Source organism: Schistocerca piceifrons, chromosome X (assembly GCF_021461385.2).
Source record: "Schistocerca piceifrons isolate TAMUIC-IGC-003096 chromosome X, iqSchPice1.1, whole genome shotgun sequence".
In the NCBI taxonomy this organism is placed as follows: domain Eukaryota; kingdom Metazoa; phylum Arthropoda; class Insecta; order Orthoptera; family Acrididae; genus Schistocerca; species Schistocerca piceifrons.
In genome coordinates this window covers 259,770,302-260,923,734 of record NC_060149.1, presented here as the reverse complement: position 1 = coordinate 260,923,734, position 1,153,433 = coordinate 259,770,302, and the positions used below count along the sequence as shown (strand labels likewise).

Sequence of the window (1,153,433 nt, the reverse complement as noted above, 5' to 3'; positions counted from 1 at the left end):
ACAAAAATTTAGTGTTAAGTTTCAGCCCCTGGATCAGCATCCCAATACACACAGCAAGAACTTACATAAATGGTCAGTAGTATGGTTACCAAGTATCAAGAACACGTTCAAGTTTCTACAACTAATCAGCATTGTTGTCTTGGCACTGCAGTCTCTGGCACTGGCAGGAAATTAAAAAACACAAGATGACGACGAGCCACGTTTCCTCTTTTTTATTACATGACATGCCACAATGCTTCTTATCAATGATGTCACCATCATCACCATATGACAAGCCATGGGCATTTATCAAAGATATCATTCATGTTCCAAGAAGCCACACCTCATTTCTTGGAATGGTAGAATCTATGAAAATGGAACAGCCAGTCATATCCTACTACTTTACAGACCATTAAAATGAAACAATCACGGTGTAGTCCCAGAGCAGACATCTTGGCTGTGCTTAAAAGTATCCATATGATCTGAATTTCTTTGCCTCATATTCTGAAGTATTAATACAAAAAATTATGTAAATGGTGTAATTCGCAGTATTTCCCCGTTTAAAAACACACACACGCACACACTTTTTTTGCGAAGAACTTACAGGTAAAGAAGTAGTTGTCAACGTCCAGTGTTCAACTATTGTACTACTCTCGATATAAGGTGCAACAGAACGTCAAATTAAATATTTTCCTCGTCTAAATTGTTCTATGTTGCTCGTCAAGTCTCACAATATTCATTCCACCTCTAAACTGTCTGGAATAACTACACGGTCCAGTCAAATTAATGTAACCGTCATCTTTATTCGACGTTACCGTGCAATAGCCACTCACAGCTGGCAGGTGGCAACACTACCAATGGAGGGTATATACATGGTGATCAAAAAGTCAGTATAAATTTGAAAACTGAATAAATCACGGAACAATGTAGATAGAGAGGTACAAATTGACACACATGCTTGGAATGACATGGGGTTTTATTAGAACCAAAAAAATACAAAAGTTCAGAAAATGTCTGACAGATGGCGCTTCATCTGATCAGAATAGCAATAATTAGCATAACAAAGAAAGACAAAGCAAAGATGATGTTCTTTACAGGAAATGCTCAATATGTCCACCATCATTCCCCAACAATAGCTGTAGTCGAGGAATAACGTTGTGAACAGCAATGTAAAGCACGTCCAGAGTTATGGTGAGGCATTGGCGTCGGATGTTGTCTTTCAGCATCCCTAGAGATGTCGGTCGATCACGATACACTTGCGACTTCAGGTAACCCCAAAGCCAATAATCGCATGGACTGAGGTCTGGGGATCTGGGAGCGCAAGCACGACGAAAGTTGCGGCTGAGCACACGATCATCACCAAACGACGCGCGCAAGAGATCTTTCACGCGTCTAGCAATATGGGGTAGTTTTTTTTGTTATAATAAAAACCCATGTCATTCCTAGCATGTGTGTCAATTTTTACCTCTCTATCTACATAATTCCGTGGTTTATTAAGTTTTCAAATTTATACTGACTTTTTGATCACCCGGTATGTTACAGTGAAACACCGAAATCTGGAGAATGTCGACTTTCACTGGTGAATGTCAACATTCACATAGTCGCTTAGCGTATGTCCGAAATATTTGATAAATACCCTTATTTCTGAGTTACACCGGTAAATGTTGACATTCACCATGCACTAAAGGTGAATGTTGAACATGTTGGAGATTTATATTTTCTTCTCCGTAATTCAGTCGCTATAAAACGTCACAAGGGTGACGTAACTTTCTCGCCTATCTTTCTGAAAGGAATGACCAAGAATTTAAAATACACAGTACATTCTACATGAGAAAAGAAAATAATTGTTATAAAAAAATTACGTACTTATGTGATTCAAATCTTATGTATTGCATCAACTTAAACTATTATGACACTTTGAATTGCACAAGAGTCCCTTGCTTTTACAACTGCATTTATTTGTGGAACACTTCCTTTTGCAATGACAGCGTGTATAGCCTTGCCCCGCTTCTCGAATTAGCTGCAGCTGCTTCTCTCAGCGACATTTCTTGAAAAGAAATCTCGTATATGGAAAGTAACTTTCTTTACAAATTACGAACTGATTACCTGTGTAAATTTGCTTGAGGGTACCATTTTTATTTGCCAGTATATAGAAGTCGGAGTCTTCTATTCCAACAACCGCTAACACATTTCGGCTATCTGTACGACCACGGTCGACATTAGGGACTTGTATTCGTACATTATCACCAATTTGAGCAGGAGGAAATTGTTTTTGTGAGGTTCGTAACATCTTTGTTGCTTGCAGTAGAAGATTTTCTTTCGCAGCCGCTCTTTTTGTAGAAATCAACTCGTGTTTTTCAGATAGAATTTGATGTGAAGACGTTGCAGGTTGTAGGTCCTCTTCAATATTTTTCTTTGGACTTATAAGCATTAACAGTTTCTTCAAGCTGTTCTTCGGTTTCAGAAGTATTGGCAATTTCTTCGAGTTGTTCTTCAGTTTCAATATATGCGATTTGTTCGCCAGGCAAAAAAGACGATGCTATGCCTCTTTTTGCTTTAACGCCAAACATGTCTTCATAAGGACTTTGGCGTATTCGTTCGTGATTAGCACACTGGACTCGTATTCGGGAGGACGACGGTTCAATCCCGCGTCCGGCCATCCTGATTTAGGTTTTCCGTGATTTCCCTAAATCGCTCCACGCAAATGCCCGGATGGTTCCTTTGAAAGCGCACGGCCGGCTTCCTTCCCCGTCCTTCCCTAATAGGGTGAGTCCGATGACCTCGTAGTTTGGTCTCTTCCCCCAAACAACCCAACCCAACCTTCGTGGTATGTAGTTTTCTTGACAAATTGAACAGAGGATAAACCATCTGATCCTTTATTTGTATCGTTATCGTTCATCCATGCAGTTAGCATAGTCTGTATATCCTGATTGGCCCTTTCAACTGAGCCTTGTGTTTGACTGTGACGAGGCTTTCCATGAACTATTTTAACATCTTTCCACATAGCGCGTATTTCGGATATGACATGATTACTATATTCTCTACCATTATCCGATTGCAATATTGCTGGTGCACCAAATGTTAAAAATATTTAAAGAACGTGATCCGCTACTTCTTCAGCTCTTTTAGTTTTCAAAGGTCGTAGCTGAACGAACTTAGTTAAATGATCTTGATACACCATTATGAACTTATATTCGCCATCTCTGTTTGACTGCAGATCTATCAGATCAACTTGACATCTTGACTTTATTTCAGAATTAGCCATTGGCTTCACAACAATACCTTTCTTAGGTGCACTGTGTTTGATTTGACACTGTTTGCATAAATTTCAATGCAACATTACAACTTCATATGTAATATTTTTGTATTTAACTTGCAGCTCTTTAAGCATACGTGTTCTTCCTCCGTGGCCTATTCTGATGTGAGTTTCATATAGTATACTGTACAATTCTTCATTGGTAACATAATACTGTACGTTCGTTTCCCCTGGTTTTAATGGTACAATTAACTTCTCTTCATCATTAATTTTAAAAACATCAAAACGTTTTAATCGTCTGTAATCCAAAGGTGTGTTTCATTTAATTTTAGCAGAAACCACTTCAGAAATTATTTTAGAATACTTTTCTTGAGGAAAATAAAAACAATTGTCTTCTCTTTTATCCGCAGTTAATGCATTTAACTTTTCATGAAAAAGATCACGATTTACTGCAGTATCCATTTAGTATAAATTAGGGTATCGGGAAAAATATTAAGAAAACGTTGCTCTCGTTATCAAAGCTTGCATAAGACTGACAAAGCTAATTGACTCCGAACAGAACAAAGGATTTGGCGGGAGAGAGCCAGTCGCTTCTGTTTTCGACCTCCACCGGAGCATATCTGAGATTGTCGACACACACCGGAGAGGGCCCGAATGTACAACAATGTAATGAAATATTCGATCTTTCACCGACGTATTTGGTATCTGCTGACATTCACCGGTGAAAGTCGACATTCTCTAATTTCGGTCATTCACGGTAACATATACAGGGTGAGTCACCTAACGTTACCGCTGGATGTATTTCGTAAACCACATCAAATACTGAGGAACCGATTCCACAGACCGAACGTGAGGAGAGGGGCTAGTGTAATTGTTTAATACAAACCATACAAAAATGCACGGAAGTATGTTTTTTAACACAAACCTACGTTTTTTTAAATGGAACCACGTTAGTTTTGTTAGCACATCTAAACATATAAACAAATACGTAATCAGTGCCATTTGTTGCATTGTAAAATGTTAATTACATCCGCAGATATTGTAACCTAAAGTTGACGCTTGAAACGTCCGACGTTCAGATGCGTGTTGTAACAAACACGGGCCACGGTCGGCGAGCAGCATCTGCAGGGACATGCTTACGGTAGCACTTCGTCGCCTTGCCTGTTATACTGTGTAGCAAACTTTAAAGCTGTGCGGATCAGCATAACGAAAAGGCGAGGGGTCTCGCTCGTTTTGTCCATGACTGTACATCACCATGAGGGGTGAGGTACACGTACACACGTGGTTTCCGTTTTCAGTTACGGAGTGGAATAGAGTGTGTCCCGACATGTCAGGCCAATAGATGTTCAATGTGGTGGCCATCATTTGCTGCACAAAATTGCAATCTCTGGCGTAATGAATGTCGTACACGCCGCAGTACATCTGGTGTAATGTCGCCGCAGACTGCCACAATACGTTGTTTCATATCCTCTGGGGTTGTAGGCACATCACAGTACACATTCTCCTTTAACGTACCCCACAGAAAGAAGTCCAGAGGTGTAAGATCAGGAGAACGGGCTGGTCAATTTATGCGTCCTCCACGTCCTATGAAACGCCCGTCGAACATTCTGTCTAGGGTCAGCCTAGTGTTAAATGCGGAATGTGCAGGTGCACCATCATGCTGATACCACATACGTCGACGCGTTTACAGTGGGACATTTTCGAGCAACGTTGGCAGATCGTTCTGTAGAAACGCGATGTATGTTGCACCTGTTTGGGCCCCTGCAATGAAGTGAGGACCAATGAGGTGGTCGCCAATGATTCCGCACCATACATTTACAGTCCACGGTCGCTGTCGCTCTACCTGTCTGAGCCAGCGAGGATTGTCCACGGACCAGTAATGCATGTTCCGTAGATTCACTGCCCCGTGGTTTGTGAAACCCGCTTCATCTGTAAACAGGTAGAACTGCAACGCATTCTCTGTTAATGCCCATTGACAGAATTGCACTCGATGATTAAAGTCATCACCATGTAATTGTTGATGTAGCGACACATGAAACGGGTGAAAGCGGTGACGATGCAGTATGCGCATGACACTACTTTGACTCAGTCCACCGGCTCTCGTAATGTCCCGTGTACTCATGTGTGGGTTCATGGCAACAGCAGCTAACACAACAATTGCAACCGCTTCTCCTCTGACGGGCCTGTTACGGACCCGTTTGCGTGCTACGACCATACCTGTTGCACACAGTTGACGGTAGATGTTTTGCAATGCGCGGCACGTTGGATACTCTCTGTCCGGGTACCGTTCTGCATACACCCTGCAGGCTTCAGCTGCATTTCGTCGACACTCGCCATAGATAAGTATCATCTCCGCCTTTTCAGAGTTGTAGGCTTGCCGCGGTGGTCGTGCGGTTATAGGCGCTGCAGTCCGGAACCGCGGGACTGCTACGGTCGCAGGTTCGAATCCTGCCTCGGGCATGGATGTGTGTGATGTCCTTAGGTTAGTTAGGTTTAAGTAGTTCTAAGTTCTAGGGGACTGATGACCTAAGATGTTAAGTCCCATAGTGTTCAGAGCCATTTGAGCCTTTTCAGAGTTCGAATACACCATGGTCACAGTTCCTACAACACTACACTATCACAGACGTCTGGTAACACGGTGTACTACAGTTGGTCTGCGTGCGGAGACGAATGCAGAATAACAATAGCATCAAGCGCTATATGCGTACACTGCGACAGCTAGACCAAACCACAACAGTGCACTATCCGTTGTCAGACTGTTTTCAGTCATCTGTAAGACTATACTAATGCTGATTAGTGTGTTAAACACAACACGTAAATCTAAGATATAAATGAAAGAAGAAACGCTAATTAATATGAACTGTACTAATAAAAATGATTGTCAACTTATAGAGATAACATAACTGTTTTAGTAAGACAAAGTACCCCATATCGTTACGAATTAGCAAAATATTTTGCGCATTCGGCCGCGAAACGGTCTGTGTCATCTTTCAGACCAGTGATACTGGTTCCTAACATAGCTCACTTTTTTACACCACGAAAGGAACATATACCGCAGGAAGTGCGATCATTTCATCTTATTATGTCTACTCGAGGTAAACCGGTTTTGAGAGTTGGGTAGACAGACAGACGGTCAAGAAAGTGAGACTAGTAGGGTTCCATTTTTACCGGTTTAGGTGGCGAAATTCTAAGAACGAAACAGCTACGACAGTTACTGAAGATGAGGGCCGCATAAATAATTCCCCCTGCTCTTTATTCGAAATGTTCTAGTTGCAGTCGATACATCATCATATTAATCGTAGCTACGCTTTCGAACTAAAACACGTTTACAGGAATGCAAATAAAGTCCATTTGCCTATACACGTGATAATTCAGATCCCAATATTAATGCCAATGCGTTTTAGAAGTGCGAGCATTCCCATTGCTAGCTACCTTAAGAAACACTTCGGCTAATAAACGTTTTCTCGCTGTGGCGAGGACCGGCTGTAGTGGCTGAGCGGTTCTAGGCGCTTCAGTCTGGAACCGCTCGACCGCTACGGTCGCAGGTTCCAATCCTGCCTCGGGCATGGATGTGTGTGATGTCCCTGGGTTAGTTAGGTTTAAGTAGTTCTAAGTTCTATGGGACTGATGACCTCAGATGTTAAGTCCCATAGTGCTCAGAGCCATTTGAACCATTATAACAAATCAGCATTAATGTAGTCTTACACATGATTGAAAACAGTCTGACAAAGTTCGGATAATTTTTCAATTTCACGCCTGTGCATAGTATGTTGGTAGCACTTCGTCGCCTTACCTCTTATGCTGTGTAGCAGACTTTAAAGCTATGCGGATCAGCATAACGAAATGGCGAGGGGTCTCGCTCGTTTTGTCCACGACTGTACATGTGCGTCAGTGAAAAAGACCAATAAAAAGGTGTTAGCATGTGGACGTAATGTACTGTTCGAGTCTCTTGTGTACCTAAGGTCCATCACCGTTCCCTTTGGATCCCTACGTAATTCGGTGCTCTCCGATACACACGATCGAACAGCGGAGGAGTGGTACTCAAGCGTCAACTTTAGGTTACAATATCTCCGGATGTAATTAACATTTTACAATGCAACAAACGGCACTGATTACGTATTTGTTTATATGTTCAGATGTGCTAACAAAACTAACGGGGTTCCATTTAAAAAAACGTAGGTTTGTGATAAAAAACATACTTCCGTGCATTTTTTTATGGTTTGTCTTAACCAATTACACTAACCCCTCTCCTCACGTTCGGTCTGTGGAATCGATTCGTCAGTATTTGATGTGGTTTACGAAATATATCCAGCGGTAATGTTAGGTGACTCACCCTGTATACCATTTTGGGGTAAGCCAGTCGAGAATCTGTGGGACCATCTCCATCGGACTGTTCTCACCATCCTCAGCCGAGAAACCTAGTGCAGCTGGGCACGGCACTGGAGTCGCCATGTCTCCACATCCCTGTCGGTACCTCCCAGAACCTGACTGACTCTTTTCCGGCAAGTCTCGCAGGGGTACGCGCTGCAAGAGGTGGTTACTCAGGCTGTTGACAGGTGGTCACATTAATATGATTGGACAGTGTATGTCAGCTATACAAAAATGCAATGGGGTCAAACCTTTAACACCACAGTAGAGAAAAGTACAGCTCCAGTTAAACTGCAAAAAAAAGAAAAAAAATGGCTCTGAGCACTATGGGACTTAACATCTATGGTCATCAGTCCCCTAGAACTTAGAACTACTTAAACCTAACTAACCTAAGGACATCACACAACACCCAGTCATCACGAGGCAGAGGAAATCCCCGACCCCGCTGGGAATCGAACCCGGGAACCCGGGTTAAACTGCAGCAGATTTCCAAATGTGTGTGAATTCCTAAGGGACGAAACTGCTGAGGTCATCGGTCCCTAAGTCTAGGGAACTGATGACCTCAGATGTCAAGTCCCATAGTGCTTAGAGCCATTTGAACCATTTTTTATGCTAAGAACAACACACACACCCATGCCCGAGAGAGGACTCGAACCTCCTGCGGGAGGGGCCGTGCAATCTGTGACATGGTGCCTCAAACCACGCGGCCACATCGCGCAGCAAACAGATTTCCAATGGTGATTAAAATTATTGTAGAAACGATTAGGCACAGTCCAATACCCGCACAAGTAATCTATAACAAAAATGCTTCGTTCAGCTGATCCGACGTTACAAGCTTTCATCTGATTGAAGAAAGCATTTTCGATCAATAAAGGGGTTCTGTCAATTGGCAACACACATCATCAATACACGATTATCATCCTACTATCTCTGCGACCTCATATTTTGTACTGCCTTCACAATGGCTGTTAGAGCATTATATGAACCAAGAATCTCTCTCAGAAGTATGACTAATGGTCAGATCTCTAGCGAGACATTGAAAAATTTATTAATTATGTATAAAAGCTCAGAACATTACGTTTATATTCATTTTACGCTTTGTGACACAAATTATAATTGTTTAGTAAACTGCTACTTATATGGCCATAAATTCATTTAAAGGAAAACCACATACTCTCAACGAACCATGAACGAGGTGAGTCAATAAAACGCCTTTTTGTCGATCAAATTCCACAATATAATAAATCTGAAGAGATCCAGTGTGGAATGTATTACTTTCGTAATAGGTTCAAATGGCTCTGAGAACTATGGGACTTAACATCTATGGTCATCAGTCCCCTAGAACTTAGAACTACTTAAACCTAACTTACCTAAGGACATCACACAGCACCCAGTCATCACGAGGAAGAGAAAATCCGTGACCCCGCCGGGAATCGGACCCGGGAACCCGGGCGCGGGAAGCGAGAACGACCACGAGCTGCGGACTTTTCGTAATAGGTTTTATTGTAGTAGCTAGGTTAAGTATCTCCAATTCCCAGACGACACATGCTCCAAGCAGAGCTGCTTGGATTGGGAAGTTCTAACACTGTACGCTTCCTGTAACATCAAATGCAGAATAGGATCAAAAGATGTGCTCTGACCGTTCCCGTCAACACTAGTGGACAGTAACCCAGTGGCGAGGGATGTTGGGAAACATGATTACAAGACTAGTGTCGAACATCTCGAGTCCATCACATCGACTAGTACACTGACTAAAAAAAAAACAGCAGAGGTGATGGGATGTCAATATACACTACTGGCCATTGAAATTACTACACCAAGGAGAAATGCAGATGATAAACGGGTATTCATTGGACAAATATATTATACTACAACTGACATGTGATTACATTTTCACGCAATTTGGGTGCATAGATCCTGAGAAATCAGTACACAGAAGAACCACCTCTGGCCGTAATAACGGCCTTGATACGCCTGGGCACTGAGTCAAACAGAGCTTGGATCGCGTGTACAGGTACAGCTGACCATGCAGCTTCAACACGGTACCACAGTTCATCAAGGGTAGTTACTGGTATATTGTGACGAGCCAGTTGCTCGACCACCATTGACCAGACGTTTTCAGTTGGTGAGAGATCTGGAGAATGTGATGGCCAGGGTACCTGTCGAACATTTTCTGTATCCAGAAAGGCCCGTACAGGACCTGCAACATGCGGTCATGCATTATCCTGCTGAAATGTAGGGTTTTGCAGGGATCGAATGAAGGGTAGAGCCACGGGTAGTAACACATCTGAAATGTAACGTCCACTGTTCAACGTGCCATCAATGCGAACAAGAGGTGACCGAGACGTGTAACCAACGGCACCCCATATCATCACGCCGGGTGATACGCCAGTATGGCGATGACGAATACACGCTTCCAATTTGCGTTCACCGCGATGTCGCCAAACACTGATGCGACCATCATGATGCTGTAAACAGAACCTGGATTCATCCGAAAAAATGACGTTTTGCCATTCGTGCACCCAGATTCGTCGTTGAGTACACCATCGCAGGCACTCCTGTCTGTGATGCAACGTCAGGGGTAACCGCAGCCATGGTCTCCGACCTGATAGTCCACGCTGCTGGAAACGTCGTCGAACTGTTCGTGCAGGTGGTTTTTGTCTTGCAAACGTCCCCATCTGTTGACTCAGGGATCGAGACGTGGCTGCACGATCCGTTACAGCCATGCGGATAAGACGCCTGTCATCTCTACTGCTAGCGATACGAGGCCGTTGGGATCCAGCACGGCGTTCCGTATTACCCTCCTGAACCCACCGATTCCATATTCTGCTAACAGTCATTGGATCTCGACCAACGCGAGCAGCAATGTCGCGATACGATAAACCGCAATCGCGATAGGCTACAATCCCACCTTTATAAAACTCGGAAACGTGATGTTACGCATTTCTCCTCCTTACACGAGGCATCACAACAACGTTTCACCAGGCAACGCCGGTCAGCCGCAGTTTACGTATGAGAAATCAGTTGGAAACTTTCCTCATGTCAGCACGTTGTAGGTGTCGCCACCGGCGCCAACCTTGTGTGAATGCTCTGAAAAACTAATCATTTGCATATCACAGCATCTTCTTCCTGTCGGTTAAATTTCGCGTCTGTAGCACGTAATGTTCGTGGTGTAGCAATTTTAGTGGCCAGTATTGTAATTTCGTCCATCTACACAGACCAGCGTGTGGTATGTAAATGAGGGCAGAACAGCCGCTAGAGTGCATTAACGTTAATCGTGTTTAGTGTTGTTAGCAGGTCTGACGGGGCACATAAGAGGTGTGAGCAGCGTCAGATGTTGATCACTGTGAAGGATGCGGAGACGCCGCTTACTGGTATAGGTCAGAGTTTAAAAGTGGGCCTCATTACGGGTCTCCTGGTGTCATGCTGTGGGGACCCATTGGTATGACTGCAGGTCACGGCTCGTAATCTGACCTCACAACGGTACATCACGGACGCCATTCCTTCTCATGTGTTACCTCTCATGTGACAGTATCGATGTGATATTGTTCAACAGGACAATGCTCGTCTACAAGCGCCAGGTGTGTCTATGAACGACCTGCATGTTGAGATATTCTGGAGGCCAGCAGTATTTTTCAACAGGACAATGCTCGTGTACACACATCACCCGTGTCAATGAACTGTCTGTGTTGCGTTGAGATACTCTGGTTGCCAGCAGGTTTCCCAGATCCCCCCCCCCCCTCCCATATAGGACATGTGTGAAACCATCTCGGACGTCAATCCCGTCTCAGTATCAGCATCCAAGGTATCAAGGATCGCTTACAACAGTTGTGGGTCAGCTTAGGAGAGGATACAACGGCTGTAAGACAGTCTCCCCCGTCGAATCACTGTATGCATATAGGCCAGAAGGAATGCAATGGCGTACTGATAAGTGGTATCATACTGCCAAGTTCTTTGTAAATTAGACCCGTTTTTGTAATCACTGAAGCAATATCATATACTCTCTCAACCCGTACAGTTTCTTTTCCTCTTCCCCCTCTGGGCGTTTCCCTTTTTTTGTCATGCATCGTATTTAGGAGTATTAGGAAGATGCGATACGAAACGGGTCGATCACGTAAAATCACTATTATGAAAGACTAATGGACAACTTAGATTTGTTGGTAGGGTTGTGAGAAAATGCAATGTGCCTGCAAAGGAAATCACATACAAGATGCAAGTGCGACAAATTGTACAGTATTATTCGAGTGTTCCGAATCCTTACCAAGTAGACATGACAACAATCATCGAACGAATTCAAAGATGAGCTGTTAGGATCGCAAGAGGTCGGTATAGTCCGTCATAAAAAGCTAAAACTAGACTAAATTCCGTTCGAACAGGCCGTGAGGGCCCAACGGTACCGACCGGCCGCCTTGTCATCCTCAGCCCACAAGCGTCACTGGATGTGGATACGGAGGGGCATGTGGTCAGCACATCGCTCTCCCGGCAGTACGTCAGTTTACGAGACCGGAGCCGCTACTTCTCAATCAAGCAGCTCCACAGTTTCCCTCAGAAGTAGCCCGTTAGAAATAGCATCAGAAATTTTCGGGGATATAAAGTAGGAATTCTTGGAAAATACGCGACGTATTTCACGCGAAACTCTGTTGTATAAATTTAGAAAACCTGTATTGGAAGAAGACTTTGCGACCATTATACTGCCACCATCGTATATCTCGCATAGAGAACATAGGAATTAAGGAAAGAGAGATTAGGGCACATACAGAGGCATATAGATTGTCATTTTCCCCTGCTCAATACGCGAATGGAACAGTGCACAAAACGTTGTTTCGAAGTACTATCCGCCATGCACTGTGCAGTGGTTTGCAGAGTATATAGCTCAAAGAGCGGAGCTGAAATGGCCACTGGCATGTCATTTGTGTAAATCTATCGTAAATGTTGATATCAACGTTGTTTAACTACTATTATTTTATATACCTATTACGATAAAATAGGTTAGTGTCGCTGCAGGAACTGTCCAAATTTCGCTGAAGAGAGCAACAGTCTTTAGAGTTTCTACTTATGCAGACAGTCTGCTCTGGATAGCAGTTTCGTCAGTCACCATAGGTAAGACTGGCACTGTACTTTAGAAACTTGAATATATTTGAATTTTTTTTAGTACTGAGAGTATTGCTGCGGAATATTACGAGACAACTGACAGGTGGCTCATTTGCTGTGAATGTTCAATTTATGAATTTCTATTTTTTTTTCAAAAAATATTTTTTAGATGGAGGTTATGTGCAAAGGCCTGTCACAGCAAATAATTATGTATTTTAAATTACTCCTACTAATTTTGATTCATTCGTTCTGGCTGTATATATAATGTTTGAAGGCTTCGAAGGCATAGCTCCGAGCAGAACAACAGGGATGAGGATACTTCTCGCACAGATCGCGCACATCCTACTTCAAATATGGAATAGGAGCAGTGGCAGACACAATGCTACAGAGAGCAGTCGTACCGGTAGCGTTAACCGCCTACTACGCATGGGGCCTGGGTTCGATTACCGGCAGGGGCCTGGGTGTTGTGTGTCCTTCGTTATCATTTTCATCATCATTGACTCACAGGTCGCCGATGTGGCGTCAACTAAAAAGGACTTGCAATACGGCGACCGAACTCCCCCGTAAGGCGCCCCCTGGCCAACAATGCCATACGCTCATTTGCATTTTTTCCATGGCAGGAAGTCACCTTGCGGACGGTGGGAAGCGAAAAAGACTTACGCTTCCAGTACACGAAAGAATGTCGAAAGGAAAAGCTTCATTGGAATGGTTACATGCATTAATGTGTAAGGGTCGTCGTTTTTGTTGTTGTTCGTGTTGTTGTTGTTGTTGTTGGTGTTGGTGTTGACTGTTAACTGGTGAACTGAAGCTTCTGAATAACGTGCAGCCACTATCTGATCAAAAGTATCCGGACACCCCTATATAATGCGCAATTGACCACTGCATGCCACGAGAGGTGGACCAGCCACAATAAAGAAAGGCAATGAATACTGGGTTGTCAGTAGGGAAACAGTAACAGCATAACATATTGGTCAGAAGAACTCAGGACTTGGAACGTCGAATAGTCATGGAATGTCAACTGAGCAGCAAATCCACCAGGGGCATTTCAATCCTTCTAAAGCTTCCCAAGTCGACTGTTGGTGATATGTCTGCGAAATGAAAACGCGAAGGAACAATCACAGTTAAACCAGGACCAAGCAGACCTCATGCATAAAGGTTAGGGACCGTCGAGTAACCGACCGACGAATAATTCGTAAGTTCCAAAGTGCTACCAGCATCCACATAGTGCAACGACTGTGCGTAGGGAGTTAAAAAGAAGGGGTTCAATTGTCGAGCAGCTCCTTATAAGCTACACATTTCTATAGTCTGTATTAAGTGACGCTTGATATCGTGTAAAGAGCGGCCGATGAATGGAAACGAGTGATTTTGAGTGACGAATCACGCTATGCCCTGTGGAAATTCTATATAACGTTGTGGGTTTGGCGAATGCCTGGAGATGGTTACCTGTCATCATGTCCAGCGCCAACAATGAAGTACGGATGAGGTGGCGTTACGGTATGAGATATTTTTCTTTGTTAGGGTGCTGTCCCATTATTGTGCTTAATAATTCGCTAAATGCGGAAGGATATGAACACATTTTACAACGATAACGTTGGAAGCTGAAGAAGTGAATTAAAATTTGTGCTGCGCCTGGGACTTGAACCCAGGTCTTCTTGCTTACTGAACAGATATGCTGACTATTACACCACCACAGTATTATGGTTAACAGAGCTGCACGAACTACCGAAGTCAAATACCCTCCCCAACACAAACTTGGGTAGTTCGTGCAACTCTGTACACCACAATGCTGTGGTGGTGCAATGGTCAGCATATATGCTTATTAAACAAGAAGACAGGAGTACGAATGGCCGGCACGGCAGCTCAGCATGTTCGGTCAGTGGGTTAGCTGCCCTATGTAGTAAAAATACTAAATTAATCGACCAACAGTGAACTTACACGGGTGTCTTACGACGTCCGCCACTAGCAGATACAACGAACGAAAGCGAACCAAATGAGATTTAAAATAAAAGAAAAAAAATAATCCTGGTGACAGCACAATTTTTAATTCACTTCTTCAGCTTCCAACGTTATCGTAGATAGACTTAAATATCTCAAGGAAAATTTAATTTAACATTTTACAGCACTGTGTGCTGTGTATAGTAGAGGAACAGTTAGGAGGCAATGGTTGTTTGTATCATCATGATAATGCTCCCTGTCATGGAGCACCATCTGTGACACAATGGTTTGCGGACAGTAACATTCCTGACGTGGACTGTCCTACAGAATTCCGACCTGATCGCAGTAAAATACCTCTGGGATGAGTTAGGACGTCGAATTCGCTCCAGAGGTAGTAATCGGTCTGGGTGCACAGCCCTACGGACGGGAAGCGTGACACCTACATAGTAACACCCAAATGGGAAGCTATTGTGGCTAAGTGGACCGGGATAGTAGAATTAATAAATAGTTACAAAGCAAATACGACTATGTAACTATTGTTTCAATTGTATAACATTTTAAACTGTCTAGGTAGTAGAGTTATGAGTAAAAATAAAAAATAAAGAAAATCACTACATTCTATGTGTCGGCTCTTAAGGAAGACTGGGTTGCCATTCCTCCATATAAATTCAGATACCTCATCAAAAGTGTCCTTGTGAGTTCATGCGATCATGAAGGCGAAGTGGAGGCACCGCCTCCCCCCCACCCCCCGTATTAATGTCGACTAATAGGTGTCCTGGTATTTTTGGTCAGTTAGTGTAAGTTACAGTCCTAGCGAAGGAGGTACAGGTGTACGGACCTTTTACTGCTGCCTTAGAGCTGCATTCGGTACCAAGTCGCCCGTAAACTTTTCGTGATATTTTGAAATTTGCTATTAATTGTGATTACTTGTGGCTTTTCTAGTGGTCTTGTCAACTCCGCTCATGAATGCGGAAGTCTATCCTGCGCCAGTCAGCGAAGCTCTGAGACCACCGAGGCCAGGCATATTCTAGTGTTGTAGGTAGCACATCAAATGGATTAATTAGGATATGGTTATCTTAATTCTGGTTTCTCGAGGTTCAACTGAATCTTTCAATACCACTGCCACAGCCGCTTGTCAATTGAATCATTAAATTTATCTTCCTTAGTCTTTACAAATTTCATCAGCTACACCTTCTCTCGTTATAGATGGACGTCATGTGTGGTGGTCGTAATATATGCAGAGAAATGTATTTAAATGCATGCGACTAGACCAAGAAACGAAATGACTAGTAGTGGAGCAAGATACTCTCCGCAGACACATTTCTTTGCAGCCTGTCATATATATATATATATATATATATATATATATATATATATATATATATATATATATATATATATATATATATAGAACTCCTGAAGATAGACGCTGACTGTGGATACTGTATCACAGACACAATCCCTTTGACTGTTCAGAGAGGTCACTAAACTCGCCCAAAGATGTAAACAACCATGCATGAGTAGCACCTATTAGACGGAAGGGGTCCGACAGCCTATCAGTTCCAGTCATTCCACCAGGAGGGAAGTACACGGCTCGTGTTGTCTGTAGTTCAACCATGCCTAGACGGCCAATACCGCGGTTCGATCGCGTCTGCATTGTTACATTGTGCCAGGAAGGGCTCTCAACAAGAGAAGCGTCCAGACCTCTCGGAGTGAACGAAAGCGATGTTGTTCGGACATGGAGGAGATACAGGGAGACAGAAATTGTTGATGACATGCCTCGCTCAGGTCGCCCAAGGGCTACTACTGCAGTGGATGACCGCTACCTACGGATTATGGCTTGTAGGAACCCTGACAGCAATGCCACCATGTTGAATAATGCTTTTCGTGCAGCCACAGGACGTCGTGTTACGACTCTAATTGTGCGCTATTGGCTGCATGACGCACAACTTCACTCCCGACGTCCATGGCGAGGTCCATCTCTGCAACCACGACAGCATACAGGGCGGCACAGATGGGCCCAACATGCCGAATGGACTGCTCAGGATTGGCATCATGCTCTCTTCACCGATGAGTGTCGCATATACCTTCAACCATACAATCGTCGGAGAAGTGTTTGGAGGTAACCCCGTCAGGCTGAACGCCTTAGACACGATGTCCAAAGAGTCCAGCAAGGTGGAGGTTCCCTGTTGTTTTGGGGTCGCATTATGTGGGGCCGACGTACGCCACTGGTGGTCATGGAAGGCGCCGTAACGGCTGTACGATACGTGAATGCCATCCTCCGTTCGATAGTGCAACCATATCGACAGAATATTGGCGAGGCATTCGTCTTCACGGACGACAGTTCGCACCCCCATCGCGCACATCTTTTGAATGACTTCCTTCAGGATAACGACATCGCTCGACATGAGTGGCCAGCACGTTTCCCAGACATGAACCCTATCGAACATGCCGTGGACAGAATGAAAAGGGCTGTTTATGGACGACGTGACCCACCAACCACTCTGAGGGATCTACGCCGAATCGCTGTTGAGGAGTGGACCAACAGTGCCTTGGTGAACTGGTGGATAGCATGCCATGACGAATACAGGCTACATGAATGCAAGAGGACGTGGTACTGGGTATTAGACGTACCGGTGTGTACTGCAGTCTGGCCCACCACCTCTGAAGGTCTCGCTGTATGGTGGTACAACGTGCAATATGTTTTCATGAGAAATAAAAGGGGTAGAAATGATATTTACGTTGATCTCTATCCAAATTTTCTGTACAGGTTCCGGGACTCTCGGAACCGAAGTGATGCAAAACTTTTTTTGATGTGTGCAGCTTTCATTTTGACATACTATTTCAGCAAGTTCCTACAGCTGTCATTTTCAGTGGTGTAATTATTACACGAAATCGAATCCCACAGCATGGCTGACGAACGAGAAGCTTTGCTTTTGTGAATATCATGTACCGAAAAAGACGCACGCTTTGTTGATTCACGTCGAAAAGTATCATTTGCAAACGAGGACTGCTGTTTAAGGTTTCCATGAGTTGTTATTAAATATAGAATTATGAGAATATCCAGAAATACGACCACGACTTTAAACAGGAAAGACACGATCAGAGAACGAATGTGAAGGAAGTATAAGATTTTAATGCCCCGCCAGTAACTATGTCATTATGAACGGAGAATAATAAAACAAGGGATAGGCCGCAGCATTTTCAAAACAACCTTCTTGATATGCGCTTAAAGCGTTTATGAAACTCCTAAATCTAGATCGGTGGAGGGGCATTTGAATAGCATTCCTCACGAACGCCCCCAACATTGCGACACCTAACTTCGGTAGAGCAAATTCGGGAAGGCAAGCAAATGTTACAAGAGATGACTGAAGAAACACCATGGTCCTCATCTGCACGAAACGAATACAGAAGAATAGCGAGTAACAGTAATACGAAATAAAGAAATTTAAATTCTTCTGTTGCTGAGAGTATTAGTCACCTGCAGAAGGATGTGACGGAAAACTTAAGCTGACGTTAGTCAGGCAACTGCAAGGTCTACAGCAGCGGCGCAAGGAATGCTGCCCTTCACCAGCGTCACGTGAAGGAGTTGACTACCGAATCACTCGCAGCAAAAACTCCTGACAGGAAGGAGCTTACTGCTGAAGGGTACGTTTCACACTTCGTTACCTATGTTCGCCGACTTCTTGCAGATATTGGGTATTTTGCTATTGAGTATAAAGGTTCGCGACGCAAATGCAGATCTTCTTTGTGATGCTAAGGGACAAACATCCTCGACCTGTCCGTATAGCTTAACGCGCAACGCACGACCTTGAGAGACAGGGTCGCGAGGCAGACCTGGATTCGAGAGGGGATTAACGGTCGTTGGTCTGCTATGCCGGTAATCCTGAGTATGGGTTTTCGACCATTTTCCACGCTTGTTTAGGTAAATCTACGTCTGCGTGTACCTACTCCGGAAGCTGTACCTTGCCCCACTACTAGTCATTTCCTTTCCTGATCCAATCGCAAAAGGGGCGAGGGAAAAACGATGCCTCCATACTAATTTCTCTTATCTTCATGGTCCTTACGCGAAATGTACATTGGCAGCAGTAGAATCGTTCTGCAGTCACCTTCAAGTGCCTGTTCTCTACATGTTCTCAATAGCACTCTTCGAAAGAAACACCGCCGTCCCTCCAGGGATTTCCATTTGAGTTCCTGAAGCATTTCCGTAATACTTGCCTGTTGATCGAACCTACCGGTAACAAATCTAACAGCACGCCCCTGAGTTGCTTCGATGACTTCCCTGAATCCAACTTGGTGTCGGTCCCAAACACTCGAGTAACACTCCCAATAAACCGAAGTCGACCATTCACCTTCCCTACTACCGTCCTTACGTGCTCGTTCCTTTTCATATCACTCTGCAACGTTACAAAATGGTTCAAATGGCTTTGAGCACTATGGGACTTAACATCTGAGGTCATCAGTCCCCTAGAACTTAGAACTACTTAAACCTAACTAACCTAAGGACATCACACACATCCATGCCCGAGGCAGGATTCGAACCTGCGACCGTAGCAGTCGCTGCAACGTTACACATAGATACACTACTGCCATTAAAATTGCTACACCAAGAAGAAATGATAAACGGGTATTCATTGGACAAATATATTATACTAGAAATTACATGTGATTACATGTTCACGCAATTTGGGTGCATAGATCCTGAGAAATCAGTACCCAGAACAACCACCTCTGGCCGTAACAACGGCCTTGATACGCCTGGGCATTGAGTCAAACAGAGCTTGGATGGCGTGTACAGGTACATCTGCCATGCAGTTCCCACACGATACCACACTTCACCAAGAGCAGTGACTGGCGTATTGTCACGAGCCAGTTGCTCGGCCACCATTGACCAGACGTTTTCAGTTGGTGAGACATCTGGAGAATGTGCTGCGTTGGGCAGCTGTCGAACATTTCCTGTATCCAGAAAGGCCCGTACAGGACCTGCAACATGCGGTCGTGTATTATCCTGCTGAAATGTAAGGTTCGCAGGGATCGAATGAAGGGTAGAGCCACGGGTCGTAACACATCTGAAATGTAACGTCCACTGTTCAAAGCGCCGTCAATGTGAACAAGAGGTGACCGAGACGTGTAACCAATGGCACCCCATACCATCACGCTGGGTGATAAGCCAGTATGGCGATGACGAATACACGCTTCCAATGTGCGTTCACCGCGATGTCGCCAAACACGGATGCGACCATCATGATGCTGTAAACAAAACCTGGATTCATCCAAAAAAAAAAGGATTTTTTCCATTCGTGCACCCAGGTTCGTCGTTGAGTACACCATCCCAGACGCTCCTGTCTGTGATGCAGCGTCAAGGGTAACCGCAGCCATGGTCTCCGAGATGATAGTCCATGCTGCTGCAAACGTCGTCGAACTGTTCGTGCAGATAGTTGTCGTCTTGCAAACGTCCCCATCTGTTGACTCAGGGATCGCGACTTTGGCTGCACGATCCGTTACAGCCATGCGGATAAGATGCCTGTCATCTCGACTGCTAGTGATACGAGGCCGTTGGGATCCAGCACGGCGTTCCGTATTACCCTCCTGAACCCACCGATTCCATATTCTGCTAACAGTCATTGGATCTCGACCAACGCAAGCAGCAATGTCGCGATACGATAAACCGCAATCGAGATAGGCTACAATCCGACCATTATCAAAGTCGGAAACATGATGTTAGGCATTTTTCCTCCTTACACGAGGCATCACAACAACGTTTCACCAGGCAACGCCGGTCAACTGCTGTTTGTGTATGAGAAATCGGTTGGAAACTTTCCTCATGTCAGCACGTTGTAGGTGTCTCCACAGGCGCCAACCTTGTGTGAATGCTCTGAAACGCTAATCATTTGCGTATCACAGCATCTTCTTCCTGTCGGTTAAATTACGCGTCTGTAGCACGTCATCTTCGTGGTGTAGCAATTTTAATGGTCAGTAGTGTATTTAATCGACAAGACTGTGTTAAGCAACAGATTAAAAATGGTTCAAATGGCTCTGAGCACTATGGGACTTAACATCTGAGATCATCAGTCCCCTAGAACTTAGAACTACTTAAACCTAACTAACCTAAAGACATCACACACATCCATGCCTGAGGCAGGATTCGAACCTGCGACCGTAGCGGTCGTGCGGTTCCAGACTGAAGCGCCTAGAACCGCTCGGCCACACTGGCCGGCTAACAGATTACTAATACTGTATTCGATCTTTACGGGATTTTTTTTCCCACTCACCTGCATTAACTAGCTTTTTCTACATGTAGAGGAAATTGCCATTAATGACACCAGCTGCAGATTTTGTCTAAGTTATCTTGTATCCTCCGGCAGTCAATGAACGACGACACCATCTTGTACACTACAACATCCTCCGCAAACAGTTGAAGACTGCTGCTCACCCTGTCTGTCAGATCATTTACGTATACAGAGCATAAGAGTGATCTTATAACGTTCCCGAGCGGCACTCCTGATGATACCCTGATCTCTAATGAACACTCGCCGTCGAGGACAACGTATTCACTTCGTCTACAGGCCACAAGTGGCCCATCGGGACCATCCGGCCGCCGTGTCATCCTCAGCTGAGGATGCGGATAGCAGGGGATTGTGGTCAGCTCACCGCTCTCCCGGTCGCTATGACGATTTTCTTTGACCGGAGCCGCTACTATTCGGTCGAGTAGCTCCTTAATTGGCATCACGAGGCTGAGTGTACCCCGAAAAATGGCAGCAGCGGCCCGGATGGTCACCCATCCAAGTTCTGGCCACGCCCGACAGCGCTTAACTTCGGTGATCTGACGAGAACCGGTGTACCCACTACGGCAAGGCCGTTGCCTCGAGGACAACGTACTGGGTTCTATTGCTTAAAAAGTCTTCGAGACACTCACATATCTGGGAACCTAAATCATACGCTCGAACATTCGTCAACAGTCTTAAGTGGGTCACCGTGTCAAACGTTTTCCGTAAATCTAAGAATACGGAACTGTCTTTTGCCCTTCATCCATAGTTCGCAGAATATGTGAGAAAAGGGCAAGCTGAGTTTCACACGAGTGATGTTTTCTAAATCCGTGCTGCTTTGTGGACAGATGCTTTCGCATCTTAAGGATTATTATATTCGCACTCAGAATACGTCCAGGAATTTTGTAGCAGACCTATGTTGAGAATATTGGACTGTAAATTTTCGAGTCCGTTCTTTTACCCTTCATTTAAGCTGGATTCCCCTGCGCTAGGCAGATTCACTCATCTCCGCCTCGGAAAATACGATAACAAACACTTAAAGTACGTACTACGCTGAACAAAGTTCACACGATCTACACAAAACTTCCGTCCTTGAAGCTAAACTGACGACTGTGGCGACAGGAAAGGCATCCAGCATCAAAGTTAGAATAAAATAAATTTACCAGATCACGAAAAATAGCGGATCAGGACTACGCCAAGAAAGAAAGCAATGGGTCAAGCATGCGAAGATTTTGAAAAGTCTGCCTGGGATGGAAATGGACTGTAGTGGTGACAGTTGATGAAACTAATGAAAGAAAGAGGGAAGATTTGAAATTAACATGCCATCGATGATGTCGTCATTAGATAGGAAGCACAAGTTAGGTTCGGGGGTGGATGCGGGAGGATATCGACCATGTCCTTTGCAAACGAATCATTCATGATTTAAATAATGAAACAGTACCCCAGTTGCGAATTTTTCGTACTTAGCGCAACACGTTCCGAGACTTTATTTTCATTGTCAAGTGCAAAAAATGTACAGGAAAATTACGTGTGATATTCGCAAATTTGTGTTTCCGTCTCTCTTGCACTCTAGGCAACATTTACAAAATGGTTCAAATGGCTCTAAGCACTATGGGACTCAACGTCGGAGGTCATCAGTCCCCTAGACTTAGAACTACTTAAACCTAACTAACCTAAGGACATCATACACATCCATACCCGAGGCAGGATTCGAACCTGCGACCGTAGCAGCAGCGCGGTTCCGGACTGAAGCGCCTAGAACCGCTCGGTCACAGAGGCCGGCAACATTTACAACAAAACAGAAAATAACGTATAATTGATGATACAGCATCTGTGTAGCCAGACTCTTTGTGAACCATACTGTCATAATATATTTGTAACTTATTTTGATTTCAAAAACAAACAACATCAGTGCCGTTTTGCTTATGTGTGGTATTCAGCGTAATGGAAGAGGCACAGTCCCTGTAAGTGAACGGACAAAAATGCTATTTCTAACATTAACATTTAAAGATCATCGTAAGCTTTATTTTGTCTGGTTTTGCGATTGCAGTATAGCCTCGAAAAGACGACTGCAGTCCAAAGAGGCATAAAAATACACATGCAAATATCAAATATAATACTGACGTAAATATTTGCACTTGGCAGTGTTAATAAATTCTCGAAAGGCGTTGTGTTAACCAGGAAAAAAATTAGCAGCTGATGCAGTGTTTCGTTATTTAAAATCCAACATTCCCCTAAACTGATTTAGGGACACTATGGAATGCATAAATCTGGATGGCCGGACGAGATTGGAGCTGCTGTCCTTCCGAATTAGAGTCCGATGCTTATCACTATCCCACCCTACACGGTTAAAGCAATGAAGTTTTTGTTTGTTAGACCTGCTATACTCCTCCACGATCGAATGTAGGTATACGCAACAGCTACCAACGATCTCAATTAAGTTATCACTGCCAGTGAGAACAATCGTTTATTGGCCGTTGTTCAGGAAGTACGTCACGTATCCAATGTAACAAGCTCAAGTTGCTTCACACGGTGATTACTTTTACTGCTTTCCGTATTTCATCACGTGCCGGTCACCTCTCAGACAGGGCTGCTTGTATGTGGCCGGAGGACGTCGTCACGCATCTTGCTTCTCGTGCTGCGCCTGCTATGCCTGAGTACAAAGGATTTTCTCAAGATTTCTTCTGAACAGGAAACTGCTAGATATGAGGACGTTTCTTAATGATGGCAGAGTACTATGAGAGACGGATGCATTGACCTCGTAGTGTCGCACGCTGGAACAATGCCTGTAACGGTGTATCAAATCTTCAAGCTGAGGTGTTCGAGCAATTCTAAAACAGTTCAACAAGCACATTAATCCTAACATGTGGGCTGTTGGTTTCTAATTGCTCTGTTGAGAGAATTATTCCCGAGAGCAGTGGTATTCCTTCAAAATTACGGATGTGTAAGATTTTGGAAGGGGGGAGGGGGGATTGACGTTCGTCGTAGATAAAATCTAATGCGGTATATCTAACACAGTTGACCTCCTCCACACCAACCAGCGCTCATTTCGGCAAAATCGGTCATGTGAAACTCTACTCGCACTTACCTCATACGACGACCTGAAAGCCACAGATCATGGCAATAAGGTGGATGCAGTATTTGACTTCCGAAAAGGATTTGGCTCAGGGTCGCAAATCCTTTTTTTACCGAAAGTACATTCGTGTTTGGTTTGAAGCGAAATTGGTAGCCGGACTGAGGATTTCTTGGTAAGGAGGGCGCTGCATATTATCTTGAATGGAGGGTCGTTGAAATATATAGAAACAGTTTCAAGTATTCTCCAGAGAAGTATGTTAGGACCCTTACCATTCATGTTGTACATTAATAACCATGTAGACAATATTAATTGTAGCCGCTGATTTTCGCAGTGGTGGAGGTACCCATAATGAAGGAAAAAATGGCTCTGAGCACTATGGGACTTAACTGCTGTGGTCATCAGTCCCCTAGAACTTAGAACTACTTAAACCTAAGTAACCTAAGGACACCACACACATCCATGCCCGAGGCAGGATTCGAACCTGCGACCGTAGCGGTCACGCGGTTCCAGACTGTAGCGCCTAGAACCGCTCAGCCACTCCGGCTGGCCATAATGAAGATCTTGATAAGCTGCGAAGTGGTCCAAAGACTGACAACTAGCCTTAAATATTCAGAAATGTAAAATTTAGCGCTCCAGGAAACGAAAAAACTTAGTATCCTGTGATTACCACATCAACGAGTCACAGCTGGAATCGGTCGACTCGTACAAACAGGCGTATCAATTTGTAGGGACATGTCATGAAACGATTACATAGGCTCAGTTGTAGTTGAGGCGCGTGGGAGGTACCGGTTCATTAATGGCTGACCTCGTCTGTTGACTTGAAGGGACGTGAAGGGACACGTACAGCACAAAAGCGTACAGGCCGATTTCGTCTGTTGACTGACAGGGACCGCCGACAGTTGAAGAGGGTCGTAATTTGTAATAGGCAGACAACCATACAGACAATCGCACAGGAATTCCAAACTGCATCAGGATCCACTGCAAGTACCATGACAGTTAGACGGGAGGTGAGAAAACTTGGACTTCATGGTCGAGCGGCTGCTCATAAGCCACACATCACTCCAGTGAATGCCAAACGATGCCTTGCTTGGTGTAAGGAGCGTAAACATTGGACGATTGAACAGTGAAAAAACGTTGTGTGGAGTGAAGAATCACGGTGCACAATGTGATGATCCGATGGTAGGGTGTGGGTGTCATCTGCCAGCGTGTGTAGTGCCAACAGTAAACTTCGGAGGCGGTGGTGTTATGGTGTGGTCGTGTTTTTCGTGGAGGGGGGCTTGCACCCCCTGTTGTTTTGCGTGGGATTATCACAGCACAGGCCTACATTGTTGTTTTAAGCACCTTCTTGCTTCCCACAGTTGATGGGCAATTCGGGGATGGCGATTGCATCTTTCAACACGATCGAGCACGTATTCATAATACACGGCCTGTGGCGGAGTAATTACACGACAATAACATCTCGTGATGGACTGGCCTGCACAGAGTCCGAACCTGAATCCTATAGAACACCTCTGGGACATTTTGGAACGCCGACTTCGTGCCAGGCCTCAAAGATCGACATCGAAACCTCTCCTCAGTGCAGCACTCCGTGAAGATTGGACTGACATTCCCCAAGAAACTTTCCAGCACCTGATTGAACGTATGCCTGCGAGAGTGGAAGCGGTCATGAAGGCTAAGGATGGGCCAACACCATATTGAATTCCAGCATAACCGATGGAGGGCGCCACGAACTTGTAAGTCATTCTCAGCCATGTGTACGGATGCGTTTCCTCACATAGTGTATTTCTGGATACTGTTGGCAAAATGTATTGCGAATAGAGCTATTAGTTCAAATGGTGCAAATGGCTCTGAGCACTATGCGACTTAACTTCAGAGGTCATCAGTCGCCTAGAATTTAGAACTAATTAAACCTAACTAACCTAAAGACATCACACACGTTCATGCCCGAGGCAGGATTCGAACCTGCGACCGTAGCGGTCGCTCGGTTCCAGACTGTAGCGCCTAGAACCGCACGGCCACTCTGGCCGGCGGCTATTAGTAAAGAAGTAATAAATTAATACGTTATGCCTGATGCTGCAGTTTTACTGCGTGAGAAACGAAAACATAGTAAGCGATAAACTTTTTTTCTATCACCATTTTGTGATGGTATTAGCGAGAAAAGTTTCATAAAAGTTAGATTACGTTAGGTTAGGTTTCAATTACGTGTAAACTTCGTCGCAAGTCGCTAAATGCCCTCATTCTCAGATACTGGATGAATATAGTCTAAGTATTTGCACCCCAGTATGTTAACCACCTTTTTCATCCCCACTCCACCCCTTTGAGAGCTGGGTGCTTCTTACCCCCGCAGTGCTTTTTTCCAGATATAAAGCGATATATGTAACAAGTTTGGTTGAAACCGATCCTGGACAGAAACAGTCTCACAAGCTTCTGAGGATGTTGCAGAGCAGGCTGTAATGAGAAATAATTCTTACGAAAAAAATTCGATACACTGCACCGTTCCCGATTTAATTAGCATTGAAGTTAGCCAATCAGATCGTTGCATGATGAAATTCATGCAGACTATTAGAGACGGTCTACCAAACATGTTCTTCGTTTGGTTTCCTCAAACCGAACAACACAGCGCTACGAAAATTGAACATTGAACGGTAGCAAGTATCGAAATCGAGACCGTCCAGTGGTTTCCCGTGGTTTTTTTCTTTGTGGTCGGTCACAGCTAACCAAATAAAGATCACGTTCGGCAACACCGCCTCTGACAGGCTGCTTGTATTTGCTTGCGCAAATACCTGATTGGCTAACTTCAATGCTAATTAAATAAGAAACCGTACAGCGTATCCAATTTTTTCTTAACTATTATTTCTTGGCCCAATCTACCCTGCAGAATTCTTACAAGCTTTTCAGACTACTTCTGAACACATTATATATACAAGTTGAGGGGTGATAGTACTAGTGATTCTGAACAAAAGACTTCATATGGACGTATGCTCTATTCCGAATGGTTTCCGAGATAGAACACATTTAATATCACTTTTGTACGTTTTTCTTGAATAACTCGAAAACTGCACCTCGAGCGAAAACGTGTCCCCGTACAAAATTACACTATATTAAATTTCCTACAAAAAAGGTCCCATTCATTTTTTCTCTACAACTAATGGTTTGTGCGAAGAGAGCGCGACAATGTTGAAAAACTCGCTCGACGCGCATACGCTGTAGCTTACGTAGCTTTTGTAGCCCAATTTGAGGTAGCATATTGAGGTAGTAAGTTGAGACGAACAGTTTGATACGGGACACTTGTAGTCATCAAGTCGGGAAACTACCTCAAATTGGCCTACAAAAACTACGTAAGCTACAGTGCATGACCGTCGAGAGAGTTTTTCAACATTCTCGCACTCTCTTCGCACAAACCATTAGTTCTAGAGAAAAAATAAATAGAACTTTTCTGGAGGAAGTTTAATATAGTTTACTTTTGTACTGAGACACGTTGTCGCTGGAGGGTGCGGTTTTCGAGTTATTCAAGAGAAACGTACAATAGTGATATTAAATACACTCCTGGAAATTGAAATAAGAACACCGTGAATTCATTGTCACAGGAAGGGGAAACTTTATTGACACATTCCTGGGGTCAGATACATCACATGATCACACTGACAGAACCACAGGCACATAGACACAGGCAACAGAGCATGCACAATGTCGGCACTAGTACAGTGTATATCCACCTTTCGCAGCAATGCAGGCTGCTATTCTCCCATGGAGACGATCGTAGAGATGCTGGATGTAGTCCTGTGGAACGGCTTGCCATGCCATTTCCACCTGGCGCCTCAGTTGGACCAACGTTCGTGCTGGACGTGCAGACCGCGTGAGACGACGCTTCATCCAGTCCCAAACATGCACAATGGGGGACAGATCCGGAGATCTTGCTGGCCAGGGTAGTTGACTTACACCTTCTAGAGCACGTTGGGTGGCACGGGATACATGCGGACGTGCATTGTCCTGTTGGAACAGCAAGTTCCCTTTCCGGTCTAGGAATGGTAGAACGATGGGTTCGATGACGGTTTGGATGTACCGTGCACTATTCAGTGTCCCCTCGACGATCACCAGTGGTGTACGCCCAGTGTAGGAGATCACTCCCCACACCATGATGCCGGGTGTTGGCCCTGTGTGCCTCGGTCGTATGCAGTCCTGATTGTGGCGCTCACTTGCACGGCGCCAAACACGCATACGACCATCATTGGCACCAAGGCAGAAGCGACTCTCATCGCCGAAGACGACACGTCTCCATTCGTCCCTCCATTCACGCCTGTCGCGACACCACTGGAGGCGGGCTGCACGATGTTGGGGCGTGAAAGGAAGACGGCCTCACGGTGTGCGGGACCGTAGCCCAGCTTCATGGAGACGGTTGCGAATGGTCCTCGCCGATACCCCAGGAGCAACAGTGTCCCTAATTTGCTGGGAAGTGGCGGTGCGGTCCCCTACGGCACTGCGTAGGATCCTACGGTCTTGGCGTGCATCCGTGCGTCGCTGCGGTCCGGTCCCAGGTCGACGGGCACGTGCACCTTCCGCCGACCACTGGCGACAACATCGATGTACTGTGGAGACCTCACGCCCCACGTGTTGAGCAATTCGGCGGTACGTCCACCCGGCCTCCCGCATGCCCACTATACGCCCTCGCTCAAAGTCCGTCAACTGCACATACGGTTCACGTCCACGCTGTCGCGGCATGCTACCAGTGTTAAAGACTGCGATGGAGCTCCGTATGCCACGGCAAACTCGCTGACACTGACGGCGGCGGTGCACAAATGCTGCGCAGCTAGCGCCATTCGACGGCCAACACCGCAGTTCCTGGTGTGTCCGCTGTGCCGTGCGTGTGATCATTGCTTGTACAGCCCTCTCGCAGTGTCCGGAGCAAGTATGGTGGGTCTGACACACCGGTGTCAATGTGTTCTTTTTTCCATTTCCAGGAGTGTATGTTCTGTCTCGGAAACCATTCGGAATAGGGCATACGCCCATATAAAGTTTTTATTCAGAATCACTAATACTATCATCCCTCAATGCATGTACCTTTGTACCTTTCCTCCTGCCAATGCCTCTCCTAAGACATGTTTTAAAAGAAAAACTAAATCCCGTGAATAACCAACTCTCAGGAGCGACCTGTGTGTTGCCGTGGATCGAGCTGACTGGTACCGCCATGCAGCAGCACGACACACTCGCTGCTGGAGTGCTGGTTATTTCTCGGCTTTTACTGTCCCTGTTAGCACATAAAAACAATGTCGTACTAGACCAATTTGGGACCGCTCCATCGAATGGGCACGTAAAATTCCACTGTAAAAAATCATTTTGTTTGTAATGGGAAACAACCCGACGCTTTCTGCGACACTTTGGCGTCCCCTTAAAGACTTGATGAGTTTGGGCTGACTCCAGCTACACATTGCAAAAACGAAATTGCAAATATCTGCAGAAACACCAAGGAAAATGCGCCCGATGACTCTTAGGAGAGACACCCTACGTATATACAGGCTGAATCGATTAAAATTTGCACTGCAGATATTGCGGAAAGGGAAAGTGCTATTGATGTGCAGAATACACTACTGGTCATTAAAATTGCTACACCACGAGGATGACGTGCTACAGACGCGAAATTTAACCGACAGGAAGAAGATGCTGTGATATGCAAATGATTAGCTTTTCAGAGCATTCACTCAAAGTTGGCGCCGGTGGCGACACCCACAACGTGCTGACATGAGGAAAGTTTCCAACCGATTTCTCATACACAAACAGCAGTTGACCGGCGTTGCTTGGTGAAACGTTGTTGTGATGCCTCGTGTAAGGAGGAGAAATGCGTAACATCACGTTTCCGACTTTGATAAAGGTCGGATTGTAGAGTCGCGATTGCGGTTTGTCGTATCGCGACATTGCTGCTCGCGTTGGTCGAGATCCAATGACTGTTAGCAGAATATGGAATCGGTGGGTTCAGGAGGGTAATACGGAACGCCGTGCTGGATCCCAACGGCCTCGTATCACTAGCAGTCGAGATGACAGGCATCTTATCCGCATGGCTGTAACGGATCGTGCAGCCACGTCTCGATCCCTGAGTCAACAGATGGGGACGTTTGCAAGACAACAACCATCTGCACGAACAGTTCGACGACGTTTGCAGCAGCATGGACTATCATCTCGGAGACCATGGCTGCTGTTACCCTTAACGCTGCATCACAGACAGGAGCGTCTGCGATGGTGTACTCAACGACGAACCTAGGTGCACGAATGGAAAAAAATCCTTTTTTTTGGATGAATCCAGGTTTTGTTTACAGCATCATGATGGTCGCATCCGTGTTTGGCGACATCGCGGTGAACGCACATTAGAAGCGTATAATCGCCATCGCCATACTGGCGTATCACCTGGCGTGGTGGTATGGGGTGGCATTGGTTACACGTCTCGGTCACCTCTTGTTCACATTGACGGCGCTTTGAACAGTGGACGTTACATTTCAGATGTGTTACGACCCGTGGCTCTACCCTTCATTGGATCCCTGCGAAACCCTACATTTCAGTACGATAATACACGACCGCATGTTGCAGGTCCCGTACGGGCCTTTCTGGATACAGAAAATGTTCGACAGCTGCCCTGGCCAGCACATTCTCCATATCTCTCAGCAATTGTAAACGTCTGGTCAATGGTGGCCGAGCAACTGGCTCGTCACAATACGCCAGTCACTACTCTTGACGAACTGTGGTATCGTGTTGAAGCTGCATGGGCAGCTGTACCGGTACACGCCATCCAAGCTCTGTTTGACTCAATGCCCAGGTGTATGAAGGTCGTTATTACGGCCAGAGGTTGTTGTTCTGGCTAATGATTTTTCAGGATCTATGCACCCAAATTGCGTGAAAATGTAATCACATGTCAGTTGTAGTATAATATATTTGTCCAATGAATATCCGTTCATCATCTGCATTTCTTCTTGGTGTAACAATTTTAATGGCTAGTAGTGTACGATATCTCGTGAACGACTCTCACACACTCTTGCTACAAAAATCACTGACATTCTAACTTACCCTACTTTTAGGTTTTTAATGTCAATAGGCATTGTTTCAGTTAAAAAGTTGCTGTTTGCACAAAAAATACGCTTTGTAAGTAATATTACAGTCTGTTTATTGGCTAGCAATACGAGCCCCTGACTATCAATCCACTTTGTGAAAACCACACATCAAGAGAACTTACCATTTCTGCAATATTTGTGGTGCAAGTGTTGCGTGATTCGTATAAGTGTACACATTGTGATCATTGGTACCCACTTCATTACGTTAGTTGTATTTTCTTTGGGTCTAACAGCCTTCCCACAAACACGTCAAATAATTTACTACCTGATGTTTTCTGCACAGTCCTAACTGCACCACGAGCTGGACTATGCCTGTCAGTATAGACTAACCGTTTTGTGTCCACACTTCAACAACTGACCTGCTACCCAAGGAAAAATAACCATTCGTGTGTGTGTGTGTGTGTGTGTGTGTGTGTGTGTGTGTGTGTGTGTGTGTGTGTGAGAGAGAGAGAGAGAGAGAGAGAAATATTTCCGGAGCTGCTCTGCAAACCAAAGATTTAAATTTCCTTACACTGCGCTTTCCTGCTGCAGTTTAGCCTTGGAAATGACAGGGTTATCTCTTGTCGAAATATCGGCATTGCCGACGTCACCCGGCTGCATTCCCGTAAGCTTTTTAAGTATTGGTTCTATATTATAATGGTGAGTCTGGAAGCTGTGACGGTAGTGAAAAATGACTTAGGTGATGTACAATTTGTTACTGCAATTGTCCCGCGAGCTACTTTAGCACTTGAGGAAATTAGTCCCGTTACCTTACATAGTATTTTTTAAGCTTTTGGTGTTCTCCTTTGCCATAATGTTTTACGCGAGAAGTATGAGGAATTACGCAGTCCTTGAAATCTTTTTTTATGGGCTTAGGGCTTGTAACGAGAGTTCTTAATTTATGCCGCTGTGAATCAAATTACTTACGTACCAATGAACTAATGCATATCTTTTGTGTTCTGGTTACATTTCCACGGCAGCATTCCACCTTCATACGATGAAGACGAAAATAATTCCATTACGTAAGGAATATCATAGAGAAATATCTATAGTTACATGCCATCTGGCCTGATATTTCCCAAGACAAAGCTGCGATGGCAATTAACTTAAAATTTAAACTTGTATTTTTCGTCTTTATCTGCAAAGTCTGACACGATTGCTTCGTAGTGGTGGGAGCAAATAAATCAACAGAGTTCTGTGACGCCTGAAACCGGTTCCCAGTCCTCCAAATGCTTGATGAGAAGAAATAAAACACAACAAGCCAGCGACAAATTAAAGAATTTTATTCTGTGCATAAGTTGTTACTGTCTTAGTCTCAGTGAGTTTCCGTTTATAACTTTCTGGATGTGGTCTAGAACTGACGTTTCTCCTTCAATAATTTTCAGTTGATTACTTTTCGCGTATGGTGCCGAATTATTCCAAGCAGCGTAAAACGTTTATAGGAAAATCAAAAAAGATGATGAGTTAAAAAATGTCAGTTTTTTCTATCACGGAGATATCAATCAGACTACCATACCACAATAAAATATGCTAAACGAGACCAGATCTTTAAAATTACCTTAATTATTTGTGCTACAGTGGAACGTTTATCACAACGAAAGAAAAAAAACGAACAAGGGCGAGCAAGACTCGTGCTCTGGGAGTTCCGTACAAACTCAATTACGAGGTTTGTCCGGAAAATACGTATAAAAGTTGAATAATAACTTTATTTTACAGTTATTCAGGTATTACAATATGGTCTCCTTCAAAGTACTCGCCCTGAGACGCAATACACTTCTGCCAACGCCGTTTCCACTGTTGATAACATTTCTGAAAGTCTTCAGTAGTGATGTTGTTCAGTTGCCGTGTCGTTTCCGCCTTGATGGCTTCCACATCTCCCAAGTGCCGCCCCCGAAGCACCATTTTGCATTTCGGGAATATGAAGAAGTCACACGGGGCTAAATCGGGTGAATAAGGCGGGTGGTCTGTCACGGTGATTGAGCTTCGGGCCAAAAACTCGCGCACAACGAGCGACGTGTGAGTGGGCGCATTGTCGTGATGAAGGATCCACCTGCCCCCTTTTGCCAACTCCGGTCGAACTTGGGCCACACGAGCTCTGAGACGTGTCAGAATTTCAATGTAAAAATTTCCGTTCACCCTCTGGCCGGGAGGGACAAATTCCTTGTGAACAATGCCCCTAGAATCAAAGAAAACAATCAACATTGTCTTCATATTGGACCTTGGTTTTCGCAACTTTTTTCTTCTCGGTTCTCCTGCTATTTTCCATTCCTTGTTTTGAGATTTGAGCTCCGCATCGAATTCGTTAAACCAGGACTCGTCTCCAGTGATGACTCGGTTGAGAAAGTCCCCTCGTTCCCCTGCTTCCACCCATTCCTCACAGCACTCAACCCTCTTTGCTTCCTGTTCTGGTGTCAAGAGCTTCGGTACGATTTTCGCACACAATTTCTTCGTTTCAAGTTTTTGTGTCAGGATTTCGTGAACGATTGTTTTGGGGATTGACAGCTCGTCAGCAATCATTGTGGCTGTCAATCTACGGTCTTTAAGAACACAAACCCGATTTCGTTCAACATTTGCATCGGAACTCGATGTCGACGGGCCTCCTGGGCGAGGGTCATCGTTCACTTCTACTCGGCCATGCCGGAACCTTTTTAACCACTTGTTCACGGTTGGTTCCTTCAGAGGATTGTCTCCGTAAACCTGTTTCAAACACTCAAAAATCTCACGGCCATTCTTGCCTAGCTTTGCAAGAAACTTGATGTTGACGCGCTGTTCCTCAATCAGAGAGATCTCCATGCCGACGGCAGGTGAAAAAGGGTAACTGTCAACAAGCTGCCGCAAACTCCCACCTTCACGCAGAGTGCTCTGACTCGAACTGAGCGATGATGGGATTGATTACAGCAGTAGTCCCACCTGGCGGTGACTGCAACTTGTAACATAAAGACATTATACAACTTTTATACGTATTTTCCGGACAAACCTCGTATATGTGCCAGATAGTTCATGTATACATCTTGATGAGCGAGTTTGCGAGTATCAAAATATCTGACGTAAATGGCCGCATTGACTTAGAAGCTTAAATTCTTCACACCGCCAATGAACCGTAGACCATAATGTTTGACATAAATTTCAACTTGATACCTCTACCCACTGCTGAGATAAACGGGTCTTAACAGACGGACAGATAGCTATACAGATAGGCGGACAGCAAATGGTAAAGAAATATTTTTTATGTGATATAGTTAAAAATTGGCAATTTTCGAATTTTTTCCTTTCACTTGCACTATGAAACCTTGTTTCTTACCAGATTTCATGATTGTAGGTCAACGAGAAGTACCCTACAGGTTTTTATGAGTGAATTCGTGAGTATCAAAATAAGTGACATAAATAGCCGTTTCTTTAAATTGCATTGACTTAAATGCTTAAATTTTGTACACCGCCAAGGGACCATAGGCTTTAGTAAGTGATATAAATTTCAACTTGGTACGTCCACTCGTACCGGAGGAAAAGATGTCTTAACAGACGGACAAAAAAGTGATCCTGTAAGGGTTCCATTTTTACCGATAAGATGCGGAACGCTAAAAATTATTTTCACCAGTGAAAATGGAAAGTGTTACACCACGAACACCTTGACCGGACGCTGCCAAACTGATACTTTAGTATTTCCATCCTACAAGGTATGCTGATTAGCATCTCATTCTCCTGCGACTTTATTTCCGGTACAAAAAAAGAGCCATCCCTACAGATGAAGAATGGTGGTACTGTGTATCTCCCTGACAGGAAACAGAGTTTCATCAGGGCAGAGCTCTGCATTAAGCTGTCAAACATAGCTCAACTGAGCATTAACTACACGCAGTGTCCCACAAGGTTCCGTCTTAAGTCTCTTGCTAGTTCTCGTGTATATCAATGACCTTTCACCAGTAAAATTACCAGAGGCCAAACTCGTTGCGCTAAATAGCAAATCAAGTATAGTTTTCGGAAGATCGATAAATGAAATTTACATGGATATTAATAAATGGCTTCTAGCCAATTCTTTTTCAAGAAACTCTGAAAAACACGCTATATGTAGTTCAGTAATTGTAAGAGGTTACCTCCCAGTATATGCCGAAAATATCACGACACGCAGATAAAAGAGGTTGACATTGCTAAATTCTTGGAATTACAGGTTGATAATAAATTAGACTGGGAGGACTGTACCACAGAACTTCTGAAGCACCTAAACAAATTTTTATTTGCAATGCAGATGTTGTCAGATGTAGGTAATACAAAAACGCAAAAGCTAGTATTCTTCACTTACTTTCATTCCATAATATTATACGGGATCATTTTTTGGTGTAACTTATCAATCTAAGCTAAAGTTTTCCAAATGGAAAAACGTGTAATACGAATTATTTGCGGTGTGAACTCAAGACGATTGTCTAAGAAACTGGGCATACTAACTATCGCTGCCCAACAGATTCATTCCTTAATGAACTTTGTCATTAATAATATATTTCTGTTTCAAACCAAGAGCTTACTTTATAGAATCATACTAGAAATAAAAATTATCTTCACAAAGAATTAAAGTCACTTACTTTGGTCCAGAAAGGTGGCCATCATTCAGGTACAAACAATTTCAAAAACTTACAAGAAGCCATACGAAGTTTAACTACTAATAAATTTCACTTTAGGATGAGCCTAAAGGATTTACTGGCAGCCAATTCCTTCAACTCCATTGATGAATTTCTTAGTGGAACGGGCTGATGAGTATGTTATTCGATCACAAGCATGCTTCCCCCCCCCCCCCCCCCAAGTAGTGCGGACTGACACTGATGCATACGTTATCCGATCAGAAGCATGCTGGCCGCCCTACGTAATGCAGATCTGACAACTAGATATCACCAGATGTGGAACCGTCAGTATAAAAGAAGGCAGAGAGCGTTGTGTTGTCAGTAAAGGAGCAGCAACAAGACTGGATAGGTCAGGAGAGCGAAGTGGCTTGGAACGTGGACTAGCCACTAGATGTCACGTGAATAACGAATCCTTCAGGGACACTTCAGCCCTTCTACAGCTGCCCAAGTTGACTGTTGCTGATGTGATTGTGAAGTGGAAACACCAAGGAACAACGACATTCAGACGAAGACCAGGCAGACGGACAGGGACCGTCGAGAATTGCGGAAGTTCGTTGTAAAAAATCTGCGGAAGGAATCACTTGTGAGTTAAAACGTGCTACCAGAAGTTCAGCTAGCACAGTGACTGTGGTTATGGAGTTAAAAGAAATAGGGCAGAACGGTCAACCAGCTCCTCATAAGCCAGACACTTCTGGAGTCAATGCTAAGTGACGTTTGAGGTGTTATAAACAGCGACGGCACTGGACGGTGGGTGACTGCAAACGAGTGATAGGAGTGATGAATGACGCTATACTCTGTGGCAGTCCGATGGAAGCGTTTGGGTTTTCCGAACGCCTGGAGAAGGTAAAATGGAAATGCCGTTTGGCTAGGGCCTCCCGTCGGGTACCGTTCGCCTGGAGCAAATCGTTCGAGTCGACGCCACTTCGGCGACTTGCGTGTCGGTGAGGATGAAATGATGATTATAAGGGGGAGGAGGAGACTAGTGTTTAACGTCCCGTCGACAACGAGGTCATTAGAAACGGAGCACACGCTCGGATTAGGGAAGGATGGGAAAGGAAATCTGCCGTGCCCTTTCTAAGGAACCATCTCGGCATTTGCCTGAAGCGATTTAGGGAAATCACGGAAAACCTAAATCAGGATGGCCGGAGACGGATTAGAACCGTCGTCCTCCCGAATGCGAGCCCAGTGTGCTAACCACTGCGCCGCCTCGCTCGGTATGATGATAAGGACAACACAACACCCAGTCCCTGAGTGGAGAAAATCTCCGGCCCAGCTGGGAATCGAACCCGGGCCGTTAGGTATGACATTATGTCGCGCTGATCACTCAGCTACCAGGGACGGACCAGCAGAAGGTTACCTGCCATCCTGTGTAGTGCCAATATTGAAGTATGGAGGAGATGATGTTACGGTATGTAGCTGTTTTGCGTGGTTAGGGTATGGTCGCCTTACGAAAACGCTAAGAGCGAAACTATATGAACACATTTCACAGTGTTTTGTACTGCTTACAGTAGAGGTACAGTCTCGAGGGTGTGGTCCCCTTATGGCGTTTACTAAACGCTAAGAGCGAAACGTATCCATTGGAATACCTTTGGGATGAGCTAGAACGTCGATATCTCTCCAGACATCATTATCTTCTCTGGTTGAATAATGGGCTGCTGTTGCTCCCCAGACATCCAGACACCTCACTGAATGTGTTCCTATCAGAGTTCAAGTCGTCATAAAGGCGAAAGTGGATATGCACATATTAATGTCCACATAAGTGTCCAAATACTTTTATCAGATAGTGTACGTTTTATTGGTAATATCAAAATGTGAGATTATAAGGTAAAATTACGTAAAATCTGCTTCTGCACGTCTTCAGTGCAGTAACGAAATCAATGTAAACAAGTGTTGAAAACTGATTCTTTTCTTTGATGTAGCGTGGGTACAATATAGGCTATTGTCATAAGCACCTCAGTATGTTGTGCGTTTACAGTACTCGTTTTGTGACAAATTTGTTATTACCTTCCAAATGAAAATGTGTTTAAGTTTTTTTGAGTTATTTCACATCAATGAAGACCATTTCATTTCGGGTGTGTGGAATGTACAGTAATATACTTTCTTTGTAAATATGTACCACGCTCAACGTCCCTGAGAACTGCTCACTATGGATGTGTAGCACGAACAGTGCATCAGTCTAATCTAATGTTATCTGAACATATTGGCTATTTGGCGTGTCTAACGTTACTGGAACTTTTCAGGTGGAAATCGCAACGCAACATGCCCAGAGGACGTGCACGAATATTTCTCGGACGTCGAGAAAGTTTAGATCATTATTATGATGGATATGGGAGAATCCTACCAGCGGTTCTCGAGCTCTGTTCCAGCTCAACTACAGGAATCATGGTGTGCGGAGAAATTGGACATGACATCAGGAATAGCTTGGTAAATGTTGAATGGATTCCGTATGCTCGCCAGTCAGTGTCAATAATGGTAAACCCTACTATTATACCTTTCAGGACCTGGGTACCGAATGGCCTATTCCAGAAGAATAACCCAAGAACCCACACTGCAGCTCGCACCACAAACGCTTTGCGGGAAGTAACTATCCTTGAATGTCCTTTCCAACCCCTGATTTGTCACCAATAGAGCACGTTTTAGATGCGATGAGAAGATATATAATTTCATACCAACCTCCTTGTAGCAATTTTCATAAGCTGACACAGCATCTGTTTCAGGCATGGCAATAATTTCCTTGACATGACATTCGGAGACTGCTTTCCTCCATAATAAAACGAATACAAGAGTTTATTCGCGCCCAAAGGGATCACAACTCATTCTGATATTGTGATGGGCATTAATTCCGAATAGAATGAAAGTTTAATCATTTAATGCTTATTATGTGATGAACATCCCCATGAGGTTTTATAAATATCAGACTGCCGCTTCATTGTGTAACACTATTAATTTCCAAGTGTTGAGTCCAGACTTTAAAACTGTATTATCCTCATTCTGGTTTCTGATCACTTATAGAACCTGAACTTCATGTTGATTCTCTAAAACTACTAAGGTGTAAGAGTCAGGGAATTCTGCGGCAATTCTTTTCTATTTCTTTATTGTAATTTCATTACCCTGCCCCATATGGGCACGGGAGTGCTGGCAGTGGCACAATCCACCGCTCTTCAGTTGAGTGCCATTACAAAAAAAAAAAAAAAAAAAAAAAAAAAAAAAAAAAAAAAAAAAAAAAAAAACTTATACATAAGAAGGGTGGAAAGAAGAGGGATATAGAAACACAGTAACCGGAGACAATGGAAGTTAAAACAGACACTGACATGGGGACGTTCCTTGGGGAAGGATGTGGAGGGTGTGGAGATGGAGACAGGGCACGACACAACAGTAAGGGTACAGCAACGGGCTGGGGGTGGAGAGGAGTGAAGACACCAGGCAGTGGGGGGATTAAATCGGCAGACGATGTACAGGGTGCAGATGTATTCGAGGAAAAGAAGAAGATGGGGGAAGGGTATGAGGTCATAGAGGATTCACTTGGGGGAGAAAGATGGATATGGAAGGTGAGGAGGGTGCATGACATTCTAGGATTTATAGGGGCTTTATAGAATCTGGGGAGGAAGAAATCCAAGCGACGCTGGCATAACAAAGGATGGGGCAGATCAAGAATTTATAGACGTGAAGGATGGTGGAAGTTTACAGTCCCCATGTCCAGCCAGACAGTAGTTTCAGGAGGCAGAGTCTATTGTGGGCATAGTGTTGGATCATAAGGAGATGGGAAGTCCAGGTGAGGTAAAAGTTGAGGGTGAGGCCAAGGTATTTCAGGGTAGGAGTGACGTGGATAAGGCTACCATAAATGGTGAGGTAAAAATCGTGGAACCAGAAGGAGCAGGTGGTACGACCTATGATGATTGCCTGGGTCTTGGAAGGGTTGATGTGAGAAAGCCACATGTTGCACCATGCGGTGAACAGGTTGAGGTGGGTTTGAAGGGTATGTTGGGACCGTTGAGTCGGCCGCAGTGGCCAAGCAGTTCTAGGCACTTCAGTCCGGAACCGTGCGACTGCTAGTCGCAGGTTCGAATCCTGCTTCAGGCATGAATGTGTGTGATGTCCTTAGGTTAGTTAGGTTTAAGTAGTTCCAAGATGTATGGGACTGATGACCTCAAATGTTAAGTCCCATAGTGCTCAGAGCCATTTGAACCTCTTTTTTTTTTTTTTGGACCGTTGAAGGGTAGGATAAAGGGCTAGGAAGGCGGTGTCATCAGCAAATTGGAGGAGGTGAACAGGCAGGGGATGTTTGCGCATATCGGCAGTATACAGGAAATAGAGGAGAGGGGAAAGGACGGAACCTTGGGGCACGCTGGTGGTAGGATAGGACGTATGGGAGTTGGTATTGTGGATAGTGACATAGGAGGGACTATGGGAGAGGAAGGAAGCAACGAGACGGACGAAATTGATGGGGAGATCGTAGGTCTGGGGTTTGAAGAGGAGCCCTGGATGCCAGACATGGTCGTAGGCATTCTGGAGGTCGAGGGAAACAAAGATAGCGAAGCAACAGGACTTAAGCTGGAGGGAGAGAAGTAAGGTTAAGGAGCTGGTCGTCGGCTGAGAAAGAGGACCAGAAGTCACACTGGTTAAGGTGGTGATGAATACGGAGGGGAGAGGATGGACTCGAAGACCTTACTGAACACAGAGGTGAGGCAGATGGGACGATAGGAAGAGGTGTCAGAGGGGATTTGTTGGGTTTAGGGAATAGCAGGACACGGGAAGTCTTCCACAGGTCAGGGAAAAAGCCGGTGGAGAGGACATTGTACAGGGTAGCACGGGCAGCCAGGAAGACCGGGGCAGATTCCATGAGGTGGTGGTAGGTGACACCATAGTGAACAAGGGCGGTGTTGCATTTGGAACGGATTATGAGTGTGATGTCATGTGTGATGATGGGAGTGTTTATGTCTGAGGGGGGTGACTGCTCCAAGTACCAGAAACTAGGGGTGAGTAGCAGAACAGGGTCTCAGTGCATTCAAGGACTGTGGGGAAGAGGGAGTAATCAAAATGGAGGTTGTCAGTAATGGAGAAGACCTCGGAGAGGTGGGAAGTAAAGTAGTTAGCCTTACTGAGGTTGTCAGGGAAGGAGCGGTGGTTGTGGAGAAGAGGGTAATGCTGGGCTGGGTGGCTACCAGTAAGGCAGTGGAAGGCTGACCAGTTCTTGGAGGAGTTGACAGCCTCTAGCTATATTGAACGAGCAGCTTTGTTTTAGGGAAAAATATTTCTTTGATCTTTTTGAAGACTTGTTATATAATTTTGACTGTTCTTTCGTTTTTTCTCCAATCTATGTTTTAGTTTACCTTCTTTCTATACAAATAATGCTGACTCGTGACTTTATCATTAGCATTTTTCTATGAGTAATGACGTTACAGTTTCTTTATATTTAACACTGCTGTTACGTTAGTATTCCTAATGTTCTGTTCCCAACCCCCTTCTTTCTTTTCACAAACTGTTTTTTCAATAACAATCTCTTTTTAACGGATTTTGTATCGTTTAATGTTGCATAGGTTATTTCCGCATCACCATTACTTTACACAATATTATCTATTATACGAATTTATAACCATTTTGTGTGTAACACGAGATGTAATGGAGCTCTGTATATCTAAAACCTTAAGCTGCCCTTTGTGTCTATGTTTCCTTCCTACGTATTAGGCAACATTGCTTGTTAACTAACGCCCCATGTTTCGCTATTCTGCCATTCATATTACAATGAATAACATCTAACGACTATTATATTCACTACTATATTTTCTATTTATTTTGGTGTGTCACATCTACAGAGGACGCCGTTTTTACGGCAACCCTTAACGTTTACATAGTCGCAATTATATTGGACGCCGTTTCTACGGCAACCCTCAACGTCTATATAGATTATCTTTGCTAGTAGCTTCTCTCTGTCGCTATAGCAACCATTGACAGTTATTCCATATATATTTGCCAACAGCACGGATGTTACGGAATGGATAACAGAGGGCAGCCTAGACTACTTTATTTTAAGCAAATTATTTACTACTGTTTATATTTTTTGACGAATAGCTATTTCATAGAAATTTTATGATGTATTTTACCTGTAACTCTTCTTCAAATCTTAGTAATATAGACTATTGTAATACATTTTATGCTAATAGTACACACTGTACTTCTGATTGGTTAATACTGATATCATACACAGGACGGTGAGTGGGACTAGTGCTATTTAAGACCAATCCCTGCCTATTCATTTAGCAGTCAGTTCAGCGTCGTGGATCGGCGCAGCCTGCTCCATGGAAGTCCACCTTCCATTCTGGGTATATGTAGTTTGTAATCTTATTTCAGTGTATATACTTTACTGTAAGGATCCCTCTATCTGTACGTGTGTTATTTCAGAATCTGAAGATGATCCTTAAGAATTGAAACCGGTCACTCCGATTAAAAGAAATTTGCAATTAAGACTGTTTCTTAATTATCATATCAATGGAAGTATCGATTATAGAGCACACAAGTTAATACAGGTACTACAACATGCACAAAACAAATCAATACCGACAGCAAAGAACACAAAACGCTCACCAGTACCATGGAGCAACGAACTCACGAGACTCAAGATGCCAGACGCAAACGAAAATTATTCCAAAGGGCGACAGCAGATAGGGACAGATGCATAAGACTTGAAGCATACAGGGATACACAAGACTTATACAGACAGACTCTATACAAAACACGTAGACAACAAAGGGAGCTATTTATAACAACACAAACAGAGCAAAATATATGGAGGGAACCATACAAAATACTGACAGAGAAGATAAAAAACCCACTAGTTCTGGGAACGCTAAGGCAGAATGACGGCACGATGACGAGGGGATGGAGGAATACAGCGAAGTTTCTGCTGTATAAACTGCTCCCTGACTACGTTATCGATACAAACACACAATATCATACAACACCAAAAGAAAAGCTACACACACCATACAACACTGCAACTATCACGTGTCCTTTTGCGCAAGAAGAGGTTTCGATAGGAATCTCAGAGCTCAAAAAAAAAAAAAAAAGAAAAGAAAGAAAAAGAAAAGCACCTGGACGAGATGGTATCCACTCGGAAACTCTGAAGATACTAGCACTGCAGATCACACCGTTCCTAACAACGTTACTGAACGATGCCTTACGGCTGGGCAGGGTACCTACAGTATGTGATACCTCCAAAGCAGTCATCATTGAGCAAAGATTCAGGAGAAGCTACTGTGTAAGCGCCTGCAAACACACAGAGCTGTAAGGGGTATGAGCCAACACCAGTTCGGCTTCAGAACTGGCATATCAGTAGATGATGCCATTAACCAGGCCCTACACATAGATGGTACTACAAAACATAAATAGGCCATGGCAATAGTGATTGATATTGCTGGAGCATTCGATAATCTCTGGTGGCTGCACTGTCTCAGAGGTTTAGATACCTGAAGGTACCGCAGTTACTAGACTACTGTAAAGACAGAGTAGTCTAATGGCAGATGGACAGCCGGAAAGTAATTAAAAGAATTACCAAATGCTGTCCTCAAGGGCCGATCTGCGGCCTCATCTTCTGGGACATAACAATCGAACCTCTCCTACAACTTCTGGATGGGAATGACAGGTCAGACGGAATTGTCGGCTACGCAGATGACCTATAACCTGTAGTTACTGCAAACAACAAAGCCCAGTTAGAAGAGAGAGCCAGTGGAATACTACAAACAATTACACAATTGTGTCACAACAATAAATTCAGGATAGCCGAAAACAAAACAACATACACATTACTGAAAGGATCACTCCAAAGGCATCCTTCGGTTAAAATTAAGGACATAAACATCAAACGAGCACACGTTACGAGCTATCTTGGGGTACACATAGGTGAAAAATTGAATTTCCACGTACACATAAGACTATCAAGAGACAAAGCAGAAAAAATACAACACAAACTGGCGAGGCTAAATTAAAAGATGTACAGATTACCTCAACCAGTCATACGCTCTGTGCGCTCTTCGAATCAGTACTCAGCTTCGCAGCTAGCACGTGGGCACTTAGACTGAACGTGGTCACCAACAAAGCATCGGTCAGGAGAGGGCAGAGAAGTATCCTACTTAGGCCATCTGGAGCCTTCGCCACCACTTCAGCGGATGTGTGGTGGTGCTCGGAATATGCCCCATAGATATCACGATCAAATACAGAGCTGCAAGGTACTGGTTAAAGATGAAGACACTAGATAAGATACTCACAATAACTGGTGTACCAATAGAAACGATACGTCACCTTAAAAGTTGGCGTTTGGATACATGGCAAGGTGAGTGGGATGTAAGTGATAAGGGACGTAGACTGCACGACTTCCTCCGTGACATAAGGAAGCGGTTGAGAACGAAACATATCGATCCCAGCCGCTGTGTGGTACATTTCTTAACTGGACACGGACCTTATCCCACGCCCTTAAACCGCGTCAGTCTCAGGCAGACATCAACATGCACATGTGGGGAAGAAGGTTCCCCAGAACACACTGTCTTTTTCTGCGGGCAATACGCGAACAATAGACATACACTCCACTTGGACTACAAAGATACAGACATAGATATATACACAGAAATAAGAGACGAAGAACAATGGGCACAATTACACGTGTTGACAAACAATATTTCAAAAACAACACATGATGAGTACATGTGGACACGACATAACAGACATTCCTATGTGCAACGTGACAACAATCTCCAGAGGGTGGACAGCGATACCCACAGTGACACAGAAAACAGTGACAATGAGGAGGAACAGGAGGTGTAAGTCGAGATGTGACAGTAAATACTCATAAGGCGCTGGCGATCTAGCCAAGAAATCACCAAATGCTGTACATTATTATTCCTTGTAAATGTTGTAGATAAAACAAAAGAAAAGAAAACTGCCAAAAGATGAAAAACGAAAATTTTAAGATGTATGACCTGTTTTAAAAAATTAGGTAACGTAGCGTAGCCCAGGCGGCTGTTCTTCCGATTTGGAAGTTGTGGGACTCCAACCCATGGGACGTGTGGCTATTCTTTTTTTTTTCTTTATTGTGATTTCATTCCCCTGCCATATGGGCAAGGGATGGCTGTCAGCGGCACAATCCGCCGCTCTTCGGCCGAGTGACATGATAATTTAAAATAAGAATAAAATGTTACATACATTTGGCGATAAAAAAGGGGAACGTAAGACAGAATAATGGGAGAAAATGGAGGTAAAAATAGACTGACATGGAGACGTTCATGGAGGACAGTTAAAAAAGTCACCAAAAAGTTAAAAAACACAGTTGGCGATTCTTATAACACAGAGAAGACACTGAATGGGCATGCACAGGTTAAAAGTCGGCCACAGTATTAAAAACACTCCAGAACAACACATTTAAAACCCACTTCGAACACACACGACGAAGAATAAAACTGCCAGGAGGGACCTGCCAAGGGAAAGGTCAGAGAGGATGGTAAAGGAGGGGAGAGCAAGGGGCAGCAGGGGAAGCGGTGGGATGAAGAGAGGAGGGGCGTCAGCAGGTACATGAAGAGGAAGGAGACACATGGGGCAGGAGATTAAGAGGGAGGACAAGACAGAGTGCAGAGACACTGAAAGGGGGCACAAGAGAGGGAGGGGGAGTAGGAGGGGGAAGCCACTCAGGAGGAGGGAGGGGAAGGAGAGGGAGTCCTGAGGAGGAGGCAGGAAGATGGGGTTAGAGTTGGTAGGAAGGGTAGATGTCAGGGCAAAGCTCATCATCCGGGAGGGGTAGATGGTGGAAGTTGTGTTGGGAAAGGAGATGGAGGATGTGAAGATGGAGAGAGGGTGGGACACAACGGTAAAGGTGTGGCAACTGGTTGGCTGTGGAGAGAAAGCGTGACACCAGGGGGTGAGGGGGATCAAGGCGGCGGACAATATACAGTGTGTGGATGTGTTCAAGGAAAAGAAGAAGGTGGGGGAAGGGCATGAGGTCATAGAGGATGCGCGTGGGGGACGGAAGGCGGATGCGGAAGGCGAGGCAGAGCGCATGGCGTTCGAGGATTTGGAGGGCTTTATAGAATGGGGGAGGGGCGGAAATCCAAGCTATGCTAGCATAACAGAGGATGGGGCGGATCAAAGATTTGTAGGTGTGAAGGATGGTGGAAGGATGCAGACCCCACGTTGGCCAGACAGGAGTTTCAGGAGGCGGAGACGGTTGTGAGCTTTGTTTTGGATGGTAAGGAGATGGGGAGTCCAGGTGAGGTGGCGGTCGAGTGTGAGGCCAATGTATTTGAGGGTAGGAGTGAGGTTGATAGGTCGGCCATAAATGGTGAGGTAGAAATCATGGAGGCGGAAGGAGTGGGTTGTGCGGCCTATGATGATCGCCTGGGTCTTGGAGGGACTGATACGGAGGAACCACTGGTTGCACCAAGCGGTGAATTGGTCAAGGTGGGTTTGGAGGGTACGTTGGGACCGTTGAAGAGTAGGATAAAAGGCTAGGAAGGCGGTGTCATCAGCAAACTGGAGAAGATGAACAGGTGGGTGAGGTTTGGGCATATCAGCAGTGTACAGGAGATAGAGGAGAGAGGAAAGGACAGAACCTTGGGGCATGCCGGCAGAGGGATAGAAAGTACAGGAGTTGGAATTGTGGATAGTCACATAGCAGGGACGATGGGAGAGGAAGGAAGCAACGAGACAGACAAAGTTGATGGGGAGAGCATAGGTCTGGAGTTTGAAGAGGTGCCCGGGATGTCAGACATGGTCATAGGTGTTCTGGAGATCAAGGGAAACAAAGATAGCGGAGCGACGGGAGTTAAGGTGGTGGTGAATACGGTGAGAGCGCATGTCCTCGAAGACCTTACTGGACACGGAGGTGAGGCAGATGGGACGATAGGAAGAGGTATCAGAGTGGGGTTTGCTAGGTTTAGGGAACACTAGGACACGGGTAGTCTTCCACAGGTCAGGGTAAAATCCAGTGGAGAGGAGGACATTGTACAGGTTAGCAAGGACATACAGGAAGGATGGGGGGGATTCCTTGAGGTGGCAGTAGGTGACTCCATCATGACCAGGGGCGGTGTTGCATTTGGAGCGGAGGACGAGTGTGATGTCTTGGGTGGTGATGGGAGTATTGATGTCTAAGGGGGATAACCAATTCAAGTACTGGAAGCTAGGGGCGAGAGGGGGGACAGAGGTGTCAGTGCGGTCAAGGAGAGTGGGGAAGAGGGAGTAATCAAAATTGGGATCGTCAGGAATGGAGAAGACCTCCGATAGGTGGGAAGCAAAATGGTTAGCCTTACTGAGGTTGTCAGGAAAGGGGCGATCGTCATGGAGGATGGGGTAAGGCAGGGTGGGATGGCTACCAGTAAGGCGGTGGAAGGCTGACCAGTACTTGGAGGAGTTGACAGGGAGGATGGAGTTGAGGCGTGTGCATGTCTGGCACCAGTCTCGGCGCTTCTTTGCTGTAAGGAGGTTCCGGATGTGTCGCTGTAACTGCCGGTAGCGGGTGAGAGTATCCCGGTCACGGGTGTGGAGGAAGGAGCAGTATAGCCCGCGGGATTCATGCAGAACAAGGACGGCCTGTGGAGGAAGTGTAGGGCGATGAGGGTGGGTGAGTTTGGTATGGACATGAGCCTCCACAGCGTCAGTGATGGTCTTCTGAAGGAAGGAAGAGGCATGGGTGATGTCATCAGGGTGATGAAAGGTGAGGTGGTGGCTTTCGACCTGTAAGGCAGTGGATTCCCGGTAGGCATCGCAATTGGAACGGTGGTAGTCATGGACAGACTTTGGAGGGGCAGGTGGGCGAGTGGCTGCAGGAGCGGGACGGGTAGAGGAGATGGTGAGAAGGACAGGGAGATGGTCACTACCAATGGGATCAAGGACATCAACAGCGATGTGACCAAGGAGGTTGGGGGAAGCGAGGATAACATCGGGGTGGGGGGTTACTTACAGGACGGGTGTGCTGTGGGAGAGGAACAAGGTCACCATGGAGGGTAGCAAGGAACTGATGCCACCGCCGAAGGGTGGCAAGGTCACAGCTGTGGATGTTGGGGTCAGCGGCGATCAGATAGGTGCAGAAGGTACAGTCAACATGGGAAATGAAGTCAAAGAGGAGAGGAGCCGCAGGGCGGATATAGACAGTGGCACAGGTGACGGTGAGGGAGGAAAAAATAGGCTGAGGAGAAGGTGTTCGGTCGGGTCATAGAAGAGGGGCTGTGGCCAGACAGGGAGATGCTTGAGGTGGCCTATAGCGACCCCACCTCGGGCTAGGTGAAGGGGATTGTCAGTGTGGTGAAGGAGATACGGGGAGGTGTGGAGAACATGGTGGGGTTGGAGGAAGGTTTCATTAAGGATGAAGGAGTCAACCTGGTGCTGGGAGAGGGTATGCATGAAGAGGTATTTGTTTGCAGAGAGGGAGCGAATGTTGAGGTAGAGGAGACGATACTGTTGATGCCCCAGGAGGTTGGAGGTGGGAAGGATGCAGGAAGGGGTGGGTATTCAGTTCCACCAATACCTCAGCCTCCGTGAGCTCAGGGCTGACTTTTGTGATGACGGCAGTGAGGGTCGGCGGACGACGAGGCAGTCGGGGCTGATGAGGAGAGGAGGATGGAAGGAATAGGGTGAGGGATGCACGGGGCCCAAACGTGATGTGGGGAAGGCGCCGGAGGAGATCAGTATGGAAAGAGGGAGAGGGAGACTTGATGAGAACAGAGTCTCGTCAAGGGATAAGTTGGGTGAGGGGTGCACTGGGGATGTACTTCCGGATTTCAAGGGTGAGGGTTCGAGCATCCAGAAATTTCGGATCAGGGTCGGCTAGGACGAAGGTATACAGGGAGGGGCTGGAGAGGTGGGAGGTGGAGTGGTATCCGTGATGGGGTCAGAGGGAGGTCAGGTGGGCAGTGGCTTTTTGGATGAGGGAGTAGAGGAGAGGTCGCCACTGGGCCGTTTGGAAGATTTTTTTGTGGGTGTTGCCTGGGAGGAGGGATGAGGGACTGGATGGATGGGGAGGTGGTGGGAGGCAGGACCCTCCTGTGAGGCAGTAGCACCGGGTGAGAGGGTAGTGCGCTCTGTGGCGGCAACTGTGGCGCAGCGGGCGGTGACTCGGGTAGGGGAAGCAGTGGTAGTTGTAGGGGGAGGGGGGGGGAAAGTCGTCTCGGCGGGCGACAGGAGCGGGAGGGGGGGGGGGGTGGGAGCAGGGGCAGGGACAGGAGCAGGAACAGGCACAGGAGCAGGAGTGACAAACAGGTGGGGATACAGTGATGAGGAGATAGATGGGGAGGAGACAGTGAGTAGGGGAGGTGGATGAGACAGGTTAACCCCAGAGGAAGCACTCCATGATGCTACAGTGGGGCCAGGTGAAGGGGAGGTGTAGATGATGGTGGTAGTTGGGCTGTCCATGATTGCAGGCAGTCCCCACGTGCGACAGGAGTCGCCGAAGTACAAAAGGAACTAAAACAGCGGGTGGCGACGAGCACTGGGCGGCGGCGAGCACAGGGAGACGGCAGCAGCGGCGGCGGCTGCGGCAGCAGTAGCAGCGAGCACCGACAGACGGCGGCAGCGGCGGTGGCGGCGGCGGCGGCGGCAGGAGCAGCGAGCACCGAGAGACGGCCGCAGCGGCGGTGGCGGCGGCGGCGGCGGCGACCGGACGGCGGGCAGCAGTGACGGCGTGCAGACGGGCAACAATACGACAGGCACGGTTGGGGCTCTTCCACGTCGAAGATACACCCTGAGTGTAGCCCAGGCAGTGTGAGTCCTCGATCGGGAAGTGAGGGAATCCAACCCTCGAATGTGTGGCAATTATCAATTTTATCGAATAAAAAAGTTATTGTTTCTTTAGTAGTTTTAATCTTACGTCAACTTTCAGATAGCATTATAATTTCTTGTGCAGTTATACGAGCCTATTCTGAAAAGCATTTCCTCGGATTTTTTTTAATTCTGTTCTCAATATTAGTTGAGGTACTAAATTTCATGCATATTATTTGGTCGACTTTCCCGCTTCGCTGACGTAAGTTGCAACCCTTTGCCGCTAGAGGGCTTCAAATTGTATCCTGTAACATAGCGGTGCGAAACGTAACTCCGTTAGTGCATGAGAAACAGTGAGCTGTAATAGAGTTTCTAACCACAGAAAAAGTGTCTTCAATTGAAATCTATAGAAGGACGAAAGCTGTGTGCTGTACTGGTAGTGTCAACATCAGTACTGTCCGACGATGGGTTCTTCGTGCTCCTAACGAAGGCAACGGTGGTGCTAACGTCAACATGTGTGGTCAGGTGGACGCAAAATGGTTAGCCTTAGCTATATTGACAGGCGTAGTCCGCTTAGTGGTGCCGTACGACCGTGCAGAAAACATCAGGTCATAAAGTTTGTGACGTGTCTGGGGGAAGACTGTTCGACGCAGAGAAAAGACCAACCAACACACTGATGTGTATACGTATTAAGGAACCACATTTTAAAAATTTTCTGAAGTTATACTTGTTACACCCTGTATATCCTCCACTGCTAGGGCTTCCCCTGCCATTTGTGAGTGGTTATTGCACGTTGACTTCAAATATTGCGGTGGTCACATTACTGTGAGTCGACTATGTATATCCGGTGTAAACAAATTTCTCTTGTTCAGAAATGCTTATCTTGCCACTGACACTCTACATTTTGTAATATCTCTGCCTAAATACAAAAACCCATGTACTACTTCTCGTGTCGCATTTACTTATCTTGTTCTCTCCACATCACCTGACGACATTTCGTTACCCTTGTTTTACTTTTCTTAGTATTCACCTTATAATCTCTTTGTAAGAGAATGCCCATTCCGTTCAGCTGTTCTTCCAAGTTCTTTGCGGTCTCTGACTGAATTACGATGTCATTGGCAAACCTCAAGAGTTTTATTTCTTTTCCCTGTACTTTGATTCCTTTTCCAAATTTCTTCTCATTTCTTTTATAGCTTATTGAATGTACATATGTACAGTGTAATACAACAGGCTACAACACCGTCTCACTTTTCAATAACAGCTTTCCTTTCCTGTCCGATTCTTGTAAATGCTGTCTGGTTTCAGTTTAAGTTATAACTGACTTTTCGCTCCCTGTATTTTATTCCTGCTACCTTCAAAATTTCAAAGAATCGAGTCAGCATTGTCAAAAGCTTTCTCTAAATTTACAAATTCTACAAACTTAGGTTTGCCTTTTTTTCAACCTGTCTTCTAAGATACGACGTACGCTAATTACTGCATCGAGTATTGTTACATTTCTCCGGATCCGAAACTGATCTTCATCGATGTCGACTCGTACCAGTTTTTCCATTTTTCTGTAAATAGTTAGTGTCTCATTAAACTGATTGTTCGGTAGTATTCACAGCTGTCTTCTCTGCAATAGACTTAAAACATTTTTCTTGAAGTCCGATGGTAGTTCCCCTGCCTCACACATCTTGAATAACTGGTAAAATAATGTTGTCAATACTGGCTCTCCGAAGGATTTCATAATTCCGTGGGAATGCCGTATACTCCACGGGTCTCGCTTCCAGTTAGGTCTTTCAGTACTGTCAAATTCTTCTCGCAGTATCATATGTTCATATGTTCAAAAGTGTGTGGAATCTTATTGGACTTAACTGCTAAGGTCATCAGTCCCTAAGCTTACACACTACTTAACCTAAATTATCCCAAGGACAAACACATCCACCCATACCCGAGGGAGGACTCGAACCTCCGCCGGGACCAGCCGCACAGTCCAAGACTGCAGCGCCTCAGACCGCTCGGGTAATCTCGCGCGGCGCAGTATCATATCTCCCACTTTATCTTCATCTACTTTATCTTCTCTTCCAATAATATTATCCTCAATTTTGTCTCCCTTTTATAGGCCATATATATATTCCTTCCACATTTTAGTTTTCCATTCTACAAATCCCTCATCCGCCCCATCCATCTTACATTAACATCGTGTGGATCTTCACCTCCCTCAAATTCTACAAGCCCCTTGAAATCTGCAAAGACATGCACTCTACCCCGTTTTCTCCATATGCTTACCTCCCCACTCTGCATCTTATACCGAGCCATCCACTTCCTATGCCTGCTTCTCTTCCTACAGCGCCTTCGAATCCAGTATATTAATCGCAAAATCCAGTCCCGATACGCAATATGCCACATTCAGATCTCAAATCCAGGTACCCAGCTGCGCCACCACACCCATATTCCACCTCCATGCCTTATCCACCCTCTCCCACAGGAACTTCAGCAAAATCCCACTACCCAACGATGAAATCCGTCCCGAAACACACCCGTCATTGCAACACCAGTCACACCGACGCACCTCACCCCATCCATCGATTTTCCTCCCATCCTTCAGCTCTCCTGTGGTTACACAGGGGCGATAGTCATAGTCATCATTCAACTTTCAGCCTGACCATGATCATTTCCATGTACCACTTGCACTACCATTTTACCGCAGCATCATTAACATTGCCATCAGTAGTTATATTTTAACTATAATTTAAAATCGTTTAAAAAGTTTTAAACATCATAAGAACTGTTCATTAATGGTTTTTTTAAAGAAAAACATCATTTATTGTCATATGTCTTTATGTTTTAAAAATCTCCTCTATTTATGCATAACCTTCGGCTAAAGAGTGGATTTTGTCCACTGCCATCTCGCCCCTTCGTTGAGAATTGAAATAACAATAAAGAAATCAGGATAGCAGTGGTACAAGGTGAAAGGCTATCGCCTCCGCTATTCAACTATATATTATAAACGATCATCCGGGAATAGCGGAAAAAAGTCAACAACTCATGGATAGAAAATGGGGTGACGCTAGGTTATAAGTATATGACTCTTACAACCGACCGCCTTTGCAAATGATCTAGTGATCTTTTCAGCCTCCATAGAAATGGCACAAAAAACTATAACCGTTTCAAGACACAGGTAGCGAAGCTGGGATTCAAATCTCCTTTGTCAAGACACACTTTATAACAATATAAAATCAGCGCCAAGAGAACTGGAGATTGCACTAGGAAAAATTCAGCAGGCAGAAAATTTTAAATACCTATATAAATTGATATAGTCTAACCTATCAGACAAAGAAGTCTTCATGTCACGTATACTAAAATTGAAATGGCTTACCAGCTGATTACTCCTCAGTTCATCTACAATAAGAGACAGATATCCTTAAACACCAAAATTAGGCACTATTGGAATGTTATTCGGCCGCAGGCTACATGTCCTGCAGAGACTCTTACAGTGAACAAGGAAGGTCTAACGGAGAAACTTTAGAGCAAATAAAGCAAGATTTTACGAAACATCCTGAGCACGGAAGGCATTACAACTACGAGTTGTATAAAAATGTGCAGAAAATAAGTGGCACAATTCCAAAAAGAAGGATTGCCTTTTATAGCCACGTGACGCTAATGGGAGGAGGAAGGATATCTAAAAAGGATGTTAACCTACGATGAAGTTAAGAAAATGAAAGGAGCCCGGTTCACCGAAGTTAAAAAATACTTACGTGAACTGGAAATTTCTCCTAACGACATCCAGAAATGCGATCCCCTAAAGGAAAAACTACGAACACACAAAGGTTTCCAGGAAAGCCAAAGATGAAGCCAGGGAAGATGTGGAATCTACACTCATGCTTATAAATTAAGGATAATGCTGATACATGGTGAAACAACGCTGCGGTGGGCGGTTTGTGGGTTTAAATCACCTCGAGGTATGACCATGCGGTGCATTTGACCTGCGGTCTTCGCACGGTGGCGTTGGCAGCAGTCAAATGGTTCAAATGGCTCTGAGCACTATGGGACTCAACTGCTGAGGTCATTAGTCCCCTAGAACTTAGAACTAGTTAAACCTAACTAACCTAAGGACATCACAAACATCCATGCCCGAGGCAGGATTCGAACCTGCGACCGTAGCGGTCTTGCGGTTCCAGACTGCAGCTGGCAGCAGTCCACATACACAGAAGTGTGTTGGTGCATGTCAGAGTACGGTGCAGCGAGTAAGTGTGCAAACGTTTTCAGACGTGCTAATGATGACTGTGTGTTGAAAATGGCTCAAAGAGCACATATTGATGACGTTATGAGGGGTAGAATACTAGGGGGACTGGAGGATGGTCAAACACAGTAGGTCGCAGCACGGGCCCTCCGTGTGCCACAAAGTGTGATCTCAAATTATGCAACGATTCCAGTAGACAGGAAATGTGTGCAGACACTACAGTACGGGACGTCCACAGTGTACAACACCACAAGAAGACCGATATCTGACCATCAGTGCCCGCAGACGGCCACGGTGTACTGCAGGTACACACAGTCTACAGACGACTGAACAGACATAGTTTATTCTCCCGGAGATCTGCAAGGTGCATTCCACTGACTTCTGGTCACAGGAGAGCCAGTAAAGCCTGGTGTCAAGAACACAGTACATGGTCATTGGAACAGTGGTCCCAGGTTATGTACGCAGAAGAGTCCAGGTATAGTCTGAACAGTGATTCTCGCCGGGTTTTCATCCGGCGTGCACAAGGAATCAGATACCAACCCCTCAATGCCCTTGAGAAGGACATGTATGGAGGTCGTGGTTTGATGTTGTGGGGTGGGATTATGATTGGTGCAAGCACACCCCTGCATGTCTTTGACAGAGAAACTGTAACAAGTCAGGTGTATTGGGACGCCATTTTGCACCAGTACGTCCGCCTTTTCAGGGGTGCAGTGGGTCGCACCTTCCTCCTGATGGATGATAACGCATGGCCCCACCGAGCTGCTATCGTGGAGGACTACCTTGAAACAGAAGAACAGCAGACGGATGGAGTGGCCTGCCTGTTCTCCAGACCTAAACACAATCGAGCACGTCTAGAATGCTCGTGGTCGACGTATCGCTGCAAGTCTTCAAACCCCTAGGACACTTCAGGGGCTCCGACGGGCACTGGTGAAAGAATGGGAAACTATACCCCAGCAGCTGCTCGACCACCTGATCACAGTGGCGTTGTGTAGCACATGTGTTTCGGGACGGTTTTCTCAACTTATCAGCCATACCGTGGACTTACAGATCTGTGTCGTGCGTGTTCCCTATGTGCCTATGCTATTAGCGCCACTTTTGTGTAGTGCCACATTGTGTGCCACCACATTCTGCAATTATCCTTAATTTATGAACACGAGTGTAGATAAAAAAAAAACTCCAGAAAAGAATGCGGGAGCATTGGGCGGCAGTCAGAGCTCATAAAAAGAGATGTTGAACTGACGTGGTCCCTTGTTGACCAAAACGAAGAAAGAAGAAGAAGAATAAGGAACTTGAGTACTCTAAGGCACCAAAGAGCAATAAGCTATCAACGTGCCCGCTCTCCTCTTTTAGGGGAGAGAATAAAATTTATAAAAATTGGGAATCATTATACATCGAAGGGCGAAATCCGCTGGCATAAGCGACTCTGACAAAAGGTAGATTCTTACTGTCTGGCGCCTGGAAATGTTGACCTAACGACATCGTCTATTGCGAATGCAATGAGCACGGGATCATCGAGACTGGACAGCTGATCAGTGGAACGTGTCACCTGGTCCGATTAATAACATTTCGTGTTCCACAAGGGCGATCGTTCCGTCCGAATAAGCCGTCATATAGCCGAACATTTTACAGAGAGCACTCTGCGGGATTGTCCCCTTACTTAGATTGCATTTATAGTGAATCTCTCGCCCAGTGGAAAGTCCCAAGCGACTGGGAAAATGCGCATATGACTCCTGTATGTAATGAAGGAAAAAGAACGGACCCGCATAATTACCGACCAGTATCCTTAACATACAAACAAAATAACTGATGATGGTCGAAGTAGAGAGGATATAAAATGTAGACAGGCAATGGCAAGGAAAGAGTTTCTGAAGAAGAGAAATTTGTTAACGTCGAGTATAGATTTAAGTGTCAGGAAGTCATTTCTGAAAGTATTTGTATGGAGTGTAGCCATGTATGGAAGTGAAACATGGACGATAAATAGTTTGGACAAGAAGAGAATAGAAGCTTTCGAAATGTGGTGCTACAGAAGAATAATGAAGATTTGATGGGTAGATCAAATAACTAATGAGGAGGTATTGAATAGGATTGGGGAGAAGAGAAGTTTGTGGCACAGCTTGACTAGAAGAAGGAATCGGTCGGTAGGACATGTTCTGAGGCATCAAGGGATCACCAATTTAGTATTGGAGGGCAGCGTGGAGGGTAAAAATCGTAGAGGGAGACCGAGAGATGAATACACTAAGCAGATTCAAAAGGATGTAGGTTGCAGTAGGTACTGGGAGATGAAGAAGCTTGCACAGGACAGGGTAGCATGGAGAGCTGCATTAAACCAGTCTCAGGACTGAAGACCATAACAGCAACAACAATCCTTAACATCGGTTTCCTACAGAATTCTTGAATACATTCTGAGTTCGAATATAATAAACTTCCTTGAGACAGAAAAGATTCTGCGCACTAATCAGCACGGATTCAGAAAGCATCGGTAGTGCGATACTCAGATTGCCCATTTCTCACATGACATCCTTTACACCATGGATGGAGTGCAAGAGGCAGATTTCATATGCCTAGATTTCCGAAAAGCATTTGACACGGTGACCAGCTGCAGAACGCTGAGAAAGGTCCAATCATACGGTTTAGGTTCCCAGATATGTGAGTAGCTCTAAATATTCTTAAGTAATATAACACATTATGTTGTGCTCGTGTTCATCAGAGACAAGGGTATTTTCAGCACCATTCCAAGGAAGTGTGAAAGTACCGCTCTTATTCTCTATGTACATAAATGATCTGACGGGCAGGGGTGAGCAGCAATTTACGGCTGCTTGCTGCTGACACTGTGGTGTAACGGGAAGGTATCGTGGTTCAATGAATATAGGAGTACACAAGATTAATTAAAATTTCTAGTTGGTGTGCTGAAAGGCAGCTTGCTCTAAATGTAGAGTGATGTAAACTAATGCAGATAGGTATGAAAAGCCGGCTGGAGTGGCCGAGGCGCTACAGTCTGGACCCACGCGACCGCTACGGTCGCAGGTTCGAATCCTGCCTCGGGTACGGATGTGTGTGATGTCCTTAGGTTAGTTAGGTTTAAGTAGTAGCAAAAAGGTGAATGGACTTTCAGATCATGATGCACAAGTTTTAACTCTAAAAGATTTTTGTGCTGCAACACATGTTAAATATAGTTATCAACTTTTTAGGAAAGCTGATCCAGTTTGTGTAGAGACCTTTGTAAACCTTATCAAGGAACAAGAGTGGCAAAATGTTTATAGTGCTGATACAGTAGACAATAAATATAGTGCTTTCCTCAAGACTTTTCTCGTGCTCTTTGAAAGTTGCTTTCCGTTAGAACGTTCAAAACAGGGTACTAGCACAAACGGGCAGCCTGGCTGGCTCACTAGAGGGATAAGAATATCCTGTAGAACAAAGTGGCAATTATATCAAAACGTTAGAAACAGTCAAAATCAAAATGCAGCAGCCCATTACAAACACAAAAAGTATGTGGTTTGCAGACAGAATAGCTAAGTCTCACGATAAAATTAAAACCATACGGTCAGTCGTAAAGGAAGTGGCTGGTCTGCAGAGACAGGTCGAGGAAATAGAATCAGTGCGTAGTGGGAACGTCCGTGTTACTGATAAGTTGCATATATGTACAGTATTTAATAATCACTTTCTGAATATAGCAGGTGAACTAAAGAGAAACCTAGTCCCAACAGGGAATCATATAGCGCTTGTAGAAGAAAGTGTTCCGAGACTGTTACCTGAAATGCTCCTCCATGATACTGACAAGAGGGAGATTGAGTTAATTATTAAATCACTAAAGACGAAGAACTCTCATGGATATGACGTGGTATCTAGCAGAATACTGAAGTATTGTTCTATGTATGTTAGCCCAGTACTTAGCCATATCTGTAACTTTTCCTTTATGAGTGGTCGGTTTCCTGACCGATTAAAGTACTCGGTAGTGAAGCCACTTTATAAAAAGGGAGACAGGGATAATGTTGACAATTATAGACCTATTTCTATGCCATCGGTGTTTGCTAAAGTTATCGAGAAGGTTGTATATACAAGGTTACTGGAGCATTTAAATTCACATAATTTGCTGTCAAATGTACAGTTTGGTTTTAGAAATGGTTTAACAACTGAAAATGCTATATTCGCTTTTCTCTGTGAGGTTTTCTACGGATTAAATAAAAAGTTGCGAACGCTAGATGTTTTCTTTGATTTAACGAAGGCTTTTGACTGTGTTGACCACAAAATATTACTGCAGCAATTGGACCATGATGGAGTAAGGGGAGTAGCTTACAATTGGTTCGCCTCTTACTTTAATAACAGAAAGCAGTAGGTAATTCTCCGCAATATTGAGAGTGGTAGTAATGTTCAGTCCCAATGGGCACTGTTAAGTGGGGCGTTCCCCAAGGGTCGGTGCTGGGGCCACTGCTGTATCTTATTTATATAAATGATATGTCTTCTAGTATTACAGGTGATTCAAAAATATTTCTGTTTGCTGATGACACCAGCTTGGTAGTGAAGGATCTTGTGTCTAATATTGAAACATTATCAAATAATGTAGTTCATGAAATAAGATCATGGCTTGTGGAAAATAATTTGATGCTAAATCACAGTAAGACTCAGTTTTTACGGTTTCTAACTCACAATTCAACAAGAACCGATATTTTGATCAGACAGAATGGGAATATTATAAGCCAGACGGAACAGTTCAAATTCCTAGTCGTTCGGATAGATAGTAAGCTGTTGTGGAAAGCCCATGTTTGGATCTTGTTCAGAAACTAAATGCTGCTTTATTTACCATTAGAACAGTATCTGAAATAAGTGACAGTTCAACAGAGAGGTAGTCTACTTCGCATATTTTCATACGCTTATGTCATATGGTATTATTTTTTGGGGTAATTCTTCTGATTCAAAAAGGGTATTTTTGGCTCAAAAACGGGCTGTTCGAGCTATATGTGGTGTAAGTTCGAGAACCTCTTGTCGACCCCTATTCAATAGTCTGAGAATTCTGACATTGCCCTCACAGTATATATTTTCTTTAATGTCGTTTGTTGTTAGCAATATTAGCTTATTCCCAAGAGTTAGCAGCTTTCACTCAGTTAATACTAGGCAGAAACCAAATCTGCATGTGGAATGCACTTCCTCGAGTCTTGTGCAGAAAGGAGTGCACTATTCTGCTGCATCCATTTTCAATAAGCTACCACAATAACTGAAAAATCTTAGCAGTAGCCCAAACACTTTCAAGTCTAAACTGAAGAGTTTCCTCATGGCTCACTCCTTCTATTCTGTCGAGGAGCTCCTAAAAGAGCTGAAAAATTAAGCAAATTCCAGTCTTACATTGTTGGTTTTCTTTATTTAAACTTACGAATTGTCGCCTGAATACGTTTCTTATATTTCATTTTATTTGTTTCTACTATCGTGTTATAATTTCATGTATTGACTCGTTCCATGATCATGGAGACTTCTCCTTAATTTGGTCCCACGGAACAATAAATAAATAAATAATAGTTCTAAATTCTGGGGGACTGATGACCTCAGAAGTTAAGTCCCATTGTGCTCAGAGCCATTTGAGCCAAGTATGAAAAATAGTTCTGTAACGTTCGAATACAGCATTAGTAGGGTACTGCTTGACACAGTCACATCGATTAGGCATCTAGACGTAAATCTGCAAACGATACGAAATGATAATAGGGAAGGCGAATGCTCTATTTAGTTTTATTGGGAGAAGTTTGGGAAAGCGTAGCTCATCCATAAAAGAGACGGCGTAATGAACGCTAATGCGATGCATTTTTGAGTACTGTTCGAATGTTTGGTACATCCGCCAGACCGGATTAAAGGAAGACATCGAAACAATTCACCGGCGTTCTGATAGATTTGTTACCGGTAGGTTCTATCAGCACACAAGTATTACGGATATGGTTCGTGGACTCAGCTTGCAGTCCCTGAAGGGAGTACGACGCTTTTTTCGCGAGGTACTACTGCGGAAATTTAGAGAACGTCATTTGAAGCCGATTGCGGAACGATTCCACAGCCGTCAACGTACATTTCGCATACGGACCACAAATATAAGATGCGGGAAATTAGGGCTCGTACAGAGGCTTTTAGACGGTCGTTTTCCCATTGTTCTATATGCAAGTGAAACAATAAAGGAAATAACTAGTAGTGGTACGTGGTACCCTCCGCCATGCATCGTACGGTGGCATGCCGAGTATATATGTAGATGTGGAACGTCTGCTCCAAACATGCATCGCGCCACTGACGCAAGCTGATGTGGGCAGTATTATGCTGTGAGGGGATGGGGGAGGCATTAGCCTGTACTTCCATGGTACGTGTGGTAATAATCGAACGCAGCATGATAGCTGTGGACTACGTAAAGATCACTGCGTCTCTTCATGCTTCATGCCTTCCTCGATGGCGATGGCATCTTCCACGGGGATAACAGTTCGTGTCACAAGGCCAGAAGAGTATCAGAGTGGTTTAAGGAGCATGGTAGTGAACGCACCTTGATGTCTTCACCACTAAATTCACCTGATCTGAATCCGATGGAACAAATCTTGGACACTATCGGTCGCCGGCTCCGTGACCATAAAACACTAAGTTACGAGGATTAAGTGACGAGGCATCTGAGCTGCATACTTCTGGAAACCTACCAATGAGTTGTTGAATCTAATGCCGCGCAGAACCAGTGCTGTATTGCGTAACAGAGGTGGGCCAATAAGCCAACACATAATGTGTTGGGTCTTCAGTGTACCTACTGCGACTACCGATATCACTGTCCCACAAACAGTCCCTACTCATATAATACACCACTGACCACTAAAATTCCTACACCACGAAGATGACGTGCTACAGACGCGAAATTTAACCGACAGGAAGAAGATGCTGTGATATGCAAATGATCAGCTTTTCAGAGCATTCACACAAGGTTGGCGCCGGTGGCGACACCTACAACGTGCTGACATCAGGAAAGTTTCTAACCGATTTCTCATACACAAACAGCAGTTGACCGGCGTTGCCTGGCGAATCGTTGATGTGATGCCTCGTGTAATGAGGAGAAATGCGTACCATCACGTTTCCGACTTAGTTAAAGGTCGGATTGTAGCCTATCGCGACTGCGGTTTATCAAATGGTTTAAATGGCTCTGACCACTATGGGACTTAACATCTGTGGTCATCAGTCCCCTAGAACTTAGAACTACTTAAACCTAACTAACCTAAGGACAGCACACAACACCCAGTCATCACGAGGCAGAGAAAATGAGGTTTATCGTATCGCGACATTGCTGCTCACGTTGGTCGAGATCCAATGACTGTTAGCAGAATATGGAATCGATGGGTTCAGTAGGGTAATACGGAACGCCGTGTTGGATCCCAACGGCCTCGTATCACTAGCAGTCGAGATGACAGGCATCTTATCCGCATGGCTGTAACGGATCCTGCAGGCACGTCTCGGTCCCTGAGTCAACAGATGGGGACGTTTGCAAGACAATAACCATCTGCACGAACAGTTCGACGTCGTTTGCAGCAGTATGGACTATCAGCTCGGAGGCCGTGGCTGCGGTTACCCTTGACGCTGCATCACAGACAGGAGCGTCTGCGATAGTGTACTCAACGGGTAACCTGGGTGCGCGAATGGCAAAACGTAATTTTTTCGGATGAATCCAGGCTCTGTTTACAGCATCATGATGGTCGCATCCCTGTTTGGCGACATCGTGGTGAACGCACATTGGAAGCGTGTATTCGTCATCGCCATACTGGTGTATCACCCGGCGTGATGTTATGGGGTGCCATTGGTTAAACGTCTCGGTCACCTCTTGTTCGCATTGACGGCACTTTGAACAGTGGACGTTACATTTCAGATGTGTTACGACCCATGGCTCTGCCCTTCATTCGATACGTGCGAAACCCTACATTTCAGTAGGATAATGCCCGACCGCATGTTGCAGGTCCTGTACGGGCCTTTCTGGATACAGAAAATGTTCGACTGCTGCCCTGGCCATCACATTCTTCAGATCTCTCACCAATTGAAAGCGTCTGGTCAATGGTGGCCGTGCAACTGTCTCGTCACAATACGCCAGTCACTACTCTTGGTGAGCTGTGGTATCGTGTTGAAGCTGCATTGGCAGCTGTACCTATACACGCCATCCAAGCTCTGTTCGACTCAATGCCCAGGCGTATCAAGGCCGTTATTACGGCCAGAGGTGGTTGTTCTGGGTACTGATTTCTCAGGATCTATGCACCCAAATTGCGTGAACATGTAATCACATGTCAGTTGTAGTATAATATACACTCCTGGAAATTGAAATAAGAACACCGTGAATTCATTGTCCCAGGAAGAGGTAACTTTATTGACACATTCCTGGGGTCAGATACATCACATGATCACACTGACAGAACCACAGGCACATAGACACAGGCAACAGAGCATGCACAATGTCGGCACTAGTACAGTGTATATCCACCTTTCGCAGCAATGCAGGCCGCTATTCTCCCATGGAGACGATCGTAGAGATGCTGGATGTAGTCCTGTGGAACGGCTTGCCATGCCATTTCCACCTGGCGCCTCAGTTGGACCAGCGTTCGTGCTGGACGTGCAGACCGCGTGAGACGACGCTTCATCCAGTCTCAAACATGCTCAATGGGGGACAGATCCGGAGATCTTGCTGGCCAGGGTAGTTGACTTACACCTTCTAGAGCACGTTGGGTGGCACGGGATACATGCGGACGTGCATTGTCCTGTTGGAACAGCAAGTTCCCTTTCCGGTCTAGGAATGGTAGAACGATGGGTTCGATGACGGTTTGGATGTACCGTGCACTATTCAGTGTCCCCTCGACGATCACCAGTGGTGTACGGCCAGTGTAGGACATCGCTCACCACACCATGATGCCGGGTGTTGGCCCTGTGTGCCTCGGTCGCATGCAGTCCTGATTGTGGCGCTCACCTGCACGGCGCCAAACACGCATACGACCATCATTGGCACCAAGGCAGAAGCGACTCTCATCGCTGAAGACGACAGTCTCCATTCGTCCCTCCATTCACGCCTGTCGCGACACCACTGGAGGCGGGCTGCACGATGTTGGGGCGTGAGCGGAAGACGGCCTAACGGTGTGCGGGACCGTAGCCCAGCTTCATGGAGACGGTTGCGAATGGTCCTCGCCGATACCCCAGGAACAACAGTGTCCCTAATTTGCTGGGAAGTGGCGGTGCGGTCCCCTACGGCACTGCGTAGGATCCTACGGTCTTGGCGTGCATCCGTGCGTCGCTGCGGTCCGGTTCCAGGTCGACGGGCACGTGCACCTTCCGCCGACCACTGGCGACAACATTGATGTACTGTGGAGACCTCACGTCCCACGTGTTGAGCAATTCGGCGGTACGTCCACCCGGCCTCCCGCATGCCCACTATACGACCTCGCTCAAAGTCCGTCAACTGCACATACGGTTCACGTCCACGCTGTCGCGGCATGCTACCAGTGTTAAAGACTGCGATGGAGCTCCGTATGCCACGGCAAACTGGCTGACACTGACGGCGGCGGTGCACAAATGCTGCGCAGCTAGCGCCATTCGACGGCCAACACCGCGGTTCCTGGTGTGTCCGCTGTGCCGTGCGTGTGATCATTGCTTGTACAGCCCTCTCGCAGTGTCCGGAGCAAGTATGGTGGGTCTGACACACCGGTGTCAATGTGTTCTTTTTTCCATTTCCAGGAGTGTATTTGTCCAATGAATACCCGTTTATCATCTGCATTTCTTCTTGGTGTAGCAATTTTAATGGCCAGTAGTGTACATTGAGAATCAAGTTTTATAATCAAACTGATTAGTCTCATGACGACTCTGGTTTGTTACAGAACAATTTGCCCCGAGGATCTACCGCTGGGGCTTTACAGGTACTGGTGACTACGACAGTTCATCGACAAACTAACTACTAGCATACCTTAATAAAAATCACAAACTGTTGCGAGCGGCATATAACTTTCATTCCACCACTCCCTCCACGATCCGACGATATTTGCGCATAGATTCCCCCCCTCCCCCCCCCCCCCCCCCCACCAACGGATGGTGCGAAAATTTCTCACCTCTACCTTTATACTTTTTCAAGCGCTGAGCCTATTATATCCAAATGGGTCATGTTAATAGGCGTACTGTCCCAGACGCATGAATAACAACATAGACTCTATCGTGTAATGCTTAGTAGACTATAAATGCTTTGAAGGGTGGCGGTGGCAGTAGAACCATTGAACACTTGCCTTGCAAGTGCGGGACGAGCGGCTCCACTCGAAAAAACAGAAAAAATTGCTGTTGCGACTCCTCGACAGAAGCTGATGAGAGTGACACTCGTCGAAACGTTGCGACTTTGAGACGTGTTCATCTGGCTGCAAACTCGACAAATTTATCTCAGTGCAAAAAAATTTGCTCGACGGTCTGTTTTTTTAGTCTCAAAGATGAATGACCATGAAAATTCCCGGCAGATTAATGGGGGTAGGACGTCATACGGGCCGTCTTGGAGCAGGAGAGACACCACTGGATATTTTAATTTCCACTGTCTATACTTTTACGAATAAATTCATAAAACTTTGTCAGCATGACCAGGAAGGATTCAGGATTCGCAACCATAGCAGTGGAAGTTAAAAAAAAATAACAAAATAAATTTTTTTAAATGTGAAAGTTCATCATTTTTTCACTTCTATTGGCTGCGTTTGTTGCTATAGGTACACGTTTCTTCATAAGTAAGAGAGATTCTTCGGTGAATTTTGCACAGCATACAAACCATACTTACAGGTGTATGAAATTCTAGAAATTATTTAATTTATGAAAAAATGAATGTGCCTTTACATTTTCAACTTCATGTTTAGAAAAAAACTCATATTTTATAGATAATTATCTCAATTTTTACCATAGTTTTTAATAGATATGGAAAATTCTAGAGTTTCATACACCTGTAAGTATGGTTTGTATGCTGTGCAAAATTCATCGAAGAATCTCCCTTACTTATGAAGAAAAGTGTACCTATAGCAACAAATGCACCCAATGGTAAGTGAAAAAAAAGTGAAATACAAATGTAAAAAAATAAATTATTTTCTCATATTTTTGAACTTCCATCACTACAAGTGTAAATCCTGAACCCTTTCTGGTCATTCGGACAAAGTTTTGTAAATTTATTTTTAAAAGTATAGACTGTGGAAATTAAAAATTCCTGTGTTGTCTCTCCTGCTCCAAGTCGCCCCGATTGACGTCCTACCCCCCTTAAAACTGCGTGCCGAACCGAGACTAGAACTCTGGACCTGTGCTGCGAAAGGCAAACGGCCCGAGTTTGATTCTCAAACGGCACACAGTTTCAATCAGCCAGGAAGTTTCATATCAGCGCACACTCCACTGTAGAGTGAAAATTTCATTCTATGAATGACCATGTCTGCTTAAAAATTTAAAATAGCAGGTCGACAGACATTTGGGACCCATGGGTTTTCACTAGGGAGAGATGGCGTCGCCCCAAGTGACCACAGAGGTCACCCGGCTGCCCTTGAGCGGGTTCTCAGCAAATGGCTGTCCGCATGACGCAACAGATTTTCATCACGTGGATCACGGCCGTTTTTCTGCAAATCTGTAGACTGCGGCCACGCCTTAAAAAAAGGTTATTGTTGTTTGGGGACGCCAACAGCGGCCGCAGACCCATTTCCGCTTTCGTGCGAGAATACAGCATTGTGAGAGGCGCCGTCTCGTCACCCTCGTTTCGTTTTTTAGACTGACGTGTCACAATGACGGAATCAAGGGCAGCGCTGGAGGTCACAGGACTGATATTCCAGTGCAACGGCTTTTCTAACAGTAACAGAATACCCGAATCCTAGAGTTGCGAAGATCGCTCGCTGTATCGGGCTATGACTTAAACTAGTGTGTACTCTGAATTGTCAAAACGAATTGTAGTATGACATTTCCAATGTTGAGATGGCTGTATAGGCACGTCCCGAAAGCTGTTAGCTCACGATGTGACTGATCACAGGAAACTATCGTAGTCAGACGACTGTAATTAAATGCAGGAAAACTTGGACAAACTTTATCCCTGGTGTACTGAAGGACAACTCTTCTTTAAATGCGGATAAACGTAACATAATTCATGTAACAAAGAAAAAGAACCGTCTAGTATCTGATTACAAGATTAGTAGTGAACTTGTGGTTCAAATGGCTCTAAGCGCTATTTGACTTAACATCTGAGGTCATCAGTCCCCTAGATTTAGAACCACTTAAACCTAACTAACCTAAGGACATCACACACATCCATGCCCGAGGCAGGATTCGAACCTGCGACCGTAGCAGCTGAAGCACCTAGAGCCGCTGGGCCACAGCGGCCGTCTGAACTTCTGGAGCATGTCACATAGTGTAGGTATTTGCGGGTAATACTAAGAAGCGATATGAAATGGGAGAAACACGCAAAATCAGTAATAGAAAAAGCGAGAAGAAGACTTAGATTTGTTCGAAAGAGCTTTGGAAAGTACGTTGCATCTGTAAGGGAAATCACATACAACTCGCTAGTGCGTGCCATTCTGGAGTATTGTTAACAGTGTTTGGAGTCCTTATAAAGTAAGCGTGTCAACAGATATCGAACGAATTCCGAGGCGCCCTGCTAGGATCGTAACAGAACAATATATACCATATGAAGGTGTAAAAGGAATTCTTCGCGAACTTAAATTGCAGTCCTTGAAAGAAAGACGACTTAGTTTTCACGAAACCCTTTTGGTAAGTTCAGGGGATCATTCGAAGACGATTGTACTGCCTTAACGCTGTCATCTTATATCTTTCGTTGGGATCATGAGCAAAGGTTAAGAGATATTGGGGTGCGTACAGACTCACACGTAACATGCGAATGGAACAGGACATAAAACTGATAATAACGATAGGGTGTAGTCTCCGCCATGGATTGTGGAGTATTTATGAGATATAAAGGTGAAAATTACGTTTTGCCTAAAAAAAAGTCCCAAAAAAGAACGTTAAATATGTAACACGTTAAACATAACTATAACTTAAATCTGACAGTATTTCGCCATTAGAACTAGTACCTCAAGGACAGACTAGAAAAAACAAAGAGATATTGACCACAACTATTTCGACTTCTGTACGGTGTAAATTATTATAAAGAAACTGACGGACGTTACTAATCACGTATGAATCTGAATATTCCATCATCAAATACACTGTTAATTAGCAGGCCACAATACCAAATACTTTTCGTATGTAGAGAGACACCTACCTGCACTGATTCTTAGCTTTTCAAACAACAAATTTAGTAACAGTACTCAGCTACAAGTGATCGATCGTTCTAAAATTTGCTTGTTACCACGGTGAAGACCATTTTCCTGAGCGTGTAAAGTGTGACGGAGGGTGTATTTGCTTGATGACAGGAAGTTTAGAGTCCCCTAAATGACTCAAAGATGATGTTACGATTGTGCCTTACACAGTTTCGCGGACCATCTACATTTTGCTCAAAATTTCCTTAGGACTGACACTTCGGCAGGAACGCGTGGAGCTGAGTTGTCACAGAACAGACGCCTAATCTTACAGTCCATTCAGCTTTCTCAAACTCGCAAACTGTTTTATGTACAAAGATGGCAATAGTGTCTCCTGGAAGAGTTGCCCTTTGTTTTCATCTTAGTTTCATATGCGGTAGCAGATTTTTAAGACGATCTATAGAAAGTTTACGAAAATGCATTGCCTGACATCATAACGGAATTTGCCACGTACACTATATGATCAAAAGTATCCGAACACCTGGCTGAAAATTACTTAGAAGTTCGTGGCGCCCTCCATCGGTAATGCTGGAATTTGATATGGTGTTGGCCCACCGTTAGCCTTGATGACAGCTTCCACTCTTGCAGCCATACGTTCAGTCAGGTGCTGGAAGGTTTCTTGGGGAATCGCAGCCCATTCTTCACGGAGTGCTGCATTGAGGAGAGGTATCGATGTCGGTCGGTGAGGCCTGGCACGAAGTCGGCGTTCCAAAATATCCCTAAGGTGTTCTATAGAATTCAGGTCAGGACTCTGTGTTGGTCAGTACATTACAGGGATGAAACTTCCTGGCAGATTAAAACTGTGTGCCCGACCGAGACTCGAACTCGGGACCTTTGCCTTTCGCGGGCAAGTGCTCTACCATCTGAGCTACCGAAGCACGACTCACGCCCGGTACTCACAGCTTTACTTCTGCCAGTATCTCGTCTCATACCTTCCAAACTTTACAGAAGCTCTCCTGCGAACAGAAGTAAATCTGTGAGTACCGGGCGTGAGTCGTGCTTCGGTAGCTCAGATGGTAGAGCACTTGCCCGCGAAAGGCAAAGGTCACGAGTTCGAGTCTCGGTCGGGCACACAGTTTTAATCTGCCAGGAAGTTTCATATCAGCGCACACTCCGCTGCAGAGTGAAATTCTCATTCTGGAGACATTACAGGGATGTTATTGTCGTGTAACCACTCCGCCACAGGCCGTGGATTATGAATACGTGCTCGATCGTGTTGAAGGATGGAATCGCCATCCCTGAATTGCTCTTCAACAGTGGAAAACAAGAAGGTGCTTAAAACATCAATGTAGGCCTGTGCTGTGATAGTGCCACGCAAAACAACAAGGGGTGCAAGCCCCCTCTATGGAAAACACGACCACGCCATAACAGCACCGCCTCCGAATTTTGCTGTTGGCACTACATGCGCTGACAGATGCCGTTCACCGGGCATTCCCATACCCACATCCTGTCATCTGACAGCCACATTGTGTACCGTGATTCGTCACTCCACACAACTTTTTTCCACTGTTCAATGGTTCAATGTTTACGCTCCATACACCAAGCGAGGCGTCGTTTGGAATTCACCGGTGTGATGTGTGGCTTATGAGCAGCCGCTCGAGCATGAAATCCAAGTTTTCTCACCTCCCGCCTAACTGTAATAGTACTTGTAGTGGATCCTGATGCAGTTTGGAATTCCTGTGTGATGGTCTGGATAGATGTCTGCCTATTACACATTAACGATCCTCTTCAACTGTCGGCGGTCTCTGTCAGTCAACAGACGAGGTCGGCCTGTATGCTTTTGTGCTGTACCACATCACGTTTCCACTTGACTATCATATTGGAAACAGTGGACCTAGGGATGTTTAGGAGTGTGGAAATCTCGCGTACAGACGTATGACACAAGTGACACACAATCACCTGATCACGTTCGAAGTCCGTGAGTTCCGCGGAGCGCCCCATTCTGCCCTTTCACCATGTCTAATGACTACTGAGGTCTCTATATGGAGTACCTGGCAGTAGGTGACAGCACAATACACCTAATATGAAAAACATATGTTTTTGGGGGTGTCCGTATACTTTTGATCACATAGTGTACGTCAAACTTTCTTACTATTGAATTTAGTTACACACATTATGCATATTATATCTTAAGACCACATCATATTTTCAATGGTTCCAAAACCGGAACTCTGTCGGCATTGTCTAACACGTGCTAATCGAAATTAAATATGATTCATATAGCGCAAGGGGGAAGGGCGTGGGGGGGAGGGGGGGGGGGAGTGGTCACTTAATTGCCTGGCACGAATTCTGGAAGCTGTGCACAGGCTTTTCATTCATTGCAGAATTCTCACACGTTGAGAGTAAAGATTATCAAAGACTCTACTGCTGAGCCTAATAGCAAATACCTTGGCTTTAGTAACTACTACAAATCTCGAAATTTCTGTATGTCACTTCGTTCACGGGAAACTGTGCCGATTCCTACATGCGGCAGCGACTTCGGCCCTGTTTTTCAGCCAAGGTGAATGCAAAACGTTTTGGAACCGCATTGAAACACTGTGCTCGATCTTTTCTCTTTCATTCCTTCATACTGCCCTTACCGAAGAGAACATTTCCTGGCGCGTGGATTCCGACGTAGCTCCCCAGAACAACGCGAGCATGGGGGCCGTACTATACGTGCCTGACGTCTACGCCTCAATTCCCATGGGGAATTCCCTTTCCTGCACACTCATGAAACGTCACTTACTATCACGTTTATGACTTTATTGCATTGCTTCTGAGCTCTCTATTTTTAAAGTTGTCTTGCGTAATCAAACTTGAATAAAATGTGTTTTGAAAGCTACAATTTTTGGGTTTGTTGGAAAAAGTGTAACCCAGGACCAGCTTTCGACAGGACGAATACGGGAAATCTTCCAAACCGAGCCTCAAACTGAATGGTAGAACCGACTTTTAACACCCTAGGACTGAATCGAGTCAGTCGTCATCTGCTCACTTTGTCGCGTTGTTGTGTAGTCAGGCGACTGAACTCATGAATTCGTAGCTCTGTGATTGTATTTGGCGCTGTGATGGACCACGTAGAGTTTGAGAAGACCCCCTTGAAATTTCACTCTCTTCTATCTCAGATAAAGATATCTTTTTTCGACTGATGCATTTAGCTCCCAAGACTGAGAATAAATGTACAAACCTACAGAACAGCGTAGCAGCGTTCTTCAGCGAGGACTACAATTCCTTTTGCGTGTAAAACTGGAGGTGTATTCAGCAAACTATCACGTGTCTTCTTCATCCACAGAAAACGGTAAACTACTGTTGTGATTCCGTTATAAATTCTATGTTTCTCCATTTCGTGAGAAATTAATATGAGATTTTTTGTTGGTTGGTTTTGATGCTATGTAACAGGATATTCTCAAACGTTCTGAATTTTTGTATTTCTCTTTACTAACTTCAGTGTCAGCCTAATTATTTTCATATAACAAAGTTTTGTGAATATTTTCTACCTATATTTTTCATAATTCATTTGTTGCTCTGATTGTAATGATATGATGATATAATTTCATGTTGAGTTGAAGAGGTAGCATCCATACTCATATTAACAATATGAAAAAAATGAGACGGCCGCTGTGGCCGAGCCGTTCTAGGCGCTTCAGTCCGGAACCGCGCTGTTGCTACGGTCGCAGGTTCGAATCCTGCCTCGGGCATGGAGGTATATGGTGTCCTTAGGTTAGTTAGGTTTAAGTAGTTCTAAGTCTAGGGGACTGATGACCTCAGATGTTAAGTCCCATAGTGCTTAGAGCCATTTGATTTGAAAAGAGGCATACATTATTGAAATATGCATACTGCTTAAGTAACAAAGTAATCTAACTTAGTTTGGAATACTTCCTGTCAAAATTGGTGCTTGGAACACAACCGTTATCATCATTAGCGAATCAGTTATCTCAAAAATGTCAGTTTTAGAATTTTGTCCGCTCTTTAATAAGAAAGGAAATACGTGTAATCCGCTGAATTAAAAACACATTTCACCAACGTCGATTTGCAGCAGGATTTTGGAACATATACTGTTTCTTGACTTGCGCAAGGCGTTTGATACAGTTCCCCACAGTCGTTTAATGAACAAAGTAAGAGCATATGGACTATCACACCAATTGTGTGATTGGATTGAAGAGTTCCTAGATAACAGAACGCAGCATGTCGTTCTCAACGGAGAGAAGTCTTCGAAGTAAGAGTGCTATCAGTTGTGCCGCAGGGGAGTGTCGTAGGACCGTTGTTATTCACGATATACATAAATGACCTTGTGGATAACATCGGAAGTTCACTGAGGCTTTTTGCAGATGATACTGTAGTATATCGAGAGGTCGTAACAATGGAAAATTGTACTGAAATGCAGGAGGATCTGCAACGAATTGACGCATGGTGCAGGGAATGGCAGTTGAATCTCAATGTAGACAAGTGTAATGTGCTGCGAATACATAGAAAGAAAGATCCTTCATAATTTAGTTACAATATAGCAGGTCTGCAACTGGAAGCAGTTAATTCCATAAATTATCTGGGAGTAGGCATTAGGATTGATTTAAAATGGGATGACCATATAAAATTAATCGTCCGTAAAGCAGATGCCAGACTGAGATTCATTGGAAGAATCCTAAGGAAATTCAATCTGAAAATAAAGGAAGTAGGTTACAGTACACTTGTTCGCTCACTGCTCACCAGTATGGGATCCGTACCAGATAGGGTTGATAGAAGAGATAGAGAAGATCCAACGGAGAGCAGCGCGCTTCGTTACAGGATCATTTAATAATCGCGAAAGTGTTACGGAGATGATAGATAAACTCCAGGGGAATAATCTGCAAGAGATACGCTCAGTGACTCGGTACGGGCTTTTGTTGAAGTTTCGAGAACATACGTTCACCGAGCAGTCAAGCAGTATATTGCTCCCTCCTACGTATATCTCGCGAAGAGACCATGAGGATAAAATCAGAGAGATTAGACCCCACACAGAGGCATACCAACAATCTTTCTTTCTATGAACAATACGAGACTGGAATAGAAGGGAGAACCGATAGAGGTACTTAAAGTACCCTCTGAAACACACCGTCAGGTGGCTTGCGGAGTATGGATGTAGATGTAGATGTAAATTATATACAACATCGAAGAAAACGATTCATTCACAAATAGCCAACACGGATTCAGAAAACATCGTTCTTTTCAAACACAACTAGTTCTTTATTCTCATGAAATAATGACTGCTGTCGACAGGGGTCGTCAAATTGATTCCATATTTTTAGATTTACAGAAAGCTCTTGACACCGTTCCTCACAAGCGACTTCTAAGGAAATTGCGTGCCTATGGCGTATGTGCCAGTTGTATGACTGGACTCGTGATCTGAGAGAAAGGTCATAAAATGTAATAATTGACGTAAAGCAATCGAGTAAAATAGAAGTAATATTTAGCGTTCCACAGGGAAGTGTTTTGGGCCTTGTCATTTCTGATCTGCATAAACAATTTAGGAGACAATCCGAGTAACCCTTTTACATTGTTTGCAGATGATGCTGTCATTTGCAGCCATGTGAGGTCATCTGATGACCAAAGCAAATTACAAAATGATTCAGACAAGATATCTGTATGACGCAAAAAGTGTCAATAGACTCTAAATCGTGAAAAGTGTAGAGTCATCCACATGAGCACTAAAAAGAACCAGCTAGATTTCACTTACACGATAAATCACATAAATCTAAAGGCTGTAAACACAACTAAGTACTTAGCGATTACAATTAAGAATGAACTAAATTGTAACGATCACATAGATAATGTTGTAGGGATAGCAAATCAAAGACTGCGATTTGTTGGGAGAACATTTAGAATATATTACAGGTCTACTAAAGAGAGTGCTTACGCTACGCTTGTCCGCTCTCTGCTGGAGTATTGCTGTGCCGTGTGGGTCCGCATCAGATGGGATTGGCGGAGAACATCGAAAGGTTCAAAGAAGTGCATCTCGTCTAGTATTATCGCGAAATAAGGGAGAGAGTGCCATGGATGCGCTACACGAATTGGGGTGGCAGTTATTAAAACAACTGGGTTTTTCACTGCAGCAGCGCCTTCTCATCTTTCAGTCACAAGGTTTCTCCACACTAAGTGAAAATATTTTGTTTGCGTCCATCTACATAGGTCATAGGGAGAAATGATCATCGTCATAAAAAGAGAGAAATTAGAGCTCCCACGAAAACATTTAAATGTTCGTTTCCACAGGCTGTTCGAAAGTGGAGCAGTAGAGACGTACCTTAAAGGTTGCAGGGTACTTAATGGTGCCAGGCACTTAATGGTGAATTACAGAGTTATCATGTAGTGTAGATGTAAATGCATGCTCGCGTGTGAAGACCTCAGCTGTTGTCCGTTTGGTTTCATGGAAAGAAACAGAGCACTACGTTTATATTTGACAGGTTGCATTTTCTGATAAGACCTTCTACCTATTTGTAATATATCGAAAAAATTATGTATGTTAGTCGAAGCGAGGAAACTTATCTTATCGGTCTAGAAGGAAGAAAAATGGTGATAGGAACGTACTACTTCAATATTGCACTAGTTAAAATACGAACTGTAAAATATATTTCTTTTTTACAATTAAGACTGAGTTCCTGAGATGAACTTCATTGAGACTCAGTAGCTGATAACAGCTTTCTTATTTTTCGTCTCGTATCAGAAACATACATAAGAAACACAGTCCTGACCGTATTACTTTTGCCCAAAACTTAGCCAATTCCACGGCATTTTTTATTCCTTGATAAAGTTAATCATTTGTGCACGAGGCTGGACACAATTGACATTGAAGCATATGACGAACAGTCTGGTCTTCTCCACAGTTACACTGAATATCATCTCGGTCAGTGTAGCCCTGACTTGTCAAATTGACCTTTGATCTGCCAACGTCACATCTCAGACTATTCAGGGACTCCCATTTCTCATCATTGCCAGGAGACATAGTTTCTGAAACTCATTTCCAGCCGTATGGCATATTTTTAAATATACCAGACATGTGGCACCTGTCTTTATGAACGACCGCTCCGGTCGCAGGTTCGAATCCTGCCTCGGGCATGGATGTGTGTGATGTCTTTAGGTTGGTTAGGTTTAACTAGTTCTAAGTTCTAGGGGACTAATGACCTCAGAAGTTGAGGCCCATAGTGCTCAGACCCTCTTTTTTTTTTTTTTTTTTTTTGTCTCTATGAACTGTCTACATGATGTTGGCGTACTTCCGTGGCCAGCAAGATTCCCAAATTTGTCACTAATTGAACATGTGTGGAACCAGCTTTGACGTCAGCTCCGTCCCAATGCCTATGTTCGACGTCAACTTGCCATAACCACTCACAGACGGCTGGTGGCAGCACTAACAGTGGAGGGTATATAAAGCGCGTAGGGGAGACGCGGGTAACGGTGTTGTCGTTGTCGTAATGCGGAAACGGAGCGATTTATCTGAGGTCCAAAAGGGCATGGTCGTTGGCTTTCGGGCCAAGCTGAGAGGCATATCCGAAACTGTTAAGTTTGTAAATTATTCGCAGCCGCCGTGGTTACAATATACCGTGCATGGCAAAACAGCGCTATCCAAAACCAGCACCGAGGCAAATGTGGTGCATCACAGGCTATAGATGCTGTGGAGATGTGTACGGGGGAAATAACGGGTAACTGTTGAGCAACTGACCACCCATATAAAACAAGGGGAAACCAACAGTGTCTTTGGGCTATCAACAGTGTCTCTGGGCTACCAACAGCTTGTCATGTCCTCAATGACCACTCAGTGAACGTTGCTACATATGGGCCTCCACAGCAGGCGCCTGATTCATGCACTCATGTTGACTGCTTTTCATAGCCGACGAAGGCTGGAATTTGCAAGCAACTGTACGTCCACTGAGGGGCGACGGGTGGCCTTTTCAGATGAATAATGTTTTATGCTCCATCGGACATGAAACGCCTGAAAGTGTACTCCCTGCAACAATCGACGGAACGGTCCGTGCCCAACGACAGAGAGTTATGATCTGGTGTGGTGAGCGTACTGTAAGACCTTCAGTACACACACCATCAGATTATTTGACTTGTCGCTCTAAAGAAGTAGGCGATTGGCAGCAATATGTCTCGTGGTCTTATCGTAGCGTGTTTATCTTCTGCCATTAGGTCAGACGATAGAAATGACACTTGCATGCTTAGAGTAGCAGATTGACGGTAACCAACTTTAAACAGAACTTGATTAATTTTCACACACATTTATTAAAAATAATAACAAGCATAAAAATTACTTAACTTGGTTCTGGATGCTATTTACAATTGACAATCTGAAGTTCCTTTGGTACGGGTACGTTAATCTTATTCTCACATATGTCTCTGATACTTGACAAAAGTGTCTATACATTTATCTTCATGGCTATGTACAGGAATATGGTAATCTTATTAGGCGCAGGTTGAATCTTGACTATAGACTGGTACAGACAAATGTAGAACTCGTACAGACTGGTACAGACTAATGCAGACAAATGCAGACTGACTAATCGGAGGTCTGTACACTCGTTATAATACCTCACGCGTTCATGTATCACTGCGCGAGTGTGATCCAAGAGGAGAAAAGGTTCTACGTTAGCAGCAATCTCATTGGCTGCGTTACATATTAACACATGGATCAGCGGAAGCAGAATTTGGTCCGTCTCTATGGCAGCGCCATCTCGTAGTGCGGAGACAGACGAGCGCTGCGCCTGCACTGTTGTGCTTAGCGAGGCGCGCTCTAGTGGGAAAGTTGTGTACGCGCTGACTACGCAGAACTGTGTAAACAACATCTAGGAAATGTTTTCGTGGCATTCCCTGGGTGATTTCGTCATTCTGGAAAGCGCAATGGAGCAACACAACTATGCACTTATCCTTGGAGACCAGGCAGTTTTTTTTTTTTTCCTCGGCACGATGGCACCTGCCAGCTGGACAATGCAAAGTGCCACACAGCCCGCAGTGTACGTGTGTTGATTGAAGAACATCGGAATACGTTTATCGTACCCCGTCGCCACCAAACTCCCCGGTTTTAAACTAAATCGAGAATTTATAGGACCACCCCGATCGGACTGACCGCGCCGTGGATGCTCAACCGAGAAACCTAGCGCAGCTGTCCACAGCACTGCAGACGGCATGGCTCCACATTCCTGTCGGTACCTTCCAGAACCTCATTGACACTCTTCCTGTACGTCTCGCAACAGCCCGACGGCAATAGGTCACTATTCAGGCTTGTAACAGTTGGTCACATTAATGTGGCACAGTGTATTTTGCCAGATAGGCCCACTAAACAGTTGTAATAAATTATGAAGTTCCAACATACTGATGGAGGATAGTACCAGCAACTTTGGTTTATAAATCTTTATTTTCCTTCAAAAGCCACCATAGCTGCGATAACAGTCATTACTTTGTGGTGACTTGTTTCGGACCATCATGTCCACTATCAAACCATGCATGGCCTTAGACGTAACTGTAATCACACACATACAACCAATGTACATGGGATTATCCAGATATTCAGTATTCTTCACCAATAATCATTACACAGATATTCCTTCCAGTCGAATTTACGAGCATACAATGTGAATTCTTACCTAACGAACTGCATTCGATAGGAAAGAATTCCCATTGTATGTTCACAAGAAGTCCCTTATTTTGTATCTATGTAATGATTACTGTTAAGGATAATTATTTTAGGTTACTCACGTGTACATTGGTGGAAACTGAATGATTTCATTTACATCTAAGGCCATGGTTTGCAAATGGAAGTTATGGCCTGAAACTAGTCACCGCAAATAAATGACTATTATCGCAACTGTGGCGGAAATGGTTCAAATGGCTCTAAGCACTATGGGACTTAACATCTGGGGTCATCAGTCGGCTAGACTTAGAACTACTTAAACCTAACTAACCTAAGGACATCACACACATCCATGCCTGAGGCAGGATTCGGACCTGCGACCGCAGCAGCAGCATGGTTCCGGACTGAAGCGCCTAAACCACTCGGCCACCGCGGCCGGCAACTGTGACGGATATAAAAAGAAAATAAATTGCAGTAATGATATTTTCCCTGGGTTAAAATGCCAAAGTTATGGTAGATGGTAACTGATTCTAAGACTATGACTTCTCCCTATCTCACTAGTCGCTTTCAATAAGCTCTGTGTGATGATGGGTAGTGATTCATTTTTCATCAAATCGTCAGGCAACAGAACATGTTGTTGAAACGAGGTTCTCTTTTTTTTCATAGTTGTTGTGGTAGCCTCATCTAATACTTTTGTTTGAGTACCTTCACATATTTTCTTATTAAAACACATCCTTTCTTATTAATTTATTTGCTCTTTTTACATTAAACACAATGAGACATATTGAGGTAGTTCGTCCGAGCATCGTGGACTGCATACCTATTATTCTGCTGACCCTGGTGATTGTTGCAGCAATGAATTTAGGTCTGTGGTGACAGTTCGTCCTTAATAAACTGTGTCGCTCTTATTTTTTCCAACGTTCAGTAGGAGACAATCTTTTTCTTCTTTCCATAATTTACAGTTTACATAGCGTTCTCCTTGTCCAGTTTTAACCACATTGTTTCTACATCTTTTTAGTGGTTCTGCAGTTTTACTAATCAACTGCTCAAAATTTCCATTATCATCTACTCTTTCCATCACAGTCTGATGGCATACCTGAAAAAATACGATAACAACAAGAAGAAAACGACAGCAACTTGATTCCTCGGAATAACTAATAACATGCGTTTAAGTATGGAACATTCTACTGAAGCAACAAACGCCATATACAGAGTGTTCTTAAATTCCGGTTATAGACTTCTAGGACTTGTAGAGGGGAGTCAGTACATAATATTTTGAATATGAACTTATGTTCGGAAACGTATCATTTCCGTTCTATGATGGTTACAATACAAATGTTTAACTTATCCACTTCTGCTTCAGGATTCGGATTAAGCGTGACGCCGTACAGTTATTAGGTAACAATTCAAAAGGAAACATCACGAAACATCCACTTATCACTTAAGCGCAATTGTTTGTATTAACACATAAACTTATGTGTTTACATCATTCCAAAACAAAAAAGAACCCAGCATACTGAATGTAAAGTACAGTACTAATGCCTTACAAAAGCGGATTGATGTAGCCACCACCAAAGTTGTTACAGACATTGTACTTACGAAGCATGTTCTGGTAGGCACTTTCCATCCCATTTGGTGTCTCTTCAATTTCTAGCGCAGCTGCCAGAATTCGTGCAATTAGACGTTCCTCTGTCTCTACAGGAGTCTCGTAAATTAAATTTTGCATAAGACCCTACAGTAAGTAGTCAATATGAGTTAAATCTGATGATCGCGGCAGCAAGGCACTTGGACCACTTCGGCCTATCCATCTTTCTCCATATCGTATGTTGAGATGTCTCCGAACAACATATGAGAAGTGAGGTGGTGCACCACATTTCCTGATGGACGTTGAGTGGCACAGCTTCCCAGGAAGGGTCCAATACGTTTTGTAGAAAGATCAAGTATGCAGGACTAGTTACCATAAGGCCGGCCATGGTGGCGGAGCGGTTCTAGGCACTTCAGTCTGGAACCGCTACGGTCGCAGGTTCGAATCCTGCCTCGGGCATGGATATGTGTGATGTCCTTAGGTTAGTTAGGTTTAAGTAGTTCTAAGTTCTAGGGGACTGATGACCTCAGATGTTAAGTCCCATAGTGCTCAGAGCCATTTGAACCATTTGAAGTTACCATAAGGGTAAGGAGGTGTGGCCGAATCACATAATCGTCCAGAGTACCTCCCCACACGTTAATACCTTACCGGTGCTGACATTCCTGAACACGCGTGGCACAAGGGTTTTCGTCTGCCCAGACGTGGCTGTTTCGTGAGTTCAGAACACAGTCCCTGGTGAACTTATATTCATCTGTGAATAGAATTCGTCGTGGAAACAGGGACATGTCTATGCAGCAGTACAGGAACTAGGTGCAGTAGCAACGCGTTATGGAAACTCGGCTGGATCCATAGCGTGTACCCTTTGTAACTGGTACGCATGTAACTGTTGCTCACGGAGAACGTCCCAGACGATACTGTTATTAATACTCAATGCCCGCGCAACTGTACTGGTAACCGTTAACGGGTTCTTTTCAATGCAATGCAGTCATCTTTTTAAAATTCGAATGTGCAGCGTTGCCATGGAGCGCCAGAGTCCTGTCTAATCGCTGTGGAGCTACCTGTTTCTCAGAGCTGCTGTATAACTTGGGCAAAAATTTGTGCGATGGCGTACTACGTTGCGGAAAAAGTTCGTGATACAGCTGACTAGCAGCTTTTGCGTTACCTTGAGTTTCGACATACATAAGGAGCATGTCTGTGTATTCTGAGGCCGTGTTACGAACCATGTTTAGCCTGTCGGAGACGCGCAGGCATTGCATAGATCTCGCAGCAAGGCAGGCGTTAATTGGCCGTTTAATGTAGTACATGTGAACCTGTCTACCCTACTGGATCCCAGAACAAGCAACCCCGAGGTTTTTCTTTTTCGCTCAGCAGACGGGGACGCGCTACACATCTGAACTGAAACTGTCGTGTTTCCAGACATGGGCTCCTACTCAAAACAGTACGTTCTCTCTCCCCTCTAGAAGTCCAAGAAGTTAGTGATGGAAATTTCCGAACACCCTGTATAAGCAGGTAGTGTTGCTTGGACGGGCAAATAGGAGCGGAAAGAACTGCTTTCTACCGCCTCATCTCAAGGCAACTCGTTGCAAGGTTTTCCTCGCTTCAGACACATTCAAAAGAACCGCTCGTAAATTACAAAGGTTACAGTAGACTAGGCATAATACTGTCACGTCGTAACCACAATCAAGTCCAAACCTGAAAGCGGGGTCGTCAGTGAAGTACAACATGTAGGACTGAAAACACGTTTTGTATAAACACTAACGTACAGTCAGAACAAAACTGAACTCTTGGAGGGAGAGCGCTGCTATTTATACAACCACTGAATACATCAGAATATACAAACATAAGAAATTTCGAGCACCTACCGGAAATGATAAATACTACACTACTGGCCATTAAAATTGCTACACCAAGAAGAAATGCACATGATAAACGGGTATTCATTGGACAAATATATTATACTAGAACTGACATGTGATTACATTTTCACGCAGTTTGTGTGCATATATCCTGAGTAATCAGTACCCAGAACAACCACCTCTGGCCGTAATAACGGCCTTGATACGCCTGGGCATTGAGTCAAACAGAGCTTGGATGGCGTGTACAGGTACAGCTGCCAATGCAGCTTCAACACGATACCACAGTTCATCAAGAATAGTGACTGCCGTATTGTGACGAGACAGTCGTTCGGCCACCATTGACCAGACGTTTTCAGTTGGTGAGAGATCTGGAGAACGTGCTGGCCAGGGCAGCAATCGAACATTTTCTGTATCCAGAAAGGCCAGTACAGGACCTGCAACATGCGGTCGTGCATTATCTTGTTAAAATGTAGGGTTTCGCAGGTATCGAATGAACGGTAGAGCCACGGCGTAACACATCTGAAATGTAACATCCACAGTTCAAAGTGCCGTCAATGCGAACAAGAGGTGACCGAGACGTGTAACCAATGGCACCCCATACCATCCCGCCGGGTGATAACGCCAGTATGGCGATGACGAATACACGCGTCCAATGTGCGTTCACCGTGATGTCGCCAAACACGGATGCGACCATCATGATGCTGTAAACAGAACCTGGATTCATCAGAAAAAATGACGTTTGCCATTCGTGCACCCAGGTTCGTCGTTGAGTACACTATCGCAGGCGCTCCTGTCTGTGATGCAGCGTCAAGGGTAACCGCAGCCATGGTCTCCGAGCTGATAGTCCATACTGCTGCAAACGTCATCGAACTGTTCGTGCAGATGGTTGTTGTCTTGCAAACGTCTCCATCTGTTGGCTCGGGGACATAGACGTGGCTGCACGATCCGTTACAGCCATGCGGGTAACATGCCTGTCATCTCGACTGCTAGTGATACTAGGCCGTTGGGATCCAGCACAGCGTTCCGTATTACCCTCCTGAACCCACCGATTCCATATTCTGCTAACAGTCATTGGATCTCGACCAACGCGAGCAGCAATGTCGCGATACGATAAACCGTAATCGCGATAGGCTACAATCCGACCTTTATCAAAGTCGGAAACGTGATGGTACGCATTTCTCCTCCTTACACGAGGCATCACAACAACGTTTCACCAGGAAACGCCGGTCAACTGCTGTTTGTGTATGAGAAATCAGTTGGAAACTCTCCTAATGTCAGCACGTTGTAGGTGACGCCACGGGCGCCAACCTTGTGTGAATGTTCTGAAAAGCTAATCATTTGCGTATCATAGCGTCTTCTTCCTGTCGGCTAAATTTCGCGTCTGTAGCACGTCATCTTCGTGGCGTAGCAATTTTAATGGCCAGAAGTGTAAATAATTACTAGCGGTCGGGCTGAGCTGGTCACCTGTGGCGCGCATACCAGGTACCCTAATGGATACATCACACTGCATGCAACGCAGCGCGGGGCATTGCTCCCTCTCCAGCGACCGCATGTTTCAGAAGTCTTCATCGGAGCCAATTAAAGCACCCTGAATCTAGGTCTTGACGACGATCATCTGTATGACAACGCTGGCAGATCCTCACGTTCTGGTCGCGTTGTCACGTCTTTTTCACTATGATGAGCATCGAAGGTTGTCTCTGCCTTCTAAACTTCGCGATCGTCGAGTGCATCTTTAGTTTTTCAGTTTCCTTCAACGAGAAGTCCCCATCGTCGATCTGCACCTCATGGCTGTAGTAGCCCACCTGCCCCCCCCCCCCCCCCCCAATCATCATCTATCTGCGTCTCAGAAAAGTAGTAGGGCTTCATAGTGACGACGTGGACCATGTCTGTGCGCTTTCGCCTTCTTGATCAAAGGTGATAAGCTACAATTTCGTATGTGATGTCCGGAAAATGACGAAGGATACGATAAGGCCCAAAGCACCGTTTTAGTACTACTAGCTGCTAGCTTTGCCAGAGCCTCCCAGGCTGCAGCTCACTGACCAGCGCTTGCCGTTCTAGCGCTTGGCGTTCTAGCGCTGTTGGTCCTTCTCCTGGAAGTCTAGGATCCGTATGCGAGCTAGCTGTCTTGCGTCTTTGGTCACGATATTACGGAGTTTCACATAGTCTACTTGAAACGAGAATATTGCACCGATAGTAATTTTGGTCTCACGACTGTGCAGCAAGACAGTGTTAGACCAGTAGTGTTTTGCTTCACTGTGTTATATACGAATTTCACTATGGGTAGTATTGTATCCCAGTCTCTCTTTCGACATCAACGTACATAGCGAGGATATCTTCCAGCGTCTTATTAAAGTATTCTGTGGAGCCACTCGTCTACGGGTGGTAGGAAGTTGTCATCCTGCGTCTGATGTCGCAACGTGAAATTATCTCTGATACCATCTCGACCTTTCCATTATCAGATATCATCACACAGGGAGCTCTGTGCTTCAAAATGAGATCTTCTACGAACGAACCTTGCGAATTCTGTCGCTTTAGCAGTGGGCACAGTTTTGGTGATAGGGTAGCAGTTGAGGTAGCCGCAGTACACTATTATCCATCGATTCCCGTTTGTCGACTTCCCGTAACAAGAGGTCGATTCCAGTCCGGTGGCATGGCCCTGCTGCAGGCCGAATTGATATCAGCTGTCCAGAAGGTAACGCAGCACATGCTTCTATCACTGGCATTCCTTACAGTGGCTCACATACATGCAAATCCAAAGGAACATTTCATCGTAGTTCGGAATAACACAGGCACTGCAACATCGTATTTATCCGCCGCCACCGAACGAGCGACTTTCAAGTAAAATGTCTTAGCTATATGGGAATATACCGGGTGATCAAAAAGTCAGTGTAAATTTGAAAACTTAATAAACCACGGAATAACGTAGATAGAGAGCTAAAAATTAACACACATGCTTGGAATGACATGGGGTTTTATTAGAACCAAAAAAACAAAGTTCACAAAATGTCCGACAGATGACGCTGGACAGCAAAACGTCAGTGACTGCGTATGACAATCGTGAATAAAAGGAGCTGTAATGAGAGAGAGAATCAGATGCGCCAGCAGTCGCAGCATGTTGACGTTACCTGAAAGGCAGTTTAAGTGAAGCTGTATTAGCAGAATGGGAAATGTGCTAGTTCAGCGTTACGATCCTATCGTCATAGGAAGGGGATTCGAATGGGCAAAGGTCCGTTGACAAATGCAGCTGTGGCGAGAATGATTTCGAAGTTCGAAGCCACGGGTTGTTTAGACGATAGACTCCGTAGTGGCCGATCGAGCACAAGGGGTAATGCTGCTGAGACAGTTCAGAAAGAAATGGAGACTGTAGCGGGTTCATCTATGCACGGGGAAGTCAGCGCTGGTGCAGTCGCATGTCGCACCGGCATTCCATACACTACTGTTTGGTTGGCACTTAGGAGTACCCTCCGATACTATCCGTACAAAATCCATCGGCATCATGAACTGTTATCTGGCGATTTAGTGAAGCGGAGGGCATTTGCGGTGTGGGCGTTTCAAAAGATGGCGGAAGATGACGATTGGTTGAGTAACGTATTGTGGACCGTCGAAGCTCGTTTCACGCTCCGAGGGTCTGTCAATGCCCGCAGAATTTGGGCTACCGAAAATCCTAGAACTGTCGTGGAAACTCCATTGCACGACGAGAAAGTCACGGTATGGGTTGGATTTACCACATCTACCATTATCGGGCCTTTTCTCTTCGAGGAAATTTGTGATTCTGGTTTTGTAGCTGCTACTGTGAGGGATGAGAGGTACGCCGATATGTTACAGAATCGCATCATCCCCAGCCTAGCTGATAAACTCCTACTGGAACGTACAATGTTTATGCAGGATGGCGCTCCACCCCATATTGCTAGACGCGTGAAAGATCTCTTGCGCGCGTCGTTTGGTGATGATCGTGTGCTCAGCCGCAACTTTCGTCATGCTTGGCCTCCCAGGTCCCCAGACCTCAGTCAGTGCGATTATTGGCTTTGGGGTTACCTGAAGTCGCAAGTGTATCGTGTTCGACCGACATCTCTAGGGATGTTGAAAGACAACATACGACGCCAATGCCTCACCATAACTCCGGACATGCTTTACAGTGCTGTTCACAACATGATTCCTCGACTACAGCTATTGTTGAGGAATGATGGTGGACATATTGAGCATTTCCTGTAAAGAACATCATCTTTGCTTTGTCTTACTTTGTTACGCTAGTTATTGCTATTCTGATCAGATGAAGCGCCATCTGTCGGACTTTTTTTGAACGTTTGTATTTTTTTGGTTCTAACAAAACCCCATTTCATTCCAAGCATGTGTGTCAATTTGTACCTCTCTATCTACATTATTCCGTGATTTATTCAGTTTTCAAATTTATACTGACTTTTTGATCACCCGGTACATAATGAATGTACAAGTACAGACTGTAGATACATGATTCACGATATATGGAAGTTTGTGTCTGACAGTAGGGTCGAGCTCGCATAGCCTAATGGTAAGGCTACCCTTCGCGATAAACGGGAAATCCGGGTCCGAATCCCGGTCCGGCACAAATTTTCATTGTCATCATTCCATTGTACAGCTGATGGTTGTCGTTATTCGCAATTGCGAATATATTTCATGTACTTCAGGAAGCTGTCTGTAAATGAGCTGGGATGATGAGTAACCATTTTCGCCCCATTGAATCACTGTTGCTTTTACAGAGGGGCTTCCTAAGTACAGCCCGCGAGGTTGATGCTGCCCGCGAAGACATTTAATCCGGCCCGCGCTTGAGCGAAAGTTTTTTAAGGTTGCACGTGATTCTTCAAACTCGTTGAACTCCAAGGCCGCAAGGGGCATCGCCTCTGCTTGCTCACAAATGAGAGAGACGCCACCAGAAGCACTCTGCCTGCAGCTGACTGCGACTTCCTTATTGTGTTATTTTATTTACACGAGGGCGTGCTGAAAAGTAATACTTTCGAAATTTTTATGTGAAAACTCTTAAAGCTTGTTAATATTCTAAATCTTTATCAATCAAAATATCCACGGGTGTACTGCCGGTCTACAGTGTCCAACGGGCACAATATTTTGGCGATCATACATGTCGCCATCATCAGGTGAACTGACTGACTGAGCTCCTGTGAACGTGCCGGCACGGAGATCCGTACGCTATGGCTGCTCAGAGGGATTCGGTCGTTTTGCTTGTAGCTCTCTGGTATGGACAACCTCCCCCGAAGTGGTCTACAATATCGGAGTCTGTTGTCAATTGACATTTACTCCACAAGTATAAAGGTAAAATTGACTGGGATTAAAAAGGGTTTGCTAAAACTTGTCTGATCTCGACAGGATAAAATAAAAAGGGTGCTAGGAAACTAGCGGCGAGAGGAAGAGGAATGTTTGTTCTTCTTCTGCTTAACTCTCGGAATAACAGCCATTATACGCTGCCAGTCATAGTCGGTAAAAATAGGGAAACGGTTTATAAGGTCGAAGTCCCTCTTAGGAATGACGGCGGTCAGATTTGCAATTGCCCAGCCGAAATCATAAGGCTTATGGGGTAGAGGTGGTTTAGGAACATTGGAGGCGGTAAAAGGATACGGGGTATTGAGATGCGCGAACGTCTTGTCACGCAATGATTTTGCGACCATCTTCAGTAGTTCTGGCGCAGTGATCTCTGTCTCTGCTGGCGGCGTGTGGACTGCCTCTTCTGTGTCCTGTTCTTGGATGGGCGCAGCAATTGTGACTTCATCTCTCAGCAGCGGCAGTTCCGCCTTGTCCTCGGAAGGGCGGGCGGGCGTTTCGATGCCTTTGGTCACGTCATCTTGTATTGCTGGTGGGGCTGGCTCGGAATCTTGTCTCCGTTGGCCCTCCTCCTTCGAGGAGGGAGCAGACATCTCATTTGCCACCTCCGTGGGCACCCCCACAGCGCCTGCGTTACCGCAGGAGCCGGGAGAGCGTCCGTCTGCGTGGCGATGGTGGCAGTCGTAACTTCTCGCCCCTTGCGAGATTTGCAGGCCAACAACTCGCGGAGCTGCGCGAGCTGGAGGCGTACCTCGTCCACCTCGGCCCGAAGTGCAACCCTCTCCCCTGCCATGGCAGATTTGAGAGCGGCAACTGCGTTGGCGACAGCATCGTCGATCTTGTGAATGCTGTAGGCAGAAGTGCCAGTGGCGTGATGCGCGGGCAGAGCATTTACCGCTTCTTGATTCCTTGTCACCTCTTCTTGCGCAGTAATTCGCCGTCGGTGTGTGTGCCGCTCCTTCCCGCGGCCACAGCTCTTGAGGTAACTGCAGCCACGGTGGTTGGCGGCGTGAGAACCGCCGCAATTACAACATGTAGCAGCGGCTTCCCTGGGCTTCGTACAATCGCGTGTGAGGTGCGGCTTTGCCGATTTAAATACCCTCCGCCCGCGGCGCGCTCCCTCCACCGTCCGCGCCCCGCGCCACGGTCGAGCGGTGGAACAGATTGCGACGGCGTCTGAGATGACGTCGGAGTGATGGATCTGTCCGCCGTGGTCGTCACAACTATACGTTTGCTCGATTTACTCTTGATTAACCCAATCGCTAAGATTATAGCCACAGTCACAGTTTATGAGGTCATCATTGGTGCGAATTTCGATGGCCTCTCTAACAACACTGTCTCAGTATCTCGATGTCTGTATCAGAATCCTTGTGCGTTCATACTCCACAGCGTGATTTTCCGACAAACAATGTTCAGCGACCGCCGACTTGCTCGGATACATCAGTCGAGTGTGCCTCTGGTGTTCACGGCATCGATCCTCGACGGTACGCATCGTCTGACCAATATACGACTTGCCACATTGACACGGAATCTGGTACACGCCGGCCTTCCTCAAACCGAGATCATCTTTGGCACTCCCCACCAGTGCACGAGTTTTATTCGGAGGACAAAACACAGTTCCGACCTGGTGTTTCTTCAAAATGCGGGCGATTTTCCCCGAGAGTGCACCTGTATATGGAATAAACGCAGTGCCTAGCTCCTCCCTCGTGATTTCATCCATCTCCACAGGTTGTGCTGTAGTGGTTGGGCGGAGAGCACGTTGAATCTGCCACTCTGAGTACCCATTTTTTCGAAATACAGTTCTCAGATGTTCCAATTCCTGCGGTAGACTCTCTGCGTCAGAGATAGTGCGTCCCCTATGTACTAGAGTTTTAAGTACCCCATTCCTCTGTGAAGGGTGGTGGCAGCTGTCTGCGTGCAAATACAGATCAGTGTGCGTTGTCTTCCGATACACCCCATGAGCATCGAATGGGAGCAAGTTCGGAATCTAGGAGAATGATCGATAACAGAAAACCCAGCGAGTCGAATTGTTACATATGTCGCAGCGCTCGTGACCAAGACGTCAAGGAAAGGTAATTTACCCTCCGTTTCAGTCTCCATGGTGAATTTGATGTTGGGGTGTATGGAATTTAGATGTGTAAGGAAGTCAAGGAGTTTATCCATACCATGTGGCCAGATGACGAACGTGTCGTCCACGTAACGGAAAAAGCAAGTAGAATTCCATTCGGATGACGACAGGGCTTCCTCCTCGAAGTTCTCCATGTATAAATTCGCTACCACCGGTGAGAGTGAGCTACCCATGGCGACTCCCTCCGTTCGTTTGTAGTATCCTCCATTAAAAAGAAAATACGTGGAGGTCAAGACATGCCTAAAAAGTTCAGTGGTCTTCTCAAATACGCCGGGAGTAACTCAAGAATCACATTCTAAATCTTTATTATTCATGTCTACATATTTGTAGCGCACTGCCGCTAGAGGACTCCGAATTGTCGAGTGTAACGTTGCGGTGCGTAATGTTACCATGTCGATGGGTGACAAACAGCATGCTGTAATCGAGTCTGATTCGATGAATTCCTCCACGTATGGAGCACCCTTCCTTTAAGCATAACAATGCCAAATCACACACGAGCGCTGCGACATATGTAACAACTCGACTCTCTGGGTTTTCTGTTATCGATCATTCTCCTAGATTCCGAACTTGCCCCCATCCGATGTTCATGTGTTGCCAAAACTTAAAAGACTACCTTCGAGGACTTCACTTTGATAGTGATGAAGCGGAGCAAGCAGAGGTGAGGATGTGGTTCCGTGAACAAAGTCAAACATTCCACAGTGATTGTATCAACAACCTGGTCTTTCGTTGTAATAAATATGTCGTCGCCAGGGTGACTATGTTGAGAAATAAGTATGTAGACATGAAGAATAAACATGTAGAATGTTAATGACGTTTGCTTTCTTTAGGTATTTAGTTCCGTAGGACCAAATTGAGAAGCAAATCTCCATGGTCATCGAATAAGTTAGTTAACGAAATTAACATCAGAAAAGTAAAAATTGATAAAATAAAATGTACACAGTCCTATGCGGACGAGAAGTTGCTGACCAAATACTAGCATAATCAACAATGTAACACAGGATTTATCTCAATTTCTTGCCGGAACTCCTCGACACAATAGAAAGAATGAGCCGTAAGAAAATTCTTCAGTTTAGCCTTGAAATTGTGACGATTACTGCGATCCAAATGCAGATTGGATTTCTGCCTAGTATTAGCTGGGTGAAAGCTGATGGTTCTTGGAAATAAGCTCACACTGTTAACAAGAAACGACATTAAAGAACGTTTATATTGAGAGGCCAGTGTCAGAATTCCCGACTCCTTGACAGGTGTAGACAAGAGGTTCGTGAACTTACACGTCCGTTTCTGAGACGAAAGACTCTTTGCGAATGGGCAGAGTTTGGCCAGAATATAATGCCATATTTCATAAACGAATGGAAATAAGCAAAGCAGCCTAAATTTCGTGTATCACGTTGATATTTTAAGTTTCCTTTCTTTCGAATACGTGTGCAATTATGTCCGTTAAAACTATAAACTGAAAAGAGGAGAGTGAGTCTCATATCTTCACTACAACGCGGGTCGTGAAATATGTCGTTATAGTGAAAGACAACAGTCCTGTCGAACAAAGAATGGCCGTGGAAACTTGTTTTCTTGGGTGATATTGCTTTACATTTGAATGAAATGAATAAAAGCTTTGAGCGGAGTTCAGTATTATTCGTGTTTAGTAAATATATGCTAAATTTTCAAGACAGAAACATTCTTTTTGAACTCGTCAGACAGAAAATTTTGTCACACTTCGACAATTGCCACGCGTTGAAGGGTGAACGAAGTTCAACTTTTCAACTTTTGTTTGCAATGGAATTTCTTGGTGATCTGATAAAATAGTTCTCTTCCAGGTTCTGAGATTTAGATGCTCATTCCATGGAGATCCAGATTTTCCAGAGACTTTTTTCTTGTGAATTTAAAGATTTTCAGACAGCACAGCAAATGGAAAACATTGACCTTCAAGCTGATGACTCTCTGAAATGTAAATTTAAAGGTGGAAGCTATGTTAGTTTTACAAGTTTATTCCAGAACAAAACTATCACAAGATCAAAGATTTTGCACGAAGTTCGTTTTCCATATGTTGCACTACCTACAGGTGTGAACATCTTCTTCACTGAAATTCACAAAATCTAAATGCAGAAGTAACCTGAGTGACAAACGTTTACAATATACTTGTATTTTACTCATACAATAGACTAAGTTAGGGCCATAGTTTGAGAAAATGTTTTATTCGAAAGACAAATTTTAATACCTCCCAACAAGTTTACTGAAGAGTAATAAATTATACCTGAGATTTTCACTAAACGTTATGATTGTGTTACACAACAATAAATCTCGTTATGCTTTTCTTCTTTAATTTCTGAGGAACTGTATTATGGTCCCCACTGAGATTCAAAACTTGACATGTAGCCTTCATTCTCTAGTAATCTGAAGATCCCTGCTATTACACAATGTTTCGTTTTCCTTCCATCAGTTCTTCCCTTTCAAGACTTCTATGATTTTCAGCAATGCTGGATCTTATCTCTGTTCATCTGAAATGAGATTCAATGCAGCAACGGCTGAGATTTCATTCACACTGCTGTGTTCTGCGCAAGAATTCCTTGAAAGGCAGTCAGCATTCTCGTGTTTGTGTCTCCTTTTGTATACCACTGTGATGTCGTACTCCAGAAGTCTCAGTACCCATCTATCTAGTCGACCTTACAGACCTTCAGGTTGGTCAGCCAACATAGAGAATGATGGTCCATCACAGCAATGAAGGGTTTGCCAAATAAATACGGATGGAAATTTTTGATGGCCAAACAACTGAAACGCACTGTTTCTCACATACATTAGTTCATCTCGGACTTGAAGAGGAGTCTGTAAATGTTAAGTATCACCTTTTCAGCTCCTTCCCGGATTTACACAAGAACTGCACCTATGCCATAATCCCATAACTGCTATTGTCGGTGTGAAGTTCTGTCTTGGCATTCTCGTCATACAGTGCTAGGACTGGAGAAGATGTTAGCTCCCCCTGAAGGACAAGAGAAGTTCTTTCTTGCACCTCATTTAAAGAAAATTGCGTCTCCTCCAGACAGAGGTTTGCAGTCTGAAAACTCTTCAGCATTCTTGTCAGACAGCTTCAAATACCTGAGGTTACTGAACGGAATGGACAGTGTCCTGAAAGGAGGATATAAGGTGAACATCAACAAAAGCAAAACGAGTATAATGGAATGTAGTCGAATTAAGTTGGGTGATGCTGAGGGAATTAGGCTCTGAGCACTATGGGACTTAACATCTGTGGTCATCAGTCCCCTAGAACTTAGAACTACTTAAACCTAACTAACCTAAGGACATCACACACATCCATGCCCGAGGCAGGATTCGAACCTGCGACCGCAGCAGTCGCGCGGTTCCGGACTGAGCGCCTGAACCGCTAGACCACCGCGGCCGGCTGAGGGAATTAGATTAGGAAATGAGACACTTAAAGCAGTAAAGGAGTTTTGCTATTTGGGGAGCAAAATAACTGATGATGGTCGAAGTAGAGAGGATATAAAATGTAGACTGGCAATGGCAAGGAAAGAGTTTCTGAAGAAGGGAAATTTGTTAACATCGAGTATAGATTTAAGTGTCAGGAAGTCGTTTCTGGACGTATTTGTATGGAGTGTACCCATGCATGGAAGTGAAACGTGGACGATAAATAGTTTAGACAAGAAGAGAATAGAAGCTTTCGAATTGTGGTGCTACAGAAGAATGCTGAAGATTAGATGGGTAGATCACGTAACTAATGAGGAAGTATTGAATAAGATTGGAGAGAAGAGAAGTTTGTGGCACAACTTGACTAGAAGAAGGGATCGGTTGGTAGGACATGTTCTGAGACATCGAGGGATCACCAATTTAGTATTGGAGGGCAGCGTGGAGGGTAAAAGTCGTAGAGGGAGACCAAGAGGTGAATACACTAAGCAGATTCAGAAGGATGTAGGCTGCAGTACGTACTGGGAGATGAAGCAGCTTGACAGGATAGAGTATCCTAGAGAGGTGCATCAAACCAGTCTCAGGACTGAAGACAACAACAACAACAACACTGAACAGTGGCTATTATGACGTTTTCTGTTCGTAAGAGAGTGAAGATGACTGGAGTATGAAGTGAGTTTCCAAAGGATTGGTATGGATGGTGAGCACAGTTACGAAGTGTGGCGCCGTAAGTAGAATTTAAGATTTTTATCAAGGATACAGGAACTGACGTTATGTTGTAGAGTACTTTTTTGAGTACCCTAGACCATGGAGCACTTATGTTATCAGTGACAGTAGCAGGATGTGCCAAGCAGATTTGTCGTATTGAGTATTTCTTTTTGTTAGTTGCCAGTGGAAGCAATGTGTTAGTGACGTATTAGAGGGTATTTCAAATGCAGAGCATGTGATCTTCCCTAGTGATCCTTGCAAATTAAAATTAGTACCCAAGATAAAAGGTCTTTTGCAGTCTTGTTTGTTTTAAAAGAGCTGCGCTTGGCACTGCTGTCACCAAAACTAAATATAAATGAGCTGACCACACCAAGGAAGGGCGAAATCCAGAGGTGAAACAACCACAACGACCCACCGGCATGAGAAGTAGTGAGAATATAGACCAAGAATGGTATAGTCAGGAGTATCAATCTGAAATCTCAAGAATATAGAAACGTCAAGAAGTGTGTTCCCAGAAAATTAATATATTCCAAATTGTGCCATCGATTTCAGTGTGTTTACAATTCTGGAATTGAGCAGATGAGCAAAGAATCTTGAAACACGATGTACAAGAACCACCCAAGTTATTTAAATTAATTTTTTAATTGTTATTCTTAACAGATTCGAGATTCCAACAGACCAGGAACACAGACACTACGTCTTCGATGTAGATAACAACATATTACTTGCGATAACAAGAAACTCTGTTGCAGGACTAATTGATGGGCGCAATCACCAAAGATTTTGATTAACCTTTTGTGTTGTTTATGACTTATTTCTAAGCTCATGTAATGACAGTGATAAATTTATTAGGCAAACAACCGTAGAGGCAGGCTCCAGCACGTACCTGACTTTTTTAATATACATATAGGGTGTAAAAAAGGTGTTCTTAAACTTTCAGGTGAAGTTCGCAACAGGTAGAAGAAGAAAACTGGGTGCTGAAACGATTGATTTGCATGTTAGAGCTCGTTTTCTACTTCTCTCCATAATCACGCTAATCATGGGAAACACACAGAAACAGAACGTTCCAGCACTACACGAACGTTTCCCTTCATGGAATCTTCAACATACACCCTTGGTTACAGCGCCATCGCAATGAATCTCTGATGCGCTGCTGAACAGGTATTCCTGAAGAATTGCGTATTGTTTCACAACCTTCCACAATAATGGCACATTGACTACATATATCTTGCACCGGGGTTCCATACACAAGAGTTATCAAAGGATTCCACAAATAAAGTTCTAGTGGGTTGGTCCTGAGGGCGTGGAGGCCAAGGAACTGGCCCAAAAATGGTTCAAATGGCTCTGAGCACTATGGGAGTTATCTTCTGAGGTCATCAGTCCCCTAGAACTTAGAACTACTTAAACCTATCTAACCTAAGGACATCACACATCCATGCCCGAGGCAGGATTCGAACATGCGACCGTAGCGGTCGCGCGGTCCCAGACTGTAGCGCCTAGAACCGCTCTGCCACCTAGGCCGGCTGGAACTGGTCCACCTCTGGCTGTTCATCTGCCACAGAATCCGTTATTTTGAAGGCTACGATCATTAAAGGAATTGTTTCATAATGTAACCAAGAGAGCGTTTTTACCATTTCATGATACAAAACGTTTCCGGTAATTCTTGCACGTTCTGTTTCTGTATGTTTCCAGTGATTAATGTCATTATGAAAATGAGCTCTAATACGGAAATATAGCGTTTCTGGACCAATTTCCACGTAACATATTTTCTTCCTCTACGTGTGAAGAATGTTTCCTGAAAGTTATGCCATACCTTTTTGTTACAGTCTGTATATGTACATAACATGTTACTTAACATTACTTTACAAAATTGTTGAGGCTTTCGTGGCCACTTGACAAACTGCCTATTGGCTTCCGCCTCGGGTTCTTCGGCCGACGTTCATCTAATGATTTTTCTGACGTTTCGCCAGCACGAGTGGCTGGCATTGTCAAAGCTTCACCCTCCATTGCCGGTGGTGAACTGGAGCCGAGCTCGCGGGCGTAGACTATATGTACCTGGCGCGCCAACGTCCGAGGGCTTCTCCGCGGTCATTTCCGGTGCGGTTCGCCTCTTGCTACCCGCGACGGTCGTTCGCTGCAGTACGGGAAGCCAGGATCCGTTTACCTTAAGGCTTTCCTCTTTCTTGTTCAAACTGTTAGCGTGTTTTTGTATTTCTACAGGTTCTCTGAACAAGCGCGTGTGATAGTGGTTCTCTACAGCCAAAACTTCCGTGTCGGCGAATTTTATTACGTGGTCGGTTTCATTGAGTGCGTGCTCTGCCACGGCCGATTTCTCCACCTGCCCCAACCTGCAATGTCGCTTATGCTCTTTGATCCTGGTGTTAATGGATCGTCCAGTCGTTCCGACATAAACTTTTCCGCATGTGCATGGTATGCGGTATATTCCCGACATTGCAAGTGGGAATGACTGGACGATCCATTAACACCAGGATCAAAGAGCATAAGCGACATTGCAGGTTGGGGCAGATGGAGAAATCGGCCGTGGCAGAGCACGCACTCAATGAGACCGACCACGTAATAAAATTCGCCGACACGGAAGTTTTGGCTGTAGAGAACCACTATCATACGCGCTTGTTCAGAGAACCTGTAGAAATACAAAAACACGCTAACAGTTTGAACAAGAAAGAGGAAAGCCTTAAGATAAACGGATCCTGGCTTCCCGTACTGCAGCGAACGACCGTTGCAGGCAGCAAGAGGAGAACCGCACCGGAAATGACCGCGGAGAAGCCCTCGGACGTTGGCGCGCCAGGTACATATAGTCTACGCCCGCGAGCTCGACTCCAGTTCACCACCGGCAATGGAGGGTGAAGCTTTGACAATGCCAGCCACACGTGCTGGCGAAACGTCAGAAAAATCATTAGATGAACGTCGGCCGAAGAACCCGAGACAGAAGCCAATAGGCAGTTTGTTAACATTACTTTCCAGTTGCTGAACGGCGAGGAGGTTAACTGTTCTGCTGTGCTTAACTGTGAAAAACCTTCTGCTGGAAGCGGAAATTAACACATGAAATTAACAAAAAATTTATTTGTAGATAGACGGAAGGTAGTTTGTAAGGGATTAGTGTATTTGTGAAGTACACCATGTGATCAAAGGTATCCCGACACCTGGCTGAAAACGACTTACAACTTCGTGGGGCACTCCATCGGTAATGTTGGAATTCAATATGGTGTTGCCCACCCTTAGCCATGATGAGAGCTTCCATTCTCCCAGCCATACGTTCAATCAGGTGCTGGAAGATTTCTTGGGGAATGGCAGCCCATTATTCACGGAGTGCTGCACAGAGGAGAGGTGTCGATGTCGGTCTGTGAGGCCTGGCACGAAGTCAGCGTTCCAAAATATCCCAAAGGTGTTCTATAGAATCCAGATCAGGACTCTGTGCAGGCCAGTCCATTACAGGGATGTTATTGTCGTGTAACCACTCCGCCACAGGCCGTGCATTATGAATACGTGCTCGATCGTGTTGAACGATGCAATCGCCATCCTCGAATTGCTCTTCAACAGTGGGAAGCAAGAAGGTGCTTAAAACATCGATCCAGGTCTGTGCTGTGATAGTGCCATGCAAAACAATAAGGGTTACAAGCCTCCTCCATGAAAAACACGACCACACCATGACACCACCGCCTTACTGTTAGTACTACACACGGTGGCAGATGACGTTCACCGGGCATTCGCCATACCCACATCCTGCCATTGGACCGCCACATTGTGTACCATGATTCGTCACTCCACACAACGTTTTTCCACTGTTCAATCGTCCAATGTTTACTCTCCTTACACCAAGCGAGGCGTCGTTTGACATTTACCGGCGTGATGTGTGGGGTACGAGCAGCCGCTCGACCATGAAATCCAAGTTTTCTCACCTCCCGCCTAACTGTCATAGTACTTGCAGTGGATCCTGATGCAGTTTGAAATTCCTGTGTTATTGTCTGGATAGATGTCTGCCTATTACACATTAACGACCCTCTTCAACTGTCGGTGATCTCTGTCAGTCAACAGACGAGGTCGGCCTGTACGCTTTTGTGCTGTACGTGTCCCTTCATGTTTCCACTTCACTATCACGTCAGAAAGAGTGGACCTAGGGATGTTTAGGAGTGTGTAAATCTCGCATATGGACGTATGACACAAGTGGCATCCAATCACCTGACCACGTTCGAAGTCAGTTGAGTTCCGCCGAGCGCCCCATTCAGCCCTCTCACGGTACCTAATGACTACTGAGTTCGCTAATATGGAGTACCTGGCAGTAGATGGCAACACAATGCACCTAATATGAAAAACGTACGTTTCTGGAGGTGTCCGGATACTTTTGATCATATAGTGTAGTTGTTTGGAGGTTGACTACCTGCTGTGTACTTAGACCAAGACACAGCAACCAGATGTATATAAAAAAGTGAAGAAGTAACAACTGATTAACGTAGGGATGGAATTATAACCTATAGTCTATTCCCAATACTAAATTAGATTTTGAAGTTAGAATAAGTAATGATATTTTTGTTGTAATCTAGGATCATCTCTGTAAAATTATGAATAACTTGATGGTGAGTCTTCACCGTTATAAATCTAAAGAAAACTCGCAAATTTAATGTAGTCGATTCTCACTTTGTATTAAATTTTTATACTTTGTTAACCACTGTAAAAACTGGTGTTGAGGAATCTGCGTCAATCACACAACGAGAGCATGCTGAATAACGGCATGGTAGAAATCAGACGAGCACTTTGTTGACTGTCACATGCGAATGTAATCGACAACCACAATGGGCTGCCACTCGAAAGGTGAAAGAAGATACACAAACGTGTCTGCCACAGTACTGTACAATATGCTAAATAAGTGTATTCAGTTAAATCATGAGTTCACTTGAACAAAGGGTTGACTCATGATATTGTTGACTTTATTTCAAGGAAAGAAGGTGTGCAACCTAGAACAGTCTCTAACGAAAATAAAATATCATGAAACTGGCGCAGATGGTGATGACGAACATTGTTCTTTTGTCAAAAGAAGCTCTCAGCGTGACTTCCACTGTCCTCTCAGTATCTTCAAGAAGACTTTTAACCCCTCTGATGACCTATGAGCGCTCCGCTTTTGTCCCATTAACCACGTGTGCGAAGTTGTCAAAATCTTCTTGTTGTTGTGTGTCGCCAAACGTCTCGATCTCGCCATTCTTCCTCATCCTCTTCTATTCCTCTTCCCTTAATCGCTTATTGGATACCACTTAGACACACTTTCCATGGTCTCTCTCTTCTTCTCCTTTCAGGAGATTGCCATGAAAGTACTCCCTTCGGCTATCTGTCTTCATCCATTCTTGAGACATGCCCAAACCACCCTATCTGTCTTTCTTCTATTCTGTGCGTAATACTACGAGTCTACGTCTTTTCTCTTATTTCCTCATTTCTTAAGTGGTCAGGTGGTCCATTTCTAAAGTCCTAAGTCTCTTTTTATTTCTTCCTATGAGTTAGGAGCACTCACTCCCATTGCTGGGTATCGGTTCCCCGATGGATTTCTGTAAATTCATTTTAACCTTTAAACTCTTTTGTGAACCAAACTAAACTCTTCCAACAATTTCCTAAGCGTGTAAGACATATGAATAAAATTTTCTAGGTCATTTCGAATAAAATAGTCGAGCTTTCGATGCCTATTTTCGCCCTCATCGTCAGGAGTAAAAACTGAGTAATGCAGTTATAAAGACCTATCAGTCTACAACATCATTTATGATATTCAATATATTCATTGTTCTTTATTTCAATCAACGATATTTTTGTAATACTACCAGTTGTGAAGCACCAATTGGTGTTTTAACAAATTAGCTGCCATATGTTGATACACCTTGAAACATGTAGTTAATACGCTTTGGCCCTCTTAAGAACTGTTTTTGTAAGGGCCAATGATTCCTCTACAGACACCTTTCGCAAGCCCAGGAATCAAATCCACCATCCCTCCTACAGCAAGCACGTTTTCTAGCAACGAGCTAGAGGTCCAGTTACAGCTGTATAGTGTTTATTTTCAAGCGCCATTCTTACATTATATGTAAGACAATGTCCGTTCCAGTGCATTTTGTTAGTGTGGGTTGCCTACATTGGTATGAACTTGGGGGCAAACATTGTTCTCCTTTGATTGACAGGTCAGTAATCTATTGTTCTCCTTTGACTGACAGGAACTTAACATATTGTTCTGCTAAAAGGATCCTTCCTTTTGATTGACAGATCCTTAAGCTATTGTTCCCCCACCACCTCCCACTCCACTCCCCCCGCAGGAAACCTCCAAACCACCTTCCCCCCTCCCTGATACAGGTACACTTTCAGTTCTGAGTTATTGGAATAGCTCCTCTCACTCTTATCAATTTGATAACTACTTAATTAAATTGATCAATTAATTAACCTCTTCTTCTGTGATAAACCCCCTCCCCTCCCACTCTCCCTCCCCAAAATTGGTGGGAAAAAGACTCAGTTGATCAGCAATTTGGAGGGAATTCGATTGCAGTGTATGGAATACTATTTCAGCAATTTATACAATGTTTAGAATATTGTTTAATTATTTATGGCAGTGTATGGAATACAGGTTATTTATTTGGTTAGGGAATTTGTAAATGTGGTGCTACAGAAGAATGCTGAAGATTAGATGGGTAGATCACATAACTAATGAGGAAGTATTGAATAGGATTGGGGAGAAGAGAAGTTTGTGGCACAACTTGACCAGAAGAAGGGATCGGTTGGTAGGACATGTTCTGAGGCATCAAGGGATCACCAATTTAGTATTGGAGGGCAGCGTGGAGGGTAAAAATCATAGGGGGAGACCAAGAGATGAATACACTAAGCAGATTCAGAAGGATGTAGGTTGCAGTAGGTACTGGGAGATGAAGAAGCTTGCACAGGATAGAGTAGCATGGAGAGCTGCATCAAACCAGTCTCAGGACTGAAGACCACAACAACAACAACAGGGAATTTGTCCAGAAATCTACTGCAGTAGATTTATACAATTTAAACAATGTTTGGAATATTGTTTACTTGAACTATTTATGGGATTCAGGGTAGTGTATGGAATATTGTTTATTTATTTATTTAAAGAATTTTTCAGGACATCGATAGCCCGCTCCCTGTCACCCCATCCCCCTCCCTATCCCCCTCCCCTCTCCCCCTCCCCTCTTCTGCGGAAATTGGCGGCACTGCGGTGGAGAGGAAGGATCTCATGAAGGGAAATTTAAGGGTATATTGTTTGATTATAAAAAAAAAAGTCTGCGTGAGTGGATTTCTTTTGCTCATCATTCTCTGCTGTTTGGAAAAATACAGGTCTTGTAAGATGTAATTAAATCGATCTCCTTTCTTTCCGTTCCATTCGCCCAAGGAATACCATCATGAAACACACATCACACGTAATTACACAGTTAAAAATCTTTCGAACGCGAAGCATGCACCGCTCGCCCATCCCCTGTCCACTGGACCGCACAGAACACCACCATACACGTTGCCGGGAGTCAGGATGCACCGGCAGTCCTCTGGAAGTGACAATGTGGCCGTCAGCTGCCGAACGACGTGCTGGTGTCAGTTCGGGTCCCACAAGGATGGGGCAGCGGCATCCCTTTCATGCTTGACACCTGAGAAATACCTGTCAAAACACGTGCTTACCCAGGCACCGCACTGCTGCTACGGTCGCAGGTTCGAATCCTGCCTCGGGAATGGATGAGTGTGATGTACTTAGGTTAGTTAGGTTTAAGTAGTTCTAAGTCTAGGGGACTGATGACCTCAGATATTGAGTCCCATAGTGCTCAGAGCCATTTGAACCATTTACATACATCGGTTCGCTACTTCAATCCCCATGTCCACGCGCTTTCTACACCATAGATCCAGTGCCTTCTGCACATACATCTCAAAGACTGTGTGAGACACACAGCATCATTGCTCCAGTCCTTTAGTTATTATATTATCCTCACACTAGTGATGAAGTGTTCCCACCCGTTAAGCCTCTATACTCGCAGCATTCGCTGATTCCTGTATGAGTTCGAGAGTATGTGTGCATCTGCTTGGAAGAGAAACACATTTTTCCACTCATCCTCCCTCCAGAGACTCGTCACTACAAGAAAAGAGTGTGCCTCACTTGTTAGTAACACACTCAGTAATCGCAAAAACGAGGTTATTGTTAAACATGGGTGCATAGGAAACGATAATAAACTCCTTGTATGTAGCCAATGCCTAACACATGTAATTTAAAAATAAACAGAAAATTTTAAAATTAAATATGTTATGCATCTAATATAGATTTATAACTAGTATCATGTACAATTGTGCTGTAGGCATATAATCCATGGTATGAAGATTGATAATACATATTAGTTGAATTTCGACGCAGCCACCCAGTTGGAAACCCGAGAAGATTTCATCAACAGTATCTGCTGGGAAAGCCTACATTCACATGGAATACACATTATTTTTATAAATCAAACATGAACACAAATAGTTTTCACATTATATTACCGGTATTAGCTAATGTTTGTACAACACTAATTTCCTGTGACATATCAACAACAATAAAAAAACATCAACATCAATGAATATTTTGTTGCTCGCTTAAAGAGAGGAAATTGTGACAAATTAACTAAAATCCTCTTTCTAACAAAGTATTAACAGCATATAGATAGGAATTTACAAAAATATTAATATCTTTCCTGTGCATACACCTGTGATAAGAAAATATCTACACTTATCGTCAAATAATTGGAGTATTACATTGAAAGAAAACGTGCCTCTAGAAGTATTGATGCAAGGAAAAGAAATCTAATGAATAATGTAGTCGGTGATAAGTGTTACAACGCATGAGAATGTTGTGTAATTTAAGATGGTATCTTTAACATATTAATGAAAATACAGAAAAACTTAATCGAAGAATGGTTGAGGAAAGCTAGATCATGCTATCGAAATAAACAATTAATAAACACAAAATCAATGATCACATAGTAATATGATTTTAAATGACCAAGCCTGAGAGAAAATACAATTTATTGCAGTCACTTCTGTTAACTGCGTATTCATTTTGAAATGAAAATTGGGAAATCACCAGTACCTAGAAATGTACCAATAAAATTAGTGAGAAAGGGTCATATAATTCTGTATGAGTATCAAAGCAAGTTATTTAAAAACTGTATTTGATATGAGGAGAAAATTCCAACAGTGTGGAACTTACCGCTCCTAAGCCTGATACATAAAAAACAAAGCAATTATGGTGACATAAGTGTCGCAAGTTCAATTAGCAGGCTATATGAGAGCATTTTAAAATCAAGAATGGGGAAGTTTGCAAATAAAATGGAACAACAAAATGACTTTAGAAGAGGTAGGTCTTGTGTCTTGTGTAGGTAACAACTTTACCTTAAGACAGATGATGGAGAAGAAATTGGAAATTGGAAAGGAATCTAAGCAGTTATTTGGTCTTCAAAGATCTTTAGAAAGCATTTGGCACAATGCCATACAGTTACTGTCTGAGGTGTTGTTGTCAGGGAAATTGCCGAAAATATTTGTAAGAAGTATTATAAACCTTTACAATTCGGCAGAATGTGTCATTAAATGAGGAAAGAAATTTCTAGAGAGACTTACAGAATAATTAACGGACTGAAGCAAGGATGCTACCTGTCTCCCAAACTCATTAAGATGTATGTGCAGCAAGCACTAGATCTGTTAGATTAGTAAAGGTCACGTTTACGGTGGTTAACCCATCTGGTTCCACATGGAAGTTTCAAAATAGGTTCATACATTTGTCCAGCCACTCAAAAGGGTGCAGAGGAAGGAGTGTGAATAAACGGATACCATTATATAATAAATGTGAATCGTACTAAAGATATACAACTGCTGCCAGTGAGCGTTGAAATAAATCTATGAGGATGTACCCAGATGGCGGAAGAGGTTAAGGCAACCGCTCATGACAAGTGGTAAATCCGGGTTGTACCCTTCTAAGTGATTAGACAAATGTATGGATCGAATTTTAAAGTTCCGTGAGGTACCAGAGAATTAACCACTCCAAGCATGAGCTTTACCAATCTAACAGTATTCTGGTAGTTGCGAATAGCAGTGATAACAGGGCAAACCAGAGATGTTCGTATAACGTTTCCTCTTAAACGACTATGAGCGGTGGTTTGTATTGGTTAATGTTTCACACGCCCCTCCGTTTTCCGAAAGGATGAGAGCGGCCGCAATTTACAAATTGTCAGACACTGTCCTTGTAAGACACGTCAGTATATGGCTGTAACTCTTCCTAGCTTACTGGTACAGTTTCAAATGGTTCAAATGGCTCTGAGCACTATGGGACTCAACTTCTGAGGTCATTAGCCCCCTAGAACTTAGAACTAGTTAAACCTAACTAACCTAAAGACATCACACACATTCATGCCCGAGGCGGGATTCGAACCTGCGACCGTTACGATCTCGCGGTTCCAGACTGCAGCGCCTACAACCGCACGGCCACTTCGGCCGGCGGTACAGTTTCGAGCTAGGTAACCGTTTCATTCAGACTATAGTGGGTTTTAGCCACTTTCGGTCAGAAGTTTCATTCAACGTAGTGCCTTGAGATTATATTTTTTGTCTGTTTTCACTCAGATTTGACGTATAGAGTGCGGTTTAGCATCCAAGTCTTTGTCTGTGAAGAGAGGTAGTCACATGATCCTATAGATCAGTGAGTTTAGTCTCTCATGACTTGCTGCATTCATAATTTAAAAGCGTATTTGCTAATTTCATATTTTTTTTCTATTTCAGTTTAGTGGCTTTCGCTTGGTGCCCATTCACCCGCCTCAGTAATGAAAAGACGATACGACAGTGTACTGGAGACGATTTTACTGTCTGTTACGATGATACGAACGTAATAACAACACAACACACAATCCCCCAGCAGAGGAAATCTCCGAACCGGCCGGAATCGAACCCGGAGCCCTTCGGTTAGCAATCTGGCGCGGTGACCCTGCAGCTACCGAGGCGAACAATCGTATTTGTTAACGAAACTTTCAGAGATATTTTGGAATTCGCGTGATTTTTAGCGTGTTCGCCAGTATTTTTGATTTTGTCTGTGATCACGCCGCATGGCACCACGGACAGTTTCAGTTCACTCTGAATTGATTAAATGAAGAGACTAGCGCCTTCAGCGAGCTAAGTTAGTTATTTCACCCCTTTTATTTTGAATATTTTATGTGAACTCAGATGTTACCTTTCAATGTTGATCGTAGTCGTAGTTAGCAAAACCATGCCACGTGTCATTTACCTAGCATTTTGTGAGTAACGCTATGTTCCATATTGTAATATGTGCAATTACGGACAGAACGAGTGCCAACACGTGTAAAGGGATCCTTCACATCTGTTGCTAGCCATATCTGTCCATAATCTTGTTTTATTATCTATGTTGACTATACAGGCCCTTTTTCCTTCCGTTGCATTAGTTTATATGAAAGTGTGTGCTGTGTGACTATTTTTGAGGTACTATTTCGAGACAGATAGCGTTAGAAACTTTTTCACTGACATTACATATTTCTTAAAGAACTGAATTTTAGCCATCAGCTGTAGGGACTATTGTTTAATCTTTTCTGGTTTGGTCCCAGCGACCCTTATCACAGGAAGAGAAACAAGTACATCATATGGATAAGTAATTCCTCTTTCCTTTACATGAACTGGAAGTCCTCAAAGTTACAAGGTGTTTATTTAACCACATACAATACAAACATACGTAACACTAAAATATACACTCGTCCTTTATACTAAACTATTCTCAACAAATATCCATATGACACAACTTTCACATATTCACTGAGCACGGGCCCCGTGTAAGCAGAGAAAAAGCACTCTTTCCACAGTCGGCTCAATGCACCCCTTGGAATTTCTCAGCCAACAATGCCACATGGCTTTTACATTTTTATTTCCCTTATGGCTGATGTTGACATAACCAAGGTGGAACCCAGTTACAGGTTCCGGTACTAATACCAGAAAAGTGTAAAGAATACCGGTTTGAGTCCCACATAATCCACTCCTACCTTCTAGCATGGGGATCTCTAAAGAAGTTTGCACAGTTGAAGATGCATGATATCCTTCTAGCCACACTGGAAAGGAAGTCCCACAAATTGATTTTCACCTCAGAAAAGCCACGGTGTTGGACCGAATGAGTCACAGTATGTGCCACAGAGCTGCCACATTCTGTTCCTGGGTCTTGCGTGCTGAGCCTATTCCACACAGAAGTTCAGGTATGTGTGTCTATGGGAAGTGATTACGAGTAAAACTGACTACTTTCAAAGAGTGAGCTCACATTGGCTCTTTTCAATGGCAAAAAATGGCTCTAAGCACTACACGACTTAACGTCTGAGGTCATCAGTCCCCTAGACGTAGAACTACGTAAACCTAACTAACCTAAGGACATCACTCACATCCGTGCTTGAGGCAGGATTCGAACCTGCGATTGTAACAACGACGCGGTTCCGGACTGAAGCGCCTAGAACCGCTCGGTCACAGTGGCCGGCTTTCAATGACAGGACCGATGATTACCATCTGCACATGTTATAACCATGATCACTTAACTGGCACACCATCGTTAGAGCTACAGTCTGATAGTCAACGGCACCCACTGTGATATATCTGGTCAATCTTTTTCATTACCTGCAGCTATTAGTGGAACGACATCCTTGGGTACCAACTATTCACTAGTCTGCCTATCCAATCTTCCTTTCAAAATCCTTACTAGAGAAAACCTGACCTACCTGAACGCTATCTGGAATCGGCACTTCTACCTCCCTGGACCAAATGCTAGCTGCTCAGAATGGCCGGACTTTAATCAAGCAACTTTCAGGGCATATAAGGCAGTAGTGTAAGGAACATCAGCATAGATGCATTACACTGGGAACTCCCAAGTCAGTAGCACTGACCGTAGTAGGCACAGTCTGTGGCTACCTCAAGAGTAGAATCACACAGATTCTGCCCCTGACGTCCTTCCACCTTCAGGCCTATGTCAATTATGTCATTACTCACGAGAAATCATCTTAGCTGCTGAAAAATTGCGACTGAACTCCTGTAAATAATATGAGCCAAAGGTTCAGTAGAACATATCCAGTACTAACTATGCGAAAAGTCAACTAGTTACAGGTTCGACCTCAGCAAGGTATCCAGAAAGCTGAATTCGTCTAAGAGGGGAAGAGTGTAGCAGCGTGATCTATAGCAAGGGCTCAATCCATAATCGTGCTGCGTGTCACTACCAGCCAGTGCAGCATTCCACCGCTCACGTGTCTCAATACACTAATATGACCATTCGACCAGTAACCCACGGTATTATTGTAATGTGGTACACTTTGTGGGCATTGCAGCAGGAGGTATAAATGATACCTCGGGCTTCTGCTCAATAACAAACCTGCCCTGATGCATATAAATACCGACTGCCCAGCGAAGTTGGGCATCAGATCAGTGAGTCGTGGAGACGGTGTACGCTGTAGAGTGGGATTCTGCAGTAAGGCCACCATCGTTCAACTGTCATCCTGACAGGAACACATGCCTGGGGTCCAGCCCCAGCAGTGTTGGGCAAAGGGTTCTACTGGGGCCCTCCCAGCCCCCAGTCGACCAGATGTCCACTATATACCAAGGCAGTCCACCGGCCTGTCTTGCCTACAGCCGAGCAAGGTCGAGCTGCCTTGACAGCAGTTGACCCAGCACAGCACAGCCACACAGAAATGCCAGCCTTGTAATGTCATTGAGCCAAACTTGGTCTAGCAACTGCTGGCTACATCTCGTCCACACGTCGTCCGTCACGGACCGTGGCTTCAATGCCCAATGCTCACAGCCCGTCTGATCTGGACAAGAGCATTCTATAATAAACTCTTGGGAAATAAATAAAGTATTCTCTAGCCTTAGAGCTGTCCACGACTTGCACTGCCCACCTACCTCCACCACAGATCCCCAGAACACCTATACACCATTTAATAACATCAGATCAGTTGTTCACAACTCCTACATCCAAGATAGAAAAGTGACAAACATCTTGAGACAGGTAGAATAGTATTTTTACAAATTGAAAACTAAACACAGACTCTCTTAATTGGCATACAACACCTATGCTTATAATTTCGCATTCCCAGTGAGGATTTTTGCGAAACAAAAGCTTTTGAATTACAATAATTTTAAAATTAGCACATTAATTTTGATAAAAATATACATTTTTAGAAACCAGAGAATTAGGGTTCCAAGAATATAGTAAGGCGTATTGGCGATTCAAATACTGTTTAGTATTACTAAAGAATATTGTAAAAGCGAGAGGTTTTATCATTAATAACTTTTCAAACAAATCATTTTTTGAAAAAGAAAAATGATTTTTTCTTCAAAAGCGGAGGAAAGGAGGTTTCAATTGAGGTATGTCACTGTTACTATAAATAACTTTCACCTCTTTAGAAATGTTAGGGAATACATATTTGGGAAGTAAAATTATTTTATTAATTTTAATGAAATGTTTTTAATAGAACTGAGTGCACTATTACAATCAGGAAACTGGCAACTAAATACTGAATAATAAAGCTTAATGGGAAACGCCTTTGACAAAATTTTGACAATTTCTGGAACATATCGATTATCCATTACATGTTTAATAGCCAGTATGAAAGAAAAATAAAGCTTTACTGGGATCAGTGGCTTCCCCTTTATTTTAAAACAAACGACAGACGATGAATCTTTATTACTATATGTTAAATGTATGTGTTATACCTGAACATATGTTGAATGAAATAATTACTTTTATGTGATCACATGTATCACGTAAGTCGGGTATAAATTAATATCAAGAGGCTTTATAAAAATGGTTCAAATGGCTCTGAGCACTATGGGACTTAACTTCTGAGGTAATCAGTCCCCTAGAACTTAGAACTACTTAAACCTGACTAACCTAAGGACATCACACACGTCCATGCCCAAGGCAGGATACGAACCTGCGACCGTAGGGTCGCGCGGCTCCAGACTGTAGCGCCTAGAACCGCTCGGCCACTCCGGCCGACAAGAGCTTTTATAAACATTGGTATCAGCTACTACAATAATGGAAATTTACCTACCCTTGCCATTTATATTTCAACTTGTAGGTGGCTTGGGAATATAGAGGGTTCGAAATTCAATACACGGGATGCCACCTCTCGCAGCTAAAGCGGCTCAGACCCCGCTATCCAGTGCGTTGATCTGGACTTGGATGACAGATATGGATACGATACTCCTTGCTGATACTGTTCCAGAGTTTGTAAAATGTAGTAGCTATCGATGGTGGCGTGATAGACTTCGGCACTGGGTGATGGACCCGAAGACTGTGCTGGCCTCAGCAACAGTCGAACACACTTTGCGTGGAGGTAGAGCAAGACAACACGGGTAAGACGCGCTCTTACCCTATCTTGCTATTAGATAACGTCACGGAAACCCCGAAGACAGTGCACAATCGCGAGCCTAAAACGTCAAAAATCTAAGGCCTGTTGTCCAAATTTCCGGCTGCGCAGATTGTGTACTCAGTGGCAATGCACACCTCCACACTAAATGCTGGGCCCATATGATGATGATGGTGATGATGATGAATCTAACCTGGAAATGTTCATTGTCCTCGGAGCCTCCATATATGGATACGCCAATCGTGGGGCAGAACGGGGACCCTCTGAAAAGATAACGTGGTACACCCTTGTACTTGGTGTAGTCGGGCGCAGTACTGCCGGTGCACCTCATTTTGCTGGCTACGTCTACATCTTCGTCTACATACATGATCTGCAAACCACTGTGAAGTGTATGGCAGATGGTACCTTGCATGATACCACATATTGTGGTTCTCTCCCCGTTCTGCCGGCCGGGGTGGCCAAGCGGTTAAAGGCGCTAAAGTCTGGAACCGCGCGGCCGCTAAGGTCGCAGGTTCGAATCCTGCCTCGGGCATGGATGTGTGTGATGTCCTTGGCTTAGTTAGGTTTAAGTAGTTCTGAGTTCTAGGGGACTGATGACCTTAGAAGTTAAGTCCCATAGCGCTCAGAGCCATTTTGAACCCGTTCTAACTGCGTACGGAGCGTAGAACGACTGGCTCGAATTCCTCTTTGCGTGCTGTAATTAGTCCACTGCTTAAGCTATAGTTACGGAGTTTTAGCATATTCCTAGGTTCCTCACTTAATACTGGTTCCTCAAATTTTGGTAAGTAGGCTTTTTGCAGAACAGTTGTCGTCTATTTTCAGTTAATTTTTGTCAACATTACCTGACGCTCTCCCGTGATTCAAAGGAAACAAATCTGTGATCCTTCGTGCTTTTCTCTTAGTATACGTTCAGTATCCCCCGTTCCCCCCTATGTGGTACGGGCCCCAATATTGTAAGATGGGACTTACAAGTGTTTACAAGAAGCCTCCTTTGTAGCCTGGCTGCATTTTGTCAGTATCCTTTCAATGAACCGAAAGCTGCCACCCGCCTTATTTACGACTGCACGCATGTGATCAATTCCATTTCATATCCCTACAATTTTTTCACAATCAGGTATCTGTATGAGTTGTCTGATTATAATTGTGACTCAGAGATATTGTAGTCATAGGATACTAGGTTTTTCGTTATGTTAATTGCATTCTTTTACATTTTTGTACATTTAAAGCAAGCTGTCAATTTTGTACCACATTGAAATCTTATCAAGGTCAGATTGAATACGTCTGCAGCATTTTTTCAAACAGTACTTCACTATCAACAACCGCATCACATGCGAAACGGCTGAGAATACCATTAATATTGGCTGCAAGCTCATTAGTATACAACATGAACAGCAAAGGTCATAACACACATCCTTGGAGCATGCCTGAAATAATTTCCACTACTGTCTGTAAGTCTTCTCACAAGGTAACATGCACTCCGTCGTCAGGCCACGAATGGCCTACCGGGACCATCCGACCGCCGTGTCATCCTCCGAGGAGGATGCGGGTAGGAGGGGCGTGGGGTCAGCACACCGCTCTCCCGGTCGTTATGACGGTATTCTTGACCGAAGCCGCTACTATTCGGTCGAATAGCTCCTCAATTGGCATCACGAGGCTGAGTGCACCCCGAAAAATGGCAAAGGTAACATGCTCTTGTTTGTTTATTTTATTTTTTATTTATCAGTTTCCGTAGGAACATGCGAGCCAAAGCTATTTGGTCATGGAATGGGTCTCCCCTTACTAGCAATCCGTGACCCATTCGCAAATATTGTATGATACCCAACGTAACTGCACTTTTGTTAATAAACGTTGTTGCAATAACGAATAAAAGCTTTTTTGGAGGTCAAGAAATACTTCATCTACCTGACTTCATTGACACGTGGCATTCAGGATGTCATGCGATAAATGCACAAGTTGGGTTCAAATGGTTCAAATGGCTCTGAGCACTATGCGACTCGACTTCTGAGATCGTCAGTCGCCTAGAACTTAGAACTAATTAAACCTAACTAACCTACGGACATCACACACATCCATGCCCGAGGCAGGATTCGAACCTGCGACCGTAGCGGTCACGCGGTTCCAGACTGAAGCGCCTTTAACCGCACGGCCACACCGGCCGGCACACAAGTTGGGTTTTGAGTGATTGATGATTACAGAATCAGTTCTGGTTAGCATCGAAGAGAACATTCTGTTCGAGATGCATCACATGTTTACGCTTAGAATATGTTCTAGGATTCTACAGAAGATGGATGTTAATTAGATAGGCCATTGGTTTTGTGGATCACTTCTGTTATTCTAGTTGAGAGTAGTTTTTTGTTCAAAAGATCTATGGTATATTGTCGGCCGGAATGACCGAGCGGTTCTAGGCGCTACAGTCTGGAACTGCTTGACCGCTACGGTTGCAGGTTCGAATCCTGCCTCGGACATGGATGTGTTTGATGTCCTTAGGTTAGTTAGGTTTAAGTAGTTCTTAGATCTAGGGGACTGATGACCTCAGAAGTTAAGTCCTATAGTCCTTAGACCATTTCAACCATCTATGGTATATTGTAGTTAAAATGTGAGCTAACTCAGCTGCAAATTCAGCACAGAATATGATAGGGATCCTATCAGACCATACAGTTTTGTTTTATTTTAGCGATTTTTGCTGTTTCTCAATGCCTCTGACACTAGTATCTGTAACGCAGCCTTTGTCTAGATCGAAAGTTTATAAAACGATATAACCAATTTCGATTGTGCTAACAATCATCTTCATATCTAAAATAGAAGGAAAAATTTTTGTCCATAAAAGTTATATCCACTTACAATACGCGCATATGAAAAGAAATGGAACTGTCAACGAACACACCATAAAATATCGTTGCGAAATATAACGCGTCACATGTTGTAAAGTCAGGTACTGCGTCATTAAAATTACTGCATGAGTCGTGGTGCTGCTATTTAAGATACAAAGAGGCGTGCATTTGTTAAAACGCGCCATTGTACGCACAATTACATTGTAAAATGTATCGTATCAAAAACAGTTAAACAATATACAAAAGAATGTTGCCATGTTAACTTACGGTGGTAAAAGTGCAAACTACTGAAAATAATAAAACGTGGGGAGACTACATAAGAAGATAAAACAATAATTCTAATGATCAGACTGTTGACTGATATTGCAAGGTAGTCCTTAGTAAATTATTGAGTAATTTAATAAATAAAATACAAGGTACAAAACAGAAACGCTGTACCGCCAAAAAGTTCATTTCACGTCAGTGAATTACGAAATAATAATTTAATCGCTCCACATTTCATTATTTTCAGTTGCTTAACTCTTTACTACCGTAAGTTAACCTGTCAACATTATTTCTTATATTGTTTTCCTTTAGTTGTTGTATGTAACACTTTCACGTTACGCTCTGTGTTTGTTATAGAGTGTTTATTTTCGACACGTGTGTACCAAAAGCTGTTTTATTTTGGGAATACATTTACTTTTTAAAATGCAATATTAAAAAGTGTAGGGAGGGTATGTTGCACCATCGGTATGTTCATTGCAGCCACCAGGGGTCGCTTTCTTCCGGCGCGCTGTGTCTTGTTGTTGCCTTCAGTCGCCGATATACCGTGAACGAGTGCAGAAGGGCGCATACGGAAGCAGTCTGGCCGTCTGACCAAAAGGCAGCCAGTGTCATAATCATGCTTGTTTGTGCGTAACAATGCATTACATTTTGACACACAACGTCCAAGTAAATATCATTAGAGCAGCTCTTCAAAAATGATTAAAAATCTCGTTCTGATTAAACTCTCACTGCTATGTAAAACCTGTTCTGGAGAGCACTTTTTGCTACTAAAGATTTCTCTAGCACGTTGAGCAATATTCCTGTAGTTGCTGAATGTAACACTTTCATGTTAAGTTCCATGTTTGTTGTAGAGCGCATATTTTCTATAGTGTGTGCACCAAAAGCTGTTTTATTTTGGGACTACGTTGTGCTCTTTAAATTGTGATTCAAACGATCGTCCCGTTTGACCTACGTAAAACTGATTACGGTCATTGCAGTCAATTTTGTACCCGCCCGAATTCTGGAATTTGTCACAATTAGGTACAATTTTATGTCAGAAGCGTAACCTCAAAGTAGTGTTCTAAAACAAAAGAAACAAGTTATGTGTCAGCGCAATATACTTAATTTTTTTTCTGGGCATTATTCGTAATTGATTGACCTAGATGTGACTCGTACCGTTTCTTGACTTGTGCTGGTGACAACGGTGGATTTATAACAGTTTGCTACAGCAGTCTGTTTCAGTATATTGCTTTCTTTATTAATTTCACCTTGTTGCAATGGTAGGCGTACTAGACGGTGAGCCATAGAGTTGAAAAAAGCTCTTTTATAACGTTGAGAATGACAAAAACTGGCGTTTATCATCACTCCGGTGCAAGCTGGTTGTCTATAAATCCGAAAACGCGTTTATCTTGTTTTCCGGTTACAGCTACATACAGGAAGTTAATGCAGTTACTACGCTCCAGTTCAATAGTGAGATGATTTCTGGGCGCTTTAAACTCATATTTTGTGCAACGTTATCAAGGTCTTCCTCACAGTTTTTAAAGTGGAGAGTCGTACCATCTATATACGGTATGTAACCTACGGTTTTCTGTAAATCAGTCACGAATAAGGCCCAGAAAACAAAAACTAAGTATATTCCTATGATATATAACGACAAAAAAAGAGGACAATGTTTTAAAAATTCAAGCGGTGCAATAGGGTTTCAAACAAACAATACTTTGGGGTCACCTCTCTGGCATAAAATTGGTCAGGATTATAAAAAATTCCTGAATTCAGTTTTGTGCAAAATGAACTGCAGTGACTGTGATTAGTTTTTCATAAGTCACATGAGACGGTCCTTAAAACACGTTTTAAAGAGCACACGTATCCACAAAATAAAATCGCTTTTCGTACACACTGTCGAAAATACACACTCTACAACAAACGTAGAACGTAACCTGAAAGCGCTACATACAGCAACTAAAGGAATATTGCTCGACGTGCTAGAGGAAACTGAAATCTTTATTAGCAAGAATGGCTATTCAGAACAGATTTTAAATGAACTGTGCGAATTTACTATAATTTTGTAACGTTTTTGAAGAGTTGCTCTAGTGATCTTATACTTTCACCACGTGTGTTAAAATGTGGTACAATGATATGCAGAAACAAGTGTGACTATGACGCTTGCTACCTCGCGGGAAGACACACTATTTCAGGATGGACGCTTCTGCACTCGTCGACGGTATATCGGTGTCTGAAGGCAACATGACGACACAGCGAGCCGGAAGAAAGCGACCAGTGACTACACTCAGGGCCGGCGCTACGATTTTTGGGCTGGGGTAAGCGTTCTTAGGACCCTACTACGACTCTTTTTCATTTTAAACTCTGCATTTTTGATAACGTGAGAAAACTTTAATACGAAAAGTCAAACTACTTTTCTAAGAAACATTTTTAATGTTCGCAATTTACATAAAATCGATACTTAACATAACTATACTTCCTTTTTAGCTTCTTTATATGCAAATCTTTTATGATCCTTGTATAATCTAATGATTGGCTAACTTTCACTCTGTTGTGATCATAACTAATCTAAGAAGTGGCTCGTGCCCAATTTTAGCCCTCAAATAATTCTTAAATCTTGCAAGAACGCTGAGTGAGAACTCATCTTGCGCAGCAGTAACAGAAACGTGCAGAAAATCCTAAAGCTACCATTATATTTGGAAATATTTTATTTAAATTGCACTTATGAATAGCATTGAGAAGGAGCAGACTAGAATGCTGCTTAGACCCAAAATTAGCTGTATGAATATTATCTGACTGCAAAATTTCTTCTTTCAAATCCTCCTTACTATCTCCATGCTCTACAAAGGTAGCAACCAGTTTCTCACAACTGTATCTAGAGCAACACTGAAAACATTTAGTTTAAAACTGACCTCTGGGCTCAGGTTTAAATCTTTCTCTGGTGTTGCATCTGCAAAGCGTTTTCTTTTGCCTTTCCATTTCTCCATGCCGCTGATCGTTACATTCAGCTAAGGTGATATTCCAATATTTTCTGCTACTTAGTCAAATACTGCAAAGATAGCATCCCAACTATTTTTCGATTCATTTAATTCCTCCACTAGACTCTTAATATTGGCACCCTTAAGTTCAGTACGTGCCTCCGCAGTCACAGTTAGAAGTAAGTTCAATCGCTCTTCGTAATCCTGGCAAATGCTTAACAAATGGACGCATTGTATCTACAGTATCACGCAGGCCATCTCGTTCCCGAAAGCACGTGAAGGGACGATAAAATGTTTTCTTTTACAGCTTTCCATCTTTGGAGACTAGAATAAAAAAGTTTCGAATGTCGTAAAAAGTAACTACATCTGTGCAACTCCTGGCAGCATGGGCGCCACAAAGGTGTAAAGAATGAGCATCGCAAGGACAAAAATTTCCAGTGAATTTTCTTATAATATATGGGTTTGAGCTGCCTGATAGATGCTACTCATATAGCTCACATTATCATGATCCTGCCCCCGACAGTCTGAAAGCTGTAAGCCATAACGTTTCAGCACGTCGAAAATCGTTTTAACGGTTGACTGACCAGCCTTCTAATTCTGTGGCCGGCTGGGGTGACCGAGCGGTTCTAGGCGCTACAATCTGGAACCGCGCGACCGCTACGGCCGCAGGTTCGAATTCTGCCTCGGGCATGGATGTGTGTGATGTCCTTAGGTTAGTTAGGTTTAAGTAGTTCTAAGTTCTAGGGGACTGATGACCTCAGTAGTTAAGTCCTATAGTGCTGAGAGCCATTTGAACCAATCTAATTCTGTATTGATTTTCTTCATCGAGGGCAATGTAACTCAGTATGAAACCATTTTGCTTTGTTTGCACTTCTTCGCGAGTCCCACCCACCAGGACAGAAGCGCATTTACTACGTTTTACCTCATTTACAATAGTTTGACGATCATCATCTCCAGTTATTTCAATAAATTCTCTTTGAACATCATGTGATATACAAAGAACCATCCTAGCTGCGATGCTTCAACTTTCCTTAAATGCTCTTTTAAAACAGGATCAGACTTCGCCAAAAACTTTGAAATGTCCAAAAAAATTGTCATTTCGACATTCTCCGGCTAAGTCACTATTATCTCTCTAAGCCATATCGCTTTCAACTAGAAAAAGAACCGCTTCAGTTACGCGATGCAATCCTTCTGTCCAGTGCTGCTCTTCTATTACTATGTTTCAGTCTCAAAGATTTTCTATGGTTGAACTACCATTTAGCGCATTTTTTGTGTCAGCTTTTCCCAGCCTACTGATAATCCCGAACAGAATATTAAAGCCAAATCAGGCTTAGAGACCTCCACGAATCGCGAAAGCAAGCAGCAAACAAAGCAGTACAATAGTTGCTTTCCTATGCTCCAAACGAAGTCGTGCTTCGGTGGCTCAGATGGTAGAGCACTTGCCCGCGAAAGGCAAAGGTCCCGAGTTCGAGTCTCGGTCTGGCACACAGTTTTAATCTGACAGGAAGTTTCATATCAGCGCACACTCCGCTGCAGAGTGGAAATCTCATTCTGGAAACATCCCCTAGGCTGTGGTTAAGCCATGTCTCCACTATATCCTTTCTTTCAGGAGTGCTAGTTCTGCAAGGTTCGCAGGAGAGCTTCTGTAAAGTTTGGAAGGTAGGAGACGAGGTACTGGCAGAAGTAAGGCTGTGAGTACCGGGCGTGAGTCGTGCTTCGGTAGCTCAGATGATAGATCACTTGCCCGCGAAAGGCAAAGGTCCCGAGTTCGAGTCTCGGTCGGGCACACAGTTTTAATCTGCCAGGAAGTTTCATATCAGCGCACACTCCGCTGCAGAGCGAAAATCTCATTCTGCTGAAGGGCTTTTTTTCATTCCACATAACTGTATAGAAACTTAAAAGCTTCCCATTCCCTGTCGATCTAGCCGTTGAAACTTGTCCAGTTTCTGGAATGATTTCGTCAACTCAGGGTCGCTTGCTCTAACACTAGAAGTTTCACTTGTTTGTCTGCACTCCTCAACGCAAATACCACCCTCTATCACTTGATCGACGTGGTCCCATCTCTGCACAGCCGATGCTACATATGCTTCTAATCAGCGTCTTTCTTGGGCATCAATAACTGCAAAATTTTGAAAACTGGCACTTATTTTTGCTCGAGATGGTAGTTCCTAAATACCTACACCAAAACCACATTAACCAGTTACAGGTGGAACTGTTTAACACAAAAATATGGAAACACCAAATACATAACACAATGCGGTGATAAAAGTCATGGGATACCTCCTAATTTCGTATTACATCTACATCCATACTCCGCAATTGCCGGCCGCGGTGACCGAGCGGTTCTAGGCGCTTCAGTCCGGAACCGCGCGACTGCTACGGTCGCAGGTTCGAATCCTTCCTCGGGCATGGATGTGTGAGATGTCCTTAGGTTAGTTAGGTTTAAGTAGTTCTACGTTCTAGGAGACTGATGACCTCAGATGTTAAGTCCCATAGTGCTCAGAGCCATTTGAACCATTTGAACTCCGCAAGCCACCTCACGGTGTGTGGCGGAGGATACTTTGAGTATCTCTATCGGTTCTCCCTTCTATTCCAGTCTCGTATTGTTCGTGGAAAGGAAGAGTGTCGGTATGGCTCTGTGTGGGCTCTAATCTCTCTGATTTTATCCTCATGGTCTCTTCGCGAGATATACGTAGGAGGGAGCAATATCCTGCTTGACTCCTCGGTGAAGGTATGTTCTCAACAAAAGCCCGTACCGAGCTACGGAGCGTCTCTCCTGCAAAGTCTTCCACTGGAGTTTATCTATCATCTCCATAACGCTTTCGCGATTACTAAATGATCCTCTAACGAAGCGCGCTGCTTTCCGTTGGATCTTCTCTCTCTCTTCTATCAACCCCATCTGGTACGGATCCCATACTGGTGAGCAATATTCAAGCAGTGGGCGAACAAGTGTACTGTAACCTACTTCCTTTGTTTTCGGATTGCATTTCCTTAGGATTCTTCCAATGAATCTGAGTCTGGCATCTGCTTTACCGACTATCAACTTTATATGATCATTCCATTTTAAATCACTCCTAATGCCTACTCCCAGATAATTTTTGGAATTAACTGCTTCCAGTTGCTGACCTGCTATACTGTAGTTAAATGATAAAGGATTTTTCTTTCTATGTATTCGCAGCACATTACACTTGTCTACATTGAGATTCAGTAGCCATTCCCTGCACCATGCGTCAATTCGCTGCAGATCCTCCTGCATTTCAGTACAATTTTCCATTGTTACAACCTCTCGATATACCACAGTATCATCCGCAAAAAGCCTCAGTGAACTTCCGATGTTATGCACAAGGTCATTTATGTATATTGTGAATAGCAACGGTCCTACGACACTCCCCTGCGGCACACCTGAAATCACTCTTACTTGGGAAGACTTCTCTCCATTGAGAATGACATGCTGCATTCTGTCATCTAGGAACTCTTCAATCCAATCACACAATTGGTCTGATAGTCCAGATGCTCTTACTTTGTTCGTTAAACGACTGTGGGGAACTGTATCGAACGCCTTGCGGAAGTCAAGAAACACGGCATCCACCTGGTAACCCGTGTCTATGGCCCTCTGAGTCTCGTGGGCGAATACCGCGAGCTGGGTTTCACACGATCGTCTTTTTCGAAACCCATGCTGATTCCTACCGAGTAGATTTCTAGTCACCAGAAAAGTCCTTATACTCGAACATAATACGTGTTCCAAAATTCTACAACTGATCGACGTTAGAGATATAGATCTATAGTTCTGTACATCTGTTCGACGTCCCTACTTGAAAACGGGGATGACCTGTGCCCTTTTCCAATCCTTTGGAACGCTACGCTCTTCTAGAGACCTACGGTACACCGCTCCAAGAAGGGGGCAAGTTCCTTCGCGTATCTTCTTTTGCCCGGTATAATGCAGCAATTCGACGTGGCATGGACAAGTCATTCGAAATCCCTTACAGAAACATCGAGCCATACTGCCTCTACAGCCGTCCATAATTGTGAAAGTGTTGCCGGTGCAGGATTTTGTGCACGAACTGACCTCTCGATTATGTCCCATAGACGTTCGATTGGATTCATGTCGGGCGAGCTGGGTGGCAGTATCGTTCGCTCGCATTTCTCAAAATGTTCTTCAAACAAATCGCGAACAACTGTGGCCTGGTGACATTGCGCATTGCCATCTATAAGAATACCATCGTCGTTCGGTCTCCAAGTAGCCGAACATAACCTCTCCAGTCAATGATCGGTTCAACTGCACCAGAGGATCCAGGTACATTCCGTGTAAAAACAGCCCACATCGTTATTGAGTCAACAGCAGCTTGCACAGTGCAATGGCGAAACCTGGGCCAATGGCTTCTTTGGGTCTGCACCACAGTCGAACGCTACCATGAACTCTTACCTACTGAAACGTCCGCCGGCCGAGATGGCCGAGCGGTTCTAGGCGCTACAGTCTGGAACCGCGCGACCGCTACGGTCGCAGGTTCGAATCCAGCCTCGGGCATGGATGTGTGTGATGTCCTTAGGTTAGTTAGGTTTACGTAGTTCTAAGTTCTAGGGGACTGATGACCTCAGATGTTAAGTCCCATAGTCCTCAGAGCCATTTGAACCATTTGAACTGAAACGTCCGCCCCCAGTAGCTGAGTGGTCAGCGTGACGGAATGTTATACCTAACGGTTCGATTCCCGGTTGGGTCGGAGATTTTCTCCGCTCAGGGACTGGGTGCTGTGTTGTCTTAATCATCATCATTTCATCCCCACCGACACCAAGTCGCCGAAGTGGCGTCAAATCGAAAGACTTGCACCAAGCGAGCGGTCTACCCGACGGGAGGCCCTCGTCACACGACATTATTATTATTATTATTATTATTATTATTATTATTATTATTATTATTATTATTATTATTACCTATTGAAACCAGGACTCATCTGACCGATATGGTTACTGCCGAGGAGTGGTGCAGCGTCGATCATCTGCTGCTATGGACAATTAACACTAAATTTCGCCACACTGTCCTAACGGATACGTTCGCCTTACGTCCTACATTGATTTCTGTGGTTATTTCATGCAGTGTTGGTTGTGTGTTAGCACTGATAACTCTACGAAAACGCCGCTGCTATCGCTCGGAAAGTGAAGGCCGTCAAAAGAAGCTGCAGCAGTGGAGGAGGCTCTGGCCGGAAATACCACGGTACAAATGGGGTTAGCCGTGGCTTTTTCCCTAGCATTTTATCGAGGCATAGGACTGGTTATGCACATGGTACGAAGGAATGTTTAAATTTTTTATTTTTGGTTTGCTTAAAGTACGAAAGAGTAAGTTGCTGCGAATGAAATGAGCAGCAATGACATTTGTATTCTTGTTTTTTTTTTTGTTTTTTTTTTTCCTCTAATATGTCGCGATTTGCGTGGATATGATTGGGCAGGAACCAAAGAGCCCCACTTACATTGCGGCGAATGAAACGAGTAGTACTGACGCAACATCTCTGTGCTGCCGCGTCAAAGGCGTGTTTGACAGTGTCAACTGTAATGAAGGGCAGAAGGGTAAAGAGCTCCACACACGCACCAGTTATCCGTCGGCCGACTGACCGACCAATTTCGTGGTAGCCCGACCGACTGCGCTCAGCGATTACAGCACCGATTTGTTCCTATCGCATCGCTGGTTGCGAACTGCTTATCTGACTTCGCTGAGGCTGTGTTCCGCTCCGTCTTCAGGCGACGAGTGGCCTACCGGGGCCACCCGACCGCCGTGTCATCCTCGGTGGAGGAGGCGGATAGGAGTGGCGTGGGGTCAGCACACCGCTCTCCCGGACGTAAGATGGTATTCTTGACCGAAGCCGCTACTATGCGGTCGAGTAGCTCCTCAATTGGCATCACGACAGCACCCCGAAAAATGGCAACAGCGCATGGTGGCCTGAGTGGTCACCCATCCAAGTGCCGACCACGCCCGACAGCGCTTAACTTCGGTGATCTCACGGGAACCGGTGTAACCACTGCGGCAAGGCGGTTGCCTTGAGGTTATGTTCCACGAGATGTTACTTAGTATAATACGGACACGAAAATGAAATTTCCTTGGCTGCGTTGTAACTAACAACAAAAAAGAAGTTAAAGCTGTTGGCAAAGAAACAGCTAATGTTGTTGCTGTGATCCGAAAATTGGTTTCATTCAGCTCTACATGCTACTCTATTCTGTGTAAGCCTATTCATATCCTAGCAACTACTGCAACCTACATCCTTCTGCACATTTTTATCCCACACGCTTCTCTCCAGTATTATATTGGCGATACCTTGATGTCTCAGAATGAGTCCTACCAACTGATCCCTTCTTCTACTCAGGCTGTGCCACAAATTTCTTTTCTCAACAATTCTATAGAGTATCTCCTGGTTAGTTACGTGATCTACCCATCTAATCGTCAGCATTCTTTTGTATCACTGCATTTCAAATGTTTCTGTTGTCTTCTTGTCTAAACTGTTCATCGTCCGTTTTTCACTTCCATACATGGGTACACTCCATGCAAATGCTTTTAGAAGAGACTTCCTGACACGTAAATCTATACTCGATCTTAACAAACTTTCTTCAGAAACGCTTTCCTTGCCATTACCAGTCTACATTTTATATCCTCTCTACTTCGACTATCATTAGTTATTTTGCAGCCCAAATAGCAAAACTCGTCTATTACTTTAACTGTCTCATTTTCTAATCTAATTCCCTCAGCATCACCCGTTTTAATTCGACTACATTTCATTCTCTTCGTTTTGCTTTTGTTGATAATCTTATATCATCCTTTCAAGGCACTGTCCATTCCAGTCAACTGCTCCTCCAAGTCCTTTTCTGTCTCTGACAGAATTACAATGTCATCGTAAAACCTCAAAGATTTTATTTCTTCTCCTTGGACTTTAATTCTCACTCCAAATTTTTCTTTTCTTTTACTGCTTGCTCAATTTACGGATTGAATAACATCGTGCTACAACCCTGTCCACTCCCTTCTCAACCACTGCTTCCTTTTCGTGCCACTCGACTCTTATAACTGCCATCTGGTTTCTGTACAAATTGTAAATAGCCTTTCCCTCCCTGTATTTTACCCCTGCCATCTACAGAGTAAGAAAGAGAGTATTCCAGTCAACATTGTCAAAAGCTATCTCAAGTCTACAAACGCTATAAACATAGGTTTGCCGTCCCTTAACCTACCTTCTAAGAAAAGTTGTAGGGCCAGTATTGCCTTGAGTGTTGCTACATTTCTCCAGAATCCAAACTGACTTCCCCGAAGTCAGCTTCTACCAATTTTTCCACTCTTCTGTAAAGGATCCGCGTTAGTATCTTGCAACAGTGGGTTATTAAACTGATGGTTCGGTAATTTTCACATCTGTCAGCACCTGCTTTCTTTGGAATTAGAATTATTACATTCTTCTTTACCTTTTAGGCTATTTCGCTTGTCTCGTACATCTTGCTCATCAGATGGAAGAGTTTTGTCATGGCTGGCTCTCCCAAGACTATCAGTAGTTCTAATGGAATGTCTTCTACTCCCAGGGCCTTGTTTCGAATTAGGTCTTTCGATGTTTTGTCATTTTCTTCACACAGTATCATATCTCCTATCTCACCTTCATCTACATCCTCTTCCATTTCCATAATATAGTCCTCAAGTACATCTCCCCCCCCCCCCCCCCCCCGACCCATGAACCATGGACCTTGCCGTTGGTGGGGGAGGCTTGCGTGCCTCAACGATACAGATAGCCGTACCGTAAGTGCAACCACAACGGAGGGGTATCTGTTTAGAGGCCAGACAAACGTGTGGTTCCTGAAGAGGGGCAGCAGCCTTTTCAGTAGTTGCAGGGGCAACAGTCTGGATGATTGACTGATCTGGCCTTGTAACACGAACCAAAATGGCCTTGCTGTTCTGGTACTGCGAACGGCTGAAAGCAAGAGGAAACTACAGCAGTAATTTTTCCTGAAGGCATGCAGCTTTACTGTATGATTAAATGATGATGGCGTCCTCTTGGGTAAAATATTCCGGAGGTAAAATAGTCCCCCATTCGGATCTCCGGACGGGGACTACTCAAGAGGACGTCATTATCAGGAGAAAGAAAACTGACGTTCTACGGATCGGAGCGTGGAATGTCAGATCCTTTAATCGGGTAGGTAGAGTAGAAAATTTAAAAAGGGAAATGGATAGGTTAAAGTTAGATATAGTGGGAATTACTGAAGTTCGGTGGCAGGAGGAACAAGACTTTTGGTCAGGTGATTACAGGGTTATAAATACAAAATCAAATAAGGGTAATGCAGGAGTAGGTTTAATAATGAATAATGAATAAAAAAGTAGGAGTGCGAGTAAGCTACTACAAACAGCATAGTGAACGCATTATTGTGGCCAAGATAGATACGAAGCCCACGCCTACTACAGTAGTACAAGTTTATATGCCGACTAGCTCTGCAGATGACGAAGAAATTGATGAAATGTATGATGAGATAAAAGAAATTATTCAGGTAGTGAAGGGAGACGAAAATTTAATAGTCATGGGTGACTGTAATTCGTCAGTAGGAAAAGGGAGAGAAGGAAACATAGTAGGTGAATATGGATTGGGGCTAAGAAATGAAAGAGGAAGCCGCCTGGTATAATTTTGCGTAGAGCATAACTTAATCATAGCTAACACTTGGTTCAAGAATCATGAAAGAATGTTGTATACATGGAAGAACCCTGGAGATAATAAAAGGTATCAGATAGATTATATAATGGTAAGACAGAGATTTAGGAACCAGGTTTTAAATTGTAAGACATTTCCAGGGGCAGATGTGGACTCTGACCACAATCTATTGGTTATGAACTGTAGACTAAAACTGAAGAAACTGCAAAAAGGTGGAAATTTAAGGAGATGGGGCCTGGATAAACTGAAAGAACCAGAGGTTGTACAGAGTTTAAGGGAGAGTAGAAGGGAACAATTGACAGTGATGGGGGAAAGAAATACAGTAGAAGAAGAATGGGTAGCTTCGAGGGATGAAATAGTGAAGGCAGCAGAGGATCAAATAGGTAAAAAGACGAGGGCTAGTAGAAACCCTTGGATAACAGAAGAAATATTGAATTTAATTGATGAAAGGAGAAAATATAAAAATGTAGTAAATGAAGCAGGCAAAAAGGAATACAAATGTCTCAAAAATAAGATCGACAGGAAGTGCAAAATGGCTAAGCAGGGATGGCTAGAGGACAAATGTAAGGATGTAGAGGCTTATCTCACTAGGGGTAAGATAGATACTGCTTACATGAAAATTAAGGAGACCTTTGGAGAAAGGAGAACTACTTGCACGAATATCAAGAGCTTTGATGGAAACCCAGGTCTAAGCAAAGAAGGGAAAGCAGAAAGGTGGAAGGAGTATATAGACGGTCTATACAAGGGCGACGTACCTGAGGACAATATTGTGGAAATGGAAGAGGATGTAGATGAAGATGAAATGGGAGATACGATACTGCGTAAAGAGTTTGACAGAGCACTGAAAGACCTGAGTCGAAACAAGGCCCCAGGAGTAGACAACATTCCATTAGAACTGCTGATAGCCTTGGGAGAGCCAGTCCTGACAAAACTCTACCATGTGGTGAGCAAGATGTATGAAACAGGCGAAATACCCTCAGACTTCGAGAAGAATATAATAATTCCAATCCCAAAGGAAGCAGGTGTTGACAGATGTGAAAATTACCGAACTATCAGTTTAATAAGTCACAGCTGCAAAATACTAACACGAATTCTTTACAGACGAATGGAAAAACTGATAGAAGCCGACCTCGGGGAAGATCAGTTTGGATTCCGTAGAAATGTTGGAACACGTGAGGCAATACTGACACTACGACTTATCTTACAAGAAAAATTAAGGAAAGGCAAACCTACGTTTCTAGCATTTGTAGACTTAGAGAAAGCTTTTGACAATGTTGACTGGAATACTCTTGTTCAAATTCTAAAGGTGGCAGGGGCAAAATACAGGGAGCGAAAGGCTATTTACAATTTGTACAGAAACCAGATGGCAGTTATAAGAGTCGAGGGGCATGAAAGGGAAGCAATGGTTGGGAAGGGAGTGAGACAGGGTTGTAGCCTATCCCCCATGTTATTCAATCTGTATATTGAGCAAGCAATAAAGGAAACAAAAGAAAAGTTCGGAGTAGGTATTAAAATCCATGGAGAGGAAATAAAACTTTGAGGTTCGCCGATGACATTGTAATTCTGTTAGAGACAGCAAAGGACTTGGAAGAGCAGTTGGATGGAATGGACAGTGTCTTGAAAGGAGGGTACAAGATGAACATCAACAAAAGCAAAACGAGGATAATGGAATGTAGTCGAATTAAGTTGGGTGATGCTGAGGGAATTAGATTAGGAAATGAGACACTTAAAGCAGTAAAGGAGTTTTACTATTTGGGGAGCAAAATAACTGATGATGGTCGAAGGAGAGAGGATATAAAATGTAGACTGGCAATGGCAAGGAAAGCGTTCCTGAAGAAGTGAAATTTGTTAACATCGAGTATAGATTTAAGTGTCAGGAAGTCGTTTCTGAAAGTATTTGTATGGAGTGTACCCATGTATGGAAGTGAAACGTGGACGATTAATAGTTTAGACAAGAAGAGAATAGAAGCTTTCGAAATGTGGTGCTACAGAAGAATGCTAAAGATTAGATGGGTAGATCACGTAACTAATGAGGAAGTTTTGAATAAGATTGGGGAGAAGAGAAGTTTGTGGCACAACTTGACTAGAAGAAGGGATCGGTTGGTAGGACATGTTCTGAGACATCGAGGGATCACCAATTTAGTATTGGAGGGCAGCGTGGAGGGTAAAAATTGTAGAGGGAGACCAAGAGATGAATACACTAAGCAGATTCAGAAGGATGTAGGCTGCAGTAGGTACTGGGAGATGAAGGAGCTTGCACAGGATAGAGTAGCATCAAACCAGTCTCATGACTGAAAACAACAACAACAACAACAACAACAACAAGTACATCTCCCTTGTACATACCATACATATCCTCTATATAGTCCTTCAACCTTTCTGCTTTCCCTTCATTGCTTTGGACTGGTTTTCCACCTGAGCTCTTGATATTTATACAGGTGGTTCCCTTTCCTCCAGAGGTCTCTTCAATTTTCCTGTAGGTGGTATCTGTTTTTTCCCTAGTGATACATGCTTCTAAATTCTTACATTTGTCCTCTAGCCATCCCTGCTTAGCCATTTTCCACTTCCTGTCAATCTCATTTTGTAGACGTTTGTAAAGGATGAAATTCACCTATGCTCTGTTACTTAAGTAACTGTGAGCCGATGTCTTTCGGAATTATTCAAAACTGAATGAAACGTTGTTTACGGAGCTATTGAACGTCATCAAACCATATTTGAAGAACAAGAATGCAGTCATTAGTGAAGCTGTAAGCTGCATGGAGGGCCTGTTAGACAGACTACGGTTTCTAGCAAATGGCAGCAGTAGGTACTGGGAGATGAAGGAGCTTGCACAGGATAGAGTAGCATCAAACCAGTCTCATGACTGAAAACAACAACAACAACAACAACAAGTACATCTCCCTTGTACATACCATACATATCCTCTATATAGTCCTTCAACCTTTCTGCTTTCCCTTCATTGCTTTGGACTGGTTTTCCACCTGAGCTCTTGATATTTATACAGGTGGTTCCCTTTCCTCCAGAGGTCTCTTCAATTTTCCTGTAGGTGGTATCTGTTTTTTCCCTAGTGATACATGCTTCTAAATTCTTACATTTGTCCTCTAGCCATCCCTGCTTAGCCATTTTCCACTTCCTGTCAATCTCATTTTGTAGACGTTTGTAAAGGATGAAATTCACCTATGCTCTGTTACTTAAGTAACTGTGAGCCGATGTCTTTCGGAATTATTCAAAACTGAATGAAACGTTGTTTACGGAGCTATTGAACGTCATCAAACCATATTTGAAGAACAAGAATGCAGTCATTAGTGAAGCTGTAAGCTGCATGGAGGGCCTGTTAGACAGACTACGGTTTCTAGCAAATGGCAGAAGTTACGAGGACCTCAAATTCAGTGCATTTGTATCCCTACAATTATTATCTAAAATGATTCCTGTAATCTGCAACGTAATTTATAGTTGCCCGAGGAAACAGTTACATCAACAAAAGTGACGCATCACCTCGATATGTCCAGCATGGCCGGCCAAAGTGGCCGAGCGGTTCTAGGCGCACAGTATGGAACCGCACGAACGCTTCGGTCGCATGTTCGAATCCTGCCCCGGGCATGGATGTTTGTGATGTCCTTAGGTTAGTTAGGTTTAAGTAGTTCTAAGTTCTAGGGGACTGATGACCTCAGATGTTAAGTCCCATAGTGCTCAGAGCCATTTGAACCATTTTTTTTTTTTTTTTTTTTTTTTTTTTTGTGTCCAGCATGTGTTTCTATTGTGACTGTTTCAGTACCGATCGGAGGGTCGCCTCCAAAAAGATGTTTGTAAACATACACGCAGTTACCATGAGCGGTACCTGCGGATAGAACGCCACACTAGCGGATTGCAGCGTTCCGGTTGAAAGTAAAGCACCAGTAGCGAAGCAATTACGTCTGTTTTATTCGATGACTTTCCGTCTATTACTACGAACTGTGACCTTTCTCACAGGAAATCACGAATCCAGTCGCACAACTGAGGCGATATTCCATAGGCACGCAGTCGAAATCCTTCTGGAAATCTAGAAATGTGGAATCAATTTGACATCCCCTGTCGATAGCACTCATTACTTCATGAGTATGAAGAGCTAGTCGTGTTTCGCAAGAACGGTATCTCCTGAATCCGTGCTGACCATGTGGCAATAAATCGTATTCTTCGAGGTAATTCATGATGTTCGAACACAGCATATATTCGAAAACCCTACGGCAAATCGACGTTAGTGATATGGGGCTGTAATTCAGCGGATTACTCCTACATCCCTTCATTGAGTATTGTGTAGTTTCGGAAAACCGTGATTAATAACTCTGCTTTAGTGACACTGTCATCAGTGACTTCACCGTTGTTATCGCGCAGTGAGCGAGGTGCTCGACATGTGGACTGGAGTCAGTCATGTGGTGCGGACATGGAATCGGTTCCAAAGGACAGGAAGTGTTAAGGGCTCACGCCGCCAGAGGCCGTCCACATTCGACAGGTGTACGGAATGATCGATATCTATAACTTTTGAGTCAAAGGAACCATGGGCTGTATGCTCCAGAACTGAATTTGTCGTTCCAAGAGGCTGCAGGACGTCATGCATCCCATCGAATTGTTAGGAGACAATTGCATGGTGCGAATATCCATACCCACAATCACGGCGAGCACCACGTCGTACACAGCAACACCATGGACTTTGTTATATGTGCACAGGAACTCATGCAGAATAGACGCTACAGTATTGACATTGGGTGTTGTTTACGGACTAAACTCTGATATGTTTGAACCCTGTTCATTGTAGACAACTTGGTAATACTGAACTCCTCCACCAATGTTTCCCCACATGTGCAACAAGGTGATGGGGGAGCTATATTGTGGACTGGCATTATACAGGGCCACCTCCCGTTGTTGATGAGGGCAACTCACTGCTCTACACACAGGAACGACATTGTGCTACCAATAGTGGTACCATATCGCCAACATTTTGGTTATGATTTCATCTTGATGGGTGATAATTCGTTTGATCATTGTACTGTTCTTGCGTATACGTTCCTTCAGCATGCTAGGATTGCCAGAATGAAGTGGCCTGCCTGTTCTCCGGACATGAACCCAATCGAACATATGGGGGATCGAAACGAACTGTTTTTTATACAGACAACGAGCACGTGCTCTGCGTGACTCATGCAGAATCGCCACTCAAAAGTGGGACAGTTTGGACTGGGGCTGGCTTGATCTCATCAATTCAAACCTGCATTTGAGCAAAGAGACTTTCCACCACGTACTGACATTGCTCAGAAGTATTCTGAAAGCCCTCCACCGAGTCGAAACGGACGCTTTTGTCGTTACACAAATGTATGTATGTTTTTCTTATTTGGTGATCTGAACTCATTGCAAATGAATATAATACACGTGCCTCAGAGCCAGCCTTTGGTTTCTCTGTGACGATTTTCAAGATAAATTGGTGATACAAAATATTTTTTGATGTGTGTACATGACGGTAAAGCAAAATAAATGAAACAAATGACGTTAATTTAAACTTTATGAATTTACGTATGTAGCATAAAAGGTGCCCCCAGTAAGTCTGAGAAACTCATTTCAAATTAGAACAAGCTTGATTACAAATAAATATAGTAAATACAACAAGAGATACGTGACAAATGATGGCGGCGTACGTCATGTAATAAATACAGCAATAGATACATAAGAAATGAAGCATTTAGCTACTGTTAGAACTGTAAAGTCTTACACTTCACTCTTCACAGCAGAAGGCGTGGCGAAGGGCTTGGATATTTTCTAACACTTCTAACAATGAAGCAAGCATATTTTATGAATAAAAATCTGTCGATCGTTTATTTCGGTTTTTATGTTTTATTTCCGATGCTTTCGGAAATGCAATCTGCAAACCGAAATACAGACAGATAATACAATTGTATTGTATGTTAACCGGGGGTCTAGAAACGACGGAGAGGCTCCGTCCTCGCCGCAGCCGCAGTGGTCCACAACCCCACGACGACTACCGCAGTCCATTTCACCCCCCTGCCGCCCCACACAGAACCACTCTTTCAGGGTTATTGTGTGGTTCGGCCCCCGGTGGACCCCCCCCCCCTCTCCCCCCCCCCCCCCCCCCCCCCCCAGGGAACATCTCACTACAGATGAGTGTAACCCCTATGTTTGCGTGGTGGAGTAATGGTGGTGTACGCGTACGTGGAGAACTTGTTTGCGCAGCAATCGCCAACGTAGTGTAGCTGAGGTGGAATAAGGGGAACCAGCCCGCATTCGCTGAGGCAGATGGAAAACCGCCTAAAAACCATCCACAGACTGGCCAGCTCACCGGACCTTGACATAAGTACGCCGGGCGGATTCGTGTCGGGGACCAGGCGCTCCTTCCTACTCCGGAAAGCCGCGCGTTAGACCGCACGGCTAACCGGGCGGGTTCAGATAATTAATACAATGGTGTGCAAAACTTAAAGACGAAAATAATTTTCGCATGATGTGTCACTGCCAAATAACATTGCTTAGTGAAACTTGGCCCAAACATAGAAAGAACTGCTACTGTATAGTACAGAAGGTAATACTAGATGTACCATCACATGGCGAGAGGTGGGAACGTGCAATGGACCCAGGAACATTGTCGAACACGATCGTGTTATGGTTTGGGGAGGCATAACGCTGGTGGCTGTACTGACCTCCAGATCTTTGAACACTGTACGTATACTTGTCAACGTTATTATGATACTGCGCTCCTTCCACATGTACGTCTTTTCAGAGTTGTCTTCGGCCCTGACCTCATTTTTATGGACGACAACGCGCGATCCAATCGCACAGCGCACGTGAAGGAGCTCTTGGAGCGAGAGGATATTTGGCGAACAGATAAGCCTGCCTGTTCCACTGACTTAATTCCCATTGAGTATGTGTGGGATGCAGCGGGGAGATGTATCGCAGCATGTCAACTTGCACCAGCGACCATCCAGCCGTTGTCAGCCGTACTGGTGGAGAAATGAAACGCTCTACCGCAAGAACTCCTTACTCACCTAGTGGCGAGCATGGGGGCACAGCGCAGAGCATGCATAGCCGTCCATAGTGATCACTCACTCCAAAAAGGACCATGTCCCATCTTTTATAGTGTCCAGGGGACCATCATGAATCGCAGTGACTTCAGTTTAATTATTGCTCTTGAATAAAAGTGTCATTTCTATTCGTTTCATTGAATATTTCTTTCATTTGCCTTTTGTTACTATGCTGTAGCAGTTCTTTCTTCGTATGGTCCAAGTTTCATCGAGCTATGTAATTCATCAGTACACATCATGAGAAAGTTATCTACGTCCGTAAGTTCTGCACACCAGTGAATAATCTATACGTATTTCGGTTTTTAGATTTCATTTCTGATAACGCAAATCTAAAATTTATTCTGTGTCTATTAGGATTTTAAGATTTCATTTCCGATAAGTATCGGAAATAAAAAAAAACTTAAATACAGGCGGTCGCCGCAGTCATGTATAGATCTTTTGTTGTCTATGGATTCGTTAAAAAATGGATCAAGTGCTTCGTTTTTTGTACCTCTGTTGGTATACTCTTCGCACTACGTGTCCCACAAACATCCGCAGTCTTTAAACTTCTTCAGAAACTCTGTGATCAAACTTTTGTCCGCCATGCACTGTCATGCTACACCACTGGCCATTAAAATTGCCACAACAAGAAGAAATGCAGATGATAAACGGGTATTCATTGGACTAATATATTATACTAGAACTGACATGTGATTACATTTTCACGCAATTTGGGTGCATAGATCCTGAGAAATCAGTATCCAGAACAACCACCTCTGGCCGTAATAACGGCCTTCATACGCCTGGGCATTGAGTCAAACAGAACTTGGATGGCGTGAACAGGTACAGCTGCCATGCAGCTTCAACACGATACCACAGTTCATCAAGAGTATTGGCTGGCGTGTGTTATCCTGCTGAAATGCAGGGTTTCGCAGGGATCGAATGAAGGGTAGAGCCACAGATCGTAACACATCTGAAATGTAACGTCCACTGTTCAAAGTGCCGTCATTGCGAACAAGACGTGGCCAAGACGAGTAACCAATGGCACCCCATACCATCACGCCGGGTGATACACCAGTATGGCGATGACGAATACACGCTTCCAATGTGCATTCACCGCGATGTCGCCAAACACGGATGCGACCATCATGATGCTGTAAACAGAACCTGGATTCATCCGAAAAAAATGACGTTTTGTCATTCGTGCTCCCAGGTTCGTCGTTGAGTACACCATCGCAGGCGCTCCTGTCTGTGATGCATCGTCAAGGGTAACCGTAGCCATGGTCTCCGAGCTGATAGTCCACGTTGCTGCAAATGTCGTCGAACTGTTCGTGCAGATGGTTGTTGTCTTGCAAACGTCCCCATCTGTTGACTCCGGGATCGATACGTGGCTGCACGATCCATTACAGCCATGCGGATAAGATGCAGTCATCTCGACTGCTAGTGATACGAGGCCGTTGGGATCCAGCACGGCGTTCCGTATTACCCTCCTGAACCCACCGATTCCATATTCTGCCAACAGTCATTGGATATCGACCAACGCGAGCAGCACTGTCGCGATACGATAAACCGCAATCGCGATAGGCTACAATCCGACCTTTATCAAAGTCGGAAACGTGATGGTACGCATTTCTCCTCCTTACACGAGGCATCACAACAACGTTTCACCAGGCAACGCCGGTCAACTGCTGTTTGTGTATAAGAAATCGCTTGGAAACATTCCTCATGTCAGCACATTGTAGGTGTCGCCACCAGCGCCAACCTTGTGTGAATGATCTGAAAAGCTAATCATTTGCATATCACAGCGTCGTCTTCCTTTCGGTTAAATTTCGTGACTGTAGCACGTCATCTTCGTGGTGTAGCAACTTTAATGCCCAGTAGTGTAGTTATATTTGGACAGCATTTACTACCGTGCATAGTGACGATCTTTTGTCAGGCGGTCGGGACATAAGCTCTATACACGGCACAATCTGTTGTGATTCGTCTTGTCCTCGTAGCCAGAAATCAATGTCCTCCAACGGCCTTCTAGTGGAAGCATTGGTTATGCCACTGTCCATCAGATGTTGTGTGATATTTTTCTCTTCAGTCGATCTTCGATATCTGATTGTGCCTCTCTTACAGCGGTGTTCGATGCTGGAGACTGTCACAGGCACCTGGTGAACGACGGCTTACCAGAACTTCTTTACAAGTTCGCACGGCGAGAAATGGCGCCATCCCTTTCCACTCATTCTGCAGGACATAAAATCTCCTGTTTTCGTTTTTTATTTAGTCTATTCTTCACTCCCACCCCCAGTGGCATACCTGCCGTCCTATTTCCGACGGAGACCAACATCACTCGCGACCTGGAGCATTTTCTCAGTGTACAATGTCCGCAGTACGCTCTCATCTATACGGACCGTTCCGAATCTGAGGCGGGTGTGGGATATGCCTTCTTTTGCTCTTCTAGTGGCGCCTATCAAACGTTAGCGCTTCCACCTGAATCTTCTATCTACACGGTGGAGTTACTGGCCATCAGGGAAGCTATTCATTATGGTACCCAGGCATTCTACATCTACGTGATTACTCTGCTATTTACACTACTGGCCATTAAAATTGCTACACCAAAACGAAATGCAGATGATAAACGGGTATTCATTGGACAAATATATTACACTGGAACTGACATGTGATTACATTTTCACGCAATTTGGGTGCACAGATCCTGAGAAATCAGTACCCAGAACAACCACCTCTGGCCGTAACAACGACTTTCATATGCTTTGGCATTGAATCAAGCAGCGCTTGGATGGCGTGTACAGGTAAAGCTGCCCATGCAGCTTCAACACGATACCACAGTTCATCACGAGTAGTGACTGGCGTATTGTGACAAGCCAGTTGCTCGGCCACCATTGACCAGAAATTTTCAATTACTGAGAGATCTGGAGAATGTGCTGGCAAGGCCAGCAGTCGAACATTTTCTGTATCGAGAATGGCTCGTACAGGACCTGCAAATGCGGTCTTGTATTATCCTGCTGAAATGTAAGGTTTTGCAGGGATCCAATGAAGGGTAGAGCCACGGATCGTAACACATTTCATGTAACGTGCACTGTTCAAAGTGCCGTCAGTGCGAACAAGAGGTGACCGAGACGTGTAACCAATGGCACCCCATCTCATCACGCCGGGAGATACGCCAGTATGGCGATGACGAATACACGCTTCCAATGTGCGTTCACCGCGATGACGTCAAACACGGATGCGACCATCATGATGCTGTAAACAGAACCTGGATTCATCCGGAAAAATGACGTTTTGTCATTTCAGCGCCCAGGTTCGTCGTTGAGTACACCATCGCAGGCGCTCCTGTCTCTGATGCAGCGTCAAGGGTAACCACAGTCATGGTCTCCGAGCTGACAGTCCATGCTGCTGCAAACGACGTCGAACTGTTCGTGCAGATGGTTGTCGTCTTGCAAACGTCCCCATCTGTTGACTCAGGGATCGAGACGTGGCTGCACGATCCGTTACAGCCATGCGGATGATTGTCATCTCGACTGCTAGTGATACGAGGCCGTTGGGATCCAGCACGGCGTTCCGTATTACCCTCCTGAACCCACCGATTCCATATTCTGCTAACAGTCATTGGATATCGACCAACGCGAGCAGCACTGTCGCGATACGATAAACCGCAATCGCGATAGGCTACAATCCGACCTTTATCAATGTCTGAAACGTGATGGTACGCATTTTTCCTTCTTACACGAGGCATCACAACAACGTTTCACCAGGCAACGCCGGTCAACTTCTGTTTGTGTGTGAGTAACCGGTTGGAAACTTTCCTCGTATCAGCACGTTGTAGGCGTCGCCACCGGCGCCAACCTTGTGTGAATGATCTGAAAAGCTAATCATTTGCATATCACAGCATCTTCTTCCTGTCGGTTAAATATCGCGTCTGTAGCACGTCATCTTCGTGGTGTAGCAATTTTAATAGCCGATAGTGTACAATGAAGTGCCTGCAGAGGGTTCAATGAACCACCTTCAAGCTGTCTCTCTACCGTTCTACTCTCGAACGGTACGCGGGAAAAACGAGCACTTAAATTTTTCTGTGCGAGCCCTGATATCTCGTATTTTATCGTGATGATCATTTTTCCCTATGTAGGTGGGTGCCAACAGATTTTTCAAGCTCATCCTGATAATTACGGAACCTCAAAGCGTGCTGCAGAAATTGCAACGTCCCGCACTTGATAAACAGACCAACAGGTATGTTCTGGACTTCTTGGCGGCCGTAAGACAAGCAGATCTGGGGCATTGTCGTTCACTTACTCTGGATTAGAGGACATCATCGCATTCTTCATAATGAAACTGTTGACCGCCTTGCCAAGAGGAGTGTTACAGAAACCCGGTTTCGCCCAACGCCGATCACTTATACGGATCGCAAATAGAGATACGGAACTCTGCTTATCACTCTTGGAACTGAATGGTATGTGTCTCAGCACAAAGTTCTATATAAAGGTAAGTATGGCCATTCTACTCCCCGGCGTTTGCTACCGTCTGCAGTTCAGGATTGGCTGAAAGCGCCTCACGTGACATTAGCAGCCATTATGGGCGCAAGCATTGCATGTGAAGCATAGGAAGTGTTATGTATTTTCGTTGTTTTAAGTAGAATAATGCCTCAGTGCTGTGCCTTTGACTGTTCGTTCCGAGCCGGCGGTGTGGCCGAGCGGTTCTAGGCGCTACAGTCTGGAACCGCGCTACCGCTGCGGTCGCAGGTTCGAATCCTGCCTTGGGCAATGGTGTGTTTGATGTCCTTAGGTTAGTTAGGTTTAAGTAGTTCTAAGTTCTAGGCGACTGATGACCTCAGAAGTTAAGTCGCATAGTGCTCAGAGCCATTTTGAACCATCTATCCCTATGCTTACACACCCATGACCGAGGGAGGACTCGAAACTCCGCCGGGACCAGCCGCACAGTCCATGACTGCAGCGCCTTAGACCGCTCTGCTAATCCCGCGCGGCACTATAGTGTGTATTGCATCATTTTTCGGTTATGGTAGCTGAGCATTAGCTATCTACAAATTATTACTACTGCTTCCCGGCATTTTTAGCCAATAGTGTGGTGTTGTTATATGGGGTGAATTGTAAATGTGGTGTATCGGTTTGTGTTTCCATTTTTCAGGGCTTTAGGCGTTAAGAGCATCTTAATCTGAAATTTATGCTTGTCTTTCACACGTATACTGTATGATAGTCATTGGAGGTCAGTTGACGTATGTCTGCACATCTTCAAATAAATACACCAAAAGAGTGTGTTTGTTGTCTTACTTTTCAAGATCACGACGAATCATCTCGAGTAGTGTAGGCCCTGTGTAACAGAACGTTTCTGCATTCGTCCCGTATATTTGTAAAACTTGTCAGGCTGCTCCGATAACTGAGGCCAGTGTGTAATGTACAGTACTCGCGGTTTTTTTTTCAGGGAGATACAGCTTATTCACATGCATTTGACGTCTTTTTAAGAGGAAAAGGCGCAATAACAGCACTCATCTCCAAGCACAGAGGCATCGTGGTATGAGCTTAGTCTAATCTACTTCATGCATAGAACTGATTCTAACCTAACGTCCTTGACCCCATCAAAAACCAACGGAGATTGGGAGCACTTTGCTAAAGCAGTCGGCCGATATTATCGGGCGACTTCTGATAACGACGTCTGGCGAACGTTGTTGGTGCCTTTTGTCGTTCGGTCTATCGATAAACTAGTGCGTGCGTAATCCCCTTAGAAAGTACACGTACACTATACGCGGGTTTTTCGCTTGCTTGTTTCTCCTGGTAACAGTGTGCACGTTGAATCAAGGGTAGGGAACACGCATCATGAGCCGGATGTGGGTAGGCAATGGTATCGCTCATTCTTAATTTCATTCATTTCATGGATGAAGTCAGCTGATATGTTGTTTCAGTCACTGTGATTTAAACTGATTTAAAGGTTCCCACTTTAGCCGCCATTATCAACATCGCGATGTTTTGAACGAAAAAAGAGTAACGTTTATGACAAAAATGATTCTAGGTATCTTGTAAGTTGTACTATAGGTCGCAACCTAACCACAACCTAGGAAATCATGACATATTCGAAAGAAACAGTGAAATATTTGTGATGACCACGTTTCAAATCTGATTACTGCTCGTTTCACTCGCAACAGTTTAAACTGTGCTATTAGATCTCAATCTTATCATAATCTCGGGAATAAAGGCCTTTGCCGAGAAAACATTATGAATACCAGCAAACTGACGTATGGTATTACTGTAATTGATGTAATTAGAACCAACGAAATGGAACGCAACAAAACTTTATCCAAGATCATAAACTCTGAAAACGGCTTCCAGTAATTTACTACATAAATCGTTCTCATCACGCCACCTCCACCACACGTACTCTAACAAGTATAAACGAAGTGCTTGTGCGTATTCGTCCCAAGAAAAGAACGTTCGATCGTGGACTATGTCTTCTCCATTTTGCTAGGATGAGCACCTGTGATCCTATCTTTGAAGTGCATTTTGTGGTTGACGGAGAAATCCAATAATCATACGACCGAAAGCAATCTGAAATCACAATTGATTCCGGTGGCACACTTTAACCACATTTGACAGTAAATGTTACTTCTTTTTCACAACTTGGAAGAAATACTTGTTGCTTCCTCTTTCAGCTCCGCCGAATACCCATCTGTAGATAACACGTTTGCCCAACCAGACTTTCGTCGCCCGAACTTCGATTCGTCAGTTTCAATGACTGATCCCACACTCCCAAGATCGTAACTATTAGTTATACAAGCCATAATACAAACTTCACGATGGAAACTGCTCCAGCCCACAACACCTTGCATAGACAAGTGTGACACTTTGGTAATGAAAGAGCTACTACATATCTTCACCCACAAATACGTTATTTTTAAAATGTCTCCCATTGTTAGCCTGATGGCAAACCGACTTTTCTGGCGTATTCTACAGTGGGAAATGTGGACTCCTTTGCAAAACCGATTTTACACCAGCCATTTTCTTTTTTCTCTGAACCAGCTTCATGGGCCGTGAACATCAGTTACATATGCTAATCGTTCTTTGACAATGAAACCTTGTTGTAAACACCACGTTAAATGTTTAAGGAGAGCAGATTTTGCCTGCAGGGGGGAACAACGACCTTAAGGAATAAAATTGTGAAGTAAGCGCTACTCGCATACGATTTCCTTTTGTTAGCAGTTTCTCTCATTAGACGTGTGCGTCAAAGGAAATAACAATTTGTAACAACTACTTAAAATGTAATAAAACCCACAGATTTGGCTTATAACGCAACTACTCGTGCATTTACTAGGCACGTCAAATTGGGTTGGCTGGTTATAGCGCCACTGTTAGCGCAAATGGAGCAAGCTGGCTGTGTTAAAAGAGTCAAAGGCTCTGCTACACGTCTCGTAAACTCTATGGTTAAGTACATTCAAAGATATTTTATACTGTGTAATAACTTCACGCTGCAAATTAAAATAACTGCATTGAAATACCAAACAATACCGCCAACACTCTTGCCAGTTTCCCACAAACACGCAATAAACCATACAAATACGAAAATCAGTAACCAGCCTTCAAATTTATAACAATCGGATCACTAAAAATTATTCCTGCAGTCTCCATAGCGAAAACTAATATAGTCACTTTGGATCTTCCGCCGTTAGTCTTCATTAGATTCAGCGATTATCATTGACTACTGAGTAGTAACATCCGATTGACTACGGCCAGTCTCAGCGAATTAGCAACAGCGGCACGCAACGGCGAAGGAGCGCACACCGTAAGTGCACGCTTGGCGGTCTGCGTGGACATTATGTCGCATGATGATGATGATTGTATGTCATCGCTAGCTAAAGACTGGTGTTCAGATTTAAACACTGAAACATATGAGTCCTTAGTTCAACAACTGATTTCGCACCTCAGTGGAAAATATAAAGGTTTGTTGATGCTTGAGTTTTTTACATTACAAAGCGACATTGTTGGCTGTATATATTTCCAAACACATCGTGGTCATAATGTGTCAATTCCGTTGGTCCTAGCAACTGTCTTGAATATGTTTGCAGTAAATTTCACGTTGATCACACATGCCCAGTAAAAATTGAAAATGGTTCTTGATGTATTGATATGGGTACTTGACCAGTGATACGTCATTTGCGTGAAACACTTTCTTATTGAGTTTAGACAACGTCTGAACCTGATTTTTGAGACACTGAAATGGCATATGGTAATTTAATTTCGCTTGTTTTTGCAATGTTTATTTTGCAGGATTGTCATGATTCTTTTAGGAGAGAACTGTGATTAATGTTGGCTGTAGTGAATTACGGGGAAAAAATACAAGTGTTAGTAATACACACTACAAATGAAAAATGATAGTAAATACGTAAATGGTAATCAGTATAAAGATGGACGTTGATGTAATTCAAATTCCTGAATCTAAATAAATTAAGGGCTGATTGAGAATGCTGATGCCATTGAGTTAGTGTATAATTCCTTAAAAAAACCAGTATTCTTATTCCTGTTGTGGAATTGTATGATGTAATGTAAAATGTAATCATTCTGGGAGAATGGTGGAATGCTGCTGTAGTAACACCCCCTAGCCCCCCCCCCCCCCCGCCCATTATGTTGATTGTGGTAACACAATCTGTAGCATAGCTCATAGTCTAGGCTGGATTGGCTGACGACAGTCTGGTTGTGGGTTGGCGGAGGCAATGAATGTGGATGCAAAACAACTTTGTGATAACAGATTGTGAGCTCAGATGCCTATGTTCATGTCACATCACATTTATCCACTTTGCAAGCTAAATAAAACAAAGCTGTTTTAGGTAACAAACATATTTCAGGCAAATTCTTTGGTGCATTTTATTTACTCATGTTGTACATAAACTACGAAAAATTCAATAGGGTAGGTCACAATACACAAGTCTTGCCATATTTATTTGTCCTTGGATAAATTCTTGTAATGCTAATATTTGTATCAATCTCTACAGGAACATATAAATATGTATATTATAAATGTAGTTAAAGAATGTATGTTACAATAGTCTGATTTACTCTCAAAACACCCTGATACATTTGTATCACCTCTCGCACTACCGTTTGCATTTCATGTGCTCTACTTCTCCCATTAAAGGCGTATTACAGTAATTATCTGTGCAATTGCATGTGACTGAACAAAGTGAGAACCCAACAGTATAAACATTCTTACAAAGACACCTTTTTCACTGTTACATTTTCTCTGTCCATGACATTTGTTTGATGAAGATTTTATTATTTATGAAATATGTTTTCCAAATAACTACTTATAAATATGGACCCCGACTTAATAGTGTGACGAGGTCTAGTGAACAATGCGGGCAGTAAATATATTGTGTGAGCTGTGATGTTACGTGGATAGCAACTGAGATGCTTTTTATTGTAACTTTGTTGTAGGTGTTGTTCATGTGTTTTGTTTATGATGTGATATGTTCTTTATTGTTTGGGGGTGGTGGCATAGATTGTGTTGTTCGAAAGACCTATATAGTGACCCACTGAGGGAATGAGGTTTTGCATTGTACTGTATGCTAGACCCATTTGTTAGTCATCTTATTTCTTTATGAGCTTGTGATGACATACTAAGTACCAGTGTAGCCCAAGGTGTAGGTTGTATTGGAAACTGACCATTTGCTAGTGAGTTGGCTAAGCCAAGAGTATGTCATGTCAGTCTTTTTTTTAAATATACAGTGCAAATTCCAAAGTTACAACCATAACAGAAACCCTATTTTCTCATAGTGGTCTCATATTTTTAAATTTTTAGTATCTTGGAAGCCCTTAACAGCAGCATTCCCAGCTGAAAACCATTTGTCTTCCTGGAGGTTCTGTCAGTTATCAGCAGAATCAACTAACCACACAATCACTGACGCCAGATAACTGCTGATGGGTCATAAACTGTCATTGTAGAATTCGGAATGGGGCCAAGGACACTTCAACAACCAGCACAAGACCACTTCACACTGGGCAATGATGTTGCCTACTCACCAGCAGCCCATAGTGGTGCCAACACCACCTAGGCGTGTAGATGCTGAGCTGACTCGACAGGTGTTAGCTAGACTCCAACATTCAGCTGAATGAAGCATCAGCCGAGGCTGGTGCGGAAGGACAACAACTTGTAAACATTTTGAATTAATGATTGAACTCTAATGATGTTTCACTAACACCAAAGATGCTTCAAAGATTCCAAGCAACTATCCCAACTTGATGCACAGGTGCCTCCATTCGTCCCCTCTGTAATAAATTGTGCAATCTTCATCGTAAATTGTGATTATAATATTAGATTCTCACTGATAATTGAAATAGCAACTGAAATAGTAGGAACCATTTTTAGTAACTGTCTGAACAGTTTAAAATGTTCTGTTCTTAAATTTCATAATCTTTATTCCCACTTATTAAAAACAAAAGTGAAATAAGGAGGAAAGTAATCCATGTACCATTCATTATTGATCTTAGCAGAACATGAGTGACCTTGCCCTGATGTTATCTATAACATACTGTGCGAGTTCAACAATTTTATTCTTCAAACTAAAAGAGTATTGCAGCATCCATAGGAAATATTATTGACCATAAGTTGCTATTTTGTCTTAAAGCGTAGGATATTCTGAATCTGTTTTCCAAATTGTGCAGAATCATTTGACTTTTCTTTTTTCTTTTATAGATGAAGTATTAAAATCATGTGAAAAGCAATTAAATGAGCTTAGACAGGGCTCTAGTTATGACTCGTTGGATGAAGCTGATGAGTTCACCATTGCTGAAGAAATAAAATCAAAAATTGCGACTATTCATGGAGAGACGGAAGCAAAGAATTTTTCCAGTATTTACCGGCATCTTAGAGGATGTGTAAGTAGCAGTTAATAATGTGGCACTTTTGTTATTCATTTCCCCTGCTCAGCATGGGAACTGATCTAGGATTCTTATTTTCCCACTTCAGTATTAAATTTGTCAGTATGCTTATTTTCATTCTCCTGACTTTAAAGAAAAATTGCATATTTTTATTTTCCCCATTTCTTACAATGCTGATTATTCTTGTTAAGACAGTTCAGCAATAAAAACAGGAAAATGAATTTGTTGAATTAGTTACTCATCAGACTCCCAACTGATGCAGTGCAATCAAAATAAAATGCATGCAGATAAACTGATACAAACATGATATAGAGCATTAACTTTCTTCCCTATGCTAGTCTTAATATATTAAATTTAAGATTTCTTGCTCTTAATTTAAGGAAGCTAAGAAAAATCAGAAGATTAAGCCAAAGTAATCAGTTGCCATTATGACTTCAGGCAGTTTTTAGGTCCAACAAAGTGTACCTTTGTTGTTAACAACAAAAATTTCCCAGTGCATTTTTGTGAATGGTGTTATGGTGTACAGTTTCTAGTGTTTTTCAAGCAGGAGAGGCAGCAGAATTCCATCAATTTGAAGAAAAGTCTAAAAAAAACTGCTTCAAGACTTGGCCAAAAAACTATTCCTACAAAGTTTGGTGATTTGTCTGTCAACCAAAGCTGTGAGTCTATTGCTCCCAGCATGATAAAATCTAATTCTGATTTGAACAAGAACCAATTAAATAAAAATCTTCCAATTTTTGCAGAAAAGAATTAACTTGTTACTTTCATAGCTGATGAAATTGCAAGCTCCTTGAACTTAATGAACTTAACTGCATACCTATGAAATAATTGATGTGCTGAGAAGCGTGCAGTAAAAAAATGTAGTTGTAGTTTCATCAGTGATATAACATTTTATTTTTTGTAATAACCATACTATAAATTTTGTAATGCAAATATTGTTTTTCAAAATCCGTAAATATTTTTTTAAAGAAAATCATGATCCATAGTAGGCTGTAACATTCTCTATTGTGCAATCGGCCAATTTCGAGATTCATCATTTTCATACACCTAAAATAAAAGCATACCAATGTGGAAAACATTGTACCATGCATACATAATTTGCAAAATATTACAGGATGTAATAACAATCACATGACAAATATGGTGTAAACTGTTTCCTCTACTTACATGTGGATAAATGTAAGTCAGTGGTAAAACGTAGATATGAGATTAGTTCCTTATGCAGTGTCAGCTATTTGTTAACAGTGCAATTGTTGGAATATCTCCTCTAGTTCATTTAGTCATATACAAAATTACTGCAGTTAGTAGTGGATGGATAATCTAAGTGCATGTATTGATGTAATGTACTGTTTATTCATATCAAGAAAAAGAAAAGCTTATTGGGAAATAGTTTCAACAATTTGCGGAAAACATACTTAATGTTAAATTTATGAATTCAGTTTTATCTATATAGAAGTTCTTTTAGAATCTTAGCTTTTCTGTTCTTGCAATTACTGCAGTATCTTAGATTGTAATCACCATGCATAAGTAACGATTATCATTTCTTCACTACAGACTCTTCTAATCAGTGTGAGAAATGCCTTGGCATTTATTCTCAGAAGTGCTGTGCTGAACTCAGCAGAGGATGCCAATCCATCATTTGGTATAGAAAATTTGTCACTAAGAAATATTGCTATTTGCACTCCATCACAGGTAATTTCCACTGTTAAAATATGTATTATGCAACTGCCAGAATGAAGTGGCCTGCCTGTTCTCCGGACATGAACCCAATCGAACATATGGGGGATCGAAACGAACTTTTTTATACAGACAACGAGCACGTGCTCTGCGTGACTCACGCAGAATCGCCACTCAAAAGTGGGACAGTTTGGACTGGGGCTGGCTTGATCTCATCAATTCAAACCTGCATTTGAGCAAAGAGACTTTCCACCACGTACTGACATTGCTCAGAAGTATTCTGAAAGCCCTCCACCGAGTCGAAACGGACGCTTTTGTCGTTACACAAATGTATGTATGTTTTTCTTATTTGGTGATCTGAACTCATTGCAAATGAATATAATACACGTGCCTCAGAGCCAGCCTTTGGTTTCTCTGTGACGATTTTCAAGATAAATTGGTGATACAAAATATTTTTTGATGTGTGTACATGACGGTAAAGCAAAATAAATGAAACAAATGACGTTAATTTAAACTTTATGAATTTACGTATGTAACATAAAAGGTGCCCCCAGTAAGTCTGAGATACTCATTTCAAATTAGAACAAGCTTGATTACAAATAAATATAGTAAATACAACAAGAGATACGTGACAAATGATGGCGGCGTACGTCATGTAATAAATACAGCAATAGATACATAAGAAATGAAGCATTTAGCTACTGTTAGAACTGTAAAGTCTTACACTTCACTCTTCACAGCAGAAGGCGTGGCGAAGGGCTTGGATATTTTCTAACACTTCTAACAATGAAGCAAGCATATTTTATGAATAAAAATCTGTCGATCGTTTATTTCGGTTTTTATGTTTTATTTCAGATGCTTTCGGAAATGCAATCTGCAAACCGAAATACAGACAGATAATACAATTGTATTGTATGTTAACCGGGGACCTAGAAACGACGGAGAGGCTCCGTCCTCGCCGCAGCCGCAGTGGTCCACAACCCCACGACGACTACCGCAGTCCATTTCACCCCCCTGCCGCCCCACACAGAACCACTCTTTCAGGGTTATTGTGTGGTTCGGCCCCCGGTGGACACCCCCCTCTCCCCCCCCCCCCCCCCCCCAGGGAACATCTCACTACAGATGAGTGTAACCCCTATGTTTGCGTGGTGGAGTAATGGTGGTGTACGCGTACGTGGAGAACTTGTTTGCGCAGCAATCGCCAACGTAGTGTAGCTGAGGTGGAATAAGGGGAACCAGCCCGCATTCGCTGAGGCAGATGGAAAACCGCCTAAAAACCATCCACAGACTGGCCAGCTCACCGGACCTTGACATAAGTACGCCGGGCGGATTCGTGTCGGGGACCAGGCGCTCCTTCCTACTCCGGAAAGCCGCGCGTTAGACCGCACGGCTAACCGGGCGGGTTCAGATAATTAATACAATGGTGTGCAAAACTTAAAGACGAAAATAATTTTCGCATGATGTGTCACTGCCAAATAACATTGCTTAGTGAAACTTGGCCCAAACATAGAAAGACCTGCTACTGTATAGTACAGAAGGTAATACTAGATGTACCATCACATGGCGAGAGGTGGGAACGTGCAATGGACCCAGGAACATTGTCGAACACGATCGTGTTATGGTTTGGGGAGGCATAACGCTGGTGGCTGTACTGACCTCCAGATCTTTGAACACTGTACGTATACTTGTCAACGTTATTATGATACTGCGCTCCTTCCACATGTACGTCTTTTCAGAGTTGTCTTCGGCCCTGACCTCATTTTTATGGACGACAACGCGCGATCCTGTTGCACAGCGCACGTGAAGGAGCTCTTGGAGCGAGAGGATATTTGACGAACAGATAAGCCTGCCTGTTCCACTGACTTAATTCCCATTGAGTATGTGTGGGATGCAGCGGGGAGATGTATCGCAGCATGTCCACTTGCACCAGCGACCATCCAGCCGTTGTCAGCCGTACTGGTGGAGAAATGAAACGCTCTACCGCAAGAACTCCTTACCCACCTAGTGGCGAGCATGGGGGCACAGCGCAGAGCATTCATAGCCGTCCATTGTGATCACTCACTCCGAAAAGGACCATGTCCCATCTTTTATAGTGTCCAGGGGACCATCATGAATCGCAGTGACTTCAGTTTAATTATTGCTCTTGAATAAAAGTGTCATTTCTATTCGTTTCATTGAATATTTCTTTCATTTGCCTTTTGTTACTATGCTGTGGCAGTTCTTTCTTCGTATGGTCCAAGTTTCATCGAGCTATGTAATTCATCAGTACACATCATGAGAAAGTTATCTACGTCCGTAAGTTCTGCACACCAGTGAATAATCTATACGTATTTCGGTTTTTAGATTTCATTTCTGATAACGCAAATCTAAAATTTATTCTGTGTCTATTAGGATTTTAAGATTTCATTTCCGATAAGTATCGGAAATAAAAAAAAACTTAAATACAGGCGGTCGCCGCAGTCATGTATAGATCTTTTGTTGTCTATGGATTCGTTAAAAAATGGATCAAGTGCTTCGTTTTTTGTACCTCTGTTGGTATACTCTTCGCACTACGTGTCCCACAAACATCCGCAGTCTTTAAACTTCTTCAGAAACTCTGTGATCAAACTTTTGTCCGCCATGCACTGTCATGCTACACCACTGGCCATTAAAATTGCCACAACAAGAAGAAATGCAGATGATAAACGGGTATTCATTGGACTAATATATTATACTAGAACTGACATGTGATTACATTTTCACGCAATTTGGGTGCATAGATCCTGAGAAATCAGTATCCAGAACAACCACCTCTGGCCGTAATAACGGCCTTCATACGCCTGGGCATTGAGTCAAACAGAACTTGGATGGCGTGAACAGGTACAGCTGCCATGCAGCTTCAACACGATACCACAGTTCATCAAGAGTATTGGCTGGCGTGTGTTATCCTGCTGAAATGCAGGGTTTCGCAGGGATCGAATGAAGGGTAGAGCCACAGATCGTAACACATCTGAAATGTAACGTCCACTGTTCAAAGTGCCGTCATTGCGAACAAGACGTGGCCAAGACGAGTAACCAATGGCACCCCATACCATCACGCCGGGTGATACACCAGTATGGCGATGACGAATACACGCTTCCAATGTGCGTTCACCGCGATGTCGCCAAACACGGATGCGACCATCATGATGCTGTAAACAGAACCTGGATTCATCCGAAAAAAATGACGTTTTGTCATTCGTGCTCCCAGGTTCGTCGTTGAGTACACCATCGCAGGCGCTCCTGTCTGTGATGCATCGTCAAGGGTAACCGTAGCCATGGTCTCCGAGCTGATAGTCCACGTTGCTGCAAATGTCGTCGAACTGTTCGTGCAGATGGTTGTTGTCTTGCAAACGTCCCCATCTGTTGACTCCGGGATCGATACGTGGCTGCACGATCCATTACAGCCATGCGGATAAGATGCAGTCATCTCGACTGCTAGTGATACGAGGCCGTTGGGATCCAGCACGGCGTTCCGTATTACCCTCCTGAACCCACCGATTCCATATTCTGCCAACAGTCATTGGATATCGACCAACGCGAGCAGCACTGTCGCGATACGATAAACCGCAATCGCGATAGGCTACAATCCGACCTTTATCAAAGTCGGAAACGTGATGGTACGCATTTCTCCTCCTTACACGAGGCATCACAACAACGTTTCACCAGGCAACGCCGGTCAACTGCTGTTTGTGTATAAGAAATCGCTTGGAAACATTCCTCATGTCAGCACATTGTAGGTGTCGCCACCAGCGCCAACCTTGTGTGAATGATCTGAAAAGCTAATCATTTGCATATCACAGCGTCGTCTTCCTTTCGGTTAAATTTCGTGACTGTAGCACGTCATCTTCGTGGTGTAGCAACTTTAATGCCCAGTAGTGTAGTTATATTTGGACAGCATTTACTACCGTGCATAGTGACGATCTTTTGTCAGGCGGTCGGGACATAAGCTCTATACACGGCACAATCTGTTGTGATTCGTCTTGTCCTCGTAGCCAGAAATCAATGTCCTCCAACGGCCTTCTAGTGGAAGCATTGGTTATGCCACTGTCCATCAGATGTTGTGTGATATTTTTCTCTTCAGTCGATCTTCGATATCTGATTGTGCCTCTCTTACAGCGGTGTTCGATGCTGGAGACTGTCACAGGCACCTGGTGAACGACGGCTTACCAGAACTTCTTTACAAGTTCGCACGGCGAGAAATGGCGCCATCCCTTTCCACTCATTCTGCAGGACATAAAATCTCCTGTTTTCGTTTTTTATTTAGTCTATTCTTCACTCCCACCCCCAGTGGCATACCTGCCGTCCTATTTCCGACGGAGACCAACATCACTCGCGACCTGGAGCATTTTCTCAGTGTACAATGTCCGCAGTACGCTCTCATCTATACGGACCGTTCCGAATCTGAGGCGGGTGTGGGATATGCCTTCTTTTGCTCTTCTAGTGGCGCCTATCAAACGTTAGCGCTTCCACCTGAATCTTCTATCTACACGGTGGAGTTACTGGCCATCAGGGAAGCTATTCATTATGGTACCCAGGCATTCTACATCTACGTGATTACTCTGCTATTTACACTACTGGCCATTAAAATTGCTACACCAAAACGAAATGCAGATGATAAACGGGTATTCATTGGACAAATATATTACACTGGAACTGACATGTGATTACATTTTCACGCAATTTGGGTGCACAGATCCTGAGAAATCAGTACCCAGAACAACCACCTCTGGCCGTAACAACGACTTTCATATGCTTTGGCATTGAATCAAGCAGCGCTTGGATGGCGTGTACAGGTAAAGCTTCCCATGCAGCTTCAACACGATACCACAGTTCATCACGAGTAGTGACTGGCGTATTGTGACAAGCCAGTTGCTCGGCCACCATTGACCAGAAATTTTCAATTACTGAGAGATCTGGAGAATGTGCTGGCAAGGCCAGCAGTCGAACATTTTCTGTATCGAGAATGGCTCGTACAGGACCTGCAAATGCGGTCTTGTATTATCCTGCTGAAATGTAAGGTTTTGCAGGGATCCAATGAAGGGTAGAGCCACGGATCGTAACACATTTCATGTAACGTGCACTGTTCAAAGTGCCGTCAGTGCGAACAAGAGGTGACCGAGACGTGTAACCAATGGCACCCCATCTCATCACGCCGGGAGATACGCCAGTATGGCGATGACGAATACACGCTTCCAATGTGCGTTCACCGCGATGACGTCAAACACGGATGCGACCATCATGATGCTGTAAACAGAACCTGGATTCATCCGGAAAAATGACGTTTTGTCATTTCAGCGCCCAGGTTCGTCTTTGAGTACACCATCGCAGGCGCTCCTGTCTCTGATGCAGCGTCAAGGGTAACCACAGTCATGGTCTCCGAGCTGACAGTCCATGCTGCTGCAAACGACGTCGAACTGTTCGTGCAGATGGTTGTCGTCTTGCAAACGTCCCCATCTGTTGACTCAGGGATCGAGACGTGGCTGCACGATCCGTTACAGCCATGCGGATGATTGTCATCTCGACTGCTAGTGATACGAGGCCGGTGGGATCCAGCACGGCGTTCCGTATTACCCTCCTGAACCCACCGATTCCATATTCTGCTAACAGTCATTGGATATCGACCAACGCGAGCAGCACTGTCGCGATACGATAAACCGCAATCGCGATAGGCTACAATCCGACCTTTATCAATGTCTGAAACGTGATGGTACGCATTTTTCCTTCTTACACGAGGCATCACAACAACGTTTCACCAGGCAACGCCGGTCAACTTCTGTTTGTGTGTGAGTAACCGGTTGGAAACTTTCCTCGTATCAGCACGTTGTAGGCGTCGCCACCGGCGCCAACCTTGTGTGAATGATCTGAAAAGCTAATCATTTGCATATCACAGCATCTTCTTCCTGTCGGTTAAATATCGCGTCTGTAGCATGTCATCTTCGTGGTGTAGCAATTTTAATGGCCGATAGTGTACAATGAAGTGCCTGCAGAGGGTTCAATGAACCACCTTCAAGCTGTCTCTCTACCGTTCTACTCTCGAACGGTACGCGGGAAAAACGAGCACTTAAATTTTTCTGTGCGAGCCCTGATATCTCGTATTTTATCGTGATGATCATTTTTCCCTATGTGGGTGGGTGCCAACAGATTTTTCAAGCTCATCCTGATAATTACGGAACCTCAAAGCGTGCTGCAGAAATTGCAACGTCCCGCACTTGATAAACAGACCAACAGGTATGTTCTGGACTTCTTGGCGGCCGTAAGACAAGCAGATCTGGGGCATTGTCGTTCACTTACTCTGGATTAGAGGACATCATCGCATTCTTCATAATGAAACTGTTGACCGCCTTGCCAAGAGGAGTGTTACAGAAACCCGGTTTCGCCCAACGCCGATCACTTATACGGATCGCAAATAGAGATACGGAACTCTGCTTATCACTCTTGGAACTGAATGGTATGTGTCTCAGCACAAAGTTCTATATAAAGGTAAGTATGGCCATTCTACTCCCCGGCGTTTGCTGCCGTCTGCAGTTCAGGATTGGCTGAAAGCGCCTCACGTGACATTAGCAGCCATTATGGGCGCAAGCATTGCATGTGAAGCATAGGAAGTGTTATGTATTTTCGTTGTTTTAAGTAGAATAATGCCTCAGTGCTGTGCCTTTGACTGTTCGTTCCGAGCCGGCGGTGTGGCCGAGCGGTTCTAGGCGCTACAGTCTGGAACCGCGCTACCGCTGCGGTCGCAGGTTCGAATCCTGCCTTGGGCAATGGTGTGTTTGATGTCCTTAGGTTAGTTAGGTTTAAGTAGTTCTAAGTTCTAGGCGACTGATGACCTCAGAAGTTAAGTCGCATAGTGCTCAGAGCCATTTTGAACCATCTATCCCTATGCTTACACACCCATGACCGAGGGAGGACTCGAAACTCCGCCGGGACCAGCCGCACAGTCCATGACTGCAGCGCCTTAGACCGCTCTGCTAATCCCGCGCGGCACTATAGTGTGTATTGCATCATTTTTCGGTTATGGTAGCTGAGCATTAGCTATCTACAAATTATTACTACTGCTTCCCGGCATTTTTAGCCAATAGTGTGGTGTTGTTATATGGGGTGAATTGTAAATGTGGTGTATCGGTTTGTGTTTCCATTTTTCAGGGCTTTAGGCGTTAAGAGCATCTTAATCTGAAATTTATGCTTGTCTTTCACACGTATACTGTATGATAGTCATTGGAGGTCAGTTGACGTATGTCTGCACATCTTCAAATAAATACACCAAAAGAGTGTGTTTGTTGTCTTACTTTTCAAGATCACGACGAATCATCTCGAGTAGTGTAGGCCCTGTGTAACAGAACGTTTCTGCATTCGTCCCGTATATTTGTAAAACTTGTCAGGCTGCTCCGATAACTGAGGCCAGTGTGTAATGTACAGTACTCGCGGTTTTTTTTTCAGGGAGATACAGCTTATTCACATGCATTTGACGTCTTTTTAAGAGGAAAAGGCGCAATAACAGCACTCATCTCCAAGCACAGAGGCATCGTGGTATGAGCTTAGTCTAATCTACTTCATGCATAGAACTGATTCTAACCTAACGTCCTTGACCCCATCAAAAACCAACGGAGATTGGGAGCACTTTGCTAAAGCAGTCGGCCGATATTATCGGGCGACTTCTGATAACGACGTCTGGCGAACGTTGTTGGTGCCTTTTGTCGTTCGGTCTATCGATAAACTAGTGCGTGCGTAATCCCCTTAGAAAGTACACGTACACTATACGCGGGTTTTTCGCTTGCTTGTTTCTCCTGGTAACAGTGTGCACGTTGAATCAAGGGTAGGGAACACGCATCATGAGCCGGATGTGGGTAGGCAATGGTATCGCTCATTCTTAATTTCATTCATTTCATGGATGAAGTCAGCTGATATGTTGTTTCAGTCACTGTAATTTAAACTGATTTAAAGGTTCCCACTTTAGCCGCCATTATCAACATCGCGATGTTTTGAACGAAAAAAGAGTAACGTTTATGATAAAAATGATTCTAGGTATCTTGTAAGTTGTACTATAGGTCGCAACCTAACCACAACCTAGGAAATCATGACATATTCGAAAGAAACAGTGAAATATTTGTGATGACCACGTTTCAAATCTGATTACTGCTCGTTTCACTCGCAACAGTTTAAACTGTGCTATTAGATCTCAATCTTATCATAATCTCGGGAATAAAGGCCTTTGCCGAGAAAACATTATGAATACCAGCAAACTGACGTATGGTATTACTGTAATTGATGTAATTAGAACCAACGAAATGGAACGCAACAAAACTTTATCCAAGATCATAAACTCTGAAAACGGCTTCCAGTAATTTACTACATAAATCGTTCTCATCACGCCACCTCCACCACACGTACTCTAACAAGTATAAACGAAGTGCTTGTGCGTATTCGTCCCAAGAAAAGAACGTTCGATCGTGGACTATGTCTTCTCCATTTTGCTAGGATGAGCACCTGTGATCCTATCTTTGAAGTGCATTTTGTGGTTGACGGAGAAATCCAATAATCATACGACCGAAAGCAATCTGAAATCACAATTGATTCCGGTGGCACACTTTAACCACATTTGACAGTAAATGTTACTTCTTTTTCACAACTTGGAAGAAATACTTGTTGCTTCCTCTTTCAGCTCCGCCGAATACCCATCTGTAGATAACACGTTTGCCCAACCAGACTTTCGTCGCCCGAACTTCGATTCGTCAGTTTCAATGACTGATCCCACACTCCCAAGATCGTAACTATTAGTTATACAAGCCATAATACAAACTTCACGATGGAAACTGCTCCAGCCCACAACACCTTGCATAGACAAGTGTGACACTTTGGTAATGAAAGAGCTACTACATATCTTCACCCACAAATACGTTATTTTTAAAATGTCTCCCATTGTTAGCCTGATGGCAAACCGACTTTTCTGGCGTATTCTACAGTGGGAAATGTGGACTCCTTTGCAAAACCGATTTTACACCAGCCATTTTCTTTTTTCTCTGAACCAGCTTCATGGGCCGTGAACATCAGTTACATATGCTAATCGTTCTTTGACAATGAAACCTTGTTGTAAACACCACGTTAAATGTTTAAGGAGAGCAGATTTTGCCTGCAGGGGGGAACAACGACCTTAAGGAATAAAATTGTGAAGTAAGCGCTACTCGCATACGATTTCCTTTTGTTAGCAGTTTCTCTCATTAGACGTGTGCGTCAAAGGAAATAACAATTTGTAACAACTACTTAAAATGTAATAAAACCCACAGATTTGGCTTATAACGCAACTACTCGTGCATTTACTAGGCACGTCAAATTGGGTTGGCTGGTTATAGCGCCACTGTTAGCGCAAATGGAGCAAGCTGGCTGTGTTAAAAGAGTCAAAGGCTCTGCTACACGTCTCGTAAACTCTATGGTTAAGTACATTCAAAGATATTTTATACTGTGTAATAACTTCACGCTGCAAATTAAAATAACTGCATTGAAATACCAAACAATACCGCCAACACTCTTGCCAGTTTCCCACAAACACGCAATAAACCATACAAATACGAAAATCAGTAACCAGCCTTCAAATTTATAACAATCGGATCACTAAAAATTATTCCTGCAGTCTCCATAGCGAAAACTAATATAGTCACTTTGGATCTTCCGCCGTTAGTCTTCATTAGATTCAGCGATTATCATTGACTACTGAGTAGTAACATCCGATTGACTACGGCCAGTCTCAGCGAATTAGCAACAGCGGCACGCAACGGCGAAGGAGCGCACACCGTAAGTGCACGCTTGGCGGTCTGCGTGGACATTATGTCGCATGATGATGATGATTGTATGTCATCGCTAGCTAAAGACTGGTGTTCAGATTTAAACACTGAAACATATGAGTCCTTAGTTCAACAACTGATTTCGCACCTCAGTGGAAAATATAAAGGTTTGTTGATGCTTGAGTTTTTTACATTACAAAGCGACATTGTTGGCTGTATATATTTCCAAACACATCGTGGTCATAATGTGTCAATTCCGTTGGTCCTAGCAACTGTCTTGAATATGTTTGCAGTAAATTTCACGTTGATCACACATGCCCAGTAAAAATTGAAAATGGTTCTTGATGTATTGATATGGGTACTTGACCAGTGATACGTCATTTGCGTGAAACACTTTCTTATTGAGTTTAGACAACGTCTGAACCTGATTTTTGAGACACTGAAATGGCATATGGTAATTTAATTTCGCTTGTTTTTGCAATGTTTATTTTGCAGGATTGTCATGATTCTTTTAGGAGAGAACTGTGATTAATGTTGGCTGTAGTGAATTACGGGGAAAAAATACAAGTGTTAGTAATACACACTACAAATGAAAAATGATAGTAAATACGTAAATGGTAATCAGTATAAAGATGGACGTTGATGTAATTCAAATTCCTGAATCTAAATAAATTAAGGGCTGATTGAGAATGCTGATGCCATTGAGTTAGTGTATAATTCCTTAAAAAAACCAGTATTCTTATTCCTGTTGTGGAATTGTATGATGTAATGTAAAATGTAATCATTCTGGGAGAATGGTGGAATGCTGCTGTAGTAACACCCCCCAGCCCCCCCCCCCCCCCCCCGCCCATTATGTTGATTGTGGTAACACAATCTGTAGCATAGCTCATAGTCTAGGCTGGATTGGCTGACGACAGTCTGGTTGTGGGTTGGCGGAGGCAATGAATGTGGATGCAAAACAACTTTGTGATAACAGATTGTGAGCTCAGATGCCTATGTTCATGTCACATCACATTTATCCACTTTGCAAGCTAAATAAAACAAAGCTGTTTTAGGTAACAAACATATTTCAGGCAAATTCTTTGGTGCATTTTATTTACTCATGTTGTACATAAACTACGAAAAATTCAATAGGGTAGGTCACAATACACAAGTCTTGCCATATTTATTTGTCCTTGGATAAATTCTTGTAATGCTAATATTTGTATCAATCTCTACAGCAACATATAAATATGTATATTATAAATGTAGTTAAAGAATGTATGTTACAATAGTCTGATTTACTCTCAAAACACCCTGATACATTTGTATCACCTCTCGCACTACCGTTTGCATTTCATGTGCTCTACTTCTCCCATTAAAGGCGTATTACAGTAATTATCTGTGCAATTGCATGTGACTGAACAAAGTGAGAACCCAACAGTATAAACATTCTTACAAAGACACCTTTTTCACTGTTACATTTTCTCTGTCCATGACATTTGTTTGATGAAGATTTTATTATTTATGAAATATGTTTTCCAAATAACTACTTATAAATATGGACCCCGACTTAATAGTGTGACGAGGTCTAGTGAACAATGCGGGCAGTAAATATATTGTGTGAGCTGTGATGTTACGTGGATAGCAACTGAGATGCTTTTTATTGTAACTTTGTTGTAGGTGTTGTTCATGTGTTTTGTTTATGATGTGATATGTTCTTTATTGTTTGGGGGTGGTGGCATAGATTGTGTTGTTCGAAAGACCTATATAGTGACCCACTGAGGGAATGAGGTTTTGCATTGTACTGTATGCTAGACCCATTTGTTAGTCATCTTATTTCTTTATGAGCTTGTGATGACATACTAAGTACCAGTGTAGCCCAAGGTGTAGGTTGTATTGGAAACTGACCATTTGCTAGTGAGTTGGCTAAGCCAAGAGTATGTCATGTCAGTCTTTTTTTTAAATATACAGTGCAAATTCCAAAGTTACAACCATAACAGAAACCCTATTTTCTCATAGTGGTCTCATATTTTTAAATTTTTAGTATCTTGGAAGCCCTTAACAGCAGCATTCCCAGCTGAAAACCATTTGTCTTCCTGGAGGTTCTGTCAGTTATCAGCAGAATCAACTAACCACACAATCACTGACGCCAGATAACTGCTGATGGGTCATAAACTGTCATTGTAGAATTCGGAATGGGGCCAAGGACACTTCAACAACCAGCACAAGACCACTTCACACTGGGCAATGATGTTGCCTACTCACCAGCAGCCCATAGTGGTGCCAACACCACCTAGGCGTGTAGATGCTGAGCTGACTCGACAGGTGTTAGCTAGACTCCAACATTCAGCTGAATGAAGCATCAGTCGAGGCTGGTGCGGAAGGACAACAACTTGTAAACATTTTGAATTAATGATTGAACTCTAATGATGTTTCACTAACACCAAAGATGCTTCAAAGATTCCAAGCAACTATCCCAACTTGATGCACAGGTGCCTCCATTCGTCCCCTCTGTAATAAATTGTGCAATCTTCATCGTAAATTGTGATTATAATATTAGATTCTCACTGATAATTGAAATAGCAACTGAAATAGTAGGAACCATTTTTAGTAACTGTCTGAACAGTTTAAAATGTTCTGTTCTTAAATTTCATAATCTTTATTCCCACTTATTAAAAACAAAAGTGAAATAAGGAGGAAAGTAATCCATGTACCATTCATTATTGATCTTAGCAGAACATGAGTGACCTTGTCCTGATGTTATCTATAACATACTGTGCGAGTTCAACAATTTTATTCTTCAAACTAAAAGAGTATTGCAGCATCCATAGGAAATATTATTGACCATAAGTTGCTATTTTGTCTTAAAGCGTAGGATATTCTGAATCTGTTTTCCAAATTGTGCAGAATCATTTGACTTTTCTTTTTTCTTTTATAGATGAAGTATTAAAATCATGTGAAAAGCAATTAAATGAGCTTAGACAGGGCTCTAGTTATGACTCGTTGGATGAAGCTGATGAGTTCACCATTGCTGAAGAAATAAAATCAAAAATTGCGACTATTCATGGAGAGACGGAAGCAAAGAATTTTTCCAGTATTTACCGGCATCTTAGAGGATGTGTAAGTAGCAGTTAATAATGTGGCACTTTTGTTATTCATTTCCCCTGCTCAGCATGGGAACTGATCTAGGATTCTTATTTTCCCACTTCAGTATTAAATTTGTCAGTATGCTTATTTTCATTCTCCTGACTTTAAAGAAAAATTGCATATTTTTATTTTCCCCATTTCTTACAATGCTGATTATTCTTGTTAAGACAGTTCAGCAATAAAAACAGGAAAATGAATTTGTTGAATTAGTTACTCATCAGACTCCCAACTGATGCAGTGCAATCAAAATAAAATGCATGCAGATAAACTGATACAAACATGATATAGAGCATTAACTTTCTTCCCTATGCTAGTCTTAATATATTAAATTTAAGATTTCTTGCTCTTAATTTAAGGAAGCTAAGAAAAATCAGAAGATTAAGCCAAAGTAATCAGTTGCCATTATGACTTCAGGCAGTTTTTAGGTCCAACAAAGTGTACCTTTGTTGTTAACAACAAAAATTTCCCAGTGCATTTTTGTGAATGGTGTTATGGTGTACAGTTTCTAGTGTTTTTCAAGCAGTAGAGGCAGCAGAATTCCATCAATTTGAAGAAAAGTCTAAAAAAAACTGCTTCAAGACTTGGCCAAAAAACTATTCCTACAAAGTTTGGTGATTTGTCTGTCAACCAAAGCTGTGAGTCTATTGCTCCCAGCATGATAAAATCTAATTCTGATTTGAACAAGAACCAATTAAATAAAAATCTTCCAATTTTTGCAGAAAAGAATTAACTTGTTACTTTCATAGCTGATGAAATTGCAAGCTCCTTGAACTTAATGAACTTAACTGCATACCTATGAAATAATTGATGTGCTGAGAAGCATGCAGTAAAAAAATGGTGTTGTAGTTTCATCAGTGATATAACATTTTATTTTTTGTAATAACCATACTATAAATTTTGTAATGCAAATATTGTTTTTCAAAATCCGTAAATATTTTTTTAAAGAAAATCATGATCCATAGTAGGCTGTAACATTCTCTATTGTGCAATCGGCCAATTTCAAGATTCATCATTTTCATACACCTAAAATAAAAGCATACCAATGTGGAAAACATTGTACCATGCATACATAATTTGCAAAATATTACAGGATGTAATAACAATCACATGACAAATATGGTGTAAACTGTTTCCTCTACTTACATGTGGATAAATGTAAGTCAGTGGTAAAACGTAGATATGAGATTAGTTCCTTATGCAGTGTCAGCTATTTGTTAACAGTGCAATTGTTGGAATATCTCCTCTAGTTCATTTAGTCATATACAAAATTACTGCAGTTAGTAGTGGATGGATAATCTAAGTGCATGTATTGATGTAATGTACTGTTTATTCATATCAAGAAAAAGAAAAGCTTATTGGGAAATAGTTTCAACAATTTGCGGAAAACATACTTAATGTTAAATTTATGAATTCAGTTTTATCTATATAGAAGTTCTTTTAGAATCTTAGCTTTTCTGTTCTTGCAATTACTGCAGTATCTTAGATTGTAATCACCATGCATAAGTAACGATTATCATTTCTTCACTACAGACTCTTCTAATCAGTGTGAGAAATGCCTTGGCATTTATTCTCAGAAGTGCTGTGCTGAACTCAGCAGAGGATGCCAATCCATCATTTGGTATAGAAAATTTGTCACTAAGAAATATTGCTATTTGCACTCCATCACAGGTAATTTCCACTGTTAAAATATGTATTATGCAACTGCTCAAAATCATTATTTCTTTAAATAATATTTTTTCCCATGTGTCTGGTTTTTATTTGAAACAAAACACGTTATATAATTGGCAGTTAACTATTTTTATCCCCTGGGGCACTATTTTGGACCACTTTGCATGTTGATCCATTCTACATTGCTTTGTGGGTCATGAAATGTTGACATAGGAGCATACAACATTTTTTGACTCATGTAAGTAACTCGACATATACATGGGGTGTACAAAAATCTGACACCAAAAACACAGCACATTATCATCCATAATATGGTGCAGGAAAGCTGTTGGTATTCAAAACAGCTCCCAGTCATCCTAAAATAGGTACTAAATGATGACTAACTGAAACCCTCAGCTGCCGACAGGTGTTGTTGATATACCTCGATGTGGACAGCTGAAAATGTGTGCCCCGACCGGGGCTCGAACCCGGGATCTCCTGCTTACATGGCGGATGTTCTATCCATCTGAGCCACCGAAGACACAGATGAATAGCGCGTCTGCAGGGACTTATCCCTTGCACGCTTCCCGTGAGACTCACCTTCCCAACTGTCCACAATTCTTCATATGTAATGTACCTTATAGACATTTGCCCATTCACTCATTACTCGCACATGCTTTGGTGATTCTCGTAAGAGCCAAAGCATGCGCGAGTAATGAGTGAATGGGCAAATGTCTATAAGGTACATTACGTATGTAGAATTGTGGACATTTGGGAATGTGAGTCTCACGGGAAGCGTGCAAGGGATAAGTCCCTGCAGTCGTACTATTCATCTGTGTCATCGGTGGCTCAGATGGATAGAGCGTCTGCCATGTAAGCAGGAGATCCCGGGTTTGAGTCCCGGTCGGGGCACACATTTTCAGCTGTCCACATCGAGGTATATCAACAACACCTGTCGGCAGCTGAGGGTTTCAGTTAGTCGTCATTTATTCCAGGGAAAAGCTGCACGGTCAACAACAGTATTCTGTTCTTTTGAGAACACTTACTGTCTTCATAAATACAGGTACTGTATGGTTTTCAAGGGAATCCTACATAAGTCTTCCTACAAAATAATGGCAAGTTTAGGTAACAATGATAGAGATGGATACCAATTGTGCACCCTCCTCTCCAAAGCAGATCACAAAGCCTTATTAATATCTAGTGACTGTGCTGCTAGGGGAGATTTTACAATTCATCCTTGTCCTCACAAAACCAGTCCTGGGAATAAGAGCTGTGTGAACAGGGGCCATGTCATCTCAGAACACAGCACACCATTAGGGAACAAACACTGTACTATTGGATGGACCTGATCAGCCAAACCAGTCACATAGTCCTTGACAGTAATGTGACCTCGCAGAGTAACCATGGGGCCCTTGGCATACCATATTATGGCTACTGAAACTGTCACTGAACGCCCACCATGTTTCACTCTTGGGACTTAAACTTGCCCAGAAATTGGAAACAGTGTAACACAAGATTCATCTGACCAAATGACTTTCTTCCATTGCTCCACTTGGCTATGACTTAATACACTTGGAACTCCACAGGACTCTGTTCTGACATTGATTGACATTTGAAACATATTGAGGACACAGCTCAGAGACTGCTCGTGGTCAACCTACAGTCTTGGCTGTGCATTTTTGTTCACGTAGGCATTTCTCGCAGTGTTTACATAATATCGTCCAGCCCTCTCCCCCTCCCCCTCCCCCTTTTTCCCAAATTTTGTTACTTTCCCATTGTTTCATACTGGTGTGTTGATTAACAATGCCCAAGAGGGAATAATAGTTAATATACACTGAAACAAGTGTTTGTTTCAAATTAAACAAAAAGCCTGATACAGGTAAATGGTTTCTTTCAAGAATTTTAAGGCCACTGTGCATCAAAACATAAATACTAGTGATAAATAATCATAGTTGTATGTAGTGGGTGTGTTCAACATTAGATGAAATTATTATTTTGTTTCTGTGATGTACTTTTATTTACCACAGAACCCACATGACTTTCCTATAACTTTCAGTATTTCCCTATAGCCTGCAGAAGAAATAATTATCTGGGATTAATTCTGCTCTCTTTATCCCATGTTTCCACAGTAGAAATATCCCCCCCCCCAACCCCCCACCCTCCGTCCCACCCCACCCCTTACCACCAACATACATACACCACAGATACAAAGGAGGATGTCTATGGATTTCTTTTTTAGACAAATTTAAAAAATTCATATGTTTATGAGATTTTGTAAAACACTTCTGTTAATTTTGCCACACACTTAAGACTAATCACTGTTCATATCTCATACAGAAGAAAGGCAAAAAGTATCTACATCCCCTTTATCCAAATCATAAAGCAGAACCCATTTGGTACCATGCTCATTCACTCCTTAGATCATTATACCTCTTCCCACAGCTAAAATACAAATAAGTATCTAAGTGCGGGATACAACAAAAAAACAGTGTGCTCTTGCAGTTCATTGTTTTGGATATTTTGGAAAGAATGAAGAAAGAGTGAAAGTAGTTTGTCTGTGGGGCCACTCATACAAGTTGTGCTTCCACTCCCTGAAGCTTTGCTGTGCATCTGTTCCTAACTTGTGCAGTGTCGTTTATGCATTGTATCCTCTCATCATTGTACTAATGTATCATTTTTACATTATAATGTTGAGGGCTTGGGTAACAAAATTGATGTATTTGAGGCCTTAGTTACAGATCTAGCTCCACATGTAATTGTGGTTACAGAGCATCAAAAAGCTAACCATAATATTCAGTATTATAAGTTACAGGAGTATAATCTTACATCGTTTCTTTTGTAGAACAGAACATAAAGGAGGGGGTGTTGCTACTTACGTAAGGAAATGTAACCTAATAAGTTCTGTAGAAAAAGTATCATGGGTTAAGGATTATTGTATCGAGAAAGACTTTGAAGCAGTGATAATTAAGTTAATGATTGTATCCGTCCCACTTATTGTGGTAGGTATATATCGAGCCCCTTCTGGTAATCTCGAGGTTTTCCTAGAAGCATTGGATAGTGTATTGGGGAAGCTAAGCAAGGGTGGCAATACAGTAAATATTATAATGTTAGGAGACTTTAATATAAACACACTAAGCAACAGCCAGGAATGCAAAGGTTTACAAGACTACATACGATCCTATGATATTAAAGATCTATGTGGTCATGTGCCCACTAGAGTAACTGAGTCAAGCAGCAGTTCCGTAGATCATGTAATGACCAATTATGAAAATGTTAACGGCACAGACTGTAAATGGGCGTATAACTGATCATCTAGGACAATTATTAGTGATTGGTTGTCTTAATACACTTAAACAAAACAAAAAATATGAGAATAGAAGATTATTTTCTGAATACAACATCACCTTGCTAAAGAAAACTTTGGGTCAAGAATCTTGGGAATCAGTTTATAGAGAAAGGGAAGTTGACAGCAAATGGGAAGTATTTGTAAAAATTTTAACTAGACATATTGATATTACTATCCCGGCAAAGAAGATCGATGTAAATAAAAATAAACCTCCCGTAGTCAAATGTGTAAAACTGGATGAAAAAACAAAAAGACTCAAAGAAGGAATGGAGTATGTGTATAAGCTACACAGAGAAACCAGTCTTGATTCATATAAAGAGGATTATAAAAAATATAAATATGAGTATCGCAAGGAAGTAAGGAGAAGGAAAGTAGAACATATTAGTAAACAGATCCGGAATTCTGACTGTGTCTCAAAGTCGTGCTGGGCAGTAGTTAATGATATGAGGAACACTGATTCAAAAACTAAAATTAATAATATAGAGTTAAGTATACATAATGATAATTTTTCTGATCCTTATATAGTTAGCAATATATTTAATGATTACTTTATAGATGCTATTGAAAATGATACTTGCATGAAACTGGAGAGGCAGTTTAAATATGATAAGGAAAACTTATTAGGTTACATTTCCTTACGTAAGTAGCAACACCCCCTCCTTTATGTTCTGTTCTACAAAAAAAAGATGTAAGATTATACTCCTGTAACTTATAATACTGAAATATATTGTAAGCTACCTACAGTAACCACCAAGGACATAACAGAGCTAATTGACAACCTAAAAAATAAAAGATCAGCTGGATGGGATGAATTCCCTCCTTTTCTACTGAAAAAATGCAAGGGTGAGTTAGCCAGACCATTAGTCCATCTAATTGTGTAATTGAAGAAGGTGTGTTTCCGAAGAAACTGAAACTTGCTATAGTTAAACCTTTATATAAAAAAAGAGGAAAGAAAACAACCACAGAACTACAGACCAGTTGCCTTAACCTCAGTGTTTGGTAAATTAATTGAAAAAATAATGCTAGAAATCCTAATTGAGCACTATAATATGAATATCTTAATAGGAGATTTCCAACACGGCTTTAGAAGTGGTCGGAGCACCATATCTGCAGCTGTACAGTTTGTACACTGTCTGATGGTGAAATTAAATGAGGGTTACGAAACGGCAGGAGTGCTTTTAGATCTTTCCAAAGCGTTTGACAGAGTCCGTCATGGCGCTCTTTTAAGTAAACTTGCTTATAATGGTGTCAGTGGGAAACTGTTGCTTTTAATAGAAACTTACCTTAAAGATAGACAACAATGCACAGAAGTTGTGTATGATAATGGAGAGGTAATTGCAAAAAGAAGACCAAAGATAAGGAATATAAATTTTGGTGTGCCACAAGGCTCTATCTTGGGGCCCCTTCTTGTTTATTTGCTACGTGAATGATTTCCCAAAAGTATTTGACACCAGTCATCGTATTACTATGTATACTGATGACACCTCTGGGGTTTGCTGGGCATGTAGTAATGATGACCTAAATTCAGTGGTACAGAATTTTGTTGAAAAAGCCCAAACACATTTTGAAAAAGAAAACCTGAGGGTCAATATTAACAAAACTAATTTAATTTATTTTAAGACAAGACATTCAAATAAAAATACTGTTCTAAATGAGGACATTCGGGAAAATACCTGTTCAGAATGTAAATTTCTGGGGATATATATAGATGACAGACTACCGTGGACTCAGCAAATAGATCATGTCTGTGGTAAAATAACATCTAGTCTGTATTTACTATGGAGATTAGTTCAATATTTAGATATCGAAGCAATAAAAATAGCGTATTTTGGGTTGGTGTATCCCCATCTATCTTATGGAATTGTATTGTGGGGTGGGTGTAGCCAATACAATATAAAAAGCGTATTTGTATTGCAGAAAAGAGTAATAAGAACTATGGCAAAAGTAAGACCCAGAACTTCATGTAAAAACCTGTTTATTAAGTTTAATATTATGACTATCTATGCAGTATATATGTTTCAATCAATATTATTAGTGAAAAAAGACAAAAAAGTGACAAACAAGAATATGGAAATCCATGATTACAATACAAGACAAAAATCAGACTTTCATATGGTGAGCAGACGATTGAATCTAACAACAAATACCCCATTCATTAAGGGAGCAATATTTTATAATTCTCTGCCAAACAACCTGAAACAGCTTTCTGGTAGAATTTTTAAAAAAGAGTTAAAAAAATGGCTTGTATTGAAGTGCCCATACAGTATGGTGCTGACATGATTTGACCTCAGGAATGCTATGTTAAATATACTTAAATGATATTTTACTTAGTAGCATGTAATCTATTTATATTGTGTATCAATAATCTAAATGTAATTATTATAACATTGCTCATGCATGTTAAATACATGTTTTGAGCTGTAAGATAAGATAAATAAATGAGTAAGGAACCCAGTTGACAGTCATTGGAGATTTGTAACTTTTTGGTGTCCCAATCACATTTTGCCAGTGTATTCACTTTGTGTGATCATTCTACAAACAGCATGTGCCATGACCAAGTTCTATGATCCGAAGGTGCCTTCCACAGGCAAAACACATCACTGAAATTTGAAAATAAAAACCTTCACAACCAAGACTGTATTTTTATCTCAAATTGCGTATTGATTTATATTTTTTGCTGAATATAACTTTTAAATGGAACTAAACAATTGCTTAATAAAATTTGTTTACTCTTTAAAGTAGTTTAAAGCTATTACAGGCAGTGTAAAATATTCAAGGAAAATGTAACACCTATCAGAAAGCATAGAATCATTAGGAACAGTGTTAATGACATAACTGATGACAAAGCAAAACTCAGTTCTTCAGGCCAAAAAATAATCAGCAGAGGAATAGATATTGATTTGCACCTTTTGAAACGTGTCACAGAAGAAAAGGATGAATACAGCTTAGGAAAACCTTGTAGTTAGAGAAAAAGCTGTCTGGGCTTCTGAAAGAAACAAATGGGTATTTCATTACATCGATGAAATGGAGTGTCTAGATGTGTGTTTTTCGTTTCCTTAATGAAGAAATTCGATGTGTAAGAGTCTTTTCATTGTGCCTGTCTGCAACTAAACATGTCATCTTTATGATGAGTAGCAATCTATCCTTCTCATAATATTGTCAGCAGATGATAAGATCTTCTGTATCTAAGACAGGTGAAACTTTGGAAGAAAGAACTTCAAATGTGTGGCAGCCACTAATTGTAGGGTACATGCGTCTATGGGGGAAAGAGAACTGCATGTCAGATTATCAGTGTAAAAAGGAAGTCAAGAATGGTGAACTGACATTTGGACAAAACACTAAAGCAGTTACTTCATGTGACAGATATTAACTTGAAAATGCGATGCTTTCACGTCACTCAATTATCATACAATGGAAACTTTGTATCTTGGCTTGGAAGAAGAAATAATTTTCAGTGTCATTTGAATTTGGTAAAAATCAATTTGACATCAAACAAAAACATGAGGAATCTAATACCCTTAAGGAAAGCTGTGAAACAAGATTGCTTGCCAGAACCTTTTCTCACACCATAAATTGTGTTTTTATAATCTTAACAGAGTACTTGTCAGGTCATAAGACAGCGATAATCCTCTTGGGTTACTCTTCTGCTATTAACTTTGTATATGGTCTTATTGTGTTTTACGAGTATCACATACTCAAGTTGCATAGTTGACAAGTCATAGATTACCAACATGAAGGTAAACAGTGAAACCATGCATGTGAACTGTCAACTGATATATTGTTTATGCCCAGAGCATGACTCCCATCAAGTACCACACAGAACAAGTTAGCTCTGACAAAACTATTTATACTAGTAACACAGCATACAATACTGAGCATTGTGTGTGCATCCTGTTCCTAATATAATATGTTGGGTTGAAACAATTTTTAAGACTAAAACAGGTAGATAAATTTCTGTTGTTCTCAGACATGTCCCAGGTGTTAGTTTTTTTGTTGGATAGCAGATACTATTGTTGTCGTATATACTGCATAAAATTTGATTTTGTTTGATTTGCAGGCTTCAGGAACACCAGTTACAAGAAGAGGAGACACTCCATCTGTTTCATCTACTTTTGAAGGCACCCCATCTCTACCATCTACTTCTGCTTCTAGCAATTTATTAGGTAGGCTCTGATACTTGTGAATTATTGTTTGTACTACATTTATTCATGATCCACAGTTTAAAAAGTAAAATCATTTTATTACGAGAATTCCATTTCCTACTTAATGTCAAGTCCACTTCATCTTCTTGTGAAAAGGTTCATTAATCTTATAAAATAATATTAATGCCATAATTTTTTTTTAGTAGTCATAAATTATAACTTGTACATATTGTATTTGTATTCTGTTTCATAGTTCTGTTACTGAATTCTGTTCCGTAACACTGCTCATTTTCTCAAGATTTCTTAAAATTTTATTTATAATAGTACTTTCCTCTAGCCTCCTCCTGGCCCTCAATTTCAAGTTTTGACTTGATATCTTATGTATTCTGGTCCAAATACCTGTTAAATTTCCCCATTATGTTCATTAAAACATTCCTAAATTTTGTGCTCATCCACTCCTTTTTCCTGTCTTCCCCGTATGATGGGTGTTCTGTTAAATGGCTAAAGAGTCTTGCTGTAGTTTTCCTACCAATTCATTTGTTGTTCATTACAAAACATTAAAGTGATTGTATTCTCTTTCTGTTGTCTAATGAAGAAAAGCCTTATAGTTTGACATTTTTTCTGTTTCATTTGTAAGTCAACTACATCAGTGATTTGTTTTGATCTTAGCTCCTGGTTTTATTTTTCATTGGTTGCACTGAACCATTAAAAACAATAATTATGTATGTTATTGTTTTCATTATTTTTTATCCATCATTTTCTGGATTGCATTTACAGTTTTAATTCTATCAGAATTTTCAGAATTGGTGAAAATATCCTAATGATAAACTTATTAAAATCGGGAACTATCTGTTACTGTTTGAACACATTCATTTTATGTAACCTCATTAATAAAGGAATGGCAGAAATAGCCCTATGCAGAGCAAGGGGTGATAAAAGAAGCAGCAAGTGTGGGACTGGATACCTGGAATGTTTAAACATGATAGTTCAGGCCAGTATCAGGCCTTCAGGAAGGGGAGAGCCACATCTGAGAACTCTCAATGTGCACCCGTTGACATGCAGTGACTGTTGAATTTTCTATTAAGAGATAGTATTTGCTCTGAGAGTCTACACCATTTACAGCCAGTAACCTGTTGGAGACGATGACCTTGGCACTTCCTTAGTCATGTGGTTGACTTTGATTCTTCCTTCCAGGAGCAGTACTTAAGAATTTCGCAGTTGGGAAGTTGCTCTGCAGTATGCATTCAGTTCTTGTCAGATTTCAAATCTCAATTTACATTAATCACTTTTATTATTCACCTCCCTTTCATACCTTCCTCTGCCCTATCCCTCTTTCATTTCCGTCATAGCTTCCCCAGTTCTTCGTATTTATTTTTCACTTCTCTTTTGTGTGTTTGCATGTTTTCATTAAATATTTTGTGTATTGGGGATTACACATTACCAGTTTCAGCAAATCATTGCCATCGACAAATGTGGTGTGAATATTTACAGACTGTTTCATCCAAAGGAAAAAAGGTTGTTCTTTCTATATAGAAAAGCATCTATACAGAGGTAAATAGTTTATTAAAGTAAAGGTACAATTCACAGCATAATATGGAACACTGAAAATGAAACTTGTTAGTGTAGCCTTAAAATATGATACTGGAAGGTTAGAGATTGATGGTGGAAAATGGGGAAGGACCATAACTCCTACTACCCTTCTTAAACACTGGTGTGACTTGCACAATTTTCCAGTCTGTAGGTACAGAACTATCGGTGAGCGAGTGGTTGTATATGATTGCTAAGTAGGGAGCTATTGTATCAGCGTAATCTGAAAGGAACCTAATCGGTATACAATCTGGATCTGAAGACTTGCCCGTATCAAGCGATTTGAGTTGCTTCGCAACCCTTAAGGTATCTACTTCTAAGAAACTCATGCTAGCAGCTGTTCGTGTTTCAAATTCTGGAATATTCCATTTGTCTTCCCTGGTGAAGGAATTTCGGAAAACTACGTTCAATAACTCCGCGTTAGCGGCACAGTCCTCGATAACAGTACTATCGGCACTGCGCAGTGAAGATATTGACTGCATCTTGCCGCTTGTGTACTTTACATACGACCAGAATTTCTTCAGATTTTCTGCCAAATTTCGAGACAATGTTTCGTTGTGGAACCTATTAAAGGCATCTGGCATTGAAGTCCGTGCCAAATTTCGCGCGTCTGTAAATTTTAGCCAATATTTGGGATTTTGCATTCTTCTGAACTTCGCATGCTTTTTCCGTTGCCTCTGCAACAGCGTTCAGACCTGTTTTGTGTACCATGGGGGATAAGTTCCATCTCTTACCAATTTATGAGGTATGAATCTCTCAACTGCTGTTGCTATTACAGCTTTGAATTTGAGCCATATCTTGTCTACATTTGCATACTCAGTTCGGAAGGAATGGTGATTGTCTCTTAGGAAGGCTTCTAGTGACACTTTATCCGCTTTTTTAAATAAAATTATTTTGCGTTTGTTTCTGGTGGATTTGGAAGAAACGCTATTGAGCCTAGCTACAATGACCTTGTGATCACTAATCCCTGTATCAGTCATGATGCTCTCTATTAGCTCTGGATTGTTTGTGGCTAAGAGGTCAAGTGTGTTTTCGCAACCATTTCAATTCACGTGGATTCGTGGACTAACTGCTCGAAATAATTTTCGGAGAAAGCATTTAGGACAATCTCGGAAGATGTTTTCTGCCTACCACTGGTTTTGAACACGTATTTTTGCCAACATATCGAGGAAAGGTTGAAGTCCCCACCAACTATAACCATATGAGTGGGGTATTTATTTGTCAAAAGACTCAAATTTTCTCTGAACTGTCCAGCAACTATATCATCGGCGTCTGGGGGGTCGGTAGAAGGAGCCAATTATTAACTTAGTTCGGCTGTTAAGTATACCCTCCACCCATACCAATTCGCACGGAGTATCTACTTCGACTTCACTACAAGATGATCCACTACTGACAGACACAAACACTCCACCACCAATTCTGCCTAATCTATCTTTCCAGAACACCGTCTGAGACTTCGTAAAAATTTCTGCAGAGTTTATTTCAGGCTTTAGCCAGCCTTCTGTACCTATAACGATTTCAGCTTCTGTGCTTTCTATTAGCGCTTGAAACTCAGGGACTTTCCCAGCACAACTACAACAATTTACAACTGCAATTCTGACTGTTCCTTGATCCAAGCATGTCCTGTATTTGCCATGCACCCTTTGAGATTGCTGCCCACCCCGTACTTTCCCGAGGCCTTCTAACCTAAAAAACCTCCCAGTCCACCCCACACAGCCTCCGCTACCCGTGTAGCCGCCAGCTGAGTGTAGTGAACTCCTGACCTATTAAGCGGAACCCGAAACCCCACCATCCTATGGCGCAAGTCAAGGAATCTGCAGCCAACACAGTCGCAAAACCAGCTGAGCCTCTGATTCAGACCCTCCACCCGGCTCTGCACCAAAGGTCCGCAGTCGGTTCTGTCAACGCTGCTGCAGATGGTGAGCTCTGCCTTCATCTCGTAAGCAAGACCGGCAGCCTTCACCAAATCAGATAGCCGCTGGAATCCAGAGAGAATTTCCTCAGATCCAAAGTGACACATGTCATTATTGCCGACATGTGCCACCACCTGCAGCTGGCTGCACCCTGTGCTCTTCGTGGCATCCGGAAGGACCCTTTCCACATCAGGAATGACTCCACCTGGAATGCACGCGGAGTGCACACTGGATTTTTTTCCCCTCCTTAGCCGCCATATCCCTAAGGGGCCCAATTAAGTGCCTAACATTGGAGCTCCCAACTACCAATAAGCCCACCCTCTGCGATTGCCCGGACCTTGAAGGCTGAGAATCATCCTCTGAAACAGGGCAGGCAGCTGCATCTGGCTCAGCCAGAGACAGTACCTGAAACCTGTTTGTCAGACGCACCAGGGAGGCTTTCTGATCAGCCTCCGGGGACGTCTTTCGCTGCCTGCCATGCCTTAGAACGGTATTTGTAATGGTGTAAAAAGTGATGGTTAATTCTAAACAGTAAAAATTATGAGTCCTCTACATGAGTACTAAAGGGAATCTGTTAAATTTTGGTTACATGAAAAATCACACAATTTTAAAGTTTGGTGGTTTTTCTAAATACCTAGGGATGACAATAATGAACAAATTTAAACTGTAACCATCACATAGAAAATATTGTTGAAAAGTGAAACAAAAACTGTATTTTATTTGAAAAACACTTATAAGATGGAACAAATCTACCAGAGAGACTGCGTACACTATGCTTGTCCAGCCTATTCTGGAATATTGCTGTGTGTTATAGTATAGAAGAGTGTCACGGATATGATGAGAGAGTTGGGATTACAGTCATTAAAGCAAGGGAGTTACTGCTGTGAAATTTTTTCATGAAATATCAGTCGTCAGCTTTCTCTTTCAAATGTGAAAATATTTTGTTCACTCCCACCAAAAGAGGGAGAAAAAACTATCATGATAAAATAAATTGGAGCTCTCATGGAAAGACAGGTTTTAGTTTCCCCACATGCTATTATAGACTGGAACAGTCAAGTAGTAGGCTGGAAGTGGTTAGATGAATACTATGCTAAACACTTCTATGAGAACTGCAAAGTAGTCAAGTAGATGTAGACATCTTCTGGCAGAAAACTTCTTATGGCAGCACTGCTGTTGTCGGTGCCCCTCACAGCCCTATATGTCTGTAGTGCAACAGGATCATTGTAAGCACAACAGCCCAGCTGGATGTTACTCCTGTCTCTGCTGCTCACTCCTTCCTCCCCGTCCCCCTTGTACCCCCCATCCTTTCCCCTCCCCTCCCCCCCTCCCCTCCCCCCTCCCCTCCCCATCCCATCCCATCCCATCCCTCCCCATCCCTCCCCATCCCTCTCCATCCCTCCCCATCCCTCCCCCTCCCTCCCCATCCCATCCCTCCCCATCCCATCCCTCCCCATCCCATCCCTCCCCATCCCATCCCATCCCTCCCCAATCCCCCCAAATCCCCCAAAATCCCCCCCAATCCCCCCCATCCCCCCAAATCCCCCCAATCCCCCCCCCCCCCCCCATCCTTGGAAGTTACAGAAATAAGCGCCATGTTCAGTTTATTGTACTGTGAAATTTACCTGTATTTCGGTGAACATTTTGTTTGTTGGTGCAGAGCTATTTTCTTTATTTTTGGTTAAAACTTTGTGAATGTTCGTATTACACATATCACTGTCAATGACTTGCTGAATCTGGAAATGGGACAATTTCTACAATTAGTGACCCAGAAACAAAAAAGAATTGCAGCAGACAAAGTGGATTGTATAATTTACAACTGACGGTCAGTCAGCACTTACATTTACCTATTTTGTGTTGTTTTGAATTTCTTTACCAGAAACATCATTCATGTTTCTATTTGAATTCAGCTATCATTGGCTATTTCTTCAGCTCTATTTCTAGTCTATCTTTGCTACTTGGTACTGTCTGAATCTCCTTTTCAGTCACTTCCAACTTACCAGATTCTCAAAACTCATCTGTTGCTAACTTCTAGTGTTGATTGTTATTTGTATGATCCTGCCTTGCTCTGTGTTCTCCTTATCACTTCCTGTGAATTTTCATTGCTATCCATGAATAGTATCATTACATATAATCCTTCCCTCTATTGTCAAAGGAAAAAATTGTGTTGTGTAGTTTCAAGAGCTGGTTGTGTGTGTGTGTGTGTGTGTGTGTGTGTGTGTGTGTGTGTACTTCAGTGATTAACACTGTCTACCTACAGTTCATATTTGGTGATTAATAACTTTTCTGTAATAAATGGAAAGTCTTTCCAAAAGTGTGAAATTAAAACAAAATAACCAAAATAAAGGCAGTCTGTTTGAAAATGCACAACTGTGAAACTAAAATTTGCTGATCAGTAACATTTATTTCCCTATTGCTCCACCATTTGCATTGTAACACACTTAGATCTTTCTCTTTGATTAGAGCTGTGCTAAAGCCACCTGGTTTGTGAGTGGGATTTCTGCATCTGTTCACTTCAAATTCTGACTTGTACTAAGCATGATCCACTGATTTCATGCCAGCAGATACTGCAGGCCATTATATTTGGTTGGTTGTTGTCTCCAGGAGAAAGTTGTTTGAGGTGGACCCTGTCTGCTTGTACATTATTGTCTTAAAAGATGAACCCTACACTGAAAATTTGATTGTAGGGCAGGATCCTGTTGCGATACTGCACAGATCTCAAATTTCTTTAAATAGCAATGAGTGGTATCTGACATTCATTTTGTATCATCCAAAAACATTAATTTCCCCCCTCCCTATTAAATCTGTGGGGCTGCAAGCCTGAAATGTGCTTTACTCTCTTTCATGGTGATCATCAGGCATCAGTCAGGTTCTGCATTTGTTGGTGAAGGGAACTTGATACCAAAGACTTGGATCTCTTTCAGGTGCTGACTTGCTTTTGTCCATCATATGTGTGTTCAATGTACAGTGCGTATATGGGTTTACTGTTGCTGTTTGTAATGGATGCTTAGAGTCTAAATGCATTGGGTGTGATGGTTTATAATCTCTGTGACATCACAGCCTTCCCTGTTGCCTTCAAAAAGACAGCGTGCAGGGCATTTATGAGCCCTAATTTGTGAAAAGCAGTCATCAACTGGTGTTGTTGATCATGGGCAATCATTATGAGGCAGACCTTCAGTGTTTTGTGTCACACAACAGCAGCTGAAAGTTAGTAAGATGTCATTTTCTTCTGAGCTATTTTCACACTCTACTTCTCATGCTGACAATCATATTCATCATAGGAGACACAGGTCACACCACTAAACTGCACTAAGAATGGATGTTTACTTTTATATATGTTACATGGGCAACTGTACATGATTTCCTGTGGTCAAAAGAGAATTTCGAAAGATACCTTCAGATAAAAAAACTAAACAGTTCATGTGTGCTGCAAAACCTTCCTCCTCCTTTTTGGTGGCATCCCTGTTTGTTCTGTGTGAAATTTCTGTATGTGTTTTGTTTGTAAAATTCAGTAAACAAATTTTATTTCACAGGGGCTTACCACGCATCCAGAGCTAGAGCCATTTCATATGCCCATGACTTGTCTGATGGAACCATTCCTCACCTTAGTGGAAGTTCAGCAGGGATGCCTGTGCCATCGCAATTTAGAAACCCCTGTAAGTATATGTCTGTTCATAAATGTTTCTGGATCCTTAAGTATCCTTATTTTCTGAAGTTTATCATGTTATCCACCTTTACAACTAGACAAATAAATCTGATAATGAAAAGGAGTAGGGAGGATTTAAAGCCTGTTAATCCATATTTATGTACCATTTGCAGATTGTAATCCCTACTGCTAGGATGGGTGTAGGTCTTTCTTCAAAGCATTATCATACAGTCATTTCATTCTGCACAGAATTACATGTGATAAATTGCTCTAAATATATTTGACTGCAAAAAAAATGCAGAGCTTTGGTGATCGGTGTCAGAGTAGAGCCTTTTTCTGGCAGTGCCATACATTCCTTTCTAATCTTGACACTATGTAACGAAAAAATATTAGATAGAGAAAATCAGTTCTTAGCCCATTCTTGCAGGGTGGTAGTAGTGCACAGACTATAGGAACCATTATGCCATTGGTCTCTCATAGGTCATCAGAAAACTCTCCAGACATACCGAATAAAGACAAACAAATAAGCTGAAAATATGATGGCATTGTTTAGATCAAATCCCTGCTGTTGTAAGAAAACATCGTCTTTATAGGCTTAAGGACAGACTGTGCTAGTGAAAATTGGCAAACAGTGTGCAGTGCAGCTGAAGCAGAATGTACAGTTGGAAAAATCATCACACTCTTAAAATAAATGTACAGTGGATTCACTCTCAGCTATATGTGTTTTAAACAAACCTTCAGTAGAAATGGTTGTATGCACAGGAGTAAAAGAGGGCCATGCAGTCTCGCATCTTTTCTGTTGTTTATATCATTATTGGGAGAACAGCTGGTAGTGAATGGAAGGGTTCATTCTGCTAAAAAGTCTGTCAAATGTAACTTGAGTTTGCCAAATATCAAATCATATATATGCCACTCCAGGCAGTCCATTGTGTTAACACAGACTAAAGATCCAATTAACGAGCTGTAACAGTCAAATGTATATGAAAGTCTGTACATCTGAAGAAAGTTGCAGCTACAAGAAGACATCTGTAGTAAAATTCCTCAAGCAAAAACTGTATGTACCTTGCCAGAAAATGCATCTGATGGTGAAAAATATACAAGTGAAAACTAAGAGGTAAGATTTGTTTTTCTCAGTTGTGCTCATGACTGAGAGCAATTATAACTTTATGCCTTTCAAAATGGGGTGCCTTAGTAGGCACTGAGAGTAACATCACTTAAATGCTATAGAAGTGATAATCAAATAAAGAAGGCAGCAATTATTTTGCAGTCAGATGGAAATAAGAAAGTGCTGTCAGTGACAGTTGGAGAAAGCGTATTGGATGCTTGAACTTGCCCCTCCAGTACACATGGGATGTAAGTCTATGGAGAAAAGCTGAAGTGAATAGCACCACATAATGGAGGAAAAATGTACACCCACATTATTACCTTGCAGTTCATGCAGAGTGCTTTGACAAGGGTGCAGGAAATCAATGTTGAACAATATTTCTACTCTTCCACTATAAAACAGCACGAGTAAAATGTACACAAAGGGCAGCCCTGCTTTCACTTTCAGCATTTGACACACATCAATATTTTTGGTATTGATACATTAGCAGTTAGCTCACCTGTTACATTGAAATAGTTATACATTATATTATATGAAATAAAAAATGTTAGTTGAGAGTTTCTCTAACAAAGCTTTGATTTTTATTACCTTAGTCATTCCTCCCCGTGTAAGCTGGAGGCAGCAAAATACGTTAGCAATCAGAGTAGGAAGTTGTTGATAGATATGTAATAAAAACACGGAATGAGCTGCCCTTTTGGGAATATTTTCTACCTTTTCTGTCATTTATATGAGATAATATTTCTGTGCTGCTCACCAGTTGTTGTTGTTGTTGTTGATGATGATGATGATGATGATGATGATGATGATATGGAGATGGAAAAAGGGTAGCACAAGCAGTTTCTTTAATGTCTTAGTTGTGTATTTTAAATGTTCTGCAAATGAAATGATCTATAATCTTCATTCCTTTTCTTGCTCACAGTAGCACTTAATGGCAAAAATTACTCTTCAGCCTGTCTTACGGCTTCTATGTTAGACTGACATACTACACCTGTTCTGCTGCACTGTAAACCAGGATCTAATAAAATTTGAATGAAATGTTATTTAATAGAAGTGAGTCCAGAGTATTAGCTTAAATCATCTTTTAATTTCCATCTTCACAATTATTTCACAAATTTTATACAGATTGTTGCAGTATTTCCAGTGGCACAAGACTTCATTCCAGGCCTTTAACACCAGCAAGAGAGGGAATCAATTTTGTCTATCATCTCCATGTTGTCTTACTCTCTTGATGAGAAATGAAACTGAGACAACAGCAAGTATATTGTCGTCCAAGAGAACTCCTAATCAGTGGAAATTTTGTGAAGACCAAAAATTCAAATGTTACTGTAAATCATGAAACAATCCAAATAACTGTGTGTTTTTGACGTGAATGTAGTATAACAGGCCTCCTACCTACACCATAAATCAATTGCTTCCTGGTGAAGCTCATTTGTACTTGATACCATTGAAAAGAAATTGTTACATTTTCTTTGTTAAATTGAACTTTTTCCTAACATGCTTATATATAGTAGTAAAAGTTTCTTTCATTCTTCAGTGTATAATTCATTGAAAACTTTATAAAAATGAAATAAGCAGGGCAGGCTTAATACTTGCAGTGATCAAAAATGTGTGTAGATTGTGTCAACACACCATAAGATGTGGAAATAAACACACAATACTAACATCGTATGAAACAAATTACAATATTCACCTGTTTGAAAATATTGAGTAAGATCAAAAGAGCCTTCCAGAAATATCACAGGATGATATCAACACAAGCTGATTGTCTTAGTGTAGCACTTTGTATATGTTTGTCTAATGGATTAAATGGAGCATGGTAACCCATTGTTTGGTTCTCTTCATCAGTATTTATGAATAGGAAACAATTACACAAGCATGCAAATATATGATAAAACATTGATAGTGGTCTGCTTCCTGAATGTAACAATGATCATTAACATAATTCCAGTTATTCACAAAAAATTTTCTTCCTGCCATGTAAGGCAAAATCCCTGCTAATCATATTTATAACATCATCCAAGGAAATTTACACAAATTAGAACATTAACATTAAATAATGAGCACTCTTTCATGAGGGATGAAGATAGTCATCTTTGATCTACAGAACACCTTGTAAAGTCAAAATCATTATCAAAACACACTTACGCAGTCGTAAACAGGAGTCTGTGATACCTAGCATCAAATACACAAAACATCGTTCATTTTACCAGTAGGACTGCCTCTGGCATATGCCGTTCGCACTTCACCCCACTGGTAATTGAGACTCAACTTCCAGAGAGCTCACTGTGTGTCTAGCTGCTGTCTGCAGTATTTCACAACAGTTTCCCCACCGTTGAGCTGTTCACTGTTTATACATTCATTTAATTTCGAATTTTACAATTTTTCATGTGAAACTTATTGTTCACTCTGGCACAGTTCAGCACATTCTGCATTGCTGCTGCACTACTGATATTCACTTTTGTAAGTACTTGCACTTCATTGCCATCATGCTCATCCCACACTGAAATAAATCATTCTACCAGAATTGTTCATCATCATTTCCTCAGTATGCACCCCCTCAGGGGCCTCAGCATTTAGTTGCTGGGTATGGGCTTGGCGACCCCGGGGTCCCTGAGCTGGGGACTGGGAAGCACCACCAGTCCTCAATACCGTAAGCTCTGAGCATGCTTCAACGACCACCGTATGGCGCGACCGTGAAACGTTGTACAGTACAAATCTCGGGGATCTTGGCTTAACTGACTGGGTCGCGAGGATGGTATAAACCTCTATTAAGCGGGGTTCTGTCTGGGTGGGCATTCCTTCCCCTACCATGAAACGAAATACGAATAGTGTGCAAGCACGAGTCTCTAAGAAAGGAAAGTTCAATGCTTTACAGTATGACCCCCAATTCCCTTCCCTGTCCACACCAGGGGAGGAACGGCAGTCTAAATTACCTGGTGAGACGTATTCTCCTCGATTTCTGGTTTGCAGCCAAACAGATGGGGACTCACTTCTTACTACAAAGCCTCAGATTTTGTGGAAAATTTAGAGGACAAGTTTGGAGAAGTTGAGGGCATGTCTAAAATGAGGTCTGGAGCAGTCCTCAAACAGACAGCATCCCCAGCACAGTCACGGGCATTGCTTGCTTGTGACAAGCTCGGTGACGTTGCAGTCTCCATTATGCCTCATAAGAGCCTCAATATGGTTCAGGGACTTACTTTTCATTGTAACGTGTTGTTGCAGTCTGACGATGAGCTCCATGCAAATCTGGAACACTGCAGTGTCCACTTTGTACGATGTGTCTTCAGGGGACCTAAAGATAGTAGGGTTGCCACCAGCGCCTTCATTTCGGCTTTTGAGGGTGACACGCTGCCCTAGAAGGTCAAGGTGATGATATATCGATGTGATGTTAAGCCTTACGCTCCTCCTCCCATGCACTGCTTTAAGTGCTGGAGGTTTGGGCATATGTCATCGAGATGTGACGCCAACCCTACCTGCTGGGATTGTGGACGTGCCTCTCACCCCACCGTCCTGTGTTCGCCGCCTCCTGTTTGTGTCAACTGCAAACAGAAACATTCACCTTGCTTGTCAGACTGTGCGGTTTATCAAAAAGAATGGAAGATTATGGAATATAAGACCTTGGACAGGCTCACTTACACAGAGACTAAACGCAAGTATGACCGATTTCACCCTGTGCGCATTTCCTCGACGTTTGCTGCAGTAGCTTCGATGACGACGAGCCCCCAAGCTCAGCCGCTTTTTGTGGGCCTTCCAGCCAGGCCGTCTATTCCTGCCCCCCCCCCCCCCCCCCCAGGTAGTTGGGGGAACACCCTCTTCTGTTGCTCCCCTGTTATCAACATCAGTAGTAACAACCCCTCCTTCTTTAAGGGCTTCAGTCCCCACCTCTGAGCTGGAGAAGTGCCCGCCTCCTCCGGCTCCCCTCTCGCAGAAGGGGGATCTCTTGGTGCCCTCCCTTCCATGGTTACTGCCCCTCCAGATGTCAGCCAGTGACTGAAAAAGCCACCACCTGAGGGCTGTAGGGCTTCCAGGTCTTCCTCGGTCCATGAGACTGGGTCGGAAAAGCCCACCCAGCCTGATAAACCGAAGAACAAACGGGACTCTACCAAAAAGAAGAAAGAGCAAAAGGAGACGGACATAGAGACAGATAATGAGATCACCACTGCCCCTGAAGATGATGTGGAGCATCTAGCGTCCCCTCAGGAGCTAGGTGTTGCTCAACCCGCAGCCCCTATGAAAGTTGATCAGGCTACTTCGCAATCGGCGACGGCAAGCATTTCTAAGGCATAACCAGATTTTTTCATGTCTTCACAGTCGGGTACTATTATCCTCCAATGGAATTGCCGTGGTTTTTTCCAACACCTTGCGAAGTTGAAACAACTTTCGTGTCGCTTCTCTGCCACTTGTCTGGCCCTACAGGAAACCTGGTTTCCTGTTAGGCGGACCCCTTGCCTCCGTGGCTACCGGGGTTACTGTAAGAACTGTATAGAATATGACAGGGTGTCTGGCGGTGTCTGTGTGTAAGTTCTTGCCACTGTTCCTAGTGCCCCAGTGCCACTTCACACAGCTCTTGAGGCTGTGGCTGTTAGAATCCGGGCAGGGATGGAGCTTACCATCTGTTTCCTCTACCTTCCCCTGGATGAGGTTGTCCATCTTGCTGACCTAGCTGCCTTGTTTGCCCAGCTCCCCCCGCCATTGGTCCTTTTGGGAGACTTTAATGCCCACCACCCTTTATGGGGTGGGGCCCAGATCTTGGGCCAGGGTAGGAACGTTGAGGCTCTCTTGGCACAGCTGGACATTTGCCTCCTTAACACTGGTGCTCCCACATATTTTAGCTTGACTCATGGCACATACACAGCCATTGGCCTCTCTCTTAGTAGCCCAGGTCTTCTTCCATACCTCAGTTGGAGGGTCCATGATCTCTGTGGTAGTGAACACTTTCCTATTTTGGTTTCTCTTCTTCACTCCCAATGCCCTGACCAGCTGCCATGATGGTCTCTTCATGGAACTGATTGGGCAGCCTACACTGCAACTACTATGGCCATTGCTCCGCTTCCTGGTGACATTGATTTGGCAGTGGATGAGGTCACTATGGCCATTGTTTCTGCTGCCGAGGCAACTGTCCCCTGCTCTTCAAGTACCCTAAGGTGTAAGTCAGTCCCTTGGTGGACACCAGAGATTGCAGAAGCTATCCAGGACCACCGGCGAGCCCTGCAACAACACCAGCATCATCCTTCCCTAGAGAATCTGGTTGCCTTTAAACAGCTGCGGTCCTGGGCTTGGCGGGCAATCTGGGAGAGCAAACAGGACTACTGGGAACGATATCCTGCCACCATAGGTTCTCGCATCTCCCCATCTCAGGTGTGGTCGCGGTTTCGGCGAATTTTTGGCTTTCACCCTCATGCATCTCTCCCTTGCCTTTCTCTTCAGGGTGCACTTTGAACTGACCCAATTGCCATCACTGAACATCTGGCAGAGTACTTCGCTTGTATTTCCTTGACAGCAGGCTACAGAGCAGAATTTCACACCATTAAAGAGCAGGCTGAGTGTACGCAGTTGTCATTTCGTATGCACCGTTGGGAATGATACAACGCCCTGTTTAGTGAATGGGAGTTCCAAAGTGCCCTTACAGCTTGCCCCGATACCTCTCCAGGTCCAGACTGCATTCACAACCAGTTTCTTCACCATCTCTCAGCGCACTGTCATGGTGAATTACTATCGCTGTTTAACTGCGTCTGGACGGAGGGTGTTTTCCCAACTCGTTGGCAGGATAGCGTTACCATTCCAGTGCTGAAACCTGGTGCAGATCCGCTGGTGGTTGATATCGATTGCCCTATCAGTCTTACCAACATTATGTGCAAACTCCTGGAATGGATGGTGAGTCAGCAGCTCATGTGGATCCTCGAAGCTCGGGACCTCCTAGCCCAGCAACAGGGGGGCTTCCGTCAGGGCTGCTCAGCAACTGACAATTAAGTCTCACTAGAGTCGGCTATTCATACAGCTTTTACTTGGCGAGAACATCTAATTGCTGTTTTCTTCGATCTTCGGAAGGCGTACAATACCACCTGGCACCATCATATCCTTCCTACACTGCATGAGTGGGGCTTACGGGGTCCACTTCCGATTTATCTACGGAATTTCCTCTCCAGTCGCTCATTTCGGGTTTGAGTTGGCACATATTTTAGCTCTGTTCATATTCAGGAGAATGGTGTCCCGCAGGGCTCGGTTCTCAGTGTTCCCCTCTTTTTTGTGGTGATTAATGGTCTTGTGGCTGCGGTGGGCTCATCGGTCTGTTCCTCTCTATATGCCAATGACTTTTGTCTTTATTACAGTTCCCCAAGCGTCATTGTCTCTGAATAGCAGCTGCAGGGAGCTATCTGTAAGGCACATTTTTGGGCATCCAAGCATGGTTTCCAGTTCTCAGCCTTTAAGACATGAGTGATGCATTTCTGTTGTCATCAAACGGTCCACCTCCATCCAGACCTCTACCTTGCCTATGAACTCCTTCGCATTGAGGAGAGACATCGCTTCCTTGGCATGCTGTTTGATGCTCAGCTCACTTGGACACCTTATCATCATGAGCTTAAACAATGGTGCTGGTGGCACCTCAACATCCTTCGCTGCCTCAGCCACACCGTTTGGGGGGCTACATGAACAACCCTCCTACAGCTCTATAACGCCTTAGTCCAGTCCCGTCTCGACTACGGGTGCGTGATGTATGGCTCAGCGGCACCTTCAACGATGCAGATTCTTGACCCGATTCTCCATTGTGGCGTCAGACTGGCGACAGGTGTCTTCCACACTAGTCCGGTGACTAGCCTTCTTGCAGAAGCTGGGATCCCTCCACTATGATTCCGCCGACAACAGTTGCTTGCGTCATACATCGCCCACATCCATGCCTTGCCCGACCACCCAACCGCAGGCTCCTTTTTCCGTCTTCTGCACTCCCCTCCCCACGACGGTGGCCTAGGTCGGGTCTCCCGATCCCGGTCCGCATTCGTTCCCTTCTCTCGTCACTCGAGTCCTTTCCCCTTCCTCCATCCTTGTGGCCCTCTTCTTCTACCCCTCCTTGGTCCCTCCCTCACTTGCGGCTTTGCTTGGATTCATCCTGCGTCTCCAAGTCCTCCGTTCCACCTACCATTCTTCGTCAAGAATTCATGGCTCTTCTTGCCTCGTTTCACGATGCAGATGTAGTCTATACCGATGGCTCTGTGGTCGATGGATGCACTGGGTTTTCTTTCAGCCACGGTGCCTATGTTGAGCAGCATTCCCTGCCTTCTGGGAGCAGTGTTTTCACTGCGGAGCAGGTTGCTCTTTATCGTGCACTCGCTCACCTTTCCTCTTGCCCTGGGGAGTCATTTGTCATATGCAGTGACTCCCTGAGGGGGGGGGGGGGGTGCAAGCACTCGACCAGTGTTTTTCTCGGGACCCTTTGATGCGCGGTATTCAAGATGCTGTTTTTGCTCTCGCAGAGTGTGGTTATTCAGCGAAGTTTGTGTGGACCCCGGGCCACATCGGCATTCCAGGAAACGAACGTGTCAATCGGTTGGCCAAGCAGGCCACCACTTCGGCACCCCTGGAGCTTGGTCTCGTGGAACGAGACCTGCAGTCAGCCCTATATCGCAAGGTCCATGATGTCTGGAGCTCTGAATGGTCTGTCTTGAACAGGCCAAATAAGCTCCGCATGGTGAAGTCGTCCACGGCCGTATGGAACTCATCCTTGAGGGGCACACGTAGGGACTCAGTTGTTCTCTGCTGTCTCCAAATTGGACATACGCGGTTGACCCACAGCTATCTCCTTCGCCATGAGAACCCACCCAAGTGTCACTGTGACGCAGGGCTGACAGTGGTCCATCTTCTGATGGACTGTCCCCTTTTAGCCCCCTTGTGGCAGTCCTTTAATTTACCAGCTGCACTTCCTTTAATTCTAGGTGATGATGCCTCTATAGCTGACTCAGTTTTACATTTTATCTGTGCAGCTTGGTTTTACCACTCACTCTAGTGTGGGCGCTCTCACATGATTTCTCAGGCTACACCCACTCCAGCGACTTTTAATTGTGATGTGGATACCAAAATAGTGTCTTCTATGGTAACAAGTTGTGTTGGTACCTCTATCAATGCTTTCCAGCTAGAGGTTCTTCATTTGTAGTTGAGTGGTTGACCTTTTACCTGATTTATTAACCACTGTAGTCTGTTTTACTCTAGTCAATTATTTGCTCTGCTCCTTTCAAGTGTTCTCTATTTTGTGTTACTGCGGTGTTCACTTTAGCTCTGTACCCCTTGGTGATCTCTTTTCCCTCCCTTTGGGTGCAGAGGTTATGCTTTTACTGTATAGGCCTTTGAAAAGAATGTCTTTTTGGAACTGGGGACTGATGACCTCGATGTTTAGCCCCCATCAAACCCCAAAATCAGTATGCACACAATGCTAGACACATAGTCCATAAATCTTGCAGTAACTTCTGACTAATTTCCCTAACCAAGTACTAGATATTTAATAATATGTGAAAGCAAACATTGCTAAATTAGTAGTTTTCTAACGTAAATCATCTGCTGCTACATATAAAATTTTCAATCGAGTTTTAGAGCCCCCCTGCGGGTCCAGGGGTTAGAATAGGCCCGAGGTATCCCTGCCTATTGTAAGAAGTGACTAAAAGGAGTGTCATTTTTTGGCCGTATAACTTCAGGTCCCATTTTATGGTTTGACCTGCCACTTTCCAAATTCTACAGAAGTGCGGACCATATGGGGAAGGACACCTTATGTGGTGCATGAGTTATCCATAGTGCCCTTTGATTTGATCTCCTGAACCTCTTGTCATGGCTTTGCATCTCCATCTGCAATTCAACTATTTGGGCGAGAACACTTTCCAGGGTATGTCATCTTCTTCCATTCTCTCCTGTACTCTTTTGCCCCCGTGACAATATCGGATTTCTGTGCTGAATATCCAGCACAGTAGGCAGTCCATTGTGAAGGGGCAGTCATGTACCCATTTGGTGGTAGCCCCCTGACAACACAGGGATCACACTGCTGATGCCTGAACTGTAAACTCCCCACGTATGCCAAGCAGTAGATGCCGGTCTTCCTGGGCCATCAGGACTCCTGGCCACGGCCATCATGCCAGGTGGTCTTTGCTGTGGCTGGATGGCACCTGTGGGGAGAGCCCTTGATCGGAGTGGGGGGCATCAGGGTGGATGACCTGAAATGAAGCCGACTAAGTCATCTCCTGCTGGTGACTGTATGGCGCCAGAATGGACAGGAACTCCTTCCTGCCTGCGAAGCCTCAATTTTTTGTTGAACATCTTGAGGATAAGTTTGGGGAATTGTCAGCACTGTCTAAGATGAGAAGCGGTGCAGTATTGAGTCAGGTAGCATCCCCAGCCCAACCCAGGTGTTACTCACTTGTGACCGGCTGGGTGATATTCCTATTTCCACCATTCCCCATAAAAACCTCAGCACTGTCCAGGGGTTTATTTTCCATTGCGACCTCCTCTTGCAGTCTGACGATAAGCCCCACGCCAATCTAGAATGGTGGGATGTTCGTTTCATCTTGCACATTTACAGGGGATGCTTAGACAACAGGGTTGCTACTAGTGCTTTCATCTTGGCCTTTGAGGGTGATTCATTACCTGAAAAGGTCAAGGTGATGTTTTACCGCTGTGACATTAAACCATACATCCCTTCCCCATGTGGTGCTCTAAGTATTGGAAATTTGGGCCCAAGTCTTCTCGCTACACTTCCAGTGCCACATGTTGAGACTACGGACGTCCACTGCATCCAGTTACTCCATGCGCTCCACTCCCACTTTTATCAACTGTGGAGTGTGGCACTCCCCCTGCTCACCAGACTGTACAGTATTCCAAAAGGAGCGGAAAATCATGGAGTACAAGACCCTGGACCAGTTCACTTACCAAGAGGCTAAACATAAATTTGAATGATTACACCCCGTTCGGTTGACATCCACATATGCTGCAGCTTGGTGGTACGGGGAAAAATCCCCTTCCATTGCTCCCAAACTACCTATTTTGGGAGCAAGGCGGCCCCCCCCTCCAAATGCAGGGGAAATTTGTCCCCCCCCCCCCCCCCCCCCCAAGCTAGATAAGCAACAGCCTCCGCCAGCTCCTGTCGTGCGGAAGGGAGAGAGGGTCCCAAGGGACCCTCTCTCCCAAGGTCTCCACTAATGTGACAGCAGACACTCACCAGTGGCTAAAGGAGCCAAAAGCTGCTGGACCAAGAGCTTCACAGTCTTCTTCCGTGCCTGAAGCTACTTTGGAGACGTACTCCTAGGAAGCCCCTAATGAGAAGTGAGAGGGCAAGCAAACAAAAACATCTGCTAAGACAGAGGACCCTCAGGTGGCCCCACCACCACCACCACCACCACCACCACCACCACCACCACCACCACCTTTCCCTACCAAGTGTGCATTTGCGGATGAGGTGGAGATCTTAGTGTCCCCTGAGGACCTGGCTCTCACTGATGCCTCACACACAAAGAACAGATACAAATAATCACTCGGTGGCAGCAGGTGACCTTGAGGTATAAATTGCCTCCTTGAATGCTTCATGCGTTCCCAGCCTCATGATAACATAATCCTCCAGTGCATTCGCTGCGGTTTTTTCCACCATCTGGCTGAGCTAAGGAAACTGTTAAGCTCTACACCTGCTTTCCACATTGCCCTCTAGCAAACCTGGTTCCCGTCAATGCAGATGCCTGCCCTCCACAGCTACAGGGGATATTACAAGAACCGTAGCGACTATAATAGTGTCAGGTGGAGTTTGCATTTATGTCCTGAACTCAGTATGTAATGAACCTGTGCCCCCTCAAACCTCTCTTGAAGCTGTGTTGTCAGGATAAGGACAACACAGGAAATAACTGTCTGCAACGTTTATCCTCCTCCAGATGGTGCAGTATCCCTGAATGCATTGGCTGCACTGATTGATCAACTCCCTAAACCTTTCCTACTTTCAGGAGATTTTAATGCCCATAACCTGTTGTGGGGTGGCGCCATGATTATTGGCCAAGGTAGAGAGGTCAAAAACTTACTGCCATAACTTGACCAATTACTCGGCCATTGATCTCTCTGTTTGCATTCCTAGCCTTCTCCCATGTGCTTACTGGCTGAGGTAGAGCTGTTGAAACTTTCCTGTCTCAACTTGACATCTGCCTCTTAAATACTGGGACCCCCCACACATATCAGTGTGGCTCGTAGCACTTTCTCGCCTATTGATTTATGCCTCTGTAGCTCAGGACTTCTCACATCTGTCCACTGGAGAGTCCACAATGACTTGTGTGGTAGTGACCACTTTCCCATTTTCTTGTCACTCCCCCAGGGCCATTCACCTGGACAAAAACCAAGATGGGTTTTAAACAAGGCAGACTGGGAAGCTTTCACCTCTACCTGTCGCTGTTGAATTGCACCCATATGGTACCATTGATATGGTAGTTGAGCAGGTCACTGGAATGATCGATTCTGTGGAAGAAAACATGATCCCTTGTTCTTAAGGGGGCCCAAGTCTAGACGATCAGACGTGTTTTAGGGTACCAGACCCTGACAAGTGTCACTGGCATTAAAATCAATGGCATGTTATCTACCAATACACATCAACTGCCAAGCACTATGCTCGAGCCTCCGCATTGGAGAATTATCCCCCAGCATTTTTCTTGGAAAGGAAAGCCTTCCCATTCACTGAACATCACATTGAACCCTACAGTGCTCCATTTACAGAGTGGGAGCTCCTGAGCACCCTTGCACATTGCCACGACACAGCTCCTGGGCCAGATCCAATCCACAGTCAGATGATCAAACATCTCTCGCCCAACTACAAGTGACATCTCCTTGTCATCTTCAACCAGATCTGATGTGATGGCATCTTTCCATCACAATTGCGAGATAGCACCATCACTCCAGTGCTCAAACGCGGCAAATACCCGCTTCATGTAGATAGCTATTGGCCCATCAGCCTCACCAACGTTCTTTGTAAGCTGCTGGAACATACGGTAAGTGGGTGGTTGTGTTGGGTCTTGGAGTCATGTGGCCTACTAGCTCCATGCCAGGGTGGTTTCTGCCAGGGTCGCTCTACCATTGATATTCTAGTTTCCCTCGAGTTTGCCATCCGAACAACCTTTGCCAGATGCCAACACCTAGTTGCTGTCTGTTTTGATTTACGAAAGGCTTACAACACTACCTGATGACATAATATTCTTGCAACATTATATGAGTGGCGTCTCCAGGGCCCACTCCCGATTTTTATCCAAAATTTCCTATTGCTCTGTACTTTCTGTGTTGAAGTTGCTGCCTCCCATAGTTCCCCCCGCCCCCGCCGTCCCTGCCCCCCCCCCCCCCCCATATCCAGGAGAACACGGTCCCGCAGGGTTCTGTATTGAGTGTATCTCTATTTTGAGTGCCTATTAACGATCTAGCAGCAGCTGTTGGGCAGTTGGTCTCACATTCTCTGTATGCAAACGACTTCTGCATTTTGTACTGCTGCTCCAGTACTGGTGTTGCTCAGCCGTGCCTACAGGGAGCCATCCACAAAATGCAGTCACGGGCTCTAGCCCACAGCTTCCAGTTTTCAGCTGCAAAGTTGTGTGTCATGCACTCCTGTCAGCGTCGTACCACTCATCAGGAACCAGAAATTTACCTTAATGATGATACACTCATAGTAGTGGAGACATAACTATTCTTAGGACTGATTTTCGATGCATGATTGACGTGGCTTCCTCATCTTTGTTGGCTGAAGCAGGCACCACAATGCCCTCCACTGCGTAAGCAACACCAACTGGGGTGCAAATCACTCTTCACTGTTGCAGCTTTACAGAGCCCTTGTTCAGTCCCGCCTTGACTATGAGAGTCTGGTTTATGATTTGGCTGTGCCCTCGGCATTGCATTCACTCTTCCCAGTGCACCACTGCGGCATTCGACAGTCAACAGGGCTTTTAGGACGAGTCCTGCCTGTTGTAGACTAAAAGGAGTCTCTCACATTTCAGCCATTATGTGATGGTCCCCTGTAGGGTTTGATCGCCATTTTTCAAAATATTCCCGAAGAGTGGGCCAATTGGGGAAGGGTGTCTTACATGGTGCATAGTGTCCAACATGTGCCGAGACCGCTTGTATCTTTCATTGACATGGATCTGCGCTTCCACTTATTCTCCAGCTTTTGGGCGAGATTACCCTCTTGGGCACGTTTCCCTCCATCCTCTCGCTTTCTGCACTGTCGACGATAATGCGCTTGATACCCAGCGTGGTAGCCAGTCCATTATGGGGCCACCATGTACCCTGTTGGTTGTAGCCCCTGACTACACAGGGATCACTCTGCTGATGCCTGCACCATTAACTCACTACGTATACCATGGAGTAGATGCCTGTCACTATGGGCATCAGGATTCCCAGAAATGGCCATCCTGCCGGGTAGCCTTTGTTACGGCTGGGTGGCGCCTGTGGGGAGGGCCCCTGATCGAAGTGAGAGGCATCAGGGCAGATGACATGCCATGAAGCTTAGGACGTCATGTCTTGCTGGTGGTCAAACACCAGCAGTCTCTAAGCAGTCAAGGTCTAACTTCATTGTTAAGAAATATGACCCCAAATCATCCCCCCCTTCGCCACACTGTGGGAGGAATGCCAGCCTAAGGATGACAGTGAAGCTTATTCACCCCGGCACATCGTATTATGACAGTCGGTGGGGAACATTCCTTGTCAATGAAAAATCAGTTTCTTGTGAAGCATTTAGAGAATAAGTTTGGAGACGTGGAGGGCTTGTCCAAAATGCGGTAAGGGTTGGTCTTGATCAAAACAGCATCCTCTGCCCATTCACGGGCATTCGCCTGTGAAAACCTGGGGCTGTTTCTGTTTCCATCACGCCGCATAAGAGCTTCAATATGGTCCAGGGTATCATTTTTTTTCAGGAACCTTCTTCTGCAGTCTGAAGAGAAAATATTTGAGGCTGCATCCTATGCATATGTGTCAACCTATGCTGCCACTAAGACAATGGTTCTACCATCTTCTGTTCCACCATGTACAGTTAATTCTGAGTCGTCAGACTTCACCTGCCCCCTTGATGGTGGGGGCACTTCCCTCCCTGTTGCTTCTGCACAACCTACTTCAGGAGAAACACCACCACTAACTACAAGCTCTGTGTCTAAGGATGAGGTGAAGATTCTGGCTTCTGCTGAGGACCTAGATCTGGCGGGGCCCTCACACAATGGATGTTGATCACATAGGTACTCATCTGGTGGCAGCAAGTGACCCTGAGGCGTAGACTGCCTCATTCATTGTTTCATGCCTTCCCAGTCTCATGATCACATAATTCTCCAGTGGAATTGCAGTGGTTTTTTCCACCACCTGGCTGAGCTACGGCAACTGTTCAGTTTTACACCTGCTTTCTGCATTGCCCTCCAGGAATCCTGGTTACCAGCAATGCGGACTCCTGCCCTCCACCACTATAAGGGATATTACAGGAACTGTAGAGACTATAATAGAGTGTCAGGTGGAGTTTTTGTCTTTGTCCTGAACTCAGTATGTAGTGAACCTGTGTCCCTTCAAACCCGTCTTGAAGCTGTGGCTGTCAGCATAATGACGACACAGGAATTAATTGTTTGCAATATATATCTTCCTCCAGATGGTGCAGTATCCCTGAATGCATTGGCTGCTCTGATTGATCAACTGCCTAAACATTTTCGACTTTTGGGAGATTTTAATGCCCATAACCCGTTGTGGGGTGGCACCATGCTTACTGGCCAAGGTATGGAGGTCGAACATTTACTGTCACAACTCGACCTCTGCCTCTTAAATACAGGTGCCCCCACACATTTCAGTGTGGTACATGGCACACATTCAGCCACTGATCTCTCGGTTTGCAGTCCTGGCCTTCTCCCATCTATTCACTGGGGAGCACATGAATACCTGTGTGGTAGTGACCACTTGCCCATCTTCCTGTCACTCCCTCGGCATCATGTCCATGGCCGCCAAATGAGATGGGCTTTAAACAAGGCAGTCTGGGAAGCCTTCACAACAGCTGTCACTGTTCGATCTCCCCCACATGGTTCCATCGATGTTGTTGTTGAGCAGGTCACTACGACGATTGTTTCTGCGATGGAAAACGTGATCCCTTGTTCCTAAGGTTGCCTCTGGCGAAAGACAGTCCCATTGTGGTCGCCGGAAGACACTGAGGCAATTAAAGAGCGTCAGCAAGTTCTGCACCAACATCAGCAGCACCCTTCCCTAGAGCACCTAATAGCGTTTAAGCGGCTCCATGCCCGTGTCTGCCAGCTTCCATAACGATGGAAACAGCAGTGTTGGGAGAGGTACATGTCGACCATTGGGTGCCATACGTCACCTTCCCAAGTCTGGATGAAAATCAGACGTCTTTTTGGATACCAGACACCAACGGGTGTCCCTGGCATTACCATCAATGACGTGTTATCTACTGACACAAACGTGATTGCCGAGCACTTTTCTGAGCATTGTGCTCGAGCCTCTTCGTCAGAGAACCACCCCCCTGCCTTTTGCAGCCTCAAACGGTTGATGCAAAGAAAAGTCCTCTCCTTTGCTACACGCCACAGTGAACCCTATAACGCCCCATTTGCAGAGTTGCAGCTCCTCAGCACCCTTGCAAATTGCCACAACACGGCTCCTGGGCTGGATCGGATCAACAGTCAGATGATTAAACATCTCTCATCTGACTACAAGCACCATCTCCTCGTCATCTTCAACTGGATCTGGTGGGATGACATCTTTCCATTGCAGTGGCTGGAGAGCACCATCATTCCGGTGCTCAAACCCAGTCAAAACCCGCTTGATATGGATAGCTACTCTCCCATCATGGTCTCACCAACTTTCTTTTAAGCTGCTGCAATGTATGGTGTGTCGGCGGTTGGGATGGGTCCTAGAGTCACGTGGCCTACTGGCCCCATGTCAGCGTGTCTTCTGCCAGGGTCACTCTACCACTGATAATCTTGTCACTTGAGTCTGCCATCTGAACAGCCTTTTCCAGCCGCCAACATCTGTTTGCCATCTTTTTTTAATTACTTGAAGCATACCACATGACCTGACGACATATCTTTGCCAGATTGCATCAGTGAGGTCTCCGGGGCCTGCTCCTGAATTTTATCCAAAGCTTCCTGTCACTCTGTACTTTCCTTGTCCAAGTTGGTGCCTCCCATAGTTCCCCCATATTCAGGAGAATGGCATTCTGCAGGGCTCTGTATTGAGTGTCTGTCTATTTTTCTGTCTAGCAGCAGCTGTGGGGTCCTCGGCCTCACCACCTCTGTATGCAGATGACTTCTGCATTTTGAACTGCTCCTCCAGTGGTGGTGTTGCTGAGGGGTGCCTACAGGAACCCATTCACTAGGTGCAGTCGTTGGCTCTAGCCCACAGCTTCCAGTTTTCAGCCGTGAAGTCATGTATCATGCATTTCTGTCAGCGTCACACCATTCATCTGGAACCAAAACTTTACCTTAATGATGATCCACTCACTGTAAAGGAGACATATTGATTCTTAGGACTGGTTTTTGATGCCCGATTGACTTAGCTACCTCACCTTCATCAGCTGAAGCGGAGGTTCTGGCAGCACCTCAGTACCCTCTGCCACCTGAGCAACACCATCTGGAGTGCAGATAGCTCAACGCTGTTGCAGCTCTACACTGCCCTCGTTCAATCCCGCCTTGACTATGGGAGTCTGGTTTATGGTTTGGCGGTGCCATTAGTGTTGCGTTTACTTGAACCAGTGCACCATTGGGGTGTTCACCTAGCGATGGGAGCTTTTAGAAAGAGTCCCTCCATTGAAGGTTAGCCGTGCACAACTGTTCGCCAGTTATATTGCACACATTCGTAATTCTCCTGTGCATCCAAATTACCGCCTCCTTTCCCACCCACAGCAGTTCATCTCCTGCATCAGTGGCCAACGTCAGGGCTTATGATAGCAGTTCGCGTCCGGTCCCTTCTGTCTGAACTGGAGTCCTTCTCATTACCATGTCTGTTCAAGGTCAGTTCATGTACATGTCCATTGTGTACACCTAGGCTGCAGATTCTTATGGACCTTTTGCATGTACATAAGGGCTTCGTTAACCATGCAGCTCTCCGCTATCACTTACTTTCGATTCTTGATGTGTACCAGGGCCATTAAGTGGTTATGCCGATGGCTTGATGGCTGATGGTCACGTAGGCTTTGCATATGTTGATGGAGGACATACTGAACATCACTCCTTGCCATTTGGCTGCAGTGTTTTTACTGCAGAGCTTGCGGCCATTTCTCATGCTCTTGAGCACATGCTTTTTAGTATCCTGAACTAGATGGATGTCACCTCATGTTCTTGAAACATTTAAGAGGATTAGAATATGCAGTCTTCAGATTTTCAAATACCTCCCAATCTAACATTTGTCTAACACCTCAGTTTACATCTGTTATTGTGGCCCAAGGTATAGGCTAAGTAGGGTGACAAAAAGGTTCATGGGGCCCCACTGCCAGATGACATACATTTTATTTAGATATTAATAATTGTTCCTGAAACATGAGAATTGCTACCCAGGATATCTTTTGGTTTTAGTTCTCATGTGGCAATTAATCAGAGTCTTGTACTTTACCTTAGATTGCTTCCTTTACATTCAGTTTTCCTCATTATCCTGTACATACTTCTTGCAATGGCCTATATTCAGTACCCACTACTTTTATTTTAATTTGATCACAGAATCATCCACGTGCCACGTTGGAGCTTTGTAAGTCATTCCAAATTATCTCTCTCTTGACAAACACTTTCTGGTTGAGACATTGAACAGCAAGTTCTTATGCCACAAAAGTTCAAATTGCAAGAAAGTTGGCCAACAAATCTTCAATTACTGAAAAGGAATGCTCCACAATTTTTCTGTTTAGTTCCAACTCTATATGGAACTTCAGTTCAAGTGCCTTAATCCTGTAGCCACCCCTCTGATTAATTTGAAGCTACTTACAGTTAAGGTTAATACCTTCTCCTTTTTTCTGTCTTCAGTGAAATAAATCAACATGAAGAACATTCAAATCTATCCATGGGTTGATAATAGCTATGACCATAATACTTATTGATGTTAATGTTTATATAACTGATTGCTTCTTGTAATTTGCCATTCACTTCTTCATTTAGTCTCTTAGGTCATAGGCCATGCTATTGTAGTGTACTAGGTTTCTTCCTCCTTTCTTCTTCCTATACCTCCAGCTGTTGTTTTGAGGCTAGGTCTGAATGTCTATCTAGTTTTCCAATTCCATTACCATTGGCCTTCTTTTGTTCCTATTCTCATTTTTCTGATACCATCATTAGCTGTCATCACTGATCAACATCTTTTCAGCGCATTCCTCCAAAGATATTCTTCTATTCCCTGGTCGATATATTATCATATTTGACTGACAATGCCTGCAATTGTTGTTGCCTTGTGACCATGTCTATTCATCTCTTCTCTTTATTCTCGCATCATATATCTCTGCCAGTCAACATCGTGGTTCCCTCACTTATCCTGTACTCATTGTTTATATGATAATTTTACATCACTTCATGAATTGCACCCACTTTCTGCTCTGTGACCTAAATTTCCTAATTTCAGAGGATCCTTGAAGTATCAATTTATTATGTATCTTGCTTCCAGTACTTCAGTTTATTCAAATACTTCTCAAAGTATATGAGAATTTTGCCTTTCCTCGTGTCATACAGTTTTGAATTGAAAACATTCTCCTGAATGCTGTGCAACCAACATTTTCATAGGAATGTTTTCCCAAAATATTTTATTCATTAACTGCTTTTGTTGCCCATAATGTAGCATGTCATTGTATATAACATTCAACAAATCTGATCTTACCTTTCTGTCCATTTTTGTGGTAATACACTGTGGAAAATTTTTATGAAAAACACTGGGTGTACTTCACGCCTTCCAGCATAACATACTGTCTTCCAGAAAGTGCATCATTAAAAGTTGTTATGCCCCCCTTAAGATTTTTCCCTCTATTTGTGCCATTTCCTGCCTGAAGCAACTCGTTAAGTTCATACTGGATACCTTGTATTGTCAACTCACTGACTTGGAGTGTTCCTTCACCTAGTTCTTTCAGTTTTTGCTGATGAAGTACCAGTGACCTTCTAAATTTCGTAATTTCAGAGGATACTTGACTTATTAGATACCAGTGTCTTGCTCTGAGTACTTTAGTTTATTCAAATACTTCTCAAAGTATCTGAGAATTGTACCTTTTCTTGTGTTATACAGTTCTTTCACCATCTTCTCTCTGACAGCCACCTTAGCCACCTTATCATCCTTATTTTCCCTCATCCTCACAGCAGATGAATCTGTCTCATCCTGGGGTTTGAGTGACCTGCTCATTTTTTTAACCTTCCCTAAACTATCACTCTCTCCTCTCCAAGAAAGAAACTATTAATTCTGAAAGCTAGGATAGTGTAGTTTCTAAAGCTCAGATGGATTTCACTACAATTTATTTAAGTTTCTACTCTGTTCATGATAAATGAGATATTTTCTGCCAAAGATAGCTCAAGGATGGTTCTATCAAGTCAGCACAAGATTTTAATACCTTAACATAGTATTAACAATGTCACTTTGAAAGACGTAATTTATTTGGAATTCATATTTTTTAAAACTAATATCAGCTGGTGACGTAAACAGTATCTGCGAGAGTAAATTGTGTGTGTGTTTGATGCAATCATAATAATTTATCAGATAAAATATGTAAATTAATTTTTTTTTTTTTTTTTTTTTTTTTACAATTGAATGACATAAAATTGGTAACTGCAGATATGTGCTTAAAATGAAACTTAGTGAACTGTGCTGTTGTGACTTATTTCTGATAATTTGGAACATGTATGTTCAGTGCAAATACACTAATATTACTGGAGCTACAAAAGTACTGCACTGAAACTTTTGAAACCATGAATTTGTAGACATGGTGTATTTTTAATTTATTTTATTTTTTGCTGTAGATTTTCTTCTCATAAATTGTGAACTGTGATCACATAGTTTCAACTGGCAAGGGAAGTGTAAGGTTTTTTCTGTTTCTTGTAAAAGTCCAAAATGATTTTTCTCATGTTATTTCAGTCTGTTGTGTAAGAGTATAATTTTGTTAATATTTATGGAAGGGATAGCAGGCTGATCAGTAAAGAAGAGGTGGCAACATTGTAATTTCATTTCAATCCTCGTGGATGTCACAATCATTTTCTTTAGCTTCAGTATATGAGATACACTGTTGGAGCTTTTCCACAGTAATACACTGTCTCTAATGACAGACCCAAATTACTTTGTAATATGTGGTTTCACACGTGTTGGTACAAATACCATTAGGTAATATGTGCACTGCAAATGAATATGAATTTAATCTGGAATATGAATGTTGAAATCTCAGCAAATAAAATGAGCACTTCCTTCCAAGTTGTACTTCTGCAATATGTGGTAGGTGGGGATGTAGTTCAGATTTATAAATTTCTTGGTATACACTTGTAAACATTTATTGCAAAAGAAGATTCCAATAATACAACCATCAGTGCTCAGAGCCTCTAGAATGCTTGTCTGAATGGCAGTCCTATATCCATAGGTGTTTCACTAACTAAATTTTCTGTCGCTTCTTGACATATGGCAATAACATTAAATAGGCAACACAGTAATGTGATTCTTATTTATTATTGGTTTGTATATTATTCAAAATACAGAGAAATGTGAAAAAAAATATTATTAATGATGTGATGAACTCTTAAAGTTAATCTTACCACTTGTATACGAGTTACACATCATCTTAACTATTAAAAAACGTTCTGAAATGAAAATCATGTGTGCAGAGCAATTAACAATCATTATATTGTTTTCTTTGAGGATGTGAATTAATCAGTTAGTAAAATTAAGGAAAGGTAACCACTCATCTATAGCAGACTGATGTGAGGAGCACAGAAATACGTAACAGAAAACAGCAATCCCACTAGCTAGCTTTTGAGCACTAGCTCTTGTGTGTGAGAGAATGTGTGTACTATTGCTAGAAAAAGAGCTAGTGCTCAAAAGCTAGTGTGAAAGCTTCTTACACATCGCATCGCTCCATCCAGGAATTTCTATGAATGTATCAATTTGCTTGTAGTTGTATTTCACTGAAATCTGTTTTCATTCTTGTAAAGATATTTGAATCGCAACATAATTCTCTTACTTACATGCTATTGAAATACATACTTTGAAATGTTACATTAATTTGGAAAGTGCAATATTTCAGATAAGATGAGAGTACCAGAAACTGTCTTGCTCCAGGAACTTATCTATTGTTTCCAAGGAATAGGAGGAAGAGTTTTAATAGAGGATCCTGTCTCTCAAGGCTTCAAGATAGATTCGAAGGTAAGTTAATCCAAAACCTAGAAGTTCAGAATTTATTAATCCAATAGCAATTAAGCATTTTTCCAAACAATGTTTTTGGTTCTGTTTATTTCTGGGCATTGGCAGGAAAATTATTCCTAAGCATATGTAATTTTCTGTTCATTAGATTTTTAGTAGAAATCATTGTACCAGTGGGGCTTAACAATAGAGATAATGCAAAAGATAGCCCTTACTTGATAATAACTACAATCCAAGTTTCTAAGACCAGTCCCACTCTCTGTAACAACCAGACTAAGTGTTTATCTTTGTGTTGTTTTCCTGCACATTATTCACACCCTTACCATTTCTGGCATTGCAATATTTAAATATTGCTGAGGAAGACTGCCACCAGCCACAAACATGTTTTTTGGCTAGTTTTGGCCACCCAACACAGACTTAGACCTAGCAGGGATGAAATAACATGGAAATACTTGTCTGGTGCTTAGTTTTCAGAACCTACTTTACGACAGCATTGCTAAATCATTTGGTTTCTTAAATGATTTGATATTTTTCTTCTAAGATGTCTGTCTGGGTCACATCTCAAGTTCAACATTATATTTAGGCATACTGACTTGTCATCTACACACGGTTCCTGGCGGCTGCTGCTCTGCTCAGATTGGCACCCTGTATACATTGGTAGTTGCCCCGCCATTACTTCACAACTTTCACTACCCATGCAACCACCATGATGGGGTGGTAATGGTGGAGAGGAGTGGAGATGCTCAGTTACAAACTATGGTCTTCAATCTCTGCACATTCACCCCTGCGTATGGACCTCACTGTATGGGAATGCTTCTCTTTTTCTTGGCTCAGTGCAGGGTTCCATGCCTGATGCACTTGTAGGCTACTACCTTTGTTAATCAGATCATCTTGCACCCTAATTTCAATTGCCTCTTTAATCACACGATCCCAGAAGGAAGAAGATTGCCTGAGTATCTTGATTTTGTTTAATTTATAATATGGCCAGTTTTTATTCTGTAGACAGTAACAGAGCTAGTGTAGTTCAGTGTGGTGTCTATGTTCATGGCATCTCTCTTCCATCTTGCATACAGTTGCCCTTAGATATGCCTTGCCACATCAGTTGAGGATTTGGTAGACCCCTGCTTTGCCTGCTAGCAAATGGGATGTACTCTATTTATTTGGGCTCCTTTTTATTCTTCCTGCTGTTGTTGTGTGTTCTGGTTTAGAAATGGAGTAAAGCAGTGAAATAATTATAAAATGCAAGGCACATGTACAAAATTATGAATGTCGTTTGCTGTTCATTTTTCATTTTGAAGCTTACGGCATCTGTCAATTCATGTTCATAAACGACAATACGATGACACCTGCCCAAAAGTATGTTGATTCCTGAAATTTGCATTTTGAGTGCAGTCTCTTGTATCAAGGAGTATGGAAGGATGAGGTGAAGTGTTGAGTAACTGTGTTCTATTGTTTGAATGCTTCTGAGCAGTGGGCAGTACTTTTGGGAATCTCATTCACTTAATCGTAGTTTACCAGTGGAAGAAAAAGGGCAATTTGTGAGATTTTACAGTATTAGTGAACAACAGTGAGGTGGAAAACTCAGAACTTGGAAAACACTGTTGGAAATACAGCATTTGGAATTTTTGAAAATTTCTCCTTCAAGAGATAACAAAAAGTTCAAAATTGTGAACTAATTGGGCAGGTTATACAGATATATGGGGAAGTAGTTCATCTAACCCTTGCATCAAGGTAGACAAAGGACAGGTAAAATGTCTGAAGTTACTGTGGATTGAAGAAGTGTGCAAGATGTTAGAGGAGAAATAGGAAATTTGGGATATACATAGAAAAGAAAAGAAGACATTGGAAAGGAGACAGAAAAAGGTTTAATACAGTTTGTAACACCACCACTCACTCTGATCAGTTTAATCATTCAAGATTGTGTAATAGTGTGCAAATGATTTGGAAATGAGGCACCGATACTGAAAAGCTTCTGAATACTTAACTCAATGTGTACAACTTGCAGAATTGTTAGCAACTCTCCTACAACCAAGCTATCATAATTGTTAATGATATTGAGTACAACAAATACGAAATGTGTAAAAATGCTTTCAGCTTCAGTCAAAAAAAAAAGGTACTGCTTTCAGACCAAAGTAGGAAACCCCATTGTTCAATTTGGAAATGTACTTGTTCTGTAAAATCTTTGTAATATTTGTCTTTTTAAATTAATAGTAGGAACTTCAGAGGCTCAAGAAAGTTTTTAATTTCCTTCTTATTCTTGGTGGGGTACAATTTGTTTGCTCCCCTCTTATTTCTAGAGGCCCTTTGTCAATATCTCTTGTTCCTCTGCGGGTCCGGCCATTAGAATAGGCCTGAGGTATTCCTGCCTGTTCTAAGAGGCGACTAAAAGGAGTCTCACGTGTTCTGGCCTTTATGTGATGGTCCACTGTAGGGTTTGACCTCCATTTTTCAAAATTTACCTGAAGAGGGAGCCAATTGGGGAAAGGCGCCTTCCACATTGCACAGCGTCCATCCTGCGCTGAGAGCTCTCACATCCTTTGTCAACGTGAATCTGCGCTTCAACTCATTCTCCAGCTGTTGGGTGAGGTCACCCTAATTGGGTGCATTTTCCTCCATCCTCAGTGCAGTATCACTTTCTGTGCTGTCAACGGTAAAGGGCTTCTTCACTGATTTGCACCTGATATATAGCATGGTAGCCAGTCCATTGTGGTGGGGCTGCCATGTACCCTGTTGGTTGTAGCCCCTGACGACACAGGGACTGTTCTGCTGATGGCTGCACTGTTAACTCCCTACATATGCCAAGGGGTAGATGCCTGTCACCCTGGAGCATTGGGACTCCCAGCAATAGCCATCCTGCAAGGTGGCACTTGTTGCAGCTGGGTGTTGCCCGGGAGTAGGGCACCTGGTTGGAGTTGGTGCTGTCGGGTCAGATGACATGTCATGAAGCGTAGTATGTCATATCTTGCTGGTGGTCATACACCAGCAGTCTCTAAGTGGCCGAGGTCTAGCTTGAGTTCTAAGAAATATGACCCAAAATTCCCCCCCCCCCCCCTCCCCCCCCCAGCCACACCATGGGAGGACCGCCAGGCTAAGGAACATTCCTTGTCAATGAAAAATCAGTTTCTTGTGAAGCATTTAGAGAACAAGTTCGGAGACGTGGAGGGCTTGTCCAAAATGCGGTTAGGGTCAGTCGAGATAAAAACAGCATCCTCTGCCCATTCATGGGCACTACTTTCCTGTGACAACCTGGGGTTGTTTCTGTTTCCATCATGCCCCATTAGAGCTTCAATATGGTCCAGGGTATCATTTTTCTTTTTTTTCAGGAACGTTCTTCTGCAGTCTGACGATGAGCTGCGTGCCAATGTAGAGTGGTGAGGATTTTATTTCATTCAGCGCGTCCACCAGGATCCCAGGGATAATCAGGTTGCCACCGGTGCCATCATCTTGGCCTTCAAGGGTCACACATTACTTGAGAAGGTCAAGGTGGTGGCCTGCTGCTGTGATGTAAAGCCATATATCCCTCCCCCGATGAGGTGCTTTAAGTTCTGGTACTTCGGCCTACGGTTTAACGCTGTACTTGCAGCATCAACTGTCTGGATTGTGGACATCCTTTGCATACCAATACTGCTTATGCCCCACCTCCCATCTGTGTCAACTGCAGAGAGTGCCATTCGTCTTGCTCGCCAGACTGCAGGATTCTCCAGAAAGAAAGAAAATTAATGGAATACAAGACCCTGGACCGACTGAGCTACACTGAGACTAAGAGAAAATACAAGAGGCTGCATCCTGTGCATATGACATCAACCTATGCTGTCACTAAGACAATGGTTCTATCATCTTCTGTTCCACTGTGTACAGTTCATTCTGAGTCGTCAGACTCCACCTGCCCCCTTGATGGTGGAGGCACTTCCCTCCCTGTTGCTTCTACACAACCTACTTCAGGAGCAACACCCCCTCCCCATACCATCGGGGACGTCTGTCCCCACTTCTCAGCCAGAGAAACATAAGTATTTTTTGGCTCCTCTCGTCAGGGAGGCATCCCTTGGGTCACTCCCTTCCCAGGTTCCTACCAGTGGGAAAGCTGACATCCGCCAGTGGCTGAGGCAACCACAGGTAGCTGGCCATAGGGCTTTATGGTCCTCCTCAGTCGTTGAGACTGAATCGGTGAAGCTCTTCCAGCCAGACAAACCTAAGGAGCACCGAGAGAAACATAAAAAGAAAAAGACCCCCCAAGGAGCAAGGCACTGAGGTGGCACCCACACCACCTCTACCTACAAGCTCTGTGTCTGAGGATGAGATGGAGGTTCTGGCGTCTGCTGAGGACCTAGATCTTGCTGGGCCCTCAAACACAATGGATGTCAACAGCACAGATACTCATCTGGTGGCAGCAGGTGACCTTGAGGTGTAGACTGCTGCATTCATTGTATCATGCCTTCCCAGTCTCATGATCATGTAATCGTCAAGTGGAATTGCGGCGGTTTTTTGCACCACCTGGCTGAGCTACAGCAACTGTTAAGCTTTACACCTGCTTGCTGCATTGCCCTCCAGGAATCCTGGTTGCTGGCAATGCGGACCCCTGCCCTCTGTGGCTATAAGGGATATTACAGGAACCATAGAGACTATAATAGAGTATCAGGTGGAGTTTTTGTCTTTGTTCTGAACTCAGTAAGTAGTGAGCCTGTGACCCTTCAAACCCTTCTTGAAGCTGTGGCTGTCAGCATAACGACAACACAGGAAATAACTGTCTGCAACATATATCTTCCTCCAGATGGTGCAGTATCCCTCAATGTATTGGCCACACTGATTGATCAATTCCCTAAACCTTTCGTACTTTCAGGAGATTTTAATGCCCATGACGTGTTGTGGGGTGGCGCCATGCTTATTGGCAAAGGTAGGGGGGTCGAAAGCTTACTGTCACAACTTCACCTCTTACTCGGCCATTGATCTCTCTGTTTGCATTCCTAGCCTTCTTGCATCTATCCACTGGAGAGCACGTGACTCCTTGTGGGGTAGTGACCACTTCCCCATCTTTGTCACTCCCCCAGCCTCATGCCCATGGATGCCTATCCAGATGGGCTTTAAACAAGGCTGACCGGGAAGCCTTCACCTCTATTGTCACAATTGAATCTCACCCACATGGTGCCATCGCCGGACGTCTCTGCAATTTGAGAGTCAGCGAGCTCTACAGCAACAAAAGTGGCACCCGTTCCTAGAGCACTTAATAGCCTTTAAGCGGCTCTGTGCCGGTGTTCACCAGATTATAAAATGATGGAAACAAGAGTGTTGGGAGAGGTAAGTGTCGACCATTGGGTGCCCTGCGTCACGTTCCCTAGTCTGGACGAAGATCGGAAATCTTTTTCGGTACCCCCCAGATGGCTCATGGTTCTTGCCTGTGTTCGTGCTTATCACACACGGGGGCCCAAGCTATTGCAGCTCATTCTTCATTTCCTAGTTGCTTTTCCTTCTCCCTGCCCCCTCCCTCCCTATCCCCCCTCCTTCCCTGTTGCCACCTCCTTCCCCTCTCTGTGTTCTGCTATATGTTGACCTGGCTATTCCCATGGTTTCCTTATTGGTTGCAATTTTGTTCCTTTTGCCAGTTCTTTCACCCCTTTTGGCATTTCGGTCCCCACTTGAAGTTTGACCTCCACTTCTAAATTTCCTGTTTTTAGTGTGAGCCATATGGGGAAGATCTCCCTCCCTAGCATCTGCAGTGTGGATTCCTCTCCACTCTCCCTTCCACACCATAGCCCCCTTCCACCTGGCTAGGTCACCAGCATGTGTAGCCAGTCTGTGTGGTGGGCCTGTTATGTACCCATAAGGCTGAGCCCCTTGACAACACAGGGATCACACTACTGATACCTGAGCTGTTCCCTCCCCGTGTATGCCAAGGAGTGGTAGGAACATCAGAACTCCCGGCAACAGCTGCTGTGCCAGACAGCCCTTGCTGTAGCTGAGTGGCACCCATGGGGAGAGCCCTTGATCTGAGTGGGTGGTATCAGGGTGTATGCTTGGTGCATGAAGCATATCAAGCTACAAAAATCTGGCCCTTCTCATATGTCCATCTCTTTGAATGGTGAAGGATCCTTAAATGTTGTCTCGTATGACCCGGCAGCCTTCCCTTCCATGGCTACCCCATGGGAGGAGGGCCAGGCTCGCCATCTTGGTCTTGGGCTGAAACGTTTTCCGTGAAACCTCATCTGTACTAGGACAGAGAGGGACACACTCACCATCACAAAGCCATTGTTTTTCATGGAAAATGTCGAAGACAAGTGTGGTGAAGTGGAGTCAATTAGTAAGATTCAATTGGGATCCTTATTGTTCAAAGCTTCTTCTGCTATACAATTGGTAGATCTTTGTGCCTGTGATTGTCTTGGCAACATCCTAATGTCTATCACTCCTCACCAATCTCTGTATATGGTCCAGGGAGTCATTTTTCATAGGGACATCACCCTGCAAACTGATGAACTCCAGGCTGATCTGGAGTGGCGTGGCATTCATTTTGTTCAACGTGTCAGAATGGCCGCAAAGACAACCACACCAATACTGGCACCTTCATCCTGGCTTTCAAGGGAGATACCCTCCCAGAGAAGATCAAGGTTATGTGCTACAGATGGGACGGGAAGCCGTACATCCCTCCACCTATGCGGTGCTTTCAGTGCTTGCGTTTTGGGCGTATGTCTTCCAGCTGTACGGTGGACCCTTTGTGTGGCCATCCCGACCATGAGGGAACCCATTGTGTTCTGCCACCTGTGTGTGTTAATTGTGCTGACTGCCATTCCCCCCATTCACCTGGTTGCCCAGCTTACAAGAGAGAAAGAAGATACAAGAATATAAGTCCCTGGATCGCTTGTCTTACACTGAGGCTCGCCAGAAGTAGGAGAGACTCCATCCAGTGTCACTATCTTCAACTGTCGCCTCTGTTACTTCCTTTCCCCCTCCCCCTCCCCCTCCCCCTCCCCCTCCCCCTCCCCCTCCCCCTCCCCCTCCCCCTCCCCCTCCCCCTCCCCCTCCCCCTCCCCCTCCCCTGTCCCCCTCCCCCCTCCCCCCTCCCCCTCCCCCTCCCCCCTCCCCCTCCCCCCTCCCCCTCCCCCCTCCCCCTCCCCCCTCCCCCTCCCCCCTCCCCCCTCCCCCCTTGTCCTTACCCCAGCCCTGCCCCACTCTTCCCTCCACCCTCCCCCCTTGTCCTTACCCCAGCCCTGCCCCACTCTTCCCTCCACCTCCACGCCGTTTCCATGACCGACCTCTCGTCAGAGAGTGGCCCCTCCACCCTGGCCGAAGAAGTGCTCCCTCCTTCAGCATCTGCTGGTGATTATGCTCCCTCCTGGGAACCCTATCCCCAGCATCTCTCAGGCCAGAAGGCTGTTACCACCACTCGGCCATGTGGCGCACCATCTGTGGGCCCCAAGGTCGCCCACACTCTTTCAGTTCCCAATCTTGCAGAAGCCTGTACTCCCCCTGTGTCCTGTCCTCCTCCACCTCAGAAAGAGAAGAAGAAGAAACAAAAATCCCAAGAGAAGGCATCTCCGATGCTCCCAGAGGTCCCAACTCCTCTCTCACAACCTGAGTCTGACATCTTATTTATGGATGTCACCCCATCCTTGTTGGTGACGACTACTGACAAAGTGACCTGACCACCTCCTCAGCTCCTTCATGCCTACGTTGGACTCACACCACACGATCATCCAGTGGAAGTGCAATGGCTATTATCATCACCTACTGGAAATGCAACATCTTGTCTCCTCTTATTCTGCATTCTGTCTTGTTATCCAAGAAACGCATTTCTGTGATGACCACTCTCCCACTTTACGTGGTTATCGGGCGTTCTGTCAGAACTGTGCTGGCCCTGGGATAACATCTGGTTGGGTCTGCACTTTGTATTGCTCCCATGTCCTTAGTGACAGGATCCCCCTACGTACCACCTTGGAAGTGATAGCGGTTAGAGAGCAAACGACAATGGCAATCACCATTTGCAGTGTCCCTCCAGGTAGGTCACTTGCTTATGTTGCACTATCTACCTTACTTCAGCAACTCCCACCCCTGTTTCTCCTTCTTCGGGATTTCAATGCCCACCATCCACTGTGGGGGAGTGTTACATCAATGTCTCAGGGTATCCTAATCGACCAACTTATCATGGACTTCGATATGCATCTCCTCAACGATGGTTCCCCTACCCACTTCAGTGCTGCTCATGGCACCTTCTCTGCTATCTATCTCGTGATCTCCTATCCTGCCCTCGTGGCTTCCCTACATTGGTCATCCCACGATGACCTCTGTGACATGACCACTTCCCAGTGACACTATCGTTCCCCTGCTGCAGCGAGGCAGACAGGTCCCATGTTGGGCATTCCACAGGTCCAATTGGCCTTTATACATGTCTGCTGCCCGCTTTGACACCTCTCTCTCAAATTCCATTGATGTAGTCGTGCAAGGCATCTCTGCTGCTCGTCCTCATGCTGCTGGCACTGCTGTCCCCCTATCCACAGGGCCCCCTCATCATCGGCCGGTACTGTGGTGGACCAAGGACATCGCAGTCGCTTTCCAGGACCGCCAATGGGCGCTGCAGTGATTTAAGCAAAACCCCTTCCAGACCAACCTCCTCACTTTTAAGTGTCTTCGTGCTACGGCTTGTTACATCATTAAGTGGAATAAAAAGGAATGGTGGGAGCGCTATGTTTCCTCCCTGGGACATATGCCTCTTTATCGCAGGTTTGGTCAAAGGTCCGTAGCGTTCTGGGCCACCAGTAACAGTCAAATATCCAGAGTCTGAACAGCCAAGGAGCTCTGTTCACTGATCCGTTGGTCCTCGCAGAACACCTTGCAACATACTTTGTGATGGCATCGTCGTATGCTTCCTATCCTCCTGTCTTTCTCCAGCAGAAACACAGAGTTGAACAGACCCCCTTCCATTTCATCCCACACCACAGTGAGTCCTACAATGCTCCTTTCACTGAATGGGAATTGGTGCAGGCTCTTAGCTCTTCATGGGACGTAGCCACAGTGCCAGACTCCATTCACAATCAGATGATTCAACACTTGTATGTTCCCCAGAGGCAACAGCTCCTCAGGGTTTTCAATCACATCTGTATCATGGGTGCTATTCCGTCACAATGGCGAGACAGTATAGTTATCCCTGGCCTTAAGCACGCGAAAATCCCAATGTCTCTCTACAGCTACCACCCCATTGTCCCTACAAATGTGCTTTTTAAACTGCTTGAAAGGATGGTCAACTCCAGATTGTGTTGGGTACTCGAATCTTGGGGCCTTTTGTCACCATATCAGTGTGGCTTCCGGGCAGGGTGTTCTCCAACTGACCATTTACTCCGATTGGAATCAGCCATCTGACAGGCTTTCTCACCGCCGGCACCTTGTTGCAGTGTTCTTTGACCTACATAAGGCGTATGACATGGCTTGGCTCCATCACATTTTAGTTACCCTCCATGACTGGGGCTTCCATGGTCCCCTTCCAATTTTTATCCTCGAGTTTTTATCTTAACGGCTCTTCCGGGTTGGAGTTGGCACTTCAATCAGCACCCCTCAGATTCAAGACAATAGTATCCCACAGGGTTCTGTGCTGTCACACTCTTCCTCATTGCCATGAATGGGCTTGTGACCTCTGGTTACCCTCGCGTTGTGCCTTGAAGATTTTTGTATCTGATGCAGCTCCCACTCAATGGCATCTGCTGAGTGCCAGCTCCAAGGAGCCATCCGACTGGCCTCTACATGGGCCACCGCCCATGGCATCCAGTTTTCCTCCGCCAAAATGCGGGTTATGCATTTTTGTCGTTGATCCACAATCCATGCTGATTCAGAACTTTATTTAGGCAACCAGCTTGTTGACGTAACACAGTTCCATTTCTTGGGCCTTAATTTTGATAACAAGCTGACATGGTTGCCACACATTCGTCACCTAAAGACTACATGTATGCGGAAGCTTAATGCTCTCCACCTCCTGGCCCACATATCTTGGGGTGCACACCATTCATCTCTTCTTTATCTTTACCGTGCTCTGGTTTTGTCCAGACTCAATTATGGTAGTCAGGTTTATGGCTCAGCAGCTCCTTCCACTTCGAAACTCCTTGACCCTGTCCATCATTGTGGGGTGCGTCTGGCTATTGGTGTCTTTTGCACTATACACATCTGATGGAGCCAACTTCTTGTTTCTTACGCTGTCGCCATTCGCCAATTCCCTGACTATCCTGTATACCTTGTGCTTTTCGCCAATGAGGGATGTCTCCCTCCTAACACCCACCCACGGGTGGGATCGCTGGTTGGCATGTGTCTCATTACCCTCTGCCGGGAACTCCATCTGCTCTCACTGAACTGCGCCATGTGTCTTTCCTCCTATGCTCCCACTTCGATGGTGCCTAGACCACGGATTAGGACCGCTCTCTTCCAGGGTCCTAAGGTCTCCGTTGCTCCTATGGTTTACCGGTGTCTTTTATGTGCCATCCTTGCAGAGTTCCAGGGTGCCACCATCCTTTTCACTGATGGTTCTAAGACTACTGATGAGATGGGATACACTTTCACATCTCCTGTGAGCTTCGAGCACCATTTGTTGCCAGGATCATGTAGTGTATTTACAGCAGAGCTTCTAGCCATTTACATGGCCCTCCTTTTTGTTTCTCAGGCCTCTGTCCATAACGTTTTAGTTTGTTCCAACTCCATGAGCAGCCTTCAGGCTATAGATCGATGCTGCTCTCATCACCCTTTGGTCTCTGCCATCCATGACTTTCTCTCTGCCCTTGAACGTTCCACCTGTTCAGTCGCCTTTCTCTGGGTCCCGAGTTGTGGTAATCCCAGGGAATGAATTGCCTGACCGTTTGGCTAGAGAAATGGATACTTACCACCTTTTCCTTTCATGATTCCAGCTGCAGGTATGTGGATCTACGTCAAATCTCTCTTTGCCGAATAGTGGAATGCCATCTGGAGCGCTACTGCTCATAGTATTAAACTCCGCACAATCAAGGAGTCTACTGCAGTTTGGGGCACTTCTTTCTGCCCCTCTTGGAAGATTGTCTCCTCCTATGTAACAACCTACACCCACAGTGTAGTTGTGGCACCAGACTGACGATCTCTCACATATTGGTGGCATGTCCTCTTCTTTCGACCCTTTGTGCTAAGTATAGTCTTCTGCTTCCTTAAATTGAATACTAGTGGACGATCCACGGATGGTAGACCTGGTCCTCGGTTTCCTCCATGAAAGTGGTTTTTATTTCCAGATACAAGGTTCTCCTTTCGTCTTGGAGCAAGGGCGGGTTGGTTGTGGTTAAGACTCCTTTTGCAGTCTTCACCCCCCCACCCCCTTCTACCAGTTTTTACATTTGGTCTCACCTTTTATGCTTATACTGTGTGTGTTTAATGTTCATTCTTTTACAATTTGACTCCTCAGACTGAATCCGTTCCGACACTCTTTCTTACGTAACCCCCTTTGGAATCGCTGGACTGATGACCTCGCCATTTGGTCCCATACTCTCTCAATCAGTCAATCAATCAATCAGTGTTTTTGGGTAACAGACGCCAACAGGTGTCCCTGGCATTACCGTCAATGATGTGTTGTATACTGACACAAATGTGATTGCCGAGCACTTTCTTGAGCACTATGCTCGAGCCTCTTTGTCGGAGAACCACCCCCCCCCCCCACCCCCCACCCCCCAGTCTTTTGCACCCTCAAATGGCAGATGGAAAGTCCTCTCATTCACTACACGCCACAGTGAACCCTATAACGCCCCATTTGCAGAGTGAAGGCTCCTCAGCACCCTTGCACATTACAGGACATAGCTCCTGGGCTGGATCAGATCCACAGTCAGATGATTAAACATCTCTTGTCTAACTACAAACAACATCTCCTCATCATCTTCAAACGGATCTGATGTGATGGCATCTTTCCATCGCAATGGCTGGAGAGCACCATCATTCCGATGCTCAAACCTGGTCAAAGCCACTTGATGTGGATAGCTACCAGCCCAGCATCCTCACCAACTTTATTTGTAAGCTGCTGGAGTCTATAGTGTGTCGGCGGTTGGGTTGGGTTCTGGAGTCACGTGGCTGGCTGGCTGGCTCCATCTCAGGGAGGCTTCTACCAGGGTCGCTCCATGACTGATAATCTTCTGTCCCTCAAATCTGCCATCCAAACAGCCTTCTCCAGAAGCCAACATCTGGTTGCTGTCTTTTTTTACTTACATAAAGCATACAACACAACCTAGGGACCTCATATCCTTGCCACACTGTATGAGTGGGGTCTCTGGGGCCCACTCCCGATTTTTATCCAAAACTTCATGTTGCTCCGCACTTTCCTTGTCCAAGTCTGGCCCCCATAGTTCCCCCATAATCGGGAGAATGGCATTCCGTAGGGCTCCGTATTGAGTCTCTCTCTATTTTTAGTTGCTATTAACGATCTAGCAGCTGCTGTAGGGCCGTCGGTCTCACCTACTCTGTATGCAGATGACTTCTGCATTTCGTACTGCTCCTCCAGTAGTGGTGTTGCTGAGCGGCATGTACAGGGACCCATTCACAAGGCACAAGTCTACGGCTTTCAGTTTTCAGCCATGAAGTCATGTGTCACACATCTCTGTTGGCATTTCACTGCTCATCCTGAACCAGAACTTTACCTTATTGATGATCCACTCTCTGTAGTGGAGACATATTGATTCTTAGCACTGGTTTTCAACACCCGATTGACTCGGCTACCTCACCTTCGTCAGCTGAAGTGGAAGTGTTGGCAGCATCTCAATACCCTCTGCTGCCTGAACAACACCAAGTGGGGTGCAGATCGCTCTACAGTGCTGCAGCTCTACAGAGCCCTTGAACAATCCTGCCTTGACTATAGAAGTCTGGTTTATGGTTCGGCGGTGCCCTCATTGTTAGGTTTACTCAATCCAGTGCACTACTGTGGCGTTTGCAGAGCGACAGGAGCTTTTAGAACTAGTCCGGTGATTAGTGTCCGGAATCCCACCATTGAAGGTCAGGTGTGCACAACTCCTCGCCAGTTACGTTGCACATGTTCATAATTGTCCTGCGCATCGGAATTACCGTCTCCTTTTCCCAACCATGGCTGTTCATCTCCCGCATTGGCAGCCCAGTTCAGGGCTTAAGATTTGTGGTTTGCGTCTAATCTCTTCTGTCTGAAGTGGAGTCCTTGCCCTTACCACCTATACTTGAGGTCTATCCACGTCCTACTTCAGGAGCAACACTCTCCAAACCATTAGGGACGTCGGTCCCCCACTTCTCAACTGGAGAAGCATAAGTCTTCTTCGGCTCCTGTCGCGAGGAAGGCATCCCTTGGGTCACTCCCTTCCCAGGTTCCTACCAGCAGCAAAGCTGACATCAGCCAGTGGCTGAAGCCACCAAAGGTAGCTGGTAATAGGGTTTCATGGTCCTCCTCAGTCCCTGGGATTGAATCAGTGAAGCCCTCTCAGATGGACAAACGTAAGGAGCACCGAGAGAAACCTAAAAAGAAAAAGCTCGCCAATAACCAAGGCACTGCGGCGGCACCCACACCACCACAACCTACAAGCTCTGTGTCTGAGGATGAGGTGGAGATTCTGGCATCTGCTGAGGACCTAGATCTGGCTGGGCCCTCAAACACAATGGATGTTGGTAGCACAGGTACTCATCTGGTGGCAGCAGGTGACCCTGAGGCGTTTCATGCCTTCCCAGTCTAGTGATCACGTTATACTGCAGAGGAATTGCGGCAGTTTTCTCCACTACCTGGCTGAGCTACAACAACTGTTAAACTTTACACCTGCTTTCTGCATTGCCCTCCAGGAATCCTGGTTCCCAGCAACACAGACTCCTGCCCTCTACAGCTATAAGGGATATTATAGGAACCATAGTTACTATAATAGAGTGTTAGGTGGAGGTTTTGTCTATGTCCTGAACTCGGTATGTAGTGAACCTGTGCCCCTTCAAACCCCTCCTGAAACTTTGGCTGTCAGGATAAGGATGATGCAGGAAATAACTGTCTGAAACTTATATATTTTTCCAGATGATCCAGCACCGCTGAATGCACTGGCTGCACTGATTGATCAACTCCCTAAACCTTTCCTACTTTTGGGAGATTTTAACCCCGTGTGGGATGGCACTGTGCGAACTGGCCAAGGTAGAGCTGTCGAAACTTTTCTGTCTCAACTCGACATCTGCCTCTTAAATACTGGGGCCCCCCCACACATTTCAGTGTGGCTCATGGCACTTATTTGGCCATTGATATATCCCTCTGCAGCCCAGGACTTCTGGAGAGCACCATTGTTCCAGTGCTCAAACCTGGTAAAAACCTTCTCGATGTGGATAGCTACTGGTCCATCAGTCTCTCCAATGTTTTTTGTAAGCTGTTAGAATGTATAGTAAGTCGGCAGTTGGGTTGGGTCCTGGAGTCACTTGGTGTACTGACTCCATGTCAGCTCGGTTTCCGCCAGGGTCGCTCCACGAAATTTCTTTTGAGTCTGCCATCCGAACAGGAGTCTGGCTTATGGTTCAGTGTGGCCTCAGCATTGTGTTTACTCGACCCATTGCACCACTGTGGCATTGGACTGGCAACAGGAGCTTTGAGGACAAGTCTGGTGACCAGCATCCTGGTGGAGGCCGAAGTCTCTCCATTGAAGGTTAGGCTTGCACAACTGCTCGCCAGTTATGTCACACACATTTATAGTTTTCCTGAGCATCCGAAGTACTGTTTCCTTTTCCCATCCACAGCGATTCATCTCCCGCATCGGACCCCAGGTCAGGGCTTAAGATTGCGTTTCACATCCAATCTCTTCTGTCTGAAGTGGAGTTGTTGCCTATACTTGAGGTCCATTCACGTACACCTTCGTGGTGTACACTTAGGCCAAGCTTTGCCTGGACCTTTCACATGGTCCTAAGGACTCAGGTAACCCTGCAGTTCTCTGCTGTCACTTCCTCTCGATTCTTGGCATGTACCGGGACTATGAAATGGTTTACACTGACAGCTCGATGAAGTGATGGTCTTGTTGGCTTCACGTATGTTCGTGGAGGACATATTGAACAGCACTCCTGGCCAGATGTCTGCAGTGGAAACACTGAAGATCTGGCGGCCATTTCTAGTGCTCTTGAGTGCATCAACTCGTGCCCTGGTGAGTCATTTCTTCTCTGTACTGACTTCTTCAGCAGCCTACAAGCTATCGGCTAGTGCTACCTCTGCCATCCTTTGGTAGTGATCATCCAGGAGTCCATCTATGCCCTGGAATGGACCAGTTGTTCCATTGTGTTGGTGTGGACCCCAGGCCATGTCAGAACCCCAGGAAATGAACTTGCCAACAGGCTGGCGAAACGGGCTACACGGAAACCGCTTCTGGAGACCAGCATCCCTGTAAGTGACTTGCGATCATTGTTACACCACAAGGATTTTAGCTTTGGGAGATGGGATGGCATAATCTCAGTAAGCAGAGAAAACTGCATGCCCTTAAGGAGACTATGAATGTTGGAAGACCTCCATGTGTGCCTCTCACAGGGACTCTAAAAATATGTGTTTATCTTTTGGCTTAGCATTAGCCCTACGTGGCTAACACATGGCTACCCCTCAGTCGTGAGGACCCACCTCAGTGTCATTGTGGCTCACATATGACTGTTGTCCACGTCTTGCTGGACTTTCCACTTTTAGCCACTCTGTGGCGGACTTTCCACTTTTAGCCACTCTGTGGCGGACTTTCCACTTTTAGCCACTCTGTGGCGGACTTTCCACTTTTAGCCACTCTGTGGCGGACTTTCCACTTTTAGCCACTCTGTGGCGGACTTTCCACTTTTAGCCACTCTGTGGCGGACTTTCCACTTTTAGCCACTCTGTGGCGGACTTTCCACTTTTAGCCACTCTGTGGCGGACTTTCCACTTTTAGCCACTCTGTGGCGGACTTTCCACTTTTAGCCACTCTGTGGCGGACTTTCCACTTTTAGCCACTCTGTGGCGGACTTTCCACTTTTAGCCACTCTGTGGCGGACTTTCCACTTTTAGCCACTCTGTGGCGGACTTTCCACTTTTAGCCACTCTGTGGCGGACTTTCCACTTTTAGCCACTCTGTGGCGGACTTTCCACTTTTAGCCACTCTGTGGCGGACTTTTAACCTTCCCAGCACCCTACCTTTGATGCTGGGTGACAATACCTCAACAGCAGATCTATTTTAGATCTTATTCATGAGTGGGGGTTTTATTGTACCATCTACGGGTGGGCATTTAGCCTTCTCTCTAAGGTCGCCGCCCTCCCTTCATTTTAACTCTGTCACACTTTCTTTGCATTTGTTTATCTTGGTGGTCGTCTTTTCTGTACATGTATATTTTGGGTGGATATTTTAATGTGTTGCAGAGTGGCTGGCTTATCCCCTTTTATTATTGTGATCAGCCAGCCCAGACCATTTGCTCTATGGTTTTAATATGTTCTTTCACTTTTCCTTGTGGTGTGTGTTTTCCCTGTTTTTTGTTCATTCCTTTTCTTTTTGTGTGTGGTGTTGGGAGTTTTTGTACCTTAAGCCTTGTTTGCGTCAGGAAAAAGGGACTGATGACCCTGTAGTTTGGTCCCTTTATACCCCAAACCAACCAACCCACTACCTGTTGTGAAACTTTAGCAATACCTCATGTAGGTAGTCTGATTAGTCTGTATCTCATTTGAATTATTTTAAGATGTGAGTGTTAATTGAACTATGATTAGCGATAGTGATCCAAGCTCCAAAATCACACACTGGCATACTGACCCATTTGTATACCTTCTCATTATAAAATCTGTGTAATAGCTATCATTCCAAAAACTTGTTAAAATAGAGGCAATTATGTACACTGTATTAAAAATATGTTAATGTTCAAGAATAGTATATACTTATGAAATGTTGTGTTACAAATATCTCTTGAATCATTATCACATGGTTAGCAAACGAAAATTCTGTGTTCACCAACAAGTGTAGATACATTGATGTTGGTAATATGGTTATATCAAGCACATACATAAAATAATACATTTTTCAGTAGTATTTATTTATTTCATTCTAAAGGAAATACTATTTGGAGAGAGGTAATATGAAACATGTTTTCTGCTTTGCATGTTACACAACCTTTTTGCCATCAGTATGCAACTTCTTCAAAATAGATTACATCATTAAATCCTTTGATGTCATTGGCAACTAGATCATCTCCAGTGAGAGTGCTTGGCATCATTGGGTATCAAGTGCAACATAGATTTCAGATTTTCAAGTTTAGGTATAGAAATGGCATTCCCTTGAGGCCACTGTAGTTCAGATTCCATAAAAGTTTGAGTTAGAAGGTCTTCCCGGCTGTTTCTTCTGTTGGTCCTCAGTGACATAGGAATCATCATTATGGTCTTCTTTTACGTGCAGATTGAATGAACCTTCCTTTTTCAACATTATTTTGCACATTTGCATCCAGTTAATTTTATTTCCTGTGGTGTCAGCCTTATGGTTCATAATGCTACTTTGCGTTTTAGAACATCCAACAAAATCACTGGTCTTCATGAAAGTTAGAACAAGAGGATTTCCTTTCCTACAAGTATTCATAACATTGATGTAGCTACTTAGTAAGTATGTGCATTACTGAATTTTTAAAGCTCATTTGACATTAATGGAGTAGGCATTGTTTGGCATACATGTGTGCCCAGGAATTAGGAACCTTGCAGAAACAGAAGTAAGAGCTGGACAATTTTCCATAATAGCTTTCAACATCAAGGCAATTTATATGTTTTGGTTTTGGTCACTATATGAATTTGCTCACAAAAATAGCTCAGTAATATTTTCTTTTACATTGTTCTCAATATATTGCTTCAGACACAAACCTACATCTTGAGCACCTCTACCCACAGTACCTTCGACCCAAACATAGCAAAACCCTTTTCCAGTTGTGCTAGTGTGAACTAGACACTTACACACCTACAACTCTCTTTCACAGAACACAATGTTTTTTGGGGCTCTTGGCAATGGCAATGTCTTCTGAAGTTCAAATGTGATCATTTGAAATCTTTCAACCTATCTCGCCCTTTCCTTATTGTAGGAAATTGATTCATTTCTCCTTTCTTCTTCAACTGCATATCTTACCAGGTCTATGATTAATTTTGTCTCTAGAAACAACAAAATAGTGTTTTTTCACTCTGTGATGTGACATGAATGATTTGGTGGATCACTATTACAAAACCAATGGCACTTGGTTCACCTTTGCTAAACTGGAAATATGAAATGGAGAGATGGTGCTTGGTTAAAATTGCCAATAGTTTGTAGCACATTGGAGATGTTGCTTGACTCTTTTTTGCTAAATTGCAATATGTTTGTCCAGAACCAGTGAGGTGGTAATTTCATTTGTTCCATTTTGGTGCTTCTATCACTGTTCCTAATTGTTATTTAATTACTACTCCTGAATCCTTACTTGCTAATGTAATTAAGTGGTTGTTAAATAGATGATTGCTCCTTTCCATTACACCCCTTCCTACCATTTTATTGACCACCTCCTGTGCTACCTCTGTTTTGGTTAAAGGTATAGGATACAGGCAAACATAATGTTGTATGGTATCTAGAGGTTGCTTGTAGTCATGCGTCAACCCTGATTTGTCAGAAAGCACCACACTATTTTGTACAAATATCTAATAAAGTTTCTTAAGTTGTTCTATTGTGATGTTCTGAACATCAGGTGTAATTTGGTGGAATTTTTTGTTTGAATGGCTGATCCCATACAGGTTTCTGATACAGGTACATTATTCTTCTTTATCTAAACCAATGTTTCTTGGTGGCATCACAATTTGGATAAATTTATATGGGTTCACTTCCATCTTATACTTGTTATTAAAATTTATGTTAATCTAGTTTAGCCTGAACTGAAACTTATTACTTCTGTTTTTGGAATTAGTAATCACCTGCAGATAAAAAAGAACCACACTGTTCTGAAAATTTTAGGTGTACTCTAATTCAGTACAGTCAAAATAGTGATAACATGTGTGGCATGATGTAAATATCTTTAGCACTATCAGTTAAAATCTTAGCATTTAGCCTTTACAGTTTCTTTTGGATCCCAATTAGTTAATACATTTGTGCTCTATTTGCCATCTTCCACCAGTAAGTTAGTCCTGTCCTGCAGAGAGATTGCTCTGAGAGAGACCACAGACCTCTACACTTTCTCTTATCTCCCTCCTTTCCAATACTACTTAAGTTCCCATTTACTGGCGGTGCATGTTTGTTATCTAAGTTATTTGGTTTTTTCATCTTCTTCCTCTACATATTTTCTGCTTCTTTGAATTCATACTGCATCTGCCTACATCTTTTTGCCTTCACTTCTGCAATAATTTCACAATGTCACTTAATGTAGTTGAGCTGCTTCTACATTTGCTTTGATCTCATAAAACTTGTAATATAAATTTTCCAGGATTATTTGTGTGTAGTCATCATAGGGCAACTAATTTTGTCTCAAGACACCAGTTTCTCCATAAAGTCTTCATTAATCTTCTGTTAAAGATCTGGAACTAGGAGAGCATACCACAAAATTGGAGAGGAGGGTTCCTCATCAAATTGCCCAAAGAAAAGGAGATATCGCAAACTACCATAACTGGAGGGGAATCACCTTGCTTATGACTCCAAGCAAAGTGACAATTTGAATAACCCATAATAGAATCATTGTGTAAATTCAACTTCAGATAACAAAGGAGCAAGCCAGTTTTAGAAGTAACAGTTCTTGTACAGATGAAAAAAAAGGCTTGTTCATTATCCAACAATCAAATGAATTCATCGCTAGTATTCATACTCTTTTTGTGGACTTTGAAAACATCAATTCCATTAAAAGAAGTTATATGTGGAAATCTGGAAAAAGTTCATGATAGAAGAGAAGATAGTAAATGTTAATAGGGATACTTACAATAACTACACATGGTGAGCCATCAAGGAGGATAAACTTATGGAGACCTTCCCAATTAAGTCTGGAGCCACGGATGTGTTTTTCTCTATCTTTTTACTGGTGCTGGATGAAATGATTAGGAAAATGATGGAGGAGGAGGAGCAGGAGGAGGAGGAGGAGGAGACAATGTGGACTGAGTGATGGGAAGATCTTGAGGTTGCCAATGACATATGCATCCTCTTGCAGAACCATGTTGAGATGGAAGGAAAGCTGCAGGACCTTGAACATAAAGCTAAGATTTTGGGCTGAAAGTGAATGCCACCAAGACAAAGACTACGAAGTTCAATACAAGAGATGCAAGAAAGCTGAGAGTGAATAATGAGGAAAAAGTTAGAAGAGTTCACATAACTTCAGAACGTAGTTACTGAAGACGGGGAGCTGCTGATGTCAGAGCAAGAATGTGAAAGGTGAATAGGGACTCCATCCAGCTGTATCTATTATGGAGGGCATGAGAGATTTCCATAACAACTAAACTATGACTGTTTAAAACAAATATGAAAGCAGTGCTGCTATACAGATGTGAAACTTGGAACGTTGCCTATACAATCATCAAGAGTTTGAAAAGCTACCTCAATAGTTGTCTTTGGAAAATTCATAAAATTTTCTGGCCAAATGTGATATCCAACAAAAGCCTTTTAAACAGAACTAGAAATTAACCAATTGCCATCCAGATCAAAAGAAGGAAGTAAAACCTGATTTGGATACACCCTCAGAAAAAGACAGGATGTCATAAAAAGACAAGTTTTCTGATGAAATCCACAGGGTAAAAGGAAACAAGGAAGGCTAAAGACATCATGGAGACGGTGAAGGAAGAGGTCAAGAAAGAAGGGAAAACATTTGCAGAGGTGTAGATCCTCAGCTAAAATAGTCCATTGGCAAAGCTTCGTCGACACCCTGTGTCCTGCGTAAGAGCAACAAGTGATAAGTAAGTAATCTTTTGATATTATTTGACTGTAGCATCATCAGTGCATGGAGTTGCCCCCTCTATTGCAAGATGTACTCCCTCTTACACTTGTTAATATCATATGGAATGAGTATCACCTTCCTTCGATCACCCCTTCCCGTGTGCTCCTTTCCAATCTCTGGAACCAGCTTTTCAACAGTTCAATTTGTACTGATGTCATGTGATCTGGCAAAAAGATTCTAAGAAAAACACCTTTATTTTGCTCAGGTCAGAACTCTTCTATAAAACTCATCCTTGAATTCATGGAAAGTAATTCCAGACATGGATACATTTAATCTCTATCTCATTTTTCCCATCACTGCATCAGTTGGGCATTGATATTTTTTGACTCTGTCACAATTTTTTATCGGATCTAAATCATGCTATCCACCCATTTTCTTATGTAGTTTGAAACCACCACCTTCTGAAAGATCTTTCGTGCAGTGCACGTTGTAAACCACAGAAATCAAACTCTGATTTTACTGCATTTTCTCAATGCTGACCATTTTGGTTCAAATTTCAGAATTGTTTACTGGTAGCAGATCTACTAATGTGCTTTTGTGTTCACATAAATAAATTTGTTGACTTAAGATCTCATTTATGAAACATTGGCTCTAATTTTAGGTATCTGCTGAACTTACTTCTGTAATTTTGATTTTTGCTCGATAAACCAATATTAGAATGCAGTTCTGTGATACTAATGCTTTTGATAATTTTCTTTACATGTATTATTTCAAAATAGAATCAGTTATTAATCAACTAGATTTTTTGTGAACTGCAGCAACTTCTGTTCTTCCAGTATTCAGTACCCCACAAAAGTCCAACGTGTTGAGCATGTTGTTCACTGCTTCAATAATACTATGGATGGTTATTATCTGGCTGTTTGTTGCATGTGACATTGATGCAGTCTGTGTCATCCGTTAACAATGGAGTCCATTTTACATTGTTCCCTTTGTTGCTCTCACTTTTTTAGGTTTCTGTTTACGCACAAATTTTCAGTTTTGTTTAAACTAAAATTACCTTTGTTACTTCAAACAATAGTCTGTTATCATGATCATCATCATCATCATCATCATCCACACAATCAGGCCCAGTGGACTGCGCACCACCACAGTTAGAGTGCTCCATGTGTCTCCGTCTTTTGCTCTCTGTCTACAGTTTTCCATGACTCCCAGCTGCAACAAGTCTTCTCTCACTCCATCAATCCACCTCTTTCTAGGTCTTCCCACTAGTTTGCTGCCTGACGGGATCCAGTCCATTGCAATTTTGGACCACCTTGTTGCCTCCATTGTAACTACATGTCCAGCCCATAGCAGTCTTTTGATTCTCATCACTCATGATCATCTCATTGTCTGTTTTAGTGACACTATTCATCTCTGACTTTATTCTGTCTGCATAAGTAACATAGTTTCATCTGTATGGATTGGCAACACCTGCTGTAATCTCGACCATTTAAGTTGCCAGTTATTATGTGTCTGTTCATATTCAACCACAAATGCCACCACCTCTCACTGTGATTATCTTAATCACTCATGAATGATAGTGTGCCCATTTGTTTGGAAACAAGGTGTTGGTCCCAGTCTAAACTGAACAACCTCACAGTTGACTTAAAAGTACACTCAAAATGCGACAAAGATTTGTTTTTTAATAGTAATTTTGACTGACCATCTGTTAACCGTGCAAAGCAGTTATGGACCAATTCCAATTTGTCAACTACAATTACAAGAGTATTTGAGTATTTTTAACCCTTACAGATGTAGCATCCATTTGCTGGGTATAGGCTTGGCAACTTTGGGGTTCGTGACTTGGGACTGCTAATTACTGCCATTCCTCTCTCACTGTAAGCTCTGGGAGTACTTCAGTGACCACTGTATGGCACAATAGTGGAACTTTTTTGAGACACAGATATTGGGATCCTGATTTGACTACCCAGATTGCAAGAATAGTAAAAGTCTTTAAAAAACCCTCAATTTCCATGTGTGCTATGAGCCAATGAAATGCATAGCTGTTAAGATGGAACAGATAGTAGTGGAAAACGTCATGGGAACCTGCTGCATCTCACCTGTATAAGGCTTACCTGGCTGTGCAGGGTTGTGTCTAGAGGATTTTTATTTCCCTAGCAGCACATGGGACTGAGATGGAACCACCGAAATTTTCTCCTAATCTTCCCCCTCCTCTTTGTCTTCCCCCTCCTTTTTGTCTTCCCCCTCCTTTTTGTCTTCCCCCTCCTCTTTGTCTTCCCCCTCCCCTTTGTCTTCCCCCTCCCCTTTGTCTTCCTCCTCCCCTTTGTCTTCCCCCTCCCCTTTGTCTTCCCCCTCCCCTTTGTCTTCCCCCTCCCCTTTGTCTTCCCCCTCCCCTTTGTCTTCCCCCTCCCCTTTGTCTTCCCCCTCCCCTTTGTCTTCCCCCTCCCCTTTGTCTTCCCCCTCCCCTTTGTCTTCCCCCTCCCCTTTGTCTTCCCCCTCCCCATTGTCTTCCCCCTCCCCATTGTCTTCCCCCTCCCCATTGTCTTCCCCCTCCCCATTGTCTTCCCCCTCCCCATTGTCTTCCCCCTCCCCATTGTCTTCCCCCTCCCCATTGTCTTCCCCCTCCCCATTGTCTTCCCCCTCCCCATTGTCTTCCCCCTCCCCATTGTCTTCCCCCTCCCCATTGTCTTCCCCCTCCCCATTGTCTTCCCCCTCCCCATTGTCTTCCCCCTCCCCATTGTCTTCCCCCTCCCCATTGTCTTCCCCCTCCCCATTGTCTTCCCCCTCCCCATTGTCTTCCCCCTCCCCATTGTCTTCCCCCTCCCCATTGTCTTCCCCCTCCTCATTGTCTTCCCCCTCCTCATTGTCTTCCCCCTCCCCATTGTCTTCCCCCTCCCCATTGTCTTCCCCCTCCCCATTGTCTTCCCCCTCCCCATTGTCTTCCCCCTCCCCATTGTCTTCCCCCTCCCCATTGTCTTCCCCCTCCCCATTGTCTTCCCCCTCCCCATTGTCTTCCCCCTCCCCATTGTCTTCCCCCTCCCCATTGTCTTCCCCCTCCCCATTGTCTTCCCCCTCCCCATTGTCTTCCCCCTCCCCATTGTCTTCCCCCTCCCCATTGTCTTCCCCCTCCCCATTGTCTTCCCCCTCCCCATTGTCTTCCCCCTCCCCATTGTCTTCCCCCTCCCCATTGTCTTCCCCCTCCCCATCGTCTTCCCCCTCCCCATCGTCTTCCCCCTCCCCATCGTCTTCCCCCTCCCCATCGTCTTCCCCCTCCCCATCGTCTTCCCCCTCCCCATCGTCTTCCCCCTCCCCATCGTCTTCCCCCTCCCCATCGTCTTCCCCCTCCTCTTTGTCTTCCCCCTCCCCTTTGTCTTCCCCCTCCCCTTTGTCTTCCCCCTCCCCTTTGTCTTCCCCCTCCCCGTTGTCTTCCCCCTCCCCGTTGTCTTCCCCCTCCCCGTTGTCTTCCCCCTCCCCGTTGTCTTCCCCCTCCCCGTTGTCTTCCCCCTCCCCGTTGTCTTCCCCCTCCCCGTTGTCTTCCCCCTCCCCGTTGTCTTCCCCCTCCCCGTTGTCTTCCCCCTCCCCGTTGTCTTCCCCCTCCCCGTTGTCTTCCCCCTCCCCGTTGTCTTCCCCCTCCCCGTTGTCTTCCCCCTCCCCGTTGTCTTCCCCCTCCCCGTTGTCTTCCCCCTCCCCTTTGTCTTCCCCCTCCCCTTCCCCTTCGTCTTCCCCTTTGTCCCCCTGCAGGTCCGAGTGATAGAATAGACCTACGGTATTTCTGCCTGTTGTAAGAGACAACTAAATGTACTGCCACACATTTCAGACTTTGTGATGTTACCCTGTAGGGTTTGATCTCCATTCTTCCAATCCTAAGAGGGAGCCAATTGGGGAAGTGCACATTATATGGTGCATCATCTCCATCATGCACTGTGATCTTAAGCCCCCTTTATCGTTGTGGTATGCAGTTCTGCCTATTCGCCAGCTGTTGGACAAGGACACTTTCTCAGGTGCCTTTTCCTCCATCTGCTGTTCAGTATCCTCTTCTGTGCCTAAGATGACTATTGACTTCTTTGCACCTCATATCCAGCACGATAACCAGTCCGTTGTGGTGGGGTGACCGTATACCTTATTGGTTGCAGCCCGCGACTACACAGGGATCGATCTGCTGATTCCTGTGCTGTTAACTCCCCACGTATGCTAAGTGGTAGGTGCCCATCACCTGGGGCATCGAGAATCCCTGCAATGGCCACCCTACCAGGTTGCATTTGCTGCGGCTGGGTGGCACCTGCGGTGAGGACCCCTGGTCGGAGTGGGTGGCATCAGGCATCACGATAGATGACTCTCTCTGAATCGTATGACGTCATCACTTGCTGGTGGTCAAACTCCAGCAAGCAGTCAAGGGCTCAATTTAATGCACACAAGTATGACTCCAAATCGTCCCCTCCATGACAACACCATGGGAAGAACACCAGGCTAAGGATGGCAGTGAATCTTATTCTCCCCAGTACCTTGTATGTACGAGAGCTGATGGGTAATTCTTCATATTGATGAAGCCTCAGCTTTTTGTGGAGCATTTAGAGGACAAGTTTGAGGAGGTGGAGGCGCTTGACCAAAATGCAATCTAGGTCAGTCTTGATCAAAACAGCATCCTCTGCCCATTCATGGGCACTACTCACCTCTGACAAGCTGGGGGATGATCGTTTCCATCACACCCCATGAGAGTTTAAACAGGGTATCATATTTCACAGGGACCTTCTTTTTGCAGTCTGACAATGAGCTGTACACCAATTTAGTGCAGCAAGGTGTTCATTTCGTCCAGCACATCCATCGAGGTCCGAGAAATAATCAGGTTGCCACTGGTGTCTTCATCTTGGCTTTTGAGGGCGACACATTAACCGAGAAGGGCAAGGTGATGGTCTACTGCTGTCAAGTAATGCAGTGCTTATGTGCTGGAAGTTAGGGCATATGTTGTCCTACTGTACTTCTAGCATCACGTGTTGAGATTGTGGACATCCTTCGCATCTCAATACTCCATGTGTCCCACCTCCCATATGTGTCAACTGCGGAGAGCACCATTCCCCTTGATCGCCAGGCTGCAGGATTCTACAGAAAGAAAGGAAAATCATGGAAAGTAGACCAAAGACCATCTGACCTACACTGAAACTAAGAGGAAATTCGAAATGCTCCATCCCGTGCCCGTGACATGTTATGCCCCTGCTATAACCAGTCTTCCTGCCCCATGTGTTCTGCTACTTACAGTCGGCTCCCAGCGCCGTAAGACTTCACCTGCCCTCTTGATGGGGAGGGGGGGGGGGGGGGGCACTTCCCACCCTGTTGCTCCTGCACCACCTACTTTGGGAGTAAACCCCACCTCCCCACCCCCCACCCCCCGCCACCCATCGGGGACATCAGTCCCCACTTCTCAGCTGGAGAGAAGCATAAGTCTTCTTCAGCTTCTCCAGCTAGGAAGGGGTCCCTTGAGTCCCTCACTTCCCATGTTTCTACTAGTGTGAAAGATGGCACCTGCCAGTGGCTGAAGTGCCCAAAAGCAGCTGGTCGTAGGACTTCATGATCCTCCTCAGTCCCTGAGACTGATTCAGAGAAGCCGTCCCATCCAGTGAAACCCAAGGAGCAGCGAGAGAAATCCTAAAAGAAGAGCCCCAAGTACAAGGAAATTGCGGTGGTACCCACACCACTGTTACCTACAAGCTCTGCGTCTGAGGATGAGGAGGAGATTGTGGTGTCCGCTGAGGATCTAGGTCTCACCAGACCCACAGACACAATGGATATACATTGCTCAGTAATTAAGTCAGTGGCAGCAGATGAGCCTGAGGCGTAAACTGCCTCATTGAGGATTTCGTGCCTTCCCTGCCTCACAATGTCATCCTACAGTGGAATTGCTACAGCTTTTTCCACCACCTGGCTGAGCTACAGCAACTGTAAAGCTTTACACCTGTTTCCTGCATTGCCCTCCAGGAAACCTTGATCCTGGCAATGCGGACCCCTGCCCTATAGGGATTATTACGAGAACTGTAGCGAATATAATAGTGTCATGTGGAGTTTGCATCTATGTCCAGAACTCAATATGTAGTGAACCTGTGCCTCTTCATACTCTTTGTGAAGCTGTGGTTGTCAGGATAAGGATGACGCAGGAAATAACTGTCTGCACAACGTTTATCTTCCTCCAGATGGTGCTTTACTTCTGAACGTCTTGGCTGCACTGATTCATCAACTTCCTCAACATTTCCTACGTATGGGTGATTTAACGCCTATAACCCCTTGTGGGGTGACACCATGCTTACTGACCAAGGTAGAGAGGTCGAACATTTAATGTCTGAGCTCGACCTCTGCCTCCTAAATACTGGGACTCCCACACATTTAATTGTGGTTCATGGCACTTATTCGGCCATTTATTTATCACGTTGGAGCTAAGGACTTCTCCCATCTATCCACTGGAGAGCCCACAATGACTTGTGTGGTAGTGACTATTTTCCCATCTTCCTGTCACTCCCCCACCATCATGCCCACCATATGGGCTCTAAACAAGGCAGACAGGGAAGCTTTCACCTTTGCTGTCATTGTTGAATCTCCCCCATATGGTACCATCAATGTGGGTTGAGTGGCTCACTAGAACGATCGTTTCTGCGGCGGAAAATGCGATCCCTTGTTCCTTAGAGTGCCTCCGGCAAATGACAGTTCCTTGGTGGTCGCCGGAAATTGCTGAGGCCACTGAAGAGTGTAGGCGGGGTCTACAACGGCACCCATCCTGGAGCATCTAATAGCTTTTAAACGGCTTCATGCCTGCATTCGCCAGCTTATAAAAAGACTGAAACAGAAGTGTTTGGAGAGAGAAGTCGCGACCATTGGGTGCTATACATCACCTTCTCAATTATGGACGTAGATCCGACGGGTTTTTGGGTACCAGACCCCCACAGGTGTCCCTGTCGTTAACATAAATGGCGTGTAATCTACTGACGCAAACGTGATTGCTGAGCACTTTGCTAGAGCCTCTGCATCAAAGAATTACACCCCAGCTTTTGCACTCTCAAACAGCGGGTGTAAAGGAAAGTCCTCTCGCTCACTACATGCCACAGTGAACCCTATAACACCCCATTTACAGAGTGGGAGCTCCTCAGCGCCCTTGCACATTGCACGACACAGCTCCCGGGCTCAGATCAGATCCACAGTCAGATTATTAAACATCTCTCATCCAACTACAAGTGACATCTCCTTGTCACCTTCAAGCGGATCTGGTGCAATGACATCTTTCCAGCGCAGTGGCAGGAGAGCACAATCATTCCAATGCTCAAACCCAGTGAAAACGCGCTTGGTGTGCATAGCTGTTGGCCCATCAGCCTCACCAACGTTCTTAGCAAGCTGCTAGAATGTATGGTTGGGTTGGGTTGGGTTGGGTCAGGTCCTGGAGTCACATGGCTTACTGGCTCCATGCAAGGGCAGTTTCTGCCAGGGTCGCTGTACCACTCATAATATTGTGTCCCTCGTGTCTGCCATGCGAACAGCCTTTTCCAGACGCCAACACATTGTTGCCATCTTTTTTGATTTACGAAAAGCTTATGACACTCCCAATTTTTAACCAAAATTTCATATTGCTCCATATGTTCTGTGTCCAGTTTGGTGCCTCCCATAGTTTCCCCAATATCCAGGAGAATGGGGTCCTGCAGGGCTCTGTATTGAGAGTATATTTCTGTTTAGCTCTTTTTTAGTGGCCATTAATTGTGTAGCTGCAGCTGTCGGGCCGTGAATCTCATCTTGTCTGTATGCAGACGACTTCTGCAATTAGCACTGCTGCTCTAGTACTGGTGTTGCTGAGCGGCGCTTACGGGGAGCCATCCACAACTTCCAGTTTTCAGTCGCAAAGTCGTTTGTCATGCACTTCTGTCGGCATCATACCATTCATCTGGAACCAGAACTTTACCTTAATGACGATCCACTGACTGTAGTGGAGACATATCGATTCTTAGGACTGGATTTTGGTGCTTGATTGACTTGGCTATCTCAATTTTGTCAGTTTAAGTGGAAGTGCTGGCAGCACCTCAATGCCCTCCGCTGCCTGAGCAACACCAACTGGGGTGCAGATAGCTCCATGCTGCTGCAGCTCCACAGAGCCTTTGTTCAATCCCACCTTGAGTATGGGAGTGTTATCTGTGGTTTGATGGCCCCTCAGCATTGCATTTACTCGAGTCAGTGCATCACTGCGGAGTTAAACTAGCGACAGGACTAGTCGGGTGACCAGCATACTGGTGGAGGCTGGAGTCCCTCCATTGAAGATCCGACGTGCACATCTCCTCGCCAGTTACGTTGCACATATTCTTAGCACTCCTGAGCATCCTAATTACAATCTCCTTTTCCTAACCATGGCAGGTAATCTCCTGCATTGGCGGCCCAGGTCATGGCTTACGATTGCAGTTCGCATCCAGTCCCTTCTGTCTGAACTGGAGTCCTTCCCTTTACCACCTCTACTCAAGGGAGATTCACGTACACCTCCATGGTGTAAACCTAGGCCAAATCTTTGCCTGGACCTTTCACATGGCTCTAAGGACTCAGTTAACCCTGCGGCTCACCATTGTCACTTCCTATCTTTTCTCAACATGGACCGTGGCGATGAAGTGGTTTACACCAACAGTTCGATGGCTGAGGGTCATGTAGGCTTTGTGTATGTTCATGGAGGACATATTTAACAGCACTCCTTGCCAGACGGTTGCATTGGTTTTTACTGCAGTGCTGGCAGCCGTATCTTGTGCTCTTAACCATATCTGCTCATGCCCTGGCGAGTCATTTTTCCTGTCTACTGACGCCATGAGCAGCCTACAAGCTATCAACCAGTGCTACCTCGCCATCCAGGAGTCCTTCTGTGACCTGGAACAGTCCAGTTGTTCAGTGATGTTTGTCTGGATCACAGGGCACTTCGGAATTCTAGGAAATGAACTTCCCAACAGGCTTCACAGCAACTGCTTGTGGAGGTTGGCATCCCTGTAACTGACCTGTGTTTGTTATTATTCCACAAGGTTTTTCAGCTTTGGGAGACGGAATGGCATAATCTCAGTATGCACAACAAACTGTGTGCCATTAAGGAGACCATGAATTTGTGGAAGTCCTTGATGAGGGCCTCTCGCAGGCTCTGTTGTTCTCTGCTGGCTCCGCACTGTCCTTATGTGGGTGACCCATGGCTACCTCCTGCGCCGTGAAGACCCACCTCAGTGTCAGTGCAGCACCTGGTTGACAGTGGCCCATATTCATGTGCACTGTACTACTTTGACTGCTCTGTGATGAAATCTTTGGTTACCAGACACTTTGCCGCTAATTTTATCTGACAATGCCTCAATGCTGATTTAGTTTTACATTTTATTTGTGAGGGTGGGTTTTATCATTTCATCAAAGTTTCAGCGCATTTCCTTTGGCCCTCTGTGTCCTCCATCCTATGGCTTTTTTAGGGTGGAGGTTTTAATGTGTTGCAGAGTGGCTGGCTTCTCCTTTTTATTCTCATGGTCAGCCAGCCATGGTAATCTTTCTTCTTTTAATCTCTTCTACCTATTTCTTGTGTTTCTCTGTAGTTTTCTTGTCCTCTTTTATTCCTTGTACTGTTTGTTGCCCTACGTCATTCTTGTCGTTTTTCCTTCCTTTTGGTATTGTGCTGTAAGTCTCATTTGTTTTGTTCTTTTCCTTGTACAATTGTTTTAACTGGAGCAAGGGACTGATGACCAAGCAGTTCCGTTGATTTCCCCCATTTTTAAACCAACCAACCAACCTACCTCCCTCCTCCTCCTCCTCTTCCTCCCTCCCCCCCCCCCCCCCCCAGCATAATGGGTGGACCAACAAAAGGGCATATGTAGCCAGTCCTGATTCAGTGGTTTTTTTGTTTCTTCAGAGAATTTATGGTAATAGTAACAAAACTCTTGCTGCTGGTCAGAATGTGTTTGTTTTAGTTAAGAGGAAAAAGACCAGCTTTGAGAAAGTTTTGCCTTTCTATATCTGAAGGGGTTTGGGGGATATTTTTAGCACTTCAGAATCCGACAGCACTTGCACAATGAGACTCCATTAGTGGGAACTGCTACTTCTCAGCAAAAAATTAATCTCCATAAACCTAGATGGCTTAGAAAATATGCCATGGAGACAAGAGTTCCACAACACCTTGAACTATAGCAAAGGTTTTGTGTCGTGCAGGGACTTGTGGATATTCCCAAACAGGAAATGAGAGCTGAATGGGCAGGAAAAGGCATTTTGGAAGAGAAAAATATAATGAAGATGGTGGATAGTGGTCTGGTCAAATTAGACTCATTTATCCTCACTTTCAGTAGCACAAAACTCCCAGAGCATGTGAAGACAGGTTTCCTTCTCTTAAGCATCTGACATGTAAGGGTGAAGCCACCTACCTACTGCAAATGTGGCAAGGCTGGCCACAAAAGAGTCAGTTGCTCATCTCCTCCTAAGCATGTCAGTGCTCTGGGGATCCCCTGTGAGGAGTGAGAACTGCAGTATCTTCATTGCGGAAAGGGTGATAAAGCAGATTAAGACAATGAAGGGCATCCCGTATGGTAACGCCAAAAGGAGTTGTAAGGCCATGACATCCCCTGTGTTTGCTACCTCCTTTGCTAAAATTCTTCAACAGCCAGCTCAGAAAACTGATGCTGTTGCACAAACAGAGGTTGCTTGTATCAGCACTGGTACCTGTGTTTGTCAGTGCACATATTGAGATGCAGTTCTTTCAGGGCCAATAGCCACACGGAAAACATTAGACAAAGCCACAGTTGCCACCACTCCAGAACACCCAGTACCTCCAAAGGCAGACTTTGATAAGAAATCCAGTAATGCTTCTACCACTGCTGCGATAGTTTCTACAAAACCCTTCCAAGCCCAAAAAGCAAGTGGGAAATTTCCATCACAGGCAAAAACAAGCCATAGACTGTCAGACAATCTCAATGTCATTGACCTGATGGTTCTGCTACTTCTGCTTCAAAGCCAATGGAAGGCAAAGTCAGCCTGTTGCAACCATCTTGCCCCAATGCTGAAACTCCTCCCACTGTGGGCTCCCTGCCCAGTGGAAAAACTAGATGAAAGCACAACCCCCATCAATAATGGCTCCCATACAACAGTGGAACATGAATTGGTTCAGTAATAACGTGGAGGAACTGAAACTCGTAGCACGGGTATACCCCCCTGTGCTTGCGTTCACAAAAAACACATTTTAAAGCCACTGGCATCCTGTGCAGTGGGGCTGTACCATCCACCAAAAGTGTGACCTGACTGGAGAAAGAGCCAAGAAAGGGGTTGCTGTATTTGTCAGAAACACATACTACTCCTGTGCTCTCTCGTTGGTTACTGACTTGCAAACAGTAGCCTCTGCAGTTCATAAGGACTAGAAGATCACTATCTGCTCACTGTACTTGCTTCCACAGGTTGCGATAAACTGTGAGGCACTCATGGATATTATAAAACAACTTTCCTGCCCATTTCTCTAACTGGGTGACTTCAATGCCCTAATGTACAGGGTGTTTCAAAATGAATGTATGGGTTTTAAGGCTTTGTAGCACATATTACATTCACCTTACAATTATAAGCAATACACCAAATGAAAGAGAAACACAAACAGTTTTTCTTACAATTATCCAGTGTGAACACCAATCACACATAGAGTCGATAGGTGAGTTGTTCCAAAACCTTGATCAATGTGTTATGAGTAACTGTTGCAATAACGCTGTTTCTAAAGTCAGATAAATCAGCTGGTATTGGAGGCAATTACACATGATTACATCAGATCATGTGTGAATGTGGAGGTCATGCATAAAGTGCTCTGTCAACAAGTCCCTTGTGCCCAGTCCACCAGTCGGATACAACACTGTTTAACCAGTCATGTACTGAGTTATGCCAATGAGGCAGTGCACCATCTTGCTCCCAAATAAAGATGTATTGCTCAGCTTCTTCAAATTTAGGCACATGCCATGGCTGTAGCCCATCAAGATAAGAAACATCAGTTACAGTTGATTCATCAAAAAATAAAGGCACATAAACTTTCTGCAGGTACATTTCTTGGTGCTAAGTGTGAAAGACTCACACTCGTTCAACACGTTTTTCAGTCACTGTTTGTCATCCCATACTCTTCCCATTGCGCACAGATATACAAACAAAACTGTTTGAGTTACTCTTTAATTTGGTGTATTATTTACAATTGTAAGTTGAACGTAATAAATGCTACAGTGTCTTAAAACTGGTATGTTCATTTTGAAACACCCTGTATTATGTGGTTCAAACTGTACTTGCCCCAGGGGTAAAGTTTTGGCAAACCTCATGATGTCTCAGGAGCTGTGCACACAGGCAGTCCCACTTATTTCTTGGCTGCTACTAGGACGTCCTCTCTCTTCCTGCTCTCCAGCCCTCACGGACTTTGCTCTGTGGGAAGCATCTGATGACCTTCATTCCAGTGACCACTTCCCATTGTGGCTCCACCTACTAGATGGACCATTACTTGAACAGAAGCCACTGAAATGGATGGTCAGCAGGGATAACTGGACATTGCCACACAAGTTGTCTGCGTTAGCACAACATGACAGAATCGAGGAGTCAGTGGACCACATCACACTGCTGATCCGTCATGCCGCTGACTTATCCATCCCAAAGTCGTCAGCTCATCTTAGGAAATAACCTATACCTTGGTGGTCCAGTGAGTGCCACTGATCAATCTGGGAGAGGCATGCTGCTCTTCAGCAGCTTAAGTACCACCCAGCAACAGACAACCTCACAGCCTTTAGAATTCAGAGAGCTACTCAACCTGTAATTAAGGAGAGCAGGAAAAGATCATGGCAATGGTTCATGGCCTCCATCAACTGTTCCACTTGTTTTACTGATGTATGAGAAGCCTTCAGAGGATTTCAGGCAAGTACAGTCATTTATCAATAGTAGCAGTGTTCTAACAGGGGTATCTCCTAACAATGTCTGGAGACATCATTCAGTGGCAGAGAATTTTGAAACTACTACTGCCAATGTTAGCCATCATTCAGCATTTTGCTGTTACCACACAACTGTAGAGAAGGGTGAGTAGGATTTCAGATCCAACAATTCTGAGTCTTACAACAGCTCTTTGCCGAAGTGGGAGCTGGAATTGGTGCTGTCTGAGACACATGAAACTGCACCTTATCACAACCAAATCCAGTATTGCATGCTTCGACATTTGCCAGCAGCATCAAAGGAAATCATCCTCAAATGTTTCAGTTTGATAGGGCAGACAGCTTACTTCCCCAAACTGTGAAGAGAAGAACTGTTGATACCTCTCTTCAAACCAGGAAAGGATTGCACGTGCCCCAGTAGCTTCCAGAGTGTCACCTTAATAAACTTTGTAGGAAAGACCCTGGAGTGAACCATTAATCATCATCTGGTCTGGTTGTTAAAGACCAGGTAACTCCTTAGCCACCCTCACAATGTATTCCAGAGATTTCACCCCACTGTTGACAACCTGATCCTACCAGAGGCAGCTATTCTACAGGTTTCCCTATGTAAAGTGACTGTCTTCGTATATTCTTTGACATCAGTAAGGTGTACGACATTACTTGGAGACATAGTATTCTAGGGCTACTCCATCAGTGGAGCTTTCATGGCTACCTCCCCAACATTATAGTTTCCTTCATGTGTAAGCACTTTTTTAGATCCTGTGTTGGTGATGTGCTCTTGGATCATTTTCAGCAGGAGAACATTGTTGGTCAAGACAGGGTTTTAAGTGTGACCCTCTTTGCCATAGCCATAAATAGTATAATGTCTACAGCATGTAGTTCTACACAAGGCTCCTTATTTGTGGATGATTCTCTGTATCTCTTCCAGTATTGGAACAGAAATTAGTCAGTTCCATCTTACAGTAAAGAGGCTGAATGAGTGGGCTGCAAAGACTGGTTTTATGGTTTTCGCAGAGAACTGTATGTATGCTCATTATATTCATCCTCATTGTATTTTTAGTTCACTTGAGTTGCACATGTGGTACACTATTTCCCCTTTTAAAGACTGTGCAGTTTTTGGGCCTCATTTTTTACTCAAAACTCGCATGGTTATCACACCTTTTACCCTCCACAACTCCTCCTTGTACCAGGAAAGTTATTCCCTGACATCTTAACAGATGTCCTATCATCCTGTCCCTCCTTGTCGATGTTTTCCATATATTCATTTCGTTGCTTATTATGTGGAGAACCTCCTCATTGCTTACCTCATCAGTCCACCTAATATTCAACATTCTTCTATAGCACCACATCTTAAAGGCTTTGAATCTCTTCTGTTTAGTTGTTTTACAGTCCATGTTTCACTAGCATACAATGCTGCATTCCAAATGTACATTTTCAGAAATTCCTTCCCGAAATTAAGGCCTACGTTCAATACTAGTAGATTTCTCTATATGCAAAGAAATGTATTGAAAATCTGTGATTAAAAAGTCACAGAATAAATGAAAATGAGAGAAAATTGTGTGAAAGTAAAGGACACCTAGAGGGTATCTACATCTACATCTTTACTCAGCAAGCCACCTTAGTGTGGCAGAGGATGCTGTCGCTCCCTTTCTCCTGTCCCAGATGCAAGTGGTTACTAGGAAGAAAAATTGCCAGTAAGCCTCTGTTTGAGCTCAGATTTCTCTAATTTAGTGACATATGTAGGAGGAAGCAATATATTGGTTGACTCTTGCAGGAATACACACTCTGGTAACTTTACTAGTAAACATGATCATGATGCAGAGTGCCCATCTAGCAGCATGTCTCACTGCAGTTGGCTTTGTCTGCACTGCTCTCCTTTAGATATTCTCCTCTATCAATCCTATCTGGTATGCATCACCAACTTATAAGCAATATTAAAGTCTTCATTGGATGAGGTTTATGTAAGTTACCTCCTTTGTGGATGGCTACATTTCCTGAGGATTCTCCCAGTGAATTAGTCTAGCATCTGCTCTATCTGCTATATATTTTATGCGGTTGTTCAGCTTTAAATCACTCCATACAAATACCTGTAGATATTTTATGAGTGTAACTATTGAAGAGACTGTTTTGTAATTGTGTATAATAATGGGTTCTTCTGTCTATTTATGTGGACTGCTTTAAATTTGCTTTATCTTAAGGATCTTCCTGCACCAAGTGACAGTCCTCTGTAGGTTCCGGCATTTCACTATAATTTACTAGCATTGAGACTTTTTTGTATACATCATCCACCAAAAGTCTTACGGAACTTCAGACATTATTCTCTGTCATGTGTATATACAGTAGGCTCATGACTATAAGACCTACTTAATCCAGCCTACTTAATTAATACAATAATAATATTTCTCTGTGAAAAATGAGGATTAAATTATTGGCCCCCTGCAGGTCCAAGGTTAAGAATAGGCCCAAGATATTCCTGCCTGTCGTAAGAGGTGAGTAAAAGGAGTCACACATGTTTAGGCCTTTATGTGATGGTCTCCTGTAGGGTTTGACCTCCATATTTCAAAATTTTTCTGGAGAGAGAGCCAGTTGGGGGAGGGCACCTTACATGGTGCATCGTATCCACCGTGCATTGAGATCCTTAGCCTACTTTCTCATTGTTGCATTGCAGTCCCACTCAGTCTCCCTCTCTTGGGTGAGGATACATTCCTGGGTGCATTTTACACCATGCACTCTGCAGTGTCGCTTTCTGCGCCGATGATCTCGTGGACTGCTTTGCACCTGATATCCAGCACAGTAGCCAGTCCATTGTGGTGGGGCCACCATGTACTCTGTTGGTTGTAGCCCTTGACAACACAGGGATAGCTCGACTGATGCCTGTGCTGTTACCTCCCCACATATGCCAAGGGTCTGCCGGCAATGGCCATCCTGCAAGGTGGCCCCTACTGAGGCTAGCTGATGACCGTGAGGAGGCCCTTGTTCAGAACTGTTGGCATCAGGGGGTTGACATTCAATGAAGCGTGGTACATCATCTCTCGCTGTTGGCCAACCACCGGCAGTCGCTAAGCATTCCAGGGCTCAATTCAATGGGCAGAAGTATGACCCCAAATCATTGCCCTCCCTGGCCACACCATGGGAGGAATGCCAGGCTAAGCATGTTAGTGAAGCTTATTCATCCCGGTACCTTGTCTGTTCGAGAGCTGATGGGTAATCCTTCATGTTGATGACGCCTCAGTTTTTTGTTGAGTATTAAGAGGACAAGTTTGGGAAGGTGGAGGGCTTGTCCAAAATGCACTCTGGGTCAGTCTAGACCAAAACAGTATCCTCTGTCCAGTCACGGGCACTACCCACCTGCGACAAGCTGGGGGATATTTCTCTTTTCATCATGCCCCATAAGAGCTTGAATATGGTTCAGGCTCTCATATTGCACAGGGGTCTTTTGCAGTCTGATGATGAGCTGCGTGCCAATTTTGGACGACGAGGTGTTCACTTCATCCGGCACGTCCATTGGGGTCTGATGGATAATCAGGTTGCCACTGGTGCCATCATCTTGGCCTTCAAGGGTGACATATTACGAAAAAAATGAAAGTGATGGTCTACCTCTGTGACGTCAAGCCATATATCCCTCTCCCAATGCTCTGCTTTAAGTGCTGGAAGTTTGGCCATATGTCTTCCTGGTGTACTTCCAGTGTCACGTGGTGAGACTGTGGACGTCCTTAGCATCCCAATACTCCATGTGCCACGCTTCCTATCTGTGTTAACTGTGGAGAGCATCATCCCCTTGCTCACCAGATTGCATGATCTTACAGACTGAAAGAAAAGTCATGGAGTGCAAGACCCTGGACAGACTGACCTACACTGAGGCTAAGAGGAAATTTGAATGACCTCATCCTGCACAAATGAGTTCCTGTTATGTCATGCCGCCACAACAACAACAGTGATAGCCCCATCACTTCAGTAAATTCCAGTTGGCTCTCAGAGCCATAAGACTACACCACCTTCTTTGGGAGGAACACCCTCTTACCCCCCCCCCCCCCCCAACCATCGGTGACATCTGCCCCCCCCCCACTTTTTAGCCAGAGAAATGTACAACTTCTTTGGCTCCTCTCACTAGGAAGGGATCCCTTGGGTCACTCCCTTCCCAGGTTCTTACCAGTGGCGCAGCTGACACCTGCCAGTGGCTGAAGCAACCACAGGTAGCTGGTCGTAGGGCTTCACGGTCCTTCTCAGTCCCTGAGACAGAATCAGTGAAGCCCTCCCACCCAGACAAACCTCAGGGGCAGCGAGAGAAACCAAAAGAGCTAAAGACCCCCAAGAGCCAAGACACTGCAGTGGCACCCACACCACTGATACCTACCAGCTCTGCATCTGAAGGTGAGGCGGAGATTCTGGCGTCTGCTCAGGACCTAGATCTCACTGAACCCTCAGACACAATGGATATTGACTGTTCAGGCAATAAGTCAGTGGCAGCAGGTGACCCTGAGACATAAACTGCCACATTGAATGTTCACTGCCTTCCCGGTCTGACAATGATGTCATCATCTAGTGAAATTGTGGCGTTTTTTTCCTCCGCCTAGCCACGCTATGGCAACTGTTAAGCTTTACATCTGCTTTCTGCATTGCCCTCCAGGAGACCTGGTTCCCTGCAATGCTGACGTCTGCACTCAGTGGCTATAAGGGATATTACAGGAACTGTAGTGACTGTAATCAAGTGTCAGGTGGAGTTTGCGTTTATGTCCTCAACTCTGTCTGTAGTGAATCTGTGCCCCTTCAAACCCCTCTGGAAGATGCAGCTGTCAGAATAATGGCATTGCAGGAAATAACTGACTGCAATGTATATCTTCCTCCAGATGGTGCAGTACCCCTCCATGTATTAGCTGCACTGATTGATTAACTACCTAAACCCTTCCTTCGTATGGGAGATTTTAACGACCATATCCCCTTGTGGGGTGGCACCGTGCTTACTGGCCGAGGCAGAGATGTCAAAACTTTCCTGCCTCAGTTTGACCTCTGCCTCTTAAATACTGGGGCCGCCACACATTTCAGTGTGGCTCATGGTAGTTACTCAGCCATTGATTTGTCCATTTGCATCCCAGGATTTCTCCCATCTATCCACTGGAGAGCGCATGACGACCTGTGTGGTAGTGACCACGTCCCCATCTTCCTGTCGCTGCCTCGGTGTCAGGCCCATGGACGCCTGTCCAGATAGGCTTCAAGAAGTCAGTCTGGGAAACTTTCAGCTCTACAGTCACCATTGACTCTCCCCCGCATGGTAACATCGATGTGTTGGTTGAGCAGGTGACCACAACAATCATTACTGTGACTAAAAATGCGATCCCTCGCTCTTTAGGGTGCCCCGGTGAAGGGCAGTCCCTTGGTGGTTGCTGGAAGCCGCTGTGGCAATTAAGGAGCGTCGGCATTCTCTACAGTATCCTAAGCGGCACCCTTCCCTAGAGCACCTCATAGTCTTTAAAGAGAGAGATATGTGTCGACCATTGGGTACCATACATCACCTCCCCAATTCTGGGCGAAGATCAAATTGAGGTTTTGGGTACCAGACCCCAACAGGTGTTCTCTGTGTTCACATAAACGTTGTGTTATCTACAGATGCAACACGATTGCTGAGCATTTTGCTGAGCACTATGCTCGAGCCTCTGCGTCAGAGAACTACCACCCAGCCTTGCACACACTCAAATGGCGGATGGAAAGGAAAGTCCTCTCCTTTGCTACATGCCACAGTGAACCCTATAACGTCCCATCTACAGAGTGGGAGCTCCTCAGTGCCCTTACACATTGCTCCGACACAGCTCCTGGGCCAGGTTGGATCCACAGTCATATGATTAAACATCTCTCATCTAACTACAAGCGGCATCTCCTTGTCATCTTCAACCGGATCTGGTGCAATGGCGTCTTTCCATCGCAATGGCGTGAGAGCACCGTCATTCCGGTGCTCAAACCCAGTTAGAACCTGCTGGATGTGGATAGCTATCGGCTCATTAGCCTCACCAACTTTCTTTGGAAGCTACTTGAATGTATGGCGTGTCAGCGGTTGAGTTGGGCCCTGCAGTCACGTAGCCTCCTGGCTTCATGTCAGGGCAGCCTCTGCCAGGGTCGCTCTACAATCTGTTATCCCATGAGTCTGCCACCCGAACACCCTTTTCCAGATGCCAACACCTGGTTACCAGCCTTTTTTCTTACATAAAGCATACGACATGACCTGGTGACATCGTATCCTTGTCACATTTTGTGAGTGGGGTCTCCAGGGCCCGCTCCCGATTTTTATCCAAAACTTCCTGTAACTTCGTACTTTCCCTGTCCAAGTTGGTGCATCCCATAGTTCCCCCCATATCCAGGAGAATAGCATCCTGCAGGGTTCTGTATTGAGTTTCTATCTCTTTTTAGTGACCATTAATGGTCTAGCAGCAGCTGTAGAGCCTTCAGTCTCACCATCTCTGTATGCAGACGATTTCTGCATTTTGCACTGCTGCTCCAGTACTGGTGCTGCTGAGTGGCACCTACAGGGAGCCATTAACAAGCCATAGTCATTGGCTCTAGTCCACGGCTTCCAGTTTTCAGTCGCGACTACATGTGCCATGCATTTCTGTTGGCATCCTGAACCAGAACTTTACCTTCATGATGATCCACTTACTGCAGTGGAATCATATCAACTCTTAGGATTGGTTTACGATGCTTCATTGACTTGGCTTCCTCATCTTCATCTGCTTAATTGGAAGTTCTGGCAGCACCTCAATGCCCTCCGTGGCCTGAGCAACACCAACTGGGGTGCAGACCCCTCTACGCTGCTGCAGCTCTATAGAGCCCTTGTTCAATCCCTCCTTGACTATGAGAGTGGTGTTTATGGTTTGGCAGCGCCCTCATCATTGCATTTACTCAACCTTGTGCACCACTGTGGTGTTAGACTAGCAACAGGAACTTTCAGGATGAGTCTGGTGGACACTGTGGTCCCACCATTGCAGATCTGACATGCACAACTGCTCGCCAGTTATGCTGCACACGTTCGTAGTTCTCCTGATCATCCAAATCACTGTCTCCTTTTCCTGCCCATGGCAGTCCATCTCCCTCATCAGCGGCCCAGGTCGGGGCTAACAATTGTGGTTCGCGTGCAGTCCCTTCTCTCCAAACTGGAGTCCTTCCCTTTACCACCTCTACTTGCAATCCTTTCACGTACGCCTCCATGTACGCCTTGGCCACAGCTGCATCTGGACGTTTTGCATGGCCCTAAGTACTCAGTTAACCCCGCTGTTCTCCACTGTCACTTCCTCTCGATTCTCGACATGTTCAGAGGCTCTTATGTGGTTTTCGCCGATGGCTCAATGGCTGAGGGTCCTGTAGGCTTTGCGATTGTTCATAAAGGACATATTGAACAGCACTCCTTGCCAGATTGCTGCAGTGTTTTCACATCTGCTCATGCCCTAGCAGGTCATTTTTTCCTGTGTACTGACCCATTGAGCAGCCTAAAAGCTCTCGACCAGTGCTACCTTCACCATCCTCTGTGAACGTCCATCCAGGAGTCCATCAATGCCCTAGAATTGTCCCATCGTTTAGTGCTGCTTGTGTGGACCCCAGGACACGTCAAAATTCCAGGCGACAAACTTGCCAAAAGGCTGGCCAAACAGGAAACCGCTTCTGGAAATGGGCATCTCTGAAGATGACCTGCGTTCTGTCTTATGTCACATAGTTTTCTGGCTTCGGGAGATGGAATGGCATAACAGTACACACAACAAATTGTGTGTCATTAAGGAGACTATGAATGTGTGGAAATCTTCTATGCGGTCCTCTTGCAGGGAATCAGTTGTCCTCTTCCGTCTCTGCATTGGCCATACATGGCTAATGCATGGTTACCTACTCCGTCATAAGGACCCACCTCTGTGTCGCTGTGGTTCCCAAATGACAGTCATCCACCTCTTGCTGCACTGCCCAATTTTTTACAACTCTTTGACAGACTTTTAACTTTCCCAGCTCTCTACCTTTGGTGTTTGGCGATGATGCCTAAGCAGCAGCTTTAGTTCTACATTTTATCCATGCAAGTGGGTTTTATACTTCTATGTAGGTTTTAGGGCATGTCCTTTGTCCCTCTGTGTCCTCCACCCTAGAGCTTTTAGGGTGCCGAGTGGCTGGCTTTTCCTTTTTATTCTTGTGGTCGGCCAGCCAATGTAATCTGCTTTCTTGTTTTACTCTCTTCTGTTTCTAGTGTGGCTCTGTTGTTTTCTTGTCCTCTTTTGTTCCTTTTAGTGTTCATTGCCTTTCCTTCATTCTTGTGGATTTTCCTTTATTTCTGTTTTGTGTTATACAATGGTATGTCTCGTCCATTTTATTATCACACTTGTGGCATTTCTTTATTAGGAACAAGGGACTGATGACCTCATAGTTTGGTCACTTCCACCCCCCCTCTTTTAAACCAATCAACAAACCAACCTTAAATTATCATATGTATTGTGCTTTTCCAAAGCTTCAGTGAGTGGGCTTTGGCCACAATGCCATGTGGCCTTTCGAAATGTTTTATGCTTGTTTTGTGCTTGTAGCACATGGAGTCATGGTTAGAAGGTCCATAGTGCACTGTAATATTGAATAAATTACTAGAATGACGTTTCAAGAAACAGTACTTGGAAGTCATCTTCCAGCACTCGCAAATGACAATGAAGATATGTAGAGAGCAGCTCTATTGTCAAACCTGTATTAATTGTTCCTTCAGTTGTATATCAGATATCCAGAGTGCTTGTGTTGTTAAAGTGTTGTTTTGTGTTGTCCTTTGTGTTTCAATTTGTGTCTGAAATGGGTGATGAACAAAAAAACTTGTAGTGACTATGGATCAGAAACTACATGCTGTAATGAGACTGTATTTTAGGGTAACAGACAAAACTGTTCCATGGGATTTAGAGGTGCGAAAGTAGTACTGTTAGAGACAGAAAGAAAAAATTAGAAAGTGGTGTGCTTCCAAAGTTAGTGGAAGTGGAGTAAAAGGAAGAAAGGCAGTGTTGAAAGGTAAGCACAAAGAAGTTCAGGAAGCTTTATTTTTGTGGCATTAATATTTAAGAGGAAAAGGTTTGTGTATGACTGAGCTGATATTGCATGAAAAAGTATTGCAATTTAATTTGCAAATAGGAGGAGAAGATTGAGAATTTACTGCTTGTGGTGGATGGTCGGATCAGTGGAAAAGAGATTCAGTATTTTCCAGTTTACAATTAGTGGATTGACTTTATCCTTTGACAAAGAAACTGTACCATTGTTGAAAGACTATCTTTCAAACTTAATTGATCATGAGGGAATTTCTGGTGAACAGGTACACAGTTGTGACAAGTGGTTTAAATTACTAGGTGCTCCTTATGAAAACACTTCCTTCAAAAAAAAAGGAAGCAGCAGCATCCAGATCAAAGAAAGGTATGGAACAAGTTACCATACTGGCTTGCAGTAATGTAGAGGGTTACCGCAAGCTTAGGCTTACAGAAATAAGTAAACTGCAGCAACATATAGGTTTCAGAAACCTGAAAAAATCAGGAATATCACCACCTCTACAGTACACTTGTAATAGAGAGAGAGAGAGAGAGAGAGAGAGAGAGAGAGAGAGAGAGAGAGAGAGAGAGAGAGAATGAATTAAGATGTCTTTAAAACCCAGTTACAAAGTGAATTCATACCAGCTGTAGAGAATAATTTCAAAGACAACAATTACTGAGTTAAGTTCTGCTGCTCCTTGATAAGGATATCGCAGAAACCTATAGTTTTCAGAAACCTGAAAAATCGGGAATCACCACCTCTACAGTACACTCATAATAAATAAAAATAAATAGCATAAAATAAATAGCATCGTGCTAGTGGCAAGCTGAGAGATGGAGATATTGAAGCCTTATTCTTACCACCAAATGTGACTGCTCTTTGTCAACTGAAGGACCTTGTCATCCTTCAGATGTGAAAGTAGTAGTATCACCACCACTTCCTCAGTTTGTTGTTTATTGTTATCAGCAATTGTTAATAGTGAAGACTGTGTAACCATGATGAGGACTGACTTGCTAGATGTGATAAGGTGGTTTGCTGGATTAGGGAAAGGGATTCCAGATATATCACTTGTAATGTCTTCAAAAGGTGGACATTTTAACTTTGAATACATCTGTGCAAGCGAAGTGGAAGATGGAAACGATGATGTAAATTGGTTGCTGAAAAATGTACTGGGTTGTGAGGATGTCAGTGCAGATGATATCACACAATTGATGACAAATGATGTTGATGACCTAACTGACAAAAATATTTGGCAAATTTAGATGGGAGAAATCTCATTCCACTTTCAGAAGGGTTCAAGTGATTGAGGCAGCGCTGCAATAAATTAGTGAGCAGGAGGAAACAATGCCAGCTAATTTCATCTGTTTACATAAGTAGAGGGATATTGCACCGTGGAAGAGGGTAAAGGGAGGGAAACAATCATGTCAGATATTTTTAAAACCTCAAACCTTTAAGTTTCATCATTTTTGTTAGGCTCAGATTTTCACATGTGTGTAATTGTATATTCATACTTAACAATGCAGTTCATTTTATATTTCCTGTAATCATTTTTAAAAGGTGCTGTGTGTATATAAAAACTATTGCAACTAGCATATGTTATGTAAGAAGGCAAAAAAATCTTAATAAAATTGGTTTTTGACATAAAAAAGGGTGTTTTGAATGGCACGGCTAGGGATGGAAGAGAGGATTTATAGCACCACAGCCTATCTCGTTTTTTGTTATTCTGCTTGACCTTCTGCCACATTCAGCTAGATAGTAGAGAATCTACCATATTGTAAAAGGTAATGACCTAATACCACTACTTTGGGGTACTCCCAAAGTTACTTTTACATCTGAAGATTCCTCTCCATTGAGAACAACATGCTGTGTTCTGCTTTCAAGAAACCCTTTAATCCAGTCACATACCTGGTCTGATATTCTGTATGCTTGTATTTTATAGATTAGAAGCTAGTACAGAACTGTATAAAATGCCTTTTGGAATTCAAGGAAGATGGCATCAACTTTGGCGCTGGTATCTACTGCTTTTTGTGTCTCGTGGACAAACAGGGTGAGCTGGGTTTCACACATTTGTTGTTTTTAGAACCCATGTCTATTCCTATAGGGAGATTTTTGGTCTACATGAATGCATTAATACGTGAGCATAAAACATGTTCCAGCATTCAACAGACTGGCTTCAGAGATAAAGGCCTGCAGTTTGGGTGTCTGTTTGATGACCCTTCTTGAAAATGGAAATGACCTGCATTTTTTTTTCCAATCATTAAGAATGTTTTGCTCCTCCAGCAAATTATGGTACACTGCCTATAGAAGATAAACAAATTCTTTCATTTACTCTAAATAGAATTGTACTGATATTCCGCCAGGTTTAGTGAACTTAACTTTGTCGAGTGACTTCCAGTTCCTTTTCCATCCCATGGTAACTTAAGTCATTTTGACATTCATGTGGCAATTTAAAGGAGGGAACTACAGTGTGATCTACCTAAGTGAAACAGTTTTGGAAAAAGATATTTAATATTTTGGCCTTATACGTCATCCTTTGTTTGGATGCCATTATGAGCAGTGTGTCTGGACAAATCGCATTGATCTGTTTACATATTTAACTTATGACTGAAACTTCTTAGGATTTTCTATTAAGTCCGTAGATATCATTTAACTTTAGAATTTGTTGAAAGCTTCACACATGGCTCTCCTTACACTAATTTTAGCTTCGTTCAGTTTTTGTTTGTGTCTGATGATTTATCTACCTTTAAATTTGCAGTGAAGCTCTTTGCTTTTGTAGAAGCTTTTTTAACATCGCTGTTGAGCTGGTGGGTCTTTTCCATCCCCGACAACTTTTCTCAGCACATAGTTGTCTAAATTGTATTGTACAATTCTCTTCAACTTTGTTCATTGGTGCTCAACATTTTCAGTGTTGGAGATGAAATTTTCATGGTGACCACTCAGGAAGCAAAAATCTGCCAGAGAGGAAAGCACAGAGGACTGTTTTATGCCCAAAACTGGCACACTATTAATAAATAATAGTAATTGGATAGAAAATTTTGTCAAAAATGATATTTAATAACTTCATGAAGTGATAGATAGATGCAGTTACTGTGGAAATTCAATGGATACTCACTATGTTCCCTTATAGTTAACATCTCTCTTTCTGGCCAGATAGCTTACTGTGTCCTGCTGATGTTGTTATCATACAGGATGTTAGTTAAGAAAACTTGGTTAATGCTTCAGTGACTCTTTGCTGACAACTTTCACAAAAGTCAGAATTTTCTCCAGTTCAGAGACTTCAGAATGTTTCGCCCCCCAGGGGCTCAGCATTCATTTGCTGGGTACGGGCTTGGCGACCCCGGGGTTCCTGAGCTGGGGACTGGTAAGCACTGCCCGTCCCCTGTCACCGTAACCTCTGAGCGTACTTCAGCGACCACCGTGCGGTGCGGCGGTGGAACGTTGTGTGTCTCAGTGAACGGGGATCTTGGCTTGACCGCCCGGATCGCGAGAATGGAATAAACCTCTATAAACCTTCTTTAAACAGTCCAGTCTTAGGTAACAGAATGCATTCTGGTAATCTGAATGTGTTTCTCATTGTGAAACAGAAGGAGGGTAGTTTTGAGAAGGTTTCGCCCTTCTATATACAAAAGGGATTGGAGGGAATCTGTGGCTCCTTAAAATCGGTGAAGCGCTTACGTAATGGGACCTTGTTAGTGGAAACTTCCACTTCCCAGCAAGCAACTAACCTCCAATCTGCTAAATGCCTTGAAGAGTATGCCATAGACGCTGAACTGCACGGCACCTTGAACTACAGCAAAGGTGTTGTGACGTGCCGGGATCTAGTTGACATTCCCAAGGAAGAACTGCAACGTGAGTGGGCTCCGGCAGGTATCGTTGATGTTCAGCATATCATGAGGAGGGTTGATGGCAATCTTGTCAAATCTGACTCCTTTATTCTAACCTTCAATAGCACGAAACTTCCTGAACATGTGAAAGCTGGCTTTCTTCGCCTTAGTGTGAGGCCTTATTTCCCGACCCCAATGCGCTGTTTCCAATGCCAGCGTTTTGGACATACCACCTTAGGATGCAAAGGCGACGCGACTTGTGGCAACTGTGGTAAAGCTGCTCATGACGGAGTTGGTTGCTCCTCTCCAGCCAAATGTATCAATTGCTCTGGGAACCACCCTGTTTGGAGTATGGACTGCCAAATATTTTTAGAGGAACGCAAAGTCCAGGAAATAAAAACAACTAAGCGTATCCCCTATGGTGAGGCCAAGAAGATCTTTAAGTCGATGCAACCTCCCACATTTGCTACATCTTTTGCCTCCCTGGTTCAGAAGCCTACTCCAAAAGTCGATGCCTCCACGCAGACAGAGGTGGTGAGTGTTGGCACTAATACATGCAGATGTCAGTGCACTTGCAACGCAGCCAGTGTTTCAGAGCCAGTAGCCCCTATTCGAATGGCAGACAAAGGTACAGTGGCGAACTTGGGCCAGCCCCTGACGCCTCCAACAGCTGAGGATGTTCCGAAGCCCTGTACAGCCATTCCCACTCCCACATCAGCTCCCCCAAAGCCCACCAAACCGCAGAAAGCTCCCATACAGCAACAACAGCGGGTCAAATCCTGTAGTAAACCATCTGACCATGCAGATGTGGTTTTCCGTGAGGCTTCCTCTGACTCTTCCCCAGAGTTGATGGAATCCGATGTATGTGTGGGGAAATCATCTCATCCCACGCCTGCCCCTCCACCTGCTGCAGTCTCCCCGCCCCGTCGGAGAGACAGGATGAAGGTGCTACCCCCAACATAGATGGCTCCCATACTCCAGTGGAACTTGCAAGGGTTCAGGACGCATGTGGAGGAACTTCGTCTACTCTCTCAGGGTAGACCACTGTGTCTCTGTCTCCAGGAGACGTATTTCCATCCATCATACTCCCCTGAGATACGAGGCTATACACTCCACAAAAAGGACGACCTGCGTGGAGAGAGAGCTAGAGGAGGTGTAGGTATTTTCGTCAGGACGGACTACCACTTCTCGCCTCTCTCACTTACGACGACGTTACAGGCCGTCGCTGTGTCCGTGCACGTGCGTCATCCATTGACTGTATGTTCACTTTACTTGCCCCCACATGATGCTCTTGATGAAGCGGCCCTCACCGACCTTCGAACACAGCTCCCCCAGCCATTCATTATTTGTGGTGATTTTAATGCCCACAATGTGCTTTGGGGCTCTGCAATTACCTGCCCCAGGGGTAGAGCAATTGAGAGGCTTCTCCTGTCATCCTGTGCCTACTTGCTCAATGGAGGACAGAGTACTCATTTCTGCATGGCGACTGGGTCGTTCTCTGCCATTGATCTCTCGCTTTGCTCTCCAGCTCTTGCCGCCAGTGCTCACTGGGAAGTGGTCACTGACTTGCACGGCAGTGATCATTTCCCAATCTGGATTCACCTGCCAGATGGCGTGGGCCCCGAAAGGAGACCACCACGATGGGTGCTCAGTGGAGCTGACTGGACGCTTTATAGCCAGTTGGCCCAATTCGAACACTGTGCGAATGTTGAGATGTGGGTGGATCATATTACCCACACGGTCCACCACGCCGCTGCAGCGTCCATTCCACAGTCCACAGGCCACCGGAAAAGGCCACCTGTGCCTTGGTGGAGTGCTGACTGCCGCTCTGCAATCAGGACCAGGCGTGCGGCTCTGCGTCGGTTCAAGTGTCGGCCGACTGCTGAGAATCTCGCAGCCTTTCGGGTGGCGAGGGCAAGATGTCGCCGCATTATTCGTGAGAACAAGACAAGGTCGTGGCAAACGTTCCTGAACACCATTAATAATTCCACCAAAAGTTCCATTGTGTGGGAGACCATCCGGAGAATTTCTGGCGGAGGAGGGAGGTGCCCCATAGCTGCTGTAATGACTAACGGCACTCTCCACACGGAGCCGCGAGACATTGCCCAGACTCTGGCAGCATATTTTGCCACCGTTACTGCAACAACCAGTCAGGATCCAGGTTTCCAGCGCCATAGAGCGGTTGTTGAGAGATGTAGTCTGACCTTCCAGTCCACCTCTCCTGAAGCTTACAAATGCCCATTTTCTATGTGGGAGCTGGATTCTGCATTGTCTGGAGCTCGTGACATATCCCCTGGTCATGACAGGATCCATTACAGTATGCTATGGCACCTCACAATGCGCAACAGAGAACTCCTCCTCACACTTTTTAATGACATTTGGGCGTCGGGTCACTTTCCTGACGCGTGGCGTGAGGCAGTTTTAATCCCTTTTTTAAAACCTGGGAAAGACCGCACGAGCCCAAGCAGCTACCGTAGTATTGCCCTCACTAGTTGCATAGGGAAGACCGTGGAGCGGATGGTCAACCGCCGCCTTGTCTGGATGTTAGAATCTCGGCAACTCCTTAGTCGCTTTCAGTGTGGGTTCAGGAGGTTTCGTTCCACCTTCGATAACCTTGCCCTCCTGGAGGCGGCTATACAACTAGCTTTCCTCCGCCGTCATCACCTTCTAGGTGTATTTTTCGACATCGAGAAGGCATATGATACCACTTGGAGGCGTCTCATCCTGGCACAGCTTCACGAATGGGGTTTCCGTGGTTGTCTTCCTCTATTTATTCAGTCTTTCCTCTCGCCACGATACTTTAGATACCGAATTGGTGACGTCCTGTCTGATCGCTTTGAGCAGGAGAATGGTGTCCCTCAGGGTAGTGTTTTAAGTGTGACTCTGTTTGCCATCGCTATTAATAGCATTACGTCCATAGTGAAAAGTCCTGTCCAGTGTTCTTTGTTTGTGGATGATTTCTCTTTGTTCTGCTCTTCTTCAAGCCTTGCAACGACAACTCGTCAGTTGCAACTTACAATTAGGCGTTTGGATGACTGGGCGCAGAAGAGTGGATTTAAGTTTTCCACCGAGAAGTCTGTATGTGTTCTTTTTAACCGTTCTCGTTCGATTTTAACCTTTCCTGAGTTGCGCGTGAGGGACACTATTCTTACTTTTAAAGACACAGTGAGATTTCTGGGTCTCATTTTTGACTCGAGGCTCACGTGGTTACCTCATCTTAAAGACCTGAAAGGGCGGTCGCTTCAGGCTTTGAGTATTTTAAAATGTCTTAGCCACAGTACATGGGGAGCTGACAGGACTTGTCTGCTCCAGTTTTACAGGGCGTTTGTGCGATCTCGGCTCGATTATGGGTGCACGGTGTATGGGTCTGCGAGGCCTTCATACTTAAAGGTTTTGGACGTTGTCCACTATGAAGGGCTTCGGTTGGCCACTGGGGCATTCCGAACTAGCCCCATACCAAGCCTCTGTGCAGAGGCAGGTGAACCGCCACTTCATATGCGGCGACGGCTACTTACGGTACACCAGGCATATAAAACTTTGTCCACACCCTACACATCTGCATACCATACCGTTGCTCAGCCTCCTCTGGCACGGTTATTTCATAACCAGCAACGTGCGACGCAGCCCTATGGGATTCGCGCACAGGATTGCCTCGCTGCGATGTCTGTGGCTGGTCTTCGTGTTTTACGTCACGGTTGGAGCAGATCTCCACCTTGGCTCCTCCGGCGTCCCAAACTTATTTTCAATTTGACTCGTTTTAAGAAGGATGGCACGCCAGATTTTACATTCCAGTCACTGTTTCTTAACATTTTAGATGTGCATCACGGTTTCACTGTCGTTTACACTGATGGCTCCAAACAGGAGAATTGCCTTGGCTGTTCTGTGGTGTTCCCTGATCATGTTACCTGGATTCGCCTCCCTGCTGAATATACCGTTTTCGCAGCGGAGCTCCACACGATCCTGAAGGCACTGGAGCAGATGCATCGTGTTCGGGGTGATCGATTTCTTCTCTGCTCCGATTCTCTTAGTTCCTTACAATCACTGCAGAACCTATACCCGACTGAGGAGATGGTCCAGCTGATATATGACCAACTGTACTTGCTCCAACAGCAGCGTAAAGAGGTATCCTTCTGCTGGGTGCCTGGTCATGTCGGCATATGGGGGCAATGAACGGGCTGATCGGGCTGCCAAGGAGGCCTGCAGAGCGCAGGATGTGGCCCAGTGTCCTATCCCCTTGCAGTCGGTCATCGCTGCACTCCACAGGAAGTGCATGGAGTTGTGGGAGGACGAATGGCTGGCGGTGACGGCCAATAAACTGCGATCAGTAAAGTCAACCACTCGGCCGTGGCGTTCCTCCTGCTGGTTGCTCAGGCGGGAAGAGGTGGCCCTCACACGTCTTCGGATCGGGCACTGTCCTCTCACACATAGCTTTTTATTACGGCGGGAGGATCCTCCGTTTTGTGATGCTTGTGGTGTGCACATCTCTGTCCGACACATTTTAACAGACTGCATTTTATACCATGATGCACGGGCAGAAGCACAAGTTGATGGGGATCTACCTTGTGTTTTAGGTAACGATGAGGCGTGTGTGTCTAGGGTTTTTAAGTTTTGTGATGTGTCTGGACTCAGGCCTAAACTTTTAGGCTGGAGGTTTTAGTGTGTTGCAGAGTGGCTGACTCCTCCCTTTTTTCCTTGCGGTCAGCCAGCCACTTCCATCTGCTACATTGTTTTAGTTCCCTCTACCATTTTCTTCCTGTGTTGTCCATGTTTTACTGCTGACGCCCTGCGTCATCCCACGCTTCGGTGTGGGTGAGCACATTTTTTTCAATGATTGTTTCCCGTGTTTTATGTTCCGTTTTATGTCAATGTTCTGAGGTTTTTTTTCTTGACACCCGTCTCACTATGATACTGCACGGGCGCTGAAGACCTTGCTGTCGTGCGCCCGCAAACCCCTCTACTACTACTACTTCAGAATGTTTCTCACACTGTGAACAACATTTAATGCAGTTTTTTTGTTATTTGCATTGAAAAATGAAAGTTGTGACTTGCAGCTTAATTTTTAAAGTAAAATTTATGTAAATTTAGAGGCATCAGACTGACAAGTATCTTTCTGCAGGTGGACCTTGTTCCAGCAGTTAAGCAGCGAGTTCTCCATTTAGCAGAGGTTGGGTGGCTGTACAATAAATTGAGACAATTTTGTGATGCCACAAGACCAGCTGGACGTATTAGCGAGAGTCTTGTAGTTGGCGTCCGCGATGAACTGACAGAGTACTACAGATTGATTGCTGTACTACGCTCCAAGGTATGTTACTTAGTGATTTATCATGATAAAGTACTATTTATCTACAGGAAGTAGACACTGAAGAATGAAACTGTCATCTAACATATTTTGATAGTAAATGTGTTATGCTTTTTCAATAATTTCTCCTTGAGCAAGAGGTAATGTAATTCACTTTCCGTCTGCATTGACCCATAGCTGCACCAAGAACCTGAAGCTATGATCCTGTAGTCAGTAGTCAATGCATTGGCTAGAACTGTGAATCAATAAAATAAACAGATATATTACATAAAAGATAAATGAATAATTAATAACAGGAGTTCTATTATAACATCTGTAATTGATGTCGAGGACACCAGATAATTATGTTGATTAATATTTGTTCAAGAAGATAAATCTGAAATGTAGGGAAGTTGGTCCTATGATAAGTTAAAATACAGTCAGAAAATAACCTTATTAAATGCAATAAAGTTGCATTGAGAGCATTATGAGAATGGTAACAGAATCCCCAAGCTAAACAGTCATCTAAGACCCTTGAAAAACTGAGTCTATTTCATGATCACAATACATAAAATATTCAGCAGCTTACAATAATTAAAAGATCAGTACGGCAGTTTTGCACAATAACACCCAAGGGATAACTAATATGATACAAATATATTTCAATAGAGATACACTATAAATATTCAGTCACACTCAGACCATTTACAATAACTATAAGTAAAGGTTTGTTTGTAAAGCATTCTTGCGAAATTGTGCTCATGTTAAATGACAAGAAAACTTCATTAAATATTGTTTAAACAGTTATTTCTGTTTGCTTGATAGAAGCAGTTTTTGTTCTTCTTTTTCAAAGGTCGTGTCAGCTAACACATGTGATTGACCACTTCTAAACTACACAGTAGTCTAATTTAAATAGCACTCTTGGCAAAAACAGCAACGTATTTGTTGCATAACTGCACAGATATGTCAAGGTATGAGGCACTGATACTGCATTCAGTTGCTGTGTTACTGAGGAGGATATGATGTCCTGACAAACATTTATATAATGAAAGGAAATATAAACATAACAAATTAATTAATAAAATACATAAAGATACTTAGCTTTCAGGGATAATAGCTATAGTACAGTGCTATCATCTGAGATATCATATGTTGAACTCACATGAAGCACTTAAAAGTTGTTAATTATACAATTCAGTGTGAAAGTATTTATTCAGTGTAAAATATAAAATTCAGTAGTATTTAAGTTCTTGAAAATATTATCATTTCATTGGATGCACCTAATTTTCCTGAGATCACAGATGTATTCACATTTGTAAGAACCATATGTCAGACTTTCTTACACTCCTTGATTCATTGTGCATTGTCAGTTCTTCAGCTGAGTCAGTCCTGCCATCCAAGTTCTTCCTGGTCTGTGTTTTACCCATTCTAGTCATGTGCTGCACGCATTCTTACATGCACTGAGCAGCCATGGACCAGCCATGCCCCACCATGCTCTGGGGCTGCTGGCTACTGTTCAGCTGCACGACAAATTCACCTCATCTCATTCTAATTCTAGGCAGCTGAACTGCACACCTAAATATGTGTAACATTATAAGATCAAACTAACTTTTGCTCCCTTTGGCTGCTTAAAATTTTCATCATTCACTTGGGTACTGATTTTGTCATAACCCAGAAGGGTTCAACTTTTAATGTTGGTAGTGGTAGACAATTTTCTAGATTAAAACACTGAAGTAGATGAAACATTAAAAATATGGGAATGACATCTCTAAATTTATTTGTAATCGGTCACTAAATACTCCATTTTTTAGTATAATGCATGTGGTGTTGTGAGATAACTTAATGTATTTGGACTATGCCACACGGGTCTTGATCCTTCTTCTGATCCAAGTACATCTTAATTTGTTTAGTCATAGTGTTAACCAGGCCTTGCACTCAGTCTTGTAACTACTGTATTTTAAGCAAAATAGGAAGATGCTGATATGCAGAGTCTGTTGTCTCAGTATCATGTAATGGAGGAATTCCTTTAATAATGAGTGACTGACTAAAACAGTCGTAATATAATGGAGTCAATATGTACATTGTACATGCTTAAATTTAACCTGTGAGCTCAAACAAACATTTTCTTGGATTAAGTTTCAGTCCGACTTGTTGGAGACACTTAAGAACAGCCCTCGGTCATCTTCTTAAGTGTTCATCAAATGTCTCTGAGAACACTATGTCATCTAAATAACAAAGACAAATATCCACTTCAGGCACCTTAGAAGATTATCCATCATCCGTTCAAAAGTTGCTGGTGCATTACACAAACCAAACGGCATTACCTTAAACTCATACAGGCCCTCATGGGTGATGAATGCAGTTTTCTCATGATCAGCCACATCTACTTTGGTTTCCCAGTATCCCAAGTACATGTCCATGCTTGAGAAAAACTTAACCCCCTTCAGACAATCTAGTGTATCATCAATTAATGGCAGGGAGTCAACGCCCTTTTCAGTTACCTTATTAAGCTTCCTACAATAGACACAAAAGTGCCATCTGCCGTCCTCCTTCCTGTTGAAAACTACTAGTGACGACCATGGGCTCTGTGAAGGCTGAATGATGTCATTCTTCATTTTCTCTACCTTGTTGTGAATTATTCGACATTCCATTTCTGACACACGGCATGCACTCTGGTTTATTGATTGATGGTCTCCAGTGCTAATTTAGTGCTTCACCTTTGATTTGTCTAATTACCTCTTCACTTGTGGATTGAAGCATTCAGAGAACTCTTGAAGAATGGCAAGTAGCTTCTTCTGTTGTTCTGTAGTGAGATCTGGTGATAGTTAAGCTAGAAGATCTTGTCTCGTACTGGTAGTGCCAATTTTGCCCACAGACTCTGCGTGAGAGGTTTCTATGATGCTCAGCTGTTTGGCAATTAATGACTCAGCATTTGCTATGCACATGCATCTTGGAAGGATCTGCGGTTTTTGGTGATAGTTAACTATCTACAAATCACTGAATCCGTTCTTAAATGAGATGACTGAGGCTGGTATGATCAAGTTATTCTTCAGTGGTATGCTTGTCTTACATTCCACTACAAGATCCATAGGTTGATGCATGGCATGACACATGACAGTTAGCTTTCCAGCGCTGACTGCAGGAATGATCACTTCATCCAGCACACATAGTATCTCACTCGGATGAGCATCTTCCAGTCCACAGTATCTCATCTCGTCTAGCATAATCTTCGAGTGACCACAATCTATAATTGCCTGAGAAGCTTTCAAAAAGTCCCATCCGAGAATGACATCGTGACTATGCTTATGTAAGACTATGAATTCTAAGGGCTGTGTACAGCCACTTATACCCACACGAATGACACATCTTCCTACTGGTTTTACATATTTCCCATTAGTCACCTTCAGCAGAGATGTTTTAATGTTGACGAATATGGTTTTCTGCAACTGGCAGCGGTACTTCTCTGAAATGACTGAATATGATGCTCCAGAGTCTGCAAGAGCTTGGCCTGGTTGGCCATCCATGAGGATACCGACGTAGTTTCCTATCATTTTTGTAGCGATCAACGGTGGAGGATTTTTCTCTTTGGCGGCCTCGCCTCCCAGGTTTCCAGGTTGTGGCAGCTAGGCGATCGGCTGGAGCTTCTAACAGTGATGGAGACCTTGATCAGCATGTTGGGGAGTGTCCTCTCAAGCAGCTAGCTTGCGGCAATGGTGGCCTACGTCGTCTTGCACCCACATCTTCTTGTTCATCTTTGTCGTCCTGGAGTAGGTCGGTCTGCTGTTTTCTGGCTCAGGCATCATCAAATATCTGCCACCTTTTTTGACAATAGCACACGACATGTCCTGGTCATCCACAGTGGAAACATACTGGTTGGTTATCCTGGATCCTCCAGATGTTAGTCTTCCTTAGTGCCCAAACAGGTTCCTCATGCAGCATTGTAGGAATGTAACTTCGCCTGGGTCTCCCTGAAACTAAGATTTTCTGCACCTTCTTGCTCATTATATCTTGCTCTAAGGGATTTAAATACTCACTCTCACAGCAGATTAAATTTCATTTATAGCCCCCTCTCCCCTTCTTCGATATCCAGTGTGGGTAAGAATTGATTCTACTGGCAGTCAAAACAGATGTCATAAAAATATTTTTTTATTTTCATTTAAAATATTGGAAAGACTTTTTGCCCTTACTTTTTGGAACCTATAACCTGTTCCTAATTTTTTTTATTTTTTATTCCATATCTTGAGCTAACTTCAATTCTACAACAAAATGTGCAAAAGTTGAGCAACTATCAGTATGAGAATTTCCAAATTGCAGGCTGAAACATTCGTAGAATATCTATTTACACTTTCAAAGTGATCAGCCTAAAAACCTGTGTTCAACTCGGAATTTTACCTATCGTGCAACTTTTAAGGATTTAACTCCGGTAGAAGATGCTATGGCTTAGCTTCAGAGTAATGAGATGATCTGCATTCATACTTACATATACCCTTCTTATGTACTGCATCGACTCTTTGTCGCTTTCTGCAGCTTGCAAGCTTGACCAAACTTGATTCTCCTTAGGTAGTTTCTGCAATCTTTCTCTTTTTTTTTTTTTTTTTTTTTTTTTTTTTTTTTTTTTTTTTTTTTTTTTTTTTTTTTTTTTTTTTTTTTAAAAAAAAAGACTGTAAATAAAATCAGATTTACCTGCCACTTTTCTGAATGTTGAGCCACATAAAGGTATCTCTCAGCCTTCTTTTTCCCCCATGTAGTATGAGACTGAGACAAATATTTGTTACTTTTATCGTCTTCCTTCCCTCTGCTGCTTTTAGGCAAGTTCTCTCTCATGTATCCTAGTAAGAAATTTTTCTGTTCAAATTTTGTGTTACTCATATATGGGCTCTCTCTAAAACGAATAAGGTCATTCAGACTCAAATGTCCAGCTTTTCATGTTGTTTCTGTTGCTGTTACAAAATGATTACAGTCCACATACAGATCTGCATTTGAATGAGAAACTGTAAACTTGTTACTGTTTCAATGTTGATGGGTCCTGCTTTATCTTCCTTTTTTCACCCCTTGCACTATTTGAGATTATTCTGAATCTTCTAAAACCTTCATAATGATTGTCCAACAAGGATGTTGCACAACAGCTACTAACTTATAGTGGAACAGTGATTGAACTTGAAAGAAAATTATGGGGAATATAGACACTATCATCTAACAATCATTAAGAAATAGTTGGTTTATTTTCTAGGTTGTTGTGTGATGACTCACCAATACACACATGAAAATGTAAAGGGTGTTAAATCTAGCTCTTAAATTTTATGTTCAAAGTTTCAAGTCTGCAATATAAAAGGAGGATTAGTTGAGCTTTGTGGAGTCTTACAAAATAGAGATGTTGAGTTTTGTGAAAATTGGCTGTATTCAGCCATATTTAACAACAGCAAATGTTCAGTTTTGTCATATTTTCTGTTATTCATTGTGTTGGGCTTGTATTAAAGTACCAGACTCCATAAAAAATGCATATGTATAAAAGATGTCATTTTTTAGTTTTGTTAAAATGATTCTCAGTTAGTATGGTGCACAGCCTGAGCACTATGTTATGTGATAATGGAAGTTCATGGATATGTATTACTAAAGGTAACTTGCTTCCCCCTCTCCCCCTTGCATCATACCAAAACAGTAAGTTTTTCCACCTAATCTACACTACTGGCCATTAAAATTACTACACCACGAAGATGATGTGCAACAGATGCGAAATTTAACCGACAGGAAGAAGATGCTGTGATATGCAAATGATTAGCTTTTCAGAGCATTCACACAAGGTGGGCGCCGGTGGCGACCCTTACAACGTTCTGACACGAGGAAAGTTTCCAACAGATTTCTCATACACAAACAGCAGTTGACCGGCTTTGCCTAGTGAAACATTGTTGTGATGCCTCTTGTAAGGAGGAGAAATGCGTACCATCACATTTCCGACTTTGATAAAGGTCAGATCGTAGCCTATCGCGATTGCGGTTTATCGTATCGCGACACTGCTGCTCGCGTTGGTCGATATCCAATGACTGTTAGCAGAATATGGAATTGGTGGGTTCAGGAGGGTAATACGGAACGCCGTGCTGGATCCCAGTGGCCTCGTATCACTAGCAGTGGAGATGACAGGCATCTTATCCGCATGGATGTAATGGATCTTGCAGCCATGTCTCGATCCCTGAGCCAAAAGATGGGGACGTTTGCAAGAAAACAACCATCTGCACGAACAGTTCGACGACATTCGCAGCAGCATGGACTATCAGCTCGGAAACCATGGCTGCAGTTACCTTTGACGCTGCATCACAGAGAGGAGCGCCTGCGATAGTGTACTCAACGACGAACCTGGGTGCACGAATGGCAAAACGTCATTTTTTCGGATGAATCCAGGTTATGTTAACAGCTTCATGATGGTTGAATCCGTGTTTGGCAACAATGTGGTAAAAGCACACTGGAAGCGTGTATTCGTCATCGCCATACTGGTGTATCACTTGGCATGATGGTATGGGGTGCCATTGGTTACACATCTCAGTCACCTTCAGGGGGCTCAGCATTTAGTTGCTGGGTATGGGCTTGCTGGGTATGGGCTTGGCGATCCCGGGGTCCCTGAGCTGGGTACTGGGAAGCACCACCAGTCCTCAATACCGTAAGCTCTGAGTGTGCTTCAACGACCACCGTAAGGTGCAACGGTGGAAAGTTGTATGGTACAGCTTAACTGCCTGGGTCGCGAGGATGGTATAAACCTCTATAAAAAAAATCAATCTCAAGGTGTGCTGCGTGCCGAGGAGATGCATGGCTGTTGCGGTAGAACAGTTGCTAGTGGGCAACCTCTGGGGAACCTGCCGCCCCCCGGTTCCATTAGGCTTACCCAGGCACGCGGGGCTCTGTCTGGGTGGACATTCCTTTCCCTAGCTGCTCATGGGACCACCATGAAAAGAAATACGAATAGTTCGCAAGCACGAGTCACTAAGAAAGGAAAGTTCAATGCTTTAAAGTATGACCCCCAGTCATTCCCTTCCCTGCCCACACCAGGGGAGGAACATGAGACGTATTCTCCTCGATTTCTGGTTTACAGCCGAACAGATGGGGACTCATTTCAGACCACAAAGCCTCAGTTTTTTGTGGAAAATTTAAAGGACAAGTTTGGAGAAGTTAAGGGCATGTCTAAAATGAGGTCTGGAGCAGTCCTCATGCAGGCATTGCTTGCTTGTGACAAGCTCGGTGACGTTGCAGTCTCCATTACGCCTCATAAGAGCCACAATATGGTTCAGGGCCTTATTTTTCCTCTTGACCTGTTGTTGCAGTCTGATGATGAGCTCCATGCAAACCTGGAACGCCACGGTGTCCACTTTGTATGTGTCTTCAGGGGACCTAAAGATAGTAGGGTCACCACGAGTGCTTTCGTTTCGGCTTTTGAGTGTGACACCCTGCCCGAAAAGGTCAAGGTGATGATATATCGATGTGATGTTAAGCCTTACATCCCTCCTCCCATGTGCTGCTTTAAGTGCTGGAGGTTTGGGCATATGTCATCGAGATGTGACGCGAACCCTACCTGTTGGGATTGTGGACGTGCCTCCCACCCCAACGTCCTGTGTTCACCGCCTCGTGTTTGTGTCAACTGCACAGTTTTTGGTAGGGTCCCATTTGTCCTTCAGTTTATTAGGCTGGGTGGGCTTTTCCGACCCAGTCTCATGGACCGAGGAAGACCTGCAAGCCCTACGGCTCTAAGGTGGTGGCTTGTTCAGCCACTGGCTGACATCTGGAGGGGCAGTAACCATGGAAGGGAGGGCACCAAGCGATCCCTTCCGCGCGTGGGGAGCTGTAGGAGGCGGGCACTTCTCCAGCTCAGAGGTGGCGACTGAAGTCCCCAAAGAAGGAGGGGTTGTTACTCCCGATGTTGAAAACAGGGGACCAATGGAAGAGGGTGTTCCCCCAACAACCAGGGGGGCAAGCAAACCTTGCTTGTCAGACTGTGCGGTTTATCAAAAAGAACGGAAGATTATGGAATATAAGACCTTGGACAGGTTCACTTACACAGAGACTAAACGCAAGTACGACCGACTTCACCCTGTGCACATTTCATTGACGTATGCTGCAGCAGCCTCGATGTCGCTATCCTTGGTGATGAGCCCCCAAGCTCAGCCGCTTTTTGTGGGCCTTCCAGCCAGGCCGTCTATTCCTGCCCCCCTGGTTGTTGGGGGAACACCCTCTTCCATTGCTCCCCTGTTTTCAACATCGGGAGTAACAACCCCTCCTTCTTTGGGGACTTCAGTCCCCACCTCTGAACTGGAGAAGTGCCCGCCTCCTACGGCTCCCCACGCGCGGAAGGGATCGCTTGGTGCCCCCCTTCCATGGTTACTGCCCCTCCAGATGTCAGCCAGTGGCTGAACAAGCCACCACCTTAGAGTCGTAGGGCTTGCAGGTCTTCCTCGGTCCATGAGACTGGGTCGGAAAAGCCCACCCAGCCTGATAAACTGAAGGACAAATGGGACCCTACCAAAAAGAAGAAAAAGCAATAGGAGAAGGACATAGAGACAGATAATGAGATCACCACTGCCCCTGAAGATGATGTGGAGCATCTAGCATCCCTTCAGGAGCTAGGTGTTGCTCGACCCGCAGCTCCTATGGACGTTGATAAGGCTACTTCGCAATCGGTGGCAGCAAGCACTTCTAAGGCGTGACCTATCGCCCCCACATTTCTTCATGTCTTCAGTTGGATACCATTAACCTGCAATAGAATTGCCGTGGTTTTTTCCACTATCTTGCTGAGTTGAAACAACTTTTGTGCTGCTTTCCTGCCACTTGTCTGGTCCTACAGGAAACCTGGTTTCCTGTTCAACAGACCCCCTCCCTCTGTGGCTACCGAGGTTACTATAAGAACCGCGTAGAATATGACAGGGTGTCTGGTGGTGCCTGTGTTTATGTTCTTGCCACTGTTCCTAGTGCCCCAGTGCCACTTCACACAGCTCTCGAGGCTGTGGCTGTTAGAAACCGGGCAGGAATGGAGCTTACCATCTGTTCCCTCTACCTTCCCCTGGATGAGGTTGTCCCTCTTGCCAACCTAGCTGCCTTGTTTGCCCAGCTCCCCCCGCCATTGCTCCTTTTGGGAGACTTTAATGCCCACCACCCTTTATGGGGTGGGGCCCAGATCTTGGGCCAGGGTAGGAACGTTGAGGCTCTCTTGGCACAGCAGGACATTTGCCTCCTTAACACTGGTGCTCCCACATATTTTAGCTTGACTCATGGCACATACTCGGCCATTGACTTCTCTCTTAGTAGCCCAGATCTTCTTCCATACCTCAGTTGGAGGGTCCATGATCTCTGTGGTAGTGAACACTTTCCTATTTTGGTTTCTCTTCTTCACTCCCAATGCCCTGACCAGCTGCCATGATGGTCTCTTCATGGAACTGATTGGGCAGCCTACACTGCAACTACTATGGCCATTGCTCCGCTTCCTGGTGACATTGATTTGGCAGTGGATGAGGTCACTATGGCCATTGTTTCTGCTGCCGAGGCAACTGTCCCCTGCTCTTCAAGTACCCTAAGGTGTAAGTCAGTCCCTTGGTGGACACCAGAGATTGCAGAAGCTATCCAGGACCACCGGCGAGCCCTGCAACAACACCAGCATCATCCTTCCCTAGAGAATTTGGTTGCCTTTAAACGGCTGTGGGCCCGGGCTCGGCGGTTAATCCAGCGGAGCAAACAGGACTGCTGGGAACGATATGCTGCCACCATAGGTTCTTCCACCACCCCATCTCAGGTGTGGTTGCGGGTTCGGCGCATTTTTGGCTTTCGCCCTCATGCGTCTGTCCCTTGCCCTTCTCATCAGGGTACACTTTGTACTGACCCAATCGCCATCGCTGAACATCTGGCCGAGTACTTCACTCAGAGTTTTGCGACAGCTGGCTACAGCGCAGAATTCCGCGCCATTAAAGAGCAGGCTGAGCATACGCAGTTGTCATTTGGCACCCACCATTGGGAATGATACAACGTCCCGTTTAGTGAATGGGAGTTCCAAAGTGCCCTTACAGCTTGCCCCGATACCTCTCCAGGTCCAGATCACATTCACAACCAGTTTCTTCACCATCTCTCGGTGCACTGTCAGAGTGAATTACTCACCTTGTGTAACCGCATCTGGGTGGAGGACGTTTTCCCAACTCATTGGCAGGATAGCGTTAGCAGACCGGTGCCGAGACCTGGTGCTGATCCACTGGTGGTTGATAGCTATCGCCCTGTCAGCCTTACCAACATTATGTGCAAACTCCTGGAATGGATGGTGAGTCGGCGGCTCATGTGGATCCTTGAAACTCGGGGCCTCCTGGCCCAGCAACAGGGGGGGCTTCCGTCAGGGCCGCTCAGCGATCGACAATTTAGTCTCGCTAGAGTCAGCTATTCATACAGCTTTTACTCGGCGAGAACATCTAGTTGCTGTTTTCTTTGATCTTCAGAAGGCATACGATACCACCTGGTGCCATCATATCCTTGCTATGTTGCATGAATGGGGCTTACGGAGTCCACTTCAGATTTTTTTATGGAATTTCCTCTCCAGTCGCTCGTTTCGGGTTTGAGGTGGCACTTATTTTAGCTCTGTTCATATTCAGGAGAATGGTGTCCTGCAGAGCTCAGTTCTCAGTGTTCCCCTCTTTTTGGTGGTGATTAATGGTCTTGCGGCTGCGGTGGGCTCATTGGTCTGTTCCTCTCTATATGCCGATGACTTTTGTCTTTATTACAGTTCCCCAAGCATCATTGTCGCTGAATGGCGGCTACAGGGAGCTATCTGTAAGGCACATTTTTGGGCATCCAAGCATGGTTTCCAGTTCTCAGCCTCTAAGATCCAAGTGATGCATTTCTGTCATCATCGAATGGTCCACCTCCATCCAGAGCTCTACCTTGCCAATGAACTCCTTTGTATTGAGGAGACACATCGCTTTCTTGGCAAGCTGTTTGATGCTCAGCTCACACGGACACTTCATCTTCGTCAGCTTAAACAATGGTGCTGACGGTACCTGAACATCCTTCATTGCCTCAGCCACACCGTTTGGGGGGCTGCACGAACAACTCTCCTACAGCTCTATAAGGCCTTAGTCCAGTCCCACAGTCCCATCTCGGCTACGGGAGCGTGGTGTATGACTCAGCAGCACCTTCAGCATTCCAGATCCTCGAACCGATTCTCCATTGTGGCGTCAGACTGGCAACAGGTGCCTTCCGCAGTAGTCCGGTGACTAGCCTTCCGCAGTAGTCCGGTGACTAGCCTTCCGCAGTAGTCCGGTGACTAGCCTTCCGCAGTAGTCCGGTGACTAGCCTTCCGCAGTAGTCCGGTGACTAGCCTTCCGCAGTAGTCCGGTGACTAGCCTTCCGCAGTAGTCCGGTGACTAGCCTTCCGCACTAGTCCGGTGACTAGCCTTCCGCACTAGTCCGGTGACTAGCCTTCCGCACTAGTCCGGTGACTAGCCTTCCGCACTAGTCCGGTGACTAGCCTTCCGCACTAGTCCGGTGACTAGCCTTCTTCTAGAAGCTGGAATCCCTCCCCTACGATTCCGCCGACAACAGTTGCTTGCGTCATACATCGCCCACATCCATGCCTTGCCCGACCACCCAACCGCAGGCTCCTTTTTCCGTCTTCTGCACTCCCCTCCCCACGACGGTGGCCTAGGACGGGTCTCCCGATCGCATTCCGCATTCGTTCCCTTCTCTCGTCACTCGAGCCCTTTCCCCTTCCTCCATCCTTCCGGCGCTCTTCTTCTACCCCTCCGTGGTCCCTCCCTCACTTGCGGCTTTGCTTGGATTTGTCCTGCATCTCCAAGTCCTCCGTTCCACCTGCCATTCTTCGTCAAGAATTAATGGCTCTTCTTGCCTCGTTCCGCGATGCAGATGTAGTCTACACCAATGGTTCTGTGGTCGATGCAGGCACTGGGTTTTCTTTCATCCACGGTGCCTATGTTGAGCAGCATTCCCTGCCTTCTGGGAGCAGTGTTTTCACTGCGAAGCTGGTTGCTCTTTATCGTGCACTCGCTCACCTTTCCTCCTACCCTGGGGAGTCATTTGTTATATGCAGTGACTCCATGAGTGAATTGCAAGCACTTGACCAGTGTTTTTCTCGGGACCCTTTGGTGCGCGGTATTGAAGATGCTGTTTTTGCTCTCGCCGAGTGTGGTTGTTCAGCGACATTTGTGTGGACCCCGGGCCACATCGGCATTCCAGGAAACAAACGTGTTGATCGGTTGGCAAAGCAGGCCACCACTTCAGCACCCCTGGAGCTTGGTCTCGTGGAAAGACACTTCCGGTCAGCCCTACATCACAAGATCCGCAATGTCTGCAGCTCTGAATGGTCTGTCTTGAACAGGCCAAATAATCTCCGCATGGTCAAGTCGTCCACGGCGGTATGGAACTCGTCCTTGAGGAGCACGCGTAGGGACTCAGTTGTTCTCTACCGTCTCTGAACTGGACATACGCGGTTAACCCACAGCTATCTCCTTCACTGTAAGAACCTGCCCAAGTGTTGCTGTGATGCAGGGCTGACAGTTGTCCATCTTCTGATGGTCTGTCCCATTCTAGCACCTTTGCGGCAGTCCTTTAATTTACCAGCTGCACTTCCTTTAATTCTAGGTGATGATGCCTCTATAGCTGACTCAGTTTTACGTTTTATCTGTGCAGCTTGGTTTTACCACTCACTCTAGTGTGGGCGCTCTTGCATGATTTCTCAGGCTACACCCACTCCAGTGACTTTTAATTGTGATGTGGAGGTTCTTCATTTGTAGTTGAGTGGTTGACCTTTTACCGGATTAATCAACCACTGTAGTCTGTTTTACTCTAGTCAACTATTTGCTCTGCTCCTTTTAAGTGTCCTCTATTTTGTGTTATTGCGGTGTTCATTTTAGCTCTGTACCCTTTGGTGTTCCCTCCATCTGGGTGCGGAGGTTACGCTTTTACTGTATAGGCCTTTGACAAGAATGTCTGTTTGGAACAGGGGACTGATGACCTCGATGTTTAGCCCCCATCAAACCCCATAACCAGCTAACCAACGTCCTGGTCACCTCTTGTTCGCACTGACGGCACTTTGAACAGTGGACATTACATTTCAGATGTGTTGCGACCCGTGGCTCTACCATTCATTCGATCCCTGCGAAACCCTACATTTCAGCAGGATAATGCACAACCGCATGTTGCAGGTCCTGTACGGGCGTTTCTGGATACAGAAAATGTTCGACTGCTGCCCTGGCCAGCTTATTCTCCAGATCTCTCACCAACTGAAAACGTCTGGTCAATGGTGGCTGAGCAACTGGCTCGTCACATTACACCGGTCACTACTCTTGATGAACTGTGGTATCGTGTTGAAGCTGCATGGGCAGCTGTACCTGTACACGCCATCCAAGCTCTGTTTGATTCAATGCCCAGGTGTATCAAGGCCGTTATTACGGCTATAGTTGGTTGTTCTGGGTACTGACTTCTCAGGATCTATGCACCCAAATTGCGTGAAAATGTAATCACATGTCAGTTCTAGTATAATATATGTGTCCAATAAATACCCGTTGATCATCTGAATTTCTTCTTGGTGTAGCAATTTTAATGGCCGGTAGTGTACATATGGTACTGTCTCTTCAGGCCACTATACAGCACTTGGCAGAGGGATCCTTGTACCATACCTAGTAATCCCCCTTCCTGTTCAACTCTAAACATGGATCATGGGGGGGAAAATTTTCTGTATGCCTCCGTAAGAGACCTAATTTCTCTTTCTCATCTTTGTGGTACTTACAAGAAATGTGTGTTGGTGGCAGTAAAATCATTCTTGCCCAAGTGTCCATTCTATAAATTTGCTCAATGCTGTTTCATGAGAAGACTGTAGTCTTCCCTCCAGGGATATCCATTTGAGTTCATGAAGCATTTCCATAATACTTGCATGTTGATCAAATCTACTGGTCAGACAAAATTTACCCTCCAGGGGGTCCACAACTCTCTTGTGGATACGTGCGTAGCGAGCACGGGACCCCGAGCTAATGTGGCTCTCCTTCCATTCCGGGCTGCATACCTTCCCTCTCCGCATCCTTCCCCATCCCCCATCTTCGCCCCCCCCCCCCCCCCACCTCCGCCTCTTTCCTTCCCTTTCTCCCCCTCTGGGAGTATGTTTTGTGCCTACGTCCAGAGACGGACGCTCGAAAATCTAACACATTCTTTGCTTTCTCTCCTTGCAAGTCTTCATCCATCCTTTGTCCTTCTCTTTTCCTTACCTCTTCTCTTTGCCCTTTTCTCCACTGCGGCATTTGAGACCTCTCTTCTTTTCTTTACCTTTGTTTTTTCCCTTTGTCTTTTTTCATCCCTGTGCGTGTCTGAAGGCCGACCCACGCGTTTCCATGCGTAGTCGGTGATGGGGTAACGCGTAATTCCCTGCCCCGGGTAGACAGGTAGGACACGTACGTACCCCCTGGTAATGGCCAGGCCCAGGAAGGGGTGATTACCCGAGCTGATACCTTCCGAAAGTGCCAATTGGTCCCTCCGTCCATTTCTCGGGAGGTGCGACCTGAGGTGTGAACAGTCACCTAAGGCGGGAGTGCCCTCAGAGAGGGCCCCCACAAGGAAGGAGCGCGCCATCGGAGACGCCGGTAATCATGGGGGATACTTCCGCAGTGGTTTCCTCATCTTCTACTATGTCTGCTCACAAGCGTAAGTTCAATGAGTCTCAGCCACAGACAGTCCTTCCATCGTTGCCACAGTTCCTTGTTGTTTCTCGGTCTGACGAAGGTCACGACTTCTCCACGCTCAACCCTTTCATTATTCAGAAAGGTGTCGACACAATTGCAGGTCCTGTAAAGTCTTGTTCTAGATTACGAAATGGCACCTTGTTGTTAGAAACAGTCAGTGCCTTCCAGGCACAAAAATTGCTGCGTACTTCACTGATACACACCTTCCCTGTCCGGATGGAAGCGCACCGCACTTTAAATTCCTCACGCGGGGTCGTTTATGCATGCTGCCTCGACGGATTGTCCAATAAGGAAATTCAACACTACCTGTCTGACCAAGGCGTAACGGCTGGTCATAGAGTCATGAAAAGGGTTGACACGAACATCATTCCAACCCGTACTGTCTTCTTGACATTTGACAAAGTTCAACTCCCATCGAAAATCAAAGTGGGCTATGAGATAATTTCCGTTCCCCCTTACATCCCAAACTCTATGCGTTGCTATCGGTGTCAGCGGTTCAACCACACCAGCCAGTCCTGTTCCAATCTGGCCAAATGTGTTATATGTGGCAAGGATACCCATGAGGGTGCTTGTCCACCTCCATCCCCTCGTTGCACCAACTGTATGGGTGACCACGCTGCTTCCTTTAGAGAGTGCCCCATTTTTAAAGACGAAAAGCTCATTCAAGAAATCAGAGTGAAGGAAAAGGTGTCGACCTTTGCTGCTCGAAAATTATTCGCCAGTCGAAAGCCCACTGTGCCTCAGACAGGAAAATACAGCACTGTCCTTGCCTCTCCTCGGCCAACAAAGGAGGCAGCCACGCAGACTTGGGATCTCACCTTTAGAGCCATGGTCATCAGATCGGCCAGCGCAAAGATCACTCGTTCAACCTCTCCACTTTTGCCTGCTCATTCTATGGCTCACCCTTCATCGGGTTCTGCTAAATCTCGATCCCAAAAGTCAGACACCAAGACTTCCAAAAAAGAGCATACTCGTGAAGATTTTTTACGTACCCTACTTCACAACCATCAGTTCCTCCTTCATCTAAAAATCATGTTTCTAAGAAGGCTAATAAGAAACCCAGTTTCTCTCCTTCTCCACCAAGGCGTGTCTCATTTACAGCACCACCTGGCGGTAACCGCCCTCGGCCGTGTTCTGTGTCGCCGAGGCGCACTGCTGGCGGTTGATCAACCGGCCGATCGCTGGTGGCAGGAGCTGCTCTTGAACAACCTATGGATCAGGATCTTCTGCCTTCGGCTGAATGCCGTTCCATGCTGTCGGTTGGAAGCTCTGAGCAGTCGTTGAGTTGACGGCAACCTTGGTCACATTCCTCAGTTTTCTGTTCACCCTATGTTCATTATCCACTGGAATATCCGCAGCATTCGAGCCAATCAGGATGAATTGTCGATCCTCTTACGATCCTACTCACCGGTCATCTTCTGTCTTCAGGAAACAAAGCTGCGTCCCCACGACCACTTTGTTCTCCCCCATTTTCAGTCCATCCGATTTGATCTCCCCTCTGTTGAAGGCACTCCAGCACATGGAGGACTTATGATTCTTCTCCATGATACTCTCCATTCTCACCCAATCCCCTTAAGCACTTCCTTCCAAGCTGTCACTGTCTGTCTTTACCTTTCTGGATACACCTTCTCTCTTTGTACTGTATACATTCCATCGTCCACACCAATGGCACAAGCTGATCTCCATCTTCTTGGTCAGCTTCCACCCCCCTATTTGCTGGTTGTGGACTTCAATGTCCACCACCTGCTTTGGGGATCTCCACATCCTTGTCCGCGTGGCCCACTATCAGTAGACGTCTTCCACCAATCGGATCTAGTTTGCCTCAACACTGAGGACCCTACATTTTTGTCTGCCTCCACGACAAATTTCTCTCGTTTGGACCTTTATGTCGGTACTGTTCCGCTAGCTCGGTGCTTCAAATGGTTCGCCCTTGATGATACACTCTCGAGTGACCACTTTCCATGTGTCCTTAGACTGCAGGCTCAACTGCCATATATGCGCCTGCAACGCTGGAAGTTTGCACAAGCCGATTGGGCACTTTTTTTGTCTCTAGCGACATTCAATGACCGTCACTTTCCTAGGGTCGATGATGAGGTCTCACATATTACAGACGTTATTCTTACAGCTACGGAACGTTCAATACCATGCACCTCCGAATTGCCCCGGCGCCCCCCAGTTCCTTGGTGGAATGAGGCATGCCATGATGCAATACGTGAGTGGCGACATGCTCTTCGTGTTTTCCGCACCATCCTACTTTGGCCAACTGTATCCCCTATAAGCAGTTCCATGCGTGATGCCATCGCGTCATCCGCGATAGCAAGAAGGCAAGCTGGGACTTCTTTACTAGCTCATTTAACACCTTCACTCCCTCCTCGGAAGTTTGTAGTCTGATTCGACAGTTATCTGGTGCACCTAGTTTCTCCCCAGTCTGTGGGCTCACTGTCGCGCATGATAAATTAGTGGACCCCATTGAAATTTCTAACTCATTGGGTCAACACTTTGCTGAGATTTCGAGCTCTTCAAATTACCCACTAGCGTTTCTCCCGAAGAAACGTGCAGCGGAAGTGCAACCTCTTGCTTTCTCCTCTCAAAATAGCGAAAGCTATAATACTGTTTTCTCCATGCGGGAACTCCAACATGCACTCTCTTCTTCTTGCTCCTCTGCCCCAGGACTGGATGGCCCACATCCAAATGTTGCTGCATTTATCAACCCATAGTCTGCGTTACATCCTTCGACTTTATAATTGAATTTGGACCGACAGTACTTTTCCCAGATGATGGCGGGAAGCTATCGTCGTTCCTGTTCCGAAACCTGGAAAGGACACACATCTCCCCTCTAGTTATGGCCCCATTTCTCTCACGAGTAGTGTATGTAAGGTTTTGGAGCATATAGTGAATTGCCGTTTAGCTTGGTGGCTGGAGTCCCGCAGTCTTTTAACACCTGCCCAGTGCGGTTTCCGAAAGCATCGTTCTGCAGTTCACCATCTTGTTGCTCTCTCCACTTATATCATGAACAATTTTCTCCGGAATCGCCAAACAGTAGCAATATTTTTTGATCTGGAAAGAGCATATGATACCTGTTGGAGGACAGGCATCCTCCGCACACTGTTCTCTTGGGGCTTTCAAGGTCGACTGCCCCTTTTTCTTCATGAATTTATGGCAGAGTGCACATTTAGAGTGCGGGTGAACACTACTCTCTTCCGTACTTTCTCCCAAGAAAACAGGGTACCCCAGGGCTCTGTGCTGAGTGTTGTACTGTTTGCCATTGCCATAAATCCAATTATGGACTGTCTCCTTCCCGATGTCTCGGGATCCCTCTTTGTGGACAATTTTGTGATCTACTACAGCTCTCAACGGACCAGCCTTCTTGAACGACGTCTTCAAGGATGTCTCGATCGCCTCCACTCTTGGAGCATTGCAACAGGCTTCTGGTTTTCTCCCAGTAAGACCGTTTGTGTTAATTTTTAGCGTCGTACAGAGTTTCTGCCACCTTCCTTACATCTAGGACCTGTCAACCTTCCATTTTTGGACGTCGCTAAATTCTTGGGTCTTATGTTTGACAGAAAACTGTGCTGGTCCTCCCACATTTCCTATCTTTCAGCTCGCTGTCTGCGGTCCCTCAACACCCTCCGTGTCCTGAATGGTACCTCTTGGGGAGCGGACCGAGTGGTCCTTCTCTGCCTCTATCGCGCCTTTGTGCGCTCGAAATTGTGCTATGGAAGCATAGTTCACTCCTCTGCTCGGCCGTCTATTCTTAGACGGCTCGACTCTATCCACCACCGTGGATTACGTTTAGTGTCTGGAGCTTTTTACACCAGCCCTGTGGAAAGCCTTTATGCTGAGACTGCTGAACCTCCGCTGTCCAAACGGCGAGCAGTCCTTCTGAGTCGTTATGCTAGCTATATGTCTTCCATGCCTGCTAATCCAGCCCATGACATTTTTTTCAACGCCTCCTTGGATTTAGGGTATGCAGACCGCCCTTCCTCCCTACTATCACCGGGAGTCCGCTTCCGTCAACTGCTACTTTCTCTTTCCTTCCGCTTTCCTAAAACCTTCTTGACAACTTGGGGTACAGCACTGCCTTGACTCCGTCCCCGGACCTGCCTGCTCCGTGACCTTTGTCAGTTTCCCAAGGATGGTACCCTTTCACTTGTTTATCGTCGGGCATTTGCTGCTCTGTGTGCACAAATGAAGGAAGCCACATTTATTTACACTGATGGCTCGAAAACATCGTTAGGTGTAGGGAGTGCCTATATTGTTGACAACACCCCAAATTGATTTCGGCTTCCCGACCAGTGTTCGGTTTATACTGTGGAGCTTTACGCTGTTCTCCAGGCTGTCCAATACATCCGTCGCCATCAGCAGATACAGTATGTTATCTGTTCAGATTCTCTCAGCTCTCTCCTCAGTCTCCAAGCTCTCTACCCTGTCCACCCTCTGGTCCACCGGATTCAGGACTGCCTCCACTTGCTCCACTTGAGGGGCATCTCTGTGGCGTTCCTCTGGATCCCAGGACATGTTGGTATCTGTGGAAATGAGGCGGCCGATATAGCGGCCGAGGCTGCAGTCTCTCTTCTTCGGCCAGCTATTCGCACGATTCCCTTCGCCGATCTACGGAGTGTTTTATGTCGTCGTGTTGCTCTTTTATGGCATGCACGTTGGTCAACACTCCCCAATAATAAATTGCGGGACGTGAAAGCTCTTCCCTGTGCTTGGACCTCTTCCTCCCGAACGAGTCGTCGGGAGGAGGTAATTTTAACTAGACTCCGGATAGGGCACTGTCTTTTTAGCCATCGACATCTTTTAACTGGCGATCGTCCCCCACTCTGTCCCCACTGCTCTCAGCTGTGGACGATAAGACACCTTTTACTTGAGTGCCCCTATTTTACTCCGTTACGTCTCCGTCTACAGCTGTCACCTGATATATCTTCCATTTTAGCAGATGACACGCTATCAGCCGATCGCGTTCTCGAGTTTATTAGTGCCAGTGAGATGATGTCAGTCATTTGAAGCTCTTTTTGGGGACAAACTACCCCCTTCTATATTGGTTTTTTAAGCTTTCCTTCTATTTTAAGTTTCTCCAATTTTTTGAGTTTCGTTCCCATTTCTGCCTTTTCCTAAGTCACAGACTGGGCACTAATGACCGTAGCAGTTTTGCGCCCTAAAACCATAAACAAAAAAAGACAAAATTTACAAATTTAGAGGCCAGACATTGGTTGTGGTTATCCCTGGCATGCATGCATGTGTGTTTCCTCTGTAAAGAAAGGTATAAGAGTATAGTTGTTAGTGCCCCCCCCCCCCCCCTCCAAATGCTGAAACCATACCAAGTATTATGTAAATTACCATGGGTCTGAGGATGTGATGCTCATTTTGTGACTGTATTATTTGTGAAATGATATGTAATGAAGTGACTACATTTGTTAATTTCTTCACTGGTAATAGTCTGTGTGCATACTCTTTCTGATGTTAGTTCACCATGTAGATCAGGGATGTAATGTGTGTGTGGTAGAGATTTATTCTACCCTCATGTTTTTCAATGGCTGTGAAATATAGTTGAAGTTATGATTTTTATAAGTGTCATATCAAAAAAACTTTAACATTGTTTGATCAAACAGTGTCGTTGAAATTGTGTGATTTCTATCATTCATAATATACTGTCATCGTTCCTCCTTGTGTTGGATATATAAGGAGGCTAACAGTGCACAAGTGAATGGTAAAACAAATGAACTATTCATTTTAAACAGCCGAAGGTGCCTGGGATAAGTGGCATATGGCAGGGAGAGGGAAGCAGCAGAAGTAGGTGTGTTGCATCATTTTAGTGGCTGCAGGTACCAGGAGTTGTGTGTTGTGCTCAAGAATGTCAAGAAATGAACTGGGAGGGGGAACACAGAACAAAGGGGGAGAGACTTTAATAAGAAGGGTATTAGTGCAGGTTGATAGATGTGTTAGGCTCATAGGGTAGAGGTAGTGGTAGTGTGAGGGAAGGACTAGTAGATACTGAGACAAGTACGATTTTGAAACAAAAGAATATGTTGTAAGAACAGTTCCCATCAATGTAATTCAGGGAAGCTGGTGTTGGAGGAAAGTATCCAGAACACACTGTTCTGAAGCAGCCACTGAAATTCAGCATCTTTTGCTCAGTAGCATGTTCCACCATGTATGTCCATTTCCTTGAATATTAAGAAAAAATCTCTTACCAATGGACTGAATATTTGTGATTTTTGTATACTGCCAACATAAATACACATACATGCCTTTTACAGTATCATATTCTACAAAGGGAATGTCAATGTAAACTATATGCAACCTCTAGATGAATGATTCTGAAATTTGTGCAGTGTGGAGATTAACATTTGTACTAACATGTACATTTGTTGCTGAACAGAATCTTCACTAAAACTCAAATACAGGGTGGTCCATTGATAGTGACTGGGCCAAATATCTCACGAAATAAGCATCAAACGAAAAAACTACAAAGAACGAAACTTGTCTAGCTTGAAGGGGGGAACCAGATGGCGCTATGGTTGGCCCACTAGATGGCGCTGCCATAGGACAAACGGATATCAGCTGCGTTTTTTAAATAGGAATCCTCATTTTTTATTACATATTCATGTAGTATGTAAAGAAATACGAATGTTTTAGTTGGACCACTTTTTTCACTTTGTGATAGATGGCGCTATAATAGCCACAAACGTATAAGTGTGGATGGTATTTGATATGTGTTAAAATGGACCATTAACCAATTGCAGAAGAGGTTGATATCGTGTTGATGTATGGCTATTGTGATCAAAATGTCCAACAGGCGTGTTCTATGTATGCTGCTCAGTATCCTGGACGACATCATCCAAGTGTCCGGAACGTTCGCCAGATAGTTATGTTAATTAAGGAAACAGGAAGTGTTCAGCCACATGTGAAACATCAACCAAAACCTGCAACAAATAATGATGCCCAAGTAGGTGTTTTAGCTGCTGTCACAGATAATCTGCAAATCAGTAGCAGACAAATTGCGCGAGAATCGGGGATCTCAAAAATGTCGGTGTTGAGAATGCTACATCAACATCGATTGCACCCGTACCATATTTCCATGCACCAGGAATTGCATGGCAATGACTTTGAATGTCGTGTACATTCTGCCACTGGGCACAAGAAAAATTACGGGATGATGACAGATTTTTTGCACACATTCTATTTAACGACGAAGCATCTTTCACCAACAGCGGTAACGTAAACCAGCATGATATGCACTATTGGGCAACGAAAAATCAACGATGGCTGTGACGAGTGGAACATCCGTGACCTTGGCGGGTTAATGTATGGTGTGGCATTATCGGAGGAAAGATAATTGGCCCCCAATTTAACGATGGCAATCTAAATGGTGCGATGTATGCTGATTTCTTACGTAATGTTCCACCGATGTTACTACAAGATGTTTCACTGCATGACAGAATGGCTATATCCTTCCAACATGATGGATGTCCGGCACATAGCTTGCATGTGGTTGAAGAGGTATTGAATAGCATATTTCATGACAGGTGGCTTTTTTGTCGAAGCACCATACAATGGTCCGTGCGTTCACTAGATCTCACGTCCCTGGATTTCTTTCTGTGGGGAAAGTTGAAGGATATTATCTATCGTGATCCACCAACAATGCCTGACAACATGCGTCAGTGCGTTGTCAATGTATGTGTGAAAAATTACGGAAGGCGAAGTACTTGCTGTTGAGAGGAATGTCATTACACGTATTGCCAAATGCATTGAGGTTTGACAGACATAATTTTGAGCATTTATTGCATTAATGTCTTATTTACAGGTAATCACGCTATAACAGCATGTGTTCTCAGAAATGATAAGTTCAAAAAGGTACATGTATCACATTGGAACAACCGAAATAAAATGTTCAAATGTACCTGCGTTCTGTATTTTAATTTAAAAAAACCTGCCTGTTACCTACTGTTCATCTAAAATTGTGAGCCATATGTTTGTGACTATTACAGCACCACCTATCACAAAGTGAAAAAAATGGTCCAACTAAAACATTCATATTTCTTTACGTACCACACGGATATGTAATAAAAAATGGGGGTTCCTATTTACAAAAATGCAGTTGATATCTGTTTGACGTATGGCAGCGCCATCTAGCGGGCCACCCATAGTGCCATCTGGTTTCCCCCCTTCAAGCTGCTCAAGTTTTGTTCTTTGTAGTTTTTTCGTTTGACATTTATTTCATGAGATATTTGGCCCAGTCACAATCAATGGACCACCCTGTATATCTATTTGTGTTTAAGTTAAGTTCAGGTATACCTACGGTAAGTTCTAATAGGATGGAGCTAAGCAGCATTTTAGTAGTTGAATTCCAGAATGACTATGTACTGTATTCTGACTAATTATATCAGAGTGCAGATGATGATGATGATGATGATGATGATGATGATGATGATGTGATTAGGCATTATACTGACTGAATGATAGTAATTTTTTAGTTTCTTTATCAGGTTCCATGGGACCATAGAAGCCAAGGCTACTTGGTATTGGAATGAATCAGTACATAGTTTCAAGATTTCAGATCAGAAAATTTGTAAATGAAGAATTAAACAATCAATAAAACATGAAATGAGTATAAAGAACAAATAACATATTACAGAGAAAAGTTTTCAACTAGTGTGAGAAAATCCTGTACACAACAGGAGTAGTGTGCCATAAGGGAACTTAAACTTGAATTTGAATACTTGCTGTTTATCAATCAGTTTTTGCAGTTTTGCTGGAAGCCTGTTGGAAGTGAAACCTGGTGGATAGTGCACAACTTTCTGTGCAGTCCTGAAGGAAGTCTTTCACAGTTTCACATCTTTACTCAATGAATCTTGGATTTTCTTCTGAAATAGTCAATAATATCAACAACAAATATTTGTGATGGCGTGTTTATACAGGGACAGCAGAGTTAGAATTCAGACACAACTGAACAATGTTTTGGCTCTGCCAGAGGTCAGTGCCAAAGAACAGGTGGGTGCTTAGACAGAAAGCAGAAATAATTAGAAGTGCACATAATCTGAGTGACATTGGTGCTTACTTAACTTTAATGCAACAAGTCCAATTGTATTCCAGAAATATATTAGTCAGACCCTAGTCATCACAATACAGGGAAACTAAGAATAAGGCTGCTAATGCACTCAGCGAACTCTGATCTCAATCTGGGCGAGATTGGTGCTACATCTTCCTTAATCCATGTAAGTGGTGGCACTACCTGTGCATACAGTGGGTGTTGTGGCTTCAAGGCAACCACTGATTGGTGAGGCTGTCACATAGTTTACTGCTGACCTCGGGATGTATTCTGCCTGGGGTGGTATCGATAATATGTGACACCACACAACTACTTGCAAGAAGCTTGCAAACTGACACTGCAGCTCAGTCTGACCATCTGTTGCTGGTGTAGGGAAGCAGCATACTCACGCCTTATAAAATTCACATCAGTCTTTCCATTGTGTGCCAGCCTAAACCGCTGTAACTAGCTCTGACATCATAAATATTGTGCAATACTTCAAAATGAAGTAAATAACCTGAAACATTTCTAGCATGTCAAAAGTAATACAAAAACAATATGTGTTGGATATCAGTTCAGTAACTTTATCCAATTTTGAAATTTGGATGTTTTTATGTAAAAATCGTTGGCGCAACAGAAAGGAGCTAGAAACTTAAAAATTTATATTTAGATTCCTTTTGCATAATAATTTAGTAGAAACAGTATTCTGGATCTCACAAATTAAAATTTTAGTTGAAATTCATGATTTTTCTGGTTTTTGTCTTAGAAATTAAGGAAGCAAGATAAAGTAGGCTAATAAATAAAGCTAGGATATTTAAATTTAAGTAGAAGGGAGATCCACTATAATCATAAAAATGTGAGAAGTTTCAACAGAATAACTATAAAACTAAAGCTATAGCGTATCTCCAAAGAGCAAGTTCAGAGCTCGTCTACTGTGTGTAGTGTAATTAAATTAATTCTCTCGCCCAAAATATTTGACTTAGCCACGTCAGACTTTTATTATGATTACTTACTTGTGTGCTGATTGCACAATTAAATTGAAAGCTTCATCAGCCATCAGCAAAGGAAGCAATGACTTACTCAATAACTTAAAGTGGTGCATTACTAGCCCAGCGGCTAGTCGGGAGAGCAGATTTGATCAGGCATTCCCTTAGCCGTCTGCACCGCGGCTTTATATGTAAGAATGCTGCGCGAGAAAGGAAGGCCCCAGTTCTCTCCAGACACTGATTAGCGCACCACCTGTGCCGGGAGTCGCGTCGCGTTGGTATCGTTGATATAAACAGCCTCGGATGCAGTAATAAGTTACTCGGGATACGCGTAACCATGAAATTTTTTTCAAGTGAAGTGCTAATTTTGGGATGACGTTAATGATCTATCTTTAGTTTCCGTGTGTCGTATTTTCACGTGCTGCCGCAGGACAGACATTCTACCATTATTAGCATGGCGTATGATGAACATTATCATCAAATTATGGTGAGCATTCACTTAAACATTTAATTTGAACAGTTAGTTGCTTCTGTGACTTTCAGAATATAGTGAACATTTTAGAGAGAATGGTTTTTGATTATGAATCCCAGACAATCTCCTAATTCCTCAGAGCTATAAGCTGTAGCTATAAGTGTATTTCTCAGATGAAGTGGGCACTAGGAATTCTAATTACAGGCTTCACGTTTTGCTAATCACTTTCTGGTTGCCAATATTGTAGTTAGAGAGCCAGTGTTGAGAACGGCAAACAACAGCATTAAATAAATAATAGGTACATTTAACAATTATTACACCCGCCGCCCCACACTGGGTACAAAGATTCTTCACAGGTTGCCAGAGTTGTTCCAAAATGTAACATCGTGAGAGGTAATAGAATGAAAGTAAGCAAAGCAAACAAGTCTTCAAGTTTGTGTCAGCCCGTGAACATCATTTCTACACTCCTGGAAATGGAAAAAAAAACACATTGACACCGGTGTGTCAGACCCACCATACTTGCTCCGGACACTGCGAGAGGGCTGTACAAGCAATGATCACACGCACGGCAAAGTGGACACACCAGGAACCGCGGTGTTGGCCGTCGAATGGCGCTAGCTGCGCAGCATTTGTGCACTGCCGCCGTCAGTGTCAGCCAGTTTGCCATGGCATACGGAGCTCCATCGCAGTCTTTAACACTGGTAGCATGCCGCGACAGCGTGGACGTGAACCGTATGTGCAGTTGACGGACTTTGAGCGAGGGCGTATAGTGGGCATGCGGGAGGCCGGGTGGACGTACCGCCGAATTGCTCAACACGTGGGGCGTGAGGTCTCCACAGTACATCGATGTTGTCGCCAGTGGTCGGCGGAAGGTGCACGTGCCCGTCGACCTGGGACCGGACCGCAGCAACGCACGGATGCATGCCAAGACCATAGGATTCTACGCAGTGCCGTAGGGGACCGCACCGCCACTTCCCAGCAAATTAGGGACACTGTTGCTCCTGGGGTATCGGCGAGGACCATTCGCAACCGTCTCCATGAAGCTGGGCTACGGTCCCGCACACCGTTAGGCCGTCTTCCGCTCACGCCCCAACATCGTGCAGCCCGCCTCCAGTGGTGTCGCGACAGGCGTGAATGGAGGGACGAATGGAGACGTGTCGTCTTCAGCGATGAGAGTCGCTTCTGCCTTGGTGCCAATGATGGTCGTATGCGTGTTTGGCGCCGTGCAAGTGAGCGCCACAATCAGGACTGCATACGACCGAGGCACACAGGGCCAACACCCGGCATCATGGTGTGGGGAGCGATCTCCTACACTGGCCGTACACCACTGGTGATCGTCGAGGGGACACTGAATAGTGCAAGGTACATCCAAACCGTCATCGAACCCATCGTTCTACCATTCCTAGACCGGCAAGGGAACTTGCTGTTCCAACAGGACAATGCACGTCCGCATGTATCCCGTGCCACCCAACGTGCTCTAGAAGGTGTAAGTCAACTACCCTGGCCAGCAAGATCTCCGGATCTGTCCCCCATTGAGCATGTTTGGGACTGGATGAAGCGTCGTCTCACGCGGTCTGCACGTCCAGCACGAACGCTGGTCCAACTGAGGCGCCAGGTGGAAATGGCATGGCAAGCCGTTCCACAGGACTACAGCCAGCATCTCTACGATCGTCTCCATGGGAGAATAGCAGCCTGCATTGCTGCGAAAGGTGGATATACACTGTACTAGTGCCGACATTGTGCATGCTCTGTTGCCTGTGTCTATGTGCCTGTGGTTCTGTCAGTGTGATCATGTGATGTATCTGACCCCAGGAATGTGTCAATAAAGTTTCCCCTTCCTGGGACAATGAATTCACGGTGTTCTTATTTCAATTTCCAGGAGTGTATATTGTAGATAGCAGCATTCACTTTTTTCCCCAAGTTCTTGGGTGTGGTACTTTGAAGAAAGTCTCCCATGTACCCTAAGCCCCAGGAATTTAAAATGATTGACTTCAACTGACTGATTTTGGTTTTACAAGACTTGGGTGTCACAAACCATTTGCACTGTGTTGAGCTGCACTTGAGCTGATAATATGTTCTCATAGAGCCAAGTGCTGATGTTAAAGGCTACCCTATTAGTGACATCATTGATATTATATTCAAGGTCTTTGCTAATAACATTTTTCATCTGCAAAGAGAGCAAATTTTTGTCATGCCCTATTTACAATGGCAGAGCATTGATTCATATCAAGATAAGCTATTGATTCAGAAGAAAGCCCTGTGGGAAATCCACTAAACGTGGCTCCAGTTCCCCCTGCGGGTCTGGGGATTGGAATAGGCCCAAGGTATTCCTGCCTGTCATAACAGGTGACTAAAGGGAGTCCCTCACAGTTCGGCTTTTGTATGATGGTTCCCTGTAGGGTTTGACCTCCATTCTTCAAAATTTTTCTGAAGAGCGAGCCAATTGGGGAAGGGCACCTTACATGGTGCATTGTGTCCATCTTGCCTTGAGACCTGTAGCCTGCTTTCTCATCGTTGCATTGCAGTACCACTCATCCTCCATCTCTTGGGTGAGGACACCTTCCTGGGTGTGTTTTCCACCATGCACTATGCAGTGGTGCTTTATGTGCTGATGATGACCATGGACTTGTTTGCACCTAATATCCAGCATGGTAGCCAGTTTGTTGTGATGGGACCACCATTATACTGTTGGTTGTAGCCCCTTGACAACACAGGGATCACTCTGCTGATGCCTGTGGCGTTAACTCCCCCACATATGCCAAGGAGTAGATGCCTGTCACCCTGGAGCATCGGGACTCCCGACAATGATCATCCTGCCAGGTGGCCTTTGCTGGGACTGCGTGGTGCCTGTGGGGAGGGCCCCTGGTCAGAGTGGGAAGCATCAGGGCGGATGACATGTGATGAAGCGTACCATGTCATCACTTGCTGTTGATAAAACACCAGCAGTCTCTAAGTGTTCTAAGTCTCAGAACAATGAAAGGAAGTATGAACCTAAATTATTGCCCTCCTTGGCCACACCATTGGAGGAACGCCAGGCTAAGGATGACAGTGAACCTTAATTACCCCGGTACCTCGTATGTACAAGAACTGATGGGGACTCCTTTGTTTTGATGAAGCCACAGTTTTTTGTAGAGCATTTAGAGGACAAATTTTGGGAGGTTCTAACAACCCTACCACAACAAAGGTCAAAAATTAATTATGATTGTAGTGTTGCTCACGCTACTAAATATTGTATTTTCGGGCAACAACAAAGTTAAATTATGTGGCAGGTGTCATTAGAGCACAGTTAATAAAGTGCTTTTATGAAATAATGGATAAACTAGGCACTCATCTTTTCGTGTTTCCCATGCTGGTTTCATTGTGAACTAATGGCTCAATCATCGAAAATCTAGGTGGTGGTGATTCCAAGCTCAGATGCAAAGAGGCGTAGGTGTTATTCTGCGATATTCAAAAGTTTTATAGATTTGTTTCATAAACCATTCTTGAAGATGAAACTTTTGCAAGTTAGGACAATGGTGATGTAAAAAAGTAATCAGCACTCCGAAGTTAAGTTTCACTTCTTTTTTATTACTTTTGTTGCAACATCACTTGACAATATAAAACATACTTGAAAATATATTCCTCACTGTTAAAGTTCACATTTCATGAACTGACTACAATTTGCGTCTTTTCAACATGATGACCAAGACTTGACACTCTAAATACCGCTTACACGCCCAAAAATCAGAGTTAAAAGTACATCAAAGATCATAGTGACAAAAGAAGGAATACACTAAGAACAATATCATTGCAATATAAACATATCGATGTATCAAAGTACCTCTACATTAATGAAATCAAATCTGAATGTTGTCACCAAAATATGTTAACTATTTTACAGAAACACAGTAGAATATTGCTGGTATCGAGAGGTTGAGGTGAGGTGCTGCAGTGGTTATGTAATTAAAGTACCATTACAAGGTGGAGGGCTTGTCCAAAATGCAATCTGGGTCAAAAGTTGGGGGATGTTTCTGTTACCATTACGCCACATAAGAGCTAAAATATGGTCCTGGGTATTGTCTTCCACATGTACTTTCTTTTGCTGTCTGGCGACAAGCTGCATGCCAATTTAGAGTGGCGAGGTGTTCATCCCATGCGGTTCGTCCCTCGGAGTCAGTTGGATAATTGTGCTGCCTTTGAGGGTGACACATTACCTGAGAAGGTCAAGGGGATGGTCTATTGCTGTGATGTGAAGCCATATGTCCCCCCCCCCCCCCCCATGCAGTGCTTTAAGTGCTGGAAGTTTGGCAATATGTCTTCCCAGTGTACTGCCAGATTCACATGTCGAGATTGTGGATGTACATCGCATCCCAATAATCCATGTGCCCCACCTCCCATCTGTGTCAACTGCGGAGAACACCATCCACCTTGCTCACCAGACTGCAGGGTTTTACAGAAAGAGAGGAAAATCACAGAATAAAAGAACCTGAAGTGACTGACCTACAATGAGGCTAAGAGACCATATCAGGGCCTACATCCTGTAGCTATGACCACCTCATATGCCGCCACCAGGAGAACAGTTGTAGCCCCATCAGTTCTGCAAATTCTAGTTGACCCTCAGAGCCAGAAGGCTACACCTGTCCCCTTGATGATGGGGGCGCTTGCTCCCCTGTTGCTCTTGCACTACCTACCTTGGGGGCACTGCCCCCCCCCCCCCCCAACCATTGGGGACACCAGTCCCCACTTCTCAGATGGAGAAGCATAAGTCTTCTTCAGCTCCTCTCACCAGGAATGGGTCCCTTGGGTCACTCCCTTCCCAGGTTCCTGCTAATGAGAAAGATGACACCCGCTAGTGGCTGTAGTGCCCAAAAGCAGTTGGTCGTAGGGCTTCACGATCATCCTCAGTTTCATAGACTGAATCAGTGAAGCCCTCCTAGCCACAGAAGCCCAATGCCCACAATGTGCTGTGGGGCTCGGCTACCATTTGCTGCAGGGGTCGGATGGAGCGACTCGCCCATTCTGAGAATGTCTGCGTTCTGAATGCAGGTCAGATGACTAGCTTTTCCTCAGCTACAGTGTCTTTTTCAGCTATTGATCTTTGTTTTTGTTCCCCAACTACTGCAGAGTCAGTTCAGTGGGAAGTGGCTCCAGATTTACATTCTAGTGACCACTTTCCAGTGTGGATTCGTCTGCCACCTAGGACAGTGACCAGCAGGAGACCATGCAGGTGGCTTATACAAAGGGCAAATTGGATAAAGTACAGTGGACAAGCTGTTTTTGAATGAAAGGATTGTGCACAGGAGGCAGTGGCCCATATCACTCATAAGATCCACGGGGCTGCCCCAGAGTCCATCCCCAGGTCTGGTAACCACCTCAGACGACTGCCTGTACCTTGGTGGAATGACGAGTGTTGTTTGACAATCAGGGCCAGATGGACAGCTCTGCAGAACTTCAAACAGTGTCCAATTAAAGCCAATCTTCATGCCATCAGGTCTGTGAGAGCACATGCAAGGCGAGTGATCAAAGAACCGAAGAGGGCTTCCTGGAGGGAATTCATGACTTCCATTAATCAGTCCACTTCTGCTGCGCACGTTTGGGAATCAATAAGACGGATTTCAGGCGAGGGTACCCCACATCCCTTTAGGGCCTTGTCAAATAATGGGGGTCTTGGTGGACACTCCAGAAGACACGGCTCACGTTTGAGCAGAACACTTCTTTACTGTTACTAAGTTATTTAGACAAGCCCCTGCTGTTCAGGTATTCTGTCGGACTGCAGAGATGAGGAAGCCCAATTTATTCTCACATAATGAGGAAGTCTACAGCCTTCCATTCTCCATGTGGGAACTGGAATCAGCTTTATTGGTAGACAGAGACACTGCTCCAGTACCTGATGAGATCCATTATACCATGCTTCGTCATCTGTGCCCTGAAGTGAAAGGTCAGCTCCTCTCTTGTTTAAGTCAGATCTGGTTTGATGGACAGTACCCCATGACCTTGAAGGAGGCAATATTAATTCTATTCTGGAAACCAGGCAAGGATCGTAGCACCCCTAACAGTTATCAGAGTGTCACCCTTACAGCTGTATGTGTAATACTGTTGAACACATGGTCAACCACCACCTCGTCTGTCTGCCTGAGTCCCGAGGTCACCTGAGCCACTTAAGTGCAGTTTCTTATGCTACCGTTCCACTCTTGCCAACTTAATTCTACTGGAGATGGCAATACAGGAGTCCTCCTTACGCCAAAACCATTTGACACTTCTTGGAGGTACAGCATCCTTCACCAACTTCATGAATGGGAGCTACGTGGACTCCTGCCGCTTCTGATCAAATGCTTTCTCAAGGACCGGAGTTTTCGTTATCGCATTGGTGATGCCATGTCTGATTGCTTTGTTCGGGAGAATGGCGTGCCCCAGGGCAGTGTCCTCAGTGTCACATTGTTTGCTATTGCTATCAGTGGCATTTCCTCTGCAGTCAGGAGTCCTGTCAAATGCTCTTTGTTTGTGGATGACTTTTCAATCTTCTAATCTTCCTCTGATCTTAAGATGACGAGGCAGCTACAGCTGGCCATTAGGAGGCTGGAAACCTGGGCCAAGACAAATTGCCGGTCACAAGCAGTTTTCAGCTGCTTGAATCCAGTGGTTGTCCGAATGCTTGGTGAATTGCGTCGAATAGAGTCCCAGGGTGACGTCCATCATTGTCATGGTCTTCAGAATTGCTGAATACCCTTCGTTGAAGCTGCTCACTGCCAGGCAAGTTGCAATCTCCACAGTCTTCACAACAGAATGCAAAAGCTTGGGGGCTAACTTCCAAACACAAGTGTTCAAACTTTCATTTGAATTTTGTGTGTTTCCTCCCAAGTACCAGTACAATAACTCACCCTCTGAAAGAAAAAAACTGATGCATGAAAAAGGCCTATTTCAGGCAGGTGCATTTTTTGTTCAACCTCGCATACCATACATTTCTGTTCCGTATTCGGAAAAACTGTTTCAGGGGTGGATTCTAAACACTTCTATGGATCCAAAAATGCAATTTAAAAGAAAAATCGATTTTTTGAACCAGAAGATAGTAAACCTCCCGTTAAGAGAATCATAACTGCCAATGAGACCAAATGTCAAAGCCATGCTGATAGCCTTCTTTGACTTTGAAGGATTAGTTCATCATGCATTCACGCCACAGGAACAGGCTGTTAATTGATGGTACTATCGGGACATGTTGCAATGCCTGTGAGAAAGTGTGAGAATGAAATAGGCTTCAATGTGGTGCGACAATTCATGGCTCTTGCATCACAATAACGCATCTCCCCATTCATCCCTGTTGGTGCATGACTATTGCACAAAAAATGAATCACTGTGCTGTGTAATCCTCCATATTCTCCAGACCTGGCCTCTGTGGACGTTTTTTATTTCCAAAGTTGAAAATTCCACGGAAATAATAAAGATTTGTAATAAAAGACAAAATAAAGAAAATTCGCTTATGGCACTTCGTGCAATCTGGCAACAGGCATATGAAGACTGCTCCTGGAAGTGGAAATGGCGTTGAAAGCAGTGTATCAATTGTGGAGGAGAATATTTCAACTGAGATGATACACAGTAAGTAAAAGGTAAGCGTAGAAAAACTTTGTGGGCAAATTTTCAGAATTACGGTTGTATTATTTAAATAATCACCTTTAGTCTGATGATATGTGAGCATGGCACTGAGGTTGAAGTTATGAACACAAATCTAAACCAAACTCACTGAATGACAACTGACTAGTGTAAAGGTCATTCAAGCCTGGCTCTACTGTCAGAGACAGATTTGTCTTATATAACACAGACTGTCATGCATTAGATGCACTATGTTGTAAGCACATTGCCAAATGATGGAAAGACCCCTGCCTTCAATACAGACTGGGAATTCCTTTTTATTTTCTTTAAAAACATCACTTGATGATCATGTAAAGTGTTTATTTTGGCACCATACTGTCATCAGTCAGTAAGGAAACTCTCATTAGAAGAACATAAGAATGAAAATATGATGCACTTGTTTTTTGATGACAATTCACCATTCATAGAGATTACAAATAATGATACCTGTTTCCATGGTCCCTAGTGGTTAGGTGTCTTCAGTTTTGTGGTTAACACAAATATCTCAATTCCTTAAATCTCTCAATCAATAGAGAGGTTCATTTGCTCACATATGTGGCAAGAAAGACTGTAGGTTTTAAATAAAAATTGAACTAAAGCAAACTTCTTTACCTTCATGTCAACAGTTGAAAGAGCTCAAGACAATTGGCTATGTAGGAGACAAAAGTTAATGATGTTTCAGTAATTGAAACATTGCATGAAAGGTTTTTAAAGGGGTCTCAAGTATTCTCATGACTCAAGACTGATTTCAGTTTGTTTCTTGGACAGATCTCACTTTCTGATGCTAATGTATTCCTCTCCTTTGCCTCTGCCTCTGCCTCACACACACCTGGTTTAGTCTTGTTAAATATCATGGATTATTGCCATTTTTCTACATTTTAGATTCTTTAAACTGCTGCTGCTGCTGCTGCTGCTGCTGCTACTACTACTACTACTACTACTACTACTACTACTACTATTTTACAAAGGACATAGTAGCCTTACTTTGTTTATTCAGGAAGTCAAATTACATGAAGTCAGTCTGTAGTCATTAGCTGATCTGATATCTTGGCTGTACACACACCTAAAATTAAATCATCCTCAAACTCTTCCATTGCTCTTGTCTGCTTCTACAGTGATGTACCTTACCTTCTTAACTTACCTTATTCCTCTTTTTTTTTCTTGTTTGATGGCAACCTTTTAAGTTTTGGTAAAAACATTGAAAGAAAAAAAATTAGTATTACAAGTTGTTTTATTGATTCTCAAAATATTTGCCATTAAAATTCATTCACATCTTATATGTGTTAAACAAATTTTTGAAATATTTTTTTCCATTCTGAAGATACTCCTTAAGCATAGTTTAAGGATTATTCATTATCTGGGTGTGATGACAATTGCTGTCTATGTATTTTTTTATCATTTTTTTACATAAGGGTACGAAAAGAAGTCAGTAGGCATTAACTCAGGTGAATATCGGCAGTGAGACATTAGTCTGATTTTTTTTCTTCATCAAAAAATTGTTTGATGTCTGATGTGACTGCTGACTCCGTCATGGTGAAGAATGCTGTATCGTTTTCAGTTGTTTCTCCTGATTTTATCAATGGATTGTAGCAAAGAAATTATTTTTTCCCCAACACTATTTCTTTAAATGCTCTTTGTGACCAAACTACTCTGCCAATTAATGAGCTGCCATTTTAACAATAACAAATGACAAATATAAAGCAATAGAAATATAACACTTCAATAGTCTCATGTTGTAGTTGGTTGTATTGTCAAAAATAGTTCAACTTTTGTCAGAGAATGGAGTGTTAGTATGGTGTTATGGTCAGCCAAACAAACAGTTGTTCAATTTATAACATACTTAGTTTTATCTAGCTTCAACATATGGGACACATTTTGACAATGTAGCGACCATTTATGCATAATAGGTATTGTATGATGGCTCGTTAATAACAGTAGAGTTTTTAAATGGTGCTTCCTTGAGGGTTGGTACTCTTAGTACTGTTGCATTTGAAAAACGTGAGACTGTAAGTCATGAATGAACAGCTACATCAGTGTCCTCTATTCTCAAGTTATAACACCAAACATGAGATTTGCGTAAAAGTTTCTATTAACCTTATCTATCAAAAACAGAGTTTTACAATTGCTGTATTTGTGATTAGTTTCTTATTTATACCATGTGCCCATCAGTGCTTTATTTACAAAGTACTTTTCATCTCAGTTACAGAAGCACTTGGATGCTGCTGTTGATTCATCACCGACAGAACAGCAGCTGCAACCATTTACGCTGAATCAGATGGCAATATGCATGCGGAGTACGATGTGGAGACTGCAGCTATTGCTGTCACTAGTAGAAGCATGTCGTGGTCGTTGCGGTGGTGCTCTTGCATCTTCTGTTCACAGCTTTCTACATCATGGTGATCCAAATATCCGTCATTGTGTTTGCGTACTCCTAGCTTCAGTAAGTTATATATTTTTGTATTGAGCGTGTTTGCCTTTAATTTTGTGATAATGAGGTCTTTAAGGAAAATTGACTTGGTACTTTCAATTTCAAAGAGTATGTTGTGCTTTATCTGATTTAATTTGCAGTTTAGCTGGTACAATGTTAAGACTACACTTGGACTTGACATAAATCACTTAGATACAGATACTGTTAGTACGCACTAAGACACAAATGCCACAGGAGAATAGTGTTCAGACTTCAGAACTTTTATAACACTCAGCCAAAAAACTTAACTAATTCCATCCCTTTGTGTTGTTTTCCAAAGTCTGTTACCTGTTAAAATGGTTGAATATCCTATCAACAGATCATCTGCCAGGCATAAACATTACTCATAATGACAAATATTTGTTTCAATTGTAATTAACTAAATTTTTATTTAATTATTTCCACTATATGTGTTCAGGAATAGTCACTTTCACATATAGTGAGAAATATGACAATGTTATATGCCACTGCAGGTTACTCCCTGACGATACAAACAATATTCATGTCTTTAGCATGACTGCCAGTGGGCACGCACACAACAATTTAATAAATTTATTTGCTCAATTACTTGTCAAGGGACTGGTTGTACACTGTTGCAGGGTGCCCTAAAAAAATTTAATAATAATAATAATAATTATTATTATTATTATTATTATTATTATTATTATTATTATTATTATTATTATTAACCATACAGTTAAAAGGAAGTGACGCTTGATCAAGGTCCGCGTCACTTTCCATTTTTAACCAGACTTAACGTCTGAGAAAGTAAAGAAAGAATGAATAATAATGATAATGATAATGATAATGATAATGATAATGATAATGATAATGAAACCTAAAGATCAAGCAGACACAGCAAACCCAGCTAAATATCGCCCCATAACATGCCTGCCAACAATATACAAAATATTAACTTCAGTCATTACACATAAATTAATGACACATACAACACGGAACAAAATTATAAATGAAGAACAAAAAGGCTGTTCAAAGGAGCACGAGGATGCAAAGAGCAACTGATAATAGATGCAGAGGTGACATACCAAGCTAAAACTAAACAAAGGTCGCTACACTACGCATACATTTATTACCGAAAAGCTTTTGATAGTGTACCCCACTCACGGTTTCTACAAATATTGGAAATATACAAAGTAGATTCTAAATTGGTACAGTTCCTAAACATAGTAATGAAAAATTGGATAACCACACTTAATATCCAAACAAATTCAAATACTATCACATCACAGCCAATACAGATTAAGTGTGGAATATACCAAGGAGACTCATTAAGTCCGTTCTGGTTTTGCCTTGCTCTGAACCCACTATCCAACATGCTAAATAATACAAATTATGGATATAATATTACTGGAACATACCAACACAAAATCACACATTTGCTATACATGGATGATCTAAAACTACTGGCAGCAACAAATCAACAACTCAACCAATTACTAAAGATAACAGAAGTATTCAGCAATGACATAAATATGGCTTTTGGAACAGACAAATGTAAGAAAAATAGCATAGTCAAGGGAAAACACACTAAACAAGAAGATTACATATTGGATAACCACTGCGACTGCATAGAAGCGATGGAAAAAACAGATGCCTATAAATATCTAGGATACAGAAAAAAAATAGGAATAGATAATACAAATATTAAAGAAAAACTAAAAGAAAAATATAGTCAAAGACTAAAAAAATACTGAAAACAGAATTGACAGCAAGAAACAAGACAAAAGTTATAAATACTTATGCTATACCAATATTGACCTACTCATTTGGAGTAGTGAAATGGAGTAACACAGACCTAGAAGCATTCAATACAGTTACAAAATCACAATGCCACAAATATAGAATACATCACATACATTCAGCAACAGAGAGATTCACATTAAGCAGAAAGGAAGGAGGAAGGGGATTTATCGACATAAAAACCTACATTATGGACAGGTAGACAATTTAAGAAAATTCTTTATAGAATGAGCAGAAACTAGCAAAATACACAAAGCAATCACTCATATAAATACATCGGCTACACCACTACAATTTCATAACCACCTCTACAACCCTCTAGATCACATAACATCAACAGATACGAAGAAAGTAAATTGGAAAAAGAAAACACTACATGGCAAGCACTCATATCATCTAACACAGCCACACATAGATAAAGACGCATCCAACACATGGCTAAGAAAAGGCAATATATACAGTGAGATGGAAGGATTCATGATTGCAATACAGGATCAAACAATAAACACCAGATATTACAGCAAGCATATTATTAAAGATCCCAATACCACAACAGATAAATGCAGACTTTGCAAACACCAAATAGAAACAGTAGATCACATCACAAGTGGATGTACAATACTAACAAATACAGAATACCCCAGAAGACATGACAATGTAGCAAAAATAATACATCAACTACTTGCCATACAACATAAACTAATAAAACAACACATTCCCACATACAAGTATGCACGACAAAATGTACTGGAGAATGATGAATACAAATTATACTGGAACAGAACCATTATAACAGATAAAACACCACCACATAACAAACCTGACATCATACTCACCAATAAAAAGAAGAAATTAACACAATTAATCGAAATATCCATACACAATACAACAAATATACAGAAGAAAACAGGAGAAAAAATTGAAAAATACATCCAACTGGCCGAGGAAGACAAGGACATGTGACATCAGGATAGAGTTGACATTATACCAATTATACTATCAACTACAGGAGTCATACCACACAATATCCACTAGTATATCAACGCAATACAGCTACATCCAAACATATATATACACCTACAGAAATCTGTAGTTATTGATACATGTTCAATTACCCAAAAGTTCCTAAATGCAATGTAACATATACCGTACAGTTAAAAGGAAGTCACGCTTGATCAAGATCCGTGTCACTTTCCATTTTTAACCAGACACAATGTCTGAGAAAGGAAAGAAATAATAATAATAATAAACAATTCATATCACACTTAAATTTTAAACATCAGATATGAAACTCGGAATGGTCCATTTGGAAAGTTGCATATCTGACACAGGATTAGAGTAAACTTCACTTTTATCGCAGTCAACAATTGGTAGTCTTACAGAGGCTAGTACTCCCAATAATTAAACATTATTTTAGTATAGCAGTGCAGGCACACAATTAGTCCCTACATGGGTAGTGTTTTACTTGAGTAAAAGCACATTGCAGTACTCTAACTCAATTCTCCACCTTTATCTAATTCACACAGTCTGTTGAATAACACTATCTCATACAAAAATCAATACAGTTTTTCATGTTAACTCACAATGAATAAAATGCATCTTTACTATTGCAAACCGTTTTACCAGAGGATGCAGAAAATGGTACAGTAGTTGTCATAATGCAGAAACAGACTGATGTTTCTGATGTTCAAAAAGGCATCATCATTGGATTTTGGGCCAAGCCTGGAAGAATTTCTGAAATGACCAAGTCTGCAAAATGCCACCGTGATTAAAGTATACTGTGCATGGCAAAATGGCATTATCCAAAACTTACACTGAGGCAACTGTGAGCTGGACAACTGACCAGCCCCATGTACCAAGGGACTGCCATAAATGTCTCCTTAATGACTGTTCAGTGAATGTTGCTGCATATTGGTCTCCACGGCAGGTGCCTGATTTTTGCACCTATTCTGACCGCTGTTGATAGACAATGAAGGCTGAAATTTGCATGCCAGTACTGCAACTAGACATCCACTGAATGGCAACAGATGGCCATTTCAGATGAAGCACATTTTATGCTCCATTGGATGGGTGGGTGTTGGTGTGTATGGTGTGAGGCATCTGATAGAAAACCTTGTGTACATCTACATCTACATTTATACTCCACAACCCACCCAACGGTGTGTGGCGGAGGGCACATTACGTGCCACTGTCATTACCTCCCTATCCTGTTCCATTCGCGTATGGTTCGCGGGAAGAACGACTGTCTGAAAGCTTCCGTACACACTCGAATCTCTCTAATTTTACATTTGTGATCTCCTCAGGAGGTATAAGTAGGGGGAAGCAATGTATTCGATACCTCATCCAGAAACACACCCTCTCAAAACCTGAACAGCAAGCTACACCGCAATGCAGAGTGCCTCCCTTGCAGAGTCTGCCACTTGAGTTTGCTAAACATTTCTGTAATGCTATCACGCTTACCAAATAACACTGTGACGAAACGCGCTGCTCTTCTTTGGATCTTCTCTATCTCCTCTGTCAACCCAACTTCGTACAGATCTCATACTGATGAGCAATACTCAAGTATAGGCTGAACAAGTGTTTTGTAAGCCACCTCCTTTGTTGATGGACTACATTTTCTAAGAACTCTCCCAATTAATCTCAACCTGGCACCTGCCTTACCACCAATTAATTTTATATGATCATTCCACTTTAAATCGTTCCGTGCACATACTCCCAGATATTTTACAGAAGTAACTGCTACCAGTGTTTGTTCTGCTATCATATAATCATAAAATAAAGGATCCTTCTTTCTATGTATTCGCAATACATTACATTTGTCTATGTTAAGGGTCAGTTGCCACTCCCTGCACCAAGTGCCTATCTGCTGCAGATCTTCCTGCATTTCGCTACAATTTTCTAATGCTGCAACTTCTCTGTATACTACAGCATCATCCGCGAAAAGCCGCATGGAACTTCCGACACTATCTACTAGGTCATTTATATACATTGTGAAAAGCAATGGTCCTGTAACACTCCCCTGTGGTACGCCAGAGGTTACTTTAACTTCTGTAGACATATCTCTATTGAGAACAACATGCTGTGTTCTGTTTGCCAAAAACTCTTCAATCCAACCACACAGCTGGTCTGATATTCCGTAGGCTCTTACTTTGTTTATCAGGCGACAGTGTGGAACTGTATCGAATGCCTTCCGGACGTCAAGAAAAATGGCATCTACCTGGGAGCCTCTATCTAATATTTTCTGGGTCTCATGAACAAATAAAGCGTGTTGGGTCTCACACAATCGCTGTTTCCGGAATCCATGTTGATTCCTACAGAGTAGATTCAGGGTTTCCAGAAATGACATGATATGCGAGCAAAAATCATGTTCTAAAATTCTACAACAGATCGATGTCAGAGATAAAGACCTATAGTTTTGCGCATCTGTATGACAACCCTTCTTGAAAACTGGGACTACCTGTGCTCTTTTCCAATCATTTGGAACCTTCCATTCCTCTAGATACTTGCGGTACATGGCTGTTAGATGGGGGGCCGGTTCTTTCGCGTACTCTGTGTAGAATCGAATTGGTATCCCGTCAGGTCCAGTGGACTTTCCTCTGTTGAGTGATTTCAGTTGCTTTTCTATTCCTTGGACACTTATTTCAATGTCAGCCATTTTTTCATTTATGTGTGGATTTAGAGAAGGAACTGCAGTGCAGTCTTCCTCTGTGAAACAGCTTTGGAAAAAGGTGTTTAGTATTTCAGCTTTACGTGTGTCATCCTCTGTTTCAATGCCATCATCATCCCAGAGTGTCTGGATATGCTGTTTTGATCCACTTACTGATTTAACATAAGACCAGAACTTCCTAGGATTTTCTGTCAAGTTGGTACATAGAATTTTATTTTCGAATTCACTGAACGCTTCACGCATAGCCCTCTTTACGCTAACTTTGTTTGTCTGAGAGGTTTTGGCTGCATTTAAACTTGGAATGAAGCTCTCTTTGCTTTCACAGTAGTTTCCTAACTTTGTTGTTGAGCAACGGTGGGTTTTTCCCGTCCCTTACAGTTTTACTCGGCACATACCTGTCTAAAACACATTTTACAATTGCCTTGAACTTTTTCCATAAACACTCAATATTGTCAGTGTCGGAACAGAAATTTTCGTTTTGATCTGTTAGGTAGTCTGAAATCTGCCTTCTATTACTCTTGCTAAACAGATAAACCTTCCTCCCTTTTTTGTATTCCTATTCACTTCGATATTCATGGATGCTGCAACGGCCTTATGATCACTGATTCCCTGTTCTGCCCTTACAGAGTCGAAAATTTCAGGTCTGTTTGTTATCAGTAGGTCCAAGATATTATCTCTATGAGTCAGTTGTCTTTTTAATTGCTCAAGGTAATTTTCGGATAGTGCACTCAGTATAATGTCATTTGATGCTCTGCCCCTACCACCCATCCTAAACATCTGAGTGTCCCAGTCTATATCTGGTAAATTGAAATCTCCACCCAAGACTATAACATGCTGAGAAAATTTATGTGAAATGTATTCCAAATTTTCTCTCAGTTGTTCTGCCACTAATGCTGCTGAGTCAGGAGGTCGGTAAAAGGAGCCAATTATTAACCTAGCTCGGTTGTTGAGTATAACCTCCACCCATAATAATTCACAGGAAGTATCCACTTCTATTTCACTACAGGATAAACTACTACTAACAGTGACAAACATGCCACCGCCGGTTGCATGCAATCTGTCCTTTCTGAACACCCTGTCTGTGCCTTTGTAAAAATTTCCGCAGAATTTATCTCTGGCTTCAGCCAGCTTTCCGTACCTATAACAATTTCAGCTTCAGTGCTTTCTTTCAGCGCTTGAAGTTCTGATACTTTACCAACGCAGCTTCAACAGTTTACAATTACAATACCGACTGCTGCTTGGTCCCCACATGTCCTGACATTGCCCTGCACCCTTTGAGGCTGTTGCCCTTTTTGTACTTGCCCGAGGTCATCTAACCTAAAAAAACAATTGTCAGGAGGTTCCAGGCCAGAGGATGGAGCATGATGGTCTGAGAAATGGTTTTGTGGCATTTCCAGGGTGATATTGTCATTCCAAAAGGCACAGTGGATTGACCCAAGTAGCCATATATCCTTTGGGACCATGTCAGTCCCTAAATCAGTTTGTTTTTCATCAGTGTGATGGCATCTGCCATCAGGACAATGCAACACATCACACAGCTTGCAGTGTACATGCATGGCTCGAAAAGCAACATGATGAATTTACGATACTTGCCTGGCTGCTAAACTCCCCTGGGTATAAACCCAAACGAGAATCTGTGGTATCACCTCAGTCGGGTTGTATGCACTATGGAGCCTCAATGAAGAAACTTAGCACAGCTAGCCATGGGACTAGAGTCAGCATGGCTCCACATCCCTGTCACTATGTTAAAGCAGCTCATACACTCATTCTGCACATCTTCCAGCAGTCTGCACACTGTGCGTGGACAGTGTATAAAAAAAATTCTGTGGATCAGTAAAGCTTTGACAGTTTATGTACTTTGACACATTTATATACTTCAACATCCAAAAACCACAACATAACCAAGGTGAACACATAATCTTTTGCTTCATATTTTTCTAAATAGTTTGTTCACTGATTGCAGTGCATCAAATATGCCCCGCTTATGATTTGTATCTTAAATTAGTAAAAATGTTGTTAGGACAAATTTACTGATTTTGCTGTCTTTCCATTTTGCCGTCTTTCCATTTTGCCGTCTTTCCATTTTGCCGTCTTTCCATTTTGCCGTCTTTCCATTTTGCCGTCTTTCCATTTTGCCGTCTTTCCATTTTGCCGTCTTTCCATTTTGCCGTCTTTCCATTTTGCCGTCTTTCCATTTTGCCGTCTTTCCATTTTGCCGTCTTTCCATTTTGCCGTCTTTCCATTTTGCCGTCTTTCCATTTTGCCGTCTTTCCATTTTGCCGTCTTTCCATTTTGCCGTCTTTCCATTTTGCCGTCTTTCCATTTTGCCGTCTTTCCATTTTGCCGTCTTTCCATTTTGCCGTCTTTCCATTTTGCCGTCTTTCCATTTTGCCGTCTTTCCATTTTGCCGTCTTTCCATTTTGCCGTCTTTCCATTTTGCCGTCTTTCCATTTTGCCGTCTTTCCATTTTGCCGTCTTTCCATTTTGCCGTCTTTCCATTTTGCCGTCTTTCCATTTTGCCGTCTTTCCATTTTGCCGTCTTTCCATTTTGCCGTCTTTCCATTTTGCCGTCTTTCCATTTTGCCGTCTTTCCATTTTGCCGTCTTTCCATTTTGCCGTCTTTCCATTTTGCCGTCTTTCCATTTTGCCGTCTTTCCATTTTGCCGTCTTTCCATTTTGCCGTCTTTCCATTTTGCCGTCTTTCCATTTTGCCGTCTTTCCATTTTGCCGTCTTTCCATTTTGCCGTCTTTCCATTTTGCCGTCTTTCCATTTTGCCGTCTTTCCATTTTGCCGTCTTTCCATTTTGCCGTCTTTCCATTTTGCCGTCTTTCCATTTTGCCGTCTTTCCATTTTGCCGTCTTTCCATTTTGCCGTCTTTCCATTTTGCCGTCTTTCCATTTTGCCGTCTTTCCATTTTGCCGTCTTTCCATTTTGCCGTCTTTCCATTTTGCCGTCTTTCCATTTTGCCGTCTTTCCATTTTGCCGTCTTTCCATTTTAAGTTATTTTTAGGTATGTTAAGATGCTTTTTAGTTAATTTTTTTGCCACCACAGGACCACATTAGATATATTTGTATATATGTCAAGTGTCATTATACAGAGACATCATATCATACAATTTCATTGGTGAAAAATGCTATATAAAAACATAGTTTGGCAAACACAGAACCCTTGTGATGAGCCTAGAACCCTTTCCACGTGTTCACTATTCCAGTGAAAATTACATTTATGTCTCACACTTGATATTACTTACATAATTATAGTATCTCTGAACCTCTGGATCTTGGCAACAGATGACAATATAAAAAAAGTTTAAAGGTTTCCCAAGAACTTTGACTTAAGAACATATAGTAAACCTATTGAAGATTTACCTTGAATAAAAATATTAAAAGTGGTCATCCCCACCACTGGTAGTTTACATACCCAACAATCATGTTTTTTTGTGGTTTTCTCAGGAGCTGCCAATGAAAACATAATACGTTTATAAGCCACCTAATGTCCACCATAGACCACACCTAATGCTAAAGAACTACCAATTTGTTCAATTTGCCTGGGATGGAGGAAGTATGTAATGTTTAAATTATGACCTAAATTGTCACTAGGCAAAGGGCTATCCTAAACACTTAACACCTTATCTCTGTAATCAATAGAACTTGAGCTATATCCCACTACACAATCTCTTGTGAGGCCTTTTGGAATATACTTGTACAGTATGCTGCATGCATTGACCAATTGTAAGAGCATAAATAGATTTTCAGTGAAAAGGGGCAAGTGGGGTGGAATACAATGTTCAGTCAACTTGGATGAATTCAAGCAGCCTGCTGAAAAAAATTTTAGAAACAAAAGAACCAAAGCATGTGCTGTCATCACATACCCCTTTCACCCTACACAAACTCATCCCCATATTACCATATCAGAAATTGTTATTATAATTGAGGACTACCCAGGTGACCACATTGGGTAGTATTTTGCTATCTGGGATTCTAATGACAGAATTTTGAGCAAATGTTGTAAACAAAGGTATCCATCACTATATAGGTGATATTTTTGTTGATAAATGTGATTTTGGATGAAACGTGCATATTCAAGTGCATTTTTATGTACATACAAATTTTTTTAATGTCATTTGTAATTATGTTTATCACACCACTACCTTGTGAAATAATTAAGTATTGCAACCCTGAAGTTCTACTGGTCTCCAAATAATGACTATAGTATTAACATTAAAGTGTTATAGTTAGGTAATTGGGCCACTACAGCAGTGCGCATACATATTTTTAATCTACTGTAACACTTGCAGATGAATCAGAATTGGTTTTCCTCCTCTTTCTTATTACAAACCTATGCATAATTAGAAACTATAACACCACCACAAACCACAGAAACAACAAATGCCAACTCTTACATTACATTCAACTGTAACTGAGAACTGTGCTGATTAACAAAACAACAACTGGGTTCAAGTAAGGCCAACAAACAGAGTGAGGTGCCACAGTGGTTAGCACACTGGACTCACATTCGGGAGGATGATGGTTCAAACCCATGTCGAGCCATCCTGATTTGGGTTTTCTGTGATTTCACTAAATCACTTTAGACAAGTGCCGAGACGGTTCCTTTAAAAAAGCGTGGCTGACTTCATGCCCCATCCTTTCCTAATCCTATTGGACTGATGACCTCACTGTCTGGTCCCCCCCTCCCCTCAAATCACCCTCCCATCCTAAGGCCAACAGTGTACAGCAGTTGGTCTTGGCTAAAGAAGGGATGGGCGATAGTCAATAGTGATATCTATATACTAATAGTTTAAATTTATTGATAGTCTTATTCACTATCGATAGTGAGTCCCCCTTTGCATTGTCTGATTGAAAATCATAACATTTTTCAATTTAACTACACAGCAACCATTTCATGTGTAATTTCTCTATGTCCTTACTCCCTTCAAAATTATTTGCAATGTTTGAACTTATTAAACAAATAACTTGCATCTTTACACTGCCTTTGCATTCTATATTACACAGATTAATTTCATATATGTTGCTTAAATTACACCTATTAAATAAGTATTTTGCACAGTGAATCGAGACTGCATGAATATAGTAAAGTTCACAACTCAATTCTTTGTGCCCTGCATTACTATCTAGTCAGATGACACTCTTACAACATTATATTACAATAATTTTATAGTAATATATATAAATAAAATACATTAATATGAACTATTTATGCAGAGGCTAATATTCTTGTGTAATTGTGACAAAATTTCTGTATTGGCACACATCCATTGTAGCACAATGTAACTGGATACATAAAAAAATCTACTCACCAAGTGGTGGCAGAACACATGTGTAAAAGAAATTGTACTTACGAAAGTTATTGGAGCCAGCGGCTCCTTCTTCTGACAGAAGGCTTGAATGGAAAGGGAGGGGTGTGCAGGAAAAGGGGTAGATTTCAGAAGTCACCCAGAACCATGGATCAGGGGAGACTCCTGGATGGGATGAAAAGAAAAGACTGATTGTTGGAGACTGCATCAGATGAGATTTGAAAACCTGAGAGGTTGACAGTGGAAGACGGGGTGATATGCAATACAGAGATTATAGCAAAAACATGATGCACCACTTAATAAGAGTGAAAAGCTAAGTGCATTGTACGTAACAGAGTTTGGAGGGGGCAGTGAAAAGTAGACAGGTCAGGAAATAAAGGTGTAGAAAACTGAAAGCAAGTGAATAAAGGAATAGTTACTGTGAAGAAATGATGAGACGGAAGAAATTAACATAAATTAAGGACAGGCGGGTGGTGAGAACCAAAGACATGTTGTAGCATTAGTTTCCATCTGTGGAGTCCTGAGAAACTGGCGTCTAAGGGAAGAATCTAAATGATGCATGTGGTGAAACAGGCACTGAGGTCATGACTGTCATGTTGTAGACCATGCTCTCCAGCAAGATTCATGTGTTTCTGGTATACACCCTCTGTCTATGCCCATTCATTCTAACGATAACTTGGTGGTAGTCATGCCGTTGCAATATGGCAAACAGTGTTTACATAAGAGCCAGTATATGATGTGTCATTTCACAGGTGGCTATCCATTTGATAGTAAACATTTTGCCAGTTACAGGGCCAATATAGGTGGTCGTAGGAGGGTGCATAGGGCAAATCTTGCTGTGGGACAGTCGCAGGGGTAGGAGCCAAAGGTTAGCGAGATGGGTACAGCAGGATCATAGGGTCTGACAAGGATATTACAGAGACTGGAAGGGTGACTGAAAGCTATTGTAGACATGGTGGACAAAATCTTGGACTGATCTCGGTGACTGTTCCACCACATACGCCATTTCGATTTTTCCTCCAAACACCAGTTTCTGAGATCTCTGCAGGTTGGAACTAGTGCTACATGTCCTCAGTTCTTGCCACACATCTGGTCTTAATTTACGTTAATTTATTCCCTCTCAGCATATCTTCACAGTAACTCCCCTCTTCACTTTGTTTTAGTTTTCTGCATCTTTCATTTTCTGACCTGTCTATTTTTTGTTGATTCTCTCCCACTTTTGTATCCCACCTGGGAGACGGCGCGTGGGTAGGAATGGGAAAAAGGTAATACAAGCCAGTACTGCAAGAAAATGGTTTACTGGTGCAAAAACAAGGTGATAACTGATTACATAACTTTGTACGTAGGTGCGATGCTGAAGTGAAGTGTCCTGGCTGGCTGCATCTGATGAAATGTGCTGAAACAGTCACGGAGCTCGTAGACCTCGACAGCACCAGCTAGAGGGCACTGTCGTCTGTCTCTCTCGTAGTGCCAACTTGATAAACTATTCCTTGTCATCGTTGCTATCGATACCACATCCCTCCCCATGAAACGACTTGCCTTCGTTGAGCATGGTTTCCGGCGGCGGGTGCAGAGACCCAGGGGCGGCGCAGCTGAGGGGGCGGACAGTGGAATTGCCGGGGCGCGCTGTCCACCTGTGACCCCGAATTGGTCCCGAGGGAGCGAGGAAAACGCCCCAGCGGAAAACCAGCCCAGTCCGCGCACCGCTACTAGGTGTGTTTGGAGGAGGAGGAGCAACAACCTCCATGGGCGGCGGCAGCCTCAGTGTCCATCCGTTCTGGCACCGTGGAGGAATGTGGCGGCGGCGGGAGGCGTCCAGCTGGTGCAGTGGCGATGACTGGAGGTGTGCCTGCTGCGGAGGCGCCATCGGTGACATCATGGGCCATGGCAGCGGAAGCCGCGAAACCTCCGATTCTGGCAGAAAACTGAAGATGGCACAAATGAATCTGGTTCAGCTGTCGCTTGACAGTGCCATGGGGACCAGAAATGACAAATAAGGCGCGCCCAAGCTGGAGACGAATGCGCCCCTGCTCCCAGCGCTGCCTGCCAGAGAAAACACGATAGAACTCCAAATCGTGCGGCGCCAAGCCAGAACAAGGCAAAGCAGCGGGAGCGAGTGGCGGCAGGGGCAAGAGCTGCAGGAGCAACTGATGGGCACAGCCTTGTAGCAATTCTGCTGGGGAATAAGTGCTGCGTGGCTGAGAGTAATAGGAAGCAAGTAAAGTTCAGAGCGCATGCTCACAAGAGTGCGTGGCATGCAACTTGCTCATCTGTGACTTAAATGTATGCACAAAGTGTTCAGCCTCTCCATCCGACTAGGGTTGGAACGGGGCTGAGGTCAGATGGCGAATGCCACTAGCAGCACAGAACGCGTCAAACTCTGAGGACACAAATTGGGGGCAATTGTAGGAGACAATAACTTCAGGAAGGCCCTCAATGCAAAAAATTGATGTCAAAGCCCGAATAGTGCTGGCAGAGGTTGTAGAGAACATAGGTACAACAAAAGGTAAGTTTCTGTACGCATCAATAACAATCAACCAGCGGGTGTCCCAGAAAGGACCAGCAAAATCAATATGAACACACTGTCAAGGCGCAGTAGGAGTTTGGCACACAAAGAAGCGCTGGTGGGGAGCAGATTGATGCTCCGTGCAAGAGCGACAGTTTGCAAGCAAATTCTCAATTTGTTTGTCAATGCCGACCCAAGTGCAGTGATGACACACTAATTGCTTCGTCCACCATATACCCCAATGACCATCGTGCAGTAAACGGAGGATTTCCGACTGCAATGAACAAGGTACAACCACTCGAGACTGATCATTGTCAGTTTGTAACAAGATAACACCGTGGTATACAGACAGGTTGTACGATGCGCAAAGTAACGTCGAACAAGTGGATCGTGAATTTGTGAAGCAGATGGAGGCCATTGAGTACAAATATACTGCAAAAGAATCTTTAAAGAAGCATCGGCAGCAGTCGCGGAAGCAATGCAACGAAAATCCACTGGAAAACAATTAGCTAATTCCTTATCTTGCGAGTCAATAAATATGCAGGACAGTTCAGAAGAATCAAACACTTTGTCAGGACCGATAGGTAGACGAGACAAAGCATCAGCATTGCCATGATGAGCTGTAGGCCGAAACAAGATTTCGTAATTGTACTTAGACAAAACCAAAGACCAACATTGCAACTTTTGTGCAGTATGGACTGGAACTGGCTTTGATGGGTGGAACGACGGCATCAAAGGCTTATGGTCGCTTACCAAATAGAACTTTAGACCATAAAAAAAATCATGAAACTTAGTCACTCCATATGCAATAGCTAAAGCTTCCTTCTCGATTTGAGAATAGTTTTGCTCGGCAGAATTGAGCAATTTAGACGCAAAAGCGATCAGGTGATCGACGAATTAATGCGGTGTGAGAAAACCGCTCTGATGCTGAGAGACGATGCATCGACAGCCAAAACAACTGGTTTGAAGGGATCGAAAGGAATCAAACAGCCATCACTCAACAAAGCAGATTTGAGCTTGCAGAAAGCAGCGTCACATGTCGAAGACCAAACAAAATGAACATTCTTATGCCGAAGGCGATACAAAGCCGCTGCAATTTTCACTGCATTTGGTATAAACCGAATATAGTAAGTGATTTTGCCCAACACAGACTGAAGTTCTTTAAAGTTTCTGGGTGCTGGCAAGTGTCTAATTGCACTGAGATGTGACGGTGAGGGGTGGATACCCTGTCCGTTAAGTGCATGTCCTAAATACTGAATCTCAGTTTGAAAAAATTTCCACTTGTCCCTGTTACACTTTAGTCCTGCCTGCAAAAGTACAGTAAACAAGGCACACAAATTCTGCAAATGTTCGCCAGGGGTGCGACCTGATACAACTATATCGTCCAGATAATTGGCACAACTAGGGACAGTGGCACACAACTGCTGCAAATAAGACTGAAAAATAGCAGGAGCTGAAGCATAACTGAACGGAAGGTGGTGAAACTTGAACAAGCCAAGGTGGATGTTTATCACAAAATAACGCTGTGACTGTTCGTAGAGCAAAATCTGAAAGTATGCGTCCCGCAAGTCAACTGTGGAAAAGAATTTTACCGCACCAAGCTTATCAAAAATGTCTTCAGTACGTGGTAAGGGAAACGTAGCTACCAATGTCTGGGGATTTACTGTAGACTTAGTCAGCACAAATATGGAGACAACCATTGGGTTTCTTCACACACACAGGATAGACAAAGCCCATGGTGGTGTAGCAGAAACAAGTTCAATGACACCACTGTCTTGCAATTGCATAAGTTCAGTAGCTACAACGTCGCACAGTGCGCGTGGTACCAGGTGTGTGCACCAGAAAATGGACAGGGCATTGTGTTTAACTACAACATGCACTGCTAAGTCCTTGGCACAACCAAGTCCATCAGAAAAGAGTTCAGCAAAATCATCGCATGGTGCGGCAACACTGTCTGCATGGTCACTAGCGTTGATGCAAAGTACATTGTCCTGAACTGAGAGGCTAAAAATTCCAATGCGTCCATGCCAAAAATGTTCGTAGCATCACTAGACTGGAGCACATGGAAAGACACAGTACGGGTTGTTGCACCATACGTGGCTTGCAAACTACACACACGGATCACTGATATCTCCTGTCCAGTAAATGCAGTCAGCGTGGAATGCGAATGACGAAGCGGGGGCAAACCATGCAAGTCATACATAGATTTGTTCAGTAAAGAAACTGACGCACCAGTGTCCAGCTGCATGCAAACAGAACGTCCACAAATATGCAAAGTAGCAAAGTTTCCTCGCATCATGCTGAATGCAAGAGGAAGTGGCTGGCAAAACTTGGTTCACACGACGAGTTGTTGAAGCATGTGAAGAAGAAGAAGACTTCGAATAAATGGCATTAACGTCCATAGGCTGATGTGAAACCTGATTATGGCAGTTGCCATTGTGGTGATGCCCACGCGAGTCACATGAATGGGAGACAAGTTCGGAATTAGAGTTTCTCTCACTGCACTGCGCTTGTACATGTCCTTCCTTATTACAAAAGTAACACTGTGCTTGACGGGATGGGCAACTGTCCCTGGGGTGGGCACGAAAGCAGTTCGGACAGGATTTCAGCTTCTTAGAGGGTGCCTGGTTAGAACCATATTTACGCGAGAGCGCGTGGCACGGAGTGGCTGACTTGAAGGGCACTTCTTGTGCTGTGCTAACAGTACACACACCAAGTGTCATGTCGAATGCAGAAGTAGCCATGTCTAATGTGTCTTGTCTGTCTAGCAAGTCCATTACTTCCTGCAAAGACTGGTTATTAAATCGGAGGATTTGTTCGCAGATGCGGTGATCCGCCTCATTCTGTGCAATAGCGTCTCTAATCATTATATCCGCATATGAGCGTCCACATGAGCAATTAAATTCACAATCAGAAGTTGGTCCCTGAAGGTCTGCTAACCAAGATTTATATGACTGAGTAGGGCCATGCCGGAGGCGAACGAATTTGTATTGTGCAGCTGCCACATTTAAACTGTCACTGAAGTGCGAGTTTAAAGCATCAATCATTTCGCCGTATGTTTTAGTTTCTGGGCGGGTGGTGGGAAACAATTTCATGAACACACGGAACAACACCACACCCACATTGGCAATGAAAAAAGCAAGCTGCTCTGTACGTGGTACATTGTAAGCTGCGAAGTGTGCCTCCAGCTGGGTAATGTATTCTGGCCAGCGTTCAACGTCAGGATTGAAGGCATGAAATGGCGGCGCCATTGACGGCGGCGTCGGTATAGGTGGTGGCGTTGGAGGCGCTAAAGTAGCTGCAGTTTGTAGTGTGAGACCAGTCCATTTATGGCAGCAAGTAGCTGCGTCATTTGCTGAGCCTGAAAACGGACAAGATCGGACAGCAAAATCTGTTCCTGTGGTGAAGCCATGGTTGACACAACTGAAAGTCTTATAGGGAATGGTGGGAACACTCATACACCCGCACGGTCACACTGGAAAATCACAAAAAAGCTAAAGCAGAACTGAGCAAGAAAAGGAAATAATAGGAGATGAAATGCGGCATCCTCATCACCAAAATTTTGTATCCCGCCTGGGAGGTGCGCGTGGGTAGGAATGGGTAAAAAGGTAATACAAGTCGGTACTGCAAGAAAATGGTTTACTGGTTCAAAAATAAGGTGATAAACGATTACATAACTTTGTACGTAGGTGCAATGCTGAAGCGAAGTGTCCTGGCTCGCTGGGCCTGATGAAATGGGCTGAAGCAGTCACAGAGCTCAAAGACTTCGACAGCATCAGCTAGAGGGCGCTGTCGTCTGTGTCTCTCGTAGTGCCAATTTGAGAAACTATTCCATGGCATCATTGCTATCGATACCACACCCACCTGTATTATTTACAGTGCACTTAGCTTTTCACTCTTACTAACTTGTGCATGATGTTTTTGCAGTATTCTCTGTCTTCCGTATTATCATTCCTTCCACCTTTAAGCTCTCAGGTTTTCATCTCTCATCTGGTTCAGTCCCCACCAATCAGTCTTTCCTTTTCATCCCATCTGATAGGTCTCTCCTGACACATGGTACTGGGTGACTTTCCCAAAATGCACCCTTTTTCCTAAACCTTTGCAGTTCTTTTCCTTCAGCCCTCTCCCTTCGCCTTAAACCCTTCTGCCAGAAGAAGAAGCCATGAGCTCTGGAAGCTTGCATAAGTATAACCTCCTTTTATGTGCGTGTTCTCCTGCTACTGCTTGGTGAGTAGATATCTAGATTTATCTATCCAATTACATTATATTGTCATTATTTTCGTTATTATATTAAACCACTGTAGTTCAATGTTTTTTGTCTATGAAAATTCCTCTTGTATTTAACAACAGCTGATCCCATAACTGTCTTCATCCTCTTTTATATGACATGTCATTTGTTTCTGGAAAGCATGTGTGTACTGTAAGTATTTCTACTATAAACAGTATGTATACATACTGTTTATAACATTAATATGTTTATAAAGACTTTATTGGCCTTGTCATTTTAGTGTGATGATTTTAAATTTCTTTTGGTGACTATATAGTTCAGATACATTCAGGACATCGCCACCTTCTGCCTGTAAGTGCTCGGCCGTGTGATGTCCTTAAGGACTTGAGGATTTCCTGGAAGCAGTAGCATACAGCTGTATCTCAGCAATTCCAACCCACCTTGTGGCACTCAGTATAACTCGTCTACCTTAAACAGTCATTTTGCTGTAACTCACCATCTGTGTGTTGCTCATAAAGCTCTGTCTGTTTCACAGTATAGGAGACGTATTAGTTCATACACGTAAAAGCTATAGCTTGTAGCATTACAGTATTAATGAACCTGACCTACTAATACTGAGATTGGGACTGGATCACTCAAATATGTGTATTTTTCATGTTACTTTTGTGTATTCCCTGAGCTTTTTGACTCAAGAGTTCACTCTTGTGTGTTTAAAATTTCAACCTATGTTCTTGGTACTTGAAATCATTGTAACAATCTACTGATTTTCATTCATTTTGCCTGTTCATTAAATGCCAAGTTTGTGATTTTAGCTGCGCCTACTAGTCAAATTCAGTTGTCTCCTTAGGATGAACAGCAGCAGTAATTGCACTTGGGGTGTTGCTTACCAAAAATAGGCATGTTCTTGTTTAGATAATGGTGACTGATGGTAGCTACTGCAATTGAGGTTTTTTTAAAAAAAAAAAAAGGAGAAGGGGAGAGAGAGAGAGAGAGAGAGAGAGAGAGAGAGAGAGAGAGAGAGAGAGAGAGTGTGTGTGTGTGCACGCACACTCACACATGTGCACTCTCACTCTCCTATATATTTATAGGAGGTAGAATAGGACAAAACTAAGAAAAAATCTTGCAAGTATATCTCTGGAAAAATAGCTTCGTAATGCAAAACAGTGTCTGGTCACAATGCAGGAGATGTACTGTTTGGTTAGCACCTATTGATACAAATCCTTCTGTCTTCCTTCTCAGTCAGTTGTAAACCAATGTCATCACACTTTGTTGCTCTTGTATTTGGGCATATGCATAAGACATCAGTTCCTGTAATTGATGCATTTGTTGTTGATTTGTGTGGTATAAACCAGTGCCTTGAAATTTCCATGTAACCACAATAAATCCAAAGTTTAAACGTCGCATCATCTGGGGAGCTCATGCCCTAGGTTGCCTAGACCAATTGTATCTCCTGTTGAATAATAAGACTCCATTTTTCTTGATGTCAGTCACACACGACAGGCCCATCACCCTTGTTCTAATTTCAACTTAGCGTCAGTGTTGTACACACAGAAGGTCTTGTGAAGGGCCAGTGGACAGAAGAAATCTGCAAACATAATACAGAAAAACAAACCAATAAGGAAATGAAGAATGAACTTCAGCAGGAAGACAGCCCCCAGCCCTGAGAACTGGAGAACTGAACACTCAAGATGCAAATAAAATGAAATTTATGTCAGCAGATATTTGTACAAACAGGTGGGCTTATATAGTTTCAATGATATTCTCTCCTGTGAGACTATAGAAAACCTATATGGCTAACCAAATGAATATGTAATCACCACTCCTGACAAATAATTCTGTACTTCTCAAGAAAATAAGATAATTTTCAGAATTTTCTTTTCTCAAAAATTAGCACTGCCCATCAATATTTCACTGTTCAGGGTATCCAACTAGTGTTTCCATAACATGTGACCTCAGCACCCGTAACCTGTCTTAAAAAACGAAAATATCATTCTTACTATATTTTCATTTCTGATTATAAATGGTTGTGAATGTTAGTAATGTATAGGGTAATTCCTGTAGTGATGCATAGCAGTTTCTTCGTGTAATGAAACATAGCAGCTTAATTTGCCATGATTATTTATAAAAGTAAAATTTCTCAATGATTTTATTATTATTATTTCTTATAAGAAAGTCTCTTACTGGTACACAGTTGTGACAGAGACTTACTTCTATGTCTACATGTCCATTTAGTTTGATGTGACAAGATCTTCAAACATTTTTGTTGTTATTAGTTTGCATTATTAGGAACACATATAAATCCTATTATTTTCTCTTACATGTACTAATAAAACAGCAAATAGCTAACAATAACAATAATCATTGATAAGGGCCTGTTACATTTGTTGCACATTTAATATATTTATGCAACAACTGTGAGTAGTGAGAAGAGCTACCTATTTTTGCAGGTATGTCGTCCTTTGTTCATAATGCTAAGTAAATGGATTTTGGATGGAGAATTGGAGGATCCTCACAATGAATTCTTCATAGCTGCAAATCCAGGTGTTAAAGGCAACCGCTTGTGGCATGACAAGTATTATGTCCAGTAAGTTTTGATTTATGGTATATGAATTTTGTGTTGTTGTCATTGAAATTCAATAAACCAATATTAACTTTCTTTTCCTTACAGGGAATCTCTTGTTCCTAGTTTCATATCTCTGGAACAAGCTTGTAAAATTCTTGCCACAGGCAAGAGCATCAACTTTCTTCGTGAAGTATGCCAAGATCACGGCCCTATAAAAGGTCGTGCAGCCCTCCGACGCACTTTGGAAAGCACAAGCGGTATAATTTTTCTTGTCTAGTGGTTTAACAAGAAAGACAACTGAGTTACTTAAATGTTCTTGTTATCAATAATTTGTAATACAAGATACCTCATGGAGGAATGAAAATTTTTCTTGAGTACACAAATCTCACAATTTAGAGTTAACACGGTTTGTGCAAGTAAAAGTGTTTGGAGGTAAAATCAGTGTTACAGGAAAGGAATGGAAGCTGTAGGTTTCTTGGAAGGATACTGGGAAAATGCAGTACACTGCAAAGGAAATTGCATACAAGATGCAAGTGGGGACCAATTTTAGAGTATTCGTGATCCTTCACACCAAGATTATTTATAGAATCACACTCTTATGTGTAAAACTACTTCTAATGTCTGATTAATTTACAAGTGAGTTAATGTGTTACATATTTGATGTCTAGCACATTTTAAGAAAAGCTAGTTTTCACAGCTTAATAATTGATAAATGGTGCATTGCACATCATTTAAGAAGTAGGCAGTAGGTAGCACCAGCCACCAGTAGCGGTAGCTTGTACCGACCTAGTACTGCAGTCACATGGCTGTATGCTTATCACTGCTAGATTGCAATGACAGTGGCAGGAGCTTTAATTCATCATAGTTCACCCAACTGCCACAAAATGTTTATAAATTATACACACAAACATTTCTTGTTAATTGGTTGTTGACAACAGTATCTAAAATCCCCACAGGAGTTCCTGGAATTAACCTCAACATACAGGGCAGAGAAATATGTGTGTGTGTACACACACACACACACACACACACACACACACACACACACACACACACACACACACACACACACACACCTGGAAGCTGTTACATAGGCAGCCTGACTCTGAGTCCATTGCCTGTTCTACTGTTCTAGCTGTTCAGTAATATAGACATCAGATTTAACATCAAGCGAAGTCAACTTTATTATTATTTTTAATGTTTGATTACTGTTAGACTTTTATGTTTATCATGTCTGCAATTAAGAAATAAGCTGTAAGTCAACGTGGATAGTTTGGTGTTGCAGCCATGTATGCTAAGTGACAATTATGTTCTCGGATACGGAAAAGAGTAGAGGTAAACAAACCACTTGCTGCATAGTTCAAGTATTAAGCAGTTGACATGGTATAACACAGACTGAAAACATTGCTGGGCTTCTAGACAATGTCCTTTAGAGTTTAATAATACACAATACTGCAACTCGTCTTTTCAGAATTATATAATGATGTTGTTGTCAGTCACATAGTTTATTGCAGTGTGATAAGAATGGCATTGTCACATATTTACCATATTTACTCAGGCAGAACCTTAAATTAATATTTTTCCAATCTGCAGTCATTTTTATTCTTAAGTAAATCCATTTTACTTTCATTTTTTTAGCATGCACAATACTTGCCTTTTGTGTACCTGGAATCCTGTTTGCCATTATGATGATGTCACATGGCGCGAGTACTGTTCGTCAAACTACAGTATTGTACTGAAACTGTGTTTTGCTATTCAAGTAACTGTATCATTTAAGATCTGTTATGCATGTTTGTTTTTATTTTGGTGTGTTGGTGGAAAAAATATGGAACTAGTATTTTGTCTAAAATATATTATGATTCAAAATAATTAGCCAGGTGACATAAATGAATTAAAAAAATGTGCAAACATCTCTGTAGCTGAATGGTTACCAGTGCTGCCTTCAGTGCAGAAGGACCCAGGTTCACTTCTTGGTACCACCTCAGACTTTTTCTGAGGTGGTGAGGTCTGGTACAGGGTCCATTAAGTCATTATGAGGTCACATGAGGAGCTGTTTGAATAAAAAAAGTACTGGCATCAAGAAGATTCATCTACAGACATCAATTGCTGGAGGGATTGGTAACAAGCTGATAACATCTCCTATGATTATAGATGGCTCCTCATACAGCAGCAGCCAGCCAGTTGCAACAGGCATAAGGCCTAAACCATTAGTGGTATTTACTGAAAAAATGCACAAATCCTAAGACTGCAGTTGTCATGTACAGATAGTAGGAATGGACACCATATTGTCTGTGGGAAATGAGATAATCATTCAAAGTGGTGGACATATGTTTATAAAAGGAATATTTGCTGCTTTTCTTTCCGTAAACAACCTTTCTTTTTGACTATGACTCATTTTCCTTCTCTATCAGGCCAAGTCACATGTCATGTTTTAGCACTTGTACATTGGAATCCATTTAACTTTAATACTTTAATAATGAAAATATTTATTTCTGCAGATTCTTTTATGTTTTTCTGATTCTAAATAATTTTTACCTCCCAGATCCATCTTATTTGTTGTCCCTAAGGTGCTTGAAGATTTGTTGAGTTAATTTCCATATTGTTTCTGTCTTTTTTTCTCTCTTTTGATATATTTCTCACAGATTTGTAATTTCCAAGCATCTGTGCTCCTTATCTGACCTTAAATTTTCCTCATTCTACTTGTCACTATTTCGAGTTCATCTAGGCACTCACTCGCTTCGGAACTTCTTGGTTTCACTTGTGCATTGTAATGTAATGTATAGGTAACAAGTCGCTATATACACGCATAAATAAGACCAAAGCATTCAGTCAATTTTCTTTAAAGCTAGCCCCTTCAATCTTGTGGGAGAGGGGAGGAAGGATGTGGGGAGGGGGATGGACAGTTGAAAGGAAGAGTGGCTGATATCTGGGTGGTAAAATGCAGCAAGCACAAAATGTAGGATTGTGACACAATGTGTTCGCATTGACACAGGCAGGGGGAGTTACATATGGCACATAGTGATGTGTAAAAGTGCACTGGGAGGATGAAGTGAAACAGAGGAGTCTGGAGGTTGAGGAGAATGGTGTGCGAATATGAGTGTAGAATGAGTGATGGTTGAGACCAGCTAGACTGCATGATCAAAGATATATTGTAGTTCCGAGAATAGTTTTTGCATTTATGAATTTGCAGTTTTTGCTGTAAATGTCTTTCATTATTCCATAGGCTCTTCATTTTGTTTAGCTGTCCCTCTGTAGCAGATTTTTCTATACTATTTTCTTTATTACTCCCAGATTTTTCAGTTTCTACATTTTACAATCGATGGCTCTGTGTTCCAAGAGAAAGTCATGTATTTTTGCATGTGATTGATTTTTAAATATTATGGCAAAGTCACCCCCAAAGGCCAGGCAATTTACGTAAATAAATTGCTTCCTGTTTCTCAGCTTCATGGATAACAGTCTGGTCTTTTAATTTTTCATTCCAAATTCTTACTATCTCTCTTCTAATACCTAACTGGCGGAGACAACAATTGAATTTTATTGCAATTAATACACAGCAGTGCTACCTTTCTTTCTTAGTTCATTTGCCCCCTTGATATTTTTCCCCCACAACAGAAAATATTTTTGAAAGAAGCAAATTATACGACACCTCAGTTTTGTTAAAGTTGAAAAAATGTGTGGGCTCATATCTTTGTATCAGCTTTGGCAAAGTGCTCCTTCCAGTGTTCCACAATTTGTCTCCTAGCAGCATCACATTCTCAACTTAAATTATATGAGGATTTCTGTATTTCATGTACTGATACTAGCATTTGCTGAATTTTCAGTCCCAATCTTTAGAGCTATGTATAGACATTCTGTCACAACACGTTTGCCCTCTATAAATGTTCCAACTCTCATTTCAGGGAACAATTTTATGAGGAAGGTTTGTAAATATTTGAATGACGACACATGAATAGTCTTAATTTGCAGTGCTGATAACATTTAGCTTCAGTAATTGGGAAGGTCAACTTATTTGTCAATATACCACAGGAAAACATCTCATCTTTGATATGTTGTAAAATAAAATGTTAAGATTATCTTCAGCATAATAATAGTTCTCAGGTTCTGCAAAGAAGTATATTTCCTTAGTTTATTGACCATAATTACAGAAAATTGCACAGGAACACAGTTAAACAATTAGTCATGAATTCACAGGCTTGGGTTTTATTTGTTTTATACTTCTTTTTAAGTGAAGTTGTCCTTGTATGATGATAGCAATTTTTAAAAAAATGTGTTTCAATAACAATGTCCTTGTGGCTGTATTACAAAGATTCTTCAATATTGACACACTCTATTTTGTTTATAGATGCTCTGGCAACTGGATTCCTTTGCATAGATTTCTGCAACTTTCGGAATTTCTGAGAAGTCAGTCTCTTAAAAAGTTGATTTATTTAAATTCGTAAGAGAGATGGTTCTGGAATAGTTCTCGGAACAACTGACAACTTCTTGTCAAAGTAATTCATATGGAATGAATTCATGATTATCCATCTTAGCTTTCAAAATCTTTTCAAGAAAATTCGTTAAACAAATAAAATTGAAAGCACTAAAAGATGTTCATGCCCTTCTGAAAGTTTAGAACTGACTTGCCAGTCAGTGGCAGGGGGACATACAGTTTAATGTGAACTCCAAACAACAGTTTAACTGGGAATTTTTCATGTTAATAAATAACTACCTGAGGTGAAAGAAGAGATAATTGTCAGAAAAAAGTCCGTGGACCATAGACCAAGCCACAAATTCTTTTACAGTATCTCATAAATATAAAATTTGTTTTGTTGTTGTTGCTGTGTTAATCATTCCAAGTGCAGTCGATATCTCCGTGGAGACTTGATGTTTTGATTTGCTTTTTCTGTTAACAGTGGAAGCGCTTTTTGTCGAGGACCAGGATGGAGAGCTGCAGGTTATGCTAGAGCAAGCGTATCGTGAAACATCTAGACGTGTTCTGGATGTTCTCAACCATCAGTACAAATTCATGGACCATCTGCAAGCTCTGAGGAAGTATCTCCTCCTAGGCCAAGGAGACTTCTTTGGGCACCTTATGGAGCTACTTCAGTAAGACGGAGTATTTTACCTTGCAGCTGTTAATAATTAAGTCACTTGGTTACTTAGTAGTTCATTTTCTGCCTTTCATGTTAACCAGTAGAAACATGCTCCTATTGGAGCACAAAATATGTGAATATGTTCTTGTTTATTTAAAAGGCTCTGACTGGAAAGGGGGTATCACTTGTTTCATTCTACCTTCCTCAGCACCTTCAAAAATTTTAGAATGGGAACTTACTCATGCTTTTTTAACATGCACTTCACCTGTCACTCCCACAAGTTCCCCTAACTGTAACTCACTCACAGCCACTAGCCCATGACTGTAAGTTGCTCATACTCATCCACTCTCGGTTGCCCTTAGTCACTCAATCATTGTCACTATCTTTTTTTTTTCTCACTGTCATTGTCTCCTGTGTCGCAGCCAGTCCCCTTTATCCTGTCCTACTACTACAGTCTCATCTCACTATCATTGTGTCCCTCTTGCTTTCTCTTACAGCTAATATCTCAATGCTTCCTTCCTATGGTTGCTCTCTCTCTTCTCACTGTCCCTGTCTCTCTCTTCCTCATTGTCATTTACTCTGTCTCTGATAATCACTGGCTCTCACAAACTTCCACTTTCTCTTTCTCTTTATTCTCCCCCACCACCCCACCCCCTTCCTCACTGTCTCAATCTCCCCCCCCCCCCCCCACTCTCTCTCTCTCTCTCTCTCTCTCTCTCTCTCTCTCTCTCTCTCTCTCTCTCTCTCTCTCTCTGTCTCCTTTGCTCCCAGCATAAGTAGCATTTTCCACTGGTTCCATTCTTTACCTTGCCAGAGCAATGCATGTGAAAAGAAATGTATTGGTCAGTAAAATTTAGGTAGTTTACTTATGTGAAAATGAAATAATAGAAAACTAATTTTCCACCTCAGACCTTATTTTACTTGCAAAAATTTTGAATGTGCTACAACATGAGGTCCTGAGATGATAATCGAGATACTTTACAGCATATTTCTCCATGCTACATCACTTTATAAACTACCTTTTCACCTCACACCAGATTTTGTGTGTACAAGTAGTGTAACTTTGAACATCTGTATCTTGGAAACGGATAAAGTATGAAGAAAATTTTCAAGTTTGTTCGAGGTTAGGATCTTAAAGTACATCTTAATTATTTTTACCATTTTCTGTGTATAGTCAGCCCTTTGTAGACCACATCAAATGCAAAAAGAACCAATACATTTGCACCATTTGCCTAAACAGGAGGAATAGTGTAATATTCATATGACACTCTACTGTAGGATGGTGACACTAAGACAATCCTTCTGTTCAGTATGAAAATCGTCCCTATCCCAAGGATTATCCAAACCACTGGACTGTACCTTTTTATAACAAACAAAGCTTCAGGTAGTGCATGCTGTCACTTGCATAACAATATAAAAGTAAGTTTCTTTTCATTTCTTTTTTTAGTTTAAATTCATCTGTATCTTTTGACAGAAAATGTGAATGTTCATGGGTTATAAATAAGTCAGAAACTCCAGTGGTGGGTGAGGAACTGCCCGCTAAAGTTCACTGCATCACTAAAGAAGTGTAGTAATGTTAGCAATAAGGCATATGAGACATACAAATGCTGGTGCTATAATGTAGAATAAAAATATTACTTATCTTTCTTTATTTGGAAGTTATCCATATGTTTGCTTTCAGCCTATAGACAAATACAAGGAGTTCCGGGAGTAGTGGTCAATATTCAGGGGTATGAAAAGAAGGATCATTCAGAACATAAGTCTAGTAAACATGGACTCTAAAATACATACCTCAAGAGTTACAGGCTCTTGTTCAGTAGAAAAGGTGTGTTTCACAGTAGTGAAGATGAACAAGAGCTCATAGCTTGTGCACTTCAGAGCCCATGTTTACCGAACATATTTTTCTCATTTTGGTCCATACTACGACCTCTTAGAATATGGAAAACAAAGAGCTTGCAGTATAAAAGATTTGTTTCATAGTGTCAAAGATGAAATGCTCATAGTTCCTGAGGCACGCATTTTCCATCCCAATGAATGTTGACCATTCCTCGCAGGACACTTGGTGTAGTTGTGTGCTGAAGCTTGTTGATGAAACACTTATAATGTTAAAGGTTTTGAATTTGTGATTGTGAAAGGAAGTGAACACACTCTGATAAGATGATTATGTCATGTCCTCCAAAAATTGAAAATTGATAATGAGTTGGGAGCAGTATAAACTAAGTTTAGAACAATGGATATGAATGGGAGATAGAGGCATTGATCTTACATGAACATCCCATTTTTGTTCTTTAATTTTTCTCTGCAGTATGACATACAGCACTAATTAATAATTTCATGTAATTTACTGTGATATTCAGTATGGTCCTTACACATGTAAATAACAGGATTCACATCACATGAATAATGGTGACCAGGTATTTTTCTAAATTTCTGACCAGCTTCGTTTTCTATAAACCAAAATCTCATAAATTGTGGTAGTTTATCCAAAACAGTAAAATCCAGCTTAGCCAATTTTCAAAGTATAATGTAATTTATGAAATAACAGTTTATTCTTATGTCTGTCAACAAATTGACAGCTCATAGTTAGCAAGCTCATGATTAAGACTTTCATTGGGTGCACCGCTGGTGTTGAGTAAAACCACAACTATGCACATTGTGTGTGCAAAAATGTGTGAACAATATCCACAAAACTCAAGATCTTCAAACATTAAAGACACGAGAGTGATTTCAGTAACCTAAACTAATGAACATTTTAATTGCACTGTGTTGTGATTAACAAGTGTTGTGGAATTTATTTATTTTTTTGATTACACATCAAGTTCCATAGGACCAAATTGGAGAGCAAATCTCAAAGGTCATGGAACATTCCAGTACATAAAATTACAACATAAAAGTAATAACAGATAAAAATAAAATGTTTATGAACTGAAAAAAAGAGTCAGTACCTAAGTTCAAGTAAATGCAATCAATAATACAAGAAGAATCAACTTAATTTTTCAAGGAACTCCTCGACAGAATAGGAGGAGTTACCCATGAGGAAACTCTCCAGTTTCTATTTGAAAGCACATGGATTACTGCTAAGATTTTTGAATTTGAATGGTAGCTTATTGAAAATGGATGCAGCAGTATACTGCACACCTTTCTGCAAAAGTGTTACAGAAGTCCGATCCAAATGCAGGTTTGATTTCTGCCAAGTATTATCTGAGTAAAAGCTGCTTATTCTTGGGAATACCACATTACACCTGTGGGTAGTTGTACATTGTCTACCACAAAAACATAACATTCCTTTGATTTGAGTCAGTTGGCTGAGAATTAGAATACAAAGTATGTCAAGAATGGTCATGTGAAAGAACACTTGCACATATTGCATATGAGTACTTTTGATGCCTGCCTCTGCAACAAGAGTCTGAGGTTGTGAAGGTGGTCCTCAGGAGTTATGCCTACAACAAAGATATCATAGAGGTATAAGACACAATTTGTAATGCGTTGATGCATAAAATGCTGGAACATGGCAGGGGCTGTCCTTCCAAGACTAACAGATTGCAATGGCAGAGGCCATTTGGCATATTGAGCACTAAGCATGCTTGTGATGCTGCATCCAAGGGAATTTGAAAATATGTCTGTGAGGGTAATTTTATGTAGTAAGGTGCCATGGCTTAATTTTACAGAGTTCATCCATGGTTGGTAGGGGTTATACTTCCATTTTAGCTTATGTGTTTATCGCTTTAAAGTCCCCACTAAGTCGAAGTGCTGTTGGGCTTGGGTACTGTTATCAGTGGAGTGGCCCTTTGACTATGGGAAATAAGTATTCACACATCTTCATGAATGAGTCTCTCCAGTTCTATTTTGAGAGCATCCTTTACAGCCAGGTGAACTTTCAAGAAGCAAAGAGAAGTCATTGCTTAAGTGACACAAGCTTTGAAATCAGTCAGGTTCTCTAACCCAGGAGAGAAAATATGAGCATATCTATTACCTAGTCTTTAGGATGGCACAAGGTCCTTCATACTGTGTGGTGTGTACTGTTTCATGAACTGCAAACCCTAAGGCATAGAAAGATTAAACCCAAAAAATGTTTTGAATTTTGGGATAAGCTACTGGAAGCAAATTTCCTAGCAAAGGCACATGATGAGTCCATAGTCCCAAAGCTTTGTCTCACTTCTGCCTCAAAATTTGGATACACTTAAGTTAGGAGTGTTTGTTTAACAAGAACATGGAAGCACCAGTGTCATGGAGTAGCCTAAATGCTTATCTATGAGTGCTTATCTATGAATGTATGTAATTACATTTGCTGGCCTGTATTCCGAGAAGTCTGCACTTCTGTAGATTTCTCTCTGTTGGTTCATTTCCACGACATGAAGCGTGTTTGTGGCCGAGCTGCTAAAACATACCTCCTAAATGTGACCCCTTTTGCCACACCTGTGGCATATTTCATGGCCCTGCCAGAAGTGGTATGACATCCCACATGACCAGTGCTGGAGAACTAACTGCCTTGAAGTCGTCTTCTATTGTAAACAAACTCTGGACTGCATGGTCAGTTTCATAGCTTTGAGCTGTTCACATTACTTCCATCAGAGAAAGATACAATTTCCTCAGTGCATGGCTCCTGACTTCAGGGATGGCGGGGGGGGGGGGGGGGGGTCGCTCTTAGATGCACTGTATCATTGCTAGTCAACCTGGTCCCTGCTGCTCACTAGTGGATGTTTTAGGTTTCATGGTGGGTGGTAGGCAGTAGTGGTTTTAAAAATATGTTCATAAAATGTTTACATTTATTTGGTAACATAATTATTATTGGTTTATTTCACTGTAACTCTGCTTTATAAATTTTATGCTGTTGTTACTTCTCTAGTTTGTAAATCACCAATACTGTGGAACCAATGGACAGTTGGAGCATTTTAGTACTATCAGAGATACAAAAATGGGGACTAGCAAAGAAAGGTTTACTACTACTACTACACTATATCATCCATGGTTATAGAGTTAGTGTAGTTCTGCCTGTACACACATTTAAAATTGCAGTTCTTACTTAATTTGTGTAGTTTGGTAGCCTAGACTGCATAAGATGTATTGGGGTCTTTTTCCACCACCAGAATTTTAATGTGGCTGCAATAACCCTCTCTGTTGTTGAAATATGTTCTTATAATAAAAGAAAGTATTATAGGCAACTGATGTTCCACAACATTCATTAGTGGCTCTATTTTCTGCATGATCTGATGCAGTTTGAGGATATCTCAACAAGAACATGGTCTTTTGTCTTAGTAATTCAGAATTTTAACAAGCCATAAAATGTAACTGCCATAATCGTTGGTAAACATCCCACTTTTCACTTGGTTCATTAAAAGGTTGGAACACTGTAGACACTGATTGCATGAAAGACATCCCTGTTGCATTTTCTAACACTTGAACTCCCTATAACTTCGCTGCCATTAGCTCTTGATAACTCCAAACAGTTTTGATTAGTATTTGTTGTAATTGCTGCACGTTTGAAGACACACACTCTTGGGTAATTGCGAAACACTCAAAGGAAACACCTGTAAACCAAGACCATAGTGAGAACCAAACCAATAGACTGACCAAAGAGTGTGTCTATTGTGTCAGAACTATGACAGAGTTACAAGCTCAGAATGGCCCTGGTCCAGACTGTATGAAGGATTCTGCTAGGTGTCACCTCATGAGAGGGTGCTCGTGGTAATAAGCACCATCTGATCAGATGGGCGACTGCCATTGGCAGTAATGTTGTGCCAACTAAACTGTTTTGAATGGATGACTGATGGCATCCCTACACTTCCATCCCCAATGTTACTGATGCGTTGTTATTGTTTGTACTTCATGTTTGCTGTACACATTTCAGCCTCCTGATGTTTCATTGTGACAAACATGTCATCACAAGGTACAAGCAAGCACAATGGGTTCCTCATGAAAGCAGTGGATCAGACGTAATTGATGTGGTGAATTTATTATAATGCTGCCATCAACCACTTAGGAGTGATTATATATTGCTGGACAGTGGCTGGAATGTACTCAGCCAAAAGATCCTGAAAACTAAGCATGGAAACCTGTGAAGATTTTTACAAAATAGTTACCATATTATTTTTTGCTGTTCGTGTACTTACATCAGGCATGGGCAACCTTTGTGTGACCCAAGGGCCTAATTCACATACTTAAGCTCATGGGCCACCTCATCACATAATGCAACAACACAGCCCCTAGCACATAGTCAGAACTACAGTACCTGTGATGTAAATGGTTATGGATTAATGCACCAATATGAATGGCACCAACCAACTTAGGTACTCCAAAAGAACAAACTCCAATGAGGTAACTCAGCTGCAGATTGAACTTATTTTCCTCAAACTACTTTCACCAACGATGATTCCTTCTAATACTTGTAATGCTAATAGTTCTTCCACTATGCTGAACTTCACAGCTACACCATGAACAAAACCTGCTAACAGCTTTGTCAGACAAATTAGTGGTTCCGTCCAAAGTGGCTGCAAATTCTTTGAATGCAACTGATCATTAATCGACTTTCAGCAAAAGACTTAAACAACTTGATAATTTTTCTGCTCACTATAAAACTAGCTTTAACCGATTTGTTGCTGTGTCCTCAGTTTGACATATATTTGCTGTTGCTTGTCCAAACTGGAAATTAATATTTTAATTTTGTCTCCTGCAATTGCCCTGTAAGCTCTTTAGGAGCATTGTTTTTTGTGGGGAAAGTGCATTTTCAAATCACATTCCTTCACATCAGATGGTAATTCACCACACAAGAAGAAAACAGGTTTAGATGGTAGAGAAATAATCCTCTGCCCATTTCCCCTGGGACTGGAAACATTCAGCATCTACTTTTCTGTTCTTAGTGCCTGACCTTTTGTGAATAAATTCGGTAAAAATGCATGGAAACACTTGCATGAAATAAACAAACAATGAGTACACAATATTGTGCATGAAATGACAACTGATATCTGGTTTGTTTACCAAGATACAGTCCCTGCTGCCATTGTTAAAATCAGCACATTTCAATTTTCATTCAAGCACCTCCCTTTCTCGTCCACAATGTTGTTCTGTGGACTTGAATTGAAAAACCAGTTACGGGCCATATCCAGCCTGCAGGCCGCTGATTACCCACCCGTGACTTACAGTATAGCAAAGGCTGCAAATGAGAATTGGAGTTCCTGTTTTAAGCAACTTGAGAGAGCACAGAGTTAATTGCCCATCTCTCAATAAAAACAAATGTTAATTGGAGAGCTAATGGCATGAAGTCTGAGAGAGAGAACTGTGTATTAATGTTTTTTCTTATAACCTAACAGAAGTAAGAGCTTAATGAGAGCATTCATGGTGACAATCAAGGGTCCAAATTTGAGTCTTAGTCTGATCCATAGATTTTGTCTCACAGGAAGTTTCAGTACAGGATGATATCTCTTGCAGAGTAAAATATACATTGTGAAATGAATGCTGTCTTTGCATCTCTCTTCATCCTTGGGAAATCAGCAGCTCATAGAAATGTTGTTCTCATTAATATTATTTTTATTACTTATCCTTTTTTAAGTTTGCTTAGGCCCACTGGATAGGGCTCTCCTGCCTCCAAAAACAAAAATAATGGAAAATGTTAATCAACAAATCCTGTGAAACCAATGACTGTTTTACGAAACTGTGTCAAAGAACTATTAATAGAGAACAATGCTTTGTGGATGAAAGATAGTATAGAAAAAATAAGTTGGTCGTTTAAGGACTATTCTCTCTCATTTGAAAGTCACAAATATTTCAAAACTGCCCTTGTCTTTGTTCTGTGATGAATAAAAAAATAATCTCCATATGTGTAATTTATTTATGCTTGTCAAAATTCACAGGCTATAAGAAAGTTACGTGATTTCTTGCACATTGTGTTTTAGGCCAGAGTTGGCAAAGCCAGCTTCTCAATTGTCTCCTCACAATTTATCTGCAATTCTTGAATCTGCAGTCCGTTCTACAAGTGCCCAGTATGAAGATGAAGATATTCTTAGTAGACTGGAAGTGAGATTACTAGAAATATCAGGAGGAGATACCGGGTGGGAAGTGTTCACGTTGGACTACAATGTTGTAGGTCCCATAGGAACAGTAAGTCTTTCTTATTAGGTATTTTTAAAGCTGTTGCTCTTATAGTGGAATAGCTATTAATAAAATGAGAATATTATTTAAATAAATGTTTTAATAGTTTGGCTCTGCAATTTATCAATTTTAGTCGCAAGCTACTGTCTCACTTACTGCATCTTGTAAGATTAGTATTTGTCTTTTTAAATATGTTAATTGATGACTAATGCCATGAAATGTAATGTTTAATACTAGTGAATGTCACCGCCTTCTCACCTCACTGTTGATCAGCTGCTCACAATGTTAGATGTAGATGCAGTAGTCTTTGTCATCTCTTATCTTAACTTTGTTGTGGATCATGTAGGCAGTGGGGACTAAGGTTTGTGTCCTACTTGCAGTCCATTAGATTCAACAGGCAATGAAATGAAGTTTATTTAATGAAGCCTTCAACACCACTAAAGTGATGGGTAATGAATTACAGCATGTTACATCACAGACAACAGTAGAATACACTTTTACACTTTTCAACACACTTAAAAATTGTGTGAATTGTGTGTAAATTAAAGTAGTGGAAAATTAATTTTTAAGCATGTACTTCAAAAAACATAAAAATTTTCATAAATTGTATTGGACTTGAGTTTCAAACCCTTAGTTTAAATGTTCTTACTACTCATTTAACTCTCAGCAGTTTAAGCTATGATGTTAGCTCCCAAACTACCTACAGTCCCCGGAAATTGTTACATTTTCCAAAAACCGAACCGTATACCATACACATCTTGATACTGTCTCACTGAAAACAAAAGTTATTGCATATTTTATAACATAATTTTCCCAACAAACCCTTGTAGTTCATACATTTTCAACATGAAGCATCACTTCTGCTATTTTTTCAAACAAGTTCATAAATTATCTGGAAGGGGCACTAATATCACTCTTGTCTATTGTTGCCAATTTTTCTTCTCTTCAGGCTAAAATTTAGCCCAACACAACATACAACATAAAATTAACACAGCTTAATGGCAGCAACCAATGCTACATGGAGGGTGGAGCACTATCTCTTTGTCAGTGAATTTAAGACTGTCGGCTCACGCCTGAGTATGGCAGGTAGTCCAGTTGTAGACTGTAGGGGTGACAGACATGTCAGTGCACCCACAGTGTGATAATCAGGGTGAGGGATAGCTGGGTCGGAGAGAGTGGTTCTGTCTTTATAAATTTCGAAATTGTGATCCCCTCACTTACCCAGCCACATATCACCAAAGGCAGAGGGTCATAACCTGGTGGAGGAGGTGTAGAGAGAGGACGAGAGACCTGGCTGGAGGCAGCCCTGGTGTCTGGTCTGTGGGTAAGAGGTGGAGGCAAGGCACAGGGGCACCAATTAAGACTGTGTCTGTGGCCAGAACTGGTTGCAGTGATGGAACAGATGAACATACCCAGCCTCAACATTGAACAACTGATGGCTCCTGTGATCTACAATGATTCCTACAGCCCACCTTGGATGCTAGCCTAACATGCAAGCCAAGACACAGCTGCCCCACATGTAAGTGACCGCCAGCAACAACACAGTGCCCTCAAATGGCCCTGCTTAATTGACGCTGACCATCACCCAAGGGTGGTCAGGGCAGTGTGACAGTGAAAAATGTTGTGCTGGGAATACTTGATTGAGGGGGCAGGCACTGGAGGAATGGGACATGCATTTAATGTTAGCATCAATGCTGGGCAAGTGAATGTGCCACTTGGCCAATGCTTTCATGTGTGTCATCCCCAATGTGATGCATCAAGGAGCAGGAGGATGTGAGGGGGGTGCAGGGGGGGAGGGGGGTGATGACCTGGAAGCAGGGGGCAGGGTAGAATAACAACCCAACAGTCAGTCCTCTGTGGTGAATGTTAAGACATCCTGTCAGGTGTTGAGCCAGTAGCATAATGAAAAATAATTGGAAAAATTTGGGTTGGGCTGATGAGAAACATATGCATGCCCCCCTTCTGGACCATTAACAAAACCTTCCATGGGACAGGCTGTCTGCATTACCATTTTGGGCGGTGGGATGAAACCGTATTTAATAGTGATAACCAGCTAATAAAACTTTTCCAAAGTTTATACTGATGCCTGAACAAGGAAATCCAAGGTTTGTGATCAGTTAAGAAGTGAAATTTGCTGTCACAAAAATATACATTTAACTTCTTACTCCATAAATAATAGCTAAGAGTCCTCAGTTTGGAGGTAGTTACACTGTACAGCATTTAATGGAGGTGAAGGCAGTTGAAGTCTGAACCATCTAACAAATTGTGTGACAAAAACACTGCAAAGCCCTAGTGAGATGCATCTTTCACAAATATTAACAGCAAACATGTTGTATGTGGCACAACACATGGAAGTGTTTTAAGACCTTCCTTAAGATGCTGAGAAGCCTGTTGACTGGCAGCTGATGACACAAACTTAATGTCCTCCTTGCACAGCTGATTTAGTGGGTGCATGATTTATGCTACTTGAGCAATGAAATTGGCATAGTATGCAATTTTCGCAGAAATGATTGCAACTGTTGAAATTACTGGGGGCTAGCATGTTGATAATTGCATCAACATGATCTCATTTGGGTGTCATATCCTTGTGACTAAGAATGTGTACCAGGTATTTGCAACTGTGGACAACAAAATTTTGCGTTTCCAGCTGACAGCATAGCTCATTCTCCTGGAGCCTTCGAAAATGGGATTAAAGATTCTTGTAATGTCCCATGTGTATCAGTGCTTTAACAACATTGACCAAATAATTAACACTGTGTGGAATATCATCAATCCATTGCTCTAAATAATTTTGGAAAATTGTTGGTGTGGGGCAATCCCACACAATAAGCAATTTTACCTGAATATGATGAATGGCATATGTAAAACCAGCAACTTCTCAAAGTATCATCAAGAGGCATTTGAAGATACAGTCTTTAAATCTACCTTCAAATAATATTGGCCCCTCTGACAGTTTAGACAAGTCCTCCAGGTGAGGTAGGGGGTAAAGATCAACGTCAGACTGGGAAATAATAGTAGACTTCAAATAACCATGAGTGCATAAGAATCCCTTCAATTTTTTAATGACCACCATAGGTGTTGCTCACTGACTGGAGGAAATATTGGCTTGATCTTGGAACCATGCAAGATCTGCCTGAGCAGCGTCATTAACTGCCACTAGAAGTGAGCAAGCTCAGCAAAATTTAGGCACCATAGAAGACTTCAGAGAAATATGAGACGTAAAGTTACATGCACACACAAGTAATGGTTTAACACCTCTATGTACCTCAAGCACAGTGTGTAGGGATTAGAAAAAGGCAACGTGGCTGACACGAAATTAAATTGCTTCTCTACAGTGTGCTGAAAACTGGTAAAGGCATCTAAGCCTGAAGTGTCAGTAGCAGGAGTGGAACACACAACTAAGAAGGTTAGTACACAATCACCATTTTTGTACTTAGCCACTGTTGACAGGTCTCAAAGAAGACAGGACCCAGCACTGGGTCCACTGCAGCAGAGGTGAACCCAGGTGGCTACATGTGTTCTCATTTATTAAAGAAATGGCAGTACTGGTGTCCAGCTGGAATTCCATGGACTGGCCGAGCAGTGTCGAGGTCGAAGTGAACTTTTGCAGGGGCACAAGAGGCATATGATCCACAGCCTTCACATTGTGGACTCCTACATTGTCATTCTTTGGCCAAGCATGATGCCCGCAAGCTGCTTGTTGACATAAGACAGCCAGGTGGCCATGCTTGTTGCAGGTCCAGCAGTCAGCTGCACGATGTGGGCATCAGCTCATTACGGCCACCATCACACTTGAGGACAGGGCTGGACTTTCTTAATGTATTTAACTGACGATGTGATGCCGAGAAGAGAGAACGTTCCAAAGGCACCCTGTTAACATTACAGAAAAGCCATACTCAATGTAGGGGGGGGGGGGGCAATGATTAACCTACTTGTGTCTTTCATGATACGCTGGCAACATGGAAGCCCGTGAACTTGGGTCATACTTACTTGTAGAAATAGATACGATGAGTCAGAATCATCAGCTGATTTAGCAGTTTTAAGCACCAGGACTCGCTGCCGGAGGCTCTCATCCCTCTTACAGGTACGTGCTTGGTCAACATGGGGCCCTAACCCTTACAGCACCCCTTTCCCTGCTGCAAGTCCATCTGTCTGCTATTCTTCCTCCTCCTTTGCCTTTCCATTGGATGGTCTTCTTGGTGCTGACCATGCTTAGATTTGGTTTAAGATTTTGGACACTCATTTTTTTGTGTTCTGGCACTTCCCGCAACTTTTCATCCTTCACTGCATGGTCCTGTTGTTTGGTTTGCCTTACCATTCCTCCTCCAAATTTTACAGAAGTGCATATCAATTGGCAAAAGTCACCAAATGTGGTGTGTGTTCCACCTTTTTGCTTCTCTGTATTTTTCCTCTCTGGCAAAAGTAATAGACCCAAACCTAACACAGCAGCCATTCTGTTGTGAGGCATCGTTATGTACCTGTACAGTTATAGCCTTCTAACCATGCAGGGATTGCACTATTGGTGCCTGTACTGAAAACTCCCCACATGTTAGAAGGAGTATGTGCCCATCATGGCTAGGGCATTGGGACTCTGAGCAACAGTTACCCGGCCAGGTAGCCATTAATGTGGCTTGGTGGTGCCCTTGGGGAGAGCCCCTATTTGGAGTAGGTGGCACCAAGGTGGATGACTCGCAAATGAAGTGGCTGCTGGTGGCAGCATGGCCCCAGAAATCTCTTCTGAAGGAAAGGATTATTACAACATGGAGAGATATGACCTCACAATATTTCCTTCCCAGACTATGCCGTGACGGGAATGTAGGCGTAAGAAACAAATGGAGAAATACTCCTCACAATACTTAAATTGCTCTAAGACTGACAGGATTTCATTTTTGGCCACAAATCCATTATTCTATGTTGAACACATTGAGGGCAGCCTTGGTGAATTATCAACAACTTCAAAAAAGGAAAGTGATACTGTTGTGATTAAAATGACATCCCCTGCTCAGTTGCATGTACTCTCACCTGTAACAAGGTGGGTGAAATTCCTATAGCTATTAGTCCATAATAGTCTTAGTATCATCTCCCACTGCAACCTGCTTTTGCAGACTGCTGATGAGTTATGTGCCAGTTTGTAGTTAAAGGGTACGCATTTTGTCCATCATGTTCAGTGGTAACCTAAGGACAATAGTGTTGATACTAGGACTTTCATTTTTGAAGGTGACATATTGTCTGAAAAGGTTAAGGTGGTGATATATCAATGCAGTGTGCAACCTCATGTTCTCCCTCCCCTGCAGTGCTTACAAAATAGAAAAGAAAATTCAAGAGTACAAGACCCTTAACTGACTTGTGTATGAGGAGGTCAAAAAGAAATATGGTTGTTTACATCCTGTACATATGATGATTAAAGTTTGCTACACTAATGATGATGTCATCCTGTCTAGCAGTGGTACCACTGCTCTTTGTTCCTTCAAAACCAGGCACTTGGGGCTGCTCGATTACACCCGCTCACTTGGTAGCTGGGGAACCCCTTCCTTACTGTTTCTTCCCACACCCACTTCAGCAGCATCAACTCCCTACCCAGTGAGGAATTTGATCCCAAACCTATGGCTACAGAAGCACCACCCCCATCTGGCATCTCCCACCAGGATGGTGTCCTTTGGGATACTCGCCTACCAGGCTCCCAGGATTCTGTTGGTCTACAACCTGTGGCCGAAACTATGACAGACAAGCCCTTGCGAACACTGAAATTATCCAAGGAAGAGAGGGACAGGAAGAAGATGTCAAAGAAGTAGTAGTAGTAGTAGTAGTAGTAGTTCCAGTGATCCTTTGCCACTGGACCATATACGTTTCTGATTGCTAACTGAGGTGGAGTTCCTGGTGGGTCCTCTGGCACCAGGTCTCCCCATACAACCTGCTTCAGGACCAATGTGTACTGATGCCATATCCTTGTAAATTATGGCAGCAGATGACCACCTGTCTCCTGCATTGCACTTCAGGAAACTTAGCTCCCAGCATTGTGAATCCCTCCTGGGTCTATTTTAAGAATTGAGCTGCCTGTGACAGAGCATCTGGTGGAGTTTGCACATATGTTGTGGACTCCATCTACAGCAAACATGTCCACTTGATAAGACTTTGGAGACTATGGTTGTTCATGTGATTTTACTGTCTGTAATGTCTGTGCCCTTCCCAGTGGCAAAGTGTCTAAGAACACATTGTCTTCAATGATTTCTCTGCTCTATCCCACATTCCTCATTTTGGATAACTTCAATGCCCACAACACTTTTTGGGATGGACTACAATCACTGGCTACAGTAAAGCTGTCGAAACTTCACTTGCGGAGCTTGATCTTTGTCTCTTGAATACCGATGACCCCACACACCTCAGTGTGGCACATGGATCTTTTTAGCCATTAATCTTTACATTTACAGCCCAGGTCTTTTCCCCTCAATTCACTGGAGAGACCTTGATGAGGTATAGACAAGTGACTGTTTTCCGATTATCCTGTCAATCACTAAGCTTCTCTCGCCTGGGTGTTCACTCAGATGGGCTCTATACAGTACTGACAAGGATCCCTTTGTCTCTCCATTCATCCTCAGCAGACTATCATAGAGAAGTATCAATTGAGCTGTCCAGAGCACAAGCACTGCCGTTATATGATCAGTGGACTCAGTGATCCCCTATCTGAAGACAACACCTTGGTTGACTTCAGAAATCGCTCTGGCCACTAGAGATAACAGGCAGGCTCTCAAACATCCACTGATAGAGCACTGCATTGCTTTTAAATATCTCCATGCCCAGGCCTGCCACTTAATCAAATGACAGGAACAATAATGCTGAGAATGGTATGTTACTACCATTGAATCGCACCCTTCCTTTGCAAGTTCGGGAAAATGTTAGACATCTCTACAGATACCAGTTACGGCCTCCCAGAATAGTGTTGTGTGCACTGACCTAGATTATATTACCAAAAATTTGCTCTGAATTATGCTTGAGCCTCTGCATCTAAGAATTATCAACCTGCATTTCATGTCTCAAACTGTGGGTTGGAGTGAATTCACATACCTTTCACAACATGTCCTCTGGATCGATATAACACTCCATTCAGTGAGTGGGGATTCCTTAATGCCCTAGCACTTTGCCCTGACATGGGTCCAGGGCCAGACTGCATCCACAGCCAAATGCTCAAACACCTATTGATGAATTCCCAATGCCATGTCCTTGCCGTTTTCAACTGTATCTGGAGTGAGGGCATGTTTCCATCTCAATGGTGAGAAAGAATGATCCTCCAATACTGAAAGACCGAGTGAGGTGGCGCAGTGGTTAGCACACTGGACTCGCATTCGGGAGGACGACGGTTCAATCCCGTCTCCAGCCATCCTGATTTAGGTTTTCCGTGATTTCCCTAAATCGCTTCAGGCAAATGCCGGGATGGTTCCTTTGAAAGGGCACGGCCGATTTCCTTCCCAATCCTTCCCTAACCCGAGCTTGCGCTCCATCTCTAATGACCTCGTTGTCGACGGGACGTTAAACGCTAACCACCACCACCACCACCACCACCAATACTGAAAACAGGTAAGCATCCCCTTGAGATGGGTAGCTGTCATCCAATTAACCTCACTAATGTTCTTTGCAACTTGCTAGTGTTAATGAGCTGGCACCTATGTTGGTACCTCAGATCTTAAGGGTTTTTGACTGCCTCAGGGTATTTTTCACCAAGTCTGACAACTTGGTCTGCCTGGAGACTGCTGTCTCATCAGATTTTGCTCAGTGTCAACACCTTATCACTGTCTTTTTCGATTTGAAAAAGGCTTGTGACACCACGTGGCATCATTGTATCTTATCAGGCCATACTTTCTAGATTCAGGTTGGTGCTTCCCACAGTACCTCCAATATACAAGAGAATCATGTCCCAAAGGGCATTGTATTGATAGTGCCCTTTTCCAGTGGTTTTCAATGGTCTAAATGCAGCTGCTGGGTCTACAGTGTCACTCTCCATGTATGCTGATGATTTTTGCATTTACTGTTACACCTCCACTGTAGGTGTTGCTGAACTCCAACTGCAGGGTGCCATATGGAAAGTGCAGGCCTGTGCTCTCACCTGGGGCTTCTAGTTTTCAGTCACCAAGACATGTCTGCACTTCTGTCATCATCACAGGGCCCATCCAGACTCATAACTCTACATCAATGACCAATTAGTCAATGTAGTGGAGTCATATCGCTTTCCGAATCTGATCTTTGTTGCCCAGATGGTGTGACGTGGCTACCCCCATCTTCTCCAACTTAAGTGAATGTGCTAATCAAACCTTAATACCCTTTGCTGTTTCAGTAACACCATTTGGGGCACAGACCACTCGACACTTCGGTGGCTTTACAAAGCTGTGATCCATATCTGACATATGGCTTGGTATTGCCTTCAGTACTGTGGATACTGGACCCAAAACACCACATAGGGGTTTGACTTGTGACAGATTCCTTTCAGACCGCTCTGTTAACAGCCTGTTCAGAGGCAGAGGTCCCTCCTCTACAGATCAGGCACCATAAGTGCTCCTCAGCTATGTGATACATGTTTACTGCTCCCATGAACGTCCAAATGCTCATATCCTCTTTCCTGATAGGGAAATCCACCTACCACTACAGTGGCCCAGGAGTGGGGTCACAATAGAGTTCACATACACAGTCTCTGCTCTGAACTTATACTTTCTCCCTCATTGTCATCTCTAATCAAGGAGCCCTTGCATATGCCCCTATGGTGTGTACACCATCCTTGGATCAGTCTCAACCTATCCTTTGGACTGAAAGAGTACCTTAACCCCATTGTTTTTCACCAGCAGTTTGTTGTTGTCCTTGATGCATTTCCAGGTTCAGAATTGGTATACACTGACAGCTCTACAGCTGGCAGATGAACCAGTTTTGCCTACATCCATACAATGTGGAATGAACAATGCTCCCTGCTACACAGATGTAGTGTTTTCTCTCCAGGATTGGTGGCTGTGGTGTGATCCCTTAATCATGTTTGTTCTTGTACTGACAAGACATTTTTAATCAGCAGTGACACCATGAGTAGCCTTCAGGCTATCTTGCTCAGTGATCAGGCATAGCTCCTGTCCTTTCCACCTTTTTAATACTCCTTATTCTTTTACTTGTGTCATTGGTTTTCTGTCTTGTCATTGTTCTCTTCCTGAAGTTTTATGAACGTTTTCATGTCATTAGTTTTCTTGTGGTAATGGAGGGTGAGGAAACACTGGTCAGTTGCAGAAGGTATGTCTCTCGTCATATAACATGTCCTTGGGACCTCCAACTGGTTTCTGTAGCTGACCGACCTTCATCCTCTTACCCCTCTCTCACTTCTACTTGCTTCTGTCTCTTGGTTTTATTGATTCTCTGTGAAAATCAGGTTCATCAAGATTTGTCTTCTGTGTCCCTTCTATCTGAGGACTCCTCCTGGATCGACACACAAAGGATAGAGGGACTGACTGCCTCATAGTTTGCTCCCTTTAACCATATCGTCCAGTTCAATCCAATCACTTGGACTAGGGTCAGGCTTAGTGAATGCCTTAGAATTGGCCTTCCTTGCAGTCTCAAATTAAATGTTGCACGTATGAAACTTTACAGTTCTGCCATGTGAAATTCCACTTGTGTATGATACTTTGCAAGTCTACAGCCCAACCTTTGTACCAGTGCCAATGATTCAACTGGAGCCTAGCAGCAAGGCACATCTGCTGACTGTGGTATTCAGTTGACAGTGCACAGAGATTACTGAAATACAATTAACCAGGGTCCAAAAGTGGTTTCAGTTTTTTCACCATTTGGTATAAATGACTACTTAAAGATAAAAGCAAAGCACTCTGCTGCTTACCAGAAATGTTGTTAGGAGAACACTGCAACCTAAAACAGTGGAGGTGGAATTCCCAGCTCTCCAATAACTCATAAAATGCAGCGAATGGAAAGATCAATTGTCATTAAACCTCCATGTTAGCTCTACTTTCTTGAATTTTCTCTTGTGGTCATTTTGTGAGATGTTCATGAGAGGAAGTAATGAGTTGCCAGATGCTCCCTAGAATGTACTGTCTCAGTTTTGGTGGTGAACCACTACATGTTGCAAAAAGCGTCTCTTGAAACATCTGCCATTAGAGTTAATTCAGCATCTTTGTAATGTATTCGCCCTAACTAAACAAGCCCATGATGAAATGCACCACTCTTCATTGGATGTTGTCCATCTCCTCTATCACGATGACCTGGTAAGGGTTCCAGACTAATGGAAATTGCCCAGAAATTGAGGGAACAAGTGTTTTGTGAGCAGTGTTTTCCATGGATGAATTAAAGTTCCTTAAAATTATTCCTATGAATCCTTGTGCCTACTGATGCTCTTGTGTGTGGGATGGCAAACAGTAACATTGGTAAACAGTAACATGCCTATCACACTACCTAGGGGTGCTTTTGAAACTATCTTCACATCTGTCACTTGCATTTTGTTAAGAGTGATGTACTGTTTTGTCTACAAGGAAATCCTTAATGCAGTCGCAAATCCAATCTGATACTCAGTAACCTTGCACTTTTTTTAAAATCAAAGGATACTGCAGGACTGTGTCAAATGACTATCTGAAATAAAGGAACATGGCATCAGCCCAAGTGCCAATTAGTGGATCTCATGGAAGAACGGAGAAAACAGAGTTTCTCAAGATCTTTGTTTGTGGACTGCAGTTGATATTTATAGAGGAGATTTTCATTCTCCAAAAATTTTGTAATACACTATGTAATCAAAAGTATCCAAACATCTGGCTGAAAATGACTTAAGTCTGTGGCACCCTCCATTGGAACTACTGGAATTCTATATGGTGTTGGCCCACCCTTAGTGTTGATGACACCTTCCACTTTCACAGGCATATGTTCAATGAGGTTCTGGAAGGTTTCTTGGGAATGGCAGCCCATTCTTCAAGGAGTGCTGCACTGAGGAAAGGTAATGATGTCGGTCAATGAAGCCTGGCATGAAGTCGGTGTTCTATATTATTCAGGTCAGGACTCTGTGCAGGCCAGTTCATTACAGGCACATGCTTTGTGAACAGGTGCTCGATTGTGCTGAAAGATGCAATTGCCATCCCCGAATTGCTCTTCAACAGTTGGAAGCAAGAAGGTGCTTAAAACATCAATGTAGACCTGTGCTGTGATAGTGCCACACAAAACAACAAGGGGTGCAAGACCCCTCCATGAAAAACGCGACCAGACCATAACACCACCACCACCACCACCTCCCAATTTTGCTGTTGGGCTACACACGCTGGCAGATGATGATCACAGGGCATTTGCCATACCACAACCTGCCATTTGATCGCCACATTGTGTATCATGATTCGTGACTACACAGAACAGTTTTTCCACTGTTCAATCGTCCAATGTTTACGCTCATTGCGCCAAGCGAGACATCGTTTGGCATTTACCGTCGTGATGTGTGGCTTATGAGCAGCCGCTTGACCATGAAGTCAAAGTTTTCTCACCTTCCTCCTGACTGTCATAGTACTTGCAGTGGATCCTGATGCAATTTGGATTTCCTGTGTGATAGTGTGGATAGCTGTCTGCCTATTACACATTACGACCCTCTTCAACTGTCGGCGATCTCTACTAGTCAAGAGACGATGTCGGCTTGTATGCTTTTGTGCTGCATGTCCCTCCACATTTCCACTTCACTATCGTATCGAAAACAGTGGGCCTAGGGATGTTTAGGAGTGTGGAAATCTTGTGTACAGACCTACGACACAAGTGGCACCCAATCACCTGACCACGTTCGAAGTCCATGAGTTCTGCAAAGCTCCCCATTCTGCTCTCTCATGATGTCTAATGACTACTAAGATCGCTGATATGGAGTACATGGCAGTAGGTGGCAGCACAATGCACCTAATATGAAAAGTGTATGTTCACTTTTGATCACATAGTGTATATGAGCATAAAACATGTTCCATAATTCTAAAACAGATTGATGTCAGTGATACAGGCATATAACTGTTTGCATCTGCCCTACAACTCTTCTTGAAAACGGAAATGAGCTGCAATAATTTTTTTTTTGTCACTAGGTACCCTTCATTGCTCCAGTGACCTACAATAACCTGCTGGTGGAAGGGAAGCAGTTTTCTTCATACAATGTCTGTAGAATCTTAGAGGTATCTCATCTCATCGATATGCTTTTTTGCTACCATTCATTTGTAGTTGCTTTTTTCATTGTGTGATTACTTCTCCATATCGGCCATTTTGAAGTTTGTTTGATAATTGAAAGGAAGGCGGCCTGTATCCTGATCTTCAGTGATGTAGCAATTTAGGAATATCGAATTCAACATTTCAGCGTTCTCTCTGTCATCTTCTGTTCCAGTACCAAGTATGGTCCCTAGGCGACTGAATAAATAATTTTGATCCACTTACTGATTTGATATAAGACAAAAACTTTTTAGGGTTGTTAGTCACACCAGTTTGCTAAATTTTACTTTCAAAATAATTCAGTGCTCTCTTCGTGCTCATTTTCTGCTTAGTTCAGCTTCTGTTTGACAGCTGGGTTTTGTCATTTTTAAATACATGATGCTCTCTATGGTTAAGTAGCAATTTCCTAATGTGGCTGTTAAACCATGGGAGACATTTCCCATCCCAGAAAACCTTGCTCTGGACATACTTCTCTCTCTATTGAATGCCACTTTTTAATTTTATCCGTTTGTGCTGCACGTCATCATCCCCAACACTGAATATTTTATGTTGAGTACTCAGATACTCTGTAATTTATATTGGTTTCTTGTGCTAAATAAGAATATTTTCCTATGTTTTTTAATGGTTCTTATAACCCCTCAAGTCACTGATGCTATCACAGCCTTAGGATCATGCATACCCTCTTCTTATGTTAACCAATTCAAAAATTTTGGGGCAAGCCTACAGTTTTATGGCCAAAAGCAGAAGTCAAGAAATTTACTTCCACTGTCATCATGGAATTGTTTACTCATCAAATTTAGATCTTCCACACTGCTAGAAATAAGAGATTTCATTCAACTCTGGATATGATGCTACAAATAGTGAGCTTAGTCTGCACTCTGCATGTGATGCTAGCTGCCTTCACAAATTGGACAACTACTGGAAATAACTGAGGATGGCCTCAGTGCAAGTGACAGGCAATACATTCGTCCTGGCATTAGCCATGATTTGCAACTGATTGCACGCAGTTTGTTAAATAGCTGCCAGCACAGACTCCTCCACATCACTGACAAGACCTCCAGTCCGGCCGGAGTGGCCAAATGGTTCTAGGCGCTACAGTCTGGAACCGAGCGACTGCTACGGTGATGTCCTTATTAGTTAGGTTTAAGTAGTTCTAAGTTCTTGGGGACTGATGACCTCAGAAGTTAAGTCCCATAGTGCTCAGAGCCATTTGAACCAAGACCTCCAGGCAAACTTATCCTGCTATTTTCCCAAGGGGTACCATCAACAATCTAATATTTGAACTCCCAATGAGTAGCACCACATTTCTCAAGATTTCTTCTTGTGGGGCACACTAAAGTATATTTCCAACTTTCACAAAACCGCTCTGTGTGATTCTCCTCCCCTTAGATTCAAAAAAGCAAACACAATTAAGAATGTGCAATACGTTTTTTGTTACAGAATGACTGTGGCACACAAATTTTATAGATTTATTACTCCAGGGAAAGATTTGATGATGATTTTTTTTATTTTCTAGATATTTTATTTGCAGAAGATTAGAAGACATCTTGCAACACACCTAACAAATGCATCCCTGTATTTATAGGGCTCTCAGAAAGACATGATACACAAACTTCCTTTCGGCAGTTTCTATCATCTAAATAGATATGTTCATTAACTTTGTGGTTTTTTAAAGTCCTCTAATATTCTGACACATATTGGTAAGATTGTTCTTAAAAGTTTCTTTTGTATGTGACACTTAATTTATCTAGATCTCTCTTGAAACATGTGCTATAGATGGGATATTTAACTTAATGAAGGCTTATATCTCACACCTGTATTTTAGGAATTCAGGAGAGAGCATTTCACATAGACTCTTGAAGTAATTGTACTGGTGGATAAAAATTTGTGAGGAAAAATTCATCAGCAAAACAGTAAAAATGCCATATCAAATTTGGGTAAAATCCCAAGCTTTCGCTGACTGACTGCCATCATTGAAGGACTGCAATTTTACCCAAGTTTGACACAAGTTTACCAAGAACTTTTTATTTGAGTACTCTCTTGTGAAATACTTATAGCCATACACGTAGTGTTATTTGTTGATTAATTGGTTAATCAATTTCATATCCCTCGGATCATTTGTACAGTTCATCAGAATGATGCGGAACACGTCATTTTACATTCACAATACACATTCATCTGTTAACGTAGCTACGTGCTGACTATTTGCAGGTGGTGTTTTTCTTTATTTCTTCCTTTCTTTTTTTAATATGGCTGTAAATATGTACATAGTTATTACTTAATAATAATTTAATGACATGTGCAAAACATGTCAAATTACTGATTTCCAACTTCCCAAGATTTACAATGATTTGAAAAGCAAATGTGACTGAACTAAATTGTTTTAATTGCTCCAAAATGTGTGTTTCCCAGTTCAAATTCTCACCAGTATAGACACCTAAAAATTTTTGGAGGTCCCACCATATTTATTACGTCCTCACTTTGTGCTATAATTCTAACTGATGTAGTAGAAGTTGTTCCAGTGACATCCCATGGGGCACAGTGCTTAGGAGATATCAAAAACTCACATGGGCATAAGTGCAGTTAGTAAATAAAGCCTACCCATCAGGTGTCCCTACTGCACATATTCTGTGCATGTGTGAAAAGTTTCTCATCCCTGCTGGCAGACGTGAGGCCATGGCAGTATGGTCGCAGATGCTGCAGCCTGGCTGCCTGATTGACTGCACATTACCTGTTTGTCCACTGCTGATCACTACTACCTGTGGGCAACCAGCTGCCCACAGGCAGCCATTCAAGCTGGAAGAGCCTTGTATAGTACCTTTAGATGTCCAGAACTGAATATGTTGTCTCTTTTTTAAATTGATAGTGACACCATTTGCAGAAAACCACTCAATAATACTTTTAAAAACATTAATTTCCATTTCTTCTGTTCCTGTTTGTGTGTTTGGGTTGAATAAAATGCTAGAATCATCCACAAAAAGAACTAATTCTGCTTGTTATATATCACACGGAAGATTGTTCACAGATAAGAAAAACAGTGGACCTAAGATTGAGCCTTGTGGAAGCCCATAGGTTATTTCTCTACAATCAGAAAATTTTCCACTGCATAAACTGGTTAAATTATTAAGTAAAACTTCCAGCATTCTTGTGATTACATATGATACTAACTGTTGGTTGGCTGCACAATCAGTTCCACAAAACCTCACTTTAACTAGGAGAATATTGTGATTCACATAGTCGAATGCCTTGGATAAATCATAGATAATTACCAACCAATGCTGTTTTGTTATTTCAAGCTTGTAAAATTTCGTGAGTGAATGTGTAAATTGTGTTCCCAGTGGAGAAAATCTTCTGAAATTCATACTGATTTACTGAGGTTATTAGTGTCACACAAGTGGGATACTATAATAGAACACATCACCTTCTCATAAAGTTTGGAAGATTCCTGTTGTGAAAGGGGTTGCTAGTTTTTGACATCTTTCTTGCTATCTTTCTTATAAGGGGTTCAACAATGACATACTTCATTTCTCTGAAAAAATACCTTGAATTAGTGATGATGGGTTATGATGATGATGATGATGATGATGATGATGATAGGGGAACGATGCCAGTAACCTGCACTGCCGTACTGGGCAAGGTCCTAGTGGAGGTGGTTTGCCATTGTCTTCCTTTGGATGTGTTGAAAGATATCCATTATTATATGGCAACAAATCTTCAGTAATCTGTTAGAAATGTCATGAAATCCAGATGAGTTTCTATTTTTGAGAGAATATATAATACTCTTCATTTCAGAATAGCTGGATGAGACATCAACATGACTGAATTTCATGAGAGTTGCTTTATCAGCATACTGCTTTGATTTTTCTGTTGAAGTGCTTACTCTATATTTCCTACTTCACTTATGAAATGATTGTTAAGCATACCTGCTGTGTGTGACCATTCACAGCCCTTCCATTAAAATCAATAGTCATGTTACTCGGATATAGGACTTCTTGTCCTCCCTCTCATTTCACTACATTCCATAAAGACTTAAGCCTGTTCTCAGAATTAAATGAGCTTAATGTCATCTGAAGTTTTTTTTGTAGTTACATACACGAATTGTTTGTAATCTTACCCTAAAAAGTAAAATAATCTTTTATGAAACAAGCAAATACAACATTAATTTCTCAACAGTATGGAAACATGAAATGATATCACAATTTTACTTAAGATGTAGAATGTAATGAAAGACAGTTCAAGCAATAAAAACTTGTAAAGGAATACCTCTTGCTAAAACTAGTAAATGATACTTTGGTTTCTGTACAGGTTCTTGCTATGAATATGTCAACGTACTTGATGCTGTTCAATGCTCTTTGGCGAGCTAAGAGAATGGAATTTGTATTAAGCCTGGCATTCAAACGGCAGTTGACAGCTGCTAAGCAGATGAAATGTCTACCTGGAATGAAGCCTTTATTGCAGAGATTACATCTCTTAATTTCCGAAATGGTGCACTTCGTACATCAAGTGCAGTACTACACCCTATTTGAGGTATTGGAATGCTCCTGGGAGGCATTTAACAAGGAAGTGCAGCAAGCAGAAGGCTTGGATGATGTTATTAGAGCACATAATGCATTCCTAGCAAAAGTTCGAGCAGGAGCTTTACTAGATGAAGCAACACAGGTAACATGTTGGAAAACGATTGTTGTAATGAACCATTCTTTGCTTCTCCATTATGAAAGCTACATAACATATTTATCTTATTATATGTTTACTTAGGGTATGTTATATTGTGTCAGCTATCAGGAAAACAACTTACCAAGTAGATAATTTTAAACATTTTGGAAAGGAATGTATTAGCATTGTGAGAAACTTCTTTAAACTTAATTGCTTCAATCTCGCCATTAGTAAAAAAAAAAAAAAAGTGTTTTTTAATTCCAAATCACACACACATACATAGTACAGAACATGCACATTCAAACAAATAAGTCCCGGTTGACTGATCTACCTGAACAGTGCCCGTGGGTATGTAAATACCTACACAGACTCTGAATTATACTGATCTGACATGAAGCCATAAGTGACATGAAATGCTCCATTATCAGTCTGACTTTATAAATAGTACTTAACATTAAATCTGTACTAATATATAAACACAGGTCATTGTTTAACTTTGTTACCAAAAATCTCGGAGATCTTGACTGATTTACTTCAGATTTTTACATGATGCTCTAATAAACATTTGTGGCAACTCTGTCATATTATGTACTAACAAACATAGATCTACAGAAGCAATGGGTATGAAAAGGAATTGTTTATTTTCTAAGGCAGGCAGGCAGGCAGGCTTCATCAGCAGCAGTTACAAGAACTTAGTTGATTTCACTTCATATCTGAATGCTGTACACTTTAAAATACACCTTATCATTAATATTTCATGAATCCTGCCATGTGGGCAAATTGTGATTCATTACTCTCGTAACATACACTTACAAATCATGTGATTATGGTACAGGAGACACACAAAAAATTTCAAACTAAAATCTAATATTAATTTTTAAAACTATATTTAATCTGTGTAGCAGTATCTATATTTTCTTATTTTCCAGCATAGGTAAATATGTTTCTTGATAATGGACAATTTTTTTTCCACAATATAATGCTAATTTGCGATTGGATTCTGCTCAAATTATCGGTTCATCTTCCATGAACTCTTCTAATGAGTAGTAACATTTGTGCATAAGAATTTCATGTAACTTCTTTTTCAGTATCCCTAGTTCCATGTTTAGAATGTTTTTGCCTTTAAGTTTGTTGTAGACTTTCATCCTCATATATTGTGCGGACTGAGCATATAATTTCAATCTATGGGCAGGAAGCATAAAATTATCTTTATTCCTTGTACTGTATGGATGATCAAATTGGTTTCTAGTGAACAATTCCAGTTTGTTGTGTATTTGTATTTGTATTTATTTATTTATCCTGTGGATCACATATTGTACAAAGTACACATGATATAGGACAAGTCATTTTTCTTAACAAATATGTAGTTTGGAGAAAAAAAATAGGCAATGGACTGCCATTTAAAAAATGTACACAAAATTGTTCATTGATGAATATAGTAACTTCACATACAGTGAATACAAACAATTTACATTTCGACGGTTCAATCCCGTCTCCAGCCATCCTGACTTAGGTTTTCCGTGATTTCCCTCAATCGCTTCAGGCAAATGCCGGGATGGTTCCTTTGAAAGGGCACGGCCGATTTCCTTCCCCATCCTTCCCTCACCCGAGCTTGCGCTCCATCTCTAATGACCTTGTTGTCGACGGGACGTTAAACACTAATCTCCTCCTCCTCCAATTTACATGGGGAACTAAGAAACATGTAGGCAATGTAGTGCTACTTTAAATTTACACAAATAATCACTGAGATTACAGAATAGTGAAAATGTCAACTGGAAACACAACAGGAGGACAATGTCATTTAAAAACAACATTAAACATGAAATTAACATTGAGATTTCACAGACAATTAAGTTTTAATACTAATAGAATGTGTACTTGTACATTCAAAAAGCGAGTTAAAAAATTTTGGGAAGTGAAACTGAAACATAGTTGTATATAGTAGAAATTAGGTTATTATTTTGCCTACAGAATGTTTTACTCTAATCACAGTATTTTACAAAGGAACTTTATAATTTTTCATTTCCAGGAATTCTTGTACTGAATAGAAAGAGTGCTTTGTCAGAAATGCCCTTAGTTTATTTTTAAATATTGGATCTGGAGCAGTTTTTATTTGTTCTGGAATTTTATTGTGTAATACGACACCCAGATGCGTTATATATTTTTGGTATGATGATGTCCTTGAAAACATTTGATGAATATTAGATTGCCCCTCTGGTATAATGAGTGAGTATATCATTGTTTTGGATTAATTTGCCTGTTCTTGAGAGGTATTCCCTGGTGAATAGGATTGTTTCTTGAATGAATAGGGATGGGATGCTTAGAACATTAAGTTTTATAAATTGACATTTACAGGATTCCAGCTTTTTGAGGACACGGATTATCCTCAGTGCTCTTTTTTGTAGTTTAAATATATTTGTGCTGTGAGTTGAATTTCCCCAAAAGATGATTCCATAGTGGAGCAATGAGTGGAACTGCACATGGTATGCTTGCATTAGTGTGGATTTACTTGTAGTAGATTTTAGTATTCTTAGTCCATAGCACAATGATGAGAGTTTCTTTGATAAGTTGTTTATATGTGTGTCCCATTTTAAATTTTGTTGGACCCATAGACCCAAAAATTTTGTTGCATTTACATTTTCAATGTTATCATTATTTAACTTTACTTAGATAGTTTTTTGATTGGATGTGGGAATTAAATGGAAGTTGATACATACAGTTTTCCCACTATTAACAATTAGGCAATTTTTGTTAAACCACTCAGAAAGTTTTTTCATAGAGTTTCAGATATTGTCTGAAGGGATTCAGGGCTAGATCCAGTCAACACTATGCTTGTATCATCAGCAAACAGGATAGTTTTTTGTGAGCTCATACGTTCAACAAGATCATCTATGTAAATGAGGGAAAGTAGTGGCCCTAGAACAGAACCCTGGGGAACACCATATCTTATTGTTCTTTCCTCCGAGAGGAAAACTGTGTTATTTACAGGGTGATTCAAAAAGAATACCACAACTTAAGGAATTTAAAACTCTGCAACGACAAAAGGCAGAGCTAAGCACTCTCTGTCGGCGAATTAAGGGAGCTATAAAGTTTCATTTAGTTGTACATTTGTTCGTTTGAGGCACTGTTGACTAGGCGTCAGCGTCAGTTGATGCTAAGATGGCGACCACTCAACAGAAAGCTTTTTGTGTTATTGAGTACGGCAGAAGTGAATCGACAACAGTTGTTCAGTGTGCATTTCGAACGAAGTATGGTGTTAAACCTCCTGATAGGTGGTGTATTAAACGTTGGTATAAACAGTTTACAGAGAATGGGTGTTTGTGCAAAGGGAAAAGTTCTGGATGGCTGAGAACGAGTGATGAAAATGTAGCACGCATCCAGCAAGCATTTGTTCGCAGCCCAGGAAAATCGACTCGCAGAGCTAGCAGAGGGCTGCAAATTCCACAATCAACTGTATGGAGAGTCTTACGAAAAAGGTTAGTTATGAAACCTTATCATCTGAAATTGGTTCAGGCACTGTCTGCAGCTGATAAGATTAAAAGAATCGATTTCTGTGATTTTATCCTTGCTCAAATGGAAACAGATGAATCTTTCATTTCAAAGATTGTGTTTAGTGATGAAGCAACTTTCCACACTAACGGGAAAGTCAACCGTCACAATGTCTGTATATGGGGCACTGAGAATCCACGGGAAACAACTCAGTATGAACGTGACTCGCCTAAGGTGAACATTTTCTGTGCCATTTCAGCCAATAAGGTTTTTGGTCCCTTTTTCTTCGAAGGTGCTACTGTAACTGGAAGACAGTATCTGGAGATGTTAGAGAATTGGCTGTTGCCTCAGCTCGAACAAGAAGCACAATAATTCATATTTCAGCAGGATGGAGTGCCACTACATTGGCACTTATCTGTCCGTAACTACCTGAACGTCAACTACCCGAGACGATGGATCGGCCGCCAGGCAGCCCGTGACAGAGCACTTCATCACTGGCCTCCAAGAAGCCCTGATCTTACCCCCTGCGATTTTTTCTTATGGGGCTATGTTAAGGATATGGTGTTTCGGCCACCTCTCCCAGCCACCATTGATGATTTGAAACGAGAAATAACAGCAGCTATCCAAACTGTTACGCCTGATATGCTACAGAGAGTGTGGAACGAGTTGGAGTATCGGGTTGATATTGCTCGAGTGTCTGGAGGGGGCCATATTGAACATCTCTGAACTTGTTTTTTAGTGAAAAAAAAACCTTTTTAAATACTCTTTGTAATGATGTATAATAGAAGGTTATATTATGTTTCTTTCATTAGATACACATTTTTAAAGTTGTGGTATTCTTTTCGAATCACCATGTATTTTATTCTGTACATTAATATTGTATTGAAGTGATACCTTCTGTCTGCGGTTTTGTAGGTAAGAGCATAGCCAGTTGTGAGCCACACCTCTTATTCCTCTTCTTTCCAATTTAGCAAGCAGTATTTTATGATCTAGTACGTCAAAGGCTTTAGAGAGATCTAAGAAGATACCTGCAGCTATATTATGTTGGTCAATTGATTTTCAGTACGTGGTCCAACAGTTCAAAAATTGCTGTATGGGTGGATAAAGATTTACTAAAACCATGTTGCTGAATGCGGATTGGTGCGTGGTTTTTGTGAAATTTATAAGCCTGTCATAAAAAAGTTTTTCCAGGATTTTTGAAAAGATGCTTAATATGGATAATGGTCTATAATTGGATACTAAATCAGGGGAACCTTTCTTTAGTAATGGTGAGACTTTAGCTATTTTGAGAGCATCTGGAAAAAATGCCAGTTTTTAATTATTGGTTGTAGATGGTTGATAGTGGGGCTTTACTATATGGGGAGCACACACCTTTAATATGAGGTCGGGTACTTCATCATAGCCACTAGAGATTTTATTGGGTAACAATTTTATTATGTTCCTAATTTCATCATGGTTTGTTTCATAAACAAACATTGTAGCATTAGTGCTGTTTGACGTATTGGTGGAATTGAAGAACAATACCTTGCAGTTTGCCTGAATGAGATCTTCTGCTAGTGAAGTGAAATATTCATTGAACTTGTTTACAACTGTGTATGGATCTGTGACCTTGGAGTCATTAAGTGTTAGAGTAATGTTTTCCTTTTTAGGTGTTGAACTAAAAGTTTCTTTTTTAATAACTTTCCACATAGTTTTCATTTTGTTTGAAGAGTTTCTTATGAAATTGTCATTCCATAAAAGTTTTGCCTGTCTAATCACTCTAAAATAAGTTTTTTTGTAGGCTTTACAATAGTCCAGAAAATTCTTCAGTGACTATGTATTTTTAGAGCAATATTGGAGAAATGTGTTTCCCTCACTAGAAATTTTGATTCCTTTTGTTACTCACGACTTTCTATTTTCATTGCTTGAAGTATCATTAGCTCATATATATATATATATATAGGGAGGGGACAGCCAAAATGTTTAGTTTCTGTAATAATGGGCGACATGATTCTCTTTGCTGTGCAGTGCACGTATTTCTGATAATTTTCTTCTGGAGCTTCAGTACACGAGATATATTATTTGAGCTCTTTAGAATGTGGGAAGAGGACCAAAATGTACCTTTTTATTTAAATTATACACAATAAAACAACTTAGCTTTTGAAAGGCTAAATTATTACAGTGCTAATATTAATTATATTTAATACACCATTGTCAAGAATTCCTATGAAATACTCTCTACAGGAGGAAGAGGAGCAGCCTAACACAAAGGACTTCAGTTCAGTCTCAAACACCATCATGTTAACCACAATACAGCTAATATGCTGTAGCAGGTTGCAGAATGCATATCTGCCCATGTGTCTGACTCCTTTCACTGTTAATATTAACCACATGTAGTGTTGTTATATTTTTGTTTTCAATTATTTTCAAGAAAATAGAAATACTGGTAATGATAATAGCCATTAATTACTCTGTGTAGATTGTGAAATGCTTCTTGAAGTATCAAGTTTTTTTGAAAACGGTCTCTGCAGGATGTTCTAGAATTAACAACAGGTATGAATATCATCACATGTTCCAGTAATCTGCAAATATTACTACCCTCTCCCCCACCTCCCCTCCCTCCAGCCCTCCTAAAATAGTGTATCTCATAAGTGAATGTAAATATTCATAATAAAATAGGGTCTTTTATTTTAAAATCAGCTGTAGCAGTAATTTCACACATTGTAGATGTGGCTGAACTGGGATGCTTCATTAAATCTAGAGTCTGGGTTTTTCCAGTTTGAGGATATGAGCTGTCTGTAGTTACAAAAACGTAAAATTATCTTTGTCTTATATTTCATTATTTGAGCGTACTATTTCTAGGTTGAAGAGTTCTAAGAGAAGTACTGAGTTGTATGTAGTGAGACTAGTAAAAAATTTTATGATAAACGATTTGCCATGAACAACTGGCTAATATTTCCAAATATGCTCTTATGAGAAAAAAGCACACCTCAGAGGAATTATTTCACTGGAATGGAAATTAGTAGAGGTGGTGTGCATGTACAGATAAACAAACGATCATAACCTCGTAAAAACTGTCTGATTTATTCAAGAGAAAGAACTTCACAAATTCAGCACATGAGTAACACGCTGGTTCACCTCTGGCCCTTATGCATGTGATTACTCAAGCTTGTCATTGACTGATAAAGTTGTTGGATGCACTCTTGAGTGATATTGTGCCAATACCTCTCCAATTCACATTTTAGATCGTCAAAATACCTAGCTGGTTGGAGGACCCTGCCCATAATGCTCCAGATGTCCTCAGTAGGGAAGAGATCAGTGATCTTGCTGGGCAAGGTAAGGTTTGGCAAGCATGAAGACAAGCAGTAGAAACTCTTGTCATGTGTAGGTGGGCATTATTTTTCTGGAATTTAAGCCCAGGATGGCTTGTCATGGAGGGCAACAAAATGGGGTGTAGAATATCATTGACCTACCACTGTGCTGTAGCAATGTCTCAAGTGACTACCAAAGGGGTCCTAATGTGAAAAGAAGTTGCACCCCAGACCATTACTCCTGGTTGTTGGGTCATATGGCAGGTGACAGTCATGTTAGTATCCCATCACTGTCTGGGGCATCTCCAGGCATGTGTTACACGTCCTTCACTGGTAATTGGGTGGAATCTCATTAACTGGAGTAGAATTGTCTTCAGTGATAAGTCCTCCAACTTCACATTAAGCTCTGATGACTAGTGAAGACATGTCTGGAGACAACCTGGACTGTGGTGGGATACCAACCTGAGCTATCATGCGCCATACAGCCTGACAACCAGGAGTGATGGTCTGGGATGCCATTTCTTTCCATAGCAGGACACCTTTGGTTCTAATCCATGGCACCCTTCCTTACAGCACAGTGGTATTCTGGTGATATTCTATGCCCTTCATGGCAAGCCACCCTGGGCTTACATTTCAGCAAGATAATTCCCATCCGCATAGTATGAAAGTTTCTACTGCTGGTCTCAATGCTTGCCAAATCTTACCTTGGCCAGCAAGATCATCAGATCTCTTCTCAATTGAGAACATTTGGACCATTATGGGTAGGGCCCATGATCTAGATGATCTGATGTGGCAGTTGGACAGATGTTAATGCTATATTCCTCAAGAGGACCTCCAACAATTCTATTACTCAATGACAAGCTGAGTAACTATTTGCATAATGGTCAGAGTTGAATCAATGTGTTAGTGTCTTGCTCAGTTTGCAAAGCTATAGCTTGAATAAATCATCCAATTTTTCTGAAATTAAGTTCATTTGTTTGTCTGTGCATGTACATTACATCTACATATTTCTGCCCATTCGCATAATTACTTTGAGGTGCACTGTTTTTGCTTTTTTTGAAAGCCCCTTATTGGAGCAAAATGTTTCTGTGGACCAAGTGATTAAGAAAGAAAGATGAAACAGACTTCAGTTGAGACAAACTATAAAGGATAGGACCAAATTGCAGATGTCACTGGATATAGGAAAGTTTAAAGTTTTGACACAGCTGCACTGTTGTTTGTTTTTAGCAATATGGTGACTATACCACAGGAGAAATCATAATGTGTGTTGGAATTTGCATGAAGACAAGATGCTGTTCACGTGCAGTGTACATTCCTCCATTGATTCTGCAAGAAGCCACCTCCACATGGTGGCATATGCAAAGAAAATAGTGCTGGTTGGCCACCTAAATCTGATGAAAATTTTGAGCATATCCAAGACGCATTTACATGGAATCCTCAGAAGCTCAAAAGATGGGCAGGCAAGGAACTTCAGCTTCCTCAAACAGTGGTGTGGCATGTTCTGAAACAATACCTGTATATTAAGCCTTACAAACTGCAGTTGCTGCAGTAATTGTGTTCTGGTGATCATAACAAAAGATACAAATTTTACATTTCATTTCTCCAGGATATAGGAAAGGACACTTTTTCTGAATGGCACATCTTTCTGGATGAATTGCCCTTTCATCTATCAGGTTAAGTAAACCCCCATAATCTGAGAATTAGGGGACTGCTTCTCTCTTGCTGCTGAGGAGACTGCTGGGAAACTGATCAAAAAAACTTGATAGCAACTTGAGCATCTGTAAGAAGTGCTGTGTGTGAAGTCTGCAATAATTTTTATGGTTGCATTCTGGTGAAAGATCTATCATAAAATTCTAGGAAGTTCTAGTCATCTGTAAAGTTGATCAGAGGATCCAAACCCTCCATCTTTTTCCATCTTTTGTGAATCTGCCTGGTGTTGAAGCTGAAGCTGGTATATAGAAAGCAGAAATATTAAAAACACGATTTAAAATGCACCTATGCATGCAGATATTATTGAACCAATGCTCAATCTCTGCACATACTCATAAATTAAGCTCATTTAGTATTGGAAAAAGAATTAAGACTTCACAAGGCAAACAAAGGCTCCAGTCACGATGTATTTCCAGTTAGATTTCACATGGAATACACTGCATAATTAGCTCCTTTCCTAAATGATATTTATTGGTAATCTCCTTTGCAACAAATAGACCTACCTGACTGGCAAACAGCACAGATCACCTATTTATAAAAAATAATTGGATACACAAAATTAGTTTTTGATGCAGCTGTATGGTAGTCTATCTGAACAAGCCTGTTCATCTCTGAATAACAAATGCAACTTACCCATTTGAACCTGCTTACTATATTCATGCCTTTATCCACCTCAGCAGTTTTTACATCACACACTTCCCTCAATTAACAAACTACCGAGTGAGGTGGCACAGTGGTTAGCACACTGGATTCACATTCAGGGGGACGACAGTTCAGTCCTGCATCTGACCATCCTGATTTAGGTTTTCTGTGATTTCCCTGAATCATTCCAGGCTAATGCCAGGGTGGTTCCTTTGAAAGGGCATGGCAGACTTTCTTCCCCATCCTTCCCTAATCCAGTGAGACCGATGACCTCACTGTTTGCTCTCCTCCCCCAACAACAACCCAACCCAACCCAATTAACAAACTGATTGTTCTCTTATGCCACCAGATATGTCATATCAACCAGTTCCATCCCCCCCCCAAGTTGTATCATAAACTTCTCCTCTCCTCAATTCAATTCAGTACCTCCTCATTTGTCTTTTGATGTACCCATCTGATCTTGAGTATTCTCCTATAGAACCACATTTTAAAATCTTCTTCTCTCTTGTTGTCTGAACTGCTTATCAGCCACATTTCACATCCATATAAGAAGACAATTCAGACAAATACATCCAAAAAAGTCGTCCTGGTCCTTAGCTTTGTATTACATGTTAATCTATCCTCCTTTGTCAGAAATGCTTTTCTTGGTATCAAGTCTTCACTACTTTGGCCATCAACAATATTTGGCTGCCAAAATAGCTAAACTCATCCACTACTTTCAGTGTCGCCTTTCCTAATCCATTTCACTCGGAATCGCCCAATTTAATTTGACTACATTCCACTGCCTTTGTTTCACTTTCACTGATATTCATCTTGTAATATCTCTCCAAGACATTATCCATTTTGTTCATCTGCTCTTTTGGTCCATTGTCATCTGTGGCAAACTATAATGTAATAGTAGTATTTATCAAGGAGTACTTATCAAGTAGAAATGACTACAAACTGAGATGTACTGCTGGGATCCTAATAGTGTGTTACAGCCCATATCAAAGCTTTTGAGGTGCTTAGTTAATTTAATTGGAAATCCTTGGTAGAAAGTACATTATTCTGGCAAGATTGTGTTAGGTAAATTTAGAGTGCTTATGTTTAAGGAAGATCTCACAACCATTCTACTCCCACCATCAAATATGACAAAAATTACTAACTACCCCCCCCACCCCCATAGCCCAGTCCTAACCCCACCCCCCACCCGTAGCCCAGTCCAAACCCCACCCCCCACCCGTAGCCCAGTCCAAACCCCACCCCCCACCCGTAGCCCAGTCCCAACCCCACCCCCCACCCGTAGCCCAGTCCCAACCCCAGCCCCCCACCCGTAGCCCAGTCCCAACCCCAGCCCCCCACCCGTAGGCCAGTCCTAACCCCCCCAGCCCCCCACCCGTAGGCCAGTCCTAACCCCCCCAGCCCCCCACCCGTAGCCCAGTCCTAACCCCCCACCCCCCAGCCCCCCACCCGTAGCCCAGTCTGTCCTAACCCCCCGCCCCCCACCCGTAGCCCAGTCTGTCCTAACCCCCCGCCCCCCACCCGTAGCCCAGTCTGTCCTAACCCCCCGCCCCCCACCCGTAGCCCAGTCTGTCCTAACCCCCGTCCCCCACCCGTAGCCCAGTCTGTCCTAACCCCCCGCCCCCCAGCCGTAGCCCAGTCCAAACCCCGCCCCCCAGCCGTAGCCCAGTCCAAACCCCGCCCCCCAGCCGTAGCCCAGTCCAAACCCCGCCCCCCAGCCGTAGCCCAGTCCAAACCCCGCCCCCCAGCCGTAGCCCAGTCCAAACCCCGCCCCCCCAGCCGTAGCCCAGTCCAAACCCCGCCCCCCAGCCGTAGCCCAGTCCCAACCCCGCCCCCCACCCGTAGCCCAGTCCCAACCCCGCCCCCCACCCGTAGCCCAGTCCCAACCCCGCCCCCAGCCGTAGCCCAGTCCCAACCCCACCCCCCACCCCCAGCCCAGTCCCAACCCCACCCCCCACCCCCAGCCCAGTCCCAACCCCACCCCCCACCCGTAGCCCAGTCCCAACCCCACCCCCCACCCGTAGCCCAGTCCCAACCCCACCCCCACCCCCCACCCGTAGGCCAGTCCCAACCCCACCCCCACCCCCCACCCGTAGGCCAGTCCCAACCCCCCCCAGCCCCCCCACCCGTAGGCCCAGTCCTAACCCCCCACCCCCCCCAGCCCCCCACCCGTAGCCCAGTCTGTCCTAACCCCCCCCAACCCCCCACCCTTAGCCCCATCCTAACCCCCCCCCCCACCAGCCCCCACCCATATGAGCATGGGTGATGTTGGTGTTCAAGGATTTTACATCCACAATGGGACAAGAACAGTGGAAAGGCAGTGAAGAGAGTGAGTGGTGTCTTGAGTGCCGGGACTTAGTTGTGTGAGGAGGGAGATGGATCAGGTATTAGGTCATGGGTTGAACTTGAGGCCTTGAGGAGCTGCTGAAGGTCCTGTTGGTCTTCAGGGATGGGATCATGGTCGTAAGGTTTGTACACAGAGATGTCAGAAAGTAGGTGGAGACTCTCAACAACATAGTCAATACTACTAATGACCGAACCTCTGTCTGTGGGAAGGCCAAGGTACAGATAGGTCTTCAGGATGTTGATAACTGTGTGTTCCATAGGAGTGATGTTGTAATCATGGGGGAGGGATTTAGGAATGGAAGATCAGGCTAAGTTAAAAGTCAGTTCATATCAAATGCACATACAATGAACACTACCTCTGTAATCTGTTCCATGTCAAAAATTCTCTTCCTTATAGCCTCACCCATGGATCACACATCTGCAGCTATGCTATGCATCAGTTAGGCTGCAGTTACTGTGCAGCATTCTATGTGAGCATACCAGGTAACTAACTGTCCACCACAAACTCAACTGTCCCCTTGTCAACATGCTGTGCACCACACCAATGAATTTAACAGCTGCTTCACTATGCAAAACTTTTGAGTACTCCCTCTTGGCACTAGTTTTTCTGAACTATGCAGGTGGGAACTCTCTCTCCAGTACGTCATGGCCTCTCGCAACTCCCTGGTCTAAATCTTGGCAAACATGATTCCCACTGCCTCACCTCCCAGCAGCCAAGTTCCTTCTCCCCTGTCTACACCAATACTTCCTATCCAAAACATGTTCTGCCTTCTCCCACCACTTTTCCTCCCCCACCCCCAACTCTAGGAATTCATTCCCCCCCTCCGCCTTCCCCCCCTCCGCCTTCCCCCCCTCCGCCTTCCCCCCTTCCGCCTTCCCCCCTTCCGCCTTCCCCCCCTTCCGCCTTCCCCCCCTTCCGCCTTCCCCAACTTCCGCCTTCCCCCCCTTCCGCCTTCCCCCCCTTCCGCCTTCCCCCCCTTCCGCCTTCCCCCCCTCCGCCTTCCCGCCCTCCGCCTCGCCCCCCCCCCCTCCGCCTCGCCCCCCCCCTCCGCCTCGCCCCCCCTCCGCCTCGCCCCCCCTCCGCCTCGCCCCCCCTCCGCCTCGCCCCCCCCCTCCGCCTCGCCCCCCCCCTCCGCCTCGCCCCCCCCTCCGCCTCGCCCCCCCCCCTCCGCCTCGCCCCCCCCTCCGCCTCGCCCCCCCCCTCCGCCTCGCCCCCCCCCTCCGCCTCGCCCCCCCCCTCCGCCTCGCCCCCCCCCCTCCGCCTCGCCCCCCCCCCCTCCGCCTCGCCCCCCCCCTCCGCCTCGCCCCCCCTCCGCCTCGGCCCCCCCTCCGCCTCGCCCCCCCCTCCGCCTCGCCCCCCCCTCCGCCTCGCCCCCCCCTCCGCCTCGCCCCCCCCTCCGCCTCGCCCCCCCCCTCCGCCTCGCCCCCCCCTCCGCCTCGCCCCCCCCCCTCCGCCTCGCCCCCCCCTCCGCCTCGCCCCCCCTCCGCCTCGCCCCCCCCTCCGCCTCGCCCCCCCCTCCGCCTCGCCCCCCCTCCGCCTCGCCCCCCCTCCGCCTCCCCCCCCTCCGCCTCGCCCCCCCTCCGCCTCGCCCCCCCTCCGCCTCGCCCCCCCTCCGCCTCGCCCCCCCCTCCGCCTCGCCCCCCCCTCCGCCTCGCCCCCCCCTCCGCCTCGCCCCCCCCTCCGCCTCGCCCCCCCCTCCGCCTCGCCCCCCCCCTCCGCCTCGCCCCCCCTCCGCCTCGCCCCCCCCTCCGCCTCGCCCCCCCCCCTCCGCCTCGCCCCCCCCTCCGCCTCGCCCCCCCCCTCCGCTTCGCCACCCCCCCTCTCCGCCTCGGCCCCCCCCGCTTCGCCACCCCCCCCCCCTCCGCCTCGGCCACGCCCCCCTCCGCCTCGGCCACCCCCCCCTCCGCCTCGGCCACCCCCCCCCCTCCGCCTCGGCCACCACCCCCCCCCCTCCGCCTCGGCCACCACCCCCCCCTCCGCCTCGGCCACCACTCCCCCCCCCTCCGCCTCGGCCACCACTCCCCCCCCTCCGCCTCGGCCACCCCCCCCCCCTCCGCCTCGGCCACCCCCCCCCCTCCGCCTCGGCCACCCACCCCCCTCCGCCTCGGCCACCCACCCCCCTCCGCATCGCCACCCACCCCCCTCTGCCTCGCCACCCACCCCCCTCTGCCTCGCCACCCACCCCCCTCCGCCTCGCCACCCACCCCCCTCCGCCTCGCCACCCACCCCCCTCCGCCTCGCCACCCCCCCCCCCTCCGCCTCCCACCCCCCCCCTCCTCAAAATATTCTGGAGCATTCATAATTTTGCACCAATGGTGTGTTGGAGTGAAATGCAGCTGGCATCTGTGCACACATCTGTGTTAATGTGTAACTGCCAGAAGGTCCAATGTTGTATGTCTGTTAGTTATTGTTCAGTGCCGCATTAAGGAGAACATTGTGTCACACAGTTAATGAATTTCGAGATGGCAGAGCTAGAGGAGTAACACGTCTGCATTAAATTTTGCATGAAACTCAAGAAGTGTAAGCATTGTCCACAACTAGAAATGTTAATGAATGAACCACTTTACAGAGGCTCACCAAATGGTGCAGGAAGCTTACAGTGAAGAGTGCTTAACCCATATTCAGTGTTCCAAGTGGTTCACATGGTTTAAAAATGGCTGGACGGAAGTTAAAGATGATCCTCATCCAGGACGCCCTTCAACAATACCAATGACGCTCTTGAGGGAATGTCAATGAAATTGTGTGTACCACTCAGTCTGTCAGAGAGATTACAGAAGAAAGTAACATTTCAGTTGGATCATGTCCATTTCAGTTGGATCATGTCCATTTCAGTTGGATCATGTCCATTTCAGTTGGATCATGTCCATTTCAGTTGGATCATGTCCATTTCAGTTGGATCATGTCATGAAATCCTGCTACAATATCTTGGAATGCATCATGTTGCCACCAAGCTCATCCCACGCCTCATGAGGGCAATCTGTGATGAGCTGTTGGATTTTACAAATGAGAACAAGATTTTCCTTGAGACAATCATAACTGGTGTTGAGACATCAGCCTATGGTTATGTTGTTGAGACAAACGTTAAATCTTCACTATGGGTCGGGAAAGGTTCTTCAAGACCGAAGAAAGCTCATCAGGTAGGGTCAAATATTAAAGCTATGCTGATATTTTTCTTTGATTTTGAAGGATTAGTTCACCATGAATTCATGACACAGAGTCAATTGGTGGTAGTATCAGGACTCACAGCAATGCCTGTGAGAAAGTATGAGAAGGAAGTGGCCTTAAATGCGGTGAGACAAATCATGGCTCTTGCATTACAATAATGCACCCATACATTCATTGCTGTTGGTGCATGACTATTGCACAAACAACAAAATGACTGTGCTACTTCATCCTCCATACTCTCCTGACCTGTCCCCTGTGGACTTGTTTCATTTCTATAGTTGAAAACCCCATTGGAAAGATGAAGATTTGTAACGATAGACAAGATAAAAGAAAATTCTCACACAACGCTTTGCCTGATCCAGCAAGACATATACCAAGACTGCTTCCAGAAGTGTTGAGCATTGGGAGTGGTGGATCAATTGTGGAGGAGAGTATTTCAAAGGAGACCACACACAATAAGTAAAAAGCAAGCATAGAAAAAAAATTTGTGGACAAAGTTCCAGAACTTTTTCAGCAGACCTCTTACAACCCAGGGAACAGTGTCCTCCTTAGCTAACAGAACAACTCTGCCCCAAACAGAAAGACAGTTCTGTAATGCAAAATAATTTCTGAAAGGATCATAACAATGTCCCAGAGGTTTGTCCAGACAGCTATGTTGCACAAAAGAAAAAACTTTTTTTTTTACTAAAAACAGGATTCACAGACACTGTGGCTGTTGATGGTTTTCCTTTTAGTAGTACTAAAATTGTACTACTAAAAGGAAAACCATCAACAGCATCTGGAGCTTCCACATCTAAATGAAAACAAAGCTATTCTATTTATCAAACTCTGGATACAGACCAATCAGCAGATGCAATAATGCATCAGTTGTAGATCTGAAATGTATCTCATAATTGTATTGTGACAGGAAAAGGGCCGACTGCTCTAATCGATGTGCAGTTTCATCCAGCAACAATGCTGAAGGATTAAAAAGAGATACCAGTGGTTTGTGGTCTGTGATAAAATGAAGTTTAGACCCCTACAGAAAATCATGAAATGTTTTTAGAGCACACAGGATTGCTAAAGCTCCTTTCTCTATCTGAGAATAACACTGCTGCACTGAATTTAAATTTTTAGAGCCATATGTAATAGGACATTCTGATCCATCCACATGCCTATGAGCAAGGAGGGTACGAAGGTCAAAGTGAGATGCATCCATGGCTAACACAAGATGATCGCCTGGTTGAAAAGTGACCAAACAAGGAGCCAACTGTAACCTAGATTTCAACAACTCAAATGCCTGTTCACAATCTGGGGAGCAGTAGAGAAGAACATCTTTACATAATAATGCATGGAGTGATTGTGCCACAGTAGCAACATCTACTATGAATTTCTATTAGTGCGCAGTTTTGTCTAAAAATGCGTGTAATTCCTTGACAGATATGGGGTGTGACAATGTGGTGATAGCGTCAATATGCTGGTGTAATGCTTTAATGCCAGCATGTGACACTCAAGAACCCAAACAAAGAATGGGTGGTTGAAGAACCTGTGTCTTGTCCAAATTGCACTTTAATCCTGATGACTCTAAAACAGAAAATAGAGCACAAACGTTCTGCAAATGTGCCTCTCTAGGGCACCAGACACACTGTCATCTAAATAGTTGATGCATCCTGGTCCTGATGCAATAGCTGTTGTGCTTGCCACACCAAAAGGTAAATGCTAGTATTGATAAAGCCCAAATGGTGTATTGATGACGTTGCAGTCAGAGTGCGAGAACCCATGTCCCCATAAGTCTGAGAATTCACCAGTGTTGCTGCTGCACCCATGTTCACCTGCATTCTCAGTGCTTTGTTAAACAAATGCATTTCAGTATACGACTTGCTTGGAGACACCTTCAGTGCTGACAAACTGTTTACATTCATGTTCATTTCATCCTCATTCAGGTTTGAGAGTTGCACACAGAAGCAATATGTCCTTCTTTATGGCACATAGTACACATTGCCCAGTGCACGGGGCATGCAATCCATTCATGTTTAATGAAACGGTATGGGTATGAAGGCAGCAGATCACAAGGTTGTTGCTGCTCTGATGCAGACTTGTTGTCACAAATGACAATTACCTGTATGACTCTGAGACATCTGTTGGCCTGTGGCAATAGCATCTTCATTCCCTTGGAAAGTGACTGAAGACTGGGAGGGGTGAGAGGAACTGATTTCTGATACTTTAGACCAGGCTTCTATCTTCTACGTGCATCTTGTGAAACTTCAAATGACTGAACTATGTTTAATAGTTCTCTAAGTGTAGGATTTCCACACTGAGAATTGGCTCTGACTTCCATATCAGGAGCAATTTATATGATTGCATCTCAAACCATTTAATCTACATAGGATTCCTTATTTTTCACAGAACTATGATAATGACTGTGGTTCTGCTGCCCATGAGCAAGGAGGGTACCAAGGTCAAAGTGAGATGCATCCATGGCTAACACAAGATGATCGCCTGGTTGAAAAGTGACCAAACAAGGAGCCAACTGTAACCTGTTTTGGCCACTTAATGATGAAACTCCACACAGTGATAGGTGGAAAGTAACTCACACATCTGATCAAAAGAAAGACTAGAAGGTTCTTGTAAGGTAATGATCTGACACAACTGATCGATGAGGTGAGATCCATGACAAAAAAGAACCTAGCACAATTTTACATCTGCTACCCCAAATGCATGGAAACGTCATCACAGCCCTTTTTTATTTATCCCAGTCTCCTGCTGCATTTTTGTATTCAGGGAATGGTGATGGATGTGTTGTTGGTGGGGGTGCACATTGTTAAAATACATGGAGAAGAAATAAAAACTTTGAGGTTTGCCAACAACATTGTAATTCTGTCAGAGACAGCAAAGGATGTAGAAGAGCAGCTAAATGGAATGGACAGTGTCTTGAAAGGAGGATATAAGATGAACATCAAGAAAAGCATGACAAGGATAATGGAATGCAGTCAAAATAGATCAGGTGATGCTGAGGGAATTAGATTAGTAAATGAGTTTTGCTATTTGGGAAGCAAAATAACTGATGAAACTTCCTGGCAGATTAAAACTGTGTGCCAGGCCGAGACTCAAACTCGGGACCTTTGCCTTTCGCGGGCAAGTGCTCTACCAGCTGAGTTACCCAAGCATGACTCAGGCCCCATCCTCACAGCTTTACTTCTGCCAGTACCTCGTCTCCTACCTTCCAAACTTTACAGAAGCTCTCCTGCGAACCTTGCAGAACTAGCACTCCTGAAAGAAAAGATATTCTGGAGACATGGCTTAGCTACAGCCTGGGGGATGTTTCCAGAATGAAATTTTCACTCTGCAGTGGCGGTCAGGCACACAGTTTTAATCTTCCTGGAAGTTTCATATCAGCGCACACTCCACTGCAGAGTGAACATCTTGAGTGAAAAACTTGACTAGAAGAAAGGATCCGTTGGCAGGACACATTCTGAGCCATCAAGGGATCACAAATTTAGTATTGGAGGGAAGCCTGGAGGATAAAAATCATAGAGGGAGACAAAGAGATGCTTACAGCAAACAGATGCAGAATGATGTAGGTTGCAGTACTTCATTGAAGATGAAGAGGCTTGCACAGGATAGAGTAGCATGGAGAGCTGCATCAAACCAGTCTCTGAACTGAAGACCACAAAATCATCATCATCATCATCATCATCATCATCATCATCATCATCATCATCAACAACATTAGCAGATTGCCATCCCAACTTTTCAAAAATATTAATAAACCTCATATACTGAACATTATTTCAGTTGATATGCAGTGTAAGTAACATAAAAATTGAAAACAAAATATTTTTCCACTTGGGAGGACAACCTCATGACCCTCAGATTATCATTCTGCACTCTTTATTCTGCCTGAAAACTACAATAACATAAATGGCTAATGCATTTCCCAACCTATGCATAAAATGCTATTTTTTCTAAACATTTGGCCAGCTGGAGTTCCCACTTCTGTCACTTTTATTTCTGGCCAGCCACTACACAGGCCATAAATTTGGACTGAGCGAGAGGGCGCAGTGGTTAGCACACTAGACTCATTCTGGAGGACGCCAATTCAATCTCGCTTCCAGCAGTCCTAGTTTAGGTTTTCTGTGATTTCCCTAAAATGTTCCAGGCAAATTCCATGATAGTTCCTTTGAAATTGCGTGGCCAAGTTCCTTCCTCATCCTTCCCTAATCTCGTGAGACCAATAACCTCGCAGTTTGGTCTCTTTCCCCAAACAACCCAACCCCATAAATATTGCTGAAATTGGTGATAGGTAGGCTTAGTCCCCTTGTTAGCTTAGCTGACAGCTGATAAACTCTTCCTTCCACTGATGCTGTAGACAAAAAAGGGACTGTCTTAGTAATTTGTTTTATTACTAACCAGCATAAGTAGCTACAGTGGTATTTTTGTTGATATTACAATACCATAGTTGACGTGTGTAATCAAAGAATAGCAAAGCCATTGACAGACTACACAGACAAGTCTGAACAGAATCAATGTCCAACCCTTAAACAGTCCTGCAGTACTGGCCATAAGATGGCTCTTGGTAGTAGAAACAAATCTGGACATCAGTTAGTGATGAAAACTTTCGGTAATTGCTAACTACTGTTCTTCTGAGAAATACAGACCTCATCTATTCTCTTGGTGAATGATGTACTTTTCTACATGATCTACTGTATGCCCTGTGTCATAATATGCAGTTTGAATTATTACACTGCTGGTGCCATCACAAAGTAGTGATTGTTAGGAAAAGATAATTTCCTCATGAACGATCATCTTATTTCAAAAAGACATGGAAAACGTTTCAGTTTCTTGGTTTAAAAAAAAAAAAAAACCTGTCCTTCAGCAAGTCCACAAGTAAATATTGTGAAAGGTATTGACAAACTGGATAACGCACAAAAAAGGCTCTTCGATAGTGGAAGGATTATGATTGTGTAAATCAGGGACAAAGAGAGTTCACAGCTTACACTTATTTTTGAAGCAGTGAGTAGATGTAGGTGAGAAATGGTACTGCAATCTGTGTGTTGGACTTCAAGCAATATTCATGGGGGGATACAACTCTCTCTCTCTCTCTCTCTCTCTCTCTCTCTCTCTCTCTCTCTCTCTTTTTTTTAAAAAAAAGTGGAGTACCACAAATATTGGGGCCAAAGCCATCAGACCATGCTTCATAATTCCTGACTGATGATTCAAGAACAGATCATCACTCAGATACATAAAATTTAAAATCAGTCCGAGGAATTCAGCATGCCTCTCCACCAACTTACTTTATCAAGGATAAAGTAACCACCACAGTGTGATTACTATATAACAGATAAATCTTAATGTGAAGGTACTGACACTTGCAACCCAAAATAGCTTCCTATAATTGCATCTACAAGAAATGTGTATTAAAATCTGATACTCATTTGCTATGAGGCTTAGTAACCTCCACAGAATTGAAGATTTTTGTGGGAAGATGGCAAAAGATGATGTGGCTTTTCATTCATGCTTGTCACTATGATTGTTTCTCCTGTAGACCATACAGCCAGGTTGTTACTAATTCTTACCTTTTCCTTTTGTCTCAACTGTCAAGCAGTTGTTACAGTTTATCTGTTTAACAAGGCTTGGTCCTGCATTCTCATAAAAATATAAAAATAATTCCTCTAAAGTTAAGTTGTGCAGCTCCTCTAGTTCCTCCTTCAAGAAGATTAAGTGAACAAAGTGTGCTGGAAGATCCTACAGTCATTTGCTTAAAAACTAGTGATGAGAATCTCATACTGTCAGAGATTGTCAATATTTTAAACAGGAGTGGGAAGGAAAATGTTTGAATGTGCACTTCACCTCTTCTATGAGGTTGTTCTTGTCTACTTTATCTTTTGTTAAGCTACTCCCTCCACCCCTGCAGGTTCTGCTCAGTAATAAATGGCCATTTATTTATAAAGGAGTTTCAGAGTTTAACAACAAATTCACAACATGAGGTGAGAGTGGGTTTTGTGCATTTGTCATATATTATTATATAGAATCCTGACACTCTTACAGTCAGTCATTATATTGTAGTCAGAACATGCAGTTACTTTGTCAGAGACCAAATGGGCACTTGCATTGGGCACATGTAAAACATTTTCTATTCCAGCACTGTACTATTCATTGTTCCATCTCACTTAATTATACTCATAACTGTTCCTTGACTAAATGCACACATCTTAGCACACCAACTATAGCCGCACGGGATTAGCCGAGCGGTCTGGGGCGCTGCAGTCATGGACTGTGCTGATGGTCCCGGCGGAGGTTTGAGTCCTCCCTTGGGCATGGGTGTGTGTGTTCGCCCTTAGGATAATTTAGGTTAAGTAGTGTATAAGCTTAGGGACTGATGACCTTAGCAGTTAAGTCCCATAAGATTTCACACATATCTGAACACCAACTATATTTGATCAGAAATGTACAGAGTATGAAGTAGATCCCAGCAGTGCCAGCTGCAGGAAAGCATATATGTTATGCCTGACAAAATAAAACACAGCCATTGCAATGTTGTGAGACAAGCTGGCTTGGCAAGGTGTAAAAGCAGTTGAAACAGACATACCTAAATAGAAGAAGGATGAAGCTTTTCCACACTGGCTACTACAAAAGTGTTTAGCATATGTGCCACAACACACACCAAACCCCAAGCAAGCACGACCTGAAAGCATATAAGTACGTAGCCATTTTGTACTAAAGTCACCTGCGTTAGTATTGCAGCCAAGGGGCTGGGACGCTTGGGGCACCAGCCATAACGCTGTTCGTGTACCCATTCGACCCTGTGACAGGGCAGTCTGCCCTGAGACCACAGAAGCTGGAGCCACTGCCACATCAGGCCACCTCTGACCTTGGGAAGCAGTTTGTCGGCCATCAACTCACAGCAGTGGGTCGTGGTCATTACATCACCTGCACACCACCTGTTGGACAGCGCTGAGGGCACTAGTTGCCCCAACACACTCATGCATGTAGTCGGCCTCGGCCTGTGGGACTGGAGTCACTGCTGACAGAGGTAGTTGCGCCACGCACCACCTCTTGGCCAACGCTGCACTCCATCAGCAATTGCTTGATGACACACACTCAAACGTTAAGCCACTGGATGTCTCAGCTGTGCAGCTGTTGTGTGTAAAGAACCACAGTGGGGAGCTGTAATAAAGATATTTAGTGTTTCTGGCTGTTTGCATAGTGCCACATTAATCACCGTATACCCCTCTGGCTCCACACCACTTCACTGGTGTCGGTGTACTGGGTCTGCCTTTTCAATGCAATGCCTAAACCTATGGCCTATGTTCCCCTGTGGGCCCAGGGGTCAGAATAGGCCTGAGGTATTCTTGCCTGTTGTAACAGGTGATTAAAAGGAGTCTCAAACCCTTCGGCCTTTATGTGATGGTCCCCTGTAGGGTTTGACCTCCATTTTTCAAAATTTTCCAGAAGAGTGAGCCAATTGTGGAAGGGTACCTTACATGGTGCATCGTGTCCATTGTGCATTGAGATCTTTAGCCCACTTTCTCATCGTCACATTGCAGTACCACTCGCTCTCCATCTCTTCGGCGAGGATACATTCCTGGGTGCAGTTTCTGCCATGCACTATGCAGTGTCACTTTCTGCTCCGACGATGACCATGGACTTCTTTGCACCTGATATCCAGCATGGTAGCCAGTCTGTTGGTGGGGCCGCCATGTACACTGTTGGTTGTAGCCCCCTGACAACACAGGGATCGCTCTGCTGATGATGCCTGCGCCATTAACTCCCCATGTCTGCCAAGGAGTAGATGTCCATCTCCATGGTTCATTGGGACTACTGGCAATGACCGTCCTGCAAGGTGGCCCTTGAAGTGGTTGGGTGGCACCCATGGGGAGGGCCTTTGGTCAGAGTGGGTGGCATCAGGGCGGATGACACACAATGAAGCATGGTACATCCTCTGTTGCTGGTGGCCAGCTGTCAGCAGTCTCTAAGCATTCCAGGGCTCAATTTAATGCAAATACGTATGACCCCAAATCATTTCCTTCCCTGCTCACACCATGTAAGGAATGAAAAGCTAAGGATGGCAGTGATGGTCATTCGCCTCAGTACCTACTATGTACGAGAGCTGATGGGGAATCCTTTGTGTCCATGAAGCCTCAGTTCTTTGTAGAGCATTTAGAGGACAAGTTTGGGGAGGTGGAGGGCTTGTCCAAAATATGATCTGGGTCAGTCTTAACAAAAACCGCATCCTCTGCCCAGTCACGGGCGTTACTCGCTTGTGACAAGCTGTTGTATGTTTCTGTTACTATCGTGCCGCATAAGAGTTTAAATATGCTCCAGGGTATTATCCTCCACAGGGATCTTCTTTTACAATCCGATGACGAGCTGCACGTAAACTTAGTGATGAGGTGTCCATTTCTTCTGGCCCATCCACTGGGATCTGAGTGATAATCAGGTTGCTACCGATGCCTTCATCTTCGCCTTTAAGGGTGACACATTACCCAAGAAGGTGAAGATGATGGTCTACTGCTGCGATGTCAAGTCATATATCCCTCCCCCGATGCGGTACTTTAAGTGTTGGAAGTTCAGCCTTATGTCTTCCCACTGTGCTTCCAGCCTCATATGTTCAGATTGCGGTCATCCATCCCATCCCAATACTCCATGTGCCTCGCCTCCCATCTGTGATCTGTGTCGACTGCAGATAGCACCATTCCCCTTGCTCACCAGACTATTGGATTCTCAGAAGGAAAGAAAAATAATCAAATACAAGACCCTGGACTGACTGACCTACACTAAGGCTAAAAGGAAACTTGAAAGGCTCCATGCCATGCTCATGACAACATCTTACACTGTTGCTATCACTACTGTTACAACCCCATCTGTTGCACCAATTCCAGTCAGCTCTCAGAGCTGTAAGACTACACCTGCCCCCTTGATGGTGGGGGGCACTTCCCGCCCTGTTGGTCCCAACTTATCAGCCTCCACCTCCACAATGTGAACCTCAGCCCTCCATGGCTATCGGGGTTATTACAAGAATTGGGCAGCTTATGCGAGGATGTCTGGCGGAGTCTGCATCTACGTCCATAACACTCTTTAGAGCGAGTGTGTACCTCTTCAAACACCTGTAGAGGCTGTCAATGTTCAGGTGTGGACGCCTCAGACTGTTCGTGTCTGCAGTATGCAGTGTCTACCTTCTACTGGATGGTGATGTCCCACAGCATGTATTGACTGTGCTGATAACCACCCCCGTTTCTGTTACTGGGCGACTTTAACGCCCATAACTCTTTGTGGGGTGAATTGGTGGCAAAAGGCTGAGGTCCTGTCATTGAGCAAGTGGTGGTACAGCTCAACCGTTCCCTCTTCAATAATGGTGCCCCCAAACATTTCAGTGTGGCACATGGCACGTACTCAGCCATCGACCTTTCAGTCTGCAGCCCCAGCCTTCTACCATCTGTCCAATGGAGTGTTCATGATGACTTGTGCGGTAGTGACCACTTTCCAATCTTTCTGTCACTGCCGCAGCATCACTCTTCTTTGTGCCTCCCCACATGGGCTTTTAATAAGGCCTCCATTGCCACTACTGAGCCTCTTTCCCATGACGCCTTTGATGTGATGGTTCAAACGATCACTGCCGGCATCATTTTTGCAGCGGAATCAGCAATTTCCCGTTCTTCCAGGTCCTCTTGGTGCAAGACTGTGTCTTGGTGGTCACCGGGAATCGCTGAGGTGATTAGAGATTGCAGGCAGGCCCTCCAGCATCATAAGTGGCACCCATCACTGGAACACCTAATTACTTTTAAGCAGCTCCGTGCCCGAGCCCGACGCCTTATTTGCTAATGGAAGCAGGAATGCTGGGAACAGTATGTCACCACAATTGGCATCCGAACATCTCCATCCCAGGTTTGGATCAATATTAGGCAACTCTATGGGTATCTGACACCCGTCAGCATACCTGGGCTTTCCCTGAATGGAGCAGTCTGTAATGAATCAGGCATGATGGCAGAACGCTTAGCAGAGCATTATGCTCAGTGTTGTTCCGCTTCTACAAATCACCCACTGGCCCTACACTCCCTGAAAGAGTGGTTGGAACATCGCAGTGTTTCATTCCATACGTGCCATCCCGAACCGTACAATGCTCCATTCAGTGAGTGGTAATTCCAAAGTGCCCTAGCCGCTTGCCCTGATATGACTTCCAGGCTGGATCACATCCACTATCGGATGCTCAAACACTCAAACACCTCTCGGTGGACTACCGGCAACACCTCATCGACCTTTTCAACTGTATCTGGGTTGAGGGTGAATTCCCCTCTCAGTGGCGGGAAAGCATTATCATCACAGTGTTGAAGTCTGGTGATAACCTCCTGGAGGTGGACAGCTACCACCCCATTAGCCTCACCAATGTTCCATGTAAGTTGCTTGAATGCATGGTGAGCCAGAGGTTGAGTTGGCTACTTGAGTCTTGGGGCCTTCTGGCTCTGTCCCAGGTTGGGTTCCATAAGGGCCACTCTGCCACCGATAATCTGGTCTGCCTGGAGTCTACCATCCGCACAGCATTTGGCCACTTTCATCATCTGGTTGCCATCTTTTTTGACATGCAGAAGGTGTACAATACAACGTGGCAACATCACATCCTCATCATTTTTCATGGGTGGGTTCTTAGGGGCCTGCTCCCAATTTTTACTCAAAATTTTCTGTCACTTCATTCCTTCCACATGCAAGTTGGCTTATGGTTTGGCATTGCCTTCCGCATTGCGGTTGCTCGACCCCATACTTCATTGCGGGGTCCAACTCGCAACTGGAGCTTTCCGCACAAGCCCTGTAAACAGCATACTTGTGGAGGTTGGTGTCCTGCCCAGGTGAGTTCTTCGTTATCTGTAGTGAATCCCTGAGTAGTTTACAAGCTATTGACCTGTGTTTCCCTTGCTCTCATCTGGTGATGGCTTTCCAGGAGTCCCTCCATAGTCTTGCCCATTGCGGCTACTCCATGGTCTTTGCGTGGACTCCAGGTCTTGTCAGTATCCTGAGTAATGAGTGTATTGATATGCTGACCAAACAGACTGTCGGTGTGCTGACCTTGGATATTGGTCTTTCAGAGTGTGATCTCCAGTCAGTTTTGCGGCAGAAGGTGCTCGGTACCTAGGGTGATGAATGGTGCACCCTGCCTTCACTCAACAAACTTAGGGTCATCAAGGAGACTAAAAGTGTGTGGCCCTCCTCCTTGTGGGCCTCTTGCAAGGACTCCATTCTCCTCTGCTGGCTACGCATTGGCCACACCTGGCTGATGCAGCACAGTTATTTATTGCACTGTGAGGACCCACCTCTCTGTCGCTGTGGTTCAGCATTGACGGTGGTCCACATTTTGTTGGACTGTCTGCTTTTAACTGCACTCTGGCAGATGTTTGCGCTGCCTGATATGTTCCCTGCACTTTTAGCAGATGACACTGCAATGCCAGACTTAGTTTTGAGTTTCGTTCATTCAGGGGGCTTTTATTGCTCAATCTGAGTGTTAGTGTCCTTTTTTTGGTGTAGAGTCTGGCCTTTGGCCTACAGTTTTAGATTGGGGTTTTTATTGTGTCTCTTGGTGGTTGGCTTTTCCTTTTTTGTTTCCATGGTCAGCCAACCACTGTAACACTGTGTGTTTTTTAATTCCTCTTTTCTGGACTTTGTCTATGTCTTTCTTGTTCTGTGTCATCCTTTGTCTGCATTGATTGTTTTTTCTTCTTTGTGGGTGTTTCATGGTCATGGAAAAAGGTACCAATGGCCTTTGTAGTCTGTTGCCTTCAACCCCCACCAATCAATCAACCAACCAACCACTTTCTCGTCGTCGCATTGCAGTACCACTCACTCCATCTCTTTGGCGAGGATACATTCCTGGGTGCAGTTTCTGCCATGCACTATGCAGTGTCACTTTCTGCACTGACGATGACCATGGACTTCGTTACACCTCGTATCCAGCACGATAGTGAGTCCATTGTGGTGGGGCTGTCATGTACCCTATTGGTTGTAGCCCCTGACAAGACAGGGATCACTCTGCTGATGCCTGTACTGTTAACTCCCCATGTATGCTGTGGAGTAGATGCCCATCTCCCTTTGGTACTGGGACTCTTAGCAATGGCCCTCCTGTTAGGTGGCACTTGCTGAGGCTGGGTGGTGCCCGTGGGGAGAGCCTCTGGTCAGAGTGGGTGGCACCAGGCCAGATGACACACCATGAAGCATAGTACATCATCTCTTGCTGGTGGTCCACCGCCAGCAGTCTCTAAGTGGGCAAAGTCTAACTTTGATACGAAGAAATATGACCCCAAATGGTTCCCCTCCCTGGCCCCACGATTGGAGGAACGCCAGGCCAAGGATAACAGTGAATCTTATTCACCCCGGTACCTCATATGTATGAGAGTTGATAGGGAACCTTTCATGTCCATGAAGCCTCAGTTTTTTGTGGAGCATTAGGAGGACAATTTTGGGGAGGTGGAGGGCTTGTCCAAAATGTGCTCTGGGTCAGTCTTGATAAAAATGGCATCCTCTGCCCATTCATGGGCATTACTCGCTTGTGACAAGTTGGGGGATGTTTCTGTTACCATCATGCCTCGTAAGAGCTTAAATGTGGTCTGTGATATTTTATTCCACAGGGACCCTCTTTTGCGGTCTGATGACTAGCTGCTCACCAATTTAGAGCGGCAAGGTGTTCATTTCATGCAGCACATCCATCGAGGTCCGGGGGTTAATTAGGTTGCCACCAGTGCCTACGTCTTGGCCTTTGATGGTGACACATTGCCTGAGAAGGTCAAGCTGGTGGCCTACCACTGTGATGTAAAGCCATATATCCCTCCCCTGGTGAGGTGCTTTAAGTGCTGGAAGTTTGGCCATATGTCTTCCCACTGTAATTCCAGCATCACCTGTCGGGATTGTGGACGTCCTTCACATCCCAGTACTACCTGTGCCCCGCTTCCCATCTGGGTCAGCTGCAGAGAGCATCATAACCTTGCTTGCCAGACTGCAGGATTTTTCAGAAAGAGAGGAGAATCATGGAATATAAGATGCTGGACCAACTGACCTACATTGAGGCCAAGAGGAAATTTGAGTGCCTACAGCCTGTGGCTACGACCTCCTCTTATGCCGCCGCTATGAGAACAGTTTTTGCCCCATAAGTTCCTCACATTACTGTCGCCTCTCAGAACCAGAAGACTACACATGGCCCCCTTCATGGTGGTGGTGGTGGGGGGGGTGGGGGGGGGGGGGTGGAGGAGGAGAGGGGAGGGGAGGGGCGGGGCGGCACTTCCCTCCCTGTTGCTCCCACACCACCTACTTTGGGAGCAACACCCCCCCTCTGTGCCAACCATCGGGGACATCAATCCCCACTTCTCAGCTGGAGAAGCATAAATCTTCTTCAGCTCCTTTTGCTAGGAAGGGGTCCCTTGGGTTACTCCCTTCCAAAATTTCTGCTAGTGGGAAAGATGACACCCGCCAGTGATTGAAGAGCCCTAAAGCAGCTGGTCGTAGTGCTTCATGCTCATCCTCAGTCCTGGAGACTGAATCAGTGAAGTCCTCCAAGCTAGGGAAACCCAAGGAGCAGCGAGAGAAATCCAAAAAGAAGGTCCCCAAGACCAAGGGAATGGCGGTAGCACCCACACTATCACTACCTACTCGTACGAGCTCTGTGTCTGCGGATGAGGTAGAAATTCTGGTGTCCATTGAGGACCTAGATCTCCCCGGACCCTCAGACACAATGTATAAAGACTGCTCAGGTAAAAAGTCGGTGGCAGCAGGTGACCCTGAGTCGTAAACTGCCTCATTGAATGTTCCATGCCTTCCCAGTCTCACAATGACGTCATCCTCCAATGGAATTGCGGTGGTTTTTTCCACCATCTGGCTGAGCCTACAGCAACTGTTAAGCTTTACACCCGCTTTCTGCATTGACCTCCAGGAAACCTGCTTCCCAGCAATGTGGACCCCTGCCCTCCATGGCTATAAGGGATACTACAGTAACCGTAGCGACTATAATTGAGTGTCAGGTGGAGTTTGCATTTATGTCCTAAACTCAGTCTGTAGTGAAACTGTGCCCCTTCAAACCCCTTTTGAAGCTGTGGCTGTCAGAATAAGGACGATACAGGAAGTATATCTTCCTCCAGATGGTGCAGTATCCCTGAATGTATTAACTGCACTGATTGATCAACTCCCTAAACCTTTCCTACTTTTGGGAGGTTTTAATGCCCATAACCCCTTGTGGGGTGACACCATGCTTACTGGTCAAGGCAGAGATGTCGAAATTTTACTGTCTCAGTTCAACCTCGGCCTCTTAAATACTGGGGCTGCTACACATTTCAGTGTGGCTCGTGGTAGCTACTCCGCCATTGATTTATCAGTTTGCTGCCCAGGACTTCTCCCATCTATCAACTGGATAGCACATGTTGACCTCTGTGGTAGTGACCACTTCCCCATCTTACTGTCACTGCCCTGGCATCAGGCACACGGACTCCTGCCCAGATGGGCTTTAAACAAGGCGGACTAGGAAACTTTCACCTCTGCTGTCACCATTGAATCTCTTCGACATGGTAACATCAATGTGATCGTTGAACAGGTGACTACAAAAATCGTTCCAGTGGCAGAAAACATGATCCCACGCTCTTCAGGGTACCCTCGGTGAAAGGCAGTCCCTTGGTGGTTGCCGGAAGTCACTGAAGCAATTAAGGAGTGTTGGCAAGCTCTACAGTGGCATAAGCAGCACCCTTCTGTGCAGCACCTCAGGCTTTAAACATCTCCGTGCCTGCATTAACCAACTTATCAAACAGCGGAAGCAGGAGTGTTGGGAGAGATATGTCTCGACCGTTGGGTACCATATGACACCTCCTCAAGTCTGGGCAAAGATCAAACGTATTGTCGGGTACCAGATCCCAACAGGTGTTCCAGATGTTAATGTGAATGGCGAGTTATCTACAGACCCAAATGCAATTGCTGAGCGCTTTGCTGAGCGCTTTGCTGAGCGCTTTGCTCCAGCCTCTGTGTCAGAGAATTTCTCCCCCGCCTTTCGCACTCTCAAACAGCAACTGGAAGGGTAAGTCCTCTGTCTTACTACACTCCACAGTGAACCCTGTAATGCCCAATTTGAGGAGTGGGAGCACCTCAGCGTCCTTGATATTGCCCCGACACAGCTCCTGGACCAGATTGGATCCACAGTCAGATGATTAAACGTCTCTCATATGACTACAAGCAACGTCTCCTCATTCTCTTCAGTTGGATGTGGTGCAATAGCGTCTTTTCATTGCAGTGGCGGGAGAGCACCACCATTCCGGGGCTCAAACACAGTAAAAACCCACTTAATAATTCTGCCAGTAGTAGCAGTATTGAAGCTGTGGTGATGGGTCATGAGTTGTGCTTGGGTAGCTCAGATGGTAGAGCACTTGCCCGCGAAAGGCAATGGCCTTGACTTTGAGTCTCAGTCCTGCACACAGTTTTAATCTGCCAAGAAGTTTCATATGAGTGCATGCTCTGCTACAGAGTGAAAATCTCATTCTAATCACACCAAGACTCGACTCACACAATTGTGTACCTAAGAGTGCCAGGACAACACTTTGGGTTGATGTTCAGTATAGCACACTGGTAGGGATGTTGTGTATTATGGAAACATTGGAAGCAAATGGCGTATTGTATCAGGCAGGTTGCTTAGTGAAAGAAGTGGTGCATTTGTACAGTATGTAAATTGTGAAAAATGATACTTGTGTTTGTGGATAAGATTAGCACCCAGGATTTAAGGTTAACCAAGGTGGTGTTGATAGCTAAAGTGAGTATCCTGTAGGAGCTGGTGTTGGATACTAGGGATGTCAGCCTTGGAAAATCACCAAACACCAATGAAACTGCATTATGAGGGAAAGTGAAGCGCCAGAAGGGGAGTGATTAGGAAGAAAAAAGTGCTGTTCTTGGAATTTATGGGTTAGTTTTTTCCAAAAGTGTCATTGACAGCAGTGCATATTATGCAATACCAAATACCAATAGGAAATGAGTTACTGGTTACCATAAACCATACACCATACAGAGCCTGAAGTACTTGAAATTGATTCTGAAGGAATTTATCAGTCAGCAGCTGAAGGATGGGATTATGGAGGAATGCTGTAGCCTATAGGTGGCTGTAATGGTCATTGTGCCCAAGTGCAGATGGATCACCAAAATACAGGTTTTGTTGTGATTATTAACGCCTGAATGCTAAGACTATAACAGACATGTGCCATTTGCCAAACATTATAGAAACCATATACTATTTTGGGCCAGTGCAAGTATTTTTCAACGATGGACTTAAGTGCCTACCATCAGTTTGAAGTCATTCCAGAGGACTGACCAAAAACAGTTTTTTCTTTGTTGTGGGTGCATTATAAGTTCAGTAGGGTGCCTCTCAGATTGAAGAACACATCTGTGATGTTTCAGAGGTTGTTGGATGGAGTTTCCCAAGGATTGAAACCACATCAGTGCATGGTAAATTTTGATGATATAATCAAATGTGTGAGTGATATGGAGCAGCACAGACAATGCCTATAAGAAGTATTCCTGAGACCCAGAGCCACAATGTTAATGTTGAGTAAGGAGAAGTGTAATTTTGTGTTGGAAGAGGTGGCATACCTTGGTGGCATAATTAGTAGTGATGGTGTTAGAACAAACCCCAAGGTTGGTTAAAGCCCTACATAAATTTTCTATATCTGGATTGGTGTAGCAGCTACAATCATTTCTTGGAGTTGCGAATTATTATAGGAGATTCACAAAAGGATTTACAGATGTTGCCAGACCACTGACACAATTACTAAAGAAAGATTCAAATTTTGTTTGGTCAGAGGTTTGTCAATGTGCTTTTGAGAAACTGGAAGAAGCTTTCAGATAGTCTGATCTTGGTGTCTACAAATTTTACTAAGGAATTCATTTTCTTATGCAATATATCCAACTAAGCCCTAGGTTGTGTTTGTGTCAGGAAACAGATGGCATAGGACAACTGGTGGTATATGCATCAAGGCAAATAAACTCAGCAGAGAAGAAATGTTGACCCTTGTCAGTGGGATCACCTACTTCAAGTGTTCTCTCTGTGGGAAAATGTTTCAAGTGATAATGAGTCATGCACGATTGAAATAGTTGCAGGAGTTGGAGGAGCCATATAGTAGGTTGATTCAAAGGGCAGTACAATTGAGTATGTTTGATTTTGACGTCATATATAAACCTGCAAAAAACAAGGGACTGCCAACAGATTAAGTAGGAAAGTAGCAGTATTACATACACATTTTAATGAATTGAAGGAATAGCATATAGTGCAGAAGACAGGTAGTGAATGTATGCAGTTTAGTTGGATGAGAGTACCATTGCAGATGTTACTTCAAGCATTAGCACCATTTCAGTGGCCCAGAATTGATGTTTCAGGTCCTTTCAACAAAACACCTGCAGGGAATAAATATGTTCTCATGATAATCAACCATGTTTTGAGATAAGTGGAAATAGTCACCATGCCCAACCTACAGGCAGCAACAGTGGTGCAAGCACTAGGAAATACCTGAAGCTGTTACACATGAAAAAGTTGAGAAAGAGACCTTTACGTCCTCAAGCTAATGGAAGAGAGTGTGTGTGTGTGCGTGTGCGCGTGCGCGTGCGCGTGCGCGTGCGCGTGCGCGTGCGTCTGTGTCTGTGTCTGTGTCTGTGTGTAAAAACTACAAAGATGATGTTAGTATACTATGTGGACACACACCATTCCAATTGTGATGTTTAATCTAAGGTATGTGGTCTCAGTGTATAGCTCAGAATATCACACAAATACAAGACTGTCACGTTGTTGTTGTTGTTGTTGTTGTTGCGGTCTTCAGTCCTGAGACTGGTTTGATGCAGTTCTCCATGCTACTCTATACTCTGCAAGCTTCTTCATCTCCCAGTACTTACTGCAACCCACATCCTTCTGAATCTGCTTAGTGTATTCATCTCTTGGTCTCCCTCTACGATTTTTACCCTCCACGCTGCCCTCCAATGCTAAATTTGTGATCCCTTGATGCCTCAGAACATGTCCTACTAACCGGTCCCTCTGTTTTGTCAAATTGTGCCACATAGTCCTGTTCTCCCCAATTCTATTCAATACTTCATCATTAGTTATGTGATCTACCCATCTAATCTTCAGCATTCTTCTGTAGCTCCACATTTCGAAAGCTTCTATTCTCTTCTTGTCCAAACTATTTATCGTCCATGTTCCACTTCCATACATGGCTACACTCTATACAAATACTTTCAGAAACGACTTCCTGACACTTAAATCTATACTCGATGTTAACAAATTTCTCTTCTTCAGAAACACTTTCCTTGCCATAGCCAGTCTACACTTTATATCCTCTCTACTTTGACCATCATCAGTTATTTTGCTCCCCAAATAGTAAAACTCCTTTACTACTTTAAGTGTCTCATTTCCTAATCTAATTCCCTCAGCATCACCCGACTTAATTCGACTACATTCCATTATCCTCATTTTGCTCTTGTTGATGTTCATCTTATATCCTCCTTTCAAGACACTGTTCATTCCATTCAACTGCTCTTCCAAGTCCTTTGCTGTCTCTGACAGAATTACAATGTCATCGGCGAACCTCAAAGTTTTTATTTCTTCTCCATGGATTTTAATACCTACTCTGAATTTTTCTTTTGTTTCCTTCACTTCTTGCTTAATATACAGATTGAATAACATCGGGGAGAGGCTACAACCCTGTCTCACTCCCTCCCCAACCACTGCTTCCCTTTCATGCCCCTCGACTCTTATAACTGCCATCTGGTTTCTGTACAAATTGTAAATAGCCTTTCGTTCCCTGTATTTTACCCCTGCCATCTTTAGAATTTGAAAGAGAGTATTCCAGTCACATTAAGAAGAATTATATGGTCATAAGATGCCATCACCATTAAACAAGTTAACAAAATAAGAAGGTGATACAGGAGATCCTGTGAAAGGGCTCATGACAGTAATAAGGGAAATATGCTACAGGGTGTGCAAGGCTAATACCAGGACAGTAGAAAAGCAAGACGCAGCAGTGGGCTGTAGAGCAAGAATGCCTCAATGCAAGGTTGGCCAATGGGTAATGTTACTGACTTTTTATACTCAAAAGGGGAATATAAAAAAAGTTGCGAAGTGTCAAGGGCCATGTCAACTTGTGGAAACTGCTCACCAGAGAATGTAAAGATTGAGTTGCCATGATGGCAACAGTTGTTCATTTGGTACATTTGAAATAATTTCAAGAGAGTCAAGCAACTATTCCAGGATTTATGGATTTGAATCTGAAGGGTAAAGTGAAAAAGAAAGTTCAAAAAAGCAAGTGAGAAGTTTTGGGGAAACCAATTAGTAGTAGTCCATATGTATTAAGGCCTAAGAGATAAGAGTAGATTTATTGTCTGTCTATTGGGTATAAATATAAAATCAGGTATAATGTAGGTGGGATGAATTGCTGCAGGGTGGTAGAGGACTTCAGGGAGAGGTTAGGGTAAAGAGTATCCCTTTCCTCACATTAGATATTCCAGTTGACTGGGGGAGTAATGTATTGTGCAGTAACTGTGGAAGAATCATTGAACATCCAACGTTAAGAGGTTACAAGCTGAAGTAAAAGTGTTGGATAGGGAAGTAGTGATCATGAAGTGACTACAGTCCTTGGAGAATAGCATATCAGAAGCATGGTAAGAGGTATTGGAATTGCTGGGAGCTATGCAGCAAGTTGTGTCAGAATGCTGAGACTAAACTGTTGTCTCCAGATCAGCGCCTGCAGGAGCTGTAGAAATCGCAAAAGAAGCTACCACTAGAAGTAAATTTGGTCTTAAACCTAGTAATAAGAACTTGCCTTCTGATTTTAACCTAGCCATGGTGGAAGCAAAGAACCAGTGGAGTCAAAGTGTACATTTTGGTTTCTTTACCAGTAGCAGAGAGGCAGTCATGGCACCCGTGTTAAAAGGACCACAGGTATCCCATTACATTAGTGATACCAAAGAAGTTTGTCAGGGTAAAAATGCAGTGGTTGTTATTAATTGCACAGGACAAGAACAGGCATGTGAAAATACACTCCTGGAAATTGAAATAAGAACACCGTGAATTCATTGTCCCAGGAAGGGGAAACTTTATTGACACATTCCTGGGGTCAGATACATCACATGATCACACTGACAGAACCACAGGCACATAGACATAGGCAACAGAGCATGCACAATGTCGGCACTAGTACAGTGTATATCCACCTTTCGCAGCAATGCAGGCTGCTATTCTCCCATGGAGACGATCGTAGAGATGCTGGATGTAGTCCTGTGGAACGGCTTGCCATGCCATTTCCACCTGGCGCCTCAGTTGGACCAGCGTTCGTGCTGGACGTGCAGACCGCATGAGACGACGCTTCATCCAGTCCCAAACATGCTCAATGGGGGACAGATCCGGAGATCTTGCTGGCCAGGGTAGTTGACTTACACATTTTAGAGCACGTTGGGTGGCACGGGATACATGCGGACGTGCATTGTCCTGTTGGAACAGCAAGTTCCCTTGCCGGTCTAGGAATGGTAGAACGATGGGTTCGATGACGGTTTGGATGTACCGTGCACTATTCAGTGTCCCCTCGACGATCACCAGTGGTGTACGGCCAGTGTAGGAGATCGCTCCCCACACCATGATGCCGGGTGTTGGCCCTGTGTGCCTCGGTCGTATACAGTCCTGATTGTGGCGCTCACCTGCACGGCGCCAAACACGCATCCGACCATCATTGGCACCAAGGCAGAAGCGACTCTCATCGCTGAAGATGACACGTCTCCATTCGTCCCTCCATTCACGCCTGTCGCGACACCACTGGAGGCGGGCTGCACGATGTTGGGGCGTGAGCGGAAGACGGCCTAACGGTGTGCGGGACCGTAGCCCAGCTTCATGGAGACGGTTGCGAATGGTCCTCGCCGATACCCCAGGAGCAACAGTGTCCCTAATTTGCTGGGAAGTGGCGGTGCGGTCCCCTACGGCACTGCGTAGGATCCTACGGTCTTGGCGTGCATCCGTGCGTCGCTGCGGTCCGGTCCCAGGTCGACGGGCACATGCACCTTCCGCCGACCACTGGCGACAACATCGATGTACAGTGGAGACCTCACGCCCCACGTGTTGAGCAATTCGGCGGTACGTCCACCCGGCCTCCCGCATGCCCACTATACGCCCTCGCTCAAAGTCCGTCAACTGCACATACGGTTCACGTCCACGCTGTCGCGGCATGCTACCAGTGTTAAAGACTGCGATGGAGCTCCGTATGCCACGGCAAACTGGCTGACACTGACGGCGGCGGTGCACAAATGCTGCGCAGCTAGCGCCTTTCGACGGCCAATACCGCGCTTCCTGGTGTGTCCGCTGTGCCGTGCGTTGATCATTGCTTGTACAGCCCTCTCGCAGTGTCCGGAGCAAGTATGGTGGGTCTGACACACTGGTGTCAATGTGTTCTTTTTTCCATTTCCAGGAGTGTAGAAGCAGAGGAGTTGGAAAAGCATTACTGAGGTGAGGTTACCCTTTGTCTGAACAGGGTAGTGAGAGGAAATCAGAACTCCTGTACAGTGAAGTTGCTGCTGGGTCATAAAAAAGGAAAGATTACAACAAAGAGATGACTAGGCCTCAGTTGCACTTCCAACAGTGAGGCACATTTTGCTGTACTATACTTTTGCTAAAGTGACAGTAGTGGCTCGTCTTGAATAGGGATTCTCACAACAGTGAAAATGTTGGAGCTAGAGGAAAATGGGTTGTTGATTAATGGGTTGTTGATTAATGGGTTGTTGATTAATGGGTTGTTGATTAATGGGTTGTTGATTAATGGGACATTGTGTTAAATAGTGGGACTAACCTGTCTGAGCATTTTGCAGCCTCAGTTGAATTGGCCAGGTGAACCTATGGAACTTTCACCAGCCGCAAATCTGACTATGTTGAATGAGACTTTAGAACCTGAGTTAATTCAGTTCATAGACACACTCATTAATGAGCAGTAGAGATGGGTCTCCGGGGAGACATTGATGCACCATGTAGATCACTACAGGGAGAAACAGTACCAAAGAGAAACAGCATTGACCATAATTATATCAGGTGCCACAGTGACCTTTACTCTGCTAAGCTTAGCTCTTGTTAACATGTACAAGAAGTGAAACACAAGACAAAGTTCAGACTCGGATACTGTTAAAATCCTGGTGGACTGGATTCCCAGAGCCTACAACTGCAAGTTAAGATAAAAGGATCTGATGGAGCATAGGATAAGTAGTGCATAAGAGAACATAATGATAAAAGTAATCTTGGGAAATGTGGATACCAGATCAGAGCCAACTGTGCCAGTTGCTGGAGAATTTATCACTCTAGTTTGCATAAGAATAATCTAGTTCAAGATGATCTGTTGCACTGGGTCTTATTAAAGACGAGGCCAATGTAATGCAGAGTAGGAAGTAGATTGTTAAGTGCCAGCCACAGGCAAGTGTGTATGTTATGCCTAGTAAAATACATCATAGTCATCACAAAATTGCAAGGCAAGTCAGCTTGTGGAGGTGCTGAAATAATTGCCACAGCAGTACCTAAGTGGAAGGAGGCAGAATCCTTTTCACACTAACTGCTGTGGAAGTGTTTAATATGTGTGCTGCCATCACAGCATAACTTACGCAACTGCAGCCTGAAAGCATCTAAATACCTAGCCATTTTGTACTAAAGCTACTTTTGTTAGTATCACAGCCCTACAATCACCATACCACACTGCTTGGGGTGCCATCTGGAATGCTGTATGTGGACCACAGTTTGACCCTGTGACAGGCCAGTCCATTCTGTAACCACGCAACCTGGAGCTATGGTCACATTGGGGCAGCACCAGCCATGAGAAGCAGTTAGCCAGTCATCAACGCATAGCATTGGCTCGTGGCCATTATGTCACCTGCCTGCTGCTTGCCAAACAGTGCTGAAGATGCAAGTCATGCCGAAATACTCGCAGCTGTAGCTGGTCACCAAGACCAGTGTCATTGCTGACAGAGGCAGCTGGATCACGCACCATTGCTCGACTAGTGCCATGCTCTGTCAGCATTGCTGCATGAGAAACACTCTCACAGGAAGCAACGGACACCACCACAACACTGCTGTTGCCTGTATTGATCCATGGTGTGGAGCAGCAACAAAGAGAGCATGGGCAACATTTCAGTGGTGCCAGTTGGATCTATCAGTAGATCAGGTTTCACTAGGCATGGTGTGCACCACAATAGATATGGGAAGGGGAGGCTGGCAAAGCTTATAGGTGACAGTGCACTGGATGGTGATGGGATATCCATGGAAAAATTCCTGTAGTAGTAGACACTGCATTGAACAGATACTTGAATGTAGTGCAGGGGCAGTTGCATTTAGCGAAACTAACCTTCTAATTGTTGTTGTTTATAGGTCCCCTAACTCTCACTTCAGAGCATTTCTGCTCAAGCTAGAGAGGGTACTTGATTCATTTTGTAGGATGTACCAGAAGTTAGTTATACATGTGACTTGAGTATAAATTTTGTATATGATAGTGCAAGAAAAAGGATGTTGGTAGATCTCCTAAATTCACATGATCTGTTGCAGATTGTGTTTTTTTTCCCAAATAGGGTGCAGGGGAACAGTAGCACAGCCATAGACAATATTTTTATTCATTCTTCATTACTAGATGGGCATTCTGTTAGCAATAGGGTGAATGGCCTTTCAGACCATGTTGCACAAATCTTAACACTAAAAGGCTTTTGTATTCAAAAAAAGTCACATATAATTACAAACTATGTAGGAAAGTTAATACAACAGCAATAGAGAGTTTTTTAAACCTCATTAAGGAACAAGAGTGGCAGGATGTTTATAGTGCCAATAACATAGATAATAAATATAATGCTTTCCTTAATACATTTCTCATGCTCTTTGAGAGTTGCTTTCCATTAGAACATTCTAAACAGGGTGCTAGCAGTAATAGGCAGCCCAGTTGGCTGACTAGTGGAATAAGGATATCATGTAGAACAAAGTGGGAATTATATCACAATGTTAGAAGTAGTCACAATCAAGCTACAGTAGCCCATTAGAAACAGAATTGTAAGCTGCTTACAATATTATTCAGTAGGTAAAGAGTATGTGGGATGCAAATAGAATAGCTACTTCACAGGATAAAATTAAAGTCATATGGTCAGTTGTGAAGGAAGTGTCTGGTCAGCAGCAGGAGGTTGACAATATAAAGTCAGTTCATAGTAAAAATATTTTTGTTGCTGATAAATCAGATATATGTACAGAATTTAACCTTCATTTTATGACCATTGATGGTGAATTAAATAAAAATTTAGTTTCTACAGGGAATCATATAACATTTCTTGAAAAATGTCTTTCCGAGATTGAGGTCTGAAATACTCTGTGACACAGACGGGGGAACTTCGGTCAATTAAGTCACTGAAGACTAAAGACTCTCATGGTTATTATGAAGTGCCCAGCAGAATAGTAAAGTACTGTGGTGTACATGTTGGCCCTGTATTTAGCCATATTTGTAATTTTTCCTTTAGGAATGGTCAGTTACCTGAATGATTAAAGTACTCAGTAGTAAAGCCGCTTTATAAAAAGGGAGGAAGGGATGATGTAGACAATTTTAGATCCATTTCTATGCCATCAGTGTTTGCCAGTGTTATTGAAAAGGCTGTGTATGTAATGATAATTGATCATTTTGTATCACATGATTTGCTCTCTAATGTACTGTTCGGTTTTAGAAGTCTTTTAACAACTGAAAATGCTATATTCTTTTTCCTCTGTGGGGTTCTGGATGGGTTAAAGAAAATGTTTTGAATGCTAGACGTACTTTTTGATTTAACTAAGGCGTTTGATTGTGTTGATCACAAGATATTGCTCCAGAAGTTGGACCATTACGGAATACAGGGAGTAGCTCACAATTGGTTTACCTCTTACTTCTTACTTCAGTAACAGACAACAAAAGGTCATTATTCAAAATGTTGAGAATGGCTGTGATGTGGGGTCTGAGTGGGGTACAGTCAAGTGGGGAGGGGGAGGGGGGGGAGGAGAATATCAGTGTTGGGGCTACTCTTGTTCCTTATTTATATAAATGATACGCCCTCTAATATTACGGGTAACTCTAAAATATTTCTGTTTGCTGATGACACTAGCTTCATAGTAAGGGATGTTGTGTGCAACATTGGCTCAGTTTCAAATAGTGCATTTCATGACCTAAGTTCATGGCTTGTAGAAAATAAACTAACGCTAAATCACAGTAAGACTCAATTTTTTCAGTTTCTAACCCAATTCAACAAAACCTGACATTTTAATTTCACAGAATGGGCATATGATTAGTGAAACTGAACAGTTAAAATTTATAGTTGTTCAGATATATAGTAAAGTATCGCGGAAAGCCCATGTTCAGGATCTTGTTCGAAGACCTAATGCTGCCATTTTTACTATTCGAATGGTATCTGAAGTAAGTGATCGTTTGACACTAAAATTAGTCTACTTTGCTTATTTTCATTCACTTGTGTCATATGGTATTATATTTTGGGGTAACTCTTCCCATTCTACAAGGATAATTTTTGGCTCAGAAATGGGCAGTTCGGGCAATAAGTGGTATCCCTGTTCATGAGTCTGGGTATTTTGACATTGGTCTCTGAATGTATATATATTCCTTACTATCATTTCTTGTTAACAATATTAGCTTATTCCCAAGAATAAGCAGCTTTCACTCAGTTAATACTCAGCAGAAATCAACTCTACATTTGCATCAGACTTCCTTAACTCTTGTGCAGAAAGGTGTGCAATATACTGCTGCATCCCTTTTTAATAAGCTACTACTCGAATTCAAAAATCTTAGCAGTAATCCACACACTTTCAAATAAAAGCTGAATATTTTCTTCACAGGTCATTCCTTCAATTCAATTGAGGAGTTTCTTGCAAAATTAAGCTGGTTCTTGTTGTTGTGTTGATTGCATTTACTTAAACTTAAGGGTTGACTTTTTTTGGGTTCATAAACATTTTATTTTTGTCTATTATTACTGTTATGTTGTAATTTCATGTACTGACACATTCCATGACCTTGGAGATTTGCTCCTCAATTTGGTCCTATGGAACTTGACATGTAAATAAAAAAAAGATATTTTGGGTACTTCTGGCTATTTGTCTGGTGCCACAGTGTGTCTGATTGCACTCCTCTTGCTCCAGACCACTTCAGGAACATAATATTCTCTGTACAGGATGAAGTGCTATTTATTTGAAGTGATTTTCTTCATAGCATCACTATCACAATACCATTTATTTATGTCAATATAATTTCTAATAGACGAACCAATGACGTGTGAAGTAAATGCACCTTATGATCTAGTTGTTTATATTTATTACACAGAAATTTTTTTTTTTTTTTGATTGCTCGTTTGACATTTTCTTCCGTGTGTTAGAGACAACAGATGCAGTTGCGTCCATTAAAATTATCATATTTCCTTACCAGCATAGATAAAATTTGACCATTTAATATTCTTTCAGACAACATATTCTCTTCATGTTTCATTAATTCATCACTTTTGAAAAAAAGATTTCAGTTTACATGTTAAAGTGATTTGTGCTGCTACATTCAAATTGCACACATTCTTTTTCACATATTTCTGTAGCATTTTTGCTCATTAGCACAAGTTCAGCAACTGGTTTGCTTACTGCACTTTTTTCCAGGCTTGCTGTTTTTATATCATTCTTTTGTCAGTCTGTGTATGTTGCCTACTGTTCACTTGTTGGTTTCTGAGGCAACATCATGGATTTGTGTGAAGTGATAATGATGTCTCAGAGTTCATATGAATGGAGCTCCATAGAGATGTGCCATTTCCATCTTGTCCAGTTGTCAGGCCCTTCAAGTTTATCAATATTAATATTGACTTTACAGTCTCCATTTGTAGCCATTTTCTTACCATAGAACTCATTTCTACTACTAAATTCTTGTTCCAGCCTACACTGGACTGAATCAGTCACTTAAACTACTGTATTTTGATCAGTTAGCTGCGGTCTATGCCCATTACCTCTTATTAATAGTTAATTCTGAACAACACAGTTTCATTTATGAGTGGTGTGTTTTCTCAGGATATGGCTTTATTTTGTGACTAAACAAACTTCAAAGAGATTATATAGAAAACAAGCATATTTCAAAAAATGCCAAGGAATAGCACCTCATGGTGAACACTACAGCATTTTTTTTATCACAGCACACTAAATTTTTGTGCAGCTCTAGGACTTAATTGATCAGGCAGAGGTGGTTAGGCTTCTTCACTTGTCTTCCTGGTGTTCCTCCTGAGGGTCCTCATGTACATTCAAGAATTTGCCATCGTCAGCACTCTGTCAATAACAAGCTGGTTCTCAATCTGAGAGGTTTGATCTTAATGCTTCAAAACATTCGCTGGAAAAATTGAATCTTTACTGTTTTTCAGTGGCCTCTCCTCAACAATAACATCTTGTTGTCTAATGACTTTGCATCCGTCTTCACAATTAATTCTGTAATATTCATTGTGATCATATCCCATAACAATTCATTTTACTGCTTTCCAATCCATCTTCCTCCTCTGTTGTTATAGAATAGTAATGCAACAAGTGAAGTGTAAGATTTGCAAACGTGTATCTTGGCTTCCTGCCATATCACATTTCATATAGAGATGTTTTGGGATACTGGAAGGCTCTGTTTGGTTCAGGATGTAGGCAGCTTTTGTAATTATTTCCATGTGTATGCATTATGACTCAGAGTTTACATGACCATGAGGTTTTCTCTTTCACTTCATTCAATCTTGTGAAGTGCATGGCATTGTGAGACACTGTATTATGCCTTCTTTCTGCAGAATTTTCTTTACTTGTTTATTGTCAAATTTGTTTTAATTGTAACTCTGAAGTTCCTTCATGGTATGCCCAGCAGTTTTCACTTCAGCTATGAACTGACTTAACTTTTTTGCATCTCCAGATTTTTCTTTGAAATATGTTGGCTTAATCCTTACATAATTATCTTTGAAACTACAAAATACTGACACCAAATTATGAAACAGATGACACAGATCTTTGTGAATAAGCTTACTCACTTCCACTGCCTCTTTATGATGCCAAATTGTAAAAGATGAGCCTTACCATAAGTATAATGTTCACACAGCTCACTGTTTCCAAATTGATATTTGGCTCATTGCTAAGTACAAACTTCACATGGTGCTTGTTCTGGTGTCTAAATCTTTCATGATAATGCTGCAAAAACTGTTAGTGACATTGATTACTTGATGGAGCTAGGTTTCACATTTCTTGCAACCTGTTTAAAAATTTTCCCAATGTGATCATGGACATCTCCACAACTAGTGAAGTGATCAGTCTTGGAATTATAAAACTCTGCAGTTGGCAAAATTTACTTTCTATGCAGTTATCATGTGCTGCAAAATAGATAATATATTCTTGTTGTGAATCTGAGATGTGTATTATACACTGTCATAGTAATTTTGTGCCATTTTGCTCTAACTGCTGTTTCAAGGCCTGCAGCGCGTTTATGATTGCATGTTACTATTAGTGTAGCTTCTGAGTGTTTTGTTGACAGTGGCTGAAGAGTCTTCAAACATTTTCTACCATTTGTAATGTGACTTGTTGCGCCATGTTTTATGTAACAGTCATCATTTCTGTATTGAGAATTGATCACAAGGAATGTAACAGCAAGAAGTGTCGTATTTTTGTCAGTGTTAGCTGGTCTCAATTTTTTTTCCATCAGCTAACCATTTTCTGTCCACTTTAGTTGTATGGTTGAGTTTCTTACAGTACTTACATATTAATTTTCCTTCTGTTACATCTACTTAATGAAATGACTGCTTTGATGAATCTACGGCAATGGCTTCTTGTTTACTATAATCATCCACTCTTTTCTCAAAGCTTTCTCATATGCACACAGCTAATTTATCAGACTGTCAATTGTTTTGTCATCTCTCAACATTTGCATCCAACATTTGAATGAAAAATGTCTTGGTAGCACATATAATATTTTTCAAACTAAAAACAACTTGGACATTACTGAATAATTTACAGTATCTTTAGACCTATCCAGTTCCAATTCACTCCACAGAATATTCAATTTTGAAGAGGGTCACAATGTCATCTTCAACAGCTGTTTTGTAACTAACCAATTGCAAGCAGAACTTGTAAACTTTGTCTTCAGTGGCAAAATTAAATACTCTATACAATTCTGTCCACACTTTGCAAGCTGTATTTAGATGAAGAAAACTCCTAATGCACTTTCATATCTCACCCTTTGTTTGGTGGTTACACTTTCTGAAACTATATTAGGTTTTACTAACCTGTCTTGCATAATATAAAATGCACCAGAATTCCAGCGTTCTTAATTCTAATAGAATCCATTGTTAGTTGCATGGAATCAATAACCTAATGAAAGTAAAGCTTCATAGAGATAACTTCAAAACCCTATAGCACAGATTTGTGTTCTTAGTTTCTTGCAAATGTAGTTTTAAAACACTGGGTCTTAGAACCTGGTGCCATTTACTGAACCAAAAATTGACATTGATGTGCTTGTAAACACTTCCTTTATTAAAAAGACGAAGTGTACACAGCTTAACAGAGTGTACACATGTACTGCCAACTGCTGAATACATGATACAAACTTCAGTTTTTAAATAACAGCAAGTATAAAAAATACATTAACATCTCAGCTCTCATAATGCCCTTTTCATTTTTGTCTAGAATGTGGATAGGCAGATTTTACGGCACTGCTGAAACCAATACAGAACAATATTGTATTCAAAAACTGTAATTTCATATTGCATATTATCCTCCATACTGCTTTGATCTTGCTCCATTAGGTTACTATGTACCTGAATTCAGTATCTTAGGATACAACTGTTTGAGATTGGTATTAAAGATGGAAAAAATGATGCATTCTTGATTAATTAGAAGACAAAACCAAAATTATATATCAGCTTCTTTCCCTTTCTCCTCACCCCTCTCGAGGTTGAAAAGTTGGCAGTACAGTTTGAGTAGTGAGCTAAAATGGAAGGTGATTTTCTCATTAAATTACATATTTATTTTATTTCTCATTGCAATATTTCAAAAAAAGTTCTCGTTGCTGTTAGTGCTTGAAACATCCTTGCACTCTTTAATGGCCTGTCTCTTATCTGGATGTCTCTCTCACCCAGAACAGTCTCAAAAAGAAAGCCTGAAAAATGGGCACTCAACAAGGCAGACTGGATGTTTTTGAACTGTGAGACAGTGACCAGAAACTGTTGGATTGTGTTAAATGTAAGATTGACCATACTGATAATGCATCTATTCACATACTGTTCAGTCATGGAGTCAGGAAGATCATATGTAGGCATGCAATAGTGCAGTGATTTAAAATGCAGACCAACTGTTGAGAATTCTGCAGCATATTTGCTGGTGTGGATGTGTTATGTAACAAATGAGTGATGTTGAAGTGAATATAGTTAATTTAAATGTCTTTTGTAAATCATAATGTTTCCATAGGGAAAGTATTTTTCTATTATGTGCATAGAAAATTTATTGTACAAAACCTTCTGAAAATATTTTCAAAATATTGACAGTAATTAGATGGGTCGATAATTGTTTACTATTGTTCTATCCCAATTCTTGTGAAGCAAGATTACAACAGCTTATGAAAATCAGCTTCAGTCACTACCATTTCAAAGGTATTCATTATGCCAGTGTCTCAAAATACTGCAGTATGTGTAACACTAAAATAGGTTATATACTCACCGTGTCACCGTATGGAAACACAGAATGATGTGAGATTGCTAGTTTTCAGGACCAGGAGTTTCTGCTTTCAGGTGAGAAGAAAGCTTTTGAGGAAAAGAGACTGATAATATTTAAGAATACAAGAAAAGTTACCCAGTACCATGGATCAAATGAAACTTTTTGGACAGCAGGAAAGCAAAATGGGGTTTCTGATACTGGATGAAATTTGAAAACTAGAGAAATTAAAAGTATCTGAGAAGGTACTATACAAGTTATAACTGAGTGGAAATATGTGATAAACAAACCAGAAGAGCAAGAACACTATGTACATGAAAGAAGGTTGTGAGAAAGAAAAAAAATAAGTGGAAGGAAAAAAATTAGTAGTTTTTTCAACCTCTTTTTAAATTGAATTGTGAACACAAGTGATGAGAACCAATCACATTTATGAGCAAGTTTCCATGTATGAAATTCAGAGAAACTAGTGTCACCAGGAGAATCAAGATGGCACTTGTGGCCAGAGAGGCATGAACATCACGAAGTTAGCTGACCAACATTCAATTACTAAAAATTTATTCCATTATAAAAAGTGTAATCTTTATATATCAGGAATGTGATAACATTAAAAATTTATCTTAGGGAGGTTGTACATAGACAAAAATTGAGCACGTAGAAATAGTTGGCTACTCACTGATGTCAAATTTTAATAGAAATAATTATTTAAATAAAAATAAATATTTAATAAAATCTTCAAATCAAGCTAAAAAGTATAAACAATTTCTCTGAGCCCCATACAGATTCCTAACCTCATAGAGACAGTCCTGATAATTTGTGTTTTTGAATTTTTAATAGCAATGAAAATACATGTAAGATTTATATCAAAAAATGTTGGGCGTGTGAAGTACACGATAGGTGCTAGAATAGTTCACCACCTAACTATTATCTATTGCATGCACCCCATGTTTTTCGTTATATATTTTACAAATATTTTCATAGCTATTAAAAATTCAATAACACAATTTTTCAGAACTATCTGTATGGAGTTACAAATCTGATCAGGGCTTTGAGAAATTGTTTTATACTTTGCAGTCCAATTTAAGAAGTGTTATACTAAAAATTTATTTTTATTTAATTATTTTCTGCTTTTTAGTGTCAAGTGTGGTATTTCTCAATGAATTTTAAACAGTTGGATGAAATTATAAATCAAACAGGCCAACAAGAAAGCTAATTAATAGTGCATTATCATTCATTTCTGAGTTATGTTTAGAATCAAGTCTCCAGCTCACTGCAAAGTTAGTTTAAAATCAACTGAAAAACTGGTACTAAACACACAGGCAAGAAAGTGATGTAGTAAAAAGTGTTAAGAAAACAGAGGAGTCGGGCATTTGCCCCGGGCAGCAATTTCTGGGGGCACCAAATTCATATTCTTGAAGGAAAAAATCCATGTTTCACAAACCGCCTAGTGTCCAGCACACATTGGTCCATCAATTGTTCATATGATTTTGAAATGCATCTCTGTGGGTTTTTGAACGATTATGAACACATTCTACGTTGATTTCTGAATGCATCATACATTGATTTTTGAATGTGTGCATATAGTGTACATGCTGTCTCTGCCAGGGGAATCTTCTTTGCATCTAGAAATAAAAAACTTTCCCACAGACAAAAAGCAAAGGGGCTATAGGAGCTGAACCGAATAAACCCAAACGGGTGAATACTAATCACTGTTAGTTTATTTGGTTTGGTTGGGTGTGCAGAAGATAAGTTTCGTTATAATTATTAGTGAGATCCATAGATTCAGACTACCAGAGTGGAAAAAAACACTAACAGGAGAGAAAGATTACATATTATCTTCTTGGTGTATCCAAGAAAATGAAATTTTGACAGAAAATTTTTACCAGATTGCGAACTACTATGAGCCAGTTGTACAGTCCCTGGTTAGCAGCCATTTCATTCTGTTCTAGGATTAGGTCAGAAAACACTTTGTATAACATGTAATAATGCCTAACCGGAGAAGAAATGTGTTATTACTAAACCAGTGATTGTGGTTGTGTTAATGAAATCAACCAGAGAGTAAGATTCGACAATAGCAGGAATAGTTACAGAATTAGTAATGGCAAGATTGTTTGTTAGAACAAGGAAGGAGGAGGAACAAGGACATCACACAAATTATATGGAAGAATGTGACAATTCCAGATTTACATAAAAATATCACCACTATATAGTTTTTACCCCAGTTTGGAAATATCATAGATCCATGGCTGCTTAAAATGGTCAGAAACATGCACAATGTTTGGAGCATTATTTCTTCTTCTTCTTCTTCTTCTTCTTCTTCTTCTTCTTCTTCTTCTTAGCAGCAGCAGCAGCAACAGCAACAACAACAACAACAACAACTACTACTACTACTACTACTACTACTACTACTACTACTTATTCATCCTCTTTTAACTGAACTGTGCAATATTGACCATTTATCTGCACATAAGTGGTGCTTTTCCTCATTTCCACTGTTCCAAGTAGTTATCTTTACTGTCAAGAGCAGCTTCAGTTACCTCCTGTAATTGGCTGATAATCCTGTGGTTGGATTTAGATTGCATTAAATGGCAGGACCTCTAGTATGGCTGTATGGAAAACTAAGATATAGAAAATTTAATTAGAACTTGAAGTAGTACTGAACATCATCAACTTTATCATACTCAACAATTTCTTTTGAATGTTATCACATTACTGTCTCTAATATCAAAGTTAACTGTACCCACAGTTTAATGCTGACTTTACTACTACTACTACTACTACTACTACTACTACCACCCCCTACTACTACTACCACCCCCTACTACTACTACCACCCCCTACTACTACTACCACCCCCTACTACTACTACCACCCCCTACTACTACTACCACCCCCTACTACTACTACCACCCCCTACTACTACTACCACCCCCTACTACTACCACCACCCCCTACTACTACCACCACCCCCTACTACTACTACCACCCCCTACTACTACTACCACCCCCTACTACTACTACCACCCCCTACTACTACTACCACCCCCTACTACTACTACCACCCCCTACTACTACTACCACCCCCTACTACTACTACTACTGCTATCCCCTACTATTACTACTACTGCTATCCCCTACTATTACTACTACTGCTATCCCCTACTATTACTACTACTGCTATCCCCTACTATTACTACTACTGCTATCCCCTACTATTACTACTACTGCTATCCCCTACTATTACTACTACTGCTATCCCCTACTATTACTACTACTGCTATCCCCTACTATTACTACTACTGCTATCCCCTACTATTACTACTACTGCTATCCCCTACTATTACTACTACTGCTATCCCCTACTACTACTACTACTACTACTACTACTACTACTACTACTGCTATCCCCTACTACTACTACTACTACTACTGCTATCCCCTACTACTACTACTACTACTACTACTACTGCTATCCCCTACTACTACTACTACTACTACTACTACTACTACTACTACTACTACTGCTATCCCCTACTACTACTACTACTACTACTACTACTACTACTACTACTACTATTATTACCCCACTACTGCTACTGCTGCTCCCGGTGCTTCTGCTTCTACTGCTGCAGCAGACTGTACTACTGAAATGTGTCTTAAAAACTGGACAGGAACACACAACTTTCACATTATAGGAAATATAACTACACAGCAGATCATTTCAGCAGATTTTTGTGCAAGTCAACCACGAAACAGGAGAATTAATGACATGAAGCACAGGTTTTGGTATCTCAACACTATGATTTATTTCTATTCAATTTCCTCTGTGTTTAGGTTTAGTAGTACTTTCATAGACATATCTGAGTTTTGTATTTTGATTAACTGGAAATTTGAATGTGTCACATCTCAATAGACAGCCAAACCTTCATAACAAATTTTAAAATAAATAATGAGCATTGGCATAAGTATTACAATCGGTGATGGTGCATGCACAGGAAAACATAGGACCTCCAGATCTTACTAAAGAGGTGGTAACTTGTGTAACCTAACAAAACTTTCTATTAGAAAACCTGAGCATAATTGCTTAAACAATTACAGTGTTCAATAATTCCAGAATGTTTGGCTCCCAACAGTAATGATTGTCTTTTATAAGTCATTATGCCAGAATTCAAATTTTGGTAGTGTGAGGCATGTTCAGAAAGTAAGTGTACTGTGACCATAATGAGCTGTGGTTTTTAGTTTTTTGGAGTGTTGGCAACACTGAGTGGTAGACAGGGATTCCCTGACAAGAGTGAGCATTGCAAGGACATCGTAGTATGTGAACTCACATTGTAGTGTCTAGTCGCACGAAAGATGTCAGTAAGGAATTGTGCCAAGTGTGAGCCAAGTGTTGTGATCCGCTTCCTACTCACACAAAGAATAACACCTCCCAACATTTTTTTGCGAATCAAAACCATTTATAGCAAAGATGTTGTGAACAGAATGAATGTGTTTAAATTGTGTAGGGAGATCAGTGGAGGCATAACTAGTGGTCATGACGAACAGTGGAGAACACGACCCATTTTGACTGATGAGTTGGTGCAAAAAACGAAGAAATCTGTTCATGAAGACCACCAATTGACACTTGATGAAATTTCTATGATGTTTCAACAACAATCTTGCAAGACACACTAAGAGAAACACTGTGCCATTGGAAACTGTGTGCAAAATAGGCCCCAAAACAATTTACAGATCATCACAAAAAAAGACAGGTTAAAATACGCCACTGTCAGGCCTCTCTACAAAAAGGGGGACACCACAGACTTCAATAATTATCAGCCTGTACCCTTGCTTACAGCATTTTCAAAAATCTTCAAGAAAGTAATGTACTCGAGTAGTTAGCCATCTCAACAGTAATGGGATACTTAGTATATCATAGCTTGGATTTCAAAAATGCTGTTCCACTGAGAGAGCAATACACAATTTCACTGTCCACATAATAGAGTCCTTAAATAGTAAAATGTAACCAATAGGAATTTTCTGTGACTTGTCCAAAGCATCTGATTATTTGAACCATGGCATTATGTTAGAGAAATTACAATTCTATGGTATAAATGGAATAACATAGGAGTGGTTTAAGTCATACCTACAGAACAGGAAGCAAAAAGTTTCTTTATATGGGTCAAGTGATTTAAGTAAGTTTGCCACTTCATCTAACATGGTGAAATTACACTAGGTGTTCCACAGGGTTCAATCATGGGTCCCTTTCTGTTCTTGATATATGTGAACGACCTCCCTTCTTATCTGAAATAAGAAGCTGAACTGACACTGTTTGCTGATGATGCAAGCATCATTATTAATCCAGTAAAATCCGGCCGCGGTGGCCGAGCGGTTCTAGGCACTTCAGTCCAGAACCGCGCGACTGCTACAGTCACAGGTTCGAATCCTGCCTCGGGCATGGATGTGTGTGATGTCCTTAGGTTAGTTAGGTTTAAGTAGTTCTAAGGTCTAGGGGACTGATGACCTCAGATGTTAAGTCCCGTAGTGCTCAGAGCCATTTGAACTATTAATCCAGTAAAAGAAACTCCAATTGAAAATGGTACAAAAAAGGTCTTTGTAAAAGTCATTAATTGGTTTTCTGCAAATGGCGCTTGCTCTAAACATTGAAAAAACACAGTACATCCAATTTTCTGCTGCAAAAATTACAGTTCCTTCAATAAATATAACACATCAACAGATGTCAGTAGACAGGGTAGAGCATACTAAGTATTGGGTGTACATACAGATGAGAATCTCAATTGGAAAATTCATATTTTGGATCTCCTAAAGCGACTATGTTCAGCAACTTTTGCAATCAGAATAATTGCCAATTTTGAGGATATAGAAATTAGTAAGATAACGTACTTAGCATACTTTCACTCTCTGATGTCATACGGAATAATATTTTGAGGTATCTCAACATTTAGACGAAAAGTGTTCACTGCTCAAAAGAAAGTGGTTAGAATAATGTGTGGGGTTCATAGTCACACATCTTGTAGGCATCTTTTTAAAAGATTGTGAGTTCTTACAACAGTCTCACAGCACATTTACTTGCTAATGAAATTCGTTCTCAACAACATGAACTTGTTTAAAAACAACAGTGACATTCATGATTATAATACCAGATAAAGAAAGACGTACACTATCATTTGCTCAACCTATCTTTGGCACAGAAACGGGTAAAATATGCTTCTATAACAATTTTTGGCAAATTACCAGGTGAAATAAAATGTCTGGCAGACATCAGTAATAGCTTCAAAAATAAATTGAAATCATATCTCCTTGACAACTCCTTCTATACCATAGATGAATTCTTGAATATGAATAAATAAATCTATAATTAAAGTATATGTGTGTTGTGCCATTTAAGGGAATGGAGTAAGTAGTAGAAATATTAATTTTTAACACTGTACTGTAATATATATATATTTAAAAAATCTTGTTTCATTTGTTCATTTCTTGTGCGCTTGGCATGTTCCACATCATAATGCCTACTATACCATGCCATTGATAAATGAAACTCGCAACTAACTAACTAACTAACTTCGAGTCAGTAGTGTTTGTGAGTTCCTTGAGCAAATTGATTTGGAAAGTGAGGATTTTCTGAGCTCTGTTGTGATTGGAGGTGAAACTTGTGGCTTGTTACATGCCTGAGATAAATAGACATTTGTCACAATAATTATCCATCTGCCAAAAATTCAAAACCATACTTTTGCACACAAAAAAGTGTTGTCAATGTTTTAGGACTGGAAAGGCATCGTTTTGATCAAATTTCTGCCTCATGGGGAGACAATCAATGCACAACAATATTGTCAGACTCTAAAAAACTGAAAAGGAGCACTCAAAGCAAAAGAAGGGGAACGCTGCCAAAAGGAGTGTGATTGTTGCATGACAATGCCACCAAGACACTCTTGGACTTATTTTATTGAGATGTTCAGAACTACCCCCAGTATTCCTTTGACTTAACATTTTTAAATTATCAGCTTTTCACCTCTCTTAAGACACTAAAGAACTGAATTAAATTTTCAACCATTGAGCAAATCGAGAATGAGGTTCTGGAGTTGGACAAGGAGCTGTTGGGAGAGTCTTCAAGGAGGGCATAAAGAAGCTTGTGCCATGACTCACCACATGCACTGAACAGGATGGCAATCCATAAGGAAAAATTGTCATTAAGTGTATCAACAATATCATGTAATTTGTTTCAGATACACCGTAAAAAAAAAAGGATATCTAGTACACTTACTTTCTGAACATGCCTCATAGATGGTAGTCAGGTGGTTTCAATTACAAACTTTCAGATCACCAAACTGAGTGAAGTGCCACTGTTCCTAAAATATGTGCTAAGAATAACAAATGAAGTTGCTTAATAATGTAAATGTACTAAGTTAATTTCATTATCATACACATTATTCACCACTTCTTCTTCTTCTTCTTCTTCTTCCTCCTCCTCCTCCTCCTCCTCCTCCTCCTCCTCAAATGTTTATGCTTTAGCCAATCGTTCATAGAGCCTCTTCCAAGCTTCTCTTTTTCTCCCACATTCTAATGTTTGGCATTTCCTCCCATTGCAGTCCTCTTGAATTCACATCATCCTTCATCTCGTCTTTCTATCTTGTTCATGATCTTCCAATTGGTCTCCTTACAGATTTTGTCCATTCTAGAGCTCTTCTTGAAAGTATTTCTTGTCCCGTTTTTTAAACTGGTGAAACCATGTAAGTCTATTTCTCCCCATAGTTTCTTTTAGGGTATTGATCTGAAGGGTGTTTCATATTGTTTCATTCTTCATCCTGTCCCTTCTCATCTTATCCAGGATACCTTGTAGAACATGCACCTCTCTCACTTGTATTCAGCTCGGACCTTTCTTTGTCCAGGTCCAACATTCTTATCCATAGGTCAAAATTGGCAGATATGACTTATATATCATGATCTTTGCTTTGGCAAGTATTTTTTGATTTGTAACTGTGTCTGATATTGATATGCAATAAACAAAGTTTTGAACAGTTTTCTGTCCTCTCCGAATTTCCGTTCTTGATGTTTCCTTTCTTGTTTAACTTACTTCCTGGATATTTGAAAGTATCTACTGCTTTAATAATTTTTCCTTTACTACTTAATTCCCTTCTTTTTTCCTGCTGATTTTGATCATCTCACTCTTTGTGAAGCTTATTTCCATGCCTGATTCTTAAATTGCTCTCTGCCAGGTATTTAGTTATTCTTAGAGTTTCTGCTAATTTTCTGATCAGATCATCATATCATTTGCTATTGACCCTTGAAAAACTTCCGTTATGTTGTCCATTGTCCATGGCTATATTAAAGAACACTGGAGAGAGCACACTTCCTTGTAGAACTCCTCTGTATGTTCTAGGCAATTCTGATTTCTTGCCATCTATCATAACACATTTCAGGCATTTCTTGCAGATGTTTATGATTCTGAGTTTCATTCTTTTTGACAATTCCAGTCTATTCAGAACTTGTCTTTACATTCTAACCATGCAATTGTGATATCTTCCCCAAATTCCCCTTCTACCTGTCTAGATGTAAATATGGCATGTATAGTTGATCCTCCAGACTGACATTCTTGTTGTTCTTCTTCTCTTAATTGTTGTTCTATCCTGTTTCTGATTTCCTGTAAAATTCTCTCTTCATAAATCTTCATGCAGTGGCACAGTAATGCTATTGTTTTGTAGTTTTGACAGAATGCCTTGTTACCCTTCTTTAAAACAGGTACAATAATTGCCTTTACCCATTTGCCTGGAATCATTCCATGTGTCCATGCTAACCTCACTATACTCATGGTGGAATGAGAGAACTGCAGAACCAGTCTTCTTCTACTACTACTACTACTACTACTACTACTACTACTACTACACATGGGGAGAATGATTCAGGAACAGAACAGAAGATAGAAATGGAAATGACTGAGCAGAGCAGCAAAGAAAAGAATAGCATTGGCTAAGGTAATATCTTAGGAGAAATTCACAAAAGAAATAGAAGATAATTTTAACGATGACAAGATGATGTACTGCGTATTAGATATGATATACTGCATATTAGATGACAGCAGGAAGCAAAAAGAAAATATTTCAAAAGTAACCAAAAAAGAGGGGAAAACCCATGTGGGTGGAGGTAGTAGTTATGAAAGGATGAAAAGAATACATCCAAGATGTTTATGGACAGGATGAAACAAACACATCTAATGAAATGCAGAGAGATGAAGGAAATAACATCTTCACATAGGAAACAGAAAGAGCTGATCTGCAAATGTTGGATGAAGACAGAACTGTATTAGAAATGAAAAATCCCACTGAATCCCAAAAGGTCCTGTGGTTTGGTCACTTTTACTCTAATATCATCTACTCCAGATACTTTACCATTTTAAATTTTTCTCATACGGCTTTATTTACATCTGACATCTGCAGATCCACTCTTTCTGTTTCCTTTGTGAAGATGATATTTCCTTCCTTGACCTGTTTCATTACATGTGTTCGTTTCATCCTGATCCTCGTATAGATTTTGGAAGTATCCTTTCTATACTTTCACAATTTCTTCCTCCTGCCAATTGATTTTCCTTCTCTGTTGATGACTTTTGAAGCATTTTCTTTCTGCTTCCTTCTGTTACCTAATATGTGGTATAATATCTTCTTTTCCATCCTTAAAATTCTCGTCTATTTCTTTAGTGATTTTTTTCCAAGACAGCTTCTTAGCCAATGCTATCATTTTCTAAGCTGCTCTGCTTAGTCATTTCCATTTCTCTCTCTCTCTCTTATGTTCTGTTCTTGAACCATTCTCTCCATGTGTTGTTCTTCTTCTCGACTGCTGCTGCAATTCTCTCATTCAACCATGGAGTTTCTTTGTGTCTGAATTTTGTCAATGTTTTCCCCATGTTTCTTCCACTGCCTTGACTATGGCCTGTTTGAACCTTCTCCATTCTTCCTCTACATCCCTTCCTCTCATCTTTAGGAAGCTATGTCATCTTTTCCTTGTATATCTTTTGGGTTTCTCTTATCTTTTGGTTTCCAGCACTTGGTTTTTGCCTGTCTTTTTTTTTTCCTCCGTAGGTACTATTTCTGAATTTCTTCGGTGTTCCTACCGATAGTCTGTGTGTGCTGCCAAGATTGATGCTTGGTATCACTTGTACTTCAGTCAGGCCAAGTTTCAACTATGGGAAACACATTTAACTATTATTTCTTCAGGAACAGTATAATAATTGTAAAGCAGCTTCCAATTATTCAACAAAAGCTATTTCAATTTGTTTCCAGAGTTTGACAGCCCACTTGCGGTCTGTGTATGGTTTGATGCTACAGCTGCAAAGCCTAGAACAAGAATTGCATGACAGAGCATCAGAGGAGCTGGAAGCTCGTAAGGAATATGAGAAGCTAGTTGAAAATTCTGGCATGGACAGGACGATGGAGGAAAGGGAATCTGCAAGGGTGAATGACTTCGTAAATAAGTTCCTGCCTCACATGCGCACTCAATTGAACATATTGGCAAAAAGCTATCAGGTAACATATTTTGGCATTGTTGAAGGGTGAAAACTTTTTCCAGTGCATTTTGATAATCTAAGATGTTCAAATTTGTCGTTCGACTTGAGTGTAGGCATACTATAATTGTAAAACCATCTCATTCAACATCATAGTGAGCTGTCACAATTATGATCCAAAGAATATGGGAACATTTAAATAACTGAGGTTTTCATCAGGAGGTTTTTAATGTGAAATTTTCCAGATTTAGAATCAGTTGCTCAGGATGTAACTCCACATGTTTTGCTAAATAACTTCTCTGCCTTCATTAGGTGAGATGGTAATGTATCAGACAAATACTGTATTGGTACTATGTGTATTGTGGAATACAAAGACTTGTAAAATGGAACTGTCATTCTACAGCAAAATGTACAATATAATGATCTCGGTCACGGAATTGTATTCTGTTCCAGACTAGGCACTGAACCCAGATATTGTCTTTAGCCCTGCTTAGAAAAATTAAGTTCCAGTACAAGAGGAAATGAATATGGCAGAAAATGACTTAGTTGCTGACTATAGCTCTCTTAAAGTATGAAACTGTCGTCCTGATTGCTTTGTATACTGTAATGAAATTTCTGGAGTTTGACAGTTAAGCATGCTCTGTAGGATCTCAGTATGAGAGTACATGATGGTATGGAATTTCCTTACCTGACTTCTCTTTCCATTTTAAACTTCTCACTATCTGGAAGAAACCTATTGAAAGCAATAATGTTGATGTACGTATTCTTTACCATAAGAGCAGTTGTTAAAACAGTCTATTTTCTCAAAATATTTTTATCTCAGGCTAAGTAATAATTCCTACTCGTTGCTCCATTCTATAGTTTCATTCAGGACTTGCAAATTGTCTGTTGTGTTGTTGTATGGTATTTTGTTTCTTTGCTTAGTAATTGTTAATTATTCTGTGGTTGGTGGTGATTTTAGTTAATATTGTGTATATGATAAGGAGACTGATAGTCTTGTAAGTTAGACATGCCTGTATTCTTTTTTGTGAAGCAAATCCGTTACAGCATTGTTCAACATTTGGGAAACTCTCTTCTTTCACAATTATTCTGTAAATAATTTTCCAAATTCCTTTTATATTACTTTCCCTTTAGCTTTAATTGTTTCAACTGAAACATCATCTCCAGGCACCTTTCTCTTCTTCATACATCAAATGGCATTATACGCCTCACCTGACATTATTTCTGCAACCTCTTTATTTTCATTATTATCTGTGCGTTATACAAACACTTAAAGATATCTTCAAATGCTTGTACTTTTTCTGTTAGTTACTGTACAAACTATCATGTTAACTCTTCCAGCCAGTAGTTCCCATGGTCAAATTCTGTAACTCTAAACCTCACTTCAGCTGTCTTTCAGCTGTATTGTCCCTTAAATGACTCAAGAGACCGTCTTTCCTTAGTTTGAGATAGGGAATAGGAATGTCTTTTGTATTTTTCTCTTTTGCTCATTTGAAAAGTTGTAAACAGTACAAATAAATTGTGACTATAAGTTATCTACATGACTCTGCTGCTTTCTCATTGCCTCACAAAGGATTAATTTCATTCTGCACAATCTTTGGTTTCGTTGCAAGTCTTGATACAGATTTCACGGCAGCTCCCTGGATGAATGTGGATGGTACGAGTCTCATAGCACCTGTGTATATTGTCTGCTACACACCCTCATATAGCGAATCTCTCTGCCTGGAATACTGTAGCCAGCTTCCCCAGAGATACTGCACACTTTAGTCTAGGGTGTACCCCGTTTATCCCAGCCCGAACCCCAACACCACCTTTTGTTTGGACTTGTCAGTCAACCCGACCGTCACTGGAATGTTGTTGAAGTTCATTCTTCCACTGATCCCTACTTCCAATCATTACAATGAAAGGTTTCTTGAAGCAGATGAAAGCTATTGCACAGTCAGCCAGCATTTCCCTGACCATTCCTATATTCACTACATCAATTGTATGAGTGTGGAATTCTGGATATACTAAAGGTTTCCAGTTTTTAGCCCGTATACACCTGTTGCTGCCTCCATTGTAACACAAAGATGTAATGGGAATGTATGCAGCATAGTCTCCATCCCATCAGTGAGTGTGCTGCTAATTCTTACTTCAGAGGTGTATATCTAGTACATTCTCCTTGTACTTAGACCCCAATTTTTTCCACAGGCCCATCTAGTGTGCATGAGAAGCACCTCTTGCCTTGGAACTTACATTCTATATGCAACAGATCCATGTAAATTTTGCATCCCAGGTTACCCCTAGGAACTTAACCATGCCCTCTACTGGTAGATGTTCATAGAAGAGCTTCAGATTCGAGCATATGTCCCAGTTACGCTTCCTCAAGAATTTCACAACAACAGTTTTCCTGGGACTGACCCTTAGATCCTGTTTCATACAGTAGTTTTGTTGCCACCAGGAATCCACTGTCACCAATGGTGTCCAACTATTTTATGGAAGACTTTGAGGAAAAACCACTGCAGTTGGCAAGTCTCAAACTTCCCTACGTCTGGTGGTACAGAGTGGCACACGGTAAGTCACCAGATTTGTTTCATGAATAACACATTTGTTGTTGACAAGATTTGTAATTTATCGATGTAGAAGTAAAGAGTACAGCTTGGAAATACAACCTAAAGAATCACACGTTTAATATGACTGCCATTTTGGTTTACAACTTCAAGTCGCACACGTGCATTTGTGATTACTCTCTAACACAAATTTTCTGGAATGGCATGGCATAACTCCACAATGATGGCCCTAAGTTGCACTGCATTTTTGGGTTTTCTGTCCCAGTTTTGGCTGGGAATTAAGTGTTCTGCATGTAGAGACTTCAGACAGACAGAAGGAACAAGCTGTTGCAGCAAAATAATCCTTCAATATCTGAAATAAAATGTGAGGGACTGACAATCAATTAATTTTTCCCATCTTTGTAAGGTTTGAGTAATCACATATTTCATTATTAAGATTCCAAACTAGTTCCTTGATGTAATAACAATCCATTTGGTACCATGTTTCAGGATATGGTGAAGAAGTTCTTGCTCATGTTGACAACTCAACCAAATGAAATGTTGCAGCTGTTGAGCTTTCGTCTCGACTTCAACGAGCACTACCAGAGACTAGATTCAAGGCTAAATGTACCTCTCACATTCCAACATCGTCGTCTCAGTTTGGGAGGAAAGCATCTGTCTCAAACATGATTCAAATTACAATCAGCTCCAGTACCTTCTGTTGAGCTTTCTTCAATAAAAGTTTAATGAAATGATGTGTTTACATTCTATGGTGTTATATAAATTGTGCTACTCACTTTCAGGTTAAGGTTGTGGTGTGCCTCACCTGTGATAACATTGTCCCTTAGTAGTTACACTGCTTTTCCTGTCTGTTATCTTGCTGTAATTTGATTAACGACAAGTCCAAAATGATGGACACAACACTGCATCAGTTACATTGTCAGTTTTTCCAGGTTCATGACACAAGTATTATGTCAATAATTAGCTTGTCTAAGTTAAATTGTACAGTTTATACACCACAAATGAGCACACACACATTCTGCCATGAAATACTTGACAGTGGCTACGGATTTTAAGTTAACATTCCCTATAGTTCTTAAGTAGGGACAGTATGAAGAAAAATCCATTTAGCTATTCACTGCACAATAAAGTCATTTGTTTTGGTAACTTTAACACAGAGATGTACCCATATTGAATAACTTTTGTGGATACACACACTTCAATTCAGTACTAATTACATGTTGTTCATTTTGAGCGACTCTTGGTTGTTAGCTGCAAGAATGCAAGCCAAGGACTCGTTAAAACATTTGCATGTGGATGTTTGGGTGTTGGTAGCTAAGTGAGGATTGCCTGAAATATTGTCCACTGGCCCTAGTTATAGATAAGTGTATGAATAATTATTGAATTTGGCTATGAACATATAATTTACCACAAGGAAAAGAGCAAAATTTGTGAACTTAGAATTGCAACGAGCCAAGAAGTAATACGGTTTAATTATGAAATTGATAACTGGAAAATTGATCAAATTATATGGACTTTACTGTTAACACAATGTACACTGTTATGGGATTCCCAGCTCCTACCAAATTTGGCTGTTTTACATAATTTTCTTGGTCAAATAATTAAAAAGTAATATATTCCATCAGACAAATTAGGGCTACAAATCTAGATAACTGAATTTAGGAAATGAGCACTAGTTAAAAATGGAAGGTCCTAGAAGAGGAAAGATATAATCATGGATAACTTCAAAAACAGGAAGTTTTGGAGAAAGTAAGATAATTACTGAAAAGAGGAACCAGAGGACTTTCAGATGAAGTATAGTATGTCAAAGTAACTTATTATCATAGATGAAGGCCAATGCTTGAATACAGTAAGCATATTCAAGTGGATGTAGGTTGCAGTAGTTATGCAGAGATAAAGAGGTGTCAATAGAACAGACTAGCATGGAAAGCTGCACAAAGCCAGTCATCGGACTAAAGACCACCACCACCACCACAACAACAACAACAACAACAACAACAACAACAACAACATAAATAATAATTATTATTATTATAATTATAATAAATATTCACAAACATAAAGACTGTGAATACACCTATGGATTATACATGTATGTGGATACTGGACTTGGTCTTTCAGGAACTTTCCTATACTGTAAAATGACTCTTGCAGTAGGAACTGACATAAGTTTTGTGTTTCTAAACAATAATTCATTTTTTTAAAGAAGGGAAGGCATTAAAAATCTTACAGCCATTGTAATGAACTCCCTTTTCGCTTTCGTACCATGTAGGTTTGTATGCTCATTTCGAGTATCATGACTGATACATGTAAGTTGGGCTTGAAAGGCACCCTTTTTCCCCTATGAAACCCATTAGGGAGAATGTATATTGTAAACTGCCTGGATAGACATGTGTGCTGTAGTGCCCACTTCTGTGATGGGGAGGCACACCAGCCCTGCTTAAAATACACCCAATGGGTTAATGGGAGGGGGGGGGGAGGGGGGGGGTCAGTGTACCAACCAACTTGGATGTGGTTTTTAGGCAGTTTCCCACATCACACTAGGTGGATACCAGGCTGGTACCCACATCCTGCCTCAGATACACGCTACCCAAATATTTAGGGAAGTTTCTCACACTTGCACATAAAATTTATGTTAGATGCAGAGAGATGAGGTACACTGATTCCATCCTGGGGAAGACGGTTACTTTAGATGTTTAGCCTCCTTAAACCTATAAGTATCAACATACATTGCACAGTTGATGTAAGAATTTCAAGATATTGAGAGGATTTTGCATGTCATTCTAGGATGGACACTGTTCATGATTCTTATGCCTGTTTTCTTTACATGTCATTCTAGGATGGACACTGTTCATGATTCTTATGCCTGTTTTCTTTACATATAGCACTTCTCTATTCAGAGGCCATTTCCCCAAAATAAGATTCCTTATGCCGCAATGGCATGAAAATAAGATTCCTTATGCTGCAATGGCATGAAAGTAAGCAGATCAAATATTTTTCATGTTTCTGTAAGAGCATACATTGCATAAAATGTTGCAGAACACCGTACTTAGCAGAGATCAAGGATGTAATTGGCCCATTTTGTTTGCTATCAATACATAATCCGACGTGTTTTGAAGTATACAATAGTCACTAAACTTTTTCCTAGTTCTTCACCATTAGAGGTTGAGTGAAACTGAATAAAGCTTTTTTTACTGTAATTAACAGTAAGACCATTCTTATTAAATCATTTCACAATATCCCTAAAAATCTTATTAGCTGACATATCAAGTTCGTAAATCGAATTATCAAGAAGTGGTGAAGTTTCAATTCACCATATTAGGTGTTGACAACATTCCCTACAGAAACATAGATCTTTAACAAAAATGACATGGTCAAATGCTTTCATTGAGTCCCAAAATATTCTTCATTTTTTGTTGTTGACAGCACATGTTAATTTGCATTTTCTTTTAGTGATCCTTTCTGAAATCTAAACCAAATCGGATGATATTATGGTCACTAAGAGACATACCAATCCTGGCATGCATTTGTTTCTCTGAAACCTTTGAAAAACTTGGGGCTAATGGGTTCAGCCAGTCTTCAGAAGTATCTGCCTTATCTCCCTTCTTACACAGTGGACTTTGAGGAAATATTCCCTGCTTAAATGAGGCCTTGAAAATATGGCAAAGGATTTTACTTACATGTCTGCAACAATATTTTAATAACTCAGTAGTTATGTTGTCAACTCTACTGGAGTTTTCACTTATTAGAGACTCAATAATCCTTTCAGGTTCGTTTATTGGGACCGTTTTTACTTGGTTATATTTGTACCGTACTAGGTATATTCATTTTCAGAAAATTCATGGCTTGATTTATGGAGCCTTGCAATCCTATATGTTCTGTTAAAAATGGTTTTTGAATTTTTGTTTCTTGAATGTCTGAGTTTCTCCACAATATCACTCCATACTGCAGATAGTGTTCAAAGTGTACATAGTATATTGTGCACAGAAGCTGTTTGTATGTGTACTGTGATGCCTGCTTCATTATGAATATGACACAGCTGAGTTTCTTACAGACTGAATTTATATTGTGTTTCTATTTCAGATCATTACCCACAGCAGTTTCCAAAAATCTAGTGAATTCTACTTCTTCTAGCCTCATTTCATCCACCTCTAAATCCATATGAACAGCCTTCTCTGTGTTTCTGAACGCTCCATACATAGTCTTTTTTACGTTTATAACCAGTTCCTTTTCCAAGAGCCATGAGCTATGACATTTGCAGAAATGTATACTCTGTTCTCAAGAATTCCACATTTTGCTCACTGTACAATATTGTCATGTCATCAGCGTACAATATTTTCTTCTCTTCTCTTCAGTATCTATATCATTAACAATCAGATCAAATAACAATGGTCCCATTACCAAATCCTGTGGCACTTCATATTTGATTGCTTTCATTTCTAACTGGTTTGAGTTCCATGTTCATACACACTGTTCTGTGGCACATAAATATGATTATAGCCTCTGTTCAACTTTCCCTTGAATGCCATAGTTTTCCAATTTTTGTGTTAGTACTTCATGGTAAGTAGTGTTGAATGGTTGGGAAAGATCCAGAAACAATGCAGATAAAACTGTTTTTCAAGTAGGTATTGTAAACTGTATTCTGTCAGACTGTTGATCCTGTAGGTGTTTCTCAATGCTTGTATGGTCTTGTTGTGAGTTTAATGGCCCTAGTAATTGAAGACCTATAACCTGATTTAAACACGTCCCCTCTCTCACTTTTTTGGGAATATTTATTCAGATAGACTTTTGTAGCCTCCTTGACAAATACATTAAAGTTAGAGTTAACATCAGCTGCAGCATATGGAGGAGACCAGTCAACAAGTTGTAGTTAATGATTAAAATTATCCATGATGTGTGTTTATAATGCTTACGTTTTTCCAAATGAAATTCACTTCTCTGTGCATTTATTTGCTTTATGGTGAGAAACTGTCAATCCTGGTCAGAGAGGCCATTTATAGTATTTTTGACAATTAAGATATTTGTAGATAAGGGTACATACAATAATTTAGCTATTGAAGTACTGGAATTGACTTTTATTATAGCTGGAGAGCCTGTCACTGATAATAAGTTGTAAGAGCACATCATTTGTTAAAGGTCTATTCTGTTTCTGTCATCTGTTGGGAAGTGCACATTTAAGTTACCCATTGCAGTGAATCATATTTTTCATCTATTAAGTGTATTACCAGTTTATCTATTTTATTCTTCAGACCTCTTACATTTTGATGGGATACGAAGTTGAGCCTTGTTCACCTGAGCATTAATAAGATATTTGTTTGGTAGAAGAGCAATTTTTCTCATTATATGAGTTGTTTGGTCTGCTTTTGGCACTGGAGGCTCATTTTGAATATGCAAGAAAGGTGTTTCACATAGCTTAGACTGCTTTCCTCTCATGTATCTTACTGAGAAAAAGGCTGGTTCTTTTTTCTGTTGCTTGTAGGATGAGCATCTGATGCATGTGGTGATGTTTTAGCTGCTAATTCTGGTACCTTCAACACTGCTATTTTTGACTGTACTGCTAATGCTGCTACTTCTGCTCTTGATGGTGTTGCTCCCACACATGGAATTCGCTTTTCTCTTTCTCTCTGTGTGGAATGATTTCATTTATCTTTTTACACATAAATAGTTTCCTCCATAATTCAGATGTATTCCATGCCTTGTATTCTGGCATCTGTCCAGCGTGCATGTATCTAAATGCCGTACAACCCAAAAATGAACTCATCTGTTTTATTTTAAAGTTAGTTTTTGTATTTCTTTGTTCACATAAGTCATATCTATATGGTAGTGTTGCAGTGTGACTATTGTATTAAATTCTTTATTACATTCTATAAACTTCTTTAGTCGATCACACATGTGGTACCCTTAAATTGCCAGGAATTCAGGTGGTGACCAGTAGGAAATTATATTGCATCCTCCTGTTTTGGCGATTCATTGTTCAGTTATGCCATACAATATGTACACAAATTGATTGTCATGTTTCTAGTACAGTTTAACCACATTGACATATTACTCAAGAGATGGTCACCTGCAATCACCTTAGGTCCTCTAAATGGTGGACATAATGCAAGACAATTTAAATTACCATTACTTGAACATTGCCACATTAAACCTACCACTTTGATTACTAATATAAGGTGCACCAGTTAAATCTGCTTCATTATCGGTGAGATGTTTGGCCCTACAAACTGTGTACAGTGGGAGGACTGTGCCATCTGCAGCCATCGCGGTCATTACACTAATATTCGACTTGGAACTATTCACTGTCCTTTCAGGATGCCTTGTACCTCACGTCGCTAATAATTTCACTTTTTCAGGATCATCACAGAAGTTGGAAGGAAAAGCATTCAAGGACACTTCCAGGCTTTTAAAATAATCACTCACTTTTTGTCGGGTAACTGCTGCTCTTCCCTGTTTGCATTTTCACTTACCCTAACCAATGATTCCTTATTTCTTATCAGAAAACATTTAACACACTTGAAATTATGTCGACTGTCAGCAACTTTTTCAATCCACCCTACTCAATTAAGAGATACCAGAATGATGTCTAACAGCATTATTCCTCAAAGGAAACCCCCCATTTCACATCACTCCAGGCAGTTGGTTCCTTTCAAAAAGGCACAACCAATTTCCTCCCTCATCCTGGGCACAATCAAAGCTTGTGCTCCATCTCTAATGACCTCGATGTTGACGGGCCATTAAACCCAATGTTCTATCTTTCTTCCTTTCCCATTTGGCACAACACAACATTCTTCCAACCAGATTTTTTCCTCATTATTAATTAACGTTGGTTGGACGTCTATTTTATATTTGTCTCTCTTCTTGTTTGTAATTTAATGTTGTCTAAGGAACTGCGTATTGTGCTGAAATTTTGTGAATGCTTAATTTTTCTGATTTGACAGCCTACATTGCACTTAGAAGACATTGTAGTTGGGTTTCTTGGTTAGTCCTATAACCTTCTTGTATACTCGCATGATCAGATTCACCCTACAAACATGCAATTTTGTAATCAGGCATGTGTAATGTCTAAGCAGTATTAACAATGAACAAAAATATGGAACATAAGAGCTTGAGATGTTAATATGCAAGTAAAAATATTACCATTTACCAATTACACACCATAGGTATGTGATGCCAGCAGAAGATTTGTACTGATGTATTTAATTCACAAGTGTGGCATGTCAGTTACACATCTACTGACAATGTCATTTGTTGGTACTGTGCAGTCCAAAACACCATAGTTACAGACAAATCAGTCAAGAATTCACAATAACAGTTAGCTGCAGTGTTCTTGTTAAGATGCCATGCTCAGATATCCAAATGTTGAAAAATAAGTAAATCATTGGATTCACATCACCTGATTGGATTCACCTCATTTTATGGTACTAGAGTCTAGTATGGGTACTAACATACTGAATGAGAATACCTCCTATCCTCTGTGCATGTAACTGATTGTGCAGCTCTGTATTGTCTGCCTGTATTTGTATCATCTGATTTACTAAGGTCCGAGCCGCCTCTGCAGTAATAATCTTCGAGGAACCAACATCACAACTGTGTTCCCCACCACTGAACACCTTTCTCAATACTTACATCACAGTGCTAACCATGGCATTGCCTGACATAATATGAAGTCGTCCTCTTCAGGTCACGAGAAACAGTGTACTTCATCCCGTCACATGCAAAACTGTTCATTTTCACTCGCATGCTGAGATGAAGTCTCAGACTGTCACTCCAAGTTGTCACTCATAGGTACTTCCTCTTCTGCTGCCAAAATGTAGTGGTTGCCTCATGCAACAACCTCTACACTGACACCAGTGTTGCAGGAAGGCCACTTTGGTCCCCAAAGTGGCATCTGCAGGGAGCTTTGGGATGGGATCCCCGGTTCTGCAATGAGCGTGTAGTTCAGAATGCTAACTCAAAAACATTACTTTTTATTAGTCAGTGATTCTTTACAAGAAGTCAATAACTGTGGCCCATGAATTGGCCATGGCTAGCAGGTGGAGGGTGAGGATGCTGAGGCAGCAGAATGCTGTGAGAGCATAACAATGGCCAGCAACTACTGCACCCTTGGTTATGGAAGTCCAGTCTCCACTCTACAGCAAGTGATATTAGATGGCTGGGCTGGCATACACTGCCTGTGGCCCAAGCCAGCTGGCAGGTTTGTGCTTAGACTCCAACTCAGACCCTCTCAAACTCTTTGAGAGTGGTGGGCCAACATGGTAATGGCACGGAAAGGATGGCCTCACTTCAGTGCATCCAGTTCAAAGCCCATAACCATCAGGGCTAGTGGATAGATCAAAGATGAGCAGCTTTGCTTAGATTATGATGTTGCTTAGTGAGGCTGTAGCTGCTTGGCTCCACATTCAACCAAAAACTAGCATGAAAACTGTGCCCTTCAAATGCACAGTGCTGATGGAATGCTACTAATGCAGAAATGCAGCATTGTGCTACAGTATGCAGCAGTCTAGTTCACCACTGATGGTAGAATGCCAGTTCGCAAAATGTAGTAGTTGCAGAATTGTGTGGTTTCCTGGCTTGCTTATCCCTTAGCTGGTTGCACTGGCCTGCCTGAGGCCAGTTCCACAACATAAACAGAGAGTTTAATCCTGAAGCACAGCTTGTGAATTTGTAGTTCTATGAAGAAGATTAAAAATGTTACTGTGGATGAAATTCTTATTACCATGACTTGGTGCTGGCAACCACTGCAGTATTCTTGAATATACTGGAACAACTCTTCTGCACTAAAGTAACCAATCTGTGCTGCTGACAGCTTGTCAAGAGAACTAAGTGTGGTAGAATGACTATAGTATTCAGGTAAGTTAATTTTTTTTAAAAAAAGTAAGTAATTTAGAGATCCAATGGCTTTTTGTGCTTAGACTGTGTAACATTTAATGATTTTTCCCAATTTTATGTGTATTTCTGCAGCTTTTTTTTCCCAACTCACTACCGCTTCCCCCACCCCACCCCCCACCCCACCCCACCCCAAGACCCATGGACCTTGCCATTGGTGGGGAGGCTTGTGTGCCTCGACGATACAGATAGTTGTACCGTAGGTACAACCACAACGGAGGGTATCTGTTGAGAGGCCAGACAAATGTGTGATTCCTGAAGAGGGGCAGCAGCTTTTTCAGTAGTTGCAGGGGCAACAGTCTGGATGATTGACTGATCTGGCCTTGCAACACCAACCAAAACGGCCTTGCTGTGCTGGTACTGCAAACGGCTGAAAGCAAGGGGAAACCACAGCCGTAATTTTTCCTGAGGGCATGCAGCTTTACTGTATGGTTACATGCTGATGGTGTCCTCTTGGGTAAAATATTCCAGAGGTAAAATAGTCCCCCATTCGGATCTCCGGGCGGGGACTACTCAGGAGGATGTCGTTTTCAGGAGAAAGAAAACTGGCGTTCTATGGATCTGAGCGTGGAACACCCGATCCCTTAATCGGGCAGGTAGGTTAGAAAATTTAAAAAGGGAAATGGATAGATTAAAGTTAGATATAGTGGGAATTAGTGAAGTTCGGTGGCAGGAGGGACAAGACTTCTGGTCAGGTGAATACAGGGTTATAAATACAAAATCAAATAGGGGTAATGCAGGAGTAGGTTTAATAATGAATAAAATAGGAGAGAGGGTAAGCTACTACAGACAGCATAGTGAATGCATTATTGCGGCCAAGATAGACATGAATCTCACACCTACCACAGTAGTACAAGTTTATGTGCCAACTAGCTCTGCAGATGACGAAGAGATTGAAGAAATGTATGATGAGATAAAAGAAATTATTCAGATAGTGAAGGAAGACGAAAATTTAATAGTCATGGGCGACTGGTATTCTATAGTAGGAAAAGGAAGAGAAGAAAATGTAGTAGGTGAATATGGAATGGGGTTAAGGAATGAAAGAGGAAGCCGCTTGGTAGAATTTTGCAAAGAGCATAACTTAATCATAGCTAACACTTGGTTCAAGAATCATAAAAGAAGGTTGTATACATGGAAGAGGCCTGGAAATACTGGAAGGTTTCAGATAGATCATATAATGGTAAGACGGAGATTTAGGAACCAGGTTTTAAATTGTAAGACATTTCCAGGGGCAGATGTGGACTCCAACCACACTCTATTGGTTATGAACTGTAGATTAAAACTGAAGAAACCACAAAAAGGTGGGAAATTAAGGAGATGGGACGTAGATAAACTGACAGAACCAGAGCTTGTGGAGAGTTTCAGGGAGAGCATAAGGGAATGAGGGAAAGAAATACAATAGATGAAGAATGGGTAGCATTGAGAGATGAAATAGTGAAGGCAGGAAAGGATCAAGTAGGTAAAAAGATGAGGGCAGGTAGAAATCCTTGGGTATTTGAAGAAATATTGAATTCAATTGATGAAAGGAGAAAATATAAAAATGCAGCAAATGAAGCAAGCAAAAAGGAATACAAAAGTCTCAAAAATGAGTTCGACAGGAAGTGCAAAATGGCTAAGCAGGGATGGCTCGAGGACAAATGTAAGGATTTAGAGGTGTATATCACTAGGGGTAAGATAGATACTGCCTACAGGAAAATTAAAGAGACCTTTGGAGAAAAGAGAACCACTTGCATGAATATCAAGAGCTCAGATGGAAAACCAGTTCTACGCAAAGAAGAGAAAGCAGAAGGGTGGAAGGAGCACATAGAGGGTCTATACAAGGGCGATGTTCTTGAAGACAATGCTATAGGAATAAAAGAGAATGTAGATGAATATGATATGGGAGATATGATACTGCGTGAAAAGTTTGACAGAGCACTGAAAGATCAAGTCGAGAGAGCCAGCCCTGACAAAACACTTCCATCTGGTGAGCAAGGTATATAAGACAGGCGAAATACCCCCAGACTTCAAGAAGAATATAATTCCAGTCCCAAAGAAAGCAGGTGTTGACAGATGTGAAAATTACTGAATTATCAGTTTAATAAGTCATGGCTGCAAAATACTAACACACACATTCTTTACAGATGAATGGAAAAACTGGTAGAAGCTGACTCCGGGGAGGATCAGTTTGGATTCTGTAGAAATGTTGGAACACATGAGGCGATACTGATCCTACGACTTACCTTAGAAGACAGATTAAGGAAAGGCAAACCTACATTTCTAGTATTTGTAGACTTAGAGAAAGCTTTTGAAAATGTTGACTAGAATACTCTCTTTCAAATTCTGAAGGTGGCAGGGGTAAAATACAGGGAGCAAAAGGCTATTTACAATTTGTACAAAAACGAGATGGCAGTTACAAGAGTCGAGGGGCGTGAAAGGGAAGCAGTGGTTGTGAACGGAGTGAGACAGGGTTGTAGCCTATGCCCGATGTTATTCAATCTGTATATTGAGCAAGCAGTAAAGGAAACAAAAGAGAAACTCGGAGTAGGAATTAAAATACATGGAGAAGAAATAAAAACTTTGAGGTTCGCCGGTGACATTGTAATTCTGTCAGAGACAGCAAAGGATATGGAAGAGCAGTTGAATGGAATGGACAAAGTCTTGAAAGGAGGATATAAGATGAACATCAACAAAAGCAAAACAAGGATAATGGAATGTAGTCAAATTAAATCATGTGATCCTCAGGGAATTAGATTAGGAAATGAAACACTTCAAGTAGTAAATGAATTACTTCAAGTAGTAAATGAATTTTGTTATTTGGGGAGCAAAATAACTGATGATGGTCAAAGTAGAGAGGATATAAAATGTAGAGTGGCAATGGCAAGGAAAGCATTTCTGAATAAGAGATATTTGTTAACATCGAGTATAGCTTTAAGTGTCAGGAAGTCATTTCTGAAAGTATGTGTGTGGAGTGTAGCCATGTATGGAAGTAAAAGATGGACAATAAATAGTTAGGACAAGAAGAGAATAGAAGCTTTCTAAATGTGCTGCTACAGAAGAATGCTGAAGATTAGATGGGTAGACCTCATGACTAATGAGGAGGTATTGAATTGAATTGGGGAGAAGAGAAATTTGTGGCACAATTTGACTAGAAGAAGGGATCGGTTGGTAGAATATGTTCTGAGTCATCAAGGGATCACCAATTTAATATTGGAGGACAGTGTGGAGGGTAAAAACCGTAGAGGGAGACCAAGAGATGAATACACTAAGCAGACTCAGAAGAATGTAGGTTGCAGTAGGTACTGGGAAATGTAGTAGTTTGCACAGGATAGAGTACCATGGAGAGGTGCATCAAACCAGTCTCTGGGCTGAAGACAACAACATCACCACCACCACCACCACCACCACCACCACCAACAACAACAACAACAACAACAACAACAACAAACACTTTTCCTTTTCTTAATTCAGGCACACATGCAATTCCGTTATGTTTGTGGATGTGGTTTCCAATGTGGATGGTGAGCTCTCAAATATGATAATGTGGGACATTCTTGACAATGTTATCTGTAGCTGAAGTGGTCTACAGCAGCAGTTTTAGCTACATGTGATACATTAATTACACAAATTTTATTCCTGAAAATGAATACATGTGAAACAGTTGCATTAAGTTCATAAGAGATTCTCCAAGATGCACGGAGAGCTTGAAAATATTCCAGTTCTTCGCTGACATATTGTTGTTTATTCTGCATCATATTCGACATGGCAGCAAACAAAGTTACAAAGATTTGTAACAAGATAAAATTTTATTTTTGACAAGGAAATGAATATAAATAGTGTAATCAGTACACTGCTGCTTTTGTGGTTTAAGGACACAAGTATAGCCTAATATTATTATCTAAACTTGTATTTCAACCTTGTTTGTGTTCATTCCTTCCAGGTCTGTTTGAAACAAAGTTTTCATTTCTACATGATCCCCCAAGAGATGAATGCAGACACTGTTCGAGTAAAATTTCTAGGGAGGTTCACGTTTCCATCTACATATTTGTATTTTTTGGTATTGCGTCATATCACTTTTAACCGCTCACGTACCATTTCAGTACATTTAATTATAACAGATCATACCCAAATGTTGCAGTTTTGATGCATTATTAATGTTTACAGGGTGTTTCAAAAATGACCGGTATATTTGAAACGGCAATAAAAACTAAACGAGCAGCGATAGAAATACACCGTTTGTTGCAATATGCTTGTGACAACAGTACATTTTCAGGCAGACAAACTTTCGAAATTACAGTAGTTACAATTTTCAACAACAGATGGCGCTGCGGTCTGGGAAACTCTATAGTACAATATTTTTCACATATCCACCATGCGTAGCAATAATATGGTGTAGTCTCTGAATGAAATTACCCGAAACCTTTGACAACGTGTCTGGCGGAATGGCTTCACATGCAGATGAGATGTACTGCTTCAGCTGTTCAATTGTTTCTGGATTCTGGCGGTACACCTGGTCTTTCAAGTGTCCCCACAGAAAGAAGTCACAGGGGTTCATGTCTGGCGAATAGGGAGGCCAATCCACGCCGCCTCCTGTATGTTTCGGATAGCCCAAAGCAATCACACGATCATCAAAATATTCATTCAGGAAATTAAAGACGTCGGCCGTGCGATGTGGCCGGGCACCATCTTGCATAAACCACGAGGTGTTCGCAGTGTCGTCTAAGGCACGAAGAATGTCCAGATAGCGTGATGCAGTAATCGTTTCGGATCTGAAAAATGGGCCAATGATTCCTTTGGAAGAAATGGCGGCCCAGACCAGTACTTTTTGAGGATGCAGGGACGATGGGATTGCAACATGGGGCTTTTCGGTTCCCCATATGTGCCAGTTCTGTTTATTGACGAAGCCGTCCAGGTAAAAATAAGCTTTGTCAGTAAACCAAATGCTGCCCACATGCATATCGCCGTCATCAATCCTGTGCACTATATCGTTAGCGAATGTCTCTCGTGCAGCAATGGTAGCGGCGCTGAGGGGTTGCCGCGTTTGAATTTTGTATGGATAGAGGTGTAAACTCTGGCGCATGAGACGATACGTGGACGTTGGCGTCATTTGGACCGCAGCTGCAACACGGCGAACGGAAACCCGAGGCCGCTGTTGGATCACCTGCTGCACTAGCTGCGCGTTGCCCTCTGTGGTTGCCGTATGCGGTCGCCCTAACTTTCCAGCACGTTCATCCGTCACGTTCCCAGTCCGTTGAAATTTTTCAAACAGATCCTTTATTGTATCGCTTTTCGGTCCTTTGGTTACATTAAACCTCCGTTGAAAACTTCGTCTTGTTGCAACAACACTGTGTTCTAGGCGGTGGAATTCCAACACCAGAAAAATCCTCTGTTCTAAGGAATAAACCATGTTGTCTACAGCACACTTGCACATTGTGAACAGCACACACTTACAGCAGAAAGACGACGTGCAGAATGGCGTACCCACAGACTGTGTTGTCTTCTATATCTTGCACATCACTTGCAGCGCCATCTGTTGTTGAAAATTGTAACTACTGTAATTTCGAAAGTTTGTCCGCCTGAAAATGTACTGTTGTCCCAAGCATATTGCAACAAACGGTGTATTTCTATTGCTGCTTGTTTAGTTTTTATTGCCGTTTCAAATATACCGGTCATTTTTGAAACACCCTGTAGGTACCTTAAAACAACATATTTTTCTAGCAGCCAAGTTCTAATACAAAAACCAACAAATAAGATACCTTAGGTATAGAAAGCTGTATTCCAATACAGCATCTGTTTAGCTCAGTTTGTGATGTATGAGTAGAAAGCAATCATATATTGCATTGACTCACATTTTGTAACATTTCCCATAAATCTGGTGTGAGTTATTCTATATTGCATTTTCATAGAGGCTCCAAAATACAGTTTATTATTATTATTATTATTATTATTATTATTATTATTATCATTGATTATTCTCTTTTAAGAGAGTGATTGAACTTGAGTAGTCATGATTTCTTCTTCTTTCTTCCCAAATTCTCTTCATACATTCAATGTGTTCTCTCTTGCATTCTTCCGACCATCTTTTTCCCATTGTGTTCTTAGTGTCTTCTTGTTTAAGTGTATGTGTGTTTATGATGTTTCTAAACTGTCCTCTATTGTTTATGTTGTCTTGTGTGATCCCCAGTTCTTTAATGTCTTCTGTTTCAGTGATCCACTTCGTCTTGTTTTTGCTCTTGTTTACTATCTCAAAGATTTGCCTTCTGAGCCTGCTTTTATTCATTCTGCTGATATGTCCATAAAATTTCATCCTTCTCTTTCTAGTGGTGTCTGTTATTGTTTCTATGACTTTGTAAATCTCTCTAGTTGGCCTCTTCAAATTCCTTCCCAAAACACTGGAAGGAACTTGCAAAAGTACTGAAAAACACTGTGAAATTTGGCAAACCCCCAAGAAAGAGAAAACACAGATGGTGGAACAGCGCATGTGATCAAGCAATAGAAGAAAGAATACAAGCTTGGAAAACTTTCAGTAGCAACAAAACTATAGAAAAATGGCAGGAATTTTTGAAAATACAGAAGAGGTCATCCAAGGCAATATGAATAGTAAAAGAAATTGCACAAGAATTTATCAAGAACAACACCAGAATTTTTTACAAAATTTTCAAAGAAAATCTAACAGGGTATCAACCACCTAATCTGTGCTTTTGCTGGCCCAATGGATCACTGGAAACTAAACCTAAAAAGAACTGTCAAACTTTAACTAAATATTTTCGCTCACTTCTCACCTGTGAGCCTCCGACAGAACAACTAGATTTCGAAAAACCCACATCCAATCCCAATTCAAATCCACCATCACTTAAAGAAGTAAAGGAAATATTCAATTCTTTGAAGAACAACAAGTCTCCAGGGGAAGACGGAATCATAGCAGAAGTATGGAAATTAAATGACAGTAATCTCACACAAGCAACCCACAGAATTATATCAAATATTTGGGAAACTCAACAAATACCTGCAGAGTGGAAATGTGCATTAATTCACCCTCTCCACGAAAAAAGGTGCAAAAACTGACCTAGGGGAATTTCACTGCTCCCTGTAATATACAAAATTATTTCACAGGCCCTGTTAAACAGAATAGAACGTGTGGACTAGTTTATAGGGGAGTACCGGGCAGGGTTTCACAAAGGTCAATCTTGCATCGAACAGATATGGAACTTAAAAACAATTCTACAAATGAGATGATGTAGAAATACTGTGGTAATTTTTGTCAATTTTAAAAAGGATTATGATTCAATAGATAGAAAAACATTATTCCACACTTTAGAAGAGTTCAGGATTGACAGTTAAATGAGGTCAATTATTCAACTGGCATTAACAGTTATAATCTGCTAAGTTACATTCATGGGAGAAACATCCAAAGCATTTCATATCCATACCGGTGTTTGCCAAGGAGATGGAATTTAACATGATTCTAGAAAAAATTGTGAGGACATGGGAAAATGAAATAAAAGGAATTCAGCTTTGGATTAAAAGAGAGCAGAGAATCAGGCTGAAGTGTCTGGCTTTCGTAGACGATCTTTCCATCCTAATTAACAATAGAGAGAAAACCAAACTTTCATTGGAAAAACTACATGAAATCTCACAGAAAACTGGGCTACAAATCTCCTATGAGGAAATGCAGTATATGGAAAACATATGTGTTGATTATCTCCCTATTACTACCCAATACAGGAAAGTGGCACAAGTTGCCCACTTCAGATATCTGGGAGAGATAATCCAATCATTTGGTCTGAACTCAATAGCCAATAAAGATAGAATCTCTAGATTACAAAAAGCACTATAATAAGAAATCTATTTCTGTCAATGCGAAGCTAAGGCTTTACAACACAGTAGTCCTACCAGAAGCACTTTATGCTGTAGAAACTACAGTGATTCATGGTCATACATAGATCATGGAGATTGAAAAGCAGGAAAGTAACTGTTATGAGAACCAATTTAAGTTGCATAGGTAGTTTTATTTATTTATTTATTTATTTATTTATTTATTTATTTATTGATGATTAGCTACAGACATCTTGTTGATTATCAGATCATCCATGTACATCACTCTTGCATTACAGACCGACCTACATGTAATTGCAGGCCCCTACTGCTACCTGATATATAGCTGGAAAGTGGCAAGTCACATATTTAGTTTCTTCTGTTTTCGTAGTAGTAGATTGACTAAATTTTATGCATGTTTTATTTTTTTTCCCCTACATGTTTTGAAAAGTAAAGTGTTGTCAGGCAGTTTGTAATGAAGTTTTAATTTCTGCTGAACAGTCAGCATTACAGCTCATAAGGCGTCAGTCTCCATCGGTGACACAGTGGGAGGTTAGCAAGCTGCATATTTACATCTATATACACCTACACTTACATCTACATCTACATAGATATTCCACAAGTCACTGTGCAGTGCCCGGCAGAGGTTACTTTGTACCACCACTTGTCAATTCCTTTCCTGTTCCACTTGCAAAATATACAAACTGAGTAGTCCATGCACAAGATAGGCAACATCATGGAGAGTGTGAGCTCAGGAGCGCTGTGGTCCCGTGGTTAGCGTGAGCAGCTGCAGAACGAGAGGTTCTTGGTTCAAGTCTTCCCTTGAGTGAAAAATTTAATTTTTTGGGAGTGATTATCACATCCACAAGAAAACCTAAATAGGGCAAGGTAGAAGAATCTTTTTACCCATTCGCCAAGTGTACAAGTTAGGTGGGTCGACAACATATTCCTGTCATGTGACGCACATGCCGTCACCAGCATCGTATGGAATATATCAGACGTGTTTTCCTGTGGAGGAATTGGTTGACCTATGACCTTGCGATCAAATGTTTTCGGTTCCCATTGGAGAGGCACGTCCTTTTGGCTACTAATCGCACAGTTTTGCGGTGCGGTCGCAAAACACAGACACTAAACTTATTACAGTGACCAGAGACATCGATGAACGAACGGACAGCTCATAACTTTGTGAAAATAAATCAATTAAACTTTTCACCCGAGGGAAGACTTGAACCAAGGACCTCTAGTTCCGCAGCTGCTCATGGCAACCACGGGAACACGGCACTCCTGAGCTCACACCAACCTTGATGTTGCCTATGCTGCACATGGACTACTCAATTTGTATATTTTTCTTATTTTTTTCATAGTTCCACACAACTTCTTCCTGTTTTCTCAGTTGACCTGTGTTCAGTTTTTCAAGGCCTATCCACTGTGCCAACTTATAACTAAATCTGAGGGGGGTGCGATGGGGAAGTTCCCTTGTCAGTATATCATGTGAGAAAAGGACAAGCTGTATTTCACACAAGTGATGCTTTCTAAAACCCTGCTGATTCGTGCACATCAGCTTCTCAGTCTCAAGAAAGTTTATTATATTTAAACTGGGGATATGTCCAAGGATACTGCAGCAAACAGAAGTTAGGGATATTGGTTCTTAATTTTGCGGATCTGTTCCTTTACCTTTCTTATATACTGGAGTCACCTGCACTTTTTACAGTCTCTTGGGACTTTGCACTGGGTGAGAGATTCATAATAATTGCAAGGTATGTAAGGGGCCAATCTGTAAAGTACTATTTGTAAAATTGAACTGGGACTCCGTCCAGACCAGGTGATTTGTTTGCTTTCAAATCTTTCAGTTGTTTCTTTACGTCAGGTATGCTTATTACTATGTCATCCATATAGGAGTCTGTCTGACGGTCAGATGATCATATGTTTGTACAATTCTCCTGTGTGAGCAATTTCTTGAATGTGAAATGTAAAACTTCAACTTTTGTTTCACTGTCTTCAAATGGCACACTAGGCCGGTCAATTAGGGACTGACTGAATGAAAGCCTTAGACCTGCTTAGTGATTTTACGTGCAGCCAGAATTTTCTCAAATTCTCTACCAGATCTTTTGCTAAGGTGTAAAAGTTATGGTTGCCTATGCCTCACACATAGGTCTTTTGATAGCCGCACGAATCTCTACCAACCTTTGCTTGTTGTCATTTACACATTCCCTTTTAAACTGAGAAGTGCAATGGACTCTGCTTCCTCAGCATCTGCTGAATTTCATTATTAAACTGCGGTCATATCTAGGTTCCTGTTTGTGTTTTTACAGTCAATTCTTAAGTTAGTAATATTGGGATGGGTAGGACGTGTGTATGCTGTGTGCAGACACAGGGGGAACTGGCCTCAGTTCACGAGCATCTGAATGTGCTTTTGGATATGATCAGTCATCTTCAGGCAGCTGCTGCCTCAGGGTGTAGCAGTGGTGAAGAATCTGGTACCATTTGCTTTCGCCATGGTCTCTGCTGCTACTCGATGCAGTAGACACTTCCTTACAGGACAACACGCAGCAGATGGTTCGTTTTGGTGTCACTTGAGGTGGACAGCAAATCTGGAGGCTATTTGTCTGGCCTTGTCCATTCACCCTGTGAGTGGGCAAGTGCCCACTCCTTCAGGAGAGTCCAAGCAGGCAATGGGGGGAGGGGTGTACTGGTTATTGGAAACTCAAACATCGGGCGCATTATGTAGCCTCTTAGGAAGATAGTGTTCAGGGCTGGAAAGAAAGCCAATGTGCTCTCAGTATGTCTGCCAGGGTGCCTCATCCGTGATGTGGAGGAAGCCTTACCTGCAGCTATCGAGTGTGGAGGGTGCACTCATCTGAAAGTTGTGGGTCACACCAGTGCCAACAACACTTGTCACTTGACTTCTGAGGCTATCCTCAGTTTATACAGGAAGCTGGCAGAATTGTAAGCAGAACGCAGAATTTACAGCACTGTTCCCAGAGTCAGTCAGAGTTCACTGGTTTGGAGTGATGTGGAGGGTCTCAACCAAGGGCTTAGTTGACTCTGATGGTCTTGACTGCAGATTTCTGGACTGGTGTTATTGGGTGGGTAATTGTATGACTCCAATTTATAGATCATGGGTGCACTACACAAAGGGAGTAGCAACTCAAGTAGCAAAATACTTCACGTGTGCATATGGTTTTTTTTTTTAGGCTAGGCTGTAGGTTGAGGTTCTGTGATGAACACTCACCAGATGCCTTGCAGATAGCAAAATCAGGCTGCATTTAAAGTAAAGACACTTACACAGTCAAAATTTTATCAGTAAATTGTCAAAGTATCCATAACAAAGTTCCTAAATTTACTGCCCTCCAGAAAACGTCTGTACTCAAATTACTCTCGGGGCTGAGGGCTTGCTGAAACCCAATGCCTGACTATGGAGTGGAGTGAGTAAGAGGTTTGTGAACTGCTGTTTAGACATAGGTAACATGTTCATTGTCTCAAAGTCTTCAGTTTGTAATCTGTAGCTGGTGCCGGAGGTCTCTTCACTTTGAACATTTCTGTGTTGCTATTCATATGTGCAGTGTAAATGAATGAAATGCGTTAATGTTTCTAAAGAAACATTTTAGTGATATTTATTTATTAACATCACTGCTGTGCATTGCTTTCTTTGGATGCTAAAACTGGCATTGTTAAAGTGAAGTATGATTGCAAGAAATGTGATATTCTTAAATGTGATTGGCATGATTAAATTGTAAATTATTAACTTCATTTCATAATAATTTTTCTGTTGCTTGGTTTTATTCATTTTGATTTTGAGGTGTACATACTCCTACAGAATATCAATATGAGAATAGTGTTAAAATAATACTGAATATGTATGCTCATGAGGTTGTCATATTACATATTCATATTATTTATTATTTTTCACATAGAATAACATGTGTTCTTGAAAAGATTTCAAAACATGTTGGGCAGGTGTGCCCACTTCCTGCCGCCTCTTCCCTCACCTTCAACGTATTGTGAATAAAGGAGCTCTGGTTGTCAATCTGCTGCACAGTATTTGGTGTTCAGGTATTAGGCAACTGCAGTGGGGTAGAGTGAGTAACAAATGAGAGAGAGAGAGAGAGAGAGTAATTGACAATTGACTGAGGTGAGGCATTTTGCTAGAATGGGGTGGAAAGCAACAAAGTGTTGGGAAAGGGTGGCTGACAGCTCGAAGGAAGGCAACAAGTGCAAACTGATTCATGGACAGAAGCTTCTCCATTTCAAGGAAATTTATTATATTGGAACTGAGAAAATGTTCAAGAATTCTGCAGCAATTACTTATAATAAGCGTGCAGAGTGAAAAAAAATCCATTGAGTTAGAAAAGATGCTTTCAGTATTATACCATTCAGCATACTGAATAAGTTGCCTCAATGGAAATGAAACAACAATTTTGTCAAGTGGAACGTTTTTAGTGTGTACATTGTTAAGCTTGAGGCACTTGGAAACCAGCAAGGGCACTCAAAGATAGGAAATCAGACACACATTGCAGGGAGCAGATAAAAGTGGTAGCATTTAGGTTACCAGAGGTCAACAGTAATACTGGAGCCCTGCAAATTCTAGACACTCTGGGCAGTTGTCCAAGGTGAGAAGTTTCATTTCAGAAAATTGACTAGTAACTCTATCCATTGCCTACACAGCATTGAATGGAATCACAGTAGAAGAGGGTCTCAAGAAAGCACATCTTAGCAGATGCTGTGAGCTTGATGCTTTCCCCTGAGAACCATATCATCGGTGGGTTTACACTGCTCAACATGCTACACCAGTGGTCCCCACACAAAACACTGTTGTTGTTGGCCATAAGGGGAAGGGAAGTGACATTTAGCTTCCAGCTGAACGCTGTTGCTACCAAATTTGGTGTTTGTTAATGAAAAGTCAAGAAACATCCCTACCTTCTGAGTAGGAGAAGGGAATACATTACATTTGGTTGGCCAGAGGTGCCCTGGAGCTGCAGAGTCACTTGTCAGATGGGCTGAAGCCTGTAAAATGCCGGCGGATAGGTGGAACAGCTATAGGAAGGGAGAAATAGTGTGCCACCACAACCTTTTAAAAACCCATGTTTTTATATTCAGACAGAGTTCTCTGTCAGGTCATTGGAATGTGAACTCCATGTTGCTCATTACCAGCCTCTGTAAGTTCTGACAAGTCTGTTTCTCTCAGTTGGAGTGCTACTCTCAAAGTTTGTAAAAGTTTGTACTTCAAATGCTACTAGCGTTCATTACTTCTGGTGGTGCTGACACTATGGGCTCAGAAACTTACTTCTGTTGTGCAAACAGTTGCACCCTTTGCTTTTTATATGGTGCTAAACATTCACACAACCCACTTGTCCTTCGAACCTTGTAAAACCATATCTCCCTTCCAGCAGTACATACTTCCCCTTTCTTGAGATTGTTTACAACAGTTGACAACTCAGGTGGAAGTCCCCTATTTGCCCCTATAGCCCCACAGGCCCATTGTCTCCTGTGCAAGTAGGTTTTCTAAGTTATCTGCAGTTGGCAGGCTGTTACAGTAGTTGTTCTGATAGACATAATGGCCAGTACACAAAAAATGGGTTCATCTAGTCTTTCCCTTTCCCCATTATATATTACCATGTCACATATAATCTGTTGTGGCCTCATATACAGTTCACACAAGTAGGCCATATTTCACCAGCTAGCCAAGATTATAGGTCCTAAACCTTAGGTGGCCTCTTAGATGTATCATGGGCTGATCAGGTGGTATCTCATGGATGGATTTATATACAATCTGAAAACAATCCACAAAATGCTGGAGAACTGGTCAGACCTTATAGAGCCTGTCCACTGGATCATCCTGTCACGAATTTTCGGAAAAGTGCCACACATTCCATATCTGTTCCCATTGATAGCAACTCATTAGCTATCTGACAGTAGGAGTTTGAATCGAAGGGTCTCTGCTCTAGTATTCCCAATAATTGTCTTTTCTAACTTGTCTGATCACAAGTATGATCACTACAAATCATTTAGTTTCAGCAACTGAAATGTCAGTCCACTTTAGTCTCCTGGGTGATGCTCTATGCTTATATAACTGACTGTGACATAGCTTAGATTGTGTTACGAAAATATCAAATAATTTGTCACCAGAGAAGTGAGCTACAACCTCTGAAATACTGTGGATCATCAGGAACAAATGTAAGGCCTGGCTGACCTTCAAAAGGTTCCAACTGTGTCACATAATTGTCTTGTCTCCATTCCATGTAAACAAATGTCCACTTCATCACCACCACTGGCATCACTGGTATTTGCCAACACACGTGGCTGTTGCTGATGTTATATCACTCACTGTCATTCTCTATATCACTTAGTACATTTGGTAATGACTCTCTATATATGTATCATGAAACATTTTATTTTTGCACAAAGCACATAGCCAATGGCACGCTGTCTCGTGTATTAACTGTGGGCACGTAAGATCACCTTTGTATACATGCAGATTTCACAGCTATCGTGATTGTATAAGTGGTCAAATACTACTACATTTACACTCTTCTGCTACATATCATGCCAGCAAATAGTTTGAACTTTACCCAACGAAGAATACAACAGGCCATAAACAATAACCACGCAGGAAAATCGAGATTTCTGTGGCCTGTCAGCTGTGGCTGTCTACTGCAATATGGAGAGATCAAAGCCCTGTCATCAATGTGTTAAAATCCGTGCATCTGATAGGTGCCTTGTGACATTGCTTGTCACTACTGCAAACAATCAACCTGCCTTCACTGGAAGTTTGCCTTTCTGCATTTGCTCCTAATTGCTTGGGAATTGTAGACCGACTGGTAACCCCAGTCTTCGCTCTACCTATGTTAGGATACGAGCTACCTCACATATAATTAAGGCAGGGATCACATGTGAAATGTAATAATTCATTTATTAATAAGATATTTATCTTATACCCTCCAGGTTTAAATCTGTGTTGTGGATCAGGCATAACTTGTGTATTGCGTATGAGAAAAATGTAAAGCCAGTTAAAATCAGTTTTTACAAAATAATTAACTTTTTCCCCAATATTAAGATATTGTATCAATTTTAGGAAATGCTTAAATTAACATTTGTTTGATTATTTCTAGACTTTTTTCTTTTCAGAATATCACCTGTGATTTAAAAAAAATCATTTAAGCTGACACTCTTTAGTAATGTGGCAAGATGACTTGCTGTTGTATACAATTACATGCTTATCTCTGATGCATACACTATTCGTGCAACTATCTTGCCACATCATGTCAGCCAATTGTTACAGTGCACTTTTACCAGGTCTTTTTTCCCATATTGGATAAATCACATTATCTTTGGTATCAAGCATACCTAAGGTACCATGGTTTTTCTAAAGGGATAAGTTGTCAGATTTCCTGTTACCTTTGGTGATCCAATTTCTGGTTTCATAATCTGCTTATCACGAATCTAAATGCTTAAGATTACTTTCCTCCATACATATACTACTTTTTTTTTTTTAATTTTCACCTAAGTGCCATGCATACAGAAGCAGTCTGTCACAACTATCTTCTCTCAGTATTACACTACTGGCCACTAAAATTGCTACACCAAGAAGAAATGCAGATGATAAACGGGTATTCATTGGACAAATATATTATACTAGAACTGACATGTGATTACATTTTCATGCAGTTTGGGTGCATAGATCCTGAGAAATCAGTACCCAGAACAACCACCTCTGGCCATAATAATGGCCTTGATATGCGTAGGCACTGAGACAAACAGAGCCTGGATGGCGTGTACAGGTAAAGCTGCCCATGCAGCTTAAACATGATACCACAGTTCATCAAGAGTAGTGACTGGTGTATTGTGACGAACCAGTTGCTCGGCCACCATTGACCAGACATTTTCAGTTGGTGAGAGATCTGGAGAATGTGCTGGCCAGGGCAGCAGTTGAACATTTTCTGCATCCACGAAGGCCCGTACAGGATCTACAACATGCTGTCGTGCATTATCATGCTGAAATGTAAGGTTTCGCAGGGATCAAATGAAGGGTAGAGCCACGGGTCGTAACACATCTGAAATGTAACGTCCACTGTTCAAAGTGTCGTCAATGCGAACAAGAGGTGACAGAGAGGTGTAACCAATGGCACCCTGTACTATCACACCAGGTGATACGCCAGTATAGCAATGATGAATACACGCTTCCAATGTGCGTTCCCCGCGATGTTGTCAAACACGGATGCGACCATCATGATGCTGTAAACAGAACCTGGATTCATCTGAAAAAATGACGTTTTGCTATTGGTGCACCCGTGTTCATCATTAAGTACACCATTGTAGGCGTTCCCGTCTGCAATGCAGCGTCAAGGGTAACCACAGCCATGGTCTCTGAGCTGATAGTCCATGCTGCTGCAAACGCCATCCAACTGTTCGTGCAGGTGGTTGTTGTCTTGCAAACGTCCCCATCTGTTGACTCAGGGATCGAGACATGGCTGCATGATCCGCTACAGCCATGCAGATAAGATGCCTGTCATCTTGACTGCTAGTGATACAAGGTCGTTGGGATCCAGCACGGCATTCCATATTACCCTCCTGAACCCACCGATTCCATATTCTGCTAACAGTCATTGGATCTCGACCAACGCGAGCACCAATGACGCGATACGATAAACAGCAATCGTGATAGGCTACAATCCGACCTTTATCAAAGTCAGAAACATGATGGTACGCATTTCTCCTCCTTACACGAGGCATCACAACAACGTTTCATCAGGCAACGCTGGTCAATTGCTGTTTGTGTATGAGAAATCGGTTGGAAACTTTTCCTCATGTCAGCACGTTGTAGGTGTCGCCACTGGTGCCAACCTTTTGTGAATGCTCTGAAAAGCTAATTATTTGCGTATCACAGCATCTTCTTCCTGTCGGTTAAATTTTGCATCTGTTGCACGTCATCTTCATGGTGTAGCAATTTTAATGGCCAGTAGTGTATGCACCTGCATAGGGGGTTTATGTGCAAATCTTGGCTAGAGCCAGTACACTATACAGACATGGCATGGCCACACTCAGTGTGGTTTCAGTTGCCTGAAACTGCAGTTGTGTGTAAGTTGCATTTATGGCCAAAAGTTTCAACTGTTTTTTTTTTTTTTTTTTTGTGCCTATCTGCAACTCAGCATCTCTAGTCTATGGTGAGTAGGATCTTCCCTTCTCATAAAATTGTTACATTCCATTCTGGATTTTCCAAGTTTGATGTATTTTATGCCACTCCTTTGACCAAAAGGAACGAAACTGCCAATGTGAAAAGTGGCCCATCGGTGGTTATACTGTTGTTTGGTACTGCTTCAGTGGCAAAGAATGTCACTAGTTGCAAAATAGTAGGTGTTGGTGTAAATGTTGATGTTAACATCTAAACAATGTGCTGGAAGCCATGGAAAGTTTCCACAACAAAAACTAACATAGCCCACTTTAACAGGCCCACAAAACCAATGTGCAAGCAGTCCCATGGCTGATAAAGAGTAGGCCATGGGGAAAATATTGCATGTGTTTAGTAGTCTCAGATGGCACATTCAATGTTGGCATCAATGCCTGGCCAATAAACATGACACCTTTCCAACATTTTCATCCTCTATATCACCCAGTAACACCTCTTACAGTAGCTTGAGCTATGAGGTCAGATAGTAGTTGGATTGGAAACTGACACTCAGACTCTTCTGTGCTCAGCAGAACAACCCCCTGATTAACACTGAGCCATGGTGCATCGTAAAATGATTTCTTGAGATGTGCACAACATGCTACTGTGCACAACATGCTACTGTGCACAACATGCTACTGTGCACAGCATCAGCCCCTGATTTGGGGCTCTTGCCACCTCCTGGAACAACATTGATAATTTTCCCAGTGTTTTTGTTGAGCTGGAAAAAAAAGTGTATCTTGCACGTCAACACTGCACCCAGCTGTAACAGGGCAATAGCATTGGCATGTTGAGTAGTGGGCCAGTAGTGTATCTCATAATGGTGGTTTCTCAAATGCAACAGCCATCACTATACTACTTTTGGTGTCTTATCTGATAGATCCTCTAGGGGGCCAAAGAGCAAAATATTGGCTTGTGGTCCATGACCAAGTTTAATTTTATTTCATATAAGAAAAAATGAAATTTCTTGATAATGTTAGAAGTAGTCAGTACCTCCAATACAATATTGTCGCAGAAGAAGCTGAGTAGCACCATGGTGTAGTGGTTATGATACTAAACTGTTGCATGGAGGGTCGTGAGTTCAAAACTCACCTGGACTGTACAATTTTAATTTCTATATTTGGTTCGAGTAAATTCTAGGAGTATCCACAAATGTCAAGATTCATTGCACTGGAATGTTCTGTAGCCGTACATATACAGTGTGTGTCCTGGCCGGAGGCAGTTCACTCCGTACTCTTGTATGTGCAAGTGCTGAATAAACCTTTGTTAAGCAAAGTTAGTGTTCGTCATTCATCTAATTACATCTACTTCCACATGACAATATAGTTATAATTCACATGCACTGCTGTTGATGTTTTAAATGAGCATTCAGTCATTTATTCCATATATATTTGCATTTAGTTACAGTTCTTCTCTTATAATAATGTTAAGTGTGCCACTGCTTTCATATTCATTCTTGTTTCTGTGGGCATTTGCTAATAGTGAAAGAGTTAACAAAAAGTGTCTTACTGCTTTAAATCGTCAACTAGAACTAACTTCTTTGGCATTATCTCCATGTTCATAAAGATGGAATCAAGGGAATGCACAGAGAATGTGAAACTTTGCCCTACTTTATCACAGATGGTAAAATCTGTTTCATATTTAGACAATTATATAGATTTTTGGTATGTTCAGGCTGCGGGGGGGGGGGGGGGGGGGGGGGGGGGGTGGGGGGGTAGGTAAAGATACTACATTGATTGCACCGTAGGCAGCAAGTATTCAGATTGGAATCATTTCTGCCTATATTACGTAGTTGTTTTGTTATTGAATGCTGTTTGTCAGTAGCATGGGAGAGATATTAACCTTTTAAGTATTGAAAACTAAACTCTTAATATTATCTGTAAAATTCCTTGAATTTGTCACTCTAGGATGATAACTCCCTCTCTGCACTTTGAGAGTCCACTATTTAAATTTAAATTTTATTTATTATTGTCAATACTATTCAGTCTTTGAAATGGCATTCATGATATTCTAAGCTATTCTATGATGAAGACAGAGAGGAAAATTCACTAATACTATTGAAGAAATGGGAGGCAGGACAAAAAACATGTTTACATTTAAAATATATTGCAGTTACTGCATCATAATCCACAGTACATTAGAGTCACAGGTTTTCATTTTTCACAATTTACCAGACACAAAGAAAAATAATTTTTTTGACACACTATTTCTTTATAACGCATTTTTTCCACAATCATTACATAAGACAAATGAACACATTGCATAAATACACAGAAATCCATCTTACAAATCTTCTCTTTGTGCATGGTTAGAAGCTGTTTATATTGTTGATGCCAGGAATTAATGTAATAGAATTTAAAGGGGTAGGTGTTTTAATCTTTGCCTCAGTGTCCACTAGGTAGTTGGAAAAGCTATTCCAAGAACCAACAGCAACTACTGATGTTCTTGTTGCCCCTTAACACACAGTTTGCAGTACAGCTTTGATATCAAACAGGTATGATGTCTTGACAACAGCAGTTTGGGATGACAGAATATGTTGTCAACAGGAATATGGTACTGTGTTTTTATGATGCAGCTCGTTGTGATATACATTAAACAAATTGTGTGACAAATGTTAGTTCAATTAATTACAAACAATATAATAATCACAGTGACCTCTACACTATGGCATATATTTGTGTTGTCTGTCATAGTTATTATGAAAAGAAACACACAATGCAAGAGGTAGCAAAATAAGATCAAACAGCTGCAGTCTTATGGTAAACCCAAAGTGTAATTTATGCTGATAATTGTAAAAAAGAAAAAGAAATGTATAGTATTTTTTTTTTTAACAGGCTCATTTCCAAATAACTTTCCAGTCATTAATGTTATTTAGTAGATTAACTGCTGCGGGAATCAGACAAGTTAAAAGTACTTCCATGTCACTTTACTCTTTCATATTCAATATTTGCATTAGTGGATAACCTCCTGCAGTAATTTTTCTGTCTAGTGTCTGACAGCAATTGGATAGACACAACATCACAACACTCAACAGACAAGTATTTCTCAATACATTGTCAGACGTTAACACACTGCCGGCCGGAGTACCCGTGCGGTTCTAGGCACTACAGTCTGGAACCGAGCGACCACTACGGTCACATGTTCGAATCCTGCCTCGGGCATGGATGTGTGTGATGTCCTTAGGTTAGTTAGGATTAATTAGTTCTAAGTCTAGGGGACTGATGACCTCAGATGTTAAGTCGCATAGTGCTCAGAGCCATTTTTGAACTTTAACACACTGATTGTCACAAGGTGGCCAGCAGCCACAGCAGATCTTTACACCTGATGCCATTGCCTGGCAGTGAAACATCCATCATTATATGTGGCAGTCCACATTTTAACTGTCCCTACAGCACAGTGGAAATGCATATGTAAGTTATATGGTAAGTGACTTGTTAAGTTATGTTGCAGAACATCTGTAAAAAACATTAAAACTGAGGAAAACTAATATTTACTGGAGGGGATGTAAGGAAAAAAAAGAAAAGCCTGTTAGCTGAAAAGGAAACTGCCAAACATTGCTTATGAAAAGGTATGCTTAATACCGTTGAAACAAGCAAAAATTCTTATTTGATGTACTGGAATATAAATGACTTAAATTCTAAATCTTCCAGCAATTTAAGCTAGAAACTTTATGACTTAGAATGTAAAAACATAAAAACTATTTGTTTAAATGAACATTGGCTTAGCTCTAATACAATAAATATTTTAAATAACACTGAAAACTTCAATGTTGCAAACAGCTATTGCAGGGAGAAAAAATTCTCTCATAGGTTGCTGCATACTCTTCGATTCTTCTATAAGCTATGAAGTGAAAACAGATTTTAATTGTTTAAATGAAGGTTGTGTATTTGAAAGCTGTTGCGTAGAGCTTAAAGACCTTATCATGTTAGTCATTTCAATTTATAGAATTCCAGATGGGCATTAGTCACACCTTTCCTCTCTAAATTCCAGTGCTTGCTAGATAAACTAAAGAAAGAAAAGGAGAAAAATTGTGATACCAGCTAATTTTAACGTAAACTCTGCAACTGTCATTAAAGATTCAATGAAATTTATTATTCAATTAATCAAATTAATTAAGAGAAAATATTCACTGAGCAACAAGCATTGATAACATTGTAACAAATTACTACTTTGATAATGTTCTCAAATTCTGTCTAGACTTGGGACTTTCTGGCCACTCAGCCTTGTTTGTGTGTCTGCCAAAAACTGATTGATTGATTGATTGATTGATCCATTTTCATCTACAGCTGCACAATGTGCAAGAGATATTTGAATTTTTTTCTTAATATTAACAGTTTTACATATAATATACCTTTGTACATAATAACACACATTAATATATCAATTAATGATGACTACTTAAATAAATGTTGTTACGCTATATACAGAGAGATAAAATACAAATGTTCTTCTGAATGAGACTACATTGGGTAAACACACAAAAATTTAGTTTTGTAGGTAACTGATAAACTTAATGCAAGAAAAACTTATATCAAAAGAAGTTTCAATAAAACAAATACTGAAATATTCTATGAGAAATGAAGTAAAGTTAAGTGACCTCTCAGGAATGGTGATTCAACAAATGAAAACTTTAATACATTCTTAAACAGTTTTTGTGAAGTATTTAATGAAACTTTCCAACCAAAAACATATTGCTAAAAAATATCAAGTAAGATAAGATGGATCACACATGGAATAAAGATTTCTAGTGAGAGGAAAAGGCAGATACATAATCAGCTGAAGTGCAACTAAGATCCTGATTTTGCAAACAATGTTTGAAACTATAAAACTATTTTTAAAAAAGTTATGAAAGGTTCAAAACAAATGGCAAATAATAAATTAATTCTAGGGAAAAAAATGAAACAAGGACAATATGGTCTGTAGCTAAGTCTGAATTAGTTGTCAGAAATTACAAACAAGACATCTCAGAAATCAAACTTAAAGAAAAATCTGTTGTAAATCTAGTTCAAATATCTAAGTGATTCAATAAGTAGTTCATAAATGTAGCAAATTCTGATTTGTATGTAGCAAATTATGAGCAGAAAGTAAATAGTTTTGAGTTGAAAGGCAAATATCAGTGAATGTCTCAAAAAATTCAACACAGTCTCAGCAAAATTTGTTGAAAATATCATGCTCTCCTTAAAAAACAAAGACTCTGCAGGTTAGAATGGGATACCCATTAAAGTAATGAAAAAAGTTTACGACATAATAGCTCATTCTCTCTCTCATAATAAACAAAGCAATTGAAGGAGGTTACTTCCCTGATCTCTTGAAATATGCAGCAGTAAAACCACTGTTCAAAAAGGTTCAGAAGATGATATGGGAAATTATCTCCCCATTTCTATACTCCCAGTTACTTGAAAAAATTGCTGATTTACTGATACAAAGCTTCATCACACAGTATGACAGCATTTCAAACAACCAATTTGGCTTACAACTAGGTAAAAATACAGTAGATGCAATAAATGAGTTTACTGAAAAAAAATTACTTCATCATTAGATAGGGAAACTAAAGTTGCAGGAATATTCTGTGACCTTACAAAAGCATTCAGCTCTGTAAACAATGCCCTGCTGCTTTTCAAACCCATCGAGGTATATCAACAACACCTGTCGGCAGCTGAGGATTTCAGTTAATTATCATTTATTCTAGAGAAACTGCACTGTCATCAATGGTATCTATTCTTTCATGAACAGTTACTATCTTCAAATAAAGAAACTTTCTGATGGTAAAACAATAGAGACAGGTTGACAGACAAAATGATTGATGAACTACAGCAGTATTATGGGACGGCCATTAGGAATAATACTGATGATTTGTTGTAAATGAAGCAGGCAGTATGAGCTACCTTCTTCCACAGACTGTCAACTGATGAAAAACCAGTACGCTACCTTTGCCCTCCTGGATCTGATTCGTGGTGCAATTATGGCAATGCCCACTATTCAAACATTTCATACAGCCATAAACATTCCATCCTAGCAGCAGTCATGGTGGTCATCATAAAACCTATTTACAGAGACCTGGAAAATCCTTAATTACTGAAGTGTCTGCATGATCAGACTTAAAATCCCAATGAGTTGTTCAATAATCTTATCTGGACTCACTTCCCAAAAAATGTTTTTGTTGTAATGAAGACACTAAAGTTGGGGGGGGGGGGGGGGGGGGAGGGGTGGAGGGGGAGGGGGGTTCAGTGATTCTGTTATTGCTTTTAATGATGGCAACATTGGTAGGGTGAAAGTGCTGCAGCATATGGGAATTAATCCTGGAGCAAACTGCATCGGGCAGCTTGATGGACAAGGTTTGCATTGATAAAGCAGAGTATGCAACACAATTGGCCACCAAGGACTCCAGAAAGAATAAAAGAAGAAAAAACTTGAAAAAAGATCAAGAGGATGATATAAAGTATGGTGCATGGTGCTTCTGACTAACTGTAAATAAAAAATCAAGCACATATTAAGTGAGTTAGTCTTTTAGAAACTTTAGAAGCCATTGCTGAATATTTACATTTTCTGTCGCATATTTTCTTAATTCTTGGAAACCACTTGAAGTAGAATATTAAAATTTTTCATGAGTAATAACATACATATCCTGAGTCTACTGAACTAAAAGAAGAACATAATGTTATGTATAATTAAAATTATTTAGTATAACATACAAAAAAAGTACACAAAATTTTAACCGTGTAATTAAAAAAATTTATTTCTGAAAAGAGTGGCTGAAATGCAATTATTGTAGTTCAGCAGACTCAGAACATACAATTTAATGTGCTGTAAAAGTTTCATCTCAATGGCTTCAGTGGTTCCTGAAATATAGGGAAGCCAAGTCCCTAAATTTAATGTGGTCGAGATAGTGTGTTCCAACTCCCCTTAAGATTAAACATTTTGAAAACCCACATTATGAGTTTTAAGACCAAACAGTCAAAAACTGAAAAAAATCTGTATGACTCAGATGGGAATTTGAGTTGGAATTCACATATAGAATATCTAGTAAATAAATTAAACAGCATTGCATCTGTAATGGAAATTTTAGCCAGTGTCACTCATATGGGCACCAGGAAAACAGTGTATTTTAGGTATCTGTTATTAGATATGACATAATTTTTGGGAAAACCCCAGAAAATGTTACAGCCAAGAGCATCATGTTTATCATTATTTAAAGACCAAAAAATATTAACTGTCCCCTATTTATATATCTTTGAGGTGATTCTTTTCCTATGCAGCAGAGCTGATCTATCATATATACACCATTTTGAACACTCATATAACAAAAGACATAAAGAAAACTTTATGCTCACTTCACATCACTGAAAATTGTGCACTCAAACTCCCCATTATACAGCTAAGAAAATGCACAACAAAATAAAAAGGTGTGACATAATGAAAATTAGGATAAGTATTTTAAAAAACAAGTAGTGTGATTTTCTAATTGAAAGATGGTACTACTCAGTTATAGTCGATGTAAATATTGGAAGTTTGAACAAAATTTCTAATAAGCAAATTGTAACCTTGACATGTCTTGTGCATATTGGACATATGTTCTGAAATTTTGTACATCATGAGATGAATAAAACACATTTCACAACATTCATAAGTGCATCACCAATTAGATATTTATAGTTAGTCTTCACTCCACAAGCCTCACACAATGAATTAAGTCATCTATCAGAAGGTAAGCTTCAAGTGCATCATATTGGCAGCACAGTTAATACATACATGTCCATCTGACATGTGACATGATGTACATTTTAAAGTAAACATCACAACCTCTGACATACATTTGTAATTAGGAATATTCAATCTGCAATGGGAAGCATAGCAAATTATATGTTCACCAGGTGAAGCTCTGTCATAGCTAACCAGAGTGATCTGTAAGAATTATTTTATTTCTAAGAGGAAGACTTACATTAATTACCTTGTTACATGGTTGCAAGTTGTACTGGTATTACAATCAGGACTAGACAGGCCAACTCTGCATTGAGTTTCTTCCCAAAATTGCAAGGAGAAGATAAAAAGCACAAACATGTCTCATCAGGACAGGACAGCGAACCATTGGCAAATAGTCAATATCTGTAGTGGTTGAGCATAACATGTACATAAAACCTACAAAAGAATTTGACTATCTTGCTCCCCATGCAAAATGCCCTCTTCATGGTTTTATGCTCCCTGGCCAGAAAACTAATTGTGGGGAGGTCACCTATTTAAGAGCTACCCTATTAATTTACAAGTACACAACTTTCTAAGGCCTTGGGCATAGATCCTAAAGTGCGAGATTTGCACAATAAATAATGTGATATGAAAATTTTGAACAAAACCGGTCTTTCATTTAAATACACAAGTTTATTCCAAAAAAAAAAAAAAAAAAAGTGATTGACCCTTATTACAAAAAACAGAGAAACAATGAATAGTGTTATCTATGTGAAGCTAATGATTACTGGTTATTTTGGATAACAGCTAATCTGTTTCTCACACAGACACAGTGAACTCAAACACAATCTGAAGCTTACATTCACTACACAAATTCCTGTCAGAAACAGTGGTTGGGAGCTTGGCGACTGCTAATAAAATTCGTGCACTCAACACATGTACTTTGATCCTGAGACTGGCAATCATATCAAGGCCCTCAAGTATGGGCCACCTTAACCTATCACACTAGTGCTGCCTGCAGTGCTCACAATGAATACTCATGCACCATGTGGAATGGCACTGACATGGATGTGGATCTGCAGGGAAGTTGAGAGTGTAGGAGACACAACATTGTCGTTCAGGGTAATATGCGAAAATCAGTTCATAGATGTTGGCCACTGATGGAATTGTGTGTACGATTGGAGTTAATCCCCTCAGCACGAGTAAAGGTTTCAAGACAGTCTACTGTAGCACCAAAACTGGTAGCTGTATAATAAATAACATCGTAAGGACGGCAGCTGGTGTTCCATTTTATTACATAAGGGACATTATCGAGCCACTGCAGGGGTACTGGTGGACAGTCTTGCAAAGTACTTTTGAACACATCTTACAAAAACTGTCTTGAGCAGCCAGCACAAAGAGGTGGCCAGTCACCACTAGTGTAGGTCCTAGTAGTGCTGCACTCACGCTGACTGCCATGCTACCTTCTCATACCAACTGCACTCCTGGCCATGGCAGTAGCACATGACACTAGCAACATCTGCCCACCCTCAATGACTGTCGCCCCCACAGAAAATGGTGCAAAAGTATGGGAGTGAAATCACTCGCACCCAGAGCCTGAATGGAAACCTTCATATAACCAATGTGATCCACAGATACTTGTCTCTGTCAGTTGTCTCACACTGAATGAAACAACACAAACACAGTGAGTGGAAACATTCACATAACAGCCAAAGCCAATGGAGACTTGTTTCAATTGATTGTCTTACACTGTATGAACCACATAAACCTGGTGAGTAAAAAAATTCATATAGCTGACATGACCACAGAGACTAGTTTCATTCAGTTGTTTCATTTGTCTGAAAAAACCAACTGAAGGAAAAACCAATTGACTGACCAGTCAGGTTTTGAAAACAGGTGGTTGTCCCATTGCTAATGAGCATGTAAGGACTGTAATGTGATAAGTGAATGATCAACTTTGGTTTATTTGAATAATTTTGGGGAAGTGTGGTTCATTTGTAAAGGAAGCCACATGCAGGACACTAGTAAGTCCCACAGTTGAGACCCACACCACATTGGATTAATGGAAGACATAAAAGCAGTTCAGAGGTGGGCTGCTAGATTTGCTACCAGTAGGTCTGAACAACATGCAATAATTATGGAGATGCTTCAGAAACATGAATAAGAATTCTCATCAAAAGTACCACTAATTTTTAGGACATTCTTCAGAGCAGCCCTCTGTTGATTAATAGTATCACTTTATTCACATAATTCACCTTCAGTGGCTGTTACTAAATCATTGACACTGCAAGTGTCTAAGGTACTAAGACGTGTGGATGCAGGTTTTGTCTTGTCCATCTGCACTTATTGGACCATTTGCACTTGTACCTGTGTACTGAACTGGCTGTGGCCTTCAGCTGAAGCTGGTAAAATGACCCCCACTGTATGGCTTCCTAGTCATAAAACAAATGTTTCTGCAAAAAAGTTTAATATAGATATTTTCTCTGCTAGGAAGTGAAGACATAGTTACTTCATGACAGGCCTGTAGTTTTACTGCCTTACTTTGTGTACCTGCAGCTCATAATCCTCTGTAAGTGCTAAAAGGTACAGGCTTTCAAAAATAAAAATAGTGTGTGTGGTGGTCCTCAACTACGTACCCTCAGACTCAGAGTTGAAATTTTAAAATTTTTGGCTGGTTTCATTGTCTAGAGGCTTGGGTACATTGTTGCTGCATTACAAGCCAAATACTACTGAAAGTACAGTATACAATATGAATATACACATGAACTGAATGGTTGAAGGTTCCTATCACTCGTCAATCGCAAATTTTTAATGTAATGTAGAAATTTATAAATGAAAGATTGCAATTAAATAAAATCTGCAGGTACTATTTTTAATGACTTTAAATAATGAGCATGATAGCAGAAGTACCTTTAAGAATGCTGTTTATTACTACAAAACACTTATTGATGTCAATGGTCCAGCAATTAAATAACATATAAGTTGAATAACAGGCAAACAGTAGATTCCTACTTCACATAATTAGTTATGAACAACAACATAGCTCGCGAGATATTCACTTCTAAACGCATACTACGTCTTCATTGCAGAAGCCACGGAAGTCTCACAAGTGCACAAGTCAGCACTACGAATTATTTCTCTTCCACTCTCAAGTCTTTCCCATGACTGCCCCTCACTGCTTCCCATCCAGCACCCCCCTGTCCAGCACTTCCATCCAGTCTCCCCATTAATGAACACTGTAATTGGCTAGAGCGCTCCCACCATCTCTTCAAGTCAACGCACATTCACAAACATTCTCAAACACATATGAAATACTGGATTTACATTTAAAAACTTCCAGTTAAATAAATATTCCTACAGCTGGACCATAAACACACTCTAACACGCATCATTAGAAACATAAAAAAACCAAATAAACACACATCAGAGGAATAGAAAAAGCCTAATGTCTCTGTGCTTTCTAAAACACAGTAAATATTTAACCAATTTCTTCATGAATAGTATATATCAGATATAAACAAAGATGTAGATGAATAAATATATTTATAAGCATGCTGCTACTGTTTTTTCATGTCACTGTGGAGTACTTACGGCCTACATGATCAATAGTAATCAGCCACTTTGACCTGTAATTACTCATGTACTATTCAAGTTACATGCCTGTAATTCATACCAATTCAGGTTCACACTGATAGCTTTCTAAAGACATGTCAATTGACAAAATTGGATGAACCGTTTAGATTTTGGAAATTCGTTGCTAGGTGTTACTTGTATAATTTGCAGTCAGATACTAAACATTAAACTAATAAAGATATTGAAAATCTGATTACACCATCAGAGTCATCATGCAAATAATAGTAATGTACATGTTTATTTTTAAGGTATCATAATTCCTCCGGCTATTATTAAGTTCTACATGAGCTGTGAAATGTCTGCCATTATGGTTTCACAAAGTCATCCATCTTTGACACTCCCGGAATACAAATCTCCTTCATCGACACAAAGCACAGTCCTAATCACAATGTCAACATGGAATTCCCAGCCACGCAGTCGGCCTGCACCATGTACCATGTGCTGGGGCTACCCCTCTTGCTCCGGCTAACGTACAGCACCACGTGGTCGGCCTGCTGAGCTGTCCGTGTGGGCCATGCCAACTCCGAACATAGACTATTTTTAGGGCGCCACAACTCACCCGTTACCTCACACAGGTAACTCAGAAATCTTCCTCAGAAATTCGTCTGAAAATGGAGGTCAGGATCAATGCTATCTTGGTCCCTGGGTCAGTAACTGCTGCTGTATCAACTCCTTCAATTTGAATGGTGATAGCCAATTGCTTCTAATTATGTTTGAACCGTGGACAACTTTTGTAGATAGCTTGCATCCTGTTCTTCATGTCCACACCATCATTACAGCATAACATTGATTTCTCAATTTGCCTCCCCCCACCACCACCACTGACCCCCCCCTTCCCCTCCCCCCCCCTTTTTTGAGCAGTATGTTGTGCCTGTAAGTTGCGGCATTCAGTGGGTTCATCCACACCACAATACTGATCATGACCTCTTTTTTTTTTATCTGGAGTGGTAATATCATTTCATTTATTTTGCACCAACAGTTATTTGACCTTTGCAAGTCCCATTTGTTATTATTTACATTATTTTGGCACTCACCACTCGTGTGCAGCAACTGTCAACCTCGCATGAGTACTGGCCATTGTAATTATTTTTTCATCCATAGTTATTGATGCGTGGTGTGTGAGCATTATTCTTGCCATTATACCTATCCTCTTTCAGTAAACCAATTTTATCAGTTGTAGATAAAAATTCATCAATATCATAATGATCACCCCCTCAAGTCAGGAGGCAAGTTGGTGTCAAGCTCTGAGCACTGGTGAGTGTTTCCATCTTATGCCCAAAGGCACCAGAGAAACAGTGGTTTCTGAAATAACATTTTATTAAGGTATTTGCTTTTAATTTTGCCTTTCGCAGTGCTGAGGAAATAGTCCAGGTGTTTGCCCAGGTGTCAGCGAGAAATGGACACAGCACCCAAACAGCTTGAGTGGTGCCTGACAGAAAATCAGCACAGGGGCAGCAGTGGGACACCCTGTGGTGGCCTTTGTGCATTCTGCAGTGGACTCGAAAGCTTCCACGTGCTGGAAGAAGGGCACAGGCTTAAAGCTGTACTCGCAGCATTGTCTATATGGTGATGCCATGAAGGTGGAAACCGGGGACTCCCCCCCAGTACACACAGCATACAACCAGGAATGCTGTACACACACAGCTTCAGGGTGGCACTCAGACACCTACCCAGCAAGCAGAAAATGGCAGCTTACAGTCAGTTGTTTAGGCCCTTCACCACAGCAAGGTCGTATAAGTCTGCATCTTCTACCAGTCTCACCTGTGACCTATCGGAAGCAACTAAATAAAACAACGAAGTCCACATAGAGCTGGTAGGTTGCAGTCTTGTAGTTCAAGTCTTCAGACAAGTGGCAAGCATTATATCATTACTGGCCAGCAGCATTAACCTGTACCTAGTGAAAATATCATTCCATTACAATCTGTGGTGGAGACAGAGTGAACACACACACCACATCTACATCTGTATTTACATCTACATCTACAGGGATACTCCACATATCACACTTAACTGCCTGACAGAGGGTTCATTGAACTACCTTCACAATAATCCTCTATTATTCCATTCTCGAATAGACACAGAAAAGATGAACACCTAAATCTTCCTGTGCAAGCTCTAATTTCCCTTATTTTATTATGATGATCATTTCTCCCTATGTAGGTTGGCGTCAACAAAATACTTCTGAATTCAGGGGATAAAGTTGGTGGTCGAAATTTCATGAGAAGATCACACTGCAAGGAGAAATGCCTTTGTTTTAATGATGACCACCTCAATTTTTGTATCATGTCCATGATACTTCCCCTCCACCTTCCCATTTCTTGATAACACAAAACATGAAAACATGCTGCCTTTCTTTGAACTTTGCTCTGTTAACCCTATCTGGCAAGGATCCCACACTAAGCAGCAGTATTCCAAAAGAGGACAGCCAAGTGTAGTGTAACTGGTCCCTTTAGTAGATCCGTTGCATCTTCTAAGTGTTCGGCTAGTAAAACATGATCATTAGTTTGCCTTCCACTCAACATTTTCTGTGTGTTCTTTCCAATTTAAGTTGTTTGTAATTCCTAGGTATTTGGTTGAGCTTACGGCCTTTAGATTTGATTGTTTTATCATGTAACTGAAGTTTAATTGTTTCCTTTTGGCACTCATGTGAATGACCTCACAATTTCCATTATTTAGGGTCAACTGCCAATTTTCGCACAATACAGATATATTTTATAAATTGTTTCTCAATTTATTCTGATGACTTTATTAGATGATAAATGGCAGCATCATCTGCAAACAACCTAAAATGGCTGCTCAATTGGTCTCCTGAATTATTTATATACATAAGGAACAGCAGAGGGCCTATAACACTAGCTTGGAGGATGCCAAAAATCACTTCTGTTTTACTTGATGACTTTCCATCAGCTACTACAAACTGTGACCACTCTGACAGGAAATCATGAATCCAGTTACATTTCCTGCTGCATATTGATGTTAATAATATGGGCCTGTACTTTAGTGAATTACTCTTACTGCCTTTTTTGAATATTGGCGTGACCTGCGCAACTTTCCAGTTTTGGGTATGGATCATTTGACAAGTGAGCGGTTGTATGTGTTTGTTATGTATGGAGCTACTGCTCTGAAAGGAACCTAATTGGTACACAGTCTGGACCAGAAGACTTGCTCTTATCAAGCTGTTTAAGTTGCCCTGAAGATATCTACTTCTAAGTTACTCATGTTCCCAGTTTCCCCCACCCCGGGGGCTCACCACTCTTGGGCAGGTTCATGCTTGGCTACCACAGGGCTCCAGCCTTTGCAGCATTTTTCCCCTTCCATGTCTATTCTCTTGCTATTCTTCTTCCCCTCACTTGGGGGAACATACCTGGAATGTTATTGGGAATGTTCTGCATTGTCTGTCACTGAAGTAAGAACAGTCTCATCTTTTTATTTCACTCCTTTTTTTTTCTTCCTTTTTTTTCTTCCTTTGTTTTCCTTTCTTTGTTTTCCTTTCTTTGTTTTCCTTCTCCTCTCATTCCTCCACTTTGGCGTTTGAGGTTCTTCTTTTCCTTCTTCCTCCCTGTGTGCTCCTGAAGGCTGGTCCATGCATCTGACACGTAACAGGTGGCTGGGTAATGCATAATTCCCAGCCCCGGGTCGACAGGTAGGGTTCGCATATACCCCCTGGTACAGACCAGGCCAAGGGAGGGGTGATTGCCTGAGCTGCCACCTTCCCAAATCGCTGTTTGGTCCCTTTGTCAGGTGTTCAGGAGGTGTGATCTGAGGTGTGAACAATCACCGAAGGTGGGTGTGCACCCTTGTGAATTAGACCCCCAGTTGGGAGGAGCACGCCATTGGAGACACTGCCAATCATGGGGGATTTTCTTGGAATGCATCAATCATCTTCCCAATCAATGTCTATGAAACATAAGCATAATGAGGCTAGTGATTCAAAGACCCTTCCCACTGCACCATGGTTCCTCGTGGTCTCACATACTGAAGGAGGTCAGTCCTTCACCATGATAAATCCATTTATTATGCCAGCCATGTGAAATCGTGCTCTCATTTATGGAATGGTACTTTGCTTTTGGATACTACCTCTGATTCTCAAGCACAACAACTGCTTGCTGCCTCGCTTCTCCACAGCTACCCTGTTCGTGTCGAGGCCCGTAGAACCTTGAATTCTTCCTGTGGTGTAATTTACACTAGGCTGCTCGATGGTCTAACTGAGGCCAAAATACAGTCTTACCTCTCTGATTAGGGTGTCAGTGCCATCCATCATATAATGAAAAAGTAGATTCCTCCTGCTGAGGAGAAAGTCATGGCAGTAGGACAGTGGTAGTTCAGCAGCTTCAGCATACAGACTCTCAACCGGGTTAGTGTAAAAGGCGCCTGTGGCCAAACGGATGCCACATTTGTGGATAGTGTTGAGATGGTGTAAGAGGGATGGACGTGCAGATGCATGAACAAAGCACCCATAGTCGAGTTTCGAATGAACAAGAGACTGGTACAAATAGAGGAGGGTGGTTCGATTGGCACCCCAAGAAGTACCATTGAGGATACAGGTTATTAAGGAACAGCGTACAGCGGGCTGCCATGTAAGACACATGGGAGGACCAAGAGTGTTTCCTATCGAGCATGAGCCCCAGGAATTTTGTAGTTTCAGTGAACGGAAGAGCAAAAAGTGCAAGACATAAAGATGGTGGGAGAAACCACTTGCATCGCCAGAAATTCATGCAGACTGTTTTGTCAGCGGAAAAACGAAAGCCATTGTCGATGCTCCTGGAGTAAAGATGATCAAGACATCGCCGAGTACGCTGCTTGGTGAGACAGGTACGTGGAGAACTGCAATACATGTCAAAATCGTCAACAAAAAAGGGGCCAGAGATGCCCAGCGGGAGACAGGCCATCATAGGGTTAATGGCGACAGCAAAGATAATGACACTCAGGACGGAACCCTGAGACACACTGTTTTCCTGGATAAAGGTGTACGACAAGGCAGAACTCACACGCACCTTTAAAACTCGGTCTTTTAAAAATGCCTGAAGGAAACAGGGCAGGTGGCCACAGAAGCCCCACGTGTAAAGAGTACAGAGGATACCAGTTCTCCAGCAGGTGTTGTAGGCCCTCTCCAAATCAGAAAACACGGCCACAGGTGGGATTTCCACAGAAAATCATTCATAACATGGGTGGAGATGGTAACGAGATGATCAACTGCAGAACGCCACGCTCGAAATCCACACTGTGCATTCGTCGGTAAATTGTGAGACTCGACCCGTCATACCAGCCGGGCACGAATCATATGTTCCATCACCTTGCAAACGCAGCTGGTAAGAGAGATGGAGCGGTAGCTGGAAGTAAGGATTTTGTCCTTACTGGGCTTAAGTATGGGTATGACGGTGGCTTCATGCCAGCGTCCAGGAAATGTGCCCTCTGCCCAGATGCAGATGTGTGTGTTAAGGAGGAAGTGCTTGGCTGCAAGAGAAAGGTGCTGCAACATCTGAATGTGGACAGCGTCTCGCCCTGTGGCAGAGGATCGGGATGAACTGAGAACATGATCTAGCTCCCTCACAGCAAAGGCGGCATTGTAGCACTCATGATTCAGAGAAGAGAAGGGTAGCACTCGAGCCACCTCCACTCGTTTTCAATGGAGAAAGCAAGGGTGATAGTGAGAAGAGCTCGAAACTTCCGCAAAATGGCAGTCCAAGGTGTTGGAGATAACAATAGGGTCCACGATGACATCGTCTGCTACTGTCAGGTCAGAAATTGGGGAATGGATCTTGGTCCCAGAGAGTTGTTGGAGGTTTGCCCACACGACAGAGGAAGGGGTGGAACTGTTAAAAGAACAAGTGAATGAAATCCAGCGAGCTATTTTGCTATCATGAAGAATGTGACGACACTTTTCACGCATCTGTTTATAACAAATGCAGTGTGCCATTGTAGGATGATGGTTAAAAATGCAGAGAGCATGTCTCCGTGCACAAGGGAGGAGTAAAGCTGCCAGTCAGCCTTAGTAAGCTGCCATTTGGGCGTGCACATGGATGGGGTAGCAGTCAGAAAACTAATAGCACATGCGAAATGGTTGCTCGAGTAGGTGTCAGAAAGAACAGATTGCTCAAGATGATGGCCAAGCTGGGCAGTGCAGAAAGATGGGAATAGGTGTACGAGGAGTCAGAAAGGAAAGTGGGCGCTCCAGTGTTAAGGCAGATGAGGTTAAGTTGGTTAAGAAGGTCGCCGAAGAGAGCACCTCTCTGACAGGTCCTGGGAGAACCCCAAAAGGGATGATGTGCATTAAAGCCACCGAGTAGCAAAAACAGAGGAGACAGCTGCCCAATAAGCTGAAGGAATCTGCCCTGGTGACACTGAATGACAGAAGGACATAAATGATACACAGGGAAAAAGTGAGGTGGGGAAGGAAAAGGCGAACTGCAACAGTTTGAAGATGGGTAGTCACGGAGATAGATTGACTATGAATGTCAACCCATATGAGCAGCATGATGCCCCCATGAGATGGAATGCCGACCTTAGAGGGAAGGTCAAAACGAATCGATAAGAAATGTGAAAGCTCAAAGCAGTCATGAGGGCTCAATTTCGTTTCCTGAAGGCAGAGTGCAAGGGGACACTGCAATGCTAAAATCCTCTTTGTGGGACCAAAGGCTACGAATGTTCCATTGGAGGAGAGTCATAACAAGGAAGAGATGTAGGGGTGTCACCTTGGCGGCTGCCAAGTGACTGCCTGTGAAGAGTTGCTACCCAGGGCACAGGAGCAGGAGGCTCCTGCTCCATGGGATCCATGGAAGCATCAGCTTGCTAGTGCGGTTGGTCTGTGGAGTCCAAAGCTGAAAAATGGTAGGTGGTGCGCACCAGCGACACGGAGCCCAGCTGGGCTAAGGTATGACATGGTCACACCGTCGAAGAGGTGGTGAAGTAGATTCCTCTGCCTTGTGTGGCCACCCATCCTATGCCTCCTTCTTTGATGATTCCAATATGGGGCACACCCCTCTTCCCTGTTAACTCCTGGAATCCGCTTTTGCCACTTGCTACAGTGGCTTAACTTCACACTACCTGCAACTTCCCTGGTGGGTGTGGACCCTTCACCACCATGGCTTCATGAAGTGGCCCATGTTAACCTTGGCCTTCATTTGCTTCCTAAGGTCACTACTCAAGCCTCAGTCTATCACCTTCAGTTTCATGACCTTTGCATGGAACTTCACGATAGTACCTTTGTATACGTTGATGGCTCTTGAACTGACCATGTGGTCAGGTGCGCCTTCGTCATTGGCACCTGTGTCTTTTGATATCGGCTTCCGGCACACTGCTCAGTATTTACAACAGAGCTCTTCACCCTGTATCAGGCCATGGAATATATCCAGCAACACAACCTTTCCAATTGTGTCTTCCGCTCAGACTTACTCAGCGCCCTTCAAAGTCTATGTGAGTTGTGAGCTGTACACCACCTATCCCTTAGTGCAGTGGGTCCAGGAAAACTGTCACTTGCTCACTCTTGGTGGAGCCAGTGTGATGTGTCTGTGGGTTCCTGGTCATGTTGGTCTGCCAGGAAACAGGGCTGCTGATGCTGCTGCCAAGGCTGCAGTCCCCATACCTCAGTGCATGAGATCCTATATTCCCTCCAATGATCTCTGTGTTGCTGTCTGTTAGGAGGCCATGTCCCTTTGGCATTACCAATGATCCTCCCTTCACGGAAATAAGTTCAGGCTTGTTTAGCCTCTCCCAACAGCTTGGATGACCTCCCCTCGGCCCTCCTGCTGGGAGGACGTCATTTTAACTAGGCTGCATATTGGGCACTACCTTTTTAGCCATCATCATTTGACAAGTGGTGCTACCCCGCCACTTTTTACACATTGTGCCCAAATTTTAACTGTCTTCCACTTCCTGATGGAATGCCCATTTTTTAAATGTTTACGTTCCTGCTTAGGTGTGCCATCTGAGTTATCGGCCATTTTAGCAAATGAAGTATGGGCTGTCGACCACGTTTTACTTTTTATCTGCCAAAGCACTATGGCAAAGGCTATTTAATTTTTAGTTTTGGACCTTCGTTTCTTTATGCTTTCTTTTTTAGCCCTTTTTTCCACATGTCTGTTTTTAGCTGTCTTCTGTTATGTCAATTAGGACTGATATATAGTCATTTTTTAACTCCACTCTGTCTTTGTGTTCTGTAGTTTTGACTTGGGTGCATATGACCCTAGTTGTCTTTTGTGCCCTAAAGCAAAGCAAAACTAAACCAAAACCAATCCCTTTCAGAAGGCTGTGTTTAGTAACTCTGCTGTAGAAGCACTGTCATCGATTGTATGTCCATTGCTATTGCACAGAGATGGCACTGATTGTGTCTTGCCATTAGCACACTTCACACATGAACAGAATGTCTTTGGATTTTCTGCCAGTTTTGAGACAGTTTCATTGCGGAAACTATTATTAACATTTTGCTTTGAAGTCCATGCTAAATTTCAAGCTTCTGTAAGAGATCGCCTATCTTGGTAATTTTACATTCATTTAAATTTGGCATGATTTGTTTGTTGTTTCTGAGACAGTGTTCTGACCTGTTTTGTGTACCAAGGAGCATCAGCTTCATTGTTTGTTAATTTCTTTGATATAAATCTCTCAATTGCTGTCAATACTATTTCTTTGAATTCAAACCACATCTGGTCTACACTTACATTGTTTGGAATGAGGAGAGATTGTTTCTCAGGATGGTGTCAAGGGAATTTTTATTTGCTTTTTTGAATAGATATATTTTTCAATTATTTTTGAAGGGTTTGAGAGTTACGGTATTCGGTCTCGCTATGACAACCCTGTGTTCACTAAGCCGTGTATCTGTTATTAGCTCAGGATTATTTGTTGCCAAGATGTCAAATGTGTTTCCAAAACCATTCACTATTAGAGTGGGCTGTTGAACTAATTGTTCGAAATAATTTTCAGAGACTGCATTTAGCGCAATTTTGGAAGAAACTTCCTGGCAGATTAAAACTGTGTGCCGGACCGAGACTCGAACTCAGGACCTTTACCTTTTGCGGGCAAGTGCTCTACCATCTGATCTACCCAAGCACAACTCACGCTCTGTTCTCACAGCCTTACTTCTGCCAGTACCTCGTCTCCTACCTTCCAAACTTTACAGAAGCCCTCCTGCGAACCTTGCAGAACTAGCACTCCTGAAAGAAAGGATACTGCGGAGACATGGCTTAGCCACACCCTGAGGGATGTTTCCAGAATGAGAATCTCATTCTGGAAACAATTTTGGAAGATTTTTTTATACATAACTCCTGATTCAAACATGAGGATGTGGATGAACTGTCCAAAACAGGGGTATTTAAAGCCAGATATCACATCATTTCAGCAGGTTAGGTGGCCATTTCCTATCATTTCAACAGAGGTGTCAGTGATCGTTTCCACACTGTGGTGTCTGAAGTAAAGACAGTTTTCCCTGCTTCTGCATTTCTCATCAGTACGAGCATACTTTAGAGCAGTGGAACTCAGATGTTGGATTTTAATACATTATATTGTAGAGCTTGCAGGACGGCATTCTGGGTGCCATCACACAGTGCCATTTGCACTCCTTGTTATAGCCCCGCTCACTGTATAGCAATGAGGTACTGGCACAGGCATTGCCCTTCTTTTGCAATTCCAGCACTCTTCATTTACTCCAGATAACCGTTGTGACACATGGTCTGCATTGGACTTGGTTCTTTTACCATCTGTGTGGAGCAATAGCTTAGAAATTTTTTTGTTCAACTGGAAACAGGATTGCTGCACAACAATATCATGATCAGGAACAGTGACTAACATTTTGCACCAGCCATATTTTTCCTGATACCAACATTATATTTTATTTAAATATTTCTGGAGTATGTATGCAGAGTGCTTTGCTTATTGTTGCATGTAATGGAATTAAATTCCCCATCATTGGACCATATTGTAAATGGGTTGTCCCAACACTGCATTTTTCATTTGCAGTACACATATTGCTACAATGATTTCTGTTATCGTTGCCACTTTCACTACACACACTGTATTCATCAAAAATAGACATGTTAGCATCCAACAGTCTTAATTTATCTTTTGATTCTGTTATATCATGGTGCATGGACCTCATTGCTTGCTAAGGTTTTTTCATGGCCAGTATCAGTTTCATTTAACCGTTTTGCCATGACTTCGGAAATTCTTACGTACATATCTAGTAAATGATTTTCGAGCTCAGTTCAGGATTTGCAGTGAATTTGCTTAGACTAGTTGTGACACCATCTCGAAATATGTTTTTTTTTTCCCCCCCCCCTTGAGAATGCATATTGTGTCATCAGTTGTCTCAATTTTTCCTTCATTCTTTTGCTTGGTTCATTTGCACATCTCTTCTGTCATCATGCTAACTTGTTTATAAAGTGTCCCATCATTGTGTTTTTCTGTCTCATTCCTGATGATGATTCATTCAGCAATACAGATCTACAGTGATCTGATTAACTGAATCTTTTACACAAGCTAAGAGGTTTTTGCTCACATATGATTTGGTAAAATCTTTTCTATTTTTAAATGTATTCACTTTTGCTCATTTGCAGTTGAACCTATCATATTTATTTTTCCCGCAGTGCAGTCGTGTTCTGTAGCCACTGTGGTAACTACACTTACAATCAATTCTGATTCAGACTGCATATCAGACAGCTTACCTTCAGTGGTCTGTGCACTTGCATTTTGGGGCATGATTTCTGGTTTGGCAGTCAACCGTTCCTCATTTTTTGGCCTAAATTCACTCTGACTATGTAATTGAATTTTTATTTCAATATATGTTTTAGATTAGGAAAATTAAAAATACTGTAACCCTGTCATTTAGACCTATAATCCTCTTTGAATTGAATACAATTAAGCTTTTCTTAAAAGCTAGTTGAAATTAACAGTGGCTGACAAAATTACAGAAATAATCTCTGAGTGCTACATTTAACAAAGGAAGATCCATGTTTTGGACAGATTACCAAGTAACTATAGCTGACTAAAGTCTGCATGGTGTTCCTATTTGCTAACTTTACTGCAGTGAAACTTCTACAGTTAATTTTCAGTGCAGTATGTGCAACTGCAAAGTAGATCTGCATGGTTAATGTAACAAAATGTACATCAGTGGATTAGTTGTACAGCAAATATTTGCACATATATAGTTCAACTACATAAAAACAATCATATTATTTCTTATGTGTCGTGGGTCTTCTCTATCTCCTCTCCTCCTCCTCCTCCTCCTCCTCCTCTATATATAAATTCAAGTCACCTCCTCACATTTCTATGTATGTGCAGGCTAATCTCACAAACAGCTGTAGGGATTTTTATCTGGTTTTATACATTGATTCATGAAGAAGGGTTTTGTATATAATTTATAGATATTTTGTACAAATTATCTGACTTATGATGAGTTAAAGTTGAGTTGTGAAAACAGTGCCACTGCTACCTAGGGAACAGCTGCCATAATTCTGGAGAGTAGCAGTGGCGCCAGACAACAGTAAACATGATCAAATTCACATGCAGCATGATGATCTAGCATTAGAGCATTCACCAAGAAACTGATAGATCATAGGATTGAATCTTATCTCGACTGGGGTTACCTCTTTTTTTTCACTTGGCCTTTTAACCTAGCAATCACCTCTCAGTGATATGGAGAGTCATCAGAAATGAAACATGGCTCAGATTCCACATTACACTGTAGCATCCCTTTGACCAGTTGTGTAGCTGGTTATAGGCAAGCAAGCTACCTAAGCGACATCCTGTTTCCTTGCAGTCATTTCAGAACAACTACATAGTGAAAAAAATTTGAGAGTCCCAAACCTGTGGTTTTCAATTATTTATGTATAGAGTACAGCATAGTATGGGATGCTGCTTTGCTTCATTTATATAAGACATTTTGCAGTAATGCAGCAAATGATTCAACTTCCATCTCTCTGCTTTTCTTCAGACAAATGTAGATGTGAACACAGTTCTCTAAATGATGGGCTGAAAGATGTTATTTGTTTGGACACTTTCAAGTTATACAGAAGGCTTGTTAATGAGTCACCACTAATAAGAAAGAGATTTATACCCTTTAAAAATCATAAAGACATGTGCACAATTTTCTTTAATGGAATTCAGAAATTTCTTGTGGATGAACACACAAGATTCCAAAATACATCTACAGATGACCGAGGGACACATTTTGATAAATGACGACAATTTCAGACTGCCAACTTCTGCTTTCCTCCGATTGCCATTCACAGTTTCTACTTTAACTCACTACGCATTGTCCGAAGGATTTGCAGTGACTTAAATCAACTTTGAAGTATTGTAATAAACATGACCAAAATAATGAAAAGATAACCACTTCATCACCAGGCTATGATGTGAAATTTATAATTTGAAGTAATCAAATATTTTTAACCAATAGTTTCCCTGCAGTTGTTTAAAGACAATTGCGAATATTAGGTAATAAGGTGAGAAACCACATTTGCGTGAAATTCGATTTAGGTAATATAATTATTTCATATTTCTCTAAAATAGTGCATATTTTTGCAAAATAGGGGGCTACTTTAGTCTGGGCCAAAGAAACCTCAAAATGAAAATGTAGTGATGCTAGATTCTGATGGTGATTCTGAAAGTTTCTCTCATGTGTAAGATGATGTCTAGCACCACAAAATGTTAAAAGGTAAATTATCAGTTAGGCAATATGCTACAGTTTTATATGACAAGTAACAACACTCTGGAATTGGGACTGAGGTGAGTGATTAGGGTGCTAAAGTGAACTATGGGAAAGATGAAGTTTTACTGAAAATGGCCATAACAAAAAGATAAATTATTTTATCTTTGGTAGGATTTCATAAGAATTATCAGCCCAACACAACTAACAAAATGTGGCCATTTTCAAGTACAACAGCTTCAGTAATTTGTGTAAGAAGGCTCATATCCTTACTGTAAAGTGTCCTTCACATATGATATATTTTATTTGAAAATAGTTACCATAGTGTAACATATGACTTGAAAATTAATTAGTCAGTTGACAAAATATACAACACTTGACTGGTTACTGTCTCACTTTCTGAATAAAATTCGGTATTCCCTGTCCTTATCTTCAAAATATGTTGTTTTATTTGTTCCTCATGCTACTGAATGTCTAGTCTAGAGTTCATTAAATTTACATTGCCTAACATTATATTACCAATGTTTCATGATGAAATTACTGTGTGCAGTGGTCATTAAAATTTTTGGTTGGAAGCCAATACAGGCACCTTGGGCCACAAAAGTACTGATATAGTTATTAATTCATAACCTACATAAATTTTTATATTATGGGGCACTACTAGACTAGCTATAGTAAGGAGACAATAAATTGGCACCAATCACTGCTCAGACCATGACCGAATTCACCAAAATCAATTAAAATTAAGTACATCTTAAAATATTACTATCTCTCTAAATATTTTTGTTTGTTAATGATCAGTAAAACTACACTCCTAAGAATCTCTTAATGCTAATTTATATTAGGTGCTAGATTCATATAATTATAAAATATGGCTGAGAACCACAGGCTGCACGAATACTTCATTCAGGCACATGCAGCTTAAGGGCTGCAGTTTTAAGACAGTTGGCTCAGTGGGTCAAAGTAGGCCTGAGTGTGAGTAACACTGTCTGACTTTCTTTTTGTGGCACCACAGCAAGAGATGTAATGCTTTTTGTTTAGTAACTTACTTAATTGGTGGTACAAGTCTTTGACAATAATAGGAAAGTTTGTCTGAAATTTTCACTCTGCCTCTATCCTTTGTTTTCTAGCCACATATAAAAAGAAAGGCAAAAATTGGGCCAAAGTAACCCCAGTTCATGGATGCAACCATACATGGGAATCCAAAACATATGTTGTTTCATTTTTTATGCTTCAAGTAAAACATTTTCCCAAAAGTACTCAAGAAACAGTGCATTGCTTACACACAGTACTTTCTTTGAGCAGCGCCACGTATTATTCAGCTTTCCTTGAGCCAAACCTAGATGTGTACATGATTCTTTGGAACACACATCTAAAACATCTGCCATAAGGAATTCACGAGAGAGAATTGCAGCAATGAGTCTCAATAATGTGTCACAGTGTGTACTCGTACTGAGCTTCAAACACTAATTCAATACGGAACACACAACATTCATCCCTCCAGACAACTTTCCTGACATGTTCTTAAATTTCGTAAGTTAAATGAATGTGATGGTATTCACTCACTTAATGTTGTTCTCTGAATTTTATTTGTTGCTCTCAAACAACATACGCTACACCAGTAAAGTCATCTGGTGACAGACACTTACTGTTACCTGTGCAAAGCTGGGTTGGGTCATTAGCTTCACAAATAACTGCAGGTTCTTCCACTTTGTTCACCAGTTATAGTGTTCTTCCTTCTCAATTTTTCTTTTCCTATCCTGCGTACGAATTTACGAAAATGTGTTGCGGACTGGAAATATCTTAGTCACTTCCACTGAAATGAAGGATACTTTAATATAAGCTTTAAGCACCCACTTGATCCAGCAAATTCATTTCATTGGCCACTAAGGAGTGACAAGTGCTGGGTTCCAGAACAGCATGTTATTGCAGTTATTCTGTTACCCTCAATAACAGTGTCTGGCCAACAGTATAGTTTTCCTCATGACATTCAGAGAAAATGAATGAAATGAAACCTGTAAAAAATTCAAGTAGTTTGAAGGAAAAATAAGCTTAAGATCCCAAGAGAGATCTCTTCTAACTTGGCCTTGTGACACATCAAGAAATGTATAATCAGGCTTGGAATCGTGTATAAAGGAACCTTCATCAGACTTGGTAACCTGTGGTAAGGAAACCCAATGAGGGCTGTTGTTGCACAGCTACTGGGCATGGTGCCTATGGTGATGCAGATGCTGGTTTTCTCACTTTAATTGAAACCAGTAGTGGTTAAGCCACCACGGACTGTAGTAACACATTTACACAATTTTTCATCAGTTCACGTAAACCACGAACTGTGTGAGCACAAAAATATGCAGTACTTTAAACTTGAATTAAACTAGCATATCAGTAGGATGGTACAATAAAAAGACATTTTATGCTGAGTAATATGTCAGGCAGACTCCTATGAACTTCCCCACAATTTACACAATGTGACAATGGTGTGGAACTTGAAAGCAGTTTGTATGATGTTTATTGCAGTTATGCAGTAATTTTACTGCTATGATATCCAGTGGCTTAGTACTGCACAGCTGAATTTTGAAGTTTGTAATCAGTTTCATTTTGTATTTATCATAGCAGAAAAATTGACTGAGATATGTTACGAACAGTCATGACAAAAGACATCCCTTTTTCAAAGTTTTCTGAGTTGCTCTGACATGATCTCACTGCCTAGTCATCAGGACTTAATATCTTACCTTCCACAGAGAGTATTAAACAATTGCAGGACATAATAAAAAATATCGGGTTTGAGTACCAGTGGAGTGTGGCCATATTTTAAATGCAACTTCACCTTGTTGTTTTTTAGTGCCTTATATGTTCACACTGAAAAACCAAATCTAGTTTTTTAGGTGGTTTAGAACATGAATTTTCTCATGATAACTGTTTAGAAGAGTTTACAGAAGATTTTTTTTTTGTGAAAGTGTGCTAAAGGAACCATTTTTGGCATTTTTACAAATATCATCAAATTTAAACTCAGTTTGTAAACTATTGCAAATCAGTAGGAGAATAATATTTTATATTCTAAAACGTGCTGGTAAGTTGTTGTATGCATAGTTTCCAGTTTATCCTGAAATTTCTTCCACAGAGGTAAAAAGCTAAACCTCACATTCCATCAAGTACCTATTTTTCCCCCTACTTTGCTTTGAACTATCCATGTGAAAAGTGCTCAATTTTTTTTTATTATTTCACTTAAGAGAGTGTAAAAAGTTGTACAAATGGCCTAGTTTTGTTTCTTTGAAGAAAATGTTGCCAGAAATGATGTCTCAAAGTTGCTGAAAAGTCAATAGTTGCAATATGGATTCAAACAAATTACTGTTCAATGGAAATATTATGTTGATGAAAGTAAAATTTACCAATGTTCACTGTTAACATGTTAGAATGTTCAGAAAAAATTGCAGCAAAATTGGTGATGGTCATGTGGGAACTGTTAGACCACTTGCCATGGAATGACCCTATTGCTAATTGTCTACCACTCTGACTAAACTTCTGCCTGATCCAAGTATGCACAAGGATGGTGGACACACAAACATTGTGCAAGAATGCTGCTTGACTAGTAGCCGACCACTTATATCTGAGTACCTTTTATTGAAAGCTAATTGAAAGGGGGCATGATATCTGTGCAACATCCCTATAAATTTGTCATAATTTATCTTGCTCAGGAGTGACTGGAACTATAAGTGACTATAGCATTATCTAAAAAAATTACACATTGTGGTACCCCATATGAAACTGCTTTAAGTATTTTTGAAATATTGCAAGAGTGCTTAAAATACCAAAAGAAAATCTACTGCACCAGTATTGATATATTCCAAAGGTTGTATTGATTACTATGAAATACTTTGGATCTCCATCCAAGGGAAATTGCAGGTGATCTTTGAACAGAACTGGCTCCACAATAACTTTGTCAGTTGCTCTTCAGAACTCTGTTTCAAATAAATACAATGTGACTGGTCATAAATGTGATTTGTTTGAGTGTTGTTAGATGATTAAAATTCTCAACAAATACAAATTGTGTTGTTAGGATTTTTAATTAAACCATGGGGGTAGCCCATTGACTAATAGTCATTGGTGTCCCAAAACCTGAGGACTGTATACAACATAAGTTTAGCCCCTCCAAGCCCATACTTGCATGGTGACCATCAGATAAAGTTGTACTGTCACCACTGTGAAAGGGTTAGCATTTCTGTTCAGAAGTCATAGCACGCAGGACTATTATGATGTCTGTATGTCTGGGTGCAGTTACCCACTAATACGGCCCTGTTGAAGAATAGTGGTTTTTGTGTAGAGGGGAAAAAGTGCCATGGCAAGCATCATGGGGGAAAATGTCTGTACCAGTTTGGATGGGTAATAGGACTAGTGGCTGATTTGTTGTCAATAGTAACAGTTCATACATAGGTCTAAGGAAATGTTAGAGGAGGGTAAGTTACCGTTGTTGCTTGGCACTGACAATGTCCAGCATTAGCATAGCTGTAACTCGCCGAGGTAATCATCAGAGAGGTTCATTTGATTATAGATCAGTCCTTCTGTGTAAAATGTAGTGTGAATTTTGTTTGGATTTGTGTGTATGGCATTTGTGTCACTGTGGTCTGTGTAAGGAAAACTGGTGGTGCCAGTCATATTTGCTGCAATACAGGATTTTGCAGATATTGCATTGTCTGTGCACTTTGTTGGCCATGTGTGGTTAAGTGACCATAAGGAAAAGTGTTTTTGGACAGTTATACTTCCATCTGTGTTTATGATCATAGTTTCTGAGATTTAAGATGGGGGGTTACTGCCTTGAGTTCTTGTACAGTCATGTGGTGAGTTTCTTGAGTATCTCCACAATAGTTTTGAGGTGGAATTCATTGTGCACATCTATGGTGAATGCATATTGTGGAGCATTTCTTATGATTTGTAGAACTTTGTTCTGTATGACCTGCAGAAACACAGTTACGTTGGAGCTCCATAACCCCAGATTGCCACAGCATTGGTCTTATAAGTGTCATGTACATGGGCCTCAATACCCTTCTGTTTAGTGTACTTCACTCATTAAGCATTGGATAGAGCCCCCCCCCCCCCCCCCCCACATGTGCTTTTTTGGTGACATGTTGTATGTGATAGCCTCCTGGAAATTTCCAATCCAGCCAGACACTGAGATAACTGTCCTTCACACGGAATCATATTGGGTGTGCATGTAGTGTAATTTGTCTACAGTGTTGATGTTTACACAGTTGTTTGTCTGTTTGTGAACAAGACTGCCTTGCACTTACTGTTTACTCTAACATGCTATTCCTCCAACCTAGGTTTGGCAGTTCTGGGTGCTGTCTGTAGTCATGAATTAATGCTTGATGGCTTCCAGTAATGTGACAGGATGGTGGTGTCAAAAGCTTAGGTTGCTACCATTGTGCTAGATGTCATTGAGATATTGTTAATACAGGCGCTAAACAATAAGGCCCTCAGGATGCTACTTTGGCATACTCTGGCTTGTATGCTATGTTGTGTTGGTTGTTTACCAGAATGTCATCATTGAAAGTTCTGTTTGAGAGATACTAGTGTAAGAGGCATAAGAGTCTATTGAGGAAACCAATGTTGCTGAGTTTTCTGCTGAGACCATTATGCCAGAGACTATCAAAGACCTTTTTGATGCCCAGGAACACATCCCCATTTACGTTGTTGATTTTGTAGCCATTTGTTACATACTCAACTACATGGAGGAGGTGTTCCGTTGTCAAGTGGTGATTCCTGAAGCCCAATCGCTCTACTACCAGGGTGTTAGCAGTGATGCAGTGCACAGAGATTAGTTTTAGAATTACTATATCAACAGTTTTACTGAGCAAACTGGTGGGTCAGTAATGTGGGAGGAAGTGGTCTATCCTAGAATTCCTGAAAAGCTCCAACTTAGCTGCCTTCCAAAAAGTAGCAGAGTATTTGTGTCAGAGGATGACATTTGAGATACATGTTAAGTATTCTACTGTTTCATTTGGCAACTCCTTGAGAACACTGTTTTTACTGCCATCTGGACCAGTAGCTTTGCAAGCTGGTGTGTGATTAATAGCCCATGTGATCTATGTCTGCTAGCATGTCCATTTTTGTCACACACTAGCTGGGTTACAAGTCATATAAATTCCTGGTCTGTTTCAAGTTTGAGTACTGCGTCTGAGGGACCCAGATACGATGGGAATGATGCTGCTTGACTTATGGCCATTAGTACCCTAGTGTGGGTGGATAGCGTCATTGCCTGGTGAAGCGTCAAGCGAGATTCCTCAAATTTGAGCAAGTGGTATCCAGTTCAGTGAGTTTCTGGTCTCACTGTGCTGTTCGGAATATTCATATTTCCTCCAATATAATTCCTTGGAGTCTGCTGATGTGTAGTTTATACAACGGGCACTTGGTGTGCTTCCAGTATCTTTGCATATCTACATCTACATGGATACTCCCCAAATCACATTTAAGTGCCTGACAAAGGGTTCATAAAACCACCTTCACAATAATTCTCTATTATTCCACTCTCGAACAGTCTAAGGAAGAAAAACACCCCTCCATGCGAACCCAGATTCCCCTTATTCTATTATGATGAATGCTCTGTAGGTCAGCATCAACAACATATTTTCTCATTCGGAGGAGAATGTTCGTGATTGAAATTTCGTGAGAAGATCGCACTACAACGAGAAACGTCTTTGTTTGAATGATCTCCACCCCAAATCCTGTATCATGTCCATGAGACTCTCTTACTGTAAGTAAGTGTCGTGTGACTAGGGCCTCCCGTTGGGTAGATAGTCTTTCAATTTGACACCAATTCGGCGACTTGCGCGTCGATGGGGATGAAATGATGATAATTAGGACACCACAACACCAAGTCCCTAAGCGTAGATCTCCAATCCAGCCGGGAATTGAACCCGGGCCCTTAGGATTGACATTAGATCGCGCTGACCACTCAGCTCGGACACTCTCTTCCTGTTTCTCGATAATACAAAAAGTGCTGCTCTTCTTTGAACTTTATCGATGTATGCTGTTAATCGTATCTGGTAAGGATACCACACCACACGGCAGTACTCCAAAAGAGGGTAGACAATTATACTGTAGCAGTCTCTTTAGTAGATCTGTTGCATCTTCTAAGTATTCTGCCAATAAAACACAGTCTTTGGTTCGCCTTCCCCACAATATTTTCCATGTGTACTTCCCAATTTAAATAGTTCGTAATTGTGATTCCTAGGTATTTAGTTAAACTTATGACCTTTAGATTTGATACATTTATCGTGTAACCGAAGTTTTCAAGGATTTTTTTAGCACTGATGTGAATGACCTCACGCTTTTCATTGTTCATGGTCAACTGCCAATTTTCTTACAATACAGATATCTTTTCTAAATTGTTTTGCAGTTTGTTTTGATCTTCTGATGACTTTACTAGATGATAAATGACAGCATCACCTGCAAACAACCTAAGAATGCTGCTCAGACGGTCTCCTAAATCGTTTACATAGATAAGAAACAGCAGAGGGCCTATAACACTACCCTGGGGGATGCCAAAAAATCATTTCTGTTCTACTCGATGACCTTCCGTCAGACGATATTCCATAAACATGCAATTTGATTACAAGCTGCTTGTGAGGTATGGTGCCGAAAGCCTTCTGAAAACCTAGAAATAGGGAATCAATTTAAACTCCCTCATCAATAGCACTCAACACTTGGTGTAAGTAAAGAGTTAGTTATGTTTCACAAGAACTATGTTTTCAAAATCCATGTTGGTTGATTGGTTGATTGGAGGGAGGGGACCAAACAGCAAGACCATCAGTCCTATTGGATTAAGGAAGGGCGTCGGCCCTGCCCTTTCAAAGAAACCATCCCGACATTTGCCTGAAGCAATTTAGGGAAATCACGGAAAACCTAAATCAGGATGGCCGGACGCACGTTTGAACCATCATCCTCCCAAACGCGAGTCCAGTGTGTTAACCACTGCGTCATCTCGCTTGTTTATCCATGTTGATTGTATGCCAAGAGACTGTTCTCTTCGACGCAATTCATGATGTTCGGGCACAATATATCTTCCAAAATCCTTTCTGAATATCGGCGTTAATGATGTGGGCCTGTAATTTAGTGTATTACTCTTATTATCTTTCTTGAAAATTGGTGTGACCTGTGCAACTTTCCAGTCTTTGGGTTCGGATCTTTCGTCGAGCGATCAGTTGTGTATGGGTGTTAAGTATGGAGCTATTGCAGCAGCATACTCTGAAAAGAACCTGATTGGTTTACGGTCTGGACCGGAAGGCTTGCTTTTATTAAGCGATTTAAGTTGCTTCATTACTCCGTGGATATCTACTTCTCAGTTGCTGATGTTTCTAGCTTCTCCCTTTCGAAGGCTGTGCTTTTGATGCACTGTCATCAATAGTATTTCCATTGCTATCGCGCAGAAAAGGCACTGATTGTGTCTTGTCGTTAGCATACTTTAATTATGACCAGACTATCTGTGGATTTTCTGCCAGGTTTCGTAACAAAGTTTCATTATGGAAACTATCATAAGCATTTCGCATTGAACTCCATACTAGATTTCGAGCTTCTTGGGGATTCTGCGTTCGTTTAAATCTGGCATGCTTTTTTCGTTGTTTCTGCAACAGTGTTCTGACCTGTTTTGTGTACCAAGGGGGATCAGGTCCGTCGTTTGTTGATTTATTTGGTATAAATCACTCAATTGCTGTCGATACTATTTCACTGAATTCAAGCCACATATGGTCTACATTTACATTTTTAATTTCGAACGTGTGTACAGTGTCTCTAAGGAAGGTGTCAAGCGAATTTTTATCTGATTTTTTGAATATGTATATTTTCGTTTATTTTTGGAGGATTCGGGAGTTAACGATATTCAGTCTCGCTACGACAACCCTGTATTCACTAATCCCTGAATCCGTTTTGATGCTCGTTATTTGCTCAGGATTATTTGTTGCTAAGAGGTCAAGTGTGGTTTTACAACCATTCACTATTCGAGTGTGCTCATATACTAACTGCTCGAAATAATTTTCAGAGAATGCATGTAGCACAATTTCAGAGGATGTTTTATGTGTACCTCTGGATTTAAACATGTATTTTTGCCAACATATCGAGGGTAATTGAAGTCACCACCTACTGCAGTTGTATCAGTCTCGTTCGTTTTTTGAAATTAGACTTAAGTTTTGTTTGAACCTTAAGCAACTGTATCATCTGAGTTGGAAGGTCGGCAAAAACAGCCAATTATTATTCTATTCCGGTCTGAGATGATTCATCATGGTGCTAATGACCAGGACGTCATGGGGTAGGGCTGTCAAGTGTTTTTGTGGTGTGATAATTGGAATGGTGTCAGCCACAGCATCCTGCACTGCAGTAGTAAGTATTTCGATAACTTGAGCAATCTGTGATGTGCTCCTAAATCAGTGAATTTCTTAAATATGGCTAGCAAGCGGTTCCTTGAACGAAGTCCAATTTGTGCAGTTGTAGTTTAGTATCCGACATATTTCGTGTTCTCTTGTCTCTCTTCCATATAGTAACTGACATGTGGTTGGGGGCCACACTGTTTTCAGCTACACCGTTGAGTGCTCTTGGGATCCCTTTCATTTCTGGCCTCTGTCGTCAAGCGTTTGATTTGAGTGTGGATACATCCTGTTCTAGTATGATGTACTTTCAGCCTACTAAGTGTTCATACAGCCTTTTGCTTTTTAAGTTTCGTATTCATGAAATCCAGTAAGGGTATTTATTGTTAAGATCTTCAGCAATGATGACTCGTGGTGCAACGCTGAGTAGTCCACTGGTATCTCATGTTTTAATGTCTCTTGGCAAGTTGTATACTGATACCAGTGCAGTGTAGGCTCTGTTGAAATTGACCCTGACAGCCATGGCCTCTAGCTTCTCGAGTTCTGTGAACTTAATGTTTGTGTGTACAATGATTGTTGTACTACCTCCAGCCCTGTCGCCCGATCAGTCAGTATGACGCACAAAATAGCCTGAGATGTGTACACTACTGGCCATTAAAATTGCTACACCACGAAGATGACCTGCTACAGACGCGAAATTTAACCGACAGGAAGAAGATGCTGTGATATCCAAATGATTAGCTTTTTAGAACATTCACACAATGCTCTGAAAACCTGGGTGCACGAATGGAAAAACGTCATTTTTTCGGATGAATCCAAGTTCTGTTTACAGCATCATGATGGTCACATCCGTGTTTGGCGACATCGCGGTGAATGCACATTGGAAGCGTATATTCGTCATCGCCATACGGGCGTATCACCCAGCGTGATGGTATGGGGTGCCATTGGTTACACGTCTCGATCATCTCTTGTTCGCATTGACGGCACTTTGAACAGTGGGCGTTATATTTCAGATGTGTTACGACCCGTGGCTCTACCCTTCATTCGATCCCTGCGAAACCCTACATTTCGGCAGGATAATGCACCACCGCATGTTGCAGGTCCTGTACGGGCCTTTCTATATACAGAAAATGTTCGACTGCTGCACTGGTCAGCACATTCTCCAGATCTCTCACCAATTGAAAACGTCTGGTCAATGGTGGCCGAGCAACTGGCTCATCACAATACGCCAGTCACTACTCTTGATGAAGTGTGGTATCGTGTTGAAGCTGCATAGGCAGCTGTACCTGAACACGCCATCCAAGCTCTGGTTGACTCAATGCGCAGGCGTATCAAGGCCGTTATTATGGCCAAAGGTGTTTGTTCTGGATACTTATTTCTCAGGATCTATGCACCCAAATTGCGTGAAAATGTAATCACATGTCAGTTCTAGTATAATATATTTGTCCAATGAATACCCGTTTATCATCTGCATTTCTTCTTGGTGTGGCAATTTTAATGGCCAGTAGTGTAGTTGCCTATGAGACTTGGAGCACTGCCTCGTTCACGAAGGCACTTTGGATTCTCATCCACTACATGACTGCAACTAATTCAGTTCTCTTTTGTGGCAGATCCTGAAGATATTCCAGAACAGGATACGTGTATGAGTTATATTGTTTGCGTGTTGGGGCAGTGGGGAGAAGGTGGGAGGAATGTTTCTGTAGCAATCCACTTTCAGCCAGGTTCAGTTAAGAATAGCTGCATGACAAAGTTTGCAATTATTAAAAGAAGCAAACAAGCGCATCTATCGTAAGATGGAGGAATTATGTCACCGCTAAGTCTCCACATGTGTGTTTGCATTGGCCTGTGAATTGCTGGGTAAATGTTTCATAGTCACTGGTTCTTGTGTGGCTGTGATGTGTGGGAAGCTTGTGTGTTGGCGGAATGAGTCTTGACTGTTAGTACCTGTGAGGCTGCTTGTGTATTGGCGCAATGAGTCTTGACTGTTAGAACGTGTGAAGCTGCTGTTATGAGGGGTTGTGTTGTGTGTGTGTGTGTGTGTGGCAGTCTCGGTGTCAGATTTGTGTAAGTGCGGCTGGTTACCCTGCTGTAGACGGTGGTGGTGTGGCGCTGGCATGTTCAAGTTCTCCTCCTCCTCCTCCTGGTCTGGCTAGGGTTTCCCTTGTGTGGGTGCATTTGTCTTGCTCTCCTTTGTGTTGCAGTCCATACTCCAAGCTCACTGGGTCGCATTGTGAATGTTTCCACCACTAAACATGGTGCAGGTTCAGTGTCTTGTGCCGGCTGTATGGATTGTGTGGCTGTCGCTGGGGACGTGGCTTGTGTGAATTCTGAGTGCCGCGCGGGATTAGCCGAGCGGTCTAAGGCGCTTCTATCCTGGACTGTGCGGCTGGCCCTGGCGGATGTTCGAGTCCTCCCTCGGGCATGGGTAAGCGTGTTTGTCCTTAGGATAATTTAGGTTAAGTAGTGTGTAAGCTTATGGACTGATGACCTTTGCAGTTAAGTCCCATAAGATTTCACACATATTTGAGCATTTGAATTCTGAGCACTGAGGGTCCTCCTTCCCAGTGTCACACACAGCACCATCAAAGGAGACACCACTCCTCACTGGTTGGAAAGCAGGTTTTGAGTAGGTGCTGCGATCGGTTCTGTGTTCCTGGCACTTTTGCACCTCAACGCCTCCTTGGCTGTTATGCACCCCTTGTAGTTGGCTACTGCTGGCAGACGATGCTGAAACCATTATCTGTACATCTACCATCCTCCGAGGTGACATACGCCATCGTCAGATCAAAATAGATGTCCTCTTTCCTGGTGTAATAATTTTATTCCGGTAGTGTATATTTTCCTTACGAAAATTCATGAGGTTTGTGTAATTTGATCTTTCTCACACGTACCGTGATGTGTATTCCCTTGATAGTTCCTTGTGGTAAGTGAGGGGTTTGTGCCTACTAATGAACACGGTCTTTAAACGACTCAGATCGTCACATTTGCGTATTATGTCTGCTGGAAACCCAGTCTGTGTTTTTGTGGCTTGCACAGCATCTTGGATAAATGTATTTTTTGCTGCCAGTGGGCGGTTTGTGTTGTCCCTAGTCATTGTGCTGCTGTTGCTATCTGTGTCTAGTGTTGGCGACAACATTCCATCATTCCCATGTGAGCATGGGGGCTCATATGTTCACGATTCGTTTCTTGGTCTGCACTTGCTATTTAGCGGTTGCCGGAATCAGTCTCAGCGACTGTGTGCCTGTTGTTTGCCAATCTGGAGTGTGGGCACATCCAGTGTAATCTCCATTGTCTCTGTTTTGCTTATGCCACAGTCCCGCAGCAATTGCAGGGTCGGCGCGGTTAAGACGGATTTGGCAAGATTAGTTTTAGGGGTGGCCAGATGCCCTTCCTGCTGCCACCCCGTACCCCCTGGGACGGAATTAGTGTACCCCAACTGTCTGTGTCTAGTGTAATCCATGGAATAGTGCGAATGTGTTCAGATGTCTGCGAGCCGTGTAACTGAGGCGGGACGTGGGGACCAGCCCGGCATTCACCTAGCGGGATGTGGGGAAACCGCCTAAAAACCACATCCAGGCTGGCCGGCACACTGGCCCTCGTCATTAATCTGCCGGGCGGATTCGATCCGGGGCCGGCGCGCCTACCCGAGTCCAGGAAGCAGCACTTTAGTGCTCTCGGTTACCCTGGTGGGTCATCTCTATTGTCTCTGTGTGAAGTATAATTGCATTGGGTGTGTCACCTCCACCGGCTTCGATGAGATCTGGGTAGGTGGGGAGCGGGACATTTGTGCTGGGGAGATCACTCGTTACTCCCAATTCTTGCACCTGCTTCTTGTTGCAGACAAGATAATGACTAGTGGAAAGATCTGACATCACTCGAGAACTTGGGATTTTTATTTACGGAGATGACAAGTTTGCTTTTTTGGATATCATAGGTTAATTGTGCCGTAGATCTACTGAAGTGGGAGGCCCTAGTCCTAACAGCACAAAGGGGCCTTGATAGAAGAAATAAGCCTGCAGTGCCTGTGGTGATCTGACATGAATGGGCTCCTGACACTGGAGTCCGCTACCAAGGAATGGGAGAGTCCCATCGCAGGGCTGCAACTCGGGCTGTGGGAGCTATAAGTCAAAGACTCTGCTGAGCACCTGAAAGGCATCTGCTAAGCTCTCAAGGAGCTGTCGCCGACGTTCGTGCTTTGTCTGCTGCAGCTGCTACTTCACCCACTGCTGCCGCTTCAGATCGCTGACACCTGGCACTGGGCACTGAGTCAGCACGTCCACTCAGTTGGCCTGCCTCGCTACATGTCACCGCCTGTAAGCAACCGAGTTCTGCCTTAACCATTCCCTCCACAGTAAATGGCGTTGACACAGTTAAGAAAAAAATGAGGAGTAGCATTAAGTTTTTAATTGATATTTGCAATTCAAAGTTGTGTGTACAACGCATACTAGATTCATATGAATCAGAGAATTAAAATATTTGGCTTATCACCATAATCGTTATTTAGAACAACGAAAGCATTTCCATGTTGGAAGTAACTGCTGCCTGTGCACCAGCGTCACTTCTGATCGAGCTCTCGTGTGAAAACTTCAATAGATAGGTGTCTAGGTGTAGCGTGCTCTTGATTTAATGTTAAAATTACTCTCTGGAGCGTGCTCCTTTTAATATTCGCAGGCAAGTTGCTTTGCTCTTAAATAGTTGTTTAGTGGCACATACGCTACTGGCCATTAAAATTACTACACCACGAAGATGACGTCCTGCAGACGCGAAATTTAACCGACAGGAAGAAGATGCTGTGATATGCAAATGATTAGCTTTTCAGAGCATTCACACAAGGTTGGCGCCGGTGGCGACACCTACAACGTGCTCACATGAGGAAAGTTTCCAACCGATTTCTCATACACAAACATCAGTTGACCGGCGTTGCCTGCTGAAACGTTGATCTGATGTCTCGTGTAAGGAGGAGAAATGCGTACCATCACGTTTCCGACTTTGATAAAGGTCGGATTGTAGCCTATCGCGATTGCGGTTTATCGTATCGCGACATTGCTGCTCGCGTTGGTCGAGATCCAATGACTGTTAGCAGAATATGGACCGGTGGGTTCAGGAGGGTAATACGGAACGCCGTGCTGGATCCCAACGGTCTCGTTTCACTAGCAGTCGAGATGACAGGCATCTTATCCACATGGCTGTAACGGATCGTGCAGCCACGTCTCGATCCCTGAGTCAACAGATGGGGACGTTTTCAAGACAACAACCATCTGCACGAACAGTTCGACGACGTTTGTTGCAGCATGGACTATCAGCTCGGAGACCATGGCAGCGGTTACCCTTGACGCTGCATCACAGACAGGAGCGCCTGCGATGGTGTACTCAATGATGAACCTGGGTGCACGAATGGAAAAACGTCATTTTTTCGGATGAATCGAGGTTCTGTTTCAGCATCATGATGGTCGAATTCATGTTTGGCGACATTGCAGTGAACGCACATTAGAAGAGTGTATTCGTCATCGCCTTACTGGCGTATCCCCCGGCGTGATGGTATGGGATGTCATTGGTTACACGTCTCGATCACCTCTTGTTCACACTGGCGGCACTTTGAACAGTGGACGTTACATTTCAGATGTGTTACGACCAGTGGCTCTACCCTTCATTCGATCCCTGCGAAACCTTACATTTCAGCAGGATAATGCACCACCGCATGTTGCAGGTCCTGTATGGGCCTTTCTGGATACAGAAAATGTTCGACTGCTGCCCTGGCCAGCACATCCTCCAGATCTCTCACCAATTGAAAACGTCTGGTCAATGGTGGCTGAGCAACTGGCTCGTCACAATATGCCAGTCACTACTCTGAACTGTGGTATTGTGTTGAAGCTACATGGGCAGCTGTACCTGTACACGCCATCCAAGCTCTGTTTGACTCAATGCCCAAGCGTATCGAGGCCGTTATTACAGTCAGAGGTCGTTGTACTGGGTACTGATTTCTCAGGATCTATGCACCGAAATTGCGTGAAAATGTAATCACATGTCAGTTCTAGTATAATATATTTGACCAATGAATACCCTATTATCATCTGCATTTCTTCTTGGTGTAGCAATTTTAATGGCCAGTAGTGTAATATGGAATAGTGTGAAGCACAAGTATTAATAAAAATAACAATTCGAGTTGCATTACAGTGCTTCTGTTGTTATTCAACCAATGAGTCCTCAAAATGCAAGTGATAATTACTCTAAATCATCTTGCTGTGGTACCCACTGAATGTCTTCTACAAATTCGGAAGCAGAATGGGCTGTTAGAGTGTTTCTTACATACACCAACCAGATCACTAAGTGGATTCTAATGGCAAGTATATTAACTGAATCTGTATTTGAAAACTATTGCTGGTACTGCCATCCAGACCACAAATATTATTTGCTGCTGGTAAATGCACTACTAAAATCGTTAGCGGTTTACATATTTATTTGTGTGTAACATCTGCAGTTACTTGGGCATTTAAAGCAGTCAACTGGTGATTCTATGCTGACACACGATGTTTAGTTCGCCCCAAAGGTGGTGTATCAATAAACCAATATTTTTCAGTGCTAATTACAGTGCGGAGGTTGTGGGTATTCTCTAGCGGACGATGGTGGGCCGAGGGAGTCAAAAGCCACTCAGAATTGGTACCAATAGTTGATAGTACAACTCAGCCACACATCAGGCAGTAGTGGAAGGGGGGGGGGGGGGGGGAGGGCACTACCCACAGATCATGGCAGTAAACTGTTGCTGCAGAACTCTGGCCACTGCTATGCTTAAGCTGTCATCACACAGGCTGCAGCATTCAATGTACAACATGCTGACTATCTCCACCACACTGCTGACCTTTGCGTATGACTACACTCCACTGGCAACTGGTGGCTACTGATAATGTGCATGAACAACACAGTACACTACACACGAGTTCTTGGACTGGACTTGTGTAAACTAGCTGCGATAGCTTGAAGCCATCATCACACAGGTCGAGGCAGCTGACATTGATGTGGATGCTAAAACCAACCACACGAGACACAGCGCCAGTGACCCATGGTACGCGCTGATCAACGTGATTTGCCTACGTACCTTGGTGATTTGCAAGTGCAGTGCTGTCCAGCAGCAGTCGTCGATTGTATCTCGCTCACAAATCAGTTTCTTTACAAAATGGATGAAAGGAAAATTCATACATTAGTATGTTAAAGCGCATATTTCCTTCTTTGACTGTATGCTAGTAATGTTGTTCTGTCTTCAGTGTACATAAACGAAAACCTGAATTTCAATGAAACTGGCTGGCCACAGTGTGCCAAACTTCACGCGTGCAGTTTGTGTGGGCCAAGGCGCAGCCTATCTCAACTTTGTTCAGTCCTCGGAAGTATCTGGAACAACGCGACCTTTCACTGAGTATTGCAATGTGGCATTTTTTCGGTCGGCCCTCTCTTCAGTTCGGCATATCGACGTGTCAGTGCTGTTTAGTGTTCGCAATTTTTTCGTACTATGAAGAACGTTCACTGGTCCAGTGGCTACTTGCACAAAAAGAAGCCCACTAGCGGTTTATCATCACAATCTTTTAGAAATGAATGGGAATAATGGAAGAGAAGGATGAGAATTTTTGAGATACATTATGCAGTCCCATAAGTGACAGGTACTGTAAATTTGCTAATAAACGACGCAACAATAGAACGTAGAAAGACTTTAAAGATTTAGTTACAATGAAAGGGCAGAAAATTAGAATGATCGACAGACGAGATTCATTGTTATGTGCATCAGGAAGTGCTTTGTGCTAAATCTGCAGGCATGGAGCATATGAAGGTATTGATGGTACGAATAGTACAATTTCTGGAGTCACACGCATTATTCTACTGTCGGCTGCAATAGCTCACGCATGGGATGATTTTTAAATTTAAAACCCGCTATTGTTAAATGTATTAAGGAAAAAGGAGAGCAACAACGAAAAGTACAGGCAGTTTCTCAACCATCTGTCCACAAATAACATATTATCAAGAGCACAGTTTGGATTTCTGAAGGGTCCTGATATCGAGAAGGCTATTCACACCTACAGTGAAATTGTACTTAATTCATTAAATAACAAATTACAAGCTGCAGGTATTTTATGTGATTTGTCAAAGGCATTTCATTGTGTGAACCACAACATGCTTTTAAATAAATTAGAATTCTATGGTGTCACGGGCAGTGCTGCAAAATGGCTCAAGTCATACCTCGCTAACAGGAAACAAAGGGTTGTCAGTGCAAGGGACTAGTGAATTAAGTCATCAGTCATCATCAGAATGGAAATAAATTACATGTGGTGTCCCACAAGGATCCATCTTAGGGCCATTGCTTTTTCTTGTGTACATTAATGATATCTCATCAGTTACACTGCCAGAAGCAGAGAGTTCGTTTTGTTTGCAGATGACACAAGTATTGCAATAAACAGTATGTCGAGTGCAGTTCTAGAAAGATCTGCTAATGATATTTTCATGGATATTAATAAATGGTTTCAAGCCAACTCACTGACGTTAAACTTCAAAAAGACTCACTATATGCAGTTCAGAACCTGTAAGAGGTTTCCACCCAGCATGTGCATAAAGTGTGAAGAAGAGCAGATAGAAGAGGTTGACAGTCTTTAATTCCTGAGATTACAACTTGATAATAAATTCAGTTAGGAGGAACACACCACAGAACTGCAGAAACGCCTTAACAAATCTGTATTTGTAATTCCAGTGTTAGCTGACACAGGCAACATAAAAATGAAAAAGCTTGCATACTTTGCCTACTTTCATTCCATAATGTCATATGGTATAATATTTTGGGTAACTCTTCAAGTCAAACAAAAGTTTTCAAAGTCCAAAAGCGTGTAATACGTGTTATTTGTGGAGTAAATTCACGGACGTCATGTAGAAACCTCTTCAAATAACTGGGTATACTAACTACTGCCTCTCAGAATATTTACTCCTCAATGAAATTTGTCCTAAATAATACACACCTGGAAATTGAAATAAGAACACCGTGAATTCATTGTCCCAGGAAGGGGAAACTTTATTGACACATTCCTGGGGTCAGATACATCACATGATCACACTGACAGAACCACAGGCACATAGACACAGGCAACAGAGCATGCACAATGTCGGCACTAGTACAGTGTATATCCACCTTTCGCAGCAATGCAGGCTGCTATTCTCCCATGGAGACGATCGTAGAGATGCTGGATGTAGTCCTGTGGAACGGCTTGCCATGCCATTTCCACCTGGCGCCTCAGTTGGACCAGCGTTCGTGCTGGACGGGCAGAGCGCGTGAGACGACGCTTCATCCAGTCCCAAACATGCTCAATGGGGGACAGATCCGAAGATCTTGCTGGCCAGGGTAGTTGACATACACCTTCTAGAGCACGTTGGGTGGCACGGGATACATGCGGACGTGCATTGTCCTGTTGGAACAGCAAGTTCCCTTGCCGGTCTAGGAATGGTAGAACGATGGGTTCGATGACGGTTTGGATGTACCGTGCACTATTCAGTGTCCCCTCGACGATCACCAGTGGTGTACGGCCAGTGTAGGAGATCGCTCCCAACACCATGATGCCGGGTGTTGGCCCTGTGTGCCTCAGTCGTATGCAGTCCTGATTGTGGCGCTCACCTGCACGGCGCCAAACATGCATACGACCATCATTGGCACCACGGCAGAAGCGACTCTAATCGCTGAAGACGACACGTCTCCATTCGTCCCTCCATTCACGCCTGTCGCGACACCACTGGAGGCGGGCTGCACGATGTTGGGGCGTGAGCGGAAGACGGCCTAACGGTGTGCGGGACCATAGCCCAGCTTCATGGAGACGGTTGCGAATGGTCCTCGCCGATACCCCAGGAGCAACAGTGTCCCTAATTTGCTGGGAAGTGGCGGTGCGGTCCCCTACGGCACTGCGTAGGATCCTACGGTCTTGGCGTGCATCCGTGCGTCGCTGCGGTCCGGTCCCAGGTCGACGGGCACGTGCACCTTCCGCCGACCACTGGCGACAACATCGATGTACTGTGGAGACCTCACGCCCCACGTCCCACGTGTTGAGCAATTCGGCGGTACGTCCACCCGGCCTCCCGCATGCCCACTATACGCCCTCGCTCAAAGTCCGTCAACTGCACATACGGTTCACGTCCACGCTGTCGCGGCATGCTACCAGTGTTAAAGACTGCGATGGAGCTCCGTATGCCACGGCAAACTGGCTGACACTGACGGCGGCGGTGCACAAATGCTGCGCAGCTAGCGCCATTCGACGGCCAACACCGCGGTTCCTGGTGTGGCCGCTGTGCCGTGCGTGTGATCATTGCTTGTACAGCCCTCTGGCAGTGTCCGGAGCAAGTATGGTGGGTCTGACACACCGGTGTCAATGTGTTCTTTTTTCCATTTCCAGGAGTGTATATCTCTTTTTCCAACAAACAGCTCAGTTCATACATACAATACCAGGAACAAAAATGATCTGCACAAGGACTCAAAAGCACTTACTTTAGTTCAAAAAGGGGTCCACTACTCAGGAACACTCATCTTCAATAATTTGCCAGCAAACAAAAAAAATTTAGTTACAAATAAAGATCAGTTTAAAAGGAGCCTGAAAGACTTGCTAGTGGCCAACCCCTTCTACTCCATTGACGAATTTTTTAATAGAAACAAATGATGTATTGTATATATTCATACTATTAGTATTGTTATTTCAGCTTTTAAAAAAAAATTGACATGTTCCACATCCACGAGGATCTCCTCAGCACGGATCTATGGAACGAAAAATTAATCTAATCTAATCTAAAGTAGAACATCTGGACAGGATTCCAGACATTGCATTTTAGGTTTATGTAATTGCATGTTGCCCACAGTAAGAAATTGTAAGGTGAGTAACATACTTATTTTTGATTTGATGGGGATGCATTTTAAAAGTTAATCGCATCGTGGAAAGGACAAATTCTAACAAAAGCGCAGTCAAGTACTCTGAGCTCACTGGTGTTAAAGAAAACTCAAGGTTTGAAGAATTCATTGTGGCCTTGAATATCGCAAGTGTATTTTTCTAAACGTTTTGAGCACACTTCCAATCCTACATCTGTTTTAGAGCTGTTTTCAAGACCGTTTGCCATGGCAGTTGACGGCACCCCTGAGCATGTGCAGATGTAAGTGGTTGATCTGCAAGGTAATACCCGTGTTAAAGACATTAACGTTAAAACTATCCAGGACGTCTGCATTGCTTTCCTGAACAAGAGTTTCCATGTCTCCATAATGAGGCTGCAAAAAGTACTATAACATGTCGACCAGCGTATAAGTGTGGAAGACATTTTATAGATAATGATACTAAAAAGTCGCCATTTCGTGGCAACCTGATTATGAAAATATGTGAAGTCTTCAGTGAACCAAAAATAATTAAATAATACCGGCAATTTGTTTTGTATTTGCGGCACATACGCAGTTTCCCCTCTTCCTCTTCTTCCTTCTAGCACTCAGTTCAAATGGCTCTAAGCATTATGGGGCTTAACATCTGAGGTCATCAGTCCCCTAGAACTTAGAACTACTTAAACGTAACTAACCTAAGGACATCACACACATCCAGGATTCGAACCTGCGACCGTAGCGGTCGCGCGGTCCCAGACTGAAGCGCCTAGAACCGCTCGGCCACTTCAGTCGGCTCTCGCACTTAGTCGCGTGACGGTAGGGCAAGACTGCCATTTAGGCTGAACGCTTTGGCACTTGTGAGCAGACCGGTTCGCCATCCTTGTATTCTAACACGAGAAGGGAAGTTCCATTACATACAGTGTGATACAAATTTACAACAGTCCTCTACATAAAATAAAAATTATTTCATGGCTCTCATTTTTAAGTAAAAACCTAGTGTCATTCTCACTTGCCTACGGTTTCTGTTCATTAGCACACTCTTTAGAAACATGTGACACACAAACTAAAGAAGAAAGTGCAATATCTCTTACTGCGAGTAGTGCCAGTTCTCTTGTGAATAAAGCCAACTGAACAACTGCACTTCCTTGGGAGAGTGCAGTGGCCCAACACCGACCCTTAGGGAATGCCCCACTTAAGAGTGCCCCATTGGGACTGACCATCACTACCACTTTCAGTATTGCGGAGAATTACCTTGTGCTTTCTGTTCTTAAAGTAGGAGGCGAACCAATTGTAAGCTACTCCCCTTACTCCATAATGGTCCAACTTCTGCAGTAATATTTTGTGGTCAACACAGTCAAAAGCCTTCGTTAAATCAAAGGAAGCACCTAACGTTAGCAACCTTTTATTTAATCCGTCCAAAACCTCACAGAGAAAAGAGAATATATCACCCAATGAAATTCTATTCATGAAGTGTAACACAACAGGTCAAATCACCAGACTGACGTACAAATCTTCAGTCAGGGTGCGTGGTATAATCACAAGAGTGCTTCTGCTGTCATACGAAGTCGCACCCCAGACCATAATTCCTGGTGCCAGTCTAATGTGTCTAGACACAGATAGGTTGGTTGGAGGTCCTCAACTGGCCTCCACCTAACCAACCCACTGTCATCACTGGCACCGAGCCAGAACCAGCTTCAGAAAACACAACTCATATTCACACTGCCCTGCAATGAGCTCTCACGTGATGCCACTGAAGTCGCAAATGTTGATGGTTGGAGGGCAGTGGGATGCACACTTCAGGGACCATAGCTTATAGCGGTCCTTGAAGTAATTGATTTGTAACAGTTCGTTGTGTCACTGTGGTGCCAACTGCTACTCAGGTTGCAGTTTCAGTTGCAGGAAGATGCAACAAAGCCATATGTTGAACATGATGGTCTTCCCTACTGGAAGTGTCATGTGGCTGTCTGGAGTCACATCTCCTTGCGACTGTGCATTCTCATGACCGCCGCTGCCAACGATCATACACAGTGGCTACATTCCTGCCAAAACTTTCTGCAATATTGCAGAAGGAAGATCCAGCTTCTCCTAATCCCATTACACGACCCTGTTCAAAATCAGCGATGTGTTGATAGTGGCATCTTTGTCGCCTTAAAAGCATTCTTGACTAACATCAGTTCACCACGTACTCTCTCATGGATAACTATCGTGGCCATTACAGGGTGTATTGAAAGCAAACCTGATTCGTATCCTTGTAGTGGCGATACTAGCGCCGCTCTTAATAGACATCATCTTTCAGATGTAGAAACGTGCTTACTGACTTGTGGTTACGTTGCACAACTCCTTCTTGGTGTTGGAATGTTTTTCGTCAGTGTATTTATATAACATTGAATATAACAGCATAGACTTCTGTTAAATTAATAAGGAAGCCTCAGAAGCTATTAGAAAACACAAAAGTGAGTAAGCTGAACTTGTGTAACTACAGGCTGATAACCAATATGGTGTCTCCCGACTCTGTAATGAAAATATATGTCCTGCATGTGACAGGTAGCGTTCTTCCATGTCTTTGGTACATCTTCAAACGCAAGTTCAGAATATCTGACATGCATGATACTGCTCTGCATGTTCTAAAAGACATCCCAACGAGTTTTATCCATACTATGACATAAGAAACTCGGCACGCTCAATGTTACGTTCGAGTACATGATCTGTGCGCCGACGGCTTTAATGTGTTGTGACCCTGATTAATCAACGGTCCTGACTATGGCTGAGCACTGTCAGGGCTGACATGATCCACTGAATACGGGGCACTGAATCCCACCTAGCCATGGCAAGTGAGGGTCGCAAACATCCAACAAGCAAAAACTGGTACTGGCAATCCAGTGTTTCAGTGTATAGGGAGGCCTCAGTTCAAATCTCAGCAATCGACCATCAGGTAGTGGCAGGTCCCCTGTGGCAGACAGTCCTATCAAAATGATACAGAGTGTTGGCGACCTCACAGTGGAGGCCAAATATGTGATGGTTGATGGTTTGGTGACTCAGTGTTTCGATGCATGGCCAGACGGCAAGTATTTATTAATGCCAAAAAGGGTCTCTAGTGGTAATGGAGCTGAAAGAGACATGTATGCTGTGTGCTAAAGTCTCCCTGGTTACGGTACTCATTCAGACACTGACCAGCAGGCAGATAGTACACGGTGAGTCAGTTTATTGTCTTAAGTGACTTACTATGTGGCATTAAGCCCATCTACTTAGACTCTTGTTGTTACTCTTGCCCATCTCGAAGAATGTGACCCACTGAATTCCCCCTGTTGCTGCACCTGGAACAAGATTTTTTTCTTTTCAGTTCACAGTGGACACAGCTGGTTAATTGATGATGATGATGATGACGACGATGATGATGAGGGCGACGATGACGATAATTATGATGATGACAATTATTAGTTTAGATAGAGACGAAACACCTATGGTCATCAGTCTCTTATTCACTCCTAAGGAACAAATCTGTGTACCCCCCCCCCCCCCCCATTTCCCAAATCCTGAATGCAGAACAGCATTCATTATTCCACCAAGGGTCAGGCTGCCTTTTGCTGATTCATCGATGCTGCCCAAACACAGCAAGTTAACTGTAAAGCAGCCAGTCTGCCCTACTGAGTGGCCTCATGGCAGCTTTCCTTCAGGCACCACTTTGTCTGGCAGCTGAATCCAGATCATGAAGTGCCCACTTGGGTGCAAGTCATTGACCACTTCCCACTGAACAGTGTGTGCAGTGGCTGGAGACCATACTGAGAGTTCAATTGTTGTCAGTGTCCCTGTTGAAGTGCTGAAGCGTGTGCTCCACCCCATGTTCAACAAATATGCACATGAGGGCATGAGGACACTCACAACTGATCTACCCCTGATGTAGGTGTTTACAGAGCCCCATAGCACACTATGTACATTAAAATCCGCACAGAAGAGGAAGGGTTTGGGGAGCTGAGTAAGGAGTTCACCGAGTGCCTACTACACATGTGGGGGCAGGCAGAGTCAACCTATGCCACACATGTACTGTTAAGACTGCTTCTAGGCTAGTTGTAAGGGAGAGAAACAAGGATCGGTAGGCATAGTTTACAAAAATAGCCACTCCTCCACTAAGATTGTGGAGAATGTTACCACATAGCTCAGGATCATCATAGAATTTAAAATGCCTGAAACCATTCAAGTCCCATTGAAGTATGGAATTTTAATATTGAGGCTTTCCTCTGTCTATCCCCCCTCCCCCTCCCGTAATTCCTCTGCAGTGAGGAGATTGCAGGTGGGGGTGGGGTTATTTGAGGGTCTCTGCTAGTTCCTGAGCTGGGAACTGGTAAGTGCTGCCAGTCCTCTGTCATCGTAAGCTCTGGACATGCTTCAGCAACCACCGTCTGGTGTGGCTATGGAATGTTGTGTGTCTCAGGGAATGAGAATCTTGGCTTGACCACCCTGATCATGAGGATGGAATTAACCTCTATACAAAAAAAAAAGGTCAGTGTCGACCCTTATTTCCCTAGCTGCTCTTGGGATGAAGATGGAATCCTTGCAATCTTCTTCATCTCCAGCAGGAAGTGTGTACCACCTGGGAGTACCCACATCCAATCCTCCAAATGAATCTGGGAGGCTAGCTCTCCTGATAATCTGAATCAGTTGAATTCTAGTAACAGGGCTCAAGGAGTCATACATCAGAATGTGTTTCTGGTGATTAAGAGGAAGGAGGGGACGTTTGAAAAAGTGTCCCCCTTCTATATCCATAAAGACTTGGAAGGACTTGCTGCAAGCCTAAAGTCTGTTAAGCAGATGAGGAATGGTTCTCTGTTGGTAGAGACCAACAGGGCAAAACAAGTGGAACTACTTAGGAAGTCCGAAAAATTGGGTTAATATGATGTTAGTGTTGAACTAAATAATTGCCTTAAGTCTAGCAAGGGTGTAGTCACATGCTGTGACATTATGGACATCGAAATTGTCGAAATTAAAAAGGAAAGGGCATTATAGAGAATAGTGGATGTAGAGAAAAGAATGCATCGGAAAAATGGAGAAATTGAGAAGACTGCTACCTTCATTGTGACCTTCTATTCTCTGACGCTGCTTGACCACATCACGGAAGATTTCCTTAGACCTTAAGTACTTAACCCTATGTGGTGCTACAAGTGCCAGCGTTTTCGTCACACAACACTTAGTTGTAGGGGTGAAGAAACCTGTGGAAAATATGGAAAAGCAGCCCATGAAGCTGGGACTGACTGTCCATCTCCATCAGTCTGTGTTAACTGCTCAGGGAGCCACCCAGTCTGGAGCCGAGACTGCCCTGTTTTTGTGTAGGAACGAAAAATTCAGGAACTGAAAGTCACCAAGCGGATCCCCTATGCTGAAGTCAAAAAGAAACATAAGGCGACGAAAACCTCCCATCTTTACCACTTCTTATTCTTCCATGGTTCAGAAGCCTGTTCCTAAGGTCGACGTTTCAATGCACATGTCCATTGTACAACCACCCACCACCAGCACCAGTACTTGCATGTTTATAAACCAAGGTTCAAATGGCTCTGAGCACTATGGGACTTAACATCTGAGGTCATCAGTCCCCTAGAACTTAGAACCACTTGAACCTAACTAACCTAAGGACATCACACACATTCATGCCCGAGGCAGGACTCGAACCTGCGACTGTAGCGGTCACGCGGTTCCAAACTGAAACGCCTAGAACCGCTCGGCCACACCAGCTGGCGACCAGCAACAGTTCCATAGTGAATGTCAAGAAGGCATACGACACACAGAGTACCTCTCAATGACCCTTCTCCCCCTCATCCTTAAAGGGACAGGGTGCAGGGAAATGTTCACGATTTTCGGGTCAGAAGCATTCTCGAGCACCGTCAGACGTCATTCTTTCATGTCTGAGTGATGAGGAGGACAACATGGAGTTAGATGCCTCGGATCCATGCAGCCCCTCTACTCCCCTCGCTCTAAAAGTGCTTCATCTCTGCAGTGCAAAGATACAGGTATATTAAAATCAAATCAGTGAAAAGGCTCCTATCCTACACATGTGGAGGAATTCCGTCTCTTATCTCTGGGTAGCCGGCCAGAGTGACCGAGTGTTTCTAGGCGCCACAGTCTGTAATCATGCGACCGCTACGGTCACAGGTTCGAATCCTGCCTCAGGCATGGATGTGTGTGATGTCCTTAGGTTAGTTAGGTTTAAGTAGTTCTAAGTTCTAGGGGACTGATGACCTCAGCAGCTAAGTCCCATAGTGATCAGAGCCATTTGAACCATTTTTTAAAATCATAGTATAGGTTCCATCTAGCTTTCATTCAATTGATAGTAGGATCTGTAAAAATTGATCTGGATGTAGTAGTACACTGCTGAAACAATCATTTGAACTACTTTCTAAGACTGTTCCTAAGTTGATAAACTAAGTCTTAAGTTGATAAACTATCAGTTCAAATGGTTCAAATGGCTCTGAGCACTATGGGACTCAACTTCTGAGGTCATCATTCCCCTAGAACTTAGAACTAGTTAAACCTAACTAACCTAAGGACATCACACACATCCATGCCCGAAGCAGGATTCGAACCTGCGACCGTAGTCGTCTCGCGGTTCCAGACTGCAGCGCCAGAACCGCGCGGCCACTTCGGCCGGCAACTATCAGTAATCCTTAACAAAAGAGTGTTTAGATCTAAGTGTGCACCCACAGCATTTAATCCTCGGAATAGTTCTTGGATATTTGCGTTCGTTTCATTACGAATTGCGTGGAAATGTGAGATAAATTTCTTTACAATCTGTTCAATGAAAACTGTGTGATTAGTAACGGTACTTTGCATATCCTTTAATACGATAATTTCATTACAGAGGTCGGTTTAATCTGTACTGGACTGTTGTTCAAGAGCTAATATTTTGCCTTTAACTTCCAGTATATCTCGACTAGTTAAAGTAATAACTACAGTACGAAGGATACTCCCTCCAAAATAGAACCAGGCACGTTTATGCCTAGTTAAAGTTTTGTGTGGTAAAAGCTTTAAAAAACAGTAAACCTCTTGTTCATAATTAGCAAATGTAGACTCTACCTGCATTTTGGCTGTGATCCAGTTATTATACCGAGATGTACCTATTCCCAAAATTGTCTCATCACGCTTAACAGAACGAATTAGATCAATTTGTTTCTTTACAGAATTGAACTGTTGCTGGATTTCACTCAGATTGTACTTGAGGACAAGTTTTGAATTAGTTGTTTAAACTACCATGTCTGATCGTGGTTCAAACAAAACACCTGTACTCTGTGGTACTATTACTATGGCATTAGTAGAATACGCTATCACAGCAAACATTAGAATAAAAGTGAACATGGTTAATTATTTCAAAATACTAGAGTTAACAATAAAAAAATAAATGAGTTTCTTGTGGTAACCTGTGGAACAAAAGGTTTAGTTTCACTTGTGCACTCGTGCAATAGCTTCAATACTAAATTTTCGCAACACATTCATATAAGAACATGGCTGAAATAAGCACACGCATTGCACTCTCACACACTACACACGTTTACGCAGATTGTAGGGGTGCCTGGAACAGGATCGCTCGGAATGTAGCGATGCCTCGGCATCGAAGTCTGGACTGCGACCTCGCGATTCTCGCTTCCTGGGTTTGAGAACAGCAGGTCTGCCTCTCAATCAGTCCTCGTCGTCTTGCGATACTACAGTAAATCTACCCAGAAATGGCTATACACGATTTAAATGAACGACAATCGAACGGAAGGGCAGTTGGAGCTTAAGAGTGGCTGGCTACAACACCTCCAAGACTGGATATGGTCGTTTCCAAAACTTCTTGACTTGACTCTTCTTTAACACCACATTGCTCAGATACACAAGACCTCCAAGTCGATACTGTGGCACTGCTGCTTCGCGGTCGTGTTGTCTTGCTTGCTGAAGAAAGGATTGATGATTTCGCTGTTTCACTCCCCTCCATGCTTCCTTTAGCTTGGGTGCTAGATCCCTTACGTGTTCATTGCTGATTCCGGCAATCGATTGAGCGAAGTCCAAGGGTGAATGCATTCTCCTTCTGAAGACGATCTCATATGGACTTAGGCCAGTTGAGCTGCGCATTTTGGCATTGTAACAACTTACCAAGGATGGTAAACAGGCACCCCAATTGTCGTGTTTGCTGCTCGCGTAATGGCTAACCATTCTAATAATTGTTCCGTGGACTCGCTCGACTCTTCCATTTCGTTCAGGGTGTGCTGGTGTAGTCCTTAACTGAGTTATTTGCATGAGCTTACAAGTCTGTTTAAGTAATTCACTCATAAAATTCGTTCCTTGATCACTAATTATACTTAATGGTGATCCAAACTTAAGAATCCATTCTTTTACAAAAACCTTACCTACGAGGTGCATTCAAGTTCTAAGGCGTCCGATTTTTTTTTTCTAATTAACTACTCACCCGAAATCGATGAAACTGGCGTTACTTCTCGACGTAATCGCCCTGCAGACGTACACATTTTTCACAACGCTGGCGCCATGATTCCATGGCAGCGGCGAAGGCTCCTTTAGGAGTCTGTTTTGACCACTGGAAAATCGCTGAGGCAATAGCAGCACGGCTGGTGAATGTGCGGCCACGGAGAGTGTCTTTCATTGTTGGAAAAAGCCAAAAGTCACTAGGAGCCAGGTCAGGTGAGTAGGGAGCATGAGGAATCACTTCAAAGTTGTTATCACGAAGAAACTGTTGCGTAACGTTAGCTCGATGTGCGGGTGCATTGTCTTGGTGAAACAGCACACACGCAGCCCTTCCTGGACGTTTTTGTTGCAGTGCAGGAAGGAATTTGTTCTTCAAAACATTTTCTTAGGATGCACCTGTTACCGTAGTGTCCTTTGGAACGCAATGGGTAAGGATTACGCCCTCGATGTCCCAGAACATGGACACCATCATTTTTTCAGCACTGGCGGTTACCCGAAATTTTTTTGGTGGCGGTGAATCTGTGTGCTTCCATTGAGCTGACTGGCGCTTTTTTTCTGGATTGAAAAATGGCATCCACGTCTCATCCATTGTCACAACCGACGAAAAGAAAGTCCCATTCATGCTGTCGTTGCACGTCAACATTGCTTGGCAACATGCCACACGGGCAGCCATGTGGTCATCCGTCAGCATTCGTGGCACCCACCTGGATGACACTTTTCGCATTTTCAGGTCGTCATGCAGAATTGTGTGCACAGAACCCACAGAAATGCCACCTCTGGAGGCGATCTGTTCAACAGTCATTCGGCGATTCCCCAAAACAATTCTCTCCACTTTCTCGATCATGTCGTCAGACCGGCTTGTGCGAGCCCGAGCTTGTTTCGGTTTGTTGTCACACGATGTTCTGCCTTCATTAAACTGTCACACCCACAAACGCACTTTCGACACATCCATAACTCCATCACCACATGTCTCCTTCAACTGTCGATGAATTTCAATTGGTTTCACACCACGCAAATTCAGAAAACGAATGATTGCACACTGTTCAAGTAAGGAAAACGTCGCCATTTTAAGTATTTAAAACAGGTCTCATTCTCGCCGCTGGTGGTAAAATTCCATCTGCCGTACGGTGCTGCCATCTCTGGGACGTATTGACAATGAATGCGGCCTCATTTTAAAACAATGCGCATGTTTCTATCTCTTTCCAGTCCGGAGAAAAAAAATTGGAGGCCTTAGAACTTGAATGCACCTCATATAGTCTCAGCGTTCTGATCAGTTATTGGTATCATGAGAAGATATCTAGAGAAATGATCTAACATTGTCAATATGTATTTGTTTCCATCTTTAGTCTTAGGCAGCGGTCCTATGACATCTAGTCCTACTCGTTCAAATGGTTCAATTGTCTCTGGCAGTTCTTGCAATGGTGCTCTACTTTTTCCTACATTATTCCGTCTGTTACAGGAATCACAGTGTGAAACAAACTCGAAAACGTCAAATTTTCGGCTCAGCCACCAAAACATTTCAGCTATTTTAATGTTTGTTGCTTTTTTACCGCAATGTCCTAATAATAAAGAATCGTGTTGTTCCCTCATGATTTCCTCTAGGCGGTTCCCCTTACTGGTGACTTTGTACAATAATCCATCTATTTCGACAAAACATTGATCATTTTTCCATAATTTTCAATGTGGATCTTCTTCTTCAGCTGCCTTTAACTCTTCGTCTCGACTTATTGTAACACAAACATTGACTTTTCGACTCATTGCATTGGCATTCACATGTTGTTTACCAGGTCGGTGAATAACCCTAAATTGGTACTCACTCTGTCTTAATGCCCATCTTGTTAATCTGGAACTTGGATCCTTTAATTTCAATAACCATTTAAGTGCGGCATGATCTGTAATAATTGTAAATTCTCTTCCTGTTAAGAAACATCTGTTATGTGTTATACCAAAAACCAAAGCACAAAGCTCTTTCTCAGTAGTAGTATAATTAAATTCTGCTTTGTTTAATTGTCTGGAAGCAAATGAGATTGGATGTTCATGAGCATCATCTTCTTGTGACAAGATTGTACCTATGGTAAAATTGGATGCATCTGTTGAAAGAATAAAAGGTTTACTGAAATCCGGACAGGCTAACACTGGGGCTGTGGCTAGAGTAGTTTTAAGTTCTTCCATCGCCTTTTTGCATTCAGTTGACCAATTAAATGTGGCTCCTTTCTTCAGTAGCTGTGTCATTGGACATGCTATATTCGCATAACCGGCTATAAATCGTCTGTAGAAATTTGACAATCCCAAGAATGATTGTAGTTCTTTCAAATTCTGTGGTTCGGGAAAATTCTTTACATCTTCAATTAATTTTGGATCAGGTCGAACACCTTCACTCGTTATAACATGACCAAGATAGTGAACTTTACTTTGTGCAAAATGACATGTATCTATTGATAAAGACAGGTTTGTGCTTCTTATACTCTCAAAAACAGCTTGTAGTATCACAGTATGCTGCTTCATGTTTTCACCAAAAATTATTATGTCATTAAGGTAAACAAGTGCTTGTGTTGGGGTGACCCCTTGTAAAACTGACTCCATCAGGCGCTGAAATGTACCTGGAGTATTACGAAGTCCAAAAGGCATACGAAGATACTTGTATACTCCTGTTGCTGCTACAAATTAAGTTTTTGCTTGCTCATTCGGATGCATTGTTAACTGGTGATAACCACTTATTAAATCACATACTGAAAAAATTCGACATCTGCCCAAGTAATCCAAGATTTCCACTAAATTTGGTAAGGTGTAAATGTCGGATGTGGTCACAGCATTTTAAAGATCGGTAATCAACACAGAAACGGAACTGTGGTTTTCCAGAAACTGAATTCTTCTTTACAATTACAACAGGCGAACATCACGGTGGGTCTGAAGGATCTCTTGGTTTTATAATTCCGGCTTCTAATTGTTCTTTAACCATGAATTCTACCAACTCTCTTTGACTGAATGGTATTCGGTAAGGTTTCTGTGTGAATGGGGCTGCATTCCTTATATGAATAAATGAGTGACAGGTAAATTTGCACATTTTCAGAATAAATCTGCATACTTCAACATAACAGGCCCTAAAATCTTCTGTTCATCAGCTGTTAAATGTTCTATCTTCTTCCAAATCTTGCGCCTCAGTTCATTATTAACTTCGTCTCCTCGTTATAATTTTGGTTACTGTTACAAAATCTGTGTTTATAACTGCAGCATTTGTTACCTCATCTGGAATCTGTATTACGTCACTGTTACTTACGCTCGACCCTTCAGCAACTTTTGTTCCTCATGGCAAAACAACATCCGCATTGCTCATATTTGTTATTGTAACCGGGACTTTTGCAACATTCTGTCTCACCATTGTAGCGACACCCACACTTCTAGCAACATAACAATGCATTGTATCCAATAACTCACTTTTTTCAGATCGCTCAACTAATAACAAAGTTCCTTCCTTGCATCAGGGTGACTTAACTTCAATGTAGATTGTCTTTCCTACTCCCTTTGGAATTTGCTGAGGCTGATCAATTTGAACATCGACTCGGACGGTTTGAACTGATGCATCGTTTGTGCGGTTTATTCCCACGGCGTTAGTATTGCTGCTCCTTTGAGTACAATCTGAAAAACGATTTCCTAGGTTGTAATTGTTACGGCCTAGTCTGATCTTTCTTTCTGCAAAACAAATATCTCTGCCCCGTTAGCGGACAAGAAATCAAATCCAAGTACATCGTCGTAACGCGTTTCGTTATTTGAAACTACTTGCGGCCTTGCTGTGTATCTTTATCTTTATTTTCACCTTCATCTTGGCCTTTGCCAAGAATTAATTCTACTCCAACTTCTCCATAGTTACGTAGCTTCCCTCCGTTTAACCATCGCACTTTTAACAGCGGGGGTTTCAATTTATCCCGTTTATCTATGCCATGCCACATTAATGATGTCTGTGCTCCTGTGTCAATAAGAAGTTTGATGTTTCTCCCACGATATACAGCACCTATCACGAAGTCATTTTCGTTCTGATTTTCACTAGGGCTAACAAGAATCACTGTCTCTGACAAGAGGCGGACGGAGTGGTGGCCACCGTGGCCTGAACGTCCCCGTACTCGTTTAAAGATTTGGCAGATTGTCTGTTGTTTGCATTACCTTTCTTCTTGTTGCGACAATCTCTCGAAACATGCCCCTACATCCCGCAATGATAGCAGATTCGATTCTCTTTACAATCCTTACGCTTGTGACACAGCTTATTGCATCTGTAGCAATGTGTTGAAAACTCTGCATTCTAGTTTCTGCTTCTCATTCGGTTGTCTTAGTGCTTCAACGAAACCAACAGCTGATTCTACTGCTTCCTGAACCGTTTTACATCGTGCCAATCGAACAGCTTTGCTTACTTCCTCTCCGTACAACCCATGAATGAATGTCTCCAAGGCTCTCTGGTCGGCTTCGAACAACTGAAAGCGGTTTTCATTTTCATCTTCTACTAACTCGTACGTTCGAGCGTTGATGTTTCGAATTCTGTCAGCAAACTGCTCGATAGCTTCGTTTCGTCGCATTCGCAAACTGTAAAGCTGCTCTCTGTAAAATCTGATCGCGTTTTAACGTTTAAATCTCCGAACAACAATAGTTCTAAACTAATTGTAATCTTCTGTTTTCAAGTAAGTAGGCTCCGCGCTGATGAAATCTTGTGCTGCTCCCTGAATTCTTAATCTGGAAACCACTAGCTTATCGGAATCTGTCCCTGATCCTAACAGGGCGGCACTTTCAAGTTTACGATAAAACACCTCCACATCATCTTCGGGTTTACCGCTAAACACTGGTACTGATGGCAATAATGAAAAATTCTTAATTGTAGTTGTACCTGTACTGCATGAACTATCATTTGCCAAGTCTTTTGGAATGTTACGCTTGCTTCTTTTTGCTTTTAACTGACGAATCTCTTCTTGCAGTTCATTGATAACAGTTTGTAGATCGACAACGTTACTCTCACTGGATTGCGACATTTCATCTAATTTAACGCCAACGAGTCACTCAAATGTAAAATAAAATTCCTTCTAGCCAATCTGGAGTAGATCAACCTGAATTCCAGCACTGGATGTCCCCGCGTAGTCAGAAGATGTTTATGCTGTTGCTGCTGCTCGAAGTTCACGTTGTGCTGCACCTCTTCAGGACTGTAGATTTTCTATAATTATCCCCATGCTGACACCACTTCTATAAGAGGGTAGTTTAAGTTGTTGCCCCAGATGATGATTACACGAATAATTTGTCAGGATTTGTAAGCGGTGGGTCCTTGAGGAATGGCAATACGTGAAAACCGAGAAGTAATTTTTATTAACAAAGGCTGATTACTAAACACACACGCTACATGCACCCATCATCACTGTGTCTAACATCCTAATTACAGTCGTATTGAAAGGCTCCATGGTGAGCTAAGAAAAGAGACATATTCGCATCCAAGGCTGCGCTAGTTAATACGGTGCACTGCGGATGGCAGCCAGTGGCATACTCTCCATCGCAGTGTGGCCAGACCTGCGTCTACTGACTATGCAAATTGTCAGCATTCTAGAAAGGTCAGCTGGCAAGCACGTGTTACGTACCGTATGGCTGCGCACAACCAGTAGAACCTTACAGAACTTCATTAACATATTCATTTTTCAATTCCTGCTGGAACTCTTTGGTATCTCTATCCACAATATCCCAGCAAATTACAACTCCTTTACAACAATTTAGCCAAGTGTGCAGCTCACTGTTGATAGCATATTCTCCAAGTAGTTTGGCATATAACAATTTTTTGTGATTATTTTTAGTTCATACCAGCTAAGGGAGATCTACATATCTTATTAAGAGAATTAGGGAAGCAGTATTTCATTATTCTCATGGCTTTTCTCCTCCTTTACTATAGCCTATTGTTTGTTTGTTTGTTTGTTTGTATTTATGTATGTATTAAACCAGGGACCTAGAAACGACAGAGAGGCTTCGTTCCATCGTAGCCCTCAGTGGTTCACAACCCCACAACAGGCCACAGCAGTCAACCCACCCCACCACCGCCCCACACCGAACCCAGGGTTATTGTGTGGTTCGGCCCCAGTGGACCCCCTACCTCCCTCCAGAAATCTCTCATACCAGATGAGTGTAACACCAAATGTTTGTGTGGGAGAATAATTATGGTGTATGCAGTACATGGAAATGGTGTTTGCGCAGCAATTGCCGACACAGTGTAACTGAGGCGGAATAAGGGGAACCAACCCACATTCGCCGAGGTAGACCAAAAACCACACCGGACCTTGGCCCTAATCTGCCGGATGGATTCGTGCTGGGAACCGGCACACCTTCCCACTTGGGAAGCAGCACATTAGACCGTGCGGTTAGCCAGGCGGGCATAGCCTATTTGCTCAACAACATCTCAGTTTTTCAAACTTTTTGATTGCTTATATATTTCATAAACAATATCTCAGAAATATAAATACATATGCATTAATCTTATAAGATTTCCAGCTGGGGACTGCTTTCTTGAGAGGTATTCTGTCATGAAGAGCGAGGAGTCATCCATGACTGTCAAATGGCTAGTTCAATACAGTAGTGACAGTGAATCTATTGCTTTACATTCATGGGTTGGTTGTTGAACATTTTCAGGATCATCTTTAGATGAGGCAAGCAGAGGTTTACATATTAACACTTGAGGTGAGATATTGGGCAAGGTGACAAAAAGATAGGAAACACTTTGATGTATAATCTTGTGTGTTAGAAATGTGGCAAGTAGTGTTGATAAATGGGTTTACTTAGTTATTGTGGCAGGCTGGGCAGCTTTGGTGTTAGCATCCAAGCTGCAACTTCTAGTGTCATTGCTAGACAGACCCAAAGTTAACCACCATTCACTGACATTTAGCATTTCTTACTATTATATTTAAACAATCAGTGTTATGAGAAACCTACCAGCAGCCAGGATGTGTTGTACAACTGACGTAAAGTAAATACATCTTTGGTCACTGACGTAACATTCTCACTTGTAAACAGATTATTAATGATCAAGGAATATTTCACGTAGGAAGGATGAAAGTAGTTGAAAAGGAACCTCACACACATCACAGGGAACAGCAAGCAGATGGAAGGTAGTGTGCCTCTCTCATCTGAAGAATTTCTTAACTAAAAATGCAAAGAACAAGAAAGATAAGTGCCACCTCAATGTACAAGCATAAGTTGCTTATCTTTCACCAAAACAGAAGGGGACTTAGAAGCAAAATAGAACAGTTATCAGTAAACGTAAGTGAAAGAAACTGCATAAGCAATACTCAAATATTATGCTTTTCAGAACACCATATCACAAATGGCATTGATTTGTTACAGTTAGCCAATTAAAACATAGCTAGCTATTACTGGTCAGGTGACTACAGGGTTATAAACACAAAATCAAATAGGGGTAATGCAGTAGTAGGTTTAATAATGAATAGGAAAATAGGAATGCGGGTAAGCTACTACAAACAGCATAGTGAACGCATTATTGTGGCCAAGATAGATACGAAGCCCACGCCTACTACAGTAGTACAAGTTTATATGCCAACTAGCTCTGCAGATGACGAAGAAATTGAAGAAATGTATGATGAAATAAAAGAAATTATTCAGATTGTGAAGGGAGACGAAAATTTAATAGTCATGGGTGACTGGAATTCGAGTGTAGGAAAAGGGAGAGAAGGAAACGTAGTAGGTGAATATGGATTGGGGGACAGAAATGAAAGAGGAAGCCGCCTGGTCGAATTTTGCACAGAGCACAACATAATCATAACTAACACTTGGTTTAATAATCATGAAAGAAGGTTGTATACATGGAAGAACCCTGGAGATACTAAAAGGTATCAGATAGATTATATAATGGTAAGACAGAGATTTAGGAACCAGGTTTTAAATTGTAAGACATTTCCAGGGGCAGATGTGGACTCTGACCACAATCTATTGGTTATGACCTGTAGATTAAAACTGAAGAAACTGCAAAAAGGTGGGAATTTAAGGAGATGGGACCTGGATAAACTAAAAGAACCAGAGGTTGTACAAGAGATTCAGGGAGAGCATAAGGGAGCAATTGACAGGAATGGGGGAAATAAATACAGTAGAAGAAGAATGGGTAGCTTTGAGGGATGAAGTAGTGAAGGCAGCAGAGGATCAAGTAGGTAAAAAGACTAGGGCTAGTAGAAATCCTTGGGTAACAGAAGAAATATTGAATTTAATTGATGAAAGGAGAAAATATAAAAATGCAGTAAGTGAAACAGGCAAAAAGGAATACAAACGTCTCAAAAATGAGATCGACAGGAAGTGCAAAATGGCTAAGCAGGGATGGTTAGAGGACAAATGTAAGGATGTAGAGGCCTATCTCACTAGGGGTAAGATAGATACCGCCTACAGGAAAATTAAAGAGACCTTTGGAGATAAGAGAACGACTTGTATGAATATCAAGAGCTCAGATGGAAACCCAGTTCTAAGCAAAGAAGGGAAAGCAGAAAGGTGGAAGGAGTATATAGAGGGTCTATACAAGGGCGATGTACTTGAGGACAATATTAGGGAAATGGAAGAGGATGTAGATGAAGATGAAATGGGAGATATGATACTGCGTGAAGAGTTTGACAGAGCACTGAAAGACCTGAGTCGAAACAAGGCCCCCGGAGTAGACAATATTCCATTGGAACTACTGACGGCCGTGGGAGAGCCAGTCCTGACAAAACTCTACCATCTGGTGAGCAAGATGTATGAAACAGGCGAAATACCCTCAGACTTCAAGAAGAATATAATAATTCCAATCCCAAAGAAAGCAGGTGTTGACAGATGTGAAAATTACCGAACTATCAGCTTAATAAGTCACAGCTGCAAAATACTTACACGAATTCTTTACAGACGAATGGAAAAACTAGTAGAAGCCAACCTTGGGGAAGATCAGTTTGGATTCCGTAGAAACACTGGAACACGTGAGGCAATACTGACCTTACGACTTATCTTAGAAGAAAGATTAAGGAAAGGCAAACCTACGTTTCTAGCATTTGTAGACTTAGAGAAAGCTTTTGACAATGTTGACTGGAATACTCTCTTTCAAGTTCTAAAGGTGGCAGGGGTAAAATACAGGGAGCGAAAGGCTATTTACAATTTGTACAGAAACCAGATGGCAGTTATAAGAGTCGAGGGACATGAAAGGGAAGCAGTGGTTGGGAAGGGAGTAAGACAGGGTTGTAGCCTCTCCCCGATGTTGTTCAATCTGTATATTGAGCAAGCAGTAAAGGAAACAAAAGAAAAATTCGGAGTAGGCATTAAAAATCATGGAGAAGAAATAAAAACTTTGAGGTTCGCCGATGACATTGTAATTCTGTCAGAGACAGCAAAGGACTTGGAAGAGCAGTTGAATGGAATGGACAGTGTCTTGAAAGGAGGATATAAGATGAACATCAACAAAAGCAAAACAAGGATAATGGAATGTAGTCTAATTAAGTCGGGTGATGCTGAGGGAATTAGATTAGGAAATGAGGCACTTAAAGTAGTAAAGGAGTTTTGCTATTTGGGGAGCAAAATAACTGATGATGGTCGAAGTAAAGAGGATATAAAATGTAGGCTGGCAATGGCAAGGAAAGCGTTTCTGAAGAAGAGAAATTTGTTAACATCGAGTATAGATTTAAGTGTCAGGAAGTCATTTCTGAAAGTATTCGTATGGAGTGTAGCCATGTATGGAAGTGAAACATGGACGATAAATAGTTTGGACAAGAAGAGAATAGAAGCTTTCGAAATGTGGTGCTACAGAAGAATGCTGAAGATTAGATGGGTAGATCACATAACTAATGAGGAAGTATTGAATAGGATTGGGGAGAAAAGAAGTTTGTGGCACAACTTGACCAGAAGAAGGGATCGGTTGGTAGGACATGTTCTGAGGCATGAAGGGATCACCAATTTAGTATTGGAGGGCAGCGTGGAGGGTAAAAATCATAGAGGGAGACCAAGAGATGAATACACTAAGCAGATTCAGAAGGATGTAGGTTGCAGTAGGTACTGGGAGATGAAAAAGCTTGCACAGGATAGAGTAGCATGGAGAGCTGCATCAAACCAGTCTCAGGACTGAAGACCACAACAACAACTGTAGGGACAGCAATGGAAGTGGTGGTATAGCCGTATTTATTAAAAATAATGTAATACACTATGGTCACAAAAGTCATGGGATAGCAATACACACATATACAGATGGAGGTAATGTTGTCTGACCAAGGTATAAATGGGCAGTGCATTGGCAGAGCTGTCATTTGTACTATGGTGATTCACAAGAAAAGGTTTCAGATGTGATTATGGTCACACAACAGGAATTAACAGACTCTGGTAGGTGGAATTAGATGCATGGGACATTCTATTTCGGAAACTGTTAGGGAGTTCGATATGTCATGATCCACAGTGCCAAGAGTGTGCCAAGAATAACACATTTCAGGCATCACCTCTCACCACGGACAACACAGTGGCTAACAACCTTCACTTAATGACCAAGAGCAGTGGCTTTTGTATAGAGTTGTCAGTGCTAACAGACATACAACACTGCACAAAATAAGTGCAGAAATCAACGCGGGATGTATGAGGAATGTATCCATTAGGACAGTGCAGTGAAATTTGGTGTTACTGGGCAATAGCAGCAGACAACCAATGCGAAGCCTTTGCTAATAGCAAGACATCAACTGCAGCACCTCTGCTGGGCTCTTGACCATATCGATTCGACCCTAGATGACTGGAAAATCATAGCCCAGTAAGATGAGTCTCGATTTCATTAGTAAGAGCTAATGGTATGGTTTGAGCGTGGCACAGATCCCATGAAGCTATGGACTCAGGTTGGCAACAAGGCACAGGGAATGCAGTGTGGATGCTGGATGCTTAGCTACTTGAAGACCATTTGCAATCATTCATGGACTTCATGTTCCGAAACAATGATGCAATTTTTATGGATGACAACACTTCATGTCACTGGGCCAAAATTGTTCACCATTGGTTATAAGAAGATTCGGGACAATTTGAACGAATTGGTTTGGACACTCAGATCATCCAACACGAATCCCACCAAACATTTATGGGACATAATTGAGAGACCAGTTCATGCGCAAAATCCTGCACTGGCAACACTTTTACAGTTATGTATGGCTATAGAGGCAGCACGGCTCAATATTTCAGCAGGGGACCTCCAACAGCTCGTCGAGTTCATACCACATTGAGTTACTGCACTACGCTGGGAAAAAGGTGGTCTGACATGATATTGGGAGGTATCCCATGACTTTTGTCACCTCAGTGTATTTAGAGTGTAGGTTGCACAACTGTAATAGTAGTGACAATATACAGGGCACCTTAGGTTAACTTCAGGATCTTTCTGGTTTAAATGGAGTTATTATTGTCTGCTTTATTTTCAAAAAAATAATGAAATTATCATACTTTGAAATTTTAAATGTAAACTTTTCAACTGAAAGCAACAACAAAATATAGCTTCAACATCTGATGAATTCATGTAGTTGACTTTTCCACTAGAATCACATCTGAGAATCAGACTATGATAGACAATATATTTATAGATGTAAGCATCACATCTGAAATTCAGACTTTGATACACAATATATTTACAGATGAAAGCATATGCAACAGCTTCACTGTTACCCCTCTCTTGAATGGGCTATCTGACTGTGATGGACAACTCATCTCTTTGCACGACAGAACACCTCTCAAGAAAGCAATCCCCATCTGGAAATCTTATAAGATTAATGATTAAAGACTCAGAAAATCTTAAAAATAAACTACAGCAGATGGACTGGAGCCTGGTATACAGGGTGGATGAGGCTAATACCAAATTTAACATACTTGTAAATGAATTCTCATCCCTCTTTGAAGAGGTTTTTCCAAAAAAGTTTGTTATAAACAATACTACCACATTCCTGAAGAAACCTTGGATCACAAAGGGAATTAAACAGTCGTGCAGAACCAAGAGGGAATATCTAAGTGTCCTCGGAGTCTTTTGCGGCAGCATGACTAGATAAGTTTTATCCAGCGAATGTCAAAGTACACAATAAAAACTGGTTATTATAAAATGTACTGTAAGGTCCTAAAGAAGCTGATACAAAAATCAAAAGCATTATATTATGAACTTGATACCTCTAAAATTAGATGAAGACTATGTGGCATGTTGTTACAAGGGAGACAGGGAAGACCAGGAGAAATTTAGAAGACATCAAAATCAAATATGATGTAAATCTTGTATGCAGTCCTAAAATCATGGCCAATATTTTCAAAAGACACTTCTTGTCGGTGTTAGAACAAATAGGCTGCAAAGGGTCTGTTAATAAAGCCTCGAGTCTTATGCAAAATAATATTCGCAGAAATATCAGTAAAATTGATATTAGCCCCATAACAGTATCTGAAACTGAAAGAAGAGTCATCTCACAGAAGAATACAAATTCCGCTGAAGTATATATCATCTCTAACAATTCGTTGAAACAGTCCTGTGGTTCAATAAATGATGTATTTAGCCACATTATCAATGCATCCTTACAACAAGCCTGACAAACTGTCATATGCTGTTGTGAAACCCTTCTTCAAGAAAGGTGAAAAAATAGAAGTTACAAATTACTGGCCAATTTCTCTCTTGACTGCTTTATGAAGATACCAGAAAATCTCATGTACACAAGAATTTTGGAATGTCTAGATAAATTTAATATTCTCAGCAAAAGACAGTTTGGTTCTTGAAAGGGTCTGTCAACAAAACAAGCAATAAAATTCTAGATTCTCTAAATGACAAAACGGTGCAACAGGATTATTTTGTGATTTATAGAAAGGTTTTGACACTATTACAGAAAGCAAACCTTCAAGAAATAAGTGGTGTATCAAATAAGTGGTTACAGTTCTACCTCACAGATAGGAAGCAGGAAATAGTATTAGACAGTATATATGATTTCTGTAGTATCCTGATTTCATCAAAATGGAACAGCATCAAATATGGAGTGCCCTAAGGATTCATTCTTAGTCCTTCACTTTTTTCTGATATTTATAAATGACCCACCATAATGTACAAAGCTACAGTGCAATTTTACCATTCTCGCAGATGACACCAAAATTACAATCGATGGTCATGAATGTGAAAGTCTTCAAGGAACTATTGACAGTATTCTCATCGATTTTGTCAAATGGTTTAGTGTCAATGGACTCTTAAGCTAACTATATTCAATTCACTGCAACTGCCAAAATTGAGGATGAGATAACTGTTAAGTGTCCCACACAGGCAATAGAAAGAATTGAAAAAGTGAAGTTCCTGGGGGTTACAATTGACTGCAGATTAAACTGGTCTCATCATATAATAAATTTTTACAAGAAAGCCAGCTCATCAATTCTTGCCATGTGTAATATCTCTGAGAGTGGGAACTTAAACGTTATGAAAGCAGCATACTATGAATACTTCCATTCTCTAATGACTTATGGAATTATATTTTGGAACAACCAGTCACTAGCAAAGAAAATATTCTTGGTCCAAAAATGTGTTGTAAGAATAGTGAGTGGTGTAGACTGTAGATCTAGTTGTAGAACCTTTTGTGGAATCAAAAATCCTTACTATTACTTCTCAATGTATATATTTTCACTTACGTATTTCTTCAGTAAAAATAATGAGTTATATAAAATAAATAATGCTGATCATTAAAACAATACAGGGAGGAAGCGTGACTTACTTAATGATCATAAAAATTTGACAATGGTGCAGAAGGGTGTGCACAAGATTTAATAATGATCTCTGCCCAAATGTGAAATGTAAATTTGGTAACAAGTCCACATTTTGGGAGCCTATGATGCAGTTTCTTCTGGAACAGTCATTTTACAGTTTGTACAAGTTTCTTAGGCACCATGAAAAAATCTTCTAGAACTATAAAACATATGTATGATTTAATATAACAGTAAATAGATATTCTTTTACACACACACACACACACACACACACACACACACACACACACAGAGAGAGAGAGAGAGAGAGAGAGAGAGAGAGAGAGAGAGAGAGAGAGACCAGTTAGTGTGCTGGAGATCTACATTAAGGAGAGTTAAAGAACATTCTTATGGTCACAGATTGAGCAATGGACTGAAACTGTCAAAAGCATTTAAAGATTATTTTGCAACTCTAGCAAACAAAAATCAAAGTTTTGATGAGGCACACCAGCCGATGCCAGTGGTTGCTATTACCATCTCCATATTTTAGATCTGAAAGTCAGAACTGATTATTACAATAAAAATGCATGCTCTTGATCTTGACTCTTCTTTGGTCATAACCTTATTACATTTTCTTTCCACACAGATGATAGCAGATCACTTTATGAAGAGTACAGCCATCATATATCAAGAAATCACCAGAAGAACTATAAACAATGTTGTGAAGATAGCTGTAAAATGTATTGAACTCAGTGTCAGGATTTTTAAAACATAGTTTAAACTGTTGCACATTACTTATCAAATGATAAGAAAATAGTATTGCACGTGGTGGTCTCATTCCATTTTAGAATTTCAAGTGATCATAGACTAGTAAGATGTGGAATGAGAAGACACACACAGCCAGAATGAAACAAACACATCGGGCAAGGAATTAGAAATGTACACCATGAAAATGCATTTAGTAATAGTGAGGCATGCCCAATTAAATCAAGCAAAAAGGTTTAGGATCTTCAAAGTTATGGTTTAAATTGTTTCCACCATGGTCCTTCAAGTGTGTTTCTTCTCATGTTCTCGCAACAGATGATTCTGTTTTGTTCTTACGCCAGTCTTCCTTAGCTGTATATGCAGACAACATACCCACTATCTGCAAAAAATTATATGGACACCTATTAGTTGACATTAATATAGGATGTGTCCATCCTTCACCTTTATGACTGTCTGAACTCTGCAAACACTTTCAATGAGGTTTCTGAAGGTCTTTAGAGGAATGGCAACCCATTCTTCCTCATGAGCTGAAACCAGAGAAGGTAAGTAATGTTGGCTGCTGCAGTCTGGACCGAAGTCAACATTCTGACTCAACCCAAAGGTGTTCTATTGGGTTCAGGTTGTGATTCTGAAAAGGCCAATCCATTTCAAAATGCTTTTTTCCAGAAATCATTGCCTCGCAGATATTGCTTTATGACAGGGTGCACTGTTGTGCTGGTACAGTCAGTCATTGTCTCTGAATTCTGCAAAATGAATGCTTATCCTTCTGCATTTAGCATTTTGTTAAACACAATAAAGGAACCACATCCTAACCATGAAAAACATCCCTGTACCTTACCACCACCTCCTCTTCATTTCACTGTAGGCACTATACATTATGGCAGGTAACATTCTCTAGACATTCACCATTCCATCAGATTGCCATGTCATAACATGATTCACAGCTCCAAATCACTCGTTTCCAGTAATCTGCTGTCCAATGGCAGCGCTCTTTACACTACCCCTAGAATCACTTAGCATTGACTACAGACATAGGTGGCTTACAGGGATCTGCTCATTCTACTCCATTCTATTTAGTTTCTGTGCTAGGTGGACAGCTGATAAAACTTTGAAACTTGAGTAATTTCTTGTACTGATTTCAGGAGATTTGTTACAGCCATCCTCCACAAAGCTCAACAGTCTTCATCTGTCAGTACATGAGGTCTGCTTGGTTTGGTTTAGCTGTGGTTGTTCCTTTGCATTTGCACTTCACAGTCACATCAGCCATCGATTTGAGCAGCTTTAAAAGGATTAAAATGTTGGTGTTGGATCAGGTTCTTAGGTAACATCTAATGACTAGTCCACATTTGAAATCATTGGGCTCTCTTGAACAGCCCGTTCCATTGTAACTACTTCTTTACTGACAACACAATACTTTTTGCCACTTTTTATATAGGTGGGTCTACATCTCATGATATCTAGTGGTCAATTCTGCATTACATAGGGTGTCCACACACGTTGATCAGATAACACACTCAGCAAAGTTGTTCTGCAATTTGTCTCCTGTCCATAAATTCACAATCTTGTCAACAGGCTATGAGCCCAGGTTGCACATTTGGAACTGTAATATTTTTCAATTAGATAAAAACTGAAACTATATAAAGTAAAGAAATGCAGAATTTATGTCCATTACATCTACGAGAACAGGGTATATTATAGCTGCACAATGAGCTTGACTGAAAATGTTGTCATGCAAAAATTGTGCCAACATTAGAAAATGAAGATGGTACTGAAATAAATGGAGGGGGCAATTATTTAACAAAGGTGTTAGTTTAAAGTAACTAAAATGTATATTAAAGGATATGATGAACTGAAAAGATCTATTCAGGAATGTCTTCATGAGGATGGGAGAGGATGGGAGAGGATAATTATAGCTGGGGGGAAAAAACGCTGATGTCTGGTAGACACAGCAGTTCACCAGTTAGGATGACTTGGAAACCAAGGACAGAGAGAAATTTTATAAGTGTTCTCCAAGACTTCTTAGTGTGTTTACACAGTTGAAGAGATGGATCAGAATGACAGACAAATAACAAAAATAATAATATTCCAGAGGTAACGACAGATGAGGTGTATAATGCCATTTCAATTGTGAAAAAATGAAAGGCACTGGGAGATAACTGCATTTTAATATACTTCACAAGAAAGACAAGAAAATAAAAAACAGAAAAATTTCTAGAACTGTCAGCATCCTCTTTGTAACACACAAGAACCGCACTAAAATATTCACTAATCATATAGAAAAAAAACACTGACAAAGGGAGGCCGTCAATTGTGAAATTCAGATTCGATTCATACTGCGCATAATAAAAGCTCATGGCCAGAGGTGTAATGTGGCAAAGCACCAAGATGCACTTCTCAGCCGTTGTCGAGAAAATCAACAGTTAAAAGAAACTGTTGCAGTGAAATACTCTCTACGATTAGTAATTTTCCACAGCGTCGTGGCGCAGCGGTAAGCGCTATGGTTTGTAATCCGAAGGTCGCCGGGTCGAATCTCGCACCATGCAACTTTTTTTTAGTATTATATATATATATATATATATATATATATATATATATATATATATATATATATATATATAATTCCTGGCAATCAGTTGCAACAATTATGCATATAATAAGTTGTTGAATGTCGTTTGTCGTGGAAAAACTGGCGACTTCGAACATCATTATGTTTTCCGCAAACAAAGTTGTATTTCGCAAATGTTATTAATTGTCTTCATAATGTTAACCACGTATAGTTAACGGAAGACGTAGAAACAATATTCCGAAACGAATACGTATAGCGTAAGTCAAACGTTTGAATTAGAATAGAGACCCCACGAACACAAATTCGCTGTGGCAGGTATGAAATATAAACTCCGTTACTCGCTCGTTACACTTGAAGGACAGATGTTGAATGGGCCAAAACGAGCCGCCGCATAACAGCGTAGTTGCCTGCTAACATTGAAAGAAGGTAGATGCGGTCCCTAGCGCAACTTACAACATCGCCGAAAATCAGTGCGGACGGGAGAGCTTTGGTACACCCTGTTAAAAAAACGGAAAAATGGAGGCGGTACAATTGGAGAGCGATCCGCCTTCACCAACATGCATAAGCAATTTGAATTACAAAAAACTAATAATAAAAATATTGCAGGGCACGAGATTCGATCCGGCGACCTTCGGATTACGAACCCAAGTGCTTACCGCTGCGCCACAACGCTGTGAAAAGTTGTTAATCATAGAGAGTATTTCACCGCAACGGTTTCTTTTAACTGTCGATTTTCTCGACAACGGCTGAGAAGTGCATCTTGGTGCTTTGCCACATTGCACCTCTGGCCATGAGCTTTTATTATGCGTAGTATGAATCGAATCTGAATTTCACAATTGGCGGCCTCCCCTTGTGAGAGGAATAAGTTGGTTTAAAAGCCTATACAACATAAGAACGATTTGCAAGTAATTGTGAATGAAATTATGGAACAGGGTAGTGAGCAGGCCTGTAGATTACTACTTTCCCTATGAATCATTGGTTTTATTAAAGTATTTGGTTCAATGTCTATGAAATTTATACTAATAGCCCTTGAGAAACTAGGCATTGCTTCAATCTATGTTAGTATAGTGAAGAATATAAGCATCATTGCTTTAGCTTCCAATCAACTTCATCAGAATACACAGAAATTCAGAATTAAGAGTCAGGCATGGAGAACCCGTATCAAAAATCCTATTCTCAACAGCCCCAAAGGAATTCTCGTCATGCCTAAACTAGAGAAATAAAGCACTAATATACAATAATGGAATATAAGTGACTGAATTTCATTTTGCTGATGACAATGTATTGCTTGCCTCTAGTGCAGGCAAACTTCAGCAACTAACGGAAGAACTTAACAGAGAAAATTTGAAAGTAGGTCCAAAAATCAATAGTAAAACATAAATAATATATAATGAACACACAGAAAAGTAAATTGTGCAGATTAACAATGAGGTTTGAGAACAGGATGATATGTTTTTGTAATGAGGCAGCTGAAGATGACTGGATGAACAAGAGAGGAAATAAACAACAGAGTAAAAAAGGTATGGATTGCTTTTGGTACACTTCATGCTTTTTTAAATTAAATTTTCAGTGTGTTCAAAATAGCAAGTTTACAATTACTGTATACTACATGTTTTATCCTATACCATTTAAGAAATAAACATTTAATACAAAACACATTCAGGAACTGAGGTTTACAATCAAGGTAACCTAACGATTTTATAAAACACACTGGTGCAACACGGGTTTTTATAGGCAAAGTCCAGAGGAGGCCTGCAATGCAAATGGTGGTGGATGACAATGATGACTAGGATAATGAAACTTCCTGGCAGATTAAAACTGTGTGCCGAGTTCGAGTCTTGGTCCGGCACACAGTTTTAATCTGCCAGGAAGTTTCATATCAGCGAACACTCCGCTGCAGAGTGAAAATCTCATTCTGGAGGATAATGAACACTGCTTTTTGTGAATTTGCATCAATAATGTGCATTAGTTACCTATGTGCCCTCTATCATTTTTGTGAGTTTTTTTTGTTAATGACATTCAAACAACTTCAGTTTCACACCCAGTGACAACTGAATGTGTGTTGCAGTTGTCAATAAAACCACCTCCTGAAATATTTAACATCCATCTTCAATTAGACTGTGCACAGGTAAGATACAGATTTACAGTGTCAGTAAGAGAATGCTGTAATTCACTGAACTCTGTAGAAGTATAATGTCAAAGAGTGATGTTATGAGAGCAAAGTTTGGAAACTGAAATGAATGGAATATGTTGCATTTCAGTATCATGTAGTTCACATATCGGGTACAACCATGGCAAGTTCCTTGTACACAAAATGTGCTGTACTATAATAGTCAGTGAGAGAAAATCCCTGACAGTTGCAGTGGCCTTGGTGCAACTGCTTCTTGTATCTATCTCAATCAACCACATAATACAATTTTGTACATGTCCTGGGGAATGCCTCAGTGTTGACACAGTTTTTAGATAACTACAATGTTCCCCCTAAGCCATTTGCGTTTAACAGTTGAAAGCTGGCAGCGGCACTATGAACTGTCAGAGATCAGTGCTCACTGACAGCACTATAGGGCAGTGTTATATATTTTTTTACCGGAGGAAAATATTACCTTCATTAAAGATGTGCAACAAATGATTCTGCAGCAAGAAAAAGGTAAGTGTTGACAGACATAAAGAATGTAATGGTTGTAGATAATATTAAATATACACACTTCAGTGCCATGAAGGAAGTATGTTTGGACAACAAGCAATCAGTTTAGTTCCAACACACATTTCCATATGACTTTCAAGAATATAACAAAATGACATCTTCACAAACAAGATCCCTATCAACCAAAAGGTTAGTTTCACTGGCCCTGTGGTTTGTTTAGAATAGTCTGATGTATGGTAATATCCTTTTGATTTCCTTCAACCATACTTAGATTTGTAGTCCAACATTGATAGAATCAGCCATCATTCTTAAGGGATACGCACACAGAATGTGATCCTTTGGAAGGAAGATGCAATAGGGTTTAATGTCCAGTCAACATTGAGGCCATTATAGATGGAGCACAAGCTCAGAATGTTTCAAGGATGGAGAAGGAAATCAGATGTGCCCTTTTGTAAGAACCATCTCAGCATTTGCCTGGATAAATTTAGAGAAATCACAGAAAACCTAAATCAGGATGGCAACTTAGATTTGAACCATCGTCCTTCTGAATGCAAGTCAAGTGTGCTTGCCACTGCAGCACCCCACTCAGTATCACTTGGAAGGCCATTTCCCTAACAGAGAGTTGCCCTTGCTCACTTACATTCACAATGGGTTATTGTGAATGACCTTTCACATGCTATGTAACACATAAGTGTGTGTGCAAATGTTGTTGTTGTGGTCTTCAGTCCTGAGACTGGTTTGATGCAGCTCTCCATGCTACTCTATCCTGTGCAAGCTTCTTCATCTCCCAGTACCTACTGCAACCCACATCCTTCTGAATCTGCTTAGTGTATTCATCTCTTGGTCTCCCTCTACGATTTTTACCCTCCACGGTGCCCTCCAATGCTAAATTTGTGATCCCTTGATGCCTCAAAACATGTCCTACCAACCGATCCCTTCTTCTATTCAAGTTGTGCCACAAACTTCTCTTCTCCCCAATCCTACTCAATACCTCCTCATTAGTTACGTGATCTACCCACCTTATCTTCAGCATTCTTCTGTAGCACCACATTTCGAAAGCTTCTATTCTCTTCTTGTCCAAACTAGTTATCGTCCATGTTTCACTTCCATACATGGCTACACTCCATACAAATACTTTCAGAAACGACTTCCTGACTTGTGCAAATATTGACACAAATGTATTATATAGTGGTGCATGGAATTCTCTGAAAGAAACTTACAGGGAGCTTTATTCTCTGAAAATATTGCTCCACAATCTTTCAACAACAAAGAGCTCTTATTGTAGTGAAGAATTCACAGGGTACAATTTTGCAGGGACAATAGTGAAACTTTCAGTTTATCTGTAGATAAATTTATATTTCACTGAAGTGTGTAAAAGAATGCAAAAGTTTGTGTTTTACTTCTTTGTGAACAAGAAGTTTCACACTTTCTACATAACAAATTTTTGTAACTATAAATTATATTGGATTATTATGTGAAAAATAATACAAAATGTTTCATTTACAAAAATCTGTTGTGGTTCACTTTAAACTTATGTTTGTCAAATTAAATACTATGGACCTTTTTCATTGTGGAATAAATAAACCGCACTTAACATAGCTTACATATATGATAAAATATCGAGAGGCATCACTATGCCAATATGATAGCAGAGGATGGCACTATTACTGACTGCATTTGTCTGTCTTCACTCTGTTGAGATCTGCACCAATACTTCAAAAGCAGTTTAAGATTGTAGCAATGAAACCTCCCACCACACTACAGTTCAAAAACGCATCAATTTCTCCTTAAAACAATGGAATACATATTACTTAATGGGTCTTGTGGCACAATGTCACTGTTACTTAGTGACTTCCTTTAACCAAGTAAGCTTATTGTGTGACCATGTAATATAGAGGTGATCTGGGTCTCACACAAATCACTGTCCACAGAGCGGTTGGGTTGATTTGGGGGGAAGAGACCAAACTGTGGGGTCATCGGTCTCATCACATTAGGGAAGGATGGGCAAGGAAGTCAGCCATGCCCTTTCAAAGGCACCATCCCAGCATTTGCTTGAAGTGATTTAGGGAAATCACGAAAAACCTAAATCAGGATGGCTGGATGCAGGATTGAACCGTCATCCTCTCAAATGCGTCCACAGAGCCCATGCGGATTTTTAGAGTGAAATCACTTAGCTCCAAAGAAACTCATTAAATCTAAGAATAAATTGGATCTATAATCTCACAGACTATTGTTGTCACAAGCTTTTGATGGCCCACATAAGGCTTTTCTCATACGCCACTTATGCTGAGGTAGGTGAAAATATCTGGATTTGTTACTGAATTCATTGAGTTTCAATACATTAATTAGGTATGAATGATCTACATATTCATGGCAAAAACTGAGACAGTTAGTGTTACCTTGACTTGTGCTGAAAATTATCTGTCCAGCACATCTAACTTGACAAGAAATCTGTGGTTAGTCCTCACATACACACTTTTTAGCACTGCAGCTAATCATTATAGACAGTGTTATAAATTAAGTTGTAGGCCAACATAATCACTGATTGATGTTATTAGCCATCTTTTTCATACCAGATGAGATATTTGATGTTATATCACAATTCTGTACCTGCCATGCATTTAAAACATTATTCAAAAACACATACTGGAAGTGATCTTTGGCACAATGTCATGTCACATGTGTAGTGAAATGTTAAGCTAAATGAGTGTACTAAAATGAGCTATTGTTAATTTTCTGGTAAGCTGCTGTCTATGCTCTCTTAGCTTCAGATGCAAGTAGTTCATAGTCAAGAGGATCTTCTTAAATGAAATAGTACTCCACAATTCTCTGTGCAGCAGGTGGTACAAGCTCAGGATGTGCTAGACATATAGAACAGCTCCTAAAATTCACTGAATGACCTGTAGGTATTCTGCATCGATTATGTCTTGAAAACATATATATAACAGTTTATCTATGAAGTGTCTCTCATGTTCACTCACTGTATTCCGTGCCTTCTTTTTGGGGCATATTTAAAATATAACAAGGTATCCTCTAGGTTTATCTGAATTCCAGCATACTGCAGGAATAGCTGGTCAGTGCAAATAGATAAAGCAAAATGTAGTGTAAACTACAACCCATGAAGTGTGTACGCTAGTGTTATGTGAGGAAATCATACCCAATTGAGATGGAAGTGATAGTGGAATATGCCTGATGTCTAATTATTTACACATTAAGATACCAGAGGAAATAAAAATTGCTATATAGCAAATACTTAAAATGAAACTAAACATATTTCTAATAAAGTGTTGTTTCTATTCTGTAAAAGAATGTCTGAATATGTAAAACAAATGTTAGTTAAAAGTTTAATTGTAAGGATAGATACCTAATTTTAATTTACCTGCAATTTTGCTGGTGCTATGTATTACTGCATATTTATTTTGATCCAGTCCTTAAGCAGGTGCAACTAAACTTAGATTATAAGAATATCTACCAATTTACTTTCACTTCTATTTACTGATACTAAATATAACTGTTTCATCATTTTGATCTATCTTGTATCAAATATGTAGTTTGTGCTGTTCGATAAAATTGGACCAAGAAAAGGTCAATTAATCTATCAAAATGCATAATGTGGTTGCTCTATAATGATAATTTTCTTCCTTCTACACTGTACTTGTATATACACAAAAAAGGTATAACTTACTGTAGGGGACATATGTATAAATATTTTGGTGTAATGGCCATGGAGTTGGAATTTAACCCTTTCTGTGCTGAATTGTGACAGTGGAGTTACAGTTTGTTATCGACAACTTCATGTCCATAATTAGATTCAAAGGATGAACCCTCTTATTTATCAGCAAGGAAACAGAAGTAGATATATGAATACCAAGAGGTCAGATGGCAAGCCAGTAATAAGCAGAGAAGATAATGTTGAAAGGTGGAAGGAATAGATGAAGGGTCTGTGTTAGGGCAACAAAATCAAAATATTATAGAAAATGAATGATAGAGCACTGATAGACCTAAGTCAAAACAAGGAACTTGGAGTGGATGACATTCCCTTATGATTATTGAAATCTGTAGGAGTGTTAGCCATGACAAAACTATTCCACCTGGTGTGCAAGATATGATGTAAGGGAAATACTTGCAGACTTACAGAAGAATTTAATGACTCCACTGCCAAAGTAGACAGGTGCTGACAGGTGTAAATATCACCAAACTTTAAGTTTAAAAATTTATTATTACAAAATGTTACACAAATTATTTAACAGAAAACTGGAGAAACTGGTAGAGGCTGACCTTAGGAAAGATGAGTTTGGGTTTCAAAGAAATATACGAATATCAGAGACCATACAGCCCCTATGTCTTATCTTAGAACATAAGCTGAAGAAAGGCAAACCTACACTAATAGCATTTGTAGACTTAACAAAACCTATTGACAATGTTGATTGGAATACCCTCCTTGAAATTCTGAAGGTAGCAGGGATAAAATAAAGAAAGCAAGAGGTTATTTATAACTTGTACAGAAACCAGACTGCAGTTACAAGAATCAAAGGACATGTCTGGGAAGTCAAGGCCAAGAAGAAAGTGAGACAAAGTCTTAGCCTATCCGAGATGCCATTCAATCGGTACACTGAGAAAGCCGTGAAGGGAACCATGAAAAATCTGGAAGACGAATTAAAGTTCAGGGAGAAGAAATAAAAACATTCAGGTTTTCCAATGACATTGTAACTCTGTCGTAGATAGCAATGCACTTGGAAAAGCAGCTGAACAGAGTGGCTAGTGTATTGGAAAGAGATTATAAAGTGAACATCAACAAAAGAAAAAGAAGAGTAATGGAATGTAGCTGAACTAAATTGGGTGATGCTGAGGGAACTAGATTACAAAACGAGTCAATTGGAGTACCATAGTAGATGACTTTAGCTATTTTGGTAGTAAAATAAATGATGATGGGTGGAGTAGAGAGCATATAAAATGTGGACTCGCAGTGCCAAGAAAACAGTTTCTGAAGAAGAGAAATTTGTTAATATCGACATATGACAAATGAGGAGGTACTGAATTGAAGTGGAGAGACAAATTTAGGGCTCAATTTGATTAAAAGAAGGAACTGGTTGATTTGACACACCCTGTGGCATCAGGGGATAATCAGGTTGGGAATGGAGGGAAATGTGTGGGTTAAAAGTTGTAGAGGGAGTCTAAGGCATGAATAAGTAAAGAGGTTGAAATGGATGTAGGTTGCAATAGCTATTTGTTGATGAAGAGGTTTGCACAGGATAGACTAGCATGTAAAACTGCCTCAAACCAGTCTTCAGACTGAAGACACAATAACAGCACATAAAACATAATATGATTCAGCTGTTGATTGTGAATGAGGTATATCATGTAGCAAATGGGCTGTGGCATATACAGGGTGAACCAAACTACACCAACAAAATTCAGGCCATTATTGAGGAATATTTCCAGAGTATATAAGGGACCTGTGGCCTCTGGTGTTTATTGCAGAGCAGTAATGAAATTATGGTTTGTTCAGTTTGTTACCCTAGTTATCTTTATTTTGAGAAAATATGTTCACAACAGTGAAAAAGTCTTTAATATGCTATTACCAGAACATACATCACAAAATGCACAGTAATACAATGACCCTCAGATGCAAAAGTTTCGTGTAGTAGTAGTAGTAGTAGTATTAGTATTATTATGAATACAAGTGTGAGGTTGAAGAGTTGTCAACAGCAAATTCAGTGAATGAATTGAACAACTTTAGGTGACAATCAGCAGCAGAAATATTTTGTGGGAAATGCATGACACAGTCCTGTATTGTAAATCTGTATTTATTGTGACTAGTTTTGGTTGAGATGATGTGGCTCACTCTCTCCAATAGAGTTTGTCTTTTGCCAGTGAATGGGCCACATCATTTTATTGTGAAGCTTTATTATTCTGTTGCACACAACAGGTGACTTTAAGAAGGATGTTAATCCCATGCGGCATAAAGTATGAGATGTGAAAACTTTATTGTTTTTCTTTCTTCCTGGATGATGGTCAAAGACGAAAATGATCAGAATAAATACGAATTTACAATGCAGTAGGCATGTTAAGTCGCACATAGGCACAATCAAAAGACACTTATACGATGCTTTCAGCCACAGTCTTCATCAGCAAAAGAGAAACACAAACCATTTCATACATATAAGCATGCACACCTCATGCACACATGACCACAACTCCGGAAGCTCAGGCCAGAATCTGAGCTGCCGAAATTGACATGAGGTGTGCTTGCTTGTGTATATGAATGGCATGTGTTTCTCTTTTGCTGATGAAGGCTGTGGGCAAAAGCTTTGCGTAAGTGTCTTTTAATTGTGTCAGTCCGCAACTTAACGTGCCTTCTTTACAGTAAGTAGCAATCTATCTATTCCAGTGTGGAGTTTCCATTGTTGAAATTTACAATACAGCACTGTGTCATGCATTTCCTATGATGAATGGAACAAGTTAATTTCCAAACATAACACACAGTGCACACTATTGACATTTGTACAGTTGTGCATAAATTTTCAGAGCAATACAGATACAAAGATAAATGGACAGATGAAAGCAAATGAAATGCAATTTTTTGTAATCTGCCACTGTAGACTACATGTTCCTTATACCAAAATACTCAGAAAATATCTCTGAATAGCCTTCAAAAGTTTATTTATGGAGCTCAGGTTCACCTTATATAAGAAGTTACAACCCCTTAAATATTTATTATCTAGTGCCAACACTATGTGTTGCTTATTTTGTGCCACATGGTAAATATCAAGACGTGAGATGTGACTGATTGATTGATCCATTCATTCACAAACTATTTCCTGTAGATCTCATCACTGAAGGAGAGCCTTCACAGATGTAGAACAAGTCAAGACGTAATTGTCAGGAGCTGCCACTGCAGGCTACTTCTGTGATGTAATAAGATGAGGGTTTCAAAACAAGAAATGAAAACTATACAGTGCATTTCATGAGGAATAGTAAATATTTTTGGAGGTGGTTGTACAGACTAACTTTAATAAAACATTCCATATAACACGTGTCCAATTTTTATTGACTACAGTGATACAGATGTGAGAATTTAGCCCAAACAAATACTTACAGAAGGTGTTAAGCAAATGCAGATAATTAAGTTCAAAGCTGATTTTCATAAATTCCACCGTCAACGTCTACGTACTTTCAAATTCTCCTGACAAAACCATGTGTAGTTTTCTGAGATAGCATTTTATGGGGGCAGCCTAAGTCATTATCTGAACAGTTAATTAGTCTCTTGTGTTTACTTTTAGTTTGTAGACACCACATTTCAGCTATTCCCACAAGCAAAAACCTAAAGGAGTATGGCCTAGGGACCTTGGTGTATAAACATGACCATGGTTGTTGATTGGAGATTGAAGAACTTCTCAATTTCCTATCATCCAAAGCAGCACTGTTCTCAATTTCCGGAAATAAAACTGAGAACTTGCAGATCTTCTATCAGACTTGACTGTCAGTCTTCCTACACCAGTAACTTTTTAGATAAATAATTTAACATGTTATCTCATCCTCAAAATTAACTAACAATCAATCATTGATGCTTGGCTTCACATTCACAACATCATATTGGATTTACTCTGTGTCATGTTCAAACTTTTTTATTTTGTGAAATGATTATGAAATTCTGTGTCACATGACTCTAATAATCTTCATTTTGAATATCTTTGTGAGAAGTTGTGATTTACTTTTTTCTGTTTTCATGTTCATCAAAGTTTTTCATTGACTTCTCTTTGTTTATCTTTTCTTCTCAGTTTCTAGTTTTCTTGAGTACACACTATAATTGTTGATCAAGCTATTTTCCTTTCATCTTTTCATCAAATGAAGTCACACTTTAAAGTCTCACAATAATCACCCATATCAGTTTCAGTAACTTCTATTTAACTTTTTGGAGAAGGAAGATGTTATCGTCAGTGTCCTATCAGTTACAGATGAACTTGAAAATTTATTGCAAGTGAAAATATTTTTATTCAAGGTACTTTCTTATCTACTGTTTCAGCCACATCATAGATAGAAATAGACAGGCCTGGGTGAGTGAACACCAATTCATCAACAGCTGTGTTGCAATAAACACACAGGACTCAACGTTTATCACCTCCAGGAGACATTATGCTAATTCTATACAACACCACCTCTAGACTAGATAATGTCAAGGCAAGCAAGGAACAGAGTCCACAAGTTTTTATACACAGCTGAAGTCACTCACTGGTGATTAAAACCCACAGAGCTGTTAAATTGTGGGAATACTGATTGCTGTGTTTCAGTCCCTACACCAAATAATCCCAGACAATGTCTATGGGATGAAAATTGGGTGATTTATCAGAAAAGTTTAGTTGTGATACGCTGTCTGAGTACTTGTCAAACCAGGAGTATGAACATGGCAGTTGTCACCTTGGGAGATTCACCAAGAAGACGTAGAAGAAAGGGCAAAATCTGGTCACCAAGAACGTGTAAATATACATCCTTTTTTTGAGTTCGTGGTACCCTGAATGTGTGGACCCAAGTCAGTGCCAAAGACAGCCCCCAAAAATTGCTGCCCAAACTACACCTCCCACACACTGTTGGTTAAAAAGCTATAATTGTGATATACTCGACACTCTTGGATTACACTTATCTTAACTTTGTGCAAAAAGTTTGCTGATATAAAAAAGTATATGACAAAAACACATGTTTACTTTTAAATAACATAATGTGTTTCTTTGGACCTTGTTTCCAAGAAGATATCTGTTGCTTTTGTAATGACTTCCATACCAAAACAATGTGACCTCTTTGAACATATACAGTGCATGCACTGAAAGTCTTTCAACTATGGTGTGTTACGTTTAATGATCATTCACACAACTACAAAAGAAACTGTAATGACACATTCATGATGTGGCATAAAATCTGAAAACACTTTTCATTCTGTATTGTCACAATAGGTACTAATACCACTCATTCTATCCTGTGTGTCCAACTAACAGTGTGTTTCCTCTGAGAGAGAGAAAGATCATACAGACTAATAATACTCTTGTTCCCATGTCTCTGATCACCTTTTGAAGGCACAATGCTAGTGCTAGGATCTCAATACATTAATGTTATTTACAACAACAAAAAAACCGGGATTATATAAACACAGTACTGCGAACAGCATTAAGTGTGGCAAAAGGTTTCCTTCATGTTGTGACAACTGTAAATCAACAGACTCATTTCTATATTTCATTAAGTCTGTGTAGAGTCTACAGAATGCAATTGGAGATAAAGCAGTAATACACTTTACAGACTTAATCTCTGAAAATGAGAGTGATTGTTCACTAAATCTCTGTACAAAAGCTGATTAAGTTGAAGAAAGTATCTTCAGTATCACACAAAAGTTATGCTATATTCAGTAGCCAGGTGCAGCAGTCTTTGCAGTTCCAATTAACATAATGAAAACAAATAAAGAACAACTTACATTCATGTTCTTTAACTTAATAATCTCTTGTAGCTCTGCATCTGTGTATGTACTTTTAAAGTTTATATAAAACAGATGGATAAAGTTACCTCTTATGATAAAAATTCCACTGTATTCAGACAGAATATGAGAGAAATTACTGACACCAATACACTATAAATACCATAAAGATTTCAGTTTTCACGCAATGAACAAAGTGTAGAAGTGCTTACTCTTCCAAATTTCCTCAATGTCATTTTATGAAATTTTTTACTCTGCTTAAAGTAACTGGGTTCTTTTTTAAACCACATTAATTATGAATCATCATTACTATTTCTAATGCTCTTAAATGACCGGATTGAACAATCAACCATCTGTGGTATCCCTTTGAAATACACAGTTTCAATTACTCTGATAAGGAATAAATTCCTACCAACAACTAATATTCAATTGAATTTGTACTGCAAAAGCTGAATTTTAACGTATTCACCCATTTGTTGAAAGAGTTGCTGGCAGTTAACATGATACTACCACATAATATTACATATTCGTTTTTATATCATCACATACATGTAACTGTGCTATCCAGATGCACACGAAGGGTACTATTTATGATGTTGACTGCCAAGAATTTTGCAGTACCCTATTGCATATTTTATACCAATCATTTATCTTTTGTTAGCTTTCCGGTCTAAACAAGATCTCTAGCCTCTGAAAATCTAAATACAATAAAATTATTTGCCTATGTAGCCCAATATATTGGGAGTCGTGTAAATCCGTGAATTTAGTGTCTCAGCCGTGATTATTTTGAAAACCCGTTTAACCATAGTTAAGTTTATGTAGACTGACTTCCTAGGCGTCTTGCGAAATAAAAACTGTCAAAAACTATCATAATTATTTTAGAAGGTACCGTCCAAAGTCGCTGTTGAATCAGAAGTCTTCTTTCAAACCAAATGCGCTGCTTCATACATAAAAATAACAGAGTGAACTAATGCAACTTTTCAAAAACATTCTACAGCGGGTACTATTAGTTTTTTGTTACAAAGCGTTGATGTTTACCGTCGAGAAATGAATACAACGTGAAATCAGAGATAAACAGGAACATATCCAAAGATACACCTCCCAGGCATTTTTACATTACTTGGGATTTTATTTATTCAAATAAACCGCTCTAATTTCTCAAACAACTCATTCCACACAAGCTCCCTGCTAATTAAATTACTATTAATCGATACCTGTACCTACGACCGATCGGTATTTCTGTCGACTTTCGTTATCGATAACATTGCAGACCTCGACTGCAATTATTACCCGACGACAGTGCACCGATGTAGCTAGTTGTGTCGTGCAAGCTATGGGGTGGGAGTGAAGTGATGTTTTGCTGAGTGGAAGCGTACGCGTACGATGTGGACGACAACACTTAATAAAAAATACGGCGTTGGTAAGTCGCGACGCTTTAAAGGAGCTTCAGTTCTAACCGACACGTCTTTCTAAAGTAGAACCCTAGGAATAATTACGTTTTCAGTGTACTGTCACCGAAGCATTCGAGCATCGAAGTGGCGGCATCTGTCACTACATTCAAGTCCCGTTGTTTGTTTTACATAGCTCTGTGTATCATTTGCTCAGAACATATTTATTTGTACTGTTTTGGCTTTGTAACTGTTACGCTTATTAGCTGCCACATTCTTCTATTACACATGTAACTTATTTTTTAAAAGTTGACGTTTTTGTTGAGCGGTAAAGCATGATAAGACGTGCATAAAATTTGTTACAAACAAATCTGAACAATAGTGATTCTCTAAATTTACAAGTGTAACTCGTAAAAACAAAATATTTACGTTCAGTCTATTTGGTAATTCTGCCGTTATGTTACGGAATGCTAACAACAGGCGCTTTTATATGTAACGTATACGGAAAGGATGCAATGACATCCCCGTGCAATTAATGTTTCCGCGCTGTCACTCATTTGTATTTGTATAGAATATACCTTTTATCTCCTCCAGTGCTTTATGTCAGTATGGTTCAATCTTTAATTATATGCTGGACACTTGCCTAAATGACTAGAAAAGAAATGCAAAGTAACCGAACGTGCACGAAATATGACTTGAAATTTATATTGTAGTTTTTTTCCAACACTAATTAACTTATTCCGTTGGCATCAGTAACGCGAGCTGACTGTAATGTTTGAAAAGCTGTTAATAGTCTGCTACTCAGGATGAAACATATATCGTCATTATGTTACAGGCAGTACTGAAGCACATACACTTGTGTAGTGAGGGGTTGTATAAGCGATGATTTAATATTGATTACTGTATCTCTCTACAAATTATTTGGACAGTGTTGTGTAGGCCAATTATACTTTGCTAAAGTTGGACTAACAGCTGACGAGCCTGCAGACGTGTGATACGAGCGTTAACAGCAATGAACTGCAAAAATGTGAGAAACAGGTCATACAAGGACCTCTTTTTTAGAACAAAATACTGATAAAAAGTGCCTTTGTTATCCGATGCACTTTAATTTATGAAAGTTAATATTACCATTCCGAGAACTTAAGCACTCGTGTACTTTTTATATCTGTAACAGTTGCTTTACTGAAAAAAAAATTGAGAAGTATGAGGTTTGCATTTTGTAGATGCGTGCCACTACCAGTGCGTATGAGTTTACGCTTGTCGAGACGGCTTAGAATAAAATCAATACAGCATTTGCTTTTTCTTTGTGTAGCTTTATTTCACGAACAATTCATTGTCACACGCATAATTTTATTGAACCTTATACATGTTACAGGGAGTTCACATGTAGCAGCTAGATATTCTACAATTTTTCTAAATATTATATTAGAAATTTTAGAACAAATGGCTGCGTATAGTTTGGATCTTTTCATTTACCACATTTTTTGGACAGAGCTTTGGGGACCCCGGCCTTCGGTGCAATATGTTGACGCGTTGATTGCTTCGCCGGCAGCGATGGGGAAAATACGTGGGAGCTAGGGAGTCTGAGACTGCGCATCGGCCCGTGATCGGTGCTTCGGAACCCAGCCAGCTGAACGCCGTTCGCAGAAACTGGAACTGCAATGTGTTTCCGTACCCAACGCTGATGATCAAAGGCGGGCAGATTCGAGATTTGCAACCATATCGACCGATCGGCGAATGGTTTTCGTAGGCGCTTTACGTTGAGGTTCGTCGTTCACGGAGCATGCAAATTTCAAGGACCATTGTTAAACGTGGTCTTGTACACCCATCCATTGCAGACTTCTGCGCAATGTTTGTAGGATCAATTATATCTTTGAAACGCATGATACACAATACAGAATATTTGTAAATAATAAATTACTTAGATTGTGGGAGTAATATCCCGTTAATCCTGATCGTTGGTACGAGAACTGCTTGAAAGTGTAAGTATTTTTTCGCACTTAACGTGTGAACGGGTGGTCCACAACTGCTGCCGAACGTCACTGATCATGTACTTTTGCATTTCCTTACAGTTTTGTAATTGCCGCATGGAGCTAAACTACGATCCGGCTACATCTGTAAACGTTCAGATTCAGCAGTCACACGACACTAAACAGAATTTGTTGTGCGGTAAGGCAATTTTAAACGAGTCGTTACTAGCAAGGCACGCTAGTTTAAAGTGTGGGAGGCAGCAAACTATGTGATTCTTTCAGAGAGCCTACGTGGAAGTGGCAAATGTGTTCCAAGAAGATGAACTTCTGGAATTTTATTCATGATTATGCCAGATAAAGTACATCCACAGATTGATCAAGTTATCGGATATAACTGTAATTAAAAAAGGCAGTCACATGGTGTGAACGATCACCTTCATTAAATGTACCATGTGCGGCCTGCTGCTATTATTTGTGATGTGATGAAACTGAGCACCATTACTGGGAACTTAGTTCATCATAAAGGGCAGTGATAAGAGAGGTTGCCTCAGAACGCGATAATACGCGGAAGATAACAAGAAGAAAGACTAGATCGTCCACCGATATCTAAATCCCCCACAGGCTCTGCACGAATTGTCTTTGGTAAGGCAACCGGTTGACATGACAATCATCTGCTCGACTCTCAAATAGAATCTGTCCCTGGTTTTGCGCATTGTTCTGTGATAAAATATTAAAGCAGCCCTACAGAGGTTTTATTTGCGCATCATCAAGAAGCCTTGGAATGTGTTGAGGCAAAGTACTATATCGAAACTAGAGGACTTTGCACATATTCTTAATCAAGTACCCTGAATATACAAGAGGTTGCACGTAACAGTGACACATTTAATTACTTATAAACGATTTTGGGTATCAAAACAAGATTTTCTTCAGCAGACTGAATGCAAGGTGCCGAGTATGTTGCTGCGTTGCTAACTGACGTCAGATTTATATCTACCAAGATATCAAAGCATCTATTATTTCTCGTAAATATAACGGTGTAGACCTACTTAACAGAATTTGATACCTCCTGCACCGTCATCATAATAAAGATCGACACAGGCAAACCACAGTTTCAGACGGAAAAGAATGGAAGAAAAACGGTTGTGGCATAATTTAGGAACCACTGTGGCATTTATCCGGTAGGAATAAAGCCCAAATTCAGCCCTGCCTTCTACATTTAGGTTTTCTGTTTTGTTTTGTTTTTTTCCCATAATCACTTGTGGTCAATGTCGAGAATGGTTCAAATGGCTCTGAGCACTATGGGGCTTAACATCTGTGGTCATCAGTCCCCTAGGACTTAGAACAACTTAAACCTAACTAACCTAAGGACATCACACACATCCATGCCCGAGGCAGGATTCGAACCTGCGACTGTAGTGGTCACGCGGTTCCAGACTGAAGCGCCTAGAACCGCACGGCCACACCGGCTGGCTGTCGGGAATGTTTCTTTGAAAAGACCGCAACCGATTTCCTACCACAAGCTTTTTTTTTTCTTTTTCAATCCAAGGTTAAGTTCTGTCTCTAAGGACTGTAAACGCTAATCTTCCTTCTCCTTCCTACCTAGGAAGTTTGGGCAGTGGTGCGACATTGCACTCGTATTATTCTATATACATTGAAGTTTTATGGGAGTGATGATTTAGCCAATTAATGGATAATATCATATCTAACAAAAAGAATACAGAAAGTTGTACTTAGTAATTCAAGAAATGTTGGCTGGGGACATTATTCTGACTGGTGAGAAATCACATATAGGGTGTCCCATCGCTCAGTCTCAGGTCAACTATTGTTCCTCATACATGTGAACGATCTGTAGTCCAATATACAACTAACAAGAATGGTACTTTTTGTAAGTTACACTAGTATTGTAATCAATTGAAGCATGTGTACAGAAACAGAAGAACGGTTAAACAGTATTCTTAAAAGTATCATTGACTGGTTTTCTGCGAATGGTCTCACCTTCAATTTTAAAAAGGTACACCGCATTTAGTTCTGCACATCTAGGTGGGGAAATAAGAAATAGGGTGGAAACTTCAAAATTCCTACGTGACCGTACTGAAGAGAATATAAACTGGAAAAAGCAACTTAGTTCAGCCACGGTTGCACTTGGAACCAACCATTGCAAATCTTGGGGAGAGACAAATCAGTATATTGACATATTCTGCGAATTTTCATTCAGTAATGTCATAAGCAATAATGTTCTGGAGTAAGTCATCTTTAAGAAAGAAAGTCTTCTTTGCTCAAAAGCGTTTTGTAAGAATAATACTGGTGCACACCCACGAGACATCTGATTAAAGAGTTGGGCATATTGACTACTGCTTCACAGTATATTTATTACCTCATAAAGTTTGTTGTAAATAATACACTGCAGTTCCAAAAGGACAATGGTGTACATAATTATGATACCAGGAGGTTAAATAGCATTCGTTACTCCACATTAAGGTTGTATTTAGCACGAAAGGGGATGCACAGTGTCGCAGCTAAAATTTTTGATAACTTACTTTGTGGTGTAAAATATCTGACAGAGAGCGAAGTAAAATTTGAAAACAAACTGATAAAGTTTCTCCTTAACAACTCAGCCTGTTTGTAGAAGAATTTCTGTTGCTGTAACTCACATCTGCATATTAAATAATAAAAAACCTATAAATGTTCAGCATGTACCCATATTTACAAATCAGTTTGCGGTGAGAATGTAAAATGATGTGGTCCACGTCATTACGATTTATCGTGCAAATTATCTATGGGACATGAACCTATCTATCTATTTGGGAGCATAGAGCTTCAAATTCTCGTCTGGTCATTTAGAATTAGGTTTGTCGTTATTTCCCTAAATAGTGTAAGGTGTAGGCCGGGGTGGTTCCTCTGAAAAGGTAGTGTCGATTTGCTTTCGCATCCTTTGTCACTCCAAATTCCTACTCAGTCTCTAATGACCTCGTCGTCAGCGGGACGTTAAACCCTGATTATCCTTCCGGTGTACTCTTGATGTAAATTAGGTCATCCATGAAAAATGTACGTCACACTGGTAGGAGCGGCATCTTTTAGCGCATTCCGCCCGACTGAAGTCTTTATTGCCGTGCTACGCCACTCTGTAAAAAGCAACTTTTACTCAGCTGCCATTGTAATGCTTCCATCGCTACTGAAATTCGAGAGTGGTGTTGAGTGAATGCGAACAAGTATTAGCAGGGAGAGTATCAGCGGGAAAGAATTCACTGCTTCTGCCATGGAAAGCTAGCGTCCTCTCGGCGTCTGTCTAGCTAACGGCGCATGTCGGGACAGTTTGAGAGGAAGCGTTGGTAGATCCGTGCCCACTTCCTTGTTACAGAGACGGCCGCAGCTGTCATCGCCCGCGGTCTACGAACTGCAGAGCGCCTTCTTCTGTGCACGCTACTGCGCTCGGTTTCGTTTTGTGTGGATGTTAACGCCAACACATCTGCGTGCTGACAACCAAATGACGAAGGAAGGCTATGCTGCAGACATTCCACACGCGATCTCTCAAAAGATAACATGTTCCTTTTCGAGAAGAGGCTAGTAGTATAGTATGTTTCTTTCACGGTTTTCGTAAGAAAACTGTAATTGAAGAACGTTTTCTGTAACAGAAATGATTCTGTATGTTGGACGTACTAGGAAATATCACAGAACGGACCATGGATTCTTGGTGAAAACACTTCATCCTCCTTAATTTTTGTTCCTCTGCTGTTCTCCTGTGTTTCATATCCGTTAACCAGTAATGTTCCACTGTTTTAACCTTGGTGCATTTATTTTTCTTCCTGCTTCCATGACTGCCGTTACCGTGCCCAGTTCTTCCTTGGGCCTTACAAGCCTCTTGTTTATTCCATTCCTCTCGCGTAGTTATACATCTAAATCACACGAACCAATCATATTAATGTGACTGCCGCCTATGTTCGACATCAACGTGCAGTAACCACTCATAGACGGCAGCACTAGCAGTGGAGGGTCCAAAAAATGTATCCACTGTTTAAAAGTCCATAACTTGCAAACTAATTGACGGAGTTATCTCATTTTGGTGAAAGTGTAGCTTAAAGTCCAACTTAGAGATATCACTGAAGGTGTTCGGAATGGTCACCATTAACATCCACACACAAACGATGCCGCCGAACTCCAGCACCAACTACTGACTGCAACGTGTTCAGTTGGATATTTGCACATGAATGTGCGATGGATTCTCGAAGTTCATCGAATGTGCGTGGCTTTTGTCGATGAACGACGTCCTTTAGTGTTCCCCACAGGTAAAAGTCCAGAGGAGTTAGGTCTGGGGAACGTGGTGGATACTCCACAGCACCTCTACGGCCTATCCATCTTCCTCGTAGATTTTCGTCGAGATAGGCCCTTGGTAGTGGGCTGGGGCACCATCTTGTTGAAAGTAAACTCTTCCGCCTCCATACAAGTCTCGGATGGCAGGTAAAATGGATGTCTGAAGCTTCTGAAGGTACACCTCGCCGGTAACTGTGCCGTCAAAGAAGAATGGCACAATCAAGCCCCGCTAAGACAACCCACACCACACATTTACTCCTGGCAAATACACGGCTTTGTCTACACGGACGTTCGGATTTTCGGCGGTCCAGTAGATGCAATTGTGGCGATTTACTGTACCATTGAGTTTGAACTGTGCCACATCAGACCACACAATCATCTCTGCGAACTCTTCATCGTTGCGCACCATGTTAGTAAACCACTCGCAGTACTCCATTCTACGATCTGGGTCGTCCTCGTTCATTGCGTGTAGCAATCGTGGGATGTAGCACTTCCACTTTGCTGTCCTCAAAATTCACCCAACACTTGAGCGACTCACTCCAGTTTCACGGGCACACTGTCTCACAGACTTCTGTGATGAGCGAGTGAATTGTTGGACTTGATACTGTTACAGGTCGTCTAGATCGTTGTTTGTGTACATCTTTAACACAGCCTTCGGCTTCAAATTTGTCTCGAATGTGACGAATCGTTAAACCTGCCGGTGGCTCTGTTTGATAGTCATTTCGCCATTGCCGTTGAACCTCATTAATGTTTTCGTACTTAAAATACCACTTCCTTCAAAACTGACTTTCTTTCATCGAATGTAAGCCTTGCGCCAGCCATGTTTACTCGAGTAACTAGGTGCAACTAAGAACAAAACACCGACTAGCTGGCGACTGTCATCTGACAAAACAAAACAACGCAATACAACGCTTGTGTGGCGATTGCCGGAACTACAGACTATCACACTACCAAAGATGAGACAACTCCGTCAATTAGTTTGCCAGTTATGTACATTTAAACAATGTGTTCCTTTTTTTTTTTTTTGGACCCTTCTGTATAAAGCGTGTCGGGGGAACGCGGAATGTGGAAACGAAGCGATTTATCTGACGTCCAAAGGGACACGATTATTGACTTTCTGGCCAAGGCTGGAAGCATTTCCGAAGCGGCTGAATTCGTAAACTGTGGTCAAAGTATGCCGTGCACGGGAAAGCGTCGCTGTCCAAACCCGGCACCGAAGCAAGTGGTGCACCACGGGCCATAGATGACGGGGATGAATGACGGTTGCGGAAATGTGTACGGGTGAACTTTTGAACGACTGATTGCTGAAATGAACCTAGGGGCTACCAACAGTGTCCCCTCAACGAGCGTTCAGCGAACATTGCTGCGTATGGGTCTCCGTAAGAGGCATCTGGTTTATACAACCATACTGTCTGCCGTTCATCGGAAACGGAGGCTGGAATTTGCACGTCAGCACCGCGACTGGACGTCCACTGAGTGGCGACAGATCGTCTTTTCAGGTGAATCGCGTTTTATTCTCCGTCGGACAGATGGCCGTTTGGTTGTACGGCGTGAAACGTCTGAAAGAAAACACCCTGTGTTATGACCTGTTCTGGGAAATGTTTCGTGGCATTCTCTGAGTGATCTCGTCATTCTGGAAGGCACAATGGATGAACACAAGTATGCATCTATCCATGGGGACCTTACCCATACCAACATGCAGACACGATGGTATCTACTAACAGGACAATGCAACGTGACACACAGCTCGCAGTGTACGAGCGTGGTTCGAAGAGCACTGGGATGAGTTGACCGAACTCTCTTGAACACCAAGCTCCCCGGATTAAAACCCAACCGAGAATCTGTGGGACCACCTCTATCGGGCTGTTCGCGCCACTGATCCTCAAGACAAATATCTAGCGCAGCAGGCCATGACACTGCAGTCGACATGGATCTATATCCCTGTCGGTACCTTCCATAACCCAACTGACTTCCTGCAAGTCTCGCAGCGGCACGCGCTGTAAAAAGGCTGATATTCAGACTTTTGACAGGTTGTCGTATTAATGTGACTAGACAGTGTATGTCTAACCTGAATACACTACTGGCCATTAAAATTGCTACACCACGAAGATGACGTGCAACAGACGCGAAATTTAACCGACAGGAAGAAGATGCTGTGATATGCAAATGATTAGCTTTTCAGAGCATTCACACAAGGTTGGCGCCGGTGGCTACACCTACAACGTGCTCACATGAGGAAAGTTTCCAACCGATTTCTCATACACAAAGAGCGGTTGACCGGCGTTGCCTGGTGAAACGTTGTTGTGATACCTCGTATAAGGAGGAGAAATGCGTACCATCACATTTCCGACTTTGATAAAGGTCGGATTGTAGTCTATCGCGATTGCGGTTTATCGTATCGCGACATTGCTGCTCGCGTTGGTCGAGATCCAATGACTGTTAGCAGAATATGGAATCGGTGGGTTGAGGAGGGTAATACGGAACGCCGTGCTGGATCCCAACGGTCTCGTATCACTAGCAGTCGAGATGACAGGCATCTTATCCGCATGGCTGTAACGGATCGTGCAGCCACGTCCCGATCCCTGAGTCAAAAGAAGGGGACGTTTGCAAGACAACAACCATCTGCACGAACAGTTCGACGACGTTTGCAGCAGCATGGACTATCAGCTCGGAGACCGTGGCTGCGGCTACCCTTGACGCTGCATCACAGACAGGAGCGTCTGCGATGGTGTACTCAACGACGAACCTGGGTGCACGAATGGCAAAACGTCATTTTTTCGCATGAATCCAGGTTCTGTTTACAGCATCATGATGGTCGCATCCGTGTTTGGCGACATCGCCGTGAACGCACATTGGAAGCGTGTATTCGTCATCGCCATACTGGCGTATCACCCGGCGTGATGGTATAGGGTGCCACTGATTACACGTCTCGGTCACCTCTTGTTCGCATTGACGGCTCTTTGAACAGTGGACGTTACATTTCAGATGTGTTACGACCCGTGGCTCTACCCTTCATTCGATCCCTGCGAAACCCTACATTTCAGTAGGATAATGCACGACCGCATGTTGCAATTCCTGTACGGGCCTTTCTGGATACAGAACATGTTCGACTGCTGCCCTGGCCAGCACATTCTCCAGATCTCTCACCAACTGAAAACGTCTGGTCAATGGTGGCCGAGCAACTGGCCCGTCACAATACGCCAGTCACTACTGTTGATGAACTGTAGTATCGTGTTGAAGCTGCATGGGCAACTTTACCTGTACACGCCATCCAAGCTCTGTTTGACTTAATACTCAGGCGTATCGAGGCCGTTATTACGGCCAGAGGTGGTTGTTCTGGGTACTGATTTCTCAGGATCTATGCACCCAAATTGCGTGAAAATGTAATCACATGTCAGTTCTAGTATAATATATTTGTCCAATGAATACCCGTTTGTCATCTGCATTTCTTCTTGGTGTAGCAATTTTAATGGCCAATAGTGTGTTCATAAAACGCGTTCGCACGCATGCAGACGATCGTTTTCCGCCATGTTCTGTAGCTGGTGACAGATTTTTATTATCATGGAAGAGTGTGAAACGTTTGTTTTGTGTAATTGGCACATCCTCTCTATCGAGCCTGAGGCTCTGGACTCGCTTTCGTTAGTAAAGGAATTCAGTTTGATTGCAGTCAGATCGTGGATGCCGCCGTGTGAACACTTTACCTTGAGCACATCCACTCGAAGAGAACCACAGCCGCCTGTGAGTTGACGTGGGCAACAACGTGTTGTTGATACGGACCGCCGTCCGCTGACATAGTTTATATCATAGGATAGACGGCCCACAGTGCAATTCCATGGTGGGCAAAAACTACATAGTTTATATCATAGGATAGACGGCCCACAGTGCAATTCCATGGTGGGCAAAAACTGGTGAGCGACCGAATCATTCATGTCGGCGTGTAATTTGCCGCCTGCCGGAGTGGCCGTGCGGTTCTAGGCGCTACAGTCTGGAGCCGAGCGACCGCTTCGGTCGCAGGTTCGAATCCTGCCTCGGGCATGGATGTGTGTGATGTCCGTAGGTTAGTTAGGTTTAATTAGTTCTAAGTTCTAGGCGACTGATGACCTCAGAAGTTAAGTCGCATAGTGCTCAGAGCCAATTTTTTGTAATTTGCCGCTTCTAGTGGTACAGACTCAGTAGATTCCTGAAAAAGCTCCGAACAGAGATATGGAAATGTCGAATTAGTAGAATAGGAAAACGACGCTGCCTAATTATCCTAGCGATTTTATGACAACCGTCACGATAGCCGACAGATTTATACAGATGAGTACGTATTCTTTGCGTATCCAGATTTTATGTGTTGTATCAGCTTAATAACGCCCAGAGTCTTCCTGAGTTGAAAGAAATTACTGGCAGTGGATGGCTTGGCTGTACATGTAGGATGTTTACCTTGAGGCAACCAAATATTTCCAAAACGACGCATCGTACAAAAAAGATGTTCTAGGTGAAAAGTAAATGACATCTGTGTGTGCAGCAACTGGGCACATCCTAACTATCACGAGTGGGCGGGTTCAACTGTGTATTTTCAAACTGGAACTCCCTCTTTTTATTACATGTTCGGATTCTGCGCCAGAAAACGGGTATGATTGACTGAGATCATTGTTTCCCACTCGTGGCAGATGGCGCCGTAACCAACAAATATCAAGTGTGCCTGTTTTTGCAATGAAGAACCGATGCATTGGATTTTACATTTAATTTACGATGTAAATGTAAACCTTTGTGTTCTAACGGTTGATACTGGTGTTCAGACGTTACTTGAGTATTGCAAATGTGATTGTACAGTACAAATAATATAGCTAGTCACTGACATTTCTGGTACATAAGCTACTTGCACGGTTACGTAGTTTTCTGTTCCCTACTGGGTTAATTGTGATCAGTCCCCAAAACATTGGAATGCGTGATTTCGGCGGCCGCTCTCGAACGCCGCCATGTGGGTGAGTGATTGCGGTGTGTGTTTCCATCCAACCGCCGTAACTCTCGCTGGCCGCTAAGTGGCTGCCAACTGAATACAGTCACCACATTTGCAATAAGGTAAAATGTCCATGTATACTCACGGAAATCAAGCACCGCAATAGTGAGAGGCAAGGGGACTCATCAAAATGACGCACCGCAATGGTGGAAGGCAAGTGGGGAATGACGCACCCCAATGGCGATAGGTATGGAGACTCACCGATATCAACCATCCCGATTAAACTATTACATCAACGTCGTTGTTCCTGGATGACGCTAGGCTATTGCACTATAAAACCAAATTTGCAACACTAAAGTAAATTCCGAACATAAATATCAACCGTTATTTAACAAAAGTTTATACTGATATCATCATATATGAAATGTAGAATCAAACGCGTCGTTTCTTAATTGCAAAACCAGGTATACTTAATATTTGTCGATTACTGCCCCATCTACCACAAATGGAGAACAATGGTTTGAGTAAATCGTACGTATTTTTTTATTTTCAGACATTTATCCAAAGATGAAAATACGTATTTGTAGATACTGAATAAAGCACTTCAACTGTTTTTGTAGATTTACTCGCAATAATAAAACACCGGTAAAGGATCCTATATAGGTGAATGATTTAGAATAAAATAACTGAATGAACTAAATTTTATGTTTAACAAATTAATTATTCAAAAAAAGTTAATTTCGAATGGTTCACGCTTTTAAAATTCTAATTATACAGTTTTTAACCGGTTGGTTGTCGTCGTTGGGTTTGGCGGATAGTAATTGCGGCAACACTAACCGTATCACAGCGTACAAGTTACTTGAAGTGGGGACTAATTAATTCTTCCTGGTGTCGTTTTAACGTCCATAATATAGTTCAACAACTTGTACCAAAGCCGTAATAATTCAGCGGTTGTCATCCGAAGCTATTGTGCAACAATTTCCAGGAAGGCATCGCCTGCTGCGTCCGAGTGTTTCTTCTTTCGCAGCTGCCTACAAACTGTGTCTTCTCGTCCCTGCTCGCTCTACAAGTAGAGTGCCAAAAACCCAAGCCACCTTTTACGCTTCCCACAATAACTTCCATACAGTATAAAAACACTCCATTTTTACATAACAGGTATCCTATACATTGTCCCCAAGTGCGTACCATTTTATACAAATGACAACTTGCACAAGTATATAAAATTACTTACACGAACAGTTTCATTTCGTTAATCCATAACAAAATATTATTTAGTAAATTATACGTTTCACACATTTATTTACTTAAATGACAAACAATCATTAGCAAAGCACTCTTAACGTCACACATATCACAGTTTCCATGTTGTCTTTGCGTATCATATCTTAATGACAGATTTTAAAGGCAAAAAATTTTTCATTAATTAGATGACTGATTGAATACCAGTGTTATACCACTCATTGCCTGTGTTGTTCGTCGTGAACAGCAAAAGGCGTAAAGGTACTGTGATAGAGTAGCAGAAACTGGTGATGGTCTTTTAGACTACATGAGGAAAAAAAAAACAAATTTTGCGTGTGTATCGCAGTTTTACGACCATTAGTGGCAGAAACCACCATTTCCAAGGAATTTTTTATCACTGCGAGCAACAGATGACCACGAATACTCAGCACCAATGTCGTCCGTCGCAGCTCGTGTCTAAAAATTGATTAGCAGCGAAGCAAGAATTGCTGCAGGACGTCAACATCTGCCTTTCCTAACTCTTCTTCAGGACGAATGCCCAGCAAAAAACATGCACGAAATAAACATTTGAAGCAACTTTTTACGCATATTCGGAGGACTGTGTTTAAACTGCCCTTCAAATGACAGTTTCGCTTCCTACGAGCTGAAACTGTGACGGCTTGGTGTTAGGAACGATCAGGAGAAATCACGCAGTTCGACTGAGAGTGAAACTGAGAGTGGTAGTCCCAGATTTTGAGGCCCCTGGAAAATACTTGGAGCGATCGCGAACAATGCTCCAAATATTAGGAATAGCGGCAGTGGTGTCTGGACGAATTACGGCTACTCCAGTATCTTCGCTGGTTAACTCCACAGCGACTTGTAGTTGATATACACTCCTGGAAATTGAAATAAGAACACTGTGAATTCATTGTCCCAGGAAGGGGAAACTTTATTGACACATTCCTGGGGTCAGATACATCACATGATCACACTGACAGAACCACAGGCACATAGACATAGGCAACAGAGCATGCACAATGTCGGCACTAGTACAGTGTATATCCACCTTTCGCAGCAATGCAGGCTGCTATTCTCCCATGGAGACGATCGTAGAGATGCTGGATGTAGTCCTGTGGAACGGCTTGCCATGCCATTTCCACCTGGCGCCTCAGTTGGACCAGCGTTCGTGCTGGACGGGCAGACCGCGTGAGACGACGCTTCATCCAGTCCCAAACATGCTCATTGGGGGACAGATCCGGAGATCATGCTGGCCAGGGTAGTTGACTTACACCTTCTAGAGCACGTTGGGTGGCACGGGATACATGCGGACGTGCATTGTCCTGTTGGAACAGCAAGTTCCCTTGCCGGTCTAGGAATGGTAGAACGATGGGTTCGATGACGGTTTGGATGTACCGTGCACTATTCAGTGTCCCCTCGACGATCACCAGTGGTGTACGGCCAGTGTAGGAGATCGCTGCCCACACCATGATGCCGGGTGTTGGCCCTGTGTGCCTCGGTCGTATGCAGTCCTGATTGTGGCGCTCACCTGCACGGCGCCAAACACGCATACGACCATCATTGGCACCAAGGCAGAAGCGACTCTCATCGCTGAAGACGACACGTCTCCATTTGTCCCTCCATTCACGCCTGTCGCGACACCACTGGAGGCGGGCTGCACGATGTTGGGGCGTGAGCGGAAGACGGCCTAACGGTGTGCGGGACCGTAGCCCAGCTTCATGGAGACGGTTGCGAATGGTCCTCGCCGATACCCCAGGAGCAACAGTGTCCCTAATTTGCTGGGAAGTGGCGGTGCGGTCCCCTACGGCACTGCGTAGGATCCTACGGTCTTGGCGTGCATCCGTGCGTCGCTGCGGTCCGGTCCCAGGTCGACGGGCACGTGCACCTTCCGCCGACCACTGGCGACAACATCGATGTACTGTGGAGACCTCACGCCCCACGTCCCACGTGTTGAGCAATTCGGCGGTACGTCCACCCGGCCTCCCGCATGCCCACTATACGCCCTCGCTCAAAGTCCGTCAACTGCACATACGGTTCACGTCCACGCTGTCGCGGCATGCTACCATTGTTAAAGAATGCGATGGAGCTCCGTATGCCACGGCAAACTGGCTGACACTGACGGCGGCGGTGCACAAATGCTGCGCAGCTACCGCCATTCGACTGCCAACACCGATCGTAGAGATGCTGGATGTAGTCCTGTGGAACGGCTTGCCATGCCATTTCCACCTGGCGCCTCAGTTGGACCAGCGTTCGTGCTGGACGTGCAGACCGCGTGAGACGACGCTTCATCCAGTCCCAAACATGCTCAATGGGGGACAGATCCGCCGAATTGACTTTGAGCGAGGGCGTATAGTGGGCATGCGGGAGGCCGGGTGGACGTACCGCCGAATTGCTCAACACGTGGGGCGTGAGGTCTCCACAGTACATCGTGTCCGCTGTGCCGTGCGTGTGATCATTGCTTGTACAGCCCTCTCGCAGTGTCCGGAGCAAGTATGGTGGGTCTGACACACCGGTGTCAATGTGTTCTTTTGCCATTTCCAGGGGTATATATATATATATATATATATATATATATATATATATATATATATATATATATACTACTGGCCATTAAAATTGCTACACCACGAAGGTGACGTGCTACAGACACGAAATTTAGCCGACAGGAAGAAGATGCTGTGATATGCAAATGATTAGCTTTTCAGAGCATTCACACAAGGTTGGCGCCGGTGGTGACACCTACAACGTGCTGACATGAGGAAATTTTCCAACCGATTTCTCATACACAAACAGCAGTTGACCGGCGTTGCCTGGTGAAACGATGTTGTGATGCCTCGTATAAGGAGGAGAAATGCGTACCATCACGTTTCCGACTTTGATAAAGGTCGGATTGTAGTCTATCGCGATTGCGGTTTATCGTATCGCGACATTGCTGCTCGCGTTGGTCGAGATCCAATGACTGTTAGCAGAATATGGAATCGGTGGGTTGAGGGGGGTAATACGGAACGCCGTGCTGGATCCCAACGGTCTCGTATCACTAGCAGTCGAGATGACAGGCCTCTTATCCGTATGGCTGTAACGGATCGTGCAGCCACGTCTCGATCCCTGAGTCAAAAGAAGGGGACGTTTGCAAGACAACAACCATCTGCACGAACAATTCGACGACGTTTGCAGCAGCATGGACTATCAGCTCGGAGACCGTGGCTGCGGCTACCCTTGACGCTGCATCACAGACAGGAGCGTCTGCGATGGTGTACTCAACGACGAACCTGGGTGCACGAATGGCAAAACGTCATTTTTTCGGATGAATCCGGGTTCTGTTTAGAGCATCATGATGGTCGCATCCGTGTTTGGCGACATCGCCGTGGACGCACATTGGAAGCGTGTATTCGTCATCGCCGTACTGGCGTATCACCCGGCGTGATGGTATGGGGTGCCATTGGTTACACGTCTCGGTCACCTCTTGTTCGAATTGACGGCACTTCGAACAGTTGACGTTACTTTTCAGATGTATTACGACCCGTGGTTCTACCCTTCATTCGATCCCTGCGAAACCCTACATTTCAGCAGGATAATGCACGACCGCATGTTGCAATTCCTGTACGGGCCTTTCTGGATACAGAAAATGTTCGACTGCTGCCCTGGCCAGCACATTCTCCAGATCTCTCACCAACTGAAAACGTCTGGTCAATGGTGGCCGAGCAACTGGCCCGTCACAATACGCCAGTCACTACTGTTGATGAACTGTAGTATCGTGTTGAAGCTGCATGGGCAGCTTTACCTGTACACGCCATCCAAGCTCTGTTTGACTCAATGCCCAGGCGTATCAAGGCCGTTATTACGGCCAGAGGTGGTTGTTCTGGGTACTGATTTCTCAGGATCTATGCACCCAAATTGCGTGAAAATGTAATCACATGTCATTTCTAGTATAATATATTTGTCCAATGTATACCCGTTTATCATCTGCATTTCTTCTTGGTGTAGCAATTTTAATGGCCAGTAGTGTGTCATCTGTCATTTTTATTGCAGATCTTGATTTCAGCTACAAGTGCAGCTATCATTAAGAGGTGCATTCGAAACAGGCAACAGGAACCAGCAGTTGTTCATAGGCGCTTGCAGAGTGTCTAGGGAGACCGGGCAGTGAACAAAAGCATGGTGGGTCGTTGGGCGAAGCGTCTGTTATCATCGCAACAAGATCGCGCAAATGGTCCGATCTCCTGCGTGCCGGCCTACCGCACACAATTGTAACTCCTGCTGTGCGGACACTCTCATTCGAGGTGATCGACGGATCAGAGTCAGATAGCTCGCTGCACAAGTGGACATCTCTATTGGTGGTGCTGACACAATCGTCCATCAGTTAGGGTACACAAAGGTGTGTGACCTCTGGGTTCCTTGCCGCCAAATAGAAGACCATAAAGAGCAACCAAGGACCACCTGTGCGTAATTGCTGCTGTGTTACGAGGCCGATTGTGACAATTTTTTATCGAAACATAGCTTCATTACTTACAACCAGTAACAAAACGGCAATCCATGGAGTGGCACCACACAAACTCTCCTACGAAAAGAAAGTACAAAGCCGCACCTTCTGCCGGTAAAGTCATGGCGACGGTCTTCTGGGCCGCTGAAGGGGTTATTCAGTTCGATGTCCTCCTTCATGGTGAAACGATTAACTCGCCTCAGGAAACAGAAGAAACGACTTCAGCGTGTTCGTCGCCACAAAAATGCAAACAACTGCTCCATTCTCTTTCCTTCCGCTTTCCTAAAACTTTGTTGACAACTTGGGGTACAGCTCCGCCATGGCTCCGGCCCCGGACCTGCCTGCTCCGTGACCTTTGTCAGTTTCCCAAGGATGGTACTCCTTCTCTTGTTTATCGTCGGGCATTTGCTGCTCTCTGCGCACAAATGAAGGAAGCCACATTTATTTACACTGATGGCTCAAAAACATCCTTTGGTGTTGGGAGTGCCTATATTGTTGGCGACACCTCAAATCGATTTCGGCTTCCCGACCAGTGTTCGGTTTATACTGCGGAGCTTTACGCTGTTCTCCAGGCTGTCCAATACATCCGTCGCCATCAGCGGATACAGTATGTTATCTGCTCAGACTCTCTCACCTCTCTCCTCAGTCTCCAAGCTCTCTACCCCGTCCACCCTCTGGTCCACCGGATTCACTGCCTGCGCTTGCTTCACTTGGGGGGGGGGGGGGGGGCTCTGTTGCGTTCCTCTGGATCCCAGGACATGTTGGTATCTGTGGAAATGAGGCGGCCGATATAGCGACCAAGGCTGTAGTCTCTCTTCTTCGGCCAGCTATTCGCATGATTCCCTTCGCCGATCTACGGAGTGTTTTATGTCGTCGTGTTGCTCTTTTATGGCACGCACGTTGGTCGACACTCCCCAATAATAAATTGCGGGACGTGAAAGCTCTTCCCTGTGCTTGGACCTCTTCCTCCCGACCTCGTCGTCGGGAGGAGGTAATTTTAACTAGCCTCCGGATAGGGCACTGTCTTTTTAGCCATCGACATCTTTTAAGCGGCGATCCTCCCCCACTTTGTCCCCACTGCTCTCAACTGTGGACGGTGAGACACCTTTTACTTGAGTGCCCCTATTTTACTCCGTTACGCGCCCGTCTACAGCTGTCGCCTGATATATCTTCCATTTTAGCAGATGACACGCGATCAGCCGATCGCGTTCTCGAGTTCATTAGTGCCAGTGAGATGACGTCAGTAATTTGAAGCTCTTTTTGGGCACAAACAACCCCCAATCTATAGTGGTTTTTTAAGCTTTCCTTCTGTTTTGGCCGGCCGAAGTGGCCGTGCAGTTAAAGGCGCTGCAGTCTGGAACCGCAAGACCGCTACGGTCGCAGGTTCGAATCCTGCCTCGGGCATGGATGTTTGAGATCTCCTTAGGTTAGTTAGGTTTAACTAGTTCTAAGTTCTAGGGGACTAATGACCTCAGCAGTTGAGTCCCATAGTGCTCAGAGCCTTCTGTTTTGTTTCCCCACTTTTTTGAGTTTTGCTCCCATTGCTGCTGGTTTCCAGTTTCGTTTTTTTTTCCCTATGTCACAGACCGGGCGCTAATGACCGTAGCAGCTTTGCGCCCCAAAACCATAACAAAAAAAAAAGTAAACGAACTTCTCCTTCTCTTTGACAATGCAAGGTTTCACACAAGCCTGTGCAGCCGAGAGGAGCTCACAAAACTTCATTGGACTGTTCTTCCTCATCCACCCTTCAGCTCGGAATCGCATCTTCTGCCTTTCATCTGTTTAAAAAATGGTTCAAATGGCTCTGAGTACTATGGGACTTAACATGTATGGTCATCAGTCCCCTAGAACTTAGAACTACTTAAACCTAACTAACCTAAGGACATCACACAACACCCAGTCATCACGAGGCAGAGAATCATCTGTTTAGCACAACGAAAGATATACTCCGCGGGAAGCAGTACGTGGGTGATTGGGAGTTTATTGATGCAGCAAGACATTGGCCAATAGAGTGGTAGGTACCATGTGGGCATGGTATCACTCCTAGTGTCGTAAGACCGTCACATTAAACGGAGATTGTGTTCAAAAATAGGGTTTTGTATGCAAAAGAATAGGAAATAATGTGGTGCATTGGAATCCTGAATAGAACCAACCTGCTTTGAGAAAAAAAATGTGTTGCATTACTAGCAACCCTTATAGAAACTTGAGGTAACTTTTAACGAACACATCGCAAAGTGACCCTTGGTGCTGGTTGGAAGTTGCTTTTTAGTGCGGATATCTCGCTTGCTCGTTCGTCTGCCTTTTGCCACAACTGCGAGAACACACCGAAAATAATATTTTTAACATACGGAGCACCACTGCACTGGCGTCTTTCTGTAAAAGCATTTCTTAACAATGAGCTGCCGCAAAGCTGGATCGGTCTAAGGGTGTACGGTTCCCTCGTTATACCATTCGCGTCTAGGTTAACTTGTCTCACGGTATGTGATTTTATTGTGGATTTTTGTGAAAGATTCCGTCTGTATGCGTACCTTTATAACTTTCGGTGAACTGCGACGCTCTGAGTCAACTGAAATGATGTCCACAATCTCTCCCAAAAGCGTGGGACGAGTTTGACTATCTTCTGGATGCTTGTCGCGTGTCCGGTGGAGGGCACGTTGAATGTTTTGAAAGATAAATAAATTCTTTGATGCCAAACGTAATTCTGAAAAGTACCTCAAGTTTCTATGTACATGCATGTAAAATATATACCCTTAAAAAATTAAATGGTTCTTTTGAAAATAAAACTGTGTAGTCCTGCGCGCAAGTTAAAATCTACCGCAAGTTTGTAATTTCTTTCTGTATCCATGTAGAAGATAAAGTTTTCTGAAATCGGATGACTGTTTCTGGTAGACCCTATCACGTAACAAGTGTCCGTCCTAAGACCCGTAAGGCGCATTTCCTCTGGCTCTTTGGCAGATATTTGCAATTTAATTTTTGCAATGTGCAGCTAGAGTTAGCTCAAACAAATAATGCTCGTTACGTCTTTCATGCAACTCGCATTGCAAGCAAAATTATTTTTAAGGCGGAATTTTATGTGCCCGTTCGATAGAGCGGTTCCAACTTAGCCTAGGTCGATAATTTTTTATCGGTATGTATTATCACGGACAGTAAGGAAGAATAACCAATACAGCACCAGGGACATCACCGTCATGGCCTGCTCTGACTGCTACCACCAAGGACCAAAAGCGCTGCTAAGTCGCTGCTGAAGTACTGTTTATTCGTCGTGTTTTACTGTTCTTGTTAATACATATCGTTAATACAGATTCCGAAGTAGACTGATTTAGGGTTGCTCTATCGATTGGGTAATTTTTTTCTCAAGAATTCGAACAAATGTGCTCTTACATATAATTTCACAAAGATTTTACTCGCATTAAAAAATCGGAAAACGCAGAATTATATCATCAGTTTGTAATTTGCCATGGTACAAAGTGATTTACTCTCCATACCAATGTCATTATATTTGTGTTCACGGTTTTGAAGCATTTATGAAGTTGATGAACGACGTGTTTTTATAAGTATGAGAAAGCTGCCTCTTTTGTTGTTTACACAACGATGACTTACTGAAAACCAGTTAAAGAATTTTAAAAAATCACAGAAATTCTGTGAAGGCACACTGATGAATCATTCGGCCGCAGAAGGTGGGCATGTTGCACGATACCGGTCCGGCTAAAACAAAAACAAAAAATAAAACAAGCAGCCTTATCTATGTGTGTACAACATGTAATTCATCAAAGTCATTATTTTACATCTCCCAGGTGTTGTTGTAAATCTGTTGCGTAGTATACTGGCACCCTTCGACTTAAGTACTTCGCTGTACTTGTAAGCAACTTTTTGAAAGTACTTAAGGGGGCCGACTTGCCCTCCATGAGAGAAATCCCAGAAAACACTACCGCTCCTTAGCATACTAAACAAAACCATAAATATCGACTTACAAGATTCATAAATTAAAAAAAATAAAATTGCTACATTCCTTTCGACACAAATATCAATCACATTACTCAGAAATTACAGACCTTACGTCCAGTTTGTTGTATGTGATAACAAAATTGTCGACAAATCTGGCTAGACCGCACCCGTTTCACATTCGTCAACAGACGAACATTGCGTTGAGGGGCAAATGTAGTACGAAAAGGAGAGCCTTAGAATGCTGCCTCTTCTTGCGTTCGGGCTATCACGTGTTTCTTCTTTTTTCCTTTGACTACTGCGCCGTTCTAAACGTGTAGTACAACGGAGGTTAATCGTTGCCACGACGGTGAACCAGTTAAAGCTTACCGGCTGCTGTAAGGTTATTATTGACCGATGTCCTTAATTGTAGGGTGTGGCCCCAAGACTAATGATTTTTTATTCTGGTAGTCAAGAGAGGAAACTGCTAAACTCCTGAACTGACTAGTAATCTAGTTTTTTTTTATTTTCTGGATTTCTGCTCGCTAATTTGGTGCCCGCGCAAATTTCGACACCCTAGCGGCTACTTATTTCGCAAATGCGGTACAGACTGCCGTGTACGTACGCCATAAATACTGACAAATTGTATCCGTTACCTCACGCGACGTCATGAGTGCCGTCACATGACCGTGGAACTTCGATATTCATTTTTTAAAGCGTTGAATCGCGCTTCACCGTATGTTTCCTGTGAGGCTGTGCTGCTTAAGTGATTGGCATGTGTTGTTCACTAAGCAATTTACGTAGAGTCTCCAGTCAAATTTTTAAGTGGCAGGTTTATGGTATTATCTCGTTGTTTGCACTGGAGGAAACTCAGAACTCTGTTTGCCAGCGATAATGAAAAGTTTGAGGATTATTAAAAGAATACCCTAATCCCTTAGATGCTTTACATCGAAGAAGCATTCGAGAATAAGCATTTTGAATATTAGAGCCGACTTGACACGTTTAATGACAGTGAAATGTACAGGTTATTTAATGGCTTGTTCAGGATACTGATTTGAATGTAACTGAGAATTTAGAGTTTATTTGGTACGCCGAGTATCTGGCACACAGCAAAGATCCATTTCGGCACCGGGTAGTGCATGCGAACGCAGGGCAAGATATCGTTAGGCAAACTTCTCTTGTAGTTTACGGTTACGTGCCACAGCATAATTTATTTGGGAGGCTTGAAAAAAAGACGGCCTAAAACGCATATTTGTTGTTGTTGTGGCCTTCAGTCCTGAGACTGGTTTGATGCAGCTCTCCATGCTACTCTATCCTGTGCAAGCTTCTTCATCTCCCAGTACCTACTGCAACCTACATCCTTTTGAATCTGCTTAGTGTATTCATCTCTTGGTCTCCCTCTACGATTTTTATCTTCCACGCTGCCCTCCAATACTAAATTGGTGATCCCTTGATGCCTCAGAACATGTCCTACCAACCGATCCCTTCTTCTAGTCAAGTTGTGCCACAAACTTCTCTTCTCCCCAATCCTATTCAATACCTCCTCATTAGTTATATGATTTACCCATCTAATCTTCAGCATTCTTCTGTAGCACCACATTTCGAAAGCTTCTATTTTCTTCTTGTCCAAACTAGTTATCGTCCATGTTTCACTTCCATACATGGCTACACTCCATACAAATGCTTTCAGAAACGACTTCCTGGCACTTAAATCTATACTCGATGTTAACAGATTTCTCTTCTTCCGAAACACTTTCCTTGCCATTGCCAGTCTACATTTTATATCCTCTCTACTTCGACGATCATTAGTTATTTTGCTCCCCAAATAGCAAAACTCCGTTACTACTTTAAGTGTCTCATTTCCTAATCTAATTCCCTCGGCATCACCCGACTTAATTCGACTACATTCCATTATCCTCGTTTTGCTTTTGTTGATGTTCATCTTATATCCTCCTTTCAAGACACTGTCCATTCCGTTCAACTGCTCTTCCAAGTCTTTTGCTGTCTCTGACAGAATTACAATGTCATCGGCGAACCTCAACGTTTTTATTTCTTCTCCATGGATTTTAATACCTACTCCGAATTTTTCTTTCGTTTCCTTCGCTGCTTGCTCAATATACAGATTGAATAACATCGGGGAGGGGCTACAACCCTGTCTCACTCCCTTCCCAACCACTGCTTCCCTTTCATGTCCCTCGACTCTTATAACTGCCATCTGGTTTCTGTACAAATTGTAAATAGCCTTTCTCTCCCTGTATTTTACCCCTGCCACCTTCATAATTTGAAAGAGAGTATTCCAGTCGACATTGTCAAAAGCTTTCTCTAAGTCTACAAATGCTAGAAACGTTGGTTTGCCTTTCCTTAATCTAGCTTCTAAGATAAGTCGTAGGGTACTGGGCTGACTTACAAAACCCACAGAACCATATTTTCAGACTGTACTCGTTAAGTTTTTATACTCAACACGATGAACAGAGAGTAGCTGACCAGCTAATAAAGGGACATTTCTGTACGGTATCCAATGGCAACTTCACTACCATTTATAACAAGAGCACAGTTTAAATGCCCAATTGATGGACCGAGTCACGAAACTCGTAGCAGAACGCGAATTTCTCGCGTGCTGCTGCGACACATTTAACTCCACCGAATGCGTCATAGAAGCTGCGGAAAGCTCTCAAGTGTCACGTTGTACACATGGTGCGTATGTGTGGCTGTGTTGCCTTGTTGCCGGACGCGGTTCCCCACATGCACCGGCAGTCCCGTACGCTCCAACTCCTGGTCGTCGTTATCAAAGCAGCTGCCACAGTCGGTTGCACGCTACAAGTGCACACAGTAAGGAAACAATAATGCTTAAGTTTGCGCTTCTGTCAGATAGACAGACGGGTCGAGCGATGTGATGCACTGGACTTACAACCTGAAATAAGAGTATTTAAATCCCGGTCGTATTCTCCCCATTTCAGTTTTCTGTAGTTTCCCTACACCATCCGGATGTTAGCTAGAGTGGAGTGCATCAACACCTACACAGCGGATCCGGTCCTCGTGTCCGTGAGTGAGTTCACTCTTTGACGACCTCGCTGTCAAAGGAACCCGGATATGTAGCTGTTTCACCCTTTTGTTGTTGCAGAAAATTTTTATGAACTGTTAAAAAAGCACTCTCACTTAATACAGCTACTTCATTGAATAAATGTCACCAGTTTTATTTATTCAGTACTTAGCTTATATACGTCACTTGAAAAATGATCACGAATGAGGTCATCATCTTGGCTACAGTATTACATCCAACTGGCGTGTTGATCTGTATCTGTAGTGCAAGTGGTGCAGTCTGTCACATATTTTTCAATGTGCGGTGTGATGTAATATTCTCGTCTAATATCTATTTTCTCTACATTATGTGACATGTTATAGACACTTACTAGGTCACGGTATGACTACTCCTCGACCCCTCTTTCATATTGAAAGTTTTCTCTTGAATAAAGTAATACCTGTGTTAAAAAACGAATCTAGAAAGCAGAAGCGTTAAAAATAACGTACAACATGCGAGGATTCGCAACGGTGATGATGCTGATAGGGGCGTCTGTTTGCAACCATTATGCTACGCCTATCCTTGTCGCAAGACAATTTTTTAAAACTTTTGTATACTACCTGTGACCCTAAAACTGTAAAAAGAAAGCTTGAATTAAACTGCATGAAATACGGAATACAAAGAAGTACCTACCAACCAAGTTTTTAAAATTCCATTAATTTCATACCGGCTTCTAGGGGTATGTATTTATACTATTTAGGTTTTGTATATAATTTTAGTTTTACTAACAAGCTGAAGAACCGGAAAGCACAACAGTTCGTCTAACAGCAAGTTTTCAGAAACATTTGCAGTGTTACGGAGCTTCATACACAGATGTGCAACCTTGTTAATTATTCAGAGAGTAGAGCGATCGAATATGGCAGTAATTTTTTTAACAATAATATGGCATATAACTTTTGTTAAGGCGTGTATATGTATTGTACAATAAAGCATATTTTCCACGGTTTTAGAAACGACTGCCATACGGAACTCACGAGCGAAAGCTACAAATGTTTGAATGTAAGTTGATCAGGAAATGTAAAGATGTTGCATTCAGTGGCATTATATTATTATTTTTTACCTTATTAAAAGATGTACATTCCATGTTTGCTTATATAAACTAATTAATGTTCAGATGATGTGTGTGAAATCTTATGGGACTTAACTGCTAATGTCATCATTCCCTAAGCTTACACATTACTTAACCTAAATTATCCTAAGGACAAACACACACACACCCATGCCCGGGGGAGGATTCGAACCTCCGCCGGGACCAGCCGCACAGTTCATGACTGCAGCGCCTTAAACCGCTCGGCTAATCCCGAGCGGCTAATTAATGTAGAAAATAAAAATGGAACATACCGATACTTTAGTTTCCCTAGCACGTTAACCCAACGGTACGTATTTCCATATACTAGTTAAGAAATCCCGTTAAATCTTAATTACGTTCCTGTCGTTTTTTGTGTAAGTAAATAAGACAATTCAAGAAAGAGAGATAACTGTCCCTTTTTACTTGTTGGAACACTGCTACGAAGTTCAAACATAACAGTTTACGACCACATTACTGTAAGAAATCATCTATAGAATAAGGGCAGTGATCGTTACGTTTAAAGCTTGATAGGGTACCAGAGTTTTTATTTCTTCACTTGAATACAGCATCAGGAAAACTTTTCTGTTATTTCATTCGATCTAATTATTATAGCACTTTAAGCTAGCTTATCAATGTAAACATTTCTTGACTCCTTATCTTTAAGAATGAATTCGCAGTTCCGCTCTTGTTTGCTAGTTACTCCAGTACTTTTGTAGGAAAATGAGTTGGCCAGGTGTGAAAATGCTTCCTGCGACAAAATAGCGAACCAATACAGCTATAGTGCGTGGCGCTAAAAGGAGCTATGTTTTTTGGTTGTCGATTAAAAGAAATCAACTGCAAATAACGAAACGACTAAAATAATAAGATTTTTCTTGCACTTGTGTCGGAGTTCAGATTTCAAGTGTCCTCCACTACTGAAAACCCCCAAAGTTTCTCGCACTGAAAGTGAAGAGGTACTCGTAGAACACGTTTACAACATCATGAAAGGATCTGAACAGTTCAAAGAAAACGTGAGTCTCATTTCTAATAGGTACCCCGCTCATACAGTTATAGTCGGTGGTGACTTCAATCTACCCTCGATATACTGGCAAAATTATACGCTTAAAGCCGGCGGTAGGCATAAAACGTCATCCGAAATTGTACTGAATGCTTTATCAGGAAATTATTTTGAACAATTTGTTCATGAGCCTACTCGAAGCGTAAATGGTTGCGAAAACATACTTGACCTCTTAGCAACAAATAATTCTGGACAAATTGTGAGTATCGTGACGAATACGGGATTAATGACCACAAGGCAGTTGTTGCTAGGCTAAATGCCGAACACCTACAACCATCAAAAAGAAACGCAAAGTATATCTATTTAAAATGGTTCAAATGGCTCTGAGCACTATGGGACTTCACTGCTGAGGTCATCAGTCCCCTAGAACTTAGAACTACTTAAACCTAACTAACCTAAGGACATCACACACATCCATGTCCGAAGCAGGATTCGAACCTGCGACCGTAGAGGTCGCGCGTTTCCAGACTGGAGCGCCTAGAACCGCTCGGCCACATCGGCCGGCCCATCTACTTAAAAAAGCTGATAAAATGTTCTTAACATCATCGGGCCTTCCGATCCGGTCATGTAAGCGTAGAAAAGTTGTGGAATGATTAAGAAGAGATAGTATCGACAGCAATTGAGAAATATATACCACATAAACTGATCCGCCATAGTACACAAAGCGGTCCAGATCGCTGTTGCAGAAGCAGCGAAAAAAACATGCCAAATTTAAACTGCTAAATCCCCAAGACTGGCAAAGTTTTACGGAAATTCGAAATATAGCACGTACTTCAATGCGAGATGCTTATAACAATTTCCATAACGAAACTCTGTCTCGAAATCTGGCAGAAAACCGAAAGAGATTCTGGTCATACATAAAGCACACCAGTGGCAAGATGGAATCAATACTTTCACTGCACGATAACAACGGTGAAGTCACTGATGACAGTGCCACTAAAGCAGAGTTATTAAACACGGTTTTCCGAAACTCCTTCACCAAAGAAGACAAAGTAAATATTCCTGAATTCCAATGAAGAACAACTGCCAAGATGAGAAATATAGAAGTAGATATCCTAGGTGTCGCAAAGCAGCTTAAATCACTAAATAAAGGCAAGGCTTCTGGTCCAGACTGTATACCAGTCAGATTCTTCTCAGAGTATGCTTTTGCAATAGCTCCATATTTAGAAATTATATACAACTGCTCGCTCACAGAAAGATCCGTAGCTAAAGATGAAAGTTGCTCAGGTCACACCAATACCCAAAAAGGGAAGTACGAGTAATCCTTTGAATTACAGGCCCATATCACTAACGTCGATTTGCAATAAGGTTTTGGAACATATACTGTATTCGAACATTATGAAATACCTCGAAGAAAACGATTTATTGTCACAAAGTCAGCACGGATTTAGAAAATGTCGTTCTTGCGAAACACAAATAGCTCTTTATACTCATGGAGCAATGAGTGCTATCGACAGGGGGTGTCAGATTGATTCCATATTTTTAGATTTCCAGAAAACTTTAGATACCGTTCCTCAAAAGCGTCTTCTAACCAAACTGCGTGCCTATGGAATTTCGCCTCAGTTGTGTGATTGGATTCGTGATTTCCTGTCAGAAAGGCCACAGTTCGTATTAATAGGAAGTGTTACAGGCCCTCTGTTGTTCCTGATCCATATTAACGATATAGGTGACAATCTTAGTAGGCGTCTTAGACTGTTTGCAGATGATGCTGTCATTTACCGTCTAGTTAAGTCATCAGATGACCAAAACGAATTGCAAAAAGATTTTGATAAGATATCGTTATGGTGCGAAAAGTGGCAATTGACTCTGAATAAAGAAAAGTGTGAAGTTATTCACATGAGTACTAAAAGAAATCCACTAAATTTCGATTACGCGACAAGTCACAGAAATCTGAAGGCTGTAAATTTAACTAAATACTTGGGGATTACAATTACAAATACCCTAAACTGGTACAGCTCGGATCATTCATCGTGTGATTTTCGCATCGTTGACCATCTGATGAAATACGAAATAGGAATTCATCGTCTCGTATTCCAGTGGGATAAATGTCTTAACGCCTGTGGTGATTACTTTTGAATGGAACCATTCCATGGGCCCGTGGTGGCGGGTGTTATAACTGTTAATATGAAACTATTTATATCCATATTGGCTCTTACTCGACCGTTGCTAGCATTTTTTTTTTACTTGTTGGAATAGTGAAAATCGTGGCATTCCGTCCATTAGTTACCTAGGCGTGTGGGTGCCAGCATATCTGTCTGTGATCGCAGAGACCTGTGGTTTAATTTTCAGTATAACTTCTTGGATATTTGCAATAAGTAAAGTAGTCATCAACATGAATTTCGGTTTGGATGCTAGGTATGATCATCAGAAGCTAACTTGGTAATCTCTGATAATAACGGGCGAAACCATGAAGCTACATAACAGTGTAGAAAATATCGAACGTCATCAGTATACTGTCGCAGCTAATTCAAGGAAACTACCGTAACTGCTCCTCGTAGAGCTTTGCAGACGTCTAAGGAGAAACTGTGACACGATGGATTTCACAAGTCGCAGTATGTAAGTGAGATACACGCTAATATCTATGCTGCTGAACTTCCGAGATTGAAATCATGATCATATATATATCAGCAGATGGCAACAAGTAAATAAATAGGTAGCAGGGCCCCTCCCGCCGGAGGTTCGAGTCCTCCCTCGGGCATGGGTGTCTGTGTTGTTCTTAGCGTAAGTTAGTTTAAGTAGTAAGTATAGGGACAGATGACCTATGCAGTTTGGTCCCTTAGGAGTTCACACACATTTGAAGATCTGAATACGAAGCAGTAATCTGCCGCTGTTTTGTGGGCTGTCAGCTTTGTTTACCGTAATACAAAGGGTCACTGGAGTTCATTTCTCAGCCACCGTGTGGCGTCAACGATTACCGATGCGCACATACGTTCTTCCTGTTATTCTTTCCAGTCGAAGAGAGAGAGAGAAATAAATGGCATATCTTTCAAATATTATTGCCAGAGGAGATGACGTTTAAAAGCCATACACGGAAGGTACCCCACTAATTTTGTGCGTTCCGAGAATCGATGGACTGATAGCTTCAGCCAACCGGTGAACAGCTAAACTGTGGGGGCATTGTTTGACAGAGACACACACACAGCGCCAAATTGATGTCATAATTGCATGTGCTGTAAATTAAGCGTAACGAAAACCAAACTTTTGTTTAATAATTTCGGAGACCGGTCCCATTAGGACGTAATGTCTGTCGTGGTGTGTGCTCCTGAGAATTAGTTTTTTGGAACTTGCTTTACCATTATCAAATTACGTAGTTTAAGAACGAAAGGTGCGCTGTCTTTCTATGTCAGAAATCGGAACTGATTTAATGAAGGCAGTCGTTTCATTAAGCAGTCGATATAACTATACTGAAGAAACGAATGTCATATTTTGAAAAGAGCAGATGAAACTTCTCAACGAACACAATTTTGGTTGCTGAAGCAGTGAAAACAAAGGCTGTACTGCGACTGTGAGAGTACAGCCACACTGTTGATGAAATTTTCGTAGAATGCAACGTGAGTCAGAGCTGTGCGTCCACGATGACCTCGGTTATCGTTTGTCGATTCAGCTGTCAGGACATTTGGTTTGCAAGCAGTGTCGTAGCTATAACGTTCCTAATGGTGCTGTTTACATCAAATTACAAATGAAGTCGAGAAGTGGATGCATCGTTGTGGGTAAGAGAGGAAGAAGCAGCGTAAAGCACTCGCCGCTCTTGTTCAAAGAAGGTTCAAGGTACAAACTTGCGTTGATCAAATAAATACGACTACCGTTGCGAATGTCAACGAGTCAAAATGTGTGTTTTTTTTTAAGTCTGGGGATACTGTGACTAGCATTCGGTACAGCTGCGTGCTGCTTAGGAAGCTGAGGCCTTCGAAGTGTTCCAGGCGCCAGAATCTTATCTCAGAGTAAGTACCGGTGCTTCACGATATCTCCCGTCCTCGTGTGGCGACACATATAGATGGCCCACCATGTTGTATGAACATTAATTTTTCAGTAAAAGCCGGCCGGAGTGGCCGAGCGGTTGTAGGCTCTACAGTCTGGAACCGCGAGACCGCTACTGTCGCAGGTCCGAATCCTGCCTCGGACATGGACGTGTGTGATGTCCTTAGGTTAGTTAGATTTAAGTAGTTGGAAGTTCTAGGGGACTGATGACCTCAGAAGTTAAGTCCCATAGTGCTCAGAGCCTTTTTTGTTTTTGTTCAGAAAAAGAATGTACCTAGAAGATGGTGTACCTCGGAACACGTGATGATTTTTGGTCGGTACTTCAGTCTAGTGAGTGACTTTACAGTCATATGAAGGAATACGCACGACAGCACCATTAGCAGTTCCCGCTATTTTCTACATTTTTGTCGTTGCTGGTCATGAGGTTGTGTTTTATGCAGCATTTACAAATATTTCGAGTTCTGCACATTGAATTGCTGTATAATATATTAAAGGTATTTGGAACATATTGTTTTATGGCAACTAAAATTCTGTGTATTCTTAAAACTAATTATACGACGTTTGACGGAAAAGCATCATCTTATGCCTTGAAACAGAAGAAAGTCTTCTACCATGGAACATCGGAAATTTGAAAATTAACTGACAAGGAAACATCACCAACTCAACCTTGTATTTTAAGGAGAAAACGGAACAGTTCCATGATATGAGCCTCAGCAATCGATCCCATGCGAAAATTTGGGCCATAATTCTGGTGGTACACAGTTATGAACACCTGAAAGTACATCTTTTAAACTTTGCGCGCGCCGGATGTTCGTCACTGACTCCGCCCCACTGCAGCCGCTAAATGGCCGGGGGTGAAGTACTGTACAGCGCAGCGCTGTGGCACCCAGTGCCGTCCTACGCGGGGATGTTGAAGCCGAGGGAAGAGGAAACGAGAGGTAGACGTTTCTCCCCAACGTGTTTTCAAATCTTATTCGAGAACAGTCATGTCATTCTACGCGAAAAATAGTAAAAATACGAGTACGTAATATGTCAACCTCACGCACATATACATTGACAATTATTTTAACGGTATTCCATTACTGATATTCTACATTTACATATACGCCTCGAAATTGAAATTAATAAACCTAAGTAACTGAAGAATAATTATGAACTTAATGATTTTCGATTTAAGTTTGAAGAATAGCACATCTCCTGCAAATCTACTTCAGTTTAACAGTGCAAGCTATAAAATCCAAAGAAAATAACGCAAAACAGTGATGTTACTAATTAAATAGCACTACGCTGCTTCTTTAATGACACAACAATTCTTTTCATTTATTCACGCAGCATTTGTGAATCGCAATAAAAATATTCAAAGCAAAGAGACCTCTGGCACCAGCGACGAGTTAGAAACTGCGCATTTTGACACAGTGAACAAAGCATATTACCATTGTTAAAATGGGTCATTTCACAAGCCTTTTACACCGCTGTGCGGTACTTCGCGCACAGGCACTAGGCGGCTACAGAGGGGGTAGCGAGCGACAAACTAACGGTGCACGCGGAAGTTTAAAAGTTGCACTTTCTGAAGGTTGGAAGTGCATACATCGGAATTTTCATGCGGAATCGATTTCTGGGGGCTGATATCTTCCAAGTGTGCTTTGTTTATCTTCAAAATGTGAGGTCGAGTTGGTGATGTTTTCGTGTAATTTTAGTTAATATCTTAACAATTTTACCTGTCTTGAAAATGGAAATTTGTGTTAGTTCCGAGGACTTCACTTCCAAAATGTATTTAACTTGTAACTGGCTATGGCAAGGAGAGCGTTTTTGAAGAAGAGAAATTTGTTAACTGCGAGTTTAGACGTGCCAGGAAGAGTTTTCTTAAAGTATTTGTATGGAGTGTAGCCACGTATGGAAGTGAAACATGGACGATAACTAGTTTAGACAAAAAAGAATAAAAACTTTCGAAATGAGGTGTTACAGAAGAATGCTGAAGATTAGATGGGTAGATCGTGTAATGAGGAGGTACTGAATAGAATTGGGGAGAAGAGGAATTTGTGCCACAACTTGACTAGAAGAAAGGTTCGGTTGGTAGGACACGTTCTGAGGCATCAAGGGATCACCAGTTAAGGAGCATAGGGAAGCGTGGAGGGAGACCAAGAGATGTTTACAGTGAGCAGGTGCAGAAGGATGTAGGTTGTAGTAATTGTGTATTGTGAATATTGAACCGGGGACCCAGAAACGACGGAGAGGCTTCGTCCCGCCGTAGCCCTCCGTGGTTCACAACCCCATAACAGGCTACAAGGCGGATTCGATCCGGGGCCTGCGCACACCCCGTCCCGGAAGCGGTTGTTTAACGCGCACGGCTATCCAGGCGGGTTGTGAAAACGAAGGATCAAACATGCCATGCCTTTCTTGGACATGATATACGTGAATGTTCCGAAACTGCAATCACTTATGAAAATGACTCTAAACTATACAATAAATTATTTGAAAATCCGCGATTAAAGGTCTGTGAAATAGATTGCGACATACGTATAGCAGAAAAAAGAATGTGGAATATTTTACAGGAAGAATAAACTGTAACCGAGCGAGGTGGCGCAGTGGTAGCACACTGGACTCGCATTCGGGAGGACGACGGTTCATTCCCGCGTCCGGCCATCCTGATTTAGGTTTTCCGTGATTTCCCTAAATCGCTCCAGGCAAATGATGGGATGGTTCCTTTGAAAGGGCACGGCCGACTTCCTTCCCCATACTCTCCTAATCCGATGAGACCGATGACCTCGCTGTTTGGTCTCTTCCTCCAAACAAACCAAACCAACCAATAAGCTGTGAGACAGCTGAATGCCTCGTTTATTGAATGCTGACCAAAACCAAACACGAAGACGAATGTATATGTCTATTTAAAATAATCCATTTGATTATGATTGCCGTTTCGTTGTTATAGATGTGGATAGTAAGACTATTTCCGTCATTGAGCGTTCATTTTATATTCCCATCGAACGCATTTTCAAATTTGAAAGAAGTCAAATCGTTACAGGAAAATATTGGTTACGCGAAGCTTCTCTGACGTACGTGGGAAGCTCGTAGACTCGCATTACAGCTTTATTTCCGCAAAGATGAGATACATGGGGAAGTTTCCAAAAAAATGGTTCAAATGGCTCTGAGCACTATGGGACTTAACATCTGTGGTCATCAGTCCCCTAGAACTTAGAACTACTTAAACCGAACTAACATAAGGACATCACACACCTCCATGCCCGAGGCAGGATTCGAACTTGCGACCGTAGCAGTCGCGCGGATCCGGACTGCGCGCCTAGAACCGCTAGACCACCGCGGCCGGCGGAAGTTTCCACATCGTCGAAAATGTAGGATACTATGTGGTCGGCAGCGCCACGATGGTTTTCTGTGAATTACCATCGGAATAGATTTTTGTTGAATTATTAAAGATCTTCGAGAAATTCTTGGTCTACGACCATCCATAATAAGTTTGTTATATTTCCTATTTACGTTACTGGTAACGTACTCTATTCGTTAGGGGATTTTATACAGGGATCTCTCGTTATTCGCTCTCCATAATATATATATTAGGCCTACAAGGTAAGGATTTCCCTTGGCTATAATAAATCCGTCTCTGACAATGAGAAGCAGTAATTTGTTGAAAATTGGTCGTTTTCCTTGTTGGGCGAGCTATCTGCAAAATCTACAAGTTTTAGTCAGTAAACCATACAGTTCTACGTACAAGGAAAATATTGTACTCGAAACTATTTTAAATTTGCATAGCTGTAATACGGATCGGTTTTCGTCACAAAGGTACAAAAATTTATTAGTTCATTCGGTGTCACATCCTTTGTTTGCTTGAAAGCTGATTTTTTTTTTTTTTTTTTTTTTTTTTTTTTTTTTTTTTTTTTTTTTTTTTGTGTCGGGTGAGTGCTACGCGAATAAGCTGCGATGCTATGTGTGCAACAGTTTGCTGCATGCTCTAATTGAAGCGAGACACGTGTGAGAATTAGCGCTGGATGTGACCGCCCTCTGTTTGTTTGAAACACCTTTCTATGCGAGGACCAACAGAGATAGAACACTTTCTCTAGCCATTGCTATGTTTCTGTAGCAGGTACGTGGCGTTTCAGCGGCACTAGCAGGTGCGTTTTTCGTGCTTTACACTAATATTTCAATGGCGTAGAACCTCAGGCAAGGAAAGGCTCATAGTGGTGGTTCATATCCACTAAGATGTGCGTGACAACTACTTCATTAAAGAGCGATTACAGGTTACTCGATGATAATTAACTAGCATTTCAAAGACGGAAGCTCCAACTTTTTGGATGTAATCTACTTAAACTCCTCGACCGAATTGTATTTCAGTTTATTCATGTGACCAAAACACGCACAACCCGAGGACACTCAAAACCCACTTAAACGTCAGAAGTCTCGCAGCGCCCTCTCAAACGGGTCTGTAGTAATGCGATTACTGTAGTAATGCGCTGTCCCAATACTGTAAACGATACTTGAAGTAGGCACACGTATATTTTGTCATTACCGAAAGCTTAGGGACCAGTACTTTAACTGATCCATTGTCCTTTCAGAAAATGATTTAGAAACTTTCTGCCGTTAAATTGCTAATCTGCCGGCCGGAGTGGCCGTGCGGTTCTAGGCGCTACAGTCTGGAACCGAGCGACCGCTACGGTCGCAGGTTCGAATCCTGCCTCGGGCATTGATGTGTGTGATGTCCTTAGGTTAGTTAGGTTTAATTAGTTCTAAGTTCTAGGCGACTGATGACCTCAGAAGTTAAGTCGCATAGTGCTCAGAACCATTTGCGCCATTTGGTGTGGTCTCGCCTAACTGAAAAATGAATTCCAGTTGCCGTTCTCCACCGTAGCATTAAAAAATGTTCCTCTATTTGCAGACACACGACTTATGTCAATAGTTCTTTCGACGATGAAAACCAAACATACATTCGTCATGTAGAAACGGTACGCAACACGTTTTCCTTCGGGTTCAAATGGCTCTGAGCACTATGGGACTTAACTTCTGAGGTCATCAGTCCCCTAGAACTTAGAACTACTTAAACCTAACTAACCTAAGGACATCAGACACATCCATGCCCGAGGCAGGATTCGGACCTGCTACCGTAGCAGTCGCGCGGTTCCGGACTGAAGTGCCTATAACCGCTCGGCCACCACGGCCGACTTTCCTTTGGGCTGTCATGCGAGTTATCAAATGAAAGCGCTTTTGAATTCACCAAATACAGAAAGTATCGCTCAGTAATTGGTTCCGGGAAACCTGCATCGTCTTCTCGGTGGTGGTAAGTCTCACAAAACGCTTGAATCTTTATGAGATTAAAATTCTGCTGTGCGTGTATCAGACGCAGATTCTGCAGGATCGACTGCATCACTTCCATAGAATCTACGGCACTATTGATATTTTACAGCAACTCCTGACTAACTTTCCACGCTTTCCTATGGGATTCGCGGAAAAGTGTCACACACGTAGTCGACAGTATCGTCACGTACACATGGCCTCCCATCGCATCTTGACCTTTGTCAACGGTGCATTCTCTTATATTTCGTTGCTCATGCAGATCGACATCGCTAGAGAACACGACATATGAATTGTTACCGCAATAACTTTCTAACTGTAAAATCCTGCCTATTCGGGCGCGTTCAAGCCAGGGCAACAAGATTTCTCGCAAAATGATGTATACAAACAAATGCCAATGTCGAAACTTCGAACTGCCCTATTTGAAATGACGAGAAGGATTTGCGTCAAATGTTTATGCTAATACAACCTTGTTAAATTGTCCAGTGGCAGGTAATCACTCTGAATAGCAAAATGTGTCCATTTCTTGCGAGTTAGGAAAACAACCGAAATCCTTATTGAGTGCTATTCCCTCCATCCCTATACAGAAGATGAATTAAATGAATTAAATTCATTGGGCTATATGATCCAGCCCACCCATCAACCATGGACCTTGCCGTTGGTGGGGAGGCTTGCGTGTCTCAGCGATACAGATAGCCGTACCGTAGGTGCAACCACAACGGAGGGATATCTGTTGAGAGGCCAGACAAACGTGTGGTTCCTGAAGAGGGGCAGCAGCCTTTTCAGTAGTTGCAAGGGCAACAGTCTGGATGATTGACTGATCTGGCCTTGTAACACTAACCAAAGCGGCCTTTCTGTGCTGGTACTGCGAACGGCTGAAAGCAAGGGGAAACTACGGCCGTAATTTTTCCCGAGGGCATGCAGCTTTACTGTATGGTTAAATGATGATGGCGTCCTCTTGGGTAAAATATTCCGGAGGTAAAATAGTCCCCCATTCTGATCTCCGGGCGGGGACTACTCAAGAGGATGTCGTTATCAGGAGGAAGAAAACTGGCGTTCTACGGATGGGAGCGTGGAATGTCAGATCCCTTAATCGGGCAGGTAGATAAGAAAATTTAAAAAGGGAAATGGATAGATTAAAGTCAGATATAGTGGGAATTAGTGAAGTTCGGTGGCAGGAGGAACAAGACTTCTGGTCAGGTGACACAAAATCAAATAGGGGTAATGCAGGAGTAGGTTTAATAATGAATAGGAACATAGGAATGCGGATAAGCTACTACAAACAACATAGTGAACGCATTATTGTGGCCAAGATAGATACGAAGCCCACGCCTATTACAGCAGTACAAGTTTATATGGCAACTAGCTCTGCAGATGACGAAGAAACTGAAGAAATGTATGATGAAGTAAAAGAAATTATTCAGATAGTGAAGGGTGACGAAAATTTAACAGTCATGGGTGACTGGAATTCGGTAGTAGGAAAAGGGAGAGAAGGGAACGTAGTAGGTGAATATGGATTGGGGCTAAGAAATGAAAGAGGAAGCCGCCTGGTGGAATTTTGCACAGAGCATAACTTAAACACTTGGTTCAAGAATCATAATAGAAGGTTGTATACATGGAAGAATCCCGGAGATACTAAAAGGTATCATATAGGTTATATAATGGTAAGACGGAGATTTCGGAACCAGGTTTTAAATTGTGAGACATTTCCAGGGGCAGATGTGGACTCTGACCACAATCTATTGGTTATGACCTGTAGATTAAAACTGAAGAAATTACAAAAAAGTGGGAATTTAAGGAGATGAGACCTGGATAAACTGAAAGAACCAGTGGTTGTAGAGATTTTCAGGAAGAGCATTAGGGAACGATTGACAAGAACGGGGGAAAGAAATATAGTAGAAGAAGAATGGGTAGCTTTGAGGGATGAAGTAGTGAAGGCAGCAGAGGATCAAGTAGGTAAAAAGACAAGGGCTAATAGAAATCCTTGGATAACCGAAGAGGTATTGAATTTAATTGATGAAAGGAGAAAATATAAAAATGCAGTAAATGAAGCAGGCAAACAGGAATACAGACGTCTCAAAAATGAGAACGACAGGAAGTGCAAAATGGCTAAGCAAGGATGGCTAGAGGACAAATGTAAGGATGTAGAGGCTTATCTCATTAGGGGTAAGATAGATACTGCCTACAGGAAAATTAGAGAGACCTTTGGAGAAAAGAGAACCACTTGCATGAACATCAAGAGCTCAGATGGAAACCCAGTTCTAAGCAAAGAAGGGAAAGCAGAAAGGTGGAAGGAGTATATAGAGGGTCTATACAAGGGTAATGTACTTGAGGACAATATTATGGAAATGGAAGAGGATGAAGATGAATTGGGAGATACGATACTGCGTGAAGAGTCTGACAGAGCACTGAAAGACGTGAGTCAAAACAAGGCCCCCGGAGCAGACAACATTCCATTAGAACTACTGACGGCCTTGGGAGAGCCAGTCCTGACAAAACTCTACCATCTGGTGAGCAAGATGTATGAAACAGGCGAAATACCCTCAGACTTCAAGAAGAATATAATAATTCCAATCCCAAAGAAAGCAGGTGTTGACAAATGTGAAAATTACCGAACTATCAGTTTAATAAGTCACGGATGCAAAATACTAACGCGAATTGTTTACAGACGAATGGAAAAACTAGTAGAAGCCGACCTTGGGGAAGATCAGTTTGGATTCCGTAGAAATGTTGGAACACGTGGGGCAATACTGACCCTGCGACTTATCTTAGAAGCTACAGTAAGAAAGGGCAAACCTACGTTTCTAGCATTTGTAGAATTAGAGAAAGCTTTTGACAATGTTGACTGGAATAATCTCTTTCAAATTCTGAAGGTGGCAGGGGCAAAATACAGGGAGCGAAAGGCTATTTACAATTTGTACAGAAACCAGATGGCAGTTATAAGAGTCGAGGGACATGAAAGGGAAGCAGTGGTTGGGAAGGGAGTGAGACAGGGTTGTAGTCTCTCCCCGATGCTATTCAATCAGAATATTGAGCAAGCAGTGAAGGAAAGAAAAGAAAAGTTCGGAATAGGTATTAAAATCCATGGAGAAGAAATAAAAACGTTGAGGTTCGCCGATGACATTGTAATTCTGTCAGAGACAGCAAAGGACTTGGAAGAGCAGTTGAACGGAATGGATAGTGTCTTGAAAGGAGGATGTAAGATGAACATCAACAAAAGCAAAACGAGGATAATGGAATGTAGTCGAATTAAGTCGGGTGATGCTGAGGGAATTAGATTAAGAAATGACACACTTAAAGTAGTAAAGGAGTTTTGCTATTTGGGGAACAAAATAACTGTTGATGGTCGAAGTAGAGATGATATAAAATGTAGACAGGCAATGGCAAGGAAAGCGTTTCTGAAGAAGAGAAATTTGTTAACATCGAGTATAGATTTAAGTGTCAGGAAGTCGTTTCTGAAAGTATTTGTATGGAGTGTAGCCATGTATGGAAGTGAAACATGGACGATAAATGATTTGGACAAGAAGAAAATAGAAGCTTTCGAAATGTGGTGCTACAGAAGAATGCTGAAGATTAGATGGGTAGATCACATAACTAATGAGGAAGTATTGAATAGGATTGGGGAGAAGAGAAGTTTGTGGCACAACTTGACTAGAAGAAGGGATCGGTTGGTAGGACATGTTCTGAGGCATCAAGGTCTCACCAATTTAGTATTGGAGGGCAGCGTGGAGGGTAAAAATCGTAGAGGGAGACCAAGAGATGAATACACTAAGCAAATTCTGAAGGATGTAGGTTGCAGTAGGTACTGGGAGATGAAGAAGCTTGCACAGGATAGAGTAGCATGCAGAGCTGCATCAAACCAGTCTCAGGACTGAAGACCACAACAACAACAACAACAACAACAACAACATATGATCCAGTATGTCGTTTGTATTTTGTTCTGTTGTGCTTTGAAATTAGGATCTAATATGACCAGGTGCAAATTTACATGTCCATAGTACAGCAAAAAACATAAGTTGTTGTGTGAGACGTTCTCTAATCATTCGCCGTTGTGTAGTCTACTTTGATCGACGTTTCTCGTGCAAATGTACGCCGTTTTAGGCCCGTGGCAGACGGAGCGACGCTCTCGCTAACAGACAGAATTGCAAAGCAGCTTGCGTGTCACTTCCTGTGCAAATGAATGGTGAACGCCACGAGGCACTAACTTCTCGATACGCGTAGCGCGGCACTGCCTGGAGACTTTGCATGCAGGCAGCGAGGAGGTCACGTCGCTTTCATCGCCTGCTTTGAAGGCCGCTTTCAAGTGAAAAGTGCTCTGTATTCTGTGTTCTAATTTTTTAAAAAAGATGTAGAATTATTCTATGTATAATTTGCGATGGAAAGAACAATTCTTTTTTCCATTTTCATAATTTCAAAGTCCCAAATTATAAATTAGGGAATTTAACAATAAACCCGCATTTGAAACCAGTGGTGTAGTCAAATAAACGTAATTATTTATTCTCGTATCGTATGTAGGATGTCTGGTAATTGCATTCTTTCATCTCTACCCGCGCGGTATTAATCGCCTTTCAGAAAACTGCGTCTTTTGTAAAGAAACTGCATTCGAAACTTCCAGAAAGTATAGCAACGCTAGATTCGATGACGGTTTCCTAGCTGCAGAAGGCGGCAGTATCTAAGCTTGAAGCAATTAATAACAATCAATTACTATTTAAACTAGAGGCGAAATGATGAGCCAGAACCTATCCTTCCTTTTAGCCTTCACTTTCTTTAGTGAAAATGAACTGGTCAGATTCATAATCTCCTCTTGGATATCATGGCCGTCAGCATCGGCTGGGCTGCTTTAGCTTCTTCTTGTGATGAAATACGCGTGATTCAGCAAGTAATGTCAACTGTGATGAGTGACAATGAATCCCCGGAAGGGATTATTTCCATTTGATTAGAAGTTGTGTAACGTACTTTCTTACACTCTCAGTGTTATTGTAAAAATAATTTTATTTGAAGGTAATATACTTTTGGCAGAATTACGAGAATTGTTCACTGACCTTATTATCAGTTTTCACCACTGTTCCTCCTTTCTTTTGTAAAGCTATTGGACGCTGATTTAACAATGTATATGCACTAGAATACATGCAGTCATCTACCTAGGTATTATTAGTACAGTTTCTTCTGAATTAATGGATTCTACAATGTTAATATGCAGTGATAACGAGAACTCCAGCGGAAAACTTTCAGTGGTGGTAGTATGGGCCAAAAAAGAAAAAAAAATACAGTAAACATGGGCTTTAAAATGCATACTTCGAGAACTACGAGCAGTTTTTCAGTAGCAGATATGTGTTTCACAGTTGCGAAGATAGCTCTTCAGGTACGCATTTTAGAGCTCATGTTTACCTGTCATTTTTGTCTTGTTCTGGTCCATACTATACCACCTCTGAAAGTTTGTAGATGGAGTTCTGGTTCACCCTGTATGTGTTTGTTTAGGTACGAGACACACAGCGTGCGGCAGAAATAGCCTTCGCAGTTGGGAGAATAGCTAAAAGCTAAAAATCAAGTGAAACAAGAAGATAAAATGATATAAGTGTTCGAACACATCCCTTTGTCGGAATTCGATTCCACATTGCCCTAGGGCACTTCGATGGTATTTGCAGCATAACGCTGCGACTAATAAGCTAATATCGTCTTAAATCCCAATAAATCACGTTGCCGAGACAGTGCAGCACCTTTGCTCCCATTAAATGGGAGACTAGCACCCACCCCAAACGACCTCTGGAGCGACAAGTCTTGAGTAATATTCCATTGATCAGACAGCCTTCTAGTTGGTGTCATCATCGTGTAGTAATGCTTAGCGGCTACACACAGATGCCTGGCACCGTCTCTTCAATACATATCAAGATGTCTTGATTGCTCTAGTAGTTGTTTCCTGCAGCATATGAAATATAAAACATCCAACAAACATAAACATCGCCATTTCCTCAGAATCAGGAGTCGGCTTTATGAACCTTCGCTTGCGTGCGTCTCTGGAACGACGCCCAACCACAGAAACGTCTCGTGTGTCCCTACGTTTACGGAGAGCCTGACTCTGGTTCACTACACTAAATCAGAATTTAAAAAAGACAACTCATACTCGCTTGTTTCCATTATACGTAACTGTAGGCTAGATACCTTCCCTGAAACCCTCGTCGTAGATGGGATGTTAAACCCCTAATCTTTATTGTTTCCTTACTCCTCCTCCTGGTGAAATATACACTGTCTGTTCGGAAATATCCGGATACCCCTATCTAATGCCGAACTGACCATTAGATGTTGCGAGAGGCGGAGCCGATAGTATAAAAGGAAGCGGGGAGTACTGTGTTTTCAGTAGTGAAGCAGTAACAGATGGGTGGGTCGATCAGGAGAGCTCATAGACGTCGGAATTAGGGACTAGTCATTTAATCTCACCTGAGTAACAAATCCATTAAGGACATTTTAATCCTTCTAAAGCAGCCCAAGTGGCACTAAAGTTTCTCGGCCACTACGTAAAGTTTGTTTGTTGTTCTGGTGCTAACGTCCTCAGCCTTTGTGGAAAAGAGGCATTTAAATACGCCGTAATATTTTCACTTTAAATCGATTTATGTATCACTTGCTATTTTTACGTGCCCCTAGAAACTATTTCGGACCAAGTTTCACAGCTATTATCATCGTTACAATCCACAGTATATTAACAAAATGGTTTCCTTCTTTTATAAACAGTTTAACGGCCACTGAAATGGTTACTGTGACACACTGCTAAAAGAATTAGGGGAAGACGTTTGCCGGCCGGAGTGGCCGTGCGGTTCTAGGCGCTACAGTCTGGAGCCGAGCGACTGCTACGGTCGCAGGTTCGAATCCTGCCTCGGGCATGGATGTTTGTGATGTCCTTGGGTTAGTTAGGTTTAATTAGTTCTAAGCTCTAGGCGACTGATTACCTCAGAAATTAAGTCGCATAGTGCTCAGAGCCATTTTTTTGAAGACGTTTATGAACGTCCGGTATGTTAATTCTGTTTAGATGCAAGCGGTACTAGTTATCTTATTGCATAGTTTGGTATCTTTGCTTTCGATGTATGCAACAACTAAAGTCATTCGCCATGTATCGGCTGTGTTACCCATTACAGTACCTGATGATCACTCAGAAGGAAGTGAGTACTGGTGTTCCAGTGTTCTCTAGTGAGGTACACAGACGGCATTTGTCGTTTGTGGACGTTGTATTAAACCAAGCACATGCAATGCGACATAATAATGCAGTGCAGGTTGCAAGGGCAACCTGTTTGATACAAGAATGATGGACTATCCGTCGTGTTGGTCCAGATGCCAACGTCTCTCCATCTGTCATCCATAGGTTGTGGACACGCTGCAGGGGACAGCTCAGTTCAGTAGGCGAGCTGGACAAGATGGCCAACGTATTACAGCCCCACGTGAAGACCGATATCTGGCCGTTTCTGCGTTGCGGCGTCGTTCGGCTACCGCCAGCGCACTGAAAGACGATCTCAGAAGGGCCACTGGATCCACTGTGTCTGATCAGACTGTAAGGGATAGGTAACGAGAATGGACCTTATGACCCAGACATTCTGTTCGAATACCCCGCTTGTCACGACGTCATCTCTCAGCTCACCTTCAGTTCTGCCGATTCCACCTCAACTAGCAACTTTATCACTGGCGAAACGTCTCAGTCACTGGCGAGTCCAGATTTGCTCTGTCGCAAGGCGACGGCCGTGGTCATGTGTGGAGGCGCTGTGGTGAGCGGTACCTGCCAAATGTTGTCCAGGAAATCAGTAGATTCGGCCAAGGTTCTGTGATGGTGTGGAGAGGCATCAGTGTTGACAGCCACACGGATCTTGTCGGTATCTATGGTCGCCTTACCGCCAGGCAGTACATCAAACAGCTCCTGGTGGACCACGTGGTGGCCTTTGCATATGGTGGTGCCGCTGGATTCTTTCTCATGCACGATAAGGCCAGGGTCCATGTGGTGGGCGTCACCAGGGATTTCTTGCGAAGCCTAGACATGGAGGAATGGAATGGCCAGCGCTGGGTTCCGACCTAAACCCCATGGAACATCTGTGGAACATGCTTGACAGATGTCCTGTTCCACCACAGACTCTCCAAGAATTCTCAAGGGCTCTCATTGAAGAATGGGAACGGATACCATGGGGTGACCTCCGTAGACTTATGTGAAGCATGCCACATAGTGTCAAGCAGGTATAAACGTTCACGGTGCCCACTCGAGTTATTGAAACCCTCAAAGTCCAGTGAAAAGCACCGAAGACGAGGGGATGACTGATTGTTTCCACATTGTTTTCGATATGTGTCTGGCATTTCAGTTCTTTTTATGTAAGTGAACGAGGATGTAATGATGTTTTGTTGTGTACTTAATTTGTGAAAGGTGAAGGTATAGTTTGGTGAAATTCCAAGTCCTCAGTTACTGCTCAATGGAATATGGCAGACGCCCAGTCATGTTCCCCTAATTCTTTTCAGCAGTGTATATAGATTTATAGGGTGGCCCATATGTCTGGAACCACGCTCATAAAACAAAATTAGTTGGACAAACGGAAATTTAAAGTCATGTAAAGTGATATGGGAGAGGGTTAAAATCCGTGATGCTACACTACTGGCCATTAAAATTGCTGCACCAAGAAGAAATGCAGATGATAAACGGGTATTCATTGGACAAATATATTATACTAGAACTGACATGTGATTACATTTTCACCCAGGTTGGGTGCATAGATCCTGAGAAATCAGTACCCAGAACAACCACCTCTGGCCGTAACAACGGCCTTGATACGCCTGGGCATTGAGTCAAACAGAGCTTGGATGGCGTGTACAGGTACAGCTGTCCATGCAGATTCAACACGATACCACAGTTCATCAAGAGCAGTGACTGGCGTATTGTGACGAGCCAGTTGTTCGACCACCATTAAGCAGACGTTTTAAATTGGCGAGAGATCTGGAGAATGTGCTGGCCAGGGCAGCAGTCGAACATTTTCTGTATCCAGAAAGGCCCGTACAGGACCTGCAACATGCGGTCGTGCATTGTTGTTGTTGTCTTCAGTCCTGAGACTGGTTAGATGCAGCTCTCCATGCTACTCTATCCTGTGCAAGCTTCTTCATCTCCCAGTACCTACCGCATCCTTCTGAATTTGCTTAGTGTATTCATCTCTTGGTCTCCCTCTACGATTTTTACCCTACACGCTGCCCTCCAATACTAAATTGGTGAGACCTTGATGCCTCAGAACATGTCCTACCAGCCGATCCCTTCTTCTAGTCAAGTTGTGCCACAAACTTCTCTTCTCCCCAATCCTATTCAATACTTCCTCGTTAGTTATGTGATCTACCCATCTAATCTTCAGCATTCTTCTGTAGGAGCACATTTCAAAAGCTTCTATTTTCTTCTTGTCTAAATTATTTATCGTCCATGTTTCACTTCCATACATGGCTACACTCCATACAAATACTTTCAGAAATGACTTCCTGACACTTAAATCTATACTCGATGTTAACAAATTTCTCTTCTTCAGAAACGCTTTCCTTGCCATTGCCAGTCTACATTTTATATCATATCTACTTCGACCATCAACAGTTATTTTGTTTCCCAAATAGCAAAACTCCTTTACTACTTTAAGTGTGTCATTTCTTAATCTAATTCCCTCAGCATCACCCGACTTAATTCGACTACATTCCATTACCCTCGTTTTGCTTTTGTTGATGTTCATCTTATATCCTCCTTTCAAGACACTGTCCATTCCGTTCAACTGCTCTTCCAAGTCCTTTGCTGTCTCTGAGAGAATTACAATGTCATCGGCGAACCTCAACGTTTTTATTTCTTCTCCATGGATTTTAATACCTATTCCGAACTTTTCTTTTGTTTCCTTTACTGCTTGCTCAATATACAGATTGAATAACATCGGGGACGGGCTACAACCGTCTCACTCCCTTCCCAACCGCTGCTTTCCTTTCATGTCCCTCGACTCTTATAACTGCCATCTGGTTTCTGTACAAATTGTAAAAAGCCTTTCGCTCCCTGTATTTTACCCCTGCCATCTTTAGAATTTGTAAGAGAGTATTCCAGTCAACATTGTCAAAAGCTTTCTCTAAGCCTACAAATGCTAGAAACGTAGGTTTGCCTTTCCTTAATCTATTTTCTAAGATAAGTCGTAGGGTCAGTCTTACCTCACGTGTTCCAACATTTCTGCGGAATCCAAACTGATCTTCCCCGAGGTCGGCTTCTATCAGTTTTTCCATTCGACTGTAAACAATTCGCGTTAGTAATTTGCAGCTGTGACTTATTAAGCTGATAGTTAGGTAATTTTCACATCTGTCAACACCTGCTTTCTTTGGGATTGGAATTATTATATTCTTCTTGAAGTCTGAGGGTATTTCGCCTGTTTCATACATCTTGCTCACCAGATGGTAGAGTTTTGTCAGGACTGGCTCTCCCAAGGCCGTCAGTAGTTCTAATGGAATGTTGTCTGCTCCGGGGGCCTTGCTTTGACTCACGTCTTTCAGTGCTCTGTCAGACTCTTCACGCAGTATCGTATCTCCCAATTCATCTTCATCCTCTTCCATTTCCATAATATTGTCCTCAAGTACATTACCCTTGTATAGACCCTCTATATACTCCTTCCACCTTTCTGCTTTCCCTTCTTTGCTTAGAACTGGGTTTCCATCTGAGCTCTTGATATTCATACAAGTGGTTCTCTTATCTCCAAAGGTCTCTTTAATTTTCCTGTGGGCAGTATCTATCTCACCCCTAGCGACATAAGCCTCTACATCCTTACATTTGTCCTCTAGCGATCCCTGCGTAGCCATTTTGCACTTCCTATAGATCTCATTTTTGAGACGTTTGTATTCCTTTTTGCCTGCTTCATTTACTGCGTTTTTATATTTTCTCCTTTCATCAATTAAATTCAATATTTATTGTGTTACCCAAGGATTTCTACTAGCCCTTGTCTTTTTACCTACTTTATCTTCTGCTGCCTTCACTACTTCATCCTTCAGAGCTACCCATTCTTCTCCTACTGTATTTCTTTCCCCCATTCCTGTCAATTGTTCCCTTAAGCTCTCCCTGAAACTCTGTACAACCTCTGGTTCTTTCAGTTTATCCAGGTCCAATCTCCTTAAATTCCCACCTTTTTGGAGTTTCTTCAGTTTTAATCTACAGTTCATAACCAATAGATTGTGGTCAGAGTCCACATCTGCCCCTGGAAATGTCTTACAGTTTAAAACCTGGTTCCTAAATCTCTGTCTTACCATTATATAATCTATATGATACCTTCTTGTATCTCCAGGCTTCTTCCATGTATACAACCTTCTATTATGATTCTTGAACCAAGTGTTAGCTATGATTAAGTTATGCTCTGTGCAAAATTCTACCAGACGGTTTCCTCTTTCATTTCTCTCCCCCAATCCATATTCACCCACTATGCTTTGCATTATCCTGCTGAAACGTAGGTTTTCGCAGGGATGGAATGAAGTTAGAACCACGGGTCGTAACACATCTAAAATGTAACGTTCTCTGTTCATAGTGCCGTCAATGCGAACAAGAGGTGACAGAGACGTGTAACCAATGGCACCCCATACCATCACGCCGGGTGATACGCCAGTACGGCGATGACGAATACACGCTCCAGTGTGCGTTCACCGCGATGTCGCCAAACACGGATGCGACCATCATGATGCTGTAAACAGAACCTGGATTCATCCGAAAAAATGACGTTTTGACATTCGTGCACCCAGGTTCGTCGTTGAGTACACCATCGCAGGCGCTCCTGTCTGTGAAGCAGCGTCAAGGGTAACCGCAGCCATGGTCTCCGAGCTGATAATCCATGCTGCTGCAAACGTCGTCAAACTGTTTGTGCAGATGGTTGTTGTCTTGCAACCGTCCCCATCTGTTGACTCAGAGATCGAGACGTGGCTGCACTATCCGTTACAGCCATACGGATAAGATGCCTGTCATCTGGACTGCTAGTGATACGAGACCGTTGGGATCCAGGACGGCGTTCCGTATAACCCTCCTGAACCCACCGATTCCATATTCTGCTAACAGTCATTGGATCTCGACCAACGCGAGCAACAATGTCACGATACGATAAACCGCAATCGCGATAGGCTACAATCCGACCTTTATCGAAGTCGGAAACATCATGGTACGCTCAAATGGCTCAAATGGCTCTGAGCACTATGGGACTTAACATCTGAGATCATCAGTCCCCTAGAACTTAGAACTACTTAAACCTAACTAACCTAAGGGCAGCACACACATCCATTCCCGAGGCAGAATTCGAACCTGCGACCGTAGCGGTCGCGCGGTTCCAGACTGTAGCGCCTAGAGCCGCTCGGCCACACCCTCCGGCCGATGGTACGCATTTCTCCTCCTTATACAAGGCATCACAGCAATGTTTCACCAGGCAACGCCGGTCAACTGCTGTTTGTGTATGAGAAATCGGTTGGAAACTTTCCTCATGTCAGCACGTTGTGTGAGTGCTCTGAAAAGCTAATCATTTGCTTATCACATCATCTTCCTCCTGTCGGTTAAATTTCGCGTCTGTAGCACGTCATCTTCGTGGTGAATAAATTTTAATGGCTAGTAGTGTATATTACAAATAGGGTGACCATTTTGGAAGCCGCTATCGTAGAAAAAACTCGTAATTTTCAAATGGAAAGGAGGTCATGTGATATCACGCAGACAGAGAATTACCCGAGAGAAACAATAGTGTCTTTCATTTGAAAGTAACTTTATTCATTCTCGAGATATGACTATTGTTTCTTCCTTACAGGTGACGTGAAAGCTGATGGCATTAGCAAATGCTGAACGCAGTGAGATCGTCCTGATATCAGGAGAGGATTATTGCGTGCTATCGCAGAGGATTTCGACCAACGCCACCTAGACAGATCACCCATTACCGACAGTGCAGTGGTGAACCTTCTCGCGAAATTCCGTGAAACTGGCTTTGTCGCAGACAAATCGAATGCTACGGATGAAGTAAAATCAACCGCTGTTTTGGCATCGTTCAGTAAGAGACTAGAGCACGCTAATAGCTGCATCTGTCAAGAAACTGGGGTCTGCCGTACATCAATAATGATGATTTTGCCCACACACAAATAGCACCCTTAGAAAATGCAAGTATTGCATCGTTTGACAGTGGACGATCCAGATCGTCGACTTCAGTTCATACAATGCGTGACGTGCAATGTAGAGGAAAACCGTCGTTTCCAGTATGACGCATTATTTACAGAAAGATAAACAAACAGAATCACTGATAGTGTTCATATGTCAACCCTTACTGGATGGATCCATTGAAGGTAGCTAACGCATCGAAAATGATGGTTTGATGTCCAATATTGGAGTCTCATGTTATTGGGCACTTCATCATTCAGGGTACAGCAGTCGGTCAGCCGCAGTTGTTATAAGAAAATGTACTGCCCTCACTGTCATTTGAATACGGGTCATTTCCAAGTTTCAGCACGTCGGCGCCTAACCTCACTACGGGCTAGTTGTCCGGACGTACAGAGATATCCAGTTCGCCCAGAAATGGATGTCGCAGACGTCCGGTGGAGTGGTTGCCACGCTCCCCGGAGTTAAGTCTATTAGACTGCTCTATGCGGGGGCATGTGAAGACGTTTGTGTGCGGTGAAGAACAGACACAATGCATATATGAGCGAGCGGATTGTTGGTGCTTGTGCACGCATTCCGTTACATGTGATGGTTAAAGTCCATGAAGAATGAGTGAATCGAATAACAACAGCTTTACAACGTGCTGGGTATCACATCGAGCAGGTTCCGTAGCCCTTACGTTTTATCACTATCTATGGCCTTGTTCTGTGCAAAATGTAACATAACTTGCGAATGAATAAAGCTATGATCAAACGAAAGACCATTGTTTTTCTCGTGTAATTCTGTTTTATGTTTGACGTGACCCCGTTTCCATTTGAAAATACGAATTTCACCCAAGATGGCAGCTTTCAAATTGCCTGCTATAGTGGCAATGTCCCATCTCAAACTACTTGACATTAAATTTCTGTTTATCCAGCTCGTCTTCATTTAGAAGGGTTGCTCCAGATCTGTGGATCACACTGTACGTTGTACTGGAGTTGAAAATTTCTGCTTGTACCAAAATTTTCATTACAGTTCTATGGTTATGTAATTGCAGACCTAAGGAATAATGACTGAAAACTTTAAATGTAATATGAAAATGCGGGTCTCTGAGTAATTCAACATTATTTGTCTCCCCAGTGTAAAAAAATGGAGTACCTGTGGTGAATCTGACAGAAAATTTCTCTGTTGTTGGAGAATGAATCGTCTATATTTTGAAAGAAGAGGCAGGAGGGAAGATCATGGCCTGTTGTCGCGTCAGCCGCGAGGGCATTACAGACGGAATAAGGGGAAGGAAATCAAACGTCTCCTTTGGAAAAGAACCATCCCAGCATTTGCCTTGAGCCATTTAGGGAAGGAACAGGAAACTGAAATCTGGATGGTCGGAGAGGATTTGAACAGTTGCTCTACCGAGTACGGATGCAGTGTCTTAGGACTGAGTCACCTCACCAGCTAAAAAGGATGACGCAGTATTATGCATGTTCTTGGTTATCCTCAAAGTCTTCTTCGACCAAATATACTAGTACAAATCACACGTAACTGCAGCAAACATGAAACGATATGGTTTACAGAGTGGCCAGAAACAGTCTGATAAGCTTGTAAAGCTGTTACAGGGTAGATTTTACTGAGCAAGAATTTTAAGAAAAAATTGGATACGTTACGCCGTTTACGAGTTGATTGTCATTGAAGTTAGCCAATCAATTAGCGCATGCAAATTCAAGCGGACCGCCAAATACAGTTAGTGTCAATTGGCCTCACAGCGCACGAGACAGCTCAGCCTTTGGCTCGGGTCCGATTCACAACTGACGTCTCATGTCCAATTTTTGTGTCGCTCTCTCGTTCGGTATTGGGAAACCAAACGAAGAACATGTTTGATGACACCGTCTCTGGCAAGCCGCTTGAGTTTATTATTTCTCAGGACAACCTACCCTGTAACACCATTTCAAGGTTTTCAGACCGTTTCTGACCAACCTTTGTATATTTTTAATATTCATGAAGGAGGAGGAGGAGATTAGTGAAACTTCCTGGCAGATTGAAACTGTGTGCCGGGCCGAGACTCGAACTCAGGACCTTTGCCTTTTGGGGGCAAGTGCTCTACCTATTGAGCTTCTGTAATATTTGGAAGGTAGGAGACGAGGTGCTGGCAGAAGTAAAGCTGTGAGGACGGTGCGTGAGTCGTCTTGGGTAGCTCAGTTGGTAGAGCACTTGCCCGCGAAAGGCAAAGGTCCCGAGTTCGAGTCTCGGTCCGGCACACAGTTTTAATCTGCCAGGAAGTTTAATATCAGCGCACACTCGGCTGCAGAGTGAAAATCTCATTCAGAAGATTAGTGTTTTAACGTCCTGTCGATAGCGAGGTCATTAGAGACGGAGCACAAGCTGTGATTAGGGAAAGATGGGGAAGGAAATCGGCCGTGCCCTTTCAAAGGAATCATCACCGCATTTGCGTAGAGATATTTTAGGGAAATCACGGTAAACCTAAATCTAAATGGCCGGACGAGGGTTTGAACCGTCGCCCTCCCGAATGCGAGTCCAGTGTGCTAACCACTGCGCCATCTCGCTCATTTTTAATATTCGTATCGGCATCACTTTTAGTTGATGAATCTTATTGCCTGTGTTCTCGGTTTTTGTTTAGAATCTCTGTTGTTACCTTTTTTTACTACTTGGACATATTGCATCTCTACGACTCACTACCACCCTACACCTCAGCTTGGAAGTAACTGAAACCATATTGGTCTGAGAAGACATTACTTTAATTACAACACGCTTTCATCCGTATAATAGTTTCCTACGAAAAGCTTTCACTACTTCCTGAAGAATTTTAAAATTTGCTACTTAGGCTTTCCATCCGTATATTTTTGATAACATGTACGGGTAAGGCGGCGTAACAGTAGCCTTAACGCTATGATGGGGTGTTGCTTCATGAGGGAAGCGTCTAATGTAATTGAAATGTGAATCATATCCGTCCGTATCCGACTCCGCGGTCGATATGACGCAGCAAATGCACGTGGCGTTTTACAAGTTGTCTTCTTCCTGGCAAATGCTAGTTTGTGTAGCTTTGTGGCTGCCGCTACAGTAGTCAGTTTACGTAAGCGCGGGATGTCGTATGAGTCATCTTTCTTGTGATCGTGTAAATTTTGTCGTGTGTATCATGTCTATGTTTTCTGAAGCGGTGATCAGCGACTAGCCAGACAATTGCCCAAACGAGCTACGAAAACCGCCTAAAAAATCTCGCTCGGACGAACTGGTGTGTCAGTCTGAGGCTTTCTAACGCGGCTCGCACGTTTGGTCCTGCTTTAAGTCCCTTCCGTATCTCGTAAGCTGATGCACTGTGCGTTACGCTATAGGAGCAGCTCGTTCGGCTTAACCAGTATCGCTCGTATTGGGAATTAATTACGCTAATTTATATTTGCCATGTCTTCGTCTGTGTTGTCCTTAGCTCCGATGGATTTCGAAAACTAACACAAAATGAAGTGATAACTATAAACGGTACAGGATTGCTCAAAGATGCCTTGTAGAAAGAATTTTTTTGTATTTGGCAAGAAGCAGACAGTAGATAACCTTTTACAGTGTTGGTTACAGCGAAATGCTCGTTTCAACTTTTGTGCATTTTCGTGTCGTTTCGTTTTCTCATTGCTTTTGTATTCTGTCTCATCCAATGCAGTTTCTCCAGTGACAGGGCGGAACCTAATATTCTTATGTCATTAGATAGCGTAAATTTTGGAGATTTCTATTACATTGTTTTGCAAAATACGTCTCAGGTGGAAAACAGAATTCATTCCTGTATGCGTCTACATTCACTGAGGTGCCAAAAGTCGTGGAATAGCGTCTACATTCACTGAGGTGCCGAAAGTCGTGGAATACCTCCTAATACGCCTTTCCCGGCGTACTGCAGCAACTCGACGTGGCATGGACTCAACAAGTTGTTCGAATTCCCCCGCATAAATATTGAGCCGCCCATAATAGCGTAAGTGCTGCCGGTGCTAGATTTTGTACACGAACCGACTTCTGTATTATTTCCCGTAAATATTGAGTGGGTACCAAACCTGTCATCGAATTGTCCAGAATTTTCTTCGAACCACTCGCGAACAATTGTGGCCCGTTGACAAGGCGCGTTGTCATCCATAACAATTCCATTGTTGTTTGGGAACGTGACGTCCATGAATGGCTGCAAGTGGTCTCCAAGTAGCCGAACACCCAGAGAACCCAGTCAAATCCGTGTAAACACAGCCCACACCATTATGGAGCCACTACCTTTTGCACACTGCCTTGTTGACAACTTACAAGAGAAGGCCACGACGTTTGGAACGCGGATTTACTGCAAACTTCGTACACTCGTAGTACTCCACGAGGACAACAAAATGTGTAAGCAGTAGCGCGTACTTCTCAAGCGTTATTGAGAAAATCGCAAGATAATTTCGGTCGTCAAATATATATACCTGTGCGTGGCCATTTTTACCATGAAGCACCGGCAGCCGAGTGGACGCCGGCACGGTAGCTCAGCGTGCTTGGTCAGAGGGTTAGCTACCCTCTGTAATAAAAAACTGAGTGAAACGGATCAACAAAAAACCTGAACGGCTGTCATCGGACGTCCGCCACGAACAAATTTATCGACCAATATAGAGCAAAATGAGATTTAAAAAAAGCGTGTTCGGTCAGAGGGTTAGCTACCCTCCGTAACATAAAACTGAGTGAATGGATCAACGTAGAACCTAAGCGAGTGTCATCGGACGTCTGCCCCGAACAAATTCAATGAAAAATATGGATCAACAATGAGATTTTTATGCCGATACGGTAGCTCAGCGTGTTCGGTCAGAGGGGTAGCTGCCCTCTGTAATAAAAAAACTGAGTTAATGGATCAACGACGAACTGAAACGGATGTCTTGCTGTCGATGGATAATTAACTACTGAAGATAATAAAACATACTGGTTTCACTTATAGCATAAGTAAAATGTCATACTAGTATGGGTTAATGAGCGTTCATGCAGTACAGGGTGGGACAAGTGGCCCGGACGAGTGGATGCGATTGGACGTAAATGTATACATATAAACAACCCAGTGATGTGTACACCACGTGTACATCCGCCATGTGATCCGCATCGGTTGAGAGCGTATTGGGGGCTGTATCAGTATTAGTGGAGCAGTGCAAACGGGACGAAGGTACTCACAGTGGAGCAGTGGGTGTTCGTTGTGGGAAGTTACGTGACAACGAAGTCATAGAAACGGTGTGGTTAGTTGTCTGCAGAGAAGTTTGACGGTGTCAAAGTGCCAGCAAAGAGTGCCATGCATCGCTTAGTCCGAAAATGGCGTCAGACGGGATCTGTTTTGAACACGCCAAAGAAACATTCCGAAGCGTATCCGCGTACCAGAAAATGTGGTTGCAGTTAACCAGAAAATGCTTCAGATTCCTACCATACCAACCCGACGCTTGTCGCAAGAGACTGCCATTTCACGTCGATCATGTGGACGAATATTCCACCTGGACCTGCACATGCATCCCTACCGAGTGTCTGTTGTTAATGCATGAAAACCAGCAAACGCTCTTCAACGCCCTCCAGTTTTGTGGGTAGCTGTTCACTGAGGTAAAGATGAATAACTTGGACATGGATCTTTATGTCTGATGAAGCCTGGTTTCACCTGAGTTGTTATGTCAACTCACAGAATCACTGGTTCTGGGCAGCGGAGAATCCGCATAACTTCTCCGAAACACCATTGCATGATCAGGAGATTGGGGTTTGGTATGCAGTGTCTGCACGCCGCGTTGTTGGTCTCATCTTTTTTCATCAGACTCTGACTTTTTCGCGTTACATTGCCAACATTTTGAAACCATTTGTGGCAGCATTAACGGAGGAGGAAAAGACCTACAGTTACTTCCAACAAGATGGAGCAACTGCCCATACAGCCGGCCGAACCTTTGGGTACATTTACACAATCTCCACGCCTGACCGAGTTTTTAGCAGACGTCAGTCTGGTTGCTGCCCACCCAGGTCACTTGATCTGTCAGTGTGCGATTACTTTTTGTGGGGAGCCCTCAATTCTAGGATGTATAGCAAAAACTCTTATAGTGAAATTAGAAGGAAGGTCAGCGTTGGGCGTAATATTGATGGTTTATTGATAGCAAAATCGATTTTCAATCACATAGTGATCATCTTCAGTGCTGTGGTGTACAAATTAAACGCTTAGGCACTGGTATCAAGTTATTATCAGTAACCAAAGCTATTGTGATCGTTTCTTAGCTTTTGTTACTGATAATAAGTTGATACCAGTGCCTAAGAGTTTAATTTGTACACCACAGCACTGAAGATGATCACTATGTGATTGAAAATCGATTTTGCTATCAATAAACCATCAATATTACGGCCAACGCTGACCTTTCTTCTAATTTCACGTGTATGGTCGTTGTGCACACAGCACTCCATGGAGTCGCCAATCAACTCTTATAGTCTTCAGGATCTGCAGCAGAACATTTCGGATGAGATTGCCGCAATTCCTGCAGTCCAGCTTCGATCCCCCTTGAGCAACTTGGCGACTTGGGCCCAAAAGTGCCAATAGATGAATGGGGGTTACTTTCAACGTCTGCTACAGTTAGGTTAGTACTGTATTTCCTTCCCTCTGCTGTGTTTCTTTGTACCCGGAACTCTGATCTCCGGGCCACTTCCCCCCCCCCCCCCAGTACAACAATAAACTAATACGATCCGGAATCTTGACTAAGTAAAGTGAGAAACAAGTATTTCATTGTAATGCTTTTGCAGTATTAGCTATAACTCGAAGTGCCGACGTAGCGAAACGTGTAAAGTAATTCGTTTCATGTTGTTCCAACTCCTGGAAATGGAAAAAAGAACACATTAACACCGGTGTGTCAGACCCACCATACTTGCTCCGGACACTGCGAGAGGGCTGTACAAGCAATGATCACACGCACGGCACAGCGGACACACCAGGGACCGCGGTGTTGGCCGTCGAATGGCGCTAGCTGCGCAGCATTTGTGCACCGCCGCCGTCAGTGTCAGCCAGTTTGCCGTGGCATATGGAGCTCCATCGCAGTCTTTAACACTGGTAGCATGCCGCGACAGCGTTGACGTGAACCGTATGTACAGTTGACGGACTTTGAGCGAGGGCGTATAGTGGGCATGCGGGAGGCCGGGTGGACGTATCGCCGAATTGCTCAACACGTGGGGCGTGAGGTCTCCACAGTACATCGATGTTGTCGCCAGTGGTCGGCGGAAGGTGCACGTGCCCGTCGACCTGGGACCGGACCGCAGCGACGCACAGATGCACCCCAAGACCGTAGGATCCTACGCAGTGCCGTAGGGGACCGAACCGCCACTTCCCAGCAAATTAGGGACACTGTTGCTCCTGGGGTATCGGCGAGGACCATTCGCAACCGTCTCCATGAAGCTGCGCTACGGTCCCGCACACCGTTAGGCCGTCTTCCGCTCACGCCCCAAAATCGTGCAGCCCGCCTCCAGTGGTGTCGCGACAGGCGTGAATGGAGGGACGAATGGAGACGTGTCGTCTTCAGCGATGAGAGTCGCTTCTGCCTTGGTGCCAATGATGGTCGTATGCGTGTTTGGCGCCGTGCAGGTGAGCGCCACAATCAGGACTGCATACGACCGGGGCACACAGGGCCAACACCCGGCATCATGGTGTGGGGAGCGATCTCCTACACTGGCCGTACACCACTGGTGATCGTCGAGGGGACACTGAATAGTGCACGGTACATCCAAACCGTCATCGAACCCATCGTTCTACCATTCCTAGACCGGCAAGGGAACTTGCTGTTCCAACAGGACAATGCACGTCCGCATGTATCCCGTGCCACCCAACGTGCTCTAGAAGGTGTAAGTCAACTACCCTGGCCAGCAAGATCTCCGGATCTGTGCCCCATTGAGCATGTTTGGAACTGGATGAAGCGTCGTCTCACGCGGTCTGCACGTCCAGCACGAACGCTGGTCCAACTGAGGCGCCAGGTGGAAATGGCATGGCAAGCCGTTCCACAGGACTACATCCAGCATCTCTACGATCGTCTCCATGGGAGAATAGCAGCCTGCATTGCTGCGAAAGGTGGATATACACTGTACTAGTGCCGACATTGTGCATGCTCTGTTGCCTGTGTCTATGTGCCTGTGGTTCTGTCAGTGTGATCATGTGATGTATCTGACCCCAGGAATGTGTCAATAAAGTTTCCCCTTCCTGCGACAATGAATTCACGGTGTTCTTATTTCAATTTCCAGGAGTGTATCAACGTATTTCATTTTCCGAAGCTTATAAAAAATTGATGACTGTAGTTCTTGATCCCCTGAGAAAGAAATAGTCTGCTTGAAACAAGTAATTGCTGCATACATAAGATTTGGAAAACACTGTTTAGGAAATAAGTACAAAATCCTTGTCAAAATAAACTGCTCGCTCATACAAAAGAACAGTGACTTCTTTGAGGGAAGGTGTCTTTGAACAGCACTTAACTCTGTAGCACACAGTAACTTCTGTATTCATTAGGAATGCTGCGCAAACAGCGTGCGGTGAAAGTGCCACTTTCTGGACTGCCTGAATTTGGCGATTGTTCTTTGTTGTCTGTTGACTATTTTCTCCAGTCTAAGCAACCGCGAAACATGACTCGTCGCATAAATGTTCATGGGTTACCTATCCCTTCAGAATGGTCTTACTGAATACTACTCAGTTATATTGATGTTACTTTGATACCTTGGACGAGGCTGTTGTCCGAAAAGAATACTTATGAAATTCGCAAGGACCTGTAGAAAACTCCATTTAGCATAAGGACTGACAGCAAGGTGAGAACGAGCCATATCCGTTGACAGTCTCTCCGTGACAAGCGTGTAAAGACCAGCGCAATGTCCTTCAATGAATGCGCTTCATTGATTCGTGACAGCGAACGGTGGAAAGCACGAAAACTCCGTCTATATCACTGTTTAACGTGTGCATCCAAGATCTGAAGTACTTCTTTAGTAGACATGTATCAATAAATCGCCTCTGCTCTCACTGGTTTGCAAAATTCTCTGGTTTGGCTTCGGTCAGTTGCTGCATAATAGATGAACGATGTTCAGATTGTGTTGGACACAGGCAAATGGTGAGTCCGATAGTTGTGACATCTACCAAAGAAATTAATACCATCTCACTGTACCAGGTGATCCACAAAATGAAAAATGTGATTATTCTACTCCGATAAGTTTTCATTTATGTTCCATGAAGTAGACATTCACTTAGAATTTTAGCCTTCTGTACGTTCGTAGACACATAGTAAATTACAGTTACACTAGTTTTCATGACACGTTCGTATTTGAATCATTGTGATGAGGGTGATCTATCAGTCATTTACAGTAGTAGCTACATTATATCCATTTGAAACCTACGCATAGTCCGACGTTACTTCGCCGAAAACGTACTCGATAGTATCGTTATAATAGAGTGGAAATTACAGAAATTAGTAGCCTAGTTTGACTGTAGTTCCATTCTCGGCATCCATTAATACGTAATTCCTAAATAGACAGAGTACTTCCGTTGGAAAATATTTTAATAAATGTACCTTCTTATTCAGGTTCTGTGTTCTAGGTAAAAGGCTGCTGACGTCTCTACGAAACCTGTACAATTTAAAAGGATGACACTTTCTACTAAGCGAACCTGTTTCGTTGAAGAAAAGGGGAAATGAGTGGCGAAGAAGAAATACACGCTCTTCGTGCAGAATATATCTCTGTTTTCAATAAAGATATGGAGTAAGGTGTGTAAGATTCCGAATACAAATGGATATGCCCACAAATAGATTACGGAGGTGATTAGGAAATTATTACATCTATAGGGGTGCTCTTCAAATAACTGTGAACTACGTGGCGGAGGGTACTTTCATTGTTCTGTGTACGGATACGTTCAATTCACGAAACCCACTGGCGCGGTACGTAGCGATCTGCAGAATATTCCTGGATTCCTTACTGAAAACAGATTGTTGAAATCTAATAACACTGAGCAATATAGTAGACGTTCACCTTCGAACCACTGCCAATGTGGACTTTTTATTTCCATGAGCTACCATTCTGTTTGTAGGGTCGATGTCCTCTGTCGAAAGCAATGTGGAATCCATAAACGCTAGCGGCATTCCAGTTTGCGTCGTACAAGCGTTTTATGGATAATATCTTTCGTGGAAGGAGCGCAGTTTCACAACCTTTTACGACGAACCGCCGTCTACCTTCTGGGTTATCCACCACTGAAGGAAGCTTGCATAATTATTTCGTTACATGTTCCCGTGTATTTTTGCTACCGTGTATTTGTGCAACTTATTGATTCTTGTGTAATAAAAGTCTTAGACATTTTTGCGTTGAGTGAGACGCACATTTTTAATTTTTCTGTATTAAGCTCTAGTTGCCTGGATCTGCCTTACGTAAGTTATGCGTTACAAGATTTTTCTGGCCAATTGGTAAGGTTACTCTTCTTCAAAGGTAATTGCGTCAACTGCGACGTTGACCTTAATGTTACCTGCTAGACGTTTAATATACACTTCCCTGAGGTGCACCAGCCGGCCGCTGTGGCTGAGCGGTTCTAGGCGCTTCAGTCTGGAACCGCGCGACCGCTACGGTCGCAGGTTTGAATCCTGCCTCGGGCATGAATGTGTGTGATGCCCTTAGGTTAGTTAGGTTTAAGTACTCGTAGTTCTAAGTTCTAGAGGACTGATGACCTCAGATGTTAAGTCCCATAGTGCTCAGAGCCATTTGAACCATTTCAACCTGAGGTGCACCCAGTTGTATCCCTGTTGAGAGTAGCGCGCTGGATTCTGTCTCAATTAATGCTCCGCTCAGTCACAAATTTAGCTAGGTGTCTTATCAATGTATTTTCTACAATAATCAGAAGTGTGGAAACACAAAACCCATTGGGTTACCCCTGTTCATTGTTTCTGGGTAATGATGTTTGGAGTGTACGAAATGGATTTCGACTAGTCGACCTTTGCGAGATCTATGCTGATTCCCGTATATCATTTTGGTACAAATGTTCTACAGTTAATCCTCATGTAGATTCAGAAAATATCGTTCTTGCGAAACACAACTAGCTGTTTATACTCATGAAGTATTGAGAGCTATCGACAGGGGATGTTAAATTGATTCCATATTTTTAGATTTCCAGAAGGTTTTCGATACCGTTCCTCACAAGCGTCTTCTAACCAAACAGTATGCCTGTGGAATATCGCCTCAGTTGTGCGACTAGATGCGTGATTTCCTGTCAGAAAGGTCACAGTTCGTAGTAGTAGACGGAAAATCATCGAGTAAAACAGAAGTAATATCCGGCGTTCCCCAAGGAAGTGTTATAGGCCCTCTATTGTTCCTGATCTAAATTAACGACATAGGAAACAATCTTAGTAGCCGTCTTAGATTGTTTGCAGATGATGCTGCCATTTACCTTCTTGTAAAGTCATCGGATGACCAAAACGAATTACAAAATGATTTAGATAAGATATTTGTGTGATGCGAAAAATGACAGTTGACCCTGAATAAAGAAAAGTGTGAAGTTATGCACATGAGTACTAAAAGAAGTCAGCTAAATTTCAATTACGCGATATGTCACAGAAATCTGAAGTCTGTAAATTCAACTAAATACTTAGGGATTACAATTAACCTAAATTGGAACGATCACATAGATTATGTTGTGGGTAGAGCAAACCAAAGATTGCGATTCATTGGCAAAACACTTAGAAGGTGCAACAGGTCTTACAAAAAGACTGCTTACACCACGTTTGTCCGCCCTATTCTGGAGCATTGCTGTACGGTGTGGGATCCGCATCAGGTGGGACTGACGGATGACATCGAAAAGCTACAAAGAAGGACAGCTTGTTTTGTACTATTTCGAAATAGGGAAGATAGTGCCACAGACATGGTGTAGATGTAGATGTAGACATGATACGTGAATTGGAGCGACAGTCATTAAAACAAAGGCGTTTTTCGTTGTGACGGGATCTGCTCATGAAATTTCTATCTCCAGCTTTCTCCTCCGATTGCGAAATCATTCTGTTGGCACCCACCTACATAGGAAGAAATGATCATCACGATAAAATAATAGAAATCAGTGCTTGCACAGAAAAAAATAAGTTCTCGTTTTTCCTACGCGTCGTTCGAGAGTGGAACGGTAGAGAGACAGCTTGAAGGTGGTTCATTGAACTCTCTACCAGGCACTTTTTGTGAATAGTAGAGTAATCACGTAGATGTAGATGTGGCACCGGGCGGCATTGCTGCGTGGGCATTCTGCCGCTCTTCTTGTACATAGGTGTAACGTGTTCTCACTCTATTACTGGAGACGTTTTTTTGCTCAAGGGCTCTGCCGTTAATTACGCTTTAGCAAGGAAGTAATTCAGCCGCCGAATCTGTACACAGCCTGTCAGCTATTGTGCCAACACCGGGGCCATTGTGGATTGTGGGAAATTCAGATTTTTTTTCCCGATATTCTTAATATTCGTCATTGTCATGGAGCGGCAATAAAGTAGGGACATAATTCCTTGATATTCCATTGTGAAAAATCATTTAAAAATACCATTCTGGTTTGTTTATTTTGTAGTGTGATATCGGGTTGGCATCCTCGTATTCATTAAGTGTGTGAGCACCAATGTTTGTCCCACTGATAGCCTTAACGTATGCTTACATATCTTAGAATATTCTGAGAGGTATTTCGATAAGAATTTGACACTAATCACGATAATCGAAGAGGGGGAGGGAAAGGGAGGGAGACATCTAACGCCGCAATTCTTGTCCCGGGGAGTCTTTACCTGAGCACTTCCTCCCGCTGCTCTACTTTCACCTACGTATGTCCTGTATCTTCTTTTACCGATACTCCTGGTTCACAGTACTCCGTAAATCATATAATGTGAAAGTTTCACAGCTCTTGACGTGACTCTATCCCTGTATTGCCTACCAAAGCTTTACTGTTGGTGCGTTGCTTAAGAGGATAAATAAGCTAATAGCCACTCTGTCGAATCCCATAAAATCTCAGTAATCATAATCATCATCATCATCGTCGTCGTAATCGATAGCAGACAATTTTGAACAGGTCAGTCTAGACGTTTGTGTAATATTACACGTGTGCTTAGTAGATGGGTGTCTAGTGGTCAGCTATAAGAAGGAATCATTAAAAATTAACGTACCGCCGACGACGACCTGTTACGGGCCAGGACAAAAGTGCGGGATTAGTTACCGCGGTATCGAGGTACACGGAATACAAAAAGATTCAGTAACAGTGAAATGAAAAAATATGGCACACTTTAAGCTATTCTTCTCCATAGCGTTAACGGAGCATAGACGTAAGAAGGAAGGAAGGTTAGCGGTTATCATCGTGTCCTCTTAGAGATCAGTAGAGTCAGAGAAATATATCAGTTGGACTAGGATGATGGAGGTAATTGTCCACGGTATAGTTACAGCATCCATCTTATTGTAACTTGGAGTTACATAATCCCCGCTTACTCCCAATTTGAAGTCAATTATCTCAAACACCAAAGGAAATATAGACGTACAAAGTATATACGTAGTTTATAAGGCATTACTCGTACTGATTTAAGTGTGGCTGTTAAGATTTTCATTAAAAGAAGTCATAGCTGTCCTTCAAGTTTTGATTTCGACCTGACAGAACGTGGCATTTCAATTGTCTTATGCTTTGCAGACATTTCTCCAACAAATATTTTCTGTACTAATGAACTGTTGTGACGTAATATTCGCAGTAGCACGTCACGATATACCTTTATAACCTACTGACCTTATTTCGACCATAGAGTGACAAACAATATCCGGCTGGTGGTGGCAAGAATTACTATGAAAATGAAAGTCTCACTCAAAGGATCAGAAATGTAAGCGAATCTGTGTAACCAAGGTCTCATGAACGTAGGGCCTCTATATACGAGGGTCACTCCAAAAGAAATGCACACTATTTTTTTTTAATCCATCTTTTATTCTACATGTTTGAAAGTTTTACAGTGTGTAGATACATCCTTTAGGAACAATATTTTCATTTCTCCACATAATTTCCATCCCTCTCAACTGCCTAACGCCATCTTGGAACTAGCGCCTGTATACCCGCACGGTAAAATTCTGGACCAACCTGTTGGAACCACTGTTTGGCAGCGTGCACAAGGGATTCATCATCTTCAAACCTTGTTCTACAAAGAGGGTCTTTCAGTTTCCCGAAGAGATGATAGTCACATGGATCCAGGTCAGGACTGTAAGGCTGGTGTTTCAGTGTTGTCCATCCGAGTTTTGTGATCGCTTCCATGGTTTTTTGACTGACATGTGGCCGTGCATTGTCGTGAAACAGCAAAACATCCTGCTTTTGCCGATGTGGTCGAACACGACTCACTCGAGCTTGAAGTTTCTTCAGTGTCGTCACATATGTATCAGAATTTATGGTGGTTCCACTTGACATGATGTCAACAAGCAAGAGTCCTTCGGAATCGAAAAACACCGTAGCCATAACTTTTCCAGCAGAAGGTGTGGTTTTGATTTTTTTTTTTTTCTTGGGAGAATTTGCATGATGCCACTCCATTGATTGCCTCTTCGTCTCTGGTGAAAAATGATGGAGCCATGTTTCATCACCTGTCACAATTATTCCAAGAAATTCATCTCCACCATTCTCGTACTGTTCCAAAAGTTCGCTGCATACAGTTTTTCTTGTTTCTTTATGAGCTATTGTCAACATCCTGGGAACCCACTTGGCACAAACCTTTTTTAACGCCAACACTTTCAGTATTCTGCAAACACTTCCTTTCCCTATCCCAACGTATCGTGACAATTCGTTCACTGTGATGCGTCTGTCAGCAGTCACCAATTCGTTAACTCTCTGCACATTGTCTGGAGTGGGTGCAGCACGAGGCCTGCCGCTGCGAGGACAATCCTCAATATTGCCGTGGCCGCTTTCATCACGTAACCTGCTTGCCCACCGACTAACTGTACTGCGATCGACAGCAGCATCTCCATACACCTTTTTCAACCTCTTGTGGATGTTTCCCTCTGTCTCGTTTTCACAGCACAGGAATTCTATGACAGCACGTTGCTTCTGACGAATGTCAAGTGTAGCAGCCATCTTGAAGACATGCTGTGACGGCGCCACTCACGGGAACAGGTTGAAGTAAGTTTGAAAACAAGCGGGAAGGATGTATCTACACACTGTAAAACTTTCACACATGCAGAATGAAAACTGTATTTTTACAAAAATAGTGTGCATTTCTTTTGGAGTGACCCTCGTACATAGTCTGATCGTTAATATTTCAATACCACTCATATATCAGAAACGTATAATTCCCCGTTATTTTATTAGTGTGCATGCTTTGAATTTTGGCGACTGAACTGATCATCTTACACGTCACAAGGTAGCGTTGAAAACTGTCACGAAGTAAAGTACATAGTACATTAACTGAGCTAAGTAAAGCTGTCCTCAGCCTGAAGTTTGGTTTGAACGCCACAGTAATTTTTAAGGCATGGTCCTACTGGAGTTGATATGCCCTTGGTTTCCTCCCACCTTTGATGATACTTACCCGTCTAGATACAGAAGGACGTACAGTTTAAATTAAATTTTAAACCACACTGGAAGACTGCATTTTTCACAGGGCTAAACATTGCTGACGCGAAAGAAAAATAAGTGGCGGAAGAACGGACTGAGGATTGAACTCTGAACCTTTGGATTTCTGATCCGACACTTAGCTGGTTAGCCACCTAGCCAACAAGATACGTTACCCGACAAAAATGTAGGGAATCTGGACGTTACTTGTTTACATTTGTATAAGCCGGGGGAAAAATATTTCACTTAATTACAGACACGTCCAATAATTGTTGGACTATGGATTTGTTTTAATAAATTGCTAAATAAAGCAGAATTTTCCAATGCGATAGCTGCAGCTCCAGGCGCAGAATGCTGTGTGGGAACGCCTGCGAGCGCAGCACCTGTGTGGCCAGCCCTTGAGACTATACCGTACCAGCATGACATTCCGCGCTGTGGGTTCTCTCTCGATTACACAAGCAACTGACGTCAAGGCAGCGCGCTACATACTGTTCTTGTCAACGTAAGCAGTTACTTGAAATACAGCTCACCATAGTACTCGGTTCTGGGTGCACCGTTCAGCCATTCATGCAATTGTTAGTTGCCCCAAGCTCTATTAACGTTTGCAGATAATTTTCTGCAAGCGTCTGGCATACTGCCTCAATCATCCCGACATTTACACGAAGCCATTTAGCGCATAAAACGAGTTTAAAAGATTTCTCGTGGTAATAACTAATACCGTGGATCGAGGACGCTGCGCCAGGCGTTGCTGAAACTTCGCAAGAGTTCGACCGAACACATAACGATGTGGTCGCCGCTTGAAGATGGCGACTGCTCCGGCGAAATACTGCCAACAAGGAGGCCTTACCAACTTCCCCTCGCCAACTTGAGTCATATTGACAGGGTGTGTGGGGCCGACTACGCCTTCAAAAATGCACACAAGAAGACGTAACTCTTAGTCGTTTTCTAGAAAGTCAAGTTTGAACATTTTAGACGTGCTGATATACTTCGTATGGTAGCTAGTATTCAAGGATTCTGCAGCCGAGCGAGTAATTTCTTATTTCCACAAGCGTGAGGTCTGTGGAGGGAATCTCCCTCCCGGTAATCTGTTTTTCATTCCCACACACTTCTAACAACAGATATGCGTGGTACACTACAAAATTTTGCGATGACCGAGAAACGTTTGTAAATGTGAACCAAGTTTTCTTGCAATATACACAATGAGAAAATGGTTACCAGGAAGGAGATTCCCTCCACATGCAAAAGTTCGGCGTTCATTACAAGTGCCGTATGTCACAGTAATTACTGTTCTGCATGTTTCTGTGGTAAGTATCATCATGACTCGTGCAGTGCTCCATTATACATGTGCCAAACGAAGATACAGTAATATCAATAAAATGGCTATACTGTTTTGATTGAAAGTTCTTGTGTGTCCCTTTTTTTATTTCAAATTTCGTTACGAATTTTTTTCTCCTTGCATAAAGGTTATGAAAATATTAAACGAATCATTAAATAATATTAATAATATGCACACTCATAATAAATCTGTTGTTAGAATTACGTGTGAATGAAAAAAGTGCCGTAAGGAAGATTCGATCCAGTGACCTCGCGCTTTTGAAACTAAGCGCTTACTCGTGCGGTTGCGGACTCGTATAACAGCGACCATACAAAGTATATACGCACGCCTAAAATTTTAAAACTCGCTTTTCTCGAAAACGGTTGAGAGTTGCGTCTTCCTATTTACATACGTTAAAGTCCTAGTCGTGGCCTACACATCAAGCAAAGCATGAAATTAGGACTTGCGTGGATAGAAGCGCGATCAGGCTATTCGCAGGAGTGATAACTATATTAAAGCGGAGAAATACTATGATCTATATACAGTGTCATTGTTTTGCATGAAACCAGTGCAACAGCGTAGCTTGGAATTCTGCGTCTGCGGTGGGCTTCGTCGTAAGAAAAACAGAGAAAAACCCTAGTACCTCAAGCATTTTAATTCCCTTTAGTCCCATTCCAGTTATTATCTCCTGAGGCACCAATTCAAGTCTAATGGTGAAGATACTGGACGCGCTTGCCAAAGGAGTGGGGATTTAAATCTCTGTCTGGCCATCCAAATTTATGTTTTGTGTATTTGAGGCGCCTAGAGGGGTTAGCTATGATAGGGCCGAATCGCGTCATACTTAAGCAATACAAATTCGTGCTCAGACTGTAATAATATTTACGTCTACGAAACGTTGAATTGTTGTCCTTTCTTTTCCTCTCACAACGAGAATCTGGCATCGTGATATGTCCACCCTAGTGTAAATTTTCTGCGGTTTCTTGAAATATTCCTATAACTAGGGACCCGCCTCGTCCTCGAATGGGCAGCGCTAAGTATCTACTGCTGGACAACTTCTCTGGCGTAGTGATAATAAATTATACAGGATGCTCCAGGAAGTATGGTCAGTATTCAAGGGTAAGACAGGAACAATCATTCATACCTTAAGAGCTATGAGCATTTTTTCAGTAGAAGAGATGATTTTCACAGTGGAGAAGATGAACACGTGCTCATAGCTTTTAAGGTGTACACTGCAGAGCCCATGTTAACTGAGCATTTTTTTCTTATTTGGGTCCATACTACCAACTCTCAAAATATGGAAAGCACCGCTTGGTTAGAGGCGCCCTGTCACTAATCGTGCGGCCCCTCCTGCCCGAGGTTCGAGTCCTCCCTCGGGCATGGGTGTGAGTGTTGTCTTTAGCGTTAAGTTAGTTTAACTAGTGTGTAAGTCTAGGGACCGATGACCTCAGCAGATTCGTCCCTTAGGAATTCACACACATTTGAACATTTTTTATGGAAAGCAAAAAGCTTGCAGTAGAAGAGATTTGTTTCACAATATCGACGATGAAGAAGTGCTCATAGCTCTTAAGGTACGCATTTTAGAGCCCATGTTTCTAGAGGTTTTAGATTCGAATGATCGTTCCTGTCACATCCCTAAACATTGACAATTCCTCCTGGGACACCTTGTATACATAAACCTTCCCCGAAAATCAGTCTGCACGGGATTAGCCGAGCGGTCTAAGGCGCTGCAGTCATGGACTGTGCGGCTGGTCCCGGCGGAGGTTCGAGTCCTCCCTCGGGCATGGGTGTTTGTGTTTGTCCTTAGGATAAAAATGTTCAAATGTGTGTGAAATCTTGTGGGACTTAACTGCTAAGGTCATCAGTCCCTAAGCTTACACACTACTTAACCTAAATTATCCTAAGGACAAATACACACACCCATGCCCGAAGGAGGACTCGAACCTCCACCGGGACCAGCCGCACAGTCCAAGACTGCAGCGCCCTAGACCGCTCGGCTAATCCCTCGCGGCCTTAGGATAATTTAAGTTAAATAGTGTGTAAGCTTAGGGACTGATGACCTTAGCAGTTAAGTCCCATAAGATTTCACACGCATTTCGCAAATCAGTCTATTTGTTAGTGAAAACCATAGCAAAATTTCTACTGTAATTCCTGTGATTAACCTCCACACGCAGACAGGAAAACATGGGCAGAAACTTTAATTTTTGACAGTTCAGTGAATTGGCACGAAATATTTATAAATCGTATGCACCAACTTTTCTCATGAATCAGCGTGTCTTATAGTGGAAAAAAGTATCAAAATTCCTAAAATAGTTGCTGAGATTAGCCTTCATATTCAGACAGAAAAACGCGGCGGGGGACTTTAATTTGTAGTATGTGTAGATATTAAAATGATTATTACATCAACTCGTCGTCTGAAAACTTTCCCATCTTCAAATTGAGTCAATAATGCATTTTCATCTTTTCATCGCGAAATGAATCACCCATTAACCCTTTGAGCCTTAGTGGTCTCTGGTGCAACCCACTGTTTATTCATTTTGTTTTGATGTACCAGTGCCTTCGGCATGAAACCACCAATGCTACGAAAGCACTGATTGTTAAATTTCGGGCAGGCAGACAGTGGAAATTACAGTTCTTCTACTGCTATTCCGGCCGTATATCTTCTATCCATCCTTGCGATGAGCCTATAGGCAGGCTCACTCATAGGGTAGCCTGAAGATAGGTGGCCGAAATTTCAGTCGAAGAATTGCAATTTTGAACGGCTGTATGCCGGAAACTTAATGGACTGAAAGACGTCCTCGTGACTGTAAGCTTGAACCCGACAAAACAACCTTGCTTTGTTTATACTACGTCAGTTTAGGGTGTGTGCGACACAGATAGGATTTACGTTACAGTGGCAGATGTAAATCGGGTTGCTGGGCGGAGACTTCAGCTCCTGTATTCGATAAGACTTTCATCGCAGTAATTTCCACGGTAAGGGGAGTAGCAGTGGCTGGTGACCAGACTGCGTGGCTGGGTGGCTGCGTGGTAGGTTAAATCCTAAACTTCTCCGACATGGCTCACTGAGTGACAGCACGTGACGCTATTAATTATTATCTGTCCTCAAGATATTGTCGAAAATACATGTTTAAGTCCGTGGTAGGCACAAAAAACAGTCCGAAATCGTACTTATGCTTTGTCCGAAATTTATTTTGAACAATTAGTTTAAGAGCCCACTTGAGTTGTAAAACATAATCGGCTCCTTAGCAACAAATAACTCCGAGCAAATAGGGAGCTTTATTAAGGATACAGAGATTAGTGGCCACGAGGCCGTTGTAGCCGAGACTGAATATCCTAACATCCAAACCCACAAAAAATAAACGCAAAATATATGTGTTTAAAAAAGCAGATCAAAATTCGCTTGGCGCCTTTCTGTGAGGCAGACTCCAGCCCTTCCACTCTAACCATGTAATCGTAGATCAGATGCGGCTTTAATTAAAAGAAAATTATCGACAAAAATGGAGAGATTTACACCAAATAAATTAATAAGAGACAGGTCTCATTCCCCCCTCTACAGTACAAAAAACAGGTCAGAACATTATTGCAGAAACAACGGAAAAAGCATGCCAAATTTAAAAGACCGCAAAATCCCCAAGATTTGCGTAGTTTTACTGAACCTCGAAACTTAGCGCGGATTTCAAAGCTAGATGATTTTAATTGTTTCCCCAACGAAACTCTGTCTCGAAATCTGATAGAAAATCCACAGATTCTGTTCGTATGAGAAGCACACCAGTGGCAAGACTCAATGTCTTCACTGCACGACAGCGGAGGTAATGTTACTAATGTCAGTGCTACAAAAGCGGAGTTACTGAATACGGTTTTCCAGAATTCCTTCACCAAGGACGACGAATAAATATTCCACAGTTCGAATCAAGAACTGCCGCTAACATAAGTAACTTAGAGGTAGACAGCCTCGGTGTACCAAAGCAGCTTAAATTACTTAGTAAAGGCTTTCAGAGTATGCTAATATCATAGCTCTCTACTTAACAATCAAATACACTTGCTTGACGAAAGATCAGTACCTAAAGATAGGAAATTTGCGCAGGCCACACCAGTACTCAAGAAAAGAAGCAGGAGTAATCCGATAAATTACATACCCATATCACTGACGTCGATCTGCAGTAGCGTTTTGGAACATGTTCGAAAACTGTGAAATACCTCCAGGCAAACGATCTATTCACACACACCCAGCGCGGATTCAGAAAATACTGTTCGTGTGAAACACAACTAATTCTCTATTCCCACGCAGCAGTGAGTGTTGTCGCCAAGGGATCTCAATTGATTCCATATTTCTAGATTCCCTAAAGGCTTTTGATACCGTCCCTCACAAATGGCTTCTTATTTTTTGAGTGCCTTCGGAGTATCGTCTCAGCTGTGCGACTGGATTCGTGACGTCCTGTCAGACGGGTCACAGTAGGAAGTGTCGGAAATTAATTGCGTAAAACAGGAGTGATATACGACGTTCCTCAAGGAAGTGTTACAGGTCTTCTGTTGTTCCTAATCTATATAAACGATTTAGGAGACAGTCTAAGCAGCCCTCTTAGATTGTTTGCAGATGGTGCTGTTATTTGCCGTCTATTTAAGTCACCAGAAGATCAATACCATTTGCAAACTGACTTAGAAGAGGTAGAAAAGATAACTGTGTGGTTCGAAAAGTAGCAATTTACCCGGAGAAATGAAACTATGATGTCATCCACATGAGTGCTAAACGGAATTCGTTAAATTTCGGTTATACGATAAGTCACACAAATCTAAAGACAGTAAATTCAACTAAATACCTAGGAATAACCATTACGAACAACTTAAATTGAAACGATCTCACAGATAATTTTGTGGGGAAGGCAAACCAAAGACTGCGTCGTATTGGCAGTACACTTAGAAGCTGAAACAGGCCTATTAAAGAGACTGCGTACACTACACTTGTCCGTCCTCTGCTAGAGCACTGCTGTAAATAGAATTGACGGATGACAAAGAGAAGTTCAAAGAAGGGCGGCTCGTTTTGTATTATCGCGAAATAGGTGTGAAAGTGTCACGGCGAGTTTGGGTGGCAGTAATTTAAAAAAAAAGGCGTTTTTCGTTGCGGCGCGACCTTTTCAAAGAATTTGAGTCTCCAACGTTCTCCTCCTAAAGCTAAAATATCTTGTTGACGCCCACCCTTGCAGGGAGAAATGATCATCGTAATAAAATAAGAGATATCAGAGCTCATACGGAAAGATTTCAGCGTTCGTTTTTCCCAGGGGCTGTTCGAGATTGGAACGGTAGAGACACCGACTGAAAGTGGTTCGATGAACCCTCTCCCAGGCACTGAAATGTGAATTGCAGAATAGTCAAGTAGATGTAGATGTAGATCATCCGTTCGTCGGAGTGGGCGGTCCCCTTTGTCTACTTCCGAAGGAAGAAATATTAAACGGTTCAACGTCTCGTCGACAATGAATCCATTTGAGACGGAGGAAAATCTGGGCTTGAACATATGAGTGACGCAGTGCGGTAGTAAACTTGATGCACTCGCATTAGGGAGGATGGCTTATCTAATTCTCGTCTGACTGTAATCATATTTGCCAGGAATATGTTCTTCCGTGTCAAAATTGTGTTGTTCCCCTCCCAAGATATTGCAGATGCGTAACGTTTTAATCTCTCTTCACTTACTATAAACATCTACATACAGACTCGGCAAGCCAGCGTACGGTGCGTGGCGGAGGGTACCCTGTACCAAAAGTAGTCGTTTCCTTTCCTGTTCCACTCGCAGATAGAGCGAGGGAAAAACGACTGTCTATATGCCTCCGTATGAGCCCTAATTTCTCGTATCGTATCTCCGTGGTCCCTACGCGAAATGTATCTTAGCGGCAGTAGGATCGTTTTGCAGTCAGCTTCCGTGCCGTTTCTCTAAACTTTCTCAGTAGTGCTCTTCGAAATGAATGTCTTCTTCCCTCCAGAGATTTCCATTTGAGCTCCCGAAGCGTATCCATAACATTTGCATGCTGGTCGAACAAATCTAGCATGTCGCCTCTGAATTGCTTCGATGTGGTCTTCCAGTCCGACCTGGTGCCGAACCCAAACACTCGAGCATTACTCAAGAATAGGTCGCACTATCGTCCTAGATGCGGTCTCCTTTACAGATGAACCACACTTTCCACAAATTCTCCGAGTAAACCGAAGTCGACCATTCGCCTTCCCTACCACAATCCTCACATGCTCGGTCCATTTCGTATCGCTTCGCTACGCCCAGATATTTAAACGACGTGGCTGTCAAGGAGAACATTACTAATGCTGTATCCGAAAATTACGGGTTTGTTTTTCCTACTCGTCCGCATTAACTTACATTTTTCTACATTAAGAGTCAGCTGCCATTCATCAACCCACTAGAAATTTTGTCTAGGTTATCTTGTACCAACCTACAGTCACTCATCTTCGACGCCTTCCTGTACACCACATCATCATCAGCGAACAACTGCAGATTGCTGCCCACCCAGTATGCCAGATCATTCATGTATATAGAAAATAGCAACGGTCCTACCACACTTCCCTGGGGGTCTCCTGATGATACCCCATTCTCCGATGAACACTCGCCGTCAGGGCAATATACTGGATTCTATTACTTAAGATGTCCTCGAGCCACTCTCATGTCAGATTCGTGGACATGATCTTTTCGGTCTCTAGAAATTCGAATGCAGAATATGCTTTACAATTCTGCAGCAAACCGTTGGTAAGGATATTGGTCTGTAATTTTGCAGGTCCGTTCTTTTACCCTTCTTATATACAGGAGTCACCTACGCTCTCAGTTATTGTTTTGTTACACATTTTTGTTTTAAATTCCGTCTGCTGAATAATACTGACCAACGTAAGAAGTCGTAGTTATTCCAGACTTAAATTATTTTTAAGCTACTTTATGTTTTCGTTTTGTCACATATTGTCTCGAGATTAGAAAGTTGGAAACCTGGCAGTTTGCAGAATTAGCTGGAGGAAACCTGTTGCCCAATATGCTACCTGGCATTGGAGGAGCTAAGTGTAAGTACCTAAGACTCGCCGGTCTTTGTGGCCGAGCGGTTCTAGGCGTTTCAGTCCGGAACCGCGTTGCTGCTACGGTCGCAGGTTCGAATCCTGCCTCGGGCATGGTTGTATGTGCTGTCCTTAGGTTAGTTAGGTTTAAGTAGTTCTAAGTCTAGGGGACTGATGACCTCAGATGTTAAGTCCCATAGTGCTCAGAGCCATTTGAACCATTTTTGAACCTAAGACTACACTGGATATTCAGTTTTTTTTTTAACCATGTCTAGTTTTCGCCACGTGGCTCATAAACGGGAACATGTAGAAACCCCACGTCTTAACCTCTTTAACGAACGCCTCAGTATGAATAGTTTGAAATGTAATTTGTACTTCGATGTCTGTCCATTAAGCGCTGTAGTTTACTGAAATGCGAACAGCAACGCTTTTCATTGCATACACACACATTGCAAACATACCACTGTTTCGCGGGTGTGCAAAAACAAAGGAAACTGAAATAAAGGGTAACTGTGTGGAGAGCAATTCGCATTGTGAACAGAAATTCTGCTTTGGAACAAACTGGGGCTTCTCGCTGTATAAATACTGCATGTTCTGCAGGAAAAGGAAAACTGAGACAGAAAAATTTTTGCAAGGAAGGTGATACGGTTTTCAATTAATTGTCCAGGCATACAGGATGGTTTTTTAAGAACGAAGAAAACTGACATAGTTGCTAACTTTTTTACCCGATAGGCTGCACTTTAGTTGAGTCAGTAGTTCGTACAGTGGCACAATACGGTTTTCAGTTGCATACATTTAAGTTATATTAATTGAATAGATAGCAGCGTAGGTTCACAGAACGACCCCTCTGCATTAATTTGTAGTAGGCAGCAATCCTGTGGAAATTACGTCGGAAACTAGCTCAGAGGTCACTTAAACGTCAGGACTTTGTATAATGTAGCTATTCTGATTTTATTTATAATCACAATTGACTCTTTTTGGATGTCTAGGAAAATTATGTCTCACTACTGACATTACTTTTCCAATTATTGGTGTAAAAGTATTCTTCTGTCACCCGGTACGAAGGCGTTGCGAACAACTTTGCAATACTACCTTGGAGAAGGTACAAGTGGAAGTGGTATGCCGTTGCCTTTCTGTGAGCTCGTGCAATATAGTTAGTGCGTCTTTGGTTTGTATAGGAGTGTAAGAAAAGGAATGGAGATTGTAAAACCTAGTTACAGCACACAACATACTCCTTTCTAAGAGCACAAAGGAGGCAATCGAGTTTGTCTCCACCCGAAAAACTGATCGCGACCAGTAGTGACCCATGTCTTCACTTAGCTGGATATAGCATACAAGTTTGGGATTTAACACATAACATTGGCTCGATGAAACTTGGACCATACATAGAAAGAACTGCTACAGCGTAGCACATAAGGTAACTGAAGTAAATATGCAATGAGAGGAACAGAAATGATATACAAAGACAATAATTACACTATATTTACTGCGATTTATGGTGATTCCCTGGACTCTGAAAAAGGCTCGACATGGTCTCGTTAACCCGTGATAATTTTTTCCAGAACAATATTGTCCCATTGGAACTTACTGGCAGATTTAAACTGTGTGCCGTCCGAGACTCGAACTCGGGACCTTTGCCTTTCGCGGGCAAGTGCTCTACCACTAGTGCACTTGCCCGCGAAAGGCAAAGGTCCCGAGTTCGAGTCTCGGCCCGGCACACAGTTTTAATCCGCCAGGAAGATTTATATCAGCGGCGCACACTTCGCTGTAGAGTGAAAATTTCATTCTATTGTCCCATTTTTGCATTTCAATGAAGTCGTGGCTGGAGTACATGCCTCGTCGTTTTTTGTTCGGGAATCAAAGTGTGCTGGACGGACTTTGCACAGATTTTTCTCTTCTTCTACATCTACATGGATACTGAGAAAATCACACTTAAGTGCCTGGCAGAGGGTTCATCAAACCATCTTCACAATAATTCTCTGTTATTCCAATCAGAAGAAAAAGAACACCTATATATTTCCGCGTGAGCTCTGATGCCGGCCGCAGTGGCCGTGCGATTCTAGGCGCTGCAGTCTGGAACCGCGAGACCGCTACGGTCGCAGGTTCGAATCCTGCCTCGGACATGGATGTGTGTGATGTCCTTAGGTTAGTTAGGTTTAACTAGTTCTAAGTTCTAGGGGACTAGTGACCTCAGAAGTTGAGTCCCATAGTGCTCAGAGCCATTTGAACCATTTTTTTGAGCTCTGATTTCGCATATTTTATTGTGATGTGGGTCGACCTCAACAAAATCTTTTCTCATTCGGAGGAGAAAACTGGTGATTGAAATTTCATGAGATGATTTCGAAGCAACGAAAACAGGCTTTGTTTTTATGATGTCCATCCCAAACCCTGTATCAAGTCAGTGACAATCTCTCTCCTATTTTGGGATAATACAAAACGCGCTGATCTTCTTTGAACTTTCTGGGTGTACTCCGTTAATCCTATCTGGTAAGGCTCCCACATTTCGCAACAGTACTCCAAAACAGGACGGACAAGCGTTGTGGAGGCAGTCTCTTTAATAGATCGTTGCCTCTTCTAACAAGGGAACCTCCCCATCGCACCCCCCTCAGATTTAGTTATAAGTTGGCACAGTGGATAGGCCTTGAAAAATTGAACACAGATCAATCGAGAAAGCAGGAAGAATTTGTGTGAAACTATGAAAAATATTAGCAAAATATACAAACTGAGTAGTCCATGAGGAAGATAAGCAACATTAAGGACAGTGTGAGCTCAGGAGCGCCGTGGTCACGTGGTTAGCGTGAGCAGCTGCGGAACGAGAGACCCTTGGTTCAAGCCTTCCCTCGAGTGAAAATTTTATTTTCTCAAAGTTATGATCTGTCCATTCGTTCATTGGCGTCTCTGTTCACTGTAATAAGTTTAGTGTCTGTGTTTTGCGACCGCACCGCAAAACCGTGCGATTAGTAGACGAAAGGACGTGCCTCTCCAATGGGAACCGAAAACATTTGATCGCAAGGTCGTAGGTCAACCGATTCCTCCACAGGAAAGCATGTCTGATATATTCTATACGACACTGGTGACGGCATGTGCGTCACATGACAGGAACATATTGTCGACCCACCTAACTTGTACACTTGGCGAATGGGTAAAAAGATTCTTCTACCTTGCCCGATTTAGGTTTTCTTGTGGATGTGATTATCATAAATTAAATAGAATAAATTAAACTTTTCATTCGATGGAAGACTTGAACCAAGGACCTCTCGTTCCGTAGCTGGTGACGCTAACCACGGGACCATGGCGCTCATGAGCTCACACTGTCCTTAATGTTGCTTATGTTGCGCATGGACTACTCAGTATATTTTGCTTATTTTTTCACAGTTCCACACAACTTCTTCCTGTTTTCTCGATTGATCTGTGTTCAGTTTTTCAATGCCTATCCACTGTGCCAACTTATAACTAAATCTGAGGGGGGGTGCGATGGGGAGGTTCCCTTGTAAGAGTTCTGCCAATAAAACGCAGTTTTTAGTTCACTTTCCCCACAACATTTTCTATGTGTTCTTTCCAATTTAAGTTGTTTGTAATTGTCATTCATAGGTATGTAGTTGAATTTACGGCCTTCAAATTCGACTGATTTACCGTGTAACCGAAGTTTAACAGATTCCTTTTAGCACTCATGTGGAGGGCCTCCCACATTTCATTATTTAGGGTCAGTTACCAATTTTTGCTCCGTACAGATATCTTTTCTAAATTGTTTCACAATTTGTTTTGATCTTCTGATGACTTCACTAGACGATAAACGACAGAATCATCTGCAAACAACCTAAGAAGGCTGCTCAGATTGTCTTCTAAATCGTTTATATAGATAAGAAACAGCAGACGGCCTGTAACAATACCTTGGGGAAAGCCAGAAATCACTTCTGTTTTACTCAATGACTTTCGTCAATTACGACGAACTGTGACCTCTCTGACAGGAAGTCACGAATCAATTCACATAACTCAGACGATACTCCATAAGCACGAAATTAGACTACAACCTGCTTTTGAGGTACAGTGTCAAAGGCCTTCTGGAAATCTAGAAATACGGAATCAATTTAAAATCCCTTGCCAGTAGCATTCAACACCTCGTGTGAGTAAAGAAGATGATGATGTTTTGTTTGTGGGGCGCTCAACTGCGCGGTTATCAGCGCCCGTACAAATTCCCAACCTTTGCTCAGTCCAATCTCGCTATTTTCATGAATGATGATGAAATGATGACGACAACACAAACACCTAGTCATCTCGAGGCAGGTGAAAATCCCTGACCCCGGCCGGAATCGAACCCGCAACCCATTGCTCAGTAAGCGAGAACGCGACCGCGAGACTACGATCTGCGGACCGTGAGTAAAGAGCTAGTTGTGTTTCACACGAACGATGTTTTCTAAATCCGTGTTGACCTTTTGTCAATAGACCGTTCGAACACACTATATGTTCCAAATCCTGCTGCATATCGACGTTAATGATACGAGCCTGTAATTTATTGGATTCAAAACATTCTGGGGAATATCTTGAAAACATTATTTAGAGATGTTGGTCCATTTTTATTTGTGACAACAACGTTGACACACACGGCTGCAATCCACTACTTTGATATCCTCTACTTCCACCTATTCCCACATTTAAAGAAATTTGTGGATGGAATATGTTTAAACATTATGGTAGCCGCAGATCACTGTTTTGCGTACCTCACTGAATCACACTTACTGCATGGAATCAGCTCATTGTAAAAATTTTGGATGAACAACATATACCAGTAACAGACTGCTTGGAAAAAAGTTAATTTTTTCTCTCTAAGAGACAGTTTTGCAATGTGAGGCTGAGAAATGATCTCATCGCGTCGGTGGTTTACTGAATGAAAGCAGTTGAAGCCGAGTGTGTGACGGACGATTACTGGCGCGGCTGCAGCGCGCGGAGGGGGCCGTCCGCTTGGAGGATATGGCGGCCGCTGAGAGCTCTTCAGCAATTTACGACGTCATTGCGTTTCCGCCCACGGGCGCGAAGCCCTCGCCCGCATACTGACAGCTGGCCGCGGCACCTACCGTGCTCAAAGCCGTATCGCCGCCCTCAACCAGTAACTACGCTCTGCTGACACTTTCACTATAACGTGGTGGTAATACATACGTTTCGTCTTCGCTCCGTCCGCGTAAGGAGTGTAATATGAATTTGTATTTCGCCAGTGCTTCATTTTAGGGGCCCAGTTGGAGCTGTCATCTATCCTTCTACCATAGGTCACGTGGACTGAGTTCTATTTGTATCTACGAGGGTGAGTCAAATGAAAACCTTAATCTTTTTTTTAAATATTATTTATTGTGCAGAAGTGGTACAAAGCTGTATCACTTTTCAACATAATCTCCCCCACGCTCAATGCAAGTCCTCCAGCACTTACAAAGTGCATAAATTCCTGCAGAAAAAAAAGGTTTTTGTCAGTGCGCGCAACCACTCGTGCTCCGCGTGGCGTACCTCTTCATCAGAACGGAACTTCTTTCCTCCCATTGCGTCTTTGAGTGGTCCAAACATATGGAAATCACTCGGGGCAAGGTCTGATGAGTACAGTGGATAAGGAAGACACTCAAAATGCAGGTCTATGATTGTTGCAACTGTTGTACGGGCAGTGTGAGGTCTTGCATTGTCATGTTGCAAAAGGACACCTGCTGACAGCAATCCACGTCGCTTTGATTTGATTGCAGGCCGCAGATGATTTTTTAGGAGATCTGTGTATGATGCACTGGTGACAGTGGTCCCTCTAGGCATGTAATGCTCCAAAATGACGCCTTTTTCGTCCCAAAGGAGAGTTAGCATAACCTTCCCTGCTGATGGTTCTATTCGAAACTTGGTTTTGGTGATGAGGAATGGCGCCATTCCTTGCTCGCTCTCTTCGTTTCCGGTTGGTGGAAATGAACCCAGGTTTCGTCCCCAGTAACGATTCTTGCAAGGATGCCATCACTTTCTCGTTCAAAGCGCCGAAGAAGTTCTTCATAAGCATCAACACGTCGTTCTCTCATTTCAGGAGTCTGCTGCCGTGGCACCCATCTTGCAGACGCTTTGTGAAACTGGAGCACACCATGCACAATGTGGTGTGCAGACGCATGACTAATCTGTAAACATGCTACAATGTCATTCAGTGTCACTCGGCGGTTTTACTTCACTATGGCTTCAACTGCTGCAATGTTCTGCACAACTCGTTGTGCCTGACCTGGACGAGGAGCATCTTCCACTGAAGTCACGCCGTTTCCCAACTTCCTACTCCATTCGTAGACTTGCTGCTGTGACAAACATGCATCACCGTACTGAACCTTCACTTGTCGATGAATTTCAATAGGTTTCACACCTTCACTACGCAAAAACCGAAGAACGCTGTTCTTCGCTGGTGCAAGTCGCAAGTGGGGCGGCCATCTTTATACTGACACTGCGACGGTATGTGTGCAGCTGCACTATACTGCCACCTACAGGCCATTCTGCACGCTGTTTGTAGCACACTTACCAACTTACAGGATAACGGTGTCATGGTTCGATTTGCTATTACAAATTTAAGGTTTTCGTTTGACTCACCCTCGTAATATGCACGTCACATCGCAGCAACTGCAATATTTTTATTTTCAGTGAAGTTAAAACAGCTCACGGTGCTCCTGTCTGTATGTTGTTCACTTTAACGTTTTGATTTAAGCTACACTGAATCATGGTTCGTCAGACTTATCAGGTACTAGCACTAGACTAGTTGCACTAGACAAGTTCAGCAGCATCTAGGTCACAGCCACACACTAGGTCACGTGCTGTCAAGGAGATGTTATCTGCACTGGAGTGCGAGGTGTGTCAGAAAGTAATAAAACTGCTTTATATCCACCAAAGTTTTAATTTTTTTAAACAACAATATTGTCCCCTTCAAAGTAATTCCCTTCGGCAGCTATACGCTGTACCCAGTCTTGGTAGCAGCGGTAAAAGACTTCAACCGGTAGGGCCTTTAACATGTCGGTCACATTCTTTAGAATGTTCTGCAGTGTCCAAAATTACGTCCTTTGAAGACATTTTTCGATTTTGGGAAAATAAAAAAATCCTAAGGACGCAGATCAAGTTGATAGGGGGCGGTGGAACAGGTATCCCTTTTGACGTCAAAAATTCCGTGATGGAAGTGGACGCGTGACATGGGCGTAGTCATGATGCAGCATCCAATTGTCTAGAATGTCTGGTCTCACTCGATTCACCCTTTTCCTAAGCTTTTCAAGGGCATCTTTATAAAACACTTGTTTGACAGTTGGTCCTCGAGGAACAAATTCTTTACACAGAATACCCTCACCGTCAAAAAAGCAAATTACGTTGTTTTGATCTGAACGGCTCATTCGAGCATTTACGGCCGAGGAGATGTCTCAGTGTGCCACTTCTCACTCTGCCTCTAGTACTCAAAAATCCGGGATTCATCGCCTGTGTTCACACGACTGAACCGTTCGTGGTCATTGGCAATCCTCTCAAGAAGATCAACACTCACGTTTCTTCGACAGTCCTTCTGCACAGTTGTGAGGTTTTTCGGCACCATTTTGCCACAAACCTTCCGCATGTGCAAATCGTTGGTCAAAATTTGATGTACGATGAAAGTGTTTCAGTTTAGCAGGTCACCAATCGTCCTTATTGTTAAACGCCGGTCTGATCTACCAAGAGCACGCACACGTTCGACGTTTTCGTCCGTTTTTGAAGTCGAATGTCTTCCTGAGCAAGGTTGATGATGATGATGTTTGGTTTGGGGGGCGCTCAACTGCGCGATCATCAGCGCCCGTACAAAGTCCCAATTTTTACACAGTCCAATTTTTTTCGCTGTCAAGTCTAGTCCTGCCACGAATGATGATGATGATGAAATGATGAGTAGAAAACAAACACCCACTCCCAGGGTAGAGAAAATCCCCAATCCGGCCTGGAATCGAACCCGGGAACCCGTGAGCAAGGTTCATCCCCAGTGTGCTCTCGGCCTTCCAAAAATGATTTGTACCAGCGAAAAATTTGTTCTCTTGATAAGGAATATTTCCCTGCAGGCCTGTTTCAACTTTTTACAGGTCACACTCGGAGATCCCCCAGTTTAACACAAAACCTGAGTGCACAACGTTGCTCTAAATTCCGCTGTATAATTTTCGTAACACAAGAAAAACAGAACTTCACTGACGGCGTTCTCAAAACATCACATGTTGACTGTACAGGGAACTGAAACTTGGAATGAGCATCTGGAAGGGATGAACACACTGGTCTACAAATTAGAGCAACACAGTGTCGCCAGATCGCTCGCAGTGTTGTCTCATTACTTTCCTCACACATCATATAATTACGTTTACGCCTCGTTCCAGCACCCAAGCTCAAAAATAAAAATAAAAAAAATGCTGCTGCTCTCTTTCATGAAGGTTGGACAAAGGGAGACTGAAATTGTCACAGAAGGGATCAAGGAGAAACTGGAACATACCTATGTTTCTATTTATTTGTTGCATTAAGTGTGGACTATTCTACCGTATACGGAAATCGTACTATGATGTTTTTGCCATTGACAAGGGTCCATCGCGCTGTATGTTACGACTTTCTCAACCTTTTGTTTGTTGTGATCAGGTAAATCACAGAAGACAAGAAAGGATAGGATCGAGAGCCGTGCTTTCGCCCGGTTTCAATGCGCACAACCTAGCGTTCAGCAGTAATGCATAGAAACTGAGACTCAGTAGTGGCGGCTCAGGATGACATACTTGGGAAAAAAAGTTGGTGATACGTTTTTTGGTTTCTAGCCGAACTGACGTTTCAGTTTTTGCTCACTGTGTTTTTGCGACTGACCCTGCCATCCTGTTCGAGTACACACTACCCGGGCTCCAGCCAACTGCCATCGGTTGTTGATTTCCGCGCCTGTTTGTGTTGGTATTCGGTTCCCGGCGCCCGCTGCTCAAAAATGAAATCGTCAACACAGAGATCCGCGAACATTCCATCAATTAGTCACGAAAAGAAAACCTCAGAACTGCCACTGGAAAATAAGTTTTCAGCAAACACTTAGGCAACGAAAGTATCGTATTATCTTTCTGCTTCTGTGTTCTGGTTAGGCCGGCCGCTGTGGCCGAGCGGTTCTAGGCGCATCAGTCCGGAACCACGCGGCTGCTACGGTCGCAGGTTCGAAACCTGCCTCGGGCATGGATGTGTGTGATGTCCTTAGGTTAGTTAGGTTTAAATAGTTCTAAGTCTAGGGAACTGATGACCTCAGATGTTAAGTCCCATAGTGCTTACAGCCATTTGAACCATGTTTTGTTCTGGTTATCAGATATGGCTTCTGTTTAAGAATCGTTATCTCAGAGATCAGCAAATATTCCATCAGTCAGTCACGTCTAGGAAACCTCAGAAATCTCATTGGAGAATAACAGTTTTCAGCAAACACTTATGCGGCAACAGTATTGTGTTATATTTCTGCTTTAGTATAATGGTTACCAGATGTGGCTTCTGTTTACGTTTGAGTAATTCAGTTTTCGTTATTTGCGGTTCTGTAAATTATCATACTACATAATTATCACACTAAAAGAATGTTGTCAGTATTTGGCCAAAAAGTGAACATCTGATGATAGATAACTTTTCGCTAGATATTCTCAAATGAAATCTTTCACTTAATCATGATTTAATGGTATTCGTGTAGATGGTAAACACACTGAATTTTCCTCTTCTGGAGCTAATATTAGTACAACATAGCTGTATTACACTATGTGATCGAAAGTATCCGGACACCCCCAAAAATATACGTTTTTCATATTAGGTGCGTTGCGCTGTCACCTACTGCCAGGTACTCTGTATCAGCGACCTCAGTAGTCATTAGACATCGTGAGAGAGCGGAGTGGGGCGCTAAGCGGACGGATGTCGAACGTGGTCAGGTGATTGGATGTCACTTGTGTCATACGTCTGTACGCGAAATTTCCACACTCCTAGACATCCCTAGGTCCACTGTTTCCGATGTGATAGTGAAGTGGATATGTGAAGGGACACGTACAACACAAAAGTTGACAAGCCGACCTCGTCTGTTGGCGGACAGTGACCGCCGACAGTTGAGGAGCGCCGTAATGTGTAATAGTCAGACATATATCCAGACCATCACACATGAATTTCAAACTGCATCATTATCCACTGCGAGTACTAAGACAGTTAGGCGGGAGGTGAGAAAACTTGGATTTCATGGTTGAGCGGCTGCTCATAAGCCGCACATCACGCCGGTAAATGCCAAACGACGCCTCGCTTGGTGTAAGGAGTCTAAACTTTGGACGATTGAACAGTGCAAAAACGTTGTGTGGAGTGACGAATCACTGTTCACAATGTGGCGATCCGATGGCAGGGTGTGTATATGGCGAATGCCGGTCGAACGTCACCTGCCAGCGTATGTAGTGCCAACAGTAAAATTAGGAGGCGGGAGTGTTGTGGCGTGGTCGTGTTTTTCGTGGAGGGGGCTTGCACCCCTCGTTGTTTTGCGTGGCACTATCACAGCACAAGCCTACATTGATGTTTTATGCACCTTCTTGCTTCCCACTGTTGATTCGTGGATGGCGATTGTATCTTACGACACGATCGAGCACCTGTTCATGATTCACGGCCTGTGGCGGAGTGGTCACACGACAATAACGTCCCTGTAATGGACTGGCCTGCACAGTGTCCTGACCTGAATCCTATAGAACACCTTTGGGATGTTTTGGAACGCAGACTTCAGGCGTCACCGACCGACATCAACACCTCTCCTCAGTGCAGCACTCCTTGAAGAATGGGCTGCCGTTCCCCAAGAAACCTTCCAGCACCTGACTGAACGTATGTCTGCGAGAGTGGAAGATGTTATCATGGCTAAGGGAGGGCCAACATCATATCGAATTCCAGCATAACCGATGGAGGGCGCCACGAACTTGTAAGTCATTTTCAGCGAGGTGTCCGGATACTTTTGATCACATAGTGTATTTAGTGGGTTTAAATCCCATGAAGTACTCAGTCAACTCAGAAACACAGCCATTACTTTCGTTCACTAATAGTAAAAAATAGTCGATTAAATTAATAATAGTAAAAAAAGAATGTATGTTCGCCAAAATTTATTGAAAAGCTAAATACAAAGCCAGCTGTCAGAAATTAATAAAGAAAAAACTTTTTCGAATTAACCATTCATAGAAATTTATTGTTCAATGACTCCAGCTACATAGCATATAATTCACGTTGCTGAATAGTATAAAGCAAATGAATTGAAATAGCTACGGCCTTCTAAAATTTTCAAAAGTTATTTTATGTAGTTTCAAGGACCGATCTTACGTAAGAAAAATCGCAGTAGATTTTAGGGACTGCGTCATCAGAAATACGTAAGCTCGGAAAGCTTATTGATGGAGTTCGTACCCATTCAGTGTAAGAGCGAAAAGTACATCGCACTCTCTAAATTATCCTATAAGGCGTTGTGGAGAGCTGAAAGATAGTTTAAAAATACATAAATATACAAACTGCTAGATTGTAATATGCGATAACGGAATCCATATGCGTCTCAGTGCCAGAAATACATCAGTTCTGTCGCATTTTTAAGATATTTAAGATATTAAGACATCGAACGGCGACTGCTTAATATCATCAGTTAACAACTATGTCGGAGCGACAGGGTGAGTAAAAGCGTAGTAAATGAGTGTGGCAATGTTTCCGAATGACCTAAGGTGGCATGCACTAAGGAGTTTGGAGTCAAGGCAAGGTCAGTCAAACGTTGCAATGACTCAGCTTTTCCTCTTCGTTGGCTTGAAGGCTGAGGGGAAAAACTGCAGTTACCGCGAAATAGCTGCTATTCCCCGCTCCGCTCCTCCCTGCCTCCTCTCTCCTGTTCTTAGGATAGGTTTGCAGCCACCTTCCCATCGTTTGATTTCGAATCTTCAGAAACACAGCCGGCCGAGGTGGCCGAGCGGTTCTAGGCGTTACAGTCTGGAACCGCGCGACCTCTACGGTCGCAGGTTCGAATCCTGCCTCGGGCATGGATGTGTGTGGTGTCCTTAGGTTGGTTAGGTTTAAGTAGTTCTAAGTTCTAGGGGACTGATGACCTCAGCAGCTAAGTCCCATAGTGCTCAGAGCCATTTGAACCATTTTTCAAAAACACATTCTACTGTAAGTAAGCCATTGCACTGTACTTTGTTCTTCCAATATCCATTTTTATAAGTTCTCGCCGGGAGCTTCGGCCGGCGGTTGTACGGCCGTGTTTCTAGCGTTTCTTCAGCACAGTTCCATATTGTTAATAAACCTCCCGTTCGTGGTGGTGGTGCTGGACTGGAATCGAGAAACCGGATAGAAGATAGAATTTATATGTATCTATTGGAGCGTTGTCTGGAGGCGTTTCAATTATGTGGTATCTATTTTTGCATAGGGAATCTGATGCGCGAGAAGACTTTCCTTCTCCATATTGAATCTATTGATCTATAGTTTCGCAATAATACCAACAACTTCGTGGGGAACAGGTGAAAAACAGCCAAATCAGTTACAGTAGTAAAAGGTTTATTAAAACGCCCTGATCTAAGTTTCGACGTCTTTAAAAACACCGTCTTCAGAAAGATCAGTGATTGACACCTAAAGTGGTTAACATTATATACATGTTAAAACGTAATCAATAACTTCTCAAAAAAGAACGGATGTGGTACTTTTCTTATTACAGCGATAAACTGTGTGTCACTGAATTTTATTACGTTTTCGATGTCAGTCAGAGCGTGCTCAGCCACAGCCGATATTTCTTTGTACAGTCTTCAATCAAATTTGCGCCCGGTTATTCTCGTTTTACTTGACCATCCTGTCATCCCGGTATAAACTGAGCAATTTTGCAACTAGGGTCATCAAAGCTATTCCAAGCGTCATCATCGTCAGCCGGACGGTCCATTATCTGAAGATGGCGTATTACTAGAGACTGAAACTGGTCATATTTTTAATAAGTGACTATACGATGGAGACTATTTGTTACTAATTCTGATATTACTATTTCTTGTGACTAGTACACTAAGAAAGGGTTACTTTCAGTACATCTCACTTCCCTGCCGGACGCCGTACGCTGTGGCTAAGCGGTTCTAGGCGCTTCAGTCCGGAACCACGCGGATGCTACGGTGGCAGGTTCGAATCCTGCCTCGGGCATGGATGTGTGTGATGTCCTTAGGTTAGTTAGGTTTAAGTATTTATAAGTCTAGGGGACTGATGGCCTCAGATGTTAAGTCCCACAGTGCTTGGAGCCATTTGAATCCCTGCCGGACGGGCCCATGACAGTGTCTAACAATGTAAGGCTTCAAGATTTTGACTATGAAGATATTTATCAAGCGGACAGCTTCCGTAGCACACACAGTCTCGGGGGGGACGGTGAAGTGGGGAGGGGAGGGAGGGAGAGGGGCTGAAGAGAACCCTGTCTTGTCATATGGACAATATCGGTATTTTAATGTGGCGGCGTAGGAGTTACATAGAAAATGTATCTAGGATGATCGGCTCGACATTAAACTTCCTCAGCACACGTCCAGTGTCTTTCTCAATTGATTTAAGAAAGCAAGCTCGTAAAGTCAATATTATTTCACGTACGAGAGGCGTTCAATAAGTAATGAGACGCCTTTTTTCTCGGCTAGTTTCGGTTGAAAAAAATACGGAATTAGTTGTGGGACGTCGTGGAATATTCCCGCATGAGCCCTTATAGTTTCATTAAGTTCCGATAGGGGCGGCTGTATACGTAACATTCAAAATTCAAGGTGGGTTCCAAGCAAAGAGCTGTCATTGAATTTATTTTGGCAAAAGACCAGAGCATCGCAGATGTTAATAGGCACTTGCAGAAAATCTACGGACACCTGGTAGTGAACAAAAGCACGGTGAGTCGTTGGGCGAGGCGTCTGTCATCATTGCATCGAAGTCTTGCAAACCTGTCCGGTCTCCCACGTGCTAGCCGGCCGCGCACAGCTGACTTCTGCATTGCCAGAAATTAAAGTCGTTTGATTTCCATAAAAAATTCTAAGACACTGAACTTTACAGCGCATTGTAAAACTTTCATATGTTTGATGCTTTCAAATATAGCAGGCAGTATGAAAGACCAGTTCATTATTGTTAACATCGCTGGTGCCCAAACACCGTAAGGGATTTAGAAGGAACACCTAGTTATAGGACTCAAAAGCGCTCTGACATTCTTCCAGAATATAAGAATCAAGTTAAATCCCTATACTAATACAAAGCTTATTGCTGGAGAATGATATTAGAAGCATATCTAATGGAGATGACAGTCATATAACGTTTTCGGTATTGTTGCACTAAGACATGTTATATACTACGCTTTAAATACACTCAACAGCCAAAGAAACTGGTACACCTGCCTAATATCGTGTAGGTCCCCGCGAGCACGCAGAAGTGCCGCAACACGACATGGCATGGACTCGACTAATGTCTGAAGTAGTGCTGGAAGGAACTGACATCATGAATCCTGCTGGGCTGTCCACAAATTCGTAAGAGTACGAGGGGTGGAGATCTCTTCTAAAGAGCACGTTGCAAGGTTTCCCAGATATGCTCAATAATGTTAATGTATGGAGAGTTTGGCGGCCAGCGGAAGTATTTAAACTCAGAAGAGTGTTCCTGGAGCCACTCCTGGACATGTGGGGTGTCGAATTGTCCTGCTGGAATTGACAAAGTCCGTCGGAATGCACATAGGACATGAATGGATGCAGGTGATCAGACAGAGTGCTTACGTACGTGTCACCTGTCAGAGTCGTATCTAGCTGTATCAGCGATCCCGTATCACACCAACTGCACACGCCCCACATCATCACAGAGTCTCCACACTCTTGAACAGTCCCCTGCTGACATACAGGGCCCATCCCATTGGTACATTATGAAACGAGACTCATCCGACCAGGCTACAAGTTTCCAGTTATCAACAGTCCAATGTCGGTGTAGATGGGCCCAGGCAAGGCGTAAAGCTTTGTGTCGAGCAGTCATCTAGGGTACACGAGTGGGCCTTCGGCTCCGAAAGGCCATATCCATGATGTTTCGTTAAATGGTTCGCACGCTGACACGTGTTGATGGCCCAGCATTCAAATCTGCAGAAGCGTTGCACTTCTGTCACATTGAACGATTCTTTCCAGTCGTCGTTGCTCCCGTTCTTGCAGGATCTTATTCCGGCCGCAGCGACGCAGATTTGATGTTTTACTGGATTCTTGATATTTACGGTACACGCGTGAAATGGTTGTAGTGGAAAATCCTCACTTCATTGCTGCCTCGGCGATGCTGGGTCCCGCCGCTCGTGCGCCAACTATAACACCACGTTCAAACTCACATAAATCTTGATAACCCGCGATTGTAGCAGCAGTAACCGATTTTTCAACTGCGCCAGGCACTTGTTGTCTTATATACTCGTTGCCGGCCGCAGCGCCATATTGTTCCTGTTTACATATCTCTATATTTGAATACGCATGCCTATACCAGTTCCTGTGGCGCTTCAGTGTAATATTCCCCTTCTAATGTATTATCCCCACGGGAAAATAGTTAACCCTTGAACTGCTTTATAAAAGTTTCAGTTATTGACATATGTCTAGTATCGCAGGAAATGCTTGGAATTAAGTACTCAAGGTATTTCTTCGTTTGACTGTCACACACTTTCATTCATGTATATACAGTATATTTATTTATAGCACTTGCTGGCGTAAAAGCAAAATATAGATAGAATTCATTCACGTATATGCTTCATTTACAATATACCACATACGGTCAGAAAAAATACGGTAAAAGTGATTGTGATCAAGACATTACCAAGCATCTCCAAGACCTGTCTTATTTCAAGGGAAGCAATTTTTTAAGGAATGAAGTAAAAGAGCTGAGGTATAGCTCGCGTGGTACATGTCTGTGAATAGAGCAGGAAAGGAGAAACTTAGCCCATCAACAGGGTTAACGAGTAGGGAAGAAAGCTTGAAAATTATGATCATACTAAATTACAATCTTGCTTCCAAAACCTTAATCTTATTACTCGAAGATAGTACTGTAAAGGAAAGTCCTTAGTAAGATACAAGAATCAAGCTTTGTACCAAACTACTATTGAGCTGTTTTGTAAGTTCTACCGGGTGGTTATAATTAAAGTGTAGCTACTCACGGAGGTCAACTGGGGACTATAATTATCGTATGGTAGCGAAATTAGGTACTTGTGCTAATGCTTTAATGAGGAACCGATTTCCGCTGGAGAAACTAATAAATTCCAATTTTGGCCGCCAGATGCTAATCTGGCGCAGTACGGCATCTCGTCGACATGTCCGTGCTCATACTGAACATATTGTGTATGCGACGGATAATAATAAAATCAACATTATCCCCTTCTCACTTGTTTGACCTTCTCTACCCATGTCCCGTTCCTAATCCATTACATATGGAAACATTTCTATACTTTTTTCTCGCGTTCATAGCCCCAGATTTGCTCCTGGTTTCCAAAATTGGAACTAATATTTTTCCAGCGTAAATCTGTTCCGCACTAACGCATTAGAATCTCTACCAAGTTTCGGTGCCATGCGGTAATTACAACCCACATTGGACGTCTGTGAGTAGCTGCACCTTAATTACACCCACCTGATGCATATACACTATGCGAACACTCCCGAGCTCGCCTGAGGTCACTGCCACGAATAATGGCGTAACACAGTAAGACAATCTGTAATCGGCTTCTCAGCGACATTTCCATTAGCATACAATAGCTCGTTGCAGAATATTCTTCCTGATATTGAATAACACACACCCGTCAACATTTAGCATGCTAAATTAAGCCAGCCACAAATTTATTCGAAGCGAAGCGAAATTTCGATCAGCATAGCCGAAGATTCTGCACTTTGTTTAACAGTTTCTAGTCGTGTTTTGGCATTCTAGATCTGTCTCTGTGACGCGGACAACAGGAAAGAGCGGACAAATCAGGCGTTTTAGCTTTCTTCCTATGGAACCGAGCGACGTGGCGCAGTGGTTCAAAAATGGGTTCAAATGGCTCTGAGCACTATGGGACTTAACATCTATGGTCATCAGTCCCCTAGAACTTAGAACTACTTAAACCTAACTAACCTAAGGACATCACACAACACCCAGCCATCACGAGGCAGAGAAAATCCCTGACCCCGCCGGGAATCGAACCCGGGAACCCGGGCGTGGGAAGCGAGAACGCTACCGCACGACCACGAGCTGCGGGCGGCGCAGTGGTTAGCACAGTGGACTGGTATTCGAGAGGACGACGGTTCAAACCCGCGTCCGGGCATCCTGATTTAGGTTTTCCGTGATCTCCCTTGATCGCTTCAGGCAAATGCCGGGATGGTTCCTTTGAAAGGACACGGCCGATTTCTTTCCCCATTCTTCCCTAATCCGAACTTGTGCTCCGTCTCTTATGACCTCGTTGTCAACGGACGTTAAACACCAATATCCTAGTCCTCCTCTTCCTATGGAAACGTCTTCATAAGCTTCGTCGGGCGACGTGGCGCAAAGGTTGAGGCACTCCTGACGTATTAGATGCTGAATGGGACCATCTTGATTTAGGTACACCTTGCTTTCTCTAAAAAGGACCAGACGAATGCCGGTATTGCTCTGTAAACAAGGCCGCAATCTCTGTGAAGACAGGACGCTAAGCTCGGAACCTTTATTTCTTCTTTCACTGTCTGCGCTGTATGATAACTATATTTGCCAGTCTGAAATATTAATGGACATCATAGTTCGTCGTGTACTATATGTAGTTACGTTCCTTCATCTCACAGAAGCATAACACCTCCTTCATATTTCAGAGGCCTCAAAGGGAGTAATACACTTGTAAATGTGCTGAAGAATTGTCATTTTTTTTGCCCACAAGGACTTGGAACAAATGCAATTCAGACTTTCAGTACTCAAATAAAATACCATTCCACATTATACGCGTCTCACAGCAAGTAATATCGGTTTCACAGAAGCTCTACATTTTGAAGTGGAGATACTCGCCACTGGCTTTCTTCATAAACAGCTATATGTGCAAAAAAAGTTAACAAAAAATAGTTTACTTAGTTGAGGAAGCGGACGTCTGTTGGAGAGATGTCGACTGAGTGGTAGACATGGATGAGATTCAGTTGGTAGCCCCCGTGTTGTTGCTCCTGCCACATGCGGCTTCACACACTCATGAAGTACTGAGACTTAGATTCAACTCGCTAAACTAGACTTCGTCATTCGCAGCTCTCAATGCATTTTATTCTGCATAGTACATGTGTTATAAGATCGTTTTCAAGAATGAGTAGTGAGTAATACCAGCAGCATACCTCCTAACATTACTTTGATTATCTGTTCCTGCAAAATGCTTTGGTGCCCAGTCATTTTATAAATTGCGATCATTACTGCAATATCCGCAATTTGCATAACGCCACTATCTTGAGCAAGTTTGGAGCGTTTCTGTTCTGTGTGACGAACAGACTGTGTTTCAGCGTAAGAGGAATTGTTCAGCTAGCTCACGCAGATCCTCCGAAGTTTTGTAAGTGGCAGAAAATGAAACAAGGAAGTGTTTCCAGTTTTACTTTCTTGGTGAGGGTCAGAACACATAAGCGCTTCGTGACTGCATTTCGTCGCAGTTGATATCTTGTTAGTGTCTTTCTTGTTTTTTTTTTTTTACTTTCTCGATACTTTATAAGTAGTCTTTCGCAGGATACCTGGCGTCTATCTTCGAGCATTCGGCATTTCTATGATGCTCTCCTGCAAGAGAAAAGAAAACGAAAAAACTGTGATTATTCGTGCTGCCATTGATTCTTTGAATACTGTCATTATCGGTTTTCGGAGATAGCTGCAATCAGTCGCTTTTTTTTTTTTGGTAATTCAATGTTTATTGGTCTACGGGTGCTTCAAATCACCTAGCAACTGACCATCACATAGTACACAGTTTTAATGGTTAATTGTGGCCTCGTAGGGGACGTTGTGTAGCTGTGGCAAGAAATAAAAAAGGATACAAGCATTGAATGTGGCAAAATATCAGGAATTGTTTACTGTGATGTAAATGGTTCAAATGGCTCTGAGCACTGTGGGATTTAACAGCTGAGGTCATCAGTCCCCTAGAACTTAGAACTACTTAAACGTAACTAACCTAAGGACATCACACACATCCATGCCCGAGGCAGGATTCGAACCTTCGACCGTAGCGGTCGCGCGGTTCCAGACTGAAGCGCCTAGAACCGCTCGGCCACCACGGCCGGCTATGATGTAAATCCTTCCTGATATTTCGCCACGTTCAATGCTTGTATCCTTCTTTTTTATTTCTTGCCACAGCTACACAACGTCCCCTACAAGGCTACAATTAACCATTAAAAACTGGTACCGTCTGAGTCCGCAGCTCGTGGTCGTGCGGTAGCGTTCTCGCTTCCCGCGCCCGGGTTCCCGGGTTCGATTCCCGGCGGGTCATGGATTTTCTATGCCTCGTGATGACTGGGTGTTGTGTGATGTCCTTAGGTTAGTTAGGTTTAAGTAGTTCTAAGTTCTAGGGGACTGATGACCTTAGATGTTAAGTCTTAAGTCCCATAGTGCTCAGAGCCATTTGAACCTTTATTTTTTTTTTTTTTTTTTTTTTTTTTGGTACCGTCTGATAGTGAGTCGCGGCGTAAAACCGGTCATGGTGACATATAAAAATGAACAATCACAAAAATCGACTGGTTGCAGTTATTTCTGAAAAACTTCATTTATCACAATCGCAGTGTTCCAGATCCATAATGAATAAGTTTTACATTTAGTATTCCTCGGTGGTCCTATTTGGTATAGGTGCCACAAACCTTAGGTGTGTTGTGTAAGGTGCAGTCCAATGAAAACGAGACTATGATATAAGGCGATCAGACCTTCGTGGAAAAATGTTTGCTGTTGCCTGCGGAACCATGATTGTACCCAGGCGTGCACCGCTTCCACCTCTTCGTCTGAAGCAAATCGACGGCCACGAATGTCTTTCTCCTGGGCTCCAAAAAATGGAAATCGCTTGGGGCGAGATCGGGACTGTATGGAGGATGTGTAGTCCCAGCGAAACTTCTGCATCGTACTCGAAACAACCCTGGCAGCATGTGGACCTCTTATATGTATTAACAGTTATGGCGATTACTTTTCAAATAATGAACAGTTTATTTACTTTACTTCCGTGTGTCTCGTTTTCGCTTGACTGCACCTTATAATATGGTATACAAAAGTGTTTTTTTAAGCAGTTTACTTTATAGAATGATTAGAATGTACCAGAATCCTATCAGTGAACCGACATCTGCCACCTGCTCTAACTACAACTGAGCCTGTATAATCCTTCCATTTAATATTCCTACAAGGAGATACACTCCGATACTTGTTTGAACCGACCGATGCCAGTTGTGACTGAATGATATTGTAGTGATAAGATACTACATTTTCACGTTTTGTCAAGTGCAAAATTTTACATTTCTAAAGTTTTAAACTTGCCATTTTTTGCACCACTGTCAAATCTTATCGAGATCTGACCGAATATTTGTGCAGTTTTTTCCAGACAGTACTTCATTATTGATAACCGCATCATTTGTGAAAGTCTGAGATTACTACTAATGCTGCCTGCAAGGTCCTTAACATACAACATGAATAACAATAGCCTCACTGTACTTCTCCGGGACACGCTTGAAGTTATTTCTACTTTTGTCGATGTCTCCCCTTCCAAAATAACATTGTGCGTCCTCCCTATCCAGAAATCCTCAGTCCAGTCACAACTTTTGTTTGATATCTCATATGATCGTTCTTTCGCTAATAAACGTTTGTGCGTACGAGTCAGTTGCTTTCCAGAAGTCACGAAGTACTTCATACACCTGACAGCTGATTTTCAGGGTGTCATATGAGGAAAGCACGAATTGAGTTTAGCACAACCGACAAGGGTGGAGGGGTGGAGATTAGAGTTCTTTTCATATCCAACATAAAATCACACTCTTTTCCGTTGTCTCACGGAGTGAAACCGTGTGACGCGGGTGGTGCTGATCCGTCCGTATGTTGGGAACGTTAAGCTTGGCACGACGGGCAGCTAAGCTCGGCAGCCGCCTGCAGCTCTGGAATCACCTCTTCCGTCCTTTGATTTCCATAATCATCTGTAGCAACGCAAATATAACTTTCCACGGTATTCACCACTGTGTAACACACGAAACGGGGACCTGTCGAAACAATACGTTGAGAAAAGGGGGGGACGCACGTCAGTATTTCTATATATCCCATGAACACCACTCGAAATAAGTCGCAACTTTAGGTTTCGAATCAGTGACTAGGAAAATAAAGAAAACGAAAAAGGCAGGGATGCGCGAGATATTGGGTGTCAGTATTTAACTTACTTAGTTCCCATGCAGCATATTCTTCCATGTCGCTGGGCGTCTTCCACGTAGGTATTGTGACCGAATAACTCTTCGCGCAGAGGCTACAAACGACTCGCGCTGCATCAGCTGGCAACTGCCGGTGACCGATACATACAAGGTCTTGGCAGGCATCCACTTCCCTCTGTCCTTCAGATTGGGGAGCGCTTTCTCGCTCGGTAACCACTAATCCTGAACCGGTAAACAAGTCATCCGAATCTGCCTTAATCGCAAGTAATCTTAATAGCGAGTAAGGCAGATGTCAGACTCAGGTTCGATGGAAGAATCTCGAGGAAATGTAGCCCATCAACAAAGGAAGTAGCTTACAAAACACTCATTCGACCAATGTTTGAATATTGCTCGTCAGTATGGGATACGTACCAGATACGACATATAGAGGAAATAGAGAAGATCCAAAGAAGAGAAGCACGTTTCGTTACAGGTTCATTCAGTAAGCGCGAAAAAGTCATGGAGATGCTCAGCCAACTCCTGTGGGAGACGTTGCACCACTGCACCACGTTATAGTCTACTGTCAAAGTTTCGAAAGTTTACATTCCTAGAAGAACCAATATATTGCTTTCTCCTACATATATCTCGCGAAAAGACCATGAAAATAAAATTAAGAGAGATTCGAGCCCACATGGAGGCGTACTAGCAATCGTTTTCCCCGCGAACGGTACGCGACTGGAACAGGAAAAGAAGGAAGAGAGACTGGTACACAAAGCAGCCTTCGCCACACACATTAAGGTGACTCGCGGCGCATAGATGTAGGTGTTGATGTAGTATGATCTTTGCATCTTACAGTTCCAATTTTTCCTATGGTTGGCGGCGACTATCGTATACCTGTGGTAACATAAAATCACATAATCACTCCAAAAAGTCCATCATATTTTAATTAACAAACTTTTATGGTATACAGTGACTGAAGGCAGCTTCTTATTACGGGTCTTCTATTTCACGCGTATGTGTTTTTAGGAATTCGTGTATGAACTGAAGTTACGCAGAGTGAAAAGTGGACAGTGGTTTACAAAGAAATTAATTTCATTGAAACAAGACCAAGAACTGCGTTTCAGTCTTTGCCTCCCACAGATGTTACATTTTCACTTTCCGCTCTCTTACTGGCTGCATGCTGTGAAGATGTTCGCTTGCCTTACAGCCAAAAATAAGAGGAAGAATTGAGAGTAAGGAGGGGCTGGTAAAATCAGGGCACAGTGAACCGTATTTGATTGGAAACCAAGTCCATTCGTTCCAGCTCGTCCAGTGCAGTTTGAATTGTTTACACTTAAGTTGCTGCTAATTTCAGTTAAATTGTAAGTTCGTCAGGCTAGTAACTCTGTCATGGGTTCGTCTGCAAGCTGCAGCTGGACAGAGAGTAGTTTTTTTCCAACAGCGCAGTTGTGTAGCGTTCTGTGACAATATGTTTCCATGTTCGGTTCATTTCACCAGTCATTATTTCAAATTTCCGTGTTTTCAGCAAATGATTAACATCTAGCGTGTTTAAATCGAACAAAAAAAAAAAAGAAAAAATACTCCAGTTGCATCTGTTGTTTTGAAATGTCTCCCTAAGATTTCTTCCTTACAAATGAAATGAAATTATCGTATGGCATTTATTGGTGGCTCTGAGCACTATGGTTCAAATGGCTCTGAGCACTATGGGACTTAACATCTATGGTCATCAGTCCCCTAGAACTTAGGACTACTTAAACCTAACTAACCTAAGGACAGCACACAACACCCAGTCATCACGAGGCAGAGAAAATCCCTGACCCCGCCGGGAATCGAACCCGGGAACCCGGGCGTGGGAAGCGAGAACGCTACCGCACGACCACGAGCTGTGGACATTTATTCGTCGGGAAGTCATGATACACAGACATTGTCATCATCACTGTAAACTCCACCAAGCGTATTATGTTCTTCCTCCTTAGTAACACCAGAAAAAATCCTTTGATATTTTTGGCAGTTAGATTCCTACGAGTGGTGGCTCACAGGATTATATATATCGAGCAAAGTGATGCTATGACACTGGACTCCCCTTTGGGGGCACGTGGTTTCAAATGGTCATTTAGATTCACCAGGATTTCCCTGAATGAGCTGAGTCGTATACGTAGATAGTTCCTTAAAACAAGTCACAGCCTGTTTCCTTCCCCACCCTTGTCTAGTCTGAGATTTTTCCTCTATCGTTAATAACACTGAGATGGAACATTTAACATTCCTCCTATCTGAAAGTAAAGGTTTTCAGTCTTTTGCGGAATTAACGTCTTTCCTTCTAAAGATGACGCACATGTAACTGTTCACAGTACGTGATGGAGTGCGTGTGGAGTGGTATTTGTGGTGTTGCTAGTGGATGAGACGGAAGAAGTTAGACACTCATCCTTTTCATGTTATTTGCACTAAGTTACTATAGCTATACGGGGTAATCAGAAACAGTGTGAAAAGCTTGTAAGGGTGTTGCAGGGTAGGCTGTGCTGAGAAATAAATGTTGAGAAAAAATTCAGTACGTTGCACCATTTCCGAGTTAATTAGCATTGACTTTAGCCAATCAAACCGTTCAAGCGGCTTGCCAGAGACAGTGTCGCCAAATGTTTTCTTCTTTCGGTTACCTAATCCCAACACACAGACATTGTCATCATCATTGTTAACCCCACCAAGCGTTTTATGTTCTACTCTCATAGTAACACCAGAAAAATCGTATTATATTCTTGACAGTTACATCCCTTCAAGTGGTTGGTCCACAGGATTATATATATCGAGCGAAGTGATACTGGATTTCTCTTTGGAAGGACCTGGTTTCAAATGCTCATCCGACGTCCTGATTTATATTCACCATGATTCCCCTAAATCAGATGAGTCGTATACCTGTATAATTCCTCAAAATAAGGTCATAGCCTATTACCTTTTCCACCCTTGTCCAGCGGCCCGCCAGAAGCGGTGTGATCAAATGTTACCTTCGTTCGGTTACCTAAAACCCAACAAGAGAGCAATATAAAAATTGGACATGGGACGGTAGTAAGGATCAAACCCGAGCCAAAGGCTGAGCGTTCTCGTGCGCTATCATCTACGCTACGAGAACAACTGACAGTTGCTATATCTGGTGGGCCGCTTGAATTTGCGCGCGCAACGGTTTAATGGGCTAACTTCAATGCTAATTAACTCGGAAACGGCGCGACGTGTTCATTTTTTTTTTTCTTAAGAGTTATTTCTCAGCACAACCTGCCCTGTCTCAAAAGCTTTTCAGACTGTTCCTGATCACCCTGTATACTCTGGCGGAAATACAAAGATCTACATCATGAAGCACCAGTCCGATATTTTTCAGTCTTCGTGAAGATGTAAGGGTTATTAAATTATTTAACTTTCATTTCATTGGGAACTGATTGTACACATAGTCATTAGTATGAGGTGTGACGCACATACTAGCAAACAGCCTCCGAATGTCATGTTAAAGTATTTCTTGCCAAGTTTGAAACACCTGCTGTGTCATTCCATGAATATTGCTAGCTGCAAGCTGGTATGGAAGTATACATCTTCCAGTCTTATCCCAGACATGCTCCATGGGTGACAAATCAGGGGACCAGACAAGCCAGTCAAGAATCCGTACGTTCCTCGAGGCAGTTTGTCACGTGAACTGCAGTTTGGGGTCTTGCATTGTCATATTGAAATATGTCATTTGGTACCACGATCATGAAAGGAATGACAACGAGGTTTACCATTCTTGCCACATAATGGCGATAATAGGATCTGCCTTCAGCAATTACCAATTCAGTCCTGTTGTATATCAAATACATCATTAGACCATGGTTCCAGGAGTTGGCACGAGTGTCGAGAACCGCTGCTTCCTGTGACCTTTGACCAAGTCGTTCACAGACATGTTAGCGTCGATTAGATCGCCACAAACAGAAGCGGGACTTATCACTGAATATCACAGACTGCTACTCCATACCCCAGATGACTCTGGCTCTACATCATGCAAGTTTTCTATGTCGTTGGTACCGGGTCAGTGGTAAACGACGCATGGAAACCCAAGATCTTAACCTAGCTTCCAGTAATCTTTATCCGCCGGTTCATGGTAACACTCTACCTTCATTGTCTGCCCGGATTTCAACTGTTGTCATCTGTCTATTCGTCAGAGCCAGTACAACAATCCTACGTCCTTCTCGTGCTGTAGTCCTGAAAAGACGCATATCTACTCTTCTTGTTACTGTTGTCCTGAGTCCACCTCCTCACCAATCGTCTTGCAGTCATTGTACTACAACCAGTGGTCTGTGCGAACTGTCGGTATGATGTTTCCGTGACCCTCATGCCAAAGAACTGGCCCCTTTCAAAGTTCACAAGATGGCGGTAAGCTGCCGGGTTGTTATAATTTACGAGCTGCTAATCGCAAAGGTCCAGTGTGGGCTGCAATTATCGTATGGCAGCGAAACATGGTAGATATCATAATGCGTTAATGCGGAACCGTTTTACGCCGAAAAATACAAGATTGTTCCAGGTTTGGCCACCATATGAAAATCTGGCACTGTATGCGCAATAAAGACGAATAAAAATGTTTCCATGTTTAATGGTTTATGAACGGAACGTGAGCAGATGAGGTCAAACTAGTGAGAAAGACATAATATTGATCTTATAATTAAGCGCCGCGTACACAGTATGTTCAATATGAGTACCGGAGACGTCAGCAAGATGCTGTACAGCGCCAGATTTGCACTTGGTGGCCAAAATTGTAACAAATTTTTTTCCAGCGTAAATCGGTTCCGTATTAACGCATCAGCACATCTACACAGTTTCGCTGCCATACGATAATTACATCCCACGCTGGACCTCCGTGAGTAGCTACACATTAATCACAACTACCCAGCACCTTTACATATCCCCTAGGCGTGTTGTGTTGCGATCCCCACCTGAAAAGTTCCAGTAACGTTAGACATAGCCTATAGCCACCATGCAATCACGCCATTCTTCGCCTGTAGTAATGGACTTTTTTCTTTTCTGAAAATACTGAAAAGAAGATCGTATAAGGATCAAATTCTTTCTAATCAACTTAATCCTCAGGCATGGAAATGTAGGAGTATAAATTCGGTAGCGTACCGCCAAGGTGTGACACTTCTCACTTTTTCATTGTATTTATGTTGTTACACTTATGAAGGCAAATTAACACACTGTGAATGGAGCCCGAGCCAGGCGGACGGCTCTCGAGTCGTCCTCGCGCTGCGCGTAAAAAGTCGAAGCTGACATTTGGCTCCTGCCCGCTGTTGGTAGCCTTATGGACTGTACAAGGTAGGGCCTCTGCATTGTCCTACCACGTAGTTATCGAAATCTAAACTATCTATCCTCCAAAAAAGCGTTTTTTGTGCTACCGCTATATGGCCAATCTCACACTGCTTTCGACTGCTACTTGTATCTTTGTTGGCTCACTGCTCGCGCTCTACATAGTTTTGACAGTGGAAATTTCGATGACAGAGGTGTGATCAGCACACTGGAAGATGAAATTTGCGATTCCTGTTGAGAAGGGGAAGGTGATTGAAGATTGTGATATTGATCAAGATTTCTGTGTGGCTAGATGCTGCGGTAAGTAATAAATAAAAGAAAATAACTTAGTGGTGCATTTGAAATACTGTATCGCCTAAATGAAAATTCGTAAAAGAACTTTGTTAGTAAAAAGCATCATAAAAAGACGCACCCATCACACGTCTGCAAAGTTTGTTCCGATGTCAGTAAGAGGTAGCAGGGAAAAACGTGCCGGAAAAAACATCTTGGTGGTATCCAAATTATCACGTAGCCCTTCGCATGCCTGAAAGTTTCAGTCCTTCCATACTCAGGCAAGTTCTGTGTAAGAACAGTGTGTACAAGCTTTTCTTCGGAATAAAAACGTGAGTCAAGGAAACGATTCATATATGAAGTCTTCACGGGTTGTCAGCCGAGTAGCATCGTCGTCTCGTAGCAACGTTTCGATGAAATGCGTCTCCATCATCTTCAGGCGAAGTGTCGGGATATCGTCGGTCGCGGGCTTATATCTCTGCTGGACCGCTCTATGCTTCCCGCGGCCGGCCCATCACGCGCCCGCGGAATCGCCCGATGCGCCTGGATCGACCGACGATATCCCGACTCTTCGCTTGAAGATAACGGAGACGCATTCCATCGAAACGTTGCTACGAGACGATGATGCTACTCGGCTGACAACCCGTGAAGACTTTATATATGAAATTCGCCGAGAAAGCCTGCACTCGCATAAAACGATTCATATGTCTTGTAATTTGAATACTTCGTATTTCATAAAAAGATTTTTGAGATTAGATAACCCGGTTTCATCATTTCAAATGAAATACACACATTTATCACAAGGGCGTGCTGAAAAGTAATGCCTCCAATTTTTTTCGTGAAAACTCTTAAAGCTTTTTAAATAAAACAAGCGTCATTAACATTGTGCTTCTTTGTCCTTCATGTCTACATATTTATTTCTCAGCATAGTAACTCTCGCAACGAACACATTTGTTCCAACGGAAATCTAGTTCGTTCATACTGTCACTGTAGAATGTTTGACTTTGTTGACGGAGCCACAACGTCACCTCTACTTGCACCGCTTCATCGCTATCAAAGTGAAGTTCTCGAACGTGTTCTTTAAATTTTGGAAACAGATGAAAATCGAGTGGGGCCAAGTCGGAACTGCATGGAGGATGATTGATAACAGTGAACCCAAAGCGTTGGACTGTTGCAGGTGTCGCAGCGCTCGCGTGTAGTCTGGCATTGTCAAGCTGAACGAGAGTGCGCCATGTGTGGACGAACTCTACGAATTCGAAACTCGATTATAGCACGCTGTTTCTCACGCACTGACATAGTTACGTTACACCTGCCATGTTACACGCTACAATTCGGAGCCCTCTAGCAGCAGCGGCAGGGGGCTGCAAATGTGTAGACATGAAGAATAAAAGTGTAGAAAGTTAATAACATTTGTTTTATTGAAAAAGTTTTAAGAGTCTTCATACAAAAAGTTCGGAGGCATTACTTTTCAGCATGGCCTCGAACATTCATAGCTACAAAGGTATGGTTTTCAAAAACGTGTTAAAAATAAGTCCAGTTGCTCCATCCATGGTGACTGAAGCCAGTCTCGAATGTGTTAATCTGCAGAAGTTCGAGGGCGGACGTGTTTGAAGCATGTCAGTTTTCCGAATCGTGACTCGTTTTGTAGTCGTTTGAGAGTCAAAAACCTGCTATATTATCATTGATAAATGAAAAAAAAAATACTTTGAAGATGTCACCTACGCTGGTAGGTACGTACACTACTGGCCATTAAAATCGCTACACCAAGAAGAAATGCAGATGATAAAGGGGTATTCATTGGACAAATATATTCTACTAGAACTGACATGTGATTACATTTTCACGCAATTTGGGTGCATAAATCCTGAGAAATCAGTACCCAGAACAACCACCTCTGGCCGTAATAACGGCCTTGATACGCCTGGGCATTGAGAAACAGAGCTTGGATGGCTTGTACAGGTACAGCTGCCAATGCAGCTTCAACACGATACCACAGTTCATCAAGAGAAGTGACTAGCGCATTGTGACGGGCCAGTTGCTCGGCCTCCGTTGACCAGACGTTTTCAATTGGTGACAGATCTGGAGAAGTGCTGGCCAGGGCAGCAGTCGAACATTTTCTGTATCCAGAAAGGCCCGTACAAGACCTGCAACGTGCGGTCGTGCATTATCCTGCTGAAATGTAGGCTTTCGCAGGGATCGAATGAAGGGTAGAGCCACGGGTCGTAACACATCTGAAATGAAATGTAACGTCCACTGTTCAAAGTGCCGTCAGTGCGAACAAGAGGTGACCGAAACGTGTCACCAATGGCACCCCATACCATCACGCCGGGTGATAAGCCAGTATGGCGATGACGAATACCCGCTTCCATTGTGAGTTCTCCGCGATGTCGCCAAACACGGATGCGACCATCATGATGCTGTAAACAGAACCTGGATTCATCCGAAAAAATGACGTTTTGCCATACGTGCACCCAGGTTCGTCGTTGAGTACACCATCGCAGGCGCTCCTGTCTGTGATGCAGCGTCAAGGGTAACCGCAGCCGTGGTCTCCGAGCTGATAGTCCATGCTGCTGCAAACGTCGTCGAACTGCTGCTGCAAACGTCGTCCCCGTCTGTTGACTCAGGGATCGAGACGTGGCTGCACGATCCTTTACAGCCATGCGGATAAGGTGCCTGTCATCTCGACTGCTAGTGATACGAGGCCTTTGGGATCCAGCACGGCGTTCCGTATTAACCTCCTGAATCCACCGATTCGATATTCTGCTAACAGTCATTGGATATCGACCAACGCGAGCAGCAGTGTCGCGATACGATAAACCGCAATCGCGATAGGCTACAATCCGACCTTTATCAAAGTCCGAAACGTAATGGTACGCATCTCTCTTCCTTACACGAGGCATCACAACAACGTTTCACCAGGCAACGCCGGTCAACTGCTGTTTGTGTATGAGAAATCGATTGGAAACTTTCCTCATGTGAGGACGTTGTAGGTGTCGCCACCTGCGCCAACCTTGTGTGAATGCTCCGAAAAGCCAATCATTTGCATATCACAGCATCTTCTTCCTGACGGTTAAATTTCGCGTCTGTAGCACGTCGTCTTCGTGGTGTAGCAATTTTAATGGCCAGTAGTGTATGTATAGAGTTTGCATTAGGAACGGATCCTATCATTTTCGGAAAGCTTGCAGCTGCAACTGGTTTGGCGTTAGTGAATGATATTTGAGTCGGTAGAACGCCAGAAGTGAGCTCGGGGTGCCCGCCGCAGGAGTTCGTGAAACAAACTGTAGCGGTGCTCGCTCTCGCCCCCGGCCCGCCCCGCCAAAAGCGTCGGTGTAAGGGAGGGGCCAGGGGGAGATAAACGCAGGGGGCCACCACATGTAACGGCAGGCAGCGCTAAACCGTCTGCCTACGTCACAGCTCAGCCTTCGAGCGTCACAAAACTTTCAACTGTTGCATTCGTTGAGCAGTCATGATGTCATACGTCTTGAGTGCTTAATAGAATCATATAATTGTTTATCAGACAACTTGAAAAGGAAGAAGACGCGTGATCTTGAGAATACTATTTCAATGGAACAACCACCGACGTCACTGCTAATTTGTGTATATTTTCCAAGCTTTCAATAAATATTTTTAGTGTGAATGGTTGCATCGTTAACGTTAGCGGCAATTTGTTCCTACCACCTCCAGTGTAGATTATTGCACCTCCGCCACAACCTACCTGTTGAATCTCTAGGTTTCTTTCGACCATAGGATGTCACGATCCCTTCGGATTAAAATTTTAACGGACGGTAGAGTATTCAGTAATAATACACTACTGGTCATTAAAATTGCTACACCACGAAGATGACGTGCTAGAGACGTGAAATTTAACCGACAGGAAGAAGATGCTGTGATATGCAAATGATTGGCTTTTCAGAGCATTCACACAAGGTTGGCGCCGGTGGCGACACCTACAACGTACTGACATGAGGAAAGCTTCCAACCGATTTCTCATACAGAAACAGCAGTTAACCGGCGTTGCCTGATGAAACGTTGTTGTGATGCCTCGAGTAAGGAGGAGAAATGCGTACCATCACGTTTCCCAGTTTGATAAAGGTCGGATTGTAGCCTATCGCGATTGCGGTTTATCGTATCGCGACATTGCTGCTCGCGTTGGTCGAGATCCAATAACTGTTAGCAGAATGTGGAATCGGTGGGTTGAGGAGGGTAATAGCAACGCCGTGCTGGATCCCAAAGGCCTCGTATCACTAGCAGTCGAGATGACAGGCATCTTATCCGCATGGCTGTAACGGATCGTGCAGCCACGTCTCGATCCCTGAGTCAACAGATGGGGACGTTGGCAAGACAACAACCATCTGTACGAACAGTTCGACGACGTTTGCAGCAGCATGGACTATTAGCTCGGAGTCCGTGGCTGCGGTTACCCTTGACGCTGCATCACAGACAGGAGCGCCTGCGATGGTGTACTCAACGACGAACCTGGGTGCACGAATGGCAAAGCGTCATTTTTTCGGATCAATCGAGGTTCTGTGTACAGCATCATGATGGTCGCATCCGTGTTTGGCGACATCGCGGTGAACGCACATTGGAAGCGTGTATTCGTCATCGCCATACTGGCGTATCACCTGGCGTCATGATATGGGGTGCCATTGGTTACACGTCTCGGTCACCTCTTGTTCGCATTGACAGCACTTTGAACAGTGGACGTTACATTTCAGATGTGTTACGACCCGTGGCTCTACCCTTCATTCGATCCCTGCGAAAGCCTATATTTCAGCAGGATAATACACGACCGCATGTTGCAGGTCCTGTACGGGCCTTTCTGGATACAGAAAATGCTCGACTGCTGCCCTGGCCAGCACATTCTCCAGATCTCTAACCAATTGAAAACGTCTGGTCAATGGTGGCCGAGGAACTGGCTCGCCACATTACGCCAGTCACTACTCTTGATGAGCTGTGGTATCGTGTTGAAGCTGCATGGGCTACTGTACCTGTACACGCCATCCAAGCTCTGTTTGACTGAATGCCCAGGCGTATCAAGGCCGTTATTACGGCCCGTTGTGGTTGTTCTGGGTAGTGATATCTCAGGATCTATGCACCCAAATTGCGTGAAAATGTAATCACATGTCAGTTCTAGTATAATATATTTGTCGAATGAATACCCGTTTATTATCTGCATTTCTTCTTGGTGTAGCAATTTTAATGACCAGTGGTGTAAATGAATATTTCAGGTGGTACGAGCTCTAGGATGAGAAATGCGTTTGATGTAGGTGTTAGTAAATTACTTATGCTATCTGATCAGAAATATTCGGACACTCTTTGTAGCGTGGAATTGACCACTGGGTGTAACGAGATGCGGACCCGCCTGTATAAAAGGAGTTGGGGAGCACTGTGTTGTCAGGAGAGTAGCAGTACCGGCAGAGTGGGTCGGTCAGGAGAGCCCAGCGTTTTCGAATGTGGATGGCACCTGAGCAATGGATCCATCAGGGACATTTCAACACTTCTAAAGCTTGCCAAGTCGGCTGTTGGTCATGTGATTGTGAAGTGCAAACCGAAGGAAGAAGCACAGTTCATCCGAGACGAGGCAGGTCTCATGTAGTGACTGACACAGACCGCCGAGCATTGCGGAGGGCGGTTCTAAAAAATCTCCATGAAATAAGTGCAAAAAAAAAATCACTTGAGTTCCAAATAGCTACCAGCAGTCCAGCCAGCACATTAAGTGTGCAGTGGGAGTAAAAAGGAATGGGGTACCAATGGTCGAGCAACTCCTCGTAAACCACACATTTCTGTAGAGCGATGTCACTCGGCAGTGGATGATGGGAAACGAGTGATTTGGACTGATAAATCGTGCAGTACTCCGTGACAATCCAATGGAATGGTTTGGGTTTGGCGAATGTCTGGAGAACAATACCTGCCATCATGTGTAGTTCAAAATGGTTCAAATGGCTCTGAGCATTACGGGACTTAACATCTTAGGTCATCAGTCCCCTGGAACTTAGAACTACTTAAACTTTAGCCTTTTAAATTTCCACAAACTTTATTTTTTTCTACATATTTGAGGTGGCAAAAAATATATACAAAGACCAGAACGGTGGAAAAGGCCAATAGCGGCATTACATCTTTGGGCTTAGTTACTTAAATCTTCCAGATAGTTCTAATGTTTTTGCTGGCCTGGTCAGCATTGAGGCATAATTCAAAAACTCACTAAATTTGCCGATTATGTAATTGAAAATTACGTTAATGACGTAGAAGATGCGTTATTTCCTGCTCACGTTTGGGCAGCAGATTGCGCTTCCTTATGGAGTACGACTGATGCTTGTGAAAGCTTTCATTCCCGTTTCAATGCTTCGTGTGAATCTCCTCGCCCTAACATCTTCAAGCTTGTGATAAAATGGCCCCATCATGAAAACGGACTCAAAAACCAGGAAGAGACAAACTATGTTACAACAGGAATTAGATTTACTCAGAAATGGTGAATTTGGCAAATTAGAATTTTTGAAGTGTGCTTCATACAAAGCAACCGTGAGCAGAAATAAGATGAAGGAAATGCAATTGCTATCAGGAGATATTTTTGTATGTGAAGTTCCTAATAAAATCTTTGTGTTTATGTATGATTTATTTATTGTTCATCACTGGTCGAGTGTTTATTTTTGTTCTTTTTTTTCTTTATTTTATTCTTTAAGAAAGTTGGCGGAGGTCGTGCACTTGCTCCGTTCAGATTTTGAAGAGTTTACCGAGTTTGTGCAATTGGTCTGCCACGAGGAGGTAGAAGGTGCCGAGTTCGTGCGTGCCGCTCAGGAAGCGCTTTGGGAAGAGTTTCCGAATTTAAGTGTTTCGTTTTCCTACCAGCAGTTAGAAGTTTTCGAGTTCGGCCGAGCCGTATTACACGCTCGGGTCGCTGCGTGTGTTAACGCGACCGCTTCTGTGACTCGTCTGTTATGCCTCCCACGGATCGAATCCGCCCAGCGGATTAACGACGAAGAGTCGATGTTCCGGCCAGCCTGGATATAGTTTCTATCCAGTTGGTGAATATCGGGCCGGTTCCCATGTTCCACCTTAGATATACGCTGTGGAAACATTTACAGCGTTTTCCCACAGTTACACACGGACTTTACTCTGCACGCAGGCAGATTAAGTACATTGCTTCTGTCCTAGAGGAGCGAATAGAAAACTTATGACTTTAGCGGTTTGAACCCTTTAAACGCTTACTGAGCAGCAGCATAAGTAGACGTATTCTTGGGAGCTTTTAACATCCTAGCTTTACTGCGATACTCAGATATGTCAGTTATAACTAATGAACAAAAAGAATGCAAAGACAGGAATTGTCAACGTCTAACTGAAACTACATACTCATGATTATGAGATCTTGCTTTGTGGGCTAAGTGACTTAAAGTAATCGTTCGGAGCTGTAAAATGTGGAGTGGTAGGTTAGACACTGCTGGACTCAATGTCAGGGACGGATAGTAGAGGTGGGGCAGAATAGAGTTGCAAGAAAAACTGATTTGAATCCAGAGGCTACCCGCCTGTGCAATCACCTTAACACGGTATTGCCTTATTATTTCCAATGCTGATGTTTCTGGAGAAGGTCACCAAGAATTTCCAGTTATGAACACTTAAGGAACACCGAAGTGCAACAGATAATAGAATTGGAAGAAGGAATATGTAATGTGAGAGATCGAAGAAAATTACAGTGGTACGGGCATGTAAGAATAATGTAGAAAACAAGAATACCAAAACTGATACTGGGGTGGGAAACTGAGGGAGAAGACGACGAAGAGGAAGAGGAGGAGGATGACCAACGTTTATTTGGCTCCAGAATGCACAGATGACAATGAGAAGTTTTGATGCAGAAGAGGAGGATACACAAGATTGAAATACCTGGAGGGACATCTTGAAGAGATAGTGGCTGAGTACATGTGTAATACTTATCGTAATATGTTCCGAGTGTATTCCTATGTTGGAGAGAAAATTCTGTATTGAGGAAAGTCTGAATAAATAAAATTAACTAAACAATGTGTTTCCTGGACTCAATGGAATATTTCGATCTGAATCGAATTCGCACGACTGATTATAGAACATCTAAATGATAATCCGTCCCGCCTAATTGCGGCACCCGTTTAAAGCTCTAAGCACTATGAGACTTAACATCTAAGGTCATCAGTCCCCTAGACTTAGACTACTTAAACCTAACTAACCTAAGGGCATCACACACATCCATGCACGAGGCAGGATTCGAACCTGCGACCATAGCAGCAGCGCGGTTCCGGACTGAAGCACCCGTTTAAGGGAATACCTACTTAGTTTCCCGCCATCACCGCAGGAACCCAACACACTAATAGCTAAAACACAAAATCACACACAAGAACGATGAATTGATTTACTCAGAAATGGAGTCCTTGGCGTTCTGTATTAGATTAGGGTGACGCTGAGGCGTTATGAAGGGCATCTTGTCACAGAACAAGTGTCACTTCCAGAATGATCGAGAAATTATGAGATGCGATCCGTGCTTCGAAAACGCAATAGAGACAGTAGGAAAAAATCATACAGATGCCGTGATTTGTGTAGGATCGCTGTTTATCATTGGAAGAACACGACTCTTGAAGTGCACTACAGAGTGGTTCGTATGTAGAGATCATTCAACAGATTATTGAAAAACAAAATAAAACACTAAATGAGAAGACAAGTATTGACTCAGATACGTTGAAAGTAATCATCAGCCGAAAGACTGATTGTGAACTCAGCTGTGTTATTTGTCACATGCTTCATTATCTAGCATCAGCAACGGTTATCTATGGAGGACCTGAAGTTTTCTTGGAATCTGAAACAGGGTGCAACTTAGAATTTTTCACATACATCATGATTTGATGTAACCGAAATAAACTTCGTGGAAAAAAATAAAAGTAAATCGTGTATAGAGTCATGAACTACCAGGTTGGTTGTCACACGCTTGTCCCATACCCCATGAATTCACCGTGCCTGCCAGTCTTAGATAAAATAGACTTTATATTCTGTATGATATTAATAGTGATTCCGTGAGTCTCAAAGGGCTGATGTAAGTCTTTCAGCTAAATTGAATGCCACTTAAACGACTTTGGTGCCCCTGAACCATCCCAGTAATCCTGTCTGGGAATGGGACCTACACTTTAACCGGGAATCCGAATCACATGTCGTTCGCGGCGAATCTTCACATAACTGAGTCAAGGCCAAGTTACATTCCGAGGTCCGACTGCCATTCGATCCAGCAACCTGTCTATTTTCAGGTACGCGCTTTACCGCTAGACTGTCAGGCTCACCTATGTTCTGTTTTCAATTGGGGGTTTATTCAGTCGTAGAGGACTTAAATGTACGCCGTCTGTTACTCATACTATTCATTTATTTCCCTGTACTTCTCATTAAAGCTCTGTACATTTCATTTCGGTTGAAAGTCAACTGCGTTAATATTTGTGAACATTGCAAGACCGCCGTCCGGTGTGGCCGAGCGGCTCTAGGTGCATCCGTCTGGACACGCGTGACCGCTACAGTCGCAGGTTCGAATCCTGCCTCGGGCATGGATGTGTGTGATGTCCTTAGGTTAGTTAGGTCTAAATAGTTCTGTTCTAGAGGACTCATGACCTCAGATGTTAAGCCCCATAGTGCTCAGAGCCATCTGACCATTTTGAACCATTGCTAGACCCAGAAAGAACGACCCGATTGAATTCAATCTGCACTATGTGAAGGAATGTATAATAGCAGTAAGTGATTAAGGTTGCAGAGAGGTGGCCTACACGTAGGCCCGTTTAGTGAAGGCCATTAAATGGAAATACTCACACAACATGTTTCATCTATGTCGATCGACGCAGTATCAGTATATGAGAAGAATCAAATGGGGTAGAATAGTTGGTTCTGGAGAAAGTATTTGCCATACCGTGCCTGCTCGACTCGATCGGCGTATGCTACTACGACCGTGGTCTTCATATGGAACCAGTGGACAGAAAATGGTCGGGGTCTGGACCGTGCGGTGCGATCATATCTTGTCGGCGTGGCTATAACAGACCTATAACTTCGTTCAATGTGTTAGTTCGACACTGGTGCACTGCAATGAGTGTGGATCTGTCTGCGTCGACGGTTCGACGCCGTTTGTTGAGAGCTGGACTGGTGGCACGCATATCCCTGCGTTGGCTTTCATTGTCCAGAAACCACAATAGCGTCAGACTGCAATGGGCGAGTGAAAGCCATCGCTGGCATGCAAACTAGCAAAATGCAGCGTTCTCTAACGATTCCCGCTTCCACCTGCCACAGTTATGGCAGGCTGAAACGTTGAGCGACATTACAAGAAAACTCCAAGTGTGATGGTTTGGAGCACCTTTGGAAAGAGCATACAACCAAAACTCCTGCATCCTGAATTTTGACTAGTACGTCACGGATATTCAACAGCTCTAGGATCTGACCCTCCTTTAGGCATCTCCTCATGTCATATTTTTGCGGGATAACGACCAGACACGTGTGCCTAGGAATGTGTAAGCATTCTTCGAAGAATGACGGGTAAATACAGTTTCTGTGCCCTGTTACCCATCGAACATATTAAGGATATGGCATGTAGGCAAACAGTTCCCTACATTTTTCCAGCAACCGGTGTTAATACACTCCTGGAAATTGAAATAAGAACACCGTGAATTCATTGTCCCAGGAAGGGGAAACTTTATTGACACATTCCTGGGGTCAGATACGTCACATGATCACACTGACAGAACCACAGGCACATAGACACAGGCAACAGAACATGCACAAAGTCGGCACTAGTACAGTGTATATCCACCTTTCGCAGCAATGCAGGCTGCTATTCTCCCATGGAGACGATCGTAGAGATGCTGGATGTAGTCCTGTGGAACGGCTTGCCATGCCATTTCCACCTGGCGCCTCAGTTGGACCAGCGTTCGTGCTGGACGTGCAGACCGCGTGAGACGACGCTTCATCCAGTCCCAAACATGCTCAATGGGGGACAGATCCGGAGATCTTGCTGGCCAGGGTAGTTGACTTACACCTTCTAGAGCACGTTGGGTGGCTCGGGATACATGCGGACGTGCATTGTCCTGTTGGAACAGCAAGTTCCCTTGCCGGTCTAGGAATGGTAGAACGATGGGTTCGATGACGGTTTGGATGTACCGTGCACTATTCAGTGTCCCCTCGACGATCACCAGTGGTGTACGGCCAGTGTAGGAGATCGCTCCCCACACCATGATGCCGGGTGTTGGCCCTGTGTGCCTCGGTCGTATGCAGTCCTGATTGTGGCGCTCACCTGCACGGCGCCAAACACGCATACGACCATCGTTGGCACCAAGGCAGAAGCGACTCTCATCGCTGAAGACGACACGTCTCCATTCGTCCCTCCATTCACGCCTGTCGCGACACCACTGGAGGCGGGCTGCACGATGTTGGGGCCTGAGCGGAAGACGGCCTAACGGTATGCGGGACCGTAGCCCAGCTTCATGGAGACGGTTGCGAATGGTCCTCGCCGATACCCCAGGAGCAACAGTGTCCCTAATTTGCTGGGAAGTGGCGGTGCGGTCCCCTACGGCACTGCGTAGGATCCTACGATCTTGGCGTGCATCCGTGCGTCGCTGCGGTCCGGTCCCAGGTCGACGGGCACGTGCACCTTCCGCCGACCACTGGCGACAACATCGATGTACTGTGGAGACCTCACGCCCCACGTGTTGAGCAATTCGGCGGTACGTCCACCCGGCCTCCCGCATGCCCACTATACGCCCTCGCTCAAAGTCCGTCAACTGCACATACGGTTCACGTCCACGCTGTCGCGGCATGCTACCAGTGTTAAAGACTGCGATGGAACTCCGTATGCTACGGGAAACTGGCTGACACTGACGGCGGCGGTGCACAAATGCTGCGCAGCTAGCGCCATTCGACGGCCAACACCGCGGTTCCTGATGTGTCCGCTGTGCCGTGCGTGTGATCATTGCTTGTACAGCCCTCTCGCAGTGTCCGGAGCAAGTATGGTGGGTCTGACACACCGGTGTCAATGTGTTCTTTTTTCCATTTCCAGGAGTGTACTTAGTGGACTCTAATTAAGAAAACATGGAACCTAATAAAGACGCGATGGAAGGAAGGAAGGAAAGAATGTAGGGAAGAAGGAAGAAAGTTCCGTAAATTAAGTAGCGAGGTATTCTGGCCCATCACGTGCCGCGATGTTTGGAGACTCTGACTTCAGCTCTCGGAGATTGGCAAGATAGCAGTTTTCAAGGCTAGAGTTCATATACGGTTCTATAATCTTATTAATATGCATGTTTTCAGGTACTTAATTTGTGATACAAAGCTCATTTCAGTCGTTGACGTTACATCTTTTACAAACATTAGTATATTGGGTGAATGACCCAAAACTTGCACAACAAATTTTGCGGAAATGGAAGTGCTATTGATGTGCGATTTTCACAGAATAGATATGTAGTCAGAGACTCGTATTGTTAAGCAATCAACAGAGTGCAGTAATACTTAGGAAGTGTATCTCTTGTGCAAACATACTCTTTTTTAAATGGAACACTCCTTATTGACATTAACAGACGAATAGTAGGGTAAATTACAATGCCAGTAGCATCTGTTGCAGTATTCTAGTGCGAGTCGTTTATGAGATATCGTATTTGAAAAGTTTCCGCACCGACATTTGTTTCTGCATTGAACCTTCGTAGTTGCTAGGTACGATGTTGTTATGTTTTCGTGCAGTGTGCTTGTGTGTTCTTTGAGTGCACTGCGACTTGCTGGTCACTTAGTGTATGACAGTCCAAGAAGTAGGTCGTGTGTGGACAATGGGATTTACCAGTGCAGAAAAAGACGAACTGCTCATGGTGTATGGAGAGTGTAGAAAGAATACAGTTCATTCTTGTTTGCTGTATGCGTCAAGATATCCCAATAGACGTTATCCATTTCGGCAGCTATTTATCAACCTCTTCAATCAGTTAGGTGAAAGAAGCAGTGCAGCGCCTAGACAACGTAAAAGAAGGAAAGAAGTGACAACAGAACAGAGGGAAGTTAATATTCTTGCTGCTGTTGCGGTTGACTGGCACGTTAGCTCCCGCGCAATCGCACGAGGAAGAGGGATGAATAAGGAAAATTTCCTACGCATTCTCCATCGACATAGGTTCCATCCCAGTCTTTGGAAGCGGTAATATCCGTTAAGTATCTGGGTGCGACTATTCGAAATGATCTCAAATGGAATGATCAGACTACACAAGTAACGGGTAAGGCGTACTCTAGATTGCAGTTTATTGGTAGAATTCTTAAGCGATGCAGTCCTTCAACAAAGGAAATAGCGTACAATACGTTAGTTCGTCCAGTCTTAGAGTACTGTTCGTCTGCGTGGGACCCTTACCAGTTGGGTCTGATTCAAGAGATTGAGAAGGTCCAAAGAAGAGCGGCAAGATTCGTGACTGGTACATTCAGCCATCGCGAGAGCGTTACAAATCTCGTAGAAAGTTTGCAGATAGACGGCGCGCTAAACGGATGGGCTGCTCACGAAATTCCGAAATCCGATCTTCACCGAGGATGTAGAGCATATATTATTATCACCAACTTTCAAATCGCGCAATTATCACCATTTAAAGATGGGGAAATCAGAGCTCGTACTGAGGCGTTCAGACAGTCGTTTCTCCCTGGCGCGTTCCGCGAGTGGAACAGAGGGGGGGGGGGGGGGGGGGGTTATGACTTTGGCAGGAATTGTGCCCTCCGCCACACACCGCTTGGTCGCTAGTGGAGTATATATGTAGATATAGATCCCTATCACATCTCTCCCCATCAAGAGTTGCATGAAAACGATTATGAGAATGGTGTAAACTTCTGTACATGGACATGAAGGCAGGATACTCCAGGTGTATCTTGTTTAGTGATAAAGCCATATTTATCAATCATGGCCAGGTAACCGCCGAAACATGCACCAATGATCTGTTCACAATCCCCATTGGCTTCGTCAGGCGGAACGTCAGCGTCCATGGAGCGTTAACGTGTGGTGTGGGATAGTGAACCGTCAGCTCACAGGCCCGTGTTTCATAGACAAACCGCTGAACTCGCACAAGTATTGCAGCCTCCTAACAGACTATCTTCTACAGATGCTGGAGGACATTCCTCTGCAGACTAGGAGACACCTGTGGTACCAACACGATGGTTGTCGAGCCCATAGTGCGCGAAGTACTACAGCATGCCGAGCGGTTCTAGGCGCTACAGTCTGGAACCGCGCGACCGCTACGGTCGCAGGTTCGAATCCTGCCTCGGGCATGGATGTGTGTGATGTCCTTAGGTTAGTTAGGTTTAAGTAGTTCTAAGTTCTAGGGGACTGATGACCTCAGATGTTAAGTCCCATAGTGCTCATAGCCATTTGAACCATTTTTTGAACTACAGCATGTCTTCACGAATTGTTTCCAAATCGTTGGATTGGACATAGAGAACTTGTACCTTGGCCAGTCCGTTCCCCGAGTTTTACTCTTGTAGGCTTTTCTCTGTGGGAAAGCTGAAAGACGGTGTCTACAAGGACATACCAACTACACCCAACGATATGCAAAAACATATTATTGCAGCCTGCTCGGACATCTCCGCTGAAATCACAGCACGCGTCCAGCAGTCGTTCCATAGCAAACTGGAAGCGTGTATTGTCTCTGCCGGTGGTCATTTTGAAGATGACCTGTGATGGTAATTTGTCTCGTTGCTGATCAGATTCCACTACTGAATCCACTTGTTGTTTATTGTGTAGTACCACAGATATTGGGGAAGTGTCGGTATGGGAGCGTTTCAAAATATGATATCTCGCAAACGACTCGCACTAGAAAGCTGCAACAAACACTACTGACCTTCTGATTTACCCTGCGTTTAGTTTGTTAATGTCAATAGTCATTTTTTTTGCACAGAAATACAATTTCTAAGTATTGTTACAATCTTTTGCTTGGCTAACAGCACGAGCTCTTGCCTACCAATCCAGTCTGTGAAAACTGCACATCAACGGCATTTTCTATTTTTGCAATATTTACGGTGCAAGTTTAGATGATTCACCCTGATACTCGTTCTCCTCAAGTTATTACACAACTTACGGACGTAAAAAATGGCTCAAATGGCTCTAAGCACTATGGGACTTAACGTCTGAGGTCATCAGTCCCCTAGACTTAAAACTACTTAAACCTAACTAACCTAAGGACATCACACACATCCATGCCAGAGGCAGGATTCAAACCTGCGACCGTAGTAGCAGCGCGGTTCCCGACTGACGCGCCTAGAACCTCTCGGCCACCGAAGCCGGCCTTACGAACGTAATTACTCTTGATCACTATCTCTTATTATGACTTCTGACGTGAAAAGTTTGTTGAAGTACTTTCATATGCTCTAAGTCGTCATAAATTTTAATATTGTGTAGCGGTTTCTTTCTGGTATAGTTTGACATTCATATTTAGTCATTACCCTCTTTTAGCCCCTACTTGACTTCTGATAGTGTTTAGCTCTCTGCTTATTAGATTGTTTAAGGGGAAGCAACTGGTTTACTTTGGGACCACGAAGATATCCGTTGAACGTGATTAAGTTAAATGTCATACTGGAATTTATTGGTTCTACTACGATTTGCACAGAGCAAAACTTAATCATAGCTAACACTTGGTTCAAGAATCGTAAAAAAGGTTGTATACGTGGAAGAATCCTGGAGATACTAAAAGGTATCAGATAGATTATATAATGGCAAGACAGAGATTTAGGAACCAGGTTTTAAATTGTAAGACATTTCCAGGGGCAGATGTGGACTCTGACCACAATCTATTGGTTATGAACTGTAGATTAAAACTGAAGAAACTGCACAAAGATGGGAATTTAAGGAGATGGGACCTAGATAAACTGAAAGAACCAGAGGTTGTACAGAGTTTCAGGGAGAGCATAAGGAAACAATGGACAGGAATGGTGGAAAGAAATACAGTAGAAGAAGAATGGGTAGCTCTGAGGGATGAAGTAGTGAAGGCAGCAGAGGAGCAAGTAGGTAAAAAGACGAGGGCTAGTAGAAAACCTTAGGTAACAGAAGAAATATTGAATTTAATTGATGAAAGGAGAAAATATAAAAACGCAGTAAATGAAGCAGACAAAAAGGAATACAAACGACTCAAAAATGAGATCGATAGGAAGTGCAAAATGGCTAAGCAGGGATGGCTAGAGGACAAATGAAGGATGTAGAGTCTTATCTCACTAGGGGCAAGATAGATAATGCCTACAGGAATATTAAAGAGAACTTTGGAGAAAAGAGAACCACTTGTATGAATATCAAGAGCTCAGATGGAAACCCAGTTCTAAGCAAAGAAGGGAAAGCAGAAAGGTGGAAGGAGTATATAGAGGGTCTATACAAGGGCAATGTACTTGAGGACAATATTATGGAAATGGAAGAGGATGTAGATGAAGATGAAATGGGAGATATGATACTGCGTGAAGAGTCTGACAGGGCACTGAAAGACCTGAGTCGAAACAAGGCCCCGGGAGTAGACAACATTCCATTAGAACTACTGACGGCCTTGGGAGAGCCAGTCCTGACAGAACTCTCCATCTGGTGAGCAAGATGTATGAGAGAGGCGAAATACCTTCAGACTTCAAGAAGAATATAATAATTCCAATCCCAAAGAAAGCAGGTGGTGACAGATGTGAAAATTACCGAACTATCAGTTTAATAAGTCACGGATGCAAAATACTAACGCGAATTCTTTACAGACGAATGGAAAAACTGGTAGAAGCCGACCTCGGGGAAGATCAGCTTGGATTCCGTAGAAATATTGGAACACGTGAGGCAATACTGACCCTACGACTTATCTTAGAAGCTAGATTAAGGAAAGGCAAACCTAAGTTTCTAGCATTTGTAGACTTAGAGAAAGCTTTTGACAATGTTGACTGGAATACTCTCTTTCAAATTCTGAAGGTGGCAGGGATAAAATACAGGGAGCGAAGGTCTATTTACAATTTGTACAGAAACCAGATGGCAGTTATAAGAGTCGAGGGACATGAAAGGGAAGCAGTAGTTGGGAATTGAGTGAGACAGGATTGTAGCCTCTCCCCGATGCTATTCAATCTGTATATTGAGCAAGCAGTGAAGGAAACAAAAGAAAAGTTCGGAGTAGGTGTTAAAATCCATGGAGAAGAAATAAAAACTTTGAGGTTCGCCGATGACATTGTAATTCTGTCAGAGACAGCAAAGGACTTGGAAGAGCAGTTGAACGGAATGGACAGTGTCTTGAAAGGATGGTATAAGATGCACATCAACAAAAGCAAAACGAGGATAATGGAATGTAGTCGAATTAAGTCGGGTGATGCTGAGGGAATTAGATTAGGAAATGACACACTTAAAGTAGTAAAGGAGTTTTGCTATTTGGGGAGCAAAATAACTGATGATGGTCGAAGTAGAGAAGATATAAAATGTAGACTAGCAATTGCAAGGAAAGCGTTTCTGGAGAAGAGAAATTTGTTAACATCGAGTATAGATTTAAGTGTCAGGAAGTCGTTTCTGAAAGTATTTGTATGGAGTGTAGCCATGTATGGAAGTGAAACATGGACGATAAATAGTTTGGACAAGAAGAGAATAGAAGCCTTCGAAATGTGGTGCTACAGAAGAATGCTGAAGATTAGATGGGTAGATCACATAACTAATGAGGAGGTATTGAATAGAATTGGGGAGAAGAGGAGTTTGTGGCACAACTTGACAAGAAGAAGGGACCGGTTGATAGGACATGTTCTGAGGCATCAAGGGATCACAACGTTAGCATTGGAGGACAGCGTGGAGGGTAAAAATCGTGAAGGGAGACCAAGAGATGAATACACTAAGCGGATTCAGAAGTATGTAGGTTGCAGTGGGTAGTGGGAGATGAAGAAACTTGCACAGGACAGGGTAGCATGGAGAGCTGCATCAAACCAGTCTCAGGACTGAAGACCACAACAACAACAAATAACTACGATGAATTATAAATTTCATTTTCAGTACTAAATTAATTATTTTCAAAGGAAGAATTGGAAGGCTTAAGATGCCGTAATTGATATTTTTACGATAGTTGTTTGCTGGCCATTTACTTACTCCTCAGCCTAGGCGTCTACGCTTTCTAATGCTGGCTTACTTCCCTGCTAGACTGGGTGACATTACTTCGCCTGGAGACAGCCTCGCCCCCTTTCCGTAAATTATGTGATCTGATTTGTTTGCAACTTCTGCTAAGGCTGTTCGGCGTGGGCTTCAATTGGGCGGAAGAAAGGTGGGCGAATACGTCAAATACACTCTAAAAAGACAAAAAAAACGACGCACCACGAAGGAATTATCCGAATTACACGGAAATCCGTAGATGTGATGTACATGGTCAGACAAACAAATCACAGCAGTATTCCTATGGTTGTCATCAGCGGCGTCCTTAAAGCACTGCGGTACGTCGAATATATTCTATGCCCCGTTTTGTTGCCCTTCATGGCAGTCGATCCTGGGCTTTCATTTCAACAAGATAATATTAACCCGCACACGGCGAGAGTTTCTACTGCTTGCCTTCGTGCTTGCCAAACCGCCAAACCATTCCTTGGCTAGCAAGGTCTCTCCCCATCTAAGAACGTTTGGAGCATCATGGGCAGGGCCCTCCAACCGGATCGGGATTTTGACAATCTAATGGGCCAGTTGGCAGACTGTGGCATGATATCCCTCAGGAGAACATCGAACAATTTTATCAGTTCCAAGGCAAATAACTGCTTGCATAAGGGTTAGAACTGGACCAACCCGTTGCTGCCGTGCCCTTTTGTGAAGCTCTTTCTCTTGATAAGTCAGTCAATTTGTCTGAAATTATAATCATTTGTTTGCCTGACATGTACATCGCATTTACCGACTCCCGTCCCATTCGGGTAATTTCTTCGTGGTACGTCGCTTTTTTTAGAGTGTAAGAGGGGCGTTTGAAAAGTACGAGAGATGGCACCACCGGCGCGTATCGAGGTCATGTTTAGTTAGTAGCATCTTTGGAAAGAACGCACACCAAGTTTCAGCTATATTGCTCTATTTCTTTGTGTTTGGGATTCGTGTGAATCAAGGAAGTCGAGTGATTGTCAAAAAATGGGCGAAAAAGAATTTCGTGTGGTGATTAAACATTACTTTATGAAAGGCAAAACGCCTCAGGAGAGTAAAGAGAAGCGAGATAAATATTACAGTGACTCTGCACCTTCGATTAGAACAGTTTATACGTGGTTTCAAAATTTTCGGAGTGTCCATATGGGCACAAGTGACGCTGAACTTTCAGGATGCCCTATGGAGGTTACGACTCCAGAAATCATTGATAAAATCCATGATATGGTTTCGGATGAGAGAAGAGTTAAGGTGCATGAGATTGCTAGTGCATCTCGAATGAACGGGTACACAATATTTTGCGTAAACATTTGGACATGAGAAAGCAATCCGCAAGATGGGTTCCGCGATTGTTCACGCTTGACCAAAAATGGAATCGTGTGAAGTGTTGCAAGGATGGTTTGCAGCTGTTCAAGAAGAATCCGCAGTACTTCAAGCATCGTTTCGTCACTGTGGATGAAACATGGATACATTACTGTACTCCTGAGGCCAAACAACAATATAAACATTGGGTTACCAAGGGAGAATCGGCACCAAAAAAGGCGAAGACCATTCCTTCGGCTGAAAAGGTTATGGCGACTGTCTTTTGGGGTCCGCAAGGGATAATCCTCATCGAGACTATCTGGAAAAGGGTAAAACTATTACAAGTGAATATCATTCATCGTTATTGGACCGTTTCAAATCGGAGGTGCAAGAAACACGCCGGCGATTGGATCGCAAAAAAGTCGTTTTCCATCACGACAATGCACCACCACACACCTCAACAGTTGTGGTAGTAAAATTAATGGAAATAGGATTCCAACTCGTTTCACATCCCCGCTATTCTCCAGAGTTGGCTCCCTCGGACTACTATTGTTCCCCAATTGGAAGAAATGGCTGGCGGTACAAAGATTTTATTCAAACGAGGAGGTGATTGCAGCAACTAATAGCTATTTGGCAGACTTGGACAATTCCTATTATTCAGAAGGGATCAACAAATTAGAAGAGCGTTGTACGAAGTGTATAAGTGTAGAAGGAGACCATGTCGAAAAATAAGAAAGGTTTACCTCAAAGACGTAAGTAGTTTTTATTTTTGCACGGACTTTTCAAACGCCCCTCGTATATTCCTACGAAAGTTTAAAAGTGAACTAATATTTCAACATAGCTCGTTTAACTTCATTGCAATAAAATGAAGCCGCATCTTACCAGTTTATGCTAACATGTAGTGCAAGGTGGATTATGTCGCTATAAAGTTGTTCGTCGATTTAAGTAATGTGTACTTATCGTGCACAAAATCGTCCCTCACAGTTCTTTCTTTGTACAACATTATTTCCATTGCCTTCCTATTTTCCAGAATCATACGAAACAGTACATAATCCTGAAGGCTGAGGTGTAGTTTGTCTCATAAGACGTGTTTGTGTAAGTTACGTGTTCTCAGCGCAGAATCTGTTGCCTGTCGTCTCACTGCATTACATAACGCAGCGTGCTTTTGTGCAAATATTCGCTGTGTTATTTTTAAGGAACTGCATTCAACAGATTTTTCGTCAGTATCTATGGGCTTCTTATAAGAATTTCATTCTTTTTTCAGTTGACGTTTGCATCTGAAAAGCTCCGACTACAACCTACCGAGTCAGTAGCTGTAGAAACAACTCTTTGATTAAAAATGACTGATGTTGTATACTGAATCAGACAAAGTGTCTATACAACCGAACGAAGGTGGAAGAATATAACGCTTATCTTATATCAACAAAGTACATGGGGAGGGGGGAGCGGGGCAGTGAATAAGTCACTAATATAGGTAAGCCCTTTTGTGATAACTGAGGAAAGAAAAAGGGGCCCACTGTGACAAACCGCAATTTATCCTTTTTGTTGGAAGAACGCCATTACCAGGATCGAGACTGGCGGCCAGTAGTTAACGGCACTCAACTTGCGTTCCTGAGGAACGAACTTGGCCAGCGAGATTCTGGCTTTTAGCCGTTCAAGTAAATCTCGTAAGTCGAATGCCGAAACTGTTCGTGTGAAAAGGACACGGTCGATTTACTTCTTCATCCTTGCCCAATCTGAGCTTGTGTTCCATATCTTACAACCTCTTTGTGGATGAGACTTTAAATTATCTTTCTTCTTTCATTTATCCACCAGCAGCTTGAAAGTCTGGAAGATTTAGATTGTTAATTGTATAATGCTATAAGGTAAATAGAAACGTCAAATTGTGGCTTGCTTCAAAATAAGAAATAATTATATGTGTTACGAACTTGGTAAAAGTTGAGTCAACCTATCATCGAAGAGCGGCAGTGAGAAGTGGATGTGACTTTTAATAATGTGTAAATGGTGAGAGATCCTCTGCCTCTAACTATTCAAGTTAATGTCGTTAAAGCGAGATGACGACGCTGTTGAAAGAAGATCGTACTGCTGAGACTTTCCCGCACCTTTCTATCTAGCATTCAGTTACTGGGCAAGAAGCAACGTGAAGAAACAAGGACCATGTTTGAATCGCAAATGGCGTGTCGTGGTGAGAAGAGGCAACATCACTGTTTAAGAAAATGAAAGTTCATCTCCTAGCCTGAGCACCCTGAACTGAATTGTCCACATTATTTGAGAGCAGTTTCAACCGAAACTATCTACACTTCAATTACAAAGAGCGCAGTTGTTCTTGTACACATTTGCATTGTACAGACCAAGGATTTCATGTTTGTGAACTTGCGCCAGCATCAGTTTACGGCTGCGAGCACTTACTGTCTACTGATACTTCAGTTTACAATCGGCTATACATTGCGGCTACGTTGGAGATACAGTTTTTTAAGGTAGGTAACAGTGCACTGTTTGCGTATTTTAGTCCTGATGTTGCTTCATATAGCGTTTGTCTTGAGAGCTCTTTTGGAGCCTCATAAGTTTGTCTCACGAGAAATCTACAAATACAATGCAGCTTCGCTAGATAGGTAAGCAAGCTGTAGTGAAAATATAAGTCCACCTTTCTGATTATTCACTGCCGCACAATAAGTAACCCAGTGACACTCATGTGATTATGAAATACTGTATAAGGCGCAGTCAACTGAAAACGAGGCACATGGACAAAATTAAGTAATCTTTATTATTTCAAATGTAATCGTCGTAAATGTTAATTCATTGATCCCAGTTTGAGACAAGACGGTCAGTGCCCTCATGGAGAACGTTTGCCGTTGCCTGCGGAACCACCATTGTACCCAGGGGTGCATCGCTTCATCCGAAGAAAATCGAAGGCCACGAATGTCTTTCTTCGGGGCTCCATCAATATGGGAATGGCATGGAGAGAGTCGGCGCTGTATGAAGGGTGTACAAGGACTTTCCAGCGTAACTTCTGCAGCGTAGTCTAAACAACTTTGGCAAAATGTGAGCGGGCATTATCCTGCAACAGAATGATGCCGTCCGTCAACATTCCCGGGTGTCTGGACATGATGGGGAGCTGCAGTTTTTGCAAAGTGTCCGTGTACCACTGTGGCGCCGAGTTTCCGAAAGTCACTGAGTTGCAGGCCCTTGCAGTCGAAAACTAAGGTCGTCATGACTTTCTCAGAGCTGCCATACCTGCAGTTTCGACTACACTGCAGAAGGTCCGCTAGGAAGCCCTTACATGTTGTCCATACATTCCCGATCTCTCGCCATGCGGTTTCCATATTTTTGGAGCCCTGAAGAATGGACGTTCGTGGCCGTCGATTTGCTTCGGACGAAGAGGTACACGTCTGGGTGCAATTATGGTTCCGTAGGCAACCGCAAACATTTTTCCATGAAGACACTTACCGTTTTGTCCCTCAGTGGGACAAACAGTTGTGGTCATCGTTTTTGAAATAATAAACAGTTTGCTTAGGAGGAGGAAGGTCTCAGCAGTATGATCTTCTTTCAACAGCGTCGTCATCTCGCTTTAACGACATTAACTAGAATAGTTAGAGGCAGAGGATCTTTCACCATTTACAAATGATTAAAAGTCACATCAACTTCTCACTGCCGCTCTTGGATGGTAGGTTGACTTAACTTTTACCAAATTCTTAACACATATAATAATTTCTTATCTTGAAACAAGCCACAATTTGACATTTCTATTTACCTTATAGCATTATGCAATTAGCACTCTGAATCTTCGAGACTTTGAAGCTGCTGGTGGATAAATGGTCCAAACGGCTCTGAGCACTATGGGACTTAACATCTGAGGTCATCAGTCCCCTAGAACTTAGAACTACTTAAACCTAACTAAACTAAGGACATCACACAACACCCAGTCATCAATCATGGGTTTCAGTTGCGTATGTCTTACATACCAAATCTTATGTTCGAGTTAAGAGACAGTTTATTGTTGTTTGCACTAGTTTTCGCCGTCAAAAATCCCTTGTCATTATGCTGCAATGCTGATTGCTTGTGTTGATGCAGTAGTGAAGACTATATGAAGCGCTATCCCAAGAAATTTTCACAACAAGCGAGAACAAAAAACCAAAACTAATGTGAATAACAATAAATGTGCATCTTTACATGAACAGCTGTCTGATGACCATAGCTGTTAAGTCCCATAGTGCTCAGAGCCATTTGAACCAAAGCCATGATTAATTAATGTAAAGGGATCCGATTCAGATGTAATGATGATTATTCAAACCACGACCGGTTTCTGGATGTTAAAGTTCCATCTTTACGTGTATAAAACTGCAACATTCAAAGAAAAGTAGGAGAGTAATATGGTGCTACATATCTATTAGTGCCTCCAAAAAAATGGTTCAAATGTCTCTGAGCACTATGGGACTTTACATCTATGGTCATCAGTCCCCTAGAACTTAGAACTACTTAAACCTAACTAACCTAAGGACGTCACACAACACCCATTCATCACGAGGCAGAGAAAATCCCTGACCTCGCCGGGAATCGAACCCGGGAACGGGAAACGTGAACGCTACCACACCACCACGAGCTAGTGCCGCCAAGATGCAGTGATTTGGAGCCCTTGTACTGACCGGCCCGACCTATGTTATGCGTTACCAAATGCAATAAGTGAGCCGCCTTATTTCAATAGTCTGCCCTTCTGTTTCTTACAGATATGTTGCATTATATTTCTTCCCTCATCTCCTTTGTATGTTACAGTTTTATGTATGTGAAGATGAGGTTTTAACATCCTGAAGCCGGTCGTGGTTTGAACGATCATTAGTACAACTGAAGAAGATCTCTTTAAATTAATTAACGTGAACAACCATCTGATGATGAACCTGTCGGTTCGAAACCTCTAACGGAGCTATTTATGCGAATAAATAGCATTATAAAAAGTAGCTGGTAGCTGTTTTCTTCTCTGCAAGAATCAATTTATAGATAAATTTCTTCTCATTACTGAAATGTACGTTGAACGCTTTCACGGTGAATCACACGAAATATTAATCACTGATACTGCTAAAAGAGCAATCGGTCTGTGGCAACTGATGGTTCGTAATTTTTTTATTGCTTACAATTTTACGCTTGGTTTACCAAATTTTCTTCATAGTTTAACGAAAGCTTAAATGAACTGTTCGATAAGTAAGTGTTATTTGAAGCTCTTATCCAGCGAAAACTTTCAGTTACGTGAGCTCAACTACACTCTAGCTGGAACGTTTAAACGACGCCCATTACTTACTGCCCACTACCAGGCTGTGCATATAAATGACAATCAAACAATTACACTTAGTTTTCTATTACTCTGTGTGTGTGTGTGTGTGTGTGTGTGTGTGTGTGTGTGTGTGTGTGTGTGTGTGTGTGTGTGTTTGCGCGCGCTTGTGTTTACGTCTTGAAATCGACTGAAATTTATCACTGTTGCTAAGCGCGTCGTGGCCTGTAATAACGACTACGTCAGAATGCAGTTTTCGCGTATGTGAACTGATCCTTTCATGGGAGCCATCATTGGTATAGTCCAGTGATCTTTCTTTTAATTGCCCTTTGAGTATTCATTGTGGATTCATTTCCTACGTTATCTATAGATCTGTACCTACAGACTGGAAAATTGCACAGGTCGCACCAGTGTTTAAGAAGGGTAGTAGGAGTAATCCATCGAACTACAGACCTATATCATTGACGTCGGTTTGCAGTAGGGTTTTGGAGCATTTACTGTATTCAAACATTATGAATCACCTCGAAACGAACAATCTATTGATACGTAATCAGCATGGTTTCAGAAAACATCGTTCTTGTGCAACGCAGCTGGCTCTTTATTCGCACGAAGTAATGGCCGCTATCGACAGGGGATTTCAAGTTGATTCCGTATTTCTAGATTTCCGGAAAGCTTTTGACACCGTTCCTCACAAGCGACTTCTAATCAAGCTGCGGGCCTATGGGGTATCGTCTCAGTTGTGCGACTGGATTCGTGATTTCCTGTCAGAAAGGTCGCAGTTCGTAGTAATAGACGGCAAATCATCGAGTAAAACTGAAGTGATATCAGGTGTTCCCCAGGGAAGCGTCCTGTGACCTCTGCTGTTCCTGATCTATATAAATGACCTGGGTGACAATCTGTGCAGTTCTCTTAGGTTGCTCGCAGATGATGCTGTAATTTACCGTCTAGTGAGGTCATCCGAAGACCAGTATCAGTTGAAAAGCGATTTAGAAAAGATTGCTGTATGGTGTGGCAAGTGGCAGTTGACGCTAAATAACGAAACGTGTGAGGTGATCCACATGAGTTCCAAAAGAAATCCGTTGGAATTCGATTAGTCAGTAAATAGTACGATTCTCAAGGCTGTCTATTCAACTATGTACGTGGGTGTTAAAATTACGAACAACTTCAGTTTGAAAGACCACATAGATAATATTGTGGGGAGGGCGAGCCAAAGGTTGCGTTTCATTGGCAGGACACTTAGAAGATGCAACAAGTCCACTAAAGAGACAGCTTACACTACACTCGTTCGTCCTCTGTTAGAATATTGCTGCGCGGTGTGGGATCCTTACCAGGTGGGGTTGACGGAGAACATCGAAAGGGTGCAAAAAAAGGGCAGCTCGTTTTGTATTATCACGTAATAGGGGAGAGAGTGTGGCAGATATGATACGCGAGTTGGGATGGAAGTCATTAAAGCAAAGACGTTTTTCGCCGCGGCGAGATCTATTTACGAAATTTCAGTCACCAACTTTCTCTTCCGAATGCGAAAATATTTTGTTGAGCCCAACCTACATAGGTAGTAATGATCATCAAAATAAAATATGAGAAATCAGAGCTCGAACAGAAAGGTTTAGGTGTTCGTTTTTCCCGCGCGCTGTTCGGGAGTGGAATGGTAGAGAGATAGTATGATTGTGGTTCGATGAACCCTCTGCCAAGCACTTAAATGTGAATTGCAGAGTAATCATGTAGATGTAGATGTAAAGCCTACGTTTTCAAACGGAAAAGTGTAACGGTACTGATTGGTTACTACGCACGTATTCTGAAGCAATTCAATCGAATATGAACATTATACGAACAGCCTTTAGCAAAAATAAGTCGGACATCACGTTCAGCCCTTAACCACTTCTGAGGCAACTGAGATCGAGGTGATAACGCTTCAGGCAAAATATATGTGTAATCAGAAATATGCGCTGGTACAGGAAACGCATCGCGGTGGACCTGCTTGGAAGGCAGCGTGTGGAGGCGCGGGCGGCAGCCGCGACAATGTGACGTGGCTCATCCTAGTTTCCGGTACACGCTGCCGGTACACGGTTCCCCGCAAGTGGCGCGCCCACGCCGCCGCTTCCGCAGCCACCGCGCTGGCGCCGGGCACAGCCCTCCTCTCCGCACGCTTTCCGCTCACTCCTCATTGCTTCCGAAAACTAGCTCGTATATACTCGCTCTCTACCTCGTACAATTAACTTCCTTGGCCTGTAAAAAGATAGCTTCTTTACGGCGATGACGTCGTTACACAAACGACTGTACACAATGTCGTATGTATTGTCTACCTACTGTAACTCTATAAATTATGTAATTTTCCTTCACCAAAGAAGACCAGTTAAATATTTCAAAATTCGAATCTAGAACAGCTGTCAACATAAGTAACTTGGAAAGAGAGATCTTCAGTGTAGCGAAGCAGCTTAAATCACTTAATTACGGCTAGTAGAAATCCTTGGGTAACAGAAGAAATACTGAATTTAATTGATGAAAGTAGAAAATATAAAATTGCAGTAAATGCAGCAGGCAAAAAGGAACACAAACGTCTCAAAAATGAGATCGACAGGAAGTGCAAAATGGCTAAGCAGGGATGGCTAGAGGACAAATGTAAGAATGTAGCGGCGCATATCACCAGGGGTAAGATAGATAATGCCTACAGGAAAATTAAAGTGACCTTTGGAGAAAAGAGAACCACTTGTATGAGTATCAAGAGCTCAGATGGAAACCCAGTTCTAAGCAAAGAAGGGAAAGCATAAAGGTGGAAGGAGTTCGAATGAATGGCTCTGAGCACTATGGGACTTAACATCTATGGTCATCAGTCCCCTAGAACTTAAAACTACTTAAACCTAACTAACCTAAGGACAGCACACAACACCCAGCCATCACGAGGCAGAGAAAATCCCTGACCCCGCCGGGAATCGAACCCGGGAACCCGGGCGTGGGAAGCGAGAACGCTACCGCACGACCACGAGATGCGGGCAGGAAGGAGTATATAGAGGGTCTATGCAAGGGCGATGTACTTGAGGACAATATTATGGGAATGGAAGAGGATGTAGATGAAGATGAAATGGGAGATACGATACTGCGTGAAGAGTTTGACAGAGCACTGAAAGATCTGAGTCGAAACAAGGCCCCGGGAGTAGACAACATTCCATTAGAACTACTGACGGCCTTGGGAGAGCCAGTCCTGACAGAACTCTCCATCTGGTGAGCAAGATGTATGAGAGAGGCGAAATACCTTCAGACTTCAAGAAGAATATAATAATTCCAATACCAAAGAAAGCAGGTGTTGATAGATGTGAAAATTACCGAACTCTCTGTTTAGTAAGCCACGGCTGCAAAATACTAACAGGAATTCTTTACAGAGGAATGGAGAAACTGGTAGGAGCCGACCTCTAGGTAGATCAGTTTGGATTCCGTAGAAATATTGGAACACGTGAGGCAATACTGACCTTAGGACTTACCTTAGAAGATAGATTAAGGAAAGGCAAACCTACGTTTCTAGCATTTGTAGACTTAGAGAAAGCTTTTGACAATGTTGACTGGAATACTCTCTTTCAAATTCTAAAGGTGGCAGGGATAAAATACAGGGAGCGAAAGGCTATTTACAATTTATACAGAAACCAGATGGCAGTTATAAGACTCGAGGGGCATGAAAGGGGAGTAGTGGTTGGAAAGGGTGTGAGACAAGGTTGTAGTTTCTCCCCGATGTCATTCAATCTATATATTGAGCAAACAGTAAAGGAAACAAAAGAAAAATTCGGAGTAGGTATTAAAATCCATGGAGAAGAAATAAAAACGTTGAGGTTCGCCGATGACATTGTAATTCTGTCAGAGACAGCAAAGGACTTGGAAGAGCAGTTGAACGGAATGGACAGTGTCTTGAAAGGAGGATATAAGATGAACATCAACAGAAGCAAAACGAGGATAATGGAATGTAGTCGAATTAAGTCGGGTGATGCTGAGGGAATTAGACACACTTAAAGTAGTAAAGGAGTTTTGCTATTTGGGGAGCAAAATAACTGATGATGGTCGAAGTAGAGAGGATATAAATGTAGACTGGCAATTGCAAGGAAAGCGTTTCTGATGAAGAGAAATTTGTTAACATCGAGTATAGATTTAAGTGTCAGGAAGCCGTTTCTGAAAGTATTTGTATGGAGTGTAACCATGTATGGAAGTGAAACGTGGACGATAAATAGTTTGGACAAGAAGAGAATAGAAGCTTTCGAAATGTGGTGCTACAGAAGAATGCTGAAGATTAGATGGGTAGATCACATAACTAATGAGGAGGTATTGAATAGAATTGGGGAGAAGAGGAGTTTGTGGCACAACTTGACTAGAAGAAGGGTCGGTTGGTAGGACATGTTCTGAGGCATCAAGGGATCACAACGTTAGCATTGGAGGGCAGCGTGGAGGGTAAAAATCGTAGAGGGAGACCAAGAGATGAATACACTAAGCAGATTCAGAAGGATGCAGGTTGCAGTAAGTACTGGGAGATGAAGAAGCTTGCACAGGATAGGGTAGCATGGAGAGCTGCATCAAACCAGTCTCAGGACTGAAGACCACAACAACAACAACAACTCAAGAAAGGAAATAGGAATAATCCGATGATTTACAGACCTATATCACCGATGTCGATATGCAGTACGATTTTGGAACGTATACTGTGTTCCAACATTATGAATTACCTCGAAGGTAACGGTCTATTGACACACAGCTCGGATTCAGAAAATATCGTTCTTGTGAAATACAACTAGCTCTTTTTTCGCACGAAGAAATTGGACTATATCTCAAATTGATCCCATATTTCTAGATTTCCAGAAGGCAATTCTCACCGGTCCTCAAACAAGAGACTTCTAATCAAATTTCATGCCTATGGAGTATCGCTTCAGTTGTGCGACTGGATCCGTGATTTCCTTTCAGAAAGTCACAGTACGTAGTAATAGGCGGAAAATCACCGAGTGAAATAGAAGTGATACCTATCGTTCCCCGCCGGCCGCTGTGACGAGTGGTTCTAGGTGCTTTAGTCCGGAACCGCGATGCTTCTACGGTCGCAGGTTCGAATCCTGCCTCGGGCATGAATGTGTGTGATGTCCGTAGGTTAGTTAGGTTTAAGTAGTTCGATGTCTAGGGGACTGCTGACATCAGATGTTAATTCCCATAGTGCTTAGAGCCATTTGAACCATTTTTGTCGTTCCCCAAGTAAGTATTATAGGCTCTTTGCTGTTCCTAATTTATATAAATGATTTAAGGAGCAATTAGAACAGAAATCTTAGATTGTTTGCAAATGGTGCTGTCATTTACCATCTTGTAAAGTCATCAGATGATCAAAACCAGCCGGCCGCGGTGGTCTCGCAGTTCTAGGCGCGCAGTCCGGAACCGCGCGACTGCTACGGTCGCAGGTTCGAATCCTGCCTCGGGCATGGATGTGTGTGATGCCCTTAGGTTAGTTACGTTTAAATAGTTCTGAGTTCTAGGGGACTGATGACCACAGCTGTTAAGTCCCATAGTGCTCAGAGCCATTTGAACCATTTGATCAAAACCAATTGCAAAATGATTCAGATAAGATATCTGTATGGTGTGAAAAGTGGCAGTTGGCTCTAAATAATGAACAGTGTAAAGTCATCCACATGAGTACTAATATAAATCCGTCAAATTACGGTTACACGATAAAATACAAGATTCTGAAGGCTATAGATTGAAGTAAATCCTAGGGATTACAATTACCAATAACTTAAAATGGAGCGATCACATAGATAATGTTTGGGGAAAGCAAACCAAAGACTGCAGTTATTGACAAACCACTTAGAAAATGCAACAGCTCTACTAAAAAGACTGCTTACACCACGCTTGTCCGCCCTATTCTGGAGTACTGCTGTGCAGTCTGGGATCCGCATCAGATGGGATTGACGGAGGTCGTCGAAAAGTTTAAAGAACGACAGCTCGTTTTGTGTTACCGCGAAATAGGGGAGAGAGTGCCACTGACATGATTCGTGAATTGGAGTGGCAAGTTGCGCCGGATTAGCCGAGCGGTCTAAGGCGCAGCAGTCATGGATTGTGCGGCTGGTCGCGGCGGAGGTTCGAGTCCTCCTTCGGGTGTGGGTGTGTGTGTTGTCCTTAGGATAATTTAGGTTAAGTAGTGTGTAAGCTTAGAGACTTATGACCTTAGCAGTTAAGTCCCATAAGATTTCACACACATTTGAACATTTTTTGGAGTGGCAATCGGCAGGATCATCTCGTGAGATTTCAATCCCCAGCTTTCTCCTCTTGGCAAAATATTCTGTTGGCGTCCAACTGCGTAGGGAGAAATGATCATCATAATAAAATGAGAGAAATCTAGTTCACACAGAAAGACTTAAGTGCTCGTTTCTCTCGCGCGCCGTTCGAGAGTGGAACTGTAGAAGATGAACCCTCTGCTAGGCACATAGTTGTTAATTGTATACTAATCATGTAAATGTAGATCATTTTACCCAATTTCACGATTATAATTTGCTCTTATGAATATAATATACTGCAACATAATACGATTATGGAAATAAGAGAACACGCCACTACGTAGACTATATCAGCTCCGTAGTGCTGTATCCTATCATTTACTTCCAAAGACTACAACTAAATAAGAAACATCAAGCACATAGAATTATTGGCCTTGGAAATAAGTCAGAATATGACGTGTATGTGTGCAGCGAGTTAAAAAAGGAGTATTCATATACTGAGAGGTGGTAGTATGGACAAAAACAAGAACTATTATCACTTGTACATCTTGGCTAGTGTGAAACATATCTTCTACTGCAAGCTATTTGCTATTACGAACGCAGTAAACAAATGAAGACACGTTCCTCTGTTTTTGTCCATGGACACAACATGCAGTAAACATCCGTTAGTGTTGTTACTATAAACTGTATTCACAGTTTATAACAACATTCAGTGATTCTAATGAAACCAGTTTGTGCTGTGATAAGTTTGTGAAATGCTTTTACATTGTAGTTTTTACTTTTGCACTTGCTGCATTATGGAAGCCTATAAATCCACACAGGAAATGGCACATTCAAATACGACTCAGGAGTGAAGGTCGTATGCAATAGCCAGTAGATTACCTTAGAAGCTTAGCTATTTTACAGTTACAGAATAATGGGTTCTCATTTATTTACTGCATGCTGTAGGTCGTTCGTAACAACAAAGAGTTTGCAATAGAACATAGGTGTTTTACAGTAGCGAGGATGAACAGGTACTCATAGCTCATGTTTACTGGACTTTTTTTTCTTGTTTTGGTTCATACTACCACCTCTCAAAATATGAAATACTTTTTTTTAACGTCATGTAATAAAAAAAGAGGGAACCGGTACAAAGGCGCGCTTGCGCACGTGCACAAAGCTGCGCGAGGCTTAAAAAGCTGCGTATTATTATGTTGACGCTGAGAAGAAGAGCCATCCTTAATGACTGGGAACCTGAGACACGAGCCACTACTCTCTTCCGTGAATTTTTCACTCGCACCGAGCTGCAAAGCTGCGTGTCCTGAATCTGCTGGTATAAGCTCGGTATAGTTTTGTGAATATACGTATAACAGGAGCAGGTACTTCATGTATTCATTTATTTTTTCGTAAACATTAGCGTTTGCTGAGCAAAATGAAATTCGACGATGATTAAGTTTCAGGTGGTGGACCAGTAAACAGTCTGTCGACTCTAAAAGACATTCTTGTACTCTTATTTGGATTTTCGTTTGGCTGTGTCTACTACTGCACCATTTTTCTGTTCCGTGATTAATGCTTCCGTTAGTTGGCCTCGCAAAGGGAGTTTTAATTCATTCCTTTCATTTATAACGCCTTAAGAACGCAGTCACTAAGCACTAAGACTTTACTCTAGTCTTACACAGTTTTACTGACAGACCATTGTATTATTGATGATTATGATAATTAAAAATTCTTCTGGGTTTGGTACGGCGTCATACCTAAATTATGAACTGTAAGACCAACGTTTCGACCGTATTACGAGGGCCTTCCTCAGGGCAGTACTGGTTCTGGTGGAGGACAGATACCTCTAATTATTGCAGACGATCGGAGTCAATAGTCGTATTAGTGAAACTTTATTCGCCTTAGAATTTAATAGGCTAATCATGACGAAAGGGAGAGGGTAGAAAAGAAGCTACTCGTGGGCTAAACTGCTTGTCAGTGATTGTTGGCGGTCTGCAAATCAGCACTTTGATTCTGGTGGGCATGTTTTCCTTTCTGTTGTACGCGGAAACGCACTGACAGTCCGTTTATAGCCGTTTGTTTGGGCCAGTGGTTCTCGAACTTTTATAGCTTCGGGCGCATTTAAAAGGCCAAAATAATTGTGGGCGCACTATATACACATATTTGAGGAATATTTTACAGCAGTCAATGCGGGAACTAAATACTGTGACAAAATAACAATTAAGTCATTTTGTTTTGAATTTCGCGTCCAGACTACAGAAAGTATAACTTGTATTAATAAAAACATACATTATCACAACATGGACAAATAACTTTTGTATAAAAAAACGTGAAAGAATCATGAAGCACTATTGTCACCCAAATGCGACGGCCGAGCGCCGTGTTGCCTCCTACCCTGCCAAGACGAAAAGCAAGAGAAACTATTAAGTGAAACGTATTGAAATGGAATGATGCAATAAAACTAACGATTAATTCAAATCATAGAGAAAAGTAATAATGCAATACAACTGAAACGTACCTTAGGTCTACTCTTTTTAGTGTTTATGAGAAACATGAGCCTGATGTGTCCTCGCGATTTCTTCAATGTTTGGAGATATACCTGAAAGACAAACTCTCATTTCCTCATCAATACATTGAAGAGTTCCTCTCTTTTTACATTTAACTGTGGTGAGGGCAGAAAATCCTAATCCACATAAATATGACGTCGAAAACTGAAGCAAAATGTTCAAAGCCTTTCTAGATATCGACACATAGTCTCCTTTCATAGAAATCCAAAAGGCTTGAAGAGACAATTCCTTATGCTTAATCATCAGTCCACGATCAGTAGATATAGTGCCAGTTCTTCTATTAATGTTAAGCTGAAATCACCTGAAGTTTCCATAAATGGGTTTCGAATCCAGTCGTACTGTTCAGTGTTGAGGGATGTAAAATATGAACTCAGTTTCTCTTCTAAACTTATGAAATGATCTAATACTATTGGAAGTATTTCAAGTGTGCACGTGCTCCTTACCAACGGGAACATTTCCAAGTTACCTTGAACAGCTTTTCTTTTCCATATTTCCTGTGAAACGCCTTAATTTTGTCGGTGGATGGGGGGATATTTTCTTCTTTTCCTTGCATGCTAGTGTTCTAAATATTACACTGCTGAAATATATCGGCCAAATATTGTAATCTGGCAATCCAAAATTCACTCCGAAGGAGGTTGCAAAAATGTAAATGTTTCATTTCTTTGAAAAACACGATAAGTTTTTGTCGTAGCTCATGCACACGGGTAAGCACCTTCCCCCTCGACAACTACCTGACTTCTGTGTGTAGTAGTAACCGTCTGTGTTCTGACTCTATATGGATACAAAGTTTCCCAATCAACTGGTTTTGACAGGTCTTGTTTTGATAAAATTTGCCATCTGAGCAACTTGCTCTAAGACTTCTCTCAATTTATCTCCCAATGTTTTCGCTATTAAGGCCTCCCTCTGAAGAAAGCAGTGAGTTACGATAACATCTTTTTTTTTTTACAAAAGAAATAAGGCCCTTCACACAGCCTACTATTGAAGGGGCGTCATCTGCACAAATGCCTGCACACGACTTCCATGTTAACTGCCATTTATTAAGATAATCATTTAAACTCTTCAAAATGTCTCACCTTTAGTAGACACACTTAGTTCTTTGCAAAAAACAAAGTGATTTACTATTTGATCTTGATTAATGAAACTTGCAAATACTAAGAGTGGCGACTGGTTGGTAACGTCTGTTGATTCATCAACTTGCAATGCAAAGTCTGAGTGCTTGAGTTTATTGCTGCATACATTTTTCTCAACATCAATAAACATTTCCATAATACTCCTGTGAACTGTATCATTCGACAAAGGAATCTTGCCTATTTTCATAGTTGCTTCATTGCCTAGTATCGTCATGACCATTTTTTTGCAAACAGGTAAAATAAGTGACTCACCTATAGTAGAAGCTTTCATACTCTTTGCTATTAGTCCAGAGACTTGGCAGGAAGTGAACAGAGCTTTATCAGAAACAGAAATTACACTTTTAAAAGAATTTTTTGCGCTTACTTACTGTTCAGACAATCTACTGAAATAGCTTACAGGTTTATCTTGCAAATGTTAATGCATTGTTTTAAAATGTTTGCTCAGTTTACTAGGAATAAGAGATTCAATTGCCCACATACTAGTGGGAAAGGATAATCTTCACTCCCAGTCCATGTATAGATTAACTAGCTTTCATTGTACTTACGAGTAGGACGCTGTTTTGCTTTTTTACTTGCTCTTAGCGTTTGTTCACTTGCGAATCGGATTCTCCAACTGCATGTTTGTTTTTGAGAAATGTGTCCATTATTCGACTGTATTTTGCATATAAGATGCACTTCTAGCGCTCTGAAAATAAGCAGTACGCTTTACACAATGTACGCTATACACAATGCACGCTGACAACACCTCACTGACACATCACCTAGCCGGCCGGAGTGGCCGTGAGGTTCTAGGCGCTACAGTCTGGAACCGAGCGACCGCTACGGTCGCAGGTTCGAATCCTGCCTCGGGCATGGATGTGTGTGATGTCCTTAGGTTAGTTAGGTTTAATTAGTTCTAAGTTCTAGGGGACTGATGACCTCAGAAGTTAAGTCGCATAGTGCTCAGAGCCATTTGGACACATCACCTGAAAGCTCCGCGATAACGTCAGGCGCACAACAATGGAAACGCGTTTTCCATCTGGGCCTGGATGCTTGTGCCTCCATGGGTTAACAGTGCCACCAACGATAATTTTCAAGTTCCGTTAACCGTGCTGGAAACTTCTTTCATGAATCCGCAGGGTCACTAAACTGCAGTGGAAATGACGCTCAGAAATAGCAAGGCTTCATGAACAATGACTATCATGTTCACATGTGCTACTCATCTGTAGGAAAGAACATGAAATGAAATTCTTTTAGTCACAGACAGCTCGAGGTCAAAGAATAAACAGCTCTCATGCATAATTTCCTTTCCCAGTTTCTCTTTTCAATAACATTTTAAGGTGGAATAGGTCCACAATCATTGAGAACAACACGAAACCTTCCAAATTCTATGGACAAGTTGTGATAACATGCATAGCGCACAAGGCTCAATTTCAGCATGGCTACCATCATAAAAGAAAAACATCCATAGGCAAATCAACTGCGAAAGAAAAGCACGGTACCATCAGATAATATCCGTAAGAATTTCCGTCAGAGAAATCTGTCAGTCATCAAATACTTTTTCATCGTTTTCTCTTGATTCTGAACGTTTTGATCTGACAAGAAATCCATTAATGCTTGACAACACTGTGGATTAACTCAGTGTTTATTTACAAACTTTGAGAGCGACAGAAGTGTCGTGCTGTTTGGTTACGGAAAGAAGGCACGGAACGAGGCGTGCGAAAATAATTTGCACGGCGCCTACAGGGCGAAGGGCGGCGAGAGGGGGGATGGTTAAGAAAATTTCACGACCAGTGCTAGTCATCCACGGATGCCTGCGCGCCTGGTACCGACCAGCGACTAAGATAGTTATATTTTAAACACAAAAGTAAAAAGGGTTCGTTAAAAGCGCATTATTTCTATCAAAAATCGTGAAATTAAGATAAGGCTGTCATAATGCAGTTCTAGTGCAAGGAGTTGAAGAAAATGGCCCTTGAGTCATTTATTAATTATGAGTGACAATGAAAAGATGTAAATGAGCGTTTGTAATAGAAGCCAGTACGTTGTCCTCGATGGTGAGTGTTCATCGGAGGTGAGGGTATCATATGGTGTGCCCCGGGAAGTGTGGTAGGTCCGCTGTTGTTTTCTATCTACATAAATGATCTTTTGGATAGGGTGGATAGCAATGTGCGGCTGTTTGCTGGTGATGCTGTGGTGTATGGGAAGGTGTCGTCCTTGAGGACTGTAGGAGGATACAAGATGACTTGGACAGGATTTGTGATTGGTGTAAAGAATGGCAGCTAACTCTAAATATAGATAAATGTAAATTAATGCAGATGAATAGGAAAAAGAATCCCGTAATGTTTGAATACTCCATTAGTAGCGTAGCGCTTGAACACAGTCACGTCGATTAAATATTTGGGTGTAACATTGCAGAGCGATATGTAGTGGGACAAGCATGTAATGGCAGTTGTGGGGAAGGCGGATAGTTGCCTTCGGTTCATTGGTAGAATTTTGGGAAGATGTGGTTCATCTGTAAAGGAGACCGCTTATAAAACACTAATACGACCTATTCTTGAGTACTGCTCGAGCGTTTGGGATCCCTATCAGGTCGGATTGAGGGAGGACATAGAAGCAATTCAGAGGCGGGTTACTAGATTTGTTACTGGTAGGTTTGATCATCACGCGAGTGTTACGGAAATGCTTCAGGAACTCGGGTGGGAGTCTCTGGAGGAAAAGAGGCGTTCTTTTCGTGAATCGATACTGAGGAAATTTAGAGAATCAGTATTTGAGGGCCGGCCGAAGTGGCCGTGCGGTTCTAGGCGCTGCAGTCTGGAGCCGCGAGACCGCTACGGTCGCAGGTTCGAATCCTGCCTCGGGCATGGATGTGTGTGATGTTCTTAGGTTAGTTAGGTTTAACTAGTTCTAAGTTCTAGGGGACTAATGACCTCAGAAGTTGAGTCCCATAGTGCTCAGAGCCATTTGAACCATTTAGTATTTGAGGCTGACTGCAGTACAATTTTACTGCCGCCAACTTATATTTCGCGGAAAGACCACAAAGATAAGATAAGAGAGATTAGGGCTCGTACAGAGGCATATAGGCAGTCATTTTTGCCTCGTCCTATTTGGGAGTGGAACAGGGAGAGAAGATGCTAGTTGTGGTACGAGGTACCCTCCGCCACGCACCGTATGGTGGATTGCGGAGTATGTATGTAGATGTAGATGTAGATGTAGAGTCATTGGCCGGGAGGTCCCTTGCGGGGCAGGTTGGGCGACCAGCGCGCCGGATGGGGATGGAATGATGACGAAGACAGCACAACACCAAGTCCCTGAGCGGAGACAATCCCCGACCCAGCCGGGAATCGAACCCGGGCCCGTAGGACGGCAATCTGTCACACTGACCACTCAGCTATCGGGGCGGACAGGAATGACAATGAAGCATTATGTTGTAAGAAACTTCCAATCCATGGTTGCAGTCTTGGACTGCAAGTTCTTTACAACATACCAAATAAGTTCCTGTGTTGGCCACACGAAACTTTACCATGGATAAAGTGTTACTTAAATAAATACAGTTACATTCATTATTAAATGAATTAATCGCTCCCACCACTGCATATTGTTATGAGTGTAGCAATGTGACAATTATCTGACCATTTCTTTTCTCCAGACAGCAGCATTCTGCCATCCGAATAATTATTTTTCTCGTCCCTCTGCGAATTACGCTTTCCCTAGAATTCCTTACACTTCCCGGTGGTGTAAGGATTGACCTCGATGGGCCAGCAATGGCTTTATCACCACTCATTATTTTGAAATACCTTTGCCCAGTTCCCAAACAGCCGCTACTGTTAGATAGCTAAGATTAGCTGCAATGGAAGCGAGCAGACAGTCGGCATGAAACGTTCCGAATACTGTCTACACTACAAGGAAATAACCCACCTTATTTCCTTAACCAAACTGAACTACTAGACAAAACTTAAGGACTCGTTCCGCACTATACCTGCCATGAAATGGATAACATTGAGTAGCTATAAGTTCTTTTATATTTGGCCATATGTTTATCCAGAATATTACAGTGCTCACCCGTAAATGTTCTAGGGCGCACCAGTGCGCCCTGGCGCACACTTGGAGAACAAGTGGTTTAGGCTGTCGCATCCGTGTCCGGTGAGGCTTCTGCCCCCACGACCACTCGCAGCCTGTGCATAACAAAAAGAAAATCAGTGTAGTGTGGCACACATGAACCTCCGAGGTTTGTTCAGCCACACAGCTGGGCTTTCTGCCTTCGCACATCTTATCATATTTCGTCATGAAGTACTGGTTCTTTCTAATAGACGAAGGGCGATGCGAGAGCGTAAGATAGACTGTTCCGCTCTAACAGCAAGTAAACTTCACAGTTTTATATCCGCCTCGTACAAAACTAATCGTCAGCGATAGTGCCTGATACCCTTACTCCATGAGACGTTGCAAATAAATTTCGGCTAATTCGTTAACATTATTGATTAAAATTTCCCATTAGAGTAATGAAAGAAATAAGCCTTTTGTGAACGTTATGCAAAAACTAATTACGTTCACATTTCGACCTTAGCTTAACCCTTACTAGCACAATAGTTTCGTAGTTAAAAGGCCAGACAAACAAAACGATTTAATGGTTAATTTTATCTCTAAATGCGAACATTTTAGGTTAGGCTGTACCGTAACTGTTATTGATATCGAATAAGACAACAAGTTTACTGTTACCAGTCACTATTTATTTATACCCTCGACGCGTTTAGTACGTTTAAACCTCCATCATCAAGTGGATTTTCATGTGTTAGAGTGAAATGTGTTTATGTTGTGTTACGATTTTGGGGTAACTTGTAGCACTGTCTCCAGTGGTCACGGGTTCCTTTCTCTGTTGTAATACATCGCATGTAAAGTGTCATTTTGTTTTACAACTGTACCACAAGTTACCCCAAAATCGTTAACATAATACACACATATGCCGTTATAACACATGTGTTATCCACTTCGGACAAAACGAATTTGTTGCAATGTCATATATTATAATGACAATAGTATACAGATACCATATTGCTAGAATCATGGAGAAGTGCTTACCTAACAAACATAGCCACGCGCCAACGCGCAGTCACTATCGAGACCGTCGCATTCGGTACTGAATGGGGGCAGTACATCTATAAGTCGAGAGCTGTTTTTTGACGTTTCCATTTCTAAAATCTGATATTATTCGTTAGGCAAAAGTTGCAGAGTTTGAACGTATAGGAAGATCTGTAGCATGTGATCTCCAGTTCAGTTTCTTACCAATATGCTCATGTAAGAATTTAGAATAATTTAACTCCACGCCGACATCGTTAGAGAAGGTTCGGGTTGGACAACGATGGTGGTAGAGATGCCTTCATGGCCTTTTTGAAGGAATCATCGTGACATGCGCATCACGTGTCGTACAGAAAGCACGGGAAACTTCTTTGAGCCTGGTATGAAAGCAATTTGAACCTGTTAATTCCCCACGACACCACATTGTTAAGCACTGTATCATCCCGTTCGGTGTCTGTCTCCAAATTGTATAAAATTTGTTTTGTGTTATGTCTCTAAGCCGATTGCGGGGAATCAGCCCGGCATTTCATCGAAGACTGTGGGAAACCATCTAAAACAGCACACTTTTTAGACTGGCCAGTATCCAAGATCAATAGTCGTTAATCCGGTGTGCAAATTAGATTTGGTTCTGGATCGCTTGGTCTGGCAAGCCAGCGCTCTGCGTGTTATGCTGTACGAGCAAGTTACTTCAACTATCTGACCAAAAGTTTCCGGATACCTATCAGTGGACGTAACTATAGGTGTGTCCATCTATCGCCTTTATAACGGCTTTAACTTTGCTGGGAACAATTTCAGCGAGGTGTCTGAATGCCAGTGGGGGAACGTGACTCTATTCTTCCTCAAGAACCGAAACCAAAGGAGGTAGCGATGTTGCAAGCTGGGGTCTGGTGCGAAGTCGACGTTCTTCTAACGCATCCCAGAAAGTGTTCCATTGGCTTCAGGTTGGGACTATTGACAGGCCAGTCCATTTCAGGAATGATCCAAAAGAAATAATGACATAAGCTGATGGTCGGCATTGAAATACGTCAGTAGAGAAAGTTGAAAATTTGTGCCAGAGCGGGACTCGAACCCAGATTTTTTTGTTTCTCGCGAAAAGTCGCCACGACTGCCTCGGCCGTCCAGACATGGTCGCTGACTGACTCAGATTTCCAACTTATCCACACACTGATGACGTAGTGCCCTTGCCCATTAGCGTCGTTACTTTAGCGATTCGCTGATTCCCATAAGATTTCGAGCGTGTTTGTGCATCTGCAGTGAAGGGATCATCGGGCCGTCTCGTCCTACTCTATATATATATATATATATATATATATATATATATATATATATATATATATATATACAGGGTGTTTCAAAAATGACCGGTATATTTGAAACGGCAATAAAAACTAAACGAGCAGCGATAGAAATACACCGTTTGTTGCAATATGCTTGGGACAACAGTACATTTTCAGGCAGACAAACTTTCGAAATTACAGTGGTTACAATTTTCAACAACAGATGGCACTGCGGTCTGGGAAACTCTATAGTACGATATTTTCCACATATCCACCATGCGTAGCAATAATATGGCGTAGTCTCTGAATGAAATTACCCGAAACCTTTGACAACGTGTCTGGCGGAATGGCTTCAGATGCAGATGAGATGTACTGCTTCAGCTGTTCAATTGTTTCTGGATTCTGGCGGTACACCTGGTCTTTCAAGTGTCCCCACAGAAAGAAGTCACAGGGGTTCATATCTGGCGAATAGGGAGGCCAATCCACGCCGCCTCCTGTATGTTTCGGATAGCCCAAAGCAATCACACGATCATCGAAATATTCATTCAGGAAATTAAAGACGTCGGCCGTGCGATGTGGCCGGGCACCATCTTGCATAAACCACGAGGTGTTTGCAGTGTCGTCTAAGGCAGTTTGTACCGCCACAAATTCACGAAGAATGTCCAGACAGCGTGATGCAGTAATCGTTTCGGATCTGAAAAATGGGCCAATGATTCCTTTGGAAGAAATGGCGGCCCAGACCAGTACTTTTTGAGGATGCAGGGACGATGGGACTGCAACATGGGGCTTTTCGGTTCCCCATATGCGCCAGTTCTGTTTATTGACGAAGCCGTCCAGGTAAAAATAAGCTTCGTCAGTAAACCAAATGCTGCCCACATGCATATCGCCGTCATCAATCCTGTGCACTATATCGTTAGCGAATGTCTCTCCTGCAGCAATGGTAGCGGCTCTGAGGGGTTGCCGCGTTTGAATTTTGTATGGATAGAGGTGTAAACTCTGGCGCATGAGACGATACGTGGACGTTGGCGTCATTTGGACCGCAGCTGCAACATGGCGAACGGAAACCCGAGGCCGCTGTTGGATCACCTGCTGAATTAGCTGCGCGTTGCCCTCTGTGGTTGCCGTACGCGGTCGCCCTACCTTTCCAGCACGTTCATCCGTCACGTTCCCAGTCCGTTGAAATTTTTCAAACAGATCCTTTATTATATCGCTTTTCGGTCCTTTGGTTACATTAAACCTCCGTTGAAAACTTCGTCTTGTTGCAACAACATTGTGTTCTAGGCGGTGGAATTCCAACACCAGAAAAATCCTCTGTTCTAAGGAATAAACCATGTTGTCTACAGCACACTTGCACGTTGTGAACAGCACACGCTTACAGCAGAAAGACGACGTACAGAATGGCGCACCCACAGACTGCGTTGTCTTTTATATCTTTCACATCACTTGCAGCGCCATCTGTTGTTGAAAATTGTAACTATTGTAATTTCGAAAGTTTGTCCGCCTGAAAATGTACTGTTGTCCCAAGCATATTGCAACAAACGGTGTATTTCTATCGCTGCTCGTTTAGTTTTTATTGCCGTTTCAAATATACCGGTCATTTTTGAAACACCCTGTATATATATATATATAATATACACGCCGGCCGGGGTGGCCGAGCGGTTCTGGACGCTACAGTCTAGACCCGCACGACCACTACGGTCGCAGGTTCGAATCCTGCCTCGGACATGGATGTGTGTGACGTCCTTAGGTTAATTAGATTTAAGTAGTTCTAAGTTCTAGGGGACTGATGACCTCAGAAGTTAAGTCCCATAGTGCTCAGAGCCATTTTTGAACTACACACACACACACACACACACGCACACACACACATATATATATATATATATATATATATATATATATATATATATATATATATATATATATATATAAGGGGCGTAATGTCTGGAGAGCGGGATGGCCAGGGTGTTGGACCGTTCCTTCCAGTCCACCGATTCGGACATTACTCCCCTCTCCAGAAATTACAGCCCTTGATTTTTGTTTCTGGGGCTATATCAAGAAGAGAGTCTTCGTCACACCAGTTGCTGACGTCGACGAACTGAAGTGTAGGATACAAGATGCTGTGGGTACTGTGACAGAACACATGTAACGAAACACCTGGCAGGAACTGGAATACCGCCTCGACATTCTCCGAGCTACCAAGGGAGCACACATTAAGGTTTACTAACGTAAGTGATCTTAAAAATCTAATAACGCTAACCTATGTAACGGCATCAAATGTAAATTATTATATCAAACGATTATTCTGTAATAAATTGTTATAATCAGGGCAAGACTTTGTGCTCACCCTGTATTTCAGTGCCCACTAGTAGCTGATGTCATTATTTCCTTTGGATCATAATAGTACAAGGCTGCAGGATCAAAGATGGTGTCTGTTCTTTCGGACACCATATATGTATACATTTCAGGAATGTTATAGTCCATAAACAATTGCCTCACCGATGTTGCTTTATTGCACACTAAACTGTCATGCTGAAACAGTTACCGTCTCCGAACTGTTACGTGCTGTACGCAGTACATAATGTTGTACAGTGTGTTCATATCCTTACGCATTTAGCATTTTCTTAAGCGCAGTAAAGAGACCACACCCTAACCACGAAAAACGCCTCCATTCCGTAACACCACCTCCTCCGTACTCCACTGATGGCACTAAACATGATGGAAGGTAAAGATCTCTGGGCATTCGCTAAACCCAGACCCTTCCATCGGATTACTACAGGATACAACGTGACTCATCACTCAAAATCACTCGTTTCCGGACTTCCACTGTCTAGTAGCGTCGTTCTTTGCACCAACTGAAGCGCGGCTTAGAGCTGACATAAGGAATGTCTAGCTTACGAGGAGCTGCTCGAATTGTATCGCATCTTTTCAACTCCCTACGTCCAGTAATTGTGTTAGGTGGGGTACTGGTAGCACTTCGCAGCTGACGTGTGATTCCTCTCCATGATTTGATGTTATTTTTACAGTCACTCTTCGTAGTGCTCGGCGGTCCCTTAAGGCGTAGCGCCGTATAACGATCCTGCCTTGGAAGCTGTTAAGTGGGAGATGTGTCTCAGAGCTGCATAGTGACAGATGGTGACGCGAGACACGTAATTTAAGTATTAGCCGATAGAGGACAATATTGGATAGGGGGACTGTGATTTTAGTTTCGATTGTGCCCACTAGAGTGCACTGAAAGTAATAGAATGGTTTTCATAAACTGTTCTAGTATTTTCATAAAGTGTTATTATATATTTTTGTGTAGGTAAAGTGTTATAAATGTGTTTTAGCAGTATGAATGATGCGTGAGTGTGATTTAAGGTTAATATGAAGATTATTGTTTAACGAGTTATGTAGCAGGTTTTAGTATGGGAACATTTCGAAGAAGTATAGACATGGACAAGGGGGATTTTTGTAGAATAGATTTGTAAAGTAAGTTTATGGTAAAGGGAAAGTTAATTCAGGTATAAATAACAATAGTAAATAACTTTTTGCATAAACAAAACTTCAGCGTATTAGATAATTACGTCGGTAAAAAGTGCAGTCGTGAGGTTTACTATTTTGCGATTGGCTATGGAATAAAAGCGCGGACTGACGCGGGAGAATGTTGTTTTGCTATTGGCTGTTGAGTAAACTGACCAATGGTAAAGCAATATTCTTCGCGCGCCTTTCTCTGCTGGTAGAGGAGACTTAGAGTATTGTAGAGAAGGGTGGGAGCTAGCCATGAAACAGTTCGGACGTGTGTAGTAGTACTTCCGATGGAAACGATAAGTTGCGGGATCTAGCAGTGTTTCATACATCAAAAATGTGGTAAAGTGACGGCATAATTATTCCGATGGACGTGTAGAAATTTCGGAATTTTAAGTGAATTTTGTGACGAGAAAAGACATATATTCCGCGTGGCGTATTGAGCAAGTCGGTGGCTAAAAAACAGTGACTGCATTAAGTACCGAAAGACTTAATATTTGGCCAGCATTCTCAATCAAAAACAATCAGTATTTTTGTAGCTATTACGTTTTCGGGAAATGCAACACCATAAACTTGCTAACGTGAGTGAAAGGGATTTTGAGTGACTGTGTTAAGAAAAAAAATTGTTCAAATGGCTCTGAGCACTATGGGACCTAACATCTATGGTCATAAGTCCCCTAGAACTTACAACTACTTAAACCTAACTAACCTAAGGACATCACGAGGCAGAGAAAATACCTGACCCCGCCGTGAATCGAACCCGGGAACGCGGGCGTGGGATGCGAGAACACTACCGCACGACCACGAGCTGCGGACCTGTGTTAAGACTAGCACGGGCTTGGCGGTGATATCTGTTCACCTAAGTTTCAGGATATATTAATTGAGGACTAAATTTCCAAACTTTCATTTGTGTGAAAACTTTCTCCCGAAACGTAGATTAGTGACTTAAATTGCAGTCTGTTTCACTTCGAAGTACAGTAGGTTTCACTCGGCTTTCCTACTGATGATCTGCTGAGACAATGTTCACAGGTAGGTGCAGGTCCGTCGTAAAGGGACGGAAAGAACCGCGCCGCCTCACCCTGTTCGTCAGTATACGAGATGTGCCATAGGTAATATGGTTGTTCCTTCTCGTTTCCACCTCACAGTCACATCGTTAACAGTCGACTTGGGTGAGTTTACAAGGGTTGAAATATCGCTGATGGATTTGTTACACAGGTGACATCCAATGACTATTCAACGTTCGAAGTCACAGAGCTCTCCTGAGCGACCCATTCTGCTGTTACTGATTTTCTACTGACACACGCTACTGCCCGCCTCCTTTTATACTGGTAGGTTAGCCTCTCGCGACATCTAGTGGTCAGTTCGACATTACATACGAAGGACGTTCAATGAGTAATGCAACACATTTTTCCTGAAGGCAGGCATGTTTTATTTAGTATTCCAATACACAATATTATTCCTCAGTCTTTTCGCTACAAAACCTTATTTTGAACATAATGGTCGTTCAGTGGGACGGCCTTACGCCACCTTAGTGGGAGGGCCCGTATTCCCACATGTTACCACTCTACTGGTTGACGTCAAAGCCAACGTCTTACTGCATCGGTAACCTCATCTTCCACGTACCACTTCCCGCGGAGTACACCCTTCATTGCGGCAAACAGATGGAATTCGGAAGGTGCGAGATCCGGGCTGTAGCGTGGATGACGAAGAACAGTCCAGTGGAGTTTTGTGAGCTCCTTTCGGATGTGCAGACTTGTTGCAGTTGTCAAGGAGAATAAGTTGGTTTCCATTTTTGTGGCGACGACCGCGCTGAAATCGTTTCTTCAATTTCCTGAAGGTAGCACAGTACACTTCCGAGTTGATCGTTGCATCATGAGGGAGGCCATCAAACGGAATTAACTCCTTCAGAGTCTCAGAAGGCCGTCGCCACGCTTTTACTGGCTGATGTTGCGAGTTTGAACTTTTCTTCGGAGGAGACGTGGTGTGGTGCCACTCCATGAATTGCAGTTTTGTTTCCGGTTGGTAGTGATGAACCTATGTTTCATTACCTGTCACGACGTTCGACAAAAAATTGTCACGATCTGCCTCTTAAAACGCAAGCAGTTACCCACAGTTTGTCCTTCGTTGCTCTTGTGTGTGTGTGTGTGTGTGTGTGTGTTGGGGCTTATGGGCGCTCAACGTCGAGGTCATCAGCGCCTCGTTGCTCTTTATGGTCTTCTGTTAGGCGGCGAGCAACACAGCGCGTCAAATTTCGTGGCAGATTAAAACTGTGCGCCGGACCGAGACTCGAACTCGGGACCTTTGCGTTTCGCGGGCATGTGCTCTACCAACTGAGCTACCCAAGCACGACTCACGACCCGTCCTCACAGCTTAAATTCTGCCAGTACCTCGTCTCCTACCTTCCAAACTTCACAGAAGCTCTTCTGCGAAGCCGCGTGGGATTAGCCGAGCGGTCTGAAGCGCTGCAGTCATGGACTGTCCGGCTGGTCCCGGCGGAGGTTCGAGTCCTCCCTCGGGCATGGGTGTGTGTGTTTGTCCTTAGGTTAATTTAGGTTAAGTAGTGTGTAAGCTTAGGGACTGATGACCTTAGCAGTTAAGTCCCATAAGATTTCACACACATTCGAACATTTCTTCTGCGAACCTTGCAGAACTAGCACTCCTGGAAGAAAGGATATTGCGGAGACATGGCTTAGCCACAGCCTGGAGGATGTTTCCAGAATAAGATTTTCACTCCGCAAACACAGCGTGTCAGCACTTCCAACAGAGACGTCCAGTTGTGCAGCGAAGTGTTTGATTGTGATCCGTCGATCACCTCGAGTGAGCGTGTCTGCGCGTTCCAACATCGCCGGAGCCACAGCTAGTGTGGCCTGCCAGCACGCGGGAGTTGGGACAAGTTTGCGCGAGTTCGATGCGATGGTGACAGACGACTTACCTAACGGATCGTACTGATTTTGCTTACCGTCAGTTCGTAGCCATTCTACAAGCGCGTATGAATATCTGCAATTCTCTGATTTTCCGCCAAAACAAACTCAATGATAAATTTCTGCTGGAACGCACCTTCGTTAGAGACACCAATACGGCGCCTACGTATGACGCCGCCACCTATCGGAACTTGTATTGTATTGAATTTTATTTTTATTGATCCAGGCAATCATAGTATTGTGCAGCTGTACATATGATATTGGACCGGTCAAGAGAGCTATTTACAAGTAATTTTTACAAATTGATTTTTACATTATTTTGTAGCAAGGAAATTATCTATCTTAAACAAAACAGTTAATACAAATCATAGAATTGTACGGTTGTACATATGATATTGGACAGGTCAAGAGAACATATTTGCAAGTAATTTTTAATAAATTGATTTTACATTATTTTGTAATGAGGAAGTTAGCTATCTTTAACAAAACAGTAAATACAAATGTTGGATAGTAAAATACAAACAGCCAATACAAATGTAATAGTAAAATAATCCAGTATATTTCATAGACGTGCGCAGTATATAATTTTCAGACCTAATTGAACATTTATCATAAAATTGTTTACAATTTTAACCCCTTTAAAAAAATGATCAACTGCATAAAAGCAATAGTCCAAGAGATATTTTTTTAACTTATGTGTGAAGGCTCTTGGGGTCTTTGTTGCTTTGATTTCATTTGGTAAATTATTATACATTTGTATCCCAACATTTAAAACACTTTTTTGGTAGCAGGTAGTTCTGGACTGAATCATATGTAGGTCAGATTGCTGCCTTGTTGTATAGTTATGAATATCTCCATTGAATTTTAATGTGCAGTCATTGTTTAACAGGTATGACTTGACAAATGAGACGATATTATAAATGTAAGCAGAGGGCAGTGTCATAATGCCATTTGTTTTGAAATGTTGTCTGCATGATTCGTTATGTCTTAGGTTACATATTATGCATATTGCCTTTTTTTTTGCATTTTGAAAATATATCTGCCTCCAGGTGAGCTCCCCCAAAATATAATTCCATACTGTAACGTAGAGTGGAAGTAAGCATAATATACCGGGTGATCAAAAAGTCAGTATAAATTTGAAAACTGAATAAATCACGGAATAATGTAGATAGAGAGGTACAAATTGACACACATGCTTAAAATGACATGGGGTTTTATTAGAACCAAAAAAATACAAACGTTCAAAAAGTTTCCGACATATGGCGCTTCATCTGATCAGAATAGCAAGAATTAGCATAACAAAGTAAGGCAAAGCAAAGATGATGTTCTTTACAGGAAATGCTCAATATGTCCACCATTATTCCTCAACAATAGCTGTAGTCGAGGACTAATGTTGTGAACAGCACTGTAAAGCATGTCCGGAGTTACGGTGAGGCATTGGCGACGGATGTTGTCTTTCAGCATCGCTAGAGATGTCGGTCGATCACGATACACTTGCGACTTCAGGTAACCCCGAAGCCAATAATCGCACGGACTGAGGTCTGGTGACCTGGGAGGCCAAGCATGACGAAAGTGGCGGCTGAGCACACAATCATCACCAAACGACGCGCGCAAGAGATCATTCACGCGTCTAGGAATATGAGGTTTTTTTTTTGTTCAAATAAAACCCTATGTCATTCCAAGCATGTGTGTCAATTTTTGCCTCTCTACCTACATTCTTCCGTGGTTTATTAAGTTTTCAGATTTATACTGACTTTTTGATCACCAGGTACATGTATGAGAACAGATTTAGTGACTGATTTTTTGAGTATCCTTAAAATGCAACACACAGTTGATAGCTTTTCTGAGATATAATTTGTGTGAGTCTCCCACTTAAGATTTTCTTCAAGCCGTGTGCCAAGAAACTTGACAGAGTCCACACACACATAAGCTCTTGGTTATTTAGAATCACATCGGGCATTTCTTGTTTTTCGGATGAGAGTCTGAAGTTGATGTCCGTTGTTTTCTGCCGTGAAACTATAGGAGCTGAAGGAGGAATACTCAACGATGTCCCACAACAAATTCCGGATTTTTCAACCGAATCATTACTGATTACGGAAAGATATAAGTGTTCGTTCTTTCCGCGCGCTATACGAGATTAGAATAACAGAACTGTAAAGGTGGTTCGATGAACCCTCTGCCAGGCACTTATCCATGTAGATGTAGATGTTGATTGAATGCCTCTCGTATGGTGTCCGCATGCTTTCGATCAGATAGTGTTATGTTTTAAATGAAGAAGTTACGCTACTTCCACATGCGGGCAATACTGGTGACATGATCGCTCTCGGCTGTCGTGTTGCGCGACAGATCCGTGGAGCGCTTCCTGGAGAAGTGTGTCGGTTTTTGCGCACGCCGTAACGCTGTGCTGCGACGTCCGCGCAATGTGAGAGCCGCGCCAAGGCCGGCGCACCAACGCTTCCGCTCCTTCGCTGTCCGCGAGTCACTCATCCAAAGCTCATCTGCGCCCAGGTTGCGCGGCTGCAGTGTGTAGCCACGAACAACAGTTGACGAGGAAGCTGATGCGAGTAGACGAGTCGATAGAACTCGATGACGTAGATCGATACTGACTGCTTTCTGCCAACGTTAGGTGGTAGGCAACACGGTGTCAAGTGCGCTGACGATCACTGAAATGACTAACTGTAGTGATCGTATTTGTTGACACTTTAGACCCTAAAGTTGGCAGTGAACAGAATTTATTCAATAACGGTCAACGTATTTCGATTTCTCACCTACTCCCATCAGACACTTCACGAAGGATCGTACTAGAGTGCGCATATAGTACTGCTTACATTGGTGTGTTGTGGAAGAACGGGCGCAAGGAGTTATAGTATAGCCTGTGTTCGCGATATTCAGCTGATATGGAAGAACTGTATTTAGAATGTGAGACGCTGGAAGGAAGATTGCATCACTCAGCGGATTTTGAGGTAAAAAAGAATTTTGTTTTCCTGTTCTGCTTGGTAGAATTGTACAGTTTACACACGAGTGACGTTCTAATATCGTTTAGGTGAGAACTGTTCGTTTTTTCGAAAATGGATGTGTTTGAAATGCAAACAAGTCCAGTGGAGTCACGATGACATCAGGGCCATAGACACGGGTTCCCAAGTAGATGCCATGCCGGCCGCGGTGGCCGTGCGGTTCTAGGCGCTTCCGTCCGGAACCGCGTGACTGCTACGGTCGCAGGTTCGAATCCTGCCTCGGGCATGGATGTGTGTGATGTCCTTAGGTTAGTTAGGTCTAAGTAGTTCTAAGTTCTAGGCGACTGATGACCTCAGAAGTTAAGTCGCATACTGCTCAGAGCCATTTGAACCATTTTTTTAGATGCCGTGTTTCTTGACTTCCGCAAGGCGTTCGATACAGTTCCCCACAGTCGTCTAATGAACAAAGTAAGAGCATGTGGACTATCAGACCAATTGTGTGATTGGATTGAGGAGTTCCTAGATAACAGAACGCAGCATGTCATTCTCAATGGAGAGAAGTCTTCTGAAGTAAGAGTGATTTCAGGTGTGCCGCAGGGGAGTGTCGTAGGACCGTTGCTATTCGCATTATATATAAATGATCTTGTGGATAACATCGGAAGTTCACTGAGACTTTTTGCGTATGATGCTGTGGTATATCGAGAGGTTGTAACAATGGAAAATTGTACTGAAATGCAGGAAGATCTGCAACAAATTGACGCATGGTGCAGGGAATGGCAATTGAATCTCAATGTAGACAAGTGTAATGGGCTGCGTATACATAAAAAGAAAGATCCTTTATCATTTAGCTACAATATAGCAGGTCAGCAACTGGAAACAGTTAATTCCATAAATTATCTGGGAGTAGGCATTAGGAGAGATTTAAAATGGAATGATTATATAAAGTTGATCGTCGGTAAAACAGATGCCAGACTGAGATTCATTGGAAGAGTCCTAAGGAAATGCAATCCGAAAACAAAGGAAGTCGGTTACAGTACACTTGTTCGCCCACTGCTTGAATATTGCTCACCAGTGTGGGATCCGTACCAGATAGGGTTGATAGAGGAGATAGAGAATATCCAGCGGAGAGCAGCGCGCTTCGTTACAGGATCATTTGGTATTCGTGAAAGCGTTACTGAGATGATAGATAAACTCCAGTGGAAGACTTTGCAGGAGAGACGCTCAGTAACTCGGAACGGGCTTTTGTTGAAGTTTCGAGAACATACGTTCACCGAGGAGTCAAGCAGTATATTGCTCCCTCCTACGTATATCTCGCGAAGAGACCATGAGGATAAAATCAGAGAGATTAGAGCCCACACAGAGGCATACCGACAATCTTTCTTTCCACGAAAAATACGAGACTGGAATAGAAGGGAGAACCGATAGAGGTACTCAAAGTACACTCCGCCACACACCGCCAGGTGTCTTGAGGAGTATGGATGTAAATGTAGATTGCCAGTCACCGTTTTTCTACCTGAAACTTACGATAGTGAAACTTAAATGCATTTTTATATCGAGGCTTTAGCACATATTCTCAAGAATTCCGTTAGTCTGTTGAAAAAATGGTTCAAATGGCTCTGAGCACTATGGGACTTAACTTCTGAGGTCATCAGTCCCCTAGAACTTAGAACTACTTAAACCTAAGTAACCTAAGGACATCACAGACATCCATGCCCGAGGCAGGATTCGAACCTGCGACCGTAGCGGTCGCGCGATTCCAAACTGTAGCGCCTAGAACCGCTCGGCCACCCGGCCGGCAGTCTGTTGAACGTTTTACCCATAAGGCAATGACAAGTCACTTGAATAATAATTTGTTATCATGATGGATTTGTTCCAAATACTCCCTTCCGAATGATTTGACGAGCACGGAACACTGCTTATGTTATTTCATTGCAGATTTACCTCTGCATTCGCAACCATCGTGATATGCAGGTTGTTCCCAAACTAATGGCCGGCCGGAGTGGCCGTCGGTTCTAGGCGTTACAGTCTGGAACCGCGCCCCCGCTACGGTCGCAGGTTCGAATCCTGCTTCGGGCATGGATGTATGTGATGTCCTTAGGTGTGTTAGGTTTAAGTGGTTCTAAGTTCTGGGGGACTGATGGCCTCAGAAGTTAAGTCCCATAGTGCTCAGAGCCATTTGAACCATTTGAATTAAACTAATTCGTTCTTGCCTTGTGACAGGGAAGTGACGTTACCCAAGAGCTCTCTTGCATTGCACATTCCAGCGTTGCCATTGTCTTCGGCGCTTGTATGTGAAGACATTAGAGTCGCAGAATATTTATAAACTGTACGTGGGACAGTTTATTGGATGCATAACTCTTCTGTCTGCAGTATTTTTATGGGTCATTTGTAATTGGAGTAGGACTGTACCGGATACGTCGTGCACGCTGTGAGTCTTTCTCTTAGATCCCGAAAAGATAAGAAACAGTGTGGGTTTATACATCAAATGCAGGGCGTAAACGACAACAGTTTACATCGTACCATGATGGTGTCGGGGAAACCGAAGCGAAAAGTTTAATATAAGACAGCGTAGTCTATGAAGCCGGGAAACAGCCGCAAATTGACCATCATAAACCACCTGATTTACGGCGAATGAACGCTGCGCGAGATTTTGAATATCCTCTCGCCCACTTCCGCCACTGGCTTACTCGCTCAACCGTTTGAAGCTCATTTCTTTTTCTCTCTCAAATCGTCTTTGAATATTAAACACACCTTCTTCTTTCACTTACAAATTGTAAAATCGACCTTTGTCTAAATTTTATCTCAATGTTGTGAATTTTAACTGTGTAAAATTAACAGTAGAATCGTTTTGTTTCTCTGGCTTTACTACGAGACTACTGTGCTTTTTAGGTTCAAGTTGAGATCGAATTGTAAACGAAATTAGTCTTTTGCATAACATTTACAAAATGTTTCTTCAGTGCCCTCATGGGAAAGTTTAAATCACTAATGTTAGAAAATTTAAAAATCTGACTGACGTAAGCTGGTTGCGTAATAGGACTCTCGGGCAGTGCGCATGCGCTGTAGCTTAGAGGGCTTTTGTAGGCTATCAAAATTGGTTGTTATGAGTCCTGTATCATATTGTTCGTCTCGACTTCCTCTGCACGACTAAACAGTTATCGTTAACAGACTACCTGTTAATCCAGGATAACCAGTCATGTTGGTCATTTTATCGGCAAAAGAAAATGAGCTAACGTATGTAGCTGGTAAGAGAGCCCTGGAAAAATTCAAGTTGGCTTGCCTTTTGTTCTTGGTTGTAGAAAAAGAGTAGTCGACAGTGGTGATGACTGAACTAGAGCATGACGAACGATCAAAGCGTTCAGTCAACCATGGGAAAGTTCCACCTAGGCGGTGAGACGCGATGACACGCTAGCGTATTTGCCTCTCTCTCTCTCTCTCTCTCTCTCTCTCTCTCTCTCTCTCATCTCTCACTCACACACACACACACACACACACACACACACACACACACACACACACACAGTGCACTGATTAGATAAGAGGATCTACAGAGTGGACGATTTGAATGAATGACCGTTACTCATAGTAACAGCAGTTGTCGGACTAGACGATTTTAAAGTGCGAGGTCTGCTGTGCATCAGAGGTTTTAACTTCTATCCCTTTCTAGTATCTGTATTCCAACAACTCAGTGAACGATTGAACATATCAGTTTGTCATAGATTAATAGAAATGGATGGTCTCAAAAAGTTTTACTTACCAACTCACCACACACGTGATATATAACAACGTGCGCGCTTTCATGTCTACAACTATATGTTGGTTTATTTCTTAACCAGTATGAATATTGAGCAAATTTTAGACATGTATAGAATCTTCGGATTCTGAACTCGCAACAAGAAAGCAGATGTGAAATTCGCTTGTAGAGTTCTCGGATGGACGGTACGATGTGAAGCTTTGACGTTTATATTTAATGTGGACTCGAGAAGTGTCAAACCATCAGACCGCTGTATTACGCACACCGTTCCGATTCCAAAGGTTAAATGTCATCTACACATTAATGCGTGGGATTTGCCCTTCGTTTTTAAATTTTTGTGTGCGCGTTTGTGCTGTTTTGCCGAAACTTGATTTCGCGTTTTATTTCATTATTCAAACTGCAACGGGTCAAGGCATCTTGACTGTTTTGTTTTTGTAAGAGATGTCTCCTGAAAAGCAAAGCCGAAAAGAAAAGGAGGAGGAAAGATTAGGGATTAAGATGCTGTCGATGACGAGCTCGTTAGAGACGGAGCAGAAACTCGCATTAGGGAAGGAGAGGTAAAGAAATCGGCCGTGACTTTTTCAGTGAACCATCTGGGCATTTACCTTCCGCGATTTAGCTAAACCATACCTCCCTAATGTGAGTTCAATGGCTTACCACTGCACCACCTCACTCGATGGAGCAGCTAAATATGAAATACCAAAGTTTATTACATTGAGCTAATTTAAATTTTTTTCATTGGTGTCAAATGTTTTGCATAGTGTGAATTTAACAAGTAGTGACCCGTAACTATCGAAGGGTCTTAAATAGTACAGATGTGAAGCGGCACAGCGGCTACACTCAAAGTGTATATTGCTGTGTGATCATCCCGATTCTCATCTTATACTTTCAGTAAAAATTCTTGTCAGGATGGCTGTCTTCGTCAGAACATGAAGAAAATGTGCGCGATCAGTTACACTGGGGTTACTAAGTTCATTTGCTGCACAGATATTCTGTAGTTAACAGTATAGTGTGTAATTTTTTTCTTCTTTATTGTTATTTCATCCCCTCGCCCAATATGGGCGGGGGGAGTTGTTGGTAGTACAGTCAATCTGTTCTTCAGCCAAGTTACGAGTAAAACTACGACGAAAAAACACTAACATAAAGGTGAGATATTTATAAGTCAATTAAAAAATTTTACAGGTGAAATTAATGGAATGTTTTATATGCAGGGCGTAACAAAAATGTACGGCACAAATTGCATTACACATTCCTCACACGTAGACAAAGAAATTATGTTATATGAACACGGGTTTGGAAACGCTTTCTTTCCATGTTACAACTTATTTTCTCCAACACATTAATCATGCAACTCTTTCTCACAGGAGATGTTCAATATGCCCTCCGTGGGCATTAATAAATGCATCAACCCGCCGTTGTAGTGAATCTTGGATGCACTGATGTATCCCTGGAGTATTGCGTATGGTTTTGCAGCCTTCCATAATACGGGCACGGAAACTGTGAACGTCTTGCACTGGGATTCCATACACAAGAGCTTCCAAATGCCCCCACAAATAAAAGTCCAGTGCGCTTAGGTTCGGAGAGCTTGGAGGCCACGCAATTGGTCCATCTCTACCTACCCATCTGTCACCGAAGGCGACGGGCATTAACACTAAAATAAGGAGGTGCTCCATTGTGATGAAGTACAAGTTTAGTCGTACAGCTAAAGGCACAGCTGCTAACAGATCAGGTAGAAAAGTTGTAACGTGAAAACAAAACTTTCCAGACCCATGTTCATATAATATAATTTCTTCGCCTACGTGTGAGGAATGTGTACTGCAGTTTGTGCCGTACGTTTTTGCTACACCCTATATAAGGAACCTGACAGTCTTCGTTTTTAATTTAAAACAGGATTAGTAAAAAGATAAAACGAAAAACAATGAGAGTATATTTAAAACACGATGGAAAACACTGACTTAAAAAAGAAGCACTTCACTGTCACTAAAAAAAGAATGACCTGCCCTGGGAAAGACACGCGGGGTAGCCGAGCGGTCTGGCGCCTTGCCTCGGTTCGCGCGGCTTCCCGCGTCTGAGGTTCGAGTCCTCCTTCGGGCATGGGTGTGTGTGTTGTCCTTAGCGTAATTTAGTTTAAGTTAGACTGAGTAGTGTGTAATCCTAGGGACCGATGACCTCGGCAGTTTGGTCCCATAGGAACTCACCATCAATTTAACTGCCCTGGGAAAGGTCGTCTGTTGTTGAAGGGGAAAAAGGTTGGGTGTTGAGGGTGTAGGGGATATAAGAATGGAGGACTGACGCTCAGTATCGATGGAGTAGGAGTGAAATTCGGAAATGGAAATCTGTGTGAATTCCTAAGGGACCAAACTGCTGAGGTCATCTGTCCCTAGACTTACACACTACTTAAACTAACTTAAACTAACTAATGCGAGGAACAACACACACACCCATGCCCGAGGGAGGACTCGAACCTCCGGCGGGAGAGTCCGCGTAATCTGTGACATGGCGCCTCAAACCGTATGGCCACTCCGCGCGGCAGTGAAATTTGGGAATCAAGAAGGGAGGAGTAGTTGGGGGTGTTGGTAAGGTCATAAGAGGAAGGGGAAAAAGGGGGTAGGGAAATAAGTTGAAAGGGGAAATGGGTAGGGAATATGGTGAGAGAAGGAAAAGGGAGCCCCGATGTGGTGAATCTGGTGGGGTGGATTTATAGTTGGTGGAATGATTAAATGTCGGGAAGGAGTTCATGGTCTGGGAGAGGGAGACGGTTAAAATTTCACTGGGAGAAGATGTGGAGAGTATGCAGGTGTTTGGTTGGTAGGACGTGTCGTTAGAGGCGCGACAGCGTACTAGGATCGGAAGTCTGAGGGTAAACGATATGATTATTGGAGTGGAGTTTCCGTATGGTGTATGTTGTCCGAAGGTGTTCATTGTAATATGATTATTGGAGTGGAGTTTCCATATGGTGTATGTTGTTCGAAGGTGTTCATTGTGAATGAGGATAAGTGTGAATTTGACGAGATGGTAAATGATCCACGTGAAGGAAGATAAATGGATGCGGAAAGCGAGTTATTCGTGTAAATTACCTATATCTAATCAATACATATTATAAATTAAAGTTCCCCGCCGCGGTTTCTGTCTCTATGTTCGAGCTAATCTCAGGAACTGCTGTAGGGATTTTTTTGCGGTTTTCAATAATAGACTGATTCGCAAGGAAGGTTTGTGTATATTACTACATATTATAAACAACTAGTACCACCACAGATATTTACTGTTATACGTGCGAAGCTGGGGAGAGTCTATAGTTATTACTAAATTAGGAGTAACCTTCCGTTTTAATTTCATGGATCCGAATTCTGTGATCAACGAAATGACCTACTCCTTCATCTTCGATTTCTCAGGCGCTAATATATCTGCACTACATCTGCGATGAACGGTTGATAAATCTAGTAAATTTCTATGAAATGTAGTGGAATATTTTCAAACGCCATCGTTGTTGGTAAGTGTGGTTCCTATAGTGATTATAACGATGTTAGTACCAGATACCTCCTACAGTTAACTGTTGAACTAGTTCAAATGGTTCAAATGGCTCTAAGCACTATTGGGAGTTAACATCTGAGGTCATCAGTCCTCTAGACTTAGAACTACTTAAACCTAACTAACCTAAGGACATCACACACATCCATTCCCGAGACAGGATTCGAACCTGCGACCGTAGCTGCAGCGCGGTTCCAGACTGAAGCGCCTAGAACAGCTCGGCCACAGCGGCCTGCTGACGAACAAGTGAAGTGGTCATTGTAGTAGCTGCTCTGAAAAATGGAAAATGAATCTAGTTTCGTGTTATTAAACATTTGCATTAGAAGAGTTGAACGTAGTTTGATGAAATATATGTAGACTCTTCACCAGCAGTGAAGACAATTTATTGTTTGATTAATGAGTTTAAAAATCTCCACAGAACTGAATATTAAAAGCCCATCTTTTGCGCTGTTGAAGTCATCACAGTCGAGATCATCGGAAAAATCCGTGATATCGCAATCCTGGACGGCGGAGTACAAGAGCTGAGACTTTAGACATCTCCATCGATCAAGTACGTAATAACTTCCGCGAAAAACACTAAACGAAAACTCTTCGGCCACGGTGGGTACTACTTGCTGGCTGCTGGTCGAAAAAGAATCCGCAAGAATGTTTCAAAGCTATATTTAGTACAGCAAATACTCTTCGCGTATATGCCGTCGGACCATATTGTGCAAATCCAATATTATCTCATCGATCCAAATATCGACATCTTCAGGTAGTGGTAGTTGCTGTTGTCACTACTGAAAGACGAGACTGGTCATGATTGCGCTGCGGCGTCGAAATTTATTAGGCCGGGAGCAGGCAGTAAGTGTGCGGGAAAACACGCAGTTTGAGGAAAGCGGCGCTCATAGTGCCCCATGCTGGCAGCCGGAGGAAGGCCTTCCCCGCGTGCCCTGTGGGCAATGACTGTGCTGCCGGATGTTCCTGTAGCTAAAAGCTGAATTAAATTTCAGCAATGCGCTTCGTCGGTTCATGAATGGGGGGTTATTTTTTACCCTGTTTTAATGTAATGACAACCAGTGCTGAATTCCAGGCAGCGCTTAACTGAAAACTTGCATTCCTGTTGATAAGATTGACCCACGTACGGATATGTATGGCCTCTTCATAAACATAGTTCCATAAAGATGACAGTGAGGATAAAACTTCAGTTTTCTCGTAAAACACGCGATGCCCCGTGTCCGGCAAAAATCCGCTACCGCTGACTGATCAGGTTACCCCAGGCGTGTACGACGATGGTGTTCAACACAACGTTCTTGCACGGTTCGGCCTGTCTGCCCAATATAAGATTTCCCCCACTGGCATGGTCTCTTATATACGCCATGTTTCCTGAGCCCAAGATCGTCTTTGACTGAGCACAATAAATTCCTCAGTTTTGCTGGTGGGCGAAAAACACACTTGATGCCATGTCCCTTAAGAATTCTTCCTATTCTTGAAGACATGCCGCCAAAACAAGGCAAGAACGCTGTTGCAATGGGTGCTTCCACATCTTCATTTACATCCCTGCTTTGAACTTGCTTAGAACAGAATGCATGACGTATTTATCAGATAGCCGCTCTGTTGTAACACCGTTCTTGTAGCTCACCAGGCAGACTCTCGTTATATGAGACCACCTGTGCTCTACGTACCAAGGAGGCTAAGACACTACCGCGTTGTGCATGATAATGGCAGCGTGTGGTCTGCAAATATAGTTCTGTGTGAGTTGGTCTGCGGCGTACCGTCGACTTTTCTTCTGACCATGACATCTAGAAATGGTAAGACGCCATCTTTTTCCACTTCCATGTGAACTGTATATTCGGATGCAGCGAGTTCAGATGCTGGAGAAACATAGGTAACGTCCCTCTTCCGTAGGGCCACACCACGAGTGTATCGTCTACATACTTCCAGAAGCAGGAGACTTGCCGACTGTGGTGCTTTTCCCTCAAAGTCTTCCGTAAAATACCGGGTGGTTCTACACTACTGGCCATTAAAATTGCTACACCAAGAACAAATGCAGATGATAAACGTGTATTCATTGGACGAATATATTATACTAGAGCTGACATGTGATTACATTTTCACGCAATTTGGGTGCATAGATCCTGAGAAGTCAGTACCCAGAACAATCACCTCTGGCCGTAATAACGACCTTGATACGCCTGGGCATTGAGTCAAACAGAGCTTGGATGGCGTGTACAGGTACAGCTGCCCTTGCAGCTTCAACACGATACCACATTTCATTAAGAGTAGTGAATGGCGTATTGTGACGAGCCAGTTGCTCGGCCACCATTGACCAGACGTTTTCAATTGGTGATAGATCTGGAGAATGTACTGGCCAGGGCAGCAGTCGAACATTTTCTGTATCCAGAAAGGCCCGTACAGGACCTGAAACATGCGGTCGTGCATTATCCTGCTGAAATGTAGGGTTTCGCGGGGATCGAATGAAGGGTAGAGCCACGGGTCGTAACACATCTGAAATGTAACGTCCACTGTTCAAAGTGCCGTCAATGCGAACAAGAGGTGACCGAGACGTGTAACCAATGGCACCCCATACCATCACGCCGGGTGATATTCCAGTATGGCGATGACGAATACACGCTTCCATTGTGCGTTCACCGCGATGTCGCCACACACGGATGCGACCGTCATGATGCTGTAAACAGAACCTGTATTCATCCGAAAAAATGACGTTTTGCCATTCGTGCACCCAGGTTCGTCGTCGAGTACCCCATCGCAGGCGCTCCTGTCTGTGATGCAGCGTCAAGTGTAACCGCAGCCACGGTCTCCGAGCTGCTGCAAACGTCGTCGGACTGTTCGTACAGATGATTGATGTCTTACAAAACGTCCCCATGTGTTGACTCAGACATCGAGGCGTGGCTGCACGATCTGTTACAGCCATGCGGATAAGATGCCTGTCATCTCGACTGCTAGTGATACGAGGCCGTTGGGATCCAGCACGGCGTTCCGTATTACCCTCCTGAACCCACCGATTCCATATTCTGCTAACAGTCATTGGATCTCGACCAACGCGAGCAGCAATGTCGTGATACGATAAACCGCAATCGCGATAGGCTACAATCCGATTTTTATCAAAGTCGGAAACGTGATGGTAGGCATTTCTCCGTACAAGAGGCATCACAACAACGTTTCACCAGGCAACGCCGGTCAACAGCTGTTTGTGTATCGGTTGTATACTTTCCTTATGTTATGCTCTGAAAAGCTAATCATTTGCATATCACAGCATCTTCTTCCTGTCGGTTAAATTTCGCGTCTGTAGCACGTCATCTTCGTGGTGTAGCAATTTTAACGGCCAGTAGTGTAATTTTCATGTGCTGCTACGGTACATCATACCATTACATGCCAGTACCATTACTGCTGCAAAAGTGGCTCAGTATGCCGCCCACCAGTCTCCAGAAGAGTCTGAAAGAGCAGGATTGCGTTCTGCACAGCAGAAAGAAGCATTTCCGTAGATATGCTGGCTACCTGTCTTGATAAGCTGCGCTTCAGAGCAGCACATGTGTGAATGTTCCCCTGGCAAACCCTGTCCTTCAGGTAGCCCCACAACCAGAAATCATGCAAGCGATTCGCCTCGTTGGGCAATGAATCTCTCTCTTTCAGGGCCGATGCACAATTACGTCCGACCTCGTGCGGGAATCTCAAAGCAGCGAGCATAGAGGACATGGACAGAGACTGTGGATAGATGGTGCTAGGTGGGAATATGGATCGGCCGAGATAGTCCGCGCAACTGTAATAAACGATGTGTCGGGGTGGCGCAGTGATTAACGCATCTGCCTAGTAAGCGGGTTCCATTCCCGCTCCGGCACACATTTTCACTCGTCGCTGCTGATTCTGTATAAAGGTGCGATGCAGCTGACATCAGTAGTCCCTTCCCTTTCCTTTCCTTCTCCCCAATCCACCTTCAATTTACGTGATAACGTTTTGTCAGTTAGTAAGGCGATGACTACGGTTGATTACTTGAAAAACGTCAGAGCTACGGTTATGGCCTATTAAGCTTTATTTTTTTTTGGACCATTTGAAGCATTAATTAAATGGAGAGCGGCATACTATAAAACGCAAAGTAGATGCTCCTTCAACTGGATAGTGCAACTTGCCCATATTGACAGTTGGACGAAGTATTTGTGTTTGCCTCTGCTACCGAACAGTACTTATCAGCCCGCTAACGTGTTGCCACCACGGCAATAATCGTTGATGATGCTCGTCTCTGACTGGCGAAACCGGTTAACAAATCAAAAATCACGACTATGATAGCGGGACTGAAAATAAGCCAATTGAAATACGTTAAATTGAGGCTGTGGTTGGACTGGGCGAGTGTCCTCCCCATCATCAGGTATATAACAACATGTCTCCTCTTGATTCTTGAAGGTTTCCCGACGTACTGAATATTCTGTGAGGTTCCGGGAATGCAGTTGGATCATGTTGACTTCTTGCCACAAGATATCGGCTGGCAACCGTCCAACCATCTTCAAGTGAGTGTCCGCCACTGTTCAAATGTATGTTAATTCATAAGGGACCAAACTGATGAGGCCATCGGTCCCTACCCTTACACACTAACTTAAATTAACTTAAGCTAACTTATGCTAAGAGCAACACACACACCCATGCCCGAGGGAGGACTCGAACCTCTGGCGCGAGTGGCCGCGCAAACCGTGACATGGCGCCTTAAACCGCGCGGCCACTCCGCGTGTCCGCCACTGGAGCCTACTATTCATTGCGTCGACTTTATAGCAATAAATTGGCGCGTAGACGTATGCTCATTGGCAACCGTCACAGGAGCCTCCTCTATCGAAATCCGCGCCCTCTGCAAGTACTGTTCCAGCCGCTGCGCGCAGTCGCTTGCTTAAAGGTGAAACTACATGTCCGCGCCCTAAAATCAAAAGTCCAAATGTTTTCTCTCAGAATAAATTAAAGACGTCACCAGGTCCCAAGCCTAGTTGACAGCCGCCGTCACGATTTATAAGAGAGATATTTCCACAGTTTCTTTAATTACTGAATGCCAAAAGGATCTCGCCGGGGCCAAGTTTTTTGTGGCAGAATAATCCATAGAGTGTGCTGTGGTAAAACAATGCTCAGCTACGGATGACTTACTGTGCGTATCGTCTGACCTAGGTAAGCTTTACCTCACTGGTAAGGAATTTTGTAAATTCTGGATTTCCCCAGTCTCAGATCGTCCTTTACCGCGCCGAGATGAGCACTAATCTTCGCTTGTGGCCGGAAGATTACTTTTTAATTTCTTTAGGATTCTACCTACTTTAGACTAAAGGTTGCCGACGTATGAAAGGAACTCCCAGGAGTTGAACAGTTCCTTTCTTGATGTTGTGGGTTGTCACGTTTCTTCCTCCTTAGTGATGCGCTAATTTGATGTGGAGAGTAACCATTGTCTTTGAACACCGACTATAGATGTTCTAGGCTGTCTCCATTAGAAACAACATGTGCCCGGTGCACCAACGTTCTAAAGGCGCTAGTAGAGTGTGAAGGATGATGACAGCTCGACGCTTGCAGACAGAGGTCCGTATGTGTGGGCTTACGACAGACGAAATGCCCTAATGAACCATCCACTTTCCTACTAACCAGGACGTCCAGAAACGGTAAGCACCCTTCCTTTTCTATTTCCATCGTAAATTGGATGTTTTTGTGGACTGAATTCAGATGTTATAAGAAACGTGACAATTCTTCTTCACCTTGGGGTCACACTACAAAAGTGTTAACAACATATCGCCAGAAGACTCTCGGTTTAAGTTGTGCCGGATCAAGTGCCGTTTCCTCAGAGTCATCCATAAAAAAAGTTTGCTATCAGAGGGGAGAGAGGACTGCCCATGCCAACACAATTTGCTCAAAATATTCATTGTTAAATAAAAGCTAGGTTGAGGAAAGGATATGATGAAAAAGTGCTGTTATATCGGGCGTGAACTTATTTTTGATGAGTGATGGAGAGTCCATAAGAGGAACCTTAGTGAAAAGTGAAATGACATCGAAGCTCACTAATAAGTCTGTTTCATCGACTTGAATTGACTTCAGTCTATTGATAAAGTCGCAGAGCTGCGAACATGATGTGCGCAATGCCCCACAGAAGGTCTCAGCAGAGAGGCAAGATGTATAGCCGAATGACACGTTTGGGCGTCGATATTACTGACGATCGGCCGCAACGGAACCTCTTTCTTATGAATCTTCAAAAGACCATATAACCTGGCTGGCACAGAACTATGATGTCTTAATCTTTTGGCCACTTCTTGATGAGAAGAAGCAGAATTCAGCAGCGCTGATGTTTTCCTTTCCACTTTCTCTGTGGGGTCATTGTCGATCTTCCGATATATTGGTTCACTTAACAAGCTAGAAGTATTCTGTTCGTGAACATCACGTGGCAACCGCACGGTGGCGTTTCCCATATCCGCTGGTACGATCACCGTGTGAGGATCTTCTCATAGCTTTCGTACTGCGGGCCATTCATGGCACAAATGTTGCTCTTCTGAGCTTTCGTGAGTATACGATATGTTTCACGTCTTATTTCTTCTGCAGAATCACTAGGAAGAGGTCTAACAGCTTCCTCAACACACTAATAAATCAGTCAGAGGCAGGGTTCTCGGCGTAGGGGCAAAGTTCCTTTCCCAAGCACGAAATCTAATAAATGGTGACGACGGCTTTCAGCTGGACAAGGCTTTGAACCTGGTGATCTCTCTTTAATTTCTTCTGAGATGACACGTTTGGCTACATCTGACGTTTCATTGTAGCGCCTCGATCGCGCGTTCCGGCAGAGGGCGGACATGTAGTTTCATCTTTACGCATGCGTCTGCGCGCCACAGCGGCAACAGTATTTGCAGAGGGCGCGGATGTCGAAAGAGTAGGCTCCAGTGACGGCCGCCAATGCGCATGCGTCTCCACGGCAGTATTTTGCTATAAGGCCGACACTGTGAACTAGCAGTCTCCAGTGGCGGACACTCACCTGAAGACGGCTGAACGGTTGCCAGCCGAAGTGTTGTGGCAAGAAGTCAACACGATCCGGCTGCAATCCCGAAACCTCATAGAATATGCCTCCTCTTGTTTGAGCACAATCTCCCAGTCCACAAGTTTGAACAAGCTCTCAAGGTTACTTTCGGCGTGCCTTGTATTTCAACAGACCCTCGCGGGAGTTTCCAGTAGAGAAGCTACTGACCGAATGAGGTGGCACTGTGATGCAGCATACAGGCCTCTCATTCAGGTGGAGCGGGAAGCAAATCTCCGTCCCGTGGTTTCGCTAAACTGATTGAGTCAAACGCCAGGCTCGTTCCTACAGAAAGAACAAGGCCAATTTTCTTCCCCGTCCTTGCTCAATATTAAAATTTGTTTAATCTCCAACGACCTCGTCATTGATAGGACGCTGTTTTATGAGGATCTAGTCTTTACAGTTATTGGGCTGCACTAATCAGGTTTATATGGAATGCGCGTAGATAAAATTACAAAACATGCAGGAGGAATATGGATGCGCATGGCTGAGTATCATAGTGAATGGGTAAGTCCGGAGCGGCCTTTATCTAGTAGCACAAGTCAACTGGCTGCTGCAGCTACTAAAAGCACTCCGTCTTCAGGCCACGAGTGGCCTACCGGGACCATCCGACCGCCGTGTCATCCTCAAGGAGGATGCGGATAGGAGGGGCATGGGGTCAGCACACCACTCTCCCGGTCGTTATGATGGTATTCTTGACCGAAGCCGCTACTATTCGGTCGAGTAGCTCCTCAGTTGGCATCACGAGGCTGAATGCACCCCGAAAAATGGCAACAGCGCATGGCGGCTGGATGGTCACACATCCAAGTGCCGGCCACGCTCAACAGCGCTTAACTTCATTGCCTTGCTGCAGCTACTGCTGCTGCTAATGATGACGATATGTGAAACCTAAGAACACACAACTCGCCAAAATGTTAAGACGTTCATCTGCTACTATTTCTTACAGTAGGGAAGTGTTCGGAGTATTTACAAAGATCGTACAACACTCGTCTTACTCGCAGCATAAGACACGGTGTGCAATGTCGATGTGCTGAAAGAAGCGAGAGTGGCAATAATCGACTGAGATACTTAAGGAGGAGGTGGAAGAGGAAAAGGAGAACATTTTGAAACATACAGATAAAATTACAGAAGTAACTTTGAGGAACTTGCTCAGACCTGCGGAGTAAGGAAGAATGGTGGTAGAACGAGATGAAACATGTCGGTACAGGAAGTTCCTCAGTTTTTTGGACTCTCAGATTCCATATTGTCATCAGCGTGATGTTTTATTATGGAGACTAAAAATGAGTGTGAAAATAAAATCACGTTTTTAGTTCTGAATTGTGATCTGGATGTGATTTCTCAGTGTAAGAAAAAATGTTGCTACTGTAAATGACCGTTATCTGTGTAAACAAAGATAGCTGCCGTAGTAGGCGGAGGCAAATGGCAGCTGTGGTGCTGTGAGTTTAGCAGGCGTCTTTCAAATGTTGGCGATAAAGGAAGGAAAGTGAGAACCAATATCCAATCTGAAGCTCTCACTTTCCGTCAAATTACATGGCATCTCAAAAGAGAGATTATACAGAATAATTGAGAGAACTGTGGCAGTGTTTAATACAGCACAATCATACTTCGGACAAGCCATGTACAAATCTCTGACGAGTTACTTTGATTTTAAAGTTTTGCACGGTTTCCCTACATCACGTAAGATGAACGTTAGAATGGGCCCTACAACAAGACCACGCCTGATTGTCATCATTGCACAACTACACTAACTTAGCTTCTCGAATTGTCTCAAAAATGGCCTGCAGATTACGCTAAGGTTTCTTTTCTTGTACAGCATTTGTTCTGCACATGATGTGCTCGGGCATAAACGTAATATTTTCCATATAATACTACATTTTCAGGGAGGTCACATAATTAGAATGAGAATGGCGTACGGAGTTATGATCAGTAAGACGTCTTTCTCCAACCACACACCTTCCCTGACATTATATAAAACAGGTGACAATACACAACTTTATTCGTAGTTTTTCAGGAGTCAAGAGATAAGGTGTCAGGTTACTCGGGACACTGTTTGCAGTCTTTTTAAACTCACGAACGAAGAGAGCAAGTTGAATGTCACGCTATTACTGTTTGCGTAATCTGTGTTAATGACTGCAGTTGAATCGATGATAATGGCCTGTGTCTCTGAACATCTGTCCTTCGCACGTTCTTAAGAACGGCAACGATCCCTGTCTCCTCTATGAGAAGCAGAATCTCACAGGTACGCTTCCATCTACTGAGAGACTGTAGTATGCCAGTCATGTGTTTCCTGCCAAGAACGAAAGGAGAAAATGTTGTGCTATCCTCTTCATTGCCCCTCACCTCGGTAGACAATTTAGTATTTCGATCTCGTCTTTTCCATCTTCCGTTTCGGTGCCAGTATAAGCAGTAAACGGCCGGATGGATGATTTTCATCTGTAAATTTTTTCGTCCATAAATTAATTTTTCCACTTTACGTACAAGAATAACCACACAGGCGTTTTTCTGTCTCTCTGTAGATAAAATTTTGCTTTCAAAGACCCTGAACCCATATTACAGAGCTATCATATCGTTCATTTTAGTTACGACCAACTTTTGTTTGTTATAAAAGCTTCGGCTTTGCTTGAATCTACGATAAAGCTGAGTCTGCCTTCGTAACAACGCCTTGACTTTGATATAGCGTGTCGTTGTCCGGCGTTTCCCGTCCTTTACTGCTTGCATGGGCCCTTCGTATCTAAGGCGACGCCTGGAGTACACTTGAGGCAATCCTTCACACAGTCAGGCTTCAGATCACTGACATAGTTACTCTGGCTCGTGTAGGTGTAACAAAGTGACCGCACTCTGTGAAGTCTGCCGGGCGCTGGAGGTAGCCTTACTCAGCGGGGAAACCGCTGTGCGGGCACGCAGTGCACGCTTATTGATTCGAAGTGAGCAAACGTCGCTGCTTAGCCGCTCCTAATATCCGCCGCTTGCAGGCAATGCCATAGTTAAGTCAGTGGGCGTAGATGTATGTCGTGTGCTACGCTGCAGTTGATCTGGAAGCAGTGAAGCCAATTTATATTACCAAGTTCGATTCATAAGGACGGGAGAAACCGAACCAGCTACACCGATACCGGTGTTTGTTCTGAACAACCGGTATTTTTCGGTATTTTTTTTAGCCTCGGTTATAACAGGTGTTTTTCCTCTTTACTAATAGCCGGGTAAAACACCGAAATATCAATTAGCCATAGAAGTAGTGCTAAAATTTTCCTTTTTAAATAAACTTTTTTTAAGGACGGACATATTTTATTTGTAAAAATTTGCATTGCTTTGAAATATTGCATTGTTATAGAAAATTGTGAAAGCGATCGGAGCTATTATAATTACAGTACCGACAGAAACGAGTAACAAGCAAGCAGCATAAGAATTGGTACAGCATTGCTGATACAGTAATATACCTGTTACCATGTGGCATGGCCTATTAGTTGGTACGAGTGTACACGCAGTGTGCAAGACTTACTCCGTCTGGTCTATATCGTAGTTTCTCACTGTCATCATCGGACGTCAGGTGCATTACAGAATGGCACTGTTTCTAATCTGGAAGTACATTACGAAGTGCAGTATCAATGAAGCACAATGCTCCATTTGCTTTAAAAGATTATAAACGGGAGGAGCCAAAACAAACTTGCTACGTAATATAAGGAGAAAACTTAAAACTTAGCATCTCATTCATAATTTACAATAAAAATAGAAAGCAGCTGATCTTGTACCTTTGTCTACATAACATGACTTGGTCTGCTTGAAGCCCTTGAAAACAGACAAATTAACACGAAAGATAAAGTCTTTCAACCTTAGTTTTCACCATTTAGCAGTGACTATTCGTAATGTCAAAGTAGTAGTATGATCTCCTATTAAAACATGATTTTTGGCAGAATTTCAAAAAATTAGACTCAATCGGAGAGTAGTGGCGTCGCAGGTTCGAATCCTGCCTCGGGCATTGATGTGTGTGATGTCCTTAGGTTAGTTAGGTTTAAGTACTTCTAAGTTCTAGGGGACTGATGACCTCAGAAGTTAAGTCCCATAGTGTTAAAAAAGAAGAGAGAGAGTAGTGGCGATTTTTAGTAATTGTCAACCACTTATCACTTTTTGAGAAAAGCAGCTAACGGTGGACGGGGTAAAATTTCTTTTGTTTGCCTATTTACTTTAAAATTTTGCGTATATATAGGTTGAAAGCAAGACGGCAAGAGCTGACAAGTGCGAGAATTATCGCACAATCAGCTTAACAGCTCATGCATCGAAGCTGCTTACAAGAATAATATACAGAAGAATGGAAAAGAAAATTGAGAATGCGCTAGGTGACGATCAGTTTGGCTTTAGGAAAAGTAATGGGACGAGAGAGGCAATTCTGACGTTACGGCTAATAATGGAAGCAAGGCTAAAGAAAAATCAAGACACTTTCATAGGATTTGTCGACTTGGAAAAAGCGTTAGACAATATAAAATGGTGCAAGCTGTTCGAGATTCTGAAAAAAGTAGGGGGTAAGCTATAGGGAGAGATGGGTCATATACAATATGTACGACAACCAAGAGGGAATAATAAGAGTGGACGATCAAGAACGAAGTGCTCGTATTAAGAAGGGTGTAAGACAAGGCTGTAGCCTTTCGCCCCTACTCTTCAATGTGTACATCGAGGAAGCAATGATGGAAATAAAAGAAAGGTTCAGGAGTGGAAATAAAATACAAGGTGAAAGGATATCAATGATACGATTCGCTGATGACATTGCTATCCTGAGTGAAAGTGAAGAAGAATTAAATGATATGCTGAACGGAATGAACAGTCTAATGAGTACACAGTATGGTTTGAGAGTAAATCGGAGAAAGACGAAGGTAATGAGAAGTAGTAGAAATGAGAACAGCGAGAAACTTAACATCAGGATTGATGGCCACGAAGTCAATGAAGTTAAGGAATTCTGCTACCTAGGCAGTAAAATAACCAATGACGGACGGAGCAAGGAGGACATCAAAAGCAGGCTCGCTATGGCAAAAAAGGCATATCTGGCCAAGAGAAGTATACTAATATCAAATACCGGCCTTAATTTGAGGAAGAAATTTCTGAGGATGTACGTCTGGATTACAGCATTGTATGGTAGTGAAACATGGACTGTGGGAAAACCGGAACAGAAGAGAATCGAAGCATTTGAGATGTGGTGCTATAGACGAATGTTGAAAATTAGGTGGACTGATAAGGTAAGGAATGAGGAGGTTCTACGCAGAATCGGAGAGGAAAGGAATATGTGGAAAACACTGATATGGAGAAGGGACAGGATGATAGGACATCTGCTAAGACATGAGGGAATGACTTCCATGGTACTAGAGGGAGCTGTAGAGGGCAAAAACTGTAGAGGAAGACAGAGATTGGAATACGTCAAGCAAATAATCGAGGACGTAGGTTGCAAGTGCTACTCTGAGATGAAGAGAGAAAAAAAAGTTCGATTTCTACATTTATTATAGGACGTAACAGCAATACAAAAGCGAAAATCGGTTATTTAAAAAACCGATTATTTTGGGCAGTTTTAACTGTCTGGTTTACTAGCGTTGAAAGAAAGCGATGTAACCAAAAACCGTTTGTTTTAGCAATGACCGCCATTCCTAACTGATGACGTTCAGCGTTGTTTCATGCACCAAGTCATCAGAAGCCTTAAGTGCATGTATAGTTCTTGTCCTGTTGATATTCAGCTTGGAACTTGTATAAAATGCTCTCGGTAACTTGACGCTTCATTGTGGCATAATACTTGTATATTTCGACAATATTCGTCAAGAAGGCCAAAAAACTGGCACAGAGTTGACGGAAAGCCACAAATGTAAGTCATGTGGTGGCACCATAGATTAATCGTCACCAACAATCGTACGTCCCAACGCAGCGTCATTATTCTCATCACGGTGCAAGATGTGGTGAATACTCACGTTGTTAGTCGGCATCAACTGTCTGTTTTCATACATTGCTGAGCGCATTGCCTGTAACTCTGTCAAAGTTGTTAAAATGAATTTTCATTTCCACGGCTTCCTTAGCTACTGGGTCCCAATGATTTGAAGTGTGAACTAGTTTCCTGTTTTCTCAAACAAGATTTTGAGCTTACTCTCAAGGCTGTGTTCGGACACAGCTGATTTTTCTAGTTTTCTTACTTCATGTGCCGCTGGAATTCGGTGTACCTGTGGAACTTCGAAAAAATGTCCCTCATAGTTACCAACAGGTCCTCTTGGAGTATTACAATTACACCGACGGAAATTGAAAGTGCTACATCATGAAGCAACCGTCCTGTACCGGGTGGTTAGAAACATTCTGAGAAGCTTGTAAGGGTGTTGCAGGGTAAGTTGTGCTAAGAGGTAACTGTTAAGAAAAAAATTTGATACGTTGTGCCGTTTCAGACTTAATTTGCATAGAAGTTAGCCAATCAGGCCGTTGCGCGCCCAAATTAAAGCGGCCAGCCGAGGCTGTATCGCCGAACGTGAGCTTTGTTTAGTTTCCTAAAACCGAACAAGAGAGCGATAGAAAAACTGGACATGCGACGGAAGTAAGGATCGAACCCGAAACAAAATCTGAGCAGCGCCGTGCGCTATCATCTACACTATGAGAACATGTGACACTAATTATATATTGCTGACTGCTTGAACCTGCGCACACAACTGCCTGATTGGCGAACTGCAATGCTAATTAACTCGGAAACGAGGCAACGTATCGAATTTTTTTGTTAACAGTTATTTCTCAGCACAACCTTCCCTACAACACCCTTAAAAGCTTTTCAGACTCTTTCTGACGACCCTGTATGTTATCGAACGTTAAGGAGATATCTAGTACAGAAAGGATATTGTTGTTGTTTGTTGTTGTGTTCTTCAGTCCTGAGACTGGTTTGATGCAGCTCTCCGTGCTACTCTATCCTGTGCAAGCTTCATCTCCCAGTACCTACTGCAGCCTACATCCTTCTGAATCTATTTAGTGTATTCATCTCTTGGTCTCCCTCTACGATTTTTACCCTCCACGCTTCCCTCCAATACTAAACTGGTGATACCTTGATGCCTCAGAACATGTCCTACCAACCGATCCCTTCTTCTAGTCAAGTAGTGCCACAAAATTCTCTTCTCCCCAATCCTATTCAATACCTTCTCATTAGTTATATGATCTACCCATCTAATCTTCAGCATTCTTCTGTAGCACCACATTTCGAAAGCTTCTATTCTCTCCTTGTCCAAACTATTTACCGTCCATGTTTCACTTCCATACATGGCTACACTCCATACAAATACTTTCAGAAACGACTTCCTGACACTTAAATCCATACTCGATGTTAACAAATTTTTCTTCTTCAGAAACGGTTTCCTTGCCATTGCCAGTCTACATTTTATATCCTCTCTACTTCGATCATCATCAGTTATTTTACTCCTTAAATGATTAAATTTTCTATTCTTTACGAACTGTTATCTATCATGAACATCAGGGTGTGACCCCCACGGTCTCGAATACTCTTTTGTATTGCTGGCCGGAGTGGCCGAGCGGTTCATGGCGCTACAGTCTGGAACCGCGCGACCGCTACAGTCGCAGGTTCGAATCCTGCCTCGGGCATGGATGTGTGTGATGTCCCTAGGTTGGTTAGGTTTAAGTAGGTCTAAGTTCTTGGGGACTGGTGACCGCAGATGTTAAGTCCTATAGTGCTCAGAGCCATTTGAACTCTTTTGTATTGGTTGTATAATGGAAGCAAACAGTCTCAGAATGTTACCTTAAGGAATTTCTTACCATATCAGTTCCTGAAGATTCTTAACTGCAGGCTGTTATGATCTTCTTTGTGCTCTGTGGGTAAAAAATTAGGGAACATGGCATCAAAGATGCGTAGGTTCCTCAAGGCGTCTGTGATGTGAACGCCAGTGTTGCACCTTGCTTTATCCTACTGGAATATGCCATTTGGAACCCTAATCATGAAGGCGATGACAACGGGGCTTACCATTCTTGCCACATGCTGGCGAGAATTGGATCTGTCTTTAGCAGTTACGAAGTCAGTCCTGCTATCATATAACCTCTTCATACATCATTCCAGAAGTTGGAGAGGTACGGGTATCCAGAAACGCTGCTTCCCATCACCTTCAAGCAGGTCGTCTACAGATACGGTGGCGTTGGTCTGACCGCCACAAACAGAAGCGAGTCTGACCGCTGAACGCCACAGAATGCCACTTTATGTCGCATTTGACTCTGGCTCAATTACCTTGCAAGTCTCTGTAGTCTGTGGTATGGTGAAACGAAATGAAATGATCGTATAGCATTGATGGCCGGGAGACCCCACGTGGGATAGTTAGGCCGCCGAGTTGCACGTTTTTCAGGTGACGCCACATTGGGCGACTTGCGTGTTGAATGATGATGATGATGATGATGATGATGATGAAATGATGATGACAGCACAACACACAGTCCTCGAGCAGAGAAAATCTCCAACCTGGCTGTGAAACGAACCCGGGCCTGTTGCATGGCAGTCAGACGCGCTAACCACTCAGCTAAGGAGGCGGGCTATGATATGGTGCCAGCGCTAGACGAAACATAGCAACTCGAGATCGTAACCTAGCTACCAGCAAGCAGTTCTCGACAATTCGTGATGACATACTGTCTGAAACGTCTGCGCGGATTTCAGCTGCCGTTATCCGGCTATTGGTCCGTCAGAGCCAGTCGAACAAACCTACGTTCTACATCTACATCTACAGGGCTATTACAAATGATTGAAGCGATTTCATAAATTCACTGTAGCTCCATTCATTGACATATGGTCACGACACACTACAGATACGTAGAAAAACTCATAAAGTTTTGTTCGGCTGAAGCCGCACTTCAGGTTTCTGCCGCCAGAGCGCTCGGGAGCGCAGTGAGACAAAATGGCGACAGGAGCCGAGAAAGCGTATGTCGTGCTTGAAATGCAGTCACATCAGTCAGTCATAACAGTGCAACGACACTTCAGGAGGAAGTTCAACAAAGATCCACCAACTGCTAACTCCATTCGGCGATGGTATGCGCAGTTTAAAGCTTCTGGATGCCTCTGTAAGGGGAAATCAACGGGTCGGCCTGCAGTGAGCGAAGAAACGGTTGAACGCGTGCGGGCAGGTTTCACGCGTAGCCCGCGGAAAATTGGCTCGTGCCAGAACTGGAGAAAGACAGCGCCGACTTCATCTTTCAACAGGATGGTGCTCCACCGCACTTCCATCATGATGTTCGGCATTTCTTAAACAGGAGATTGGAAAACCGATGGATCGGTCGTGGAGGAGATCATGACCAGCAATTCATGTCATGGGCTCCACGCTCTCCCGACTTAACCCCATGCGATTTCTTTCTGTGGTGTTATGTGAAAGACTCAGTGTTTAAACCTCCTCTACCAAGAAACGTGCCAGAACTGCGAGCTCGCATCAACGATGCTTTCGAACTCATTGATGGGGACATGCTGCGCCGAGTGTGGGAGGAACTTGATTATCGGCTTGATGTCTGCCGAATCACTAAAGGGGCACATATCGAACATTTGTGAATGGCTAAAAAATCTTTTAGAGTTTTTGTATGTGTGTGCAAAGCATTGTGAAAATATCTCAAATAATAAAGTTATTGTAGAGCTGTGAAATCGCTTCAATCATTTGTAATAACCCTGTACGTGCATACTCTGCAACACACCGTATGTTGCATGGCGGAGGGTACCCTGTACCACTATTAGTCATTTCCTTTCCTATTCCACTCGCAAACAGAGCTTCTCGTTGTGTTGTCCTTCTGGAATGATCCGTACCTACTCTTCTTGCCACACTGATGCCCTGAGTCCATCTCATCATCGCTCGTCCTGCAGTCGTTGCACTACAGCCAACTTTCTATGCGATCTGTCGGTATGATGCATTTCCCTTATACCTATGAATTGACGTTTGAAAGATGGCGATAAACTGCAGGTGCTGTGTTGCAGTCTCCACTCGAAGAGTTCCTGTAACATTACCCCAATCAGGTAGCCATCGCATACTCACATCATTCTTCATCTGCATGAAAAGCTTTCTTTCTGTACTGAAAATAAGCTCGCGTAATGATGACTTTTAATAACCATAGAAGTGCTAGAGTATACGTTTGATAGCATTTGGTCAAGGCGCTCATAGTGTAACCCCTACGACCGCTAAAACGCTGCCTAGATATCGTGGGGATTGGTCGAGGTTTGGGTCCAAGGTGTGCATTTCTCTCTCAGTGGCGTTCAATACATGCCCAATATGATAAGAGAGGTGACACAATCACAGTGTTCATTAAATCATACTGGTACCGAGTGCGACTGGGTGATGCATTGCATTGCTGGAGGTTCATATCGGTTGAAGAGTGCTGCAACGAACAAACGTATGCAGATGATCAGACAGTAGGTTCCTGCATCGTTAGATAGTGAAAGACGATGAGACCAGCATTAAGGGGGTAGCCCTCTTCGAAAGCGTGAAGAAAGATGATTTTAGTAATTGTTTTCACGTAAATAAAAAGTAATAATAAATCAGATGATGTAGTTTTATTCCTTACACCTTTATCTTTAAGAAATGATTTTTATGTCCAAATCGGATGCTACCTCTAACCGCTGCACTAGATGGAAGGAGCCTTTGCAGCTGGAACACAGGTCATCGACGGGAATTCCCGAAACTGTGCTATTAGACCTGCGACAAAATAATGTTGTATAAGTCCTTTTCAATATATCTTCTTTCAGCGTACATAGGATAATTGACAAATATTAAGTTTTAACAAAATGATGACGTGTTGTAACAAATGTTATTTTCTTCGCCCACAAAATGAAGACAAAAGCGTGCACCGAAAATAGACATTCGAAAACATCGCAAAACGGCTACTTACGCGGATAGAGAATTAAATTTAGAATACCGGCATAAACTTCCGAGCAAAATCGTATGTGCTGTTCTCAAGTTATGTTCCCCTCCAATTTGAAAAATATGGTTTCGAGAAAAACGCTATGGTTAAGTTAAACATACCTCTAGTTAGGATTCCTGGACCATACAGCAGTCCTTTCTGATCCAAAAGCAGGTCTTCCTCCGTCTTCTTCGTGGCCATGGTGGTCCCGCGTGCTTCTTTGGCAGCTTCTGTGGTCCGCTCGATACGCTTTTCGTGCGCTTTTGTGCAGAATTTGTAACAGACTGGACCGATCTCAAGTCCGAGCACTTCATAATTTCCGTAATGCCTGTTTGGTCTCCGTTGGAATTACATGCTGCCACACAGACCGCGATGTCGACTATTTTTTTCGTGCTGTGAATGGTTTGCGGAGACACTTCTTCACACATCGCCTAGTAACTACCGAATTTTTTGGAGAACTTGCGATGAACACAGCGATAACATAGACATAACAAAGATCATTTTAACAGAAAAAAGGTTTTTTGAAATTTTCAGAGCGGACGATCCCCTTAAGGTCCGTATGTCATCTCTTGCGAACGTCCCGCTCAAGAGAATACCTTCACAGGCTATCTGAATGTTTGTTCTGTTGCCAAGCGAGATGCGTCGCCTCACATAGTTTTCGACGGGGAATTTGCTTCTGTATCCTTTAGAGAGGAGATGGTTCTGAATTGTATGGCTGCTCACAAGGTTTCTTTATTGTCCAGCACTGAACTGCAGATCATTTGCTGCAGTGTAGCCCGTATATACGCTATTACATTCCGTGAGCCGGCCGGAGTGGCCGTGCGGTTCTAGGCGCTACAGTCTGGAACCGAGCGACCGCTACGGTCGCAGGTTCGAATCCTGCCTCGGGCATGGATATGTGTGACGTCCTTAGGTTAGTTAGGTTTAATTAGTTCTAAGTTCTAGGCGACTAATGACCTCAGAAGTTAAGTCGCATAGTGCTCAGAGCCATTTCAACCATTCCGTGATAGTGGCCTGCGATACATGTTATCAACACGTTATTGCCTACAGCAACCGAAGTCGGCGGTTGCAGTTTTCACTGAATCGATGTACTCACGGCAAACTCATTACACGGTGGCACGTGAAAAGTCCAGTGTCTGCACGTCAAGATGGAGTTCCATTCTATTGTATGCTACCAATCAGATGCGCTGCCTGCCTCTGTAGACAAGGTTGCTAACACGATGCCAATCCACGCAACTTAAAAAGTCATCTTGACTGTCCTAAGACAGTTGCAATACCTGCTGCTGCCGAAAACGAGTTAACGAGTTACCGAACGATACTCCACTTTTTGTTGTGGTTCCTCTAGCGGCGTGCTATGGTAACGTGGCGCGAGAATTTCAGTGTGTATCAGGACTGCAGACATGAACTTACTAACAAACAAACAATTACATAACCATTTTTTCGAGGTGATAATTAAAACTTTATGGCTATCCTTCGTAATTACCTCGCCGACGATAAACGTTAAACCGTAATCTTGCTTCCTTCCAGCCGTCATTCCGTTCTACCTTCCCATTAGAAAGGAACTTCCGCTAATGAGCACGGTATTACGCTGTTATTACACGATGCCTAACGTGTAGACGGCCTGCTATCTAGCGGCAGAACGGGTGAAGCTGCGATTTTAGCAGACGGTTTATCGGCCGGGGAGAAATGGAACCGTTCATTCTGCCGTGGGTCCACATCTGCGCATTAGAGGAGACGAATGCGCTCATGAGCAGAACGCAGGATGTCGAGCGAGCATTCTGCTTCTTATTGTTTTCACTTGTGATCAACAGTCAAGAAATACGTGATCTCTTGAGGACTGTTTTGGCTATTGTGCAATATATTGTACACGTATTTCGCGAGTTATTTTTTTATAAATACAGTAATAAAACAAATTTCTGCTTTTTGTACTGCCGTTGAGAAAAGCTATGTAATTTAATGATAGCTTCTTACTGTAGATATGGAATGAAACAAAGAAAGTAAAGGGTGCGGCAGCGTTCATAGTAGGATATTAAAAACACACCATCAGGCAGTAACTGTAATTTATTTATTATCTCATATGTCAATTAATAGTTAAATGTATGCCATTTACTAATGTGTAAGTCATTGTCCATTGCGTCGATTACTTTTTGAATATGACTCCCGTCAAATGATGCCCCCTCTGCACAACACATTCATCTAGGCGACGTTGGAAGCTTTTCATAACTCGGCGTAACGTATTCCCTGGGACATTGCCAACGGCATTTCTGATTCGACCCTTCAACTCAGGAATGGTGGCACAAGTGTTCGGAACACTTCTTGCTTCAGGTAGCCCCAAATGAAAAAGTCTGCACATGAAAGGTCAGCTGAGCGAGGCAGCCAGGAAATGTCACCAAAACGGGAAAGTACTCTACCGGGAAATGTCTCTCGCAGGAAATCCATACAAATTCAGGCCACCATTCCTGAGTTGACGGATCGCATCAGAACTGCCGTCGGCAGTGTCCCAGGGAATATGTTACGCCGAGTTATGGAAAGCTTCCAATGTCGCCTAGATGAATGTGTTGTACTTTGGGGACATCATTTAACAGGAGTCATATTCAAAAAGTAATCCACGCAGTGGACAATGACTTACACATTAGTAAATGGCATACCTTTAACTATTAATTGACGTAAGAGGTAATAAATAAATTACTGTTACTGCCTAATGGCGTGTTTTTAACATCATACTATGAACGCTGCCGCACCCTGTATAAGCGTGCTTAGTGAGGCATACAACAAGAAAAGGTTTCTATATGGTCCTCAGATACGCACGTCTACAACTGTTTAATTTTGAGTTAATCTGATTTAAGTAAATATGCATATAATTTTACTATTTGTATGTATGTGTGTCCCCCCATGAACCATAGACCGTGCCGTTGGTGGGGAGGCTTGCGTGCCTCAGCGATACAGATAGCCGTACCGTAGGTGCAACCACAACGGAGGGGTATCTGTTGAGAGGCCAGACAAACGCGTGGTTCCTGAAGAGGGGCAGCAGCCTTTTCAGTAGTTGCAAGGGAAACAGTCTGGATGACTGACTGACCTGGCCTTGTAACACTAACCAAAACGGCCTTGCTGTGCTGGTACTGCGAACGGTTGAAAGCAAGGGGAAACTGCAGCCGTCATTTTTCCCGAGGGCATGCAGCTTTACTGTATGGTTAATGATGATGGCGTCCTCTTGGGTAAAATATTCCGGAGGTAAAATAGTCCCCCATTCGGATCTCCGGGCGGGGACTACTCAAGAGGACGTCGTTATCAGGAGAAAGAAAACTGGCGTTCTACGGATCGGAGCGTGGAATGTCAGGTCCCTTAATCGGGCAGGTAGGTTAGAAAATTTAAAAAGGGAAATGGATAGGTTAAAGTTAGATATAGTGGGAATTGGTGAAGTTCGGTGGCAGGAGGAACAAGACGTTTGGTCAGGTGAATACAGGGTTATAAATACAAAGTCAAATAGGGGTAATGCAGGAGTAGGTTTAATAATAAATAAAAAATAGGAATGCGGGTAAGCTACTACAAACAGCATAGTGAACGCATTACTGTGGCCACGATAGACACGAAGAACACGCCTACTACAGTAGTACAAGTTTATATGCCAACTAGCTCTGCATATGACAAAAAATTGAAGAAATGTATGATGAAATAAAAGAAATTATTCAGATAGTTAAGGGAGACGAAAATTTAATAGTCATGGGTGACTGGAATTCGGTAGTAGGAAAAGGGAGAGAAGGAAATGTAGTAGGTGAATATGGATTGGGGGTAAGAAATGAAAGAGGAAGCCGCCTGGTAGAATTTTGTGCAGAGCATAACTTAATCATAGCTAACACTTGGTTCAAGAATAATGAAAGAAGGTTGTATACATGGAAGAACCCTGGAGATACCTGAAGAAACTGCAAAAAGGTGGGAATTTAAGGAGATGGGACCTGGATAAATTAACGAAACCAGAGGTTGTACAGAGTTTCAGGGAGAGCGTAAGGGATCAAATGGCAGGAATGGGAGAAAGAAATACAGTAGAAGAAGAATGGGTAGCTTTGAGGGATGAAGTAGTGAAGGCAGCAGAGGATCAAGTAAGTAAACAGACAAGGGCTAGTAGAACTCCTTGGGTAACAGAAGAAATATTGAATTTAATTGATGAAAGGAGAAAATATAAAAATGCAGTAAATGAAGCAGGCAAAAAGGAATACAAACGCCTGATAAATGAGATCGACAGGAAGTGCAAAATGGCTAAGCAGGGGTGGCTAGAGGTTAAATGTAAGGATGTAGATGCTTATCTCACTAGGGGTAAGATAGATACTGCCTACAGGAAAATTAAGGAGACCTTTGGAGAAAAGAGAGCCACTTGTATGAATATCAAGAGCTCAGATGGAAACCCAGTTCTAAGCAAAGAAGGGAAAGCAGAAAGGTGGAAGGAGTATATAGAGGGTCTATACAAGGGCGATGTACTTGAGGACAATATTATGGAAATGGAAGAGGATGTAGATGAAGATGAAATGGGAGATATGATACTGCGTGAAGAGTTTGACAGAGCACTGAAAGACCTGAGTCGAAACAAGGCCCCCGGAGCAGACAACATTCCATTAGAACTACTGACGGCCTTGGGAGAGCCAGTCCTGACAAAACTCTACCATCTGGTGAGCAAGATGTATGAGACAGGCGAAATACCCTCAGACTTCAAGAAGAATATAATAATCCCAATCCCAAAGAAAGCAGGTGTTGACAGATGTGAAAATTACCGAACTATCAGTTTAATAAGTCACGGCTGCAAAATACTAACGCGAATTCTTCACAGACGAATGGAAAAACTAGTAGAAGCCGACCTGGGGGAAGATCAGTTTGGATTCCGTAGAAATGTTGGAACACGTGAGGCAATACTGACCCTGCGACTTATCTTAGAAGCTAGAGTAAGGAAGGGCAAACTTACGTTTCTAGCATTTGTAGACTTAGAGAAAGCTTTTGACAATGTTGACTGGAATAATCTCTTTCAAATTATGAAGATGGCAGGGGTAAAATATAGGGAGCGAAAGGCTATTTACAATTTGTGTAGAAACCAAATTGCAATTATAAGAGTTGAGGGGCATGAAAGGGAAGCAGTGGTTGGGAAGGGAGTGAGGCAGGGTTGTTGCCTCTCCCCGATGTTATTCAATCTGTATATTGAGCAAGCTGTGAAGGAAACAAAAGAAAAATTCGGTGTAGGTATTAAAATCCATGGAGAAGAAATAAAAACTTTGAGGTTCGCCGATGACATTGTAATACTGTCAGAGACAGCAAAGGACTTGGAAGAGCAGTTGAACGGAATGGATAGTGTCTTGAAAGGAGGATATAAGATGAACATCAACAAAAGCAAAACGAGGGTAATGGAATGTAGTCGAACTAAGTCGGCTGATGTTGAGGGTATTAGATTAGGAAATGAGACACTTAAAGTAGTAAAGGAATTTTGCTATTTGGGGAGCAAAATAACTGATGATGGTCGAAGTAGAGAGGATATAAAATGTAGACTAGCAATGTCAAGGAAAGCGTTTCTGAAGAAGAGAAATTTGTTAACATCGAGTATTGATTTAAGTGTTAGGAAATCGTTTCTGAAAGTATTTGTATGGAGTGTAGCCATGTGTGGAAGTTAAACATGGACGATAAATAGTTTAGACAAGAAGAGAATAGAAGCTTTCGAAATGTGGTGCTACAGAAGAATGCTGAAGATTAGATGGGTAGATCACATAACCAATGAGGAGGTGTTGAATAGGATTGGGGAGAAGAGAAGTTTGTGGCACTACTTGACTAGAAGAAGGGATCGGTTGGTAGGACATGTTCTGAGGCATCAAGGGATCACCAATTTAGTATTGGAGGGCAGCGTGGAGGGTAAAAATTGTAGAGGGAGACCAAGAGATGAATACACTAAGCAGATTCAGAAGGATGTAGGTTGCAGTAGGTACTGGGAGATGAAGAAGCTTGCACAGGATAGAGTAGCATGGAGAGCTGCATCAAACCAGTCTCAGGACTGAAGACCACAACAACAACAACATGTATGTGTGTGTATTATCTTAACTGGTGAAAATAACCTATGTGTTTAATTTGCTTCCATCTTTAGTATTGCACTGAAGCGCCAAAGAAACTGGTCTAGGCGTGCGTATTCAAACAGAGGGGTATGTAAATAGACACAATACGGCGCTGTGGTCGGCAATGCCTATATAAGACAAGTGTCTGGCGCAGTTGTTAGGTCGGTTACTGACGCTACAATGGTAGCTTATCAAGATGTAAGTGAGTTTGAACGTGGTGTTATAGTTGGCGCACGAGCGATGGGACCCAGTATCTCCGAGGTAGCGAGGAAGTGGGGATTTTTCCGTATGATCATTTCACGTGTGTAATGTGAATATCAGAAATCCGGTAAAACATCAAATCTCCGACATCGCTGCGACCGGAAAAAGATCCTGCAAGAACGGGACCAACGACGACCGAAAAGAAACTTTCAACGTGACAGATATGCAACACTTCCGCAAACTGCTGCAGATTTCAATGCTGGGCCATCAACAGGTGTCAGCTGCTAACCATTTAAAAAAACATAATCGGTATGGGCTTTCGGAGAAGAAGGCCCACTCGTGTACCCTTGATGACTGCACTACTGCACGACACAAGGCTTTACCCCTCGCCTGGGCCCGTCAACACCTACATTAAACTGTTGATGACTGGAAACATGTTGCCTGGTCGGACGAGTCTCGTTTCAAATTGTATAGAGCGGATGGATGTGTACGGGTATGGAGATACACTCATGAATCCATGGATCCTGCATGTCAGCAGGGGACTGTTCAAGCTGGTGGAGACCCTGTAATGGTGTGGAACGTGTTCAGTTGTCGACAAGCCACTGTTCAAGCTGGTGGAGGCTGTGTAATGGTGTTGGGGGGGGGGAGGGGCGGGGTGCAGTTAGAGTGATATGGGACTCCAAATACTTCTAGAGACGACTCTGACATGTGACACGTACATAAGCATCCTGTCTGATTACCTGCATCTATTCATGTCGGTGGTGCACCGAAGGACTTGGGCAATTCCAGCAGGACAATGCGACACCTCACACGTCCAGAATTGCTACAGTGTCTCCAGCAACACTCTTCTGAGTTCAAATACCCGCTGGTCACCAAATTTCCCAGACATTGTTGAGCATATCTTGGATGCCTTGCAACGTGCTGTTTAGAAGAGAGCTCCACCCCTTCCCTCCGTACTCATACGGATTTATAGACAGCCCTGCAGGATTCATGGTGTCAGTACTCTTCCAGTACTACTTCAGTCATTAGTCGAGTCCATGCCACGTCGTGTTGGGGCACTTCTGCGTGCTCGCGGGGGCCCTACACGATATTAGGTAGGTGTGCCTATTTCTTTGGATCTTTAGTGTGTTTCGGCATGCCACGAAGGATAGTGTTGAGAGAATAACCACAAAATTCAGAGCAGTTGTGCTGACCGCGACCAGTGAGGGAGGACTGTAAAAGCCGTTTCGCATGTTTGCGGTCGCACTGTTGTGAAATAGCTCCCCTCATTGTTGTGTCACATAGGCGAATCCTGCCATGTACTATCAACAGCAGTTTGTTAAAACGAGGTACATCTATTGTGGCAAAGTTCTTGAATTCCTGTGGACCTTCGAGTGTCAACTTTGTCACTAACAGGAAGTATATATCCCTGCCTTCATACCTTTTTCGCACCCAGCGTCAAACCCAGTTCCTACTTCTGACATCACGTCTTCGTTCTACCCTTCTAAAGACAAAGGTGGACACCCTCATGGCAAGTGCTACATAGACAATTGCGCCTTCCATGTCTAAAATGCTGTGAAACGTAAACATAGATAATCATTTGTCGTAGCAACACGACTCAAGTCGAACACTTTCGCCCATAATTCTGTGTAATCATAACGTACTTTTATTCTAGCTGCACAATATAGCAATAACTGCTTAGTAAATACGAACCCAGACCTTTTAGACGTTTCAGTATGAACAAATAGCAGCTTTACTAAAATATCAACTTTCACACTCAACGACGTAAACAAGCCTGTAATTCCGAGTGTGTACGCTTGGAGCGCCAGTGCAAAAAAAGTTCAAATAGCTCTGAGCACTACGCGACTTAACTTCTGAGTTCATCAGTGCCCTAGAACTTAGAACTACTTAAACCTAACTAACCTAAGGACATCACACACATCCATGCCCGAGGCAGGATTCGAACCTGCGACCGTAACGGTCGCTTGCAGATATACACGTTAGATGTATCGTGTAATAGGTGTAATGAAAATGTGCGCAGTTCCAGACTTGTACGCTTGGGGCGCTGGTACAGACGTGTATACGAGAGGTGTGTCTTGTAATATAGACTTTACAGTCTCTCACAGTCAAATCGTCATCAGCATTAGTAGCTACAGCAGTACCACCACAACTACCGCTGCCACCATTAGAAAAACCATTGTCCTTTATCTGATAGGTAAACTGGATACTCGGCATGAGGAAAAGAAGAGCAGTGTCTGATTAACATTGACGTTTAGTAACTGCCTAAGCAAATGAAGTCTTACTTTGTGTTGTTGAGGTGCTCTTTAGTCCGAAGCCGGGTTTGATGTAGCTCTCCATGCTAGTCTATCCTGTGCAAGCCTCTTAATCTCTGGGTAACTGCCGCAGCCTACATCCACTTGAACCTGCTTACTGTAATCAAGCCTTTCTTTCCCTCAACAATCTTTACCCCCACACTACCATGCATTAGCAAACTGGCAATTCCTTGACGTCTCAGGGTGTGTTCTATCAACCGATCCCTTCTTTTAGTCAGGTTGTGCCATAAATTTCTTTTTTTCCCAGTTAGATTCAGTACCTCATCATCTGTTATCTGCATTTCAGCATTCTTCTGTAGCCCCAATTTCAAAAGATTCTATTCTCTTTTTGTCTGAGCTGCTTATCGCCCAAGTTTCACTTCCATACAAGGCTACACTCCAGACAAATACCTCCAGAAAAGACTTTTTATCACTTAAATTTATGTTAGATGTTTACAAATTTCTCTTTTTCAGAAGTGCTTTCCTTGCTGTTGCCAGTCAGCATTTTACACACACACACACACACACACACACACACACACACACACACACACACACACACACACAAAAGAATTGCATCACCCCAGTTCCCAGAACTAGTGAAGGTGGCCATTGACTGTGGATATTGCATCACAGACACAGTCCCTTTGACAGTTCACAGATGTCACTAAACCCGTCCAAAGATGTAAACAACCATGCATGAGCATCGCCTATTAGACGGAGGGGGTCCGACAGCCGATCACATCCATTCATTCCACCAGGAAGGAGGTACACGGTTCGTGTTGTCTGTAGTTCAACCATGCCTAGACGGCCAATACCGCAGTTCGATCGCGTCCTCAATGTTACTTTGTGCCAGGAAGGGCTCTAAACAAGGGAAGTGTCCAAGCTTCTCGGAGTGAACGAAAGCGATGTTGTTCGGACATGGAGGAGATACAGAGAGACACGAACTGTCGATGACATGCCTCGCTCAGGCCGCCCAAGGGCTACTGCTGCTGTGGATGACCGCTACCTACGGATAATGGCTTGTAGGAACCCTGACAGCAACGCCACCCTGTTGAATAATGCTTTACGTGCAGCCACAGGCCGTCGCGTTACGACTCAAACTGTGCGCAATAGGCTGCATGATGCGCAACTTCACTCTCGACGTCCATGGCGAGATCCATCTTTGCAACCACGACACCATGCAGCGCAGTACAGATGGGCCCAAACAACACGCCCAATGGACCGCTCAGAATGGCATCACGTTCTCTTCACCGACGAGTGTCGCATATGCCTTCAACCAGACAATCGTCAGAGACGTGTTTGGTGGCAACCTGGTCAGGCTGAACGCCTTAAACACATGGTCCAGCGAGTGCAGCAAGGTAGAGGTTCCCTGCTGTTTTAGGGTGGCACTATGTGTGGTGGTCATGGGAGGCGCCGTAACGGCTGTACGATACGTGAATGCCATCCTTCGACCGATAGTGCAATCATATCGGCAGCGTATTGGCGAGGCATTCGTCTTCATGGACGACAATTCGCGCCTCCATCGTGCAAATCTTGTGAATGACTTCCTTCAGGATAACGACATCGCTCGCCTACAGCGGCAAGCATTTTCTCCAGACATGCACCCTATCGAACATGCCTGGGATAGAGTGAAAATGACCCACCAACCACTCTGAGGGATCTACGCCGAATCGCCGTTGAGGAGTGCGACAATCTGGACTAACAGTGTCTTGATGAACTTGTGGATAATTTGCCACGAAGATTACAGGCATGCATCAATGCAAGAGGACGTGCTACTGGGTATTAGAGGTACCGGTGTGTACAGCAGTCTGGACCACCACCTCTGAAGGTCTCGCTGTATGGTGGTACAACATGCAACTTGCGGTTTTCATGAGCAATAAAAAGGGCGGAAATTATGTTTATGTTGCTCTGTATTCCAATTTTCTGTACAGGTTCCGGAAGTCTCGGAATCGAAGTGATGCAAAACTTTTTTTGATGTGTGTATATCCTCTGTACTTCAGCCATCATCAATTATTTTACTGCCCAAATAGCAAAATTCGCCTTCTAGTTTTTGTGTCCCATTTCTTAATCTAATTCCCTCAGCATCGGCTGATTTACTTCAACTACATTCCATTTTTTGTACTTTTATTGATGTTAATCTTATAATCCCTTTTCACGACGCTATCCGTTCTGTTCAAATGTTCTTCCAAATTCTTTGCCGTCTCTGACAGAATTACAGTGTCCTCGGCTTATTGCTTTATAATCATTTCCCTTAGCGTAATAAACTTCTTTTGTCCTCTCGCACCATCCACACGTTCGAATCACATTCGTCCCTTTTCCATTATGTGCACCACACAGAGTTGAGTAAAGGAGCTTCAAATGAATCCTCATGGTTGTTAACCGAAACGGCATTTGCAAAAGGGAGGTCACAATAGTCTCGCAGTGCTGAACCACTGCGATAGCTTTTTTTTTGTCATCTAGGACAGTTGGTAATCGCAGTTGCCTTGCATTTGGAACTGTCCACGCTTCACGTGGAAGCCGGAACACAATCTCTATGAGCCAGCTGCCTGCCACCCCCACATGTTTTCGCCCCGAAGCCGCCCGAGGGGAGGATAAAGGATTTCCGGGCCACTGCACAAAAGCGTGCGCTGCATATCTCTCCCCCGCATAACTTGCGGACTTTGATATATGGCACTGCCTCTGTCGCTGTTGTGGCTGGATACTCCTCCATTATTGCTATTGCGTGCATGTTCTGTGACCGGGAAGTACAATGGAACAATGGAATGCAGCAGTAACTGCCAGAACAGAGTGTGTGTGTGTGCGCGTGCGTGTTTTCTGTAGCTTTGTCGAACCGGTAGTATGCTGTGATTCCTCTTAATTATAATTGAGTGGGGAAGGAAATAATTGATGCACAAACTCGCCAGAAAAATTGCGGAGCATGGTGATTCCAACTGAGAAACTGCGAAGGGCAGCGCTAAGTGAAAAACAGGCGGCCGATTCAAACCATCACGTAATAATCTTTTTGAACCAGGTTTTTCGGGTAGAAAACACGTTTGGACAACTTTTTCTCTTTCAAGTAAAACTTGAAAGCCCCGATGATGAAGCTTCCGCTCCGAAATACGTATAGGAAATAAAAACCAAAATACAGGTACTCGTCAGACTATAGTGATGATACTGTGTGTCTCGGTATGTATTAACAAAAACATTAAAACAAGAAGAATAACCAGTACTTCAGCAGAGACTGAACAACGCTGCTACGTGGCGGTAGCAGTCACCGCGGGCTTTGGCGGCAAGTGAGGCGCTACTGGAGTTCAGGTTGCTCTTCGTGTTTTATAGTTCCTGTTAATACTACCGATTAAACGAATATCGTGCTAGACTAATCTCAGACCGCTAAATCGAATGGGCACGTGAAATTCAGTTTTAAAAATAAATTTGTTTGTAACGGAAAACAAACCGACGCATTCCGTCGATAATTGACATCGCGTGAAAGACATGACGAGCAGTGTTTGGGCTGACTCCAGCTATACATTGCAAAATCGAAACTGTGCCTGACGACTCCTCGCAGTGAATATATATATATATGTAAGAAAACAGATTTGTCGAGGGTCCCGGTTTCGATTCCGGGTGGGGTCAGGGATTTTCCCCTGCCTCGAGATGACTGGGTGTTTGTGATGTCCTCATCGTTTCGTAATCATTCATGAAAGTGGCGTGGTTGGACTGAGTAAAGGTTGGGAATTTGTACGGGCGCTGATAACAGCGCAGTTGAGCACCCCACAATCCCAAACATCATCATCAGATATGTCGAGAATAAAGAGACGTATTCCTTCGCCATCAGCCACTGAGTACCGCCAACTGAAAAGGAACCACTGTTGTTGCTTATGTGTCAAGTGCGTACTAGGACCTGACGCAACATAGTATCCTGTGAAAGTTTAGTGGTTACCGTTGGCGACTACGGCCAGACTGTGCAATTTTCGTGATTATGTTTGACTCTCCTTCCGAAAACAAACTTTCGAATTGTAACTGTAAGCCTCTTTCGCAGCGTATGTCACTGAAATCGTAGCACTAGCTAAACGAATCGCTGACGATACACGTACATATTTACGGAATATTTTCGATTTCCTCTATTAATACCGCTTGGTATGGCTCCCAGGATAACGAGCAATAATCAAGAATCGGTCAAACGAGGGTTTTTAAACAGTCTGCTCTGTGCATTAATTATATTTTGATTAATTACACTTCAGTGAATATCTAGCATTTGCCTTCCTTGCAAATATTTTATGGGTCATTCCACCTTAAATCGCGCCGCACGCCTGCATTTAGAAATTTTACCTTAACGGCAGTTTCTAATGATTGATCGCAACGGAGTAATCAGAAGTAGTCTTTTCACTCATTAACGTTCAATACGCTACATTAAATTTTGAGAATCAGCAGCAAGCCCCTCCAAAAAGCGTAGATTCGCTGCTAGTGTTCTTGTATTTCTGTATATTTTTCTGATGTTGCGAATTCCGTACGTACGACACCACTATTCACGAACAGCCTCATTTAGCTTTCAGTGTTATGCAGCATGTTATTAATGCACATTAATAAGTACTCGAATTAATAAAAAAGGAAGATTAGTCACTAAGTTCAAGTCGACGACGATATTATTAAAGACGAAGCAGAAGCTCTGACTGCCCTTTTGTCATATGCTATCCTGCGAACAACGAATGAAGGGCAACAGACACATTCCATATTCCAGTATTTCCGAAGGCGTTTGAGACACGGTGCCTCACTGCAGATTCCTAACGAAGGTTCCAGTATACGGAATAGGATGTCAGATATGTGACTGGCTCGAAGACTTCTTAAGTGACAGACCTCAGTACATTGTCCTCAACGGCTGGTGTTTGCCAAAGACAAGGGTGTCGTTAGGAGTGCCTCAGGGAAGCGTGATAGGACTAATCCTGCCCTGTATGTACGTAAATAATCTGACGGTTAGGATGAGCAGCAGTCTGCGATTGTTTCCTTATGACGCTGTTGTATGAGGGAAAGTATCGTTGTTCTGTGTCTGTAGGAGGAGACAAGATTACTTACGTGCTGATTCAGTCACGTCGATTAAATAACTAGACTTAATGTTGCAAAACGATATGAAATGTAAAGAGCACGTAAGGTCGGTGGTAGGGGAAGCGAATGGTCGATTTTGGTATTTTGGGAATTCTAGAAAAGTATAGGTCATCTATAAAGGAGACCGCGTGTAGAACACTAGTGCCACCCATTCTTGAACGCTGCTCGAGTGTTTGGGCGCCACAATAGTCGGATTAAGGGAAGACGTACAAGCAATACAGAGGGGTGATGCTATATTTGTTACCGGTCGGTTAACACGTGATTATTTGGAAATGCTTCGTTAACTCAAATGGGTATCCCTTGAGGGAAGGTGACATACTTTTCGCGAACCAATATTGTGAAAATTTATAGAACCGGTTATCGCAGCTGATTGCAGAACGATTTTACTGCCACAGAAGTACATTTCGTGTAAGGGCCGTGAAGACAAGCTAAGCGAAATTAAGGCTCGTACGTATGCATCTAGACAGTTATTTTTCCTCGCTGAATTTGTGAGTGGGACGGGAAAGGAAAAGAATCGCAATCATCAGGATACCCTTCGCCATATCCACGGTGACTTGCGGAGTATGTACACTACTGGCCATTAAAATTGCTACACTAAGAAGAAATGCAGATGATAAACCGGTATTCATTGGACAAATATATTATACTAGAACTGACATGTGATTACATTTTCACGCAATGTGGGTGCGTAGATCCTGAGAAATCAGTACCCAGAACAACCACCTCTGGCCGTAATAACGGCCTTGATACGCCTGGACATTGAGTCAAACAGAGCTTGGATGGCGTGTTCAGGGAAAGCTGCCCATGTAGCTTCAACACGATACCACAGTTCATCAAGAGTAATGACTGGCGTATTGTGACGAGCCAGTTGCTCGGCCACCATTGCCCAGACGTTTTCAATTGGTGAGAGATCTGGAGAATGTGCTACCAGGGCAGCAGTCGAACATTTTCTGTATCCAGAAAGGCCCGTACAGGACCTGCAACATGCGGTCGTGCATTATCCTGCTGAAATGTAAGGTTTCGCAGAGATCGAATGAAGGGTAGAGCCACGGGTCGTAATACATCTGAAATGTAACGTCCACTGTTGAAAGTGCCGTCAATGCGAACAAGAGGTGACCGAGACGTGTAACCAATGGCACCCCATACCACCACGCCGGTTGATACGCCAGTGTGGCAATGACGAATACACGCTTCCAATGTGCGTTCACCGCGATGTCGCCAAACACGGATGCGACCATCATGATGCTGTAAACAGAACCTGGATTCATCCGAAAAAATGACGTTTTGGTATTCGTGCACCCAGGTTCGTCGTTGAGTACACCATCGCAGGCTCTCCTGTCTGTGGTGCAGCGTCAAGGGTAACCGCATCCATGGTCTCCGAGTTTATAGTCCATGCTGCTGCAAACGTCGTCGAACTGTTCGTGCAGATGGTTGTTGTCTCTGTTGACTCAGAGATCGAGACGTGGCTGCACGATCCGTTACAGCCATGCGGATAAGATGCGTGTAATCTCGACTGCTAGTGATACGAGGCCGTTGGGATCCAGCACGGCGTACCGTATTACCCTCCGGAACCTACGGACTCCATATTCTGCTAACAGTCATTGGATCTCGACCAACGCGAGCAGCAATGTCGCGATACGACAAACCGCAATCGCGATAGGCTACAATCCGACCTTTATCAAAGTCGGAAACTTGATGGTACGCATTTCTCCTCCTTACACGAGGCATCACAACAACGTTTCAGTAGGCAGCGCCGGTCAACTGATGTTTGTGTATGAGAAATCGGTTGGAAACTTTCCTCATGTCAGCAAGTTGTAGGTGCCACCACCGGCGCCAACCTTGTGTGAATGCTCTGAAAAGCTAATCATTTGCATATCACAGCATCTTCTTTCTGTCGGTTAAATTTCGCGTCTGTAGGACGTCATCTTCGTGGTGTAGCAATTTTAATGGCCAGTAGTGGATGTACATACAGACATAGACTGGGGCAGATAGGTAAGCATATCGACCTTGTCTTCAAATGAACAATGCTCGTATTTATATTAAGCAATTAGTGGGTAAAATGGAAATTTTACGTATGGGTGGACAAACAGGGAACTTCACCTCTGTCCTCCCGACTATGCATCCAATGTCCGCGTGCAGAAATGGGACGTTCTGTTGACAACAGTAAAACCTGATAGGCGAGCTAAGGTGAAGTAAGCCACTTAATACGTTAAAACTAGACATTAACGACCGATGAGCAGTCATGCCATCCAGATCCAGCGGCCTACACGTATATGTTTGTCTTCTCACCTCACATCATGTCGTGGGACTCAGAATAGCCTAGGTTGCAGGAATGCTGCGATTAGACGCGTCAAGCATGGAATAAGGTCTCTCGGGCTGTTGAGTGGGGCTACACTTTGGAACACGCCTATGACGGCTACGAATACGTTGAACACTGCATGAGACGAGGCATCGTGCTTGCCAGTAAGGCACCATTGACGTAAATGATGGAGTTTTGTTCTCTATGATGTGATGACGTTTAATGTAATGAAGTTCCTGATGCGAGTCCCCAAGATATCCAAGGCAGGTAAATGTGAGACTTGTTGGACTATCAGTTCTAACCCTCTCTTGGTTAATGGGATACAAAATGTCCCACTGAAGTAATACGAAGTTTTGAGCGTTGAGACGTCTATATATCGTATCTTTCTAGCACGTAGCGAGATGCTTTGGGAACGTTGAGAAAGACACTACGGACCATGGGGCATATATAAAGAAGGCTGTGAGCGATCAAATGAGGCTGTTTGTGTTTATAGTGTGTCTGTTTCACGAAAATCGGATCAAACACCATCTTCTCCATTCCAAGAACTTCTGAAATAACTAATTGTATTTTCTTATACATCACAGACATTTTTTTGAAACATTCCTAAGCACCTCAGTAATTCTGTTGGTTTATATATAATTTGTACGTAATGGAACGTATATGCTGTAGAAAAACTTTACGGAATGTAGAAAACATTGGTCTCTGCTACGTCAAACTTATCTTCAAATGTTGTTTTGAAAATTTGTAAACGATTTTTTTTTTTCATTGCCAGGAGAATAAATGTGTTTCGCTAGTGATTAGTTACACTTTTTCCCATAACTGACACCCTGATAAAATCGTTCTAAAATTAAAAATTTAACTCAAACTCCACGGTTCATATGAAAAAATGGATCTAGTTAGGTTCGTTGGATACATGTGCCCCACTTCACCTATTTTCAAAATCGGTCACATTAAAATTAGATTGATATTGTAAGTGTACTATTTATCACAAAGGGAGACAGATTTTGAGCTTTTATTTTCTGATATGTGCAAAAAAAAAAATTTAACCGTGGAAGGGTTAACAGCTCGTGCATCCAAGTTGCTGAAAATACACACATCAAAAAAGGTTTTGCATCACCTCGGTTCCGAGAGTTCCGGAATCTGTACAGAAAATTGGAATAGAGATCAACATAAACATCATTTCCGCCCTTTTTATTGATCATGGAAACTACACATTGCATTTTGTACCACCATACAGCGTGACCTTCAGAGGTGGTGGTCCAGACTGCTGTACACACCGGTACCTCTAATACCTAGTAGCACGTCCTCTAGCGTTATTGCATGCCTGTATTCGTGGTGGCAAACTATCCACAAGTTCATCAAGGCACTGTTGGTCCAGATTGTCGCACTCCTCAACGGCGATTCGGCGTAGATCCCTCAGAGTGGTTGGTGGGTCACGTCGTCCATAAACAGACCTTTTCAGTCTATCCCAGGCATGTTCGATAGGGTTCATGTCTGGAGAAAATGCTGGCCACTGTTGTCGAGCGATGTCGTTATCCTGAAGGAAGTCATTCACAAGATGTGCACGATGGGGGCGCGAATTGTCGTCCATGAAGGCGAATGCCTCGCCAATATGCTGCCGATATGGTTGCACTATCGATCAGAGGATGGCATTCACGTATCGTACAGTTGTTACGGCACCTCTCATGACCACCAGCGGCGTACGTCGGCCCCACATAGTGCCACCCCAAAACAGCAGGGAACATCCACTTTGCAGCACTCGCTGGACAGTGTGTTTAAGGCGTTCAGCCTGACCGGGTTGCCTCCAAACACGTCTACGACGATTGTCTCCTTGAAGGCATATGCGACGCTCATCGGTGAAGAGAAGGTTTGCCAGTCCTCAGCGTTCCATTCGGCATGTTGTTGGGCCCATGTGTACCGCACTGCATGGTGTCGTGGTTGCAGATATGGACCTCGCCACGGACGTCGGGAGTAAAGTAGCGTATCATGCAGCCTATTGCGCACAGTTTGAGTCATAAAACGACGTCCTGTGGCTGCACGAAAAGCATTATTCAACACGGTGGCATTTCTGTCAGGGCTTCTCCGAGCCATAATCCGTAGGTAGCGGTCAACCACTGCAGTAGGAGCCCTTGGGCGGCCTGAGCGAGGCATACCATCGGCAGTTCCTGTCTCTCTCTATCTCCTCCGTGTCCGAACAACTTCGCTTTGGTTCACTCCGAGACGCCTGGACACTTCCCTTGTTGAGAGCCCTTCCTGGCACAAAGTGACCATGCGGACGCGATCAAACCGCGGTATTGACCGTCTAGGCATGGTTGAACTACAGACAACACGAGCCGTGTACCTCCTTCCTGGTGGAATGAGTGGAGCTGATCGACTGTCTGAGCCCCTCTGTCTAATAGGCGCTGCTCATGCATTGTTGTTTACATCTTTGGGCGGGTTCAGTGACATTTCTGAAGAGTCAAATGGTTGGTTCAAATGGCTCTGAGCACTATGGGACTTAACGTCTGAGATCATCAGTCCCCTAGAACTTAGAACTACTTAAACCTAACTAACCTAAGGACATCACACATCCATGCTCGAGGCAGGATTCGAACCTGCGACCGTAGCAGTCGCGCGGTTCCGGACTGAGCGCCTAGAACCGCTAGACCACCGCGGCCGGCTCTGAAGAGTCAAAGGGACTATGTATGTGATACAATATCCACAGTCAACATCTGTCTTCAGGAGTTCTTGGAAATGCGGGGATGCAAAACTATTTTTGATGTGTGTAATAATATGCAGGATTGAGGTTGTATTAGATGACTATGAGTTTCACTTTGGGAGGGTAAATCTAAGTTGCATGATAATAGAGGTAAGAGTAGAAAAATCAAGATATCTTCATAGCGTTTGTTGACTTATGACCAGCGTAAAATGGTGCAAGATGTTTGAAATGCGCAGAGAAATAGGTGTAAGCTACAAAGAAAGAAGGATAATGTAGAATGTGTACAAAACAAAGAGAGCACAATAAGAACCGAAGGACAAGAGAGAATTGCTGTGATTAAAAATGGCGTAAGTCAAGGATGCAGTCTTTCTCCCCTACTGTTCAACATATACATCGAAGAAGCAATGGCAAAAGTAAAATTAAAGCACAGAAGGGGGATTAAAATTAAGGGAGAAGAGATATCAAATAAAAGATTCGCTAATGAATTGCTATCCTTTATATAAATGAGGAATTGCAGGTGCTGTAGAATTAAATGATCAATCTACGGGGCACAGAGTACAACTGGGGATAAATCAAAGAAAGACGAAAGTAATGAGGAGTAGAAGATTTGAGAAAAATGTGATAAACTTATCTAAATTGGAGAATGTGTAGTAGAAGTAGTGAAGGAATTGTGCTACTGTGGAAGCTAACGCATAACACATGAAGTAATGTGGGTATAAGAAGCAGAATGGCACAGGCAAAGAGCATTCCGCGCTAAATGACGTCTAGTAGTACCAAACACAGAACGTTATTAGAAGAAGAAATATCAGAGAATGGACGTCTCGAGGACAGCATTGTATGCGAGTGAATCGTGGACTGTGGGAAAAAGCGGAAAAGAAAAAAAATCGAAGCATTAGAGATGTGGTTTTACAGAAACGTAGGTATACTGATAAGAAAAATGTTGAGGAGTTGGCCGAAACAAACAGGGAAGTAAGAAGTGGAAAACATTGAGTAGCAACAGGCAGATTGATACGATGTGTGTGAAGACATACTAGACATTCATGGTACTAGAGATAGAAGATCAAAATTTCAGGGGAAGAGAGATTGGAATAAATCTATAAAATAATTGAGGACATTGAGTGTAAGTGCTAGTCCAAGACAATGAGGCTGGTGCAAGTGTTTAAAAGTCAAGGCCTAAATAATATTAATAATAATAGTAATAATAATAATAATAATAATAATAATAGTAATAAGGCCCGGGAAAAGAATAGGCCACCGGTATGTTCTGCCAGTCGTAAAAGGCGACGAAAAGAACAAACCACTAATAGGGCTAACCCCCCTTTTAGTGTGATTAGTTGGTTTAGGACAGAACTAAAGAAGCCTCGGACAAGCGCCGTCATGGTCGGGGACGACACTTGAACCCTATGCCCGCCCACAATGGTAACGACACTGCTAGCCAACTGGAAAATGATTCAAATCCAAAGAGAGGTGTTTTGCAGGATATGCTTCCTGCAACCACCCTAGAAGGAAAACAAAGACAGAGGATGAGATGGTCAGATGAAGTTAATCGACACCTCATGTTCTGTTATTACCAAGCAACAAACCTAGGAACCAACACAACTGGATACAGATCACAAGTATACACAACATTTATTACCAGATACCCAGAATTAAAATTTTTAACAGAACAACGACTAGCTGATCAGATCCGTGTAATAATCAAAAATAACATGATACCCCAGTCAAAATTAGAAAACATCAAACAACAAGTACAACAAATACTGGAACAAAATAATGTGCAATCAGAAGAAGAAGAAAATACTGTAATGGACTCAAACATCCCAGAGCAAACAAACAAAGAACAACACGCATCAATTAAACAGTCAGAGGAAAACGAAATCTTAAGACAGCCACCAGAGCAAGCACAAATAGAACACGAAGTGACCACATGTTAGTTATAAAAGAAAAATTTCAGCTGACATATATAGAATACAAAGACACAAATACAGACATTAGACCATTGTTGCATAGACCGCCAAATAACCCACAAGTCGAAACAACAATAACAACTATCAACACAATCATACACAACAAAATAAATGAGAACAACTATGGAAGGGTTACAACTACTGGTTTATATAGGAGCACTCACTACACTAAATATACACACTAGGCAGAGATCAGAACCAACCAACACACAGAAGAAACCCACAAAACTAGCATGGCAACACAGGCTACAGATCAGAATAGAAAAACTGAGAAAAGACATCGGACAGGTAACACAATTTATAAGAAATGAAATGTCAGAAAAAAAAACGAAAAAGGTTAGGTAAAATCTCACAACAAGAAGTGATAGAGCAATTAGATGAAAAGAAGCAGAAATTACAAGCGTTGGCCAAACGACTTAGAAGATACAAAAAAAGTGAAAATAGAAGGAAACAAAACCAAACATTCAACACAAACCAAAAGAAATTTTACCAGACAATAGATAACACACACATTAAAATAGATAATCCACCAAACATAACAGACATGGAACACTTCTGGAGCAACATATGTTCAAATCCGGTACAACATAACAGGCATGCACGAAGGATACAAGCAGAAACAGATACATACAAGATGATACCACAAATACCTGAAGCGATAATTTTGCAACATGAAGTCACCCAAGCAATTAATTCTACTCACAATTGGAAAGCCCATGGAAAAGATAAAATAGCAAATTTCTGGCTAAAGAAATTCACCTCAACACATTCACATCTAACTAAATTATTTAACAGTTACATTGCAGACCCATACACATTCCCTGATACACTTACACATGTAATAACTTATCTGAAACCTAAAGATCAAGCAGACACAGCAAACCCAGCTAAATATCGCCCCATAACATGCCTACCAACAATATACAAAATATTAACTTCAGTCATTACACAGAAATTAATGACACATACAACACAGAACAAAATTATAAATGAAGAACAGAAAGGCTGTTGCAAAGGAGCACGAGGATGTAAAGAGCAACTGATAATAGATGCAGAGGTGACATATCATGCTAAAACTAAACAAAGGTCGCTACACTATGCATACATTGATTACCAAAAAGCTTTTGATAGTGTACCCCACTCATGGTTACTACAAATATTGGAAATATACAAAGTAGATCCTAAATTTATACAGTTCCTAAACATAGTAATGAAAAATTGGAAAACCACACTTAATATCCAAACAAATTCAAATACTATCACATCACAGCCAATACAGATTAAGCGTGGAATATACCAAGGAGACTCATTAAGTCCTTTCTGGTTCTGCCTTGCTCTGAACCCACTATCCAACATGCTAAATAATACAAATTATGGCTACAATATTACTGGAACATACCCACACAAAATCACACATCTGCTATACATGGATGATCTAAAACTACTGGCAGCAACAAATCAACAACTCAACCAATTACTAAAGATAACAGAAGTATTCAGCAATGATATAAATATGGCTTTTGGAACAGACAAATGTAAGAAAAATAGCATAGTCAAGGGAAAACACACTAAACAAGAAGATTACATATTGGATAACCACAGCGACTGCATAGAAGCGATGGAAAACACAGTTGCCTATAAATATCTAGGATACAGACAAAAAATAGGAATAGAGAATACAAATATTAAAGAAGAACTAAAAGAAAAATATAGACAAAGACTAACAAAAATACTGAAAACAAAATTGACAGCAAGAAACAAGACAAAAGTTATAAATACTTATGCTATACCAATATTGACCTACTCATTTGGAGTAGTGAAATGGAGTAACACAGACCTAGAAGCATTCAATACAGTTACACAATCACAATACCACAAATATAGAATACATCAAATACATTCAGCAACAGAAAGATTCACATTAAGCAGAAAGGAAGGAGGAAGGGGATTTATCAACATAAAAAACCTACATTATGGACAGGTAGACAATTTAAGAAAATTCTTTCTAGAACGAGCAGAAACTAGCAAAATACACAAAGCAATCACTCTTATAAATACATCGGCTACACCACTGCAATTTCATAACCACTTCTACAACCCTTTAGATCACATAACATCAACAGATACGAAGAAAGTAAATTGGAAAAAGAAAACACTACGTGGCAAGCACCCGTGTCGTCTAACACAGCGACACATCGATCAAGACGCATCCAACACATGGCTAAGAAAAGGCAATATATACAGTGAGACGGAAGGATTCATGATTGCAATACAGGATCAAACAATAAACACCAGATATTACAGCAAGCATATTATTAAAGATCCCAATACCACAACAGATAAATGCAGACTTTGCAAACAACGAATAGAAACAGTAGATCACGTCACAAGCGGATGTACAATACTAGCAAATACAGAATACCCCAGAAGACATGACAATGTAGCAAAAATAATACATCAACAGCTTGCCTTACAACATAAACTTATAAAACAACATGTTCCCACATTCCCACATACAAGTATACACCACAAAATATACTGGAGAATGATGAATACAAATTATACCGGAACAGAACCATTATAACAGATAAAACAACACCACATAACAAACCTGACATCATACTCACCAATAAAAAGAAGAAATTAACACAACTAATCGAAATATCCATACCCAATACAACAAATATACAAAAGAAAACAGGAGAAAAAATTGAAAAATACATCCAACTGGGTGAGGACGTCAAGGCCATGTGGCATCAGGATAAAGTTGATATTATACCAATTATACTATCAACTACAGGAGTCATACCACACAGTATCCACCAGTACATCAATGCAATACAGTTACATCCAAACTTATATATACAACTACAGAAATCTGTAATTATTGACACTTGTTCAATTACCCGAAAGTTCCTAAATGCAATATAACATATACCGTACAGTTAAAAGGAAGTCACGCTTGATCAAGGTCCGCGTCACCTTCCATTTTTAACCAGATATAACGTCTGAGACAAGAAAGAAATAATAATAATAATAATAATAATAATACACTGCCTGACAAAGAAGTGGAGCAACCACAAAGGGAGGAAGAAACGAAATGATGCTTTACTGATTGAGAGTGTGTATGATATTGCAACGATTACAAAACCTAATCAAATTTAGAAAGAACTAGGCAGTACGAGCCAACTTATCAGTATGGCATTGTACCCCCTCTTGCCTGATGCATGCGCTGATTCAGTTGGGAAGGGTGTCATAAATCCGTTGTATCCTCTCCTGAGGCAAGCTGGCCCAGAAATGTTGTAACTGGTACTTGATATCCTGGATACTGGCACTGTGACGCAGGTTACATCCGAACTGGTCGCACACATGATCGATTGTGGACAAATCTGGGGATCTTGCTGGCCATGGGGGTACCCCAACTTCACGCACACAGTTCATAGAGACCCGTGCCACCTGTGGGTGAGTATTGTTCTGTTTAACCATGACACAACAATACCACCATCGCATGAGAAGGACGCATGAGGTCGTTGAATGTCCGTGATGTACGCTTGTACCGTCGGAGTTCCCTTAATCACCAGCCGTGATCTGAAATCATATCCAGTGGCTCCCCACAGCGTCACGCGTGAAGTAACATACTGTGCCCCTCCAGAACACTGGATGAATGGGACCTTTCTCCAGGTCGCCACCCTACTCGCCGATGATGATCATCCGGGGTGGTGCAGAACCGCAGTTTGTCGCTGAACACAAAGCCACGTCATTCATCAGGAACTCATGATTCCCGGTCACGGCACGATTCTAAATGCAGCCGTTTGCGAGGCAGCCTACGCATGGGACGTTAATTCCTTAGAACAGTGGTCGTCAAACTTCTTTGCTCTAGGGCCAATACTGCCTTCGTGAGGAGGCACCGCGGACGCATCTGTACCGATCTTATTGTTAATAGTTGGTAACCTGCAGAAATTGGTATGTTACGAGCCCCCGATAGACTAGCTGTAGTAAGACTGTGATATATTGTCCTTTTGGCCGCCGGCCCCTAAGTACTGATAGTTAAAAGTCGGCACCATTCGAAACACGTGGTGTTAACTGTTCTAAATGCTAAATGCTAAACAGAATGCACAAAATACTACTAGAACCAGCTGACCAAATAGAAGAACTAAACATCATCAAAGCAATTGCTTACAATAATGGTTACAAGCCAAAATTAATAGATGAACTAAACTCTAAGATAAATCCCCACATAACCAAATACAATAACAAAACAGCATTAAAGAATACCACAACACAGCCAAAAGAAAAATGTGTAAGCTTGCCATTTGTAGGAAAGCTGTCATATAAAATAGCAAACCTGTTCGAAGGAACAGATATCAAAATCCGCTACTATACAAGTAACAAAATAAAGGACAAAGCTATCCATAACATTAAAAATAATACCAAACCGTACAATCAATCAGGAATATACAAACTTAACTGCAACTCATGTCCAAAAACATACATAGGCCAAACAGGGAGAAACTTCAACATACGGTTTCGAAAACACATGGATGCTCTTCGCTTAAAAAACTTAAATAAATCCACATTCGCCCAACATGTAGCAGAAGAAGAACATCAAGTAACAGACATATCCCATAACCTACAAGTTCTCCACCTAGCCAACAAAGGAAAAAGAATGAACCTCTTAGAAGAAATCGGAATTTATTCACATAAACATGCATCCCCTTCTGACATACTTAACGACCAAACAGAGCTACCAAACCGAATATTTCTGAAAAACTACCACACACTACTTATCAAACCACTTACTAAGCACAATCAAGAAATAACATAATCTTATATAAACCCAACAAATGCATGTAATAATATACAACACAAAAATATTGATTCTATCTTTGTTATATTGTGAATGTTTGAATTACTGCTTTGTATAAATGTGTTATGTTAGTTTATTATCTTCAATACTGCCAAAAAAAAAATTGTATACATCGTACTTAGAATACTTCTGTCACCCAAGCCAATGTTTAGAAAACAGTAGCTTATCTTAGAACCTCAAAACTTCCGTAAAATATAACTCTGTCCATAGATAAACCGCTTGTATGTGAACAAAAACTGTCAGTCGACAACATGGCGGATAACGCAGTGCGCCTGTGTAAAATACGTGACAAAAAGTGTTTGTGTTGTTGCAAAAAGGAAGAAAAGCCAAGAAAAAAACAAGGAGAGGAGAATGTAAGTAAAATGAACAACTGATAGTGCGTAACTTTAAACTCGCGAAATTGAAGTAAATGATTGGATTCGTTGCTTTTGCACAGGCCAGCTGCAGGATCCAAACTGCTGTCGAGATTGTACCACTGTAGAAACTGAAGATACATGTAATTTGCCAGCTGAAGATGGGTGCAAACCCGAAATGCATATTGGCATAAATAAAAACGCATTAAAAAGTGGCTGATTGCTGTATTTTTATAGTGAAATATCATTATCCACGGCCACGGAGCTCAAAAGTCCAAATAAAATGGACAAATTGTTATTAACTGTTCTCTGTCTCAGATTGCTGCCTCACTCAGCGACCCAAAGTTATGACAACTTAAACGTCTGACGAAGAGTTCTTGTGTTGTCAGTGCGAGCAGATAATTGATTAATAACAGTAACTGTCTTACAAGTAACACGTTGACGCCGGCCCTGATAAGTCTTTCTCGCTGTTGGACGGCGCGCGTATCCGCACTTTACTGCATCTGGCGGCACTGCTTTTCGTGTTTGTTGTCGTGGGGCGGCGGTCGTAGTCAAACGCCCGAGGCAACTATTTTAATGCAATGACCTTTACCAAAATAACCACAAATTGTGCGATATCTCATTTGTTCTGAAAGCTTTCTCGTTGAAAGGTCACAGAAAATAATTGTATTGACAGCCGTTCGTTGCGCCTAGTTGTTAGGTAAATAAATTATACGCTATTGTTGTCCTGGCAGCATAATTGGCAGAAAATTGAGGCTAAGCGACCTGCCGCTCAATCTGCGTTGCCGTTTGCGGAGAATCGTGTTAGCGGCGGCACAATTATAGACTACAAATGGACTTACACCACTTTCAGTATAATGAGTCTGCACTTCATTGCGCGAGTGTTAGTGTTTAAAACCATTAGTACGAAGAGCTGCCAGAGATAATGAACGGACAGTTTGACAGAACGTGAAAACCAAGTGTCTTTGCAGTTTCTTGTTGAATTATATTCATACTGGTTCATACTGAACCATGAAGCTAGTTTCTTTTACCTCCACCAGGCTCCTCTTCAAACATCTATTCGCTGTTACAACTTTTTATATATATATATATATATAGGGTGTTACCAAAAGGTACGGCCAAACTTTCAGGAAACATTCCTCACACACAAATAAAGAAAAGATGTCATGTGGACATGTGTTCGGAAACGCTTAATTTCCATGTTAGAGCTCATTTTAGTTTCGTCCACCTACGCTCAATGGAGCACGTTATCATGATTTCATAAGAGATACTCTACCTGTGCTGCTAGAACATGTGCCTTTACAAGTACGACACAACATGTGGTTCATGCACGATGGAGCTCCTGCACATTTCAGTAGAAGTGTTCGTACCCTTCTCAACAACAGATTCAGTGACCGATGGATTGGTAGAGGCGGACCAATTCCATGGTCTCCACGATCTCCTGACCTCAACCCTCTTGACTTTCATTTATGGGGGCATTTGAAAGCTCTTGTCTACGCAATCCCGGTACCAAATGTAGAGACTCTTCGTGCTCGTATTGTGGACGGCTGTCATACAATACGCCATTCTCCAGGGCTGCATCAGCGCATCAGGGATTCCATGCGACGGAGGGTGGATGCATGTATCCTCGCTAACGGAGGACGTTTTGAACATTTCCTGTAACGAAGTGTTTGAAGTCACGCTGGTACGTTCTGTTGCTGTGTGTTTCCATTCCATGATTAATGTGATTTGAAGAGAAGTAATAAAATGAGCTCTAACATGGAAAGTAAGCGTTTCCGGACACATGTCCACATGACATATTTTCTTTCTTTGTGTGTGAGGAATGTTTCCTGAAAGTTTGGCCGTACCTTTTTGTAACACCCTATATATATATATATATATATATATATATATATATATATATATATACTCTTGACGTTTGTTCATCCTGACGACCAGTTGCGTCAAATAATAAAATCTCTCTCTCTCTCTCTCTCTCTCTCTCTCTCTCTCTCTCACACACACACACACACACACACACACACACACACACAGAAGAATATGAGTATACATTTCTGTGAGAGTATCTTTTGCTCCATAGCTCTCATCTTTAGACCACTAAATCAAAATTACACCATATCTGAAAAAAATGTGTCATGAGTATACAATTTTTTTTCCACGAATACTGGCAAATTTCGTTGAGTAGTGAGCTAATAATATTGCATTAACGCAGTATATTTACGAATGTAAAGTCTACTTTATCATCCTGTCGACGTTGAGATTATTAGAGACTTAGAGACCAATGGCATTCAGCAAGGCTGAGATAGGAAATCTGTGTTTTTGTCAGGGGAACCATTCTGAAATGTGCAAGTTTAAGGAAGCCACGGTTTATCTATCTTTATCAGTGCGGGATAGGGATAAGCTTTTTTATCTCGAATATGAGTCCAATGTCAAACAACACATCATTGTGGTATACAGAAAATAAAACCGAAGATAGCAACTACACGCGCTGGTGTCTCGTATTGGGAGAAATTGCTATTTAGTGAAAACATAAGTGGAGTATGTTATTTATAAGTTCCGTAGATCATATTTGCGATTTCTTGTTGTGATAAGGAACTAGCCAGTTGTATAATTATACATGGTCATTTGTAAGTATCTTCATGGTTTCAGAAGACCGCTGCGTAAAAATTGTGAGACATACAGAAAATTCCTTGTAATTGTGACGTCAAGTCACGCGGGAAGAATGCGACCATACTACAAACCGAGAGGAGTATTGCACAGTTGCTGTATTAGTCACTAAATAAGAAGCCGCCAGCTGATAAACCAGTGATTTTATTTGATACGTTTCGGGTAGGACCCATCATCAAACCAGAAATACATAGAAAATAGCAGAAAATGTAAGTATTCAAGAAATGTACAAGAGTATGAAACTACGAGTATCTTCAAAATTAAATATCTGAATCACACATCTTGAACATCTTTGTGATAAGATATAGAGGATGACAATTATTGAACTATATGAAATAAAATCGTCATAACTTCTGAACGGTTTGCGTTAGGACGTTTAAACTGCACGATTGACCGCGGGGCACGATGGGAATTAGTATGGTTTGGTTTAGCGATGAAGCCCCCTTTCATTTGGATGGGTTCATGAATAAGCAAAGTTGGTGCGTCTGGGTGACTGAGAATCCGCATTTCGCAATCGAGGAGTCTCTTCACCCTCAACGAGTGACTCTGCGGTGTGCAATGTCTAGTCACGGAATAATCGGTGCGATATTCCTTGATGGCACGGTGACTACCGAACGGTACGTGAAGGGTTTGGAAAATGATTTCATTCCCTTATCCAAAGGAACCGTGATTTCGACAAGATGTGGTTCATGCAAGACAGAGCTCGACGCTGTCGACGCAGGAGAGTGTTTGATGTCCTGGAGGAGCGCTTTGGGGACCGCAGTCGGATTTGGGGTACCCAGAGGCCATTGGCATGGGCCTCGATTGGCCGCCATATTCTCCGGATCTGAACACGTGCGACTCCTTTTTGTGGGCTATATGAAAGACGAGGTGTACAGCAATAACCCCAAAAACCATTGCTGAGCTGTAAACAGCCATTCAGGTGGTTATCGGCAGCATCGATGTTCAACACTTCAGCGGGTCATACAGAATTTCGCTATTCGTCTGCGCCACATTATCGCCAATCATAGCAGGCATATCGAACATGTCATCACCTAAATCTGAATATCTGTAGTGACGTTTACATGTTGAATAAAGTGTGTGCACGCCATAGTTTGTAACTAATTTACTTTTTTTTCATGTAGTACAATAACTGGTGCCTTATATGAAGACATTAGGGACTATGTTACAAACAAAACAGTCATGACAGACTAACTGACTAGCTACAACACAATAAGCATGAAGATAATTTAAGCCACCAGAGGATGGAGATGAATACAAAAGTAGGCTCACGTAACGAGAAAAGCACATTTTTTTCCTTTCTCGTAAGAAATTTAGTATACTAAGTTAAACATTTACAGAAGTCTACAAAGTGTGAATAATAAAATGAACGAAGAATAGAAATTCACAGTTACAGAAAAGATATCATCGCTGAAAAAGACGTACATATAAACTGACAGATAAACAGAATGAACATTCCAGAACACTTACATTAATTCAAACTCTAAAAACAAAGTCTCAAAAATAAAACAAGTGAATAACAAAGGTTTTAAAAGGAACAATAGAATAGAAATAATTAAAGCACTCGTAAGACAGGGCAAGGACTTAAACCTTCGCACGATTAGGTGAGGGAAACCGTGCAAGTGAAACTCGTTAAAAGCTAAAACACATAATTTAATAATAAAAGACCATAGGAACGCAATGGGGAATAGAAGACCTAATATAATTTCCAAAACCGTTAGGCTAAGTGGTAACAACAACATATTCGGTACATGGGTATTAATTATAATATTAGGTGTCAAGGATGCCGGGGAGTCGAACGGTCAAGGTGAGGGGCTCTACCCGAAACGCGTCAAATAAAATGATTTATAAGCTGGTTGCATCTTATTTAATGACCAATACAGCAGTTGTGCAGTACTCCTACTGATACAGAAAGTAGACGGGTAGAGGATAGAGCATCTCTCCACGTCTTTTACTCGCATTGCTAGTGCTCAATATGGGCAACGCCGGTGACGTCGCAAACGTCAATTCGTGTTTGCGATTAACTGAAGTCGCTGACACGAATTGCCTGGTGAGGCGTTACAGCAGCCAGCTGTGTAAATCTGTTCACTGTGTTGCGTAACTGTAGGCGCGAACTAATTCAGTGTGACAATACGGAGCGGATGATTTACCTACATGTTTTGAAATGCCTGCCCCGTAATGCACCTCGCCACGGCTCGTATTTTGAATCTCAATATGGAGATATGCTCTTTCCATTGATGTGTACCATTTTTTGACATCTGAAAACCCAGAGGTACTTACGAATAACCAAGTAGTATTTTTTCGTAATTCTTCTCTCTCTCTCTCTCTCTCTCTCTCTCTCTCTTCACAAACACACACACACACACACACACACACACCCGTGCGCGCGTTAGGGATGGGAAAAACGAACTGGTTTAAAACCTACACCGTTATTTTAGTTCCGAATAAGCGGTATTTTTCGGTATTTGTTTGATCTTGATTATAACAGGTATTTTCATTTTTTAGTGATAACTGGCTACAAAAACTATATGTCAGTGTGCCATAAGAGTGGTGCTAAAATGTCTGGTTTTCAAATAAAACTTTTTCTAAAAACGAGTTTTGTAGTATATCAAATCAAACACCTTCCAGCCGTCTAATTTCCGAACTTATTTTATTTCTCTACGAGTTTCGGCGATTTACTACGCCATCTTCAGATTCCCGAACGACGTGTAGGAAGATTCCAGCCTCGGTTTCGCTCGAAATAGGGGCCATGATGCAAATACTGGTATCTGTAGATTTCTGCTTGATACAGCGATCACTTCAACCATCATTTGCCGAATTTTGATGATGGTCGAAGTGATCACTGTATCAAGCAGAAATCTCCAGACACCAGTATGTGTTTGCTGGCCCCTATTTTGACCGGAACCGAGGCTGGGATCTTCCTACACGTCAGTCGGGGATCCTGAAGACGGCGTGGTAAATCACCGAAACTGATAGCCAAACAAAATAACAGTTCGGAAATTAGATGGCTGAAAAACCATTTGATTTTATATCCTGTACTGAACAGCCGAGTCCCGCATCCTTCTCTGAAAAAATGGACATACAGAGTTTTATAGGGAGCTCTGTGAATTCTGAAAGATTATACACTACTGGCTATTAAAATTGCTACACCAAGAAGAAATGCAGATGATAAACGGGTGTTCATTAGACAAATTATTATACTAGAACTGACATGTGATTACATTTTCACGCAATTTGGGTGCATAGATCCTGAGAAATCAGTACCCAGAACAACCACCTCTGGCCGTAATAACGGCCTTGATACGAGTGGGCATTGAGTCATACAGAGCTTGGATGACGTGTACAGGTACAGTTGCCCATGCAGCTTCAACACGATACCACAGTTCATCAAGAGTAGTGTGACGAGCCAGTTGCTCGGCCACCATTGATCAGACGTTTTCAGTTGGTGAGAGATCTGGAGAATGTGCCGGCCAGGGCAGCAATCGAACATTTTCTGTATCCAGAAATGCCCGTACAGGACCTGCAACACGCGGTCGTGGATTATCTTGCTGAAATGTAGGGTTTCGCAGGGATCGAATGAAGGGTAGAGCAACGGATCGTAACAAATCTGAAATGTAACGTCCACTGTTCAAAGTGCCGTCAATGCGAACAAGAGGTGACCGAGACGTGTAACCAATGGCACCCCATACCATCACGCCGGGTGATACGTCAGTATGGCGATGACGAATACACGCTTCCGAAGTGTGTTCACCGCGATGTCGCCAAACACAGATGCGACCATCATGATGCTGTAAACAGAACCAGGATTCATCCGAAAAAAAAAGTCGTTTTGCCATTCGTGCACCCAGGTTCGTCGTTGACTACACCATCGCAGGCGCTCCTGTCTGTGATGCAGCGTCAAGGGTAACCGCAGCCATGGTCTCCGAGCTGATAGTCCATGCTGCTGCAAACGTCGTCGAACTGTCCGTGCAGATGGTTGTTGTCTTGCAAACGTCCCCATGTGTTGACTCAGGCATCGAGACGTGGCTGCACGATCCGTTACAGCCATGCGGATAAGATGCCTGTCATCTCGACTGCTATTGATACGAGGCCGTTGGGATCCAGCACGGCGTTCCGTATTACCCTCCTGAACCCACCAATTCCATATTCTGCTAACAGTCATTGGATCTCGACTAACGCGAGCAGCAATGTCGCGATACGATAAACCGCAATCGCGATAGGCAACCGTCCGACCTTTATCAAAGTCGGAAACGTGATGGTACGCATTTCTCCTCCTTACACGAGGCATCACAACAACGTTTCACCAGGCAACACCGCTCAACTGCTGTTTGTGTATGAGAAATCAGTTGGAATCAAAATGGTTCAAATGGCTCTGAGCACTATGGGACTTAACGTCTGAGGTCATCAGTCCCCTAGACTTAGAAAATTTTCACGTCAATTCAGAGTTGGGAATGGATAGTGACTCTACAGTGGAACATTCAGTACACGTTAAATTAAATTACACCCAGCGCAAGTGCTGCCAACGTTACCCGTTTCCTTATTACCAAACGGTTTTCAGAAAATATATGCGATTCTTTCCTTGCAACTGCAGTGTCTCTGGAGCGTAAGTGTTGGTGGAACACTTAAAACTTGCGACAGAAGACTGATCACCAACAACGTAGATGAAGATGTGGAACACAGCCATATGCCTCCAGTCTATAATTAACAGCTAAGAGGCGTATGCTTGAAGCGAAGACATTGATTGCCTGATCGGAAACCGTACGCAAGAACCTGTGCTGCGTTTGATGCCCAAATGTAAGTGGTGAAAACTTTTCCGACTATTAATATTCGAAGCAGCTCTCTCCTGGTTCAACCCTACTCACTGTCATGCTTTAGTGACCCCGAATACGAAGGCTGTGTGGAATATGGCACAAGGGGATGAGAGCACAATACACAATGGTTCAGGTTTACTGTTAACTACAGATTGAAAGAGAACCCAGCTGTCAGGATTAATACAACAGGCACTAGCACTGTTGACACACTAAAAGGGACACGCCGTGCCTTGTGACAAATTCATTTTAGCCAGGAGATCTTTGAGATTATCTGGCTGTCTCTGCTCGTTAGCTTTAGATATTTGCCTTGAAGTAACTGTTCTTTAGCACCACCCAGAAGGCACTTGTGACTTATGCATTGTCGCGGACGCGAGCAGTCATTGCCCCGCCCCCCGCCACTGATCTCCACACTCCACAATGCCTGAAGCTGCCCCTTGCATTAAGAAGAAACCCCGTGGATTCGACCAGTGTCGGGCAATTTGGACTACCCTGAACCGCATCCGAACGGGCCATGGAAGATTTGCAGACACTCTTCACAAGTTAGGCAATTTTCATCACCATCGTGTGACTGTTGTGCGGAACGACAGACAGTTTCTAATGTTATATGAACATAATCCCGCACGTGCTTACAAGTATCCTTTTGAAGATTTGCTGACAACGACGAGTGGTGTGATAACATACGTAAAAGACCCTTATATCCGTATATAGCTGTTGTCATTTGTGTTGTTTTATGCTGAGGACCTGTGTTTAAATTTTGACATATAGTAGCTTTGTAATCTTTCTATATGTATTGCAATACATTAAATAAATAAAGACACGCCATGCTGCCTTTGGCTCTTCACATGGAGTGCTGTGCCCTTCCAAGTTCTGCAACGATGTAATACCGCACCTTTTTGGGGGCGGCACTTCTATTTTCACCTCGGCAGTCCGGTATTTAAGTTCGGGAAATGGAAAATTAAATGGCCGGCCGCGGTGGTCTAGCGGTTGTAGGCGCTCAGTCCGGAGCCGCGCGACTGCTACGGTCGCAGGTTCGAATCCTGCCTCGGGCATGGATGTGTGTGATGTCCTTAGTTTAGTTAGGTTTAAGTAGTTCTAAGTTCTAGGGGACTGATGACCATAGATGTTTAAGTCCCATAGTGCTCAGAGCCATTTGGAAAATTGAATACTGTTAAGCATAGAACAACCTAATCACATCCTGCTTCCTTTATGCAATGTTCGCTTTCTACTATCTAAAGTAGTTATTTGTCAAATCTATTTTGCGTCCATGCAACAATGGCCTGAAAGTAGTCTAGAACTGCAATCATGGACTGTGCGGCTGGTCCCGGTGGAGGTTCGAGCCCTCCCTCGGGCATTGGTGTGTGTGCTTGTCCTTAGGATAATGTAGGTTAAGTAGTGTGTAAGCTTAGGGACTGATGACCTTAGCAGTTAAGTCCCATAAGATTTCACACAGTAGTCTAGAAGAGTTACCTTTAACCTTCAAATGGTTCAAATGGCTCTGAGCACTATGGGACTCAACATCTGAGGTCATCAGTCCCCAAGAAAGTTAGAACGACTTAAACCTAACCAACCTAAGGACATCACACGCACCCATTTCGAACCTGCGACCGTAGCGGTCGGTCGGTTCCAGACCGAAGCGCCTAGAACCGCTCGGCCACTGCGGCCGGCGTCTTTAATCTTCAGTTCATTTGTTGCTCAGCATTGTCTTCTAAAAGCCACTGTCTATAGTTAAGTTACTGATAGTAAGGCATGCCTTTCCAGAAATAAGGTAAAGTTTGATCTGGGAAACCTGAAGTATATTCAGTCTTTGAACGTTCCCGATTTGAAAATCTGATGTTGTCCAATGTTCAACTCTACCAAGCGTAATCATTATTGGTCGGTTAGTTAAAAAGTATATTTGTACGCCCCAAAACTAGAAAGATTTAATGTTCCGCTTCTCACAAAAACTTATACGAAATATGAGATACGCTAATCTCCTAGTCACCTTGTCTAATTATAAAAATGTCACTCGAAACAGTCAGTTGTGTCAACTTCTATAATGGCTATCGCGCACGCTTGAATTTTTTGACCGTGACAAAATTGTTTCCGGCAATGACACGTCACGTCATCAAAATGGAATGCACTCACGAAGGATGGCTGTCACGAATATAAATCCAAGCGTCATTTGTTAATATGGATTTTGAAGAGACTGACATTATTTGCGAACTCGTGAGAGCAAATATAAAGAATAGCGAGTACGCACTCTTTGGAATGACTGGCCAATAAGAGGAAATTTTTACACACTGGTTCATAAACTTCAACCACCTTCAAAGAATTTTTTTCAGTATTTTCGGATGAGTGTTGTACGTTTTAAGTAATTATGAGTATTTCGCATTTTATCTGCTTACCATACAAAAATGCGAACATGAAACTGTCCGTCCCAGCTAAACAAGTTGTCCGGGCACTCAAAAATATTATCTGACTGATTTCTTCCCATCCGTTGATTTTCGTATTTGTTCAAACCATCCTTCAAATTTTTGTTGCCATGTTCTTCTACACTGAAGAGCCAAAGAAACTGGTAAACATGCCTAAATGTGCAGCAATTTGCGGAAGGGTTACACTTCTGTCACCTTGAACGATTTTTTTCAGTCATTGTTGGTTCCGTTCTTGCAGGATCTTTTCTCGGACGCAGCGGTGTCGGAGATTTGATGTTTTACTGGATTCTTGATATTCACGGTACACACGTGAAATAGTCGTACGTAAAAATCCCACTTCATCGCTTCCTCGGAGATGCTGTGTCCCATCGCTCATTCGCCGACTATAACACCACGTTCAACCTCACTCAAATCTTGAGAACCTGCTATTGTAGCAGCAGTAACCGATCTAACAACTGCGCCAGACACTTGTTTTATATAGGCGTTGCCGACCGCAGCGCCGTATTTGAATACCCATGCCCGTACCAGTTCCTTTGGCGCTTCAGTGTATAAGAATAGCATTATCGCTATCGTCTTTGTGCACAGTCACATTGTGCAAAGACGTTAATGCCATGTTTGTGTGTCGTTGTGTCGGGAGCGGAGAATGGATGGAATGTGACAATTTTGTCACCCTTGCACGCACGGCTATCAAATCTTGGCAGCGCAGTGACAATTTTGCACGGGCTTGTACGCGAGCTGACAGGCAAGTATCTCCCGGCTGTAACGTCATAGGATGCGCGCATCTACGCATATATTCACAGACTGGACGAGAGTGACGAAACAGTCGAGGTGAGAAAAATCACCCCCGCGGGCGAGCCCTAAAAGATCCGCATTGCCCTTTCTACAATACGACGTTTACCAGCAAACAGCCATACGGGGGCGCGTAGTTATAATTTCTATAATAACTTTATAGAGACGAGCGCGGACTTAATACGGAGATTGTTCGGAACAGAATGGACGACTGCTCCACAACGTAACAAATATCGGCCGTAGGAGCGGGTGTCCGGTGGACCAAACAGTTTTCTCGCAGTGTGTCCTCTACTCGAGGCTAGGAAAGGCCCCTCGCGTCATATAACAATCTAAATAGCTCTTCCAACTGGCTATCGAAGTTAGTGCCAAAATTTCCCGTAGTACAGTGCGATTATCTTGACACTAATTCCTCGTTTTCTTGGCCGCCTCCCGTGTATCGCGGGTCGGCATTTTGTTATAGGTTTGGGTAAGTTAGTTTTACACGGCGTCCGGATGCCCTGCTGTGGCCAGGACAGGAAGTAATGTATCAGTTGTCTAATTATTTCATAGTAAGCGTTCGAATGAAGGTGACTATGATGATTATTTATTCATCTCGCACACACACGTCACCCTGTTTAAATAGTTATCCCACATGTAATATCAGAACTACGTTAACTGCACAGATATATATGTGCCATTAATATTCTATCGTGTTCAGTGGATAATAATGAAGGAGGTGCGTTCTCATGCGCTGCGTAAGAGTTTGTTGAACAAAATACCGGAAAGGTTTTGCTAGTAATCTTGTTTTAAGGTTTAACCCATCCTGATTTCATTTTCCATTGTTTCCTGAAATCAATTACGACGAGATATTTTCTGCAACGTGATCACTACCAATCCTTTTCCCCATTCTTATCGTCTAATGGAGTAGTATCCCGTCTCTGACGACTTCAGTCGCTAAGGAATTTTATACCCTATAGCCTTCTTTCCTTTGAAATTTAGCTCGTTTTATTTTCGATGTTGAGTTGTGCATGACGGGTTTTGGAGTCATCCACATGTTTTCGTCAAGCCGTCGAAAACGGTCTGATGTGTTTGTTGGTTATATGTTGAAACCAAAAGCTTCTTAGCGGTCGCTTACTAAATGACTGTAGAATGTTATAGTCTTGTTAATGTTGAAACAGGCCAACCTAGAGTCTCTGTGTGACAGTGGCATTGAAACTTTCAGTCTAGGCCTCCTTTGTTTAGAATTAGTTTTTACGCGGTTTTCTCAACTCCGGCAGGTCACTGGTTTGAACAATAACACTCATATTTTTAGCACTTATTTTCCTCAGGATGCGTTTCGGGCTTTCAGCAGCCTTCAGCGGGCTTAATGTTGTTACGCAGTTGACTCCTTTATTTCGACTATACTTTGAATACTGCATCTGATTTTAATGCTGTAATCTATAAAAATGGTTCAAATGGCTCTGAGCACTATGGGACTTAACAGCTGTGGTCATCAGTCCCCTAGAACTTAGAACTACTTAAACCTAACTAAGCTAAGGACGTCACACACATCCATGCCCGAGGCAGGATTCGAACCTGCGACCGTAGCAGTCGCGTGGTTCCGGACTGCGCGCCTAGAACCGCGAGACCACCGCGGCCGGCTGTAATCTATAATTTCTTCTTACATTTCCAAGCAAATGCTATACATACCAGGTTACCACTTGCAATACTATAAAGTATCTGCCATGTGGTCTGCTTATGTGCACGTTTCCGTCGGCAACTTCGGCTGCAATCAAATTACATTTTAGTTTCTAAGCAGAAACAGTCTAAGAAAAGCACAATACCCGAGCACTAGTATTTGTTCAATGTGTGCAACAGGTGCTTAGTGGCCGAAGAAGGAAGTACGACAGATAGCTGCCGCATTCATAGTGCAGTTCCTCGTAGAACACGATGATTATGCAAATACATTTAATCCATTTGGAAAATGATGAAATCTCGAAACTCTTCATACAAAAATAAAGCGCCTTAAATAATTGGTCCCTACGTTTCTTATGGATTTAATGATGTCGCTGTCAATCGCCTCAGTTCCTGCATGAATTTTGGACAGTTAATAGTTGCAACACGTAAGTTTATTAAAAATCAGAAACATGTTTGAGTACCTCACCGACCTACTTTGAAAGACTCTAGGTCACAACCTGTGTTAAGTAACATACTCTGAAGAGCCAAAACATTTTAACAACTGTCCACCGCGACAATGAAACTTATCTGGTGGTGTTGTGGCACAAAACTCTAGCATCTTAAAATCCAGTTTTACGGAGTGATCGTAATTTGTTCATCTTTTGTTGCAGTTATATACAACTGGCGTGGTGATACGAGGTACGGCTTGCCACTGGAAATCGGCGAAACAGTACAGATACTAGAAGAATGTGGCGGTAAGTAATGAATTACTATATCCACAATATTTCTGTTTACTACTGATCCTTGTTTACCGGAGATGTTGCACCAGGTCGAAATAGTACTACAAAGCAGTGTATTAACTGCATCAGCAACGGCCTCAGACACCCGCTCGCCGTTTCGATTTGTATTGTATTGTATTGTATTTTGCCCCCGCCATTTTTGTCTTACACTTATAAAATCGACCAAATGGAAAGAGAGAAATAGATAGTCATAGCTACTAGCTCTGTAATATTATATCATGAGCTAAATTTATTTTAAGTAACTATGTTCCATTACCAATGATTATGTCCAACATTGAGAATGTACGTCGACGATTTGGTGCTAGTTTCCACTGCAGAATTTTGACATATGCAACTGTTCATTAAAGTCAATGTAATCCATATAATCATCAGATGAAGAGCATAATTTCTTGCAAATACGAATCATCTCTTTTTTAAAGTCAGTACCGCCATTAGATTGTTTTTTTTTTTAATTTGCAGTGTTACATTTACACGATCATTATTTCGGCTTTAAAGTGCCATTATCAAGTGTTTTAATGTTATACAGTGCCTAAGACGGCATACTGTTGTATTTAAAATACACTATTAGACACATCGTCTAAGGGTCAATATTTCTGATAAAAGCCAGTTTATGTGGGCACCTCTTATCAAGTATTGCGACAAGTGTCAAGTGCCAGACACTCGTGAATCCCCTGAAAATACTCCACCATCGCCACACCTTTCCCTCGAAATTTACGCTGGAACACTTCATCTCTTCGTGCCTGACAATATGTCAGCCCACCACAAACTGACAATTATCGTTTTGTTGTATACGACCCAATGTAAGTTACATAATTATATCTTACATTCCCGCCGGCCGCTGTGGCCGAGCGGCTCTAGGCGTTTCAGTCTGGAACCGCGCGACCGCTGCGGTCGCAGGTTCGAATCCTTCCTCCGACATGGATGTGTGTGATGTCCTTAGGTTAGTTAGGTTTAAGTAGTTCTAAGTTCTAGGGGACTGATGACCTCAGATGTTAAGTACCATAGTGCTCAGAGCCATTTCTTACATTCCGCATTGAATAAACTTCAAAGTAGCTGAATTTTTTGGTTCATATATTTCTGAAAAAAATGATTCATCTCTGTGCAAGTTCCAAATAATCTATTTGTCTGAGTATTTTTTGCACTACTATGTGGAAAAAAAAAAGTTGTTGGAAGATTTGTAGAAACATTTTGCAAAGTAAAGCTAGTGTGGTAATGGACACTATAGTGAAAAACAGATTTTCACAAATAAATATATATTCACGGGCATAATCAGTAAATCACTTAAGCATATCGGTTTTTAGGGCGTAAGTCATTGCGAGAACGTAAAATGTTGTCACTGCATATTCCGCAGGTGCACTTTAACTGCCTCTGAGCACTATGGGACTTAACTGCTGAGGTCATCAGTCCCCTAGAACTTAGAACTACTTAAACCTAACTAACCTAAGGACATCACACATATCCATGCCCGAGGCAGGATTCGAACCTGCGACCGTAGCGGTCGCGCGGTTCTAGACTGAAGAGCCTATAACCGCTCGGTTACCACGGCCGGCTGTGCACTTTAACTCTGAAGATTACTGTTGAAACCGGTAATAGTGGGAAATTTCTTGGTGATTGTGTCGGTGAAGAAACATTTTGAGGAATATTTCCATTTTCTTTCCTTTTAAGAAAATGGTTTCTCGAGCATTTATTTTTGTATCCACAAAATGAAGAGGCGACATTGTAGAAAGAACCGTAGGACCATATCAGGGAAATTAAATATGTGAAATTTTCGAGTCGCACATACTCGATTATGTATACCAAGCAGTTTATCAACGTTCGTTTGTTTTAAAACGTGGGAATAGACGAAAACTAAGAATTTGCAGTGTTTCATGTAGATGAAACCAGATATCCTGTGATGACGAATTCATGGGCGCGTAACTAGCACAGGAACTGTAGGTAACAGGCGAGGCCGCAGCAGACCGTGTTGCGGAAACACTGTCTCTCGCCATCCTGCCGCACACTGACAACGTTAGGTTCGGCGCCTCGCCTGCTGACAACGTTAGCTCCTGTGTCTTGTCCACAAAGGGGCAGCATAAACTCAGTTTATTAACTCCGTTTTGGTACGGATGGGGAAAGGAAAAGCTTCATAAGGTGTCGTGGTATTCGATGGGAGTGTTGCGTGAAAACCACAATACATTTTGACGTAGTTCAGAGTGTACAGTTCCTGCGTTATTTAGTAAATACAGCGGAAATCTCGTCTGTGTAAGAACGTATAAAAGAATATTTGTGATATGTTTATTTGGATGGCCATCGGCTATAATAGCTGTTATATATGAATTTTCTTTGTTTTTTGTCTGAATCTTACTACAGTTTCACTTAATGAGATCGTATTTAAATATCGTACTGGTTGCTGTGAAATCAGATTTATTACATATCAGCTATTATGACCGTTGGGCATAGTAGATCTCAAAACAGTCTTCTAAATGCAGAGCAACACCACACATTTTAGACTGCCATTATCTTTCACTTCTCCTTCCTCTTAAGTAGCACGCGACACACTTTCCTGCGAATTTTTTCCTTCTCTGTTGAGGTTATGTGTATCTGGCAATGAGTCCATGTTTTTACCTAGTCTTCATAGGGGTGGTACTCGCTGACGGTCGCCTGCGAACAGAGTACTCAGGTAGCTGTGCACTCTTTTAGCAGTTGCTGTGCAACGTTGGTTCTAAAGTCGATGTAGCAGGTTTTCTTTCCGTCCAGCGATCTTCTGATACAGAATGAAGGAGTTGAAACTGCACATATCAAGAAGAATCTGGTCTTCCATGTCTACGCCAACCATTCCCCTCTGATATTGAAGGGCACTTTGAATTACTGCTTGCGGTTCTTCAGAATCTGAATGACAAATTACTTCCTTTCCGGATTAGCCGAGCGGTGTAAGGCGTTGCAGTCATGGACTGTGCGGCTGGTCCCGGCGGAGGTTCGTGTCCTCCCTCTGGCATGGATGTGTGTGTTGGTTCTTAGGATAATTTAGGTTAATAAGGTTGTAAGCTTAGGGAATGATGCCTGTAGCAGGAAAGTCCCTTAAGATTTCACACACATTTGCACATACACACACACTTCAAAACAAAATGGTTCAAATGGTTCTGAGCACTATGGGACTTAACATCTGAGGTCATCAGTCCCCTAGAACTTAGAACCACTTAAATCTAACTAACCTAAGGACATCACACAACACCCAGTCATCACGAGGCAGAGAAAATCCCTGACCCCGCCGGGAATCGAACCCGGGAACCCGGGCGTGGGAAGCGAGAACGCTACCGCACGACCACGAGCTGCGAACAACACACACACTTTCTTTCCACTGTTGGAAACACTGTCAACAAGTTTGTGTGAACCCTCCTATCATGACCACGAACTACTCTCTTTGCCATGTTAGTTGATGAGTAAGCTCAGATACCGCATAACGCACATGGCCTGTGCTTCGCTTTAGTATACATTTAAGGGCCATCTGTTGGCTAGAAATTGAACTCTGCGCACTGCTACAGTGAAGCGCCCATTTCGAGGCGAGCTCGTCATATGATTTAAAAGCCATAGCAACTTCAAGCGACTACAGCTCGGCGTTTGATGCTTGGGTTAAGACTGTTTCACACCAGATGCGTTTCGCTTTTATTTACAAAGCGTCATCAGTTGCCATAGACGTTCATTACTTCTCGTACATTTATATGAAGTCTACCGATTTTCCCTCATTGCTAGCAGAGGTTGTAGCGGAAAATCCAGCTCGTGGTCTATGCCGGCACGGTAGCTGAGCGTGTTTGGACAGAGGGTTAGCTGCGCTCTGTAATAATAATAATAATAATAATAATAATAATAATAAAACCTGAATGAGTGGATCAACTAAGAACTTCAACGGGCGTCAGGGTACGTCCGCCACGAACACATGCAACGAATTATGACGAAAAAAAAAGAAAAAGTGGTTAGCGTTGTTGCCCCTAGATCACGGGGTCCCGGGTTCGATTCCCGGCCGGATTGGGGATTTTCTCTGCCCAGAGACTGGGAATTTGTGTTGTACACTACACATCATTGTCATCATTCGTGAAAGTGGCTAGATTGGGCTGCGTAAAATATTGGAGTGTGAAAAAAAATTACGATTTTGTACGGGCGCCGATGACCGCGCAGTTGAGCGTCCCACAAACCAAACATCATCTTCACAGCTGCACTTTCACTCTTCATGGCTCTTTCGGCTTTTAGCAACCAGTTTTTTATTTTCGTACATTTGCGTTCTTTGGACGTCACTTTTGTAAAAATTCATACTATTTATCTTCATAGAAATTGTATTGTGGGTTCTTCGGTTTTCCATTCAGCACTATCGATTCAGCTAAATTACGGTAAACCTAAATCAGGATAGTTGGACGAAGATTTTTTACCCTGTTCCTCCCCAGTGCGAGTCCAGTGTCGTGATCACAGCGCTAGCTCACTGGTGTCTCTATAGTGTGTTCTGCGCAATTGGGTGTGGCCAATGTGATGTATTAGTCCGACGTCCTTTTCAGTTCTATAAGCAACGCTGTGCAGCGTGATTATACTCCCTGCATGAAACTACACAACGAACATACTGTCTACCGTAAAACTTCTGATGAACAATATGACTTTGTTCCTATTGGTAATGACGCCATGACATACCGGGTCACATAGTGGGCCAACTCGCTCTAAAACCTTGGCATAATAGATAAATGGATATAAAATCCTCCAAAACTGTTCTTTTTAGATTCTTTGAGGCACTAATTAGGAATCAGATGTCGGAATTAAAATTCGAAATGGCGGATCTAAAGTTATAAATTTTGCGAATTCGAATAAAACTTCTGGTACAAAACCTTGCCATATTGAAATGTCTAGCCGGCCGCTATGGCCGAGCGGTTTCAGGCGCTTCAGTCCGGAACCGCGCTGCTGCTACGGTCGCAGGTTCGAATCCTGCCTCGGGCATGGATGTGTGTGATGTCCTTAGGTTAGTTAGGTTTACGTAGTTCTAAGTCTAGGGGTCTATTGACCTCAGATGTTAAGTCCCATAGTGCTTAGAGCCATTGAACCTTTTTTTTTTTTTTTTTTTTTTTTTGAAATGTCTAATCGATATTTTACATTTTTCAATCGAAATCACCGTGATACTCGTCGCTTGCGTCGTTATTGCTTTCGGAAGGGTCGGTATAGGGTTTCCACTGGGAGATGGTTCGAAAAGCAGATCTTTTACCTTAGGTGATATCTGTTCATCTTCTTCAATTGTCACTTCCTGGAATCTCGAAATGAATAGGTCCGTAGATGCCAAAGCCGATGGAATAGGTCATGCATCGTTTTCGCACGGGAATATTTGCGTCTAAAATCTCCGTGCATAAAATGCATGTGGACTGAATTCGACAGCGGGCATTATTGCAGAATATTAGAAGTCCGAGGCACCCGAGTTGGGAGAAATATACTTTTTTCAGAGTTCTCGATTGCTGTATTTTAGTTCTAGATTTCTGTGTTTTAATTCTAGAGCTCTCTGTACAAAATTTGAATACATCTGCAGGATTTCGCGAAAGAAGGAAACAATATTACTCGGGGAAATTTTGATTTCGTAAAGAAATTATTTTCCAATTGGCGAAAAAGATTTATGACCACAAATCCGAATAGCTCCCCTAGAATTCTACAGAAAACTCAAATGACATTTTTATGCCGATAATAGTCTGTGAGATAAATGCAATAGTGTGGGACCATTTATACCGTGTGACACAGTCGCACGGTAGAAAAATGGCTGTCTACAAAAAAGTGCAAGTATTTGCACGCAAATATATTTGAACTCGTTCACTATACTATCGAGGTAGCAGGAGACTCATTTACAAAATTGGAGCCACGCAGAGGAAATTTTGTACCTAAAGATTTCGGATAATATCTATTGTAGTTTAGTTTTAAGTCGTTATACGTCATTACACCAGTTAAAAATGTGATAAACGTACCTTCTGGAGTGGTCCCTATCGTATTGTATCCAGACAGCTACGCAGATTCGCTGTCATATATTAAACAGGCCACAGAAACGACATTTGAAAAATGTGTCGTTCTCCGATTCGCTGTTTACCGTCAACTGTCCCAGCACTTATCGTGTCGACTTGAGACTGGAATGGTAACACAACATTGGTTGGGTGTCCGCGGTCGTGGTCTTGCGGTAGCGTTCTCGCTTCCCGCGCACGGGGTCGGGGATTTTCTCTGCCTCGAGATGACAGTGTTGTGTGTCTTTCATCATCATTTCATCCTCATTCACTCGCAAGTCGCCGTAGTGGCGTTAAAGAACTTGTGGAGCGGCGGCCGAACCGCCCCGCGAGGGGTCTCCCGGCCACCAATGCCATACGCTCATTATTATTGATTGGGTATGCACCCGTGCTATATACACAAGTTTTCGTGGGTCTAGTCGGAACATGCACCTTTCTTTCTATTTTGTCCAGGCTTTGAGCGAGTTGGCCCACTGTGCGCCAGTCCGAGAAAGTTTCGAGACTGGATCATTGAAAAATAGAGAAAAGTAAACATGGTCGGTTTTGATGCGTCAGGTGTTCTACATAGTCTCACCACACTTGAGTGCAACACACAGAACGTTGGTACAACCATACGAACATCTACACCTCCATCTACATGGTTACTCTGCAACTCACACTTCAGTGCCTGGCAGAGGGTTCATCGAGCCATTTTCATACTACTCTACCATTCCACTCGCGAATAGCGCGTGGGAAAAAGGAACGCCTAAATCTTTCCGCCGACAAAGCGCAATCTTTGTTTCAACCCCACAATATTATCTTTGTGGTCTTTCCAACTTTAGTTGCTCTTAATTGTAATTCCTAGGTATTTAGTCGAATTGACAGCCCTTAGATTTGTACGATTTATCGTATATCCAAAATTTATCGGATTTCTTATATTACTCATATGGATGACCTCGCACTTTCCTTTGTTTAGTGCCAGTTGCCACTTTTCGTACCATACAGAAATTCTCTCTAGATCATTTTGTCATTGGAATTGATCGTCTGATGATTTTACTAGACGGTAAATTACAGCGTCATCTGCAAACAATCTAAGAAGGCTGCTCAGATTATCGCCTAGATCATTTATGTAAATCAGGAACAGCAGAGGGCCTATGATATTTCCTTGCGGAACGCCAGATATCCCTTCTGTTCTACTCGATGATTTACCGTCTATCAATACGACCTGTGACCTCTCTGAGAGGAAATAACGAACACAGTCACACAACTGAGACAATACTCCATATGCACGCAATATGATTAATATTCGCTTGTGAGGAACGGTATCAAAAGCCTTCCGGAAATCTAGGAATATGGAATCGATCTGAGATGCCTTGTCGACAGCACTCATTACTTCATGGGATTAAAGAGCTAGCTGTGTTGCACAAGAACGATATTTTCTGAATCCGTGTTGGTTATGTATCAATAAGTCATTTTCTTCAAGCTGATTCATAATGTTCTAGTACAGTATATGCTCCAAAATGCTACTGCGAATTGAGGTGAGTGACATGGATCCGTAATTCAATGGGGTACTCCTATTTCCTTTCTTGAAATTGGTGTGACCTGTGCTACTTTCCTGTCTCTAGGAACAGACCTTTCGTCAAGTGAGCGGCTGTATATGATTGCTAAGAAAGGCTCTATTGTGTCTGCATCGTCTGAAAGGAACCTGATTGGTGTACCATCTGGACCGGAAGACTTGCCTTTCTTAAGTGATTTGAGTTGTTTCGCAACACGTAAGATATCTACTTTTATGTCACTCATGCTAACAGCTGTTCTGGTTGCGAATTCTGGAATATTTACTTCGTCTTCTTTCGTGAAGGTATTACGGAAAACTGTATTTAGTAACTCCGCTTTTCCATCGCTGTCGTGCAGTGGCGGTATTGACTTTTTTGTCACTGGTGTACTTTAAATACGACCAGACTCTTTGGGTTTTATTCCGTATTTTGAGACATTATTTCATTGTGGAAACTATTAAAAGCATCTCGCATTGACGTCCGCACTAAATTTCGAGCTTCCGTGAAACTTAGCCAGTCTTGGGGATTTTGCGTTCTTCTGAATTTGGTATGCTTTTTTCGTTGCTTCTGCAACAGTGTTCTGACGTGTTTTGTGAAGCTGTCAGGAAAGTCCTTCTCTGGGATATCGTTCAACTCTCGATCACATTGGCTTGAATGTCGATTATGTCGTCAAATCGTTCACCCTTCTTGACGATGTATGCACTTCGTCATTTTCTGTTAGGTTTGTAATGATAGTATAGTCTCGTCACTCGTGATGATTTTTCCCACAAAAGAATCGTCCTTTTGTGTTTCAAGAAAGTCGTGGCAGGCATACATGCCTCATTGTTTTTGTTCGGGAGTCACGGCGTGCGGGACAAATTATGCACGCAATCTTCTCTTCTTCACAACTTCGTGGAGAATGTCTGGAACACTTGATTTAGAAATGTTCCTCCATTGCGATTTATAACGCGACGACACTATTACCGCACGTCCACCACTTACCATTCCTGCTCACGACTGACTGGTTGAATGCCCATATGTTGCTTGTAGGTTTTAGTTCAAGCTGTCAACGTAGTTACTGCGCTGACAACGCTTATACGCCAGGAATAAAATCAATCTCGAAACCTTCTGGGCGGATGGTGTACTACTAACACAAAATTTGCGTCTTGTTCAGACCTTTCATGTAGCGGGATCTGGCAACGGTAGTCCGTATTTCTCGCTGCGCTGACAACACTACGCTTTCACTCGATAAAGTGCATTTTCTCTTTCGCGTGATGTGTAGTCTTGGTCCGGTTGACGAAGTATATCGCTATCCGTGTCATTTCCATCAGCCTACGACAAACAGGCTTTTCAACATTACATGAAATGATTAGTGGCTTGAAGAAACTAATGTGATGCCGATTTCAATTACTATGAATCTCTCTCATGTCTAAAGTCGCAGAAAAAAATTACATTATTATAAGCTACTATGGTAGTGAACAAGACTGCAGCAAAATTTTTCGTTTTATATCAAATTATGCTCCCCCCCCCCCCCCCTCTCGCCGTTATTTTTATTTCGTGTCGAGTTTCCCAATATTAATGTCCCACTTCATACAGCGTACAGCCGTAAGCTATATTTAGAGACAATCGTAGCAAGAAAGACTTTGGTTGTGACGAAAGTGAGAAGCCGTTTAGTGAAGCGCTGTGAATTGGGAAGCAGAGAGGCTGGAACACAGAGCCAGTAGGGCTGTGGGAAACGGCACAGCTACTTGCTGCGCCACCACTACAGCTGTAGCTTTCTAGAAGACGTACAATGGTTTTTTTTTTTATGAAGGGCAATTTGAAGACTCAGTTTCGTGAACTTCGTAGGCGGTTTGCACGTGTTGAAGCAAGTTGTACGTCGTAAAAGACTGAGGACAGAACTAGAAACAGTGAATTAGCGTCTGATACACTCCGAAACGAGACAGTTTTTCTGCGTCAGTTAGTTTATTGCTACATCAAATTTAATAGTTTCCAAATTTTACCTCGTGTTCTAAGAACGATCATGGTGTCAGACCCGTGTGTGGGAACGAAAGTTATTTCGAACTGAGTGTAGGTTATTCTGTGGGGACAAAAGTATCCTGAGGAAAATATAGACTATCGTAAGTTGCCCATTATTTTCCAGTTCATGAATTCTTATATTAAATTTGATCCAAAATGGTAGTTACATTTTAACATGAATGATTCTGTTCCATCAAGCCCACTCTATCAAATTAGTTCTAAACCTTTCCAATCTTGACGAAACTTCAGATGAAGACGGTTTCATTAATTTCTGCGTAATATGATTTGTATATTTTGATAAATTTGCTTCCACTTGATATGGCAAGCAAACTTTGTAATGGTTTGTTCTACTAACACCTGTCTCCCTACGAAAAGTTTATTGTAACAGTGCTTATGAATTTTTGTATACACATCAATCTGTCTTCGAAAATTCCATCTTAGATTCAGCTGTCACCTTGATAATAGCGGAGGCAATCTTACGTTATGTTTCTACTAGCGAACCACTCAGCTTCGCACGGGTAGCACTGAGCATCTACCGCCGGACGGCTCATCTGTCGCAGCGGTAAGAAATTATGAAATTATATACACCAACTTTCCTGGTGAATGTCTAATAGTGAAACCGTATCAAAATCTCTGCAATGGTTCCCGAGAATAGCCTTCAGATATAAACAGAAAAAAAATTAATTTGTAATATGTATAGAGAAGCAGAAATGTATAGATTCTGGTAATAATAATTCCACGTGGCTCAATGGCCTGGTGCAAGTCTTTCAACAGGACGTCACTTAGGCAACTTGCGTATCCTGAAATTACCACCGTTATCCAATCGGAGGAATCGGATGTACAGTTTAACGTGGAATCCGAAATACCTGCCTTTTCTGGAAGATCTTCACTTCATTGAGAGCCGAATGCTAGGTTAAAAGTCATAATGGAAAGTCCGTAGTCCGACCGTGATTCGACCTCGCGACCTTTAGCTTTGCGGGCACGCAATTTTCGCAACACCAGCAAGCCCGACGTAGATTCCGCTGGAGTTTAGCTGCTCTCTGGAGTTTCAGTGTGTGGTGCCGAACGAAAAAAACACTTGAGACATTCGCATTGACACTGTAGTGGGTCCTAGCAAGCCTATATTTACTTCTGGAGGAGGTCGAGTGGATACAACAACACACACAAAATATAATCACTTTATTAAAACTTGCAAACTGAAATACTTAACTTTTAAACAAACTAGGTCCATAGGAATGAATATACACATTGAAGCTCCAAAGAAACTAGTGTAGGCACGCGCATTAAAATACAGAGAAATGTAAGCAGGCAGAATACGGCGCTGCGGTCGGCAACGTGTTTGGCGCAGTTGGGTTACTGCTACTGAAACGGCATGTTATCAAGATTTAAGTGAGTTTGAACGTGGTGTTGAAGTCGGTACACGAGCGATGGGACACAGAATCTCCAAGGTAGCGATGAAGTGGGGATTTTCCCGTACGACCACTTCGCGAATGTACCGTGAATATCAGGAATTCGGTGGAACTTCGAATCTCCGACATCGCTGCGACCGGAAAAAGCTCCTGCAAGAACAAGACCTACGACGACTGAAGAGAATCGTTCAACGTAACAAAAGTGCAACCCTTCCGCAAATTGTTGCAGATTTCAATACTGGGTCAGAGTGCGAACCATTCAACGAAACATAAACGGTATGGGGTTTCGAAGCCGAAGGCCCACTCTTGAACCCCAGCGTTGTACGCCTCGCCTCGGCCCGTCAACACCGACATTGGACTGTTGATGACTGGAAGCTGGCCGCTGTGATCGAGCATTTCTAGGCGCTTCAGTCTGGAACCGCGCGACCACTACGGTCGCAGGTTCGAATCCTGACTCGGTCATGGATGTGTGTGATGTCCTTAGGTTAGCTAGGTCTAAGTATTTCTAAGTTCTAGGGGACTGATGACCTCATAGTGCTCAGAGCCATTTGAACCACTTTTGATGACTGGAAACATGTTACCCGGTCGGACGAGTCGTTTCGAATTATATCGAGCGGATCAATGTGTACGGGTATGGAGACAATCTCATGAATCCATGGATCCCGCATGTCAGCAGGGGACTGTTCAAGCTAGTGGAGGCTCTGTAATGTTTGGAGCGTGTGCAGTTGGAGTGATATGGGAGCCCGATACGAGTAGATACGATTTTGACAGGTGACACATACGTAAGCATCCTGTCTGATCACCTGCATCCATTCGTGTCCATATTCCATTCCGACGGACTTGAGCAATTCCAGCAGTACAATGCGACATCCCACACATCCAGAATCGCTACAGATTGGCTCCAGCAACACTCTTCTGAGTTTAAACACTTCCGCTGGCCACCAAACCCCCCAGACATGAACATTATTGAGCATATCTGGGATGCCTTGCAACGTGCTGTTCAGAAGGGAGCTCCAGCGCCTCGTAATCTTACGTATTTATGGATAGCCCAGCAGGATTCATGGTGTCAGTTCCTTCCAGCACTACTTCAGACATTAGTCGACTCCATGCCATGTCATGTTGCGGCACTTCTGTGTACTCGCGAGGGTCCTACACGAGATTAGGCAGGTGTACCAGTTTCTTTGGCTCTTCAGTGTATTTGTTACTCTCGCTAAACACAATAACTTCATACAATACAAAATGATAACCTCTTTTGTCAGTGTACAATTGATTATTAACTTTGATGTACAGTTTAGAGTTCAAATACAATTTACAATGCTGGATCTGAAGTTAGACGACGCTGTCACCGTATGAGGTGCATTCAAGTTCTAAGGCCTCAGATTTTTTTTCTCCGGACTGGAAAGAGATAGAAACATGCGCATTGTTTTAAAATGAGGCCGCATTCATTGTCAATACGTCCCAGAGATGGCAGCACCGTACGGCAGATGGAATTTTACCACCAGCGGCGAGAATGAGACCTGTTTTAAATACTTAAAATGGCGACGTTTTCCTTACTTGAACAGCGTGCAATCATTCGTTTTCTGAATTTGCATGGTGTGAAACCAATTGAAATTCATCGACAGTTGAAGGAGACATGTGGTGATGGAGTTATGGATGTGTCGAAATTGCGTTCGTGGGTGCGACAGTTTAATGAAGGCAGAACATCGTGTGACAACAAACCGAAACAACCTCGGGCTCTCACAAGCCCGTCTGACGACATGATCGAGAAAGTGGAGAGAATTGTTTTGGGGATCACCGAATGACTGTTGAACAGATCGCCTCCAGAGTTGGCATTTCTGTGGGTTCTGTGGACACAATCCTGCATGACGACCTGAAAATGCGAAAAGTGTCATCCAGGTCGGTGCCACGAATGCTGACGGACGACCACATGGCTGCCCGTGCGGCATGTTGCCAAACAATGTTGACGCGCAATGACAGCATGAATGGGACTTTCTTTTCTTCGGTTGTGACAATGGATGAGACTTGGATGCCATTTTTCAATCCAGAAACAAAGCGCCAGTCAGCTCAATGGAAGCACACAGATTCACCGCCACCAAAAAAATTTCGGGTAACCGCCAGTGCTGAAAAAAATGGTGTCCATGGTCTGGGACAGCGAGGGCGTAATCCTTACCCATTGCGTTCCAAAGGGCACTACAGTAACAGGTGCATCCTACAAAAATGTTTTGAAGAACAAATTCCTTCCTGCACTGCAACAAAAACGTCTGGGAAGGGCTGCGCGTGTGCTGTTTCACCAAGACAACGCACCCGCACATCGAGCTAACGTTACGCAACAGTTTCTTCGTGATAACTTTGAAGTGATTCCTCATGCTCCCTACTCACCTGACCTGGCTCCTAGAGACTTTTGGCTTGTTCCAACAATGAAAGACACTCTCCGTGGCCGCACATTCACCAGCCATGCTGCTATTGCCTCAGCGATTTTCCAGTGGTCAAAACAGACTCCTAAAGAAGCCTTCGCCGCTGCCTTGGAATCATGGCGTCAGCGTTGTGAAAAATGTGTACGTCTGCAGGGCGATTACGTCGAGAAGTAACACCAGTTTCATCGATTTCGGGTGAATAGTTAATTAGAACAAAAATCGGAGGCCTTAGAACTTGAATGCACCTCGTAAATGATGATTGCAGAGTGAGCTGAGGGGCACTGCACTCTGTCGTAAGTACTCTTTCAGCAACGATGGCGGATGGAACCACTTGAGGGTGTCTCTACGCTGACGTCTCCCATTCGTTGCTGAGTCAGGAATCGACTGTCCTCACTTGTGGTTCCGTCGTAAGGTACCATCTTTGACATGGGACCTCGTTCTTCGGACGACACTACACGGTGGCTCATTATTATTATTATTGTCGTCGTGTTAGAAAGTGCTCCCGCTATTATAACTCCCCAGGTATACCTGATCATCTGTGATGGCGTGTTGTACCCCACAACTATTCAACGAAGACCCTTTCTATGAAGAAACCATTCAAACAGGTGAACAACTTCTGTCTACCTTATCTGCCTTAGAAGAGAAAAGTGGTGTAACCTACTAACACAGTTAGACATGAAGTATAGCAGTCATTAATCGTGGTAACTCTTGAAGAACCTTAGTGATGACCACACTAGAGTGTTTGCTGACACGTCCAACATTACCCCTGATCAAATAACTCATCATCTGCTACTAAGTAGTAAAACCAAGACGATCTGAGAGGACAAAGCTACAAAATGATGCTGAAGAAAACGACTTTGTTGAATGCCCTTTAACTTTAGTAGATCTGGAGGACGCCATGTGCCGTATTAAGAATAACAAGGCTGCAGGCCTAGATGACTTACGATTTGAACACGTAAAGGGTTTCGGACCAGGTACTAAAAAGTGGATTTTAAATCTGATTAACAACTGCGTCTCCAAGTTAAAAATACCAGAAATCTGGCGTAAAGCACAGGTGGTACCATATTGAAACCTGGGAAAGATCCAACAGACCCCAAGAATTTTCGATCAGTCTCTCTTCTCTGTCATCTATACAAACTGTTTAAAAGAATGATTCCGAACCGCATATCTGGATGCATAGACCAGACCCTTATTAAACAACGGGCAACATTCCGCCCAGGAAAATTATGTTGTGACCAGAACCTCAACCTAACTCAGCATATTGAGAACGAATACGAGAGAGGGAAGATTACAGGCATGGCGTTCGTGAATCTAACAGCGCCGTATGACACAGTAAATCGTAACAGACTCTCAAAGAAGATTTATACAATAATCAAAGACTACCCATTAACGCAGTTCATCAAAACCCTACTAGAAAAATGGCGGTTCTTTGTCACCCTGAACAACAAGATAAGGCGATGGAGAAACCAGAAGAACGTTCTTCCTCAAGGCAGTGTGTCGGAACAGACACAACATCTTTCATTTATGCCGACGACACAGCGTTTCCAGCCCAAGGAAGCACGTTCGAATAGGTAGAAATGGAACTGATTGCTGCCCTCGAACGTCTGGAAGAATACTATGGTAATAAACACCTAATGCCTAACCCATTCAAAAGACAGGTCTGTGAGTTTCACCTGAGAAATAGACAAGCCCGCTACGGTCCTGCCTCGGGCATGGATATGTGTGATGTCCTTAGGTTAGTTAGGTTTAAGTAGTTCTAAGTTCTAGGGGACTGATGACCTCAGATGTTAAGTCCCATAGTGCTCAGAGCCATTTGAGCCAAATAGACAAGCTAGGAAAAACTGGAAGTAACTTGGAGGGGAAAGCAACTACAACACTGGAACACTCCTACATACCCGGAGTAGACCTCGCCCGAACACTTATTTTCCAAGCCCATTGCGAGAACAAAGCTCGAAGTCTGCAGGAGAAATAATAATATACACAAACTCACTAACAGCACATGGGGAGCTCAACCAAATGTTCTTCGTAAGTCTGCTCTATCTCTAGGTTCCTCTGCGGCAGAATACGCTGCACCATTCTGGCAGAACTCCGCTTACACCAGGCACCTTAACATCGCTCTTAACGAAACAGGCCGCTTTATAACTGGTTGCCTACGACCAACTACAATTGATAAAATCTACCATCTTACAGGAATAGCATCCCGGATATCTGACGAAGAACAGCGACAGATGTTGAGAAGAATAAATAGGAAAGTGGTTCCAGGAATCCCATGTTTGGAAGCGAAGCATCATGTCCAAGGCTGAAGGCGGGAAATAACTTTCTTCAAACAACTGAAGACATTACGTCATCACCTTCCGCTCGCCGAATAGATGTGTGCCGAAAGAAGGCAACCGGAAGTCACAATAAAAACCCAAAGGAAGAACCCGTTGCTGGTTTCCAATTACTCTACCAGACACGGAAGTCTGAACAGACTGCGAACTGGAGGGCCATGGGGCGCCTACGGGTGCTCTACCCTTTCCTTAACCCTGAGTCGACACTTCTCCCTCACCGCAGCATTATGCTCAACCTGATGCTAGTCTGACCAGTGTTGGAGTATACGGCCATGGTGTTGGGGAAGGCTGTCAACTCCCACATTGACACCCTCCAAAGGGCGCAAAACCAGGCGCTGAAACTGGAGCTGCGCCTCCCCAGAATGTGCCCCTCCCATCGATTCCCCGAGGATGCAGTCGTCTTGCTGCTGCAGGACAGGTTCCGCAACACTGCTCGTGCCTTTTACGAGAAAGCGGACCAATCCCACAATAGACTCGTCAGTGGTTTGGGCCACCAAGATCACCACTGACCAACTACGCATTTGCGAGACCTGTTGCATGAGTAACACTCAGCAACGCCCGAGGATCACTCCACATATAAACCCCAAGGCCAGTCCACAACGTTGGATTCCACCCCATCAGGAAATGCAGGAATAGCACTTCGGTCCTTAGCCTGCCAAAGGATGGGCTCAGTTTGCTCATCCAACCAAGTGAAGCGAAGTGAAGCAAAGCCCCATCAGTTAGCATGGAGTCTTTACGAGAAGCTGACCAGAGAAACTGTCGCGATTTTACTGTTATGAAGTATAGTAGACTGCTACAGAGAGTGACAGGCGAGAGATTTTTCCAGATTAGCAGGAAATTACAGACGTAGGTACAGGGAAAACACAGGTCCAGGGCCTCTGATGTGGCAGAAACAGCCCGGGGCCTGTAGGCGAACCTATGTCAGACACCAACAGACACACAAGTAGGGACAACCTCCCATTACCACCACCACCTACACCTACATCTACATAGATACCACGCAAGCCACCGTGCAGTGCATGGAGGAAGGTACCCTGTACCACTACTTCTTTTCATTCCTCTTCCCACTCGCAGATTGAGCGAGGCAAAAACGACTCTATATGCCTCCGTATGAGTCCTAATTTCTCGAATCTTATCTTTGTGGTTCTTAAGTGCAATGTATGTTGGCGGCCATAGAAACGTACGGCAGACAGCTTCAAGTGCCGATTCCCTGAATTTTCTCAAGAGCGTTTCTCGAAAAGAACGTTGCCTTCACCCCACTGATTCCCAATTGAGTCCCCGAAGTATCTCCGCAATACTTACGCGTTGTTCGAACTGACTGGTAACAAATCAAGCAGCCTGCCTCAATTTCTTTGATGTCTTCCTTCAGTTCGACCTGGTACGGATCCCAAACACTCAAGCAGTGCTTAAGAATAGGTCGCACCGGCGTCCTACATGCGGTCTCCTTTACGGGTGGACCGCCATTTCCTAAAATTCTCCCAATAAACCGAAGACGACCATTCGCTTGCCCTACCACAGTTCTCTCATACTCGTTCCATTTCATATCGCTTTGCTGCGTTACGCCTGGATATTTAAACGATTTGACTGTGTTAAGTAGGATACTAGTAGTACTGTAACCGAACATTACACGTTTGTTTTTCCTACTCATCCGCATTAACTTACCTTTTTGCATATTTAGGGGTAGCTGCCATTCATCACACCAAGTAGAAATTTTGTCTAAGTCGTCTTGTATCTTTTTACAGTTACTCAATATCGACACCTTATTGTACACTACAGCATCAGCAGCAAACAACCGCGGATTGCTGCCCACCCTGCCAGCCAAATCATTATGTATATAGAGAACAACAGCGGTCCTATCACACTTCCCTGGGACGCTCCTGGTGATGCCCTTGTCTCTGATGAACATTCGCCATCGAGGACAACATACGGGACTCTGTTACTTAAGAAGTCCTCCAGCAATCACATATCTGTGAAGTTATTCCATATGCTCGTACCTTCGATAACAGCCCGCAATGGGGCATCGTGTTAAATGCTTGCCTGAAATCTAGAAATATGGGATCTGTCTGTTGCCCTTCATCCACAGTTCACAGTATATCATGTGAAAAAATGATATGCTGAGTTCCGCACCAGTGATCTTCGTAAAACCATGCTGATTCGTGGGCATGATCTTCTCAGTCTCAAGAAGGTTTATTATGTTCGAATTGAGCGTAAGTTCAATGATTCCGCAGCCAACCGAAGTTAGGTATATTGGTCTGTAATTTTGCTGGTCCGTTCTTGTACCCTTGTCATATACTAGAGTCACCTACACCTTTTTCCAGTCGCTTGGTACTCTGTGCTCATGATAAATGCAAGCCAGGTAAGGGGCCAACGCCATAGAGTACTCTTCGTAAAACCGAATTGGCACTCGATCCCGACCTGATGATTTATTTGCTTTCAAATATTTCAGTTGTTCCTCTACGCCAGGGATGGTTATTACTATTTTCTCCATACGGGAGTCTGTCCGATGGTCAAATGACGGTATTTTGTGCGATTCTCCTGTGTAAATGAATTTTTGAACGTGGAATTTGAAACTTGGATTTTCGTTTTGCTGTCTTCAGCTGCCACACCAGACTGGTCAGCAAGGGACTGAATGGAAACCAAAGATACGCGTAGAGACTTTACGATGGGAACAATGGAGAAACCAGTCACCAACATGGCCCAGGCCAGAGACAACGAAGATCCACCTACACAAAGGAGAAAGATCAAGAAATGTGGCAGAAGAGGCGAGAAGACGACGAATAAAAACGGTATTAGAAGAAATCGGAAGAATCCAACACGACTTTTTACAGGACAAAGGCAGTTCAGAGGAGTGCAGCGAAAGAGAATCGAGCGACGTTTCACACTCACATGAAAAAATGGAAGTTCAGGTAGACGCCAACCGGAACACCACAGAAGACGAATATGACGAAGAATTCATCAGTCTCCCCTCGGACCTACATACGTCGGAAGACTGCACAAAGGACACATGAACAGAAAAAAGGAAAATGAGCGTCGAGGCAACTAACAAATACGATGCCTCGGCAGTAGCCTCAAATTATGAGCCAGCTGCACCACAGACCACAGAACCACAAGACAGCGTTGAGAAAAAGCAATGGGAACCGCCACTGGTCCTCCACTACGACGCAAACCATACAAAACTTACAAAGGCTAAGAAAACCATGAGAGAGGGTAAACGCCCAGCAATTTTCAGAAGAGACAATATACGATACCATTTCGAGAGCATGTGTGACTGAGTAAGTCGGGATGAGGGGTATACTTAGCATGGAAGGTCAAGGCCCCTATAATGTCACTCCTTAAACACAACAACTACTAGAACAATAAATTAACAGTTCATTCAAGACAATTTTTTAAAACAGCTAAGAGAGAATCAACACGTGGCCATATTTAAGACAATACCAAAATCACAGATAGCTTCCTTCTTAAGCAACGCACCAAATTATAATCACCAAGACTGACTTAAAGAGATGAGCCATAAAGATTTAAATAGTTTAAAGTGTTGTGACTTGGCAAGACAGCCAAGCCACTAGGAGGAAGCCGCAAGGCACGCGTTTAAGCTCACGCAGGCTGGCGTGAGGTCTGGAACAGGTAAAGTAATTATACTAGCAAAAAAAGTACGTAGCTGCTGGAATACTTAACTTTAATCCATAATTGGTGAACATCGGTCTGACGGTACATGCATCACAAGATAAATAGCAAATGATAATGGCGCCTTGCTAGGTCGTAGCAAATGACGTAGCTGAAGGCTATGCTAACTATCGTCTCGGCAAATGAGAGCGTAATTTGTCAGTGAACCATCGCTAGCAAAGTCGGCTGTACAACTGGGGCGAGTGCTAGGAAGTCTCTCTAGACCTGCCGTGTGGCGGCGCTCGGTCTGCAATCACTGGCAGTGGCGACACGCGGGTCCGACGTATACTACCAGACCGCGGCCGATTTAAAGGCTACCACCTAGCAAGTGTTGTATCTGGCGGTGACACCACATAAAGAACAATAAATTACAATCTGGAGGTAATTTAACAAATGTGACACATAATTCTTTCCTAATGAGCAAAAATTTGCAATATGAAAGTGATTTATGAAACGCACACCAGTTCATTAAGAACCAAAATAACACAAACAGCGGAACAAGTTACCAATTAATACAATTCATTCCCAAGCAAATTTTAAAAACTTTTTTTAATATACATGAAACACGTTAAAAGTTTACCAAACTGGCAGTGACGCCAGGCTGCCCTGGGAGCAGCAGACCAGCTGTCCAAAACAACACCTAAACGCCGGGGCCCAACCGGGAGTCACTTCCCATTAGACGACACGTCACAGCTTCTGTGCACCGAAGCGAAACGTGGCGCCGCTCCCACACACCCCAACTCGCAGAAAACTGGAACACAAACAGACCGCAGAAGACACGGGAAACACCAACCAAAAATCAATTAATATAAGTGAAGAGATCAATAAATAACAATATAAATGAAGAAGTAATTGCTCTAATACTGAGTGAGTGCATTCAAATAATGCACGTATATAAAGGAACTACATATAAATGATTAGCTTTACAAAATACTAGTCTTTACTACTAACTGAGTGCCTTCAAATAAATGCACGTATATAAGTGATCCAATTTTACAGCAATATACAAGGGACGTCGACTTGATGGCAATCAAAATACACTGAAAATCTCATACAGACAATACATAAACTTCTGGATACTGTCCCAAAAGCCAAAAAATATAACACACACATCTTCGTGCTAATCAGCTTCCTAATAGTCATCCAACCAGCGGATTTTTAAAAGGAAATAGTAACTGCTGGTCTCCATGCGGCCACACACTTTGCCGGCAGCTCTTACTTCAACAACACGTACATTAGGGCAACCAAACAACAAGTACACTCGCTGGAACACAAATGGTTCAACGAAACAAAGGCACGAAAATCACTTACACGTTCGATGGAGAGCGTTGTTCGAGATGGTCTCCAGGGCTGGGTCTCTCCGAGAAAACAGGCACCAAGGCAATGCGACGAACAGCGCCCGGAGTGGACATCAGGCAGGTCCACCGCAAACTTGCGACCGTCTTACGAGGTGGGCCCGGCGTGCCGCTGCTGGCCGAGCACGCGTGTTTTCCTCTTTCGTCCACTCAAGCACGTCCTTGCGCCCCGTAGCGAGTCCAACACCAACTGCCGCGAACACGAAACAACCTCGAGATCACAACAGAGGCAAAGATCCTAGTACAGCCGGGTAATCGATAATGTCGTGCCAAAGAGCTGGTGTCCAGGAAAGGCGCACCACGGCTCAGCATGGAAGGCTATGCAAGAGGCTTCATCTTATGCCAAGTCAACAAAATGCCGTTCTACACCCATCAGCAACCATACATACGGGAATTGAAAGGGGTCATCAAATACCTGCCACCAGATACAGAAGAAAAAGAAGCCCTACAGGAACTTCGAAACAAAGTGCACCAGTATCATAAGAAGGATTCCAATACTGGACAGCTGAATCTGCAACCTGTATTCACGGCTACTCTGCCAAGAAATCAGGAACTTGGTGTCATATATGATATCAAATGTATAAGTTGCATGTAAGTTGTATAAAATATCAAATGTATAAGTTGCGTCAGTGTAAACATTGCCAGAGATGAACGCATCCAAGAAAGTACTGCTGGCTTCCGGCTAGATGCAAAGGACACCACAACAGAGAAGCTTGTACCCATCGGAAGGACAAACCAGCCAAATGCGCGAACTACAAACAGGACGGTCATCCAGCAAATTGGGAAGGATTCAAGAAAGACCAGGAAACCATCCGAGTCCACAAGGCGTGAACCAATGTTAAATCAGAAGCTATAACTTTGCCTGCAGTGAAAAATAGTGACACCAACTACGACGACAGAACCAACTGTGACTACACAAAGCAGCACATCGATAAGGAATGAAACCAAGCGCCAGGATGCGTCAGGTAGAAAGTCCTCAAGAGGAAACTTTGGTTCAAGTGTACTGATCGACCCGGAAGGCTAGATGGCAACCACCTCAGACAACAACACAGAAAAGCTGGAAGCTGGCGAAGCCTTATCAAAGATACCCAAACTTCTAATCTCGCTAAAAAACGGTAACTTGTTCCAGAAACAGAGCAACCCGTGGAGAAAGCTGAGGAAAGAAACTGACACCATTACTAAGATAATTATCTTAGTCGAAGAACTAGTGAACTTCGTTGATTCAAAGTACCACACACCACGGAAATTAGATACACGAAGGATTTAAAAATATGCATCTGGAATGCGAATGTAGTTAAAAACAAGAAAGCAGAACTACAGGACTTTGTCTCCACTAACAATATTGGTGTTCTGTTATTAACAGAAATAAATCTCCGCATGTCTGAAACTTTCCGACTAAACAATATGACAAACCATACAACGGACACACAAAATAGAAAAGGAGGTGGGAGGGCAGTTTTCCTTCGCAACAACATCACGTATCGAGAAGAAAGCCTGCGACCAATACAGTAACTTGAGGACAACAACAGGACAAGTAACATTGGTAGCGGCTTATTTAAGACCAGATACCCAACTAATACCTCAAGACCCACAGATGATATTTCACGGTTTCGACAAAATAATTTTCGGTGACGACCTCAGCGTCAAACACCTGATATGGCACTCAACGAGAACCCGTTCGAAGGGGAAACAACTATTAAACTTGGAGGAAGACCTTGACGCCACCATATGGGCACCTCTCCAACCTACCCATAGTCCAATAAAAACTAATCATCGACATGTATTGGACATAGCGATACTTAAGGGCATAGACGGTGACCCCGAGATGACGACATTGCCTCCCGCCGGAGGTTCGAGTCCTCCCTCGGGCATGGGTGCGTGTGTGTTGTTCTTAGAATAGCCTAGTTTAAGCAGTGTTAAGTGTAGGGACCGATGAACTTCGCAGTTTGGTCCCTTAGAAACACACACACATTTGAATATTTGACGACATTGGTGGACCTTACTTCTGATCATCACCCAATAATTGAAAAATCCAAAGAGTTAAAAACACCCACAGCGTTGGAAGATGACTGATACTGGCTGGAACAGATTCAGCAGAGATGAACAAGAAGGTAAGACCAACTACGAGTATAAACGTCGCAACTAAAGAAGACACAGATACAGCTTTTGACTACCTCACCGAAAAGATGCTAAAGGCTGCCGAGGAGGCCAGTACTACGATTATACGCGACAGATTATGATAAGAGGCTTTACCTCCTTTATTAAAAGAACTCAATTCCCAGAAAAATAGAATCCGGAGGAGGTGGCAACAATATCGAGACCTCAACGACAGATGGCATTTAATTAGATTGTAACATGAACTACGGGAGCGACTGTCGGAATGGGAAACTGAGAAATGGGAAGATAAGATGTCGGACTATCTGCTACAAACCAGAGATAAGTGGCAACTTGTTAGAAAACTCAGAAACTGAGAAATGGGAAGACAAGTTTAATCTCTCAATTTAAGTTCACACAAGATCTAAATACAAACACTATTCAGACGGAATTGTACACTGAGTCCCTATCACAATCAAACAACATTGTCACTTCAAGTCTGTATATGTCAGCAGTTACAAGCGGTGAGTCTAAACACTTCGCGAGGCTGCGGCCGTATTCGGTAAGTAGCTATTTTCGGTGCTGGGTTACCGTGGAAGCGGCTTAGGGGTGGATGCGCCTACGCTGTTAAGCGGCGTTGGTGCCGCTGCCCATAGGCCGTGAGCTTAACGCCGTCTGATTCCCGGCCGCGAATCGCTGTACTCCACGGTGAGGTCATTGATAAAAAGTAAACTGCGCCCGATCAGGTCATGAAGGCTCAACAGTACCGACCAGCCACCGTGTCATCCTCAGCGTCACTGGATGCAAATATGGAGGGGCATGTGGTCAGCACACCGCTCTCCCGGCGGAGAGGACAGGAGCCACTATTTTTCAGTCAAGTAGCTCCTCAATTTGCCTCACACTGGCTGAGTGCACCCTGCTTGCCAACAGCGTTCGGCAGACCGGATGGTCACCAATCCAATTGGTAGCCCAGCCCGACAGCGCTTAACTTCAGTGATCTAACGGGAACCGTTGTCACCACTGAGGCAAGGCCGTTGGCGAGGTCATTGATGTTACTGCAAAAAGGGCTACACCGACGTCACGGTCAACATTGCCCAGCAGCTGCAAGAGAGTGCTCCGCTACCTGAGCTCTGTTCACGGCGACCACCGGCGACTACCACCCCTATGAAATTTGAGGCATAAACGTGGCCTCATTTCCTGATGCACGTACCCCAGATGAGAAGATAAAATATAATAAAAAGATGTATTGTGTGCTATTGAAGAGAAAAAAAGAGGTGAAACTGCCTCGCAATGTAATGAGAGAAGTGTTGTTCTGCACTTATACTTCGATTAAAATTACCTTATGATCGATGTTTCAGTGAGTCAAGAGATAGAGGCCGAGGGTCAGCCAATCACAGCTGTTTCTCTGGTCCCGCGTACTAGCTGATGCGGCCTGCAGGGGTTAGGACAAGGCCAAGCATGGTGAGCTCCAATGGCAGGAGGGGAAAGAAAGGAACATCAAATACGCATAATTTTTGCATATTCTGTTGCGCGACTATAAAAATATTTTATGTAATAAAACTATACCTACTGCTGAAATTAGGACGGTACTTTATTAAAAGTTTCTACACAATAATAATGAAAATGGCAATGTTAGATTCACAATCACTATCAAGCGATCCCAAATAAATTATTTGGTTAAAAACATCTCATTGTCTCACATCGCAGCTTGCTTTTGGTGGTTAGTATTTTGAGATTAAGAAACCTACAGCCGTTAATTCGGAGAGCGTGTAGTGAAAAATGTTGTCGCTTCATACGTTCAGTGAATTTTAGGTCACATGTTACTGTATACGAAATGGAGTCATCGTACCGAGACTGTTTTTAAGTCAATATCGAAGGAAAAATTAGAAGAGATTGTTTGACCCCATGAAACATGGGCAAATGGAAGCCATTCAGTGAGTACAGGCTGGAAGCTGATTCAGTAACCGGCACCATGCCACAACCCGTTGGAAAAGATAGTAAACTGATTTTCTCCGTGCAGGAACAGCAGCTGGGCTCTTGCAAACTGTATATTGTTGTTTAGATCGAAGAAAACCCTCATTACCACAAATAAATGAAGAGAGACACATTTCAGCAGTGGTTTAAAGACGCGCTTGTGAAAAACTTGAGCAAACCTGTAGTAATAGCTATGGACAATGCCTTGTATCGTTCGACTATCCTCATAAGGCGCCTATAGTAGCATCCAGAAAACATTATCGACCGGTTACAAAGACGAAACCTTCCAATACTAGACGATTTTAGAACGGGTGAATTATCACATTTCGTGGCTCAGAATAAACCACCTTTACCTTCATACATTGTAGATGACATGGAGAAAAAAATGGCCATAAGCTCCGCAAATTGCCACCATATCACTGCCACTTTAATTCCATTGATCTCGTGTGGGCTCAACAACTTAAGGGTTATGTAGTAAAGAACAACAAAAAGGTATACTGGCAAAAGTGGGAAGATCGACAAAGGATGCTATCTATATCTACATCGATACTCTGCGAATCACATTTAAATGCCTGGCAGAGGGTTCATCGAACCACCTTCACAATTTTCTATGATTCCTATCTCGTATAGCTCACGGCAAGAACGAACACCTATATCTTTCCGTACGAGCTTTGATTTCCCTTATTTTATCGTGGTGATCGTTTCTCCCTATGTAGGTCGGTGTCAACAAAATGTTTTTGCATTCGGAGAAGAAAGTTGGTGATTGGCATTTCGTGAGAAGATTCCGCCGCAATGAAAAACGCCATTCTTTTAATGATGTCGAGCCCAAATCATATATCATTTCAGTGACACTCTCTCCCATATTTCGCGATAGTACAAAACGTGCTGCCCTTCTTTGAACTTTTTCGATGTACTCCGTCAGTCCTGTCTGGTAAGGATCCAACACCGCGTAGCAGTATTCTAAAAGAGGACGGACAAACGTAGCGTACGCAGTCTCCTTAGTAGATCTGTTACATTTTCTAAGTGACCTGCCAATGAAACGTAGTCTTTGGTTAGCCTTCCCCACAACATTTTCTATGTGTTCCTTCCTATTTAAGTTGTTCGTAATTGTAATTCCTAGGTATCTAGTTGAATTTACGGCCTTTAGATTTGATTGATTTATCGTGTAACCGAAATTCAACGGATTTCTTTTTGTACTCATGGGACGACCTCACACTCTTCGTTATTTAGGGTCAACTGCCAATTTTCGGACCATTCAGTTATCTTTTCTAAATCGTTTTGCAATTTGTTTTGATCTTCTGATGACTTTATTAGTCGATAAACGACAGTGTCATTTGCAAACAACCTATGACGGCTGCTCAGGTTGTCTCCCAAATCGTTTATATAGATATGGAACAGCAAAGGGCCTATAACACTACCTCGGGGAACGCCAGAAATCACTTCTGTTTTACTTGATGACTTTCCGTCAATTAGTACGAACTGTGACCTCTGTCACAGGAAATCACAAAACCAGTCATATAACTGAGACGATATTCCATAAGCACGCAATTTCACTACGAGCCGCTTGTGTGGTACAGTGTCAAAAGCCTTCCGGAAATCCAGAAATACGGAATCGATCTGAAATCCCTTGTCAATAAAACTCAACACTTCATGCGAAAAAGAGCTAGTTGTGTTTCACAAGAACGATGTTTTCTAAATCCATGTTGACTGTGTGTCAATAGACAGTTTTCTTCGAGGTAATTCATAATGTTAGAACACAGTATATGTTCCAGAATCCTGCTGCATATCGACGTTAATGATATGGGCCTGCAATTAAGTGGATTACTCCTGCTACCTTTCTTGAATATTGGTGTGACCTGTGCAACTTTCCAGTCTTAGGGTACGGATCTTTCGTCGAGCGAACGGTTGTATATGATTGTTGATTATGGAGCTATTGCATCAGCATAGTCTGAAAGGAACCTAATTGGTACACAGTTTTGACCAGAAGACTTACCTTTATTGAGATTTAAGTTGCTATTAACCAGACTTCGTCGCCAGATTTGCATAATGTTGTAATACACACCAAGGAATCGATAAAGAAAGCATGGAAGAGTGAATGTCTAATATAAAATAACGTTGTACGACTTATTTCATTAAATTCTGAGAGCAAGTCTACGGACCACACAGACGATAGCAAAAGTTGCTCAGATTTAAGTGACTTGCCTCCGCTAGTGGTATAGCGTGTTATTAAAACTTCATTTTATTCACCCTTTATCGTTTTCATTGCTTATGTAGATCATTTGGTAGTTTAACGCTCGTCTCATTGCTGTTATTGACTTGTACCGTGTAACTGTGGCACAAGCAAAGTCGTCCCTACAGCAGCGGCGGCGACCCCCACCGCTATCCTCCCCACTACCTACAAAGACATTGTCGAAGTTGATGACTTGTTTCTTTTCTGATGCGCGCGCAACTATCGATCGCATGAGCACGTGGCCTGTTGTATACGAGCCTGCAACTCAGCTACACACCACTGCCTTATGTCAATCACGAAGTACATAATTTTAATCGAAGAATAGTAGAGTGTAGACCGTACATCATCTTTACTAGCTGATATGTATTAAATATGATTTCACCACAACCGATGGGGTATTTAAATATACAGTCTCACAGGGTTAATGCTACCTGTGCGAAGCCGGGGAGGGTCGTTAGCATATTAAACTAACGACCTGCCCTGCTCTGGCCTTGCACGAGTGGCACGAGTAGAGGCGCTCAGAGTGAATACAGGTGTGAATCGAATCACTCGCACGCACATGTTGGAGGAACAGGCATGCAACAACACGTGTGCGTCTGCTTTTGTGCGGGACAAGCATAGCCGCACGGCGACTAGCCGCAAGACACACGAATATAAACGCGCCGCAAGTATCTACGGTCGAACGACTTGTCTGGTGTAACAGTAATGAAAAATATGCACAAAACTTGCTCGTAAAGCAGTCTGTTAGTGGAAACGGTATCGACATCCTTACAGTAGTTCCTGACAGTAGCCTTCACATAGTGACAGAAAAAATGCGACGAGGGACTTCAATTTATAGTATGTGCCTTGTTTCAGTTGTATTTACGCCTACTTTCTCTATGCCACATTTTCTTCGGCACACCACTATGTACAGCGTAGCGTGTATCGTACAAAAAATGCTGTTGACCTCACCAGATCAATTCACTTTTCAATTTTCTCTGCCATTGGGGTCTCTACGGAGTATGACAGACAACCAGCCCGCGGAGGTCTAACGGGTGCCTGCCTCAGGCTTTAGTACGCAACCAGCGACATCTGCCTAAACTCGATGTCTGCCTAAACTCGATGTTAACTAGAGCTGTCTGAGGTGCTGGCCAAACATCCCCTTTCTTACAAGCAAAACTCCCATCGCACCTCCCCCCTTCCCCCTCTTCAGATTTAGTGGTAATAGGGCCCAGTGGACAGCACGTCCAAAACTGAACACAGATTAAGCATCAAAACAGGAAGAAGGTGTACTGAACGGTGAAAAGAGAAACAAAATAGTAACAGTGAACGGTCCAAGCTCAAGAAGTACAACATCGATCACAGATGAAAAGCCAAGGCATCGTGGTTAAGTGGTGACAGAGTTGGACTACAAAGCGGACGAGCTTGTGTTCAAAGCTCCATCGTGCCATTATTTTTTTTTTCACAAAATTATGAACTGTCCGTGCGGTCATTGACGTGTCTACTCGTTGTATTTAAATTTATGTTTGTGTCGTGGTGTAACGCCCGTTTGCAACAGCGAGATGTAAGGAAGAGAACTACACTACGTGATCAAGAGTATCTGGACACCTGGCTGAAGGTGACTTACAAGTTCGTGGCGCCCTCCATCGGTAATGCTGGAATTCAATATGGTGTTGGCCCACCTCTGGCCTTGATGGCAGCTTCTACTCTCGCAGGCATACGTTCAATCAGGTGCTGTAAGGTTTCTCGGGAAAGGGCAGCCCATTCTTCACGGATTGCCGCACTGAGGAGAGGGGGGTTGGGTTGGGCTGTTTGGCGGAAGAGACCAAACAGCGAGGTCATCGGTCTCATCGGGTTAGGAAAGGACGGGGAAGGAAGTCGGCCGTGCCCTTTCGAAGAAACCATCCCGCCATGTGCCTGGAGCGATTTAGGGAAATCACGGAAAACCTAAATCAGGATGGCCGGACGCGGGACTGAGGAGAGGTATCGATGTCGGTCGGTGAGGCCTGGCACTAAGGCGGCGTTCCAAAACATCCAAAAGGTGTTCTATAGGATTCAGGTCAGGATTATATGCAGGCCAGTTCATTACAGGGATGTTACTGTCGTGTAACCACTCCGCCACAGACCGTGCTTTATGAACAGGTGCTCGATCGTGTTGAAAGATGCGAACACCAACCCCGAATTGCTCTTCAACAGTGGGAAGCAAGAAGGTGATTAAAACATGAATGTAGGCCTGTGCTGTAATAGTGCCACGCAAACCAACATGGGGTGCAAGCCCCCTCCATGAAAAACACGACCACACCATAACACCACCGCCTCCGAATTTTACTGTTGGCACTACACACGATGGCAGATGACGTTCACCGGGCATTCGCTATTCCCACACCCTGCCATCGGATCGCCACATTGTGTACCGTGATTCGTCACTCCACACAACGTTTTTCCACTGCTCAATCGTCCAGTGTTTACGTTCCTTACCCCAAACGAAACGTCGTTTGGCATTTACCGGCGTGATGTGTGGCTTATGAGCAGCCGCTCTACTATGAAATCCAAGTTTCCTCGCCTCCCGCCTAACTGACATAGTACTTGCAGTGGATCCTGATGCAGTTTGGAATTCCTGTGTGATGGTCTGGATAGATGTCTGCCTATTACACATTACGACCCTCTTCAACTGTCGGCGGTCTCTGTCAGTCAACAGACGAGGTCGGCCTGTACGCTTTTTTGATGTACGTGTCCGTTCACGTTTCCACTTCACTATCACATCGGAAACAGTGGACCTAAAATTGTTTAGTAGTGTGGAAATCTCGCGTACACATGAATGACACAAGTGACACCCAATCACCTAACCACGTTCGAAGTCCGTGAGTTCCGTGGAGCGCCCCATTCAACTCTCACAATGTCTAATGACTACTGAGGTCACTGATATGGATTACCTGGCAGTAGGTGGCAGCACAATGCACCTAATATGAAAAACATATGTTTTTGGGGTGACCGGATACTTTTGATCACATACTGTATAATGGAAGTTGATTCTGCACAACTACTCTATTAGTAGCCGAAAGGGAGTGGCTTTCGAATGGGAACCGCAAACGTTTGATGAAGAGTAATCCAAATCCTCCACCGGGAAACAGGTCTGGTGTGTCATACACGGAATTTGTGACGGAATGTGTGTCATATGATAACAATCCCTTATTGACGCACCTAACTTGTACACCCGATGAGTTAGTGAGGTATGCCTCCTTGCCCGATTTAGGTGTTGATACGAATGTGTGATCACTCCCAAAGAAATGATGAAAATATAATAGTCTGTCAAATAAGCTGCAACAAATGAACGCAACCGTTTCACAATCACACAGTCGGCCGGGGTGGCCGGGCGGTTCTAGGCACTACAGTCTGGAACCGCGCGACCGCAACGGTCGCAGGTTCGAATCCTGCCTCGGGCATGGATGTGTGTGATGTCCTTAGGTTAGTTAGGTTTAAGTAGTTCTAAGTTCTAGGGGCCTGATGACCTCAGAACTTAAGTCATAGTGCTCAGAGCCATTTGAACCATTTGGACCCCCACACAGTTTTCTCTGTGATATATTCAAATGTTTCAAATGGCTCTAAGCACTATGGGACTTAACACCTGAAGTTATTAGTCTCCTAGACTTAGAACTACTTAAACCTAACTAACCTAAGGACATCACGCACATCCATGCCCGAGGCAGGTTTCGAACCTGCGACCGCAGCAGCAGCGCGGTTCCGGACTGAAGCGCCTAGAACCGCTCGGTCACAGCGGCCGGCGAGACACAGCGAAGAGGATTGGAATTTAATTGGCGCAAAGACTGGTGATCAGAAACTTTATGTCACCAGCTCTCCTTCCCTAGCCGGCCAAATACTGGAGGTGAAAGTTTCATCCACCATCAGGATTCGAACCGGCTTACCTCCGAGGTGAGCGCCACCGCACTGGCGTGCATTAGCTACCTCGGCTACGGAGGTGGGGTGGAGGTGCAATAGAAATCGATTGATTACCTACTACACTGAAGTGCCAAAGAAGCTGGCATAGGCATGCGTATTCAAATACAGAGATACGTAAACAGGCAGAATACGGCGCTGCGGCCAGCAACGCCTATATAAAACAAGTGAGTGACACAGTTGTCAGATCGGTTACTGCTGCTACAATGGCAGGTTATCAATATTTGAGTTTGAACGTGGTGTTACAGTTGGCGCACGGGCGGCGGGACACAGCATCTCCGATGTAGCGGTGAAGTGGGGATTTTCCCGTACGATCATTTCACGAGTGTACCGTGAATATCAGAAATCCGGTAAAACATCAAATCTCCGACACCGCTGCGGCCGGACGGAAAAATATCCTGCAAGAACGGGACCAACGACGACTGAAGAGAATCGTTCAACGTTACGGAACTGCAACCCTTCCGCAGATTGCTGCAGATTTCAATGCTGGGCCATCAACAAGTGTCAGCGTGCCAGCCATTCAACGAAATATCATCGATAGAGGCTTGCGGAGCCGAAGGCCCACTCTTGATGACTGCACGACACAAAGCTTTACGCTTCGCCTGCTACAGTCATGGACTGTGCGGGTGATCCCGGCGGAGAACGCTTCGCCTAGGCCCGTCAACACCGACATTGGACTGTTGATGACTGGAAACATGTTGCCTGGTCGGACGAGTCTCGTTTGAAATTGTATCGAGCGGATGGACGTTTTCAGGTATGGAGACAACCTCATGAAACCATGGACCCTGAATGTCAGCGGGGCACTGTTCAAGCTGTTGGAGGCTCTGTAATGGTGGTCGGCGTGTGCAGTCTGAGTGATATGGGACCCCTGACACATCTAAATAAGACTCTGACAGGTGACACGTCCATAAGCATCCTGTCTGATCACCTACATCTATTCGTGTCCGTTTTCCATTCCGACGGACTCAAGCAATTCGAGCAGGACAATGCTACACCCCATACGTCCAGAATTGCTACAGAGTGGCTCCAGCAACACTCTTCTGAGACTAAACACTTCCGCTAGCCACCAAACGCCCCAGAGATGAACATTATTGAGGATTTCTGGGATATCTTGCAGGGAAATAGTTCAAAATGGCTCTGAGCACTATGGGACTTAACATCTGTGGTCATCAGTCCCCTAGAACTTAGAACTACTTTAACCTAACTAACCTAGGGACGTCACATACATCCCTGCCCGAGGCAGGATTCGAACCTGCGACCGTAGCGGTCACGCGGTTCCAGACTGAAGCGCCTAGAATCTTACGGCCACACCGGCCGGCTGGATATCTTGCAACGTGCTGTTCAGAAGAGATCTCCACCGCCTCGTACTCATGCGGATTTATGGACAGCCCTGCGGGACTCATGGTGTCAGTTCCCCCAGCACTACTTCAGACACTAGTCGAGTCCATGCCACGTCGTGTTGCAGCACTTCTGCGTGCTCGCGGTGGCCTACACGATATTAGGCAGGTGTACCAGTTTCTTTGGCTCTTCAGTGAATATTACCCACAGATTTTTTTGTAATTCGGAAAATCAAGTATCGTAAACAACGCAGACGTTTCTTTACAAAGTGGCACCGTATGATAAGACATACTACTACTGATAAATATCAGGAACGAAGGAAAAAAGTATTCGTTAAGTATTAACTGATGTTTTAATGTCAAGGGCGTTTACATATCAATCGGAAACAAAATATTTTTATTTTACATACTTGGTATCTGAAGGGATGCACTGCCTACTAGGATGTATGTTACCACTCGTTGTCAGAGAGACACGCACGCAAATGTGACAATGTATTTTTCGAGTTTTCAGGGTCGTAATCAGCACTTTTGGGTAATACATGTGGTCTGTTTTCACGAAAGAGATGAAAGTACAATGTGGCAATGGGTTTCGGAAATCGTGTTCCAAAGGATTCTCAGTTCTGCAAGATATACACGGAAAGATTAGAAAGTACACGGTATGTTTCTAGATTATTTAAATTTTCTGATACCATATGCAGAAACTAAATCATAGTAGGTTGTGTAATTCGCAACTGACAGGCCAGAGTTCTCCGTCCATGCAGTGTAGAGATCACTGTGTAAGGCAGCGCTCGCATAGGCAGTGGGCTCATTCCGTTTCCAATTAAATATCTGCATCTACATACATAGTCCGCAAGCCACCGTGCAGTACCTCGTCGTGCCACTGCTAATCATTCCCTTTCCTGTTCCACTTACTAATGGAATGAGGGGAAAACGACTGTCTATACGTTTCCATACGTGCCCTGATTTCACTCATCTCGTTGTCACGGTCCTTGCGCGGAGAGTACGTTTGCGACGATAGAATTGTTCTGTAGTCAGCCGCAATCGCCGGTTCTATTAAATGTCTCAACAGTGTTTCGCGACAAGAACTTCGCCTTGCCTCCAGGTAATCCCATTTGAGTTCTTCACGCGTCTCCGTCATGCTCACGTGTTGATCGAAACAAATCTAGCAGCACGCCTCTGGACTGCTTCGATGTGTTGCTAGTGGGGATCCTAAACACTCGAGCAATACTCAAGAATGTGTCGCACTAGTGTTCTATACTAGGTCTCCTTTATAGATGTGAGACACACCATTCGCCTTCCCTGTTACTAGACTCACGTGGTCGTTCCGTTTCACATTGCTTTGCAACTGTACGCATAGATATTTAATCAACGCGACTGTATCAAGCAGTACACCTCTAATACTGTATTCGAAGTTTTCCTACTCATCCCCATTAACTTACACTATTCTGCACTTAGAGCAAGGTGTCATTTATTACATCAGATAGAGATTGTGTGTAAGTCATCCTGTATCCTCCTCCTACATTCACTCAACGACGGCACTTTCTCGTACACTGCAGCGTCATCAATAAACAGTCGGAGATTGCTGCTCACCCTAACCGTCAGTTAATTTATATGTATAGAGAACAAGAGCAGCCTTACCACACTTCCCTTGTCTCATATGAACACTCACCATAGAGGACGATATACTAGCTTCGACTACTTCAGAAGTCTTCGAGCCACTCACGTTATGTTGGAGTCTACTCCGTACGCTCGGACCTTCGTTAACAGTCTGTAGTGGGGCGCTGTGTCGAACGCTTTCCGATCCGGAAATCTAGGAATCTGTTTGTTGCCTTTCATCCATAGTTTACAGGATATCGTGGGATCGAGCCTTAAAAATGATTCAAATGGCTCTGAGCACTATGGGACTTAACATCTGAGGTCATCAGTCCCCTAGACTTTGAACTACTTAAATCTAACTAACCTACGGACATCGCACGCGTCCATGCCCGAGATAAGATTCTAACCTGCGAGCGTAGCAGCATCGCGGTTCCAGACTGAAGCACCTAGAACCGCTCGGCCACAGCGGCCGGCGATCGAGCCTTACTCTCCAACTCATACAATTAGCATTACAGTTTTCAACAATTATTCCTTTCCCAATGTTTTAAAGGACAACACGGGGACATTACAGGAGTGACAGACAACAGTGCGTTCACAGCTGATTGCTTTCGTTATCCACGATCTTACGCATGCGCAGCTCTCGAAAATCAAAGTCGTCATCGTTCGGTGCTGACGCTATACACAACTCACATACTGTGAGCGTTCACGAAAATGCTACGATGTTCCTCGTGTTACGTGGAACTTAAGTACGATGAAAATAGGGGTGAGGCTAACACCTCATATACCTTGAATGCACGCCACTTAAATGGTATACGAGGTCTTGTTCATCAACAAGCGTTACGTAGCAGCAGATTACATCGAACAGTTAGTGATAAGGATATGCTAACTGTTTGAGAAGGAAATATGTTTAGGGTTTAACGTTCTGTTGACGCCGAAGTTATCAGATGGAGTGCAAGCTCGGATTGAAGAAGAAGAAGAAGAGAAGGAAATCGCCCACGTCCTTTTCAGAGAAACCTTCCTGGCAAATAAAAAGGAAAATTAGTCGTTAAGCGATTTTTGGGATACGACGGAAAATCTAAACCTACGTGGTTACATGGGAACTAGAATCATCGTCCTCACGAATGAGCCAGATTCTTGGTAATTGTTGGAGGAAACGATTTTTCGCTCAGTTGCTGCCGCATGCACACTGTAACTCCGTGATATGTCAGGTCGTAAAATATTGGCTTCAAAATGAGCAACACTGTGTTGTATCACACACTGGAATTATTCCTAGCATACAGGCTCTTCTAAAATGAATCACATAGACGGAGAAAATACCTGTACTAAACAAGAGTCTTACAGAGATTGGGGAAAGACTACCAATTTCGGGCTAATGAAAACTGTGGGGCATAGCAGGAGAAAAGGAACCCGTGGAGGATGTTTATTTTTCCCCAGCGCTCATTTGTCTGACGATGCTGAAGCAGCAGTGAAAATCAAAGAAGGTGTGATTAATAATATCAAATAAGCTAACGACACCGACTTTCTGCGGCATCGTCAAAGGTCTGAAGTGTTTCTGAATCGAATAAATGTTTATTATTAACTAGAATATAGTCTCAATCGAAATTTAATACAAATTAGTCTATTTATATTTAACGCGGATATACACGGTAACATAACATTGTCACTGAGTAACAGAAACTTAGAACTATTAACCACATTAAGTATGTCATAAATACGATAACAGCTGGTACTGTCACCTCGTGACCACACCAAGTCCAAACACTAAAGCTGTGTCGCCAGTGAAATACAACACAACGCTAAAAGTACATTTATTGAAAACACAACGTACAGCCACAACTGAACTGATCCTCTGGAAAAAAAAAAAGAGGTGGAGCCCCTCCACGCCCACACCGGCATGATGGCCAACACAAAAGGTCTACTGCCATCTCTGCATAAGGGTTAGTATTCACTAAAGTGAGGTGTCGCAGGATGTGGGTACTGCGATGTCTGCGTACGTCTGGTTAGGATTAACCATTAATACGCGCTCATCTGGAGATAGATTGGTCGAAATCTGGCGAAGGGTAGCGGTTTGAAGGGCAGAGGAAAAAAAGTGCCAAAGCAAGAGCCAAGGGAAAAAAACCTCTGCGAAAGTTAGGTCGGGCGGCAAGAGCAGTAGCGGTTGTCTTGCTGCCTGCGATAGGTTGTGTAAGGATAGGCTTTGTTAGTAGTGGGTATCATGCATGTCGATACCTTGACGTTGTGCGTTTGTGCTGCTCGGCGGCTGGCGCTGGGTGCTGGTACAGAGTCCTCGTTCAGCGTCCTGCAGCCTGCAACAGTTAGGTTTGTTATCGGTCTTGTGTCCGATAGGTCATATACCGGAGGCACAGTGTGAGGGAGTGTTGGCAGATTGTTCGTGCGTCTGTGGGCGAGCTCGTCGGTGTCCCTGCTGTGGCCTGTTGGTTGGCTCTAATAGCAGCTGGTAGTTGCCAGTCAGTGTTGCTGATATGCAGGGGCTTACCGGCGTTTGTCGCTGTTTGCGTATGTTAGTTTACCATAGGTGGTTATGCCCTAGCTAGCAGTGTCTTTGGCCGCTTGTGTTTCCACCTGTGGTTGTGATCGTAGTTTCCCAGAGTGAGGATGGAAGGATTGTTCGAGTGTCTCGAGTTCCTGTATAGTCGTGTGGCGTGTTTTTTGAATACTTCCTTGAGGGTATCAAGGCGGTATTCATGGTGAAGATCCACGGTGCGTGTGTAGCGTGGAGCATTGCTGATGATTCGTAGCACCTTGTTCTGTATGATCTGCAGGCGGCGCAGTCGTGTGGGAGCTGCATATCCCCAGACGGGAGCTGCGTACGTCATCAGAGGTCTAATCAGTGTCATGTATAAGGACCTCGACACCCTCCTATTCAGTGTGCTTGCCCTGTTGAGCATTGGGTAGAGCTGTTTGAGCCTCGCGTGGACGGAGAATGTAGTTATTTATACAAACATCGAATATTCCAGAAAACTAGTGTTTATACAACGATTGAATATTCCAGATGTACAAATATTACAAACATAAGATATTGCAAGAACCTTCCCGAAATCGTAAATAAGGAACAACAAATAATTGCTGGTGGTCGGGCTTGAACCGATGACCCACAGCACATTAATCAGCTGCGCTAATCACCACACCACATCTGTTTTTCTCTTTCTTTTATCCTCTCCTATAGCCCGTCCTTATGCTTGCCAGAATATGCTTACATCGGCTAGCTGCCTTTAGCAGTACTCGTAATTTGTTGAATTAACTAAACCCTTATGGAAATGAACTAAAACTTATATTTCTGCTGAAATGTAATTTATGATTGATCTCAGCTTTGAGACTTTTTTTTTACCTGAATAACTTTTGTCGTTGTGTCTTTCAGACGTGGCAAGATGCGGTAAATAAAATAATCTTCGTGAACGTAACTGAGTTCTTCTTAAGAAAGAAGTAAAAACAAAACAATATACTTTTTCGTCAGAAGTCTCTTCCTATAATCCTGGAGAGATCAGGTGACGGTATTACTAAAGACAACTTGTGGATATAAGCTTAACATCTTTCTGCTAACTCAAGTCATTGTAACTTAATCACATTCTTAAGTCAAAGTATGAAGAAGGAAGTTATGTAAACAGTGTTTGTATGTAAGGAATTTCTTCAGCTTAAACTGTTCTACTGCCACATAAATCGTAAAATCATCTAACGTTACAAGTTTGTTTCTAATGATACAGTTCCCGAAATTTCCAAGCATCCAGGCATAACTGCTGTGTTTCTTACTGGGATATAAACTCCAGTTTGGATAGAGCACCCCCTGTGTAGATACTGTGGAGTCCAACATAGTCATGAATAGTGCTAGTTTTTTTTCGTGTCCAGTTCCAGATCTTAGAGCGGTCTCTACAAACAAAGGTATGTGCTAGAGTGTCTACTAGTTGACAGTAGTCACAATATGGGTCACGTTTCAGCTTAATCTTACACAGTTTTTCTCCTGTTAGAATTTTCTCATTGACAATGTCATACCGTACAGATTTTACGCCTGACGTGAGGATATTATTGTTTATGTTCTTCCAGATATTTTTCCAATTGTTGATTGGATATTTCATCGCTAAAAGGTTTTGTCTTTGTCCCCTAGTCAGTGAGATGAATAACCTGGAAGTGACATACGGATGTGGGGCTTCTTGTAAATAACACTTTTCCGTATGCCATTTGGGAATTAACGTATCCCATGATAACTGGCACTCTGTGAGCTTTCGGAGAGAGGGTGTTGGATTTTAGAAATTTGTTTTATAAACATTGCAGTACAATGTGAACGGACAACCTAGACATCTAAACTGCTGTCATTGCGAACCAAAGTCATCCATACGTACCAGTACTCGGCCGACAAAATTTTATGTGCGATATGAGCAGGAATTCGTAGCACAGCCGTCGTGTGGTAGATCTTGATGGGGATATAAGTATTGATAAACAGCGTTCTTTGCAAACGATTTAGTGACCTGTTTGTGTTCTCGCCGGCCGGTGTGGCCGAGCGGTTCTAGGCGCTTCAGTCTGGAGGCGCGCGACCGCTACGATCGCAGGTTCGAATCCTGCCTCGGGCATGGATGTGTGTGATGTCCTTAGGTTATGTTATGTTAACCGGGGACCTAGAAACGACGGAGAGGCTCCGTCCCCTCCGCAGCCGCAGTGGTCCACAAGCCCACGACGACTACCGCAGTCCACTTCACCCCTCCGCCGCCCCACACCGAACCCAGGGTTATTGCGCGGTTCGGCCCCCGGTGGACCCCCCAGGGAATGTCTCACACCAGACGAGTGTAACCCCCATGTTTGCGTGGTAGAGTTTCAAAATGGCTCTGAGCACTATGGGACTCAACTGCTGAGGTCATTAGTCCCCTAGAACTTAGAACTAGTTAAACCTAACTAACCTAAGCACATCACACACATCCATGCCCGAGGCAGGATTCGAACCTGCGACCGTAGCGGTCTCGCGGTTCCAGACTGCAGCGCCAGAACCGCGCGGCCACTTCGGCCGGCACGCGTGGTAGAGTAATGGTGGTGTACGCGTACGTGGAGAACTTGTTTGCGCAGCAATCGCCGACATAGTGTAGCTGATGCGGAATAGGGGGAACCAGCCCGCATTCGTCGAGGCAAATGGAAAACCGCCTAAAAACCATCCACAGACTGGCCACCACACCGGACCTCGACACAAATCTGCCGGGCGGATTCGTACCGGGACCGGCGCTCCTTCCCGCCCGGCAAACCGTGCGTTCGACCGCACGGCCAACCGGGCGGGCCTGTCCTTAGGTTTAAGTAGTTCTAAGTTCTAGGGGACTGATGACCTCAGATGTTAAGTCCCACAGTGCTCAGAGCCATTTGAACGATTTTTTGTGTTGTCTTTCAATGTGGTTCTTAACGCTTTGAGCTTATGTTCCCAGCTTAATGTAGTCCTCTTGTGCGGATTCGGTGTCAAGATCATTCCTGACCGGTTCACCTTGCTGTTTGTAGCCAGGATGTTTGCATTCGATCACTGGTGGGTCCTATAGGCAAGATCTTGGTTTTGTGTTCATTTGACTTTGGACGGCAGGCTTTGGCGACTGATGACCTCAGGAGTTAAGTCCCATGGTGCTCAGACCCATTTGAGCAGGCTTTGGCATGAACCGTACTAATTCCTCGCATTGTTTCGATCTCTTGGTTCAAGCTGACAAGAACGCTTATATCATCCTCGTATGTGTGGCAGACCGTTTTGATGTTGAAAACTTTTAATCCATTCTGATTTAAGTACAGATATAAAAGTAGCGGTTCCATAGCTAGCACTGATGGCACCAGAGCTCGCGACAATATTTGCTGAGGAAAAGTCGCCCAATTGACAACGCTGTACTTATGTTCCGAAAGATGATCTTCTGTTTACTTGATAACAATCCTGATAGGAAGCTGAACGAAAAGCTGATTTACTGTTATCTTTTCAAGATTTCTGTACGGTGCCATGACAAGGTCTCCTGTAGTCTTCACTCTACCGCAAACTAACGGCTTGCGAATTGTGGTTTCCACAGAAGAATGTTAGGAATATCATGAAACACTTATTAGCAAATGAGGGCCTCAGAAGCACGCTACAAAAAGAAAACCTACAAACATAATATAAGGTCAAAAAATAACGTATTCAGAGAAATTAATACTGAAAGACATTGTACGATAGTTTTTCAATAGAGACGGATCATTGTCTTATCCCTGACGGTTAAAGAACACTGTGGCTGTTTTCGGAAATATCAGTGAGAAAGAAAACTGCAACCTGCTATACTGTTTTTGAATGAATAATTTATTTTTACGTTCTAATTTCGGGCCCAGGACCATGTTTAAACTGCAACGAGGATTTGTCGTATAAAATTTTGTATTTCCATCTTTGAGTCAAGATGAAAATGTAAACATATGTACAAAAAATCCTCGCTGTCGCCTCAAAACGGACATAGACCCGAAACTAGTTACGAAAAGTTAAATTATTGCACAACTGATTCAAAAAGAGTGTGGCTTGCTGCAGTTTCCTACCTAACTGATTCGGTGAACTATTTTTCGGCAGTGCAAGAAACTAGGCTCTCTACTAGAACCATGATGGATCTGCCCCCTTTCGTATCGTTCTTGTACTATGAGATTCCTGTGACTGTCGCTAGGTGCAAACCTTTCTGAACTCACTCATTCTCTCGGTAGTGTCTTGAACGAAGTTATAGGTTGCGATCTTCTGCAAATTTTACGATGGTCAAAATCCAAGTGAAACAGTGCAGTGATGATACGTGATGTACTTCTTCAGATATGCTTTAATAACTTTGCAGGTCCACCGAACGAGGTGGCGCAGTGGATAGCACACTGGACTCTCATTCGGGAGGAAGACGGTTCAATCCCGTGTCCGGTCATCCTAATTTAGGTTTTCCGTGATTTCCCTAAATCGCACCCGGCAAATGCCGGGATGGTTCCTTCGAAAGGGCACGGCCGACTTCCTTCCCCGTCCTTTCCTAATCCGATGAGACCGATGACCTCGCTGTCTGGTCTCCTCCCCCAAAACAACCCCAACTTCGCAGGTCTCTTAAGGACGAGAAAAATAAAGCTGCGCGTGTCATAAGCGTAAAACGTTAGCAGCGTTTGACTAGACAATGACTCGCATCACGAGTGTGGCATCTCTAAAATACCAGAGAGCAGTAATGCCTGGTAAGGCGAAATGAAACGGTCACATTCTCAGTTGCAGGTAAATCAGCTTACAGGCTTTGGTTTGTGGTTAAGGATATTGGGAAAACGCTTTTTGTCTAACAATAACATCCCCGGCTCAACAATGCGACACGATCATTTCATTTCATTTCATTTCATTGCTTACATTATACTTCTAAGGGCTGTAGTGCTCAAATATTTAGGATTTATGTGTGTTCGGACCAACGGGAGAAATCGAGTGTATACAAAGGACAGCTCAAATGCTAACACACTGAGTGACCGAGGTATCTAAGATACTGGATTTGCATTTGGAAGGACAGCGGTTCAAATCTTCGTCTGGCCATCCAGATAGCGATTTCTGTGGTTTTTCTTTGTTTAAGGCATATGCCGCGATTGTTCCTATGTAAAGGACATGGCCGATTTCCTTCCCCAGATGTCAAAGGTACGTAGAACGCTACCCTTCCTTCTTTGTTTTGGATAAAAGTGGGGAAAATATAAAACTTCTCAGGAATGCAAGAACAGCTTTTTAACCAATGGGTCAACTCGCTCCATTGCTATTCGCGAGGAGTTGGCTGTGTGGAAGAAAAAGTTGGCAGTGTGCTAGCAGTGGTTTCACACTTTCTCCTGCTTTCATTCCGTACTCATAGATATCACAAATGCAACGCAACAGTGCACTGCACCGCATAAGCACTCATCAGTTATCCACAAGATGCAGATACTGGTTTGACATTCATAAAAGGTCAGAAGAACGCAACGTTAAGGAACCCAAACCGTGACCTTGACCAGAACATCTTTGCGGGGACACATACACTGGCGGGCACTCCACTGATTGCCATTCAAATGGTTCAAATGACTCTGAGCACTATGGGACTTAACATCTGAGGTCATCAGTCCCCTAGAACTTAGAACTACTTAAACCTAACTAACCTAAGGACATCACACATATCCATGCCCGAGGCAGGATTCGAACCTGCCACGTAGCGGTCGCGCAGTTCAAGACTGAAGCGCCTAGAACCGCTCGGCCACACTGGCCGGCACTGATTGCCATTGACATGAAAACTACGCTGTGTCTTCAGTCTTTGTTACTTCAGCGCATCTAAGGATACAACATGGTTATTGAAAGAGTCTCTGTCTTGCGTAGGTGTACCGAGCAAGAGGGAGCAGTAGTAAGCACGATGGACACACATTTGGGAGTAGCGGTATTCAAGTCTCCTGTGTATCCAGATGTAGCTTTTCCGCTGTTTCCGCAAATCGGCGGGCGCTTTGAAAAGTTAACGGTCGATTTCACTCTCCATTTCTGGCCGATCCGAACAGTCTCTAATAATATCGTCGTCGAGAGAACGTTAAACTTTCGTTCTGTACAGAAAATCTCTTCGGAATTCAGTCCAGGTTGTCAGTATAAACAAACTTATAACTCAGATATTTTAAGTGTTTGCTCAGATGTAAACATGGGCATCCTGCTTCAAATGTTCATAAATGTAAAATGGTGCACTTCACAAAAGGTAAAAATGTGCTGTTCCATGACTACAATATCAATAATTCACACTTGGAATCTGTCAACTAATACAAATACCTGGGTGTAACAGTTTACAGAGATACGAAATGGAACGACCACGTGGACTCAGTGGTAGGTAAAGCAGGTGGTAGACTTCGGTTCATTGGCAGGATATATACTAAGAAAATTAGACTGCTACAAAAGGCATAGTCGAATGTCAATATGACTTCGTACACGTATACGCCATCAGCGAGTATTTGGAGGATTAGAGCTTCATTTCTCTGTGACCCGAGGGAGTTCGAAAGGGACCTCGTTGTAGGTCTCCATTTGGCCATCGTCAGCCCCCGGTAGCTGAATGGTCAGCGTGATGACCGTCGATCCTCTGGGCCTGGGTTCGATTCCCGTCTGGGTCGCGGAATTTTCTCCGCCCAGGGACTGGGTGTTGTGCTGTCATCATCATCATCATCATCATCATCCTTTCATCCTCCATGGACTGCAGGTCGTCGAAGTGGTGTCAAATCGAAAGACCGGCACCCGGCGAACGGTCTGGCCGAAGGGCGGCCCTAGCCATACGATTAAATAAATAAATTTGTCCATCTGGTCGAATCGTGCAATATGCAAATTTGTGAGGCACTCGGAAGAGATAGTGGCCCGATGCAAGACTGCAGGAGTATTTGAGGGCAGGCGCTCTCATAGTGAAGGCTCCGATCGAACACGTCTGACCGCCACAAGGGAAAATCGCCGTATTATGCACCAGGCACATCGAAACCCATTCACGTTTGCGCCTGCCACCCCAGAACCAGTAATAGACTCCCTGCACCATTGGTCGGAAACTAGCAGCAGCCGGTCTGGGGAATTACCGTCCAATGCGCGGGCTGCCATTAACATCAGAACATAAACAGCTGCGTTTCGAGTGGTGCCGTGGCCAGGAAGCCTGGACTGCCGAGGAATGGCCTCGCATTGCGTTCAGCATGAATCACGGTTCAGCACTACTACAGATGACCATCGTCGGCGATTAAGACTTGGGGAGCTTTCCCATACTACCAGTGTTTTGGAGAGACACAGTGGTGCTTACTCCTTGTCTCATGATGTGAGGAGCATCGGATATGTCTTTAGGTCACGGCTGATAGTGACTGAGGGAACTATGACGGAACAACGGTAGATTACGGACATCCTGCATCCTCGTGTGATACCTCTCACGCGACAGTATCGCGGTGCCATTTCTGAACAGGACACTACTCGCCTACACATGGCAAGTGTGTCTAAGAAGTGTCTGCGTGATGTTGTGATACTCTCATGGTCAGCAGGATACCCAGATATGTCCCGATAGAACGTGTGTGGGACCAGATCGGGGTCAAGTCGGTCCCAGTGTCAATATCCAGGATATCAAGGATCAGTTACAACAATTGTGGGCCAGCTTGCCTCAAGAGAATACACAACGGCTTTAGGACTCCCTTCCGAACCGAATCAGTGCGTGCTTCAAGGCCAGAGGGCGTGCAACGTTATACTAATAAGTCAGCTCGTACTGTCAAGTTCTTTGAAAATTAGACTCGATTTTGTAATCACTGCAATAACATAATATACCGCCTCAACCGCCGGCCGAAGTGACCGTGCGGTTAAAGGCGCTGCAGTCTGGAACCGCAAGACCGCTACGGTCGCAGGTTCGAATCCTGCCTCGGGCATGGATGTTTGTGATGTCCTTAGGTTAGTTAGGTTTAACTAGTTCTAAGTTCTAGGGGACTAATGACCACAGCAGTTGAGTCCCATAGTGCTCAGAGCCATTTGAACCATTTGAACCTCCTCAACCCGTCAAGTTTCATTTCATTTCCTCCTCCTCTTCGGAGTGGTTTTCAGAATATACAGGGTGACAATTATTGATCTATATAAAATAAAATCTTCATAATTTCTGAACGGTTTGCGTTTGGAAGTTCAAACTGTACGGTTGAGAACGGGGCATGGCAGGAATTAGTATGTGCTGTGTAGCTTGTTTTAGCGACGAAGCCCACTTTCATTTGGAGGGGTTCGTCAATAAGCAAAATTGGCGCATGTTTTGTCAGGCAGTGATATCAGTTTCCAAAGCAGATCGGTTACGAAACACTCGTGCGACGCATCCTAAAATATTGCTCATGTGTGTGGAACCCATACGAAATAGAAGTAACAGGGGATATTGAAGAAGAGCAGCACGAACGGGTCACAGGTTTATTTGAACCGTGCGAGATGCTGAAAAAACCGAACTGGCAGACACATGAAGATAGGCATAAACTACAAAGACTATGTACAAAGATTAAAGAATTAGATTTAAGTCAGGAAACTATAAGTATACTATAACTTCCTGCATGAAGCTCCTGTAGGGATCGTAAAGACAAGTTTAGACTAAGTAAAGCTCGCACAAAAGCATCTGAGTTATACTTTCTGCACTCCATGCCTGAGAAGAAGGGCTAGTAACCGGTACATTGGAAAGTACCCTCTGCCATTAACCTCAGTGGTTTGCAGAATATACAGGGTGACAATTATTGATCTATATGAAATAAAATCTTCATAATTTCTGAACGGTTTGCGTTATGACCTTCAAACTGTACGTTTGGCAACGGGGCATGTTGGGAATTAGTATGCGCTGTGTGGTTTCCTTTAGCGACGAAGCCCACTTTCATTTGGATGGGTTCGTCAATAAGCAAAATTGGCACATTTGGGGGACTAAGACTCCGCATTTAGCGATCGAGAAGCCTCTTCACCCTCAACAGGTGGCGATATTCCTTGATGGCACGGTGATTACCGAACGGTACGTCAAGGTTTTGGATGATGATTTCATCCTCATTACCCAAAGTGACACTGATGTCGACAAGAGGTGATTCATGGAAGACAAAGCGCGATCCCATCGATGCAGAAGAGTGTTTGACGTCCTGGAGGAGCACTTTGGGGACCGCATTCTGGCTCTGGGGTACCCAGAGGCCACTGGCATGGGCCTCGATTGGCCGCCATATTCTTCGGATCTGAACACTTGCGACTCCTTTTTGTGGGGCTATATTAAAGACAAGGTGTGCAGCAATAACCCCAAAGCTATTGCTGAGCTGTAAACAGCCATTCAAGAGGCCATCGACAGCACTGATGTCCCGACACTTCAGCAGGTCATGCAGAATTTCACTATTTGTCTGCTCCAACCTCGTCAATGATGGCAGACTTATCGATCATATCATAACCTAAATCTGAATATGCGTAGTGAGGTTTACATGTCGAATAAAGTGTTTGCACGCCATAGTTTGTAACTAATTTACGTTTTTTCCCGTATAGTTCAAAATGGCTCTGAGCACTATGGGACTTAACATCTATGGTCATCAGTCCCCTAGAACTTAGAACTACTGAAACCTAACTAACGTAAGGACTGCACACAACACCCAGTCATCACGAGGCAGAGAAAATCCCTGACCCCGCCGGGAATCGAACCCGGGAACCCGGGCGTTCCGTATAGTTCACTAATTGCCACCCTGTAGATGTTGATGTACAGTAAAACCACAAGAGGCAAGTGTAGGAAGAGTACTATGAACTGTGAGGATATTCTAAGTTGACGCGGGACACAAACACGCACCCTCCATATGTAGTCCCATCCCTGCACCCAGATGTAATAAAACAGTCGGGAAACCTTAACACTGTTAGGAATCTTAGGTGTGTTTCGGGTAAAATCAGTACACCGGAGCAGCATTTTCTTGAAGAGACACGTCTAAATAGCACAAATACTACACTCGAAAACAAAAAAAGACGCACCACGAAGGACTTACATTAAGACACGTCTTCGCTGGTCATTAGGGCTCATTTCGAAGCGGGAATCATCGCTGAAGACAATTCTACTTCAACCAATGAGACGCGTCTGGAGGCGCTCCGGAGAGCGGTGGGATACCAACCTGCCTGTCGCCCAGTATACGGCCCGACAACCAGGAATATTTGTCTGGGGTGCCATTTCTTTTCACGGTTGGACCCCTATGGTTGTCATCCGCGGCACTCTTACAGTACAGCGCCACGTCGACGGTATTCTACGCCCTGTTTTGTTGTCCTTTTTGGCAAGCCATGCTGAGCTTACATTTCAACGAGATAACGCCAGACCACACACAACGAGAGTTTCTACTGCTTATCTTCGTGCTTGCCACACGCTAGCTTGGCCAATTGAGAACGTATTGAGCATTATGGGCAGGGACCTCCAACCAGCTCGGGATTTTGACGATATAACGGGCCAATTGGACAGAATTTGGCACGATATCTCTAGGAGGGCATCCAACAAGTATCAATCAGTACCAAGCCGAATAACTGCCTGCATAAGAGGGGGATCAACGCGTTATTGACTTGCTCAGTTTGTGATGCCCTTTCTCGTGAATAAATCATCCAGCTTTTATCTGAAATTGTAATCGTTTGTTTTCTGTACATGTATATCACATATACTGATTTCCGTCACATTCGAGTAAGTCCGTCGTGGTGCATCTTTTTGTCGTAGAGTGTATTACATGTACTATGATCCAAGTTCCATGTAAGAATAAATGCTCCATCTTCGACAAACGGTCGTGAACTGGTAACCGTTTTCGTTACAACGCAACAACATCGGAACGGCAGGCAGTTCTTTATGAAATATAAGCAGCTTACAAATGCGTGCCTCAAACGCATTGCTCATTCAAGACAACATAAAACTAGAAATGTTAATTTTCGATCGTTGATTTCTTAGCTCAAAATACGCCGGCCGGTGTGGCCGTGCGGTTCTAAGCACTTCAGTTTGGAACCGCGTGACCGCTATGGTCGCAGGTTCGAATCCTGCCTCGGGCATGGATTTGTGTGATGTCCTTAGGTTAGTTAGGTTTAAGTAGTTCTAAGTTCTAGGGGACTGATGACCTCAGAAGTTAAGTCCCATAGTGCTCAGAGCCATTTGAACCATTTCTAGCTCAAAATACCTCATTTAGGATTCTTTAGCATATGTATAAGATTTACTGTAAAGGTTTGGAATACTGTTTAATAGTGTTAGTTACACACATTATACATTGGAACGTGTCCCTCGCAATTAGAAGCTCGTGTAAGGACAATCGGATAAACTATGTTTATGATTGAGCGTAGTGGCGATCTGGAGTATCTCACGGAAGAACCCAGAAAATTGCCGTGTAGCTTCTGAGATGCCACAGTGATAACAGCGGTTCCCGTTAGGTCACCGAAGTTAAACACTGTCGGGCTTAGCACTTGGATGGTTGGATGGCTGAGAGTCAGGGTATGCCGAGCGCTGTTGGCAAGCGGGATGCACTCAGCCCTTGTGAGGCCAATTGAGAGGCTACTTGATTGAGAAGTGGTGGCTCCGGTCGCGAAAGCTGACAGCAGCCGGGAGAGCGGTGTGCTGACCGCTTGCCCCTCTGTATCCGCATCAAGTGACGCCTGTTGGCTGAGGATGACACGGCGGTCTTGCCGGCACCGTTGGACTTCCGAGACCTGACCGGAAGGAGTTTAGTTTTAGTTTAGCTTTCTGAATTGTGATTCGTATATGTAGCTGTATGTGGATAAGTATTATCGCAGTGCAGTGTTGTATTCACGTTTTGGTTGGATATGGAATGAAAGTAAAGTATACAGGGTGGTCCACTGATAGTGACCGGGCCAAATATCTCAGGAAATAAGCGTCAAACGAAAAAAAACTACATAGAACAAAAGTCGTCTAGCTTGAAGGGGGAAACCAGATGGCGCTATGGTTGGCCCGCTAGATGGCGCTGCCATAGGTCAAACGGATATCAGCTGCGTTTTTTTTTTTAAAAGGAACCCCCATTTTTTATTACATATTCGTGTAGTACGTAAAGAAATATGAATGTTTTAGTTGGACCCCTTTTTTCGCTTTGTGATAGATGGCGCTGTAATAGTCACAAACGTATAAGTACGTGGTATCATGTAACATTCCGCCAGTGCGGACGGTATTTGCTTCGTGATACATTACCTGTGTTAAAATGGACCGTTTACCAATTGCGCAAAAGGTCGATATCGTGTTGATGTATGGCTATTGTGATCAAAATGCTCAACGGGTGTGTGCTATGTATGCTGCTCGGTATCCTGGACGACTTCATCCAGCCGGATAGTTACGTTATTTAAGGAAATTGGACGTGTTTAGCCTCACGTGAAACGTCAACCACGACCTGCAATCGGGAATCTCAAAAACGTCGGTGTCGAGATTGCTACATCAACATCGATTGCACGCCCGGGTTCCCGGGTTCGATTCCCGGCGGGGTCAGGGATTTTCTCTGCCTCGTGATGACTGGGTGTTGTGTGATGTTCTTAGGTTAGTTAGGTTTAAGTAGTTCTAAGTTCTAGGGGACTGATGACCATAGATGTTAAGTCCCATAGTGCTCAGAGCCAACATCGATTGCACCCGTACCATATTTTTATGCACCAGGAATTGCATGGCGACGACTTTGAACGTCGTGTACAGTTCTGCCACTGGGCACAAGAGAAATTACGGGACGATGACAAATTTTTTGCACACGTTCTATTTAGCGACGAAGCGTCATTCACCAGCAGCGGTAGCGTAAACCGGCATATTATGCACTATTGGGCAACGTAAAATCCACGATGGCTGCGACAAGTGGAACATCAGCGACCTTGGCAGATTAATGTATGGTGCGGCATAATGGGAGGAAGGATAATTGGCCCCCATTTTATCGATGGCAATCTAAATGGTGCAATGTATACTGATTTCCTACGTAATGTTCTACCGATGTTACTACAAGATGTTTCACTGCATGACAGAATGGCGACGTACTTCCAACATGATGGATGTCCGGCACATAGCTCGCGTGCGGTTGAAGCACTATTGAATAGCATATTTCATGACAGGTGGATTAGTCGTCGAAGCACCATACCATGGCCCGCACCTTCAGCGGATCTGAAATCCCCACACTTCTTTCTGTGGGGAAGTTTGAAGGATATTTGCCATCGTTATCCACCGACAACGCCTGACAACATGCGTCAGCGCATTGTCAATGCATGTGCGAACATTACGGAAGGCGAACTACTCGCTGTTGAGAGGAATGTCGTTACACGTATTGCCAAATGCACTGAGATTGACGGACATAATTTTAAGCATTTATTGTATTAATGTGATATTTACGGGTAATCACGCTGTAACAGCATGCGTTCTCAGAAATGATAAGTTCACAAAGGTACATGTATCACATTGGAACAACCGAAATAAAATGTTCAGACATACCTACATTCTGTATTTTAATTTAAAAAACCTACCTGTTACCAACTGTTCGTCTAAAATTGTGAGCCATATGTTTGTGACTATTACAGTGTCATCTATCACAAATCGAAAAAAGTGGTCCAACTAAAACATTCATATTTCTTTACGTACTACACGAATATGCAATAAAAATGGGGTTTCCTATTTTAAAAAATGCAGTTGATATCCGTTTGACCTATGGCAGCGCCATCTAGCGGGCCAACCATAGCGCCATCTGGTTTCCCCTTCAAGCTGGACAAGTTTCGTTCTTTGTAGTTTTTTCGTTTGACGCTTATTTCGTGAGATATTTGGCCTGGTCACGATCAGTGGACCGCCCTGTAGACTGAAACATAGACCACCACTATCATACTGCTCTCAGTAAAAATAACCGAGGCGTTTCCTGCATTAGCATTCTCGATCTGTGAATGGATCGAGGTAGTCTTGTTGCATACCGATTAAACTACATATAAGATCACTTACGTCTGACAAGGCACCCCCACCCTCACCTACCTTGGCCTCACCATTGACCGTCACCTCACCTGGATCCCTCATCTCCGCTTCATCCAATCCAAAGCCCACAACCGCCTCCGACTCCTCAAACTCCTCTCTGGCCAGACATGGGGGTTGCACTCCTCTACCATCCTCCACACCTACAAATCCTTAATCCGTCCTATCCTCTGTTATGCCAGTCCTGCCTGGATATGCCCCCCTCCCCCCAAATTCTATAAGTCACTCCAGATCCTTGAGTGTCATGCACTCCCCCTCGCCATCTGTATATGCCTCCCGTCCCCCATGTTGATCCTCTATTACCTCATTCCTTTCCCCCTTCTTCTCCTATTCCTCGAACATATCCGCATACTCAACACCTCCCGCCGCCTTGATCCTCCTCACCCCATGGTTGCTCCTCTCCTCTCCCATCCCCGCCCCCTGCCACGTCTTCACTGTTGTGTCCCCCCTACCCTCCATCTCTACACCATCTCCTTTCCCAATGTGTGCTTCCATCAACTCCCCCTACCGGATGATGCCCTCTCTCCCTCCATTTATCCCTCCTATCAACTCTGATCCTCACCCCCCCCTCCTTTCCTCCATCCTTTCCCTGGGCTCCCTCTTCACTCCTTCCATCCTGTGTTTCTCCCCGCCTAACCTCTCCCTACCTCCCTTCTCCCCCCCCTCCCCACCAGTCCCTTTGTATTCCCGTCCTCTGCCTTCCCCACTCCCTGTTGTGTCTGCCCAGACCCCCTACCCCTCTTATGGGTCCTCATCCTCCATTGGCTCCTTTCCGCCCTCTCCCCCTTCGCTTTTCTTGACCTTCCCCCCTTTTTTATCTTCCCCTCATCTGTCCAGTTTCCCCCCACGTGCTCTCGGCTGTGGTATGTCATATTTTAGCGCAGTGTTCCAGTGAATGTTTGGTGTTGTTTCATCTTTTCCCATGTTGCAAACAGAAACCATGCTGTCGCTGGGTTTGAATTTTATGTCCTTTGCGAACAGAAACCAGACTGTCGCCGTGTTTTTTTAATTGTCTGTCTATTATTTTACCTGTCTGCTTCATATGTATTTTTATTAGCATCATCATCCCTTTGTTCTATGTTTTATGTTCCACGATTTTTTTTCGCCATGTTACCCTTGAAGTCTTCGATTTTATCGCCTGTTTTTTATTATATGTTATCTTCACCTTTTTAAAACAAAGTCTGTAGGCTGAAGAGCGGCATACTAAGCTGCTGCCAGCCCGCCCCCTTCGGGAGGAATCGAAATTTAAAAAAAAAAAAAAAAAAAAAACTGACAAGGTGAGTTACAGTGGCTTCGCTACCAATGCCAGAAGTTCTCGTAACTGGTTATGAAAGTGATTCTGCATTCTGTCTTTTCATTATCCTGCTAATTATGTGTAGTATACAAAGCATTCAGACACGAGGAAATTTGGAACACATGAAAACTTTTCCTATTGTCCGTGATGAAAATTATTTTATACGTTCGCGTTATGAAGATAGGGGTGACTGAAGCAATAAATGTAGTCTTATGAGAAAGGAAACTGGAGCCCAGAAGAACTTGGATAACATAAGAAATATGAAACCTAATTCCAGAAAGGAATAAGCTCACGAAGGGAAGCCGTGTAGATGACTACAAAAGAATTAAAAATCATATCGCAACTAAATGCAGAGAATGAAAGAGAAATGGACCAAAAGAATGGTTGAAGAGAGAGAAGATCAGAAAAAGTGAAAACAGGATCAAGTTTATAGGAAAATCAGAGCCCTTCAGTACAAACTTAGAACGAAATCTGTAGCTTCAAAAAATGAGGAGGGAATATTACTGATAGACAATGATAACATATGTGCCCCTTGGAAAGAATACATAGAAGAACTGTACGATGATAATGACTTCAAAATGTTCAAATGTATGAATTCCTAAGGGACCAAACTGCGGAGGTCATCGGTCCCTAGACTTGCACACTACTTAAACTAACTTATGCTAAGAACAACACACACACACCCATGCCCTAGCGAGGACTCGAACCTCCGGCGGGAGGGGCCGAGCAGTCCGTTACATGGCACCTCAAACCTCGCGTCCACTCCGCGCGGCATATTGACTTCAAGAATGAAAATAATCTAATTGAAAACATCAATGAGAGAGAAAGAGGAATACAAGGTCACCCAATCACGAGACATGAATCTGAACATGTGTTTCCCAGCCTCTGAGAAGGAAAAGCGACTGGTGTTGTTGACATCTCTGTACATGTGCTGAAAATTTTAAGTTCGACATGAAACACAAATTATTCTGAGTAGTAAATGAGTGCTACAAAAGAGGAACCATGCCAGAGAACTTCACTCAGTACCGAATCATTATCATACCTAAAATGTTCAAATGTGTGTGAATTCCTAAGGGACCAAAGTGCTGAGCCCATCAGTCCTTAGACTTACACACTACCTAAACTAACATAAACTAACTTATGCTAAGAGCAACACACACACACACACACACACACACACACACACACACACACACACACCCAAACCCATGCCCGAGAGAGGACTCGAACCTCACACGGGAAGGGCTGCACAAACCGTGACATGGCGCCTCAAACCGCGCGGTCACTCCACGGGGCACCTGAAATGGGAAAGGCAGTTCACTGTACTAATTATAGAACTGGGAGCTACTCTTTAGAACTATCGAGGAAATACATGGTTATTATAATTAAACTTTCGAAACGCTGTAAAAATAACGCCACTGGTCAGAATGACGTCAAATTGCAACAGAATATTATCGAAGAAGAGGGAAAACGTATGGCAGAAGAAAAAAAATAGCGTGAAAATTGATCAGTAGATGGCGCTGTATGTGTCAGAATACATAAATGAAAACACCTGTCATACGCACGACCCACTGAAATTGGTATAATCGCACCGGGTACACGGCTTTTCGTCCTTTCGCGTCTGCGACGTTCGCCATGACTGTCCCAATCCAGGAACGCGCTCTGCTCGTAAAGCTGTATTACAATAATGATGACTGTGCACACGTCGCTCTGCAGAAGGGTTTGAAAAAAGGCGTTAGTGCGATAATTGCCGTGGGTCTGGAGAAAACGATTCGGAAATTTGAAAAGACGGGTTCTTTTGGTGTGCAACTTGGTAGAGGGAAGAAACTAATTGATTCGAAGTCAGTGAAAGTAGTGGCCACAGCAATGCAGGAGGAGACGAGTGGTGGTGTGCAAACGTGTAATGCACGGAGAATTGCTGAACACTGGACATACCCGTGAGCACGGTGCCTAAAATCGTAGGAAACATCATTTTTGCTATCCACTCAAAATTACCCATGTGCACGAGTTGCTTCCTGTTGACCTGCCAGCAATAGAGACCTTTGATTTAGAATTTCTTGCCCAAGTGGAAGTTGGCTATGATTAGCTGTGGAAGATTTTGTGGACAGACGAAGCCCACTTCCATCTGACAGAGTATGTCAATACACGGTATTATCGAATACGGGCAACGGAAAATCCACGCCGGCCGAAGTGGCCGTGCGGTTCTAGGCGCTGCAGTCTGAAACTGCGAGACCGCTACGGTCGCGAAACCGCGAGACCGCTGCGGTCGCAGGTTCGAATCCTGCCTCGGGCATGGATGTGTGTGATGTCCTTAGGTTACGTAGGTTTAACTAGTTCTAAGTTCTAGGGGACTAATGACCTCAGAAGTTGAGTCCCATAGTGCTCAGAGCCATTTGAACCATTTTTTTTTTAAATCCACACGCAAATCAACCAGTACCACTTCATTCTGAAAAGGTGACTGTGGTGCGGATTTACGGCATAATTTTGTCGAAGAGACAGTTGCTTGCGATCCTATTACCTGTACCGTCACAGGTAAGCGCTATGAGCGTCTTCTGCGCAACCACGTCAATCCAGCTCTCCAACAGCGTGGATGTGTGGATGGGATAATTTTTATGCAAGATGGCGCACCTCCGCACATTGCAAATCCAGTTAAGCAGCTGCTGAAGCGCCATTTCGGAAATACTAGAATTATCAGCCGCCATTTCCCTACAGCCTGACCGTCCCGATCACCTGATTTTAATCCGTGTGACTTGTGGTGTGGAGCTATCTGAAAGATGTTGTGTTCAGTGTTCCGATTGCTAACTTAGTTGTATAGGAGGCACGCATTGCGCAACATATTGTGAACGTGACCCCGAAAACACTTCGATCAGTTGTGGAACATGCTGTTTCTCGATTTCAACTTGTTGCAAAAAACGGTGGTCAGCATATTGAACATGTTTAGTGCCAGGCGCACGGAAATTAATAATCCGATTCGATTTTGATTGATGCGTTTTATGCGGTTTTTGGCCTCAGGACAAATAAAAACCGATGAGAGTGATGCTTTTTATGCGGTCTTTGGTCTCAATACAATTAAAAACCGATTTTTCCTATCCGAAGTGATATGACCTTGCCGTGGTGGATGGGCTTACGTAACTAACAGTATCACACCTGAACAGCCATGCACACTGAGTAGTACAGTTTGTTTAACTTTAGACGTACACGTTAGGCATTGTTGTATGATTCCATTTGTCATTTGTAGTCGACTACTATTAAATTATGATGCTTACAGCACCATCTATTCCTACATTTTGTAACTATTTATTTTTGTTCTGCCGTACGTTTCCCCCATTCTCCGATATTATTACGTTGCAATTTGTCGTCATTATGACCAGTGGTGTTATTTCTACAGCGGTTTGAAAGTTTAACTATTAAACCCTATAGAACTTTATTGGAGGACTGAAGGATGATTAATCAACTGTATCAGAATCAAAGCACAAAAATAAACATTAATAAGGGAGAGGAACTGCGAGGGTCAGAAAAGGAATTAGACAAGGATGACGCCTGTCTCCATATTTATTTAACACGTTCATCGAGGAAGCTATTCAAAGCGTGACAAAGGGAATAAAAGCCAGTGATGACAGGTTGTGTCGTGTCGTGTCATGTCATATTGCTGATGACATCGTGATAGCTGCAGACATCGAAAGAAGAAATGAATAGAATGCTGCACGTCCTATCACACACTCCTGAAATATGGAAATTAAAAGTGAATATTAGGAAAACGGAAGTAACGGTAGTACCGAAAAATGTGGAGGAAATTAAAACCAGTATGAAAATTGATGGCGTCAGAAATGATCAGGTGAGTCAATTTTGTTACCTCGCTAGTAAATCACGTAGGATAACAGATCCTTCATGAAAGTGAAGGACTGCACTGGCAAAACAGACATTTACGACTAATACAAATTTTAACGAGAAAACGTGTGAATATAAATGTCTAAAAAATCCTTTGCAAAATTATGTGTATGGAGTACACAGCTCTGCGGAAAGGAAAGTAGGACTCAGGGTAAAAATGGAAAACAATAATCCTGAAGCTGCTGAAATTTGAATGTGGAAGAATATGATAAGAACGAGCTGGACGGAAAGGGAAATCTATCTGGAAGTCTTAACGGAAGTCAATGATGAGAGAATATTATTAAAGGGAATAAAAAAGAGCAAAATGAAATTTATTGGACGTGTCATCAGAAACAAGATTTTCATCACCAACATTTTTGAAGGGAAAGTGCTGGGAAAGCAAGTAAGAGTACGTGCTAAGAAAGTAAGAGCATGTCCTAAGAAAAATATATTTCGAAGACATTGGGAAGAGGATAAGCAGTGATAGCTACATTGGACTGAAACGAACAGCCAATGACAAAAGAAAGTTGTTGCTTAAAAGCCTTTAGAGTATGTATTTACATTGCTAGGTAGTATGATGGATTCCGTAGACAAGCTTGTCTCAGAAGCTGACTCGTGGCTGTATTACCCGACTACAGATCCGCAAAGAGTCGATTAGCTACAGAGTCTTGTACATTGGACTAGTTTCACTTCTGTTTGACTACAGTCTTTAAAGCTGCGTCCGTTCCCTTTGCTATAGTACGACTGGATTTGTTACTCCGAAAATGGCCGTTTTTTCCTCTACCTGGCGAAGGAGTGGTAGGTAGTCCTTATTTTACATGTAAGGGAGGCGAGCAGAAGCCTTTGTTCGTAGCTTCTTCATCCCACGCGTTCGCCACTTCCTCTGAGATAGCATCTGGCTGTTGACGGCCGACAGGGCCAGTCTCCCACTGTTGTCTGCTACCTCAGTCTGTGCTGTAAGATAGCCAGCTCTGCCTGCTTCTGCATTGTGAATCATTCTTGATCCAATCTGCACCTCTCGATGTGTGGCAGTCTTTCTGAGAGCCTAACATACTATTGAAAACAAATGCTCCTACGGAAGAAACGAATTTATGCTGAGATGTATGGACTTACTGTTCTACGTTAGTGCGTTGAGAGTGAAAACAATTATACAGTATATCGATGATAGGCAATGAAAACCACGTACCTCCATTTTGTTAAATTTTACAGGGGAAGCAAAAACGGTTTCTTAAAAAAATATATAAAGTGATACAGATAATTTTGCTATTGTGTAACTGTACAGGGTGAACATTAATAAAGCCGACAGTCTACAGGGACGGATTCCTGACTGCAAATGGGAGAAAAAAGGTCTATGAACATGTGTACGGAAAAGCATCGTTGCCACGGTAAGTGGCGCTGAAGAATCATAGTTCCTCTGGCCACGTGCTGTGTGTTCCTTGTGTGTTGCAGGCTGTACGATTGACGCAGCGTGCCGTAAGCAGCAGAATGGTCCGGTATTCATATTGGGAACAAGCTCTGATGGTCTTTGTGTGCGGCCACGAAAATGGAAACAGTCGAGAGGCAGCACGGCTATACCAAAACAAGTACCTCACAGACACCAACCATATCACACAACATTTCAAGCCCATTTTAGGCGTTGGTGTGATCGTAGGTCCTTTCAGACAAACGAGAACGGCAGGAATGCGTACACCAGATTGTAAGGACCGGTTTCTACAGGATATTGAGACGAACCCTAGTACAAACTCCAGGCAAATGGCCCGCCAGCACGGCGTAAGCCAAAGTACGATTATGTGTATCCTGCATGACAACAGCCACTGTCCCTGTCACCTGCAATCCTATGGTGACCACATTGAACATCTGTCATGACGTGAATGCGATGCAGTTCTGTAATAAATAAATAAATGTCTTGTGACTAGGGACTCCCGTCGGGTAGACCGTTTGCCGGATGCAAGTCTTTCGATTTGACGCCACTTCGGCGACTTGCGCCTCGATAGGGATGAAATGGTGGTGATTAGGACAACACAACACCCAGTCCCTGAGAGGAGAAAATCCCCGACTCAGCCACGAATCGAACCCGGGCCCTTAGGATTGACATACTGTCGCGCTGACCACGCAGCTACCGGGGGTGGACAGTTCTTTTCTGTGTTCTGTGACTTTTTGTTGTCGTTGCATACACACCGTCCATTTCCGGGCACATTTTCATTGGACCATTTTTCTTCATTTTCCAGTCATGAATCCGTCCCTGCAGTTTGTCAGTCTCATTAATGTTCACCCCATATCGCAGAAGTTTAGGTATTGACAGATTTGAGAAAGACATGCACTTTCAAATCTCTCTTTGGTTATGGAATTACTGGATAAAAATGCGTACACCAGATTGTAAGTCCCACTATGGGACTTAACATCTGAGGTCATCAGTCCCCTAGAACTTAGAATTACTTAAACCTAACTAACCTAAGGACATCACCAACGTCCATGCCCGAGGCAGGATTCGAACCTGCGACCGTAGCGGTCGCGCGGTTCCAGACTGAAGCGTCTAGAACCGCTCGGCCACACAGGCCGGCCCTGGAGCAGGGTCCAAACTCCCGTTCAACAGCTCATTGGGTGTAACATTTGTTGAAACGAATGAAGGGAAGATTGCTGTAGAACAGGCACGGTTGATTTCATTCCCCAGCATTTGCATTCGAACATTGTGTCTCGTATCTAAAGACATCCTCGATGAGACATTAAAGCTTTGCTTCCTTGTTTCCTATTATTTGCAGCGGAAAATATGCGTTGCTCAACTCGTTTTATACATCCGTCTAGACAGATGCCATCCATTACCCTTTGTATACCGTTAGATACATGTGCTACATTTTACAAATTGATGAAGATCAGAAATCGGGTAATTAAGGAGCATTTAGGTAACTTTTTGTGTACATTAATTCTCTGAGTCAGCTGACCATGGATAACCAGACTGCAACGCTGCGTCAATTATATAGCCTGCAACACACACGGAACAAGGCACAAGGCACGTGGTCAGAGGAACTGTCATTTTTCAGCGCCATCTTCCGTGACAACAATGCACTTCCGGACAGATGTTCATAGGACCTTTTTTCTTCCATTTCTAGTCAGGGATCCGTCCCTGTAGATTGTCGGTTTTATTAATGTTCGCCCTGTATAGTTTTTGCGTCGTCTGTAAAATGTAACAAAATGGAGTTACGAGGTATGCTTGTACTTTCAACTGCTGTAGACAGTCAGCTGAGCTCTAGTCGTAAGCATAACATCTATCTCTCTATCTATCTATCTATCTATCTCTCCATAAAATGAGAGGAAGGAAGATACCTAGTCATTAGAGATGGAATATTTTCTGGGTATCAGAATGATTAGAAAAGGACCCACCAGGGTGGCCGAGAGCGCTTATGTGCTGCTTCCTGGACTCGGGTAGGCGCGCCGGCCCCGGATCGAATCCGCCTGGCGGATTAACGACGAGGGCCGGTGTGCCAGCCAGCCTGGATGTGGTTTTTAGGCGGGTTTCCACATCCCACTAGGTGAATACCGGGCTGGTCCCCACGTTCCGCCTCAGTTCCATGGTTTGCAGACATCTGAACACATTCGCACTATTCCATGGCTTACAATAGATGCAGACAGTTGGGGTACACTAATTCCTTCTCAGGGGGTATGGGGTGGCTACAGGAAGGGCATCTGGCCACCCCTTAACATTAATATTCCACATCCAATTAACCAGCACATCCCGCAAGTCAGGATAAATGCTTGGAAAGAAAGAGAATCATTAGAGAAGGGATCGGATGTGGCTTTATCAAATGAACTATACCTGTATTCGCTTTAAATTACGTGGGGATAACACAGAGAATGTAAATCAGTGTTTCTTAATGGCAATTTGAACGTTTCTTCCTCAGAATGCGACTATTCCGTTAACCACTGCTGCATCTGGTCAGCGCTGTCAGTAAGAGGACTCACTTTATGAAATCATTGGATGAATATTGTTAATGACTTCTTGTGCCGTTGACTTAGTTTCGTCACACAGAGTTATTTTCTATAGTATTTCAGTTAGTCTAATGTTCGTGTAACTTAAGAGCTATTGCGATCTTTGTATCCTGCAACATAGGAAGACCAACAGATGCTGAGAACAAATAAACTGACAATATGTTCACTGTAATAAATACAGTAAATATTCGTTGTACATTTCTGGTGGTTACACGATAACTCACATTTCATTAGACTGAAAGAAATAAAAGGGTAATCCATTGTTCTTTCACTTCTACGAATGGGAACTGTCTCACTAACGTCATTTTCCGTCCTTATTCCTCTGGTTTATTTTATTTGTTTAAATACACGAGATGTTTTTAAAATATGACAAATTTTCCCGTGAAAAGAAATGGTTCAAATGGCCCTGAGCACTATAGGACTTAACTGCTGAGGTCATCAGTCCCCAAGGCAGGATTCTAACCTGCGACTGTAGCGCCTTGAACCGCTCAGCCATTCCGGCCGGCGAAAAGTAATGATGGTAGGGCGGCGTCACTTATCGCAGTTGATGGGTTCGACACCGTCATGCATTGCGAGGTACTTTTCGATGTATTCTTCGGATTTTCTATTCGTTTGATGTGACTGATCATGTCAGTAGTAGGTGAACAGAGGTTTCTGATGTTCATTACCCGGAATGTTTACGTGTTGTGCGTTATGAAGAATCATCCGAAATCGCTTAATTACTTTTCAAAATTCACTACAGAGATATGCATGAACATAAACGGAAAAAATGAGAAAAACTTAGCATGCAAAAATATGCAATTAATATTTGTTGATACTGACCTTATTGGCGTTTGTTCTATGGCCAGGCATCAACAATTACATTTTGAACTGAAACAACCATTTACCGCCCCAAATGAACTTTGGCATATAAAGATAATATCCACCATGTCTCGCATACACACCTAGAAAATCCTGTAAAATCGCAGCTGTAATGGTAAGAAGGCGTCGGTCACAAAATATGAAACGACAGAGCGTATGAAAACATACCCCTTGTTCAAACAGGCATAAAAATCATTTTGTGAGATTATTTGTTTATTAAAAAGTATTTTTTATCTGTGCTACCTTAACAACTGTCCACAAGGATCAAGCGTATGCCTGAAAATATAACAGACATTTAACAAAATTTAGCAGTTGATTTTATACGAACATGCTGCATAGTTGAATGGAAAGCAGCCCTGTGGCAGTCTGTATTCGAATCATTGCGCTGCGAACTATCTAGCAATATGGCTGCATATAAGGGGTAATGCTGTAACAAGACAATCCTGTACTTACTAGAAGCATGTATTAGTAGCAACATATTCGTAGTTCGTAATGTTGCTACAGTATTGCTACTCAAATTCATTTTTAGTATGTACAGGATGCTACGTACTGGAGCTATTCCTCATACTGTCTCTGTTTGTCAAAGGAGTTAACTAAGTGTGCGGCAGATTTCTAAAATTCGTTGGCATCGCTTCGTATGTGTCTATTGGATGGCGAAACATCAGTCGCATTACCCTTTAATTGTTCTGTTAACTTCCTATAATTTGATTAAATTGCAAGCAGGATTGTGGCTGGTGTAGTGAATAAATAACAGGCTAAGGGGACAAGTGGTACAAGTGACATTTTACAATAAAATTATCTAAGTGCACATCTGGTAAGCTGAAGTGTGACTCTGTTCAGAGTAAAAGATGTACAACTGAATTCCTCCATAGTGCTGCACTCTCTGATGATAAATTATCTCGTTCATGTGGTGCCATTGTTCTGCATCTTTGTCATCGTGGATTTTACTTAATGCGGCGGCCGTGAAATGCTGGTCATTCAGACAGCTCCACATGCCACCTCCTCACTACCTACGCTCGGCTGTGTCGGGAGTGGCGCCACACCGCGCCGCGTCATCTGTCGAAACAGCGCGCGTCTTGCTGCGCCTGTCTCTCATCTCTCGAAGACTTTCCCGTCTCTTGTCTCTGATTCTTATCCCCTATTTGCAGGCATATTGTCAGATTGTTCATTCCACATTGTTGTGAATGTAGACTGTCCCTTTGGTCCTTTCCATACAATTAACAGTAACGTTATTCAGAATGAGATTTTCACTCTGCAGCGGAGTGTGCGCTGATATGAAACTTCCTGGCAGATTAAAACTGTGTGCCGGACCGAGACTCGAACTCGGGACCTTTACCTTTCGCGGGCAAGTGCTCTAGAGCGAAAGGCAAAGGTCCCGAGTTCGAGTCTCGGTCCGACACACAGTTTTAATCTGTCAGGAAGTTTCAGTAACGTTATTACCATGTCATGGATGTGTTGAACAATGATTACCAGTGGCTCCGATTGCAGCAGGTGGGGGCTTCACAGCATTCCGAATTCTCAGTCAGATATTACGTACATTTATGTCACTTTCATCATTTGCGTGTTGTCATGTACATTATGTGCGATATAAAGTTCATTTCAGTCAGGTGTGACCTCTATGTTATTATTTTCGTAAACTTTGTTATGTTAGTGTCAGGTAAAGAAATACTTGCAGAAAGATACGTTAGCATGATTTCTGTACCAAAGAAGCTGGAGACAACCTATAAGGAACGAAATATCATCGTCCTTGAATAGAAATGAAATTTTGCGAACTGGCCGGTGAAGTCTTATGCATTCATGACTGCTGTAGGCAAAAAAATAAATGTTTGGAAGGTCTTTGATGGTAAACATCATCTGCTATACTGAAGTAGGTCGATGGATATGGCACCATCGTGTTCTAGTGCTACTACCGTTGTCAAAAAAAGCAATGATGCTTTAAAAAAGCAAACATTCCATAGCTTTGTCAAAGTTTACGTTTGTTATGAAATGAACACAAAAAATTTTCCCACTTGATGAAGCAATACTGGATGACACATTAACTGTGTAGCAAGATGAGCATTGGAGCGGGCACTTTTAACTATAATACTAAACATATATTTTCATCAATGAGCGACGCCGATGTGCGTTTAAGTGCAAGTGTCAGAAATAGTAATGTGGAACCTTGTAATTTATCGTACGCTTCGGAGGCACAAAGTCCGACTCCAACTAAATAGAGTGAAGGCTGATTCTCGACTGACGAGTAGTTCAGAATGTTCAAATGTGTGTGAATTCCTAAGGGACCAAACTGCTGAGGTCATCGGTCCCTAGACTCACACACGACTTAAACTAACTTATGCTAAGAACAACACATATACCCATGCCCGAGGGAGGACTCGATCCTCCGACGGGAGGGACCGCGCAATCTGTGACACGACGCCTTAAACCGCGCGGCCACGAGTAGTACTAGAAGTAATTACGTATGTAACAGAGCTTGCACATCGTTACAATAAATTTACCGACTTGCCTCGATCATTGTGTAGCAACATGACCATAAGGCGCCTCTTAATACGTAGGAAATCAACCGAAGACAATTGCAATGTTCGCATGTTTCAACGATATGCACAAATTGTATTGAAGTGACATACTATTAAATGGTATCAAAATGCACGTGGAGAGGATGCCGTCATCATTAAACCGTACAGTAAGCAGCATGTCCTTGAAAAAAAAAATAACGGCTGTAGTTACTCCATGCTGCCTTTGGCAGTACAAGAAGAGCAAGGCCACTTTGGCAAATCTTACTAGACCAGATCACTCAGTCATCCAGGCTGTTGCCCCTGTCACTACTGCAAAGACTGCTGTCCCTCTTCAGCAAAGACGAGCTTGTCTGGCCTCTCCACAGACACCCCTCCGTTGTGATTGCACCTACGGTATGGCCATCTGTATCGTGGAGGCGTACAAGCTACTCCACTTCGGCAAGGTCCATGGCTTGTGGGGAGTAGTTACTGTAATCAAACGTAAGTTCCTAGTTCTTAATTTCAAATAAAGAAATTAGACTCGTATTTGAGAACAGTATTTAAACAGAACGCTCGTGCAGCCTTTGTAGTGTGGACCAACGAAGGCTGAAGTAGTGTAAAATTCTATGGATATGTTATTTTTTTCTCTCGATATGAAGAGCTTGAATTTCATGTCGTTTGTCTCGCTACTTAAAACACTGTCTTAGGTCAGGCCGCTCACTTACCACCTGTTTTTCCTGCCTAGACAACATAGAATCAACTTCACCGTATATACAATAATATAAAACATAACATAATGTAATGACAACTGTACTGTAAGAAATTACCAGCTTCCGAGGAAACCGCTTACACACTGCTTTACATTAGATTTTCTGTCACGCTGCTATTATTATTATTACTATTATTATTAATAATAAGCTTCACAAACTATGAAAGCTCTTACCTGCTCATTACACAATGCTTTTAAAGGTTGTTCTGTCCTCGTATTTACGATTTTCTCTGATGTTGGGCAAGAAACGTTCCAATTCACAGGCGTAGCTGTCTGGTAACTCGTTGCTGATCTGACTCATACAAATCTTTATGCTGTTGTTGAAGATTCTGTCAGCGTTTTGGCAACGTCGATAATGCTAATTTTACGCTGTTTACCACATACAAGAAGGTACCGGACCGGACACACAATTTTATTGTCAGGAAGTTTCATAGAACCAATTGTTGCCCTGGTTGCTTTGTTTGCAGTCGCACTGGTCGTGTTGAGTTGCGTTATTAGCCTTGAGTTTTCCTGTGGCGGCAGACGTCCACTTGGCAGCCGACAGTTGGTTGCTGGCACCAAGTCTTCTTCTTAGAAGACATACACGCTGATGTATCGCAATGTGACACTTTTTGTGCCTTAATTTCAGGAATCTATAAAAAAAACTTTAGTTTTGTGCCATAAAAGTCAGTTTAAATTCGAGAAATAAGTACGAAATGACGAATTCTATTGCTGTGTCCGCCGCCAGGTACAGTACACAGCTATATATACAGACGGCACCACACCACAGGGCTAGGCTCCAGTGTGACGCTACATGGTTACGGTTAGTCACCACAGGTGGAGCACGTAACAGGGACCATTTTATGCTTCCGCCCTAAGCAACATCCATCCGCCATAGTTACGCTCTGATGCAACACAGGGCACTGTATCCTGCTTCCACCTGACGTCAGATCAATATTTTGCAAATAAGCATTCTTCCGCAGACCAGTATACGCGAAGTGTCGCAGTGTGCATGGTTCAAATGGTTCTGAATACTATGGGACTTAACATCTGACGTCATCAGTCCCCTAGAACTTAGAACTACTGAAAACTAACTAACCTAAGGACATCACAAACATCCATGCCCAAGGCTGGATTCGAACCTGCGACCGTAGCAACCGCGCGGTTCCGGACTAAAGCGCCTAAAACCGCTCGGCCACCGCGGCCGGCGCAGTGTGCATATATTGTATTGTATTGTATTGTATGTTAACCGGGGGGTCTAGAAACGACGGAGAGGCTCCGTCCCCGCCGCAGCTGCAGTGGTCCACAACCCCACGACGACTACCGCAGTCCACTTCACCCCTCCGGCGCCCCACACCGAACCACTCTTCCAGGGTCATTGTGCGGTTCGGCCCCCGGTGGATCCTCCCAGGGAGCGTCTCACACCAGACGAGTGGAGCCCCTATGTTTGCGTGGTAGAGTAATGGTGGTGTACGCGTACGTAGAGATCTTGTTTGCGCAGCAATCGCCGACATAGTGTAGCTGAGACGGAATAAGGGAAACCAGCCCGCATTCGCCGAGGCAGATGGAAAACCGCCTAAAAACCATCCACAGACTGGCGGGCTCACCGGACATCGACACAAGTTCGCCGGGCGGATTCGTGCCGGGGACCAGGCGCTCCTTCTGTATCCGGAAAGGGGTGCGTTAGACCGCACGGCTAACCGGGCGGGCTAGTGTTCAAAATGGTTCAAATGGCTCTGAGCAGTATGGGACTTAACATCGGAGGTCATCAGTCCCCTAGAACTTAGAACTACTTAAAACTAACTAACCTAAGGACATCAAACACATCCATGCCCGAGGCAGGATTCGAACCTGCAACCGCAGCTGTCGCGCGGTTCCAGACTGAAGCGCCTAGAACCGCTAGGCCACGCCGGCCGGCTCGGGCTAGTGTGCATGTAGTCGTATTTACAGAGCCATAACTTGCATAATGTCGCCGACGACAGAAGAGAACCCACTCCTCCTCCCCTTCAACGGCTCTCTTCCTCACCACCCCATTCCACACACATCCTAAGCCTTGGTTGGGAACCGCATTCCTCATCTCTCTCCGTAATCCTTCCACCAAACATTCACCCACAAGAACCTCTTTATACACACAACCCCAAATGCTACAGATCCCATTATACCCCTTCACCTGGCAGTCTACATAAACTCATCACATCATTAATCTGTGTATATATTTTAATCAGTCACCAGATCAACTTTTTATCTTTTAAGTTACGCAGCTGATCATCTGTATTTTATTTTGTGAAAACATTAATTTTTCTAATGTCATGTAAATGTCTTTTACGTTTTAAATTTTTAATGTCGTTTGGCTGAAGACCCGCGAATTGAAACCGCTGACAGCCCATCCCCCGCCCATATGGCGCGTGGGGAATGAAAAAAAAAAGAAGAAGAAGACAATAGAGTGTGACTGGAAATAGATTAGTCAGTCATAGTACGAAGAATTAGATTTATACTGGTGTTCAGAACTTTAAAATCAATCCCACGCCTGCACATCATCGTCATACTAAAGCCGAGTACTGTATGTACAGGTTGGTAATAATTGAGTCACTGATTGGAAAAAGGAAGAAAGTCCATAAGCTGATATACACATTTAATTTTGGAGCTGTCCACTCATCGATGAGTGGAAACTGGAAGAGAAAAACAGTAATAACACCGAAAGTACAGCCTTTAAAACTTTGTAATTAGTGGAATAGAGAAGAATGTCCGGACATTCTTCTGTTTCCACTCACTAGTGTAAGCAGCATCACCAGATGTCAGGCAAAGAATGTTACTACAATGCTACTAAGTGGAATTTAAACATATCGCTTCAGTTTTACTGTCCCACATTATTGTCAGTGTGTTTACGTAAGTTGCTGTTTGTGGATTCGTAGCATAATGAGTGAAAGTGACTCTGAAATTGATAAAGTGCACGGAAGAAGAAAAGGTGTAAGAAATGTAGATGACTATGTCAAATAAAGACGCAAGAGAGCTAGATCATTAGGATAGGAATACATAACCTCCAAAGGATTAATTGTGCCAGCAAAATGGTCTGGTCCACCATACAAGTAAGTTTTATATGAATGTTTTCATGTGTTGTTTGTCTTCATTCTACTAATAAATATTTAAGTGAAGTATGTTGTCTCTTAATACAACATTGTGTTTTATTGCAATTGTTTCAAAATGTGTATTGAACATTTCAAAGGTGAGGATCAAACGGAAATAATTGGGAGATGTACGATGGTAAAACTGAGAGGGAGGAAGATCTGTATTTAATGGGGCTGATAGAGCATTCACCTGTACAAAGGAGAAGAAGGAGTAGAAAAGAAAATCCTAAATTTGTGAAGAAAGCTACATACAGATTCTTCGTTATGAAACAGACCGAAAGGATACAGGCATGTCGCAAAACATTTTGCAGTTTGAATGCTGTGAGTGATAAGGCTGTTGTAGTCTTAACATCGCTCCTTGTTAATGGCCAGTCTCCAGATGACCGTAGACGAAAGCATATTAACAGGGGAAATACAGTCGGAGCTGATGACATTGCTGAGATTGATGCTCATATTCGATCTTTCCCAACCCACCAGTCACACTACAGTGGCGAAAGTATTGTATATTTGAATTTGAACTTAAATGTTTACTGATAAAAACCCAGAATTGACAATGAAGTATGAATACTATCTCAACTACTTCAATGAAAATTTTCGTTATAGATTCGGTCTCCCGCAATTAGATGTATGTTCTGCCTGTGAGGAGCTTCTAGCCAAAATTAAATCTCCGTTCCTGAATGAAGTTGCAAAACGAGCGGCTGTCGCAGAATTGATGGTTCACAAGCGACGAGCATCTAAGTTTTATAAAAAAACAACAAAAGGTGACAAAACTGTGTTGATAGGAATGATGTAGTCGGCCACGTGTTTGATTATACGCAAAATGTTCCCCTTCCTTGTCTTCAAGTACATGAAATGTTCTACTTACGAAAACTGTGGCTTTTTGTATTTGGAATCCATAACCTGAAAGGCAATACAGCGCCGTTTTACTGTTACCATGAAGGACAAGGCAATCGAGGTCTCAGTGACTACATAAGTGGATTACCTGACTCAGTGAAAGAACTACATGTGTTCAGTGATTCTTGTGGTGGGTAAAATAAAAACAACATTGTTACACGGTATCTGATGTATCTCGCAGTGACTGAGCAATTTCAAATAATTCAGCATTATTTTCTTGTTCGAGGTCACTCCTTCCTCCTATGTGATAGGGGTTTTGCCGTAATCAAGACAGTCATACGACAACAAGATAGAATCTACTCTGTCAAACAGTTCGTTGAAATGATAGTTAATTCAAGAAAAACACTGAATTCGTTTTGAGTCAAGATTGCTGAACATAAAGATATTATTGACTTTAAGGAATGGTGGCCACACAACTTTAAAAAATCTTCATTTGCCATAAACTGTCAAGCTTAGGAAAGATTTTCGCTTGCTAAATTTCGGCATTTGACCTACAAGCATCAGAATCCAGGGTATGTCGTTTGTTCGGAATGGATAGATGGACTGCTTCGCAATCCGTACAGGCTTTTTGAAGGAAAACAAATACTAGGTTATCCCAGAACTAAGGCATATAACAATAAGATTCCTATAAATACGAAGAAGCTGCAAGATCCTAATAAAATAATGAAGTACATTCCATTAGAGTATCAAGAGGTTTTAACAACATTCTTCAGTGGCCCACAGGAAATAATGATTTTCAGTCTGATGCAGAGGATAAGGACTTCCAAAAAGACAAAATAGTACAATCTGATGAAGAAGTTTAAAAAGTGGTAAAGAATGTTGTTAATTAGAATTTTTTATGTTGTATTACAGTACATTCTTGCTCTTAAGATATTTTACTAAATAAATAACAATGTTTTCAAATGATTAGTAATATAAATAAAAATAAATAGCTGTGTAAACCTATGTTACTGTGACACTCTTTGCAAACTCCCCATGAGAGGATCATTTATTAGAAAAGGGACGAATGTCCACCAAATTCCAAAGAGGATAGCTTCAAAAATATTTATCGAATGTGCTGGAACGACTCATCACTGTGTACAGATAATCTAGTTCTACAAGTTTGTAATGGATCACAAAACTGTAGGAACAATATTGCAAGTGTTAACAAGTTTTTTTTTAGTTTTCTCTGAACAGAGGTGATTGGACTTTCTTCCCTTTTTCCAAACAGTGATTCAATTAAAGTGCAGATACTCACAGAGGTCCACTGTGGGCTGTAATGGGAGCGAAACTTGGTAGATATTCTGTTGTGTTAACGCGGAACTGATATACGCTGGGAAAATATTAGTTCCAGTTTTGGCAACTAGGTGCAAATCTGACGCTGTGAATTCAAGAAATAAATATAGAAATGTTTTCATATGTAATGGATTAGGAACGGGACGTAAACTGAAAAGATCAAACTAGTGAGAAAGGCATAATGTTGATTTGATTATTAACCCACGTTTACATAGTTTATTCATTGTGAGCATCGGAGACGACGAGATGCTGTACAGCGCCAGCGATTTGCAGCTGGTGGCCGAAACTGGAAATAATTTTGCTCCCACGTAAATAGATTCCGCGTTAACGCATTAGCATATCTACCAAGTTCCGCTGACGTACGATAATTATAGCCCACACTAGATCTCCCTGAGTAGATGCACTTTAATTATAACTACCCGGTATAAACGTATATAGTGTGTTAGGAGTACAAGTGTAGATATTTCTATTGGTGAACGAGGACAGTGTACCGATCAACATTACATCAGTATTTGCTTTATTTGCAGACTAATAAGTATAAATATTACGAGTAGTATACTGTATTTTTAGGTCGGTTAATACCCCCAGTTACGCGTGGCACAACTAAGTCATTAATGTCCGTTTTCCCCTGGCGAGCAGATCGGATATTCAAGTGAGGACACATGGACGGAAAATGGAAAGTCTATATGACAGGGGCAGTTATGAGCGTGCAGACATCATCAGATAGTAAATTATGTGATGTGTTTACGGGAAGATTGTTAGACACTGAAACAAAAAAAAAACTGACACACTGATGTGGGTACATATTAAGGTACCAATTATCGCAATCTCTGCACCCTTACCACTAACACCGTGTTGTTGGTCGTTAATTGTTACTCACTGTGCTGCCAACAATATTTTTGTAGCACTTTAATTTGCTCTGTGACAGAGTTGCTTCTTGCAAGCACAACACCTCAATACAGGACCTGTTTTCTGTGGAGGGGGGGGGGGTCATTTCTTCACACACACACACACACACACACACACACACACACACACACATATATATATATATATATATATATATATATATATATATATATATATATATATATATATTTGCTGGAAAAGCATGACGGCTCTACGCGCAAAAAATTGGACAGTTTTGTCGTAATAAGAAAAGAGATTTGCTCGAAAAGCATGACGGCTCTACGCGCAAAAAATTGGACTGTTTTGGCGTAATAAGAGAAATTCACGATCTTTTCCGTTTAATGAGACGTTTCAACTCTAAAATAGAATTAAATGTGCTCAGGTTGGATCAAAGACGCCCCATTGTTGTTTAAGAGAGAGTACCACAGACGGGAGTGCTGGGGAGACGCACGCACGGACGACCTTGCGCGACTCCACGAGTGCAGTACGTCAGCAGCATACCACAGCCCGGCAGCTCGTTCAGCGCGCATGTCGGCGGCTCCGCAATTGAAGCCACAGATTGGAGGACTACAGGCCGGGCTCGAATCACAATAAGGCAATTTCAGACAGAGCTCAATATGTAGGTCACCTTTGCCAGTGTGGATAAGGGGTTGAGTAGGGACACGCAAATCACTGAAGCAGCATCCGATAATTCCACTCGGCCACTGAGCCTCACGAATGATTATTGTGACAATAATAATAATAATAATAATAATAATAATAATAATTGTTATTATTAGTATTAATATTTTACGTGTGAGCCGCTATGGAGCATGGTTATTTCATGTGGTTCTCCTTTCTTTTCTTCCACATTTCTCTCATCATTTCTCGATGTTTCTCTCTTCTTTCTTCTGTCCAAGTGGTTCCAGCCTTCTTTTGGTTTTTCGTGGAAACCTTGGAGTATTGTAATTTGTTTCTGAGTGGCAGTGGTTCCTCAACATCTTGCAGAGTAATTAGGAGTTCGTCCATGTCCGTTCCCACTTCTTTGCATCATGTGTTATCCATTTTAATGTATCAAAATAGGTAAACAGTCTTTTTGCCAGTCTGTTGGGAATCATCTTTGGGATGTGGTCGTATTCGTCTTTTCTTAATCACGTCTGTAATTTTTTCAAAAAGTGTTCAAATGTGTGTGCAACCTTATGGGACTTAACTGCTATGGTCATCAGTCCCCAAGCTTACACACTACTTAACCTAAATTATCCTAAGGACAAACACACACATCCATGCCAGAGGCAGGATTCGAACCTGCGGCCGTAGCGGTCGCGCGGTTCCAGACTGTAGCGTCTAGAACCGCCCTTGCGTTGGTAACCCTTGCATTCTTTCCACGATGACTGGGCCCTGCCAACCCGTGTCGCTCTCGAGCTACGCCCTAACCGTGGTACCGAATCCTCGGGACAGCGTTTCTGTCAAGCCGTTGACCATCTAGCCTGAGAAGCAGAGTTCGGAAAATAGAAAAACGCCCTAGCCCTGGAGACTAATAGCATCGGGGTTGGAAAATAAAAGGAGGAGGCCGAGGATTGCCAGATGGGAAAGATAAAAAGAGAGAAACCTGGCATAAATAAGTGGAAGAATTCCAGACTCAGCTCGGGACACCGTGGTCGCCAGCCACATACTCAGTAGGTGTTGTCCCTGGAGATATCAACACGATTTTATGATTTTGTAATATACACTGTACACTGTCAAGAGCCTGAATAACCACAGTCTGCAGCACGGACCGCAGCTAGACTTGCAGGAAGAGAGTCAGTGAAGTTCTGGAAGGTACCGACAGCGATGCAGAGCCATCTGACTCCATTGCCGTGGCCAGTTGCGCTAGATTTCCCGGTTGAGAATCCATAGTGCGAAAAGCCCGATCGAAGTGGCCCACAGATTCTCGATTAGGTTTAAATATGGGGATTTTGTTGGCCAGGGGAGTATGGTGATGCTCTTCGAATAACACACATACACAGCGATCTGTGTGACATGTTCCGTTCTCCTACTGCTAGATGACATCGTGGCGAGGAAAAACAGAGTTCATGTGGGGGTAGACATGGTCCCCGAGGATAGACGCATATTTGTGTCGATCCATTGTGCCTTCCAGAATGACGAAATCACCCACGGAAAGCCATGAAAACATTCCCCAGTCATAAAGCGCCCTTCTCCGACCTTGACCCTTCCGACGATTGTTGCGGGATGTTTTCTTTCAGATGTTTTTACGCCGATGGAGCATAAAATATGATTCATCTGAAATGACCACTGCCGGCCGCGGTGGTCTCGCGGTTCTAGGCGCGCAGTCCGGAACCGCGCGGCTACTACGGTCGCAGGTTCGAATCCTGCCTCGGGCATGGGTGTGTGTGATGTCCTTAGGTTAGTTAGGTTTAAGTAGTTCTAAGTTCTAGGGGACTGATGACCACAGCTGTTAAGTCCCATAGTGCTCAGAGCCATTTTTTTTGAAATGACCACTCATTGGACGTCCAGTTGCGATACTGGCGTGCTAACTGCAGCCTTCGTCGCCGATGAACTGCAATCCGTGATGACTGGGTGTTGTGTGATGTCCTTAGGTTAGTTAGGTTTAAGTAGTTCTAAGTTCTAGGGGACTGATGACCTCAGATGTTAAGTCCCATAGTGCTCAGAGCCATTTGAACTTTTTTTTTTTGAACTGCAGTCAACATGGGTGTATCAACCAGGCACCTGCTGCGGAGGCCCATGCGCAGCAAGGTTCGATGAATGTTCGTTGATGACACACTATTGGTAGCCCCTCGATTCATCTGGGCGGTCTGTTGCTCAACAGTTGCTCGTACACATCTCCGCAGCCGCCGTTCACTCCCGTCATCCAGGGCCCGTGGTGCACTACAGTTGCCTCAGCTCCGGTTTTGTATAGCGCCAGTTTGCCATGAACGGTATAATTTAACAATGGCAGCACGCGGACAATTTACAAACTAAGCCGTTTCCGAAATGCTTCCACCTCTGGCCCGATAGCCAATGATCTTGACAATTTGGACGTAAGATAAATCTAATGATTAAGCCACTAGGTTCGGAAGGTCATCACCCATGATTTAAAATAAAGCTCTCTTTATGACTAAAAGCGTAATTTATATGTATGCTGATGTGAAAAATTTAAGGACGAAGGTAAGTTTCACATGATGTGTCACTGCCCAGAAATATAACTCAATGAAACTTGGGCCGTACTTGGAAAGAGCTGCTACAGTGTAGTATAGAGCGTAACTCACAGAAATACGCCATGAGGCGTTCAGAAATAACACTTTCACTTAAAGACAATAATTACACTGAAATCACCGTCATTTCTGGTGGTCCGCTGGACATTACAGAAGACGGGCCATGGTTCTTAACAGGGTGTGTGTTCACCACATACGGCTCCCATGGTTGGTAAGGCGTTCTTGTGGGGGTGTTTCTTTCTTCCAACAGCGCGGTTGACAACTTCTGGATGGTCGTTGGTGGACGTGGACATGCTGCAGTAGGTCTCCTCAACGGATCCCCCACGGGATTTAAGTCGGGAGCACGGGCGGGCCAGGCCATCCGCCGAATATTCTGTCGTTCCAAGAGCTCCTCCACCTGCATTGGTAGATGGGGGCCCTCATTTTCTTTGGTAAAAATGAAGCCAGGGCCGAATGCATCTCTGAAAAGACGCACATGAAGAAGGAATACAGTGTCACAATGACGTTGACCGATGACTGTGCCGCGGCTCAAAGATTTGGAGGTCAGTACGCCCATGCAACATTGTCTCACCGCACCATAACACCTTGACCACCAAAACGTTCTTCTTCTATGATGTTCCTAAGTGCATTGCGTATTCGGACCTCTCGCCGTGAGGGTATATCCAGAATCACTACTCAGACTGAATCTGCTCTGTTCCGAGGAGAGCGCGCAAACCCACTCCTTGTTCGTCCAGTCTCTACGCTCTTAGCATAGCCTTCCGCCGATGTGTGGGTGTCAACGGAACACGTCCTGGTCGTAGGGCAAGGAGACCACACCCATGCAGTCGCCGCACAACTGTGGAGCCTGAGATTGCGTACCTTGCCGCCCTCTTAAATGTGGTTGCAATTGGGCACCCTGTTAGATGTGGGTCCCTTCACGTCTGTTGCACAATGTAGCCGTCTTCTGCAGTAACTGCCCGTTGTCAGCCACCTCCTCTCCTTCGCGCAACTGTGCCTGCGGTTCGGAATACTCCCCACGCACGTGAAACAATGCTGTGAACAATACCAAACTCCTGGGCTACGCTCGTCACGCTTCGTCCTTCTTCCAGTTTCCCGATGATTATTTCCCGTGGGAAGTCATCTAGATGCTGTCTCCGGGACATGTTGCAATGAAAAATATCGCCACAGTGCACCGTAAATGCTCGCTGATTGACACACACTGTTTTCTCCCGTTCCTTAACTGCATCATGTTTCTGGGCCAACCACATTTGGCGCTATAGTGACGCTAACTCACACGATGTGACGCTCAGCTTTCTGTGCACGACTAGGACCTCTGGCAATATTGCCCCATCGCACTTTCACTCATTTCCACCGAGCTGTTAATTTGTTATGTTACTTTAACTGAATACTTTGGAAGTATCTTCTAAAAGGTCCATAAAACCACCCTAAAGTCGAAGAGCATTGTAAAGCCATTAACTTTTGCGCCACCCCGATATCTGTCTATTCTAACGATTTATTTAATTTGAGTAGTATTGAACATGGAGAACCATATCGGAAATGCAAATTGGTTCAAATGGCTGTGAGCACTATGGGACTTAACATCCGAGGCCATCAGTCCCCTAGAACTTAGAACTACTTAAACCTAACTAAGCTAAGGACATCACACACATCCATGCCCGAGGCTGGATTCGAACATGCAGCCGTAGCAGTCGCGTGGTTCCGGACTGAAGCCCCTAGAACCGCTCGGCCACCGCGACCGGCGAAATGCGAATTACGAATGAGAATTCAAAAAGCATCAAATAAAACTATCAGTAACAGGAACATCACTTCGATAATATGTGGGCGAGAAAGGACTTTGTGATATGAATAAATAAGCTAAAAAGCAATTGAAAATGGCTGCATGTACAGTACACCAGTGGCAAGACCATCAATACCTTTGCTGCGCGATAGCAATGGTAATATTAGCGATGACAGCACTACTAAAGCAGAATCATTAAACACAGTTTTCCGAATTTCCTTCACCAAAGAAGACGCAGTAAATATTAAAAGTTTCGAATCTAGAAGGACTGACAACCTGAGTAACTTAGAGGCAGACGTCCTCGGTGTAGCGAAGCAGCTTAAAGCACTTAATAAAGAGAAGTCTTGCAGTCCAAATTGCGTACCAGTAAGGTTTCTTTCAGCGTATGCTGATTCAGCAGCCTCATACTGAGTAATCATATACAACCGCTCCCTCGACGAAAGATCTGTACCAAAAAACTGAAAAGTTGCACAGGCCACACCAATACTGAAGAAAGGAAATAGAAGTAAATCGCTAAATTACAGACCCATATCACTAACGCCGATTTGCCGTAGGAACTTGGAACATATTCTATATTCAGACATTATGAATCACCTCGAAGGTAACGATCTACTGACACACGGTCAGCACGGATTCAGAAAATATCGTTCAGAAACACAACTTGCTTTTTTATTCGCACTAGGTTGTTAGTGCTATCGACAGGGGATCTCAAATTGTTTCCATATTTCTAGCTTTCCAGAAGCCTTTTGACACCGTTCCTCACAAGAAAGTTGCAATCAAATTTCGTGCCTATGGAGTATCGCCTCAGCTATGCGACTGGATCCGTGACTTCCTCTCAGAAAGGCCACAGTACGTAGTAATCACGGAAAATCATCGTGTAAAACAAAAGTGATACCCAGCGATCCGTTAAATTTCGGTTACTCGATGAAAAACACAATTTTGATGCCTGTCAGTTCAATTAAATACCTAGGAATTACAAACAACTTAAGTTGGAATGATCTCATAGATAATGTTGTGGGGAAGGCAATCTAAAGGCTACGTTTTATTGGCAGAACGCTTAGAAGATACAACAGGTCTACTAAAGAAACTGCCTGTACTACGCTTGTTCGTCATCTGCTCGATTGCTGTGATGTATGAAATCCTTACGAGATAGGATTGACGGAGGACATAGAAAAATTCAGAGGAGGAAATCTCGTTCTGTACTATCGCGAAACAGGGGAGAGAGTGTCACAGATATGATAAGGGCGTTTTTCGTTGCGGCGAGATCTTTCTCACGAAATTTCAGTCGCCACTGAATATGAAAATATTTTGCTGTCGCCAGCCTGTATAGAGAGAAATGATCATCATAATAAAATAAGAGAAATCAGAGCTTGTATAGAACGATTTATTTGTCATTTCCCTTGCGCTGTTAGAGAGTGGAACGGTAGAGAAATAGTCTCAAGGTGATGCGAGGAACCCTCTGCCAGTCGCTTAAGTATAAATTGCAGGGTAGCTATGATTTAGATGTGGATCAAGTCTCAGAATTTTTCTTCCGGAGCTGCAGTTCAGCCCAGTTTCACCATGTAGTGTGACAGATAGCAAATTCAATGCCTCTGTTTCCCCATATTCTTCCTAAAGATAAATTTTAATGCGCGGACAATATACAGGAATGTAGTTGTATAACGTCTTTGGAAACTGTCGTTACTTCGACAGATGAACGTCCCGTTCATTTCCAAGTCAGATATCGCCAGAAGCTATCAATAATGAATATTTATTACCTACGTGTGAGCAAGCAGCGTAAACAGGGAAAGAGCAGGATCCCAAGCAGAATTTAAGCAACAGCCTCTGTCCCTGTTTATAAGGCCAATTACTAGTTTAATCTCAACTGCTTCCTTAATAACACTATCCAACAGCTGGAAGTGTACGCAAAAATCTGTGTGTCCCTTTTTTGATGTGTTGGTCAGGAGGAAGGTTCACGCTTCGTTGGGAATGCCATTTATAGGAAGCTCACACACATCGATTTGAGTCGTCAGGCTGGTAGTTGTCACCATCCGGTTCAGCGTCATCTCAGACCCAAAGTTTGTCAGCTGAGTTAGCCCACTTCGAAATCAGCAACTGTGAATCGGAGGAGCGATGAAAATTACGAGGTGTCACCTGTGTCTACAACCTTTTTGCCTTACACAGCCAGTATTTCCAACGGGACTGATCGTATTTTGAGGAAACGTGGTGGGAAATGTGATTTTTTCCCACTACCATCTTAATGTTAAGGTATTTTTAGGCTCTATTAAAGATGACATTGGTTTGCATATGGTGGGTGTCTACTGCATATCGTGCAGTTGGGGCATGTCATATATAGCACGGACCATCAGGGCCGTGAAGAATCGGTGTATTGAGCATAATCATCACAGATGTTTGCGACAGCCGAGCAAATATGCTATTGCAGAACATTGCCTTGGCAGCGGTCATCTAATAGAATATAACAACTTAGAGATTATGCTGTGCCCATCCAGCTATCGGGGTAGTGTTGTTAAGGAAGCAGTTGAGAGTAAATTAGCAAGTGACATTATAATAGAGGCAGAGGTTTCTGCTCAAAATCTGCTTGGAATACTGCTTCTTCCCTGGTCAAGCAGCAGAGGAATAGAGTTAATGGTACCTGCTAGCCAGCTGGTAATTAATATTCAGTGTAGCAAAGCCTTAAGAGGGTTTTAATTTTCTTGCACAGCGCTGTCTCACTGTATTTGCGCCGCGAAAATGGTAAGGTTCGCACCGGTCGAAATATCGAAGGTTCTCGAAAACGTCGCCCGGCTGCGTTCCCATAAGTTATCTGAACAATTTTTACTCCGGGAGAAACTAAGGTTCCGCAAATACTTATTTCTCCTGCCTAAACGTATTTCAGCACGTCTCTGCATCAGGACTCATTCCTGACGGCTCATATATGTTGCAACATGGCTGGACAAGAAATATAACGAGGATATGTGTTTTACAAAAGCAGGCCGAACCCAGTCTTATGATTGGCACTCTCAGTAACTGGATGTGCTTCACAGACTACAGCGTAACGATGTCAAGCAGGAGAAAGTCGATACAGTCTGGTGGTTGACTTCTGTCAGGTCTAGAAATAGAAGTTTTAATGCTGGCTGTATAAGATAAAGTGTTGACAATGAGAAACTAGTTTAAATAAAATACCAAAGCTTCTATTACAACCAGTTATTTTCACCGTCTATGCACATTGTCAGTAATATGATAGTCCAATGTAGGGTTCATTGGTAAAAATCTTCAACTAGGAACTTTCACTGATATCCTAGCTGATATCCAGTGATAAAGACCCGTCTTTCAAATATCAGCCTCAAGTCACACCAAAAATTATTCGGGTTTATAGTGCAACCGAACTAAAAGACTAAAATTTAGAATAGCAGTGCGTCGGCATCTTACACATTTTTCTTTTTGAGACTGAAACGTGTTGCACGACTTTAGAAGCAAAACTAATTCTGCATCAGCATGTTACAGATTTCATGAATAAACCACTTTATTTCTCGTTGAGACGGTGACTTGCTGTTTGACTTTAGAAACAATACCAAATCGGCATCGAACATTTTAGATTGCATTTGATGGACTCAATGACTTTAGTCTCAGATTGATAAACCATTCGTCCCTAGCAGCCGAGGTAAGACAAGGAAAGCCCAAAATAAGGATGACTGAGCTGGGCGAGAAGCCAGCGACCATGCGAATACACATCTACACTGTTTCGCTCAAATCAGTTACACAGCGTTCAAAAGACTTGTTCAGTGAACGTGACCTTTCTCGTAATGCTATGAATGCGATACTCTAATTGGGTAACACAAATAACTCTCATTCGGTAATAATTGGTATGTCTCATTATTTACTTGTGTGGAAGAATTTACTTATCTAAAAGATCATGAATGATCTCCCTCCGCTTCCTTTGATATCTGTAGAGGAGCGGCTCCCAGAACCTTTAATAATTCATAGAACCGTAGCTACCACTAGCATGTCAGATTAAGATGCAAACCCACTGAGATTTTGGATCAGCGTTCGTCTTTCAATGCCAATAAAAATGGAACATAATTACGGAGCAGTTGCTGCAACCTACTTATCTATAATAGTTTTTTTCCTAAAAATCTTTGCTTGAGGTTTGTGAACAATTTTAGGATACGGATGTTATTGAACTGCTAATCGTGCTGATAGTTCTATAACAAATTCACTGCACTGTAAGTTTGTACAGCATTTAGTCATTGTTTGTATTATTGAGAATTGTAATTTGTCATGCAATGCAGCCATTCATAACATGTACGTACATCTGCAGCGGTCTCATTAAGTTACTTGCTGCAAGCGGAGCTATTAGCTCTCACAGAGTTGCATTTTGCGAAAACTTCCGTTTGGAGGTATTATAACTAAATCTATACATTATAGCTTTGGACATCTCTGGTATCACCACGAATGTGTTCTTGTGGTTGTTGCCGTGGTCTTCAGTCCGAAGACTGGTTTGATTCAGCTCTCAATATTTGGTTATCCTGTGTAAGCCTCTTCATCTCTGAATAACTACTACAACGTACATCAATTTGAACCTGAAACTATGAATACTACCATCTAATGAAATTCTGCGTTTCAGTCTCGTGTGGCTCACAGTATGATGCAAATCATGCTTTTGGACGTACATGTTATGAATGGCTGCATTGCATGACAAATTAGAATTCTCAATAATACAAACTATAACTAAATGCTGTACAAACTTACAGTGCAGTGAATTTTTTATAGAACTATCTGCATGATTAGCAGTTCAATAACATCGGTATCCTAAAATTGTAACTGCGCCGTTGTGTAGCTGAGATGGGATATTGTGCAATGTGCTGCACGGTGTTGTCTCTGCAGTTATGCTTGAATATGGAATGGAAGGAAAGTCAATGTCAGCACATGGTATGCTGTCAAATTCCACCTTTGGTGTCCCCGAGCTCACGTTCATTTGCTGTACAGGTCACACCAACATACAAGAAAGGAAATAGAAGTAATCCGCTGAATTATAGACCACATCATTGACATAGATTTGCAGATGGATTTTGGAGCATATACTGTGTTCGAACATTGCGAATTTCTTCGAACAAAACGGTGTATTGACCCATAACCAGCACTGATTCAGAAAATATCGCTCTTGTGAAACACAATTACCTCTTTATTCACACGAAGTAGTGAGTGCTTTCGATAGGGCATCTCAAGTTGATTCCACATTTCTAGATTTCCAGAAGGCTTTTCACACGGTTCCTCACAGGTGGCTTTCATTCAAGCTGCGAGGCTGTGTAGTATCTTTTCGGTTCTACGACAGAATTTGTGATTTCCTGTCAGAAAGGTCACAGTTCCTAGTAACCATCGGGAAGTTCTCATATCACACGAACTGAGAAGTTATCGATACAACTTATTACGTAGGGATTAGAATTTCGAATAACTTAAATTAGAACAATCATATGAGCATTATGGGGAATGTGAACCAAAGAGTGCATTTTCTTGGCGGAACATTTAGAAGATGAATCAAGTCTTCTATAGATACTGCCTCCTCTTCTGGAATATTTCTACGAGGTATGAGATCCTTACCAGACAGCGTTGACGAAGGACATCTAAAAAATTGAAAGATGGACAATTCGTTTTGTACTATCGCGAAATAGGGGAGAGAATGTCACGGATATGAATCACGAGTGACTGTGACAATTATAAAAACCAAAGGCGTTTCCGGTTGCGGCGAGATCTCTTCACGAAATTTCAATCACCAACTGTCTCTTCTGAATGTAAAAATATGGTTGACTTCCACCTAAATAGAGAAAAATGAGCGTCGCAATAAAATAAGAGTAAAGCAGATCTCGCACGGAAAGATTTAGGACTTCATTTTTCCCACGTGATACTCGAGAATGGAACGGTCGAGAAATAGTCTAAAAGTGAACCTAAGGAGCCTCTGACAAACATTTAAGTGTGAATTGCAGAGGAGCCACACAAATGTAAAGATTCGTACAGATCAGCTCGTCTTCCAGCACACAAACAGAGTAATGGACTGGGCCCAGAAACTTCAGAATCCAACAAAGAAGCTCTGTTCCAAGTGTCACACTTAAAAAGACATTCATATACCTAGGCGAATCCTAGTCAGGACGCCGTAGTGTAGTAACCACATAGCCAACACGATGCTGGGGGCGCTACGCAGTACAGACTCCTGAAGTATGGAAGGGTTAGAGAGGGGAGGGGAATTATCCACTTATACAAATCGTGCATACGGCCCGTACTAGAACATGAGGCTTCAGTCTGAATGACTCACCTCAACTAAACAACAAGACTGAAACGTGAATGCTTAGAGTTAATGGAAAATGGTATACCACCACTACTAGGTATACCACCACTACTAGGAGAGCGCCTCATCCGCATGACGGTGAAAATAGGAGCTAACCGACTGAAGTGTGACGACCTGGCTACCGAACTCTTTTGCGAAATCATAGTGAGATTTCGTTTTCTCAGATACAAGTGCTCCTGCCATCCACCCATCGTCTGACATCCCTCCAAATGCTAGATCCCAACAGCTATGAGAGTGCAACACAATTCAAGACCTCCTTCTTTGAGAAGAAGAAGAAGAAGAAGCATCAGTGAGCACATTATCACAAAGACTGTCAACTGACAGACAAAAGGAAGGTTTCCTTCTGAGTTAAGAAACGTATCTAAGTTGTGATACTCTTCCTGGGGCGTCCTTTTACAGAAATAAGAAAGATCACCTAGAATAGGAAAAGACGTTCAATCTCACAAAAGAAGTAAAGATCCTACAGAAACGTTGGAGTATGTTAAGGTTCCAAAGATTCGTACGCCTTTAACCAAAAGGAGAAATGAAAGATTTAAAAAGGAATCGACACTACTTCATGCCTTGCCACCTCTGGACACGAGTACACGTGCAATGTCTGGTGATCGGGAACTTCGCGATATCACCTCTACACATGCCGGTCAAGTACTCGCGGTAGATATTTCTTCCTTCGCCAAAATTTGAATAGACTCCCTCTGGTTCGAGTAACGTCTTGCATCAGCGCCCTTGGATACGGAGGCGAGCGAGGGAGGGCGGCGAGATTGATTACTGGAAGCGATGAAGCGGCACTGTTGTCAGCAACAGCTGTCACGTGACTTGCTGCCTCGCATTACGCCACGGGCGCGGAAGACGCTGTGTTTGGCTAAAGACGAGACGATGACTTCAGCGCCTCACTTGCTGTGACATGGCGTACAGGCTGACCGAAGATGTCCTTATACGGCGAGGAAAATCGAGTCACAGTTTACGAAGACAGACAATGATGTACTGTATGCACTATATTAAAATAAATTACTTAATAACTTTATTAGTATAAAATACTGTATTCTTATTTTATTATACTTTTTTGCGAAATTCGAACCTCTCCAAAATGTAGAAAGTATATGAGACATTCATGTTAGTATCGGGATGTGTGAAAACAGGATAGAGGGATTCGTACGAACAGGTAAACATGATGTAATCATTTCTAGGCCGATAATGAACTTCCGTAGTTCACTAAAGAAGGAAGCGAGACTGTACAAGATAAAGGCTTCATTTTTCCATTTCTGGGTCCCATTGGCTCGTTGAAAGGTTGAAACTTATCACTCCTGCCTTTCGAACGCCATGCATTCTAAACACTTTCCTCTCTCCACGTATAACACGTATTAGTAAAAGGAAAGCTAGGTCACCAAATATTGAAGGAATGCGTTGTTTAGATAACTGCTTTTTGCTCTTATTCTGTATTCTGAATTTTGATAAGACTGAAGTCAACTAACGAAGATAACAAGCAATGGAGGTAATGTCTGGACGCCTGCAAAAACCTATGTAGTGCTCCGCGTAAGAGCTGGAGGGGTATGTTCTTATTACAGTTTCTTCCAAACGCCTGTAGGCGTACAGATTTTTTTAAATAGATTAAGATGAAACCGATTTCGGCTGTGTCCTGGTGATCTGGTATATACAGCGTCAGCCCACACCCTATACCCTACACAAACACGAAAACATCTTGCAATATGAAACCGCAATAAAGGCGAAAAAAGAGTCTATCTAATGGGTGAAGTTTAAAGAAGTTAACTAAATTAGCGTGAAGTATTGCCAAGTTCGCGAAATTATTATTATTATTTCGCTTAAAGCACGCACTTCCGAAGAGATTTTTCATCGCTTTGTTGCAATTATGCGCCTGACATCAACTGTTCATGTCCACACAGAAACTAATCGGACCAGTGAAAAATGTCATAATTTCCGCAGAAATGATTCTTTGATTACTCTTCAGAACATTTATAGTCGTAGTCAAACTAATATCACTTATGAGACGATTGGAAGAATCAATAAAGTTAACTTTATTTTTCATAAGCTCCAGACAGACTGGAAACCGTAGTATGCATTCAGTATCAGTTGTCGAAAAGACACTAAGTTGCTGATGAGACAAACGGAAAGCTACTTAAAGCTTTCAATAATGTTGTATAAGTTATTTAATTAGACTAAGGAAACTGGTATTTTAGTTTAGAACAGGGGTGTCCAACCCGCGGCCCGTGGGCCGCATGCGGCCAAAAGAAAGTATCAATAAGACCAAACAATTGAGCATCCGTCACACGATAGAGAAAAAAAATCCATAAAATGCTGTTTCTGTAAAGCTATGATAAACTGAATACTTTCAGTCAAACTCCCGGCACACGATGCTGTTCTCTCGTTGGTGCATCCCCCCATTTTTTTCTTTTGCTCAGTGGTTATTTTTAGTGATAAGTATGTTGTTATGTGCGGCCCAAAAATACTAGTCTTCTTCCAATGTGGCCCAGGTAAGAGGAAAGGTTGTACACTCCTGGTTCAGAAGCTAAAACGAACATTAAGATCAATAGCCACGCAGAATAATGAGAGACCCGCTGGTTTACTCAAGAATTAAATTTATCTGTGTTGGATTGTTTGTTTAAAAGTAACGAGGATAAAGGAATTAGAAGGCGAAGAAAATACACACAGATCAACTGATCGTCATCCAGCGTCATACTTAAAATCGGTTAGTCTCTTCTGTAATGGTACTTGAATTACGTAACCATTATGCTACCTCACCTGAACCTCTTGATACCAGTAATATTCTACTGTATTTCTGTTAACTACTTAACATATTTCTGAGATAACATTCAGATTTGATTTCACTTTTGATACATCGATATGTTTATATTGCAATGATATTATTCTTATGTGTATTCTTTCTTTTGTCACTATGATCTTTGACGTACTTGTAACTCTGATTTTTGGGCGCGTAAGCGATAGTAAGTTAGTTAACTTGTTAGAGAGTCGGACCTTGAGAAAGTCAAGTCGTGGACGTCATGTTGGAGAGACGAATATTGTCGTCAGCTTATAAAATGTGAACTTTAACAGTGACTGTGAGAGAAATGTTTTCAAGTATGTTTTGTATTGTGAAGTGATGTTTTGTGTTTACGTGATATTGCAATAAAAGCAATTAAAAGGAAGTGTAACTTAAATTCGGAGTGCTGATTGCTTTTTTTACATCACCACTGTCCTGCAAAAGTGTAATCTTCAAGAATGATTTGTGAAGCGCATCTACAAAACTTTTGAATATAGCAGAATAAAACCTAGGCCTCTTTGCATCCGAGCTTGGAATCATAACCACCTAGATTTTCAACGATTGAGCCATGATAATACGAGACCAACGTGGGAAACACAAAAAGATGAGTGCCTAGTTTTTTTATTATTACATGAAATGACTTTATTAACTGTGCTCTAATGACACCTGCCACATAATATGACTGTTGTTGCCCGAAAATGCAGTATTTAGCAGCGTGAGCAACACCACAATCGTTATTAAATTCTGACCTTTGTTGTGGTAGGGTTGTTAGACTTAAGATGTATTATTTATTTATTTGTTGCTTGTTTTAGCGTGCCTAGATTATGGGCTTAAGGCCTTCTCTTACATCTGACTAGGAATAACAACATACCGAAGATATTACAAAAACATTCACAAGAATAATAATAATAGACACTATTATTGATAATAACTGACAAAAATATTAATGATGATGATAATAATAATAGTAATAGTAAAAGGCATTATGAATGATATATATTAGTTAAGCACATTTGAATACGTGTTTAGTACAAGCGGCTATCACATGAAAATCGAAAACCCGCCACAACGGGCCCGTGGAATGGTTCCATTCAAAAGTAATCACAACGTGCGTTAAGACATTTATCCCATTGGGAGACAAGACGACCAGTTCCTGTTTCGTAGAACACGGTCGCCGCTGACGGATCCACAACCGCTCATACTCTTGCACCTCTTCGTCCATCTGAAGCTGACGCCCATGCAATTCTTTCTTCAGGCCGCGAAAGATGTGAAAATAACGCGATGAAAGATCCGGGACGCACGGAGGATGTTGCAGTGTTTCCCTACCAAATCGGCGAATCGTAGCCTTTGTCCGATTGGCAGTGTGGGGGCGGGCGCTTTCACGCAGCAGATACTTCCTTTGCTCGTCGAGTTCCTCAAACGTGGAACCACAATCAATGCGCAGCGCTGTGAAGACACTTTGTAGAAACTGCAACGCGCCGTGAAGTCAAAACGCCCAGGAATGCTGTCGGGCGGAATCATCCTGTTGCACGATAACGCCCAACCCCTCACTGTCAATTGGACGAAGACAACGGTTCAGCGATTTGGTTGGGAAACACTGCAACATCCTCCGTGGATCCCGGATCTTTCACCATGTAATTTTAACGTCTTCGGCGACCTGAAGAAAGACATACGTGGGCGTCGCTTTCAAGGGGACGAGGGATTACAAGAGTGGGTGCAGTTGTGGATCCGTCACCGACCGACCGCGTTCTACGAAACAGGAACTGATCGCCTCGTCTCCCAGTGGGATAAATGTCTTAGCGCGTGTGGTGATTACTTTTGAATGGAACTACACCATGGTCCCCTTGTGGCGGGTGGTCGGTTTTTACTTGACTACTCCTTGTATTATTGAACCGGAAAGGATAAAGAAAGAGGAGAAGATTAAAATGACAGTGACAGCGGCTGTGATTGAAATGACAGTGACAGCAGCTGTTAGGAAAGAACAGAATTTAAATAAAGAATTCTGCGAACACCAGGGAGGAAAAAGCTCTGGCGAAGGGGGGATTGGCGAGAGTGAGCTGCAGACTGGGAGAGGTGGCTATTGTGATAGACTGTGGGCCGTTAACTGTCTCTTAAAGTTTGGAAAGAATTTAATATCTGATTGTTTGACGAAGATTGTTCCCAAGTCGGGTTCCTGATGCAGAAAGTGATTTGGGGAACATGGTAATGTTACGCTGTGGTACAGAGGGATTTTAGTTTTTTGAGAACGAGTATTTCTTCAGTTAGTAGTGTAAGAGTAGAAGTTAAATATGAGGGAGTGCAATGATTGAGAAGGCGATTGAGCAGACATAGCTTATCGGTACGCAACCACGAGAGCCTTGGACAATAGCATTACCATACACAGAGTTTCGTTCTGCCACATGTCATTTGCTGACCATGGACATAATCTTTAACCGAAACAAACGTACATAAGTGGAAAGTACTCTTAGGTTCGTAAGTTAAGCGATCGTCGAGGGGAAAAAAAAAGCAATTGTGCAGACTAAATTCTGACAGGACATTACGAAAACACGCTACGCCAGTACGAGACCATTGGTTCTGCCTGCAACAGTTTGCAGTGTATGCAGAGGTCTTTGGAATAGCTGTTCTGACTACGTATTTTGTCAGTTTCCACTCCGTCATCAGGCCATAGGTGGCCCATCGGGACCATCCGACCGCCGTGTCATCCTCATTGAGGATGCGGATAGGAGGGGCGTGTGGTCAGCACACCTCTCCCGATCGTTACGATGGTTTTCTTTGACCTCCTCAATTGGCATCGCGAGGCTGAGTGCACCCCGAAAAATGGCAACAACTCATGGCGACCCGGATGGTCACCCAGCGCCCAACTTCGGTGATCTGACGGGAACCGGTGTATACACTGCGGCAAGGCCGTTGCCATTGTGTCAGTTTGACACACCCTTGCACCGCCGGATCAGTGACAGATTACAGGCCGCCCACAGTTACCACAGGTTGACTGCGAGTCGGTATTCGCCTGTAACCACATTTGTTGGCTGTGATCGAGATTCCAGGAGGGAGGAAACGGTCAACGGCAGTACAAGCAAGATCAGTCACTTGCTCAAATGCAGCGCCAGAACAGGTATCGTGCCTTAAATGCCTGAAAACATCCAACCATCATAGCATCTCACCTGGATAGAGATCTTGCAGCAGCCTTGGGTTACACGGTTGCCATCAGCCTGCGTGTTGGTTTTGAGAGGTTGTTTCGTGTCCTCGACGACCGCCTCACAAAATGTAACATCTTAATATGGTGATGTGCCGACCAGGCTGGACCAATGAAGAATGGGCTTGTGTCCTGTTCACGGTTGAATCGCGGTTAACCTGGAGTAGGAATTTTTGCATGTGTTGATGAATTTCACGACTAGCATGGGTTGGATCCTTCTATTCTGTGGAAAGGGACCGGTACAGTTGTGCTATTGCTCTCGTCTCATGTTAGCAGCACATACGCGGAACTCTGAGCACTGTCATCTTTAGGCATAAAAATGTAAATGTTGTGTGACTAGGGCCTCCCGTCGGGTAGACGGGTCACGAGGCGCAAGTCTTTTGATGTGACGCCACTTCGGCGACTTGCTCGTCGATGGGGATGAGATGATGATGATTAAGACAACAACACCCAGTCTCTGAGCGGAGAAAATCTCCAACCCAGCTGGGAATCGAACCCGGGCCCTTAGGATTGACATTCTGTCGCGCTGACCAATCAGCTACCGGAGGCGGACATCTTTAGGCATGATACGCTGCAACACTATGTGCACCATTTTCGATGTATGTAAGAGAATTCTGCACCAGTCCACAAGGAACGTATGAAATCTCTTCATATACGTCATGACGCCCGGAAAATGGCTTTCATTGATGAATCCTGCCAATATTAGGGAACAGTTGGCAGTTTCCCATACAACACGCAAGGGTGATCATGTCAAATAGATGATAATGCTCGATCAGAAACGGTTATCCTGATGGTCGTGTACCTGCAACAATAATATATAGCACATCTTTAATGGCCATCTCGCTCCCGGCTTAAATTCTTTTGTACATACTCTTACATCGAACGCTTTATGCTGAAGAAATGCAGGATTAATAGCGCTACCATGGCGAATTTTTGAAGTATAGAGAGCGATTTTGCAGAAATGGTAACTGCTAACATAAACTACGCTATACGGCCGGAGCCGTTCTGCACTGTCGAGTGCCATGCGGGATCTAGCAGGCTGCACTGACAGTTTTTATGTCACTGGTGGTGAGACAACACAGTTGCTAAATACCACCCATAGCCAATGGCCAATTTCCCTTTGTAATAATTTTCTTTAGCGCTGCCATACTTTTACCAGGAAAACCCTTTGTGTTCACGTTATCGCCTTCCGCATGTATTTCTTTCGGTGGAGCTCGAAGATCCACAACATAAGTGTATGTCAGAAATATACACATGACCACCTTAATAACTGATGTGCCCGTGAAGGGACCCCAAATTAAATTAGCACCTCAGGCAACCTATAATATTGCTCGCGTACCACACACCGCTAAGAATGAACTTTTTTAGTGTTCTCGCTTAAATACACAATTATAGAAACATGCTATTGCTTATTTTGGAAGGCAGAGCATCGGTAACTGGCAGAGCTGGTGTCCGTAAATATAAACTGCATTTTAATTTCGGGTAATGATACGTTTTTTTCAGTGAACTGTATATGACAGCATGAGATATTCACCACTCAGTGCGTGAGACATCCAGAGATGAGACAAAGAATTCAGCGGTTCATAGATGGTAGCGAATGTTAAGTATAAGTACTGACGATAATGACCGAATCGGCTTGCCATCTGTATAATAACGGGTTCCACTCTCGTGAAAATGACTCAACAATGGAGACAATAACATAGAAAATTAGTGGGAGAATAAACACCGCTGTAGTACTCTTTCCACTTTTGTTATTCACTTGTTTTTACGTTTGAATTTGCTTTGTGGTTGACGCTACTAATTAATCGAAGTGAAGTGCAGTGCTGTCAAATAATGAAAATAATTTCGGCAAAATCATTCTTTGTATTTTACAGTGTGGGGCTGACTTTCACAGGAAACTCACTACACCTCGCAATTATTAGATGGTTCCCATTCCATATATATGGCAGGTAATAAACGAGATTTGTTTGCAAAGCACTCTGCACTCCACAGTAATCATACTGATTGCTTCATTGCCAGCCTGATACATCAACTATTCCATTACTCCAATACTGCTGGCTAAAATAGAATGCGTGTTGTAGGAAATATCTATCGCCCCTTCCTCCCTCCCCCCTCCCCCCCCCCCTCCCCCTCTCTCTCTCTCTCTCTCTCTCTCTCTCTCTCTCTCTCTCTCTCTCTCTCTCTCTGACAAACGCAAACACACACACACACAGCAAGCGTGCGCCGTGGATCCGAGAACTATTGAATCAGAATTTTTTTTCTCAAAAGGAGTTCCATTTACACTTTTTTTTTTTGGTCATCAGTCTACTGACTGGTTTGATGCGGCCCGCCACGAATTCCTTTCCTGTGCTAACCTCTTAATCTCAGAGTAGTACTTGCAACCTACGTACTCAATTATTTGCTTGACGTATTCCAATCTCTGTCTTCCTCTACAGTTTTTGCCCTCTACAGCTCCCTCTAATACCATGGAAGTCATTCCCTCATGTCTTAGATGTCCTATCATCCTGTCCTTTCTCCTTATCAGTGTTTTCCACATATTCCTTTCCTCTCCGATTCTGCGTAGAACCTCCTCATTCCTTACCTTATCAGTCCACCTAATTTTCAACATTCGTCTATAGCACCACATCTCAAATGCTTCGATTCTCTTCTGTTCCGGTTTTCCCACAGTCCATGTTTCACTACCATACAATGCTGTACTCCAGACGTACATCCTCAGAAATTTCTTCCTCAAATTAAGGCCGGTATTTGATATTAGTAGACCTCATTTACACAGCCAGTCAAGAACGAAGTGAATGATGGATCTTACATTACCTGAAATCTTCAGGAAATTAGGTTAACATCAAACTGTCGCATAGGGAGATTGTAAAAAAATTGATGTAGCGGATTTTTAAAATTTATGGATATGCACCACGGATTGGGTAGCAGATAATGTTATTGGCGCTAACTGGCTCTAAAACTCGTAGGGAAAGAAATATTTTATAGGATAATGGGTGTGCTTAAAGAATACTTTCTGATTATCTATTAAAGAGAATGCGCTGTCCCACACTTCCACATTAGGTATAAAGTATTTACACTACAGGCTATTAAAATTGTAGCACCAAGAAGAAATGCAGATGATAAACGGGTATTCATTGGAAAAATATATTATACTAGAACTGACATGTGATTACATTTTCACGCAAGTTTGGTGCATAGATCCTGAGAAATCAGTACCCTGAACAACCACCTCTGGCCGTAATAACGGCCTTGATACGCCTAGGCATTGAGTCAAACAGAGCTTGGATGGCGTGTACAGGTACAGCTGCCCATGCAGCTTCAAACCGATACCACAGTTCATCAAGAGTAGTGACTGGCGTATTGTGACGAGCCAGTTGCTCGGCCACCATTGACCAGACGTTTTCAATTGGTGAGAGATCTGGAGATGTGCTGGCCAGGACAGCAGTCGAACATTTTCTGTATCCAGAAAGGCCCGTACATGATCTGCAACATGCGGTCGTGCATTATCCTGCTGAAATGTAGGGTTTCGCAGGGATCGAATGAAGGGTAGAGCCACGGGTCGTAACACATCTGAAATGTAACGTCCACTGTTCAAAGTGCCGTCAATTCGAACAAGAGGTGACCGAGACGTGTAACCAATGGCACCCCATACCATCACGCAGGGTGATACGCCAGTATGGCGATGACGAATACACGCTTCCAATGTGCGTTCACCGCGATGTCGCCAAACACGGATGCGACCATCATGATGCTGTAAACAGAACCTGGAATCATCCGAAAAAATGACGTTTTGCCATTCGTGCACCCAGGTTCGTCGTCGAGTACATCATCGCAGGCGCTCCTGTTTGTGATACAGGTCAAGAGTAACCGCAGCCATGGTCTCCGAGCTGATAGTCCATACTGCTGCAAAAGTCGTCGAACTGTCCGTGCAGATAGTTGTTGTCTTGCAAACGTCCCCATGTGTTGACTCAGGGATCGAGACGTGGCTGCACGATCCGTTACAGCCATGCGGATAAGATGCCTGTCATCTCGACTACTAGTGACACGAGGCCGTTGGAATCCAGCACGGCGTTCCGTATTACCCTCCTGAAGCCACAGATTCCATATTCTGCTAACAGTCATTGGATCTCGACCAACGCGAGCAGCAATGTCGCGATACGATAAACCGCAACCGCGATAGGCTACAATCCGATTTTTATCAAAGTCGGAAACGTGAGGGTACGCATTTCTCCTCCTTACACGAGGCATCACAACAACGTTTCACCAGGCAACGCCGGTCAACTGCTATTTGTGTATGAGAAATCGGTTGGAAACTTTCATCATATCAGCACGTTGTAGGTGTCGCCAACGGCGCTAACCTTGTGTGAATGCTCTGAAAAGCTAATAATTTGCATATCACAGCATCTTCTTCCTGTCGGTTAAATTTCGCGTCTGTAGCACGTCATCTTCGTAGTGTAGCAATTTTAATGGCGAGTAGTGTACTTTCTTTTTTAACAGTAAAACGAATCTACGTTTTATGGATCAGCATTACATTTTTGTCGAAAAGAAGGTTCCAAAAGCACAAATTTGCCTATTTTCTATTTGCTGGTGTAGGTTTTCCAAATGCTTTACACGTTTGTCGAAATACAGTTACGTACGTGTTGGTGCACTCTGGTTACACCGAACTATTTCTGCGACTGTGGTGATCGTCGTGTTCCCGAAATTTGCTCTTTCATTTGAGCCCTCATTGCGTAGCGCTGTTCGATGTGTCTCCCGACAAAACAATAAGAAACAAAATCATATTGGGATAAGTCTGGTTACCTCGATAACCAAGTGATGTATGAGACCACAGCAGGTATTTGAGTTGAAAATATACGGTTGTCTCTCGGGCGTGCCCTTAGGGTGTGTCACTTTTCAAAAAATATATAAATGACCTAGTGAATAACATTGGAAGGCTCTTCGTGGATGATGCTGTGTGCACGCTATAAAATTGTAGCAACATTCAGGAAGACCTATAGATGACCAACGCTTGAGTTAGGGATTGTCATTTGACCATCAGCAAACGAATGTATCGTATTGCACATAACTTTGAACTTTGTGTTCTGCCTTACGGCAGGTCTTGTCTTGGGGGAAGCCTCGTCAGAGAGGTCCACCGCATGAGCGTCTAGGGAAGTGATTCCAGTGGTGGTTTCCCGTTGCCTTCCACTGGTGGTGATGATGATGATGATGATGAAACGATAATGAGGAGAACACAAAACCCAGTCCCTGAGCGGAGAAAAATCTCCGACCCAGGGAATCGAACCCTGGCCCCTTGGCGTGATAGATCGCTACGCTGACCACTCAGCTATCGGAGCAGACTATGGCACATCAATAGACAGAAATACTCAATTCTGTATGATTACACGATTGCAGAACGCTCACTAGAAGCAGTCACACCCATTAAATATCCGGTAGCGTGCGAACTGAGTGACAAAGTGGAACGACCTTACAAACCTAATCGCAGGTAAAGCAGATGCCAGATCGACAGCCACTGGAAGGACCCAGGAAGCGTAGTCGAGTCACGAAAAAGGTAGCTTACAGAACACTCCTTCGACCAATATCTGAATATTGCTCGTTAGTCTGGCATCCATACCAGATGGTTGTTGATAGATGAAATAGAAAAGAACGAAAGAAGAGCATCGCGTTTCGTATAGTTTCATTCTGTAAGTGCTAAACGTTACAGAGATGCTCAGCCAACTCCAGTGGCATACGCTGCAGGAGAGGCGTTGTACATCCCGTTTTGGTTTACTGGTAAGATTCCGAGAGCGTACGTTCCTAGAAAAGTTACCAGTACATTGCTTCCTCATAGGTATATCTCGTGAACGAGTCATGAATGTAAAATTAGAGAGATTCGAGCTCACGTGGACTCACGGAGGCTTACCAACAATCGTTTTTCCCGTTGTGCGTGATCAATAAGCTACCACGTGATGTGTGCCAGATTACCAAAATTATTAAGACTTCTCGTGTTTCTATTTTTCTATTCAATTCGCATATGTTACGTATAAAGACTCGTCTGTACAAGCCGAATTTTTCTAACTTTACCGTCTAATTCGTTTCACGATTTGTCAGTTGGGGGAAGTAGTGTTTGTTGACACGTTTCAGAACGTGGGCTGTAGCAGTAGCAGTAGGAGGATGTTAGTGTTTTACCTCCCGTCGACAACGAAGTCATTAGAGACGGAGCACAAGCTCGGATTAGGGAAGGATGGAGAAGAAAACCGGCTGTGTCCTTTCGAAGTAACCGTCCTGGCATTTGCCTTAAGCTGTTTAGGGAATTCGCGGAAAACCTAAATCAGGACAAAATAGGCATCTCTTCTTGGAAAGTTCTCTCCCTCGCTCTTCTCTCTCTCTCTCTCTCTCTCGTTAATCCAACATACTAAATGTTGCAGAACGATTAGCAAAACTGAAGAACTGATCGAAATAACATATTAAGTGCGCTCGTAGTCGCAAATATAGACAACCATCAGCTGTAGAATGGAATGACGACAATGAAAATTTGTGCTGGACCGGGACTCGAACGCGGCTTCCTCCCTCATCGCGGGTGGTCGCCTTACCATTTGGCTGTCACTGCAAGACTCACCGCTAGACCCAAACTTCCATATGTCCCGGTCCGGCACAAATTTTCATTTCGTCAGTCCATTCTACGGTTGATGGTTGTCCATAATCGCAGTTGCGAGTACACCTAATGTGTTTCATAACGGCTGTAGTAGCCGCAGTGCGTGTTCCATTGAACATCCATGCACATCCAAAGGAGCTTTGCATTGTCATCAGAATAACAAGGCACTGCAATACTGTATGATCAAAAGAAGTTTTTCTTTTTTCGTGCATGAATTACACTTTTTAAGTGTACTTTCATCTCACCATATGCGATGTTTGAACATTTAAGTAGTGGGCCGGAACTTGTAAATTGATTTGAGGCATTGTGGCTGGAACTGGTCATTGCCGGTGTGTGTCAGGACCCGAGTAAGCACCCAGGCAGCGCCGTATTTGCAATGTAAATCGGGTTATGTGGAAAGTGGTAATATTTCGACTAACGGTTTATGGTGATGTGGTTTGAATACTGAGAAGAACCGGAGGAAACTGTTTTTATAGAATTGAACTGTATTCGCCAACTAATTGAAAGTGCTGTTTGTTCCCGATGTTTATGTACACGCGAACATGACTCATTATCAAGATGTTTGTGACTGTCTCATTCAGAGACTTAAATAATATTTCTAAGTTGAACAATGCTTCTGGAATATAAACGTATTTGCCGACAGCACGAAGTCAGTTCTTACAAACTTCAATGCAGTACTACGTCGCAAAAATATCCTGTATCCGAACAATAGTGAACAATCAATAGTTTGTTCTGGCCGCAAAAGTACGATTAACAGTTTTTAAATGTAAACTGCGGTTATTTATTTTCGCTGAAGTATTTTCAGAATATACTCGAGTGTATTTTCGAGTTTGTGGTCTTTTATTCGGAACTCGCTTTGCTGCCTACGTAATTAACGCTTCCAGGTACGATCTGTTGCAGTGTGTGCCGCGCGGGATTAGCCGAGCGGTCTCAGGCGCTGCAGTCATGGATTGTGCGGCTGGTCCCGGTTCGAGTTCTCCCCCTCGGGCATGTGTGTGTGTGTGTGTGTGTGTGTGTGTGTGTGTGTGTGTGTGTGTGTGTGTGTGTGTGTGTGTGTGTGTCCTTAGGATAATTTAGGTTAAGTAGTGTGTACGCTTAGGGACTGATGACCTTAGCAGTTAAGTCCCATAAGATTTCACACACATTTCAACATTTTTTTGTTGCAGTGTGTTGTTTTTGTGGTCTTCAGTCCTGAGACTGGTTTGATGCAGCTCTCCATGCTACTCTATCCTGTGCAAGCTTCTTCATCTCTCAGTACCTACTGCAGCCTACATTCTTCTTAATTTGCTTAGTGTATTCATCTCTTGGTCTCCCTCTGATTTTTACCCTCCTCGCTGTCCCCCAATACTAAATTGGTGATCCCTCGATGTCTCAGAACATGTCCTACCAACCGATCCCTTCTTCTAGTCATGTTGTGCCACAAGCTCCTCTTCTCCCCAATTCTATTCAATACCTCATTAGTTATGTGATCTACCCATCTAATCTTCAGCATTCTTCTGTAGCACCACATTTCGAAAGCTTCTATTGTCTTCTTGTCTAAACTATTTATCGTCCACGTTTCACTTCCATACAGAAACACATGATTTTATATTGTCTATTGCTGAAAGTACAACTAAGGTTAACAGGCACAATAGAAACGTGGCTCTTCGTCTAGAAATCTGCGAACACGCCACTGTTTGCCATTCGGCCACAGATTTGGACGAACTACCCGGTCAAGCGCATCGGAAAGCGTATTGGCGGCAGGATTTAGGCGATACGCCGACGGAACGAGAGGTGCACACAGCCGTTTCTCCAGAGGCCCCTTTCTGCTGCAGCCCAGAGCAACTGCCAGAAGCCTGTCTACCACCGCCAATGCAGCTTCTAGTTGTTTGCGTACTGCGACTAAATGGCCCTGCATCCGCACACAGCCAGCATAAGCCCTAGGCATTTTTAATTATTAAAGATAGGTAATTAAACACCCAAAATAGATAAGAAAGGTGTAAAGCATATATAATGTAGTTCGAGACTCCATCAAGGATACTTATTATGTGGTAGTTTCCCATTTTAATTTCTCGAACCTGGTTTCATTTACTTCAGCAGATACAGGGAATTTATGGTTCACTATTCAATTTGACATGTAACTTTTCCCTCAAAAGGTAGTTGTCAGAAACTTTAAGTATAACATTAATAAAAAAAAAGCTCATGTGAAATTTGTAATCTTACCCTCTCACTCATCACTATTAAATTTTTCTTGGTGTCTTCATTAGTTTCAAAAGCTTCGAGAGGCGTAAGATATACAAAAGAAAAACTTTTTACTTATCTTCATGTTCTCTTGTTGTTGGCTACACTTCTTGTGTCTAGAGGTACATTCTTGCAGCTGTAATTTTGATTTAACGTTGTGGGTTCCTGATGACTAAATAACTGATGAAGATTTGCCTGTATTATTCTTGAATTTTATTCTTTGTCACAGTTTTCAAAATCACACCGTTTTTACAATTTCCACTTAATATTCCAAATTACATTATTAGCGCCGATCATAAGAAAAATAAGTCTGTCTCCATCAGAGGCATGCCCACTACTACCACTACATTCTGCGGTATTCACAATATTCTAAAATGTAGACTGGCAATGGCAAGGAAAGCGTTTCTGAAGAAGAGAAATTTGTTAACATCGAGTATAGATTTAAGTGTCAGGAAGTCATTTCTGAAAGTATTTGTATGGAGTGTAGCCATGTATGGAAGTGAAACATGGACGATAAATGATTTGGACAAGAAGAAAATAGAAGTTTTCGAAATGTGGTGCTACAGAAGAATGCTGAAGATTAGATGGGTAGAACACATACCTAATGAGGAGGTATTGATTAGGGTTGGGGAGAAGAGGAGTTTGTGACAACTTGACTAGAAGAAGGGGTCGGTTGGTAGGACATGTTCTGAGGCATCAAGGGATCACCAATGTAGTACTGGAGGGCAGCGTGGAGGGTAAAAATCGTAGAGGGAGACCAAGAGATGAATACACTAAGCAGATTCAGAAGGATGTAGGCTGCAGTACGTATTGGGAGATGAATCTTGTACAGGACAGAGGAGCATGGAGAGCTACATCAAACCAGTCTCATGACTGAAGACCACAACAACAATAAGTTTACTAGAAATTTCGTAATTTCAGATATTTCTAAAAGAAAAATAATTTTATCTGTATCGATTGCAACAACTTAATTTCTTTTTATACATTCTGGTCTGAAACACAATACATCGTATACAAAATCAAATTAAATTCCTTCAATGAAACAGCCCAGAATGTTCACCTATACAAGGATCTGTAGTATACATATCGGTTTTTTCTATTTAAAAAAAAGGTATTATTAGCGGAGGGTGTCCCATTAGAAGTTGCATTAAAATTTAATTGCGGTCGATTTTTTACGTAAATAAAATTCCCATAGGAGTGGAAAACGGTCTAATTCTTGCTTCAACAAATGTCAGCAGCAAAGTTTGAAGGAATGTCGAGTTATTCATAACGAGAGTGATAGTTCGACAGAAATCGTGGCAGAATGAATGAAGTCTCATTATAACTGTTTATTGTGCAAAAATATTGAAATTATTCCTTGAAGACAACTTTATATTTCAATGTCATTAAGCATAAAACTAATCTTGCATGCTAAACTATACACAGCACTCATTGTCTGTAATTGTAATTTCTTTTTTATTTCTGGTTGGCGTAATTGTGACAATCTTACATTGTCAAGGGCACTAAATTCCGTTCACCATTCTCGTACATCAGCTTATACAGAAAAGATAATATTAAGAGCTCATGCCTCTCTGAACTCCTTAAAATCAGGCACATGCTGATACTTGAAAACGGTTTAGGTAAGCAGTACAATTAAAAAGCAGTCTGGCTGTTGTGCTGACTAGAGAAATTCCGATTACAAATCCAGGTTTCGAACTTTCAAGGCTGCACCTCTTCCGACAGTAAATATAAGACAGTAATATGTGGAGAATGTATTACCTGCTCGGTTAACTGACAAAGAGTCCCGATTCGAACGTATGGGGTCACCATCACTTAATGTCGTCGGCTGAGTCTGGATAAACCGGAAGGAGGACTTCCTCCAAGGATGATGTGTTTAAGTCAGCCTAACAGCCCTAGAAGCAAAACGTTTAGTGCAAATGAGTGTTTCATCCCTTGCAGAAAGTTATCGGCAGAATTAAAAAAATATGTTGATGCTATATAAACATTCCGATGTGATTTTAGTGTCCCCTTCACATTTTTCAAACCTGGATTATGAAACCATCTCTTCGAAAACACGAGGCACAGAGGTTATTGCTGTTAATACGGCTATTTCCCGATAAGTAAAGATTCAGTTCCAATAAAAATTGGGTGATACGAAAAGTGAGATCAAAATCGCCGTGTCGATTCCAAACTGTCCCAAGTGCGAAATTTCTGCCGTGAGTGAAGAAGTAGATGATTTTTTAGACTATGGTGTGGCGCGCAATAAAACCTGCAAACACACACGTACTGCCTCCATAAACGGCATTGAATCATCATCACTCTTGCAGCAACATTTTTTTGGGACAATTGGGTCAAGTCTGGTTGAGGTTGCCGTCAGCATTAGCGATCAGTGATGATTTTCTCTATGATATTTCAAAATCCTTGGACGTAGATGATGGAAATGTAGAAAAATAACCAGATCTATGTTGCGACCATATAATATGAAGCCGGCCGCGGTGGCCGAGCGGTTCTAGGCGCTTCATTCCGGAACCGCGCGACTGCTACGGTCGCAGGTTCGAATCCTGCCTCGGACATGGATATGAGTGATTTCCTTAGGTTAGTTAGGTTTAAGTAGTACTACGTTCTAGGGGACTGATGACCTCAGATGTTAAGTCCCACAGTGCTCAGTGCCATTTGAACCATTTATAATATGAAAATATCATGCTTGAGAAATGTAATTTACGCCTTATGCTTTTAATTTTTTGAAAACACTTTTTCGGCGCTCTAGCTTAATCTGAAGCCGGAGAAGAGAAAGTATGTAGCTACCGCATACGCCCTCTAACGCACTGAACAATTATCTGGGGCTTGCACCTGATAGTTTAGTAAATAATGCTCGAAACCTGCAGTTACATTAGGTGACAGCAGATTCCACAAAATTTTTATTATCCACTAGAGACCGTAGCAATGATTCTTCCTGATTGAATTAAAGCGAACTGATGACCCAACGTTCAATAAGTATGTGCTGAAAACATTTCTCACGTAAAAGTTACAAAATGTGCACAAACATTTGGCAGAATATTTTTCGAACATTCTGCTGCCCTCTGCGCTTACGTTCCTCACTCGCGCGTTAAGTCGTCCAGATGATTGATCTTACTGAAACTCAAGAAATTATTGTATGCTTAAAGGTATCAGTCAGAATGGAACTTCGAACAGTAATAGCATAGAAAGCTTCCGAAGGTGATCCTAGGAAACATCTATGATGAGAACGCTGTGTTTGATTTTGATTTGTATTTGTTGTAACAGTATTGTTACCTTATTTTCACACTTTGTTATTTTTACAACTCTGATACTGTATATTTCTTTCTGCCAACACAGTGCAATGTGTCAAATTTGAATAGATGTTTTGCTTGTATATAGTTTTCATTTTCAATTCGTTTTCTTCCACAGGTTGGTACAGAGGATTCTCGCAGAAAAACAGATCGATAAAGGTAAGGAAATAAATTACAAATTTCCGCTGCTCAAGTTGTTTAGTTCCACCATTTTTTCTGCCGTGCAGCAATGAAACAGCTAAACCGTGTTGTACATGTTTACTATAATTGGCCTGCCTTTTACTGTTTAGATAGTTATCTTATTGCTGTTTTAACTAGTTGTAGCACACTTTGTCTTAACCTGAACTCTCAATGAAAATATCTTAGCGGGAGACGTTTTTCCCTAAAGTTTACAGTTTCATCAAGCTTAGCATGCTACTTCATGAAAACAGGGAATAAAAGTATGGGTACAATTATTAAAAATCTTAATTCCTGTCGACATTACAAATCTTTCTCGTTAATGCCAGGCTATTGGCGAGCTTTGTAACAGTTAAGCATTTGTCACCTCCCATGTTGCATGTTCTGTGCACTAAATTCTACTACTTTGACTTTATAATCTTCACAATCCGCGATAAATCCTGTTTCGATTGACGCTTAAAATCTCTACAGAATTTTTCAATTAGCAATACTTTTTGCAGCAAATAACTTATTTTACTCCTTCATGGACACGATAGTGATTCGCGGATTCAATCAGCGGGACATTTGAAGATGTAAATCAACACGCCAAAGACACCTCATAGGTAGACGGGGTTTATGTAACTGTCTGATATAGTGTGTTTATTATCCGTGCAAATTCTTACACAGTATGTGCGCGAAGTATTCGGACCCTACCCAATAAGAGTGTTACAGATATCGACATACTGACTGCGTGGAACGCAGCGACAATGTCTGTTGTTGGGCGAGAAACGAGAGCAATTTATTCAGCACAGCGTAAACACTTCATGCGTTGTAAGATAATTCGATGCCTCTAGTATAAAAATCAGGTTGGAAGGTTCGTCTGCTCTAAAGTCAACAAATGAACTATTCCCGATTTCGTTGTCAGGCAGATATGTGACGGTAAGCTGTAGAAACATGCATGATCGTGGGAAAGATAGACGCCACCTACAGGAAAATTAAATAAACTTTTGAAGAAAAGAGAAGAAGCGGCTGTATCAATGTATAGAGCTCAGATGGCAAGCCAGTTCAAAGCAAAGAACGGAAGGCTGAAAAGTGGAAGGAATATATGGAAGGGCAATACAAAGGGAATAAATATTATCTCGAGTACACGACGTTCCCTTCGAGTTATTGAGCTCCTTGGCAGAATATACCCTTTGATATGCAAGGCATGAGACAGGGGAAATAAGCTTAGACTTAAAGAAGAGAGTAATAATTCCAGTTCCAAGGAAGGCAGGTTCTGACAGGTGTGAATATTACAAAACCAATAATAAAATCATGGTTGCAAAATACTGAGACGAGTTATTTACGAAAGGATGGAAGGACTAGTATAATTCGACCTCTGGAAAGATCACTTTTGGTTCCGGAGAAATGTAGGAAAATGCGAGGCAATGCAGGCAGTACAAGTTAACTTAGAAGATGGAATCAAAAATGGTAAACTTGAATTTATAATATTTGTAGATTTTTTCATCGTCAAGCGATGCTGCGAAAATTAGATTAGGAAATGAGACACTAAAAGTAGTAGACGATGTTTGCTATTTCGGTAGCAAAGTAAGTGACAATTACCGAAGTAAATATGATATAAAATGCAGATTTACAATACCAGGCAATGTGTTAGGATGTTATTTCTGGAAGTATTTGTTTGGAAATAGTCTTGTACAAAAGTGAAACGTGAAAGATAAGCAATTCAGGCAAGAAGAAAATAGAAGCTTTTGAAATCAGGTGCCACAGAAGAAATCTGAAGTTTATATGGATAGATCGGATGGCTACTGAAGAGGTAATGAATCGAAATGGGAAGAAAACTGAATGGCATAACTTGACTAAAATAGGAATCGGTAGGTAGGCCACGTCCTGAGGCATCAAGGAATTGTCAGTTTGGCAATGGAAGGAAGTGTGCGCGCTAAAAATTGAAGATGGAGACCAAAGCTTGAACACAGTAAGCCACTCTTCGCTGGATCTTGTCAATCCCTTCTATTAACCCTACTTGGTAAGAGCCTCAGACTGATGAGCGATTCTCAAGAATAGGACAAACAAGTGTTTTACAAGCCATTTGTTTCGTAGGTGAATTATATTTTCTTAAGATATTTCCAATGGATCTCAGTCTTGCAGCTGCATCTACAATTTGTTTTATGTGGTCATTCCACTTTAGGTCGCTCCAGGTAGTTACTCCTAGGTACAGAGTGACCCAGAAAGAACGCCCTTTTCAACTATTTTCAAAAACATGACTAACACAGATCGTTATGATTTACAAATGCAAACGGGTTAGTTAATCTTTGGAGTTTCATGCGGTATGTAGCACTCACTTCTTAAAAATCACATCTCTGGGATGAGCACCGCCTTTATCGGAGTACTCATGCAGAAGAGCTATGAAGCTGTTACGCAAAGTGTTCTTCAGTATAGCAACAGGAATACATTTCTACGCATGTGAGCGTCCAGCGTGTAGAGGTTTGCAGGACGATTTTCGAACACTCGGTATTTAAGATATCCATAGAGCAAGAAATTGGCAGGCGTCAGCTCGGATGAATGTGCCACCGTCCTGTTGATAACACGTGAGTGGATGGGGATACTATTGTAGCACAGGAACGACAAAATTCCGAACCATGTACACATATAGCTCAGAATTCACAGGATATGTTGCACCATTGTCGTCCAGAAGCAAATATGGACCCCTGATCCTAGCTATAGCGAGTCCACACCACAGCGTTCATTTCGGGCTTTGCAGCTCCTGTTCATGGACTTGCTGCGGGTTCTCAGTGCCTCAAGAACGGCAGTTTTGCATCTTAACTGTCCATGACAATAAGAAGAGGTGTGCTTCGTCAGTCATCATCAAGCCGTCAACAATTCCTAGATTAGCCGCTCACATTTCCAGAAACGTGTGCAAAATCGTACACGTGCGACCTTAAGCGTGCACTACCTGTATCTTACAGCGCCCTGCATGCAAATCTAGGTCTAACATGCACCGTAGACAGAGGTATGAAAGTTCTCCTTCCAGGCTGCCTGCCCCTGTCTCCGCTGCAACCATTAAAGCAGCTCAACCTTCCGCAACTGACACACAAGAGTACACGTGTACTGAAGCACAGTGGTTAACGCAGGACGACTTGGATTTCCGCAAACCTGGCAAGCTTCTCGCGACCCGTTCAGCCTGCTGCACCTAACAACATATTGCGCTGTTAATGCAACTTGATTATCCAGCTATACGTTTGGGTAGCTAGTTTCACTACAGTTCATTTATCATATTGCTGGCAGCAGCAAAATAAACAAACCGAACTTAAAGGAGATTGATTAGAAATTAGAAATTGGGTTCGTATACCACTCACGAAACAGAATCCAAGACGATCAGGGGAGACGTTTTCGCATGTTTATGAGGCAGTTTCAAAGAAATCGGTAGGTGTCTCGCAATTCACATTGTATAAAAAGGTTCCCCACTGAGGAACCTCGAGTGTTCCACTCCTACAAATCCTTAATCCGTCCCATCCTCTGTTATGCCAGTCCCGCCTGGATTTCCACCGTCCCCCTCCCTCCAAATTGTATAAGTCCCTCCAGATTCTCGAGCGCCATGCACTCCGCCTCGCCTTCCGTATCCGTCTCCCACGTGGATCCTATATCACCTGATTCCTTTCCTCCATCTGCACTTTTCCTCGAACATGTCCACCTCCTATACACCTCCCCCTGACGTGATCCCCCTCATCCCCTGGTTGCTCCTCTCCTCTCCTCTCCAACCCCAGCCCGCTGCTGCGCCTTCGCCGTTGTGTCCCCCCTACCCTCCACCTCTACACCAGCCATCTCCTTTCCCAAGGTGGTTTCCATCAACTCCCCCTCCCAGATGATGCCCTCTCTCCCTCCATTTATCCCTCCTATCAACTATGATCCTCACCTCGCCCTCCCTCCCTCCCTCAGTCCTTTTCCCAGGCTCGCTCTCCCCCCCACCCTTCCATCCTGTTTCTCCTCCACCTACCCACCCTTTGACTCCATTCCTCCCCCCCCCCCCCCCAGAGTCCTTTTTCTTTCCCCTCCACTGTCTTCCCCAGTCCTTTTCTCGCGTCCACCCTGCTCCTCCCCCCCTCCCCCATTTTTCTGTGCTCTCCCCCTCCATCAGTTACGCCCTTATTCCCCCCCCCCCATCTGCCCGGGTTCTCTCCCCCCCCCCCCCAATAGTCATATACCTTCATACTCTATAGTGCATTGTTTTCCGTGAGTGTTCAGTGTTGTGTGTGCCCTTTTTACAGTGCTGCAAACAGAAACCAGACAGTCGCCGTGTTTTTTAATTGTGCCTGTATTTTCTAAGTGTTTTTAAATCAGCATCACTGACCTCTTTGTTTTTTATGCTTTTTTCACAACGTATTACGCTGCTGCCAGCTCCCTCCCCCCCCCCCCCGCCCCTCCCTCTGGGAGGAATCGAAATACAAAAAAAAAACCCTCGACTGTATCATGACGTGTTATTAAATTTGGCGATCAGTTACCTCACTCCATAAATATTTTGAACGAGAATAAAGATCTAGTGGCCGGCAAGTGTGTGGAAATCTTCGCCAAAGACTTGAGACCATTTACAAATTCATAGGCTTTCTAAATTTAGGGCGAACATCGATTGAAATAGGGAAATAATACGGCTCAGTGGATGTTAAAAAAGACATTCTGGTGGCATGTAACTTATTGCGAAGTAAGCTTGGTACGGAAGAAAAGCTTCTTCTTTCGGACATGTACTTTTTAGATTAACGTAATATGAAAAACGAACTTTCTGTTTCCTACATTGCATTTGGTGAATTTAGAATTAACTGCTTTGCCCACTTAGAATGAATTCAGCGCAACTGTAATATACCTCTTGGAAAAATTAATTAAAATCGGTGTAACTGGAGTCATAATTGGCTGAAAGACACTAAGGTTACAGAAACGAGACTTCAAAACCTTACTTTAGTTGGCATAGACTAAACAGAAGTCTTCATGTTCTTAGGTGCAAAGGATCTCGACTTTTAGAGATGGCTCTGCTTACTGCAGACAACTTGTATAAGAGGTGAGCTGATGATGATCTGAATCGAGAATAGCCAGACCTAGTCGAAAGAGGGTGAAGTTGCAGAGAAAATCGTTCATATAGAATTAACAAATAAGCCCAAAATACGCCGAAATGGAAAAAAGGACAAAAAATCAGCCATTTCCTGGCCTACAATGACTGAAAATGTATATATATTTCACTGAGGTTCCTCTTATGATACTCTGTTAAAAACTCCGAACTCTACTCAGAACACTACAGTGACAGCGTACAGAGTTAAGTGCCACGTAGTGTAGCACTGTGGGAAGACGGGCAGGCAAGTAAGAATCCTGGAGCCTGCTTGAATTGGGCACAGCTCGGCTTGGACACGAGTAGAGCAGCCTGCCCGTTCTACAGATGACATGCAGCAGCTTGCCTGCCTGGCTAACAGCCAATCATAGGCATGTTAAAAGAGGAATTTGTACACATCTGGCCGTAGAAATCTGTGGCTCATCTTTAGTGCCTGCGATCGCTGAGGACTAGTTTGAACTGATGCCAAACGGTCGATGTTTTTCCGTGTCCTCATGTTTCGGGGTTGTCCAGGAGATTTGCTATCATGCACAGACCCACCCCTAAACCGCTTAGCTATCCAGCGTCGTATGGTATGGCCATCCGGGTCGTGTCCGCGATGGTTTAATCTGCGGGAAGCTCGTTAAAGCTCTACCACACTGACACGGTCTTGCACACTTCACCTCTCCATCGTAACTGAATTTCCCACTCCCTTGCAACGCCGTTAGTGTGTCACCTGCGCGCGCACACACACAGTCCTCATAGCCAACTGAAAAGCGACGTTATTTCTGACTCGCCCAGTATTTTTCGGTAATTACTGTTTCAAGTGTTTTTTTTTTTTTTGCCAGCAGCGTAATCGAACAGTAGTGGATCTTTTCGCCCATTTATGCACAGTACGTTACATTTATTTCCTTTCAGTGTCAACCATCAGTCCCAGCACCAATCTTCGATTCTCTGTAGGTCTACCTGAAGCTCTCTGTGGACTTCTGGCGTTGCTGCCTTCTTATAGAGAACCGCATCATCCGTGATTGCGTCATATAGCTTCCGACGTTTTGCATTAGATCATTTACATACCGAGTGTAAGTGCAGGTATTTTTGTATGTGGTACCTCAATATGTACACACATCAATGTGTTGGCTGTTTTTTTTTTTTTCTCTCTACGTTGCATAGCCTTCCCACAAACACGTCACGAACTTTACGACCTGATGTTTTCTGCACAATAGTACTGTATCACTAAGTGGACTAAGCCCGTCAGTATAGACTAACCGTTTCTCGTGCCCGCGTCCATACTTCAACTCCCGAACTGTTGCCCATTGGAAAATGCACATTCATGGCTTCCTCTTGCCGCATGCACTTGGAAGTGCTAACCAACTAAAGACATACGGCTATATTTAGTAGTCTACAAATAACGTACATGCTGATGTAATGTTGTTCAGTACACAGTCCTCAGTCACGAATTGAAATCTCTGCACTCACATCAGGTAAACCCTGTGCACTGTATGCAGCGACTGTCCTATCTCACTTCCCCTGTGGTACTTTCAGAAATTACCTTTACATGTGTCGATATTGTTTGGTTAAGAGCGACATGTTGAGTCCAATCTGGTGTAATGCTCACAAGGGAAATTTCTCATCGCAACCCCCTCAGATTTAGTTGGTAAGATGACCCAGTGAATAGTCCGTCAAAAAATGAACACAGATCAAGCAAGAAAACAGAGGGAAGGCGTACTGAACGGTGAGAAAAGAAGCAAAATACAACAGTGAACGGCCCAAGATTAATATCTGCAGCATAGAGCAAATCTGGATGGCCACGGCGTCGTTATGTTTTCACAGAGACTGCGAAGGCGGAGATCCGTGTTCGAATCTCTCTCGTGACCCACTTTTTTCCGCAGGATTATGAACTGTCCGTCCGGTCATTGACGGGTCTGTTTGTTGTTTTTAGAGCTGTGTGTCTGTTTCGTGGCGTAACGTCCGTTTGCAACAGCGAGGCGTAAGGGACCTCCAGACGTACGTACTTCCAATTTGTTCTAATGACTCATGCGTTCTGTTGTGGAAGTTTTGTCTCTTCATTTCCTTTGTTGTGGCATAGTTCACACCCGGTTTTTTTGTTTTGTTTTTGTTGTTGTTTTCATTTCTGTGAGAGGGCAATGCGACATCTCGCCTGCTCCCGCTATTCATCATATTAACTTAGGACAGTAATATGTTCTTACCAAATGACTCATATCCTGTAACCAGTGTATACTATGACAATTGCCAAGACTAATGAAGAAGAACTGACACGTCAGTGACCGGACGGGAAGTTCATAATTTTGTGAAAAAAAAGTGGGGCACAGGGGAGGTTTGAATATAGATCTCCCTCTGTGCAGTCCAACATCGTGACTACACAACCATGACGCCATAGCTCTTGCAATTCATTGATGATGCACATCTTGAGCTTGGATCGTTCACTGATTCTATTTTCCTTTTTTCACAATTCAGTTCACCTACTTCCTGTTTTCATGCTTGACCTGTGTTCAGTTTTAGACGGACTATCCACTGGGTGATTTCACCAATAAATCGGAGGAGGGTGCGACGAGTGTTTCCCTTGTCAGTAAGCTCGTATTTTGTTCACTGAACGACAGTGTGGAACTATCAGATGTTTCTCTGACGTCCAATAACACTTTATCAACATGGGTGCCGATGTCGGCGTCACTCTTGATTTCATGGACGAACAGAGCGAACTGAGCTTAGCAAGATCTCTGTATGCGGAAACTATGATGATTTTTAAACAGGGGATTTTCATTCTGCAAATACGTCATAATACACTACTCGCCATTAAAATTGTTACACCCCGAAGATGACGTGCTACAGACGCGAAATTTAACCGACGGGAAGAAGATGCTGTGATACGCAAATGATTAGCTTTTCAGACCATTCACACAAGGTTGGCGCCGGTGGCGACACCTACAACGTGCTCACATGAGGAAAGTTTCCAACCGATTTCTCATACACAAACTGCAGTTGACCAACCTTGCCTGGTGAAACGTTGTGAGGAGAAATGCATACCATCACGTTTCCGACTTTGATAAAGGTCGGATTGTAGCCTATCGCGATTGCGGTTTATCGCATCGCGACATTGCTGCTCGCGTTGGTCGAGATCCAATGACTGTTAGAATATGGAATCTGTGGGTTCAGGAGAGTAATACGGAACGCCGTGCTGGATCCCAACGGCCTCGTATCACTAGCAGTCGAGATGACAGTCATCTTATCCGCATGGCTGTAACGGATCGTGCAGCCATGTCTCGATCCCTGAGTTAACAGATGGGGACGTTTGCAAGACAACAACCATCTGCACGAACAGTTCGACGACGTTTGCAGCAGTATGGACTATTAGCTCGGAGACCATGGCTGCCGTTACCCTTGGCGCTGCATCACAGACAGGAGTGCCTGCGATGGTGTACTCAGCGACGAATCTGGGTGCACGAATGGCAAAACGTCATTTTTTCGGATGAATCCAGGTTCTGTTTACAGCATCGTGATGGTCACATCCGTGTTTGGCGACATCGCGGTGAACGCACATTGGAAGCGTGTATTCGTCATTGCCATACTGGCATATCACCCGGCGTGATGGTATGGGGTGCCATTGGTTACGCGTCTCGGTCATGTCTTGTTCGCATTGACGGCACTTTGAACAGTGGACGTTACATTTCAGATGTGTTACGACCCGTGGCTCTGCCCTTCATTCGATCCCTGCGAAACCGTACTTTTCATCAGGATAATGAACGACCGCATGTTGCAGGTCCTGTACAGGCCTTTCTGGAAACAGAAAATGTCCGATTGCTGCCCTGGCCAGCACATTCTCCAGATCTCTCACCAACTGAAAACGTCTGGTCAATGGTGGCCGAGCAACTGGCTCGTCACAATTACGCCAGTCACTACTCTTGATGAACTGTGGTAGCCGGCCGCGGTGGTCTCGCGGTTCTAGGCGCGCAGTCCGGAACCGCGCGACTACTACGGTCGCAGGTTCGAATCCTGCCTCGGGCATGGATGTGTGTGATGTCCTTAGGTTAGTTAGGTTTAAGTAGTTCTAAGTTCTAGGCGACTGATGACCACAGCTGTTAAGTCCCATAGTGCTCAGAGCCATTTGAACCATGAACTGTGGTATGGTGTTGAAGCTGCATGGACAGCTGTACGTGTACACGCCATCCAAGCTCTGTTTGACTCGATGCCCAGGCGTATCAAGGCCGTTATTATGGCCAGAGGTGGTTGTTCTGGGTAATGATTTCTCAGGGTCTATGCATCCAAATCGCATGAAAATGTAACCACATGTCAGATCTAGTATAATATATTTGTCTAATGGATACCCGTTTATCATCTGCATTTCTTCGTGGTGTAGCAATTTTAATGTCCAGTTGTGTATGTGAGCACAAAGAACGTTCCATAATTCTAAAGCAGAGTGATGTCAGCGATGCGAGCCTTTAATTATGTTCATCTGTCCTACGACCCTTCTTAAAAACGAAAATGACCTATTTTTCCAGTCGCTAGGTACCCGTCGTTACACCAGCGACCTCAGCGACCAGCGATAGAGTACTGCTAGAAGGGTACCAAGTTCTTACGCATAATCTCCGTAGAATTTCACAGGTAATCATCCAGTCCTGAGCGATTTTAGTTGCTTTTTTATACCGAGATCACGTACTCAATATCTACCATTTCGGCGTTCGAGTGATAAATGAAAGACTAACCATATTGCGATCTTCTGGGTGAAAGAGTTTCGGAAGACCGAATTTAGCATTTCAGCTTTCTCTTTGTCATGTAACATTTCGACGCCTGTATGGTGTCTTTATGACAACAGAAGGTTTGATCCGCTTGATGACTTTACGTAGACCAAAACATCTTAACATCTTGGGGTTTTTTAGTCTGATTGACAACATTTTATTTCTCTCATTCCCCTAGTTTTGCTCTGTTCAGCACACACACACACATATATATATATATATATATATATATATATATATATATATATATATGTGTGTGTGTGTGTGTGTGTGTGTATGTATGTATAATGTGATGCGGCTCATTTTGCTTTCGTAGAAACTTCCTAAGACAGCTATTAAACCGCGGAGGTTTTTTTTCTTTCGCTTAAAATCTTGCCCTGTGTACACTCGTCTAAGGCGCATTGAATAGTGCTTATGAAATTTTCCTATCTGTGCTGTACATCGTAGTCCTGGGAGCTAAATATCTAATGTTGACTTCTCAGATGCTCTGCAGTTTGTACCATGGCCAGTCTTGCCAAGCAAATATATTTTCCTGCCTTTCAAATGGTTCAAATGGCTCCGAGCACTATCGGAGTTAACATCTGAGGTCATCAGTCCCCTACACGTAGAACTACTTAAACCTAACTAACCTAAGGACATCACACACGTCCATGCCCGAGGCAGGATTCGAACCTGCGACCGTAGCAGCCACGTGGTTGCAGACTGAAGCGCCGAGACCCGCTCGACCACAGTGGTCTGATTTCCTGCCTTTCTTAACATTCCATGTTACACCTGTAATCATTGATGTTAGCAAAGCTTTGTAATCACGTCTGCCCTCTACTTTAACTGATTCGAAATGTGCGGGTCTGTTTGTTGTTAGGACCTCTAAAACGTTGCCCTCGCGAGTTTGATCTCTCTCTATCATGTCGAAGTGATTTCAGACAATACAGTCAGAACAATCTCACAAGAATCCCTGCCTTTGGCACCAAATTTTATCGCGTGTCTTTCTCATTCTATAGCTAGCAAATTAGTGTCCCTCTGTTACAATAACATGATCATGAAAGTGCAAGTTCTCTCTGAAGCGCTCTGTCACTACAGCTCCTATGCAGGTGGTCTATAAATGCATCCAGTTGACATGTTTGTCCTGCCTTTGATGCTTAAGTTTGGCCAGATCATTTCACATTCGGACTCTGTAATAACTTCCCTAAATATTATCCTGTTCCTTAAAGAAATAAATACGTCGCCACTATTGGTGTGTAACGTATCCTCGCGAAATATGTTTCAGTCTGAACTGAGGATTCGGCTGCTATTCACTTCTGAATTCAGTTAACTTTCTGCTCGTAATAGCAACTGGTCAGTACCATAGATGCTCCTGATGTTTACTAATGTCACATTAGCATTTTCTATTTCCTACCTAAGGGGATAAATGTCTCCTGAGAGTAATGTGGCTGGTCTATATTCAATTCTGGCAGGCAGTTCATTACTGTTCTGAAGGAGAAATTCCTCTAACCTATTAAAAAAAAGTGTGTACGTCACACATGCTCTCTTACCTGAAGTGTAAACCATTCAGAAGGAAAAACATCATATAAATATAATTTCAACTTTAGACGATTTTTTGGTTATGTCATGTTGAATCTGGCGGTGACTCAAATGCGCGCATCACTGCGGTGGTGGTATTGCGGGGCTACGAAGGTCACCACTAGGTTCATATTTATGCTGTGTGTTAAAGGCCAAAGTCTACAGGCAGAGCGTGCTAACACCGGAGGTATTGTTTGCTGGCGCTGTGAATGCTTATGAGTGCCTCAAATGAGAATTTAGACACCAGTTTCATACTTGGCGTGTGTATCCAAACAAGCTACACTTCAAAATGCATTGTAGCTAGCTTTAGGATTGGTGAACTTCAACTGCTAGTGGAAACTGACGATAAACACAATTATCGATCTGTTAGTATATTATCACTGGCACCATTCCCATTCCTAGCAACGTAAAATTTTCCTGAAATTGGGAACAGAATACATTTTTAGAGGTGATCCATTCAGAATGATGGGCAGTGTAAACTCTTATGTCCGTTTTATTCTCACAAAGAGCATCTTGAATCTACCACCTAACTCTGTGTCTATTTTGTTGATATTCTGACGAAATTTTGCGCAAAATCAGAATTGTTCCGACATCTAATTTTTATTAGTGAGCAGTGAGAGTTATTTTCTTTCTATACTGGCCACTTTGGCTCAAACGAGCCTATTTTGCGTTCATACTTACTCATATTTTCTGGTCAGAGGCTGAATCTCTTTAGTGAGTGGGGTCACTAAACCGATGAGACAAAATCATATGACAACTCCCCACCGCGAGATTCAGTGCCCGCTGGCACAACAAACTGATAGATAGGTAATTTTCACACATGTCAACATCTGCTTTCTTTGTGATTGGAATTATTATATTCTTCTTGAAGTCTGAGCGTATTTCGCTTGTCTCATACATCTTGCTCATCAAATGGTAGAGTTTTGTCAGGACTGGCTCTCCCAAGGCTATCAGTAGTTCTGATGGAATGTTGTCTACTCCCGGGGCCTTGTTTCGACTTAGATCTCTCAGTGCTCCGAAAACTCTTCACGCAGTATCATATCTCCCATATCATATTCATCTACATTCTCTTTTATTCCTACAACGTTGTCCTCAAGAACATCGCCCTCGTAGAGACCCTCTATGTACTCCTTCCACCTTTCTGCTTTCCCTTCTTTGCTTAGAACTGGGTTTCCATTGGAGCTCTTGATATTAATGCAAGTGGTTCTCTTTTCTCCGAAGGTCTCTTTAATTTTCCTGTAGGCAGTATCTATCTTACCCCTAGTGATATACGCCTCTACATCTTTACACTTGTCCCCTAGCCATCCCTGCTTAGCGATTTTGCACTTCCTGTCGAACTCATTTTTGAGACGTTTGTATTTCTATTTGCCTGCTTCATTTACTGCATTTTTGTATTTTTTCGTTTCATCAATTAAATTCAATATCTCTTCTGTTACCCAAGGATTTCGACTAGCCCTCGTCTTTTTACCTACTCGACCCTCTGCTGCCTTCACTATTTCATCTCTCAAAGCTACCCATTCTTCTTCTATTGTATTTCTTCCCCCCATTCTTGTCCATCGTTCCCTAATGCTCTCCCTGAAACACTCTGCAACCTCTGGTTCGGCCGGAGTGGCCATGCGGTTCTAGGCGCTACAGTCTGGAGCCGAGCGACCGCTACGGTCGCAGGTTCGAATCCTGCCTCGGGCATGGATGTGTGTGATGTCCTTAGGTTAGTTAGGTTTAAGTAGTTCTAAGTTCTAGGGGACTGATGACCATAGATGTTAGGTCCCATAGTGCTCAGAGCCATTTGAACAATTTTTTGAACCCTTTTTAAATTTCCTAACCTACCTGCCCGATTAAGGGATCTGACATTCCACGCTCCGATCCGTAGAATGCCAGTTTTGTTTCTCCTGATAACAACGTCCCCCTGAGTAGTCCCCGCCCGGAGATCCGAATGGGGGACTATTTTAGCTCCGGAATATTTTACCCAAGAGGACGCCATCATCTTTTAACCATACAGTAAAGCTGCATGCCCTCGGGAGAAATTACGGCTGTAGTTTCCCCTTGCTTTCAGCCGTTCGGAGTACCAGCACAGCAAGCCCGTTTTGGTTAGTGTTACAAGGCCAGATCAGTCAATCATCCAGACTGTTGCCCCTGCAACTACTGAAAAGGCTGCTGCCGCTCTTCAGGAACCACACGTTGGTCTGGCCTTCCAACAGATAGCCCTCCGTTGTGGTTGCACCTACGGTACGGCTATCTGTATCGCTGAGGCACGCAATCTCCCCACCGTCGGCAAGGTCCATGGTGCATGGGGGGGGGGGGGGGGGGGGGACACTGCTTATTCTAACTTAAACTAACTTACGCTAAGGACAACTCACACACACACACACACATACATACATACATGCCCGAGGGAGGACTCGAACCTCCGACGGTGGGAGCCGCGCGAACAGTACAAGGCGCCTCAAACCACACGGCTACCCCGCGCAGCTTTTAACAAGGAACAGCTGGTACTGATGCAAACTAAGGAATTTTCTTCCTGCACCCTAGACCTTCGAAGAGATGAGGAACTGAGGACAAGTCAGTTCAATAGCTTATGAAAAAGCACATCTTCACTCTAAAACTGTATGTTCTTCTCTTACGTTTTTGAAAAGACGCACTAATGTTCACTTCACTAGCAATTAACAGCCCTTAAAAATTACATTATTCCATTAAAGTCTGTAGTTACTCGTATATCGTCGCAGACTAGAAAGTTCTGCATATTAACCGTGCGGCAAAATACCCTCTTAGCGTGCTGTCATTTCCCAAAATCTCGCTTCGGTATCTGGTTCAAATGGCTCTGAGCACTATGCGACTTAACTTCTGAGGTCATCAGTCGCCTGGATCTTAGAACTAATTAAACCTAACTAACCTAACGACATCACACACATCCATGCCCGAGGCAGGATTCGAACCTGCGACGGTAGCGGTCGCCCGGCTCCAGACTGTAGCGCCTAGAACCGCACGGCCACTCAGGCCGGCTCGGTATCTGGAACGGTTTAGAAGATATGAGAGATGTTATGAACACTTCACTATCGCGCGTTGCTATTAGAAGTGAATTCACTACATAAAATCCATTATCTCGAGACTGGGGTCAAATATTGATCCCCTCCAAAGTTTAAAGAAAAATTCAAAATGTTAGTTGCATTTCATATGCTGAAATATGTGGTATAATACTCAAACACAAATTCATAGCGACTCCTATTTTTCAACGCAACGTTTTCGAATTTTGTGCAGCATATTACTTGTGTGTGAAATACCACAATAACTATGACCATTAAGGAAGTGGTAGGCACTTCGTCATGAAACTGGAAGATAAAGTTATAACCAACGTAAAAATCAAGTTTTTTAGACGATTAGTTTCTGTAAAATCGTGTGAGGGAGACTGCATAGCTAACGGAGGGCGCGCGACGTTCTACTCGTAATGGCACTGCTGCACCTTGGTTAGAAGGCTAACCAGCATTCTCTGTGTGCACCCGTAGGTGCACTGGTCTGCGCGGCGAGCCGGCATCCAAGTACCCACTTTCTTTCTGTTCTTACCCCAAATGGTAACCCTGCGTGTAAGAATTTGAAAGGTGCAATCTCATAACGTAGTTTCAGTATTGCATAGCTCCGTGGCGTTGCGCGCACGCGCATCGGGTATGCACGCGCGAGCAAATAAACGAGAGGAAACAATTACTGCGGCCGGGCGCAGGTTTGGATGTGGGTGTCCTTGCCGCTTGCCGGCGTGCACTCGCAAGCCTTTCGGAGGCCAGCCAGTTGCCGGCTTCCCCAGGAAGCAGAGCAAGTACTCGCCTTCGCCTCTGCGCTCTCACCTCCGGCGCGGGAGCGTTGCACTGGCTGCCACAGTCTTGCGTGTTTACATCTTACTCTGGCCATACGCTGTTCATTACTAGGCTACAAACTAACCGGCAATACGTTATCTATAAAATTCGTTTACTGACGAATTTCATGCGAAACAGCGCCTCTTGTTTACTAACACTTTGCTGCAAATTAGGTTCGCTTGCGGTACACAAAATGGATTGTAGATTTCTCACTCTATGTTGCCATTGTTTATCAGATGTGGTGCACCGAGTTCTACCTCTGTTCTCAGCTTAACGCAAATTGCCTGCATATTTATTACGTTACTCGTGGCAGGGTCCTGTCGGATCACGCAAAGCTTTCACGTTTCATTCTTACGTGTTTCCAAGTACCTCTTTTTTTTCTCCGTGGATTCTTTCTCTTTCGTCAGTGCACTTTGACCCTGGTCTGGTGGTGACTTCATTCTCTGGCAGTACTCCCGACATGCTAATTTTTTGCCTCTATGACTTCGTGTTGAAAATGTCGAATGAACATACATAAGCCTTTCCTAATTCATTTCTGACCTGCAGAATCAAGGGTAATGTTTTGAGTTGTTCTATGTATATTGCAGTTTTGTGATTGAGGTTTGTCGTTAGGAGTTGTGGATATGTCCATACAATTTCAGTCTTCTTTTTCTAATGTCTGCCGCGAGATCCGATACTTTCTTCGGTTGTTTTTCGGGACTGTAGTCTGCACAGTAGGTGAGTGTGTGAAGTTCGGTGGATGGTCGCAGAAAATAAACAAAATACCTTTACTAACCTTCAAAGAAATCGCCATCAGTTACAACACAACTCTGATATCGGTTGTAAAGTTGTTAGAAACTGTCAGCGAACGCTTCTTGTGGAATCGCTTGAAGTGCCGTAGTCACTTGTAGTTTGGGGTCCCGGGTTCGATTCCCGGCCGGGTCGGGGATTTTCTTTGCCCGGGAACTGGGTGTTTGTGTTGTCCTCATCATTTCATCATTATCATTCGTGGCAGTGGCTAGATTGGATGGTGAAAAAATTGGAATGTGTAAAAATTGGGACTTTGTACGGGCGCCGACGACCGCGCAGTTGAGCGCCCCACAAACCAAACATCATCACGAGATCTGTATGGTGCGAAAAGTAGCAATTATCTCTGAATAACAAAAAGTGTGCTGTCATCCACATCAGTACGAAAAGAAATCCGTTTAATTTCAGTTACACGGAAAAATACAAATTTAAAGGCTGTCAATTCAACTAAATACCTTTGGATAACAGTTACCAAAAACAAACTGGTACGATCACAAAGATAATGTTGTGGGGAAGGCAAACTAAAGAGTGCGTTTTATTGGCAGAACACTCAGAAGGTGCAACATGTCTACTAAAGAGACTTGCCTACACTATGCTTGTTCGTCCTCTGCTTAGCGTATTGCTGTGCGGTATGGGATCGTTACCAGATACGGTTGACAGAGGACATTGAAAAATCCAAAGAAGGGCAGTTCGTTTTGTACTATCGCGAAATAAGGAAGAGAGTATCACGGACATAAGTGAGTTGTGATGGCAGTCATCAAAAGAAAGGCGTTTTTCGTTGCAGGGAGATCTTTTCACGAAATTTCAGTCACCAACTTCTCCCTTTGATTGTGAAAATATTTTACTGAAATCAGAGCTCGTACAGAAAGATTTAAATGTTCATTTTTCCCACGCACTGTTCGAGAGTGGAACGGTAGAGAAATAGTCTGTAGAAAGTTAGAAGAACCCTTTGCCCGGCACTTAAGTGTGAACTGCAGAGTATTGCTGTAGACGTAGGTGTACCTTTTTTGTCTTATGAGTAGTTATTATTAGTTGCAACATACTTCTGGAATCGGTTGTAAAGCTGTTGCAAATTGTCAGCAAACGCTCTCACTCGAGGCACGGTGGTCGCTCGTAACATATACGAAGCGTATGCCTTTGAGGGCGAATTTAAGGCGGGGAAGCAAAAGGAAGACTTCCGTTGTCAAATATGGAGAATAAGGAAGGATTTGAAGAACAGTCACCTTGCGTTGAGTGAGAAAGGTGAGCACGCAGACGTTGCAAAATGGTTCAAATGGCTCAGAGCACTATGGGACTTAGCATCTGAGGTCATCAGTCCCCGTGAACTTAGAACTACTTAAACCTAACTAACCTAAGGACATCACAATTATCCATGCCCGAGGCAGGATTCGAACCTACGACCGTAGTGGTCGCGCGGTTCCGGACTTTTTCTTTTTTAAATATCATTTTGTCCGTTTTCGTTCGTTGTATCTGCTCGGGGGCGGACGTCGCAAGACACCCGTTTCAGTTCGTCGTTGATCCATTAACTCAGTTTTTTTTATTACAGGGGCGGCAGCTAACCCCCTGACCGAACACGCTGAGTTACCGTGCCGGCTAAGACTGAAGCGCCTAGAACCGCACGGCCACATCGGCCGGCTGCTCCGATTATCTCCTATATTGATTACATAGATTAGGAACAGTAGAAGGCCTATAACACATCCTTCGTGAACGACAGGTATCACTTCTGTTTTACTACATGATTTTACGTCGATTACTACGCGCTGTGACCTTTCTCAGTGTAAATCACGGATCTAGTCGCACAACGGAAGCGATACTCCGTAGGCGCGCAATTTGATTAGAAGTCGCTTGTGAGGAACGGTGTTAAAAGGCTCCTGAAAATCTAGAAATATGGGATCAATTTAAAGATATAATGTCGATAACACTCATTTCTTCGTGTGAGTAAAGAGCTAGTTGTATTGCATGAGAATGACAGTTTCTGAATGTTGCCTAAATTTGCGTTGCTGACTGTGTCAATAGACCGTTATCTTCGAGGTAATTCATAATGTTCGCACACAGTACATGTTCCAAAATCGTACTGCAAATCGAAGTCGGTGATATGGGTCTGTAATTCAGCAGATTACTCCTATTTCCTTTCTTGAGTAATAGTGTGACCTGTGCAGCTTTTCAGTCTTATGGCAGGGATCTTTCGTCGAATGAGCGTTTGTATATGATTACTAAGTACAGGGTTATTGTGTCAGCATACTCTGAAAGGAACCTAATTGTTACGCTTCTGGACGGGAAGACTTGCCGTTATTAAGTGCTTTAAGTTGCTCCGCTACACCGTGAATATCTGCTTCAAAGTTACTCATGTGGGCAGTTGTCATTTATTCGAATTCTGGAAATTTACTTCGTCCTCTGCAGTGGAGGAATTTTGGAAATTGTTTGTTTGTAACTGTTGTTTCCTTTATATTCTGAGACAATTCACGGAATTTTTAGACGCACATTGTTTATCTTCTGTAATACATCTGACCTGCCTGAAACCATCTCAAGGAAGTTCAGCTATGCTGATGATATGGCCCTAGCTATCCAAAGCAAGCAGTGTGAAGACACTGAAGACATCCTCACAACTGACCTAAACAAAATGCATGAGTATTTCACCAAATGGAGGCTAATACCAAATCCCACCAAGACTGAAGTCAGCTGTTTTCATTTGAACAACAGAATAGCGGGATATGAGCTGAAGGTTCATACGAATAACAGTCAACTGCGATATCAGCCATATTCAAAGTACCTGGGGGTCACTTTAGATAGGACATTATCCTTCAAACGACACCTGGAAAATGTGTCCAATGAAATAAGCTCACGGAACAACCTCATTCAGAGACTATGCAGCACTAACTGGGGAGCAGCAGCAGACACACTACGAACCTCTGCACTCGCCTTAGTGTACTCTGCAGCCGAGTACTGTACACCAGCGTGGTTAACCAGCAAACATATAAACAAGGTGGACACCCAGCTCAACGCTGCTATGAGAACCATAACTGGATGCATAAAGACTACCCCACTATTTTGGCTTCCAAAACTTAGTCATATAGCTCCACCCTCCCTACGAAGACAGGAAGCTCTGATGAAGGAATACACAAAAATAATGAATAACCCCCTGCTTCCTATCCATGAAGATGTCCCAACTTTGGAAAGAACACGACTCCGCTCCAGAAATCCTCCTTTAAGACTGGACCAACAACTGTCAGCTGACAACTTCAGCATGGATACTAAATGGCACGAGAGCTGGAGTGATAGTGCCTCTCCTGACAACCGTGAACTTATCGGTCCATCAGAGAAACCTAAGGGCTTTGAACTTCCACGACAGTTATGGAAAAGTCTAAACAGATTCCGAACAGGACATGGACTATGTGCACACAATCTTCCCAGCCATAGCTGTGGGTCACCTAATCAAACAATACAGCACATCGCCCAGGACTGTGAATTAAGAGCCTACCAGGGTAGTCGGGCTGACTTCTTCAACGCCACACCGCCCTGCCTCGAATGGATCGCCAATTTGGACGTCAGAATTTGAAGACTTGTGTAGTGCAAAATATCTGCTGTGATGTTACTTTTTATTGTGTTTATGTATTATATTTTATCTGAATATGTATCCTTCACTTATGTATTCTATAGTGTATTTTGTCATATAATTTCATAATGTAATAAGTGTAAACCATGTGTGAAGCGCCATACGCTAAATAAATAAATAGGGGTGAGAACCTTTCTTTGCATTTTGCGTTTTACATTACGGTACCTTTAAGATATCTTCCTGCATAATTCATTTTGTAAATTTCAGAATATCAACTGGATGCGAACTCTATTATCATACTAATTAAGACATATGTATCAACTGATTTTGTGATTCGTCTGTTCTGTTCCAAAAGGGCACGACCATTGGTTTTCGGGCCAAGGATGGAAGCGTTTCCGAAACGGCTAGGTTCTTAAACTGTTCGCGTGCCGTCTTGGTTAAAGTATACCGTACGCTACAAAATGGTGCTATCCAAAACCAGTGCCGAGGCAACTGTGGTGCACCACGGACCGTAGATGACGGGGGTGAAAGACGGCTGCGGAGATATGTATGGCGAATAGACGTGCAACTGTTGAGTGACTAACTGCCCAGATGAACCAAAGGGCTACCAACAGCGTCTCCTCAGGGACCATTCAGCGCACGTTGTTGTGTATGGACCGCCGCAGCAGGCGCCTGGCTCATGCACCCATGCTGACTGCTGTTCATCGGCGACGAAGGTTGGAATTTGCACGCCAATACCGCAACTGGTGGCCTTTTCAGATGAATCATGTTTTATGCTCCATAGAACCGAAAGCAAACATCCTTCAACAATCGTCGAAAGTGTTCAGACCGGAGGAGGGAGATTTACGATCTGAGGAATGTTTTCATGGCATTCCCTGGGTGATTCTGTCGTTCTGGAAGCTACGATGGGTCAACACAAGTATGCATCTATCCTTGGGGACCATGTCTACACCTATATGCAGTTTGTTTTACCACGGCACGATGGCATCTACCAGCACGACAATACAACGTGTCACGACTCGCAGTGTACGTGCGTAGTTCGAAGAGTACCAGGATGGTTTACCATACTCCACTGGCCATCAAACTTCCCGGGTTTAAATCCAATCGATAATCTGTGGGACGAGTTGGTCCGGCTGTTCACGCCACGGATCCTCAACCGAGAAACCTGGCGCAACTGGCCACAGCACTGGTGTCTTCATGGGCCTACGTCCTTGTTGGTACCGTCCAGAACCTCACTGACTCTGGTCCTGCACGATTCGCAGCGGTCTGCTCTGCAAGCAATGGTTATTCAGGGTTTTGACAGGTGGTCTCATTAATGTGGCTGGACAGTGCAGTTTTCTTCATATACACTCATGCTCATAAATTAAGGATAATGCTGATACATGGTGAAACAACACACTGGTGGGCGATTTGCTGGTTTAAGTCATCTCGGGGTATGACCATGCGGTGCAATTGACCTGCGGTCGTCGCACATACGCAGAGGTGTGTTGGTGCATGTCAGAGTACGGTGCAGCTAGTAAGTGTGCAGACGTATACGGGCGTACTACTGGTGCCTATGTGTTGAAAATGGCTCAAACAACACATTTGATGACGTTATGAGGGTTAGAATACTAGAGCGACTGGAGGCTGGTCAAACACAGCAGGTCGTAGCACATGCCCTCCGTGTGCGACGAAGTGTGATCTTAAGATTATGGCAATGATTCCAGCAGACAGGAAACGTGTCTAGACGCTACAGAACGAGACGTCCATAGTGTACAACACCACAAGAAGACCGATATCTCACCATTAGCGCCCGCAGTCGGCCACGGAGTACTGCAAGTAGCCTTGCTCGGGACCTTACCGCAGCCACTGGAACAGTTGTCTCCAGACACACAGTCTGGAGACGACTGAATAGACATGGTTTATTCGCCCAGAGACCTGCAAGTTGCATTCCACTGACCTCTGGTCACAGGAGAGCCCATAAAGCCTGGTGTCAAGAACACAGTACATGATAATTAGAACAGTAGTCCAAAGTTATGTTCATGGGTAAGTCCAGGTATAGTCTCAACAGTTATTCTCGCCGGGTTTTCATCTGGTGTGAACCAGGAACCAGATATCAACCCCTTAATGTCCTTGAAAGGGACCTGTATGGAGGTCGTGGTTTGATGGTGTGGGGCGGGATTATGATTGGTGCACGTACACCCCTGCATGTCTGACAGAGGAACTGTAACAGGTCAGGTGTATCGGGACGTCATTTTGCACCAGTACGTCCGCCTTTTCAGGGGTGCAGTGGGTCCCACCTTCCTCCGGATGGATGATAACGCACGGTCCACCAAGCAGCCATCGTGGAGGAGTACCTTGAAACAGAAGGTATCAGGCGAATCGAGTGTCCAGCCTGTTCTACAAACCTAAACCCCATCGAGCACGTCTGGGATGCTCTCGGTCGACGTATCGCTGCACGTCTTCAAACCCCTAGGACATTTCAGGAGCACCGACAGGCACTGGTGCAAGAATGGGAGGCTATACCCCAGTAACTGCTCGACTACCTGATCCAGAGTATGCCAACCCGTTGTGCGGCCTGTGTACGTGCGCATGGTGATCGTATCCCATATTGATGTCGGGGTACATGCGCAGGACACAGTGGCGTTTTGTAGTACATGGTTCAAATGGCTCTGAGCACTATGGGACTTAACATCTGAGGTCATCAGTCCTCTAGAACTTAGAACTACTTAAACCTAACTAACCTAAGGACATCACACACATCCATGCCCGAGGCAGGATTCGAACCTGCGACCGTAGCGGTCGCGCGGTTCCAGACTGAAGCGCCTATAACCGCTCGGCCACTCCGGCCGGCTAGTACATGTGTTTCGGGACGGTTTTCTCAACTTATCACCAATACCGTGGACGTACAGATCTGTGTCGTGTGTGTTCCCTATGTGCCTATGCTATTAGCGCCAGTTTTGTGTAGTGTCACGTTGTGTGGCACCACATTCTACAATTATCCTTAATTTATGTGCATGAGTGTATTTCAGTGTAATTTCCACGTAACATTGCGGTAACAGAGCAACAGTCTTGACTACCAAACAAATGAAGCTAAACAATCTTACCATTGATATGAGATGGTATTGTGCATCCCTACATATGAGTCGCTGTTTGTATATAGTTGTCCACACAGTCAAAAAATCGCGAATTGCAGAATAGAAAAAGAGGAAAAGAAGAAATTCATTTTTATGCATCTTGTTCGACAGTGATAGCATGTGAGACCAAGATAATAGTTTTAAGTCGAAGGTTTTTAGAAAAAATAACATTTCGTTTTTTTTTCGATCTTTTGTCTAAGTTGTAATATTTTTGGCAGTTCAGTATGTGAATTGTTTCTGAAATGCGCTTATGACTCAGTTATCGCAGTGTAGTGAGAATACTTGACTGGAGCACGTTCATAATGCCAACGAAAGCTGAAGGAAAGTAATTTACACGTGCATTTAAGTATGGTAAAGACCGTCATACTGTAATCCGACCAGACTATCATAATCAGAATTCCTTGTGACCTTTCTTTGTGAGAACCAGTGATAGACTCTGGGAAACCAGTGAACTCAAAACGCTGAAAACTATGTAGAACCGTTTCCCACTACTTATTATTCTGCTTCTTTTTGTTCCTTCTAATTTTTCTCTCTTCTTTTTATATAGCTTCTTTCTACGAGCCCGACGTTTTGGAACACCGCCTATTCAGTTTCCCTCTTAACTCTAAAGTTATCAGGTCTGCCGCAGTGGGCCTGTGAGCTAGCTTCTTACTTGGTCTGTTAGAGCCACGTACACTAATCGCTTGTCCCTTATCTTCTTTCAGTTTTTTTCTTTTCTTTGCCAATGTCAGTGTGGTTTTATTCAGCACCGAAATGGGGTTCTGTCCATCATTCTGCAAGCAGATTGTGAAACCACTGAAAATGACAGCCACGCTCCTCAGCTTTTCAGAATAATGTTGTTAATGCGACTTCTCTGACACGGCTCTTCACTAAGGATAAAGTGCTTAATGCAGCCGGGTGGAGTAGCAGAAAGTCTATAAGTAGAGTAAGAATTTTTTTAAACTATAATGACAAGTCAGGAAGTAAAGACTACTGTTATATTCTATCACAGCAGTGAATGTTTTGGAAAACACAATGTTCTGTGTTTTTCTTCTGAGTTCTAATTTCACGAAAATGACAGAGTCTCTTAATCATTTACATTCGTGTTATCTGCTTCATCGGTTAACTAAACCCTGACATCCAAGGTGAGGATATTCAGCGGTCTCTGACTGATCGGTAGCACCAACACTTAAAACTATGTGCTTGCTTTCGGGGGAAAAAAATAGTGTTCCCAGCCCTCTTAATTTTTATTTTCCTTGATTTTTCTAAATAGCTTCAGACAAATGTAGAAATGGTTCCTTAAACAGGTGCAGGACTGTTTCTTTTCCCCTCCTATAAATGAGCTAGCGTAGATCGTCTGATACTTTTTTTCTTTTTTCACTTCATGTTCCCGTCTGTACAGTGCCAGCGCTTGTCTGTTCCATTCACTATTTCTGTCGGTTCTGAACGGAAATACATCTTCTCACAGTATGGTGCAAGTGAAAGATAACTGTATCAGTGATAAGTAATCTCTCGCCTGCGATAATTTCTCTCTGACGTTGTTCACGCTAGCAGGATGGGTAGTGTGAGGCGTGTGTACAGACGTACTTGACAAGGCTGCTTACCGGATATGCTGATTCACGAGATTTCAAACGAAAATTTTCACAAACTTACTACTTATAACGAAGAACAAAAAGTTATCGTTTCTAATTTGCTACAAGTGAACTCATCCGAACTGTACGATGTGAACTAGATGGCAAAAATTAGTACAACTTTATTTGCATATATACTCCGCGAATCACTGTGAAATGAGAGGCAGTGGTAATTTTTATTTTACGATATATTAGGATTTCTTTTCATCGACTCGACCGGATAGCCGAGAGCGTTAACATACCACCTTGATTTGTCGAGGCTGTTCCGCATCTTTTCCGCCACGCGGACTACGACGTGGAGTGGTGTTCACCAGGCCAGCCTGGATCTGGCTTTTAGACGGTTTTCCACATCGAATTAGGTGAATGCCAGGCGGGTACACGGCACGCAAACATTTAGAAAACGTTCTCACATTACAGCATGAAATTTACTGTAGACACAGACATATGGGGTACGCAGGTTCCGTTCGGTTTGGGGTTGGAGGAATGGTGACGTCAGGACGAGGCCCAATTGCGGGTGCCGCAATGAACTTGCGACGTCACGCCAATTGCATTGGCCGACATACGTCGCCAGCACTCGGTACGTCTGGAGCCAGGCAGGAAATCGGTACGTCAATCAAAACATGACCTTATTGGTTACAGTGTCCTTAACTTTTTCATGTCATCGAGAGCGTGAATGTATTTAGCGTGAATGTATTTAAACGCGCAGCCGCAAAATATTCAACTGGTGTCAAAACAGTAACTCGCTCCCTGCTTGAGACGGTCGCTGTACTCCGTAGGACCTCCAGTGCTGTGACACGCGACATCGAGCCCGCTTCTGGAAGGGAATCCGGCCACCAACCATCACTAACAATATAGCAGTACCGTCCCCAGAGAGAGAACCCGGAAAAGGAAAGAAGCGTTATTTCTATTCCATACGCGGGCGAGTGTGGAAAGCGTGATTGATTGTATACCCCTGTGCGAGCTGTCATTTGTGTACTTTTACCTACACGATATACGACTATATAAGATAGGCACGTAGAAACTGGAAAATATCAGTTTTCCGTCCTGAAAGAAGGCTATTGGATTTTTCTAATCACTATCTCGTGACATGTAGGCCGTCTTGCTTCGAGTTTGTGTTGGTTAAGTCTTTACACTACTGTTACTCTCTCTCGCCAATCAAATAAGCTTGCGTGCAACCCTCTTTCTTATATACGTTCGACATTTCCTGTTAGTCTGACGTGATATGAGCCCCATTACTCTTTAACATTATTCAAGTATGGGTCCCACAACTGTTTTGTATGCAATATTTTTTGTACACAAACTGCAGTTTCCCTGTATCCAATGAATCCAAGCCTGCCACTTGCTTCACCAATAAATACCCCTAAATGGTCATCCCACTACACATCTCGACACAATGTTCTCCCAAATTTTCGTATGACATGACTAACTGTACTAGTGACTCAATACTCCAGTAATCAGAGGATGCCACGTTTTCGTGAAGTTTCCTGAAGTGCACAACTTTGTATTTCTTTACATTAAGAGCAAGTTGTCAGTTTTTGCAGCAGACCGATATCTTGCCGAGATCTAACTGGATATTAGTGCAATTCTTACCGCATAGCATATCACTGCAACGTCTACAAAATGCCTGAGCTTTTACCTGGCACTATTCGCCAACCATTAAATTATGTTTCGGGCCCGCGTCCAGGTCTGTGCTCCGTATGGGACCACGAGCTACATTACGTTCCTGTGGATCCTAATCTTCGTGGATCTCGATAGAAGCCGGGACTTGATCAGATTTCCAAACAAATAACTTGACCTGTTTCCTGCTTGAATTCTTGCTATTGTTTCCTGGTCGAACCTATTCCTGTCACTGAGTGCTACTCAAACATATTTGAGCTCTCACCCAAAAGATAGAAAGAAAACTCCTGAAATTTGAGAATACTGTTCTGAACAGATTTCTGGATCAGTGAAAGGCCTAGACGACTGGAGAAGGAGAAAAAAAAAACGCGAAGTGTAGGAGCTGTAAAACTGTGGCTATTATTAAAGAGAAGAGACTCAAGCTGTATGTGCATGTAATGCGTGAGAAGCCCAGTTCACCAAGTAGATGATGGAAGAAGACATCAGACCAAGGTGAAAACCACGGCTGAGACGGATTGACGGGGCGAGAGAGGATATGAGTAGGGTGGCACTAATTTGAGAAGACGACATTGGCCAAAGAAGATGGAGGAGATTGATTTAGGACGCCAAAGGCCGACTGCAGTTTGTATGGCCAACCTAATAAGTAAGTCATTACTGTATAACGTCAGCAGCAAGGGTCATATTACAGTCACTCCGGGCACACAAATTATTACTTCAGTGTCTACTGATGACTCTCCAACCAGGACATGGGTTTCGTCCTGCCTGTTAGGATAGATCCAGTTGAAAATCTGATTATGTATGGCAGAGAAAGGTATTTACTTTAGAAGAGATCGATGTGACACTGAATCAAAAACTTTTGGAAAGTTTAGAAACGCTGATTCAGCATTTTATTCTCTGCCCACAACACTGACGATATCATATGTAAATTGTAAGTTGAGTTTAAAGTTATCGATGTTTTCCGAGCCCATGCTGATTTCCATGGAAAAGACTGTTGTATCGGTGGAAGGTCGTACGAAGTGATTTGTTTGCTTATGATGAAATTACTCTACATATTCCCAGTGAGGGCCAATGCGTGAGAAACGAAATGGTTAACTTCTGGCATGTTACAGTGTTGTCAGTAGAGGCTCTTGCAACCTGAATTACAAGACCTGAAGCATTAAAAAGAGCTCATTGATTACCGGAGCGTTTGTAATGAATATCGGTAGTTTTAGATGTTGCTTGGATAAAACTGTGCAAGGCGTAATAAAGACTCGGTGTAAAAGAAAGAACTTATTACGTTACGTGAATTAGCCAAATAAAAACCTTAAGTGTGTAATAAAAATCAGATATACGAAGCCAGTAGCTTGCAAGTTGATAAGCACCTTCCAAACAACGCGTTGGAGTCCCAGTAGGTGGCAGCACTGCACAGGTACACAAAAGTAGAACATTGTAAAGCAGACTATCGTAGTAGCAGCTAGAAGAATGGCAGATTAGAAATGAAACTATCTGCCCTTATTTCATAATGCAGATTATGTACAAAACGTTCAAATACCCTGTAAATGCAAGAGCTGACCTAATATAAAACACAACAGCCACTCCGCAGACATGGGTCGTCGAAAAGGCCCTGTAACCAAGTATTTTAACACACTTGAGGCAACTGATGATTTCAGATTCCGCGCCCAGTACATTCGTGACTCGCATTAGGAAGCAACTCACAGACGGAACGCGATCACCAGTACTATAGATCGGGTGTCAAAGTTGATAACGGCATCTACATCGATATTTCATGATGTCACACAAATCTGAAGGCTGTAAATTCAACTAAATACGTAGGGATTACAATTACAAATAACCTAAATTGGAACGATCACATACATTACTGGCCATTAAAATTGCTACACCAAGAAGAAATGCAGATGATTAACGGGTATTCATTGGGCAAATATATTATACAAGAACTGAAATGTGATTACATTTTCACGCAATTTGGGTGCATAGATCCTGAGAAATCAGTACCCAGAACAACCACCTCTGGCCGTAATAATGGCCTTGATAAGCCTGGGCATTGAGCCAAACAGAGCTTGGATGGCGTGTACAGGTACAGCTGCCGATGCAGCTTCAACACGATACCACAATTCATCAAGAGTAGTGACTGGCGTTTTGTGACGAGCCAGTTGCTCGGCCACCATTGACCAGACGTTTACAGTTGGTGAGAGATCTGGAGAATGTGCTGGCCACTGTTCGAAGTGCCGTCAATGCAAACAAGAGGTGACCGTGACGTGTAACCAATGGCACCCCATACCATCACGCCGGGTGATACGCCAGTATAGCGATGACGAATACACGCTTCCAATGTGCGTTCACCGCGATGTCGCCAAACACGAATGCGACCATCGTGATGCTGTAAACAGTACCTGGATTCATCCGAAAAAATGACGTTTTGCCATTCGTGCACCCAGGTTCGTTGTTGAGTACACCATTGCAGGCGCTCCTGTCTGTGATGCAGCGTCAAGGGTAACCACAGCCATGGTCTCCGAGCTGTTAGTCCATGCTGCTGCAAACGCCGTCTAACTGTTCGTGCAGATGGTTGTCTTGCAAACGTACCCATCTGTTGATTCAGGGATCGAGACGTGGCTGCACGATCCGTTACAGCCATGCGGATAAGATCCCTGTCATCTCGACTGCCAGTGGGTCGAGGCCGTTGGGATCCAGCACGGCGTTCCGTATTACCCTCCTGAACCCACCGATTCCATATTCTGCTAACAGTCATTGAATCTCGACCAACGCGAGCAGCAATGTCGCAATACGATAACCGCAATCGCGGTAGGCTACAATCCGACCTTTATCAAAGTCGGAAACGTGATGATACCCATTTTTCCTCCTTGTGCAAGGCATCACAACAACGTTTCACCAGGCAACGCTGGTCAACTGCTGTTTGTTTATGAGAAATCGGTTGGAAACTTTCCTCGTGTCAGCACGTTGTAGGTGTCGCCACCGGCGCCAACCTTGTGTGAATGCTCTGAAAAACTAAACGTTTGCATATCACAGCATATTCTTCCTGTCGGTTAAATTTCGCGTCTCTAGCACGTCATCTTCGTGGTGTAGCAATTTTAATGGCCAGTAGTGTAGATAATATTGTGGGTAGAGCAAACAAAAGATTGCGATTCATTGGCAGAATACTTAGAAGGTGCAACAGGTCTACTAAAGAGACTGCTTACACCAAGCTTGCCCGCCCTATTCTGGAGTATTGCTGTGCGTTGTGGGACTGACGGAGGACACCAAAAAAGTACAAAGCAGGGCAGCTCGTTTTGTATTATCGCGAAATAGGGGAGATAGTGTCACAAACATGATACGGGAGTTGGAGTGGCAATCATTAAAACAAAAGCGTTTTTCGTTGCGACAGGATCTTATCATGAAATTTCAATCACCAGTTTTCTCCTCCGTTTGTGAAAACATTCTGTTGGCACCCACCTACGTGAGGAGAAATGATCATCACGATAAGTAAGAGAAATCAGGGCTCGCACTGAAAAATTTAAGTGCTCGTTTTACCCGCGTGCCGTTCGAGAGTGGATCGGTAGAGAGACAGCTTGGTTCATTGAGCCCTCTGCCAGGTATTTTATTGTGAATAGAGTAATCACGTAGATGTAGATATTACGCAACCCACGGCGAAGAGTTCTTAGTGTCCTAGTATTCCTCCCCGCCACCACCAATTTTCCTTTCTTATTTGCTAATGCGCACAAAGAACTAAGGCTACATGTGTGTTAGAGTTTTTCTAATGTGGCCATCATGGACATTTCGCTTGATACATGTGGGAGGAAGTAAGATTTCTTTGCCTTATTCCAATGTATACCGTCAGAATTTTAACAGCAGAAGCTCTCAGTGATATTCAGTGACTGTCTTATAGCATCTGTCACTGGACTTTGATAACTTTCTCCGTGACGATCTCGCTCCATGTAAACAAAACTGAGGTGAGATGTGTCTTCTTTGGATCTTTGATAATTGCTCATTTAATTTAAGCTTGATAACCAGTACTAAAAACTCGATCAAACGAGGGGTTTCTGAGCTACCTCTTTCGTAGGTGCGTTGAATATCTTTATTTCACCTCCGTACAACTAGTTTTATGTGATCAAACCACTTACGGTCCGGTCTGACGCGTACTCCTAGGTACAATTCCAGACAAAAAAGCTTGAAACACCCAGAAGAATTGCAAGAAACGAAATAAAACTTCACGGGTAGAGAGGGTGTTATTTCAGTTAATACAAAGTTGACTCAAATTTACTAAGGACTTGTCTCGTCTCGCTAAATCACGGACTGCCTAAATCCGGTGGTGAGGGAGGCTAAGCAGCAGTGCTGTTATTCCTCCTTTATCTGCTCTGTTGGTATGTGTGGCCTCTCAGTGGAATGGGCTTCTGGCTACTCCGCTGTGTTTAGACTAGCGAAGTAGTTGATGGCAGGAAGATCTTCTGGGGCAGGCTGACGCCTGCCGGTGCGCCACTCTTCCTTCACCCACTTCTCTGTGGGCTGGTAGATGTGCTCCCTGTCCGAGGGGGTGAAGATGGGGCGGCTATTTAGCAATATCAGCTCTTTCCTCACCGCCTCGCGCAACATGCCACGCGTGTGGCGCAGGTCGCACGATTGATGAGGAGGGGCAGCCCTTCGTTAGTTGCCACTTCCTCAGCTTGCGAAGAAGCGGTCGGCATCTCGTCCCCAGATGATTCGTCCGCGTCTGTGACAGTATGAGCCCACTTATCAATATGAGGTCGCACCCGGTATGGCCTGGATGCACCCACTGATTCGGTTGAGAAGGGTGTCATAATTCCGTTGTACCCTCACCTGAAGCAAGCGGTCCTTGATATCCTCGTTACTGCCAATGGAACGGAGTTGACGTCCAAGCTGGTACCACACGTGTTTTATCGAGGACAGCTCTGGGGATTTTGATGGCCCTGGAAGGCTCTCAACTTCCCACGGACAGTTCGCAGAGACGAGCATTGTCCTGTTGAAAAATGGTACCCCGATATTGTCGTAAGGTAGGACATGAGCACGCAGGATGCGCGTGATGTACTGTTATGGCGTCAGGATTTCCTCCAGCATTACCAGCCGTGATCTGAAGTCATACCCGATGGCTCCCACACCATAATGGTACGAGTAATACTCTCCAAAACAGAGGAAGAGTGGGGCGCCACTCTAGTCCAGCGGCGTACTCGTCGACGACGGTCTTTCGGGTAAGTGTATAATAGCGATTCGTCGCTGAACAAAATGCAACGTCGTTCATCAGTAGTCCATGCTTCCCTTTCACAGCGCCACTCCAGACAGCCGTTTGTATGTGCTATTAACGGCAGCTGCTGTTAGTCGCCGAGTGTGGGATGACACCGTGGTGCACAATACGGCGATCCTGCCTTATGGTGGTCTGACGTAGCCGACCACAAACTTGACGAGTGTTCCAGCCCTCACGTTCACATGCAATCCAACATCGGGCCAATGTCACATCTGAATGCCCCGCAAATCTGGATATTGCACGAATCGACCAGCCAACCCAATGAGGACCCACAGTGAGGTCCCTTTAAAACTCTGTCATGTGCTGATAACGCTGTCTCACACGAGTACGCGGCGTTTCCATGTCTTTCACAGTGATCAACATCTAATGCTGTTCTGTTCATACCCATTATATACCCTACCAGGCGTGATAATATTAAAGACTAACAACACTAATGCACCCTGGTGGCTGGCTTCCCTGTCTCAGGGAATGTACATACGCGCCTATTGTGTGTATATGTACAGAGTTACACTGACATGCGACTATGTCTTCTGGGTGCTTCACTATTTTGTCGGATAGTTTATTTTACGGTTGGTACTTTTTGCAGGTATTGTTCGTAAACCTGTTATCAAACAGTTCATCTACATGTATACTTCGCAAGCCACCTTGCAGTGTGTGTGGATGATAGTTTTTGTACCACTGTCACTACGCTCTTGCATGTTACAGTCGCGACTGGTTCGCGGGAAGAATGATAGCCGGCAAGCCTCTGTGTGAGATCGGATCTCTAATTTTATCTTCGTGGCCTTTTCACGAGATATACGTAGAGGGAAACAATTTACAAGTGTTTACTGTTCTAGGAACTTAGACTCTCGGAACTTAAACAGCAAACCACACCGTGGTGCAGAATGCCTCTCTTGCGGCGTCTACCATAGAGTTGGCTACAATTTCCCATCCGTTAACGCAGGTCCAGAAAAAAAGAAAAACTATGTGCATTTCACAAGACTGTTATACCCCAGTAGCTGTTTCTTTTGCAAAATAAACTCCTGATCTATCAAGAAGGGGCCTACAGTTCCCCATCCGATAACGCAAGTCAAGAAATCTGCAAACAAGACCGTGACAGACTCTACGAATCCTTTGGTTGAGACCCTCCGCTCGGCTCCAAACCAAAGGACCCCCAGCGACTCTGGGAACAATGCGACAAATTACGAGCTCTGCTTGCAACCTGCGCGCGAGTCCAGCAGCCTTCACCACTTCCACCAGCCGCCTATATGAACTGAGGACGGCCACAGAACCCAAGGCGTCACTGGTGTTGACTTGAGCCACAACTTGCAGACAACTGTACGCTGTAGGCTTCCTCCACATCTCGATTGAGGCCCCCATCAGACATATCGAGTGCACGTTGGCTTTTTTTTGCCGGCCCTGAACGTTATTTCTCTAAGAGGCTCCATAACGCACCTAACTCTGGAGCTCCCGATAACTAGTAAACCTCTGCCCCCGAATACCTGCTCAGACCCTGCTGAAAGAACGACCATCTCTCCACTCACAGGGCGAACAGGCAAGGTCAGACGGCAAGTCTCCGCCTTGGCCTTCCCCCTCGAGCAACGCGGACGCGTTACCACCCATCACTCACCCTACTGTGAGGACGAGTCCTCTGCGTTCGGTACACTACGAGGCGCCGCTGCAGCAGAGCTCGTGGGCGAAACGAGTGACACCTGAGGTGTTCCGTACGAGCCAGATTCTCCGCCACCGCTACCTCCCGAGGAGGCAGCCTGAAGGCGGCTGACCGTAGCCAAAAGCGCATACATCTCTTTGCGAACCTGCGGCCAGCTCTTCCTGAGTCCGCACAAAGCATACACACATCCTTACCATCGTAACACGACTGACTGATGAAACAAACTGTGAAAGGATAGTCAGAAACCTAGATATGCAACATACTACCCACCTGACGTGTCACCAATGGAGGCTGACGCCTTAATGAACTGTGTAGCTGGCTGTTCAGAAGAAAATGACAGTTGTGCTAAAGACTGCCTCACTCTAGACCCTACAGTTACAAAAACGCGAGATTGCACCTCCTGAACAGAAAAAACGCTCTAAAGTTAAGAAAAAATATACGAGTAACAAAACACAGAAAAACCTAAATACGTAATTTGCAGCTCTACAGGTGTGTAACAAGCGACAGTTGCAGCCTGACTGACAAGCTTAGTAAGCTGAAACGAACGGTTGCTGGCTCTTCAAAAGAAATAAATGGATAACTACTGCGCTACAAACTGCCCGAATTTACACTTACAGTTACAAAACTTGAGATTTAACCTCTTAAATAGATGGGTTGTTTGGGGGAAGAGACCAAACAGCGAGGTCATCGGTCTCATCGGATTAGGGAAGGATGGGGAAGGAAGTCTGCCGTGCCCTTTCAAAGGAACCATCCCGGCACTTGCCTGGAGTGATTTCGGAAAATTACGGAAAACCTAAATCAGGATCGCCGGAGGCGGGATTGAACCATCGTCCTCCCGAATGCGAGTCCAGTGTCCTCTTAAACAGAAAAACACGCACAAAATTCAAGAAATATACTACTGAGAAATCACAGAAAGACGTAAAAACGTAACACGCTGTTCTCCAGGTGTGTAACGGGCGACAACTGGAACCCGGCTGTTAGAGGTATCACTATTTAGAGAGAAATTAGATTATTCAGCTCTTAGTGCGGTCAGAACGTGTACATTAGAGATCAAAGGTATGCGGTACTCTGCATTACGTCAGTCAGATTGGAGCTTCCGCGGAGGGAGGGGGGCAGGGCACTAACTTCGTTACTCGCGGCGATAAATCAATCAGAGCGTGAGAAATTCGCAGCTGGCGCTTTAAATAGGTTACCAACTCGATTTACCAGCACTTAATTGCAAATCAAAAATTGATGATGCCGAAGTCTGGCAATGTAATGCGACGGATGGGCGGTTGAGTTTCACTGCATCTACTAGTATATGCCTTTAACAGCTGCAGTTGTACATTAAATATTATATATTTAATAAATTATTGTAAATTTAGTTAAAGATTTTAGCACACCAAATTTTATTCTCTATCTACCTGACTTATTTCTTGCTTATATTACTCTTTCAGGTCCCAAATACTCGATCAAGTTGACGCCAACGTGAATTTTACCATAAAAAATTCATTTCTCAGTTAAATTATTGAATCCTTTTATTCTTTGCATCCACGTCTTCACTCTTTGCGATATTTGGCAATGAAAAGAATCATTAGCATCAGTTTTTGTTTCAACTTCCGAATATTTTTGTAACGATTTGCAGCATTTATTGTTTTATCGATTTTCTTGTTTGAGAAAAATATGACATAAGGGAGAGGTCACTTAGCTGTTGCATGATCATATTTGGTACGTAAATATGGATATTAAAAGTATTTCTGCTGCCTTCCTTAATTTTGTAGAAACGTCGAACACTCTAAAGTGTCGAACTTTTGGAGAAGTGATGGTGGCAATGTCACGTCTGAGCCCAAAAACAAGAAAATGGTTTCCAGAAAAAAAAGAAAAAAAAACCTCGTCAAGCTCGCTGAAATTCCTAACAGCAGCGTCGGCCGTTGTGACCGAGCGGTTCTAGGCACTTCAGTCAGAAACCGCGCGACCGCCACGGTCGCAGGTTCGAATCCTGCCTCGGGCATGGATGTGTGTGATGTCCTTAGGTTACTAAGGTTTAAGTAGTTCTAAGTTCTAGGGGACTGATGACCTCAGATGTTAAGTCCCATAGTGCTCAGAGCCATTTGAACCATTTTGAACCTAGCAACAGTGTAAGTGTTGTTAGGCATTCAATAGAAAGGGAGATAAGCGCTTAACGTCCTGTCGCGACGAGGTCGTCAGAGATGAAGCAAAACCTTGGACAGGGCATGAATGGGGAAAGAGATAGGCCATGCCCGTTTCGAGGGAAACATTCCAGTGTTCGTCGCAACCGGTGTAGGGAAACCATTGAATCTTATCTATCCAAAGAGTCAAATTAATTGAACAATATTTAACACAACAATTCCGTAGGATGTGTTGTTGAGAAATTAATTCATGTTTATAGAAAAACGATCTGCGGACACCAACTGTATGTAACACAGATTTGAGACGGCTGATAACTAAGCCATACAATATGATATCTCACAAAAGCGGTACCGTAGTGCCGAGGTTCTTAATTTAGTTACACATGAGTTACCAACCTCACGTGTGGTGCTGTCAGGGGCAAGGACGCCAGAATAAGGTCCAGTTACCGTGGCCAGATACAGGTCTTGGACAGTCGACACAGCAGTTCTTCGCTTGCCTTCACCAACCAATATTACGCGGTCCAGATTCTTTAATGTGACTCCCAGTAAAAAACCTGAATAACCACGTTTTAAAGCGCGGACCGCTCTGAGACGTGCAGGAAGAGAGTCAGAATGGTTCTGGAAGGTACCGATAGGGATGGGTGGAGCCTAGTGCAGTGGCCAGCGCTTTCTCGATTGAGGATCCGTGGTGCGAACAACTCGATCTCGATGGTCCCACGGATTCTCGATTGGGTTTAAATCCGGGGAGTTTGGTAACCAGGGGCGTATGATAAACTCGTCCTGGTGCTCGTCGAAGCCCGCATGTGCGCTGTGCGACACGTTGCATTGTCCTGCTGGTAGATGTGTCGAGGAAAATCAAACTGCATGTAGGGGTCGACATGATTCCCCAAGGATAAATGCATACTTGTATTCATCCATTGCCCCTTCCAGAATGAAGAGATCGCCCAGGGAATGCCACGAAATCGTTCCGCAGACAATAACACTCCATCCTGGTTGCAGGATATTTGCTTTCAGACGTTTAACGCCGTACACACCAAAGGCTACGTGTCTGATGGAGCATAAAGTAGGGGTCATCTTCTGGGCGTTTACACCATAGTTTCCTGCCGTAATGTAGACAGGAGTGACACCACCAGCAGTCGACCAATGGTGTAAACGCCCAGAAGATCACCCCTACGTCGGGTTGAAACCGGTTGGCGGTATAATAATAATAATAATAATAATAATAATAATAATAATAATAATAATAATTACCGTGGAGGCCCGGGAAAAGAATAGGCCTCCGGTATGTTCTGCCAGTCGTAAAAGGCGACGAAAAGAACAAACCACTAATAGGGCTAACCCCCCTTTTAGTGTGATTACTTGGTTCAGGACAGAACTAATGAAGCCTCGGACAAGCGCCGTCATGGTCGGGGACGATGCTTGAACCCTATGCCCGCCCACAATGGTAACGACACTGCTAGCCAACTGGAAAAGATTCAAATCCAAATAGAGGTGTTTTGCAGGATATGCTTCCTGCAACCACCCTAGAAGGAAAACAAAGACAGAGGATGAGATGGTCAGATGAAGTTAATCGACACCTCATGTTCTGTTATTACCAAGCAACAATCCTAGGAACCAACACAACTGGATACAGATCACAAGTATACACAACATTTATTACCAGATACCCAGAATTAAAATTTTTAACTGAGCAACGACTAGCTGATCAGATCCGTGTAATAATCAAAAATAACAGGATACCCCAGTCAGAATTAGAAAACATCAAACAACAAGTACAACAAATACTGGAACAAAATAATGTGCAATCAGAAAAAGAAAATACAGTAATGGACTCAAACATCCCAGAGCAAACAAACAAAGTACAAAACGCATCAATTAAACAATCAGAGGAAAACGAAGTCTTAAGACATCCACCAGAACAAGCACAAATAGAACACGAAGTGACACACATGTTAGATATAGAAGAAAAATTTCAGCTGACATATATAGAATACAAAGACACAAATACAGATATTAGACCACTCTTGCATAGACCGCCAAATAACCCACAAGTCGAAACAGGAATAAAAACTATCAGCACAATCATACACAACAAAATAAATGAAAACAACTATGGAAGAGTTACAACTACTGGTTTATATAGGAGCACTCACTACACTAAATATACTCACTAGGCAGAGATCAGAACCAACCAACACACAGAAGAAACCCACAAAACCAGCATGGCAACACAGGCTACAGATCAGAATAGAAAAACTGAGAAAAGACATCGGACAGCTAACACAATTTATAAGAAATGAAATGTCAGAAAAAAAACGAAAAATCTTAGCTAAAATCTCACAACAAGAAGTGATAGAGCAATTAGATGAAAAGAAGCAGAAATTACAAGCATTGGCCAAACGACTTAGAAGATACAAAAAAAGTGAAAATAGAAGGAAATAAAACCAAACATTCAACACAAACCAAAAGAAATTTTACCAGACAATAGATAACACGCACATTAAAATAGACAATCCACCAAACATAACAGACATGGAACACTTCTGGAGCAACATATGGTCAAACCCAGTACAACATAACAGGCATGCATGGTGGATACAAGCAGAAACAGATACATACAAGATGATACCACAAATGCCTGAAGTGATAATTTTGCAACATGAAGTCACCCAAGCAATTAATTCTACTCAATTGGAAAGCCCCTGGAAAAGATAAAATAGCAAATTTCTGGCTAAAGAAATTCACCTCAACACATTCACATCTAACAAAATAATTTAACAGTTACATTGCAGACCCATACACATTCCCTGATACACTTACACATGGAATAACTTATCTGAAACCTAAAGATCAAGCAGACACAGCAAACCCAGCTAAATATCGCCCCATAACATGCCTACCAACAATATACAAAATATTAACTTCAGTCATTACACAGAAATTAATGACACATATAACACAGGACAAAATTACAAATGAAGAACAAAAAGGCTGGTGCAAAGGAGCACGAGGATGTAAAGAGCAACTAATAATAGATGCAGAGGTGACATATCAAGCTAAAACTAAACAAAGGTCGCTACACTATGCATACATTGATTACCAAAAGGCTTTTGATAGTGTACCCCACTCATGGTTACTACAAATATTGGAAATATAGAAAGTAGATCCTAAATTGATACAGTTCCTAAACATAGTAATGAAAAATTGGAAAACCACACTTAATATCCAAACAAATTCAAATAATATCACATCACAGCCAATACAGATTAAGCGTGGAATATACCAAGGAGACTCATTAAGTCCTTTCTGGTTCTGCCTTGCTCTGAACCCACTATCCAACATGCTAAATAATACAAATTATGGCTACAATATTACTGGAACATACCCACACAAAATCACACATCTGCTATACATGGATGATCTAAAACTACTGGCAGCAACAAATCAACAACTCAACCAATTACTAAAGATAACAGAAGTATTCAGCAATGATATAAATATGGCTTTTGGAACAGACAAATGTAAGAAAAATAGCATAGTCAAGGGAAAACACACTAAACAAGAAGATTACATATTGGATAACCACAGCGACTGCATAGAAGCGATGGAAAACACAGATGCATATAAATATCTAGGATACAGACAAAAAATAGGAATAGATAATACAAATATTAAAGAAGAACTAAAAGAAAAATATAGACAAAGACTAACAAAAATACTGAAAACAAAATTGACAGCAAGAAACAAGACAAAAGCTATAAATACTTATGCTATACCAATATTGACCTACTCATTTGGAGTAGTGAAATGGAGTAACATAGACCTAGAAGCACTCGATACACTTACACGATCACAATGCCACAAATATAGAGTACATCACATACATTCAGCAACTGAAAGATTCACATTAAGCAGAAAGGAAGGAGGAAGGGGATTTATCGACATAAAAAACCTTCATTATGGACAGGTAGACAATTTAAGAAAATTCTTTCTAGAACGAGCAGAAAGTAGCAAAATACACAAAGCAATCACTCATATAAATACATCGGCTACACCACTGCAATTTCATAACCACTTCTACAACCCTTTAGATCACATAACATCAACAGGTACGAAGAAAGTAAATTGGAAAAAGAAAACACTACATGGCAAGCACCCGTATCATCTAACACAGCCACACATCGATCAAGACGCATCCAACACATGGCTAAGAAAAGGCAATATATACAGTGAGACGGAAGGATTCATGATTGCAATACAGGATCAAACAATAAACACCAGATATTACAGCAAGCATATTATTAAAGATCCCAATACCACAACAGATAAATGCAGACTTTGCAAACAACAAATAGAAACAGTAGATCACATCACAAGCGGATGTACAATACTAGCAAATACAGAATACCCCAGAAGACATGACAATGTAGCAAAAATAATACATCAACAGCTTGCCTTACAACATAAACTTATAAAACAACATGTTCCCACATACAAGTATGCACCACAAAATATACTGGAGAACGATGAATACAAATTATACTGGAACAGAACCATTATAACAGAGCAAACAACACCACATAACAAGCCTGACATCATACTCACCAATAAAAAGAAGAAATTAACACAACTAATCGAAATATCCACACCCAATACAACAAATATACAAAAGAAAACAGGAGAAAGAATTGAAAAATACATCCAACTGGCTGAGGAAGTCAAGGACATGTGGCATCAGGATAAAGTTGACATTATACCAATTATACTATCAACTACAAGAGTCATACCACACAATATCCACCAGTACATGGATACAATACAGCTACATCCAAACGTATATATACAACTACAGAAATCCGTAATTATTGATACATGTTCAATTACCCGAAAGTTCCTAAATGCAATATAATATATACCGTACAGTTAAAAGGAAGTCACGCTTGATGAAGGTCCGCGTCACTTTCCATTTTTGACCAGACATAACGTCTGAGAAAAGAAAGAAATAATAATAATAATAATAATAATAATAATAATAATAAATGCGATTAAGACTGTTTTTGAATTATTGAAGTGGTTAACTGCTCAACAGTTCCACATCTATTCGCCCGTACACATTTCCGCAGCCGTCGTTCATCCCTGTGGCGTAGGGCCCGTGATGCACCAAAGTTGCCTCAGCGCCGGCTTTGGATAGCGCCATTTTCCCATGCACGGTACACTTTCACCAAGGCGGCACGTAAACAGTTTAAAAACTTAGCCGGCTCCAGCGCGCGGCTTGGTGCGAAAGCCACTGATCATGTCGTTTTGCCCGCCAAATAAATTGCTCCGTTTGCCCAGTGCGACCACGACTATGCTGGTTTAGCATCCTCCGGATACCCTCTACTGCTAGTTGTGCCATATGCAGTCTGCACGTTAACATTGAAAATACGTGGTGGTCTGATTAATGTGCTGGCATTGAATGTCATTCTCCCACAAAAAGTGTTTTAAGTAGCTTGGAACTATTTCAAATGGCGGTATTCAAAGAAAAGAAAAATGCTTTTATGAGCCAAAACATTATGACCACTTCCCACAGCAAGAATGTATGCCGCATGGTGGCACTGCGAGCACGTGACTCGGGAAGGAACGTGTATCACCACAGGAGAGACGAATGCGATATTCTAGCGACGATATGGGACGCAAACTGGGAAATCCACTGGCATAAGCAAATTTGACGAAGGCCAAACTTAAGTCTTACATCTGGGAACGAGCATTTTGGAAACGGCGAAACTGGTCGGTTGTTAGCGTGTTACTGTCGTGAACTTCTATTGAAAGTGTCTGAAGGACGGTGAAACCACGAGTAAGAGACGAAATGCTGGGCGTCCACACTTCATCATACAACTTGATGGTCGAGGGTTTGACCTGTCGGCAAGTTCGTCGCCTAGGGTTCCGACGTCCTGGGGTCCACACAAACACCACTGAACGTCGGGACCGTTCCAGGACAGACTCCTGAATGGACGACACCAAAGGATGGCGAAGGTAGCACTGGTGGATAGCTTGTAGACTGCTCAAGGTGTCAGTACACAGGAGAAATGACTCGCCAGAGCATGAACGGATGTGGTCAAGAGCACGAGATATGGCCGCCAGCTCTGCAGTGAAAACACTGCAGCCATCTGGCAAGGAGTGCTGTTCAGTATGTCTTCCATGAACATAGACAAAGCCTACGTGACCATCAACCACTGAGCCGCCGGGGTATACAACTTCATGGCACTGGTACATATCGAGAATCGAGAGGAAGTGACGGCAGAGAGCCACATGGTTAACAGAGTCCTCAGGGCCATGCGAAAGGTCCAGAAGAATCTGAGGCCTAGGTGTACACCATGGAGGTGTACGTGAATCGACCTCGACGAGAGGTGTTAATGGGAAAGACTCCCTTTCATACAGAAAGGACCGGATGCAAACCGCAAACGTAAGCCCTGACCTAGACCGCCAATGTGGGAGATGAACCACTGTGGTTGGGAAACGGAGACGGAAATTTGGTTGCGCATGAGAACTAAGAACGTGTGCAACGTAACTAGCGAGCAGTTGTGCACGCGTAACCTTCAATGGAGGAACTCTGGCCTCCACCAGGACACTGGTCACTGGACTCGTCCTAAAGGCTCCCGTTGCTAGGCGAACGCCACAGTGGTGCACTGGGTCGAGTAAATGCAACGCTGAGGGCGCCACCGAACCGTAAACCAGATTCCCATAGTCAAGGCTGGATTGAACAAGTGCTCTGTAGAGCTGCAGCAGCGCGGAGCAATCTGCACAGCAGTTGGTGTTGCTCAGGCAGCAGACGACAATGAGGTACTGCCAGCACTTCCCGTAAGCTGACGAAGGTGAGGTAGTCAAGTCAATCGGGCATCAGAAACCAGTCATAAGAATCGATATGTCTCCACTACAGTGAGTGGATCGTTATTACGGTAAATTTCTGGTTCAGGATGAAGGGTGCGACGCTGACAGAAGTGCATGACACACGACTTCGCGACTGAAAAGTGGAAGCCATGGGCTAGAGCTCATGTCTGCGCTTTGTGAATGGCTCCCTGTACTGGAGGAGCAGTACGAAATGCAGACGTCATCCGCATACAGAGAAGGTGAGACCGACGGCCCGGGGGGAACTATGGGGGGCACCGACTTGGACACGGAAAGTACGGAGCGACAGGAAGTCCTGGATAAAAATCGGGAGCGGGCCCCGGAGACCCCACTCATACAGTGCGGCAAGGGTAAGTCACCAGATCGTTTTTTATGCTTTACGTAAGTCAAAAAAAGACGGCAACCAAATGTAGGCGCCTGCAAAAGGCTGTTTGAATGGCAGACTCGAGCGACAAAAGATTATCAGTGGTAGAGCGACTGGCGGATGCCGCCCTGACATGGAGCCAGTAGGCCACGTGATTCCAGGACCCAACCCAACCGCCGACACACTATACGTTCCAGCAGCTTACAAAGAAAGCTGGTGAGGCTGATGAGCCGGTAGCTATCCACATCAAGCGGATTTCGACCGGGTTTGAGCACCGGAATGATGGTGCTCTCCCGCCATTGCGATGGAAAGACGCCACCACACCAGATCCGGTTGAAGATGAAGAGATGTCGCTTGTAGTCAGACGAGAGACGTTTAATCATTTGACTGTGGATCCGATCCGGCCAGGAGTTGTGTCGGGGCAATGTGCAAGGGCGCTGAGGAGCTCCTACTCTGTAAATGGGGCGTTATAGGGTTCACTGTGGCGTGTAGCGAATTAGAGGGATTTCGTTTCCATCCGCCATTTAAGGGTGCGAAAGGCTGGGGGATAGTTCCCCGACACAGAGGCTCGAGCATAGTGCTCAGCAATCGCATTTGCGTCGGTAGATAACACGCCATTTATGTTAATGCCAGGGACACCAGTTGGGATGTGGTACCCAAAAAGACGTCTGATCTTCGTCCAGACTTGGGAAGGTGACGTCTGGCAGCCAATAGTCAACACGTACCTCTCCCAACACCCCTGTTTCCATCGTTTTATAAGCTGGCGAACGCGGGCACGGAGCTGATTAAAGGCTATTAGGTGCTCTATGTAAGGATGCCCCTTATGTCGCAGTAAAGCTCGCCGACAATCTTTTGACTCAGCGACTTCCGGCTACCACCAATGGACTGTCTTTCGCCGGGAGCACCCTAAAGAACGAGGGATCGCGTTTTCCGCCGCAGAAACGATCGTTGAAGTGACCTGCTCAATCACAACATCGATAGCACGATGTGGGGCAGATGCAGCGGTGACAGCTGAGGTGAAGGTTTCTGAGTCTGCTTTGTTTAAAGCCCATCTGGATACGCGTCCGTGGGCATAACGCCGGGAGAGTGACAGGAAGGTGGGGAAGTGGTCACTACCACACAGGTCATGTGCTCTCCAGCGGATAGATGGTAGAAGGCCAGGACTGCAAACCAAGAGATCAATGGCGCAATATGTGTATGTGTCATGTGCCACACTGAAATGTATTTAAGAGGCAGAGGTTGAGATGTGACAGTAAATTTTCGACTTCCCTACCTCGGCGAGTAAGCATGGCGCCACGCCACAAGGGGTTATGTGCGTTAAAATTTCCCGAAAGTAGAAAACGTTTAGGGAGTTGATCAATCAGTGCAGCCAATACATTCAGGGGTTCTGCACCATCTGGAGGAAGATATATATTGCAGACATATTTCTTGTGTCGTCCTTATCCTGACACCCACAGCTTCAAGGTGTTTGAAGGGGCACTACATACTGAGTTCAGGGCATAGACACAAACCCCACCTGACACACTAGTATAGTCGCTACGGTTCCTGTAATATCTCATAGCCGCAGAGGGCAGGGTCCGCATTGCAGGGAACCAGGGTTCCTGGAGGGCCATACAGAAAGCAGGTGTAAAGCTTAAGAGTTGCCGTAGCTCAGCCAGGTGATGGAAAAACCGCTGCAATCCCACTGGAGGATTACGTGATCATGGGACTGGGAAGACATGAAACACTATGAGTGTTTGCCGATATGGAGCTTTTAATGACCTATTTTTCCATTTAGCACGCTCCACCGAATAGACCAAGTACAAACAAAGCTGTGCAGGATTTTTGCGGTTAGGAGTGGAAGGCTGGGGTAATTAACTGGCTAGACTGAGCTGGAAACCACTTATTAATGAAAATATCCCTTAGCTGAAGCTCGTATTCTTGACTGGCTACAGGGCTGCCGGCCTCGAGATTGCAGGAGCATCAGTTCAGGGGGACACGCTGGGAACCAAAGTTTCTCCAGTCGTAATCAGCGGTATCAACCTGTAATTAAGACCGGTATAAGGCAACGGCCGCCTTAAAATGTAGCCAGAGCCTTTAACAACATTGAATTGTAGTTAATCCAACAGCGAGACAGCCTAAGTAAGTACTGAGGATAGTTAAAATAGAACTCAAATAACAAACGCAGTTTCATTTCTTTTAACCTCTCAATAGCTTACATAAATTTAAAACATCTATTCTAACAGACTGAAATTATCTTTAAAGTATATCCATCTATTAATGAGAGTTCTACTCGATAACATTAAATTGATAAAAAATAAAATCTGAATTTAATTACTTTGGACCCTGGATAAGAAACACAATACATGTAAACCAAATACGACATACACATTGGACATTAACCACTACTCACCATACACGTACAACAATTACTAATGCCCACTGCACCGGCTTATCATAAAGCACTGCGCTTTCACTCTTTACTGCCCAAGCAACCTGAACAAGTTGCGGTGCTGTATTTTGTGGTTGAGCGCAGCCCAAGATAAAGTTATGCTAAAGAACGTTTGCTTAACAGCCTCACTGATTTAAATTATCTTAAATCCAAGAAAAATAACTAATTATCGCGGTGCATCACTTTTAAGATTAGAGGTCCCTTGTAGGAACCAGCGATTATATATTTTTTAATAACTCAATCTACCCGGAGTAGACAACATTCCATTGGAACTACTGACGGCCTTGGGAGAGCCAGTCCTGACAAAACTCTACCATCTGGTGAGCAAGATGTATGAAACAGGCGAAATACCCTCAGACTTCAAGAAGAATATAATAGTTCCAATCTCAAAGAAAGCAGGTGTTGACAGATGTGAAAATTACCGAACTATCAGTTTAATAAGTCACAGCTGCAAAATACTAACACAAATTCTTTACAGACGAATGGAAAAACTATTAGAAGCCAACCTCGGGGAAGATCAGTTTGGATTCCGTAGAAACACTGGAACACGTGAGGCAATACTGACCTTACGACTTATCTTAGAAGAAAGATTAAGGAAAGGAAAACCTACATTTCTATCATTTGTAGACTTAGAGAAAGCTTTTGACAATGTTGACTGGAATACTCTCTTTCAACTTCTAAAGGCGGCAGGGGTAAAATACAGGGAGCGAAAGGCTATTTACAATTTGTACAGAAACCAGATGGCAGTTATAAGAGTCGAGGGACATGAAAGGGAAGCAGTGGTTGGGAAGGGAGTAAGACAGGGTTGTAGCCTCTCCCCGATGTTGTTCAATCTGTATATTGAGCAAGCAGTAAAGGAAACAAAAGAAAAATTCGGAGTAGGTATTAAAATTCATGGAGAAGAAATAAAAACTTTGAGGTTCTCCGATGACATTGTAATTCTATCAGAGACAGCAAAGGACTTGGAAGAGCAGTTGAATGGAATGGACAGTGTCTTGAAAGGAGGATATAAGATGAACATCAACGAAAGCAAAACAAGGATAATGGAATGCAGTCGAATTAAGTGGGGTGATGCTGAGGGAATTATATTAGGAAATGAGACACTTAAAGTAGTAAAGGAGTTTTGCTATTTGGGGAGCAAAATAACTGATGATGGTCGAAGTAGAGAGGATATAAAATGTAAACTGGCAATGGCAAGGAAAGCGTTTCTGAAGAAGAGAAATTTGTTAACATCGAGTATGGATTTAAGTGTCAGGAAGTCGTTTCTGAAAGTATTTGTATGGAGTGTAGCCATGTATGGAAGTGAAACATGGACGATAAATAGTTTGGACAAGAAGAGAATAGAAGCTTTCGAAATGTGGTGCTACAGAAGAATGCTGAAGATTAGATGGGTAGATCACATAACTAATGAGGAAGCATTGAATAGGATTGGGGAGAAGAGAAGTTTGTGGCACAACTTGACCAGAAGAAGGGATCGGTTGGTAGGACATGTTCTGAGGCATCAAGGGATCACCAGTTTAGTATTGGAGGGCAGCGTGGAGGGTAAAAATCGTAGAGGGAGACCAAGAGATGAATACACTAAGCAGATTCAGAAGGGTGTAGGTTGCAGTAGGTACTGGGAGATGAAAAAGCTTGCACAGGATAGAGTAGCGTGGAGAGCTGCATCAAACCAGTCTCAGGACTGAAGACCACAACAACAACAACAACAAATCTAAATACACACTAAGCAGTACAACAGCACGCTGGCATGCCGCATCTGTTTTACCTACAGTCATGCGGGACACCACTGTCACACCCATAACATTTAATCTCTATAATCCTTACGGCATGTAACACCTTAACCAATGCTACGATTAAAGCGAAAACTTGCACTGCATTGCCCACTTGGGGCCAGACGCAAACACTTCAATAATTTAGCAACATTGGATAGCCATTTGCACAGACAGCGCACACAGGGAACATGTGTATAACCATATTCCCATGTGAGGGTGTACAGCAACACTACCGGCCCTTACCGCAGTCAGCAAAATAGGAAAGAGCAACAAATCACAACTTTCCGTAAATTCGGTAAACCAGACAAGTGACAGGGACGGAACAGCTAAAAGGGCCACACTTCGTAATACCACCTCGCATCAGACTAACAACACTAACCTTGTTCCGCGCTGATCGGTGCTGCACTAAACCCGTAGCACACCGTAGTATTTGTTCTGTAGTGGCAACTGTCCAGCAGTTCTCAACGTTGGCTGTTGGTAATAAAATCAGACCACTTTGCACCATCAGTACCGATTCTACATCAAAAGCGAACACAGAGACACAGTGAAACCAAAGGGTTCAGTAACCCATGACAATGTAGGAAATGCATTTGTATTCATCGCCCAATATCACCTTAGAAGGTTTGCCTGGACAAATCCTACCGACTGGTACAACAATGTTAAGAACTCTCACGAGAAACAGTAGAAATCGTCAGTCAACTACAACATTAAAAAAACAACCTTCTTCGAAAACGTTATGTCCACTTTTGGATTATCAGTACCACAGGCATAAACAATTGCTTTAGATGCATAGTTCAAAGAACTAGGTGGAATCTGCAGTTCATTATTGCCGGCCAACGCTATGTTCCCAAAGGAAAAACATTTAACACTCCATGCTACGACACCGTACTACCGTACACCACATCGGCGCCTGGCAAACAAGAGCTATTACGATAAGTAGTTCTCAGAGCCAACTACTGCTATTTGCTTGCCCCGAGCACCCCACATTTATAGAGGGCGCTCCGCCGACAATGTAGAGGCGAGTTGCAGGTCCGCGCCGCCCAAGTTTGCCGTCGGGCGGATGGACGCGCAAATTCTAATTTTCAGAACGATGAAGGTCATCACAGCTTAAAGAAATATAAAGCAAAATGCTATTACTGAGGCTGCAAAAGACAACTAAACGTTCTATCAAACAACGCTCAGAGCTATATCCGCTCTAGGCTAGCAAGTCAAGAGGCATCAAATAAGGTGATCTCTTTTAGCTTCTCTCCGTAAATAAATTAATCGCAATACATACGCATCATTTTGCATAAAAGAACTTTAGTCAAGTCGATCTCAGGTAACTATGCAAACAATTTATCATGGCCCTTTCTGCGCAAGTAGTATTTACAAGAAAGGCGTAAATTAACAAACAACTAGATCCACTTAACGGAAGTTTTGTTTTTCCTTTTCCTTTTTAAACACGAGCAGAGGCGCGCCTAACAGTCAAGTTTCAAACAAAGTTAAGGCAACACTGGGTGGCTGTAGGAGGATTGCGGAAAAAAAGGCCTCCCTATGTGTGTGATTAGCGCGATGCCCAGCGAATAATATTAAAAGGAAGGTAACGTACCCAGATACCTTGGTTATGGTTTAAAGACAGAACAATGTCGCTAGGTCGACAGCGTTACACAGAACACTATAACTTTGAAGCTAACCACATTCCCCTTTAGAACAGGTAAAGATCTTGCTCACAGCAATTGACTTGGGCCTGCAACACACATATACAGGGTTATTACAAATGATTGAAGCGATTTCACAGCTCTACAATAACTTTATTATTTGAGATATTTTCACAATGCTTTGCACACATACAAAAACTCAAAAAGTTTTTTTAGGCGTTCACAAATGTTCGATATGTGCCCCTTTAGTGATTCGGCAGACATCAAGCCGATAATCAAGTTCCTCCCACACTCGGCGCAGCATGTCCCCATCAATGAGTTCGAAAGCACCGTTGATGCGAGCTCGCAGTTGTGGCACGTTTCGTGGTAGAGGAGGTTTAAACACTGAATCTTTCACATAACCCTACAGAAAGAAATCGCATGGGGTTAAGTCGGGAGAGCGAGGAGGCCATGACATGAATTGCTGATCATGATCTCCACCACGAGCGATCCATCGGTTTTCCAATCTCCTGTTTAAGAAATGCCGAACATCATGATGGAAGTGAGATGGATCACCATCCTATGGTACGTTTAGCTCCCTGCTTGCTTTATTCGTCGACTTCCGCGGGCTACGCGTGAAACTTGCCCGCACGCGTTCAACCGTTTCTTCGCTCACTCCAGGCCGACCCGTTGATTTCCCCTGACAGAGGCATCCAGAAGCTTTAAACTGCGCATACCATCGCCGAATGGAGTTGGCAGTTGGTGGATCTTTGTTGAACTTCGTCCTGAAGTGTCGTTGCACTGTTATGACTGACTGATGTGAGTGCATTTCAAGCACGACATACGCTTTCTCGGCTCCTGTCGCCATTTTGTCTCACTGCGCTCTCGAGCGCTCTGGCGGCAGAAACCTGAAGTGCGGTTTCAGCCGAACAAAACTTTATGAGTTTTTCTACGTATCTGTAGTGTGTCGTGACAATATGTCAATGAATGGAGCTACAGTGAATTTATGAAATCGCTTCAATCATTTGTAATAGCCCTGTACATATAAAGTTAGTCAAGCAGATTTATACCAGAGCTTAAGTCGCTGGCTAGACTAGTGGAAATTAGTACAGAACAACAAACAGCAACCAACCGAATCAGTAGGTCACTCAGAAGAGCAATTATTCACATGCAATCGCCCATCGATTTCTCGCACTAAAACTTGTCAGTACATCAGAGCATAGTTGTGTAATAGAAACGCGGCCTATTCGTATACCGAAATCGCAGCTAACCAGATCTTTAGTTTACACAGAACATCAATTATTCTAATATCACAGCTCACAGACGGCCACACTAAAATGTATTAATATATCAGAATTTACCCCGAATTGAAATGCGATGCATCAGTAGACAAATAGCAGCCGATCCAAATTTGCAGTTTCCAGGACAGAAAATGTCACTGCCCGTAGACTGGTCACACTAAATTGTGTCCAAAGTATCACCGCCGCATGCAAAAGGCAACAGCATAAATACCAAAACCGTAAGAGCGAAAATTTATGCAATTTCCCAGGCATAAGCGCCTGCAAAATTAGAGAGGAGAACATTAACTGAACAAATACACAGACGGAATCAGGATACGTTGGGTCACAACCATGCGAAACGAGTACTTCGCTAGAGACGTTGATCTCACGGTTAGAAGAACCTCAGTATCAGGCAGAGCAACCGATCTTCCTTCTGTCAACGGCCCGGTGTATTAATCGCAGAGCTCCACCAGGCGCCAACATTCTGGGACACTTCAGTGCGCGGCCTCTGCATACACAGCAATGATCGGACCCACTCAACGTTTACCCGTCACTCCGGCCACGCAGCTCTTCTTTCTGTCAGTCGCTAAACAACTTCCTTTTCAGCGTGCCTCTGAACACACTGCGCTTGGGCACTCACTGCCCTCTCGCGGGGCTAAGGAGTACCACAACCCCGCGGGAACCAAAGAGTGCGCGTGAGCTGTCCTTACGGATTGGCGCCAAGAAAACCACGCGCACGGCACAAAATGATCGTATGATACAACGTGCGGGTTACATACCGGTGACATTCAAGTTTTGCAAACACTTCCCTTGAATGACACAGAAATCAACCAGCCTTATACTAAGATATTTGAGCTGTGCTTTCAGTTGCTGAGTGCGTGGAACGGATAAGGAGTGACGGAAATACTGTTAACTTATTGACTGGAAGGGGAATTACGCCAGGGGATTTCTAGGAAGTGGTGCTGTTGCTGAGAGGGAAACCGGACTGTCTGTGCAAATCCACCTTATGAAAATTCACATGGATAACTTTTTGTGCAGGCAAATAGGAACAAATTGGAAGATTTGCAGCTGAGCTCCCTCTGATGGGAAGGTTGTAAACTTTGTATTACAGGCATTTGACGAAAACCCCTTTCTGCCGAATGATTTTGCTAGACACTGTCAGGTTGGTCATGGCGTATCCTGTTCTGCTGTATGTGTACAGTTTCCTCTTCATGCACTCTTTCAGCAACCTCTTCGACACCCCTTAGGTGGGGTTGCCTGCCCACAAGCGCTATAGCAGCCACGAAGCACCACTCAGCTGAATGAGTCTCCGACAGGTATATTTTTAACGTGCTCAACACAGGTGCAGGGTGGCGCCGAGGGTGTCGCCGAACTAGGAGGTCTTAGAGGGACGCTTTGCCGTTTTATTCACACACATGTCACTGTTGAACCCCTCCGTGATCACGCCACAAGACGGCGCCGAGCAGGAGCACTTAAAAAGCGGTGTCGAATGTTGTCATGGAGGTCGTGCTGTTGCTCATCACACTGCAAACTGTTGTTCTCGACCGCAAAATGTGTGGGATTGCGGTTGGCGTCGAATTGAAGTGTTTTGAAAGCTACTTGGAAAACTGACAGAATGAAAAGTTGTTCTGGAAGCGTGCTCTCTCAGTTATGACACAGGAGTGAGTCTTGAGACCACTATTATTTTACTTATACGTCAAAGATATCTCATCGATTCTGTCCTCCCGCAAATACCATTTCTATGCCGACGATCTCCAGGTTTACCTGAGTACCGAACCTGAAGATATCAATACTGCGATCGTCCTCTTGAACGATGAACAGCTTAAATGTAAGTTGACCGCAAAACCAGGGACGGTCATCTAAATGCGAAGAAGTCCCGAGCAATTTTAGCATCCTATCGGAAATCACTAAGTTCTGAATTCTGCGAACATTTGCCTCCTCTTCCTCTCGACGGTATTGAGATACGTTGTCAAAAATCTGTGAAAAACTTGGGCGTAGTTTTGAACGAACATCTCAGCTGGGCAGAAAATATTGTCGCCATGTGCAGAAAGACTTCAGCTTTCCATCATGCGGTTAAAAAGTTCCGGGACACAGTTCCACAGTATGTGAAACGTAAACTTGTGCAATCACTTGTTCTACCGGATCTCCACTATTGCGAAGTAACCCACGACACGAGTAATGAGAAGAGTAGACGCCTAGAACTCACCATAAACGCTTCTGTGCTTCACATTTGCGACATCCGACTATATGATCAAGTCAGTGCTTCATAAGCCCAGTTAGATTGGTTGCGGCCAGACAAGTTAGGCGACTGGCTGATGTTACGTTTACTTCAATGGCTTCTCACCCCAGTACATTGCATCAGACATTGAGTCACTTCTCCTTAGTCGAAACAAATGGTCTAACTAATGTATGAGGGACAGTCAAATGGAAACCGAACAACTGCCACAACGGGACCATTGAATGGTTCCATTCAAAAGTAATCACCACACGCCCTAAGCCATTTATCCCACTGGGAGACGAGACGATCAATTCCTGTTTCGTAGAACGCTGTCGGAGCCACAACCGCATCCTGTGTTGCACTTCGTCGTCTGACTGAGACCGACGCCCATGGAAGTCTTTCTTCAGGTCGCCATAGATGTGAAAATTACATGGTGAAAGATCTTGGTTGTACGGAGGATGCTGCAGTGTTTCCCAAACAAATCGCTGAAGTGTAGCCTTTGTCCGATTGGCAGTGTGGGGGCGGGCGTTACCTTGTAACAGGAGGATTCCGTTGCAGAAACTGCGACGCGCCATAAAGTCAAAAAACCCAGGTATGCTGTCGGACGGAATCACCCTGGCTTACCCTTTTCTCACAGTATATACTACGAACTGTGGATGAAGGCCAACAGGCAGATTCCATATTTCTGGATTTCCGAAAAGCATTTGACAAAGTGCTCCACTGCAGACTGTTAATGAAGGTGCTGGCTTGTGGAGTAGGTTCCCAGATACGTGAGTGGCTCGAAGACTTCTGAAGTAATGGAACACATTACGTTGTCCGCGACGGCGAGTGTTCATCAGAGACAAGGATATCGTCAGTAGTATCCCAGAGAAGTGTGATGGACCGCTTTTGTTTTCTATATACACAAATGATCTGGTGACTGGCTCGACAGCAATCTTCGGTTGTTTGCTGATGATGCTGTGGGGTACGGAAATGTGTCGAAGTCGAGTGACTGTAGCAGGATACGAGGTGACTTATACAACATTTATAGTTGGTATGATGAATGACAGATGTTTCTAAATGTAGAAAAATGTAATTTAATGCAGATGAGTAGGAAAAACAAATCCGTGATGTTTGAATACAACATTAGCAATGTCCTGCTTGACACAGTTAAATATCTGGGCGTAATGCTAGAAAGCGATATGAAATGGAACGAGCATGTGATTGTAGGAGAGAAGGCGAATAATTTATTGGGAGAATTTTAGGAAAGTATGGCTTGACTGTAAGGGAGACTGCATGTAGGACGCAAGTCGGACCTATTCTTGAGTACTGCTCGAGTGCCTGCGATGCGCTGCAGGTCTGATTAAATGAAGAAATCGAAGCAGTTTGGAGGTGGGCTGCTAGATTTGTTACGGGTAGATTCGAACGGCACACACGTATTACATAGATGCTTTGGGAATTCAAATGGGAATCCCTGTAGGGAAGGCGACGTTCTTTTCGAGGAACACTATTGAGAAAATTTAGAGAACCGCCATTGGAAGCTGACTGCAGAACGATTCTGTTGCCTCAAAAATACATTGTGCGTAAGGACCATGAATTTGGATAAGAGACACTAGGGCTCATATGGAGGCATATAGACAGTTGTTTTTCCCTCGTTCTATTTGCGAGTGGAACAGGAAACGAAATGACTAATAGTGGTACAGGTACCATCCGCCTCGCACAATACGGTGGCTTGCGGGGTATGTATCTAGATGTAGATCCTGTTGCACGATAAAGCCCGCCCCTATACTGCCAATCTGACACACGTTGCCCTTCAGCGATATGCTTGCTAAACACTGCAACCTTCTCGGTACATCCCGGATCTTTCCTCGTTTGATATTCTCATCTTTGTCAACGTAAAGAAGGAAGTACGTGGACGTCGATTTGAGTCGGACGAGGAAGTGGGAGGGTGTTGTGGCTCCGTCAGCTGTCGACCGCGTTCTATGACACAGGAATTGATCGCCTCGTCTCCCAGTGGGATTAATGGTATAATGCATGTGGTGATTACATTTGAATGGAACCATTCCATGGTCCCGTTGTGGGGGGTGTTCGGTTTGGAATAGACTGCCCCTTATAGTACCATAGCTGCGCCCATCCATAAAACAAAAACGTATGCAAGCTCCTTTTCCGTTGCTGGTATCCGCCTCTGGAACGGGCAACCCTGCACCATGCACATAAATAAATGCCCTGTTGCTTTTAAGAAGCTGAAACACTTCCTCCTGTCACTCTCATAAGGATTCCCCAAAAATTAACGTGTATGGCCAGTTTCTCCTATGTCATACAGTAAAGTAAGTGCTCCTACCTTCTCCAATTTACTTTTCTGGCTCCCTTCAGTTCTCAGTCACGTGGCTTTCTTTTCCTCTACCTTCACAATACTGCTTTTTATTATGTCCCCCTCTCTCCTCTCCCCCCCCTCTCTCTCCCTTCCTCCCTCTCTCTCTCTCTCTCTCTCTCTCTCTCTCTCTCTCTCTCTATCTATGTATCCATGTATCTATCCATCTAGCTATCTATCTTCCACCCCTTCTGTCATGTCCATCGCTGCTAGCCCTCGTAGTTTGGAATTACTTCCCTTTAACGTAACTCTATCATTGTACTTATGAGCGAATGTAAACGGCATTTTTTTTCTTTTACTAGATGTTTTATAATGCAGTACACTAGATATAACTTCCTTATCCTAATGCTCTAGGGTGATTCCGTGATGATGTTACTAACATTCAAGAGATTCGGTGACTTTACTGGCCAAGGTACCCATTTGGTAGGGATGCAAGACAAGCAATAGAAACTCTCGCTGTATTCAGCCGAACATTGTGTTGATGAAACGTAAGCCCAGGATGGCTTTCCAAGAAGGGCAACAAAACGCGTGTAGAGTATCGTCGACGTACCACTGTGCTATAAGGGTGTCGCGGATGACAACCAAAGGGTTCAAAACGGTTCAAATGGCTCTGAGCACTATGGGACTTAACATCTGAGGTCATCAGTCCCCCAGAACTTAAAACAACTGAAGCCTAACCAACCTAATGACATCACACACATCCATGCCCGAGGCAGGATTCGAATCTGCGACCGTAGCAGTCGCGCGGTTCCGGACTGAAGCGCCTAGAACCGCTCGGCCACAGCGGCTGGCCAACCAAAGGGGCCCTCCTATGAAATAAAATGGCAACCCAGACCATCACTCCCGGTTGTCTGGCCCTATGACGGGCGACAGTCAGGTTAGTACCCCACCGCTGCCAGGTCGTGTCCAGACACGTTTCCGGCCTGGAAACTGATTGAATCCAGTGTAACTGTCTTCAGCGATGGTCCCGCTTCGAACTGAACCCCGACGACCAGCAAAGACATGTCTGGAAACTTCCCAGACGGGGTTGGTTACCAAACTGACTGTCGCCTGCCATTTGGCTCAAGAATCAGAGGTGGTGATGTGGGGTGTCATTTCATTTCATAGCAGGACCCCTTTGGTTGTCATCTGCAGCACTCTTACAGCAGAGCAGCACGTCGACGATGTTCTAAGCCCCATTTTGTTGGCTTTCGTGGTGAGCCAACCCTATTTTGCATTTCAGGAAGACAATTCCTACCCGCACACGGTAAGCGTTTGTGGTGCTTGTCTTCGTGCTTGCCAAGCCCTACGTTAGCCAACAAGGTCACCGGATCTCTCCTCAATTGAGAACATTTGGAGCATTATGGGTAGGGCCCTGCAACCAGCTCGGGATTTTGACGAACTAACACGCCAATTGGACAGAATTTGACGCGATATCCCTCAAAAGGACATCCAACAACTACAGCAATCATTGCCAATGCCAAGTCGAGTAACTGCTTGCGTAAGGGCCAGAGGTGGACCATTGCATTATTGACTTGCTCAATTTGCGAAGCTCTTCCTCATGAATAACTCATCCAATTTTTCTGAAATTTTGATCATTTGTTTGTCTGTACAGGTACATCGAAGGAAAGAGATTGGCATACTTAGCCTATGCAGACAACATCTGTTTACTCTCTAGGTCGGAAGAAGAGTTGGAGCAAATGACCAAAGCACTAAAGGAGGCTGCCAGCAAATTTGGGCTAAACATAAACGAATCAAAGACAGAGTACCTCATTATGACGCGTGGTCATTGTCAGATTGCTGATCATCTACAATCATTGCAGGTTGGGGACCATTCCTACAAGAGAGTGCATGAATTCAAATACCTAGGGGCACTTTTCACTGAGAACTCGTCATGTGAAGCAGAGATCAATGCCAGAATACAAGCAGGAAACCGATCTTACCACAGCCAAGCACAACTGCTTCGGTCCAGATATCTCTCCAGACAGTTCAGCCGCGCGGGATTAGCCGAGCGGTCTAAGGCGCTGCAGTCATGGACTGTGCGGCTGGTCCCGGCGGAGGTTCGAGTCCTCCCTCGGGCATGGGTGTGTGTGTTTGTTCTTAGGTTAATTTAGGTCAAGTAGTGTGAAAGCTTAGGGACTGATGACCTTAGCAGTTAAGTCCCATAAGATTTCACACACATTTGAACAGACAGTTCAAGATTCGACTGTACAAAACCCTGATCCAGCCTGTTGTTCTATATGGCTGTGAGACATGGAGTATCCGGAAGCAGGACTTCCATAAGCTCCTTGTTTTTGAGAGAAAAGTGCTTCAGAAGATCTTCGGTCCGGTTCTGGATGCAGATACAGGGGAATGGAGGATCAGATACAATCAAGAGCTTGAGAAACTATACCAGCAGCCCAACGTAGCAGGAACTGTCAAAGCCAAACGAAAGCAGTGGGCCGGCCATGTGGTTCAAATGGCTCTGAGTACTATGGGACTTAACATCTGTGGTCATCAGTCCCCTAGAACTTAGAACTACTTAAACCTAACTAACCTAAGGACATCACACACATCCATTCCCGAGGCAGGATTCGAACCTGCGACCGTAGCAGTCCCGCGGTTCCGGATTGAGCGCCTAGAACCGCGAGACCACCGCGGCCGGCCCGGCCATGTGGCCCGGATGGAGGATCACAGATGGCCTCGGAAACTGCTGGATTTCACACCTACAGGAAAGAGACCGCCAGGGAGACCCAAGAAGCGTTGGAGGGATGGACTCCATGAAGACTTAAACCAAGTGTCAGTAGATGTGGACGGATGGCGGATAGCAGCAGTGGACAGAATACAGTGGAGGAGGAAACTTGTAGATGCGTGCGGTCCATTGGGCCTCATCACGTCGTAGTAGTAGTAGTAGTACAGGTACATCACGTCTACCGATTTCCGTCACAGTCGGATAATTCCTTTGCGGTTTGTCTTTTTTAATTTATTTTTTATTAGATTGTATTTAATATCAGTGAACAATGAAGGAAAGAAGGATCATTAGGGTTGAACATGCTGTCGACGACGAAGTCATTAGAGACTGTAACAAGCTCGCGCTTGGGAAGGCTGGAGAAGGAAATCGATTGCGTCTTTTACAAAGGAACCATCTCGGGAATTTGGCTTAAACGATTTAGAATGCATAATAGTATAACATAACAGTTTGAAGACGACGTAATCTGTTGTGTTGGTGTACATTCTGATGTTGCATTTAGTTTTCTTTCTAACACAGTCACTAAATTGCTTCCAAATGTGCAAACACTGAATTAATTCAATTAGAGAAAAACTACATTTGTTTCATTTGCATTGATTCCTGTTGCAGCAGAATGAAGAGTTGCGCCAACGTGTGACGGAACTGTGGTGTTATTGGCACCTGCTCGAGCATATGCGCAGCATGAAAGCATTTGATACGGAGAGTGACTCTCCCTTCGAGACGCGTGGCCGGCTGCCGCCTTGTGCGACGGCGAGGGTTGTGTGTTATGTGGCAAAGTGCACCGCGCTGCCGTAAGGCCGCCATATCGATCCAAGATGGCGACCGTTTACCATTGAGCAGCTTTATGGCGCCATGCGTGGCGCGTATTTTAATGTGAGGACAAGCGCAGGTCTCGTCTTAGGAGCATCCACAAGTCGACGCTACTCGAGGATATCGGAGAGTTCATTTCGTTACCACTTTTAAGGAATATTCTCGAAATGTTTAGTCGAAGACGTAATTCAGGTTGTGTATAAAGCATTTTTCTTTAAATGTGCATTTTCCCATTTGACATTCGGGAGTCACCACATGACCAATCATCGCGTGTACATTCTACCACTCCGCTGCAGAGTGAAAATCTCACTCCGGAAACGTCCCCCAGGCTGTGGCTAAGCCATGTCTCCGCAGTATCCTTTCTTTCAGGAGTGCTAGTTCTGCAAGGTTCGTGGGAGAGCTTGTTTAATGTTTGGAAGGTAAGAGACGAGGTACTGGCAGAAGTAAAGCTGTGAGGACGGGGCGTGAGTCACGCTTGGGTAGCTCAGATGCTAGAGCACTTGCCCGCGAAAGACAAAGGTCCCGAGTTCGAGTCTCCGTCCGGCACACAGTTTTAATCTGCGAGGAAGTTTCATATCAGCGCACACTCCGCTGCAGAGTGAAAATCTCATTCTGGAAATGTTTTATTTGTTTGCAGTTACATGTTTGCAGCCCCGGTGACTTTGAGATCTCCACGCCCCTGTACCGTAGCATGCCGCTAGAGCAACCAAAATACACTGACGGAAAAAAATCGCAACACCAAAAAATAATTAATGTAGGGTAATGAAATTTCGGGAATAGATTTATGTAGGTAACATATGTAATTGATTAACATTGCAAGATGACAGGTTAATGTAAGCGCGAGATAAGCCCATTGAAATTGTGAAGTTCTGGTCCATTAATAAATGGTGCAACCGCTAGAATGTTGAATGCAAGCATACAAACGTGCATACATTTTGCTGTACAGGTCCCAGGTATCAGTTTTTAGGATGGAGTTCCATCGCTGTTTTACTTGGTTGGTCAATACAGGGACAGTTAACGCTGATTGTGGATGACTAGAGTTGTCGTTCGATAATGTCCCATATGTGCACGTTTGGAGAGAAGTCTGGTGATTGAGCACGCTAAGGCAACATGTCGACACTCTGTAGAGCATGTTTGGTTATAACGGCGGTATGTGGGCGAGCGTTATCCTATTGATCTTATAATTAAATGTTTCTTTGAGACTTTTAAGTCTCTTTTTATTAAACTTCCTGGCAGATTAAAACTGTGTGCTCGACCGAGACTCGAACTCGGGACCTTTGCCTTTCGCGGGCAAGTGCTCTACCATCTGAGCTACCGAAGCACGACTCACGCCCGGCCCTTACAGCTTCACTTCTGCCAGTATCTCGTCTCCTACCTTCCAAACTTTACAGAAGCTCTCGTTCTGGAAACATCTCTTTTTATTATCTACGATAATGAGCGAAGCAGACGAAATGAATTAAAATTTGTGCTGCGGCCGGGTCTCGAACCCGGGCTCGAGTCCCAGCCGCAGTACAAATTTTAATTCAATTGGCTGCGTTCACACTGCCGGCAGGGCCGAGCCGAGCCGAGCCGAGCCGAGCCTGGCCGGGCCGCCGCCCGCTTCGATATCAAACACATGGTTTTGAATTGCGGTGTTCACACTGGCGGCCGGGCCGCGCCGACACGGCGTGAGCCTCCCGGAGCCGAGCCGACGACATTCCGAGTGTTTAATATTGCCGGCGCGAGCCCACCGCAGGCGCGAGCCTGTGGAGCAGCACTACAGCTTCTGCAGTACACGCATCACACGTCTCCCTTCTGCTTTCTTCACAAGTGTGACTGCACACGTCTTTTATTTTAAGATGTTACCTCACATTTCACAATCAGTGAGGAAAAATTACGTTTATTATGATGATACATGCGAAATTACTTTTATTTCATTTATTTAATCTACCGTATTTACATGCATTTACAACAATAGCTTGCCAGCAATCGCGGCATTGCCGCCACTGAATAGTTCGCATTTACTTGTAAACGGAGACAGATATGAGTGTCACTGAGGGACGGAAATGTGTCCCTACCAGATGATAATGCATTGTAAAGTCATGCTGTGGTAGTTCCTTATCAGTGGAGATAGAACCACTGAGTCAAAGGGCATTATCTCAAAACTCTTCGCCTATCACTCTGTCTATCTTACAAGATAATGAAAAGAATTCTGTGAGGTCATCAGTGGCTCCACATGATGAACCATCACCACTGCCAAGCGCTGCATCATGAAGAAAAAAGAAGAAAAAAGTTGGAAAATTCTGAAGGAGTATTTCTGCGATTCTTCGTTGAAGGCACAGCAAGACATTACCCAAAATGACGAAGCTAATTACTTCCTAATGATTCTCAGAGGTTAGCGTTTGTGAAATTTAAAATACAAAAGCATGACTACAATTAACTGGAGGTAGCGAATGCTGTACAAAGTTCTACTGCAAACCAAAAAGTGTGTACTAACGAATCTTACCTTATCGTTATACACAATTTTTCTCCTGCTGTTATACTTCTGCGAAAATTTGTGTTCTGTTTAGAAATTTTGTCTTGAATGTTCTGCAGCACATACTGAAATGTATTATGATTCATTCTGTAATTTGAATAAAATTTTTCAAGATAGTTTTTAAGTTCTTCATATAAAGAAAAAAACTCTCCTAAATGTCTGTCGCTATTCACAGGATGAATCCATAACCTCCTAGTTCTTCTGTACTTCAAAACTCAACGAGTTACTGCAGAGTCAAAACAATACCAATAAAAGAGTGAAGACATTGTTCTACACGACAGCACAGACTAGCTAAAGGCGAGCAACTGTTGACTGCAGCTGCGTTTTCTACTGACTTGCTTGTCAGCTGTCGAAGGGTGGAGATCGTTTTAAATTTATTTATTTGGCCTCCCGCCAGCCATTTAGCCAAAGAGTGGGGATTACCTTGACAGTGCAGCGCAGCCCGCCAAGGAAGAAAAAAAAAAACAATGAAGAACAATGAAACGCACATCTGTGCCGATCTACAGTAGTTTCATTAACTCTCCATTATTTTTTCTGTCAAAGTAGACAACGAGACTACAGAATTGCGCTTCAGTTATCTTTTAGTTCGAAATACGAAATGTACATCATACTAATTGTAGGATGTTGATGACAAATAATTGTTTGTCTTTTGTGATGCAACGTGTGGCCAATTATAAAAGCATAGCAGATGAATTGTCCAGTAGCCGAGGGAAAAATTCTTATACATTTGGATTTATCTAGAGAATGAGACCATTAAAATAATAAGAGGGACCGGCACTAGGTCTGCGCTGATCATTAGTAATTAGTTTTTTTCTGTCCTGCATTATATGACTACACTAAACCAAGCTGTAACCGCGCGAACTCCGTGGCTTGCGGACGCGGCACTGACGCCACTGAATAGCTCGCATTACTTGAGATCAGAGACAGATATCAGTATCATTATCATTTCAAAAACTTTTTGGTACTTTTAGCTACATTTCATTCCCAACAATGTATGGCCTAAAACGGATCTAACAGTAAGCTAACCGCTACATAACTTTTTCACTACAAGATTTGTAAATCAAGTGCACAACGTTGACAAATAGCATCATTTCACAATGACTGTTAAGAAATATGGAAAGATAAATGATTCAATACGAAGCTAAGATGTTGCACTACCACGTGTACAAAAATCAGATTCTTTAGCCGCATACTTTCTTCAAAATCGGTTGGGAAGCGTTACAAAACTAAGAAATCACGCGAAGCGAGAAGTAGATTTTTTCTTTTTTCACGACGTAAGTAACGCTTTTAAGGAAAAAATAAGTTCATAAAACGATGTGGCGAAGTCTTATATACCGCTAAGAATTTTTAAAACATGAAAATCGGAGAAGTGGATTTTCCCCCATTTCGCCGTCCCGGCTCGGCGCGGCGCGCAATGTGAATGCACTACTCGTCGGCCTAAGCTGGCTAGGCACGAGCCGAGCCAGTACGCGTCAGCCCGGCTCGGCCCGGCCGGCAGTGTGAACGCAGCCTTTTTAGAGTGGTCGGTCCTGCTGCGATACGAAATCGCACACCAGATCATATCTCCAGGAACAGGTCTAGTGTGCCTAGAAAGGTTGGGTGCAGGTCCGCAACATGCCTCCATCTAACCGACAAACAACCATCACTGGCACCAAAGAAAAACCTGCTTTCATCAGAAAACACAACAGAATTCCACCCTGCCCTCCAATGAGCTCTCCCTTGACACCACTGAAGGCGCAAATGACAGTGGTTTGCGGTCAGTTGAATGCACGGTACAGGAGGTGTAGCTCGGAGCTGTCGTCGTAGTAACCGATTTGTAAAACTTTGTTGTGTCACTGTGCTGCCAGCTACTGGTTCAATTGCTGCTGCAGGTGCAGTACGATGCGCCAGCGGCATACGCCGAACATGATGATCTCCCCCCTCGCTAGTGCCACATGGCCATCTGCAGCTCGGACTCCTTGCGAGCGCACATTCTCGTGACCACCGCTGCCAGCAGTCATGTTCATTGGCTACATTCCTCCCAAGCCTTTATGCAGTATCGCAGAAGGAACATCCGACTTCTCGTAGCCCTATTACACGAACTCGACCAAACCCATTAAAGTCGTTCTTGACTAACATCAACATACCACGTCCGATCTCAAAGGTACCTAACGCTCACGACCGTTATAGCGTGTATGTAAAGCAAACCAGATTTGCATCCTCATAGTGCTCTACTGACACCATTCTAGTGTCCGCCTGCTTAGCTGGGTGGTAACGTGCTTGCCTCCCATGCAAGCGGGCCCGGGTTCGATTCCCGTCCGGGTTGGAGATTTTCTCCGCTCGTGGGCTGGGTATTGTGTTGTCCTCATCATCATTTAATCCTCATCACCGGGGCACAAGTCGCCTAATGTGGCGTCGAATGAAACAAGACTTGCACTTGGCGGCCGAACTTCCCCGAATGGGGCCTCCCGGCCAACGATTCCATACACTCATTTCCATTTACCACTCTAGTGTGACTGACGTGAAATTTGAATAGACATCATCTTTAAGATGTAGAAGCACGCCTACCAACTTTCGTTTACGTCGCACAACTCCTTCTTGATGCTGTAATTTTTTTCCGTCAGTGTAAAAAATGGCGCAGCCTACTGATAAATAGAACACGGATGTTCATCGATATTCACACAATAAATTTTAAACACTCGAATGAGCTGCCTGTAACCAAAAATCGCAAAGTTATTCTAGTGACTTGTCGTTTAGAATTACCTATCAGATTGCCGTATTTCGTTTTTCTAACGTTTCTCGTACTGAGATGAATAAATAATTCACTTCCGTTGTGGACGTATTAGAAGTCTGCAACTGTTGAACTTGAAAGTAATTTTTAATATGTTAGCTACAACCTTTTGCTTTTATAGGCGTTTATTTTTCCACAGTGACATTTCAAGATGCCTGGCGTCCCATCTACGGACGTTTACGTTGATTTATATGTCGTGAACTTTTCTGTTACATAGGGCGTTGCACAATGTTGCTGCTGTAAGACATCGTAAGTAAAGAAATTGGATCAAATGGCTCTGAACACTATAGGACTTAACATCTGAGGTCATCAGTCCTCTAGAACTTAGAACTACTTAAATCTAACTCGCTTAATAACATCACACACATCCATGCCCGAGGCAGGATTCGAACCTGCGACCGCAGCAGTCGCGCGGTTCCAGACTGAAGCGCCTAGAACCGCTCGGCCACTGCGGCAGTAAAGAAATTATGTTAATGATACGTAAATAACGTACGCAAAAAAGTGTGTTTTGAGACATAATTTATTGGCGTGGCATGGATGCCATTCATAGCAGTGCGTTACCCCACAAACTTTAACGTCGTGGACATCTTAGTTTTGATTTTATGCGCTACGAGCGCCGTTGTTCATTCACGTGACCAGGCGACTCGCGAGCTTAAGAAAGTAAGAGTATGTGAATCAAGCCCGCGGGTCTTCAGAGGTTGCCCTTGCCTGAAATAGGATATTGTGCCGTAAATCATTTCCAATTTGAAGGGGCACGAAGTTGCAACAATCCGTGATAAGTTGGTGGAAGCGTTTGGCAACAATGAACCATCATATCAAACAGTGGTCAGATGGCACAGAGATTACCAGTGTGGTCAAACACGTCTGAATGACGAAGAACGAAATGGCAGACCATCTCTTCTGTGAAGAATCGGAAATGGCAACAGAAATGATGGCCCTAATGTTCGAAGAGCGGCGTATCACATTTGAGGCAGTAGTGAAAAAATAAAAATCAGTCTTGAATGAGGTTTTTAGTATCATGCACAACATCTGAACATTACCACAGCCGTCGCCAACTGGCTTCCGTGACCCCTCACACCCATTCAAAAAGCTCGCCAAACAGAGGCAACAGCGTAGATGTTGCAGCTGTGTGAAGGCAATCCAGATTATTCCTTTAACAGCCTAATCACCATAGACGAATGCTGGGTGCGTTACTGTGACACCGAGACAAGGGAGCAAACAAACAGTGGGAGTACATGGGTTCATCACCGTCGAAAGAAACGAAGACTCAGCCATCATCGGACAAGAAGACGCTGATGAATTTTGGGACTGCTATAGTGTGGTGTTAACGTATTATGCTCGTCAGTGGCAAGCCGTCACAGAAGCATGCTACCAAGGTTACGGGACGCAGGCAAACGAAGCATCCTGGGAAAATTCCAAGTCTTATTTCTTCACCCACAACTCCTCAGCTCATCCTGCACAGGACACATTTGGTTCACCACCTGTATTCTCCTGAAACAGAGCTGACAAGGAACCATCAGATCTGTTAATCACGAGCTTTAATGAGTCTCAGGTATGTTATAGAGGACCTTGTCCTCAGTACCTGCATAGCAGCTTTTCATGCAACGTAGCTTCCGGGAAAAACGATGTTGAAGTTTTGTGATAACTTTCTAAACCTGTAACTTTATTGATGTGTCGGCAAACTGAGCGTAGCGCAGCGGCTAACTTTAACGGTTATCACACTGGCGGTACGAGTTCAAACCGTACCCATGAACTTTTTTCAATTTTATCGCAATGAATATCATTTATTAACAATTTAATGCAACATGATTAAAAATGGTAATTTCATTAATAAATCTATCATTACATAATTGCTGTGCTACAACATAATTTCGGATGGTATTTGTCGTAGATGCAATCGAATCACAATTTAGTAGAGCAGCACGCATATTTAATGAAAGCTTGTCTTACGGACTCACGGATTTTTCCGAAATTATACCAGAAAACACAGTTCCCATAAATTCAAAAAGATTGCTTGTTCTTCGTTCATCTTCGATGCAAACCACGTGTATTTTATCATTCCTGTGAAAGCAGGTGCACGAAGTTGATGCAGAAGGAAAGAATGTATCTTTGTGGAATCCTCCCTCGAAACGATCTCTCTATTAGCCTTTAGAAATCCGGGGGTATTTTGAAATTATATCGTGAAAATTTTAACCGTCATGTAAAAATAAACTTCTCAGGGCTGGAAAAATAGAATACCTTTGGGTGGGATAATTTGTAAGGCGCATGTGCAGGCTTTTCTTTCATCTTCAAACGTTTGACCGTAAAGTGTATAATCGGTCTGCCCTGACCACGAATGTAGGGCAATTTTTCTTGTCCCGCATACGAAAGAACGACAGATTTTAAAAACTCTTCGTACAGCAGTTTCGTGAACTTCCCTGATATCGTGCAGGTCACAGTTACATTCTGTAATTTATGAATCAAGTTGTAAGCTCTGTTTTAAAGAATCCGACCAAATTTCCCGGATAGTTCTTGCACACATTAAAAAACGTAAGGGTATGTATTCCTGACGCAGTTATAGTACACTGTGCTGTGAAGTAATGGCTATTATTGTTCAAATATATTTGTGCACAGGGACAGTTTTCGCTTCTTTTCCCGCAAAGGCCTTATTGTACGCCGATTGGTACCGGCAGCCGGTTTGATCGGTATTAATTAGGAAAGCGAGGTCAAAATTAGGGTTGAGTATTTCCACCTGTGTCTGGAATCCTTCCGGAACTGCTAATGCTTCTTCCATCGTTGAGATCTCCATGGAGCCGCCCAATTATTTGGAACTTTAAGTACGAACCACAAACGGAATACACACTTGAAGAGAGTGTGCTCTAATGATTGATTTATTAAGGAAATTACTACGGCGGAAATGACTATTTTTGAATAATTTTGCATGACATACTATTTAATTGCTTCTGTACGCTGAAACTTGAAAAAATAAAAAAAAAGAACATGTGCAGGATTTGAACCAGTATCACCAGCATGATAGCCTAGAAACTTATCCGCTCGGTTGGGCGAAACAGGACGCACGTTACAGGTATAGTAGATATTCCTGAAAAATTCAACATATATTTTCTTGGAAAATATGGGCCGTCGCATGAAAATCTGCTGGCCAGCTATTCGAGGTAGGTCACATTACGACATACCTAAGACTCATCAAAATCGTTGATTAACAAGTCTGATACCCACCCCGTCAGTGACTTCTTCCTCTTTCATCAGATGAAGAATCCATTGCATGGTAGTCATTTCCAAAATGACGAATAGGAGGAATGTTTTCTGAACAGCCATAGGCACACTTACATCGCTGCGAGAAATGTATCGCATTGAAGGGTTACTACACAGAGAAGGACTAACTGTCCTACTCTACGTAGGTAGAAACGTAGTTTAAGATTGTCACATTGCTGGTATCGAGGAGACCGGCGGAACGAAACAGGCAGTTCCGTGGTGATGGTTCCGTGGTGATGGAGAGCCGAGATCACGACATGAATTAATACCAAGTTAAGTCCAGAGCGTGCCGTATAGTACAATCTAGAGAAAAGTCTAAATCACAAAACGTTAATCAGACAGAGTCAAAATACTCTGCTGTGCAGTGGCGCGTACGTGAGACTTTAGTGATTAGCGACAGACTGGCCGCAGTCGCCGTACTGCTGTGTATCGGTAAACACTCGTCAGCGGGCGGCGGGGCGCCACCTCACGTGCTTGCAGAGGCGGCTGCGCCCGCGCAGGCGCGAGCGGCAGCTGTCGCCACAGGGATCCTAGTATCAGTGACATGGTCTTACTATCGATACTGGGGCTACGCGGGCAGTCCCTATCACGCTCAGATACTAAAGCCACAGCTTAGGTTTTCCGAGGTGATAATTAAAACTTCGTAACTACACTACTGGCCACTAAAATTGCTACACCACGAAGATGACGTACTACAGACGCGAAATTTAACCGACAGGAAGAAGATGCTGTGATATGCAAATGATTAGTTTTTCAGAGCATTCACACAAGGTTAGCGCCGGTGGCGACACCTTCAACTTGCTCACATGAGGAAAGTTTCCAACCGATTTCTCACACACAAACAGCAGGTGACCGGCGTTGCCTGGTGAAATGTTGTTGTGATGCCTCGTGTAAGGAGGAGAAATGCGTACCATCACGTTTCCGACTTTGATAAAGGTCGGATTGTAGCCTATCGCTGTTGCGGTTTATTGTATCGCGACATTGCTGCTCACGTTGGTCGAGATCCAATGACTGTTAGCAGAATATGGAATCGGTAGGTTCAGGAGGGCCGCGCGGGATTAGCCGACCGGTCAGGGGCGCTACAGTCATGGACTGTGTGGCTGGTCCCGGCGGAGGTTCGAGTCCTCCCTCGGGCATGGGTGTGTGTGTTTGTCCTTAGGATAATTTAGGTTATGTAGTGTGTAAGCTTAGGGACTGATGGCCTTAGCAATTAAGTCCCGTAAGATTTATCACACATTTGAACATATTTTTGGTTCAGGAGGGTAATACGGAACGCGTGCTGGATCCCAACGGCCTCGTATCACTAGCAGTCGAGATGACAGGCATCTTATCCGCATGGCTGTAACGGATCGTGCAGCCACGTCTCGATCCCTGAGTCAACAGATGGGGACGTTTGCAAGACAACAACCATCTGCACGAACAGTTCGACGACGTTTGCAGCAGCATGGACTATCAGCTTGGAGACCGTGGCTGCTGTTACCCTTGACGCTGCATCACAGACAGGAGCGCGTGCGATGGTGTACTCAACGACGAACCTGGGTGCAAGAATGACAAAACGTCATTTTTTCGGATGAATCCAGGTTCTGTTTACAGCATCATGATGGTCGCATCCGTGTTTGGCGACATCGCGTTGAACGCACATCGGAAGCATGTATTCGTCATCGCCATACCGGCGTGTCATCCGGCGTGGTGGTATGGGGTGCCATTGGTTACACGTTTCGGTCATCTCTTGTTCGCATTGACGACACTTTGAATAGTGGACGTTACATTTCAGATGTGTTATGACCCGTGGCTCTACCCTTCATTCGATCCCTGCGAAACCCTACATTTCAGCAGGATAATGCACGGCCGCGTGTTGCAGGTTCTGTACGGGCCTTTCTGGATACAGAAAATGTTCGACTGCTGCCCTGGCCAGCACATTCTCCAGATCTCTCACCAATTGAAAACGTCAGGTCAATGGTGGCCAAGCAACCGGCTCGTCACAATTCGCCAGTCACTACTGTTGATGAACTGTGGTATCGTGTTGAAGCTGCATGTGCAGCTGTACCTTTACACGCCATGCAAGCTCTGTTTGACTCAATGCCCAGGCGTATCAAAGCCGTTATTACGGCCGGAGGAGGTTGTTCTGGGTACTAATTTATCAGGATCTATGCACCGAAATTGAGTGAAAATGTAATCACATGTCAGTTCTAGTATAATATATTTGTCCAATGAATACCCGTTTATCATCTGCATTTCTTCTTGGTGTAGGAATTTTAATGGCCAGCAGTGTACTTTACATTTTATTACCTACACTCTCTTGGACGAAGATGCGAAAACATATAGACCATAGTTTGTGTAAAGCAACCGCAAGGCTTTCGTATGCAGTGATTTAACTAAACTGCGATGAATGTAAATCTGGAAATCTGGACTGGGGTTGAATACACGTGCTCGCTACGTAGTCTTAACCACTGCGTTCCTCGTAAGGAGTACTGCTGTCTTTGATGTTCTAACGTATCGATACTGTGCTCCTTACTTATCGCTCGCTACTGGAACGTTTGAAGCCGAACGCGTCTTATCTCTGAGGGAGCATAGTCTTGCCGTATATAACAACAATGCCCCAGAGCTAGAAGTCAGCGCCGACTTGGTTTTTGAACAGCGACTCAAGACTGGGGTCCTTTTTACGCAATTTTCGGAAAAAAAATTTTGCGGGAAATTTTTGGGGAAGTCAGTTTCGGTACCGGGGAAGTCGGGGAAGTATTTTATGTGCCTAGCCTTACTAGTAAAGCCATTTCTGTTGTTTTAGTTCAAACAACACTTACTTAGTTTTCTAGATATTCACTAGATATCATTCTCTCTTTATACCAACCGATACACCTTTCCTTTTGTGGGAGGCTCACCGCAGTCATACTTCTCCGTGACATCACTGTGACGTGTACATGCCAGTTTCGACTGTTTGGGATCTCTATCGACGTTCATTGTCGTATCGAGTTCTGAGGAGGCAACCTATTGCATTTCGTCGTTTTAGTTTAAGTTTGTATTTCACGGGTTTTGTATTTGCTGTTCCCAGTATTGAATACACACTCCTGGAAATGGAAAAAAGAACACATTGACACCGGTGTGTCAGACCCACCATACTTGCTCCGGACACTGCGAGAGGGCTGTACAAGCAATGATCACACTCACGGCACAGCGGACACACCAGGAACCGCGGTGTTGGCCGTCGAATGGCGCTAGCTGCGCAGCATTTGTGCACCGCCGCCGTCAGTGTCAGCCAGTTTGCCGTGGCATACGGAGCTCCATCGCAGTCTTTAACACTGGTAGCATGCCGCGACAGCGTGGACGTGAACCGTATGTGCAGTTGACGGACTTTGAGCGAGGGCGTATAGTGGGCATGCGGGAGGCCGGGTGGACGTACCGCCGAATTGCTCAACACGTGGGGCGTGAGGTCTCCACAGTACATCGATGTCGCCAGTGGTCGGCGGAAGGTGCACGTGCCCGTCGACCAGGGACCGGACTGCAGCGACGCACGGATGCACGCCAAGACCGTAGGATCCTACGCAGTGCCGTAGGGGACCGCACCGCCACTTCCCAGCAAATTAGGGACACTGTTGGTCCTGGGGTATCGGCGAGGACCATTCGCAACTGTCTCCATGAAGCTGGGCTACGGTCCTGCACACCGTTAGGCCGTCTTCCGCTCACGCCCCAACATCGTGCAGCCCGCCTCCAGTGGTGTCGCGACAGGCGTGAATGGAGGGACGAATGGAGACGTGTCGTCTTCAGCGATGAGAGTCGCTTCTGCCCTGGTGCCAATGATGGTCGTATGCGTGTTTGGCGCCGTGCAGGTGAGCGCCACAATCAGGACTGCATACGACCGAGGCACACAGGGCCAACACCCGGCATCATGGTGTGGGGAGCGATCTCCTACACTGGCCGTACACCACTGGTGATCGTCCAGGGGACACTGAATAGTGCACGGTACATCCAAACCGTCATAAAACCCATCGTTCTACCATTCCTAGACCGGCAAGGGAACTTGCTGTTCCAACAGGACAATGCACGTCCGCATGTATCCCGTGCCACCCAACGTGCTCTAGAAGGTGTAAGTCAACTACCCTGGCCAGCAAGATCTCCGGATCTGTCCCCCATTGAGCATGTTTGGGACTGGATGAAGCGTCGTATCACGCGGTCTGCACGTCCAGCACGAACGCTGGTCCAACTGAGGCGCCAGGTGGAAATGGCATGGCAAGCCGTTCCACAGGACTACATCCAGCATCTCTACGATCGTCTCCATGGGAGAATAGCAGCCTGCATTGCTGCGAAAGGTGGATATACACTGTACTAGTGCCGACATTGTGCATGCTCTGTTGCCTGTGTCTATGTGCCTGTGGTTCTGTCAGTGTGATCATGTGATGTATCTGACCCCAGGAATGTGTCAATAAAGTTTCCCCTTCCTGGGACAATGTATTCACGGTGTTCTTATTTCAATTTCCAGGAGTGTATTTCGAAAACACGTGCGTGTTGGTATGCTTAGTTATAATTAAATGTAAGGTAATAAGGTGTCGGCGGCGAAGAGTCTTCTGGAGGCGTAGTTGAAAAACACAGACACGGTTTTTGTGTGTTCACAGTAGCGAAGTGGATGCACGCATCGAGTTGTGAAGTGAGATGTAGGTGGTGCACTAATGGTGGATTGAAAGAACAATGAAGAGAGAATGAAAAAAAGCAAATGGGACACCCCTAGACCAGGTTTTTTTGTTTTTCTGATCGGAGTATGTGTTTTTATATACAAATCAGAAATTTGTGTTGATGTACTATAATTTTTTAGATTTACAATAATTTTACGGTCGTAAACACATGATTCCACCTACTTAAGCTGCCAATACTGATAATAAATAATAGTTTAAAGAAATAGGTAGGTTTAAGATATTCGGGGAAAAGTTGCCAAAGTGGTATCATTTTGCGGAATTTTTTTTTTACCTGGTATGGAGGAATTTCGAAAACTGACTCTGAAAACGCTGTGTGTGAAGGAGAGTCCGTATTGACCTTCATTGCGGAGCGGTCGAAGCAAGCCGCGTCACGGGTAAGCTGTGTGAGGAATTTGGTAGGAACATAATTAAGTGTTGAAAGTATTACGTCGGTTTGTAGGAGAAAAATGCTTGAGCAATTCAGCTCTTTCGCGGAAAGGCAGGCGGGATTAATTATGTGATTTATGGCTGAAACGGTGTCGTGTTTGCGAATCAATAATTGTCGTGGAGTTGCACATTGTTAGCAGAACGTGACTGAAAAGGCTTTCGTGATCAGTGATTACGGTTTACGTAGTGTGGAAACGCAACACAGCAATGGTTACTTCAGTGTGAATGTGGAACGAGAATAACTGTTAACTCGAGACTGGATGGGCGTAGGCATTGTTAGGGAAGTGTATTACTTGCTAAACAGACAATAAAGCATAGTATTTTGACCCGTAATGTTATTATTTCAAAGTGACATTTTGCATTCTTTGACTGAATAATATTTGATAAGTATAAGAAACACGTATTCGTATTAGGCACAAGATCAGGCTATATTCGTAACGAAGCGTGTTCTCTACGTGAAGTCTCCATAGTTTAGTCCGGCAGTCCGATAGCCCAAAACTGATATAAAAATAAACTGAAAAGTCATTTAACATTAACGAGGAGGAGCTTTATGTCCTCAGCTGGTAAGTGAACAGCTTTCGAAACCAGTTTTTGTATATTATCATTAACGTCGTGTACGTTGTCAGGCATTGTGTGATCGCAACATCCAAGAGAGAATTGTCGATGAAGAGGTAGACGTTAAGTAGCAAAATAAACAAGGATAGTTCCGGAGCCGAAACAAGGCAGCACGAGAGGCTGCAATGGACAGTTTTGAACAGCTCTACATCTACATCTACATCCATACTCCGCAAGCCACCTAACGGTGTGTGGCGGAGGTTACCTTGAGTACCTCTATCGGTTCTCCCTTCTATTCCAGTCTCGTATTGTTCGTGGAAAGAAGGATTGTCAGTATGCCTTTGTGTGGGCTCTAATCTCTCTGATTTTATCCTCATGGTCTCTTCGCGAGCTATACGTAGGAGGGAGCAATATACTGCTTGACTCCTCGGTGACTGGGGTTCTAGGCGCTACAGTCTGGAACCGCGAGACCGCTACGGTAGCAGGTTCGAATCGTGCCTCGGGTATGGATGTTTGTGATGACCTTAGGTTGGTTAGGTTTAAATAGTTCTAAGTTCTAGGGGACTGATGACCTCAGAAGTTGAGTCCCATAGTGCTCAGAGCCATTTGAACCATTTTTAGCCATTTGACTCCTCGGTGAAAGCATGTTCTCGAAACTTCAACAAAAGCCCGTACCGAGCTACTGAGCGTCTCTCCTGCAAAGTCTTCCACTGGAGTTTATCTATCATCTCCGTAACGCTTTCGCGATTACTAAATGATCCTGTAACGAAGCGCGCTGCTCTCCGTTGGATCTTCTCTATCCCTTCTATCAAACCTATCTGGTACGGATCCCACACCGCTGAGCAGTATTCAAGCAGTGGGCGAACAAGTGTACTGTAACCTACTTGCCGGCCGCGGTGTCCGTGCGGTTCTGGCGCTGCAGTCCCGAACCGCGGGACCGCTACGGTCGCAGGTTCGAATCCTGCCTCGGGCATGGGTGTGTGTGATGTCCTTAGGTTAGTTAGGTTTAAGTAGTTCTAAGTTCTTGGGGACTTATGACCTAAGATGTTGAGTCCCATAGTGCTCAGAGCCATTTTGTAACCTACTTCCTTTGTTTTCGGATTGCATTTCCTTAGGATTCTTCCAATGAGTCTCAGTCTGGCATCTGCTTTACCGACGATCAAATTTATACGATCATTCCATTTTAAATCACTCCTAATGCGTACTCCCAGATAATTTATGGAATTAACTGCTTCCAGTTGCTGACCTGCTATATTGTAGCTAAATGATGTGGGATCTTTCTTTCTATGTATTCGCAGCACATTACACTTGTCTATATTGAGATTCAATTCGCATTCCCTGCACCATGCGTCAATTCGCTACAGATCCTCCTGCATTTCAGTACAATTTTCCATCGTTACAACCTCTCGATATACCACAGCATCATCCGCAAAAAGCCACAGTGAACTTCCGATGTCATCCGCAAGGTCATTTATATATATTGTGAATAGCAACGGTCCTACGACACTCCCCTGCGGCACACCTGAAATCACTCTTACTTTGGAAGACTTCTCTCCATTGAGAATGACACGCTGCGTTCTGTTATCTAGGAACTCTTCAATCCAATCACACATTTGATCTGATAGTCCACATGCTCTTACTTTGTTCATTAAACGACTGTGGGGAACTGTATCGAACGCCTTGCGGAAGTCAAGAAACACGACATCTACCTGGGAACCCGTGTGTATGGCCCTCTGAGTCTCGTGGACGAATAGCGCGAGCTGGGTTTCACACGATCGTCTTTTTCGAAACCCATGCTGATCTATTCTACAGAGTAGATTTCTAGTTTCCAGAAAAGTCATTATACTCGAACATAATACGTGTTCCAAAATTCTACAACTGATCGACGTTAGAGATATAGGTCTATAGTTCTGCACATCTGTTCGACGCCCCTTCTTGAAAACGGGGATGCCCTGTGCCCTTTTCCAATCCTTTGGAACGCCACGCTCTTCTAGAGACCTACGGTACACCGCTGCAAGAAGGGGGCAAGTTCCTTCGCGTACTCTGTGTAAAATCTAACTGGTATCCCGTCAGGTCCAGCGGCCTTTCCTCTTTTGAGCGATTTTAATTGTTTCTCTATCCCTCTGTCGTCTATTTCGATATCTACCATTTTGTCATCTGTGCGACAGTCTAGAGAAGGAACTACAGTGCAGTCTTCCTCTGTGAAACAGCTTTGGAAAAAGGCATTTAGTATTTCGGCCTTTAGTCTGTCATCCTCTGTTTCAGTACCATTTTGGTCACAGAGTGTCTGGACATTTTGTTTTGATCCACCTACCGCTTTGACATAGGACCAAAATTTCTTAGGATTTTCTGCCAAGTCAGTACATAGAACTTTACTTTCGAATTCATTGAACGCCTCTTGCATAGCCCTCCTCACACTACATTTCGCTTCGCGTAATTTTTGTTTGTCTGCAAGGCGTTGGATATGTTTATGTTTGCTGTGAAGTTCCCTTTGCTTCCGCAGCAGTTTTCTAACTCGGTTGTTGTACCACGGTGGCTCTTTTCCATCTCTTACGATCATGCTTGGCACATACTCATCTAACGCATAGTGTACGATGGTTTTGAACTTTGTCAACTGATCCTCAACACTATCTGCACTTGAGAGAAAACTTTTGTGTTGAGCCGTCAGGTACTCTGTAATCTGCTTTTTGTCACTTTTGCTAACCAGAAAAATCTTCCTACCTTTTTTAATATTTCTATTTACGGCTGAAATCATCGATGCAGAAACCGCTTTATGATCGCTGATTCCCTGTTCTGCGTTAACTGTTTCAAATAGTTCGGGTCTGTTTGTCACCAGAAGGTCTAATATGTTATCGCCACGAGTCGGTTTTCTGTTTAACTGCTCAAGGTAGTTTTCAGATAAAGCACTTAAAAAAATTTCACTGGATTCCTTGTCCCTGCCACCCGTTATGAACGTTTGAGTCTCCCAGTCTATATCCGGCAAATTAAAATCTCCACCCAGAAATGGGTGGGGAAATCTACTCGAAATATTTTCCAAATTATCCTTCAGGTGCTCAGCCACAACAGCTACTGAGCCAGGGGGCCTGTAGAGACATCCAATTACCATGTCTGAGCCTGCTTTAACCGTGACCTTCACCCAAATTATTTCACATTTCGGATCTCCGTCAATTTTGACTTTTTGACGATGCTACCAGTGAAACAGGCTAAGATCAACCATTTCGGATACCATAGAGATATGGAAGCACCAAGAGACGTCTACAGGACTCGAATGGCCAGGCCGAGCATACGTTTTGATTAGCAGAGAAATTGAACGTTGAGACTGTCGTACTGATAGATCAGCAGATTTTCATACTTAGCCTCACCAAATAAGTCCACTCTTTATCCTTATGTGTTGCTATCAGCACGAGAAGCGAGATGTGGGAACGTTATTTCAGCGATTAACAGTCCGTAAGCTACACTTCGTCCTGACAAATACGAGGCACTGCCTCGCGTGGGGAATAGAGTGGCTCCTCTGTGGAACAGTAGAAATACGGCACTGGATATTGGCACTCGCGTGGCAATAGCATCACACAGCTATTGACGCTCGAGTGGCCAATAGCGCCACGTGTTATTTCTACTCGAGTGGTAATAACGCTGTGTTGTTATTACCACTCGACTGTTACTAACGCCATACTGTTATTTCCACTCCGTTGCACTTAAACAGGAACGTTTGCCCTCCGGACTCGATCAGGCGTTTCAAGTCGAGCATTAAATTTCTGAAAACTGATGACAATTCTGTGTATTCAAAAACAGTTTTGAAGTGTAAGCACAGCGTAAGACCTCGACTAAGGGCCAAAGGCTTAAGACCTAACCAGCAGTATCTGGGACTCGGTTGTGAAAGTCAGATTGTGATTGCATACGACGAGCACATACTTAAGCTCTTGGTTATAAAACCGTGTCTTGAGCGTAATCTTTGAGATTTCTAATGCATTTTTAAGCCTTATCCTGAGCATAGAAAGTTAAGTGATGAATCAATTCAATTACTGAACAGCGCGGCTTAGCTGCGCGCTGATCGGAAACCTGTCGCCAGTCATGTCAGGACACGTAGTTTGCAAGTTTCGTTGGTAAAAAACGGAAAGTTTCTCCGCTAAGCGATGTAGAGCAAGTCGTTGAGAAGGCATCAAGAATCACGACCCAGATACATTCGTTAGGGTTGTCAGTGATTCAGCTACAAGCTTGGTTAAACAAATGTGCCGTAAAACGAGTAACTGTGCAAGTGGTACTGTTAGTAGGGTTGCCAGATGTCCAGTTTTAGCCGTACATGCCCAGCTTTCGTGCCCAGCCAAATATATACAAGTGCGGCCTGTCCGGCTTTTTTTCTGCTTTTGAGCAATGAAGCAGAGAACACAGAACTAAGGCCTGTTCCAAACTGATGACGTAAGCACGAGTAATGAGTGTGAGGAGCATGAGTAGGGAAAATTCCATAAGGAGATACAGGATGATTCAAAATTCCTATGGGGTTTTAGAGTGGGCCGGCCGCGGTGGTCTCGCGGTTCTAGGCGCGCAGTCCGGAACCGCGCGACTGCTACGGTCGCAGGTTCGAATCCTGCCTCGGGCATGGATGTGTGTAATGTCCTTAGGTTAGTTAGGTTTAACTAGTTCTAAGTTCTAGGGGACTGATGACCTAAGATGTTAAGTCCCATAGTGCTCAGAGCCATTTTAGAGTGGGCTTAGAAGATGATGTTTTGATAAGAACCCATGTCCGTAAATCCACCGTTTGTATATAAAATAAGATTGAAGATAGGATCACTTTCAAATCTCGCACTTCACGTTACGCACACAGTCTGAGAACAGAGCGCCATCGTCAGTCCCTGTTGTAATTATGATGTCTCACGTAACACCTTCGTCCGACTACAACAACGGTTGCGAGACATTGATACGTTCGTAATTGGGAAGGTTGGCTGCGGTGGTCCACGGACTCGCTGCACTCTCGACTTCGAAGAGGACGTCGTTTATATACACGGGGAGAACATCAATAAAACCAACAAACTGCAGGAACGGATTCCTGGCCGTAAATGGGGGAAAAGAGGCCATACGAACATTTGTCCTGAAATCCATCGTTGCTACGGTAGATGGCGCTGACGAATGAAATTTCCTCTGACCACGTGCCGTATGTTTCTTGTGTGTTGTAGGCTGTATGATTGACGCACCGTACTGTAAGCAGCAGAATGGTCTTCATGCCAGGAACGAGCCAAGATGGTCGTTCAAAAATGGTTCAAATGGTTCTAAGCACTATGGGACTTAACAGCTGAGGTCATCAGTCCCCTAAACTTAGAACTACTTAAACCTAACTAACCTAAGGGCATCACACACATCCATGCCCGAGGCAGGATTCGAACCTGCGACCGTAGCAGCAGCGCGGTTCCGGACTGAAGCGCCTAGAACTGCTCGGCCACCGCGGCCAGCAATATGGTCATTGTGTACGGCCAAGCAGATGGAAACGGCCGAGAGGCAGGACGACTATACCAAACAAGTACCCTCACAGACCCCAACCACATCACACAGCATTTGAAGCCCTTTTTGGGAGTCTGTGCAATCATGGGTCCTTTCAGATAGACGAACGTGCAGGGAGCCGGCGGACTGTGCATACACTAGATTTGGGGGACCCGGTTCTACAGGATATTGAGACGAAACCTAGCGCAAGATCCAAGCAAATGGCCCGCCAACATGGTGTAAACCGAAGTACGACTATGTGTATCCTGCATGACAACCACTGCTATCCCAGTCACTAGCAACGAATGAAAGGATTTTCAGCAGAGGATTTTCCTCTACGGGAAAAATTTTGTCGGTAGTTATTGCACCAGACTATCACAGTTACGGGATTTCTGTCATAAGTCTTCTTTACCGACGAAGAAACCTTTACTAGAACTGGCATCATCAATCTGGATAATCGTCATTGGTGGACTGCAGACAATCCCAGGGGAGTTGTTGAGGCGTCTCATCAGCATCGGTTCAGCACCAGTGTGTGGGCAGGGACTTTTGACGACCACACACTTGGACCACTTTTTATTCCACAACGCCTTGACGGAGGACCGTACCTGGACTTCCTGTGAAATACTCTGCCTGGGCTGCTTGAGAATGTGCCTTTAGCAATACGACAAGTTTTGTGATTTCTGCGGGACGGAGCACCACCCCACTTCCGCATTACAGTTCGTCGACACCTCAACAACATCTTCCCCAGACGTTCGGTAGGACACGGAGACCCAGTAGGATGACCTACTATACTACTGGCCATTGCAATTGCTATACCACGAAGATGACGTGCTATAGACGCGAAATTTAACCGACAGGAAAAAGATGCTGTGATATGCAAATGATTAGCTTTTCAGAGCATTGACACAAGGTTGGCGCCGGTGGCGACACCTACAACTTTCTGACATGAGGAAAGTTTCCAACCGATTTCTCATACACAAACAGCAGTTGACCGGTGTTGCCTGGTGAATCGTTGTTGTGATGCCTCGTGTAAGGAGGAGAAATGCGTACCATCACGTTTCCGACTTTGATGAAGGTCGGATTGTAGCCTATCGCGATTGCGGTTTATCGTATCGCGACTTGCTGCTCGCGTTGGTCGAGATACAATGACTGTTAGCACGATATGGAATCGGTGGGTTCAGGAGGGTAATACGGAACGCCGTGCTGGATCCCAACGGCCTCGTATCACTACCAGTCGAGATGACAGGCATCTTATCCGCATGGCTGTAACGGATCGTGCAGCCACGTCTCGATCCCTGAGTCAACAGATGGGCACGTTTGCAAGACAACAACCATCTGCACGAACAGTTCGACGACGTTTGCAGCAGCATGGACTATCAGCTCGGAGACCATGGCTGCGGTTGCTCTTGACCTGTATCACAAACAAGAGCGCCTGCGATGATGTACTCGACGACGAACCTGGGTGCACGAATGGCAAAACGTCATTTTTTCGGATGAATCCGAGTTCTGTTTACAGCATCATGATGGTCGCATCCGTGTTTGGCGACATCGCGGTGAACGCACATTGGAAGCGTGTATTCGTCATCGCCATACTGGCGTATTACCCTGCGTGATGGTATGGGGTGCCATTCGTTACACGTCTCGGTCACCTGTTGTTCGCATTGACGACACTTTGAACAGTTGACGTTACATTTCAGATGTGTTACGACCCGCGTCTCTACTCTTCGTTCGATCCCTGCGAAACCCTACATTTCAGCAGGATAATGCACGACCCCATGTTACAGGTCCTGTGCGGGCCTTTCTGGATACAAAAAATGTTCGACTGCTGCCCTGGCCAGCACATTCTCCAAATTTCTCACCAATTGAAAACGTCTTGTCAATGGTGGCCGAGCAACTGGCTCGTCACAGTACGCCAGTCACTGCTCTTGATGAACTGTGGTATCGTGTTCAAGCTGCATGGGCAGCTGTACGTGTACACGCCATCCAAGCTCTGACTCTATGCCCAGGCGTATCAAGGCCGTTATTACGGCCAGAGGTGGTTGTTCTGGGTACTGATTTCTCAGGATGTATGCACCCAAATTGCGTGAAAATGTAATCACATGTCAGTTCTAGTATAATATATTTGTCCAATGAATGCCCGTTTATCATCTGCATTTCTTCTCAGTGTAGCAATTTTAGTGGCCAGTAGTGTAGATCACTGGACATAAACCCACTGGATTTATACCTCTGGGTGCATCCGAAAAGCGTTGTGTATGCTCAACTAGTTCCTGACGTGCAGACTCATCAACACGATGCCTGTGTGGCTATTCGGAGTGAGGGCGGGACGCGCGAAGAAGTGCGGCAATCCATGATGCGACGTGTGAAAGCGTGCACTGCACCCCGTGGAGGCCAGTTTGAACATCTGTTGTGAGGTGGATGCGATGCAGCTCTCTACTGTGTTCCGGGACGACTTGATGTCGTTGCACGCACACCGTCCATTTCCGGATACGTGTTCAAATGACCTTTTTTCCTCCATTTCCAGTCAGGAATCCGTTCCTGCTGTTTATCGGTTTTATTAATATCCATCCTGTATATCTGATTTGTGTCAAGGGACTCTGCATTACAACGTGCGATAAGTTGGAAATTTGAGTCGGTCAAAGACCGTGTCCGGATGGCCGAAGCATTTGTGGCAACTGCTAATGAGAACCGATAAATCTAGCCCCGGTGCGGCACAAATTTTCAGCTTTCGCTATTGCATTATCACAATTTCTTGTGCGGTTGGGAATCACAAATTCCCGCCCGTCCCTTCTCTTTCCTTCCCCATTCTCTATAACATATAAAGGAACGTCCTTTGTCACGTAGAAGAGATCCCGGAAACAAGTACTCGAATCATTGCCCATACCATGTGCTCCTACAGCACCCAAGCCAGAGCTCATTGTCTCCGTTGTGTGCGTACCGTGAAGCTGGAGATTAGAAAGTGATCCGATCTTCAGGCGTATTTTATATCCAAACGGTACCTTGCCTGACGTGGGTTCCTTATCAAAACTTCAGCTACTAAGTCCCCTCCGCAACCTCTGGAAGCCTGTGATAGGAATTTTAACTCACGCTGTATATAGATACACCAACGAATGTTATTCTTATGTCCTTGCCCTGTGTTTTTCTTCAAACGAGCCAAACACACAATGTCACACCCATGCTACAAGCAGAGCGGGCGAGGCAGAGTAGGATATGACGATCAGCCGATGCCAATCCGACACGACCTTCCCTGCCCAGGTCCTGTTTATTTTGACTTAAGATTATCTTATGAAGATGGCTGAGTTCTTAGTTGCTAGCATAACTGCCAAATTTTAAAGATGTTTACTGACCTTTTTTTAGTGTAAGCACATGTATGGTTGATCTCGCAAAAAACCGACTGTACTTGATTGAAAGTACTCAACTGATTCAGCTGCCACCGTAAATGTCAGTATCCTGAATGTGGGGAAGTAGACGGAAAGTACCGGCTGGATGATTACAATTATGTGCTGTGCGTGTTTGCTGTACTTGATGGACATGATATAAGCAGGCTAGTTTCATTTGCTTTCTTGAATGCGGAAACCGAAGAGAATGTTGATCTATGTTTCGAACTGTTCAAGTTGAGCAGCGAAAGCATTGTTTCGAAAACAAAAGTAATATTGTTAGGCAAGGATTTTGAGTTTATCAAAAATGGTTCAAATGGCTCTGAGCACTATGGGACTCAACTGCTGAGGTCATTAGTCCCCTAGAACTTATAACTAGTTAAACCTAACTAACCTAAGGACATCAAAAACATCCATGCCCGAGGCAGGATTCGAACCTGCGACCGTAGCGGTCTTGCGGTTCCAGACTGCAGCGCCTTTAACCGCACGGCCACTTCGGCCGGCTGAGTTTATCCAGTCCGCTAATGATACTTTTTTAAATGCGGGCGTATTGGTGTGAAAAGTTCACGTAGAGTGTAACTTTCATGACTTTCTTCGTGCACTGCAGCTTGAAACAACTTATTTGACCAATTTGGCTGCTGAGCGTTTACTTATAGAATCGTTAAAGGAGCGAATCCTACAGCTTTTTCTAAAAATGCTTAACTCTTATGGTACGGTGATTTTGAAAATACTTGGTTTGGCTTACTGACAGACACACTGATGCCCTATAAATTTAAGGAACGGTTTAAATCAAATAGGTATGACTGACGTGAAATGTGGGCATATGTTTCAGAAAGAAATTGCAAACCTTTATGATAAATGATACGAATCGTATTGAAGATCATAAAAAACACATTAAAGATGTAATAAACACTCATTCAAGTGTGCTGGAATGCGTGAAGAACCCTTTCGCTTTTTTACAATCTTCCCGTTTACTACTGATTATCGTGAATATTTGACGAAGTTTAAATCCCTTTGGTTATTAATACTGACTCGCTTTTAAACGAGGCGTAGAAGCAGCTTTCTGACTACGACGCAGAAAAAGGTTTGCACCAATATCGACTTCATCCGGCAAATGAATGAAAATTTAAGGTAAACCTTGAGGGAAAGGTTGCAAAAGTGTTTTTGACTGGCGTCGAATGTACCGTGACCGGTGAACCACGTTGTGCGTGCACTTGCAATTTTTTCTGTCAGCTTAGTCTTGTCGTATAAGCACACATTCAAGATTACCATTAGTAAATTGGGATACGATGACTAAGCGGTTTAATAGGCATAGCTGTGTTGTGACAGACAAAAATTTGTCCTCTGGACAATAATGATGGGGCCGCCAAGATTATCCTGATGCCTAAGCCATCATTGACAAGTGCAGAAAGGTACTCCAAAATGCTAAAATTGTGTAAAGACGCGTGTGACTGAGCAAGCAAATTAAGTCACCCGAATTTCAACGAAAAATTTGCAACAATAAAGCTCGTTTAGTGAATGGCAGGAGTTAGGTCAAATTAAGAAGCGAGTCTAGAAAGATAGTGTTACGGACAGGCAGTTGTTAATTCCTTGGGTGACTTGGATAGTGTATGTAATTAGCAGTGTTAAAATGTGGGAAATGTAGTTAAAATGAAGTCAGTTCGTGAAATTCGCTTAAACCTGTAGACGTTGCCTCTGAAAATGGTTCCCAGCTACATCAGTGTTTGGAGGAACCTTCTGTTGTACACACACGTCTCCCTAACAGTACATTTTTTTTTCAGAAGTGTTGAAATCCCATGGGACGGGAAAGAGCGGTGACGGCTTCATAGCGGTCTTATTGCCAGCAAATAAGATTTGACTTATCTCACGCTTTCCAATGAGGAAGAAAACAATGTAAGAAATGGTAATTATCGTCTGCCCTCTATTATGGCAAAGGCAGTATAACTGATAAGATTCAGTTTTGGGCGGCCTTATCCTCAAGACCCAGGCACAGGGTAACAGGTAGGTTTGTTTTCCTGAAGTCAGGTCTCCATTGCGCAGATTATATAATTCGAAAATACGTATGCTATTGTGAAGACGCTAAGCAATCGAATAGACATTTAATGTGGACACAGATTGAATGGGTATAAAGGTAGGGATTCATAAAAAAATGCATGGAACTGTTTTCTCAAACTGTGACTGCTGTGTCGGATGTGCAGTTTCTTGATTGGCCTGCCACACAGTCGTTCAGTGTTTGTGAGGAAGGTCTGGTTGCATTAGCCTGTCTTGTTGACTTGATGAGAGATGTGAATCCTAGCTCTTAAGTGTATGCGATCGGTAAAAAAATTGCGTACTTAACTGTCCATTGCGTCCATTAGATTCAGTAGATATTCGGCTGTACTATCTGTGTAAGCAGTCGGACACTGGGTATCGTGATTCACTGTCAGTTGTGTAAATTCTGGTTTCATTCTGAATGTATCGAACTCTCAGTGTTTCATCCAGCTTGTTCAGAAGACGCAACTGTCTACGTCTCGGCTAGTTTCACACACAGATAAGAAAACGGTGACCACCAGTTTCCAGAATGAGATTATCATTCTGCAGCGGAGTGTGCGCTGATATGAAACTTCCTGGCAGATTAAAACTGTGTGCCCGACCGAGACTCGAACTCGGGACCTTTGGCTTTCGCGGGCAAGTGCTCTACCATCTGAGCTACCGAAGCACGACTCACGCCCGGTCCTCACAGCTTTACTTCTGCCAGTATCTCGTCTCCTACCTTCCAAACTTTACACAAGCTCTCCTGCGAACCTTGCAGAACTAGCACTCCTGAAAGAAAGGATACTGCTGAGACATGGCTTAGCCACAGCCTGGGGGATGTTTCCAGAATGAGATTTTCACTCTGCAGCGGAGTGTGCGCTGATATGAAACTTCCTGGCAGATTAAAACTGTGTGCCCGACCGAGACTCGAACTCGGGACCTTTGCCTTTCGCGGGCAAGTGCTCTACCATCTGCCAGGAAGTTTCATATCAGCGCACACTCCGCTGCAGAGTGAAAATCTCATTCTGGAAACATCCCCCAGGCTGTGGCTAAGCCATGTCTCCGCAGTATCCTTTCTTTCAGGAGTGCTAGTTCTGCAAGGTTCGCAGGAGAGCTTCTGTATAGTTTGGAAGGTAGGAGACGAGATACTGGCAGAAGTAAAGCTGTGAGGACCGGGCGTGAGTCGTGCTTCGGTAGCTCAGATGGTAGAGCACTTGCCCGCGAAAGGCAAAGGTCCCGAGTTCGAGTCTCGGTCGGGCACACAGTTTTAATCTGCCAGGAAGTTTCACACCAGTTTCCACTTTTCCAACCGTGTGGAAAGTTGCAAATAAATCCCATCTGCCTCCAAAATACTTGTGGTATCGACACGTGTTTAATGCAGTTCCATGCTGTCAATCTATAATTCAATGGCAGTCTAGAACGTCATTTCAAAGCTCACAGCAACTTACCAGTTAGGGCTGTTGGGCATGTGCTGTTATTAGCTAGGCAAAGATAGCTAACTGAGGCTAAATAATTCTGGCTGTGCTACATGAAGATGGTTCCTGTTAATGGTCTGCTGGATGCATGGGGAAAGCTGCATGCGAATTTTTTCTCCAATTTTGAGGTAACCTTCGTTACAAGAGGGTGTAGTATGTGCACTGGTCCTGAGGGTCCGGTCGTTGACCATGGTTCAAATGGCTCTGAGCACTATGGGACTCAACTGCTGAGGTCATTAGTCCCCTAGAACTTAGAACTAGTTAAACCTAACTAACCTAAGGACATCACACACATCCATGCCCGAGGCAGGATTCGAACCTGCGACCGTAGCGGTCTCGCGGTTCCAGACTGCAGCGCCAGAACCGCGCAGCCACTTCGGCCGGCCGTTGACCATGAATCGCTGGATAGAGACATATAGTGCAATACACACGTAAGTGCCAGGTTTAATGGCAATTTGAATGCAACAATGAAAAAAATTAATGGAACCTTATTCAGAGGTCTGCGCCAGTTTCTTTGCAGACTTCAATAAAATGGAGCTAGTCACAAATCTAACCCGATCTTGTGATGGCGTTAGGCCATATATGCATCGAGAACTTGTTTGGGAATATACCCCGTTTCATAGCCTCCGAATTGGTGACTTACTGCGTTTAGCGATTATTTTCCAGAACGTGTTATGTTGTTCGGGAAAGCATTTACTTTTTTTGGAAATGTTCGCTACTGTCAAGGGTACTTTGTTGGCTTGTTTTTCATCCAAGGTATTACAGTAGTTTTGCAAATAAACTGTTTAAGAGCGCTTGGGAGTAGCGCACATCTCTTGCTTTGTATTTGGGCGTTGGCGTATTATTTACGTATGCCTAATTTCCATCTGTATGTATACTTATGGTACTTTTCTTAATAAACTTTCGTTTAAAAATATTTTAAGCTAGTCTAAAGCATCACTTAAGAATATTGTGCTGCCGGCTGGAGTGGCCGTGCGGTTCTAGGCGCTACAGTCTGGAACCGAGCGACGCTACGGTCGCAGGTTCGAATCCTGCCTCGGGCATGGATGTGTGTGATGTCCTTAGGTTAGTTAGGTTTAAGTAGTTCTAAGTTCTAGGCCACTGATGACCTCAGAAGTTAAATCGCATAGTGCTCAGAGCCATTTGAACCATTTTGAATATTGTGCTACCTTTCTGCTTTGCATGTGCCATTTAAGTTTTTATGGCTTCATTTGAAAGTACTGCGTTTCACAGAAGCATTTAGTATGTCTTGTTTTTTTATCAGCCTTACGCGCTATTGTTTACACTTTTCTTAAATTTGCGCATTTTTTTTAAATTTTGCTATTTGTTTTCACTCTGCTGTTGTTTGTCGCTGAGTCCCACGTGGCTTGCGTGGGCTAGTTTAGGGTCTGTTGATTTTAATCAGAGAGTTGAGTTGCCGAACCTCCTCCTCCCATCCATTTGTACAGGTTTGATGACATGTGTGTCTGAAACCATCCATCATTTCTGTACTTACGGATGTGGTGGGGCCTATAACTACCGACTCGGTACTTATGCAGTATGGATCTGGTAATTTAAACCATTGCTTTCGTCATTGCTGCTACCTATGCATCTACACAGAAGTTATTATGTATAGTTGTCATGGAATATTGGTTACGACGGTATTCCAAAACGATGCTGTTTCAGGACAGATGTGCTACTATATTGAACTGCCATTTATAAAGTTTTCATGGATGCTGAATTGAGCTAGTCTAAAATTTTGAGATCTAGATGGATTGATAATCAAAACGATGATTTCTGAGTTGATTTCTTTTATAGTTTTTGTCAGGGTTATTGAGTTCTGGGGGTTCAACTGGTTGCACAAGCTCCTACTTTGGCTTTCTTGGTCAGAATCGAATAAAACTGCTGTAAACGTTAAATTAGTGTAAATTATTATCACAAGCATAGCATGGGCAAAATGGTTTTTTGAGAAAGTAAATCATACAGATAAAAGCTCTTCGTGTGAGGAAGTTTATATGTTACGATTATTTCATTATTAATCATTCTGTTTTACGCACGTATAGACGCAACCGCTAACCGTTGTATATTCATACACACGTCGATCTTGATTCATCAATTATGGTAGTCCTGTCTTAAGTTTAGTTTTTGAACTTAAAACATTATTTACTTTGATGAAGCTGTTTTTCATTTCCAAACATTTACCATTTTATTCGTTACACCCCGTTCCTGCTCGCCTTAACGAAGTTTAACTAGCTAAAAGTGCTTATAGAACAACTGTAATATCGACTTTACAATACGTTTTATTTTTTTTAATGTTTTGAAATGAAAATTATGCTGTGTACGTCCATAAATGTTGGTATCCTTTTTTTTACAGTTGGAAATGGTTCACTCTTTCAGCTATTTAGCAGAAGACCGATTGAACACCAGAATCGTAAACGAAAATTGGGGATGGCGTCCTGGCTGGAAATAGAGGTTTGATAATCGTCAATATCCCTCAGAATTATGATGCTTCCCACAGAGTCATTGCGTTTACAATCAGAAGAAATTTCATTTAATTACAGATGACCGTTCTTTTTAAGCGAGTGGCTAGTGGCTCTATCTTAAAAAAGCGTTGCATCGGCATGTAAGGCGATGTACACTTTGTCTCCAGAACTGACCTGCAACCGCTTCTATCTGTTGCTTGTTGCCCGCATAACGCAGATAATCTAGAACGTGATTATTCTACTCGTGCTAAAGTAAATATTTTACTCAGTATTGCTGTAAGAGTGAGTAAGAGTGGATTTGTAGATACGAGGGTGGCCTCTGCTTCGATACAAAATAATGGGTGCTATTAAGTTTCGATGGACTTTGGGTTTTCGATCAAATGATTAATCTTCGGCCGAAGATAGGGTAACGCACCGCCCCATCATCCGTGAGAAACGACGACATCCTGACCGAAAAGAATCGTGTAGTTACTAATGATTGTTGACGTGTCATAGCCCATTAACGCCGAATTTCGACACACTGCCGTAACGGATACGTTCGTGCTACGTCCTACATTGATTTCTGCGATTATTTCACGCAGTGTTTTGTGTGTTGCCACAGACACGTCTACGCAAACGCCTCTGCTCTCGATCGTTAAGTGAAGGCCGTCAGCCACTGCGTTGTCCTTGGTGAGAGGTAATGCCTGGAATTTGATATTCTCGGCACACTCTTAACTCTGTGGATCGTGGAATATTGAATTCCCTAACGATTACCGAAATGGAATGCCCGATGTGTAGTTCAAAGTCTCTTATTTCCCGTCGTGCGACCACAATAACATCGGAAACCTTTTCACATGAGTCGCCTGAGAACAAATGACAGTTCCGCCAATGCACTGCCGTTTTATACGTGTGTACGCTGTACTACCGCCATCTGTATATGTGCATATAGCTATCCCATTACTTTTGTCACCGCAGTGTACACTCTTAAGACAAATACCAACCTGATTGTCGCCTGCCATACAGTCAGACAGCCACGAGTGGTGGTCTGGCATGCCATTTCTTTTCATTGCTGTACCCCTTTTGCTGCCATCCTCTGCACTCTTAAAGCACAGCGGTACGTCGACGGTATTCTACGCCCCGTATTGTTGCTGTTCATGGCTAGCCACCCATGCCTAACATTGCAGCAAGATAATGCCAGCCCGCACACGGTGAGAGTTTCTACTGCTTGTCTTCGTGCTTGCCAAACCCTACATTGAACAGATGTCCGCCCCGATAGCTGAGTGGTCAGTGTGACGGATTGTCGTCCTACGGGTCCGGGTTCGATTCCCGGGTGGGTGTTGCGTTGTCTTCATCATCATTTCATCCCCATCCGGCGCGCAGGTCGCCCAATGTGGCGTCGAATGTAATAAGACCTGCTCCAAGGTGGTCGGACCTGCTCACGTAAGGGGCCTCCCGGCCAATGACGCCAAACGCTCATTCCCATTTACCTTGGCCAGAAAGGTCGCCGAATCTCTCCCCAATTAAGAACGTATCAAGCATTATAGGCAGAGCCCACCATCCAGCTCGGGAGTTTGGCGATCTACCTCACCAATTGGACAGAATTTGGGACAATATCCTTCTTTCAAATTCTGAAGGTGGCATGGGTAAAATACAGGGAGCGAAAGACTATTTACAATTTGTACAGAAACCAAATGGCAGTTATAAGAGTCGGAGGGCATGAAAGGGAAGCAGTGGTTGGGAAGGGAGTGAGACAGGGTTGTAGCCTATCCCCGATGTTATTCAATCTGTATATTGAGCAAGCAGTAAAGGAAACAAAATAAAAATTCGGAGTAGGAATTAGCCGGCCGGAGTGGCCGTGCTGTTCTAGGCGCTACAGTCTGGAGCCGCGTGGCCGCTACGGTCGCAGGTTCGAATCCTGCCTCGGGCATGGATGTGTGTGATGTCCTTAGGTTAGTTAGGTTTAAGTAGTTCTAAATTTTAGTGGACTGAGATCTCAGAAGTTAAGTCCCATAGTGCTCAGAGCCATTTGAACCATTTTTTTGAGTAGGAATTAAAATCCATGGAGAAGAAATAAAAACTTTGAGGTTCGCCGATGACATTGTGATTCTGTCAGAGACAGCAAAGGACCTGGAAGAGCAGCTGAACGGAATGGACAGTGTCTTAAAAGGAGCATATAAGATGAACATCAACAAAAGCAAAACGAGGATAATGGAATGTGGTCGAATTAAATCGGGTGATGATGCGGGAATTAGATTAGGAAATGAGACGCTTAAAGTAGTAAATGAGTTTTGCTATTTAGGGAGCAAAATAACTGATGATGGTCGAAGAAGAGTGGTTATAAAATGTAGACTGGCAATGGCAAGGAAAGCATTTCTGAAGAAGAGAAATTTGTTGGCATCGAGTGTAGATTTAACTGTCAGGAAGTCGTTTCTGAAAGTATTTGTGTGGAGTGTAGCCATGTATGGAAGTGAAATGTGGACGATAAACATTTTAGACAAGAAGAGAATAGAAGCTTTCGAAATGTGATGTTACAGAAGAATGCTGAAGATGGGTTGATCACAACCAATGAGGAGGTATTGAATAGAATTGGAGAGAAGAGAAATTTGTGGCACAACTTGACCAGAAGAAGGGATCGCTTGGTAGGACATATTCTGAGGCATCAAGGGATCACCAATTTAGTATTGGAGGGCAGCGTGGAGGATAAAAATCGAAGAGGGAGACCAAGAGATGAATACACTAAACAGATTCAGAAGGATGTAGGTTGTAGTAGGTACTGGGAGATGAAGAAGCTTGCACAGGATAGAGTAGCATGGAGAGCTGTATCAAACCAGTCTTCGGACTGAAGACCACAACAACAACATCCCTCAGGAGAACAACCAACAATTCTATCAATCAATACCAAGCCGAAAAACTACTTACATTAGGGCCGGGGATGGATCAACGCGTTATTGACTTTCTATATGTGTAAGACACTTTCCCTTGAATAAATCCCCCAATTATTCTGAAAATATAATAATTTGTTTTTCTGTACGTGGTGCGCCGTATTTTTTTCGTGATTTACAATTAGGTGACAATTGACAAAGGTCATGGGACAACGATGTAGCGATATACACGCGAACAGATGGCAAAGTATCGCGTACAGGAGGTACAGAAGAGCAGTGCGCTGGCGGAGCTGCCATTACTGAGGCGATTCACGTGAAAAGGTTTCCGATGTGTTTATGTCCGCACGACGGGAATTAATAGCCCTTGAACGCGAAATGGTAGTTGGAGCCAGACGCAGCGAACATTCCATATCGGAAATCGTTAGGGAATGCAATCGACGCCCTTCACTCAATGACAGAGGAGAGCAGCGGCGTTTGCGTAGAGTTGTCAGTGCAGAGTGGCAAGCAGCGCTGCATGAAATAACCGCAGAAATCGATGTGGGTCGTATGACGAACGTATCCGCTAGGACAGTGCGGCGAAATTCGGCGTTACAGTGCTAAAAAGCCTGCACCGCGTCCCCTTGGCTCGTGACCATATCGGATGGACCATAGACTACTGGAAAGCCGTGGCGTGGTCAGATGAGTGCCGATTTCAGTTGGTGAGAGCTGGTGGTAGAGATCTAGTTTGGCTCAGATCCCATGAAGCCGTGGACACAAGTTGTCAACAAGGCACTGGGCAAACTGGTGGTGGTTCCATAGTGGTGTGACCTGTGTTGACATGGAATCAAGTGGGTCCCATGGTCCAACTGAACCGATCATCGACTGGTTAAGTTGCAGACTAAATGCAGCTATTTATGAGCTTCATGTTCCCAAACAACGATGGAATTTTCGTGGATGACAATGCGCTATGTCATTGGGCCACAACTGTTTGCGATTTGTTTGAAGAACCGAATAGTTAAAGCTGAATTTCATCTGTTGAAGCGGAAAACGAATACTGCTTTTGTTGCTATGTTATCACTATCTCGACTCGCTGCAGGCTGGGTGATTAACCGGAGAGCGCGCTAACTGCGCCAGGAAGTGCCCTAGTGGTGGATACATGAGCCAGCAACTTAAAACTGGCACCAAGCTTAAGTTTTAGTTTCGACGTGTAACTTAAAATCGTCCGCAATTTTCTGTCATAATTTGTGTAGAAGGGAATAATGCTATTCCCAATATGCAGAGTCGTTTAACGAGACTTCTACTAGTTATTCTGGAGGAAACGCCACATACTATCCTCAAGATATGCTTCTGTGCAACTATGGTATGGTATATGAAGCCGTAAGACGTTAGTAAATAAAAATAGGAGTACTGAGTCAGCTTTATGACGGTTTCATCTACAAAGTCTGATACGAGGGTGAGTCAAATGAAAACCTTAAATATCTTTTTAAATATTATTTATTGTGCAGAAGTGGTACAAAGCTCTATCACTTTTCAATATAATCTCCCCCACACTCAATGCAAGTCCTCCAGCGCTTACAAAGTGTATAAATCCCTTTAGAAAAAAACTCTTTTGGTAGTCCGCGCAACCGCTCATGCACCGCGTGGCGTACCTCTTCATCAAAACGGAACTTCTTTCCTCCCATCGCGTCTTTGAGCGGTCCAAACATATGGAAATCACTTGGGGCAAAGTCTGGTGAGTATGGTGGATGGGAAAGACACTCGAAATGCAGATCTGTGATTGTTGCAACTATTGTGCTGGCAGTGTGGGGGCCTTGCATTGTCATGCTTCAAAAGGAAACCTGCTGACAGCAATCCACGTCGCTTTGATTTGATTGCAGGCCGCAGATGATTTTTTAGGAGATCTGTGTATGATGCACTGACGACAGTGGTCCCTCTAGGCATGTAATGCTCCAAAATGACGCCTTTTTCGTTCCAAAAGAGAGTCAGCATAACCTTCCCTGCTGATGGTTCTGTTCGAAACTTCTTTCGTTTTGGTGATGAAAAATGGCGCCATTCCTTGCTCGCTCTCTTCGTTTCCAGTTAGTGGAAGTGAACCCAGGTTTCGTCCCTAGTAACGATTCTTGCAAGGAAGCCATCAACTTCTCGTTCAAAGCGCCGAAGAAATTCTTCACAAGCATCAACACGTCGTTTTCTCATTTCAGCAGTCAGCTGCCGTGGCACCCATCTTGCAGACACTTTGTGAAACTGGAGCACATCATGCACAATGTGGTTTGTTGTTGTTTGTTTGTTGTTTTGGGGAAGGAGACCAGACAGCGTGGTCATCGGTCTCATCGGATTAGGGAAGGATGGGGAAGGAACTCGGCCGTGCCCTTTCAGAGGAACCATCCCGGCATTTGCCTGGAGTGATTTAGGGAAATCACGGAAAACCTAAATCAGGATGGCCGGACGCGGGATTGAACCGTCGTCCTCCCGAATGCGAGTCCAGTGTCTAACCACTGCGCCACCTCGCTCGGTTGCACAATGTGGTGTGCTGATCCATGACTAATCTGTAAACATGCTGCAATGTCATTCAGTGTCACTCGGCGGTTTTCCTTCACTATGGCTTCAACTGCTGCAATGTTCTGTGGAGTCACAACTCGTTGTGCCTGACCTGTACGAGGAACATCTTCCACTGAAGTCACATCATTTGCGAACTTCCTACTCCATTCGTAGGCTTGCTGCTGTGACGAACAGGCATCACCGTACTGAACCTTCATTCGTCGATGAATTTCAATAGGTTTCACACCTTCACTACGCAAAAACCGAATAACAGAACGCTGTTCTTCCCTGGTGCAAGTCGCAAGTGGGGCAGCCATCTTTATACTGATACTGCGACGGTGTGTGCGCATCTGCACTGTGCTGTCACCTACAGGCCATTCTGCACGCTGTTTGTAGCACGCTTACAAACTTACAAGATAACGACGAAATTTAAATTTGTTATTACAAATTTAAGGTTTTCATTTGACGCACCCTCCTATCATCAAAAACGCGAAAGTTACAGAGTTCAGACGTTCAAGAACATCTGCAACATACGACTCTCTGTTTAGGTTCTTGTTACGATAACTTATTTCCGATATGTTGTTGTGGTCTTCTCCAAAGACTGGTTTCATGCAGCTCCCCATGTTAGTCTATCCTGTGCAGGCCCCTCAGTTCCGCCTAAGTTCCACAACCTACATCCATTTGAACCTGCTTGTTGTAGTCAAGTCTGGGCCTCTCTCATCAATTTTTACAACCACCCCTCCTCCCCCACACGCAATGCCCTTATTGCCGGATTGATGCTTTGATGATGATTCAGGATATGTCCTATCAACGAACCTCTTCTTTTAGTGAGTCACACTACAAAATGGAGCATTAGGGTTGATGTCCCTTCGATGATTAAGTCTAATTAGAGAAGAATGGGCAAAGAGGCTGCTGCGACTTTTTCGAAGAAACGATCGCGCCATTCACCTCAATCGAGCTACAGATACCACAGTGTAGTAAATCTCGATGACCGGATGAGAATTCGGACTCGTGTACTTGCGAATGTGAGTCCGGTGCCATAAGCCAATGGCTCCTATTCCTTCAGTGTGTTGCTCCAAAGCCAGCCGCTGTGGCCGTGCGGTTCTAGCCGCTTCACTCTGGAACCGCGCTGCTGCTACGGTCGCAGGTTCGAATCCTGCCTCGGGCATGGATGTGTGTAATGGCCTTAGGTTAGTTTGGTTTAAGTAGTTCTAAGTCTAGAAGACTGATGACCTCAGATGTTAAGTCCCATAGTGGTTAGAGCCATTTGAGCCATTTGTTGCTCCAAAACTCAGGTGCTGACTTAAAGAAGATACTGCAGCAACTCGATGTGACGTCAAAGTTTTATAGCTGCGTTAATCGGAAACTTCAGTCAGTTATTTCCCTCGCTAGTACATATGGTACATATTTTATGCCTTTCTGGCGACTGCTAGACTGTTCTTTAGTTCATTTCTGAGCTAGTAACGTAAAGTGTGCGAATGCAAACTTTGTCGAAGCGTGTTTGGTCAGCATGCGAGTTTTTCCAGCAGTACATGTTTTCTGTGATTAATACTTTGCAGTAACTTACGCTGATCAGCCAGAAAATTATGACCACCGACATACTATCGATATAAACCTGTCCATACGACAGCAGCGACACACGGCAAGGAATGACTGCTAGTCAGACATGTACACGGTGCACGTAGTATCAATGAGCGTGCTGTCCGTGTGTAGAATGGGGAAGGCGCGCAATCTATCTGTGTTTGACTGAGGGCAGCTTGTGATGGCCCGGAGGCTCGGCATGAGCATTTCTCAAACTGAACGACTTCTCGGGTGTTCTGGGAGTGTTGTGTTGAGTGTCTTCAACACGTGGCAAAACCAAGGTGAAACCACGTCCAGACGTCGTGGAGCTGGGCGACCACCCCTCATTGCAGATGTCGGACGTCGTAGGCTGAGCGGACAGTAAAAACAGGACAGGAGGCGAACTATGACGGAACTAACATCAGACTTAAATGCGGGGCAGAATACATGTGTGTGAACACACAGTGCACCGAAACGCATAACGATGGACCTACGCAGGCGACGGCCCATACATGTGCCAATGTTAACGTCACGACATCAGCAACTACGACTGAAATGGGTGTGTGACCATCGGCACTGGGCGTTGGCGCAGTGGCAGAGCGTTGCATGGTCTGATGGATCCCGATACCTCCTTGATGCCGAAGGGAGGGCGCAAATCCATCGTCTTCCGTGGGAGCAGCTCCTTGACACCTGTACTGCGGGACGGAGACAAGCTGGCAGCGGCGCCATTATGCTCTGGGAAACATTCACGTGGGCATCCATGGTTTCAGTTCGTTCAAGGAACCGTGGCGACCAAGGAGTATCGTACACTGGTTGCAGTCCACCTGCACCCGTTCATGATGATCATGTTTCCCGGCGGCAGTGACATTTTTCAACAAGACAATGTGACATGTCAAAAGGTCAGGAGTGTGACGGAGTAGTTTGAGGAACACAGTGGTAGAGGCATTATTAGCAAATTCTTTCTTCGTTTTAGATCTTTTCAAGGTAAAATGAGAGTCTTGTAAACATATTTTCTGAGCTTTGCGGTTTCTAACTATTAAATTACTGAAGTCTTGCTTCTTGTGCTTTTGTGTGTCGATTGCGATTGTCCCATCTGACTAAAAATTAAGAAATTGGCAGTGTCTGAAAGATCTGAGGTAACTAGACAGAAATTTTTCACTATGCAGTGCTCTTGTGTCTGGCGCAGTTGTTAGATCGGTTGCTGCTGCTACAATGGTTCAAATGTCTCTGAGCACTATGGGACTTAACTTCTGAGGTCATCAGTCCCCTAGAACTTAGAACTACTTAAACCTAACTAACCTAAGGACATCACACATACATCCATGCCCGAGGCAGGATTCGAACCTGCGACCGTAGCGGTCGCGCGGTTCCAGACTGTAGCGCCTATAACCGCTTGGCCACCCCGGCCGGCGCTGCTACAATGGCAGGTTATAAAGATTTAAGTGAATCTGGACGTGGTGTTATATTCAGCGCACGGGCAATGGGACACAGCATCACCGAGGTAGCGATGAGGCAGGGATTTTTCCGTACGATCATTTCACGAGTGTACATTGAATATCAGGAATCTGGTAAAACATCAAATCTCGGACCAGAAAAACATCCTACAAGAGCGGGACCAACGACGACTGAAGAGAATCGTTCAGTGACAGATGTGCAACCCTTCCGCAAATTATTGCAGATTTTAATGCTGGGCCATCAACAAGTGTCAGTGTGCGAACCATTCAACGAAACGTCATCGATATAGGCTTTCGCAGCCGAAGGCCCACTCGTGTACCAAAGCTTTACGCCTCACCTGGGCCCATCAACACCGTCATTGGAGTGTCGATGACTGGAGACATGTTGCCTGGTCGGACGAGTCTAGTTTCAGATTGTGTCGAGCGGATGGACGTGTGCGGGTATGGAGACAACCTCATGAATCCTTGGACCCTGCATGTCAGCAGTGGCTATTCAAGTTGGCGGAGGCTCTGTAGTGGTGTGGGGCGTGTGCAGTTGGAGTGGTATGGGACCGCTGATACTTCTAGATACGACTCTGTCAGGTGACACGTACGTAAGCATCCTATCTGATCACCTACATCCATTCATGTCCATTGTGCATTCTGGCGAATTTGGGCAATTCCAGCAAGATAATGCGACACTCCACACGTCCGCAGTTGCCACAGAGTGGCTCCAGGAACACTCTCCTGCGTTTAAACACATCCACTGGCCGCCAAACTCCCCAGAAATGAACATTATTGAGCATATCTGGGATGACTTGCAACGTGCTGTTCAGAAGAGTTCTCCACCCTCTCATACTCTTACTGATTTATGGACAGCCCTCCTGGATTCATAGTGTCAGTTCCCTCCAGCACTACTTCAGACATTAGTCGAGTCCACACCACCTCGTGTTGCGGCACTTATGTGTGCTCACTGGGGCCCTACACGATATTACGCAGGTGTACCAACTTCTTTGGCTCTTCGGTGTATATGTTGTGTTTCTCGTTGTATTCGACTGATGAAGCCCATGTAATTGTAAAATGATCTGTCGACGAATAAATTACTAACTAACAGTATAATTAACTGTGTTTCCGAGCGCTAAGTGTAAAAATCTTTGTTTACAAGGTAAAATAAGATATGAACAAATTAGATTTCGAAAACTGAGCTGTTAGAAGTGAGGAGGGGAGCTGTGTTGGACTCTAGAAAATCTGTCGAACGGTGCACTGTATTAGCCTTAAGTTGTGGACAACTTAATAACAGCAACTGTTAAACAGAACCAAATATTTCTGTTCAGTTTAGTGTGTTTCTGGAGTACATTTCCTGAACACCAGTTGGCAGCGTCTCGCGGTGCGCCCTATCGTTCCTCAGAGGACTTTATTGATCGACTGTTGCATATTACTGTCACGTGAAGACCATCTGAAAAAAAAATTGTTCTGTTGGCACGTCTTTCGTGCTAGATTGTAGCGATAAACTGCTATACGATACTACGACAGAAAAATTAATTTCATCAGTTTGAATGTGTTCGAAGGATATCGTAGAATCTGATCTGATTGAGAGGAATCGAATATCGCTTTACCTCTGCGATCGTGAAATGTGATTCGTATAAAACAGAAATCAATTTTTTTATAGAACGCCGTATAAAATGTAGCAGAAGCTAAGTGCAGCTATTCTCGTTTTTAAGCAGTTACTCTGTGCATTGCCAAACTACACTGCCGGAAAAAGTGTAACATCTTCAAGGACAAGATAATTTTTTAAGAACTGAGATGATAGGTACTTCATCAGTGTGTTAGTGTGTGATAAACTCAGCGCAAATGAAACACAGTGAAGTTTGCGAAAACAGTCGCCTCAATTCACACTGTACTCACCTCTGGCCTGTATTCTCGCATGCAGATGATTATAAAGGTGGCGAATGACATCCTGCGATAGATTGTCCCAAGCATCTTGCACCTTTTGTTGCAATTCGGCAATGGTTCTTGCAGGCCCCGGAGTACGAGTAAGTTCCCGCATCATCATGTCCCGTACGTGTTCAACTGGCGAGAGATCTGATGATCTTCCAGAATGAGATTTTCACTCTGCAGCGGAGTGTGCGCTGATATGAAACTTCCTGGCAGATTAAAACTGTGTGCCCGACCGAGACTCGAACTCGGGACCTTTGCCTTTCGTGGGCAAGTGCTCTACCAGTTGGCCAGGGAGTTGTACACTACGAAGAGCACGTTGTGTCGCAGAAACCGTATGTGGACATGCATTGTCCTGCTGAACGAAACACATCATCTTTCTGTCGGAGAAATGGGAATAGCACGGGGATAACAGCCTGTGCATTGTAGTAGGTACTGACTACCTTCAAGATTTTAAACATGGCTGCAACAGCAACTGTTGAAATTCTTCACGATGAAGGATGACAGCCGTAAACAGTTGCAGGATGAAAATTTATTAAAATTTCTTGACCAAGGTTTCGGTACATATAAATATACCTTCATCAGAAGTAAAAAATCTGAAATTACATCATGTAATGGAGATTAATAAAACAATTGTGCCAAAGGCGTCGTCAATAATTGAGGCATCTTCTCCATTAGTACAACATGACTATTGGCACAGGGTCAAAGCGAACAGTTTAGCACCATTACTTCGCTTTGACCCTGTGCCCATAGTCATGTTGTACTAATGGAGAAGATGTCTCAATTATTGACGACGCCTTTGGCACAATTCTTTTATTAATCTCCATTACATGATGTAATTTCAGATTTTTTACTTCTGATGAAGGTATATTTATATGTACCGAAACCTTGGTCAAGAAATTTTAATAAGTTTTTATCCTGCAACAGTTTATGGCTGTCATCCTTTGTCGTACTGACTACCTTACTTTGCAGAGACGCCAAATGTAACCGCGAGTTGTAACTCATGGCCCCCCACACCATGAAGCCTGGGATGGGACCTCTGTGTTGTGGGCAAATGCACTCTGGAAAAGTCTACGCCATACACTTGACATCAATCACTTCCATACAGACAGAACCTACTCTCATCAGAGCGCCATTCCACTCTTTCACTACACCAGGAGTAGTAATGCTTGACGGTGTCATGGTGTCAGTAGTAGCCTGACCAGAGGCAATCTTTATCCTGCTACAAGCAGATGGTTCTCAGTGGTCCCTGAAACACAGCAGGTGCAACATGTACCCGGATTTCGTCCCTGGAGGATGTTGGGTCGGCCACCGCTGCCCACGCGATACGTCGATCTTGTTGTGCGTCTGTACTCGGCGGGCGTCCAGAATTGGTCCACATACGTGGGGTTATTCCACAGACCACTTTGAAAGCAGCCCACAGTACGACTCCGTTCAAATGACTGAAGTTGTTCAACAGGTATAAGTTCTCATCGGCGTGGTGCGCCTGTTTCCTAGAATTAATGTTCCGAGCACTGTTCATCTCTAAATTCGGCCTGCTGAGTCAAAACAGAGGGTGCACAGACAGCCCCCCTGAGCAACATCTGATCGCTGATAACCGTGACAGATGAATCACTAACACTACAGCCCCTCAGTATGCACTATTATTCCCTGGTGCCACTGAACACAGTGAGGGTCATACTTTTTTTCCAGCAGTGTAATCAGTTTTTCCAACTTTAAGCAGTTTTTTACGGCGTAAGATCTCATTTTTGTCAGCGTTTACGATTTAAGACGCCTCCTCGGGAATATGATCTGATTTCTGTGTCTCCTTTTTGGGGCATAAATTTGAAACTGCTTTCCGAATAGCAACTCCTTGTGTACTCCAACGAACTCTCATACATTTTTGGTAGAGAAATGAGGAAAACAGTTTATAGGGATTTCGGCGTAGAATTACTGTGAAATACACACATCAAAAAAAGCTTAGCATCACCCCCGTACCCAGAACTCCTGAAGATAGACGTTGACTGTGGATATTGTATCACAGACACAGTCCCTTTGACTGTTCAGAGATGTCACTAAACCTGCCCAGAGATGTAAATAACCATGCATGAGCAGCACCTATTAGACGGAGGGGGTCCGACAGCCAATCAGTTTGTCATTCCACCAGCAAGGAGGTACACGGCTCGTGTTGTCTGTAGTTCAACAGACGGTCAATACCGCGGTTCGATCGCGCCCGCATTGTTACTTTGTACCAGGAAGGGCTCCCAACAAGGGAAGTGTCCAGGCGTCTCGGAGTGAACCAAGACGATGTTGTTCGGACATGGAGGAGATACAGAGAGACAGGAACAGTCGATGACATGCCTCGCTCAGACCGCCCAAGGACTATTACTGCAGTGGATCACCGCTACCTGCGGATTATCGATCGGAGGAACCCTGACAGCAACGCCACCATGTTGAATAATGCTTTTCGTACAGCCGCAGTCGTGTTACGACTCAAACTGTGCGCAATAGGCTGCATGAGGCGCAACTTAATTTCCGACGTCCATGGCGAGGTCCATTTTTGCAACCACGACGCCATGCAGCGCGGTACAGATGGGCCAACAACATACAGATTGGACCGGTCAGGATTGGCACCACGTTCCCTTCACCGATGAGTGTCGCATATACCTTCAACCAGACAATCGTCGGAGACGTGTTTGGAGGCAACTCGGTCGGGCTGAACACCCTAGACACACTGTCCAGCGAGTGCAGAGAGGTGAAGGTTCCCTGCTGTTTTGGGGTGGCATTATGTTGGGCCGAGGTACGCCGCTGGTGGTCATGGAAGGCGATGTAACGGCTGTACGATACGTGAATGCCATCCTCCGACCGATAGTGTAACCATATTGGCAGCATATTGGCGAGGCATTCGTGTTGATCGACGACGATTCGCGCCCCCATCGTGCACATCTTGTGAACGACTTCCTTCAGGATAACGAAATCGCTCGACTAGAGTGGCCAGCATGTCCTCCAGACACGAACCCAATCGAACATGCCTGGGATACATTGAAAAGGGCTGTTTATGGACGACGTGACCCACCAACCACTCTGAGGGATCCACGCCGAATCACCTTTGAGGAGTGGGACAATCTGGACCAACAGTGCCTTGATGAACTTGTGGATAGTATGCCACGACGAATACAGGCATGCATCAATGCAAGAGGACGTGCTACCTGGTATTAAAGGTACCGGCGTATACAGCAATGTGGACCACCACCTCTGAAGGTCTCCCTGTATGATGATACAACATGCAATGTGTGGTTTTCATGAGCAATAAAAAGGGCGGAAATGATGTTTATGTTGATCGCTATTCCAGTTTTCTGTACGGTTTCCGGAACTCTCGGAACCGAGGTGTTGCAAAACTTTCTTTGATTTGTGTATATGTAGGAAAAAATACCGTAACATTAAAAAGTCGTGACAGAACGCATTGTAAAGATAATCCTTGCATTAATAGTAACAGAATAACAGTAAACCCGGTATTTAAACTTACACTGTTTTTTATTTAATGCGTCTGTGACAACGGTATAAATATGAATGCTGTAGCAGTTGCGGCGACATGAGTTGTTATCAGTAGCTGAGAGCTGAAGGCCCATAGTATGAACAACCAGATTTTTTAAAAAAATACACACATTGCTGTCTTTTTAAAGTCTGAATATTAACCTGACATTCCAGATACGAATGATTTCGTACCCAAACTTTTGATTTTAAGATCTTAAACTGCTGAATGAGTGATGAAAGTACTTTTTTCTTTTCAAAAAGAAGGAATAGTGACTCTTAAAGATAATAATAAGAGTTTTCCAATTTATGTTTGCTGACTTGTTGCTTTACAGACTAATAATGCAGTTTGGATTAGTTCTCCTGCGGCGTCCGTATGTGGGATTATTCAGTGGGGATTTGTTCGTCGTACGTCTCGCAGGGTGTTAGCTGAGATAACGACCCGAGTGCGTTGGGATACCTTTTCATTTGCTAGCAGGGCCGAAACCAGCCAACAGGAGATATGGTTTCCAAAACAATGACCAAACAATTTCTCCAGTCCTTCTGTCTCATCTGCGTATACAGTCCTAGACACACATTTAACTACATCAATGTGTATTCGCTAACTATGAAACTTATTCTTTATAATTCCAAGTTAAAAAATGCTTAACGTTTATCTGTTCTTTAATAATAAATCCATAAAGTTAACAAATACACAAAACTGAAACAGGATAAACAAATGTACTTCAAGTATCAAAGAAAGAAAATGTTAGATTTGTTTTAAGAGTCTAATCGGCTTAGTAGCCTTTGATGATAAGATTTTATGATGGAATGTGTCATTCTTCCCCTTTTCGCGCCGTATTCACAAAGTTATTGCAAGTGAGTACGATACTGTGTAAATATTTACTGTAGACTTACCTTCAATATTTTATAAATTTTGATTTTTTCACAAGATCACTGTCGTGTTCTTGGGTATGAATGTGAAAATGAGCAAACGTGGAAAAAGGAACTAGATAGTGAGTTTTAACAATTTAAAATTGTCAGTGTATGATTATTTTTACCTAATTCGTTTCGCATTCTTTTTTATAAAACTCTGCTCGTTAAACATTTCCTCTCGCCCGGCTTCCCAACTGGTGCAGAGTCTGCTAAGCGCTCTTGACACAAACGGTATCATTCTCTGCATCACTGTCTGTGCTACAAGGTCCACCTCATTCCTTCAGTAACAGATTACAAATGTAGTACATGTTCTTGTATTCCAGCATACATAACATTTCTGAATAAGTCTCTAAATTCATCTAGTGGCTTTGGTTTACTGAAGTTCCATTCGTTAATAATAAGGCAGGAAGGTGCTTCTGTAACAAATGATGGCACTGTTTTATACCATCGCTCCTCCTTTCCGTCTGAACTCCGACTGTTGTTGGTAGATATCATGTGCACAGCAGGTTGTCAGGGTATGGGCACATCTGATGTAAGATTACTAACACATCATTGGATGTTGGATAGAGTTTAGTTACTAAAGAGTTAAGATGTCTGCACATTATACACTCTAAGACAAAAAAAGTACCGACGCACCACGAAGGAATTATACCAATGGGACGGAAATCGGCAGATGTGATGTACATGAACAGACAAACGAATGATTACAATTTCAGAAAAAGTGGATGATTTATTCAAGAGAAATCGCTTCACAAATTGAGCAAGTCAATAACGCGTTGGTCCACTTCTAGCCATTATGCAAACATTTATTCAGTTTGGCATGGACTACTGGAGTTGATGGATGTCCTGAGGGATATCGTGTCAAGTTCTGTTCAATTGGAGCGCTAGATCGTCAAAATTCCGAGGTGGTTGGCGGGTCCTGCCCATAATTCTCCAAATGTTCTCAATTGGGGAGAGATCTGGCGATCTTGCCGACCAAGATAGGATTTGGGTAGCACGAAGACAAGCAGAAGAAACTCTTGCCGTGTGCGAGTGGGCATTATTTTGCTGAAATGTAAGTCCAGGTTGCTTATCGTGAAGGGCAACAAAATGGGGCGTAGAACATCGCCGACGTATCACTTTTCTGTAAGGGTGCTACAGATGACAACCAAAGGGGTCCTCCTATGAAAATAAATGGAACCCCAGACCATCACTTCTGGTGGGCGACAGTCAGGCTGGTATCTTACAGCTATCAGTGGTGTCTCCAGACATGTCTTCGGCCTAGAACCTAATTTGCTGGAGTAGACTTGTCTTCAGTGATGAGTCTCCCTTCTAACTGAGCCCCAGTGACCAGAGAAGACGTGTCTGAAGGCGCCCCGGACAGCGGTAGGATGTCAACGTGACTGTTGCTCGCTATACGGTGCGACAATGAGGAATGACGGTCCGGGAAGCCATTTTCTTCATAGCAGGATCTCTTTGGTTGTTATTCGCGGCACCTTTACAGTACAGCAGTACGTCGAAGATACGAGGTACATTCAAGTTCTAAGGCCTCCGATTTTTTTTATCCAGACTGGAAAGAGATAGAAACATGCGCATTGTTTTAAAATGAGGCCGCGTTCATTGACAATACGTCCCAGAGATGGCAGCACCGTATGGCAGATGCAATTGTACTGCCAGCGGCGAGAATGAGAACTGTTTTAAATACTTAAAATGGCGATGTTTTCCTTACTTGAACAGCGTGCAAGCATTCGTTTTCTGAATTTGCGTGGTGTGAAACCAATTGAAATTCATCAACAGTTGAAGGAGACACGTGGTGATGGAGTTACGGATGTGTCGAAAGTGCGTTCGTGGGTGCGACAGTTTAATGAAGGCACAACATCGTGTGACAACAAACCGAAACAACCTCGGGCTCGCACAAGCTGGTCTGACGACATGATCGAGAAAGTGGAGAGAATTGTTTTGGGGGATCGCCGAATGACTGTTGAACAGATCGCCTCCAGAGTTGGCATTTCTGTGGGTTCTGTGCACACAATCCTGCATGACGACCTGAAAATGCGAAAAGTGTCATCCAGGTGGGTGCCACGAATGCTGACGGACGACCACACGGCTGCCCGTGTGGCATGTTGCCGAGCAATGTTGACGCGCAACGACAGCACGAATGGGACTTTCTTTTCGTCGGTTGTGACAATGGATGAGACGTGGATGCCATTTTTCAATCCAGAAACAAAGCGCCAGTCAGCTCAATGGAAGCACACAGATTCACCGCCACCAAAAAAATTTCGGGTAACCGCCAGTGCTGAAAAAATGATGGTGTCCATGTTCTGGGACAGCGAGGGCGTAATCCTTACTCATTGCGTTCGAAAGGGCACTACGGTAACAGGTGCATCCTACGAAAATGTTTTGAAGAACAAATTCCTTCCTGCACTGCAACAAAAACATCCGGGAAGGGCTGCGCGTGTGCTGTTTCACCGAGACAACGCACCCGCACATCGAGCTAACGTTACGCAACAGTTTCTTCGTGATAACAACTTTGAAGTGATTCCTCATGCTCCCTACTCACCTGACCTGGCTCCTAGTGACTTTTGGCTTTTCCCAACAATGAAAGACACTCTCCGTGGCCGCACATTCACCAGCCGTGCTGCTATTGCCTCAGCGATTTGCCAGTGGTCAAAACAGACTCCTAAAGAAGCCTTCGCCGCTGCCATGGAATCATGGCGTCAGCGTTGTGAAAAATGTGTACGTCTGCAGGGCGATTACGTCGAGAAGTAACGCCAGTTTCATCGATTTCGGGTGAGTAGTTAATTAGAAAAAAAATCGGAGGCCTTAGAACTTGAATGCACCTCGTATTCTACGCCCCGTTTTGTTGCCCTTCCTAGCAAGTCATCCTGGGCTTACAACAAAAAAAAATAAATAAATAAAGTGTGAAATCTTATGGGACTTAACTGCTAAGGTCATCAGTCCCTAAGCACACACTACTTAACCTAAATTATCCTAAGGACAAACACACACACCCATGCCCCAGGGAGGACTCGAACATCCGCCGGAACCAGCCGCACAGTCCGCGACTGCAGCGCCTTAGACCTCTCGGCTAATCCCGCGCGGCTGGGCTTACATTTCGGGAAAATGAAAAGGAAGTCAGGCCTTAATGCACACCAGAAAAGACGCGCATGGGAAAGGAGTACAGTATCACAATAGCGTTGACCGGTGAGTAAACCGTGATCAAAGATTTGGAGGTCAGTACGTCGATTTCACGTCATGCCTCGCCGCACTGTAACACCTGGACGACGAATATGATCATGTTCGGCAATACTGGACGTACCCTCATATGGAGAGAAGTGAGAACACTTAACGCATCCAGAAAAATTGTTGAACATGATCGTTTTATTGGTAATTCCATTCAGTTACCTTCTGTATGATACTTCTTTGGAAAATTGTGGTTAGAACTTATTGGACCAAACTGCTGAGGTCATCGGTCCCAAAACTTACACGCTACTTAGGGGGGCGGGGAGGGGGGGGGGGGGGGGGGCGAAGCTGTGCGGAGCGTCACAAGGCGACTGAGACCGCGCGGCTACCCCGCGCGGCTATATGATACTTAGCAGTCTTTCTGTTACCGTCCAAGTTTCATCGAGCTACTTCTATGATACTTGGCAGTGACGCGGGATGCACACCAGTGTATATTTCAATGCCTGACTAAAGTTTTGCCTTGCAGGATTAGCCGAGCGGTCTAAGGCGCTGCAGTCATGGACTGTGCGGCTGGTCCCGCCGGAGGTTCGAGTCGTCCCTCGGGCATGGGTGTGTGTGTTTGTCCTTAGGATAATTTAGGTTAAGTAGTGTGTAAGCTTAGGGACTGATGACCTCAGCAGTTAAGTCCCATAAGATTTCACACACATTTGAACATTTTCGACTAAAGTTTCCTTTACTTGTGGCGTTGATTTCCACACATTTCCCAGTTGAAAACTTAAAAGGAAGACGTTCTTGACAATCTTTGACACTACTGACACTCCGCCCCACCCCCTCCCGAATGGTTGATCCTTTCTCCAAGGACACTGTGGAGCTGCAACCGCAATGAACGTGATGTGACCCCTACGTAATGTAGTGGGACCAGAATTTTTGCCCTGTTATACGTGGTGAAACCGCTAGGGACTGTTCAAAGCCATTTGACCAAACTTGAACATGATCTGACGCAGCAAATGTGTATGCATTTTCGGCTCTCGTGTCACGCCGTGATCACGGTGGGAGGGTGGGGGGGTTGGGATGGCAACGTCGACAAGTGCATGAATAAAACGGCGACAAATGGTCCCCCCTTCCCTCCCCCCCATCCGGTTTGGCATCAATACCCTCCGTGCCACGTGCACTATTCTGCTGAGCATATTATAACTGATAACCGTACCTTCGATACTCATTTAGCTGAATGGAACACTGTTGCTGCTGTAGCGCCTGAGTGGTGGCGTGCGGAATCTACGAGGTGCCAAAGAGGTTGCCTGCTTTCAGGCGCCAGAGCAGCAGCGGAGCTCCACCTAGTTGAATGGGTGTCAAAGTCTGTGTACAGGTACGTCTGTGAAGTGCTCAACAAATATGCACGGGTGGCGCCGATGGTGTTGCTGAACTGGGAGTCATAGAGGGACCATTTGCTGTTATACTTATGAATGTGTTCAATGTTGCACCTTCCCATGAACATGCCGTAGGAGGACACGAAACAGGAGGGCTGAAAAAGCGTAAACACCCTTCACTGTTTCGGGTCACGTTCAAATTTCGACGAATGGTTTTGAACGGTCCCTCGTGGTTCTTCCTTGTATGCCAGAGCAAAAACTGCAGTCGCACTACACTCCAAAGGTGTTAGATAATGTTCATTGGGGCTGTAGCCCCAGATTGTCGTCAGAGTCGGGTTTAATCGTCCGGCGGGTGTCATCAGTGTCGAACGTTGTGAAGAACATCATCCCGTAGCTTATCGCAGTGCGAGCTGTCATTTTCGACCATGAATTGTGTGGGTACGAAACCCGCCTCCACGTAAAGTGGTAGTTTCATTGATGCCTTTTGTGCCACCTTCTGAGGCCTTGTCATGTTGGTTGTGAGTGGCGGAGCGTCTGAAATGCTTTCCTCAGTCAGTCATAACAGAATGGTGTAATTCCAGGACTGGGCTTCGCGCTTCTGACCTCCATCGAAGAGGCGTGAAAACGAAGGGTGAACTGTGGGTGAGAAGGAGTATAACTATCTTCTCAGCGGTAGACACGTTCACGATGGGATTGGACAGAACTGTATTGAAACTAGATACCAATGTGGCATCATTAACCCATCTTACACCTCATGTGAACTTCGGAGCTCTGATTATTTTTTCGCGTGTGTTGATAGCTTGCTAACTTAAGCGTCGCCGTGCCCTAGGCTGACGTCGCAAGACATCATTACAGGGGAGAGCTGTATGTACCTTTGAGCCATATTTCAAACTTCTGCGTCGCTATGGGAGATAATTACAGGATTTCAGAGAAGTGGCCTTTTAATTGTGTCGCGCAGTGCAAATTCAGCGCTAAACTGCTGCTCTACTTTAACGGTTTTTCAATCAAAGATTACAAGCGCGGAGTTCAGGGCTGGCCGGCCGCTGTGGACGAGCGTTTCTAGGCGCTTCTGTCCGGAACCGCGCCGCTGCTACGGTCGCAGGTCCGAATCCTGCCTCGGGCATGGATTTGTGGAATGTCCTTAGGTTAGTTAGGTTTAAGTAGTTCTAAGTCTAGGGGACTGATTACCTCAGATGTTAAGTCCCATAGTGCTTAGAGACATCTGAACCATTTTTTTAGTGCTGATACCGGGCGACAGTTATTGAACTATATGGAAAAAACGTAAATTAGTGACAAACTATGGCGTGCACATACTTTATTCAACACATAAACCTCATTACAGACATTCGGATTTATGTTATGACATGTTCGATATGCGTACCGTCATTGGCGATGATCTGGCACAGACGAATAGCAAAATTTTGCATGACCAGCTGAAGTGTCGGAACATCGATGCTGCCGATGACCTCCTGAATTGCTGTTTTGTGCTCCGCAATGGTTTTGGGGTTATTGCTGTACATCTTGTCGTTAATACAGCCCCACAAAAATAAGTCACGTATGTTCACATCCGGAGAATATAGCGACTAATCGAGGCCAATAACAGTGGCCTGTGCGTAACCCAGAGCCAGAATGCGGTCCCCAAAGTGCTCCTATAGGTCATCAAACACTCCCTTGCTTCAATGGGGTCGAGCCCCGTCTTGCATGAACCATATCTTGTTCAAATCAGGGTCACTTTGGATAATGGGGATGAAATCATCCCGCAAAACCTTCACGTACTGTTCGGTAGTCACCGTGCCATGAAGCAATATCGCACCAATTATTCCGCGACTGGACACTGCACACCACGAATTCACCCGTTGAGGATGAAAAAACTTCTCGATCGCGAAATGTGGCTTCTCAGTACTCCAAATGCGCCAATTTTGCTAATTGACGAACCCGTCCAAATGAAAGTGGGCTTCGTCGCTCAACCATACTACGCATACTAATTCCCATCAATCCCCGCGGCCAACCGTCCAGTTTGAACGTCCTAACGCAAACCGTTCAGAAGTTATGACGATTTTATTTCATGTAGTTAAAAATCTGTCACACTGAAGTTGGCCTTGCAGCCTTTGCCATTTGACGGTAGTTGATATAACCAAAAATTGCCTAAAGGTGTGGCACAGCGGCGTGGAAACCAAAATGTCTGCACTGCTTTGCAGAGACATTTACTGCAGCTTGACACGTGGCGCGGACGGGACGGCGGGATGCACTACAACGGCACCACCTCAACCCAAGCCCATAGGCCGGGATGGCAGCTCTACTGATACACTCGCCTTGTCCTCTTTTTTGCGACGTGGTTTCCCATATGCACTCTTTACATGTTTAACCTGCATTTTTTTCTGATAATGCCAAAAGCACTAGTAAAAAGTGTAGCCGCCTTTCTTATGGAAACATGCTGTAACCCTTTCACTACCAGTGGTACGTATGTGTCCCACGATAGAATATCAGCATTTCATGAAATGACTCCGCTAAAACTGCGAGACAAAGAGAAGAATGATACGTCAGTGGACGGAGAATCTATCCAAGTTTCGATTGGTAACACCAACCGTGGCGTAGTTGAAATAAGGCAGGCGTATCAGAACATGGAGACAAATCACCCGTTCTGTATTGTCGCATCGAATTAGTCAGCGCCTGCAGATAGCCAACGCAATCAATAGATTTGCATAGTGAGCTGCTGTCTCGTCTTCCTGAACAATTCGTGTCAATGAAACGCACGTACGTATTGACGTCTGCCGCATCACAAGCTACGCCGACATTGAGCACCTGTAACGTGAATTACAAACTTCAAGAGGTGCTGTAATCTCTGTATGTCTTGTAGTTTTTGTGCAGTCATCTTCTGAATCCCCGGGGGTACTTTTGACAAACTCTGTATGTCCCACCCCTTCCCAAGTTGGAAAACAAAACGGTGGGAAATCCTTTTTTTATACTGCGACATTAATTAAAATAACAATTCATTGTCTTCCACCTGAAAGAAATTGTTTTTGAAAGGGTTAAAAGAAGCTCACCGGATACAAAATTAGCCACTTCAGTGCGCATGCGCAGATGAAACGTTAAGCACTTACAGATGGCGCAGCGATCGAGTCGTGAGCATAAGGCTGGCATTGTCAGAGCTTCACCCTCCATTGCCCGTGGTGAACCGGAGCCGAGCTCGCGGCCGCAGACTATATGTACCTGGCGCGCCAACGTCCGAGGGCTTCTCCGCGGTCATTTCCGGTGTGGTTCTCCTCTTGTATCCCATCAAAGCCTGCTTACAGGGTTTCAAGAATCAGTATTATGTGAGAAATCTAGGAGTATGCTACAACCCCCAACTTACCGCTCTCGTAGTGACGGCAAAGACAAGATTAGACAAATTGCAGCACGTACAGATGTAGTTTAGCAGTCATTCTTCCCGCACTCCACTGCATTGTACAACAGGAAGTACCCTCTGCCATACGCTTGACAGTTGTTTATAGACTGGAGATGTAGTTGCAGAAGTGGTTGACACGTCATATTTTCATGACCAGCCACGAACTCGTCATGTTGGTCAATTCGGCCACCCAATACTACACCAGAAGTATAATCCGTCTTTAAGCATAAAGTGCCGAAACAAAGTGCGGTATTGCTCCCTTTGCTTAGGTATCTTGCAGTTTCTATCCAGCAAATTTCACTCATGCAGTCTTTTTGTTACTGTTTCTGCGTTTGGTATTGTTAAACTAATATCTCACGTTACGTTATTTAATTCGTGTGAATTTGGAAATTGATGTTTCGCGTGATACGTGCACTTGCACAACTTCGATATTGTCGTCACGTAATTCTGCACAGGGCGTGATCTGTCTTATAGTGGATGGAACAAGAAGCTTATCGCTATATGCAACAGGCCTCAAACATCGTGGAATGTTTGGGTAGTCAAACAAACTCGTTTTATTCCTCCTACGATGATGAGACACCTTAAAGAAACAGAAGCAACAAATAGAGCATATTTGTTAATTCACGCCAGGTTGGGAACACCTCACACTCTTATCTTTCTGCTATCTTCTGCGTTTGAAGTTTCGAGACTGGAATTAAAGCTGATCAGTTCTTGTGTGAATCATTCACATGCACGCTAAACTAGTTCTTGAAGGCATGGTAGAACTTTTGAGCTTCTTCGATTCATTGTTTTACTGCACTGCTGCTATGAGAAACACCACAGATGTCCTAGAAACTGTAGGCATGGTGTTCCCAGGCACAAGAACTCGCTATCATTAGACTTTGGTACCAAATAAAGTAGATTTTTGTAGCATTATAATTATTTAGAAGTAAAATTTAATTGCTGTGCGAAGTGAAGGAATTTTCTGAAATTCGAAAATTCGCCATTCTGTCTTTAAAAATGAGGTGACTTGTTGATCGCATGTCGTTAAGCGACGATAAATAAATTCATTGCCGTTGTATTATCCTAAATTTTCTGGGTGGAGATACAGGGCTTGTGAAGTCTGGAGTATGAACTTGCTACATTCCCCACTGCTGGAATGTGGTGAGAAAGGCCAGCTGCAAGCTTTAGGTGATGGGTGGTTGAGGAACGAATTTTCGGAAAATTTCCCCAAATTCCCCCCCAAGAACGGTAGAGTCGCGTGGGAAGAACGCCGTAGGTAACGGTGCTCCCAGGCCGGAGTATCGCAAAGCGCCTTTTCAGTGCTGTGCGAAACACGAGTGGTCCTTGGGGGATAGCCAGCAATGCTCACAGACTTTCTTAGAAGCATATGCAGATAATGACCCACCGCCATTTTATTGTACACAGCGTGGGAAACGAGTTGCACGAGAGACCGTCCAGTGCCAAATTCTAGTCAGTTTACGGAAACACAACATGCACCTGTGGAGAAAATTCTGCAAGCATCCCCCGCATTTTAAAACTTGCTGAAAAATTTTCGATTGTCACGGTGGCAAAACTCGTGAATCCTCCCCTCCAACCGGTGGCATTTAGGAGCGAATTGGAATATAGATAGGACACAATTGGTGTTCACCGTTTGGGACGGCGGGGGCGACGTTACGTCATGGAGATATCGACAGTTGCCCAGACCAGCCTGTCGCTTTTTTCGAGTACCATTTGCGCTGCTTTTCCTCCGTACAGCTCACAATTTCCGAGTTTATTCCGCAATGTGAGTTTGCTTTTTACAGTAAATTTTTTGTACTGAGATCGTGAGTCGATCTTCTCCAGTATTATCGCATTTGCGAGGTGCACAGACTCTGAAAATTCATTTGAAGTTTCAATGGCAGCCTTCAGCGTAGCTTCAGGTGCCTTCAGCATTTATACAGTGCTTTCAAAATAGACAGCAATTTTGTCTCGCTGCTGATTAATGTAATTCTTTTTGTAATTTCGTGGTCATTAATTTTTGTCTTTAACATAGTGAACCGTAACTGTAATTTACCTTGATCTGAGAACTAATTTTTAAGGCTCAATAAATGTATGGTTAATTTTAACGAATATTATCATTTCTTTGCCCTACAAATAGCTGATAAGGTGACCCTTTTCCTTTTAATAATTATCAGTCGGTTCTATATGACAATTGTGCACTCGCTGTGTCGGCGTTCCGGTGTAAAACAGGTGTCATTACTAGGAACATTTCTGATTAAACGAGGAGGTTAATTGTTTCATTTCTTTTTACAATTTTTTTGATTATTTTTGGTAATTAAATCTGACCTGCATCTACATTGAGCAGCGTTAATGGTTATATTACCAACGTCATTCTGTGTTATTGTAAGCTCGAATAGCTCGTAGAGTTAATCGTGTGTTGAGGTCGGAAGTGTGAAAGGCAACTTGCTTTCACTACTGTTGACACCTTCGACTCACGAGAACCACAGCGAACGATATGCATCAAGCTCCACATTATAAAATGTTAATATTTGTCTGGAATTTTAAGAGCAACAGAATTTTCCTCTGGCAAAAATTCCCTAAATCAGTTTTGGTTTTGTAGTTTTGTTGCTTGATGGCATCGTGATCCTATGTGTTTTGAACTTGTTGTTTTGTAATGCAGCGTCTTTCAACATGGATTTTAGCAAAATGAGGGCAAAAGTGATGTTCATGTCGCCTAGGTAATTAAAATGAATTTCCATGTATGAGTGTGTCCAGATGGAGTTGGTAGTCACTAAGACGTGTGTGTGTGTGTGTGTGTGTGTGTGTGTGTGTGTGTGTGTGTGTGCTCACCTGTTTGAAAGAGGATTCAGGTAAGTTTAAAAAAGTGAAGACGTTCCTTGCGTTTCGAAGCACGTGGACGTAATGTATGTATTGCGTTCGACACATCTGTGCCCTCTACGCTACAGGTCTTTCCCTATGTAATTGCCGTATTTTTTCGCAAGGTGCTATTTCATGGGAGGAGTTTTCGCTACGATCGTGCATGTAGATCTTTACTGAAGCGAAAATCAGAGAATTTACAGCTAGTCAATAAGATACCTGAATTTAATGTTTTATACCCCCTAGAAGTAAACTTAGTTAACTTGATTGTATTATTTCCTTGTGTGTTTTAATAATATATGTTTTGTTTCAGGGCATCTTTCCCTCCAGTTACATACACCTGAAGCCCTGCAAAGTAGAAAATGACGGGTGAGTTAGAAACTGCTTCATATTGTATTGGTTTCCACCTAGATATTATATGCGCTGGTGGTGCAACTACCATCTCATATGTAGATGTTAGTACGTTCCGTTAATATGTGGCGTATGGCAAAATGTCGAGCTACACATACAGGAAATCCATCCGCTGTTATCTTATATATAATCCATCAGCATAACCAACTGGTAGTATGAAAATCATCGCATTATAGATGAGGTCGTATTTTTTCTGTTAACTGCCGAAATAGTGGTTTGCTATGTAGTTCAGTTTCATTGTAGTTAGCTATATTCTAAGACAGCTTAAAGAGAGACATTCGTCTCCGGTATTACATTTCTCACAGTAAAGAGTAATAGTTCTCAATATCAGCTCTAATTTCCTCTATCTTCAACCTGATCCTTTACTTTTTCTTTTACGATTATTTTGCCCTTGTCTGTTACCTACAGTAAATTGTGGTTTTGCATCTACATCTGCACTCTACAAGGAACCTTACAGTGTGTGGCGAAGGGTATCTGTCGTACCAGTACCATTATTCACCTTCTCTGTTGCATTCGCTTCGATACATTGAAAACTGGACAGTTATTTTTTTTTTTTTTTTTTTTTTGCTGATAGCTTTATAAACTGGCTACCGGCATATGATGTTAACCGTGATGAACTGTGGTTTGGACTACAAAATACATTGTTGGCCATTAACCCACTATTTCATGGCATTTATTTTTAGGAAAAAAAGTCAGTGAAAAAATATCTGTGGGTAGGGTCTGACACGCAGAATACTAAGTAAGAGGTTGAACATAGGTATTTTAATTTAATTTTGGTGTATTAATTATTTTGAAATTTTTATCATACGGCATCAAACTGAAAATATTTCTCAATTATTAATCGTTTGGTTACAGCGACATTCAAACATAATTTGTGCTGTCATCTAGCATCATTATTACTACTTTAAAAATCTAACTAGATGTGATCTAATTCGCAGAAGTAATTCGCTCTTTCAGCTGCATTCGCGTGTGTTCACATATACTCGATCTACAGAAAATATTATCGATTTTCAGCTGTTTTTTCCAACATCATGATGCTAGACTTAGTCTAGCTCGATGCAACAGTACTTCGCATACTGCCAGTCGGAAACATCAGGCATATACGAGTGGTTTCATTAATGTTATACTTTTTTTTCTTTTTTTCTTATGGGACCAAACTGCTGAGGTTATCGGTCCCTAGGCTTACACACTACTTAATCTAACTTAAACGAACTTACGCTAACGGCAACACACACTCGCCCATGCCCGAGGAAGGACTCGAATCTCCGACGGGGGAGCCGCGCGAACCGTGGCAAGGCACCTCAAACCACGCGGCTACCCAAAAGGGCTCTACATAAATGTGCGGTTTGTTACCACATGGCAACACCATGGAGGAGGCGTTTAAAACTGGTTTTACTTTGTACACAGTCCAGTTACATTAATGTGACCACCGTCTGTGTTCGACGTAAACGTGAAATAACCACTTACAAGAGGCAGGTGGCAGCACTAGCAGTGGAGTGTGTATAAAGCGTGTCGAGGAGACGCGGAAAACTGTGCAGTCGTAATGCGGAAATGGATCGTTTTATCGTACTTTCAAAAGAGGTTGGTCACTGGCTTTCCGGCAAAGGGTGCAATAATTTCCAAAATGGCTAAGTATTTAAATTATTCATCTACTGCCGTGATTAAAGTATACCGTGCATGGGAAAAAGGCGCTATCCAAAACCGGAGCTGACGCAACTGGTGGACCACGGGCCGTAGATGACAGGGGTGAATGACGGCTGCGGATATGTGTTCGGACGAACAGACGTGTAATTGTTGAACGACTGACCGCTCAGTAGAACGAAGGGGCTGAGTAGTGTCTTCTCAACAAGCATTCAGCGAACGTTGCTGCGTATGGGCCTCCGTAGTAGGCGTCTAGTTCGTGAACCGATGCCGACTGCTGTTCATCAGCGATGAAGGCTTCAATTTGCACGCCAGTACCACAGCTGGACGTCCACTGAGTGGCGACAGGTGGTCTTTTCAGAAGAATCGCGTTGGCGTGAACGGTGTAAAACGTCTGAAAGCAAACAGCCTGCAACAGTCTTCGGATGGATCCAGGTCGGTGGAGGGAACGTGATGGTCTGGGCATTGTTTTCGCGGCATTCCCTGGGTGTTCTAGTCATTCTGGAAGGAGCAATGGATCAACACAACTATGCAGCTATCCTTGAGGACCACGTCCATCCCTGCATGCAGTCAGTTTTTCTTCCGCACGACGGAATCTGCTAGCAGGACAAAGCATCGTGACACACGACTCGGAGTTGGCCGAGCGGTTCTAGGCGCTGCAGTCTGGAACCGCGCGACCGCTACGGTCGCAGGTTCGAATCCTGCCTCGGGCATGGATGTGTGTGATGTCCTTAGATTAGTTAGGTTTAAGTAGTTCTAAGTTCTATGGGACTAATGACCTCAGAAGTTAAGTCCCATAGTGCTCAGAGCCATCTGAACCATACGACTCGCAGTGTGCGTGCGTAGTTCGAAGAGCGCTAGTATGAGTTTTCCTCACTCCTCTGACCACCAAATTCCCCGAATTTAAACCCAGTCTAGAATCTGTGGGACCACCTTGATCTGGCTGTTCGCGCCATGTTTCCTCAACCGAGAAACCCAGCGCAGCTGGCCGTGACACTGGAGTCGGCATGGCTCCACATCGCTGTCGGTACCTTCCAGAATCTCACTGACTCTCTTCCGGTACGAAATTAGAATTATGTATTAATACTTTCAGCTGCTGACAGGCGTTGATATATATCAACGGGGGCAGGTGAAAATGTGTGCACCGACTGGGACTCGAACCAGGGATCTCCTACTTACATGGCAGACGCTCTATCCATCTGAGCCACCGGGGGCACAGAGGATAGTGCGACTACAGAGACTATCTCGCGCACGCCTCCCGCGAGACCCACACTCTCACCTTATATGTCCACACACTACATTCGTAGTGGCACTACCCAACACACTCATTACTCGTGGAAGACATTCTTACCAAGTCCCATAAGAGTTCGTCTATCAGTGGTCAGCGCTGCGAAAGGTGGTTATTCAGGTTTCTGACACATGTTTACATTAATGTGACTGGACAGGGTAAAGCCTTTGGGATCCCATCATGTCGTACTGCTGTATAAAGATAATAACGATTCAGGTATAGTAATAATTAATAGTAGTAGTTTTCGTGCACATATATAGAACAAGGTGAACAGTGTGACAACTATTACAACTGCAACATCAGGAAGGAGAGAAAAAAAACGAAATTTCACTTACTGTGCATGCAAAATATAGTAGCAATAATATAAGATCAAATTTAAAAGGAATTTGGCAACATCCAAGATTCGAAATTTAGTACACAAAGCTGCCACCTCTAGCAGCAACGAAGGCTCTAACCCGGCCGAGCATCAATTGCAACCTTCTTTGGATGACAGGTATGGGTCCATCATTCCATGCTGCTTGAACTCTATGACAAACTTCATCAATCGTAGTGGCCAGCGAGTGTTGGCAATCCATAGCCAGCTGTCTTCTAAGTGTCAGAAATTTGGAAAATCGTTCTGGCCAAGGCAACAGTCGAAGGCATTTTCTCTCTCCGGTCGTCGTCGCACGTAATGCTGAAAACGGGCCTATTTTCTAATCATGCCGTACAATCCAAAACGACGCAGTGAAGAATACGTCTGTCCTCCTTGGCGCTAGTCGCGCGGGGCTGCTGAGATCCTACATGTCGTTCAGTATGGCCCTCCTGAACGCACTTAGCACACTTGATGGCATTGTGAGGTTTTTTGTGTGTCGCCTTCGAGGTGTTCTAATTTTTATGTTACAGCAGTGACGACGTTCAAGGATAAATTTCTATCCATAAAATCTTCTCTGATGATCAGCCGAGTAGTGACGTCTTGTCGCAACGTTTCGATGACTTTCATACTCATAAGCTTTAGGTGAAAATAGAAATGAAACTCATCGAAACGTTGCGAGACAAGACGACGCCACCGCTTGGCTGATAAACCGGGAAGATCCTATCATTGGAATACGCCGAGAAAGCCGGCAGTGACACAAATTCCTATTGGTTTCAGTGCCTCGTTAAGTTTAAATTAAAGCTTAATATGACTTCCCCCGACCTAAAAGCTTGAATGATAGGAGCTGACTGTAGTAACTGATGCTTTGGTGTTATTTTAAGTTTATCAAAATGGTTCAAATGGCTCTGAACACTATGGGACTTAACTTCTAAGGTCATCAGTCCCCTAGAACTTAGAACTATTTAAACCTAACTAACCTAAGGACATTACACACATCCATGCCCGAGGCGGGATTCAAACCTGCGACCGTAGCGGTCACGCGGTTCCAGACTGTAGCGTCTAGAACCGCTCGGCCACTCCGGCCGGCTAAGCTTATCAACCAGCTGATTTAAGTTGTGGTGACGTCATACGAAGGTCGAGGAATGAAGGTATTCTACCGACGATTATATTGATGTCTGAGATGGAAGAATGCTAGTAGCACCAACGATCTCACTAGAAGGTAAACAGCTTGGCGTATTCCTCTGTAGCCTTTTAACATCAAGCACCGCGTCCATGCACCACTAAACATAAGGCAGCAGTCTGTTGTTGCATAATCTGATCGATTACAGGTTAGTTAACTAGTTTTTTAGTTCTTTGGTCCGCAGATCAAATTAGATATAAACGCCATGGTGTGAGACGTTTCAACAGAACGAACATACACTGAGGCGACGGAAGTCATGGGATAACAATATACGCTTATACAGATGGCGGTATTGCGTACACAAGATATAAAAGGGCAGTGCATTGACGGAGCTGTCATTTGTACTCAGGTGATTCATGTGAAAAGGTTTCCGACGTGATTATGGCCGTCCGACGGAAATTAACGGACTTTGAACGCGGAATGGTAGTTGGAACTAGACGCATGGGATATTCCGTTTCGGAAATCGTGAGGGAATTCAATACTCCGACATCCGCAGTGTCAAGAGTCTGCCGATAATACGACTTTTCAGGCATTGCTTCTCTCCATGGATGCCTGCAGCGGCTGACGGCCTTCACTTAACGACCGAGAGCAGCGGCGTTTTCCTAGACGCGTCAGTGTTAACACACAAAAAACACTGCTTGAAATAACCGCAGAAATCAATGTGGAATGTATATGCTGGCACTGTGCGTCGAAATTCGGCGTTAATGGGCTATGGTAGCAGACGAACGACACGAAAGCCTTTGCTAACAGCACGACATCGCCTGCACGCCTCTCCTGGGCTCGTGACCACGTCGGTTGGATACTAGACGACTGGAAAACGTGGCCTGGTCAGATGAGCTCCGATTTCAGTTAGTAAGAGCTGATGGTAGGGTTAGAGTGTGGCGCAGAACCCACGGAGCCATGGACTCAAGTTGTCAACAAGGCACTGTGCAAGTTGGTGGTGGCGGCTCCTTATGACGTGAGCTGTGTTTACTTGAAATGGACTGGTCCTCTCGTCAAACTGACCGATCATTGACTGGAAATGGTGATGTTTGGCTACTTGGAGACCATTTGCAGCCATTCACGCTTCTCATGGTCCCAAACAATGATGTCACGTCATCCGGCCACAATTGTTCGCGATTGGTGTGAAGAACATTCTGGACAATTTGAGCGAATGATTTGGCCACCCAGATCACCCGACATGAATCAAACATAATCGAAAAGTCAGGTCTTGCATTTCGACCTGCACTGGCAACGCTTTCGCAATTATGGACGGGCTGCAGAGGCAGCATGGCTCAAAATTTCTGCAGGCGAGTTTCAACGGGTTGTCGAGTCCATGCTACGGGGAGTTGCTGCAATACGACGGGCAAAAGAGGTCCAACATGGTATTAGGAGGTATCCCATGACTTGTCACCTCAATATAGAACACTTGCAGACAACTTTTAAAAAATATATAAAACAGTATTTATATGGCCACGTGCTGGCCATTTATGGTTTTCTTTTTAATGACCAATTATCTCTACTCAAGAATTCCTGTATGATGCAGAAGGAGTTATTGGGTAGGAAAATCTTTAATCTACATTTAAAAGCACTTCTCATATATGTTTATTTGCATGGGTAGATTGCCAAAGAGTTTAACGGTAGCATATTTCACCCCTTTCTCTGCCATAGTTAGATTCATTAAAGGATAATGCGGATCATTTTTCCTTCGAGTGTTGTATTTGTAAATATCTCTGGTCTAGGCTGGGAGTTGCCTCGAAATAATATTCTATAAGGCTCCAGTGAATGAAAATATGCAGAATATGTTAACTGACTGACTTCTTTATCCGAAAGGTTGGCAATTATTCTTATAACAAAAATAGTCGAACCTAAACGTTTTAGCACATCTGCTATACGGTTTTTCCAGTTTAAGTTTTCATCATTACGCACCTCTAAGAACTTACAATTAACTACCCTGTTTATTATATCTTGTCGTAGTACTTAGTTATTAGGAGGCAGGACATTTTTGACAGTACGGAACTGAATGAACTGCGATTTTTCCATGTTTCAAGAAAGCACATTTGTGAAAACCATTCGGTAACTTTCACAAAATCGTATTTTACAATTTTGTGTTGACGCTACTTTGCTTGGCTTCACAACAATGCGTGTACCACCTGTAAATAGGATTAATTGTGCCTCCTGATTCAAATAAAAGAGTTAATCATCAACATAAAGTAACCAATGGTCGAACCTTGTGGGACTGTAATTGTAACTTCTGCCCATGCAGATGATGTGGCGTTCCTCTTTGTATTTCTCTAACACCGTAGGATAACTTTCTGTATTCCATAAAAACTTAACGTCTCTAATAGAAAATTATAATTGACACAATCCAATGTCCTCGATAAGGCACAGAATATCTCAATCGGTGATTACTTATCATTTAAAGATTTTATTATGTGCTAAGTAAATGTATAAATAGCTGACTCAGTAAAATGGCCCTTTTGAAATCCAAACTGCGATTGGTTAAGTACCCCATTACTACACAGGCGGGTGACAACTCTGGAGTACATTAGATTCTCAAAAACTATAGAAACTTCTGTAAGGAGTGATAGTGGGCGCTGGTTATGACATCTATGGAATCGCTTTCTTTTTATAGAGAGGCCTAACAGTGACATATTTCAGTCTTTGTGGAAGAACACCCTGAGCTGTGAGGCATTACATAAAGTACTAAGAACATTACATATTATACGGCCACAAATTTTTACTGTCTTGTTGGAGATATTATCCACCGCATATGAACTTTTACCTTTTAGAATTATAATGATCTTCCTCATTTTAGATGTGGATGTGGATGTGGGATTAATTTATAATTCGCTAAATGTCCTCTATATTGCCTCTTCTGTATACTGTTTTGATTTATCTTCTGAACTGTTTGCACCGATATTCACACCCACTTTTTTAAAAGTAATTATTAAAAATATCTACTACACATGAACTGTCTTTTACAACAGTACCATTCCCTATAACAGAAATAATGTGACGTTCTATGGATTCTTTCCTCGTCGCTCTTTTAACAATATTTCATATTGATGTTTTTTGTTAATTGATTTGTCAATTTCAGACAAGATGTGCACACTCCTGGATTTTTTACAACCTTTATTATTATTTCACAGTACTGTTTATAATAGGAAAGTATTGCTGGATCTTTACTTTTTGTAGCTGTTTTTTAGAAGTCATTTTTTCGTTGCCGAAGAGACAGTGATACCTGTAGTGATCCAAGGTTTCTGTATTATATTTAATTATCTTTATAGAAAAAACTGTTTTCAAAAATGTATACAAACTCATTACAAATATGTTGCACTGACTCAATAAGATCACAAAAACGAACATATTAGTACATATCATTCCACGAAATCACAATACTTAGATTCTTTTATACGTGGCCAGATGTGTTTTCAACGAGGCTTTATAAACTGGCTACAGCATCGTTGATGAGAGGATACTTACGTATTGATACTTATAAATGGGACAAGAGTTTTCGTATCATCAAACATAATTTTATGCCTGTTTGTAAACCTACGCTCAGCATTTGCTGATGTGTCCAGATGTCGATACTAAACTTTGCAGCGATATTCTGCAGAATGTTCTGATACTGGCAAGTATAACAATTGCTGCAGTCAAGAGGAAGGTCATAAATCTCTAGAACTCATCGACAAAGACCACCCTTTACTCTTTGAGTTCATTTTTTATCTTCCTGAGTGGTTATAAATTAGTCGGTTGCCTTGTCAAACTCAGAAACCTGATATCTTACGAAATGTAGCCCCACAGCAAAGACAGACGGTTATAGGTGCTTCAACTTATGCTCGTTGAATATCTAGAGGGAGTGGTCATAAAGTTTTGACTCTCCCCGCGAAAAAATAAAGTTACGTACTTAATTTAATTTTTTTGTGTACGGGTAGATGTATATAGGTGCTGGTACACATGGAGATCACTGCGTCATGATACGTAATACCGTGGCACATCGTTAGAGAAGAAAAAAGAAGGGTGCAGCCCATCTCCAGCTTATCAATATCAAAACCATAGAACTACCCTTCCTCCCTGTTGTAGTTTCTTAGAGAGCGGTAGCTTAATATATAGTTCACAATGGCTGTCCTTTCGAAACGCATTCTTCAAATGTCTAAATGCGGACTCGAGGTGGTCCTCGTCGAAACCGTTGTAACTCTATTTCTCAAAATATATGAAACCACTGTTTCGTTGTCGGGATTGTGTGAAACTCTGCACAGTGATATTAAAGTCAGAATGCGACGCCTTTCGGTATGATGTGCTGGCGATATCCATCTGATTTGTGTTCATGTGTAATATTTGAAATGTCAACTTCCTTTCTGTCCCTATCTCATCCGTTAACTTTGATAAGTCTTGCGCCGGTTGAGGCGCAGTAAGAACACAGGTCAACAATTTAGAACAGTTGTATTAAGAAATACATAAACCAAAAAACTCCTCCTTGGAGAAAAAGTTAATCATAACAACTGTTTGTGAAGATTCGTAATATGCTCTGAATTTACGCAAGTATGAAATTTAGCTGGCGGCCTCAATGAAGAATGAGTCAAACCTCAGATTCACTTGATAGCGAAACAATAAGTTCGATAGCTGATACCAGAAGTCCTTGCTGTCCCTGATACGGAGGCCATATCTCAATGATGATTATGACAGACACTGACAACGTCGCAGGTTGCATAGTTTCCAACGAGACTGTGAGTTAAGAGCTGCGGGTGGATTCAGTACCTGGCCCATAGACTAGATGGAAGTCCAGTCGGAGTGGATCTGCATTAGCCTATATACCCAGGCAGCACAGCAAAACTAGAGGAACTATATGCGATCGTGTGGTGGAAGCAAACAGGTCCAAGAGGGCAGGACCTCTAGCGACGTTCACACTGCCGCCTGCTGGCCTAGTCGGCGTGCTTGATCGTCGCTCTGTCGTCTGCCGATGTAGCCCCTTGCAGGTTAGACTGCTTGCATACCACAGATGTGAGAGAGGTTGCAGGTTTGTCACACAGAATCCCTGTCCCTTGTGAAGGACGAGAGGATGCAGTACATCTCAAAGTCCCAGGAAGCATGTACACACCTGTGGATCTGGTGACCCAGGTGGACTGTGGTCGATGTCCATCGAGTCGATGCCTGGACCGACGGTGGGCCGACCTCATATGAGGCTGGAGGATGTGGACACTGTTTCTGCGGGGTCAGGGATTTTCTCTGCCTCGTGATGACTGGGTGTTGTGTGATGTCCTTAGGTTAGTTAGGTTTAAGTAGTTCTAAGTTCTAGGGGACTGATGACCGTAGATGTTAAGTCCCATAGTGCTCAGTGCCATTTGAACCATTTGAACTGTTTCTGCTACACTTGTTTTGCGTTGTCCATGGTCCTGGGATGGAGAAAGTCCGACACGGCAACAAAATACTATGAAATCCCAATGCCCGAGGGTGGCGAAGTTTTCCACGGCACAACAAAAAAATGGTTCAAATGACTCTGAGCACTATGGGACTTAACATCTGTGGTCATCAGTCCCCTAGAACTTAGAACCTAACTAACCTAAGGACATCACACACATCCATGCCCGAGGCAGGATTCGAACCTGCGACCGTAGCAGTCGCGCGGTTCCGGACTGAGCGCCTAGAACCGCTAGACCACCGCGGCCGGCACACGGCAAAACAGATTAATCTGGGAGGTGGCATGTGGACTTGGTGTGTAGTGTCAGTTCTCCCATGACCTGACCGCTGCTGGCATCAAGTATCAGCAGAACTGAGAGTTTGTGGCATCTAAGATATCCGGTGGCCATGCCCCTAGGCTGGGATCCTGGCTGCATCGTAAAGCTGGTGTGGGCAAAACTGGGGCAGTTGGCAAGACTGCTAGCAGCCAAAGAGCGAACTGTCCAGAGCTAGCCTGCAAAGAGACATAACGAAGCAACAGACATACTGGCTGATGGCTGAAAATGGTGCGAAATAAATGCACCTGGAGGGCAGATGTGATGGTGGAAGCATTTGGCAAGGAAAACTGTGGTGAGGAGTGCAGGAGTGTGGGAGAAGTAGACTTGTTGTACCTGGAGGGCATAGATAAATATGGAAGCAGTTGGAAAGAAAGAGACGAGCTCAGAAACATGCAAAAAGTAAAATCGTTGGGCCTAGAGGGCAGAAAAATGTGCCGCGGCAGCGGTGGTTGTGGAAGCACTTGGGATGTAAAATCATTGTGCCCGGAGGACAGAAGTGATTGTGGGAGCACTTGAAATTGAAGAGTATTGTGTCCGGAGGGTACGGCTTGATGTAGAAGCACCAGAGAAATGGGAAAACGGGTGCAGTGATCATGCCTGGAAAGGATATTCAAAAAACGTGTGGGGAGGTTAGACATAGAAGACCGGATCAGACATTGCAGCATGGATAAGGCACGGGCTGGGCCAGGAGGGAGGGAATAGGTGTGAGTAGGGAGGTGTATTGATCAGAGCTATCGGAAGAATTATATGTGAGGACACATGTGGACGAAGGTTCAGGTACTGCACGAGAAGGAGGAGGAAACTGCGGCGATGCTGCACAGGAGAAGCTTCGGTGATGGCAGCTCGGGTAGTGCAGTGTCGCAGTGACGCAAGCCAACGGTACTGGTGCCATGCCAGAAGCGGGAAGCTGTGGCGAAGGTGTTTGGAGGTGGATGGTCCCAGAGGTACAACTGGGATCACGTTTTAGAGTTATATCAGTCTATACACACAGTATCAGAATGAAGTGCAAAACAGTGCTGTCACAGGAAATATCGAGATATTCACAACTCAGCTGTTGCCAAAAACAATCTCACATACAAAATATTTAATCAAGAGGAACGTATTTGTAGAATAAAAAATTCGCTTCATGTCCCAGTAAGTTCTTAATCTATTGCACGACTGTTTTCGGAGCATAAAGCTTATTTTAAGGTGCCACCGAATAATTATGGCAACATAAATGTGTTGCGGTCTGGTCAGCCAGTCATGGCGGGGGGGGGGGGGGGGGGAGGAGGGGAGGGGCGTGGAGAAGGAGAGGGTCATACCCACATCAAACAAACGCATGGAAGCGAAGCACCAGCAATCACAGCATCCGCCTCGACAGCACGTCTGTCGAAATCTACCGTAGCGGGAATGGTGCGCCAAGTTCCATTCTGTCTGTGATTCGACACAAGACGGTTGTCGATCCGGTAGGCCATTCTCATCCATTACGGACAACAACAATCAGGCAGTTGACGATTCGATTAGGGTGCTAGCAAAGGATCACATAAGCTTCAGTAACGCGCGACGTATTATCCGATAGAAGTTGGGCTACCATAATGTCTGCAGCCAGAGGACACCCCAGACGTTGAAAGCCGAACAATAAGCAAACACGTTGCCTGTTTGGCTCAACCACCTGATGCGCTTCACTGTCGAAAGTAACATGTTCCTTCAGTGCATAGTTCCAGGTGACGAAAGCTGGGAAATGGAGCCGAAAGCGTTCATCATATCCTCGTTCCAAGAAGTTCAAGAGCCAGCTATCTGCTGGAAAGGTGGTGCTCGCCCTGCTCTTTGATTACCGGGGCCCATTGCTTGTTGATTTCAAGCAGCCTGGTATCTTCATCACGGGGAACGGTGCAGCACAATGCTAGAGAAATTACGGCGTACAATTAAGGTGAAACTTCCGAGAAAACGGCGACAAGAGGCTGCAGCTTCATGATAACGCACGTCCCCATATCGCAAATGTCGTAACGCAGAAGTTAGGCGAACTCAAGTGGGAGACACCCGAGAACCCACCCTATAGTCCTAATGTCTTCCCATGCGATTATCATGCATCGATCCCTTAAAAAAGGATTTGAAGGGTCGACGATTCCTGTCTGAAGAGGATGTGCAGCATGCAGTTACGGACTACCTCGCGCAGCAGTACATGGTGTTTTAGCAAACGGTATCTTCAAGCTAGTGCGTCAGTGGGACGATTGCCTCTATATTCACGGTGATTTTGCCTGATTGTCATACAGATTATGGACTATACGACCTCCGAACGGAAACTTTTTGATCGCCTCTTGTAGAATTAAATTACGTGAGAGACAACTGTTGTCCCTTGCATCGGCGTGCTGGGGTGCTGTCGTAGCAGATCATATCATGTAGCAACTACGTAACCGGGATTTCAATTTTATCCTTAGGGGCCGCTCAGTACTAAGAAGGTAGAAAGGAAGGAATGAAGATTAGCATTTAATGTCCAGTCGACATTGAGGTCGTAAGAGATGGTGCACATGCTCTGTTGTTTCGAGGATGGGGAAGGAAATCTGCCATGTCCTTCCAAACGAACTGTCCCTGCATTTACCTGGAGAGGTTTAGGGAAAGCACGATACACGTAAATCTGGATGCGAACGCGGATTTGAACCGTCAATCGTCATCCCGAATGCGAGTCCGACGTGCCAACCACTGCGCCACCTCGCTCGATTAATGCTAACAAGGGGCATCTCTGGGCTCGAAAAGGAATTTGTATTTAAACATTTGTACACAGTCCCATCTCACATTCCTAACCACGCCTGCGACGGCGTGTGACTGTGTTGCTCTTGGTTTGTCCAGAACAGCGCTTGCAGTCGTGGAGTATTGAGGTGGGGGGTGTTAACGCGCCAGTCAGTCAGTTATCTGAGCAACTAGCTGACGTGCGTAGTGTACGTACACACAACAAAAATGAACGAAAACATTAATGTTTGGAACGTTTTAAATATTGTGGCATCCAAATTAAGAAGGCGCTTCTGACAGGCGATGGTGTGGAGCAGGATGATGCCGCTTTCGCAATGTTTTGGTGAATTTGATTGTTCAAGAACATGAATATTCATTTGATTGTTCAAATGAAGTTAAATTAGACAGGATAGTGGATGAAGAAAACGACTTTACAGACGATAACGCGATTAATGGCGTTCAAGATCGTAGTGCTAGTGGCAATGGCGGAAACTGTTCTCTTCAAAGAGAAGCTAACAGTTTTGTTCATTACGAACCTTCATCAGGAAGGAAGTCCAATTCTTTTAGTATTTTAACAAAATTTTCGCAAGAACGCCTTCAGCGTATTAATGATGATTATTGTACACCTCCACGTAAAGTTCCAATCTACATCTCGTTATTGAAGAGACATCCATCTATAAAAGACACATGGAACATCAAAGTAGTATTTGATTATCTGAAGAAAAAAAAGACGTAATGAACATCCATTCTTAGGAAACAAGGCAATTAAAGAACTAGAGATAAAACACATTCTATCCCATTTTAACATAGCAAGCATCTTCATCATCATCCTACTCATCATCATCATCACCACCACAAGACATTGTGCTCATTGGTGAGCGTCATGACCGAATGAACCAAGCTTGTCCATCCCAGACTGTTACCAGCTTCTCTTAGAACCCACTGAAGAGGTAGACCCAAGATCTTGATTTGATCAGTCCGCCTGTTCGCAGCTCTTCCTCTTGGTCTCTTGCCCTCGATCTTCCCTTCCATGATTATTTTCTCCAGATGTTCTCCATCTCTTCTCACAATATGGCCAAAGAACTGTATAATTTTTTGGTTGGCACGAGAAGAAAGGCGCTTGGAGATACTGAGTTGCTCAACAGTAGACACGTTTGTTGTTTTTTCAGTTCATTTTATGCGCAGCATCCTGCGCCAGCACCAAAGCTCAAATGCACTGATGCACTGTTTGTCTTTGGCTTTAAGTATTCATGTCTCGCAACCATAATAGAAGATGGAAAACACGAATTTTTTAACAGGCCGTATCTTTGCGGTGTTCATTATTGCTCTGTTCTTCACTTGCTCCCATGTGATGCTGGTGCACCTTTATCAAGACTGATGCTGTGGAGTTTTGGTGAGCTTCTTCATAACCAGTCGCCCTAGCGTGATCCATCTTCTTATCTCATCTTCACAGCTTCCCTTGTCACAGATGGATCACCAAAGATAGATGAAAGAATTCACAACTTCCAGTTCTTTTACTCGACATTTTGAGTTGAACCTGTACTCCTCGATCAGTTGTCCTGAGTTTGGACTTGCTGAGATTGAGGTCCAAACCATATCATAGACAAATGCCCTTTACTTTTGTTAAGAACTCAGCAAGTTCGTCTTCGCTGCCGGTTAAAACCACGGTGTCATCAGCAAATCGAAGGTTGTTAGTAGTTCTACCACAAATTGCGATGCCTTTAGTCCAGCCATCAAAAGCATCCCTAACAACATGTTTTTCATAGATGTTGTACAATTGGGGGAATAGAACACAACCCTGTCTGACAGTTTTTGATACATTGAAGAAATCAAATGTGCCAGCATTTGTCTCCACAACTGCGAGGTGATTATTATACAGACTTCTGATCAGTGCTGTCAAGTGTGGCGGGACATCGAACCCTGTAGGCACCTGCCACAACATTTCCCAGACAACACATCCAAAGGCTTTCCTGTATTCAAGGGAGCAGATGAAGACAGGAACACAGGACTCTCGCGATTTCTCGATTATTCGTCGTATGTTGAGAATTTGTTAACGAGTTGATTTTGCTTCAACAAAATCTGCTTGTTCCGTGGATATGTGAGGTTGAATGTCTGGCTTCAAACGCTGGTTCAGGATGTAGAGGAAAATTTTGCTTGCATGGGATGTGAGAGCAGTTGTTCGATAGTTGGTGCAATTCAGTGTCTGTTTCTTGTACAGTGGGACGAAAAGAGATTTCGACCAATCTTCTGGCCATTCCCCAGTTTCCCATATTCTTCTATACATTGGATGCAGCACACCTTTCTGCCCCATTTCTTTGAACATCTCACCAGATATAGTGTCAAGACCAGAGGATTTGTAATTCCTCAGACGTATTCCGTTTTCTATTTTGCTGCGTGAGCTTGTAGGTTCCAATGTAAGCTTATCAACTGCTTGGATTTCTCCACTGTTGTTACTCCCGGAATACAACTTTTCACGGTATTGTTTCCACCTCTCAACAGCTTCTTACTTGCCACTCTCATCATCTCTCACCCACGCATGAGGATTCAATTCACCTGTAATGCTTTTATGTTTCTTGAGGAGATCACGTACTTGACTGTGACTATGATTTTGTTCTATCTCATCACAGATACCCTTAACGAAGTGTGATCTGTCCTTCTTGTAATTCTGTTGTTTTTCTCCGCACAGGTTCTTATATCTGTCTTGGTCCTGGTAGGTGTGGATACCAGTTTTCTTCAGGTTGCTTCTCTCTTCAATTAATTTTAGTGTGGACCGTGATATTCAAAGATGTTTTGTACTCTGTGGTCGTTCTGATATCTTAAGTGATGAAGGAACAACCTCCTTCACTTGCTCCCATGTGATGCTGGTGCACCTTTATCAAGACTGATGCTGTGGAGTTTTGGTCTTACAACCTCACCAAATTCGCGAAGAGCTTTCTTGCTTGTGAGTTTTAGTTGTCTTTCTCCGCTCATCTTGGTGGATTTGAGTTTAATGGGCATTTTCATGGACAGCAGATTATGATCACTTTCACGGTCAGCTGCTGGAAAGGCAGTACAGTCTAATGATCGAAGTCTTCCAACGTCTTCGCACTAGGATGAAGTCATTCTGGTTTCTAAATCCATCACCAGATGATATGCAAGTGTACAGTCGTTTTGGGTGTGCTGGAACTTGTAGCCGGCCGCGGTGGCCGAGCGGTTCTAGGCTCTTCAATCCGGAACCGCGCGACTGCTACAGTCGCAGGTTCGAATACTGCCTCGGGCATGGATGTGTGTAATGTCCTTTGGTTAGTTAGGTTTAAGTAGTTCTAGGGGAATGTTAAGTCCCATAGTGCTCAGAGCCATTTGAACCATTTGCACTTTGCGTTTCAGATAGTCAAATTGTTAATCACACAGCAACCAAGTAAGTATCTGCATCGGTCATTTCTCTCACCTATACCATAAGGTCCAACCACAGATTGTAAGTGTGTATCTTGGGTAGTTTCTCCAATTTTAGCACTGAAGTCCCCTTGAATTATGGCCTGTTCTTTCATAGGGATCTTGTTCCAGGTGTTTATAGAACTCCTATCTCCTCATTCGATGCTGCAGCAGTAGGGGCATAGATCTGGATGATGTTGAATTTACATGGAGCAGTATTCAATTTAATGGAGATGACCGTCTCCTTAATGGGTTCGTAACTGAGAATACAGTTGTTCAGATTTCTAGGAACAACTATTGCGGCACTATTTCTGCTTTGGTCTCTACTCCCTGAAAAATAAACAGTGTCCCTTCCTTGCGTCATGAAATGGTCACTTCTCAAGTGGGCCTCACTAAGGCCAAGAATATCCAAGTCATTCGCCCTTATTTCTCTTTATGCTGCAGCAAGTTTCTCCGTGTGAAGTAACCCACGTACATTCCATGTTGCAGTCTTTCTTATAATGCGCAAGCATAATTTGCACATTGGTGTTAGTCTAATGATTTCTTTCAATGCTGTCCCTCCGGAGATCCGATGGGAGGCTTTAAGCTCCGGAAAATTTAGAACTGAGCAAAGCCTTGGCATTCTCATGGGAGAATTTCAGTTGTGATTTCCTGTTGCCTTCCACTGACCAGCCGGCCGCGGTGGCCGTGCGGTTCTGGCGCTGCAGTCCGGAACCGCGGGACTGCTACGGTCGCAGGTTCGAATCCTGCCTCGGGCATGGATGTGTGTGATGTCCTTAAGTTAGTTAGTTTTAAGTAGTTCTAAGTTCTAGGGGACTTATGACCTAAGATGTTGAGTCCCATAGTGCTCAGAGCCATTTGAACCATTTTTTTTTTCCACCGACCTCCAAATCGTGTCCGCTGACCGATTCAGTTTCCCGCTGGGGTTCGTTACCAAAACTTCTGTTGAGTTGGTTGGCTTAACAGGGGCATCACGCGTAGATAGGATGTTAGGGAATTGAGGTGACAGAAGCTAAGAGAATTCTCTTGCTGGGTTCTTGTAATCGCATCTCACCCCCATTTTTTCTTGCCAGAATCTCACGTGTTCGCAGAGACTCCTCCAGGTCATTTCATCGAATATAACAGGGAATGAAGGAAAACGTGTCGATTGCTGGCACCTGAAATTTTGGGCAATGTAAAAAACAAGAGACACTGGGGACAAAAAATTTAAATGTTGCAGATTTCATAGTGCGTCACAAGAAAGCATCACTGCTTTCATGACAGCCAGAGATATACAGGGAGACTAAGATATTCCCCAGTCTGGAGCCCGTTTTGTCGAAGAAGTAAACCAGGAAACTGCAGAGCTACAGCAAAACTGGATTGGGAACACTGATCAAAGTGGATTTAATTATGTACTAACTTTTGATGCGACTCTTTGTATAAAAGAAAATGAGGGGGGATCACCAGTTGCCTATGAGTAGACACTGACAAAAAAACTGCGTTTGTCTTCAGAGAAAAACTTGAGGCCCGAAAATTAAAAAGAATCTTCCATCAAACACATTTGGAAGTTAGCAAAAGTGGGATGGTGTCAAAAGACCATCTAAAATCCTTTTTCATGAATGCTTCTAGTGACAATTTCGCAATAACCAGACGTGTACAATACTTTGTGATTCTTGGAATGCTCACAATGACACAACAATAGTAAAATTACTCATTTGAGGGTGAAGATATTGTATACATGATCATTCCGCCAATAACAACAAAATACGTACAGCCTTTGGATGTATATTTCTTCCGACATAAAATATCTTCGGGAAGGATAACAGACTCTTGTTACGGACTCTCTGCAGTCACTTCGACAGTCACATCGACAATAAATTAGGAAATAGTATATTCATAATGAAAATGCATTCTGTTGTTCATAACCAGCTGTCTGCTCCAGTGTATCAGCCTGTGCTTCAGTATTCCTGGCAAGCGGCTCGGTCAAATTTTCTCGCACATGTTGCTGAATACTAGAAAGTGATTCAAGTGGCATTTGATTTTGCAGCTCAAAACTATGACCCTGAGGACTGTCCAGGTATTGCTTTTGCCAAATGTGCCTATTGTGATGCTGCATATTATTTTATGCATTTTGTTGAGGGACCTCACGTACATTTTTGAAGTCCGGTAGGGTGGAAACTAGAGTAACATATTCGAATGCTTTCACTATCCTAATCAGAGTGGTACATAAAGCTTTTATATACAAATGAAACACCGAGTTCCTGTTCGAGCCGAGAGACTTCTGTGTAAGAGGACCCGGAGGAATATATAGAGTTGTTTACCTTCCACCGTGATCGATCTCGCTGTTAGCCCCCTTTCATCATAGGCAATGGTATAATCACTCGGAATATCTAATTTCTTTGGCTTTTCATGACGTCATCAGAAGTAATTGAGCCGACTGTTGCAAACAAAATGCCGTCACAGTATTAGTCCACTCAATGATCACACTGAATTTCGTGTTCTACAAATCGGAGATGACAATGTATACTGTGCTTGGTTTCTGATTCGAGGACGATTTGATAATATTAGCAAAAAACTGTGACTGCCTGGCTTGAGATACGCACTAGAAGCTTAGAAATGACATCATACTCGGTATAAATAAGCCAACGAATGAGTATATGTCGCATTTGTGATTATATTTGTAATTTTGTTTGAATTTTGCTCTGTATTTAAGTAAAATGTCAAAGAAGCTGTTGAAATGATGTACGCTCTAACACGCCATTCTGCGGTCCAATAGACTTTCCATTCAAGGGGTTCGCTACAAATGAAGAAAGCTTGCACTACCGTCGTACCGGTAGCGGTGGCGTGTGTTTGCAGTCCTAGTACCTTCACTATGCTGTGGTTGTGGTGGCGATGTATACTACTGGCCATTAAAATTGTTACACCAAGAAAAAATGCAGATGATAAACGGGTATTCATTGGGCAAATATATTATACTACAACTGACATGTGATTCCATTTTCACGCAATTTGGGTGCATAGATCCTGTGAGAAATCTGTACTCAGAACAACCACCTCTGGCCTTAATAACGGCCGTGATACGCCTGGGCATTGAGTCAAACAGAGCTAGGATGGCGTGTACAGGTACAGCTGCCCATGCAGCTTCAACACGATACCACAGTTCATCAAGAGTAGTGACTGGCGTATTGTGACGAGCCAGTTGCTCGGCCACCATTGACCAGACGTTTTCAATTGGTGACAGATCTGGAGAATGTGCTGGCCAGGGCAGCAGTCTAACATTTTCTGTATCCAGAAAGGCCCGTACAGGACCTGCAACATGCGGTCGTGATTTATCCTGCTGAAATGTAAGGTTTTGCAGGGATCAAATGAAGGGTAGAGCCACGGGTCGTAACACATGTGAGATGTAACGTCCACTGTTCAATGTGCCGTCAATGCGAACAAGAGGTGACCGAGACGTGTAACCAATGGTACCCCATACCATCACGCCGGGTGATACGCCAGTACGGTGATGAATACACGCTTCCAATGTGCGTTCACCGCGATGTCATCAAACGCGGATGCGACCATCATGATGCTGTAAACAGAACCTTGATTCATCCGAAAAAAATGACGTTTTGCCATTCGTGCACTCAGGTTCGTCGTGGAGTACACCATCGCAGGCGCTCCTGTCTATGATGCAGCGTTATGGGTAACCGCAGCCATGGTCTCCGAGCTGATAGTCCATGCTGCTGCAAACGTCGTTGAACTGTTCGTGCAGATGGTTGTTGTCTTGCAAACTTCCCCATCTGTTGACTCAGGGATCGAGACGTGGCTCCACGATCCGTTACAGCCATGGGGATAAGATGCCTGTCATCTCGACTGCCAGTGATACGAGGCCGTTGGGACCCAGCACGGCGTTCTGTGTTACCCTCCTGAACCTACCGATTCCATATTCTGCTAACAGTCATTGGATCTCGACCAACGCGAGCAGCAATGTCGCGATACGATAAACTGCATTCGCGATAGGCTACAATCCGACCTTTATCGAAGTCGGAAACGTGATGGTACGCATTTCTCCTCCTTACACGAGGCATCACAACAACGTTTCACCAGGCAACGCCGGTCAACTGCTGTTTGTGTATGAGAAATCGGTTGGAAACTTTCCTTATGTCAGCACGTTGTAGGTGTCGCCACCGGCGCCAACCTTGTGTGAATGCTCTGAAAAGCTAATCATTTGCATATCACAGCATCTTCTTCCTGTCGGTTAAATTTCGCGTCTGTAGCACATCATCTTCGTGGTGTAGCAATTTTAATGGCCAGTAGTGTAGTTATAATAGTTGCAGCATCCGATAGTGGTGATGGGGAGAGGGGGCGCGGCGACAACAGTAGGCGGAAGCCAGGGGAGAAGAAAAAGGTGAGGCCTTGTTGTGGTGTTGTGGGAGTGAAAAATTCATCCTGAATTGTTTGCTGCTATTTCAGTAAAATTTCTTCGTCAGCTAGTAAATGATAATGCAGCTCTATTGCGATAATTGTGACAAGCTGTCCTGTAAAGCGCCATCTGCAGTTACTTTATTAGGGAAAAATCGCAGTAAGTGGTAACCGGCAAATTGGTTTGATGCGTGTACACTGTATGAAACAACCACCCATCACAAGAGGATTATCGCTCCCGATATATCTGTTGTAGAATTTTATCGACGAAATTGACTGGATACAACGTAGATTTAGAATTGTTCTACTGTTTTGCTTAACAGTTGAATGCAGTTTGTTTTAACTATTTGTGAAGACCAACGGAATACATGAAGTTCGTTTATGCAGTGCCTTCTGTCGCAAACGTGGAACGATCCTTGTCTCCAGTACGTGCGAAAAGTGCCTTGCGGAATACTTAACTCGATCCGGTTGTATGGGAACCTTACCACGGTGGATGGTCGTCATATCTGACAGCAGTCGTTTGTAGAGTTGCGTCATCTAACCTACTCTTCATAAAGAGATCAAGAAATTACTACAATTCGTAGTACAGTGGAACTCCTTTTATACATTCCTCATGAATCTGGATTTCCGGTCTATTTCGATGTTCTGTTTTATGTACAGTTACTGAGCAGCTCCTTGATGCATTTAGAAACATAACAGGATACTCAGACGTACACTGAGGATACCTCGGAATATCGTGTCGGATCTTCTTTTACACAGCGTTAGGCAGAAAATCGACGTGGCATGGACTCAATAAGTCGTTGGAAGTCCCCTGCAGAAATACTGATCTGTGCTTCCTCTACAGCCATCCGTAATTGCGAAAGTGTTGCCGGTGCAGGATTTTATGCACGAACTGACCTCTCGAGTACGTCCCATAAATGTTCGATGGGATTCATGTCGGGCGATCTGGGTGGCCAAATCATTCGCTCGGATTGTCTAGAATGTTGTTCAAACCAATTCTCTGCTGTCATAGCCCATTAACGCCAAATTTCGTTACACTGTCCGAACGTATAGGTTCGTCGTACGTCCCAAATTGATTTCTGCGGTTATTTCACCCAGTGTTGTTTGTCTGTTAGCGCTGACAACTCTACGCAAACGCCGCTGCTCTCGGTCGTTAAGGGACGGCCGTCGGCCACTGTGTTGTTCGTGGTGGGAGGATTCCCTAACGATTTACGGAAAGTAATGTCCCATGCTTCTAGCTCCAACTACCATTCTTCGTTCAAAATCTGTTAATTCCCGTCGTGCGACGATAATCACGTCGGAAACTTTTAACCCATGAATCGCCTGAGTGCAAGTAACAGCTCCACCAATGCACTGCCCTTCTATACGTTGTGTGCGCGATACTACCGCCATCTGTATAGCTGCATATCGCTATCCCAGAACTTGTAACCTCAGTGTATGTCTTAATGATATAAATGAGTGGCTGCAAAATTATCATTGCGCGGAATGACTACGTTGATTTCTGATGGCGAAATTATCGCTGTTTCTTCGTCTGCTGACATTACTATACTGCTGGTAGATTACTTGTCGAAGTTTGCGCTCAGTCTATAGACATGACACACAACAATGCGGCTGGACAAAATAATTGTTAATTTGGAACGTCTTGCGGAAATAATTTCGACCGATCTAAAGCTGGTGAAACACCTCCATGATTGTGCTGCAGTAAGCGACGTACGAATCCGGTTCAAGGTGAACTTACTGATTATTTCAGTGTCTTTTTCAATATTTTAACAAAATATGATGTATAATTTGTGTGTTTACATGAAAATAAATATATGTGCGTACAGTATTTAATTCATTTCAGTCTAATTTTTTCTTCAATTTCCAGAATATCGGAATTTTCGATAATCGACTCGCCCTGGTTCGGATAAACCAGTTTCCACTGTGCACTCAACTCCGCAAATTAAGTTTTTACCCAAGAATTTAGAAAGGTTGAATCATGTTACTCGGTGTGTGGTAACATAAGTGGTTCTTGCTATACGGTCGATTCTGTTTCCTTGAGTCAGAGAGTATGCAGGTCCCCCTGTGGTAAGGAAAACGTACATAGTGCAACGATCTGGTTCAAGTGGCTCTGAGCACTATGGGACTTAACATCTGAGGTCATCAGTCCCTTAGAACTTAGAAATACTTAAACCTAACTAACCTAAGGACGTCACACACGTCCATGCCCGAGGCAGCATTGGAACCTGCGACCATAGCAGTCGCGCTGTTCCGGACTGAAGCGCCTAGAACAGCTCGGCCACCGCGGCCGACTGCAACGATCTCTTTCACTTTCATTTGCTAGGATGAAGTGAATATATTGCAGATGCAGGTGCTTCCCCGGCGGTAGAAAGTCACAATATTTTGTGATGAGTCTCCTTCACTGTCGGTATTACTGATACTCTGCATAGAGGAGTAGCTTCCAAGAGTAGTCGTGCCTTGTTAATTCTATTTCCGTTGAAGATTTAGCTAGTCTGTGCTCGTACTGAGCTTTATGAAACAGAATTAATAACTTCGTATTAGGCATCGCATAGTGAAAGATAGTAAGCACTGATTGTTGTCACATGGATTGATTCTTATCACAATGACTATTGCCCAATTTGCACATTCCTGCACTCCAGAGTATTACCATTGCTAGTAATTGTGCACATCTATAGCCGTCTGCCTGCTCTAACATTGTTCTAGCTGCACTTTGACAACAACTCCTGAACATCTTGGTGAGCTGCATCCCATAAGATCAAAGGGTCAGTAGCGCTATAAGATAGTTCGCTGATGATGTTGTTGTGTGCAGCGTGACAATCGTGAAGAATTGCAGCAACACTTGGAGAAAATTTCGACTTAAACGTAATGAATGGCAGCTCTCATTAAACGTGGATAAATGCATAAGGAGCGGTCAAAAATTTCCGTTCAAAAGGCGTACAGTCCAGAATCGGCTTGCCAATCAGGCAAAATTGCAGTGAGCATTGAGGCTATCATTCTACCGACGCACCAGGTTGAGGATACCCGTTTGGTAAAACACGGTGTCCTGCTGCATGGAGAAGTCGTTAACTGCCTGCTGCACATCCTTGTCAGACAGGAGTCGTCGACCCTTCAAAGCCTTTTTTAAGGGATCAGAGGCGAGATAATCGTATGGGGATAGATCGGGACTATAGGGCGGGTGCTCGAATCTCTCCCTCTTCTGCGTTACGACATTTGCGATATGGAGAAATGTTTTATCACGAAGCAGCAGCACCCATTGTCGCACCATTCCACGACGGTGGTATTCAACAGACATTCTGCCCCGTATACATTCTTCATCCTACGATGGCTGCCTGCCGGTGTTGGTCCTTCTGCAGCCAAGAAAGGAATAACATCGCGTTGACTCTGTTTGGACGCATCCGGTAATAACGTCGCCATAGTTCACGTTTGGCATTTACTGCACGCACGTCGGAAAGCCACGCATGCCAGAGTAATCTCATGCCTACATGTTGGTGTTTATATACCCGCATAGAAGTCGCACTGTGTTGCATATACGCTGTAGCAACGTCCTTTTTTGATCCCCCTTTGTAGGATAACACTTATAACACAGAGATAGAACTTGACAGTATCTGATTACAAGATTATTAGTGGACATCTGGAGCGTGTCAAATCATACAGATTGATTTTGCTAAATGGGGAAAAATGCAGGAAACGATGTCTGCCTGAACAAGTAGCGATAGAGGTCATATCTACACACTGCCGGAAATCCGTTCCGTCCACTTGAAGGTGGAGATAAAGGATCGTTGACAGTGCATGTTTCAATTATTGAAAGCGCATATGAGATCACACCAGGCAAGTATGAATGTTCTACCTGTATTGTTGTTTTAGTGGTTTAGTGGCAGCGACCGATCAGCACCCATTCAGCCTCATTGTGTGTGCGGTGATTATTGGCGACCATCCCGTGGGACCAGTGATCCTTCCATAACGCCACGCAGCCGCATGGCTCTGCATCCCATTCTGGAAGATGTGCCTTTGGTGGTACGAAGGGTAATGTGGCTACTACGTTATGGTGCTCCAGCTTACTTCCGCATTTCCGTTCAGAGATATCTCGACAACGTCTACGGCGACGACACACTGAGGCTGTACCGGTGCTTATGGTTCGCTGTCGCAATGCCATTAAAACATTAGAACAGACAGCGTGAGTATTGTCCCTTTGTTACAAGCCCATATCAAGAAGACATGATAATAGACAATGAACGAATTTAAGACGCTCTGCTAGGATTGTGCATGGAGGCTTAATTAAATAAAATGCAAATATTTTTGGTAGCTGTATGTCCGATTACGCTATGTCTCGTAAACGGTTGGCCCTGACTAGTATTATTACGCTATCTGACTGCAAAGAACAACAACAAAGAATGAAATGAAAATTTTCGTTAACACAATTAATTAAGTCCCCAGCAACTATTAAACCTACGAAACCAAAGCACAAGTATAACTGTTCTGTATGTGGAAGTATGACTCAACGCACATCTGGCACGGTTCTTCTTCAACAAGACAAGAATTTTTAAATACCAATTTTACTGACGTGATAAAAGAAAATTACAAATACTATAATTGCGTAAGGAAAGCAGAATTACACTCTAATACAAGAACACCCGCCAGATGCTTTGTTGACTGAACCTGTAATGACGCATTATTTAGGACACTGAAATAATGAAAAAAAAGAAACGGAGTTTGTTACCTCATTTATATTGATGAAAATCACTCTAATCCTTACAGTATATCTCCACACCGACTCTCTACTACCACATCTCAACAAGACTCTTCAGTATCACATCTCAGCAAGCACAGCCTACTAGCACATCTCAACAAACACTCCTCACTACAACATCTCAGCACAGACTACCCCGAGTCCTCGACAGGCACTGACTACTACGAGCTCTCCCCAAGCACTGTGTAGGCGGCTTAATAATACTCTTTGGCGCAATCTCTGGCGCAGTGGCTCAGTGTAGCCACCTTTCATATGCCCCTCCTCCACAGGCCAGAATTTGATGGTATTTTTGCCAGCATTGGTGGTGAAAATACCACCAAATTCGTCCACAAAAATACAGACAAAAATAAAAGATAATATTAATACCTAAATATCACATAATTAGTTAAAATTTTGGCTTTGCACTGACCTTTCAATAACCTAATATATAAAATACAGTAGGCAATACAAATTCTTTCATACATGTGGCTTTACATAATAGTTTACACAATACACAAAAAGTCAGTTTATACAAATGTTCACATAAAATGCTTTCAATGATTAGTTTATACAAAAAAAGACACCAACAGGTGACATCTTTTCAGTAGAAGCAGTCCATCAGTGGCACCCAGTAAAGTTGAGCAGGTACACCCAGCAACAAGTCACATTAGTTCAGTAGAAACAATCCATCTGTGGCACCCAGCAATGTTGAGTAGGTGCAGACAGCAACAAGTGACTTCATTTCAGTAGAAGCAGTCCATCAGTGGCACCCAGCAACGTTGAGCAGGTGCAGACAGCAACAAGTGACATTATTGCAGTAGAAGCAGTTCATCAGTGGCACCTAGCAATGTTGAAGAGGTACACACAGCAACAAGTCACATTAGTTCAGTAGAAGCAATCCATCAGTGGCACCCAGCAATGTTGAGTAGGTGCAGGCAGCAAGAAGTAATATCATTTCAGTAGAAACAGTTCTAACAGTGGCACCCAGCAATGTTGAGTAGGTGCAGACACCGGCAAGTGACATCATTTCCACAGAAGTAGCTTCATCTGTGCACCCAGTAATGTTGAGCAGGTGCAGACACCAACAAGTGACTTCATTTCAGTAGAAGCAGTTCCATTAGTGGCACCCAGCAATGTTGAAGAGGTACACACAGCAACAAGTCACATTAGTTCAGTAGAAACAGTTCCATCTGTGGCACCCAGTAAAGTTGAGCAGGTGCAGACACCAACAAGTGACATCATTTCAGTAGAAGCAGTCCATCAGTGGCACCCAGCAATGTTGAGCAGGTGCAGAGAGCAGTCTATAATATTCACTATCACTAATCACACTGTTCATCAGCAGAAGTTAAACATGTCCTAGTGGCACCAATCATGTAGAAAAAGTACAAGTAACAGTCCATAATATTTACTATCACTGATCACACAGTTCATCAGCAGAAATTAAACATTTCTAAGTGTCACACATCATGTTGAAAAGTGCAGGTAAGAGTCCATAATATTCACCATCACTAATCAGACAGTTCAGGCATGAACAATAGTTTGAATACACATACAAATGCTTTTACACACTAAACATATAAATTCTAATAAACACACAAATGATATCAGATAATTGTCATATTAACTATTACAAATACACAAATACCAGTAAACCTATAATATTTATGGGTGTCAGTGCAAGCCACTACAAACAAATAAAATAATATTTAGGAGATAGGTGGGTAGGATTAGGAAAGGAAAACACACAAAACACACTCACTCATCTTTCATCCACATTGAGTACTACTGTATAATTGAATAGTGTTAACTGTGTAAATGCAATTCTATCAAAATTTGATGTTCATCATGTGTATCAAGTAGTAGTGGCAGCAATGTATAACAGTCAATAATAGTTAAGTCAACGTCATAGTCATCATGTCAAGACCACTGTTTGCCAAGCCAGATCAAAATGTACGGTTGCTGAACAACTGTCAGTGAGCCAAGATATGCAATTACTTCCTCTCTTCAAAAAAAATATGTATTGCTTATTGATTTAACAAAGTGTGTGTAGAGACTATCTTCCTTCTACTTGAGTGTTCTAGTCTGCTATCTTCATCCTCCTTGTTCCATATAGACCAACAAAAAAAAATATGCTCCTCACTTACTTTACCTCTTATACACCAAAACTCCAATAATCATCAGCATCACATAATCTCAATACTTCAATAATACCTCTTACGTCGATACATATAAATCTTATCATCAATATCATTTACCTTACCTCTTGTCCACAAAAACTCCAATAATCATCAACTTCACATAATCTCAATAATACCTCAATAGTACCTCTTCAATACGTCGATACATATAAACCTTATCGCCAATATCATTTCACTTCCATAACAACTCTTTCCTCTAGTCAGTCTCCTCGAACAAGTACAGATAAAATCCTAATGCAAACCACATCATCCCATACAATCCGAAGACACACTTTCAACACACAACCTCTGTGTAATCCATCTGAGCCAAATCTTCTACTCATTATGAATTATAAACAAAAGAAATGCATACATGACCTCTAACAGACTTAGTTCGAATAACTCTCAGTAATTAAGTACGATTACGGAGTGTGAATGATCATAATAGTACACAGTGTGTACACCACTTCAAGAATTATGGCAAACAGAAGCAAACATGTGGAGTATTTCTTGTGTCAAGTGTCACTTCCTATTTCAATTGCTCACGAAAAATGCAGTGTAATAACTGTCAATGGTCTAAACCTAGTTTCGGTACGTCATGTCGTTAGCTTCCTTCCTATTAGCATAAATTTATACAGTTTCCATAAAACCTCAGCTCATGTGACTTCTATGAAGCTTCTTGTACTAATGTCGTTTATGTCGAATTATAGCAGTTCATTCTCTTATCTTAAAATATAAGGCACTGAGCGTAAGCAAAACAAGCAATAGCGAGTAAATATACCAGTAGAGAACATAATGTCAACAAGTGGATGCAGCACAATTCTTACAACGAGGCTCTGCCAAGCGAACAATCTATAATTAATACAATAGTGTGACCTAAACTCTATGTTTATACACAGTATATCAGCATTTCTATATACTAAATTAAAGAATAGTTGTGACGACGAACAGAAATGTATAAATATGCAATCCATACGCATAGCAGTAAACATCTCTTACGTAATAAACAGGTCATTAGCATCATATCAGCATAAGCAAATAAATGTTCATATGTCATCTTAATAAGTAAACATGAAGGCGCAAGCAGATAAATCACAAAGTATAACTTACATACCTAACCACATCAGCACAATAAATCAGGTGACAATTATAATTTAAATAAATAAGCACAGCAGGCACATAATAAAAAATATGACATCAGCGAAGAAGCATTGCAGCCAAGCGATGCATAATATACACAAGTTACAACCCAGTTCATTAATAATCATTGTCAAAATCAGTTAACGTACGCAAGCACGTCGCTTCACAAGTAATTTCATAGAACATGAAATTTAGCACAAAGTATGAATCACGTAATCGCGAGCAGCAAATTACGTCTAAAGTACGTACCTAAGTGGAAATATGTTACCTGAAAAATGAACTCAATTAATAGTTACCTTTTTAGTTTATTAGTTTCTTCTTGGAAATTACATTCTTTCTGAAAATTTCTCGATAGCAAGTCGTCTTAACGTTGGACACACACAGAATTTACCTGAAGTTCTTAAATATTTTATACAACCGTATCCTGAAAAATACTGAATGTTAATAACATAATTCATCAAGTCACTATAGCTTTATACTGAATTTAATCGGAGAAATTAAACTGTGTATTTGTTTACAGCTGTCAGTGCATTCGCACTGAGCGCTCGATCAGCTGTAGGCGCGTGACGTAGGAAGCAATTGTTTGCGGTCAACGACTGCCTTGTGCTGCGCGCAGACTTGACTGTTGCTTTGAGTATGTGTCGCCGCCAAAACACAGGGCGGTATCCTTGTGCTCTCCGCATGTTTACATGTAGCTGTGAGTTTCTCTAAAGTATGTCATTCCACAAAATTTTTTACGTTAGATATATGATGTATTCCTTTAGAGCGTCGAGATTTAAGAGTTTCTACTTCGACAGTGTTATCATGAATAATTTTACGAATTCTATATGGACCGTTATAAAGCAGAAAAAATTTGCGACACAAGCCTTTTCCTTTGTGCGACAAACGATGAGACTTAATTAACACCTTCTGACCAACTGACAAGATTTTTAAACGACCAGGATGTTTAGCTGATTTCTCTCTTCTCGCAGCCGCAGATGCAATATTTTGTAGAGCCAGGTTGACAACTTCAGAATGCCGCAGTTTCCGTGTAGGCGGAAAAGGAACGATTTCAGAAATGCGATTTGTCAGTGCTTTGTTTTTTAATATCAATATAGGCGGTAAAGAAGTTGAATCATTAGGAAGTTCATTCAGAATGTTTTGAAAAATATGAAGATACTGATCCCACGTTCTGTGATTCTGATGACAATAAAGACGACACAATTTATTGATTTCCTTCATCCATCTCTCTGAAGCGTTAGATTGAGGGTGAAAAAGTGAAATGAAAATTGGTTTAATTTTACGACGCCGTAGAGTACGAAGCCAAATTTTAGAACGAAACTGTGATCCATTATCTGATACAACCTTATCAACATGACCCACTTCTTTAAGAAAATGTTTGATGAAAGCATTAGATACTGAACGAGCTGTTGCTTTGCGTAACGGTGTAAAACACACATATTTTGATGTCAACTCCACTGCTACGAAAATATACGCAAAACCATTAGTAGAACGAACCACTGGACCGAACAAATCGACTGCAGCCATCTCCTTTAATTTCGCTGGAATGATAGGAAACAACGGTGCTCTGTGAGAAACTGTTGGCGGCTTAGCCTTTTGACATAATTTGCATTTGGCCAGAACAGGTCGAATACGTTTTTCCATATTACTGAAGTAGCAATTTTCTCGTAATTTATGAAAGCATTTTCTGGGACCAAAGTGTGCATAACTGAAATGCGTATACCAAATCAGCTTATTAACCCACTCATCAGGAATACAAACTAACCAAACAGAGTTGTCGACCGATTTTCCTTTAAAAAGAATGTCATTGCGGACTAAATAATGCTGTCTAATCGCTACGCTTTCCTTTCGCCTCCACTTCTCCTTAATGTCCTTCCAGATTGGATCCTTATTTTGCTCCTTAGCGATGTCCTGGAGCGAAGACGAAATAAAGTTCTCAAACGCAACACCTTGAATATACATAAAACAATAATTGTTTTCCTTGCAGTCCTCTTCAGCACTTTGTTTCAAACCCATAGGTGCACGTGATAAAGCATCGGCAACAATATTTGAAGAACCCTGTATGTAAACAATACTAAAGTCAAATTCCTGTAGGTACAACGCCCATCGTGACAATCTGCCGTGAGTTAATTTTGTCGACATAAGAAATTCCAGAGCTCGATGATCGGTATAAACCTTAGTATGTCTGCCAAACAAAAATGTGCGAAATTTTGTGAAAGCCCAAACAATCGCCAAAGCTTCAAGTTCCGTAATCGAATAATTCTTTTGTAATTTAGAGAGAACACGACTTCCAAATGCAATAGTCTTCTGTTCTACAACGCCGTTTTCTTCTATCTCTTGAAATAAATGTGCACCTAGGCCCTTGTATGATGAGTCCGTCGCCAAACAAAAATCTTTAGATAAATCCGGATGTGAAAGAAGTGGAGCAGCAACTAAAGCATCACGAAGCTGTTCAAATTCTGACTGAGCTTCCTCATCCCAACACCAATTAGATTTCTTTCCAGATAGTTCACATAAACGAGGTGTGGCCAAATCGTCCAATCTAACAAAGCGTCGAAGAAAATTACAGACACCAAGGAAACTACGAACATCAAGTTTTGTGGTAGGAACAGCATAATTACGAATAGCGTCAAGTTTTTCTGGATCAGGAAGAATACCTTCTGTAGAAATAATGTGACCGAGAAATTTCACCTGAGAACGACCAAATTCAGATTTTTCCAAGTTCACAGTAATGCCAACTCTTGCAAAGATACGTAATAATGAATCCAAAATTTTGTTGTGCTCACTCCAAGAACGTTTAGCAATAAGAATATCGTCAACATATGAAGTAATATTGTTACGAAGATAAACAGGTAAAATTTCGTTTAAACTACAAATGAATGCTGCAGAAAATATAGTAAGTCAAAACGGTAATTTCCGAAATCACATTTAGGTAAAATAGTCATATCAGGTTATTGTTTACTTACTCTCTAGATAGATTGATAGTCGAAGAGTTGGTTTGACAGATGCAAAGAATAGTAAAAGAGTAGGCAGCGGTACAGAAAACTAAAAGAGAAATAGCACCACTACAGCTCGGGGCCCTATGCTCGCTACGGCACATATTCACTTAGAGTAGTGAATCCCCTGAGGACATTAATAGCCGCACATAATTTCTAGTTTGTGACTTAATGGCCAATTTGGTGGAAGTGCGTACATAAATTGATCTAACCATGCACATGGATGTATGTCATTCTTAGAGTTGCGGAAGATCTTAAATTTCCGAACAGTCAAAAAGTGTTTATAGTCAAAGTTTTCGCCTCGTGGCGACAAAGACCTACCGCGTCTGTCCCAGTCCCAATGACGATTATTGTCAAGTTCGCGCGCCTGGCGCTCTCTTGTCGCATCCCGTAATTGAAACAAATTATTTTCTTCAAACCCCTCTGCTATCTGTGATTCCAAATTTCTTTTGCTGTCTTTTCCTACAATTTCGCCTTCGATCCGTTTGACTTGCTTTCGTAATGCCTCAACTTCCCTTTTCACGCGTTCATTAAATTTTCCCTGATTTTCAACATGCTTATTTATGTTCTGATACTCTTCGGTTTCTGCAAATGGCAATGGTGCTGTATCATCCGAATCTCTGTCCCCATGTAAACTAAGATTTGTCAATTTATCTGAAATCTCCTCAACTCTTTCCGATAAGTCACCTATTTTTTCTTTCTGCTTATTCACGTCTTCCGTAAGTGTCGCGACTCGGGTTTCAGTATTGACACATTTGGTAGTTAATTGTTCATATTGTTGTGTTAGGTTATTTAATCTGTCATTTGGTACGGATTCCTCGATTCTCTCAAATATTTCTTCCTTATCTTTTGCACGTTGTAAATTTAACTCTGAAAATTTCTGTACTATCACACGATCTCTTTCTTCCTGTTCTCTATCCTGTTCCCTTTGTCTAATCTCTACTGCAATTAATCTGTTATTGTGAGAATTCAAAATCGGTTGTACTTCTTCTCTGATTTCTTTCTTTAATTCATCTTTCATATTTTTGAAACATGTCCCTATTCGTGAGTCTAACCGTGTTTCCAAAGTTCCCACCTCTGTTTTAAATTCAGATCGTAACTGTGATCCCACTGCTTTCATCTCGGTTTTAATTGTTCCTATCTCTGTTTTTAATTCAGATCCAAACCGTGTTTCCATTGTTCACATTTGTGATCCCAGTGAGTCTAACCCTTTTTCTATTGTTTCCCTATATGTTTTTCAACTGCTCCATCTCTTCTGTCGTTAATCTCGTATTCTGAAAATTTTTCGATTGTGAAAAATCTTGAACTGTTTCCGGCCTATTTTCCCGACTTTTAAATTGTTTTCAACTCCATTATTCATCATCCCTTTCTCCTGTGTTGGCGAGTTCGCCATGTTAACAATTTCGTTATTCTGACTATCCATCATTTTTGCCTTTTTCATTGATAGCGTAATCATTTACAAAACATAAAAAAAATTCGTCACTGTACGAAAATTACACACAATGACTCTCTATCTCCAACAATACCATTTACATGAAATGTTTCCCTCAAACACGATTAATCGAACAATTGAAATAATTGCACTAAATTGTCAAACCCGTAGACAAGACAACAAAAAAAAAAATTTTGAAAAATACCATTAGAAGAATGCCAATTACCAAATCTACACATGCAATATAGACTACAATTACTAAACTACAAATTACTACAACAATACTACTGTCTACTATTTTTACAATCAGAAGATTCCAAGGGACGATCCGAAGCAGCGGTCGCCACGTGCATGGGGGCTTAATTAAATAAAATTGAAAATACTTTTTATTTTTCGTAGCTGTCTGTCCGATTACACTATGTCTCGTAAACGGTTGGCCCTGACTAGTATTATTACGCTATCTGACTGCAAAGAACAACAACAAAGAATGAAATGAAAATTTTCATTAACACAATTAATTAATTAAGTCCCCAGCAACTATGAAACCTACGAAACCAAAGCACAAGTATAACTGTTCTGTATGTGGAAGTATGACTCAACGCACATCTGGCACGGTTCTTCTTCAACAAGACAAGAATTTTTAAATACCAATTTTACTGACGTGATAAAAGAAAATTACAAATACTATAATTGCGTAAGGAAAGCAGAATTACACTCTAATACAAGAACACCCGCCAGATGCTTTGTTGACTGAACCTGTAATGACGCATTATTTAGGACACTGAAATAATGAAAAAAAAGAAACGGAGTTTGTTACCTCATTTATATTGATGAAAATCACTCTAATCCTTACAGTATATCTCCACACCGACTCTCTACTACCACATCTCAACAAGACTCTTCAGTATCACATCTCAGCAAGCACAGCCTACTAGCACATCTCAACAAACACTCCTCACTACAACATCTCAGCACAGACTACCCCGAGTCCTCGACAGGCACTGACTACTACGAGCTCTCCCCAAGCACTGTGTAGGCGGCTTAATAATACTCTTTGGCGCAATCTCTGGCGCAGTGGCTCAGTGTAGCCACCTTTCAATTGTAACACTTCAATATAGCCTATATGAAAGTGTAACAGTGACACTCGGGGCACTTAAATGCGAATCCTTGGAAAAAGGACGACGTGTTTCTAACGAAGCCCTGTTAGATGAATTTAGAGAAGCTAAATTAGAAGAAGACTGTGCAGCCACTATGCTGCCACCATCGTATGTCTCGCGCAAGGGCTGTGAGAATAAGATAAGACAGATTAGAGCACGTACAGAAGCATATAGGCAGTCAATTTTCCCTTGTTCAGTACGCGAATAGAATAGGAAAGACGATCGATAATCTTGGTACGATGTACCTCCCGTCATGAGAACTGTACAATGGCTACATTGTCCAGTCATATTAATGTGACCACCTGTCATAGAGTAAATAACCACCTTTTGCAGCGTGGACCGTCGCGAGACGTGCTAGAAAATGTTCAGTGAAGTTCTGGAAGGTACTAACTGGGGTGTGGAGCCACAGGGACTCCATTGCCGCGGCCAGTTGCGCTAGGTTTCTCGGTTGAGGATGCATGAAGCGAACAGCTGGATCAAGGTGGTCCCACAGATTCTCGATAGAGCTGAAGTCAGAGGAATTTGGCGGCCAGGAGAGTACGGTAAATTCATCCTGGTGTGTGACACGTTTCATTCGTCCACGAGACTCAGTGGGCCATAGACACGGGTTCACAGGTAGATGCCGTGTTTCTTGACTTCCGCAAGGCGTTCGATACAGTTCCCCACAGTCGTTTAATGAACAAAGTAAGAGCATACGGACTATCAGACCAATTGTGTGATTGGTTTGAAGAGTTCCTAGATAACAGAACGAGCATGTCATTCTCAATTGAGAGAAGTCTTCCGAAGTAAGAGTGATTTCAGGTGTGCCGCAGGGGAGAGTCGTAGGACCGTTTCTATTCACAATATACATAAATGACCTTGTGGATAACATCGGTAGTTCACTGAGGCTTTTTGCGGTTGATGCTGTGGTATATCGAGAGGTTGTAACAACGGAAAATTGTACTGAAATGCAGGAGGCTCTGCAGCGAATTGACGCATGGTGCAGGGAATGGCAATTGAATCTCAATGTAGACTAGTGTAATGTGCTGCGAATACATAGAAAGAAATATCCTTTATCATTTGTCTACAATATAGCAGGTCAGCATCTGGAAGCAGTCAATTCCATAAATTATCTGGGAGTACGCATTAGGAGTGATTTAAAATGGAATGATCGTATACAGTTGATCGTCGGTAAAGCAGATGCCAGACTGAGATTCATTGGAAGAATCCTAAGGAAATGCAATCCGAAAACAAAGGAAGTAGGATATAATACGCTAGTTCGCCCACTGCATGAATACTGCTCAGCAGTGTGGGATCCGTACCGGATAGGGTTGATAGAAGAGATAGAGAAGATCCAGCGGAGAGCAGCGCGCTTCGTTACAGGATCATTTAGCAATCGAGAAAGCGTTACGGAGATGATAGATAAACTCCAGTGGAAGACTGCAGGAGAGACGCTCAGTAGCTCGGTACGGGCTTTTGTTGAAGTTTCGAGAACATACCTTCACCGAGGAGTCAAGCAGTATATTGCTCCCTCCTACGTATAATTCGCGAAGAGAGCATGGGGATAAAATCAGAGAGATGAGAGCCCACACAGAGGCATACCGACAATCCTTCTTTCCACGAACAATACGAGACTGGAACAGAAGGGAGAACCGATAGAGGTACTCAAGGTACCCTCCGCTACACACCGTCAGGTGGCTTGCGGAGTATGGATGTAGATGTAGATTGTCCTGCTGGTAGATACGATCGTGTTGATGAAAACCAAACTGCATATAGGGGTGGACATGGTCCCCAGAGATAGGTACATACTAGTGTTGAACCACTGTGCCGTCCAGAATGACGAGAACACACAGGGAATGCCACCAAAACATTCCCCAGACCATAACGCTCTGTACTCCGGCCTGGATGCTTCCGGCGATTGTCGCAGGGCCGTTCACGCCAAGGACCATCTGTCCAATGGAGCATAAAGCGTGATTTATCTGAAAAGACCACCTGTCACCACTCATTCGTCGTCCTGTTGCGGTACTGGCGTGCAAATTCCAGCCTTCGTCGCTGAAGAACAACAGTCAGCATGGGTGCATGCACAAGGGGCCTGGAGGCCTATACATAGCAACGGTCGTTGAGGAGACAATTTCGGTAGCTCCTTTGTTCATCTGGGTGCTCAGTTGCTCAACAGTTGCACGTCTGTTCGTTCGTACACGTCTCCACAGCCGTCGTTCACCCATGTCATCTGTGGCCCGTGGTGCACCACAGTTGCCTTGGTTCAAATGGCTCTGAGCACTATGGGACTTAACATCTGAGGTCATCAGTCCCCTAGAACTTAGAACTACTTAAACCTAAATAACCTACGGACAGCACACACATCCATGCCCGAGGCAGGATTCCAACCTGCGACCGTAGCGGTCGCGCAGTACCAGACTGAAGCGGCTATACGGCCGGCCAGTTGCCTTGGCACCGGGGTTGGATAGCGCCATTTTGCCATACACGGTACCACGCGCACTGTTTAAAAATTTAGCCGTTTCGAAAATGCTTCCACCCTTGACCTGAAAACCTCTGATCATGCCCTTTTGGACGTCTACTGGTGTTGCCACCTGCCATCTGTCCATCTGTGAGTGGTTATTGCACGTTGACGTCGAACATAGGCGGTGGTGACCTTAATATAAATGGACCGTAGCACATGTAGCTGTGAATGCCAAAGTGGCAAAGTAATGTTCCTCTGTGGATATACGAGGGGCGTTTGAAAAGTCCGTGCAAAAATAATAACTACTAAGTGTTTGGGTAAACCTTTTTGTTTTTCGACATAGTCTCCTTTTAGACTTACTCATCGTCCAACGCTTTTCTAATTTGTTGATCCCTTCCGAATAATATGAATTGTCCAAGTCTGCAAAATAGCTATTGGTTGCTGCAATCACCTTCTCGTTTGAATAAAATCTTTGTCCCGCCAGCCATTTCTTCAAATTGGGGAACAAATAGGAGTCCGAGGGAGCCAAGCCTGGAGACTAGGGGGGGGGGGGGGGGGGATGTGAAACGATTTGGAATCCTATTTCCATTAATTTTGCGGCCACAATTATTGAGATGTGCGCTGGTGCATGGTCGTAATGGAAAAGGACTTTTTGGGGTCCAATCGCCGGCGTTTCTCTTGCAGTTCGGTTTCCAAACTGTCCAATAACGCTGAATAATATGCACTTGTAATAGTTTTACCCTTTTCCAGATAGTCGATGAGGATTATCCCTTGCGAATCCCAAAAGACAGTCGCCATAACCTTTCCGGCCGAAGGAATGATCTTCGCATTTTTTGGTGCAGATTCTCCCTTGGTAACCCATTGTTTAGATTGTTGTTTGGTCTAGGAGTATAGTAATGTATCCATGTTTCATCCACAGTGACGAAACGACGCTTGAAGCCCTATGGATTCTTCCTGAACAGCTGCAAACCATCCATGCAACACGTCCCACGATTCCGTTCTTGGTCAAGTGTGAGCAATCGTGGAACCCATCTTATGGATAGCTTTCTCATGTCCAAATGTTTATGCAAAATATTATGTACCCGTTCATTCGAGAGGCCCACAGCACTAGCAACCTCACCAATATAGCTGAAACTTGGTGTGCGTTCTTTCGAAAGATGCTACTAACTAAATATTACCTCGACACGCGCCGGTGGTGCCATCTCTCGGACTTTGCACGGACTTTTCAAACGCCCCTCGTATTCATTGTGGATATTGTTTCATGAGATTTCTGCATGTATGTCATTGCTGTGAAGGTGAATCGCTGTCTGAAGCAGTATTTAGTGTGCAGTTTCCATGTCAGTAAAGTGCGAATTGTGTTACGATTGCACCGCGCATGGATGTTTTGTATTTGTGAAAAAGGTCAGGTACCCGCGCAACTCCAGGCGACTATTGTGTTTTATCCATGCTTAACGCGACCAACTATGCTCTAGTTTGTATCATTAGAGTATAATACAGTCGGCTGAAAGAGTACATGCTGCGTCCTGGTATCGTTCACATGACCCAACTGGGATTGAGAAATTACAGCAGTGATGACAAATATGCATAATCTTTTTTGTTGCTTTTTATCTTCGGTGAGATGTCCCACGTTATGTTATAAAAGTATAGTGTGCGACGTGATACGTACATTTATGCGTTAGCAATGGTACTGAAAGTTCATACTTTTGATTAGCGAGCGACATTAGATAAAACTGTGGTCAACTAAAACCATAATTCACAGCTACATAAGTATCCCCTCGTCCTATATGGTATTATAAGGCTTATGGAAACTAAGAGCTTACAGGCTTGTGACAAAAATCGTGGAATGAACAGCCGATTTACGTGCGAAGTCCTCTCACATGTTAAAGGGCGCCCTGGAATCCGATTCACAAAGAATGTTAGGTGTTTAACGTCTACTTGACTTTGGAATGATCGATGGTGGAGCACCAGATCGGATTAGACGAATATGGGGGAAGAAATCACCAGCGGGATATTGGAGGAACATCCGTCGTTAAACTTCGGTTACACGATAAATCAGTCTAATCTAAAAGCCGTAAATTCAACTAAATACCTAGGTATTACAATTACGAACAACTTAAATTGGAAAGAACACATAGAAAATGTTGTGGGGAAGGCTAACCAAAGGCTACGTTTTATTGGTAGGACTCTTAGAAAATGAAACAGACCTACTAAGGAGACTACCTACACTATGCTTGTCCATCCTCTTTTAGAATACTGTTGCGCGGTGAGGGATCCTTACCGGGTATGACTGACGGAGTACATCGAAAAAGTTCAAAGAAAGGCAGCACGTTTTGTATTATCGCGAAATATGGGAGAGAGAGTCACAAATGATACAGGATTTGGGCTGGAAATCATTAAAAGAAAGGCGTTTTTCGTTGCGACGGAATCTTCTCACGAAATTCCTGTCACCAACTTTCTTCTCCGAATGCGAAAATATTTTGTTGACACCGACCTACATAAGGCGGAACGATCACCACGATAAAATAAGGAAAATCAGAGCTCGTACGGAAAGATATAGGTCTTCATTCTTTCCGCGCCTTATATGAGATTGGAATAATAGAGAATTGTGAAGGTGGTGCGATGAACCCTCTGCCAGGCACGTAAATGTGTTTTGCATAGTATCCATGTAGATGTAGATGTATACTTTGATAGTCTAGGACCATCGTTTTTTTTGTGAGGGAATTGCGTATTTATCTGAAAACTTCGTTGGAGATCGCATATCGCTTACCCCAGGCTTTTCCAGATGAAGTTACGTTTCAGCTTCCGTATTGTGTTCACAATAATACACGAATGGCCATTAAAATTGCGACACCAAGAAGAAATGCAGATGATAAACGAGTATTCATTGGACAAATATATTATACTAGAACTGACATGTGATTACATTTTCACACAATTTGGGTGCATAGATCCTGAGAAATCAATACCCAGTACAACCACTTCTGTCCGTAACAACGGCCTTGATACGCCTGGGCATTGAGTCAAACAGAGCTTGGATGGCGTGTACAGGTACAGCTGCCCATGCAGTTTCAACACGATACCACAGTTCATCAACAGTAGCGACTGGCGTATTGTGACGAGCCACTTGCTCGGCCACCATTGACCAAACGGAGAATGTGCAGGCCAGGGCAGCAGTCGAACATTTTCTGTATCCAGAAACATACGGTCGTGCATTATCCTGCTGAAATGTAGGATTTCGCAGGTATCGAATGAAGGGTAGAGCCACGGGTCGTAACACATCTGAAATGTAACGTCCACTGTTCAAAGTGCCGTCAATGCGAACAAGAGGTGACAGAGACGTGAAACCAATGGCACCCCATACCATCACGCCGGGTGATACGCCAATATGGCGATGACGAATACACGCTTCCAATGTGCGTTCACCGCGATGTCGCCAAACACGGATGCGACCATCATAATGCTGTAAACAGAACCTGGATTCATCCGAAAAAATGAAGTTTTGCCATTTGTGCACCCAGGTTCGTCGTTGAGCACACCATCGCAGGCGCTCCTGCCTGTGATGCGGCGTCAGGGGTAACCGCAGCCATGGTCTCCGAGCTGATAGTCCGTGCTGCTGCAAACGTCGTCGAACTGTTCGTGCAGATGGTTGTTGTGTTGCAAACGTCCCAATCTGTTGACTCATGGATCGAGTCGTGGCTGCACGATCCTTTACAGCCATGGGGATAAGATGCCTGTCATCTCGACTGCTAGTGATACAAGGCCGTTGGTATCCAGCACTGCGTTCCGTAATTATCCTCCTGAACCCACTGATTCCATATTCTGCTAACAGTCATTGGATCTCGACCAACGCAAGCAGCAATGTCGCGATACGATAAACCGCATTCGCGATAGGGTACAATCCGACCTTTATCAAAGTCGGAAACGTGATGGTACGCATTTCTCCTCCATACACGAGGCATCACAACAACATTTCACCAGGCAATGCCGGTCAACTGCTGTTTGTGTATGAGAAGTCGGTTGGAAGCTTTCCTCATGTCAGCACGTTGTAGGTGTCGCCACGGGCGCCAACCTTGTGTGAATGCTCTGTAAAGCTTATCATTTGCATATCACATCATCTTCTTCCTGTCAGTTAAATTTCGCGTCTGTAGCACGTCATCTTCGTGGTGTAGCAATTTTAATGGCCAGTAGTGTACATTTGTTGTGTGGTAATCATCATTCTCCCATTGCAGTTTCCACAAATTGCGGTTATTTGTGCTGCTAAGTCTAGGATCATCGGTTTTGTGTGTGTGTGTGTGTGTGTGTGTGTGTGTGTGTGTGTGAAAACTTTGCTGGAGATCGCATATCGTTCACCCCACGCTTTTCCAGATGAAGTTACTTTTCAGCTTCAGTGTTGTGTTCACAATAATAGATCACACGTAAACAAATACTGTCACTTTCATCGTTCGAGTGACTTAGTAAATTGTTGGAAATGAATATGAAACACATATTCTTGTTGTACCTCGTCCCATGCATCCGTAACACGAAAAAATGGGTATTTCCGAAGGCCCTTTCCAATTTTCGTTAGTTGGACGACATCTGGCGGCGTCGCTATGTACTTCGTTCTTCCTGCATCGCCGGCCTGGCTGCAGTGCTGCGGCTGTAGCTGCGTCTGCCGCGGCGCGCATTGCAGCGCAACCTAAAATTGCGCAGGCGCGGGCAGTTGGCTGGTGACGCAACTTTGTGTTGCTCGTAGGGAGGACATCAGATTATTTAGCGTTCCGTGTGATGCTTCTCCTCAGTACTGGCCGCCATGTTTTTAGTCAGCAAAATTTGGATCCACATAATCAGTAGACTAAAAAACAACCTAGCAGAAAAATACTTAAGCTAACAAGGTGGTGTCTTGGATATTAATTTCATAAACTTATTGTTAACAAGAAACTTGGATGAGGTACTAATGGAAGTAGTGCTGTGAAGGCTGGGTCGTGAGTCGTGCTTTGATAATTCAGCTAGAGAGTACTTGGAAGGTAGGAGACGAGATACTGGCAGAAGTGAAGCTGTGAGGACCGGGCGTGAGTCGTGCTTCGGTAGCTCAGATGGTAGAGCACATGCCCGCGAAAGGCAAAGGTCCCGAGTTCGAGTCTCGGTCGGGCACACAGTTTTAATCTGCCAGGAAGTTTCAGTAGAGTACTTGCCCAGGAAAGTCAGTTTCGGGTTCCGGTGCGGCACACAGCTTTAATCTGCCAGAAAGTTTCACATCAGAAACGCCATTATATATTCGAGTGGTTGGGAGGCTCAGATCGCGATGTACCTGATGTACGTGACGAGGGTCCAGGCTTGACCCTTGTACAGCGCCGTTCTTTCCTATTTATTCCAAATCAAAACGAACATTAATACATGATAATCACTACGAAAACAAAAGTAAGATATTATTTCTGTCTCTGAAAAAATGGCTCTGAGCACTATGGGACTTAACTGCTGTGGTCATCAGTCCCCTAGAACTTAGAACTACTTAAACCTAACTAACCTAAAGACATCACACACATCTATGCCCGAGGCAGGATTCGAACCTGCGGCCCTAGCGGTCGCGCGGTTCAGACTGAAGATCCTAGAACCGCTCGGCCACTCCAGCCGGCTGTGTCTCTGAACTTAATATTCTCTTCCAAATGTTGTAGATTATGCATATCCGCTACACAGTAGGCTATGTCGTTGTGTGTGATATCTGTTGTATATAAATAGCTATACTTAAAAGTGTTATTGCCTCGTGATGATTGGGTGTTGTGTGATGTCCTTAGGTTAGTTAGGTTTAAGTAGTTCTAAGTTCTAGGGGACTGATGATCATAGATGTTAAGTCCCATAGTGCTCAGAGCCATTTCAACCATTTTGAAACGTGTTATGAACATAAAACAAATTTTCCTGACAGTGTCGTCTACTTGTGAATGTTAGGGGTATAAGTGCAGATATTTCTAGTGATGACTGGCGACAGTGCACCGAACAACATTAAATTATTATTTACTTCATTTGCAGAGTAATAATCATAGCTATTGTGAGTAGTATGTTTTTAGGATGGTTGTATTGTATTATATGTTAACCGGGGACCTAGAAACGATGGAGAGGCACCGTCCCCGCCGCAGCCGCAGTAGTCCACAACCCCACGACGACTACCGCAGTCCACTTCACCCCTCCGCCGCCCCACGCCGAACCCGGGGTTATTGTGCGGTTCGGCCCCCGGTGGACCCCCCAGGGAACGTCCCACACCAGACGTGTGTGGCCCCTATGTTTGCGTGGTATAGTAATGGTTGTGTGCGCGTACGTGGAGAACTTGTTTGCGCAGCAATCGCCGTCATAGTGTAGCTGATGCGAAATAAGGGGAACCAGCCCGCATTCGCCGAGGCAGATGGAAAACCGCCTAAAAGCCATCCACAGACTGGCCGGCTCACCGGACCTCGACACAAGTCCGCCGGGTGGATTCGTGCGGGGGACCAGGCTCTCCTTCCCACTCCGGATTTAGGATGGCTGGTTGTCTCTCCTATCCTGTATAGGTAGAAATAGTTTACGATTACTCTCACTGGTGGTAACGAAGAAACCGGCCGAACGAAACAGGCCGGTTTGGTGGTGCTTGAGAGCGGATATCACGAGGTGAATTAATAAGTAACACAAGTCAGAAGCGTAGCTAAGTCGTCTGAACATATAGCACAACCCAGGTGAAAGTCCAAATCACAAAACGTTAATCAGGCAGCGTCAAAATACGGTGCTGTCCAATGGCGCGTAGTAAGACTTCAGTGAATAGCGACAGACTGGGCACAATCGCCGGGATGTGGTTTATCGGTGAACATTCGTCAGCGGCGGCGCCACCTCACGTGTTGCACCGCGCGGGTGCGAGCCGTGTCTGTTGCCTGGAGGCCCTGTATCTGTGACGCGTACTCTCTGTCGATACTAGGGCTATGCTGGCAATCCGAATCACCCTCGTCTGCTAATGTCAAAGAACGCGTGGCACAAGCAAGCCACTAACGTTTATTTTCCCCTGGGCAGCAATTCAGCTATTAAAGTGTGGACACGACGTGGATGCAAGACATACGTAGAGAAGAAACAACAAACAAACTGAAGTGGGTACATATTACGGTACCAATTACCACAATATCTGTACCTTTATTCCTGACATGTCACCAAAATTGCTGTAACACGAAGTGTTCAAGTGGTCGTCCGCTATCATGTGGTTTCTGACTTTAATTACTTAAAATTACCAATTTAATCTATTTTCGCATCCTGGACCACACACCTTTGCTTAGGGTAAATAAAATACAGCGGAAGGTTGTTCGAATTTATTAACTGCGAAGCTTTCTGGCCACAAATCTTTGCCGGCTCAGAATTTCCCATTTACGTTATACGACGATATACGCTGATGATTCAAAACATTACAAAAAATGGCTCTGAGCACTATGGGACTTAACGTCTGAGGTCATCAGTCCCCTAGAACTTAGAACTACTTAAACCTAACTAACCTAAGGACATCACACACATCCATGCCCGAGGCAGGATTCGAACCTGTGCCCGTAGCGGTCGCGCGGTTCCAGACTGAAGCGCCTAGAACCGCTCGGCCACCCCGGCCGGCCAAAACATTACGATCATTGCCCAAAGATGAGACTGAATGCTCCTTAGTGGCGTTTCTGGCACGTCACGCGGCGAGGAAAATATGTACGCGGAGAAGAGACAAACGGAGAATCATTCTAGAGACGAGAGGGGCCAAAAGTGTGCAAGTCCTCCCGCCGGAGTTTCGAGTCCTCCCTCGGGCATGGGTGTGTGTGTGTTGTTCTTAGCGTAAGTTAGTTTAAGTAGTGTGTAAATCTAGGGACCGATGACCCCAGCAGTTTGGTGCCTTAGGAATTCACACACATTTGAACATTGCCGGCCGCTGTGGCCGAGCGCTTCTAGGTGCTTCAGTCCGGTACCGCCCTGATGCCACGGTCGCAGGTTCGAATCCTGCCTCGTGCATGGATGTGTGTGATGTCCTTAGGTTAGATAGGTTTAAGTAGTTCTAACTCAAGGGGACTGATGACCTCAGATATTAAGTCCCATAGTGCTTAGAGCCATTTGAACCATTTGAACTTTTTTTTTTTTTGGAAGTCCACTGTCATAAACAACTTTGACAAAGAGCAGGGCACGGAGCCTGGGAATGAGCATCTCTGAAACGGTGAAGCTAGTCAGCTGTTCACGTGTTACTATCTTGAGCATCTATTGAAAGTTGTTGACGTTTTGTGAAATCGCAAGTAGGCAACAAGATGTTGGATGTCCTCGTCTCGTCATAGTACCTGGAAGTCGGAGACTTGCCAACTCTGGAAAGCAGAATAGTCGGTGATCTGTGGCACAGTACAATACTGGTGCAGGCACACGTGTTTCTGAACACATTGTGCTGCACACATGGCTGAACACGAGTGTCCACAGCAGACGACCCGTATGTTTTCCTATGTTGATCCAACGACATAATCAATTGCGATTGCATGGGTCTCTCCTGATTGAAAGACTCATGTTTTGTGTTACCCAACCTTGATAGTCGTGTCCAGATACGCCGACATCCAGGTTAACGGCTTCGCAAAACATTCACCACGCTATGACACCTGAGGTTCCATGGCACCTGTGATAGTAATCGACAGCATCATGACAGCTGTAGGCTACGTGAACAGTATTGTAGACTACCTCTATTGCGTATGGCGCCATGTTCCAACAGGATAACTGAATGTTTCACTAGACAAGAGTCATGCTACAGTGGTTTGAGGTGCAAGACGGTCAGCTCATGTTGATGGTTGGTTGGTTGATTTGGGTGAGGGGACCACACAGCGAGGCCATCAGTCTCATGACCTAGGATGGCAGAAATCAAGGGAGGGACAACACAAACAGCACAATCCAGTCAAGGGGAAGGGATCATGTGCAAACTAAAAGGAAAAAGGGACGTGAGGGTAGCCAGAAGATCCTTCTGGGGCTCAGCATTCATTTGCTGAGTACAGACTTGGCGACCCTGGGGTACCTAAGCTGGGGACTGGTAAGCGTCGCCAGTCCCCCGTCACCATAAGCTCTTGGCATGCCTCAGTGACCAGTGTGCAATGTGACGGTGGAATGTTGTATGTCATAGGGAACGAGGATCTTGGCTTGATCTTCCGGATCACGAGAATGGAAAAAACCTTTATAAAAAAATCCTCAATCTTAAGGTGTGCTGAGCGCTAGTGAGATGCATGGCTGTTGAAGTGGAAAGTCGGTAGCGGGCAACTCCTGGGGACCTCTCACACGTTAGCTGTATAAGGCTTACCTAGGCATGCGGGGCGCTGTCTAGGTGCTCGTCTAGGTGCTCGTGGGACTAGCATGGATCCTTCGAAATAATCTCTTCCTCCTCCCAGCTGATATGGTGGATTGCTTGTAGGCACTGATACCGAAACACCACAAACAAGAGGGCACATGTAGCCAGTCCTCCAGATTTGGGAATTACACAGACTATCAGTATCGAGTAACAGAACACATGCTAGTGACCAGAATGTGTTTCTTATAATTAAACATAAAGAGGGAGCTTTGAGAAAGTTTCACCTTTTTACACACAAAAAGGGTTAGTGGGACTCGCTGGAAACTTAAAATCTGTCAAGCACTTGCGAAATGGGACCCTGTTGGTAGAAACATACAATTCCCAACAAGTGAAGAACATCCAGTAAGCTCAGTACCTTGGGGAATGTGCAATAGAAAATGAACCGCACAACACCTTGAACTATAGCAAAGGTGTTGTGACTTGCAGGGATCTGGTTGACATTCCCCTAGAAGAACTGAAAGGTGAGTGGTCCTAAGAAGGCATCGTTGATGTACAGAACGTAATAAAATGGGTGGATGGCGATCTTGTGAAATCCAACTTATTTATATTGGCTTTCAGCAGCACAAAACTTCCAGAGCATGTTAGGGCTGGTTTCATTCGCTTCAGTGTGCGGCCTTGTTTTCCAAACCCAATAAGCCGTTTCACATGCCGGCGCTTTGGGCACACCACCTCAGGTTGTAAGCGAGCAGCCACTTGTGGCAAATGTGGTAAGGCTGCCCATGGAGGTGTTTGTTGTTCATCTCCTCCAAAGTGTGTAAACTGCTCTGGTGATAAGTCGGGACTGCAGTGTCTTCGTTGAAAGAAAGAAAGATACATGAGATCAAAACAACTAAGTGTCTATCATATGTTGAGGCGCGATTACTGCTGCTACAACGGCAGGGTATCAAGGTTTAAGTGAGTCTGAACGTGGTGTTATGGTCAGCGCAAGAGCGATGGGACACAGCATCTTCGAGGTAGCGGTGAAGTGGGTATTTTCCCTTACGAACATTTCACGAGTGTATCGTGAATATAAGGAATCCGTTAAAGCATAAAATCTCCGACGTCGCTGCGGGCGGGAAAAGATCCTTCAAGAACGGCACCAACGACGACTGAAAAGAATCGTTCAATGTGACAGAAGTGGAACCCTTCTGCAAATTGCTGCAGATTTCAGTGCAGGGCCATCAACAAGTGTCATCGTGCGAACCATTCAACGAAACATCATCGATATGGGCTTTCGCAGCCGAAGGCCTGCTCGTGCACACTTGATGACTGCACGACACAAAGCTTTACACCTCACCTGGGCCCGTCAACACCGGCATTGGACTCTTGATGACTGGAAACATGTTGCCTGGTCGGACGATTCTCGTTTCAAATTGTATCGAGCTGATGGATGTGTACGGGTATGGAGACAGCCTCATGGATCCATGGACCCTGCATGCCAGCAGGGGCTGTCCAAGCTGGTGGAGGTGCTGTAATGATGGGGGTCGTGTGCAGTTGGAGTGATATGTGACCCCTGATACGTCGAGATACGACGTTGACAAGTTACACGTACGTAAGCATCCCGTTTGATGACCTGCATCCGTTCATGTCCATTGTGGTGTCACCGCCAGACACCACACTTGCTAGGTGGTAGCCTTTAAATCGGCCGCGGTCCGTTAGTACACGTCTGATCCGCGTGTCGCCACTATCAGTGATTGCAGACCGAGCGCCGCCACACGGCAGGTCTAGAGACTCCCTAGCACTCGCCCCAGTTGTAGAGCCGACTTTGCTAGCGATGGTTCACTGACTACTTACGCTCTCATTTGCAGAGACGATAGTTTAGCATAGCCTTCACCTACGTCATTTGCTACGACCTAGCAAGGCGCCATATTCAGTTACTGCAACTAAGTACTTCAAGACTTTATTCTGAACAAATAATATTGTGAATCATGTACCGTCAAGAGCGACGTTCATCATTAATGGATTAAAGTTAAGTATGAAACTAATTCCGTCCGCTTTCTGAATTCTAATTCCTTGTCATGTTCCAGACCTCACGTCAGTATAGTCCTTCCCTCCTCACGCCAGCCTGCGTGAGCTAAAACGCTTGCATTTCGGTCTCCTCTAGTATCACGGTGTTGGGCCTTCTGCCAACACAACATACATTGTGCATTCCGACGAAGTTGGGCGATTCCAGCAGGACAATGCGACATACCATACGTCCAGAATTGCTACAGAGCGGCTCCAGGAACACTCTTGTGAGTTTAAACACTTCCGCTGGCCACCAAACTCCCCAGACACGAATGTCATTGAGCATATCTGGGATCACTTGCAACGTGCTGTTCAGAAGAGATCTCCACCCCCTCGCACTCTTACGGATTTATGGACAGCCTTGCAGGATTCATAGTTTCAGTTCCCTCTATCACTACTTCAGACATTAGTCGAGTCCATGCCATGGTGTGTTACGGCAATTCTGCGTGCTCGCGTGGGCCCTACATGATATGAGGCCGGTGTACCAGTTTCTTTGGTTCTTCAGTGTAATTTCGTCGACCACAGCGTGTCTACAGAAAACTAGCACCAACTACGGCGACGACGCTGAAATATAACAATAGCAGACCCAGAATCTACCAACTCAACATAAATGAACGGTTACATTCAATAACCGGTTATCTGCCTTTTGCTTAACGACTCCTTTCGCTATCATAATACTCATGTATCAGACCGATATGCGCCAAGTGACAGGCCGACAGAGAGAGCTCCTCGCCCCGGCCGTGCACCGCTTGTTCGCCACAGTGGGCGATCCTTCGATAGCCTAGAAGCTACACTACTGGCCATTAAAATTGCTACACCACGAAGATGACGTGCTACTGACCCGAAATTTAACCGACAGGAAGAAGATGCTGTGATATGCAAATGATTAGCTTTTCAGAGCATTCACACAAGGTTGACGCCCGTGGCGACACCTCCAACGTGCTGACATGAGGAAAGTTTCCAACCGACTTCTCATACACAAACAGCAGTTGACCGGCGTTGCCTGGTGAAACGTTGTGATGCCTCGTGTAAGGAGGAGAAATGCGTACCATTACGTTTCCGACTTTGATAAAGGTCGGATTGTAGCCTATCGCGATTGCGGTTTATCGTATCGCGACATTGCTGCTCGCGTTGGTCGAGATCCAATGACTGTTAGCAGAATATGGAATCGGTGTGTTCAGGAGAGTAATACGGGACGCCGTGCTGGATCCTAACGGCCTCGTATCACTAGCAGTCGAGATGACAAGCATCTTATCCACATGGCTGTAACGGCTCGTGCAGCCACGTCTCGATCCCTGAGTCAACAGATGGGGACGTTTGCAAGACAAAAATCATCTGCACGAACAGTTCGACGACGTTTGCAGCAGCCAGCGCCTGCGATGGTGAACTCAACGTCGAACCTGGTGCACGAATGGCAAAACGTCATTTTTTCGGATGAATCCAGGTTCTGTTTACAGCATCATGATGGTCGCATCCGTGTTTGGCGACATCGCGGTGAACGCACATTGGAAGCGTGTATTCGTCATCGCCATACTGGCGTATCACCCGACGTGATGGTATGGGGTACCATTGGTTACACGTCTCGGTCACCTCTTGTTCGCATTGACGGCACTTTGAACAGTGGACGTTACATTTCAGATGTGTTACGACCCGTGGCTCTACCCTTCATTCGATCCCTGCGAAACCCTACATTTCAGCAGGATAATGCACGACCGCATGTTGCAGGTCCTGTACGGGCCTTTCTGGATACAGAAAATGTTAGACTGCTGCCCTGGCCGCCACATTCTCCAGATCTCTCAGCAACTGAAAACGTCTGGTCGATGGTGGCCGAGCAACTGGCTCGTCACAATACGCCAGTCACTACCCTTGATAAACTGTGGTATCGTGTTGAAGCTTAATGGGCAGTTGTACCTGTACACGCCATGCAAGCTCTGTTTGACTCACTGCCCAGGCGTATCAAGGCCGTTATTACGGCCAGAGGTGGTTATTCTGGATACTGATTTCTCAGGATCTATGCACCCAAATTGCGTGAAAATGTAATCACATGTCAGTTGTAGTATAATATATTTGTCCAATGAATACCCGTTTATCATCTGCATTTCTTCTTGGTGTAGCAATTTTAATGCCCAGTAGTGTAGTTGCCTATCAGCGCCCCCAAGTGCGGCAGCAGCCACGCGCAAATTCAGATCGCCAGAACGATGAACACCCGGCACAACAGTAAGTTAACCTTCCCATCCGTGTTACGTCTGTTTGTGGTTTCCTCGTTCTAACTTTCTAACCTTCCAATCTAGAAACGTTCATCATTAAAATGTTGTGTTAGATTGTACGGATACGTTTCCGCTGGTATACTATTCAACTACTGAACAAAAGATAACTGCTGTGGGCTCCTGTCGGCTTGACACTCCAGTAAAGGTGTAGTGTCTCTTAAACTTGTCACCGTGTCGAGAGTGTACCGGGAGTGCCTCATTCCGGAAAAAACCAGCGCGTCCATGGTCAACTACTGTGGGCAACAATATGTTGATAATATGAGGCGCAGTCGACAAACGTGGATCATAACAGTAGATATGTGCCACAACGCATCAAATTTGTCGTCATTGTAATGCTGAACAACAAACAACAACCACCTCTGAAGGGACGTACTATACAAACCCACCACCTGGTTATGGGGTAAAGATGCCCATTACTGTCAGAAAATTCTCTGTAGACTTTCATCTTTACGGTTGTATTGTCCTGGTGTAAATTCGCGATGACACGTTTCTAAACGAATACAAAAATATCCAGATTTTCTTTCTTATAACTTCAGCAATTCCGCAATTTATTCTCTGATTGCTCTTGCTGATCTGTTATCTGCCGTGGAGTACCTTGAAGATGTGGAACAATGTATCTGCACCCCTTACTAAAACTTTGTTTAACCTGTGCAGAAATATTCTGTTTTTCTCGTACTCTTATTGACATGTTAAATTCGGCACAACCGAGGCCATTGTTTCAATGCCAGCGAAAATTATGAAGAGGTTGGCGGCCCTCTCAATTCATGCAGATTCTACCACTAGAAGCGAATGACTGCTGTAAGCAGAAGACAGACTTCTCGTCATTAGTGGGAGCCATTACAGATAATAAATCATCTGCCCTCGAGATCTCTGTTGAGTGCAGTCCTTGTTTGCTATCACCTGCAGTGACTTCGTTTGTAACTGTAATGTTGCTGTCATATGGAATGAACTCAGACATGTTTCTTTAGCAATCGATTAACAGCCCCAGACATGTCGACACCACGTTTTACGTCGACGATTTTCCTTAGCGTATAACTAATTTCTCCTTTCAAGTCAATAACTTCTCCTCATCCTCCTCGCCCTCCTCCTTCGCTCTGGTTCTTTATCACTGCTATTTCTATGAATCATAAACTGAGTTGTTTCACAAATGCCAGAAATCTATGCATTCTTTCCTCTTCTCACATACATTTCGGCCAGAAGTGGACCACAAGCAACAAACTACTATCGTACAGAATAAAATCTTCTCAGTTTTCAAGCCATATCAGTTCGAATAAAATTCTCGAGGTTTCGATGGTCATCTCTGCCTTGGTCGTCAGGAGTAAAACCACTGACTGCTGGGGGTGGTTTTTACTTCTTTATTGTTATTTCATCCCCCACACACCATATAGGGGAATGGGGGCTGTCAGAGGTATAATACTGCGCTCTTCAGCGAATAGTGCTCATAAAAAGGTAACAAATGTGATAGGAAAATAAAAATATGAGCACTGTTTGCATTTTAAGTTAAAAAGATTAATGACGGACAGCTAAAAGGGCGAAGAATATTTACAGTTTAAAATCCCAGTTATGATGAGGTGAAGTTCGTCTATGATGTACAAAAAAAATACTGGAGCACTGCACTTTCACTTAACATCTGAAGGACCTGCACTGGCTGAAAAAGTATTCTACATCTACATCTACATCTACATCTACATTGATACTCCGCAAGCCACCCAACGGTGTGTGGCGGAGGGCACTTTACGCGCCACTGTCATTACCTCCCTTTCCTGTTCCAGTCGCGTATGGTTCGCGGGAAGAACGACTGTCTGAAAGCCTCCGTGCGCGCTCTAATCTCTCTAATTTTACATTCGTTATCTCCTCGGGAAGTATAAGTAGGGGGAAGCAATATATTCGATACCTCATCCAGAAACGCACCCTCTCGAAACCTGGCGAGCAAGCTACACCGCGATGCAGAGCGCCTCTCTTGCAGAGTCTGCCACTTGAGCTTATTAAACATCTCCGTAACGCTATCACGGTTACCAAATAACCCAGTGACGAAACGCGCCGCTCTTCTTTGGATCTTCTCTATCTCCTCCGTCAACCCGACCTGGTACGGATCCCACACTGATGAGCAATACTCAAGTATAGGTCGAACGAGTGTTTTGTAAGCCACCTCCTTTGTTGATGGACTACATTTTCTAAGCACTCTCCCAATGAATCTCAACCTGGTACCCGCCTTACCAACAATTAGTTTTATATGATCATTCCACTTCAAATCGTTCCGTACGCATACTCCCAGATATTTTACAGAAGTAACTGCTACCAGTGTTTGTTCCGCTATCATATAATCATACAATAAAGGATCCTTCTTTCTATGTATTCGCAATACATTACATTTGTCTATGTTAAGGGTCAGTTGCCACTCCCTGCACCAAGTGCCTATCCGCTGCAGATCTTCCTGTATTTGGCTACAATTTTCTAATGCAGCAACTTCTCTGTATACTACAGCATCATCCGCGAAAAGCCGCATGGAACTTCCGACACTATCTACTAAGTCATTTATATATATTGTGAAAAGCAATGGTCCCATAACACTCCCCTGTGGCACGCCAGAGGTTACTTTAACGTCTGTAGACGTCTCTCCATTGATAACAACATGCTGTGTTCTGTTTGCTAAAAACTCTTCAATCCAGCCACACAGCTGGTCTGATATTCCGTAGGCTCTTACTTTGTTTATCAGGCGACAGTGCGGAACTGTATCGAACGCCTTCCGGAAGTCAAGAAAAATAGCATCTACCTGGGAGCCTGTATCTAATATTTTCTGGGTCTCATGAACAAATAAGGCGAGTTGGGTCTCACACGATCGCTGTTTCCGGAATCCATGTTGATTCCTACATAGTAGATTCTGGGTTTCCAGAAATGACATGATACGCGAGCAAAAAACATGTTCTAAAATTCTACAAGAGATCGACGTAAGAGATATAGGTCTATAGTTTTGCGCATCTGCTCGACGACCCTTCTTGAAGACTGGGACTATCTGTGCTCTTTTCCAATCATTTGGAACCCTCCGTTCCTCTAGAGACTTGCGGTACACGGGGAGGAGAGGATATGTTGCATAGAAGTTCGAGCGGGGCTAAGGAGATAGGGGTCTGAAAAGTGGGGAAACTATGGAGATGATAGGTAGGAGGTGAAGCGGATAGTGGGAATACAGAATTGGGAAGGACGGAGGTTGAGGAGGAGTAATGGTGTGTGGGGAAGGTAGTTGCACAAGAAGAAAAGTTCCGGGGCTGGCACGGTTTTCCATTTATACAGCCACGATTGGTGCCAAAGACCGCAATAGTAGTTATATAAGCGGAAAACAGGGCCAGCTCCGGCAGTCAGTGGTTTTACCTTTGACGAGGACACATTCCTGTCATACACTCTTAAGACAAAAAAAAGACGCACCACAGACGAATTATCCAAATGGGATAAAAATCGGTGGGTTTGACTACATGTACAGACAAAAAAAGTATTACAGTTCCAGGAAAATTGAATGATTTATTCAAGAGAGAGCGCTTCACAAATAGAGCAAGTCAATAACGGGTTGCACCACCTCTGGCAATTGTGCAAGCAGTTATTTGCCTTGATATTGAGTGACAGAGTCTCTGGATGTCCTCCTGAGGGATATCGTGCCAAAATGTGTCCGACTAGCGCGTTAGATCGTCAAACTTCCGAGCTAGTTGTAGGGCGCTGCGCGTAATCCTCCAAACGTTTTCAATTGAGATGGTATCAGGCGACCTTGTTGGCAAAGATAGGGTTTGGCAAGCACGAAGGCAAGCAGTAGAAACTCTAGCCGTGTACGGTCGGGCATTATCTTGCTGGAATGTAAGCTCAGGCTGGCTTGAGATGATGGGCAACAAAATGGAACATATAATATCTTTGACGTACCACTGTTCTGTAAGGCTGCCACGGATGACAACCAAAGAGGTCGTGTTATGAAAAGAAATGGCACCCCAGACAATCACTCCTGGTTGTCAGGCCATATGGAGGGTGACAATCAGGTTGGTATCCCACAACTTGGAACCGCGTGACCGCTACGGTCACAGGTTCGAATCCTGCCTCGGGCATGGATGTGTGTGATGTCCTTAGGTTAGTTAGGTTTAAGTAGTTCTAAGTTCTAGGGGACTGATGACCTCAGAAGTTAAGTCCCATAGTGCTCAGAGCCATTTGCACCATTTATCCCACAACTGTACCGGCATCTCCCGAAAGGCCTCTGCTGATCATCGAGGCTTAATTTAAAGCGGGTCTCTTCATTGAAGACAATTCTACTCCAGTGAACGAGATTCCGGACCTAGGACGTATCTGGAGACGCCCCAGGTAGCGGTTGGATACCAACCTGACTGTCGTTCGCCATAAGGCCAGACCATCGAGAATAATGGTCTAGCATCGCATTTCTCTTCGTAGCAACTTCACATAACAACGGCACGTTGACGATATTCTATGCCCCGTTATGCTGCCCATCATGGCAAGCCATCCTGAGTTTACATTTCAGCACTGTAATGCCCAACCGCACACGGCGAGAGTGTCTACTGCTTGTCCTTATGATTTCCAAACCCTACCTTGACCAACAAGGTCGCCGGATCTCTCCCCAGTTGAGAAAATGTGGAGCATTATGGGCAGAACCCTCAACCAACTCGGGATTCTGGCCATATCACGCGCAAATTGGATAGAATTTGGCACGATATCTCTCAAGAGGACATCCAACAATTCTATCAGTCAATGCCAAGTCGAATGACTCCTTGCATGAGGGCCAGAGATGGACCAACGCGTTATTGACTTGCTCAATTTGTGAAGCACTTTGTGATGAATGAATGATTCAGTTTTTTCTGAAAAGTAATCTATTTTGTGTATGTATGTCACATCTATCGATTTACGTCCAATTCGGGTAACTCCTTCGCGGTGTTTTATTATGTGCAGCGCATCATAACGCAGGCGAAAGCTGTCAGCCTCGCATTTGTTATCGTCACAAGCGTAACAAAACTACCGCACTTCTTTAAAAAGAAATCAGCACTGATCAACTTTAGTAGGAGTGTTTTCGTGTAGATCTATGAATTTTCCGTTGATTGTCATGGTTTTTTATGCAAAATGTCATGTGAAGAACTATTTAGATTTACGTTTACTCCCTCTCTCTCCCTCTCTCTCTCTCTCTCTCTCTCTCTCTCTCTCTCTCTCTCTCTCTCTCTCTCTCTCTCTATATATATATCATCTCTCCCCCCCTTTTTTAAAGACTCACGTTCGCAAATAACATCATTTGTAACCTACACATTTATACCTAGTACCTCAAAACATCTGCCTGTACGTGTTTTATTGCAAATTTTAAACAAATATTGGGATACTACATTACGGCGTTGGCATTGGCATTACTGAGTTCATGTAAAGGGTGAAGCTCATGTAACGATGTTTCTATTAACAGTATGATGCCAGTTTATCGTTATGCACTTTGCTCCATGAATAAGACGAAGCGGATTGGCTTGGGTTAGAAGCATAGGATAAAACTTAGCTTCTGACAGTCAGTTTTCCTGATACACGTCGCGCTGTGTCTCCTGAAAATTTGCTTATTCGTACAAATTTCAGCAGATTTCTTAGGCGCCGGAGTAATTGAACAGAGAAACGGAGCCATACATTGACAAGTGTTGAATGTTGATTACCTAAAAGCTTGAGGCAACGTTCTCTTCATCTGCTGAGACGCTGAAATAATTCTTCCAGACTGATGCTAACTTCATTGAGAGCATCAGCGTTAGTTATTCATAGATTTCACTTCCAATTATTTTATCGCTGACACCAGAGCATATTGCATGGATCCTTGCTGTGACTCTTTTATATTTGTTTCTGTGGCTGACTTCTATTGGTACTCGATTCACAGAATATCAGTATTTCTCGTTTGCAGCAAGTGTAAGACATCAGGAGTTAGCCAAAGCTGATATATATTATGCACGCCAGAATCTCCGTTGTTTTTTAGACTTTCGTGGTAGCTCGCAGAGCAGTGAAACTCAAGAAAAATCCGAATCCGCTACAAATATGAGTTTGAATTGTCTTTCGAAAAGAATAAAAAAATACGGGCAGAAAATCTTAATTTCTTAATTTCTTAATTTCTTCCAACAAAGCGACGCCACTTAGAGTTTAATTATCTCAAACAAAGAACAAGATGAGAAATGCACTGGCTTTTCCTGTTCACCATGCGTTCAACTGAAAGTATGAGTAGCTATAAGCTGTATATGTGATTTCTATTCCCTAGAATCGTCCCTAATGGAGGCTGAAACAAGGGTCACTTTCTTGGGTGATATTCTCATCCTAGAATGTGAATTTTATGTAATTTAACAATATTTGTCTCAAAATAATTTATTAAAGAAACTGATAATGATCCTAAATGAATAACTGTCGTCATACAAAAGCATTCACAACCGCTGGAGGAAAAATGTTGTTACGCACAAGTCTTGTCTTGCACACGGTACCCCAGGTTTTTGACTGATGTCAGTTTCCCAGCACCCGACCATTAATCTTCTCCGATAGTGCTTGGACAAAAATTCGAATTTAAGGCTTTATCATACAAACTTTTGTTATGAATACAAATAACCAGTAGCTGAACAATGCTAAGCTATTGTTCATTAATGTACACGGGCATCTTCAAGACGTCTCGGTAAGCCCTCAGCGCTAAAGCGAGCAGCCGCCAACCAAAGGCGGGTTATTCAAGGCACGCCGTGGGTGTAGACGTGGAGTTTAATATGTATATCATGTCCAGTGCCATAGGGGCGCGCCATTGTGTCAGTGCGTCGCGTTGTCTAAAGACAGAATAGACCGTCGACTCTGCAACGCACAAGAGGTAAATTATTTAAAAAACGTAGTAAAAATAAGTTGTTCCACGAGTATTTATAGAAGAATTCGTTAACGTAAAACAATATTTATATAGGGATAAGTAGTAGTGTCTGTGAAAGCGTTCAAAAATTCAAAAAAATAACTTAGACTTCCGGTCGAAGCAGCGACGCTGGAAATAGTGTATGCGCGCAATAATATCTACACTCTTTGAAAAGCTTTTAAAAACAGCTGCTAAGAATTCCCGTGTGCAGGCTTCCTGAGTTGTAGTCGTGCTATATCTTACCTTTTTCTGTAGTACGCAAATGACTTCAAACCACCCTTATGAGAGCTTTCTTTCAGGTCACAATTATCGCTAGCCTGTGTATACTCTTTTGCGTGAATTATTTAAGATCAACATCTAAGACAACATATGTACTTGACGTGCGTTCCGATTCGCATTTTCATTATTTTGTTGTCGCTTACATTTGTGTGTGCATTAATTGTATGTCACCAGTCATTCATCATTACTGAGACTACAGATAAGCTTTAAACATTTGAAAAGAAAATTACAGTACCGTCTTTGCAGCTTTTATTTAATATTCTGATTTTCTTTTGCGAGTCGAAAGTATTGAGTGTACCACAGAGTAAAGTCAACTCGACTTTACAATCAAGATGCTTCATTTCCTGCTACAAGAGATGCATCGTTCTCAGTTTCAGTTATGATTTCCCTGTTTATTTCCTCGATTCAGCCAATATATTCGTATGCACTCTTCATGTAAATCTTGGATGTAATTTGTCCCTTAATTTTTGTGAATACTGTTGCTTTTCCATTCATGTGTAAAGTAAGGGGTGAAGCTCTCGTCGCTTAGTCTGCTCATTCTGTTAACATCTAAACTATGTGCGTCGTTCTTTATTTCTATTCGCTTTTCTACTGTTACAGGCTTTTGTTTTTGGCCGAACATACCTTTTTCAGTTTGTAAATGTTTTCTTTGCTAGTCCAAGAATATTGAGGCGGTCTCTAGGTATAGCGAGAGAAGCACCCTGTTGTAATAATCGCCGTAATAATTCTTATCTGTCCATCGAAGAATACTCTTCAACATCCTATAGTTCCTTGTTTACTTGTTGCGCCACACTCACATCGTTTTATCACCTTTCTAAATGCACTGCGCCGCGGACTCTTCTTGATTGTATAGCTTATCCTTCAATTTCTTAGACAAATTTGATTCCTTATGTAATGAGTTTGCTCAGCGACTGTGTTTATTAAAAATGAGATATGTACAGCAATCAGTCGCTAATAATCTGTTGATCGCAGAATTTGCTAGATTTCAATCACTGTGTAGCTATCATCAGTGCGATAAGATGCAAATCAGATCATCATTATCGCTTGCCTACACAAATAGCCCTTACTAGACTATCCATGTCAGTTTTTCAGTTCACACTTTGTGAACTGAAATACTGACATGGATACTCTAGTAGTGGCTGTTTGTATAGGCAAGCCATAATGATGATTTGTCTTGCATCTTGCCCCACTGATGACAGGCACACAGTTCTTGAACTCTAACTAGATCTGCAATAAACAGATTATTAGTGACAGATTGCTGTACATTCCTTAATTTTAATTTCTTAGACTTTACAGATTTGTTCTGTCGTTCGCTGCTACTTAATTTTGCAGTTTTATCAGTGTATCATCTCAGATTTCATATGTCCGTCGTTAGAATTATCCACTCGATTGTTGGTTTCTTTTTGCAGTTTTCCTCTTTGTTTAGCGATTCTGTCAGTTTTCAACATCCTCTCATATATTAAGTAATCTAAAATAACTGTGCCACAATGGCGTAATTAGTTTGGCTGTTTTTAGATTGTTATATAGTGTTACAGACTTTACGCTCGTATGACACGAATATAATACTAAAATTAATTTGCAACATACACTTCTGGGCACTCTACAATTGCCCGTTAAAGGCGCGGCTAATTTATCAGTTATACAGTTGAAGTCGGTTCCATGATCCACATTTGAACAGCAATTTTGTTTTTGAAGAAGTTTCCTTGAAAGTTCTAGCAAGAGGTATGCAAAATGGTGGGCGTTAAGATACAAGAATTGAAGTCGATACCGAATAATCTTAAAAACAAGTTTTATGGTGACTGTTTTTATCATGTCAACGGAATGCGAGCGGACATTAACATGCGACAGCCATAAGCGCCTTTAGTGGCAGTAAAGCTCGACAGCGAGTGTCATATTTCTGAGAATCAGTTGGCAACAGCCTGTCACGCCACTAGCACATTACCTACCATAGATGGGCAGCAGTTTTTTTTGCAGAGCGCTCTTTTCTTTTGAGATTTACTGATTTCTCACTGTTCTTCATGTCGGAGAAGTGGCCATTTTCGGCCACCGGAAACCGTGAATTAGCGCAGCGTTGAGAAGAGGATCCGTATTTGGGCTCATCAGGTTTAAAAATTCCAGTCAGCCATTGTCACGATGTTCTTCCGGAATCCCTTTGGGATAATACCAAGTTAGTATTTTGAGAAAAGTGAAGATCAATCCTTACCTGTATTTGCCGAACTGTGTTACTCCGCTGTTTGTGATACCTTCAACGTTTACAGGGCGTTAAACACTCTCTCATCTTGCTTCTCATCGCGAGAAACAGTCAGAGACAGGTCTATTCACGCCCACAAGCTAAGAAAGCAACTCAACTATACAGACGTGAATTCCTGTCGTTATCGTTAAAACGCACTGTATTGATGCAGTTTGTTTTTAATGGCTGTTCCTGAATCTCACTAGTGGATCGGCAGATAACCGCTCATCGTTCGTCATACAGTTCTTTGTGCTGAATTATGTTCGACTTTCTGGCTTAAAATATGTAAGTTTCGTCCCTCGGCGGTGAACAGTTTCTCTTGGCGTAACGTATCATTTACGTCAAAGCACCAGTTTTAGAAACGGAAAAGTAAACAATGAAATATTTTCCCCAGTTGCCGTTTAAATAGCAGTGTGATGTAGAAACCGTGTTTTGTTCGCCCATCATGAAGCAAGTCGTGTATTTATTGAATTTAGGTGAAACTAATCACATGCAGCATAAGTAACAATTATTTTCACTACTTGCGAGCTCGTAGAAAGATAATTAATCTTCATATCGTCTTAACTGGGTTTTTGTTGACAGCTGCTGCACATCACTCCTCTTGAAATTCACAAAACCAAACATTGCTCTACGCTTCTCCTAGACTGAAAGGAAGTGTACGAACATATATTCTAATAACGCGGATTGTGTTGTAACATAACTTAAGATGTACATATAGGGAAATGTCGTATTACGGTACAAACAACCGGTTCTTAACAATACACAACAGGGGTTTGTTGGTGATCGAGTTGTATGCGTCTTAGCAATAATGAATACATCATGGCTGCACCACTGTCGACGTACACCGTACATTGTTAAAGGGAGTGCAACCGTCTAAACTCTATTGCAGAATGAAGGTTCAGTACGGAGACAATTACTTAAGTGAAGGAGACTACATGAATTGTTGGACAAAATGTGGTTGCTTCTGTACGGCATAGAAAGGGGGTAAGGGGATGGTATTTGTTATTCACCGACAGTTGCTATTGTTCAGCACTGACTTATGAAGTGGTTTATTGCGCCGTGATCCATCTGGTCGTGCCGGCACACCGAGCGAGGTGGCGCAGTGGTTAGCACACTGGACTCGCATTCGGGAGGACGACGGTTCAATCCCGTCTCCAACCATCCTGGTTTAGGTTTTCCGTGATTTCCCTAAATCGTTTCAGGCAAATGCCGGGATGGTTCCTTTGAAAGGGCACGGCCGATTTCCTTCCCCATCCTTCCCTAACCCGAGCTTGTGCTCCGTCTCTAATGACCTCGTTGTCGACGGGACGTTAAAAACACTAACCTAACCTAACCGTGCCGGCACTGCAGCTCAACGAGTTTTGTGAGAGGATTAGCTGCCCTCTGTAATAAAGAAAACTGAGTGAATGGATCAACGTTGAACTTGGACAGGCTTCATGGGACGTCCGCCCCGAACAAATGCAACAAACAGTAATAAATAAATAAAAAAGCAACTTCTGAAATTCGCTATAGTGGACGGCGACCCCTCTCACCATCATCATTTGTCTGCGACTTCGGCTCTAGCAGCGGCAAACGGCAAATCTGAGTATTGAAGATACATTCTTACCACGGTGTGTGAAAAGCCCTGTACCTGCACTACCTCGGAGGTAAAGAATCCCATGCGTCAGGCACCCACGGTCAGGCCGCGATAAAATGCGTTCACCTCTTCTTGGTTCTTGCTCATCCTGCCCTTGCGTGTCATGGCGGCGACTAGAGCTAGGTACAACGATATTCCAGTCATGTGACACGCCAAACTATTCCATTTCTCGCTCCTAAATAGCGACAATCTCCAATTCAATTGCTCATGTGTATGTAGTAACACAATGTGGTTAGATAAAATTTAAGTCACATTTCTCCACTCTATAGTCAACTGTTACACTTTTCGGCTTGAACCCTTTCACAACCATTAGAACGTAGGTGTACCACGACAGTTTAGCAAAAAACAACTGTGAATATACTGCATGTTCTTGGTATGTATCAATGTCCCACTAGTGAACAGAAGCCATCTAGTGGTTTGCAAACTTTTTATGATTACAGCCTGCACCTGCAGGTTGTGCTCTCTTCAAATTTCATCGTTAATGCTACAGGAATTGAACAAAAATATGGAAACATCAAAAACACAACACATTATCATGTCTAATACGGTGTAGGAAACCCGTTGGCGTTCAAAACAGTTTCCAGTCGTCTCGAGCTGGATAATACAGATCCTTTCTCGTTTTCATGGGAATCTTTTAACATTCTTCCCGCAACACAGTGACAAGTTCAGGTAACTATGATGAGGGTGGATAGCAATCACGCACTCTTCTCTCCAAATTAGACCACAAAGACCCTATAACATTGAGATCTGATGACTGTGGTGGCCAGGGGAGGTACGAGAATTCATCGTCGTGCTCACAAAACCAGTCCTGGACGACGCGAGCTGTGTAAACAGGAGCCCTGTCCTCTTGGGACAAAGCATCAGCACGGAGGAACAATCCTTGTACCATGGGTGGACAAGATCAACCAAAGTGGTCACATAATTCTTGGCAGTAATGCGTCCCTGCGGAGAAACCAAGGGACCCAATGAACACCACGATACACATGCCCAAATCATGACCGAACCCCCGCCATGTTTCACTCCTGGAGCCTAAACTCCCCTATAAGTTGGAAACAGAGTGAGACAAGACTCATACGACCAAATGAATTTCTTCCATTGGTCCATAGTCCAGGTTTTATGCCTTCGGCACCGTGTTTTCCTGTTTCGGCATTTGCATCAGTGATGAGTGGATTTTGAATTCCTGCTCGCCCTGCCATTTCCTGCCTATGGAGGTCCTTTCGAGTTGTTTTGGTGCTGACAGGGTTCACGAGTCCGACATTCTGTCCTGCAGTGACTTTTGCAGCTCTTGTCCTTTTATTTTTCGTCACATTTCTCTTGAGCTGTCGCCGGCCGAGGTGGCCGAGCGGTTCTAGCCGCTTCAGTCCGGAACCGCGCGACTGCTACGGTCGCAGGTTCGAATCCTGCCTCGGGCATGGATGTGTGTGATGTCCTTAGGTTAGTTAGGTTTAAGTAGTTCTCAGTTCTAGGGGACTGATGACGTCAGATGTTAAGTCCCATAGTGCTCAGAGCAATTTGAACCATTTTGAACTCTTCAGCGATCGTTTGTGTCGATCATTCAGTACACACTTTCGCGGTTTTATGTCTTGGAAGATGATGATTTTTCGCTTTCCATGTATGCGGTATAAATCTTAGATACGGTGACTCTTGAAACACCAAACATTTCGGCCACCTTAGTTACGGAAGCAGCCATAGTATGGGGAATACACAATTTCTCCATGTTCGAATTCACTTAGCTCCGACATAATGCGATCACAACTGTACAGAACAATGTTCTTACCACGACCGACACTTGCAACGTAAGGAGGGCTTTGTACAGGTACCTTCCTGGTCAGATACAACAGAGCAACCTGCATCTGCATTATGGTCAACCATGCATATTTCGCAGCGTTTCCGTATTTTTGCCCAACTCCTCTGTGCTCCGCTACGAATAGCACTGACGGAAAAAAATAGTAACAGCAAAAAGGAGTTGTGCGACATAAATGAAAGTTGGTAGGCGTGTTTCGCGCCAGTCACGTAGGAATGGCTCTAATAGTACCACTATGAAGATCCAAATCAGGTTTTCTTTAACGGTGTAGCGGTCGGGAGCGATAGCTATATTTGAGATAGGATGTGTTGAGCTGATGTTAGTTAACAAAGCTTTTAAGGCGACAAAGACGCCATTATCAACACCTCACGTAGTTCGAATGGAGTCGTATAATAGGGTAACGAAAGCTGGATGTTCCTTCTGCGATACTGCAGAAAGACTTGGCAGGAATGTAGCCACTGTACATGATTGCTGGTAGCGGTGGTCAACGAGAAAGTACAATTGCAAAAAGACCGAGCTTCGGACACCCACGGGGCACTACCGAAAGGGAAGACCGTTTTCGGTATATGGCTCTGGCACATCGTACTACATCTGCAACAGCAATTTGAGTAGCAGTTGGCACCACAGTGGCACAACGAGCTGATACATATTGGATATTTCAAGGACAGCTCCCAGTCAGACGCACTGTACCATGCATTCCATTGACCCCTAGCCATGGCCATTTGGAACTTCGTTGGTGTCAAGCGAGAGTTCGTTGGGCATCTGTTGCGTTTTCTGATGAAAACTGGTTCTGACTCAATGCCAGTAATGGCCGTGTGTTATTTAGAAGGAAGCCAGTTAAGGGGCTGCAACAAATATAACTGTTTACTAGACTCAATGGATCTACATCTCGAATTATGGTCTGGGGTGCGATTTCATATGACAGCAGGAGCACTCTCGCAGTTATCCCACGCATCCTGATTGCAAATTTGTACATCAATATGGTGATTCGAGTTCTTGTGCTGCTATACATGAAGGGCATTCCAGGGGGTATATTCCAACAGGATAACGCTAGCCCACGTTCTGCTGTTGTAACCCAGCGTGCTCTACAGAGTATCTACATGTTGCCTTCGCCTGCTCGATCATCAGATCTGTCTCCAGTCGAGCACATACGGGACATTATCAGGTGACAACTCCAGCGTCATCGACAACCGGCATTAACCGTCTCTGAATTGACAGACCAAGTGCAACAGCCAAGCAACTGCATCCCATAAACTGGTATCCGGCTCCTGTACAACATAACACATGTACATTAGCATGCTTGTATTCAACATCCTGGCGGTTTCAGCGGTTATTGATGTACCAGCATTTCCCGTCATTGTAGTTCAGGCCTACAGACAGGCAACATAGTGAACAGATTTGCAAATCAGGGTGTTGTCGCTTTCCCGGACAATTCGCGAAAATGAACTGCACGCATGTATTGACGTATGCTGCGTCACGAACGGTGCCTATATTATTCACTTGCAATGTGACTTACAAACGTAGAGAGAGATTCTCTATCCACTGATGTGTGTCTGTTTTCAGTACGTCTTACGATTTTCGTACCATTGCTTTCTCAAACCCCATATAAAATTATGAATACCCCTGTTTGTCCAGCAGGGGAAAAATTGTCCTATGTTTACGCGGCACTTCAAATAAATCAGTAGATGTGTCGCAATGCAAATTGTGTAGAAAGTTTCTACGCACTCATTTAGGAACTCGAGTATGTTATGAAAGGTTTGCAAATTTGACCAACAGTTTCCTAACTCGATACATATTTTGAAAGAGGCTTCCCACGTTGTAAAACTAGTTGGCGGGAAATATTTGTTTCATATTGTTATTTGTGACTACGAGATTAATTCAAATTACCATACATTAATATCTTGCACACGGAAAAGACTGGTAGTGAAAGGGTTAACGAATGTGAGACATTATATTCTACACAATTTTGATTAAACTTACGCTCCTGCCGGCCGTGGTGGCCGTGCGGTTCTAGGCGCTACAGTCTGGAGCCGAGCGACCGCTGCGGTCGCAGGTTCGAATCCTGCCTCGGGAATGGATGTGTGTGATGTCCTTAGGTTAGTTAGGTTTAAGTTGTTCTCAGTTCTAGGGGACTGATGACCTAAGATGTTAAGTCCCATAGTGCTCAGAGCCATTTGAACCTTACGCTCCTCTGTCTCAGGTACGTGCCGAATAGAAAATATTATTTAATTTATACAGTAAGATTTCTAATTTGGTGCTAAAGTAGAAGATAAAATCATAGTACTGTACTGTCTGTGGTCTTTTTAAGCGCACAGTGTCAGTAAAATGTTCTGGCACTGATGAAACATAAGCAGTTAGGACATAATCAAGTTTTCTGTTTTTTTATGAGAATGTGGTAACATATTGCGATGTATTTTGGATTTTTCGTGGTTTTATGGCCCAGTTCAACTGACAGATAATCTGCAAATCAATGTTTTAGAACTGACAAAGTGCAGTTACGACTGAGTTACACTTTGCGCCAGTTTTCATTTAAGCTAGCTGTCATTTTTGATGCCCATCATGTTGATGCAATATCACGCAGAATATGTGTTTTCTGGAGGACCTGTTCAAAAGAGGTATTGATACATCAAAAATTTAATCGGATTTTTGCTCTTTCAGGCGCGGTACTACAGATTTGCTGTATTCTTCTGTATGGCCCAATCTGTTTTTATCGATATGTGCCACGAGATATTTAAATTTCTCTACCTGTCTCATAACTGCTTTGTCATTGATGTGCACTCCATCACTATTCAATTTAGCATCACTATTCACCACCAGATACTCTGTTTTTGTTAGACTCATTTGTAGTCCCCATCTGTTGTATTCCTGATATAATCGTCGTATCATGAACTCAAGGTTATAATCATCTTGTGTTATAATAGCTTGATCGTTAGCAAAACTTAATGAAAATATCTGTACATCGTTGACAGTTATTCCCATTCCTCTGCAGCTGTTCATCCAATTTCGGAGAGCCACTTGTACATATAAATTGAACAAGATGGGTGACATACTGCAACCTTGTCGCAAATCTTTAGTGACATTAATAGGTTCTGATAACTTTGAACCTCGTTTAATCTGTACCACATTATCCCTGTACATATCAATAATAAGGTGATCATCCATACCTATATCTTTCATAGCTTCCCACACCTTAGATCTAGGGACTGTATCGTAAGCTTTTGCTAAATCTAAAAAGACAATGTGTAGCTCCTTCCCTACTGCTATAAATTTCTCCATTACTTGTTGTAGAATAAATAAGCTATCTGTACATGATCTGTCCTGCCTAAACCCGCTCTGGTCTTCCCCAATATGGTGGCCAACATTTTGTCTAATTTTTTTATACATTCTCACTTCAAATAAGCGACTCATTGTACAGTTGACACTAATGTCTCTATAGCAGTTGGTGTCTTTTCTACTCCCTTTCTTGAGTATAGCAAAGCAGAAAAGTGTTAGGGGTATGAATTCTTTTTGGTGGGATGAGAATATTTCCAACGGCAATAAGAAAAGAGTAGGTAAGATAATGGTTGAATCAGTGCTATGCTATGAATCAGAACTATGGATCTTAAATGCGGATCTCAAAAGAAGAGTAATAGCTGTGGAAATGGATTGTTTGCATAGGAGTGCCAGAATATCAAGAATCAAAAGGAAAACTAGTGATGAAGTAAGATATAGAATGAAGGTTAACGATACAGTGATAGGTAGAATTGAAAGAAAATCGTTAAAATGGTACGGGCATATGATGAGAATGCCAGATCATCGGTGGCCAAAGAAAGTTTATGAATGGAAACCACCCAGAAGACGTAAGCGCGGAAGACCACGATGATCTTGGACAGACCACGTAAATGGAGTAATCCAACATCGCAGCATCGACAGAGAAGATGCGCTGGATGAAGAGGCTTGGCGCAGGATGACAGGAATACAACAAGATGTTATTAATTAATCTTTGTATTGATTAATCCTGTAATAATAATAAATAAAGTACAGATTTGTATCTTTTACACGAAACTGATTATTTCAAATGTTACTTCTCTTCTTTTTCTTCCTCTTCTTATTTCTCGTCTTTATTCCGTATCTTCAGCGACTCGGCACGTTAATTTTCAGATTTGTGCAATGTTAGTGGCAGAGGGTGGCCGAATGCCCTTCCTGCCGCGCCGGCCGGAGTGGCCAAGCGGTTCTAGGCGCTACAGTCTGGAACCGCGCGACCGCTACGGTCGAAAGTTCGAATCCTGCCCCGGGCATGGATGTGTGTGATGTCCTTAGGTTAGTTAGGTTTAAGTAGTTCTAAGTTCTAGGGGACTGATGACCTCAGAAGTTAAGTCCCATAGTGCTCAGAGACATTTGAACCATTTTGAACCTTCGTGCCGCCAACCGCACAGCTGCCCCCCCCCCCCCTCCCCCCTCCCTCGGGGGCATAATTTGTGTACAACGGTCTGCGTCCAGAATTATCCAATCTGAAGATGTGAGGACGTTTTTGAAATGTTCACGACTCGTGTCAAGTGAAGCGAGCCATAGGTGTACAAATTCTCCTTCCAGCCTGCCTGCCCCTGCCTCCGCCGCTACCATTAACGCAACTGAACCTGGGGCAACGGAGACGAAGTACACATTGTGGACTGATGCACAGTGGTTAAAGCAGCCAACTTTGGCTTCCGCGAGCCTGGCAAGTTTCACGGAACCCGTTCGGCCTGCTGTACCTGACAACAGGTTGCGCTATCAATCCAGCGTGACAAATCAGGTATATGTTTATGTAGGTAGTTTCACTGCAGCTTATTTAACATAACGGTGGGAGCAGCAAAGTGAACAAACAAAACTTAAAGGAGACTGAGGAAAGATTAAGAATTGGGGAATATATACCAGTCACGAAACGGAGCCCAAGTCCAGCAGGGGAAAAATTGTCCTATGTTTATGAGGCATGTCAAATAAAAAATGGTTCAAATGGCTCTGAGCGCTATGGGACTTAACTTCTGAGGTCATCATTCCCTAGAACTTAGAACTACTTAAACCTAACTGACCTAAGGACATCACACACATCCATGCCCGAGGCAGGATTCGAACCTGCAACCGTAACGGTCGCGCGGTTCCAGACTGTAGCGCCTAGAACCGCTCGGCCACCTCGGCCAGCCACTTCAAATAAATCAGTAGATGTGTCGCAATGCAAATTGTGTAGAAAGTTTCTACACACTCATTTAGGAACCTCGAGTATGTTATGAAAGGTTTGCAAATTTGACCAGCAGTTTTCTCACTCCATAAATATTTTGAAAGAGGCTGACTAGTGTGTGGAAATGTGTGCTAAGGACTTGAAGCCATTTAGCAGTAGATAGGCTCTCTAAATTTGGGCAAACATTGACTGAAATAGGAAAAGATATAGCCTAGTGGATATTAAAAACCAACGTATTGCGAAGGAAGCTTAGTATGAAAGAAAAATCTTCTTCTGTCAGACATGTATTTTTTAGATTAACACACTATGAGTAACGAACTTCGTAATTGTTAAAATCCTTTGGGGGAATTGGAATGAACAGTTTTGGCTATTTACAATGAACCCATCCAACACGCAATATACATCCTGGAGAAAGTAACTAAAATTGATAGAACAAAAATGTGTGTGAAATCTTATGGGACTTAACTGCTAAGGTCATCAGTCCCTAAGCTTACACACTACTTAACCTAAATTATCCTAAGGACAAACACACACACCCATGCCCGAGGGAGGACTCGAACTTCGGCCGGGACCAGCCGCACAGTCCATGACTGCACCGCCCCAGACCGCTCGGCTAATCCCGCGCGGCTAAAATTTATAGAACTGAGGTCATATTTGGTTGGAACACGCAAAGGTTACAGAAACTAAACTTCCAAAACCTTACTTTAGTTAGCGTTGCACTGTAATACACATCTTCAAGTTATTAGGTGCAAATGATCTCGACTTTCAGAGATGGTTGTGTTTACTACAGAAAACAAGTGTTATAGTTGGCCTGATGATGGTTCGTACTGAAAATAGCCAGTACTAGTCGAAAGAGAGTGAAGTTGCAGAGAAAACCGTTGATGGTTGAAATGGCTGTGAGCACCATGAGACTTGACATCTGAGGTCATCAGTCCCCTAGAACTTAGAACTACTTAAACCTAACTAACCTAAGGACATCACACACATCCATGCCCGAGGCAGGATTCGAACCTGTGACCGTAGCAGTCGCGCGGGTCCGGACTGAAGCGCCTAGAACCGCTCGGCCACCGCGGCCGACAAAAACCGTTGATATCGAAAGAAGAAAAAACCGGAAATACGCCAAAAAGGAAAAAAAAGGACAAATAAAATCCATCATTTTTTGGTCTACAATGACCCAAAACAAATATATACTTCATTCAGCCTCGTCTTGTGGTAACTGGATAAAAAAGGCTTTTCTACCATTTCCGAACTCTACTCTTAACAATAGAATGGAAGCGTGCAGAATAAACTGCTGTTTAACGTGGCACAGCGGGAAGATGGGTAGGCAAACAAGATCTCTTCAGCCTGCTCGGTTGGGCATAGCATGGTTTGGATAGGAGCTAAGCAGCCTGCCCGTTCTGCTGATAACGTGCTGCAACTTACCTATCTGGCTAACAGGCAAGAACGGGCAGGTCGAAAGCGAAATATGTACACCTCTCGGCCCGGTATTACACACAGGCTGGCCGGCACACCGGGACGCGTCGTTTACCCGCCGGGTGGATTCGATCCGCTTCCGACGCACCTCCTCAAATACCAGAAGCGGCGTGCTAACGTCTAGGGCTACCCGGGCGGATCGTTATTTCAGATGTTATCATTTCGAGACCTGTAAATACATTGCGCATGAGAAATAAATGGTCAGTTTTTCGAAGCCTCGTAATTTTCTCCGATTGCGACACAGAAATTTGGAATTTCGCACAGAGGCGCCTACAACCTCCCTCTATAACGGTGCAAAAGCGTGGCGCCGAGCGATGACATTCTCGGGCGCGTCGACGCTTCAAACATCAAGGTGTCGACACATGCGAGAAAAAGCCAGTTCTCAGAAGTTCGCGTGACAAGTAAGGTTGGTTAATGATGCCAGACTGGCACCATATTTTATTTACACATCAAGTTCCGTAGGACCAAGTTGAGGAGCAAATCTCCAAGGTCATGGAACGTGTCACTACATGAAATTACAAAGTAAAAGTAATAACAGATGAAAATTAATCTTAATGAACCCGAAAAAAGTCAGTCCGTAAGTTTAAGTAAACGCAATCAACAATACAATAAGAATCAGCTTAATTTTTCAGGGAACTCCTCGACAGAATAGAAGGAGTGACCCATGAGGAAACTCTTCAGTTTCGATTTGAAAGCGCGTGGATTACTGCTAAGATTTTTGAATTCGAGTGGTAGCTTATTGAAAATGGATGCAGCAGTATAGTGCACATCTTTTTGCACACGAGTTAAGGAAGTCCGATCCAAATGCTGGTTTGATTTCTGCCGAGTATTAACCGAGTGAAAGCTGCTTATTCTTGGGAATAAGCTAATATTGTTAACAAGAAATGACAGTGATTGGTGTATATATATTGAGAGGCCAATGTCAAAATACCCAGACTCGTGAACAGGGATCGACAAGAGGTTCGTGAACTTACACCACTTATTGCTCGAAACCCCCGTTTTTGAGCCAAAAATATCTTTTTAGAATGGGAAGAGTTACCCCAAAATATAATACCATGCGACATAAGCGAATGAAAATAAGCAAAGTAGGCAATTATCGTGTCGAACAACCACTTACTTCAGATACCGTTCGAATAGTAAAAATGGTAGTATTAAGACTTTGAACAAGATCCCGAGCGTGAGCTTTCCAAGACAGCTTACTATCTATCTGAATACCTAGAAATTTGAACTGCTCAGTTTCACTAATCATATGCCCCTTTTGTGAACTTAAAACATCGGGTTTTGTTGAATTGTGTGTTAGAAACTGTAAAAATTGAGTTTTACTGTGATTTAGCGTTAGTTCATTTTCTACAAGCCACGAATTTAGGTCATGTACTGAACTATTTGAAACCGAGCCAATGTTGCACACAACATCCTTTATGACCAAGCTAGTGTCATCAGCAAACAGAAATATTTTAGAGTTACCCGTAATACTAGAGGGCATATCATTAATATAAATAAGGAACAGGAGTGGCCCCAACACTGATCCCTGGGGCACCCGCCACTTGACAGTATCCCACTCAGACCGTTATCAACATTGTGGATAATGACCTTTTGCTGCATGTTGCTGAAGTAAGAAGTGAACCAAGTGAACCAACTGTGAGCTACTGCCCGTATTCCGTAATGGTCCAACTTCTGGAACAATATTTTGTGGTCAACACAATCAAATGCCTTAGTTAAATCAAAAAATATGCCAAGTTTTCGAAACCTTTTGTTTAGCCCATTAACCACAATATCAGTCAACGTCATCATGAACGTCTCATACGATGGGGAGGTCGTCAACCCTCTCTCACCCATATGTCACCCCTTCTTTTGACGCCTTTGCGATGGAGATCAGAACTGCGATGCCCAGCGTTAAAGTCACGCGGTTTTCTTACGTGTGGCCGAAGACTATATTTCATCACGCCACCACTCAGAATCGACTCGAAAACATCTCATGGAGTGGGACCAAGAGCGTCAATGAAACCACTCCTTTACTCTTAGATACATTGTACAAGTACTTTGTGATGACACATGGTCGTATAGCATGTGATTGCAGACGGGCAGGGCAAGACTGTCGTATATGTACCCAGCATCCCTAATGGACATAAAGATAGGACAGATTAATGCCATGAGAATTGTCAGGGTATTGCATGAGGCTAGAAGAACGACAGAAGAGTTGCAGTTAGATGTATTACGCCTCCAAGAACCGTATACGAAGGCAAGAAAGATCCCCAGGATGCCAATAACTACCGAGATGGTCACACAAAGGCAACGTCCTATTGCAGTAATAATAGTACTTAACAAGGCCATAGCAGTGACAAAAATATCACAATAACCTGTGCAGAAATGTTCAAATGTGTGTGAATTCCTAAGGGACCAAACTGCTGAGGTCATCGGTCCCTAGACATACACACTACTTTAACTAATGCTAAGAACAACACACACACACACATGCCCGAGGGAGGACTCGAACCTCCAGCGGGAGGGGCCACGCAATCCGTGACATGGCGCTTCTAACCGCGCGGCCACTCACGCAGCGTGGAAATGTTAAGCGGAAGGGAGAGTTACATCCTAGATTCCATGTATTTTCAATTTAGTGATGAGATCGACGAGCATCTCCTGAGAGTAAAGGACATTAGTCACATAGGACGAACTAAGCCTCTTGTGTACTCTATTGTATTGTGGCATAGCCTCCTGACTGATGAACGTGGAAGACAACTAGAAAAGCCATTATGGAATTCAAACTACGGGTACTGAATGCACCTGACAATCTGCCAACCTACGAAGCAACGTCAAATAGTGACGTCAATTTAACAAATACGGCAGGGGTGCGCCGCGTGAAAGGCTGAACGGTTGAGAGTGGAATGACATCGAATGACCACAATGTCATATATTATACTATCACTGGAAGGGAAATCTAAAACGCCACAGAAAATGTGTGCATACGGCCCAAATATGACTTCAAAGACGCTAAGTGGGTAGAGCTAAGAAGGGTGTTTCAGTGTCCGGGAAATCCATCGCTGACTGATAATGTAGATGCTAAAGCGCAAGAACTGAGTTGGGTTGTTTTGGGGAAGGAGACCAGACAGCGAGGTCATCGTTCTCGCAACAACTGACAGTGGCTATATATAGAGCAATGGAGGCAGCGGTACCTGTCAGCAGAGGTCATTCTAAAGTAGTATCTTGCATCCGGACTGAGGTGCTGCAGAAATTAAGATGCGAAACAGGAAGAGCCATGAAGCTATACCAGAGCTGCTTGACACAAGAAGAAAGAGTCTGAAGGTTGCATAGATAAAGGTATGTTAAACAACGTTTTAAGGGTGTGTTGCCGGCCGGAGTGGCCGCGTGGTTCTAGGCGCTACAGTCTGGAGTCGAGCGACCGCTACGGTCGCAGGTTCGAATCCTGCCTCGGGCATGGATGTGTGTGGTGTCCTTAGGTTAGTTAGGTTTAATTAGTTCTACGTTCTAGGCGACTGATGACCTCAGAAATTAAGTCGCATAGTGCTCAGAGCCATTTGAACCAAGGAGGTGTTATGGGAAACAAAAATAGAACGATGGAAGCAATTCGTGGAGACCAATTTAGAAACCGATCCCTGGGGCGTGCCGTGTAAAATAGTCTACGAGAAAATACGATCACCAACAGTCTTATCCACGCTCAAAAGGAATGATGGGACGGTAACAGAGAGTTGGGAACGGTTAGCTGTCCTGCTTATGGAAACACTGCTTCCTGGCGATGGGGAAGAAGGCGAGACAGCAGATCAGTGTAGGTTTCGAAAAATGTTATAGGAAGAGTTCTTCGCCCAAGGAGAAATTAGGCAAATCATTTTAAGACTGAAAAAGAAAAAATCTTCAGACTGGACGGGATGTCTTGCGAAGTAATACAATCCATTTGTGACCAATTAGATAGTTACTTGTGCGAGCCGGCCGATTGTTGCCGAGCGGTTTTAGGCGCTACAGTCTGGAACCACGCGACCGCTACGGTCGCAGGTTTGAATCCTGCATCGGGCATGGATGTGTGTGATGTCCTTAGGTTAGTCAGGTTTAAGTGCTCAGAGCCATTTTTTTTTTCTCTATTGGAATAATTAGGAAACGATAGTGTTGTCCATCCTTATGCTTTTAGTTATCACTGTTACACAAATCATTACTTACAGTGATACGTTTTGTGGAAGCTGCAACTGAATTTTTAAATCTTCAGATGCACGATCTAATGCTTAATGTGTCCTGGTATTATATACAGAGGAAAGAAGAAGTCCTTCTTCTGAGATCCTCCATTTTCAAAAGTTCCTTTACAAAGGAAGATTCGGGAGTGCTGCCTCAGTTTAGTTCTCGCACCACAGCAAAGGCACATAATAGAGATGTTAGTCTCATTGGTGTTGAGAAACAGCTGAAATCCTTAAAACTGAACCGCTATCAGATTCTGTACCAAATTGTGGTTGACTTTTCCTCTCTTTTAACCATAATATACTGTAGATCCCTCGAACAAAAACCATGTCCGTTGGTTGGAAGAAAGCATTGTTTATAGCCATCTGCAAGAAGGGTAGCAAAAGTGAGCCACAAAACTGCCGCCAGTATCCTTGATATCTATTTCTTGTAGAATCTTAGAAAATTTTCTAAGCTCAAATGTAATGCGGTGTCTAAAACAGAATTACCTGATGACAACTGACATGGATTCAGAAAACATCGATCACGTGAAAGCCAACTCGCGATTTCACACATGACATCCTGAAATCCATCGACCAAGGCAGTCAGGTAGATGAAGTATTTCTTGCCTCCCATAAAGCATTTGATTCAGTACCACACATACGTGTATTATCGAAAATAGAATCGTTTAAGGTCGTAGCATATCAATCGAAATTTGTAATTGAATTGAGAATTTCTCGGTAGGGAGGACGTAGCATGTTGTCTTGGATTGAGAGTGATCGACAGATGTCGAACTAACTTTAAGTGTGCCCCAGGGAAGTGTGCTGAGAATCCTGATATTCATGTTGTATACTTACGCGGTTGCGGACATTATTAATGCGAGCCGCCCAGAAAGTAATGCACTACATTTCTTCTCAGCCAACAACAATAGTATGAATCCGAAACTTTATGCATTATTTGAAGTTTCCGGAGTGCGCGCACAAATTTTCCGTTTCGTACGACAGATAGCGTAGCTGTAGCAATGTCTCAAAATGTCGTTTGTAAGTGAGGTATGATACAAGCAGCGTCTCGTCATTGAAGTTGTCACTGCCGAGAAAGAAACTGTTGGGAACATTCACAGACGTAAGTGTGCAATTTGTGGAGCATCTGCTCACAACAGAAGTACGGTTAGACGATGCGCAAAGAGGGTGAGGCCATTACGAGAAGGCGGTTGGGAAGAGCTCCAAGATTTGCAGCGTTCGTGTAGGCATCCACGGCTGTCACATCTGAAAAGATACAGCTTGCTGATGTGCTATTCGTGTTAAAAACAGACAGCTCCATTAATTCTTAAGAATATGTGAAAAGATTAACCAAACTCAAGAAGCGTTTCCACCAACTTCGGCGCCATAACAACCCAGGTGATTGATTCAACGTTACTCGGCCTTACACAAAGTTGAGGACTTCGGAACAAATCACTAACCAGGACTGGACAATGTTACCTGACTCGCCCTCTCAGACTTCCACTTGTTTTGACGACTAAAGAATGCCATTCGTGGAAGACATTTTGAGAATGACGAAGTGGTGATTCGCTCAGCGAAGAAATGGCCTTATGACCAGAACAAGGAGCTTTACTGAGAGGGCATCCACGCCCTTGTTTCTCGCAGAGGGAAGGCCATATAACGGGTACGATATTACGTGGGAAGCAGGGAGTGTAGAAGAAACATCATTTCTCTTAGGTGTACGTTTCATTGTGTTCAATAACCATCGAAAAAAATGTGGTGCATTACTTTCTGGGCGACCCTCGTAATAATCCAACACTTTTCGCTGATTTAGCGGTTATCTGTAATGAAGTAGTGTCTCGAAAAAAAATTGCACGAATTGTCAGATCTTGATAAAATTTTAAAGATCGGCAACTTTCTTTAAAACTTCAAAAATGTAAAATTTTCCTCTTCGCAAAACGCAAAAATGAAGTATCCCTTGACTAAAATATCAAAGAGTCACAATTGCAACCAGTCAATACACATGAATATACTATGTGATCAAAAGTATCCGGAGACCTGGCTTAAAATGACTTAAAAGTTCAAAGCGCCCTTCATTGGTAATGCTGGAATTCGATACGGTGTTCGTTCACCCTTAGCTTTGATGACAGCTTCCACTCTCGCAGGCAAACGTTCGATCAGGTTCTGGAAGGTTACTTGGGGAATGGCCGTCCATTCTTCACGGAGTGCTGCACTGAAGAGAGGTATCAATGTCGGTCTGTGAGGCATGGCACGAAGTCGGCGTTCCAAAACATCCCAAAGGTGTTCTATAGGATTCAGGTGAGGACTCTGTGCAGGCTTGTCCATTAGAGGTATGTTATTGTCGTGTAACCATTCCGCCACAGGCCGTGCCTTATGAACAGCCGCTTGATCGTGTTGAGAGATGCAATCGCCATCCCCGAATTGCTCTTCAACAGTGGGAAGCAGGAAGGTGCTTAAAACATCAATGTAGGCCTGTGCTGTGTGCTGTGAAAGTACCACGCAAAACAACAAGGGGTGCAAGCCCCCTCCATGAAAAACACGACCACACCATAACATCATCGCCTCCGAATTTTACTGTTGGAACTACACACGCTGGCAGGCGACGTTCATCAGGCATTCGCCATACCCACACCCTGCCATCGGATCGCTACATTGTGTACCGTGATTCGTCACTCCACACAACGTTTTTCCACTGTTCAGTTGTCCAATGTTTACGCTCCTTACACCAAGCGAGGCGTCGTTTGGCATTACCAGCGTGATGTGTGGCTTATGAGCAGCCGCTCGACCATGAAATCCAAGTTTTCTCACTTCTCGCCTAACTGTCATAGTACTTGCAGCGTACCTGGTGCTCTTTGGAATTCCTGTGTGATGGTGTGGATAGATGTCTGCCTATTACACGTTACGACCCTCTTCAACTGCTCGGCCTGTACGTTTTTGTGCTGTACGTGTCCCTTCACATTTCCTCTTCACTATCACATCGTAAACAGTGGATCAAGGGATGGTATGGAGCGTGGAAATCTCGCGTACAGACGAATGACACAAGTGAAACCTGACCAAGTCAGAAGTCCGTGAGTTCCGCGGAGTGCCCCATTCTGCTCTATCATAATGTCTAATGACTACTAAGGTCGCTGATATGGAGTACCTGGCAGTAGATGGCAACACAATGCGCCTAATATGAAAAACGTATGTTTTTGGGGGTGTCCGGATACTTTTGATCACATAGTGTACGTAGTTTTAACAATCTGTGTGTGTCTGAAGTGGAAGCATTACATAGGCTCAGTCGTAGTTAAAGCAAGTGGTAGACTTCGACTCATTGGTAAAATACTAGGGAAACGCAATCAGTCTGCAAAGGAGATTGTTTACAAAACATTCGTGTGATCCATCTTAGAATATTGCTAAAGTGTATGGGGCCCGCATCAAATAGAACAGGGGAGACTGAACGAACACAAAGAGGATAAGCGTTTTGAGTACGTCGAGTCTTGCAGCTCTTAAATACTGAAGAAAAGGCATTTTAACAGTGAAGGTGGGGTTTATTGACTTTCGGACTCGTTTCAGGCTTTGCCCACTTTTACAAGCCACCTATTATAGAGAACACAGTTTGTTAAGAATGGTTGTGTAGAGAGTGGATTATAAGGTAGCCGTGATAAAATGGTCTATATGATAACTACTTACGTAGTTGTATTTAGGATGCAATACTGTAAGGTGCAACTACGTCTGTGTCATCTTTTATTGCAAATATGAGGTGTCTTTAAGTTTAATGACATAAATAGAACTGTCAGTACCAACCATATCCTAAATGCAAATAGGTAAGTAGTTACCATAGAACCATTTTATCACTGGCACCTTTATTATCCACGTTCAACACATCCATTCATAACAAATTTTTGTTCTCTGTAATAGGTGGCTTGTGAAAATGGCCAAAGCGCGAAACTAATAGACCTGTAAATAAATAACAGATTTTGGATTCAAATGTCTGTTCTTCAGCATGTAAAGAAGAGCAGCATGAATGGTGACAGATTTGTTGGACCTATAAACCATGGAGATGCTGTATAAAACTGAGTTAGCAGACGCTTAAAGGCAGACGCGAACTACCCAGGGGAAGCCTGCTTACAAAGTTTCAAGGACCAGCTTTAAGTGAGGAATCTAAGAATATACTACAACCCCCTGCGTGTCGCTTCCGTAGGGATGACGGAGACGAGTTGGACTGGTTCCAGCTCGCACAGTGGCGCCGAAGCAATCATCCTCCCGCGCTCCACACGTGAATGGAATGGAAAGTAGTCCAGTAACGAGTACAATAGGAAGTACTCTCTGCGACGCACTTCGGGGGTTTGCAAAGTATGAATATAGAGGTAGGCATCGATTTCGACGAATCTGCCGTTCTACCTACTTTCAGCTTTCTCTCGCTGTATAAACTTCCCCACGTTTTATTAATCATTGTTCTTTTCTCGGAAGAAAGCGGATATAATAGTATAAAGTCACTACTAACAATAAACCTTGACTGATCTCTGGTTTTAGTTTAGTGTAAAAGCTTAATTCCGTTGTAACCATTAATGCAATATTGCTAACCACAGTTGTATAATTCTCTCCACTTTGTAGGTTCTCAGAAACGTGAACCTCGCAGTCGAGGTTTATTGCCACTGTAGACTGCTTATGGCGGCGGTGCAAGATATATGGTAGAGAAGATCACTCCAACTCGTGCTGCCGTATGCTAATTTTCGCTAGCATTCCGCTAACATGACAAAAGCAGTTACCACAAAATGTGTTTTAAAGATTATTGTTCAAATGGTTCTGAGCACTATGGGACTTAACAGCTGAGGTCATCAGTGCCCTAGAACTTAGAACTACTTAAACGTAACTAACCTAAGGACATCACACACATCCACGCCCGAGGCAGAATTCGAACCTGCGACCGTAGCAGTCGCGCGGTTCCGGACTGAAGCGCCTAGAACCGCTCGGCTACCGCGGCCTGTTCTACAGTTTCTAATAATGTTTACACACAGGTGGTTAGTATGCATAATAGTTCTTACTTCGCCAAATTGTAAAGGAGCACACAGTACAGATAGAGTGACCAAAAGTTGATTCACACGCAGTTACGTAGAAAAAGACACAAATGAATTAATGACATTAGCTGCCAGTGGGCATTGATTATATCACTGGTTAAAGTTGAAAATTTGTGACGGACCGGTATTCGAACCCGGTCTTCTGCTTAATAGGCAGATGTTCACACCACGCTCGAACTCTTGCGAGAATCAACGAAATGTCTCCAACAATGAGGATAATGAGCATGGGGCACTACATCAGTTGCGTGTAGATGAGTTGAAAATTTGAGTCTGACGGGAGGCGTGGTGGGTGGTCCATGCTGCCGCGATGACCACTGTGTCCGGGTGGCGCAGTAGTCAGCGCGTCTCTCTAGTAAGCAGGAGACCTGTGTTCGAATCCTGGTCCGACACAAGCTTTCAAGTTTCCTCATTTTAGTCAATGCCACTGGCAGCTAATGTCACTAATTCATTTGTGACTTGATTCATAGGGGCTGCAGGATCAAAATAGTGTCTGTTTTTTCGGACATGTCCGAAAGAAGAGACACACATATATAAGTTGAAAAAGTCGCAGAACAGTTATTAGCGACAGACATTGTTCAGTGACCCAACACCCATTTTGAATGTCCATTGTTCATTATTATAAAACAAATTCTCTCAGCTTGGTTTGTACGATCGGAGATGCAACTCTAGAGGTTCCAGAGGCTGGGCTACAGAACAGACTAGTTATACCAACTGAAGATTGCGAGCGAAAATGAACAGAGTGAAACCGGAATGAACGAGAGTGCAGGCTAGAGCAGGAATTACTACAAAGTAATAGCAGACTTACTAGAAATTGCACGAGCTATAGCCTTATAAACACTCATCCCAGGATATTACTGAACTCTTTTAATTTATAATAGTTTACAAATTCTAAAGGTCAGGAAGTTCATCTTTTATTGGATATTAATTTAGTCAATATATTTTACTTGTATAATTTTTCTGGCTGAGCGGTTCTAGGCGCTACAGTCTGGAACCGCGCGACCGCTACGGTCGCAGGTTCGAATCCTGCCTCGGGCATGGATGTGTGTGATGTCCTTAGATTAGTTAGGTTTAAGTAGTTCTAAGTTCTAGGGGGCTGATGACCTCAGCAGTTAAGTCCCATAGTGCTCAGAGCCATTTTTATATTATTTCTCACGAGCAGTATCTATTAAAGTATGCAGTACTAATTTACGCCTACACTGGGTTGGCTTGATTCAAATGGCTCTGAGCACTATGGGACTTAACTTCTAAGGTCATCAGTCCCCTATAACTTAGAACTGCTTAAACCTAACTAACCTAAGGACATCACACACATACATGCCCGAGGCAGGATTCGAACCTGCGACCGTAGCGGTCGCGCGGTTCCAGACTGTAGCACCTAGAACCGCTCGGCCACTCCAGCCGGCCCTACCCTGGGACTCCTGGGTTAATAACCAAGGAATCCATCTTATATGCAAAAATTTAATTATTGAAAATTTGGTAATTTTTAATTAAGGACCATTGATCATTAGTATGGGTGTCAATAGATTGAGACAAAACAAGCAATCAACACATCACGGAAATTTACAGTAATTTGGTTATAACTGACACTGAATGTTTGGACCAGATGAAATCTCTGATTAACAATATCTTTTAAACTTTAGGTTTGGTTTAATGTGAATAAAAAGAGGAAAATTAGCTCTTTAATTTGGAAGTGGTCTTTCCTCCTGAATTTACCTAATAGCTCATGAGATTTTTCCTATGGACAGATGAACGAAATTTTATAATTGTAGTAACTTTTGATGACCATTATTACTGATGAAACTAATTAGCCCATTGCAGCCAGCATAACCGACTGAATAATCTGAATAATGAAGTTTTGTGGAAGGGGGGGATGGTAATTTATTTCTACCATTTTGATAATTTGAATACTATGTGCTTAACATGGGAAATCTAACATCGGAATTTTGGAAAGAAAATTAGCGAAATTTCGCGTCAACCTGCTTTGTCACAGTTATCGTCGGTAAGCCTCTCTGTATTAGCTGTAACTTCTCGACTTTTCTCATCAGGGTCGTTTCCCAAGGTGTATGTGGGCGGAAATAGTATGTGGTCCGACTCTTCCTGGGAAGTACTCTCTCGAAATTTCTATGGTAAATCTCTCCATCATGCACAAAGTATCTCTTGTAGCGTCTGCCTCTGAAGTCAGTTGCCGGCCGAAGTGGCCGTGCGGTTAAAGGCTCTGCAGCCTGGAACCGCAAGACCGCTACGGTCGCAGGTTCGAATCCTGCCTCGGGCATGGATGTTTGTGATGTCCTTAGGTTAGTTAGGTTTAACTAGTTCTAAGTTATAGGGGACTAATGACCTCAGCAGTTGAGTCCCATAGTGCTCAGAGCCATTTGAACCATTTTTTTTTAAGTCAGTTGCGCAGCTCTGTAACGCTCGCGTGCCGACTAAACGATCCCGTGACGAAACGCGCCGCTCTTCGTTGGATCTTCTCTCTCTCTCACGCACGCGCGCGCACACACACACACACACACACACACACACACACACACACACACACACACACACACACAGACATAGACTTCTATCAGCCCGGCCTGATAAGGATCCCAGACTGATGAACATTATTCAAGAATCGGTCAAACAAGCGCCTTTTGTGCCACTTCTTCCGTGCATGAGTTACATTTCTTTAACATTCTCCCTTTGAATCTCAGACTTGCATCTGCTTTTCCTACAAATTTAATATGGTCGTTCCACTTAAAGCCGCTCTGGATAGTTACTCCTAGGTATTTTACGGTAGATACTGTTTCTAGCAATTTGTCATCAATAGTGTAGTTGTACAGTAGTGGATTTCTTTTCCAGTGTTAGCGCAATATGTTGCATTTATTTATGTTCAAGGTCAGCTGCCATTATCAATCCTCTGTAGGTCATTCTACAATCGATACTGCTTTCTAGGGTCGTTACTTTATTATAGACCACTGCATCATCTGTGAACAGTATTAAAAAACTTCTGATGATTTCTGCTACATCATTTATGTACATCGTAAAAAGTAACAGTCCTATACACTTTCTGGGGCACTTCCGAAATTACCTTTACATCTGTAGATTTTGTTGCCGCAAGGGCGACGTGTTGAGTTCTATCTGTAAGGAAGTCATGAACCCAGTCGCAAATCTGGTTCGATACTTAGTAAGATACTTACGAATTTAGTTTACCATACGGCAGTGCGGGACGGCGTTGTCTACAGCTCCATGGAGAAACATAGCCAGCTGAGTTTCGCAAGATCTCTGTCTGCTGAATCCATCTTGATTTTTATAGAAGTGATTTTCTCCCTTCAAAAAAGTTATAATTCTTGAGCATAAAACATGTTCCATAATTCTTCAATATACTGACATCAACGATGTAGGCCAATAATTATGTGCATCAATCCTACGTCCCATCATGAAAACAGGAATGACCTGCGCTTTTTTCCAGTTGCTAGATACCTTTCGTTGCTCCATCGATCTACGATAAACTGCTGCTAGAAGAGGAGCAAGCTCTTTCGCATAATCTTTGTAGAATCTCATCTGGTCCTGATTCCTTTCCACTTTAAAGCGATTGTACTTGATTTTCTATCCTGCGATCGGTTACCTCAATATCTGCCATTTTTGACGTTCGTAAGATGATTAAAAGGAGGGATCGTATTACAGTCTTCCGCGGTGTAACAATTCCGGAAGACAGAATTCAGTATTCCCGTCTTCTCTTTGTTATGTTCCGTTTAGGTGCCTGTGCGGTCACTGGGTGACTGAGAAGATGGTTTCGAACCGCTTATTGATTTTACGTAAGACCAAAACCTCTTAGAGTTTTTACTGAGATCGGTTGACAAAAGTTTACTTTCAGAGCCGTTGAATGCTTCTTTCAGTGCACTCCTTACGCTTAATTTTCGCTTCTTTCAGTTTTTTTCTGCTAAGTCAGAAAACTCGAGCGTTGTCTAAGTTATTTCGAAAATGTTTTTTCGAAACTTAAATAGACTTCTACTAAGCCAGGTTGCAAGAAGTTGTCTTTTTAACCATAATTAGTATAATTTGTTATTATTTTTTTCTCTGATGCCATGGGACCGTTTGAGTCAAAACATCTTGGTCATGGAAATATTCAGTACGTATATAACTGAAAATAAACTAAAAACCGGAAATACGGTTCGCGATGTTATGCACTAGTATGTAGTATACCACAGCGAAATGCTATACATTACTTCAAGTATCTCCAGCGCATAATTAAAGGAATGCCTATAAAAAAGGCCCTCGATTTCGACTGAAGGACCTGGAGCTTATCACTCATATTTATCAGATCTTCTGGAACCCTACTGAAAATAAAATTTGCACCTTTCTGTACAATCGTTCTGCAGGAGGAATACAAGTACAAGTCGTATTTCTACTGGTGTGCACTGAGTAAATTCTAATCAAAAATTGTCGGTGAACATATGTATAGGGATGGAAAAGCCACAATTCAGACAAGTGCACCGCTTGACCTTTTAATTCTTTAGCGGTTAAGACCTTTTTTCACATTTTTTAAAATCTTATTGGTCTAGGAAACGTGCACGGTATTTCCCATTTATTTTTGTTCGTTACAAGATAAACAATAAGAAGAATCATACAGCTATAATTGTAAATAGTCCAGTACCATATTGTATACATTATCGATATTTTTGTGCGTGTACATTTATAGATATCTTTCATGTGTATCTTCCCATAGTTTATAGCTCGAATAAAATTGTTTAGTGATTGACAGATGTTTGTGGCAGGGCTATAGCTCGAATAAAATAGCTTAGTGATTGGCAGATGTCTGTGGTAGTGGACAGTGTTGCCGACCCATGCCATTCGCTCCACCGATCGATGTAAATCACTCGGTGTTTGGCTCTCCCTCCTGCACCACGTGATCCGCATGTACGCACAGCGAGGTAGTGAAGCCTGAGAAAGACCAGCGGTCGGCCTACACCCGACCCCTACGTCTCTATTCGCTGAAACGTCGATCACAAAATTATTTTAATGGAAGTGTAACTGGTGAAAATTAAGGAGCGGCCTCCTTATTAAAATTAGCCAAGATAGGAGTCGTTTCTACTGACTATAAACTGCCCAAAACAAATATTTTTATAACGACACGATATGTCCTCTCAAATGAAACACTCACAACACTACTATTTTAAAAAGTTGTGTAAAGGAAACTGCTCCGCAGATGAACGTTACATGTCAATTACGTTGTGTTCAAACACAAAAAAAAAACAAAATTTCGAAGCTATCAACGCCATCTGTCTGACACCTAAGAATTTTCCACTTTGTGTTTGTACTATGCCGGGGTGAATGCTATCCTGAACGTTCTGTAGCGGTTGCAGCTTGATACAGCAATCAAGAAATTCCTAAATCTGATTCCCTAAATGCCCTTCCGCCTGTTTCAGAACGTCCTGAAAACATCTGCACACATCTTTTTCTAGTGGGTATCAAGGCATATTGTATGCAGAGAAATGAGATACCTAAGTTCCCTAACATTCCTTTCTAAATTGTTGAGAAGGAAAGTCGTGTGCAGACGAGTGAATAAGTTGTAAGAGGTGGCAAACAAGATGTTGCCGTTTGTGTAAGGTATCATTCGTGCGTAGTGGACCTCTTACTAATCACTTCAATGGAAATAAATTTTATTAGGGCAGCTACGGGTAAGATACCGCCAAAATGACACGTAGCCACCTCTGCCGTTGGGAAGACCTACGAGGCTCCGGTGCTAATGACGTCAGTGTTTTAGTATCAAATTAAAACTTCCGAGCTATGCCCCTCAAGGCAGTAATATTCACCGGAATGTTTTTGTTACCGCAGGTAGTTTGCCTTTACAGAAGATGTTGAAAATGTCCACCTCCTACCTGAATACAGGGCTCACATCGAACGTTGCGAACTCAACTCTATTTCCAAGATTATTGCCACAATTTGGTTCACAAAGGATTCTAAGTCAGGCACTGGAGACGAATACACCAATGATTTTAAATGACCCCACAAGTACTTATCGATAGTGTTCTAATCAGTCGATAGTGGAGGGCTTCAAATCAGGTGATCGGGGAGGCCAAGCAATTGGAACTAATGAAACAGAAGGCAGGCAACTTTGCTGGCTTGGACACTTAATAAGAAAGGAGCAAGAAGAATACCCAAAAATAAACTTAAATATAGAACGACAAACAGAAGACGTAGAGAAGGACGGCGACTTAAATGGATTCAAGAAATAGAAAGAATTATGACGAATAGAACTCTGACCGTTGAAGATACACAAAATAGATTATTACAAAGGCTGAGATGCGGAATGTGGCAGGAGCCATAGGACTACCGCCATTTATATGTATTGGTGTGTAAAACGCAAGGACGAAAGGAACTTGCGCATGATGTGTCACTGCCAAGTAATATAGCTCAATGAAACTTGGACAATACATAGAAAGAACTACTACACGCTGTGCAGTGCAGAAGGTAACAGAAAGAAATACACAGTAAGACGAACAGAACTTCATTCATTTAACCTGATCAGATTAGGGCTTGCAGACCCTCCCGTGCATCGAACGAAGGTTTCACACATACAGTACCTTTTTTTTACACCTTAGTTATTTAAATATGATGATGAAGTCCCATACTCCTTGACAGAGCGTAGGGAACGAGGTGGCAGACCCACACCACCGTACTAGGCAAGGTCCTGGTGGAGGTGGTTTGTCATTGTCTTCCTCCGACCATAACGGGGATGAATGTTGATGACGACACAACAACCCTCAGTCATCACGAGGCAGGTGAAAAATCCCTGCCGGCCGCGGTGGTCTCGCGGTTCTAGGGGCGCAGTCTGGAACCGTGCGACTGCTACGGTCGCAGGTTCGAATCCTGCCTCGGGCATGGATGTGTGTGATGTCCTCAGGTTAGTTAGGTTTAAGTAGTTCTACTACGTTCTAGGGGACTGATGACCACAGCTGTTAAGTCCCATAGTGCTCAGATCCATTTGAACCATTTTTTGAAAAATCCATGACCCCGTCGGGAATCGAACCCGGGACCCCGTGCTCAGGAAGCGAGAACGCTACCGCGAGACCACGAGTTGCGGACTATTTTTATATGACAAGTAGTTGTAAAAGGATATGAGTGTCTGTAGAGACAATTTAAAAAATAGAACTAAGAGCTAATAAAGTTAATACTGGTTGTGCTTCTATTAATGCTCCTCCCAGCAAGAAGAATAATAATAATCATAATGATAATGGCAGATATAAAACAATTTATAGATGTACAAAATAGATTAGTTATGATATAGCGAGTTCTAGAGAAGGGAAACTTAAGGAGACTGCACCTGCTAAGAACGCTGGAAAATTAGGAAAACGTGGTTGGAAGGAAAGATGGAAGGGGATAACGAGTAACACGTTTATTCAAAGACAATAATTACACTGAAGTCGCAGCGATTTATGGTGGTCCCCTGTACATTATAAAAGGCAGGACATGGATCTTAATAGGGTGTGGGATTACCGAAGACAGCAGTGCATGATCTGCAACGTGCTCCCATGCTGGCCACAACGTTGGTAAGGCGTTCCATTCCTCTCTCAGTGTGGTGACAACTGTTGGATGGCCGTTGGTGCATATGGACGTGCTGCTACACGTCTCACCAACGCATCCCACACGCGATCGATGGGGCTTAAGTTGGGGGAACTGGCAGACTAATCCATTCGCTGTGTGATGCGGTCGTGCATTGTCTTCCATAAAAATGAAGTCATGACCGAGAGATTTTGAAGTCAGTATGCCCATGCAACATTATGTCTCCCCACACAGATTTAGTGGCAAGAGAGCCCAGTGGACAGTGCGTCAAAAACTGAACACAGATCAAGCATGTAAGCAGGAGCCGGCCTCTGTGGCCTAGCAGTTCTGGGCACTTCAGTCCGTAACCGAGCTATTGCTACGGTCGCAGGTTCGAATCCTGCCTCGGGCATGGATGTGTGTGATGTCCTTAGGTTAGTTAGGTTTAAGTAGTTCTAAGTCTAGGAGACTTATGAACTCAGATGTTAAGTCCTATAGTGCTTAGAGCCATTTGAACCATTTTTTTGTAAACAGGAAGAAGGTGGACTGGACTGTGAAAAATAAAAAGCAAATTAGAAACGCTGTTCTCTTTCCAGAATGAGATTTTCACTGTTCAGCGGAGTGTGCGCTGATATGAAACCTGCTGGCAGATTAAAACTGTGTGCCGGACCGAGACTCGAGCTGGGGTCCTTTGCCTTTCGCGGGCAAGTGCTCTACCAACGGAGCTACCCAAGCACGACTCACGGCCCGTCCTCACAACTGTACTTTTGCCAGTACCTCGTCTCCTACCATCCAAACTTTACAGAAGCTCTCCTGCGAACCTTGCAGAACTAGGACTCCTGAAAGAAAGGATATTGTGGAGACATCGCTTAGTCACAGCTTGGGGGATGTTTCTGGAAACAAAGGTCCCGAGTTCGAGTCTCGGTCCGGGACACAGTTTTAATCTGCCAGGAAGTTTCGCTGTTCGCTTTATTCTAAATTTTTGTCCGTGTCTGAGTCGTGGTGTAACGTCCGTTTGCAACAGCGAGGTATGCGATATGGACTTATAACGGCAGTTGATTCTGTAGAACTACTCTATTAGCAGCCGAAAGGAAGTGGCTTTCGAATGGGAACCGTAAACGTTTGATGACAAGGCGAGAATTCAACCGAATCCTCCACCGGAAAACATGTCTGGTGTGTCATACACGGCATTAGTGCCAGGACGTGTGTCATATGATAGGAATCTCTTACCAACGCACCTAATTTGTACGACTGGTAGGTGAGTGAGATATGCCTCCTTGCCCGATATAGATGTTCGTATGAATTTGAATGTGATAATTCCCAAGGAAATGATGAAAACATAATGGTTTGTCGCATAAGCTGCACCAAATGAACGCAACAGTTTCACAGTCACACAGTTTTACCTGTGCTATGTCATGTTTTTAAAGTTGCGTTCCGTTTTGGACGTTTTGACTTTTGAATTGTTTTCTTGTAACATAGATCACACCCGTTTATTTATTGTTGTCATTTCTTTGAGACGTCTATGTGGTACCTCGCCTGCTCACACTTTTCATCACACCTACTTGCAACGGAAACGTATTCTTACCACATGACTCATATTCCATAACCAGTTTATAGTATGACAGCTGCAAAGACAATAGAAAGAGAACAGACATTTCAATACCGGACGAACAGTTCATCATACTGTGAAAAAATGAATAAATAAATGACATGAGGGAGAGCTGAACACGGCTCGCCCGCTTGGCAGCCCAACACCATGACCACTTACCAACCACTCCGTTACTGCTGCCCGATCCTATTTATTGCGCTTCTTGTCCTTGGACCGTTCAGTGTTTCTACTTTCCTTATTTTTTCACAGTCCAGTCCACCTTTTTCCTGTTTCCATGCTTGATCTGTGTTCAGTTTTTGACGGGCTATCCAGTGGGCCATCTTACCACTAAATCTGAAGGGGGTGCGATGTGGTTCAAATGGCTCTAAGCACTATGGGACTTAACATCCGGGTAGTGGAGTGGTTAACGCAAATGCCTAATAAGCAAGAGATCCTAGCGTCGAATCCCGGTCCCGCACACATTTTCACTCGTCGCCGTTGATGCCGCCCAAAGTCCTGATGCGGCTGATATAAACAATCCCTTCCCTTTCCTTTCCTTTCTTCCCCTCCTCCTTCAATTTGCGTAATATGTTTTACAGTTGCGGATTCCTCGTGGTATCTATTCTTTCGGAAATTTCCGATAGAAGAGACACAATGCATTCATATAGTAACTTTAGTGCCGATTGTTGATGTGGTACAGAAAAATGTATTGGAAGATCAAAGAGAAGCTCATCTCTACAGCCACCCGAATTACGCATGCAGTCGTTGAAAATAATATTGCAACTAGTGCAGTGGACAGTCGATCGTCGATTCGATACGTGTGGGCATCTTCTTCTTTCGTAAGCCAGCTTTGTGCCACTACATGAGTGTAACGCGTGTGTGTATAATACTGCACTGCAATACGCCAGACTGCTAACAAAGGAGTTGCTGTTTCGGTCTCGGTTGAAAAGTATTTGAAGGGACAGAAACAAACAACCAACATCAATCCTTGCAGTTTTAATAAAAGCAGTCAGTGTCGCCTTCAACATCTTCCATAGTAACTTTACGGTTAAAGATGGTCAGAGTATACCAGAAATTGTGTCGTATGGTACATCTGTTTGTAGATTGAAATTCCTCACGTAAGAACCTCGATGTCGACTGAATGTTATATTATAAGGTCCGTTCCTTCCTTCCAGATAACCTCTGACGATCTGAAGTGTAAACAGAATACAAGCGAAATAAAGCCGGTGCCTTAAAATTTAGTTTAAAATTTTTTATGCTGGGTTATGGTACCACGCTACCACCTTCCGGCCGTCCAGCATTTCTCAAATGAGTGATACAGATAATGAGCACCCGCGGAAATGACAAGCGAGCCACATAAATTTGAATAAATATCAAATAACAAATATGAACAAGAGAAATAAAAATTCAGTAGTATCCAATTACAGCCTGAGTGATAAACCTGAGATTTTTCTTCTTTCACTGAAATGCAGAAAGATTTTCACTGAAATTTGTTGTATTATTTATAGGAAGGACACTATAACTGGGCTCATTTGCGTAATTGGCAGTGATAAGGAAAAAGGCGGCTGTGGTCTCACGTAGGAAATAATTCCGTCATTTCAGTGAAGTGAATATGGCCACTACTTGACAGTATACGATACAACAGCAGAATTAGACATAGGTTTGAACTGCGATGCTCCACATTACGACCTGTAAACTTTATTGCACGCTTGCCGAAAACATTAAGGCGCCATCTGTTCATATGAAAGTATGTGGCAGTGTAGATGGTAATTTTTTGTCAGGTAGATTATGCCTCATACTGACCTCATTCCTAACACATTTCACGCAAAATGTTGCGCAATATGTGTGGCACAGCGCCTGTACGAGTCACCTTGGTTGTAGTAGAAAGATTGCAGCCTATCGTGTAGCACAAACGGTGCAATTGGCTCAGACCTCGTGACGCTGCACAGAGCGAATCACGGCCTATTGAGCCAACGACTGCTGAGCTGTTGGTTAGGCGTGCATCTGCCATTGGAAGCAAACGGCGCCGCACATGTTCAACAATATATTCTCTATTGAAACTCTGTTCTGCAATTTTTGAAATCTAATGTTACAACAATTAATTAGATTTTGTATATGAACATGTTATTTCAGTCGGGTGAAATTTCCGTGATTCTGAATTTTGCTACTGAATCATTTCGAACTTCAGTTTCGCTGCTGAACGAAGCAATACTGAAGGTACCAAAAAAAGAAGGGAAAAAAAGGGGAGCGACTATGAAGAACGATCAACTCATTTCAGTAATCCTACGTAGCTACGATCTTATAAAGATTGAAATACGACACTGGTAGACGAGATCTTCAGAAATTATTAAAAGATAACACTGAAGCAGAAACTCAAAAGTTTTCACTAAAGAAAAAGTCCCTGCGTGTCTCCGGAAAGGAACTGTTCGCTATTCTAAGAAAGATTTTAGAAATATACAAAAAGATGTAAACGGTTCTTCGAGGTCTACTTTACAACGGTTATTGTTTCTAGAAAATCCTATACTTCTTAATTGTAAATATGTCGATAAATTCAAACAGTCGATATACAACTTTTTACACGACATACCACAGTGGTGTACAGCAAGTCAAGATGAACAATTTGATACAGGAACTTGTAGCCTATGAAACCAGGAAACAAGCTCAAATTGGCTTACGACATGCGAATGAGCTACAGTGCATGCCAACCGTGTGAGAATTTTAATATCCTCACATCCTCTTAAGCCATCGCTTTAGTCCGTCTTAAGCGTTCCATGATCATTTCTTTTCATCGCTAACATCTTCCTTGAATATTAAGCACACTATTTTCTTACAATTACAAAGCGTATAATTGACGTTCTTGTAAAATTTACTTCAAAATTTTGAGTATTTTAACAGCATAAAGTTAACAATTAAATCGTTTTGTTTCACTGACCATCTTATCACAAGACTACTGTGTTCGTAAATGTTCATTTTAGCACGAACTGAAAGTCAGTTTTTGCGTGTGGTTTACAAAAGTTGTTTTTGTCTTATTATCCTCACTGGAAAGTTTAAACTGCTGATGTCAGCGAAGAAAAGAAATTAGCTTCAAATGGTTAATACCGGGTAAGCCGGCGGCCTCATAGGGCGGGAGGATATCAGCATCTCACTCGATGCACGTGTGCTGCAGCTTATACCTGTATGTATTGAAGGTTTTGTAGGCCAATTTGAGGTTGTTTCCCAACTTGATAGACCACAAGTGTCGTATCTCAGACTTTTCATTTCGACTTCCACTGCGCCATTGTTGTTCGTTGCAAACAGTTGTTTACATCCTGTATAGCTGTACGATATGTGAAAGAAAAACTGTTGCGTGGGTAAAAGTTTGAACGTCTGGAAGAAAATGGTTTTAAATATAAAGATGGTCTAATTATTTGCAGCTTTTACAAGCTAATATTGCCAAATGAAATTTGTAAGATCGTGAAGTACTGCTTGTACTGCTCGACTTTGATCCTCAAGAAACACTTGTAGGAATGAGAGAATAGTGGACAAGAAAACTGTGTTGGTATAATGTGAGAGAGAAGTGAGTCCTAACCAGTTGCTAATCGAATCCCGACGAAACGTAGAACTTTTTGTTGAAAGAATTCTGGTAATTAGAAAACTAACAGCCGGCCGGAGTGGCCGAGCGGTTAAAGGCGCTACAGTCTGGAACCGCACGACCGCTACGGTCGCAGGTTCGAATCCTGCCTCGGGCATGGATGTGAGTGATGTCCTTAGGTTAGTTAGGTTTAAGTAGTTCTAAGTTCTAGGGGACTTATGACCACAGCAGTTGAGTCCCATAGTACTCAGAGCCATTTGAACCATTTTTTGAAAACTAACATTGTGCTTTAAGCAGCCAAGACAATTAAGTATTTAATTAAATACTAACAAGGAGATTAAACTGTATTCACCTGCTGCAGTGTATTTCTGTGGCATTATGAATTTTCTACATATTATCAAACTCTTCCACATTTGCTGCCCCGCCCTATAAGAAAACGAAACGTGCAAACACTCGGCCTAAAATTTCTGTACCTAAGACTTCTTCCAATTTCACCCTATATTTTTCCAGTAATAGATGATGGGCATTCCTCTTAATAGCTGGAAATTCATAGGTGAAAGTTGCTGAGGGCATGTCATCGTGTTCGATAAAGTATCTATATTCTCAGTTTCAGGTCTCAGTTTTGAATATTAGTACATAGATTGAAAATAATTTAAGAATTTGCACCAACTCGAGCGACGGCACTGCATGGCTGAAGAAAGTAAGATTAATATTAAATGTCCCGTCGACGACGAGGTCATTATAATCAAAGCTCAAAATCACACTAGGGAAGAATATCAGCCGAGTTCTTTCAAACGAACCATCCCATCATTTTCGTGGGACGGTTCAGGGAAAACGCAGGAATACTAAACCTGGATGCCCGGATGGGGATTTGAACCGCCGGCCTCCCGAATGTAAGTCCATTACCTTACCCCCTGTTACTGCACGGCGATAGTCTGGGCTGGCTCATCAGACACGGAGCGAGGTGCGGCTGCGGTAAAAACACTAAATTTGTATGCGGGAGGTACAACTTTCAAATTGAAGGAAGGACATCATGTATTAGTTCAAATTGGTTCAAATGGCTCTGAGCACTATGGGACTTAACATCTGAGATCATCAGTCCCCTTGAACTTAGAACTACTTAAATCTAACTAACCTAAGGACATCACACACATCCATGCCCATGGCAGGATTCGTACCTGCGACCGTAGCGGTCGCCCGGTTCCAGACTGAAGCGTCTAGAACCGCTCGGCCACTCCGGCCGGCCCACGTATTAGTTGTCATATTGCTTCCCTAACTGGGTGGATCTAGTAATAAGAAAACAGCGGATCGCTGAGGCCACCTTTCTCTCTTAGTTCTATATTTAATGGCCGCGTTACGATAATGATTCCTTGTATATCGTTACCAAGCAAAAAAAAAATGGCTCTGAGCACTATGGGATTTAACTGCTGTGGTCATCAGTCCGAGGAAGGATTCGAACCTGCGACCGTAATGGTCGCGCGGCTCCAGACTGTAGCGCCTAGAACCGCTCGGCCACTCCGGCCGGCCGTTACCAAGCAGTCTCAAAGGATATGAGACTAGGCTTTCCCTTAATTATGTCAAACAATTATGTACAGGTATTAATATTTTGTCTTTGTTATAGATTGTTACCATTTTCTGTATCCATCGACCACAAGACATTGGACAAAAATTTCTGGAACGTTAATTGGATGAGTGCAAATCGTACAGCAATAAGAATCACTGCTCCACAGTGATTTCTTACTGATATCGATAGTCTGGGCACTACACCTGTCACTTCTCTTCTCGTTATGGAACCTTCCGCAAAAATTTCTGTCATCTTATTTCACTACACGTTCACTTTTTGTGGTACAACCACGAGTTTCACGATATTGACAGTGAATTTTAGCAGTGTGATATGTCGTTGAGAAATCTAAATGTCGAACAGGACTCGCAGTTGGCACAATTACACGGTCTAGTCACATTAATGTGACCACCGCCTACGTTCGACTTCAACGTGCCATAACCACTTACAGAAGGCAGCTGGCAGCACTAGCAGTGGAGGTTATATAAAACGTGTCGGGGAACGTGGAAAACAGTGGAGTCGTCGTACAGCGGAAACGGAGCGCATTATCTGACCTCCAAAAGGGCATGATCGTTGGCTTTTGGGCCAAAAAGGGAAACATTTCAAAAACGGCTGAGATTGTAAACTGTTCGCTTGCTGCCGTGGTTAAAGCATACCGAACATGGCAAAACCGGCGCCAAGGCAACTGTGGTGCGTCACGGGCCATAGATGACAGGAGTGAACGACTGCTGCAGAGATGTGTAGGGCGAAAAGACTTGCAACTGTTGATTAATTAAGCGCCCAGATGAACTAAGGTGCTACCAACAGTATCTCGTCAACGACCGTTCAATGAACGTTCATTCGTATGGAGCTGCGCGGCAGGCGCCTGGTTCACGCACCCCTGCTGTTCATCGGCGACGAAGGCAGGAATTTGCATGCCAATACCGCAGCTGGACGTCTACTGAGAGGTGGCAAGTGGCCTTCCCGCCGGCCGCTGTGGCCGAGCGGTTCTAGGCGCTTCAGTCCGGAACCACGCGACCGCTACGGTCGCAGGTTCGAATCCTACCTCGGGCATGGATGTATGTGATGTACTTACGTTAGTTAGGTTTAAGTAGTTCTAAGTTCTAGGGGACTGATGACCTCAGATGTTAAGTCTGATAGTGCTCAGAGCCAAGTGGCCTTTCAGACGAATCACGTTTTAATGTAGGTTTATTCTTACAAAGAAGAAAACAGCAACCAGCCACTATTAATACTGCTGTTTATTTAGGTAAATAGCGCCGTTACCGGTTTCGAACTGGCAAGTTCATCATCAGACGGCTGTTCACATGATTTTCAAGATACACTTTACATTATCGTCCGTTTTCAATTTTTATTATTCCACTGTGGCGAAGTACACTCCTGGAAATTGAAATAAGAACACCGTGAATTCATTGTCCCAGGAAGGGGAAACTTTATTGACACATTCCTGGGGTCAGATACATCACATGATCACACTGACAGAACCACAGGCACATAGACACAGGCAACAGAACATGCACAATGTCGGCACTAGTACAGTGTATATCCACCTTTCGCAGCAATGCAGGCTGCTATTCTCCCATGGAGACGATCGTAGAGATGCTGGATGTAGTCCTGTGGAATGGCTTGCCATGCCATTTCCACCTGGCGCCTCAGTTGGACCAGCGTTCGTGCTGGACGTGCAGACCGCGTGAGACGACGCTTCATCCAGTCCCAAACATGCTCAATGGGGGACAGATCCGGAGATCTTGCTGGCCAGGGTAGTTGACTTACACCTTCTAGAGCACGTTGGGTGGCACGGGATACATGCGGACGTGCATTGTCCTGTTGGAACAGCAAGTTCCCTTGCCGGTCTAGGAATGGTAGAACGATGGGTTCGATGACGGTTTGGATGTACCTTGCACTATTCAGTGTCCCCTCGACGATCACCAGTGGTGTACGGCCAGTGTAGGAGATCGCTCCCCACACCATGATGCCGGGTGTTGGCCCTGTGTGCCTCGGTCGTATGCAGTCCTGATTGTGGCGCTCACCTGCACGGCGCCAAACACGCATACGACCATCATTGGCACCAAGGCAGAAGCGACTCTCATCGCTGAAGACGACACGTCTCCATTCGTCCCTCCATTCACGCCTGTCGCGACACCACTGGAGGCGGGCTGCACGATGTTGGGGCGTGAGCGGAAGACGGCCTAACGGTGTGCGGGACCGTAGCCCAGCTTCATGGAGACGGTTGCGAATGGTCCTCGCCGATACCCCAGGAGCAACAGTGTCCCTAATTTGCTGGGAAGTGGCGGTGCGGTCCCCTACGGCACTGCGTAGGATCCTACGGTCTTGGCGTGCATCCGTGCGTCGCTGCGGTCCGGTCCCAGGTCGACGGGCACGTGCACCTTCCGCCGACCACTGGCGACAACATCGATGTACTGTGGAGACCTCACGCCCCACGTGTTGAGCAATTCGGCGGTACGTCCACCCGGCCTCCCGCATGCCCACTATACGCCCTCGCTCAAAGTCCGTCAACTGCACATACGGTTCACGTCCACGCTGTCGCGGCATGCTACCAGTGTTAAAGACTGCGATGGAGCTCCGTATGCCACGGCAAACTGGCTGACACTGACGGCGGCGGTGCACAAATGCTGCGCAGCTAGCGCCATTCGACGGCCAACACCGCGGTTCCTGGTGTGTCCGCTGTGCCGTGCGTGTGATCATTGCTTGTACAGCCCTCTCGCAGTGTCCGGAGCAAGTATGGTGGGTCTGACACACCGGTGTCAATGTGTTCTTTTTTTCCATTTCCAGGAGTGTATTTTTGGTGTGTTGTTGCCGACTGGCGCTCTTCCTGCACGTCTCGCAGCGATCAATGCTGCAAAAGGTGATTATTAACTTTTGATAGGTGGTCTTATTAATTTGTGTTGTGGCTTGGCAAGACAGCCAAGCCACTATGAGGAAGCTGAAAGGCACGCGTTTAAGCTCACGCAGGCTAGCGTGAGGTCTGGAACAGGTCAGGGATATGAGACTAGCAAAAATAGTACGTATCTGTTGGAATACTTAACTTTAATCCATAATTGGTGAACATCGCTCTTGACGGTACATGTTTTACAGCATCATTAGTAACTGGTAATGGCGCCTTGCTAGGTCGTAGCAAATGACGTAGCTGAAGGCTATGCTAACTATCGTCTCGGCAAATGAGAGGGTAATTTGTCAGTGAACCATCGCTAGCAAAGTCGGCTGTACAACTGGGGCGAGTGCTAGGAAGTCTCTCTAGACCTGCCGTGTGGCGGCGCTCGGTCTGCAATCACTGATAGTGGCGACACGCGGGTCCGACGTATACTAACGGACCGCGGCCGATTTAAAGGCTACCACCTAGCAAGTGTGGTGTCTGGCGGTGACACCACAATTTGAGTGGGCAGTGTGTGTGTTTCTCACTCTCATTGCAATTCGCTGTCTCACAGAACTAAACAGTAGTTCACTGATGATATCGAAGCCACATGTTCGGTGGACCAGTTGAAGTCCCTCTTGAGTGCCAATCATTCTTTAGAGGCAGGTGACATTTTTTGAATGCGCTTTTTGTTGTATAGCAGCCGTTCAAAAATGGTTCAAATGGCCCTGAGCACTATCGGACTCAACATCTGAGGTCATCAGTCCCCTAGACTTAGAACTACTTAAACCTAACTAAACTAAGGACATCACACACATCCATGTCCGAAGCAGGATTCGAACCTGCGACCGCAGCAGCAGCGCGGTTCCGGACTGAAGCGCCTACAACCTCTCGGTCACAGCGGCCGGCTATAATCGTCGTCTGTTTGATATTAACCCTGGAAGTGATATTTGTGAAGCACTATTGATGGGTAAAATATGAAGGGCGCTTCCATCACGAATTGGAGGAAAGAACGCGAAATCCCAGACCTTATCGTTATTAAGCTGTACGATAAGTCGTTCACAGATGCAGCAGTGAGAAATATTGTTCTGGAAATGTCTCTTTACTTCTCTCCAGCAAATTATAATGCCCCACTCTTCGCTGCCTCTCAGCAGTTTTGACCGATTCTAATATACCGCGCGTGGTTTTCCGCATGTGGCTTTCATTCGTCCACATTTTGTTGGTTAGTTTTCATGTATAGCCGTGCAGTATGGACGACTGGGACGAACTGTTTTCTTAAAGTACAATGCTATTTTCGCTTGCGCGGTTAAGTATGGATGTCTACTGTAGAAAGTTTAAGGACTCATTTTCCATCTTAGAGCCTACTTATATCGAAGAGTTCCTGAGAAACCGGAAATCTTACATTTCCATAGCACGGAGAGAGCAGTATCAAGATTATCTTACGTCCTTACTGCATCAGGTACTGCGGAGAAGTGCGGGGCTAAATATCTATTGAAGCCGACTTGCGTGAGATGCGGCCGATATCCACTGTGGTTTACCGATCTTGGGCTCAGAGAGAGGCCGCGGCAGTGCCTATTCGACTAAGCGTGTCTACTGAGACGCTGCAGCCTGACTGTTTGAAACTGTTGTGTTCTGAATCCTTACCGCAAATGTTCAGCAATATATTTCACTCTTTATCTTCTGTGGTATCTATACTCTTTGTCGATTTGTGCAACACATTATTCAAATACCCATCAGTTACTATTATCGTTCGCATCAACTGCAAAAACAGATTCAACACACATTTAAACGAAAAAGTATTCACGTGTAACTATTTACACTACATAAACGTTAAACTGTTCAGCCTACATACGAATGTCGGAAGACTCAATCCAGTGGGGGGCCTTGTTGAATGCTTCATGTAAACTCTTAATACCGCCAGGGAAACGTTTGTTAGGGCACTCATTTACTATGTGGTTCATTATCTGAATATCCTCGCACTCACATGTTCTGTCAGTGCAAAAGCAACACTTGTGCATGTTGTATTTGCACATATATTCTCCAGTCTGGTATTCGTTAAGTTGTACCCACATCTCTGTAGGATAATAAAAGCTTGGAACTTTAACAGTTGGGCTTTCAATAAATTCGTGGTTCTGGTTTTTCATGGCTTGCCAATCACGTTTCCATCCAGCGTCCCCGTTGAACTGTTTGGAGAACATTTGGACTCCTTCATATACTGGTCTTCTGGATTTGAGGTGTTCCTGAGCAGTGGGATCAATCTTCTTGAGGAGAAATTGCTTCATTTTTAGACACTTGCTGGCAAGGTTTGTAGAGAGCCGCCTTTCGACGAAGATGAGCTGTACAGACGTTCGATAGTATTGGCAGTCATCATGTTCAGAGTGATTTTTATTAACTTTTAGAAATCCCCAAAGCGACGTAGATGACGCTGAAACAAGTAATGTGATATAAGATACACGGGGTCGCAAATGTCGGGGATTTCCACAAAAGTGGATGGCAAAGGTTGAACATGTGACTTCACCAGATGACGTACCTCACCGCACGTGCAGCGGTTGGGCTTGTCGGTCCTTCTCTCACTGGTAGGGGGTAGTACCACACATCGCTCCGCTAGACTATTCTGTTTTCGTAAATGTAATCCGATTTATCGTAGTCTTGTATTACCACTACCGCGACCGTTACCACATCGAATAATACAAGAACGAATACAGAGTACCCTAGCGGAGCAATGTGTAGCACTGCCCCCACTCTCGGCGAAGGTAGGATCGACTAGCCCAACAGCTGCACTTGCGGTGAGGTGCTTCATCTGGTGACGTCACATGTTCAACATTTGTCGTCCACTTTTGGAGTTTTTCTCGACATTTTAGACCCCATGTGTCTTACATCAAATTACTTGTCCCAGCGTCATCTACGTCGCTTCCGGGGTTTTTCAGTGTTAATAATAATCATCCTGTAAGTGTGGATCTGACTATGCCGCTAATTGTCCTCACAGCTGATTTCAAATAAACGCAACCTTCCTCACACGGGTGTTGCAGGGCCGATAGTGCGCATTATTCTGTTACAGAGTATACCAACGCAAGGGATGCTCCACGGGGAACTAATGCATTTGCATCCTATGTACTACGGGAGTTGGAACTTTAATAGCGGCAACTATTTATTTACAGCTCGTACAAAATAAATACGTGTTTCAAAGTTTTACTAACCTTCAAAGTAGTCACCAGCATTGTGTGTAACCCGTTGCCAGCGATGTGGAAGTCGTAGGATACTCTTAGAAGTGCCAGTTGTGTTGACAGTTCGAGCGGCGCGGTCTATCGCCCGATGAATTTGTAGCAGTTCTGAAGCGAATGCCGTGAAGTGTTTCCTTCTGTTTACAAATCTAGTTGAACTCACGAGGGCTTAAGTCAGGGGAGTGCAGTAGGTGGTATAGCACTTAGCAGCCCCATCAGTCAAACAAATCAGTGACAGCTTGCACTGTAAGTGCTTGAGCATTGTCGTACAAAATGATGGTTAGGTCCTGCAGAAAGTGTCATCACTTCTTTCTCCATGCTGTTCATTTTTGTAACACAAGTTACGACCAACTTAGAGACTGATGTGATGACACTTTCTGCAGGACCTGACCATCATTTAGCAGGACAATGCTCAAGCACGTACAGTGCAAGCTGTCACTGATTTGTTTGACTGATGGGGCTGCTAAGTGCTATACCACCTACTGCACTCCCCTGACTTAAGTCCTCGTGAGTTCAACTCGCTTTATAAACAGAAGGAAACACTTTACATTATTCGCTACAGAACTGCTACAAATTCATTGGACGATAGACTACGCCGTCCGAACTGTCAACACAACTGGCACTGCTAAGAGTATCCTAAGACTTCATAAAATTTAGTGAGACAGTTTTTTAAATTTTATCTCAAACTCAGAAAGAACTTCAATCTGACATGAAATTGTAAGGTCATTTGCATATTGGAATTTTTGTCAGGTTCGTTCGGTACGTTTGCCGTGTAGAGACTTAATAACGCCAGAGCAAAAACAGAACCTTGAGGCAAGCCGTCTCTGCTCTTCTTTATACCTTAGTGAACTTTAAACCGCCAATTGTTCAATTGTTCTATATGCTGCTTAAGGAGTTACCTAGAGTTTAAGGTACTGTTTTCAGTAATCTCAATGTTGGACCTTCGTACCACACCGTGTCAGAAGCTGCTCATATGTCAACGAAAACTATCAAGTCTTGAGTTTCTTCTGGTAGTCAGTTTCTGTGTGACAAGTAAACGAGAGCACTTGCTCACAACAGCTTCTACGATATCTAAATCCAGCTTGTTCATATGGCACTACGGAACTAATTTAGTCTTGTATTCGGTTTAAGATTATTATTTCCCAAAGTTTGTAAGCACGCTTGAGTAGAGACACTGGGCGAAAGTGTTCTGCAAGTATTCCTTCTTTCCTGGCTTTTTCATAGCGATAATTTTAGCTCTTTTAAGTTTTGGTGGTAATGTTCTTGTGTGAAGAATTTCGTTAGCATCTTGTTTATGTCGTTCCCCACAGCCAAATTACGTGAATGTTAATAAAATCCAGCTCAGCTGAATTTCAGTACGTTTACAACACCACAATCGGTTTCATTCGAAATGAACCTCTTCAGGTGGCAGCGAAAATTCACCAACAGTTTTCGTAACTAATTCTCATAAAGGAGCAGAAACGTGCCCTCGTCATAAGTCAAACGTATAATCGCCATACATAACGCTAAAAGGCACATTACAGAACACGACGGGCATACTGGAACACATCGCCAACTGCCTGTTACGAACACAGCTATCAGTACCTGCAAGGAACACAACATGCTGTGCCGGCCGGAGTGGCCGAGCGGCTCTAGGCACTACAGTCTGGAACCGCGCGACCGCTACGGTCGCAGGCTCGAATCCTGCCTTGAGCATGGATGTGTGTGATGTCCTTAGGTTAGTTAGGTTTAAGTAGTTCTAAGTTCTAGGGAACTGATGACCTCAACTGTTAAGTCCCATAGTGCTCAGAGCCATTTTTTTAAAAAAAGAGCCACAACATGCTGTGCAGTACTGTGTTGTCCCGGCAGGGCAGCTCAATGAAAGGAGACTTCGTGTCAGCTGAAGATGTGCATTTAGAACGAAATGTATCTGAACTATATCTGTTCTGGCTTTAACTTTTAAATGCAGCATAAATTTCAACTTTTACTAACCATACTCGTGGGCCCCGTGAGCAGTTTTCTGTAATATTATAAATAAAGAGAGCGCGACACGACAGTAATATTGTGGAAATGTATTCGATAGGACTGTGTGACGGATTGTCGTCCATATACATAATAAATAAGAGTCTATAACAGGTTCGGTTTAATATTACTCAAAGCTCTGATATGTCTTAAATTTGAGAAACTTAATCCTATATGGCGACTTACTTATTGCTGCTTTTACGGTGCGGAACGATTACACGGTTAACGATCTAAACCTTTCTCTATTCCTTTGGTTCAGCTACTATCTCATTAAAGTATCTTTTCTTTCTGGTAAGCCTCATCCATTTACACCGATATTACATACGGCAACGGATTTGCCCTCTTCGCAGCCGTACCGAAAGCGGTGGTGCAATAGCTAAGGCCTTGATCTCGTATTTGGCTGCGGGGTAGCTATACAGGGTGATTCAATTATGATGTTACAAACTTTCTGGGACATTGGAAAGGGTAAATGTATCGGTTTGAGGTAAGAGGACCTGCTCTGGAAACGACCGAGTCGAGAGCTATAAGCGGGAATCCTTCCGATACCTCCCTCACTCTTTACTTTCCATATTTTTGGAGAAGATAGTAAGGACCAAAGTAAGAAAAAATTGTCTAGTAAACATTGGCCCTGAAATGCATACTTTAAGAGCTACGACACTTGTTTTGTAGAAGAGATGTTTTTCACAATAGCAAAGATGATAAGTGATAATAGCTCTTAGGGTACGCACTTCAGAGCCCATGTTTACTGGACTTTTTTTCTTCTTTGGTCCATAGTACCTCCTCCCAAACTATGGAAAGCTAACTGCCTGCACTAGAAGAGTCACACTGTCCGAGGTATCAGAACGATTTTCGCTTACAACTTTTGACTCAGTCGTTTCCAGAGCAGGATCCCTTACCTCAAATTGATGCATTTACCCTTGTACATTATCGCTGAAAGTTTGTAACATTATCGTAGAATAAAAATGTGCCATTTACGTTAGGCCGAGAGCTACAAAAACACCAGTGGTAAGAGATGTGAAATCCAAAGAACGAAAGGTGCGTATTATGCGGCATTACAACCTCAAATTCCCGCAAGGCCATAGTTTACTAGGACACATTTGGACCGATCGACGATTTCCATCATCGTTCGACTCCGTTTTAACCACGCCTCTTTTCTTCTACACCCGCATACAATCAACATACGTGGTTCTCCTGTATTTAATGTGATTCTTAGTTGGAATCTAATCTAAACCACATCTTGTTTTCATGTCCCAAATTTTACAGTGATAGATCGGAATTTTTAAAGACACTGATGAGTATAGGATACAATCTCTTTCAATCGGCTTCTTCTATTTTGTTTATTAAAGGCATTCGCCTTTGTAAAATTTGTGTTCATTTCCTTAAGAGTATAGGGAAACATTTTCAGGTTTTAATAGTATTCATATCTTCATTTTTATGTGCCGCTTATGATTAAATTTAAGAAATAGTGTGAACTGATAACAGGAAAATGTCTAATTTACTTGTGACACTATTTGTTAAAAATTTGTTGTGAAAAAAATTAACCATTTGAACTTTTAAATCCGTAATCGTGTGTTTATGTATTTTCTGTGTTTAATTATGTACACAATGTAAACATGCGTTTTAGTTGGCTGAATAGAGCAAAAGCTGTAGAAGTCAAATTAAAAATGCCAGTTAGACACGGATAGTGGCGATGCAGTCTTTCGCCGTGACCAGCACACCCAACATTGCCACGGCATTATCAAGAGCGCAAAAGTACTGAATTCCTTCATACGTGTACCGTTCACTTGCGGTACTGAGTTCGCCTTGCAGGATCGTAATGGCCTTATCGTTCTGCTGTTCACTTTCGCTGTTAACTGCAGACATTCTTTGAGATATTAGAAAATCAACACACAAACAATGCATATGAAGAAAACGACTCGCAACAGACGTTAGTGGCCGTAATTGTCGTCGATACGACGACGGCGAACAAAACAGAAGGCGCCAACAAGCTCGTTAGTTGGTTGTTGACACTGTAGCTCTTTTGTAAACATCTAGGTGTCAATAACTTTGCATTTTTATGACAGGCGCAAAAGATGAGAAGGGGCAAAAGAAGAAAGACGAAGGAGGACAAAGTTTGTGGGTGAAGAATAAGAAGTAGAATTAGAGGAAGAAGAAGCGTACGAAATGGTTCAAATGGCTCTGAGCACTATGGGGCTTAACATCTGTGGTCATCAGTCCCCTAGAACTTAGAACTACTTAAACCTAACTAACCTAAGGACATCACACACATCCATGCCCGAGGCTGGATTCGAACCTGCGACCGTAGCAGTCGCGCGGTTCCGGACTGAGCGCCTGAACCGCTAGACCACCGCGGCCGGCAGAAGCGTACGGTTATGAGGAGAACTAAAACTGGAAAGGGGGCAGAGACGCATGAAAGGAAGTAATGAGGACATTCAGAATTGACTGCGTTACGCAACAGTTCCATACAACCTACCTGTCGCTGTTACGAAGACGCTTGTTTGTTTTTTACGACTACTATGCGGAGCCACTGTCTTTCTGCAAAGTGTGCCAACGTAACGGAACTGTCATGAGTGTCTCTTACATTTTTTGTCGTGTTTGTTGCAGCTTTACTTCGATCAGCAATGAAACAATGAAAAAATTGCGTTGTTATTGCAAGCAATGTGACTTTGGAGCGTGAGTTTTCAATGTTTTAACAGTACCGCACAAAGAAGAATTATTAAAATGTATACCTTTTATTTCATTGTGAAGTCATTTTGATCTCAATAAACGCATAAACAGATTAATCAACGATGATGATCACACAAAACAATGGGCAGTTGTCAGAAGGGAGGAGGGACGAAGGCGACAGGGCAAAGTCGAAGTTACGCCACTGGATTTCGGTAGACGCGGAGTTTATCTTCATCGAGCCAGCCCGATTTAGGTTTTCCGTGATTTCCCTGAATAGTTTCAAGCTAATGCCGAAATGACTTCTTCAACAGGCCACGGATGCTTCCCTCTCCAGCTGAGCGGGTTCTCAGTCCCTAATGACATCGCCGTCGACATGCTGATTTTCCATTCAGTTTTCTGGGTTCCAACTTCACGTGGAATATGGTTCTATTTTCTCTCATAGGTCTTGAAATACTACGTATCCTGACAGCAGTTTCTGCCTATGAAGAAACATTAAACTGTTCTGATAAAATATTCACGTTCCACGAACCATCGGATTTTCGATGGGTAAATGAAACTGTTTCTTCTGTTCATCGTCTTAACACACTTTGAGTTACGTTTCTGCAGGTTTTTCGGCCACATTTAACTGAAGAGAGGAGTACAATAGGCAGAATTCCTCTTCATGTACCGTAAGTGATTCGTTTATAATGGCTTCTGTTTTCACTATGTTGTACTTATTCCTCATTGTGCACTGGATAATAAACTTTCCGCCAAAATTTCTCTACTTCGGATAGTCAGTAACACTACTTTTCCTCTGTTTAGTTAGAATTTTTAAATTTACCGAAGACGTGATCTTGACAAATACAACGCAAAGATTTTAGTGTATTTGTACCACTGAAACTGCCGAATATATGGATATCCTGTACACCATACTCATTTCAGACATGTGGAGGAAAGAATGGTGTACTTATTCATCTGTAAAAGGAACTAAAGCAGTATACTTGTGGCAATACTGTACAATTTCTGAACATCAGACTTTATTTAATGCCTTCCAGTGAAAACCACATAATGCATTCCATTAGATTTTATAAGATGCTTCTGTTTATTACTAGTCATTTTTAATACTGCTTTTCTTTTGAAATTTGCAGAGATATATCAGTTTACAGTATAACTACCATTGTCGTAGGATCCATGTCACGAAAGTACAAAATTATCTATCATCATCAACAACAACAACACCGCCAACAACAACATCAAAATCGTGCGACGTTATTATCTTGTTCCTTCTGCAGCGTCCACGTGCTTCTTGTCTGAAAAGGGGGTGAACGGCACGTAGTACACAGTATTGATCCGTAGTTACGTAACAGTTTAATTCCTATCCGCTGTTATCATCCCTCCGACTGTCACGAAGTTGCCGTGGTGGGATGCTATGCCCCAGAAAAAGACTATGGACCATTTGTTTTGAAGATATATTTACGTATAAATAAAAAGCAAGAACGTTGCCGCGTCTGTCCACATGCGTAGAATTCATTGCACGACTCGTATTCCCGACTGTTACTGTGCATTATCTGCCCCTTCAGTTGGGGAAAAAGCATTTCTTCTCGCAGGGACCCATCTTGAATATTAAATATTTCCTCTTAAATATTTTTCTTGTGATATGTAAAATAATTTATCATGCATTGTATTTTAAACGTCACTGTATAATATCTGTTGTGGTGGACCGATTTATTCGTTATTGTTATGTCTCTTAAATTACGGAAAATTGAAATATGAGTACATCATGATAACGTTTTTAGTTTCGCAGTTAATATAATACAATGTAATAATTTTCCCTTTTTCAGTTCGAAATATAACATCAGAAATTCCGTATTGTGGTTTTGTAACATTTATTAGAGTTATTAGAACAGAGTTTTCGTAAATTAAGTGAGTTGTTTCCTTCAACGCTGACAGATCACCATTAAACCTTTGGTATCAAGTTGGTTGCGACTCTGAACTCACATTATTTACAGGGCTATTACAAATGATTGAAGCGATTTCATAAATTCACTGCAGCTCCATTCATTGACATATGGTCACGACACACTACAGATACGTAGAAAAACTCATAAAGTTTTGTTCGGCTGAAGCCGCACTTCAGGTTTCTGCCGCCAGAGCGCTCGGGAGCGCAGTGAGACAAAATGGCGACATGAGCCGAGAAAGCGTATGTCGTGCTTGAAATGCACTCGCATCAGTCAGTCATAACAGTGCAACGACACTTCAGGACGAAGTTCAGCAAAGATCCACCAACTGCTAACTCCATTCGGCGATGGTATGCGCAGTTTAAAGCTTCTGGATGCCTCTGTAAGGAGAAATCAACGGGTCGGTCTGCAGTGAGCGAAGAAACGGTTGAACGCGTGCGGGCAAGTTTCCCGCGGAAGTCGACGAATAAAGCAAGCAGGGAGCTAAACGTACCACAGCCGACGGTTTGGAAAATCTTACGGAAAAGGCTAAAGCAGAAGCCTTACCGTTTACAATTGCTACAAGCCCTGACACCCGATGACAAAGTCAAACGCTTTGAATTTTCGGCGCGGTTGCAACAGCTCATGGAAGAGGATGCGTTCAGTGCGAAACTTGTTTTCAGTGATGAAGCAACATTTTTCTTAATGGTGAAGTGAACAGACAATGTGCGAATTTGGGCGGCAGAGAATCCTCACGCATTCGTGCAGCAAATTCGCAATTCACCAAAAGTTAACGTGTTTTGTGCAATCTCACGGTTTAAAGTTTACGGCCCCATTTTCTTCTGCGAGAAAAACGTTACAGGACACGTATCTGAACATGCTGGAAAATTGGCTCATGCCACAACTGGAGACCGACAGCGCCGACTTCGTATTTCAACAGGATGGTGCTCCACCGCACTTCCATCATGATGTTCGGCATTTCTTAAACAGGAGATTGGAAAACCGATGGATCGGTCGTGGTGGAGATCATGATCAGCAATTCATGTTATGGCCTCCACGCGCTCCCGACTTAACCCCATGCGATTTCTTTCTGTGGGGTTATGTGAAAGATTCAGTGTTTAAACCTCCTCTACCAAGAAACGTGCCAGAACTGCGAGCTCGCATCAACGATGCTTTCGAACTCATTGATGGGGACATGCTGCGCCGAGTTTGGAAGGAACTTTATTATCGGCTTGATGTCTGCCGAATCACTAAAGGGGCACATATCGAATATTTGTGAATGCCTAAAAAAACTTTGAGTTTTTGTATGTGTGTGCAAAGCATTGTGAAAATATCTCAAATAATAAAGTTATTGTAGAACTGTGAAATCGCTTCAACACCACCTGCCGATAAAACGCGCCTGCGGCTCTAGTTGTCGCTATAAACCGAATGTACTAGATCAGTGAGACTTGAGCAGATGTGCAGGATGCCTTGCAGAAGTATCAGCGAACTGTACCGTTAAATCAGTGAGTTTGAAAATGGACGCATTATTGGCATGAGAGAATGTGAAAGCATACATCCGGGAAATTGCTGCTCATGTGGGACGAAGAGTTCCGGCAGTGCAACGGGTGTGTCCAGAATGTTTCACGGAAGGCCGTGAAACACGATGAAGGTCGACACCTCATCCGAATCACATCGCAGGACAGATCTGCGTCCTCCTCGGCTCTGGCGTAACAGTGAAACAGTTTAACACATCGTACGCTATCAGGGGTGACAGGAGCCCATCGCCGTTTCTTAACGGCATGGGTTACGTGCGCGTCGTCCACCTCTCCGTCTACTTTTGACGAATGTGCAGAAACATGCTAGACGACACTTCTACTACTAATTAGTTACGGATACTACATTTTTTACCCCCGGGTTAGAGTAATCTCGCTAAATGAACTGTTTTTTCGAATTCCAAATCTTCAAATACATAGGGTGTATAAAAAAGAGCTTTACATCTCTTAAAATTCATACAAACGTACTCATACGACTTACTGGCTTAGTCTTGGTGTCATATTGATGGAAAATAGATCAAGTTTTGACTTTTGGTAAGACGTTCGGGATTTCCTAAATGTCCACTTCTCACTTAAGTGAATGGGCCGAAGTGAGCCAATCGCTTGGCTCTCACACTCGCTGGACCTGACACCTCTTGCCATTTTATTTTGGGGAATCATCAAGTTTATCTCATTTGTTCCACCCTTACGTTTCTGTATCAGAGCTCAGAGCTAGAATCTACCTCGCAGTTGAACAAGTCACGCCCGACATGCTTCAGCGAGTTCGGGAACGACATCAAATGAGATCTGTTCAAAATGCTTCAAATGGCTCTGAGCACTATGGGACTCAACTGCTGAGGTCATTAGTCCCCTAGAACTTAGAACTAGTTAAACCTAACTAACCTAAGGACATCACAAACATCCATGCCCGAGGCAGGATTCGAACCTGCGACCGTAGCGGTCTTCGGTTCCAGACTGCAGCGCCTTTAACCGCACAGCCACTTCGGCCGGCAAATGAGATCTGTGCCACGTAACCAATGGAAGTCACTTTTGACCCGTTCAGGAATATGGTAAAAAATCCGATGCATTTCGCTATAAAATGACACCAAAAGCATGTCTGTAGGTTAAATGAATAAATCAACATGATTTTTCAAAGTTTTAATGTCCTTTTTGATACAGCCAATATAATTAGTGATTCTGTGTGCAAGTGTGTATTAAGATATGCATTTTATAGATTTAACTTCGATTCTGTCTCTTCACAGGCAGATGAATGGAAGCAGTCTTGTAGCTAATTAAAAAAGGTACTCTTTGAGACGCTGCGGGAAAATTTCATTCGCCTGGTTATGCCTGTCTCTACATCTATACTTCGCAAGCCACCTGAAGGTGTGTGGCGGAGGGTACTTCGTGGACCTGTGTCACTTCTCTTTTCTCCTGTTCCAACTGCGAATGGTTCGAGGGAAGAGCGAGTTCTGGTAAGCCTATGTGTGGGCTCCAATCTCTCTCATTTTATCTTCATGGTCTTTTCGTGAGATGTAGGTAGCACGAAGGTTGACTCATCTAGGAACATGAGCTATCGAAACTTTAACAGTACATCACTCTGTGATGCAAAACGCCTGTCATGCAATGTCTACCACTGGGGTTGGGTGAGCAACTCCTTGACTCGAACCCTACCAGCAACTCTTACAAATTGAAATCGGGACTCATCTTACCAGACCACGGTTTTATAGTCAAATCGGGACTCATCCTACCAGACCACGGTTTTATAGTCGTGTACCAGACCACAGTTTTCTAGTCGTGTTGGGCCCAGCCGACATGGTGACGAGCCCAGGGGCCTTATCCTGCATCGTTCATACCTATCGGTACGGTAAGTTGGCCTTGCTAGTGACGTCATCTTCGGTTCTCTATCCGTAGTTGCTATTCTATAAGCTTCTGAGACCTGTTACCGATCGGTGCGTCCGCCGATTTTCCAACAACTGTACCGGAAGGTGGTGAGGTTTCACAATGGCCACCCCTTCGGTTCGGTGTGATTTGTTTACAGCTAGAATTTGTTACTTTAGAATTATTGAATGGTTTTAGTTTCAGATTTAGTGATTATGTTTACTGAAGAATCACTAGGAAGCAGCTGAGTGGAAAGTGAGTTCATAAAAGGCTTTTTTCCATTTGTTAGCAATATGGGTTGTATTGTTGTGACTGAATGATTATAACATCAAAAAAACAATTTCGGTCAATATTCTCACAAAATATGTTATTTTTATGTAATTAAGAGTTAAAAAATCATTAAATGTCAAGACGTCGGCTCTGCTTACGTATATTACATGAGTGTTGGCTGAAATTACTAGCGAAAAATACTACAACGTTGCTGATCCTATCTAACAAATCTTTGATGTACTGGGTGTTTCACAATTCCTGTTACAGGTTTCTGGGGGCTGTGCAGGGGACTTAGTAGATAAATTTTTGATAAGGAACCTATTTCCAGAAATGTACCGTTTGGATGTAAAATAAGTTTGAAGATAGGATCACTTTAAAATCTCCTGACCTGTGTGCTCTACAGGAGTCGCTCCACGTCACGACCCTGCTGTTCGTTGCAGAAGGTGTATCGGTGACTCGTGCTTTCACAGACGCAGTCCAGAAACCCTTGTGCGCGTCCGTGGGGCTCCTCAGTCAGCTATCCCAGATGCGAACGCTCCAGTTTCCCGCAGCCGTTGTTATAACCCAGGCTCGTCCAAACTGTGCCTCTGGGGCGCTAGTGCCCGCGATCGCCCGCGGCCAGCGCCCCGGGCGAATTCGTATGTTGTCGCAGTGGCCGAGCCGTGTCGCTTAGCTGGCCGTGCGGTCCGCCCGACCGACCGCCGCGCCTCTCGACCTTATACCATTATAACACACAACCACGGGTTTGGATATTTGTCTAGCCGTGGAAAATGTGTTGGAGTCAATGGGTTTAAAATGGGAACACCTGACTAGTGTAACAACGAATGGAGCCCCTGCGCTACGAGGGATAAGCACTGGATTATGGCTGAGGTCGGCTGTTCCTTATTCGCGGCAGTCCATTGTCTGATATACCAGGAGGCACTTTGTGCGAAGACTGTCAACATAAAAAATGTTATGGGCACAGTTCTTCGAACGGTTAATTATCTTCGATCGCATGGACTCACACATCTACAATTTAAAGAATTTTAGGCTGATATCGAAGTGGAATACCCGGACATGCCCTACCACACCGAGGTAAGATGGCTGAGCAGAGGAAAGGTGCTTTATCGGTTTTTCTCGTTGAGGGGTGAAATAAATACCTTTTTGAAATGAAAGGACCTCCAGAAGAATTACTTTGTGATCCTAAGTGGATGGCGTATTTGGCTTTTTTGAGTGACGTTACTGGTCATTTAAATACTTTGAACATTTCACTCCAAGGCGAAAATCACTCTGTTGCTGATTTAGTGCAGACGATTCAAGCATTAAAAAAAACTTATGTTGTGGGCAAAACAGTGGCGCGAGAAGAATTGTGGACACTTTCCTGGACTAGACAGTGTTAAAGAAGATGTGGATTTTTCAGATTATGTTCAAATTATTTGCGAATTACAAGAACAGTTTGAAAACAGATTTTTGAAGATTAGTGAGCTTCAACCGGCCTTATAAATATTTGTTCGCCCGTTTTCCCTTCGGGCAGAGGACGTCTCACAAGTGCTTCGACTAGAGCTGATTGACCTGCAGTGCGATATCCGCCTGAAGAACCCCTTTCTTATGTGTAAAACTTTGGATGACTTTTACAGATGTCTTCCACGAGAGAAATATCCTCTTTTGCACAAGCACGCGGCCGAATTTCTCTCAATGTTTGGTTTTACGTATATTTGTGAGCGCTTTTTCTCTCTTTTAAAGCTTGCTAAAACTGAGAACCGTTCATTACTTGGCGATAAAAATTTGACTAATTCTTTGAGGTTAGCAGTCTCACGGAATATTGTACCAAACAGACAAAATCGTTTCCTCGATAAAGAAAAACGTGTAAAATGTTAATTATCTTCTTGAACAATGTTGACTGTAAGAATTAAAGAGCTTTATAACCTTAATTCTATTTTTAATAAGATTTCAAACTTGGTCAGGTAAAATTATTACGTACAAAACAGCAAACTAAGGATCCGATATCTAAACTCTGAAAAGGGATACAAAAAGCTGTAGGACGAAGTATAACAAAATAATATTTACTTGTAACTACTAACAGATGGTTCAAAGGGCTCTGAGCACTATGGGACTTAACATCTATGGTCATCAGTCCCCTAGAACTTAGAACTACTTAAACCCAACTAACCTAAGGACATCACACAACACCCAGTCATCACGAGGCAGAGAAAATCCCTGACCCCGCCGGGAATCGAACCCGGGAACACGGGCGCGGGAAGCGAGAACGCTACTGCGCGACCACGAGCTGCGGACTAACAGTAAGAATGAGAATGTATATTCCTTACATAAAACTATTTCTAAAACAGAATATTTTGTTTACGTCGGATCAGACCGCGGGACAGTCCAGCGCAGAGCAGTGCTGTGCCGTCTCACTCGCTCCGCAACTATCTCTCTCTCTCTCTCTCTCTCTCTCTCTCTCTCTCTCTCTCGCTCGCTCCTATGCCGACACTAGCGACACACGGTCGCGGACGGGGCGCTGAACTACACTGCCTGGCGCCCGCGGGGCGCAATTCTTGGGTGAGCCTGTTGTAACCGAACGGGAATGGTACGTGATCGACTGAGGTGATACGGAAGAAGTTCTCGATACTTGCATTGTGCAGCACTAACATTGCGTTCAATACCGTAAAGCGAGAGATTTGAAACTGATCCAATTTTGAAACTAATTTTACATCCAAACGGCACATTTCCACTCATGGATTCCTTATCAAAACCACATTTTCTAAGTCCTCTCTACGAGACCTAGAAGCCTGCACTAGGAATCTCTATTGGTCCATCATGGACAGGGAACATGGGCTGGTTAATGTCAATGAAATCCACCAACAGCCGTGTAACTTAAAATGTTATTTTCTTTTCTTTTGAAGGCTACCAATTTCAGAAATTCTCTATGCCATCCTTAGGCCCCACATGCATCTCTCCAAATAATTATGAATAAAACAAAATAACATCTTAAGTTACACGACTGTTGGTGAATTTCATTGACGTTGACAGTGTACTAGAAATTGTGGAACGTCCTGTATAGCCGGCCGGAGTGGCCGAGCGGCTCTAGGCGCTACAGTCTGGAACCGCGCGACCGCTACGGTCGCAGGTTCGAATCCTGCCTCGGGCATGGATGTGTGTGATGTCCTTAGGTTAGTTAGGTTTAAGTATTTCTAAGTTCTAGGGGACTGATGACCTCAGATGTTAAGTCCCATAGTGATCAGAGCCATTTGAACCATCCTGTATAATGAGAACATCAGAAGTCCTATTACGTTTCCTTGAGGCACCTCCGATATTACTTTCGTTTTTGTGGTATATTCGTCGTTCGGTATAACGTACTGGGTTATGTTAGTCAAATATTCATCGAACAATTGACATGTTTGCAAAGACACTCCATATGGTCGTATGTTGGTTAGCAGTCGACGTTGTGGCACAACTACGAACTTTCGGAAATCTATGAAGACAGAATCTACCTGTTCACCTGCCTCTGTTGTTTGTAAGATGACTTGTATGAATAGAGGAAACTGTTTCATATGAGTGGCTTTTCCTGAATCCATGCTGATTTTTCAAGAGAATCTTGTTTTGCTTCACGAACGCCTTAATGTTTGAACTTGAAATATGTACTAGAATCCTGCAACTGATACTCAAACACAGCGGTTCGCTTCACAGATACTGTTAATGTGTAACGCGGAGCAATATCGGAAGCTGTCGCCGCGATTTACAACGGAAGTGGGAGATGCTCCGTCGACAGCTGATTTAGGTGTCCAGTGACTGAACTGTGGCAGACGATGGCTTTCGTAGCCCTGAATTTAAACTCATGTCCTAGCCTAACCACAAGATCGTGATGTGCAATGTTTCCAAGAAAACGGCGATCGACCATCTACGGCAGAACTAAAATCACGATTGCTTTGATCACAGCGTTCTAGGCTGAGAGCAAACTCAAGACAGAAAAATCTTATAATACGTATGCTTACATAGCCATATGTCACAGCAAAATTTCAGTTTTTAGCTGTAAAACCTGTAGTGGACTGACCCGACAGCCAATCCACTATGACTTGTAGCCGAATAGCACGCGTTTAAACTCACGCAGGCTGGCGTGAGGTCTGAAACAGGATACGTAATGAATGCTATAAAGAAAAGTACGTAGCTGCTGGAATACTTAACTTCAATCCATAATTGGTGTACATCGCTCTTGTTGATATAGTATTATCAACTCAATATAACTTGGTGATGGCGCCTTGCTAGGTCGTAGCAAATGACTTAGCTGAAGGCTATGCTAACTATCGTCTCGGCAAATGAGAGCGTATTTGTCAGTGTGGCGTCGCTAGCAAAGTCGGCTGTACAACTGGGGCGAGTGCTAGTACGTCTCTCTAGACCTGCCGTGTGGTGGCGCTCGGTCTGCGATCACTGACAGTGGCGACACGCGGGTCCGGCGTATACTACCGGACCGCGGCCGATTTAAAAGCTACCACCTAGCAAGTGTGGTGTCTGGCGGTGACACCACAAAACCAAACTCAAATGTCTTGCTGTTATTGGTTATCTAAAACTATCCTCACACTGGCTACACGGGATGCTGCTTTATCAACCGAAGAGCAGTCCTAGTTAGCGCTTGGTTGCAGATTATAGGCGACACAAGCGGGTTCCAGATGACGAAAGAATTTTAGGAAGAAAAATAAGAGTAAACAAAAAAGTCAATACGATGACGCGGCAAACTATTAGAGATAAAAAATTACATTTAAAGCAGTTAATTAAATAAAACTGACAATCAAAGCATTTTGATTAGATTTAGAAACATAAAAAATTTCGCTGCACTTAACAACGTTTGACCCTTCGTCAAGGTTATAAGTTAACCAATGGGATATGCCATTACACCGCTACAAGCTGTTGTATTTATGACTGTGGTGTCCCAGCCGTTGGATCGGCAGCCTTCTAAAATTCGGCTTCACGGAATGTCGTGCGAAGTTTATCTAATGTAATCCGATTTATGTGATTATAACGACTGTATAAATGACGCTGAATCGCGACTTGTGCGGAAGGATCCAGTAGTGTTTAGTTAGTGCTGTGTGTAGGGCGTGTGTATTTCGTTCAAGTAATTTTAATCGGACCACAGTGAATAAAAGGGGTTGTAGGAAGTGACGGGCGAAGGACCACGCTATGTGATCACAATACCGGATGACCATCAACTTATTAGCATGGCCGTAAGAGACATAAAAAATTACGTCCACGCAGTTGGCTCAACGTTGGATCACTGCAACCAGAGAACAAGTGCTTGCGTCGACAGCTCGACGCTGTCTTCTACTGCGAACTTGATTGGTTTTACGAATGCTAATACGCCGGCTACCATTGTTCAGAAACTACAAACCCATCAGGCTGAATTCGCTGGCGTCCTGGGCGGCAAAATGCAGTTTTCAAGAATGACTTCCACCTGAGCCTGTCGCGCAGAGACGGTCGTACTAGTGCTAGACGCTGCCTTTGTGACATCAGTTTGCGCAGCTTCGAATGTTGAGCAATTAGCACTTCATTGTGCGATACCTTCGCAAACACGTCTGATGTAGAGTGGACTCACTTACAATCTTTGAGTGATATTCCATACTTATACATACTTATATCCGTTCCCTCTTTTTTTCCTTGTACTACGTTTGCAGGCGCCGATTGTAGATCGTGGGGCGCGCTGCAACATACCTAATTCTCAGAGTCAAAGATCACAATGTAAAAGTATTGTCCTGTACCTAATATGTAGTATAAACTTCACGTCATTCACATTTATCCTTTTGTTATTGTACGAGGGCCGTTCAATAAGTAATGCAGCACTTTTTTTCTGAAAGCAGGTTGGTTTTGTTCAGGATTCCAATACACCATATTATTTCCCCATTCTTCTGGCTGAAAAACCCTATTTTTCGACATAATCTCCGTTCAGTGCGATGGCCTGTTGCCACCTTACTGGGAGGGTCTGTATGTCCGTATGGTACCACTTTACTGGTCGACCTCGAAGCCAACGTCTTGGTCTATCTATAACCTCCCTATCATCCACATTCTGCTTCCCGTGGAGGGCATACCTAATTGGGTCAAAATGGGAGTCGGAAGATGTGAGATACGGACTGTAGGGTGGATGAGTTAGAATAGTCCAGTGAAGTTTCGTGTCCTCCTCTCGGGAGCGCAGACTTGTGTGAGGCCTCGCATTGTCACGGAGAAAAAGCAGTTCGTTTGCATTTTTGTGGTGACGAACAAAAATGGTTCAAATGGCTCTAAGCACTATGGGACTTAACTTCTGAGGTCATCAGTCCCCTAGAACTTAGAACTACTTAAACCTAACTAACCTAAGGACATCACACACATCCATGCCCGAGGCAGAATTCGAACCTGCGACCGTAGCGATCGCGCGGTTCCAGACTGTAGCGCCTAGAACCGCTCGGCCACTCCGGCCGGCGCGACGAACATGTTGACATCGTTTCTTCAGTTTTGTGGGGCCGGGGGCCAATGCGTCTGGCTGGCTCGCAGGGAATCAAACAGGTTTGCGCGACTTCATTGCGATGATGTCCGCCCCGACAGCTGAATGGTCTGGCAGCACGGTAGCTCAGGGTGCTCGGCCAGAGGTTTAGCTACCCTCTGTAATAAAAAACTGAGTGAACGGATCAACAAAGAACCTGAACGGCTGTCATCGGACGTTCGCCACGAACAAATTCATCGACCAATATAGAGCAAAATGAGACCTAAAAGAAAAAAAAAGGAAAAGAAATGTTCAGCGTGACGAACTGCCGTCTTAAGGAGCCCGGGTTCGATTCCCGACTGGGTCGGGGATTTTCTCCGCTCAGGGAATGGGTGTCTTGTTGTCTTCATCATCATTTGATCCCCATCCGGCGCGCAGGTCGTCCAATGTGGCGTCGAATGGAGTAAGACCTGCACCAAGGCGGCCGGACCTGCTCCGTAAGGGGCCTCCCGGCCAATGACGCCAATCGCTCATTTCTATTTCCATTGCGATGATGACAGACGTCTCGCCCAACGACTCACCGTTCTTTTGTTCACTTCCAGCTCTCTGTTGACATTCTGAAAGTGACTATGAATATCTGCGATGCTCTTGTTTTTCGTCAAAAGAAACTCTACCACAGTTCTTGCCTTGGAATGCACCTCACAAGGGAACCTCCCCATCGCACGCCCCTCATATTTAGTTGTAAGTTGGCACACTGGATAGGCCTTGAAAAACTGAACACAGATCACTCAAGAAAAGAGGAAGAAGTTGTGTGGAACTATGAAAAAAATAAGCAAAATATACAGACTGAGTAGTCCATGTGCAACATAGGCAACATCAAGGAGAGTGTGAGCTCAGGAGCGCCGTGGTCCCGTGGTTAGCGTAAGCAGCTGCGGAACAAGAGGTCCTCGGTTCAAGCCTTCCTTCGACTGAAAAGTTTAATTTTTTATTTTCAGACAGTTATCAAAGTTCAGGCACTCACACATAACCAACTTCTCTCTCCAAAATTCCAGGACATGTTCAGATTTGCTTGGACATATGCAGGATTTGACGGTCTGCACACGGAAAAATTTGAAAACGTTAAAAACATGTTTTGACAGAGCACAGGGAAAACTGTGCGACTGTGAAACTGTTGCATTCATTTGTTGCAGTTTATGTGACAAACTCTTATGTTTCATCACTTTTTTGGGAGTGATTACCACATCCACAAGAAAACCTAAATGGGGCAAGGTAGAAGAATCTTTTTACCCATTCGCCAAGTGTGTAAGTTAGGCAGGTCGACAACATATTCCTGTCATGTGACGCACATGCCGTCACCAGTGTCGTATAGAATATATCAGACGTGTTTTCCTGTGGAGGAATCGGTTGACCTATGACTTTGCGATCAAATGTTTTCGGTTCCCTTTGGAGAGGCACGTCCTTTCGCCTACTAATCGAACGGTTTTGCGGAGCGGTCGTAAAACACAGACACTAAACTTATTACACTGAACAGAGCCGTCAATGAACGAACGGACAGATCATAACTTTGCGAAAATGAAGAAAGTAAAATTTTCACTCGAGAGAAGACTTGAAACAAGGACCCCTCATTTCGCAACTGCTCACGCTAACCACGGGACCACAGCGCTCCTGAGCTCACCCTATCCTTGTAGTTGCATATCTTGCTCATGGACTACTCAGTTTGTATATTTTTCTTATTTTTTTCATAATTCCACACAACTTCTTCCTGTTTTCTCGATTGATCTGTGTACAGTTTTTCAAGGCCTATCCACTCTGCCAACTTATAACTAAATCCGAGGGGGGTGTAATGCGGAGGTTCCCTTGTCAGTTTCAGTTGCCATTTTGAGGGCTATGTATAGCGACGTCACCTATCGGAACTTCTTGAAACTATAGGGGCTGCCGCGTGGGATTAGCCGAGCGGTCTTGCCGGCACGGTAGCTCAGCGTGTTCGGTCAGAGCGCCGGTTGGCCTCTGTAATAAAAAACTGAGTGGAAAAAAAGCGGTCTCAGGCGCTGTAGTCATGGACTGTAGAGCTGGTCCCGGCGGAGGTTCGAGTCCTCCATCGGGCATGGGTGTGTGTGTTTGTCATTAGGATAATTTAGGTTAAGTAGTGTGTAAGCTTAGGGACTGATGACGCTAGGAGTTAAGTCCCATAAGATTTCACACACATTTTGAACATTTTTTATAGGGGCTGAAGCGGGAATATTCCACTAGATCCCACAACTAATTCCGCATTTTTTTCAACCGAAATTGGCCGAGAAAAAATGTTGCATTTCTTATTGAACGCCCATCGTAATTGTCACAAACGTTAATGTATTAACTACAAGTAAAAGTACATATCTGACACTATTTGTCTCCGAATCGTCTCCTTTATTGAGATAAATATCGTCCAATCTTCTCTTCGCATTTCATTTCCACCAACGTCTCATTCAATTTTTTATGATGACTCAGTTGATGCTTCGTTGTGTGCGTTGTCATTGCCCGATCTGAACAATCACATTCACATGTGCTCCATTCACATCTACTCACTCACTACGTCATCCATGGACACTTCACAGCGTTGGCAATGAATGTCTGCTACTGCTGCCGTGTTTCGACCGTTAATAGTAATAATAATAATAACAGTTTTTGCAGCCTGAAACTCAGATGCAGCCGTGCGCTTCTGTCTAGTAAAATCGAATGATATATATTCTAACCTAAATAACAACCGTTGCGTGATCCATACGTAAATATGACAATCACGTAACAATGTTGCTAAGATTAATGAGACGAACGTTATTTCGTTTCGGAGAGGTCTCTGTACACACAGCAAAGTAGTACGTTGGAAGTCCGTGTATGCTGTTAATCAGAAGTGGCGTTGTGTAACACCGTCCAACGTCATAAACAGTCAACGATTCAACTACAGCCTAGCTGCTTGCGAGGAACCGTTCATTCTCCCTCTGATAATCATATTGTAACGTGGAAAAATCACGGTATTCTCTGTTTCAGATCTTTACAGCAAAACGAACTACGGACCATGAAGCTGATATTTAATTACTTGATACGTACTTTCTAAATTACACGGCTCCTCAATTTTTCACACAGACCTTTTGTGCGACCTTGTTTCTAAATCCATAGAACGATTTGTGAAGTATATCACGCGGCGTCGATTTGCTTCTGAAAAGCTGCCGTACGTTCACTAGTTGACAGCTCGTCTCGAGTGACGACGTTTCTTAAAAGGACTGCATTTAGTCCTGCGCACTGCAGCAGAGCGCGGCTGATCGATTCCCCCTTTATCCTGCAGCCGCAACTCGGGACCAACTCCGCTCCCGCTCGTCTCCTGTCCGGAACACGCCGCAGGAAGTGCAGCCGCCGAGCTCTTCTCGTCATTAACGCCAGGGCTTCCACGCTGCGCGCTCGGTCTCTCCTCTGCCATTCTACATCTACATCCATACTCCGCAAGCCACCTGACTGTGTGGCGGAGGGTACTTTGAGTACCTCTATCGGTTCTCCCTTCTGTTCCAGTCTCGTATTGTTCGTGGAAAGAAAAACTGTCGGTATGCCTCTGTGTGGGCTCTAATCTCTCTGATTTTATCCTCGTGGTCTCTTCGCGGGATATACGTAGGAGCGAGTAATATATTGCTTGACTCCTCGGTGAAGGTATGTTCTCTAAACTTCAACAAAAGCCCGTACCGAGCTACTGAGCGTCTCTCCTGCAGAGTCGTTCACTGGAGTTTATCTATCATCTCCGTAACGCTTTCGCGATTACTAAATGATCCTGTAACGAAGCGCGCTGCTCTCCGTTGGATCTTCTCTATCTCTTCTATCAACCCTCTTTGGTACGGATCCCATACTGGTGAGCAATATTCAAGCAGTGGGCGAACAAGTGTACTGTAACCTACTTCCTTTGTTTTCGGATTGCATTTCCTTAGGATTCTTCCAGTGAATCTCAGTCTGGCATCTGCTTTACCGACGATCAACTTTATATGATCATTCCATTTTAAATCACTTGTGGAAAATCTCCGTCCTCCTTCCTTCTGAAATGTGAAACATTCACCAACTCGAGTGTTGATTATCGAATTTCACAGCGATGCAATTTGATAACGGAATGCAGGTTATCACTGTAAGCAAAAAATGCGGTATTCGTTCTGTGACTCATAAATGCTGTATGTTTTGTGTGTTCCTGGGCGTTATTAAAATGTTCGTAAGTCGGTTGCACGTGTAGAAATGACCAGAGTCACACAAAGTTAATGTCGCTCTTTCAGCCAGCAGGCGCGACAGGGGAGGACACATTGTTCAACACGTTTGTTCCTGTATGTGCGAGGCGGTTCATCTCCAGACATAGGTTTTTACTCAAATCATTATCTCCTCGGTGCAGTCTGCAAGTACTTGGAGTTTGTGCATAGAATGTGTCATCATCAGCTGCAGGCTTCCGTTTTTTTTTATCCAGTAAAAGACTTTTTATCATTATTGTTCCTGTGTAGGAAGGACTGTAATTGTATGCTGCAGGCTTCCATTTTTTTTATCAAGTAAAAGACTTTTTATCGTTATTGTTCCTGTGTAGGAAGGACTGTGATTGTATGAGTCGGACGTATAACATCGTCGATGCAGCACCAAATTTTGAGCTTGAAGAAGCCAGTAATTTGATGGTGATAGAAGAAATTACACTGACGGAAAAAATTCGCAACACCAAAAAATAATTAATGTAGAGTAATGAAATTTCGGGAATACTCGTACATTTATCTAGGTACCATATTTAAGTGATTAACATTCCAAGATCACAGGCTAATGTAAGTGCGCGAGATAAACCATTGCAGCCGGCCTAAGTGGCCGAGCGGTTCTAGGAAGTACAGTCTGGAACCGCGTGATCGCTACGGTCGCAGGTTCGAATCCTGCTTCGGGCATGGATGTGTGTGATGTCCTTAGGTTAGTTAGGTTTAAGTAGTTCTAAGTTCTAGGGGACTGATGACCTCAGATGTTAAGTCCCATAGTGCTCAGAGCCATTTGAACCATTTTTTTTAACCATTGCAAATGTGAAATGATAGTACATTACTAACCGGTATAACCGCCAAAATGTTGAATGCAAGAATTCGTACGTGCATGCATTGTGTTGCACAAGTGTCGGATGTCAGGTTGTGCGATGGAGTCCCATGCCCGTGCACTTGTTCGGTCAATACAGGGACGTGCTGTTTGTGGATGACACTGGAGTTGACTGTGATGTCCAATATGTGCTCGACTGGAGATGTATCTGATGATCGAGCAGGCCAATGGACACATCGACACCCTGTAGAGCATGTTAAGTTACAAGAGCGATATTTGCGCGAGCGTTATCGTGTTGGAAAACACCCTCAGTTGCAAATAGAAACCGATCTTTACCTAGGATTCAGCCAAAATAATTTTGACTTCTTCAGAAGCTGTTGACACTAAACAATTGCATGCCAAAGTTTGGCCATGTTAAGTATAAAACTATAGCACCGTAGTAACCAGTCATAATTCTACATTACTTAGCTGAAGAGAAACAGCAGGCCCCACTGCGTGGACGAGGTCGGTAGGCCGCAAGAACTGCGCCGGAACTAATCGCAGCGAGCAGTTATGTACCGAGCACCGCTGTGATCGTGCGCATGCGCGCATAGGAGTACAGACGCTTAACAGTAGCTACCTTTACGTTCTTAATTGGATTAATATAAGCATTGAAACTGATAATAGAGTAATATGTAACCGAACTTACTTCTGAGGAAAGCGAGAACCCTATAAACGAATTCGGAGCCCGTAAGAAAAACTAGCTATTACTCGGCAAAATTATATCACCTTGCGAGCCGTTAATTATGAAGAGTAAGTCGTCTACATATCTTGCATAAAAGCTAATTTTGCTCGCTAAATCTGCATTATTTTGAAAGAAAAGGCGTTCCATAGAAATTACAAAGATTTCAGAAAAAATACCTGCCAGAGGGCTTCCAATTGCTGGAACAGATGGTTGAGAATACATTCTTCTATTAAAAGAGAAATAGTCATACTTCAAGATAATCCGCAAAGGAGTCCTTAATTCATCTATTTCAGTGTCGGGTAATTTTATTGTGGAAACGCAAGTTAACTTCTAAAATGTCTAAAGTTTGGTTTACTGGTACGTTAGTGTACAGACTTGAGATGTCAAAGGAGACGAGTTTAGAAACATCAGAGCAGATTAAAGTTTTCAGTCTGTTAGCTAGACCAACCGAGTTTTTAACAGAGTAATTATCCAAAAAATGGCTCTGAGCACTATGGGACTTAACTTCTGAGGTCATCAGTCCCCTAGAACTTAGAACTAATTAAACCAAACTAACCTAAGGACATCACACACATCCATGCCCGAGGTAGGATTCGAACCTGCGACCGTAGCGATCACGTGGTTCCAGACTGTAGCGCCTAGAACCCTTCGGCCACTCCGGCTGACTGTAGTTATCCACAAATTGGGTCAAATTATTTTGGCTGAAACCTAGGTGAAGATTGGTTTCTATTTGCAACTGAGGCTGACGTGTTATATGTTTAATTATCACAGTTGCTGACGGGGCTGCACAATGTTAAAAATTCTCAAACCCCCGGGAATGCTGTTCATGAATTGCACCACAACAGGTCGGATAACCAGACTGAAGTACAGTTTCGCCGTCAGGGTCCGCGGGATAACCCTGAGAGCGCACCTGCTGTCATACGAAATCGCACTCCAGGCGTAGATCCAGTTTGTCAAGCACGCAGACAGGCTAACCAACACACGGCCATCAATGGCGTCGAAGCAGAACCAGCTTTCATCAGAAAACATGACAGGCCTCCATCCTGTCCTCCAATGAGCTCTCGCTTGACACCACTGAGTCCGCCAATGGCGGTGGTTTGGGGTCAGTGGAATGCACGCTACAGCCAGCTGTTGCTCAAATTGCTGCTCCAGATGCAGTACGATGCACCAGACCCATACGCCGAAGACGATGATCTTCCCTCTCAGTAGTGCCACGTTACCGTCCGGAGCCCAGTCTACTTGCGAACGTACGTTCTTGTAACCACCGATGCCAGCAATCATGTACGGTGGCTACATTCCTGCCAAGTGTCTCTGCAGTATCGCAGAAGGAACATCCAGCTTCGCGTAGCCCTATTACACGACCTTGTTCAAACTCAGTGAGGCGTTCATAACTGCGTCTTTGTCGCCTTAAAGGCCTTAACATCAACTCACCACATCCAATCTCAAAGAATACGAAGTAAATATTCCAGTATTCGAAACCAGAACAGCTGTTAGCATGAGCGACATAAAGTAGATCTCTTAGGTGTTGCGAAACAACTCAAATCACTTACGAAAGGCAAGTCTTCCGGTCCAAATGGTATACCAATCAGGTTCCTTTCAGAGTATGCAGACACAATAGCGCCTTTCTTAGCAATCGTATGCAACCGCTCACTTGACGAAAGGTCTGTTCCTAAAGACTGGAAAGTAGCACAGGTCACACCAATATTCAAGAAAGGAAATAGAAGTAACCCATTGAATTACAGACCAATATCACTGACCTCAATCTGCAGTAGGATTTTGAAGCATATACCGTACTCCAACATTATGAATCACCTTGAAGAAAATGACTCATTGATACATAACCAACACGGATTCAGAAAATATCGTTCTTGTGCAACACAGCTAGCTCTTTATTCCCAGCCGGCCGGTGTGGCCGAGCGGTTCTAGGCGCTTAAGTCTGGAACCGCGCGACCGCTACGGTCGCAGGTTCGAATCCTGCCTCGGGCATGGATGTGTGTGAGTCCTTAGGTTAGTTAGGTTTAAGTAGTTCTAAGTTCTAGGGGACTGATGATCTCAGATGTTAAGTCCCATGGTGCTCAGAGCCATCTTTATTCCTATGAAGTAATGAGTGCTGTCGACAAGGGATCTCAGATCGATTCCATATTCCTAGATTTCCACAAGGCTTTTGATACCGTTCCTCACAAGCGACTATTAATCAAATTGCGTGCATATGGAGTCTCGTCTCAGTTGTGTGACTGGATTCGTGGTTTCCTCTGAGAGAAGTCACAGTTCGTAGTGACAAACGGTAAATCATCGAGTAGAACAGAAGTGGTATCTGGCGTTCCGCAGGGCAGTGTCGTAGCCCCTCTGCTGTTCCTGATTTACATAAATGATCTAGGTGATAATCTGAGCAGACCCCTTAGATTGTTTGCAGATGACGCTGTAAATTATCGTCTAGTAAAATCATCAGACGATCAATTCCAATTACAAATGATCTAGAGAGAATTTCTATATGGTGCGAAAAGTGGCAACTGGCACTAAACAAAGAAAAGTGCGAGGTCATCTACATGGGTACTAAAGGAAATCCGATAAATTTCGGGTATACGATAAATCGCACAAATCTAAGGGCTGTCAGTTCGACTAAATACCTAGGAATTACAATTACGAGCAACTTAAATTGGAAAGACCACATAGATAATATTGTGGGGAAGGCGAAACAAAGACTGCGCTTTGTTGGCAGATCACTTAGAAGATACGACAAACCCACTAAAGGGACAGCCTTCATTACACTTGTCCGTCCTCTGATGGAATATTGCTGCGCGGTGTGGGATCCTTACCAGGTAGGATTGACGGAGGACATCGAAAAAGTGCAAAGAAGGGCAGCTCGTTTCGTGTTATCACGCAATAGGTGTGGAAGTGTCACTGATATGATACACGAGTTGGGGTGGCAGTCACTGAAACAAAGGCGGTTTTCTTTCCGGCGAGATATATCTACTAAATTTCAATCACCAATTTTCTCTTCCGAATGCGAAAATATTTTTTTGACATCCACCTACGTAGGGAGAAATGATCATTGTAATAAAATAAGAGAAATCAGAGTTCGAACGGAAAGATTTAAGTGTTCCTTTCTCCCAGGCGCCATTCGAGAGTGGAATGGTAGAGAAGTAGTATGAAAATGGTTCGATGAACCCTCTGCCAGGCACTTAAGTGTGATTTGCAGAGTAACCATGTATATGTAGACGTGTATTTAAAGCAACATGATTTGCATGGCATAGTGGCGCTACTAGCGCCACTCTCATTCAGTTGGTGCGAAATACGGATAGACATCTTCTTTTAGATGTAGAAACACGCCAGTCAAGTTTCGTTTACGCCGCACAACTGCTTCTTGGAGTTGCGATTTTTTTTCTAACTGCGTATTTAGAAAGGCCACACGGGAAATACGCGGTTGAACGACTAGTCAACCGAAATGATATTAAATATATTCCTATGGGCGCTACCGTTAAAGTAGAAGACTTTATTTGTTTATTTATTCCTTGTGGTCGTAGAGGCTTAGCGAGTAGAGCGGGTAGAGCACAGGTGGTCCCGGGTTCAGTTTCCCGTAGGTGTTGGGATTTTCGCTCCTAACAGCCCCGCCAGGAAGGCGCCAGGTCCACTTAGTCTGCTATCAAGTGAGCACCGTGGTCTCTGCCGGGGGTAATATACGGCCGAGCGATGGGCTCTTAGAGCCACGTCTCTCTGCCTGCAGTCAGGTCAGCAGCCCAATCATGTGCCTGAATTGTTCCCTCCCTCCGGTTTCTCTGAAGCAGTTAAAATTTTCAGAGTGAGTATTCCAATTAATTAAATAAAATGATAGGTATGTAATTCATGTAGACAACAATCGCCGCGAGAAGACAAGACTTTGTTTGATGGTGATAAATGATTCTGTTATCGCACGGGGTTCAGGCTTCGGAAAGAAAATGCCGCCATTCAGTACAGAACGGTGAATGTGATTATTATTTTTTGTACAACCACCTTTTAAAATAGAACTGCATGGCAAGTGTCTGACTAGCGTTGAAGACCAACAACGTCACTGATTTGAGACCAGTGATCGAATGATTATCTGTATAGCTTGCACGGAAAATTGTTGTAAGATACTTTAATGACCGGTGATATATCTCAGGGCTGCTCTGTGTTTTATTCAGAGGCAAATTAATGACAGAACACGGTACATGTTCGGTCATTCCGTCTCCCGACAATTCGTCGCCGACTTCGTTGTTCCAGCCATTGATTATTCTGAAAAATAGTGAATAAATACATATACAGGGTGGTCCATCTGAAGTTTCGAAAGAGATTATCTCGAAAACTATACATCGGGTGAAAATAGTGGGTAAGACAAGTTCGTAAGCTCAAAGGGGGACATCAAATGATACTATACGTGACCCCCAGCTCCCACCTCCTTGTGTGGGTCTGGGGGCAACTTTTAAATCTTAAATGGAAACCCCCATTTTTTATTGCAGTTTCGGATCCTCCATAAAAAAAGTAATCAGGCGAGCAGTATACTGAATCATAGTTCGCAGTTTGGCCACGGTAGCGCCACAGTCGGGTGAGTAATGCAATTGTGAAGAGTTCCCTAACGAGATATTAACACCATCCCGCCTCCCTCCATCAAAAACTGTGGCGGGTAGGATACATTTTGTAAAAAAAAAAAAAAAAAAAAAAAAGCTTAATTTGGCGTAATGAAAGAATTGGTGCACATTTTGTATCGATTTGATGCGTCCTTCTCGGATCATTCTAAAGAAATCGGAGTTCTTCGCCAATTTTAATTTTTCTCGATTTCAGCGCCATTTGTCAATGATTTACAAAAATGTTTTAGACAAAACTTGATAACTTTTTTTATGGAGAATCCGAATCTGCAATAAAAATGGGGGTTTCCATTTAAGATTTAAAAGTTGCCCCCCGCACCACCCAAGGGGGCGGGGGCTGGAGTCACGTGTAGTATCATTTGATGTCCCCCTTTGAGCTTACGAACTTGTCTTACTCGCTATTTTTACCCGATGTACAGTTTTCGAGATAATCTCATCCGAAACTTCAGATGGACCACCCTGTACATGTCAAAGTTCGAGGAAAGCAAATTATTCTTTAAATGACAAGAACAAAGTAAATCACGTACTGAAGTTTAATTTTCATTAAGACCAGCGGAAAATTACATAACCCGAGACATTTACATAATACACACTAAGAAAACATAAAAGCAACGCACCACGAAGGAGTTGTGCCAATAGGTCATAAAATGATATTTGTAAGGTATCGACAGAAAATGCACAACTGTACACTTAGGCGACTGATTGACGAATGTGTGACGCTGCAGCGCAATTTCACCGCGCAGCTGGAAAGGACAGTAAGCAGGGGATATGTCAATACTAGGGCATAACGTCTTCGCGAATTTAATTATATGTACTCAGTTGGACAGTAACTATGCTTCGCAGGCAGTCGCGTGAACAATACACGCAAATGTCAGAATTTGAGAAAGAATGAATCGCTCGACATTTTAGTAGGAGCGATGCCAATATTCGACGATGCTGGCAGGAATTGTGAACGATGCGTCAAGAAGGAAGCGGTCGACCTAGAGAGAGACAGAACATGAGAATTGAGTAATCGTCAGAGAGGCAGTCAGAGCCCCGGATTCATCAATGCCATCGATCCGACATGCAACTGGTGCTTGAATGACCACGAGGACCATTAATAGGCGGCTCACAGAAAGGGGCTGAGCTGAAGGCGCCACTGCCGCCGACTGCTATTGACTTCTGTACGCCAACAAAAATGTTTTGTAGTGGTGTCAGGCACATTCGGCCTGGAATCTCATTGGCTGGAGCAGAATTGTCTTCAGTGATGAGTCCCGCTTCGAATTGTGCCACGATGACTAGCAAAAACGTGTCTGGCGACGCTCCGGACAGAGATGGGTTCAAATGGCTCTGAGCACTATGGGACTTAACTGCTGAGGTCATCAGTCCCCTAGAACTTAGAACTACTTAAACCTAACTAACCTAAGGACATCACACACACCCATTCCCGAGGCAGGATTCGAACCTGCGACCGTAGCGGTCGCGGGGCTCCAGACTGTAGCGCCTAGAACCGCTCGGCCACTCTGGCCGGCGACAGAGATAGGATACCAACCTTACTGTCGCCTGCCATCCGCCCGATAACCGGGAGTGATGGTCTGGGGTGCCATTTCTTTCCATAGCAGGACCCCTTTGGTTGTCATCCGCGGCACTCTTACAGCACAGCAGTTCGTCGACGATATTCTACACCCCGTTTTGTTGCCCTTCTGGCCAGCCATCCTAGGCTTACATTTCAGCGAGATAACGCCCGCTCGCACACGGCTAGAGTTTCTACTGCTTGTCTTAGTACTTGTCAAACCCTACCTTGGTCAGCAAGGTAACCGGATCTCCCCATTTGAGAACGTTTGGAGCATTATGGGCAGGGACCTTCAACCAGCTCGGGTTTTTGACGATTGCTTAAGGGCCGCAGGTGGACCAACGCGTTATTGACTTGTTCGATTTGTGAAGCTCTTTCTCTTGAATAAATCATCAATTTTTCCTGATAATGTTATCATTTGTTTGTCTGTACATGTACGTCACATCTGCTGATTTCCCTCCCATTCGGACAGTTACTTCGTCGTGCGTCGTTTTTCTTTGTATTAGAGGGTATGTCCATTCTGCAGCGCAGATGGAAGACCAGACGGAAGTGAGACACCGGTCAAAAACCAGTCGAAATTTTCCTTTTTTTGAACGAGTACTTAGAATACAGATCACTGGTATATTTCACAGAAAATATGCGGTTTTACAATATCGATTTGAATGAAATTTAAGTTTTGCAGTGAACACAAGCTACTTAATTAAGGACAGGATTGTACACATACGCACAAGAGCGACGCTGTACTCTTTAACATCAATAAGAAAAAACATATTTTTTCTGAAGAAACATGTCACGCCACAGATTTTACCTTCTTATTTATTGCTGGTATACATACTGAGCTACCACCTAGAAACTACAGAATACCGTCCTTTTCATTGTTTATTAGAAGTACCGTTCTGTATTTTAATTAGCAACTTTTTTAGGGTAATGACATTTCCCAGCTAATTTCGTAATTACTGTGATAACGCTATTGGCTTATTAGATGTAACTACATATTACCTTAACGGTTTACTAACTAAGGTATCTTCCATTCATTTTGCTTACATCCAAGGTTACACATAACTACGTGCCTTAACAATAATAATAATAAAAAATGGTTCAAATGGCTCTGAGCACTATAGGACTTAACATCTATGGCCATCAGTCCCCTAGAACTTAGAACTACTTAAACCTAACTAACCTAAGGACAGCACACAACACCCAGTCATCACGAGGCAGAGAAAAGCCCTGACCCCGCCGGGAATCGAACCCGGGAACCCGGGCGTGGGAAGCGAGAACGCTACCGCACGACCACGAGCTGCGGACAATAATGATAATAACTATTATTATTAGTAGTAATAGTATTATTATTATTCCCTGCTGCAAAGCAAGTTTAAAAATTCAGAACTGCAGTGTAATTCTAAATACCGCAGCATTATGCAGTTTGCAGTCAGCGTGTGAAACTGTGTCTGGTACTGCCTCTGAAGACCGTAACAGCAGTCCGACAGTATCAATAACAGAAACAAGATATTTTATATTTAAGCTATGTCATACACATGAATTTTAATCGAAATCGACATTCAAAGTTAGGGCTCATGCCAGATCAGGAGAATATTTTTACGTTTGGCTACTTAAACGTTGCGTCTCGATAATAATGCGAATATGAAAATCTTGTTCTTAGCTATACTGCCAGCACAGGGTTGAAAGTAAGGAGGCCGTGCTCTTCTCAGAGACTGAACTGTATTATGCAGTTAAACGCAGTGTTGGACTTGTAAATGCTTTCTGCCACGCACTACAATGACGATCGAGTACAAGTCGTCAAATGTGCTAATTACATGCTAGATCTAGTGGACTTGGCGAGGCTGATCCTTTCATTTTTATACACGGGGTGCTCAGAAACAATCTGGAAAGTTTATATGGGTGTTGCAGGGTAGGATGTGCTGACAAATAACTGTTAAGGAAAAAATTCGATATGTTGCGCCGTTTCTTAGTTAATTATGGTTGAAGTTGGCCAATCAAGCCATTGTGCGAGCATATTCAAGCGGCCCGCCAGATACAATTAGCGCACGTTGTTCTCATAGCGTAGATGATAACGCACGAAACTGCTCAGCCGCTGGATCGGGTTCGATCCTAATTACCGTCCTAAGTCCAATTTTTGTATCACTCTCTTGCCCGGTTTTAGGAGTGCACGATATACTTTAACCACGGCTACAATATTAGCCGTTTCAGAAATGCTCCTTCCCTTCGCCGAAAAGTCAGTTATCATTCACTTTCGGACATCAGATAAATAGCTCCGTCTCCGCATTATCAGAACGACTGAAATACTGAAATGTTTTCCGCGTCCTTCCGAGACGCTTTATATACCTTCCACTGCTAGTGCTGCCACCTGCCGTATGTAAGTGGTTATTGCATGTTGACGTCTAAGATAGGCGGGGTTCACATTACTGCAATGGTTTTCAGACTGTGGGGCGCACCTCGCTTCCCCCCCCCCCCCCCCCCCCCCCCCTCCACCACCCCTCGGTCGGACGGTGAGAGCGATACCATCGCATTATGATGTTAAAGAAGTAGCTATTTAGTCAAGACAAATGTGTTAGTACTTACGACAAACTGTCTACTGGGCACCCAGTGTTTCCTGTATACTCTGAGATTCATTTTGATCTTACATCATCACCCTAAATGTAAGCGCAATAACTGACCGTATCCAATCCGACAGCTGGAATCGGCAGCGTACAAGCACCGTAGACGAGTGAAAATTTGGCCGATCGTCGCACGTCGGACCGATTCGGAACACTTCGCGCCAACTGTCTTCTGAACAGGATTTCTCACAGCTGCCATAATATAGTAATTGTGGGCAGTAGTGGCTTTGTTTCTAAGCAGCGCTGGCGCTCGAGTCTTAGTTGGACTGAACTGTTCGGTCAGTAACGATCAAACAAGCTGTTTAGTCGAGTATACTTTTGATGTTAACGTAAACTGTTTACTTGTAAAGCTATCCCTTTTTTTCTTTTTTTCTTCGTTATGAGTTTGCCGAAGAAACGCAAATAAATACAGTGATGATTACATTAAATACGGTTTTGTTGCTGTACAAAACAATGGTGGCTACCAACTGCCATGTGTTATTTGTTATGAAGCATTGAACAATGATGCCAAGAGACCTTGTTGACTCGAACGGCATTTGTAGACTAAACATAGCACATTGAAAGGTAAGCCGATGGAGAGTTTTGCTGCAAATTGTGCGAGTTTGAAACGTATGAAGTTGGATAGTACTGGATCTATTGCTCATTCTTCTGAAAAAGCGATCCTAGCTTCCTAGGAGTTACCGAAACTCATCGCAAAGGCTAAGAAAAAAAAAGTTTCACAGATACCGCTTTCTGACAACACTGTGAAACGTCGAAAGATGATACGGCCGAAGACATAACAAATCAGGTAGTGCAGGTCGTGAAAGAATCGGAATTTTTCGCAATACAGGTAGGCGAGAGTACAGATGTTGCAAATTGTTGTCAGCTGTTAGTTTTCTTACGATACATACCAAATGAAACAATTAAAAACGGGATGTTATTTCCTACAGAGCTAACTACTTCAAAAGCGGTTAGTATAATGACAGCGATATCTGTCTTCTTATGCAAATATGAACTGTCGTGCAAAAGCTGATCGACGTATGCAGAGACAGCGCCCCGTCAATGCTTCGATCTCGCTCAGGTTTCGCGCAGATGGTCAGAGAAAAGAATCTCAATGTTATTTCAGTTCACTGTGTTATAAACTATCAAGTCTTAGCCGCTAAGACACTTCCAAACGAAATTAACGACGTCTTAAAATTATGCATCAAAATTGTGGATCATGTTAAAAAGTGTGCGTTAAGTATTAGTCTTTTTACGGTCCTTTGTGAGGCTTTGGGAACAAAACATAAAAAATTGCTATTTCATACGGAAGTACGCTGGCTCTCAAAAGGAAATATGTTAGCTAGATTATTTGAACTTAGAGATGAAGTGATTCAGTTTTTGGAAATTCAAAACGAAACTTAATTGTGTGTGCAACTCCGAAAGCCAAATGTTCCAGTTGTGTTGGCTTTATCTGTCAGGTATTTTCGATTCATTGAACTCACTCAACTTGAAATTGCAAGGTGCAGATTCGAACATTTAATTTATCGTCGGGACGCCGTCACAGCGTATACTGATAACTTGCAACTTTGGAAATGTAAAATTGCAGCCTGCAGTTATTCCTGTTTTTCCAAATTCTTTGGAAATCTGCAAGAAGCACTCTTTATGGAGGACGTTATGCAAACTGATACTACGGATAAAATATGAAATTATTTGCAGCATCTAACTGACGATTTCAGACGTTACTTCTCTAGGTCGTATGACCTGACAACAGATCCTTTCCACGTTGACGTAGATGTGCGGTCGGAAACACTGCAAGAACAAGCTTTGGAAATTAAAAACTAGTTTGCAGCCAGATATGACTTTGAGAAGATGGATAAGTCATTATTTTGGGTAAAATATCTGAAAGTTTATCCCAGCATAGCTAAGCAAGCACTGCAACTGTACTTATCATTCACAACCACTTATTTGTACGAAGTCGCGTTTTCAGCAGTTGCAGCAATGAAAACGAAATACAGAAGCAAACTGAATATTGCAAGTGGTTTATGTTGTGCATTTTCTTCTATTCGACCAATAACCGAAAATATTTGCAAAAATATGCAAGCTCATCTATCGCAATGATTTATTTGCTTTTTATTACCAAATGTGTGTGCAAATCGTATATGTCTACAATAAATTATTTATATTAAAAAGTTTATGAACTTATTTTTTTGCTCTTATTACTCGTAGCGGTGAGAATAGTTGCGACAGGCCGTAGTTCGGTCGTCCAGTATTGCCACCATTCGAAGCACTTTGTGTGAGCTATCTTCTATTTCAGACTGCTTGCATCCTCACCGATCTGTTAGCAATTGGCATTTTTCTTCTATTCATTGCGATGTATTCCAGCAGACTTAATTATTTTCGCAATATTTGCTACAAATAAGTGCCGCACTTGAAATTGGCCATCTCTGTAATGAGTAGAGTCCGAATTTCCATGCGAATGCGTGTATTGGATGTTTTAGGGAATGAATGCATCTGTCGAAGAATTTTTTATTAATATTTTGTACTTAGAAATTTATGAGGGATGCAAATAATTTGCCTGTCTTCAAATGGTTCAAATGGCTCTGAGCACTATGGGACTCAACTTCTGAGGTCATCAGTCCCCTAGAACTTAGAACTACTTAAACCTAACTAACCGAAGGACATCACACACATCCATGCCCGAGGCAGGATTCGAACCTGCGACCGTAGCGGTCGCGCGGTTCCAGACTGTAGCACCTAGAACCGCACGGCCACCTCGGCCGGCCTGCCTGTCTTCGATGAAGATGTTGCAATAACTTGCATAGGCATAATAGGTACTCTCTTTCCTCGTGTGAATTATGAACAAATTGAAAATTATGTAAAATTTATGGTAATTTGGTTGAACTAGTTATTACTTTAGAACTGAAAAATTTGCCAATTTTAGAGGGCTTTGTTTCATAGAACTGTGTGTAAAATATAACACACTAAGCCTAACCATGTTCTTTGCGTGTATATGTTAAAATGTTAGTCGCCAAAACAAAAATGTTTCCTTGTCACCCACATTTTTAGTTGTTCTTCCTGTGGCATGTCAGAACAAGTCGGAACATTTCGTATCGATAAACCTCTTTTTCCCATTGGCGCCATCTTCAGTATCTTACTCTTGTGGCACCAAAGATGCGAGGGAAGTGGTGTTGTCTCGTTGTGTATCGTCTGGCGTTGACATAAATAATGACGAAATGAGCGATTAATCAGTAGTGGTAATAATTGTATATCTATAAAATTGTCTAACACTACCTAAAATGCCTAATACGTTTTTGAAATGTCGTTTTTCTCTACTAATTGGTTAGTGCTACAACACCTTTAAAGCAGTTTAGTTTTCTTTGATGCATGTGAGTAACGCATTTGAAGATGAGCGTCTATCTGTATAATGCGGAGTCTCGAATCATGTTTCTTCCGTGTCAAATTTATACCGTTGAAGCGAACTCTTCAGTTGTCAGCTGTGAGCCTGAAACACATAAACACTCCCCCTCACACGTCACTCCTCACCGCAGCGATAATTCTACTCTCCTGCTTCCTCCACCTGCAGGCCCTTGACATAAAACACTATCTTGAAATGTTCGTCCTGTAACAAATACTCTACCGCTCATAATCCAACGAACGTGTGAACATCAGTATAAATTTGTGTAGAACTGAGTGTACTCATCACACTTACCAATATTGTAAGAAGAGACCTTGTCCCAAAATGACTGAGGAAATAATTTTTAATTTTGTCGTTGTGGTTGTTGTACGCGCAGTTTTAGTCAACGGCATACGTGAAAGGCGTGCGTGTTGCAGAGAGAGTGTTGTTTAGCCACCATGCTCCTTGAGATGGGGAATGTTGACTTGGCTCCACTTCGGTGCCGCCAACCCACAGGTGCGTGCACTTCCTATGGAACCGAACTGGTGCCCGTCGGCCAACGTTTTGGATAAAATTATGTGCCAAAGTGAAGTAAATATAAATGTAAAAGTGAAACCGAATGTTGATACTGCGTATTTTTATTGTTTTTTGCTTCATTGTACAAATTTTGGTCTGGTGGCAGTTCATGAATGCACACATGTTTAAGATATGTTAGTGAATGGAAATTGGGGCTCTAATAATGAGTCTTCAGGAATCCGTGTTACTTCCGTGCTGTATTTACACGATAGTGGATGATCGGTACCAGGCGCACTCACCTCATTTATGTTGGCAGTGTCGAGAGAGAAATTAATACATATGCGTTTCGCCTTTCACGACCCCATCTCCTCTCCAAGTCGTTGCTACTTTCCTTTTAACCTCCATACCCGTCCCCTCAAGACAATGAGCTAATCGGTCGCATTTTCAGGTGCTTGCTGTAGGTAATACAGTATTATTGTTGTGAAGGGGGTGTACAAGGTTTCCATTTTTGGCTGTAGAGAGGCGCGATAAACAGAAATTTGGGAATCCATGCTTTAGTGTGTCTGGCTCGTGTAAAACCTTAACTTTGTCTTGCGAAGAGCTTTGCAACTGCAACGATTCCTTCAACGTCTTTTTCTTTTTCAAATTCAAAGTACCACTGATTTTCTATGCCAATCGTAGTAATGTTTTCAAGGTGTGGTTTTTTAATTTAATTCATAGAAATATTTTCAGATTTTAAAGTGTTCTGCGCTTGCTTCATGGCACAAAAAATGAGAAGTTAAATGCCGTCAACCTGGAGACCCATAGCCGTGTTACAAGTATTTTAATTTAAAATAAAACAAAGTATCGGATTATGAAAAGTAAATTAACTAAATTCAGCCTGTGTTCTCGTAGTTTTGCATTTTCCTTGTCACTTTTATTCTTCCTCTTACGATAAAATACTAATGGGCTGGCGGTTTGTTTTGCTCACAGACGAATTTCTACTCCTGTAATAACAAACTTCAGTCTGCCTCCGTAAGTGAGAGGAGAGAGCAGATGGCTGCTCTGTGCAGGATCAGGGTTCTATTCCTGGTACTGCTAAGGATTTTCCGTTAGTTGGTTGTTTTGGGGAAGGAGACCAGACAGCGAGGTAATCGGTCTCATCGGATTATGGAAGGACGGGGAAGGAAGTCGGCCGTGCCCTTTGAAAGGAACCATCCCGGCATTTGCCTGGAGCGATTTAGGGAAATCACGGAAAACCTAAATCAGGATGGCCGGACGCGGGATTGAACCGTCGTCCTTCCGAATGCGAGTCCAGTGTCTTCCTTTAGTGGAAGGACTGGTACGGGGTGCACTCAGCCTCGTGATGCCAACTGAGGAGCTACTTGATTTAGAAGTAGCGGCTCTAAGGTCTGGAAAGTTGGCAGAACGGCCGGGAGAGCGGTGTGTTGAGCATATTGCCCCTCCATACCGCATCCGCATGACGCAGCACGGTAGAGGGCTAACAAGGGGACCGTACCAACTTCCTATCACTGATTTCACTCATATTTACAGGGTGTGAAGGGCACGACTAGGAATTCAACATATGTGAACGGGAAGACGCAACTCTCACCTGTTTCCGAGAAAATCGAGTTTGAATATTTTACACGTGCTTGTACAGGGTGTCCATAAAGTCTGACTACATAGGGAATTTTTTGGTCGTCCGGTACGTGTTTTGCCCAACACATTGCCTTTTTCTTTAAACTTGGTAATTTATTTCCCGACGCAGTAAAACAAATAGGTTGACGATGAGGGTGTCGAAGGTTGTTCTTCCCCAACAACGCGATAAGGCCATCCTTCTCGTCCAGTTAAGAGTGCCAACTCCACTCGTTCTTCATTAGACAGGGCCATCACTCAATCTAGAAAAAAACAAAATTTATTAGAATTATTAGAATAATAGAGTATAGAATATTTATTAGGACAACAGAACAGAAGGTTCAAAATGGCTCTGAGAACTATGGGACTTAACATCTGTGGTCATCAGTCCCCTAGAACTTAGGACTACTTAAACCTAACTAACCTAAGGACATCACACACATCCATGCCCGAGGCAGGATTCGAACCTGCGACCGTAGCGGTCACGCGGTTCCAGACTGAAGCGCCTAGAACCGCACGGCCACAACGGCCGGCAGAACAGAACGAAACAAGCGACGACAGAAGAGGGGGATATGAATGGTCTTGTTGCTGTTGCAGTTGATGCGCACGTTAGCTCCCGCGCAATCGCACGAGGAAGTGGCATGACTCAGGCAAGTGTCCTATGCAATCTCCATCGACATAGGTTCCATCCCTATCACATCTATCTCCGGCCAGAGCTGCATGCAAACGATTATGAGAATCGTATTAACTCCTGTACATGGGCATTAAGACTGGATACTCCAGATGCGTCATGTATCTTGTTTAGTGATGAAGTCACATTTACCAATCATGCCCAGGTAACCCGCCGAAACATGCACAATTGGTCTGTGGAAAATCCCCGACGGTTTTGTCAGGTGGAACATCAGCGTCGATGGAAACTTTTGGTGTGGGATAGTGAATCATCGGCTCATAAGCCCGTTTTCCATAGAAGTATCCCAGCCTTGTAACAGACGATCTTCCACGGATGCTAGAAGACGTTCCTCTGTAGAGTGGAAGGAACTTGTGACACCAACGTGATGGCTGTCCTGCCCATAGTCCACGAAGTACTACAGTATGTTTTCACGAATTGCTTCCAAATCGTTGGATTGGACCTATACCTTGGCCGGACCGAACCCCGGATTTGATGGCTGTAGACCTTTTTCTGTGGGTGCAGCTGAAAGACGCTTTCTACAAGGACATACCAGCTACACGCGATGATATGCAACGCCGTATCACTGCAACCTGCTCGGACATCTCCGCTGAAATTATAGCACGAATGCAGCAGTTGTTCCATAGCAGACTGGAAGCGTGTATTGCCGCTGCCAGTGCTCATTTTGAACATAACCTGTGATGGCCATTTGTCTCGTTACTGGTCAGAATACACATAACTGGTGAAGGCACTTGTGTTGTTCTTTAGTGTGTGCTACCACAGATATTGCACAATTGTCGGTGTGGGAACTTTTGAAAATATCATATCTCGTAAACAACTCGCACTAGAATCCTGCAACAAACACCACTGACATTCTAATTTACCCTATTTTTAGTTTATTAATGTCAATAGGCAATGTTCCATTTTAAAAAGTGTACTTTGCACAAAAAATACCTTTCTAACAATCGTTACAGTCTGTTGATTGGCTAACAATACGAGCTCCTGATCACGAATCCATTGTGTGAAAACCGCACATCAAAAGCATTTTCCATTTCCGTAATATTTGAGGTGAAAGATTTATGTGATTCACAATATATATGCCTATGGACTTTTTTTATATTCGGCCTGGGATCACTTTGACTGGAGTGGAATTGTCTTCAGTCTTGAGTCCCACTTCGAACTGAGCCCCAATGACCAACGAGAAAGTGTCTGAAGACGCCCCGGACTGCGTTGGGCTACCAACGGCCTGGCAACCAGTAGTGATGGTCTGGGCTGCCGTTTCTTTTCACAGCAGGACTCCTTTGTTTGTCATCTGCGGCATGTGGCACCCCTACAACACAGCGGTGCGTAGGCGATATTCAATGCCCCGTTTTGTTGCCCTTTATGACAAGCCATTATGGGCTTGCATTTCAGCAAGATAATACTCGCCCACACACGGCAAAGAGCTTCTACTGCTTGTCTTAGTTCTTGTCAAACCCTACCTTGGCCAATGCACGGTATACTTTAATCAGAGCGACACGCGGACAGTTTACAAACTTAGCCGTTTCGGAAATGCATCCATCCTTGGCCCGAAAGCCAATGATCGTGGACGTCAGTTAAATCGCACCGTTTCAGCATTGCGACAATGACTTGACTGTTTTTGCGTTCCTCGGACATGCTTTATATACCCTCCACTGCTAGTGATGCCACCTACCGCCTGTAAGTGGTGACTGCATGTTGATGTCAAGCATAGCGGTAGCGTGCGCCTGCTTAGCAGGGTGGTAGCGTGCTCGCCTCCATGCAAACGGGCCCAGGTTCGATTCCCGACCGGATTGGAGATATTCTCCTCTCCGATCCAGAGTGTTGTGTTGTCTTCATCATCATTTCATCCTCATCACCGGCACGCAAGTCGCCCAATGTGGCGTCGACTGAAATAAGTCTTGCACTTGGCGGCCGAACTTCCCCCGATGGGGACTGGCTGGCTCTGAGCACTATGGGACTTAACTGCTGAGGTCATTAGTCCCCTAGAACTTAGAACTAGTTAAACCTAACTAACCTAAGGACATCACAAACATCCAGGCCCGAGGCAGGATTCGAACCTGCGACCGTAGCGGTCTTGCGGTTCCAGACTGCAGCGCCTTTAACCGCACGGCCACTTCGGCCGGCCGATGGGGACTCTCGTCCAACGATGCCATACGCTCATTTCCATTTTTATAGCGGTGATCACACACACACACACACACACACACACACACACACACACACACATATATATATATATATATATATATATATATATATATATATATATATATATATATATATATACTCCTGGAAATGGAAAAAGAACACATTGACACCGGTGTGTCAGACCCACCATACTTGCTCCGGACACTGCGAGAGGGCTGTACAAGCAATGATCACACGCACGGCACAGCGGACACACCAGGAACCGCGGTGTTGGCCGTCAAATGGCGCTAGCTGCGCAGCATTTGTGCACCGCCGCCGTCAGTGTGAGCCAGTTTGCCGTGGCATACGGAGCTCCATCGCAGTCTTTAACACTGGTAGCATGCCGCGACAGCGTGGATGTGAACCGTATGTGCAGTTGACGGACTTTGAGCGAGGGCGTATAGTGGGCATGCGGGAGGCCGGGTGGACGTACCGCCGAATTGCTCAACACGTGGGGCGTGAGGTCTCCGCAGTACATCGATGTTGTCGCCAGTGGTCGGCGGAAGGTGCACGTGCCCGTCGACCTGGGACCGGACCGCAGCGACGCACGGATGCACGCCAAGACCGTAGGATCCTACGCAGTGCCGTAGGGGACCGCACCGCCACTTCCCAGCAAATTAGGGACACTGTTGCTCCTGGGGTATCGGCGAGGACCATTCGCAACCGTCTCCATGAAGCTGGGTTACGGTCCCGCACACCGTTAGGCCGTCTTCCGCTCACGCCCCAACATCGTGCAGCCCGCCTCCAGTGGTGTCGCGACAGGCGTGAATGGAGGGACGAATGGAGACGTGTCGTCTTCAGCGATGAGAGTCGCTTCTGCCTTGGTGCCAATGATGGTCGTATGCGTGTTTGGTGCCGTGCAGGTGAGCGCCACAATCAGGACTGCATACGACCGAGGCACACAGGGCCAACACCCGGCATCATGGTGTGGGGAGCGATCTCCTACACTGGCCGTACACCACTGGTGATCGTCGAGGGGACACTGAATAGTGCACGGTACATCCAAACCGTCATCGAACCCATCGTTCTACCATTCCTAGACCGGCAAGGGAACTTGCTGTTCCAACAGGACAATGCACGTCCGCATGTATCCCGTGCCACCCAACGTGCTCTAGAAGGTGTAAGTCAACTACCCTGGCCAGCAAGATCTCCGGATCTGTCCCCCATTGAGCATGTTTGGGACTGGATGAAGCGTCGTCTCACGCGGTCTGCACGTCCAGCACGAACGCTGGTCCAACTGAGGCGCCAGGTGGAAATGGCATGGCAAGCCGTTCCACAGGACTACATCCAGCATCTCTACGATCGTCTCCATGGGAGAATAGCAGCCTGCATTGCTCCGAAAGGTGGATATACACTGTACTAGTGCCGACATTGTGCATGCTCTGTTGCCTGTGTCTATGTGCCTGTGGTTCTGTCAGTGTGATCATGTGATGTATCTGACCCCAGGTATGTGTCAATAAAGTTTCCCCTTCCTGGGACGATGAATTCACGGTGTTCTTATTTCAATTTCCAGGAGTGTATATACATACAGTTCAGTCACATTAATGTGACCACCGCCTGTGTTCCAAGTCAACGTGCAGTAACCACTCGCAGACGGCAGGTGACAGCACTAGCAGTGGGGTACATACAGCGTGCTCGAAGGAAGCGGAAACGGTGCAGACGTTGTAATGCGGAGACGGCGCCATTTATCTGACGTCCATAAAGGCATGACCGTTGGTTCTCAGGCCAAGAATGACCACCGAAACAGCTGTCGTGCATCACGGCCCATAGACGACCGGGGTGAACGATAGCTGTGGAGACACATACGGCTGAGTAGACGTGCAACTGTTGAGCAAATGACCGGGCAACCAAGGGGCTACCAATAGTGTCTCCTCAACAACCGTTCACTCAACGTTGCTGCGTGTGGGTCATCGCAGCGTGTGCCTGGTTCATGCAGCCATGCAGCCACATACGCTGAGTCATGACAGGTGGCCGTTTCAGATGAATCATGTTCTATGCTCCATGGGACAGACGGCCGTTGGCGTGCACGTCGTCAAATGTCCTCAAGCAAACAGGGAGGGGGCATTATGGGCTGGGGAATGTTTTCGTAGCATTCCCTGGTTCGTCATGTCATTCTGTAAGGCACAGTGGATCAACACTCATATGCATCTATCTTTTGCGTGGTTGGAATTGTACCAGAATGAGTTAACAGTACCCCCTGACCACCAACTCCCCGGATTTAAACCCAATCGAGAATCTGTGGGATCACCTTGATGGGGCTATTCGACCCATAGATCCTCAACCGAGAAATGTAGCGCTGCTGACTACGGCACTGTAGTCGACATGGCTCCACATTCCTGTCGGTATTTTCCAGAATCTCAAAGACTCGCTTCCTCCACGTATGCGCTGCAAAATGTGATTATTCTGGATTCTAGCAGGTGGTCACATTAATGTGACTTGTCAGAGAGGAGAACATTCTTGGTGCGATGTTTCAGAGGTGTAAGTTCTTTGAATTAATGCTGACTCATGGAGATGCAGTATATGAAATGATAAACACCAGCAGGTGCTGAGGAAAATGAAACGATTTTCTCGTAATTGGCCGGAGCCGTCTTGAAATCGCCCATCGGTGATATCGAATGACGTTTCTTCTCGTCTTTCTAAATCATACGAAGCTATGAACTGCTATTCCTTCATCAATTTAACACTGTTCTCAGCGTCCGCTGATAAGGCGCGCACTGTTGCTGAAAACTGAAAGCCTGAAAGAAATTGCACACTTCCCTTTCTGTGAGATACGTGAATGAAGCACAGTTACTTTCTGACACACGTTTGTGTGTCACGTATTCCCCAATGGTTTTCTTTCTCATGCTGAGATTTCATGTTCCGTGGACATCAAAGCACTAACGAAGACCTAAAGCTCTCAGTCGTGGTATTGTTAAAGGAATCGATTCAGGAAAACAACTAAAATCTTGGTCGTTATCGACCAAACGGTATTACGAGGAGTTTTATTATAATCGCTTCCTAGTTTCCTTGTTTAACATTTCGCATGTTTTCCGTGATTTCCTTGCGCAGTGACTTAATACACGTAAGTATGGAGGAATTATTAAAAATTTCATTCTATTCGAAACTGCTTCCATGCGAAACGCAGGAATTTCGTTAATACAATATTATTCCCTTACGTGATTACGCTACGAAATTTAAGTTTTGGGCCGTAACTAGGAGACTGTCGTCATGTGTATCCAGTAGAGATAACCTCGTCGGAGAAAAAAGTGGCATTCGCATTTGGTTGTGCCATGGCCATACGGTGTGTGAAGTTGGTGGATTTCTTGGTGTTTCGCGGAGGACTTCACATGTCTGCAACGGTGGTGTAACACACTTGGCCACGAAACACGACGTCAAAATTGTGGTCGGAAAAAGATCCTGACAGAGAAACCGGTGACGCTTTCCACAGCTTGTGAGTAAAACTTGCCTCCAAACCCGACAGGAACTGGTGCAGCCAGTGACTGAAGGCCCATACCAACCTGTTAGCGAGAGATCATTGCGACGAGAATTCTATGCAATGAATATTTGGAGTTGGTCACCTCGCAAGAGACCATTGCTCACACAGGCCCATAAAGACGAAAACAGCAAAGTCAGTCAGGCTGGAAGAATATGTAACTGGTTTTCCGAACACTCGCCCGCCCTATCACATCTCAATTGGTCAGCAAAATCACCTGTTGAAGCCCATACAAAATCTGTGAACATACTGGCGAAGCCGGTAAAACGCAGACATCAGCATCCCCGCAGTTTGGTGGAACTGCGCTATCAAATCCTCAGCGAGTGTCTTCATCTGGATGCGACGTACCTGCACAACTTTCTAACAAGTGATTATCAAGTCCAGGCGTGGAATTACACGATATTAAATTATGCTTGTAATTATATCTGTAGGGGTGATTAATTTTTTGTCCTGTGATTTGGCAAGACCTGGCCTCAGTTGACAGCTCCCCTAAGTTGCGTAGTTCTTCGTTTGACCGTACCATTCTAGAAATATGTCTGAGCTGTCAGTTTTTCTGACTGCCACTCAGAAGAACTAAGTTGAGTCTCTGGTACCACCAGGAATTTTTTGTGATATCGGTTCATCGTCGTTAGGATGATCGAGGAGCTGCTTGAAGGATGAGTAGCAACGCCAGCTTTAAAAGCCGACACTGAAGGCTGAGCTGACCTTAGGCCACACCGGAGATGCTCAGAAGCAGAGGATAAAATCACTCTCCCTCAGGGCAGCCCAGTTAACGAGTTAGTGAATGTTCTTAGAACATTTCCACGATTTTTTATCGAAATTCTCTGGGGTGAATGCACTTACAGGCTGTGTAGAGAGGTAGTCATAAACTTGTAATTGTTTCTTCAAAAACGTGAAGCAGCGACGATGAAATATGGGAATGCTGTTATTCCTTCTTTGCGTATTCACCCTTCAATGCGGTACGTTTTTTCAATGCTGAATGAGTTGGTGAAGACCCTGGTTGTAGAAGTCTGCATTTTGGCTGTCCGGAAACGTTCCGTTTGTAAATGCCTGCCACGCATTCTTCACCCGAGGAAAGAGGAAGAAGTCACTGATTGCCATGTCAGGAGAATACGGGGTGAGGAAAAATTGATAGTTCAAAGAAGCATCATGTGTGACTGTCCTGTGCAGAATGAGCTGAGGCATTGACATGGAGCAAAATCACTCCTTAGACAGCTTCCGCTACGTTTCGTCTCGACAGCCTCCCGTAATATCCCAGTCAACGAAGACCAAAAAATGTCGATCAGGGAAAAAATCGTGTACTCGCATATTTCTGCACAGTGCTATGAGAGAGTGTCACGAACAACATACTAAAAATCCTGACCGGTTGGTATGAGCGTTAGGGTCGGGAGCGTTTCAAGGCCACTTTTTATATTTTTCTCGAATATCCGGAAAACCGCGTCTTCTAGCGAATATGTTTCCCAGTAGAAAATTAAACTTCATTAAATTTCTTACAAAGAACACCCTATTAATTTTTTTCTCTGTGATTAATAATTTCTGCTTTGCAGGGGATGCAAAAATCGCAGATTAGTAAAATTATTGTTTTAACGGAATAAAATAAAAGTTTATCTTCAAATAAAGCAGATTAAAAGCAAATATTAAATATGTGCACTACGTCTAAGTGCAGCAGAGTCATATTAAGGGATAAATTATGCTCTGCGGATGTAACAGGATAAGAGGGGGCAGGGGGGAAATGTGTGGCGTAGAAACGTGAGAGAAGGTCGGTCGCCGGGTTGTGGTCATGCACTTCCTTTCTTCAGAGGTCTGCAAATTGAAGATCACAAAGTTACACCAACCCTCCACGGCATTGGCGACGCAGTTCGCAAAATTCCCCGGGAGGTGTTTATTTCCCGCAAAATATGTTAACACTAAATGGATTGCAAATATGAGTTACTAATAATACTTACTCAAGTAACGCATATGGCCAGAATTTGCGTAAATTTCTGCACACTGTTCTACACTGCTAGAGGAAAAATAAGATTCGTAGTCCTCCTGTAGGGCCGCGCAGAGTGGCCGCGTGGTTTAGGACGCCATGTCCCGGATTGCGCGGCTCCTCCCGCCAGAGGTTCGAGCCCTTCCTCGGGCATGGATGTGTGTGTTGTTCTTAGCATAAATTAGTTTAAGTAGTGTGTAAGTCTAGGGACCGATGACCTCAGCAGTTCGGTCCCTTAAGAACTCACACACATTTGAAGATTTTCGTCCTGTACGGCAGCTGTAGCGTACTTCCGGGAACTGACTGATTTTTCACTGTTTCCACTATCACCTCGATTGTAATACACCTGTCTTCGGGCACAGGGCCTCCGTTTCTTCAGAGATATTCTGCCATTTCCTTCTTCGTCATTCAGATTTGTTTGTCCACGCTGGAAACATCTGCACCACCTAACCACTGTGTTATACATGATGTCCCAGGAGGACCATGCTCAGGGATACATGGGCTCGAAAATACAGGGCTATTACAAATGATTGAAGCGATTTCATAAATTCACTGTAGCTCCATTCATTGACATATGGTCACGACACACTACAGATACGTAGAAAAACTCATAAAGATTTGTTCGGCTGAAGCCGCACTTCAGGTTTCAGCCGCCAGAGCGCTCGAGAGCGCAGTGAGACAAAATGGCGACAGGAGCCGAGAAAGCGTATGTCGTGCTTGAAATGCACTCATAATGCAGTCATAACAGTGCAACGACACTTCAGGACGAAGTTCAACAAAGATCCACCAACCGCTAACTCCATTCGGCGATGGTATGCCCAGCTTAAAGCTTCTGGATGCCTCTGTAGGGGGAAATCAACGGGTCGGCCTGCAGTGAGCGAAGAAACGGTTGAACGCGTGCGGGCAAGTTTCACGCGTAGCCCGCGGAAGTCGACGAATAAAGCAAGCAGGGAGCTAAACGTACCACATTCGACGGTTTGGAAAATCTTACGGAAAAGGCTAAAGCAGAAGCCTTACCGTTTACAATTGCTACAAGCCCTGACACCCGATGACAAAGTCAAACGCTTTGAATTTTCGGCGCGGTTGCAACAGCTCATGGAAGAGGATGCATTCAGTGCGAAACTTGTTTTCAGTGATGAAGCAACATTTTTTTCTTAATGGTGAAGTGAACAGACACAATGTGCGAATCTGGGCGGTAGAGAATCCTCACGCATTCGTGCAGCAAATTCGCAATCCACCAAAAGTTAACGTGTTTTGTGCAATCTCCCGGTTTAAAGTTTACGGCCCCTATTTTCTTCTGCGAAAAAAACGTTACAAGACACGTGTATATGGACATGCTGGAAAATTGGCTCATGCCACAACTGGAGACCGACAGCGCCGACTTCATCTTTCAACAGGATCGTGCTCCACCGCACTTCCATCACGATGTCCGGCATTTCTTAAACAGGAGATTGGAAAACCGATGGATCGGTCGTGGTGGAGATCATGATCAGCAATTCATGTCATGGCCTCCACGCTCTCCCGACTTAACCCCATGCGATTTCTTTCTGTGGGGTTATGTGAAAGATACAGTGTTTAAACCTCCTCTACCAAGAAACGTGCCAGAACTGCGAGCTCGCATCAACGATGCTTTCGAACTCATTGATGGGGACATGCTGCGCCGAGTGTGGGAGGAACTTGATTATCGGCTTGATGTCTGCCGAATCACTAAAGGGGCACATATCGAACGTTTGTGAATGCCAAAAAAAACTTTTTGAGTTTTTGTATGTGTGTGCAAAGCATTGTGAAAATATCTCAAATAATAAAGTCATTGTAGAGCTGTGAAATCGCTTCAATCATTTGTAATAACCCTGTACATACCTTAAGAGCTATGAGCACTCGTTCGTCAGAAGCGATGTCGTTCACAGTGGTGAAGATGAACAAGTGCCTATAGCTCTTAAGGGATGCACTTTAGAGCCCATGTTTACTATACATTTTTTCTTTGCTTTGGTCCGTATTACCACCTCTCAAAGTATGGAAAGCAAAGAGCTGGCAGTAGAAGAGGTTTCTCTCACAGTACCGAAGATGAAGTGCTCATAGCTTTTTAGGTATGCATTTGAGAGTCCATGATTACTAAACTTTTTTGTTCGCGTGATCGTTCCTGTCATATCCTGAATATTGACCTTTCCTCTTGGGACACCTCTATGATGGTACATTATTGCCGTACGTTTACACCAACTCAGAATGTGTTTGTTCAGCGTTGTTCCCCTTCAAATGAAGAAAACGGATCATCAGACGATGTCCCAGGTTACATACTGTTTTGAGTCTTCTAGCGGCGAGCTAAGGTACGGTGCCGTGAGGATTTCAGTGTGTACCATAATTGCGGACATATACCTCCAAACAAACAAACAAAAAAATTATCTACGCAGCTGCATATTTTCGATGTGGTAACTAAACATTCCCACTACCCCTCGTGTACGTGAATTGTTTGAGTACGGATACATGCTGATCATTCATGGGTTACTGAACAGCATGTTGAAAAATTAATAAGACTGAACATACACTACTGGCCATTAAAATTGCTACACCAAGAAGAAATGCAGATGATAAACGGGTATTCATTGGACAAACATATTATACTAGAACTGACATGTGATTACATTTCCACGCAATTTGGGTGCATAGATCCTGAGAAATCAGCACCCAGAACAACAACCTCTGGCCGTAATAACGGCCTTGATACTTCTGGGCATTTAGTCAAACAGAGCTTGGATGGCGTGTACAGGTACAGCTGCCCATGCAGCTTCAACACGATACCACAGTTCATCAAGAGGAGTGACTGGCGTATTGTGAAGAGCTAGTTGCTCGGCCACCATTGACCAGACGTTTTCAATTGGTGAGAGATCTGGGGAATGTGCTGGCCAGGGCAGCAGTCGAACATTTTCTGTATCCAGAAAGGCCCGAACAGGACCTGCAACATGCGGTCGTGCATTATCCTGCTGAAATGTAGGGTTTCGCAGGGATCAAATGAAGGGTAGAGCTACGGGTCGTAGCACATCTGATATGTAACGTCCACTGTTCAAAGTGCCGTCAATGCGAACAAGAGGTGACCGAGACGTGTAACGTCCGCAGCTCGTGGTCGTGTGGTAGCGTTCTCGCTTCCCACGCCCGGGTTCCCGGGTTCGATTCCCGGCGGGGTCAGGGATTTTCTCTGCCTCGTGATGACTGCGTGTTGTGTGATGTCCTTAGGTTAGTTAGGTTTAAGTAGTTCTACGTTCTAGGGGACTGATGACCATAGATGTTAAGTCCCATAGTTCTCAGAGCCATTTGAACCATTTCGAGACGTGTAACCAATACCATCACGCCGGGTGATACGCCAGTATGGCGATAACGAATACACGCTTCCAATGTCCGTTCACCGCGATATTGCCAAACACGGATGCGACCATCATGATGCTGTAAACAGAACCTGGATTCATCCGAAAAAATGACGTTTTGCCATTCGTGCATCCAGGTTCGTTGTTGAATACACCATTGCAGGCGCTCCCGTTTGTGATGCCGCGTCAAGGGTAACCGCAGCCATGGTCTACGAACTGATAGTCCATGCTGCTGCAAACATCGTCGAACTGTTTGTGCAGATGGTTGTTGTCTTGCAAACGTCCCCATCTGTTGACTTAGGGATCGAGACGTGGCTGCACGATCCGTTACAGCCATGCGGATAAGATGCCTGTCATCTCGGCTGCTAGTGATACAAGGCCGTTGGGATCCATCACGGCGTTCCGTATTACCCTCCTGCACCCAGCAATTCCATATTCTGCTATCAGTCATTGGATCTCGACCAATGCGAGCAGCAATGTCGCGATACGATAAACCGCAATCGCGATAAGCTACAATTCGACCTTTATCAAAGTCGAAAACGTGATGGTACGCATTTCTCCTCCTTACACGAGGCATCACAACAACGTTTCACCAGGCAACGTCGGTCAACTGGTGTTTGTGTATGAGAAATCTGTTGGAAACTTTCCTCATTTCAGCACGTTGTAGGTGTCGCCACGGGCGCCAACCTTGTGTGAATGCTCTGAGAAGCTAATCATATCCGTGTCACAGCATCTCCTTCCTGTTGGTTAAATTTCGCGTATATAGCACGTCTTTGTGCTGTAGAAATTTTAATGGCCAGTAGTTCAAAAATGGTTCAAATGGCTCTGAACACTATGGGACTCAACTGCTGAGGTCATTAGTCCCCTAGAACTTAGAACTAGTTAAACCTAACTAACCTAAGGACATCACAAACATCCATGCCCGAGGCAGGATTCGAACCTGCGACCGTAGCGGCCTTGCGGTTCCAGACTGCAGCGGCTTTAATCGCACGGCCACTTCGGCCGGCCAATGGCCAGTAGTGTATTAGTCTTTACTACATCTAATGAAACTGATGATACTCTTTCCTTACGGTTTTTAGTGAAACTTGACACTAATTTTTAATTAAAAATTTGTCGTTGGCATAGAAGATGTTCAGAAGAAACCATTATAGGCTTTCAGACATGGTTTTGTTGGACAGATGTTCAAATATTTACGTGGTTACTAATTTCACTCCTTTCTGAGCCACCGACAGCTTTAGTAATGAGTAACGGGGGTCATCTTTTATTTCTAGTGTTGTAGCTATGGATATCACTATTCTTCTCAAACTGTGATGGCTTGGTGTTTTACTAGGACGATAAGCCACCGAATTTACATATGTAGTTTTACTTCAGCCGTATCTAAGGAAGTTTACCACCTGTATTGGTTGCACTTATGATAGACGTCATTTGCTAAAAACCGTGACGAACATTCATACGATTATATTAGTGTGTGCACTTGCCTGCTGTAGTGTTGAGTAAGGCGGCCGCCTCCGTTTTAGCCCTCTGGGAGCGCGGCACGTAGTTAATAATGCAGGCTGGGCAGCGCGCAACTTTGTGCGGCTAACTTTCTGCAGCTGGTGGCACAAGCTCCGCCCCCGCCTTCTTCCACTCCGACGCGCTGCCACAAAATACTGGCCAACTTGCCTCTCCGCTAATCATAAGCCCAGTGCGCTCTATACGACCGACTGCCGCCCATGAAGAGTTGTTAACATTTGTAGAGAGCGTTCGAAGTTTTAAATAAGGAAAATCTGTTATAAAAGTTACATTTGAGGTAAGGTCCTCCGAAGACCGTGGTTTCTGTATTACCAACACAATTTTTTCAATGTAGTCAGTGGATGGGTCTAAATATCCTAAAGTAGTTTAGAATTTTGGGATTTAATCTATTAGCAGTACTGTGAGAAACTGAAAATTGGCGTGTCACTCACCTAGACAGGCCCGGCCGGATATTTATTATTTATTTATTTATTGAAATTTGTGGTAAGTTCCTATGGGACCAAACAGCTGAGGCCGTCGGTTCATAGGCTTACATACTACTTAATCTAACTTAAACTAACGAACGCTGAGGACAACACGCACACACATGCCCGAGGGAGCACTCGAACTTCCGACGGAGAGAGCCGCGCCAACCGTGGCAAGGCGCCTCTGACCGCGCGGCTACCTCGCGCGGCATTTACTTATTGACATTACAGAGTTACCCACCGCCTTGGTAACCATGGTGGGCCTTTTGCTACTAAAAACTAGTAAAAAGTTGCAGAAGCAGACTCTCTATCTTTTTCTATAGCTTCTCTCACTGCTGTTGTTTTTCTTGTCTTTTACATAATTACATTGTTAATTAAAAATATGTGACACATAAAGTACATTTTAGAAAAGGAAAACAAATTTTGCTGTATTCTTAAGAAGAAGAAAATAGACGAAAAGAAAGATTTAGGTACCTGGCTATTTCAAGTAAGAGGGCTTCGGTAAACAGTTGGAGCTTCTCTCACCTGAATTATGTATGTATGTGTATGTATGTGTGTGTGTGTGTGTGTGTGTGTGTGTGTGTGTGTGTGTACGTGTGTGTGTGTGTGTGTACGTGTGTGTGTTTGTGCGTGTACGTGTGTGTGTGTGTGTGTGTGTGTATGTGTGTATGTGTGTACGTGTGTACGTGTGTGTATGTGTGTATGTGTGTGCGTGTGTGTGTTTGTGTGTGTGTGTGTGTGTGTGTGTGTGTGTGTGTGTGTGTGTGTTTGTGTGTGTGTCATGAGGTTAGCTCCATATGGTTTGTTTATGACACATGAGAGTACTATCTGTTATTACAATTACTTTCTCCATCTGCCCGCGCCATAAGGGGGAGAGGAGCCTCGGAGAGGTCATCTCGAGCCTCTGCTGCCCGAAGGGCACTTCTTATTAATGTTGTGCGTTCATGTTTCTGTACTGCAGTCTTGTTATACTGCATATGTGTTTTTATGGATAGTATTATAAACATGTTTTTCAGTTTGCATCTTGTACAATTTACATATTACACAATTACATGTTTGAAAACAATGTCTCGAAGAACTAAAGAATTACTTGTTTCACTTTGTACAAACAAGAAAATTCGTTGTTTTATTTTTTTATTACTTAGGCCTATTTATTTAAATTCATGTATACATTACTTGCAATGTTGTTGCAGTCGCGTAATCTGCTATTATGCAGTATATGTATCTATACCTGGTAACGCTGATGTGTTCCTGTCATCATCCGTGTCTCCATGTTCATCTGTTTCCAAATCAATATTTGAATCTCTGTTGTCCCATTTACCGTGCTGTGGCGTAGGTAGTCTGTGTCTAGTTGTGATCACGTATATACTCGTTGCTTCTTATAAGTCTAGATAGCTAGATAGGCTCCATTTATATTGACATCTTGAAGCTTGCTGTATTTCTTCGATTTCTGTCATCGGTCATGTGTGTGTGTGTGTGTGTGTGTGTGTGTGTGTGTGCTCGCGCCGCATTATAGTGTTATGTGGTCGGGGACCCACGTTCCTCGTATACTCTCCCGGATAGCGCCACGCGTTAGCGCAGCGCTTACGGCATTCAGAGAGGCGCGCCGATCCTGGGGTCGAATCCGCCCAGCGGACTAATGACAAGGGCCAGTGTGCCGGTCAGCCTGGATGTGGTTTTTAGGCGTTTGCCCCACATCCGGCTAGGTAAACACCGTGCTAGAACCAGTACCGCCTCAGTTATATGATTCGCGAACATTTAGAAAACGTTCGCACACTTTCACATGAGGAAACACCAGACACAGACAGTTGGCGTACACAAATTCTGTCCCGGGTTAGAAATGGGTGGCGACAGGAAAGGCATCCGACCACCTTCTACATTGCCAAATCCAATCATTAACATACCGACCCCGTGAAGATACGGGATAAACGCAGGGAAAAGAATTGAACTGCTCTCCAATAAAAATGACAAGAAGTCATATTTTTGGGGGGTTCACAAGAAGCAGTTGGCAAGCCTTTGTGACCGAGCGAGTTGGTTCCGTAATGAAGACACTGGACTCATGTTTGAGAGGAATGGGAATCAGATCTTTTAGTCATCCTGGTATCCATTTCCCATCGTTTCCCTACATCACTTTAAGCAAAAGTCGGAGTACTTTCTTTAAAACGCCCCAGAATATTGCTGCCCTCTTCCTTCTCAAATTCCGTTTGGCGCTCAGCCTCAACTGAACAGGACGTCGACGAGATGTTTAACTGTATTCTTCCTTCCAGTGTTAGAGCGCGACTGGTATTCTGGTTTCAGCGCCGGTGTACACTTATGGACAACTGTAGGTAAAATTGTGCCTCAGTAGCGCTGTGTGCTGGAATCAGCTGCGTGACAAACCATCGAAAGAACAGAAGCTGGTCGGTCACAGCTGAGTTTTATTGATACTATGAGAATGACCCAGACTATAGTTTCACGGCTGTGACCTCGTTTTCAAAGAACAAGCGTTGTTGAAAAAGCCTTAGGAAATAGTATCCACGACAAACTTCAGAAATGTATTCACATAATTAAGGCCATTTTGAATTTATGACAGAATGCAACTAGCTGCAGTGAGTGTTCCAAATAAAGACAGGATGCACACTAACAGCCCTCCTCTCGATTACAATTTTTTCGCATATTCAGTTGGCATCATCGGAGAAGGAAGCATAGAAATTATCCTCTTGTCGACAGCGCAGTAACTGGAGATGGCGTACTAGCTCAGTTTGAATCTGTTGGAAGTAGCCGCCATCTTATCCAAGGTTCACCTCTGATTCACTTTTAAGTGACTTATGGAAACCAGCTACAGCTGAAGCAGAATGTGTGGACGACGATATCAAACCTGATTGTCACTAGTGTGAGCCTAGTACCTTAACCACTGCGCTATCTCGCTTGGTAGAGATTTGTCGGCTGATTTCCCTGGAAACCTTTCTTGTAGTTGGCCTAAAAAGATTCGACGAACTCGAAAAATTCCGCTCTTTTGCCTTTAATCCCGTTGTTTTTTAGTTAAAAATTTACTAAAAGTGCTTGATCGGCGTGTTACTTGTAGTACAGTAGTCTAGAAATCGGCCTCCACAAGTCGAAATACTTCCTCGTGTAGTTGTTGGCTGAAGTCGCTTCATTTAATTAACTGCGACGTCGAGTGACTCACTTCATCCCTCGTACGGATATGTCTGGAGGGGACTTCTACAGAGATCGAATTCGATGGGGGAAACATGGCAGTGATTAAAATTCTTCCTGCGGGCGGTGGGTCTGCTCGAATAGTTCATTAATCTGAGCGCTGACGACAAAAGCAATAGATTCTCTCACCGACGTACAGCGAGGCATACGGTTCAATCTAACCTCGCGTATTTATCCTATTGTGTGTGTATGTGATAGAGAGAGAATTAAAGTTTGTACATTTAACTTCGAGAAATGGAAACTGAACTTCATCAACTGTAATTTTGTTGTTTCTCGACCTAATCAGACTGAACTGCTCCCGTAATCCTTTGTGACTCACGCAGTTATTTCAGTTATACTAACACTGAAAAGTCGGATGGGTGCATGAGACTTATTTCCAGTTTTTGAAATCCATCATCACAGACAAGAAGAATAGACAGCAGTCGACACTCGTCATTATCAGCATTTCAAAATTTTGCAAATTCTCATTGAACTACGCTTTAATGGCTTAGTTCTGTATACGATTTTGTACCAATACTTTTACTTTTGGCTAAGCGTCTCGAAGATATTATTGTTGACACAGAATGCATAAACATGTAATCCTTATGATACACGAATCTTTTTAGTTTTGTAGGAAAGTTCTTGAACCGAATGTGGCTATACACGACTATAGTACCAGTTTAATCTTACTTCATACTTAATTTTTTTAATGTCCATTTTGTTGGTATCTGCAGTAACTTTTACTAACATCCTTACTTCTTGTCCTGCTTATCTGAAATTTTATTTTGGAGTGACGTCAATGAAGTCTTTAATTCCTTTCATTTCCTGCCGTTGTCTTCTGTGAAATTTAAAAATAACTTCTGTGAAGATAAGTTACGCTGGAAGACTTGTAAGATTTACGCGCATCCATTACGGATGTTCTAGAACTCGTGACTATCTACTGAGTAACAAATACAAAAAACTGCAACTAATGTTCGTTTATTCCGTTAAGTAGTTTCCGAACCTCTTCACAATCGTCTTCAGCTGATGCACATGGAAGTTACACGTTTGTCTATTTCCAGCCGGTCGCAGTGGCCGAGCGGTTCTAGGCGCTTCAGTCTGGAACCGCGCGACCGCTACGGCCGCAGGTTCGAATGCTGCCTCGGGCATGGATGTGTGTGATGTCCTTAAGTTAGTTAGGTTTAAGTAGTTCTAAGGTCTAGGGGACTGATGACCTTAGAAGTTAAGTCCCATAGTGCTCAGAGCCATTTGTTTATTTCCATAGCGTTATGCTGGGTACTAACTAGCGACAATATAGGCCCCATTACACAGTAACACGCTATGGAAATAAACATATACGTAGCTTCCAGGTGCCCCATCTGAAGATAAGCCTAAAAAAGGTTCGAAAGCTAGTTAATGGTATAAACGACTGGTTGCAGTTTCTGTGTTTGTACTTGTAAGTATGATAAGACCTCCGCAAAAGATTATTGCGTATGCGAGCGATTCTGTAATGGTATTCAAAACTGAAAGTCCGTTGCAAAGCTGGCCGGCCGCGGTGGCCGAGTAGTTCTAGGCGCTTCAGTCCGGAACCGCTCGACTGGTTCTAAGTTCTAGGGGACTGATGACGACAGATGTTAAGTCCCATAGTGTTCAGAGCCATTTTTTTTTCGTTGCAAAACTGAATTGACGAAAGAGATACAACGATGTACAAGGCAGAATCCGTGATCAAACTGCCAAGTAAATTTGAAAGCAAAGTGAAAAACAACTTACTTTGCATTTCAGGAGAGGCTACAGATAAAATAAGCAGAAAAGTAATGTACCTTTGCAAATCCCTGTCATGAGGCAGGAGGATCGGTCGAGAAGCATGTCGGTGCTGATCGAGCTGAACTACCTCGTGAAATTTATCGCGAATACGATTAGGAACTAAAGGATTGCTTTTGGTATCGAGTACGTCATCTGTCTAGCGATGACCTAAAATGTATATTACACAACACATACATACGTATAGCAAAACCTTGTAAATAAAGGCACATTTTCAAAAAAAAAACGACGAAATGTTATGTCACTTTGTAATGCTGTAACTGATTTTTATGCTTTTGACCCAGTCACATTCCGCATTAATTGTCGTAAGGACTTCATAAGACTTGGCGTGTTCCACACTGCAAGTGACCACTGGAAACGAGTGCTAGCTACACTGATTACTGTAAACTCTATCACCAGTTAACATAATGCTATATCAGATTTTTTTCTTGTTTGTAGGCTCTTCGAGTCAGTGATACCACTGGAGGATCCGGTCGTCAGAGAAGTAACGTTGGTTCTACGAGAATGGGGAAATATTTGGAAGCAACTGTTTGTGGTAAGATACTGTTAAAATGGACAAGTAATTTAGTTTGATAATCATAGTTATAAAAAATTAGTTTACAGTAATTACCCATTCCTAAAATGTTCTGCAGGTATATTTCTTTGCCCTAAAGCGAATACTGCAAGAATTTTGACTATGTTCTTACATAGACTGGGATGACGTATAATTTTTTGCTGAAAGGTCAAGTCTGAATTTTTGTTTGAGCTTCCATTGTGTTTAGAATAGATAAAAAAATCAAATGCAGTACATTGGCCTAAGTACAAGAGCACGGAATAAAACCTATTTAACGAGATACTACAGGAGAAGAAAAATAAGTTACTCAAGAAGCATAACGAGCTTAATTAATGCTATGTGATGAAGGGCGTATCTTTTCTCGGAAATATGATACTGATAAATTCTTTGTTCGAACATTTTCTGTGTAGACGGTGAAACATTTTTGACGTTGTGCGTAGTTATGTTTTAAAAATGGCTCGTAGACGATGCAGAGATTTCAAAGAGTATGTTAAATATATGCTGAAGTCCCTTTTCTGTATTAATGATAATAACAACAATAATAATAATTATCATTATTATTTGCGAATTCTCTCAATAAATGGAAGACGTTAAGCAAACACCTCTGTCAAATTTTCCTTAGGTTCTTCTTGTTGACCAGTAGGCTTTCATTCTTTCCGAGAAGGTTTGTTTGGCTTGTTTACGTTCTTCCGACCACTTCGATCTGTACTGCTTTTTTTTGGTTGCTCTGATACTACTTTCCATTTATCTACTATGTGTCTGAAGGTGTCTTCGTCTCAAATGTCGGTTGATCTTATATTAGCGTTTTTGAGGTCATTTCGAATTTCATTCAGCCAAGGTATTGAGTTTTTAAGCGATATCACATCGTCTATTGCCCTTTTTGTCAACTGCTTTTCTGATAATCTGTTGAGATGACCAAAGACTTTTCGATTCGCCTTTTCTTAATGCCAGTTTAGAGGTTTGAAATTTTTCTATTGTTTGATTTATTGCAACCTGTAACCGTCTTAGGTATGTCTTGCTCTCAAAACTTTCCTAATAAGCGGTCTCTCTCTCTTTTTAATTTTTTTCTTCAAGTTCATGTTTTCTGTTAAGTGTCAGTGTTTCGCTTCCGTAAAGGACTGTTGGTTTTATGACTGTGTTGTAGTGCCAAATTTTTGTCCATCTTGACATGGAGTTTTTGTTGTAGCGGTTTTCGACTAACCCTAATACTTTTTCAAATTTTTTAAGGCGACTTTGCTGTTAGATTTTTTCAAGGTCTGTCGAATTCTCAGAGGTATTTAATGTGCGAGATCCAGCTGATTTCACCGTATGTTGTTTTCAGGCTCGTCTTTCTATATCTGAACATAAGAATTCAGTCTTCTCGAATGAGAATTTTAACCCTACATTTTCTACACATTCTTTAAGTATCTCGAGCAGTTTTACGGCAGTCTCTTCACCTGCTGTAGATATCGCCAGTTCGTCTGTAACACGAGGTATGGTATGTAGAGGTTGTTCGTGGAAAAGCCAAGTAGGAATAGCTTCCAAAACCCACGTTTCTTGAGTTCTTTCTTCCATTCTTCCATAACCTTTTCGAGGATTGCGTTGAACAGAGTAGGTAGGAGTCCATATCCTTGTCTCGCACCTGTCTGAACGTCAAAGTGTTTTGAAATTTTCCCCATAAATCTCACTTTAGATTTCGTGCCAGTTAGCGTTTGTTTTACGAGTTCTCGTATTTTGGGATCTAGTCTCCTCGCTTGTAAAATTTGGAATTGTTAGGCCCTATCTATTGAGTCGTACGCTATTATTATTATTATTATTATTCGCTATTTTATCATTTTTTACAATGATATAAACAACTCACTTCCAGAGAGTTACAGAATACACAGAATATGCATATCACATTGAAAAAATCATTTTCTAATTCTTCTGTATATCTTATCATCACTTCTAGAGAGAGAGAGAGAGAGAGAGAGAGAGAGAGAGACTAACACACACACACACACACACACACACACACACACACACAACCACTCCACTTCATTCTACTCAATATTTCACTAACTCAGTTGCTCTTCGTCAAGCTCACTTCAAAAGTTTGTTACTTATCATGCGTCGTGATTGCAAAAATGTTTATTCACATGACCGGTTTCGGTTCCTCTAAAACCATCTTGAGATCTGAAACGATGATGATACTAATTTACTATTTCACAAATGCAAACCTTTTTCATTCTATCTGATCAACATCAAATGTACCAGAACATATCTGTAATTTCGGTTACAGGAGTAACCCGTCCACCCACAGCAACCTTCACATGCTACGTCACATAAAATTGGTTGGCAGAATGCACGTCATTTATATCAATTATAAAACTATTACCTACAGGTGGCGTCTGGAACATTTGTTACATTACATATGCACATACTGTGTTAAGTAGATTTTTGTAATTTACTTTTATCTCTAAAAACACCTAATTAAAATCTATAGATGTCAAGGTTAAAATCTGTACTTGTCAAAATTAAAATACACAATAAAATTATCATTTGTGTATGATCTAAAACAAAGGGCGATTTGTATATCCATTGCACTTGTGTAGACTTGTTTTCCTCCATGGCCTGCTTCCGTGGTTCCCGTTATTTCGGTGTTGTGCCGCGAAACGTTCAGTTGTCTGATGCCCATCGTCGTGGGTAAGAGGGCCGTGCAGGAGGGCTCCGTCACCGACGTTAGGTTCAAATGGCTCTGAGCAATATGGGACTTAACTTCTGAGGTCATCAGTCCCCTAGAACTTGAACTACTTAAACCTAACTAACCTAAGGACAACACACGCATCCATCCCCGATGCAGGATTCGAACCTGCGGCCGTAGCGGTCGCGCTGTTCCAGACTGCAGCGCCTAGAACCGCTCGGCCACTCCGACCGGCCCGACGTTAGGCGCTGTACGCATCCTCCAGCCGTTTCATCATGCACCATCTCTCATCCCTCGGCCCGGACTTCTACACGCAACAGTGATCATCTGAGTAAGTCGTCATAAATACTAAAATCACATTTGATCTTATATACACCTGAATCCTTAAATTTATTCCTACTATTACATATTTTGTGCCGGAGCTTCAATTTTAGCGTGTTATTTGTTCGGAACCGTATTTTGAAGTCGGATTTACGAAGGCATCTTCTAATGGTATCTGTAATTCTTCCACTGTCCACTTCGTAAATCCGGCGTTAAAATAGGGTTCCGAACAAATAACACGCTAAAATTGAAGCTCCGGCACAAAATACGTAATAGTAGGAATACGTTTCAGGATTCAGGTGTATATAAGATCAAATGTGATGATTGCTGTAAACAATATATAGCAATATATAGGGCAGACTGGTAGGAACTTTGAAACCAGATTCTGGGAGCACACTTGCTCTCAACACAAAACGGCGTTTGGGGCGCATATGGCTGCCTTAAAGCACTGTCACGCACATTGAACAAAATTTAGACATCCTACAAAGAGCTCATAAGGGACGGTTTCTTAACATTTTGGAAGAAGTTGAAACATACATCCACAAAAAGAAAGATCTGGATTTAAGCCTCAACGAGCAAAGCGAGTTCAATCATAACGCCTATTTTAGTATTTATGACAACTTACTGAGATGATCACTGCTGCGTGTAGAAGTCCGGGCCGAGGGATGAGAGATGGTGCATGATGACACGGCTGGAGGATGCGTACAGCGCCTAACGTCGGTGACGGGGCCCTCCTGCATGGCCTTCTTGCCCACGGCGATGGACATCTGTGGCCGAGCGGTTCTAGGCGCTACAGTCTGGAACCGCGCGACGGTTACAGTCGCAGGTTCGAATCCTGCCTCGGGCATGGATGTGTGTGATGTCCTTAGGTTAGTTAGGTTTAAGTAGTTCTAAGTTCTAGGGGACTGATGACCTCAGAAGTTGAGTCCCATAGTGCTCAGTGCCATTTGAACCATTTTTTTTATGGACATCAGACGACTGAACGGCTCGCGGCACAACACCAAAATAATGGGAACCACGGAAGCAGACCATGGAGGAAAACAAGTCTACACCAGCGCCATGGATATACAAATCGCCCTTTGTTTTAGATCATACACAAATGATAATTTTATTGTGTATTTTAATTTTGACAAGTACAGATTTTAACCTTGACATCTATAGATTTTAATTAAATGTTTTTAGTGATATAAGTAAGTTACAAAAATGTACTTAATACAGTTTGTGCATATGTAATGTAACAAATGTTCCAGACGTAACCTGTCGGTAATAGTTTTATAATAAATATAAATGACGTGCATTCTGCCAACCAATTTTATGTGACGTAGCATGTGAAGGTTGCTGTGGGTGGACGGGTTACTCCTGTAACCGAAATTACAGGTATGTTCTGGTACATTTCATGGTGATCGGATAGGATGAATAAGGTTTGCATTTGTGAAATAGTAAATTAGTATCATCATCGTTTCAGATCTGAAGATAGTTCTAGAGGAACCGAAACCGGTCATGTAAATAAACATTTTTGCATTCAAGACGGATTATAAGTAACATTGTATAACCAGTGATTGCGGTATCCCATGAGACATTATGTCTGTTTTTGCAAACACTTCAAAAGTGGCAGACCTGTACCAATGTGTACTTTTGTGATGCGGGATCTTGTGTTCTTCTCCATGGATGTATCCCTACGTTTAGTTTCGTTATTGTGAACTTTGTTATTTAATGCTGCAAATCCCTTAAATTATACACCGTCTGAAAAACAACTGAAGCACCCAGGACGCATGGTCGGATGTCAACGAAACTTTGTGTACGTACACACCACTGAATTGAACTGACCAATTTGAGGTAGGGATTGGTTGGTCGGTTGGTTTGAGGGAGGAGACCAAACAGCGAGGTCATCGGTCCCATCGGATTAGGGAAGGATGGGGATGGAAGTCGGCCGCGCCCTTTCAAAGGAACCATCCCGGGATTTGCCTTAAGTGATTTCGGGAAATCACGGAAAACCTAAATTAGGGTGGCCGGACGCGGGTTTGAACCGTCGTCCTCCCGAATGCGAGTCCAGTGTGCTAACCACTGCGCCACCTCGCTCTGTCACGTACACACCATCGGCGGATATGTAAGTGATTGTAGAAGCGTATTTCTCTGTGACACCCACAACGACCACTATAGTACATTAGTCTTGTTCGTGTTAAGAATTGTTTCCATGCCTGATACGGCATGTAATGGACTTAAACAGCGACAGATACTGAGCGATCCTCGTGGAGGACATGGAGATGCCGCGTATTCGTATAAGATAGCGTTAACTGCACCTGGCGGAGTTTGAAAGGGGCGCCGTTGTGGGTCTTCGCGGTTCGAGATTATCCCAGTTGACCATCGCTGGTAAGTATGGTGGTGACCGAATGACAGGGACAAAGCTTTCCTTGTTTTGGAGATGCACAACATGTTACTCCTGGCATCCTGGAGTGGGGAGCCAGCTGGTATGCCTTCTGGTGACTACTTGTAGTGATTGAGGGAGCTCTGATGCCACAATTGACGTCACAGACATCCTGCGAGCTCATTTGTTACCTCTCATGCGACAGTATCGTGGTACCATTTTTCAACAGGATAATGCTCGTCCACTCATGGCATGTGTTTCTATGGACCGTCTGTGTGATGTTGAGGTACTCCCGCGACCAGTAAAATCACCAGCTATATCCTCAGTAGAATATGTGTGAGAACACCTTCGACGTGAACTCTGTCCCAGGGCCAGTATCTAAGATGCCAAGGACCAGCTACAAAAAGTTGTGGACCAGATTGCCTCGAGATAGCATGAAACGGCTTTATGATATCCTACCCAAGCGAATCAGTGCATGTATCCAGCCTCATACTGATAATTGGGCTCATACTGCAAAGTTCTGTGTAAATGTGACTCGATTTTGTAATCACTGAAACAACGTCACACACACCCTCAACCCGTGAAGTTCCGTTCATCTCGTTTCCTCCTGCCCTTGAGGGTGCGTCACTTTTTTTTCAGGCAGTGATATACAGGGTGTTTCAGAATTACACCGAAAAACATTGAGGGGATGTAGCAGGTGTCTTGAGGAACAAAATGAGGTTAGGACCCTGTTAACGGCAACGTCACCAACGACGAGCGTCAAAGTTATAGGACCAGGCCTCCCCTCCGGCAGCAGACGTGACGTTGTGCACGAACAGAACTGAAAGAACGTACTGATTGCACAAAAACGAGCAGTAAGAATAATATGTGGTGTACACCCACGGCCGTCATGTAGATACCTCTTCAAGAAGCTAGGCATTTTAACTACGCCGTCACAATATATCTATTCGCCAGTGAAATTTGTCGTAAGTGATCCATCACAGTTTGAGAAGAGCAACGATGTCCATATCTACAGCACTAGAGGGAAAAGTGACCTTTATTATCCACTGTTAAAGCTGTCAGTTGCTCAGAGTTCAGTATGCACCAACAAAAGTTTTTCATCAGTTTCCCTATAACATAAAATGTCTGACAGGTAGTGAAGCAGTATCTAAATCTAATTTAAAATCGTTTCTCCTGAATAGATCCATCTACTCAGCTGACGAATTTCTGCTTAAAAACTGGTAGCCAGGAAAAAAGTGTAACTGCGTGAGTAGAAGTAAAAAGATAATGCGTTTATTGATGTCAACACTAATCACGTATACATAACCTGTAAACTGACTCGTTCCACATCATTTCGATGAAAGAATCGTTCAAATGACCTATCGATCATGTGCCTAAATAACTACCTTCGGACAGGTCGAGACCTGATGTTTTTGATATTCGGTGATCGCGACTGATTGCCACGATCGCCAGTGGAGCAAGTGGAGCTAGCTGCTGAATGAACAGGTCGTGTGCGCTATGAATGCAATGCTCTGTAGCCATGGTGACTGACGGTGTTGGACACGATCTTCTATCCGCAGTGTATTGTCTCGCGGAACCCTCTATACAGTATTTAACGTCGTGCGGTGTAGTATACAGGATGTAGCAGGCAGAGAACAGCAGCGTCGAAATTGCGAGGGCGAACGTCAGTCTACGCAGGCAGCAGCCATCGCCGTCTACTCCGCTTGAGTGTATGGCAGTCGGCCGCATTAGACGAATAACTTTAAACATTCGGCGCCTTTATTGAATTTAAAGAACAGGAACCATGAATCCAAAGAAACAGGGAGGAACCATACGTGTAGACACTGTAGGATTGGAAAAGGGCATAGGTCATCCCCGTTTTCAAGAAGGGACGTCGAACAGATGTGCAGAACTATAGACCTATATCTCTAACGTCGATCAGTTGTAGAATTTTGGAACACGTATTATGTTCGAGTATAATGACTTTTCTGGAGACTAGAAATCTACTCTGTAGGAAGCAGCATGGGTTTCGAAAAAGACGGTCGTGTGAAACCCAGCTCGCGCTATTCGTCCACGAGACTCAGTGGGCCATAGACACGGGGTCACAGGTAGATGCTGTGTTTCTTGATTTCCGCAAGGCGTTCGATACAGTTCCCCACAGTCGTCTAATGAACAAAGTAAGAGCATATGGATTATCGGACCAATTGTGTGATTGGATTGAAGAGTTCCTAGATAACAGAACGCAGCATGTCATTCTCAATGGAGCGAAGTCTTCCGAAGTAAGAGTGATTTCAGGTGTGCCGCAGGGGAGTGTCGTAGGACCGTTGCTATTCACAATATACATAAATGACCTTGTGGATGACATCGGAAGTTCACTGAAGCTTTTTGCAGATGATGCTGTGGTGTATCGAGAAGTTGTAACAATGGAAAACTGTACTGAAATGCAGGAGGATCTGTAGCGAATTGACGCATGGTGCAGGGAATGGCAATTCAATCTCAATGTAGAAAAGTGTAATGTGCTGCGAATACATAGAAAGATAGATCCCTTATCATTTAGCTACAAAATAGCAGGTCAGCAACTGGAAGCAGTTAATTCCATAAATTATCTGGGAGTACGCATTAGGAGTGATTTAAAATTGAGTGATCATATAAAGTTGATCGTCGGTAAAGCAGATGCCAGACTGAGATTCATTGGAAGAATCCTAAGGAAATGCAATCCGAAAAAAAAGAATGTAGGTTACAGTACGCTTGTTCGCCCGCTGCTTGAATACTGCTCAGCAGTGTGGGATCCGTACCAGATAGGGTTGATAGAAGAGATAGAGAGGATCCAACGGAGAGCAGCGCGCTTTGTTACAGGATCATTTAGTAATCGCGAAAGCGTTACGGAGATGATAGATAAACTCTAGTGGAAGACTCTGCAGGAGAGACGCTCAGTAGCTCGGGATCGGGCTTTTGTTAAAGTTTCAAGAACATACTTTCACCGAAGAGTCAAGCAGTATATTGCTCCCTCCTACGTATATCTCGCGAAGAGACCATGAGGATAAAATCAGAGAGATTAGAGCCCACACAGAGGCATACCGACGATCCTTCTTTCCACGAACAATACGAGACTGGAATAGAAGGGAGAACCGATAGAGGTACTCAGGGTACCCTCCGCCACACACCGTCAGGTGGCTTGCGGAGTATGGATGTAGATGTAGATCTAGATGTGGCGGGCAGCCGAAAGCAGGATCCAAGGAATGTACATTACCATTTATTCCGTCGGTACAGGAAACTACACACATCAAAAAAAGTTTTGCATCACCTCGGTTCCGAGAGTTCCGTAATATGTACAGAAAATTGGAATAGAGATCAATATAAACATAATTTCCCTTTTTATTGCTCTTGAAAACCACACATTGCACGTTGTACCACCATACAGCAAGATCGTCAGAGGTGGTGGTCCAGATTGCTGTACACACCGGTACCTCTAGTACCCAGTAGCACACCCTCTTGCATTGATGCATGCCTGTATTCGTCGTAGCATAATGTCCATAAGTTCATCAAGGCACTGTTGGTACAGATTGTCCCACTCCTCAACAGCGTTTCGGCGTAGATCCGTCAGAGTGGTTGGTGGGTCACGTCGTCCATAAACAGCCCTTTTCAATTTAATCACAGGCATGTTCGATAAAAAAAAGGCACTCCGTCTTCAGGCCACCAGTGGCCCATCGGTACCATCCGACCGCCGTGTCATCCTCAGTTGAGGATGCGGATAGGAGGGGCGTGTGGTCAGCACACCGCTCTCCCGGTCGTTATGATGGTTTTCTTTGACCGGAGCCGCTAGTATTCGGTCGAGTAGCTCCTCAATTGGCATCACGAGGCTGAGTGCACCCCGAAAAATGGCAACAGCGCATGGCGGCTGGATGGTCACCCATCCAAGTGCCAGCCACGCCCGACAGCGCTTAACTTCGGTAATCTCACGGGAACCGGTGTCTCCAGTGTGGCAGGGCCGTTGCCTCATGTTCGATAGCGTTCATGGAAAACATGCTGGCCACTCTAGTCGAGCGATGTCGTTATCTGGAAGGAAGTCATTCACAAGATGTGCACGATGGTGGCGCGAATTGTCGTCCATCAAGACGAATGCCTCGTCAGTATGCTGCCGATATGGTTGCACTATCGGTCGGAGGATGGCATTCACGTATCGTACAGCCGTTACGGCGCCTTCCATGACCACCAGCGGCGTACATCGGCTCCACATAATGCCCCCCCCCCCCCCCCCCCAAAGCAGCAGGGAACCTCCACCTTCCTGCACTCGCTGGGCAGTGAGTTTAAGACATTCAGTCTGACCGGGTTGCCTCCAAACACGTCTCCGACGATTGTCTGGTTGAAGGCATATGCGACACTCATCGGTTAAGAGAACGTGATGCCACTTCTGAGCGGTTCATTCGGCATGTTGTTGGGTCCATCTGTACCGCGCTGCATGGTGTCGTGGTTGCAAAGATGCACCTCGCCATGGACGTCGGAGTGAAGTTGCGCATCATGCAGCCTATTACGCACAGTTTGAGTCGTAACACGACGTCCTGTGGCTGCACTAAAAGCATTATTCAACACGGTGGCGTTGCTGTCGGGGTTCCTCCGAGCCATAATCCGTAGATAGCGGTCGTCCACTGCAGTAGTAGCCCTTGTACAGCCTGAGCGAGGCATGTCATCGATAGTTCCTGTCTCTCTGTATCTCCTCCATGTCCGAACAACATCGCTTTGGTTCACTCCGAGACGCCTGGACACTTCCCTAGGTGAGAGCCCTTCCTGGCCCAAAGTAACTATGGGGACGCGATCGAACCGCGGTATTGACCATCTAAGCATGGTTGAACTACAGACAACACGAGCCGTGTACCTCCCTCCTGGTGGAATGAGTGGAACTGATCGGCTGTCGAACCCCCTCCCTCTAATAGGCGCTGCTCATTCATGGTTGTTTACAACTTTGGGCGGGTTTAATGACATCTCTGAACAGTCAAAGGGACTGTGTCTGTTATACAATATCCACAGTCAACGTCTGTCTTCAGAAGATCTGGGAACTGGGGTCATGCAAAACTTTTTTGATGTTTGTATATACATTGCAGAAAGTAAATGACATATGAAACTAACGTTAAAAACTAGATGTTCCATTGCGCTCGAGATATTTTGTTCACCTCTTTAAATTAGTTCCTCCGATTGATGTTACTCCCCGCAAAAATATTTTCACCACTTACGAATTAAATACAATTATAGTAGGTGCTCAAAGCGCCTGCCTCTGGCGTCTGAACACGTCATAAATCTGCGTATCATTGAATGCCTCACTCGCTCAAAAATACCGGGCATGGTGCGAACAACCTCACACGCTGCATGTAGCCTTGCCACTAAGTTTTCTGCTGACTCCACGGGGGTTGCGTACATCACACTCTTCAGATGACACCACAGGAAAAGTCCAGCGGGTTGACATCAAGTGACCGAAGCGGCCACGTTACAGGGCCACCTCGACCAATCCAGGAATTCCAAAAATTCTGGTCCTATGTAAAATCGCTTCACGCAGCAGAATCGTAGATACATACCGTCATTTGATCATCGCACAGAAAATGTGTGTGAAATCCTATGGGACTTAACTGCTAAGGTCATTAGTCCCCAAGCTTACACACTACTTAACCTAAATTATCCTAAGGACAAACACACACACCCATGCCCGAGGGAGGACTCGAACCTCCACCGGGACCAGCTGCACAGTCCATGACTGCAGCGCCCTAGACCGCTCGGCTAATCCCGCGCGGTCGGCCGCGGTGGTCTAGCGGTTCTAGGCGCTCAGTCCGGAACCGCGCGACTGCTACGGTCGCAGGTTCGAATCCTGCCTCGGGCATGGATGTGTGTGATGTCCTTAGGTTAGTTAGGTTTAAGTAGTTCTAAGTTCTAGGGGACTGATGACCACAGATGTTAAGTCCCATAGTGCTTAGAGCCATTTGAACCATTTTTTTAATCCCGCGCGGCGATTATCGCACATACTCCTGGACGGACGACGTAGTAATAACATCCATGGCATAGAGAAGCAACGGAAAGAGCTGAAAACAAATAAGTCCCAAGGTCTGGATAGAATCCCAGTTCGGTTTTACGAAGAGTACTTTACGGCATTGCCCCCTTACTTGCCTCGCATTTATCGCGCATCTCACGTCCAGCGCAATGTCCCAAGCGACGAAAAAAAAGCACAAGTGACTCCTGTATCTATGAAGGGTAAAAGAACGGACCCGCAAAATTACAGGCCAATATCCTTAACATTGGTTTGCTGCACAATCGTAGAACATAGTCTTAGTTCGAATACAATGAAATTCCTAAAGACTGAAAACCTTATGTACACGTATCAGCACAGTTTTAGAAAGCACCGCTCTGCAAAACTCAGACTGCCCTTTTTTTACATGATATACTGCGAACTATGGATGAAGGACAACAGGCAGATTCTGTCTTTCTACATTTCCGGAAAGCATTTGACACGGTGTCCAGCTGCAGACTGTTAACAAAGGTCCGAGCATACAGAATAGGTTTAAGATATGTGAGTGGCTCGAAGACTTCTTAAGTAATAGAACCCAGTTTGTTCTCCACGACGACGAGTGTTAATCAGAGACGATGGTATCGTCAGGAGTGCCCGAGTGGATGTGTGATAGTACCGCAATTATTCTCTATATACATAAATGATCTGGCAGATACTGTGGGCAGCAATCTGCAGTTGTTTGCTGATGGTGCTGTGGTGTACGAGAAAGTGTGGAAGTTGAGTGACTGTTGGAGGATACAAGATGACTTAGACAAAATTTCTAGTTTGTGTGATGGATGGCAGCTAGCGCTAAATATAGAAAAATGTAAATTAATTTGGGTGAATAGGGAAATCGAAGCCGCAATGTTCGGATACAGCGTTGGTAGTATCCTGCTTGATGCAGTCACGTCGTTTAAATATCTGAGCGTAACGTTCCATAGCGATATGAAATGGAACAAGAATGTGAGGATTGTGGTAGGGAAGGCGAATGGCAGACTTCGGTTTATTGGGAGGATTTTAGGAAAGTGTGGTTCGTCTATTAATGAGACTGCTTATAGGACGCTAGTGCGACATACTTTTGAGTAGTGCTCGAGTATTTTGGACTCGTTGCAGGTCTGTTTGAAGGAAGACATCGAAGCAATTCAGAGGCGGGGTGCTAGATTTGTTACTGGCAGATTCGAACAACACGCAGGTATTACGGATATGCTTCAGGGACTCAAACAGAAATGCCTGGAGGGAAGGCGACACTGTTTTCGAGAAAAGCTGTTGAGAAAATTTAGAGAACCGAGATTTGAAGCTGACTGCAGAACGATTCTACTGCTGCCAACATAAATTTCGCGTAAGTTCCACGAAGATACGGTACGTGAAATTAGGACGCATATGGACACAGATAGATAGTCGTTTTTCCCTCGCTGGAACAGGAAAAGAAATGACTGGTAGTGGCACGGGGTTCCCTTCGTTTCGCACCGTACGGCGGTTTGCGGATATGTATGTAGATGTGGATGTGGAACTGGGTTCTGGCAGCTCGACTGAAGTGTCTGGAGGACTCATCGTGCTGTAACCACAGACGTCGACGGTCTGCAAGTGACACCTCCTCCAGTAATTCCAGCAGAACTTCCCGGATGAACGTTGTAGAGCTGTCGCCTGTGAGTCGAGGGGGAAGCATAGGGGGTCTAATCAAGTAATCGTGGACCTTGCCGGCCCACACACTGAAGGTGGACTGTTCCTGATGACCTCAGTCGTGGGTAGCGTGAGGGTTCGCCTCCACCCACACATGCGTTGATCGCACCCACACGGGACTTACGCCTCGAGCGTGTACAACACATACGCAGCGTAATACGGCTACTTGCCGTCACGCTGCACGAGCCACTGCCCAATCTCCACACGGCGAGGGGAATCGTGGGCCAACAGCGCGTGCGTCTTCTGAAGATGGAAGGGAGGCGTTCACTCCTCGTGCAGCACCCGCCAAAGCGCTGAGTGGGAACTTTGCATTGCTTCTGCTTGCAGATGGCTCTGCGTTCAACTTCTCTAGTGCGTCTCCCGCAAATCGTGGCGTGCAAGCGCTTCGCGCGTGACCTCTATCGTGTCGACGGCCCGCGAAACCAACCGTTTCACCCAGACGCCGATAGATGGCTGGAAACGCGAAGTGATGCAGCTGACGTCTATTGGAATATCGTTGCCCTTAGCTGCGTAAACGCTGCGTGCCCATTGCCTCTCGCTTCACCATACGCTAAATGCATGTTGCTCTGTTCGGCCCAGGTGAACGTCTCCACAATGCGACATCCGACAAACTGTGACTGTGCGCTGTATTTCTACTGCGTGTTTGTCGTTCCCCTCTGCCGCTATCGCTGTTAGCTCAAAATGGTTCAAATGGCTCTGAGCACTATGGGACTTAACATCTGAGATCATCAGTCCCCTAGAACTTAGAACTACTTTAACCTAACTAACCTAGGGACATCACACACATCCATGCCCGAGGCAGGATTCGAACCGGTTCCAGACTGCGCCTAGAACCGCTCGGTCACACCGGCCGGCCGCTGTTAGCTGTCTCTATAGTGTTAGTATGAGAGGCGTGGTCACGTTCAAGCGCCATCTAACGTCGAGATTGCTGTCAGGTACATTGCTTGATTTTCTATACTCGATCTGTTTGCGTACAAAGTGACTCCTATTACCGTAGGATAGGTCTAGGGGCAGACGCTAGCACCTTTAAGTTCGATGCTCGGTAGCATCGTTGGGTGGCGTCTCGAGATCCGGGTTGCTATCCTCATTTTGTTCCTCAAGACACCTTCTACATCCCCTCGAAGTCTATCGGTGTAATTTCGAAACACCCTGTGTATGTAGCTGACGAGCAAGGAGGAGGCCCCTTCTGGTCTCGGTGATGGAACCCCGTGGGGGCCGCTTGCTTGGGTGACAAAAAAAAAAAAAAAATGGTTCAAATGGCTCTGAGCACTATGCGACTTAACTTCTGAGGTCATCAGTCGCCTAGAACTTAGAACTACTTAAACCTAACTAATCTAAGGACATCACACATATCCATGCCCGAGGCAGGATTCGAACCTGCGACCGTAGCGGTCACGCGGTTCCAGACTGAAGCGCCTTTAACCGAACGGCCACATCGGCCGGCGCTTGGGTGACAACGAAAACCTCAACGGTGGTGAAAGTGAAGAAAAGGGGTCTCGGTATAGCGGAACTAGTAAAAGTGGCATCTCATTTAACAAAATCTGCTTTGCGTTTGACTTGGGTCAAGCGGCACTGTGGCCGGCGTCTGTTCACCTGAGATGGTGCCGGAAGTTTAAATTGTGGAACTAAACACTCCAGTCTTAATCACTTAGTTTTTACACACTCTACCCCGTAATTCGTAGTACAGCAATGGAGCGTTTTAGTAATCACAAAATTACACCGGGAGAAAACAAATCCTCCGCATCAGTGCCGCAACTAGTCAATGAGATTCTGGAGAGGCTAGGCTGGAATGTTATATCCCAAATCAGAGTATATTTTAGTCCTCTGACAAACTCAAGCCTAAAACCATTTTTTATGTTTTTTATTTTTATGTATTTATTTATTTATTTGTTTATCGCACAGTTACTCACCCTTAAAGCCAGAAAGCTCTACAAAATGGAAGAAACACTTAAAGAACGCCGGCCGGAGTGGTCGAGCGGTTCTAGGCGCTACAGTCTGGAACCGCGCGACCGCTATGGTCGCAGGTTCGAATCCTGCCTCGGGCATGGATGTGTGTGATGTCTTTAGGTTTAGTTAGGTTTAAGTAGTTCTAAGTTATAGGGGACTGATGACCTCAGAAGTTAAGTCCCATAGTGCTAAGAGCCATTTGAACCATTTGAACTTAAAGGACAAGAATTTATGACTTTAGCCATGCAAGAAACAAGACTGCCAGATGAGAACACCATGGACATTGAAAACTATGAGCTGCTCTAAAGTAAAACAGACAAAAGAATTTTAAAAAATAAACCTGTCTGGTAGCTGCATCCGCAGAATCACAAGAAGTTCCTAGCTCCGCAATCGAAGTAAAGCCTTTGAACAAAAGGTTAATGACAGTTTCCTTGTCCGAATAAAATGTACACAGTGATATTAATGCACATATGCCGATCAGCCAAGAAAATTAAACAAACCCAGAAAAAGTAAATACCTCGTGGGTGGTAATAGAATCATGTGAAAATTCTAATGGGCGATTTTCGTGGACATTTAGGGAAACAAAGAGAATTCAGGAAAACAATAAGTGAATTAGGTGTGCGCAAATGGTCTAATCAAAATGGAAAAAGACTGAAAGAACTGTGTAGAAATTTCAGCTTCTTAATTATGTCATTCCACTGTAAGAAAAACCCCCAAAACGAAAAAAAACCATGCCGAATTCTCAACAAGAATATAGGTTAATTCTGCAATCTCTTACCCACACCACAAGAAGATTTTAAATGTTCAGGTGTGCTAAGGAGCAAATATTGCTGCAGACCACTATCTGACGTGAGTGAAACTAAACTGAAAGCCCCACAAATCCAGCAAACGGATGTCAGTAATTCCTAAATTCGATACTTGAAAAATCCAACCACCTCTATTAGTAATCGAACTCGACAAAATGCAAGCACAAAATTAACAGCGACAACTTATCAGAAATGTCCAAAACCAAACTCCTTTACAAATGCGAAAAAAACCATCCTTCGTGGAATCGAGACAGTGAACAAGCAGTTAAATCTCGGCACAAGGCATTCAAAACATGGAGTAGTAACAAACCAGGAAATGCATGTGACATGCTCTTGGTAACGAGAAAAGGTACTTCAAAATTAATTAGACAAACAAAAAGACAATATGAGGACAGTTAAATCCGTGGAATGGAAAATGACTTTTAAAAAAATCACCAGAATTTTTTTTATAAAAACCTTTAAAACGAAAGTAAATGAGTACCAGCCCCAAAATCTCTGCTTCCAGCAGGAAAAAGGACACAGAAACTTAACAACCAAGAAAACTGCAGAGAATTTTGCAGATATTTTAAAAAAAACTCCTAAATTTCCCTGAGCCCACGGAAGAATCCCCAACAGAAATCCCCCCAGTGCAAATTCAGAAGCACCAAATGAAGAGAAAATTGCGAGACAAATTGAAACATTAAAAGATAATAAATCATTTGGTGAAGACGAAATCGTTGCACAACTCCTGAAAGAAGTTGCTTCAGTCACGCAAAACATGTAGCAAACTGAGAAAATTCCGGATGGTTGGGAAACTGTACGGATACATTGACTTCATGAAATGCCAAACAGGACGGATGTTAATCATTGTAGAGGGATTTTTCTTCTTCCTGTCCAGTATGAAGTTCTGTCTCAGTGTCTCCCGAATCGAACACAAAAACATCTAGAATGCAAAACTGTCGTGTATCAAGCAGGTTTGAGACCAAATAGATCTCGCCCAGAACAAGTTTTAGTTCTGAAACTAATTCTCAGGCATCAAAAAATTTACAATAAGAAAGTATTTTTACCTGTAAGTCTCTCTACCAAATTCTGGATGAACAAGGTCTGGACCCCAAAACCACTGTATGTGTTTTTGTCCCCTTGGTAATTTGAAGTTGTAGTGGTGAAGGCATATACCCAACACTTTACAATTTTAAGTCAGGGCTCCCACACTCTCTACAGTTTGAAGTCCCTTACTTCTGTGATCCCCGGGACAGGCTCAAACCACTTGTCTTTTGTTTTCCCGACTTTTATCCCATTCAGTTTGCAGTCTACTCTGTATTGTAATCAGTTTGTGTTTCATGAAACTGTGAAACACCATGGGTGCTGGAAGAACAAGTATCTTTCAGTCAGTGAAGAAAAAGCTTGTTATTGAAACTGTGGAGACTAGAATTTCCAAGAAAGATGTTTATTTTTGCAGTTTTGTTTGAACGTCATCAGGTCGTTCACTGAGCATTCCTATGCAATACTGTTAATGGTGACGAGTTATGATGCTTTTATCGTTAACTTCCTAAGAATAAATTAAAGGTTGAGCCCTACCAAAAGACGTAAACTCGAGCAAAGAGTAGTGTGAACACAACATTTTCCATCTGATAGCTCCAAAAATGTGTTTGCACTACGAATTATTCTCCAAGGGTGTGTCCATCACAGCTGGAATTTCTTGCCAACAACGGAGACACCTTTCGGTCGCAGTGTAAGAAAATCGACCGAAAAAACTACATCACGTGTGCTACTGCATGATAACGCACTCTGTTGATTTGAGAAACAAAACTATCCAGGAGATTGATAGGGAAGCAATCTCTCAGGCACTTGTATTGATAGGGAAGTCATCTCTCAGGCACTTGTCCCTCTAATCGTATACTCCTAAACTTTAACCTTTCCCACTGTTGACGATCAACCGTCAAGGCAATTCATTTCTAGACGAAAATGCTCTTCAAACTACACTGGTTTAATGACATAGTTAGAACCAGTAGGTTTATACCGGCGTAGAATTTGTAAACTACTTTAGCACTGTCAGATAGTTTTAGATATTGTGAAAGAATATACTGTTGCTGATTAATTTCTTTTTACTATTGTGTTCAACAAACTAATTGAAAACGCAATTAAAATATTCACTTTACTAATGCAAATTATATTCAACTTAATACAGAAACATCACGAAGGCAGTCTATCGTACTAAAGCATTAAGTGTCTGGAAGACGGTTGTGCCTATTTTAACACAGATTAGTAGGATATTACCGAACCCGCCAGGTTAGCCGAGAGCGCTAATGCGCTGCTTCCTGGACTCGGGTAGGCGCGCCGGCCCCGGATCGAATCCGCCCGCCAGATTAACGACGAAGGCCGGTGCGCCGACCAGCCTGGATGTGGTTTTTAGGCGGTTTTCTACATCCCTCTAGGTGAATACCGGGCTGGTCCCCACGTCCCGCCTCAGTTACACGACTCACAGACATTTGAAACACATCCGCACTTTTCCATGATTTACACTAGACGCAGCCAGATTGGGTACGGGGTGGCGGCAGGAAGGGCATCCGGCCACCCCTTCAACTTAACATGCCCAATCCGATTTAATCACGCCAACCCCGCGCACAATGCGGGACAAATGCGGAAGCAATAGATAGATAGCGATAGAATAGTAGGATATTACCGACCTTTGCCTCCGAAAAGGACTGTATTTACTTCATGTCCTGTATCATACTCAAGTATTATGAAAATGTGGCAGTTCATCGATAAAATTACGTATTCACAACAAAAACAAAAGTGGTATTACGAATTTTGCAGTACCATAAGGTTTTCGCCCTAACACTAAGGAGTACTGAAAACAGCAAGACGAATTTTGCTCGAGCGTTGTCTTACGATTCTCTTATTGATTTTCCATCTGCCTGCTTGTAGCTGTGCTACAAAACAATTCTGGCTTTCAGGGAGTCTAGAAGGGCGAACGAAAGCAGGTTTGTTCCTGGTAGGCAAGCATATTGCCTCGGAGCTAGACAAGAGGTGCAGCGTGGGTCTCTTATTGGCCCAGTAGCCGCTATGACATAAATCGTAACATAAGAGACGAGAGCAGTTGCATTTCTTGTGTGGAACGACTTTCGTGGACTCAAAGGCATTAACTGATATCCTCATATCACATCTCAAGAGAAAATCACTAACATCATTCAACTGAAATGACACGATAATATCAAGTGAATTTAGCAGGATAATTCTATGCCATCAAGGAAGTAACTCGTCGGTCACAGAGTGGCCAAACATATTCTGCGTTGTTGCGAAGTTTCAGTTATACTGCCAGGAAGGATACCAGTTGATGTGTTCTGTGAGTGACCTCGAAAGTGACTATAGCTTCGTGTCAGAGTTGTGGGTGCCAAGGGCCGGAATATCCTCATTATATGTCAATGAGTCTTATTCTCATTTGTGTAACTAGATTTAGGTTGCACATCAATGGGAGCCTGCTGCTACTCGACGCTGTTTCGTTTAACAAATGAGCCGTTACACTGTTGGGTGACGTCCTTCACATATTGTATATGTTACAAACATGGTGTCTGTGACCTTTTTTTTCATCTGTTAGATTGAATCCTCCATCTCCTGTGGTGAGTATTAGCATATCAAATTTAACTCTAAAAATATATACTTGAGTAGCAAAATGGCCTAAAGCTGGCATAATTCCTTTTGTCGCCTCTTGTGGCTTGGGCATCGGCAGCACTTGCACTACACAGTTAATCTTTGACGTTATGCAGATACTGACAAAGGCTACTTTTTGTATTTCGTCAAGTTTCGTAATGTGTGTTTCTGTATGCATGCACACATACTCGCAAGAATATTCTTGTTGTTAACAGCGAGCGTGTGCTTTATGTTGCTTCCGTATTCAGTGTCCAAACATTTCATTTTAGAGAGCGCTATTAGCTAGCCGTGATGCTGCACATATATGCCATCAATGTTGGATCAGTGTGATAAACAACGGTTCAATGTCGATGGCAAATAGAGCCACCGATATCGGAGGACCCTGCCTCTCAGAGCTATTTATTTCAATTTTTCTAGTCAGCTGTCCATCGATCATTAATCTTGCAACACTTTTGCTGAAAAGTTCACGTAGAAGGTTCGTAAAATGTATTGGAAATCGCATTGCCTGCATGGTGCTTATGAGAGATTGGTGGCGTACTCTGTCGAATGCTGACGCAATATCAAGTGAAACTAAAGCACACTTGATTTTGCAGAGCTCTCTGAACTAGCGATTACATCCCTGTACTCCATAAATTGTGGCGGATCTTCCGGACCATGCCTACACTGGTCTGGTATCGATCGATTATCGCGTTCATTAGCATTGTAAGTCTGTGCGAAATGATGCATGTCATGATTTTGTAGACACTGTCCAGTAACTTAATTGGTCTGCTTCCTGGTTGTTTAGGGATTAAGACAGCGATTCTTTCACGAGTTCTTTAGCAACGTCAAAAATCGGTTGCAGTAATTCGTTATACATACACAATAACGTAGACTTCATTTGTTATTGAAATCATGGTAAAATTCCGCACTGTGGCCGTTGTGTTCTGGAGATTTATTTTCGGACTTCGTGATACAGCATATTGCAGTTCCTTTGATACATCATATTGCAGTTCCGCTTCATCGATCACCTTCATGAGAGTTTCGACTTCAGATGTGCTTAATTTTCCTTGAAGGTTATGTAGTAGTTCCTTCTGCATTCTTCGTCGATGTATTTCGTTGCCAGTATCTCCTCCAGGTGTTTGTGGACTGGATATTTGATTTAGTTTTGCTTCAGGAGTGTGGTGTTCTTACCCAGCTTTAGATGTGTTATTATTTTCCTTTTCCCCGTCTTATTTTCACGGATGACACGGAACATGAATGGTTCTTCTTCCTCTATCACATTCTCTGACCTGGACCTTATGTTATAGCCTTTTGACTGCAATGACTATGTTTTGCTTTGATTTTTTTACCTGGACGTAATGTCTGTTACTGACGAGACAAATTTGTGTAAGTCTCTTAGACAAGTAAAATAATGTTGGGTTGTTTTCTTTTGCCATGTATTCTTTTCCCTTGCGTAAGTTTTAAACATTTTCGTTATTTTTGGTTTGGTATGTTTTAACCACCACTCTGTTATCGAGTTTTATTGTGCTGATTTCCTTTCGCATACCCTACATATTTCGTTAAATGCAAACCGACGTGTTGCATCTTGGAGATGAGTATTTTTGAATTTCCATGTCCCTTTAGTGTGAAATGTTCCTTAACTACTCAAATTAAATGGAGTAGGAATGCGACATGGTCAGACAAACCTACAAACCAAACTCTGGGGAGTTATATTTGGTTTCTTCAGTTCGTTAAATGTTCTGAAACATGATTTCTGTCGATCCCACTAGCGGAGAGGCTAGTAGCGCCATTATGAGGATGCAAATCAGGTTTCCTTTAGATACACGCTGTAACGGTTCGTGAGCGTTAGTTACCTCAGAGACTGGACGTGGTGAGTTGATGTTCGTCAAGAATGCCTTTAAGGTGAAAATGACACCTTACTGAGTTTGAACGAGGCTGTGTAATAGGGCTACGAGAAGATGGATGTTCCTTCTGAGATATTGCAGAAAGACTCGCCAAGAGAGTAGCCAGTGTACATGATCGCTGGCAGCGGTGGTCACGAGAATACACGGTCGTATGAAGACCGGACCCCGGACGGTCACGTGGCACTACCGAGGAGGAGGGCTATAGTGTCCGGCGTGTGTTTCTGGCGCATCATACTGCACCTGCAGCAACAATTTGAGCAGCAGTTGGCACCGCAGTGACACAACGAACTCTTACAAATCGGTTACATCAGGGACAGCTCGGAGCCAGACGTCCCGTACCGTGCATTCCTCTGATCTCAAACCACCGCCATTTACGACTTCAGTGGTATCAAGCGAGAGCTCATTGGAGGGCAGGGTGAAGGTTTGATATGTTTTCTGATGAAAGCTGGTTCTGCTTCGGTGCCAGTAATGGACGTGTGTCGGTTAAGAGCAGGCCATTTGAGAGCCTGCAACCAACCTGTCTGCGTTGGAATAACAGCGGGAACACTCTCGTGACTATAGGACGCACCCTGGCAGCAATTTTGTACGTTTTCCTGGTGATTCGACCTGCTGTGCTGCCGTTCATGGACAGCATACCGGGGGTTATTTTCCAACTGGATAACTCTCGCCCACATACCGCTGTTGTAACCCAACATGATCTACGGAGTGTTGACATGTTGCCTTGGCCTGCTCGATCCCCAGATCTGTCTCCATTCGAGCGCATATGGGGCATCATCGGACGACAATTCCAGCGTCATCCACAAACTGCATTAACCGTGCTTGTATTAACAAAAAAAAAAATGTTCAAATGTGTGTGAAATCTTATGGGACTTAACTGCTAAGGTCATCAGTACCTAAGCTTACACACTACTTAACCTAAGTTATCCTAAGGACAAACACACGCACACCCATGCCCGAGGAAGGACTCGAACCTCCGCCGGGACCAGCCGCACAGTCCATGACTGCAGCGCCTTAGACCGCTTTTTTTTAAATCTCATTTTGTTCGTTTTCGTTCGTTGTATCTGTTCGGCGCGGACGTCGCAAGACACCCGTTTCAGTTCGTTGTTGAAGTGGAACACATATCCTACAAACTGACATCCGGCACCTGCACTACACAATGCATGCACGTTTTCATGCTTGCATTCAACGTTCTTGCGGTTACACAGATTATTAATGTACCAGTCTTTCACATTTGCAATGGCTTATTTTGCGCTTTTATTAGCCTGTGGTGTTGCAGTGCTAATCACTTAAATATATCGCCTGTAGAAATGTATTCCCAAAATTTCATTACTCTACGTTAACTATTTTTCGATGTTGCGATTTTTTCCGTTGGTGTATTAGGTGGGTTTGGTTGCTTCCGAAAAGTGGGACTCTTTTTCCTCTTTAAAATATTTGCCCTATGTCGCCTGTTGCTGCTTCCTGATGGAGAGTATTCATTGATTATCCGTGTATGGTTAACGGTGACAGCGAGCCATCTGATGCTTGATAGCTTTTCTTCATCTTTAATCATAATCCCTTCTTTCGTTATAAAGGCTGTACCTAAATCCCCTCCATTTCGTGGACTGGTGACGGTACTGCATCCAGCTATTTGTTCCAGCTAAATATCACATGTTTTTTAAAGTAACATAATGTCTATATGTCCAGCATATAAAAAGTCTTGTAGATTGCGTAGTTGCAGATACGAGTGGATATTATATATATTCAGTGAAATAGTTTTATAGGTTTGAGGCTGGTACATGTTGTAAGGTACATGTTGGGAATTAATGATCTTTTCTCGCGAGGTATTCCAGCGCAAGCTCACGGTCCAAAATCAGTTCTTTCGGGGCATCCTCTTTTTTTAATGAATCTTCAACCGTTTCCGGCGTCACAGCCATGTCGCTATTCACAGCCGTTTCTTCCACTTCTTCTGCCCAGTCCCCTGTTTGCGTTCTGTTTCTTCGGACTGATGATGATCTGGCATAGGACTGTAAGACAGTCTTCCGATTGTGTCATTAAGCACCTCTTAGTGTGTACCCATTGCGGTTTATCGCATCGACATCCATCGAACCTGACGCAGATTGTCTCGAATCAGGATTTTCAGAATTTTTTTATGCTGTTGGCTACTACTCCTTTTTGCTTTTTCTTGAAGTTGTGGTATTACATCATTAATACCTTGACATGCAAGTCTCCACTTCTTTTTATATAAGCTCCCTTTGGTATTTTCTTTCTTTTCAACATCCGAATTAGTCTTATGGGTCAGGCTTTGTTCCTACACTACTGGCCGTCAAAACTGCTACACCAAGAAGAAATGCAGATGATAAACGGGTATTCAGTGGACAAATATATTATACTAGAACTGACATGTGATTACATATTCACGCAATTTGGGTGCATAGATCCTGAGAAATCGGTATCCAGAATAACCACCTCTGGCCGTAATAACGGCCTTGATACGCCTGGGCAGTGAGTCGAACAGAGCTTGCATGGCGTGTACAGGTACAACTGTCCATTAAGCTTCAACACGATACCACAGTTTATCAAGGGTAGTGACTGGCGTATTGTGAACAGCCAGTTGCTCGGCCACCATTGACCAGACGTTTTCAATTGGTGAGAGATCTGGAGAACGTGTTGGCCAGGACAGCAGTCGAACATTTTCTGTATCCAGAAAGGCCCGTACAGGACCTGCAACATGCGGTCGTGCATTATCCTGCTGAAATGTAGGGTTTCGCAGACATCGAATGAAGGGTAGAGCCACGGGTCGTAACACATCTGAAATGTAACGTCCACTGTTGAAAGTGCCGTCAATGCAAACAAGAGGTGACCGAGACGGGTAACCAATGGCACCCCATACCATCACGCCGGGTGATACGCCAGTATGACGATGACGAATACACGCTTCCAATGTGCGTTCACCGCGATTTCGCCAAACATGGATGCGACCATCATGGTGCTGTAAACAGAACCTGAATTCATCCGAAAAACTGACGTTTTGCCATTCGTGAACCCAGGTTCGTCGTTGAGCACACCATCGAAGGCGCTCCTGTCTGTGATGCAGCGTCAAGGATAACCGCAGCCATGGTCTCCGAGCTGATAGTCCATGCTGCTGCAAACGTCGTCTACTATTCGTGCAGATGGGTTTTGTCTTGCAAACGTCCCCATCTGTTGATTCAGGGATCGAGACGTGGCTGCATGATCCGTTACAGCCATGCGGATACGCATTTCTCCTCCTTACACGAGGCATCACAACAACGTTTCACCAGGCAACGCCGGTCAGCTGCTGTTTGTGTATGAGAAATCGGTTGGAAACTTTCCTCATGTCAGCACGTTGTAGGTGTCGCCACCGGCGCCAACCTTGTGTGAATGCTCTGAAAAGCTAATCATTTGCATATCAGAGCATCGTCTTCCTGTCGGTTAAATTTCGCGTCTGTAGCACGTCATCTTCGTGGTGTAGCAATTTTAATGGCCAGTGGTGTATGTTGCTATAGTGCCCGATTCTTTCCGGTTCCCAAAGGCTCGAACTTCATGGAAAACATTCGTCATTTCTATTGTTCTTTGGTTCAGCTCCTTCAGCTTGGCATCGTCAGTAATTTCCATGAGAGTGTCCACGATCATTTCATCACTTAAAGTGACATCCACGAGCCGGCCGGAGTGGCCGAGTGGTTCTAGGCGCTACAGTCTGGAACCGCGCGACCGCTACGGTCGCAGGTTCGAATCCTGCCTCGGGCATGGATGTGTGTGATGTCCTTAGGTTAATTAGGTTTAAGTAGTTCTAAGTTCTAGGCGACTGATGATCTTAGGACTTAAGTCCCATAGTGCTCAGAGCCATTTGAACCATTTTGACATCCACGGTTTGAGACACGGGTTTGAGTCCAGTGGCCGCCGCTTCGTACGTCTGGGTCAGTGCTGTTGCCACGAGGGAAAGGGCGGGATGGGGGTCTCGTAGTTTCACCGGCAAGTATCTGCCCCACTTGTTGTTGTATGCACTATTCAACGGACATGGCCCAGCAAGCCATAGCCAGCACACGTGCGTGGTTGTCTATAATGTATTACTATAGCGCGCTGTCCACTACTGTAATACACAAAGATGTGTGCTTCTGAAAGTGTATGTTAACCTGACTCATTCCGCTAAGCACCGGGAATTTATGCGCGTTAGACCACCTTTCCACAAATTTTTGAGCACTTTGCCGTAAGGCGATATTACCGAATTTATCTGCTGTGCTATAATTTCGAAGAGTAGCTCGAGACTCCTGACTGTGCAGATACCAAGTCCTGCATGCATAACTACTACATCGCTAACGTTATCGTCTCTTTGTTTGAATTTCAAAATATCGCCGCAATATTCTATTATTCTATCACATATTTAAGAGATTTTCGGCCGGCCGCTGTGGTCGAGCAGTTCTAGGCGCTTCAGTCAGGAACCACGCGGCTGCTACAGTCGCAGATTCGAATCCTACCTCTGGCATGGATGCGTGTGATGTCCTTAGGTTAGTTAGGTTTAAGTATTTCTCAGTCTAGGGAACTGATGACCTCAGATGTTAAGTCCCATATTGCTTAGAGCCATTTGAACCATTTTGGAAGAGATTTTCAGTTTGACTTGAACAACACTGTTGATATCCACAATATCATCGTGGGTGGTTTTCGCGACTTCTTCTAGCCATGATTCTACGTCAAATGAGTTTGATCTAGGAAGATTCATGTCGAAAGTAAACTTCAAGGTATCTTTTCTGTCAGTGTGAGCCGTTACTCCATGTTAATCTGCACATATGTCACATTTGCAGCTAAGGCACATTGCACGCTCGTGACTCACCACACCGACGTAAACACTTCCTGCCCCCGCCCGGAGGACCACACACCGTCGTTGCCGAAGGCAGACTGGCCACTAGGTCACCAGGCCCGACATCAAACTAACTCTAGAGGATGGCTCTAGCCAGTTTAGTGGATAGACTGCGGGAATGTGGGATTCCAACTCACAGGTGAATGTCTGGTTCGCTTGATATACAGTAAAGTAAAATAAAAATTAAATGCTCTGTGAACACAGATAAAGATGATAGGTAGGCAACACACGAGAATGTCGTCTAATAAAATGTTTTACCACATTATTGGGGTTGTGATCTGTAGCTATGATATCCAGTTCCGTACAAACAATAACACACAGCCAAGCTATTCACTAGTGTGAGGAGCACTGAACTGTGGGCTTTGACACCTCATGGCAAACGAATCAAAGATACACCTGTGTGGACAGGTACAATTTATGTGTGACGTATTCCCTGATCGCGGAATAATGACAAAATAATGCTTTTTATTCTTCCTAACATTCATGCTAATATTTGAGACAAAACAGATCACGCCGGCCGGGGTGGCCGAGCTGTTCTAGGCGCTACAGTCTGGAACCGCGCGACCGCTACGGTCGCAGGTTCGAATCCTGCCTCGGGCATGGATGTGTGTGATGTCCTCAGGTTAGTTAGGTTTAAGTAGTTCTAAGTTCTAGGGGACTGATTACCTCAGAAGTTAAGTCCCATAGTGCTCAGAGCCATTTGAACCAAAACAGATCACACATTTGAGCGTACCTGTTAACACAGCTTCACCTCTGTTTTGTTTGCCACTAGGTGTCGCTGCACACAGTTCAGTGCTCCCTCACGCTGGTAAATGGTTTGGCTGTGTGTTACTGTTTGTACAGAGCAGGATATCATGGTCAGATCTTTCAAGACCGATGATGTGGTAAACCAAGCTCCTACTGCCATCTGGTACACACCTGGAAAGCGACACGTTACGTATTTAGCGTCTTCTGTGTTTTCTTAATAGCACATGTCTTTAATTTCGTGCGTGTTTTTTTCTATTTAAAAGGTGTAATCTCGCGTTTTTGTAAATGTAAAGTGTTATCAGGCAGCCTGTAGCGCAGTTTTCATTTCTACTGAATAATCAGATTCACAAATCGTAAGGATTCAGCCTTCCTTCGTGACACGTCAGGAACTTAGCAAGTTGCATATTTAGGTTCCTGTCTGCGCTTTTATAGCCAAATCTTAAGTTAATAATACTGGGATGGGTAGGATGTGTGCATGCTGTGTGTGGACACAGGAGGAGCAGGCTGGAGTTTGCGAACAGCTGGGCGGAGAATCTGGCGCATTGCGTGAAACCTCAGAAGTCCCTTGTTTCGCCTATGGGCTCAGCTGCCGAGGCACCTCTCAATGTCGTCGACGCGGTGGATCCGCTCTTACAGTAGGAGTGGCGGGTGGTAACGCGTTTGCATTACTCGAGGCAGAGGGCCTCACCTATTCACCCTGTGAGTGGAGGGATGGCCGTTCCTTAACTATAGGATGCTTTTACTGGTCACCGGATGCGTCTGCGATGGTTTTAGAGTCAGTGGCTGTAAGTCTACGGTCAGTAGCGCGGAAATACCCAGACTATGCAGTATTAGTTGGAGGCGACCTACACGTATAGACTGGGACTTCTATGGATTCATTCCAGGGGTACAGACAAACAGCCTTGCGTAGTTCTTTTGAACACGTTTTCCGAAAGCTGTCTTGAGCAGCTAATTCGACAGTCCACATGCAGTGGAAATATTTTAGACTTTGTGGCTACGAGTAGGCCTAACATAATCGACGGCGTTAATATAGAGACAGGGATTAGTGACCATGACGTCATCATCGCAACTTCGGTTACTAAAGTTAATAAATCAATGAAGAAGGCTAGGAGAGTATTTTTGGAAGAAAGAGCAGTTGTTAGTCTCCCACTTACACAATGAAATGGCATCCTTTAGTACTAGTATAATGGACGAAGAGGATTTATGGGCAAAGTTTAAACGGATTGTAAATCATACTCTGGAGAAGTATGTGCCGAGTAAGTGGGTTAGGGAAGGAAAAGACCCACCTTGTTTTAACAACGAAATTCTAAAAAGGCTGAGGAGGCAAAGATAGTTGCACTCTCGGTTAAAAACAGAACGCGCATATTACGACAGGCAAAAGTTAATATAAATTCCAGTGTGTGTAAAAAGATCGATGCGCGAACTATACAACAGCTACCACCGTCAACCTTAGCAAAAGGTTTTGCCGAGAATCCGATAAAATTGCGGTATTACGTAAAGTCACTAAGTGGGTCTAAGGTTTCTATCCAGTCGCTCGTTGATCAGTCTGGTGTTGCAGCAGAAGACAGCAAAAGTAAACACGAAGTTTTAAATTTTGCATTTAAGAAAACATTCACGCAGGAGAATCGTGCACACGTTCTGTCATTTGGCCATCGCTTAGACTCCCGTATGAACGACATAGTAATAAGTATCCCTGGTGTAGAGGAACAACTGAGAGTTGAAACTAAATAAGTCGCCAGGTCCTGATGGAATCACAATTCGATTTTACGAAGAGTACTCTACAGCGCTAGTCCCTTACTTAGCTTGTATTTATCGCGAATCTGTCGTCCAGCGCAATGTTCCAAACGATTGCAAAAAAGCGCAGTTACAAGAAGGATAAACGAACGGACTCGCAAAATTACAGACCAATATCCTTAATATCTATTTGTTGCAGCATCATATTCTCAGCATCATATTTTCAGCAGGAGAAAAGCAGGCAAGTTTCACACCGAGTGGAGTTTGCTATTGACTGTGGATAAAAGGAAAGGCTCGATAGTTCATATTGATAGGTAAAAGGCGTTAAAACTTAACGCACTCCAGGAGCAGCAATAAGGGTGCAAGGTTTAAATGAGTAATTAAAGAGCAGGTATAGTGAGGAGAGGAGTAACTTCGGGCTTATGGAACACGCTTTAAACCTCATGAGATTACTGAATTCACCAGATAGGACAGACAAATGGTTCTCGATTAATGGGCATCAAACTATCAACTTAACTTGAGCCACCGCGAGGCGGCTGCTGGAGGAACCAAATTGCCGACCAACCCAGACTCCGTGTGACGACGGAAGTGCTGCCGCAGGAGAAGGGAAACACATCTCTGCTCTGGGCCCAGGGAACAGAACGCGTCGTCCGCTGCCAAAGCTTCCCTGACAACACACATAAGAAGGAAACCGTGATCTGCGCAAATAGGGCTACAGACGAGAATACCTAACATGCAGGAGATCTCAGCTTATCGCGAAAGCGACTACACATACAAGTTACAAGTTTAACACTTCCTAAAATTACTTGTAAATTAGAAGATGAAATATGAGCGCCTGCCGATGCAATGGTGAAGACATTCTCATCTGCAAAGGGTGCTTTGCCTACGCAACAGTTTACGTTACAAATTTAATTTCGTCGATTCAGTTTATAACAGAGAATACTCGTACACTAGCACGGGATATGGCCTGGAACAACAAATTGCGATCAGTTACACTGACCAATGACCATACACACAATCACTCGGAGACGCGTTAATACAACCGGTCCAATTCCACGTTAACACGGACGTGGCCTCGCAATATCAAGTACCCAAAAAGTTTAAAAAAAGAATCACTTAACTCCACTCAGATGTGAAGGAGCCGTGACTCCCGGTTTCCAAGCCGGGGTGTTATTCCCTCCAATCCGTACAGGCGGTCTTCGAGGTGGCGTAAAATTTAAGCTTGCAGAGTAGGCCGGAAACTTGCCGAACAGGTTGCACGCGACGTCCGCTGCTCTTCCGGCAACTCGCCGCTACCAATCCTTAAAATGGTTCAAATGGCTCTGAGCACTATGGGACTGAACTGCTGAGGTCATCAGTCCCCTAGAACTTAGAACTGCTTTTTAAACCTAACTAACCTAAGGACATCACGCACATCCATGCCCGAGGCAGGATTCGAACCTGCGACCGTAGCGGTCGCGCGGTACCAGACTGTAGCGCATAGAACCGCTCGGCCATTTCGGCCGGCCACCAATCCTTAAGCGAGCCGGCAACGTTTGACTCCGATCAATTTAACCACTCTCGGCTTCTCGATCCCCATACCTGACCGAACCAACAACACACGCCTTGACCAAAGCGACATAAGATCTGATCGATATCGGCAGCCCAAGTAGTTAGTGGCGCCAGTGGAGTGCCATGCCGCCAAAATGAAAGTCGCCACGGCTCAGGTGTGATGAAGGGCAGCTAACTCTAAGTGTAGAAAAACGTAAGTTAATGCAAATGAGTAGGAAAAACAAACCCATAAAGTTCGAGTACAGCATTAGTAGTGTGCTGCTTGGCACAGTCACATCGATTAAATATCTAGTTGGAATTTGCATGTAAGGATTGTAATATGGAAGGCGAATTGTCGACGTCGATTTATCGGGAGAATTTTAGGAATGTCTGGTTCATCTGTAAAGGAGACCGCATGTAGGAAACTAGTGCGACACATTCTTGATTACTGCTCGAGTGTTTGGCATCCGCACCAGGTCGGATTGAACGAAGACATTGAAGCAGTTCAGAGGCGGGTTGCTAGATTTGTTAATGGCAGGTTCGAACAATGTGCAGTATTTCGGAGATTTAAGTCTTTCAGTGTTTTGTCAAATTCTTCACGCAGTATCATATCTCCCTTCTCATCTTCTTCTACGTCCTCTTCTATCCCCATAATAGTTCCCTCAAGTACAACTTCCTTGTGTAGACGCTCTGTATACTCCTTTCACCTTTCTGCTTTCCTTTCTTTGTTTAGGGTTGGTTTTCCATCTGAGCTCTTGAGATTCATACATGTGGTTCTCTTTTCTCCAACAGTGTCTAATTTTCCTATAGGCAGTACCTGTCTTACCCCTAGTGATGTATGCTTCTACATCCTTACGTTTGTCTTGTAGCCATTCCTGCTTAGCCATTTTGCACTTCCTGTCGATCTCATTTTTTAGACGTTTGTATTCGATTTCGCCTGCTTCATTTATAGCATTTTTATATTTGCTCCCTTCATCGATTAAATTCAAGATCTCTTCTGTTTTCCATGCATTTCTACTAGCCTTCGTCTTTTTACCTACTTAATCCGCTGCTGCCTTCACTATTTCATCTCTGAAAGCTACCCACTCTTCTTCTACTATATTACTTCCCCCTGTTTTTGTCTGTCTTTCCTTAATGCTCCCTCTGAAACCCTCTGCAGCCTCTGGTTCTTTCAGTTTATCCAGGTCCCATCTCCTTAAATTCCTGCATTTCTGCAGTTTCTTCGGTTTTGATCTGCAGTTCATAACCAATAAATTGTGGTCAGAGTCCACATCCGCCCCTGGAAATGTCTCACTATTTAAAACCTGGTTCCTAAATCTCTGTCTAATTATTATATAGCTTGTACATTAATATATTTAGGTATAATATTATTTGAAGTTTAGAACGATACATCTCAATCTGCTTAAAACTATCAAACATATAAAGTTTGACAATACCTGCAGATCAAAGTAGAAGTTTAGAAGGATATATCTCAATCTGCATAAAACTATCCAACATATAAAGTTTAACAATACTTGCAGATCAAACAGTTTTGCCATTGGACAAAAAACGAAACAAATAGCACAAAAAATTTGGCTAAACGACGAAATCAAGTCTTTTTATGCCAAAAAACAAACCCTAAGTTGGGAACTATATAAAGCACATCTTAATCTTGCGAGTGTTCTGAATAATGCCGATGTTTTCTCCCATCTTGTTAGCAAGGTTGAAAATCGTACATATGCAGTGATAGAAAAAATGAAAAACTCACAAAAGAAAGACTGCAAATTTAAAAGTTAAACACCCAACACAGCCAGAAATCAATTCAATTATAAATGGTGCAGCGCAGGAAATAACGCAAAATACCAAAAACTGCGTATGTGAAACGAAGGCTGTGACATCAACCACTGCTAGCAAGAGGGGAAGGTGCAGACTACGTAAAGAAACACAGTAAGTGGCTTACAGACTAACTTCATAAAGAAAACGCTGTTTTTAACCTAAAAGAATAAAAAAATAAATGTACAAACGTGTGTATCCAAGTTACAGAATATCACAGAAGATGCTTTGTAAATAAAAGCGAAACGCGTCTGGTATAATTCTTTTTAATTACACTGCAGTCAGCCCAAGACAGATAACCTATAATAACAGATGTTAACAGCTGCTGCGGAAGATGGCCACACAAACAAACGTATTAAAGAATAAGTGTTTCAGAATTTTTGGAGATTCGACGAGTAAGCGGGTAAAATAGTGGGTGGAAGTGTTTTTTGAAAATAAATAATTTCTAAGGAACTACTAAGGCTACATCTGTGACAATTGGTATTTAGCTTCTCTGTTGGAAGTAAAAAAATTCATGTTTAACTGTTTCTGGAAATTCAACCCCTAAGGAGTGCAATAGGGGATGAAAATTTTTAAGAAAATATTTCGTTACATTAAAAAATTTTTATGCTAAATTTATGAAAATTGGTTTTTCACTTCTCGGTTAGATATAAAGAAATCTTCGTCAGTGGATGAAAGTTGCTATGGAAATATCACCTCAAGAACGCAAAAGACATGATTAACGAAACCTTTGGACTCCCGCTAACAGAATCGCTTTTTGGTAAGAAGTACATTCGGAAAATACCATGATTAGATGGCCTTAATCAGCGTGGAAAGCTTAGAAGGTGTTGCAATTTGTGAACAACATAAAAATTCGAATAAATAAAAACAAAAAAATAAACAATTTCTGCAGGCCACACGGTCTACGCGAGCGAATCAGCGGGCTCTAAGTTGGTGTTGAAATAAACATCCTGGTTCACGTTCACGATAACCTGAGTGGGCCCAAGTCGTCGTACGAAAAACACCCTCAAAACATCGCAGTACCACCTCCGACCTCAACTGCGCCCTCCAAACACTACAGGTTGAACGCTTCATTGGGATGTTGGCGCACTCGACACTTTACATCATCTGGAAGAGGCTAAGTCGCGACTCGTCGGATGACACTACATCCCTTCTGTAAGCTACTGTCCAGTTTGTGTTGTGTGGCACAATGAACACGTTCAGCTTTGTGTGTCGCTGTGAGCTATGGCCTTTGGTGAAGAACCTGACTACAGATGTCCATTGCATACGGTACAAACTATTCAACATTTGCAGACCATCTTAAACAGGAATACCACAGATCAAACACTATTGAAAAAGGTATGAACATCATAAGAATCATAAAGACAAACGCCTCCTCCCTTTACAAGAAAACTTCCATATCCACAAAGCATCAACATAAAATAAACAGTTGCTCTGTGACCAAATAAGTGTTGGAAACCAGATAATATATACAATAATTGAAGAAATTACATAAAAAGGGGCTTTTTCCATCCGTCACTCTCTCTTACTCAATCTTCTCCCCCCCTCCCCCCATTTCATTTTACTTCTTGCCCCTTAACATTTCCCTCCAACTCACTCTCCATCACACTCCTATGCCCATGATTGGTTCTCCCTCCCCCAGCTACTCACCACAAAAAATTAAAACTCCATCACTATTCCTTCATTTCTCTTACACAGTATATCAGTACATAGTAACATAAAAAAAGAATGACGCATATAATGAACTACAAAGAAAGAAAAGAAATGTAGGTCAAAGAAAAACTAGTGGCAATTTTAACGACACTAAAAAACACAACAGACACTTAGAAGTATACAAATAATCAGTGAAGAGTGGTGTAAGAAATTGTGCCGTGTTAAACGTAAAAGACGCGTAGTTCTGCAAAGTAGCGTAAAATTAGACCACTTTATCAGTGCCTAACAAAGGAAGAAACCAGAAGCATTCTAGCAGACGGTATTTCCTGATGTAGGCCAAAACCCAAACAGAAATTACCATCAGTAAAAACCAACAATTTTTAACGAAATGCTTTTCGATCTAGAAAAGAAATCAAATTGTAAATATCTTTAATTACAGGCCACTGCTGATGCTTTACTTCAATAAAGCGAAACGTGTCTGGTGAGGAAAACACGCATTTCGTATCAGCTGTAACGACGGAACAAAAATATCCTCAGGTACAGAGTTCTGTCCGCAATGTTCACTCGGAAACTGGTTGAGATGGATCTGCATTCACTGAGAATAGCAGTTCCTGTCTGTTTTTTTTTTTTTTTTTATCGTTTGTCACTGAGGAGGCGTGACATTCGTCTCGGGTTCATGTCGGTTAGGATCTGTTCGTAACAGCGCGTCACTTGACGGCGAGCTGTACACGACTCTTTGCAAACACGTTCATACACAAGAAATCGGACAACTTCATTCACTGTGAACTCATGGGCACATCCATACACGATAGCCCCTTCCTGCCATTCTGTCACATCTCCACGTCGATCCATCTTCCTGCGCTCATTCATTACAGCTGACTGGCACATACTTCGCCTCACTGACATGACTCAGATGGACGGTCACTTGACTAGTTGGTATCAGTTCTGCACCATCTGTAACGCTTCAAAGCAACCAGTCTGCTGTTTTATTGGGGGGGGGGGGGTTTGAGGGGAATTATCACCACTCCTGGTCGTGCTTCCTATGCCAGAAGGATATAAACAAGATTAGAGTTTGCAGACCGAACAGAGATTCGAATTAAACAACACAAGACTGAGGATCGACCGCGACCTTACTGAAAGAAAGATCACGACATCCGCTTTGAGTGACTTAGCGAGAACACAGACAACCTAAATTAGGAAAATCAGATGGAGCTATGAACACCACTTCTGTTAACCACGGATCAGCGGTCTTGAGGACTGAGTTAACTCACTCGGCCTGCGTCAAGAGCACACCCTCTTCTGGTACATCAGATCTGGTTGTTAATAAATAGCATCCTGTGGCGCGGATCCATCGCAGTGAGAAATGTATCTGTCGAGGCCGTAGCTTTTGTATTAAACTTTTGGACACGATGCGAGCAACTGGCCGAGGATAGACGGTCTCCAATGCGGTATTTTATGAATCTAGACGATTCTTGAGCAGTATTGCATCTGGTTCAAACGGAATTGAAAATTCCAAAATGATTAAAGCTTTGGATTTAGACAAAATTACTACTTGGTATGAAGAATGGCAGCTAGCTTTAAATGTAGAAAAATGCAAGTTAATGCAGATGAGTAGCAAAAACAAACGCATAATGGTTCAAATGGCTCTGAGCACTACGGGACTTAACATCTGAGGTCATTAGTCCCCTAGACCTAGAACTACTTAAACCTAACTAACCTAAGGACATCACACACATCCATACCCGAGGCAGGATTCGAACCTGCGACCGTAGCAACAGCGCGGTTCCGGACTGAAGCGCCTACAACCGCTCGGTCACAGCGGCCGGATTATTGGGAGAATTTAGGAAAAGTTTAGTTCATCTGTGAAGGAGACCGCATATAGGACACTAGTGCTACCCATTCTTGATTACTGTTCGAGTGTTTGGGATCTGCACCAGCTCGGATTGAACGAAGACATCGAAGCAATGCAGAGACGGGCTGCCAGATTTGTTACCAGAAGGTTCGAACAAGACGTAAGTGTTGTGACTTGGCAAGACAGCCAAGCTACTATGAGAGGAAGCCGAAAGGCACGCGTTTAAGCTCACGCAGGCTGGCGTGAGGTCTGGAACAGTTAGAGGAATAGAGACTAGCAAAAAAGGCACGTAGCTTCTGGAATACTTAACTTTAATCCATAATTGGTGAACATCGGTCTGACGGTACATGCATCACAAGATAAATAGCAAATGATAATGGCGCCTTGCTAGGTCGCAGCAAATGACGTAGCTGAAGGCTATGCTAACTATCGTCTCGGCAAATGAGAGCGTAATTTGTCAGTGAACCATCGCTAGCAAATTCGGCTGTACAACTGGGGCGAGTGCTAGGACGTCTCTCTAGACCTGCCGTGTGGTGGCGCTCGGTCTGCAATCACTGATAGTGGCGACATGCGGGTCCGACGTATACTACCGGACCGCGGCCGATTTAAAGGCTACCAACTAGCAAGTGTGGTGTCTGGCGGTGACACCACAATAAGTATCACGGAGATGCTTCAGGAACTCAAATGGGAATACTTGGAGGAAATAATTCAAAAGCCAAACTCACTTAAATACTGTTTACTTGATGACCGGTTTCAACACACTAAAGGTGCTATCATCGGATCTGTGAAGATATAACATGACACGTTTGAGGGAGGGCGCCCGCCGGGTTGGCCGAGCGGTTCTAGACGCTACGGTCTGGAGCCGCGTGACCGCTACAGTCGCAGGTTCGAATCCTGCCTCGGGCATGAATGTGTGTGGTGTCCTTAGGTCAGTTAGGTTTAAGTAGTTCTAAGTTCTAGGGGACTGATGACCTCAGCTGTTGAGTCCCATAGTGCTCAGAGCGGGATTTTGAGGGAGGGCTTACATGAGTTACACTATATACATTACTATTAGTGCAGTACCACATACCTGAATGTACATTAACATTTATAAACCATTTCTATATAAAGATACATGAGGCAGACCAGCTGATATAAAATCATTGTCACAAAAAATAAAAAGAACTGCTCTGATGCTCATTGTTTTCCTGCTGCGATTGTGAACCACTAGAATCGCAGCAGGTAAACCGGCGCGGGGTAGGGCAGTGTGATGCTGACCGTTGTTAGTCGAGCAGCGGTCATGTACCAAATAGTTTTATCTTGTGACTTCGGTTTTACATATCTGATGGAAAAGAATGACCATGAGAGTAGTTATTTTTTATTTTTTGTGACAATGATTTTATATCGGCTGGTCTGCCTCATGTATCATCATATCCAAATGGTTTATAAATGTTAAGGTGCATTCAGGTATATGGTGCTGTACTAATAGTAATGCATATAGTGTAACTTATGTAAGCCCTCCCTCAAACCAGTCATGTTACATCTTCACAGATCCGATGATGGCACCTTTAGTGTGTTGAAACCGGTCATCTAGTAAACAGAATTTAAGCGATCTTGCCTTTTGAATTATTTCTACAGCAGTGAGATCGCCCCACTAATCACTATGTGTTCACATCAAAACTTAGAGGAAAGGTGACGTTCTTTCCGGTATTTGAAGCTGACTGCAGAAAGATTCTCCTGCCGCCAATGTACATTTCGTGTAAGGGCCACGAAGATAAGGGAAATTGGGGCTCGTACGGAGGCATATACTCGTAGACAGTTGCTTTTCCCGCACTCTATGTGCGTGTGGAACGGGAAAGGAATTTAGTGGTACAAGGTACACGCCACCACGCATTTTATGGTGGCTCGCGGAGTATGTATGTAGATATATATGTAGAAAAATCCGTACGCTATCGATGAGAAGTGTCTAGAAGACCCTAGCAGGCCACGTCAAAGAAAATTCGTGGTCTGCCTGACAGGCATTTAAGAGCCATTATCCCCATTTTGACATCTGGAGAGCAGTGGAACGTTGTCTACGGTCAAGCATGGCCATTTCGTGCCAGGAAGTCAGTTTATTTCAGATGCCACATCCTCATCTGTGGTCTCGAGGTCAACCTTTGTGATCACAGCGGAGAGGGTGGGTGGATGGCGGGGAGGTTGGGATTATTTGGCCTAAGGGATGGTGGTGAGAGTTGCTGAATAGGGTTTGGGACCAAAGGTAATGTGAGGTATTTTGTAGAGATCAGTATTGGAGTTGGGATTCAAAAAAATGGTTCAAATGGCTCTGAACACTATGGGACTTAACATCTGAGGTCATCAGTCCCCTGTAACTTAGAACTACTTAAACCTAACTAACCTAAGGACATTACGCACATCCATGCCCAAGGCAGGATTGGAACCTGCGACCGTAGTGGTCGCGCGGTTCCAGACTGAAGCGCCTAGAACCGCTCGGTCACAGCGGCCGGTAGTTAGGATTCACGGACTTTATTATGTCTCAGTCTTTCCTGGGAATGATCTGTTGTATCTAGAGGTTTGGGAGGTACTTTTTAAGTTAGAATGAGAGGGATTTTGGTCTGATGAGTTTTGAGCCTCGGTTAGAGAGAAAGAAGGTGTGAATGACATTGGAAGATGTTGCAGGGGGAGGATCTATGTCCATGTACACAATGTTGTCCGGTTGGGCTTAAGATTTTTTTAGTGTGCGACTGGGAGCAGTGTCGGTGTTTTGGAATTTTGAGGGTCTCTTAGTGAATGTTGGAGGGAAATATGGTTGTGAGATGGGATGTTGGGATATAGCGTTATTGAGGGTTAGTTGTGCGTTGTGCGGACGCAGACTGGCAACACGTTGTATTCAGCGCCTAGGTGGAGAAGAGTAATGAACCAGTGTGTGAGGTACTTCGATCAACGCCATATGACAGGGTTTGTTGTGAGGCTTCTAATCACTGAAGACTTAAGTCCGTAAGTTGAGATGCTGTTGCTCACATTACCCCGTTCTGGTACTTGTTCCACAAGTGGTAATAGCACGTCACTACAATGACAAGTCTGCAGCTTGTTATCCTATCGTTCTTAGCCTCGCTCTGTGAGACTCTGTTTCAAGAAAACGTCTAGCACATTATTACCGATGGACTGCCCGAAAATCATGGAAAGCGCAACCAGAGGATATATTTGTGTATTCGCAGTGGGGCAGTTCCCGTAACCTCCGATTCTTAAAAATCGAACTCCCATGTATAAAACCGCTTTAGACATCCGACTGCTTTACAAATGACTTAATGTATTAAATGTTTGACGTTAACCAAGTAAGGGAGAAAAAGTTTAGAAAAGCTTTTAATTATGCTTAAAGATTGTTGGAAGTCGCTAAGTGCTCTCATTATGAAACATTGAATGAATTTAGTCTGGGTAATTTGCGCTCCATTTTAAGCAAAAGCAAGTTTTTCACGAATCTCATTGTTTATGACGTCATATCTCCTGAACTACAAGACCCGCCAGAGTAGCCGAGAGCGCTAACGCGCTGCTTCCTGGACTCGGGTAGGCGCGCCGGCCCCAGATTGAATCCGCCCGGCGGATTAACGACGAGGGCCGGTTTGCCGGCCAGCCTAGATGTGGTTTTTAGGCGGTTTTACACATCCCAATAGGTGAATACCGGGCTGGTTCCCACGTTTCGCCTCAGTTACACGCGTCGCAGACATTTGCACACGTCCACGCTATTTCACGATTTACACTAGACGCAGGCAGTTGGGGTCCACTGATTCCATCCTGGAGGGTACGGGGTGGCGGCAGGAAGGGCATCCGGCCATCCCTAAAACTAACATTGCCAAATCCGTTGTAACCACGCCGATCCTGCGATCGCTGCTGGACTATGGCGTCAGCGAAAGAAATCTCCTGAACTACATGTTGTACAATGCTTTGATTTCGCAGGTGCATTCAGTGATGTACGTAGATACATCCCCAGCGTCATCTTTCTGAGACTGTGTTGTTATGGAGGTCATACATATCCGTACGGCGGACAATCTTACCAATAGGAATGTAGGTTTTCAATTAAGCTCCGCCTGGAATCCAGCTCTGGCTTCCATTAAATCAGAACAAGGAAAACAAGAACTTCCGATTCACGACTCGACGCAACGCACTGCCGAGATTTAATTCAGCTTTTAACGACAGGAGCGTCCGGCAGCACTGTCATTGCCCACAGCGCACACGCGAAGCGTCTTTCTGCGGCTCCCAGTACGGGCACTACGAGCGCAGCGTTCCTCCAACTGCGAGCGTCTTCCCGTGCACGCGTATTACCTCCTCACGATATGATAAATTCAGACGCCGCCGCGTAATCGACGAGGGTATGTGTGTATTCCTCCGTCAGTCACCTATCTTAAAAGGCCTAGACAAATACCGTCTATCAGGACATTCCTATCCGTAAGGTTCCCCAAGTCTCATATCAGTCAGGACTAGCTGGCAAAGCACCATAAATGCTAATACTTCACCCACACGTGCCTGAGGTTGGCACGTCATGTTAGCGACAGCGACAGCGATTATCGTCAGTCGCGCCTTGCAGCAGTGACAGTAACAAATAATTCCACCTGCAGATGTCGAGCAGTTGCACTGATGAAATATTGTGGGATTTACACAGTACGATCCGGTGGAAAACTCGATAAGTGTATTTGCAACAGATCCCATCGGGAAACCCTGAAAAGGTATACGTAGATACTGCCTGCAAAGGTGTTACGGCGAGTGTCAGTAGTAAAGAAGTAATAAATTAAAACGTCATGCCCCATGTTGAAGTTTTACTGCGCGCCTTTTGAAGCAGAAGCTAATTTTTCAAGCATCTAAACGTCTGTGCCGCCATAGTTCCTGAACAGTGGTATAATTTTGCAGGTACATTCAGTGGTATATGCAGATCTGCAAATTGTGTTGTGAGTAGAGTGGGTAGTAAAGCAGTAATAAATTAAAACGTCTTGTCTGATGCTGAAGTTTTACTGCATGAACAGCAAAAAGTAGTAAATAGTAACCTTTTCTTCCTTTCGTCGTTTTGTGAGGGGTGTCAGAGAGAGAAAGTTTCGTAAAGGTTTGAAATTGTGTGTAAAGTTTATTGGAAGTCGATAAGCGCTCTCATTCCCAAATATTGGATGAATAAAGTCCGTGTATTTGCGCGCCGTGCGTTACTCTGCCTCAAGACAAACACACTGTTTCTAACTGTAATACTTGTCGCAATGTGTTATACTTCTAACATAAGATTATACCTGTTAATGAGTAGATTCTGACAGCATTTAAAATTATTGAATTCGGTCAATAATCACTCGAAATACTGAAAATCGAATTTATGTTGACTCTGGAAGGCGTTAGATCCACTATGTGATCATAAGTATCCGGACACCTGGCTGAAAATGACTTACAAGTTCAAAGCGCCCTTCATTGGTAATGCTGGAATTCGATATGGTGTTGGTTCACCCTTAGCTTTGATGACAGCTTCCACTATCGCAGGCATACGTTCAATCAGGTACTGGGAGATTTCTAGGGGAATGGCAGCCCATTGTTCATGGAGTGCTGCACTCAGGAGAGGTATCGATGTCGGTCGGTGAGGCCTGGCCCGAAGTCGGCGTTCCAAAACATCCCAAAGGTGTTCTATAGGATTCAGATCAGGACTCTGTGCAGGCCAGTCCAATAGAGGGATGTTATTGTCGTGTAAGCACTCCGTCACAGGGCGTGCATTATGAACAAGTGCTCAATCGTGTTGAAAGATGCAATCGCCATCCCCGAATTGCTCCTCAACAGTGGGAAGCAAGAAGGTGCTTCAAACATCAATGTAGGTCTGTACTGTGATAGTGCCACGCAAAACAACAAGGGGTGCAAGCCCACTCCATGAAAAACACGACCACACTATAGCACCACCGCCTCCGAATTTTACTGTTGGCACTACACGTTCACCGGGCATTCGCCATACCCACACCCTGCCATCGGATAGCCACATTATGTACCGTAATTCATCACTCCACACAACGTTTTTCCACTGTTCAATCGCCCAATGTTTGTGCTCCTTACACCAAACGAGGCGTCGTTTGGCATTTACCGGCGTGATGTGTGGCTTATGAGCAGCCGCTCGACCGTGAAATACAAGTTTTCTCACCTCCTGCCTAACTGTCATAGTACTTGCAGTGGACCCTGATGCAGTTTGGAATTCCTGTGTGATGGTCTGGATATATGTCTGCCTATTACACATTACGACCCTCTTCGACTGTCAGTCAACAGACGAGGTCGGCCCGTACGCTTTTGTGCTGTACGTGTCCCTTCACGTTCCCACATTACTATCACATCGGAAGCAGTGGACCTAGGGATGTTTAGGAGTGTGGTAATCTCGCGTACAGACGTATGACACAAGTGACACACAATCACCTGACCACGTTAGAAGTCCGTAAGTTCCGTGGAGTGCCCCATTCTGCTCTCTTATGATGTCTAATGACTACTGAGATCGCTGATACGGAGTACCTGGCAGCACAATGCCCCTAAAATGAAAAACTATGTTTTTGGGGGTGTCCGGATACTTTTGATCACATAGTGTACCATCTGGCCTGCCGAGCACTGTTGGCACGCGGGGTGCAGTCAGCCCTTGTGAGGCAAACAGGAGCTACTCGATTGAGAAGTAGCGGCTCCGGTTTCGTGAACTGCCTTACTGCGTGGAGAGCGGTGTGCTGACCACATGCCCCTCTATATCCGAATCCAGGGACGCCTTCATTGCGTGTTCGGGCGGCGTTTAGTTCTCGAAACCGTTAGATAGGTAGCCAGCAACTGGTACTGGTTCTGGGTTTCGGGATAGTCGCCTAATAATATAGACAAGTGTTTGGCAAATAAGTTATGGGGGAAAGGGGGGGGGGGGGCGAGAGACATCGAGGGGCAACGAGAAGGCAGGATGCTTGCTTGGATGACGCGACTGCTAGCGAAAAGCAAGAAGTCAAGTTTCTGGTTCACTTCCTGGCACAAATTTTCTGTTGTCACTTTGGACGAATGTCAACCTCCAGCTATCCTGAGTTAGGTTTAAGGGAGCTTGCTAAACCCCAGGCAAATGCTGCTGTGGTCTATGGGAAATTGTTTGAACCCTGCTTCCTGCAAATTTGTAGCACTCGATCTCTAATGATCTCACTGTAGATTCAACGTCATTTGGAGGATTTTGGGTGCTGGTGGTGGTTTTATATTGTTTAGATACTATACGTTAGATATTTTGAAATTTCTGTTCATAAACAGCTATTAACAAATACAGGATGTAATGCTCTGGCTAGACGCGAGGAAGAAATTAATATTCCCAATCCGTCCTAAAAGTTTCGAGACTGGATTAATGAAAAGTAGAGAAAAGTTAAGAAGGTGGTTTTAAAGAGTCAGGTGTCTTACATAGTACCCCTCGATCTGAGCACAACGGACAGAACGTTCCTATAACTATGTGAAACTGTCAGAATACTCCTTCGAGATGTTGTTCAAGTCACACATCACATCAGCTTGAATGTCAGTTATGTCGTCAGAGCGTTGACCCTTCCTGTGAATTTCTGCATTTCTCGATTTGTGGTAGGTCCATACTTATAACACCAGGTCTCGTCACGCGTGACGATTTTGGCGATTCTTTCTTTTTTTTCTGGAGAAAGAATTGTCTGCGTTTTGCATTTCAGTGAGGTCGCGGCAGGATGCCGCATGGCGTCGTTTTGTTTGGGAGCCAATGTGTGCGGGACAAACTTTGCTCACGCTTTTCTCTTTTTCAAAGCGGTCTAGAAAATTCCTTGAACACTTAGTGTAGAGATGTCCCTCCATTGCGATTTGTGTTGCAACAACGTTGACGTATTGCGGCCGCACGTCCACTATTTAATACAGCCTAGCCACAACTGTCTACTACAATGCACATCTGTTGTTTCCAGTTGTTAATTCGTGCTGACCATGGTTACTGCGCTGGCGTCACTTATACCCCTGGAATGAAATCATTCTCTGAACTTCTTGGACGGACCTGTTCACCGTTGCGAAGATAAATAGTAAAAGTTATCCAGTTTTCGATTCCAGATCGTTCTGGGGACAAAATATATCTACCACTATTCAGTGTGACATATAATGTAGTGTTTACACTCGGTTTTTGCGTGTCTGACAGGGCAGGAAAAGATGCAAGGTAATGTACAACACGTGGAGTATGACGGAAGGCATTAGAAACATGTAAAGCGCACAGTGTCCGTCTGTGCGCTTTATATTAGTAAGATAATTATTTCGTAAGAGGTTAGATGCTGTCATTTAGGACGGAATAATGCTGACTACTGATATTTATTGAACTGGCCTAAAAATCAGCTTTTGTGTAAAATCTGTAATACGCTTCTTATTATTGGGCGATGACTACTCTTGCTGCAACAAGCTTTTAAACTTTTTTTCTCGCCGCAGTCATCCACCTTCAACCTATAAGCAGTTATTTAGAAACGGCGTAGAACCAACGTGTGGGGCCGAACAGTATCTAGAGGAATTATGTATGATATTCTTTCAGGTTCAGGAGAGGCTGCTTCTCTATTACTCTGTGTGAATCGTGTTCCGAATACGGTACATTCACTGTTTCGGACGCCCTGCCGCAAAATACCATCAAGGTACTGTCAGCGACAAACGTCATAACACAATGCAACATTTCTTAGTAAACATGTCTTGTGTTCTTACAAGAGCCAACTCGACATCGGGCTAAAGGCCTACCAATGAGCATTGTAAGAGTTTGGGAATTGTTTGTTTCGTCTGAACCTCGCCCTAATGTACTGAGAGTAGAAATTTAATTTTGTAATTTCTGTTACGTAATTTACACTGGTGAGCCAAAACGTTGTGAGCACTGCCCACCACGAAATTGAATGCCACCTGTTGGCGTTACGGGCACCTGACATGGTAAAAAAAGTTTAAGGGGCAGTAAAATGAAAATGAGACTTATGGAAAAAAGTAGGTAAACTGTTTAGTATTTCAAAAGTAATCGCCATAACTGTTAATACTTTTATCGCAGTGTTAGACAAGACGGTCGATGCCTTCATAGAAACATGTTTGTGGTTGCCTATGGATCCATTATTGCACCCAGGACTGAACCTCTTCGTCCGAGGCAAATCGACGGCCACGAATGCCTTCCTTCATGGTTTCAAAAGTACGGAAATCGTATGGGAAAGAGAGGGACTGTATGGAGGAAGTGTAAGGGCTTTGCAGCGCCCACTCACATGTTGCCAAGGTTATTTCGACTACGCTGCAGAAATTTCGCTGGGAAGCCCATGCACACCCTCCATACAGCCCAGACGTCTCCCCCTCCGATTCCGAATTTTTGGAGCCGTGAAGAAAGACATTCGTCGCCGTCAGTTTGTTTCGGATGAAGAGGAGCACGCTCGGATACAGTCATGGTACCGTAGGCAACTGCAAACATTTTTCCATGAAGGCAGTGACCATCTTTTCTCATAGTGGGATAAATGTATTAACAGTTAAGGAGATTACTTTTGAAGTAATGAACAGTTGACTTGCTTTTTTCCATTCTTCTCGTCCTCATTTGGCTCCCCCTCAGGCACCTCACAGGTTGCAGGGTATCTTTTTTTTTAACTCACTGGAACAACCCAGCACCGGAGATTTAAAATAGTACACTACTCACTCCGTCTTCAGGCCTCGAGTGGCCTACCGGGACCATCCGACCGCCGAGTCATCCTCATGGAGGATGCGGATAGCAGGGGCGTGGGGTCAGCACACCACTCTCCCGGTCGTTATGAAGGTATTCTTGACCGAAGCCGCTACCATTCGGTCGAGTAGCTCCACAATTGCCATCACGAGGCTGAGTGCACCCCGAAAAATGGCAACAGCGCATGGCGGCCTGGATGGTCACACATCGAAGTGCCGACTACGCCCGGCAGTGCTTAACTTCGGTGATCTCACGGGAACCGGTGTATCCACTGCGGCAAGGCCGTTATCCAAATAGTGCACTACACATGTAGTAAAATCGCAACGTAACTACAAATGTTCAGCTTCGTACCTTAGTTCTGATCGGAACACATCGGTAACCTACGTGTCGACTATTTTCGTTTACGACTGCGAGCAACCTCAGAGATCTACAGTGTACCCAAGATACGTTGAGCTTCTTTCGTATTACAGGGACGTTACTGTTCAAACGTGTTGCATATTTGTAATAATGAATATGAATTTAAATCAATCCAGTTCCAATATGGCTCAATCAGTAGAAGACAAATGACATTTAAAACAGTTACTAAACATCTAACTCCGTGTCTCATCATGTCACATCGTGATTTGTTTTACCTGACTCTATGATAAGTTGGACAACACTTTCACCGAACAGCTACAGTGCTACTGTCTGAACGTTGTTGCTGGCAACAGCTGAAAACATGACGTCACAGTCACAAGGAATACCAGTTTCTGCCGATACGTATCGAGCAGAATTACTGAGCAAAGTGGCATTGCTACGGGAACAGATGAGAGCACCTGCTGTTTGTAATAAAGCTTGTGGTTTCATTGTTTTTATTGTAAGAAATTATGTTTTAAAAACCTGAATTTTGGTCAGTATTTTGTAAAAAAATAATTCTCGTAATAAGTTTTATCACAAGTTTTCAAAAACCGCAACTTGTGATTTTTATGACTGCGAAAGGGGTAGGGAGGAGCGGGGGGAGGGGGTGGGGCTGAAGCTGTTGTATGGTTGAAGAGGTGCGTTTCGGCAGCTAAAATTTTAGAAATAATGCAGTGCGCGCCCTTATCTGTAAGCGGAGGAGAGTCGAACGGGGAACCATTCCAGCAACGATGCCGGCAGCAAACAGGAACATCCACTGACGTAAGAAACTGACAAGTGACATACTGTAATGGCATGGCACCTGGGAGCGAGCACCTTGGAAACGGCGAAACTGTTGTCAACACTTATGGAAAGTGGTTGAAGGACGGTGAAACTACAAGTCATCGAAACTGGGCCGTGGATCAATGGGAACATGTCGCTTGAACGGATGATCACATTTCTTGTTACACCAGTGTCTGGATACGCCGTCATCTAGGCGAACGGCTGCTCTGAACATGCAGCCCCGGTAGGGGCAGTTTTATGCTGTTGGAGACATTCACCTGGGTTTCCACGGAAACTGTGCATGTAATCGAAGGTACAATAGCAGCTGTGGACTGCAGGACCATTACTGCGGACCATCTGCATCCCTTCGTGTTTGATGTCTTCCCCGACGGCGATGGCATGTTCCTGCAGAATAACTTCCCGTGTCACAAGGCCAGAATCGTGCTACACTGTTTGGAGGAACATGATAATGCACTCAAATTAATGCCTTGGCCACTAAATTCACCTGATCTGAATCCAATAGGGCACATCTGTGACACTATCGTGCATCAACTCAGCACCCTCAAACGACCGTCCCATAGTTTACGGGAACTGCATTACCTGTGTGTAGACATTTGGTTTCACATAGTCCAGAAACCTACTAAAGACTTTGCTGATCCATGCCACAAAGAATCGCTACTGTACTGTGTTACAAAGGTGGACCATCACGCTATTTAGCAGGCGGTGATAATGTTTTGGCTCATCAGTATATGTTCAGGCAGTTACCGTCAGCGTCTTTGGCATTATTTTGTTCTCTTGTTCATTTCAAAATTTGCAATTTTCGTCAGTGTTTTGAGAGAGGACATTATTCGTTCTAATATCGTAGAAGATAAATGTAGTTTCCATGTTTTGGCTGAAATTCATTTGCTGAATTATGTGCGTCCTTCGTCAAGATCGATCTTCGCAAACTGCAGGTTTCCCAAGGATGTAAGGATGTGCTGTACAATGAACACAACCAGTAACAGGTGCTTTTTTCCTTACAAGTTTGCCCTAGATAAGCCACTCGCCTCACCTTATTAAACTTCATCGTAGCCAGACGAACAAAGAAGCAGCTCATCACAACCATAAGTAAACGCTTCCATGTTTCAGTGCTCTCCAAGTTTAACCTAATGAATCGAGAGAACACGTACAGACCAGGGATGATACACATTTTGAGTGAAGCCACCTATTTACAATGCGATTCATTTAGAGCACGGTGGCAGACCGTCTGCTCGACAGTCACTTTTTACATTAAAAAAAATGCCACAGTTTAAAATCTCTCATTCCTGCTGGCGAACTTGAGATTCGCCCAACCTTGGAACTTGGAACTGAACGCTCTCTTTGTTATGATTCCCAGTAATGACTCATTGCTGCGTACGCACTCTGTTGTGTAGGTGTCACTGTCACAGCAGTTTCGCTTGAGAGACAATGCTCCGTGCGCATTAACAGAGGCTCAGGTGAATAGTCAGCAACGACGCTGACAACAGCGCCAGTGAGCGCCTTGACATAACCAACGACCACCTACTCTGACAATGCAGTCCGGAAAGCAATGTCGTGTGAGCACCATGTCATCCAAAATGTAGTAGAATGAATTGGGGGAGAGTGATTTGAAGGCTAGAAAGGGAGAGTGGTGAATTTAATTATGCTTATTGGATACCATAACATCGGTCGATTTCTGTAGCATACAATTTATAATGATATGATTCGAACCGTTATTTGTTATTTTTCAGATATTTCGCTATAATCATACTACCAGCAGGAACTTGATAGAATAATTTTGTAAGGAGACTTGCAAATGAAGAGCAGTATGAAAGTTCGAACATTCGCCTACTTGGTTTAGATACTTCGCCCTAGAGCAAGCTAACTGAATTAAATTCACGGAACAAAATGAATAAACTAATGGGGATGAAAGCAGCAAAGTTGTAACGACATATTCGTTATGCTGGAGTTAGAGCGAGAGAAATGCTGTAGGAAAATAGTTCGCAAGATTTTTGAGGAGATTCCAGCAACCAGCCATGATTGCCGATGGCAGAGCTACAATCCATGGCACTCACGTGTAACGACGTGAATGGATGGCGCAGTATTTTGCTGGTCATTGGCAATGCTACTCTTGCCAGCGTGGTAACTTTTGTACACAGCTGCAATTTACTTGTGGCTGGCATGTTTACGTTTTTGTCCAATTCTATGGTTGTGACAATCGAACCTACAAGCGCTCTTAACAAATAAATTCTCACTTAATAACTCTCTCTCTCTCTCTCTCTCTCTCTCTCTCTCTCTCTCTCCCCCTCTCCCCCCCCCTCCCTCCCCCCCTCTTCCCTCCCACTACCTCCACCCTCTCCCATCCCCCTCCCCCCACTTCCCATGTCTATCAGTGTGTCCCAGGAGGAATAGTCAATATTCAGGTATTTGCAAGGATTGATCATTCAAAACAAAAAAAAGCCTAGTAAACATAGGCTCAAAAACGCATGCCTTAAGAACTGTGAGCAATTGTTCAGTAGAAGAGATGTGTTTCACAGCAGTGAAAATGAACAAGTGCTCATAGCTCTTTGGGTATGCACCTTAGAGTCCATGTTTACTGGACTTTTTTTTCTTGTTTCGGTCCATACTACCACCTCTCAAAATAGGGAAAGCAAAGAGCTTGCACCAGAAGGGATTTGCTTCACAGTACTGAAGGTCAAGTAGTGCTCATAGCTCGTAAGGCATACATTTTAGAGCCACGTCTAATAGACTTTTTTGCTTTGAATGATCCGTGACTTGTCATATTCCTGAATGTTGCCCATTCGTCCTGGGACACCCGGTGTCTACATCAACATCTACATGGTTACTCTGCAATTGACACTTAAGTGCCTGGCAGAGGGTTCATCGAACCATTTTCATACTACTTCTCTACCATTCCACTCTCGAATGGCGCATGGGAAAAAGGTACACCTAAATCTTTCCGTTAGAGCTCTGATGTCTCTTATTTTATTATGATGATCATTTCTCCCTGCGTAGGTGGGTGTCAACAAAATATTTTCGCGTAGGTGGGTGTCAACAAAATATTTTCGCATTCGGAAGAGAAAGTTGGAGATTGAAATTTCGTAAATAGATCTCGCCGCAAAGAAAACCGCCTTTGTTTCAGTGACTGCCACCCCAACTCTCGTATCTTATCAGTGACACTCTCACCCCTATTGTGCGATAACATGAAACGAGCTCTCTTTGCACTTTTTCGATGTCCTCCGTCAATCCTACTTCGTAAGGATCCCAGACAGCACAGCAATATTCCAGCAGAGGACGGACAAGTGTAATGTAGGCTGTCTCTTTAGTGGGTTTGTCGCATCTTCTAAGTGTTCTGCCAACAAAGCGCAGTCTTTGTTTCGCCTTCCCCACAATATTATCTATGTTGTCTTTCCAATTTAAGTTGCTCGTAATTGTAATTTCTAGGTATTTAGTCGAACTGACAGCCCTTGGATTTGTGCGATTTATCGTATACCCGAAATTTATCGGATTTCCTTTAGTACCCATGTGGATGATCTCGTACTTTTCTTTGTTTAGTGCAAATTGCCACTTTTCACACCATACAGAAATTATCTCTAGATCATTTTTTAATTGGAATTGATCGTCTGATGATTTTACTAGACGGTAAATTACAACGTCATCTGCAAACGGTCTAAGGGGGCTGCTCATATTATCACCTATATCATTTACGTAAATCAGGAACAGCAGAGGGCCTATGACACTACCTTGCAGAACGCCAGATATCACTTTTGTTCTACTCGATGATTTACCGTCTATCACTACGAACTCTGACCCCTCTGAGAGGAGCTGGCCAGGGTGGCTGAGCGGTTCTAGGCGCTACAGTCTGGAACCGCGCGGCCGCTACGGTCGCTGGTTCGAATCCTGCCTCGGGCATTGATGTGTGTGCTGTCCTTAGGTTAGTTAGGTTTAAGTAGTTCTAAGTTCTAGAGGACTGCTGACCTTAGTCGTTAAGTCCCATAGTGCTCAGAGCCATTTGAACCATTTCTCTGAGAGGAAATCACGAATCCAGTCACACGCACGCAATTTGATTAATAGTCGCTTGTGAAGAACGGTATCAAAAGCCTTCTGGAAATCTAGGAATATGTAATCGATCTAAGATCCCTTATTGACAGCACTCATTACTTCATGGGAATAAAGAGTGTTGCACAAGAACGATATTTTCTGAATCCGTGTTGGTTATGTATCAATAAGTCATTTTCTTCAAGGTGATTCATAATGTTCGAGTACAGTATGAGCTCCAAAATCCTATTGCAAGTTTAGGTCAGTGCTATGGGTCTGTAATTCAATGGATTACTCCTATTTCCTTTCTTGAATATTGGTGTGACCTGTGCTATACAGTCATTATTAACTCCTGTGAAAGTCTAAGACCATACAAATGATTAATACTTTTACTATATCTTGAGTAAAGGAATTATTGCACTCTGCAATGTGCTATTACTTAACATGTTGACTGCCCTGTGGCCTCCAGCGGTCACAGCAGGACAGCGCAGCTGAGGCGGCCACAACAGAAACATTATATTCTCTGTAACAAAAAGGGAAGATGGCTTGTCGAAGAGGGCAGGGCAGAGGACTGCTGGGAGAAACATTGAGATTATAATACAGGGCGAGAGAAGAGGATCCAGAGTAAGAGAAAGAGTCAAGGAAAAGAAGATAAAGGTCAGCTAATGCGGAATAGGACTGTAGCAGCATATGTAAGGCTGGTGTGAGGATTTACATTTACAGAGATACTCCGCAAACCACCGTACTGGCGGACGGTACCCTGTACCACTGCTTGTCATTTCTCTTCCTGTTCCACTCACAAACAGAGCGAGGGAAAATATAAATCGCTTCAGGCAAATGCTGGGATGGTTCCTTTGAAAGGACATGGCCGATTTCCTTCCTCATCCTTCCCTAATCCAGAAAAAAGGGAAATAATGGAGTAAAAGAGACTGGATCAACTGACCTACACTGAGGCTAAGAGGAAATTCGAACACCTACATCCTTTATGTATGACATCATCTCACGCCGCCGCTACAACAATTCTACCCCCATCAGCTCCGCCAACCCCAGTCACCTCTCAGAGCCGAAACGCTACACCTGTCCCCTTGATTTCCCTTCTTTACTGGATAATTTTGCAGTCAGGCGAGCAAGGCGAATGGTGCTCTCCGCAGTTGACACAGATGGGAGGCGGGGCACATGGAGAATTGGGATGTGATGGGCGTCCGCAATCTCGATATGTGACGCTGGAAGTACAGCAGGAAGACATATGGCCGAACTTCCAGCATTTAAAACACTGTATTGGGGGAGGGATATAGGGCTTTACATCACAGTGGTAGACCATCACCTTGACCTTCTCAGGTAATGTACCACCCTTGAAGGCCACGATGAAGGCACCGGTGGTAATCTGATTATCCCTCGAACCGCGATGGACACGCCAAACAAAATGTACACCTCGCCACTCTAAATTGGCGCGCAGCTCATCGTCAGACCGCAAAAGTTGCTCCTGCACCATCTTCTTCGGGAGCGACACCGCCCCCAACCATCGGAGATATCAGTCTCCACTTCTGTGCCGGAGAAGCGTAAGTCTTCTTCGACTCCTCTCGCTAGGAAGAGGTCCCTTGGGTCACTCCCTTCCCAGGTTTCAGCTCGTGGGAAAGTTGACATCCGCCAGTGGCTGAAGAGCCCAAAAGCAGCTGGTCGTAGGGCTTCACACTTATCCTCAGTCCCAGAGACTGAATCAGTGAAGTCCTCCCAGCCAGGGAAACCCAAGGAGCAGCGAGAGAAATCCAAAAAGAAGACCCCCAAGACCAAGTGAATTGCAGTGGCACCCACACCACCGCTACCTACAAGCTCTGCGTCTGCAGATGAGGTGAAAATTCTGGCGTCCGCTGAGGACCTAGATCTCGCCGGATCCTCAAACACAATGGATATAGACTGCTCAGGCAATAAGTCGGTGGCAGCAGGTGACCCTGACGCGTAAGCTGCCTCATTGAATGTTCCATGCCTTCCCAGTCTCACGATTACGTCGTTCTCCAGTGGAATTGCGGCGGTTTTTTCCACCGCCTGGCTGAGCTACGGCAGCTGTTAAGCTTCACACCTGCGTTCTGCATTGCCCTCCAGGAAACCTGGTTCCCGGCAATGCGGACCGCTGCCCTCCGCGGCTAAAAGGGATATTGCAGGAACCGTAGCGACTATAATCAAGTGTCAGGTGGAATTTGCGTTTATGTCCTAAACTCAGTCTGTAGTGAAACTGTGCCCCTTCAAACCCTTCTTGAAGCTGTGGCTCTCAGAATAAGGATGACGCAGGAAATATCTGTCTGCAGTGTATAACCTCCTCCAGGTGGTGAAGTACCCCTGAATGTATTAGCTGCACTGATTGATCAACTCCCTAAATCTTTCCTACTTTTGGGAGATTTTAACGCCCATAGGGGCTTATGGGGCTTATGGGCGCTTAACGCCCATAACCCCTTGTGGGGTGGCACCGTACTTACTGGCCTAGGTAAAGATGTCGAAACTTTACTGTCTCAGTTCTACCTCTGCCTCTTAAATACTGGGGCCGCCACACATTTCAGTGTGGCTCTTGGTAGTTACTCGGCCACTGATTTATCAAATTGCAGCCCAGGACTTCTGCCATCCATTCACTGGAGAGCAGATGACGACCTGTGTGGTAATGACCACTTCCCCATCTTCCAGTCACTTCCCTGGCGTCAGGCACACGGACGCCTGCCCAGATGGGCTTTAAACAAGGTAGACTGGGAAACTTTCACCTCTGCTGTCACCGTTGAATCTCCCTCACACGGGAACATCGATGTGATGGTTCAGCAGGTGACTACAACAATCCTTTCTGAGGCAGAAAACGCGATCCCTCGCTCTTTATGGTGCCCCCGGCGAAAGGCAGTCCCTTGGTGGTCGCTGGAAGTCGCTGAAGCAATTAAGGAGCGTCGGCGAGCTCTACAACGGCATAAGCGGCACCCTTCCCTGGAACACCTCATAGCCTTTAAACGGGTCCATGCCCGCGTTCGCCAACTTATCAAACGCCCCATTTACAAAGTGGGAGATCCTCAGTGCCCTTGCACATTGCCCCGACGCTGCTTCTGTGCCAGATGGGATCCACAGTCAGATGATTAAACATCTATCATCTGACTACAAGCGACATCTCCTCGTCATTTTCAACCGGATCTGGTGCGATGGCGTCTTTCTATCTCAATGGCGGGAGAGCTCCACCATTCCGGTGCTCACACCCGGTAAAAACCCGCTTGATGTGGATAGCTATCGGCCCATCTGCCTCACCAACGTTCTTTGTAAGCTGCTGGAATGTATGGTGTGTCGGCGGTTGGGTTGGGTCCTGGAGTCACGTGGCCTACTGGCTCCATGTCAGGGCGGCATCCGCCAGGGTCGCTCTACCACTGATAATCTTGTGTCCCTCGAGTCTGCCATCCAAACATCCTTTTCCAGACGCCAACACCTGGTTGCCGTCTTTTTTGATTTGCGAAAAGTGTATGACACGACCTGGCAACATCATATCGTTGCCAAATTATACGAGTGGGGTCTCAGAGGCCTGTTCCCGATTTTTATCCAAAATTTCCTGTCGCTTCGTACTTTCTGTCTCCTCCCATAGTCTGCCCCCCATATCCAGGAGAATGGGATCCCACAGGGCTCTGTATTGGGTGTATCTCTAATTTTAGTGGTCATTAATGGTCTAGCAGCAGCTGTAGGGCCGTCCGTCTTACCTGATCTGCATGCAGACGCCTTATGCATTTCGTACGGCTCCAACAGTATGGTGTTGCTGAGCGGCGCCTACAGGGAGCCATCCACAAGGCGTAGTCATGGGCTCTAGCCCACAGTTTCCAGTTTTCGGCCGCAAAGCCATGTGTTATGTACTTCTGTTGGCGTCGTACCATTCATCCGGAACCAGAACTTTACCTTAATGGCGATCCACTCACTGTAGTGGAAACACATAGATTCTTAGGACTGGTTTTCGATGGCCGATTGACTTGGCTCCTTCATCTTCGTCAGCTTAAGCGGGAGTGCTGGCAGCACCTGAATGCCCTCCGCTGCCTGAGCAACACCAACTGGAGTGTAGATCGCTCTACACTCCTGCAACTCTACAGAGCCCTTGTTCAATCCCGCCTTGACTATGGGAGCGTGGTTTATGGTTCGTCGGTGCCCTCAGCGTTGTGTTTGCTCTACCGAGTGCACCACTGTGGCGTTCGCCTAGCGACAGGGGCATTTAGGATGAGTCCAGTGAGCAGGGTCCTGGTGGAGGCTAGAGTCCCTCAATTGCAGGTTAGGCGTGCACAACTGCTGGCCAGTTACGTTGCACATGTTCGTAGTTCTCCTGCGCATCAGAATTACCATCGCCTTTTCCCACCCACACTGGTTCATCTCCAACATTGGCGGCCCAGGTCAGGGCTTCCAATTGCAGGTCGTGTCCGATCCCTTCTTTCTGAAATGGAGTCCTTGCCTTTACCACCTATACTTGAGGTCCATTCATGTACACCTCCATGGTGTACACCTAGGCTTCGCCTGGACCTTTCACATGGCCCTAAGTACTCAGTTAACCCTGCAGCTCTCCACTGCCACTTCCTCTCGATTCTTGACATGTACCGAGCTCATGAAGTGGTTTATACCGACAGCTCGATGGTTGATGATCACGTCGGCTTTGTGTATGTCCATGCAGGACATATTGAACTGCATTCCTTGCCTGATGGCTGCAGAGTTTTCATTGCCGAGCTGGTGGCTATATCTCGTTCTCTTGAGCACGTCCGTTCGTGCCCTGGGGATTCGTTTCTTCTGTGTACTGACTCCTTGAGCAGCCTACAAGCTATCGACCAGTGCTACCCTCGTCATCCTTTGGTAGCGACCATCCAGGAGTCCATCTGTGCCCTGGAATGTTCCAGTTGTTCAGTGGTGTTTGTCTGGACCCCAGGTCACGTCGGAATCCCGGGCAACAAATTAGCTGACAGGCTGGCCAAACATTCTATGCGGAAACTGCTTATGGAGAATGGCTTCTCTGCAACTGGCCTGCATTCACTACTACACTGCAAGGTTTTGCGGCTTTGGGAGGCAGAATGGCATAACCTCAGTACACAGAAAAAACTGCGTGCCATTAAGGAGACTACGAATGTGTGGAAGACCTCCACGTGGGCCTCTCACAGCGACTCTGTGGTTCTCTGTCGGCTCTGCATTGGCCATGCCGGGGTGACACACGGCTACCTCCTGCACCGCGATGACCCACCTTAGTGTCAGTGTGGAGCCCGGCTGACAGTGGCCCATATCTTGGTGAGCTGTCCTTCTTTGACTGCCCTGCAACAGACTCTTCAGTTACCGGACTCATTGCCATTAATTTTAGCTGACAACGCCTCATCAGATAATTTAGTTTAATGTTTTATATGAGATGGTGGGTTTTATCATTCTGTATAAGTTTTCGCGCATGTCCTTTGTCCCTTTGTGTTCTCCACTCTAATGCTTTTAGGCTGGATGTTTTAATGTGTCACAAAGTGGCTGGCTTTTCCTTTTTATTCTCGTGGTTGGCCAGCCATGATCACCTGCTCTCTTGTTTTTTTCCCTTCTACTTGTTTCTTGCTTCTCTCTGTGGTTTTCTTTTCCTGTTTTGCCCATAGTTGTGTTGGTTGCCCTTCTGTTGTTCTTCTGGTTCTTCCAGTCTCATGTTATTGTTCTGTACATCTCCTTTCTTTTCTTCTTTCCCTTGTGTAATTATTTTACTGGGAACAAGGGACCGATGACCTTGCAGTTTGGTCCCTTCCTCCCCCCTCCCCTCCTTTAAACCAACCAACCAATCCTCTACCCTACCCCTGCCTCTTTCATAGGTGCTAGCCACTACCCTCCCTGCATTCACATGCATGTTCCACACCGATGTCATTTTTCTGAACCTTCTCTTCTCGTATTCCTCCCTATCTCCACTACACAACCTTCCACATGTTTAACTTTGTTCTTAAGCTTAGCAGTTTGTCGTCATCTCTCGCCACATGTTTCCTCCTTATAATCTTGTCAGTTTCGTAATTAATGATTCATCCTCATATGTATATATAATGTACCTTAAATACACTTTAGAACTGCAGTTGAGAATTAAGCTTGTAAGATTAGTGGATGATTATTATTTGTGCCAGATGCGGGAGGTGTACCGTTTTTCAACTGTACGGAAAGTGATGTGCGAACTGCTGGACTGGCGAAGGCAGTTATTAACTGGCACTCTTACCCAGGACCAGATGCGCGAGCTCAAGCTTCGTATTACCACAAAAATAGACTGGGGAAACAGGTAAGATATTTCAAAATGCATCTTTACTGTAGCACACATACTTATATTACAGATTTACAAATGCTGCTGAATTTTATTGAGAGCTGGCAGTTTAGTAGATATGAGTTGAGTTCTCACATCAGCAAATACTAACATCAGGGTTAAAAATAGCTCATGACAACCATACTCTTTTTCTTTGGTTTTGTTTGAAAAATGTGACTAAATCAGTAGATGTGGAAGGAATCTGGTCCTTCTACAACACAGGAAATTATCAATATCTTTAGATGTATGACTACATGCAGCAAAAATCATTTCTGTAATAGTTCCATACAAAAATTATATGCATGTGATGTATAACAGCAGCTATCACTGGTAAAAACTGATGAAATCATCAGTGAATTAGACCTGTTATTATCATCAAGTGCCTACTGTTAAATTACAAGCAAATTATGCATGTGCAAATTGTACTCATACATTTTCAAATAATACCAATGCAGTATGATGAAACTTTAAACAACTGAATCCATGGCAAATATAGCTTCAGAACAATTTTTAAAAAAATTAACTTCATGTGCAGGTACTAAATATTTCATGTTGTAATTATTGTCTAAATTTAATTTTAACCGATAAATTTAATGTGGGCTGAATGTTAAGTATGTGGAATTCCACATTTTGGAAAAAGACACACAAAATCTTGCTGAAGTTTCTTTACAAATTTGAATTAGCAACTGTCTGCACCTTGCAGTCAGGGCTGGTGTAGAAACTTATTTTTTAATACAAGAAAACATGTAAATGTTGAATATGTCTTTAGGTATTGAGACAATATTGTTAATATTTAGTATATGCTACTAAATTTGTATTAATTTAAACAATCCCAAAAACATCGGTAATAGTACCTATCTAATACATAAGTTAACAGCTTGAACACTACCAGGTTCGTAAAACTTTCTCATTAAGCCTCGTACATCAACTTAAAGAGTGTTTTATTCTGAAACCCAGTTACCATAACGTTCATGTAAATATGTGGCTCATTTCACATTAACAACTAGCCAAATAAGAGCCAGTGTTTTAACCAAGGGTAGTGATTTTTTTGGTTAAATGGGAGTTTTGCAAAGTATTTGCTTCAAATGTTAAATGCACTGATAAGCTAAAATATTATGGCCACTGCTCACTGCAAGACAGAATGCTGCCTGGTGCGGTTGCAGGCTCATGACATAGTAAGAAAAGTATATAAAGAGAGCAAAGATGAAAGGGAAATCATTCTGGTGAGGATACAGGCCACAGATGAGGAAACCCACTGATTTAAGCAACTTTAACAGGGGCCAGGTTGTTGTTGTCCAGTGCCTGGGAAGAAGCATCTTTGAAACTACGAAGTTGACCTGGTGTTCACATGCTACCACATGCTACTGACATGAGCATCTATGGAAAGTAGCTGAAGGACACTGAAAATACAAGTAGGTGACTAGATGTTGGCCACTCACATTGCATCACAAACTGTTGATATCAGAGGGTTACCTGCTCCATAAAATAGGATAGGCAAGTGTTCCGTGGCAAATCTAATGTTATAGTTCAGTGGTGGTGTAAGCACAGGTGTTCTGGAGCACACTGTTCAACACACATTGTTGAAAACAGGAAGTAATATATATACAGGTCGTTTCAAAAATAATTTTTCACAATTTTCTAGTAAAAATTGGCTCTAAAATAGAAGACTGTGTTTGCCGGTATTGAAGATATACAAGTACTCATAGCCCTTAAGATATGCATTTTAGAGTCCATGTTTACTGGAGATTTTTTTCTTGCTTTGGTTCATACTACCTCCTCCTAAAATATGGAAATCAAAGAGCATGCGGTAGAAGAGATGTTTCTCAGTATTGAACATGAAAAATAGGTCATAGCTTGTAAGGCACACATTTTAGAGCCCATGTTTATCACAAGTTTTTGTCTTTATTTTGGTGTAAAGAAACAGTCCCCAAAGTTTATAGAAATATTTTTCAAACATCCTGTATATAGAGGAGCTTTACAAGGGAACCTGAAGACAATATTATAGAAAGGGAAGGGGAAACAGATTAATATGAGCTAGAAGATATGATACCGTGAGAAGAACTTGGCAGAGCAGTGAAAGAGCTAACTTGAAACAAGGCCCCTGTAGTAGACAACATTCCTTCAGAATAACTGAGTTCCTTGGGAGATCCAGCCAAGATAAAACCATTCCATCTGTTGTGCAAGATATATGAGACAACTGAAATTGCTTCAGACTCCATGAAGAATTTAATAATTCCTATTATAAAGAAAACAACTACTGATAGGTGTGAATATTACTGAACTATCAGTTTAATACATTGTGGTAGTAAAATACTGACTCATATTATTTACTGAATAATTGAACAACTGGTAGAATCCAAATTTGGGAAATATCAGTTTGGGTTCCAGAGAAATTTAGGAACACACAAGGCAGTACAGGCTATATGAATTGTCTTAGAAGATAGCTTAAAGAAAAACATACCTATGTTTATAGCATTTGCAGATTTAGAGAAAGCTTTTGATAATGTTTACTGTAGTTTTTTTTTTTTTTTTTTTTTTTTTTTTTTTTTTTTTTTTTTTTTTTTTTTTTTTTTTTTTTTACTTGGCTGTGCTTCAACAGCTATGCATGCAAGAGCTTCAATACATTACAAATAACAGCCAACCAGCTCCAAATTACAGTTTTATTACACCTAGACCATGGTTTCAGTAGTTTTAAAACCATCTTCTTCAGAAGATGTATGACATAAAAACACTTTATCACTTCCACATTGACTATAAATGATGTGAATATATGTCCTACACCTTCTGAAGAAGGTAGTTTTAAAACCATTGAAACCATGGTCAAGGTTTAATAAAATTGTATTTTGTAACTGGTTGGTTGTTATTTCTAATGCATTGAATGTTGAGTGGAATACACTCTTTTAAATTCTGAAGGTGACTGGGATAAAACAATAATTAACAAATAATGGAGCATAAGGTTATACAACACTTGTACAGAAACCAGACTGCAGTTGTAAAAGTTGAAGGAGTCGAAAGGAAGTAGTACTTGAGAAGGCAGTGAGACAGGATTGTAGCCTATCCACTATGTTATTCAATCTGTTCATTGATCAAGCAGTAAAGAAACGAAAGAAAACATTTGGAAAAGGAATTGAAGTTAAAGGCCAAAAAAATAAAAACTTTGAGGTTTTCCAATGACTATAATTCTGTCAGATTTGGCAGAGAACTTCGAAGAACAGCTGAAGAGAATGGACTGTGTCTTGAAAAGACAAGCATCAAAAAACATAAAACAATGGTAGTGTTATGTAGTTGAATTAAATCAGGCAGTGCTGTAGGGCTTATATTAAGAAATGAGACACAAAAAGTAGTAGATGTGTTTTGTTATTTAGGTTATTTAGGCAGCAAAATAACTTATGATGGCCAAATTAGAGGTAAAATGAAATGCAGACTGGATGTAGCAAGGAAAATGTTTCTGACAGAGAGCAATTCGTTAAGATCTAATGTAAAATTAAGTGTTAGGAAGTATTTTCTGAAGGTATTTGTCTGGTGTGCAGCTTTGTACAGGATGAAACATTGACAGTAAGCATTTTAGACAAGAAGAGTATAGAAGCTTTTCAAATGTTGTGCTATAGACAAATGCTGAAGACTAGATGAATAGATCATGTAACTAATGAGGCAGCACTCAGTTGAATTGGGGAGAAAAGAAATTTATGCCACAACTTTACTAAAAGAAGAGGTCAGTTGATGCGACACATTCTAAGGCATGAAGAAATCGTAAATATCGTATTGGAGGGAAGTGGAGAGGAAAGAATGGGGGGGGGGGGAGGGGGAGAGGTAAGAATTGTAGGGGGACACCAAGTGGTGAATACAGTAAACAGGTTGAAATTGATGTGGGTTGCAGTAACTATTCGAAGATGAAGACCCCTGCACAGGATAGGCTAGTATGAAGAGTAGTATAAAATTAGTCTTCAGACTGAAGACTACAAGAAACAACAATTTATAGAGGCCTTTACATTAGAAAATGATATCTCATCACACAACCACTGCAAACCACTGACAATAGTTGTCATCTCCATAGCACAATATTTATAGTAGTGTGCTCATTCTTGGTTTATAATGCACATATATCATATTTCATGACAAATTGGGAAACTTTTGTGCTTTTCTTCTCTTTCCATAGCTTGCAGCTTTTTAACCATTGCACTATACATTTACATTAAGGTGATGTATTCTTTTTTCTGTTGTAAGTACAACTACACTGCAATAAGACAGTAACACCTTAAGTCAGTAAACCATAGTTCAAACCTCAGCTTAGACATGTAGATTGAGGTTTCTTGTTTTACATGAAATTAATGCTAGGATGATTCAAGACACAAGGCTACTGTCAGTTTCTTCCTGAGCAGAGCAGTAAGACAGTAACACCTTAAGTCAGTAAACCATAGTTCAAACCTCAGCTTAGACATGTAGATTGAGGTTTCTTGTTTTACATGAAATTAATGCTAGGATGATTCAAGACACAAGGCTACTGTCAGTTTCTTCCTGAGCAGAGCACTGTCATGCCTGAACAAATACTCCGCTGCTTCATGAGTCAGTGGTAGAATGTAGAACAGTTTATGTGCTCTGTAAGTCTATTAGAGTTAATAATATAAACAAATGATAGAGAGAAAATCTGTTACCAAAATATTGATCTTTAATAATCCTAGTATATATTCAACTTTTAAATAATCTGCAGTGGCATTTACTTGGCACACTCTCTGGACTAGTAACAACAAAAGCATTTGAATTAATTCTAAAAGAGGAGTATATGTAAACTGACTGGGTGTAGTAATTGATACCCATCTCAATCTTTGCTATTTGGAAATATCATGCCAGTCTTAAGTGACAATGTAACCAAAGACTGTTCTCCAATTATTATATTTACCAGTTCATCAGCAGAATATTTAAGCTGGCAACACATAATTACAATGATTGGAACATGTGGCAGTAATGAGCAAGTATCCCTGTATATACTTCACCAGTAGGTGTCCTGCATCATAGCTAAAATAATTTTTCTGTGCAACATGAACTGCTGCAGGATGTCAGATCTCATACTTCCAAATCTATGGCCAAACAAACACTCCAAATGGAATTGCATAATATAGACATTTTTGAGCAGAGTTATGCATAAGATGTGTTTGCTCACTTCTGCTCGTGAAGTTGCCGATTTACAGTTGATCTTGGAGGATTGTAACTATGTTACCAGTACAGATGAATCATGTCTATAATTGGATGTGAGTAATGCATGGGATCATGTTCATGACAGACCTCAGGAAACCCTTTGAGATTACTACATGCAAGAGGATGTGCGAGCTGAATAAGTTTCTGTAATATTCTGTGTATGTTTTAACTGTGCAGAAATGGTTCATTTGTTTGCAGTAGCAGGTACTAGCTAAAACAAGTTGCTGGGCAGCATTCATTCATTCACTCACATGTCATGTTCTGTAGATTCCATAACAAAGGAGAACCTTCGGGGATGTGGAATGAGTCAAATCATACATTAACAGGCAGAAGCAGAAACTGCAGACTTCTTCTGTAAAGAATACATAATGACTAATGTTAATCTAATAATACTAATAATTATAGGAAATACTTCTACACTCCTGGAAATTGAAATAAGAACACCGTGAATTCATTGTCCCAGGAAGGGGAAACTTTATTGACACATTCCTGGGGTCAGATACATCACAGGATCACACTGACAGAACCACAGGCACATAGACACAGGCAACAGAGCATGCACAATGTCGGCACTAGTACAGTGTGTATCCACCTTTCGCAGCAATGCAGGCTGCTCTTCTCCTATGGAGACGATCGTAGAGATGCTGGATGTAGTCCTGTGGAACGGCTTGCCATGCCATTTCCACCTGGCGCCTCAGTTGGACCAGCGTTCGTGCTGGACGTGCAGACCGCGTGAGACGACGCTTCATCCAGTCCCAAACATGCTCAATGGGGGACAGATCCGGAGATCTTGCTGGCCAGGGTAGTTGACTTACACCTTCTAGAGCACGTTGGGTGGCACGGGATACATGCGGACGTGCATTGTCCTGTTGGAACAGCAAGTTCCCTTGCCGGTCTAGGAATGGTAGAACGATGGGTTTTATGACGGTTTGGATGTACCATGCACTATTCAGTGTCCCCTCGACGATCACCAGTGGTGTACGGCCAGTGTAGGAGATCGCTCCCCACACCATGATGCCGGGTGTTGGCCCTGTGTGCCTCGGTCGTATGCAGTCCAGATTGTTGCGATCACCTGCACAGCGCCAAACACGCATACGACCATCATTGGCACCAAGGCAGAAGCGACTCTCATCGCTGAAGACGACACGTCTCCATTCGTCCCTCCATTCACGCCTGTCGCGACACCACTGGAGGCGGGCTGCACGATGTTGGGGCGTGAGCGGAAGACGGCCTAACGGTGTGCGGGACCGTAGCCCAGCTTCATCGAGACGGTTGCGAATGGTCCTCGCCGATACCCCAGGAGCAACAGTGTCCCTAATTTGCTGGGAAGTGGCGGTGCGGTCCCCTACGGCACTGCATAGGATTCTACGGTCTTGGCGTGCATCCGTGCGTCGCTGCGGTCCAGTCCCAGGTCGACGGGCACGTGCACCTTCCGCCGACCACTGGCGACAACGTCGATGTACTGTGGAGACCTCACGCCCCATGTGTTGAGCAATTCGGCGGTACGCCCACCCGGCCTCCCGCATGCCCACTATACGCCCTCGCTCAAAGTCCGTCAACTGCACATACGGTTCACGTCCACGCTGTCGCGGCATGCTACGAGTGTTAAAGACTGCGATGGAGCTCCGTATGCCACGGCAAACTGGCTGACACTGACGGCGGCGGTGCACAAATGCTGCGCAGCTAGCGCCATTTGACGGCCAACACCGCGGTTCCTGGTGTGTCCGCTGTGCCGTGCGTGTGATCATTGCTTGTACAGCCCTCTCGCAGTGTCCGGAGCAAGTATGGTGGGTCTGACACACCAGTGTCAATGTGTTCTTTTTTCCATTTCCAGGAGTGTAGATTACTTGCTGTATATGTATGTATATTAAGAGAAACTTTGGAAAAGGCTGCTGTTCCTTTTCTTATGCACCTCAGCTGCTGTTTCTGTCTAATACTTCAAAACAAAGCATTTATATAATTTACACAGACTCTGTCTAATACTTCAAAAGAAAGCATTTATGTAATTTACACAGACTGCTATCAGCTGTCTATACTCTACCATAGTGAGGGTTTGTTTTAGACAAGTACTAGAGTTATGTGGAATTTACATTTGTGACTCAAAATATTCTGATAACTTGTAGCAGGAACAGTCACTGATGCATTCTTTTACTTTAGATTTGAATATCTGTGGATTATCAAATTGATGTCAACTGATATCGTGTTATAGTTACCAGAATATAAAACTCCATTCTGCACCCTAGTTAGGGATGCATTGTGTATGTGGAAATTATAATTTACTTCTAGTATTGTGGTATTCACTTTTGTTATTAACCACAAATACCATTAATGAGTATGTGTATTTGCACCTAACTGTAACATTTCCCAGGTCACTCAAGAGGCTTCTGCAAGATGTTCTGTTATGTACCTGACACAATATTTCTACTGCAGACTTCTGCAGAATAAATACTTTTTTGCCTTAGCTGCATTGCCCCAGATGATAATACTATATGGTAGCACTCAGTGGAAACATATGCCAGCAATCACATCTACAGGTCAGCACAATGGTGGATATTTCTAAGTGCAAAGCAGGAAGAACTGAGCTTTTCAGTCAAAGTGTCTATGTGCTGGTTCCATCTTATTCCATTATCCATCTGGATGGCAAGGAACTTCACACACAGAGCTTAATCCAGCATTTTCCCATTGATTTGTTTCTCTGGTATCTGTCATTTTTCTTTGTTTGGAATTGCATAGTATGAGTTTTTTTAGATAGAGGCCTGCTTGCTGTGGACCAGTTGTAAATCTGCTTTGTTTTCCTGGCTGTGCCTGGTAAGGATGTGTTGCAGGCCATACCAGTACACATGTCACCACCAAACATTACAGTTTTTGAAGAGTCCTCCATTTTCCAAGGTAAACTATTTGTGTAAACTGAAACAGAAGCAAGCAATGTACTAAATCTTGTGGGACATCATACTTAATGTTTCTTCATTCTGAATGTAGTCTTATTCCTGTCATATAATTTCTTAGTGGGTCAATCTGTTATCCACTGTTAAAACTCCATCCATGAAAGGGGAATGCCACCAATGCCATACCATTTTAGTTTCCCTAGTGGAATTTTATGATTTACAAAATTTAATGTCTAGGCAAGCTCACAGAAATAGCCAACAGGCTAATTTTTCTTGTTTAGTTCTTCCAGAATTAAATTTGTGAGATCATATATTGCTTTATCAGTGCAGAAGACTCTACAGAAACCAAACTGAACTGTGATAAAAGTTTATTTTCAAACTATGGTTCAGTATTCTGTTTTAAGCAGCATTATCAAAAATTCGTGAAAAGAAGGGTGAGGAGGGAGATGGATATAGAATTAAATGTCATTTGCTTATCTCCACTTTTAAATATAAGAGTTACTACTGCATATATCAGTCTTTCAGGAAATACACCTTAACTCATCAAATGGTTATAAATATAACTCATGTAGGTCAGGGACTAATACTTCAGCATAAGATTTCAGTACTTTGTATGAAATATTATAGTAAAAAGAGTTACTGCTTCTAAGTGACTTAATGTGCATTGTGATGTCTCTAACAGCTGTTTTGATGCAACTGATGGCTGGTGCTGGAGCATGCAGTTTATGTTGTCAGGAAGCTGAATATCATTTACTTTAAAAAGCTTTTGTCATCCCCACTCACCCACTTTTAAAAAGTCCCATAATATTAACAACCTTGTCCATTAAATTAATTTTTCTCATGTGACTGTTTCACACAAACAACAGTTCATTCCCTTTTTTCTTTATTATTCATTTTGTGGGATAGTATCTTTATTTCTTGTTTGTGGATTTACTTTCCCAGTCTATGTACCACTTCCTCTTGTAAATCACTTGTGACCTGGCTTTCCTACTTGGGACTATTAATGATCTAACTTCTGTAACTTAACACTGATGAGCAAAAATATTAAGACCACTGGCTGTGTTGGTTCCTCTTTTGAAAGCTACAAAGCAGTAATTCTCTGTGGTATGGATTCAACAAGTTCTTCATATATTTCTGGAGGTTCGTCAAACTAAACACCTATGGCCAGATCATGCAGTCCTGGAACTTATGGGTTGATGGTTTGAAGAACTGGAGCTGATGCCTGATGGTGTCCCAGTGGTAATCCATTGAGTTCAGACCAGACAGTTTTGACAGAGTTCACTATTATGCAGCACAAACCACTGTAACATGATTCTGGCCTTCTGACATGGACATCATCTCTCTGGAAGATGCCATTGCAGTTAGGGAAGACATCAAGAATGAATGGATGCAGATGGTCTACAATAATGTTCATATAATCCACAGCTGTCATGGTGCCTTTGATTTCTACCATAGGTCCCATGGAAGCCCAGCTAAATGTATCTTACAGCATATACTGTCCCACTTGCCTGCACCCATTGCATATTACATGTTTTGAGGAGCAGTTCACCTGGATGATGGTGTATTTGAACATGATCACCAACCTGGTGTAACAAGAAACACGAGTCATTTGACCAGGTGACATATTTCATTGATTTTGGGCCAACATGGGAACACACAGGGGTCATCTGCTGCAGAGCCCCATATTCAACAATGTGCACCCAATCTTATTCTCCGAAACACTTGTGCCAGCACCAGTACTGTACTCTGTTGTCAGATCTACCATAAATTGCCACCCATCCTGCTTTATAGAGTAGGCAAGCCTCCAACTGCCACATACTGTGATGAGGCATGAATGTCCAACATCTTTTCGGCTACACATGGTAACACTCCCCTTCAACGACTTTACATAGATACTCACAAGAGTGGCATCTGAACAACCAACCGTCTTCACTGTATCTGATGTGCTTATTTCCAGATGACAAGCCATAACAATCTGGCCTTTGTCAAAGTTACTTACGTCAGTGGATTTCCCCATTTGTGGCCCATATCATCACTAGAATGATTTCCCATTCATCTCTGCTCTGCTTATGTACTTTCCTTACCACACCAGAGCCACTAGGCAGCATTCAGTCTGCCAGTGGGCACTGGTGATAATGTTTGGGCTCATCAGTGTGTGAAAGAAAATTCCTTATAGTTGCAGTTACTGACAGTAAAATCCTTCCAGTGGAAGTACCATGGGACATGTATGTACCAATAGACTAGGAAAAGACTGATCCAAATCATAATTGCTTCTGATTATGAACTGTATTTCCAGAAATAGCGTATAAAGGTAAAATAATAGTTGAGATGTAGCAAAAAGAGAATGACAGAAAAACATTTACTGGAAGATCATTGGGAGATACAATGTTCAGAATTGTATAGAGTTTATATTTTTATGAATGCAGAACATCTCAGCAAAATGATAACCATGTCCTGCCTACTGAATGCCACACCTTCCTTTTCCAGCAGTGTCATAGAACATCAACATGGTCGAATCCAGGATTTTGATTTTGTTCTTGGGGGGGGGGGGGGGGAGGTAGCCTCAGGTCATAGAAATATAGGATCATCATACTGTCTCCAAATTCTCTAGGGTAGATTCTTGATCTACTAACTACAATAGTGAGAATTTTGGAGACTGTTCAGTCTGAAAGCTATGTTGCAAAGAATCCCCCCTCCTCCTCTCTCTCTCTCTCTCTCTCTCTCTCTCTCTCTCTCTCTCTCCCTCCCTCCCTCCCTCCCTCCCTCCTCACCCTCCTCACCCCCTCCCTCTCCCTCTCACCTTCTTATTTTTTTAGATTAAGTAAGGAGAAAAGAGTTAGTCCTAGGGGGAGGGCGCACTGCTGCCCCATAGCCTGCAAACACCCCAGCCTGACTTGATGACTCTGATATGTAGGGTCTTATGGTTAGCACACCACTCTCCCAGACGTTAGTACCAGTTTTACAAGACTGAAGCCAACCCTTCTGAATTATTATCGAGTGCTAAGACCAACACTGCTCTTACTTAGCCATTTCTTGTAGTTGAGTGACAGGAACCTTCTTCTGGAGGCAACACTATTCCCATAAGTGTTTGTATGAATGTTTAAAATAATTTATTTTGAGAGCATAAGTAATTGTCCTTACTATGGTAGGCTGCTAACTATGTTACTGGATAAATGATGGCATTGGTGACAGAGTTATTCATCTCACTGGGCTTGAAGATTTAGGAAAGTATAAGTTTCCTTTCTATGTGCCCTATCATTTGATGCTAAAACAACAGATATGTGTGATAGCTTATGGAGTTATTATGGAGTTATCATTAATGGAGTGGATCGAGAATGCAATATTCCATGTCTACCTGTCCCATTCTTGTCAAACTTTACATGTAAGTATATAAATATATTATGTTTTCTGTCCTTAAACCACAATACCATTAAATTTGCATTATCCTTAGGAAAGTGATCCCCAGATGAATAAAATCACTACCACTTCCAGAACAACAACAACAATTACTACAACTACTACTACTACTACTACTACTACAAGAGCGAAACTTGGGCAGCACTGTGCTGGTATGCATCATCATCTTTAGACAACTTTACCAGTGAGACTGAATGCACAGGTCAGCAGTGACATGCTATACTTGCTGAGTGACATAAGGTCATGCTAGATAGGTCAGCCCACAATATCTACCAAATGGTACAGAAAATCAGCCTGAAAATATAATCTTGAAGCTTCTTAGCCAGGACAGGTGACTATATAGAAAAATCCACATTAAGTTGATAAGGCAGTAAAGAATAGTTGAAGGTGAGTGACAAAGGAAGAGCCACTGAACCACAGCAAGGAAGATGAATTATTCCTTGGAAGATGGTATTTCTAGGGAGAATCTGAATCCACATAGTTAGCCTGAATAAGTAGTGATTAGGCTCATTTACAGATTAGAGTAGAAGCACTTGAAATATTAATATTTGTTCAGTGGAGTGCTATCCTGAATTATGAATGTATCACTATACAGCATAATATGTAAAGAGAGGACTTTATGTAAGTCCTTTTTACCTACCTCCAACAAATTATAAAGCCCTTCTCATATAATTTTTTTGCAGCTTTATCTCCTGTTTAGCTGAATCTGCCAAGTAACAGCAGAGATGTTTCCATATCAGTGTAGCCGGCCGAAGTGGCCACGCGGTTCTGGCGCTGCAGTCTGGAACCGCGAGACCGCTATGGTCGCAGGTTCGAATCCTGCCTCGGGCATGGATGTGTGTGATGTCCTTAGGTTAGTTAGGTTTAACTAGTTCTAAGTTCTAGGGGACTAATGACCTCAGCAGTTGAGTCCCATAGTGCTCAGAGCCATTTGAACCATATCAGTGTCCCTTCAAGTTGTCAACATCCTGCACATACACTGTGTGATCAAAAGTATTCGGACACCTGGCTGAAAATGACATACAAGTTTGTGGTGCTCTCCATCGGTAATACTGGAATTCAGTATGGTGTTGGCCCACCCTTAGCCTTCATGACAGCTTCTACTCTAGCAGGCATACGTTCAATCAGGTGCTGAAAGGTTTTTAGGGGAATGGCAATGCTGCACTGAGGAGAGTTATCGATGTCGGTCAGTGACACCTGGCACAAAGTCGGCGTTCCAAAATATCCCAAAGATGTTCTATAGGATTCAGGTCAGGACTCTGTGCAAGTCAGTCCATTACAAGGATGTTGTTGTCATGTAACCACCCCACCACAGGCTGTGCATTATGAACAGGTGCTCGATCATGTTGAAAGATGCTATTGGCATCCTCAAATTGCTCTTCAACAATGGGAAGCAAGGGGGTGCTTAAAACATCAATGTAGGTTTGTGCTGTGATAGTGCCATGCAAAACAATGAGGGGTGCAAACTCCCTCCATGAAAAACACAACCACACCATAACACCACCACCTCTGAATTTTACTGTTGGCGCTACATATGCTGGCAGATGATGTTCACAGGGCATTCACCATACCCACACCCTGCCATTGGACTGCCACATTGTGTACTGTGATTCATCACTCCACACAACATTTTTACACTGTTCAATCGTCCAATGTTTATGCTCCTTACACCAAGAGAGGTGTCATTTGGCATTTACCAGCATGCTGTGTGACTTATGAGCAGCCGCTCGACCATGAGATCCAAGTTTTCTTATCTCCCGCATAACTGTCATAGTACTTAGAGTGGATAATGATGCAGTTTGGAATTCCTGTGTGATGGTCTGGATAGATGTCTGCCTATTACACATTACGACCCTCTTCAACTGTTAGTGGTCTCTCTCAGTCAACAGACAAGGTCGGCCCATACGCTTTTGTGCTGTACGTGTCCTTTCATGTTTCCACTTCACTATCACATCAGAAACAGTGAACCTAGGGATGTTTAGGAGTGTGTAAATCTTGCATACAGACATATGACACAGGTGACACCCAATCACCTGACCAAGTTCGAAGTCCGTGAGTTCCATGGAGCACCCCATTCTGCTCTCTCATGATGTCTAATGACTACTGAGGTTGCTAATATGGAGTACCTGGCAGTAGATGGCAGCACAATGCACCTAATATGAAAAACGTGTGTTTTTGGGGCTGGCCAGATACTTTTGATCACATAGTGTATATGTGCTACCAAACCCCACTAACAAGCAGTAGTGTGTGTATGGTGCTTCAGGTCCAGTTCTGCCTCCAGGCAAAAAACTTGAAGTACAAGTGGATTACTCAAGATGAGAAAATTCAGGGTAACAAATAATAAATAAAAATTATGGTGACCATCCCTTTCAGGTGACTAGCTTTATTTGTAGCTAATTATTCCTTTTATGTTCCACACTGAATATTGATAATTTTGTGGATTTTTTCAACATGCACTTGCTACATCAGGTACATCTGCAGTATGTTTATCACAGCTCATTCTTCCCATTACATGTTACATGGCAGTTTTCTGTAGCAGACCACTAAGGTCCTACAATGACTACTGATGGAAAGGTTTGTGCCTTGTGTGCAATCTTCTTAATCACCTGAGAACCTTAGGTTTCTTTTAATATTCTGCCAACAATGCAGGCACATTCATGTCATTATAAATGGCAGTCAGTTTACCTACAAAAGACTATAAACAGCTACGGGATTAGAAAAGAGTGAGGTGATGCAGCAGTGAAATGCTGTGGTTGTACCTGGAAGAACATTGCTTTGACTGATTAATTTGGTGACCAAAAGTAGAGCGTATGGTACAGAAGGTTAATGAAGATTAAACTTATATCTCATTTTATGCATCCAGAAAATATATATATATAGTTTCAGTTTGATAATACCGTCCAGAGTAATATACATGTATATTTGTCATCATAAGCCATTCAACATCCACTGCTGGATGAAAGCCTCCAGTTGGTTTTTCGATGTATGATGGTGTTCAGTGGTATACAGCCATGTTACTCTTACACATTGTCTAATGTCATCTATCCATCTTTTGTAAGGCTATCTCCTCAGTCTTTTATGATCTCTTGAACTTCCATTTTCTGAGCTGCATGTCCTGCCTACCTCCATCTGAATTTCATTATGGAGTTGAAATATATATACATATGCAGAGGGAGGGGGGAAGAAAGAGGCTGGGGTGGGGTAGGAAGGTGAATACAGCCATGTTAGTTAAAACCAGACATGTCTGAAACTTACTAAATTTTATGAATGAATAATTTATGTTGAATGAAGCAGTTTACAGATTGAAATGATCAGAATTATAAGATCCAGACAATTCTTACAAGTTATCTTTAGACAAGATGTGAGTACATTTTCATAATACCAGTTCTTAATTTTCACAGTGTAAACTTTTTTTTAAAAAAACTTGGCCATTGTCACTTATTAATTCACTGTGAAAATGCGTAGCTGAAGCTAAGAGTTTGTACTTACTCTCCATGGCAAGTTGCCTTGTCATTAAAGAATACAGTGTTGTGTTGTAATACATAATACAAACAAATAAAGTGTCAATTACTGTGTTAAAAATGTTACTTTGCTGACCAGTAGTGACTGAAGTATACTAATCCTCAGTAGCTAGTTTCACTTACAGTGGCTTAGCTAAATATATTCTTACCATAATGATAAGACTGTGAGATGGTGAATTAGATATCATACTTACATAATTTTTCAGTTAAAAAGAAACTGATAATTGCATGAGATTCAAAACTATTTGGAAATAAATGAAATTTCCACATAATGCCACTCGCTATGATCTCTGCAAAAATAAGTGGCAGAAAATGATTTGAAAATGTAACAAAAAATTGTGGATGCTTACAGAATGTAACCAGTGTTCTACATCTGATCACAAAAAATCTGAGTTTTTCAAATCTCATTCAACACAGAACCTAAGAAGCCATTCAATCATCATAATGTAGTATGTGGGTCCCACCGATACCATGGTGGGTGATCAAATTCATTGTTCTGTAGCTGTGCCAGTTTTATCAACTCAGGGCCTGGAGAGGTATCTTTTGCATATCAAATGTGTTGACAGTATCATTTACACAAAATGCTGGACATCTTGATGGTGGAAAATTCATTTTGTTGTGATGTCAACAAAACTGAGAAACCCAGTGATCCCTCATGAAAGTGGAACATTGTACTTAGTTTCTTCCCTCTCATCAGCTAGATCTCAGTTTTATATAGGTGTTGGTAACTGACTGTGAATACAGAAAGTATTGTCTGCAATACTGAATGTAAAAAACTTGGCAACATTTGCTAGAGGATGCAAAAATTACAACTGGAACTAGCTATTTTACACAACTATGTGAGAACATTGACGCTCTTTGACTTGAAATAACCATGGTCTTTTATTTGAAGTTAAAAATTAAAAGTATTCCACTGAGGGATTAACAGCCGAACTAAGTTAATAATTGGCTCTTTCTACCAACCCCCAGGCTCCGATGATATAGTTGCTGAACAGTTCAGAGAAAATTTGAGTCTCGTAACAAATAAATACCCCACTCATACGGTTATAGTTGGTAGGGACTTCAACCTTCCCTCGATATGTTGGCAAAAATACTTGTTCAAAACCGGTGGTAGGCAGAAAACATCTTCCGAGATTGTCCTAAATGCTTTCTCCGAAAATTATTTCGAGCAGTTAGTGCATGAACCCACGTGAATTGTAAATGAGCAGTTAGTGCATGAACCCACGTGAATTGTAAATGGTTGCGAAAACACACTTGACCTCTTAGCCACAAACAACCCAGAGCTGATAGAGAGCATCATGACTGATACAGGGATTAGTGATCACAAGGTCGCTGTAGCTAGGCTCAATACCGTTTCTTCCAAATCCACCGGAAACAAATGCAAAATAATTTTATTTAAAAAAGCGGATTAAGTGCCACTAGAAGCCTTCCTAAGAGACAATCTCCATTCCTTCCGAACTGACCATGCAGATGTAGACGAGATGTGGCACAAATTCAAAGATATAGTAGCAACAGCAATTGAGAGATTCATACCTCATAAATTGGTAAGAGATGGAACTGATCCCTCGTGGTACACAAAACAGGTCCAAACGCTGTTGCAGAGGCAACAGAGAAAGCATGCGAAGTTCAGAAGAACGCGAAATCCCGAAGATTGGCTAAAATTTACAGACGCGTGAAACTTGGCACGGACTTCAATGCGAGATGCCTTTAATAGGTTCCACAACGAAACATTGTCTCGAAATTTGGTAGAAAATCCGAAGAAATTCTGGTCATATGTAAAGTACACAAGTGGCAAGACGCAGTCAATACCTTCGCTGCGCAGTGCCGATGGTACTGTTACCGACGGCTGTGCCGTTAAAGTGGAGTTATTGAACGCAGTTTTCCGAAATTCCTTCACCATGGAAGACGAATGTAATATTCCAGAATTTGAAACATGAACAGCTGCCACCATGAGTTTCTTAGAAGTAGATACCTTCGGGGTTGTGAAGCAACTCAAATCGCTTGATACGGGCAAGTCTTCAGGTCCAGATTGTATACCGATTAGGTTCCTTTCAGATTACGCTGATACAATAGCTCCCTACTTAGCAATCATATACAACCGCTCGCTCACCAATAGATCTGTACCTACAGATTGGAAAATTGCGCAGGTCGCACCAGTGCTTAAGAAGGGTAGTAGGAGTAATCCATCGAACTACAGACCTATATCATTGACGTCGGTTTGCAGTAGGGTTTTGGAGCATATACTGTATTCAAACATTATGAATCAACTCGAAGGGAACGATCTATTGATACATAATCAGCATGGTTTCAGAAAACATCGTTCTTGTGCAACACAGCTAGCTCTTTATTCGCACGAAGTAATGGCCGCTACCGACAGGGGATCTCAAGTTGATTCCGTATTTCTAGATTTCCGGAAAGCTTTTGACACCGTTCCTCACAAGTGACTTCTAATCAAGCTGCGGGCCTATGGGGTATCGTCTCAGTTGTGCGACTGGATTCGTGATTTCCTGTCAGGAAGGTCGCAGTTCGTAGTAATAGACGGCAAATCATCGAGTAAAACTGAAGTGATATCAGGTGTTCCCCAGGGAAGCGTCCTGGGACCTCTGCTGTTCCTGATCTATATAAATGACCTGGGTGACAATCTCAGCAGTTCTCTTAGGTTGTTCACAGATGATGCTGTAATTTACCGTCTAGTAAGGTCATCTGAAGACCAGTATCAGTTGCAAAGCGATTTAGAAAAGATTGCTGTATGGTGTGGTAGGTGGCAGTTGACGCTAAATAACGAAAAGTGTGAGGTGATCCACATGAGTTCCAAAAGAAATCTGTTGGAATTGGATTACTCGATAAATAGTACAATTCTCAAGGCTGTCAATTCAACTAAGTACCTGGGTGTAAAAATTACGAACAACCTCAGTTGGAAATACCACATAGATAATATTGTGGGGAAGGCGAGCCAAAGGTTGCATTTCATTGGCAGGACACTTAGAAGATGCAACAAGTCCACTAAAGAGACAGCTTACACTACACTCGTTCATCCTCTGTTAGAATATTGCTGCGCGGTGTGGGATCCTTACCAGGTGGGACTGACGGAGGACATCAAAAGGGTGCAAAAAAGGGCAGCTCATTTTGTATTATAACGTAATAGGGGAGAGAGTGTGGCAGATATGATACGCGAATTGGGATGGAAGTCATTAAAGCAAAGACGTTTTTCGTTGCGGCGAGATCTATTTACGAAATTTCAGTAACCAACTTTCTCTTCCGAATGCGAAAATATTTTGTTGAGCCCAACCTACATAGGTAAGAATGATCATCAAAATAAAATAAGAGAAATCAGAGCTCGAACAGAAAGGTGTAGGTGTTCGTTTTTCCCGCGCGCTGTTCGGGAGTGGAATGGTAGAGATATAGTATGATTGTGGTTCGATGAACCCTCTGCCAAGCACTTAAATGTGAATTTCAGAGTAGTCATGTAGATGTAGATGTAGATGAGTGGAATAAGTTCCTGAGACGTTGCAAGAAAATAAATTGGCATTCTTATAAAATAAAACCAATGAGGAGTTGCTGTAGTTAAGGAATGGCATTCATATTAAAGAGGAATGAAGATCAAATTCCCAGCTAGTCATCCTGATTCAAGTTTTCTGTGCATCACTTGAAATAAATGTCAAGATGGTTCTTGTTACAGTTAACTGTGGATTCCTTCTGCAATTACTGACATGAAACCAATGCTCAGTCACTGATGACAACAGTGAAGGGGCTTAAATTTGATCTTTCTTAGGAAAGGCATTCAGCAGTGGAGATTAGATTATGTTGATACAAACTAAGCAATTTCAGACACCAATGTATTAAACAGATACATCACTAGATTTTTCAGCAGTACCTGGGATACACAATTGATAAAGGAATTGGTTGAGAGTAGGGAGGAGTTTGGTCTCAACACTTGTTTGATTAATACTATCTTTGGGACATAAAGATGTGAAGTATATGACAAGATTATTCCTGCACAAGTTGCTCAAACTGCCAGCTATAAAATAGAATGTATCTCATATATGTTGCCTTTATGGGTGAATCTAACTTGATACACTCTAGGTGACCCATTGGATTAATTAATAATAAGGTATTCATGATGGAGGTAACCCATTATGCAAGCCAAAAAAATCTGTATTCATTAGGTTCTCTGACATCAGTGTCTCTAAATTCTGAAGTTACTTATTGATTTGCACAATTTGTAAAAAGTTCCTTAGGGATCTATATTCACTGTTATTTTAAACAACTGGTTTGTGGTAATGACAGGGTATTCAGAAGATTTTTCTCCATGATGAACTGCCAGGCAATGGTAAGCAGTAACACACTTGCTTTTACACATTATCGAACAACAAGTCTGTTTC

The 1,153,433-nt window shown here is 43.2% G+C and overlaps 2 protein-coding genes and 1 pseudogene across 2 annotated transcripts; 2 read left to right on the top strand and 1 right to left on the bottom strand.

Annotated features, from left to right (window-relative positions):
• Positions 1-118,812: 118,812 nt before the first annotated feature.
• LOC124723759 lies at positions 118,813-118,930 on the bottom strand (annotated as a pseudogene).
• Positions 118,931-192,664: 73,734 nt separating this feature from the next.
• LOC124722297 (gamma-tubulin complex component 3-like) lies at positions 192,665-388,892 on the top strand. The gene is made up of 11 exons (XM_047247480.1): positions 192,665-192,782; positions 205,860-205,871; positions 244,421-244,590; positions 279,563-279,802; positions 299,755-299,891; positions 299,976-300,127; positions 304,763-304,955; positions 312,832-313,036; positions 329,516-329,869; positions 385,454-385,696; positions 388,713-388,892. Exons 1-11 carry the CDS (start codon positions 192,665-192,667, stop codon positions 388,890-388,892), a joined length of 2,004 nt encoding a protein of 667 aa, XP_047103436.1.
• A 108,238-nt stretch (positions 388,893-497,130) lies between these two features.
• Positions 497,131-1,134,094, top strand: LOC124722296 (dedicator of cytokinesis protein 3-like). The gene is made up of 7 exons (XM_047247479.1): positions 497,131-497,216; positions 710,560-710,643; positions 809,896-809,936; positions 922,096-922,151; positions 1,077,324-1,077,420; positions 1,133,866-1,134,014; positions 1,134,067-1,134,094. Exons 1-7 carry the CDS (start codon positions 497,180-497,182, stop codon positions 1,134,092-1,134,094), a joined length of 492 nt encoding a protein of 163 aa, XP_047103435.1. The 5' UTR covers positions 497,131-497,179.
• Positions 1,134,095-1,153,433: the final 19,339 nt, after the last annotated feature.

Bases quoted from the DNA above. Each gene is read 5' to 3' on its own strand.
- LOC124722297 (XM_047247480.1), top strand. From the start codon at position 192,665: ATGAGAGTACCAGAAACTGTCTTGCTCCAGGAACTTATCTATTGTTTC. The intron at 244,591-279,562 runs GTATGTTACTTA...TTTTCATCTCAG, and splicing joins TTGCTGTACTACGCTCCAAG to TTACAGAAGCACTTGGATGC. The intron at 279,803-299,754 runs GTAAGTTATATA...CTATTTTTGCAG, and splicing joins TTTGCGTACTCCTAGCTTCA to GTATGTCGTCCTTTGTTCAT.
- LOC124722296 (XM_047247479.1), top strand. From the start codon at position 497,180: ATGTGGACGACAACACTTAATAAAAAATACGGCGTTG. The intron at 922,152-1,077,323 runs GTGAGTTAGAAA...TCTTGTTTGTAG, and splicing joins TGCAAAGTAGAAAATGACGG to GCTCTTCGAGTCAGTGATAC. The intron at 1,077,421-1,133,865 runs GTAAGATACTGT...TATTTGTGCCAG, and splicing joins TTTGGAAGCAACTGTTTGTG to ATGCGGGAGGTGTACCGTTT.